This window comes from Mesoplodon mirus (assembly GCF_964341445.2).
Source record: "Mesoplodon mirus genome assembly, chromosome: 4".
In the NCBI taxonomy this organism is placed as follows: Eukaryota; Metazoa; Chordata; class Mammalia; order Artiodactyla; family Ziphiidae; genus Mesoplodon; species Mesoplodon mirus.
Window position 1 is genome coordinate 154,254,309 of NC_138979.1, and position 1,153,433 is coordinate 155,407,741.

The 1,153,433-nt window shown below is 43.0% G+C and overlaps 10 protein-coding genes, 1 long non-coding RNA gene and 1 pseudogene across 21 annotated transcripts; 5 read left to right on the forward strand and 7 right to left on the reverse strand.

Moving 5' to 3' along the window:
* The first annotated feature begins 15,353 nt into the window (after positions 1–15,353).
* Positions 15,354–69,491, forward strand: PLEKHH1 (pleckstrin homology, MyTH4 and FERM domain containing H1). Of its 2 annotated transcripts, none has more exons than XM_082618940.1 (29): positions 15,354–15,572; positions 24,338–24,496; positions 36,820–36,882; positions 37,801–37,950; positions 41,924–42,007; positions 45,117–45,198; positions 45,326–46,047; positions 48,130–48,208; positions 48,867–48,958; positions 51,352–51,502; positions 51,660–51,802; positions 52,769–52,879; positions 53,923–54,009; positions 54,363–54,524; positions 55,724–55,804; positions 56,159–56,341; positions 56,736–56,844; positions 57,654–57,766; positions 58,384–58,560; positions 58,924–59,021; positions 59,506–59,683; positions 60,224–60,379; positions 61,668–61,768; positions 62,532–62,673; positions 63,816–63,958; positions 64,074–64,203; positions 65,773–65,859; positions 66,156–66,302; positions 67,255–69,491. In XM_082618940.1, the coding sequence occupies exons 1-29, from the start codon at positions 15,423–15,425 to the stop codon at positions 67,414–67,416; spliced, it is 4,242 nt and encodes a 1,413-aa protein (XP_082475066.1). In that variant the 5' UTR covers positions 15,354–15,422; the 3' UTR covers positions 67,417–69,491. The 2 variants fall into 2 exon arrangements, with proteins under 2 accessions (XP_082475066.1, XP_082475067.1); XM_082618941.1 differs by having other exon boundaries at positions 15,486–15,643.
* Positions 69,492–69,832: 341 nt separating this feature from the next.
* Positions 69,833–78,096, reverse strand: PIGH (phosphatidylinositol glycan anchor biosynthesis class H). Its single transcript, XM_082618942.1, has 4 exons — positions 77,863–78,096; positions 73,421–73,630; positions 72,877–72,960; positions 69,833–70,155 (listed from the first exon to the last, which is right to left on the reverse strand). The coding sequence occupies exons 1-4, from the start codon at positions 78,040–78,042 to the stop codon at positions 70,063–70,065; spliced, it is 567 nt and encodes a 188-aa protein (XP_082475068.1). The 5' UTR covers positions 78,043–78,096; the 3' UTR covers positions 69,833–70,062.
* Positions 78,097–93,620: 15,524 nt separating this feature from the next.
* ARG2 (arginase 2) lies at positions 93,621–122,074 on the forward strand. Its single transcript, XM_082618943.1, has 8 exons — positions 93,621–93,834; positions 94,736–94,808; positions 113,791–113,968; positions 116,639–116,798; positions 117,660–117,754; positions 117,933–118,037; positions 119,236–119,372; positions 121,733–122,074. The coding sequence occupies exons 1-8, from the start codon at positions 93,724–93,726 to the stop codon at positions 121,936–121,938; spliced, it is 1,065 nt and encodes a 354-aa protein (XP_082475069.1). The 5' UTR covers positions 93,621–93,723; the 3' UTR covers positions 121,939–122,074.
* Positions 122,075–122,195: 121 nt separating this feature from the next.
* Positions 122,196–144,108, reverse strand: VTI1B (vesicle transport through interaction with t-SNAREs 1B). The gene is made up of 6 exons (XM_082618944.1): positions 143,839–144,108; positions 130,934–130,992; positions 128,335–128,526; positions 125,961–126,134; positions 124,322–124,383; positions 122,196–122,495 (listed from the first exon to the last, which is right to left on the reverse strand). The coding sequence occupies exons 1-6, from the start codon at positions 143,951–143,953 to the stop codon at positions 122,399–122,401; spliced, it is 699 nt and encodes a 232-aa protein (XP_082475070.1). The 5' UTR covers positions 143,954–144,108; the 3' UTR covers positions 122,196–122,398.
* Positions 144,109–146,346: 2,238 nt separating this feature from the next.
* On the reverse strand, positions 146,347–170,625 carry RDH11 (retinol dehydrogenase 11). 2 transcript variants are annotated; one of them, XM_082616769.1, is made up of 8 exons: positions 170,455–170,517; positions 168,190–168,289; positions 167,472–167,590; positions 166,037–166,192; positions 164,760–164,864; positions 163,970–164,179; positions 160,455–160,644; positions 146,347–147,804 (listed from the first exon to the last, which is right to left on the reverse strand). In XM_082616769.1, the coding sequence occupies exons 3-8, from the start codon at positions 167,584–167,586 to the stop codon at positions 147,702–147,704; spliced, it is 879 nt and encodes a 292-aa protein (XP_082472895.1). In that variant the 5' UTR covers positions 167,587–167,590; positions 168,190–168,289; positions 170,455–170,517; the 3' UTR covers positions 146,347–147,701. The 2 variants fall into 2 exon arrangements, with proteins under 2 accessions (XP_082472895.1, XP_082472894.1); XM_082616768.1 differs by lacking the exon at positions 168,190–168,289 and having other exon boundaries at positions 170,455–170,625.
* Positions 170,626–174,434: 3,809 nt separating this feature from the next.
* On the forward strand, positions 174,435–176,251 carry LOC309803181 (protein FAM136A-like). Its single transcript, XM_082619080.1, has one exon. It carries the CDS (start codon positions 174,438–174,440, stop codon positions 174,852–174,854), a length of 417 nt encoding a protein of 138 aa, XP_082475206.1. The 5' UTR covers positions 174,435–174,437; the 3' UTR covers positions 174,855–176,251.
* Positions 176,252–186,736: 10,485 nt separating this feature from the next.
* RDH12 (retinol dehydrogenase 12) lies at positions 186,737–196,203 on the forward strand. The gene is made up of 7 exons (XM_082618824.1): positions 186,737–186,928; positions 188,368–188,486; positions 188,964–189,119; positions 190,389–190,493; positions 191,332–191,541; positions 193,175–193,364; positions 196,018–196,203. Exons 1-7 carry the CDS (start codon positions 186,861–186,863, stop codon positions 196,118–196,120), a joined length of 951 nt encoding a protein of 316 aa, XP_082474950.1. The 5' UTR covers positions 186,737–186,860; the 3' UTR covers positions 196,121–196,203.
* A 12,628-nt stretch (positions 196,204–208,831) lies between these two features.
* On the reverse strand, positions 208,832–273,070 carry ZFYVE26 (zinc finger FYVE-type containing 26). Of its 2 annotated transcripts, none has more exons than XM_082616771.1 (42): positions 273,000–273,070; positions 272,227–272,503; positions 270,391–270,469; positions 266,426–266,515; positions 264,551–265,073; positions 264,043–264,173; positions 262,879–263,043; positions 262,643–262,731; positions 261,514–261,677; positions 258,604–258,807; positions 256,977–257,594; positions 256,428–256,514; positions 254,038–254,106; positions 253,264–253,415; positions 250,739–250,940; positions 249,526–249,789; positions 246,897–247,016; positions 246,638–246,802; positions 245,863–246,081; positions 245,144–245,246; positions 243,602–244,344; positions 242,514–242,710; positions 240,203–240,307; positions 238,535–238,657; positions 237,965–238,141; positions 236,371–236,617; positions 235,191–235,289; positions 232,948–233,111; positions 231,752–231,888; positions 229,550–229,581; positions 228,614–228,750; positions 227,457–227,677; positions 224,494–224,641; positions 224,060–224,269; positions 223,362–223,580; positions 218,754–218,951; positions 217,886–218,085; positions 216,964–217,105; positions 216,598–216,657; positions 215,091–215,273; positions 213,932–213,976; positions 208,832–211,244 (listed from the first exon to the last, which is right to left on the reverse strand). In XM_082616771.1, the coding sequence occupies exons 2-42, from the start codon at positions 272,418–272,420 to the stop codon at positions 211,041–211,043; spliced, it is 7,629 nt and encodes a 2,542-aa protein (XP_082472897.1). In that variant the 5' UTR covers positions 272,421–272,503; positions 273,000–273,070; the 3' UTR covers positions 208,832–211,040. The 2 variants fall into 2 exon arrangements, with proteins under 2 accessions (XP_082472897.1, XP_082472896.1); XM_082616770.1 differs by having other exon boundaries at positions 243,599–244,344.
* A 950-nt stretch (positions 273,071–274,020) lies between these two features.
* On the forward strand, positions 274,021–940,056 carry RAD51B (RAD51 paralog B). 6 transcript variants are annotated; one of them, XM_082617995.1, is made up of 11 exons: positions 274,021–274,076; positions 277,272–277,397; positions 283,086–283,199; positions 287,514–287,630; positions 315,154–315,290; positions 326,996–327,115; positions 329,251–329,434; positions 726,549–726,645; positions 832,087–832,190; positions 882,513–882,591; positions 940,031–940,056. In XM_082617995.1, exons 2-11 carry the CDS (start codon positions 277,314–277,316, stop codon positions 940,039–940,041), a joined length of 1,047 nt encoding a protein of 348 aa, XP_082474121.1. In that variant the 5' UTR covers positions 274,021–274,076; positions 277,272–277,313; the 3' UTR covers positions 940,042–940,056. The 6 variants fall into 6 exon arrangements, with proteins under 6 accessions (XP_082474121.1, XP_082474117.1, XP_082474120.1 ...); XM_082617991.1 differs by lacking the exon at positions 940,031–940,056 and adding an exon at positions 902,532–902,603; XM_082617994.1 differs by lacking the exon at positions 940,031–940,056 and adding an exon at positions 897,250–897,323.
* LOC309802272 (large ribosomal subunit protein uL6-like) lies at positions 561,865–562,380 on the reverse strand (annotated as a pseudogene). The gene has a single exon. The product of its transcript is annotated as a large ribosomal subunit protein uL6-like (transcript).
* On the reverse strand, positions 647,838–652,659 carry LOC309802273 (ataxin-2-like protein; the record flags this gene model as incomplete). The annotated part of the gene is given in 4 exon segments (XM_082617700.1): positions 647,838–648,589; positions 648,592–650,869; positions 650,873–651,165; positions 652,623–652,659. Coding segments are annotated over 4 exon segments (2,697 nt in total). The 3' UTR covers positions 647,838–648,500.
* On the reverse strand, positions 890,543–898,004 carry LOC309802436. Of its 2 annotated transcripts, none has more exons than XR_014293795.1 (3): positions 897,947–898,004; positions 897,439–897,514; positions 890,543–891,390 (listed from the first exon to the last, which is right to left on the reverse strand). It is a non-coding gene; the product is annotated as an uncharacterized lncRNA (long non-coding RNA). The 2 variants fall into 2 exon arrangements; XR_014293796.1 differs by having other exon boundaries at positions 897,696–897,983.
* Positions 940,057–1,153,433: the final 213,377 nt, after the last annotated feature.

Below are 1,153,433 nucleotides of genomic sequence, written 5' to 3' on the forward strand. Positions count from 1 at the left end.
GGCTTTTCACCCAAAGAATGCTGAGACAAGCATGCGGTGTTCTGGGAATGGGTTGGGGCGGGGTAGCCCTGGGTGAAGGTAGGCACCAGTGATTCAAGTATAGATTCAAGGTGGAGGGCCATGGGGCACACCAAGCCCCACTGCACTAACACACACCAAAGGATGCCAGCCCTTTGACTTCTTGTCTTCTCAGAGCAACTTGGATCTGAGTTCAGACTCCACATCCTAGCCAGATGTCTTAAGGCAGTTTATTTAAGCTTTCTGAGCTTATTTCCTCATCTGCAAAATGGAAATGGCAATAAAACTCAACCCCATGGCTGTTGCAAGCATAAATGAGATGATGTGTGTTAGGACCATAGCATAGTGCCAGGAACACATACGTAGGTTGAATTCCCTGCCACCACAGGCAATTAATGGTCTTTCTCTTCACATTTCTCTTCTACCACTAGGCAGGGAAAAAGACAGTCTTTCAAGTGTCTTTGTGTTTCTAAAGTGCCTTGAATATGTTAGGTTCTTAACCATATTTTCTGAAAGACTAGAACTTTTCTGCCCTTCTACAAAGCAAACCATCCATGAAAGCGGTAGCTCTTGTCCACCATAAGTAGTTTTCTCAATGACTTTCAAGGGGAACCAGAAAAACACTTCTCTATGCTAGTTAGAGAGGACTGGTTCTTTGGGGGTTGCCTTCTGACTACAAGTCAGGAGAGATGTTGCTCCAGAGGGTGATTTCAGTGGAGGGACTGGGCCAGCAGCCAGAGCAGGAAGGACCAGGAAGGAGGGAGCTGGAGCATGGAAGTTGGAGGCTGAGAGAGAACTATGCATAGTCTGTCCCAGATACTGTGATTGATAAGAAAGAGAGGAGTGAGGTAGGGGCCGAGGAAGCATTGAGGTCAAAGGCAATCTTGAGCTTGGAATTATTTGGACCAGTTTAACAGGAAAATAAGTTGGGTGAGAAAGAACTGGGGGAACCCCCAGGGAACCAGTCCTCCATAACAGGCATACAGAAATCTTTCTGTTCCCTTTAAAACAGAAGGGAAAGAAACTTTCCCATGAAAGTCATCATGAAAATTATTTATGGTGGACAAGAGCTTCTGCTTTTTAGATGGTGTGCTTAGTGGAAGGGCAGAAAAGTTCTTGTCTTTCAGAAGATATGGGCGTGGTCTTGGCAGTAAGAGAGGAGGTCAAGGTAATCTGCTGGAGTTTGAAAATGGGTGGTGGGAGGGAAGGAATCTCTTTGTAAAAGCCTTTTCTTGAAATAGGAAGGAAAGAGGTATAAAGAGGCTAAGGAGTATGAACCTGCACCATTTAGGATTCTTTGGTTGCAAGCAACAGAAACTGACTTTAGCTATCTTAAGTCTAAAAGGAATTTATTGGCAGGCTATGATCAGGTGGCTCACAGATTTGGAGGGAATGCGGGCAGAACAGACTTGAAAAGGCTAGGACCAGGACAGCTTTGGGAGTCCAGGGAATGGGAAGTAACTGAGAGTGTCCTCAGGGCTTTGCTGCCGGAACAAAGGGGCTTCAATCGTTTTATCACTTCTGCTCAAGTGTAAGAATCAAATTTGCCTAAGTTCAGTCATGCATCCACATCTTGGCCAGGGAAGGGCCAGCAGGATACCCGGATGTAAGCTCTATCAGCACCCCACATCACAACTGAGAGGTAAGACAGAGAAATCAAAGTGTTGTTACCGTTACCAAAAGGAAAGGAGAGGTTGCTGGGCATCCCCGAAAAAGGGAATGTCCATGGTATGGGGGAAGCAAGTAGCACAGGAAATGTACACCTGACTCGGGGCCCCCTAAAGTTCTCAGCTATGAGAAAAGGTGAAGGGGGGCTTCCCTGGTGGCGCAGTGGTTGGGAGTCCTCCTGCCGATGCAGGGGACACGGGTTCGTGCCCCGGTCCGGGAGGATCCCACATGCCGCGGAGCAGCTGGGCCCGTGAGCCATGGCCGCTGAGCCTGCACGTCTGGAGCCTGTGCTCCGCAACGGGAGAGGCCACAACAGTGAGAGGCCCGCGTACCAAAAAAAAAACAAAAAAAAAAAAGGTGAAGGGGGAAGCACAGAAGCCTTCAGAAAGTAGCAGGAAGCTCTGAAAAGTACTGGGACAGGAAGGCCTAGACTGTTGATGAAGATCACTGCTCGTGCTGGGGTGAGTATAGAGCTAGAGACAGGCCAACGTTTTAGGGACTTCGCACAGCTGCGAGCTGTGCTCAGGAATGGATGAACAGTGATAGGGAAGCAGGTGCAATAGGTTCTTAAGGATGTCCTTGAATGTTTATTAAATGCCTCTGAGGAGTGGAAAGTGGTACCAGTGGAGGGGGAAGAGGCATCAGGCCCCAGGGAAATGGTCAAGTTGACTGCAGGTTTATCAGAAGGTTTGCTACCCACATGTCCATGTGGGAAAGGGGTGCGTACTTTCACAGAGCTCTCAAAATAATGTATGTTCCTACTTTAGGGATATTTAAAAGTCATGTCCTCTCTTTTGTTTTTCAGTCATCAAAAAGAAAATGCAGTGGATAAGAACTATGCAGTACTCATGAACACCTCGAGCCTGAAAATGAGGAACTCACCATTCTGTGATAATATGAATTCATCCATAAAGCATTACGACATTAACGTGTGTGCAGTAAGGTAGCCTGGAAAATGAGTGCAGGTTCATGAGACTGGCAGTAAATTAAGGGGGACGGGGAGGCCAATGCTAAAAGAAATCCAAGTGAAAACATGAACATACATTGGAACTACACTACTTCACAGTTGTAAGTGTGAGTTTAACTGTGAAGGTTGTACATGTGGGGAGGGCTAGAGTTGATTATGAAACTTGGGAATCATGGGGAGAGCCATCCCCATCCCCAGCTGCTCTCATTTCCGACTCAGCAGTCAGCCCAGGTGCTGGGCAAATTTGAAAGAATTTCTGCCCTGGAGATTAGAAACCAAACTCCAAGCTAGTCACCTCCCCTCCGTGCCTCCCTTTGCCAGGATACAAGGAGCTTAGTCGTCTGAGGCGGGACAAAGGAGTATTGTTAAGGCGAGCCTGGTTATGAGAAGGCTTTGCAACTAAAAGCTTTTATGCTGCTATCTAAGCCCTTCTGCCTGGGGGACACTGTGTGCCTGTCCCAACTTCACTATATCAGTTCAAAGAGAAATTTCAGCCTGATGCAGTGATTGCAGAAGGATATCTTAGGACTCAGCAACATTAATAGGTTAAGAAATTCTATCACAACATCTCATCCAAGACCCAATTCCTGGCCCCACTAGGTCCTGAGATGGGTTAGAGTGGGAGAATCTTGCTTTTTGTAGATCTGAGTCAAAAGAGTTGTCCCATAGGAGCTGGCTGAGAAGCAGCCCAGCTTGGGAGGGCGGAATGGGGGTAGGTGGGGCAGTGGTATTGGGATTGTATCACTGAGGGTAGGATAAAAATCTGTTTCAATTCTTTTTACCCCCTTTGTCCTAGCCCTTCTAGGAGAACTCTGCCACCTTCAGGAAAGGTTGTGTAAGCCTGAGGGGTTGATGATCTCAGGGACTCCATCTTGCCTGGGGAATTAGTTCAGGTGAGGTGTCCTATTAGTCTTAGATGCTAACTGATTAAGAAGTTATATATTTAATGTCTTCTCTTCTCTAGTACTGCGCTGTTGTGAGGACTGGAATCCTGACTTCAAGGAAATTGTTATTCAATTTAACAACCTTAATGTACCATGCACTGTGCTAAGGATTAGGGGTCATAGTGGTGAAAAGATTGAGACCTAAGCATATGGATATGGGAACAATACACAACAGTCTCTAACTCAGTATTAACCGATGCTCCTAGTGACTTAAATTTTGCACCTCCTGTGGAAGGGCATGTGATTATTTGTGTTCTCAGATGGAGCTGGTTGCATGCCAAGCTTTATCTCTACCACACTTGATTTATAAAGTAAACTCTCAGGCACTGGCTCAAAATCGACTAGTATTTACAAATTTATACACTTCTTTCTGTCAAGAGACTCTTTACCCTTCTTTCTTGTCCACGGCTTAGGTCAAGGGTTTGCTTTCTCTTGTGCCCTTCAGCAAGTAGAGACTTGGGAAGGGGTATGGCCATCTTTAGTGGATTTTTCCATATCTGTGAGCAGTAATGTCAGGTATAGAGCTGTGATCTCCCCGGGGAATACAGCAGAGGGGTACAGGGACAGAGGAGGAACAATAGTGGGGTTCCCAATGGAAAAAGGAAGACCACAGAGGGGATAAGTGCTTTGTTCTGGACATGCATGTCTGTTCAGAGTGCACAGGCTAAGAAGGGAACTGGTTGCTCGAGGCCTCATCTTGACCTGGCAAGTGCCCTTGTGGGCAGTTGTATAATGGGAGATTAACACTACACCATATCCTGGAGCTTTTACTATTTAAGTCCAAATTCATGTTGTAGGAAGACATTGGACCCGGTGGGTCCCACCCCCGTCCTAACTGAATGGAGCTGGATGATGGCCTGAAACTCTAAGAATGTCAAAGGAAGGTTCATGAGGGTCTCTGGTACTGCAGTCCAGGAGTATGGATAAACATGGGTGAGTGTGGAGGAGTGAGAAGGGGTACAGGGAAGGAACAGGGGCTCCAGACTTTCTCCCTGAAATCATCCGCCATGCTGCTCCCACCCAGAACTTCACAAAGTCAAGCCTCTGGATTACACCCAACTAGCTTCACATTCCTTCTTTCCTCAAGTGGAGACCATGGCTGAATACGACATTTCCCTTGCAAGATGTAAAATGGGCTTGGATTAGAACTAGGCCTAACTTAACTCTGTCCCCAGACTTGTGTCTGTTCCTTCAACACCTGGACAACTTCCAGATCACAGGAACATAGTGTATAATAGGAATCCAGTTGCTGTCGTGGTCATAGCTTAATTGCTCTGAAGAGGTAACAGGATCCAGGCAGTATCAAAAGCATGTGAGTCCCCTCGGATCTCAGCATTGGTCCTTAGCTCGCCCCCTTGCCAAATCCCTGCCCAGGATCTTCACCAGTTGGAGACAGTGAGTTGGCATTAAACTTGAAAGATGGTAAGTTATGAGGGCAAATTCTGGTTCTCTGACTGGCAGATTGTGGCTTTATTGAGTTAGTTGTCAACTTCTCTGAATCTCAGTTTTCTACTCTACTGATGAGATCAATATTTTAAAAACATTTTAATAGCTTTATTAGGAAAATGATTCATACTCCTTATAAAACATTCACATAATATAAAAAGAACAAAGCAAAAACTAAAAACATTACACCAAATTTCTACACCCAAAGATAATCATTGTTAATATTTGGCGGAAAAAGTCTTCTACCCATATTTACATAATACAGTTGTATACATATAGTTTTACATAAAGTCAATTATATTATACTTTTCTAGAAATTGTTTCACTTGACATTAAGTAATGAATATTTTTCCATGTCAATAAAAATAATTCTTCAATGTAAATTTTAATGGCTGCATAGTATTTAATTTTCTAGATGAATTTTAATAACTTATTTACTAGGTTCCAACTGATGGACATTTAGGTTATATCTTTTTTTCTTTACTTTGTTATTATTGCTGCTATAAATATTTGGGGCAACACGGTCTTTTCAAGCATCCTTCTCCTAACAAGAAAAATATTGAATGATGTAGCTCAAGGAAGGACACAAGAATCATAAAACTCTGTCAGTGAGAACAGGAATTTGGAGTGGAGGAAAAGGTCCTAGAAAATTTTTAGTGATCTTTACCTCCATAAATGGTTTCCAATCTTATGTACATTACTACATATGTACATTACTCTTCCACTGGCTTGAGTGGCAAGTATATTTAGGGAAATTTCTCATTCCGAATATTCCAATGGATTTATTTCTTTTTCTAAAATTTAATTAATTAATTTGGTTGCACCGGGTCTTAGTTGCGGCAGACGGGCTCCTTAGTTGAGGCATGCAAACTCTTAGTTGCGGCATGCACGTGGGATCTAGTTCCCTGACCAGGGATCGAACCCAGGCCCCCTGCATTGGGAGTGCAGAGTCTCAACACCTGCACCACCAGGGAAGTCCCCACCAATGAATTTATTTCAACACTAAGATGTTGCTTCCCGAAAGAATCATGTTCTTCCCAAGAGTGTCTTTGTTCCAGAGATCCTGGGTCCACGTAGGCACAACCCCCTGTGCCCTGCAGGGAAATTCCTGCTTGCAGGTTCAGGCAATTCCAGATGCCATCTGAATGTTTATCCAGTGGCCAGTGGGACAATGCATAGTGCTTGGAAGGAGCAGTGGTCACGTCTCACTCCCAGAGCAATGCCTGTTGGTTTCCCATCCTAGGAATCGGTGTGTTCTGCTCCATTGCTTACCTCCCTTCTTATGTACAAGACCTGTCTGTAGGCTCTACCTGATTCCTTTGGGTGGACCCAACTCTGTAAGAAGAAAAGGACTAGTGTTCCCTCTTCTGGACCTGAACCAGGAAATTGAGAACCTAGAAATGTGGATATTCCTTTTTGGAAATGTGCACTGTCCACAGGACCTCTCTGAAAACTCCAAAGCTCACTTTTTTTTTTTTAAAAAGAAGATGTTGGGGGTAGGAGTTTATTTATTTATTTATTTATTTATTTATTTATTTATTTATTTTTGCTGTGTTGGGTCTTCGTTTCTGTGCGAGGGCTTTCTCTAGTTGTGGCAAGCGGGGGGGGGGGGCACTCTTCATCACGGTGCGCGGGCCTCTCACTATCGCGGCCTCTCTTGTTGCGGAGCACAGGCTCCAGACGCGCAGGCTCAGTAGCTGTGGCTCACGGGCCCAGTTGTTCCGCGGCATGTGGGATCTTCCCAGACCAGGGCTCGAACCCGTGTCTCCTGCATTAGCAGGCAGATTCTCAACCACTGCACCATCAGGGAAGCCCCAAAGCTCACTTTTACATGAGGAAAGCTCCCAATAGGTGGATTCCCTCAGTGCTCTGAGTCAAGCAGTCTGGTGCCAGCTCTGTGTCCCATCACTTTATCTGTGGAGGAGTAAAGATGATTCTTAATGCTCAGCTTGGACTTTGTGCAGAAGAGACTCTTCCTGTGCCCTCCTCTTATGGCACAGTTGGGTGAGAGAGACCTGGAAAAAGTGCCAAGCTGATGGTCTGTGCATGCTGGAGCCCGGCAGCTGGGAAAAAGGAGAATGTTCTTTCCACCTATCTCTACTTCACCTTAGTCTTTTAATACCGCTAAATTCTGTTATCCCCCTCCCTGAAACTATGTAAAATTGAACAAGGACAAAGGATACAGAGTTTAAAGTCTCCACTTTAGGCAGAGCTTAAAGCTTCGTTAATCACCACTTTTCAAAGTGACCAAAGCCTGCAGCGGTCCGAGGAGAAGGGAGCAGATCTAGCCCTAGGTATGGCTGGGAGCAAGAATGCTGGGGCTCAGGGTCCTTCAGGAAAATAAGCCATGCTGACCACTAGATGGCGCTGAGCAATAGCCTCCGACGTCCTAGCGGGTCCTGGGTCACACCCAGGACTCTGAGACGGAAGACAGGTTTGTCATCTGGACTAAAAACCCCCTTCACAAAAAGGAATTGGCAATAAGAGCTTCCAGTAGGATATGAGCCCTGACGCTTCTGGTAAAAACCCCGAGCCTGAGCACAACGATCAGAAGCACGAGGAAGCAAAGGTCTGATTGATCAAAGGAGACCTACTGTTTTCATCCTAAACCACCCAGGTGTGGGGCAAGGGCTGCAACGGCTTTGTCTTCTCATTCATTCAGGTATTTCACATCTTCCCTTCTCTGTGAATGCTGGGGTGCTTGCTGGCCCAGTATTACAGCCACCCTGGAAGGCGCCCTAGAGGGGAGCGCGGTATCCCTGAAGCAGAGGGAAGTCCAAGCCCTGCCCCACCCCGGTTCATAGGCCTCTTCCAGTCAGGAGAAGCAGCTGCTTAGAGGGGAAGCCAAGGGGCTCCCCAGGCTGCTATAGCACCTGCCACCTACTTGGAGCTGGTCTCTGCCCAGCCCGTCCTGCCCCCTGATGTGAGCTGCCATTGTTTTCATCTGTGATGAAAGCTAATGGAGAAATAAGACAGCTGGTTTCAAACCATGATGTTTCAAGTTCTAAAATGATCTAGAATCCCAGTTAGATGACTGGATTTACCAGGTTCTCATTCCCTGAGCTCCATCAGCTCCCAACTCAGCTTCCCTTTCTCCCTCCCTGCGATCTCCTTTTCGCACTCTCCGCCCCTATCCTACCCAGCCCCCGTCCGCCTGGCTCTCTCTTGCTTGGGGGAGCCCACAGCTGCACTGGACAGATCATTTTGCATTGATATATGTTGTCATTACATCAGCTCTACCCCGTGTTCCCCTCTGGGGCTGTTGCTGCTCTCTGAAAAGATCACTGGAGTGTTGGAATATGATGTATGACAACCCAGTCAATACCAGGCACCCTACGGGTCCGAAGGAGCCTGGAAATACAGAGCCCTGAGCCTGAATGCATGGTTTTTTTTTTGTTGTTGTTGTTTTTTGCGGTACGCGTGCCTCTCACTTTTGTGGCCTCTCCCGTTGCGGAGCACAGGCTCCGGACGCGCAGGCTCAGCGGCCATGGCTCACGGGCCCAGCCGCTCCTCGGCACGTGGGATTTTCCCAGACCAGGGCACGAACCCGTGTCCCCTGCATCAGCAGGCGGATTCTCAACCACTGCGCCACCCGAGAAGCCCTGAATGCATGTTTTTAATAAGTGTCCCCAGGATTTCGTGATGGGGAATCGCTGCCTACCTTCTCACTGGAATCCTTCTCCTTCAGGCCCTCCTTCCACCTAATCCTCTTAGTAGTTAGTTTCCAGGTCCCTAGTCTTTGCACATCTTCCTAGTCTTTTACCCCTTTATACCTTCACGTTCCCTCCTCATTTAACAACACTTACTAGGTGCCTATCATAGGCCATGCACAGGGGCAGACCTTTATCTCCACCCCTCAGGGCAGATAAGAATCCTGTTCTCTGTTTTCCAAACGCAGAACCCCTCCACTCCCCATCCTCCACCCGGCTCTCTTTGGCTCCAGAGCCCACAGCTGCTCTGGATGGATCATTTGTGGGGATACAGGTGGTAATTGCATCGGTTCTTCCCTGTGTTCCCCACTGGGAAGAGCCTGGATTCAAGGGCAGGTATGTCTGCTTCTGAAGCCTGTGCCCTGTGTTCATCCGTCACACGTGCCACAGTCTGTTTCCTAGCACAGTGCCTGGAAAATAGGAAGTGCTCCATAAATACTTGTTAGTGAGTAGCTGAATGAATAAATGAAAGAAGGATCCACACTCAACGTTAGGATACACCCACCCAATACACACCCACCCACCCCCACACACACACAGAATTCTGCCTCTGGGCCTTCTCGTTTCCTTCCTACCCTGCACCTCTCTGCAAGTCCCATCACTGCCCTCCCAGCCTCACTTGGATGATAACTGAGCCTCTGTGACCCAGCCCATGGTTGCTCTGGCTGCTCCCAGAGATTCGGCAGTAGGAATAGCCTCCCGAAAGCTACCAAGCTCTGCCCCTGCTCCTGAGTCAGAAGGCTGGACCAGGACTGGCCCCAGGGCTCCTGAGAATCTGAGGCCCCTCCCCCCTCTCCTCTTTGCTCTCCTTCTTTCCCTTTGCTCTCCTTCCAACAGCAACTGAGAACCAGGCCCTGAAGGCAGAAGAAGGGTTGCTTTGATTTGGGAGGGTTTCCATGAGGCAAGATGGATCTCTGGAGCCCAGAGTCCTGCTCAGAGAAAACAAGTGGGGTTAGGAAGTGAGGTCTCTAGAAGGCCCAGGACATGGGGAGGATGAACCCTCAAACATTTCACCAGCTCTCCTAGAGTTGTTGCTGTCTCTCAAGCTATCTTGCTTAACTATTGCAATCCTGCAACAAAGAGAATTCTCTGGGAGCAGATACCACCTCTGGACCTAGTAGAGGAGATACCGAGAGAGGGACATAGGAGAGTATCTGGTAAACATTAGACCTCCAGCAAATATCTGTTCAAAGAATGCATAACAAAAGCTACCATTTATACAGCACTTGCTAAGTGTCAGACACGTACTATCTCATTGAACCCTCTCAACAAGCCTAAGATGCGAGAATTATTATCACCATTTTACAAACGAAAAATTAACTCAGAAAGCTTAAGCAACCATCCCAAGGTTACATCAGCACATATGTGGGAAAGCTGGGACTTGAACTGCGGCCTGGCTGGTTCCAAGGTCCCCATTCCTTCCCACAGTGCTGTCCGGGGAACCAGGCACAGACTAGGATGTTGTTATATTGACTCTGGAGGAATTTCTTTTTTAACTCTTTCAGTCTAAACGGTATGGTGTATGGATATAAATGGACTCTCCTCTCACTCCTAGAGTGGTTAGCTAGCACCTGAAGTACTCTAATCAGGAATCTGCACTCTAGAGGGTGGTTACATAAACACTTCAAGCGCCATCAAAATGTATGCTAGCGGGCTGGATGTGCTTGAAGGATGCTAGAAATAATCTTTCACTGGTGAAATGAGTGGCTTTCAAACTATGGAAGTAGCCAGAAAGATGACGATGAATGATGTATGAGAACCAGACCAGGCCAGCTCCCCAACTCCCTGGAAGCAGATTGTGGGACTTTTGGTGCCTGCTTGCTGATAAATGTTTGTACATTTGGCAGACTTTGGCCTTGGCCATGTTTAATGCCCCACCTGTAGGAGGTAATGGAAAGGGGACAAGAGGCCTCCACTCACCTCTCATCTCCAGTGGCTGGAAATATAAGAACTGACAATTGCCAAAGGGCCAAATGAGTTCAGATCTGTTCACAACAGGTGCCTATCCAGGCCTGATGCTCTTCTCGGAAGAGTAAGAGGAGGCCCTCAGCTTCCGTGGCCCAACTGAGCCTTCGACTCCAGGCACATGATGACTTTCTCCCCTTCTCGGTGCTGTCAGGCCACTTGTGATAATAAGCTAACATCAAACAGAAACGAGCTTTAGGTGTGGTGGGTACCATCTCTCCGTGAATCCTTAGAGGGCTCTGGAGGCTCAGAGCCTTTCTCTCAGCTCCCACCCAGCCCTGCCTGCTCCCCTCCCTCTCCCGCTACAGCACCCATCCAACATGGCTTTTTTTTTCTTTACCTCCGTTTTGCAAAGTTCCCCCTCTGCTATGGTGACTCCCTCATAATCCTACCTTTTCCTCCAACTCTCAGATATTATGACCTGAAGGGTAGCTGTGCCGAGGAAATAATTTCCCCACTTTACAACAGGACAAACTGAGGCAGGAAGCAAGGAGATGGTTTATCCAAGCTTATAGTTGGGCAGCTAATAAAATCCCTGGAACAACTTGAAAATCAGCTACCATGAATGTACGAATGAATGAATGAAACGGTGGGAGGGAGGAAAGAAGAGAGGGACATTGGCGTCAGCAGATACTATCATCTGATTCGGCAGAGGCCATGGTTTGACTCTGTCTCAGTCCACGGAGGGCTGCATAGAAAGTGCTTTAAGGACCTTCCTGGTGGCGCAGTGGTTATGAATCTGCCTGCCAATGCAGAGGACACAGGTTCGAGCCCTGGTACAGGAAGATCCCACATGCCGTGGAGTAACTAAGCCCGTGCACCACAACAATTGAGCCTGCGCTCTAGAGCCTGCGAGCCACAACTACTGAGCCCACGTGCCACAGCTACTGAAGCCCATGTGCCTAGAGCCCGTGCTCCACAACAAGAGAAGCCACCGCACCGCAACGGAGAGTAGCCCCCACTCGCCACAACTAGAGAAAGCCCGCGCGCAGCAATGAAGACCCAGCGCAGCCAAAAATAAAAATAAATAAATAAATAAAATTTATAAAAGAAAGAAAGTGCTTTAAGACAAAAAGATTGTGGGGAAAAGACAGTGTCTCAGACATTCCAACCCTTGATCCCAGAGTTAAGTTAGGGGTAGGTCACCCTGAAGGCCCAAAAGAATTCATCCTTGGGGAGGCGTGGCATGGGAGCTGTGGTTGAGGGTATCGCTGGGGAGCCAGGCCTCACTGGAGCCTGAACAGCTGCCTCTGATGATTGGGGACCAATGAGAGGGCAGGTGGAGGAGACATCAGAAACCCAACCAGAGCTCGGGGGAGGCAGGCAGGACCTTTCTGCGCTGCTAGCATGGGGTGGCTGGGGTCAGGCAGAGGAGGCAACTGTAGCAAAGAAGGCTGGTGGGACAATCCCTAGCATTAGATGGGAAACTGCTCTGCCTGTGTGCATCCTTGCCAGCCTGCTTATTGATTACCTGCAGCCCCCAAAGAATGCCAGGGTCTAGGGCTGTGGGAGTCACTTTCTCCCTGGAGTGGAGGAGGGGGCAGGCCCATCCTCCTCCAGGCATCCATTCTCCCTGGGGAGTACTAGGTAGGGACTTATAATAGTAAATAGGAGAGCTATAAAACTGAGCCCTAAAGGACATTATTGGGACAACCGGGGAAAATTAACTATCGCCTGTACAGTCAGTGATAGTATGTGTTGATGATAAATTTTGTAAGTGTGATGATATTAGGAAAACATGCTTGTTCTTAGGAGGAACATGCTGAAGTATCCATGGGCAAAAGGTCATGATGTGTACAACTAAGTCGCAAATGGAAAAAATATATATATATATATATATTCACACACACACATATATATACATGGAGAGAAAAAAAGAGGGAGAGAAAGTAAATGTAGCAATGTGTTAACAATTGGTAAATCTAGGTGAAGAGTATATGGGTGTTTAATGCACAGTTTTTTGCCACTTCTATAGGTTTGAAATTTTCAAAAAGTTGGGGGGAGATTTGAGGGAAGAAGAATAGCTATCACTTATTGAACAATGATCAGGTCCCAATATTTATGTAACTCTAGTATCTGATTTAATCCTCAAACCAGCTCCAGAGGGAGACATTGTGATTCTCACATTAAAGATATGGAAACCGAGTCCCAGAGATGCTGACGAACTCGCCCAAGTTTACAGAGCAGGGATTGAAACAGAGCCCAAAGCAAGGGGAGGGTCATGCAGAGGAGTGTCGGCTAACACTTTATTGAGACTTTCTGTGTGCCGGCATCGTCAGTGTGTTTAACTCATTTCATCCTCCCTCTCTAAAAGCTTAGTGCTTTGTGATAAATCACTTGATCGTCGCCGCTGGGAGGGAACAAAGGGGCACTCAAACACACTGACAGAAGTGTAGGTTGGTGCAGTCTCCTTTGAGGGCAGTTGGGCAGCATCTACTGAAATTTAAAATTCACATTGTGTTTACACCCAACAATTCCACTTCTAAGTGTTAAACCATAAAGACAGTCATATATGTGGACCAAGAAGTATGTAAAGAGATACTCATTGCAGCAAGGTATACAATAGCCAAGGACTGGAACATCCTAAATATCCATCATTAGGAATGCTACACATAACTAGACTTATTATAGCGATCATTTTGAAATATATAGAAATATCAAATCACTATGTTGTATAACAGGAACTAACACAGTGTCGTAGGTCAATTATACCTCAAACACAAAGTAATTCACAAACAAACTCCTAGAAAAAGAGGTCAGATTTGTGGTTATCAGAGGCAGGGTGGGGCGGGGGGGGATTGGATGAAGGTGGTCGAAAGGTACAAACTCCCAGTTATAAGATAAGTAAGTACTAGGGGTGTAATGGACAACATGATAAATACAGTGAACGCTGCTGTGTGTTATTCATGAAAGTTGTTAAGAGAGCAACCCCTAAGAGTTCTCATCACAAGGAAAAAAATTTTATTTCTATTTCTTTAATTTTGTATCTGTATGAGATGAGGGATGTTCACTAAACTATTTGAGATGAAGTATGTTCACTAAACTTATTTCATGATGTACGTAAGTCAAGTAATGCTGCACACCTTAAACTTATACAGTGCTATATATCAATTGTATCTCAATAAAACTGGGGGAAAAAAGTAAGGCATCTCTAAGTGTGCTGACGTGTCACACTTAGAGTCCATGAATGGTAAAGACAAGAGAAAAAAGCCTTCCTCAGTGTTGAAAGGGATATTAAAAATATATATATATATATATATATGAATACACATGCATTTATGAATACATAAATACTTATGTATGTTTTATATCTTGAAGGAATACACACAAAAATTTACAACAGGAGCTGCTTTTGAGGGGGAGTGATCTAGGGGACAAGAGACAGGGCAGGAGGAAGGCTTACTATCATTGTTAGCCCTTCCGTATTATTTGAAATTTATACTATGTGCATGATTACCTGTTCAAAATGAGTGAGTGCATGCATGCATGCATGCATGAATGAACAAACGAGTCTCCCTTACAAACTCCACAGGACTTGCTTTTGGGCTTCCTTAGGCAACCACTTCCAGTGTTGAAGGGGACAGCAGAGGCTAGTGTCCCACAGTCTGGGGCTGTTCTATTCCAATCCTCAGGAGCTATGAATCCATTTGCAAGCTCAGCCCCTGAAGTCCCACTGGCCCAGTTGAATTTTCACCCTTGGCCTCCTGAACTACTGGGGTCAGCTTTCCATAGAGTCTGGGCACTCAAAATTGTGCATGAGAATTACCCGGAGAGTTTATTAGCTGGGCAAATGCCCAGCCTCATCTCCAGAGACTCAGATTCAAACCTGGGGTGCAGCCAGGGACTCCTGTACCACTGCCAGGAGTGAGACTTCTAAAGCCCCTTTGCAGAAACGGACCCTGGTGATGTCTGCCCCTGTTCAGGCTTATAATGAGAGCCCGCAGGATTGGGGAAGAAAGCTCTGTTTTGAAATGCGGATTCTTCCCTGCAATATTCTCCATATTCATCTTCTTTACCCCATAACCACCTAACCAAAAATTGAGTGCTACACTCTGCTCTGGGTGTAGGATTATACTGGTGAGCTGAGGGACTGCAAGGGTGCACTGCGAGCTGCCCGCAGGCGGTGGCCTGTTGGCCTTTCTGGCTCCTAGGCCGGCTCCTTTAAAATAAACGAGTGCATGCATACATACAGTCGTACAGACGCAAGCAAATTACCCTTTAGGCTGTGGCGAGTTTTGTTTTGTTTCAAATTACAAATCAGAACTTTGGTCTGCCAGTGGGACAGACTTCTGCTCCAAATATCCGGGCGTGACGGTTCCTGCAAATCGCCCGACAAATGCTGGAACCTCCTTTTGGGGGGAGGGTCTGGTCTTGTGCCGCGTCCCACGAGGGTCCCAGTTTGGTTGGGAGCTGAGCAGATGCCGGGGCTCTCCGGCCGCCCCGGGCGGCAGCCGATTTGGCCTCCACAGAGAGCTCGGGGCCGCAGTCCGGGAGACACCCCCCTCCTCCCCGCGGCCCACGGGACCCCGCCGCCGTCCCCGCCGCCCCAGGGACGAGCCCAGCGGTGCGGAGAGGTGGGAGGCTAGAGCCTGCTGAGGTCATTTCCTGTGCCTCTCCGCGAGCCGCCCCGGGAGCCGAGCCCGGCGCTCTGCCTTTAAGGAGCGGGCGGGGAGCGGACGAAGAGGGGGCGCGGCGGAGCGTTGAATGGGGCGCTGCGAGGTCGGCTCGGCTTTGTGCGGCCAGCCGGCGGGCACCCCTCCCGGCTCAGCCCGGCCCGCCCCGCCCACCGCGACCCCTGCTGCCGGGGAGCGGAGACCCGGCGGCCGCTGCGGACTCGGACGAGATCGACGCAAGGTCAGAGGCGGACGCGCGGGGGAGGACCGGGTTCCCGGTGCGCGGCAGGGACGCCCGCGAGCTGGCTGGAGGTGAGCGGCCCCGCGGGCAGAGGAGGGGTTGGTGCGGGGGTGGGGTGGAGGGTTGGTTCGCGGGCCCGGGAGGGTGTTTGGTTGGGCGGAGAGGATCGGCTCCCTCTGGCTGGAGGGCGATTCCGGAGCAGGTGCCTCCCTACCTGGAAACGAGCTCCCAGCAGCCAGGAGCGCTGGGAGCCCGCACTGCGAGGCGAGGAGTAGCCTTCCTGGAGAGGATCCGGAGTTTGGGACCGGCTCGATCCAGTTGCTCCGGGAAGGGCCCTCGGAGCGAACTTGAAGGCTTTCCACCGCGTTGCCTGAGCTCTCCCTAGCTCTCACTCCTCCGCTTTCCTTAAAGTCTCATCTCGGGTTGTCTCTTCTGTGATTTCTGCGTGGTTCTCTTAGGGGTCCTAGGCTAGACTCCTAGAGGCAGGCCAGCCAAACAGAAAAGAAAACCCGCTGGGTGCCGAATGACACCAAGAGCTCTGCGTCCTAGGAGCTTTAGAGAGGAATCGATTACCGGGGCGCAGGGGGACCTTAATCGAGGTAGCAGAGGTCATGAAGACCCTCATCTGGGAGTAGATCCGCTCTCTGTTGGATCTGGCCCTGCCAGGGGACGTCTCCTCCATAAGCTTTTACTATGAGTACACCTCATAAAACTCTTCCGGACAGAGCCTTAGTTCCAGCTAAAACTTCTGCTTGAAAGATCATTTTAATAGCAATTTCAATGGAAAAGACATTAGTTCCTTCATTAAACTTTTTGGACTGTCTTCTATGCCGCAGACACTGTGTATGGTAACATTACTTAACACTTTATAGAACATAACTTCTAGTCTTTCTGCTTGTTATCCCCATTTGATAAAGGAGGCAACTAGGACTCAGAAAAATTGTGATTTGCCCAAGGTCATATAGCAGAAAAGTGGAAGAGGCAAGACTCAAACGGACGCCTCCTAAAGTCCAAATGTGGGGTTTGCTTCACTGTCCACCCCCCTCCATCTCCCATAGGCCTCTTAGGGGGTCTGCCCAGAGCTGGGTTATGGTGGGGTACACCCGGTGGTCCCAAAGTCATTGAAACTAACTAGTGAGCTGAGAAAATGTGACTCCGCTTCACCAGCTACAGGGAAGGGGTGTTGTTCTTCCCACTGTGCTCCTGGAGGAGTGCTCCTTATTGTTCCCTCCTTCTCTCTGGGAGGCTGTGTAACTGTGTGGATCTCTGTGCTCCCTGTCGGTTGAAGAGTGTTTTCTACATGCTGACGCTGAGGTGTCAGGATTCCCTCACTCCCGGTTCATGGCAGACTGGCTGCTGAGCCACCATCCTTGCATTCTCTGGCCAGCCCACCTGAACCGTCTCTCCCTTCTGTCAAAAACGAATTCAAAACTGATCACCTCTGTGGGGAAACTGGCACTTGTTGCTGGCTGGAGTATGAATTAGAATAACCTCAGGGGAGGGCAATTTGGACTATTTGGCCATTTAAAAATGTACATTACTTCGTCCTACAATTCCATTTCTGGAACTTTATCCTTCAGATAAACTCTGATGTGTATGAAATGATGTCTATTCGTTGAACATTCATTGCAGCATTGTTTATTTTAGTAAAAGGTTTAAAACAACCCAAATGCCTGTCAGTTAGGGACTCAAATGAGATCATGTAATAGCCGTACAGTAGGATACAATAAAGCTGTTAAAAAGCATGAAGGGAGGCTTCCCTGGTGGCACAGTGGTTAAGAATCCACCTGCCAGTGCAGGGGACATGGGTTCGAGCCCTGGTCGGGGAAGATCCCACATGCCGCGGAGCAACTAAGCCTGTGCGCCACAACTACTGAGCCTGCATTCTAGAGCCCGTGAGCCACAACTACTGAGCCCGCGTGCCACAACTGCTGAAGCCCGTGCACCTAGATCCCGTGCTCCTCAACAAGAGAAGCCACAGCAATGAGAAGCCCACGCACTGCAACTAGAGAAAGTCCACGCGCAGCAATGAAGACCCAACGCAGCCAAAAATAAAATAAATAATTTTTTTAAAAAAAGCATGAAGGGAGAATGGGATAGATAGATATCTAGGTAGATGTAGGAAACTCTCTGAGTTAAGTACAGTGTGTATAGTGTGCCACCGTTTGTGTGTGTGTATGTGTGTGCATCGTATATGAGAACACTCGTATATGCACTGAACAGCTTGTATTTGCACTGAAAGACACAAATCCCCATAACAGTAATTGCCTCTGGGGAGAACTATGGCTGGAGTACAGGGGTGGGAAGAAGGCTTACTTTGCACCATATACTCTTTTGCTTAATATTCAAAAATAAAGAGATAAAATAATTTTTAAAAATCCCCTGACCTCCTCCCTGATCTGGTGGTGAGCACATCTGTGGGCTGCATCTCCTACTATGCCCAGGGCACTGTGGGTTTGCCTTTTGTTTGTCGATAGTAACTGTCATTTACTGAGTGCTTCCTGCGTGCCAGACTTTTGTAATACCTCCTTTAATTCTCAACAAAATCCGACATAGTGTGGTCTATGAAATTGCCATTTTCGAAGGTCAAAAAATGGTTAAATGTTGACAGTTTCATATGGTTCCACCTAATATTACAGCTCTCCTTCTCAAATATTATTGCCCTCAATTTCAAACAGGCTCAGAGAAGTTAGGCAAATGGTTGAAGGTCACGAAGGTCACAGGATTAATTCGTGCTTCAGTATTCAAACCCAGGTCTCTTTGGTGCCAGAACTCAGGATCTTACGTACTACACTCTGCCGTTTCTCTTTATTGGTTTTGTCTTCGTGGTTCTCTTAGCCCCTTTTGGTATTTAGATCCCAGAAGGCTTGAACGTGTTCACCTTTTCCTGTCTCTCCCAACATTGTGAAATGTGATGCTTACTCAGTACCCAAAAGAGGTTAAATGCGTGTTGTTGGCTTGATCACATGACAGTGAGAGATGGAGGGAGTTGTGCCCCTGTGTCCACTCACCCTCCTCCCGGCTCCAACCCCAGAAAGGGGGCGCAGAGCTCTTACTTGCCCACCATTGGGCACATGGTTAGCCTCATCTGTGGAGCACTTTCTCTTTTTTTTTTTTTTTTTTGCGGTACGCGGGCCTCTCACTGTTGTGGCCTCTCCCATTGCGGAGCACAGGCTCCGGACGTGCAGGCTCAGTGGCCATGGCTCACAGGCCCAGCCACTCCGCGGCATGTGGGATCTTCCCGGACCAGGGCACGAACCCGTGTCCCCTGCATCAGCAGGTGGACTCTCAACCACTGCGCCACCAGGGAAGCCCTGCGGATCACTTTCGAAGTGGGAATGACAAAAGGTGCTCGCGGTCAGAGAGTGAGCCACAGTGAGGTGACAGAGGAGAGCCTAGTGGAAACTGTACCCAGAACAGAGTCCCTGTTACCTTCCGATGCCTCCTGCAGCGACCTCTGACCTCTTTCTTTTAGGCACTTGTGCTGATTGGCCCTCTTTGCAGGAAAGTCCCAGGATATTCAGACTGTAGACCTGAGCCTCACAAGCCACAGGATCTTTGCTCATCTTTATGTGCCCAACCTCACACATAGGAATCACTTAACAAAAGTCGGTTAAATTAAATTTAATTTTAGCATTTTGTCGATTTCTGGTCAAATCCCTAAACTTGCCAGAGCTATCCCAGTTCAAGTTTGCATTTTCTCTGAGACAGGCTAGAGCCTGAAGTTACATAACAACGTCCTGTGCCCTCTCTTCACCACAGTCCTACACGCAGCCCCTGCCTCTTGAGGCATATCTCTGCTGACTTCTGTGGCGTGTCAGTCCAGGGTGCTGGAGGGCTTAGGGAGTTCCAAAGTAGGTGCCAAGGCCATGGCAACCGTTTGACTCTTGCCTGCCAAGCAGTTTAGCATGCTGGGCACTAGTGGGGATCAAGAGAACTGGCTTTCACAAGAGTGGCTATGAGTTGGTGATCATTAGCTGGCTGGAGGGCACAGGGGGATTTATTGTACTGTTCTCCCTATGTATGTATGTTTGAAGCTAGAACGTGAAACAAACCATTGGGCTGGGGTTTGTCCCCAGTTCACATCCCATATATCATTTCCTCATCTAACACAACACATTAGTGCTATATGCGCATTAGGCTAGCCTGGTAGCATAAGACTCTACCACCACTACGGAAGCATCTTCATGGGAAGAGGACAGTTTTAGATGTTGGGAGATCAGGATTCTTGGCCCAGCTCTGATACTACTTGGCTGTGTGTCTGTAAGCAAGCCACAGATGTGATGAGTTTTCTCATCTGTTTACTGTGAATTATATCACTTGTCCTCCATCTCAGAGATATCCAGAGGGTAACGAGAGAAATAACACCTGATAAAGCAATGCTTTGAAGAGTCAAGGACCATTCTGCAAGTTCTTTCTGCTTATCCTTGCGCATCTTTATGGGAGGTACAAGTACAAGGTGACTTAGCAGTTGAGATTCATCTTACTGGTACCTTCCCTTAACATCCTGTGTTATATAGCTGCAGCTCTGGCCACCTGCTTCTGTCGGAAGAGCCTCTGGGCCTTGGCTTGGCAGCAGGCACCTCGCTCCAGATCCATTTAGAAACCTTTTAGCTCTCTTCCCATGCCGAGACAAGCCTAACAAGAGTGCCATCTCCCTTGCCAGCATCCCCAAGGCAGGGAGAGGATTTAGCAGAGCACTTGATGGGTTCAAATCCTTGATGTCATGAGGATGCTGGATTGGGGAAAGTGCTGCCTACAGACTAGGTATGATCTCAGGTGTCACAGCGAGGCAGAGACCAAGGACATATCTTATTTCCAGAGTCCCTGGAGATTTTGAGAATTTGGGTTTCCACTCTCCCTGTGGAATCTGAGCTGCAGTTTTGACAATCAATAAGAGGGAATTAACATTCACCAAACTTTTTTTTAACAGCACAAAAGGATTGAGTTTCCCCTGCCCTTTGGTTTTACTTGGGTGCTTTTACTGCTAATTCTTAGCACAGGGCTAGGTTGCAAGAGTCCAAGGTCCTACCTTCGGATCTGCCACTTTTTTTTTTTTTTTTTTTTAATTATACAGGGAAAGTAAAATCCCCTTAAAGGACAAAGAAAACCAAACATGAAGCCTCGGGCCTTCTGTGGAGGCCCCACAAGGTTCTGTTGTGTCTTTTCAGCTGTGATCTTAGCTCAGAGAAGGTCATGTTTTGTTTTCATCTTTTGTCTTCCTGCCCGTTCCAGTTGGTCCCAGTCTTTTGAGGTGGGGATTGCTGGGAGGTCACAATGTCGGATTGTTTGGGATGACAGTTCTGGGAGAGCAAGGCTGACTGAGGTCATGTGTCCAGTGTTCTGAGCATCCCAGGACCGAAAGACTCCATCACCTGACCCATCAGTGGTTTAATTGTTGGGCCATTCTCTACGGGTCTACTGACCCTGTTTTTTAAACAAAAAGTCAGGACACATGATAAATGTCTGTGCTTATGGAGGTTAAAGCGTCAGAATATTTGAGACCAGGGCACCCTGGGAAATCTGGAGTATAGGTTGGCCTTACTGCCAAGGATCCTGAGAGGCCCTATAAAATATTTCATTCTTAACAGTCCACCCGACTCATTGTGAAATCGACATTGTTTGCAGTTTTGGGATGGGTAAGGAGCACAGTAGCTAAAAACAGGCATTTTGGAATGAGAATCCCAGCCCTACTACTTACCAGCTACAGAACTCTCTGTTCCTCTGTGTCTTCACCTGAGAGTGTGGACTAGTGCCCACTCCTTGTCTCGTGGGTTCTCATGAAAATTAAAGAGGCCACATGTGCCTGGCATATAGTAAGGACTCAATAAATAATAGCTGTTTGTTGCGTATAATGGGAGAATGATATGTAACAGTCAGATGTGGGGTGGGAAGCAATATTGGTAGTTAACCTATCATACAGGAGGTGGCTGGGTTTTCTGAAGCCATGTGGCTCCTGAAGAAGGGAAAGGAGATTTTTTTTTAAATGACAATTTTTTTAACCTTTCTTTTTTTAAATTCAAGTATAGTTGATTTACAATGTTGTGCTGATTTCTTCTGTACAGCAAAGTGACTCAGTTATACATACATATACATTCTTTTTTTTACATTCTTTTCCATTATGGTTTATCCCAGGATATTGGATATAGTTCCATGTGCTATACAGTAGGACCTTGTTGTATATCCATTCTAAATGTAATAGTTTGCCTCTACTAACCCCAAACTCCCAGTCAATCCCTCCGTCCCTCCCTCCCCCCGGCAACCACAAGTCTGTTCTCTAATGACAAATTTTTTTTTTTTTTTTTTTTTTTTTTTGCGGTATGCGGGCCTCTCACTGTTGTGGCCTCCCCCGTTGCGGAGCACAGGCTCCGGACGCGCAGGCCCAGCGGCCATGGCTCACGGGCCCAGCCGCTCCGCGGCATATGGGATCCTCCCAGACCGGGGCACGAACCCGTATCCCCTGCATCGGCAGGCGGACTCTCAACCACTGCGCCACCAGGGAGGCCCGACAAATTTTTATTATGGGAAATTCTAGGCATATACTCAAGTAGAGAGACCAGTATACACATCACCCAGCTTCAGAAATTATCAACATTTTGACAAATCTTATAGCATGTATCTTCCTCCACTCCAACTCCTCATCTCCTATGGTGAAGTGTTTTAAAGCAAACCCGACGCATTATAACATTTCACCTGTAAGACATATGTATCTCTAACAGATGACATTTAAAAATACTATCAAGACTCTCTGCTTCCACTGCACGGGGCACGGGTTTGATCCCTGGTCGGGAAGCTAAGATCCCACATGCTGCACGGAGCAGCCAAAAAAATAAAAATTGAAAAAATTAAAAATAATAGGGCTTCCCTGGTGGCACAGTGCTTGAGAATCTGCCTGCCAATGCAGGGGACACGGGTTCGAGCCCTGGTCTGGGAAGATCCCACATGCTGCGGAGCAACTAAGCCCGTGAGCCACAGCTACTGAGCCTGCGCATCTGGAGCCCGCAACAAGAGAGGCCATGATAGGGAGAGGCCCGCACACCACGATGAAGAGTGGACCCCGCTTGCTGCAACTAGAGAAAGCCCTCACACAGAAACGAAGACCCAACACAGCCGAAAATAAACAAATAAATAATTTAAAAAATAAATAAATACATAAATAAATAATAGGGATTTCCCTGGCGGTCCAGTGGTTAAGACTCCATGCTCCCAATGCAGGGGGCATGGGTTCGATCCCTGGTCGGGGAACTAAGATTCTGTGTGCCCTATGGCGTGGCCAAAAAAATTTTTTTTAATAAATAAATTTTTAAAAAATTATAAATAAATAATATAATATAATATAATATATTATCAATCTAGAAAATTAACAATTATTCTTTAAAATCACCTGATAGTAGGGAGACCATATGTCATGGTTTGGGACAGACCAAATTTATGCTTGTTGCCAAACATAATTATTAATAGCACCCTGGAAGGGGGATTTAAAAAGTCCTGGTGGTGGATGTGTCTTCCAGCCCTTCTCTGCTTTGTGCCCCCTCTGCGCCTGTGTCTCCCTTCTCATACACACTCATACATCCTTCTTCATTTTCTCATCCCTGACCCAGGTTTTCTTTCTCTAAAATATGTTCAGGAGACATCTGGGTAAATTCCCCTGCCTGGAAATATTATAGGTGTCTCCTTGGCTTGTTCTGAATTTGTCTAAAGTGTTTTCTAAAGACTTGTGGTTTTCTCCAGAGGCTACAGCAAAATATCTACCAATTTTCTGGTTTGCATTTTATAACATAAAGGAAAGAATGAAAATCCGTTCCAAAACAGGATGATTTGATGACAATATATGAAATCCCAACTAAATAGAAAGTTGTCAAGGAAATTTGAAGCATTACATTTTCGTTCCATTTTTTCCCATCTAAAATCTATATAGTTGTAAAGAATCAGTACTCAGCTGGGAACCAGGGTTCCGCCTCCAGTTAGCCACGTGATCATGGATGAATCTGTTACCCACTTTAAGCCTTCCCTAAACACCCTCCCCCCAGCATAGTCCACTCCATTTCTCTGCTTCCATTTCTCTGCATATTGATTTGCAATTGCGACTACATTGTAATTTTGCAATTAGACTTTACTAAGAGTTCTTCAAAAAGACAAGGGGACCTCTCTCATTTCCCTTTGCATCTCCAGTGCCTAGAACAGTGTCTGGCACATAGATGTTTGTTGAATGAATAAAGTTTTGTTAAATGGATAGTTGAATGAAAAACAAATGAGCCCTACTTTTTTTTGTTCGTTTGTTTTGCGGTACGCGGGCCTCTCACTGTTGTGGCCTCTCCCGTTGCAGAGCACAGGTTCCGGACGCGCATGCTCGTTGACCGTGGCTCATGGGCCCAGCCACTCCGCGGCCTGTGGGGGATCTTCCCGGACCCGGGCACGAACCCGTGTACTCTGTATCGGCAGGCGGATTCTCAACCGCTGCGCCACTAGGGAAGCCCATAAATAAGCCCTACTTTTCACTTTTGTAACGATGAGACTAGGTCCTCCTTGCGGTTTCTTGGGTTTTGTGATTTCCTGAGGTTGCGCAGCTACCTTCTAATGGAACGGGACGTGCTGAGCTCAGAGAGCTGGCCATGGGACAGAGGGAGAGCCAGGCTCACTTACCTTCCCCATCCCCCCCCCCGCCCTGTTTCCTCTGTCTTCCTTTGGTCTCCTCCTCCTTTCCGCAGAGAACTCTTGCTCACACACTTACGTATCTTTTCCCCTCTCTGTGTGCTGGCCCTCAGGGCTCCCTGGAATCTCCAGAAGTTGCTTCCATCATGGCAGAGCTCAAGGTGGAGACCCGGACCAGTGTGGACTGGCAGAAGCGCTGCCTGGCCCTGGAAAGCCAGCTTTTCCGGTTCCGCCTGCAGGCCAGCAAGATAAGGGAGCTGTTGGCCGACAAGGTGAGTCCTGGAGAGCAGGCGGCCTCTAATGTCCCTGCAGAGGTCACTGTCAGAGAGGGAGAGTTGGGGAAAGCCAACTTTCTTTTTCTTTTTTTTTCTGAGCGGTTTGATTGATTGATTGATAGATTGAAATATATTTGACATAGAACATTGTGTAATTCAAGGCATACATGTTAATTCGACCCATTTATATATTTTAATATGATTGCCATTGTAGCAGTAATTAGCACATCTATCATATTTCATAATTACCCTTTCTTTTTAGTGGTTGGAATAATTAAGTTCCAGTCTCTTAGCAAGTTTGATGATTATAGTACAATATTGTTGTCTGTATTCACTATACTGTGCATTAGATCTCCAGGGCTTATTTATTCTCTGTTGCAGGAAGGTGAACTTTTAATAAGGTGCTTTCGATTCTTATAAAATGAAACCCAAGGTAGTTTGTTTTTTCAAAGACAAATTCTAAGCAGTTGACTAATCTGTCATCTTGCATCCTTTCCTACTCTGCTTCTCCATATGAGACACCAAAGAAATGATACAGATCTTCATGGTCGTGCATCATCTCTTGAGTCACGTGTATCTACAGTGGAGGTTCTATTATTCCCCTAATGTTTCTTCCTCAATGTGGGGAAGGAAGATATTTTAGGAGAGAAGAATGGATATCCCCACCCTGCTGCTCACCCTCTATTAAGATTATGAGCTGTGGAAGGCAGGCTGGTTTCTGGTGACAATGATACAGACTTTGGAGCCAGACCTGCCTGGCTCTGCCACTTCCTAGCTACGTGACAGTGGGCAAGTCCCTTCACTTCTCAGCCAGGGACACAAATGTCTACCTTTCGGAATTATTTTGAGAATTGTATCAGATGACATATATAACGGTTCTGGCATAGAGTCGGTTTTAAATGGAAACAGTTATTATCTTTACAGGTTTTTTTGTTTTTTTGTTTGTTTGTTTGTTTTTTTGCGGTACGCGGGCCTCTCACTGTTGTGGCCTCTCCCGTTGCGGAGCACAGGCTCCGGACGCGCAGGCTCAGTGGCCATGGCTCACGGGCTCAGCCACTCCGCGGCATGTGGGATCTTCCCGGACTGGGGCACGAACCCGTATCCCCTGCATCGGCAGGCGGACTCTCAACCACTGCGCCACCGGGAAGCCCTATCTTTACAGGTTTGGGTGGGCTGGACTGGGAAACTGACCATTATTCATAATGTTTCCATGGGAAGATACATTCTAAACGGCTATTTTCAGAGGCATTTTGGAGCATAACCCATCTAGAACGTGGCAACCTACACTAAAATATATATATCTTAATTGAATCAACCATTCTGTCTATAGTTTTGTTTACAGTAGCCATCTGCTAGTAAACCCTTCTTTCCTAGTACAAAAGTAAAATTCAGTCCACCTCTAAGTAATGTCAAAGTCTTGATGAATAAAGCCTGCATAAATGACCTGTTTTTTTGACAACCCCACAACCTGGAGTCCAGGAAGACCAGTCATGGACATCACCTCTGCCCTTCCACTGCTGAGGGAAGTGGCCCTAGACTAGCTTGGACTAGAATTCATGAGCCTTGGGTGTGTTGGCATTGCTATCTCCTAGTTCAGGCTTTGCAGAATGGAGACCGGCAGGGTTCCTTTGGGTGTGGTTCAGGTACTGCTAGTAGAATTCAGCCACCTCGGGGAAAGGGAAAGAAACCTTAGACAGTGGTGTGGTCCTGGGTCCCCCATGCCAGAAAGCTAGAGTACTGGTTAACCATGTACATTCCTGGGCCCCACCCCAGTCCTCCTGATCCAAGTCTCGTGCTGCTAATTACCTGTATGTTTCAGAAGCACCCAGAAGTTGGTTTTGTACACTATCAAATTTGAGAACTTTGTCTCGTGTATGGAACTGGAGGTGTGTGAGGGAAGGAAGGGATAAGAAGGGATTGATTCAGCCAGCTGGTCTACAGCACATCTCAGAGCCAGGAGACTTCTGTTTCTAGTAATAACCTAAAAATGACCACCATGAGACACCTACTCATACTAGATTAAATATTTAAAATATCCTTCTAAGTGCAGAGCTGTGTACTAAAAAAATAAGAGGAGGGCTTCCCTGGTGGCGCAGTGGTTGGGAGTCCGCCTGCCAATGCAGGGGACACAGGTTCGTGCCCCACTCTGGGAGGATCCCACATGCCGCGGAGCGGCTGGGCCCATGAGCCATGGCCGCTGAGCCTGCGCGTCCGGAGCCTGTTCTCCGCAACGGGAGAGGCCACAACAGTGAGAGGCCCGCGTACCACAAAAAATAATAATAATAAGAGGAATCCTCAGGGGGCAAAATGAAGAGGAAAAACCAGAGTGGAACTCAACACTGAGTTGGGCAGCTGAGTTGGGACGGGTGAGTGTGACCTCCCTTTAGTAATGAAACTTTCAAGGTTGAGTTTTAACATCTGTGGAGACAGAGATGAGGTCTGGCCAGTTGGAGGCTGGAGCTGAAACGGAAACTTCCAGGTAAAGTCAGGACTATCAAAGGAGTTTACACGAAATAAAAAGGTGGACAAGGAGAAGAAAATCATCCACCAGCACAGGGAGACAACAGAACAGCTTCTCATACTTAGCCAAGGCTCTGGGCAGAAAAAAGAAAAATAAAGAAAATAAAAATTGTTCCCCGAGAGCCTGATGATGTTAGTGGTTTAACATGAGAATTTATACTATCTGTGTGGTTTAGGAACCTGAAGTTCTGGGCCAGTGATACCCCCAGAGACCTTGTAGAAGCAGACACAGAACCTCTCCTGGAGGAACAAGACCTCAGCCCTGATTACACAGGATCCCCACAGGGAAAAAAAAAGTCCTTAGTGAAGATGAATATATGATCCACGATGACTAAATCCTTGGGAGAATAACCCACAGTGAGTGAGAGTCCACGCATGCAACAAACAACTGGACTCGGTCACCACAAGAACTTCTAATAATAGAACTGTTGGTAACACACTAAATCAATGTGTTCAGAACTATTGAAAGGAATTCCCTGGCGAATTAGGACTCTGTGCTTTCACTGCCGAGGGCCTGGGTTCAATTCCTGTCGGGGAACTAAGATCCTGCAAGCTGCGTGGTATGCCCCACCCCACCAAAAAAAACTATTGAAGACATAATAAAGTAATTGAAAATATAAGACAAGAACAAGACACCATCCAAAAAGATGAGAAAAAGAACCAAATAGAACTGCCAGAAATGAAAAATGTTTGCAATGAAATTAAATGTTCAGTGGATAGATTAATGTCAGATTAGGCACCACGTGAGACAGACTTCACGAACAGAAAGACAGACCTGAGGGCAGCATAGAGAGATGAAGACACAGGCTGAGATGTGGTTGCCAGAATGACAGGATCCTTATGGAGATTCCAGAAGTGGAGAAGAAAGTGAAAGAGAGGCATGATTCAAAGAGATAATGGCTTTAAAGTTTCCAAACTCGGTGAAAGACTTAAAGCCTCAGATTTAGGAAGCAGGATAAGACCAAGCAGTATATATGTTTAAAAAGTCCATTCCTTTTCCTGTAACATTCCAGATATAAGCGATCTAGCTCTGGGGGGAGGTCTGCTACATGTTTGAAGGTGGTTCACCCTCATGTCCACATTCCAACTCCTTCCCTTTGATAGCACGGGCCAAAGGTTGCCTTCATTCCTTCTACTCACATCCCATTGGCCACTTACTCATGTGGTTATACCAGGCTGCAGGAAAGATTGCAAAGTGTAGTCTTTATTCTGGATAACGATATGCTCTGTTAAAAGTCAGAGGTCGTATGAAAGAGAAGTGGAGAACAGAACGTGGGGAACAAATAGCAGTCTTTAAGTCTAGAACAATAGAAATAACAAACAGAAATTGAGCATATAAGTTTCAAATCAGGAGAGCAGCTACTGGAAATGGAATAAAGTCTATTAAATCCAGGTGAGGAAGAGAGAAAGGAGTATAGAAAAAAAGTAGAAAATACAAAGCACAAAATGCAATGGTAGCAATAAATCCAAACACAACATTTTAAACCAACTATACTTCAGTTAAAAAAAAAAGAAAGAATCCAAATATATTGGTCATAAATAGACCTATACAAGAATGTCCTTTGCAGCAATGATGCATGAAAAATTGGAAATACTCTAAATGTCTATCAGCGGGGGATGGATAACCATGTTGAGTGTATCTGTACGATGGAATGCTACATTGCAGTTAAAAATGAGTCAAGTAAAGCTACATGTATAAGGTCAATAAATCTCAACAACCAACATTGAACAAAAAAGATAAGAAGGATATATATATAGAACAATACAGTTTATATAAAGTTTTAAAACCTGCCCAAAACAGTACTCTCTGTTGTTTAGGGGTGTATACAAATGAGGCAAAAATGTAAACACAGCCAAGCATAGGGTAAGTACACTTAGAAGGAGAGGGGTAACATTGGAGAGAGGTACACTGGAGGCTTCAACTGTCTGTTGTGGTCCATTTCTTAGAAACAGCAGAAGCAGAGATGACGAAAATTAAGATTTGACCAAGATGAATGGTGGACACATGTTTTAAAAAAATTATTCTCTGCATGTTTCTGTTGGCCTGAAATATTTCATGATAGAAAAATGTTTTTAAATGCCTTCCTCTTCTATTCCCCAGGGGCCTCAAACACATTATAAACAAACACCTTCTTCTTCCACAGCCCCTTGGGTCTGGGTAGGTTGAACTTCTATAATATCGGCCCCTTCTTCTCTTCCAGACTGTGTTTGCTCACCATCAAAGTAACCAGAATGCCCTCCCATAACAATGTTGGGGGCTCAGAGTGTGACTTGGGTAAAGAAAGGAGAAGTGTATAGACACAGGGCAGAAGAGCCTGGTGGTGTGGGAGGGGAGAGAAAGAAATCTGGACTAGGAATCATGGGCTGGGAGACTTAAGTAGGGAAGAGGGCTGGGACATTAGCCCGACACTGGACCTCTTGGCAGGAAACCTTAAGGCCGTAAACACCATGTTGCTCAATGTCAGGGCTATGCCTGTCACCTGCTGTCATCCCCAAACCAATAGGCCAGGTTCAACAATTCATTAGAGGTTTTCCCCAATACATCAAGGTAACTTTCAGGTCACAGGAAGAGATGACCCAGGTTTCTCGGCCCCTGTCTCTGTTGCTGCTCCCAGAACTTACTTGTTAATCATCATCAGTACCCACCTGCACCCAGGTGAGCCAGGTCAGCTGGGTCCCTCTGGCCAGCCCCCTCCCTTTCCTGTTCCCTCCACCTCTGCTATTCCGCACAGCCCGCCCGGCCACCCGTGGAGATTGCATTGCCTGGATGATGGATGGCCACTCACTCGCTGCAGGCGGTCGTATAGGGCAGGCCAAGCCTGTGAGTTTCCCAGGGGCCCGGCCCTGCCTGGGATCAGATACCGCGCACTGGCCACTAAGGCTTGGAAGCAAGCCCTCCTCCTTCCCCACCGCACAGTCTGCTCGTACCTGACTCCCTCTTGCAGAATTGCCATTCGAGACAGGATAATCCCTCACCTAAGGGTGAGAGAAGGCAGGAAGGTCGAGGAGAGGAGGCAGCCCTAGACCTTGCTTCCGCTGGGACACCTGTCACGGTCTGACGTGCCCTTGCCCAGGCCACCCATTCCGAAGCCAGGTGAGCTGTGGGTCACTTTCCATCCAGCACAGAAGTTGAGGGAATGGCGCATGTCTTAGAGTTCACATCTTGTCTGCTCTTGGGAACCGTTTCCCCAGTGCTCTTCTTGGTTGAAGAAGTCACAGAGGTAGTCAGATCAATCTAAAAACTGATGCTGTTCTAAGAGCTGGATATTAAAAGTCCCTTGGACTTTGTTCATTCTTGCTAAACTTGTGCCTCAGTTTTCCCATCAGAAAAGTGGGAGTATACTGTCTATCCTCAAAAGAGCTTTGTATCATGATGAACACATGGCATCAATATTAGGACTAAAACAAGTTAAAATTTTTTTATTTATTTACTCCCTCTTTGCTTCCAAAAGGGATTTGAGTGGATCTATTAAAGAGAAGACATTACGTAATAAAACATCCGTCATTTTTGAGCTTGAGTATTTTTCACTGAGGCACCTCTTCCCGAGGCCTGTTCCGGTGGGACGGTGTGCACTTCCTCTTTTTCTAGAATCCCTTACTAGTTTCTCCAACCAATGTTTTGAAATACAGTAACTCAGTTTTATATTTATATACCAAAAATTTGTACTTCAGGACTTTTTTTTTTTTTGAGTGTATAAATGGTTCAGTTCAGTCCCTTAAACAAAGGAACAATGACTATTTCTCCTCCCCACTCTGACCACGGATTATACAGAGGCGGTGATTCAGTTTAGACACCAGCTTCACAACGTGCTGATAGAACACAAGGCCCAGAAAACATATCCGTAAATAACCTCAGAATTTGTGAAAAGGCCAGGTACCTTAAAAGGAGAATACTAGGGCTGTCACGACTAGTTGGAAATAAAATCTGCATAAAGTCAGCACAGAATCAGCCTTAGCAGATCTCCTTGCTGACGGATCTGATTTGCTTTGGGAGTAGATGCCTTCTAGAACTTTTATTCACTGTGTATGAGTGCGTACGTGCGTGCGTGTGTACATGTGTGTGCGCGTAGAGAAATTTTTTTATTCTCCTAACCCCCATTTTTAATAAGGCCCACTATAGTATTTCTCAGGAACCATAGTCTTGCTAGAGCTTTGTACTCCTATAAAGCCATTCGAGAAGAATCCTGTGCCAATAGGGGCTCTGCCCTGGGATGCTTGCTTTGTGTTCGGTGGCCAATCTAGTGTTTTTCAGAGTGTGGTCTGTAGACCACGTGCATCAGGATCACCTGGGATATTCTTTTCAAGCACATTCCTGGGTCCATGCCTCAGACCTGCTAAATAAAAACCTCTATAGTCAAGGCCCAGGAATCTGTAACAAGCTCCATGTGAATCCTTATGCCCCTGAGGGCGTGAAATCTACTGCCACAAACTCTTGCCCTGGCCATGTCCCTGGGCCCACTCACCTGTCCTTCTAGTGGACGCCTTGAGCCCTTTGAGCCTCAGAGGGGGTTCTGGGTGGGGGGGTGGGGAGCAGTGGACCCACAGACAAGACTTGGAGTCCTTTCTTTCCTGCCTCTTCTGAACTCAGACAGCAGGGCGGCCCCCCAGTTTTATCTTGGGAGTGAGCATATGATTTCAATTGAACAAAAGATTTGATACTAAAAAAACAAAAAGTTGAGAAACATTGTCTTTGATTACAACAGAGTTAGAACCATTTAACAACTAAAACTGAGGGTTGCAGTCTCAAAGGCTTGCAGGTAACTAAACTTACATGAGTAAGGATTCGGGGCAGTGTGCTACAGCTTGAGGAGGAAGCCGTGTATTGCCGTGAGAAAAGGTAATCCTAGCGTGTCCAGATCTCCTGAGTTTTCAGGAGAAGCTGGAAGTCGGGGATTGCATGTGGAATCTGGGTTTTTACGGGATGTGAGGGGCACGGTGGCTAAGAGGATAATAGACTCCGGAGCCAGTCCTCCTGAGTTTGAATCCCGGCTCCGCCTCCTAGCTGTGTGAGGTTAGTCAAGTTACCTAACCCCTCTGCGTCAGTTTCCTTATCTATACAACAGGGATAATGATAGGACCTGCCTTCTAAGATTGGGATGAAGATTAAATGAGTTGATACGTGTAAAGTGCTTTAGCCAGTGCTGGACACATAGCAAGTGGCCTTGTTTAGTTATATCTGTGTCGGCTAAATGCCCGCAGCACTGTAGGTCTTACGTGATGCTCTGTGGGCTAATAGTTGGAAACCTCTGACTTAAAGCCATTCTTTCTGTAGATGGATCATAAGTAGGCCGGGTAATTTATCATCTAAACTGGGACACTTTGGAGAGAGAAAAGAAGGCTCTATTACTAATTATTCTGGATGACAGGTGACCACTGGACTGTCCCAGGCAAGCTGACCCTGGTCCTAAGTGCCATCTTTGTATATGAAAATCCAACAAGTGGCTTATAGCTGTGAACTGCTCAATAAGTGCCAAGTTGTGCACGTGAGCTTGACATGAGGCATCTCCTGTGATCTTCACAGCAGTCCTAGGAGGTGGTGAGGAAACTGAGGCAAAGAGAGGTTAAGAATGTATCTAAAGCCACACTGTGGTGGAGCCAGTCAGGCTCCAGAGCCTTAGGCTTACCTGTACCATTCTCTCCAGCCGGTGCAAAGCAGTGGTAAGAATGTTGAACCCTTTTCAGAGGGATAGCTGAGACCCAGCCTGGTGTGGCTCTGGGCTCAGACCACCACTCAGCACGCAGGTCTGTGCTGGGAGCGCGAGAGGGTGCCTGCTGCCTTTGGGGCCAGTATTTCACAGCGTCACCGAGTGTAACAAGGAGCTGTGGACATGGGGATTAAATACCAGGTTGGTGCCCAGTGCATTTCATCAGGTCGCTGCAGCCTGTTCTAGGGTGGCTTATGAGTCTCGGGTTAAGTCGCAGCTGGTGAAAGTAGATCCTGCCTAAAAGTCAGCTGCCCAAACCTGACACCGCCTTGGCTGGTGTGTCAGCCAGACCCACAAACTAAAAGGATAGCTGAGGACACGGTCCTAGGGAACCCTCTGAAAGGAGAAACAGAACCCAAATAAGGGGGGCCTGCAAGTAACTCGGCTTTTCAGAGGTCCAGGTGTGGCCCTCTAAGTGAGCATAAGGAATGATCTGCCATCATGAGAAGTGTTGATGCTGGGGTTAAAAGAAGAGTTTGAAAACCCCAAACATGATATTCCGGCATAGACACCCCTGGGAGTGTTCCAGTGGCAATGAAGAAAATGTGTTTTCATAAAAACAGAGGGAAACATGATGTTAAAGATATTCTCTTCAAACAAGGATGGCAGGATGTTGGTAACTGTTGGAGCACAGTGATGGATACATAGACAGTCATTGTACTCTCCTCTTTTAAAAAACTTCCAGATGTTCCAAATAGTTTTAATGTTCAGAAATTCACTTTAGAGAAAAGAGAATACTCCAGCGTAAAGGTGAATACAGAGCGCTTTGAGTCTCGAGTGTCCTTGCCCGGAAGATAAGAATGGCTGGAGGGTTGGCAGCAGGGAGGACCACGTGTCTGTTGGGCCAAGACTGGGAGGAGACCCTAGGCTCCGAGGGGTGCCTTCCTTTCCATCTGCTTCGCTGATAGCATACCTTAAAATATGTCTAATATTAAGATCTTGGGGGGGTAAAATACTCACCATGTTGTCAATGACAGAGTGATTTCTGCTTCTGACCAGTGTTATTGACCACTCTTGACCCAAATGGAAATGCCCAAGTGGGAGGTAGGACTCAAATACATTCTAGTCATCCCTCTAGCTTGGTTTCTCCATCTGTAAAGTCACGAATATGAATGATCGTTTCCTATGGAAATCGTATGTGTTCTGAGCTACAGAGCAGATGTCAGATCTAAATGAAGGTTAATCTCTAACAAGGACCTACTGTAGAGCACAGGGAACTCTGCACAATGTTATGTGGTAGCCTGGATGGGAGGGGAGTTTGGGGGAGAATGGATACCTGTGTATGTACGGCTGAGTTGCTTTGCTGTGCACCTGAAACTATCACAACCTTGTTGATCGGCTTTTCCCCAATATAAAATAAAAAGTTAAAAATAAGTAAATTAATGAAGGTTAATCTAGGAAACTTGTCAAGAATCCAAAGCCTTCCCATTCAGTATTTCATTGTATTCTTAAAAATTAAATGTTCCTGGGCTTCCCTGGTGGTGCAGTGGTTGAGAATCTGCCTGCTAATGCAGGGGACACGGGTTCAAGCCCTGGTCTGGGAGGATCCCACATGCCGCGGAGCAACTAGGCCCGTGAGCCACAACTACTGAGCCTGCGCGTCTGGAGCCCGTGCTCCACAATGAGAGAGGCCGTGATAGCGAGCGGCCCGCGAACCACGATGAAGAGTGGCCCCCGCTTGCCACAACTGGAGAAAGCTCTCACACAGAAACGAAGACCCAACACAGTAAAAATAAATAAATTAATTAATAAACTCCTACCCCCAACGTCTAAAAAAAAAAAAAAAACAATTAAATGCTCCCAGTAATTGTATTAGTTAGGGGTGTGTTTCTGATGAGGGCAGAAACGCCAGCTCTGGCCAGCTTAAGCAAACAGGGAATTTATTAGGAGGAGCCTGGGACATCTCAGAGAACTAAAGAACCTACCTAGTAATCAGGACTTGGTAAAGTTTGTGCACGTTCTCTGGTGCAGCCCCCTGGCTCTCATCTCTGGCCTCTTAATCCCACATTTCAGATTCGTGGGGAGAGAGAACCTGATTCGCTCCTGGGGGGAGAGAGTCGGCTCTGGTGCCCAAGGGGGAAGGGTTATATAGTACTAACCTGGTCATGGTTATGTGTCAACCACTCTCCCCAACCCCGCCACCAAGTAGAAGTTTTTTGTGTGCTAGGCAGCCACCCCTATAACCATAATATTGGTTTATTCTATGCTGTTACCTCCCCCATGGCTACAAAGGGCCAAGGACTGTGTGATCTTGGAAAGGCCGTCTGGCTGTAATTGATGCCTGAGTCTGGCCAGAACCAACCCACTCTCTCAGGCTTGAGTCAAGAGGTTCCATCATGTTTATTAAACACAGGAGAGGAAGGAAAGTAGAGATGCAAACATCCTCGGCCTGAGCACAGGAATGCCTGTCAAAGATGGTCCTGTCTGGGCTTCCCTGGTGGTGCAGTGGTTGAGAGTCCACCTGCCGATGCAGGGGACACAGGTTCGTGCCCCGGTCCGGGAGGATCCCACATGCCGCGGAGCCGCTGGGCCCGTGAGCCATGGCCGCTGAGCCTGCACATCCAGAGCCTGTGCTCTGCGACAGGAGAGGCCACAACAGTGAGAGGCCCGTGTACCGCAAAAAAAGAAGATGGTCCTGTCTATTGGGAGTCCAGGGGGCATTTTTGTCACATGGGTTGTAAATCTTGAGTTTTACTTGGGATCCTCAGTCCTTTCAGAGGGACTGTGTACTGAAAACATCTGTCTCTCCCCAACCCCAAGGAGGATAAAACGGATGAGGGAAGGCGGCCCTGAGAACAGAGTTTCCCCAGGTTCTCAAACATGAACTGCCCCCGGGTAACCCTCCTTTTACTGCCCAGCACCAGGCTGGAGGGCTCCTTCTCTTCCATCTTTTAATCAAGGAGGGAAAGCAGCATTTCAGCTGAGCAGATGAGAGGTTGGGAAAGAGAAAAAATTAATTGCTCAGTTCACTGGTAAATATCAAGCCAGGGTCCAGGCCAAAGGGAGAGGTTGAGTAGCCAGAGAAAAGTCCAAATCTGCAGAGATAAGGTGGGCGAGGGCTGGACTGGAGCTTGGGAGGCAAGGCCTGTACAGCCTCACAGAGGACAGGGCTGGGAGGTTATGCCTCTAGTGTATTTTTCCTGCACACCTGTTGCCCTGGGGCAAGGCAGGGCGGGGAAGGAAGCAGTTGCCTGACTAGGCCATGGCCCATGGCGCTTGGTAGGAGAGTGGAATGTATGGCTCCGCAGGACTTCTGTGTGATGGTGTAAGGTTTTGGCAGTGCACTCTGAGCCCTGGCCAGGGGGAGGGTGGGAGCTGAAATCCTGCTCACACTTCACTCAACGGGCTGTGAGCTCACGAAGCTGCAGAGATGCCATGTGGGCCGTGGGCTGGTGAGCTGCTCCTTAGGCTTCACCTTAGATCCGGTCCCTGATGAGGCTCTGTGTATGAGAACATTGGTCCCTTTTCTTGGGCCAGCTGGCATACGATTCCAGACTGGTAGCTAGATAGAATTTTTTTTTTAATGTGCTTAAGATTAAAGAAATCAAATAAGGTCATACCTGTGAATGCCATTTGCAGTCAGAGGCATCCTTGAAAGAAGGGGAGGAGGTATTTGTCCCCAGCCAGGGAGCCATTCTGGGGTAGGAAGGAATATCCGACGTGATGGGGGCTCACATGGGAGCACGTTCCATGCCAGGCACATGGCAGGGCACTGCCTGCAGCCCAGTGCTGAGAGGAGAGAGAGGTCTGGGAGAGGAGCCTGAAAACAAGAGTGAGGGTGAGGATGCCTCAGGGAGAACGACGGTGGTACTGCTCCCCCTCCCCGGGCGCCCTCCACAGGGAGAAAGACCCAGGCTTTTCCTCACTCAGCAGAGAGGACAGCAGCTCTAGGCTCTTCACCTGCCCAAGAAATTCAGGATAAGGGAGCCGAGGGCTGCCACGGCAATCTTTACCCTGACATCCTTGAGCCCCTTGAGATGGGCAGTTTGAGCCCGGCCTGTGTGTAGCATCTGCACAATTCACATGCACTGCCTTGATGCCATGTTCACTGTAGGGACACTGCACCTAGATCTCCCTTCCTCTCTGGTTGAGCAGATGCAGGAGCTGGAGCAGAGGCTGCTGGAGGCAGAGCAGAGAGCAGAGGACGCGGAGACCCAGGTAACCAGGGAGGGGATGGCAGGAGTGTGCAGCGGAAATGACCATTGGCCTTTCCTGACCCTTTCCGTGGACACACATGGACATGTCACACCGATAAGCCTCTTACAGGGGCGAGGAAAACCAGCAGCCATGTGTTAGACCTTCTGAACAAATGAAGGTGCCTGGGGCTTTCTGTGGGCATGAAGGAATCTTTGGGCAAGGGTCAGTGAAGTGAGCAGGTGAATGGCTTAGTCCAAATAGGCTAGGTTATGCTGAGTAACCAATGAAGTCTGATGTATCTGCAGTTTATCACATTTAGTTCTCACTCATGGTACCTCTCCATTGAGGGTTAGCCAGGGATTCTACTTCGCACGGTGATTCAGGGACCCAAGGTAATGGAGCTCCTCATCTTCCAGCGGAACCAGCTAGAACATGCAGCCTCCTTGGTTGCCATGGCAGGGAAAGAGAGCTGGGTCCTTGTGCGCCAGCTTTTAAATACTTCAGCCCAGAAATGACTGAGTCATTCCACTCAGGCCCATTGGCTGCAGTGAATTCCATGGCCATCTAACTCCAAGAGGGCTGGAAAGTATCGGGAAGTTCATGGACATTCAGTGAGCAGCATATGTCTCTGCCACAGTGAAGCTAGAGCATTTCCTCTCCAGGGCTGTTTGACCTGCCCAGCTTGTCCCTACTGGGGCCCCCAGAGTTAGATGGCCCTACACCCTGCTATTCCTTCTTTGTCAATTCCTTCTTTTGCCCAGATGAGGCTTAATGAGTGGTCCTTGAATTAATTGGCCCCAACTGCCCTGGGTATGGGCTCTGCCTGAGAGTCACAGGTTGGGGCATCAGGCAGCATCCCATCCCATCCCATCCCATCCCATGTGGGAGGCCATTTCACACACCGTACCCCAACCCTATGAGACGATTGGTACTTTTCAGGTGGGTGTGATGGAAGAGAAGGTGAAATTGTCCAATCTGAAGAATGTGGACTCAGCAGGCAGCCTGCACCGGAAGTACCAAGAATTGCTGAATGCCATGCAGGGCAAAGACGAACTCATCGGCCGGCTGGAGGCACAGTTGGAGAAGCAGGTAAGTGCCAGTGCCCCCCTGCAGCACCTGCACCCGCTGCCCACGGCTCCTTGAGCAGAGCCCCTCTGCTTGGGCCACTGGTGGTGGGGACTCTCTCCCTCACAAGACTGTTCTTTCTCGCGGAGATGTATTGGAAGGTGCGTGAAGAGCCAGGCAGGTGATATGGTGGGAAAGGGACCTTGGAGGCTGACTCACCTGGGTTGAATACCTTCTTTAGCACCAGTGAGCAAACTACTTAAGTCGCTGATTCTCGTTTTACGCATCTGTAAAATAGGGGTTGTGGTATGTCTTAGGGCTGTCGGTAGAATGAACTCAGGGAATCTGGGTACAGTATCAGACCTGAGGTCGGTGTTTGGTAAGGAGAGCTTTTCCTTTTCCACCCTGGTCTTGTGCCCTGCCAACCTGTGGGACACGTAGTAGCAGAGCAGCACAGAGCTGGACCGTCAGCCTTGGTCAACTGCTCGGCCAAAGTTTCTCAATGAACCTGAGTAGACAGAGACCAAAGTTGCCACCTCCTCTGAAAAGCGCATAGGAGCCCAGGAGAGGCCACTGCCCAGTATTCCAGCCACAGTCAGCATCTTTGTTCTGGAGGGGACGTCTGGAACACCCCCCTGCCAGTCCCCTGGGCCCAGCTTCCCCTTCACGATCCCATTAGCTTCATCCTAATTCTCTCCCTTCCCTCTGTCATTGGTCTTACCTACCCAGCTTTTCCCTGGTGGCAGAGCTCCATTGTTTCCAACAGAAAACCTCACAGCATGGCCAGACAACTTGCAGTTTTCCACATGTGTACTCTCCATGGAGGTCCCAGCTAATCCTGCTGGTGCCTTCCCACTATCATGGGCACATTCGTAATCATTCATCAACAGTCACTGAACATTTCCTTTGTGGGATGTGCCTCCCACAATGTGTGGGGCGCCATGTGTTCCTGAAAAATCATGGGAAAATATCAATAGAATGTTGACACATGGACTCTCTCATCAATTTCCTATTGATTTTATTTTATTTTTAATTTATTTATTTTACTTATTTTTATTTTTGGCTGCATTGGGTCTTCAATGTTGCATGTGGGCTTCCTCTAGTTGAAGTGAGCGGGGGCTACCCTTTGTTGTGGTGCGCGGGCTTCTCATTGCGGTGGCTTCTCTTGTTGCAGAGCACGGGCTCTAGGTGTGCGGGCTCAGTAGTTGTGGCTTGCGGGCTCTAGAGTGCAGGCTCAGCAGTTGTGGCACACGGGCTTAGTTGCTCCGTGGCACGTGGGATCTTCCCGGACCAGGGCTCGAACCCATGTCCCCTGCATTGGCGGGCGGATTCTTAACCACTGCGCCACCAGGGAAGCCCTCCCATTGATTTTAGATACCTGGCTTCTCTGTTGAGTGGTTCATAGTTAGAAGTGGTAGCACCTGGGAATTGGTGGACAAAATGATTCCTGCTAAAGCTTACTTAGGTCAGGAAAAGAAATCCTTTTACAATAATAAGAGGTCCAGATCAGAAGAGAGAGAATGCTGTTTTGCAAGTCAGTAGACCTGGTTTTAAGCCCCAGCCGTGGCACAAACTGACAGAGGCAAGTCATTTCACCCTCTGGGCCTCAGTTTCCACAGCCACATAAATATCAGGGTATCAAACTAGGTCAGGGGTCGGCAGACTTCTTTTGCGAAGGGCCAGGTAGTAAATATTTTTGGCTTTGCAGGCCATGTGGTCTCTGTTGCAGCTAGCCAACTCTGCTGCTGTAGCCTGGAAGTGGCCCTAGACAATACAGAAATGAATGGGCAGGGCTGTTCAGGGAGGGACCAGGTGGAAGGCTGGATTTGGCCTGTGGCCCGTCTGCAAACCCCTAGATAACCTTACCGGTTCGCCAGCTCTCAAATACTGAGTCAGACATTTCCATATGCCCATCTCATTTCCACAGACTCCCTTGTTTGGAGCTTATGTCCATCATCTTACAACTTCGAGGCAGTTTTTCCCTAGAAGTGCAATCAAAGTTGTTACTGCTGGTCTCTAAACAACTGAGAGTATACCAGTTGTCTCCATGCTTTTTATTTATTTTTTTTTAAATAAATTTATTTATTTATTTATTTATTTATTTATTTATTTATGGCTGCCTTGAATCTTCGTTGCTGTGGGCGGGCTTTCTCTAGTTGTGGTGAGCAGGGGCTACTCTTTGTTGAGGTGCACAGGCTTCTCATTGTGGTGGCCTCTCCTGTTGCAGAGCACTGGCTATAGGCGCACGGGCTTCAGTAGTTGTGGCATGTGGGCTCAATAGTTGTGGCTTGCAGGCTCTAGAGCGCAGGCTCAGTAGTCGCGGTGCATGGGCTTAGTTGCTCCACGGCATGTGGGATCTTCCTGGACCAGGGCTGGAACCCATGTCCCCTGCATTGGCAGGCGGATTCTTAACCACTGTGCCACCAGGGAAGTCCCTCCATGCTTTTTAGAGCAGGGAACTAGTACTCGTTCTAGAACTTGTTGATTACCTGTGCCTCAGGCACTGTGCGGTGCACTTTCTGTCCCTTCATCCTCAAGATGGTCCAGAAGGGAGATGTATCTTCGCCCATTTTAGAGATGACATCACCAGAGGCTGATGTGGCCTTCCCAGTGCCCCACAGCAAATAAGCCTCAGAGGCAGAGCCAAATCCCCAAAGCCTGTATTTTGTTCTCTCCTAGGCTGCTATTCTTTAGATACAAACCTCGCTTTTGAGTCATTTTACAGTGGTCACTTGGTATCCACAGGGCATTGGTTCCAGGACACCCCGCAGATACCAAGATCTGTGGATGCTCAGATCCATTATATGAAAGGGCATAGTACAGTCAGCCCTCCATATCCACAGAATTAGGTCCGTGGTTGGTGGAATCTGCAGATGCCGAACCCACCAATACGGAGGGCTGACTGTGCTTCACCCTATTACATCAATATAATGAACTTGAGCATCCGCAGGTCTTGGTATCTGCTGGGTGTCCTGAAACCAGTACCCCTGTAGATACCGAGGGATCACTGTATACTGTTGATTATTTTGAGGGAATTGTCCTCATGTGCTAATTTACCTTTATTTTTTATTTTTTAACTGTAAAGGTAATACATGCTTATAGTAAAAAATACAAAAAGACCAAAAGGGTATAAAATGACATTTTTCCTCCGTCCCCATCCTTCATTTTCATTCCTCACCACTAACCACTGTTTATTGTGACCATTTCCTGTGTATCAGAGCAGTGTTCCATTTTCACTTTGTTTATTTAGCCAAGCCCTTATTTGTGGACTCTTAGGTTATTTCCAGTTTTGAATTTTTTGTTTTTGTTGCTTTATCAAATAGTAATGCAATTAATGATTCCTAAGCAGTGGGTTTGTTAGATCAGTGGTATGGACATTTTAAATGTTGACAAATATTATCAAGTTTTTCCCCAAAAAGGCTTTGCCCATTTGTATGAGGTGGGCTGTTTTCCAACAACCTTGACAATTTAGGGTTATATCAAACTTAAATTGTGTTAGTCTGGTAGAGGAAAATGATGTGTCACTTTTATTTGCATTTTAAAAATAATAATGAAGATTGCACAGCTTTTCATGGGTTTCTTTCCCTTTATTTGCTGTTGATTTCCTATTTATATCTTTTGCATGTATTTATTGGTTTGTTAATTTCAAATTATCCCTTTTGTATGTAAGTCATTTGTGTTGCAAATCATCTCCCAATTGGGCTTTTCATTTTGTTTAGGGGCATCTGTTTTTTTTTTTTTTTGTCATATAGTAATTTATAGAGATGATATAGATTTATTAGTCTTTTCTTTCATGGCTATTTGGGATTTGTATTATGCTTAGGAAGGCCTTTCTCACTTTAAGAATATTTTCTAAGAATTCATAAATGAATGTATTTTTTCCTATCGGCCGACCTCCATCCAGTCCCTTAATATTTCTTCTCAGGGCCTCCCATCTCCAATTATTCACTAAAACGGTGACCACCGTGATGAACTAAAGGCCCTCTCTATCTTGCAGAAGAAGATGAGAGCTGAGGAAGCAAAAATCGTTCAAGAAAAAGCTGCAAAGATCAAGGAATGGGTGACACTGAAGTTAGCAGAGGTGAGTGAGAGCTTATCTTGGGAAGCCTGCAAGGGACCTGCGTGGGGCTGCTCCTGTCCCTCTGCGTTTTTCTACCTCTATCTGTTTGTGGGGCCTTGCCTGCTTTTCATTTTGTTAACCGTTTGTCTCTCATTCAGCTTAAACACTGAGACACTTCACTTCATTTTTCCCTTCCTGCTGTCAGAGTTGGGTTTCCCTAGAGCTCCTGGTTTGCTTTGTGTCTGGGGAGAAAGAATGAGTCTCACTTCTGAGGGGTCCCATCAGCTTCCTTCTGAGAAGCACACACAGTCCTTACCATCCACCCTCTGTCCTCTCCATTCTTTTTAACTTTTTTTTTCTTTGGTGCTCAAATATACATAAAATATACCACTTGAGCTGTTTTTGAAGTGTACAATGCAGTGGCATTAAGTACATTCGCAGTGTTGTGTACCCATCACCACTACCTCCTAAACGTTTCCCACCCCAAGCAAACTCCATACCCATTAAACACTAACTCCCCCTTGTCTCTCCCCCCAGTCCCTGGTAACCTCTATTCTACTTTCCACCTCTGTCCATCCGTTTTCATAGCTCACCACTTGCTACAGCTTTATTTAGGAAATCAGGACTAGAAGCTACAGCGCTGCTAGCAAAAAACCAAAAAACAACCTCTTTCTAAACAGAAGGAAGGGGAATTGAAGTTTGGGGAAGGGTGAACACTCACTCCTGACACAAGTGGCTCACACCTGCAGGGGGTAGCGGCTCATTTTGCCTCCTGTCCTTTCTGTGGACACACATCTCAGGTCACCTGCTAGACTACAAGTCCTTGGGGACAGAGCTGATGCCTATAACCTGCATCTTCCACAGCCCTGATCTCTTGCTAAAAGCTCAATGAAAGTGTGTTGGCTTTCCAATTAGAATGGGTACTGGACAGCCTATTAACAGGACCTGGCATATTGGCTGGAGACAATGGAAGAACAGTTATTTTTTGCTCCTAGGTGAATAAGAGGTCAAAGTTACTTTTATCAAAGGTTGAAACAAGAAAAAAAGTATGTTTTGTCAGGGAAGATAATGAGGAATTAAGGGCCTGTGGATCATGACATGGTGAAATGATATGGTGAGAATAAAACATCAAACAATGAAAAATCTGGGTCCTAGAGCTCAGGATAAAAATCATTAGAATAATTGGAAAAGAAGAATGTAATTAACCAATAATTGTTAAACGCTTGCAATGCATCAAGTTCTAAGGCAGGCATTTTAAACATAGATACTGATTTACTCTCAATGACAACTTTGTGGAAGTTGCCATCTTCAATTTATCAATTAGTAAACTGAGGCAAAAAAAAATACAAGCAAGTTGCTACTGTGATAAAAGTAATTTTTATAGGTTGTATATTGTTCCCGACTCCTTTCCAGTAGAAGGATAATATATCCCTGCCCCTTGCCATAAGATTTGCTATGCCTCCCTGAGGAAGGAATATGCTTCTGCAGATCATGGACATTATGCTTGTTTATATGACTTGCTCTAGACATATATGTAAGCTATATTCAATTAGAAACTTCAAGAACAATCACATGGGGACTTCCCTGGTGGCACCGTAGTTAAGAATCCACCTGCCAACATAGGGACTTCCCCCGTGGTGCCATGGTTAAGAATCCACCTGCCAATGCAGGGGACATGGGTTTGAGCCCTAGTCCGGGAAGTTCCCACATGCCACGGAGCAACTAAGCCCGTGTGCCACAACTACTGAGCCTGTGCGCCTAAAGCCTGTGCTCCACAACGAGAGAAGCCACCACAATGAGAAGCCTACGCACCGCAACGAAGAGTAGCTCTCGCTCACTGAAACTAGAGAAAGCCTGTGCACAGCAACGAAGACCCAATGCAGCCAAAAAAGGAAAAAGAAGTTAAAAAAAAAAGAAAAGAACAATCACATGAATTTATTATTGTCCTTTTCCTTTTTCCAGGAGATAGGGTTTTCTCCTTCATCCTGGATCCAGTATAAATAAAGCATGTGAAACTGAGTAGAATACATATGATATAAAATATAAGCAAGGAAATAAAACTTTTTGTGTTATAAACAACAACAATAAAAAAGTGTGTTGGCTTTCATTTCAAAGAAAATGCAGCCACCCTGAGGCTGGATCTCATGGATAGTATGTTGAGCAGAAGAAGCCAGATACAGAAGTACATCTTGAATAATTGCATTTATATAAAGTTCTAATGGGCACAACTACACTAATGTGTGTAGGGTGCATACTTAGATGGTAAAACACAGAAAGCAAGGAAATGAATCTCATAGACTCAGAAGAGTTGTCGCCTTAGTGGGGAGGGCGGATCTTGTGATTGGGGAAGGACAAGTCCGGGATGTCTGGAGTGTTGGCAGATTCCTCTTTCTTAATCTGGGTGGCAGTCACATGAGTATTCATTTCAGAATCATTTGTTAAGCTGTTCATTGGTGTAGAATGCAGGGTTTTTTTTGTGTGTGTGTTATATTTCACCATTTTTTTAGAAGGTTAAAGATACCTAGAAAAGAAGGACTTCCCTGGTGGCACAGTGGTTAAGAACCCGCCTTCCAAATGCAGGGGACATGGGTTCGAGCCCTGATCCGGGAAGATCGCACGTGCCGCGGAGCAACTAAGCCCGTGCACCACAACTACTGAGCCTGCACTCTAGAGCCCGCGAGCCACAACTACTGAGCCCAAATGCCACAACTACTGAAGGCTGCACGTCTAGAGCCCGTGCTCCACAACAAGAGAAGCCACTGCAATGAGAAGCCCATGCACTGCAACAAAGAGTAGCCCCTGCTCGCCACAACTAGAGAAAGCCCGTGCGCAGCAACGAAGACCCAATGTAGCCAAAAATAAATAAATAAAATTTATTAAAATAAAACCCCAAAAGCCTAGAAAAGAAAGCACAGGGGCTGCCAAATGGAATTCTTTCCCATCTACAACCAGGTAGCGCAGAGAGGAGGAGGTCAGGGCTCCCGGGAGAGTCAGCAGTGGATTGGGGGGCACCACGGGTTCTTTTGTGTAGATTTGATCTTTAAGAAGAATTTTAATCTTATTTTGAATTATATGTCTGAATGTGTAGGCTGAGTATTTATTCTCAATCTTCATTTTTCTTTTTGTCTAGCTTGAGATGGAGAATCAGCACCTGAAAAGCTGCAATCAGCACCTGGTAGAGCAGGTGGGAGCCCTTCAACGTGCACTAGAAGGTGAGCGGGCCAGCATGTGCGGGAGTCGGGGGAGTGGGGGGTGTGTGTGTGTGTGTGTGTGTGCGTGCGCGTGCGTGGGGCTGAATTGAGGAAGCTGTTAACATGCCTATTTTTGTCCCAACCACAGCTCTTCAGATGGCACCTTCGGGGAAGCTGCTGGTGGCCCCCCAGGGAACCACAGAGCAGGATTCTGTCCCTGCAGGACCAGGAGCCCAGCCAGTGGGGCAGGACGGTGGGCCTCAGGCCCAGGGTGCCCTGAAGGCAGTTATGCCCGTACCTTCTCCAGGTGCTCTGCCGAGCAAGGACTCTGTTCCTAAAGCAGGAAGCCCCTTGGAGGATTCTAGTTCCAGTATGGTCCACCCTGGAGAAATATCAGAAGCCAAGACCCTTCCACTTCATCTGGGAGGACAGGGCTCTCCTGGCCAGCTGTGCCTGAAGCCTTGCACCCCCAGGCATGGTTTGGCTTCCTGGGGTGAAGGCCTGGTCACTGCTCAGGGAGGGACGCTTCCCAGGACAAAGACCTCTGCCAGGGAAGGTGGCCCCGGCTGCAGCCTGACTCTGCCGAAGGTGCGGGCTCCCAGCACCCACCGGGACAGCATCCAGCTGGCCAAGCGGCACCACAGCCAGCCCCAGGCAGGCCCTGTGCACTTTGACCACGTGGTGAGCATTGAGATTGGGACACTCTCAGCCCTCCACTCCTCCAGCCTTCCCAAGGCAGAGGCTGGACCTGAGCTCCGGGAGGAACCGGAGAAGATGGAGATGGAGGAGCAACCCCCAGCGGGGAAGATGGAGGAAGTGGATTTGGGGAACAAACCACCTACACCCCCCCTGCACCGGTTTCCATCCTGGGTAAGAGGCCCCCTGGGGACAGGACAGAGGGGCTGGGCTGATGGTGCGAATGCTGTCGGGCACAGCCATCTGCTGAGCGTGGGACGAGGCTGTCACTCTCACCCCCTCTGGGCGGTGGGTACCCCTGGGCCTGTCCAGATTACTCCGCCCACAAGGGGTGGAGCCAGGATTTCCAATTGGACGGCGGCCGGCTGTTTCCTGAGCAGGCGCTCACCGCGGGCCACAGCCAAGCTGGGTGCTTGGTGCCCATTTTCTCGTGTAGTCTTCCCGACTCTCCGTGGAGGTACAGTGTGGTGGCTAAGAGCACGGGTCCCAGGATCAAACCAGGAGGTCCCAAGATCAAACTGTGTGAGCCGGGGCAAGCTGCTAAACCTCTGCGCCTCAATTTCCCTCTCTGTAAAATGGGGATAATAGTACCTGCTTTATAGGGTTGCCCTGAGGATTAAGTGTGTTAATATGTATTTGGTGAGTAGTTGCAGCAGTGGTTCACAATACGTGGAGAGGCTGTTGGCAAGGGCCAGGCCAGGGTGGAACACTATCAGAATCACCCCTCCTCTTGTTCCTTGTTGTCTTGTAAATCCAGATGCTCTGAAACCCTAAAGCAGAGGCAGGCAGTGAGGGAGCATTCGGCAAGGGATGTGGCAGGATGGCTCAGGTCCTTCCGGTCCCCGAGACAGGATCACTCTTGTTACCTTAAGGAACCACAGTGGCCCGAGAACCCAACCTCTCTTCTTAGGTGGGACCAGCTGGGCAGTAGCCACGTGGGGAAGATCAAGACTGAGAATTAAGAGAAGGACATTTCTCAATCTGAGGGAGTCAGATGGACTTACTTGCTGAGTTAGAGTTCCTTTGTCTGTTGATCCACAAAACAACCGTGTGAGTTAGGCATTAGATAACCTTTTGTAAAACACTCTACATTTGTTGAACCTAAACCCCTCAAGCTTCACACTTTCATTCTCTCTGTGAAGTTAGCGGCCTGTCCGTGGTTGAATTCCACTACCACTGCTGAAAGAAATAATCGTCTTTATGGCTAATTTTACCACATGGACCCAATTTATCTGCCCTACATAATAAGCACGGAATTCCCTGCCCCAGCCCGGTGCCTGCCCCTCCCCCAAAATTCCTCCCTGCGGCCTCCCATCTCTTCCCTTCCCTTGCCTCCAGTCACCTCCGGCTCTCATCCCAGCCCTCGCCAGCCCCTCCCTCTCTCCCCCAGGTGCCCCAGCACTGCTGCTCCCCTCTGGGGTGACCCGGATAGCATCCACCTTCCTTCCTGCCCCAGCCTAGCCCAGCTACCTCCTCGAGCTGGGCAGGCCTTTCCCGGTCCTTGTGACTCACCTCTCACCTGAAGGGGCCTTTGTTTTCCCTTTACCTTGAGTGAAAAAGATATATGGAGGAGGATAGGTGGGGCCTCTGGGTGGTTTGGGAGTGATCGAAACCTAAGAAAAGCTGCCCAGGCCTGTGGGCCTGCTTCAGACCCAGGGGACCCCGAGGGGCGAGGGAAGAGTCGAGGGTGGGAGTTCCCATCGATGTGTCTTCTACGGCGGGGTTCAGGGGTCTGGGTGAGCCAGGACTTGGAGCCTGAAGCCTAACCATGATGTGACATTGTTACTGTAGGAAAAAAATGTGTCCCAGTTTCCAAACAACTGGCTTCCAAACAAAGGGGCACGCACGTGCTTGCCGTGGGGCTCGGACATCCTCATCACCAACCCCCCAACTTCAAGGGCTGTAAGAGGGGGAGATTCGGAGAAAACAGGTCCCAGTTCCCTCTCCTCCTGAACTTCCTTGCCCCACGGGAAGGATGGCAGCAAGAGAGGGAATAAACGTCGCCTGCAGGGCACTGACTATGCTCTCCGTGTTAGACATTTACATTAATAATTTCATTTGATTGTCACAACAGCCTGAAAGTTGAGCATTATGACCCCCATCTTAGGTCCAGAAATGATGTTAACTTGTCCCAGATCCCCCTGCCGGCCACTGGCTAAGCGTGGATGTGGACCCAGGCCTGCCCCCCTCCAAAGCCAGAGGCCGGCGTGGACACGGGGGTGGTGGGCCCTGACCCCTTGTGACCTCCCGTTCCAGGAGAGCCGGATCTACGCTGTGGCCACATCAGGCATGCGGCTATCCGAAGTGTCTGCTAGAAGTAATGCCACCTGCTGCGGTGAGTCCCAAATGAGCTGCCCGTGGTGGGCAGGGTGGGCGTGCGGGGAGGAGAAGACTCGGAGAAACACCCAGGGCCAGGTCACCTGCAGCCCGTTCCCTCCCACAGCAGGTGAGGTTCAGGTGAAAGCACGCGGCCCCGGCTCCCTTGGAGAGAGAAGGAAGCTGCACAGGTTCAGCTCATCACCTGCCTGCGGGTGGGAGTGGGCGGGAACAGAGCTGTAGCCAATTACAGAGCTGGAAGGGACTTTGGAGGCAGGGCGCTCCAGCCTGGCTGCCCACCTGCACCAGCTTCCCTTCTGCAGTGCAAGGGCTGTGGCCAAAGGAGCCCCCAGTGCCTTGATTTAGATAACCCCCTGAAGGAGCTGCATCCCCACCTGAGTGCGGCTCCTGAGTCGCCGGCCGCCCAGTCCCCACAGGGACGCAAGTGCCCCATAGTCAAACGGCTTGTAGCTCACCTTGGCAAGAGTGGGGCTGCAGAAGACCTTGGCCCTCGTCCTGAGATCTGTCCCCCGGTCTGTCTCTTGAGTGCTGTTTCAGGGAATGCTGTCTGCATGGATCTCTCTCCTCCTCGCTCTGCTCAGGTCTCTGCCTCCCCCGCCCCCCTTCCTGGGTTTTGCCACCTGAGTGAGTCTCATCCCTCCTTCCCGCCCCTCCAGCCTCAAGCCCTCCAGCCCTTGCATCCCCTGGACCTTTCTCTGGCCTGGTCTGCAAGAACGTCACCGTGCCGGTCTACACAGCCTTGAAGGGGGTAAGAAGCTGCTGTTCGAGGAGGGGGTGCCCCGCCCAGCACCCACTGCCCCACCACCACGTCGGCAGGCAGTGGCTGTCGTGGGTCTCCAGGGGCAGGCGTCTGCGCACACGTAACTCTGGACAGGGAGCTCAGCCCCCCATATATCTATTTATTTTGTTCATCTTTATTAGGTTTTTTAAAAAACTCTTTATTTTTAATTTTTTTCTTCCCATTTTATTGAGATATAATTCATATACAGCACTGCATAAGTTTAAGGTGTGCAGTATAATGATTTGACTTATATACCTCATGAAACAATTACCACAATAAGTTTAGTGAACATGCAGCATCTCATATAGATACAAAATTCAATAGAAAAAAACCTTTTTCTTGTGATGAGAACTCTTAGGATTTACTCTTAACAACTTTCATATATTAACATACAGCAGTGTTAGTTATATTTATCATATTCTGCATCACATACCTAGTACTTACTGATCTTATAACTAGAAGCTTGTACCTTTTGACCACCTTTATCCAATTCCCCCTCCTCCCCCACCTCAGTAACCACAAATCTGATCTCTTTTTCTTTGAGTCTGTTTCTTTGTTTTTGAAGTATAATTGACCTACAACACTATGTTAGTTCCTGGTGCACAACACAGTGATTCAATATCTTTATTAGGTTTTTATTAGAAAAATTCTACATTTACAAAAATGTGAATCAGTATGATTATGGGCAAAGTAAAAAGTTAAAGGTCAAACCAATGCCTGCTCTGTGTCTCCTCATCTTTTCACATGTCTATCCTGGAGGCCAGTGGGGCTCCTTCCAGAACTTTTTATGTATTATGTCATATATTCCCATATGTATTCCCATAACATCTCTCTACATATTTTTTAACAAAAATCAGATATAGCTGCAACTTGATGTTTTTGTATACTTTTTGTCTGCTTTTTTTTTTCTCCTACTGAAACCTTTTATTCTGAATTTGTTGGTGCTTAAGGAAAACAGCTTTACCCATAATTCACTGTGCCCTGGACTTATGACACCAACTTGTATTTGGCCAATTAGAAACAAGACCAAACTGCATTCTTCTTAGGTCTGTTCAGTTGATAAATGGCACTTAACTAATTTCTTTCATATAATCTTTAACAAGAACTCATAAGTCGTATTAATTATGCCTCAAGAGATGAGGGACCGATGGTAATTCAGATGGGCACCTCTGAAAAGATTTGTCAGTTTCCTGTCCCGTTCTAGCCAGATTTTTTGGAAAACTTTAGGGAAAGACTGAAATTCCCCACCAATCTGAGACTGCCTGTGAGTTTTTACAACATTAACTGGAAAAAACACGATTCCCAACATGTTTTTTGAGATCACAACAGTAATATTTTGTAAAACTTTTTGTAGAAGGATAAAAAGCCAAAAGTGAAATTTCTTCTTACATTGCTTTTCCCTAATTCCTAACCCCAGAGGCAACTCTCACTAATGGTTTGGTGTTTGTTCTGTAATGCCCTCTGATGCGTTTACAAATGCATTTACAAATTTACTCTCTCTTACACACATGCACGCACACGCAAAGAGGATGATGCCATACATGTCAGTCTACCCCTTGCTTGTCCACCCAGCCATGGGTCAGGTCTTCCTGTCCCACCTCCACACACAGCACAGCTCTGCCTCCCCTTTCAGGACTTCCCAGTACCCCTTGGTGTAGATGCCCCATAACTACCTTAACTTGTCCTCCCCTGATTCGCAATGTAGGTCATGTCTCTACTTTTCTGTACAATCAGTGTTGCAGTGAACATCACCATGCAAATACATCTCTGTGTACTTATATATGCAGATTTCTGTAGGACAGAGTTCTAGAGGTGGAATTTAGGGGCAGATAATATGCATGTTTTAAATTTTGACAGGTAGTGCCAAATTACCTTCTAAAAAGATTTTATATAAATCTTTTATATAAAATAGAGTACGCTTTTCCGCACAGTTTCCCCAATATTGAAGTAATTGGTCTTTTTAAATTTTTGCCATGATCTCTCGATTTGTCATCCCCACCCACTTTTAAAGCTCCTGTCTCACCCTGGGCCCCGTGGCATAGTTTTCTGGCCCCCTAGTGGCAGGGAGCAAGGGTCTCAGCAGCCAGGTGTTCAGCCCTGGTGGGGCAGCTTCACTGTGGACCACAGAGGATGATGGTGTGTGAGGGAGAGAGAAGCATGGAGGTGAGGACACAGGGGTAAGGTCGTCAAGTCAGGAAGGGACTGTTGTCTTTTGGGTGTCCCAGCTGGGTGATGGCTTCCCATGCTCTAGACAGGCTGTGTTGGCCACGCCCCAGGCACTTGGAGCGGGAGTGAAAGTGCAGATGGGATGGGGCTTGTCTTGCAGCCTTAGCTGCAGTGGGGAGGGGCCTGTCTTGCAGAAAGCCACGCAGATCAGCACGGTGCCCTTTGTGGATGAGTCCTCTGGGTCCGATGATGACTGCAGCTCCCAGGCGAGCTTCCGAACTTCAGTGCCCTGCTCTGAGTCCAGGAAGACCAGTGGACTGGGCAGCCCCCGGGCCATCAAGAGAGGTATGGAGAAGGGTGATGGGAGGGTTGCGGAACAATGGGGGCCCTTCATCTCCTCCCATGGGCAGTCCCACGTGGGTGTGGAAGGCCCTGAAGCTCCCAGGCTGTGTGAGCCAGGAGGCTGTGGACCTGGGCCTTGATTCCTCCTCCCTTTGGACAGGCGTCTCCATGTCCTCGCTGAGCTCCGAGGGCGACTACGCCATCCCCCCGGACGCCTGCTCCCTGGACAGCGACTACTCAGAGCCTGAGCACAAACTACAGCGCACCTCAGCCTACTCCACCGACGGGCTGGGCCCAGGCGGGGTGAGCTGGGAGCTTGGCCTCCGCCCCGATGGGGCCGAGGCAGGGCCGGGTGGGAGCGGACCTCCAGCATGAGACCCAGGCAGCAGCTGCATGAGGCGAGGGGTCCCTGGGATTGGCGAAGGGAGGGCGGGAGTCTGGGGGCTGCCACTGATGATGTGAGGCCATGGGGAGTGGGCTGGGGGTGTGCAGTTGGGGGCCAGGCACACACAGACCCCATCACTATGGTCCACGGGGCCCAGGAGGAGTTTACACATGTTACCTCGTTTTAGCTCCACACTGACCCTGGGATGCCGAGAGCTAACAATACATTTATTGAGTTTTTAGTGTGCCGGGCACCGTGCTCATGGCTTTGTACGCACTGTCTCATTGGTCCTCACAAATGAGGCTTATTACCCCATCTCGTGGATGAGAAGCCTGAGGCTCAGAGGCATGCTCTTATGCGCCAGAGCCAGTGCTACATCCAGATGGCTCATTCCCCAGCCCTCGCTCCATAGCGCTGTGCTGCCCCGTCTTCATCTCCCCCTCCACGAACCCTCCACCCCAGTTTGGCTGATGTTCCCCAAACCTCTCTTGCCCTCTCCTGCTGCCTGGAATGGCCTTCTCTGTCCTCTGGGTTCGTCTTCAAGGGAAAGGCTGATTTCCTTCCAAGGTCAGTTCAGGTCTGGCTCTTGCCAGAAGCCTTCCCTGGCCAGCCTCTCACTTGTGCAGCCCCTGGTCTACCACCTCCTCAGGGTCAGGTGTTCTCTCCCCCTGCCAGCAGGACCACCCATGCTTTATAAGGCCTCTCTGCACCCTTAGCAGGGCAGTGCCCTGAAAACACACATAGTAGATACTCAGTAATTTTTTTTAATTGATGACAAAGCAGTGACTCAGCTGGGCCATTTTGGCCTGTGTGATGTCCAGGAACCCCAGTGATTTCCCTCTTCTGTCCATCCCTCATCCCCCTACACCCTTCCACTCTTGCAGGAGTCACTGGAGAAGTCAGGCTACCTGCTGAAAATGGGGAGCCGGGTGAAGACGTGGAAGAGGCGCTGGTTTGTCCTGAGACAGGGACAGATCATGTACTACAAGTCTCCGGTGAGACCCTCCTTCCCCAGGACAGTAGGCAAAAGGACCCCACCCCAGCCCCAGAACCGCATGAGAGGGGCTGGAAGCAGGGCAGAGGGTGAGGGTCTGGCAGGCAGGGAGAGGCCACCTGGGCAGGCCTCTGAGGCTTTGAGCCCCACACGGGACCATGAGACTGGTCACCGGTTCTCACTGAGGCACTGAGCAGTCAAGGGCACTTCTAGATGAATTGGCTTGGTGATTCCTTCTTCCTTCAGAAGCCGAGCCCTGTAAATGAACCATTCTAGGCTGCCCTCACATCATCAGGACCGTTCTAATAGGCAAGCTTGTCACCTCCTCCATCTCCTTCCTACACTGTTTGGAATTAGGGAGCCTTGGGATGTTGGGACCTAGTTTGACAGGCCCTCCCTAGAGAACCAATGTTAATGTTTTAAAGAAGCCAAAAAGGCCTGACTCTTGTGCAACTCCAGTTGATTGTTAGTTGGCTACCTTGAGCATCATGTGAAGGATTCAGGTCCCGTATCACTCAATGAGTAGGCATGCTCTGATTGATTAGTTATGTCTGCAGTGGCACTGGAGGAGGTGATGGTGATATATATAGGCCACCTGTTTGCAACACTATAAAATATGTAGTAGAAAGAATTTAAGGGCTTTATAGCTCAGGAATAACCTGGTGGTGTCTCACCCAGTTTTTTTTTTTTTTTTACATCTTTATTGGAGTATAATTGCTTTACAATGGTGTGTTAGTTTCTGCTTTATAACAAAGTGAATCAGTTATACATATACATATGTTCCCATATCCCTTCCCTCTTGCGTCTCACCCAGTTTTTAAAGGCTCAATCTATACTTTCTGAGGCCTGGATCAGGAGGATCCATGTCTCTAATCATTGCTCCATTTAGTTAGAACCAGGATCCAGAACAAGTTATCCATCATACAACAGCCCAGGAAAGCTTAGGAATCACTTTCCCCATTGTGACCTAGAGTAAGATCTGAGGGGAAATGATGTGCTCTGGGAAGGCTCCAACCTCTTTCCTCTCCATTCCTTTCTTTACAGAGTGACGTCATCCGGAAACCTCAAGGTCAAGTGGAACTGAACTCCCGTTGCCAAATTGTTCGAGGGGAGGGTGCACAGACATTCCAGGTGAGCATGCTCCTAGCGGCTAGTGCTTTAGATAGAAGAGGTGCTGGGTTTGGATGTGGCTCAGATGGAAACAAAGATGGGGCAGGATGAGCACGTGTGAAAGCCACTACCTCGATGTTTGCATTGATCCTCATTTGTGGGTTTGAGGAAGGAAGAGGAGGCAGAATGTGAGAGATGGAGTGAAGGTAGGAGAGACACGGAGGCAAAGATGAGGAGGAGGAGAAGGGAGGGGGCGAGTACCAGGGCAGGAGGAAGGAAGACCCGGCGGGTCAGAGATCTGTGCCACCGCAGAGCCAGGCCCCTGTTCTTCCATCGTCCTGTCTCCCCATCCCCAACCCCTCACTTCTCCACAGCTCATCTCTGAGAAGAAGACCTATTACCTGACAGCGGACTCGCCCAGCCTGCTGGAGGAGTGGATCCGTGTCCTACAGAGCCTGCTGAAGGTCCAGGCCATTGGGCCTTCGGCCCTGCCTCAGGGCGGGGCCAAGCCCGCTGTGAAGGGCTGGCTGACTAAGGTATGGGTGGGGTTGGTGGGGGAGGAGCGTGGTGGGCTCCTCCTGAGAGTCAGGGGAGCCAGGAGTGAGTGCTGGGCTGGTGGGTCTCCTCCTGACACGCAGCTCCTTTCTCCAGGAGGCCCCTCACACTGACTACCTGTGGGCTGAAACACACAAGGTGACTGTGAATGAGTGTCTGGAAAAATAGGGGTCAGTGTTGTTACAACAGCAGCTATTCTCAAGACAGAGGAGGAGAAGGAATGTATCGGACCCATTTTTTTTTTTTTTTTGCGGTACGCAGGCCCCTCACTGTTGTGGCCTCTCCCGTTGCGGAGCACAGGCTCCGGACGCGCAGGCTCAGCGGCCATGGCTCACGGGCCTAGCCGCTCCGCGGCATGTGGGATCTTCCCGGACCGGGGCACGAACCCGTGTCCCCTGCATTGGCAGGCGGACTCTCAACCACTGCGCCACCAGGGAAGCCCAATCAGACCCATTCTGAGGTCATTAGGAGTTGCCCTCACCCCTGCCTCGTACCCACCACAGCTCAGTGTGAATAGTGGGAAGCTGTGACCTCAGCGAGACAGGTGTGGCCAAAGACTTATAATATCTCAGGCTGCCCTAAAGACGTTTTAATTAGGGCTCTTCTGGTTGCAGGGAGCTGAGAAGCACTTGTTAATCCCAAGAAAGGGGAAGTTAACAGGAAGCGCGTTAACTAGGCCAGGATGCCGTCAGGAAAGATTGTGTGAGCAAGTTCAGGGCCTGGGGCTCTGCCTCTGCCTCTGCTTCCCCGTTCAGTCTGTGTTCACAGCCATCTCCTCTGCCCATGTGCAGTGTTTTTTACACTTCACGATTACACTTGCCCAAGGGCTTCAGCCCACCGTGGCCCTTCCCTTCCGACTCTAGCCTCTGCTGACTAGCAAGTTCTTCTCGTGATCATATTCCTGGGACAGGATATCTGGTTGGCCTGGTCGATCTTTTAATGGCAGGTCATACAAGGACAGATGGGGTGTCACGTGGTCCCATGGACCCTCGCTGTGAAAGGGCTGGTTCCGTTAGTAGAGAATCTGGGTGGCATCTGAGTCTGACCTGGGATTGACCAAAGGATCTGAGTTGGACCAGGGGTTTTGAGATCTGTCTCCCTGTGGCTTCTCTTTGCCAGTCCCTGATCTTCTTCTGGGGTCGTCTGGTTCTAATAATGCTGGTTCATTTCTGGCCTACAGGTCAAGCATGGCCATTCCAAACTGGTCTGGTGTGCTCTTGTTGGGAGAACCTTCTACTACTATCGAAGCCATGAGGACAAGGTACTTCCTGGCCTCCCAACAGCTTCCCCCAAACCACATTCCTGTGGCTCCGTGTCCTTATGGAAGGCCCCAGCTTTACCCTCTACCCCACCCAGCCCCACAACAAGTACAGAGCTGGCTGGCCAGATCCCTCTAGAGTGTGTGACCAGTGTGCATGGTCCGCAGATCCTGCCTGTGTGGTCTGTCTATGCTTCTCCAAGCCCGCCTCAGCCAGGGAGCTATAGTCTCCCCCTCCCCATCTTGTCATCCACCCATGTCCTTGATTTCCAGCCCTACAAGGCCTGAGGGTTCAGAGAGAGGAGACTCCTCCGTTCCCCGCCGGCCCTCCCATTCACGGAAGGCTCGTGTCCACAGAGACCCCTGGGCCGTCTGCCTGTGCGGGACGCACGCATAGAGGAAGTAGATCGATCCTGTGACTCAGACGAGGACTATGAGGCTGGAGGAACCCGGCGGTTGCTTTCCTCCCACTGCACCCTTGTGATCCACCCCCCAGAGCACAGCCCCACCTACCTCCTCATTGGCACCAAGCATGAAAAGGTAAGGGAGGGGGCTGGGCCTCCATGGCAAAGCTTGGACCTTTGATTCTCGCCTGCCTTCTCTCTTCTGAGCTTCCCCAGATTCGAATCTATTTCCCTCCTGGACATTTTGGCAACTAGTATTTCCTGAATATTCCTTGTATTGAATCCATTCCCAGGGACCAACATCTCTTCACTGGGGCCATGAGATGGAGGGAACCACAAGCTTAGGAACTTGGGTTCACATTCAGCCGATCCCAAGTCTTTCCTCTTAGGGACCGGTGGCCTTGACTTGTGCCAGCCAGACAGGCTGACCCTCACCCTGGGCTTGGCCCCTTCAGGGAGGCTCCCTTGGAGCTCCTGCCTCCATTCTTCCCCAGCCCAGCCCCACCAGGTGGCTCTCCATCCTCTTCCAGGATACGTGGCTTTACCACCTCACAGTGGCTGCAGGTGGCAGCAGTGCCAAGGTGGGCACTGCCTATGAGCAGCTCATCGGAAAGCTGGTGGATGGTGAGGGAGACCCAGGTAAGGCGAGGGTGGCCATCACTGCTGGGTTGGAGGCTGGTGGCTGGGTAACTGTTGGTCAGGAACCCAAAGGAAGCACTACTGTGCCCTGACGCTGTTTGGAAACCTTCTAAGCCACAGAAGGGCATTCCCGTCCCGAGCTCCAGGACCCCCGTTTCTGGTGAGGATACTGAGGAGACCACTCAGTATCTGGGGGAGTTGTCTGGGGAGCAGACTTTCCGGTCACTTGGTCAACGTTTTACTTTGTTCACTGCAACTTTGCTGGCTGGGCAGAGGGTTGAGGAAAGAAGGCGGCTGGTTAATCTATAGTTAGAGTTTGTTAATAAATGAAGCCTAAGTTAGGATCAGGCTAACTAAGCTTGGGGCATTTTGGGGTCTTTATTTTGCTACTGATTCTCAGGACCCTGAAGATCCAAGGGCACCCAGAACACACACTGCTTTACTGCTGCTCCGAGGCTTGTTTGTTCCAGGCTGATATACGCTCCTCTATCCAGACCTAGCGCTGCAGGGAGAGGCCCTCCCCTGCACGCGCACGCTTGCACTCCGATGTCCACGCCTTGCATTGGACGTTCACCCCTATTGCAGCCCCACGAGCAAAGCAGTAGCCGCCTTCCTGTAAGCCATGCTTGTGAGTGTGCTGAATAAATGCAGTGCACAGCCCACACTCTGTGGATATAAAGCCAGCACAGCCCATGTGTCCCGACTGTGAAAGCACTGTCTTCCCCAGAGATCAGGGTCGGGGTGCGGGGAAGGCGAGTTCCCTCCTCAGCGCTAACGGCTGCTGCTCTCTGGTGCTGTGCTCCGGGCAGATTCCCCCCTCTGGAGGCACCCCATGCTGTGCTACAGCAAAGACGGGCTGTACACCTCCCTCACCACCCTGCCCTCCGAGGCCCTGCAGACGGAGGCTGTCAAGCTCTTCAAGGTAAAGTGGGAGCTGAGCCCAGGCCCACGGACTGGTGGCGGCGCCCTTGCCCTGTGCCCAGGCTCTGCCCAGAGCAGTTCTTCCCGCCACGGTGATGCCGGGGTGGAGAAGACCTGTGCAGTTTAGGAGGGAGCTCCCGGAGGGGTCTGAAGAGGAAGGGCAAGAAAGTCCCTCAGGGCTCCCATCGTGTCCTTTATGGCAGGGAGGCTGGAAGCTCTGGGACTTCATGGGCCCTTGGGGAGCACGAAGAGCTGCCCCCCTCCTGTAGTGGACAGCGGGAGAGGGCAGGTCTATGTTGCTTCTGGACCTGAGAGATTCTGGCCTATTTTAGAATATTCTTTGTTCCCCTCTGAATATTCTCTCTTTTAAAAAAAATGAATATGTCTTGCTTATGTAATGGAAACATGTAAAGGAAAGATCCTATCCCAAAGTAGCCTCCTCGGTAAGCGTAGACATGCTCGAGCAGTAACGATGCTCCCTCCTAGAAAGGGCTGTCTGCAGTGACCCAGAGCCTTCCTCGAGCCCTGGGCGGGGGGCGGCCCAGTCTGTCCCCTGTCACAGAGGACGGTAACCAGGGGGCTGTCAGTCTACCCGTGCCCACTGTCATTTCCCTGCAGTCGTGCCAACTCTTCATCAACGTGCCCGTGGAAGCGGCCTCGGTGGACTACCACGTGTCCCTGGCCCAGACCGCGCTGCAGGTCTGCCTCGTTCACCCCGAGCTGCAGAGCGAGCTGTACTGCCAGCTCATGAAGCAGACCAGCTGCCGTCCGCCGCAGAAGTGCTCCCTCATGCAGGTGGGCATCCCTGGGGCGGAACGGCCGACGGGAGCCGTCGGCCAGGGCTGCGCAGGACGTGGGAAAGGTGGAAGGACGTGACCGGGCAGGTATCCTCCGAGCCTGGCAGCCAGCAGGCGGCTTCCGTACTCAAGGCTGCCCGGGTCCCGCTGCCCTCTCTGTGCCCCTTCTGGATGTCTGCGCACAGTCAGGTTGTGTGATTGCGGCTCTGCACAACGCCCGACCAGGCTGGCCATCCTGGTGCCCGCAGAAGGCTGGGGGCTGCAGTTCGGAGGGGGTGGTGAAGGCTCTGTAGCTCAGGACTGCGGTGGTGGTGGCACGGCGGACCCAGCGCTCAGCCCCCAGTTCTTGTCCCCCCGGCAGTGCTGGCAGCTCCTGGCTCTGTGCGCCCCCCTTTTCCTGCCTCAGCACCACTTCCTCTGGTACGTCAAACAGCAGCTCCAGCGCCACGCAGATCCCCGGTGAGTGCACGCCGTTTCCTCTGGCACTACCGACTGGCATGATCCGGAGGGATGCAGGGGAGACTAGGATGGATCAGATCGCCCCGCCCTCTGGGGTTTGCACAGTGGTCATGTAGACTTTGCCCATCACCGTGTACGCAGATGGGCACGTGGAGCTCTGGGCACGCTCTGCACACCAATCCACGTGTGTGTGGGTATTTAGTGGGAGCCCTCATGTGGAGCTACCGCGCCCCCAGATCATCCCCAGATGTGCATTCTCTGTTGCCACGTTTTCTGGCTTCTGCAGAAAATATCCGTGTCAGCAACCTGCAGCAGATAGGCCCCGAATGACAAATGAATACCCCAGACCAGTCTTTGGGGCTCATGTCACAGCCTTCCAGCTGCAGGTTCAGTCCTATAGGTTACATGTAGGTAGGGAACCAGGGTGCCAAGGTGGTAGGGATGAGTGGATTCCCGGTTTTCCTTTCTTCCTTCGCCTTTTTAGAAATGAGACGGGCCAGTACGCCACGTACTGCCAGCGGGCAGTGGAGCGCACGCTGCAGACTGGGGAGCGGGAGGCCAGGCCGTCACGCATGGAGGTGGTGTCCATCCTGCTGCGGAACCCCTTCCACCACTCCTTGCCCTTCAGCATCCCCGTGCACTTCGCCAACGGGACTTACCAGGTGACGAGCGACCTGCCAGGTGACGAGGCTGCCGCGCTCCCTGCGCTGAATCTTCCCATATTGCCAACCCAGAGGAGAACACCTTTGGGCCAGTGGCTAAGCCTCCTTAGGCCCAGCAGATCTTAACAGGCAGACCAGCCAAAGGATGGGCCTGGGGTGCAGGGGGCGAGTGGGGCCATTCGTGCCAGTGTGGAGGGAGTACAGAGCTTGAATCACAAAAGTGCTTCACTCTTTGGGGCCTGGGAAGAAGATCTTTTGAACCCACTACGTGAACAGGGAAGCTGACACACTGACCAAGAAAGTGGCAGGGCAAGGGCCTCCCGAAGAGTGACAGCAAAGGAGGAACGGGGCTTACGTGGGGCTTCAGTTTATGGTGGGCGGGCTCCTCCCTTAAGCGCTCGCCCTCTGCACGTGGAAACCAGCTTTCTTTGGCCTCTGACGTCGCTCTCGCTCCTTTCAGCCATGCCTTTCCACCTCCCGGGCTCGGACCCCTCCACTAGCCCCCGTGGGCCTCTCTCAGGAGGTCCCCTCTCCCGGCAGGTGGTGGGTTTTGACGGCTCCTCCACAGTTGACGAGTTCCTCCAGCGGCTGAACCAGGAGACGGGCATGAGGAAGTCCTCCCATTCTGGCTTTGCCCTCTTCACGGACGACCCTTCGGGCAGGGACCTGGAACACTGCCTGCAGGGGAGCGTCAAGGTGATGGTCCCCCGTAAGCCAACTGAGCTTCCTCCTGAGCCACCTTGGTCTTCAGGATTTTGTGTTCCCAGCCTGTTTGGGGCTGAGCCCGAGGCCAGCATTTCTGTGCCATCTTAAAATGTGCCCATATAGGGCTTCCCCGGTGGCGCAGTGGTTGAGAGTCCGCCTGCCGATGCAGGGGACACAGGTTCGCGCCCCGGTCCGGGAAGATCCCACATGCCGCGGAGCGGCTGGGCCTGTGAGCCATGGCCGCTGAGCCTGCGCGTCCGGAGCCTGTGCTCCACAGCGGGAGAGGCCACACAGTAAGAGGCCTGCGTAGCACAAAAAAAAAAAAAAAAAAAAAAGTGCCCATATAGGCAGAGAAAAGTCATTTGTGCCCTTGTCTCTGGAGAGAAGATCTCCACATCCCTCCCTCCCTCCCTCCCTCCCTCCCTCCCTTGAGAGGCTGTTCAGCTTCCAGAAGAAAAGCCGCTTCCCAGCTCAGGGTAGGAAGGACAGGGAGGCACTTCTCAGCAGCAGCCCCACCCGGGCAGAGCCTGCTGCCAGTTTCGTACACACATGCGTAGACGGACAACTGTACGCCTGGACCCAGGAGATGTCGTGTTGTACGCTGGCAGCTCACTCTTACCCTGTCTACCAGGGCCCGTGCTGTGCTTACAGGTTCCACCAACTTTAAAGAGGTAGATCCTTGTGGTACTTCTGTGCGTAAAGGCCCTTGAGTGGGATTCGAACCCTATGTTGCATTAGGGTCTGGGGTTAGAGCCACGGGTCATGCTGGGTGTTTGTGGGATGTGCTGGAGCACTTGATGAGGATGATGGTTTGGGCTGCAGTTTCTGCTTTCTTTATGGTGACAGGACAAAGGCTCCTATAGTCTTTTACCATTGCCTGGAAAAACTATGCCTGGGCATCCGTAAGGCTTTGTTACACAGTAGGCCTCCGGTTATATTTGTTGAAGAGAATGGCGGTTGGTGGGAGGGAAGTGGAGCTGGTGATAGGGGCCATGGTTTTGAACTGGGGCCTGCCTAGCCTCTGGGAGGCCCCCTCAGATGTCCAGGCAATGGCGTCAGCATTCCATGGTTTGCTGCCCACGCCATGTTCAGAGCTACACCTCTGTCTGTGAGAAAGCCGCAGGCACCCTGGGTCCTGGGAGCATGAGGCCCCGCAGGTCAGCCTCCTGATGGAGGACAGTCGTTCAACCCTGCCCCGCTGCTCTGCCTGAGTCCAGCCCTGACGACCTTGTTCCCTTCATCAGGGGCTTTTCTGACTTTCCTCTTTTGCCTCATGCAGATCTGCGATGCCATCTCCAAGTGGGAACAAGCCCTGAAGGAGCTGCACTCCGGAAAGTCTGAGGGTGGCACACGTGTCGTGAAGCTGATGTACAAGAACAGGTCCTGGGCACCGCCAAGGGGGACCAAGCATGAGGGCTTGCCGCCGGGGTGCAGCTCATCACTCCCCCAGCTGGAGGCCTGTCCTGCAAAGGCAGGGCGCCCAGAGATATAACACTGCCTGCTGGTCAGTAGCTGGAGGCCCAGGCTGGCTCTGCTGGCCTCTGTGAGACCCTGGACAGCTCAGGCTCTCCGTCCCTGTACTGTGTCTGCACACTCACACATGCATACACACACCCCTGCCCCCCAAACAGACCAACTTCCTCAGGTGGCTGCATGTGTTACATTAGGAGAGGAAGATTTTGTCCGAGCACTAGATATTTAAGACTAAAGAATAAATTGCTCCTATACCAGTTCCAGGAAATACAGAAGGAGAAATCCTGACTTAATACCAATTTGACTAAGAAAATTCCATCCCGGTATGTCTCCAGGCAGATGATTTCCATTAGTCTCTTGGAATCTTAACTCATTCAGTTTCCTAATAAGCTATGATTCCAGGTACCAGATTCCCCTCACCAAATCCAGTAAGTCTTAACGGTGAATTCAGAACCGACCACATGCTGTTGCTGTGGGACCTGATGGCCCTCTGTCTGCTCTGTGTCATGCTTGGTTAAGTTTTTCTGGAGGCAGTGGAAACTAGGCTCACAAATGGTATAAACAGAGTAGTTTCTTTCTTTCTTTGGAAATCAAGATAAACAGATGCAGAGACAGCTTCATCCGTTTGGGATCCCAGCTGAGCCCTGGCTTCTCACTCTCTCCCCTGTAGGCTGTACTTTCGGAGTCAAGTCAAAGGGGAGACAGAGCGAGAGCGCCTGCTGCTTGCCTCCCAAACTAGCGGAGAGATAGTGGCAGGGAGGTTTCCCGTCAACAAGGAGCTGGCTCTGGAGATGGCGGCACTGATGGCCCAGGTAAGGTTCTGTCCAGGAGTCAGGAGGGTCAGGAGACGTCTTGGACTCACAGGTGGAGTGCACCACACAGGGGGAAACAGGAGATTCTGCGGGTCCTGAGGTGCCAGAGAGGGCGGCCTTGCTGACTCCTTACCCAGCAGAGTGCCTCACTGCAGATCCAGGCTACGTGCAGAACTCTGGGCATGGAAACCAGGGGTCTGGCTTTGAATCCTAGCCACCTTCCCGCTATGAGATCTTGGCCAAGTCACTTCACTTGTCTGTGCTGTAGTTCCCTTTTTCGTATCCCGAAAACAAAAATACCTCCCTGCCTGCCCCTAGAGGGTTGTACTAAGTGTAATTCCTAGATAATGTATGTCATATAATGTATGTGGTTAAGTGTGTACTTACAGCTGTCAAACATTGTAATGAGAACTAGGAAAAGGAACACACATTCAGACTTTGACTCTTCTCCCTATTACCTTTAGGAGGCTGTCTTGCCAAAGGAACCTGGGATACCTTCATGGTTCCCGTAAGAAAGAGTCTGGATCTACATGCTGGAGAGGATGGGGAAATAATAACAGTTGACCTTTAATACAATAAACATGTATTGAGCATGCTGTAGAGGGCCCTGTGTGAAACATTTTATATGTAGTACCCTATTTAGTTCTCACCCCCACTTTATAGATGAGTAAACTGAAGCTCACAGAGTTTAACTTGATCATGGTTTCAGAGCTGGTAAATGGCAGAGCTGGGATTTGAGCCAAGTATCTGACTCTAATGGCCACATTTGGAACAGTCAGCTCTACTGAAGGATCTGTAGCATCTTCAATCCTGTATCCCATATTTTTGGATTAGAAGCCAGAATTTCTATAGTGTTTTCCCTTGTCTGCCACTAATTAACTGTGTCTTTGGATAAGGCACTTAACAGCTGCAAAAGGAAAGTTGATCTAGACAATCTCTAATATTCTAGGACCCTAAGGTTGTTTCTCTAGTGTCTGTGAAACTTGAGATAAAGGGTCTGTTCACAAGAAGTGTTTTTTCACATCCATTCACACCTCACCAATAAAGGAATGAAATAATGGTTTATTTCACCTCTCTCAGCAGGCCCCCACCCCATTCACGTCCAAATTCCTAATTTGTCCCTCCGTGTGCTTCTACCACAGGTAGAGTATGGGGACTTGGAGAAGCCCATCCTGCCAGGACCTGGGGGCACACCCCCTGCCAAGGCTCTGCATCACCTCCAGCAGGTCCTAGACAGGTTCTACCCAAGGCGCTACAGACACGGGGCCCCCCTGGAACAGCTGAGGTAGGCTGCAAGGTCTTGCAGGGAGTCACCGTAGGGAAGCATGGGCTGCAGTTGGGGAAAACCTCAGAGCTGCAACAGAAACATGGCACCATCTCTCTCCACCCATCTAAACCAGGCACCTGGCAGATCAGCTGACCACAAAGTGGGCCGCACTGCAAGGCTGCTCCTCTCCTGAGTGCATCCGCATCTACCTGACAGTGGCCCGGAAATGGCCCCTCTTTGGTGCTAAGCTCTTTGCTGCTCAGGTAAGTGTGGGCGGTTTCCAGCAGGAGTGGTTACCACACCCTCAGGAACTCCCTAAGTTTCTCCTGGATTCGGTCAAGTTTGAGCCAGTTCAGTCTGCAGCGCCCACCCTCAACCACTAGGGGTCACTATCTTTCCACCCATTTCTTGCCTACTCCAGCTTCCCCTGGTCCAGAGCAGTTGTGACTCATTGCTTTCGGGCCAGGGTTATTTCTGGGTGATCCTTAACTTTCCTTTATTGACTTCTTTCCCAATCCTACCCTTGAAAAAAAAAAAGACAGGGTCAACTAATCCACAACAGAGTTCACACTTGATATGATGTTCCGCTTGAGAATGTTTTTACCTTAAAAAAAGTTTGAAAGAACAACGTGTAACCTAAACGAATACATCTCTGCTGACCTGGTGCAGCCACAGAGGGATCTGACTACTCAGGCACCAGTTAATTTCTCCTGCTGGAAGGCCAGGTGGCTAAAAGTAATTTCAGCTGGAACTTTTCTTCACCGGGTATCTGGTGTGCATGAACCTTTGTACGTAATCACAGTGTCCTATCCTCGAAGCTGGATCATGATCCTGTTCACTGAGGATACAGATTAGACAACAGACATTCACTCATTCATTCAACAAAGAATTGTTGAGCTCCTACTATTATTTCTCAGGCATTGTGCTAGTTGTCTGAGGTGACAAGAGGTGAGCAAATCAGACACGTCCTCATCTTCATGGAGCTTCCCATCTAGTGGGGGAGGTACACACTAATCAACTATTCACACATACACTCTCTCTTTCTATATATATATATATATATATATATATATATATATATATATATATATATATATATATAAATATAATTTTTTTAGAAGCTGTCACAAGTGCCATGAAGGAAGAGTACAGGGGTGTTATAAAGGCATATAACATGGGGACCCACTTAGTCTGGAAGGCTGGGAGAAGCTCCTGAAAAAAGGGACATGTCCCATCTCTCTCCCCAGGGTAGGAGAGACAGGAAATCTAGATTGCCCTACTGCAGCCCTGGCAGTGAAAATTAGTCATTCTAGGACTTATCCACCAAATAGTCATTTTTCTCCCTGGTAGGGCCTAAAGCCCTTGCATTATTGTTTTCCTAATTATTTTATAGTCCCTAGGAAATTGGTTGAAGCAAGATGCAGCTTGCACTTAGGAGGGCCTGTGGGTGGAATGCTGTCAGTTTCTGAGAGCCAGGAAAAAACAGCCTGTTCTCCATGCCTGTGACAGAACAGCCAGGGTTGGCCTCTGTTCTGGAACAGGAACAAAGTGTACTGTGTTCTGTACCATGGCAGGACGGGCTACAGGTACTACAAGAAAGTGATACTCGGGGGTGTTAGTAGGTGGCCAGAGCCCCAAGCCAGGTGCCTCCTGCCATGAGCAGCCTGTTTACTCCAGCATGCTGTACAAATACCACCTTCTATGTTTTCCAAAAGAAAAAAGTTGGAAATCACTGCCTAGCAGATCCCTGGATGTGCCTTCTTCCTCAGAAAGCTCTAGTGGTTCAGAATCCCTAGCTGTGGATGTCTGATGGGATTTTCCTGTTCCCCCAGCCTGCACAGCTGTCTTCCAAGGAGAACACTCTGGTGTGGATTGCCGTGAATGAGGATGGTGTCAGCATCCTGGACCACAACACTATGGTACGGGAGGATGAGGGCTGGCTTCTTGACCCCTCCTTCTCCTGACAGTATCTTTTCTTCTCTCTGGCCTCAAAGGGCTGAGCTAAGTGACCACGGTTTTCCTTCCCCCACCCCCTGCCCAAGTACTGCTGTCCTCTAGTCTAGACACAACTTGTAGACATTCAAAATGTAGATCTCCAAAGTGTGACCACTTCAGACTTCTCCCTTCCTGGTCTGGAAGAGACCGAGCATGCTGGCTCCTAGCTCAGGAGGCAGGTGGAAAGTTTTTCCAGAACTAACTGGATCTTTCCCCACAGCAAGTGCACGTCACTTATCCCTACTCTTCAGTGATGACCTTTGGTGGCTGCCGGGATGACTTCATGCTTGTGATTAGATCCACTTCAGACCAGAGCTCTGGAAAAGGCCACATTGAGAAGTTGATCTTCCGGATGGCTGCTCCCAAGGTGGGTCTGAAAGCTGCTGAAACATTTTACCCTGCTGTGGTCTGATGAGATGGGCTTGGAGCTTAGAAAGGAAACTGGGGTTAGGACAGTACTCTAGAAGGGCTCTGCCCCAAATGAAACTTTTGGCCCTATCATCAGTACCCCAGAGGGTTCAGGTGGCGTCTCTGCGGTCACTGCTGAGCTGGCAGGTGGAGGGGCCGGCGGGAGAGGGAACTCACTCTGGTCCAGCTACTCTGCGCTCCTCACGTTACCTTCCTCTGTCTGTCAGCCACAGCACCGGACGGGCTTGAATGGGGGCCCTCTTGCTGCTCTCGTCCTTGCAGCAGGCCCAAGTGTTCTCACCTTGCCTTGGGCTCTGCTGTCCCGGCACTAGTCACAAGTGGGACAGTCTGAACATGCTCCCCCTTCCCTGGGGTCTTGAAGAAGGTCCTAGGAACTGTTCACTTTAAGGGCCTTGTTCCTACTCAGTACAGGAAATGTTGATGCAAAAAATAACAATTGCAGAGACTCTGAAACCAAAGTTCTGATTTATAGTTCCTGGCTCCCTTCTGAGCAACTGGAAACCCTGTTGTTTTAACCCTAAAGCTGGAGTTCGCTAAACCACCTCCTCCTTTCAATACTGTCCCTGCCAAAGGAGAGGATATACAGAGCCTTTCCTCCAGGGAGGCTGCCTTGCCTCGCCTTGCCTTGGAGACAGCCAGGGTGGAATGTTGGTCCTCCTGTCCTCAGGAGGTACTGGGCACCTCAGGACCTCCAGATGCCTATTTCACTAGGCCTCTGAGCCTCACAGGAACAATCCCCTTTGGACATTTCGTCCCGGGTGGGTATTTTAATTTAAGGGACAAACTGAAGCCCAGGAAGCTTATATAACCAGTGTAACATCTAGTGAGTGAGAGCCAGGATTCAAGCCAAAGCCAGTGTTCAATTCCTTTGTTTCTCTTTCTCTCCTTAGATTGCAGAGGTGACCTTCATCATGGCCAGCTACATGAACCACTGCTCCACAACCGTGGACCCACCCCCCAACCCGCCTGCTGCCTGCCAGCCATGGGAACTGGATGGACGACAGTTCTTTGCTTCTGTTCCATGTGCTGCCAAGGGGCCAACGTTGCTGTGAATATTTCTCCTACCCCTTTCCCCACCACCACCTGGTGCCTCTGGGATTAGAGGGATGTATCCTCGGGTGCGATACTACTGTGATGGGTCTAACAGCCCCCTGCAGCCTGCCCCAGTTGTTCTGTGAAATGTGTATTGCAGTGTCCATGAAGCCTTTACTCTCTAGGTGCCTTATAATGTTTCAGGGCCAACCTTTAAAAATCCAGACCCAGTACAAAAACCACTTTTTTTTCACAAGAATACTGAGCTCTGGATGCTGCCCCATTCTAGACACAGATAGGGATGGCCCACTGTTACTGGTTACTGAGGGCATCAGTGCTGTAAGTCAGAATTTCCTGCACTGCTACTCCCAGGGAGACTAATATGTTTATGTTGTGTATGGTCCTCGTGCAGGGATTTATACTTGAAGTTTTCCCGACATCCCTGCACAGGAGAGGACTAGGATTTCCAATTCACCTGAACTCCAACAAAAGCTTAGAACTCACTAAGACTGGACTTCCTTTCCCATATGGGAAAGGTGTTGGCAGGGCTGGAGGAAAAGGAGGAGACTCACCTTTCCCCTTCCCCTGGTGCGAACAAGGAGGCATTGGCGGTGCCCTTCTGGGGCAGCGGCACCTGTCTCTGCAGGACAAGGCGCTATTCCCCTGAGACTGAAGCTGTTCTCTCTCACACTGGACCATCAGCCCAACTGGGTACAGGCAAGGGCAGGGGCTAGGTCCAACCTCACCTCTCCCTGTCTCATTTTAACAACTGGACAGGGCTCAGTGAAGGCTGTGCTTACTACTGTAGGAGAAGGTGGTCGTCGCTTGTCCCCCTGCTCTTTGAAAAACCCAGCAAATGCATTCTGCTTTTTGCTGCTCTGTGAGGCCACCAAAGATGAGTCAGAAACAGAAGACCCCCTGCAGGCTCGTGGGCCTGGATTTGCTCCTTAAGACTTCTGGCGAACTTGCGCTGGGAATTAGTTTGAGGGCAGATGCACATATGTGTTATCTGTCCTAGCCTGAGAGCATCAGGTGAAAGAAATTGAAAGTATCATCTTTCACCTTTTGCCTTCCTGACGATGCCAATATCCCGCCATCCCCGAGTGAGACCTTCTCTTGGATGCAGAGATGATCTTGTCTCCGCCCTCCCTTAACAGGAAAAAAAAAAAAACAAAAAGACGAAAGAGTTCATTTATACTCTGATTTTCCAACACTGAAGAAACTGAGTTTTATTTCATAGCTCTAAGGCAGTCTTATCATTTTTTGATAAAGTGCCGAACAAACTATATGGGTTTAGCAATAGCATCCAAGAACCAAGCCTTTAACCCCAGTAAAGTGTGTGTGTTGCACACTGAAAACTGCAAGGCTGGAACTAGTTTATCTGAACACCTCAGCTGCTGTAAGCTTCCCCTCTCTCACCCATTAAACTGACAAGCATGATGAAAAAAGCAGCACATCAGAGTGTCTGCCTTTTTTAAATGAACTTGACTTTGCCAGGCTGGCAATTTTATAGCTGCCTCCCATTTCTGTTCCTGCCTTTCCCCCAGCATTTGGGATTTAGCTGAGACATTTCTACCTCGAACAAGTCACATGTCACATGTCCCACAGGCTCCTGAATAACCCCTCCAGGGCTGGTGTAAAAGGCAGAAGTTCCAGCTCTGGTTTTGTAATATCTTGAGTGCCTCTAAGGCAAATAAGGAATTATCATCTAGCCAGGACTTATAAAAAAAAAAAAAAATCCCAAAGAAAAAGTAAGCAAGAATGGAGCTGTGTTCATATTGAATTTGGGGGTCAAGCTATTTCCCCCACCCTGTCTTCTTCCCAACCCTTCAGGAATCCTCCCTTAGTTTATTAATTTTATACAGAAGAAACTGCCTTATAAACAAAGGCTTCTATAGTATGTATGTTTATCCTTCTTTAACATGTCTGGAAACCAAAGTCAAATTTCTGTCTGGCCTTTTATCTCACCCCTCTTGGCAAAAGAAGTTTTTGAAACCACAGACAATGCTGAGTAACAAGAGTATTAATGTGCTTGATACCCGTGACTGAAATGCCATGATCGTGTTTGTCAATAAAAAGCAGCTGTCTGAACGAAGCAATTGTGTATGTTTTGGAAGGAGATCTATTTATTAAGAGAATCATCATAAATTAACCCTGTACAGAACACAGGAGCTAGGTGGACAGAGACTAGTCTTTTGTAGGACATTTCTTCCTACTCACCAGCCCCTGAAGGGCTTGCTTTTTTTCCTAACTTTTATACAGGGGTACTGTGCAGTTGAAAATTATCTTTCTCAAGAGATCTGATGTCAGTTTCCCACTGTCTTGCTCTACACATTTCAACAAAAAGTAAACTTGAATGTGCTTCGGAATTTCACAAAGTGCTCTTCATCAACATTACTCCTGACACACTGTTTCGAGGTCTTCCCTCAGGTGGTAAACAAAATCTTACAAGGGGAACACTAAAATACACATAAATACTTTGCTCAACATCACACAATAAGTTAGGCTTCCAGGCACCTGCTCTATGGCTCTGAGATCCACCGCATCCATACTGGTTCCTAGGACTGTGCCCACTTGATTGTTTAAGATACAGAAAATAAACCAGCCACTGTGGCTTAGGAGTCATCTCCTCTGGAAAACAATACTGGCCTTCTAAATGCTGGGACTCACGGGCTCGTTGATGTGGCTTTCTGGTGTGCCAGGATGTCCTGGCAGCTTCTGTACACTTCAATCAAGCAGTCCAGCCGGGGCTTGGCACTCTGAATTCCAAAGGGGAGAAATGCAGAGACAAGATGAACGTCAAGTGCTTAGTGGTATTGTGTCCGTGTGCAACCTCAATCTCTCACCCACGACCAGGGGGTCCAAATGGTACAGGTGTGGGCTTCAGAGAGGCAGAAGTTCAGGCCTCACAGCATTTTGCTGGGAGGAATCCCTAACCAGGCCCACATCCCAGCCTGTGAACTGTGGAAGCAGGAGCTCGAAAGACAGTTTTGTTTTTTTTTTGTGGTACACGGGCCTCTCACTGTTGTGGCCTCTCCCGTTGCGGAGCACAGGCTCCGGACGCGCAGGCTCAGCGGCCATGGCTCACGGGCCCAGCCCCTCCGCGGCATGTGGGATCTTCCTGGACTGGGGCACGAACTCGCATCCCCTGCATCGGCAGGCGGACTCTCAACCACTGCGCCACCAGGGAAGCCCGAAAGGCAGTTTTTAATCTGTCTAAATTTCATGACCTCCACCTAAGAGCAAGCAAGAAGAGTAACAAGGACAGACCCTCTTGGGAAGTATCACAAGCTGCAAAGCAGTTCTCAGAGACAACAAGGGCGGTTTAATATGTAAATATTGAAAATTATTTTGTATAATGAAACATAATACAACCAAATGAGAAGAAAAGCCACAGAATGGGGAAAATATATGGGGAAAGCATATTTAATAACAGTTTGCTACCCAAAATATGTAAATCGTTACAATGCATAATCACTATCTAGTATCTACTTCACTAACAGAGGAGATGGAGAGTTTAAAACAGAAAATACTGATAGGTAGTACTCACAAGGAAATATGAAAAGTCTCTGTCATTTAAAGAGACACAAATTTAATAACTGTAAATTCCTTTACCTACATACTAAACTAAAAAATAGCTAAACCCACTGTTAGCCAAGACTACAGGAAAACAAGTACAAATTCGCAAAAGTATGGTAAAGTTGTCCAATCTCTGGAGCCAAATCTCAAACATGAAAATCTATGAAACCATTCATGAGCTTTAATAAAATAATTTTGAACTATAATGCAGAAGAATTTTAGCTTAGCTTCCTTAAATCCTTTGTGAAAAAGGAAGGGCAGTGAGGCAGAGTTACCTGCATACGTACTTTATATACCTATAAAATAACTGATTATAATCATGTTTGTATAAGTTGTGTTTTTTTTAATTTTTTAACATCTTTATTGGAGTATAATTGCTTTACAATGGTGTGTTAGTTTCTGCTTTATAACAAAGTGAATCAGTTATACATATACATGTGTTCCCATATCTCTTCCCTCTTGTGTCTCCCTCCCTCCTACCCTCCCTATCCCACCCCTCCAGGCGGTCACAAAGCACCGAGCTGATCTCCCTGTGCTATGCGGCTGCTTCCCACTAGCTATCTATTTCACATTTGGTAGTGTATATATGTCCATGCCACTCTCTCACTTTGTCCCAGCTTACCCTTCCCCCTCCCCGTATCCTCAAGTCCATTCTCTAAAAGGTCTGCGTCTTTGTATAAGTGTTTTTTTGTAAGAGCAAAACAAAAAATAATCTGAACGTGATTTCAAAAGCTAGCAAATGAGGTAGCTAAATAAACTGATACTTGACATGATATAATTATTTAAAATAATAAGTATAATGGCCTTTGTAAATGCATGAAAATATGTATATTAAAAAAGCAAGGGGGCTTCCCTGGTTGCGTAGTGGTTGAGAATCTGCCTGCCGATGCAGGGGACATGGGTTCGAGCCCTGGTCTGGGAAGATCCCACATGCCGCGGAGCAACTAGGCCCGTGAGCCACAACTACTGAGCCTGCACGTCTGGAGCCTGTGCTCTGCAACAAGAGAGGCCGCCGCGATAGTGAGAGGCCCGCGCACCGCGATGAAGAGTGGCCCCCGCTTGCCGCAACTAGAGAAAGCCCTCGCACAGAAACGAAGAGCCAACACAGCCAAAAATAAATAAATAAATAAATAAATAAATAAATGTTTTTTTTTAAAAAAAAGAACAAGAGCTTCCCTGGTGGCGCAGTGGTTAATCTGCCTGCCAATGCAAGGGACACGGGTTTGAGCCCTGGCCCGGGAAGATCCCACATGCCGCGGAGCAACTAAGCCCCTGTGCCACAGCTACTGAGCCTGAGCTGTAAAGCCTGCAAGCCACAACTACTGAGCCCGTGTGCCACAACTACTGAAGCCTGCACGCCTAGAGCCCGTGCTCCGCAACAAGAGAAGCCACGACAATGAGAAGCCCACGCACCGCAATGAAGAGTAGCCCCCGTTCACCGGAACCAGAGAAAGCCCGCGCGCAGCAACGAAGACCCAACACAGCCATAAATAAATAAATAGATAGATAGATAAATTTATATATGTAAAAAAACAAGACACAAAATAGTGTATAACAGTCTGTATAGATCAATAACATCTATGTAAAATCGCATATTGGCAGGCTGACGGAGTCAAAGCAGATGAATGATGACCTACAGGCAGAAGTTGCTATATATTTGTTTTTAGCTCTAAAATTTGTATAAATTCATAATATTTCGGAAAGCCTTATTTGCCTCAGAAAGGAATTTCTGAAATAACCAAAATCCTAATTCTCAGTAAAAATACCCCTCAGGTATCCTCAAATACTCTTGACAACAGAAGTTCACATTCCTACTGAACATAAGAAGCCATGGATATACAGAGAGGAGGGGAAAGGTAGAGGATTTCTTTGCAGAAGAAACTTAAGTATTCTGTGCTCACCTGGAAGAGAGGTACTACTTGGGATATCCCATGTGGTTCCACTGGATCCTTCAATAAAATGCAGAGGTAGTAAATCACCTTCTGCTGTAAGAAAATAAACCAAATAGCAGAGATCTAAGTAAAATTCAGTCTTCTTTCTCAAGGGAAGGCTTAAGACTTTTTCATACACTTGAAAAAGAATGCATTTGAAGTGAGGGAGAAGTATATTCTCATTCTTTAGATGAAAAATACAAAACAACAACAACCAGAGATGACTTTGAAGCAGGGCTAGAAAATAAAGATGAAATGCTGACTCCCTATCCATAAAAACCTATAGTATCTCTTTAAAAATAAAGGACACATGTTTTCAATACAAGTTTCACTTTTATGGCTTAAAGACATGTCAGCCAAAAAGAAAACACTACAGGTACTGGAACAGAGAGCCCTCAAGTTTAATTCTGTGACATCAGTTGCTTTACGTATTAAGGCTCAGTTTAGATCCAGGCATACCCCATGGGCTGCCTCATCCAGAGAGGCCTGTAATATTTACTACTTAAATACTTACCATGTAAATAGCCTCATTAATGACAACATCCTTCACCTCGCCCATCTCAATGAAGGTGGTGCTTTCTTTGCCTGAGGCATAGGATGAGGTCATCTGGATGCCAAGGGAATCAATGATTAACAGAGTCTCCTGATCAATCTTCACAAAATGGAGGTAACCAAGCAGGCCTAAGAGAGTGATGAAGATGGCAGCAGAGAGGATCATGCTGTTCTGGAGAGAGAGCCAGACACAGGCGGTAAGGTTACCAAGTGGTCCTCCACATACAGCTCTGCTATTTAATAAGTCAACTCTAGGCAATGTGGAAAAAAGCCTTTGTTCTGTTGTGAGGTGAACAGATGGGAAGAACACGCACGGAGGAAGATGAAACTACTTTTACTTGGGCTCTGTAGTGCTACGAAAGCATATGATAAAATACAGCCAGAAAACAAATGGATAAGTCTCGGGAGGAGAACCTCCATCAGCAAAATACCCATCACACCGCTTTCAGAGACTTTTCTTCCAAAATTTCAACTTAAGGACTCAGATCTTCTCTTCTCACGCTCCAGAGAGACTCGAGAGTAATAAAGTGCTTAGCACAGTGTAGCAGATAATACTCAACAGCCGCTCCTCCTTCCTAACAGAAGTTGCAGTGAATGATGATTGGTTCCCACTCCTGCCAATGACTGGTTCAGAAATGGACCTATGACACAACTCTAGCCAATGAGATGTGAGGGGAAGTCGGCTGGAGGGGGTTCTGGAAAACTAAGTCCATCTCAAAAAAGAGATCTAAGGAAGAGAAGGCCTCTTCATCCTGAGGTTTTGATGCCTGAAACCAACTACGTGGCCTCTGCCAAACCACGTGGAAAGCTAGGCTGAGGACAGGTAGAGTACATCAAGGGCGGAAGAGCAGTAAGATGAAAAAAGTAAAATCAACAGAGCCTCTTAAGCCCTCTAGAGCCCTCCTTCGTCCTGACTTCTTGTTTTGTTAACTAATAAAGATCTTACTATTTAGGGCTCTTTTAGTTGTTTTGGGCTGTGACTGACTAACGTGTTAAGGCTGACTGACTAGATGAAATGACTGATGTGTTAAGGGCCCCCAAAATGGTATTCACTTCTTTGATTCTAAGACGCATCTACAACCTTTTAACATTTCTGAAGTTGAAATGTGTTTTTCTATCAAGGTATGTTTCTTTCATGTGGCACTGTTTTCCCTTTTTTTCCCAAAAAGCTATTTAGAAGGATGACACAGGAAAAAAATCATCGATGATCTAGAATCAAGAGATTCACTAATTTACGACTGTCATTCCTTGAGCGTAGGAAGTGTTTTATTAATTTTTTGTTACTGACAAGATACCCTCTTGGACCTAACTCTAGTCAAGCTCTTCTAAGTGCTGGACCTTGGTGTCCATTCTTGTTGGGCCTGCATTGTCCAACAAGCTGTAGCAAGAATCTTGCTAAGTGAGTTTAAAGAAGACCCTCACCCTTGGTATCTAATCACCGTGGCCTGCCTTCAGCCAGAAGTCTGTCAAATCAATTTACTCAGAATCCCCCTTTACCCCTGATATTTCCTTTTAGTAATTTTCCATCCACTGACCCCTGACCCTGCTCCTTAGCTATAAATTTCCACTGGTCCCTGCTATATTTAGAATTGAGCCTAATTCAATACTTAAGTCTCTTTTCTCCCATTGCAATAGTTTCTGAATAAAATCCGTGTTTACTGCTTTAACTACTGACCAGCTCTGGTTTTCCTTGAAGGTACCTTGCGACTTCTTTCTACATAACACATAGTTAACTGTTAGATCAGGAGTCTGAAAACTATTTGGGCCTGTGATATGTTTGTCTGGTCCACCTTGAGCTAAGAATGTTTTTTACATTTTTTAAAGGGTTGATAAAAAGAAAGAGAGAAAAAGAAACAGAAGAATCTGAGACAGAGACCTGAAAGCCTAAAATATTTACTATTCGACCTTTTAAAGAAAAAGTTTGCTGACCTCTGTGCTAGGAAATTATTTGTTGATTAACAAATGAAGGATGGAGAAATCTATGTGCTGGGTCTCTGATGACTCTACTTTGAGCTAATTAAATGTCTAGTATCTAGTACAGTGTCTTGTACATAGTGTGAACTGAATAAGCAGTATGGAAGAATAGAGAGAGATAAAATTCAGTTCTGGCCCTTACAGATTTATTAGAGGCAAGATTAACATATATAAAATACTTTTGGAGAATACTATGATTCTGACTAGAAGTGACTAAGACAGGATTAAAAGAGAGAGAAAGCCAGAAAGAGAGACATTAAAGCACACAGGAATATCCTATGAAGACTTCCAAGGAAGCAAGATTTAACTGGTGCAGGGGAGGTGGTGGTTACTGACAAATATACTTAGCTGAGAAAAGGAAGGGGGAAGGACATTCCAGGTTGGAATAAGTAAGGTAAAAACCTAGAATTCTAATAGAACTGTGAATTCAAAAACTGGGAGGAAAGAAGGGATGAAGAAGAGTATATACTTAGGGGATTTGATCCATATCAGCTTTTCTATAAAGTAATCCCTGCCCCAAACTTCATTATCCCTGAATTTTTTATACTTCATTTTTCCTTCTGAAATTCTATTTAACAGTTCAATATTCGTTTTGGGTTGAAGTTCAGCCACATGTTTTTTTTTTTTCTTTTTGCGGTATGCGGGCCTCTCACTGTTGTGGCCTCTCCCGTTGCGGAGCACAGGCTCCGGACGCGCAGGCCCAGTGGCCATGGCTCACGGGCCCAGCCGCTCCGCGGCATATGGGATCCTCCCAGACCGGGGCACGAACCCGTATCCCCTGCATCGGCAGGTGGACTCTCAACCACTGCGCCACCAGGGAGGCCCAGCCACATGTTTTAATGAATTCCTTCATCAGATTTCTTCTCATCCTAGCTGAGATTCAGTAATTAGTAGTTTTGAATAGGAGGAAAAATAAGAAATTTTGGTACACAGAGCCCTTAAGTAGTGTTGTAGTGGAGTTTAAAGGAAGATAAGGTTACCGAGCCCTGGACATTTGCTGAGGGTAAGTGGGATATACCAGGATGAGAGAGGTGAGTACAAAAGGGAGCTGGCGTAAACACAAACTTCTATTTAAAAATTTTGCCTAAGCAAGCCCCCCGCAATGAGGAGACATCATAATATAGTGGGAAAAAAATGGTTTCAGAGTCAGACAGCCCTGGGTTTGAAGCCCCGTATGCCATTTACTAGCTTTATCACTTCGGATAAGTTATTACTCTTTCTGAGTCTTGGTTTTCTTCTAAGGTTGAAATGAGGCATTCAGTAAAGCAGTTGGCACTCAGTGGGCATTTAATAAGTACTTGTTCCCTCCTCCTCACATGACTACCTGACCAGAGCTCAGGCTAGTATTGATATTCAACTATTTTATATATTAAATCTTTCTTGGGGGAGGAGGAAGGACTGTCTTGGCAACTTAACCATTTTGATTGACTTATGGACAAATTTTTAGATACAATTTGGTACAAATTAGGGCATATATTTTGCATATATCTATACTACTAAATTACCATGCTCTGAAATATGCTCTGATGGCAAAAAAAAGCAAATGGATGCAGTATTGAAAACAATACCCAAATGATAGAAATAAATAGCCTTGCTGTATTTCAGCTCTGGTCAGACCACTCCTGAAATAATACAGTCCACACAGGACACTAAATATGAAACTAAATTCATCCTGAAAAGGCAATTAGGATGATTCCTTTTATTTTAGGTCTGTCACAATGCTACTACATGTGACCCTCACAATGCTGTGAAGTTGGTCTGGCAGATATTAATTCCATTTTAGAGATGTGAAAACTGAGGCTCAGAAAATAGGAATGAGTCTGGCAATTGAGCACAGAAACCACTCCTCTCCGTAATTTCACAATTCTTTAGAAAATACTTGAAGTTGGGGAAGGGATTTGGTGGGGGGGTTTAGATTGCCTTGAAAAAGAGAGATTAGGAAGAACTATCAAACAATTAACTTGCACACAATTCTTGTGATTTATGGAGGCAAAGACAGTTTCTAGAAGACTGTAAAAGGTATTGTTAGCAGTGATTCCTCGGAGGGGTGAAAGTTACGGATGAGGACGATATACTTAGTTCTCTGAACTTTTGGAACTGAATTACTATGCGCATGTACTACAGAGAGCACATGGAAGTTAAAGTTTTAGGCTGTCCTGCAAGGACTAGATGTGTGCTGGGTGGAACCACGGAGCAGAGCAGCGACCCAGGAGGGGGATAAAGTACAGGAGCACAAACTTCACTAAACTTAAGGAAGAGAGCTGGTCCAGCAGCGGAATGGCGTCCCCGGAACCACCGAGTTTCCGCCCTCCAGGCCCTACGACTGCAGGAGGGTCCGGCGAGAGGTCTGGGCTCGACCCTAAGGCCCCAATGACCCTTCCAAACCCGAGCCCCCGACTCCGATCGCGGGAAGCGGCCGGCCGGCCTTACCTCGCAGAGGGTGAAGAGTCCGTAGGCCGCTAGCCACACGCTGCAGGTGACAGCGGTGAGCGAGCGCAAGGTGATCCGAGGGCAGCTGAGGCAGAACTCCAGGCAGGAAGGGGAGTAGAAGCGGCGCTGCAGGGCCAGGCGGCCGCCACAAATATCTGAGAAGCTCTGCTCGTCCTCCATGGCCGGCTCGCCCACACCAGGCCATGCCGCGCCGCTCTAGCGCGCCCTCCAGTGTCCTCTCGCCGGCTCTGGACTCACTTCCCCACATCCGGGTTGGCCCGCCCCGCCCCAGGCTGCGCGCAGCCGCAGTTTCGCGCCGACAGCAGCCAAGGCTCTCGGGGTTTTCCACGCCCGGACCCGCAAAGATTCGTGGCGGGCCAACGTCTGAGCGGACAGATTAAAACCGCTATTAACGTGCTTTCGCTCGACAAACTGAGTTTTATTTCCAAGCCAGAGTACGCCCCAAGGAGGCAGTCCGCAGGTATTCGTTCATTTCACTCATTCATTCATTCATTCTTTCATTCCGGTGCCAGGTAGTTTTAAGTGCTGAAGGTACAGAGGTGAACAGTATTGACAAGGTCCCTGCCTTCAGGCAGCTTCCTTCCTATTAAGAGAAGCAATATGGAAATAATTTCAGAGAGTGCTGTTGGCAATAATATGGCCTGCAGGGGCTGCTTGGGGACTTTCAATGGGCAAGTAAGGAAAGTCTCTGGGGAAAGACATCAGAGCTCCAAGGATAAGGAGCCAAGACTGGTCTCGGGATGCTCTGGAGGAGGAAATTGCCAGGAAGGAGGACCAGGAAAGACAAAGCCCCCGAGGCTGGAACAAGGTTGGCTTATTGGAGGAATCAAAAGGTCAGAGAGGCTGACGCATGGGGAATGCAGTTGGAAGTTGGGGAGGTAGGTAGGGGCCAGATCCAGGAGGGTCTTGTAGGGCCCATAGGGAGTTTGGATTTCACTGTCTAGTTTTCTCTCCCAGACCACTGTGCGGAGCACTGAGAAGGCAGACAAGTCCTGGCTGTGAGGGTTAGCAAGAGGGGAAGATGCAGAAGGTATGGATAGTAAATTTACTAAACACATGACTAATAGTGACCTGTGGGTTCCCCTTTTTCTTCTTACTTGGGATGTGGCCCAAGAGTGCCTGTGTGGCCCGTTAAAAGACTTATGGTGCTTCAGCCCTGAGGCAGCATCGTGTATTAAAGAATTTGTGTATAAAGATAAATGGCATGGGCTTCTCTGTTGGCTCAGTGGTTGGGAGTCCGCCTGCCGATGCAGGGGACACGGGTTCGTGTCCCGGTCCGGGAAGATCCCACATGCCGCGGAGCGGCTAGGCCTTTGAGCCATGGCTGCTGAGCCTGTGTGTCCAGAGCCTGTGCTCCGCAACGGGAGAGGCCACAACGGTGAGAGGCCCGTGTACCGCAAAAAAAAAAAAAAAAAAAAAAAAATTATTATATTAAATACCACATTCTAGGGATAAGTAGTGTGGTAATATAATTCTGAAGTCTTTATAATGACTTTGCTCTGTCAGATCACAGTGTCATTGTAACTCGATTATGCAGTTTGGCATCCCAGTAGAAATTGAAATCTATGTATTTGCTATTTACTTAGATGCCGCCTGGGATATGAAGCAACAAGTTCTCATGCCCATGACCCTGTAAACACAGCAAGGAGTGATTCTTTCATCTCTCAGTGTTGGACTTCAAAGTATTCACAAGTCTCAAAAATTTAGTAGAATATAACAGCAAGGAAGGGCAGGCTGATGAAAAGAACTTAGACTTAGCAATTGGCAAGTTCCTCCGAGGAGGTTTAATATCTTTTTGCAGGGTCATTAAAGGAGTCTCACAGCTAATTCCCTCATGAATTCAGTTGTGGAGAAGCAGGGAAAGGAAGCATGAGAAACATGTTCTCTGTATTTGTCAAGGCACGCTAACTGCTACTAAAAACATGTCAGTGGCATAACACAATAAATGTTTGTGTATTGTCCGTCTACAGTTCCACTTAGGTGCTGTGGTCAGATGACCCATCATTTCTGCCAAGTGGTGATTCAGAGACCCAGGCTCCTTCCATTTAGTGGCTTCACAATCCCTTGGGGCCTCCTCAGGGTCCCCTCCATTGGATCCTCTACATCTGGCTAACAGATGAGGGGCAAGCATGGAGGATCACGCATGGGAGGGTTTTAAGGCCAAGTCTTCAACCCACATTCCATTGGCCAGAACTCATAAACATGGCTGTACCTAACTTCAAAGGAGGCCAGGAAACATGATCTATCAGTATGCCCAGTGGGGAAAGAAAAATGATTTGGTGAACAACTGGGCATACACTTTCCAAAGAGTTGTGACTACAGAACTAGGAAATATATTTGAATGCATTGAGCATTGTGGTGGCAATATACAGGATTAATCTGACCTACTTTTGATAAAATGGGTACTTATTTCAACTGTTGAAATTTTTCTAGGAAGCTGAGTGTCTATGAATAATAAGAAAAAAATCCAGCCAAAGAATTCAGTTAACTTTTTATTTTTATGGCCCATGCTGGATTCTCTTTTTGTTTGTTTGTTTGTTTGTTTTTGTGGTATGCGGGCCTCTCACCACTGTGGTCTCTCCCGTTAAGGAGCACAGGCTCCGGACGTGCAGGCTCAGCGGCCATGGCTCACGGGCCCAGCTGCTCCACGGCATGTGGGATCTTCCCAGACTGGGGCACGAACCCCTGTCCCCTGCATCAGCAGGCAGACTCTCAACCACTGCGCCACCAGGGAAGCCCGATGCTGGATTCTTAAAACCCTTCTATAGAGCTTTCTTTTAGTACTTACTTACACTTATAGACTGAGTAGTTTTTCTAAAAATACTGTCTTATACTGTAGTTTTTATTCTATTTACTTTTTTTATGATATAGCATTAGTGATTATTGCTACTGTGTTAACTGAGAGTACGTCTTCTTAATTTAGGACCACTTACTTGTAAAAGTAAAGGCCCATCTAAGTGAAAAGAAATTCCAAATAAATAGGGTTTTAAAAAGATTTAAAAAGATTGCCAATTATACTTCAGTTTTTAAAAAGCCAACAAACAGAACTTAAAAAGCTTGTTGCAAGTTTGTGAAACTGATCAAGAAATAATTTACTTTGCATAAAAAAGGTAAATATTACACATTTCATCTTGTTTAGAGTTCCATTTTGGCTTATCTATGTAGTGTAGATATACCTCCTTATGTAGCTTTTTTAGTGGTTGCTCTAGGTATTACATTATATATATGAAACTGTTTTAAAAAAACCTCAGTCTTCTCCTGTGTTTCTCCTTTATTCTCACCCTGCTACCGCACTTATAACACGTCTGACACCAAATGTTGGCGGGGGCGGAGTGGGGGGGTGCGGGTCGCACACCAAGGACCATTATTCTCTGTGACACCAGCTCGGTATCCTACAATTTAACTCAATTCTGACACGGTCTACCTGGAGACCGTGTCAGATCCCACAAGTTAAGGGCTCAGTTCCATGAGACTGCTCCCCTCTTGGCTACAAATCAGAGGTTCCCATGACCTCCTCTCCCTTGGATTCAATTATTTGCTAGAACAGCTCACAAAACCCAGGGAAGCATGTTTACCAGTTTATTATCTAATAAAGGATATGATAAATGATACAGATGAATAGCCAGATGAAGAGATATAGAGGACAAGGTCTGGGAGGGTCCTGAGTGCAGGAGTTTCTGTCCCCGTAGAGTAGGCATGCATCAACCTCCCGGTATGTGGAGGATTCACCAATCTGGACACTCTCCAAACCCCGTACTTTTGGAATTTTTATAGAGGCTTCATCTTGTAGGCATGATCAATCATTATGTCCATTTCCAGCCACTCTTCCCTCTGGAGAATGGGATGGGTGATAGGAGGTGAAAATCCCAAGCTTCTAATCATGTCTTGGTCTTTCTGGTGATCAGCCGCCATCCAGGATCCCATCAAGAGTCACCTCATTAGAACAGAAGACACTGCTGTCAACCAGGAAATCCCAAAGTGTTTAGGAACTTTGTGTCAGGAACCAAGTCAAAGACCAAATATTAGAACAAAAGATGCTCTTCGTGCTCTTATCACGTAGGAAATTACAAGGATTTTAAGAGCTCTGTGTCAGGAACCAGGGGCAGAGACCAATATATAAATATAAATATATATATATATTTTTTTCTATTACCTCACAACCACTAACACAGTCTACTGATAGCAACATTTTACCAGTTCAAGTGAAGTGTATTAAGCATTCCTCCCTCTACTCTTCTATATTTATAATTGTCTTAATATTTCCTTTACATTCATTGAGACCCACATCAGACAGTAGCATAATTTTCACTTCAACCATCAAATGTAACTTAGAAAACTTAAGAGGAGTCTATTGTGTTTACTCATACTTTTGCTCCTTCCATTGTTCTTCCTTCTTGATGTTCTAAGATTCCTTCTTTTAGCATTTTCTTTTTGCTCAGAGAACTTCCTTTACCCATTCTTTTAAGGTAGGTCAGCTGGTGACAGATTCTCTTAGTTTTCCTTCATCTGAAAATTTGATTTCCCCTTCATTCCTGGAGAATGTTTTCACTGGATATACAATTCTGGGTTGACAGTTTTCTTTCAGCACTTGGAAAATTGTGCCACTTCCTTCCAGCCTCCATGGTTTCTGATGGGAAATCTCTGTCACGTGAGTTATTTTTCCCCTTTAAGTAAGCTATTGTTTCTCCACCACTGCTTTCAAGACTTTTTGTCTTTAGTTTTCAGAAGTTTGACTAGGATATATCTTGGCACGAATTTCTTTGGGTTAATCGTATTTTGCATTTACTCACCTTCTTGCATATGTAAGTTTATGTCTTGCCAAATTTGGGAAACTTTCAGCCATTATTTCTTCACTTTTTTTTTTTCCATCCTCACCTTCTTTCTCCTCTCTTTCTGATCAAATGACACGATTATTAGATTTTTTTTGTTAGAGTCCCAAGGTCCCTAAAGCTCTGTTCATTTTTTTTTCCAGTCTGTTTTCTCTCTGTTGGTCATATTGGGTGACTTGTATCTTCAAGTTCACTGATTCTTTCCTGTGTCTTTCCATTTTGTTGTTGAGCCCATACATTGAGTTTTTAATCTTAGTTATTATATTTTTCAGTTCTAAAATTTCCATGTGGTGATTCTTGATATCTTCTATTCTTTATTGAGACCCAATTTTTTCAACTGTTTTAAATGTGTTTGTAATTGCTTGTTGAAGCATTTTTATTATGGCTACTTAAAATCCTGGTCAGATAATTCTAACAACTATGTCATCTTGGTATTGGCATCTGTTGATTGTCTATTGTCTTTCAAGTGGAGATTTTTCTGATGAATGACTTTAGATAGAAACCTGAGCACTTTTAATATTAAGAGATTTTGTATCTTATTTAAATCTTCTGTTATAGCAGGTCTCCACTTGAGATGGTCTGGGATCTGGGACCTGGGACCCTTTACTGGAGTGCTCGAACCTGGACAAATGTCCCCTCAAGCAACAGAATACAAAGCAACTATAAGGGACTAAAAATAACTGCATGCATGGGCAGTTGGGACAATTATGAACAATAAGATACAGAAAAAACTCAAACCAATTGCCACTTCTAAGGTTCCAGGAGCTAAAGCTGGGTACTGTTTATGATCCCTTCACACAGCACCACCAAGAGTGTAGGCAGACCACCTAATCTACACCTCCTACCCAACCCATGTACCTGCCCGTTCTTACCCCTTTTAAGGACCCAAGCAGCTCCTCTTGTGGAGCGAGCATGGGCACCTGACTCTTGTTTTCACTCCCTCCTGATGCAGCATGAGCCCCAATAAAGCCTTGCCTGGAATTCTTGTCTGGTCTCTTCTCAATATCTATTGATTAAAGAGTCCAACGGCCCAGGTTGGTAACACACTGATGCTGCTCCAGCAGAGGAAGAGGGGCACCACCACATTACTAGGTAGGGGCAGAGTCCAAGTTCCCCACTTGGCCTCCATTGACACCTGGTGGGGAGGCGTTCCTTGTAACTTCTGGGTGGCTGTGGAAGTCCAGGCTTCCCATACGTTCTCCACTGACACCACAGGGTGGCACTAGGGGAAGCTATTACCACTCAGCCTTCTCTGATGTCGCCCCAGCAGCAGGGTGGGGCTCCTCTTCACAGCCTGGCGAAGGTGAAAGTCTAGATTACCCCCCCCTTGGCCTTTGTGGCAGGATGATGATGGGGCTGCAGTTTTTTCTGTAGTGTTTTGCAGGAGTAAAGTAGTTATTGTCTAAAAGTTTTCTGTGTTGCTAGGCTGCTCTTTATTTTGTCTTTTGGTTAAAGAGAGCAGGTTTCTGTAGAGCATTTCTTCAATTCCCTACAGAGGTTTCTGTAGGCCATCTTCTCCAGCATGCAGTCTGGGACATACGAGGGAAAAAGTAAACCCAGGGGACTCACCACTGTGTCCTTCTAGGGTCCCTAGCCCAGTCAGCCTCCTTCTCCCCACCTTTCAGAGTCTTCTTTTGTTTGTTTCATATAAAATGTCCAAGGATTTTAGCTATTCTTAGTGGGAAGGATAGGGAAAGGTATGTCTACCCTGTGGACAAAGAATGTCACCTGCCATTTCAGTAAACAAAGGATGTTGAGGCCATCAAGACATCAGTCACTGGGCTTCCCTGGTGGCGCAGTGGTTAAGAATCCACCTGCCAACACCGGGGACGCAGGTTTGAGCCCTGTCCAGGAAGATCTCACATGCCATGGAGCAACTAAGCCCGTGAGCCACAACTACTGAGCCTGCATGCCACAACTACTGAAGCCCTCACACCTAGAGCCCATGCTCTGCAACAAGACAAGCCACCGCACTGAGAAGCCCACGCACCACAACGAAGAGTAGCCCCCGCTCGCCACAACTAGAGGAAGCCCATACGCAGCAACAAAGACTTAATGCAGCCAAAAATAAATTAACTAAATTAATTTTTTAAAAAAAGACATCAGTCACTGCAGCTGTGGTGCACAGAGGGGAATTCAGGATGGAGAAAAACTAGAGCACTGGCCCTAGGTAGTTAAGGGGCATATCAAAGGAATAATTTCATTAAGCCCAGACTCTTGCATCTTCCCATACATAGAAAAGTGCTAAATTCATTAACTTGAGATGCCTGGTTTTTCCTTAATTAGCAGCAATCTTTTTGTGTTCTGACTACTGGGGTTTTTTTGTTTTTGTTTGTTTGTTGCAAAAACTCCTATATATCCTGGCTCCTCCCTTACCTCTTTGGAGCAGTCCCTCAGAGCTTCTGAGAGGCTGTCTCCCAGGCTGAAGCCTTTAGTAAGCCAGCAAATAAAACATAATTCTCAACTTTTGGGTTGTACTTTTTTTTTCAGTAGACAACCCCATCTTTCAGAAGCAGAGTTTTCCTTATCTGTCCATATAAAACAATTTTTTATTGAGGTGTTATCATCCATGCAGTAAAATATAGTCTATGCCTACTTTTTCATATTCTTAAATGGTGTCTTTTGATGAACAGAGGTTTTAATTGTAATGAAGTCTAAGTTAGCAATATTTTCCTTTATGGTTAGTGCTGTTTTATGTTTTGTTTAAGAAACCTTGCCTGCCTCAAGTTCATGAAAATATTCTATTCCTTTTTTTTTCCTAGAAGCTTTATTGTTTTACCTTTCATATTTATGCCTATGATCCATTTTTAGTTACTTTCTGTTTAATATGAGATAAGGGTCAAGGCTCTTTTTTTTTCCCCTGCAACATTTGTCAAAAAGAACATCTTTTCTCCACTGATGGCAGTGTTGTCTTTATCGTAAATTAGGTGACTACATCTGCATCAGTCTGTTTCCAGACTCTGTTATGTTCTGTTGTTCTCTTTTGTCTTTCCTTGTGCCAACATCAACCTGTCTTTACAGTAGGTTTTGATTTCTCATAGTGTTAAGTCTTCCAGCTTTGATATTTTACTTCAAGACTGTGTTGGCTGTTCTAGGTTCTTTGTATTTTCACCAGAAATCCTGCTTGGGTTGCACTGAGTCTGTCAATCACTTTAGGGAAAATTGACTTTTTTTTTAAACTGAGGTATAGTTGATTTACAATATGTAAGTTTCAGGTGTACAACTTAGTGATTCACAGTGTTTCAAGATTATACTCCATTTATAGTTATTATAAAGTATTGCCTATATTCCCTGTGCTGTATAACATATCCTTGTAGCTTATTTATTTTTAACATCTTATTTATGTTGTCTTCTAGCCCATGACCTAGTATATGTCTCCATTTATTTAGGTCTTCTCTAGTTTCTCTCAGCAATCTTCTTGTAAATCTTTCATTACACTTATTTCTAGGTATTTGGTGTTTTTTTGATACTCTTATAAATAATATATATTTTTAAAATTTTATTACCTGTCCACTTTTAATAAGATATGTTTATTATTTTCCCAACAACATCAAACTGAAATTTTATGAAAGAAAATACACCCATAATCGTGTCACCTAAACAAATCTTCATTTCCCAAGCATTTGAGTCCTTTTGTTTTAATGTTTTTAATTTTGAAAAGATGATGCAATACAGAAAATTTGTGGGGACTTCCGTGGTGGTCCAGTGATTAAGAATCTGCTTTCCAATGCAGGGGACGCAGGTTCGATCCCTTGTCGGGGAACTAAGATCCCACATGCCGTGGGGCAACCAAGCCCGTGTGCCACAACTACTAAGCCTGTATGCTCTGGAGCCCACACACCACAACTAGAGAGCCTGTGCACTGCAACTACTGAGCCTGCGTGCTCTGGAGCCCATGCGTCAAAACTAGAGAAACCTGCGTGCCACAAAAAAGAGCCCACGTGCCGCAACAAAAGATTCGCCATGCTGCACAGAAGATCCCACGTGCCGCAACTAAGACCCAATGCAGCCAAATAAATAAATAAATATTTTTTAAAAAAGAAAAAATGTGAATGAGAGAAAAAAATTACACAAATCCTAAAGACCGTTCAGTTTTACATATTACTTTTCCATCATTCTCTTAGTTTCTGCACTTTTAAAAATTATTGTAGTGATAGTATATACACCATTTTGTAATGTTAAAATATAAACTGAGGCATTTAAAAAATGTTAAGAGTTTATTTGAGAAAAAAATCAATTCAAATTGGGCAGCACCAAACCAGAAGTGGGTAAGAGCTCTCATTCCACTGACAGAAGCTAGGGGAAAGACTTTTATAGAGAAAAGGTGGAAGCAAAGTAAGGAAATCATCTGATTAGCTTTAGCATAAGGTTGTAGTATTTGGAATGCCTGATTGGCCATTTGTGATTGGTTGCCGTTAAGTTTAGATTTCTTAACTTTGAGACATTTATAGGTTTTGGTTTGCTTATGTAGGCAGCAAAGGTATTAGAATCACCTCAGAGTAATTAACAATAATTAAAAATTAATGTTTTGGCAGACATTTTCCATATTTCTATAGATTTTATAAATACATTTGAAATAGCTACAGTGTATATGTATAGCTGATTCACTTTGTTATACAGCAGAAACTAACACACCATTGTAAAGCAATTATACTCCAATAAAGATGTTAAAAAAAGAAAGAAAAATAAAATAAAATAGATACATAGTGTTCCAGCCTGTTAATCTACCATAATTTACTTCATATCACCCTCTTGTTTTCCTATCCAGTGAAAATGGCTAGTAACTATTTCATATAAGGAAGAATGACAGTGGAAAAAATAGACAACTAGAGAAGAAAGGAAAAATAGACACATAGAAATAGAAGGAAACCTACAGAAACAGATACAGCACAGAAAGCAGAGAGTTTTTTTCTTGGAGTCATATCCCCATCTTGTGCCATTTTAGGATAGTAAAGCTTAATGTTTTCAATTTAAATCAACGAACCACCTGGCTTTTTTGTGGGAGGTTTCTCTGCCCTTGAAATATCAAGAGACTTTATATCCTTGTACACTAAAGTTTTTCTTAATGGAATAAACCAAACGTGGGAAAGTTTAGTTAAAATGATGGATCTAGTTTGACGGACATAGGCTTGAGAAACAGTTTCAGTTGGGTCATTATATTCTCAGCTCAGTTTCAAGTGATGGGTAGCAACGACTTCTTTAAGTGATTTTGATGAAGCCACAACTGTGTAGCCTAGGAAATAAGTTACCTTCATGTGAATATGATTCTGAAGATTTAAAATGAAAAGTGAAAGAAGGCTGGTTAAAGAAAGACTTACCATTCAAAGTGTGGTAGGTAGACCAGCAGCATGGGCATCACCTAGGAGCTTGTGAGAAATGCAGATTCTTGGGTCTCACAGCAGACCTACTGAGCTTAACAAGAGTCTCAGGTGATTTGCTTGCACATTAAGGTCTGAGAAGCTCTGAAAGATCTAACTCTTCATACTGCATTCTCTACCCTGACTGCATATTAGAGCCACCTGGGGAGGTTTTAAAACTGTTGCCTGGGTCCATCCCTGATAAATAATGGGTGGTAGGGGAGGGAGGATATGGACTTGAGCGTTTCTTAAAAAGGTCCCTAGGTTCTTTTTAACAGCTGCCAGGTTTGAAAAATGTTGGAAGGAAACCTTTTCCTCTGTCATTTTAGGTTCAAGTGAGTGGGGGCTTGCGAATTAACTGACAATAGATTAACAGGAGAAAAGGAAGTTGCTCAGTGATGAGTAACTCGCTGAATAGCCAGAGTAAAGCTATATACACCAGCTTAACAAAAGGAGAGGGGGTTAGGGCTTCAAACTTCAAACCATGGAAAGTTCTGTTGGGCTTTTTGACGCTAATAGGCAGCTGGTTCCCTTTTTGGTGTTAAAAGTCACTCATTTCCCAATTAGGAAAATCCCTCAGTGGGGTGGGCTGGTGGGAGTCAATGGCAGCTGTATTTTCAGGAGGCTCTGCTTAAGTTTCTTTTTTTTTTTTTAATTTTTTTTATGGCTGATAATCAGATATTATTAGTTTAAAGTAATTTTCATACTACCTTGGTGGGCTATTCATCCTTTCAGAACTATTACTCTAGTACCACCATTCTATTACTCTATATTATATGTATCAATATTACTCTAGTACCACCATGCTCCTCCTCACCCAGGCTTAAAATCTCTCCTCTGTTTCCCTCCCTAATCTGTAGCTAAGTACCATCTATTCCAGTTGCGCAGTACTTTTTTTTTTGCAGTATGCGGGTCTCTTCACTGTTGTGGCCTCTCCCGTTGCGGAACACAGGCTCTGGACACCCAGGCTCAGCGGCCATGGCTCACGGGCCCAGCCGCTCCATGGCATGTGGGATCTTCCCGGACCGGGGCACGAACCCGTGTCCCCTGCATCGGCAGGCGGACTCTCAACCACAGCACCACCAGGGAAGCCCGCGCAGTACTTTTAACATCTGTCCCTCATCTCCCTGACTGCACTAGTTAAACGAAGTTCTCCCCCATGCATACCCTCTACCACATTACCTTATTTTTCACACATATTTCATTTATCATGCATATCAGTACCTACAATTCTCTGTCTCAAGGAGAGCTTGGATTCTAATACTGTACCCCCAGATCCTAAAACACTATCTGACAAATAGCGGGCGCCCAAATATTTATTGACTCTCTCCCTCCACTTCCATCACTCAAGTTCATGCCTCTTAGCTGAAATCACTATTCTCACCATTCCCCAGACACCCTACAGATTCCTCCTGGAAAATCCTTAAGGCTCGTCTTGAATGCCAATTCCATGAAATCTTCCCTGTCCCATATAAGAGTGGTAATTCCATCCTCAGAACTTTCAGAGCATAAAGAGACATGACTTCTTTTAAAAGACACTTACGATAAACAAGGTCCTCCTGGATAGCATAGGGAACTGTATTCAATATCTTGTAATAACTTATAATGGAAAAGAATATGAAAAAGAATACATATATATAACTGAATCACTTTGCTGTACACCAGAAACTAACACAATATTGTAAATTAATTATACTTCAATTTTAAAAGACACATGTCATTTAATATCTATTTATTCAATACAAATTTATTGAACACCCCTCATGTAGCACTGTGTTAAATGATAGTAAGACACCATTCAGGCTCTCAAACAAGCTGCTCTCCAGGAGATAATCCTCTAAATAGGCAATTATAAGCCAGAGGATTAAGTGAACCATGGGAGGGGTAATTAATACCCTTGATCTGACTTGGTTTTGGATTCTGCTTTTGACCACTTACTCTGTGACCTTGAGCAAATGACTTAGGTTTACCAGGTCTTGGTTACCATATCGTAAATGGAGATAATACCAGTGCCTACCTCACTGCCTTGTGATGAGAATTTAATTAACACTTGCAAAGTGTTGAGCTGGTATCTAGTATATAGTAATCATTCAGTAATGTTAGCCAGTACTATTACGACTAACTCAGCTTTGGAGGGTCTGGAGAGGCTTCTCTGAAGAAGTGATTTCAAAACAAAAACCTGAAGAATGAGAAGAAATTAAGTAAGGGAAGGGAGGGAGGGAGAAGGACGTAAGGTCCCCAACAGAAAGAACAGTAAAGTGCAAAGGGCTCGAAGCTCGTTTTCAGTTTGGAACCTGAACAAAGGACAAAGTGTTCTGGTGTCTTCGGCAGCCCCAGCCTCTGCTGGCACTAAAAGAGATTTCACACCTAAATTTCATTTGGCACTTGACGGCAGCCATTGGTCTGCTTTCACTTCTCCATCACTGATCAGGGCCCCAGATAAAAACCCCTCTGTGCTGTGGTGGTGGTGGTAGGGGTAGGGGAAGTGATGAGTATGTGAGGGGCTCAGGCTCCTGCCTCCACACAGGGCTGCTGGTTGGGCAGGCAATGAAACCAGTCATTTACTCTTATGCCCCCTCCTCTAGTCCCTTCACTCCCGCCTTTCTACTGAACCCAGGAATCTCCATTGCATGGTGAACAGACTCTTAAGTTTTACCCTCCATAGAACTCATCCTTTGCTTCCTTACTTTAACCGTATTCTAGGGTTGTTGTGTTAATTCTCTCAGCTCTAGGATGGAAACATGAGAAAGAAGGGACCACATTTTCCCAACTCCCTAATGCAGATTCAGGACTATTAACCTTCTGCCTTTGTGTAAAAAAGTCTTCTTCTGAAGTTTATGCTCTTCAACGCTACCCCTGAGACCTGACCCCCCACCTACCAGTCTGACCCACGTCACGGTGCTTCCTCTGCTCTGCATGTTTGGGCCACATGGGCATTCTTGTTCTTCCTCTGACCCACAAGCAGGTTTCAACTTCGAGGGTTTTGATCTTGCTGTTCCCGTAAGCCTGGAAGGCTCTTTTCCTAGAACTTGTTATGGCAGCTTCTTCTCGTCATTCAGGTCTTTGGCTCAAATGTCAGTTTGGAGAGGCCTTTCTTGACACCCCTCTCTAAAACATCATGTCCTGTCCCATTACCCTGCATAATTTTCTCCATAGCATTTACTGCCATCTGAAATTATGTATCTACTTGACTGTTTTCCCCACTAGGATGTAAGTACTGGGAGTGATGAGATATTATCTGTCTTCATCTTTATCAGCAGCACATAGAACAATGTTTTGCACGTTAAATATTGACAATGAATGAATGAATGAATATCTTAAATTAAGAGGCTCTAAATTTTAGTCGAAAGGTGTGGTCAATGAGCTCAGCCCTTTAGTATGTAAAAGCAGAAGTCCCTAAAGAAATCTTTGGGAATTTCCATTTACCATATCAGAGCCATAGACCAAGGACCATGAGTAAGGGCTTCATAAGAATCTGGAAGGTTTGTTTATTATTTACCAAGCTCCTGCTACGTGCCAGGCACTGTACTCAGGAAAGGACCAAACGATTAACAGAAAAAGTCACGGTTCCTGCCTTTGAGAATTTGCAACTTAGTCCTTTCTGAGTTCCCTTGGATTTGCAGTAAACAGTGGTGTGCTGGAGCCTGCTTTTAGCCACCTGCAAAACCCTACTGTTAAATTTTCAGGAATTTTGCAAGCCAGTTGTTAAACACTGCCATCATTAAAAGTCAAATTATATAAACTTACAAGTAAATTATGTTAAAAACAAAGATAATATACACTCAAAACTTTATGCCTAATTATTTTACTGTGTCTTACTATTTTTTATGCTCTTGAGGTTATTTATGTTGAGCGTATATGTATGGTGGAAACATTATATAGTGAGCAACTTTTCCCAGCTCCATGTTCAGTGACATCACTATGGTAGCTTGAAATGGTAGCTGTGGGGGAGTATTTACCCCAGGGAACTCGCCCAACACCATAATCAGGTCTTATCTACTCACCACCCTCACCCCCAACACACACTCCCAGCAACCTATCAAGGGATAGAGTATGTGTTGGCAGCCACTGAATTAAAGAGGCAGAATCTCTAGGTCATCCTATAAAGGAAGAAGAAAAACAGAATCAGCTGGTTTGGAACTGAGGAAGGGTCCTAGAACTATGCTATAATAAGAGTACTACAAGTTTTAAAGTAAATTTCTAAAACTTAATTCATTCTTTTATGCAATTTCAGAATATTATCTTTAATAACTTAAAAAAATAAATTTATTTATTTTAGTTTTGGCTGCGTTGGGTCTTCGTTGCTGCGGGCGGGCTTTCTCTAGTTGTGGTGAGCGGGGGCTACTCTTCTTTGCGGTGCGCGGGCTTCTCATTGCGGTGGCTTCTCTTGTTGCAGAGCAGAGGCTTCAGTAGTTGTGGCACGTGGACTCAGTAGCTGTGGCTCGCGGGTTCCAGAGCACAGGCTCAGTAGTTGTGGCTCACGGGCTTAGTTGCTCCGCGACACGTGGGATCTTTCCGGACCAGGGCTCGAACCCGTGTCTCCTGCATTGGCAGGCAGATTTATTTATTTTTGGTAGGACTAACGTCCAGATTCCTGCAAGCCATTCCTGCAAGACACTAGTCATGGATAAGAACTTGGAACCTAGAGTCACATAGCTCTACCAACTTACAAGCTACCTGACTTTGGAAAAGTAAATTATCTTCTCTGATCCTGTAATCTCGTCTTTAAAATAGTCCCTACTTTATGGAATTGTTAGAGGGCTAAGAGTTCTTAGAACTTCAGTTGGTTATTGTTATTAAAATATTATTATTATTAAAACTTTAAGCAGTTACTTTCAGCTCTTTAGCCTCGCTGAAATTTAGAAGTAGTCCAGATATGTTGCTGTTTGGTTTTTAATAACCAGTGCTCCAGTTATTCAGGTAAAGAATTTAAAACTCCTAGAAGGTACTTTGTAAATCCTAACCTTCCCATCTAAAATAGGTGGGTTACTATTAACATGCCCGGCCAGGAGATCTCTAATCTGTTTGATCTCCTAGCCTTCGACGCCCAAAGGTGGGATAAGCACATTTCCTGGACCTTGAGCTGATACGAAACGGAGCCGAGGGACGCCAGCTTGGTCTCCGCAAGGCACTCACGTGGGGTTGGGCCAAGACCAGCCCAGCCAGCCGTTCCGTAAAATAGGCATCTGCCCGGCGTGCCTCTGTGTGTGAAGACAGCCACCGTCCGCAAGCCTACGAGTGCGTTCGCTTGTTCCGCTGAGTTCGCGAATTTTGCAGGAGCCAACCGCTTCCCGCCAAGGGACACACCTGTCCGTGACCGCACTCTTATTGGCCGGGCCCGATCTTGGCCCTGTGGCGTCAGCGGCAGGGGCTTGTCCTTGGCCGGAGAGCCTGGGCCAGAGCCGAGTGACATCAGCGAGGGCGTTCGGGGCACTGAGCAGCAGTGGGCGGGGCTTTCCGGAAGGTGTGCCGGGGGCTGGTTGGGGGCGAGGCGGCGGCGCCTGGGCGGGGCGAGGCGGCGGTGACGTCATGGGGCGGTGCGGCGGGGCGCGGCTCGCGCGCCGGTAGGTAACAACTGCAGGCTGCGGTGCTCACCCCCGGCGGCGAGCCGCACGTAGCAGCCTCTCGCTCGTCTATGTCCTGCGCTGCCCATCATGTCCCTGAGGAGCAGCCTCTCGCTTCTTCTCCGTACGCAAGCGCGCTCAGTCCCGAAGAAGTCCGTCCACTCCGTGGCTGTCATTGGAGCCCCATTTTCACGGGGACAGGTGAGAACTGGGACCTGGCACCTTGGTGCAGGATTCCCGCCCCCTCACCCCCCAACCCCCTCACCCAAGCCTGGGGAAATCGGCACCAGTGGGAAGAACGGGGAGGCGAGGAGAGGATGGGGAGAAACGAAGAGAGGACGAGGAGGTGGATTCCCGCGATTGGGCACCGGGAGAGCACGTGGGATTTTCCTCGGTAGAAGGAGGGAGGGGATGAGGGCACCCGGTTTGCCACGTGGGCAGGGGGCAGCAGGCTGGTGGGTTTCTTCGGCCTTACCCCCGACGAGCGAGAAAGTGGTGGTTTCCGCTTGGGGTGATGGAGGAGAGGAAAGGAGGGAGAGGATTTCATGGAGGGGCTGGAAGAGGAGAAACCGACCAGAATCCCCGGTGGAAAATTGAGGGAGGAGAGGTTAAAGAGAGGGACCGAGGATTTAAGGCTCCAGGGTCCATTCTCAGAAAGAGAATTAACTGAAAAGGAAATTGGTGCTTGCCTCTCTAGCGGCAGGAAGACGGAAGGGGCTGTTTTGTTCTCTCTTCAATGAAAGAAACCTGCAGTCGTGGAGAGGTCACTGCTGGAGAAGCCGGGGCTCGGCCCTGGCCTGCGACACGAACACCCAACAGCCAGATTCTGACTTGGCTCAGCCCCTTCCTCTGTCTTGCCTCCACTTGCCCTTCCCACAACGAGGGGCTTGGAAGGTTGATCTGAATCCAGTGATTATTGTTTCTCCTCCTTCCCTGCAAGTGTTTGAAATGACCAGACCTCAGGTGAAAAGAATAAAAGGTTTTCAGAGGGATCTGTTGGGAACTAAGTATAGCATTGCAGACTTCTGTATTTTTGTGAGCTAAAGTGGTCTTATTTTCTAGTCATCTTCCCTCATATCTAACTGTGTAATTTATCTTACAGAAAAGAAAAGGAGTGGAATATGGCCCCACTGCTGTAAGAGAAGCTGGCTTGATGAAAAGGCTCTCCGATTTGGGTAAGTGGCTGGATTTTAGAAGTCTGAGGGCTGGTAACACGCCAGTTCAGAGTCTTATTCCCTTATATCCAGAAACTGCACAGCGTCAGCTGTGTATCTGGAAAGCGCTTCCCATCCTCCCTTGGATTCCACATGCAGCTTAAGATCTATGGAGGAGTCTTCAGGCAAAGTCTTCTTGCAATAAAGAGCCTGTGTGGAAGGCAAGGAGGCGGAGTGGAAGGCAGGGCCTGGAACAAGCTGCTAGTGACTGCAAAGTGGTGCTGAGCATGCTGGCTCTCACTCCCACTGTGCGGTCAACCTTTCCCCAAAATTCTAGCTTTCCTAACTCAGTCAGAGGTGCTTATGATTCATCTGTCTAACCAGTTTCCTCTCTTCAAGTCATTCGTTTCCTCCTTAGTTTTAAGAACTTTCTATTACTGTAAGCAGAGCCTTAGGTCCGTTTTCTCCAAACTTCCCTGATTATGAAAATCACTTGGTTTACTTGTGAGAAAGAGAGATTCCTAGGCTTCTCAGTGGATGAGTCTGGTTTATTGGCTCTGAGGTAGGACCCAGACACGCGCATTTTCACAAGCACCCCAGGTAATCAAAAGTAACATTGCAGTCTTGTAATCTGGATAGTACTCTAAACGTACAGAACCAGAGGTAAATCCAACCCAAAGATAAATGCCATTTATATAGTAAAGGAAAACCTTTTTAGTAACAGGGTACCAAATTCCAACACCCTTATGGTAGGAAGGTTCTTATATCTAACCCAAATGTTTCTAGCTGCTGTTCAAGGCCATTTCCTCTATTTTATTAGGGCCATTCACATATCTCTTCTGGAGCTATAAAGTGCAAAAGGCATGGCAGTAGGGAACTATAGGTCCTGGAGATACTAATACAGAATCTAGGTGAACTACAAATCCCCTACCCATGCTTGCTTTGAAACCTCCTCTGCTGATCATTGAGCCCATTCCAGGGGTGGGTTATCTCCCTCTAAAACAGGAATAATGAAGTCACCGTGTGTCTTCCATACACCTCTGGTTACATATGGATGTGGTGTCTTGATTTGAATACTCAAACCTTTTCTGTTAAATAATAAGGAGACCCTACTGAAGAAGGAACTATAATTAATCACTTTAATAATTCTCCAAGCTTACCACCAAAGATGAGAGATAAGACTTACACTTAATGTGTCACAGGTTACCTAATGGGAGGAAGTTGTCCCCGCCCCCACCGCTTATAAATGAAGATACTGTCCCTTTAAATCAGCTGTACACATTCTTTTTAAAAGCATAATTTTACACTGAGGGAAAGCAATTTCTGCTAATCACTATTTTTTAATACCTGGTAATCCTGCAGCTCATCTGATAAACTGAGCCTGGCTTTGCTCAAATTGCCTGCTCATTGTTCTTTTCTGTCTGAAGAGACTTCTGACTAGATTCAATTGTAGCCTCTTACACAGGGGACATTAATAGTATCCAGCTGAGGCTGCTGAATGAGGGGGAAGGGAACATTTATAAGCAGCTTCTCTTACTCATGCTTTGTACACCTCCTTTCCTGCCACAGCTCCTGGTATTTTTCCACTCCAACCTGGGGAAGCCATTCTCCCTAAAATTCCACTCCCTCAAATACTTCCTGTGTAAACCTCCAACCTAAAGTGATGATGAAGCTTCAGTTTGTTTGGTCTCCCCTTTAATTTTTTTCAAATAGTTTTCGTTTTACAATTTATATCCTTACCCTGTAGCCGATTGGCAGCCCAGTATCACCAGCAGTCTGAAACAGAATCTCACTGCATACTAATAAGATTGTGGCACTCAGCAGGTTTCCAGCATGTGGTTTTGGCTAATCTCCAGAAATACGTTGGAGAAAAATACCAGGAGAAGTTTCAGTCGCTCTATTCTGAAACAGCACCAAATAAGCGGCATGGGTCAAATTTCAAGGGAGCGAAGACCCATGGAAAGGTAGCTCATAAATCCCTTTGTTCCTGCCTTCTGCTCTGATGTCACAGGCTGCCGGTGTTGCTATGGCATCAGTTATACTTCCTGTTCTCTTGAATGAATATATTTGCCTTTGTCTAGGTTTTTTTTTTTTTTTCCTTTCCCTGGGCTTAGTAAGGACACTCAATGGTTCCTCTCTCAGGTAACAACTTATTTTAATATACAAAGAGAGCCTGAGAAAAATGAAGAAGTAATTGCTCTGGCAGGGCTTAGGTGCAGTGCCTCTGCTCACGATTCTGGTTAGCTCTTATAGCCACGGTAATTTGCCCTTTTTTTTTTTTTTTTTTTTTTTTTTTGCGGTACGCGGGCCTCTCACTGTTATGGCCTCTCCCGTTGCGGAGCACAGGCTCCGGATGCGCAGGCTCAGCGGCCATGGCTCACTGGCCCAGCCGCTCCGCGGCACGTGGGATCTTCCCGGACCGGGGCACAGACCCATGTCCCCTGCATCGGCAGGCGGACTCCCAACCACTGCGCCACCAGGGAAGCCCAATTTGCCCTTTTTTCTTCAGAAGTAGGATGAGTGTTCTGTGGGTAAGATAGTTATAAACAGTTTGTCGTGTCTGTCATTGTAATTATGGTAGTTTGACCCAGCTGTGTTACTGAAGCGGTGACAGCCTAAATGAACTGTATTCCCGTGACCAGCCAAGGGTCCTGGAGTTCAGGAAGCCATATGGGAGCTATTCTGGGTCCCCTCAACTAGGCTAGGGACATTTATTCTTCTGCTCCATTTGGTGCTCCATGAGAGAGCAGGCAGGCAACTCTGGTTGAGACCCAAGAATCTGGTCTGCTTCAGCAGGAACCAATAGAGAGCCTGAGATAGTTTAAACATAGAGGTATGAGAGCTGTTCGTTTGGAGCAGATTGATATGTGAGTGCAGGGGTCTGTATGTGCTTTCAGTGTTTGGTAGAGAACAGCAGCCATCACAAATTGAGTTTTATGATAGTGATGCTTCAGCCTGGCTCCCGTCCTACCATCACACTGAAACTACTCTGAGCAAGCTCACTGATTTGTCAGCCTCTATTTTGCTGGACCTCTCTACTGTACAACTGACCACTTTATTCCTGAAATATTCTGTTAGTCAGGACACTACTCTCTCCTGAGCCTCCTCTCCATTGCCTGGTCCTTCCTGGACTCCTTTTTGGGATCCTCCTCTTCTTCCCAGACCTCAAATGCTCATGTCCCTGGTGTTCCACCAGCTTTGTTCTAAGTAGCCTCAACTCACTGTCACAGATGTCTCAAACTCTACAGGTTTGAAACAAAATTCATTATCTTCTCCCTCAAATCTGCTTGTCTTGCTATCTTCCCATTGTCTGTTTCACACTATCACTCATTATCTAGTTACTCAAGTCAAACTCCAAGCCCATCAGAATTCTGTTGTCGTCCCTTTTGTTCCTTACTTCTGATCACAAAGTCTTGTTGACTTCTTTTCCTCCTTCTAAATGATTAGAGTCCTTTCCCGTAATGGCCCTGCTCTAGTTCTGTTCTTCTCACACACAGATCTAATTTTCCAATAAAGACTCTTGTCCCATTTTGCCTACCTCAGTTCATTCTTTACTGCCACCAGACTGATCTTTTTAAGACTATTTTTCTCCTTTGCTTAGTCTTTCCATGGCTTTTTACATGCATCCATGCTTCTCAGTCTTGTCATTCATATACCATCTTTGCTGACTTGCCCTATTATTTATTTTGGTGTTTTTCTTTAAATTGGCTTTAAAGCTTTATACTTTTAAAATGTAGCCTGCCCCTACAGTAAACAATGAAATCTCAGGCTTGTGCTAGATGCATTTTTCTAATACATTTTCATTTTAATAGTTTTACATTTTGGTATTTGACCTTCAACCACTGGTGGTATGTGTTCCATGCTTAACAGCCAGTAAGACAGATCCTCTACAATTTGGCCCTCTTCTACCTCTTTAGACTTCTCTCCATCCACATCCCACCTCATTTGTGTTGTAACTGGGGTTGTGGGCTCTTGACCTAGGCTCCACCAACAGAAACCCCCACCCTAAACCTTGTCTTGACATTCTGGAAGAAGGGGCAATAAAGAATTCATTCTGTGATGGGCAGTTGTGGCGGCAGTTCCAGCAGTAGCCTCTGTCCAGTGTCAGTGGGGTCAGCCACGCAAGCTGCAGCGCTTCCTTTTCCTAGTGGTGGAGCGGTGACAGCAGCAGTGGTGTCTTCACTGGACCAAGCTGCAGTGTGACTTGGGGGCCATAATCCCTGGCAACGTGACCTTTAAACCACATTGTGGTCCTCTTAAGATGATTCTGGGAGGTACCCAAATTGAAAAAACTGCTTTTCTTTAAATTAGCTAGAAAGGTTTCTGTTGCTTGCAGCTTAAAGATCCTGACTGATAAATCAGTTTACAAATTCCAGTGAGAAATTACCATGTGGATTGGAATATGCAAAGGCCTCTCTCCCCAGGCCCTTGATAATAAAGTCTTATTCTTTTGTTTGCTTTTTTCCCCCTAGTACTTGACACAATCTTCTTGTATGTTACCACAAATCATTAGGTTATGCTTTCTTTGGTCTTTAGTTAATCTAGGAGTATGTTTTAGTCCCTTTGGATTTTAGCAACTCCTTGTTCTCTTGGTGTTCTGATTTTTGAACTATCATGTTCCTTAATACAGCTTCTGAAAGAGCAGCCTAAAACTTTTTTTTTTTTTTTTTGGCCGCACCACACGGCATGTGGGATCTTTGTTCACTGACCAGGAATCAAACCTGCACCCCCTACATTGGAAGCGCGGAGTCTTAACCACTGGATCGCCAGGGCAGTCCCAAGCCTAAAGCTTTAACTTAAAACATCTTCAAGTTCTAGGCATGCCTGACTATAGTAAACAGACCTACCTTAATGTGTTACTGTGACTTAATTTCACTTTCAATGTTCTCTATCTTAAGCATGGTGGAGGTTACAGGAATACATATACCTGCCAAAACTCATTGCACTTAAAGTGTCAATACAAAGTATGCATTAAAGGTGTTTAAACATTTTCAGGTTTATTTTTTCTTAGCAGCTTTCAGTCACTAAAAACTATAACAAGTTCGTTGTTTGTATATATTCAAAAAATTTGAGCACTACTAAGCTTTAGGTACTAGGAATACAATAGTGAACAAAACAAATACCTGTTATCATGGAACTCTCATTCTAATGAGGGGTGGTTGGAAGCAGATATAAGTAAAACATACAGTATGTCAGATGTAATGAGCGCTATAGAATAAATGAAAGCAAGGGATGGGGGGATAGGGTAAGCATTGCAGATGTAGGTAGGAGGCCTCACTGAGAAGGGGTCACGTGAGCAGACCTTTGGGAGGTAAGGAAAGGAACCATGTGCATATCTGGGAGAAGAGCATTTCAGGAAGAGGGTAAGTGCAGTAAGTAAAGTGCAAAGACCCTGAGATAGAAAAGTGCCTGGAATGTTCAGGGAACAAAAAGGTGTTCCTGAGGTCTTGCCAGTGGTTGTCATGTGGGAAGGGGAGGGCCTTTCTACACTCTTATCTCCCGTTTTTCAAGAAAAGCCAGAAATCTGGGTTTTTATGGGAGATTTAAGAAAAATGTGATATTCATAAAATGGAGTATTGAGCCATAAAAAGGAATAAATTGCTAGTTCATGCTACAAAATGGATAAACTTTGAAAGCATTATACTGAGTTAAAGAACACAGAAGACCACATATTGTATGAATCCATTTATATGAAATGTCCAGAATAGGCAAATCCATATAGAAGGTGATCAGTGGTTCCCAGGGGCTGCGGGGAGAGGGAATGGGGGGTGACCGCTAATGGGTACTGGTTTCTTTCTGGAGTGTGATAAAGCTTTTCTGGAATTAGTAATTTGCTAATGCCTTGGCAAAAGCATACATCACTGATGAACCTGAATATAGGCAAATCTATTATAGATGTTATTAGGATTTGGCAAATTTCAATATAACTGTATCTTTCCTGCTTAGAAGAAGGCAGCAAAGAATTTAACTTACATCTTATATTTCAAAGTTGTTTGATATCTAACATTTACTATGTTCTAGGCACTGTGCTAGGTTCTTGCTATTATGTGATTTTTTTTTTAAACAAAGTTTGGGATTATCCATGCATTTTATTATTATTTTTTAAATATTTGCTTATTTATTTGGTTGTGCCGGGTCTTAGTTGCAGCAGGTGGGCTCCTAAGTTGCGGCTCAAGCGTTCCTTAGTTGGGGCTCACCGGCTCCTTAGTTGTGGCATGCGAACTCTTAGTCGTGGCATGCATGTGGGACCTAGTTCCCTGACCAGGGATCGAACCCTGGCCCCCTGCATTGGGAACGTGGAGTCTTATCCACTGCACCACCAGGGAAGTCCCTATTATGTGATTCTTAATCTTAAGAGCAAATTATGACACCCATTAGGATGGCTAGCATCAATAAAACCCCAAAATAACAAGTGTTGGTGAGAATATGGAGATATTGGAACCCTTGTGCACTGTTGGTGGGAACAGAAAATCATACAGGTACTGTGGAAAACAGTGTGGAGTTTTCTCAAAGTTAAAAATAGTTACTAGATGATCTACAAATTCTACTCTGGGCATATATCCAAAAGAATTGAAATGTAGGGTTTCGAAGAGATATCTGTACACCCATATTCACAGCAACATTATTCACAATAGCCAAAAGGTGGAAGCAACCCAAGCGTCCACTGATGGATGAATGGATAAGTAAAATGTGGTACAAACATACAATAGAATATCAGCCTTAAAAAGGAAAATGACATATGCTGTAACATGGTGACCCTTGAGAACATTATGTTAAGGGATATAAGCCAGTTGCAAAAAGACATACTGTATGATTCCACTTATGAGGTACCTAGATTAGTCAAATTCATAGGGACAAAGTAGAATGGTGGTTCAGGGACTGGGGGAAGAGGAATGGAGAGAGATGGTTTAATGGGTAAAGAATTTCAGTTTTGCAGGAAAGTGTTCTGGAGATGGATGGTGGTGATGGTTATGCAACAATGTGAATGTACTTAACACCACCTCATGGCTAAGATGGTTATTTTTATGTGTATTTTACCACAATTTAAAATTAAAAAGGAAACACTTAAAAATAAGTTAGAATAGAATATTCTAAGAACAAGGAAGGTCACTTGAGGTTGTAACTTCTTAGGGACATAATGCTGTAGGCTTGAAAATTTTTTTCAACTTGTTATTTAGCACATTGTTCTGTAAATAAAAGCTGAGAATGGAAAAACGTAAAGTATGGCCTGAAGGTCATACAGTCAGCAGTAGTGGTAGTTGAGAACCTCATTTCTTACCACATACAGTCTAGCCCCTCAACTGGTGCAGTCAGCTGCCTTCTCAGCTCTTACCATGGTTGAAGAAACTGAGTGGCACCATCATAAAGGTAGGGTCTCCAACTTCTTCCAAAAATCCTGTTTCTCATGATGGCTATTTCAAATCTGTACCCTTAATCGTCCTGTTTTTCCAACTCAGGTATGAACTCCCTAACTTCTAGCTCTTCTCCCCATCATCCCCCAATGAGTTGTATCGACAAAGATGCTATTACACTGTCCTCAGAGAATGAGGTGTCCAGTCCTTCCTGTATTAGGTAGGTACAATTGCACGTGATAAGAGCCCCAAATAAGCGGTTTAAGAAAAATAGTTCACTCTCTAGGAAATGGTCTAGAGAGAAGTCCAGAACTGGTTAGGAGGCTCAGTTCCTTGAAGTTCAGTTCCTAGATTCTTATCTTGCTGCACTACCATCAAGGCCTCTATCTAATGGTCCCAGATGGCTGTGGCCTCATTTCTGGCAGCAGGATGGGAAAATAAACCAACGAGCGGGCAAAGGGAGAACTTGTGCTTTCCCTTAAGGAAAGTTCTCAGGACACTGCTGCAGGATACCTCTGCTTATCCTTTTGGCTTCAGTGGGTCACATGGCCACAGCTAATGGAAGGGAAGACGGTGAATTTAGTCTCTTCTAAGGGGTCGTGCCCCAGCTAAAATCCCCTGTGGAGGAAGGGAAGAGCAGATATTGGACAAGTGGCTGTCAGCCACACCATCTCCCTGTGCTCTAGATCCCATCCCTTCCTGGCTCCCGAGGGTTCTTGTTCCAGCACTTAGCCCTTCTCTCTCCTTGTTTCTCAGCGTCTCTCTACTAACCTGTCCCTTCAGTAAGTAAGTGCAAACCTTGCCCACCTCCCATCCCCCTCTGCCGTATGTAGCCTTCTGGCTCTTGTCCAGTTATTTTGTTTCTCTTCAGAAACAAAATAACTGGCTTCCCCACTGCCTTTTCACAGGTCAACTTGCAATAATCAGGGGTCCTGGGCCATCATTGCAATGAAACTGGTTTTGCTGAGGTCTCTGACCTACTTTTTAATATGGTGGACCCTGCAACATTCACATTCGACACTATTAACCATCTTATCTTATTGAAACTGCCACTACTCTCTTCTGATTTTATCTCTTCGGGTTCCTTTGCTAGATCCTCTGCTGCCTACCCCTTACATTTTAGTATTCCTCAAGGTTCTGTCCTTGACCCTCTGCTTTATGCTCTCAGTTGGCAATTTGTCCATTTCCACAGCCTTCCTATTACCTGTATGCTGATGCCTCCAGAGCTTTATCTCCAGCACTTATTCCCCCTCCCTCCCAGCTCCAAACCTGTATACCAGCTGGCTTCCATGTATCTTAACTTTTTATTACAGGAGTGTTCAAACATAAGAAAAGTAGAGACGGTAACATAATGAATTTGATAGCTATCACCTAGCATCAATTATCTATACCTGGCAAGGTTTCTCACCCCACCTCCATACCTTTTTTTTTTTTTTTTTTTTTGGTGGGGGCGCACGCGGGCCTCTCACTGTTGTGGCCTCTCCCTTTGCGGAGCACAGGCTCCGGACGCGCAGGCTCAGCGGCCATGGCTCACAGGCCCAGCCGCTCCGTGGCATGTGGGATCTTCCCGGACCGGGGCACAAACCCGTGTCCCCTGCATTGGCAGGAGTACTCTCAACCACTGCGCCACCAGGGAAGCCCCACCTCCATACCTTTTGAAGCAAATCACAGACATCATTTTGTTTCATCTGCAGATATTTCATTATATGTCTTCAAAATACAAGAATGCTTTAAAACTTAACTACAATACCATTATCACACCTAAAATAAATTAATATCAAATACCAGTACTGGGGAAATATAATTTAAAAAAATCTCCCATCCGAGAACCTATCCACAAAGGTGGTAGAGAAGGAAAACAGTTTATTATTGAATAAGCATTAAATCGGGCGATCTGATAAAAGACTGCAAAGACAAATCTTACTCTTTTCTATAGCCAAGCAGGTGCAACACAATCCATGTTTTCGAGATTAATAACTAGTCCTCCAGTTAGAGGACTTTGATAGTTGACCTTTTGTTACATGTAGCTCATCCTAACTTTATCATGGAAATTGGAGTGATTACCGGTTAGCTGACTGGCTTTATCTGGAGGGGAAACAAACTTCTCATATCTTAAAGCGAGGAGGTAATTTTTTGGCAAATTGAAGCAAGGGGCCCACCACTCATACCCATAGAACTGGGAGGTTGGGGCCCTAGATGTTTGTATTTCAAAAAATGGTTCCCAAGTCCTTGAGGAAACATTCCTGGGTTGTGAGGCCTATTTAGTCATTATAAAGATTATGTACCCGTGAAAAGGACAGAGAAAGAAATTCTGAAACACAAGAGAGGAGAGAAGTTTTTACCCTTATTTTCAACAGAGATAATTAAGTCTATTTTCAACTTGTATCTGCCCTTACACCAGTTAATGTTCACATTGCCTGACTGATTTACACTTTTTGTGTTTATTTTATTACAGTTTGAGCTTGGATCCAAATAAGGTCTGTATTGTTATCTCATAAGTCCTTTATAGGTCCCTCCTATTTTCTTCCTTCTTCCTTGCAGTTGATCCGTAGCGGAAACTAGGTCATTTGTCTGTAGAATCTCTCAGCTTGTATTTTGCAGATTACATCCCTGTGGCACCCTATGACATGTTCTTTGTCCTTTGTATTTCCTTTCTACTGGTTATTGGATCTAGATCCTTGGTCAGATTCAGGTCCAGTTTTTTTTTTCTGGCAGTTCTGCTTCGTAGGTGGTGGTATACACTTCCATCAGAAGTGACGTCATCAGCCATTGAACACTGCCTAGATTTGAGCCATTAACTTGTTTCCACGTATTATCAACAGGATAGTCTCTAACACCCCAATGTCAGAGTATCCAAAACTGAACTTACCATCATCTCCACTCCCTTCCCCTGTGGTTTCTCATCTCTGATGTTAGCAGAGCCAGAAAGCTGGAGGGCAAACCTTTTCTCTCTCCTCCACACCCCTCTAAGTATTGCTGGAATCTTGTCAGTTCTGTCTGTCTTGTCTTTACAGCCCCTCTGGGAGCTGCTCTTCTGCAGGCCAGGCCATTTTCCAGAGGGCACCAGATCACTAGATTAACAGTGCAGATTTTTTTTTTTTTGGCTGTGTTGGGTCTTCATTGCTTCGCACGGGCTTTTCTCTACTTGCGGCGAGTGGGGGCTACTCTTTGTTGCGGTGCGCAGGCTACTTATTGCAGTGGCTTCTTGTTTCGGAGCACAGGTTCTAGGTGCGCGGGCTTCAGTAGTTGCAGCACGCCGGCTCAGTAGTTGCGGCACACGGGACAGTGCAGATTTGATTTGTCACGTCCTGACTTGAACCTTAGTAGCTCCCTGCTGCATTTAGGACCTGGGCCCTGCCCCCTCCTCCTTCCTCATCTCTCTGCAGTCCTCCTGGATGGACCCTGGGCATTGTTCTGTAGGGCTGAAGGTATTATGTGCTTCTCCTTGGCAAGCCTTTCCCCTTTCATTCCTGGCTAAAACCTCAGGATTCAGGTACTGATGCTTCTGAGAAGTCCCCTTGGCTCATCCTGGGCCTGAGTCAGCACCTTCCCCTGTTCCCATCACACCCTGTGCACAGCTGCATCTTTGCAGTTTGCACCGGCCTGTGCTTTCCCTGCCTGTCTTCTGACCAGGCTGTGAGCTCCCTGAAGGCTGCAACCAGGTGCACAGTCAGCACACAGTTAGCTTTTGTTGAAGGACGAAATGGGGCAAAGCATCAGGCTTTCTCCTGGAACTTCATTCACATGGTGATCCGTGGGATTTTCCCGGATCACTATTTCCTTACTCTCAAAATGGTTTGTTCCTCAGAAGCCCCCTGGTTTCCCAGATTTTAAAAATGTTTAAATTGAATAACTGTCATATATCAAATTTTAAACTCTTACAAGTGTTGGGCTACCAGTTGATGAATTTAGTCAAGCTAAATGTTGGTAAATGGCGATGGCTAGTTTTTGCCTCCTTTTTAGAAGCATACTTATTCCAGGACCTAAGTAGCTAATGACTGCTTCAAGTAAGGCTGACCTCTAGTTGCTTTAGAAAGGAGTGGCGTTACTCCTTTAATATCCAAAATAGCACATTCAGAGGCCTAGAACCTAAGGGGATTACTGTGGTTGCTTTAAATAATTTAATCCTTGAATAAATTTACTTGTCCTTATTAATGACCATGCTCTTTTTTTTAAAAATAAGTTTATTTATTTATTTATTTATTTATTTGGCTGCATTGGGTCTTCATTGCTGTGCATGGGCTTTCTCTAGCTGAAGTGAGCGGGGGCTACTCTTCGTTGAGGTGCGGGGGCTTCTCTTGTTGCGGAGCACGGGCTCTAGGCTTGCGGGCTTCAGTAGTTGTGGCACATGGACTCAGTAGTTGTGGCTTGCAGACTCTAGAGCACAGGCTCAGTAGCTGTGGTGCATGGGCTTACTTGCGCTGAGGCATGTGGGATCTTCCCGGACCAGGGCTCGAACCCGTGTCCCCTGCATTGGCAGGCAGATTCTTAACCACTGCGCCACCATGGAAGTCCCCCAAGCTCTCTTAATAATGAGGGTGTGGGGCTTCCCTGGTGGCGCAGTGGTTGAGAGTCTGCCTGCCGATGCAGGGGACGTGGGTTCGTGCCCCGGTCCGGGAAGATCCCACATGCCGTAGAGCGGCTGGGCCCGTGAGCCATGGCCGCTGAGCCTGCGCGTCCGGAGCCTGTGCTCCGCAATGGGAGAGGCCACAGCAGTGAGAGGCCCACGTACCGCAAAATAATAATAATAATAATAATAATAATAATGAGGGTGTATTCCTATAATAGGTGTGGTAATGCTAGTATCTGAAGAGAAGAAAGCATCTTTTTGGCTCCCTCCTCCACCCCAATAAGCCAGAACCACAGAATAGGAAAAGAAGTAGAAAATGCCTTCCTGTGTGACCTGAGAACTGAGTCACAGCAGGGTGTGGCATTGTGGTTAGGGCTTTCAGAGAATTGGTGTTCCGAGTGAAATTGGCCATGCCTTTATATTCTTTTACAGGGAAGGGAGAAAATTTGAACTGTGTGTGACAGCTGGGCTCCTTAGGAGCTATTTCGATGAGAAATCAATGGGCCTGTGTATGTTTGCTACTTCTCACCAAAAACTCTTGTTCTCAACCACTTGCGCCACCAGGGAAGCCCAAAACTCTTGTTCTTATCCAAATGACATAGTCGTATTGCAAACAAGTTTTGGGAAGTCTTAGATTACACCATCTATTGCAAAGAAAAGAGTAGGGCGGGGAGAAAAACCACAAAGATGCCTCATCTAGTTGAACTAATAATGTAACCCCTAGCACTGTAGGCTTTTCCTTGTTATCTCATTTCAATCCTTGTAGCGACTGTGTGAGGTGGGACAAACTTAGAGACTGAACTTGGTTGGAGATCTTGACTCTTCTGGGAAGTTAGGGGCCAAAGGACAGGGATTCTTTCCTTCGCAGTCTGTTGTGGCCACTTGACCCACTGTGGCCACCTCATCTCCCGTGCGCTCTGCTTTCAGCCTGGAGTAGCGTGGAATGTGGTCTGTCTGGTTTGTTGAGGCTCCTTGTGAAACTCACCAGGATGCTAGCCCACGTATGGGGCAGGGAGCTACACATCTGGACTGGTTAACTGGCAGAGCTGTAGTCACTAGCCCTTTAAATCCTTTCTGGAACAAGTTGGAGCATCAAGAATTTAAAGAAGAAGAAAGATCACATATTCTGAAAAGCAGTATTTTAGCCCCAGGGATTGTCGCTGTCTCTTCCCGTGGTTAGATATTGGAGTAGCTTGAAGTTTTGTCAGCACGTTAACAACAGATCTTTTTCTCAGAGAAGCTTAACAGTCTTGTTCTGAACGAGGGAAAGTGGTTCTGTCGCAGTGACCCGTGAAGCCAGAGGAACCCTCCTCCTACCTCTGCCTGTGCTGGAACCAGGCTGTCAGGGTGCCGTCAGCTCACAGTCTGCCCAAGAAAGCCTGAGTTGGCTCACCATAGTCTGAGGTGCTTGGAGGGTTGACATGAGTTGGGTTCAGAGGGGCATACATTACTAAGCCCATCCTCAGCAAGTGGTGCACTGTTCTTCTTCGACAAGTTAAGATGTGGCTGGAGAACCAATTAGCAGGAAACATAAATGGTGTTGCAGGTCATCTCAGTTACATGTCTTGAGCCAAACTTTTGGGCTTTTTTTGTATTGGGATTTTTTACTCAAGGATCACATTCATGCAAAGGCATCTATTAACATCACATCTGTATCAGCTGATCTTGAGGTAAACTCCGACAGATGTTAGATGGCCATGTCTGAAGTGACTGGCCTGGATGCCCGGGGTCACCTTCCATCCTCGAGCCCCTAGTGCCACTGGCCTCAGTCTTCCTCATCCATGGTCTTCACCACCTCTGAGAACACCTCCTGTTGAACAGGAGAACAGAGTGGGGAGGAAGCGGGTGTCGAGAGGGTTGGTTGGAGCAGTCTTATATGGGGCTCTGAAGAAGTGAACTAGAACAAATAGGTATACTTGTGTGATATGATTTCTTTCCCTAAAGCACCAAACTTATTTTGGAGGCTGGGTCTAAGGAAGCAAACAGCTGATTCTTAGATACCCCAGGACACATGGTTCTTGAGGTGGTACAGCTTCTGGGAGTTAAATGCACTAAACAGAATTCAGACCCCTGCATTTTATTGGTGGTAGCCAAATGAGTTTACCTTATATAACAGTCTGTTCAAAAGTTATTACCCAAATCACATTTTAGGGATAAGAGAAATTCTGCTTACTTCAAATGACCTGAATTAACTGGCATTCCTTTCCTAGTTTAGACTTAGAGTAACACTGCAACTGTTTTCAATAGGCTGGTCTTCCACGTACAACTTTGAGGTTCTAAGAATTAGCAGATGCCATCCTTTAAAATACTGGGAACTCCCTTTCTGTGGGATGAAATCTGCTGTGTACAATATTTGAGTCTATAAATTTAAGAGCCACCAGTGTTCTCGCAGCACCAAATGAGAACTCGGTGTCTTTGTTTTTCTGCATGTTTCACTGACTTGTTATTCCTGACAAATCATAAACAATCGTCCTATTCAAGGACAGTTCGAAAAACTGTACACTAATAGACTCTTAGCTTTTCTCCAAGTCTAATATTCTGCCAGTGGGCTACCTGTGGCTTGGCAGACGCGCCCGTGTGTCAGCCCACCTCAAAACACATCTCTCTTGACTTGCTGGGAGGCTTGGGAGCAGCTGGAGCTACCTGTTAGTGGAAGTCAGAGCAGCAGAGAGAATGGGCTACCCTTATGCTATCAAAATGCCTGCTCACTCATTCTTTCGTGAATCTCTAACCAAAGGAGGATTCAGGCTTGCTCTAAACAGTTGGAGCTATTTAACTTTGCTGAGTTTCTTCCTCCAAAGTATGTGGATAATCATACCAGCAGAGGAAGTAAGGATTAGTAGCTATTGTAAAGCATCTAGCTAGCACTGTGTGGTGTGTGGAGAAAGACAGTTTTGTTCCTTTTCCTTCTTTCCTGCCACTGGCTTCTTTCAAGGATTCACTGGTAATGAGGGCCCTGAAATAGAAGTGCTGTCCACAGACACTGCTAACGTCAGACAGGGCTGTTTGGATTTCTTCCGGTTGCATCATCCTGTGGATGCACTTGTGTTCTTGTTCCACTCCAGTGGAACCTGAGAGGTTTATCAAGGCCAAAAGTAACAACGGGGCCTAAAAGATCAGAGTAGTAGTCAGTGTATTTTTATTACCAGCACTGGGGAGAGAAGCAGTGAGGTGGTGCCAGTGTATACAGAGCTTGACTTTTTCCCACTGCAAATGAAAAGTGAGAGCCCTTTCCAGTTGGTTCCAAATCTGTTTGATGTGAGAGCTTCCTTGGAAGTTTCAGGTTTATTTCATCCTACAATGCCTTCTAAAAGAGGAAGGAGCAGCAATGAAATATTATGTCTCATCTGATTTAGACTTGCAGATGAGTTGACCTGAAGCACAAGAAGTTTGAGAAAGGGACAGCTCTCTCCAGTATGACAGATTTCCATGTTATAATATTTGCTTTTTTCACTATTATTCCAAGATTCTTTAAAATTAGTGAGACCATTTATCTTTTGAACTAGAAGAACTTGCCATTGCACTCTGCTAAGGTAATTGCTTTATCATTACTCAGTTCATCCTGCTCTTAACAAAAAATTAACCTCCCATCAGCCTCTCTACTCCTCAAAAACTGGCCTATGGGTCATAATTCATGTTCCCTATAACCTCCTTTCACTCCTTTAGCACTCATTGTCCCTAGTCCTTACCGGGAATTTAATGTGGAAATCAAACAGCAGAGTTGAGGGTCAGGGCCTCTCAAGGTATTGATCCCTTCAGGGGGTCTGGCCCTCAGCTCTGTGGGTCCAGGAACAGAAGTCTTGAAGTGTGCAGAGTTTATCAGGCTTTCAGACCCAGAGACTCGTGCTAACCATGATGTATAAGCCCAAATGCCCGTGCGTAGTTTCAGTGAGCAAGAGTCCTTCTGGCATCCACTGTCAGGAAGCCCTCTTGCTGGTATGAGGGCAACTGAGAAACTAAGTGAATAAGCAGAAGGCTGTTTGGTGAGCAAGGAATTGGAACCCACCATCCAGGCTGTGAATTAAGCTGGTGATTCACTCCACAGAGTTATATGTTCAATGACCAAAATACTTTTATGAAATTCAGTCTCTCTTCCATGGCGAGTGTTGCTGTAAGACTATCAAATTCTCTTAAGTTCCCTTTTTAAGCTTTCTGCAGCTTTATTCTGATAAGTAAATAATAGCCCAGTTTGTACTGTTTTCTGTCATACTTATCTATCTATCTATTTATTTATTTATTTATTTTTTGCAGTACGCGGGCCTCTCACTGTTGTGGCCTCTCCCGTTGCGGAGCACAGGCTCCGGATGCGCAGGCTCAGTGGCCATGGCTCATGGGCCCAGACGCTCCGCAGCATGTGGGATCTTCCTGGACGGGGGCACGAACCCGTGTCCCCCGCATTGGCAGGCGGACTCTCAACCTCTGCGCCACCAGGGAAGCCCTGTCATACTGATCTAAGTCTACATCCTAGATTCCATGACTGGACTTAGTGCTCCCCAAGTTCCATCACTTAACCACCAGGTTGATCACTTTAATTCCCATGTATTTCTTATTGGTCATGGAAGGATTAAATGAGTTAATCTTCAAAAATTAATATTAACATTATTATTCAATTAGATTATAAACCTTTTCTAATTATACACCTAATATAAAACACCGGTCAAGCCATGGCATCTTGCACCTAGAGATGCTGAGATAAACACGGATATGGAAGTTAAAACATCAAGTATGGGCACTGCCATTCAAATCTGTCCAGCTCAAGACTGTGTTGCAACAGTGGCAAGACCTGATATTGACTTGAAAGTTAAAGCTTCATTTCTCTTAAATCTCAAGTGTCCTTCCATATTTCGAGATTTAGTAAAGTACATAGTGATGTTATTCGTGGCTTTTTTCTTTTTAAAAGATTTTAAGATTTTTATAGATGTTTTATTTTTTCTCTTGGTTCTCAATGTCTTTGGCCTGTTTTCATATTCTTCTACCTTCAGCACCTTTCCTTCTTATTTAGTCATCCAGATCTTGGTGGTGATCCCTCGGTTGGGTTTATGTTCCAGGCCATTTCTTCTCAAATCTCTACATTCTCTCAGAAGTTTGGCTTTGGATTGAGTTTGGGTTCAAGAGGTAAAGCTTAAACTGTACAATTTATATTCAAGATTGGTCTGTGCTAGTCTTAATACAAACCTTTAATACAAGTCTCTGCAAACATTCAGATGTCTATACTGTGACCACTTGCCCCTCCCCTCAACATACCTGGATTCTAGTTTGAGAAACAGGCCCATAAAAATACAATCTATGCTAACGTTCTGTTTGCTCAAATCCTTTGGTAGTGTTGGATAATTTAGTCCTCACCCTAAATCCAACCAATTTATTGATATAAGTGGTTAAGATTGAAAGACTGGTACTTACACTAAAGATTAACATGTAGTGACTAATGTCGTAATTTGCTGGAATATGTGAACCCCGGGTGGGAAAATATTACAGCTTACTGTCAGAATATACCACTAGTTCATTCTGTTTGTCTGTTTTAAAGAGAAGTCTGTGCCTTTACTGGCCGAACAAGCTACTCAAGGTGGATGAAGCAGGAGGAGTGGGTGGCTCTGTGCTTCATAGGCTTGTAGGTGATAGAGAACTCGCCCAGGTAGTGGCCAATAATCTTGGGCTTGGTTTCCACCTGGGTGAAGGTCTTGCACGCCCACCATCTGGGCAGAATATCTTCAGCACCTACGGCTTCTCTGTGGGCCGTGCCCCCAGGCTGGCCCTGCCCAGGTGCTTCTGCCACAGCCGCAGGGCACTGTGCAGCTGTGTCAGTGTGTCAGCATGTCCAGTGCCTGGTCTAGGTGCTCACCAAAGTGGATGGACTTGCAGAAGGTCCACTGCTGCTTCTGCTCCACTTCTGCCATCTTGTTGGCTCCTTGGAGAGGACTTTTTAAAAAATTTTATTTATTTAGGCCGCGCCAGGTCTTAGTTGCAGCACGTGGGATTATCGCTGTGGCATGTGGACTCCTTAGTTGCGGCATGCATGCAGAATCTAGTTCCCCCACCAGGGATCGAACCTGGGCCCTCTGCATCGGGAGTGGGGAGTCTTACCCACTGGACCACCAGGGAAGTACCCTGGAGAGGACTCTTTAGTTCTTAAAGTGTCAGAATCAAGAGGGAATCGTTGAGATACAAACCGCAGAGTCGAGAATACACACTTTGCAGCAGATGGCCTGAATTTGGATCCTGATTCTGGCACCTAGCAACTGTGTGACCTTGGGACCTTCCTTCAGTTCCCTCAGTTACAGAATGGCATACTATAGTTGCCTAATAGGATTGTTGTGAGTCTTAAGAATTTCTGTTGAGCAGTTGCAACAGTGTTTGGGATCTTGTAAGTAATAACTGTTAAAGCATCCTAAAATTAAGAAATATTTAGGTCCTCATATTGGCCTTTTATTTTATTTTTTATTTTTTATTTTTTTTGTGGTATGTGGGCCTCTCACTGCCGTGGCCTCTCCCGTTGCGGAGCACAGGCTCCGGACTCGCAGGCTCAGCGGCCACGGCTCACGGGCCCAGCCGCTTCGCGGCATGTGGGATCCTCCCGGACTGGGGCACGAACCCATGTCCCCTGCATCGGCAGGCGGACTCTCAACCACTGCGCCACCAGGGAAGCCCTGGCCTTTTATTTTTAAAAAAAAGTTTGTAATGTGAAAATTCCTAAGTATGTTTCTTTGTCCGAAATTAACAATACTCAATTCTCTTAAAATCCTGCCAGTTCCTCTTGGTACTTTATTTTCACTCTGTAACTCAGGGATATCTGAGGTCTTACAAATTGCTACCAGTTTTGTGATTGTTAGGTTAAGTTAGTGAACATTTCTGGGCTTTACTTTCTAAAACCCAGCTTCTTTATCTGCAAAATGGTGTTCCTAACAGGATCTGCCCCACAGGATTGCTGGGAGGACTGAGAGAATCCTGCCACTGTCATGTGACGTTTTGAGTTACCATGACAATAAGTATGATGTGTACTTTGTCACAGTTATTATTTGTGGCCCAGGCCAGTAAGAGTTGTAATAACATATATTATAATTAATCTTGTCATCCCTGTTTCTAGGCTGCCACCTTAAAGACTTCGGAGACTTGAGTTTTACCCCAGTTCCCAAAGATGATCTCTATAATAACTTGATAGTGAATCCTCGCTCAGTGGGCCTTGCCAACCAGGAACTAGCAGAGGTGGTTAGTAGAGCAGTGTCAGGTGGCTACAGCTGTGTCACCGTGGGAGGAGACCACAGGTAAGCTGGGAGCCAGGGGTGGTGGAGGGGCTGGATTGCATCAGCCCATCAATTAGCTTCTTTGTCTCTGTTTCCTCATTTAGAGTAAAATACCCTTTCGAATTTTTAGGGTATAATAATAATTTTTAGGGTATTTTCATGTCTAAGATCATGAACCACTGGAGAAAATATCACGTAGTATAAGGACAAGTTCAGAGTTAAACTAAGCAAAGTTTTTAGACAGTATGTTTCAGTATATTTCATGCTTATTTCTTGGAAAGCTTTCTTAAAACTGTCTCATGACTTTCATTTTGGTTATTTAGGAGAATTGGAGGAATCTATCAATAGGCTGAATTTGGGCTTTTTCTTTTTTTAAGCACTTCTGCTAATAGGTTTGTTAGAAATGCCCCACTTGGCATGTGAATACATTCTCTACCCTGCACAGTATTGTATTAGCCTCCCTAGGTGGCTAATACATTAGATCCTTCCTCTCAGTGAATCAGCATGCACTATATCGAGCACTGTTCTGATGAGTTCTCAAGCAGTGCTAAGGATTATGGGAAACTTGTGATATATTAGGATTAAATGAAATAAATACACATGGAATGAAAAAAATATTGAATCCTACATCTCAGAAGGAAGAGATCAGTCTGGGCTAGAGTAGTCAGATTTCACAGGGAAGTGTAATTTGAGCTAAGTAATGAAGATTTTTTTGGTAGAAAGAAAAATGGCACTGAAGCACTAGGAATATCAAGGACTTCATACATATTCTCAGTTAATCCTCAAAATAATGCCATGAGGCAGATACAATTTTATCTAATTCACTGCTGGGTACACTGAGGGACAGAGGTTAGATAACTTACGCAAGGTCTTAGGGCCAGGAAGTAGCAGAGCTGGGATTCAAGTCCATTGTGACCTCTATGGGCAATTAAATTTTCTTTTGAGATCCAATCTAGCAACTTCCCCTGAGGTACTCAGAGAGCTTCTCAGATCACTTAACAGAACTGCAAATGCAGGTAGATTCCTCATCAGGAATAAAATTTTAAGTAGAATAAGGAAGTCAGTCACAGGTTCTCTACCGAAATTGATTAAATAACCCAAGGGTGGATCTCTTGTCTCAGCTCCATGCTCAAAGTTCATTTATTGTCTCTCTTCTGGTCAGCGGACTACTTGGGGACTGCTTATTATTGTAATTATCATAATCCTTGCTTTTCCTTTTGTTTGTGTCTAGATTGCAGCTCTATCACTGCTCCCTGTTTCCTGTTCAGTGCTAAAACCTAGGCTGTCCGGAAGATTCTAGAAAGGAAGGGATGTGTGTATAACCTGAACAGCTGTTGAATATTTTAAAGGAAGAGGCATTTTTCGGTCACTCAGCTCCCTTTAATAGTACAACATACACTACTGCTTTTTTTTTTTTTTTTTTGCGGTATGCGGGCCTCTCACTGTTGTGGCCTCTCCCGTTGCGGAGCACAGGCTCCGGATGCGCAGGCCCAGCGGCCATGGCTCACGGGCCCAGCCGCTCCGCGGCATATGGGATCCTCCCAGACCGGGGCACGAACCCGTATCCCCTGCATCGGCAGGCGGACTCTCAACCACTGCGCCACCAGGGAGGCCCTACACTACTGCTTTAATCGTCAAACCAACTCTGACTTAAACAGGCTAAGATTATTATCCCTATCTTATAGAACGGGAAACTGCAGTCTAGAGAGGTTAGATGACTTGCCCTATTTCACACATTTCTTCCTAGAAAGACCCCCAATATTCGGACTTAATCCAGTGCTTTTAGCGCCAGACCATGCTATCTCTCGTAAAGGTCCTATGTGGGACATGGAGCTTAAAATGCTACCTCAGGCTGTACTGATCAAGAAAGATGACTGTAGTTAGTTCCTAAGATGCTTAAGCTGCATTTCTCATCTATGTCAAATTCTTTGGTTCCTAGGAAGCTTAGGCAGCTTTCCAAGCACAATTTCATCAGCTATATTCCTACAGGTCAGACAGGACAGTTGGCTAATGCAAGCGGAGACCAAGGACACGGAAAGCAGAAACCAGAAACACTTAATGATATCTGCATGCCATGCTAATGTATATAAGATAACATGGAAATAAACTTCTACTTTATTCAGTGATCTAATGAGGTCTTTAATTGGGTTGCCCTGTTAACTTTGATGTCTTCAAAAACTTTGACTTGTTTTAGGAAATATCACATAATCTTTCTAAACAGCTGTAATACTAATTTTTATCCTTAACAAGTTAATATAACTGATTCTTTAAAAGTAATTAGATCTCCCTGGTCTCTCAAGAGGTATTAAGTAGTATTAGTGAGTTGTTACCTACAGCCCATATCATTTAACAGGATTTCATCTGTTGAACAAATATTTTGGGTCGTTTTCTGGGCCAAGGCTAATGGATCCAATTAAAGGGATTTGGGGGCAGCAATGACACCTGTCACACTACAAGGATAACCAGTTGTCAGCTTTGAATCTTTAGAGCCTTCCATTTCTCCCTGTCTCTCTCTCAAGTCTCGTCTTTGGGAACACAGTCCCAGGGACTCTGTCTCATCCAAATCCAGCCTCAATCTAGGGCCTTGACTTTGCCCTGAGGACAAAGTGTGAGCTGTGTTGGCTGAAGATATTTGTTAGTGATGCTTGCCAAGGGGAAGGCCTTTAATATTACTGTGTTTGTTCTTTGCAGCCTGGCAATTGGTACCATTAGTGGGCACGCCCGGCACTGCCCAGACCTTTGTGTGATCTGGGTTGATGCCCATGCTGACATCAATACACCCCTCACCACTTCATCTGGAAATCTCCACGGACAGCCAGTTTCATTTCTCCTCAAAGAACTACAGGACAAGGTTAGTGGGCTGAAACGAAGAGAACGTTGAACAGCTTGCAAGGGTTATCCTGGGGCTTTGAGAGTCTAGTTCAGTAACATTTCTGTGAAGGATGGCTGTAGTAATGCTTACCATTCCTTCATTTGTTCATCAAACATTATTTTGGACCAGACAGTCTAGATGCTGGGGGCATAAAGATGACTAGGACATGGTCCTGCTCTTAGCGGGGATCATAATCTCATAATAAAGGAATGTGGTGAGTGGGTAGTAACTCTAGTGATCTGATACACTTACAGCCGGAAGACTTCTTGGTAAGAACCTCCTAGGCCTCACTCTCAGACCCACTGGTCTAGAAGACAAGTAAAACCATGATTACATCTAGGTAATCTTTTCCCAGGCTGTTCAGAAGACATGGGAGACCATGCTAGGCATAGACCAGAATTTGTGTATCCTTCCCCTCAGTGAGGGACCAAGTTAAACCAGGACAGTACAAAGGTTATTCACTAGGCAGAATTCACGTTTTGGCTGTTGGGGACTTGAAATGTAACCCAGTTGCCATCTCAAGAACCAATCTGTAAACAATTCAGTAGTGTGCAAAGAGATGGAAAGGCCTAATCAGCGGTATTCCTGCTATTTAGGTAAGTTAATGAGAAACCAAGGCCGCCTTAAGAGAAGGTGTTTTATTCTTCTTCTTCAGCTGTGTTCTTCAGCTGCCCTTCTGAATCACTTCTACTTCTATCCAGTTCCTTCCCAGATCAAGTGTGTCTGCTGCTTTACCCATACACTGTGGGTAAGAGGAGAAAGCACACTGGGAAGCACACGGGGACTATCTTGATGAGACCAAGAATCCTTGATGAATCCTGTTCATTCCTCTCTTCATAGGTCCCACAACTCCCAGGATTTTCCTGGATCAAACCCTGTATCTCTTCCCCAAGTATTGTATACATTGGACTAAGAGATGTGGACCCTCCTGAACAGTAAGTTGATACATTACAGTTGAGCTTTGGGCCTGTCCTGGCCACTAATGTTCCACTTGATGGGTTGTTTCTTGCGTTAACCTGCTGTAGGTCACTATGAAGACAACCCCCCGCCCCCCCCCACATTTGATTAAAAATGCTCTTTAAACTAAGGCTTCCTTCCTTTATATGTTACCAGTTTTATTTTAAAGAACTATGATATCCAGTACTTTTCCATGAGAGACATAGATCGACTTGGTATCCAGAAGGTCATGGAACAGACATTCGATCTGCTGATTGGCAAGTAAGTAACTACAATGGATATCTACTCTAGGTCCCAGAGGGAACAGGGCAGATTCTCAGTGGGCAGTACACTTTAGCCTGTCTCTTGAGGATCATGACCTTTCTTTTAAAATAAAAGCAAAACATGTACATATAAAAAAATTTAGATAATTCAGAAAGGGAGAATATGAAATATAGGTCATATTTTTCTTCTGGGGTTAGGAGGGAAAACAGCTCTCATGAATTTCTCTTTCCTTTTTTTTTTTTTTTTTTTTTGCGGTACGCGGGCCTCTCACTGTCGTGGCCTCTCCCGTTGCGGAGCACAGGCTCCGGACGCGCAGGCTCAGCGCCCATGGCTCACGGGCCCAGCCGCTCCGCGGCATGTGGGATCTTCCCGGACCGGGGCACAAACCCGTGTCCCCTGCATTGGCAGGAGTACTCTCAACCACTGCGCCACCAGGGAAGCCCTCTTTCCATTTTTAATGCTTACCTTTCGAGAGGAGAAGCATTCAACTGACCTCTTCTTCCCAGCCTCACTACTGCTTCATCTGAAAGTTTTATATTAAGCAAATCTTGGTAGTGTAGAAAGATGGGAGATGAATACTAATCAAATGCTAGTTAAGAACATTTTCCCAGTGATGAGTCTTCATTTCTGGGTGATTAATTGCCACCTTGGTAGTATGCCATTTCTTAAGCTGTTAAGAAGTGCAAATAATTTACTGTATAGGTGTTTGCTGTATGTTAGCTTCAGCCATTGGACACCTGGGCTAAACAAGTTAGAAGTAGGAGATGGTAAGATTGCAAACATAAACTCAGAGTTAAGTTCAGAGCTGCTGTTATTCTCTCAGAGTATAACAGCAACTGCAACTGTAACCTAGATCAATCCAACTTAAACTAGAATCTGTCAGAACCCATGTCCTATGGAAGTGAGGAGTTCCCTCTATTGATAGTTCTTAATGTAAGAGGCTCTGATGCCCAGGGTAAATCGGAAATACAAATTGGAGTTAGTCTGTCTGAGGCACACAGAACAAAGGGCAAAATTATGAAGTGGTGTGTAGGCATCTAACCTACTCAGTAACTTCCAGAATAGGAAATCTGGAAATGTGCTATATTAACACAGTACTAGGATTAACAACAACAAAATCAAGGAGTTGCAACTGTAGGAAGGATGAATGTCCAAGTACAGCCCAAATGACTATTCTTATTCTATTCCTTTCAAGAAGACAAAGGCCAATCCATCTGAGTTTCGACATTGATGCATTTGACCCTACGCTGGCTCCAGCCACAGGAACCCCTGTTGTAGGGGGACTGACCTATCGAGAAGGCATGTATATTACTGAGGAAGTACACAATACAGGTAAGCAGTGATCAACCTGCTAACTACATAATATGCTGAAGCCTCTTGCCTGCCAGGGGATCTTTTCTACTATTATGTCACTGCCAACCCTGCTTTTGCTTAAACGTCTATAGCTATAAGTCATGTGGTCAGGCTAATAAGGGACAGTCATTTAGAGGCATGTTTGGACCTGGCTTTATAACAAAATATGCCAAGGTAACACTGAATAAAAAATTGTCTACTTAAACATGTAATAAATACAAGAATAAACTGCCAAACTGATGCAGTTCTTTGCATCTGAATTGTATAAAGGCAGATTAAGATTGAAAGCCAAGGCCGAACAGCTATAATTTTAAGCCTGACACTAAGAGGTTGGTTTACTGGGAGTTAAGAATGTCAAGTCAAAGCTTCTCTTGAAGATGTTTCAAAGCTGGACAATACCTTGGGTCCTTTCATGTAAGTCTTATACTAAGGCTTGTTTGATAGGACCTATAATAGGGGGATACTGGAAGATGAATGGCTGACAAGATGAACGGCTGAAAGGAAGATGAGTAAACTGAATGCTAGATCATCGAGAGTAGCTACAAGAGGTTACTATCCCACAACTCATACTCATTTGCAAACAGTTTCCATTTCTGTCAGAAAGCTTTTGGTTTTAAGGCTACTTTAAATGACCTCTCATTGCAAAACTTAAGCAACTACCACATGGTACTTCAATACCACCTTGTGAAATTGGGGTCAAAATAGCATAGAGACCTCACACTGAAAGGTCCAGGACCATAGAAAACCCTTGACTAGTTGGGATAGATATGGAAATTGAGAAATGGTCTCCCTGGCTCTGGAGCCTACCAGAGCCTTAGGCACTAAAGAAAGGGGAAGAATGCTTGTCTATCAGATCTGACAGGGGTAAGATAGCCTTATTCTCAGACCCACAACTGTAGACGTTGTCAATTGTCCTTGGCCAGTGAACGTGGAAGTTCAATTCTCCATCCTGGTTCCCAGTAACACCACTTAGAGCACAGGTTGGTAACCTCTAGCACTTAGATGGGGCAGTGGTCATACCGTGTCCCTCCGTCCCCTGCTGCAATGTTATTCTAAAAGGCTGTCTGTCCTGACACTGTCAACTGGATAGATAAAGCAGTTTGCTTACATTAATTTACAAGGTGGCAACAGTCTAGAAACATGGGTAATATATATTTTTAATAGCCTGTACCCTCTTGATTTACTTCTCGGCTATGAAAAGGTCCACGTTTAGTCAGTGGAAATCACACACACAAGCCATCAGACACAGATGCACGTGCAGGCAGGGATTGGTGGAAACGCTGTAGCGTCATACCTGCTCACTGTAGTTTTGCACAGCGCACTGCACTCTGCATTGCTGATAAGGGACGGCACACTGAGCAGCTGTGATAGCACTGAACACATGTATCGGTCCTATAATGTAACATCGGTAAAACAGTGGGTATACTCACCCCTGCTTCCAGGCTTGACGGCCGCCCTAAAGATTCAGAGACTTGTATGCTCCAGTGCTAGTTTCTTCAGATGACTCTTGAAGGAGGTAGATTAACTTCATCCAGAATAACCGACTATATATACCCAGAAGTATGTGTATATATATATGTATGTATGTATGTATTGGGGCGGTGGTAGAGGGCAGGTCTGGATAGATTCTTTTCTGGTCTCATCTTCCCATCTCAAACCCTTTGGCACAAGTTCCCAAACTGTCACAGAAGGTAACTGGACTTCAAGTTAAAATATGACCAAGTCTTCCCTTGACCAAGTGCAAGATGCTGGGTTAGTCTGATGGGAGGCCTAAAAACTGTGTCCGAAGTGGAACCTGCCCTCAGAGCTCAGGGGTGAGAGTGAGATATGCAGTAATAACTATACTTTAGGGCACATGGTGCCTTAAGAGATACAGATGCAGCAAAAGAGTTCAGAAGTGGGAACCGAGCTCTGGCTAGTGAGATGTGAGATCTCCTCTTCACGCAACTACAGGCAGGCACCTGGGAGGGCCCAGAAACACTGGAAATGATACATTTTCCTGACTAGGTTGGAAACTCTTGCTACCAGCCCCCTACCCCCCACCCCGACCCAGCTCTTACCCGAACCGGAAAGCCTGTCAGCTATGCCTGTTACGTTCACTGAACAGGGATAATTGATTTTATTACCTTAAAGGTTTCTTTCAATCCTACTCTGGTATATGAGTGTTTTTAACTTAAATTCATGCCCAAGAGAATGAGGAATAAGGGGCTTCCTGACGGTGGATAATTTTATAGTAGAAAATGACTTGTTTTTTACCTTAGCTTGTTCTACCCAGGTGGGACAACTCTCACTGAAAGTAGAAGCTAGGAAGTTTTTTTGGTCATACTTTGTTCTTTCAGGGTTGCTCTCAGCACTGGATCTTGTGGAAGTCAATCCTCGGTTGGCTGCGTCAGAGGAAGAGGCTAAGGCTACAGCCAGCCTGGCAGTGGATGTGATTGCTTCAAGTTTTGGGCAGACAAGGGAGGGAGGGCACATTGTCTATGACCAACTTCCTACTCCCAGTTCACCAGATGAATCGGAAAGTGAAGAACGTGTAAGAATTTAGGAAATACTGTGCGCGACACGTGTTTGTCACAATGGGCATTCCAGAGTTGGGAGGCATTTGTGGTGACAGATACTAAATGATCGTCTGGGTCAATACTGCCTTAATGAGAACATTTGTGCATTCTCACAATTGTAAAGTTTCCTTCCCCTTCATTTTGGTGACCGATAATACTACTGTAAATGTATTTGGTTTTTTGAAGCTCACAGGGTATTAATATGTTAGAGCACTATGTAAACTTAAAGAAGTCATAAACAGCATTTACTATCTTGGTATATCATACTGGTCTTATTGCTGTTCCTTCACATTTAAGTGGTTTTCCATCTTCCTCCCTCCTCCCACAGTCTGGCTACACAGTGCCTTCTTGAACCGTTAGCTCACAGCAACAGTAAGATTCTTCCATGTCTCTAACACCATTCACAGAGTCACAGTCCTGGTCCACAAACCATTCCCTGTAGGAGGTTCAATGCTTGCGAAAGAATCTGTAATAAACCAGGCCTCCCAGGATGGCTAGCTCCAGTAAGATGACAATGGAAAGTAGCAGCTTGTTGGTTGTCACTCTACAAGGAGAAGCAAAGTGGGATGTAGTCAGAAGTCTGGATAACCTTATTTCTTTCCATTCTTAATACTTAGGGGTTTGACCTGGGGCCAAGGCCAGATACTGTGAGGCAGAATGAATTTTTGATCACATAGCCACTTAGTATTACCAGCTAAAGAAATCTTATAAATAATTACTACTATGTACCTCACAGAAATACTGAAAACTGGGGCAATAGATACCAAAGCATAACAATGTTTTTTCTAAAATGTCTTCAAATGGTAGTTAGTACTTCACTTTAAAAATAGTTTTTCTATGAGTGGCTAGTTCAAAAAATATTAAATATACATATGAAGAAGTACATCATTTCTGAAATCAGGTTGACTCATATTTCAAAACAGCAGAAATACAAACTCACTACCTAACCATCTAGAGCTGCACTGACTACATGCTACAGCTGTGAGCACGCATTAGGAGAAGGGTTGGCGGCAGACACTCCAGTGCTAAGTCCAGCTCGGGTGGGGAGAGGGGTTCCTGCTTTAGGATAAGTAACTAACTAGAAGCTGAGTAGTGCCTTTCAATCTCTTGTGAACTTCTTGCCCTCTTTACTTTCTTCCTCTATGGGTATCTCTATAAAGGCAGTAAATTTTTTGAAGCTCCTATACTCTTAACACAAAAAATCTCATCACTCTAAACTGAATGTATTCCCCTATTCCACAAGGAATTTGCCACTGTTTAGGAAAATCTCACGCTCCTGCTCGTTTCATGACTCGGTTGTAGTTTGTTTCATGCATATCTACACCCACTTACCCCAAATTCAGCCTCAGTGGTAATACTTCCTCTGCCCCTGGTTTTGTTGCTGTCAGCACTTACCTCAATGTTTTTTTTTTGTTTTTTAAGTCAACTTCTACTAACAAGACAGAACTCCCAGATAAGGGGTTGACTCCCATGAAGGGCAAGCAGAGCCAAAAGCAAGTACGAAGCAGTAGCAGTGAAAAGTTTTCTAATTAAGTTTTAACAGATTTATTTCCAGGAATATGAAGCTCTATTCCCATGTGCTGTCTTCTCTAAGGAAAGTAAGCTGGGATTAAAAGTCCTTCCAGGGACTTCCCTGGTGGTGCAGTGGTTAAGAATCTGCCTTCAATGCAAGGCATGCGGGTTCGATCTCTGGTCGGGGAACTAAGATCCCACATGCTGCGGGGCAACTAAGCCTGCACGCTGAAACTACTGAGCCTGTGCACCACAACTAGAGAGAAGCCCACGCACTGCAACTACTGAGCGCGTGCACGGTAACAAAAAAAAGATCCCACATGCTGCAACAAAGATCCTGCGTGCTGCAACTAAGACCTGACGCAGCTAAATAGATAGATAGATAGATAGATAAATAAATAAATAAATAATCCTTCCAGTGGACAAACTTTCCACTGCTCTAAATCAGAGCAGTATATATACTTTTATTTTTTATTTTTTTTTTTTATTTTTGCGGTATGCGGGCCTCTCACTGTTGTGGCCTCTCCCGTTGCGGAGCACAGGCTCCGGACGCGCAGGCCCAGCGGCCGTGGCTCACGGGCCCAGCCGCTCCGCGGCATATGGGATCCTCCCAGACCGGGGCACGAACCCGTATCCCCTGCATCGGCAGGCGGACTCTCAACCACTGCGCCACCAGGGAGGCCCAGTATATATACTTTTAACAAAGGACTTTGTCCTGGGATATTTAACTATACGATATTTTTTATGTCTTCTGCTTTATTAGCACCTTTGCCAGTCACTGTTTAAAGCTTTGACATTCTTGGTTGAAAGATACTAGAATTAAGAGAAATTAATCTTGTGACTATTTTTAAAACTTACTTTCTGGACATTGAACGGAGAATCTTCCGACTTTTGCTCAAGTTTTCACCTGTGTTTACCAGCTGAGAAGAGAAAATAGCAATTATTTTCCCCTTCTTTTGAAAGTACACACTGTGGAATTGAACATTCCTAAACTGACAGTGGGCATTAAGGGGTATATGTTGAAAAATTCCCAGAAATCAAATCAATTTAAATGATGGCCTCTGCATATAAGTAGAAGAAACTGGAAAGGCCAATATACTTTAGTCTCATCAAGTAGGCCTAGGAATTATTATATCCCAAGGTTGCTGTGGGGAGACTTCTGGGACTCGGCTAATCCTTCACCCTGACTACTCAAAACAAAGTCTTCAAGTGTACCTGCCAGTAACTGAAGTAACTGAGCAACTTAAGATTTGAATTTCATCAGCCAAACTCCAGAAGAGCCCCTTCAGTTAATGTTTGTTTTTGCAGGCTGGTGGACTACCATTTTTGGGATATGGTTCTTTCTCCTTTTTTCTTTATCCCTTTAAGAGACACACTGAATTGTGAAAGGAATTAAATATTTTTTTAAAGCCTTTTTTATTCCCTTTTGGTTGCCTGTTACTAATCTATATAGCTGGAGGATAGTTCAACAGATGCCACCTGCCATCTGTTCCTGTTCCCCAGTGGCCTTGTTAAGTTGATCTCTCAGCTCATTTCTCAGCTTTTAAGTTCAACTAATCCACCTGGTAAGTTCAAAAGTGAAAAAAACATACAATCTGTAAACAAATTGCCTTCTCTACAGCATATCTTGAATTCGGTACTTTATTGTGAATTTTCACTAAGGAGGGAAGGGGGCATCATTTTGACTTAATTTTAAGAATGGAGAATTACAGCTACTGAGCTGGAAAAATAACTCAGTGTGGGGACTTGAGATGATTTTCTCATATATCTAACTCTTGCCCACAGTATCTGTTTTTCAGTTTGGATCTGCCTCATGCTCTTAAGAATACAGCATTCCATTGGCAAGTTGTACTATTTTTAAACTCCTTTGCAGATGGTACAGAAAGGAAGGAATGAATTGTTTTCCAGAGCCTCTTAGAGTGTAGTGGATTAGACACCACAGTATAGTCATCATTTGGCCTGAGTATTTGTTTTCTTCTCACAGTGATCTCCCTTACCTTAGGTAACAGTAAAGAGTTAGAGCCCAGAATTGAACCTCTGTAAATTGTCAGTAGTACTATTTTATGACATGTGGAAAATAGCCTTGGCTCTAAATGACATGAAAGCATCATCTACTTAAAGAGATCTTAGTTTTCCTAAGAATAGCAGATGTTCTACTAGACATATGAGAAATGAAAATCTGATTCATAATACAGGACCTAGTAAAAGGATGGAGTGGCTACAATCTTATTTGACAATCTTAAATAAATGCAGAAACTGGATTTCTGCAGTCCACCCCCCTCGTCCCTCCCATGACTTCTAAATTTTAGAAGTAAAATTACTTCCAAGGGATATCTTTCAGCCAAGCAAACTACAGACAGAGAAAAGAGTAAGGACCTAAAAGGTCATACCCTGAATTTGGAACTGTGGTAGCTTCTGGCACGAGCAAGGCATCGGGGTGTAACGGGCCCACCTACTTTCCCCACTCTTGCCCCTCTCCCCAGCCAGTCAGACTTACTCTACTCTTGGTACGTTCCAACTGTTCACGTTGCTCCCCCAGCTCTTCTATGATTTCTGAGCCAATCTGGTCAGTCTCTGCAGCAATCCGATGAGAACGCTCAATACTCTGGGTGGCTCGGTTCAGGCTGTCAGTGCCTTGCAGAAGCAATGCCCTTTCAGACTGTAGCCGATTCTGACAGCAGTATGGAAGGGAAATGTTATACTTCTTCCAGTAGAAATGAAGTTATAAGAAGGAACATCGTGTGCAATAATTTTCATTACTTTTAAGACAACCAAAGATGCTAACAAATCAAACTAAAAGAGAACCTGGGATTCAACCTAGGATCATAATACCTCCCAATTCACTGCTTCTTACCCTTAAGTGAGGCAAGAAAAGGATTAAACACATCAGAGCATTTTCCCTGTGCTCCTGATGAATCTGAACTGGTTCATGTGCTTTCTGGACTAGCAACTTCTGAGGGGCAATGGCCCTGATGTGGGGTGCAGTAGCTTCCCCAAAATGCATACAGCCTGTAATTTTGAGAGTGCAAACCAACTAAACTCTACAGCCCTAGAAATAGTTTAATTCACTGAAAATGCCCACTGATTGGTATTGAGGATTGAGGGGCCATGAATAAGCTATTTGTTTTCAGCACATATAGAACTCATTTAAAAGTGTGAGACACTACCGCATTCTGGGAAAACAGTGGCTACACTCCTGGTAAGCCTCCAAAAGAATTTCACCTTAGGCCAAACACAGAAAACAAAACCTGAAGTTGTTGCACTGGTGATTTGCTCTCAGGGAAGGTAGTATCTGGAGCCAAGAAAGCTGCCCTAATTTCCCAAGCACCTATTTCTAAATCTCCACCAAAGTTTTATTCCACCTATAATCCTAAGCACAGAAGGCATAAGGACAGAAGTAGCCTTTGTCAGGCCAGAAATAACCACTGACAGAAATGGATGCAGCTCTAAGTTCTCAGCTATTCAAAGCACGCATGCACACACACTCAAAAAGGGGCTGGCTCACAAGGTCTATTACTGAGCAGGTGACTATTAGCACTAGACCCCACCACCAAGAAGGCAAAAGATGCATCCCCAGATCAGAAGCAACAAGAAGGCTTTTCAGTTCATATATGGCATATGAGCAAGTGGATGAGGAAACCACGGAATGAGGCTGAAATAAACCCCAGTTACATTGGCTTAAAAGCAGCAGGAAAAAGGGTTTTTAAAAATAAAAGATGGGGATTTTCATCTGATTAGGCTTAAGAAAGAGCAGGAAGAGACAGTAAGGTCACACAAATCAACCCCAGATTCGGAACAATAATTCTACTGAAGGTGGTTTGTATATCTAAATAGTTTCTGAAACTAATAATTTTAAAGCAAAATTACTATTTGGAATTATCTCCCCCCTTTTTGTTTTCAGGGCTTTTTGGGTCACAAATGACCAAAGTCACTATACACCTTTCATCTCACTTTAACAAGCTCTACTTGCCAGCCTTTTCTCACCCTCCTTTCACAAGTGAATTTTGAAAAGTTAACATTCTCAAATACTCTAGTTTTGACATCAGGAATGTCAGGCTAGTATCATTTGAATATCTCTTAAACTATATTCAGGATGTATCATGAAATAGGATTTGTTTCAAATTGTGCCATTAGCCTTTCTACATCCGTGCAGTCTGCACTTGTGGGCCCCCGTTCACTTCTCTCCCACATTACTGGTCAGGCCATTTCTACTTTGTGCTGTGGAATATAATCCCAAATGTAACACATAAAATTTAATCTTTGTGAAGTTTTATTCCTTTAACTATGTTCCCTAGACAGTTTGAGAATACAGGTTTTCAGCTTAGTCAGTCTAATTTTATAAATGAGAATACTGGAGGCTAGAGACTCAGTCTGGCTCACTTTCTATCACAACAAAGTAAGGTGTTAGCCTGCTTTTTGAGAAGCAGCCTGCTTTCTCTACTGTATCTGGGCTGTTGGGCCATCTTGATATAAATGTAAGGGAAAGCATGGGTTAATTTTGTAACAATACTCTGATAAATTAAAAGCCTAACTGAACTTCGGGGGCATATGTGAGAAAGAAACTGGATCAATGAGTCAGACTACAGAGTCCAGATGTAATATGAATAGGTAACACTTGTATATCACCACTACACACCAAGCACTGTTTTATACAAAAAGGATACAAAGAAATCTAAACAAGCAAATTGTTTGGAATGATCTGCATTAAATTCAGTAGAGGCGGGCACCCAAGGAGAGAAGGGGAATTGGATGCAAGAAAGAGGATAAGGTGGAAAAAAAGTCAAGTATGCACTGATAACATGAACTGTACTCCACAATATGGTTAATCATTGTACCACAGACCAGTAAGGGAAAAGACAGCTGAAGCTTACCATGTGCTCATTCTCTACAGCGTATGTGCCATATTTCATGTCTCCTCGACCCCCAAGAGTGGCTGTCAAAGGTGTGCTTCTCACTTCCCGATGGAGTTTGGCAAGGTCCTTCCGGTAGGTTCGAAGCTTAGACATCATAGGGTTACGAAAAGATAGGGGGGCATAACGTAGTTCCTCTTCCATCTCTGCCAGCTAGGAAGGCAGAAAGTAGTGAGTAGATGGCCTGCTTCTGTTCTCTCTCATACGGGTAATAATTGTCTAGTTTGGACTAATCAAACCACAGACCACCGTAAATAAATACTCAACCATGTGGTCCAGGAGGGCAGGAACCACATGTGACACGTTCACTTCATTACTCTTAGTGCCTGGCACAGTGCCTAGCAGGCATAGAACAGGCCTTCAAAAAGTATGTGATGAATGAGTGAGAAAACTAACAAGTACCTTATAGCTTATTAAACATTTTTTACATGCATTCTCTCATTTAATCCTCACAACAGATCAATAAGGTAGGAAATCCTACTTCTACTTCATATATAAGACTTGATGAAACCTGCTCAAGATTACATAACAAGAGAAGTCAGGATTCAAAAATCTTCAAATTCTCTTTTCAGTATACCAGGTTCTTAGCCTGTTATGGTTCAAGTGCTATCACGAAGCACTCTGAGATCTACTGTACTAAAAATGCTAGGGGTATGGCATCAAGGTGCTGTCCTTCCTCCTCCTCCTGAAAATCAACTGTTTGTCTCCATGTCAGAATAACCAGGGGTCCAAATCATTTCCATTTTTCTGGGATAAGTAAACTGTAACACCTAGACCCAATTTACATGAAGCCATAAGTTATTTTCATCTGCCTGGGATGGCCAGAGTAGGACTGGTTAATTTTTTTAAGTTCAGGGAAAGAAAGTATCTAAGCACCAAACAAATAAATTGGTATTAATTAAAAGGTTTTTGAAATGCTACCAAGATGTTAAGTAAAAAAGAAGACTGGCTCTGTAACAGGTATCATGGATATGCCCAGCTGTACACAGGTATTAGAAAAGTTTCTGGTACTCCTATTATGAAGGAGATAGCTTCCACAGTCTGGTAGGCTGATCCTTCTTAAAATAGATGCAGAATAGAGAAAAGGATGCAGATAAGCTTAACTTCTCAGAACTGCATTGAGATAAGGAAGTTGTTGTTCAAGAAGCAATAAAGAAATTCTCTGGCTTAAAAAGAATTTTTCAGTCTACTCTGGGGTAGCAAATACTAGGGGCAACTATTTCTTCGGAGTACTACCAGGGACCTGGATTTTAGCTCCAGCCTCCTAAAAGGTTTTGCTGAAGCCAGAGCACAATGATACGGAGAACAGAGGACTCTTACTTCTAAACGATGAGAGCAAAACTTGCTTTTTTTGTTTGTTTGTTTGTTTTTTGTTGTTGTTAAAGAAAAGGCACAGATTAAGAGAGAAGCAGTTCTTAAACTGCTCAGCAACCTGGACCAACATCTGACAAGCTCTGGGTCCTGACTGGGAACTCATCCTGTCCATGCATGCCTTGCCCAAGGTACCAAATCCTTCTGTCTTTTAAAACAGAAGGGAATAGGGACTTCCCTGGTGGTCCACTGTGGTAAAGAACCCGTCTTCCAATGCAGGGGATGCAGGTTCGATCCCTGGTCAGGGAACTAAGATCCCACATGCTGTGGGGCAACTAAGCCCACGAGCTACAACTACTGAGCTCGCACGCCTCAACTAGAGAGCCCACGTGCCGCAAACTACAGAGCCCACGCGCCACAACTACAGAGCCCACTACTAGAGAGAGAAAAAACCCGCACGCCACAACAAGAGAGAAGCCTGCCCACCGCAACGAAAGATCCCGTGTGCTGAAACTAAGACCTGGTGCAGCCCCAAAAATAAATAAATAAATTTAATTAAATAAATAAATAATAAAATAAAAACTATACTGGCATATATGCAAAATTCAACACCCTCCAAAAAAAAAAACAAAAAAACCCCCCAAAAACCAGAAGGGAACATGGCTAGAACCACTTCTGAGCTCCATTTTGTGTGACAGTTAAGTTTAACAAAGGAGAATAACTGATCTTAATCGCCAGCTTTTTTTTTTTTTTTTCTTTTTGCGGTATGCGGGCCTCTCACTGTTGTGGCCTCTCCCGTTGCGGAGCACAGGCTCCGGATGCGCAGGCCCAGCGGCCATGGCTCACGGGCCCAGCCGCTCCGCGGCATATGGGATCCTCCCAGACCGGGGCACGAACCCGTATCCCCTGCATCGGCAGGCGGACTCTCAACCACTGCGCCACCAGGGAGGCCCTAATCGCCAGCTTTTAAAATGAGATTTTAAAAGACCACCCAGGTAGAAGTATGAGAATGTCCTTATTACAGCAGCAATGTATTATCAAAGACTCATTTCAAGAGCGTCTCTAAGCTTTACCCATTTGTGTTTGCCCCTCAACACCCAGCCCCATCAACTGGCCTCATTTGGTAAGAAACAATCAAAAGCAAGATCAATGGACAGGAACAGTTAATCTGTGATCAGGTCACAAGCGTTACTTCTGGAAAAGACCAACAAACAGGAAGAAGATATAAGGACTTGTTCCTTGTTCTTACCGTTTCATTTGCTTCCTGTTGCTTTTCATCAAAATCTCTGATCAACTTCTTCTTCTCTTCTGGAAAAGACAGACAAGTTTTCAATGCTCAGTCCTGCTTCCAAACATTCCTAGAGGCTATACCCTCTGCTTAGAATAAACTCCACATTCCTCTCCTGAGGGTACTACTACAGTACTTAATCACCCCTAAAAGACATTTAGAAACATAGGGGAACTAGTTATCACAGTAACTGAGGGGAAGGGAGAGGGACGGTATTACCAATGGCATTAAGTGTCCAGGGAACAAGAATATCTATGCTACGGACAGTCCTGCATAACAATGATCTGGCCCCAAAGACCAAGAGCATCCCTACTAGGAAAGACAACAGGTCTAAATCAATCATTGTCAGTCTTTTTTCACCCATCCTAACAGAGGAACCAGGCACACTTTCATCAATAAGAATGTTTAACAATACTAGTTCTCTGAAATCTTTGTCCCCATTTTCACTCCCACTGTAAGTCACATCTCTATATTAACCCTTATCCACTGCTGTTCTGCAAAACAAATTCAAAACCCACCTACTCTGGGCTCCCCTGGTGGCTCAGTGGTTGAGAGTCCACCTCCCAATGCAGGGGACACGGGTTCGTGCCCCTGTCTGAGAAGATCCCACATGCCGTGAAGCGGCTGGGCCCGTGAGCCATGGCCACTGAGCCTGCGCGTCCGGAGCCTGTGCTCCGCAACGGGAGAGGCCACAACAGTGAGAGGCCCGCGTACCGCAAAAAAAAAAAAAAAAAAAAAGCTCAATGTGATTTCTAAATACAAGCCAGCACTTCCATCAACTGAAGAAAGAGCAATCTTTTCCAATGCCAAGAAAACAGCTGAGTTGTGCTTACAAAGGGATGGCACGTGGGTACTCAACATGCTGTCCTAAGATTTTCTTGGATAATTCTGTTTACCCTGATTTTCATCTCACACCTTGACTTTAAAGCCAAATACCATATAAGATGTAACACAACTGTAATGCTTTATATGGATTTACATTTTGTTAATCACAACAGCATCTAGCATGTCAGCTGTCCACTGCTTTTCAACTGATCATAAATCATTTTGCTTGTGTATATTCTATATTCTCAACTTGAGATCAAGCTCCTTCTGAGTAGAGAAATTTACTTTTTCTTTTATACATCCCACAGCTTCTAGAACTCTAAACCTGGGAGGGTACTCCTTAGACACTGCTATTGCCTACAAGAGCAAACGACAATGCACCCTTCACTAAGCTGCCTTCATTGTCATGTGACATTCCCTAAATAGGTACTCCAGGTAAACTATTTCTCCCTACACACCACTCACAAAACCCAGGGTTTTTTGTTTTAAAAAAAAAAAATAGGAGAAAGTTCAGCCCTGGCAAATGGCCTACATCTTGACTAACCATGATGTAACTGAAATAAGTGCCAAAGCAGCTGTTATTATCCTTGAGTAGTCTGTGTTTTCAGCTATCATCAGCGAAATAATATCTGCAATCAAGAATGGCTACTTCCATGGAGAGCTATCATATTACTTTGTAACAAGCATTCACTAAAGTGTTGAGTGTCGTCACTCCTCTGAATAGGCACATCTCCAAACTCAAGCACACTCACTTCTGATCCAAGATGACAGTATTCTCTAAGTGCATTCCCGTCCTAGATTTTTCTACATCTCTATTAGTCATAACTTCTCCTCTTTTATTCTTTCTTTGTTAAAAGACATGAAAATCTGCATTCCTAAGAGGCAAATTCTAGAATGACTCAAAGAAAGTAGCTACATAAATAAGAGTCGGCGGGGGGCGGGGGGGAGGCAGCACACAGATCCTTTCACTAACTTCCCTGCGTGATTCTGTTGCTCCCAGTCTTTTGGAATACTCTGCTCTCATCTGATTTCGTAAGGCGTGCATTCTACTAGGAGCGCTCTACAACTTATAGACTTGTAAAGGTTCAAGAGATTAAAGCCCTACCCAACTGAGAGGTATCCATAGCTGTTCCTTTATGCTTTAGACTCAGAATCGTGAAATCAATGCACATTAGAGCTGAGATGGACCTCAGAGATCGTCTAGTCTAACCTCATTGAGCAGTTGAGGAAATTAGAGCCTGCAGAAACTGTCTTCCCCAAGGCCACAGGAGGAGTAGATGCGTAGCAACACTAGTTCCAGAGTGCAAGTCTCCTGACTCCCAACCCAGTGCTTCTGTACACTACAGTGTTGAGGGGCATTTTCGTGCTCCCAGGGTATACAGGTATAATATGTTCAAACCTCTTAACCTCTTAATTTTTTATGGCGTTAGAATTAACACTACAATCAACTACAAAACAACAGGACTGATACTGGGTAGAACGGACACCAGAAACAAGAGTGAGCTACTCCAAATAACACTATCCCCTACCCCACATGCCTTCCCAAACCCTTCACCTGTGACTGACTCACTCTGAAGCTGAATGTTTGGTAAACTGGGTGGATGGCCGCACAATGCCCCGGACATGGAATAAAATGGAAACACCCAGCTCTGAAAGTGCTACAGGAAGCCTACCTCATGTTCGACCAAGGTGGCAGCCTCTCTTTCTTACAGGCTATTTGAATTGCCAGCCCAAGAATGACTAACCTTGGTCCATCAGAACTGTGGAAATAACTTCAGTTTCACCAGGATCTTTAAAATCTGTGATTAATGTTTTTGGCGCCCCATTGTGGCATTTCTAGGACCTACATCCTCTTTGTAGACCACATGGTTACCTGATCTTCTCTAAGCCTGTTTCCTCAACTATAAATAAGAAATGTAACGGTACTGACCTCGTACAGTTGTCTGAAAGAGTTAAAAGAAACAATACACGTAACAAACACATAACAAATGCCAGGCATATTAAGGGTTCAATAAATAGTAGCTACCACTGTTTTTTAAAGTAAATCCCTAGGTAGGAAAAACTGAGCAAAAACAAAATTCACCAAAGAATATGAAGAGTGTTGGAAAAATTAAAATTCTGCAGTTAGTGAGTAATTGTGTTTACCAACCTGCTACATATGGTCCTTCATAGTTATTATTTTTTCTGGTTTCTAAAATAATGGAGTCTCATGTATAGATACTGAGATTTAAGTGAATCAAAAGGAAAAACTTTCAATAATTTTATAATGTTCATTAAGACATGTGCCTTCAGGTGCTACAAAACTAAAACTAAAAATCATGACTATAGGTACTTACTCTATCTATTGGATAAGAATTTATAGCAGTCTGAGGTATTTGGAGAGACATCTTCATATGCTGCAAAGCTAAGGCTAGAAATTATGGTTGTAGGTGCTTAATGTAATATTAAATGGATTAATAATTATCACATATGCTAATGGATTGTCACTGTCATACAAACTTCCTAAAGTAGGACACATTGTATCTGTTATCCTATCCTTTTTTTAAATAGGTATATATATATATATAGGTTTTAAAAGTGGTGAAACTGTGGAAAACATGGCAGAATAGAAATAAAATCACATTGAGTTTTAATACCCAATCATATATTATTACTATTTTCTTCCCAACAATTCACAGTATTTATACAATCATTCAACAAATATTTATAGAGCACCTAGTATGTACTAGGCACTGTTCTAGGTGCTTAGGATACATAATTAACAAAACAAACAAAATATAGAGCTTATGATAGAAGAGGGGACACTTCCAAAGTTTTTTAAGAGGCCAGCACTACTCTGATACCAAAACCAGCGAAGAACACCACAAGAAAATTATAGGCCAATATCCCTGGTGAACACAGATGCAAAAATCCTCAACAAAATAATAGCAAAATGAATGGCATTTTCTATAGAAATAGAAAAAACAATCCAAAAATTTGTAGGTAACCACAAAAGACCCCAATTAGCCAAAGCAATCTTGAAAAAGAAGAACAAAGCTGGAGGCATCATGCTTTCTGATTTCATACAGCTGACCCTTGAACAACAAGGGTTTGAATTGGGCGGGTCCACTTATACACAGATTTTTTTCAATAGTAAATACTACAGTACCACATAACCTGTGGTTGGCTGAATCTGCAGATAATGAGGAAACCTGGATAGGAGGGCGAACAAGTTACACTCAGATTTTCAGCTGCGCAGAGGGTTGGCACCCAGGGTCAACTGTATATTATAAGGCTATAGTAATGAAAACAGTATGGTACTGGCATAAAAACAGATTCAAAGCTCAATGGAATGGAAAAGAGAGCCCAGAAGTAAGTCCACACATATATGGTCAATTCACTTACAACAAAGGAGCCCAGAATATACAATGGGGAAATGTATTAGGAAAAACCCAGTCTTTCTCCCTCCTATCTTTCTCTCCTGTATAGGAAAAAACTTAGTCCTTCCTCCTGTTGCTTGTTTCCTGTGTGTCTCCTTTACTACTCACACAGAACACTTTCACTTTTGGTCACCGAACGTATGGGTTTTTTTCCCCACAGCAGCAATTCTCTGAGACACAAGCTGGGCGTCCTGCAATTCGACTCAATTCTGACGCTATCTACCCAGAGACAGTATCAGATTCCAGAGGTTCAGGGCTCAGTCTCACAAGACTGGGCCCCCCACCACCTCAGATGCCAATTGCAAGTAGTAGGTCCTCAGGTTACCCACAACTTCTGTCCAATTTGGTTACAAACTGGAGGTTCCCATGACCCCCTCCTAGGATTCAATTAATATGGTAGAGAGGCTCACAAAACTCAGAGAAACACTTACTTAGGTTTACCAGTTTATTAAAGGATATGATAAAGGATACAGATGAAAAGCCAGATGAAAAGAGACACAGGGCAAGGTCTTGGAGGGTCTCTTTCCCCTCCTGTTCTGTCCCGCAGGACAGGACCTTCTGTCCCCGCAGAGTTGAGGTGCACCACCCTCCCAGTGTGGATACGTTCAGCCACCTGGAAGCTCTCTGAGCCCTACACTACTGAAATTTTATGGAGGCTTCCTCACATAGACATGGTTAATTATTAATTCCATTTGAAGCCCCTTTCCCGTCTCCAGAGAAGTGTGGAGCACAGGACTGAAAATCCAAGCTTCTAATCATGGGTTGGTCTTTCTGGTGACCAGCTCCCATCCAGAAGCCACCCAGGAGCCCACCCAGAGCAGCCTCACTGAATAAAAGATGCTCCCAGAAATTACAAGGGTTTTAGAAGCTCTGTGCCAGGAGAGAGAGAAATATTTGTTTCCTGTTCCCTCACAGAAAGGGACAGTCTCTTCAATAAATGGTGTTGGGAAACATTTGACAGTCACATGCAAAAGAATGAAACTGGGCCACTATCTTTACACTATATACAAAAATTAACTCAAAAAGGATTAAAGACTTGAATGTTGACAATGATATTTTGGATTTGGCACCAAAAGTAAAAGCAACAAAAGCAAAAATAAACGAGCAGGGCTACATCAAACTAAAAGCTTCTGAGAGATCCTAGGCAAAACGTGCTCTGGCATAAATTATACCAATGTTTTCTTAGGTCAGTCTCCCAAGGCAATAGAAATAAAAACAAAAATAAACAAATGGAACCTAATCAAACTTACAAGCTTTTGCACAACAAAGGGAACCATAAACAAAACGAAAAGACAACCTACGGAATGGGAGAAAATACTTGCAAAGGATGCAACCAACAAAGGCTTAATTTCCAAAATATGCAAACAGCTCATACAATTCAACGACAAAAAAACAAACAACCCAATAAAAAATGGGCAGAAGACCTAAATAAACATTTCTCCAAAGAAGACATACAGTAGGCACATAAAAAGATGCTCAACATCACTAATAATTAGAGAAACGCAAATCAAAGCTACAATAAGGTAACACCTCACACCAGTCAGAATGGCCATCATTAAACAGTCTACAAATAACAAATGCTAGAGAGGGTTTGGAGAAAAGGGAACCCTCTTACACTGTTGGTGGGAATGTAAATTGGTGCAGCCACTATGGAAAACTGTATGGAAAAGAGTTGCCACATGATCCAGCAATCCTACTCCTGGGTATGTACCCACACAAAACTATAATTAAAAAAGATACATGCACCCCTATGTTCATAGCAGCACTATTCACAACAGCCAAGACATGGAAACAACCTAAATGTCCATGAACACATGAATGGATAAAGAAGATGTGTGTGTGTGTGTGTGTGTGTGTGTGTGTGTGTATAAATATATATATATATATAATATGGAATATTATCAGCCATTAAAAAGAATGAAATGTGGGACTTCCCTTGTGGCGCAGTGGTTAAGAATCCGCCTGCCAGTGCAGGGGACACGGGTTCAAGCCCTGGTCCGGGAAGATTCCCATATGCTGTGGAGCAACTAAGCCCGTGAGCCACAACTGCTGAAGCCCGGGTGCCTAGAGCCCATGCTCCGCAACAAGAGAAGCCACTGCAATGAGAAGGCCACGCACCGCAACGAAGAGTGGCCCCCACTCACAGCAACTAGAGAAAGCCTGCACGCAGCAACGAAGACCCAACGCAGCCAAAAATAAATAAATTTATATTAAAAAAAAAAGAATGAAATGCCATTTGCAGCAACATGGATGGACCTAGAGATTATCATACTAAATGAAGTCAGTCAGAAAGAGAAAGAGAAATACCATGTGATATCACTTATATGTGGAATCTAAAATACGATACAAATCAACATATCTACAAAACAAAAACAGGGGGACTTCCCTGGGGGCGCAGTGGTTAAGAATCCTCCTGCTAATGTAGGGGACACTGGTTCGAGCCCTGGTCCAGGAAGATCCCACATGCCACAGAGCAACTAAGCTCGTGCGCCACAACTACTGAGCCTGTGCTCTAGAGCCTGCGAGCCACAGCTACTGAAGCCCATGCGCCTAGAGCCCATGCTCCACAACAAGAGAAGCCGCTGCAATGAGAAGCCCGCGCACCGCAACGAAGAGTAGCCCTAGCTTGCTGCAACTAGAGAAAGCCCGTGCACAGCAATGAAGACCCAATGCAGCCAAAAATAAATTAACTAAAAAACAAACAAAACAAAACAGGGACTTCCCTGGGGGTCCAATGGTTAAGATTCTGTGCTTCCACTGCAGGAGCAAGGATTAAGATCCCATATGCCGCGTGGTGCAGCCAAAAAAACCCCAAAACAAAACAAAAACCAAAAACAAAACCAAACAAAAACAGACTCACAGATATAGAGAACAGACTTGTGGTTGCCAAAGGAGAGAGGGGGTAGGGGAGAGAACAAATGGAAGTTTGGGATTAGCAGAGGCAAACTGTTATATATAGGATGGATAAACAACAAGGTCCTACTGTATAGCACAGGGAACTATATTCAATATCCTGTGACAAACCATAATGGAAAAGAATAGGAAAAAGAATATATATATGTATAGCCAAGTCACTTTGCTGTACAGAAGAAATTAACACATTGTAAATCAACTACATTTAAAAAAAAAAAGGCAAAAAACACATACCAGAAAATACATTGCTTGAAAAAAAAAAGCTTCTGGATAGCAAAAGGAAACTATCAACAAAATGAAAAAAATTTATTTACTGGGAGAATATATTTGTAAATTATATATCCGATAAGGGGCTAGTATCCACAATATATAAAGAACTCATACAACTGAATAGAAAAAACCCAAACAATCCAATTATAAAATGAGCAGAGGATCTGAATAAACATTTTTCCAAAGAAGACATACAATGGACAACGGGTACATGAAAAGATACTCGACTAATCATCAGGGAGATGCAAATCAAAGACACAATGAGGTATCACCTCACACCTGTTAGGATGGCTATTATCAAAAAGACAAGAAATAACATGTGCTATAGAAATTCAAAGAAAGAGATATCAGTATGGCTGATAGCAGTTTTAAATGCCTTCATGAAAAGGATCAAATTAAGCAGTTTAAATATTTAAAACTTCTTCCTGTTACTTAAGTAACAAGAAATAAACAAGAGGGGCTTCCCTGGTGGTGCAGTGGTTGAGAGCCCGCCTGCTGATGCAGGGGACATGGGTTCGTGCCCCGGTCCGGGAAGATCCCACATGCCGCGGAGTGGCTGGGCCCGTGAGCCATGGCCATTGAGCCTGCGCGTCCAGAGCCTGTGCTCCGCAATGGGAGAGGCCACAACAGCGCAAGGCCCACATACCGCAAAAAAAAAAAAAAAAAAAAGAGAAATAAACAAGAATGCCAATACATGTTGGCTGTGTGATCCTTTTAATATCATATGAGAAGGCATCTATAAGAGTGAACTGATTATCCATTTAACTAACTTCTTCAGGGGTCATTTTTAGAATTAGATTTGCTTATGCTTCCCATTAACAAAAGAAGAATGATTCTCATCTAAATGTTAAAATTTTAAGCAGTGTTTTATGGACTGAGGCCAACATTTTCTTCTGGAGAAAGTAGTCTCTACAATTGGAATGTAACTAATAGAAAACCATGACTTGATTTTCAAATCATTAGTTTTGTACATAAGCATTCATTCAATGAGTACCTGCTGAACATATCTACAGAAGATTAAATTGGCAGGTCAGATTTCACCTGAAGATTTGCTCTGTTTGGTCTGTAAAGCATTTGAAAAATATCTGAGTTGGTAGCCCACAAATAAAAATCAAGAGGCTTCATGTATTAAAAAAAAAAGAAAAGAAAGAAAGAAATAACATGTGTTGATGAGCTTATGTCCTAGTTCAGTGGCCTTCAAACTTGACAGGCATCAGAAATCCCCCAGAGGGCTGTTAAAACAGGCTGTTAAAACAGTTAATGATTCAATAAGTCTCGGGTGGGAACCAAGAACGTGCATTTCTAACAAGTTTCCAGATGATGCTGATGCTGTTGGTTCAGGGATCATACTTTGAAAACCACTGTCCTAGTGAAAGGAAGACAAATAATATACTATAAACATCATAAATATGTAAAGTGTCTGGGCTTCCCTGGTGGCGCAGTGGTTCAGAATCCACCTGCCAATGCAGGGGGCACGGGTTCCAGCCCTGGTCCGGGAAGATCCCACATGCTGCGGAGCAACTAAGCCTGTGCGCCACAACTACTGAGCCTGTGTGCCACAACTACTGAAGCCCACGCGCCTAGAGCCCATGCTCTGCAACAAGAGAAGCCCGCGCACCGCAACAGAGTAGACCCCACACACTGCAACTAGAGAAAAGCCCGCGCGCAGCAACGAAGACCCAACGCAGGCAAAAATAAATAAATTAATTTCAAAAAATATGTAGTGTCTAGTATGTTAGAAGATACGTGCTCTGTAAAAAAAAGGGAAAGTAGTGCAAGGTAAGGGTAGTTGTATACAGAGCTGGTATTCTTATTTATTTATTTATTCATTCATTCATTTATTTATTTATTTATTTATTTATTAAATAAATTTATTTATTTATTTTTGTCTGTGTTGGATCTTCGTTTCTGTGCAAGGGCTTTCCCTAGTTGCAGCGAGCGGGGGCCACTCTTCATCGCAGTGCACGGGCCTCTCTTGTTGTGGAGCACAGGCTCCAGACGCGCAGGCTCAGTAGTTGTGGCTCACGGGCCCAGTCGCTCCGCGGCATATGGGATCTTCCCAGACCAGGGCTCGAACCCATGTCCCCTGCACTGGCAGGCAGATTCTCAACCACTGCACCACCAGGGAAGCCCTCTTATGTTTTATTTAAATAAAATATCCAATTTCCCATGTGGCTAATCGCTGTTACTACTGTTAGGCAGCATTTTAAGGGCTTTACATATATTTAGCTCGCTTCATCCTCAAAAAATCCCTATGAAGTAAATATAATGACTGATTACCATTTTGCAAGGGAAACTAATTATGTTAAAGTAAGTTGTTCAAGGTCACCAAGCTATTAAGAGGTGGATCTAGGATATGAACTCAGGCAGTCTGGCTCTAGAATCCTTGCTGTTAAATATTACAATACACTGCCTTTCAACTCATGTATCTTCTTCATCAATGTTATTTTTAATGGTAGGAGAAGAAATATCTGTGAGGCTAGAATGGACATACGTTCTCTATTCTATATAATCACTCTTGATGTTCTCATCCACAACCCAAACAAGCTTCTACTCTTACATTTCTTAAAGTTATCATTCACTCAACTGACCAAGTGAGAAAATGCAGACATTCTTGAATCTGTCTCCCTCACTCCTCATGTCCAATCAGTATGGTTAATTTCTGTCCAGAATCACCTCTTGGATGTGGGACTCTCTAGATTCCCATGTTACCTAGATGACTGCCACAAAGGCTCCTAACATGGTCCCTGGTATACAGATTCTTGTGCCTCTCTTTCATCCTCTACTCAGCCACCAGCATTCTCCTTCTAAAATTAAATCTAACCATATCAGTCAGCTATTTGAAATCCTTTACTGATTCTCCATGTCAAGTCTAGATGTCTTAATGTGACACTTAGGTCCCTTAACTGTCTGGCTGTGTCTTACTTTCCTCATCTATTACTATTCTCCCACACATACCTTTTTTTTTTTTTTTAATGAAAGTGGCAGCCATTCTTTACTAAGAATCTTTTTTTTTTACATCTTTATTGGAGTATAATTGCTTTAAAATGTTGTGTTAGTTTCTGCTGTATAACAAAGTGAATCAGCTATATGTATACATATATCCCCATATCCCCTCCCTCTTGCATCTCCCTCCCACCCTCCCTATCCCACCCCTCTAGGTCCCACACATATCTTAAGCTCCAGTAATAGCTGTGAATATTTGATTTTTTTCTTCCTTTGTTGCCTCTTCCCATTTCCCCTCTCAGGCAGACTCCTGTTCAACCCGTGACACTCAGTTAGAAGTTCTCCTTTCTGTGAAGCTTCCCTCTTGCTCCCCCATGCCCATGTTAGGTTTTTTTGTCATGGTCTCAAAACTATCTTAGGACTCATCACACACTTTGTTGTAAATTTGCTCCCATTTAAGGCAAAAGCTCTTGGAACTTCTCAGGGCTCAGGACACTAACTGATACGTAATTCTCAATAAATGTTTATTGAAAAAACTGAATTCAACTACAGAGCATAAGCTAAATGCAAGTGATGTGTTATGTACATTATTCAGTGCTTCATAATTCATGGTGGAAAATAAAGCTTCATAGGTGGAAAGTCTATGAAGTAGTCTCAGGACTAGAAAAAAGAGGAATCAGAGATGAGGCCTGGTGTGTTTGCTTAATTAAATTCAACTTATTCGACAAATATTTATTGAGAAGTATGAATAAAGTAGTGAATAAGAAGACTAAAAGTTGCTGAAATTCTTATAACCTGCGAATATGTGTATATATTCTATTTACTTACTCATTGAACAACTAAGCGTTACCAGCAATTCATGTTAGAGTATTTTGCACTTGGGTAGAAATTCACACCTTTTTGAGTGTCCTCTTTGAAGGAATTAGAAGTTTAGGTAGATGACAAAAGTGAATATAACTAACTCAGTTTTCTATTTTTCAAAACAGAATGTCCTTTTGCATTATTTAGCCTTACAGAAACAGACATTGCAAAATTTAACTCAACACGAGGCTGAAAAAATGGTCTATTTTTCAACCATGTAAATCAGATCCCATCACTCTCCTGTTCTATATCCTTTAACTGCAAGCCACTACATTTAGAAAAAGATGCAAATCTTTCACCCTGGTCTACAAGGCCCCATGCAATCTGGCCCTGCCTACCTCTTTAAAGCCTCATCTACTACCACTAACTATCTCCCCTGCTCATTCCACCACAAACACACTGGCTTTCTTGTTCTTCCTAGAACTTACCAAGCTCATTTCTGCTTAAGGACATTTGCAGCACTATTCTGTCCTCCTGACACTCACTTCTCCCAGATTTTTGCGTGGCTTACTACCTTACTTCAAGTCTCTGCTCAAATGCCACCTCCTCAAAGAGGCCTATCACAGCCACCCAATTTAAAATTAGAGCTCCCCCGCCCCCATTCCTTGGCCCTGCTTTATTTTCCTGTATTGCCCCTAACACCACCTCTTAATATTTATATATTATCATCGACCCATTAGAACAGAGATTTGTAAGTCTTTTCACTGTAATGTGCAATATTACCAGCATCTAGGACAGTGCCTGGCACACAGCAGCCTCTCCCAGTAAATGTTAAACAAAGGTATGAATTTCATTCTCACCAGAGTCATTCAATTCATATGACCTTGGGTAACTCACAGAGCAAACACTCAAGCTTTGACACTTAAGTAAAAGCAATAAAAGTCTCATCTGCCTCGCCATCAAGATCTATTTGTCTTAAGGCAAAGAACTATAGCAGACCTTCCTATACAGATTCAACTGGAAAACTCTTAGCTCCTCCAAGCAAAGCTTGCAGTACTCTGAATTTTGAAATCAAGAGGCAAGAGACAGTCTAAGCAGAGAGTTCATAAGAGGACCACACCTGAAGACCACAATCCTGATTTTAAAGACCAATCCCCCTCAAGACTGGTTATTTACCAACCCCAAAAGTTATGATTCCCTTGGGTTCTTAACCCTTTTTGTGCTACAAATCCTTCGCCAGTCTGGTGAAAACTACGGACCCCTTTTGAGAATAACACTGTTAAATGTATAAAACAAAATACACAGCAGAAACTAACACAACAATGTAAAGCAATTATACTCCAATAAAGATGTTAAAAAAAAACCTCAGAGAGCTACAAAAGAAAACCCAATTCTACTCAAATACCGGATCGCAGACTTAGGTCTCCTATGCTCTTCTTGCCACAGCGAAAATGAAACGAGAAAAATCTGAAGGCTACAGGAGGATCAAGAGGGAGATGACACTCCGAGGTGCATCCCTGAGCACGCTAAGTGGCGGCAGGGAGATCCTGGGCGCCGGGACCCAGCCAGCCCTAAGGGGCGTGTCTGAGGATGAGAAGCGGAGAGGAGGGAGGGTCTGGGAAGGGGGTGGGAGCTCTTCTTCCCAGAGCTGGCAGAGCTGGGTGCCCCCCCATCAGCCTGCCCCCGCCTCACCTGTCCCAGCCGTCCCCAGGAGCCGCTCCGGCACCCCTCGTAGGTCTTCATGGAGGCCGCGGAAGATCTCATGCAGTTTCTCGAAATGCTCTGAGGAGGCGGCTGAGTTGGCCATGGCGCAGGCCGTTCTCGAGCACAGCGGCAGCCGAGATTCCGGGCACGGGGCCCGTTCCTACTCCGCTGTCAGCCGCCCAGCCGCGCAGGCATCCCGGCGACCGCCGCCACCGCCGCTCAGGACGAGGCGCTTCCGGGGCCGCGGCGGGGTCCTCCCGAGCTGGAACGCCCACCCCCTGCATGACGTCACTGGCGGCGCGCCGGGCGCCAAGGCCTGACGGAAAGTCGGGCGGGCTGCGCTGCCCGGGCTACTCCTGAGGGAGCGGTGGCGCTCGGGCGCGAGTGGCAGTCTTGGAACCCCGGAATTAGCCAGTCCGGGGCTGGGAAGAGCGCCACGGAGGAAGGGACTGTGGGAACCCGCGGGCCCGGCGGCGCGGCCGCCTATTCCCCGGGCCCCGCCTTCCGGCGAGGGGCGGACGCTGCAGTGCATGCCGGAGGCTGTAGTTCGGCACGGAAGACGCTCAGACTCGGAAGTCAAGCATTGGTGGGGGCGGTAGTTCTGACGTCGCCGCGGCCGTCAGCGTGACGCTGACGCGCAATGGTTTGGTATCAGTAGGCGCCTGGTTGTTATCTTTTCAGTCATTGCACTGTTTGGCCACCCTGACTTCCTCAGTTCACATTCGGACTGTTAGCTTTCAGTTCTTGGAAGATAGCTGGGCCAGGTTCCTTCCTGCGCTCGAGCTTAAAGCACTTTTACTGGGGAGTCAAGTGACCAGAGTCACATTCTTTCAGAAGTGGTCCCCGGGCAGTGTGACCCCTAAAATATACGCTCAGCCTCTAGCGGCTGGGCACGCCGTGCAGTCGTATACGCTCAGCCTCTAGCGGCTGGGCACGCCGTGCAGTCGTTCATTCAGCAGGTGTTTCAATTTAAGCGTGGCCTTTGTGCCTGGATCTGGGCATGTGTTGAATAAAAGATTCACTCTGACCTTGGGTAATTTATGTATTATTTATATATGTAATATATGTGTGTATACATATGTATATATGTAATTTATATGTGTATTATTTATATGTAGTGAGCAAGGTGGACCTGGCTTCATCAGGTCTCTTTCTCACTAAGTGTAATGTGTTAACAATTACGAAGTCTTTTCCTGCACTCCGTGGGTTTTCATGGTTTAGTGAACGAAAATTCCTATTTTCACTGATGGTGTGCCTATGGAGCCCGTTCTGAAATGTGTGCTTGGCAGCCCAATACTTAAGACTGCCCACACGTATTAAAAGACATATGACTGTTCAGAGGGAAATGATTTGGTGATTTATATCTCCTGGACCCTTATTAGACTGAGTTCAAAGACCATTGGTTCAACAAACTTTTGTTGAGCTGCTAATATTCATTGAGCATAGAGAGAGAGAGAAAAGTCAGGTTGTTAGTGGCAGTGTACTGTAGGTCCCATAGCATTGTGTTACAGAAGGGACAAGTACAAAAAGGAGAGGTAACAAATAGCCTGGGATGGAAAACGTGATCTTTGAATAGCATCATAAAAGATTAGTAGAAAATGGGTGAATGAATAATCAAATTATCACACAACCCAAGTTAATGGCGTTTGAATTGAGACTGTACTGTGGCTGACTCTGGGACAAATTATCCTCATGAACAAGAAATGATTGCATAACCATAGTAATGAAAAGTGTTTTCTTCTTTTGACTCTAATTAAGCTTTCATTTAATTGTTTTCTTCTGTTGACTCAAATTAAATGTTTAATTCTTACAGTTTTTATTCTGGTAAATAAAAACATGATAAATAATCAAATATTTTATTTGTCATTGACAGTTAATATAAATTAAGTAAAATATTAACTCAGTTCTGCACTATTATCAAAAGTTTTCCAATTTTTCCATAAAATGACCATGTCTAAATATATAGCCTAATGGTCAAAACAAGTTCAACAAAAGATTTACAAATATGAGAAGACTGTGGTCCTATAACTCTTTTCTCCACCAAAGTGAACATGTAAATTGTTAGTCCAAGAAAATCACAAACTCTATTAGAAGAATGTACTCCAAACAAGTGATGGAACAGTACCAATTTCTCAGCCTTCCTTTGGCAGCATTACTTTTGATAAACATTCTCCAAATAAATTGTAGAATTCTAGCAAATACAGTAGACATTTTAATCTTGTCAAGATAATGTAAAGAAATGCCCTGAAAGATATTTAAATTGACTATAGTTACCAATATCAGTCCTTAAGATAATTTTGCTGAATAAATAATTGGGGTTTTTTTGTTTGTTGTTTTGTTTTTGTTTGTCTGGGTTTTTTTTTCTACCACATAGGTTGATTGGTGCTTAACATAGTGCCTTTCCCGTCTTACTTGAACTCAGGTGGTCACCCTCAATTCTTCTATTGCTGGATATTACTAACATATTTAGCTGTTGTGTGAGTGTGTGTGTGTGTGTTTTTAAAACCCTTTTCTAGTCCCTTCAGTGCCTTTGCATGCATTATCTTCCAGGATTCTTCTCTTTTTTGGACTTCTTCCCTGCCACCCAAGTGCTTCTTGGTGGGTAGTTATCAGCATATACAGAGTTCATTTTCCATTGTATCAAAGACTGAATGGGGCTTCCCTGGTGGCGCAGTGGTTGAGAGTCCGCCTGCTGGTGCAGGGGATACGGGTTCGTGCCCCGGTCTGGGAGGATCCCACATGCCGCGGAGAGGCTGGGCCCGTGAGCCATGGCCGCTGGGTCTGTGCTCCGCAATGGGGGAGGCCACAGCAGTGAGAGGCCCGCGTACAGCAAAAAAAAAAAAAAAAAAAGACTGAATGACACAGGTCTGCTCCGTCTCTGATTATTTACCTGCACGGGGGTCCAGTTTAATACTGTTCCTTTGTGACTATTTTGAATATTCCCAGCTGCATAAATACACAAGAACACACACAAAGATATACTCAGCGACAATCACTAAATAGCCTTTCCCTTCTGGTTTTCTAAGAGAAACCAAGGCACAAAAAGGAGGCCTCCATGGATCTAGGGTCAGTAACTGAAGTCAGGTGGCCTACCTTCTCAAGCTGCTTCTTTCACTACCCTCTTGCTGATTTGAGAAACAGCAGGAAAATGAATGACAGTTTAAATTTGATTTTTATTTTTGCCTTTCCCCAAATTTCTGCCATCCTGTAAACTCCACCCACTTCTTAGAAAAGGAAGCTCTTTTGTGGTCTAGGCATGTGAAAGTGTTTTAGCAGCAGTGGCTTTAGGTTGTCAGAGATAAAGCCATGCCACAATCCAGATTCAGTGAAGTTTCCTGAAAGAATCCAGATGTTGGTGCCATGATGGTTTTCTTAAGAGGTGAGGGACAAACCCTGCTCTTGAGCCAAGCCACTGTGACTCCTGGAGTTTAGCTAAAGCTAAAGGATGGCCCCCTTGAAGGTTGTTTGGTTGGGAGGAACTACATTGTGGACAAAGAGAATAGAAACGAATCCAAAGTGCCAGAAACTAACCCCTGCCATAGCTTAGGTTCTCCTAGGTAGTAGGCTTCAGAAGGAAAATATGAGCTTGGAGGTCATATGAAGGTCTACTTATCCTATATTATCTCTAGTAACTCTGGCAGTAACAGGAGCAAAATTAATCTGGACAAATGCAAGGAGTTAGATGGGTCTGGCAGTGTACACTGGGCTTTTATCAGACATCAAGCAGGCAAGGCTGGAAGGTTTGCTTTCTTTGTGCTCAAGGTTTTGGCCATCCTGAAGGAGAATCATTTTGGCAGGGAGTACTTAGTAGTCTACTGCAGGCTTCTCTTGGTTCCAGCTGCCGTCACCTGTCAATCCACAGGGATGCCCAGCAGGTCACAGCTGACATCCCACAGCCGCCTTGCTACTGTCTCATTACGAGCCTGCGCAGAGACCCATGCCACATGGCAGTCACTGGAAAGGAAACAGAGAGGCTTAGAACACAGGGTCAAGAATGCAGTCTGCTCTCTGCCTGGGATAAGGAACACAACAGAAAAACGACATGTGCTCTGGGTGCTTCACAGGACCAGTGTTTGCCCTATCTCTGCATCCTCCAATGTTTCCTCAGAGAAAATGTAATTACCATTTTGGAGCTCACTAGACCACACCGGATCAGAGTGCTTTGTTTGATATATAATGTGTATCAATTAGTCTTTATATTCCCCCTTGTGTGTGTGTATGTATATATATATATATATATATATATATATATATATATATTTAACTGTAATATCAGTGCCTCTCTGACTCCTGTGTATGTCCATCTTATTCAAACATGTCTCTAAGGTCCACTCTATAGGACCTTGTACACTGTCATGTAGCTGAGATACTGCTATTTACATTGGTCATAGATGCTTGGAGTGGTTAAAAAAACCTTCTTCTTTCTGATCTACCTGCAGTTATAACTGTTTTTAAACTCAAAGAACAAGTAAAGTCAGCTTCATAACCAACAAAAGAAGTAAAAGATGATAGCAGAAAAGAAATGGTAATAACAAGGTCCCAGGTGTTTCATATACCTTCTCTTCATTGTTGTAACTACAATTGTCTTAAGTCCCCATTAAATGCAGAAGGGGTGTCCCAACTTTTCACCACCCAGAAAAGTTTCTCAAGGATAATTCTTTTACTCATTTTTGTATTCTCTGCATCTAGTACACAGCAGGGATTCAATGAAGGGTTATTTTCTTTTTTAATGATTGAGTAAAAGGCTCACGATCTTTGACGTCATGTGAGAAACAATTTTTAAAACTATACGGTTTCAAGAAAACTGCTTCCTGGACCATCTAAGCAAACTCTGAAGGTAAAAAGGAGAGTTGATAAGTCTGAAACAACCATGTGAAGCAAACTCCTAACACTATGTCCATTAAAACCGTGTTACTCAAACTCTGGGCTGTGGACAAACAGCAGGAGCACTCTCTGAGAACTTGCTAGAAATGCCAACTCTCAGGCCCCACCCCAGACCTGCTGAATCAGAATCTCTAGGATTGAGGCCTAGGAATCTGTTTTCAACCAGTTCTCCAGATGGTTCTTAAATACATGAAAGGTTGAAAAAAAAATACTTAAAGATGACTTTGCATTTAAAAAACAAGCCTTATAAGTGTAGTACTTCTGTTTAAGGGAACTCACCAGCAAAACCTGCCATTTCTGAGTGAAAAGACTATCACTGATGACCAAGAGGGTCTGATTGACTCTCTGGAAATGACTTGGCCTCTGTAGGCCTCTACAGCCTCCAATGCACTAAGCCTTAAATTCTTTATAAGTTTATGGTGAACAGCAAATGATACAAAGGACATGAAAATGCCCTGTAAGCTAAGACATGCTGTAAAAATTATTCAAATACAAAATTCAACTATTACATACAATAAGAAGTACTGAAGTATGGTTATGACATCAGCATGGTCATGATGCTGATATTTCCAGTGGGACTTTGGTAAGTATTAATCAGTATAGGTAAAAGATTGACCAATTTCAAAACTTACTATAAAGCTGCTGTAATCAAGATAGTGTTATACTGGCATAGGGATACACATGTAAATGAATAGAATAGAATTAAAAGTGCAGAAGTAAACCCTCACATTTACAGTCAATTGATTTTTGGTAATACTACTGTTATAGACTGATGCATGTCCCCCCAAATCCATAGGTTGAAGCTCTAACCCCCATGTGACTATAATGAAGATAGGGTCTTTAAGGAGGTAATTAAGGTTAAATGAGGTCATAAGGGTGAGGCCTTAATCCAATAGAACTAGTGTCCTTATTAAGAAGAGAAGGAGACACCAAGAATATATGCACACAGAGGAAAGGCCACTGTGAGGACATAGCAAGAAGGTAACCATCTGCAATGCAGAAGAGGGGCCTCACCAGAGACTAGCCCTGCCAGCATCTTGATCTTGAACTTCCAGCCTCCAGAACTGTGATAAAATAAATTAATGTCATTTAAGCCATCTAGTTTGTGGTATTCTGTTATGGTAGCCCAAGATGGACTAATACAGCTATCATGACAATTCAGCAAAGAGAAAATAATCTTTTCAACAAATGGTTCTGGGACAATTGGATATCCAAATGCAAAAGAATGAAGTTGGAACCCTACCTCATACCATATACAAAAATTAACAAAAATGGATCATAGGGAATTCCCTGGCAGTCCAGTGGTTAGGATTCTGCTCTCACAGCCAGGGGCCCAGGTTTGATCCCTGGTCGGGGAACTAAGATCCCACATGCTGTGTGGCATGGCCAAAAAAAAAAAAAAAAAAAAAAGGAGAGAGGGCAGACAGCAGAAGGAAGAAGAACTATAATTCTGCAGCCTGTGGAAGAAAAACCACATTCACAGAAAGATAGGCAGAGGGCTATGTACCAGATGAAGGAACAAGATAAAACCCCAGAAAAACAACTAAATGAAGTGGAGACAGGCAACTTTCCAGAAAAAGAATTCAGAATAAGGATAGTGAAGATGACCCAGGACCTCAGAAAAAGAATGGAGGCAGGGCTTCCCTGGTGGCACGGTGGTTAAGAATCCGCCTGCCAATCCAGGGGACACGGGTTCGAGCCCTGGTCTGGGAAGATCCCACATGCCACGGAGCAACTAAGTCCAGGCAGCACAACTACAGAGGCTGCACTCTAGAGCCCAGAAGCCGCAACTACTGTAGCCTGCATGCCTAGAGCCCATGCTCCACAACAAGAGAAGCCACCACAATGAGAAGCCTGTGCACCTCAATGAAGAGTAGCCCCGCTCACCACAACTAGAGAAAGTCCACACGAAGCAACCAAGACCCAACAGAGACAAAAATAAAAAAATAAAATAAATTTAAAAAAAGAGAAGGGAGGCAAAGATCAAGAAGATGCAAGAAATGTTTAACAAAGACCTAGAAGAATTAAAGAACAAACACCTAGAAGAATTAAAGAACAAACAAACAGAGATGAACAATATAATAACTGAAATGAAAAATACACTAGAAAGAATCAATAACAGAATAACTGAGGCAGAAGAACAGATAAGTGACCTGGAAGACAGAATGGTGGAATTCACTGCTGCAGAACAGAATAAAGAAAAAAGAATGAAAAGAAATGAAGGCAGCCTAAGAGGCTTCTGGGACAACATTAAACACAACAACATTTGCATTATAGGGGTCCCAGAAGGAGAAAAGAGAGAGAAAAGAACCAAAAAAATATTTGAAGAGAGTATAGTCAAAAATTTCCCTAACATGGGAAAGGAAATAGCCACCCAAGTCCAGGAAGCGCAGAGAGCCCCAGGCAGGATAAACCCAAGGAGAAACACGCTGAGACATACAGTAATCAAATTGACAAAAATTAAAGACAAAGAAAAATTATTGAAAGCAACAAGGGAACAACAACAAATAACATACAAAGGAACTCCCATAAGGTTAACAGCTGATTTCTCAGCAGAAACTCTACAAGCCAGAAGGGAGTGGCACGATATATTTAAAGTGATGAAAGGGAAGAAACTGCGACCAAGATTACTCTACTCAGCAAGGATCTCATTCAGATTCAATGGAGAAATCAAAAGCTTTACAGACAAGCAAAAGCTAAGAGAATTCAGCACCACCAAACCAGCTCTACAATAAATGCTAAAGGGACTACTCTAAGTGGGAAACACAAGAAGAAAAGGACCTACAAAAACAAACCCAAAACAATTAAGAAAATGGTAGTAGGGGGCTTCCCTGGTGGTGCAGTGGTTGAGAGTCCGCCTGCTGATGCAGGGGACACGGGTTCGCGCCCCGGTCCGGGAAGATCCCACATGCCGCGGAGCGGCTGGGCCCGTGAGCCATGGCCGTTGAGCCTGTGCGTCCGGAGCCTGTGCTCCACAACGGGAGAGGCCACAACAGTGAGAGGCCCACATACCGCAAAAACAAAAAATAAAAAAAAAGAAAAAAAAGGAAAAAAAAAAGAAAATGTTAATAGGAACATACATATTGATAATTACCTTAAACGTGAATGGAGTAAATGCTTCAACCGAAAGACACAGGCTTGCGGAATGGATACAAAAACAAGACCCATATATATGCTGTCTAGAAGAGACCCACTTCAAACCTAGGGCCACATACAGACTGAAAGTGAGGGGATGGAAAAAGATATTCCATGCAAATGGAAATCAAAGGAAAGATGGAGTAGCAATACTCATATCAGATAAAACAGACTTTAAAATAAAGAATGTTACAAGAGACAAGGAAGGACACTAGATAATGATCAAGGGATCAATCCAAGAAGAAGATATAACAATTATAAATATATATGCACCCAACATAGAAGCACCTCAATACATAAGGCAACTACTAACAGCTATAAAAGAGGAAATCGACAGTAACACAATAATAGTGGGGGACTTTAACACTTCACTTACACCAATGGACAGATCATCCACGCAGAAAATTAACAAAGAAACACAAGCTTTTTTTTTTTTTTTTTCCGGCCTCTCACTGTTGTGGCCTCTCCCGTTGCGGAGCACAGGCTCCAGACACACAGGCTCAGCGGCCATGGCTCATGGGCCTAGCCGCTCCACGGCATGTGGGATCTTCCCGGACCGGGGCATGAACCCGTGTCCCCTGCTTCGGCAGGCGGACTCTCAACCACTGCGCCACCAGGGAAGCCCAAGAAACACAAGCTTTAAATGGCACAGTAGACCAGATAGATTTCATTGATATTTACAGGACATTCCATCCGAAAACAGCAGATCACACTTTCTTCTCAAGCGCACACAGAACATTCTCCAGGATAGATCACATCTTGGGTCACAAATCAAACCTCGGTAACTTTAAGAAAACTGAAATCATATCAAGCATCTTTTCTGACCACAACGCTATGAGATTAGAAATCAATTACAGGGAAAAAAAAGTAAAAAACACAAACACATGGAGGCTAAACAATACGTTACTAAATAATCAAGAGATCACTGAAGAAATCAGAGGAAACCAATAAATACCTAGAGACAAATGACAATGAAAACACAATGATCCAAAACCTATGGGATGCAGCAAAAGCAGTTCTAAGAGGGCAGTTTATAAGTAATACAACTCTACCTCAAGAAACAAGAAAAATCTCAAGTAAATATTCTAACCTTACACCTAAAGGAACTAGAGAAAGAAGAACAAACAAAACCCGAAGTTAGTAGAAGGAAAGAAATCATAAAGATCAGAGCAGAGATAAATGAAATAGAAACAAAGAAAACAATAGCAAAGATCAATAAAACTAAAAGCTGGTTCTTTGAGAAGATAAACAAAATTGATAAACCTTTAGCCAGACTCATCAAGAAAAAGAGGGAGAGGACTCAAATCAATAAAATTAGAAATGAAAAAGGAGAAGTTACAACAGACACCACAGAAATACAAAGCATCCTAAGAGACTACTACAAGCAACTCTATGCCAATAAAATGGACAACCTGTAAGAAATGGACAAATTTTTAGAAAGGTATAACCTTCCAAGACTGAACCAGAAAGAAACAGAAAATATGAACAGACCAATCTCAAGTAATGAATTTGAAACTGTGATTAAAAATCTTCCAACAAACAAAAGTCCAGGACCAGATGGCTTCACAGGTGAATTCTACCAGACATTTAGAGAAGAGCTAACACCCATCCTTCTCAAGCTCTTCCAAAAAACTTGCAGAGGAAGGAATACTCCCAAACTCATTCTATGTGGCCACCATCACCCTGATACCAAAACCAGACAAAGATACTACAAAAAAAGAAAATTACAGACCAATATCACTAATGAATATAGATGCAAAACTTCTCAACAAAATACTAGCAAACAGAATCCAACAACACATTAAAAGGATCATACACCATGATCAAGAGGGATTTATCTCAGGGATGCAAGGATTCTTCAATATACGCAAATAAATCAATGTGATACACCATATTAACAAATTGAAGACTAAAAACCATATGATCATCTCAGTAGATGCAGAAAAATTTCTTGACAAAATTCAGCACCCATTTATGATAAAAACTCTCCAGAAAGTGGCCATAGAGGGAACCTACCTCAACAGAGTAAAGGTCATATATGGCAAACCCACAGCAAACATCATTCTCCATGATGAAAAACTGAAAGCATTTCCTCTAAGATCAGGAACAAGACAAGGATGTCCACTGTCGCCACTCTTATTCAACATAGTTATGGAAGTCCTAGCCACAGCAATCAGAGAAGAAAAAGAAATAAAAGGAATACAAATTGGAAAAGAAGAAGTAAAAATGTCACTCTTTGCAGATGACATGATACTATACTTAGACAATCCTAAAGATGCCAGCAGAAAACTACTAGAGCTAATCAATGAATTTGGTAAAGTTGCAGGATACAAAAGTAATGCACAGAAATCTCTTGCAGTCCTATACACTAACAACGAAAGATCAGAAAGAGAAATTAAGGAAACAATCCCATTCACCACTGCAACAAAAAGAATAAAATACCTAGGAATAAACCTACCTAAGGAAGTAAAAGACCTGTACTCAGAAAACTATAAGACACTGATGAAAGAAATCAAAGATGACACAAACAGATTGAAAGATATACCCTGTTCTTGGATTGGAAGAACCAATATTGTGAAAATGACTATACTACCCAAAGCAATCTACAGATTCAATGCAATCCTTATCAAATTACCAGTGGCATTTTTTACAAGACAAGAACCAAAAAATCTTAAAATTTGTATGGAGATACAAAAGACCCCTAATAGCCAAAGCAGTCTTGAGGGAAAAAAATGGAGCTGGAGGAATCAGACTCCCTGACTTCAGACTATACTACAAAGTTACAGTAATGAAGACAGTATGGTACTGGCACAAAAACAGAAATATAGATCAATGGTATAGTATAGAAAGCCCAGAGATAAACCCACACACCTATGGTCAACTAATCTATGACAAAAGAGGCAAGGGTATACAGTGGAGAAAAGACAGTCTCTTCAATAAGTGGTGCTGGGAAAACTGGACAGCTACATGTAAAAGAATGGAATTAGAACACTCCCTAACGCCATACACAAAAATAAACTCAGAATGGGTTAGAGACCTAAATGTAAGACTGGACACTATAAAACTCTTAGAGGAAAACATAGGAAGAACACTCTTTGACATAAATCACAGCAAGATCTTTTTTGATCCACCTACTAGAGTAATGGATATAAAAACAAAAATAAATAAATGGGACCTAATGAAACTTAAAAGCTTTTGCAAAGCAAAGGAAACTACAAACAAGACGAAAAGACAACCCTCAGAATGGGAGAAAATATTTGCAAACGAATCAACGGACAAAGGATTAATCTCCAAAATACATAAACAGCTCATGCAGCTTTTTCTTTTTTTTTTTTTTTGCGGTACGCGGGCCTCTCACTTGTGGCCTCTCCCGTTGCGGAGCACAGGCTCCAGACGCGCAGGCCCAGCGGCCATGGCTCACGGGCCCAGCCGCTCCGCGGCATGTGGGATCCTCCCGGACCGGGGCACGAACCCGCGTCCCCTGCATCGGCAGGCGGACTCTCAACCACTGTGCCACCAGGGAAGCCCTCATGCAGCTTAATATTAAAAAAACAAACCACCCAATCAAAAAATGGGCAGAAGACCTAAATAGACATTTCTCCAAAGAAGACATACAGATGCCCAGAAGCACATGAAAAGCTGCTCGACAGAGACTTCCCTGGTGGTGCAGAGGTTAAGAATCTGCCTGCCAATGCAGGGGACACGCGTTCGAGCCCTGGTCTGGGAAGATCCCACATGCTGTGGAGCAACAAAGCCCATGCGCCACAACTACTGAGCCTGCTCACCTAGAGCCTGTGCTCTGCAACAAGAGAAGCCACTGCAATGAAAAGCCCACAAACTGCAACGAAGAGTAGCCCCCACTCGTCGCAACTAAAGAAAGCCCGCGTGCAGCAACGAAGTCCCAACACAGCCAAAAATAAACAATAAATAAATTTTTTTTAAAAATAGCTGCTCAACATCACTAATTATTAGAGAAATACAAATCAAAACTACAATGAGGTATCACCCACCTCACACCAGTTAGAATGGGCATGATCAGAAAATCTACAAACAACAAATGCTGGAGGGGGTGTGGAGAAAAGGGAACCCTCTTGCACTGTTGGTGGAAATGTAAATTGATACAGCCACTATGGAGAACAGTACGGAGGTTCCTTAAAAAACTAAAAATAGAATTACCATATGACCCAGCAATCCCACTACTGGGCATATACCCTGAGAAAACCATAATTCAAAAAGACACATGCACCCCAATGTTCATTGCAGCACTATTTACAATAGCCAGGTCATGGAAGCAACCTAAATGCCCATCGACAGATGAATGGGTAAAGAAGATGTGGTACCATACAATGGAATATTAGTCAGCCATAAAAAGGAACAAAATTGAGTCATTTGTTGAGATGTGGATGGATCTAGAGATTGTCATACAGAGTGAAGTAAGTCAGAAAGAGAAAAACAAGTATCATGTACTATCGCATGTATGTGGAACCTAGAAAAATGGTACAGATGAACTGGTTTGCAGGGCAGAAAAAGAGACACAGATGTAGAGAACAAACATATGGACATCAAGGGGGGAAGTGGCGGGGGTGGGGGTGGGGGTGTGATGAATTGGGAGATTGGGATTGACATGTATACTCTGATGTGTATAAAATGGATAACTAATAAGAACTTGCTGTATAACAGGGAGATCAGCTCGGTGCTTTGTGACCACCTAGAGGGGTGGGATAGGGAGAGTGGGAGGGAGGGAGACGCAAGAGGGAGGGGATATGGGGATATATGTGTACGTATAGCTGATTCACTTTGTTATAAAGCAGAAACTAACACACCACTGTAAAGCAATTATACGCCAATAAAGATGTTAAAAAAAAGAACCTGCTGTATAAAAAATAAATAAAATAAAATTCAAAAAGAAAAACAAAAGGATCATAGACCTGAACTTAATGTTAAAACTATAAAACTGTTGGAAGAAAACAGTAATAAATCTTTTTGACCTGGGGCTAGGCAATAGTTTCTTAGATAAGACACCAAAAGCACAAGTGATAAAAGAAAAACTAGCTAAATGAGACTTCATCAAAATTAAAAACTTCTGTTCTTCAAAGGACATCATGAAGAAACTGAAAAGACAAACCAACAGAATGGGAGAAAATATTTGCAAATCATATACCTGATAAAGGACTCATATCTAGATTATATAAAGAACTGTTACAACTAAACAACAAAAAGACAATCCAATTTAAAAATGGGCAAAGGATTTGAATAGACATTTCTCCAACAAAGATATAGAAACGGGCAATAGCACATGAAAAGATGTTCAACATCAGTAGCAGGAAAATGCAAATGAGAACCACAATGAGATATTACTCCGTATATACTCAGATAGCTAATATCAAAGGACAGACAGACAGGGCTTTCCTGGTGGTGCAGTGGTTGAGAGTTCGCCTGCCAATGCAGGGGATATGGGTTCGTGCCCCGGTCCAGGAAGATCCCACATGCCGCAGAGCGGCTGGGCCCGTGAGCCATGGCTGCTGAGCCTGCATGTCCGGAGCCTGTGCTCCGCAACGGGAGAGGCCACAACAGTGAGACGCCCGCATATGCAAAAAAAAAAAAAAAAAAAGGACAGACAGACAATAACAAGTGTTAACAAGGATGTGGAGAAATTGGAACCCTCATATACTGCTTGTGGCAATGTAAAATGGTGCACCCACTTTGGAAAACAGTCTGGTGGTTTCTCAACAGCTAAAGTAGAGTTAAAATATGACCCATATTCCAGTGAGATTCCATTTCTGGGTTTATATCCAAGAGAAATATCCATACAAAATGTGTACATGGATGTTCATAGCAGCATTATCTTAACAACCCAAAAATGGGAAAAAATCCAAATGCCCATCAACTGATGAATGGATAAATGAAGATGGTGTATCCATAAAATAAGATATTTGGCAATAAAAAGGAATGAAGTATTGATACACCCTCTAGCATGGATGAACCTTTAACATGTAATGCTAAGTGAAAGAAGCCAGTCACAAAAGGCCATATATTATATAATTCCAACTGTATAGGCAAATCTATAAAGACAAAAAGTTGATTAATAGTTTCAGGCAGAAAAGAACAACCAGTGCAAAGGTCCTAAAGCTTCAATCAAGACAGACTTCTATGTTCATGTCTTGCTAGTGGTCTACATGGCTGTGGTTGGATCTTCAAAATGCTTAAAATTAAGAATCCATTGTACTGGAAAGGCTCTTCAAAAGTCAATTCAATAACTGAGGATTTGAAGCTGACTCTAAGCCATTCAGTCAAAACCAAGATAAAGGGTTATTTCATTTAAAAAAATCTCCAGGGAAGAAGAATCCAGTCACTCTTGGAAAATCATTCCAGTGTACAAAACTAAATAATCTATCTTCTTGCACTTCAGACCTGCATTTCCAACTATCCGCTACACAGTTCTACTCACATATCTTATGGATAACACACTCAACATGTACAGAGCCAGGTTTATTACGTAGTGGGCAATTGTTCCTCTTTGGTTGAACACCCATCCCACATTCTTCTGGCAATAGAAACCTGACTTCTTTCTATGGAATTACCTCTTCCTCTTGGATATAGTTTGAAGAGCCCATTAATCAAATGCCTGCCTGTCCTCCTGCAGCCAAGCGAGTGGGGGTGAGAGGATGGAGGCGATGATCGGGGCAGGAAGGAGACCCAATGCTTCCTCCCTGGAGAGTGGATGGTGAGCAACACAACAGACTGAAGACAGCTGGCGTTCACTCACTCCAGCAGCAGGGTCCTGGCCAGCTAACTGGCCATTCTGACTGTTTGAAGCCTGACTCTTCAGTCTTCCCTTCGAACCTAGGAGTATCCCCATATTTTAATAAATTCTCTTCTTGCTTATGTTAGCCAGAGTCCATTTCCACTGGTTTGGAATCAAAGAACCCTAAGTTATACACATTATTTACCTACAACTTCTGTCTCAGTTAATGTCACAATTAATCTCCTAATAAGTCAGGCTTGAACCCAGGTCACCAAATCCTCACTTGTTGGTCATCAAGTGGTAAAAGTGGTTAAAATGCTGCCTCTTCAGGGTCTCTCACTTAAACCATTCTCCTCATTCCGGCTGTCATTACCCTACATCAGAAACTCATTCTCTCTCATTTGGGGTACTTCATTCATTCATCAAACGGAGTTACTAAGGATATTTTTCTAAACCACAGACCAGATTGTGGCTCTCTCTACTGAAACAACTTCTGTGGCTCCTCTCTAAGCCTGGCATTATAGACCTTTCATGATCTGACTGTCTACCTTTCATTCCAATCTGAATTTATTTACAGCCCTTTCTCTAAAATTTCAGATTATTTCCACAAATCTTGAAGGTGGAGGTGAAACCGTGTTAAAATTTTGATCTTATGTGATATCTGGAACTTGCTTCAAAATAATATGGAATGAGAAAAATATGGGAAGGGGTAGTGGATGGGGATGGGGCAGGATTGGCCATGGGTTAAATGGTTGTTGAGGCTGATTATGGGTATATGGGGATTCAACATGCTATTTTGTCTACTCCTGTGTACACTCAAAATTCCCTACAATACAAAGTTTTAAAAGTCTTCACTTATTCAAGAAGGGAGTCCATTGATACTATTTTAGTCCCGAAGGCAAGGGAGAAATATAGATTCAAATTCTTTTTAATGTGAAAAAATAGAACTAGGAGTCCAAAAAGGAACAAAGAAAACTAGATTGACATTAAAAAATGTAGGAAGAAAAGAAACAACCAGAAAGCATAATCATCCATATAAAAGACGGCATGAATAAAATCAAACCTAGCAGTTACCACAAAAAAAATGTGAATGGGTCAAATTCCCCTATTAAAAGATAAAACATCAGCATCATTAGCAGCATCATTAACTACCCTCATCCCTAGAGTCAAGAGACAAAAGCCATATTGGACAATGTACCTTTTAAAAAAGGTAAGGTATACATACAGACAATGGAATATTACTCAGCCATAAAAAAGAATGAAATAATGCCATCTGCAGCAACATGGATGGACCTAGATATTATCATACTAGGTGCTAGGTGAAGTAAGTCAGACAGAGAAAGACAAATATCATATGTTATCACTCATAAGTGGAACCTAATTTTTAAAAATAACACAAATGAACTTATTTACAAAATAGAAACAGACTTACAGATATCGAAAACAAACTTATGGTTACCAAAGGGGAAACATGGTAGAGAGGGATAAATCAGGAGCCTGGGATTAATATACACACACTACTATATCTAAGATAGATAACCAACAAGGACCTACTGTATAGCACAGGGAACCCTACTCAATATTCTATGATAACCTATATGAGAAAAGAATATGAAAAAGAATGAATATATGTATATGTATAACTGAATCACTTTGCTGTACACCTGAAACTAACGCGACATTGTAAATCAACTATAGTCCAATATAAAATGAAAATTTAAATAAATAAACACATGCTCCCCCCAAAAGAATAAATTAAAAGGGTATGGTATACCAGACAAATCCAAATTATTTCCTGTGGGCAATGAAATTCCATCTTCAAAAACAGACACATTCATACCTGAAATGGTTGCCACTTAGAGCTTCAAGACCTTCTGTTAAGGCACAGTACAGGCTGGTCTGGGCTCCCTGCTGAGGGGTCTTGATGAAGAAGGAGAAAAGCCACCAAATCCATCTCATGAGGGATGAGTACCGAACCAATTCAGAGTTGACTGTGCCAGGGTGTACAGAGTACGTTGTAACGCCAGAGCCTGATGCGGGGATGCCATATAGAGAGGGGAAGACAGGTCTTGATGTTTCCAAGTGGCCAAAGACAGCAGAAGACATGAATAAACATTTGCCCCGTGTGGACTCCCTTCCCATGATGCTATCACAAGCACTCCTCACAGTAATTTATACCTTCATTTCACAGATTACAATTAAGGCTCAGAGAGGTTATTAACTGCTAGGAAGCAGCAGAGCAAGGACCTCTCAGAAGCACTTGACATTGTTAACCACTCTCATCCTAAAGCTGCCTTTTCACTGGCTTCCATGATCTCACACCTCTTCTGGGTTTTTTTAACCTTTCTGAATGCATCCTCTTGTTTCCTGGACCGGGTCATCATCTTCTACCCAAACTTTAAATGTTAAGAGTTCTCATGTCTCACTAAATTCCCTCTCTGTAACTTTATAGCACTCATTTTTATCTATGGTCCAAGTGGCTCCTTTTAACTCTTGGCTGACAATAAAAGGCAGTATAATGTGGTGGTTAAGGGTATGGACTTTGTAGTCAGACTGCCCGGTTTCAAATCCAAGCTTTACCACTCACTAGCTGTGTGACCTTCCTGATGTTGTGACTTAGTTTCCTCATCTGTAAAATAGGGATAATTATAATACCTACACCTCACGGAGCTGTTTTCAGAATTAAATGAGTTCATGTGTTAAAGAGGTTAGAATTCTTTCTGGTGCATGATAAGTGCTAAATGACACTTATGCATGTGCTATTTAAGGTCCCCAATTCTTTTCTAGAAACCCTGAGGTCAGAAATGTTTCCAATTTTTAAAATTTTATTTTATATATATAAAATGTCTATTACCTACTCTCCCTACTACAGGTGAGGTTTTGCTGCCAAATGAGTTTTGGTATCAAGCTTAGGAAAAAACTGAGTTTTCAGGCCTTTGTGGATTTCACAATTACAGAAAAAGGACTGTGGACCTGTATTATTTTCCACTTGACATCTACTCTAGATAACCCATAGTAATGCAGACTCAGAGGTCCAAAACTGACTTCATATATTTAAGGCTAAACCTGGTTCTTGCAGTGTTTCCTACACTTTCAACCAGGCAGGCACACAGGACCAGTCCTTAAGGATCCACCACCTCACCATACATCTCCAATCAACAAGCCCTGTGATTTTCACATCCTAAATATCTCTCGGGAGTGTCTATTACCCTCCATCTCCACCACCCTAGTCCAAGCTACCCTCACTTCTTACCTCAACCACAGAAATCACCTGCTGCATCCACTCTTGCCCTTGTTTTAAAAAAGGATTTCATTTTAACGGTTTTCCATTGCTCTTAGAATAAACACTAAAATCCTTACTGTGGCCTCTCTGGATTTCACCTTCACCTACTTTACCAGACTCAGCTCAGATCTCTTGCTTTCTACATTCTAACTATGACTGCCTTTTCTCAGTTTCTCAAGCAGAGACCAGAGCTTTATGCATTCTCTTCCTTCTGCCTGGAATGTTCCTCAGCCCCCTCAGCTGCCTCACCCCACCCACACTGTAACCCATTTAATTTCTTTTTTTTTTTTTTTGCGGTACGCGGGCCTCTCACTGTTGTGGCCTCTCCCATTGCGGAGCACAGGCTCCGGACGTGCAGGCTCAGCGGCCATGGCTCATGGGCCTAGCCGCTCCGTGGCATGTGAGATCTTCCCGGACCGGGGCACGAACCCGTGTCCCCTGCATCGGCAGGCGGACTCTCAACCACTGCACCACCAGGGAAGCCCTACCCATTTAATTTCTAATCATCCTGCGAGGGCTCAGCTTGCAACTCACTCCCTCAGAAAAGTCCTTCCTGATCCTTCAGACTGAATAAGGTTCTCCCCACCCCCCCCCGCCAATCCATTATAGGTCCTCGTAATTCCCCTTTATAGCATTTATCACAATTATAATTAAATAACAACAACAAAAAGAAAACTGTCTAGACGTTGTTTAGGAAATGTAAACTAAAGCACATCTATACCATGAAACACAATGAGGCCAACAAAAGTAATGGGGTAAATCTCTATGTACTACATGGAAAGATCTCTAAGATACTGTGTTGGAATTTCACTTCCTTACATATGATATATACATATGTAAATGCATAAGAAAATAATTGGAATGGTGCACATCAAGTTGTTGACAGTGGTATCTTGAGGGGAGAAAAGCAGAAAGGGAAGAGAGAAGAATAACTCTATACACTTCCCTCTTATTTGAACTTTTTACAATGAGAATTATTCATGCATTACTAGACTGATTTTACATGTGATTTTACATGTGACAGTTGTATAAATACTTGCTAACTATTTCTCTCTCCCATTGGATGTGAACCACTCCACCACTCCACTAATCCAGTGTGTAAAATAGCATGGACACTGAATACGTGGCTGTTGAATGGCTGAATGAATGACTCTTCCGTCATGCCCAGGTTCCTTTCATTGCATCATAGCTATTTCCCACCTAATCCTCATACCTATTAGGTTTTCTCACTCGTGTAGCCTCTGCTTTTATCTGATCCTCACGGCTGGGTCCACCTCTCCACTTCCTGGCCACTCTAGCTCCCTGACCAACCTTTGGATAGTTTCCACCATCCAGTTACCCTGATCCATCCCAAGCTGATAAAGGATGTTATGCCCTGGGCATAGACATAACTCTCCATCTCACAGCTGTCCATGTGGTTTGACGATCCTGTTCCAGCGATGCGGATAATGTGTCTGATACCTTCAGCCTGAATTCTGCCTGCCTTAATCCTAAGCAACTCTAATTTTCCACCCTGGATTTCCTGTTCTATTTATTGGAAATCCATAGTAGACCATTCTAAGGACCTCTGTTTATTTGTGACAGGAGACTCCCCTCCTCAAGCATACAATTCCCTCTTATTTGACCCTTTGTTTTTAGGGAGACCCCCTCCATAGTCCCAGCACCTGTTTTATCCCAATGGTTGTAGCCAGTGCCAGTTCTGGTCCCTCCCTTCTATCTAGTTTCATTACGAGTCAAAAAACTTGATTTGCTCATGAGGCCTGAATTAATCATGACAATAACCCGTGAAGCAGTCCCATTTTACATATGAGGAAATAAGCCTTGAAAAGTTAAGCAACTTGCTGCAGATCATGCAGCTAGTAACTGTCAAAGCCCAGCCTTCAGAATTTTCCCGTTACCTCCCAGTCACCTCCAACATTCACTTGTGGGCTGTTTACTAAAACTATACCCAGGTAGAGCCATGGAAGCAGGTCCTGTCCAGAGGATGGGCTCCAGAAAACAGTTCCTATTCCTGTGGCTTTTAGCTACTTCCCATTGACTCATGTCTCCACACTCATTTCTTCTAAGCTTACCTTTTAGCCTCCGGGCCAGTTCCTGGGTAAAGAGAATGTTGGCTAACTTGCTGTGACAGTAGGCCAGACCTGCATGGTAGAACTTCTCACCCTGCAGGTTATGGAAGTGGATCCTTCCCAGGTGATGTGCTAAGGAAGACACATTCACTACCCTTGATGGGGCTGATTCCTTCAACTTCTCTAGCAACAGGTGGGTCAGGAGGAAGTGACCTTTGAGAAAAAGTAGAATTAACAGAGTTCAGGGCCAATGTGAGGGTGAAGGGAGTAGTGGTGAGCCGGGCTCAGCTATGGAAGGCAGAGCATTCCAGAATAAGGCTTTTTGCCTCATTAATTCATTATCAACTACAGAATAAGTTCAGTGACGGTTTAGGGAAATAGGAACAGCCAAAGACATGAGACATCTTTCTATGAGGTAGGTCTGGATTATGTGAATATGAATACGAAGTCATGTCTTATTCCAACTTTGAATAACATCACTGTTTAAGGGCAGGCGGCCTCTACTTGATGCTGGCCACAAGGGTCTCTACAAAGAAAGCAACACAGCCCCCAATCCAATTAGGTTGTTCAAAAATATTCTAAGGTAAATTGAATCTGAAGCACAGATTAAAAAGTGGGAGGAACCTCAAGCGAGCCTGAGCTTTCAGGCAGGACAACACTATTCATTATACACTTATAGTCTATTATGGCCCAAAGGTCCAATCACACCACAAAGAAGGCTCCATATGACCCTAAGTTTTCCAAGGAGAACTTCAGCTTCCCTCTAGCTTTGTGATGAGACACAATTTCTTACCTAAGTGGTTGACTCCCATGTGCATCTCAAAGCCGTCGGCTGTCTTGGAGTAGGGACACATCATCACTCCTGCGTTGTTGATCAAAATGTGGAGATGCTTTTCCTCTGCAGGGAAGAGGGGATGGAGTGTGGAAGTGGCCAGCCACAGCTGTTACATCTTTGAAATCTGCCCCATACCCATGCTTTGAAAATGAGGATGCATGGCTTCAATCTTTCCTCTATTTTCCCCTCATACTTATTTTGTATTGTTTTTTCATTTTAAGACTTTAATTGAATCATACCTACTCTTAATACAGGGCAAAATTCCACCTGACATTACCAAATGGCCTTTCCAATCTTTCCAATTCAGGAGCTACTTACTCAGTGCTTTTGGGAAGTGTTCTGTCTATCTCTCCCAACAGAAAGACTTCCCAAGCTGAATGGGAAATTCCAAAACAAGAGAAAAAGGATACTCTCTATGCCTCCCTGCCGCTCAGATTCAGGTCCACAAAGAAACACTGGTTTCACCCCTTTGTTTCATCTGCCAACTTTCTCTTATGATTTATTTCCTCATATGAGTTGTAATTTCTGACTAAAAGTATATATCAGTGGAAGTTGCTTCCCTTGGGAGGCCTAGATCCCTGGGTTATGAGGGAATAAGCCTACAGAGTGCTCTTGGACTCAATTTTGATGTGATACTACGGGGTTTTACGTTAATTTCTCCGCTCAAGTTTCTTGCACCATTTGGTGGTGTGAATGGATTCCCCCCCACCCCATAAATGATGTCAGCTTGAAGTTCTAATTTCTTGCAGATGACCGTTTATCCATCCATGTTCTAAGAGATGTTAAGCTTCTTTGTCAGGCCCCTGAGCTGGTGACCTGGGTTTTTTTTTAAGCTCCCTGTACCAAGGACCAGATGGCTTTTTGCGAATCCCAACCTTATGTGGAGCCTCAGATACAGACAGCAACCCAGCCCTCAACATCCTGAGGTCTCATCTCCTATCCCTGTACGGATATTTGGACTCCAGACCTTAAAGCCCATTTTGAGTTCTGGTACACGTATGAGATTTCTGGCTTTAGTTCTTATGCACTGTTATGAACCTTTGAATTCACTTTTTGTTTCTGCCTCTTGAGTATTTCCCTTTGTTACTAATGAGTTCAGCTATGAATCATAAGTTTTTGGCTATATTTTGTCTAGCATTTCTATGTGTCAGAGAGGGAGAGGAATCTTTTCCTTTTAGCTAAGTCTGCCATGTTGATTGCAAGACCCACAGCATAGTCTCCAGTTCCACACTTACCTGCTAAGAAGCCCTTAGCAAAGGCTCGAATAGATTTAGTATCAGCCAAGTCCAGTTTCCGCACCAACACCTGTTGGTTCCCTGTCATGACCTGGATCTCTCTGGCCACCAACTCCCCCTTTTGCACATCCCGGCAAGCTAAATATACACGGGCTCCTGTCAACCAACATATAAAAGAGACAAACTGTCGGCTCTGTTTTTGAGTGCGCAACAAAGACCTAATACTAATGTTAAATGTTATTTTCTACTGTTTTTTTAAAAAAGGAATTACCCCTACTTCACACAGAGGTATCTGATGAACAAATCAGGAAAGAAAAATAAATCAATAATATTCATTGTGTCCATTATATGTAGAACGTTGTACTAGTGTCAGACCAGCAAATCAGCGGGGCACTTGGAATGTTCTTGAATTCCAAGACTGGGAGGAAATAATGAGAACGGTCATCATTGCAAGGGATAAAATAGCAGTAGCAAGAAGAAGACCTAAATAGACATTTCTCCAAAGAAGATCTACAGATGGCCAATAGGCACATGAAAAGATGTTTAACATCACTAATTATTAGAGAAATGCAAATCAAAACTACAGTGAGATATCATCTAACACCAGTCAGAATGGCCATCATTAAAAGTCTACAAATAACAAATGCTAGAGAGGGTATGGAGAAAAAGGAACGCTCCTACACTGTTGGTGGGAATATAAGTTGGTGCAACCACTATAGAAAACAGTATGGAGGTTCCTCAGAAAACTAAAAATAGAATTACCATATAATCCAGCAATCCACTCCTGGGCATATATCTGGACAAAACTAAAATTCAAAAAGATACATGCACCCTTATGTTCATAGCAGCACTATTCACAATAGTCAAGATCTGAAAACAGCCTAAATGTCCATTGACAGATGAATGGATAAAGATGTGGTACATATATAAAATGGAATACTACTCAGCCATAAAAAAGAATGAAATAATGCCATTTGCAGCAACATGGATGCAACCAGAGATTATCACACTAAGTGAAGTAAGTCAGAAAGAGAAAGACAAATAGCATATGATATCATTTATACATGGAATCTAAAATATGACACAGATGAACCTATCTACAAAACAGAAACAGACTCACAGACATAGAGAACAAACTTGTGGTTGCCAAGATGGGGGTGGTGGGGGATGGATGGACTGGGAGTTAGGGATTGGCAGATGCAAGCTATTACATATAGAATGGATGGACAACAAGGTCCTACTGTATAGCACAGGGAGCTATATTCAATATCCTATGATAAACCACAATGGAAAAGAATATATTAATAAAAGAATGTATATATATGTATAACTGAATCACTTTGCTGTACAGCAGAAATTAACATTGTGAATCAACTATACTTCAATTAAAAAAAAACAACAGTGGCAGGAGGGAATTAGAAGCAGATGAATTTGCCTCTTTGAGCTAGCTCTTTGGCTGTCTCCTTCCCGATGCCTGTGTTGGCTCCAGTGACCACAGCGACCTTCCCAGGAAGCTGGATGGTTGATGTACACACCCCGCTGGACAGCATTTTCCTGCAGACAGAGGAGAGCTCATCAGTTCTTCATTTTCTTTGTCTCAGCCAGAGATTCCTGCAATATCCCCGTGTCTACAGGTCCCAAGGCTGAGGGCTGTTTTGGTTCCTTCTACTGCTGTCTTTTTATAGATTAAAGGAAGGTTGGAGGAAAGAAAACAAAATTTTCTGCTCTTAAGATTTTCTTGCTCTGGCTTCCCTGGTGGCACAGTGGTTAAGAATCTGCCTGCCAATGCAGGGGACACGGGTTTGAGCCCTGGTCCAGAAAGATCCCACATGCCACGGAGCAACTAAGCCCGTGCACCACAACTGCTGAGCCTGTGCTCTAGAGCCTGTGAGCCACAACTACTGAGCCCGCGTGCCACAACTACTGAAGCCCGCGCGGCTAGAGCCCATGCTCCACAACAAGAGAAGTCACCACAATGAGAAGCCCGCACACCGCAACTAGAGAAAGCCCGTGTGCAGCAACGAAGACCCAACGCAGCCAAAAATATAAATAAGTAAATAAGTAAATAAATTTATTTTTTAAAAAAAGATTTTCTTGTTCAAATGTTTCTGCTCTTGCTTGAGGACAGAAGTGATTCTATTATAAGGGCAAACCTTAGCACTGTTCCCTGCAGTTACAAGAACTGATGAATATCTGTTTAGCCAGGATCCTGGTGGAGCTCTTTCTTAGGCTTAGGAAATCACAAGACTCAGCCTAGAAAAAGAAAGAACTGGTTCACTGATGTTAATCTGTCCATAACAGTCACTTTATGGCCTTAATAAAACAGCTTACCCAACACAGAGTTAAAATTATGAAAACTTGTCAACTTGGACAAAACGAACAGAAACACACACACACACTTAAAAATAAGACAAAGAGGGGGCTTCCCTGGTGGCACAGTGGTTGAGAGTCCGCCTGCCGATGCAGGGGACACGGGTTCGTGCCCCGGTCCGAGAGGGTCCCGCATGCCGTGGAGCGGCTGGGCCCGTGAGCGATGGCCGCTGAGCCTGCACGTCCGGAGCCTGTGCTCCGCAACGGGAGAGGCCACAACAGTGAGAGGCTCGCGTACCACAAAAAAAAAAATAAATAAAAAAATAAGACAAAGAGGGACTTCCCTGGTGGCACAGTGGTTAAGAATCCATCTGCCAATGCAGGGGACACGGGTTCGAGCCCTGGTCTGGGAAGATCCCTAACGCCGCGGAGCAACTAAGCCCGTGCGCCACAACTACTGAGCCCATGTGCCACAACTACTGAAGCCTGCGTGCCTAGAGCCCGTGCTCCACAACAAGAGAAGCCACCGCAGTGAGAAGCCTGCACTCAGCAACGAAGAGTAGCCCCTGCTTGCCGCAACTAGAGGAAGCTTGCACACAGCAACGAAGACTCAACGCAGCCAAAAATAAATAAATACATTTAGAAAAAATAAATAAATAAGACAAAGAATAATGTAAGTAAGTACAAAGGGGAGCTGAGATTCAAGTCCTGGTTTCACTAATTTGAGTCCTTCGTCCTTCATCCTGCTTCTCCAAAAGAATGAATGCACAAACAGGTATTAGTAGGCCTCGAATTGTTCTTTTCTCTGCAAATCTTGGGGGCTCAATTTAAAACAATTTGTTGACTGGGAGATGCATTTTTAAGAGCATTTCAACCTTTTTCATTGAACTTAGAATTGCAAAGTACACACTTCTAGCCACTCAAGTTCCTGCTTAGAACAAACAGGCCATGAAGGAAGCAAACTAACTCAAGGTGACCACCAACGGATATCTTCCTGCTCAGAACAAGCCTCCCTGCTCAGTTTCCCACATTCCTTCAGCTTTAGCTCCAGGAGCCACAACATATCAGGGCCTCTACCCAGTTCTTCCTTCTGCTTAACCAGCAGGAAGAGAAGAGACAATCAACTATGAAAGTCCAGCTCTGGTCGAGCCCCCATGACCTAGCTAGGTGGTCTGGAACATCACCCTTGGAGTGTAACCTTCCTTAGAAAAATCTTGCTGAGGTATGAGCACTATTTTCAGTTCAGGTTCAACTCTTCAGTGAGATTCTATGTGGATAAGAGGATGTCGTGGCGGAAAGAGATAAGAAGGAGCGTTTCGGCCCAGTACCAACACCCATGTGTGCCTAGAGGTGGAAAGACTGCGTGTGCAGAGGGGAGGAAAAATACAACTGGAGGAGGGGCTCGAGGGAGGTGGGGAGAAAGGGAAGAAGGGGTGAATGTGGTAAGAAACGGCAGAGGGTGATCTAGCGCGCCTTCCAGTTCCACTCAGACAGTGACCGCGTCCCCTTTCCCCCGCCCATCCAATCCCCACCGAGGGAAGGAATGTGTGTCTTCAGTCACTGGTCCACCGTCACTACTGGTGATTTACTCAGCACCAATCAGCAGTGTGCAACTCGCTGCTGATTCTCCGGGGCACTCAGCCAGCCATTGGCTGATGTGTCACCTGGTCAAGAGACCACGACCCTCAACCTCTCCTCCCCACCCCCAAACCCCAGAGCAGGGCTCGGACCACCTCCCACCCCCAACTCCTGCTGCGAAGGCAGGAGAATGTGATGAAACCCTTTCAATTCTCTCCTTTACTACATCTGTCCAGAGAAAAAGCAAATCTAACAGCAACAAGAGAGCAAGCAATGGAGCTGCAGATGTCACGAGTCGCACTGAGGAAACAAAGCAGGGTGCTCCGGACTGCAGCCCCTTCCCACGGCCTGGGGTCTCCTGGTATCGCCCTCCTCACCCAGGGCAGCTGGACCTCCTCCGACCAACCGAACTCCCCTACTTGGAGCCCCGCGGGGAGTCTCCCTTGCCTTCTTTTGAAGAACAGAGCTTCGATGGGGATGAATGTTTCCCCCGAAGACTTCTCAAGAGAAGGCAATACATTTGCACAGACCTGATTTGGGGTGCAGCGATGTACAGGAGAAAGGGGAGGAGGAGGAGCAGGAGCAGGAGCAGGACGCCAATCATCTCGCGGGGAGGCAGGTGCGGCTGCCGGAGGTGAGCGAGATGCCCCAGCGGTGCTCGCCGGCTGTGGCCTCTCTTCCAAGACACGCCCTAGTAAAGTGCGACAGCCCGGAGAGTAAAGCCGTCTGGGAAATGTAGTCCAAAGCTTGGCATGTGAGCACGCTGTTCCCAGACGCTGAGAGAAGCTGAATCTTGCCCGAGATACGCAACGGGTCCCCAACCAGCTAGTATCTAGGGCCTTTGGGATCATCGAACCAGCTCTCCCATGGCCCTTCTGGCCACCATGAAATCTCCCCAGTCCTCTCTGTGCCGGTGCCTAAGTCCAGACCCTGGTTCAATTTTCCCCAATTATGGTTAGGCGGTTACCGCATGTTTCTCCGGGAGGTCAAATATTGGCGTCTGGGAAATGTTCTAAGGCTGATTGCACAAAAGAGGAGCGGTTGGAGTCTGACAGTTGTGGGGGGAGGGGGGAATCTCCTCCTTAGGGATTCCTTCACGCAAAGAAGCAGAAGCAATCGGTCCCTGAAGACACTACCAGGAGAATCATTTTATTGTGTCTTTTTGGAATTATAATGAAATATAAAGTATAATCATAATTTTCCTGGTGTTTGAGTGTGAATTGATGATAGAATATAGTTTTCTTGATGACTTGGGTTAGTTATATTAACTTCCAGGGTAGCAATGGATTTCTCAGGTTAGCACAGTTGGTTTTGCCTACTCATGAAAGTATTTAATCCTGTCTTGAATTAAAGCCATGGAAATTCTCTGGGAACAAGCAGCTTCCCTGGTCAGTCACTCCTTTCAGTCTGCCATCTGAGGACTATGTCTCGTTTCCTTGGGGGTGAAGGTGGGGAATGTTTTAAGTCATTATCTGTCTGTGGTCCCTGACTGCACACAGTAATGTATTCTGGTTCTTCTGGATAATTCATTTCCATTTGATTGAAAGACACATATTCCAAGCTCAATTTGAACCAATATATTTTATAGCAATTGGAGAGGAGAGGGTTTCCTTCACACAATACAAATTTCTACTGATTTAACATTATATTATCTAAGTCATCAGATTTTGTCACACGCTCATTATTGGGTTACCTAATATTTGAATAGAGTTTTACACCTGTATTAAAAGCCTTTCTCATGTTTTGTTCCTTATTCATTCACTCATTTACTTGACAAATGTTTATGGTATTCCTACAATGTACTAGGCACCGTGCTGAGGTCCAGCAAGGAGCCTAGTACAAGGGAGAAATTACCTCTGCAACAAGTGATCACTGTGAATAAGTTGTGATGAGGGTTATGAGGGAAAATAGAGAAAGCTTTGGGAAGTCATAGCAGGAGACCTCTCTTGGTCTGGAAATCAGGAAGGCTTCTCTAAGGAAATGACTTTTGAGCTGAGGCCTGAGGAAGGTCAGGAGTTAGTGGGCAAGCAACACATAGGCAAGAGTGCTCTGAGCAGAGGACTTGAGTGAGTGCACTTGATGGTGCAGAGTTAAAACAGGGGCCATTAGAACAATGGAAAACACTGGTCTAGTTGAGGCACAGGGGCTGGGGCAGTGCCAGAAATGGCAATAACAGCCAGTGCTTATATAGTGCTTATTATGTGCCAGGCCCTGCCCAAGTGCTTTATATCTATTAACTACCTTGACTCTCATAACAACTCTATGAGGTAGGTACTATGATTTTCCCTGTTTCACAGACAAGGAAACTGAAACAACAACAAGGTTAAATACGTTAGCCCAGGACATAGTGGCAGAGCTGGGATTCAAACTTAAGCAGGTTATATCCATGGTGTGTGCCCTTAACGACTGAGCCGTGTTGCCAAAAGATGAGGCTGGAGAATTTCTTCTTATACATATGCACATTTGGGCATCTATGCAAAATTTGCATGCAATTTCATCCATAGAACCCAGATTAAAAACAATTGGTTAAACCTGTCAATTTTAATAATGTAATAGGGAGTTATTTACAAGCAAAAGCGAGTTTATTCAGAAATAGCCATAGGAACCCGCAATTCAAGATATGCAAACTATGGTGGCCCATGGGCAAATCCAGAGAACAAGGAAGGGGAGCTTGCTTTTATAGCAAAAGGGTGGGGTGGGGTGGGAGGGGCTGTGATAATTGAAGAGTCCATTGGGGAAAGCTGGGAATCCAAAGTATGGAGGCTTCTCATTGGTTGGGCTGCTGAAGTCTGATTGGCTGGACTGTATGCAGTGGAGAGTTTTCTTCTTCCTGCTGGATAGTGATGTAGGCAACACTTTGCTGTGGGAGATGTCGGCGAACATCTCTTCCTGTTTGGAGTAATTGATGATGCATGGCTGGGCATGAGAGCTGTCCCACTCCAATTGTAGCTGAGGTTTCTTTAGTTAATTCCACAAAATTGATGACTGAAGATGGGTAAGCAGAAGAGTCACTTGGAGAGGAAGTTAGAGGAAGTGCAGAGGAGGACCTTGAGGAGCACTCAAAATATGGGATAAGTAGAGGAAGGTAAGACTGAAAATGGACTGTGAAAAGGGGACAGAGAGGTTGGAGATGAATTAGCCTGGGTCTGAGCAGGTTAGAGAAACCACACAGTAAATTTGAACAGGGAAATTTTAATATGAAGAATTATTAACCATAACAGGGGATTGGAATAATGAGGAACTGGCTTGTACAGGAGTGATTAAACTTTTCTTATAAAGAAAAGTAAATATTTTAGGCTTTGGGGGCCATCTCTGTTGCAGCTACCAACTCTGCTACTGTAACATGAAAACAGCCATAGACAGTATGTAAATGAATGAGCATGGCTGTGTTCCAATAAATCTTTATTTACACAAACAGGCAGTGGACTGCATTTGGCCTGTGGGTCACAGTTTGCCAACCAGTGGGCTAGTAAGAAGTAAAGAGAACTCTAGGGAATTCTCTGGCAGTCCAGTGGTTAGGACTCCCCACTTTCACTGCCAAGGGCCCGGGTTCAATCCCTGGTTGGGGAACTAAGATCCCACAAGCTGTGTGGCGTGACCAAAAAAAAAAAAAAAAAGAACTCTAAAGGCTAAAAGAACAGATAAAATAAAAAATAGATATAATTTAAATTTTTAATAGCAGATATACTATAAATAATACAACATAATATATAATAACCCCTACCTGGGGCTGAGATGGAGCTCCCTAGGAAAAGACCCATTCTACTCCCAGACTGAAGCCCAGGGCTTGCTGGAGAGTATAGCACACTGAATGGCAGAGAAGTCACTGTCTGCTGCACCACTGAAATTTGCTGGAAATCCACTGTGCTAGGGAAAGCTGTCCACAGGGAAGTGTCTCACTGGAGGCACTCTGCTACAAAACCACCTGAGGGGAGGGTTGCTGGGGGACGCTGCCGGCCACTGAATGCTGATGGAGTCAGGCACTTGATGGTGCAGGAGCTGCGTGGACTACAGGAGCCTGGCACTGCGGGAGCCAAGCCTGCTGCAGAAGCCTGCAGAGCTAGCGCAACAGAACCAGAAAGCAAGCCCCTTTCCTTCCGCAGTGTCTCTCCAGTGCCATCTATTGACAAAGCTTAATATCGTGCCAGATGCCAAAGAAGAGAAGACAGAAAATAGAAGGGTCATTTTCCACTCATAAAGCAGGCAAAAAGGATGAATTGGAGCTGAAAGGCAATAAATTGATAACTGACACCAGAGGGAACCCAGAGGATGTGGTGTAATAGATACATTATAAAGGCATTTAAGGAAGTGGGTACAACACCAAAAGCATGATCCATAGAAGAACAAATTAAGTTAGACTTCATCCAAATTAATAACTTCTGTTCTTTGAAAAATAAAGACTGGGAGAAAATATTTGCAAATCACATATTTGATAAAGGACTTGTAGTCAGAATATATATTTTAAAAACTCCCCAAACTCAAGATTAAGAAAACAATCCAGCGCCGTGTCGCCATGGCGGAGCTGCAGCAGCTCCGGGTGCAGGAGGCGGTGGATTCTATGGTGAAGAGTCTGGAGAGAGAGAACATCCGGAAGATGCAGGGCCTCATGTTCCGGTGCAGCGCCGGCTGTTGTGAGGACAGCCAGGCGTCCATGCAGCAAGTGCACCAGTGCATTGAGCGCTGCCATGCACCTCTGGCTCAAGCCCAGGCCCTGGTGACCAGCGAGTTGGAGAAGTTCCAGGACCGCCTGGCCTGGTGCACTATGCATTGCAACGACAAAGCCAAAGATTCAATTGATGCAGGGAGTAAAGAGCTTCAGGTGAAGCGGCAGCTGGAGCATTGCGTGACCACGTGTGTGGATGACCACATGAACCTCATCCCAACCACGATCAAGAAGATGAAGGAGTCTCTGTCATCCATTGGGAAATAGATGTCTGCTATTGGCCATCAGGGCTGAAGGCAGGAGTCTATTTAAAAAGAGAAATGGGGATTTGGGTTTTCTAAGGAAAGTTTATGAATGAGGAAATTAAGGATGGCAGCAAGTTTAAGGCCTACATCACTTGCCTCTGGACACTGGTTCCTTTGTGTTTGAAACCTAGAAAGTGAAAAAACCTGGTGCTAAAATTGGGGTCAGAGATAGCACAGGAGAGTTTTTGTGAGCCTGAATTTCACGTGGCAAGTGCTTATCCTGGCAACAGGGAGTCTCCCTTGTACCAAACCAGAGCCCTCCAAGGTACCAGATTCTCTTAGTACACAGATACCAACAGGCTGGCAGGTTCATCTGACCTGCTTATGAGCTGGTGGAGTGTGAGGAGAGGTGCTTCTGTTTGTTGCCAACCTCCTGTTTACCAGAAGGATCACTACAACATTTCCCACAAACTGGAAATAAAACAAAATCCATGAGGTCACTAATTTAGAAGGGGAAAGGGGGCTTCTGGGGATTTGTTTTGCGTGGTTTTGTTTTATATACAAGGGCATGAAGCTACTTTAAGATGTAGAGTTGGGAGAGGTAGTTTCGATAAAAACTTTGAAAGGGTCCTTGCAGATATTCATTTCTGGCTGTCAGGATGTGGATGCGCATTTCTTTAAATTCTCACACATGACATCTTTCAGCCTGGAGACCCTGCAAAAATATAAGAAGCGCTATCACACTGGTAGGGGAAGCAAACCTTCCCTCTGACTGACAGCCATGATGAGCCCTGAGGCTGTCAGCAGCAGAGTCAGCCGAGTGACAAGACAATCTTGCAGTGACACTCACCCTTGAAGGGAAAGGGGATTTTGATTGTGCTATATGCTAGTATTCAAGAATGAACAGTGAAAGAGGAATTGTTAGCTGCTTAATTAAGAGAGTTATGAAGTACTGGCTTTGGAAAAATCTGGTTTTCATAAAACAAAATAGAATGAAAGCCTAAACCCAGTATTGCTTACTTTGCCCCCTGTGATAACAGAGCTCAGTTGAAACAATCCCTTGGCAACACGAAGGTCAAAGAAGAAAAAGTAAGCAACTCAGGGCCAAGCTGTGACTCCTTTAGAGCAAAAAACGGGACAGCCCTCCGGTACCAAATACTACTTCTGTGACATGCGTTGTTCTTGCCCCAGTTCTGGCACCTTATCATTTTATTAAGGACCTTGTGTTTTTACCAACTTATTACTTGAAATGATAATATAGCCTGTCTGTTTGCTGTTTCAAGACTGTGATATATTTTCCTAGTGGTTTGGTTTTAAAAATACATGACTTAATTTTTCTTCCACTATTGTGTTTCTTTCCTTATATCTGGCCAGTGAATATATAACTTTCTCAGGATGCTTCTCTTTGTAATGTGTGAAATAAATTTAAGAGGTCCAAAAAAAAGAAAAGAAAACAAACCATTTATTTATTTATTTATTTATTATTATTATTTTTCTCTCTTTTTCTCCTTGCTGTACGCGGGCCTCTCACTGTTGTGGCCTCTCCCATTGCGGAGCACAGGCTCTGGACGCGAAGGCTCAGCGGCCATGGCTCACGGGCCTAGCCGCTCCGTGGCATGTGGGATCTTCCCGGACCGGGGCACGAACCCGTTCCCGCTGCATCGTCAGGCAGACTCTCAACCACTGCGCCACCAGGGAAGCCCAAATGGGTACATTTTTAAAGTGCTCAATATCACTAGTCCTTAGGGAAATACAAATTAAAACCACAATAAAATGCCACTACATACCTACTATAATGGCTAAAATAAAAAAGACTGACCATATCAAGTATTGATGAGAATGTGGAGCAACTGGAACTCTCATACACTCCTTCTGAGAATGCAAAATAATACAACTACCTTGTAAAACAGTTTGGCAATTTCTCAAATAGTTAAATGGGAGTTAAACATACATCTATCGTATGACTCTTAGGTAATTTCCCAAGAGAAATGGAAGTTTATTCATTCAAAGACTTGTATGTGAATGATCATAGACTCTGTGTTATAATAAAAAAAGTAGGAAACAACCCAAGTATCCATCAACAGGTGAATGGATAAACAAATTGTAATACACCACACAATGAATACTACTCAGCAATAAGAAGGAATAGACTTTCAATGCACTCAACAACCTGAAGGAATCTCAAAGTAACTATGTTGAGTAAAAGAAGCCAGACCAAAATGATTCCATTTATATAAAATCCTAGAAAACGCCAACTGTAGGTTATAGACTGTGGTGATAGAAAGCAGACCAGTGGCTTCCCGGGGATGGGGGGAAGTGGAGAGAAATGGGAGGGTTTTACCAAGGGGAATGAGGAAGGCTTTTGGGGTGATGGACATGTTCATTGTCTTGACGGTGGTGATAGACTGTGTGATGAGTGTATGGTAATGTGAAAACTCATCAAATTGTATACTTTTAACGTGCATATAAATCATACCTCAATAAAAGTGTGAAAAATAGAAGTAGGTATTGATCAAGTGTGCCATGCTACTGAGAAGTCAGGCAACAAAGAACTGAGACGTGTCCACTAGATTCAGCACTGTATCAGTCATTGGTGACTTTGGGGAGAACAGCTTCAGAGAAGTGGTGGGGTGGGAGCCTGATTGGAGGAGGCCGTTGGGTGAGCAGCTGGGGAGGAGAAAACAGTTTAGTATCAAGAAGAGGAGGTGGGAAGGTAGGAGCATTTTTATTTATTTTATTTTATTTTATTTTTTTGGCCACACCGCGCGGCTTGTGGGATTAGTTCCCTGACCAGGGATTGAACCCGGGCCCTCGGTAGTAAGAGTGTGGAGTCCTAACCACTGAACCACCAAGGAATTCCCTGGTAGGAGCATTTTTAAAGAGCACAGAGGAAAAAGTTAAAGATAAAGGGGAGATAGGAGATAAATGATAGAGTAAGGTCTCTGAGAAAGCAGGAGATGATGGGCTAGAGACAAATTCACTTCAGGAGGAAAGGAAAATGTGATGAGCATGAATTCAAATAGATTTCTAAACTTGGTAGCAGAATATTCCTTCTGGTGGTCCCTATTTGTGTGTGTGTGCGTGTGTGTGTGTGTGTGTGTGTGTGTGTGTGTTAAGAGGTCAGGATACATGTTGAAATTGAGGCAAGGAGTTTAAGAGGGATAGTGAAGGTTTGAAATAACCTTTGTGGAGATTAGGTTGGTGGCAATTAGGGAAATAAAAAAAGATGGACAGTTTCATTGGAATCCCTGGGTGACGTTGGTGGCTATGTACTTATAATGGCATCAACATGCAAGGTGATGTGATTTGTCTCTAGCAGCTCTCATCAGCCAGCTGCACAAAGAGGACCAACGCATGGGTTCATCCAGAGTTGGGGTTTTCAGGCTCTCAGGGCAGAAAGACAAGGGGGTCAGGGGGCTGAGGATATTGGCAACGGAATGATTGAAGTGATGAGTATGAAATCTCAGTTGGATAAAAAAGGAAGTGATGACAGCAGGGCCTTAGGGTGGTCTGGAGGTCCTCCTGGGGTTAAATAACTGCTACATTGGGCTTCGTGCCACAGGAGAGCTAGATGAATAGGAGGTGCTGTGGTGGGGTTGTCTGGATGCAGGATTTTAGAGGTGGATGGTTCCAGGTGTTGACAGGCTGAGGGGTGGAATGAGGTAGAGGAGGTTTCTGACGAGGAGGAGGTCAAGGGCCTGAAGGTCCAGGGAGTTGCTGGAACATCTATGAAGATAATTAAGTCACCTGGACGATGGCAGTGTTAGGATGAGAAGGCTGAGAACCAGGCACCAAAATCATCTGTGAAAAAAGAGACATGGGAGGGAAGTACATCCAGGACAGGGTCAGAGAGGAGGAGCCTCATGACTTGAGGCTCAAAGGAGCAGGTGTTTCATGTCAGGATGGAGGAAGGGTCTGGAAGTGGGGGTGGGCTGTGGAGAGGACAGTGATACCCTGCCCCCGGGAAGCTGAGGCATGTGGGATACGGGAGAATAAACAGCCTCCACTTCCGAAACTGCAGGCAAAGAGGTGTCCACAGGACACAGCCAGTTCTCAGTTGAGGCCGGGAATTGGGGGTACATTAGAGATACAAAGGCTGAAGATGTGAGGGTGTTTATTATTCATGAAAATGGAATTCCGGTGAGAAGTGTGGAGGGGAGAGGATTGTGGGCTTGGGTCAGGGAGAAGACCAATGGGTTTATGTTTGGGAATGTTCATTTAGCAACTCTGTGTGCAGTGTGGTATGTTTGTTCTTTCAACAACCAAGAAAACTGTCAGTGTGCATGCACTGTGGTAAGGGCTGTTGTACAAATAGCACAGGGCGTTTGCAAGCAGTGAAGTGGAGCACTCCTGGGGAAGGCAAACAAAACTCCAGCTGATGAAGGAAAGGGATAGTCCAGAGGCCAGGAGGAGGGGCAGTTGAGCCAAGTGAGCCAGTAGATGGGGTGGAGGGGTGATCAAAGCATACCAGGTATGGGTTTGAAAGCACATGGTGTGATGGAGCTCACAGTGTTCTAAGAACGTGAATGAGTCTAGATCAAAGGGTGGGGATGGGTGAGGGATGGTAGATCAGGTCAGAGACAGGCAACAGTCAGACCATGAAGGGCCTGTGTGCCAAGCTAGAGTTCGAACTTTATCCTGAAATCAAGCCTGTGAAAGGTTTTAGGCAGAATGAGATCATTGGATTTATGCCCAGCTGCTGTCCTCCCAAACAAATTGTAATGCTCAATAAACCAATTTCTCCCACCCACACTTCTCTGAGCTCCAGACCTATATTTCCAGCTACCTGCCAGACCTCTGCCTTTGGCTTTCCTGGCCTCTTCCTGTGTGTGCCTTGAATCTAGTGAATGACACCACCCTTATTTTATTTTATTTTTTTCGGTACGCGGGCCTCTCACTGTTGTGGCCTCTCCCGTTGCGGAACACAGGCTCTGGACACCCAGACTCAGCGGCCATGGCTCACGGGCCCAGCTGCTCCATGGCATGTGGGATCTTCCCGGACCGGGGCACGAACCCGTGTCCCCTGCATCGGCAGGCGGACTCTCAACCACTGCGCCACCAGGGAAGCCTGACACCACCCTTCTTTATGCCTACATCCAATCTCACAGGTGCTGTTAGAGAAAACCATGCTCCTGGGGAGGTTGGTGCCAGGACAAATCAATGGTTAACAGCAAAGTTGTCTAACATGCATATTCATTAATTTGCTCCATTATCATGCTCAATCAATGTTTGGAGATGACCCAGTCCACATACTGGGTTCAGGATAGAACTGATCTATGGCATATCATTTTCTTTGTCTCTTCCAAGCTTTCATTTAAAAGATAAATCCATACAGAGTAAGATTTCATTAGTAAGGATATCTATTACTTTCTATTGCTTAAGGAAATTATTTTGCAAATACAGGCTTAGCAAGAATTCTCCAGGATTGTTCTCTTAAGTTGTTTTTTCAGTTATCTATAGTTTTGTAACACACTATATATGTAACAATCCACCCACACATAAGGATTAAATCGAATTTATTTTATAATGTTCACGATCTGTGGGTCAGAAACTCAAGCAAGGTTCATCTAGGTGTTTCTTCCCCTGCATGTGGCGTTGACTGGAATTACTCCATGGGGTAATCCAGATGATGTCTGGGTTGGTCCAAGAAGGCTTCCCCTCACATGTCTTGAATCTCGGGAGGATAGCTAGAAGCTGAACTCAGATGGACCACTCTCCCTCTCCATATAGACTCAGGGCATCTCCGTGGTCTTTCCAGCAGGCTTGTTCAACTTCTTCCAAAATGACAGAACTCGAGGAATGATATTTAAGAGATAGAAAATTTCTTAACTTCTGGGCTTGGAAACTGGCACAACATCACTTCCGTGTAGTCTATTGGTCAGAGAAGTCATGCTACAGTCACACAGAGCCCACCAAGATTCAGAGAGAGGAGGGGTACATAAACCTACCTCTCCAATTGTCAAGAGACCAAGAGAATGTATGCCATCTTTATTTTTCTTTCTTTTCCATTATGGTTTATTACAGGATATTGAATATAGTTCCCTATGCTATACATAGGACCTTGTTGTTTATCCATTCCATATATAATAGTTTGCATCTGCTAGTTCCACAATTCCCAATCCGACCCTCCCCACACACCGCCCCCCCTTCCCAGGAACCACAATGTATGCCATCTTTAAACTGTGCTCTTGCTCGGGATCTAGAAGGATATTTTACAAGTGAAATTATTCTTTTGGTATTTCTGTAAAATTACTGAAATCGTTATCATTCAAAATATGTGTGAGGGCATCGTTTAAAAAATTTTAATATCAATCCATTAATTTTTATTGAGCTGTAATTAACATATGACAATATTCATCCTTTTAAAGTATACAATGCAGTGGTTTTTATTATATTCACAAGGCTGTACAATCATTACCACTGTCTAATTTCATAACACTTTCATCATCCCCAAAAGAAACTTTATACCCTTTGCCAATCACTCCCTATTCCTTCCTCTCCTCAGCTACTGCCAGCAACTAATCTAGTTTCTCTCTCTATGGGTCTGCCTTTAGAGATTTCATAAAAATGGAATCATACAATATGTGGCTGTTTGTGTCTGGCTTCTTCACATAGCATAATGTTTTGAAGATTCTTCCACATTGTAGTACATATTAGTGCTTTATTCCTTTTTATGGCTGAGAATAATTCATTGTACAGACATACCATATTTTCTTAATCCGTTCATCAGTTGATGCACAGTTTAGGTTATTTCCACTTTGGGGCCACTATGAATAATGCTACTATAAACATTTGTGAACAAGTCTCTGTGTAGATATATTTTTTTATTTATTTTGTAGACGTACCTAGGAATGAAATTGCTAGATCGTATATTAACACTATGTTTAATTGTTTGAGGAGCTACCAGACTGTTTGCCAAAGAAGCTATTTTACATTCATATCAGCAGTGTATATTGCCAGTTTCTCTACATCCTTGCCAATACTTGTTATCATCTGTGTATTGATTTTAGTCATCCAAGTGGGTATGAAGTAGTATCTCTTTGTGGTTTTTTGTTTGTTTGTTTGTTTGTTTTTTTGCGGTACGTGGGCCTCTCACCATTGTGGCCTCTCCCGTTGCGGAGCACAGGCTCCGGACGCGCAGGCTCAGCGGCCATGGCTCACGAGCCCAGCCGCTCCGCGGCATGTAGGATCTTCCCGGACCGGGGCACGAACCTGTGTCCCCTGCATCGGCAGGCGGACTCTCAACCACTGCGCCACCAGGGAAGCCCCTCTTTGTGGGGCTTTTGATTTGCACTCCTCTGATGACTAATGATGCCGAACATCTTTCCATGTACTTATTGGCCATGTTATTTTTAGGTACGTATCCTTGGAGAAATGTCCACTCTGATCCTTTGCCCATTTTCAGTTGGGTTATTTATCTTTTTATTATTGAGGAAAGTCAGGATTTTGACCCAGGAAATCTGGCCCCGCAACCTGTGGGTCTAACTCTCATGCTCTCCTCCCTCTTGCTATGCATCATGGTTACAAAGTGGTACAAATTTTGTTTTATTACTATTTACTCTAGGTAAGAAGTAGGATGAAAAGACATTTAAAAACTGGAAAATATAGCTTCTCTTGGAGGTGATAACTCTCTTGGTTTGGGAAAAGAAACATTTATAACACCTTTAGGAAGGCAACAGGTACCCAATGGAGACAGTTTAATAAAGAAATAGCTAAACTGCCTTGCATGAGAAGATAAAGGAATTTGGGGGTTTGGGTGAATAGTCAAAAAGGAACAAAGATAAGACTCCCTAAAGAAGAGAGTTAACTAATCGTCACATTGCATACTTTAAATATCTTACAATTTTCACACTACTATATATAAAATAGATAACCAAAAAGGACCTACTGTATACACAGGGAATTATACTCAATATTTTGTAATAACCTGTAAGGGAAAAGAATCTGAAAAAGAATATATATATACATATATATATACACAACACACATACGTGTGTGGGTTTGTATAACAATATCTGTGCTGTATACTTGAAACTAACACTTTAAATCAACTATACTTCAATAAAATAAAATTTAAAAAATCTTACAATTTTATTTGTCAGTTGTGCCTCAAGAAAACAAGAAGGAGGAGGAGGGGGAGGAGGAGGAGGAAGGGGAGGGGGGAGGAGAGGGAGGAAAAGAAGAAGAGGGGGAGGGGAGGAAGAAAAGAAGAGTAGTATTAGTAAGAAACATGTCAGGAACTAGAGTTTATAGATAAAAGTAACCAGTGAAAATTTTTCAGTGTCAGGGTAACCAAAGGACTTTAAGAAAGGGCTGTTTAAAGTTTAGTATTAAGTCAATTATGTTGCTGAATTATAAACCCCCTCCATTTTCCCAAATCTTGGAAAAATCACACAATGTGTGAATTCACAGAAATCTTTGGGAGATTGATTGTTGGTCTTCCCAATAGATATAGGAAAGGGATCTAAGCCAACTTTATGTAAAATCAAAAGATGGGATGATTTCACTAACATTCGATTACATCTTATCATTAAAATGTAACACAGTGATCAAGGATTATTAAAATAAATGTGGCAGAGTGAATTGATGAGACCTTAAACTTATGTTTTGCTTTTCACTGCTCTGAAAAGAAATCTCCATGTTGATTGTTAGGGGTGGGTGTAAGGGAGCCAGATGTCATATCATAGTATGAATGTGGTCCGATGGTGCCCAGCACTGTAAGTATGTGGATAGGACACCAGTAATAAGATTTGAAATGTATGGAGCTAGAAGCTAATCAGTGGAAAATTCTTCCAGTCATCAGAAGTGTAAAAGGTAAGTGGAATGTGGACTGTTTTGTTCTCATCAATCCCTGGTCAAAATGGAAATTATTCAATAATGCAGCATATACAATTACAAATGTACCATTTTTTCTTTTTTTTTTTGGTGTGAATACATGAAAAATAATTGATCAGAATTTCCATTTCTAGGGCAGCAATACTACAAACCACAAGTGTATGTGACTGTGTATGAAAGCACATAATTTATGCAACTATCAATAATTCAAAACAAATTTGAATAAAACCTCAATCTAAGCATGAGAAAACATCAGAAAACCCAAATTTAGAGGCATTCTACAAAATAACTGGCCAATACTCTTCAAACGTGCCATTGTACCTAACAACTAAATGCAGTGTAGGGTCCTGAATTAGCTCCTGTTCAAGAAATAGAACATTAGTGGGAAAACTGGTGAAAATAGAATAAGTCCTTCAGTTTACTTAATATTACTATACAAATGTTAATTTCCTAGTTTTAATCATTGTACTAAAATTATTTAAGATGTTAACATTAGGGGAAGCTGTATGAAGGGTACATGGGATCTTTCAGTACTATTTTTGCAACTTTTCTGTAACCCTTAAAAATAAAGTTTTTTGAACAAATTTGATCATCCATGATAGAGGTAAGGCTGAATTATCTTTTAATTCTGTCTATGGAAAATGATATTTACAAAATCATTGTCACAGCAAGAGGACATCAGAACTATGCAGCCAAAAAAATGAGAAAAAATATCATTAAGCATGTCAGGCAGTTAGTTAATAAAAATATAATTTTCTGGACTTTGTGATCTTTGTGGCAATTAGATTTTTTTAATTTAATTTTTTATTTTATTCAAGTACAGTTGATGTACAATATTATATGTTACAGGTGTACAATATAGTGATTCACAATTTTTAAAAGTTATACTCCATTTATAGTTATAAAATATTGGCTATATTCACTGTGTTGTACAATATATCTTTTTTTAAAATATCTATTTTATTTATTTATTTGGTTGCGCTCGGTGAAATACAGTGAAATGCACAAATCTTAAGTGTGTATCCACTGAGTTTAAGAATGTCTGCCCAGCAGACATCCGCTAGGAGGAAGGCATTGGGGAGCATCAGCAGAAAGTTCCCCTCAGGGGCTTCTGGGACTTTGCAGTATTTGCAGCTGACATTGCTGCAGTGAACTGGACCCAGAGCAGGAGAAGCGGAAAGAGATGCGAGAGGCAACCTGGGAGTCAAGAGGGATTCCCCTTGGGAATGATCTGACTACTCCTTTTTCTGTTCATCAGGTTCTTGGGATTTGCAAGGGGCAGGAATGGAACCAGGAAATGCTCAGTAAGTGTATGTTAAATGGATGGATGAATCAATGAATGAAGGAGTGAGCACCTGCCTGCCACAGAAGTCTTCTTTCGTCACTTGTGTCTTCTTGGAGCCTCCTCTAGCTTTGCAGGAAGGAGCAGATCTGGGGCATGACTCTTGGAGTCCTGTCCAGGAGAGGAATCCTGAGTGAGCAAAGGCTGTGAACCCTGCATATCCTCCTCCCATCCCCTCACACACCTCCAGAGGGCGCTGAGTGTTTCTGCTTGGTTTGTTTCTGTCTTTCCCCTCATCTTTAATAGCATTCAACTGAAACATCACCTGCATTCTTATGTCTCCCTTTTCTACACTAAACCCTTGAATAAAGCAAGTAGGACAGAAATCAATACAGCTAATCATAACAGCCAACTCTCTCTCTATATATATATATATTTTTGGCCTTGCTGCACAGCATGCGGGATCTTAGTTCCCTGACCAGGGATCTTAGTTCCCTGACCAGGGATCTTAATTCCCTGACCAGGGAAACTGTGCCCCCTGCAGTGGAGGTGCAGAGTCTTAACCACTGGACCACCAGGGAAGCTCTAACAGCCAACTCTTTTTCTTTTCTTTTTTTTTTTTTTAAATTTATTTATGTTTTGGCTTCTTTGGGTCTTCGTTGCTGCGTGCGGGCTTTAGTTGCCAGCGAGTGGGGGCTACTCTTCGTTGTGGTGCGCGGGCTTCTCATTGCAGGGGCTTCTCTTGTTGCGGAGCATGGGCTCTAGGCGTCTGGGCCTCAGTAGTTGTGGCGTGTGGGCTTCAGTAGTTGTGGGTTGCGGGCTCTAGAGTGCAGGCTCAGTAGTTGTGGCACACAGGCTTAGCTGCTTCACAGCATGTGGGATCTTCCCAGACCAGGGCTTGAACAGGTGTCCCCTGCATTGGCAGGCGGACTCTTAAGCACTGTGCCACCAGAGAAGTCCCTGAACATCCAGCTCTTATACAGTGTCTACTATGTGCTAGTCTCCGTCTCAAATTTCCTACCTATTTAATTAATACTTAAAAAGGTAGGTGTATATTTTATCATGCCATTATGCAAGTGAGTTAACAGAGAGGTTTAGTAACTTGCCCAGGGCCACCCATCTGGTAAGCAGTTCAGCTGAGATTTGAACCAGGAAGTCCACGCTAAGAGCCCATGCACTGAAACACTATACCTTTTCTTTGGCATGTACAATACATGTGTGTGTTAACTTCATTGAAACAGAACATAAAACACAGTCAAGTGCACAAATCAAGTGTGTGACTCAGTGAATTTTCACAAAGTGAGCACACCTGTGTAATAGCAACCCCCCCCCAAAGAACAGAACACTACCCGCCCCCCAGGAGATCCCAACATACCCCACTCCAGTCTCTACCCCTTCCCCACCAAGGGAAACACTCTCCTGAATTCTCTCACCTCTCTTCTGGGGGTTTCTTCCTTGTCTGTCTATTTTAATCACACTGTATTTCAAGTATCATGGGGTCTGCTGCTAAAGTTAAAAGTATTCTATTTTGCAGGAGTGGAGGTCACGGTGGTGGAGGGAACACATTCCCTAGATAAGAGAAATGACTGAGGGTGGGAAAGTTAGGGGCAGTTCTCCATCTCCCCTCATTCTCTTTGCCAGTAAGTGTGAGGCTCTGCTGTTTTCTCCATCCTTCTCTCCCAGGACTACATCTCCCAGCAGGCTGTGCTCTGACAGCTCTCGGATTTAAATAGGATTCTGGGCTACGCTTAGAGCCAGGCTGTTGCTGAACACCCAGGAGCGAGAGGAGCTGGAGGAAAGAGAAGCAGCAAGAAGCAGCCAAGAGTTGGAGCCAGACCAGGAGAAGCCCGAGCCAGAGTTGGAGTCAAAGTTGCTCTTGGTAAAGCAGCAGCAACTAAAGAAGTTGAAAAGATGCTGGTTTTCTTGGGACTGCTCACCTCCTTCCTTTCTTTCCTGTATGTGACAGCTCCATCCATCAGGTTTGTCTTAATTCAGTAACTCATTCAATAGTTTACAAAGCCCTGAATTGGGAGCCACGGAGCTTGTAAGAAGATGAGTTCATAGCTGCTGAAGGAAGAGAAAGGGATGGAGGCCAAGGGAGAGAAAGTCAAGGCAGGAAAAGCAGGAAGGAAGGAGGTAGTTATGAATACTGTGGTGGAAAACGAGAAGGAAGCACCTGGGGCTGGGAGAGGAGGGGCGGGTTTGAATTCTGATGCTAGTGGAAGGCTGAGTGGATGACTCTGGTAAGTAGCTTGACAGACATCTTATGGGGGAGTCCTTGCTCTTTCACTCCATTCCCTTGGGTTCCTCTGAAGGTCTCCCTTTCTTCACTGTCCCTAGTCAAGGTGGCCCTGCTGTGTTACGGTGGGTGGTCATTGCCGAGGGACTCAGTTGTTAAGTACCAGGCATCTGGGGAAGGGAACAAATTCTCTTCCCTTTGAGACTACCCTTAACTAACGTTTTGGGTTGGCTCTTTTGCTGTGGGATTTCTGGAGATGTCAAAGAAATGTGTGTTATGAGTAGAGAACTTTTAAATTATTGATGATAAAGAAGGTTAAATGGACATATCAGAGACAGAGTGTTGCTCTAGGTCCCGCCATAGAAACCTGGGTTTGGGTTCCAATTTTGCCACCATGAGCAAGTGACTTGAACTTCTCTGAGCCTCAGCTTTCTCCACTGTAATGTGGGGATAATAACAGAGTGGTTGAGAGAATTAAATTCCCTTGGAAAGCGCCTAGCCTAGTGCTTGGCAGTTGGATGATGCTCAGGTAATGTTAGTTTTACTTCCTCCCGTCCTATTTTTGGGAACTTATCAAATCAACTCTATGTAAAAGGAGGCTCTCTGCACAGAGGTCTGAACAAGGGAGGTTTTCTCTCTGTGCATTGATGGCGAGTATGAAATCTCTAGTGGGATGGCAGAATATTCTTGCTCTCTAAAACTGGAGAGGCAGCCCAAGAGCCGTATTTCTATATGGGACCCTGGAGGTGCTGTTCATCAGTTACTCACCAATGATGCTTATTGAAGGTGAGGGCTCAGGACCACTGATTCCACTAATGCCCATCCCCCTCGTGTTTTTAGGGCAGGATAGAGAAGGAAGATGACCTCTAGGAACCTCTAGAGATAGGAGCGAGGTATCTTTGTTGTTTAACAAGGAACCATTGGCCCTGGCTCAAGAGAACTTATTCTATTTGCCCAGATGATCATTTGTAGCTTCCGGGCACGTGACCTCCCAACCTGAGCTGATAAGCAGGAGACTGCCTTGCCCACTGGGGAGACGCTGTCCCTTGAAGATTAGCTTCTTTAAGTCTCCTGACAACAATGAAAAGAAATCCCTCTTTGAGGCTGGGTGGATTTTATGTATCTCAGTATGGGGGTGGAAAGGATGGTGCATAAATGTTTTGTTTCTCTTGCCTGTAGGAAGTTCTTTGCTGGTGGGGTCTGTGGAACAAATGTGCAGCTTCCCGGGAAGGTGGTGGTGATCACCGGTGCCAACACAGGCATCGGCAAGGAGACAGCCAGAGAGCTTGCTCGCAGAGGCAAGTCCTTCCTTTCCATTTCCACAGGGCAGCACCTCCTGTCTTTCTCACTAGGAACTCTACTCACGTTCCCTTTTCTTTCCTCCTGGGCTTAGAAATTCTGGTCAGGAACTCAAGGAACCTGGGATTCAAGTCCAGCTGTGACACCAACTTACTCTGTGACTTAAACTTTCCTTCCTTCCTGCTCCTTCTCTGTTATATAAAGTAAGGAAAACAATGATGTCCGTGTATAATATTGGTCAGGTCAGTTATTCTAAAAGGAGATCCTAAGCCATGTTAAATATCAGGGTGTAAAAACCAGGGTTCCCAGCCTGGGGTTAAGCTGATAGCAAGGAGAATCTGGAAGCGGCAATTTAGCCACTCACTGCTTTAGGGATGGTGCGGGGAATGCTCTGTCCACCAGTCCCAAACTCACTTACTAGACTCTTCTTCAGCCCAGGGTCTGACCACATTGCTGTCTGTTTGTTTTGGCCCCAGGAGCCCGAGTATACATTGCCTGCCGAGATGTACTGAAGGGGGAGTGTGCTGCCAGTGAAATCCGAGCTGATACAAAGAACTCCCAGGTGCTGGTACGGAAACTGGACCTATCTGATACCAAATCCATCCGAGCCTTTGCTGAGGGCTTCCGGACAGGTGAGGCCCTGGGGATTGGCTAGAAAGGCAGGAAGCTGGGTGTGGGAGTGGCTGCTCCACTCTGGACCAACTCTGACCCTTACATCGGACCCATCATGGATTCCACTGCACAGGTTCTGCCACACGAACCAGCAGGGCAGGGAATTGGCACGGGGATGGTGGGTGGACAGGCTGGGCAGGATCCTTATCATCTTGCCTCAGCAGTGGGAATGTTGGAGGTGACAGCTCCCTGCCTGGGCTTGTACCTTGGCATCGAGGTGTGGCCCTGATGCCACTCTCTTCTTTCATCCTGAGAATCAAATTTCTGTGGCCATAAGCACAAGAGGAAGTTGTGCTGCTGCAAATATTCTTCTGTATCTTGGAAAATGACCATCTTCTATCAAGGACTATGAAATCCATGAGGGACAGGAACCATGTCTGTCTTATTTTACCACTGTATGCCCAGTGCCCAGCCCAGCTCAGAGTCAGTACTAAGTACACATTTGATGAATGAATGGATGAATGAATGAATGGTGTCCAGGAAGATAACAGCAACTAAAATTAGAAACCCAGGACTTTCCTGGTGGCACAGTGGTTAAGAATCCGCCTGCCAATGCGGGGGACACGGGTTCGAGCCCTGGTCCAGGAAGATCCCACATGCCGCGGAGCAACTAAGCCTGTGAGCCACAACTACTGAGCCTGTGCTCTAGAGCCCGCGAGACACAGCTACTGAGCCCGTGTGCCACAACTACTGAAGCCTATGCACCTAAAGGCCGTGCTCCGCAACAAGAGAAGCCACCACAATGAGAAGCCCACAGACCGCAATGAAGAGTAGCCCCCGGGCCTCCCTGGTGGCGCGGTGGTTGAGAGTCCGCCTGCCGATGCGGGGGATGCGGGTTCGTGCCCCGGTCTGGGAGGATCCCACATGCCGCGGAGCGGCTGGGCCCGTGAGCCATGGCCGCTGGGCCTGCGCGTCCGGAGCCTGTGCTCCGCAACGGGAGAGGCCACAACAGTGAGAGGCCCGCATACCACAAAAAAAAAAAAAAAAAAGAGTAGCCCCCGCTTGCCACAACTAGAGAAAGCCCGTGTGCAGCAACAAAGACCCAACCTAGCCATAAATAAATAAATAAATAAATAAATACATTTATATATATTAAAAAAATTAGAAACCCAATGACAGTGGCTACTGAATATCACTGAGATAGGTCCAAAGGCAAGGAACAAACACTCAGGACTGGCAGCTAGCTGACTCCTTGCTAACCACATGGTCTCCTTGGTTGTGCTCTTTAGAGGAAAAGCAGCTTCATATTCTGATCAACAATGCAGGAGTGATGATGTGCCCATATTCCAAGACAGCTGATGGCTTTGAAACCCACCTGGGAGTCAACCACCTGGGTGAGTATCTTAGAGTGAGTGAAAAGCGAGGCATATGCCAGCATGTTCTCTGTAGGGATATCACCCTGTACCAGTGCTGAGAATCTCCACTGGTCCTCATAGAGACCAAGATTCTGCTAGACTGGAGATATTGGTTTTTCTTTCACTACCCCTCTCCTAACCAGTACAAAAAAGAGAGCTCATCCTACTCATACTGTTAAGAAACCCCAAACTTAGGAGATACCAGGAAGAAGAATGTCCTTCTTGAATGGGACTGTGGTAATGCAAGACTTGCCAAGCAGGGTCAGGAGTGGGGGTGCAGAAGTCCGTGTTTGGCTGGAGGGGGGGTCATATCTATAACTGAGGACTGAGCAAGCAAGGGTTGGTCCATCGTGGAGGCAGACCTTGAGGACCTGAGGTATGAGAGAGGCTAGTGTTCAGAGCTCGAGGCAATGGCTCTAGTGAGGGGATCACAGAACAGGTTCTCTGATCCTCGGCAAAAGTTATTTCCCCTGACTATTCCATCCGTCCTTCTGTACCTGCCCACAGTTGTGTGATCATAACCAGACGGGGGATGTCAGAAGCCAGCAGTTGCTGCTGACCGGGTCAAGGACAGAGGAACAAATAACAACAGATTACGTATATATTGCCTTACCTGGAGTCCAGCTCTGGCCCTTGCCTTGAGGACTCCACTAACTCAGACTGACTGACCATTAGCACTAAGGTACTCATGGTGTCAACATGTTCACACCCAGAAGATAGTGAGCTAATGATGAAGCCCTGTCATACATCAGCTCCCACACCCCGAGCCCAGGCTGCCGTTCCACTCTTGAATCTCCCCTGCTGGCTCTCCTCACAGGCCACTTCCTTCTCACCCACTTGCTCCTGGGGCAGCTGAAGGAGTCCGCTCCTGCACGGGTGGTGAACCTGTCATCAGTGGTCCACCACGCTGGCAAGATTCGCTTCCATGACCTCCAGGGTGAGAAGTCCTACAACCGGGGTTTTGCTTATTGCCACAGCAAGCTGGCCAATGTGCTCTTTACTCGTGAGCTGGCCAAGAGGCTCCAAGGTAAGTCTAGAGAAAGGGCCAGGGTTAAGACAGAAAAGCAGGGGCTTCAGTCCAGATTAGAGGTTCACAGAAACTTCTGAAGTCAGGATGTCAAACGTGCACATTTCAGTGGCAGCTCTGTGCACTTAGGAGAATGAGGTTATAAAACTGAGTAAAAACAGAGTCCTTGCCCTTGGGAAGCTTAAAATTGAACAGAGGTCAGGAACCTATAAACCTTATGTGCTTTGTCACATCTTATTTCATATTTATCATCTCATCTGATTTTTCACAACAACCTCTTGCAACAGGCAGAGTAGGTATTGTTTTCACTATTTTATGGGTCCACACTGAGGTCCAAAGAAGCTGCTGGCCCAAGATTATATGGCAAGTGAAGGAGTGAGCACTGTGCCATTTGCTGAGGTTTACAGGGTGAGCTGAGCTACAGAGCCGCCACTCACTGCCTGGAGTCAGGGTTTCAGATACTTGGGTGTGAGTTCTTGCTCTACCATATAGTAGCCACGTGTGTATACAAACATGTCCCTTTAACCTTCCTTGACTTCATCCCCTCAACTGTAAAATGAGGTGAGGCCACTCTTGATCCTATGATTCTGCGCTCCCCTGGAGTTTTTGCTGAGCTTCTGACACTGACATCTGCGAATCTGGAGGACCATTTGCTACAGTGAATAAGCCAGAGTTTGGGGAAAATGATATTTACTATCAGAATGCAGAAAGTAGAAGAATAGGGTAATCATTTAAATGAATACTAATAATGACAACAATAATTGAGAGTTTGTGTGTGCCATATACTATCTGTGTCTCAACTCATTTAGTACACTATTCCTATGAGGTAGGTGCTATCATTTTTCCCCTCTCTACAAAAGAAGAGGTAGGTACAGATATCTTGAGAAACTTGCCTGAGCAAGATATATTAATTCCGAGGCGAGCCAGGATTCAAATCCAGGCAATCTAGCTCAGAAGTCTATGCTCTTTACTCTTCATCGAGGTTCAGACCTTGGCCCTGCAACCAGCTAGGTGTGACCTTGGGCAATTTACTTAACCTGTCTGTGATGAGAACTCAGTTTCCTCAGCTGTAAATGGGCTTCTTAATATTATCTACCTCATGAACCTCTTTGAGAGTCAAATGAGATAACACATAAAACATGTAGCACAGCCCTTGTACGTAATAAGTACTAAGAATAGTGGAGACAGCAGGGGTGTCTTGGGGGCATGTTAACTCTCATCATTTCCATCAACACCTCTCAATCTACACCTCATTAAATGTGCTTGCCTGGCAAATGCAATTCACAACAAGGTCCTAGCTTCCTACCTTCTAACAGGACTGCCGCCCCGAAGACCCTCCAATAGAAATTCCAAAGATACCATTTAAGCCAAAGATTAAGATGACACTAAAATAGAAGGATGTTCAACCAAGCATTCCTTTTGGCGCATAGAAGGCTGAGGAGGCTATAGATCTTTCTGGATAAGATCAATTAATTACTCATGAGATTCTACCTGGCTAGAGGTGGTGTCTTCTGAACACTGGGGTTCAGTTTCCCAAGTCCCTTCTTCTCACTCGTGCATGTTGCTGCAGGAGATGAGCTGTTTCCCGGCCTCGGAGTGTGTCTCTGGTCTAACTGTGCCCTTTTTGCCCTAGGCACGGGGGTCACCACCTACGCAGTGCACCCAGGCATCGTCCGCTCCGAACTGGTCCGACACTCCTTCCTGCTGTGCCTGCTCTGGCAGCTCTTCTCCCCCTTCCTCAAGACGACGAGGGAGGGGGCCCAGACCAGCCTGCACTGCGCCCTGGCTGAGGGCTTGGAGCCTCTGAGCGGCAAGTACTTCAGGTGCGCAGAGGCCGCATGCGTTCTCCCCATCACCTGTGTGCCTGGGGAGGCATAGGACTCCCTGGGCTTTGCGCCCCCAGTGGCCAAGTTTGTGCCTGAAGGGGGAATCCAGGTTCACGTTGGGCCAGTAGACCAAATGCTGTTACTTTTCTAAGGAAACTTACATTTGAAACGTGGCAAAAGTTGGTTTTATGGCTCTGTTTCAAACCTGTGTGCCACATTTCCAGGTAAGCCTTTGTAGAGCCTTTTTCTCTTCCTTGAAGCTTTTGACTGACTTCCTTCATGAATTTTTAAATGACACATAGCACGAAACTCCAGGGCAAAGTCACCTGTTCCTAGTGTGAACTCTGTCTCCCAAAGCTGCGAAGACTGGCACTATCTGTTGGAACATAAAAATAGACATTTTGGTGTTGAGGTTTATCACAAACTCAATGGGCAATCAGAGTCTGGGAATATAGGGAAGCCCAGGATTACATCTCTTCCCATTCCATGACTTGATCCAGCCCAGTCTGCTTTTCTGTCCCACTTTGTTCAAGATGGTTCACTGGTACACCATTTATTAGGTGAAGCATTGGAAATAGCCTCAGTGTCCAACAATAGGGGAATGGATAAATGATCATAGCTAATGTTGCTTGAGCTCTTACAACATGTTTGGCACTCTTCTAAGTTTTACATGTATTAATTCATATAATCATCACAACTCTGAAAGGTAGATCGTATTATTGTCCCCATTTTACAGATGAAGAAACTGAGGCACAGAAAAAATTAGCTTGCTCAGGGTCATATAGTTTATAAGTGGTAGGCCTGGGGTTTAAACCCAGGCAGTCTGGCTCTAGAGCCGTGCTGTTCAGTGTGGTTGTCACTAGCCATATATGGCTACTGAGCACTTGAGATATGGCTAGTCCAATCTGGGACATACTGTACGTGTAAAATGTACACCAGATTTTGAAGACATAGTGAAGCTCATGATCCCAGTTTTATATAAAAGAAAGAGAAAGACTTTATATCTATATATACACAAACAGAGCAAAAAAGAGAGTAAGGAAAGCAATTAAATAATAGGTTTTTTTGGGCTTCCCTGGTGGCGCAGTGGTTAAGAATCCACCTGCCAATGCAAGGGACACGGGTTTGAGCCCTGGTCCAGGAAAATCCCACATGTCACGGAGCAACTAAGCCCGTGTGCCACAACTACTGAGCCTGCACTCAAGAGCCCACGAGCCACAACTACTGAGCCCACATGTCACAACTACTGAAGCCTCCGTGCCTAGAGGCCGTGCTCCACAACAAGAGAAGCCACGACAATGAGAAGCCCGCTCACTGCAGTGGAGAGTAGCCCCCACTCACTGCAACTAGAGAAAAGCCCATGTGCAGCAACGAAGACCCAACACAGCCAAAAATAAAAACAAACAAATTAATTAATTAATTTTTAAAAAAGAAACTCTTCTTTAAAAGACAAAATAAAATAATAGGTTTTTCTTCTTTATCAGTACTACATTTTCCAAGTGCTCTACAGGACTTTTCTAATTAGAGAAAAACTTCTATTTATTTATTTATTTAGGCTGTGTTGGATGTGCATTGCTGTGCACGGGCTTTCCCTAGTCGTGGTGAGCGGGGGCTACTCTTCATTGCGGTGCGCCGGCTTCTCATTGCAGTGGCTTCCCCTGTTGCAGAGCATAGGCTCTAGGCGCGTGGGCTTCAGCAGTTGTGGCATGTGGGCTCAGTAGTTGTGGCACATGGGCTTAGTTGCTCCGCGGCATGTGGGATCTTCCCGGACCAGGGCTGGAACCCGTGTCCCCTGCATTGGCAGGAGGATTCTTAACCACTGCGCCATCACGGAAGCCCAAAACTTCTATTTAAAGAAAAACACCATGAACACTCTGCTCTGCCCCAGCCCCCCTCACCTGCTCACCCCAAAACAAAACAGGGGTGCTTAGTCGGGTTCATGGGGCACAAGGGGTCTGTGGATAGAATTTCAGGGGTCTTCGAACCTGGATGGAAAGATAATTTCATCTTTAGTTTCACTAACCTCCGTCTGACATTTTCCATTTCCTTTGATTATGAATGTAGGAAGTGAACTGCAGTAGTAGTGATACCGGTGACTTTGTCCCCAAGAAAACTATAAGTAATTTCATGTCACATGGCAATTGTTGCAGATACCTCAGGATGTCGCTTCTGCTCACCAATACCTTGAAATCTGGTGGTGATTAGACCCAGTGCTAGCCCTTCTAATAGAACACATTACTATACCACACATTGTTTTTAAAATATTTTATACTGTGTATAAGATAGATAACCCTCAAGGACTTACTGTATAGCATGGGGAACTCTACTCAGTATTCTGTGATAACCTATATGAGCAAAGAATCTAAAAAAGAATGAATATATGTATATGTGTAACTGAATCACTTTGAGGTACACCTGAAACTAACACAACATGGAAAATCAACTACACTCCAATAAAACTAAAATTTTTAAAAAGTCAATACAGAAAAGAAAAGGAAATATTTTAAAACTGCATTTCAATACAGTTAGTTTCTTTTTATCTAATGTACTTTATTACACATTAAAAATATATTCTGGAGAAGAGGACATAAACTTTTCCAGACTGTCCATTTTCACTCCTGGATGTTCACTCCCTTTCTATGCCCTCCAGTGACTGCAAGAAGACTTGGGTGTCTCCAAGGGCCCGGAATAACAAAACGGCTGAGCGCTTGTGGAACGTCAGCTGCGAGCTGCTGGGAATCCAGTGGGGGTAGAGCTGGTGGAATAGGCACAGCTGTATCAGGCCCAGTCCACGCCATAAGGAAAGGGGACCGAGGAGAAGGCCCACCCTGCAGGACTGTCCTGGCTGGCTGCTGTTGCGAATCCTGCCCTGCTCTGATACTCCTGACCCTTCTAGAAATCTTCGCACACCCAACCCTCTCGTGAGGCTGGCTCATGGCACAAGACAGTCACACCTACAGAGTATTCTTCTCCAAGACTTGCAGAGTCGGCCACCCTCTCGGGCCAGGAGGACTGGGCAGATGCCAGGCTGGGCACAGGGATGGCAGAAGAACCTGGGAAATTGGGTCAATTTCCTTACCGAGACCAGCTAGCACGCTCAGCTGAGGTGACAGGAGCATCAACGTCACTTCTTTCCAGGGGCCATGGACTCAAAAGCTCTTGACGGATCTCTTTCCTCTTTGAAACATTAATCTGGAGTCTGGACCAACTCAGGAAAATCTTGGCTCAACCTTGGTCGATTTTAGTTCCTTCCTCTGAGCATCCTGGAGCAACGATGTAAAGCTGGACCTTCCTGTTTTCTTTTTCCAGTACTTTTTTAAAAATTAAAAACAGATATTTTCAGCTTTACTGAGATATAATTAACATATTGTGTAAGTTTGGACCGTCCCATTTTCAATGTAGATGGTTTCTTTTTCTAAAGAGTTCCCTTTTACCTCAATTTTTAGAGAAAATAAAGACTGCACATTCACCTTATTGCCTTATTTATTCTCTCAGGGTAGCAAGGGAGAAATGAAACCAAGTTGTTGTTTTTGTTTTGTTTTATTATTTATTTATTTATTTGGCTGCACCGGGTCTTTGTTGCTGCGTGTGGGATCTTTGTGTGGCGTGCAGGATCTTTAGTTGCAGCATGTGGGATCTAGTTCCTTCACTGGAGACCAAACCCGGGCCCCCTGCATTGGGGGCACAGAGTCTCAACTGCTGGACCACCAGGGAAGTCCCAAAACCAAGTTTAATGAGTACTATCTCACCCTACCCACCCACCCATAACCTTCTTGTAATATCTCCTCTGGGTGCAGAATAAGATGGTTCAGTTGAGTATTTTCTCCAGTTTCTTCCAGCTCTCACATTTGATTATCTAAGAAGTGATAGGAGTGACTTAAATTATACAGGTGCTGAGCTTCACTATAGATTAAGCCCAGAGGTTGTAAAGGACTTCATTTAATTTGATACACAGATGCAGAAAAACCAAGCTCTGATAAACCCTCTGCCTAAAATCATAGCTCTTTTCTCTTTTGGCCTCCCTGCTCTCCTCTGCTGTGGCCTTGGGTGACCTATTTCTTGCCTTAAGTGCTGAAGTTCTCCAAGAGGAGCAGAGAGACATGCCAAATCTTTTAGCCAATTGACCCAAGAAGTTATGTTATTGCTTCCAGTTTGAAAGCATCCAAAGGGCATGTGGTGACAAAAATTCCTTTCCTTCCATAGCAATTAGACTTAAAAAACAAACAAAAACCCATTTTACTATGGAAATTTTCAAATAGATGAAAGTAAAGCAAATAGTATCATGAAAACCCCTACGTACCTACCTGTCACCCAGCTTCAACGTTGTTAACATTTTGTCAATCTTGTTTCATCTATTTCCCCCATAACATTTTTTGGGGGGTTGGGTATTTTATTTTTAAAATTTATTTATTTTATTTTTGGCTGCGTTGGGTCTTCGTTGCTGCCCACGGGCTTTCTCTAGTTGCGGCGAGCTGGGGCTACTCTTCGCTGTGGTGCGCGGACTTCTTATTGCACGGCTTCTCTTGTTGCCGAGCACGGGCTCTAGGCGCGCGGGCTTCAGTAGTTGTGGCTCATGGGCTTAGTTGCTTCACGGCATGTGGGATCTTCCCGGACCAGGGCTGGAACTTGTGTCCCCTGCATTGGCTAGGCGATTCTTAACCACTGCGCCACCAGGGAAGCCCAAATACAGTAATTTTAAACAAACGTTGCCAAAGGGGAAAGGGAAGGGGGAGGGACAAATTAGAAGTGTGGAATTAACATATACAAACCACTATATATAAAATAGATAACAACAAGGATTTACTGAACAGCACAGGGAACTATATTCAATATCTTGTAATAACCTATACTGGAAAAGAACCTGAAGCTGTACACCTGAACCTAACACAACGTTTTATTTATTTATTTTTAAATTTTTAAATAAATTTATTTATTTTATTTATTTATTTTTGGCTGCTTTGGTTCTTCGTTGCTGTGCATGGGCTTCTCACTGCGGTGGCTTCTCTTGTTGCGGAGCATGGGCTCTAGGTGCGCGGGCTTCAGTAGTCGTGACACACGGGCTCAGTAGTTGTGGCTCATGGGCTCTAGAGCGCAGGCTCAGTAGTTGTGGCGCATGGGCTTAGTTGCTCTGCGGCATGTGGGATCTTCCCGGGCCAGGGCTCGAACCCATGTCCCCTGCATTGGCAGGTGGATTCTTAACCACTGCTCCACAGGGAAGCCCTAACACAACACTTTAAATCAACTGCAGTTTAATAAATAAAATTATAAAACAAAAACAAATATAGTCATTTTTATCAAATTGGAATTGTCTCTCTCTGGAACATCTTTTTCAGAGAACAGAATGCTAACAACATTCAAAAGATTGTCCTTTAAAATATATGGAATCCTTAGAGTGTGTGTGTTTGGAATTCTTTGGACTATTACATTTTATACTTTTTTGTTTGCCAGATTACTTGCTAGTATGATTGGCTTAATGAATTTCATCCAATTCTTGACTTGTATCAAATATCTGAAGTCTGAAATTTGAAAAACCTCTTTGTATTTTTTCTAAGAGACTCAGAGAGTTTGGGGCCAATTGCTGGGGGCAGGAGGCTGATAGCCTCAGTCTGGAGTACAGGGGCTGGGGAATGGCAACTGAGCAGGGCCTAGGACTCAGGACCAAGACAGAAGCTTGAATATAGAATCCTCAGAGTCTGTGAATGCTAGAAGGGGCCCATCTAACTTGGGGAGGCAGATGAAAGCAATCTGAGTGGGAATCTGACTCCCAAGGGGGAAGGACAGCCTAATGGCCTTAGGAACTTTGTAAGATGATGGCTGACCTTAAGGTCATGGTGTTTGGTGGAGAAATACTTCCTCTTGAGTTTTAGGGTGGGGGTTGGGGAAGATGGTGTTCCTTGTGTTATCACCTAACCCTGGTCTCTGGAAAACACAGAAATTGCCCCAATTCTGCTTCCCTAGTCATAACTTCCATACTGCAGATCCCCTCACTTCCTGAAGAATGACTCTACTTGAAACATGCCTCCTTTCCTGCCGTCCTAGGCAAGTGGCATAGCTTAACCAGTTCAAGGAGGTACAGGCTGGAGGTGGTTACTCCTGACCACAATGCTATGCTGCTTCTCATTGAAAGAAGTCTGTGAAATATTATTTGGCCAGGGAAAATATTTTAAATTGGAAGTTCTCTCTCCTATCAAATTTTCGGATGTGTTTATACCTAACAGCAGTGATGCCAACTATGGGAGAGCTGAGAAGCAAAGAATGCAAAAAAACACAAAACAAAACAAAACAAACAAAAAAACCCAAAGAGGTGTGGGTATTGATTTCACATTTTGTTGGTATTTTCGGGCTATCAAGCAATCATTGTTTCCCTTTCTCCCTTGTTCAGATTCCAGACTCTGTCGCTGCTCGTGGCCTTCGGGTGCTCCCATGAGACAGCCTCCCTCAGCACTACTCCTCTTTTGGAATCCTCTCATGCTCAGGCTTCATCTTGCTTCTGTGTAGCTCCCTGCCCAGCACCAAAAATGTTGTCTCATATGTTCAGCCTGGGCAAGGAATACGTACCAGCCTTGGCCTCTTGCTATGTTTCCTGAAGGGACTTGCCCCAAGGTCACCACCAGAGGGAAAGGTCTTGGCTCAGCACAGACAAGGCTGGGAATCCAGTGGCTGAGTCACCCTTCCACCTTCCCATCTCTGCTCCTTAGATTCTCCCATGACCACAGAGCCATTTTCCTTCCAGTCTGTCTGTGCTATGGATATGGCTTCCAGGCTTCCTGGCTTCCTGGAAGAGTGCTCCTTACAATACAGGAGACAAAATCATGGATGAAGGCACAGGAATGACAGTCACCATGGATTTCTCTGCTCCTAGGTGTCTCTCCAGCTGCCCCAGGTCACTGCCTTCACTATTCCTGGTTTCTGTTATGCTTTGAGACTCTCAGCTAGCCTAGCGCAGGTGAGGAAAATCTTTCCCTTTGGCTCCACTGAGATTGGCTTACATTTCTTAAAAAGAAAAATTGTCTGGGAAACTAAAGGGAAAGGAAATCAAAGAGACATATGAAAACTGAGAAGCAAACAGTTCCAGACCACAGATTACCCAAGCGATGACTAGCTGCCACAGATTACCTTAGCTGGCACTTGGTCCTTGTCCAATTCAAGTCTGTGCTATGTGTCACCATGCCTTCAAGCCCTGGAGGATCTACCTTTTGTGTTTGGCCTCTTTTACAAGACAGACACCCACTTTGAGCAATCTTAGGCCAAAAAAACCATGGAATATTTTGCTCATAAATGCAAAGAAGGGTTGAAACTGAGAAGTGGGAAAGGGCAGGGATAGATCTCAGAAATAACTAGAACTCAAGAATCAAGAATCACCACACTCCTATATATGTGCCTTTCTCTGGATGTGGGCTTCATTTCAGAGTAAATGGCAAAACACTTGGCTGTTGAAAACTCTCAAGCTTTACACCTTGTGGTTTTTACCATTGAAGAGGCACTGCAGCTATTTTCTATTTTTAGTATTTAAAGAATCTCAGGTTTAGGGCTTCCCTGGTGGCACAGTGGTTGAGAGTCCGCCTGCCGATGCAGGGGACACGGGTTCGTGCCCCGGTCCGGGAAGATCCCACATGCCATGGAGCGGCTGGGCCGGTGAGCCATGGCCGCTGAGCCTGTGCGTCCGGAGCCTGTGCTCCGCAACGGGAGAGGCCACAACAGTGAGAGGCCCGCGTACCACAAAAAAAAAAAAAAAAAAAAAAAAAGAATCTCAGGTTTGGCTTGGGTCCGATGCTCACTAGGAAGCATTCAGCTATGTAAACTAATTTTTTTAGTTTTAAAAAATTTAATTATTTCTATGAATTTTTATAAAAATAAAACTATTCATGATTCTAGTGTTCAATGTCCCTTTAACCGCCAATGTAAACAATGGATATCATACTTCATGCATGTTTTCTCTACACCTACATGTCTATCAATTTAAAAGTAATATAAATTAATTATTTTGTAGCCTCCATTATACATGTTGCAAATGCATACATATTGAAATATGGAGAGACAAGAAAATAGACACTCAGCACTACTACGTGAAAATGATGCTCATTTTAATGCAAGTCTCCATTACGATCATGCTGAGAAAGAATTTGACACGTTAATTAATTGTCTTTTCCCCAACTGCTTCCTTTCTTCAAATTCTCCCTGCACTCAAAAGCAACAGCACAATCTACACACCTTGAGAGCATTTGGATGCAGTCAAGGTGTGTTCCCCTGGGGCTTAAACAGTGTTAGTCATGGGAGCCGATGTCCAGGGTATCAGGTTGTATTATGTCAGAACTGAGCACCAGAGCCTAAGTAAAAGAGACGTCCACATATATATATATATATATTTTTTGCTGTACACGGGCCTCTCACTGTTGTGGCCTCTCCCGTTGCGGAGCACAGGCTCCAGACGCGCAGGCTCAGCGGTCATGGCTCACGGGCCCAGCCGCTCCGCAGCATGCGGGGTCCTCCCGGACCGGGGCACGAACCCGTGTCCCCTGCATCGGCAGGCGGACTCTCAACCACTGCGCCACCAGGGAAGCCCACGTCCACATATTCTTAAATATATTTACTATTTTCGAACACTAGTATTTGAAAGTGTCCTGCACGTCCACTCAGACTCAGTTCCCTGATCTCCTCAGCACTGACCTTTTCCTCCACCCCTCTTCGTCTCCCATTCCCATGACAAGGACCACACCTGGGCACTTTGTCATCACATGAACTTGCTGCTTCTCAGATATCTTAACTTCCAACATCCCACTCCAACCACAACCTTCTGCTCCCCCAGCTTTCTCTCTTGTCAACTCCCTGTGCCATTATCATCCCGTCTAGCAAAGGCTAGAAGAATCCAACTCTCTGATTTCTACACGCCAAGAGTGCTGCTGGAGAAAAATCACTCAACCTGGCAGACTGGAGCCACTATCAATCACTGGTCCTCAGTGTCAACTGGGCTTTCAGTGCTGCCTGATCACCTGTTCTTCCACAGTCAAGGATGGATCCAAGGAAGCTTACACAATTCATGGGATCATCTTTAAAAGAATAATATACAATTACAGTTACAAAATTAGGTACAAAATTGGACATTGACTTAGAATGAAGAAACCCACCACCCCCAACCAAAAGTAACTAGATCCGTGGGGATTTAAGGTCTTCTGAGATCTCTTTAGGTAGTTTGACAGCAATGCTTGCATAAAAACGCCTTCAGAAAGCAACCTAGCTTCCCTGCCCCCCACCAAGAATACAACTTCCAGCAACTCCCTTAACTCACAGAGGCCCAAGTAAGCTTCAAAAACTTCATAGTGAAAATGCCTCTTAGGTTACAATATGGAGAGGTTCACGTCCTCTCCATATTCTCAAGCCACTCCACCCAGCAGCTCCCTTGAACTATTAACAGCTGATTTCTCCTCTGATTTCATGGAGAACTGGGAAGCCATCAGTCTTAACTCCCTCATCTTTCTGCTACCAAACCAGCAAACTTGTCTATATCCCACTCATATTGTCTTCTTTGCCTCTTTCCACAGTAGAAGAGGTGTCACTCCATCCATTGTTTAATCTTCATGTTGAGAATTTCTCTTAACATTTGTCTCCTTCTTTCATCAAAGATGAAGTTCATGTTTCTATTTGTTGCCCTCCTTGGCTCTTTGGGGGTGGTTTACAAGTAGAGCCATATGGAACCTAGAGATCCACACTTGCTCCCTTGGCTTCTGTGACCTGCATTCTTCTGGTTCTCCTCCTCCTTCTGAGACTGCTTTGCAGGTTCTTCTTCCCCTACTTGCCCCTTAAATTGTAGATACCCTCACACCACCATTAGATCATTCATTTATTTAAAAAAACCACTACACTTTGTGCCAGGATTGTTGCAAGCATGGGCGGTAGGAAGTGAGCCAGAGAAATCCTGTTTCGGCCCTCACTACAAGGACACGTGGCAGAAATGCCCATGCTAGTCTGGGGTGGAGGGAAGAGATCTGAGAAGACGTCCTAAACCAAGTAGCATATGCTTAACAAGACTTCTTCACTAGGTGAAGAGAAGGTAAAAAGTGGTCCAGGCAGGAGGCTCAGAGGGGGCAAAGCATATATCACATCTGAGAAGCTGAAAGAAGGAGTTGGGGGTGGAAGGTGAGAAATGAGAGGTAGGTAGGGATCCAGTAAGGAGGGGCCTTATGAGCCCTGGTGAGAATTTGGACTTTATTATTATTATTATTATTATATATATATATATATATATTTTTTTTTTTTTTTTTTTTTTTTTTTTGCGGTACGCGGGCCTCTCACTGTTGTGGCCTCTCCCGTTGCGGAGCACAGGCTCCGGACGCGCAGGCTCAGCGGCCATGGCTCACGGGCCCAGCCGCTCCGCGGCATGTGGGATCTTCCCGGACCGGGGCACGAACCCGTTTTCCCCTGCATCGGCAGGCGGACTCTCAACCACTGCGCCACTAGGGAAGCCCGCTATTATTATTATTATATATTTTTGGCTGCACCACACGGCATGCAGGATCTTCCCCGACCAGGGATGGAACCCACACCCCCTGTGTTGGGAGCTTGGAGTCTTAACCACTGGACTGCCAAGGAAGTCCTAATTTGGACTTTATTCTGAGGGCTACAGGAAGCCTCAACTACTACCCAAACTTGGTAACATCTCTGCTTCTACTTTTCCCCCTGACTAACCTGTGTTCCATTCTGCAGCCAAAGTGACTTAAAAATTTGTCACGTCACGTCACTCTCTTGCTTAGAACATTTTGGTGTCCTTCTATTATCCAATGGGTTAAATCCCAAACTCCTTAACAAGCTTATGAGACCCCACATAACCTGGTCACAGCACGCTGACCAGGCTCCAGCCTGATGCGATTTCTCTCAGTTAGATACTCTGTTGTCTCTGGACCCCTTTCTCCCGCTACTTGTATCCTGAGCATCATGTCTGCTGGGAAGACTTCATTGGTCTCCCTCCAGTCTGTATTCAGTACTCCTCCCATGAGCTCTCATTTACACCCTGGACATCCTCTCAATATTTAATATATGAGACAATAGCAAGTGACCGGGCATCTGCTATGACTCTGTAAACTCCAGCATACAGCTCACAATATAATCTTAATATATGTTGAATAAATAAGTGAACAAAAAATAAAATAGGAGATGTAGTCAATGTCTTCTACGATCACTTCTAGCTCTAAAAAATACATAGTTCTTTGTAGGTGCTGTCTGATGCAGGTGACTTAGGAACAGTTCAATAATTTACTTTAAAAAAGATAGTGGGAGGGCCTCCCTGGTGGCGCAGTGGTTGAGAGTCCGCCTGCCGATGCAGGGGATACGGGTTCGTGCCCCGGTCTGGGAGGATCCCATATGCCGCGGAGCGGCTGGGCCCGTGAGCCATGGCCGCTGGGCCTGCGCATCCGGAGCCTGTGCTCCGCAACGGGGGAGGCCCCAACAGTGAGAGGCCCGCATACCGCAAAAAAAATAAAAAAATAAAAAAAAAAATAAAAAGATAGTGGGAGTCAAATTTCTATTCATTGAGTTCCTATTTCCATTAAATTGGAGTAACTAGTATATTGGATTTTTTCCCTCAGCTCAAAGGTTCTTAAAATATCAATATAGAAATGAAAAGGATCTTCTCAGCTTTTCTTTAAATGAGTTCAATCTTGCCCATTTTTCCTACAAGCAAAGAATGTTTTTCTCTCTAAGGAAATGACTTCTATACTGGTAGTTTCCTTAAATGAACTATTTCCATTAGTTCAATCCAATTAAAAAATTCAGCTAAAGTTTACTGACAGCCCATCATGTGCCAGGCTCAGTCCTGGGGATATAAGTAAGGCATTTGAACTTATAGTCATTTGACCAGCTTACAGTCTGGAAAAAGACTCTGGAGCAGATAACTTAAAAATGTTTCATTTTGTCAACTATTTCTGGTTCAGGACATGCTATATTCTTTACAGTTTAATTCAAAAATCTTTATTTACTGGTAAATAATGTGCAAGTAATTTGTGGGTGAACTCAAAGGTGAGCAAGAGATGATCCTTGCCTTCGAGGAGCTTATGGTTTATGAAGTAACAAAAGGACAAGTAAAAAAATGACTGTCAGGAAGGCAGAATAGGGGAGTTTTAAGAGACACAGAAGGGTTAAAGGAGTAAGAGTCCACATCCACAGGGCGGGAGCAGAGAAGGAAGCGGGGAACCAGAAAACAAAAATGTTCTCAGCAGAAGTGCCATTTGAAAAGGGCCCTGAAGTACTGATAGAATTGATGTAGGTGCCTTATGTAAATGGAATCATATATTATTTATTATTTGTCCTTTTGTATCTGGCTTATTTCACTTAGCATAATGAAAAGACAATTTTTATGTAATCAAATGTATTGCTCATGAGTTTTTAAAATACACTGTAACACGGCTTCCCTGGTGGCACAGTGGTTAAGAATCCGCCTGCCAACGAAGGGGACATGGGTTCCAGCCCTGGTCTGGGAAGATCCCACATGCCGCGGAGCAACTATGCCCATGCGCCACAACTACCGAGCCTGAGCTCTAGAGCCTTCAGGCCACAACTACTGAAGCCCGTGTGCCTAGAGCCCGTGCTCCACAAGAAAAGTCACTGCAGTGAGAAGCCCGCGCACTGCAACGAAGAGTAGCCCCTGCTCGCTGCAACTAGAGAAAGCCCGCGCGCAGCAACGAAGACCCAATGCAGCCCAAACAATTAATTAATTAATTAAAATAAATAAATAAATAAATAAATAAAATACACTGCAACAAAAATAAAAGGACCATCAAAACCTAGAAAAACATGTTTGCAACATATATGACAAACAAAGGTCAAATGCATTACGGTGGTTACCAGGGGCTGGGGACAGTGGGGGGACGGAGAGAGAGTTAGTGCTTAATGGGTACAGAATTTCAGTTTGGGAGGATGAAAAAGTTCTGGAGAGGGACAGTGGTGATGGCTGCACAACAGTGTGAATGTATTTAATGCCACTGAACTGTACACTTAAAAATGGTTAAAATGGTAAATTCTTTGTTGTTGTTGTTATGGGCACTTTAACCACAATAATGACGATTAAATGTTTCAAGGATCCTTGGGTTTGTATCTGCTTAGAAAGACTTCCCATGCCTGAAGATGATAGAGTTGTTTATTCTTCTAGAAGTATTGTTTGTTAATATGGAGTTGGTAGGAGAACCAACTTTTGCATAGGTGTTTGAGGTGAAGAAAAGAGGCTTCTGCAACAGTCAGGGGAGAAAGTGACAAGGACCTGAAGTAAGGTGATGCAGTGGAAGGGCCAGTGTCTTCCGACTGGGAAAGTAGGATGAAAGGATTTGGCTTTCAATGGGATATATGCATGGTAGGTACCAGAATGTTTGTTGATTGAGAAGGGAACAGAAAGTCAATACAGAGAACCCCTGAGGTTTCTAACCCAGGCAGCATGCACAACAGTAATAATAACATTAATGGATTGATACTAATATTCACTGACACAGGAAGATTAGGTTTGTGGGTGGAATAGGATGTGTTCCATTTTGGACATGCTACTATTTTTAGAGGCAGGCAGGTCAGCCATCTGTGTGAGTTCCAGAAAGCAATCAAAAGGTGGATCTGCTGTGGAAAAACGTTAAGGGGGAAAAATTTGACTTGGAACTCAGCCAATCAAGATGATTGCTGAAGCTATGGGATTGTATGGGAGAGTATAAGAGTGTCAAGAGAGAATGGATAAGACCTTGAAGAATTTTAGCCCTTCAGTGGGACGAAGAGGAAGTATAGCCAGAGCAGCAAATAATTTGTAGAAAAGGTACTTGAAAGGGGCTTGACGAAAGGGCTTTAACAACAGAAGACTGGAGGGTTGGGGTAGTGGAGGTGGTTAAAGAGTTCCAAGCAGAAATAAGAATGTGAAGAAATAGCAAGCAGAAAAGCACTCCACCAAAGAAGCCCTTCGGTAAACCAGACGTTGAATAAATTTGTTGTAGAATTGGAGGTTTCAAGGATGGGTTAATCAACATCATTACCGTGGAAGAGAGGATGATGACCAAGAACAGGCCATTTCCCTCAGGGTCACTGTGACTATTGATATTTGGTTGCTTGAGCATGAAAAGTCTGACAGCATTTGATCTACTTCACTTAAGCTCCAGCCAAAGATATCTGGTAAATTTGGAATGTCTCAGGTTTCTAAACATAGTCAGTGTCCTCTATCCTAGGTTTCGGTTGGGTGTTCCAATTTCCTTTGTTGTGATGCATCTTTGTGCCAGATCCCCAACAGGTGGTTTTCAGGTCTACTTTCATCATTACTTTTTTTTTTTCTTTTGCGGTACGCGGGCCTCTCACTGTTGTGGCCTCTCCCATTGAGGAGCACAGGCTCCGGACGCACAGGCTCAGCAGCCATGACTCACAGGCCCAGCCGCTCCGCGGCATGTGGGATCTTCCTGGACCGGGGCACGAACCCGTGTCCCCTGCATCGGCAGGCGGACTCTCAACCACTGCGCCACCAGGGAAGCCCTCATCATTACTTTTTGTTTGTTGTGTTTGTTTTTGAAGTTTTATTTTTTTAAATGAGAAATTGGATGAGATCCTGTTTCTGGGGAAAGGTGATAATGGCAGCAATGTTACTGTCCATGGTTCAAGTATCATACTGCACATGCGTGCCGTCAGAGGGTGGCAAAAAAACTATCTAAGCCCAACTTGAGTTCTACTTTCCCCAAAGACCCTACACCTGGTTTCAGAGTCACAGTTTGGTTGCTATTAAAAAGATACGTAGAATTAACAGCTTGAAAAAAAACTACAGAGTTCCATTTTTCATTCTCAGCCTGGCAAAGATATACAAAGTTTGATAACTGTGGGAAAGCAGGCACTGTCCTACAGTGCTGGTGGAAGAGTGAATTGCCATGACCTCTTTGGAAGGCAACTGACAATATTTACCAAGTGCACATACCTCTGACCCAGGGTATTCGAGATGATTCCCTGCAGCATAATCTGTTGTGGCAAAGATGGCAACAACCTAAAATGTCCATCAACAGAGACTGGTTAAATAATTATGGTGTATCTTCACCACGAAATACTTTAGGCGTTACTGCTTCTTTATGCATAAAATAGCTCTGGAACTATACGTTAGAAACTGGTCACCCTGGTGGCCTCTGGGAGGGGACTGGGCTAAGGGGACAGGGATGGGAGGGACTTTTCATTTGCCTTCTATACCTGATGAATGTATACCCTACCTCCACCCACCACTCTGAATGAAGCAAAACAGTTTCCTGGTGGCAGAGAGTACACTAATAGTTTTTAACATATTAGGAATCTTGAGATAAATCCTAACCAGAGTCCTGAGTTATGATGGGAATCATTTAGAGAAGTTCAGGAGTTGAAGGCCATCTCATGTTTCCCACTCACCTTTTCTCTCCACACAGAATACAAGGCATGAAGGAAGGGAAGGATAAGAGCAAGACAGCACAAAGAAGCCATGAAGCCAAGAACTTGTAGGACAGACACTTTATTAAGACTTGCTTGCAGTAAAACATTCAACCCTTTGACGTGTCCATTAGTTTGTTATTTTCTTTTTTGCTGGAGACCACAGCCTGATGCCCAAAAGCCTTTAGCCTCATCTTACGTCAGTCTAGTCAATGGCTGCCTGTTTTATAGTTCAGCTAATTGAGAGTCAGGAAAATCTGGTCTTAACATCCCAAATTAAGGGCTGTAAGATTTGCAACCCATTTATATAAAGTGCTTATGTTCAGAGCAAAAAGGGCAGACTCAGAAGGGCAAGCAGATGCCAGGAAATGATGTTTTTTCTGGGAGACAGATGCATTCTATGACTCAAAGCCACTTGTCACACTTCTCCATAAAGGGGTCTAGTATTTTCTTTTCAGTCTCTCTCCTCTCTAAGAGGACCAAAACTTCGAATCTGACAGATGCTCTTACAGTTGTTTATTTTACTATTAAAAAAACCTGGTTCAGAGGGAAATCCACAGGGTTTCTAAGCACCAGAGATAGTGACTTTGGCTTCTAGCTCCCATTTCTCTCAGCAGCAAACGTGAGATCAACAGGCTGAGCTCTGGTTGGTGGGAGGCTCGCAGCTGCGGAGCTTTCCTCACACCCCTCATTTGCAAATCCAAGTCATGGACTATGGCAGACCTTTCCCAAAACGCTGTCACATCTCTGGTGGGAAGACAGGCCAATGCTTATTAAAAGAGCACTTCACCTCGCTGCCCAACTGGACATGACCTATTTCACCATTCCCTTATTTAATTCTTTTTTTTTAAAAATAAATTTATTTATTTATGGTTGAGTTGGGTCTTTGTTGCTGTGCACGGGTTTTCTCTAGCTGAGGCGAGCGGGGGCTACTCTTTGTCGCGGTGCACGGCTTCTCATTGCAGTGGCTTCTCTTGTTGCAGAGCATGGGCTCTAGGCGTGCAGGCTTCAGTAGTTGTGGCTCGCGGGCTCTAGAGTGCAGGCTCAGTAGCTGTGGCACACGGGGCTTAGCTGCTCCGCGGCATGTGGGATCTTCCTAGACCAGGGCTCGAACCTGTGTTCCCTGCATTGGCAGGAGGATTCTTAACCACTGAGCCACCAGGGAAGCCCCCCTTGTTTAATTCTTGTCCGCTGGCCCAACTTCAAAGTGAACCCGTGACTCCCTTTGTTAAGACAAAGAAGTGCACTGCCTTCTCAATGACCTTGGGTCTCTGCATGTCCGTCCTTCTGTTCCGAAGAGACTGAAGAGAAGCAGTAGGGAAGAGGAAGTGATTTCCTAACCAATTTAAGGGGCACATATAGGAAGGACTGTAACTCAAACAGGCAAAGTCTAGCCATTCAGTTCCAGGGTCTTGGCTACTGTTTCTCTCCCCAGACTCTCAAAGAGGAAGCTACTTTCTCTCACTTTGCATCAGGCATATTGACAAAAGCCAGTTCTTTGCTTGTAAACAACCCTCCTGCAATCCTGTTTGGAGAGGTTCCCTTTTCTCTCCCTGTGGATAAACGTCATGGCACCCCTCCTGCCCATGTGTAGGGCTCCAGACCCCATCACGTGTACAGGTAGCCACAGTTTTCAGATGCCAGCACCTGAGGACTTTTCTGTTCAGACCACCTTCCAAAGATTCATGGTAACTCTTGCGCTTGTGAGAGGAGAGACACTCAGAATGGTTTTATACCACAGGAAGCAACTGCCCTAAAGCCATCTCTGAATTTGGGGAAGGGAAGGAGGGAAAAAGAGGAAATCCTTTTGATGCTGCTCTATAATTCTCTGTTAAAACCCTTCTAGTCACGAGGAGCTACTGGAACGTCTCCACACAGAGGGAACTGTGTACAAACAGGATGAACCCGGGTTAAGAATCAAAAACGCGGGGAAGGTTTTCAGACAGGCAGAAGTCTAAAGTAAAGTGCCTCTTTGCAGTGGGGGGAGAGTTTCAGTTGTTCAGAAATGCTTGGGCGTAAACATGAGCGCAAAGAGCGTGCACACCCACACACTCACTCTGAGGTAGAAAGAACTGGCCATCTCCAGACGAACACAGACTCCACAGTTTTACAGAAACATGGCACTTGTGTGAAAGGTCCTGTGTTTGCCCAGGATGGCAAGTCGGGTCCAATTCCAGCTCTTTCCCACCTGGGGTGGAGCCAGGGAAGTCCCGTCCCACAGGAGGAAAGAGCTGGAAGCCTGCCCATCACTCCCCTCCCACAGCTGTCAGGCCCCACAGCCCAGGGTCACTTCCTGGAGCCCGAGCCGTGGGCACCCCGGCTGTGGCTTGTCAGAAGCCACTGGGAGCAGATGTCTTGCACTACTGCGTCCCCACTGCTCTTGGCGGCCTGCTGCACCTGCTGGACGAGGACTGCGGCCCGTGAGTGTTCTTGCTTCACGGCGATCAAGTAGGCAGAACGCAGCTTGCAACACGTCAGGTAGGCCTGAACCTGCCAGTTGGGTGTAAGAAACAGTGGGAAGGAAACCGTCACTGACAAGTCACCAACAGGCACACAGAGAGGGCTCATGCAGATGAGATACCACTTCTCACCTACCAATCAATAATTGGGTTCTTGGGCTTCCCTGGCGGCACAGTGGTTGAGAATCTGCCTGCCAATGCCGGGGACACGGGTTCAAGCCCTGGTCTGGGAAGATCCCACATGCCACGGAGCAACTGGGTCTGTGAGCCACAACTACTGAGCCTGCGCAACTGGAGGCTGTGCTCCGCAACAAGAGAGGCCACGACGGTGAGGGGCCCGCGTGCCGCAATGAAGAGTGGCCCCCGCTCACCGCAACTAGAGAAAGCCCTCGCACAGAAACGAAGACCCAACACAGCCAAAAATAAATAAATAAATAAATAAATAAGTTAATTAAAAAGAAAAAGATACTCTGTCAAAACAGATTAGAGGTTATTAGGGAAAAAAATAATTGGGTTCTTGCCTTTTATTACACTACGGCCACTCTTTAAATATTACACTGTGTTATTTTATAGTGTAAAAAGTTAATACAAATAAGCTAAGAATTTCAAAAAGAAGAAGGTAGGCAGGCAGAGTCTGTCCTCTAACCACTCCCTCCAAGGCCCTCCTCACTCTCCTGGGCTCTCCAGCTTCCTCCTGGCCTCACTGCCGACAAACTGTGGTTTTGTAGTTATTTGGCCGATGATTTGATTGATGACTGCCTCCTTGGCTAGGATGGCAGGAATAGTGTCTGATTTTTCTAACCATTCCTGGTGCCTAGCACAGTGTCTGGCATACAGGTGTTCAATGAATATGCATGAAGTGAATGAGTGAATGAATGAGCCATCATACCTCCCCCCTACAATGGGCACACAGAGCCCCTTTCTCTGTTTTCTGTTTCTGACCTGCTGAAGTACAAATCTTTTAACAGGAAATGTTGGTAAGAAAACGCACACAATTAGAAAATCTCTAAATAAGGCGTGACCCCAGGTTGATCTGACTTGCAGTTTGGCACAGAGGCAGCTCAGTTTCCTACATTCAGGACACCTTCCAGCTCAGGAATGCCCAGCTGGGTGGAGACGAGAGCCCCTGCCTTCCCTGGTCACGACCTCACCAGCACCTCCCTGGTTAGCCAGGGTTCCAGGCCAGCGAACAGCAAGGCCCAGGTGAGTTGCCTCAGAGCTCCCGCCAGCAGCTGCCTTTCTGCCGTGACAGTCCTTCTGGTGGTTGGAGGGGACTCTTCTCTCTTGATGTTTCAATGCTCCACCTTCTTTTTTTACCTTGGTCACTAAAGTCTTCCTTTCCTAAGCTCATTTATAGATAATCGCCTACAGCTAGAAGACATGTTCTGACATGTCTGAGCTCACTGAAGTGATCAAGTCCTGCAGTATGGTTATCTACCTGCTGCCCTAGGACATTCGCTTCACCCAGGCCCTCAGGTCCACTTGGTACCAGTGTACGTTAAACAGAATATCACAAGTTGGCAGGCAAAATTCCTACCTAGAGGAGGAGGGCATTTTTCCAGAAAGTCTGGCATAGAAACTGAACGAAGCTGTTTTTTGGCAAGATCCTGTGACCTGAGATCACGTTAAGTGTGTTAGAACAGCTGCTGTCAGAAAAAAACTGAAAAAGTAATAACGACGGTATAGCTTTCAGTGTCCATCTTTCCCAGGCACAAAGTCTCTGTCCTACAGAGCAGGAGGATCACTGAAGGCTTGGAAAAGAACCATAGTCGGAGAATCAAGAAACCTGGGTGTCTGGCCTGGCTGTTGGGTTTTAATTTTGATTCTAGAAAAGTAATTTTCCACATTTCAGGATGTCAGAATTCCATCCTTTCCACAGGATCTCATCAGGATGTTGCAGAATTAAGTGAAGAAATGTTAAGAACAGCTTCTCCCTAACCTCAAATGAAAAATGCCCTGCAAATTCAGTCCAGGGATTAGCAATACCACCATGGGGTGGGGGGGCAGCAATGTGGTTGCGTAAGAAGCTGTTTGCCTAACATTAGTTTTCTTCACAAGGGACTCAGCTGCCAGATCATTCTGCTGCTAGTGGCCAGGGCAGGCTGGCTTGGCTTTCTCCTGCCTCTCTTGGCCTGTGGGCCTTCCTCCAGATGGCAGGTGGATTGAACCTGTGGTGAGCTACAAACAGGAGCAGCTGGCATGCTTCACAAAGGTTCACCGATTTCCTACTCAACAGGAAGAGCTTGCAGGCCCCAGGGGCAAGGCCTGTTCTGGAGACTGAGGCACCAATAGACATTGTTGGTCAAAGGGTTGGGTGGGTTTTTTCTTTACTGTAGAGGGTACACTTGTTCCTCCAGGATAAAGAGATGCCTGCTCACTCTGAGAACCTCATGCAGTGAGTCCATCTGAAGATGAAAGTGAGGATTTCCTAGGGCTCTGAGAGAAAACCTCCATAGAAAATGGAGAGTTGAGAGCAGCCTAGGACATGTGTGTCTTGGGGGATAAAGAAATGGGAGGGCAAAGGCTCATGTGGTCAGGTTTCTCATGTTCCCCACCTATTCCCTCCCATCTACGCCCCTATCTGGGTCTCAGCCCCACCTCTGATAACAAAGAGGCTGAGATACAGGTTGAATGGTAGCGAGCAAAAGATAAAGGTGAAAAGGCAAGTCCAAAGTGCTGTCCCCGAGCACTACTAGGTGTAGGGACAGTTCTGCTCACCTTGCTGTCATCACTGTGCATCGCCTGGATCAGGCCCTCCAGCTCCTGCGCAGAACAGAGACACAGTAGTCACGAGATGAAGGGGTCCCCAGCGTGGGAGCTGGGGCCCTACCCAGCCTCAGCCCAGCCGTTCTGACTCAGGGTGGGGATGCCTGCCTGACCCTTCTCTACAAACTCATCTCCTGGGAATTCCCAGGCGGTCCAAAGGTTAGGACCCCATGCTTTCACTGCCGAGGGCCCGGGTTCAATAGCTGGTTGGGGAACTAAGATCCCACAAAGCCGCGTGGCACGGCCAAAAACCCCACAAAAACCAAACTCAACTCCTGCTATAAGAGCAACAGAGGAAAGCTAATGATATCGCTAAGCTTGGGAATCTGAGAAGCAACAGCAAACAAGAGGCCTGTCCTTGGCCTTCAATAGAGGATGTGGGGCTTCCTTGGTGGCACAGTGGTTAAGAATCTGCCTACGAATGCAGGGAACACGGGTTCGAGCCCTGGTCTGGGAGGATCCCACATGCTGCGGAGCAACTAAGCCCGTGCGCCACAACTACTGAGCCTGCACTCTACAGCCTGCGAGCCATAACTACTGAAGCCCGCAGGCCTAGAGCCCGTGCTCTGCAACAAGAGAAGCCACCGCAGTGAGAAGCCCGTGCACCGCAAAGAAGGGTAGCCCCAGCTCGCCACAACCAGAGAAAAACCCACGTGCAGCAACAAAGACCCAACGCAGCCAAAAATAAAATAAATAAAATAAATTTATTAAAAAAAAAGAGAAAGGATGTGGCTTTGTTCACCCCACTAGAAAGCCATCGGGGGACAGTTTTGTAGGCGACATGCTTCAAAGGCCACCTGCAGGCCCACGGTGACCTCCTCTACAATCACAGGGAGAAACTCAACTCTGTCGGTCCGCAGACACTTCCGGGTGCCAACAGCATCAGACAATGGGAAGCTGGGGGACGGCCTCTGGATTTGGTGGTTATCACCATGAATTTTCTTTCCAGGGAAGGGTTGATTAGTGAGGCCATCATTACAGAGGCGTCAGAAAGACAAAGGGATCTTGTAGGGTTTCAGGTACAGTAAGTATGGGGAAAATAAAAATAAAGAGGGGGATGTGAAGACACTGAAATAGATAGAGGAGCTGAGAGGTCTGGGGGTGGGCGCACCTGGGGTGGAATTCTCTTGAATGCTTCCAAGCAGTTGAGGAGAATGGTGTCCCTGTCACTTTTGGCTGCCATGCCTGACTCGCTGACACATTTGAGCAGCTGTCGTATCTCACTGTACTTCTCCTTCTCCACCAACTGCCGGGCGGCTTTGCAGTAGGTTGCGGCAGCGTCCAGCTGGAAGTCCTAGAACAGAACATGGGGTGATGGGTGTAGGGAGGCTGGGATGCCAATGGCGGGAAGGAAGGTGACATTTATAGAGCTCCCATTGGGCTTGGGGTAGACAAGGCTGTAGTCCCAATAGAGAACATACATAAACAAACAATCAGCAAAAAGTTCTTCTTTTGGAGTTCGGCATTTAGGAAGCATCCATAAAAATCGTAACCTTGATATCTACACTGGTACATCTCACTTGCTGCCATGTCACTTTCTGAAAATATTCTAATCAAATGCCCAAGACCAGTTCATTCTCTAACGAGTCACCTTTCTCTTGGAAAATGGATGTCGGGGGCTGATATTGGCTGCCCTGGACACTTGGTGCTCTGTTAAGAGATGCCTTGGTGTTAGACCAATTCACCAAAAGACTGATTTGCTAGAAACTACCAAATAAACATTTTGTTGCCTTGGGGTCTTTGTTCAACATGGAAAATGGTGGGAAGAAAGAAATCTGTCAGATTGTTTGTTGTCTTTTTTTTTTTTTTTCCTTTTCTTTTTTTTGCGGTACGCAGGCCTCTCACTGTTGTGGCCTCTCCCTTTGCGGAGCATAGGCTCCGGACACACAGGCTCAGCGGCCATGGCTCACGGGCTCAGCCGCTCCGTGGCATGTGGGATCCTCCCGGACCAGGGCACGAACCCGCGTCCCCTGCATCGGCAGGTGGACTCTCAACCACGGCGCCACCAGGGAAGCCCCTGTTTGTTGTCTTTGATCATTTAGACGCACACTGCGTGAAGACCGTGTCTGCCTGGAGGGTGATGGGCCCCAGAGTGCCTGCGTGTCACTGTGTGGTGGGGAGTGGTCTGGCTTTTTATGGTTTTGGCGCCCTGCTCCATCCTCTGCTCCAGTGCCACAGCTGTACCCGTGTCCTTGTATCACAAGCAACAGAAAATGTAGGCCTCGAGCCGGCTCCTGGGCAGTAGGATGGAGGGGCAGCTCTTGCTGCCAGTGGCCCCTCCCCCTGACTAGGACCCCCGCACCTCAGCCCCTCTGCCACCTCCTCCAGCCACGCTCCCCCGCAATGAGGACAGCTGTGTGGAACTCTCCTAGACCTCGTTTCGGGTAGTTATTTGATAGCTTTCGATGAACTCGTCATTGGTTGCTTGGCTTTTGGCAAAGTGGCCTACGGTCTTGAATTTGACCCAGTTCTGTAACAGCCCTCTTGTTGATTTCATCCTTGATGTACGTGTAAATCTGCTTTCCTTGGGATAAAAATTTTCTGAAGAATGATCTCTCACAGAACTGTGGTCATGTGCTGATCGCCCTCGGTATAATCCTGAGTAATCTGAGTCATACCTGCAGAACACGGAATGCAATTCCAAAACCATCTTCTACATTTTTCCCTCCTAGCATGACCTGAAAATGAGAGGGAAACATGCTTAAAGAAGCAAGAATTACTGGAGCAGCCCCTCAATCAAGAACGAGGCCCTCATTCATTCATTTATTCAACAAATATTTGTGGAGACTCTACTGAGTGCAGGCACTAGCGATACAAGGGTAATAATCAAACCGGACTCGATCTCCAGCCTTCCCGGGGCTCTCATTCCATCGGGGAGGCAGCCATCAAAAGAATGACTGAAATGATGATAACTAGACGATGACACGTGTGATAGGCGCTCTGAGAGAGAACAGCCTGCCGGAGGTCTGACACATCGTGCATACCTTGCAGGCAACATCCATTTTCATGTGGTTGTTTCCAAACAGGGTTGGCAGAGGCAAGGGGGTGATCTGAGAGGTCCCAGCACTTTCGCAGCGATGTAAGAACCTGGTCACTTCCATCTGCAGCTGAAGTGTGTTCATGTGCCTACGGTGACAGGAGATGCACAGTCTAGCCTCAGGAGGGGCCTCAGGAGTAACTAGGGCCAGGTGACTGAGAAATCATAATAGGATGGCAACGGAAAAGGCAGAAGAAAGGATGTGGGGGGAAAAGAGATCCAAAATACCCTCTGAGCAGTTACGACAAGGCGAAAGCAGCTGATGAGTGTTTATGGAGCACGGTGTGCTACTAACAATGAAAGTGGTTGAGAGAGACATGAACCCGGCCCTCCAGAGTGCAGAGGCTAGAGGAGAGGTGGATAACGAACAGACACGTCAAGTATCTAGCGATTGGGACTGTGAAGGAATAAACGGTAGCGGTGGAGCATTTACTCCAGATGTTGTGTTCTCGGCAAAAAGGCTGAGAGGAGGGAAGGACTTGGGGTGCTGAGGAACCCCCTGGAGGCCAGGGTACCTGACGCGCCACAAGAAAGGAGAGAGTAGCATGAGGTAAGGTGGAGATGCAGGCAGGGGCCACATCACCCAGGACCTCTTTTGCCTCTTGTAAGGGGGAAGGGCTTAGTCTGACTGTCACATGTGATCCCAGTCCCCGCCCCTCCCCTACTTCCCTCTTCTCCTACAGGCTCCCCTGGCGGCTTTCCAGGCTTGTACCGGACAGTGTCATCCAGCAATGATTCCTGTTAGGTGTGGGCGTGTATGTGTTTGTTTCCCAAGAGTTCAGAGATGGGCAAGAGCAGCTGCATCACCGACAGACCCTCGGTTCCAGCCTTTCTGCCCGGCCCCAACTGTTCCCTGAACCCCAAGTTACCTTGACACATCAGCTGCCGTCATCTTCTTTCGGAAGAAGGTGGTTTTCTTCCTTCCAGTACGGCGGGAGGTTTCTTGGAGGTAGATCTTCAGGTGGTCCTTGGCCTTAAGCAGCCAAGAGAGCTTCTCTCCCAGCTCCGTATATGTCTTTGCTTTGTGACTGAAGAACCGAATACAGGTCATGGCGGCCCGGATGTGGTCCTGGAAGAGGAAAATGAATGTTCAGATCAAAGGAGGTTTGGAGGGTGGGGGTGTGAGGAGAACTCTGATCTGACTTCCCCCCATGAAGCCTGGCTGCCAGCACCCTTTCCCTCAGAGGCCTAAGAGATCCAAAAGTGAACTGACGGGCTGGGACCTTAGGTAGGATGTTATTCCACCACAAAAGAGATCTTTAAAAAGGAGACTTCTGATTCTCCATTTGACTTGCCTTCACTTTCACTCTGGCGTTGAATAAGCCAATTTCTCTGTGATTTAGTGTTGGCCACCCTCAGACAGATCGGAAGAAACATGATCCCTCTCCTTTCATGCATCTTCTCTAAAAACACTTACTTCTCCTTCATTCCTTATGAATTCTGCATTCATGCCCCATGTTTATCTTGAAACTACCATATCCCTCTTGTTTATCTTTACATTCCCTGAATTCTGAAGAGTGCTATTACTGACAAGATTAAAGTCTGCCTCTTTAGGATGAGAATGGAAATCCTGATATCATGTAAGAATGCTAGAGAGTAACATGGATTTGCTGTAGGCTTAGTCAAGGAGCAAGGCCAGGAACAAAAACGACAGGCTTGTTCCCTCATCCTGCACAGTCTCCCCACGTGACAGGCCAACAGGGACAGAGGTAGAAGGCAGGATGGGGCTGCTGTTACCTTCATAAACTGCTGAAGCTCATACAGAATGTGGTAATAGTTCTTCTTCTGTAAATGGTGGCAGGCGGCAATCAAGTACTTGCCCCAGCTTTCCAAGGTCGGATCAATGGATTCTAGCAAGTTTTCTAAAACGTGTAGCTTCCCACTTTTATAGCTTGGCTGGAAAATGCCTTCTATGAAGATTTCTGGGGGACTCTCCTGGAGCAGGGCAAAGCAAAAAGTCAGAAGTCTTGAGCCTGGTCCTGGCACTGTCTGGGCCCCATTCGGAGCTTCCTTCCACTCACAGCCCTTCAGCATCCTCCCACAGCGGTGCGGCTTATCTTGTTGCACATCACAGATAGAACCCTTTGAGAATCCTGCTCGGGTGACTGCTCCCCTTCTCTCCTTCTCCGTACAGAAAAGCCCCTTGACAGAGTTATCTGCACCCCCTGTCTCCAGTTCCTCTCCGGTGACTGTCTCCTGAACTCACTCACATCTAGCTTTTGCACCTATAACTCCATTGCAACTGCCCCTGAGGTCACCAATGACCTCTAGGTTGTTAAATCTAAAATTCTTAGTCCTTGTTTTCCACCTGCTCTGTCAACAGCTTTTGATACAGCTGATGGCTTCTTCCTTGAAAATTTTTCTTTATTTGGCCCCCAGGATACCACCCCCACCAGGTTTTCTTTCTACTTCTCTGGCTACGCCTTCTCAGTCTCCTTTGCTGATTCCTCCTAATCTCTCCAGGGCTTAGGAGGGAGCTGTTCTCTTTTCTTTCTTTTTTGGCTGCGTTGGGTTTTTTGGCTGCGCGTGGGCTTTCTCTCTAGTTGCGGCGAGCGCGGTCTACTCTTTGACGGGTGCGCGGGCTTCTCATTGTGGTGGCTGCTCTTGTTGTGGAGCGTGGGCTCTAGGCGTGCGGGCTTCAGTAGTTGCAGCACCTGGGCTCAGTACTGGTGCCTCGCATGGGCTTAGTTGCTCCGCGGCATGTGGGATCTTCCCGGACCAGGGATTGAACCCATGTCCCCTGCATGGGCAGGTGGATTCTTAACCGCTGCACCACCAGAGAAGTCCCTGTCCTCTTTTCTTTACTCACTCTTTTGATTCCATAAGTCTTAGGGCTTTAAATTTATCTATCTGCTGATTGTGTCTAAATCTCTATTCCCAGCCTGTTTATTCTTTCTGAACTCCAGAATTGTATACCTAACTTATACCCAACTGCCGACACAAAAAGTCCTCTTTGGTATCTAGAGAACAATACATATTGATATGAAACTGCACTCCTGATTGTTTCTTCCCAATCTGCTCTTTCTGCAGTCTTCCCCTTCTCAGATGGCAATTTTGTTCTTCTATTTGTTCAGGCCAAAAACCTTAGCCATCTTTTTCTTACACCACAACATAAAAGTCATTAGCAAATTCTATTGGCTCCACCTCAAAATACATACAGAATCTGTATGTAGCTGACCACTTCTCACCACCTCCATGTACCATCCTGGTTCAAGTCATCATCACCACTTGCCCGGAGGATTGCAATGGCCTCCTCCCTGGTCTACCATCTTCCACTCCTGCCTCTTTTTTGACTAATGCCAACCAATCAACCTGAGTGATGCGGTTAAAACGTAAGTCAGATCATGTTACTTCTCTGCTCAGAATCTTCCAATGGTTTTCCTTCTCAGTCAGCACAAAGCCCAAGTCCTCATAATTTCTACAAGGCTCTATGTGATCTAGGCCCTGTTAGCTTTCTGACCTTATCTGCTACCACCCTTTCCCCAGCTTACTCTGCTCAAGCTGCCCTGGCCTTTGCCCTTGCTACTCCCTCCACCTGGACCGTGCTTCCTCCACAATCTGCACAGTTCATTCCCCACCTACTTTAGGCCTTTACTCAGATGTCATCTGTCCTGGGCACCCTGTCTAAAATTACACAATCCGTCCCTTCCCTCTCCCCCACTTTACTCTTCTTATTAATCATCACCTACACTATATATCTTATTTACCTTGTTTATTGTCTCTCTCCCTACTATAATGTAAGTTTTATAGAGCAACTATTTTTGTCTGCCTTTTTTTTTCTTCACTGTTGTGAGGAATAGTCCTTGGCTATTTAATAACTATTTCTTCGATGAATTAATAAATGATAAATATCATAGACCAACTCATCAGGGAAGTGCAAACACATACTAATCTGCTCACTTCTGAAGTTCATCTGTGGTTCAGAGACCGTGAGTCATAAACCCCCATTCCACAGTCATAGAAAAGAAAACCATTTGGCCATTCAACCCCTTAAGAACTTCCATTTTGGGACCTCCCTGGTGGCACAGTGGTTAAGAATCCGGCCGCCAATGCAGGGGACACGGGTTCAATTCCTGGTCCAGGAAGATCCCACATGCCGCGGAGTAACTAAGCCTGTACGCCACAACTACTGAGCCTGCGCTCTAGAGCCCGCGAGCCACAACTACTGAAGACCTCATGCCTAGAGCCCGTGCTCCGCAACAAGAGAAGCCATCACAATGAGAAGCCCGCTCGCTGCAACGAAGAGTAGCCCCCATTCTCCGCAACTAGAGAAAGCCTGCGTGCAGCAACGAAAGGAAGACCCAACACAGCCAAAAAAAAAAAGAACTTCCATTTCATCCATTCATCTATCCACTCATTCATTCATAACTGGCACCAGGCCAGATGCTTGAAGACACCAGGTAAGGTAAATATGGGCCTTCTCGCTCCAGATGCGAAGACACAATTGTAAACAAATAGTTGCAATCCAGTGGGATAAATGCAATAACAGAGTTACGTTCTAGGTATAGTGATGGTTTATAGGAAGAGGTGAATGCTCAATACAGAGGGTCTGGAAGGATAAACAGGAGTTTCCAAGAAAACAAGGAGGGGCAGGGCATTACAGGTACGGGGAAACAGCAATGCAGGCTCATGGAAGTAAGAAAGGACATGGTACAATCAGGAAAATTTAAGTAATTTGGCAAGTCTGGAATATAGAGCATAGATAGGATTTGCAGTGAAAATAAACTGGAGAAATAAGGGGGCCTGATACTACTGCTGGGTCCTGCATTCATGCTAAGGAATTTGGACTTCATCTTGTGGCCACGAGGATCCACCGAAGGCCTTTTAGAGAGAGGAATAACATGAATTAAGAATAACATAAATAACATGTACTATGTTTTAGAAAGCTCACTCTGGGGCAGTGTGGTGGGTAAGGGGTGAAAAGGCAGGGAATGAGGCTAGAAACACCACATCTTCCATGCTCTAGGCATTTGGTCCTAGTTTTCACAATGTTTTTTTCTGTCGTTCTCCACCTGCTTGAGAAGGTAAGATACTTCAGTTCAAGGGTAGTTGTGATTACAGGAGATAAAAAGTAGCCTTCTTTCCTAGCTCTGACTAATGTAAAGCAGGAGCAATGCTGTCGTCAGCTTATACCAAAATAAGTAAGTAAGCAGCTTAACCCTCTGGAGTGGTCATCAGTTAGAAGAAACAGAACTGGGTGAGGTGAAGTAGCTTTACCTCAAAACTCTTTTGGAAACTGAGGAAAAGGAAACAGGTTAGCAATTAAATGCCAAATAATATAACTTTTACAATATTCTTGACACCCGGTTAAGACACAGTAGCTAAGGCAGTAGTGAAAACATTTCCCTTTCGCTGTCCTGTAGGGGTATCGTTACCACGACCCTGTACTGTTGACCCACTTGGAGAAATCCTAGAAGATACGCCTATTTGTAAACTTTCAATGGCTGTCATTTTGGATGAAGGCAGCAGATTGGAATTAAAGCATACCTCAAGCTCCCTTAATTTGGTAGTAATCAGTCAATTCCTCAGAAAAATTTCATGGGACTTTCAGATAAAAAAGAGAAGGCCAAAGAGTCAAGGTGAAACAGAGTCCTGACTTGGCTTAACAATGGCTCCAAAGAAATAATGCACTTCAGGGGTGCCTTTGCCCCCGGTGGGAGGAGGGCAGAGGATGTCAGAGGAAAAAAAGGAGGGCACACTCTCCTTCTATGAGATACTTGTGGCCCAAATTTAGGATCTGGCTCAGGGGTGCTTCCTGGCCTTTGTGGTGACAACCCTGAGTGGACGAGCAGTGGGGTCAGCAGCAGGATGCAGCCCAGAGCAGGTGGGAAGTGTGTGGAAACAGAGAGGTTAGGCAATTTGCTCAAGGTCACACTACTTATACCAAGCATCTCATTCCAGAGACCATGCTCTCAGCTATTACTTGGTTCTGCTAAATGTTCTGGGAGAAGGGATGAAATTTGTCACTGCCAGTCAGAAGGGCAATCTGGGATCCAGGTTAAGACTTTCGCACACTCATCAAATCATGATTTGTGCAGATAGAATTTGCCATTTGTGTTTTGTTTTGTTTTTTGGCTGCACCATGAGGCTTACAGGTTCCTAGTTCCCCGACCAGGGATTGAACCCGGGCCCTCGGCAGTGAAAGTGTGGAGTCCTAACCACTGGACCACCAGGGAATTCCCTAGAATTTGCCATTTGGACCTGACTTTGCCAGAGATGATCTCATAGCTCAACCCTGGGGTAAGGTTAAGGGGGGTTATTGCCTCCATGAAAGCTGGATGGGCCAAGCCAAGCAGGCAAAGCAGGCACTGCCGTGTGAGAGCCAGCCGTGTCTGCAAGTCCCACCTTGTGGAGGAGGTGCAGCAGGGCTTCCCGCAGGCAGCTGTGCCTCATGTAGAAGCTGATGATGGCCAGGTTGGTGCTGTAGTTATGCAGGTAGAAGAGGCATTCTTGGTAGTAGGTGTTGTTCATGATCTTCCCTTCAGGAATCACCTCCAGAGAGAGGCTCTGGGTCCGAAGGGTAGCTTCCAGCTCTTTCAAGGTGGCCAAGTAATCATCATCTTGCTGCCAAGAGAGGACAGAGTGTGAGGGAACAATGGAACTCAGGGAGTTCTCAGCAGCTGCTGGAAATACTATTTTCAAAGAATATTTAACAACGTGGAAAAGTGCTCACTATTATATAGTTCTAAGGGTAGAAAACAGGCAGGATATAAAATTCTTTATATTATAAACTGTATAACACCAATTAAATCAAAAACATAACAAAGAAAATTCACTGAAATCTAAACATTGCTTAAGTCTGGGTATGGGATTATATGTGATTTTCATTGTTTTAAAACTCGTTTTCTTTTTTTTTTTTTGAAATTTGACTCTTTATGACTTATCTAACCATATATAATGGAAAGAACGATATCCAAACCTGACAGCTCTGAGCCAGGGCTGCCACTGTCCGCTGAATGGAAGCTGACACTTTCCCCAGGCCATTACTGACCCTGGGCCTCCCCCTGGCCCTGGAGCCCACCCTCTGCCTGCTGTGCTCTTACCACGGATAGAAGTGGCCTTGCTGTGGACTCCAGGTACTCAACCACATCCTGTACCAGTCTTGAGCCATGACTCAGCTGATTGAGGTCGAGAGGGGGCTTCAGACAGCGACTAAACTTCTCCCGTGCGGCGGTGAGGTTCCCAGCTTTGAGGCAGGCCATGCCCCAAGCGTGCCATGCCCCGGTGGTATCAAGGCCAGTCTTTGTAGAGACCTGGAGGAAAAACTGCTCCTTTTAGGGGGAGGCACCCACAGCCATGCCTGAGGTTCCCAAAGACCAATTCTATCCCCTTGGTGTCAATCATTTCCCTCCCCACCACCCCACCTGCCATTACTCCCACACTGGCAAACTGGTCATGCCTTAGACACTCCCCATGGCCAAGGACAACTAGAGGAGGTAATTCGTTGGGGCAGATGTCAGCTTTGTCTGTGCCTCACCTCAACGCCCAGTTGGTAGTACTCAGCTTCCAAAAGCTGGTTCCTTAGCCTGGTTACTGCGGCTGGTTGCAAGATCTGGTCCAGAGATGGCACGTGGCGATAGGCAGCACCAACTAAAATATTCAGCACATCTACCTTGCTGATGTAGCTACAGGGAGGAAAAGGGCAAGGCAGTGAGGCTCCACAGGGTCATCCCAGGAACAGGTGCTGCTTAAAGGTTTTCTATTTCATTTCCAATGTGAAATGTGATAATGAGAATTGTGAGGTACATGGGAGAAAAGACTCTGGAGTCAGACTCTCAGAAACTCAACTCTATCACTTAGTGGCTCTATGACTTTGGGCAAGTTAGTTAACCTTTCTCAGCCTCAATTTACTCATCTGTAAAATGGATAGAATAACGGGGAGTTTTAAGGATAAAATGAAATAACCGGAGGAAAAGAGCTTAGGATGGTGTCTAGAGCTTTGTAGGCACTCATCAAACTTTAGCTATCAATACGTGGAGTACGGACGCTCCGGGACACTCAGGTCTCCTATTTTGAGGCAAGGCCTTTATACCGAATGCTGGAAGCTCGCAAGCTACCCGTTTTTGTTTTTTTTTTTGCGGTACACGGGCCTCTCACTGTTGTGGCCTCTCCCGTTGCGGAGAACAGGCTCCAGCCGCGCAGGCTCAGCGGCCATGGCTCACGGGCCCAGCAGCTCTGTGGCATGTGGGATCTTCCTGGACCGGGGCACGAACCCACGTCCCCTGCATTGGCAGGCGGACTCTCAACCACTGCGCCACCAGGGAAGCCCTACCCGTTTCTTTTTGATTCTCTGGAACCCTGCTTGCTTGGGAGAGTGTATATGGACTGTATCAGCAGCCTGCACTTCCGGTCAGTACAGAGGTCACATCATTACCATCCTCTGGAGGTGCTGCTGGGCAGGGGCCTCAGATTCAAGTGCCCTGGACTTGACATCCTTATTCTGGGTTAAGGATGGACTCTTGTTACTAGGACTGCTGCCTTTGATCTTATTCCTGACACCTGGTGATTGCAAAAACCTCATAACAACAGAGCCCAGAGAGCTGTCTGGGATCATTCTGTTTAGTCCTGCCTGAGACAGGTCTACACTCAAGGTTCTTGAATCTTGTATCATAATTCTGTCAAAACCCCCTACGGATCCTGACTTGTCCACTGATTTCCCTGGAAAGGGATTCAGTACATCAGTGATTCTCAACCTAGTGGGGATGGGCAGGGGAGAGTATAGTGTGTAAAAGCAAATTCGGTATCATAATGTATTGGACGTGTGTAATAGGCAGTGTGAGTTTTGTTTTTAAACATTTATTTGTCTACAGAAGAAGGTATGAGTTAAAAACAGCGGAAAAATACTCTGCAAACCAGGAGTTCTAAACACACATGAGAGATGAATCTACTATCATTAGCAACTGGGCACAAGTGCAGCGATTCCCTAAAGTGAGTGTACCGATTCCAGGGTTGGGGAGAAAGAATGTGTAATTTGAAACCACTGCTATTAAGTGTCAGAGAAGCCCGTGGCACCTGGGGGTGGGGGAGAATCCCACTGAAGCAAGGACTTCCTTAATTTCTGCTCCCTTAGCCCAAAGTGGATATTTCCTCCATCTATGTTAGATTTTGAAGGAAGTATAGGACTTGCTGTTAGATTTGTTCTCCAGCCCCCATCTAAGTATCCTTTTCTGTTAATAAGATTTTATCTCATTTACATTTCTGATAGTTGAGAAATATTTAGATATATCTTTATTTTTGCCTTAAATTCTACCTCTTGCTGTATAAAATGGTTTCTGTTCTTTCCTTGTCCTCCATTTCTGATAAATTGGTAGAGTTTTGGTTCTTTTCATGGTTATTTCAAAAATTGTATTTAACATATTATACAGCTCATTTTTCATTTGTCAACTTGAAAAATGATGTAGCATCTTTTGCCTCTTGATATGAGTGAAATTAACTCCTTTATATTTCCTTCCACTTTCTGTCCCACCTCCTTCTGCCTTTCTCAACCTTCTGTTTTTTTGTTACTAAGAATAATAAAACTAACATTTTTGGAGTACACAGGCTCAGTTCTTAGCCCTTTATATGGATACAGTACTCTCACTTTACAGCCATATGAAATAAGTATTATTATCATCCCCATTTTCCAGAGGAGGAAACCGAGGCCCAGAGTGGTTAACAGACTCATCTAAGGTTACAGAGCTAGGAAGCGGTGAAGCTGAGAGTCACTGCACTCTCTGTTACCTGGTGAGTTTGCAGGCCAGTACTCTGGGCAGGTGCCTGAAGACCTGACACGTCAAAGAAAATTATGCTCTTCGCTCTCAAATCTGGCTAGGACTGAGAGCTGGGAACGCACAACGTGAGTCACACATCTGGGCGGATAAGCCGGGAGTTGGGAGTTTTCATTGTCAGGTTAATGAATGGAGGCAGAGCAGGTTGTGTAGGGAGCTGGGCCTAAGCCTCACTTTTCCATAGAAACTTCTCCTTTATGACTCACACGCCTCCCTGGGACATAGGGATAGACCAGTCCGCAGTGCGCTTTATAGATCTGTTACCCAGAACTCCCTGAGGCCACAGTCTGAATTCGGTCAAGACTAGGGTAGAGGACACATCTCCTTTAAAAGCCAGAAAGTTCCACAGAGACTAAAGGTGCTCTCCAAAATTGACGTTCATTACAAATTAACCAAAGTCTTTGTTTCCAACTGGAAAAGAAAGACTCTATAGCTAGAGAACCTGCCTTGAGGATCCACTCAGGGAAGGAGAAGAACACAGGCTGTCAACGCAGGGTGAGGAAGACTGCTTGTGATCTGGTAACAGCGTTTCATCAACGTCAAATGGAGATGCAAAACAGTTCAGCATGTTTTGTCAAGAGGATTGGGAGGTGAAAACCCACAGTAGGGTCAGAAAAAGAAGCTGGACAGACATGACCACCATTCAAAAGAGGAGAGACTCATTTCCACTTACCTGTCACAAAGAGCCAGGTCCTGGCTCTGGCCCGCCTTGACGAACATCATCTTGGCGCTGAAGAGCAGCTGCTTCATGATGTCTGTGAGCAGCCCCGCATCTACCTCCGGGTTCGTGAGCCCCTGGGACAGCCTGCAGCAGTGCTCAATCAGCTGGTGGCCGCAGGCAACGCTGTCCTGGTGCAGATTCAGGATGGCGATACACAAGGAGGCGCTGGGGGCCTGGCCCAGGTGGAAGAAGAGAGAAGCACACTGTGAGTTCCCAGACCAAAGCAGTCTTCAAATGTAGCTGGGAGGGAGGAATTATTCTTCCCGTTTCACAAAGCTTGAAAAACCCTGGGGGAAGGAGCCAAAAATCCCACGGCAAAGCAGAAGTAGAGCTAAACATACTTCAGAAGTTCTAAGGAGCACTGGCAAAGCTCTGGCTGCTAGGTTTTTGTCTCCTTACTGGGAGGAAGGCAGCTGCGTCCATGTGTTACCTACTTCCTGGGAATGTCTGTAGGTACCCTTCTTTTTTAGTCTACTCTCCCACCAGCACAGGTGTTCCTTAATGCTGGCTTGGACGATAGTCATCTTGCTTGTCTGGCTACCTGGAGAAGTCTTTGTTTCAAGCCACTGGAAACAGTGCTGCTAAATTAATATTCCTAAAGCACACTCTTAAACCTTCCATGGCCCTGATGCCTACCAAGTACATATATCTTACTGCAGAGTACAAGGCCCTACACATAAATAGCCTGTTTCAACCCTACCTTTCCTCTCTATTAACGCCCTATGTTCTCTCCAAATTAAACCACTTCTAATTCCCCAATCATTTTTGATACTGTGCCTTCGCTTGGATGTTTGAGTTTGGAACTCTTTGCCCTTCTCCTATCCTCACTCCACTCAGGACCCCCAAACTTCTGCTTGTCAAACCCCTACTGCACTTCCAAGGCTCCTCTTAAATGCCACCTCTTCCACGAAGCCTTTCCTGATTTCCTCTTGTGTATTTCTCAAGCTGTTCCTCATTTTCTGCTTTAACTGGTTTACTTGTCTTAGCTCCCATGATATTACACTGCGAGCAAGTGAAGGCCTGCTTGTGTTTGCCCAACTCTGCATTTCCTGCCATGCTACTACACATCATAGGAAACTCAAATGACCGTCACATTTTATTGCTATTACCTGCTCATAGTAAAATTCACTCCGCACCAGCTCATTTTCCTCCTCATTCAGATCCAAAATCCATTCCACCTCAGCTGCTTTGGGGACTCTCACCACAGCTGAGTATGGAGGGCTTTCGCTCTTGGGGCTGTCTGGTGCTGAGAAGACAAATGCCATTCATGTGTCATTCACTGGCCGGCAGTCCAGTCTAGCCCAGCCCAGGGACCACGAGCTGCAGGCAGATCCCTGCCTGATATCTTAGGGCCCTTTCTCTCCTTTTGGTCCCTCTTATTTCTTTTAGGAGACCACCTTGGGTACCTCGAACTTTCTTCCCCAGGCACAGACCTGGAATGAGTGTTACAATGTTTGTCACACAAACTTGTTGCTTCACACAAGAAACTCTGAACGCTGCATGCTTCCCAAATGGAGGGATGAGCCATTGGCTACTCTAAAAACTAACCTGCCCAAACTATTAATAGTGATTACTGAGGGGAAGGAGGGAGCATTAGAAGGCAGGATGGTGGTGAAGGGAAACCTAGTGGGGGAAGAAAGAGAAATAAGCTACTAGAAGTTAAGGACCAAATTCTTTGGCTGCTGGTCTTCTTGATGCTGGAAGCTAATGGGCCAGTATGATAGGTTAATATGATGACAAACCTTAAGGGAAATAGCCTGACAGAAATGCCGAGAATTTTCTTTGGTCAACCTGTTGGACTGAGTTGCCATTGAGGGTGTCAGTTGCAACAGATTTGCTGAAGGAAGAGCCAACTTGAGCATAGAGACAAAACGTCACAGGGAGGGAAGTCCCTGGTGGTCCGGTGGTTAGGACTCCACGCTTTCACTGCCGAGGGCGTGGGTTCAATCCCTGGTCGGGGAACCAAGATCCCACAAGCTGGGTGGTGGCAAAAAAAAAAAAAAAAAAAAAAAAAAAAAGTCACAGGGAATGGGATTCAGCCTTACCTCCTGGTTGTCCTGGATTCTCCTCTGGTGCACTGGAAACAGAGAAAGAGAAAGTGCAATGCTTGAATACCACCTCCTGCTCTTTGTTTTGAGCTTAGTGTATAGCACTGACATTTACTGTTACTCGAGTGAGATTATCAGGGAATCATCCAAAACTCTTTTCTCTCCCTCACCTGTCACAGCCAACCACTTACCATTTCTTGCCCGTTCCATTTAAAATACCTGTTTAAATGTCCCCATCACTCTCCTCATCCCTGCCTCAGAGAGGGCCCTCATCGTTTAATGCTAGAGCCTTTGCAATAGCTTCCCAATTGGTCTCCTTGATTCTACCAAGCTATTCTCTACTTTGTAGCTACAGCAAGCTTTCAAAAATGCAAATCTGGTCATATTATGCTTCTGCTTAAAATTCTTTGATAGCTCCTCAGGGTAAAATATTCCACATTTGCAGTTTAGCAGACAAAGCTCCTTATGGCTTGGCTGCCTCTTGAGACCATCTCCTACCACCCATGACCTCTGCTCAAACCATAAGAGTCCTCCCCACACTGCTATGGGCTCTGATCAAGTTCAGCTGGTGCCACCAACCACTAAATCCCAATGTCACAAGCCAGAGCCCAAGTCTATCACCTGCACGAGGAGCTTTCTGGTCAACCCCAGCCCATGCTGTCAGAGACCAAGCTCCAAGCCTTTGTGCCATTCCCTAGGTCCTCCCACCTCAGCTGCCAGCCTCTGAGTCAAGAACCTTAGCCCATCACCTACCTATTTACACTTCCTCAAAGGACCCACATTTTCTCCTGCCCCTACCTTTGCAGTTGTTACTCCCACTTTTGGGCATGCTCTGTTTCGGCTTCTTTTCCTACCAACTTCTCATCCTCTAAGTCTCCGACCAAGTGCCACGCCTCTAGAAAACCCTCCTGATCACTGGGCTAAGCTGGGTGTGTCTCCACACGGCACTTACCCTGTGGTCTGTGTTTTGGCTGTCTCCCCACTAAAATGGGGGCTCCTCGAGGGCAAAGTGATTATTGCTCAGTGATTGCTGAATGAAAGAAGCCTCACGGATACCAACTGCTCATTTCAAATCTCAGCAGTATGATAAATGGGTAATTTCCCTGTCCCCCACCCCGAGGGAGGCAGTGGTATGCCAGGGTCACAGAAACTGTGGTATGAACACGGCACGTCTTCCTTCCTGTCAGGTCAGTAATCACCATGGTAAATAATGTTAAAAAATGTTCATAGTAAAAGAAACATAGGGCTTCCCTGGTGGCGGAGTGGTTGAGAGTCCGCCTGCCGATGCAGGGGACACAGGTTCGTGCCCCGGTCTGGGAGGATCCCACATGCCATGGAGTGGCTGGGCCCGTGAGCCATGGCCACTGAGCCTGCGCGTCTGGAGCCTGTGCTCCGCAACGGGAGAGGCCACAGCAGAGAGAGGCCCACGCACCGCAAAAAAAAAAAAAAAAAAAAAAAAAAAGAAACATAAAAATGCTGTTGAGCTACTGGGCAGAATGTAAAGTCCCTTTAAGTCTGTTAGTAAAACATGAAGAACTCAAAGTAATTTTGCTCTTGGATAGCTGCTTTGGCTCATATTCCCACATGCTCTAGGAGTCTTAGTTTCACCCTCTGCTGCTAGAAGTAGTAGAAAAAATTGAGCAATACTGGGCTGGCAAACACAGTCTTGACCTGTCTCGCCAGAGGCATGTTCTGAGGCTTGTTCCCAGCTGAACTGTGCACAGGAAAGTGTGTGGGCTCTTCTAGTTGTGGATAACAAGCCAGAATGATGAGCTCAGTGAGAGCTGATGCAAGTGAGGCCCCAGCATTCAGTAGGTGAACGTGTCTTATGGAGTCCAGCTGAGACCAACTGAAGCGAGAGTGGCTGGAAAAGAGGTGAGGTTGTTGGCAAACTAAGATCCATGGCCTCAGTTAGGGGACAGGCCGAAGAACTAAGTGTCCTGATCCCAGAGAGAACATCATGTAAGAGCTCTGATCTCTGCTTCTACTCATCCCTACTTCCTCTCTTAGAAGTCTCTCTGACCAGGGTCAAACATTACACTGTAGAGTTAATGGCATTTCAGTGTGAATGTGAAATGAAAACTTTTTGTAACTGCTCAGATTTGAGACGCTTTCCATAATGAGACCCCTAGGAGTGTCAGGACCCGGGGGAGGGTGCAGTGGTCAATAGCAGCAGCGGCCCCGCTGCAGGACACTCACTCTTTGTTGAAGTAACTATGGCACTGGTCACACACGCGAGTAGGGTTCTCTCTGCAGCCTTCCACCACCGTTTTCTTAGTGGAGCAGGAGCTGCACACTAGCCGACCACAGCGGCGACAGTGATGACGCCTGTTAAACTGAGGAGTGTCATCAGGAAGAGAAGGAGGAGGGAGGAAGAGAAGGTGAGATGGCAGGACCTGTGAGCACCCGTCAATCCATTCATCCTTGGAATTGGCCACCTGTGACTTACTAAGAATACCGTGTGCTTGGGCCTCTATTGAGAAAGAACACACTAGTCCTTGCCTTCAAGAAGCTGACATTTAAAGATCTCTCTCATCTGATGGGCAAAGATGTCCAAGTCATGGACGGTTTTTCAACAGCTCCTGACAAGTCTTGTCTGTCTGTGGAGGAAACATGTGAAGACACCACAAAAAGCAGTGGGGAAGAAGTGACTTTCTCAGCCAGTGAGGATCACATGTCTACATGGTATTGATGATGATGAAAAAGTGTCCTTTTTTCAAGATGCTTTTACAAATACTGCCTTATTTCATCATAAGAGGTTGATAGATATATTACACCGCTTTTATACACGAGGAGGAAACAGACACAGAGAAGTTACATCATCATCCTTTTCATCAGCTGAGCTGTTGTGCCAGTCAGGTACTGTGTTCAGTGTGGTAACACTGGTTACTGTAGTTAGTGTTTATAGCTCCATGAACCAAATAACCTATCATCCCTTGTTTACAAGTGAGCATCTGAGACCGAGAAAGTTAACAGTCACATTGCTAGTAAGAGGCAGTGCTCGTATTAGGACTGAGGTCACCTGGCGCCAGCACATAAAACCATTACCAGGTCACCCGTCTTTTTGCGAAAGACACAGGAGCTAGAAACGAGATGCCCCGACAGTTGGTGACTCCTCCCATGCAATACCACTCTGGCTCTTTTTATTTATTTCATGAGAATGGCGGAGATTTTAGAATTTAAGGCTCCTTGAGGGTGTCTACCATCTGTCTAAATTCAGAAAATATATTCAGCTCAGGTCAAAGATAAACCCAGAGCCTTAGATCTGGTAGTCAGTTCTTCTGAACATACCCATATCCCCTTGGGGACAGGAGGTGACTATAAACTCAGGCTCAGGAAGTAGAGCTTTCCTTTAATTTCTCCTGCAGGTAAAGCCGGAGACGGATGCTGCTTACCATGGTGAAGCGCTCCCTGCAGCAGACCATGCAGGTGCTCTCACTCTCATCCGGTACCCACTGGTGCCTGGCAGGGGGCGTTGCTGGGGGCACAAACTCCAGGGGCGGCTGACTCTGTGGGAAGCTCCTCTCCCTCGGAATGGGGGAATGCACAGTGGAGACACCTGGGAGTCAAAGCCACAAGTCAGAGTAAAAGGTGATCAGTAATCCAGCTAATAAACAAAGAAGGGATGAGAGTTAGAACTGTACCACTTTACAAACCTCTACTGATATCAGAGATCCAGTTATTGATCATTGATGGCTGACTGCAAAAAGAGCATTGTGCGTCTCCTGATGGAAGGCGCATGACCGCCTATCAAATATACTAACCAAAAAATATTAAGCCTGAATCAAATCAAGCTTCTAGATCTATCTACCAGCGTACTGGAAAACACAGGGGATGGAGACCCAGATTGCCATGGGGTGACCATCGGCAAAATGCAGTGTGTGGGAAGCTCTAAAGGACAAATGACCTAGTTTCCTCCACAGATAAAAAGAGGTTGGGGAACCTACTGATTAAAACAGATTTAAGAGAGAGTTTAGCCGAATGCCACATGTGGACATTATTTACATCTTGATTCTAGAAAGACCAATTCTAAAAAAAATCTTCATGAGACAACTGGGGAAATCTGAATAGTGACTGGAGAGTTGATAATAATAAGGAATCATTCATTTGGTTTTAGGTATGAGAATGATGTCATGGTTTTGTTTTATAAATGTCCTTACCTTTTAGAGATATACCCTGTTTTATTTATAAACAAAATGGTATGATATCTAGGATTTGTTTCAGAATAATCCAGTAGAGGGACAGGGGTAAAGATGAAACAAGAATGGTCATACTGACATGATAAATATTGCAGCTGGGTACTAGGTATGTGACACTTCATTACACTGGTCTCTCTACTTTTGTGTACTGGAAATTTTCTGTAATAAAAAGTTAAAAAAATTAAGTAAACCAAAGCTGCTCAGGCTGCCTTATGCAGATTTGTGAAGCTGCTCATATCCCTGTACGTCTGAGCCCTCCTGTCAGGTCTGCTGATTATTGTGAAGCATGGCTAATTCTCAAAGCATGGCCACGAAATGCCATGGTCTTTGTTTTATGATATCTAAGGAGATTTCTTGTCAACTAGCAGAACGATGTTGGCAGGCCACAGAAAAAGAGAACTGGAAAACACAGTGACTCTTAGCCGCACCCAGAAGAAGAGGGGCTGTCGACCTCTCCCCAGAAGCCTGCTCTCCTAACTGTGGGCAAAACAAACACTTGCTGAGCTGCTTCTGAGTGTAGGCCATTGGGCAAAAGTCAGGAGACTGTGGGAGAAGAGGGGTGGTGAAAAGGGGTGACAAAGACATGGCAGAGGCCTTCAAGGACCTTGCACCCTGTGTGGGTGACAGATATAAATAACTACCTGCAGGACAGGGTCAGAATGAACATAAGGACTAAATAAGTCGATTCTCCTTATTAGTAGATTCCATATTTGTGAAGTTGCCTACTCGCTAAAATTTGTTTGTAACCTCAAAGTCAGTATTTGCATTGCTTTTGCAGACATGCACAGAGTGGTGAATAATTTGAGTTGCCTGGTATACAGCTTCTCATCTGGGGTTGAACAAGGTAATGTTTTGCTTTCTTATCTCAGCTCTCATACAGAGATGACCAGAGGATGCAGATGGTAGGGGACAGTGCAGCAGGGTAGTGTAAGAAGCTCCACTCTGGGGCTAGTTGGACAGGGTTTGAATCCCAAAGGCTCATTAGGCACTCATTAATGGCATGGCTTCAGGCAGGTCACTTTAACACCCTGAACCGCCTTTTCTCTTTTGTAAAATAAAGAAAATAGAATCTACTGGGATGAATTGATTCCAATTTGAGATTATAATGTATGTGAAATGTGTGTGTGTGTGTGTGTGTGTGTGTGTGTATGCATGTCCACACATGTATACACACACACATGTGCACGTATTTTCCTTAGGAGCAATGGTTTAGTATTTGCTAATTCAGTGTTTGTGGAGCCTTCATAGATATACTACTGCAAATAATAAGAATCGATTGTATGTTGAATTTTCTGGGATACAAAAAGCTGGAATGAATCAAGAAAAACAATTAATAAGAATGTTGTGACTGGAAATGAAAAAAGAGGCAAAAGAATCAGAAAATCAGAGTAAGGCAAGATTGAACTGAAAAATGGGTAACTCTCAGAACCTGTCCTTACCAGGAGCAGCAACAGAAGAGAACTCCGCTGATGGTGACCTAGACAAGGTCTCGAGGTCTGAAGCTGGGCTGACAATTTCCTGGAGGTAAATCACAGGATCTGTAGGGAGGGAAAATGTTGACAGATTGGTCTATCATAAACATCCTTACTTGCTGTGCTAGGCATTTAGTTCAAAGCCCTGTTGGTTTCGCTGACTGTCATCCCATGACTCTACTAGGTATGCAGACAATGGCAGAGGTACTTCTAAGACGACAGCAAGCATGCTTCTTAAATGCCTCAATAAACAAACTATGTTAGGCACGTGAGATAAATGAAGTAGACACTAGGATTTTACAAAGTAAATCTAAAGATGCCCAGGGGGAAGTAGAAGACATTTAAATGGTGGTCCTGGAGGGTAGGAAATAAGAAAAAAAAAGCTGGCTGGGAACATCAGCCCCCACTTATTTCATTTTCTTCATTCTAGAAGAGGCTGAGTCAGTTCACACACTAGTGACATCTGATGTGATCCTGGGAATAGCGCATACGCTCAGTACAAAATGATGGCACTTAAGAGCCCAGTGCACCAAGGCCAGACAGAGACCACCCCCAGCATGCTTTTCTGTTTTTGTTTTTATTTATTTTTGGCTGCGTTGGGTCTTCATTGCTGCATGCGGGCTTTCTCTAGTTGCGGCGAGTGGGGGTTACTCTTCGTTGCGGTGCGCAGGCTTCTCATTGCGGTGGCTTCTCTTGTTGTGGTGTGGAGCACGGGCTCTAGGCTTGTGGGCTTCAGCAGTGGTGGCTCGCGGGCTCTAGAGCGCAGGCTTAATAGTTGTGGCGCATAGCTTAGTTGCCCCGCGGCATGTGGGATCTTCCCAGACCAGGGCTCGAACCCGTGTCCCCCGCATTGGCACGCGGATTCTTAACCACTGCGTCACCAGGGAAGTACCCCTCAGCATGTTTTGTTCCCCGAACCTTTATATTATTATGCACGTGATGGTTACCTACCATCCTTTCATTCTGGTTAGCGTGCCACTTCCTCCAAGACTGAGATCTCTCCTATATAAAAGAGCTATCTCTCCTGAAGTGTATCCTTTCACTCTCAATCAACTCAAAATTATAAAAGAGGAAAAATGAAAACTAAGAATGTAGCATGGTATCTCCTTCTCCATGTAGAACCCCCATCGAGGATGCTGGCAGTTACCTGAGCGTTTCTCCCGCAGAGGGTACAGAAAGTCCAGGGCTTTTCCTGCGTATCTGGAAAGCAGCGAGTCCACCTCGTCCATGGTGAAGCCAATCTCCTGGCCGGCCAGCAGCTGGTGCAGAGTCTGCACAGCCATGGTGGCCCAATCCACTTTCATGTTCATGAGCAGCTGCTCCAGCATGAGCAGGGGGTTAGAGGACAAGTGGGAGTAGCTGGCCCGGTGCTGCTCGGGCAGGGTTAGCAGGACCTGGGTGTGGGGCAGAGCCACAGAGTGAAGGAAACAGGACACGAATTTCAGAAGAAAGCCAAGATTCTTACTGGGAAGGGGGAAGGGTATCTGGGACCAAAGGGCACTTGGCCAACCACTGAAACTGGCTAGGAGTCTCTTAGGAAGCAAGGCTGGACTCCTCTCTAAATCCTCCAGGTGGCAATCAAGAAGAGGGGCTGGCAAACTTTTCCTGTAAAGGTTTAGATAGTAAATATTTTAGGCTTCATAGGCCATAAGGTCTTTGTGGCAACTACTCAACTGGTAAATGAATGTACATGGCTTGTGTTCCAATAAAACCTGATTTATAAAAGCAGGCAGAGAACTGGATTTGGCCCACAGGTGGTGGTCTCCTGACCCCTGGCCTAGACCAACCAGGCATAGTTGACCCCTGCCTGATCCTTAAAGCCACCATTCTGTCCATTTGAGGCTTTACTAGAATAAGCAATATAAGGTGGACTAAACCTGGCACCTCCAGTGTTCTGCAGGTGAATGATGACTAAATTCCTCCTAGAGGCTGTTATCACTGGGCTTGAAATACATTCACTGGCTCTGCTCATTGTCAATTTTCAAAGATTCCATTTAGGTACAGTACATCCAAAAAAAAAAAAGTGTATCCTCTAGAATCATTTTACATAGTTGAACTCTTAGCAAGTAGGCTAGTGGTCATATCCATGGCTCTCCCAGCACTCATTCTATTCATGGGGCGAGTTCTACACTCAGGGGGCAGTATATATGACTTCCAATCAGAATCATTATTAGAGGGTTAGAAGGCCTTATCTCTCCCCAAACTCTCCTTCACTGGATTACTTTTGCTAGCTTATAATTTCTTCTATTAGTGTCTCCAAGGTTACACATCAAAGGTAAAGACTTATCTCATTGCCTAGACAATTAACCCTTTTCTTTAGCACAAAGTAGTTTTAAGAATTTAAAGCAGTACTTTTAAATCCTCGCATCAGAATCCTTTTGGAAGATAGGCAGGCCCTGTCCCAAGGGGTTCAGTTTTAATTACTCTAGTATGGAGATTAACTACTGCTATTTTGAGAAAGTCCAGGTGATTCTAATTCATGGTCAGAATTGAGAGGCCTTGGTACAGCAGATGCCAAGGAAAGCATAAAGAGAATTTAAGAGGACAGTAAAATTCACTTTGGAGGCGGAGCAGTAAGAGAACGGTAAGTCCTAAGGGATGTGGTGGGCTGTTAGGGTCAAGATTTTATATACCACAGGTCAAGGATGGCAGGTGCCTGGAAGGGCAAGTTCTGAAGTGGGAGATGGGCCAGCAGTCCCTCCCTCAGGCATGCTTTCCCAACACCCCCTTCTCCTCCTGACCTTGGATCCCATGTACAGTGCTTGGATTTCACGGTGTCGGTCAGCGGTCAGTTCTCCATAGAAGTGGGTGGTGAGGTAGTTGGCCAAGAAGTGAGAAGTGGCTAAGCTAGAGTGCTGGTCGAGGGACTGCTCTGTGACCTCGAGGCACATGGTGAGGTCAGGAATTCTTCGCAGGAGCTGTTGCAGGAGGAAGGTAGAGGAGAAAGGTGAGACCTGTAGAAGAACTCTTAGTCCAGCCTTGTTTTGTTTGAGAACAGAACCTTTAGGTTTAGTCACTGTGGATTAACCCCTTCTCTGCACTCATTTTTTCACCGCCCCCAAAGCTTCACAAATGATGGCTTTGACAGGACCAGAGATCAGCAGAGTCTTGGACCCAACTGCCCATCTGGCACCTAATGCAGGGCTAGGCACCTATAGGGCAGATGACTATAACCAGCTCCTGAAGGACACAGAGGGGCAGATCTGAGACTGCGAATGCTTTGCATGGGATCCAGCAGGAACAGAGCCACCTGATTTGACTAACCTTCTCGTCCCCTGCCAAAAGAAAGCTGGGAAGAGTTGGAGGCTTACTTGCAGAGCCTTTTCATGATCGCCTCTTTCTAGAAGGTGGAGAAGATGCTTTTGATGTAGGTTGATTAAATGTTCTCTTGGAATGGGGTACAGGCAGCCCCACTCCTCACACAGCTCATACTCCTGGAAGGAAACACACATGCCTTCAATCCCTTTAAATTCCTGGCCTTGTCACTCATCCAGCTCTTGCCTGATTTTTCTCAGCAGTCTTGAGTCTGCTAAAGCCCCAGGAAAGTTTGGGAAGTGCTGATGGGAACTTCACTGTGGGATTGATTAAAGTGGGATCATAAAGGACTAGAGTGGCAAGGTAAGTTATGAAAATGATCCAAGTAGGCTGACTGTTCAGGATATCCCTTTCCTTTTAGCTCTACTATAAAAAAGAAACAGATGACATACAGCTACTGACACTTGGTGTCAGCCCTGGGAAGATACTAAGGAAGTGGGGAAGACCGAGAAGATGGTCCAAAGGAGACAGTGCCTACTCAGCTCTGACTGTTGCCATATGAATGTGCAGGCCCAGTGGTGCCAGACTTCTAAAAATGCCAAAAAAAATTTTTAAATTAAACAATTCCCTATTTTACAGTGTTGGCAATGAAATCAATAGGAAAAACTAAAAATTCTGCAGAGCAATACTACATGAGCCTAACAAACATGTTGGGGTTGGATTCCATTGATATCACCCCTTGTTACTCCCCCTTCCAACACCAAATTTGTGAACTCTGGATTAAATAGCTTCCCAGAGCTTTGTCCATGTATTCTAACATGATGGCATCTGGAAGGCCCTCCCCACAACTCTGCCTGGGGCCACCTTCTTCAGGATGCTTCCTTGTTTCTTGGGCTGTCTTAGGCACCTGGCTGTGCTCCCGCCATAGTCTGGGCTTACTTCGGTCACTTGGTATATCGCAATCACCCAGGGATGTGTCTCGCATCGCCCCGCCCTGCTCCCTCCTTTCCCAAAATGTGAGCTGCACAAGGGCAAGGACTAAGCTTAATTATCTTTGTTTCAACACCATCTAGGCACAGTGGTAAATAACAGACAGTCAATAAAGGTTTCCCGGATGAATGAACATCTGAATAAATACATCTACATTTTGAACTATGGTATATCAGCTCCTTAAAGGGTAAAAAAAAGTCTCCTTAGCACACAAATGTCCAATAAACACATGAAAAGATAATCAAGGTCATTAGTAATCATGGAAATGTAAATAAACACAATGACATACCATCTTATTGGCAAAAAAGTGAAAAGCTGGACAATGCCAAAGTTGCTAAGAAGATGGAACCACAGGAACTGTGAGTGGGAGAATAACAGGGACAGGACGACGGATCTGAAGAGCAATGTTGTAACATCTTAGAAAAGGTGAGGATGCTCATGCCTCATGATCCAGCAATTCCAATGCTAGGTATACATTCTGTACCTAGTGTAAACAGTGTAGGAAATCTTGTGTATGAAAACAAGGGTGATAGTACAGAAGTGTCAACTGTATTATTCTCTATTCTTCTACGTATGTTGGTAAGTTTCACACACACAAAAGAGAAAAAAAAAGTGTTATGTAGTTATAGAAAAAAATGTGAACCTTGATACGCGGAAAGAGGTCTACATAACCAGCTAAGGAATAGCAACTCTGGAAAGAGGAGGAAGGGGAATAGTACCCAGGAAAATGGTACCTTGGCTTCTAGAATCACATTCATGACAGTTGATGGGTCCTCAACACAACAGTTCCTCAGGGTCTGCCAGTCACACCACATGGGGGTAGCCTGCAAACCTAGAATCTAAGGAAAGACAGAAAAAGCTATCAAACCACACTGCAATTTCTCTGCTCAGGAACAAGTCATTGGAGTTTCCAGGGATGGGCCATCCTCAGGTCTCTGTCCCAAAGTCAGGCTGTCAGAACTTGCCAGGACAGAGGAGGGATTAGAATGAATGGGACAAAGAGTGTTTGGAGAGGTGAGAGAACCTATCCAGCAAGTATAATCAGGGAGCAAAGGCTGAGTGGGGAGGCCAGGATTGGGGCCTTTCACTTGGAGGACAATTCTCAGAGGCTTCCGTGCTTTGCAGCTCATTCAGTCTTCTGGAGTCACTTGTCCCCTGCCCCTCCAGCTCAAAACTCTAGACAGGTTATTCTTCTGTCCTGAATGCTCTGTGGGATCACCTTTCATGAAGCATTTTAGCTCTGCATGAAAACTGCTATGGAAGAGTGGAAAGAAAATCTTTTTCACCTGCCACTTTCACTTTCCCTGGTTGGGCTCTGGGCTCTGTTCGGTTCCAAGCACACATGGAAAAATTAGCATCTATGTATACTTGTTATGTAGCTGTACCATCGAAATCTGTCTTCCTGAGCCTCTTGGTCTTGAATATGACACATATATCCAAGAATTTTTCACTGTGAAACTGTCACTCTCATGCATCCCTTTCAAAATGGCTCTTGAAATTTAGCTGAAGTTTAAAACAATCTTTAAAAAAGACATGAGATTAAATTCTATAAAAACTATTGAACAACAAGACACAATATACACAAAACATACAGAGAGCTCAAATATACAGGGATACCTTGGGGATACTGGGGGTTCAGTTCCAGACCACCACAATAAAGTGAATATTATAATAAAGTGAGTCACATGAATTTTTTGGTTTCCCAGTACAAATAAAGTTATGTTTACATTATACTATAATGTAATGTAGTCTATAAATTGTGCAATAGCATTGCCTACAAAAAATGTACATGCCTTAATATTTTATTGCTAAAAAATTAGTTTTAGCAATTAATTTGAGCATTCATCTAGTTATAATGTCTTTGCAATAGCAACATCAGAGTTCACTGATCACAGGGACTTCCCCGGTGGTCCAGTGGTAAAGAATCCACCTTCCAATGCAGGAGACGTGGGTTCGATCTCTGGTCAGGGAACTAAGATCCCACGTGCTGCGGGGCAACTAAGCCTGCATGCCACAACTACTGAGCTCGTGCACCTCAACTAGAGCTCACGAGCCACAAACTACAGAGCCCATTCCCTCTGGAGCCTGCATGCCACAACTAGAGAAGAAAAAAACCCGCATGCCACCGCTAGAGAGAAGCCCATGCACCACAATGAAGAGCCTGCGCGCTGCAACAAAAGATCCTGCGTGCCGCAACTAAGACCTAACGCAGCCGAAAATAAATAAAATAAATAAATAATAAATAAATCTTTAAAAATAGTTAAAAAAGAGTTCACTGATCACAGATCACCATAACAAATATAATAATAATGAAAAAGTTTGAAATACTGTGAAAATTATCAAAATGTGACACATAGACATGAAGTGAGTTAAGTGCTGTTGGAAAAATGGTGCCAAGAGACTTACTTAATGCAGCATTGCCACAAACCTTCAATTTGTAAAAAACACAGTATCTGCAAAGTGCAATAAAGCAAAATGCAGTAAAAAAAAAAAAAAAAAAAAAGAGGTGTGCCTGTACATGTGAAAAAGGCATTGTGGACTGTAAAGCATCATTCCAGTGTTAATTTTATTATGAATTTTCAATCCTTGTCTGACCTGTACATATTTAAAATTATAGGAGTAAATAAAATAGGAACCAGATAGAGGCTCCCTCGCTCTTCAACTAAGAATGGAAGCCAGATACAGAGCAGAAGCAAGATACAGAGCAAAAGCCAGCCCCAGATTTTCTTTCTTAAAATCCACCATCAGGCTTCCCCGGTGGCGCAGTGGTTGAGAGTCCGCCTGCCGATGCAGGGGACACGGGTTCGTGCCCCGGTCCGGGAGGATCCCACATGCCGCGGAGCGGCTGGGCCCGTGAGCCATGGCCGCTGAGCCTGCGCGTCCGGAGCCTGTGCTCCGCAACGGGAGAGGCCACAACAGTGAGAGGCCCGCGTACCGCAAAAAAAAAAAAAAAAAAAAAAAAAATCCACCATCACATGAGAATAGGCTGGAGGTGGTAATGAAGTGAGACGGCTCTTTCCTTTCTCTTGATGCCGAATCCTGTACCTTCTGGTACACCAGCAGCTCTGCTAGCTTTCTCTGTAGCTCACAGTCCAGCCCATCTTGGAGAGCTGTGTCTGAAATGCAGTAGGCCAGGATCTCCAGGCATGACTCCAGGGGCCACCGGTCCACGAACTGCAGTGTTAGCCGACTTCTCAGAGATGCATCCTTCACAGCAAACAGGTACTGCCAACCTTCTTTGACTACAAGACAAAAAGATGCTCAGCAAGGCTGGCGCCGGAGCTCAAGAGTCCAGGTTACTTCTTAAGGGAAGGGCTCTGTTCAATTTCACAAAACAGGAGCTTGGAGGATCCTGAAGATCCTTCTGACCTGAATTAATTTTTACACTTGGAACACTATAGGAGAAATACTATACCCTGTTTCTCTTTATGCAAATGTAATCATAGTCACGGGACTTTCTGAAGAGAGGGAGAAAAGGCGAAAGGAGAGGAAGAAAAAGGAAAGATTTTCTCCACTCCCCACAGCCCGACCAGCTCTTGCTCCCCCTAGTGGACGGCTGTCGGTCATTGCTCTCAACTCGGTACATATCAAAGTCTCCTGGGGAGCTAGCTGTCAAACAGGCCCAGAGTCTGTTTTTATAAATAAAGTTTTATTAGAATACAGCCACGCTCACTCGTTTATGTATTGTCTATGGCTGTTTTCATGCTTTGATGGCAGAGCCAAGTAGCTGCAACCGAGCCTGTATAGCCTACAAAGCCCTTTACAGAAAAACTTTCCTGACCCCTACTTTAAAGCAAACACTTGCCTGAACCCTATCATGGGCTTCTGGAAATGGGGCTCTGATATTTGTAGTTTATAGAATTTCACAACGATTCTGCCATGCAGGGTTGAGAATACTGGTTATGAGTGCCCGTCCTAAAGTTCGATGGAGTTGGGCTCTAAGCTCTGCTCTCCCACTGACTATCCTGGGCAGTGTCCTACCCTCTGAGCCTCATTCACCTCTCAGTATCACGAGATTATGGTGGCACCTTTCTCTAGAGTTACTGTGAGCATCAGATGCGGTGAACCACTCAGTGAATGCCCAATACTATTACCACTGGTGAAGGAGGGAGGCACGGCTTTCTGCTCACCACCTGCCGCAGCACAGCTCAGGACCGCATCCTGTATGCCACTCAAGTCGTCCACATCTCGCCCGTACACTTCAGTGAGCTGAAGGGCCCGGTGCCAATCACTGGCCACCAGGGCTTCCTCGAAGGCCTTGGTGAGCACATCCAGGGCTATGGGAGAATGCAGGCCCAGGAGGACGGTAGAGAGACTGGCCCGGCCGCAGAGACTCGCTGCCAGACTCTGCCCCTGCTTGGAGGACCCTCGTAGGGGCTCCCAGGCAGCTAGGAGGGAGGCCTCAAGCATAGGGAACTGTTCCAGGAGGCGCTCACACTCCCGAGCTACCTGCTCTGCAGTTAGAGGCACCTCCCTGCGGCCACGAAGCTCCTTCCAAGACAAGCTGGGCTTGGTGATCTTTGACCCCTGGGAAGCCCCCAGACAGGCCACGGTAGCCAGCAGCTTCGAGCGGGACTTAAGGAAGGCCAAGGCAGAGGAGGTGAGGGCTGGGCCTGACGAATCCCTCGGGGAGGAGGGGGGCTTCCTCTCCAGCGTGGGATTCTCAGTTGGCTTTGAGGAGCTCAGTGTAGAAAGTGGGAGGTCCTCCAGGCAGTGGGAGGTATGCAGCTGGGTCAGGATGCCCAGTTGGGTCAGAAGGGATGATGTCTGCTGGCTCTGACGGGAAGAGCAAAGGGCAAGGGGCTCACAGCAGCAGTTGACAATGACCTGTGGCACACTCAGGCCGAGACCCTCTCGGGCCAGAAGGGCTGCCAGCCTGGAGGGAGAGGAGCAAAGGGCATGTAAGGCCTCAGTGCCTGGGCACCATCACCCAGTCTCAGAATTTCTTTATGTGTAAACAAGCAAATGTAAATGTAGACTCTCTAATTGTTCCCCCTACCCCCTCTCTTTTTAACTCAAAAGGCAGCCTATTAGACCCAATTCTCTGCCCCTTGCTTTTTTACTTAATAAAAAATCTGGGAGATCTGTCCATAGCCTTCTACAGAGAAACCACTCATTCTTCTTTTACAGCTACATAGCGTTCCATTATGCGGAAGAAACTGAATTTAACTAGTCTCCTATTAGCGGACAACGGCTATGCCATACAAAGCTATAATAAAATGACTTGGTACATACAGCATTTTTCATACTTATAACAATGGATAAATTCCCCAAGGTGGACTGCTAGGTCAAAAATGTGGTTTGTCATTTTAGTGGATATGGACAAACTGCCTTCCCACAGGGGCTATACTAATTTATATCCTGCTGGCAATCTGTGAGAACGCTTGTTTTCCTACAGCCTCGCCAACTAATGTGCTATCAAAGTTTTGGATTTTTGCCTACTCATAAGTGAAGAGTCACCCCTTAATTTTATACTTGCAATATAAACATTAGAGGTGGAGAGAGAGAAAGAAATGAGGCACACTGAATTTTAATGTAGCTTGTATAAGAGTAAATGCAAATTAAGGGAAAAGTCTGGAAGAAATCTCAACTTCCTGTATTGAACTCAAACACAGCCCCACTGAGCCCTTGGTTTCCTTGATGAACAATTAGGAAGGCCCAGGCCTGGCTCCTACCTCTCTGGGGGAACTTGTCGCTCAAGCAGGAGGTGTGACACCAGTTGGGAAGAGCTCTGTTGCAGGAGAACAAAGGGGTTTCCCACCTTGACCTCCACGTGATCTGCAAAGGTAAAGAAAGTGATCTTTGCACCACTGATTGAAACATTCAGAGCGCTGTTTTCCAGAATCAATAAAAAAGTAGTGTCAAAACTACATGGAAGGCCCTTCTGTTGATATCTTTCTAGGTAAAAGGTATTCTTGACATGATGCTGACCACAGGTTTATCTACGCCTTACCACTGTTCTAAAGACTTCCAACTACAGACAGACTTCAGTGAGCAGGCCTAGCCACAGACAGCTCGTATTGCTCCCTTCGATATGACTGAAGTGTAGGTAGTACTCGCCCTGCGGACTTGAGTAAGAATCTGGCACTCGACTCAGAGGCTTAATTCCCCTGGTCGGTCCTCATGTCCACAACAGATCGAAGATCTGGGAGAGGTATTTTTGAGTCATTAATGCCACCAAAATGTATCGAATACTCTCATGTGCTGTACCATTGTACGAGGCATCAAGGAGACAAAGGTGAATCAAACACAGAGGTGAATAAGAGAGGACTTCATATGTAGTGTCCTCGGCTACTGCTGTATCCAGAACCTCTTCAGTGTGCGCCTTCCTCTTCCTTGCCCCTAAACACCTGTGGGCCAGTCCTGACTCTATTTTCTCTTTCTTGCTACTTACCAGGCTCAGAGCTCAAACTCCGCAGGAGAACGGCAGCCAGGGTGCTGCAGTACCTGAAGAAGGTGCCCATGTAGTCAGTCTGCCTGCCGCCTGCTGGCATCTGTTTGCCCAGGTTCTTCTGGAGAAGCTGAGTCTGGATATACACAGGGTGGGCCTCTGCCTCCAGAGCTTTCTCGGCTACCTGCTCCAACAGGGAGGTGAGTGGAGTACTTCTGGGCTCTGGGAGGAGTTATGAAAGGAAGAAGCATGTAGTGTTGAGTCTGTGCATCTGGCTTTGGGTCAGTTTCCAAACAATATGGGGACTGGGCCTCTGTACACTGTGTGGGACATCCTATAGCCTGGCTGCTACGCTGACAAGGCAGTTATAAAATCCTAAGTTGGCTGCTTATACAAGTGATTCTCAGCCAGGAAGAGCTTTGGGTCTGGAGAAATCAGGGCGGAGAGTTCCATTTTCACCCATGTCTCGGGTGGAACAGCTCTGTGAAGCTCACAGCACTCTTTTGCGGAAGGGTTAATCAATGTTTATGGAGTCCCTTCTGGGTATATCTCTCATAAGGAATGAGAAAAATGTGCCAGCTAATGGAGTGCTAAGCAGCCCTTCACTTACGAGGTGGGGAAACAGGTGGAATTAGTTGCGAGACAGGCCCTGGTTAACTAGAGGGCTGGGAGGGCCCACGTCTGGGTCCTCAGCCTCTGCTCCAAAGCACTCTTTCCCGTTCCACTGTGTCCTCTCCCCATTTCAACCTCATCTGCTCCCACGCAGTCGGGCCTGTACCTGGCAGCTCCAGTGCTTCTCTCAGTGACTGAAGGATCTGCTCCAGCTGCTGGGAGAGGGTAGCGTGGCTAGCGACCCAGTCCTCGGTGAGGCTGGGCCAACACATCTGAAGCAGCTCAGCAATGCTGCACCGTGGGGGACCTCCCCCCTTTTCCTCTGCACTCTCTACGGAGAGCAAGTGAGAAAGAAAAAGTGAGGTCTGATGCTGACCTCATGTTCCGAGGCTGGGAGGTTAAAAAGGCGTAGTAAAGCAGCTCACCTGATTTGATTTGTCCGGCTGACAGAAGTGGGTAATTGAGAATCTTACTGATCTGCTGAAGAACGCCTGGAAAACCTCGAATGCCATCAGCACTGAGGAATCCGTGGTCTAGCCGGCGACCTGGAAACAGGATGAATCGAGAAGGAATGCAGAAAAAAATAAGGTACTTTCAGAGATTGACACTCAGTCCTGTAGTTACTTGTGAAGTTCTATCTTCTCCAATATTGAGGAAGAAACATACGCTGTGCCATTTTTCATGACAACCAGCATACCTGGCTTATTCCATGCCTGCTGTTCCAGGGCTACCTCTGGCAAGATGCCTCAGCTGTCCACAGCAGCAGACCCAGAAGCTCTGGCATTCCTAGGGAATCGCTGTCCCAAGCTGATCAGGCACTTCTTGTGCATTTGCCCTGCTACTTCCTTCAGCCGAGAATTTGAGCTGGGATCTTATCTGTATCTTGACACCCTGACTAGACTATAAATAACCTTATGGACAGAGATTATTCCTTATACCTCTCCTGTACTCCCATATACTTGGGATAATCTGGAAATGCAGTAGGTACTAAGTTAATTCCTGATTGATTGGCATGAAACCGATCAGCTTGAATATTATTAATAGCTTGGATAATATCTCCATTCATTTTAGAATATAAGTACTAGATGAGGGAGAGGGAAATTTTTCGATAAAAACAGCATTGTGGGGCTTCCCTGGTGGCGCAGTGGTTGAGAGTCCGCCTGCCGATGCAGGGGACACAGGTTCGTGCCCCGGTCCGGGAAGATCCCACATGCCGCGGAGCGGCTGGGCCCGTGAGCCATGGCCGCTGAGCCTGCGTGTCCAGAGCCTGTGCTCCGCAACAGGAGAGGCCACAACAGTGAGAGGCCTGCGTACCGCAAAAAAAAAAAAAAAAAAACCCAAAACCCCAAAAAAACCAAAACAGCATTGTGTATGCCACGGCATACTTTCCTAGAAGGACTGTGTCAGCGTTAAAGGACTTTTAAATCAACAGCTCAGAAGTGATTTGGAAGGGTGTGCAGAATAGAGTCAACACAGCAGGCCTGAGACTGCTATCCTTAGAAAGGGCTGCTTGCAAGGTTGGTCCCTGCTTGGTGTCTGTGAACTTGACTGGTAAACGGTTTCCTACACTGATATAAAACTTTTCCTAAATGATGAGAGCGACTGATTGTGCCTAAACTGTTTGTACAATGTGGTTTATGCTGAACACCTGCCTTCCTCCTGAGAGCCTGGAATTTTGGTACATGCTGGGCAGAGGGTCCCTCTGTCACCAGCTCCCAATAAAAACCTTGGGCACTGGCTCACTAATGAGCTTCCGGTAGACAACACTTCACACTTGTTTGTTGTCACAACTCATTGCTGGAGGAGTTAAGCACATCCCGTGTGACTCCAGTGGGAGAGGACTCTTGGAAGCTTGTGTCTGATTTCCTCCAGACTTTACCCCATGAACTTTCCCCCTTTGCTAATTTTGCTTTGTGTCCTTTTGATGAAATAATTCGTAGCCATGAGTATGACTATATGCTGAGTCCTGTGAGTTCACCCATCGAATCACTGAACCTAAGGGAGGCTATTCATGTCATATCTATTCACCATTCCTCCCTCCATATGACTCAGAGAGAACATGTTTCTTTCTCTCTCCCTGGTCAGTCCTTCCAATGCTGGGTGTGTGTATCAAGGATGGGTGGGGAGTGGAACTTTGCCTAATTCTTTCTTCACATTCCTCTACCTTCATTCCTCCAAGAATTCCATATACACATTCTGGGATATTATTAACCTCAAGGTACAATCCTCCCTCCAACTGTGATCCACTAAATTTTCCCTTATACCTGGTTTACAAGCTTGAGACTCAGTTTTTAGGTTAAGTGGGATTCACTCTGGAGGAGGTATGCAGTTTAAGGGCACAAATTCCATTGGTACCATTTTTTTTTTTTTGCGGTACACGGGCCTCTCACTGTTGTGGTGTCTCCCGTTGCGGAGCACAGGCTCCGGACGCGCAGGCTCAGCGGCCATGGCTCATGGGCCTAGCCGCTCCGTGGCATGTGGGATCTTCCCAGACCGGGGCATGAACCCGTGTCCACTGCATTGGCAGGTGGACTCTCAACCACTGTGCCACCAGAGAAGCCCCATTGGTACCATTTTTTTTTTTTGCGGTATGCGGGCCTCTCACTGTTGTGGCCTCTCCCGTCGCAGAGCACAGGCTCCGGACGCGCAGGCTCAGTGGCCATGGCTCACGGGCCCAACCGCTCCGCGGCATGTGGGATCTTCCCAGACCGGGGCACGAACCCGCGTCCCCTGCATCAGCAGGCGGACTCTCAACCACTGCGCCACCAGGGAAGCCCTGGTACCATTTTTGAATGTATATTTCTTCCTTGAATTTATCTATAAACCAGAAGAGAATTTCCCCAAATGACTGGAATATGCTATATCTGTTAAGAAGGCGAGACCCTCGGTAAACTATATTTAAGTTGCCAGACCGGACATGAGGAAATGAACTAATAATCCTTTCTCCCCGCCCCTCCTTCCCCGATAACTTTCTTCTTGCACGATTATTAAGCATCTCAGAACCCCATCTCCTCATTTGAGAATTAAGGGATCAAGCAAAAGCAGCACACTCACCCCGACTCTCAAGGCTGCTGTTCAGGCGCCGTTCAGCGGTTTCCAAGAGCTGCTTGCCGGTTTTCCAGAGCTGGCACTGAGAGCAAGCCAGGTCAAATGCAGCCATGGCGGGGGGGCTGAGGTCTTCCAGAACCTCTCTCAGGGGGGCAGTGGGCTCCACCGAGCTACTGCTTATCCAGAAGTCCTCCTGGAGTGTGGGGATGGGGTCTCCCGAGGTGCTGAGCAGCTTGTCAGTCACATCAGAGATGGAGTAGAATACCATCCCTGGACACCCAGCAGTGGGATACAAGGCAAGAGGTTAAAATGACTCTCACTAGCACTTTTATTTTGAAAAGTAGTGATTTAAAAAATGTCTGAGGTCCTTCTGCACAGTATACCATCTATGCATATCAAGACCATCATTATAGCCCACTCTTACGGCATCAAAACAATGGCACGGAAAGAAAGACCAAGAGAAACTCAAAAAGGTGGAGTTTAGATCCAAATGGGGTCTAAAAGTAGGATGAAATGAGGTAGATCTGTGTGTGCTCATCAGAAAAGGTCTCTAAAATACATCACTAAAAAAGCAAGGTAGAAAATAGTACTTGTTGGAAGAGCTCATTTATATTAAAAACAAAAAGGATATGCATATATTCTTTTGAATTTGTAAAGAAAATCTCTGGGAGCTTACAGAAGGAGCAACAAGCGATGGTAACTTGATATACAGAGCCTAGACCAGCAAGAGATGTAAAAATATGGGACAAGATTCCACTTTCAAGAAATAATGAAAGGATGAGCCCTTTCTGCAGTGCAGCCAAGGGTGGGAATTGACATCTGTGAATCCCAGGCCACAGGTGTTAGATAGAACTTCTTCACCTCCTAGAAAAGTAGAATAATATGCTTTATCCCTGAATGATTACATGGGAAGAAAATAATCAGTTCTCCAAATCCCAAGATTAATGGCCATCAAAACACATGGTGGAAACTGCATTCACACGCTTCAGTGTAAGTCACGTGGGACAAGCTTAATGGGGCAGGTAAGTGACCACCATGGTCGGCGAGGCTGGGCACAGCTAGAAAATGACTCTGGAGGTGTCAGGACTGCTGTTCTTCAAGGCAAGCATCCTTCTCTAGGTTTCTGCTCACCTTCATGATGAGCCTCTGATTTGGGTGGTTTTTCCCCCATACCCTCCTCCCACAGCTCCCTCACCACCTGGCAACAGGGAAGCCGGACCTGCGGCTGCAGCGCTGCCAATGGCCTGCAGAGTTGAGCGGCCGCTGCCTGTTCTTCGGATGGTGCCACTACCCCTGTCCGAGTTCCGGTTTTCGATCTTGTGCTCTACTCGGGCCAGCTCCTGGATGACCTCCTGGTAGCGCTCCATGAACAGCAGCTCCCCGGAGCTGGGCGAGGACTTCAGGTTGAATGTGAACACCACCTGCCACGGGAGAGGAAGGAGTGTGGCTTGCAGCAGGCCCACTGAGGTGGAGAGTGTCTGCAGATCTGAGATCTTGCTAGTCATCAGACTCTGGCCCTAAGACAACTGCTTTGTGGGGCTGGAAGAACACTGGACATTCAAAGAGTAGGTCAAATGTAGAAATAACTCATAAAAGTCAGCAAGAGGGCCACTGAAGCCCCAGCAGAAAATAGGCAAAAGATGAGGACAATTTCAAAGAGAAAATACACAGGACTAATACACAGGTAAAAAATGTTTTCCCTTCCCAGTAATTCAGGGAATTTAACATTAATACTACCTTGCATCTACCATAATGACAAAGTGTGAAAATAAACCCTCAGGGGGTGGTGGCGGAATGAACTGTCACAACCTTTTTGAAAAGCAATTTGGCAGTCTACAGAGCTTTAAAAATGTTTATATTCTTTGACTCAGTCGTTTTTATGAAAAACTTTCTTTAGGAAATAATTCAAAAGTCAATGTATAAAGGTGATAATCTTGACACTCTTTACTACAACTATTACCAGGTTGAAAATAAATGTGAGTTAACAGGGAATGGTCAAATGCAGCTACTAGATCAGACTATCATAAGGTCACTAAAATCAGTTACTAGGCAAATGCTTATATTATAATGTAAAAAAGGCACTAAGTTTTAGATTCAAAATGATCTTGGCTCTATATAAAAGTCACATACATCTTGGAAAAACATTGGCAAAAATATGCTTTTATCTTTAGTATTGGTTGTTCTGGACGATAGGTTAAAAGTAATTTTATTTTCTGGTTAATACTTTTTGGTATTTTCTTATAAATAGGCACAACTTGCTCTGTAACCAGGTTTAAAAATAAAACCTTTTATTAAAAAAGAAAATGAGGGGCCTCCCTGGTGGCGCAGTGGTTGAGAGTCTGCCTGCCGATGCAGGGGACAGGGGTTCGTGCCCCGGTCCGGGAAGATCCCACATGCCGTGGAGCGGCTGGGCCCGTGAGCCATGGCCGCTGAGCCTGCGCGTCCGGAGCCTGTGCTCCGCAACGGGAGAGGCCACGACAGTGAGAGGCCCGCGTACTGCAAAAAAAAAAAAAGAAAAACGAGAAAAAGAAAAGGTCAAAGCCCCAGGAAAGGAAGAGGAAGTGAGGACATTTAGCGGTAAAGCATCAGGGGACTCACAACTGACTTCCTCTTGGTTTGGGGGTCAGAAAGGCTGGTGAGGGTCCTATCCTTCCCAGAGGGATAGAATTATCATTATCATTAAAGTACAGGATTTAAAATGTGTCAGAGGAAGTTAAGTAAAAATTATCCAGTCACCTAGATGTTTCCATGATTTATTCCTCAACAAGTAAACTCACATGAAAGAAAAATTCTGACCTATGTGTTAAGGGACCAGTGCAAGCGTCATAAATATATCAAGAGAGTTTTAAAAACTAGAAGAGTGGGCTTCTATGCTTTTAAACTTAAACAATAGCAGAGGATTCTTGTATTTCTCACAGCTTGCACATAATCCGCTTAACATTCCAAGAGGTAGCACAAACAGGTATTATATTTAACTCCAAGTTTCAGATGAGGACACCAAAGCTCAGCGGGAGTACAGTCTTTCTGGTTTCTACTCCCTGCACTTTTCCCTACACAACATTCTAATTTGCTAGCTCCCTACACTTCCTGTATGTTAAACTGGTATTCTATTTATTATTAAAAATTGTTTGCATAGTGATTTCTAACTATATAAAACCACATGTGTTCAGAGAAGGACTACAAGGAAAGAAACAAAAATATTTCAACGTCTTGACTGTGGCCGAATGTTTTATCTTGTTAAAAAACTGTTTTATGGGCTTTCCTGGTGGCGCAGTGGTTGAGAGTCTGCCTGCCGATGCAGGGGACTTGTGCCCCGGTCTGGGAAGATCCCACATGCCGTGGAGCGGCTGGGCCCGTGAGCCATGGCCGCTGAGCCTGCGCGTCTGGATCCTGTGCTCCGCAACGAGAGAGGCCACAACAGTGAGAGGCCCGCATAACGAAAAAAAAAACCCCAAAAAAACCTGTTTTATGTTCTGAATACAAACATGATTCAACAGCTTAAATCTCCTCCTTCTGGATCTTGAAATCCACAGTGCTCAAGATCAGGCTCCATACATGGAAACTCCCTCCTGCTTCTGCTAGACGTGGCTCCTCAGGTGCGCCCGACTGGCTCTTCTTGCACAAGCATCTGGCTTTACCTGATGCCCCGAGGGTCCCAGACAGCAAAGGGCTACCTTAGCATTCTTTACTGTGACAAAGTAGAGCCTAGGCTCCTAACACCTGCTGCACAAGTACCTGCCTCACCTGATGGGCTTCTGCGAAGTTCCCCCGGAGGACGCAGGATGCCAGCAGTGACTCAGGTGGGGAGAACATCATGCGGATGAGTGAACTTTGAGGTTGAGGTTGCGACCGGCCATCTAGCTCATTCTTCCCAGATGCAGTACTCAGACTTCCCTCTGTCAGGACACAAGAACGTTGAGGGCCAAGCAAGGGATAGAAATTGAGGAAAAACTATTCTGTCACCTGCTGCCAAACTCCTATCTTCTCAAAGTCCTTCTCTAAAAGGTCTGTCAATGGATCTTGAATTTTCCTCCAATGAAGCACATACCTATGCTATCATCTTTTTCTTTCTTTCTTTTATTTTAAATTGAAGTATAGTTGACTTACAATATTGTGTTAGTTTCAGGTGTACAGCAAAGTGATTCAGTTATACATATGTATTTATTTATATATATACTTTAAAAAAATTCTTTTCCATTATTGGTTATTATAAGAAACTGAATATAGTTCCCTGTGCTATACAGTAAATCCTTATTGTTTGTCTATTTTATATATGGTAGTGTGTTTCTGTTAATATGTTATCATCTTTGACTATAAGACTTATGTACCAACAACCTTCCTTGGGTATTCACCTCTGTTTCTCTCTACTGATGGGTAACTCAGCTGATAGTGAAATAGCCCTTTCCCCACTGAACACAAGCATGAACTGCTCAGTCCAGGTTTTCACACCGTGGTGTACGGCAACTCTTTATGGGGGCAAAGCTGCTGGAAGTTGGCAACTGGTTGGGACCCCCATACCTGAAGTGCTTGTGCTCAGCTCACTACTTGTACTTTCCAGGGATGGGTTGGAACCTCTGTCCCGGCCACCTAGAGGTATTAGGAGGAAAGAGAGAAAATGAACCATCAGTGCCTTACAGTGTAGAAGGTGAGACGTTGGCTTGAAAGCTGAGATCTGGGTAGACTGAGAAGATAATGGGTAGCTACTATACCAGTGGCTCCTTCTACAGTAAACTGCAAATTCCTACAGACCAAAGGTACAGGGGTGGGCTTAACATTGTCCCAGTGCTCATCTGGATAGTAGCTTATACCAGTGGTTTCCAGTCTCTGGGTCTCAGAGCCCCAGGAGCTTTCAAGTTACTTCTAGGGGTCAGCGACCCCCATTGCTCACTAAGCACTGTGAATAGTCTGAAAAAAAAATTAAAGCACACCTATTATGACATGGAACCAGTATGGTGCCAAAGAGGGTCACAAAATTTTCTGACGTAGAAAAAGTTGTCCTCATAGTTGAAAAAGTAGGGAACCAAAGTATAAGGCCAGGCTGATCAAAGACCATGATATTGGGACTTCCCTGGTGGTGCAGTGGTTAAGAATCCACCTGCCAATGCAGGGGACATGGGTTCGATCCCTGGTCTGGGAAGATCCCACATGCCGTGGAGTGACTAAGCCCATGCGCCACAACTACTGAGCCTGTGCTCTAGAGCCCGCGAGCCACAACTACTGAGCCACAACTAGAGAAGCCCGCGCACTGCAACGAAGAGTAGCTCCTGCTCGCTGAAACAAGAGAAAGTCCACGTGCAGCAACAAAGACACAACACAGCCAAATAAATAAATAAATTTATATATTAAAAAAAGACCATGATATTGAAAGTCCTGGAGAAAAAGCATCTTCTCAACACCTGCCTTCCTATAGCTGTAGGAAAAGAGAAGATGGATTGTGCATTCTGGGCAGGATGGGTCAGGTGGATGCAAACTGACTCAAACCAATTAACTGAGCAACTTAAGGGGCTCAGCCTTTAAGTTTTCCATGTTTCTCTCATGGTAGTCTCCACCCCAGCCAGCATGTTCATGTCTCTTGTTGCCACTTAGGTAAAGCCTACTCATTCTTCTGAGCTTGATTCAAAAGTCAACTCTTTCAGAAAGCCTGTTTCTCTGCCTTTGTACGCTACGCTGACCTCCCCATCCGTGAGATTTCTTCTGTTTTCAGGCCGTGACTCCGGGCAGTTTAAGTTTTTCATGTATACTGTCTATGCAGGTAAATTATGAATTCCTTGAAGGCAAAGTCCTGGTTTATGCCTCATTCACCTCCCTCAAGATACCTAGTATTTTTTTTAGCACACAGGAAACTCTTTATGAACTCCCTGTTAATTATTTAAAAACTACCAAAAACCATAATGGAAATTTGATTATCTAAAAATTTAATACTTCTGTATAATGCTTCTGTGTTAAACTCCTTTAGAAAAACTCATTATCAAAGTCAAAAGACAAAATGGAGCAAAACTTGTAGCACAAAATGACAGAATATTTTCCTTAAGGTATAAAGAGCTTCTTATAATTCAACAAAGACAAACCCAACAGAAAATATGTACCTTAGACTGAAAAATATAAATGGCCAATAAATATATGAAAAGACATTCAATCTCAAACTAAAAATTAGTATTAAAACAATGACACACCATTACTATATTAATCATATTGGCAAAGACTAAAAAGAAACCTGATACTACTCATTTTTGATGAATGTATATGCAAATAGGCACTTACATACAGGTGATGGGAATGTAAATTGGTCCACCTTTTTTGGGGGCAATTTGTTATATCTGTATTTATACCCAAATATACTTCGACCTTCTATATTATACTGCTAGGGACTTATCCTATAGATATACTCACACAAGTATGCACAGACATACGTACAAGGTCGTCTACTGTAGCATTGTTTATAATAGTAAAAAACTGGAAACAATTTAAATGCCCACAAAAGGGTACATATGACAGTGAACTACTAAGCAGCCTTTAAAATAAGTGAAGAGAAGTGAGTTCTCAATATAGAGTATGATACGTTTACGTATGTAAGAGGATATAAATGAAAAAAGAAAGTTGCAGTTCTCTATATGTAGTATGATGCATCTGTATATCTAAAATGATATACATGCTTGTATTTCATGGAGAATTTTTGGAAGAAAACTATTAGCAAGGGTTACTTTGGGGGAGTGGGATTAGGATAATCTTAGATCACTTTTGTTTGTACCTTATCTTAAAGAATTGCTTTAAGATACTTTAAGATCTTATCTTTATCGTTAGTGTTAAGGTACTTTAAGAACTGCTTTATCTTGAAGAATATTAGACAAGTGGCACTATACCATTTGCCGCTTGTGGGAAGGAGGCATGGAGAGAGTTCTTCAGATTACCTGCCCGGCTCCTTCTTGTCCGACGACCCCGGCGGAGACTGGGGTGCCATGTGGCGATGGGCCGGTATCTTCGGGAGGGTTGCTCCTCTGAAACAGCAAACCCAGTGGGTCATACGGGAGGGTGATCAATTTTTTTTTAATTGAAGTATTGTTGCTGTACAATATTATATGTTACAGGTGTACAATATCGCGATTCACATTCTTAAAGGCTATACTCCATTTATAGTTATAAAATACTGGCTATACTCCCTGTGTTGTACAATATATCCTTGTAGCTTATTTTATATCTAATAGTTTGTACCTCTTACTCCCCTACTCCTATGTTGCCCCTCCCCCTTCTGAAGGTGATCAGTTTTGATTTGACCCACCTCCTGGGGTAACAGGTAGGGGAAGACCTGGACCAGCCTGTGCGACACTGAGCGGTACCCCGGAGTTCTGACACAAGTGGCCACGGCGATATGCCCTGAACTAGTGTGACTCCATGCACTCCTAGCTGTCCCACATTCCCGAGACTTTTCTCCCTCCTCCCTTTCTGTTATCTCCTCTCACCTGAGCCCTGGTTGCTGGTCACCACCTTGTACCTCCACTGGGCCTCAGAGAGAACCTTGGAGAACTGGTGCAGGCGGCTCTGCAGTCCGTCTCTGCTGCTGCTGCCCAAGCCACTCTGGCCTTCAAGCAGCTTTGGCTTCTCAGGGGGGCTGCGGCTGCTTAGCTCATCCATCTGCTCCTGGAGCAGCCTGAGGAAGGCCCCTATTACGTATTCATCAGCCAGGAACCCACTGATACCGCTAGTAAAGTGCTTTAGGTCCAAAAAGCTGTGCCTGTGAGGCTCTGGGGAACTGTCTTTTGGCTCTGCCTTCAGAGAGCTTGGAACTGTGTCGGCCAGGCTCCTGGAGGCCCCCAGGGAACCCTGTTCTGACCTCCTCTCAGGCTGTGCTATGTGCTGAGGGCTCTCTGACGGGGACCTCAAACCCAACGGGCCCTTCCCCTCAACGTCATCATCCTCAGCGTAGTCCTCGGGCAGGTGAGGCTCTGGGTGAAGATCAGCAGAGGTGATGAGGAGCAATGAGAAGATGTTTTCTAGAAGTTCCAGGCACAGAGCGTCAGGAATACTGCACAGATACTGTTGACACCTGGCCAGGTATGTTGAAAAGAGATCTGAAGCACCTGAAGAAGCATGTATAAAACAAGAGGCCAGAGAAAGAGAAGGAAAGAGAGAAAACGCAAACATTAGAAACAGTACTTGCCAGACTCAAACATTCTCCCAAGTTTAACTCATTTCTTTCTTTGTAGTGACTCAGAGAACTGTGGTTACAGTCAGAAGACTAAGAGGCTATTGAGCCGTGTCTTTTCATGATTTGTAGAAAGATTTTGCTCCCTGAACTAAAAGTACAGTTCAGTGAACATTATTTTGTTTCTGCTTTTTAAAATTACATTACTCCTCATCTCTGAGAAGTACTCCGTATTTCAGTTCCTAGAATGAAGGCAGCCTTATTCCTCAATTCCTGTTTGCACTCACTGTTATACTACAGGTGATCACAGCCTACCCAGATCTCTTAAAATGACCATGCTCAGAGGTGAAGGTCTATTCCAAAGCTGCAGGGGAGAGATACTTGACCACCAGTCACAGAAAGCAAGGTAAGGAGTTATAAGTTTTTAAGAAAAATGAGAGCTAATAGGACAGAAGGTTCTTTCAAACTGTAGGCTGTGACCTATGACACCGACTTAGACGGCTGCATTTGAAAAAATGAAATAAAGCAGAAAAATAATCAGGAGTGTGCTCTGTTTGGAAGGGTAAGTAATGTTTCTTAAAACTTATTTCAGTTGACACATCACATACACACATATACACATACACATGAAAGCACAAATTATATACCTAGGTGCAAACTGGAGTGATGTGAAATGCTATCTACTGTGGACTGGAGTAAAAAAAAGAAGCATTTGGAAAACACTGTACTAGGTGTTCAGGCTCTGTTAGAACTTATGCAGATCACTTGCTTTCCCCATGTCCCTTTGATTCACAGAGGCTGATAAATGGATGAAATTATTCGTGGGCATAATAAAACCAAGGCTACCTCCCAGCCCTGGTGGCAAAGGGTTCCCACGCAAAGAACCGGCTGGGACAGGTTGTTCCCAGCTCCCGCCAGGGAAGGGGTGGGGGGCGGCGCTGCACCTGGGGAGGAGAGAGAATCGTTCACTGGCTCTGCAGCCACGGCCAGGTCCTCAGAGGGACCGTCTTTGCATTCCTGGCACTGGGAGTGCCGGTGTGAGTTCACACAGAGGGCATAGATGGCATACTTCATGGCACAGAAGCTCCGGTAGAGTGTCAGGTTCTGACACCGGCTCAGGTGCGCAGGGACCGTGGCGTCAGTTGAATCTGAATTATAGAGAGAAACAGGCAGAACTTCAGAGATGCTTTTTTTTTTTTTAATTTATTTTATTTTTGGCTGCATTGGGTCTTCATTGCTGCGCGCAGGCTTTCTCTAGTTGCTGTGAGTGGGGGCCACTCCTTGTCGCAGTGCACGGGCTTCTCATTGCGGTGGCTTCTCTTGTTGTGGAGTGCAGGCTCTAGGCGTGAAGGCTCAGTAGTTGTGGCTCGCGGGCTCTAGAGCACAGGCTCAGTAGTTGTGGCGCACGGGCTTAGTTGCTCCGCGGCATGTGGGATCTTCCCGGACCAGGGCTCGAACCCGTGTCCCCTGCATTGGCAGGCAGATTCTTAACCACTGTGCCACCAGGGAAGTCCCAGAGATGCTTCTTTCAGGCAGGGGCTGCATGTATGGCTGAAGCAAAGAGATGCCACATTGCTAGTCCCCTAGGTGTTCTCACCCTCTCTCCTTTCTGGCAGTGTGATCTGCGTCCCTTCCAGGCCTTTTTTTCTATTCAACAACTTTCAGTCTCTCGGTTTCCTTTTCCCCACCAACCTCCCCTCTACATGTCTGTTCAACCTAGGCCTCATGGCTATTTAACAAAGCTTTCCCTTACATTTCTTAAAATACTTGTTTTTCCTTTTTAAAAAAAATAAAACTTGAAGTACATGTTTGGTCTACCTTTCGAATGCCACATTACCCAAGAGGCAGGCTTAAAATGTGTTTAGATTGAGAAATAAGGGAGCAAAGGTAACACAGTGTTTAAAAAAAAAAAACTTGATATTTTTAGGAAAGCCCTGAAGCAGACATCATGAGAAAAAACATAAACTCTGTTGCGATTCTGTACACTTGTTTAATAATTTATAATTTTTCATTAAAAATTTGTTTTGAACTTAGGAGGAAGGAAAGTTACCATCTTTACAGAATCTCTAAACATCTTAATCTACCCCTAATTCTTATCATAGCAAAAGTATAACCTGTTGAAAGAAAAAACATTAAATGTAATAAAGCAAAAAGAAGAAAAAAAATACCACCCATAAGCCTACCAGCTAAACACAACCACTGCTACATTCTGGTTTAACCCCTTTAATAGTTTTGTGTACATGTGTATGTGTTTTGAGTGTAACATTTTATATACTATTTAATTTTCCTACTTCTTAAAAATCCTTTAGAGTATAAGCATTTGATTATGTTTCTTTACAAACTAAATATCTGCTGGCTGCATATAGTTCTACTGAATGAATCCCTTGTCTAGGCATATTCCTCAAGGGCAGGACATCGGAATAGTTAGGGATGTTTTGCTACTACAATGCTGCAACAAGCCCCTTTAGGTATAGGTTTTCTAGTGATTACTTCTTAGAAGCTTGGCCTTGCCAAGGTCAGGGTAATAAGCAGAACAAAGTCAATATTGTTCTATGGCCTTGACCTCTTCATGGCATTATGGCCCAGAACCAGGACTTGCAAGCACGCTGAGAGGGAGTGGCTCCTTACATTTTTGCCCGAGATGCCTCTCTTGCCTCACCCTAGTCCAAGCCCTATTATCACTCCTCTTTTGCCTTTTCCAAGTTCAAGTTCTAATTGTGTTCTGGTGGGTCACCAGGGATAGATTTCAAACACTTCTTCGGAAGACTTTTGTACTTGTATGTAGAAAACAGAGAGTTCCAGTTCCTTCAGGAAATCTGCTAAACAAGTTGTCTACCTTTCCAAAAAAATATAGAATGTAGTAACACTAGTTTTACAGTTAGTGGTAGGTCCTTTAAAAAAGTAAATCAAAGCAATATCTAGGCTGACAGACATCTACTGCCATATGAGAATGTTTGTTTCTCTCAAAAGTAAGGTCCCTGGCCTGTGTAGTAGGTTGTGACCACATCATCATATGATTTTTGAGAGCAAAAAGAGTGAGCTTTTTAATGGGGACTTGAATTTTAAGCAAAGATCTAAGGTTAAAACAAGGCTTTGTTACTGTTTCAGGCAAGTCTTTCTTCTAAAAGAAAAACTCTAAAAAAAAAACCTCAAAAAAAGAATCTTCTAGAAGAAAGACTCTTTACCTGTTCAATAGACTATGAAGAAGATATGGGAGGGGGGCTTCCCTGGTGGTGCAGTGGTTGAGAGTCTGCCTGCCGATGCAGGGGACACGGGTTCGTGCCCCGGTCCGGGAAGATCCCACATGCTGTGGAGCGGCTGGGCCCGTGAGCCATGGCCGCTGAGCCTGCGCACCTGGAGCCTGTGCTCCGCAATGAGAGAGGCCACAACAGTGAGAGGCCCGCGTACCGCTAAAAAAAAAAAAAAAAAAAAAAGATATGGGAGGGAAGGAAGGCACAAAATGTGCTATAAGAAAGCTTATGAAGCATGGAGAGACTCACCAAGAATTTGCATAAATACTACCAATGACAATGCTGTGAATTCAGAAGGCAGTTCCTAATTCTGTTTCAGTGAAATGAGGGTATGCTCATGGTTCCTGAGCTGGATCCATGAGGACAAAGGTTCCTATGGAATTGTTCTCATAGGATACCCTAGGCCTCACCAAGAAAGGGGAAGGTGTCCCTACATCTTGTAATCTGATTGTGGCAAACAGCGCTAATTTAGAGGGTACCTGCTGGACCACCCATCTTGATAGATCCCAGCAATCACATCTAGATAAATCTTGTGCTGTAAGAAACATCTGCAAGATTGTCCTAAGAGGGAACCTTGCTCAGGTCACTCCATCGCCAACTCACCATGCTCTTGCTGGGGGTCCTTGGCTGGCACCTTCTGTAGGAGCTTGAGGACATCTTCCTCCCTGAGGGCTGGAAGGTTTGTAAGGTGATGGAGAGAGTACAGCACTGAGTGGCTTTCTCCACCATGTAAGTGACACAGGAGATCTCTCTTTGGTATGGGGTTGCTGAAAGGGAAAGTTGGGAGGATGGAAGGGGAGGCAGTTTATATAATTGCTTTGAGAAAGACCAGTCTCCGTTCCCTCTTATTCTTTCTCTCTGGCCTGTAACACCACAGGTTTCACTTCCCCAAACACTAAATTTCAGTTGGTCTATGATAGAGGATAGCCTTTATTTACCCCCAGGGAAGGACATTCATCAAGCTGGCTTTACTTGTCTAGTAAGGACCTAGGAAGGGCCTCTGTGCTCAGCAGGGTCTAGAAAGGGCCCACAGATTAAGCTTCCTAATTTCTGTAATTTTCCTAGCTGAGAGCTGACACGAGCTTCTCTGCTTTTCTTTGAGTCAGGGCCCCTTGCTACTTCCCCCAGCGGCCTACTCGACTTCAGAAGTGCTGGTGAGGTGGGTGAAGAACAAAATAAGAACCCAGATCCAGGGAAGACCCAAGGCTAAGTTATCAGGAAAACACAGGGCCACGCACACATTTCAAGAGGCTGTTGTTGAATAAAAATGTGATCCAAGATAACACGTGGCTAAGAATGTGGACCACACTCACTAGCTGTGTGACTTTGGGCATGTTATTTAACACCTCTGGGCTTCAGGTGCCCCACTTTTAAAATGAGGATAATATTGGTGTTTATCTCACAGGATTATTGTCAAGCTTAAGTGAAATCATCATGTAAAGGGCTTAGAGCAATGCCTGGTGTATAGTAAATGCTCAGGAGATGTGAGGTTTTGTTCTCGTGATCATTGTCATCCTTAAATTATCCTCTAGTTATGACCTTATGGCTATGGTGAAGATAATCACTACTTATGTTTCTTTCCTGGTTTAATAGTTGGAACAATTATTTGTGGCTGGTCAACACTGTCAACTGAAACCATTTACAGGGAAGATGTCTTGAAATGGCCACACGTGCAGAGCATGGGTCAAGTGTGCCCAGTGGTGGGAAGAGGGCTAGCTGTGCAGGGCCATACCTGCTCTGCTGCACACACCACTCCAGGACCTCCAGGTGAGCCCACAGCCCATCACAGGCATCCCTGAGGAGCTTATCACAGCCGTGGTCCTGTGTTGATACGGGAGAAGAAAGAGATGCTGACTCAGGCACCTGGGGTCAGAGATGTGACCAACTTCAGGACCCTGCATTCTGCCTCAGCCCAAAGTGCCAGCACACTCATTTCTGGAGCAGCTTGGGCTGCAGAGTGAGAGTTACCTGGGTCCTGTGGAGTGTCTGGAGCAGCCTCTGGGCTGACGTTAGGCTCTGGCAGTGCGTCCAGCCCAGGAGCACGAGCAGTCGACTGAGAGGGCTGAATTCTCTATCTAGCAGGCAGCCAAGACTTGGGAAGTCTTCTTCCTTCAACAGGGTGAGTGCTGTCACCTGGAAGCCAAAGGAGGCTGCTGAAGGTAGCTCTGGGGACTTGCTGCTAATCAGGGTAAGAAGCTTTTTAGTATAGAAGGGAGGTTTCTGACAATGACAGAAGTGGCCAGTTGAATACAAAGTGTTTAGGAAAACACTAGACTGTAAGCTCCTAGAAGGCAGGGATTGACTTCTGTTGTATCCCCAGATCCTAGCATAGTACATAGTACATAGAATGAGGTTAATAAATAGCTGTTGAAGAACTTTCCTGGTGGTCCAGTGGTAAAGAATCCCCCTTCCAACGCGGGAGACGTGGATTCCATCCCTGGTTGGGGAACTAAGATCCCACATGCTGTGGTGCAACTAAGCCCGCGCGCCACAACTATGAGCTCGTGTGCCTCAACTAGAGAGCCTGAGTGCCACAAACTACAGAGCCCACCCACTCTGGAGCCCACGTGCCACAACTACAGAGCCCACGTGCCCTGGAGCCCACGCACCACAACTAGAGAGAGAAAACCTGCACGCCACAACTAGATAGAAGCCTGTGCGCCGCGACAAAGAACCCGTGTCGCAACGAAAGATCCTACATGCCACAACTAAGACCTGACACAGCCAAAAAAAAAATAAATACAATAAATAAATATAAAAAAAATAGCTGCTGAATTAAACTAAAGCTCAGTTGCAATCTGGAAGGAGAAGGTTAGAGTAATTAGTCCCCTGTCAGCTAGGCAACATATCGCTGCCACTGTCTTTTCTTCCTCGCACCCTCCCGAAAACTTACATGTATCCAGCATTTCAGTGCCTGCCCAAGGACTGACACAAAATGCTGGCAGTTCTAATTATGAATGATACTGGTTCTCAGAGCCTTCTGGAACTGTGGGATGGACACAAACTAGATGACTCACTGCTAATTAAACTGTTTTGCGTTGGATAAATGAGTGCGAGAGAAAGGAGGAGTGAAGAAGCCTGGAGAGAGTCCCTGGGTAGTTGAGTGGTGGAGAAGCACTGAGTTTGACTTACCAGGATCTGCTCGAGGAAGTGCTTGCTGTTGCTCAGGCAGTAGAAATAGGCCAATTTCCAAGCCTGAGCTGGGTCAGGATTGGAGAACAAGGCTAGCATTGTCCGCTCAGGATCTAGATGAGCCGGTGAGACTGAAAATCAAACCAGATGGGGTTACTGGGGAACTGGACTCTTCTTTCCTAAGGATAAAGCCCATTTGAAAAACCAATTGATATGAGAGTTCACTCTTTTAAAAAGTTAAACCAGGTTTTCTACACTTTTCTCTTAAAGACTCTTTACTTCTCTCAGTAGTGTCTGCAAAGTTCTTTTCTGCTATGACTATTACTTCATTTTTTTCTCCATCACTCCTTCTTAAGCTATGAAAGCTGTGCTTTCACAGAAGAACATCTTGCCCATTTTTGCTTAGCTTCTCCCATTAGGTTTCCTGAACAACATGGAAGGGAGCAGGCTAGAGGGAGTCAGAGGGGTTGGGCAGAGTGGAATTAGAGAAGCAGTGCAGGGAACACACCTTTTCCCGAGGGTGTGGTCGTCAGTGGCTTTTCTGCGGCCTTCTCTGCATAGGTGTGGCCATACAGGGACACCAGGCCCCGCCCGGCCTTGTGCAGCAGGCAGCCGAGCAGCCGCTCCTCCCGCAGGGGGCTCCCCTCCGACCTGCTGGCCTCCAGCAGTTCCTCACACAGGAGACGCAGCTCAGCCCCGAGCGGCTCTGCAGGGCAGCGCAGAGTCCGCAGGGCTCCATAGATGGCATCGACTGCCCCTGGGTGCCCGATGGCAGAACCCCGCAAAGCTCGCAGTGCCTTTCGAATGAGGTCCACCAGCGCCTTCTGCAGGGGCCAGCCTTGGAGGCCCGCGCCATCTTCCTCCCCAAGCAGGAGCTCCAGCAGGGCCTGTGCAGGCTGAGGGGCCTCCCGCAGGAGATCCCAGAGCAGAGAGACAGCTTCTGAGCTGAGCCAAGGGGGCCAGCTCTCTTGCCTCTGATTTCCATCAAGCACAGGGTCTGCTGCATCTTGTGCTAAGACCGTGTACAGCTCCTAAATAGGGGATGAAGAGAGGGATGGGCGCTATGTCCAGAATGTTATCACTTACACACCTTCATGTTTTCCTCTGTTCAGTGTATATATATGCATGTGTGTATATACAATAGTAGCAATAGCAAATACTTCTGTAGTAGTTACTATGTGCCAGGTCCTTTACACAGAAAAATTAAATTAATTCTTACAACCACCTTAGGAAGAAGACACTACTATTATCCTCGTTTTGAAGGTGTCCTCAAATCAGGGGGTTGAGGCAAAGAGGGATTTGCCCAAGGCCTCCATGCTCAAGCTAGTCACCCCCACCCCCATTGCCTCCGAAACGTGCACTGTCAATCTAAATCAGGCACTGCAAACTCATAGACCAGGTAACAGATGGGAATAAGACACTATGCCCAGCTCAAGGCATTTAAATTCAACTTTTAAAAGAACACTACAGACCAGTTTTTAACCCCTGATCTAAATCCCAACCAAGATTTTGGATACAGCCCATTCTTCATCCTTCCCTAAAACCTTCCCCAGTACCTCCAACTCACACAACTCTCCCTCTTTATTGGGCTTTCAATGTTCTTAAAATTAGTATCATATGGCTTAGTACCTAATTGTGCCATGTGTGTATTCCCTTCCTCCCCAACTAGATTGCAAGCCTTTAAAAGGCGAGATATCTGTAGCCTATAATTTGTTTGGTAGGTTATTTCCCACACTTCAGCACCATTCCTGTGGGTGGTACTCAGGGATACCTGTTCATTAACTGCCTCCAAGATGGTCACAGGACCATGAGTCCTTGACCTAATACAAGTGAAAGTCCCTACCTTAAATCCTATTGTGAATATATCTTCAGTTAGCTGGTGGCTGGGTCATGAAGAAAATAAGTATTGAGCCTCAGAGCATCCCTCAGGCACTTAAGTATAGATCTAGTTAAGATTTTGAATCTGCTCCCAGAAGGTGGTTGTAAGGATTAGCTATAACACATTCAGTGCACCTGTTACAGAAAAGGTATTCAGCAAATACATACTAGTTCCTTTCTCCCTTTATATTCCCTGCCACATTCTGGTGAAAAATTTAAACACCTAGTTTAAAACCAAGTTAGGTATTCCTTTTACATGAAATGAAAAAAAAAATTAATCCTCAGCTATAATTAGTACTTCTGGCCAAGCTACCTCTAAGAATTCTACAATCAGATAAGTTTCCCCTATCTCTAAATTCCCCTCAAGGGACCTCCACCTAGCCTGGTCTTGCCTGAGAACAGAGAACTGCCAACATCTTGGGGATCTGTTTCTGCTGGATCCCTGAAAGCTGAATTTGTTGAGTGACTGCAAACCTGGGCAGACAGATCCAGGGCCCTCTCTTACCTTGAGGATGTCCTCTGGGATGTCACCTGGGAGGTCTTCTGACAATAAAAGAAACTCAAGTTTTCTCCGGAAGCCAGCTGGAAGTAACTTCTAGAAGAATCATAAGAAGGAAGCATAGATATTAAGCATATGCTTTAGCTGACAATTATAAGTAAATACTTCTTTCCGGTTCATCTTATTTCTGCTGTTTTCTCTAAGATAAAGTACTTCTGACCATTAAATTCCTGGGTATGTCTTCAGACACTTTTCTTTATAAACGGAAACAGCTAAACTGAACACATACTCCTTTTAAATACTAACACTTAAATCCCGCACTGTTTAGCCTCAAATGCCAAGGCTTGCTTATTTCATGTGATTTTTTGCCTCTAATTTGAAGTCCTTCTCCAAGACTCTCCCTTGCAGTGTCCAAAACACCCAGTTATGGGTAAGCTGGGATGGAATGGCCCACATGACCCTCTTTTGGCCTAAACCCATTTTTGGTATTCATTTTTAGTTGGAAAATAAAAGTAAAGGGGGAGAGATCTAATGTTTATGAAACACTTATTATGTGCCAGGTACTATGTGCCATATTTTCATGTGTTTTTAAAAATCTCACTATATCGCTAAATCAAACAAAACTACGGCATCAGGATGTTTTTAAAAATAATCTTCAGTAATAATGAAATGGTTAGGAAGTATTTTCTAATCATCTCAAGCATGAAAAGGAAAAAGTGACCCCATTGTTTGTTAATGAGACAGGACATCAGAGACTAATGTATAAAGGAAGAGAAAGCCTCTGACTCTTCCTGCACCTGCTTGTTTCACAATAACTTCCCCTCACCTGGTCCTTAAAACTAAAATGATAGTCCCCCCTTTCTCCAGACACAAATACAAATGAGATGAAAGTCTGGGACTAATTCTGACAAGCACTCTTTTAAATTAGAGACACCTGGGCTTCCCTGGTGGCCCAGTGGTTGAGAGTCTGCCTGCCGATGCAGGGGACGTGGGTTCATGCCCTGGGCCGGGAAGATCCCACATGCCGCTGAGCGGCTGGGCCCGTGAGCCATGGCCGCTGGGCCTGCGCATCCGGAGCCTGTGCTCCACAACAGGAGAGGCCACAACAGTGAGAGGCCCGCGTACCGCAAAAAAAATAAAATAAAATAAATAAATAAATAAATAAAGTAGACACAGCTGTAAATCATGCCATCTGAATGCTTATATAATGCTAATGATTGGAAGGTGTAGAGAAAATTCATTCTGGCAAGCTGAAAGTTAGTGATTCTATCAAGGACTAAGAGGAAGGAATAGATAAGCCCAGACAGCAGCCCCTTAATAAAAGAACTGGTTAAGATTTTAGAACTTTCATTAAAATCCTAAAGACTGACTAGCTTGTATCTTTTTTTTACTGGTGAAATTACTTTATGCATATGCAGGGTCATAGACAACTAAGATTCCTAGACCAGGCAAGAATTTGCCCAATGTTTCTAAGCACAGATTTTCTTACTATAAAAGCAAGGCATGTTCAATGCAGAAAAAGCAGAGAATACAAACAGGCAAATGAAAACACACATACACAACACCCCCCCGCCAAATCTTTCCACTGAAGGAGAACTATAGTTACAACTGTGTTCTAAGGGTATTCAGACCATTTTCTACATATGCATATATGCATGCATAACAAACATACTGTTTTCTAAAAGTTTTTTTCTTCACATAGCAGAATATAAACATCCTCCCATGTCACTGAAAATTCATTTACCACATAATTTTAATAGTGCCATGGTATTTTACAAGTAGATTAATCAGTCTTGGATTGTGGACATGGGAGTTGTTTCTATTTTTCCTTTATTAGAAGCAGCATGCTGTGAACATCATGCTGTTCACGTGATAAAAGATAAAAGGGCATAACGCAAAAATGGATGAAGGAAAGGGAAAATGGAATCAGTTTCAACGAATAATTCAAAAGGAGCTTTTGGCAGCAGGTGGGAGACTGTAGCAGGAGCAGCCAGCAAGTCCCTAGAAGATGAAGGCCAGTCCAGGAAGGCCAAGTACCTAGAAGACGAAGTCCAGTTCTGGCTTTGTAGAACTACCTCAGGAACACATTTGAAGTCTTGGTCCTTGTATTAAGTTTTAAAACTCTCTGAGGTTCTTGTATAAAGTTTAAAACATTCCCACGACTGTTTAAATAACTGAGGTACTGGAGCTTTAAGGACCAAATGATCTTCAATTCTGGGAAAAACAACTCTTAAGTCTGTGAAAAGGAGCCAAGGAAGTGAAATCCACCTCCTGATCTGGTTGACCAACTGTCCAGAAATTTAACAACAACCAATCAGCCATAAAGTAAATAAATACCCTCTGCTGAGGCAAAAGTTCATTTGGCTTGACAAATTCCATGTTTGTACTGAAAAGCTCCTTAGTCAGTAACAATAACATTTGTTATTTTTTTTTCTTTTCTCTTTGAAGATACTACTGAATATTTTAGCTGAAGATATCTCTTTTAGATCTGACACTACAGCCAACTCTTAAACAACCTGGGGTTGATTATTTTTCAGTTTTGCTTCTTTTCCTTCCCTCTCCTGCTGAGCTTTTTGTCATTTTTTTTTTGCTAGACCATTACCAAAAGCCTGGATAATAAATACATTTAGATTAGTAACTTCTGGTACTTTTTGATAGCTATGTGAAGAAGGGTAAGTGTCAGGCCAAAGCAGAGCTAAAGACAAAATTCATTCTGATGACTGAGAGAAGTTAAGAAGGAAATTAGGCTAAATTATAGACATTTACAAAATAGAATTTATGGTTTCTTGTGGCTTACCTGGTGGCGCAGTGGTTAAGAATCTGCCTGCCAACGCAGGGGGCACGGATTCGAGCCCTGGTCTGGGAAGATCCCATATGCAACAAAGCAACTAAGCCCGTGTGCCACAACTATTGAGCCTGCGCTCTAGAGCCCGCGAGCCACAACTATTGAGCCCATGTGCCACAACTACTGAAGCTTGCATGCCTAGAGCCCATGTTCTGCAACAAGAGAAGCCACCGCAATGAGAAGCCTGCTCGCCACAACTAGAGAAAGCCTGTGCGCAGCAACAAAGACCCAACGCAGCCAAAAATAAATAAATAAATAAATAAAAATTTTAAAAAAAGAATTTATGGTTTCTTAATTTTAAGTCCATGTAGGCTAAAAATATTGTTGAGGTGGAAAAAGCAGAGGACTGATGACTCGAAGGCAGAAGACATTGGTTCCAGCTCCAATTTTGCCAGCTAACTTTAGGGTGTGACCCTGGGCCAGTCATTTCTTTTCTGAGTCAGAGGTTCCTCACTTAAATCTTAAAGTCTCAGGTTTAATACAAAATTGCCTGAGAATTTTTTTAATGGATATCAATTTCTGATAGTTAACACATATTTCTAAAAGTGCTTTGAATGGTAATTTTTCTTAACAAACAAAAAACAAAAAACCCTTCCTTACAAGTTTTCTTTCACTATTAATTTACTCACTTTGTTTTCATATTTGGTAACTTTTATTTCAATTCATGTGAGTTGTTAAATAATTAATGACGTTTAAATCTATAAGATTTCATTGTACTGGACTAGTTAAAATAAGATTTTTGGATGAACAACTAAGTTTCAGCTCAGCGCATTCTCCCTTACTTGAGTATTATGAGGATTAGACTTTATTCACTATCTTGTCACTTTCACTGATTTCTGCAAAGGTCTGTTTGGGCACAAGACCCACAATAGTATTTAACACAATAGTATCACCTCAGATGGTAGGTTAGTGAATTAATGCCAATGTAAGTTAGTGAATTAATAAATGAATTTAGGTAAAGAGACAACAATAAATACTTAAGCCATTCTCACTGTCAATACTGAGAAAGGAATATGACAAACCTCAAAATAAAGCAAGCAACAGACAAAAAGGAAATTTCATAACTCCTTCCAAGTTCTTTTCAGTCTTGGCCTCGGGCGAAAATTTTAAATGTAAACCTACTTACCTTTTCCAGGGCCAACCATTTTTCCAGTACAAGAAGCCAGACCCAGGCTAATCTTTGAGGGTTGATATCCTGTCCACATCTGAGAAATGTAAAAAGAAAAAATTTCTAAACGAAGAGTTTCTACTGACCTTTTCTCTTTTGTGATCCAAGATTCAGATTTCACTACTCAAGTCTGTTTTAAACCTGAACCGGCAAGACATTGTCCTGAGAAATTTTTGAATGTATATGACAGATCAATAAAACGAGAACCAGGGCTTCCCTGGTGGCGCAGTGGTTGAGAGTCCACCTGCCGATGCAGGGGACACAGGTTCGTGCCCCGGTCCGGGAAGATCCCACGTTCTGCGGAGCAGCTGGGCCTGTGAGCCATGGCTGCTGAGCCTGCGCGTCCGGAGCCTGTGCTCCGCAACGGGAGAGGCCACAGCAGTGAGAGGCCCGCGTACCGCCAAAAAAAAAAAAAAAAACCCCCAAAACAAAACAAACAAACAAAAAAACGAGAACCAGAACAGAACTAGCGGCTTTCATTAAAAAAAAAAAAAAGTCGCAATTCTACCTCCACCTCCCTATCTAGTCTTTAAAAACAAACTAATATTACACAGAAAACCATAAAAGCAAAGCTATCTGAAACAGAAAACTTGAAATCTTGAAAACAGAATCAAATAGTCAAAGAAAAAAGGAACTTCATAAAAATTTATTTTTAACTCTATGCCAGAAACAGGATTATAGGAATTCATAAGCCTTTCTTTGAAGTTAGTAATTTAAATTAGATAGCAATTGGCTAGAATCCAAATTTAAGGGAAAAAACGAAGAAAAGAATCATGTAAATCTCCATTCTATATGTGTTAATACAGTACTTTCTCATAAGTAACTGCCAGAGTAAGGAAAAGTGAGGGAGAGACTGTACGTTTAACTCCTATACCACTAATTGTTAATAGCACTGCCAGGAAGAACTTCATTCAAAATTCAGATAGAGAACATTGGTTGCCAGAGGACAAGAGGGGATCAATGTACAAAGAGGTATTCCCAGGGAGCAAGGGAATTTTTTGTGGTGATGAAATAGTTCTGTACCTTGATTATACTGGTAGTTATATGAGTCTAGGAATGGATAAAGATACACAGAACTACACACATAAAGGTGAATGCAGATTGGGACTTCCCTGGCAGGCCAGTGCTTGGGACTCTGCACTTCCAATGCAGCGGGGTGCGTGGGTTCGGCCCCTAATAGGACCCCGCATGCCCTGAGGTGTGGCCAAAAAAAAAAATGAATGCAGATTTTAAAAATGGCGAAAACTGAATAAGGGCTGTAGTCTAGTTAACAGCACCAGTGTCAATTTCTTGGTTTTGATATTTACTATAGTTATATAAGATGTCACAATTGGAGGAAGTTGGGGAAAGTGTACTCTTTGTATTGTTTTTGCACTTCTTGTGAGTCTATGCTTAATTATTTCAAAATAAAAAGCTTTAAGTGAATTCACTTCTGGTCCTTTGTTAAAGCTACAACAATATCTTCAATTTCACAAGCAAGAAGGGAGCAGGTTTGCTCTTTTGGGGGTAAAGAAAATGCTTTTCAACGTAGTTGCACTATCTACTTTAATGATAATAAACAAAAAATGGTGGTTCCAGGCTTAAATACCGCTCCAGATGATAATTCAAAGCCAAACTGATAAAGTAATAAATAGGCATGTATTATAGAGGTAAATTTTCAGAACATGTGAAATACACTCTACCTTTGTTAATTCTTCAGAGGTGAATGAGTGAGGCACATGGACCAGAGCTCAAGTATAGAATCTTGTGTCTCCCGCCCTGTGACTGCCTGGCAGGAAGACAGAGTTCCCTTACCTCAGCTGACTGGGACACATGACCAGCGCCTGAAGTATATCTTCCACCTTCTTTGGGATATCCCCTTGGGCCTCGTGTAGCTGAGGTACACATGCCTGTGCCAACTCCCATTCTCCTCTCCGAAGGCATTCACAGAAAAATCCAAAAAGCTGCTTCTGAGAAGCAGTTTCCTCTTCTCCAAATGGATGATGCATTTTCCCAGCACAGAGTGCAGGGAGATAGAAAGAGATGAATTACGCAAAACACACTGTCAATTTTCTCATTCGTGGAGTACCTCCTACAAACAACACACACCCGAGTCAGAAGAAAAGGAAGGAACTATATTTAGACAAACTAGCCAGTACTAGCAGCACTAGGAAAGGCGGGGCTTACTTTTCTAATTAACGTTGTAAATTTGATTTGACAGGTTACTGTCTCTTTTGGGAACTTCTACCTTTCCCCAAGGGGTGAATCCCATCTCTCTAGGCGCATCCAATATTTAACGAATATTAATCGTCATATTAGCCCGCGGCGCAGACCCGAAACTCCACTTCCGTATTTCCTCCTGAACTTTATGCTTAATCCGGCTCCAAATCCCCAGGTGGTCGCCTCTTTACGGATGAGAAATTCAGCAGGAACCTCCCTAGTTTGAGCCCTCTTTTAAGGCAGAGGATTGAAGATCAGGAGAGGAATCTGTGTCAGAACTGGAGGGCAGTTGGGATTGGGGCTCAGGGACGCTCTCTACCGGGGTCGTGGAGAGCGCTCCCGCCTTCTCTGGGGCGCCTTACACTCACCTGCTCCCGCCGCCCAAATCAGCAGAGCTTCCAGCGCAGCCATGTTTGAGCTGAGTCAGGTGACAAATCCCGTTCAGAAGGTTGAGGCAGGGAGAGGATGACGACTGACAGCAGCTATTCTAATTGGTCAATCGAGGAAAGATGCAAATAAAGCGCCATATTTGTTTGGGTCACGTGACTGCACCTCCGCATTAGAGGAAGCTAGGAAAGAGATATCAGCTACCTGGTTTAGGACTACCGCTCACGGTTTTGACAGATCCTCCACCCGTTAATTGAACTGTGTGCTAGGGCCTACTTTAGAAGCTGAATAAGATACGGTCCTTATCCTCAAGGAGATCACAGTCTAGTGAGGGGGTGCAGGTCAATAATTAGGACGCAGTGGGCTAAATTATAAGATAGAGGTATGCACGGGGAGATAGGAGCAAAGAATGAGCAAAAGCCTTTCTCAAATATAATAATCTGAAACCGAGTCTTAAAGTAACGGTTTACTAGTTTGCTAATCACAGCTGCTTTTATACTGAACCTTCTGTTTGGTTTCCTTGGTGTTCTTCAACTACAGACTCTCACGTTTCCCCATTACATGTTTTCGGTTTGAGCAATTTCATTCAGCATTTTCCAAACTATTTCACCACCAAAATGTGGTGAAAAAAAGCAAACCAAAACAAACCAAAAGCTCTCTTCCAAAACCTCTTCGATGATTGGTGGATTCTCATCTATTCCCAGAAAACTAACATGTCTCTCTGGTCCATTAATCAGGTTTTAAATGAAGTGACGAAAGAAAGAAGAGAGAAAATTACAAGCAAGTTTTTTCCTGGCTCATATTCTCCTTGCTGATGTTCCTCCACCGGATTTTGATAATCACTATATTGAGAAGTTGGGACTCGTAGACTTATTACAGAATGTGAACTACAATTCCCAGCAAGCAGCGGAGCCGACTTGGGCCTGTGCCTATCTTTTATTGGATATTTCGCCAGGGTGACGACCCAACCAGTGCTTTGTTTGTTGCTTTGCGTCCCTTTCGGCGGGGAACTGTGTGAGGGGTAGGGGAAACTTTGAAAGTTGGATGCTGCAGACCCGGTACTGGAAAGTTTCATGTGGGGGGCGGTTTGGGGAATTGGGGTGCGCTCATTATTTCCTGCTCCCTTTCTGGGCCAGTGTTGTTGATATCGGGGGAGTGGAGAGTCACTCTTGGGTGCAGGGCACGCCCCCTTAGGTCCATAAAGATCTTAACTTGAGCCCCGCCGCAGATCTGAGGCGTCTGGCTTTCCTTTGTGGGGGACGCTTGGAAGCTGCACCTTGTTGGGAAGAGTTACTGTTAGGGGTTTCTGGGGTGATGTTTTCGCCTCTTGATGTCCACCCGTCTTCCCACTTGTGGGCAGTTTGAGGTCTAGGCAGGGGAGCCCGTCATTAAGGGAAGTTTAGTGTCTGACCCACTTCAGATGGTGTTGAAGAAGAGGTATTTTAATAGCGTGGAATATGGAGTCAGATCCCTGGGTTCGAATGCTTACTCCACCATGTGCTAGTTGTTAGACTTCGCTCAAGATTTTCAACTCAATGCCTCAATATTAGTCTGTAAAATGGGGTAAAACATCTGAAGCTCTTGGAACAGTGGCACCTAATAAGGGCTCAAGAAATATTAGCTATTATTTGTTAATTCACAGTTTTCATTGACCATCTAACGTGGATTTTTTTTTTCTTGATGAGGAGAGGATTCAGTTTCCAGGATTGAACATCTTCCCTCACACCCTCAGTTACATGCTCGTGCACACACACGCAGAGCAGGGATTTACGGTTTCTGGTGGAAAAAACAAACATGCAAGCCATAACAATACGTTAAGAAGATTATCGAACAAATGTGTACACAGTGTAATGAGAACATCGGAGAGGAAGAGCCTAAGTAGCGGGAAGTCTTTGTGGAGGAAAGTCAGGGAGGCAGGGAGGCGTTTGTGTAACCTTCCAACGTTACCGCCAGAAGGCAGTTCACGTGAGGCAACTAATGCTGTTTTCCTGAATGAACTGATCATAATCCCTAGCCTTGAGCACTACGGAGCCAGGCACCATCCACATCCTTTAACCTTCACTGCATTCCTATGAAGTGGATATTTAAATGATGCTTGTTTTTCAGATGAAGCTAAGATACTGGGAGGCAAGTGATTTTGCCAGAAAGGCCAGAATGTGGGCCTTGCAATCTGATATATGAATGAGAGGGAAGTGAGGAACCAGTTTATGAAGAGGCTATAGGCCATCATAAGAAGTGTGGAATTTATCCTGTGGTCTCATGGTCCCATGGGTGGTTTTAAAGGATGAGAGTGACAGGATTGGAGCAAATTTTTAGGAGGCTACCTCTGACAGGATTGTGACTTGCAGGTCAGTTTGGTGCTTATTCCTCTCTGCTTCCACAGCACATTTATATTCCAATGACAATACTTGCTGCATGACTAATTATTTGTGTATAGATCTCTTTTCGTCTTTTACTGTGAGTTCCCAAAGGGGAGGAAATATACTTAGATGATTCTTGTGCCGCAGAAGCGCAGCAGAGTGTGTGCTTAAGAAGCAACTGTGGAAAGAACAAATGAATGTTTTTGTTTGTTTGTTTGTTTTGCGAGGCAGGAAGTGACCAGAGGCTGTATGCAATAGTCTAGGCAAGTGATAGGAGTGGTCCTACTAAGGCAGAGATAGCAGAGTTGGTCATTGTTAAAGTATTCCAGGTAGTTTGGTGTTTACAGTTTTCCTTTTTTTTTTTTTTGCGGTACGCGGGTCTCTCACTGCTGTGGCCTCTCCCATTGCAGAGCACAGGCTCCGGACGCGCAGGCCCAGCGGCCATGGCTCACGGGCCCAGCCGCTTCGCGGCATGTGGGATTTTCCTGGACCGGGGCACGAACCCGTGTCCCCTGCATCGGCAGGCGGACTCTCAACCACTGCGCCACCAGGGAAGACCCAGTTCTCCTTTTTGATTGAATTTATCAGTCTAAATTGTGTCCTTGCCCAGAGCTACCTGATCTGTGAAGACCCTAGGGCAATGATACAGCAGATGTCACTTGGTAAACTTTCTTTTTGAGAGACAGAAACCAATACTGACAAATTCCCTTTGAGTGAAATGAGAGGGATGTATTTTGTGTTTGTGGGAAGGATGTGTGTGTGTGAGAGAGAGAAAGAAGGAGAGAGAGCGAGAGAGAGGAAGAGAGTGTTAATCTGATCCGAGAATATTGATGTTAAGTAGAAATTTGGACCATGGTATTGGAAATAAATATCTACATTCTCAGTATATATATTTTTTCCAAAATGTGACTCTTTTTCTGATAATTATGTTGTTTTATCCCCTGGAACAATGAAGAGTTCCTATTTCTACTCTATTCAGAGGATATTTTGCCATCTGAGTGAGATACACAGCTTCTCCTTTGCATGAGTTATTAAGGGAATCAGAGTGATTCTATTCTAACTCTCTGAAGACAGATATATCATGAGGCTCATTTAGCCTCACAGGGTTCAGCCAGAAGAGTGAAATTTAATTGCATGTGGGGATGTGAGCAGTTAGTATAACAAAAAAACAATTTCAGTTTGTAAATAACACCTGAAATAATAAAATCTCATTTGATTCAGAAGGTTTGTTCTGAGTCATAGAGAAAGGAGAGTTTAATATGATTACAGACTTGTGGTACAGTCTACTGGTTAAGAGGTTAGGCCTAAGAGTCAGACTTCCTGGGTTCGAATTCTGGATCTACCATTTACTTTTCCTGGTAACGGTGGAATGGCTAACCTTTCCAGGGTTTAGTTTCTCATATGTAAAAATGAGATCAGTGATCAATCCTCCTTATAGGGCTGTTGAGAAGCTTGCTTTGGAACAGTGCCTGGTATACAGTAGGTGGTCAATAAATTTATTATTGTTACAGTGCAATGAAAGTAAAGACTTTCTGGGAGTGCTGTTTGGAAATATGTGTATTAATTACACATCCAAATAAAGTTTATAAATGCACTGAAAATCTTAAGATGCTCTATAAATGTGAAACGGTGTTATTATATTTGTGTAATAAGTTTTAAAGAATTGTGTGAATTGCACATTCTTATATTGTCTTGTTTCTGTGTGTGCATATTTGACAAACGGTTGTCTCCCCTGTTTAAAATATTTGGAAAGATTTTATTGCCTTCCTTTATTTTATCAGTAATATTTTAAATACCATACGTTTCATTTTGTATATGGAGACGCTTGAAGGATTTTTTATTTTGTAGAGTGTTTTGGATAGCCCATCTACTGTTGCTTATGCTATTTTCCAGCTTTTTTTCAAGGTTCTTCTTTATCTTGCTGCATCTGAAGGCATGGGTAGCAAGAAACTAAGACGAGTGGGTTTATCACAAGAGCTGTGTGACCGTCTGAACAGACATCAGATTGTTACCTGTCAGGTAAAATTTATTTAATATTTTTCAGTGAGAAATTTTAAGTACAAATTAATCTTTTTTTTTCTTTTTTTTAAGATTTTTTCTTTTGATGTGGACCATTTCCAAAGTCTTTATTGAATTTGTTACAACATTGCTTCTGCTTTATGTCTTGGCCTCTTGGCCATGAGGCATGTGGGATCCTAGCTCCCTGACCAGGGATCGAACCCACACCCCCTGCATTGGAAGGCGAAGTCCTAACTACTGGACCGCCAGGGACGTCCCACAGATTAATCTTGTGTACCTAAATAACTCTTAATTACACCTGAAATATGAACATTTAGGTTTATAAGAAAAGATAAATATGGTGCTTGCTAATTTTAAATAACAAACCACTTAGCCTGTATTTCCAAATGTGATTTCATTTATCCAAATGCAAGATTTTTGCATTTTGGGTGGGGTTGGGTGGGGAGAATGCTCATAGCAGAAGGTGAAGTACACCTGTGCCATTTATTTGGGACTCTAGAGAAGTTTTGTCATCAAAAGAAATTTTGCAGTTACATGAGAAATATGACTCAAATGAGGAGACAGTATTCAAAATGGGTAATTTCTCTTGAAAGCAAGAAAAATTAGTAGTTAGGATTATTTTCCTGTTGAGGAGTGAGAGAAATATATAAAGCAGATGTTGTATATTTAAGCAAAAGAGTAAAGCAAATCCCTCTTAGGAGGCTAAATAAGATTTAAGATTTTCTGTTAGGATTTAATCCTTAATAAGACAGACTTTCAGAGCGTGCTGCAATTTTTAAAAAATTGCTTTGTGTGTTAATGATGTCTGTGCTTCCTCTGTTATGCATTTTATAATCCTCATGTTCATACTTTGAAATACTCTTAAAAGTATGAAATATAACATTTCATTCCGTAGTTTTATTTATTTGTTTGGCTGCATTAGGTCTTCGTTGCTGTGCATGGGTTTTCTCTAGTTGCGGCGAGCAGGGGCTACTCTTCATTGTGGTGTGCAGGCTTCTCATTGTGGTGGCTTCTCTTGTGGAGCATGGGCTCTAGGCACCCAGGCTTCAGTAGTTGCAGCATGCAGGCTCAGTAGTTGCGGCATGCGGGCCCTAGAGCACGCGGGCTTCAGTAGTTGCGGCGCGTGGGCTCTAGGTCGCGCGGGCTTCAGTAGTTGTGGCACACAGGCTTAGTTGCTCCGCGGCATGTGGGATCTTCCCCCACACCAGGGATCGAACCCATGTCCCCTGCATTGGCAGGCAGATTCTTAACCACTGAGACTCTAGGGAAGTCCTTCCATAGTGGCTTTTATTCTCTTTCAATTATTAAATACTCCCTCTGAAAGATTTCATAGCTTAGGAAGAAACTCATTTTTTTTAAGTAGTACAACCTTGTATTTATTTATTTTAACATTTTTATTGGAGTATAATTGCTTTACAATGGTGTGCTAGTTTCTGCCTTACAACAGAATGAATTAGCTATACATACACACACATCCCCATATCTAACCCCTCCTTGCGTCTCCCTCCAACCCTCCCCATTCCACCCCTTCAGGCAGTCACAAAGCACCGAACTGATCTCCCTGTGCCATGCAGCCGCCTCCCAATAGCTGTCTATTTTACATTTGATAGTATATATAAGTCCATGTCACTCTCTCACTTCGTCCCAGCTTACCCTTCCCCCTTCCCGTGTCCTCAAGTCCAATCTCTATGTCTGCGTCTTTATTCCTGTCCTGCCCCTAGGTTCTTCAGAACCTTTTTTTAGATTCCATATATATGTGTTAGCTTATGATATTTTTCTCTCTGACTTACTTCACTCTGTATGACAGACTCTAGGTCCATCCACTTCACACAAATAACCCAGTTTCGTTCCTTTTTATGGCTGAGTAATATTCCATTGTATATATGTGCCACATCTTCTTTATCCATTCATCTGTTGATGGACACTTAGGTTGTTTCCATGTCCTGGCTATTGTAAATAGAGCTGCAGTGAACATTGTGGTACATGATTCTTTTTGAATTATGGTTTTCTTAGGGTATAGGCCCAGTAGTGGGATTGCTGGGTCATATGGTAATTCTATTTTTAGTTTTTTGAGGAACCTCCATACTGTTCTCCATAGTGGCTGTATCAATTTACATTCCCACCAACAGTGCAAGAGGGTTCCCTTTTTTCCACACCCTCTCCAGCATTTGTTGTTTGTAGATTTTCTGATGATGCCCATTCTAACTGGTGTGAGGTGATACCTCATTGTAGTTTTGATTTGCATTTCTCTAATGATTAGTGATGTTGAGCATTCTTTCATGTGTTTGTTGGCATTCTGTATATCTTCTTTGGAGAAATGTCTATTTAGGTCTTCTGCCCATTTTTGGATTGGGTTGTTTTTTTTTTTTTTTTTTTTTTTTTTTTTTTTCTTTTTGCGGTATGCGGGCCTCTCACTGCCGTGGACCCTCCCGTTGCGGAGCACAGGCCCCGGATGCGCAGGCCCAGCGGCCATGGCTCACGGGCCCAGCCGCTCCGCGGCATATGGGATCCTCCCAGACCGGGGCACGAACCCGTATCCCCTGCATCGGCAGGCGGACTCTCAACCACTGCGCCACCAGGGAGGCCCGGATTGGGTTGTTTTTTTTTTGATATTGAGCTGCTTGTAAATTTTGGAGATTAATCCTTTGTCAGTTGCTTCATTTGCAAATATTTTCTCCCATTCTGGGTTGTCTTTTCGTCTTGTTTATGGTTTCCTTTGCTATGCAAAAGCTTTTAAGTTTCATTAGGTCCCATTTGTTTACTTTTGTTTTTATTTCCATTACTCTAGGAGGTGGGTCAAAAAGGATCTTGCTGTGATTTATGTCATAGAGTGTTCTGCCTATGTTTGCTCTAAGAATTTTATAGTGTCTGGTCTTACATTTAGGTCTTTAATCGATTTTGAGTTTATTTTTGTGTATGGTGTTAGGGAGTATTCTAATTTCATTCTTTTACATGTAGCTGTCCAGTTTTCCCAGCACCACTTATTGAAAAGGCTGTCTTTTCTCCATTGTATATTCTTGCCTCCTTTACCAAAAATAAGGTGACCATATTTGCATGTGTTTATCTCTGGGCTTTCTATCCTGTTCCATTGATCTATATTTCTGTTTTTGTGCCAGTACCATTCTGTCGTGATTACTGTAGCTTTGTAGTGTAGTCTGAAGTCCAGCAGCCTGATTCCTTCAGCTCTGTTTTTCTTTCTCAAGATTGCTTTGGCTATTCGGGGTCTTTTGTGTTTCCATACAAATTGTGAAATTTTTTGTTCTAGTTCTGTGAAAAATGCCATTGGTAGTTTGATAGGGATTGCATTGAGTGTGTAGATTGCTTTAGGTAATATAGTCATTTTCACAATGTTGATTTTTCCAGTCCAAGAACATAGTATATTTCTCCATCTGTTTGTATCATCTTTAATTTCTTTCATCAGTGTCTTATAGTTTTCTGCATACAGGTCTTTTGTCTTCTTAGGTAGGTTTATTCCTAGGTATTTTATTCTTTTTGTTGCAGTGGTAAATGGGAGTGTTTCCTTAATTTCTCTTTCAGATTTTTCATCATTAATGTATAGGGATGCAAGAGATTTCTGTGCATTAACTTTGTATCCTGCTACTTTACAGAATTCATTGATTAACTCTTGTAGTTTTCTGGTGGCATCTTTAGGATTCTCTATGTATAGTGTCATGTTGTCTGCAAACAGTGACAGCTTTACTTCTTTTCCAATTTGGATTCCTTTTTTTTTTTTTTTTTTTTTTTTTTTGCGGTATGCGGGCCTCTCACTGTTGTGGCCTCTCCCGTTGTGGAGCACAGGCTCTGGACGTGCAGGCTCAGTGGCCATGGCTCACAGGCCTAGCCGCTCCACAGCATGTGGGATCTTCCCGGACCGGGGCACGAACCCGTGTTCCCTGCATCGGCAGGCGGACTCTCAACCACTGCGCCACCAGGGAAGCCCTGGATTCCTTTGATTTCTTTTTCTTCTCTGATTGCTGTGGCTAAAACTTCCAAAACTATGTTGAATAATAGTGGTGAGAGTGGACAACCTTGTCTTGTTCCTGATCTTAGTGGAAACGGTTTCAGTTTTTCACCATTGAGAACAATGTTGGCTATGGGTTTGTCATATATGGCCTTTATTATGTTGAGGTAAGTTCCCTCTATGCCTACTTTCTGGAGAGTTTTTATCATAAATGGGTGTTGAATTTTGTCGAAAGCTTTTTCTGCATCTATTGAGATGATCATATGGTTTTTCTCCTTCAGTTTGTTAATATGGTGTATCACATTGATTGATTTGCGTATATTGAAGAATCCTGGCACCCCTGGGATAAACCCCACTTGATCATGGTGTATGATCCTTTTAATGTGCTGTTGGATTCTGTTTGCTAGTATTTTGTTGAGGATTTTTGCATCTATGTTCATCAGTGATATTGGCCTGTAGTTTTCTCTCTTTGTGACATCTTTGTCTGGTTTTGGTATCAGGGTGATGGTGGCCTCATAGAATGAGTTTGGGAGTGTTCTTCCCTCTGCTATATTTTGGAAGAGTTTGAGAAGGATGGGTGTTAGCTCTTCTCTAAATGTTTGATAGAATTCGCCTGTGAAGCTGTCTGGTCCTGAGGTTTTATTTGTTGGAAGATTTTTAATCACAGTCTCAATTTCAGTGCTTGTGATTGGTATGTTTATATTTTCTGTTTCTTCCTGGTTCAGTCTCAGAAGGTTGTGCTTTTCTAAGAATTTTTCCATTTCTTCCTGGTTGTCCATTTTTGGGGCATATAGTTGCTTGTAGTAATCTCTCATGATCCTTTGTATTTCTACAGTGTCAGTTGTTACTTCTCCTTTTTCATTTCTAATTTCTATTGATTTGAGTCTTCTCCCTTTTTTTTCTTGATGAGTCTGGCTAATGGTTTATCAATTTTGTTTATCTTCTCAAAGAACCAGCTTTTAGTTTATTGATCTTTGCTATTGTTTCCTTTATTTCTTTTTCATTTATTTCTGATCTGATCTTTATGACTTCTTTCCTTCTGCTAACTTTGGGGTTTTTTTCTTCTTTCTCTAATGCTTTAGGTGTAAGGTTAGGTTGTTTATTTGAGATTTTTCTTGTTTCTTCAGGTAGGACTGTATTGCTATAAACTTCCCTCTTAGAACTTCTTTTGCTGCATCCCATAGGTTTTGGGTCATCGTGTTTTCATTGTCATTTGAAGAAACTCATCTCAGCCTGACTCTTTCTGGCCATCTGTTTGTGCCCAAACTCTTTCAGGCACAAGGGCAGCGCCAACATACACCTGAGTTGGATTCTGCTGCTGTGTGTTGTTACTTGGTGTGTCCTCTGGTGTATGCCAAGGTGGATAATTAGAGGATAAGATTATATCATCATATCTTTAAGTTAAGGGCTATTTAGGGGGAAAATACTATAAGAAACATATAAATCTTTGATCTACAATAAATTTTTTTTTAAATACTTATGGATTTATTTGGCTGCGCTGGGTCTTAGTTGTGGCATGTGGGATCTAGTTCCCTGACCAGGGATTGAACCCATGCCCCCTGCATTGGGAGCGTGGAGTCTTAACCACTGGACCACCAGCGAAGTCCCTGATCTACAATAAATTCTGCTTTTATTTACACATGGATAGTGTCAATTGAAAGTTTTCTTTTAATTCCAGTATCTTTGTTGCACATATATATTTAAAATATTTTCTTTATGTTTTTTAGGACTTTCTATGTCTTTCCCCACTGGAGCTTATGAAGATGACTGGCCTTAGTTATCAAGGTGTCCGCGAACTTTTGTGTGTGGTCAGCAGGGCCTGTGCCCCACGGATGCAAACGGTATGTATATATTTTAGAATTATGATTTTATTTTTATTTTGAAACGATTCTGTATCTCATTTAAAATCTTTGGGGCGATGAGGCAAAAGCAAAAATAGAGATGAACACCTCAAAAATACCAACCCTCACAGCATAGAGTTAGCCCTCTAATGAGAATATGTATAAGAAATTTATGGGAGGGCTTCCCTGGTGGCGCAGTGGTTGGGAGTCCGCCTGCCGATGCAGGGGACATGGGTTTGTGCCCCGGTCCGGGAAGATCCCACATGCCGCGGAGCCGCTGGGCCCGTGAGCCATGGCTGCTGAGCCTGCGCGTCCGGAGTCTGTGCTCCGCAACGGGAGAGGCCACAACAGTGAGAGGCCTGCGTACCGAAAAAAAAAAAAAAAAAAAAAAAGAAATTTATGGGAGACAGTTCCTAATTATGGGAATGAGAGGGTAATAGGATTTTTTTTTTTTCTCTGTAGCTGGTACTGATATTTCAAAAGGTCATCTTTCTCTTTTGTTTGTTTGGGTAGGATTTGTGAACCTCATGGTTAAAGTATAATATACTGTTAATTTTAGAATGCTCCTGTCTCTGTAATACTAACTTTTATCATCATTACTTACTGTGCGTCATAAAGCACACCTGTTGGACTTATACTCTCCTACTGATTGAATGAATAATACTTGAAAACTTATCCTCACTCCTGAGAAGAGTTAAAGTGTTTTGTAATAAGCCCTCATCAAGTTGTACTATTATTTCATACTTTCTGTCTCATGACTTTAGCTTTTCAAAATGTAGGTTTAGTGCATGGTAGAAAATATCTTGTTTTCCCAGAATAAGAGTTGCCTAAAAGCCTGTCCGGTGTTTTGCAAATGTATTTGTTTATGTGGGTTGTATATTACTTACCTTACTACCTTATACTGAATGAAATTTGGTAACCACCAAACAATAAAGTAGGGTCTAACTCTGTGGAGGAGGAAGGAAGGAATATTTGTGTCATTTGAAACTTTGAAAACAATGAACAAATTGAGTATTTTCTTTGGTTCAGATTTAGCTCATTATCTAAGGAAAATACATTAAAGGCAAAATAGTCAGAAGGAGAATTAGAATTGGAGTTAGAGATGGGAAGTAGTCTTAGCTTTGTCATTGATCTGGTATCTTTGAACAGCTCACTTTGTTTTATGGAAGAAGTTAGAGAGTTAAAATAGTATCTTATGATTCTGTGATGAGGTTCAAGTTAACTTGTCAGTCTTTTGAAGGTTGTAAATCACCAAGAGAACATTTTGGTTTGACATCTGTCATTCTATTTGGTCAATATCTATGGCATATTCCTAGTTAGATAATTAAGTAGGAGATTGTGGGTAGGAAATTCACCTTTAGTCTCCACTTCCATCACCACTTTCAACTGCAATGTCACTACCATTCCAAATGCCAGTTCAAAGAGCCATCTTTCCCCCTCGTGGTACATTACTCTTGTAAAATTCTTTAGATTTGAATCCTGTCTTAAATATTGGCTTAGCCTTAGTTCATTCCCTCACAAAGCTTTTTTTGTTAATTTATTTATTCAATAATTTATTCCTTCAACCAATATTTTTCGAGTGCCAGCCATGGATCTGCCAGGCACTGGGGATATTATAGTGAAGATGACTGATAAAGTTCCTGCCCTCATGTAGCTTACAGTCTAGTGGGAACAGTCAGACAGTAAACAAATAATTATACAAATGATTAGTTAATTGTAGTAATGATGAGTCCTATCAAAGAAAAGTACAAAGAGCTTAGAAACTGAATAACAGGGACGTTACTTAGTTTAGGGGTCTTTAGGAAGGGCTCCCTCAAGGAAGCGATACTTCAGCTCAAACCTGAAGGATGAATAGGAGAGAGATGGACAACAGTGTTGGGAAGGGAGGGAGCAGGGAAGAGTTTGCAGGCACTGTGACTGGGAAATGCAAAGCCCCTGAGAAGAGCAGGAGAATGGTGCTTGTATGGTAAGAAAGTCAGGCCAGTGTGAATGAACGTAGTGGCAAGGAAGAGAGTGGCAAGAGATGAAGTTGGAGAAGCAAGCAGGGGTCAGGTCACTGGGGCCTGCAGACCATGTTAAGGATTTTGGACTTTATTCTGAAAGCAATGACACATCATCAAAGGGAGTAATCTAATACGTATTTTTTTTAACTCAGTCTTTAAACATAGACAAGTGATTGAAAAGGAACAAGAAAATATTTGTGAAGACTAGTTAGGTATCTATGACTGTATTACAGACAGATTGTGACATGGACTATTAGTGTGGTACTGATGCCGATGGTATAATGTCAGTTATCGTGAGAGATACTTAGGAGGTAGAATGAATAGGATTCGGTGATGATTTGGCTGTGGGTGGTGGTGAGGTACAGGAAAGTGTCAGAGATGGTTCCTTGATTTTGCTTTGAAAGATTGGGTGGTACCATTTCCTGAGATGAGGAATATTGGAAGAGGATCAGGTTTGAGGGAGGCAGGTCATGAATTCGATAGTTCCTGTCGAATTTTTGGTGCTTGTGAAACATTGAGTAGAGATGCGAAGTAGGCAGTTAAATATGTGGACTTTGAGCTTGAAGGAGAGGTCTGCACTAGAAGCGTGCATTGGGGAGTCATCGGTGTGAACATGGTAGTCAAAGCCGTGCAAATGGGTGAGAGATTGCCTAGAAGGTATGTACAGTAAGAATGTAAGTGTGCTCAAGACCAAGTCCCGAATCCAGCCAACATTTCAAGATCAGATTAGACAACGATGAGTCTAAGAAGCAGCCTCCAAGGTAGAAGAAAACTGGTGGTGTGTCATATCGCAGTGTCCCTCTTTGTCTCACTTATGTACACACTATTATTTCTGAAGTCTTGTTCTGTTAGTTCATTTTAGTAGTTTTTTGAGTCCCGAGATCTATTATTCTAGTAGTTACATTTATAGTTGCAAAGGAAGTACTTTAATGTTGACAGATTGGGCTGCCTTTACATGTCTGTAAAGTGTCCCCATGCCCACCTATGTTGCCTGATAGATTGTAGGCAATATTTAGGTATTTCTAAATCAGATGAAAGGCACACGCCTTTTACTGTAGCTTTTCTAGTTATTTTATGTGCCTGAATGTAGCCTTTAAAAAACTCTGTGGCAATCCATGGTTTAACTGATCTAAGAACTCAATCGGTGAGATTAGACAAGAGTGGGCACATTTATGGCTCATACGTATTAATATACTGGTCTTCCTACGTCCTCACAGGAGCAGAAGAGCCTTGGATTTGAGACCTAGACTTATTAAATTGTAAACTTTAGGTGGGTAGAAACTAGGTCTGTTTGGGTTACCACTCTATTCCCAGAGCTTATCATAGTATATGGCATGCAGCTGGCAATTAATTCATATTTTTTGAATGAAGGAAGGAATGAAAGATTTCAGTTCTGTGGCTTGACTTCAGTTTTGGGCAACTTAATATAATAGTAGTAATTTTTAATGTTAGAGATTGCAGAGAGGCAAGTGTTCTTACACATTGCTGGTGGATATGTAATCATGTTCACCACATCTGCAAAGACCCTTTTTCCAAATAAGGTAATATTCACAGGTTCCAAGGATTTGATGTGGCTGTCTTTTGGGAGGCCATTTCTTAGTCTACCCCATCCACCTTCAAGCTGTACTTCGCAAAGCCACCTCGGTTTGAAATGGTAGCTTGGCCGTGTCACTCCCTGTTGCTCTCCGCCTACACCCCACGCTTCAGCAACGCTCTTCCTGATTAGGCCCCTGCTTATTTCTCCAGCCTCATTGCTTGCCACACCACGACCTCGCGCCTTCTTTCAGACGTTCTAAATGAACTCTTTTTGTTTTTTGTAGTTTTTGTGAGTTTCCATTTCCTTTCTTTCTTGCTTCTTGACCTTTCTTCGTACATTCTTGTCTCTTTGGCAGGAACATGCATATTCCCGTTGCCTGTCTAACAGTCATTTCAGGTTTTAGCTCAGACATCCAGATGTCCCTTGAAGCCTTCCTATATCACAAAATCCAGATCAGGTATTCTCTCTCCAGGTCTCCACTTGCCCTATCACAGTATCTCTTATTTAAGTGTATGGTAATTGCTTAGTTTCTAGTCCTAATTGCATAGTCCCTAGTTGGCTATAAGTATTGTGGGGCAGGGGCTCTGTCTTTTATATCACAGCCCCCAAATCTAGCACAGTCCCCAGCACAGAGTAAATAGTTGTTGAATAAATAAATAGTAGAAGAAAAAAAGGGGGATTGGGGTTCCAACTGCTAGAATTTGAGTTTGGAGTTGACTTATGTTTTTGAATAAATATGGAGGTTGAAAATAACTTGATCTCTTCTTTGTTCAGGCTTATGAGATAAAGACACAGAGGTCTGCTGCTCCATCACCATCATTTTTATCTACAACCCTCTCTGCTTTAGATGAAGCCCTGCGTGGTGGTGTAGCTTGTGGATCCCTCACAGAGGTAAAAAAGAAACTTTCCAAACCTTCTTCCGTTGACTTAGAACCTTCAGAGCCAGGGGAAAAAGGTTAATTAAAAACATAAATTATTTTGGGAATATTCATCTAAGTTAAATTATAAGTACCTCAAGGGCATGGTTCTCCACTCAGTCCCTAGTACAGTACTAGTACAGTACATCAAAAGGAAGATGGTCCAAAACAATCCCTGCTGACTGACTGAAATCTGATGGGGTTGCTGTTTCTTTGAATTCGAAAGTGATGAATATTATGAAATAATATGAAACAATTTGGGGGAATTAGAAAAGGATCACTACTTAGTGTATTAGGAAGGAAAATTTGAAATTTTATTAACATGTGGGCAAATTATAGTATTAAACTGAAGTGAGCTATTTTCACTGCCTGTTAAAGATAAAATTTGGTTCTAGGAAGTAATAGGTTGTTGTATTAGTTATATATTGTTGCATAACAAATTACCCCCAAACTAAGTGGCTTAAACAACAATAAACATTGATTTCCGTTTCTTTGGGAGTGGCTTAGCTCAGTGATATTGGCGAAGGATGCGAGGGGGCAGGTTGGTGCTGGTTGTTGGTGGGAGGTCATGATTCCTCCCCAGAGGGCTCTCCACAGGTTGCTTGAGTCTCCTCATGACACGATGTCTGACTCCCTCAGGCAAGATGGAAATGGCTATTCCTTTGATGATTTAGCTTTGGAAGTTATACACCATCACTTCTGCCACTTTCTCTTCTTTAGAAGCGGGTAATTAAGTCCAGCCCACATTCAAGGAAAGGGAAATTAGACCCTACCTTTTGAAAGAAGTGTCAAGAATTTGAGGATATTTTAAAACCACAACAGTTCTTTTCCTTGAAAACTGCATTCATGTGCTTACTGGTCCTCATGTGGTGACTCCATAGACTATGTTTACCAGTACACTCCTGAGGGACTTCTTGCCTGAGAGTTCTAGGGGAATAGATGCTTGAAACAAACTTTTAACAAGAGTAGACGCTTATATTCTGATAGGCATAAATTTAACTGTAGATATTTTCCCTTGAAAATAGGGGACCTGTTTTAGATAGTATACATTATTTTATTTCCGGTCTTCCAAGAAAGGTTTTTTTTTATAAATTAAAAAATTTTTTTTATTTATTTTATTTTTGGCTGTATTGGGTCTTCGTTGCTGCGTGCGGGCTCTTCTCTGGTTGTGGCAAGTGGGAGCTACTTTTCATTGCAGTGCACAGGCTTCTCATTGCGGTGGCTTCTCTTGTTGTGGAGCACGGGCTCTAGGCATGCGGGCTTCAGTAGTTGTGGCACACGGGCTCAGTAGTTGTGGGTCGCGGACTGAGCAGTTGTGGCTCGTGGGCCCTAGAGTGCAGGTGCAGTAGTTGTGGCACATGGGCTTAGTTGCTGTGGGATATGGGATCTTCCTGGACCAGGGCTGGAACCTGTGTCCCCAGAATTGGCAGGCAGATTCTTAACCACTGCGCCACCAGGGAAGCCCACCAAGAAGGATTTTAAAATGTGTGTGTGCTATGCCTAGTAGATGCCTATTGGATAGTAGGTAAATGAACGAAAGAGTGAATTAACCTTTAATAGAAATTAGAACGTGCTGTTGCAGGGCACTGCCACCAGATGGTGCCAGAATCCTATCTTACATAATATTTTTGTGATCTAGTTGGACCTTTGTTGAAATAGGTTTATTTACAAAAAAAAAAGAAAGAGGCTTTATAGTAATTGTGATCCACAGTTATAAACTTACTTATTTAAATAGAAAAACTTCGGGAAGATTAACCAACAAATACTTTTTTATTTTTTAAGTTTTGGAATAGTTTTCAATACTTTTTCCTGTAGCTTTTATCAATTCTTTCTGAATCCAAGAGATAGTTACAAGCCATTAGGTGTTTTTTCATCATCTGATTGGCTGACATGGAATATAAATACCCTGATTGCTTATAAGAGGCAAGTTCTCTGCTTTTTGTTTCAGCTACAGGTAGCCTCTGCAGTCTTTTTGGCATTTTTCAGCTGAGTACAGGGAGTATTTGTTGACCTTGGATTAAAAGCAAAAATTTAATATCTATCTTATGTATACAAGATTAATTACATCCTGCATGTGTAAGTTATGAACATTTATGAGCCTGTGACCCAATATAAAACAGAGAACAATACCAAAATCATTGAAACCAACTGTGGGCTTCTCCCTGATCCCATCTTTGGCCTTCTGTTGGGAGGTAACTTCCATCCTGAATTTCCACCATTGCTATACATTTTTTAAAAAATTGAAGTATAGTTGATTTACAGTATTATATAGTGTCAGGTGTACAGCATAGTGATTCTACCATTGCTATACTTTTTTTCCCAATGGTTACCAATACCTATAGTTTTCCTTTATCACCCATATACATAGGAAATGTAGCATTTTATTTAGTTTTGCTTATTTTTGAGCTCTATTACACTATATATTGGTGATTAAATCATATATCTCTTCTATGAATTGATTTTTCCACTTAATATTATTTTATAAGATTTATCCATGTTGCAAGTAGCAAGAGTATAATTCACTTTCACTGCTGTGTCATACTCCATTTTGAAAATATGGCCACAGTTTATTTATCTGTTCTCCTGTGAGTGAACATTTGGGTTGTTTCCAAATATTAGCAGTTTGCTGCTAACGTAAACAAGTCCCGTGAAAACTGTTGTACATGTCTCCTGGATCACATGTACAGGTATTTCTCTAGGGCAGAGATTGGCAAACTACTGCCCAGTGATCAAATCTGGACAGCTGCCTGTTTTTTATAAATAAAGTTTTATTGTAACACAACTATGTTCATTTGTTTACATTTTGTCTGTGGCTGTTTTTGAGATACAAGGCAGAGTTGCATTAGTTGTGACAGAGACCTCATGGTTTGCAAAGCCTAAAATATTTACTAGCCTGCTCCTGTCTAGGGGATCTACCTTGGAGTGATTTGCTGGTTATTATAGAGTTTGCACATAGGTAGCATTGCAGAATCAGGACAAATTGTTTTCCAGAGTGGTTGTGTCTGTTTACATTCCTAAGAGCAATGTGCACGAATACCTCTTGCTCCATGTCTTCTTGCCTTGGTATTATCTGACTTCTCAGTTTCTGCCCTTCTTTGTGATCTTAGTTTTCATTTTCCTGATTACTAATGAGCTGGAATATCTTTTTATAAATCATTTGGCTATTTAAAAAAATAATTTTATTTTATTTTTTTATACAGCAGGTTCTTATTAGTCATCCATTTTATACACATCAGTGTATACATGTCAATCCCAGTCTCCCAATTCATCACACCACGATCCCCACCCCCTGCCACTTTCCCCCCTTGGTGTCCATACGTTTGTTCTCTACATCTGTGTCTCTATTTCTGCCCCACAAACCAGTTTATCTGTACCATTTTTCTAGGTTCCTTATATATGTGTTAATATATGATATTTGTTTTTCTCTTTTTGACTTACTTCACTCTGTATGACAGTCTCTAGATCCATCCACGTCTCTACAAATGACCCAATTTCGTTCCTTTTTATGGCTGAGTAATATTCCATTGTATATATGTACCACATCTTCTTTATCCATTCGTCTGTTGATGGGCATTTAGGTTGCTTCCATGACCTGGCTATTGTAAATAGTGCTGCAATGAACATTGGGGGTGCATGTGTCTTTTTGAATTATGGGTTTCTCTGGGTATATGCCCAGTAGTGGGATTGCTGGGTCATATGGTAATTCTATATTTAGTTTTTTAGAGAACCTCCATACTGTTCTCCATAGTGGCTGGATCAATTTACATTCCCACCAGCAGTGCAAGAGGGTTCCCTTTTCTCCACACCCTCTCCAGCATTTGTTGTTTGTAGATTTTCTGATGATGCACATTTTAACTGGTGTGAGGTGATAAATCATTGCAGTTTTGATTTGCATTTCTCTAATGATTAGTGATGTTGAGCAGCTTTTCATGTGCTTCTTGGCCATCTATATGTCTTCTTTGGATAACTGTCTGTTTAGGTCTTCTGCCCATTTTTGGATTGGGTTGTTTGTTTCTTAATATTGAGCTGCATGAGCTGTTTATATATTTTGGAGATTAATCCTTTGTCCATTGATTAGTTTGCAAATATTTTCTCCCTTTCTGAGGGTTGTCTTTTTGTCTTCTTTGTAGTTTCCTTTGCTTTGCAAAAGCTTTTAAGTTTCATTAGGTCCCATTTGTTTATTTTTGTTTTTATTTCCATTACTCTAGGCCATGGATCAAAAAAAATCTTGCTGTGATTTATGTCAAAGAGTGTTCTTCCTATGTTTTCCTCTAAGAGTTTTATAGTGCCCAGCCTTACATTTAGGTCTTTAATCCATTTTGAGTTTTATTTTTGTGTATGGTGTTAGGGACTGTTCTAATTTCATTCTTTTACATGTAGCTGTCCAGTTTTCCCAGCACCACTTATTGAAAAGACTGTCTTTTCTCCATTGTATATCCTTGCCTCCTTTGTCATAGATTAGTTGACCATAGGTGCGTGGGTTTATCTCTGGGCTTTCTATCCTGTTTCATTGATCTGTATTTCTGTTTTTGCACCAGTACCATGTTGTCTTGATTCCTGTAGCTTTATAGTATGTCTGAAGTCAGGAAGTCTCATTCCTCCAGCTCCGTTTTTTTCCCTCAAGACTGCTTTGGCTATTTGGGGTCTTTTGTGTCTCCATACAAATTTTTAGATTTTTTGTTCTAGTTCTGTAAAAAATGCCACTGGTAATTTGATAGGGATTGCATTGAAACTGTAGATTACTTTGGGTAGTACATCATTTTCACAAGTTTGATTCTTCCAATCCAAGAGCATGGTATGTCTCTCCATCTGTTTATGTCATCTTTGATTTCTTTCATCAGTGTCTTATATTTTTCTGAGTACAGGTCTTTTACCTCCTTAGGTAGCTTTATTCCTAGGTATTTTATTCTTTTTGTTGCAGTGGTAAATGGGAGTGTATCCTTAATTTCTCTATCTGATCTTTTGTTGTTAGTGTATAGGAATGCAAGAGATTTCTGTGCATTAATTTTGCATCCTGCAACTTTACCAGATGCATTGATTAGCCCTAGTAGTTTCCTGGTGGCATCTTTAGGATTCTCTATGTATGGTATCATGTCATCTGCAAACAGTGGCAGTTTTACTTCTTCTTTTCCAATTTGTATTCCTTTTATTTCTTTTTCTTCTCTGATTGCTGTGGCTAGGACTTCCAAAACTATGTTGAATAATAGCGGTGAGAGTGGACATCCTTGTCTTGTTCCTGACCTTAGAGGAAATGCTTTCAGTTTTTCACCACTGAGAATGATGTTTGCTGTGTGTTTGTCATATATGGTCTTTATTATTTTGAGGTAGGTTCCCTCTATATCCACTTCCTGGAGAGTTTTTATCATAAATGGGTGTTGAATTTTGTGGAAAGCTTTTTCTGCATCTATTGAGATGACCATATGGTTATTATTCTTCAATTTCCTGATATGGTGTATCACATTTATTGATTTGCGTATATTGAAGAATCCTTGCATCCCTGGGATAAATCCCACTTCATCATGGTGTATGATCCTATTAATGTGTTGTTGGATTCTGTTTGCTAGTATTTTGTTGAGGATTATTGCATCTATATTCATCAGTGATATTGGTCTGTAATTTTCTTTTTTTGTAGTATCTTTGTCTGTTTTTGGTATCAGGGTGGTGGTGGTCTCATAAAATGAGTTTGGGAGTGTTCCTTCCTCTGCAGTTTTTTGGAAGAGTTTGAGAAGGATGTGTGTTAGCTCTCTCTGAATGTTTAATAGAATTCACCTGTGAAGCCATCTGGTCCTGGACTTTGTTTGTTGGAAGATTTTTTAATCAGTTTCAATTTCATTACTTGTGATTGGTCTGTTCATGTTTTCTATTTCTTCCTGGTTCAGTCTTGGAAGGTTATACCTTTCTAAGAATTTGTCCATTTCTTCCAGGTTGTCCATTTTATTACAATAGAGTTGTTTGTAGTAGTTTCTTAGGATGCTTTGTATTTCTGCTGTGTCTTTTGTAACTTCTCCTTTTTCATTTCTAATTTTATTGATTTGAGTCCTCTCCCTCTCCCTCTTTTCCTTTTTCTTTTTTTTTTTTTTCTTATGCGGTACGCAGGCGTCTCACTGTTGTGGCCTCTCCTGTTGTGGAGCACAGGCTCCGGACACACAGGTTCAGGGGCCACGGCTCACGGGCCCAGCCACTCCACGGCATGTGGGATCTTCCTGGACCGGGGCACAAACCCGTGTCCCCTGCATCGGCAGGTGGACTCTCAATCACTGCGCCACCAGGGAAGCCCTCCCTCTTTTTCTTGATGAGTCTGGCTAGTGGTTATCAATTTTGTTTATCTTCTCAAAGAACCAGCTTTTAGTTTTATTGATGTTTGCTATTGTTTTCTTTGTTTCTATTTCAGTTATTTCTGCTCTGATCTTTATGATTTCTTTCCTTCCGCTAACTTTGGGTTTTGTTTGTTCTTCTTTCTCTAATTCCTTTAGGTGTAAGTTTAGATTGCTTGTTTGAGATTTTTCTTACTTCTTGAGGTAGGCTTGTATTGCTAAAAACTTACCTCTTAGAACTGCTTTTGCTGCATCCCATAGGTTTTGGATCATCGTGTTTTTGTTGTCATTCGTCTCTAGGTATTTTTTGATTTCCTCTTTGATTTCTTGGTTATTTAGTAATGTTTTTTTTATCCTCCATGTGTTTGTGTTTTTTTATGTTTTTTTCCCTGTAATTGCTTTCTGATCTCATAGTTTTGTGGTCAGAAAAGATGCTTGATATGATTTCAATTTTCTTAAATATACTGAGGCTTGATTTGTGACCCAAGATGTGATCAATCCTAGAGAATGTTCCGTGTGCACTTGAAAAGAAAGTGTAATCTGCTGTTTCTGGATGGAATGTCCTATAAATATCAATTAACTCGAAGGCCTGAACCAAGATAGCAGAGTAGAAGGACGTGCTCTCACTCCCTCTTGTGAGAACACCAGAATCACAGCTAGCTTCTGGACAATCATCGACAGGAAGACACTGGAACTCACCAAAAAAGATACCCGACATCCAAAGACAAAGGAGAAGCCACAGTGAGATGGTAGGAGGGGCATAATCACAACAAAATGAAATCCCATAATTGCTGGGTGGGCGACTCACAGACTGGAGAATACTTATACCACGGAAGTACACCCACTGGAGTGAAGGTTTTGAGCCACACGCTAGGCTTCCCAACCTGGGGGTCTGGCAACAGGAGGAGGAATTCCTAGAGAATCAGACTTTGAAGTCTAATGGAATTTGATTGCAGGACTTTGACAGGACTGGGGGAAACAGAGACTCCACTGTTGGAGGGCACAAACAAAGTAGTGTGCCCATTGGGACCCAGGGGAGGGAGCAGTGAACCCAGGGGAGACTGAACCAGACCCACCTGCTAGTGTTGGAGGGTTTCCTGCAGAGGCAGGGGGTGGCTGTGGCTCACCGCAGGGACAAGGACACCGGCAGCAGAAATTCTGGGAAGTACTCCTTGGCGTGAGCCCTCGCAGAGTCCTCCATTAGCCCCACCAAAGAGCCCAGGTAGGCTCCAGTTTTGGGTTGCCTCAGGCCAAACAACCAACAGGTGGGAAACCCAGCCCACTCATCAGCCATCAAGAGGATTAAAGTTTTACTGAGCTCTGCCCACCAGAGCAGCATCCAGCTCTACCCACCACCAGTCCCTCCCATCAGAAAACCTGCATAAGCTTCTTAAATAGCCTCATCCACAAGAGGGGAGACAGCAGAAGCAAGAAGAACTACAATCCTGCAGCCTGTGGAACAAAAACCACATTCACAGAAAGATAGACAAGATGAAAAGGCAGAGGGCTATGTACCAGGTGAAGGAACAAGATAAGACCCCAGAAAAACAACTAAATGAAGTGGAGATAGGCAATCTTCCAGAAAAGGAATTAAGAATAATGATAGGGAAGATGATCCAGGACTTCGGAAAAACAATGGAGGCAAAGATCGAGAAGATGAAAGAAATGTTTAACAAAGACCTAGAAGAATTAAAGAACAAACAGAGAGATGAACAATACAATGGCTGAAATGAAAACTACACTAGAAGGAATCAATAGCAGAATAACTGAGGCAGAAGAACGGATAAGTGACCTGGAAGACAGAATGGTGGAATTCACTGCTGCAGAATAGAATAAAGAAAAAAGAATGAAAAGAAATGAAGACAGCCTAAGAGACCTCTGGGACAACATTAAACTCAACAACATTCGCATTATACGGGTGCCAGAAGGAGAAGAGAGAGAGAAAGGACCTGAGAAACTATTTGAAAATATTATAGTCGAAAATTTCCCTAACATGGGAAAGGAAATAGCCACCCAAGTCCAGTAAGTGCAGCGAGTCCCATACAGGATAAACCCAAGGAGAAACATGCCGAGACACATAGTAATCAAATTAGCAAAAACTAAAGACAAAGAAAAATTATTGAAAGCAGCAAGGGGAAAATGACAAATAATATACAAGGTAACTCCCATAAGGTTAACAGCTGATTTCTCAGCAGAAACTCTACAAGCCAGAAAGGAGTGTCATGATATAGTTAAAGTGATGAAAGGGAAGAACATACAACCAAGATTACTCTACCTGGCAAGGATCTCATTCAGAATTGATGGAGAAATCAAGAGCTTTAGAGACAAGCAAAAGCTAAGAGAATTCAGCACCACCAAACCAGCTCTACAACAAATGCTAAAGGAACTTCTCTAAGTGGGAAACACAAGAGAAGAAAAGGACCTACAATAACAAACCCAAAATAATTAAGAAAATGGTAATACAAACATACATATCAATAATTACCTTAAACGTGAATGGATTAAATGCTGCAACCAAAAGACACAGGCTTGCTGAATGGATACAAAAAGAACACCCATCTATATGCTGTCTAGAAGAGACCCACTTCAGACCTAGGGACACATACAGACTGAAAGTGAGTGGATGGAAAAAGATATTCCATGCAAAAGGAAATCAAAAGAAAGGTGGAGTAGCAGTACTCATATCAGATAAAATAGACTTTAAAATAAAGAATGTTATAAGAGACAAGGAAGGACACAACATAATGAGCAAGGGATCAATCCAAGAAGAAGATATAACAATTATAAATATGTGTGCACCCAACACAGGAGCACCTCAATACATAAGGCAACTGCTAACAGCTGTAAAAGATGAATTCGACAGTAACACAATAATAGTGGGGGACATCAACACCTCACACCCAATGGACAGGTCATCTAAAATGAAAATAAATAAGGAAACAGAAGCTTTAAATGACACAATAGACCAGATAGATTTAATTGATTTTTATAGGACATTCCATCCAAAAACAGCAGATTACACTTTTTTATCAAGTGCACACAGAACATTCTCCAGGATAGATCACATCTTGGGTCACAATTCAAGCCTCAGTAAATTTAAGAAAATTGAAATCATATCAAGCATCTTTTCTGACCACAATGCTATGAGATTAGAAATGAATTACAGGGGAAAAAACTTAAAAAACACAAACACATAGAGGCTAAACAGTACATTACTAAATAACCAAGAGATCACTGAAGAAATCAAAGAGGAAATCAAAAAATACCTAGAGACAAATGACAATGAAAACACGACGATCCAAAACCTATAGGATGCAGCAAAAGCAGTTCTAAGAGGGAAGTTTATAGCTATACAAACCTACCTCAAGAAACAAGAAAAATCTCAAGTAAATATTCTAACCTGACAACTAAAGGAACTAGAGAAAGAAGAACAAACAAAACCCAAATTTAGCGAAAGGAAAGAAATCATAAAGATCAGAGCAGAAATAACTGAAATAGAAACAAAGAAAACAATAGCAAAGATCAATAAAACTAAAAGCTGGTTATTTTAGTTCAGTAAAACTAAAAGCTGCTTCTTTGAGAAGATAAGCAAAATTGATAAACCATTAGCCAGACTCATCAAGAAAAAGACGGAGAGAACTCAAATCAATAGAATTAGAAATGAAAAAGGAGAAGTTACAACAGACACCGCAGAAATACAAAGCATCCTAAGAGACTACTACAAGTAACTCTATGCCAATAAAATGGACAACCTGGAAGAAATGGACAAATTCTTGGAAAGGTATAACCTCCAAGACTGAACCAGGAAGAAATAGAAAACATGAACAGACCAATCACAAGTAATGAAATTGAAACTGTGATTAAAAATCTTCCAACAAACAAAAGTCCAGGACCAGATGGCTTCATAGGCGAATTCTGTCAAACATTTAGAGAAGAGCTAACACCCATCCTTCTCAAACGCTTCCAAAAAATTGCAGAGGAAGGAATACTCCCAAACTCATTCTATGAGGGCACCATTACCCTGATACCAAAACCAGACAAAGATACTACAAAAAAAGAAAATTACAGACCAATATCACTGATGAATATAGATGCAAAAATCCTCAACAAAATACTTTCAAACAGAATCCAACAACACATTAAAAGGATCATACACCATGATCAAGTGGGATTTATCCCAGGGATACAAGGATCCTTCAGTATATGCAAATCAATCAAGGTGATACACCATATCAGCAAATTGAAGAATAAAAACCATATGATGATCTCAATAGATGCAGAAAAAGCTTTCCACAAAATTCAACACCCATTTATGATAACAACTCTCCAGAAAGTGGGCATAGAGGGAAACTACCTCAACATAATAAAGGCCATATATGACAAAAGCACAGCAAACATCATTCTTAATGGTGAATAATTGAAAGCATTTCCTCTAAGATCAGGAACAAGACAAGGATGTCCACTCTTGCCACTATTATCCAACATAGTTTTGGAAGTCCTAGCCACGGCAATCAGAGAAGAAAAAGAAATACAAATTGGAAAGAAGAAGTAAAACTGTCACTGTTTGCAGATGACATGATACTATACATAGAGAGTCCTAAAGATGCCACCAGAAAACTACTAGAGCTCATCAATGAATTTGTTAAAGTTTCAGGATACAAAATTAATGCACAGAAATCTCTTGCATTCCTATACACTACTGATGAAAAATCTGAAAGAGAAATTAAGGAAACACTCCCATTTACCATTGCAACAAAAAGAATAAAATACCTAGGAATAAACGTACCTAAGGAGGTAAAAGACCTGTATGCAGAAAACTATAAGACACTGATGAAAGAAATGAAAGGTGATACCAACAGATGGAGAGAGATATCATGTTCTTGGATTGGAAAAAACAATATTGTGAAAATGACTAGATTACCGAAAGCAATCTACAGATTCAATTCAATCCCTATCAAATTACCACTGGCCTTTTTTATGGAAGTAGAACAAAAAATCTTAAAATTTGTATGGAGACACAAAAGACTCCGAATAGCCAAAGTAGTCTTGAGGGGAAAAAAATAGAGCTGGAGGAATCAGACTCCCTGACTTCAGACTATACTACATAGCTACAGTAATCAAGACAATATGGTACTGGCACAAAAACAGAAACATAGGTCAATGGAACAGGATAGAAAGCCCAGACTTAAACCCATGCACCTATGGTCAACGTATCTATGACAAAGGCGGCAAGGATATACAATGGAGAAAAGGCAGTCTGTTCAATAAGTGGTGCTGGGAAAACTGGACAGCTACATGTAAAAGAATGAAATTAGAGCACTCCCTAACACCATACACAAAAATAAGCTCAAAATGGATTAGAGACCTAAATGTAAGACAAGACACTATAAAACTCTTAGAGGAAAACATAGGAAGAACACTCTTTGACATAAATCACAGCAAGATTTTTTTTGATCCATCTCCTAGAGTAATGGAAATAAAAACAAAAATAAACAAATGGGACCTAATGAAACTTAAAAGCTTTTGCACAGCAAAGGAAACCATGAACAAGACAAAAAGACAACACTCAGAATGGGATAAAATATTTGCAAACGAACCAACAGACAAAGGATTAATCTCCAAAATATATAAACAGCTCATGCAGCTCGATAGTAAAAAAACAAACCAATCCAAAAATGGGCGGAAGACGTAAATAGACATTTCTCCAAAGAAGACATACAGATGGCCAAGAAGCACATGAAAAGCTGCTCAACATCACTAATCGTTAGAGAAATGCAAATCAAAACTACAATGAGGCATCACCTCACACCGTTTAGAATGGGCATCATCAGAAAATGTACAAACAACAAATCCTAGAGAGGGTGTGGAGAAAAGGGAACCCTCTTGCACTGTTGGTGGGAATGTAAACTGATACAGCCACTATGGAGAACAGTATGGAGGTTCCTTAAAAAAGTAAAAATAGAATTACCATATGATCCAGCAATCCCACTACTGGACATATACCCAGAGAAAACCACAATTCAAAAAGACACATGCTCCCCAATGTTCATTGCAGCACTATTTGCCAGGTCATGGAAGCAACCTAAATGCCCATCAACAGACGAATGGATAAAGAAGATGTGGTACATATATACAATGGAATATTACTCAGCCATAAAGAGGAACGAAATTGGGTCATTTGGAGAGACATGGATAGATCTAGAGACTGTCATACAGAGTGAAGTAAGTCAGAAAGCGAAAAACAAATATCGTATATTAACACATATATGTGGAACCTAGAAAAATGGTACAGAACTGGCTTGCAGGGCAGAAATTGAGACACAGATGTTCGGAACAAACGTATTGACACCAAGGGGGGAAAGAGGCGGGGGGTGGGGGTGGGGGTGTGATGAATTGGGCGATTGGGATTGACATGTATACACTGATGTGTATAAAATTGATGACTAATAAGAACCTGCTGTATAAAAAAATGTGATCAAATGTATTCTATTAGAAAGAAGCAAAAATAGACCATATTTACTGTCTAAATTATACAATAATTTAATGATATTTAGCATCTATTGTAGATGTTTTTATTATTACAGATTGTATTTTCTTTATCAATGTCTTTAATTTGGGAATCAAAAAAAAGAAAATAAAATCTGAAAAAAATATACTTCATATTCATCAAGATAATGGTTATTAGAGGAGAGAGTGGTCGTGAATAGAAGAAATCAGTGACATTGTCTTGATCTGAGTTGACTGGGTTCAGTTTGTGAAAATTTATTTAACTCTAATATGATTTTTGCACTTTCTGTATGTTGTATGTTATACTTTAACAAATGTTTAATAAATGAAAATGCTCCTGAAAAAAAAAAAGAAAATCAATTAAATCTATCTGGTCTATTGTGTCATTTAAAGATTGTGTTTCCTTATTAATTTTCTGTCTGGATGATCTGTCCATTGGTGTAAGTGAGGTGTTAATGTCCTGCACTATTATTGTGTTACTGTCAATTTCCTCTTTTATAGCTGTTAGCAGTTGCCTTATGTATTGAGGTCCTCCTATGTTGGGTGCGTACATATTTATAATTGTTATATCCTCTTCTCAGATTGATCCCTTAATCATTATGTCGTGTCCTTCCTTGTCTCTTGTAACATTCTGTATTTTAAAGTCTATTTTATCTGATATGAGTATTGCTATTCCTGCTTTCTTTTGATTTCCATTTGCATGGAATATCTTTTTCCATCCACTCACTTTCAGTCTGTATGAGTCCCTAGGTCTGAAGTGGGTCTCTTGTAGACAGCATATATATGGGTCTTGTTTTTGTATCCATTTAACGAGCCTGTGTCTTTTGGTTGGAGCATTTAGTCCGTTCACGTTTAAGGTAATTATCGATATATATGTTCCTATGACCATTTTCTGAATTGTTTTGGTTTTGTTTTTGTAGGTCCTTTTTTTGTCTTGTGTTTCCCACATAGAGAAGTTCCTTTAGCATTTGTTGTAGAGCTGGTTTGGTGGTGCTGAATTCTCTTAGCTTTTGCTTATCTGTAAAGCTTTTGATTTCTCCATCGAATCTGAATGAGATCCTTGCCAGGTAGAGTAATCTTGATTGCAGTTTCTTCCCTTTCATCACTTTAAATATATCGTGCTACTCCCTTCTGGCTTGTAGAGTTTCTGCTGAGAAATCAGCTGTTAACCTTATGGGAGTTACCTTGTATATTGTTTGTCATTTTTCCCTTGCTGCTTTCAATAATTTTTCTTTGTCTTTAATTTTTGTCAGTTTGATTACTATGTGTCTTGGCGTGTTTCTCCTTGGATTTATCCTGCCTGGGGCTCTCTGTGCTTCCTGGACTTGGGTGGCTATTTCCTTTCCCATGTTAGGGAAATTTTCGACTATAATATTTTCAAATAGTTTCTCAGGTCCTTTCTCTCTCTCTTCTCCTTCTGGGACCCCTATAATGTGAATGTTGTTGCATTTAATGTCCCAGAGGTCTCTCAGGCTGTCTTCATTTCTTTTCATTCTTTTTTCTTTATTCTGTTCTGCAGCAGTGAATTCCACCATTCTGTCTTCCAGGTCGCTTATCCGTTCTTCTCCCTCAGTTATTCTGCTATTGATTCCTTCTAGTGTATTTTTCATTTCAGTTATTGTATTGTTCATCTCTGTTTGTTTGTTCTTTAATTCTTCTAGGTATTTGTTAAACATTTCTTGCATCTTCTCAATCTTTGCCTCCATTTTTTTAAAAATTTATTTTATTTATTTTATTTATTTTTGTCTCTGTTGGGTCTTTGTTGCTGTGTGTGGCGTTTCTCTAGTTCCTGTGAGCAGGGGCTACTCTTCGTTGAGGTGTGCAGGCTTCTCATTGCAGTGGCTTCTCTTGTTGCAGAGCACATGCTCTAGGCATGCGGGCCTCAGTAGCTGTGGCTCGTGGGTTCCAGAGTGCAGGCTCAGTAGTTGTGGCGCACAGGCTTAGTTGCTCCGTGGCACGTGGGATCTTCCTGGACCAGGGCTCGAACCTGTGTCCCCTGCATTGGCAGGCAGATTCTTAACCACTGTGCCAGCAGGGAAGCCCTGCCTCTGTTCTTTCTCCGAGATCTTGGATCATCTTCACTATCATTATTCTGAATTCTTTTTCTGGAAGGTCACCTATCTCCAGTTCACTTAGTTGTTTTTCTGGCATTTTATCTTGTTCCTTCATCTGGTACAAAGTCCTCTGCTTTTTCATTTTGTCTGTCTTTCTGTGAATGTGATTTTCCTTCTACAGGCTGCAGAATTGTAGTTCTTCTTGCTTCTGCTCTAAAATAATTTTATTAAGGTACAATTTAAATACTCTAAAATTCAACCTCTGTAACTGTGTAATTCGATTATATTAGTGAATTCATAGTAAATCATCATCACAATCCAGGTTTACAACATGTCCCATCATCCTAAAACATTCCCTCATGCCCGATTATAGTTAATCCTCGCTCCAATCCTCAGTCCTAGGCATCCACTGATCTACCTTTTGTCTACATATTTGCCTTTTCTAAACATTTCATGTAAATGGAATCAAATAATATGTCACTTTTGTGTTTGGTGTTTTTCACCCAGAATGATCTTTTTGAGGTTCATTCATTTTGTAACATGTATTAGCAGTTTGTTCTTTTTAATTGTTGAGTAGTATTAATAGTATTCCATGGTATGGCTGTAACACATTTTGTTTATCCAACTGTCAGTTGATGGGTACTTCGATTGTTTACAGTTTTTATCTGTCAGGGATAATGCTATTATGAAAATTCATAAACATGTCTTTGTGTGGGCATAGGTTTTTACTTCTCTTGCGTAGATTCCTAGGAGTGGAATGGCTAGATCATATGCTAGGTGCATGTTTAGCTTTTTAAGAAACTGCCAGGCTGCTTTCCAAAGTGGTTGTGACATTTTACATCCTCACCAGCAATTCATGATGGTTTGTTTTTCCACATCCTCAGCAACACTTAGTATTGTTTATCTTTTTGATTTTAGCTGTTATAGTGAGTGTTAGTGGTATTCATTGTGGTTTTAATTTGTGTTTTCCTAATGACTAATGATATGAACACCTACTCATGTACTTATTAACCATTTCTATGTTTTTTTAAATGAAATATCTGTTCAAATCTTTTGCCTATTTTTTAATTGTTTGTTTTCTTGTTATTGAGTTGTGAGTTCTTTGTATATTATGGATACAAGTCCTTTATCAGATATATAATTTGAAGTTATTTTCTTCCTATCTGTGGCTTCTCTCTTCATTTTCTTTTTTTTTTTTTTTTTTTTGCTGTACGCGGGCCTCTCACTGCTGTGGCCTCTCCCGTTGCGGAGCACAGGCTCCGGACACACAGGCTCCGCGGCCATGGCTCGCGGGCCCAGCCGCTCCGCGGCATGTGGGATCTTCCGGGATCGGGGCACAAACCCGTGTCCCCTGCATCGGCAGGCGGACTCTCAACCACTGCGCCACCAGGGAAGCCCTCTCTTCATTTTCTTAATGGTAACTTGTGAAGTTTTTAATTTTGTAGTCTAATCTATCAGTTTTTTCTTTTAAAGATTGTACTTTGGTGTCACCTCTATGAATGTTTTGTCTAGCCAAGGACACAAGTTTTTGCTATGTTTTCTTCTAGAGTTCTATATTTAGGCTTTACATTTAGTCTGTGATCTATTTTGAGTTAATTTTTGTGTGATCTATTTTGAATTAATTGGTAAAGTGAATTGTGGAATATCTCTTCTTTTTTTATATTCTGTAATTGTTTGCATAAGATTTGTTTCTTGAAAATTTGGTAGAACTTGCCTGAAAAATTGTCTGATCTTGGTACTTTCCTTGTGGGAAAATTGAAACAATTAAATAAATTTTTTAATGATTAAAGGGCTAGTCAGGTTTTTTATTTCTTTCTAAGTAGTTTTGGTGCATGATATTTTTAGGAATTTACCCATTTTCTTTAAGTTTAAAAATTTATTGTCATAAAAGTTTTCACTGTATTCTCCTTGTCTTTAAATCTGGTTTTATATGTGGTTCTACCCACCCTTTTCATTCCTAATATTATTAACTTTGTCCTTTCTTTCCCTTCCTTTTAAAAAGATCTGGTCAAAGGTTTGAGTATTTTACAGTCTTTTCAAAGAACTGTGCTTTTTGTTTTGGTTCTTTGTTGGTTTTCTTTGTCTTCTACCTCAATGATTTTTGTTATTTTCTTATTATCTCCCTCTATCTAATTGTGTTTTTTCTGGGATTCTTATCACCACGCCCAAACTTTTTAAATTACACATTTAATTAATTAATTTTCAGTTTTTCTTCGTTTTACTCTGAGCTTCTAAGGCTACGAATTTTTCTTCCTGCATTCTTTTTTGTGATAAAGTATTTTCATTTTTATTTAGTTCTAATAGTATTTAAAAATTTCCATTATGATTACTTCTTTAACTTATGTTTTTTTGGAATGTTTGAATATCTAAATTATTTAATTAAAAATTTACCTTTCACATTTTAATTAGATTGTTAACCTAATTGCATTTTAGTCAGAGAATTTTGCGTGATATTGAGTCTCAGAAATTTTCTGAGACTTCTTGTTGTTGCTTTTAAATATTTATTTATTTATATTTGGTAGCGCCAGGTCTTAGTTGCAGCAGGCAGGCTCCTTAGTTGCAGCAGACAGGCTCCTTAGTTGTGGCAGGCGGGCTCCTTAGTTGTGGTTCAAGGGCTCCTTAGTTGCGGCTCACCGGTTCCTTAGTTGTGGCATGCGAACTCTTAGTTGTGGCATGCATGTGGGATCTAGTTCCCCGACCAGGGATCAAACCTAGGCCCCCTGCATTGGGAGCATGGAGTCTTAATCACTGTGCCACCAGGGAAATCCCTGAAACTTGTTTTAAGGATTAATATGTGATCAGCTTTTGTAAGTGTCCCGTGTGTGCACAAGAAGAATGATTATTCTCTAATGATTGTGTGTTCTGCCTATGGCCATTAAATTAAGCTTGTAATTTGGGTTGTTCAACTCTTCTTTATCTTTGCTGAGTATTTTTTTTCTCAACCTGACCTGATATTAATTCAGAGAAGGTTATTAAAATACTCCATTATATTGTTAACAAATTTACTTGTAGTTCTATTATTTTGTATATTTTGAGCCCATTTTATTATGTTTAAATTAACAGATTTAGAATTGTGTATTCCTGAGAACTGAACCATGTACTATGGTTCTTCTATGTAGCACTTGTCACCGTTACAGGTTTACTGTTTGTACGATTAGTTAATGTATGTCTTTCTCATTGGAGAATAAATTCCAAATGGGCAGGGATTGTCTTATTCTTCTTATTATTACATCCACAGTATTAGCACAGTAGAAGGTACATAATCAGTATTAATTGAATGAATGAATTAGTTTTCATTTATTTATTTTTTAGCACTTCTTTAGTACTTGTTTGCTATAATGTTTTGGTTCTTGCTGTCTCTCCTACACTCTCCTCTTTGGTCTTTGAATAAGCCAAACTTTAGGAACTTTTAATGTTATTGCTCTTTCATGGTACAGTATTTATTTTCATTTGTATGCCATTTGTTTTTTCAAATTATCAATATAGTACATTTAAGGAATATGATTTTTCTACTTAATTGATTTTTTATTAATAAACATCAGTGATTCTTTTATTTTAGGAGTGTTTTTCTTACAAGTTTTAAAGTTGAATATCTCTGATTCTATATATCTATATCTACATATTTATTTATATAATTGTGGTTACATACTGCTGTTTAACAAATCATTCCAAAACTTCGTGGCTAGAAACATCAATAAATGCTTATTATCTCACACAGTTTCTGTGAGTCAGGAATTCAGAGGCAGCTTAGCTGGCTGTTTTTGGTTCTGGTCTCTCATGAGATTACGGTTAAGATATTGGCTGAGGCTGCCATTATCTGAAAACTTGACTGGAGCTGGAGGAGATGCCTCCAAAGTGGCTCACTGACCTACAGAACTGTGAGATAATAAACGAGTGTTGTTTTAAAGCTGCTAGGTTTGTGGTCATTTGTTACATAGCAATAACTCATACAGGTCTCAGTGGAGATGTCTAACTAAACTGCATTGCACGATCTTTGTTTCTGGTGAAAAGTTCAAACCTGGAGTCCTGGATATCAGATAGAAGTTAGATCTGGTGAAGGTAAGAGGTAAGGCATCTAGCTGAGTAAACTTAGACTAGGCCTGGAGATGCCTTGAGGGAGTAAGAATAAATCTGGAAACATTCTGCTGTCACGTTTATAGCTGCTCTTTCCTGACTCTGACTTCAAACACCTTAATTTATTTATCATCAGTTTTGATTTATGTGAACTGCACTGAATCTGTGTATGTTCAGTTACAGCACCAAGATTAAAAGTGGAATTAGAGAAGTGCTACTCATGCCAAAGGCAAAGCAGCAGAGGAGAAATCAAAGAGAAACCAACTCTGCTGAATCACTAATGGAAGTGAGCTACAGGGCTTTGTCTCATTCCCAGAGAACATCAAATTCCTCACTTATGGAATATATAAGCAGATAATTCTGCATCTATTATAACAGTATTGGTATTAAAGATATTTTGAAGTTTAAACTTTAAATGTTTGCGTTATGTGGAGATCAGACCATGTAATGGTAGCCTTCTCACATGAGGTAATACAGATCAGGTCAGTGTTTCTCAATCTTTTTTTCATTATCACCCCCTAAGGAGCTTTTTAGACATTTTTTCCCCTAATAAACCCCTGCCCCCCACGAGATTTTAATACCATAGATATACTGTATATCTGTTTATGTACTGTATATAGATCTGTGCTTTATATGGGAAAAGAATAAAATACCTCCTCCCCAATTAAAACCAAGTTTTGCCTTTGGGGTCACTATCATCCCTGCTGAGAGTGCATGACAAAGATGCTGATGTGATTAGGTAAAATTAAAGGTTGTATTTAAAGGGATCATTAAAAAAGGTATTTTCGGGCTTCCCTGGTGGCACAGTGGTTGAGAGTCCGCCTGCCAATGCAGGGGACACGGGTTCGTGCCCCAGTCCGGGAAGATCCCACATGCCGCGGAGTGGCGGGGCCCGTGAGCCATGGCTGCTGAGCCTGCGCGTCTGGAGCCTGTGCTCAGCAATGGGAGAGGCCACAACAGTGAGAGGCCTGCATACCGCAAAAAAAAAAAAAAAAAAAAAAAGGTATTTTCATACTGTAATCCAGAGATTACAGGACTAGAGTACTGATCCAAACTCATGTCAGCAAAAAGAGATGTAGCATCTGCATGTCTTGTTTGGAGAGTACCTCTGGAAGGGTAAACCTGTGAAGCACTGACAAATCTTTACAACATTTAAGAGTAATGATTATACCCAGATCCTTGCTGTAAATAATGAGAAACAATGTAGCACGTGTCTACATTATTTGTGTTTCCTGAGTCATTTCTATGCTTTGTTCATAATTTAAGGAGACCAGGTGTCCTCCTTGAGTAGGGCAGTTTGCTTTGGAAGTGACCATCCTACTGTCCCAAAAAGGTAGAGGCAGGATGCCAGAGTCCTGTTTTGGCTTCCAAACTTTTCCTTAGAACAGGTAAATATTTCAGTTCTGCTTCTTTTTAGTTGGCAGGGTGGGCTGTGGTCTAAAGATCACAGGAGACAATAAGTCAGGGCTTGTAAATTCAAGTGTCCACAAGGGCCTTGGCTTATATAGAAATGTATCAACAGTGAAGTATAAAACATAAATGCTTTATCAGTCAATTTTGGCTGCTTAAGTCTGCTTACAACATCAGCAAACAGTAATTTTTCTTGCTCGTGGGTCTGCAGGTTGGCCAGGGTGGGTCTCACCTCCTTCAAGCTGCAGTCAGATTCTGGTCTGCTCCACGTGCAGCAACAGCAGTAGGAAAACTAGGGAGAGATTTCTAATCAGCGTTCCTTGATCTGCTGATGGGATTTGTTTATCCTGCCCAGTGTTTTGAAAGGCAGGACAACCAGGCCTTTGTCCTAGTACAGGAGTTTAGCATATGTGGTTGATTGAATCATTGTTTCTAATTCTTCACTCATTTCCTGATTTAGAAATGAACATCTTTCTCCATAAAGGTTTCATAAAGTCTTTTATATGGCACATATTGTATGATTGTTAACTTATTATATCTCTTGACAGTTTGATTTTTTTTTTTTTTTTTTTTTTTTACTGTGAAGCTTGTGGTACTTGTCATTTCCATGTCCTCTTGCTTTTTTTCTGTTCTGTTCCCCTCCCTTCTTTTTCTCCTTCCCTTCCCATTTACGTAAAAAACAGCAGTTGTCAGTATTGAGTAAGAGGGAGTGGTGGAGAGAATTTAAGATATGAAATCTTCCACTTGTTGATATAAAGTAACTTAAGATCAAGATTTCTTTCACAAGGCAAAGAGCTACCCAACCTTTCTGAGATTGTTTGCTTTTTGTTTCTTTGTTTGTTTGTTTTAGGATTCAGAGAGTGACTCTTAAAAAGAATTCTGTAGTTCTGATGACCTAATCGTATTTATACATAATAGTAGAGCACATGGAGATGGGTAGTTAGATGCTGGGGGAAGGGGGTCATTAAAAAGATGCTATGGGCTTCCCTGGTGGCACAGTGGTTGAGAGTCCACCTGCTGATGCAGGGGACACGGGTTCGTGCCCCGGTCCGTGAGGATCCCACATGCCGCGGAGCGGCTGGGCCCGTGAGCCATGGCCACTGAGCCTGTGCGTCTGGAGCCTGTGCTCCGCAACGGGAGAGGCCACAACAGTGAGAGGCCTGCGTACCGCAAAAAAAAAAAAAAAAAGATGCTATGACGTTTCCACATGCTCTTTTCTCAGATCAGAACCAGGCAGTCCTTAAATTTTCTCTGCAAAGTATTTGCTTGGTGGATTGCCCCATCCTCATGCCCCTATTTTGAATGTGCGGAAGGAAGAGTTACTAGGTAAGATTTTAGGCCCCAATAGGTCCAGGTTTCACATTCATCTCTACCAGTGGATCTTTTTAAAGACTAAAATGACTAGGCTTCATTTTCACTTTAATATAATTAGACTTTCTTTTCTTGGTAATAATTCTCTTCCCTCTTTAAAGCAATTGCTAATATTTGCTTCCTTGTTGATATTCTAGTGATCTTCACTACCGGTTGTTTTCTTTCTGTTCTTTTACATTTCTCATGCAGGATTGTTGAAACTCAGGCTCTAACTATATGAAGCTGATTGTATTTTACTGGTGTCTTCCGTGTGTAAATGCTGTATTCACTCTGAGTTTCCAAGAAGCAAATCACTTAGACTATTCTGGTTTGGCATGTTCTCTCTTTCTAACCACCATTGGAGCTGAACCTGGGAACTGAACACAATTTGAAATTTTGTGGTTTGGCTGCTAGAAGTCAGAGCTAAACTATCTGAAGCTAAAAATTATTAATGTTGAAATGTTTTAACCCACTAAGTAAACCTGAAAAAATAATGAAATTTAACTCCAGCCAGCCCATAAAAATTGCATATAGCATATTTTTTTGAGGTTAGAAAGAGAGGAAAAATATATGAAAAGGATCTGAGATTGCTAAAGAATTAGAAATTAGTTATTATAGTTTAAAGAAAACGTTAATATCCAAATTCGAATGCAAAGTAAAGCAAGCATACAAAAAGCCAAATGAACCCAGAAATCTTATGTTATTCATGTGATATTCTACTTTTCTCAAGACTGTACTGAATCAGTACATAAAAATAATGATGCAGGTAAAATACCAGTTGCACTTGTTTAACTTCAGATTTTTTTTACATGTTTTCTTTGAAGATGGAATAATAAGATAACGCCTTACAGTATCATGGTATTTGATACTTTACTGAATATATTCATATATAACATCTTAAAAAATGTTTTTAAATTGGGGGCTTGTTTCACCTTTCCACTAAAAATCACAAAGCATTTCATGGGTTTAAGTTCATTAAATCTTAGAACATATCTAAAACCGGGCATGTAGATACTATGTATAGAAAGGAAGTCCTTTGTTCCTCCCTTAGTTAGCACTCTGAAGAGTCATCATTTCTCATTTTCAAGATCCCCTTTCAACTATTATTCATAGAAGTTTCCTTTGCTCTGATGTCTGGTGATTAATTTGATCCATGTTGTCCTTGATGATGATAAAAGGTCCATGAAAAGTGTTTTGGGCTCTTCAAAACTACCAGTCTCCAAAGGACAGTATGTAAGATGGTCCATTGGGTTGTGGGAAAAAGATATTAGAACTTTTATTGGTATTTCAGTTTAAAACATGAAATAAACCTTTATTGATATTTATTAAGTGGATTGACACTGGCATCCTCACTTGGTCTGTATGTTCGACTGTCATGTGTCAGGTATAGTCCATGAGGAAAGGATACAGAAGGTTGACAAGGGCACCTTGATTGTATCTTTATTTTCAACATATTGGGATGAATTATAGTTCTGCATGTACCTAGTTAGGTGGATTTATTGATTTAACTAAATCATACCTCACAAAGCAGACAAATGGCATAAAAAGATTCCTGCAAAGAAACTATATATTGAAGGCAATACTAATAATGTGAGCAGAAGTGAACCACATGTACATAAAAGTCAGAGCTGATGACTCTCCTACAATTAATGAAGTAAAAATCAATGACAGGGGCTTCCCTGGTGGCCCAGTGGTTGAGAGTCCACCTGCCAATGCAGGGGACACGGGTTTGTGCCCCGGTCCGGGAAGATCCCACATGCCGCGGAGCGGCTGGGCCCGTGAGCCACGGCCGCTGAGCCTGCGCGTCCGGAGCCTGTGCTCCGCAACGGAAGAGGCCACAACAGTGAGAGGCCCGTGTACTGCAAAAAAAAAAAAAAAAAAAAAAAAAGACTTCTTGAATATAAAGCAATGTTTATGAGGGAATTTCCTGGTAGTAATGTTAATGTTCCGACTTTGACAGGGGTTTAGATTGCATATGTATATACATTTGCTGGAACTCATCAAATGATACACTCAAGATTTGGGCATTTCATTGTGTGTAAAATTTACCTTAAAAGAAAAAAAATCATACACATTAAACTCAGGTTAATTATATACACACTGAACTGTTAGGGGAAAGTATATTTATGTCTTTGACTTACTTTGAAATGCATTTAAAAACATCTAAGATGGGGCTTCCCTGGTGGCGCAGTGGTTGAGAGTCCGCCTGCCGATGCAGGGGACACAGGTTCGTGCCCCGGTCCGGGAAGATCCCACATGCCGCGGAGCGGCTAGGCCCGTGAGCCATGGCGGCTGAGCCTGCGCGTCCGGAGCCTGTGCTCCGCAAGGGGAGAGACCACAACAGTGAGAGGCACGCGTACCACACACACACAAAAAAAATCTAAGATGGATTGATGAATGGATAGAAGGATGGATTGATGGATAACGTAGTGTAGTAGTATACTGTACTATAGCATAGTAACAATAAAATGGCAGTTGCAGAGTCTAGGTGGTGGGTATACAAATGTTCTCTGTAAAACTCTGAATTTTTCGGTTACATCATCCTTAGGCAGTCTATAGCAACACAGAAGCTGATGTCAGACGTGTGAAGAGTGCTTCAGGATGGTACAATTTTTATAAAAACCTGACTGGTAAAGTATTGACTCTTTGTAGTATAGTCTGTAATGAGATGAGGAGTGACCATGAAAGTCATTTGAATCACAAGAGCTTCTTTGGTTATCTCACAGCAAAGATTGTAAATGACTGTTGAATTTAAAGATGGGTGAAACTTTTTTTTTTGAGTGAAACTTTTTTAAAATGAAAGGACAAGATATGTCAAATTTGCTGACACTTTTTGTATAACAAGTGGCTATGTAATATGCCACCTAGCAGATTGAAAATCAAGCAAGCAAGCAACCAATGGAACACTCTTACTCCATTCCTTCAAAGTAAAGGATATATATATATATATATTTTTTTTTTAATTTTTAATTTTTTTTTTGCGGTACGTGGGCCTCTCACTGTTGTGGCCTCTCCCATTGCGGGGCACAGGCTCCAGACGCGCAGGCTCAGCGGCCATGGCTCATGGGCCTAGCTGCTCTGTGGCACGTGGGATCTTCCCAGACCGGGGCACGAACCTGTGTCCCCTGCATCAGCAGGCGGACTCTCAACCACTGCGCCACCAGGGAAGCCCTAAAGTAAAGGATATTTTTACAATGAGTGCGAAAGTAACTGCTTCTTAAAAGACAGAGATCAAAATACAGGGTGTTTTTCAAATCATTGCTTGGAAATGTTTCTTTTATCATGTGTATCATGTGATTTTTGTCATCAAAGATGTGTATCTTGTGAAAACTTTACTATCTGCACACTTTAAAAAACTTTAACAATATTTTCTATACTGTTAAGAAATCTTCCAAATAGTTTCCTTTGATTGTGAAACCAATTATTAAAAATGTTAAAAGTCAATATATTTTTATTAGTTTACAAGAATAATTAGTTGAGGGGCTTCCCTGGTGATGCAGTGGTTGAGAATCTGCCTGCTAATGCAGGGGACACGGGTTCGAGCCCTGGTCTGGGAAGATCCCACATGCCGCGGAGCAACTAGGCCCGTGAGCCACAACTACTGAGCCTGCACGTCTGGAGCCTGTGCTCCACAACAAGAGAGGCCGTGATAGTGAGAGGCCCGCACACCGCAATGAAGAGTGGCCCCCGCTTGCCACAACTAGAGAAAGCCCTCGCACAGAAACGAAGACCCAACACAGCCCAAAATAAATAAATAAATTTATAAAGAAATAAATACTCCTGTTCTCTGTTTTAAAAAAAAAAGAATAATTAGTTGATATGAAGGAAGATGGAAATTTATTAGCCAGAGTTCAACAAAAACTTTTGATAATTGAAAAAGGTATTAAAAAATAATGATTTCCTAAGTACAACAAATCATGTATTTCTTTAATTTCAATCCTTGTTGTTTTGCAATTATCACCTTCTCAACTGTAGAGCCATTGCAGTTAAGTACTGAAATAAGCAAAACTTAGGAACTGACATTTCAGTTACTGAATTACAAAATATTTAAATCAATATTTAAAAAACAGCATACATAGTTTCATTTATTTTCATTGTTATCTTTGCTCCACTAAAAGTGCTAATAAGTTTTTATGAGAGTGAAAAGATCTGTACAACTAATATATGTTATGAAACTATTGATTTGTGTTGTATTTTAGAATTAAAACAAGATATGAAACTATTTTTAAATGCTTGTAATCTTTATTTTTTAATCCCTATTTTATGTGGTTTTATACTGCATAGAATGTATTAGTAAAATAGTATATATATAATACATATGCATATATTGGAGGTTCATACTAAAATTTTTATTTTTATTTTTTGGTTTGTTTGTTGGAGTATGTAATCAAAGAACTTTGGAGTTTTCACTGATCACTCATGATCTGGCACACTGTTATTGCTAGCAGCAATTATTTAACCCAGAAGTCTAAATCATTGTTTTAGAGATTATAAATCAGCACATGGTTTCTAGCTTGTGAGCCTTTGTTTTTTTTAATGTTAAGCTTTGATAAATGAAGTTTACCCTTACTCTAAATTCCAAAAACAGTGGTTCTCAAATGTAGAGCAGCATCAGTGTCAACTTACTAGAAATGTAAATTTTCAGCCCCTATTTCAGACCTATTGTTAACCAGAAATGCTGGTTAATGAGCTTTCCAGGTGATTCTAATGTTCTCTCATGTTTGAGAACCATGGGCCTCCATGATTTAGACTCCTGGATCATCCCTTCTTATTTCTTCCTGCTTCATAGTATATCTGAGACAGTTTCTTCAGATCTAGCGTGTCTCAGTCTTAGCTTGGACTTTTGTTCATCTCTACCTGAGATTTTCTTCTCTCCTTTCCTCCTCTTCTTTTCCCTTCTTCCTATTGTGAAAAATTGTTCATTAGTGTTATCCTCACAAAAGGGATAGTGTTTTGGTTCTTAAAATTTGGATGCCACAGCCAGTATGACAAATAACATGTTAAAGGGGATATTTTTAATATTTTCAAATTAATTTTTGTTAACTACTTCCTGTTGGATTCAAATATGCCTGTGATTAACGTCCTATTCTTTTCCATCTATACCCTCTTGTTTTCGAATTTTATAATCTCAAAATAGCTTTCCACCAACTAAAATTTTAAAATATACACTTCAAAGTATGAGTCACCTAGATTCAGTAATTATTGAATTTTGTTTTACTTGCTTTATCTCTCTTCTACACAGACACACACACACACACACGCAGACACATACACTTCTTTTCTGATTCATTTGAAATTAAATTGTATATATCAATACCTTTTACTCCTAAATACTTTTAAGAATAAAGATCAAAGTACCTTTTAATGGGACTAGTACAAAATTGTTTTGAAAGGCCAATTTATAACAAATGCTAAACCAATTATTAAAGCGTCTTAAATATTTTCAAGATCTTTCTATAAAGTCTTAATGAGGAAAAGGTATAGAACTCCAAGTTGTGAATTTATAAATGAATCCTCAAGGCTTTCTCAACCAGTTTTTCATCTGAACTACAGAACGCAGAGGATGGTCTGGGTGACTATTTTCTCATTTCTCCCAAGGATGGTACATAACTAGTACCAATTCAGATGCATAGGGGAGAAGTTAATTTATTACATACAAGGGGTGTATTAGAATGTTCTCTCTGGGAACCCAGGTTAGTTGGACTGTATATGTGGCAAGTTCTTAAAAGGATTTTGCTTTGATTAGATTGTAATGTTTATACAAATAACAATATTTTTTTAATTTTAGATTACAGGTCCACCAGGTTGTGGAAAAACTCAGTTTTGTATAATGATGAGCATTTTGGCTACATTACCTACCAACATGGGAGGATTAGAAGGAGCTGTTGTGTACATTGACACAGAGTCAGCATTTAGTGCTGAAAGGTGGGAGATTTTATTATTTTTCATTATAATGCTTTATTTTTGTAACTTATATACGGCATGTAACATTTACAAACATGTTAACATTTTTTATTTTTGAGAATACAGGAATTTTCCTTTTAAAATTAACCCAGGCAGCAATTTCTTTTTGCCTTTTTTATCCCTTTCTTATTGGTTTGAGTGGGGTTCCTGAATAAGCTGTGTTTTGCAGAAAGTCAGAAAGAAACAAGTTTAAGAAACAGAGAGAGGTATGTAAGTAGAAAATGGAGAAGAGGGAAAGTTAATAAGACAGACAAAAGGTAAGCTGCTTTGTAAGTAGTTACTAGTTGGAAGTAAAATATTAGTGAGTGAAAAAATTGCAATTTTCAAAACATTTTTTGCTTGAGAAATATTTTACTTTAATCTTTGAAATAGTGTGGTATTAAATGCAAGAAACACACTGATGATAAGTATATGCATGCTTAGAAAGAAAAGATTTCCTTAGTTTGGCAAGGACCTTTATTTTAACGTTCTATGAGAAAGGCATTCAGTCATTTGTGTAACTCTGTATACCTGAAGATAAGTCTGATCTCCTCTTCCCCTGCTCTGATTGACATTCATAAGTAGCAGTGCTTTATATATCTAGAGAATGACTCAATTCTACTTTCTTAGCCAAGGTATAGTATAGGTATAGTTCTTTGGGTCCTTCTCTAGTTATGTCACAGTGAATCTTACTTATTTCTCTCTAAGAGTACTACAAAGATCAAAGTGTATTACCTGACCAGATAAATTTCAAATGGATTATTTTGCCTAGAGCTTATTTGCTTTGTTCTACATCTCTTGATTATCTATTCTTTCTAAGTATATGCCACTGGTTTGTCAGCCCTTTGAGTTTGTGTTATATCTTTGTATCTTGAAAGTCAAATCCTATGACTGACACATACTAACTGCTCAGAAAATGTTTGCTAAATGAAGGAATTGACAGGTATTGCTCTCAGATCATGGAATCCAGATCCCATTTCCTACTAAAAGGAACAAGGGCTCCATGGGGGAATGGCTGATTCTAGCTATGGAGCAGAAAGTTTTGTTTGTTTGTTTGTTTTAGTAAAAAGCAAAAGATTTATTCAATCTGAAGAGAAACCAGAGTATTAGGAAGTTTTTAAGTTGAGTCTGAAACATCTTATCTGATAGCAAGAAAACTATCAACGACTAGCTAAGGGAGTGTCAGAAGGACTCTGGAGTCAACCTGAAGAGCTCCCACTGGCCAAAGGTGAAACAAATTGAGCACCAGTAGAACAATAATAGAAGTTGATTGAAACACATGGAATATGTTTAAATTCATGAGTCTATAATATTAAGAAATGAAAAGCAGGACTTCCCTGGTGGCACAGTGGTTGAGAATCTGCCTGTCAATGCAGGGGACATGGGTTCGAGCCCTGATCTGGGAAGATCCCACATACCATGGAGCAACTAAGCCCGTGCACCACACCTACTGAGCCTGCGCTCTAGAGCCCGTGAACCACAACTACTGAGCCCGCATGCCACAACTACAGACGCCTGCATGCCTAGAGCCTGTGCTCCACAACAAGAGAAGGCACCGCAGTGGGAAGCCTGTGCACCACAATGAAGAGTAGCCCCCGCTCTCCGCAACTAGAGAAAGCCCATGCGCAGCGTCGAAGACCCAACACAGCCAAAAACAAATAAATTAAAAAAAATGAAAAGCAACAAATTGATCACCATTGGAGAATTCTGGAGAAGCAACTTATTATTTTGAAAATGAGTTAAAAAAAAAAAGGAAATCAAGCATTTATTCTCTTTTCAATACGAACTGTATTACTAAGTAACAAATATGTCTTTTTTATAGAAGTATTCCAATAATAAATGATGAAGGAATGATACAATATAACCAAATTATAAACCCTAATAATCTAGTGATCTAGGAACTGAATATTGTGATATAATAAATACATATTTTGTTGTCATCCTGGTTACTGACAAACGAACTTCTAAAACCTTTGGAATTTCCTGAGTGATAGAGCTGAAAGGAGCATAATTTGTTATTCGTAATTAGCCCCTTTCCAACCATACCTGAGTTTATGCTAACGAGATGACTCTTGGTGGGCCCCTAGATTGCATCTGAAGGGGGCTGGTTGCCAGAGGAACTGGTCATGTGATTATAGGGTTGATCTTTCAGCCCTACCTCCCCAACCTCTGAGGAGGGAAGAGGGACTAGAAATGGATCAATCAGCATTCCCATTTAATGAATCATGCCCATGTAGTGGAATCTCCACAAAATCCTCTAACTGATAGGGTTTGGAGAGCTTCTGGGTTGGTGAACACACTGAGGTGCTGGGGGGGGATGGTACTCCCAATTTATAGCTGGTTGGTCTGAAGTACCAGAGGCCTGGGACTTGTGATTGAAGACTGAATTGGGGGCAGCCTTGTGAATATGAGCCTTTAACCTGCGGTGTCTGAGTTAACTCCTAGTAGTTAGTGTTAGAATTGAATTGACTTGTAGGACACCGAGTTGGTGTCCATAGGGAATTGGAAAATTGCTTAGTATAGAAAACCCACACATTTGGTGTCAGAAGTGTTGTGAATAAAAACGGTTCATAAACAGAAAAGTGTGCTAGTATCACAAAAAGGCAACCAGTCATTGTGGTACTTGCTGATGGAAGAATAATCAAACCAGAAAGTGATCAAGCTTTCAGATCCAACGACCAGTTTACAACATATACAGAGAAGAGAGCAACATGTGAAACTACACCCGAGGGATGTAATCAGAAAATCCAAACTGTGGAAAACAACAAACAACAATTTGTAGGATTAAAAAAAAAGAGTTGGAGGATAAACCTTTGGATTAAAAGAGACTTAAAAGATGTATCGAGGACATTTAGGTTGCTTCCATATCCTGGCTATTGTAAATAATGCTGCAAAGAACATTGGGGTGCATGTATCTTTTTGAATTGTAGTTTTCTCAGGATATATGCCCAGTAGTGGGAGTGCTGGGTCATATGGTAGTTCTATTTTTAGTGTTTTAAGGAACCTCCATACTGTTCTCTATAGTGGCTGTATCAATTTACATTCCCACCAATAGTATTACTCAGCCATAAAGAGGAATGAAATTGGGTCATTTGTAGAGATGTGGATGGACCTAGAGCCTGTCATACAGAGTGAAGTAAGTCAGAAAGAGAAAAACAAATATCATATATTAACGCATATATGTGGAATTTAGAAAAATGGTACAGATGAACCTACTTGCAGGGCGGGAATAGAGACGCAGACATAGAGAACGAACATGTGGACACAGGGGAGAAGGGGAGGGTGGGATGAATTGGGAGATTAGGATAGACATATACACTACCATGTGTAAACTAGGTAGCTAGTAGGAACCTGCTGTATAGCACAGGGAACTCAGCTTGGTGCTCTGTGATGACCTAGATGGGTGGGATGGGTGGGAGGGAGGTCTGACAGAGGGGATATATGTATACATATAGCTGATTCACTTCAATATACAGCAGAAACTAACACAACACTGTAAAGCAATTACACTTCAATAAAAAAAGTAGAGCTTAAAAAAAAAGATGTATTGCTCACATCACATTGTACACCTTAAACTTACACAATGTTATATGTCAATTATATCTCAATAAAGCTGGGAAAAAGCCATAGTGATCAATTGTAATGTGATAAACTTATTTGGATCTTTAACAAATAAATGGTAAAAAAAAACCCAGAAGCATAAACATGTGACACCACTGGAAATCTGAACGTTGAAACATATTTGATATTAAAGCTGATACAGACAAATATATTTGATGGTAAATCTGGTAAAGACACTGGCTCACTCAGGTTGTCCAGGTGAAAGGTACTCTTTAAAATGCCAATGACTAGCTTTCAACTCATAAGCCAAGAAGGTATTAAATAGCCAATTAGGTAATAAATAGCTAATGTATAAATAGCTCTTACAAAGGTCCTGGGGCATTTGCTTAAAGAATTGAAGGATTAAGCTTATTCTGATAACAGCAGTTTAGTTCACTGTAATTGGATTCTTGCTTTTTTTGCACCACTTTTTTTTTTTTTTTTTTTTTTTGCTGTACGCGGGCCTCTCACTGCTGTGGCCTCTCCCGTTGCGGAGCACAGGCTCCGGACACACAGGCTCCGCGGCCATGGCTCGCGGGCCCAGCCGCTCCGCGGCATGTGGGATCTTCCGGGATCAGGGCACGAACCCGTGTCCCCTGCATCGGCAGGCGGACTCTCAACCACTGCGCCACCAGGGAAGCCCTGCACCACTTTTAAAGCTGAGTTTACAATGTCTTCTTAAACTGTTGGATTATTTCATTGTTATCAGTATTACAGTTCAGAGTAGGTTAAAAACCTATCAGTGAATTAGGTGAAATCCAGTAGCAGGTGACTAGTCTACATTCTCCGTATTAATTTGTGGAGATTTTTGTTTGTTTTTCTTTGTCTTTGCATTTAGTCTAATTGGCTACTTTTTGCATTCTCTGTATTAATTATTTTCCTTCATTATCTTTTCCTGCCTATGTACATATTACTTAGTACTTGCATTAGAGGCAGGCTGGAAAATGGAGTGGTAAAATTTTTGTCCCTTTTGTTGGAATTATGTTGCATAATTCACAAGGAACTCTTATGAAGGTCATTTGAAGACAAGGGTTGAGATTTATATTGTTTTTATTTTTCTAGTCTATTCTCCACAACCCTTGAAAAGTGTGATGATCTGGTGCTGGGGTCAGGTGGAATCAAAGGTCCCTATGCTCTTTTGTATAGATGCCAGCCTTGGTGTTCTTTTAGTGCCTTCTGAAGTTTGTCATGGCAGGTCAGAGGATGGAGCTGGCTCTGTGATGCTTGGTCACATTTCATTTGTGCTGTTACAATATTGGTTGATCCCTATTTGGAGTTACTGGGGAAGGTTGGTCAATCAGTTAGGGAAGCTTTCTCCTGCAAGCAACTGGATATACAAAGAACAGCGGCCTAAACAACAAGAGGTTTATATTTTTCCCCATAATGGGAAGACCTGAGTAGGTCGTTGCTGGCCCTGGTTCTGTCTCTCAGTGATGATAGAGACCTAGGGCTGGTACATTTTAGGCATAATATCCATTCTGTGCTTGAGTCAGTGAGAAGAGAAAGAGCCAATTATACCTTTCATCAGGAAAATATACTTTTCAGAGTAGCCGCCTCCTCCCCTCTGCTGATTTTCTTTTCACGCTCTGGAATCCTTCTGCAGACTTCTCACTTGGTCACCCCTACGTGCAAGGGAGGATGGAAAAGTGAGGGCAAAACATATTTGTAACAAGTGTGATGGGGCTGGTTAACATAACTGCTTGAGTAAAATTGGGGTTCCCTTAACAAGGAAGAAGTGGGAATGGATATTGGTAGGTAATTAATAGTGTCTCCCACAACTGGGATAGTTTTTGGACTTAGATAAAAGTTAAAGCAGGAAAATATAAGACCCAAAAAGGAATATGCTTTAGCTTTCTGTATGTCTCTGTATGGATAATTGTCTCCATTTTGTCCTTCAAACAAGCTCTCCAAAAAGCACAAATGAGGGCTTCCCCGGTGGCACAGTGGTTAAGAATCCTCATGCCAATGCAGGGGACACGGGTTTGAGCCTTGGTCTGGGAAGATCCCACGGGCTGTGGAGCAACAAAGCCCGCGTGCCGCAACTACTGAACCTACATGCTGCAACCACCGAAGCCCACATTCCGAGAGCCCATGCTTCACAACAAGAGAAGCCACCACAGTGAGAAGCCAGCGCACTGCAACAAAGACCCAACGCAGCCAAAAATAAATAAATAAAATAAATGAATTTAAAAAATCAGTTAAAAAAGAAAAACACAAATGTGAAAGTGAATTGAAGGATTAACATGAAGGAAGATTAAAGGATTAACATATAGAGAATTTAGGGTAAGTGAAAAAAGTGGAAAATAATTTCTGTCAATAAGTTGCTAGATATCTTTTTATCAAGAAGGAGGAAGAAAACAGAGGAAGAATAAATAAAAATAAGTGAAGTTTAAAATGTATTAAAAAAAAGAGAAAAGACTTCCTTGCTGGTGCAGTGGTTAAGAGTCTGCCTGCCAATGCAGGAGACACGGGTCCTGGTCTGGGAGGATTCCACGTGCCGCGGAGCAACTAAGCCTGTGTGCCACAACTACTGAGACTGAACTCTAGAGCCCACTATCCACAACTACTGAGCCCACGTGCCACAACTACTGAAGCCTGCACGCCTAGAGCCCATGCTCCACAACAAGAGAAGCCACCGCAATGAGAAGCCCGTGCACCACAACGAAGAGTAGCCCCTGCTTGCTGCAACTAGAGAAAGCCTGCATGCAGCAACGAAGACCCAAAGCAGCCCAAAAATAAAGAAAGAAAGAAAGAAAAAAAAAAAGAAAACCTTGAGGTGATATACTTAAAAGCACTTTGGAATGCTTAGTTATATATTTTTTTAAAGCAATACACTAGCTAGCTCATTTTTACATATTTTTGAGAAGTACGTTAATCATGCTTGTTCATCACAGGCTGCAATTGTATTTCTGTACTGCTTAATAATTAGATAATAGTATAATCTGGTGCTAAACCCTCAGGTACTCAGGGACTGCCTTGGGGAGAGGGGAATGCTAAACAGGCAGAGTTCTGGATCTCCTTCTTCTGATTGATTCAGGAAAAGTCTGTTTTTATTTGTTTTACCTATTGGACTTATGCTTAGGGTCTCATATAGTCTTAGATGCTATATCCTGTACATACCTTGAGAATATAAATAGGTTAGTGACCTGTCTATGGAAATTTTGGCAGCCATGAAAATTCCAGTATACATGAATTGAATGAATACTGTATTATCCCTATTGGGGATAATTAGAAAAAGATGGAACTGGAGGTTAAGAATAAAAAAGGGGGCTTCCCTGGTGGCGCAGTGGTTGAGAGTCCGCCTGCCGATGCAGGGGACGCAGGTTCGTGCCCCCGTCCACGAAGATCCCACATGCCGTGGAGCGGCTGGGCCCGTGGGCCATGGCCACTGAGCCTGCGCGTTGGGAGCCTGTGCTCCGCAACGGGAGAGGCCACAACAGTGAGAGGCCCGCGTACTGCAAAAAAAAAAAAAAAAAAAAAAAAAACTCTGGGAGAAATAAAATGGATAAAGGAAAATAAAGCAGTCTTAGAACTGCAAGTGGAATGTGTGTGAGGAAGACGGAGGGATCTGGGGAAGCAGGAGATGGGACCCAGGACCCTGGAAGGTGGAGACTTGGGGAGGTGGGACATAGAATTGGAATTGTAAGAGGCAGAAGTAGACATTCCTGAGATGTCATGAAATCAGAAGAGCTTTGAAAACTAGGAAGAAAGATGTAGTCCAACAGGGGAGGAAGAAAATCAAATAATCACAAAATTGTAAAATTATAACTATTATATATAACTAAGTATACAGAGGCGAGGTATATGTTGTGTTGGTACCATGTGGAAGCAATGGCCAAGCTTAGATCTGAAGGAAGTTTTGTACTTGGTATTTATGTCATTTCTGAGGGTGCCAAGTACCCTACAGCCAGTGCCCTTTAATTCCTACCAAACTGCCTAGAGTATCACTCTCTCTGAACCAGTGTATCAGGGTGTAGTGTATCAGCATGTAGTGGTAGTGCCCAGAATGACTTTGGCTGATTCTGAAGGCAATACCAGTGTGGTCTTAGGACCATTTACCTACTTGCTAGTTGGTACAAATCCAGATCTTTAACCCAGGGGGCAAAAAACAGGGGAGATAAATTGCCTTTTACCATTTTTTGAGATGGTTTCATGAGTCTGAGTAGGTTTTTCTTAGTTTAGTTCTAGCTGTCCTATCATTTGTGAATCGAAATGAATTAGTGGTGAGGGAGATCCTGAAGAGTTTTTATGATAGAAAATGAAAATTAGTCATAAGTACTTATTATCACTAAAACAAAACTTTGGAATATTCTGGAATCTGTAAGGAACTAATAGATTCACGTTATTATACTTTGTAATACCACAGTACTGAGCAAGTACATATTGAATTAATGAACAGGAAAGTATTACATGAAGCTTTGAGAAAACATAAACTTATATTTCAGCACATTTATGATGCTAGATTTCAACTAGAATTTTGGAAAACTTTTTTTTTTTTACATTAAGCATGTGTTTGGTTTCAAGTTGGCACGTGGTCACTAATGTAAAGCTTTTCTTTTATAAAAGAGCTGTGAAGTAACAGGAGGAGCTTATAACAAAAACCTTGATCTGAATCCAGTCTTCTCCACTTTAGTGAATGGTAATTCCATTTCTCCAGCTGCTCATCCGATTAGTCAAGAAATCCCTTCCATCCTCTATGGAACTGTATCTGGAGTGCAGTTACTTCTAGTCACCTGATCTGTTCTCTAGGTCAAGTCATCATCTCTATCTGGACGACAGCACTAGCTGATCTTGCTGTTACCCTTGCCCCTCCATAGCCTCTTCTACATTTGGTAGCTAGAGTGATTCTTTAAGGAAAGAAAAGAAGTTGGATCATGTCAGTCCTGATCCTAGGTTTCGCTTTTTACTAAATGAAATCTAAAAAATACCCCGAAAAAACCCAGAAACATAAAAATCTTATGTGATATTGGCCCCTGGCTAGCTCTCTAACCTTATTTCCTTTTATTCCGCCTCTTGGTTCCTGTGTTCCAGCTACTACAAGCCTCCTTGTTATTCCTCCAACACCCCAGGCATCTTCCCACATCTGGACTTTTGCACTTGCTGTAATTCTCTCTTCCTGTGTGCTGTTTCACTGGATACCCACATGGTTCACTTTCTCATCTCCCTTAAACCTTTGCTCAAATGTCACCGTATTAAAGAGGCTTTCCCAGACTACCCTCCATGAAATAGCTGTTACTTCTGTCTGTAACAATCTGTTCCCTTAACCTGATTCACTTTTCTTTAAAGCACATATTATCTGACATGTTAATATATATTTATTTGTTTGTCTTTCTCAGTAGCATGTAAGTTCCATGAGGGAAGGATTTTTTTGTTTTATTTTGTTGTTGTTGTTCATAGCTGTATCCTTAGCTCCTAGAATGGTGCCTCGCATATAGTAGGTCCTCAAATGTTGAATGAATGAATCTTAAATGCATCTTTTTTTTTTTTTTTTTTTTTTTTTGCGGTACGCGGGCCTCTCACTGTTGTGGCCTCTCCCGTTGCGGAGCAACAGGCTCCAGACACGCAGGCTCAGCAGCCATGGCTCACGGGCCCAGCCGCTCCGCGGCACGTGGGATCTTCCCGGACCGGGGCACGAGCCCGTGTCCCCTGCATCGGCAGGCGGACTCTCAACCACTGCGCCACCAGGGAAGCCCTTAAATGCATCTTTTGAAAAGAGTACTTTTAATAAAAAAGATGTCCACTAGATGGCACTGCTTTTAAATTTTATGTAATTAATATCTGGGAGGAAAACAAGATCTTTTCTTTCGCTTGCTGTAACCAAAAAAGATCTTTGTGGTGAAGATTGTTATAAGAAATTCTACGATTAATGTGAGGCATATAGAATACTACATTTGTATTTGGTTTTTGACTTATATATTTTTAGATACTTTTTCTAAAATAAAAAACATTTAGAGAAACTTACAGAAAATGACAGCATATTCGTGTGTAAATATCCATTTGATACAGATATTCAGCATGATAACTGTGGATAAGGTTAGTTCAGGTCCACACATTGACCACCCTCCTTCTGAGGTGCCTTTAATGGAATGAGAGAGCAGAAATAGTTTCCAGAGCCTTTGACCATCAAGCTGCTGGTTGAAATCCAGCCTAGTGTTAGATTCAGAAAATTATTATTGTCTGTCAGCTGTTCAGTTGTTGTTGCCAATGACTTAGGTACTCTCAGTCTGGTTTCTAATCGACTGGGTATCCAAATTTTGAAAAAGTTCCATGTTTCTGGCAGGTGTCACCATCCCTCTCGTATTAAAAATCAGCAGGTTCTAAGTGTCAGAGCTTTCTATCTGACTTCTCTGACTAGCACTAAACTCAGCAAATAGCTGCCCTAATCAAGAAATTTACACATTTTCCCCAGACTCTCAAAATTTGCCCGTTCTGCTTTGCCAGTGTCGTCTCATTTCTTCTTGCTTTCATCACTTACCTCATTTCCTCCTTTTTTTCCAGTCCCTATGCCTCCCTCTCTCAAGTACTTTTCCTGAATGGTCATTTGATCCATTCTGTACTCAACTTTTTACACAACTTTTGGTACTATTCCTTACTCCTAAAGTAATTTTTTCTCTTCCTGTTCATACCAGTGAGGCCTTTTCTTTTCACATTGTTCAAAATATACTTTTTAAGGAATGTTATTAACTAGTTTTATTTTTTTTCTTTCCTGTTTTAGAGTTTCTCTTTCATTTCTGAGTATGGCATATGTGAGGAACTTATTTTATCTCTTTAACATTCTCAGCTTCTTCTTGGAGCTCATTAACTATTTAGAAATGAAAACACTATTCTTTTATACTTTTGTGTTGTTAAATGGAACATAAAATATAGGATGGTTTTAGTATTTATAGTCCTTCCTCCCAGTCACCCTTGGATGGTTAAGTATGGGACTGATAAGGTATCATTTTAAATAGGAGACAGTTACACTCAAAGATTTACATTTTTGTATTTTTAGCCAGAAATATTTGAAATTTCTAGTACCACTCCATGTCCTGTATTAGTAACGGTTATAGTTGCATCTGTTTCAACTTGTCACTCTCTAATGCTCGGCCTACCCCATGCATTAGATCTAGCTTTGAGGTCAGAATTCAGTGTTTAGAAAATAATTTTTTGTTTACTAAGGAAATATTGGATACATCCATTTGTTTAGAAAATAGTTTCCTGTTTACCAAGGAACTATTGGATAGCACTTATTTTGTATGTATTTAAGTTTTAATTGAGAAAACATTTTTCTGGTCTGAGACATGGAGATTTACTGATATCTGATTATTAGAATGATAATATTCTATATTCAAATATATTTCATTTCTGAAAATGAAAGCATTTTTCTTATTTACTAAACATACGGTGCTAGTCAAATTTTCATTTATAAAAAAACATATATTTTAATGTTAAACCTCAGAGATATTGCTTGCTCAGCATTAGATGAGATTAAAAGCCCTTGCTAGGCTTGTGCTCTAACTGGTAATCTCTTCTAGTTCTTACAAACGAGGGCTTACATTCCATAATTGTATATGAAGCCATTTTGCTTATACCTGCTCTTTTTTGTTTTTAATACCTGCTCTATTGATAAGGCTTTTTTTCCGGTGTTACTTATGGCTTATGAGTTTCCTAAGTAAAATTTGTGTGGCTTTAAATATTGACTATTTTTATTTATGTATTTATTTTAATTTTTTGGTACAATTTTTAAAGGTTACTTTCCATTTAGTTATTACAAAATATTGGCTACATTCCCCATGTTGTACAATATACCCTCGAGCCTATCTTAAACCCAGTAGTTTGAACCTCCCACACCCCCAACCCTATATTGCCCCTCCCCTCCCCTCCCCACTGGTAACCACTAGTTTGTTCTCTGTATCTATGAGTCTGCCTCTTTTTTGTTATATTCACTAGTTTATTGTATTCTTTTAGATTCCACATATACGTGATATCATACAGTATTCATCTTTCTCTGTCTGACTCATTTCACTTCATAATATCCTCCATTCATGTTGCTGCAAATGGCAAAAAAATATTGACTGTTTTTGCTTGTGCTATTTTTTCCTCCACAGACTGATTGAGATAGCAGAATCTCGTTTTCCCAGATATTTTAACACTGAAGAAAAATTACTTTTGACAAGCAGTAAAGTTCATCTTTATCGGGAACTCAGCTGTGATGAAGTTCTACAAAGGTATGCTGTCTTAGATTTTGGTATTTTAGTAATACTTTGAAGATTTATTTTTTGTTTTTCATGTTTTCAGCTTCTGAGTTAAAAAAAGTCCCTACAAATTAGGATTATGAGAAATAATTATTTCAGTGTTCTTTATTTACTACTATTGGTTGAAGTATTTCTTTAAAAATGAAAAATATTTTAAATGAATAAAATGTTTTAGATTTAACTAATTAAGTGGTATATTATCTACTGTTCCATTAACAAATTACCCCAAAGTTTAGCAGCTTAAAACAGTAAACATCTGTTATCTCACATAGTTTTTGAGGGTTAGGTATCTGGGAATGGCTTAGCTGAGTATTTCTGGCTCAGGGTTGCTCAAGAGCTTGCAGTCAAGCTGTTGGCCAGGGTTGTAGTCATCTCAAGGGTCACTTGAGGCTGGAGAATCTTGGAGAATTCCAGGGTCATTCATGTAGTTGCTGGAAGGCCTCCCTTCCTTCCTGGAGAGGCCTCTAGTTCTCACTATGTGGGTCTCTCCATAGGGCTGCTTACAACATGTTGTTGACTGAAAAAAAAAAAAAAAAGCACACAACCTAAAAGTTGAGAATTATGTTTTATTCAGCAGACACACTGAGGACTTAAGCCTAGGAGGCATCCTCTCAGATAGCTCTGAGGGACTGCTCCAAAGAGGTAAGGGAGAAGCCAGGATATAGGAGTTTTTGCAACAAAAACAAGGTAGTTGAAACATCAAAAAATTACTGTTAATTAAAGAAAAAACAAACATCTTGAGTTAATGAATTCATCACTTTTGTATGTATGGGAAAGGCAAGAGCCTGGGCTCATTGAAATCATTCCTTTGATATGCACCTTAACTGTCTAGGGACAGTATCTTGCTTTTCTCTATCCTGAATTCCCTCAGGGTACACAGTCAGGGCAGCTGCAGTGGCTGATGGCTTGATGGCCTCAACATCCTTTGTTTACTGATGTGGCAGGCGACATTTTTGGTCCACAATGGTACCTTGCCTCCGCCGGAGCCAGTGCTCTGAGAGAGAGTGGGCAAGTAAGAAAGAGCCCAAGATGGATGCTGTAGTCTTTCACAACCTACTCTCAGAAACGGTGTACTGTCATTTTGTCATATGCTATTGGTCCACAGGACAACCCTGGTACAATGTGGGAGGGGACTCCACAAGGATGTGAATAGCAGGAGGTGGGAGTAAATGGGGACCATTTTGGAGCCTGGCTACGGCAAGCAGTTTTGCTCTAAACTGGAGCTTTAGCAGTATCATAAGAAAACCAAGGGGACTTCCCTGGTGGTGCAGTGGTTGAGAATCTGCCTGCCAGTACAGGGGACACGGGTTCAAGCCCTGGTCTGGGAAGATCCCACATGCCGCAGAGCAACTGGGCCCGTGAGCCACAACTACTGAGCCTGCGTGTCTGGAGCCTGTGCTCCGCAACAAGAGAGGCCGTGACAGTGAGAGGCCCGCACACCTCGATGAAGAGTGGCCCCCGCTCGCCGCAACTAGAGAAAGCCCTCGCACAGAAACGAAGACCCAACACAGCCAAAATTAATTAATTAATTAATTTTTAAAAAAGTGGATAAGCAGTAATATCTACATTTGAGCTGATACAAATTGTCAGAAGAGAAATAAATATCGACACATTTCACATTTGAGGTTGATTAGATAAATGTTTGATTAAAAAGAAAAGGAAACCAAGGAGTGAAGCTAAATGAAAATATTTTGTCCTATTTCCAAAAGAGTGCAATATATATAGAAGAGCTGAAAATGATGTATGTTTATTGAATATCTGCAATAATTACTGCAACTTAGGGAAGAATAATTTGTTGTTTTAAAGGTAGTTAACTTTTCCATGCCCTATTTTTAAAAATTAAACCTTAAATTTATCCACTATTTTTTTTTTTTTTTTTTTTTTGCGGTACGCGGGCCCCTCACTGTCGTGGCCTCTCCCGTTGCGGAGCACAAGCTCCGGACGCGCAGGCTCAGCGGCCATGGCTCACGGGCCCAGCCGCTCCGCGGCATGTGGGATGTTCCCGGACTGGGGCACGATCCCGTGTCCCCTGCATCGGCAGGCGGACTCTCAACCACTGCGCCACCAGGGAAGCCCTATCCACTATTTTATAAATTCTGCTTTTACAGGATTGAATCCTTGGAAGAAGAAATTATTTCAAAAGGAGTTAAACTTGTGATTATCGACTCTGTTGCTTCTGTGGTAAGAAAGGAGTTTGATACACAACTTCAGGGCAACATGAGAGAAAGGAACAAGTTCTTGGCAAGAGAAGCAGCCTCTTTGAAGTATTTGGCTGAGGAATTTTCAATCCCAGTAAGTTTTTCTTTTTCTCTTTTTTTCCTCTTTCTTTCTTTTGTTCCTTTCTTTTATATTTTCACTAACTTATAACATCAAATAATATAATTAAAAGGAAATTAAAACATGACTTTTTAATGGTAGCACAGTCTAATTGCTATAGCAAATACCACCATCTTCTAAAATTTGTTCATCTCTTGAGATTATTTCGTCCTTTTCACAATTTGAGCCTAAGAAGATTTAAATATTGTTTTCCAAAGTTCCTATAGTCAGTACTTTTCTTCTCTCTCATTGTTTAGGCTTTGTGCATGTTTTTATATTACTTTTATCACACTGAGATAAGTAATGAGTATTAAAACTCTATGAAATTGCCTGTGTCTGTTTCTATACAGCTTTTTATTTTATGGCATAAGTTGTCAGTTTTATAAGTATTTAAGGTTTAGATATTGTTATTGTGTTTAGTGCTGTTTTGTACACCATAGGATTTGGTTTGCTTCAAAAGCCAGAGGTTGATTTTTTAGGGTGTTTGGAGTGATAGTAATGAAAGCCTAAGTAAGGAAAGCTTGAAAAATTACTCTTGGCATGACTTTCAGTAGTGGGAATTGTGATCAGGAAATCTGAAGATGAGGTGTATTGCAAGGGTTTGTGGTGGGTAAGCTATGAGTAGTAAGTTATATTCCCGTTAGCAGTGTGTGGGAGAGTGCAACTTGCTCTGAAGTCTCACCAACATTTAGCATTGTCAGGCTTTTCAATTTTAGCCATGCATCATCTCAACAGAAGATAGGAAAATTCCTTAAACTGAGATAAAATTTAGTGATGATTTTATAATTTTTAGATTTGTTTGGAAAATTAAAAGCTTGGATCTTTGTAACATAGAGAATATGTACTGTTAGTGGAAACTACCACGTAGCCTTTGAGATTTATAAACCTAAGCAAGAAGTCGAGGGAGAAAATGTGGCATTCAAAAAATTCTACATGTTTTAATGGCTTTTAAATTCATATTTTGGATTATATGGTATAATTCCCAGTGAATCGAGTGCTGTAAAGCTTATCTTGGATGATGCTTATTTTTTAAATTTTATTATAGTTGCTTAAAAGGACAAATTCAAATCCATATTTTCCCTGGTCAAGGAGAATAAGGGAATTTAAAAATATTTTATAGAGTTACTTGATTGAGTGGAAAAGTTAAGTATATATGTTTATTTTATTCATATTGTTGTCTGACTTAATCTTGTGTAAAATATGAAGATTCACTTTTTAAAAGTTATATTTGTTTTTATTTATTTAAAATATTTATTTATTTATTTGGTTGCGCCGGGTCTTAGTTGTGGCAGGCAGGCTCCTTAGTTGTGACATGCGAACTCTTAGTTGTGGCACGCATGTGGGATCTAGTTCCCTGACATGGGCCTCCTGCATTGGGAGCGTGGAGTCTTATGCACTGGGCCACCAGGGAAGTCCCTGTTTGCTTTTAAATTGTAATTGTAGGCTAATGTGTTTCAGTTTTTTCTGAGGTGATTATTTATTTTCCTGAGTGAGAAAGGGGCTCTGCTTTTCTTTGTTTTTAATAGAGCCCTCTGAAAGAATAGGTACTTATTATCCTCATATCCTTCTGTCTTTGCCTTTGTTTTTCTGTTCAGAGGTAAATGCAGAATATAACATGTACTTAGGTAACACAGTATGGTATTGGTTTTTCTGACAAATCAGTATTGGTTTTAGAAGGCTTTTGAAAAATAATTCCTTTAAGAAATCACAGAATTTTCCTAGCCTAATTACCTCACTTAAATGGAAAATCATAAACTTTTAAGCTTTTATGCTATACTTTGAATAGGTGGTTTCATATGGAAGTAAATGCCTTAAAAGGTGTGTTGTTTTCTGGTTCATTATACCTTTCAAATTAGCAAACCTTATGCTTCCTGGTACTTAAACGTGCCAACAAACATTCCTGCCCCAAGAAGTGTTTGCTGTTCTTCCTCAGCCTGGAATATCCCTCCGCTATATCCATTATCCATATTGTCTCCTGTTATTAGTGAGGGCTTCCCTGACCATATAAGTATTAACCACACTCCCTGCCTCTCCATGTCTCTTATTATGCTTTATGTTCCTCCATCATAGTTTTCACCCTCTAGCATTATATATTTATGTTTATTGTTTGTGTGTCCCCACCACCCCATAGTACGGTTAAAGGGATTCTGTCTACTTTGTTCATGGCTTTATTCTCAGTGCCAGGAATAGTGCCTGACACATAGTAGGCACTCAGTAAGTGTTTTTGAATGTATGAATTTAGATACTGCTTTTCTTCTTAGACTTGATTTAATCTTATGTATGTTTATACTGAACTTAAATTTTATTGTTTGCTTTTATCTCTACTTTGATCCTATCTTTAATATTGTCTACTATTTATAATAGTAATAAAATATAACTTTAGATGGCAGAATCTTATCATATGGGAGCTGGACTCAGTTCACACTGGTGTCTTATAGGAAGAAAAAGAATTCTTAACATTCTTAAACTTGGAAAAGGCTTTAGAGATCTAGATAGTATCACAGAACCAGGAATTAGAAGAGATTTATCTCAGTTTAGTAAAACTGTGGTAAGTGAATGTCTGATGGCCTCTGAAGATTGGGTAGAAAGCCAAGCATTCCAGCCTGTCCTTTGGCTGTGGATCTGAGATGGTGGATAGGGCCAAGATGCCTGACATTTTGATACACTCTAGATATCTTCATTCAAATGAGAGTAAAGAGTAAAACCAACTTGGCTGTGGGTTGAGTACTTCATTGAATTTAAATATTTCTCTACAGTGAACTTTCAGTGCTTTTAAAATGTGGGAAAAAAAGCTTAAAATATAATTTGTATTTAATTTCGATTGTCACATTGTGTATATATTTGTGTATGGTATGTATAGTTGTCCCTCAGTATCTGCAGAGGCTTGTTTCCATGACCCCTGCAGATACCAAAATCTGCAGATGTTCAAGTCCCTTATATAAAATGGTTGTCCTCCTTATCTGTGGGTTTTGTGTCCAGGGTTTTGCATCAAAAATTCTCCAAGTAAACACAGCATTGTAAAGCAACTATACTCCAATAAAAATTAATAAAAAATAAAAAAATAAAATGTATCATAGATTAGAAAAAAAAATTCTCCAAGTGAGAATTTTTGATCCATGGTTGGTTGAATCCACAGATATGGAACCCATGGATATGGAAGATGATTATATGTGTGTTTGTATGCAAGCATGCCTGCATGTGTGGAGATTTCAACATCCTTTCTCAGTAATTGATAGAATTAATGGGCAGAAAGTCAGAAGACTTGGATAACATAATCAGTCAACTTGATCTAATCGGTATTTACAAAACATTCCATTCAAATGCCTGCAGAATATGTATTCCTTTCTGGTACACATGAAATATTCACCAATATAGACCATATTTGGGGACATACAATAAATCTCAATATATTTAAAAGACTGAAATCATACAAAGTGTGTTTTTTGACCCCAAGAGAATTAAACTAGAAATTGATAACAGAAACATGTCTGGAAAATCCACAGATATTTGGAAATTAAACAGAAACACTTCTAAATAACCCATGAGTCAGAGAATAAATCACAAGAGAACTTAAAAAATATTTTGAAGTAAATAAAAATGAAAATACAACATATCAAAATTTGTGGATTGCAGCTAAATCAGTGCTTAGAGGGAAGTTTATTTAATTAAATGCTTATACTGGAAAAGAAGAAAGTTTTCAAATCAGTGATCTAAGCTTGTAAAAAATACAAGAAGAAGAACAAATTAAACCCAAAATAAGCAGAAGGAAGGAAATAATCAAGATAAAAGCATGAATCCATGAAATTAAAAATAGGAAACAATAGAGAAAAGAATCAATGAAATAGAAAGCTAGTTCTTTGAAAAGATTAATAAAATTGATAAAACTGTCACCAGACTGACCAAGAGAAAAACAAATTAAGAGTATCAAGAATGAAAGAGGGGATATCACTGAAGGTCCTATAAATATTAAATGAATAATAAGGGAATGTTATGAGTAACTTCATTTCAGTAAGTTTGATAACTTAGATGAAATGGACAGATTCTTTGAACTACACGAACTATCAAAGCTTACTGAGGAAGAAAGAGATAACCCGTATAGTCCTATATCTGTTAAAGGAGTTGAATTTATAATTAAAAATCTCACAAAGAAAATGCTAGGTCCAAAGTCTTTACTGGTAAAATCTATCAAACATTTAAGGGAGAAATAATATCAATTCTATACAAATCTTCCAGAAAATTTATAAGAAAACTACAGAGTGATGTTCCTCATAAACATAAATACACAAATCCTTAAAATATATTAACAAATTAAATTCAGCAATAAATAAAAAGGATAACTACATCATGACCAAGTACAACTTATTTCAGGAATGCTTCATTGATTTTGAATGCAACATTAAAATATAAAATTTACTACAGCAGCACCTTAAAAAAAAGGATCATCTCAGTAGATGTAGGAAGGAAAAACAGTTGACAAAATTCATTAGCTATTCATGATGAAAACTCTGAGCAAACCAGGAGTAGAAGGGAACTTTCTCAACCTGATAAAGGGCATCTACTAAAAACCTACAGCTAACATCATACTTAATGGTGAATATTGAATTCTTTCTTCCTAAGATTGGGAATAAGGCAAAGATGGCCCATTTTTGCCATTTCTAATCAACAGTGTATTGTAGACTCTAGCCAGTGTGATATGGCAAGAAAAAGAATTTAAGTATACCTGTATTTAGATTAGAAAAGAAGAAATAAGACTATCTTTGTTCATAGACAATATGATATGTTTGGTAGAAAATCCCAAAGATTTTACCCAAAAAACTACTAGATTTAACAAATGATTTTAGCAAGATTACAGGATACGAGAATTGATATATAGAAATTAATTGTTTCTCTATATGCTAGTGGTGAACAATTAGAAACTGAAATTGAAAACTTGTACCATTAATAAGAATACCAAAACCATGAAATCTTGGTGATAAATGAAACAAAATATATGTCAGATTTTTATACTCAAAACTATAAAGCATTGATGAGAGAACTCAAAGTAGACCTAAATAAATGAAAACATACCATGCTCACGGACTGAAGACTCACCAGTGTCAAGATGTTAATCCTCTCCAAATTGCTCTATGTATTCAATACACAATCCCAATCGAAATCCCAGTAGGCTTTTGGGTAGAAATCAACAATCTGACTGTGAAATTTATGTAGAAAAGCAAAAGATAGAGAACAGTTAGAATAATTTATAAAAAGGAAAGTATAGTTAGAAGACTCACACTCCCTGATTTTAAGACCTACTAGAAAGCCACAGTAATTAAGACAGTGTTGTATTAGTGATAGGATTGACACCAGATCAATGGAACAGAATAGAGAGTGCAGAAATAAATCCATAGATTTACAGTCAGTTAATTTTGAACAAAGATGCTAAGGTAATTCACTGGAAAAGGGATAGTTTGTCAACAGATTGTGCTAGAACCATTGGATATCCATATGTAAAAAATAAACAAATCTTGACTTGTACTATTATAGAAACCCAACTCAAAATGGTTTACACACTGTAACATAAAACCTAAAACTATAAAACTTCTGGGAAAAAAACATGGGAGAAAATATTTGTGGCCTTGGGCCAGGCAAAGATTTCTTAAATGACATTAAAAATATGCACCAGAGGGCTTCCCTGGTGGCGCAGTGGTTGAGAGTCCACCTGCCATTGTAGGGGACATGGGTTCATGCCCCAGTCCGGGAAGATCCCACATGGCGTGGAGCGGCTGGGCCCATGAGCCATGGCCGCTGAGCCTGCGCGTCCGGAGCCTGTGCTCTGCAACGGGAGAGGGCACAACAGTGAGAGGCCCATGTACGGAAAAAAAAAAAAAAAGAAAGTGCACCAGGGACATCCCTGGTGGCACAGTGGTTAAGAATCCGCCTGCCGATGCAGGGGACACGGGTTCGAGCCCTGGTCCGGGAAGATCCTATATGCCGTGGAGCAACTAAGCCCGTGCACCACAACTACTGAGCCTGCGCTCCAGAGCCTGTGAACCACAACTACTGAGCCCACGTGCCACAACTACTGAATCCCACACGCCTAGAGCCCGCCGTGCTCTGTAACAAGAGAAGCCACCACAATGAGAAGTCCGCGCCACAATGAAGAGTAGCCCCTGCTCGCCACAACTAGAGAAAGCCCACACACAGCAATGAAGGCCCAATGTGGCCAAAAATAAATTTATTTAAAAAAAACATAAAAAATTAACATTTCTGTTCTTTGAAGATACTTAAGAAGATGAAAAAACAAGCCACAGACTGGGAGATAATATTTGTGCAACTCATATGTTAAAGGACTGGTAACTAGAAATATAAAGGGCTATGAAAACTCAGTAACAATCTAATTTTTAAAATGGGCAAAAGATTTGGATAAACACTTCAGCAAATAAGATATACAGGTGGCAAATAATTGCTCAAAATTATTAGTCTTTCGGGAAATGCAAAGTAAAATGACAATGAAATACTACTATACCCCTATTAGAAGGGTTCAAAAAACAAAAGCAAAACCCTGACAATACCAAATGCTGACAAGGATACATGGATACGGAGCAGCTCGAATTCTCCTACATGCTGACAGAAATGCGAAACGGTATTGCCACCTTGGAAAACATTTTGACAGTTTCTTGTAAAGTTAAACATCTACTTTAACTATATGACCGAGCAGTCTTTCTCCTAGGTATTTTTTTTTACCCTAATAAATGATATATATATAATGCAAAAATCTGAAAATGTTTTTAGTAGTGTAATTCATAATCACCAAACACCAGAAACAACCCAAACAGATGTGGGTTAGAATTCAGACTCCTCCATTTACTACCTGTATAGCTATAACTTAATTACTTTTCTGTTTTTCAGTTTCCTAATGTGTAAAGTGAGAGTAATAATGCCCAACTTTATTTTTATTTTTAAAATAAATTTATTTATCTATTTTATTTTTGGCTGTGTTGGGTCTATGTTGCTGCACATGGGCTTTCTCTAGTTGCGACAAATGGGGGCTACTCTTTGTTGCAGTGCGTGGGCTTCTCATTGTGGTGGCTTCTCTTGTTGCGGAGCACAGGCTCTAAGCACGTGGGCTTCAGTAGTTGTGGCGCTCGAGCTCAGTAGTTGTGGCACACAGGCTTAGTTGCTCCGCGGCATGTGGGACCTTCCCGGACCAGGGATCAAACCTGTGTCCCCTGCATTGGCAGGTGGATTCTTAACCACTGTGCTACCAGGGAAGTGCAGTAAAGCCCAACTTTAAAACAGTGGGATAGTGCCCATTTTTCAGTAGATCCTTGGAAAAGAGGATAGTGCTTAAAAAAAAAAAGTATTTCCCTTATATTAGTAATTGGTTGTTCTTTTATACAGCTTAACAAATAAAAAAAGCTGTAAGGAATCCTTATATCTAATATTAACACCTTCCTTTTATAAATCAGAGAATCTTTTTGTCTTATTTCCTTCTAGAAACAGTAATACTTTGTTTCCCACTTGTTTGCCCCAGGACTTTCAGATGCCAGTGAGCCCATACTCATTTTGCTCTTCTGTGAAGAGCCAGATAGTAATATTTTAGACTTTGTGGGCCCTAATGTCTCTGTGGTAACTACTCAACTCAGCCATGGTAGCATAAAAGTAGCCATAAACAATGTGTAAACGAATGGGTATGGTTATAGTTCAATAAAATCTTGTTTACAAAACCAGATGGAGGGCCATGGGCCACAATTTGCCATCCCCTGATCTGGACCCTTCTCTTTTCTCCCTAGCCTTGGACCCAGGGCTGGCGCTACCATTATATTAAGGAATTTGGAAGAAGGGTATGAGAGCAGTCTGCTCATAAAGCAGTGTTTTCTCAAACTGGTTTAAGGCATTGGCCCCTTTTAAATGCAAATGATATACTCTTAACCTCCATTTCTGACTTCAGATTTATTATAATATCACAGAAATATATAGAATTATAAAACTAGCTAATAACTCTTCAAATTAAATCATACTTATGAAACCATAAAAGCGGATTGTATTGAATAAACAATACTATTCAAAGTAATTATTCTAATGTTATAGATGATCATTTGCTAAATTAAATTATTACTTGCAATATAAATAACTTATAGCATAGCTTCTTTTGAATTATATGTGTACGTGTGTGTGTGTGTGTGTGTGTGTGTGTGTGTGTGTATTTACTGTAGTTCATGTGATGACTCAACTTTGAACTACTACAAAACCTTCTGGTTGGGAAGGGTAACGTCATTTGGCCCTTACCTGGGCATGAATGCATTTACGTTTGAATTCTGCCATTACTTTTGTCTCTGACAATTAAAGTTGTACCACTTGGCATCACTTGATTGAAAATACACATTAATATCTGTTGGCAGTTTTTAAATTATAAAATGCCTATACTAATATTTTGAGGCTATCATTGAAATGGAAATATAAAATTTAAAAATTCTCAGAGACAATTTACAAAACTTTGAATATGTTCACCGACTACAGTTTGAGAAACACAGTTGTACTAGTCTTGTAGAAGTTTTTTCCTCTACTTTGTGGGGGAAGTTTAAGGGACACTCTGCTATTGGGATGTAGGATGAAAAACCTTTGTCTTTTTTTTTTAATTGAAGTATAGTTAATTGACAATGTTTTGTTTGTTTCAAGTGTACAGCAAAGTGATTCAGTTATACATATACATATATGTATATATTCTTTTTCAGATTCTTTTCCATTATAGAAGACCCTTGTCTTTTTTTTTTTTTTTTTTTTTTTTTTTGCGGTATGCGGGCCTCTCACTGTTGTGGCCTCTCCCGTTGCGGAGCACAGGCTCCGGATGCGCAGGCCCAGCGGCCATGGCTCACGGGCCCAGCTGCTCCGCGGCATATGGGATCCTCCCAGACCGGGGCACGAACCCGTATCCCCTGCATCGGCAGGCGGACTCTCAACGACTGCGCCACCAGGGAGGCCCCGACCCTTGTCTTTTTAAAGTGTGTCCATGCTAGTATTAGAAAAAACAGTAGGCTCTAAAACTATAATTAATGAAAATAACATAGGAGAAGAATTTAAATATTACCTGTATAAAATGAATTGTGGTTATGGTAATATATGTTGCTTGTTATCATTGATTTCTAAATATCATACAAAAGTTATTATACATATTGTTAATTATGTATTAGGTTAAAATAATGAGATTTTTTTTGCCAGAAAAGACCTTAAAGATCATTTAGATTAGCCCCTTCATTTTATAGATGAGAATGAGGCCAAGAGGTGACCTTACTTGTTCTCCTATTTTTAGCATAGGAGAGGGCAGATGAATGGGTAGAATGTAAGATCTCTTGGGTGCCAGTTCTGAGATTTTTTCCTACAGTAGGATTCTCTTTCTTTCTGAGACCTACAGAATGATGGTGATGATTCTTTGAAAATGCTTCCAATGTATCTTGAACAGGCCCATACAAATACCAAAAAAATGCACAAAATGCCAAGATCTAAATTTTTACTCTTTCAGAGAATTTTCAACAAGTAACTTCAGTTGTTGGTATATGAGTAACACTGAAGTTTCCTGACTCTTTCCCCTCTATCTTCTTTTACCTTCATTTCTTGATATTGTGCAGATGTTTTCTGCTGTAAGGGAACTAGTACCAGTTACCAATATTTAGAAAACTGCTATATCAAGAAAAATTTGAATGTACTATTTAAACATTCTAGGATGGAAAAGTCTTATTTTCAATGAACGTTGTTAAAATCCAAATTATTTTACTGAGGTGTGGTTTTGACAGGTTTTTCTCTTGTTGCCATCTGTGTTCTTGATTTTCTCTTGTTTCTATCTGTGTTCTTGATTGTATGTTCTTTGAGAAAATGCATTGCTCTAATTTATTGCATAATGTGATTTCTTTTGAAATATTAATGCTCATAAAATATTTAAAGCTGTTTAGAAAAATTAATTAAAATGTATATTCCCTATTATCATATTTTAAGGACATAAGGGTTTAAAATCTTTGGCAAGTGGAAACTTTGTTTTTGTTTTGAGTGAGGCAAATATTACAAGGTTAAACTTTTTATTATTATTTGCCAAAGCATAAAAATATTTTTTTCTCAGTTTAATGGTAAATTTCATATGGGCCAGAATTTCTTTTCTTTTACTTTTAGCTCTCCCATCATGCAAAGTGGGTTTAACTTATAGGATTATGACTTATCTTAGATACTAATAAATATTGAAAATTAAAAAAAATAGGAAGCTAGGCCAATGCGTTTAAAATAATTAAAGTTTTTTAAATTACAAAATTGGAATAGAATGTTTATGACTTGTGAGATCGAAGAAAAAGTTATGTATGAACCCAATTTTGACATTTATTCTCTTGATAAATGTAAAAATTCAGGATTTGCATTTCTGTGAAAGCCTAATGAAGTTTCTCTAATTGTGAAATAGAAATCCTACACTCTAGATATATGTAATTAAGCCATCAAAACTCTAGAGTTACATTTTATTGTTGTGTAATGTTACTGTATGATTTTTCAGAAATCATAATTTTTGGTTTACTTTGATTACTTTCATATTAATTACTGAAAGCAAACACTGTGGGAATTCTGTGAGGTAAGAAACGTCTTTTACATTTTTTTTTGTTTTTCGTAAGTGCCTTGTGTTTGCTGACTCACATTTGAAGTCAGATTATCCTTAAAGATACCTTATATTCATTCAGGTGGCTGAAACTCATAGACTAGACTAAACCTTTATTTTATTTCATTAGTTAGTGAGAATAATTCTAGAAAAATTATATCTTTCCTTTGTGTAGCTCTTTATAAAACTTTGTTTTTATTGGTTTTTTAAAAAAATAAATGTATTTATTTTTGATTGTGTTGGGTCTTCGTTGCTGTGCGCAGGCTTTCTCTAGTTGTGACGAGTGGGGGCTACTCTTCCTTGCGGTGCGCAGGCTTCTCATTGCGGTGGCTTCTCTTGTTGGGGAGCACAGGCTCTAGGCGCACGGGCTTCAGTAGTTGTGGTATGTGGGCTCAGTAGTTGTGGCTTGTGGGCTCTAGAGCACAGGCTTCAGTAGTTGTGGCTCACGGGCTTAGTTGCTCCGCGGCATGTGGGAGCTTCCCGGCCCAGGGCTTGAACCCATGTCCCCTGCATTGGCAGGCAGATTCTTAACCACTGCACCACCAGGAAAGCCCTCTTATTTGTTTTGATTCTCTTAATGTTGATTCAGTCTCTGCTGGGAAGTGTCTTATTAAAAGTAAAACATTAAATTGAATGATAGCTCTTTAATCCCTAATACTATTTTGATTATTATAGGAGAGAAAAATAAACATATGTGGGTAGAAGGAGAACAACTGTTCTCGTTCTTACCATTAACAATTTGAAAACCTAAACTTCTTTTAAAAGTTGATCATAAATGTTTGGGTTTTGAAGTCCCTTTTAAGATCAAGGACCTTATTTAGTATCTCAGAGTTTGTATTGTTTTACTGGCAGAAGTACGTAGTTGTTGAAATTGGTCTAGTTTATTTAAATCATCTTGAAATACTTGAAAGCCTGTAAATTATAAATAGCTGCACCTTATCGAGTACTTACTTTGTTCCAGGTATTGTAGTGAGTACATTTCAAACATTTTTCATTTAATATGTTAAATAACTTTATGAGGTAGGTTATATTATTCCTGTTTTATAGTTGAAGAAATTGAGGTTTGTAAGGGTTAAATAACTGTCCCAGAACCACACGGCTAGGTAAGTGGAAAGGGTAGGATTTGAACTCAGATATGTCTGATTCCAATGCACATGTTTTTATTTCCAGTGGAACTTTGCTTCCTAATGCAGTTATCAAAATTATTTTGCTCCCTTACTTCTTATTGTAATACTAAAAGCTGTTCAGTACTCAGAATTCTTTCTTCCAAGCCTTTTTCAATGGGAAGTCTCACACTTTGCTTAATGCTTTGACTGTTGTTTGGAAGTGTAATGATAGAAGTGCTTCTCTGTTAGTCGTATTGGTATTTCAAGTAAAAGAAATATTTGAATACTTGCAGCTTTGATTGCTTTTCCACTGCATATAAATTGTACATGTATGTTGAGTATGATTAATGCCTTTTATCTGCTAGTGAATGTGCTAAAGACTTGTTGGGTTTCTATATTTTCCAGCTGGAATTGGCCAGTCATAGCTTAAATCCTGTGGTAAGTATGTTCTCTTAGGAAAATAATTCCTAAACACTTGTACTTTGGACCTCTCTTAGGGAACATCTGAAGTACAGACAGCCTCCTAAGATTTTGCTTTGAGGTTTAATGAAGACTTAATATGTGCTGTGACCAGACAGGAGATGTTTCAGTTTCATGGCATTTCCAGATGTGTCCCGTAAAATTGGGTGTTCATGAATTTAATTAAAAGTTCCTAGGAACTTACAACTTAAGGTAGTTTTTATAAGCATCATGACTCAAAGGATCTTTAGTGTATATATTTGAGGGAGGGACAGTTTTGACTTGAACTGGAATAAAGTGATGCTTATAGTTATGATAACAAAAGTGCAGTATTTTAAAGCAATACTGAAAATGTTATAATGTGAAAAGTTTTTTTTTTTTAATGCTCCTAGTTTAAAGTTACTGCAGTTGGTTTCATTTCTTATTGTAATGAATCTCTCTTTTGTTTTTCTTTGTGATCTTTAGCTTAGTTTACTGGGTTGTCCAATGACATGAGATTGGCCTGCTCTACAGCCTTAGAAATGACAGTTCTCTGTTCAACAGTAGACCTCTCCTTTCACTTTTCTCTTCCCATCTTTGGGAATCATGCTTTGAAGAAGTAAACATTTTATAGAAATAGGAAGATGCAGTAGAAAGTACCCCAGAATTTCAAGTCAGAAGATATGAGTTTAAGTACCAAATGTATTTCAACTGTGTGATTATGGACCAGTCAATTCTCCTTCCTCAGCCTCAGTATCCTTATCTGTAGAAAGGGCATAAAAGTTCTTGCCTCATAAGCCTTAATTTTATTATTACTAGTAATAGTAATATTATTACTAATACTGTAGTAGATGAATAATAGTAAACACATATTGCTGAATTACTAACTTATAGAGATTTTTACAGTTAACAAAGCACTCATATATAATAATTTTATAGGAAGATCTATCTATCTATCTATGAAAGGACTGTAAATTCTGAAGCACTATGTGAGTATTAGTTGATATTTTCATAACCAACTGAAATGGCTATTTTCAGCTTTAGTTATTAGAATGATAAATCAGAGTTGTTTAAATTTAGGTGACATTTCTGTTTAGTTAAAATAAAAGTTTTGGAATGTTTTCTGACTAGTGTTAAGATTTATTTTTAAATTAAATTGCAATAACATCTGATTTCTATATTACTCTTCTCATTGTTTAAAGAAATAGAGACTCGCTGAAAATCATGAGCGGTCAGGAGTACTTGGGGGCTAGTGTCATCTCTAGGAACTACAGTAGTGTTACTGTTCCACTAAGAGTAAGTTTATCATTTATTGCTAAATCAGTGCGATTATTTAAAAATAAATATCTAGCACTTTATGTTTACAAAGTACCCTGCAGTTGTTAATTAGCCTGCATCAATGTTTATCTCTATAAAAGTCTGAGCTAGTGCCTGTATTGGTCAGCTTTGTACAGGATTTCCAAACACCATTGTGATGACTCAGTCTAACTCTGGGGTCAGTTGATATTTGTCTGTATACTGCAGGGCATTGTCAAAGCTTATTCCATTGTTCAGTCACACCATCATTTTCCCAGAGAAATTATTCTGAAAAAAAAAACTGCAGAAAAAAATTATAAAACCTTTTCTGTGCGTTTGTTTCAGAACCTCACGGTTTCTAGGACCTAGAAGTTCTTTCTAAAGTATAACCTAAATATTTCCCTTCAGAAGTTAGATAGCTAATAGTTTTAAGGTAACTCCCAATTAAGGCATTTTGTAATGAAATAGTCTTTGCCTTCAAGACTCTTATATTCTACTAAGTGGATGTAAGACACATATTTAAGGAAATGTCAGTGTGGTATGAGGTAGTAGATAATGAGTACTAACCAAGTGGTTGTGGCATGTACTGTTAGTTGCCTACCCAGTACTCATTTTCATCCTCGCATTGTTAATGGACCCTGAGTATGTTTTGGTGGCCGTGTGTCCACCTTAGCTAAGTTCATGGCAATCATGTTCCCTGAATTCCCAGGTTCTTTGCAGCTAAAGATGGTCATGTGACCCAGTTCTGGCCAATCATATCTGTTTTAGTTCTCTATTGCTGCTTAATAAATTATTCCAAAATGTAGTGACTTAAAACAACAAATATCATTTATTATTTCTCCTGTGGGTCAAGAATTCATATAAAACCAGTGGTGACCACTTGTCTCTCTTCCACGATTTCTAAGGCTGCAGCTAGAAGACTCAAAGACTGGGGGCTGGGATTGTATTGATGTGAAAAGACTCCTTCCTGTTGTTTGGAAGTTAATGCTTGTGTTTGCTGCAAGCCCAGCTGGAACATTCACACGTGGTCTCATCATGGTTTCTGGGTTCTAAGAGTTTCCTGAGAGAGAGAGCCCCCCAGATGGAAGCTGTATTCTTTTTATGATGGTGCCTCAAAAGTCACATATTATCACTTCTGCTGTACTCTGTTGGTCAAAACTATCACAAGTCCCCCTTTCAGATTCAAAGGGAGAGAATATGACCTCTCAGTTGGAGAAGTACCTATCACATTGTAAAAAGAACACATGGGCTGGGATAAATATGATGGTGTGGCCACCTTTGGAAAATACAGTTTGCCACCACATTTAAGTGAAGACTTATTAGTAGGGAAGGGGAAGCTTCTAAGGAAGGTTTTACTTTCCAGATAAAAGGGAAGTGATATTTCTGGCATGGTCCTTTGTTGCTTGTCCCTTCTTCCTGTCTTGAAGGAGCAGCAATCATCTGTGCTCATGATGTGATAAACCAATACACTAGGGATGTTGACATCATTGGATGTCTGCTTTCAGACATTTTCTTATATGAGACAAATAAATACCTATTCACTTAAAGTGCTGTAGGGAGGTTTTCAGTTTTTTAATAGCCAGTCATAATCCCGAGATCTTAGTGGTTGTCAGTACTGAGTGTGCATAGAAATCACCTGGAGGGCTTGTTAGGGCTGACTTAAAGGGAGAGATGGAACTTGGGCTAGACAGGTAAAATTTGGACAGTTAGGATTAGGGAAGCAATTCAAGTATTACAAATGGAATGAGCAAATACATAAAAGCAAAAAAAGTGTAAATTTTCTTTTAAACTTCCGTTAAGTTAATCAGCTTACTTGGAGCAGCAGTTTTTACTGAGGGTGGGAAATTAGGTTAAAGGGGAAGTAATAACTAGATTAAGGAGGCCCTTGGAGGCCAGAGAGACATTTCTTTTTCATTTTGTAGGTAGTTAGATGCCCAGAACTTATTAGTCAAAGGCTTGTACTCTTTGACCAACATTTGCTCATACCCCCACCCAAGCCCCTCTTAATCACCATTCTACTCTCTGTTTCTCTGAGTTTGACTTTTTTTTTTTTAAAGATTCCACATGTAAGTGAGGTCATACAGTATTTATCTTTCTGTATCTGCCTTTTTCACTTAGCATAATGTCCTCCAGATTAATCCATGTTATTGCATATGACAGAATTTCCCTCTTTCTTATGACTGAATAATATTCATTCATTGGTTGACACTTAGGTTGTTTCTATACCTTGGCTGTTGTGAAAAATAATACCCTTAAAATTTTTATCTTTCAATAGATTTGTGTAGTGCCAGAATTATGTAGTGACTTGAATTAGGTACCAATTAGAATTCAAGTTGAATAGCATTGACCCACATCTGAAGATAGCTTTGTATAATAATTTATATTGTACATCATAGTCTGATTTTGAATTAATAGTTCTCCCTTTATAACGTTAGTGCCGAATACAAGATAGAATCCTTTATAAAATAGTGAGCCCAACCTGTAAAATGATCACATTCCTTTAGTATTAGTAGTTTTAAAAAGAAGTCTCATCTGTTAGTATATTATGACTGAGATGTTTGCCAAGTTTTTCTTAGGAGCAACTGTTGTGCAAGCTTTGAGCCCATATAGTTGACTCCAGCCTTTGCTTTCTGTTTACTAGCAAAGAGTGTTTCTTCTAGAGAATATTACATTTCCTGAGTCTAGAAGTTCTGCGAGGTAGAGCAGCATTGAGGGTCAGATCACACAGCCCACATTTTTGGTATTGCTTTCAGAGACCTCTGACGCAGTTTTTGTGACCCTGATTTTTGTTTAACTAAATAGTAGTTGTTTGGCATTTGTGACAAATCTTGTGGCTAAGTCTTTTTTAGACAGTTTTCTCCACAAATTGTTGCTCTGTGTTATTAAAGGGAAGTGTTTTTTTTTTAAACAGTTTTATTGAGTTATAATTTACATACCATATAATTCACCCTAGGAGGAAGCCTTGCTTCCATGGAAAGATTGATAGATTTGAGACCAAAGCTCACATTCATCTATCCATTCATTTATTCATTTATATATCCTACATTATGAATTTATTTCCTACATTACTGCTAGGCTACTATATATCCTATTGCCATTATTATTCTTATTATGCTATAATCTTATGCATTCTGTAGTAATAAACTTCTTTGTCATTTTAGATTGATAAGTATTTTGAAATTATTTTTATAGTTATACTGTAATATGAATTCTAATAGATGAAAGAGCTTTGAAAGCCATCCTACAAAAGGCAGTAAAGATTTTGAAGATGTCCCAGTCTAATGAGATTTCTAACAGCTGGAAAAGTTGATGCACTGGATTCAGAACCAAAAGATAACATTGATGGGATGAGAGAGGAAAATATTTATTTATATTGGATGTTGTTTATAGCCTACTAGGCATCTGTTCCTCTTTCTTCCTTCCTAACGGACCCATGATTTTTTCAGGATTCCTCTACTTTCATGTAACCAATAAGCATCAGGAAAGCTGATTTCACCTCAGTTCAGGGGTGGGCCTGGTTGGTTCAAAGGTTACTTTGCCACTTGGTGGTTCAGGGATGAGCACATGACCTAATCCTTGCAAATAGGCTGCAAGGAAAGTTTTTTAAGCTTTGGGGCTGTTCTTCCTTGCTCTTATGAGAGATCCATGGGAGCCACTCTGTATCTTCTGTGGAACATGACCAAGGAAACATGTAGCCCTGATTAATGTTATCATCCATACTGTACCCAAGAAGGTTGAGCCAACCTTAAGATGAAGCTGACATTTTGGATGGTATCTCAGAGAGATAGATAAGCTATGGGTTCTTTTTTTTTTAATATTTATTTGGTTGTGTTGGGTCTTAGTTGTAGCAGGTGGGCTCCTTAGTTGCAGCTCGTGTGGCATGTGAACTCTCAGTTGTGGCATGCATGTGGGATCTAGTTCCCTGACCAGGGATTGAACCCGGGCCCCCTGCATTGGGAGTGCAGAGTCTTAACCACTGTGCCACCCAGGAAGTCCCAAGCTATGGGTTCTTGATGACATTATTGAACAGTCTTATCTCTGGGTTTCCAGATATATTAATCTATGTATTTCTTTATGGTTTAAATCCCTGGTATGGAAACTGTGGTCCATGGACTGGCATCATCAGCATCACCTGTGAGTTTGTTGGAAATGAAGAATTTCAGGCCCTACCCTAGTCCTACTGAATCAGAATCTCCATTTTAATAGGCTCTCCAGATGATTCATATACACACAAAAGCTGGAGAAGTGTTATTTTAAGGCACTTTGAATTGAGTTTTTATTTACTTACCAATGAAAGCATCCTACTATGACATTGTAGAGTTTTTTCTCGAAGGAGCTACAGCCTCCTCCAAGCATGCCATGTAGAAATCATGGGGTTGTGGGGCGGCACCGTTTCTGATTGTAATAGAAACAGCATTTATTGGATCATGATACAGAGTTTAAAAAATTCTCATCACACTTTGACTGATGTATGGTTTTTTGGGGTTGTTTTTATAGTTATTTTTAGATGAAACCTAAAACTGAAGTCCTTACTACTTGTGGTCACAAAGACCCTAATGTTATTTTTGGCAAGTCAGGAGATGTGCGCCTAGCTGTGCTGGCTGAAAGCCAGCTTGGAGAGTTGCATCTTACCTCCCCTAGGATTACCCCTTCCCATTCTCTCCACAGTCCCATTCCTATTTCAACTAGTTAGAGTTTTGTACTGCATTTCTATTCCAGAACCATTAACCCATTAACCTCTGGGGAGTTCTTCTTGCAAACTGCTGCTTTTTAGACCAGATGTATGTTTCAGTTACATGAATAGAGAAAATAATTTTGTCCTCCTGCTGTAAATTGTAAATTATTGGTATATATGAGGGTTAAAGATAGCATGAGTAAATTAAATCCACTAGCAACCTAGGAATTATATTTTAGAATTTTTTTCTTCCACTTTTTGTGCAGAAGAGATGCAGCATTACAAAAAAGCAAAACAGATTATAAAATTATACTTCTTCTTTGTCCATTTTTCTAGAGGCCTTAATGAGCCTGTGGCAGGATAAATTGGATAATTCAATTCACAAATTAGTTGATCATTTCTGTAATTAATTGAGGATGAGTGGTATCTGGTATGCTTTACACTGAGAACTGGCAAAGGTCTGTATTTAATCAGAAAGTTGTTAGCTCTAAAAGGAGTACTTTTAATGGTAATACCACTATGCCAATTGATTTTATTATTGTTCTTGGCTGAGTTTTTACTGTGTTAGGAATTATGTTAGTTACTATGAAAATTTCTCTCTGATCCTTACAGTTACTCTAAAAGGTAGATCATTTTATCCCCATTTTAAACATGATAAAATTGAGGCTAGAGGGAGTAAGTAACACTCCCAAGATCATATAGTTAGAGCCCAGGACTGGTGCACTCAAGCTCATTCGGGTCCTCAAGGAGTTTGATTTCTACTGAGTGGGAGACTGACATGTAAACAGTACACTGTAATACAATGAGAGATAAAGTAACATTTTTAAATGAAGTAAAATTTAAAGATAGAGATACAAATGTAGAGGAAGAGGGGATTAATTCTAATCCGGAAGAGCATGAAAAAGGTAATTCATCTTCCTTCCTATTTCTTTAGTTCCTTGATAAGCTTCTCCTGACTTCTCTCATTCTCTTAATGGTATCACCATTTTTTTTCAGTAATCAAGACTCAAAACCTTTGATATGTTGATTTTCTTCATATTCTCACATTTTATCAATCTGTAAAGTCTTTTAGTTCTTTTTTATTGTTGTTCATCTTTGTTTTGTTTTGTTTTTTAATATTACCAGCTAAAGACTTCTATTTTATAAGTATTTTTTAAAGAAATGATTTATTGGTTCTGTTGGAAGCACTCCTTTTTACAATTTTTTTTAACATCTTTATTGGAGTATAATTGCTTTACAATGGTATGTTAGTTTCTGCTTTATAACAAAGTGAATCAGTTATACATATACACATGTGCCCATTTCTCTTCCCTCCTGTGTCTCCCTCCCTCCCACCCTCCCTATCCCACCCCTCTAGGCGGTCCTGTTCATTCCCACTTCTATAAAGCCTACTTTTATCTATCACTGTGTCATCTAGGCCAGTAGTTATCAACCTTTGGTGCACCTAAGATTCATCTAATGGTGCTTTGTCAATGTACAAATAGATTTGATTCATTAATTTGAGGTCACAGGTGATTCTGACACACCTCAAAGTTGAGAACCACTTACCTAGGGCAAAAATTCGATCTGGGGCTCCCCAGGGTAGGGTGGGTGTCCCTGGGAATCTCTCAGGAGTATGTAAAGTCATAACTATCAATATTTTCATAGTTGTACTAAGATCTTATTTGCCTTTTTCATTGTCCTGGCTTTGCACTGATGGTGAAAAAACAATGAAGGGTAAATTTGTAGTGCTTTACTCAAATTAAGACAGTACTGCCAAACTATATTAGTAATCATTGCATTCTTCACTGCTACACACTTGTGAAAGAAATCTAGTTTTGCTTAAGAATGTCCTTAATGAATCAGTGAAAATTATTAATTTCATTAAATCTTACCGCTTGAGTACATGTTTTATTATTACTCTATTTGACAATGCATGTGTGCATTCTGAAGTACAATGGTTGTCTCAAGGAGGAGCACTTTTGCAGTTGTTTGAGAGCTAAACTATTTTTTTTCATGGAACACCATTAAAAAAAAGACTGATAGACAAACTGTCGTTATTCAAGACTTTGATATCTGGCAGAAGTTTTCCCAAAAATGAACAAACAGAATTTTATTATCGCTAGTTGTAAAATTTAAGCTTCCAAGCAAAAATGAAAATGTGGAAAAAACTTCCCAATACTTGAAGACTTTTCTGATGAGATTGATGGTGTTTGAAATGTGTTGACATTGGAAAGATAACTAATATATTCCACATGACCAATGCAACAGAGCCCCAAAAGTTCACTGACAGTAGTTCAAGGAGCAACTAACCTTTTCTCTACATCCTCACCAACATTTGCTATTTTTTTAACATCTTTATAACATTTGTTATTTGTGTTCTTTTTGATGATAGCCATTCTTACAGGTGTGAAGTGATATCTCATTGTGGTTTTGATTTGCCTTTAAAAAATGACCACTTGTTGAGCTTTGGTGTACTATCAAGGAAGAATATCTATAGTTATCTGTAAAAGCTCTTGAAACACTTCTTTTTCCAACTACATATCTGAGGCCAGATTATCTTCAGGTACGTTAACCAAAACTATGCATTGTAACAGATTGCAGAAGTAGATGTGAGAATCTAGCCATCTTTGATTGTGATTTACAGACATATAAAACAGTGCCACTCTTCACAAATTTTTTTGGAAAATACATTTATTGTTCATAAAAATGTGTTAAGTTAAAATGCAATGAGTTTATTATTATTGTCTTAAAATAAATGAGCAGATAGGCACTTAAGCACTTAGTTTTAATTTCTAATATGGTAGATATCAATATCTAACATGGTAAATATCAACATATAAAAAAGCTCCTTGGGAACCGCATTAATTTTTAAGCATGCAACAGGGTCTGTAGTGGGTTGAGTGGTCCCCAAAAAGATATGTTCAAGTTGTAATCCCTGGTCCTTTATTTGGAGACAGTATCTCAGCAGTTGTATTCAAGTTAAAATAAGGATATGGTGGATTAGGGTGGGCCCTAAATCCAATTACTGGTGTCTTTATAAGAGAAGGAAGAAGGAGATTTGAATACAGAGACACAGAGGAGATCTATGCGGAAGAAAGCCGCTTGAAGACAGAGGCAGAGATTGTAGTGATGCAGCTACAAGCCAAGGAACACCTAGGATTGCCAGGAGCCACCAAAGCTAGAAAGAGGCAAGCATTCTTCTTCAGAACCTTCAAAGGAGTGTGACCCTGCCGATACCTTGATTTCAGACTTCTAGCCTCCAGAATTGTGAGAATATCTTTCTGTTGTGTTAAGCCACCCCATTCGCAGTACTTTGTTTTGATAGCCTAGAAAAGTACAGGATCTTGAAATCAAAAAGTTTGAGAATCTCTAACCTAGGCTACCCACCTCTCTTTTTTTCCAGATTTTGTCCTGTCAATACTGCCTGCTCATTACTGCCAGGTTACTTACCCTGAAACAATTATTATGCTTCTCTTATTAAGAAAATGTCAGTGATTTTTTAAAATTACCTTTCAAATAAAGTTCAAACTCTTTAGTTTGTGTTCAAAGCCATCTATAATCTGGCTCTAACATACTTTTCCAACTTTGTGTCCCACATTTTCCTAAGATAGTATACCATTTGGAATATTCATTTGAGTGTGCATTCAATCATGCATTCATTTGTTCATTCATTTGTTTATTCAACAGAAAAAAAGTACCCATTCTGAGTTTTTATTCTAATAGTGTGTTGTCTAGGATGGTAAGCACTAGCCACAGGTGGCTATTCATTTTAGGTTAAATAAACTTAAATAAAACTAAAAATTCAGTTCTTTAGTCTCAGCGGCTGCATGTGACTGGTGACTACTGTCCTGGACAGCACAGATATAGAACATGTCCACTTTGTAGAAAGTTCTTTTAGATAGTGCTATTCTTATAAATAGTCTGCTCCCTTCACCTTGCCCTCAAATCGCCTTGCATTTTCCTTCCTCTTCATCACTCCTAATATTCCCTTCCCTGCACTGGCTGTCCCCACCACACACCCCATGCCTTTCCTCCAATTCCCTGGCGTATCAAAATCTACTTTTGGTTCTAACTTAAATAATTCTTTTACGATGACTCGAGCTGGATATAATCCCTTATTTCTATTTCTGTAACACTAATTTTATTCTGCGATATGTTTGTCCTGACCTGTATTTGTCACCTGGCATGTAAGATAAACAGTTATGGTATCTTTCCTACTAAGCTCATTGAGGGTAGGAACCTTGTCTAATAGACTGGGACACATTAATCATCATATTGTAAATAAAAGAAAAGAAAAAAAACCCAGACAGATGAAGTAAATGTTTAGTGAATATATTAATTTTAAAATCTTAATTTGTACTAAAAAATCCTCTCAGCCACCTCTGTATGGTGGTTAGGATGCCTTAGGAATAAGAATTATACTTCTATAGTATTTTTCTTTTTTTTTTTTTTTGTCTCCTGTTTCAGAACCAATGGATATCTCATAAGCTCTTCAAATCCTTTGTGTCTAAAACTCAACTTCAAATGCATGAGTGGCTCCTATTGGCCAAAGATGAGAAAATTTGAGTCTCAAAAACAAAACAAAACACCCTACACAATTGATTGAAACACATTTAATACATAAAATAATATATATCATAATGATAAAAGGAGAAATACCCAACATCTCACTGGGAACCACTGGAGAAACTAGGGCACTAATTCCTTAGTCTGAAAATTGGCAATTTAAAGGAAAGAATTCAGCATTTACCCTATCTTCTGTATTAGCTATGCTTCAGGGAAATCAAGTAGCCCTTTACAGAAGAATTCCAGCTAATAAATATGGAAGAAGTGATAGAAATAGAAGATCATCATTTTGTGACCCCCCCAGAAAAAAATGATTGATTTAAGCGATAATCATCGATAGATAAGTTTTTAATGAGAGTTTAAGTATGATTGCTTGTGTGTTTTGTTCCTTTACCTGTATGTGCCCGATGCCTCTTTACCTAAAAGTATGCATGTCTCTTTACTAAATATGCACCTAAATAGTAGAATGTCCTTTAGTCTGAGTTTTCACACGAAGAGATGTAAGAAATAGTCTTTTTGACAAGAATACCACAAAAGTGATGCGTATTCTTTTCAGTGTATCATAACAGAATGTGCATGATATTGATTTGTCCTATTACTGTTGGTGTTAACTTTAATCACTTTGTTTAGGAAGTATCTGCCAGGTTTTCTACTGTAAATTTACGATTTTCCCCTTTGGAATTAAAGTGTCTTATGAGGAGATAACTTTGAGGTTATAAATATTCTGTTACTCCTCAAGCTTTCATTATTTTAGCATCCATTGATGCTTCTTGCCTGAATCAGTTATTACTATGATGGTTGTCAAATAGTGATTTTCTAATACTATCATTTTATCTACATTTATCAATGGGCTTTCCACTGTAAGGAAGAGGTTTCCTTTTTTTCTGTTTATTTATTTATTTATTTTTATAAGCATGAACTCATGAATTTTTTTTTATTCAGTGATCCGTAAACCATTACTGTTATTTATTCCAATTCTGAAATTGTCCCAGATTTGGCCAGTGGAAAACTCATCTAGCTCGCTTGTATGTCCTTCTGACAAATCCTCATTATTCTTTGAGTACTTTCCTTCTAACATAAAATGATGTTCCAATGCTCATCTTGTATTGGGTTGGCCAAAAAGTTTGTTTGGTTTCTTCTGGAACATCTTATGGAAAAACCTGAATGAACTTTTTGGCCAACCCATACTTTGCCAGGCTTAGAATCAATTCTTGCTCTTTTTAATAGAAAATAGTATTTAGAGGGACTTCCCTGGTGGTCCAGTGGTAATGAATCCATCCACCTTAAAATTCAGGGGACGCAGGTTCGATCCCTGGTTGGGGAACTAAGATCCCACATGCTGCGGGGCGACTAAGCCTGTGCGCCACAGCTATTGAGCTCGTGCGCCTCAATGAGAGAGCCCACGTGCCACAAACTACAGAGCCCACGCGCTCTGGAGCCCATGCACCACAACTAGAGAGAGAAAACCCTCATGCCACAACTTGAGAGAAGCCTGCGCACCTCAACGAAAGATCCCGCATGCCGCAACTAAGACCTGACGTGGCCAAAAAAAAAAAAAGTAGTATTTAGAAACCAAAATCTGGGTAATTGGTGTGCTCATTGATTCTAGGTCCTTTTAGCAGACATAACTAGGGGAAAAAAGCGTGTGTGTGTGTGTGTGTGTGTGTGTGTGTGCGCATGCGCACCAGCAAGTGTGTACATGCACATATGCATCTGTTTCTACATTTATGTTTACATCTTTATCTACTTCTATCTGTGTAAAATCCTGACTTCATACTGATACTGCCAGTTCTACTCCAGCATCACAGGTTCATGATATTCTTCTACCTTTCTGCATTTAAAAGTAAATCCCTTCTCCAATGGTGGGAAACCTGACTCCCATTTTCCATAGTATATTTACTTATTTACTCAATCACAGAATACACAAAGTGTTTCAGAAATGCTAACCTAAACCCCTGGGGGAAAACTCCCTACTATTTAGAATTTACAATTTGTTTGTACTTAAAAGAATCTTTAAGCAGGGACTGTAACTCTAATATTGTGTTTAAAAGCTACTTTGGTTCATTCTTTACCCACCCCCACTCCCACCCCAGTGTGATTATGTTACACATTTGAAAAATAGTTCTGTTAATATACCATTTTAGGGTTTTCCCCCCACCCTGCTTGATTTTATTTCTGCATTTATGTTTTAAAAATTAAAAAAATTTTTTCTGGTTGCACCAGGCGGCTTGCAGGATCTTAGTTCCCTGACCAGGGATCGAAGCCGGGTCCATGGCCATGAAAGTGCTGAGTCCTAACCACTGGACCGCTACGGAATTCCCGCTGCATTTATTTTTAACATAGTTCTAAAAGTTAGAAGTATACAGAAGTTAGAAGTATACAAAAGGAAAAGTCACGCCCCATTTCTTCTATCCCATTTCCACTTGTTCATCATTCCATCCCGTTCCACCTACCTCCAGTAGATAAAAAATCTTGTTAAGTTTCCGGTTTATCCCTCCTGTGTTTCTCTTTGCATAAAAGCATATGCATGCAGATGTTATTCCCCCTATTTCTTCTACATAAGGCAGCATACTATAGATACTCTTTAAAAATTTTTTATTGAGATGTCATTCACATATGATAATTTTTACCCTTTTGCAACCATCACCACTAAGTCTAGAACATTTTTATTACCCCCAAAAGAAACACCATACCCATTAGTAGTCATTTTCCACTCTCCTGTCCTCCCAGCCCTTAGCAACTACTAATTTGTTATCTGTCTCTATGAATTTGCCTATTCTGAATATGTTATATAAATGGATTTGTACAATATATAGTTATTCTTTTATACTTTGCTTTTTCTGCTTAGTATTATAACCTGCAAATAACTCTGTATCAGTTCACAGACATCTTTCTCATTCTTTTTTACAGTTACATTGAAGTCCATTGTGTGGATATGCACTGTGATATGCCATAGTTTGTTTATTCAGCCACTCTTCTCTATGTGGATATTTATGTTATTTTCTAGTACTTGACAATGATAAACAATGCTGCAGTGAATAACCTTGTGCTTATGGATGTTAGTACTGTTGGAAGTATATCTTTATGGTCAATTCCTAGAAGTGGAATTGTTCAGTCAAAAGGTAAACTCATATGTAATTTTGTTAGTAATTGCCTAATTTTCCATAAGAGTTGTACTAATTTGCATTTCCACCAGCAGTGTATATAAGAATAGCAGCATAGTATGTTATACTTGTTAATTTTGCTTATCTGATAGCTAAGAATTGGTATCTCAGTGCATTTTTCTTATTATGAGATAAGGTGAACATCTTTTCTTAGGTTTAAAGGTCACTTTTATATCTTTTTGTGTAAATTATTGATTTTTTGCACATATTTCTTTGGGGTGTTTGGACCTCTTTCTCTTAAGTCTTAAGGGTTTAAAAATTTATTAGGGCTTATTAGCCTTCTATCTGTGATGTATTTTACAAATACTTTCTCTGTTTGTTTTCTTTTGACTTTTGTACATTTTTTTTTTGCCATGCGTAAGTTTTTTGTTCTTATGTAGTCATATATAAACATATTTTCTTTTAAGTATATCTAGAATTTGAGTCATAGTTACAAAGCCTTTCCCTATACTGAGGTTAAAGAGGAAGCCACTTGTGTTTTCTTGAAATATGTACATACAGGTGATCTTCGTTGTTTGTGGATTCTGTATCTGTAAAATTGCCTTTTCACTAAAATTTATTTGTAACCCCAAATTAATACTCTTGGTGCTCTTGCAGTCATTTGCAGATATATGCAGAGTGGCAAAAAATTTGAGTCACCCAGTGATCATGGTCCCAGCTGAGGTCAGTCAAGGTGATGCTCTACCTTCTTTCAGCTCTCGTATTGTAAATGGTGTCCTTTTCATATTTTTGTGCTTTTTGTTGGTGATTTTACTGTTTAAAATGGCCCCAAAGCATAGTGCTGAAGTGGTGTGTCCTCAGCACTTCAGTTAAGCACAAGAAGACTGTGATGTACCTTAGGGAGAAAATATGTGTATTAGATAAGCTTCATTTAGGCATGAGTTATAGTGCTGTGGCAGTGTGTTCATTGTCTATGAATCAACAACATGTATTAAATAAGGTGTCTTTGAACAAAAAACATATAAAACAAGTTATGCATTGATCAGTTGTTGAAAAGATTATGTGTGACCAGAGGCTTGTAGGAACCTAATGCTGTGTTTCACCTAGGAGCAATGATTCAGTATTTGCGAATTCAGTGTTTGCAGAGACTTTGTAGAACATAATTGCCATGAATACCAAGAATTGACTATAGTTTCATTTTGTACATTTTGATCTCTGATCCTTTGGGATTTGTGTGAATGATTTGTTGTATGGATCTAGTTTTATCTTTTTCCAAATGGCTAAACAGTTGTTCCACCACCATTTATTTATTTATTTATAAAATCCATCTTTGTTCTAGTGATTTGAGATACCACCTTTATCATTACTAAGTTTCTATATGTACGTGGGTCTGATTTTGGACTCTATTTCGTGTTCTGTCTATTCGTGTGTTGCTACTGCTTTTTTTTTTTTTTAACTTAAAAAAATGTAAAGACTCAGGTCAGGAGAACTAGAACCCCACGAGAGAAACCTCGGCAGGATCACAGTTCAAAGCAATCTGCATGTTTTAATTATAGAGGTTTTATGTTCTAGTGTTTGGTAGGGCTAGTTCCCTCTCATAAGTATAGCCTATTTCACTGGCTAATATCTTCAGTCAATGTTGAATAGTAGTGGAGATAGTGGGTATCCTTGCCTTGCATTTGATTGTAGTGGGTACATCCCTAGTGTTTCTTTATTAAGTAAGATGCTGGCTTTAGGACTAAGGTATGTATTATTTTATCAAGTTAATGAATGATGCTTTAATTTTGATATAGTAAGACTGCTAGAATTTTAAACTTAGTGCTGGGAAGGTCTAAGTAGAGAGAGGAAATGAAGTTGAAGTGGATGGAAGTAAGAAGCAAGTGAGAAAAGAAAAGGCTTTGGAATGATCAATAAAACTGCTCAGTGGCAAAGAGGATGCTGTTTTTAATGATAACACATTTCACTCTTCACTTGGTTAATTAATCTAAGGCTGAATGCACAATAAGATAGTAGAAATAATTCTAGAAATATTGAATCCACTTTGCCTCTACTATATTCCTGGACTTTGCTGGCAGCTTGCATGAATAAAATAGTTACTTACATGGTTGTAACCCTGAAAATTGATCTTTGCCTCATTTCTGAACTTCCAGTTTTTCCAGAAATCAAGTATGATTTTCAGCACTCCTTATAGCAATCGTAAATGTTTGTTGAGTGCCTTATATTATTGGTAAATGCCTTATATTAGAATATATATATATGTGCATACTTACACGCATACACACACACACACACACATACATTGTCTAGCTTCAAGTGAGATTTAATCCAGAGGGCTCAAATGATTTCATCAGGGAGTCAGTCTTCTTTCTCTTGATCTTTGTGTTCTACTTTCTTCAGTGTTACCCTCATTCTCAGGGTCTACTTTTGGCAAAACAGCTTTAGATTTATGTCTTCACTTCCTCGTAGCTCCTGTACAAGTCCTTGGGGTTCATTCTGACCGGACTAGCCCCATTATGTGCCCACGGTGGCGGGAGGGTTTGTTGCTCCTGCTGGACCTGGATGGCACACTCCACTCCTACTGGTGGGGATGCAGGCTCCTCCCAAAACATCTGGTCTGAGAATCTGGAGGGGTAGTTTTTCAAAAGAAATGGAGTATATTTACCAGAAGAAAGGAGGATTAAATGACAGTCAGGCAAAAAACAGCAACTGTTTGCTGCACTAACTGAGTAAAGTTTACTGGATGGACTTGAGTTTAATAGTGAATGAAAAAATTGTGGTATTTTGGAAAAAGGAAAGTGCCTGAATGAATTCTTTGGAAATAGACACCTTACTGCTTACTTTCTTCCCTGCTTTGGCAATAGCTTACTGTTTTTTTCCAGAACTGATTCCTGTAGCTTTATTGGATTGTATTATACTTGCTGGGAGGGAAATGACATCAGGTAAGTAGTGAATGTGAAAATAAGCATAACAGTTCTGTTTTCCTGCAACTTCAGTCCTCTCTCCCAGACCTACTGCCAGAGATGAATAAAAGGCCTCCTTCCCAGCTTTCCTCTTAACTTGAGGGGGTGAAGTGTGTCTTTCTTACATAACACAGAGAATATTTATCAATGACATACTTGTACCACGGTATTGATTCTCTTTGTTAGTATCGTCTATAAAGTTACGACATGTATAAGTCTCTATCCTTCCTTTCTAAGCCTGCCAATACAAAAAAGTAAAAATTTCCTCTTGGAGCCTGAGGCTTGTTCCCTCCCTAGCTCTTATTTAAGGAGAATATGCAATTTAGATGTTTGAATAGGAATAGAGGAAGCAGCCAAAAACTTTTCAATAGTCCAGTTAAAATACATAATAGCATGTGTTTAAAGTAAATCTTTGGAAGAAAGTTTGGAAAATCCTGGATAAAGTCATATAGTATGTACATCAAAGGCATGCCTTGCTAAGTAAAAGTGGGAGGAAGCAGTACATGTCCTACGAGGGGGTCAGAGATTCCTACTTAGATGTTCCTCTGGCAACATTGTTCCCATCTAGGTAGTTGAAGGGCTGAAAGAAACTTCCAGTCTTGTTAATCTGCTGGCTTTTATTGAGTTAAATGCCATCACTTCTACAGCTTCACACATTTGCAAAAGCACTCTCCCTCAGAATTTATACAAAGGGTTATATTTTTTCCTTTGTTGGAAATATAAGAAAAAGCTGTGCAAAGCTTGGAAGTCTATAGAGGATTCACCTCATTTTAATCATAGATATGGACATGGGGGCAGTCTAACTTAAACATGTAGACTTTGGCACCAGGCCAACATGAATTCTAACCAGGTTTTTCATGTTTTGGCTGTGTGTCCTTAGACAAGTTAATCTTTGTGGGCCTTATTTCTCTTACATATAAAAGTCATTCATTCATTCAACACATTTATTATTAATTACTCTTCTATGTGTTGGGGATGCATCAGTAAACAAAACAATGAAGGTCTCTTCCTTTCTGCAGCCTATATTCTAGTGGGGGGAGAAGCAAGAGAGAGAAATTGTGTGTTAAAAATAGTAATTGCTGTAAGAAAAGAAAAAGCAGAGCAGGGTCTTAGAGAAATGGATTAGGGAAGAGAGCAGGTGCAGAATTAGGGTAGTCAGGGTTGACATCATTGAGAAGGTGACATTTGAGTGAAGTTTTAAATGAGGTTTTAAAATGCTCACTCTGGTTGCTGCCTTGAGAGCAGACTATAGGGGGTTAAGGAAAAAAGCAGAGAGAATTGTTAGGAAGCTTTCATAGTAACCTAGGTGAGAGATGATGGTGACTTAGTTGTAGAAATGAAGATGGTGAAGAATGGTTGAATTCTGTATACATTTTGGAGGTTCAGCCAACAGGATTTTCTGATGGCTTAGATATGTTGTGTGAAACAAAAAGAGTAGCCTAGGCCTTTGGCCTGAAGAACTGGATGGATGGAATTGTTATTAACTGACAAGAGGAAGACTTTGGGTAGAGCAAATTTTAGGGGGAAGCTCAGGAGTTCAGTTCTGTATGTTGAGTTGGAGATGTCTGTTAGGCACCCACATAGGGAAGAAGACATACACCCATAGGTTGCTTGTGATGATTCAATATGGTGATAAATCACTTAGTACGGTACCTGACATAATTTTCTGTGTGAGATCAGAGAATATATTGCTACATGAAACAAGAATTAGAAGTTGCAAAGGGGATATTCAGGGGCAAAGAGCTCATAGAATATAATAGCAGAACTTCTAAAAAAATAGATTGGAAGGGCTTCCCTGGTGGCGCAGTGGTTGGGAGTCTGCCTGCCGTTGCAGGGGACCCGGGTTTGTGCCCCAGTCCAGGAGGGTCCTGCGTGCTGCGGAGCGGCTGGGCCCGTGAGCTGTGGCCGCTGAGCCTGCGCGTCTGGAGCCTGTGCTCCGCGACGGGAGAGGCCACAACAGTGAGAGGCCAGCGTATTGCAAAAAAAAAAAGATTGGAAGACTGAGGAAATACCCCAGAAAATAAAAGTCAGAGAGATGCAAAAATATTAGAGAAATATTAAAAATCATAGAGAATCCATTTAGGAGGTCTAACTCCTTTCTAATGGGACTTTCAGAGACACAGACCAAAGAAAATGAAAGGAGGAAATTATCAGTGAAACAAGACAAGAAAAATTTCCAGAACTGAAGGACAAGAGTTTCTAAACGGAAAGTGCTCAGCACTATGAATGGCTGGAGGTGAGGGGGGCAGGGAAGGGACATATTACCGAGACATTTTAGAGCACCAAAGAGGAAAAACAAGTCACAAAGAAAGGAACAGGGCTTCCCTGGTGGCGCAGTGGTTGAGAGTCCGCCTGCCGATGCAGGGGACACGGGTTCGTGCCCCGGTCTGGGAAGATCCCGCATGCAGCGGAGAGGCTGGGCCCGTGAGCCATGGCCGCTGAGCCTGCGCATCTGGAGCCTGTGCTCCGCAACGGGAGAGGCCACAACAGTGAGAGGCCCGCGTACCAAAAAAAAAAAAAAAAGAAAGAAAGGAACAGAAGTTAGCAGAATGTCAGAGTTTTCAAAAGTAACACAAGAAGCAAGTAGACAATGGAGCACTGCCTTTAAGGTTCTGAGGGAAAATGATTACAAACATAGATTTCTATGTCCAGCCAAATAGTCAGTCAGTTATGAGGATAAAATAACAATATTTTCCAACATGCAGGGTCTCAAAAAATTTATCTCCTATACATCCTTTCTCAGAAAGCTATTGAAGGATCAAAAAGAGGGGTAAGACATGAAAGAGACATGAAAGAAAAAAGACGACATGAAACCCAGGAAAATGGGATATAACACTAGAGAGACATAAAGGAAATTCCTAGAATGATGATGAAATAAAGCAGGATGACAGCTGAGTAGCAGGTCTAGCGATAACCAGTAAGTACAGTTGGGGTAGGAGGATGTAAGATCCAGGGAAGATGTCTCTAAGAAGAAGGCTGAACTGACACATGATGTGTTTGACTATTCTGAAGGAGTTTCATAACTCTTTCAGAGAGTTAGGGAATAAACTGTTCCCAACTTAAAGGAGCTTACACTGTAGTATGGTGTACATACAAGTAAGTGGGTAATTACTGTATTCTGTGAAGGTTTGGAAAGCTTAGTACTCTGCTCCTAGACCACCCATAGTTGGAATGTAGGTTTAGAAATCTAGTATTTAGCTTCTTCAGCATCTGTAATTGAACTGTCAAACCAACAGCTTGGGGCTGACTGTTGGGTTAGCTGAAAAATCGTTCCACACTCTAGAAAAGAAAGTTTTTTTCTTTTTTCTTTTTCAGGGGGTGGGCAGGGGGAAACAATTGTTGTAAGTTTAAAGAGTTTAAAATACATGTATATATATTTATAAGTATGTATCTGTTTTTATTTTTGTATGTATGGCACTGTATATTTATAAAAACGTCTTGTTTTTATTTTTTATTATTATTATTTTTTTAGGCTGCACCATGCAGCATGTGGGATCTTAATTCCCCGACCAGGGATTGAACCCGCACCCCTTGCACTGGAAGCGAGGAGCCCTAACCACTGGACTGTCAGGAAAGTCCAAGAACGTCTTGTTTTTAAAATAAGCGTGGAATAGTGCAAGGGAAAAAACTTTCAGTTGTTAATTTAGGTATAGAAAGCAACTAAAATTTCTGTATTATAATTAAATTATAATAAATTATAATTAATAAATTATAATTTATTTTATCCCCCCAAGGTGGCTTATACCCCATTGACTCATGTCAATAAGGTAATGTTTTCCCAATATAATAATGAACTTTTTTGTGTGTGGAATTCTTCACTCTGAAGTTATTTTGTAGTTGGAGATTGATTACAAGCAAATTCAAATTGCACTGTTCAAAGAATACTTCTTAATTAATTATAAACCTATTTGGCCTAGACTTTGCATTTTTCTTGGTACACTTTGGCCATAATATAAAATGTAGCAATTTTGTGTCACATCAGTATTTCTCACACATAAATATGGAATGATATTTATGTCTTATCTAATTTCTCACTTGGTCAGTTAATATATATACTGTACTGATAAATGGAGCGAGTACATAAAGAAAAACTGCAAGGGGAGAAAAAGATAATCTAAATGAAGATTATCACTTTAAAGTTTTAATATCATGTAAGATTTTGTGGTAGTTAAGTTCCTATAATAAATGGTCATCCTATAATATATGGTTTGGGAACATAAGTTAATTCACTGAACAAACACTGATAGAGCACCTGCCATATGTCAGGCTCTGTGTGAGGTCCTGAAAATACTGGACAGGTTAGGACATTATTCCTGCCCTCTGATACTTCTTGGTCCCAAAGAAAGAAATTTAACTTATAAACAAGTAAATGTAATAAAATAGAGGGTTAGAAGTGCTGTAAATGATATTTACCAAATGTATAAAGAGGGAAGGTCATCCCAAGAAAAGTGTGGATTAAGAAGACAGACATGGAGATGTAGTACTATTTGTGGAAATGGCAAACATTTTTATTTGTTTGTGGCCTAGAGTAAGAGGAAGGGCTTGGGAAACACATGAGCGCCATCACGTAGAGCAGGGGTGCCAGACTCAGAAATTTAATCACTTCCTCCTAGGACAGTGTTTCTCAAATATGTGTGATCATAAGAATCACGTAGAAAGTTAAAGCAAAACAAAACAAAAAACCCCCTAAAGTTTACCCCAGACCTGGAAAATCAGAATCCTCAGAGGAGGACTGGGAATCTGTTTTTAGCCAGTGCCCTGCTAGTTCTTACTGTAACCAATTTATTGAGCAAGTCCAATTTATTAGGATATAAGTAAGTATTGTTTCCCAAAATTTCTAGTCTAGGTGACTTCAAGCAAGAGAACACACCACAACTTTCCTGTGTGTGTGTGTGTGTGTGTGTGTAGGAGTATGCATGTATATATGTATGTATAACTTTGGGAAATATATTCTCCTGGTGCAGGCTAGAGCTGTGACTCAGACTCCTTGTGGTCTAAGTCAGGGATACTGTGTTTTCAAGATCCAGGTCCTCTTTGGCAGCAGAATAAGTGAATAAGGGAATTAGAGGTTTTCAGAGTGGTTAGTGGAGGGCAGTGTTCTAAATCTTCTAGTTCTGCCAGATACTGGTGGTCTCTACCAGGGTTGTGATCTTAGTATAGATGATTATAGATGTCCAACTTCATTCATTCTGTCAGTGAGGACCCCCACAGAGGTTAACCGTGGCTTCCTGCACTGGTCCGTGTTAGAGGTGTATTCTTCACAGGGTAGGTGTACTCCTGGGCATCCCCTTTCCCCATCCTTCTTTTACTTCATGCTTCTGAACTTGGGGGCATTGGAACCGATAAAGCTCTCTTATGTGCCCCCCAAGGGCCCCAGTCCTTTCCTTACCAGGCAAGCTGTATTCCCTACAGTCCTTTTTGGGGTTTGGGCTTTGGGCATGGACTACTGTAGCTAGTGCTCTTCTTTCAAGAATCTCCAGACAGGGACTTCCCTGGTGGCACAGTGGCTAAGAATCCGCCTGTCGGGCTTCCCTGGTGGTGCAGTGGTTGAGAGTCCGCCTGCCGATGCAGGGGACACGGGTTCGTGCCCTGGTCCGGGAGGATCCCACATGCCGCGGAGTGGCTGGGCCCGTGAGCCATGGCCGCTGAGCCTGTGCGTCCGGAGCCTGTGCTCCGCAACGGGAGAGGCCACAACAGTGAGAGGCCCGCGTACCGCAAAAAAAAAAAAAAAAAGAATCCGCCTGTCAATGCAGGGGACCACGGGTTCGAGCCCTGGTCCCACATGCCGTGGAGCAACTAAGCCCATGCGCCACAACTACTGAGCCTGCGCTCTAGAGCCCACGTGCCACGACTACTGAAGCCTGATCGTCTAGAGCCCGTGCTTCGCAACGAGAGAAGCCACCGCAATGAGAAGCCCGCGCACCGCAACTAGAGAGAAAGCCCGCGCTGCAGCAGCAAAGACCCAACGCAGCCAAAAAGAAAAAAAGAAAAAAAAAAAGAATCTCCAGACAGTTAGCTACATATCTCTCTAGTTCAAGTGCTTACAGGTTCTGCAGCTCAGCAAGCAGCCCACTTGGAATCAAGCTGCCAGTCTCTCCTTGCAGACGTCTTCGCCTCCCAGTCTCTATGACCAGTTCTCTTGAGGTGCCCGCGCAGTTGATGATGCCACTCGCAAGAGGCCAGACTTCCAGGCTCTCCCTTGCCTTGCCTTAGTTCTGTCTATGGGAGGGTTGGTTGAATGCACCAGCTGGTTTTGCTACTCCTTAGCAAACCTTGGGGGAGAGATCTGGACATAATTTTCGGTGCTTTCCCTGATTCGGGCATTTACTGCCTCTTGCTGTCAGCTGTGGGCCCTTGTCACTGATTCAGGGACAGTAGGACAAATGCCACTTAATATCTTGTTAGATTATAATCAGGTAAGTTTAGGAAACGTTTTTGCAGAGGAATATGTAATCAGATTTGATTTTATAGTGTTTAAAGTGTAATTTAAATAAAAGATCTCAAAGGAATCATATCTTTGCTGATTCTACCAGAATTGAAGTAACAATTTGTCTGCTTTAGAGTAAGAAACAAAATAAATATACTCATGACTATGAAAGTTTGTTTAGTATCAACATCAGTAACTTCTGACAACTTAATTGTAGATATAAAGACATGGGTTCAGTGTATCTGGTGCTGCCAGAAGACCAAACTGGCACAACAGAAGAACTGGAATTCATTGATATTTCTTAGTTAACTTTCAGGTTTTTCAGTTTTATTTTGTGGTACTTTCTGGATAAAGGGAGCTTAGACCACTAGGTGGTGCTTTATAACTAGAAAATACAAGTACTCCCTTACTACTACGAGGGTCAGTCTAGCAAAGCAATGGCCAGTGAGAACAGCTGGTGCCAGTCCTAAGACACAGGTTTAAAATAAAAGAGGAAGGAAGAAAGGAAGAGATAATGATAAAAAGAGAGAAAAGAAGTAGGAGGGCAAGAAGAGAGAAACGGAGAAAGTAAACAGGTATATTGTGAAGGAGGTTGTCAAATACCATCAGTAATTACCTCAGGAAAGTGTCTCCTATGCCATTTGTTGCTGATTTATCAATATTTCCTTGTTTATTCATTTATTTGATATGTATTTAATGAGAGTCAGCTGAGGATGCCATGGTAAACAAGACGTTCTCCCTCCCCTCTGAGATTTTACAGGTAAAGGGAGCTTAAAATATCTGAACTTAAAATCTTGACCCTTTCTTTGTAGAGTATGTTAAATAATATGGAAAAGAATACTTTTAAATTTTAGTTTTGTTTGTTTCATATCCTCTATTTCAATCCCCTACCAGAGAAAACCTTTTCTAGAATTCGAAAAAGTACTCTTATTGAAATATTTGAAAATTAGCTCCTCGAGAGCTAGTTATTCAGGAATCCAGAGCATGCAGTTCATTACTTGGCTCTTATTAACGGGTATGCGGGGTCTGGGTCTAAATGTGTTGAGTGAATGATAGGTTCAGATAGGGACCTCAGCAAGCCATCTCCTGATTACAGTCTCCAGCCTTCCTGGCTCTTTGTAGAATTCAGGCTTCTGATTTTGAACACTTTCCTGACAACATCATACTTCCTCATCAGCTATAGCACGCTGCTGCCATTGCCTGTTTACAAGGCATTCTGTGTTTCTCCGTAACAGTGCATTCTTTTATGGTAGAGTCTGTGTCTAATTTAATTCATTCATGTAATCCCCGTGTTTGGCAGGTGTGAGTGCTCAATAAATTTTGGTTGAAAGAATGAATAAATCTTATAACTTATAGTGTACTTGGTAAAAGATAGCTTCCTAATAGGACACCTTTCTGAAAGAGTTAATTTTTGGATATACCAGAAAGACCTGCCTTTAACACTTTTCACATACAGGAGAGAGTGTGTAGACAATTGCTTTGACGTATAAGATGTAGTACACTTTCAAAGATAACCAGATGATACACCCGTCATTAAGATAGAGATGGATCTGTAATGCCAATTCTGTAAATACAACTCTTAAACTTTAATGTTGGATTCTGTTGCTTGACCTTGGATAAATAGCCCAGCTGTAGTTTTCTAATTTTTTATTTCTAACATAATAGAGACTGATGGCACCTATTATTAACTACTTCAGGCTCTAGGACCTGCTGTGGACTTCATGTTACAAAGATGTACATTGGAACTAAGTCGGGGTTGAGTATAGGAGTAAAAGACAGGAAGACAGGTTCCACTGCGGGTGAATTCTACTGCCCCCAGAAGTCAGTGTCAGTAGATCAACATCTATTTATTGAATGTCAGAGCTTTAACTCAAGAATACATATCACAAAATAGGTGTATCATTATAGACCTCAAAATGCTTGCTTTTTTTTTTATTTTTTATTTTTGCGGTACACGGGCCTCTCACTGTTGTGGCCTCTCCCGTTGTGGAGCACAGGCTCCGGACGCACAGCCTCAGCAGCCATGGCCCACGGGCCCAGCCGCTCCGCGGCATGTGGGATCCTCCCAGACCGGGGCACGATCCCGTGTTCCCTGCATCGGCAGGCAGACTCTCAACCACTGCACCACCAGGGAAGCCCTGCTTGCTATTTTATAAAGAACATGTTACAGAAAGCCTTCAGATAACAAATGCTTTTTAAACAGCTTTATTGAGATATAATTCACATGTCATACAGTTCACCCTTTTAAGGTAGATAATTCAGTATGTTTTTTTCTAAGCATATTCACAGATTTGTGCAGCTGTCATCACTAACTCCAAAACATTTTCATCACCCCCCAAAGAAACCCCATACTGAGTAACAGTCACTCTCCATTTCCCCCTCCCCCAGCCTGTGACAATTACGTACCGTTTTCTGTCTCTATGGATTTGCTTATGCTGGAAATTGCATAAAGATGGAGTCATATAAGATATAGTCTTTGTGACTGGCTTCTTTCACTTATCATGATATTTTCAAAGTTTATCTGTGTTGTAGCATGTTAATCAGCACTTCATTCCTTTTCATTGTCAAATAATATGCCACGGTATGAATAGACCTCATTTTGTTTATCCATTCATCAGTTGCTGGACATTTGATTTGTTTCCACTTTTTGGATATTATGAATAATGCAGTTAGGAGCATTCACGTACAAGTTTTTGTGTAGACATGTGTTTTCCTTTCTCTTGGTTATGCACCTAGGAGTAGAATTGCTGGGTCATATGGTAACTGTACGTTTATCATTTTGAAGAGCTGCCAAACTATTTTTTCAAAGTGGCTTTACCATTTTGCAATCTCATCAGCAGTGAATGAGGTTTCCAATTTCTCTATGTCTTTGCCAACCCTTGTCTTTTTTTTTTTTTAATTTTAATTACCACCATCCTAGTAGTGGGTGCAAAGTGGTAGCTCACTGTTTTGTTTTTCTTAATTAATTAATTTTGGTTGCATTGGGTCTTCGCTGCTGTGTGCAGGCTTTTCTCTAGTTGCGGTGAGCAGGGGTTACTCTTTGTTGTGGTGTGCGAGCTTCTCATTGCGGTGGCTTCTCGTGTTGTGGAGCATGGACTCTAGGCACACGAGCTTAGTAGTTGTGGCTTGCGGGCTCTAGAGCGCAGGCTCAGTAGTTGTGGCGCATGGGCTTAGTTGCTCCGTGGCATGTGGGATCTTCCCGGACCAGGGCTCGAACCCGTGTCTCCTGCATTGGCAGGAGGATTCTTAACCACTGTGCCACCAGGGAAGCCCTCTCACTGTGGTTTTGATTTGCATTTCCCTAACTGCTAAAGATACTGAGAATCTTTTCATGTGCTCATTAACCGTTTGTGTATCTTCTTTGGAGAAATGTCTATTGAAATCCTTTGCATGTTTTAAATTGGACTGTTTGTCTTTTTGTTATTGAATTGTAAAAGCTCATTATATATTCTGGATATAAATCCCATATCAGACTTGATTTTCAAATATTTTCTCCCATTATGTCTCTTCACTTTCTTGCTTCTTTGAAGCAAGGTGATTTAGATTTACCACCTTAGAAGGTGGTTTAGATTTATTGCAGTGTGTTTACTTGTTATATCAGGTAGATTGCCATGAAGGGGATGAACAAGGTGTTGACAATTGTCTTATATTGATACCCAAGGCTGTTCTCTAAATCAGTATGGAACGCAATTATAGGAAGCCAAAAGAGAGCTAAACTACTAAGAGTGAAACATAATGTCTTCTAGCACATAACATACCCTCTTCCTGCTGTCTTTGTCTTTTTTTTTTTTACATAATTCCTCCGTCATTTTGTTTATTTATTTATTTTTGGCTGTGTTGGGTCTTCGTTTCTGTGCGAGGGCTTTCTCTAGTTGCGGCAATCGGGGGCCACTCTTCATCGTGGTGCGCGGGCCTCTCACTATCACGGCCTCTCTTGTTGCGGAACACAGGTTCCAGACGCGCAGGCTCAGTAATTGTGGCTCATGGGCCTAGTTGCTCCGCGGCATATGGGATCCTCCCAGACCAGGGCTCGAACCCGTGTCCCCTGCATTGGCTGGCAGATTCTCAACCACTGCACTACCAGGGAAGCCCCCTGCTGTCTTTGTCTTATCCTAGTTACAAACTAGTAGAGAAATGCTAGGGGATGGGATAGTGAGAAGAGAATAGTTGTTTCCTTCTTTTGTGGTTCAGCCAATGTATGTTTTTAGAGATATAGCTAAAAACAAAACAAAAAACAATAAAGGGCCAACTGGTTCCAGCAGGGATGGCAGTAGTTCTACTTTAGTCAAATCACTATCAGAGAAATGTCCTCACAATTGATCAACATCATAGCGCTACAAGCTGTTGTCTTTCTTTGACTTTAGATAGAGTGAGAGTTGCCCTTTGGCTACAAAACTTCTAATTTAGATGGTGGAGAAAATGGAGGGTCTCTGTTGTGTTTTTCTGTTAGTAATTGGGCAAGTGGACTGCTCTGATGAACGTGGAGTGACACACTGAGATGGTTGTGATCACTTGCCCATCTTTTTGGCCAGTCTTTCCCAGTGCTCCATTCGAGAACATTCTTGGTCCCCTTACCACACCTTCAGCTTGATATCAAAGTGCAGTGGTAATAGTGAAGATATATATATTTTTTAAATAAATTTATTTATTATTGGCTTCTTTAGTTCTTCGTTGCTGTGCACGACCTTCTCTAGTTGTGGCGAGTGGGGACTACTCTTTGTTGCGGTGCGTGGGCTTCTCATTGCGGTGGCTTCTCTTGTTGTGGAGCACGGGCCCTAGGCATGTGGGCTTCAGTATTTGTGGCACGTGGGCTCAGTAGTTGTGGCTTGTGGGCTCTAGAGCGCAGGCTCAGTAGTTGTGGTGCAAGGGCGTAGTTGCTCTGCAGCATGTGGGATCTTCCCAGGCCAGGGCTTGAACCCTTGTCCCCTGAATTGGCAGGTGGATTCTTAACCACTGTGCCACCAGGGAAGCCCAGTAAAGATATTTTTAAAGTTGACTGAGATAAATTAAAAAATGGTCATATGTCACAAATGATGGGCACAGATGACTGATTTTTCTTTTTCTTTTTTGCACTGAGTGTTTGAAATAGAATACTAAAAGCCTCTGAGAATGTTGTTCAATGTCCCGAATTTTTTTTCCTGGAATGGCGTATTAAAACCATTATGGATTCTTTTTTTTTGAATTTATTTATTTTTTATACAGCAGGTTATTATGGATTTTTGACGAAGACTTCTCAGCTGTATTATGTGAAAAGGTTTGGGTTTTGTAAAGTAGCTTGGCATGTGCTGCAGTGCTTTTAAATTTTTTTAAATTTTAATATTTTACAATATGAGCATGAATTTCAGACTATAGGTGACACTTGTTTGTGTGAACAGTTCCCCAAACTTTGCTTTCTAAGGTGTAACTGTTAAATCTTTTGGAATAACAGTACAGTTGTCTCTTTACAAAGATCCTTTACATTGATGTCTTATGACTGGCTTCAGTTCTTCTGGCACATTCTCTCCTGATTTCTCTCTACCCCCAGAAAGATATTTTGTATCTTCTTAATCTGTGCCTTGTTCAGAAAGAAGAGATGAGTCAGAGAAGTTTTCTAACACTAACACTTTTGGGGGAGGTCGCACGATATGGTTTTGAATCCAGAATGGCCTTAACTGTCACTTTTGCTCTTCTGGGCTGGTGGACAAATTTGTAATCAAACATACTGCATAATGGTGACACAATTGAAGGTGTAGGTTTATCCTTAAGGACACAGCCCCCAAAACACTTGTGTTCAGTATGTAATGTTTAAGGTGGTTGTGAAACTCTTTGCTCTCAAATAGCGGGAATTCTCCATCAATTTGTGTGTGGTTTGCTTTGTAGATGACTGTCTTTGAGTAGAAAACAGTTGACACTTCCATGTCCCATTGGCATTTCTGGTTAAGTGTAGCTCAAATACTATTATGTTAAACTTTCGTGCCTGATAATGTGCTCTCCCAGACCAAGGAGTCAGCACTCTGTGACTCTAGAGGAATAGTCTCATTTGACAATTTCAGTACCACCTAAGATTTTATCTAGTATGTGATGAGGTGATATAGTGACTGTTATATTGATTTGGAGTCTAGGGAGATAATTGATAAACTTGGTCCTGGGTTCCAGGGGATAGGATATCTGTCATAGAAGAGAGGCAATGATTAAAGGAGCTATATTTATTGTTGTTGATCAGCTCTGACTGTGAAACATTTAAGGCGTTTGGGCTCTAATTTGAAAGATTAGTTGAAAAATAATTATTTAACACTTATTCTGTGCCTATCACTTTGTTAGGTACTGGGAAGTTAGAGACATAATTCCTGATCCTGAGGTACTTACATTTGGGGGAAGATAGGCAAACAGGTAGATACTTAAAAAAAAAAAAAATACATTGAGGTAATGACTTTACTCTTTTTTTTTTCTCCCCAATGTGGAAGCGTACACAAAGGGGGATTAGCAAATACATCAGCTGTGGAAAAAATTATTTTTTAAAGGCAAGAATAAAATAAATGCACAATTCAGAATATTGATGATCATTGGGAGGGAGGCAGAAAGATGGGATCCAGGAGGAGCCCATGTATAACTTCACTGGGATTGGGAATATTCTAATTCATAAATTGGGTGATGGGGTCATAGGTATCTGTTTTATCATTACACTTCATAACCTACATAGCATACATATTCTTCTGTATCTATTAAATGCTATATAATTTTAAAAAATCAAGATATTTCAGTAAACATTTCCCAGTCTTAATTTATTAGAAGCATTTACTTAGGATAAATTGGAGAAAAACTGAACTCAGCCAGACTTTCTCTGTCTGTTTAGTATCTATTCACCCATCCATCTGTTTTTTTACTTTACTTAATTTTTTGAAATATAATAAAAATAATGTAGAAGTTTTTTAACATGACCTGAATGCCCTGTTTCTGTGCTCCCTAAGGTTCCATGTACTCCCTGTAGAAACCAGTTTATAGGTCAAAAGGATTCTGTCTGGACTGGCCAGCCAGACATTTAAGTATTCATTACCTCTGTGTGTGTGTGTGTGTGTGTGTGTGTGTGTGTGTGTATTTAATGATGTTTGTGCATGGCTTAGCTAGGGATTTTGAAATATTTGCTGGGTTGTTTTAGAATTGAGAGCCATCAGCAGAAAAAAAACAAGGAAGAATACTATTTCTTCTTTCATCTATGTCCCATATTATACAAGTGTTCACTGAAAGTAGCACCAGTTTTCTGGGAAAGGTCATGACTGAGACTTTTCTCACCCTTTACCCCTACTCTCCAATTCATGTTTCCTTTTTACAATGTGATCATGTGCTTGCCCAAGTCTGGCTTATGAACCGTGTAGAATATTTGTGCAGTTTTGTTTTTTAAGCCCTACACTGCGCACATGATGCATTATTTAATTTGGAATGGGCTGAGTTTAGTCACACGTGCTTCTTGTGGTGTTTATCTTGGAATCCACAAGTGGGAGGGAAGTATTTTTGCATTTTATACATCTGGACATTGTTCATGATCCTCTTGTGACTTGGAAATTCTCTGTGGGGCAAAATCCAAAGAACAGTATTAAAAATAACATGGAGTTATGATGACATCTGAGTAAAAACCCTCGAGAATACCCTTCTGATCCAGCAGAGTTTGATATTGATGGTGAACTTTTTCAGTTGCGTGCTTCACTGTTGGCCTGAGTAGTTTGCTGGGATTATGGTTACCTGACACCCTTGCATGCAGGCTAATGCGCTGCCAGACTTTCTGAAAGTCTACAGCAGATTTAGCCTTTTGGGAGGGGAAGATTTTGCCTTGATTTTGCATGGGGTAAGACAGGTGAAGTGAATTCTGTTTATTGCTTCTGTGCCTTTGCCACTCTCTTGCTCCACAGGCATCTTAAGATGAGGATGACCTGTGAGGGTCTTTCCAGTCATTCCCTGATCCTGCTTCATTCCATCTAGTTTAGAGCTAAAGGTTGATCCTGAGAACACCTCAGGAGCCGTGTCAGGACTGGGAGCCGGGCGGGGCAGGGGCGCTAGTAACCTTATCTTTCCCCTGATTACGCATGAGAAGTTGTTTTCAACAGGATTGGACAGGTATAGTACAGTACCTCCTCTTTTTGGCTAGGGTTCTGCTAGAATGGAAAAAGTGAGAAGGGATGTACCGAAGCCTTGCAGCTCTTTGAGTGAGTTTGCATATGGACAGTATTGCTTTTTGGCTCCAATCTAGTTTTCTTTCATTCCCATGTCTCATCTTTTATGCAGCTGCAGAGAGCAGGCTGGGAAAGCAGAATGAAAGCTTCAAACAGATTTGCACTTGAATAAAAGAAAGAGTGATTTCTCTTGGTCAGAGTACAGGCCTGACTGAGGAGGAAGTTGTTTGCTTTTTCACTTTCTGAGTAAGGACTGTTTGCTTTTTTCCCTTCAAATATAATATAGAGGGGAAAAAGCTAATAAGTTGGACCTGCTAGTTAAAATTCATATAGAATTTTCAAATGTGCTTAATAAGGTTTATCATATGATTATAAAAGAAGTAAATAGTTGGAGGGCAAAGGTCAGACTTTGGTTGAGGTTTTAGAATGAGTTGAATATGAAGTGGTTTGAGTGCTTGGGTAAGACTACTCAAGTAGGAGCTGTTTCTCTTTGCTGGTTTCTTTGGCCTTTACTTTGGGAACTTTTTCCCCTTTACTTTCGTAATGCATTTTGCAACTTTCAGTTAAAAAAAAAGTCCAAAAGAGTTTAAGCTTTTAGCATATAAACACATCCTGGTCCTATGATGGGAATCACAACATAGCCGAGAATGGCTTGACTTCAGCTGGAGAGAGGTTAATAGTAGTAGCTCCAAGTTGATACCAAGATCATGCTTGTTTAATGTTTTAATGACTCCAAAAGGAAATGGTGAAATCTGCTGATGACACCAAATTGTTTTTGCTGATCCAAACGGGGAGTTCTGGGAAGCTTCTTCACAGTATTTGGAAGAGTGGAAGATTGGGCAATGTGGTAGCAGACACACCAAACTTGAAGTGAAGGTTTATGTAGCAGGAGTAATGTCAATACATTGAAGTTATGAAGCCTGCCAAGTCCTCCAAGAGGAAGACTGTGGGGTCCCTATAAAGGAGTTGGCTTTGATTCCTCTCATGAAAGAAGATTTAGGACAAAGAACATTTTGATATATAGAAAATGAAAACTACTATGGTTAATAGTTGTAATTATAAAGTGTAGTGATTTAAAGATACGGTATCTGAGTTTCTTTCTTTGCTAATGCCAGCAGTAGTATATCCAAATAAGTGCTGTTTCCCTCAAAATGGTCACGGAAGATTGTATACTCATTTTATGCATGCTCCTCTTTTGGGGAATAGCTCCTAGTACATCCGTTTGAGTATTTTCTGTGGTGGAAGGTCTTCATTTTTTAGGTTATTTTCGATTTAAAAAAATTAATTTATTTTTGGCTGCACTGGGTCTTTGTTGCTGCACGTGGGCTTCTCATTGTGGTGGCTTCTCTTGTTGCGGAGCACAGGCTTTAGGTGCGTGGGCCTCAGTAGTTGTAGCACGCGGGCCTCAGTAGTTGTAGCACGCGGGCTCAGTAGTGTGGCTCGCAGGTTCTAGAGCACAGGCTCAATAGTTGTGGCGCACGGGCTTAGTTGCTCCAAGGCATGTGGGATCTTCCCGGACCAGGGCTTGAAGCCATGTCCCCTGCATTGGCAGGCAGATTCTTAACCACTACGCCACCAGGGAAGCCCCTATTTCTGATTTTTGATATAGCTAATGGTCATTTAGAAGCAAGTGAATAAGATGAATGATCAAACTAGATAAATTTAAAATATAAATTATAGTAGTGAAACTAATTTTTTTTTAATTGCTTCAAAATTTTCTGGAGGACTTCCCTGGTGGTGCAGTGGTTAAGAATCTGCCTGCCAATGCAGGGGACACGGGTTCGAGCTCTGGTCTGGGAAGATCCCACATGCCGTGGAGCAGCTAAGCCTGTGCGCCACAACTACTGAGCCTGCACTCTAGAGCCTGCAAGCCACAACTACTGAAGCCTGCACGCCTAGAGCCCCTGCTCCGCAACAAGAGAAGCCACTGCAATGAGAAGCCCGTGCACCACAACGAAGAGTAGCCCCCACTCACTGCAACTAGAGAAAGCCCGCGCACAGCAACAAAGACCCAACATAGCCAAAAATGAATAAATTAATAAAAAAAATTTTTGGAGAAAATTACCAATGAGAAATTGCAAAAATATTTGTGTAATAGTAGTATTACAATGTTTTCTTTTTCATCTTTAGATGACCTGCTTGTCCCCGCCCCCAGCTTTATTGAGTACAATTGAACAAATAAAATTGTAGATATTTAAGGTGTACAATGTGATGATTTGATATATATATACATTGTGAAATAATTACCACAATCAAGTTAATTAACACACTCATCATCTCACATAGTTATTATATTTTTTTGTGTGTTGAGAACACCTAAGATTTACTTTCCTAGCAAATTTCAAGTATACAATACCATATCATTAACTCTAGTCATCATGCTGTACATTAGATCCCCAGAACTCATTCATCTTATAACTGAAGGTTGTACCCTTTGATGAGCATCTCTCCATTTTCCCCACCTAGCCCTGACTAACCACTATTCTACCCTCTGTGAGTCTGACTTTTTTATATTCCACATATGAGTGAGATCACACAGTATTTATCTTTCTCTATCTGGCTTATTTCACTTAGCCTAATGCCCTCCAGTTCATCCATGTTGTTGCAAATGGCAGGCTTTCCTTTAGAATAAGTTCTTGGTTGATTTATTTCACAAATTTTACTCATTTAGATAGGTAAGTGGTGGTGTCTTGTTAAAATACTTGTTTCACTATATTATAGATACGCCGTGTTTATAAGTGACCTTTTCTTTTTAAAATTGGTAGAGCTCTATGTCCCCCAAGTGTACTCTTAGGGAGGAATCAGGAGGTTGTATAGTAACTGGAGATTCATTTAATGCATTGATATTTTCTCACTAAAACCTCCATCTGTGTAATGAAAAAGACCCTGTGGGTTAATAAATAAGATAGTCACTGTTACAGTACAGGAGCTGTGGGCTGGCCATCTATATCCATCCATCCATCCATCCATCCATCCATCCATCCATTTACTTCAGAAGAATAAAGACACAGCCCCTTACCTCAAGATTTCTTTTTCTGCCATGCCAGTATATCCATGTGAAACAAACAGCAGTCAGTTGCACTCGTGTCAGTGGAGTAAGTCAGTGGTTTTCAGACTTTATCTATGGAAACTGTATTTGGATTAAACGAGGGCAGGATGGGAATGCTGTTGACTTTTTGTCTTTTCTTTTCCCCCTTGATGAGAATCCGTGGAGTAACTTTTGAAAAGCACTGGTACAGAGAATAAGTTATTTGGAAGGTCAGAAAAGAGTTTGTGTACTAAAAGCAGCTAGGGAGGCTTACTTCATTTCTTCCTTACTCTTCTAAGATTATTATTGTTTTTTAAAAATGTATTTATTTTATTTATTTATTATTTTTGGCTGCGTTGGGTCTTCGTTGCTGTGCGCGGGCTTTCTATAGTTGAAGTGAGTGGGGGCTACTCTTCGTTGCGGTGCGCGGGCTTCTCATTGCGGTGGCTTCTCTTGTTGCAGAGCACGGGCTCTAGGCGCGCGGGCTCAGTAGTTGTGGCGCACGGGCTTAGTTGCTCCACGGCATGTGGGATCTTCCTGGACCAGGGCTCAAACCCATGTCCCCTGCATTGGCAGACAGATTCTTAACCACTGCGCCACCAGGGAAGCTCTCTTCTAAGATTATTAAAATTAAGGATTTCCACTTATCAGTCTTATGCTTCCCTATCTTGAGTCAGTAAAACACAAAATCCGCCCACATATTTAAACTTATGACAGAGTTTTGCCTTCATAGTTCTTTGTGTTTAAACTCATAAAATAAAAGTCAGGAGAACTTCTAATCTAAAAGCAGATGGATAGCCCAAGAAGAAAATATGTCTTAAAGCTCCACAGTCCTAAGTGCTGGGCCCCAGACTGGCTGTGTCAAATTTGACAAAGCTTTCAAATTTCAGCTCAGACATATTGAATCAGAATCTCTGGAATAGAGCCCAGGTATTTTAACAAGTTCTTCTTTGCATAAAAATAACACCTCCTAAAAAATAGATGTATACAAAAAAAGCTTAAAGATAGAATGATGTTAGAATGTATTGAAATAAAGCATGATATAGAGTTTGTCCTATAGAGTTCTGATGACTGAAATCTGATTAATCATTATTTGAACCTACCGAGTAATAGAAAGCTTGATATCATGGTTAAGAGATGGGTTCTGGACCTAGAATGTCTGGATTCAAATCATAGTTTGGTCACTTACTAGTTGTGTTACCTTGGGCAAAGTTTTAATAACTTCTCTGTGCCTCAATTTCCTTATCTGTAAAATGGAGATAAAACTAATGACACCTCGAAGGATTATTGTGAAGATTAATGAGATATTGAGTGAAAAGCATTTAAAACACTATTTGGCACACAGTAAGCCCTCAGTCAAACTTTGCTACTCTTATTACTTGTTCTTCTAATTACAGAAGTAAGCATTTGGTCCCTACTGTGATTTCTTCTTATAATGAGTTCAGGCCTACTAAAGAAGAAAGTGAAAAGAAAGCAGGAAAAATGATTGCTCAGATATGAGTGTGTGTGTATGTGTGTGTGTGTAGGTAGGTAGGCATTTACACTAAGTATATTGTATAAAAATATATAATGGGGAAAGAAAGCACACCCTCTTTAATTTCTTTGGAATAGGATTTTAAAGTAACAGATTCTACATTTACTACATTTTGCATTTCTGCTGCACTCTGATAAAATGAGCAAAAGTGATGTGATCCTAACAGACACAGTAGATGGCGCTTTAGACTTAGTTTTTAAAGAAACTGGCACTAGAAGGAAAAAGAAAAGCACATTTTAATGGGCTTAAAAATTTTTTTCACCCCCAAGGCAAATTTCATCTTAGAGTATGTGCCTTTAAGAAGAAAGGATTTTTTTTTTTGACAAAACTGGATAATAATTTTAGCAAAAATAAATCTCCCAGTTACTATGTTTGTGCCAGGTTTGTCACTTGGAAAACGTTAGTTGTGTTTTAAGCCACAAACATATAAGGAAGTTATTTTCTTTCAAAACATTGCCTTATTTTTGAGATTGTCCTCCCCCCACCCCATCTCTGTATTTAATATTTCTTTTCCTAGTTTTTTTGGGACCCTTTATTATTATTTATTTACTTATTTAATAAAAAAGTGGTCATAAAATTACTTTGAATCACATCCATTTATAATGTAGTCATATTTAAAAATTCAGCTATATTCATTCTAATAGGCCTCAAAGTGTAGGTCTCCATTAAAGGATAATTATAGCACTTTTGTCACTACCATACTATGCTTTATGTACTTGATCTTACTTAATCCTAGCAATAACTCTACGAGGATTGTTATTCTCTCTTTTTTTTTAGATAAATAAACTGTCTCAGAGATGTTTAGTAACTTGCCAAGCTCACGTACTTAGTGGTAGAAGTCGTAGCTGCTTCAAGAGTTTCATCAGTGCATTATAGGTGTATTTTTTGAGCAACTACTATGTGTCAGGCTTGCTAAGTACTGGGCATAGTATAGTGACCAAAACTGACTGGGGCCTTTCCCTTATGGACCTTGCAGATTGTTAGATATTTGATAGCATCTCTTTGAAGTCTACAAGATTGGGCATAGTTCATGGAGATGCAAAAATGTACATCAGAGTCACTGTGATTTTTCGGTAGATCAGGGAGCCCTTTTACCAAAGAAAAAGACTCATACCTAGCTTGAATGTATTGCTATATTAAAATACTTATTTAGGTATACTCATTCTAGCCAAGGGAAGAGCAAGCCTCTCTTTTCTCTCCAGCTCTTTACAGTTAAATCATAAAATCGACAATAAAAAACAACATAAGCTAAACTGTCTTCCAGATAAGGATCAGGAACAGTAAGGAAAATGCGAGTGTACTAGAAGGTCAAAATTTTCCATTGGTTAAATGGTATTAAAATATATAAAGCAAGAAAATGTCAGTGAGAGTCTGAGAGAATAATGTAGTTTGTGCACAGTAAGACCACGGTAACTTCACTTATACCATTTCGTGAAACCTTTGGATGTACAACCAGGCTAGTGATACCCCAAATTGCTAAGTACCCCTTCCACCTGGGACATTCAACATTTTCCTTTTAATTGATTTTTTTCCCCAAAAGTTTCACTCTATTATTTTCACATATGATCCCAAGCTCCTATGCTAGTATGTAGTTGATGAGGAAACATAGACCAAGAGTTTTAAATTGAGGCCCATACCTGGGCTTCAGTAAGTCTTCAGAACTCCTGAAATTGTATAACATTTTTTGTGTAAGTACTTAGGAACATGACTCTGGGAAGAAACTCCATAGCCTTCAAAAGATACTTAAAGAGTTCTATGACCCTTAAAAAGTTAAGGATTATAATAATTAGGACTCTACCCAAAGGAGTCTGCTAGATTCACTCCAGTTCAGGGTCATGAAAAGAGAAGTATCTTCCCAAATAGCATCTTGGAGAAGGAGGGGCTGTTTTGTTCCTTTAGGGATAGCAGTTTTGAGAGTCTGAGTGAATTTGGGATTTGAAGGTATGTGTTTAACTGTGGAGTTTTGGAAATCTCAACTCTCAGTAGGGTATCTTGATTTCAGTTGAGGGATACCTTTCAGGGAATTTGAAAATGCTTCTTTCCAATATAGTCTTTTAGTCAAATGAATGGTTATTTTAGAAAATGAAATAGAAGGAATAGGAGTGGGAAAAGAGTTGTTAGATCTTCTCAGTGGAATAAATAACTGAAGAAATTAATTCCTAAATCTTAAATTTTATCACAGGTGAAAGAAGTTCCTTTAGATCAGATAAAAGTCTCTGGTATAAGTTGTTTGATAATACAATTTGATTCTTTTTTTTGATACAGGTTTAAGGGGGTAGGAGATGTGTATATTTCTTCTCTCTCCTTTTTTAAAATGGATTAATTTTATTTATTTTTGGCTGCATTGGGTCTTCGTTGCTAGGCCCGGGCTTTCTCTAGTTGCGGTGAGCGGGGGCTACTCTTCGTTGTGGTGCACGGGCTTCTCATTGCGGTGGCTTCTCTTGTTGCGGAGCAGGGGCTCTAGGCGTGCAGGCTTCAGTAGTTGTGGCCCACCGGCTCTAGAGTGCAGGCTCAGTAGTTGTGGTACACGGGCTTAGTTGCTCCGCGGCATGTGGGATCTTCCCAGACCAGGGATCGAACCTGTGTCCCCTGCATTGGCAGGCACATTCTTATCCACTGCGCCACCAGGGAAGCCCCCTATTTCTTCTCTCTTCCCTATCACCTCTCTTGTCCTAACCTTTGTGTATACTTTGCTGAAGAGCAGGTAGTTGTAACTTACAGTTATATATTTCTTATTAAACTCTTACCTGTGGTTCCAGATAGATGAATCAAGAAGTAAAATTAGATTTCTTAATTTGATATATTCAAGTCTTTTATTTTGACCTAATAATTTTTTGATCAGTGATCTTTTAATTCTAGTACAACCATGCATAATAATAGTACCTATCAAATAGGGTATGGTGAAGATTAGACTAAATTATAAATGTAGTGCTTAGTGTAGTATCTGGGATTTAACAAATGCTTAACAAGTATTAGCTATTGCTGTCTTCACCATCATCATCATCATCATCAGTAGTAGTAACATATGTATTATATATCCCCATGACTGAATATACAGCATAAAATCACCCAAAGACAAAAAGCCTCTTGTTTAAGGGAACACATTATCTCAGGAGTTAAGAGAAAGTTTCCTGTAAGGCATGTTTATCTTTCATTCGTGGATTGATGGTAATATGGATGACTCTTTTGATGTGAGAAAAATAGTGTCGTTAAATCGATTGTAAGCTTCATGAGGGCAAGGACTGTATTTTATTTGCCTGTATCCTTAACTCTCATTTTATTGTCTGGCCCATGGTTGGTGTTCCATTAATTATTTGTCTTTATCTATGTTTTCTTCTTTGTTTTTCCTTTAGTTTCCAAAAATACTTGCTGTTTCCATATTCAGAATTCCTTATGAAAGAATCACATTAGTATTGTGACTTTTAGAATTATTGATTAATATACAGATCTCTTTTGGAATGAGGATGTTTTGTTTGAAGCAAATTACTTGGGAAACAAGACTTAATTCAACTTAAGAACATTCAGGCTTAAGAGTTTTTGTAGAAAGGCAAATATTTGGTCTTAAACAAAAAACTTTATCTTCATTTGTATATGTATCAGGCAGTCACTGATGTTTAACACTTAAGTTACCTAGTGTACTGGTGTATATATAAAAATGGAAAAACCTACTGCCTGGAGAACAATGTCTTCAATAAGATATTTAAGAAACACTCTTTACTCTCCTATTTTAGAGAACTTTACATAGCGCAGCAAACATTTACAACTACAGGAAACATGATATGTTTCAGAAATGAATACTGGGACTTCCCTGGTGGTCCAGTGGTTAAGACTCTGCGCTTCCAATGCAGGGGGTGTGGATTTGATCCCTGCTCAGGGAACTAAGATCCCACATGCCGCAGGGCGGCCAAAAACTTAAAAAAAAAAAAAAAAAAAATGGAATGAATACTGATCATAAATAAGTATGACCACTGTGACAAAATTAGGTAAATAGTTCTTTCTGTTAAGGAAAAGCTCTGTCTTTTGGAGATGTATTTAGATTAAGTGCTAAATTGGACATACGGGTTAGTATTCCCACTGCATACTAGAGCCCAGCTGTACATAGGCTCAGAGTAATTTGTTGTAGTTTACAGAAACATTGTAGCTATGGCCCTTTTGAAAAACAGACTCTCATGAGGCTTGGTTGGTTCTAGAATCACGCAAGGTTGAATTCAGGTTAGGGGACATTTTACTTCTTTGGTCATAGCAGTGTTGTCTCCCTATTGCCTACGAATAGGCAGTGAACTCTGGATGCCTTCTGGGATGGAGTAGAAAAAGTACGTATCTCTTGTAACAGGAATTGGGGTCTGGAGATAAGTGATATTTAACATTCAGTGTTATAATATTTTTGTTCTGGTAGCAAATTTGCCTACAGTATATGTAGTTGGTAGCCTGTGGTTTGGTATCCATTGAAATATACTATTACTCATTTGGTCTGGAGTTGGGTGAGGTTTGTAATAACAATATCAGTGTGTTATCAGAGGGCTTTTGTTCTTTTTCTTTCTTCTATGGTAGTGTGCTATTATTGTTAAATGAAATTTTAATGAATATCTTTAGAAGAATAGAAATTGAAAAATTACTTATTAACTAACTTTAGCCTTTAATGTAGCATCCTTTTTTTTCCCCCCTAAAGCTTATTGTTGTCTTGGTTTAAAAGGTTTAGACAGAGAGGAGTAAGAATGGTCAAAAGTTTTGAAATTGGAAAGTTGGAAGCTGTTTCCTCTTGATCATATGATCGCAGGAGTCACAAAAGAGCAGCCCTCTTTATCAATAGGTGAGAGTTCAAGCCTATCTGAATTTAGAATATTAAATTATATTTTAACCATAGTAGCATTTTTTTTTTTTTTTTGCGGTACGCGGGCCTTTCACCGTTGTGGCCTCTCCCGTTGCGGAGAACAGGCTCCGGACGCGCAGACTCAGTGGCCATGGCTCACGGGCCCGCAGGCTCAGTGGCCATGGCTCATGGGCCCAGCCTCTCCGCGGCATGTGGGATCTTCCCAGACAGGGGTACGAACCCGTGTCCCCTGCATCGGCAGGTGGACTCTCAACCGCTGCGCCACCAGGGAAGCCCATTAGTAGCATTGTTTTTAACTTATGTAAATCATAATTGACTTTATACCACTCTGTTGTTTTATGAGGTGATCTCATGTAGCTGCAAAGTTGTTTATAGTTAACCCTGAAGGTACCTCATTCTCATAAGGGCACCTTCTGTAGCTTAGTGTTTATTTGCAAAATAAACCACATTTTTCCCTTGTCTTATTAAAATGATGGAACCATTTTGTAGCGTATGGAAACATTTCTGCACCTCATGTTCTTTTGAGCAAATAACCCCATGTGATTTACAAATGTTGGTAAAAGCAATAGGTATTTCCAAATGCTATTAGAATGGTAAAACTAATATATAGGTATTAAAAGAAAGTTCTTCATTAGGATATATGAAGGCCAGAATGAATAAAATATTAGTCACTCTTTCCAGTGTTTTAATTCCAGAATGACTTTAATTTTTGTTGCTACTTTAATTTTTGTTGATACTATAATACCAGTAGCATTACAAAAGATTCAACAGTCCTCTCGATAGGTAACCAAATATTGCCCAAACCAAAGGTAGAAAGTTCTCCCTGGCTTCATTTATAGAGAAAATGATAACTGGAAGTTTAAAAAAAGTTGTCCAAACTCTTGAAAGTATCATTGTCAAAACAAAATGCATACCAGGTTGAGATTTTAAGCATATGAAGTCTATGCATGGAAGAATGAATGAAGTATTCCTGTAATATTAACGAATGATCAGATATATTGGGAGAAATAATATTAAACCTTGCCCTATATTCTGACAGTATATGAACAGAGCCAGAGCACTTGTAAAAAATAGGAACATATCACTGCAATAAGGTATGGTCTAAACTTGTTCCTAAATGACATCTTGAAGTTTGGCCTGGTCCAAAAACATTTTTTGAGGAAGGGCCGATGGTATAGCTGCTGTCTTCAAGGAAAAAGAAAAAGCGACATCAACATCACAGCCTTATATTAAACTTCATGAGGTGAAGTAAAGGTGTCCTCTGAAAAACTGATAAGAAGGAGGAGCAGGGGGTAGAAGAAGGAAAGGAGCTTTTCAAGAAATAGAAATAGTTTAAGATATTAGGGTATCTAATATTGTCAGGAACACTGCATGTAATGAGATTTTTGGCAGAGTGTGACTTCAGAGTTCTCTGAGGATTCTAAAAGCAAAAATTGTTTTTTCAACACAAAACCGTATATATATATAAATTTTTTTTTTTTTTTTTTTTTTTTTTGCGGTACGCGGGCCTCTCACTGTTGTGGCCTCTCCCGTTGCGGAGCACAGGCTCCGGACGCACAGGCTCAGCGGCCATGGCTCACAGGCCCAGCCGCTCCGCGGCATGTGGGATCTTCCCGGACCGGGGCACGAACTCGTGGCCCCTGCATCGGCAGGCGGACTCTCAAGCACTGCACCACCAGGGAAGCCCCCAAAACTGTTTCTGAATCGGATGTTCTTTGGCATCTTAAACTGAGTGCAACTACATCAGCTGTTTGTGAGACTTCATTAATTCAGTGCATATTCTAGACACGTCTACTATAGGATACGCTGCTGAGCATTTCAGAAAGAACAAGAGGATTATGATATTGTTTCTGTCTCAGACAACTTATTATCTAGTGAGGGAGAGAGCATACATATGCAAACATCTACAGAACAAAGCAGAATGAACCATCCAAGAGGACTCTATAGACAAGACAGATTACATCCTTTTGTCAAGGTGAATGCTTCAGAAGGAGGACATGTGAACCAGATGTTGTTGTATGTATAGAATTTGGACAATTTAAGATGGGATTGGGGTAGGAGTTAGGCTTTTAGAAGCGTGATCAAAGATGGAGCAGAGGTGAAGATGTGGGACGCATTTAGGAACAGGGAGTAGCTGAGGGAGGGTGAAGTATAGGTTTCATGGAAGAGAGTGGTAGGAGATAAAATGGGAAATAAAGCTTGGAGCCAGCGCACGGAAGGTTTTAAAAGTGAACTGAAGGGGCTTCCCTGGCGGCGCAGTGGTTGAGAGTCCGCCTGCCGATGCATGGGACACGGGTTCGTGCCCTGGTCCAGGAAGATCCCACATGCCGCGGAGCGACTGGGCCCGTGAACCATGGCCGCTGAGCCTGCGCGTCCGGAGCCTGTGCTCCGCAACGGGAGAGGCCACAACAGTGAGAGGCCCGCGTACCACACACAAAAAAAAAAAGTGAACTGAAGAATTTTGGACTTTATTCTCTAGGCAGTGAGGAGTCCATGAAAACTTTTTAGCAGTGATGGGACAGGAGCTAATGGCTGTGCTTTAGGATAATTAACTGGAAGGATACAGTGGAGTAGGGAGAAACTAGAACTGAGAATTGAAATTAAGAGGTCATTGCAGAGGCCTACGTGAAAAATAGTCAGGGCCTGGCATAAGGCGTGGCAGTGGAAAAGGAAAAGAAAGGAGAAACATTTGTTAGGTAGAATCAGCAGAATGGAGCTGTGATTGTGTGTGGGAAGTAAAGGAAAAGAGAGAATTCAAGGACGATTTGCATCTGGGTAACTAGGGCATTGGCGTCGCCATTAACAGAAAGAGGAATGTTAGGCGGAGGAGCTGGTTTGGGGAATTAAGATTCGTTAAGACAGTGGTTGAGAAAAAAAAGATTAGTTAAATGCTTGAAATGAATGGGTAGGGGCACATAAGAATGGTAAGAGAGAGAAAGAAACAGGAAGAGAAGAGAAGATGAAAGATGAAGCCTTAAGAAATACTTACCTTTGGGGGTTTGAATAGAAGAAAAGAAGTTAGTAAGAGTGGTCAAAGAGGGGAGGAAGAGATCAGGACACTGTGCTATTAAAAGGTCCTCTTAGGCTGTGTGACCCTGTTTTACTGCAGTCACTGCAGCTTGACTGTCCCTGTGGTCCCTACCGTACTCCCCCAAAGACTTTTCACTGTGCAGTGAATGGTCTTTCTGCCAAAGAAGAACCCCCAGAATTTCTGAGAAATCAGTTACAGTATCCCTCTAACGCAACTTAATTCCATAGTTCTTTTTATTTAAACATCACAGGAGGAGCTGTTATGACTGATAATCAACAGAAGGGTATAAGAATCAGAGGCTTACATTCTGAGTACCAAGACTATATACCATGCCTGAGCTCACCTGATAGGTGAGATTCTATGTGCTTAATTCCCCACTCGGGACAGACTCAGTGTGAGTCTCTTGCTTCTTTTCCTGTATCTTATGAGTGAGGGAAGGCTGATAGGCATTTTGTAGGTGTAGAGGCTGGCTCTCATGTTTGTTCTCTAGATCAGTGTGTGACTTGGAAACCAAGAGGTGAAAGAATTTTAGAATTTAGTCAGTAGTATCACGTGCTCCACGGAGGAGGAAGTAGATGAGGATTAAGACAAGACCACTCGGTTTAGTGGTTTTGAGGTCACAGATGGCTTTGAGAAGATAGTTTTAGTACAATGATATGGGTGGAAGAATCCAGGAAGTTAAAGAATAAGTACATTATAAAGAATGGAGTTAACTGTTGTAAAGTACTCTTTCAGGACATGAATGAGAGTGGAGAGATAGGAGCACTAGGATGAAAAGAAGACTTTTTTTTTTTAATGGGAAAATGAACATATTTGTAGGCAGAGGTAAGGGAGCCTTTGGAGAAGGAGAGAGAAGGTACTGGGGAGGAGAGGGTTCATTACAGATGGACAGATCTTGGAGGAGTCTGGAAAGAAGGAGATCAAGAGTATGCATTGAGGTATTGGCCTTGGGAGGGAATATTTAGAAATCAGAGGAGAAAGGACAAAAGATGGATGAAGGTAGGGGAGCTCCCTGGTAGAGAGGACAGATGCTGAGGGAAGATATACCATGTGACCTCAGACATCTCATTAAAGAAGGAAAATCCATTTGCCAGGAATGGGGAGAAAGGAGAGAGGAGAAAAGATGTGGAGTAGTTGCAGTGAGAAATAGTTAAGATGAGATAAGTCGCTGAGTTTCACTGAGGACACAACTGAGGATAATCTTATCTCTTGCCTTTCTTTAGTAAGATTTATGTGGGTTTTTTGTTTTCGTTTTTTACTTAAAAGGACAGAAGAAAGTTCCATGAACGTTTACCCTCAGAAATGTGAAGAATTTTATTGTCAGCTAATTCACGCTGATGCACATAGCTTGGATCCAGAAATATCGGTGATGATGGTACTGTTACTGCTTATGGGTGGATCACAAAAAAAGTAATATACACTTAGGATTTAATGGCTTTTTCAAGTGTTATAAGGAAACAGAATTTTTTCAGGGACTTATTCTAGGATTGTAGCTTGGGATTTCGCCAAGCATATCTTTCCTGTCACTCAGTGGCATGGTTTTGCATGACACAGTGTCTGAGTCCTCTTGTTTATGATTTCTTCTGTTTCATATGAAAGATATTTCTCTAGGTTTGGAAATACACCAAATCAAGAAATAGCTTGATGTATAAAAGATGTTTGACTCATCCAAGAAGACTTTTAATTTTCTGAATTTGTCATGATAAAAATTGAAATATTACATATAGATATTGGTGGTAGTTCAGAAAAGTGAGACATTAAATTCTATGTGGCCAACATTCACTGTGTTTAATGAACTTGGCAAACATCTATAGAACAAAGCAGAATTGAACCACCTAAGAGGACTCCCAGATCCCATCCTTTTTTGTCAAGGTGAATGCTTCATGAAGGAGGGGCACATGAACTAGACAATATAGTACATATAGAATTTGGACAGATGAAGATGGGATTGGGATAAGCCGCTTTTGGCAAAGAAAATAACATGAGCAAAGATGGAACAGAGGTGGAGATATGGGACATATTAAGGGACCTTCTTTCCTTAGTTCCTTTTCTGAAAGTAAAGACTTTAGGTAGCTGCTTGTGGAGGACACTCAGTCCGGATAACATAACATCTTTCTTTTTCTTGTTGTACTTTAGTGGTGGTTGTCTGATTTTTAGAATTACTTGCTATTCTTAAACTGGAAAGAAAATAAAAGAAACATCAAAGTCTTTAAGTTTTAGCAGTTGTTATCTCCACCCATTTCAACTAAACAGTGTTTTTAAATACCTACTATATATAAGATGATGATGAACAAGATAAAATTCGTGCCTGCAAAACACGCGCACTCTTTTAAGAGAAATTTCACCTTGGAAATTTTAATTGTTTGAGCGAACTATGCTTTAATGTTCAATATATTAAAGAGTATAAGCAAACCAAATCGTGAATAATATTTTATATTCCCATTGTGATCCTAGAGCTACACTGTCCAATATATTAATCACTAGCCACATGTGGCTATTAAAATGAATGAAAATTAAATAAAATTTAAAATTCAGTCAGACTAGTAACATTCCAAGTGCTTAGCAGCCACATATGATTTGTGGCTATTATTCTGGACAGCACAGATAGTGAGCATTTCCACTGTTGAAGAGAGCTCTATTGGGCAGTGCTGCTCTAGAGGTCTAGAACATATTTTAATTGTTTTGGTCAGGTGATTGGCTTAGTCATTCAGCTCTTCAATAAACCTTCATTAAATGCCTGCCGTGTGACAGATGTTGGGCTAGAGCTAGATGATAAAGAAAAGTCCTAGTTCCTGCCCACATGGACTTTTCAACCTTGTGGAGGATAGAGATAAATTAACAGGTGGATAAAATAGGATGTGATAAGTGCTCCCATGGGAGGAGAAATCCAAGAGTCTGTGAACGTATATAAGGAAAAGTATGGAAGCAAAACTCAAGGTTTACCTCTGGGGAAAGGTCAGTAGGTATTGGCTTAGCTAAGCTGCGGGGAGTGAGTGAAAGGATGACCCCAGCAGTGTAAAAAACCTGGATGTAAAAGAACATGGCACACTGGAGGGACAGAAAGATGTTCACTGTGACTGGGGCCCACATAATCTCTAAGATCTCTTAATTCAGAGTCTTTCTTTTTATGATATATTTAAACTATTTTTAAAAACAGGCTCCTTCCTTTTCTGAAAAGAGAAACAGGTCCCTGGTCCCTCTCACTGTTTGGGGAGCTTCTTATATCTATCTTATATTTGTAGATCCTACAGTTAGAGGAAGACAGAAGAGGGAAAAAGAAATTGGAGAAAAGAAGGAACAAAGAGAGAAAGATGACCAGAACAAGTTTAAGAGAAATAGGACAGCTAATATTTGATGGGGAATAACAGTACCATTTATAACACTCAGATTCCCTGTCTCTAATCAAATGGTTGATCTCAACCATTTCAAAAGCTCATGTCCCCAAATGGTTAACTTGGTATCATGAAATGTATTTATGTGAGAATATTTTTGATAAGGTATCTAAAAATTGAATTTCTATCCTGATTCACTTCATTAGAAATCATAATAGAATTTTCTATATTCTATTTTCATGAGTCTGTGCACTTACAGTGTATGCAACCAGGAAGAAATTTAAATGCTATTATTTTATTTTTATAGGGCAATAAGTAGTCACTGTAAGATCAAAACCTAAGGTTCCACAAGGAGCCAGAGATGGAGTAGGATCAGGACACAAAAGAATTGTATCTTTACTCAGCCTTCAACAATTCCAGAGATTATTCTATGTATTATACAAAATACATTGCACATAATAAATCTCTCACTTTTGGTAAATATTTAGCTGTTGTTGATTTATTTCTGCCCTACTGGCAGCCATCACGTCTCTGTTCTACATTGTGTAAGTCTGTTTATCTGACTGTGTCGACATCATCTGCTCTAACATGGAGGCTTCTGGAAGGCAGGGATCATGTCTATTTATTTTGCATAATGCTTAGCATAGAACTCTGTACATGAAGCTTTATTTTTATTTGATTATGATAGTTTTATATATTTATTTTCTTTCCTGTCTTCAGATTGGTCAAATCTTCTGAAAACAATTAATCCAGTAGAACACAGAGGTGAAATTAACTGTTAAATGCCTAGTCAGGCTGGGTAGCAGAATGTCTCACACAGCTACATAAGGTCTTATGCCACCACCAAGAGGTACCCTCTTGTAAAAAAATGAAAAATACAGAGAAGCCACCCACGTTGGTTTTCATGAAGGAAAATTTGGTGTCTAGTTTTACCACCAGTGCTTGTCAAATAAACTTGGTATGGAATCAAGGCTGAATACAGTAAACAGAAAATTCAGATAAAAGCTAAGTAAAAAAAAAAATCCTGTTTATTTTCATCCCTATTCTTATTTGGGACAGGCTTCTGGAATAGTGTTGGAAGGTTGAATGTAAGTTTGATGAAATGGAGCCGGAGCCAAGTGAACAAGGTCTCGGTACTTTTTAAAGATCCTCCAACTCTCGTTTGAGTAAAAACAGATTTTACTAGTGTATCCTCCTTCAAATTGTCCATCTTTTTTAAAACTTGCATCACTAAATTATAAAACTAGGCATCCAAAAGCGTTATGTGGACACAGCTATTAAGTTTAGTTTTGTTAGAATATTCCAGACACTAAAAAGAAACTTCCTAGACTCTTAAGGTACCTTTAAAAATTTCCTTAAAAATTTTCTTTTCCCCCTTACCTTGCCTTTTCTGCTCTTTCTCTAGATTTATCATGAATTTTTCTATTATATATTTCAGGGAACCTTTAAGGATTACTTGCTACATCTTTTATTGTAGTCAGTTTTTTACATAACTTTATTAACCTATTATAAGTGACATTTCTTCTATTTGATTTCTAGATTCTTTATTTTTATTTTTTATTCTATATTTTATTGAGGTTTATATGTGTAAAATAAATCTTATCAGAGGAATCAATGTTATTAATCCTGAAATTTAGATTATGATTTTTAGACTTTCAGAAGGTTTCTGTTTGATTCTCTTGGGTTCCTTTGATCAATACTTACTTTTGAAATTTATGTTATCATTGAAAAATAAAGATAGCCCAGGAATAAGTATGCTTATGTATCTGTAAGTGTTATTAGATGATTAATGATTCATTTATAAAACAGTCAAAAGTTATCATGCTATATCTTCTTTCTCATATATATATATTTTTTGACATCTGAAACTTTTCTTTATCAATTATAATTTGCCTATTCCTTCCAAGAATAAGACTTCCTTTGTAAAATCACTTTATAAACTTTTTTGAAATATACAAATATAAAATTAATATTCTATATGAAGTATTTAAATATACTATTCATCTCAGCAGATGAAGAATCAAGTTCAGAGAAGTTAAGTGGTTTATTCAAAGTCACACAGCTTCAGGACTTCCCTGATGGTCCAGTAGTTACGACTCCATGCTTCCAATGCAAGGGGCATGGGTTTGATCCCTGTTCGGGGAGCTAAGATCCCACATGCAACACGGCACGGCCAAGAATATATTAAAAAACAAACAAACAAACAAAAAGTCACATAGCTTCATAGGAGCTGAGACTCAAATTCAGGAATGGTTTGATTCCATTTCACTTGATCTTTTCATGACATCATTTCATTTCTTCCTAAAAAACATTCAAGTCTTTTATGATTAATTTGAATAAATCACATTTGTTTTCTTAGTTACCAGTGAAAGTTCTTGTTTCCTTCAGCTCAACGTTTCATAAGAGCCTTTAGTTAGGCTTTTGTTCCAGGACCCTGAGCCCAGATTTTAGGAATCTGAAAGCATCAGAGTATAGGTATATCAGTATATCCACAATATATCTAAGAGGAAATACATTTAAGAGAAATATATTTTCAAGAACACTGGATGGAGCCTGAACATATTAATCAACAATTTATCAGACTCTGAAAGGAATTTCCTTGTCTAGATACAGTTTTGATGGAGAAATCATCTGAGGTCTATACGTGCTTAACCTCTGAAACAGAAGAACAAGATCAGTCAGGAAAAAAGGAGAGGTTTTCACTCACATGTGCTGTGTATCTCTGTCTGAGACAGATCGTGTGCTGGTGATCAGAATACTGGCACAGCTTAGTTTACTATTTTTCAAAGACTACCACTACTCAGCTTGAGGAAGAGCATTATTCTTGGAAAGTTATACATTTTGAATCATTGGCATAAAGATTGTTAGTCCTTAGCTGGGTACTTCTGTTCTCTTAAAACTTATAGCTCAATATCAAAAAAACAAACAACCCAATCCAAAAATGGGCAGAAGACCTAAATAGATATTTCTCCAAAGAAGATATACAGATCGCCAACATGCACATGAAAGGATGCTCAACATCACTAATCATTAGAGAAATTCAAATCAAAACTACAATGAGGTATCACCTCACACCAGTCAGAATGGCCATCATCAAAAAATCTACAAACAGTAAATGCTGGAGAGGGTGTGGAGAAAAGGGAACCCTCTTGCACTGTGGGAATATACATAGATACAGCCACTATGGAGAATAGTATGGAGGTTCCTTAAAAAACTAAAAATAAAACTACCATATGACCCAGCAATCCCACAACCGGGCGTATACCCTGAGAAAACCATAATTCACGATGTTCATTGCAGCTCTATTTACAATAACCAGGACATGGAAGCAACCTAAGTGTCCATTGACAGATGAATGGATAAAGAAGATGTGGCACATATATACAATGGAATATTACTCAGCCATAAGAAGAAACGAAATTGAGTTATTTGTAGTGAGATGGATGGACCTAGAGTCTGTCATACAGAGTGAAGTAAATCAGGAAGAGGAAAACAAAGAGAAAAACCTTATGCTAACACATGTATATGGAATCTAAAAAAAAAAAATGGTTATGAAGAACCTAGGGGTAGGACAGAAATAAAGACGCAGACATAGAGAATGGACTTGAGGACATGGGGAGGTGGGAAGGGTAAGCTGGGACGAAGTGAGAGAGTGGCATGGACATATATACACTACCAAATGTAAAATAGATAGCTAGTGGGAAGCAGCTGCATAGCACAGGGAGATCAGCTGGGTGCTTTGTGACCACCTAGAGGGGTGGGATAGGGAGGGTGGGAGGGAGGGAGATGCAAGAGGGAGGAGATATGGAGATATATGTATATGTATAGCTGATTCACTTTGTTATAAAGCAGAAACTAACACACCATTGTAAAGCAATTATACTCCAATAAAGATGTTATAAATAAATAAATAAATAAATAAATAAATAAATAAATAAATAATGAGGGAAAATACTTATAGCTATCTAAGTTATAGCTATATAAGCTGTATATGTATATGTGTCTCTCAATATCAGTGTATGAGTAACAGATATGTTCACTGTGAAAAAATTTAGGAAATTAAGGTAGGCAAAAATGAAATAAAAATCACTGACTACAACAGAAAGCTATTAAAATTTTGTCTATAGCCTTTTGGGCTTTATCTTACATGTATACACACACATAAATCAAACACAATATACATAATAAAAATAATAAATACACTTTAAAAATGCACTCATATTGATGAAAAGTGAGATTATAGAACTACGGAAACAAATTAAGGAGTAGAACAGCACCATTAAAAAACTAATAAGTGAGAACCAGTAAGGAATAGAATAGAGATGGCTGAAAATTTAATGGTTTGGAACAAAAGGTTGAAACAATCACAGTAAAAAACGGGTGAAAGATTAAAGCAAATTGGTTAACAATGAAAGATATGACACAAAGGTGAGTCAAGGAAAAGATTACTGGTGTCTGTGAGTAAGAGGACTCAACAAATGGAACTAAACAAGTATTTAGAGAATTGATACAGCAAAACTTCACTGAAATGAACAACTGAATCTGCAGATCAAAAATACGCATTGGATACTGAAATTGGTAAAGAAGAATCAGTATCAACTCATATCCTGGTTGTTCCTGAAGAAAGACTTCCTCAGTCATTCACACAAAAGCAAAAGTCACCAGCAAGGGAGACAATTAGACTGGTCTCAAACCTCTCCACAACAAAGTACAATACTAGAGAAGCTGTGTCAACCAAGTTCAGATACAAGGAAGTATGACTAAGAACATCATATCTAGCCAAGTTGTTGAAGAATAAAGGCAACAGGCATATATATAATCCTCAAATGTGAAAGAACCCTGAGAATACAGCATCTGTGGGATCTTTCTGGAAAACCTACTTGTTAAAATTTAGCCAACCAAGAGATGAGTCAAAATAAAAACTGGTTTTGAATATTAAATTCATTTATGTATAAATCTCAGATTTAGAAACTGTAAAGACTGTGGTAGGGCTTCCCTGGTGGCGCAGTGGTTGAGAATCTGCCTGCCAATGCAGGGGACACGGGTTCGAGCCCTGGTCTGGGAAGATCCCACATGCCGTGGAGCAACTGGGCCCATGAGCCACAATTACTGAGCCTGCGCGTCTGGAGCCTGTTCTCCACAACAAGAGAGGGCACGATAGTGAGAGGCCTGTGCACCGCAATGAAGAGTGACCCCTGCTTGCCACAACTAGAGAAAGCCCTCGCACAGAAATGAAGACCCAACATAGCCATAATAAATAAATAAATAAATTTAAAAAAAAACTGTGGTAACAGAACAGAATATGTACGTGAACATTATACATTGTGGCAAAGTAAAACAAAAATTGGGGGACTTCCCTGGTGGTCCAGTGGTTAAGAATCCACCTTCCAATGCAGGAGACACTGGTCAAACCCTGGTGGGGGAACTAAGATCCCACATGGTGTGGGGCAACTAAGCCCGTGAGCCGCAACTACTGAGCCTGCGTGCTCTGGAGCCTGTGCACCACAACTAGAGAGCCTGTGCCATAACTACTGAGCCCACGTGCTCTAGAGCCCATGCGCCACTGCTAGGGAGAAGCCCGTGCGCTGCAATGAAGAGCCCTCGCTCTACAACGAAAGATCCTGCCTGCTGCAACTAAGACCTGACACAGCCAAAATTAATTAATTAATTAATTAAAAAACAATTGGGAGGTAGGTGGAAGGGAAATGGAAATTATTAATCTCCTTATCTTTCGTAGCAACAATTCAGTCAATATAGTCTCAAATTTAATATAGTTTTAAAGTAATATTAATCTCCTCTATGGTTTTTTATCATTTTTCTTAAACATGAATTTTTTACAATTAATGTTTTTTGAGTGAAGAAGCAATTATCTAAGGTTTAAAATTTCTTCCGTTTTGTTTTAGCTTCTGTTACTTTCAAGTAAAATTAGATATATTTTTATTGAAAAATTGATATATTTTTATTTTTAAAAGTGAGTATACTTTTATCCTAGAAATAATAAATTTATTTTTGTTAATCCATCTATCCATCTGTATATGTGAGTAGTTGTCTGGAGTGATATTCACTAAATCTTAATACTGAATATATCTCAATGGTGAGATTTTGGATCATTTGTTGCATTTTTCATTGTATATTTTGTATTATTTGAATATGATAGTGAGAATGTTTTAGTGAAAATGATACAATGAATTTATGATCCTGAAAAATGGATTTATACTTATATACAGTTTTTCAAATATAGAATTTAATATCCTCATTTAAAAAAATTTATCATGACCCTTTTCCTCTTATGATGTTTAACAGCTCACAGTATTTTTATGGATGTGTTATATCTCTTCTTCCGATCTTGATCGCAGTTTCTTCATTTGTAATTATAGAGTTGGATTAGATTAGTAGTTTCCAATCTTTTTCTTTAAACAATAGAACCTTTTCAATAAAAAAAATTATAACTCTTGGAATATAGTTTCAAAGCTGTACGGATTAGGTAATTTCTGAGGTTTATTCCATTTTACCACAAAAATTAGTTTGTTTCTTAGGAATTTTTTTTTCTTGAGTGACTGCTTTTCATGTATTAAAAAAAGAAAAATCAAGTAATAGCCATGATCTTAAGAATCAGAATTTTAAGGTGAAAGGGAGGGGCCTTTAAAAACCATTTCATCTATTTCCCTAATTTTAGATACAAAGAAACCAAATTTAAGTTGCTTTACTAACATTACACAGCCCGCTGAAATGTATGAGACTTCAGCCCAGATCTGCTGACTTTCTATGCTGTTCTTTCCCCTACAGTACATGTGAATATATATATATGTTTTAAAAGATGGGCAGGAAAGATACAATTTTATCTTAACCTATTTCACATGTAGACTAACTTGTAAATGTCAGGAAATACACTTAATTTATAGTGTATTTATTTTCTTCCTCATGAAAAAAGATCAGCAGTGCAGGCATTTATTGAACTCTTAAGTTCCAGAAGTTAGAAAGGAAAGTGAGTGGGATTTTGGTGAGGAAGAAAGCATTTACTTGTCAAAGATTTGTAATTTACTGTGGTTACTGAGATTAAAATAAAACTAAAACTTGACTTGGCAGAGGATTAAAAACAAAACAGCTCCAAAGTGTGTGCACATTATGGAGAAGATGCCATTTTTCCTTCAGGCGTCCAAGGGGGAAGGGAATATTGTTTCTTTGTGTTGCCGGAATTGATTTATTTAGTTATGATTTCAACATGCCCACCAGGCAAACCCCAGAAAACATTGCGCAACATTAACCAGAACAAATGGTGTTTTTTTCCTATATCCCCCCCTTAAGGTTTTCCAAATAAAACTTCAGTTATTTTGTTTTTTGTGTTTTTTCAAATTGTTTAAATGGCTCTGATTATGTTTGACTATTGGGTGTGGCAGGTTTTAGAATCCTAAGTGGTACTACAGGTTCCTGAACAAGAAAGAGAATTAAAGGTGAGGTGACTTGATTATTGGAATGTGTGGAATGTAAAGTCTGAGCGGTATTATGGTCTGCCTCAGGCTGCTCTTAGTAATAGACTTCTTGTTAAAAGCCCTATTATTATTGGAAATTTATTTTGGAAATGACTAAAGAAGAAATTTGACAGGAAAGTAAAACAAACCACCTTGTCTCATATTTCCTTTCCACACAGGCACTTTGAAGAGTTACCTTAAATATTGTCAAGTCTCAATTATCCTGGGATAGGTTAGCATTAGCACCATCCTCACAAACTTGAATTAAAATCACACGGTGTTGCACTAAGTACAGCTCAGAGACAATTAGCAAAAGAGCCTTATCCTTTTGGAGCTTGCTAAGAGTTGATAGCCTAGCACGTAGTTCAACAAATCCCAATCTTATTTTTCCACACACTTTCTAAATACCCCCTCCCTTCCTGTATTCTCTCTCTTCTTTAGTGGCTCCCCATCCTCTCAGCTGGAAACATCACATCCATCTTGAGTCCTTATGTTCTGTTAGGCTCCCCACCAATCTGTCCACAAGTCCTGTCTCTTCTATCTCCAAAATCGCTTTTGAATATGTTTGTTTCCTCTTCTTCATTCTCATAGCCATTGCCCTTGTTTAGGCCCTTTTCATCTTTCATTTCAGTTCTTAGGAGAGCTGCTTATCTACTTTCAGGCTTTCCATTTTCCAGTCCATCCTCCACATTGCTGTCAAATCTCTTTCTTTAAAGACAGATCTAATCATATCATTCTCTGGCGTAAAAACCTTTGATCGGCCTCCATTACCTTCAAGGGATAAAGTCTAAACTCCTTAGCTTGTCATGTAAGGGCTTCATAGTCTGGCCCCAATCTACTTATTCTTGCCTCATTTTCTGCCACATTTCCTCTTCCCCTCACCTCTGTGGCCAAACACACATACATTTACTCTTGTCCCACCAGCTTCCTCATAGTTTCCTGAGCTCGCCATCTCCTTGTACTTTTGATCATACTGTTCCTTGCTCCATACACACAGAATACTCTTTCTTGACTGCCCCAATCCCCAATCCAGGTCACCTCCCCACCAACACCAGAAAATGATGACTATTTTCAGTTTGGTATCTATCCTTCAAAGCAAACCTTTTTTTAAAAAATATTTATTTATGTATTTGGCTGCATCAGGTCTTAGTTGCGGCATGTGGGATCTTTCATTGCAGCACGCGGACTCTTTGTTGTGGTGTGCGTCCTTCTCTCTAGTTGTGATGCATGGGCTCCAGAGTGTGGGCTCAGTAGTTGCAGTGTGTGGGCTGTCTAGTTGTGGCACACAGGCTCCGTAGTTGTGGTGCTCAGGCTCTCTAGTTGCAGTGCGCGGGCTCCAGTGCACAGGCTCTCTAGTGGCGCATGGGCTGTAGGGTGCACGGGCTTAGTTGCCCCGTGGCATGTGGGATCTTAGTTCCCCGACCAGGGATCGAACCTGCGTCCCCTGCATTGGAAGGCAGATTCTTAACCACTGGACCACTAGGGAAGTCCCAAAGCAAACCTTTTTATGTGCATTGACTTAGAGACAGATGTATGGGGAGATAAATAGGCTTATGAAAGACATATAGTGCTTTGTGTTTGGGTGTTTGGGTGTGCTTTTCCCACAAAAATAGTATCATACATATTGCCTCTCATTGGTCAAACTTCCTTTCTAGATTCTACAATTTATCTTGGAGATCTTTTTATATTAGCACATACAGATGATGATTTACCACACTTTTTCAGCTTCTACCACATGGTATCATGTTTAGGACTAGCTTGAATTTTCCTCTTCTCTTGTAATCTCATATGGACAATTAGAAGGTAAAAGAGAAAAAAATTATAGCAAGCAAGTATAATTTCTGATGCCCATTAAATAAGGAAGAAGCTTGCAATTGCTGGCTGGGGGAAGGAATGTTTTACTTAAAACTTAGACTGTCTTAGAAACACTGTTGGACCCAGTTCAAAGGATATCACTGACATTAACACCCTCTCCCCTCCCTTTCCCCTACCCCACCTCCCCAACTATTGCTGAAAATTAAATGTACCCAGGGCTTTTTGTGGTATGTGTACATCTGGTTTTCCCTTTTCCATATGCTTAAGTCCTCCCTCCTCAATTGCTTCTGTTTAGCACTTAATTTAAATTCCCAAATTAATCCAAGAAGCAAATTTGAAATCTGTAAATTCAGGGGGTTTGATGATTTTTTTTAGGCCTTTTAGAATTCTAGGATTCTTTTAAGTAATAGTTTTATTTCAGAGAATATATTCTGATAAAATGAAACTTTGATTAAGGTTGTAAATATAAGTAATTTAAATATAAATATAATATAAAGTAATATAAGTAAATATAAGTAATTTAATAATATTTAAATAGATGAAACTTGTGCTGTTTGTCACTCTTCCTTGAAGAATATTTATAATGATCATTTAATCTTCAAAGTAAACCACTCAAAGGACTTGATAACTGTCCTTTATTATTACCACCAAGCTCTAGGCTTAATTAGATTGGACTATTAGTATCTGATTTTTTTTTTTCCTGTATAAAGCTAAGAAATGTAGGACTAAGTCAAGTCAAAGTGAATGGGAGATTCTGAGAAAGTATTTGTCAGATGTTTGCACTTATTATATGCTTTTGAGTGTTTAAAGATTTAGAGGTACCACCGTATATCAGGAACAAAGAGTTAGGAGTCAGGAGTGGGGGAATCAGTCCCAGCCCATCACTGACTCACTTTGTGATTGCAGGTCACTCCTTGCTCTTAAAATTTCCCATGTGTAACATTTAGTAGATTATTTCTCACTCTTAACTTACCCGGGGATGTTTTGTGAAATAATAAAGATAACCACTGCCAGTTATTTTGTGCTCCTTGGTAAAGATTCTGCATAAATTAACGGCAGCACTAGGGTGGGTTATTCCATTATTTGAGAGAGTTCTTAAAAGTGAGAGAAGTACCCAAAATAGGTCACCTAAAGTTTTTATCATTTCTCCTAGGCCAAGGAAAAGTTTTCTGTGTTAGATAGAACAATGTTGAAAATTAATATGTAACATTGTAGGAGCTGATTTTTTTTTTTTTTTTTTTTTTTTTTTTTTGCTGCGTTGGGTCTTCGTTGCTGCGTGCAGGCTTTCTCTAGCTGCGATGAGCAAGGGCCTCTTTGTTGCAGTGTGCAGGCTTCTAATTGTGGTGGCTTCTCTTATTGCGGAGCATGGGCTCTAGGCACGTGGGCTTCAGTAGTTGCAGCACACAGGCTCAGTAGTTGTGGCGCATGGGCTTAGTTGCTCTGCGGCATGTGGGATCTTCCAGGACCAGGGCTCGAACCTGCGTCCCCTGCATTGGCAGGTGGATTCTTAACCACTGCGCCACCAGGGAGGTCCCATAGGAGCTGATCTTGATGTATAAAGTTCTTTCCAACGCTAATGTTCTGAGTCATTTTGCTGCCTTTTACAAAAGTTAGTGACCCACCTTGTAGTTAAGTTTTATTTTTTTGGTTATATTTGTACTTTTATATTTTTTGAAATATTCTCCATGAGTTCTCTCATTTACATAACCTTGGAATAGAAAGTCATGTAAAATTTGCCACTTTCCTTGAATTCTAATCCTTTCTGTGGAGTTATTGTATTAGGTTCTCTATCTAAATCCACTTTTCACTTTCTTGTGATTGGTTGTTTTTTGTTATAAAAACCTCTAAAAAACTTTTAACCTCCTTGAAAAGTACCTGTTGTTCTTTTGGTTGATGCAGACACCAGTAAACTTCCTCTTTAAAGAAAAAACAGTTGTAGACAAAAGGAGATATTTATTTGAGGACAGAGTTTAAAGAAATGCATTTTTTTTCTCATTGTACTTCTTTCCAAAGTGATGTCACCCCAGGGGGTGTGAGAAGTCTTTCAAAGCTTAATGTCCGACTGGTGAACAAAACTGACACTTGATTGCATGAAGTCCAGCAGTGTTTTGCTGTGTCGTTTCTGCATCTGGAGACTATTCTGTTGTGATGTAAAAAATTAAGATTACAATTTTTAAAGTATATATTTCACAATCAAAGTATTTATAAACACATATGAAACTTGTTCTACATGTAACCTATGCTGAAATGGAACGGTCATGTTTATAACTCAGTAGGTAAACTACTCTGGAATGTTTCAGACCTATCTCAGTTGAGGCAAGACATTTTGAACTAATAATGGAAGGAAGGGTCTGTTTCCTTATTCAGTAGTTTCATATGAATTTTAAAAGATGGCTGATGCCTGGTTAGTTCCAAATTTAAGTTTGCTATACTTATGTCAGTAGAACATGTTTTCTTTCTGTTTGTAGACTTAGTAGTGTTGGTATTGGAATATGGATTTGCAGGAAAAAAAAGTTACTGTTTTTGATTCCTCTTGAACTTTAGAATTCAAATCAGTCAAGTAACTGAGAAGGACACTTAGGATACCATTGACATGCTTTGTATTTCTGTTTTTTCTCTCTTTGCCTGCAAACTTAAATTGAATTGTAGTTTTGTACTTGAAAATAAATTACTATTAAAATAAAATCAATGTAATAGCATTATAGAAAAACTTGGATAATGGAGAGAGGAAAATGAACTGTAATAGATAGGATTTGAGGTGAGTCTTGAAGAATGCACAGTACTTGATGTATCCCAGGCTATCTCTTGGACATTTTTTGATCTGTGTGACTGTTGTGTGCTATATGTTGTATAGCTGTGGTCATTCTGCCTTGGTGGAAAAAGTTGGATATTTATTCTCTAACTTCAATATAATCTTTTTTAAAATTTTCTAATTTTTTAAATTTTTTATTGAAGTATAATTGATTTACAATGTTATGTTAGTTTCTGGTGTATAGTAAAGTGATTATTATACATATATATATTCCTTTTCATGTTCTTTTCCATTATGGTTTACTACAGGATATTGAGTATAGTTCCTGGTGCTATACAGTAGGACCTTGTTGTTTATCTATTTTGTATACAGTAGTTTGTATCTGCTAATCTCAAACTCCTAATTTATCCCTCCTCCACCCCCTAAAATATAATCTTAACATTTCTCCATCTGTAAAATGATAATGGCTATATAATTTGAGATTTATTTAATTCAGTGCAGGCAAACCTTTTAAATTTGTGGAAATGACTTTCACTGTGAGTGGATTTAAGATAAAAGATAGCATTGCACATTAGCGCATTCTTCCACGTTTTAGACTGGAACCACTTTTTTTTTTTTTTTTTTTGGCATAAAAGTAAAGATTAGGCTCCCAAGATAGTTTGAGTGCCTTCTGCATGTTCTAGCTGGCAATAGTCTTAACCATTTTATATCCAGCATCTGGTTTATACATGAAACCCCTATAATTAGCCAGTAGTACTTCTTTGCCTTGTCTTTCGGGAAGATTTATAGTATGCCTCAGGTGGTGTCAGACAACAGGCAGAAGACTGAATAGCTAACTCTCTTAATTTAGAAAAAGTGTGTATTCCTGATACCAACTTTGTTAAAATAAAATACGATTTAAAAACATCGTTTTCCCTCTTCATTTGACATGATTGATAACTCTACTGGCTGAACAACCTAAGAAGCTTAAGCTTGTTGGGTGTGGTTTTAGAGTCTCAGGAAAGCTGGGAAGAACCTAAGCTTTAGAGGGGTTAGGCTTGTGGTGTTCTGGAGTGTTATGCAAGGAGGAATTACTGGGCCAGGTGCCTTTCATGTCTGTATCTGCCAGAGTAAAAAGCAAGAGTTTGTCCCAGGAAAATTTTCATATGTTTTCTTCTCAGGGCAAAATGGCTTTTTAATACATGCAAGAGTCCAAATACTTCATAGGTAATCAATCTCAAAAAAAGGGAAGTTTGCTTTCTGGTTGGTTATCAAGTTGATACACACTTCTATTGCTGTGTTCTGCTTAAACCATGATTACCAGAGAAATCTTGTTACATAGGATTTTCTGAAATGAAGCCTGTTAATTACATCAGACCCTTTGGTTTTACGTGAAACTATTATCATGGCATGAATTGAGAGCTGATTGTGCAACCTACTCATTTGGAAAATTCTTCACCTCAAATTTTACTTCAAATCCATGACATCCAAGGGCATGGTGAGAGGCAACACTAGATTTCTAAGCCTAACTCTTTTCCTTAAAAATCCCTCAGTGATCAAACTGCCTTGAATGAGTAGATCCCAAACCAGGGTTTGGGATTAATTAGTTTCAAAACATTTTATCAAACATTCTTCTAGGGACAGGTCTATGCTGGCTAGAGCCACAGAAATCAAAATTATCAACATAGTGATGACAATGTAATTAGCCACATCTATCAGCAGTGTATAATCAACCATATCTGAGGCTGCTGAAATGTCCACTGTGGTAAAAATCCTGACTCTACCCTTGACTCTTATTAATAACCCTAAGGATTTTGACTGAACTCTGTAAGTGGCCTTAAATCTAACCTGGGATTTACTGTGTAGTTCTAGGTAAATAGTGTGCAAAGTTAGGAAACTAGATCCAAACAAAACTCACTTCATATCTAGGATGAATTATGATAGAGTGAGAAATTGGCAGTAAGAAGTTTTAGTGACTAGGACCCTCTAAGAAAGCCGAAGTGCTTGTTGCATTCAGACTTTTACAAAAAACTTTGTCTCAACTGTTAAAGTAGATTTTATGTAAATTGTTCATGCTAAATATTTGCATTATATGTTCCTATTCCTTTGTACTTCCCATTTGATGAAGTTTTCAAATTGTGGTTTGCTGGAGGGGGAAAAAAAAACCCAAACCCAAACCACAAAGGACAAATTGAATTACAAACCTGGTGTGGTCCTTTAACTCAATTACATCTAATTTGTGTTATTTTAGTCATCCTGGGTGGCAGCTGTTCTGCATGATTGCCCACAAACAATTTCAATGTAAGAATTTGTCCTGATTAAGACTCCTTAAGATTGGTAGTAGCCTATTTCTATTTTAAGGGGCAAAGTTATAGATTAATTTTGTGTTATCAGGACCATTTTAAAAATTAAAAATTTAGTTGGTTTGATCTTTAAATTGACTTAGATAGTAAGCATCTAACGTTTATTTTAAATGTTAATTTTTTAATAAGTTCACCTCATTTTCTTATTTCTTCTGCTTCAATTTAAGTTTCTCCTAAAAATAGCCTCTTTAATTACTTCATTCAGACAATTATCAATTTGAAAGCAAGGGAATATGGAATTTTAGATTTTGATATACCTAAATAAATATTTTGACATTCTACACCAACATTTGGAATGACCTGGGAAGAAAGGACAGGAAAGAATGTGGATTTAGGATTGTTCAGTATAATTGAGATGGAGGTTTCAGTTAGAGTTGAGTTAGGATTGAGTCTGAAATGCAATTGAATTTACAGAAATGAAGAATTTGTAAATTCTTCAGAATTTATAGAAACTGAAACTCAAGGGACTCATGCAAAAACTGACACAGGAACCACTTATATGAACGGTGTCTAACAATTGATACTAACTTGTTCTTCATTCATCTTTTTTTTTAATAAATGTGTTTTCATTGCTATTATTATTACTATATTTTTAAATTTTTGGCTGCACGCGGGCTTTCTCTAGCTGTGAGTGGGGGCTACTCTGCATTGCGGTGCGCAGACTTCTCATTGTGGTGGCTTCTCTTGTTGTGGAGCACGGGCTCTAGGCGCATGGGCTTCAGTAGTTGTGGCACGCAGGCTCAGTAGTTGTGGCACATGGGCTTAGTTGCTCCGCAGCATGTGGGATCTTCCCAGACCAGGGATTGAACCCGTGTCCTCTGCATTGGCAGGCAGATTCTTAACCACTGCACCACCAGGGAAGTCCCCACTCATTTTATGTTTTTAATGATTATTTTATTTTATGGGATGCGTTTTCTAAGCAAAATACTCAGTTTAGGTCATGGCATATTACTAACTTGGATGGTAAGAGGACACTTAAATGTCTTTTTAATATTAGAGATGAAATCTGAAAAATATATAGATGCAGAACAGAACATACATGATAGAAAGACCTCAACTAGTTTTCTAAGGTGGGAGAATGGGACAGTGCTAGGTAGGCAATTATAGTGAAGAGATACTGTCCAACAGAGACACAAATAGAAGAAAAATCTTAATTCCTTAGAAATGATATATGAATATGTTTGTAAAGACATTGTCTTTCTATTACGTCCAGTAATTTTCAATTAGCAACTGAACATCTGCTATGGATTAGGTATTGTTCTAGGTACTGGGGCTTCACTGATCAATAAGCTACAAGTCCCTACTTGGGAGGGATTTACATGTAGAAGGGATGGCAAACATGTAAATAATAATTTATAGGGAATTCCCTGGTGGTCCAGTGGTTAGGACTCCAGGCTTTTACTGCCAAGGGCTTGGGTTCAGTCCCTGGTCGGGGAGCTAAGAGCGCAAGTTGTGTGGCGTGGCCAAAAAAATAAATGAATAATACTTTATAGCACCAAATGGTAGGTGATGTGATGGAGGTTTGAGTAAATTCAAAGCTTCGTATGTTGTTAGGGGAAAGTATAGGACTAAAGTTAGGATGTTAGATCAAAATGGAAGTGTATTTCAAAAAATACTACTGTATATGAGGCATACCTTTCAATTACTAGTTGACCCATAGACTTAGGAATATAAACTAAGTTTGTGGTGTCTATCAGCTGCCTGCACTACTTCCCTATCATTCTCTTCATAAGGAAGAAAGTAACAATTTTAAAGTTTATTTTATTTATTTATTTTTGGCTGTGTTGGGTCTTCATTGCTGTATGTGGGCTTTCTCTAATTGTGGCGAGCAGGGGATACTCTTCGTTGCAGTGTGCGGGCTTCTCATTGCGGTGGCTTCTCTTGTTGCAGAGCATGGGCTCTAGGCACGCAGGCTTCAGTAGTTACGGCATGCGGGCTCAGTAGTTACTGCACGTGGGCTCAGTAGTTGTGGCTCACAGGCTCTAGAGCTCAGACTCAGTAGTTGTGCACACGGGCTTAGCTGCTCCACAGCATTTGGGATCTTCCCGGACCAGGGCTTGAACCCGTGTTCCCTGCATTGGCAGGCGGATTCTCAACCACTGCGCCACCAGGGAAGCCCAGAAAGTAACAATTTGATCACCTTTTATTTTAAGCATTTTCTTGTATATTTTCTCATTTTAATTAGTTGTGAACTATACCAAGTTTAGTAACATTTTTTTTAACCTTTCATCATCCTGTATTCTTCTTTTACTTCTGACCCTATCTACCTATCTGCTACTTGAAACTCCCCTCACCCCTTGGTTTTCAATGGCAGTCTATTTTCTGATTTCCCTCCTGCCTTTCTAACCTTACTTGGTGTCCCTTTTGCTGGCTTCACTTCTAGAGTAGTTATCTATTGTTATAACAAATTACCTTAAAATTTAGTGGCTTAAAGCAATGAACATCCATTATCTGTTTCTGTGAGCCAGTAATACCATATCTGTGTTATTCACATGCACATGATAAACATTCAGACATTCAACAAATACTGTTGATGTTTCATAAATGGATGCTATTATTCTAGTTGAGGTTCTTATCACTTCACACTTAAATGACTCCACCTACTTCTTTTTTGGCTTCCAGTCTTTATCTCCATGGTGCTGTTAAACCAGCCTTTCTAAAGAAATTCATGCTGTTGCTTCTCTGATCAGTAACCAATTGTGACTCTCACTGGACTAACTTTAAGTTTGTATTGGTCTTCTTGGTATTCAAAGCATTCCATGTATGAGCCTCACCCTATTTATTTAACCATGTTTCTTAACAAACACCTACTTTAGTTAAACTGGTTATTTATACCTTACATCAACCCCCAACCCCACCCCTAATACTATGTTCACTTTTACTTTTTTGTTGCCTTTATTACTGGTTTTCTCCCAAATTTTATTGATTCTGTCTCAAATCTAAATATGTTCTTTCCATCTTTTCCATAAAGTCACTTTGGACTTTTCTGGCCCACTCTAGTTTTTAATCTTTGAATTTCTATTAATTAATGCTCAATACCAAACAGTGTAGTTCTTTATCTTTAGTTTGAGTTAATTTCCCTTCGCAACTAGAATCCCAATTATCAGAGAGCAAAATTCTTTCATCTCTTGAGTCTGTAAGTACATTTTTGGTTGATTGAGAATTAGAAAACTTGACTTACCTGTAAAAAATCCTCTTTGCAATGTCGCTGAATGAATTTTAACTCCCAGAGCAATAAATGAGGATGAACTGGGACTTCAGGACAGTTTGGAACTACATTTCATCATTTTCCTGAAAAGAAGCATTGCTGTATGAAGTGATTAATTTAAAAAACGTTCCCTCTGGCCAATAATGAAAACTGGCTTTTAGTCTTGAAGTATCAAAGCAAAAGTTTCAGTTGCCTGGAGAGAACAGGTATTAAGTAGCAAGCAGTTCAAGGTCTCTGATCCCTAGTCTGCTTCAGCTATGGGCCTAGCCAACCCCTTTGGCATAGATAAGTAGAACAAGGAATTTACTTTTATCTTCTCTGTCTTGAAAGTTTCACGGATTTGATTCACAAAGAAAGGGTAATAATTGAAATTTTATGTCAGCATCTTCTCATTCACCTAGAGAAGTTAAAGTTAGATAATAATATTAATCAAAATATAAGCACACATATGGCCTGAAAATATAGTCAGGGCTAATTGTGTTCCCTAATACTCAGTATAATTTTGCACCAGCCCTGGAGAATGAGGCCTGAGAGCCAGTGGGAAGTAAAGCTCCAGTTCTTTTGGTAGCTTTTAGTTCTGTGCTTTTGCTAAGATAGAATTCTATTCACATTATTAGTTTCTATCAATATTCCCTTGTATACTCTCACCTTTTTATTTCCCTCTTTCTCTACCTTTCTGTTCCTCTTTGTTACTTCCCCCCAAAGCCATAGGTAGGGTATTTGGTCATGGTTAGAATATAAGAAGAATGTTAAAATTTTCATTACAACCATCTCAAATTCTTTTTAGGTTTGTATTTTAGGATTATTTATAATATCAAGTCTGTGATTTAGGTTATTATCTGCACATTTTTGGTTTCCCTGTGGCTAAATTACTGATGTTTATACAAAAACTTTTTTTCCCTTGTTATTTGCTCGTGTAGGTGTTTCAGCCAAGATTCTTGTCTTTAGCACTGGAATATTTGAATTAGAGAAAGTAAGGAAGTTGAAAATGTTAAAGCTCTTGATTCTAGCCTTTTATCTGTATAGCTAATGACTTTTGGCTATGTTTCCTGGAGAAGATAAAGAATATCAGTTGTGAATTTACCTGGTTACTGCCCATATCACCTTGATTCATACATCCTGCCTCTGCATTCCTTCCTCTAGTTTCCCTGCACCTCTCAGGGCCTCCTCATAAATGCCAATCCAGTGATATTAGCTCTGACTATTACATCTTTTAGTTTTCTTCTTTTCTCATCCCATACTTCTTCATGTATACCCCTTCCCTACCTAAAGCACTACCTCCAGCTACGATTAAAGGTAAAAGATAAAGAAGTGGGAGGAGGGAGAGAGTGAGGAAGGGCAGAGACACAAGAAAAGTGCAGGAAGAGATAGGATTGGAGTCTTCAATCCACTCACTGCCCTTTCCAACCACTTCCCTACTCTGCCTTGTTCCTGTTGTCACCACTTTAATATTTCTAAAAGGAATTTAAAATAAAAATTAAACAAATCTGTTTGAATTTCAGTTCTCAACACCCAAATAAAAGTGCTTTTCTGAAAATCACCAATGATGTCCTTAAATTTCATGGTTTTTGCTTAGTCTGTATCTTCCTTGATCACTCTGCTGCACTTTATACAAATTTGAACATTCCCTTCTTGCTAAAAGGAGAAGGCTTGAATACAACTTTTGCCACATGAAACCTTGCCTAATCAGCCTCATTTGAGAGTACACATTTCATTTGATGGCATTTGCAAATTATCCAACCCCCCTGCCCCGGAACTTGCTATATGAAAATGCTTCCATATGCTAAAAGCTAGTCTACTTATTTTGCTGAAGCAGAAAAAAAGAAAAATGTACTTTACTGACTTGCTGTTTTATAAACACGAAGCTACAATGTGGGCAGATTTGGCAATGGCAGCCCCTCAGAGTTCACTGTAAACAACTTTGCAGCCCTGAGGCCTCTCTACTGTCCAAGATGAGTGTGGAGAATTATTTTGCTCCACAAAAGTAAATTGTTAAAAATGCATTTTTGACTTGTATATGGTTCTAAAATATTTAAATACAGTTAAAATATAGTATTAGACTTCGATTTCTAACAGATTTGGACATTTAAAATAACTAAGTGCTTTAAGTTTCAGATTCTTTGTTTATCTCAAGGCCTTTATTTCAGTAGTCACCACTCTGGTCTGGGTCCCCAGCACCACATGCCTGGATTATAGCAATAGTCTTCCCACTGAGCTCCCTAACATTCGTCATTCTCCCTTTTAACCTATCCTACCTGGTGCTGTAGGATAATCTTAAATAACTTTATGCCTTTTCCTATCAACTGATCTCATTTATACTAATCTCTCCAATATTTCTCTCAAGACCTGACTTATAATTTCCTTTATGGAGCCTTCCTGACAATCCCATCTGGCCCTGTTTTTTCCACAGTACTTTTCAACCAAGCTGCTGCTCTGTTATATATAATTGAGTTATTGAAGATTTTCTTGTTGTTGTTGTATGTTGTGTTCTTTCCTTTTCAAGTGGATATCAGTGTGATAGAAATATGGCCTGCTATTTCTTTTGACTGGATTCTAATACACTTATGAGCAAATAATGGATATAAAATATATATATTCTGTTACTACAGGTTATCAGTTAAAAATTGTGGCTATTTGCTTAAATTGCATAAATTATCAAATAGAAGAGCTGAATGATGGTACCTGAACAGTGCTTAATATATACTAAAGACTATAAAATAAATCCTACTGAAGGCTGTAGGAGACTGTACTTTGTCTTCTTTATAAAGATTTATTGCTTGGTTTTTAGAATTGCTGGTTTTACCTTTTAAGTAAAGAAATTGGTCTGGGGTTCATGTGGTTATAAATAGAAATTCTATTATTTCATTTTTATCACTGCAGCATCTTGGACCAAAAAAATATTTTAAAGAACAACTTTGAAAAAGGAGATAAAGTTCGAGGACTAACACTGCTTGACTTCATTTTAAAAAATAATTAATTAATTAATTAATTAATTATTATTTTATTTATTTATTTATTTGCGATACGCGGGCCTCTCACTGTTGTGGCCTCTCCCGTTGGCGGAGCACAGGCTCCAGATGCGCAGGCTCAGCATCCATGGCTCACGGGCCCAGCCGCTCCGCGGCATGTGGGATCCTCCCAGACCGGATCATGAACCCGTGTCCCCTGCATCGGCAGGCGGACTCTCAACCACTGCGCCACCAGGGAAGCCCAATTTTATTTATTTTTTTATACAGCGGGTTCTTATTAGTTATCTCTTTTATACATATTAGTGTATACATGTCAATACCAATCTCCCAATTCATCCCACCGCCACCACCCCCGCCACTTTCCCCCCTTGGTGTCCATACGTTTGTTCTCTACATCTGTGTCTCTATTTCTGCCCTGCAAACCGGTTCGTCTGTACCATTTTTCTAGGTTCCACATATATGCGTTAATATACGCTATTTGTTTTTCTCTTTCTGACTTACTTCACTCTGTATGACAGTCTCTAGATCCATCCATGTCTCTACAAATGACCCAATTTTGTTCCTTTTTATGGCTGAGTAATATTCCATTGTATATATGTACCACATCTTCTTTATCCACTTGTCTGTCGATGGGCATTTAGGTTGTTTCCATGACCTGGCTATTGTAAATAGTGCTGCAATGAACATTGAGGTGCATGTGTATTTTTGAATTATGGTTTTCTCTGGGTATATGCCCAGTAGTGGGATTGCTGGATCATATGGTAATTCTATTTTTAGTTTTTTAAGGACCCTCCATACTGGTCTCCATAGTGGCTGTATCAATTTACATTCCCACCAGCAGTGCAAGAGGGTTCCCTTTTCTCCACTCCCTCTCCAGCATTTGTTGTTTGTAGATTTTCTGATGATGCCCATTCTAACTGGTGTGAGGTGATACCTCATTGTCATTTTGATTTGCATTTCTCTAATAATTAGTGATGTTGAGCAGCTTTTCATGTTTCTCTTGGCCATCTGTATGTCTTCTTTGGAGAGATGTCTGTTTAGGTCTTCTGCCTATTTTCTGGGTTGTTTGTTTTTTTCAATATTGAGCTGCATGAGCTGTTTATATATTTTGGAGATTAATCCTTTGTCCATTGATTTGTTTGTAAATATTCTCTCCCGTTCTGAGGATTGTCTTTTCGTCTTGCTTGTAGTTTCCTTTGCTTTGCAAATGGTTTTAAGTTTCATTAGGTCCCATTTGTTTGTTTTTGTTTTTATTTCCATTACTGTAGGAGGTGGATCAAAAAAGATCTTGCTGTGATTTATGTCAAAGAGTGTTCTTCCTGTGTTTTCCTCTAAGAGTTTTATAGTGTCCGGTCTTACATTTAGGTCTATAATCCATTTTGAGTTTATTTTTGTGTGTGGTGTTAGGGAGTAACACTGCTTGCCTTCAAGACTTATAAACCTAGGGCTTCCCTGGTGGCGCAGTGGTTAAGAATCTGCCTGCCAATGCAGCGGACACGGGTTCGAGCCCTGGTCTGAGAAGATCCTGCATGCTGTGGAGCAAATAAGCCCACGCGCTACGACTACTGAAGCCTGCGTGCCTAGAGCCCGTGCTCTGCAGCAAGAGAAGCCACCTCAATGAGAAGCCCGTGCACCGCAACAAAGAGCAGCCCCACTCACCGCAACTAAAGAAAGCCTGTGAGCAGCAATGAAGACCCAACACAGCCAAAAATAAATAAATAAATAAATTTATAGATTAAAAAAAAGACTTATAAACCTAGAACAAATAAGACAATGTGATATTGGCATAGAGATAGAGAAACAAATCAATAGAACTGATCCACACATAATTGAACAAGTGCGTTTTGACAAAAGTTTAATTAATTGGAGAAAGGCCAATCTTTTAAAAAGATGATGGTAAAACAGTTGAATATCCATATTAAAAAATGATTCATATCATACCATATAAAATATTAACACAAAAGGGATCATAGACTTACATGTAAAACCTAAAACTGTAAAGGAAAACAGAGAAAAATCTTTATCTTGAGTTAGGTAAAGGTTTCTTATACACAATTCCAAATGCACGATCCATAAAAGAACAAATTGATAAATTGGACTTCATCAAAATAAAAAAAATTTGGTCTTCAAAAGAGAGTGAAAAGACAAGCCACAGACTAGGAGGTAATATTTGCAGGACCTATGTATGATAAAGGACTTATACTCATAGAATACAAAGAACTCTGAAAACTCAGTAATAAGAAAACAAACAATGCAACAAAAAAATGAGACAAAAGATTTAAACAGAAATTTTACCAAGGAAGATATATGGATGACAAATAAGAACATGAAAAGAAGCTAAACATCATCAATTATTAGGGAAATGCAAATTAAAACAACAATGAGATACCATACCTATTGGTATGGCTAAAATTTTAAAGATTGACCATACCAAGTGTTGGTGAGGATGTGGAAGAACTGGAACTCTCATGCCTTGCTGGTGGGAACATAAAATTATGCAATCACTTTGAAAAACAGTTTAGCAGTTTCTTTTTTCCAGCTTTATTGACATATAATTGATATTTAACACTGTGTAAATGTAAGGTGTATATGTTGATTTGATACATTTACATACCACAGAATGATTACCACCATAGCATCAGCTAACATTTCTATTCTGTCACATAATTACCCATTCTTTTTTGTGGTGAGAACATTTAATATCTACTTTCTTAGCAACTTTCAAGTATATAATATAGTATAATTAGCTATAATCACCATGCAGTACATTAGATCTTGTTAACCTTTTAACTGGAATTTTGTACCTTTGACCAGTATCTCCCCATTTCCCCCATCCCTCAGCCCCTGGTAACTGCCACTCTATTCTCTAGCAGTTTCTTAAATGTTAAACATACACCTATCATTCGATCCACCCATTCTACTTAGCTTTCTACCCAGGAGAATTAAAAGCATATTTCCATACAAAGACGACTTGTACATGAATATCATAGCAGCCTTATTTGTAATGCCCAAAACTGGAAATCACCCACATGTCCATCAACAAGTGAATGGATAAAAAAACTGTAGTATATCTATGCAAGGGATTACTACTCAGCAATAAAAAGAAATTAATTACTGGCATATTGCAACAACATGCATAGCTCTCAAAATAATTATGCTGAGTGAAAGAAGGCAGACCTTCACTTCCCCTGCAAAAAAGTATATACTGTATTATTTCACTTGTTTAAAATTCTAGAAAATGAAAACTATTCTGTATTGACAGCAGATCACTGGTTACCTAGGGATGAGGGGCAGGGGAAGAGGTAGAATTACAAAGAGGCACAAGGAAACTTTTGAGGGTTATTAATATGTTTGCTATCTTAATTGCAGTAATGGATTTGCATACATGATTCAAAGTCTATCAAATTGTACTCTTTGAAAATGTGTAGCTATTTTACAGGTCAATAAAATTATATCTCAATTAAAAAAAAGAAAAAATATTGTAAAGAGGTGTTAAAGGTGCAATTTAGCAGCAAAAGCAAAATCATTTAACATATACATTAGCATATTATAAATAATATAAATAAATATATATATTTATAAACATAAATATAACAACATATACATTATTGAAGAGACCCACATGTCACCTACCATGTTTAGTTTTACAGAGTTGCTAGAAGGTTATCAAATGTTATCTTATAAAGGGAATTATTATACCCTGACCATCCAGCACTCATCTTTCATTCTGCATAGAGGATCTGTACAGTTACAATGATAACAATAAAAAAAGGAACAGCAAGCTTTAGTTTTAAATCTGGTGGACCATCTCATCTTTATCTAAATATCAATATTTTTCTTCTTTCACTTTCTTGATGAAGTCTTATATTTTGATTCTTCTTTTCAGTTATCTTTAACTTATTACTAAGATAGGGGGTGGATCCAGAGAAACCATGTAGAACTATTACATGGTATTGCTTAAGCAACTAATTTACAAAATAATTTTTTTTAAAGAATTTATTTATTTTTGGCTGCGTTGGGTCTTCATTGCTGCACGCGGGCTTTCTCTAGTTGGGGTGAGTGGGGGCTACTCTTTGTTGTGGTGCACGGGCTTCTCATTGCGGTGGCTTCTCTTGTTGTGGAGCACGGGTTCTAGGCGCTCGGGCTTCAGTAGTTGTGGCTCACGGGCTCTAGAGCACAGGCTCAGTAGTTGTGGTGCACGGGCTTAGTTGCTCCGCGGCATGTGGGATCTTCCTGGATCAGGGCTCGAACCTGTGTCCCCTGCATTGGCAGGTGGATTCTTAACCACTGCGCCACCAGGGAAGTCCCAACAAAATAATTTGGGGAGGGAATTTATTGCATTTTATCACAAGTGAGGAATGAGAACCAAGAAATATAGTGGTTAAAAGAGAGTCTAAATCCAGCAGAGTGTTAGGATTCTGTTTTTATTTCATATATTTGTGCTTAATTTTTCCATTATGAAAGTGAGGTCATATCTCATTGGTCTCTTTATTTAAAAAAAAGGGGGGGAATTTTATGTCGGCCAACTTATGTCAACATTGGTCTGAGTGAAAGAAGATGAGTTTTTGGTAAGGTTCAGTGACAACGCTTGGACAGCTCAGCACTAACATGTAACAGTGCACAAAATATATACAAATTTATTAGTGTTTTCTCACTGCAAGCTATCACCGAATTACCAAGGAGCAGACACTAGGGATGCATGATTTTTACTTTCTATATATAATGATGTTTAAGAGATACTTAAACTTGATTTTAAAACTCTGCAATGATTTGTCTAAGATAAGCCTACAGAGCTACTCATCTTTAGGTTTTTTTTTTTTAAGTTTTCATTTATAGTAATAAGCATATCATATCAACTATTTGATTTTTTAATATTTTGGAGCTGACAGTTTGGCTGAAATAACATTGAAATAACAATGGCAAAATAACTGTCCTGTGCTGACAATTGTTAGGTATATCTTGATGGAAAATCACCTTGATGGACGGAGAAGAACTTAGTTCTATAGTTATATAATTTAGGCAATTAAAAAATTTAGGCGGAGCTAGGATTTTTATTAAAGATTTAGTTTGGTTCTCAAAAGTTATAGCTAAGTCCTGATGAGTAATTTACTAATGACTTACGTATCTTCCTGAATCTTATGTATCTTCCTATCTTTTATCCCTTTGTGTCACTGTGCCTCTGTATGAATTGACAAAGTTTTTATGATTTCTGTTCTCCTTTGCCTTTTGTCTATCTTTGTTCAGCTGGACCCTCTGCTTTTCTCTCCTCTTTAGTATTTACCCCTCTAAGCCCTACAGTGCTTCAGATGCCACATAAGTCAAACCTTTCTTGACATTCTATTCATACATGTTATATATGCCTCTTTTGTGCTTAGGGTGGTCTGTGCCATTTATCACCAAGATAGGGGCAGGGGGGGAGGATGCCCTGGATGTTCCACTGTGCTACAGGAAGAAAATATTAGAACTTTACAATTATTTTAAATCTCATCCTGGTTAAGTTTTATTTTTTGTATGTATATGTTTTATAATGTACATGATAAATTATTATCCAAACAGAAGACATAAAATAATTAAAATACATATAGTGGAGGTGGGAGTACATGCCCCAAATGTGTTACTGATGGAGCATACACCAAAAAGTTTGGGGACCACCGCTGGTAATCTCTAATTGTTGGGTCTGTTTCTTCATTTGTAAAGTTAGGTCTAGGATTGGGTTAGATAATTTCTAGGGTCTTTTGTAGCTTAAATGTTCATTGAGTTAAAAATGTTATTAAAAAATATTTCAGGCATACAGAAAAGTTACAAGTATAGTATAATGAATTCCCATATGCCATTCACATAGTTTTATCCACTGTTAACATTGTGCCACGTTTCCTCTTTCTCTCTTAAAAACATATATACATACATATCATTATACTTTTGTTTAGGACCATTTGGTAGTAAATTGCAGAGGTTGTGACCATTCAACATAAATACTTTAGCATGTGTCTGTTAAGAACAAAGACACTCTCTTACATAGCCACAAATTCAATACTGGATTATTATCTAGTATATGGTGCATATTCAGATTTTGCATATTGTCCCAGTTTGACCTTTATAAGCTGTTTTTCCCCCAATCCGAGGATTGGAGGATAGGATTTGTGTGTGTGTGTGTGTGTGTGTGTGTGTCTTTAGTTTTCTTCACTAGAGCAGTCTTTTAAATTTTCTTTGTCTTTCATGACACTGACATTTTTTAAAGAGTATAGGCCCTCAGTTTTGTGGAATGTTTCTTTTGGGTTTGTGTAACCGTTTCCACTATACCTTGTTTTTTTTCTTTTTTGTAGTTTAATTCTCTGTGTAAGTGAGCACACGTACTGTGTGCTCATGTGTGAGTCTTCTTTTCTAAGCTAGATTGTAAGTTCCTCCGAGACAGTGATGATTCATCCTGTTCATATTTGTTCTTCATACTTCCAATCACATATAATACTTTGCCTATAATAACTGTTGCAAATATTCACAAACCAAAAGTTCGTTCATATTCTATAGGTTAAAAGGATGCTTTAAAACATACAGAGAAGGATATAACAGATTAATTAACTCTCAGTAATTAAGGATGTCAAAGAATGCCATGGTGACAATAGAGGCATTATGTTTTATTGAGTCTTGAAGGAAATTGGCTACTACAAAATGTAATATAATATGGGGCATGCTCAGAACACTGTGAATCCTGTACTAATTGATGTATTTCTTTTCATCATTCCTCCGAGGAAACCCTTTGCAATAATGTTTGACCTCTTCCATATACACAGTTCCAAAATAGCATTTGAATCTGTTCTGGTTTTTTTTTTTTTTGGCTGCATAGGGTCTTTGTTGCTGCATGCTGGCTTTCTCTCTTTGCGGCAAGCGGGGGCTGCTCTTTGTTGTGGTGCGCGGGCTTCTCACTGCGGTGGCTTCTCTTGTTGCGGAGCACGGACTCTAGGCGTGCGGGCTTCAGTGGTTGTGGCTTGCGGGCTCTAGAGTGCAGGCTCAGTAGTTGTGGCGCATGGGCTTAGTTGCTCCGCGGCATGTGGGATCTTCCTGGACCAGGGCTTGAATCCGTGCCCCCTGCATTGGCAGGTGGATTGCAGCACCAGGGAAGTCCCTGTTCTGGTATTTCAGTGGGCAGTGAAATTAGAATGAAAACTCTTAGGCATAAAAATATGTTTCTCAAGATTGGAAGTATCCAAGGTTATCAAGAAAAGGTATTTATTATCCTTAATTACCCTTTCATTATCAACTAAGCAAAGTTATAAGAAAGTGACTCATCCAAAGTGTCAAGGCAGGCACAAGTTAAAAGTTTTCCATTTTAAAATCAGCATCTGAGAAGATGCATTGTAGCCTTTTAGAGGCTGATTTCCCCCAAACCCATCAATTATTTGTAAATGTCCATAGTAAGCTTGAATTTATTATTTAGGATTTTTAAATTGGTAGGCTTTCAGGAAGTCTTAGAACATGGTTTTCTCTTCTTTTGATAATTAACATTTAATATACTGGTTTTCTTAGTATTGACTTTCATAACTATCATCTGGGGCAATTATTGTCTCAGTTGATTATTTATCTCTGAAGGCCTCTTCTAACTCTACATTTATCTGAACTTACTGAATAACTCCTCATTACTCAGCACATACTTTAGTGAAGATATTCTTAGGAGTAACGGCTGACCTTCTCCATATTGTGGTTCATCTGTGTGTATGTGCCTGTGCATAACTTGGCAGCCACTTCCTCAGAGAAATAACAGTCAGTGTGGTTCAGCCAAAGTTTAGAGGAGTGAAATGACTGAAGTGGGAGCTTTTTGTCTAATGCCAAGTGATATTATCCTTGGTTCTTTCTTATTGAATTGCTCAGGTAGCAGGTAGTGTTTCATTGCCTTGGAAGGTATTAAAAGCACAACAATACAAAGCTAACAAACAAACCAAGAAAACCCAACAACAACCAACAAACAGGAAATACCAGGCAGGTAATTCATATGCTCTACTTTCTTGCCACGGCGTGAAGCCAAAAACTCTTCCTGTAACTGAAAAATGTATGCTCAGATCAAAATCTGATTTAGAGAATGAAAAACATCTTATCTATTTTTTCCGGGATCAGATTTAATAGAAAACTGGTGATGCACTAATCTTTTCATAGACATGACTTGGGAATATTTCATATATTTGTCAATTTTTTTAAAAACAGAGTTTTTTGAGGCTGATTTCTACTGCAGCAGGAAGAGAGGTCCTGTTGTTCACTGAATTGTATGAATTAAAGGCATGATCAAGGAACAGGCCATTGAAAATGATGGCCCCTGCAGGATTAAAAGTGCTTTGATCTTCTGTTTTGACACAATGAGTTTATCTTTAATTATATGTGATGATAGTTGATTACTGTACACTTAGACAATTATAATGTGGTTTGTAAAATGTAGTTTGCACTATGTAATAACTTGAGCACCCATTTTTCAGTAGTTATGGGTTTGAAGAGATATGTTTTAGTTTTGTTTAAGTGAAAACTATTAGATTTCTGAATTAGCAGGCACTTAAAATGTAAAATATTTGGCTGCCAGGCAAAGTGTCTTTCCTGTAAAATAAGGATTATCAGTGTACTCTATTGGACTCAGTGTCTTATTTTATAAAGGTAACAGAATTATATATGGTTATTAATTCCTGATCTATCCACTAACTGGCTGCTTGACTTTAGGCAAATCACTTAAGTTCCCTGGGCCTTTGAAAAATGAAAGCCTTTGACTGGGTGAAATGGTTACTGAATACAAGTTTGTGTACGTGATGCACAGTGAAGCCAAGTAAACCGAAATGTCAAGAGTTTGGAGCAGAGAAAGTTTTACTGCAGGCCAAGTAAGGAGAATGGGTGACTCGTGCTCCAAAAAGCCCCCAATAACAATATCCCAGGTTTCAACTCTGAAGTTCTGTAATTATACTGTTCTATGATGTCTGTGATAGACATAATGCAGAATAAAATAGAAATTCCCGACACGTTTTCTAAAAGAAAGATTTTTGTAAAATATTGCATGATTTAACGGTTTCTGACCTTGCATTTTGATATGGAAATGAGATACTTAAAAAAAAAAACCTACAGTGACTTTTTCATTTTGCTGGGTGGGGGCAATGGATTGGTGGGAAACCCCACTCTAAGGCCACAATTGTCAAGAGAACTTACTTCCATTTGAAATTTCCTGTGTTATGCCATCACCTTAGCCTTGAGGGTATGATGTCTTTCTTTGAAATTGTCTGTTTTGCTTGCTTGCATTTACATGCTGAGCCCTGGATTTTTCCCAATTTAGGCAGTTATATGCCCTGCTTATGAAATGTCCTTAAGAGTTTGAACTGGATTTTAATTCTCCAGAGGAGATTACAAAATGATTCTTTCTTGGGCTTCCCTGGTGACGCAGTGGTTGAGAGTCCGCCTGGCGGTGCAGGGGACACGGGTTCGTGCCCCAGTCTGGGAGGATCCCACACGCCGCGGAGCAGCTGGGCCCGTGAGCCATGGCTGCTGGGCCTGTGCGTCCGGAGCCTGGGCTCCACAACGGGGGAGGCCACAACAGTGAGAGGCCCGCGTAACGCAAAAAAAAAAAAAAAAAAAATTCTTTCTTTTCAAATGGTAGCCAGTTACAGTGATTTGATTCTTAACACTGTTTCATCAGTTCTGCCAATGTTCCTAATGGGACAATCAGGCAAAAAAACAAAAGCAAAAATGAATAAACAAACAAAATCCTTCAAGTCCAGGGGCTATTTGGATAATATAATTAGGGAGCATAATATTCTATGTGTTTTCATCCTGAATTTTGCTTATCTTTGTCATATGACAATATTTTACTTGCTTAAAAGACATCTTCTGTTTTAAGAAACTTTTCCCTAACTATGGTTAGGACCCTCTAGAAACATGCATGATGATAGGTCCATAATAGAATTTTATAAATATAAATTTTTAATATTCATTTATTTTTTATATTTTTATAAATATAAATTCACTCAATAGATATTTAAGTGAATTGCAATTTCAGAAATATTTTCCAAACATAAACATGAAAGATTTAAAAGACAGGATTAATGGTTGAAGTTATGAAGCTTCTTAACAAATGCTAGAGTTATCTTTGTAGGACAAATGAATTGTATTTTTTTCTTCATTTTTTAATTGACTGTAAGATTCATTACTTTAAATTCTGATCTGTCACACATGGCAATTTGGTATGATTATTTATGCCTAGGAACGAAGCATTGGTACTTTGATTTGAGTTTGGTTTTCTTTGTAGTTTTTTTTTCTTTTTTACTAAAGGATCATAGTATGTTTTATTTGTAAGTACTTTGGGATTTTTTTTAAAGCTAAAGCCTATAAATACACATAATTTGTACTAAGTAGGTGGCAGAGTGAAAAGCAAAACCGGAAAGGTATAATTGTATAGCTGCATCTCATGCCTCTCTTCTTTGCTTACAGTCTATTGCTATGTTAAGATTTTAGAATTTGTTTCTTTTTAGAGAGGGTGGAAAGGTGAAGTCTTAATATAAACCATTTCCAGGTAGGTAACTGTATACCATATACTAATGGAGAAGAAAAGTAGTACAGATAAATCAAAGCAGTAGATAACAATTGCTCCTCTTTATTGGTAAAAAGAGCATGGGAAAGGCAGTTGGGAACTGGAGCTGGGTGGGCACTTAAATCTGGAAAACCCGTTGTTGGTGTCTTTTTTCCCTCTGCTTCTGTCTGCAACTTGGTCAGGATCCCTTAAGATGGAGCTTCAGACAGAAGGATGAGGGGGGAAAAGAGAGAGGACAGATCATGAGGCTAAGGCAACAGTATCTGTGGGTTCTCTGTCTTTCTTGTTCTGTGCAGGTGGTGAGTCTGACATGCATCCTCAATAAAATTACAGGTTAGATGATTTAGCAGATCAGGACTCAGAAGGAAAAATGTTGATCTCTAAGGAGCCAACCTGAGTTTATAAAAAAATGTTATGGTAGATTAACCTATATTCATTGTCCTTTAGCAGGTTATTAGACTATTAATCACACAATGTAAGTGTCTGAATTTTATGCAGCTTTTTGGTATGGTCCATCATGATATTGTAGGCAAGATGGGCGAGAGCAATAGGATAATACAGTTATGTTGATAAGTAACTGGTTGAACAATTATCTGAAAGGGTGTTAACAGGAAAGGAAGACTCTGGGATACTACAGGAATCTTGTCTTCAGCTTCATGTTATATATAAACAAAGAGTTAAAAGAAAGTATAGCTGGCTCACTGATCAAATTTGTGGATAATACACAATTGGAGAAGAATGGCTAAAATTACTAGATGATAGCGACAGGAATCAAAAAGGGATGATGGGCTTGACCAAGAAGATAAAATTTACTGAAAACAAATTTATAATGTAATATATAATACTCTGTATTACAGAATGGGGGAGAAATGGCTTAGATGTAGGTGTAGAAAACAAAGGCTTGACATCCTTAAGTTAACAGAAAACTCAATGTGAACAACTTTATTATGTTCCTTTACAAAAAACACAGTATGATCTTAGGCTACATTAATAATGTCTAGAATAGGGTTGGTGATAGTCCTGCTTTATTCTAGGTGCATCAGATTATTCTTTTTTAAAAGATTATTAACACTTCAAGAGCGACAGATTCAAGCACACCCAGGAGAAAATGGCTAAAATAATAAAGATATTTTTCATATAAGCAAGCTAAAGAAGGGATGTTAGCCCATCAGGGGTCATAATAGCCATCTAATCTTTGATGGGCAGTCCTATAGAAGAGAGGTTAGAATGAGACTGTGAGGCTCCACAACATAAAATGATAACCAGCGGTTGTATGTTATATGGAGATCGATTCTGGCTCCGCATAAAGAAGAGTTTTCTGATCCTTAGGGGTGTCCAAAACAATGGAATGGGCTGTACTGGGAATTAAGTAGTGAGTTTTCCAGGGTGCTGCCAAATTATTTTCTAGGCCTGTGGTAACAGAAGAAATTTATTCATCCGGTAAGCAATAAAACTAGTTGATTTCTGAGATGCAGCCTGACTTTTCTTTGGTGGTGTGTTCCCTATTTGTTCACAACCAGTCTTGCTTCCTGTCATTTGGCTAAGAAGCAGAGAATGTCTTTGACCATAAATGGTGAAGCAGGAATCATCTGTATAGGTTATTATCAAAACATGCCTGTTGCTTTTGCAAGGAGCTTTTTCTTGTCTGTTCACTCATAAAATATCTTTCTGAAATTAAAAGGACTTAACATAAGAATTTAGAAGGGAAAATAATGTTTCTAGGAAACATTATTTATATATTTGATACATTTTTATTAGCACCAAAACCCAGATGATCATATGGCGGCTATTAGAAGATAGTACTATGAAATGAATACATGCAGACGCATCAGAATAACCAAGTTCACTGGTTTGTTCTCTCATTTGTTCTTTTACTCATTCATTCATTTATAATATTTTTTGACCACCTGGTAAGTGCTGGGCACTTTGCTAGGTGATAGGAAGCTGATATATACTACAATTTCTTTCATCAGACAACTGTTAATAGGCTCTGTTTCTTATAACTTGCCAAGAAATACTTTCATTTAAAGTAATAAACAAGTATCACTCTTTATTTTTTATTTTTTGATGATAATAAACTACAAAGAAAAGTATAGGGAATTCCCTGGTGGACCAGTGGTTAGGACTTCACAGTCTCACTGCCAAGGGCCTGGGTTCAATCCCTGGTTGGGGAACTAAGATCCCACATCCCATATCCACGCCATGTGGCATGGAGGAAAAAAAAAAAGTATAAAAGAAACTCTGGAAAATCCTGAAGTTAACTCTGGATTATATGTATTCATACAAAAATCACAATTTTGTGTACATCATCAGTATGAACATTGCTTTGAAACTGGATTCTCAGGTGGAACTTGGTTTTTCAGGGTTCTCTTCATTTAGCATCAGTATTTTGGATATTTTCTTCTCTGGACTGTTCATATCCATGTTGCTCTTTGAAAGGAAAAAAAAATACCATATAAGGGGCTTAAAAATACTAAATACTATTCTTTAAGAAAAAAGTCTTTCTTGGCTAAATGTTTTTAGCTAGTTTTAATTCAGCGTGCATTATTGCTAGGTAGACAAGAATGATCTTGAAGAAAGAAAGCTTTTGAAATATTAAGCCAACAAAGGCGTTGCCTGCAGGATAAGTTAATAGTTGAACATATTCACTGGTTATGCTGCCAAGTGTTATCCTTAATTTATTTTAATATAAGATGGTTACTCTGTCTTTCATCATAAAAGTACACCTACCAATGTTAGCTTATAAATCGTTATCACACCCAGGTAAGGTAGATTAGTGGTATCTAGTTTTATAATTAGAAATATAAAATGAGAAGCAAGTCCTCCTCTGTGTGACTATATAGCCAAGCAGTGTTTAAGTCAGAGAGGGGTCCCCACTGGTTGATCTTCAAGTCATCTATACATGTCTAAGACTACTGTTACTGCCATGTTGTCTTTCTCTGAAGTTTTCCAGGATTCTTTGGTGAAATGTTAGCTCCCCCAATCAGTCTTCCCATCCCCAACTTATGGTCTTCTCTAACATTTCCCATAATCATTTCAAGGTTGCAGAGAAATGGAAAAGATATTTATATACTCATGTTCATAACAGCATTGTCTACAATAGCCGGAAGATGGAATCTATCCAGATGTCCATCAACAGATGAATGGGTAAACAAAATGTGGTGTATACATACAGTGGAACATTATTCAGCCTTAAAAAGGAAGGAAATTCTGACACACGTTACAATATGGATGAACCTTGAGGACATAACGCTGAGTGTAATAAGACAGTAGTAAAGACAAATAGTATATGATTCCACTTATATGAGGTACCTAGAGTAGCCAAACTCATAGAGACAGAAAGTAGAATGGTGGTTGCTAAGGGGCGGGGGAGGTGGTAGTGGGAAGTTGTTTAATGGGGACAGAGTTTCAGTTTTCCAAGATGAGAAAGTTCTAGAGATTGGTTGTACAACATTGTGAATATACCTAACACTGCTGAACTGTATACTTATAAATGGTTAAGATGGTACATTTTTTGTAATATGTACCTTACCACAATTAAAAAGAAAACTTTCAAAGGTATTTCAAAAGGTTAGCTAAATAAAAGTGTTCCCTTTACATTAAAAAAAAAAAAAAAGTTGCAAAGAAGTGAAAAACAAAACCAAAAAAATGGCCTCCACAAAAACAGACTGTTGACCAGATTAAGGATTTCTGGCTTTGACCTTCAGGATTTGGACTGTGAGACAAACTTAGTAGAGGATATAACTAAGTCATTTACTCCATATGTCCAAAACTGAACTTAGCATCTTTTTTTTTTTTTTTTTTTTTTAAATTTATGGCTGCTTTGGGTCTTCGTTGCTGCCTGCAGGCTTTCTCTAGTTGTGGCAAGCAGGGGCTACTCTTCGTTGTGGTGCGTGGACTTCTCATTGCAGTGGCTTCTGTTGTTGCAGAGCATGGGCTCTAGGCACGCGGGCTTCAGTAGTTGTGGCTTGCGGGCTCTAGAGCAGAGGCTCAGTAGTTGTGGCGCATGGGCTTAGTTGCTCTGCGGTATGTGGAATCCTCCCGGACCAGGACTCGAACCTGTGTCCCCTGCATTGGCAGGCGGATTCTTAACCACTGCACCACCAGGGAAGTCCCTGAACTTGGCATCTTTTCCTCACAAATTTGTTCTTGCTTCCTCTGTCCCATTTTAGACATATGAATGTCAACTCACACTTCTTTTTGTCATTTACCCTCCAAATACTACTGATGGCCAAATCCTGCTAATTATATATTCTTCACCTTTCTCTTATCTGCCTTCTCTACATCACTGATACAATTTATTCATTTAAGGAATACTTTGTTAGCAATATATGTGCTAGACTCTGTTCTAGTTGATTGAGATGTATCAATAAATAATAAAAAAAAAAGATCCCTGCCTTCATGAAACTTGTGGTGAAGACAGATAATACAGACTAGATCTAAGAGTTAAGTGAATTGGGGCTTCCCTGGTGGCGCAGTGGTTGAGAGTCCGCCTGCCGATGCAGGGGACACGGGTTCGTGCCCTGGTCTGGGAAGATCCCACATGCCACGGAGCAACTAGGCCTGTGAGCCGTGGCCGCTGAGCCTGCGCGTCCGGAGCCTGTGCCCCACAATGGGAGAGGCCACAACAGTGAGAGGCTCCCGTACCGCAAAAAAAAAAAAAAAAAAAAAAAGAGTTAAGTGAATTGTATAGTATTTTAGAAGGTGTTAATGCCATGAAAAAAGAAAAAGTAAGATAGGATGGGGGTTTGGGACTGTGCAGGTGTGGAAAGAGTTGTGATTTTAAAATGGTGGTCTGTGTAGACCTCACTGAGAAGATGAAATCTGAGCAGAAACCTGAAGGAGGTAAAGGAATGAGCCACGAGAATATCTGGGGAAAAGCTTTCCAGATAGAGGGAAGAAGCCAGTGCAAAGGCTGTAAGATGAGAACATGCTTGGTGAGTTCAGGGACCACCAAGGAAGCCAGTACAAGAGAGCAAGGGGAAGAGCCATGGGAAATGAGATTATAGAGCTAACAGTGGTCAGTTCGTGTAGGGCCTTTGTTGGGCATTGGGTGGAGGGATGCGTTGAGCAGAGGAGAGACACCTGATTTATATTTTAAAAGAGTCACTTTGATTGCTGGGCTGAGAGTGGATTGTGTGAGCAAGGGTTGAAGCAGAGAGACCAGTTAGGTGGTCGTTGGAATATTTTAATCAAGAAAAGAAGGTAGCTTGGATGGAGTGGTTAGTGGTAAGTGGAGGTGGTGAGATGAGGTTGGATTCTGGATGTTTAGAAGACAGAGACAACAGGAGTTTCTAATAGATTAGATATTGGGCATAACAGAAAGAGTCAAGATAAATCTAAGGGTTTTTTTTTTTTGGTTGTTGTTGTGGTTCTGAGTAACTGTATTTCCCATCAACTGAGATGGAAATGCTGTGGGTGGAAGAGGTTTAGAAGGGAACAATAGACCCTGAATTGTTGGACTTGTTAACTTTGAGATGTCTATTTGAAATCCAAGTGAAGGTATTGAGTTGATAGATAGATATGTGAGTTCAGAATTCAGTGGAAATAAATTTGAGAGTCGGATGCAAATATATGGTATTTAAAACCAAAGACTATATGAAAGGCCCGAAAGAATGAGTAGATAGGGAAAAGGGACAAGAACTGAGCACAGTGCTCTTCAATACTAAGAAGTCTAGGTTTGGGTGAGATGGGGTAAGAAAGGGAATTGACAAAGGAGACTGAGAAGAAGCAACCAGTGAAGTAATGGGGAAGTCAGGTGTGGTGTCCTGGAAGACAAGTGAAGGAAGTGTATCAAGGAGAAGAGAGTGATTCATCATCCCCTTAGTTAAGGTTTCCTTAGTCATTTCCTAAGTTATACAATATCCTCTGTGTATATATGTTGTTCAGTATCCATATTTCCAACCCTGTCCCCAGCCCTTTCCATATACCTTATCCTTTTCCTACTATCTCTGTTATCAAAGTGTTCTTTAAAACAAATGAACAAAAATACGAAGACACAAAAACACAAAGAAAATGTTAGTCTGCAATTAAAAATTTATCAGGTACTCCCAGTTGTCTCTGAAATCCATACTCCTTTTCATGATACGGATTTTTATGATCTATCATCTCTTTCTCTAGTCTCACTTCTGTTCCCTTTCTATCTTCTGCTTCAGCCTTACTGAATTATTTACTGACTCACACTATCTCATGCCTCTTCTCTTTCTGGAATACACTGTGTTTTCCTGCCTTCATCCCCAAATTCAGTTATCGAAAATCTGTATATCTTTCAAATCTTAACTCTGGCATCACCTTTGGTGAAGGCTTTTCTGTAGAACTTACCTCCAAGCAGAACTGACCCTTTCTTTCCTTGCCCCCACTATAGCAACTACATACTTTTCTCAAATATCTTTAGATTATTGGATATATAAAAACATATTTGGTTATCTTTCTTCCTCATAAGCTTTTTTTTTTCCAAAGATTTTTTTTTTGATGTGGACCATTTTTAAAGTCTTTATTGAATTTGTTGCAATATTGCTACAGTTTTCTGTTTTGGTTTTTTGGTCATGAGCCATGTGGGATCTTAGTTCCCTGACCAGGGATCGAATCCGCACCTCCTGCAATGCAAGGCGAAGTCTTAACCACCGGACCACCAGGGAAGTCCCCTTATAAGCTTCTTGAGGGCAAATATTATTTCTGATTCGCCTGTATATCCCTAGATTCTTTCATAATGTGTGATACATAGTGGTACCAAACAATTGCTTGTTAAAAGGTAACTTTTTTGCTTTAAACAATCTTTGAAGGAATTAAATAAATGAAGAAAAAGGTCTTTTATGTTTACTTTAACATTAAACACTAATATTTAAATTAAATTCATTTTATAAATTTATAAAAATATTTAATATAATAAAATAATTTATAAATCATTCAATATTTATTAGTAAATATTAAGTATTGAAACTAAATATTAATAATAAATGCTACGTATTTACCTTTTCTGGTGTTCTTTGTTCTCTTATGTAGATCCAGGTTTTCATCTGGCCTCATTTAACCTTATCCTGATGAATATTCTTTAACATTTCTTTTTTTTTTTGAATTTTTGAATTTTATTTTATTTATTTTTTTATACAGCAGGTTCTTATTTTTTTACATTTTTTTCAATTTTGTTTTATTATTTTTTTTATAGAGCAGGTTCTTATTAGTTATCTATTTTGTACATATTAGTGTATACATGTCAATCCCAATCTCCCAATTCATCCCACCACCGCCACTCCCAACTTTCCCCCCTTGGTGTCCATACATTTGTTCTCTACATCTCTGTCTCTATTTCTGCCTTGAAAATGGGTTCATCTGTACCATTTTCCTAGATTCCCCATATATGTGTTAATACATGATATTTGTTTTTCTCTTTCTGACTTACTTCACTCTGTATGATGGTCTCTAGGTCCATCCATATCTCTACAAATGACCCAATTTTGTTCCTTTTTGTGGCTGAGTAATACTCCATTGTATATATGTACCACATCTTCTTTATCCATTCATCTGTTGATGGGCATTTAGGTTGCTTCCATGAACTGGCTATTGTAAATAGTGCTGCAGTGAACATTGGGGTGCATGTGTCTTTTGAATTATGGTTTTCTCAGGGTATATACTCAGTAGTGGATTTGCTGGATCATATGGTAATTCTATTTTTAGATTTTTGTTTGTTTGTTTGGTTTGTTTTGATTCTGCAGTACGTGGGCCTCTCACTGTTGTGGCCTCTCCTGTTGCGGAGCACAGGCTCTGGATGCACAGACTCCGGACATGCAGGCTCAGTGGCCATGGCTCACGGGCCCAGCCGCTCCGTGGCATGTGGGATCTTCCCAGACTGGGGCACGAACCCATGTCCCCTGCATCGGCAGGCAGACTCTCAACCACTGCGCCACCAGGGAAGCCCTATTTTTAGTTTTTTAAGCACCCTCCATACTGTTCTCCATAGTGGCTGTATCAATTTACCTTCCCACCAACAGTGCAAGAAGGTTCCCCTTTCTCCACACCCTCTCCAGCATTTGTTGTTTGTAGATTTTCTGATGATGCCCATTCTAACCGGTATGAGGTGATACCTCATTGTCATTTTCATTTTCATTTTCATTTCTCTAATGATTAGTGATGTTGAGCAGTTTTCATGTGTCTCTTGGCCATCTGTATGTCTTCTTTGGAGAGATGTCTATTTAGGTCTTCTGCCCATTTTCTGATTGGGTTGTTTGTTTTCTTAATATTGAGCTGTATGAGCTGTTTATATATTTTGTAGATTAATCCTTTGTTCCTTGGTTCATTTGCAAATATTGTCTCCCATTCTGAGGGTTGCCTTTTCATCTTGTTTACAGTTTCCTTTGCTGTGCAAAAGCTTTTAAGTTTCATTAGGTCCCATTTGTTTATTTTTGTTTTTATTTCCATTACTCTAATAGGTGGATCAAAAAAGATCTTGCTGTGATTTATGTCAGAGTGTTCTTCCTATGTTTTCCTCTAAGAGTTTTATAGTGTCCGGTCTTACATTTTTAATCCATTTTGAGGGTTTTTTTGTGTATGGTGTTAAGGAGTGTTCTAATTTCATTCTTTTACATGTAGCTGTCCAGTTTTCCCAGCACCACTTATTGAAGAGACTGTCTTTTCTCCATTGTATATCCTTGCCTCCTTTGTCATAGATTAGTTGACCATAGGTGCATGGGTCTATCTCTGGGCTTTCTATCCTGTTCCATTGATCTATATTTCTGTTTTTGTGCCAGTACCATATTGTCTTGATTACTGTAGCTTTGTAGTACAGTCTGAAGTCAGGGAGTCTGATTCCTCCAGCTCCATTTTTTTCCCTCAAGATTGCTTTGGCTATTTGGGGTCTTTTGTGTCTCCATACAAATTTGAAGATTTTTTGTTCTAGTTCTGTAAAAAATGCCATTGGTAATTTGATAGGGATTGCATTGAATATGTAGATTGCTTTGGGAAGTACAGCCATTTTCACAATATTGATTCTTCCAATCCAGGAACATGGTATATCTCTCCATCTGTTTGTGTGATCTTTGATTTCTTTCATCAGTGTCTTTTTTTTTTTTTTTTTTTTTTTTTTGCGGTACGCGGGCCTCTTACGGTTGTGGCCTCTCCCGTTGTGGAGCACAGGCTCCGGACGCACAGCCTCAGCGGCCATGGCTCACGGGCCTAGCCACTCCGCGGCATGTGGGATCTTCCCGGACCGGGGCACGAACCCATGTCCCCTGCATTGGCAGGCAGACTCTCAACCACTGCGCCACCAGGGAAGCCCCTCTTTCATCAGTGTCTTATAGTTTTCTGAGTAAAGGTCTTTTACCTCCTTAGGTAGGTTTATTCCTAGGTATTTTATTCTTTTTGTTGTAATGGTGAATGGGATTGTTTCCTTAATTTTTCTTTCTGGTCTTTGGTTGTTAGTGTGTAGGAATGCAAGAGATTTCTGTGCATTAATTTTGTATCCTGCCAAATTTATCCTGAACTTTACCAAATTCATTGATTAGCTCTAGTAGTTTTCTGGTGGTATCTTTAAGATTCTCTAGGTATAGTATCAGGTCATCTGCAAGCAGTGACAATTTTACTTCTTCTTTTCCAATTTGTATTCCTTTTATTTCTTTTTCTTCTCTGATTGTCTTGGCTGGGACTTACAAAACTATGTTGCATAGTAGTGGCAAGAGTGGACATCCTTGTCTTGTTCCTGATCTTAGAGGAAATGCTTTCAGTTTTTCACTATTGAGAATGATGTTTGCTGTGGGTTTGTCATATATGGCCTTTATTATGTTGAGGTAGGTTCCCTCTATGCCCACTTTCTGGAGAGTTTTTATCATAAATGGGTGTTGAATTTTGTCAGAAGCTTTTTCTGAATCTATTGAGATGATCCTATGGTTTTTATTCTTCAGTTTGTTAATATGGTGTATCACATTGATTGATTTGGATATATTGAAGAATCCTTGCATCCCTGGGATAAATCCCACTTCATCATGGTGTATGATCCCTTTAATGTGTTGTTGGATTCTGTTTGCTAGTATTTTGTTGAGGATTTTTGCATCTATATTCATCAGTGATATTGGTCTGTAATTTTCTATTTTTGTAGTATCTCTGCCTGGTTTTGGTATCAGGGTGATGGTGGCCTCATAGAACGAGTTTGGGAATGTTCCTTCCTCTGCAATTCTTTGGCAGAGTTTGAGAAGGACGGGTGTTAGCTCTTCTCTAAATGTTTGGCAGGGGCTTCCCTGGTGGCACAGTGGGTAAGAATCTGCCTGCCAGTGCAGGGGATACAGGTTTGAGCCCTGGCCCAGGGAGGTCCCACATGCTGTGGAGCAACTAAGTCATGTGCCACAGCTACAGAGCCTGCGCTCTAGAGCCCACAAGCCACAATTAGTGTACCCGCAAGCCACAACTGCCGAAGGCCGCGCACGTAGGGTCCATGTTCCCTAACAATAGAAGCTACCGCAATGAGAAGCACGCACACCACAATGAAGAGTAGCCCCCGCTTGTTGCAACTAGAGAAAGCCCACACGCAGCAATGAAGACCCAAAGCAGCCAAAAATAAAGTAAATAAAATAAATAAATTTATAAAATAAATAAATAAATAAATGTTTGATAGAATTCACCTGTGAAGCCATCTGGTCCTGGACTTTGTTGGAAGATTTTTAATTACAGTTTCAATTTTGTTACTTGTGATTGGTCTGTTCATATTTTCTATTTCTTCCTGGTTCAGTCTTGGGAGGTTATACCTTTCTAAGAATTTGTCCATTTCTTCCAAGTTGTCCATTTTATTGGCATAGAGTTGCTTGTAGTAGTCTCTTAGGATGCTTTGTTTTTCTGTGGTGTCTGTTGTAACTTCTCCTTTCTCATTTCTAATTTTATTGATTTGAGTCCTTTCCCTCTTTTTCTTGATGAGTCTGGCTAATGGTTTATCAATTTTGTTTATCTTCTCAAAGAACCAGCTTTTAGTTTTATTGATCTTTTCTATTGTTTTTTTTTTTGTTTCTCTTTCAATTATTTCTGCTCTGATCTTTATGATTTCTTTCCTTCTAGTAACTATGGGTTTTGTTTGTTCTTTCTCTAGTTCCCTTAAGTGTAAGGTTAAATTGTTTATTTGAGATTTTTCTTGTTTCTTGAGGTACCACCGTATTCCTATAAAACTCTCTCTTAGACCTGCTTTTGCTGCATCTCATAGGTTTTGGATCATCGTGTTTTCATTGTCATTTGTCTCTAGGTATTTTTTGATTTCCTCTTTGATTTTTTCAGTGAACTCTTGGTTATTTAGTAACATATTGTTTATCCTCCATGTGTTTGTGTTTTTTACTTTTTTTTTTCCTAGTTATTGATTTCTAATCTCATAGTTCTGTGGTCGGAAAAGATGCTTCATAGGATTTCAATTTTCTTAAATTTACCGAGGCTTGATTTGTGGCCCAAGATGTGATCTATCCTGGAGAATGTTCCGTGTGCACTTGAGAAGAAAGTATAATCTGCTGTTTTTGGATTGAATGTCCTATAAATATCAATTAAATCTATCTGGCCTATTGTGTCATTTAAAGCATGTGTTTCCTTATTAATTTTCTGTCTGGATGATCTGTCCATTGGTGTAAATGAGGTGTTAAAGTCCCCCACTATTATTGTGTCAGAGTCGATTTCCTCTTTTATAGCTGTTAGCATTTGACTTATGTACTGAGGTGCTCCTATGTTGGGTGTATATATATTTATAATTGTTTTATCTTCTTCTTGGATTGATCCCTTGATCATTATCTAGTGTCCTTCCTTGTCTCTTGTAGCATTCTTTATTCTAAAGTCTATTTTATCTGATATGAGTATTGCTACTCCAGCTTTCTTTTGATTTCCATTTGCATGGAATATCTTTTTCCATTCCCTCACTTTCAGTCTGTAGGTGTTCCTAGGTCTGAAGTGGGTCTCTTGTAGACAGCATATATATGGGTCTTGTTTTTGTATCCATTCAGCCAGTCTATGTCTTTTGGTTGCAGCGTTCAATCCATTCACATTTAAGGTACTTATCGATATGTATGTTCCTATTACCATTTTCTTAATTGTTATGTGTTCGTTTTTGTAGGCCCTTTTCTTCTCTTGTGTTTCCCACTTAGAGAAGATCCTTTAGCATTTGTTGTAAAGCTGGTTTGGTGGTGCTGAATTCTCTTAGCTTTTGCTAGTTTGTAAAACTTTTGATTTCTCCGTTAAATTTGAATGAAATCCTTGCCAGGTAGAACAATCTTGGTTGTAGGCTCTTCCCTTTCATCCCTTGTTGCTTTTAATAATTTTTCTTTGTTTTTATTTTTTGTCAGTTTGATTACTATGTGTCTTGGTGTGTTTCTCCTTGAGTTTATCCTGCCTGGGACTCTCTGCGCTTCCTGGGCTTGGGTGGCTATTTCCTTTCCCATGGTAGGGAAGTTTTCCAGTATAATCTCTTCAAATGTTTTCTCTGGTCCTCTCTCTCTTCTCTTTCTGGGACCCTTATAATTTGAATGTTGTTGCCTTTAATGTTGTCCCAGGGGTCTCTTAGGCTGTCTTCATTTCTTCACATTCTTTTTGCTGTATTGTCTTCCACAGCAGTGAATTCCACCATTTTGTCTTCCAGGTTACTTATCCGTTCTTCTGCCTTAGGTATTCTGCTATTGATTCCTTCTAGTGTATTTTTCATTTCCGTTATTGTATTGTTTATGCCTGTTTTTTTGTTCTTTAATTCTTGTAGTTCTTTGTTAAACATTTCTTGCATCCTCTTGAATTTTGCCTCCATTCTTTTTCCGAGGTCATGGATCATCTTCACTATCATTATTCTGAATTATTTTTCTGGAAGGTTGTGTGTCTCCACTTCATTTAGTTGTTTTTCTGGGATTTTTATCTTGTTCCTTTATCTGGTACATAGTCCTCTGCCTTTTCATTTTGTTTGTCTTTCTGTGAATGTGGTTTTTGTTCCTAAGGCTTCAGAATTGTAGATTTTCCTTGCTTCTGCTGTTTGCCCTCTGGTGGATGAGGCTATCTAAGAGGCTTGTCTCTCTCATTATTTTATGTTTCCCTTTATATCCACGCAATAAATAATTTTAGTTTTTTTGCAGTATTTATCTATTTCTGTATCTTTGTCATTCACATAGCTGTTTTATTTACTAATTTTTCTCATTTATGGGTCTCATTCTCTTGCTTCCTTGTATGTCTGATAGTTTTTATTAGATGCTGGACACTGTGAATGTTATTTTGTCAAATGCAGAATTTTATTGTCTTTCTATTAAGAGTGTGTTAGACCTAGTTATAGCCAGTTGTTTGAGTTAATTTTGGATCAGTTCTTTTGACCTGCGTTGGAGTGTGTCTAGAGTTGTCTTTCCTCTAGGGCAGTGGTTCTCAAAATATGGTATCTGAACCAACAGCATCAGTATCATGTGGGAAATTGTTAGAAATGTGGATTCTAGAACTTTGCTCCAGAATCACTAAATCAAAAACTGTGGGGGTGATGCTTTGCAGTCTGTGTTTTAACTAACCCTCCTAGTTTTTTGATGCATTCTAACTTTTTTTTTTTTTTTGCGGTACGCGGGCCTCTCACTGTTGTGGCCTCTCCCGTTGCGGAGCACAGGCTCGGACGCGCAGGCTCAGCGGCCATGGCTCACGGGCCCAGCTGCTCCGCAGCATGTGGGATCCTCCCAGAGCGGGGCACGAACCCGTGTCCCCTGCATCGGCAGGCAGACTCTCAACCACTGCGCCACCAGGGAAGCCCCTCTAACTTTTAAGAAGTACTACTCTAGAGCTACTAGGGACCCTTCTGGAGTCTCTGTGCAATGCTCTAGGTATTCATCAAGACCTGTACTTTAGCTGGTCAAAATATTTCACAGCCTTGTATGAATTCTGGATGTTATTTAGATTACCACTCATTGAACTTTGCTTGTCTTTGTGGCATTTATTCTGTGCATGTGCAGCTTAGTTTTCACCCAGAGTCTCAATAAGACCCCTATACAGATTTCTCAAGCTTTTCTCTGCATAGCTGCCTCCTCTTTAGTACTCTGTCCTGCAGATTCCATCTCCTTCCTCCTCTTTAAATTCTGAACTCTGTTCACCCCAACTCAGCAAGACGTCTATACTCTGTTTGGGTTACCACTCACTGTGCTGCATTCCAGAAAATGCTTCCAGACAGACGTCCTGGGTCATTTGGGAGCTTACCTTGGTCATTTCCCTTAGCTTAGGGATCCAGTCCTATACTGACTTTTGTCCAAGGTGTAACAATAATTCTTTTGTATATTTTATCCAGGTTTCTCATTGCTTATAATAGGAGGACAGCTCTGGTCCCAGTTACCGCTATGGCTGGAAGCCAGGTACTTATTTTTTATGGTCATGATGTCATACGAGAGCTAATTATATGAGAAAAATGAACATTGTATTAATTTCTTCATATTATTTCTAGCACTACTAGAGTGCTGTATGTACTACATAATAGACACTGTGCCAGGACAGGAATATTCAAACCTAAATAGGATAGGGCCTTTGCCTTCAAAGATCTCATAACTTACGAGGGTGGACTGACATACAAACAACTCATCATAACTCAGTCTATGGTGAAGGCTATAATAGAGGCAGCATGAAATTATATAAAGACCATGGACTTTGGAATCAGACAGGCTTCATTTGAATCTCATATCCATGACATTATTCTGCTGTGTAACATCTCATAGCCTTAGTTTCCCATTCTGCAGAATGGAGAGAATAGTACTTTGTAGGACTGTTAAGAAGATTAAAATGAAATTCTTTTATAGAGAGTGTAGTAGAGGCTCATGAAGTGGTAGTTTCTTTCTTCTTAGAATAAACGTAGGATGCAGGAACAGAAATTATTACGTTAGAATTCTTGAGGGAGGAAATGATGTTTAAATTGTGCCTTGAAGGTCAAGTAAGATTTTGATATATGTTAGATGTGTTCTAAGGACATTCTACTTTTATGGAACCAAATGAGCAAGGGCTTAAAGGAGTAAAAGGCAGGGAAGCTTGCAAATATACTTATGAAAGTTAGGGTAGTCCAGAGCCTTAAGAAAAGCAGTTTGGATCTTAAAAAGAAGGAAAAAAAATTCCTAGTAGTAGGGAAGTAAAAATGAATCAAAAAGGACAAACAGAAAATCTAACCTGTAGTACAAGTATACTTCCTTAGTCCATTCCTATTTACTGCCATGACTAATAAATTTGGGCCAGCTTGTGGAAAATTCCTGTGGGCTGATATTTTCCTAACCACTTTTCAAAACTACTTTAAGTTGATATTCTAAGCTGATCATTTCATTAATATTAAACTCCAGAGCATGTCCCCAAGTTTCCAAGTTTGCTAAATTGTTTTTCTCTATTATCTGTTTTCTTGGGTTACTTCCATCTTTCTTCTTTCTCATCCTGCAGACATTGATTGTCTAGGTTTTCTAAGTGATTGGTAATATGAAGGTACGAAAAAGATCTTTCTAAGACTCTGGTATGTCTTTCTGTGTTCATGTTTGGTAAGAATACTAAAGGGCTTAGAAAACTATATAAATAATTTACATTTCTCTTGGTGAGGGATTATAAACATAAACAAGTTTAAAGAGGATTTTAAACTTTATTTCACTGAGGTTAAGATTTGTCCTAATGAGATTTTTGTTTGTTTGTTGTAAATTATTGTTTTTTATACTGTCTATTAAGAATCAGATGGCTTCCTGGATTGAGTTTGCTTCACTTCTCCAGTGGGTAACTTTTATCTGACCTTTAGGTATTTATTCTAATATAGTTTGGTTTGGTTTTTGAAGCTCTGGAATGTTTTAGAAAAAATAAGGCTTGGGACTTCCTGGCTGTCAAGTGGTTAAGACTCCTCACTTCCACTGCAGGGGGCATGGGTTTGATCCCTGGTTGGGGAACTAAGATCCCACATGCTGTGCAGAGCAGCCAAAAAAACCCCAAAAAACCAAAAAGGCTCATGGAGAAGAGCTGTCATCCCTGAAAATGAAAAGATCAGAAATAGGAAAAACAAAAATCAGATATCACCCTTGAAATCTTGATTTCTGCAAGTCCTTTGCCTCCGTCTCTGATACCAGTCATTTGGAAGTCTTTCCCTCTCCTTCTCTGTGATGTTTTCACCAAAAATCCTCTTGTGTTTTTACTAGGATTATATTGAGTTCCTAACTTAAGTGGGGAGAATTTACATATTTATAACAGTGAATTTTCTCACTCATGAAAATGTTTTTTTCTCCGTTTATTTAGGCCTTCTTCAGTAATATTATAGAGTTTTATCCCCAAAGAGCTTACACATCTTTTATTAGATTTATTCTAATAAAAGTTGTTAAGAGTGTTTTAAAAATGGGAGTTATGGACAGTCAAATTGGTAATTGCCTCAGAAAATTGATTTTAAATATAGATTTTGAGTCTAGCAAACTTGCTTTGCTTGCTTATTAAAATGACTTGTAGATTTTCTTGGATTTTCCAGGGAGAGAATCGTATTCTATGCAATGGCAATTCTTTCATTTTCAAATCTCATACTTCTTTATTCTTGAATGGAAATGGTGATAGTGGGACCTTGTTTTGTTCCAGATTTAAAGAGACTTCTAATGTATCATTTTTCATGTTAGAAAGTTTAAGTTTCTCTAAGTTTCTTTTTGTTGCTGAATTGGTGGATAATTTTTAAAGTAGTGAATCAGTATAGAATTTTACAAGTGTTTTTTCTGTGTCTACTGAGATAAATCATATGGATTTTCTCTTTTATTTTATTAATGTAGTAAAATGTTAGTGGATTTTCTAGTGTTAAACCATTCTTATATCCCCAAAGTTTATTTGGTTATATAAAAATAATATATTCCTAGGTTTCTTTCTTTAATATTTTGTTAAGGACTACCATGGGATTTTTCTTTCTAGTATTATACCTACCTTCTAGATCATAGGGTAAGCTTGGTAGCTTTTCCTCATTTTCTATTATCTGTAAAAATTTATATAACACAGGATTTATTTCCTCCCTGAAGATGTGGTAAACTTATTTTATACCCTCTGTATCTAGTGTGGAGTTTTTAGGTGGGAGATTTTTTTGTTTTGTCTTAAATTTTTTTTTAAATGGAGTATAACACACATATGGAAAAGTGTACAAATCATAAACGTGTAGCTCAATGAATTTTCACAAACTGAACAAATCCATGTAACCAGAATCCAGATTAAGAAATTAAAAATTACCAGCACTCCAGAAGTCTTCACTGTGTTCCCTTTCAACCACTGCTCCTCCCTAGTGGTAACCATTACTCCAATTTATTAAAAAAGAAGTCCCATTATTTAGAAGAATTATTTTAAAGATGTAGTTTATGCAAAGAAACTTTGATCAATATAACATAATTTTTTTCTACTTATTTTTTATTTATTTATTTTTTATATTGGAGTATAGCCGATTAACAATGTTGTGATAGTTTCAGGTGCACAGCAAAGTGACTCAGCCATACATATACATGTATCTATTCTTCCCCAGATTCCCCTCCCATCCAGGCTGCCACATAACATTGAGCAGAGTTCCCTGTGCTATACAGTAGGTCCTTGTTGGTTATCCTTTTTAAATACAGCAAGGTGTACATGTCAATCCCAAAGTCCCTAACTATCCCTTCCCTCCGCCCTTACCGCCCTCCCCCGTAACCATAAGTTCATTCTCTAAGTCTGTGAGTCCATCTCTGTTTTGTAAATATGTTCATTTGTTAGATAGTGTCTTTTGAAGCAAACTTTTAAAACTTTTTTTTTTTTTTTTTTGTGGTACACGGGCCTCTCACTGTTGTGGCCTCTCCCTTTGCGGAGCACAGGCTCTGGACGCGCAGGCTCAGCGGCCATGGCTTACAGGCCCAGCTGCTCCGCGGCATGTGAGATCTTCCCGGAACAGGGCACGAACCCGTGTCCCCTGCATTGGCAGGCAGACTCTCAACCACTGCGCCACCAGGGAAGCCCCTAAAACTTTTAATGAATTCTAGTTTATCTATTTTTTTTCTTTCGTCATTTGTGTTTTGGGTATCATATTTAAGAATCCATTACCAAATCTGAGTTGCAAAGATTTACTCTGTTTATAGTTGTAGTTTTTACACTTAGGTCTTTCATCCATTTTGAGACAGTCTTTGTACGTGGTGTCGTGTAAGGGTCCAATTTCACTCTTTTGCATGTGGATATCCAATCTCAGAACTATTTGTTAAAAACACTATTTTTTCCTCATTGAATGGTCTTGGCACTCTTGTTGACCATAGATCTATGGGTTTATTTCTAGATTCTTAAGTTTTTTCCTTTGTTCTATATGGCTCTCCTTATATCATCATCACACAGTCTTGATTACTATAACTTTTTAGTATATGTTGAAATCAGGAATCAAGTCCTCTTCCTTTGTTCTTTCTCAAGATTATTTTGGCTATTCTGATTCATTTGCATTTTTGTATGATTTTTAGGATTAGCTTGTCCATTTCTGTTTTTTTAAAAAAAACAACTGGAATTTTGATAAAGATTGTATCGAATCTTAGGGGAGTATTGGTATCTTAACAATATCAAGTATTCAAGTCCATGAACATCTTTCCTTTTTTTTTTAATATCTTTAAATTCTTTCCGTAATGGCTCTTGTCACTTCATTTGACATTGTGCTGGAGCTTCTAGCCAGGGCAATTAGGCAAGAAAAAGAAAAGACAACCAGATGGGAAAGGAAGAACTAGAACTATCTCTATTTGCAGATAGTGTGATCTTATATATATAACCCCCCATAAAGAATTCCCCCAAATGAAAAATAAAACCTATTTGAGATAACAGATGAATTCTCCAAGGTTGCATGATACAAGATCAATGTACCCAAATCAGTTGTGTTTCTATATACTAGCCATGAAATGTGAAAATGAAATTAATAAAAGAATTCTATTTATAATAGAAAGAAAAAGAATAAAATACTTAGGAATAAACTTCACCATGGAAGTGTAATACAGTCAGCCCTTCCTATCCGTGGATTTTGCATCTGTGGATTCAACCAACTATGAATCAAAATTTCTGTCCACAGATTTTTGGTATTGGGGCAGGGCGGCGCTCCCTCCTGGAGCCAGTCTCCCACCAATACTGAGGGACAGGGACAGCTGTATTGTTGTCCTCTGATTTTCTTGTTGTACATCTTGCATTTGGGGGATTTCCCTGTATTCATTTGAAACTCATCTCTGTTTTTAAACCAAAAACCTTTGTGTATCTTATTTAATATTTCTATATATTTTGATTGAAGAGAGAGTAACTGTATATCTTTGTGAGTGGTTGGAGAGTTCTAGGTTGGATTATTCCCTCATATTGCTGGAATTTCATCAGTAGGTTTTCTGCATGTAAATAGTTTTCAGTAGCTCCAACCCAATTTTAAGAGAAAGATAGTAAGGACTTTTCCAGCATAAATTAAATGGAGCAGATTAATAACAAAGGGCTGATAAATATGACGACATGAAAAACGTAAACATCTCTACATTAGAAAAACCTTAAAGGCCGACAACAAAGAGGTAGAAATATTTGTAACATGTATGTTGATGAAGGGCAAATCTCTCTCTATGTAAAGTGTTCTTAAAAATCAATGATAGGAAAAAGTGCTAACCCCAAAAGAAAATGGCCAAATAATATTTTTTAAAAAAGAATTCACAGAAGAAATACAACTGGTAATAGAAAAAAAAATTTAGCTTCATTGATAAAATAAATGCAAATTAGAATAGTAACATGTTATTTTTTGCCTTGAATATTTTCAAAAAATATGATACCTTTTGTGGGCAAGTATGGAATGGAAAGCCTCATAACTCAGTAGCAGAAATGTAAGTTGGCGTTGCCTTGTCAAAGACATTTGACAATGCTTATAAAATTTGATATAATATATCTGTATAATTTAAACCAGTGGTTTTACTGCTTGGAATTTATTCTAAGAAAATAATCATTATTTTTAATACAGATTAAGTGCAGTGATGTTCATCCCAACATCAACTTTAATGGCATAAATTTGGAATCAACAACAGAGAGATGGTTAATGACATACAGTAGAATATTTTACAGTTACTAAAATTAATATTTTTAAATGTAGGCAAATTGCTCTTCAAGTAATGTTAATGTTAACTGAAAAATAGCACTATACAGAGCTATGTAAAAAAGTATAACAGTTCCATAAAAAACAACAATCACCCCCACAGCAACCATTAAACATGTACACACATATCCATATATAAAAATAAACACCTCTTTATATTGGAAATAAATACCCCATCTCATTGATAGCAGTTATCTTTGGGTAATATTTTCTCCTTTAGATAGTTCTGAATTTTCCAGATTTTCAAGAATAGATATATATTGCTTTTTAATTAGGAAAAAAGTACAGTGATTACGAATAAGATGTTTTCACACAGATTAAACAGGTTATGATGGCATGGTGAGAATTTGTTCATATGGCCCTGGGATTTTCTTCCTTCGGTTTATGAGTTAAAGTGCTGATAGTTGTGAACTAGTTTGCTAAGTGATAAGAAGCAGCTTTGAGACTTGAAGTATTCTAAATCTTAAGGGTTTACAATGAAGAAAATACTTGGGCAAATAGTGTCAATAAGCCTGATATATATTGCTAACTTGTCACCAGTTCGGTTAACATCTGTGTGATGATAACTTTGTTATTCCTCCCCCATTTATTACAGTCTCCCATCCCACCCTTTGCCAAGCCCATACAAGTAGTTCTGTGTTGCAGTAATAAGCACTAGGCCCATTTGACTATTTCTCTCTCACTCTAACCTCCTTCCAGAACTTAAATGTTATATTTTATTTATTGTTGTGAATATGTTAATGGGATTTCCCTGAATAAGGAGAGGCATCTTCCTGGTTTTAGAGTCATGGTCTCTTTAATTATAATGGAGTTTTCATATTACACCTAGAGTGGAAATCTTAGTTAATTCAACCTTATTTTGCATCTCCTGTGTATCATTGTGCTGGTATTGGAGGTATAGCAAAGAATGGACCATGATTTTTGCCATCCCAGTGGAGACTTTATAGTATAGGCAGGAGAGAATGATATAGTAATTGAAAGAATGAGCTACTTTATGGGTTTAAATGCCTGCTTTGTAATTTGTCAGCTTGTTATTTAACCTCTCAGCATCCTCATCTCTAAAGTAGAAGTAACAGTGCTTCCTTCCATCACTCTCTATTTGCTTATATCTTTCCCTTTTCTTTATTGAACTTGTCACTTCTAAGGCATTATGGTTTTGTTCATTTATTTACAATAATGTAAAATCCTGGTTCACTCATGTATTTCCAGTGTCTAGCATAGGATCTACTACGTAATAGCTCTCAGTAAATTGTTGTTGCTTCTCCTGGGAGCATTATTTCTACATGTTTGCACATAGCTCATCCTCATGCTTTAGTTAGTCCCCTGCCCAAGTATCACCTCTGTGGAGGGGCCTTGCTAGACAACCTCATCTGTAAAATAGCATCCTCCATTATTCTCTATTTATCTTGCCTTATTTTTCTCCATTAACACTTAACACTACTGATGTTACATATCTGTCTGTTTTCTTGCTTATTGTCTATATTTTCCACTAGAATATAAGATCTCTGAGTGCTAGGACTTTTTTTGTTTACTCCTTGATCCTCAGTTTCTCGTCAGGCACATTAGGCTCTCAAATGTTTTGTTGAATGAATAAGTGAATAAAAGTGCTGAATATATGGATGAATAGGTAAAGGGATATTGCTTACTTTATAGGGTTGCTATCAGTGAAATGAAAAAATTCACGTGTTGTACTTCCATAATGACTGATACAAGTAGATGTTTAATAAATGCTAGCCATAATGTAATGCTGCTCAGAATTTCTAATTCTTACAACAAATTTTCAAAAGTAGTTTTTTTTTTTACTATTTTATAGAGAAGAAAATTGAGGCTCAAGATTTGTTCAAGGTATAGTAATTGCTGGCTAGTAAGGGCCAAACTTTAATCTGGGATTCAAACTTCAATCTGCCTTTTTCTTCAGCTATGCCTCTTTTCACTGCTGTGTTACTCTCAAAAAAATTTAAAGGAGGCTCTTGGGGAAGGTAACATTTGAACTGGCTTTGAAAGATGAATGGGAATTTGCTTGGCGTAACAGTGAGGGGAGGGGTGTTCTAAGCAGAGGGAACACCATGAACAGTGACAGAAACCATGGTTATGCAGGTACACGTATGGGAACTAGCTCTGTACTCTGAAGAGCAGCAGCAGAATTTTTATAATTGGGGTGGCATGGACACTGTGGCTCAGCCTTGTCAGTAGATTTTACAAGTTTAATGGGTATGTCTCTGGCACACATGCAATAGGCCTGAGCTGTCCAAAATGGTAGCCAGTGGACACCTGTGGCCATTTAAATATAAATTAATTAAGATTAAAGTAAAAAATTAGTTCTCCAGATGCACTAGCTGCATTACAGGTGCTCAATAGCCACAGGTGGCCAGTGACTACTATATTGGATAGTGCAGATATGGAACATATCTATTGCAGAAAGTTCTGTTGCACAGCATTGTTTTACACAGTTAACACGTGATTGGATAGAGGACTTGAGCAGAACCTTTACATAGAAGAAGAAAGTAGTGAATTAAAAAGAGCCTAAAGTTTCCCAAACTACAAATGTTTTTAAAACCAGAGTGGGGAGCAGTTATGGGAAATTCTACACTAATCAAGCTTAAAAAGGTCAGTTAGACTTTTGTTTTTCTCTGTAGATGAAAACTTCAATTTATTTGGCTTGGATAGAGATACAAAGCCAAAAGCTTCAGGAGTATTGGGACATCACTACATGGACATAGATGAAAAATTATCTAATGTGCCTCTCTACCCTGCCCCATTAGCCTGGCATGCCAAAACAAATGGAGTCAGAAACTTGGAATAGCCAATCCCTGATCTAGGCTCTGAACCATTACTCATTAGGTAAAGAATTGACTTTACTTAATATGGATCTATAATCATCTTCATATTTACAGAAGTTTATATCCTGTCTCTTCTCACTTTATGAAAACTTCACATAAATCCTCAAAATATCCCTGTGAGGTTGGCTCTGTTTCTTCAGGTACAGAAATACGAGTGCAGACGGCCTTGTCCAATGTCATATAACCAGGAGGTGGTAGAGCCAGTATGCAGTCTCACATTTTCTGACTCATAAGTCATGTGCTCCTCAAACCACCTTTACAATGAGGATACATCGCTTTAACCTGGATAAAAAGGAACGTAAAACTCTTATGGCCACAATGAGAAGAGCTCAGATAAAAAGTAGGATGAGAGACTTTAAAGAAGTGACTGTTTGGGCAGCAACAGGTTGATCCTCAAAATCACTGAAAGTCACCAAAGTCCTCTCCTTTAGAGTAGTAAGAGAGTAGCAGGAGGAAAGCAGTCTGCTAAAACTTGGTAACTAACTTGATTTGCTATACAGAGGAGCAGCTGGTGTTTGATGCTGGGAGTCTAATGAAGTATTACAGGTAAAAGAAGACCTGTGCTTGGACTTTGTAGAAAGAGATTTAAGGGAGGTGGATTAAAGTACATTTTGAAGAATGAATAGACAACATTTGGCATAAGTATCATTATTCTAACAGTCAGGCTTAAAATGTTGGTCTTCCCAAAATTCTACTCAGGATTGATTGTGTCATCCTCTGGACTATGATAATATGTTGTTTATACCTATATTATAGTATTGATTATGATCAAACTTCATTTTCATCACTTTTGAATGCCTTGTACAAAGTAGGTTCTCCGTAAATGTTTGCTGGACTGTAACTAATCATCTTTGACCATGCTTTCTATCTTATTCTCAGACTTAAGAAATTACCAGTTTGTGACAATTTTTAGGCTCCCTCTATCTATTTGTCTGTTTCTATGCCCACTTCTACTTTCCTTCCCACCACTCTAGCTCAGGCACCAGCCACCAGCCACCTATTTTGTGGACAATTGAATAGTTTCTTAATTTTATTTTGTTTTTCCTTCAGTCTTTCAACCTTCTAATCCAACCTGTACAAGACATCTAGATTACTCTTCTTCAGATATTGCTGTTACCATTTCACTTTTATTCAGTAGCTTCCCATGATCTATGAATTAAGTGCAGATCCTTAACTTGATATTCAAACATTTTTGTATTTAATTGGAACATACCTTTCCACAGCACTAGGGAAAGTTTTAAAGGAAGTAAGTTCTTAAGAATTGCTTATTGATGTGTTTAGATGGCTTTGAGGTTCAAAAGATTTTAAAGACTAAAGCAACATAAGAAAAGTCTTGAAAACAATAGAAATCGGTATATAATCAATTGCTTGGCCATGTGATTATTCCATAGATGCGTAGAAGTTCAGAGAAAAAGATCATTGAAACCTTGGATCATCAGACCTACAGCTTCATTGGAGAAGCTGAGAGTTGTTTGGGATCCTAAATCATTTATTCATTTTATTTATGCAGACCAAATTTCTCCCTGCTTTTCTAACAAATATGTAAGGTTTTAGAGTAATGGGCTCGGTTTTGTCAGTATAAAAATATTTCCTTTGGGCTTCCCTGGTGGCGCAGTGGTTGAGAGTCCGCCTGCCGATGCAGGGGACACGGGTTCGTGCCCCGGTCCGGGAAGATCCCACATGCTGTGGAGAGGCTGGGCCCGTGAGCCATGGCCGCTGAGCCTGCACGTCCGGAGCCTGTGCTCCGCAGCGGGAGAGGCCACAACAGTGAGAGGCCCGCGTACAGCAAAAAAATAAAAAAATAAAAAATAAAAATTTCCTTTGTCAGAAGAATTCAGATGCTTATAAATAGATACTTGTGCCTAAATGTATTTTTTTTTTTTTTTTTTGCGGTACGCGGGCCTCTCACTGTTGTGGCCTCTCCCGCTGCGGAGCACAGGCTCCGGACGCGCAGGCTCAGCGGCCATGGCCCATGGGCCCAGCCGCTCCGCGGCATGTGGGCTCCTCCCGGACTGGGGCACGAACCCGTATCCCCTGCATCGGCAGGCGGACTCTCAACCACTGCGCCACCAGGGAGGCCCTAAATGTCATTATTTTAAATGTTATAGGATCCCTTCCCAGAACTTGGAAAATGTATATACCTGAGCTATTTCTTCTCATCAGCTTCTACTGTGGACACTTAGTTTGAAGTCATATTGGAATAATTTGAGGAAAAGTAGAATTTGGCAGATATAGCATTTGAGTATCTATCATAAAATTGAGGTTTCAAACAGGATATAGCATTGTTTAAGCTCAACTTATAATAAATAGAATTTGTCAGTTGTGTAGTAATATAGGCTCAAAAGTGCTATTTTTATGGGTGATATTTTTTTCTGTATGGTTAGCTGCTCTGTTTTGTTTGTACTCAGTACAAAGAAATTTATATTTCTTTGTCTTTTGGATGATCTTTCGGTGAAAGAAATGTAGAGTGTCAAACACAATAATAAAAATATCAGATGCCGTGAAATAACACTTCTAATTTTCCAGGGATTTTCAAAAATGGAAGGAGGTAACTTGGCTGTACCTTTTTGGTGATTGGTTTGGTTACTTTGCTTGATGACTGTTTTAGCTAATTAATTCAGCAAGATAAATTGTTTCTATTATCATGACATGGCCAACACCTTAGTTACTAGTGTTCAGCTATCTATTCTTATTCTGTAAAAAGGGCTGTCTATGAACCTATACTTACTGCTTTTTATTTACTTCAACTTTATTTACTTTTGCATTCCTAAGCAAAATGAATAAAACTTTTTATACATGTGATTTCATTTCCTCACTCCAATACTCATTCCAGTTTCTATGGGCCTTTTGATTTATAGGCACTTAAAAATCTTTCCCTTTCCAATTCGAATTTAAGTAATTAGCTTCTTCCTAATTTGGAACTTGAACTTGAAAATTAGTGTGTTTGATTTGGCATTAGATTGGGCATTTTAGATGAGATCATATAACTTTGGTTTTAGGTGATCACAGAATTGTTTGTCAAGCAGTATCTTTGTAGCTTTGAGAAAACTGGAAAACAACTTTTCTACTAAGATTATGATTCTCCTTGACAGTCACTTTAACTGCAGTTGGGTCCTGGCTGTACCAATTCCAGTTTAAACAACTGGACCTTGAACCTGTTTTCATTCTGATTAAGAAGTTTATTTATATGTTTGGGAATACAGAGGCACAACCTGTTAACAGCTGTAAATTTGGTTGATTAAGCTCTGTGTAGACAAATTTACTAGGGAGAACTGTTCCCTAAAAATTCCAGTTCACTTACATGTGAAGGTAGTCTGGCTATTTCTCACCAGTCTCCATCATTTCCTGCCAAGAATAATAAACATTTTCTTGTAAAGGATTGACACTAGAAGTTAGAAGTGTTCAGTGTTTTATCAGTCACACTGGGCTATCTCAATAAACAAACAAAGAGATATCCATGTATATGCCTGGAAAAACGGTTAGACCCTAGAGAGATCATTTCTTTCAGACAGTCTTCCAGACCTTTTCAGTGTTGGTGAATGTCAATTATGAATAGACATTTATTATAATGGAAATTATGGATGTTTGGAGCTACATTGTCACTTACCAACAGTTCATGGAAGCTTGTGGTTTCAGTGGATAATAGTAGGCTGGAGCCAGAAACGATGTTTTTTTAATTTAGTATAACTGTAGATGCCATTATAAGTATTATAATAAAAATGAGTTTATTAATTTAAACTTCTAGTATTCAACATTTCCCTATCGTGGTCTGTCGGGCAAACTATGGCCCAAGGGCCAGCCCACAGAATGTTTTTGTGGTGAGCACAGTCTAAGAATGGTTTTACATTTTTAAAGGGCTATAACAAACAAACAAAGAAGAATATGCAGCAAAGACTACATACAACCTTCAGAGACTAAAGTGTTCATCTGGCCCTTTAAGAAAAAGTTTGCCAACTCCTACTAGTATAGATTAGCAATAGTCATGGTGATGATCCATTACAAGGATCCAAAAAGTGCCATCTGAATCAACAAAGCAAGATGAAAGTATGGAAAATATGTTTTGCATAGTTTTATTAGTTCTAGGGTATTTTATTTCTGATTTGCACGTGATATGTAAAATAGAGATAATACCAGTAGCCTTCTAGGGCTATTAGGAGCATTGACTCATGGCTCCTTGCAGTGCCTCACACATGGAAGAAAACTGTTTACTATCAATGTTGTTATAATACTGTGCTGAATGCCTGACAGTTGTTTCTGCTTTGTTTTATGAGTCTCTGTTCTGTTTTATCTGGGCCCTGTTTGCATTATATTTAATTTTATAAGCCACTTTAAAATCTTTTTGATTTTAGTTGAAATGCAAATCTTAAGTGTAGCAGTTTTATTGTTCCTGGTCCTATGGCTGTGTAACAAATTACCCCAAAATTTAGGGGTGTGAAAAAATAGGTTATTATGCTCACAGATTCTGTGGATCAGGAGTTTGGACAGGGCACAGCAGGATGGCTTCTCTCTTTGTTCCACAACGTCTGAAGCTGGAAAACTTCAAAGGCTGGGAACTGGAATCATCTGAAGACTCATTCATTCTGGCATTTGTTGCTGGCTGTTGGCTAGGAAGGCTCCAATTCCTCTCCATATGGGTCTCTCCTTGTGAACTCTCCAAATGGATCAGTTTGGCCTTCTTTAAGTGCGCTATCTGGGTTCCCCAGAGCATGCATTCCAAAAAGAGAGAGCCAGGCAGAAGCTGTATCCTTTCTATGACAGAGCCTTGGGAATCACAGAACATCATTTCTTTCCTTCTTTGATATTCAGAACAGTCACAAGTCCACCAAGTTCAAGGGGAGAAAAAAGACTCTACCTTTTGATAGGGAGTGGCAGGGTTCTGGAAGAGCATGTGGGACCAGAAAAAAGGCTGAGGACATTTTTGGAAATACAGTTTACTATAATTATATCATTTTATTTATTTAACAATCACTTATATAGGATTTAATCAATATGCCAGGCACTAAGTACTTTACAAATATTAATTCATATAATTCATAATAGTCTTATTTTATAGATGAAGAAACTGAATCAGAATATTGGATTAAATGGAATACAACTTTCTCTGACCTTGATGGATAATAAAGAAGTTACTGTGGTTTTTTAAAAACTTGCATAGTATTATTTATTTAAAGATTTAAAAATATTTCAAATGCACCCTTCTATTTCTTGCATTAGAATGCATTTAAGAGAAGCATAGGTTCTAGTAGGTAATTTCTTAAATGAGTGCAGTGGTCAAGTCTCCAAGATTCCATCCTTACGTATTCTTAGAGCTGGGCTATGGTAAATAAGTTGGGATTTCTTCATGAAGCAGGTTTCAAATGAATCAATAAGTATGAATAATACTCTGTTTGACAACAATCTTGTACTAACTTACCAAACTTGAACGATAGATTGATTCTGTGTCCTTTTATGAAAATCAATACAATATCTTGGTCTAGGTGTGATAATCTTACCTAATTGCTATCTTTTCCTTCATTGCTGTTGAAATCACACCCTTTTGTTGGTAAGGTCAGTGACCTTTCAGTCTCCATTGTCATGAAGGCGTTTTATCAGGGAGACAGAGTCCTCCTCCCCTTTTTCTTTTTTCCATTAACTCTATGAATGTTTGTTGGACATATTTCAAGTCCTTGGGTTTTTTTGTTTTGTGTGTTGTTTTTTTTTTTTTAACATCTGTTGATTGATTTTTGCCTTGGAGATTTAACAGTCTCTGACCAAGTTGTTTATAGCTTCTCAGTCTTCTTTGTCCCTCAAAGTTCAGTAGTGATGTTTTAAAGGTGGGCCAAAGTGACTTTCACCCTGGTTCATTTGTGACACAGTTAACACTAATCTCTAGTCTCTACACACACACACACACACACACACACACACACACACAAACACACATACACATACACACACACACATATGTATATCAAGTATAAAGTATGCAGATAAGAAAAGGTTAGCTTTGTTAAATTATTAAAACTCAAATGAAGTGTCTAACATTTTGGGGGGAATATTTAAATAATTTTCTTTCTAATTGGAAAATTGGGGGTGTTCTTTTAAAACAGATATTTGATTAGGAGTACATGTAGAAATTTGCATCTCAAAACTTGCCAAATATAAGACTCACTTATTTTATTTTTTTAAATTTAGAGAGCTGAGAGAGAGACCAGTACTACTCTGAATGTGAATGAACTGATGACATTGAGTGGAATATGTACTATAGAAACATGCATTATTTATTTATTTATTTAGACTTTGAAATAGTAAGAATGAATGCAAAAAGGAGCTGTCCTGCTGCTCATTCATTAATCTGAGATGTGGTTTGGTGTAGTGGCAAAAAACAGGGGCTCTAGACTTTGACTGCATTTATATTCTAGCTCTTCTGCCATCTGTGTGATCTTCGTGATTCAGTTTCATTGTATGTGTAATGGCTGAGTTCTCTCATTGGTCAAGACAGCACCTACCTCATAGTGTTGTAGTGAAGATTAAATGATTTAATATATGTAAAGTGCTTAGGACAGTGCTTAGCACATTGTAAACTCATAAATGTCAGTTCTTATTCATTAATCCATTCTTTCACTCACTCACTCATTAAAGAAACATTTATTGAACATCTACTATGATGGGGATACAAAGATAAAGGAAACTCTGCTCTGAAGGTATGAGTAGTATAGTGGAGCAGAGGTATATAATAGTCATTATAACATAGGATGAAGGGAGTGATATGTTATAAAGCAGTTATATAAAAGTGCTCTGAAAAGGAAGAGGGTGGAGTTTTTGATAGCCTTAATCATTTTACTTTTCTATGACGCTATTTATTCATCTGAAAATGTTCTCTTTTGTGGACCTTGTAAAATTCATCAGGACATAATCTCTCCTTTCTTTGTATCCCTGTATCATTTTTATCTCATGGTATTTATCATTTTTTACTTGAAGACTTCAACATTTCTGTATCACTGACAGCCACTCAACACAGTACTCTTCAAAAATACTTTATAAACATTTACCAAGTGGCTCAAGTAGTAAAACTGATTAAAATGCTTAGATGTCAGTCTCTGCTTCCATCTTTCTGAGGGCTTTTAAAAGGTGTAGATAGGTTGAAAAATACACAGTTTGAGGGTGAAATAAATAAGATACATGTATGGCTCACCATCTGAATAATCAGGCTAATTCTCTGGATTCTCTAGGAGGGTAAAAAGCCCCATTTGTACCATTTTCCAATTTCCATGGTATGAATACTCCCACTATGGCCAAATTCATGCTACAACATGACATCACTGAATGTTGATGGAAGAGATGTGCAGTAAAATACCATTATATAGTAGTGTCCCCACAATATAGATGCAGTAGATGTAAACAACTCTGAGCCAGGATAGTAGTAAAATGTAGTAACACAATGAAAAATGATGAATTTTGAGTATTTGTTTTATTTAAAATTTATTTAATTATACATTTACAAAATTTAATTTTTAATGATGTCTGTATTTAACAACTGGCTTAGGAAATTCCTGAAAGTTTAGCAATAAGCACTTGTGAACTCTACCACATCTCTTTACCCAGGCCCTGCTATTTACTGATTGTATGACTTTGGCTAGTAATTTCACTGCTAGAATTTAGGCTAAGGAAATTATCTGTGAATTGGAAAAAACACAAAGATATTTATCTTGGCATTATTAGCATAACAAAAAGCAACCTAATTGTTTAAAGTGAATTGTGGTTAAGAAAATTTATTGGAATGTTTCCTAGAATTAAAAGCGACTTATGTTGTTGGTTTAATAACAACATAGAAAAATGCCGTATGTTGAAGTGAAAAAGAAAAAAAATGCTGAATATCTAATCTATACAGAATTATCAAAAAATTTAAAAAATATAAAAATATGTTAATTAGAAGGAACTGTTAGTGGTGAGGACATGGCTGTGTTCTTTATCCTTTTCTTCATTTCACAAATTTCCAGTAATGAGCATATTTTATATTTATAATGAAAACATAATATCATCTTTGTCACAAAACCAAATTCTAAATAATACCTCTAATTTTTTGTTGAATTAAAAGCATTATCAAGATACATCTTTCCTGATTTAGACATTAAATATTTTTTTCTAACAACCAATAGAACATACAAATTGAATTAGGTTTTTATAGATCAATACTGGATTTGTTTTTCCCCCTGGATTTCATGTACAGGTTATCATAGATTTCTATGGAAGATTTTGAATTTTTGTAAAAGTATCCTACATTAAAAATGTTAACTTCGGAATTACTGATTTAGAAAGGCTGCTTAGTAGTTAAGTAGGTAACTATCACTTTAAGAAAATTGAAGACATATTGTTCCAAAATGATGTTGGGTTCTTTGTTCCCCACATTCCTGTCTAATCTATGCATTGTTAAAAATTTATTTGACCATTTATAGCTCTTCTTTTGTGAAAGAATTTCTCAGACTTTTTCAAATTATCTTTAAACATAAGCAGATAATCTAATTTCACACACTTCCAGAAAATAGTTTTAACTATTTTCCCTGTCCCTTTTTAGTCAATGACTGGTTAACTATAGTAGACAATTTAGAAAAGCTAAGCTTCTGTGTAATTTTTTTCTCCTAAAGATTAAGAGGTGATGAAGCAAATCACCTGTGGCATACCTTGTAGCAGGAAAATGCTTTTTTGGTGACTTTTAAAGGTACTAATTTAAATGTCAAAGCAAGTTCTATTAAGATTTTACCTTTGTTCCAAGGTTGTAATGTCTCTTGCCACTTTATTTACTTGGTTTGGATGGGTTTCAACAAGGATTTGGTTTAATGTAATTCTCTATATTTTTATGGGGGAGAAATTGAAGCGTTTCAATGATCTCTTGAACTCTCCCTCCTAGGAACTCCTAGTACTTCTTATTATTTCTGTGTTTTTGTCATGTGCTATTATTAACCTTTTGAATTACTCAGCTTTTTATTTGTCTGGATTGTCTTTCTAAAATACCATAAACTGCTTGATGCAGAGATGTGTGGGCCGTGAAGTATGATAGGTAATGAAGTTTATAGTAAGTAAATCTTGACTTTTCACTTACCAGCTATGGGACCTTGGGTAATTATTCTTTGGGCCTCAGGCTTCTTATCACCAAAGTGAATATAATGATCTCTAGTTTGTGGGGTTACTGAGAGGGTTAGCGGTAAAGTATGTAATGTTCCTGGCATATAGTAGGTATTCAATAAATTAGTTATCAGGTATTCAGTAACAACTGAGTGAATGACTGTATATTAGTCTGCTTGGGCTGCTATAACAAAACACCATAGATCAGGTGCTTAAACATGAGAAATTAATTTTCTCACAGTTCTGGAGGCTCAAAAGTTGAAGATTAAGGTGCAGGCCAATTCAGTTCCTTTTCCTGGATTGCATGTGGCCTCACATGGTTAGGACTGATAGAAAGAGAGGGCGGGGAGGAAGTAAGCTCTTTGAGTGCACCCCTTCCCTTCAAGGGCACTTCTGGGAAGTTGCACATAGCACTTCCTCTTTGGCTAAAATTTAGTCACATGGCCATAACTCCAGGAGCAACAACCAGGAAATATTGTCTTTTGGTTGGACATCAGTGTAGCCAGCTAAGAATTGGGGTTCTTACTAGGAAGAAGGGGGAAAATGGGCAGTGGGGGATAATTAGCTTTTTATACTGCAGTCATCATTTTTATTTTCAAGTATTGTTATGTTTATTAGGCAACTGATAATGCATTGACTTCTTAAAAAATGTGTAGTCCTAAATTATAAAAATATGTATTTCTAAAAGATACATAGAAAATTTGAGTTGCTTGAGATCACTCATGGAATATACTTTAATTACTAGTCCGGATCTAAAGAAGGTAATGAGCATCACCTCTAATCCTGTTTTTCTTTTTTTCTTTTTTCCTCCTTTGTGGTACGCGGGCCTCTCACCGTTGTGGCCTCTACCGTTGCGGAGCACAGGCTCCGAACGCGCAGGCCCAGCGGCCATGGCCCACGGGCCCAGCCGCTCCACGGCATGTGGGATCCTCCCAGACCGGGGCACGAACCCGTGTCCCCTGCATCTGCAGGCGGACTCTCAACCACTGCGCCACCAGGGAAGCCCCTTTCTTTTCTTTTTAATGTTTGACTTTAATGTCTTTTAAAGAATCATTAAAAATTACTTTTAAAAAGTACAGTAGAGAAGCAGTTCCTTTTAGAAAAAAATCAGAAAATATAGAGGACTAAAACATAGAAAAGAAAACCACCTATAAGTGCACTATCTGCCATTAACATTTTTAGAGTATATCTATTCAGACTTTTTCTGTGTTCATATGTAAAAATTCATTGTTTTCACCTGATGGGTACAGAATTTAAGTTTGGGAAGATGAAAAAGTTCGGGAGATGGATGGTAACGATGGTTGCACAACAATGTGAGTGTATTTAATGTCACTGAACTGTACACTTGAAAATGGTTAAATGGTGAGTTTTATGTGAGCATATTTTACCGCAATAAAAAAAACATTTATTGTTTGCATAAATGAGCTCGTACTCAATATCTTATTTTATAACCTACTTTTTATTTTCAACAATGAAAAGAGAACACCTTTCCATATAAGTAAATATATTTTTGCACTGTGAATTTTGTGGCTGAATATTTATTTTATCCTTTGGATGTACCACCTTTTATTGAGGGCAGTGTTAAGGAAATAAAAAGGAGTGTTAGCCCTTTCCTTTTTAAGTGGATTCACAGAGAGCTTTGTGATGCATGGCAGAGGACTTGGGGAAATAACCAGATGGTAGAAACTGAAAACCTCCCCTGGGTCCTTAAACTGTGTCTGCCTTGTTCAAATGACTCTCTAAATAAACTGCTTTACTGTTCTGATGTCAACATGGCAGCTTTGCTTTCTTTTTTTTCCAAGTATAATTTTTTTTTATTTGTCTAAAAGGATATTTATTCCAGACTAGTGGTTTTCTTGGATTTCTGCCCTACTATGTTAATGTCATATTAGAGGAATCAGAGCAAAAGAGAAACATAGATGGAGACTATTTCACCCTGAGAATTGGTTCCTTCGCACAAGGATCAGATGCCAGTGATGGCAGGCATGTCTGAAATTTCAGCATTGGTAAGCCACTCTTAGGAAGGTTCCTCCTGACTTGAGGTCTGGGTCTCTCCTGAGATGCTATTTTTTCTACACCTCTTTTGAGAGGATACCCATCATTTTCCCACACTTTCACACTCACAGGGTCATTGTCTTCCTAAGCTCCCCCTACCTCTTTTAGACCACCATTTCCTCATCTACTCTGCTTCTTTGAGGATGCTTTTGCTACTCAGCTAAACCAACTCTTATTCCTTTTCTGGGCTATCATTGTCCTCCAGTCCCTCTACTTTACTCTCCATCTTCTTGTAATTGTACCTCCATTTCTCCCATTATTCTTCTTCCAATTCCCTTGTCTCTTCATCTTTTTTTAAAATCACATCTTTGATACCTTTTTCTTTCTCTCTTCTGAAATTCAGATGTTTTCCTCTCTGGCCATAAGTTCCTTATCTTTCCAGCTTATCCACCACATCTTCAGCCTTATATGGACTTGCAATTATATGGGATGCATTCTTTCTCCTTTCTCTTCACTTCAGAGTCCATGGACCATAACTCTAACTTATCTCTTGTCAGCTTACTGAACTCCTGTGCCCCATTATCAGTCATGTCTGCTTGGTATATTCCCAACTGTGAGTGACTCTGAGCTTTTTCTGCAGTTGCTCCTGAGCTGCTGAGTTCAGTTGGAGAAAAATATAGAGTGAGGCAGATTAATGTCTCCATAAATACAGGGCCCTCACCTCATCTGTCCTCTCAGCATTACCCAGCAAACTTGTGTCATTCCCTAAATAACTCTCTCCTCCATTCTGCATGACAGTATACTTCACCCGGGGCTTCTCTTGCCAGTCCCAGCTTGTGTCCCCCTGAGCCCCTCATATAAAACAGTTCTCCCTAAGCTCTCTCAGCCCCATTACCCTGCTTAATTTCCTCCATTAGCATATCACAATGTGAAATTATCTTGTTTGCTTGTTTATTTTATGTGTTCCCCTGCTTAAATTTAAGGATCGTATGAACTGGTAACTTCATCTCTTTTTTTACTACTATGACCCCGGTGCCTAGAATAGTACCCAATGCATTTTGTTCAATGAATGAAAGACCATTTCAGTTATTTCCTACTCTTCTCAAACATCTTACTCATTAATTCTGTCTTGATCCTCAGCAAATGACTACTTCCAAGTCAATAGGAAAGATAGAAATCTTCCAATGGAAAACTCGTTACTCATCTGCCATTAGAAGTGAACCTTTCACCCAGACGTAGAGAATGGACTTGAGGACATGGGGAGGGGGGAGGGTAAGCTGGGACAAAGTGAGAGAGAGGCATGGACATATGTACACTACCAAATGTAAAACAGATCACTAGTGGGAAGCAGCCACATAGCACAGGGAGATCAGCTCAGTGCTTTGTGACCACCTAGAGGGGTGGGTTGGGGGGGTGGGAGGGAGATGCAAGAGGGAGGAGATATGGGGATATATGTATATGTATAGCTTGATTCACTTTGTTATACAGCAGAAACTAACACACCATTGTAAAGAAATTATACTCTAATAAAGATGTTAAAAAATAATAATAATAAAAATTAAAATTAAAAAAAAGTAAACCTTTCCACATGTTTTTTTTTCCTTTGTGCCTTCTGTTATGAAAAAAGGTTTCCCTCATTTACTAAAGTCCGGGGCCTATCCTTTTCCACCTTAGAGGGACCTTGATTTTTCTTAATCCTGTCTCTCTTAAATCCTGTGTGTAGCATGGTGATTATGAGCATGGGCTTTGTAATCAGACATACTTGGATTCAAACTTGAGGTCTGTTGCTGTGAAAGTTTGGGCAAATTATATAATATCTCTCAGCCTCAGTTTTTTTGTGTGTTAGTTGGGGATAATAATACCTATGTCATAGGGTTGTTGTGAAGATTGAAAGATTGAATATTTTTATTTTTTAAGTGCTAATTAGCTTTGTGGTTGGAACAAATTAAGCACTCAAAAGAAAGGTCTTTGTATTATTATTATTACCTCCCTTTCTGCTGGCTCCTAAACTTATTAAGCTCATCTTTAAAAATTGTCCTGTTTCAACTACATATTTAGCACTCTATTTTTCTCTTCCCCATCACACCTCTTCTCCGGTTTTTACCTCCTGCTCATTTTGGAACCCACTGCAGTCTGGTTTCCCAAACATTTCATATTTTATCCCCAATCCTGATATCTCATTACTTTCCCGCACTTCCCTCTCCAAGCCTGTTCTGCCTCCAGTGACTACATCTCCCAGCGGTTCAAGTCAGAAACCTGGGAGGTAGCCTTGTCCCCTTCTTCTTCTTCCTTCCCTACCTTCCATCACCAAGCAGAATTCTGATAATTTTACCTCCTAAATAGTTCTTCAATTTTTCTACATCTCTTTCTCCTTAGATGCCATCATTCCAGTCCAAAGAGCTATCATCTCCCCCCAAATTGTGATAACAGCTTTCTGTCATTCACTCCTGTACCACACTATTCCATACTCTACACTGTAGATAGAGTGATCTTCTAAAAAATGCAAAGCTGATAATATTATTCCCTTTTCTAAACATTCCAGCGACTTCTTATAATCCTTATTTCTTCAGCTTTATCTTGCACCATGGTTCCCATTGTCCATGCCCTAGCCCTATTGAATGTAATTTCTTTCCACTTTGTTCAGCTCTTTCACGTACTGTTCCACTGCCTCTTTCATCATTCCTCTTTCCTGCTTAAGCCTCTGTTCTCAACCTACATTTTACTTCCTCAGATGGGCCTTCCCGCAGGGTTGGCATCCCTGTGGTCTGTTCCATATCATCATATCATCATAGTGTTTGTTACATATGAAAGTTCCTTGTCTCCTCTCACGATCCCTGAAGGCAGGAACCATGAGCTGTTTGCTCATCAGTGTATTTCCTAGTAGAATGCCTGGCCTATAGTAGACACTCAGCAAAATTTTGTTAAATGTTGCTGGTAAATAATTAATTCAGTGAGGAGAAAAAGCATCCTATGTCACAACACTTGTTAGGGTTTAGAGCTACATATGGTATTCCTGTATTTAGCTTTGAATATATCTTTAAACATAAATAAATGTGGAAAATAATAAGACTGCTTTTCAACACGTGCTCTTATTTTTCTATCTTCACACATTCCCTTATTTTAAAATCTTTTAATGTTTTTATTCTGTACTACAAACCCAAGTTTTTCCCCCCATTTGGATGCTTTTGAGTGTAAAATGCCACTTAACATCAGCACGTCTGCCAACTTTCATTCAGTCTTACAGCTGTATTTGGATGACATTTCCATGGACAATTTTGTGAAGTTTTTCGACAAGATGTTGAGTCTAAATCATGTAGTCTTCTAATGGTGCATTTGAAAAGATAGTGAAGCCCACTGAACTGTCTTGTTCTCCAACAAGCTAAATAGAAAGCACTAGGAGGACACAGGGCTGTGGCTTAGACTTTTGGGCTCTTCATAGCCCCTCCACAGGCTGTTTGCATGCGTGGAGATGGCAAAGGGGGAACCTGTTGATGGATTAATGTTCCTGTCCTTCCCAGCCAACCTTGGGTCTAAGTAGGCGATGGAGCTGAATCATCCCTGACAGGGAAAAATGAATGCTCTAGAAAGACATGGGTGACTAGAACCTGCTAGCTAAGACGCATTGTCTTCAAGGTTATTTATGAAAGCTTCATTATGGAAGGTAGTTGATACTGATGGTGTTTTTATTGTTCCTAAGGAAGAAGTCCTTTTTTTTTAAATCGGAGAAAACAAACAGATCACTATATATTAGTTTTCCTTGCCTTACTACCTTACTAATATGACCACCAACTCTTTGACTGTTTGTTTGATAATGTAGTTTGGAGAAGCTTTTGTTCATTTTTTAGTGCATCTTGGATCAAAAGCATAATTAGGAAAATTTTACAGGGAAATATTCCTAATCTTGTAATTACTGGCCCTTTCATACTGTTGGAATTAGGATTTGTCAGAACTCTTTTCCCAGAACAGATTAGACCTTTGTTTTTAGATCAGTCGGGATTATTTGCCTTCTTAAGTCTATAACAGGAATGTTAGGAAGATAGTTTATTTGTATAACCCCATTTGATACAAAATTATCATTAACTAGAGGTAATTTAATGGATGTCCCTTGTGCACAGTTTCAGGCAGACCTAGATATCACTTTTAGCAAAAAAGGTAAATCTGTTGTTTTAAAATCCCTCAGAGGAAGATTAGTCTAGTTAGTTACGAAAAAGTCCTTTAGGGAGAAAGAGTAAGCTGTTCCATATTTTTCAGATTCTGCTCTGGCAGTTGTCTATACCCAGAGATCCTGGAGGGCTCCTCTGAAGAGTTTGGGATTCCTAATGTTGCAGATTAAGCAAATTCACTCCATGCGCCTTGGATTTCAAGCAGAAGCAAGAAGAGGATATGAAAAAGGAATTAACTTTGCGTCTCCAGTGTTAAATATATTCTAAATCCATTTTGGGTTTAGGTCTGCTGCTTAGTTGCAATATGATCTCTGGTTCTTTTGGATTCTGATAATTTAATTTACTCAGTTCTTTTACTTATATAAGTTAAACTGTCAAGAGTTTATATTCATGGATTTCATCATTTTATCTCTTATTTCCAGAGTCTTTTTTTTTCTTTTTTCCTTATCTTTTAAAAAAATAACTTAAGGTGTTTGTCTTAGGAAGGTTAGCAGGATGTCAGTTTTAAAGTGTTCAGAAAATGAGTTGTTTTTGTTTTATGTACATGCTCAGATACTCTGTGTAAACATCAACTAATTCAAGGAAAATTAATTCAAGTCGTTAAAAAGTGAAGAATTACTTTCTCACAAATTAACGCATTCTGAGTTATATTCTTGGGTAGGACACAAAAATAAGAAAATATAACATTAATTCCTCTTGTTGAGTACTAATATGCAAGGAAAGCTTACCTCATTGCTACTCCAGCACTCCGGAAGGTGGATTCTAGCTGCCATTTATTAAGTTAACTCTGTGGGGAAAATATATCCAGAGTTAGATAGGGAACAGCAATCAGGAGTTTCCCCCTCTCACTATTTCCTTCTGCTTGATTGTGGTTGGAAGGTTTGGGGCAGCAGGGGCTGCCGCTGATATTCTGGATGCTGAGAGGACCATGCCTTCCTCTGGCAGTATAGAGAATACTGTCCCCTGGTAAGAGGCCCCAGGGCATAATGGAAAGAACACAGACATTTGAAGCAAGATGGACTTGGGCTCAAATCCCTGTTCTGTGATTTACTTGCTGTTTAGTCTTAAGCAAACTGCATTTTCTGATGCTTAGAGAGATTAAATGAGTTTGAAACTGAGTGAGAAAAAATATGACATTTTATGTTTATGATCTGATTCACCCAGTAGAGCTGTGCCTCCTGTTTCAGAGCATAAAAAAGTAGGTACGGGGCTTCCCTGGTGGCGCAGTGGTTGAGAATCTGCCTGCCAATGCAGAGGACACGGGTTCGAGCCCTGGTCTGGGAAGAGCCCACATGCCGCGGAGCAATTAGCCCCGTGAGCCACAATTACTGAGCCTGCGCGTCTGGAGCCTGTGCTCCGCAACAAGAGAGGCCACGATAGTGAGAGGCCTGCGCACCGCGATGAAGAGTGGCCCCCACTTGCCACAACTAGGGAAAGCCCTCGCGCAGAAACGAAGACCCAACACAGCCATAAATTAAAAAAAAAAAAAAAAAAAAAATAGGTACAACCTTCAAAGGTCTATTACTATTATTGCCCGATTGTTACTGACCATGATACCAATTTATTAATGGCATAAACTAAGATTTATAACAAAACCTAACACCACATTTAGGTATCCTTGGAATACAAAGAAAATAACAGAACTAGTTAATGGTAAAAGAAGTTAAAAGTGATCTACTGCTCTTTCCTAGAAGATTATAATGATTAAAGATTGGTTATATGGTAGATTTCAAACCCTAAGGATTAGAATTGTGGTCAATGGAACAAACACCTTATGTTAAGATGTAGAATTTTTGCTAAGAATGTTTATGCACTCAGTTATTCTCTCCTTTTTTACTCTGTATGATTTAACTTCACATTGTAAATCTTCAAATGCTGCTGTCTTGTTATATGGCCTGTTAGCAAGTACCTGGCAGTTGAAGTGTGCGGCTATTGTGAATGAAACTTCTGAGGAAGAAAAAGTAAACTGTTGCCATCGCTATATGCTCAGTAGTTAAAAAAATAGAAATGATATGCCTTAAACACATGAGAGAGTTTATAGAGGAGATTCAATTGAAACCTTTGTGCCCCATTACCTTAATAATTTAAATGCAAATACTGGCATATATCCAGAAAGTAAGGTTCAATTAAGTACAGTTGTTTCATCTTAAAAAATCATCTTTCTACCAAGAAATCTTGGCAGCCATATTGATGACTTCTCATGAGAGGGGCAGATGGGACTAAAAAGAGGCATGAAATCTTTTTTTTTTTCCACTAACTTTCTAATTCTTCATGTTTTTAATGTCAGGAGGAGCCAGGCCTAGAAATCAAGCACTGTGATTTCTCCTCTTTTCCAGTCATAAGTTTAGTTACTATAGCTGTCTCTTATCTGTTCAGATGTTATAATTTGTAGTGATGGCATAAGTGGATGTAATGGAAGTGGAAATTGGATATGATCTAGATGGCAGTTTATGGGCTTAGTTTCAAAGACCATTTTTACCTGGAAAATAAATAAAAAGGGTTAACAGGCATTTTCTAGTGATCTGTGGTTTATCTGTTCCTTGTGTTCCACCTTGACTTAGCACTAGTTTCTCAGGAACCTCTAAAACCTCTCCTGCCTATGTCAGAAATCATTTTTTTCCTGAAGAGATCAAAGCTTTTATGGACATTATTTATTGTAGTCTCACAATATTCTAGGGAGCTAAGTAGAGTTTACGTGGCTCCATCTTTATTTTTAAAGTCAAGTGAGGAACAGATAAATCTCTTCACTAAGGTTATAAAATGAGGCCATAGTAGAGGCAGAAATAGACTCCTTAGTCAGAAACATCTCCTAGTTCTGGCCCTTGCGTCTAAGATGCAGTAGATTGTTTGGCCTTTCTCTAAACAGGCCTTTGACACTTAGAGTGTGTGGAAAGTATGTGCTTCCGTCAACGAGTTTTGCTGTTTAGTTATTCTTTGCCTGTTAAAGTAATGACTAGGGGACTAAAGAAAATAGAAAGTACATCCAAACCTTAGTTCAGCCTCTGCCTTTAGTTCATGTGAACTTTGAACAGAGAGTGGTTTTATTTCCCTGGGAGTACGTTTCTGTCTTTATACTCAGAAAGTTTTCTTTAGGGCACTGCTGATATTGAGAAATTTTAGGGAAATTATTATTATTTTTTTTAATTAAAGCTTTATGTGTGAAAATTAGACCTTTGAAATAATGTATATTCCAATACTAGACCACATTGAAAGAGAGGATTTGGGGAGATAACTGCAAATTTTTACATTTTAAAATGTAGGTTTAGTGCCTTTCCCCCCTTTTTTCTTTTTTCCCTGAAAGTCATTGCAAAAATGGATTACACTTTAAAATTACCCTAATTCAGCAACTTATATTACTATGCATTAAAGTTTTTAAAAATGAAATCGTATGCTTATAATAAATATTTTGTTAAAATAATTTTTCAACTATGTTTTCATTTGAATATTTTACCACTCAAGGCTTATTAAATTTATGATTTTAATTGTTTTACACACCCCACCCTTTTTTTTTTTAGTATCGATAATGCTTATTTGGAATTTTTATCACAAGACAGGAATTGTTTTTCTTCTTTCCTTTTCTTTAAGGGCTGCTTCTCAAATTAACCCGCATGCCTAAACCTGCGTTGTAATTCAGAAGGAACAGTGGAATCTATTGCATATGATCTTTTTGTAAAGCCGGGTTAGCACCGCTGTCCTCCTGATCTCTTAAACATTGCAATTTTTGTAAACTTTTCCATGTGCCTCCAGCACCTCCAATTTGTGAACGAGTCTCACTATATTTATCCCTATTGTGTACTTCCACGTTTGTTTTGCAGTGTAATAACACTTGACAGTTATAAATTCTTCCATATGCTCCATCTTGTAGAGATAAACAATATGTGTGCTGTACATTTCCCTCAGCTTTGAAGACTTACTTTTTGAAATAAACAATTCCATAGGATATTATGCTCAGTTTTGGAAAGTAATTTACACATACTTTCCATGAAAGGGAAGGCAGTGAATTTTCACCCTTTTAATGTGAAAATTTACCCTTTTAGTGTGAAACTGGTTAATTGAACTTTTCTAAAGGATTGAGAGCTACTTAACTGCTTTTAGTTTTTCAAAGATTTACCAGGCAATGCAGAGCTATTTTTGAAAGTCTTTAAAAGTGCTAGTTAACATCATAAATGACCATTTCGTGGAATAAGTTCTCTCATTCTCTCACTGGTTTACTTTGGCTACAGGGATTAGTGGAATGGCTTTGGATTTCCTTAACATTTTCCCTTTTATCTTTACAAATTGAAAAGTTAGTATTGCCATGTAACGATGGCATCTAAAGCATTTATACTGTGGTTGCTTTTTTGTCTATGGAAAGAATCCTTATGATTCACTTATAAGGAGCTATTTCTTTTACTTTCTGTTCCCTTAGGAAATCAAGTCTTTCTGACCAGTTTTATATGTGGAAATTGATGCAAACATCTTTATTCTCATCTCCATGTCCTTTTTTACCCAAACAAATACCTTCTGCTTACATTTCTTTCCCCCAAGATGCAAAGGTGCTTTTATTACTTGATTTCCTAAAGGCTCTGGGTGTATAAATGTTTCATGTTTTCTGTTGTTAACTACAAACTTGACTACATAAAAGATACAAATTGCAGTATTGAGATTTTTATTTATTTATTTTTGTTGTTGTTGTTGTCTCTTTAACACACGAAATTCATCATCTTTCTCCAAGAGATTTTTAACTTGGAAAACTGAAAAGTTGTTTGTAAACCTGGTGGGATAGCAGCAATGTGTGGGATGTGATTCGAGACCAGTGGTGAGCAGGATCCAGCCCCTACCAGCTCTCCTGACAACAAACTATTAAATTTTCAGAAATTTTCTGAGCTGGTTATCAGTAAAAATTAAATGATATAAACTTATCATTAAAATAAATTATATTAAAAACAAAAAATAAGTACTCAAAACTCATCACTTCATAACTATTTTTACTACATTTTACTGTTATCAATGCTCTTGAAGTCATTTGTGCCTATTTTATCTGCATTGGAAATACTGTATAATGGTGTATACTACTGAACACTTTTTCCAGCTGTGTTCACTGACGTCATGTTGGCAACTTGAAATCAGCCACAAAAGAGGTACTAACCCCATGGAAATTGGCAAACACAACAAATCAGGACTTGATTTATTGTTTTGTTAATTGTCTAGACTTAAGAAAGCGATAAAGCGTTAATAATGTAGATTAAAAGTGAAAATGTGTCATGTCTATAGCCACTATATTTTGAATAGCACAAAAAACTTGAGAAAATATTTTTCCAGTATTTGAAGCTATTATCTGATTCAGCAAAGAAGTGGTTCACTCCATGGAGAAGTGAATGAGTGAAGTTCTGATATATGTCTGTTTTCATGTTCCTTTTTCTCATTAACTTGAACAAAACCATCAACCAACTAAGCAGAATTGTAAGAATGATATATTGCTCCAAGTATACCAGACATCAGATGCTAAATACATCAGGAAGCCTTTTATAGTTCTCTTCTGAAAACCATGCTACTCACAAACATGCTGTGTCTTTTCCAACTCATCTATGACTTTTCCTCTCTTTGCTCTTAAGGTTACTGTTAAAGGCTATGACAAATTCATTTGTTCAGTCATCCACACCCATCCCTGTGACCACAAATTACCTTCGAATGGTGTTACAAAAAGTCTGTGGGAAAAGAGAAACATCTTAGTACTGGATTTATGAAATCATAGCTTTCCTTCCTTGGAGACATAATTCTATTATTTAACCCACTGTTGGGAGGTTGTTTAGATTTACATATCAGGGGGAAATGGCTTTACTCAACAGAATTTGTTTTCCTAAGCTTACGGATAGTCTGATGATCCATGATAGCATATGCAATTCACACAAGTAAATGTGGGTAAGAATATCATATGGTTAAAGTTCAGTTTCTAAGCCTTGAGTGACCAGAAGGTTTTAAAATACATTCAGAACTCTATTACACACCTGCTCCTTATGATGGGGTAATCTGGTCAAGCCCCTGCCTTCAGAAACTTAGTAACCCTATTTTAATTGATGTTTCAACTTTAGTCAGTTGAGTGTCACCCTCATCATTTTTGTCATATCCATGTATCTCTTGTACCTTTATTTACTTAGTAATTTTTAATATTGACTTTTTCCTTTTAACATAGCTTTATCCTAGGTGACATTACCCATGAAATCTTGAGTTTAAGGTAATTATCTTGAGTTTTAAGTTATTTTTTTCTAATACTTACTAAAACATTGCCTAACAATTACAATTTTTAAAAGTTTGTCCTTGTACCACCAATGGTATTTGTACCACACTTTGGGAAATGTTATGCTTCTGGTGGTAATAACTAGGCATTAGGCCAAATAGTTTTGTTTATTCCTCTTGTCAACTTTATGAGGTAGGCATTGCTATCTCTATTTAATAAGTGTGGAAACTGAGAAATTAGAGATGTTAACTAACTTGTCCAGAATCATGAGTTGAGCCAAAATTTACTTGACCAAAATCCATACTAACCCTTGCTACTCACAGTATGATTTGTAGACCAGCAGTATCAGCATCACCTGGGAGCTTGTTGGAAACGCAAAAGCTCTGGCCCAGCTCCAGACCTAATTAATCAGAATCTGAAGTTTAACGAGATTCCCAGGTGATTCTCATGGACATTAAGATGGGAGAAGCCTTGATTCCAGACTCCTGTGCGGTCTGCCTACTGTAAGAGACGATGGATGCTTCGGCCGTTGATTGGGCTGGTCTCCTCTCTCTCTGCAGTATTATTTCCTTCATGCCCTGCTGCTCTGAGATACAACTGGTTTTTGAGAAACTTGGTTATCGATGGGAAGGTAAGAAATAGTATTCTTAATCATTTTGGTTATTTTTCTCTCCTAAAGTCATCTTTTGTTTGCTTTCCTTTTTTCCTTAATTGAGGTATCAAGGCTAGGCTGAGAGGTCAACATTTTCACTCTTTTCTCTCCTGGTTTACCTTCCCCAGAATCCCCAGATCAAGTTCTTGCCCTTTGAAATGGCCTGGTCGTTTTTTTCCTGCCTACCCCAAACCTGCATAGGCCCTGAGAACCGTCTGCACAGCTACAACTCATTTTCAGTTATCCTTGGATGGTTGTAATAGTATGTATACCATCCTGACTCTTGGCTTCTTTACTTCTGCCTGCTGCTCTCTGCCACTTAGCTATTTTATTGCTTGCTTTTCTTTGCAGTACGCTGTGCTTACCTCTGCACTTGTGAGGCCTCTGTCTCCATTCTGCCATGCATCTCACTCTTGCCGTTGCTCTCACAATTGGAAGTTTTAATACAAGCAACAGCCTCAGGAGACCCTATTAAGACAACCTTCTGGAAGTGGTCAAAGTGTTGGGAATTTGATGGTTGGTTCTGGGAATATCAGGAATGGCTGTGACTGATGAGCATAACTGGCTATAAATTTTGAAGTATTCCAGTGTGTCATCAGTATTTCATCAGCTTATTTTCTTTGTGTTTTTTTCATAGAATTTCCCTGTGAATCCTATGGCTGGAGGAGTCTGCAGGGTTTCTAGACACCGCACCCAGTTTGTACAGTTACAGGCCTTCTGTCTTGGTATTTATGTAGTTGCTTATTCAGTCTCCAAGATGACTAGTTAATTGAGATGAGTAGAAGTTGGATCTATCATGAGATCAGACCTTGCCTTCTTGTTCACTGGTGGCCAGATACACATCACAATAGTATTTCACTTTCTTAACTTTGATACTGTTAAAAGGGAGTTGACTCATTTGAATTATAAGAGGCACTGAAAGAAAACTGTACTATTCGTTACATATTGTAAAGTGAGAAACAAAGAGGGATAGTTGTTTCTTACCGTAGTAATTTCAGACTCTGAAAGATTTGTTTATCAGCCAACTGTAGACACACCTATCCCAACCCAGATTTTTTTTAATGCTCTTCAGCTTTGTAGTCATTTGGACTTGAGGGTTTTTTTGGGTTTTTTTTTTTCCTCCTTTCTGGCACATTTTTTGGGTATACACCCTTCTTCCTTCCCCTTTGTCATTTTCTTATTTCCTTGAGAAAAGGAGAGTCCGTCTTAGAGTGTAGAGTAAACATTTCTTTGTGAAGTGTGACTTATTTACGCTTCAGGGGTTGTCAGTGTATACACAATAGAGAAGGTAATGGAAGCTCCCAGGCATGCCAAGTCAGCACTTTGTGTGTGTGAAGGCCAAAGAGCACGTTAAGCAGGCTGAAAAAATTTTAACAAGTCAGAACATTTTACAATTTCCATATTTATCAAACATGTCAGGGGATGGGATCACAAAGCCTTCCAGGGATTAACTGCCTCTAGGACTTGAACTGTTTTATTAAGATGGAGGAAGCCAAGTTCTCAACACCCCATGATTTGCTCTAATAACCACAAGAGTTAGAATGTAGGTGATCCTTGCTGAATGAAAGGTAATCCTGAGGCTAAAATGCTCCTTGAATGGGGAAAAAAAATATCTTCTCTCAACAGATGAACTGTGTGTAAATCTATCTGACAGACCTTTGGAGTTTGAAGTTTATTTACGTAGAGCTTCAGTTTTATTAATTCTCTGGTTGGTGGTTCTTGACCTTTGACACTTAAGGGCTTAGAATATGAAGCCTAAGTAGATGTTCGGAAACATGCAGACATTTTCAAAGAGGGGTGGCCATTGGGTTTTTGGGGCTTGGCAAAGCATCCTAGAGTTACTATTTGTTTTCAAGTGTTTGGGGTTTGGCAGATCCTAAGATGCATTTTGCCAAGCATTTTCCTTTGAATTTTAGTACAGGAATATCCTGGGTGGAATTTAATTGCTTTATTGGTGATTCATTTGCATTATACCGATCAGAATGCTGTTTTGGAAAAGATACTTGATGACTGACAAATATTGGGAGCTTTACAGACAGCTTTTTTAGTACCAACGTTTTCTTAGATGAGGATAGAAATGGAATTCAAGCTCCAAATATTTTCAGTAAGATTTGGAGCTTGGAATCTTTAAGTAGTGGTTTCTAAATTTGTTTATCACTTTTTCCACAAAAGCAAACCAGACTGCTTCCCAGGCTTGATCTGCAAATCTTTAGAAAAGTTGCAGACCTGATCTGCAACCTTGTACCAACTCTTAATTTGAACAACTCTTAATTTGAAAATTAATGTTAAAGAAAAAAAATGTTTTCAACAAATAAGTAGAGAGAGCAACCCTCTTCTGGAGAAATAAACTGGAATTAAAACAACAACCCAAGGAGACTAAGCATAGGGTAGATTTGGGGTTCTAAAGCCAAATTACCAGGAATGACAAAACCCCTGGGGAGGACTAAAGTTATATAAGGTGCCATGAGCTAGCTTTTCCATTACAGTTTGTAGAAAAGCTTGTAAAACAAGGAAGCAAGCTGAGACTTTACAAATGAGGACTAAGCCATAAACTTTTTAAAGAACAGAGAAAGGACATGGCTAAATGGCACTGAACTTCTTACTGCCCATTGGGTTGCAGCAAAGCATGATGATAAAAACAAGCTTCTTGGGCCTCCCTGGTGGCGCAGTGGTTGAGAGTCCGCCTGCCGATGCAGGGGATACGGGTTCGTGCCCCGGTCTGGGAGGATCCCATATGCCGCGGAGCGGCTGGGCCCGTGAGCCACGGCCGCTGGGCCTGCGCATCCGGAGCCTGCGCATCCGGAGCCTGTGCTCCGCAACGGGAGAGGCCACAACAGTGAGAGGCCCGCATACCGCAAAAAGAATAGAAAAAAAAAAACAAAAAAACAAGCTTCTTCTTGTCTACCGCCAGCTTCCTATCTTTTATAATTGGCCCAGAAACAGCAGGGCCAGCAACTTGAATGACTACTCACTGTCTCCTTGAGAAAACAGCAGTGCAAATAATCATCTAACAGGAGAAGGAAAAAGCATTTCAAACAAATTGATGTGGATCTCTTCACGTTCAAATTGTTTTAAAACTACCTGGTAGGAAATGTTGGGAAATTTTAGTTATGAATTCTGCTAACTGGTGTTAGGAGAAGACAGAATCATATAGACTCTTTTATTTGCTTCAGATAGTGGGGTGCAGGAGGCTATGGCCATGTGGTTGAGCTAGTGTTGATGGGTTTCTTCTCTCCCTTAATCCATACGTTCTTCAAGCTGCTTAAAATGCCAAAGAAGCAGGAAGATCTGTTTTGAATCCTTGACTTTATCCTGGTACTGGTTTAACTGGTGAGATTATTAGGTGGTCTATAGAGAACCACACTGATGTAGGTCTAAAATTTTTTATTTGGGCCAACTTTAAGTAATTGTAAGTGTTCCTTTCAGTGTAAGTAAAAAGTCATGGTTTTCTTCTTAAACTTTGGTCCTGATGACCTTAAAATAGACAATTTGCTGAAGACAACCTTTTCCTTTTTCTTTTTTTCTCTTCTCTTTCTCTACCTTTCTTTTCTTGTTCCTCCTTCCTACTCTTTCTTACTGGTTATAATCTAATTAGTGGGTGCTTATTAATGACCAGCGGGAACATTGTGACATTTTACTTTTTACCCACGTGCAGTCTGTTCTAGCAGGGAGGATTTGTGTGAAATTGAGAGGAAAAGATGGATCCCACCCATTTGATGCCATTACTTTTTAGAAAATCGAAATGATTTGTTGCATTGTTGAGAGCATACCTTATATTTGGACAATAGAGAATATAAGTAAACATTTTAAGGGCAGCTCCTGCTTTATACTTCTTATCTCCCACAGTGCCTTTTACATAGTAGAGGCTGAATACAAAATTGTTACTGATTTTAATTCTGTTAATTTTTGAGTATGAGGGAAGATAAATTAATTCTCTATCTTAATATGTTATGCAGGAGTGGTAAACAATATTTTCTGCCAAAAATCCATTAACCATAGGAAACAAAAACCAATGAGGATCATATAAGTAAGAAGTAATTTAGTTTTTACAAGTTTAACTTTTTTAGAAGAATAAAATGTTCTGCAGTCTGCATTTGAAATTAAAATCAAGAAGCAAAGCATTCTCATGAATAAGTATGTGAAACAATCATGTGAAAATACCTTACCTCTGTATTTACTACTGTTCTACAGCAGGTATTATTTAATGACTGGAGGACAAGCCAGGGTGTAATATGGGATAGGAGAAAAGAGAGCATCTCATTTAGCCTAGGCTGCTATAACAAAATGCCACAGACCAGGTGGTTTAAACAACAGATACTTATTTCTCATATTTCTGGAGGCTGGGAAGTCCAAGGTCAAGGTACCTGCAGATTCAGTTCTTGGAGCGCTCTCTTCCTAGCTTGTAGACAGCTGCCTTCCTGCTCTGTATTCATCTGGCCTTTCCTCGGTGCTTGTGTGTGGAGAGAGAGTAGGACCTCTGTGCCCCTCTTCTTATAAGGGCACTAATCCCATCACGAAGATCCCACCTTCGTGACTTAATCTAACCTAATTACCTCCCAAAGACCCCACCTCCAAGTACCATCACATGGGGGGAGTAGGGCTTCAACATATGAATTTTGGGGGGAATACATTCAACCTGTAATAGAGAGCGAGATATGCAAGCTGTCATGAATGACGATTTACCTGCTTAAAAAAGAAAAGCTTTGGGCCTCCCTGGTGGCGCAGTGGTTGAGAGTCCGCCTGCCGATGCAGGGGATGCGGGTTCGTGCCCCGGTCTGGGAGGATCCCATGTGCCGCGGAGCGGCTGGGCCCGTGAGCCATGGCCGCTGGGCCTGCGCGTCCGGAGCCTGTGCTCCGCGGCGGGAGAGGCCACGGCAGTGAGAGGCCCGCATACCGCAAAAAAAAAAAAAAAAAAAAAAAAAAAAAAAAGAAAAGCCTTATAGATTTGTTCAGGGTTTAAAATGATTAGATTTTTAAAATTTAAATATGTATACTATTTTCTCAATTCTTCTCAGTTTTTTCTTCTTAGATTTAGTAGCAGCACTACTGGAAACCCTGGCTTCCTCCTCTGGAAATTGCAGAATACTGTATTTCATTGTAGAAAAAAAGGTTCTGTGGAAGAGTTTGTACATCTTGTAGCCATTTGGAATATTGCTTCTAAAAAAACGTTTAAAGCCATCTACAAAATTCGTGGTTTTCAGTATAAAATGGGATTAATTATTGATACTTCTCTACAAACCATATAGAATTATGCTGTGGTCCAATTTAAGCTCATTAGATGAAAAATCTTCCATTTTAGTATAGTGTTTATAATATTTAAGATATAGGATAATAGGATTCTAGGGATTTTTAACTTCTAACATCTCCTGTGTTTCTACCATATTAAGAGGCCATTTCATATCATGTACTCACTATAGGAGGCTTTTACTATGTAATATGTCATGTATCTGCATAAATAAGATTTCTATTTAGAAGTAAGCTTCTTCAGAAGCTTTTTAAATAAATTATTTATATTTAAATAAAATTTAAATAAATTTTTATTTATTTATTTATTTTTCGGTGTTTATCATTCCAGTGCTTTTTATTTTTTAATTAAAAAAATTTTTTTTAACTTTATTATTTTTAACTTTATTTATTTTTGGCTGTGTTGGGTCTTCGTTGCTGTGCATGGGCTTTCTTCTAGTTGTGGCGAGCGAGGGCTGCTCTTCATTGCGGTGCACAGGCTTCTCATTGCATTGACTTCTCTTGTTTTGGAGCACGGGCTCCAGGCGCAAGGGCTTCAGTAGTTGTGGCTCATGGGCTCTAGAGCACAAGTTCGGTAGTTGTGGCACACGGGCTTAGTTGCTCTGCGGCATGTAGGATCTTCCCAGACCAGGGCTCGAACCCAGGTCTCCTGCATTGGCAGACGGATTCTTAACCACTGCACCACCAGGGAGGCCCCTATTTATCTTTTATGCATATAATTTTTTTTAACTGAAGTATATAGTTCGTTTACGAATGTTGTGTTAGTTTAAAGTGTACAGCAAAGTGACTCAGATATATATATCTATATATATCTATATATATAGATATATATATTCTCTTTCAGATTCTTTTCCATTATAGGCAATTAAAGATATTGAATATAGTTCCCTATGCTATACAGTAGGTCCTTGTTCATCTTTTTTATACATAGTACATATAAAATTTTGATTCCTTAAGATCAGAAAGCAAACGAAAGAATAGCAGGTAGACAACTTTTAAAGAAGCAGAGGGAATAAGAAGAAGGAAAATAAAGTTTATGAGAAAAGTTTGGTTTTGTTAAGGGAGCCAAAGTATTCAACAGAGGAAGATGACAAAATTCTCAGTCTCTGCTTGCCAGAGGGAGTAAAACCCTCTCCCACTTCTATGCAAAATCCTGTTAATACTAGATATTTTCACATTATGGTTATAAAAGAAATATGTGCCTGTTGTGAGAAATTTGAAAAGAATGAGAAAAATAAAGGAGGGTAACTGTGTAACACCAACCACCTGGAGATAATGACAACTTTTTTTCATGGTTGCATGACTTTATTAGTGCAATTTAGTTTTTCCACCTTTATTGAAATATAATTGACTTAATATAACATTGTGTTAAGTTTAAAGTATACAGTGTAATGGTTTGATATATGTATATAGTATTGTGAAGTGATTACCATGATAAGGTTAGTTAATACATCCATCACCTCACATAGTTAGTTTTTGTTTGTTTGGTTTTGTTTTGGGTTTTTTGTGTGTGTGTGTGGTGAGAACTTTTAAGATCTATTCTCCTAGCAACTTTCAAATATACAATACAGAATTGTTAACTGTAGTCACCAGGCTGTACATTACATCTTCAGAACTTATTAATCTTAAAACTGGAAGTTGGTACCCTTTAACCGTATGCACACCCTCCACCCACCCAGACCCTGGCAGCCAGCAATCTGCTCTGTTTCTCTGAGTTCATTTTTTTTAGATTCCACATGTAAGTGTTATCATACAGAATTTGTCTTTCTCTATCTGACTTAATTCACCTAGTGTAATGCCCTCAAGGTCCATCCATGTTTCCATGTTGCTGTAAATGGCAGGATTTCCTTTTTTGTTTTAAATGGCTGAATAATATTCCATTGTGTGTGTGTGTATGTTTGTGTGTGTATCACATATTCTTTATCCATTCATTTGTTGATGGACACAGATTATTTCCATATCTTGGCTATTGTAAATAATGCTGCAATGAACATTGTGGTGCAGCTATCTCTTTGAGAGAGTGATTTCATTTCCTTTGGATATATACCCTGAAGTAAAATTTCTGAATCATATGGCAGTTCTATTTTAATTTTTCAGGAACCTCCATACTGTTTTCCATAGTGGCTGCACTAATTTACATTCCTACCAGCAGTGTAGTAAAGTTCCCTTTTCTTGAACCCTCTTACACTCTTGGTGGGAATGTAAATTGGTGCAGCCACTGTGGAAAGCAGTATGGAGGTTCCTCAATAAACTAAAAATAGAGTTGCCATATGATCCAGCAGTCTCACTCCTGGGCATATACCCAGACAAAACTATATTTTGGAAAGATACACGCACCCCTATGTTCACAGCAGCACTATTTACAATAGCCAAGACATGGAAGCAACCTAAATGTCCATCGACAGATGAATGGATAATGAAGATGTTGTACATATATACAATGGAATATTACTCAGCCATTAAAAAGAAAAAATAATGCCATTTGCAGCAACATGGATGGACCTAGGGACTATTGTATTAAGTGAATTAAGTCAGAAAGAGAAAGACAAATACCATATGATGTCACTTACATGTGGAATCTAAAATACAATACTAATGAACATATCTATGAAACAAAAACAGAGTCACAGATATAGAGAACAGACTGGTGGTTGCCAAGCAGGGGGTGGGGGAGGGAAGGATTGGGAGTTTGGGATTAGCAGATGCAAACTAGTATATATAGGATGGATAAACAACAAGGTCCTACTGTATAGCACAGGGAACTATATTCAATATCCTGTGATAAACCTTAATGGAAAAGAATAGGAAAAAGAATATATATGTATAACTGAGTCACTTTGTTGTAAAGCAGACATTAAATACAACATTGTAAATCAACTATACTTCAATAAAATTTTTTTAAAGTTCCCTTTTCTTCCATCCTCTTCGGCACTTGTTATCTCTTGTCTTTGCAGGCTCAGCAGCCATGGCTCACGGGCCTAGGCGCTCTGCGGCATGTGGGATCTTCCCGAACCGGGGCATGAACCTGTGTCCCCTGCGTCGGCAGGCATACTCTCAACCACTGCGCCACCAGGGAAGCCCTCTCTTGTCCTTTTAATAGTAGCCATTCTAACAGGTGTGAGGTGATACCTCATTGTGGTTTTGATTTGCCTTTCCCTGATGATTAGTGATGTCAAGCATCTTTTCATATACTTTTTGGCCATTTGAATATCTTCTATGGAAAATGTCTATTCAGGTCCTTTGCCCATGTTGAATAAACACTGTCTTGGCCTGCTGTTGGTTTTGTTGACCACTGTTTTTTGTTCTCATTACAATGTCCCAGGCACTGTGTTAAGCATTTTACAAATATTATCTCCTTTCATCAACACTATGAGTATAGGTATTATTATGCCTTGAGGTTGTGTTTCAGGGAACGTCTATAAATGAGTCTGCTTCTTTAAGTGGACTTCACTGTATGGAGAGAATGCAGAACATAGGAAAGAAAGCTAGACATCATTTATCTGTTCTTTTCATTTTCTCCTCCTTTTTCTTTCTCTTTCTCTGTGTCTCTTTCTTCTTGAGGTTTTATTTTGGAGGGAAGGAAAAGGAATTTTTTTCTTTTAAAGGGTAAAATGTTTTTTAACTGAAGTCTTATCTGCCGTGTTTAGTGTGTGAACAAGTTCTAAATTGTGAAAAAGTCTTATCAGAAGAAAGGCTGCTTTGAAAATGATATGGCCATATTTGTTGGGTGTTCACTCCTCTAAAGCCTAGATGAAGTATACAAGGGAGTAACTGAATTTTATAATGTTTAGATAGCTACCTAGTGAGTAAGCATTCTTTATGCATTTAATAGGAAGTTAAGATCAGCCTCCATAGAGCTTATATGATAGAACTGAGTTAAGCAATCAGTAACTTGGACATTCTGTTGACGAGCTGACTGAGTTGCTACTCAGACCCTGGGCCAGGCCCCACTTACCTCTAAGGTGCCAGGACACATCAGAGTTCCTAGAGGTTGCACTGATGCTTGTTCCAGAATACCTCTCTGATTAAGTGCCCCTGTTCCTCTGCCAACACCCAAGGCCTATTCATCTTTCCTTCTCAGAGGCACTCTTTGCCCTCTCCTTCTCCTTTTGGATTCCAGACACCTCCAGATTTCCTGGGTCCAAGTGGTCTGTAGTTCCTAGAGCCCAAGATCTCCTTGGAATTGCTATTAAGACTTTGAGATTTTACAGCAAGAGTTTGCAAACAGTCCTTCCGAGTATCTCTTGGGTTTGCCCCTCTGTATCTATCACCATAGCCAAGAGAGTAATCCAGGCCTTCATTACTTCAGCAGCTTCCTAAACAGCCCTTTTGCTTCTTCCCTCATTACTCACCCTCTTACATACCAACTCCAGATTTATCTTTCTAAAACATTTCTCCTGTCATTCCTCTGCTCAAGAATGCTTTGAGCATCGGGCCTAAATTTCTCAGCTTGTCTGCCAAAGCCCTCTCTAATCTGACCACCCCCTACTGGGCAATTTGATTTCCCATTCCCACATGAAACTTAGTTTGTGGTCCACAGGTGTGCATTTTGATTGCCTTTTTTCCCACGGGTCTAGAAAATCCTTAGTTCTCTTTAAAATTTGCCCAAATCTTATCCTCAAATTCTATTTCTTCTATTAAGTGTTTCCTAATTCAATTTTCCTACGTGTTTCCTTTTTCTGTACTTCCCCTATAGGCAGTATCATATAGATGAAATCATGTTATTATGGAAGTTATAAACTTCTCATCAACCATAATAAAAATTGAATGAGGGCTTCCCTGGTGATGCAGTGGATAAGAATCTGCCTGCCAATGCAGGGGACACAGGTTCGATCCCTGGTCCAGGAAGATCCCACATGCCACAGAGCAACTAAGCCCATGCGCCGCAACTACTGAGCCTGCACTCTAGAGCCCACGAGCCACAACTACTGAAGCCTGCTTGCCTAGAGCCCATGCTCCACAACGAGTGAAGCCAATGCAATGAGAAGCCTGCCCACCGCAACGAAGAGTAGCCCCTCCTCGCCACAACTAGAGAAAGCCCCTGCACAGCAACGAAGACCCAACACAGACAAAAATAAATTAAAAAAAAAAAAAAAAGGAAAGAATGAATGTGTTTCCTTTTCTTCATCATCATGGTAAAGCAGGAACCCTTTAAAAGCTTATTCTGTTTTTTTTTTCTTCTCCAGCTTTGTTCCTATCACCCCTCCTTGATCATTCAAATCACTGGACTATTATCTCCTCTCCCTTCCATTAAATTTCTCTTTTTTCTTTTGAAGGACTCATCAATATACCAGCATGCTCTAGCATGTATCATATTTTAGTCTATAGTGAAAAGAGCTTGTTTTTTCGTACACAATATTGTGTAATTATTTTCATGTAAAACATTTTTGAATCCTACATAAAAAGAACCTGAAATCCCATCACTGTAAGAAGCCTATCAGGAACATTTTGGTGACTATCTGTTCAGGCATTTCTATTTATACACACATTGACACAAGTGCCATGCTGCTTTTCATGAATATCTTTACAAAAATGTATATTTTTTTTGGAGAAGGAAGTTAATCTTTTTCCCCCTTTTCTTACTATCTCTTTGGACATCCATGTTAACAAGCTGTAAGTCTAAGCATTCACCAAGCTCATTTAATCATATACAAATACAGGGACTTCCCTGGTGGTCCAGTGGTTAAGACTCCGTGCTTCCACTGCAGGGGGCACGGCTTCAATCCCTTGTCGGGGAACTAAGATCCCTCATGCCATGCGGTGCGTCCAAAAAAAAAATCATATACAAATATAATATAATATAATAAAATATATATGTATCATTATACATATTATACATTATACATATGTATATATATTATACATTATACATATACATATACATTATATACATTATATACATTATATATATTATATATACATTATATACATATACATATACATTATATACATACATTATATATATTATAATATACATTATATATATTATATACATTATATACATATACATATACATTATACATTATACATATGTGTATATATATACATATATATATATATGGGGGAATATAGTGTGATATATGTGGAGGAGAGTGTATTTTGCCAAAGTGGGATCATATTATATAGTTATTAGGATTTTGCCTTTCCCTTAACTATATATTAAGAAAATCCTTCCAAAAGAATTGCTTTATGTCTAACTCCAGAAGAAATATTAACAAGGAATTTGTATTAATAAGGGAAAAATCTGATTAGATGACTAGATACTAAATATATATGTATCTTAATAGCTTTTCTCTATACCATTAAATAACTAGCTAAAAAAAATAATTATTGTTGTATTCATAGCAATGTTAAAAATCTCAAAAATCCTTAAGGGTAAACTGAAAGGGAAGAAGTTACCAGATTTCTGGAATTCTGGTTTTCTTAAAAAATGGAGAAAATAATGTTAAAGTTTATATGGAAAAAGTAATGTGTGAAAAGAACCAAATAAGTTTGTGAAAAAGATAAGCTACTTACAATTTTTTTTTTTTAAGAAGATGTTGGGGGTAGGAGTTTATTAATTAATTAATTTATTTTGCTGTGTTGGGTCTTTGTTTCTGTGGGAGGGCTTTCTCTAGTTGTGGCAAGTGTGGGCCACTCTTCATCGCGGTGCGTGGGCCTCTCACTATCGTGGCCTCTCTTTTTGTGGAGCACAGGCTCCAGATGCGCAGGCTCAGTAGTTGTGGCTCACGGGCCTAGTTGCTCCGCGGCATGTGGGATCCTCCCAGACCAGGGCTCGAACCCGTGTCCCCTACATTAGCAGGCAGATTCTCAACCACTGCGCCACCAGGGAAGCCCAGCTACTTACAATTTTTAAAATATAAATATTTATTGAACATTTTTTTCTGTGCTGCTAAATTCTTCTACAACATGGCTTTTAACGGCTGCATAGTAGTCAACATATCAATTACTATCTTTTTTATTTTTATTTTTTGGCCGCATCATTCGGCATGCGGGATCTTAGTTCCCCGACCAGGGATCAAACCTGTGCCCCCTGCAGTGGAAGTGTGGAGTCTTAACCACTGGACCACCAGGGAAGTCCCCTACTATCATTTAAATCTTTTATTTTAAGTTTAGGTTATTTCTTTGTTTTTGAATATTTTTTGCTATTATAAATATGTTGTGGGGAGCATCCTGTGGATAAATTCTTGTGAACAACCCTGGTTGTTTCTATGAAATAAAAACCTAGAAGTAAAATTGCTAGATGGATTTTCACAATTTTAAGGCCTTTACCACAAGGGTGCTCATTATTGTGCTACTAACAATAGACTTTACTGATCTAATTCCCAATGGACTCTTTGTTTACTAAAGAGACTGAACATTTTTTCACATTTGTCATTTATATTTGACAAGTATATTTTTCTTTTCTGACAACTGTTTTTAGGGAAACTACAAAGGGATCAACTCATTAGCTTTAAAAACTAAGAAAACTTACTTGAGGTTTAAGGCATTTTGAGATGTAAGTGGTACACAAACTGGTAGGCAAATTACAATCAAGCTACAGACTCCAACTTTTTTGAACATGACAGAAAGATCTGGTTTTTCTGCATTTCTCTCTGCTTCAGTCTGTATGGCAATTAGGACATTAACTATAACAGCTTGAGGAAATAAGCACACTGTGACATCTGGGGAATTCTATACCAGAAATCTCTTAAATTTTCTTCTTAGGTCCAACTTCGGTAACACCATCAAGGTATATTTCTTCAGCTCCTGCTATTAATTAATTAGCAATAAGAGTAATAATTAACATTTCATATATCCAACATAAACTGTGTGCCAGGCACTGTGCAGTGTACCTGAGATGGAATTTAAATATTTTGTTTCTTTTGACTGATGGGAAAATTTACCCTTAAGAGGGATTAAGTAACTTGCCATCCAGTGAGAGGACAGAACTCTGCAGTTGGCCTCATTACCACTAACTAGAATCACTCCCCCCATTCAGTCTTTTCTGTCGTTACTCCTAACTCCTGCTTCATCTCCTCTAGTCATTTCTAGATTTCTTTACTCTTTTTCTCTCTTGGTGTCTTCCTTTTCTCTGTCTCACTTCCCTGCCTCCCTGTCATATGGACATATGCCTTCTGCTTCTTTTTTTTTTCTGTGTCTTATCACCCATTAGTTTTATACGTAGCCACATTTAATTTAACCTACCTATAAGCTTGATCTCCTTCTGTAGCAAAAGGGAGTGGTTCTACAGCCCATTCAGTTGGAAAGAATGTTTATTTGCCTTGTTACTTAATTGAGCTGTGGGTGCTGCCATGTAAGTGCTGATAGGTTTTCTAATAAACGGTCCTAGTAGAAATAGGGAGCTGGAGTTTTGCTTTTTATTTTAGATCTTTAGAATGTAGTTTTTTTGGGAAAAAAAAAAAGGTTACTTTCCCCTGAATGGCTCTGAAAGGTTGAGTTATATGTATGAAAGAATGGGCTCTTGAGGGGCTTCCCTGGTGGCGCAGTGGTTGGGAGTCTGCCTGCCGATTCAGGGAACACGGGTTCGTGCCCCGGTCCGGGAAGATCTCACATGCCGCGGAGTGGCTGGGCCCGTGAGCCATGGCCGCTGAGCCTGCGCGTCCGGAGCCTGTGCTCTGCAACGGGAGAGGCCACAACAGTGAGAGGCCCGCGTACCGCAAAAAAAAAAAAAATAAAGAATGGCTCTTGAAATGTATTTTGGAACATTAGGAGTATGATCAACTTATTAGGAATGCCTAGGCAAATTTTTGACTTGAATAACTTGTCCACCTGTCTCTGCTTTGTTCTTTGGAATGAAAGAATGTATGAATCAAGCAGAATCTGTCTTTTTGAAATATCTTTATACCCTATCTCTGACTTCTATGTTTTTGGGTAACCAGAATGGTAGCATAGGACCCGGCATGAAGTAAGTGCTCAATAAATGTAAATTGCCTGGGTAAGTAATGGAATGAATGAGTTAATTATAGAGACCAAGAATGAGAAGATAGAATGGTTGTTCTAGAAGTGATTACTCCCCTCCAGGTAAAGCTTATTTAACTCTGGGCTGTACCATCAGAAGTCCTTGTATACCGAAGTTGAACCTTTCTGGTCAAGAAGAAAGAACGTGTTGGATTCTTAAAACGTACCTTTCATTCCTAATTTCCTTAAATACCTGAATCTATTATCTTGAGTAACTCTAATTAGGGTCCCTAGATCCCTCAGATTGTCTTAAATCCTTAGTTTTCTCCAAGAGTTCACTGTATCTGAGAAATACTGTAATGTAATCTGTCTGTAAGTGTTGATCTTACTTTACTCTGAGATCAGATTGATGTGTGTGTGCTGTGTGTGATATCAGTATTTAGGCTGGTAGATTGTTCGCATACACATATATCAAAAGCAGGACAAATGTTTTTTATAGAGTAGAAACTGTAGTTCTTCCTTTCAGTGATCCATTCTTCTGTGTGTCTGATGTATTTGTAATCATGGGGGAAGGGTGTAGAAATTTGATTCCTAATGAGGTTCCAAGCTCTGTTCCTTCTTTCTAACTTGAATTTACAGGGTTTTTTTTTTTTTTTTTTTTTTTTTTTTGTGGTACGCGTGCCTCTCACTGTTGTGGCCTCTCCCGTTGTGGAGCACAGGCTCCAGACGCGCAGGCTCAGCGGCCATGGCCCACGGGCCCAGCCGCTCCGCGGCATGTGGGATCTTCCTGGACTGGGGCATGAACCCGCGTCCCCTGCATCGGCAGGCGGACTCTCAACCACTGTGCCACCAGGGAAGCCCGAATTTAGAGTTTTATAACTTAAGAGTGAGGTTCATCTGTTGAGCAAATATTAATTGGATACCAGCTCTGTACCAGGTTCTAGGCATTAAGGTTAAAACAGTGAATAGGACTAACTTCTTAACTTTTTATTTCGACATATTTCAGTAAAATTGGAAAAATATTACAAAGAATTCTAGAATAATACCCTTCACTTAAATTTTCCAAATGTTAACGTTTACCACAGTTGCTTTACACACACACACACACATACACACACATCTTTATATTTCTGAACCATTTTGGAACTGAAGACATGATGTCCCTTTATCCTTAAATGCTTCCATATTCCTAAAAAGAAGGACAGTCTCTTAGATAGCCATGGTACAGTTATTAAAAGCAGGAAATAAACATTGATATATTACTATTATCTAGTCTATAGACATTCAGATTCTTCCAGTTGTTTCAATAATAGCCTTTATAGCAAATTAAAATCCCTGATCATGTGTTGCATTCAGTTGCCATGTCTCTTAACCTCCTTTACTCTCGGCCACTGTATTAGTCATCCTTGTCTTCCACTACGTTAACATATTTGATAAGTACAAGCCTGTTATTTTATTAAAAGTGTATCATTTTGAGATTGTCTAATGATTCCTTATGATTAGATTCAGATCATGCATTTGGGCAGTGGTACCACAGAAATGACATTTGTCCTTATCTACTCCTGTGAAAAACTATGAGTTCATACAGATAACTTCAATCCCAATTCAGTATCACAGAGTTCATTTTATTCTTCCTTTCTGTATTTTTAGCTCCCTTCTTTGACAGTGAGAAATTGGATCCATTATCTTCAATATATTTACTTATTTACTCAATCCTAGAATACAAAGAAAGCAGTTTCAGAACTACTAGCCCATATGTCCACAAAAAAGAACCCTACTAACTATATACAGTATTTTAGAGTGCTTTGCTTTTAGCCTAATAAATATTGCTGTATTTATTATCATGCAAATAGCTGTTCAAAAGTTGCTTGGATTAGTTTTCCCTTCTGTCCCCCTGCATTCCTCCATCAAGTGTGGTTGTATTATTCATTTGAAATACAAGTTCGGTTCACTTGTTCTGTTTATATGTCATTTTTGAGTCTTCTGTCATTCTTATTGTTTATGTATGCATGTGTAAAACATCAACATGTTTCCAAAACTCAGAACTGTACGAAAAGGTATACTCAGAGAAACATCACCTCCAATTCCTTCTATGTCATTTCCATTCTGCATCTTTTCTACCCACCCACATGTAAGTATCTAATCTCTTTCATTTCTTGTTCATTCTTCTGGTGTTTCTTTTTGCAGATATGTGTATATTTCTTATTTGAACAGATACTTCTGTTCAAATGTAGCACACCATAGATACTCTTATGTATTTTTTCTTAATAATATATCCTTATATCATTCCATATCAGTTCAAAGAGATTTTCCTCATTCTTTTTTTCCAACTGCATAATGCTGCATTGTGTCAATATACCACAAGATGACATTTTTGAACCAACCTTTAATTGTACTGAGGGAACTTTTTCCTCTTTAAGTTTTAATCAATTTGGAGAGCTAGTTAGGTCATGGTGATAGTAATATATTGTAATAATTTCCCCAAACTCAACAGTTTAGGAATAAACTAACATTCCTAACAAGTGAAAAGAACTTATCTAAATATGTAATAATTTTGGGCCTACAAAAGTTTCTACATCTATAAATATGAAGGCGTTGGTCTAGATGATCACTAATGTCCTTTCCATCTTGAATATATTGATTTTGTATCCTGCAACTTTTTTTTTAACATCTTTATTGGAGTATAATTGCTTTACAATGGTGTGTTAGTTTCTGCTTTATAACAAAGTGAATCAGCTATACATATACATATACATATATCCCCATATCTCCTCCCTCTTGCATCTCCCTCCCACCTCTCTAGGTGGTCACAAAGCACTGAGCTGATCTCCCTGTGCTATCAGCTGCTTTCCACTTGCTCTCTATTTTACATTTGACAGTATATATAAGTCCACACCACTCTCTTACTTTGTGCCAGCTTACCATTCCCCCTCCCCGTGTCCTCACGTCCATTCTCTACGTCTGCATCTTTATTCCTGTCCTGCCCCCAGGTCTTCAGAACCATAAACATATATTTTAGATTCCATATATATATGTTAGCATATGGTATTTGTTTTTCTCTTTCTGACTTATTTCACTCTGTATGACAGACTCTAGGTCCATCCACCTCACTACAAATAACTCAATTTCATTTCTTTTTATGGCTAAGTAATATTCCATTGTATATATGTGCCACATCTTCTTTACCCATTCATCTGTCCATGGACACTTAGGTTGCTTCCATGTCCTGGCTATTGTAAATAGAGCTGCAATGAACATTGTGGCACATGACTCTCTTTTTTTAAAAATTTTATTAATTAATTAATTAATTTTGGGGGGGGCTGCATTGGGTCTTTGTTGCTGCGCGTGGCTTTCTTTAGTTGCGGTGAGCGGGGGCTACTCTTCGTTGCAGTGCGTGGGCTTCTCATTGTGGTGGCTTCTCTTGTTGTGGAGCATGGGCTCTAGTCACACAGGTTTCAGTAGTTGTGGCATGTGGTTTTCAGTAGTTGTAGCACGTGGGCTCAGTAGTTGTGGCTTGCAGGCTCTAGAGCACAGGCTTGGTAGTTGTGGCACACAGGCTTAGTTGCTCCACGGCATGTGGGATCTTCCTGGACCAGGGTTTGAATCCATGTCCTCTGCATTGGCAGGTGGATTCTTAACCACTGTGCCACCAGGGAAGCCCCGGCACATGACTCTTTTTTTTTTTTTTTTTGCGGTACGCGGGCCTCTCACTGTTGTGGCCTCTCCCATTGTGGAGTACAGGCTCCGGATGTGCAGGCTCAGCGGCCATGGCTCACGGGCCCAGCCGCTCCGCAGCATGTGGGATCTTCCCGGACCGGGGCAAGAACCCATGTCCCCTGCATCAGCAGGCAGACTCTCAACCACTGCGCCACCAGGGAAGCCCGTACTCTTTTTGAATTATGGTTTTTTCAAGGTATATGCCAGTAGTGGGATTGCTGGGTCATATGGTAGTTCTATTTTTAGTGTTTTGAGGAACCTCCGTACTGTTCTCCATAGTGACTGTATCAATTTACATTCCCACCGATGGTGCAAGAGGGTTCCCTTTTCTCCACACCTTCTCCAGCATTTATTGTTTGTAGATTTTTTGATGATGGCCATTCTGACTGGTGTGAGGTGTGTATCCTGCAACTTTACTGAGTTTGTTGATTCAGTTCTAACAGTTTTTTGGTGGAGTGTTTAGGGTTTTCTATATATAGTATCGTGTCATCTAAAAATAGAGACAGTTTTATTCCTTTCCAGTTTGGATGCCTTTTATTTCTCTTGTCTAATTGCTCTGACTAGGACTTCCAGTACTATGTTTAATAAGAGTGGCAAGAGTGGGCATCCTTGTCTTGTTCCTGATCTTAGAGGAAAAGCTTTCAGCTTTTTACCATTAGGTATGGTGTTAGCTGTGGGCTTGTTATACATAGCCTTTATATGTTGAGGTACCTTCCCTCTCTACCCACTTTCTGGAGAGTTTTTGCCATGAATGGATGTTAAATTTTGGGAAAAGCTTTTTCTGCATCTATTGAGATGCTCCTATGATTTTTATCCTTTATTTTGTTAATGTGGTCTATCACATAGATTGATTTGCAGATGTTGAACCAACCATCCTTGCATCCCTGAAGTAAATTCCACTTGATCATGGTGTGTCATCCTTTTAATGTATTGTTGATTCAGTTTGCTAATATTTTGTTGAAGATTTTTTGCATATGGTTCATTAGGGATATTGGACTGTAATTTTCTTGTAGTGTCCTTGTCTGGTTTTGGTATCAGGGTAATTATGGCCTTGTAAAATCACTTTGGAAGTGTTTTCTCCTTAATAAATCCCTTGGAGGATGAGTGATTATTGATTTATTTATGTACTTATGTATGATTAGAGTATTTAAGAATTCTGATGTACTTGCTGATGTGCAGATAACAGTATTAGTGTATATCCTTTACTACCTACATTAAGAGAGAAATCATTTATCATCAAAGGCAAAAATTCTCTTCTACAAATGATTCACAAAAGAGGTTAAAATAACAAATTGGACAACCTAGAAGAAATAGACAAATTCTTAGAAATGCACAACCTGCCAAGACTGAATCATGAAGAAATAGAAAATCTGAACAGACCAGTTACTAGTAAGGAGATTGAATCTGTAATCAAAACCTCCCAACAAACAAAAGTCCAGGACCAGATGGCTTCACTACCTCATGGAATCTTACCATGTGAGATGGAGAGGAGTCATGTGATAACAGCAGCCACAGATCAATAAGCAATGCTAGATATAGAAATCTTGGATATTTTAAAATATAAGATTATTTATATCTTTGTAAAAATATAAGATAAAATATCACACAGACACACTTTCTGGATATTTATAATGTCTACTAGAATTTGGTTACAATATTATCATTTGCCAGTAGATGCCACTATCTGATATGATATCCTCTTAACGAGGATATTATATTCCTTACATTCCAGCCCTCAAATACTCTTAAAAAAGTAGTTTCCTCTAATGTCTATTTTATAGATGGAAAGTCTATATTACAAGTTTATTGAAAATGAAGGTCATTTCAATTGTCTTGAAACTTTTAATATTACAAAAGCTTTCCTTTTCTCCTCTTTCTGTTCTCCTTTCCTTTATTTTTCTCTTCAGAGTTTACATTTTCCTTTTTTGAATGAAATTTCCTTTTGTTTATAGTGTTATTAACAAGTAAAGTGACAGGTCTTTGTTTTGTCTTGATATTGCTGTAGCAGAGCATGTGAGATTCCTTCAAGCTTCATTCCAAGGTTGGCTCTGATTTTGTCAGTTTTCAGCACATATATATATTTTTTGAAATAAGTATTGTATCTCAATTGAATATTTCCTATGAAACAGGTATAGCACTAAAAAAAAGCTAGAAGAAAATATCAATAAGTGTTGATGTGAACCTCAGTAGAGAATTTCCTAAGCGTAAGAGCAATGGAAGAAATAAAAGATTAATAGATTTGTGTTAAAATATTAATATTTTATTAATACAAAAAATTTAAATAGAAAAATAATAAAGTCATATATTTTGAAGACATACTTAAAATTTAGTTATTTAGTTTTGTTTAAAGATAATGCCTAATGCTGTTTGTGATACGGGCACACTCATAGACCTCTGATTGGGGGTTTAAAATGGTAGAGCTTCTCTGGACTGTAACTTGGTGTCATAATATCAGGTGTTTTGAAATTGTCCATAAACTTCTTTTTTTTTTTAACATCAGGATTAATAGAAAATCTACCTTAAAGAAACAATCAGATATATATAAATATTTATATATAAAGATATTTACTGCCTTATTATTTAAAATTAAAAATAGAAAACAATCCAAATATTTCACAGGGATTAAATATGTTGTATATTTATATAATATTATATAGTATTATGAAGTCATTAAAATGTTTATAAAAATTTTAATAATGTTTTCACATGCTTATGTTATAGTGATAAATAAGACAGGAAAATAAACTACAGACAACGTGATTTCATATATTTGAGAGAGAAGACTTGAAAGACATATACCAATGGGTTATGAGTGATTTTTATTTTATATTTTCTGTATTAAAAAAATTTTTTTGGAGATCATGTGCAATTTTTATAATAATATAATAGATGTTATTTTCTAAAGACAGTTTCTTCCTTTGACCTGGTGAGATCAATCTATGGACTTGCAGTATACTCCAAAAGAATAATCAGAAATATAGAAAAGCATTCATTGTCATATTCATAATGGTGAAATTTTGAAAGCACCCTAATGTTTATGAGAGTTAAGGAGGATGATGGTTCAATTAGAGGAGAGGATATCATGTTTGCAGAGAATTTTTAATAGTACGAGGAAACATAATTTAGGGGACATTTTACAAAATTGTATATACAGTTGAGATCTCAAACCATGTTGATAATGCCTGAAATAATGTATGGAAGGAATACAGAAAAGTGTTAGTCTTTCTGCTGGATGGATAGCACGATAAATACTTTAAAAATTCTTTTCGCTTTTCCTGCTTTTCTATTTTTCTAGAAAGAAATATATAGTGTTTTCACTTTTGTTTGTTTGTTTTGCTTTGTTTTGGCCTAAAACAACAGAAATTTATTTTCTCACAGTTGGAGCCCAGAATTTCAAATTCAGTGTTGGCAGGGTTGATTCCTTCTGGAAGCTCTGAGAGAAAATCAGCTCCATGGTTTGCTCCTAGCTTCTTGTGACAGCTGGTAGTCCTTGGCATTCCTTGGCTTGTAGCTTCATAACTCCAATCACAGCTGAACTCTGTCTTCACATGGCTTTCTCCCTGTCTTTCTGTGTCTCATAATTTCCCTCTCCTTTCTTTTATATGGACACTGGTTGTTGGCTGTAGAGCCCACCCCAAATCCAAAATGATCTCATCTTAGATTCTTTTTTTTTTTTTTGGAAGTATAGTTGATTTACAATATTGTGTTAGTATCAGGTGTCCAACAAAGTGATTCGGTTATATATATAGTTTTTCAGATTATTTTTCATTGTAGGTTATTATAAGATATTGAATATAGTTCCAGTGCTATACAGTAAATCCTTGTTGCTTATCTATTTTATGTATTGTAGTTTGTATCTGTTAATCTCATACTCCTAATTTATTCCCCCTTCCCCTTTGGTAACCATAAGTTTGTTTTCTATGTGTATGCGTTATTTCTGTTTTGTATGTAGATTCATTTGTATTATTTATAAGATTCCACATATAACTGATAGCATATAATATTTGTCTTTCTCTGTCTGACTTCATTAAGTATAGTATTCTCTAGGTCCATTCATGTTGATGAAAATGGCAATATTTCATTCTTTTTTATGGCTGAGAAATAGTCCATTGTTTATGTATACCACATCCTTGTAAGCCAGTTGTCTGTTGATGGGCACTCGGGTTGTTTCTATGTCTTGGCTTTTGTAAATGGTGCTGCTGTGAACACTGGGGTACATGTATCTTTTTGAATTAGAGTTTTCATGTTTTCTGGGTATATGCCCTGGAGTGGGATTGATGGATCATATGGTAACTCTATTTTTAGTTTTTAAAGGAACCCCCATACTGTTTTCCATAGTGGCTGCACCAATCTACATTCCCATCAACAGTGTAGGAGGGTACAGAGTTTTAATTAAGGGAAAAGCATTTAAAACAAGACTGATTATAATAGAGAATTCTGAGATCGCATTTGATGTGAAACATGACATTAAGATTTTCAGATAATTAATTCTTCAAGCAGTGTATTTCATGTTCCTAAATAGAAACAAGACAGGAAAAAAAAGTGGAAAAAGCATTAGACTGTTGCACATAGGTGATTTAATATATTTTATTCACATGGCAGAGCATATTCATTCACCAAACATTGTAAGAAAACCTTCTAGGTGCAGACCAAAGTACTGTGCACTCGGAGTATCTGAAAAGGCATGATCCCTGCCCTCAGGGATCTTAATATCTGATAGGGAAGATATAAGAGATGTTCATAAAGAACTGATAAAGTTAACACATTTAAGGTGACATAAAAGAATGATTAAGTATTCCTGAAGTTCAAAGGAAAAGGAAACAAATCACTCTGAGAGGATCAGAAAAGATTGTGGAAAGGGTGGCATTTAGGTGGGCCCTTAAAGAATGGGTCTGATTTCAATAGTTGGAAATGAAAGGGAATGCATTCCAGGCAGAGGGAAGACATGATCAAAGAAACGGAGGTGAGAAAATGCAGGAGCAATTTTTAGATCAGTGAAAACTCTTTTTAAAATAACAACTTTTTATAACACTTAGTATTTACAATTTTGTGGTTTGCAGAGTTGCACAACCAACACCTATATCTACTTTTAGAATATTTTCTTCACCCCATGAAGAAACCCTGTACCCATTAGTAGTCATTCCCTACCTCCTGCCACCACCCATTTCTCCCACTTTCCAGCCCCTGGCAACCACTAATCTATTTTCTGTCTGTATGGATTTGCTCATTCTGGATATTTCATATAAATGGAGTCATACAATATGTGACCTTTTGTGACTAGTCTCTTTCACTTAGCATAATGGTCATCCACGTTTTAATGTGTATCAGTGCGTTATTTCTTTTCATTGCCAAATAATATTACACTGTGTGGGTATATCACATTTTATTTATTCATTCATCACTTGATAGACATTTGGGCTCTTTCCACTTTTTGGCTGTTATGAATAATGCTGCTATGAATATTTGTTCACAAGTTTTGTATGGACGTGTTTTCAGTTCCTGTGGGGTTTTAGCTAGGTGTGGAAGAGCTGGGTCATATGGTAACTCCTCAATTGTTGCAAGCCTTTTGGTTGATTTCCAGAGTTCTGGAGGAGCTGATTTTGACAATTTTGCTACCACTGGATGCACCTGGTGATATGGAAGGAAATATTGAGGGAAATATTGGTTGTTTGAAATTGGGCTTCTGTGTGTCAGTTTCCTTATCTCTAACTGGGATGATATTACTTCCCTATACAAGAAATGTTCTCTGGGCTTCCCTGGTGGCGCAGTGGTTGAGAGTCCGCCTGCCGATGCAGGGGACATGGGTTCGTGCCCCGGTCGGGGAAGATCCCACATGCTGCGGAGCGGCTGGGCCCGTGAGCCATGGCCGCTGAGCCTGCGCGTCCGGAGCCTGTGCTCCGCAACGGGAGAGGCCACAACAGTGAGAGGCCCGCGTACCGCAAAAAAAAAAAAAAAAAGAAATGTTCTCTGGGCATAGAGGCACTTTTTCCATGCCTTTTCTTCACAGATGGGGGAGCTGAAAGTAGAGTTTTTTTAGTAGTCGCATCTCAGTAGCCATAGACAGAAATCAAGTATCTTATCCTGGTAAGTATTTTATCAAGTGTCTTACCAACTACAGGTAAGAATGAATGACTAATATAATATTATATGTCAACTGTACTTCAGTTTTAAAAAATGAGTGAGCCGGAGAAGTTTAACCTGAAGGAGAGTGAATATAAAGAAGTAATAGGGCGTCTTTCTTCAAAAAGCTAAAAAATTGGCACATGGAAAGCAGAATAAATCCAATTTCTGTAGAAGGCAGAGTAGGACCAGTGGATCAAAGTTATAGGAATGCAGATTTTTAGTTACTTCTAAAAAGAGACCTGACGATTAGAGCTGACTTTTTCTGTTCAAAAGTAGTTAGCATGAGCTACTTCTTAGGGGGCTGGCAGAATAATTCCTGATTGGGAGAAAGTTTGAACTAACACATCTAAGGACCTTTCTTACTTGAAGAATGCATCTAATATTTTTCATGTGTTGCAGCAGATTCTTGCTTAAACAAACTTTAGTTCATTTCTATTACTTATTACATGAAAGTAAAAATTTCCTTTAGGAATGTAAGGGACCTCTCAGAGTTCAAGGGATATTTGTATAGCTAGACTTCAGAAAAAAAGAGCTAAGATAGCTCTGAGAAACTCAGCTGAACCCTTGTTTTAATACTCTGCCATTGACATGTTTAGCTTCCAAATACCAGTTTATGTGCCTCTAATTTCATATTCTCAAATGAGACACTCTGACTGCCTTGGTTTGTGTTATGAGTCTACCCTTGATGCTATCAGCTATAGCCAAGGAGTAAGGGTCATGTAATAGAAGGTTAAAATGGTGGTAGTCCTGGGCTTTCTCCTCTGGATGGTAGTTAATAGCTCTAAGAGGAAAGATGGAATAAGTTGTGGGCTAGACACTCCAAAAGCTATTTATTACATTTCCCAAAATGTCAGTGGTAGAAATAGGGCTAGGATTTGGACTGTTTAAGTCTATTTCGGACAGGTATTTATTATATAAATATTATATGCAAGGCACCATGCTAGGTGATGGACAGAATGTAGAAATACAAGATATGGTCCCTGCCATCAGTATTTATAATCACTCTGTGCAGTAGACTGTTTGTTATTTAATAGCTCATCTTGCTTAGGTTTCACTTTGGAAGGATTAACCTACTGATTATGTTGAAAAGCTCCGTATAAACTGAAAAACGGTTTCAAGTTGAATATTAAAACATTTGCTTTTTTCGAGATATCCACACATGTAACATTTGTGTAGGCCAATTCTAAAAAACTTCAAAAACACAAACAAAACACCCAATTCCTTCACATCAAACAACCAAAAATATGAGTTGTATATCTTACATTGCTAGGAATATATCATAGTAAAATGTGTGCATACTCTTCTTTGTACATGAGGAGGAAGCTTACAAACGTCTTAAGTGTCTGTGAGCTACCCAGTACCTCGATATGCCACATATATAACATAACATACACATGATGTGCAGATATTATATGAAGGATTATGCGTATTAATTATTTCTACTTTTTTTTTTTTTTTGCCGTACGCGGGCCTCTCACTGTTGTGGCCTTTCCCGTTGCGGAGCACAGGCTCTGGACGCGCAGGCTCAACAGCCATGGCTGATGGGCCCAGCCGCTCCGCGGCACGTGGGATCTTCCTGGACCGGGGCACGAACCCGTGTCCCCTTCATCGGCAGGCGGACTCTCAACCACTGCGCCACCAGGGAAGCCCCGTATTAATTATTTCTAATCCTTATGTGCATTATTTTAAGGGTATGTACTTATTTCAACTGAATGACTAAGAATATTGTATTATTTCCTGTCTGTGTTTAAGCTGAATTTAGGTTTGCAGTGTGTGAAAGGTTATCATTTCTGTTTTACATTCAGCTCTTATTCTTTCTACCAGTGGAATAGTTTATTGACAGAAGATGATAACGTAAAAATAATGCAACATATGTGTTAGATTCTCAGCGTTAGCCTTTTTTTTTTCTTCCTAAAGATTCTGAAGGTTTTCTAGGTGGAAAGTCACATTAAAACCTTATAAAGATAATTAGTAGCAGACCTAGCAAATTGTTTGGATGTTTCCTCAAAGATGAACTTTAGCTATAATGTAAAAGGTATTTGATTTCCACTTGAATAGGCCATTGGTTTTATCGAGACCCTATATTTAACTATATCTTGGTCTATTTAAAATCCTGGATTTATTTTAAATGGCTATCCAAATTTTCATGGTAAAAAGGAGTTAACATACTATACCTTCTTCTGGGAACCTGTGTCGTCTTAGAACCTAACCAACTTTGCCATGGATGTTTCTCAGAGACTGTTTTTTCTAAATAATCATTTTATCTTTTAGAGCCTAGTGTGCATTTTAAAAAGTTGTTTCCCATTGTTCATATATTGTTAACTCTCCACTCTGCCAGTATGATTTCAGGAAAGGAACACTTAAGAGCATATGTTCAGTTAAAGCTTCTGCAGATAAATTATTACTCGCTCTACTTTTTAAGTTTCATGTGGTCTTGGCAAATTATGCCTAAATTGTAGTCAAAATATGCTTAGAATCTTATGGTTCCATTGATTTTTATAATATTTGTGACTGTTTAAAAAAAATGTACATCAATCCTACAGAGACCTTAAGTTTTACGTGATAGCAATATTTAGCATTTACTTCTGCCTAAACTCCAATATGTTCAAGAAAGCGGAGGGTACCATAGCAGTATTTTCATTACTAGTTGTAGCATAGAATATTACTAGCAATGTAAGTACATATTTTAGAATTAGAATGAGCCTGCCTCTCTCAATGAAATCTAAATCTTTTAGTTGATTTTTATTTTGTCACTGCTGCACCCAGTGCTCTCTGAATATTTAGTCAAAGTGCATTTACAATATAAAAGACAAAAAGACAAAAGTTTTTTTAACGTGTATATTTTTTTCTCATGGTCCATTACATTAGACTACATCTATGCCATCTATTTTAAAATGAATTTTATGCATCCCTTTGTGTTTCCAAAAAGATTTCGGGTGTGTTTCTCACTCTCCCTCTCTCTCCATCTCCCCCGCCTCTCTTTCACAGACACACACACACACACACACACACACACACACACCCCTCCTAGAAATCAAGGACCATGTCTTTTCTGTCTTTCTCCCCCTTCTTTTACACCTGGCTAAAATTATATTCTGTATGCATGAAATTGATCCTTGTATATATTACCTTGTGGTTATTAGGTAGTTCACAAGTTTCCTGAAGGACAGGTAGGAAAAACAAACGGGGTCCTTCTTTCATAAGGAAAGATTAGAACATGGCATCAGGCGACTTAGCCTTAGTGTTCTTACTCAATCATTACTTCTGTAAACCTGTAACTTTTTTTCTCCACATTGTTACTTTTCTGCTTCATGCCTGATTTTCCTATTTGCAAAACGAGACAATAAAAACAGTTGCTTCCCATTTACTTCACAGAGAATTTAAGGAATGGGCTAGTGTTCCTTCCCCAGATGTATCAACTTAATCTTATTTGTATATTTTCTGTCTGTACTTCTAATTCATAATGTCCAGTTGTATATATATTTTCCATTCTTTTATTTACATTCTTTTCTTTCTCTGGGATTTTTCAAAATCAAAGCATGTTAATCACATTTCATAATGCACTGAGTACTCAAGATACTTTTCAGACATGGGCAAATGTTTGAATAGCTGCATTTTGTTTTGGAGTGTCTATCAAAACCCAGGACCCAGACCACTGAAGGTTATAGTAAGAGGGGATGTCCCCAACCTGAAGTGCTGATCAGTTCCAAGGTGAGTGTTTCAGCCTTTTCTGAAAGCCTCTCTGGTCTACTCAGATACCTTCTTTTCTTTTAACCTAGATGATCATTTATGAAACAGTGGTATGGCCGAGGGTTGAGTTTGATGGTCTCTTCAAGAGTATTAACTGAAAAGTTTGATTTATCATCTGAAGAACAGATGTTTTACTGCAATCCTCAACACATATGTGCCTGGTCTGCTTGATACTGATTGAGAAAAAGAAAAATAGTTTAGTAGTCAATATCTGGTGTCACTATCAATTACAGATAAACTATTAACAGTTAAATTTCAGCATAATTATAATTTTTGAAAAAGAGAGCATTGAAACTTAGACACAAACTATTAATTGATGGAATTTCACTGAAGGTTAGAGCCAGAGTAATGGCTGCCATTTATAAGGCTGTGCAAAAATCCTGGCCCTGATGTGATTTATGAAGTCCAGTGGGAGCAAATACTTAGTCCAAGACCCAAAATTTTTAGCACTAACATGACCTGGAAAAAATGATCGCGTCCTGACAGATTTTGAAGTCAGGAGTTAACAATTATAAATCTGTATCACTTTACTAGGGCTCTTACAGATTTTTAAAAATTTTGCACTATAATAAGACGCCTAAAAGATGTCATTGTTTACTACTATTTAAGAGTGTCTTCCAGAGATCACAGGTTTTGGGTTGGCATAACTGATAGTGAATTTGTTTTTCTTTGTTAGAAGGTGGCCAAAGATTCAAATGCTTCTTGAGCCTGTTCCTAGAATGTGTGGGCAGGGCTGTGGCCCAGCTCCATAGAGCATCCTCAACTTTCTGTTAGCTGTGGCCCCAGGACATGTGTCTAGACTGCACAGTCACATCATGAAATAATATAGGTATTTTTTAGAAAGAGAGGAGCTAGGGCAGAATCCTATTTTTTGGCACTTAAATTTAAAACCACTTGTGTCGAAACTTATTTCTGTATTTGTAGGTATTTCCTAATGATAGATAAGTAAGTTAGGCAAAAACATCTCATTTTTTTCCTTTTTCACAATTAAGGAAAATAAGCTTTATCAGTAGTCACTAATTAAAACTTAATGCTGCCTCTTTTTCATTGCAAGTACTATATTGATTTGAAGAGCAGGTTATTGAGGAAAAAGCTGCCATAGAGGGTTTTTTTTTTTAAACTTAATTACTGTTTTATTAGGAGCTCTTACCAGTGCCATGTTAATGGAATGTTGAGGTACACATTGACCTACATATTAACAGAATGTACTCATTTAGAGAGTGATAAGTAATTTTTTTCCCCCTGACGGACAATTATGTATTGTTTTAGCAAATAAGCTTAAAAAAATTTTTTTTACAGTAGGTCCTTGTTGGTTATCTAGTTTATTTTATTTACTTTTTAAATTAATTTTTATTGGTGTATAGTTGATTTACAATGGCAAATAAGATTTTTTTTAAATTTCAGTTTTATTTATTTTGGAATAGGAAATACATTCACCTGGTTCAAAATTCCAGAGGTACACAGCAGTATATAGAAGTCTTTTGCTCATTCTTTTCCCCAAACCACTGTATTAAATAGTTATTTATTTAATTTATTTATTTTATTATTTTCTTAATGTTTTTGGCTGCATCCGGTCTTAGTTGCGGCATGCAGGATCTTCGTTGAGGAATGTGGGATCTTTCATTTTGGTGCGGGATTCTCTCTAGTTGTGGCGTGTGGGTTTTTCTCTCTCTAGTTGTGGTGCATGGGCTCCAGAGCGTGTGGACTCTGTGCTTTGCGGCACGAAGGCTCTCTAGTTGAGGCACACGAGCTCAGTAGTTGTGGTGTACGGGCTTAGTTGCCCCACAGCATGTGGGATCTTAGTTCCCCAACCAGGGATCGAACCCGGATCCCCTGCCTTGGAAGGCAGATTCCTTACCACTGGACCACCAGGGAAGTCCCCAAACCACCATATTAGTCTCTCTGAAGCACAGCTTATGTTACTAGTTTCCTTCATTTCTTTCCATAAATATTTTATACATATAAAATATACACATGTATATGTATATATATATTACATATTTATCTTTATATGTAACAAAAGAATTTTCCTTTTCACAGAAATGCTTACTACTATTCCACATCTTGCTTATTTTCACTTAACAGTGTATCTTGAAAATCATTTCATGTTGGTCTGGAAAAAGCTTTCTTGTTCTGTGGTCTCATGGTGTTTATTGTATGAGTGCACTGTAGTCTTATTTAACCTAGGCTCCTACTAATGGACATTTAGGTTGCTGCCAATCTTTTATTTTCACTAACAATGATTAATACTGCTTTCTGCTTATTTTTCACTTCCGAGTTCATTTCCTGCTTTTGTCAGGGCCTAGATATTTGTACCAGGAACTGAGAGCTATTTATTCTGACACATTTGGTGTTTGTATATAGACATCCAGGTAAATGTACACACTGCTAAACTATCTAGTTCTAGTCTCTTTCCCTAGGGTACTCACCTATGATAAAACCTATTTATTGGAATCCTTAGGCTATACAAGTGCTGGGTAACAGCTCCTATTGGCAAACTAGAAAGTTCCAATTACTAATATATGATTTCAATTACTATGACATATTCTGTGTTTCAGTTAGAGGGAACAGCCCTTATTTGGTAAGACTCAAATAGTGTTAATGAAAAATGTACCCTTGATAAGGCAGGCTAAGAAAATGGGAACCATCTAAGCTCTTAGGGTGAGATGAGTATAGAAAATCAGATCAGTTTTACTGTTTGATTTTAAGGTCTCCATACATTATTTCAGTCTACATCTGTTAGGGCCACAGCTGGGACATCTGATGATCAAATCTCTTACGGTAGTAATCAGATATAGTATTTAGACAACAAATCAGTGAGCAGGTTTGTTGACCTATGTACATTATTCTAAATCTTGACGGTATCATATGAAGCACAAAAAATAAATATTGTCACAGCCAGCAATGGAGGTTTCAATATTTAATCACTAGATTGAACCACTTTTCCCCTAAATTTTTCACTCATTGAATCATAACTGCTGGTCTCTTAGCTTATTCTGATTTTGTGCAGAAAACATCATATCTTAAAAATGTGGTATCTGGGAAAGACAATAGAAATAAAGCCATTTGAATTGTTATATATTGGCATTGGTTTGATGGTTATTCAATTAAGATAGAAATGGAAAATATTTCTTATTTCTTGATTGTAAAAAGAAAAAACAGTTTCCAGTCATGCAAGTGAAGCATCTTGAGTTAGGTTTTTTGTTTTTGTCTTTGTTTCCTGAGAGAAATATAAAGAATTCCACTTATTTATTTTTATCTTAGGAATAGGAAGCACATCATCAAGTACAAGAGATAATAAAACATACTTCCCAAGTATGTTATGATTGGTTAAGTAAAGCAGAGGAGGTAGAGAGGGGATGTGAAGGAGAAACAGTCTTTTTGTTTCCAAAAGTCATGATGAAAATCAATGATAAAACATTGTATGTGTGCATTTGCACACTGGAGTATTTTGTTATTGTGTTTGTTTTTGTTGTGAATAGAGAAAGAAAGGAGCTTTCAATAAAGAAAAGAATAAATTTTATTAGAACTTGTTATAAATATTTTTTATTCTCAGATCTGAAATACTAAGCCATTATTTATATTTTATCCCCCTTTTTTTGATTGGAGAAATCCATTAACTTTTACTTTAGAAAGTGGACTGTGTCATATCTTATTCTACAGAGGAATAAATGTGTTTATTATCTTGTGAAATCCTAATCTTGTGGCATTTGGAAATAGTGTTACTCTGGTAGTACCTTGTTTTTGACATTGACATTTTGGACTGGATAATTCCTAGTTGTGGGGGCCTCTTCTGGACATTGTAGAATATTTAGCAGCATCTCTGGCTTCAACCCACCAGATGCCAGTAGGAAACCCTCTGGTCCCCTGCCCTGGGGGACAAAACTGTCCCCAACTGAAAGCCACTACTGTAGACATACATGTTGATTCTACACAGCAGGTTTAAAAGTGGATCCCACACAGTATTCAACTGTCTGATGCACTTCCCCAGTATTTGTGATCTGGAGCAGCAAAGCAACACAAAGACACACATTTGGGGGCAATATATATATTTTTCCTAAGACCACCACTCAATTTGGCGGCAATTTTTGAGAAACATTAAAGCTAGCTCTTGGGTTCTGAATTGGTTGATTAATTGGTTGGTCAATTGATCGATTCGTTCACTCAGCAAAACTATATTGAGCCCCTGCTACATGCCACTTTCAGTGTTGGTGACATGTATGCTGCTGTGTGGTTCTTGTGGCTATGTGTAGTGAGTTGGTGGGTAGTAAGCCTGAAGGTAGACCAGTTAAGAAGCTGTTGGGTGAAATATAGGTGAGAAATGATGGTTGCCTGGATTTGGGTAGTGAGCTGGGATGATGAGAAGAGATTTTATACAGAGATATTTAGGAGGTAAAAACATTAGGATTTGGTGATTGATTGGAGAAAGGAAGGAGTCAAGGATAATTCCCAGGTTTCTGGCATAATTAAAAGGGTGAAGAGTGTTGGCATTCACTAAGAAGAGGAATAGAGTGGGAAGAATGGGCTTTTTGGGAGAGTGGGTGCAGATATTGATTTCACCTTGTGACACTTTCAGTTGAAGGTGCCTTTGAGACATCCAAGAGGATGAGCTAGACAATGAACTTGAGGACTATTTTGTTCCGTGTTCTATCCCCCATTCTTTGGATGGTGTTTACATTTCTAGGAATGGAGGCAAGTTTAGCCTAGATATATAGATTTTGTGATCTTCAGGGTGTAGCTGGTGTGATTGAAATCAGGGAAACAGATGAAATTCCCCAAGGAGAGGGCCTATAGGGAGAAGCAACATTCTGGGAGATAAGTTTGCTCAAGGAACTGAAGAGGAGGGGCTGGAGAAGTATGAGGAAAATCAGGAGTGTATGGTTTATGGAAGAGAAGAGAACATTTCCAAGATAAGGGAGTGTTTAATGGTTTTGAGTTCAACTAAGAGGTCAAATAAGATGAAGACTGAGAAGACCATTGAATTTTACAGCTGAAAAGCATGGATGACTTCTTGAGAACCTTTTTGGTAGACTGGTGGTTGCAAGAGTTCAGGAGATTTGGTTAAAGAGTAAGTGAGAGTAAATGGATGGAATCAGCATGTGTAGGTCATGCTTTGATGTATTTTGACTATAAAGAAGAGACTGGAAATAGTATGTGAAGGGTGGTATGGGCTGGGAGAGGGCATGTGGGCTTGAGCACGTTTAAATGCTGATAGGAAGGGGACAGTGGAGACATAGAAGCTGATGCAGGAGAGGAGAAAATGGGGATGGGATCAACTTGAGATGGGGTAGGTTCAGAGCACAGGGAGAGGGACTAATCTTAGATAGGGTAACCCTACAAACTGGAGAGATGTCGTTAGTGATTGAGAGTGTTCATATTCTGCTGGGATTAGTTTCCAGTCTACGGGGCCTTTTTAGGGAATGATTCTTCTGGGGCTTCCTGAAGGCTTAGAGTGACAGAAGCATTAAGAGACTCCTGGCAAAGTCCATACCATTTCTAAATTCCCTAGGGAACATTGATCCCCAGAGGTTCATTTAACGACTCTTTATTTTGGGTAGCAGGCATGTTCTAGAATTGGACTCCAAACCCATGGGTTAGGTTAGGCCTTGGTGTCCAATTATTGTCTAAATAAGCAGAGTAGCAGGGTGCTTTTTGAACATCTCTGAAGACTTACCCAGGTGTTGAAGTACAACCTTGAGATCACCTACAGCTAGTCTACTTTAATTAACAAATATGTCATTCGTATTATGATTCTTTATTTATTTATTTATTTTTTATTATTTTTTTTTGCGGTATGCGGGCCTCTCACTGCTGTGGCCTCTCCCATTGCGGAGCACAGGCTCCGGACGCGCAGGCTCCGGACGCGCAGGCTCAGCGGCCGTGGCTCACAGGCCTAGCCGCTCCGCGGCATGTGGGATCTTCCCGGACCGGGGCACGAACCCGTGTCCCCTGCACCGGCAGGCAGACTCTCAACCACTGCGCCACCAGGGAAGCCCTATGATTCTTTATTATTACTAATCTACATGATAGATTGTTGATTGTAGAAAACTCTGGGTTATTATAGTACTAAGTTTAAAAAACAATACCATTCAAGTGTTGAAGGGTTTATTATAGCTCATTTTCTCCTGTGGTTTAATAGAAAGAAGGTAGGCTTTGGAGCCAGAAAAAAAAAAAAAATGGATACAAATCCTGCCTCCATCATTGACTAAGCTTATGCGGCCTTGAGCAAGTCATTTACTTTGTAGTATCCTTGTGATAATAATTCCTGGTGATGTGTAACTTGCATCACGGTTAATTAGAGGTCATGCATATATATCAGCACTTTGTTGATCTTAAATAGAAGCTGATCTTGTTTTTAACTATTTAAAAATAATTTATTATTTACTATTATAGGACCCTTAGCGAGCACACTCTGAATTTTTTAGAATTCCAAATCAAAAATCAAGGATCTTATTTTTCCATGGATCTAAGAGGATTGATGGTGATGTCCTTGGTGTAAGTTTTGGTAGGGACAGAAGATTACGTAAGTAATCCTGGGCCAACTGAAAATATCTTTTATTGGCCTTCAGGTTTATTTACATAGTAAATAAGGAGAAAAGAGGTAACATTCTAGATTTTAAAAGTCTATGGAAGTAAATCAAATTTTTAGTGGATCCCGATTATTTTCTATTAATGCATCTCAGTTAGATATTATTTTTTTAATAGACTTAGCCTCTTCAACCCCTCTTTTCTTTTGTTTAGTAATTCCCTTTCCCCTCTCTTTTTCCTCTTCTTCAAATTGTTGGGAACTTTCTCGTGTTGCAGCATTTGCTGCTATAAGTCATGCCGGGAAAACTTCTTGTGCACCAGAAAAGCTATCAGATGTTTTCGTGCCAGAGAGGGGAGAGAGAGAGAGAGACACACGGAGGGAGGGAGGGAGGGAGAGAGGGAGAGAGAGAGAGACGGAGGGAGGGAGGGAGGGAGAGAGAGAGAGAGGGAGAGAGAGGGAGAGAGGTGGAGGGGGGCTGGGAGGGAGGAGAGAGCTAGAGGAAGGAAGGGAGGGAAATGGTGTCTCGGGTCCCTGTGCTGGTGTTTTTCCTCCTTCAGAGAGGCTTCAGATACTGTTTGGCTCTGGCTCAGTTGCTCTATTGGTGTCACTGAAGAAGGGGGTCAGGGAGGGGGAGAAGGCAGTTAAAACCTTGAACACTGTAAAGGCCCTTCTAATTAAGTGCTGAGGATGGAAAAATAAAATTCCTTCTTAGGCTTTATTTCTGTTCTCCCTTTAAAAGTCTGCTGAGGGATTGGAGCTCATGTCCCTTAGAAAAGTTAAAGTTCAAAATAACAGCTCTGGAAAGAAAACGTTTTTATGAACTTTTCGGATAAAGCCATCCTTATTTGATTCCCTTGGACCCCCTCACCTCTAGCCTCCTCCCCACCCCCAGCGTCACTCCAGACTGAAGCACCCAGGACACAGTTCAGGTATCTAACTGCTCTGTTTCCTTTGTGCAGCTTGCTTTTGGTCCTTGCTGGGAAATGCTCTGAAAACTGAACCGGCCTCAGAACACAAAGGCCGACCCGTGTTGTCCCTCCTGGTAGCGCTCTGTGTGATTTGTTCCCACTCCTGTTCAGGACTCATTAGTCGCTCAGTACAGAAAAGGTTGCTCCCCTGGAATAAAAGGAATGGGCCCAGCTCGGAGTTCTTTTTCTCCCTTCTGCTGTGTTTTATTTGGGTGCACTCACAACCCCACACCTTCATTAGCGACCTGGTGCTGGTGGGGACAGGCACAGTGCTGAGACTAGCTTTTGCTGGTTCCCTGGGGTGTATCGGAGATCTCAGAACTCAATAGCCTACTATGAAAATAAAATACTGTGCTTCAGACGACCTCTGGGTGGAAAAAAGCCATACGTCCCAATCTGCCAGGGCCTCTCAAATTGCCATCCTTGCCAAGAGCCCCTCCCACCCCCCAGCTTCCTCCCCTTCCTCTGAATGTGGTTCTTTTGGTAGCCTCTGTGTCAGGTAAATGTTTAGCTGTGTGTGAAAATGCAGGCTTTGGGCGAAAATCTTTTGTATTTAAAGCACAGTTGGGGACAGTAGTTTCTTGTGAGAACTGTAGGCAAGAAGATATCTGTGGGCTTTTATGCCCCAAGTGATATCATTTCAGATTTATATAGGACGTTTGGGAAAGGGTGTGAAAACTTAGAGATGCTATAGAAAACTGAGTTACATATTTATAATTCAAGTTGTTTTTCCTAACCTTCCAGAGTGACCCAGTTCTTGTCTTATTAAAAACCCAGTCACCTGGAGAACTCTCCCTGATACCAGAGCCACATGTGTCCGTGAACTTTGTAATAAAATGTGACACTAACATGAACGGTGTCCATCAAACCTTTCTTTGAAGCACTTGGGGTACTCAAAGCATTGTGCCTTGTTCAACTTCCCGTGTTAATATGCTATAATTCTTGGGAACTGGTTACTGTCCTTATTTTAAGGCAGTGTGGGAAAATAAAAATAAGGGACCTTTTGTTATTAAATGACCATTACAGCCTTGAGTAGAGCTCAACTTTCTTATCCTTTGATTGTTGTCACATCATCACTGCAATAACAGGGTAAGATGTGCAGTTCTAATAAATTGTTCTAAATTCTTTTTGTTTGTTTGTTTTGTTTGTTTGTTTGTTTTAGTTGCAGCGAGCAGGGGCTACTCTTCATTGCTGTGCGCAGGCCTCTCATTGCGGTGGCTCCTCGTTACGGAGCACGGGCTCTAGGTGCACGGGCTTCAGTAGTTGTGACTCACGGGCTCTAGAGCACAGGCTCAGTAGTTGTGGCACACAGGCTTAATTGCTCCGCGGCATGTGGGATCTTCCTGGACCAGGGCTCGAAACTGCGTCCCCTGTATTGGCAGGCGGATTCTTAACCACTGCGCCACCAGGGAAGTCCAAATTGTTCTAAATTCTTTCAATCTCAAAGTTCATGGTTATTACATTTAAATGATAATATTCAGACTGTATGAGATATTTAGAGCCTTCATTTATAGAGTATTCAGTAATTTAAGAAAAATCCCCTTGGAGTCTACAGGAAAATAATATACATTTGCAAATGTGAGATGCTGTTTTTGTTTTGTCCTTCGGGTTTGCAGACGTGCTCTAATTTTCTACAGAAAGTTTTGGATAGGCTCTTTGTTTAAAAAATTTATAGAGATAAGAGAGAAATATTTTCATAGTCTGGGTCTATACAATTTTATATTGCATAAAAAAGAAGTGGATTGTCCCTTCCTGCTACCACAGACAGCAGTATAGGAACATCTTTGGACTCTCCAGGGTACGTACTCAGGGGTAGGATTGCAGGGTCATCAAGGATACACATTCTGAACATCCCTAAGTACTCCCAGATTGCTTCCCGGAAAGGCTGCACCCGTCTGTATCCCACCAGCAGTAGATGAATGCTCCTGCTTCCCACATCCTTGCCAAGATTTGCTATGTTTAGACTTTCTCATTTTTCCAAACTGATGGGTGTGAAGTGATATTTCATTTTAATTTACATTTCTCTGATTACTAATGAAGTTGAGCATTTCTTTATATACTAGTTAGTTATTTGGTTTTTTTACTGTCACGACTTGATTTAAGGTTTCATGTTGATATAGACCTTAATTTTGAGTTTGGCAAATATATGCAAAAAATTACGTATATTTTAATTTTACAGTCTATGCTTTGAGGATCCAAGGCCACAGGGTTGCTCTCTGACACTTTTTTCTGTTAGCCACCTTACTTTTAAGCTTTAATTCATCTAAAGGTCACTTTTGAATATAGTGGCATTGTTTGAGATAGCAGATTCATACTTTGGAACATGATGCAGCAGTTTGGTATGAACTAAAGGGCCATACTGTATGTATCCTGGATGCAGTTTGAAGAGAGGATTCAGTGAAAAACAAAAGAAAGCTATGGATGCATAGTACATTACCACTTATGAAAAAATTCAAACATGTATATACACAGGACAAAACTGTACGTTTTTCAAGTAAACAACCCATATCCAAAGATAGAACCAGACAATTAAGTGTTTGCTTATGGAGGAGTAGGAGAGAATGGGGATTAGAGATAAAGGGGAAAAAAACAATAAATTAAAATAAACTCAAGAGAGGGGCCTTGCATAGATAGTAATAGTGTATTCTGGGCTGAGAAGTGTTATTAACCCAGTGGTTTGGGCATAGAGTGAATATAGTTTAGAGGGGTAACCAGAAAGTAGGTTAGGTGAGTAGCCAAAAAAGGTTAATTGAAGGAAAATAAAAATAAAATATTTTAAGTGTTGTGATTCATAAGTAAGATGCCCGTAAGGAAGAAAAATCCTCTTAAATAACTACATCTGGTTGTGGGTTTTTTGTTTTTGTTTTTGTTTTCTGTACTAGTTCTGTTGGTACTCTATCCCATGGCCCCTCATTTATTTTATGTCTGCGTACTCACTATACTAGCACTCTATATTTTTTATCTCATTTGTTCCTCATTACAACCTGCATACTATAGATAAAGGAAACAGACTCAGAAAGTGGAAGTGATTTTTCTAGGGTCATACAGCCATAAGTAACAGAACCAGGATTTGAAGCCAAGCATAACTCTAAAGCTTGTCTTTTTTCTACCTGACTGCATTATATTTTTCATAGGCTATCTTCAAAATCCATATTTGTGTAGAGTGTGGTGTCTGCATTAGGCTCCTTAATTTTGAAAGAGGACATTAACCCTACCCTCTGCTCCCACTGTCGCTAAAAGAAGTGGACATCTTTAAGTTGCATCACAGAAAGTCTGTATTCAGATTCCTTTTAGAGATTAGAACTTTGAACTCTCTGTTGTCCAGTTGCTCAAAAATCTGCTTGTAGAAGATTGGTATTAAATCATGGGCCTTCAATGATGGCTGTTGTATCAAACAGTGGGATGAAATTGACTATTCTGTCAGTGATGGAGTTTTTGAGGAGGCCTCAGTACACTACACCCCATCATCTTTAAGAGGACCTAGAGATAAAATTCCTCCCAGACCTCAGGATCAGGAAACACTGATTCATTTTCTAAAAAAAAGAATCTTGTGGCCACTATGAATCTTATATTTGATTATATTTTCTTCTTTAAGTGGGTTAGAACCAAATTTGCAGATCATTTCTAATAGCTGTGGGGGAATAAACAATACGCGTTTGTGTGCTAATCTTACTCCTAGCATTATTTTCCTGTGTTCCTCTTTGATTTCAGGTTTCTTATTTGTTTGTATTGAGCATATTTTCATAAACTGTCACAAATCATTTCATTGGTGCCGAAAATATATAATATCATGTGTAAGTTTTCCGAACTTGATAGTTCTATCACATTCCTGCTAGGAAATGTCATGTGTACACGTTCATCTTTCTCATTTGTTTCCTCCATTCTTTCATCTCCTTCTAATTTTCCATTGTTTATTACAGATTTCTCCCTTGATTAACAGACTAGTTAGAATTTCAGTGGTGCTTTTCATTGTTGACTGTCAACATAAAGAGTTTTTTTTTAGACAAATTAATCTTGTAATTTGTATTTCTCTAAGTCCATGCTTTTAGTAAAAGTATAAATTTTTATGAAAACAAATAAATTTAACTAATTTGATTTTTTTCATCTGAGGATAAGAGAAGGGAAGTTTGGAATCTCAGAGGAGTGATATTATAGAAGGTTTTGAGAGTTTATATAGAGAACAGAATGATTTTTTTCAGCTTGTTCTCATGAGGGCAATGAATTCCCTGTCTATTGCCTAATGGACATCTCTAATTGGATGTTCAACTGCTACTTCAGATTGCCTGAAACTTCACATATAATTCCCCTCCCCAATAAAGTTACCTTCACCATTTCCCCCTCCCCATTCCCCATTCCATTTCCTAATTTGGTGCCTGGTATTACTCTGTACCTCGTCACCCAAATCATATACATGTGGCAGTCATATTAGATTCCTCTAATCAGTCACTCAGTTCTTTATGTTTACCTGCTACACAGATTTTAAGCTGGCCCTTTTCCAGGCCCATTGCTTTTTACCGATTCCAGTGCCTTGCACATAGCCTTTCCTAAGCAGGCGTTCCAAATTTTTGGTTGAAGAAATGGATGAATGAATTTGGGAATGAATTGTCTTCATTTCATTGCTTCTGTCTGGACTACTGCAAGATCCTACCTTCTTGCCTGTATCCTGGCCCCCTCCTAATGTCATCAGAGTGATATTCCTAAAATGAAAATCAAATCCTGTCACTCTTCTGTTTAAAACCTTCAGTGACTCCTTCCAGCTTCCAGGATTAGGTTTGCTTTAGTATCAAGGCCCTTCATGCTAAGTCCCCTGCATCTTTTTTTTTTTCATTTTTTCATTTTATTTTATTTTATTTTATACAACAGTTTCTTATTAGTCATCAATTTTATACACATCAGTGTATACATGTCAATCCCAATCTCCCAATTCATCACACCACCACCACCGCCCCCCCGCCGCTTTCCCCCCTCGGTGTCCATACGTTTGTTCTCTACATCTGTGTCTCAATTTCTGCCCTGCAAACCGGTGCATCTATACCATTTTTCTAGGTTCCACATATATGCGTTAATATACGATACTTGTTTTTCTCTTTCTGACTTACTTCACTCTGTATGACAGTCTCTAGATCTATCCAAGTCCAACAAATGACCCAATTTTGTTCCCTTTTATGGCTGAGTAATATACCATTGTATATATGTACCACATCTTCTTTATCCATTCATCTGTCGCTGGGCATTTAGGTTGCCCATGACCTGGCTATTGTAAATAGTGCTGCAATGAACGTTGGGGTGCATGTGTCTTTTTGAATTATGGTTTTCTCTGGGCATATGCCCAGTAGTGGGATATGGTAATTCTATTTTTAGTTTTTTAAGGACCCTCCATACTGTTCTCCATATTGGCTGTATCAATTTACATTCCCACCAACAGTGCAAGAGGGCTCCCTTTTCTCCACACCCTCTCCAGCATTTGTTGTTTGTAGATTTTCTGATGATGTCCATTCTAACTGGTGTGAGGTGATACCTCATTGTAGTTTTGATTTGCATTTCTCTAATAATTAGTGATGTTGAGCAGCTTTTCATGTGCTTCTTGGCCATCTGTATGTCTTCTTTGGAGAAATGTCTGTTTAGGTCTTCTGCCCATTTTTGGATTGGGTTGTTTGTTTTTTTTTGACATTCAGCTGCATGAGCTGCTTGTAAATTTTGGAGATTAATCCTTTGTCAGTAGCTTCATTTGCATATATTTCTCCCATTCTGAGGGTTGTCTTTTCATCTTGTTTATGGCTTCCTTTGCTGTGCAAAAGCTTTGAAGTTTCCTTAGGTCCCATTTGTTGATTTTTGTGTTTATTTCCATTACTCTAAGAGGTGGATCAAAAAAGATCTTGCTGTGATTTATGTCAAAGAGTGTTCTTCCTGTGTTTTCCTCTAAGAGCTTTATGGTGTCTGGTCTTACATTTAGGTCTCGAATCCATTTTGAGTTTATTTTTGTGTATGGTGTTAGGGAGTGTTCTAATTTCATTCTTTTACATGTAGCTGTCCAGTTTTCCCAGCACCACTTATTGAAGAGACTGTCTTTTCTCCATTGTATATCCTTGCCTCCTTTGTCATAGATTAGTTGACCATAGGTGTGTGGGTTTATCTCTGGGCTTTCTATCCTGTTCCATTGATCTATGTTTCTGTTTTTGTGCTAGTGCCGTATTGTCTTGGTTACTGTAGCTTTGTAGTATAGTCTGAAGTCAGGAAGTCTGATTCCTCCAGCTCCGTTTTTTTCCCTCAAGACTGCTTTGGCCATTCGGGGTCTTTTGTGTCTCCAAACAAATTTTAAGATTTTTTTGTTCTAGTTCTGTAAAAAATGCCATTGGTAATTTGATAGGGATTGCATTGAATCTGTAGACTGCTTTGGGTAGTATAGTCATTTTCACAATATAGATTCTTCCAAGCCAAGAACATGGTATATCTCTCCATCTGTTGGTATCGTCTTTAATTTCTTTTGTCAGTGTCTTATAGTTTTCTGCATACAGGTCTTTTGTCTCCCTAGGTAGGTTTATTTCTAGGTATTTTATTCTTTTTGTTGCAGTGGTAAATGGGAGTGTTTCCTTAATTTCTCTTTCAGATTTTTCATCATTAGTGTATAGGAATGCAAGAGATTTCTGTGCATTAATTTTGTATCCTGCAACTTTACCAAATTCATTGATTAGCTCTAGTAGTTTTCTGGTGGCATTTTTAGGATTCTCTATGTATCATGTCATCTGCAAACAGTGACAGTTTTATTTCTTCTTTTCTGATTTGTATTCTTTTTATTTCTTTTTCTTCTCTGATTGCTGTGGCTAGGACTTCCAAAGCTATGTTGAATAATAGTGGTGAGAGTGGACATCCTTGTCTTGTTCCTGATCTTAGAGGAAATGCTTTCAGTTTTTCACCATTGAGAATGATGTTTGCTGTGGGCTGTCATATGTGGCCTTTATGGTGTTGAGGTGGGTTCCCTCTATGCCCACTTTCTGGAGAGTTTTTATCAAAAATGGGTATTGAATTTTGTCAAAAGCTTTTTCTGCATCTATTGAGATGATCATATGGTTTTTGTTCTTCAATTGGTTAGTATGGTGTATCACATTGATTGATTTGCGTATATTGAAGAATCCTTGCATCCCTGGGATAAATCCCACTTGATCATGGTGATCATCCCATATGATCCTTTTAATGTGTTGTTACCTCCTACATTTCTCTCTACTGACCTTGTAGTTTCATCATGTCACTGCTTGTTCCATCTCCTCCCACATGCTGTTCATTCTGCAGAACCTAACTATAGGTTCCCTGGAGAACTTGACTGACTCTGCCAGTCTGAATTAGATGTTTTTTCTCATTGCCCTCATATTCCTTTATGCACAGCACATGGCACATCCCACATTAAACTGTTATCATGACTTCCTTTTCTAGGGGCCTTTTCTTAACATGGACTGTTTACTCCTAGACAGTGTCCAACATTTAGTGAATAACCAGTAATTGCCTGACTGACTGACTAAATATGCAATAGAATAAGTCTGTAGGTTATCATCCAATCTAACCATTTATTCAGTAACTATTTATTGAGCACTTACTACATATCAGATATTGAGGGGCTGGGGATACTGCAGTGAACAGTTCCTACATAGTCAATTATAAAATTAGCAAATAGATAGATGTACAGTGTTGGGTAGTGTTAAACGTTATAAGGAAAATGAAGAGGGTTATGGAGATTCTAGAGCATACCATCAAGCAAGGCATGTCTAGAGAGGAAACCTTTGAGCAGAGACCTGAATGAAGAGAGAGGAACCATGTGGCTCTGGTGGTGGTGTGGGGAAGGGTGGTTCTAGGCAGAGAGAATAACATTTCTGAGTACCAGGCCCTGTTTTACGGGCCCTGGGGACAACAGTGAACAATACTGTTAAACGTCAGCACTGTTTATTGTTTAACTGTCTAGTCTGTTCTTTTTCACTATTACATATCATACCTTTCTTTAATTGCTTGATTTTCTGAAATTGAAAAATCCCACCATGGGAAAGTCCCTTTGTTCTCCCTAACTGCTTGTCACTTCCTACTCTTTTCTCCAGAAGGAGAACCCCTAGATTTTTATTATGTTGGAGCTCCTAACACAGTAGGATACTGATTCAGGGGACAGATCCTCAACCTAGCTATATTTAATCATGGTGTTCAGGGTTCAGGGTTGTGTGAAAGTGTCTTAGATTTTTCTGTCTTTGAGTTGACACGAATTGTGGATGTACATAAAATTCCCTTACTGTAACCTACAGTATCTACATATAGATACTACCATTTCCTTTGTCCAGACCCCCAGTGTAGCCCACAATCCTGGATAAAACATTTTTAGATCCTTTTGCCTCACTAAGACAAGCAATCACAATTTTAAAAAAATTGAAGTATGGATGGTTTACAGTGTTATGTTAGTTTCAGGTGTACAACACAGTGATTCAATATTTTTAAAAATTGTACTCCATTTAGAGTTATTACAAAATAATGAGTCTATTTCCCTGTGCTGTACAATATATCTTTGTTGCTTATTTATTTTATACATAGTAGTTTGTCTCGTAATCCCATACTGCTATCTCGCCCCTCCCCACTTCCCTCTCCTCACTGGTAACCCCAAGTTTGTTCTCCGTATCTCAGACATCACAATTTTGGATGTTATTCCTTACTTTGTGACCTGCTTCCTGTGTAAGTTAAGTCTGCTCTGTGGCAGTTTCGCATTTGTAAGCAGGGCACCCTTCCAGTTAAGTTGTAAAAAAACTCTCTTTAAATAAGTCTCCATGCCCTTGAAGAATAGGAGCTCCAGAAACGTAGAGTCCAAAGAGAAAAAAAGAAAGAACATTCCAAAGAAAACTGTGTAAATTTGCAAATTTGTTGTCCCCTGGTGGCAGCTGACAGGTGGAATGACAACCCAACCAAATAACACTAGGGCCATTGTGATAGGAGGGAACTTAATATTGTTATTGTTCCGCTTGGATGCAGTTTGTGTGAGGCTGTGCCAGCTCTTGTATTGAGAACGCCCAATCGAGCGGAAGAGTTTTTGGTTTCTGCGTTTAGAGCTGCCCAACAACTGAGGAAAACCGATTAAATCTGGAAGGTGGCAGCTTACTCGACAGGCTTCTCTGGGCACCCTTGAGGAGAGTCAAAGATAAATAAATACCACGTTTTACGAGAGGAGTGTGGGGTGAGAGGGAGTGCCTGGACAGGAGCTAAAATTTCACAGGGTGGGAGACGTTCTTACTGACTTTCTTCCTGATCACACTCTTGTCTCATGACCTTGTTCATGCTTGGATTAGAGCCGGCCCTTGTAAACATGTGTGAGTTTGATAGGGAAAGAAGGAGATAGAAGTGTATTCCCAACTACCTCAACTGTAGAGGCAAAGTGATCAAATACAAATTTCTTTAAAAAATGCCTTTCAAAGCTACTTTATAAATCATATTGGATGATCGTTTGCCTGTGGGATGTGTAAAAACTCTGGCCTGTCCCCCAAAGGTTTATTTTTGAAAGTCTGTAATTTTTTTCAGGAAAAGTTCATGGGCTTTCAATATGGCCTGTGTTCCAAGTTCAGTATATTACGTCAAGGCCAGGTGGTACTCAGCTTCTCTGTTTCCTGGGTTTGGACCCTGGTCCCTCATCCCTCCATTATGCCTTTTTTTTTTTTTTTTTAATCTTTATGAATAATTTTTACTTGAGTTTGGCCTACCTCAGAGGGGCTATGGATATTTAATTGGCTAAAAATAATCCATAGACTTGTAAGCTTTAGAGATCATTTGGCCCACTCCTGCCATTTTGTAAAGAGGAAATGGAAGCCCAGAAAAGTCAAGTGGCTTGCTTAGGGACCGTCCGATGGCAAGTAAATACGCAAGGACTCCACCCAGATCCTGACCGCACCCCCCTTTTTTTTTTCCTATGTCGATGCATGTCTTTTGAGCTGCTTAGAGTTCAGTATTACATACAGTGGAGAGGACTATAGCAGTTTACTTTATTGATTTATATAGAATAATTAATGAAATAATTGAATGAATTTTCGTATAATTCAAAACCTCATATTCAATCTCTTTTTTCCATCAAACCTTTTCTGGGAGCAAATAGAAAATAGATGACCATGTTTAGTTTCAATTTGTTGTGTTTCTCTTCCTGCTATGGCAAACATGGTAATTAAAAAAATAAAATGAAGTAGCACAAAGTTAGGCAACCAGAAGGTGAAGAACAAAACCAAAGGTAATAATTACATTATTAAGTGCCAATAACTGAGATTCTAAACTATGACTCCCATGAATATAGTTTGGGTTGCTGTGACTATTATTACAACATTTTATGTCTCCACAACCTACAGCACTTTCTCATTCTCTTTTCCCAGTGTGTAAAGTTGATTTAAAATGCTAGTACAAATTGAGGAAGGAAAGCTTTTTGAGATTTTCTTAGAGGATAGGCCGAAGAGGAAGGGTCCTTGCTCTGACTAGAATAAAGGAGGAGAAAATATATTATTGACTACTTCTAGCAGACCACTTCTGGCAGAGAACAAACAAATTTTTAAAAATTTAATTTAGGGCTTCCCTGGTGGCGCAGTGGTTGAGAGTCCGCCTGCCGATGCAGGGGACACGGGTTTGTGCCCCGATCCCGGAAGATCCCACATGCCGCGGAGCGGCTGGGCCCGCGAGCCATGGCCGCGGAGCCTGTGTGTCCGGAGCCTGTGCTCCGCAACGGGAGAGGCCACAGCAGTGAGAGGCCCGCGTACAGCAAAAAAAAAAAAAAAAAAAAAAATTTAATTTAAAAAGGCATTAGTACCAAATAATTCCTCAAAAAAGAAAAGTGCTTTATGGATGAAAAATATAGTTAATTACTCCTGTAGAAATGTAGGGAATTTTGCAGGTTCAATATTTTGTTCCCTATTAGAAGAGATAGCTGGCATTTGTCAGTATTAGTCGCCAGTACCACTAGTTGTCAGCGTTAGTTGTGGCTAGCCTGGCCCATCCTCCTTCTGTCTTTGTTTTAGGGAATAGAACTCACCCAGTCACAATTTTCAGAAGGGCAGAGGTAACCTCCTTCAGTGCGACCATAGTACTGTTTATGTTGGAGACAAATCCCAGAAACTCAAGGTAACAACGTACGCAGAGTGAGAGAGTATATCCAGGAGATTTTTATTTGGCATTTTTACTGCTAACAGTCTGCAGAAGTTTTAGTATTTAGTGCCAGGTCAGGCTTAAGGGGCAGTTTCTATTTCTGTGTGATTTTGAAAGGTACAAAGAATCAGCAAAAAGATTATATAATAGATAATAGACAATGGAGATTCTGGCTTCTATAGAAACTTACAGAGATACACACGGGAAGGCAAACAGCTGCTTCTATTTTGTTGTTGTTGTTTTAATTAAAGGAACTCAAGAAACACAGAGTATTTTTTGGTTCTTTGAGCAAGGCCTTTGTTTGCAAAACTCTTGGAAACCCACCCCCCTCCCCAAACCTATAAATACTTTTGTGACAGATTAAAAAAGCAGGTAAACTGAGAAACAAAGCACTTAGAAGATAGGCCTAGGGTCACACACACAGTGTGACCAAAACCGAATTCTGTGTCTTAAAACTCAGTTATCTAATCTCCCCACTCCACTGCGTATTCTGCTAGCAGTCATTCAGTAAAGTACTTTTCAACACTGTGGAGTCTTGCTATAAACACAGTGGCTTTGGAACAGGGTTATCTCTAGACTGTTGACATCATGTCTCTGCTCACATACCAATTGGGTGAATATTGGCCCACATGATTCTTGTAAGTGGATTACAAGGAATCCATGATAGATTTCATTCACTTCTGGTGAAACCAAGAACTTTGCCTCGCAGAGCGCCTTGATGAGATATCGTTATTTGTTTATTACTCAGGGTGCAGGTAGGGGCTTTCGGAAGTCTAGGGCTTTCAACTGAGAAAATCAAATCCATCATTTTACTGAGCTTACACAATAAAGGAGTTAGCTAAATTCGTAAGGTTTACACTTTATTTTTACATGTTTACTTAAGACTACAGATAGAATAGGGCTGTTGAGTCTGCCCAGGAGGCAGAACCGTTGTTTTGGATGAAACTAAATGAAATCCTCCTGATGCAGTAAAAGGTTGAAACAGTGGGAAAGACTTTAAGTTTGTGCCTTCTTCACCTTTAATTCACCAGGAATTTTTCCCCCCATTTGAGAAAGATGTACTAAGGTCTAGTAGGAATAGCAATATCTTTAAAATTGCAAGGAACAAAATACCACAGCTTCCAAGTACTAAAAATTAGGAATAGCTCTGGCAGTTAACTAACTTTGCACAAGTTACCTAATTAAGTGAGTTTGTTTCCTGAACTCTAAAACAAGGATAAATGCTCTTCAGGTAAATGCTCTTCATAGTTGCTTCAAGCTCCTGGGTTCTCTAATTACTGTGTTATAGTCATGCACTGATAATAAAAAAAATTTAGATATGTACATAATTTTATTTTGCAGTAAAGAAGATGGTTTATGTTTGTCAATAGTAGACTTGAAATTTCTTTTGTGTATGTATGATTGGTTATACATGGCCAACGAATGGAAAATTTCAGGTTGTTAATAAGAAATGGTTAACAATGGTTTCTTCTGGGGAGCAGGGCTATGGGTTTGCGGGTAAGAGAGGAAGAATTTTACATTTATTTTATACTTTTGTTTGCTAACTTTTTTTTTCACTAAATCCATGCATGGTTTAAGTTTTTTTTAATTGGCCTTATTATTTTTCAAAGGACAAAAGGAAGACTTTCAAATCAGCAGAGAATGTTTACCAGAATAATAATATCTGGAATTTAATTTCAGACTCCAAATATTTTATTTAACCTTAAAGTATTATTTGAAATTATAAGTAAACTTTTTGCTTTTATTAAAGGTCTTTTAAATCCTATCTATCAATGAGAGCAGCTACTTTTGTGTGATGAAACAAGCAGCCTTTTAAAAGCATAGAGGCAAGGTTTAGCAGTGTTAATGACAGGATTATAAAGCTTCTATTTATTTGGTCCTTTGAAGATCTTATTCTTTATCCTATCTGTAACAATTTCTAGAATTATCTTCGTTTGATTTGCAGCTATGGGAATGAAATAGAGGTGGGAAAAAAATTGGTTTTCAAACCAATAAGTAATGATGAGTGCCAAGTTTAGAGTGTCTCACAGTCATATTGCCATGTCTTAAATGCAAAACAGTAGCTCTCTCTTAATCCTCTTACAAGATAAAACTAAAGGAAATGAAAAAGTCTGTTGAAACATTAGAAGGCATTTTTAGGAGCTGCATATGGCAACTGGACTTGAATTTTGGTTTGAACATTGGTTTTCGTCTTCTTTTCCTATTTTTACAGATGCTTCTATGAACTTTTGAGAAACCATAAGAACCCAGAAACCAGATGTTTCTAGCCTGGCATACTTGTGGGGTTCCTTTTCTTTTTACCTTTTCTACTTTTTTTTCTTTTTGAAAAAAAATGAACTTTACAGAAAATGAGAACCTAAAGGAACATTCCATTCTATTTTTGAAAAATTGGAGTACCTTCTTAGCACTGTTAATATATTTATATTATTATAATCAGTATAATATAGACGTGGTAGGTTTTTTATTTTCAGTTGTTCTGTCAAACCTTGAACATTTCCCCCTATCTGGATCAATGTTTTCTAGCCTTACCCAGATTCAACAGTAGCAAGTACAGTGGTATCCCTTTGTATCCTAGGGAGATTGGTTCCAGGACCCCCATGGATACCAAAATCCAAGGATGGTCAGGTCCCTTGTATAAAATGGCATATACTTTGTATATAACCTATGCACATCCTCCCGTATACTTTAAATTATCTCTAGATTACTTATGATACCTAATACAATGTAAATGCTAATATATAGTTGCAAATACAATGTAAACACTATGTGAATAGCTGCCAGTTCTTGGCAAATTCAAGTTTTGCTTTATGGAACTTTCTGGATTCTTTTCAAATATTTTTAGTGCCCTGTTAGTTGAATCCAAGGACACAGAACTTCTGATATCAAACCTGCTGATGTGGAGGACCGACTGCAAGCAAAAGTTAAAGATGAACTGCCACATTGGAGTTGTTAAAGTTTACTTTTGTTCTTATCAGATTTGCATTGCCTCTGGCTAAATTTATTTGTATTTCCACTTCTTTTAGGTTTTGGTACCATTATGATTTGGTTTACTTATTACTTCATTGGTGCATTAAGTTATTTTTGCTCATGTCGGTAATCTCGTGGTAATGATGATAATAACTATTGTTGCTGTTTATTAAGCCCTTATTTTTGCTAGATACTACTTTAGACATTTTGTTCATTTATTTCGCAAATATTTGAGTACTATTTATGCCCCAGGCATTAATCTAGGGGCTAATGATATAATAGTGATTAAGACAAAAAAAGCCCTTAAGAAGGTAATGTATCATATATTGTTTCTAATCTACATAAAATTGTACAAGGTAGATATTGTCTTAATTTTATAAATGAGAAAGACAAAGCTAGAGAAGGAAAACAAAATTCCCAGCATTCTGTAACCTGTAAGTGACCAAGTCTTAGTTTGAACCTGTCTTATTTGATTCCAGCCTGCATTCTGCTCCATGCTACCGCCTCATGATAATCAGTACTATTTCCTTCTTCATTAAAGATGTTTATAAACATCCAGCATTGGTTTGAACATGCTTGATTATAGACATAATTATTCCTTTTTAACCTTGGTGCTTCAAGAAAGCTAGAAGAGACACTCAAACCCAATACTTTAAGAATCAAAAAGGGTACAATACTTAGGAATAAATTTAACCAAAAAAAATTATAAGAGTTTTACACTGAAAGCTACAAAACATTGCAGAAAGAAATGAAAGAAGCCTAAACAATGGAAAGATATCTCATGTTTATGGATGAGAAGACTCAATGGTTAAGATGGAAATATTCCACAAATTGTTCTACAAATTTAATACAATCTCTATGAAAACCTCAACTGATCCTAAAATTCATTTTGACTCAGAATAGCCAAAATAATCTTAAAAAGAAAAACGAAGTTGGAAGACTCAACTTTCCAACTTCAGAACTTAATCGCAAAGCTATAGTAATCCAGATAACTGTGGTGCTGGCATAAGATAGAAGTATAGATCAGTGGATTAGACTTAAGAAAATAGATTAGTGGTTGCTAGGGTCTAGATAGAAAGAAAAATGGGGAGTGACTACTAATGAGTTTTTTTGGGAGGTAATGAAAATGTTTTGGACTTAGGTATTGATGATGGTGGCACAACTCTGTGAGTATACTAAAAAACGCTGAATTGTAAAAGAGTAAATTTTATGGTATGTGAGTTATTTCTCGATAAAACTGTTACATGTATTTTTTTTAAAAAAACCCTGTTGGGCTCCCCTGGTGGCGCAGTGGTTGAGAGTCTGCCTGCCGATGCAGGGAACACGGGTTTGTGTCCCGGTCCGGGAGGATCCCACATGCCGCGGAGCGGCTGGGCCCGTGAGCCATGGCCGCTGAGCCTGTGCGTCCGGAGCCTGTGCTCTGCAACGGGAGAAGCCACAACAGTGAGAGGCCCGCGTACTGCAAAAAAAAAACCAAAACAAAACCCTGTTACTTTGGTTGGGAGTTTGGATTCAATTTGGATTATCTGTTTTTGTTTGGTTATTTCAATTTGAATATAGTGTAATCTAGACTTATTATCCATGAGGACCTTCAATCTACTTTGTCTGTTGCCTTACTTTACACCAGCTAGCCTTATTATGTATAGGCAAAAACGGATACAGAACAATATGATGCCATTTTTGTTTATACTTCCTTCTTGATCCCTTTTTAAAAAACCTTAATGTTATATTATTTTTCAAACCAAGAGTGGCATATTGTTACAATTACATCGCTCGGAAACGTTTATTTTATTTAGAAACTGCTTTTACTCCTTTCTCTGTTATTCATGGTACTTGATGGCCACACACTTGAAATGCTCCCTGGCCAGAACACAAGTTTCTTGGGGGGTCAGTGTAGAAATGATTCATGGTTTGATAAAATGCAGGCAGGTGGAATATGACTTTTATAATGTGGCTGTGAGCCCAGCTTATGGTATGAATTTGTACACGTCTCTTTCTTTTGTAAACATGGAATTGAAGTAGGTTTGATTTCTTGAATGTTCTGGCATGGTGCTGGTGAGAAGTGTGAGTGTCCTACCCAGAGCATTCTGTAACAGGAAGCAAAGTTTTCTGAGAGAAATAAGGAGCCTGGTAGAAAGAGAAGATAAAAATTTTTGCTGGGGGACAGTTCTTTTCCATTGATATTCCCAGTGCATTTCCGCAGGGTGTGTCTGGGGATCCTCTGCTGTAGTTGCTAGATAATATTTCCTCTTTTGCAGGGTGATTGGATAAAGAAACCAGTGATTTGGGGCCGTGAGTGTAGACAGCAAGGAGCCATGGTTCTGAATGTGGTGTCTGGCCCAGGCATACTTGTTGGTGATGGTAATGTAAGCTGGACTGGAAAGAGTGGGCGGCAGTACTTGATAACAGGAGGCACTGGCATCACCAATTTCATTTCTGGTCTTCCCTTTTAAAATAGATTGTGTTTTAGCCTCCTGTCAAATTGAGTGCTGAGTATCCCTGTGGCCATAGCCTGCCTGCCAAGTCATTGGCATACATGGAAAGAATTCTGTAAAGCTTCAGTTGCCAGCTGCATTTGAATTGGTAATTTTAATCAACTCTTTCATACATTGGTCCTACCCATCAGCAACTTTCCCTCTTTGCCATTTAGTCTTTCTGCCCAATTCAAGTGATAGCAGCCTCCAAATTTAGCTCCCTTAATTCCTGACTAAGCTTATAGTTGTTGCTTTCAGTGGTACCATGGGCAGTTGGCATATTTAAAAAAAATTTTTTTTATTTTCTATTTTTCAAAGCAGTTTTGAACCTTGATTAATAGTGATCCATTTTGCTTAAACTAGAATAGGTCATTCAACTTTTTTTTTTTTTTTTTTTTTTTTTTCTGTACGCGGGCCTCTCACTGTTGTGGCCTCTCCCGCTGCGGAGCACAGGCTCCGGACGCGCAGGCTCAGCGTCCATGGCTCACGGGCCCAGCCGCTCCACGGCATGTGGGATCCTCCCAGACCGGGGCACGAACCCATGTCCCCTGCATCGGCAGGCGGACTCTCAACCACTGCGCCACCAGGGAAGCCCCATTCAACTTTTAAAGGTGGCAGGAGTGGGTTCCTTAAATAATGACTATTTGTTCACCTAAATTTCTAAACAAATATACGGTTTCATGCTAAAAATGCATTTTAGTTATTACATCATCTTGGTGTTAAATGGAATCTTGAGATATCATCCACCCTCTTCTTCTTAACGGAATGCTTCAGCTAAAAGCACCCTAAGAAATTAACAATCTTAATTTTAAAAACCTCTTAAAAGAGATAACTCATTCCAAAGTTTATGGGTTTTCACAGTCAGGGGAATTGTGCTTTAAAATTTTTTAAATTGCTTTCCTTAAGCAAGGTTAATTCAGTTTTCTCACTTATTTTTTCCTATTATCATGTCAGGTAGATTTTGAATATGTTCACCCTCAATCTGAAGCAAGTCATTCTTCTCTACTTTACACTAAATATTTCTCTCCCAAATAGGGAAAAAAATCTCTTAGACAAGAGGCTTCATAGTCACCCTTGAGTTATATCTCCCTTGAGTTCAAGTTGTGCTTGAATTGAACATAGATGTCTGATTTTACGACCCAGAGAGATGCTGACACTTAAGTATTATTTATAGGTTGGAGTCTCCGAAGTCCAAATTCTGCTGAAGTTCATAACTAGACATCTGCCATTCCCAAGAACCATTACATTCAGGAGCTACTGAGAAGTTGGAAAAGTAAGTTTAGTGTGTCTTCTGTGGAAGGTGGGAGTTTAAGGTGGGGCAGAGCTGTGCACAAGGGGCAGCAGGCCTCTTCTTTGAGGCTCCCTTTTGTGTTCAAAATCCTGGGCTTCCCTGGTGGCGCAGTGGTTGAGAGTCCGCCTGCCGATGCAGGGGACACGGGTTCGTGCCCCAGTCTGGGAGGATCCCACATGCCACGGAGCGGCTGGGCCCGTGAGCCGTGGCCGCTGAGCCTGCGCGTCTGGAGCCTGTGCTCCGCAACGGGAGAGGCCACAACAGTGAGAGGCCCACGTACCGCAAAAAAAAAAAAAAAAAAAAAAAATCTCAAAATCCTGGTGGGTTAGAAACTCAGAGAATGATGCAGTGAGCACGAGGGGGCTGAAAAGAAGTGGAGGATGAGGAAGTTCTTAACTGCTAAAAGGAATTGGAAGGTGTTCACACTATCCCATAATCCCCTCTTCTTACCATTATTACTTTGGCAAATGGACAAAACTGAATTTCCTTTCTCACATCTGCCTCAAGGTTGTTTCCTACATTGGATGGAAGGGAATTAAGGAGGGAGCAAAGCGGCATCACTTACTTTAATTTCTTTTTTTAGGACTTTGGATGCCGAAGTCTTATTGATGGTCAGTTTAGTTTTCATGAGCAAAAGTAGGAATAATAATTATTACCACTTATTGAGTACAAAAATTGTGCTAAGCACTTTTAAGTACATTGTTTTATTTAATCTATACAGCTCTGTAGTATAAGCATTTCTCTATAAGTTAATGAATGTAAAGCACTTAGCATAGTGCCTGAAATATAGCAAGAACTCAATAAATGTTATTGTTAATACCCATTTTGAAGAAAAGAGAATTTTCTTAGAATAGCATTGGTAGAATTTGAATCCATGGCTATTAAACTCTGAATTACATGCTTTAAACTATTATGCAATGTCGTGTCCCTTTCCTTCAAGAACTAAGCTTCCTTTACAAAAGTCTTTCCTGATCTTCTCCATTATATGCATTCTAGGATCATACTTGTTTTTTAATTCTGTATTCTGACTTGTTCCAGTTTGTGAGTCCTAAATCCTCCCGCCTCCACACTTATCCCTAGGAAAGTTCATTCTTCAAATTATCAAGGTCTGGACCAAATTTATTTAGTGAGAATGTAGAATTCTTCTTACAAGACTTTAAAAGGACAAGTAAGATAATTACATGAAAGGATCTGTTTAGGCTCTTTTGCGTGGTAGGGGGTGGACCAAATAACCTTTGGATCACTTCCACTTGTATAATTCACCATTTCGGCAGTCCAGCAACATTTCAGGCCAAAGTTCAACTTTTTTTTTTTTTTATTAAATTCTTTTATCGTCGCCAGGAAACTAGAGAAAATGAATTCTTCACAGTATGCTTGTGCATGCAACTTGAAACGGTTTGCACACTAAATGAAATTAAATGAAAGACAGCTGTTTGGGAAAGAGCTGTCAGAAACTGATTGGGTTCTATTAGGGAAGAATAGAGGCTAGGAATAAGTTTTCAGAAACAGGATATCAGTGGTTTAAAAAGCAAGCAAATTTACATACACAAAAGCTCTCTTGTGGTTGTGCTGTTGCGTGTCTTTTCAGTTCATTCATCTTAAATTATTATTTGCTCTTGGTGAGTAGGTGTCTGCTTTCCATACATCAAGTGTGCGGCAGTTCTTTCTTTCCTGCGAAGTAAATACAGCACAAACCCACTACAATGCCATTCTAAGTACTTTCGTTTTGGTTAAATTGCAGATCCAGGAATGTTCACCAAACCACTTCCTTTACCCAGAACTTCTCTTTCTGCCAAAATGCAAAAGGGGAAGGACCACCTTGGGCAGGTTGCCAGAGGTGCTGCCGGGGTCTCCTAAAATGGCTGCTAGCAAGAAAGGAGCAATTACATCCCATAACAGACTCAAAGCAGATGGTCACCTGTGGTGATAAGAACTGTGATGTTATTAAGCCTTTGATTTGTGATTTTACTTTGTACTTTCAAAGTGGTCAAGTTATGTTACCTGTGTGATGCTCCTCCCTGCCCTCCAAGACCTCATTGCTACTCGTTTGGGTATGTGTTCCTGGGTCTTACCCTAAAACCCTGCTACTGCCGAAAAGCTTCACTCTACTGTCTTCCAATCCTCGTGCTAGATGGTAGCTCATAGTAGGATCTCTGCTGGGCCCTCCAGCGGCAGATACAGTGCTACACATGGAACTGTCTTTAAAGGAATTTTTTAAAAACCTTTGGGGTCGTACTGTTGAAGTATAACCCATCCACAGCATAAGCTCATTCAGGAAATTCACTTAGCCTTCGACGTTAGGAGTCTTAGGATAATGTTGCACTCATACAGCTTTAGTCTCTGGAGCCTCTCCTAACATTGAATTTTTATGTTTTCAACTCCGTTTAACAATGGTCTTCCATAATTCGTTGAGGTCCTACCTCAACTGCCTTCTTTTGAGATCATGCTTGCTGTCCCCTCAGCACCTTCTTTATTTTTTTATATTTTTTTATTATTATTATTTTTTGCGGTATGCGGGCCTCTCACTGTTGTGGCCTCTCCAGTTGCGGAGCACAGGCTCCGGACGCGCAGGCTCAGCAGCCACGGCTCACGGGCCCAGCCGCTCCGCAGCATGTGGGATCTTCCCGGACCGGGGCACGAACCCGTGTCCCCTGCATCGGCAGGCAGACTCTCAACCACTGCACCACCAGGAAATCCCCCTTCTTTATTTTTTATGATTCAGAACACAAGTGCACGGTCACCCCCTTGGCTGAGGTTAAGGAATCCCTTGATTCGTAGTGTGCACGTCTACAGCTCTCCCTCCATATCTACCAGCCTTGTCACAGTGTAGATCCAATTATTGTTCCTAGAGTATCTGAACCCAGGTCTCCAGGAGACTAGGAAATGGTACCATATCTGGTCTCGCCAACTAAGCACGTGGGCATGTTTTCAAACCGAGTCACAAGAACATCCTGGGAATCCCATAGTTCCCCATTTATAAAGCTACATTTGGAAATAAGAACAAAAGATTAAAATGCCAGGAGTCACTACTTTATATTTATTTACTTAATTGAAATATTGTTGATGTACAGTATTATATAAGTTACGGCTGTACAATATAGTGATTCACAATTTTTAAAGGTTATGCTCTATTTATAGTTATAAAATATTGGCTATATTCTCTGTGTTGTACAATGTACCTGTGTAGCTTATTTTATACATAATTGTCGGTGCCCTCTTAATCCCTTACCTCTATATTGCCTCTCCCTCCTTCCCTCTCCCCACTGGTAATCACTAATTTGTTCTCTATATCTGTGAGTCTGTTTCTCTTTTGTTATATTCACTAGTTTGTTGTGTTTTTTTAGAGTCTACATATAAATGATATCATACAGTAGTTGTCTTTCTTTGTCTGACTTACTTCACTTAGCGTAATACCCTCCAAGGCCATCCATGTTGTTGCAAATGGCAAGATTTCATTCTTTTTTTTATGGCTGAGTAGTATTTTCGTGTGTGTGTGTGTGTGTGTGTGTGTATGTGTGTATACACACCAGATCTTCTTAATCCATTCATCATCTGTTGACAGACACTTAGGGTTGCTTCCATATCTTGGCAATTGTAAATAGTGCTGCTATGAACATTGGGGTGTATGTTTCTTTAGTTTCTTTGAGAAACCTGCTCACTGTTTTCCATAGTGGCTGCACCAACTTATCTTCCCACCAACAGTGTAGGAGGGTTCCCTTTTCTCCACACCCTCGCCAACATTTGTTGTTTGTGTTGTTTTGGGGTGATAGCCATTCTGGCTGGCAGTAGTCACTACTTTAGGTTCAGCATTTTCTCTGACCAGGAGAAGAGTGCTAGCAAAATAAGTACATCTTGATTATTTTCTCTACTTCTCTGATATAATTTACATATAATCTACGTGAGTGAGTAAATGGCCTCCCAGTGATCACATTACAGCTCCTACACTCAGTATTACTTCTACCAAGTAAGTGGGGTAGGCACCAGTTCAGAGGCACCAGCAAAGACCCCCATCTTTCCAAAGACATTTCCTGAAGCAGATGTCATTATTGAAAGTAAGCTGTGAGCTTACCAGTGATTTTGTTGGTGAGAATATTTGCTTCTTAGTTCTGGAACTGCTTCTGTTAACTCCTCTGAATGCTTTCTTCCTTTTTCTCCTGGTTAAGCTCCAGAGTAGGTACCAAAAACATTCCTCTTTTTGATCAGGACGATTTTGGGCACTCATTCTGTGAATGCTCAAATGGACAGTCTATGGAAGTTAGAAATATTCTACCTCTTACTTTCTCTGTATCACAGAAAGAATTAAATCATCAGACTTGTCTCATTGTTACCTAGTTAAGGGAGATTTAACTGTTTGTATAAATTACCTTATATATTCTGTGCCAGTTTCCCTTCTTATTCATTCAGAAAATGTTTATTGAGTACCTTCTATGTGCCAGGTACTGTGCTAGGACTGATGTTAGAAAAATTGGTGAACTATGTCCCCTGCTCTTGAAAGCTTATGGTCTGGTGAGCTGTGAGGAAAGTGTTTTTCTGAATGTTGATATGATAATTACTTGCTGTTAATGGCATTTATGTCAATAATAGTTTTAATAATGTATTTCTCTCCTTCTTCATCTGGCCAATGTGATATTTTTTTCCCTCCACAAAATATGATCAGTACTTTTGTCTACCTGACCTCAGATGAGATGACAAAATGTGCATAGGGATACATGACACAGCCACAAACATAATTCTTTATGCAGATAGTCTTTCCGAATTCTGGGCACATTTTAATTTTTAATGTTGTCTTAGCTGTAGTAATATAGATTGAATTATCATGTGATCAAGCTGGAGTGATTGTTTTTAGTGTAGCCATAAGAAATCAAAGCTGACAGCTGGGATGCAGCTGTGTCCCAGCTGGTTCTGTTGAGCTCTATTCAGAGGGAAAAGTGGTGGCAGCTCCCCAGCTCCAGGAGATGGTCTTCTTCAGTCACCCAGGGCAAGCCCTGCCAGATGCTTTTGAGGCCAGTGCAATTAACACTCAGAAGTGAGACTTCAGTAAAAATGTATTAAGAATATAGTGCATGTTTAGTGGGCATGTCATCATCATTTTCTTCCTTACAAATTTAATAAACCCCTAACATAAAGACTACTTACCTTATATGATCAGGCAATATTTTCCCTGAATTACAAAGACCTGCTTTTAAGGTTGACTGTCTTAAAGTTCTCTAAACTGTCATAAGATTTTGACCTATGCTGTCTAATTTTTGCCTGAAAATACTTACAGATTCTACTGGGTAGAATAGCATATTTATGTTTAAAATATATTCAGCTGGTTTACTGATTTTATTAATTCTCACCAGAATTTGCATTAGCTACTTTTAGCTTTCTTGGAGGCAAACCACTGTTTGTAACTTAATCAACATTGTCCCTATTGTAAATGATACTATAACAAAAGCTGGAATAAAATTTTTGCCGTGCATAACAAATGAGTGACTAGTATCCATAATATATTCAGAATTGTACAAATCAATTAAAGAGAACTCATAAGAAAAATAGTTTTGAAAAAGGCTTCATAGATGAAGAACTACAATTTGCTAATAACTTCAATAATACTTAAAGAAATGGAAATTTTAGTGCATTCTGTGGGAAAGCTCTTCCTAATACTGTGAGCAGAAAAGTGTGATAGTGAGACAGGTGCCCATTAGGAAAGGTTCCTTCAGCCAGGCGTCATTCGAGGTTCTCTTGGGAATGAGTTCTCACTCAAACAGTGCGAGCAGCTTTTTGTTCAAGGCTTTCTCACATGTAACATATTCATAAGGCTCTTTGCAGCCTAGAGCCTCAATTTTATTATTAGATCTGACTGCTGTGAGAAGGCTTGATCACTTTCCAAAAAAAGTGATTTTTTTTTTCTCCTGTATGGCTGCTCTGATGCATATTAGAACTCATATCTGGTCATCAGGGTAGCTGGATGGAGCCCAGTCGCTGTATTGACAGGCTTTATTTTAAGGATGAGCATTTTGAGGTTGAGCTTCCCGCAATCAGTTCATACATAGTTATTACATCTGTTTTCACCTGTATGAATTAAATGATGCAATTGAAGATGTGATTTCCCAGCAAAAGATTTCCCACAGATAGTATATCCATGAGGTTTATCTGCAGTATGAACCTTCTGATGAATAAGTCAGTTCTGACTTCTCTCTGTAGACACGCCAACATTCAGTACATAGAGTTTCTCTCCAGTAAGAATTTTCTGGTATGAAAGAACTCTCGATCTTTTGGTGAGAGTTTTTCCACATTCGGTATATATATAGTTTTTCTTCTCTGTGGACTCACTGATGTCCTCGGAATTGCAGCATCCACGCTTGTTTTACTATTTTGTCCTAAATACTTGTGATCCTTGTTAGTTCTGAGTTATGGCAAACCCTTCAGACTCATTGAATGACATGCTCTTTATGTATTTTTTGTTTTATATTTGAATTTATTAGAGTTGGACTGTTTCTCTGTTACATAATAGAAATTGTTCCAAGTTACAATATTGGAAGACCATTTGTTTTATGCTGATCCAGTTATGTAGATTGCATACTGACTTGCCATAATAATCCTTCAGCTATGCAATCTGAGTGTCACACAGTTGAATGACAGTACTTTTCTTATCTACTGGCTTAGTATGATAGTCACTCTTTCAATTAAGCTTGTGAGGGATATACATAGCCTTTTGTCATTAAATTTGTGCAGTTATATATGATGGTTTCTGTGTTCTATTTCATAATATATCAACATGTTAAAATTGTTACTTCAAGAGTATTTGTTTTCTTAATCTTGTTACTCTCATTGTGATGAGTTACTTATCAAAATATGGGCTAAATATTTATTAACTTGTGTTTCATTGTCATGTGTTTAATGTACAGTACAAGTAGAAATATTGGTATTTCCCTAAGTTGTCCATAAAATCAATTTTATTGGACATCAATTGATTTGTCAGAATTAATTATTATTAATTACAAATCATTTTTGTAAGTACTGTTTTTTGAGTGCATACTATAGAACAGATACTGTACTTATATCTCATGTACTATCTCATTTAATCATCTTAGTAATTTTTAGTATGGTACTGTGTTTTCAAGTGAGTAATTGTTTCGGACTGGCTAAGTAGAGCATGAGTAGCAGTAATTTGAAGGGATTCGTTGAGAACATATGTAAAACTAGAGCAACAGAGGCTAAATGATTCAAATCTTGTTCAGATATAAAATTTTCTTTTAGCCTTCATAGGATTCTGACCTTTGAATAGTGAGAGAATATGGTCTTCTGTTTAAGCAGAGAATTTGAGAGTCATGAGATTATATTGTGAACTTTTAATTTTTACTATCTAACTCCCTAAATCATTATATTTCTCTTACAATCCCCAACTGGAAATGTTGAGTGAATGTGCTTAGCTATTACTGAGGTGCATTTTGTACATTCACAGGCTTAGACCATCTGTGAATACTGCTTGGCTTTTCGTTAGTTGTGTTTGTTCCTGGTTCTGCATCCTAAGGAATTGGACTTTGCTTATATAAAGAGATGTCTATAAAGCCACAGGCAAGTAAAGTTGGAATTTCTTCCTTGGGGAAATTTGGAGTGTAGAGTTATAAGCAAATATTAAGGTTCAAAGCAGGCAATATAATGAGCACATTCAAGGAATTAGTAAGTATTTATGTAACACTTCATGTTTGCAAAATGTTTTACAGCCATATTCATTAATTTACATAAATTCCCTGGAAGGTAACAATGTTATTACATCTGTTTTATAAGCAAGACAGCCAAAATACAGGCAAATTAAGTGGCAAAGAGGAAGAGAAATTAGGACATTGATTCTAAGGCTTGGGCCTATGTCCTATACCATCTTACTCCTTTAGGGAAATAAAGAAATAAAATGCTTTTGTTTTGTTGTAGACTTGGGCATAGTGCCTATTTGGGTAATTGTTTAGATATTTATATAATTTTACATATTATTTCATATTTTGGTCATGTGGCTGAAAGGCCTTCCAACAGAAATTCTAATGAATGAAATTTTGAGCTTATTAACTCATGGTTAAGGTCCCTAGTTATATTGGGTTGGCCAGAAAGTTCTTTTGGCTTTTTCCGTAAATGCTTACAGAAAAACCCTAACAAACTTTTTGGCCAACCCAGTAAATTCTCCATAAAATGTTGCATATGTCATGACCAACATATTCACCACATTGGTGAATTGGACATATTGGTGAATATGTCCAGGGGATGCTCAGTGTTGACCTTGATAGAATACACTGTGAGACCAACTGAGGGATGACCCAGGAGAGCTGACCTTGCTGACCACACGCTTCCTGTATGCCACTCTCTCGCTCACTCTGTTTCTCTTTGTACTTTCCTTTTCCCCCCAAAGAATAGCAAATTTCTACTAAAGAGTAATAAATTTTCTCATAACCTCAAAAAGGTAAAACGAGAAGAACTTCCATAACAGAAGAGATTAGAAAATCACTCAGCCTCTTGTGTTAGAAAGCGGGAGACATGATAAATCACTGCATTCAATTAACTTTTCTTTCACTTACTAAGTGCACAGAAACTGATTCAGCACCTTGAGGTGTGACCATAAGGTAACGAAGAGTGACTTTTTGGAATAAATATACCTTAAGGTACACTGTTTAAATGAATGCCATTCTTCATCGTAGCCACTCTTTACACTAATTCAACAATGCTGTCATTGCAAAAAATATTTTTAGACCTCGTCCTTTTGAATTGCCTTTAGAAGCCATTTATGAACTATAAAAGAAAACAGTCTCATATTTACTTAAAGTCACACCATGTTTTTTTAATCAACCCCTCGCCTACCAAGAAATTTATTACCCAGATAGATTACTGACCTTTTCACCAGCCTTTGTTCTGCACTAATTTTTCTTGTCTTTTTTGTTTTCAAAATCAGTTCTATACTTCAAAAAAATAAAGATTTGCCATTAACAAGGGTATTTATTAATTTTTTAACTTAAAAAAAATGACTTAGACTTATGAAGTTACAAAACACTATGGAGTTCTCATTATCCTTCACCCAGCTTCCCCTAATGTTAGCGTCTAACTTAAGTATAGTACAGTTATCAAAATCAGGAAATTGACATTGATAAAATACTATTTGCTAATCTACAGACATTATTGAAATTTCTCCAGTTTTCCCTACTAATATACTTTTATTGCTTCAGGGTACAATCCAGGATCCTACACTGCATTTAGTTGTCACATCTCCTTAGTCTCTTATAATCTGTGACAGTTCCCAATGAGAACATTTAAAAGAAAGTACTCCCCCTGAAAAGAAGAGCAATAGACTCTGAATGTAATTCCCTAAATATCTGTCTCTGTCACTGTCTTGTCAATATTTGATTTGTTGTGACCTACCATGTGCAAAATTTGTGCTGATTGCTAAAATAAAAAGAAAAGTAAGACATGCTTGGACATAAAGAAGCTCACAGTGCTTGAAGGCAAGAGACCTGTCCGTTACCATGGTGCCAGGTGTTTCTCGAGCTCTGGATTTTTTCATGATCCTCAGAGCCTCTTGTTTCTCTGCCTTCCTTTCCATTTCCTCTGCTGTCACCTTAGTTCAGCCTCTCACAACCTCATGCCTTATCTATCACAATAGTTTTCTAACTGGTCTCTCTAACTATAATTGCCTTCCCCCTTCCAATTCACCTAAAATACCTCTTATATGTATCATCTCTCTATTCAGTAACTCTTTGTAGCTCTCCCCAAGTTTAATTTCTTAATAATTTCCCAGTTTCTTGACTTGGCACTCTAATGTTTCTGTTAATCACTGGACCTACTCTAATAGCTTTCTAATTGGTTGCCCTATATCTGCTCCTGCACCTTCATATTATACAGAGTGATCTTTTCAAAATGCAACTCTGACCACACCATACTTCTGTTTAACCCTTTCAGTGATTTCCCATTGTTTATAGGATACCATCCAAAATCTTTAGCAAGACCTATTAGTCCTTGTATGATCTGACTATAATATTATTGCCTCATGGGGTTTTGGGAAGGATTTGATGAGTGAGAACTCATAAAGTGCTTAGAAAAGTGCTTGGAATGTAGTAAGCAGTCAATAAAAATACAAAATCTTATTTAATTAAGAATGGTGAATTTTATAAAATACCTCTCATGTAAAAACATGGTTATGTAATTTTTCTGTTGATATTCTAATATGGTAAATTATATTAATAGATTTCTTAATATTGAACTATCCTTACATTCCTAGTATGAACTCCATTTGGTCATAATGATTATTCTTTCAAGGTACTGCTGGATTCTTTTTGCTAATGTCTTATGTAGAACTTTGTACCCATAATGACTAAAATTTATTTGTACTATTAATTTTTTTATGTTAGTTCCTCAATCTCTAGTCTTTCTATTAGATATCTTATTTTCCTTTTGTAGTACTTTTTGCTACTATAATTAAGTAATTATTTGTCCAATTATTCACTTGATGTCTTTGAAGGCAAGAACCAAGTTTGTTTTGTTCACCAATATACCCTTTACACCCAGTACAATTCTGAGAGCACAGTAGGTGCTCAACAAATATGTATTTATGGAATAAAGGAATGAATTAATTAGTAATAATACAAGGGAATAAATACATTTTTTTGCAGTGATACAAGTGGCTTTAGCTTCTTCTAGTACAATAAGGTGCTATGTCAATACTCTACAAGTGCTTTAAAGTTAAGCAGTTCCAAGCAGGGAGATTTTAAACAAATAGTGGCTCTTTTTCCTGTTTCCTCTGGTCTCATAAATATTTGCAATTTAATAAAGAAGTAGAATAATCTTATAGGAGAAGTTATTGTATAGTTCCTTACCTATAGCACTTCCAGTTAGGCTGTAATTCTTATTTAAATAAGAAACACTGTATTTACAAAGATAAATGGGGCAGAGGGCTGAAAAATGTAGCCCTTTGTCACTTGTTCTCAAGAATCTGACCATTTAGAACTTCTTGACTTTTTGTTTTTCCTAACACTTACTTTTAAAGGGAAAGTTTGAGCATTAGGGGTAACCTACTACTGGCAAAGTTCATATAGAACGGGGAGAATCTAATTGGACTCAATCCATTTTTAGATTGGTAAGAGGGCACTGACCAACCTATGGATTGTGGATCCTAGGTCAAGTTAGTACCTTTCATCCACTTGGCTGGGACATGTGGGTAGAGTCATATGGCATAAACTTTGACTGTTACCCCTCAACAGGGTGAAATAATGTCTCTTAGAAGCATGTGGGTAGGCAGGTGCCATAATACGTATCTACTACAACTTCTTACTACCTTGAATCATTGGAAAATTTTCATAAATGCTCTGACTTTTAGTTTCTTTACTTTTAAAATAAGACTAATAAGGCATAGTTGCAAAGTTAGTGTAATGATTAGAGATAATATATGTGAAATGCCTGGTGCATAGTAGTACTCAGTAAGTTATAGCTAGTGTTATTCATCTATGAGATAATAATAAAAAGTATTCTAATTTGGAACACACAAAAGAAAGCTATAACTTCCATGGGGTAAAAGATAATGTCATGAACTCAGGGACATTAACTTTCTTATAACCCATTTTTCCACATCAATTCTTATATTATACCACTTTAAATAAGTGGTTATAGAGAATTCTACTTCTAGCAATATAATAGAAGATGAATACTTTACACCTAAAAATTCTGGTTAAAATATAAAATCTAGGGGCTTCCCTGGTGGCGCAGTGGTTGAGAGCCCACCTGCCGATGCAGGGGACACGGGTTCGTGCCCCGGTCTGGGAAGATCCCACATGCCGCGGAGCAGCTGGCCCCATGAGGCATGGCCGCTGGGCCTGTGCGCCCGGAGCCTGTGCTCTGCAACGGGAGAGGCCACAACAGTGAGAGGCCCGCGTACAGCAAAAAAAAAAAAAAAATATATATATATATATATATATATATATATATATATATAAAATCTATCTTCTTAAAACACCGTTCAGCTGGAGATAAAGAGAAAGAGCTGTAGGCCAGAAACGACTGAAAAAAGAAAACTTTTCCGAAGGAAAAAAGTTGCAAGGATTTTCTCCTGAGAGCAGCTACCACTCCTTAGTGAACTAGAGCCTGGGTTCTAGTGGACACATGACTCACTCAGAGTTGGGGAGACAGAACACAAAGCTAGGGCTCAAACAGGTTAAGAGGTTAAATGGTTCTTATAGCTCAGACTCCTTAAGGGTGATACTGTCAATGGGTAAACTAGAAAAAAAACTCATCCTAAAGCAGGAGACCTGTCCTTCTCAGCCATGGCTCTGGATGGATCAAGAAAAAACAAAAGGTACTGGGGGTGGGGGTGGGGGTGGGGGCATCTCCAGTCATTCATTCGTTCTTCATTCAACAAATATTTGAGTGCCTATTCTGTGCCAGGCACAGAATTTTAGACACTGGGCAACAAAGATCTCTGCCCTTGTGAGAATTTCTAACCAAAACCTGGCTAATGTAGGTTTAGGGCTAGAAATTTAAACCATTTATATGGCCTGGAAACCTGCAGATTAAAACTTGATATAAGAAGTTTCTGTTTTGGTAATGTCCCTGGATTGGTAGTCCTCACAAGCATCTGTAATATGAATGCTTACTACATTCTAGGTTCTTTTCCAAGCACTTTATGAGTTCTGACAAGTAATTCTTCCAAAATCCCTATGAAGCAACAATATTATCTTCAAAGGCACAAAGAAGTTAAGTAACTTATTTACTCAGGACCACATAGTTTATACGTAGAAGAATTTAGTTGCAGAGTTTGTGCTTTTAACTACTATACTATATTGTCTTTCATGTAAAGACACTTTTTTCATATATGTATGTATGTATCTCATTTGAGAGGCCAACATCTTGCTTAATAGGGAAACACCAAAAGCATTTCCATAACGTTATTAAGACAATGAATACCTCTATTTCCATTATTCCTTAATATTGTTATAGAGATACTGGCCAAAGTACTCTTACAAGAAAACAATTAGAGGTTAAAAAAAAAATTGGAAAGGAGGAGTGTTAACCATACTTTCTAGCTGATATAATTGTATATCTGGAAAACCCAAGTGACTCAACTGAAAAGCATATAAAGATAAGAATGCATAATGACAAATGCTGAGGAAGAAGAGTATTGAGATGGAGCTAGCCCATCTTTTTAATAAAAATACTGAACTATAATTTAAAGACTATGATGTTGGACTTCCCTGGTGGTGCAGTGGTTAAGAATCCACTTGCCAGCGCAGAGGACACGGGTTCGATCCCTGGTCCGGGAAGATCCCACACCACGGAGATAAAGAAGAAGGTAAAGAAGTTTGATCAAAACTGGATTGTCAAGGGTTTGAGAAAGCAGTTGGTCTCATACTTCTGGTGGAATGATAAACAACTTCTGTAATGGACAATCTATAAAAAAACTTAAATGCATGTATCCTTTGACTAAGTAATTCCACTCTTAGGAATTTTCTTGCATTTGTACTTTCATTTGAACAAAATGACTGACATAAGTGTAGTTATTGCATCATCATTTGTAATACCAGAGGTTTGGAAACAACTTAAATGTCCATCAGTTGGGGACTGATTAAATATAATATGGTATACCATAGAATATGCTATGCAACTTTTTAAAAGAATGAGGAAGTTCTACAGTGGTAATGGAACAAAATCCAAGATATATTGTTAAGTAAATAAAGCAAAGTGAGAACAGTAAGTCTAATGTGCTACCATATGTATAAATTACACACAAGTGCATAGCTTATCTTTATAAGATTGTTTTTAGGGAGGGAATTGATGCTTGGGACACAGGAAAAGAAAGAGACTCTCTTTTCACTGCAAGTCCCTTTATATTTTATATCACATTCTGGCTTTACCTATTCCAAAAAAATAAAATTAACCATGTAAATGTTGTGAATTTATTAGTCATTTTAAACGTGAGATGATATCAATTCATGGTTGCATTTCAGACTGTTACTGAAAAGACCTACATGCACAGGAAACTGTGTGGAATTTCATCTGTTTCCCTTAGAAGGATAAAAGCCTGGTTGGCCCTGCTCTGATTTGACTATGTTTCTGTAGGAGCTAATATTCCAACATGATGCATTAGCTCCCTAGGCTCTTGTGATTAGTGGTCTGTAGGTCAGAGACCTATGATGTGCTGTTTAAATCATTTGGCAAATAGATGTTTGGGGGGTAGAACTCTTTCCCCATTTTTTAAAAAGAAATTTAATTTTATAGTGGTAGCACATTGTGTGATAAGCACATATAAAGATTGGAGCCATCATTTTGGAAATGTCCTTAAATGGAAGGAGGGAATGTAAACTCATAATCCCATCCAACAGTGTAGGTCCAGCCTTATTTTTCCATTCCTACCATGGAGCTGCTGGGTAACACTGAGTAAGCAGTTTCATACGCTTTGACCTCAAGCCTGTGTATTCCTAACGGAGGAGCAATTATGTTGGTACCTTTCTTATTCAGAGGGTGGTAGATTAATGAGACTTCGGGTAGTTTCAAGCTTCTAGCTAGACAAAAAAGACTTTTATATACAAGATGGTGTGATTTCGCACTTAGGTATTTCATTATGACATCTCTGTTCTTCGAGGCCATATATGAGTTTTTCCTAAAGTAAAACAGTGAACTACCTCCTTGATGTCACTGAATTTGCAGATTGTTTTGGTTCATTTTGAATAATGAATAGGTCTCCTCAGTTGTTAATAAAAAGAAGACAGATTTTCTTATTCTCATAATGACATAGAGATACAGTTGAAAGATTATATAACTTTCTCAAGCTCTCATGAGAAACCAGGTGACAAAAGCTAAGTTTTCCCACATAATGTCATATTGGATGAGAAATGTATCCTTATTTAAAATATTATATCAGCGAGTCACAAGCTTTATGGTGCAGTCATGCCAGCAGTAACATTACTGAGCCCTATACCAGGCACATAACAAAGTGGTCTGAAAATTGGATAGGGCTCTAGAATCCATTTATGCAGCATTCAAAACAAAATTAATTTAGAGTCAGGCAAGTGGAACTGCAGAATTTAAGGGGGTGAAAAATGAATTTTCTGTGTTCACTTCTTTTTTTTAATCCTGTCGTTTTCTTTAGCTGATGTTCTTCTCAGATGCCAGAGAGACCAGTCATGGTTGCCAGATGACTGGGCTCTGCTGGCTCATCAAGGGGCTGTGGCAGAGCTTGTTTCCATGAGAGCTGGAAGAAAAGATGCAATGGAAAAAGCACATGTAGCCGTTTGTCAGTAGCTGGCTGTGTAATTCTCAGTGCCCTATGCTCCTCAAAATGTGAACTTACTCTGATAACCCTTACAACTGAGGCGTCATGAATACAATTCCAGTGCCTGTAAGCTGAGCTTATATGTGAGCAGTGCAGAGCCCTTTTGTTACGGAGAAATTTGCAGGGTTAACTTTGCAGGGTTAAATCCAGGTTTGCAGGGTTGATCGGTGCAGTTTGACTTTGGTCAATTCGATTGCCAAGAGGATTGGATATGAGTGGGAAAGACAGAGTGCCTCATTTCTGGAGATATTGTAATCATTTAGATATTTCAGAGATGTATTTTTTAAAGGTACATCCCTTTTTGGGTGATCAGACAGTTGATCTTCTTTTTTTTTTTTAACATCTTTATTGGAGTATAATTGCTTTACAATGGTGTGTTAGTTTCTGCTTTATAACAAAGTGAATCAGTTATACATATACATATGTTCCCATATCTCTTCCCTCTTGCGTCTCCTTCCCTCCCACCCCTCTAGGTGGTCACAAAGCACGGAGCTGATCTCCCTGTGCTATGCGGCTGCTTCCCACCAGCTATCTATTCCACGCTTGGTAGTGTATATATGTCCATGCCACTCTCTCACTTTGTCACAGCTTACCCTTCCCCCTCCCCATATCCTCAAGTCCATTCTCTAGTAGGTCTGTGTCTTTATTCCTCAGACAGTTGATCTTTAACTATCATGTAATCTGCTATGAAATTTGACGGTAGGCTCTTTTCCGAGAACTGGAGTTGCATCAAAGCCCATTCTCGTGGTGTTATTTAGAAGTATATTAAATATAACAAGGTACCAAGGTCCCACAGGGATCACATAAAAACAGAGTTTATTAAGGAGTTACTGAAATGATACCTGTGAAGTCAAAAAGCAAGACATCTCCATACCTGATCTTCATAATGACTATCAGTATTTATGTTGAAGGGAGCTCTTACTCAACCTGGTGTTTTCTCATGGTGCTTGATCTGACATGAATTACTCAGCTGCAATAATTGTAATGAAATGGAGATTGAATTATATACATCTGTGTTATAGCCATGCAGTTTCTTTGGGCTAATGATGTTTTTTTCCCATAGTAACAAAAAAGAATCATCATTCTTGTTATCAGTTTTTTTTGTTGTTGTTTTTTTTGCGGTACACGGGCCTCTCACTGTCATGGCCTCTCCCGTTGCGGAGCACAGGCTCCGGACGCGCAGGCTCAGCGGCCATGGCTCACGGGCCCAGCCGCTCTGTGGCATGTGGGATCTTCCCGGACCAGGACTCAAACCCGTGTCCCCTGCATCGGCAGGCGGACTCTCAACCACTGCGCCACCAGGGAAGCCCTTGTTGTCAGTTTTTAAATATTCATACTTAGCTCTTAGTTTGTATGGACTAATTTTCTGATCACTTTCACTACCTTGGTTCTGCTGTGCATACAGTTTTTCTGGGGGAGCCATTTAATTCTTGTGTATGCCAAAAAACATCTCACATTCAAGATGCAGAATTACTTTTCTTCTTTATGGATTATTCTGTTGTCAAGTCTTCTAGTCCTAAATCACGGTCAGCAAAGATTAGAAGCATCAGTCAAAAGTACCCTACTCCTTTGAACAACTGTACAAAACTGTATCTACCTCCCAACCCCCCAAATGGGTTTTACATTGTGATACCTCTGATCAGTGTGAGATCTCTGCTGGACTGGAGCAGAGGCTGTGCAAGGACCCTCTTGACAGCAGAGGAGCTTTTTTGCTTCCTTTATGCCTAAACTGCACCATTTTTCTATACCCAGAAGTGAACAGCTTGTTTTCCAATCACAATGGGTTCTTCTTCAGTTTGACCTTTTTTGGAAATTAAGTACGCTTTCCAACGTATATGTTTTGAGGCCCTTGGGTATTTGAACCATTTCCTAGCCTACTTTCCCAGACATAAAAGATACCATGTGTGAAATATGTGGAATGAGAATGTCAAGGTGTTTGGGTGGATTCTTTATGCAGAAAATATATTTGCTTATTGCAGTTTCTCTGTAAAGACTTGAAAGTAAGTAAGGGAAAATCTAAAAGCACCTCTTCAGAACTGAAGCAATTTATGTCTCCCAGTATAAATAGAACCTTCTAGAGTATAAGCCAGTGAACCGCCACAAATACCACCTCCTTTATGTAGTCTTCTTCATTGCCCTTGTTGAAAAGAAAGCAGTCATCCCTGCTCTGCTTTTCCAAAGCACTTTCCACTTACAAAAAAGTGCTTATCTCCTATCTCAATCTGCCTCTAATTAGGTTTTTTTCATTTCTCTCCCCATCCACCATTGAAATCAGGGTAGGGATTTTGTCTTACTCATTTTGTATTCCTCCAACTGTTAAATCCAGACTGTTGATTGTAGACATAGATCAGGCACCCGCCCCAACCCACCTGATTGATTTCTTCCTCTAAGAAGGTCTGTTAACTCCCTCATCTCTGCTAGGATTATGTGCTCTTAAAAGCACTGCTCACACACTATTCCAGTGACTTGCTTGTATAGCTGTTTCTTCTATTAGATTGCATACTCCATGGGGACACGACTACACCCTCCATCTGTATTTCCCCAGGGCCTAGCATAGTGTTGGGACACAGAGAGTACTCATTAAATTTCTACTGAATGAATGTTGGACTTAGTGAACAGTGGCCTTGAGTTATATGAAATGGGAAAGATAGGGGCCCAGTTACCAAAGTCAGCTGTACTGCATAGTAATAATAAGGCATAAATAAAAGTTTCACATTACAATACATGCACACGCTTTAGTGCTTTTTGTCCCTGGAGAACCGTACGTACTCAAGAAGTATTCTGCTTTATGTTCATATCATCAAGACAAGAAGGATATGTTGCTTTTAATTCTTACTTTAAAACCCAGAGATGATAATCTATTATCTCTTAGAAGGTTAAATAGAATTGATTTCTGTCTTTTTGTCTGATCCGTAACCAGATTTAGACTTGAATTTTTGAGTTTTCATTGTATCTACTGATAGAATTGCCTGTTAATTAGTCTGTCTCTCCCAGGACTGTGCACTCCCTGGGTGTGATGACCGTGCCTCTTATCCCCATGTTCCTAGCATAGAGCCGGAAAAGTATGGTAGATGATCAATAAATATCTATTAAATTGAATGTAAAAATGAATATGACCCAATTAGAAAAACCTATATAAATTCTTTATCTTAATTTTCAAGTGAAAGTTCTCTTGATTGTTTGGGAAGACTCACTGGGCCAAATGGCTTTTAAGATAAATGTTGAAACTTTGCAAAGATAGGTGGCATTTACAAGCTAGAATATGGGTCTGGTGTTGGTTGTTCCCAGATTCCTTTTTTAGAAAATTAAGCTTCATTCCTTTAGAAGCTTAATCCTATTTGTTTCCCTATTTCTGTCTTAGATTCTCACCCAGACAAACAGACTTTCAGAAAAGGTAATGTGAGGAGCAGTCAGTTAGATCATAAGAGTAAAGTTTCTCAGCAGTCAAATTTTCTGTAATTTTCAGATTGAATCTGACAGAAGTGCAGGTTTCGTTAATAAAGGGCTTATAGATCCTGCTCTGCCTATTCTCACATGAAGTGAATTGGTATTAAATACACAACTCTTAGTAAGTTATCACTTTACTTTTAAAGTGGCATTAAATAATTTTAATTTAGACTCTCAACCTAATTTTGATAATCCTCTAATTTTAAAAGTTAATGTATCACTGAAATTAATTTTTCTTTATTTCCAAAGATAGCTTCCTAGAGATGGAAAGACATCTAATCTTTTCTACTTCCTGTGACATATTATGTAAACTAAGCCACTTGCAATATCATTTACTACATTATCTTTCTTTTATCATCATGGGCATTGGTCTTGCTTCTGGAGGAATGATCTGTGAATGAGAAAGCCACACAGTGATTTAGCTGCAGGAGACCTTAGAGACCACCCCTTTTGAGCTCTTCATTTTACAGATGAGGAAATAAAGGCTCTGGATGTTAACTGACTTCTTAAGATTACACCATAGTAGATCCTAAACTGGAACCTGAGTCTTTTGACAGCTTGTCCAAGACTCTTTCTACTGTGCCTTAGGTTTTCTTTATCTAGTGAGGCAAGATGCTCACTTCCAGGCCCTTATTGCTGAAATTGACCATCAGAGTTGTATGAGTTGAGAGTTTTTGGTGGCTAAAATGTAAAACACACAACCAAGGTGTAAAGATTTAAATACACTACATTATTCTTTCACTAGAGAGCTAGACAGTAGGTACAATGTAGATACCATAGGGGAACGACAGTAAGGTACCTCTCAGTTAATTAGGGAAGTGAGGTTTTTCCTTAGAGGTTAAACTAGAAATCAAGAAGTACTGGCTCCCAGTGGATGTTTATACAAAAGTCTTAAAGAGTATTGTTCCAAAGCGAAAAAAAGATGACTGCAAATCTAAATAGCATGCGTTAACATCCCAGAGAAAGAGTGTATCAGTCAGAAAATGTGTTGGCCAGCTCTGGAAGCCTAGACAAGGTCTATCACAAGGTAAAGGTTACCTGTGCCTTAAGCATCATGTACTTCAGTGGTTCCCAAACTGTAGTGCACTTCAGAATCAGCTGGAGGGCTTGTTAAAATACAGATTGCTGGGCCCTACCCCCCACATTCCTATGGCCCAAGAATTTGCATTTCTAACAAGTGCCTAGATGATAGTGATGCTGGTTGGGGAACTACATTTTGAGAATCACGGGTCTCTACGTGTATTAGTTTTCTATATTTGTGTAACAAACTACTAAACTGTTAACAAACTTAGTAGCCTAAAACAACACTTGTCTATTAGCTCACAGTCCTGTACGTCAGAAATAGGAGGCAGCATGGCTGAGTTCTCTGTTCAGAAATCAAGGTGTTGACTGACAACGTTCTCGTCTGGAGCTCAGGGTCCTTTTCCAAGCTCGTTCCTTTTATTGAAAGAAATCATTCCCTTGAAGTAATGGTACTGAAGTCCTGTTTTTTGCTGTCAGCTCTAGCCAGAGCTGGGGACTGCTCTCAGCCCCTGGTGATCACTGTCATGTTCATAGAGGTTGCCTTCAAGGGAGAAACTAGGCCAGACTGGCGGACTCAAATGTTCCTGGTCTATGTAGTGATTGATTTCTCTCAGGAGATTAATAAATCAGTATCCTGATTACATCTGTCAGCTCCTATGAACTTATTTAATGTGAATCTCCTCTTAGTATAAGGTCCCATTCTTACTGTGTTTAATAGATTGGGTTTTGAGACTGATTAGCAGAGATTCAGATCCTGGATGAAAATAAACTCACCAAAATGGAAACCAGTGTTAGGGAGCAGACTGGGCAGCCAGCCTACTTTCCTAGGCATCATCCCTCCCTATTGCTTTACAACTGTACTTGTTCTTCAAACTAGCATATCTTAGACCAAAGCCATGATTAAAATTAAAATGGAAAAGTTCTCAGAAATTCAGACAAAATGTCCACTGGTTTTTCTTTAGCCGGTCTCGCCAACATCTCTTTGAGATTGCTGAGCGATATGAAGTTTCTGAACCGAAGTGGGATACTGAAAATCAAATGATAAAAGGTAAAACAGTGGCAGCTTCACTTCATTTCCCTTGGAAATTCCTGCCAACATCAGGGAGGAGGGGTGCATGGCAGTTACAAATGGTTAAGAATTAGCAACTAAAGCTTTGTGATCTACTGGTTTTTAATGCCTGGTCTATATGCCTGATTGTGTATATGTGTTTTATTTCTATTTTCCTAACTTTGTTTCTTTATCCCTTAGGGGAAGGGATATCAATGGCCCAGAGGTCCTTTAATACACATTTAATTAGCTGATTTTTTTAATATAACTCAAATATCCAAATATAGAATTATTAAATTCCTTTAGTAAAGATTGATAATAGGACTATTCTTAGTTCATTCCTTTGTCAACTCAGGATAGGCTCACATTGCCAGAGAATAAAACTCAGTCTCTATTTCAGTTCTTTGCTGCAGTCAGTGACAGCCATGTCAGAACATTGGTGATAGTAAACCTTTGTAGACTAAACTAGAATGAGCTACATAAACCCAACAAGCTGAAATGTTACTCAGATTTTTAAAAGTCAACTATATAATTTAGGGCATGAAATGTTTAATTTTATAGAATTTAGTATGAAAAAGACCTAAAATTTTAGTTCCCTATAAACTCAAAGTCTGCCATCAGTGTCATACACTTGTGACATGGACTTTTGCATAGGCAGCATTTACATAAGCACATGTCCAGACCATAGATGGACATATCATCCCTGTCTCCGCTAAGATCAGGCCACCTTTTGTTTGACTGTTTGGAAATATTTTGATAAATGAGTTTACTTAGGAGGGAATCATTCAAGTTAGAGATTGGAAGTCAAGTCACATGAAATAGTACAGTTTAACAAACTGGAGTTACGTAGTCTAAAAAGAATTTTGGGGGTATGTTTCAGTTAGGATTCTTTGATTGCATAAACTAGTTAAACAATAACATACCTCATTGGAAGAGTATCAAGGAGTTTACAGACTCAAAGAGAAGGTGGAAGAATCAGGCTTAGAAAAAATGGGCGCCACAGCAGAGGTCTCAGTAAACCTGGTGGTCATATTCTGCAGGGCTTCACCGCAGAGTGATCGTGCCTCAGCAACCTTCAGCATTTCTGTCAAGATTCAAAACTAGGGTGTCTAGCTTGGGCCATGTGCTCACTCTTTGGCTAGAGGAAGGCAGGGTACCTTGACTCACAGTCCCACCAGGCTATATTCTGTAAGGGAGAGGTAATTTCCCACAAAGAATTGGGGTGCTATTATTGAAATAACAGGGAAACGTTATGCTATATGTCAAAAAGTAACAAATGTCAAAAAGTAACATTTGTCAGAAAGTAAGAAATGTCCACAACAGGTTATGTGATCATGATCTTTGAATATTTGGAAAAGAGGTGAGACTTGGTACAGAAGTAGGGCAATGGTTAGAATGTCAAGGGGGTCTTACTGTATTTCAACTCGGGGAAAAACCTTCTAACAATTAGAGGTATTAACAGGCTGCATTGTGAGGTTATGGACCTCTCATTTTTATTAGGATTCTTTTGGTTGCATGCAGCAGAAATTTGACTTGCACTAGCTTGGTAAAAAGAGAAAATTATTAGAAAAATACTAGGACTATCTCATGTGAACAAGGGAAGGATTGACCAGCCAAACTGTGGGAAGGGCAGACATCCCACTGGGTCTCAGAAACAACTAGAACAAGGGACTCAAATGCATCTGGCCCTACTTCTGTTTCTCCCATCACTGCTTCTCTCTGAGTTTTGGCTTCATTTTTTTTTTTCTTTGCAGACTCTCTCTCATGTACGTTGTGTGAAACATGGTTGCTAAGAGTGCCTGAGTTTCACATCTCACAACGCTGCAGAGAAACTCTCTTTCTCTATCACATTTGAGAAAAATTTTGGGAATAGGCTCTGGTCCAGCTTCGGCCAGGTGTCCAACTCTGGGCAAATCAACTAAGGCTAAGGGACCAGATACTCAGTTTGGTTCAGGTACCTTCTCTGGACTGAACTCTGGAGTACAGGAGAAATTTGGCTGTTGGTAGAACCACAACTGAGAAGAGCAGTTCACCACAGAAAAAAAAGGGATGCTTTTGTCAGAAAGGAATGTGGTGGGCAGGTAAAACAGTAAGTATCCATTGCTCTGTCACTGTACGTGTTCAAATAAAGGTTGGATCAGTCAGAGGTATTACAGAAAGGATTCTTGGTGGAAATTTGAACTGGAATTCTTAGAACCCTAAGCTCTGAGAACTTAGAACCCTAAGTTCTTTCCAACTTGGAGATGCAAAGATTCCAGCTGCTTTCTAAATAAGGCAGGCATATATTAGTTTGGGGTTGTATATGAAAGTTTCTTTTTCTGTGTATTACCACTCAACAGTTATTCTAGTTGGAAACCAGGGAACATTTATCCAGCTTTTTTTTTTTTTTAGTTTGAGAGCAGAAGAAAATATTTTATTATTTAAAAATGAATGTCCAGTGGAGGGGTCATGTATACTTAAAAAAAATGGAACTTAGGGACTTAAAATCACATAAATTATCTTCAAAGGGATAGTACACTATTAAATTTGAATTATTTGTATTTTTTTATTTTTAAATTTTATTTTATTTTTTTATACAGCAGGTTCTTATTAGTCATCAATTTTATACACATCTGTATATACATGTCAATCCCAATTGCCCAATTCAGCACACCACCATCCCCACCCACCCCCGTGGCTTTCCCTCCTTGGTGTCCATACATTTGTTCTCTACATCTGTGTCTCTATTTCTACCCTGCAAACTGGTTCATCTGTACCATTTTTCTAGGTTCCACATACATACGTTAATATACGATATTTCTTTTTCTCTTTCTGACTTACTTCACTCTGTATGACACTCTCTAGATGCATCCACATCTCAACAAATGACTCAGTTTCGTTCCTTTTTATGGCTGGGTAATATTCCATTGTATATATGTACCACATCTTCTTTATCCATTCGTCTGTCACTGGGCATTTAGGTTGTTTCCATGACCTGGCTATTGGAAATAGTGCTGCAGTGAACATTAGGGTGCATGTGTCTTTTTGAATTATGGTTTTCTCTGGGTATGTGCCCAATAGTGGGATTGCTGGGTCATATGGTAATTCTATTTTTAGTTTTTTAAGGACCCTCCATACTGTTCTCCATAGTGGCTATATCAATTTACATTCCCACCAACAGTGCAAGAGGGTTCCCTTCTCTCCACACCCTCTCCAGCATTTGTTGCTTGTAGATTTTCTGATGATGTCCATTCTAACTGGTGTGAGGTGATACCTCATTGTAGTTTTGATTTGCATTTCTCTAATAATTAGTGATGTTGAGCAGCTTTTCATGTGCTTCTTGGCCATCTGTATGTCTTCTTTGGAGAAATGTCTATTTACCAATAGACAAGATATTAACAAAATATTTTCTCCCATTCTGAGGGTTGTCTTTTCGTCTTGAAAAATATTTTCAAATGATACCAAGACCATGAAACTTGCATTGGTAAAATCCATTGGACTTAGTTTTCACCAGTTGTTGTATATGCACTCATTTGTCTGTGTGCGTATGTATGTAATTCTGCAGTTTAATCACATGTGTAGCTTTGTTTAACTGCCATCAAAATATCTAACTGTACCATTACCACAAGGATCTCCATAGCCACACCCATACTATCCCCCAGTCCCTAACCTCTGGCAACCACTAACCTGTTCTTCACATCTATAATTATGTTATTTCACATATGTTATATAAATGGAATCATGCTATATGTGTCCTTTTGAGATGGACTTTTTTCACTCAGCATAATTTCCTTAAGTTCATCCACGTTGTTGTGTGGATATATAATTCATACCTTATTATTGCTGAGTATTATTCTATGGTATGGATGTACCATAGTTTGTTTAACTATTCACCCTTTTAAGGATATTTGGATAGTTTACATTTGGAGGCTATTATGAATAAAGCTGCTAGGAACATTCAGGTAGAAGTTTCCAAATGAAATTGTTTTTATTTCTCTAAGATATGTGGCTAAGAGTGCATATCTGGGTTGTTTGTTAAATCTGTTTTTAGTTTTAAAAGGAGCAGTCAGGGCTTCCCTGGTGGCGCAGTGGTTGAGAGTCTGCCTGCTGATGCAGGGGACATGGGTCCATGCCCCGGTCCGGGAAGATCCCACATGCCGTGGAGCGGCTGTGTCCGTGAGCCATGGCCGCTGAGCCTGCGCGTCTGGAGCCTGTGCTCTGCAACAGGAGAGGCCACAACAGTGAGAGGCCTGCGTACCGCAAAAAAAAAAAAAAGAAAAAAGAAAAAAGGGGCAGTCAACCTATTGCTAGAGTGGCTATTCCGTTTTACATTCCCCCCAGCAATGTTTGAGTCTTCTAGTTTCTTCATGTCCTCTTCAGCAATTGGTGTTATCACAAATTTTTATTTTAGCCATTTTGATAGGTGTGTAGTTAATTTCATTGTGGTTTAAATTTATATTTTTCTAGTGACTAATGATATTGAACATCTTTTCATGTGCTTACTTGCCATTTGTGTATCTTCTTTGCTGGAATGTCTGTGCATATCTTTTTTCTTTCTTTTCTAATTGAATTGCGTGTTTTTATAATGTTGAGTTTTGAGAATTCTCTTCATAGTCTGGATACAAGTCCTTTGTTGTATATGTTGTTTACATATATTTTCTACCAGGTTGTAAATTGTTCTTTCATCCTCTTAACATGGTCTTTTGCAGAGAAAAAGTTTTAAATTTTGCTCAAGATGATTCTATTTTAAATAATTATGGAATAGATTTTTCATGTTTGTGATTGATCTAAAGAATTTTAAATTACCAAATTACCCAGTCCACCTTCTCCTTTTTCTGCTGAGACATGGTTAAATTTAAAACAAGTAAAATTATTTAGCATATGGTGTTCAAATATAGTGGAATGCCTGTGTGTTTGACTCTATTCTAAAACCTATTTTTTTCTCTTTAGTGGTATTTTAATTAATGAAAAAAAAGAAAATTCAGCTTCTTTATGGAGGTAGTTTCATTTTGAATTTCAGCAAGATATTACAGACTGGAAAGAGGACACGTGATTCTACTTGTACCACTGACTTTGCAAATAAAGACACCTCACATTACTAGTATTTTCCTCTCTACACAATCCCTAACACACCAGGAAGTGCAGCCGCATTCCATATTGCTTTGCTTATACATGTTTGTCCTTTGGGTTTTCCTTTGGGCAGTCCATTTGTTCAGTCGAAAATACTGCAGCACCTACCAATACATCAGGGTTATAATGGGGAACAGGATAGACATAGGTGCTGCCCTCATGGAGTTTACAGTTTCGTTCTTACTGTAGACTTGTGTTGCTCGTCAGTGTTTCACTGATTCAATTAAACATCCTTATTTCCCATTTCTTATTACAGAATCTTTCTTACTCATCCAGAATAGTGTGTCCAAATTTCAGTGAATGATTTTAATGCTTTGGGAGTGGTTGCATTCCATTAAAATGAAAACCAAGCCAAACAAGTAATACAAGCTTACACATGGAAATATGTTATGAGGAGGATAATCCTCATATTTAGTTACTTTCTGGCCAATTAAGGAAATTTTTGGCAGAGCCTTAAGTTATCTTAAAAGTGATTGAGGATTCTAAATATGATACCTCAAAGGCTCCCATTCACCTTATTCTATAAAATGAAGCCCAGCCATTTGAGTGAACTGGTTAATCAAATACCTTTTGCATAGGGCATGTTTTTAAAAATCTTGATCTTGTATAATTTATAATAACTGTGATTCCATGTTAGTTTTATGGTATAAATGAGACACTTTTCCTATCTGTAAACTGGCTGACTTATTTGTAGTCTGGCTTAAATGTAACTTGCTCAAACATAGAGAAAATTCTAAAATAGCATCTAAAATGTGTTAGTTAAAAAATTAAGATTGGTTAAGAAACATTCTGAGTTGAGATTTTAATTTTGAGTTAAATTCTTTGTTATTCGATAGGATAGGAAAGTAATAGGATAAATAGAATTAAGAACAGAGGGAGAAAGAAACTAATATGCTCACATCTGTGAGAGATGATATTCTTTAGCATTGTTATAGCTGAACTTTGGAACCTACATCAAAGTGGAGAGTCCTTGTAGATTTTTGATAGTCATTGACTGATTAAAACTTTTTTTATTAGAAAGTAATACAAAAATATAAATAAAACTCTATTATTAGGTTGTATTTGTCTATAAGTTACATAACTTCAACTCCAAGTGATTTAACAAAAGGAAATTTACCATCTTGTCATTTCACATGATGAGAATACAGACTTGGTAACAGTTCAGTGACTCATTGATTTCATTAAGAACTCATATTCCATCCATTACTCTACTCTGCCATTTAGTGGGGAGACTTTGGTCTTAGACTGGCTCTCCTCATGTTCATAAGGTGGCTGTAGCATTTCAATCACATTCTAAAGCAACAATATCCAAAGACAGCAGAGACCCTCTCTTGTGCAACTTTTTTTAGGAATAAGGAAACCTTTCCGAAAAGCCACTTGACAGACTTCCCCATATGTTTCACTGACCAGAATTCTGTTACGTTTCCTGTTGTTTTTTTTTTTTTTGCGGTATGCGGGCTTCTCACTGTTGTGGCCTCTCCCGTTGCGGAGCACAGGCTCCGGACACGCAGGCTCAGCGGCCATGGCTCACGGACACAGCCGCTCCACGGCATGTGGGTTCTTCCCGTACCGGGGCACAAACCCATGTCCCCTGCATCGGCAGGCAGACTCTCAACCACTTTGCCACCACGGAAGCCCCCCATTTTTTTTTAACATCTTTATTGGAGTATAATTACTTTACAATGGTGTGTTAGTTTCTGCTATATAACAAAGTGAATCAGCTATACATATACATACATCCCCATATCTCCTCCCTCTTGTGTCTCCCTCCCACCCTCCCTATCCCACCACTCTAGGTGGATGCAAGCACAGAGCTGATCTCCCTGTGCTATGCGGCTGCTTCCCACTAGCTATCTGTTTTACATTTGGTAGTGTATATATGTCCATGCCACTCTTGAACTTCGTCCCAGCTTACCCTTCCCCCTCCCTGTGTCCTCAAGTCCATTCTGTATGTCTGCATCTTTATTGCTGTCTTGCCCCTAGGTTCTTCACAACCATTTTTTTCCCTTAGATTCCATATATATATGTTAGCATGTGGTATTTATTTTTCCCTTTTGACTTACTTCACTCTGCATGACAGTCTCTAAGTCCATCCATCTCACTACAAATAACTCAGTTTCATTTCTTTTTATGGCTGAGTAATATTCCATTGTATATATGTGCCACATCTTCTTTATCCATTCATCTGTCGATGGACACTTAGGTTGCTTCTATGTCCTGGCTATTGTAAATAGAGCTGCAATGAAAATTATGGTACATGACTTTTTGAATTATGATTTTCTCATGGTATATGCCCCATAGTGGGATTGCTGAGTCATATGGTAGTTCTATTTTTAGTTTTTTGAGAAACCTCCATACTGTTCTCCATAGCGGCTCTATCAATTTACATTCCCACCAACAGTGCAAGAGGGTTCCCTTTTCTCCACACCCTCTCCAGCATTTATTGCTTGTAGATTTTTTGATGATGGCCATTCTGACCACTGTGAGGTGATACCTCATTATACTTTTGATTTGCATTTCTCTAATGATTAGTAATGTTGAGCATCCTATCATGTGTTTGTTGTCAATCTGTATATCTTCTTTGCAGAAATGTCTATTTAGGTCTTCTGCCCATTTTTGGATTGGGTTGTTTGTTTTTTTGATATTGAGCTGCATGAGCTGCTTGTAAATTTTGGAGATTAAGCCTTTGTCAGTAACTTCATTTGCAAATATTTTGTCCCATTCTGAGGGTTGTCTTTTCATCTTGTTTATGGTTTCCTTTGCTGTGCAAAAGCTTTGAAGTTTCATTAGGTCCCATTCATTTATTTTTGTTTTTATTTCCATTTCTCTAGTAGGTGGGTCAAAAAGTATCTTGCTGTGATTTATGTCATGGAGTGTTCTGCCTATGTTTTGCTCTAAGGGTTTTATAGTGTCTGGCCTTACATTTAGGTCTTTAATCCATTTTGAGTTTATTTTCATGTATGGTATTAGGGAGTGTTCTAATTTCATTCTTTTACATGCAGCTGTCCAGTTTTCCCAGCATCACTTATTGAACAGGCTGTCTTTTCTCCATTGTATAGTCTTGCCTCCTTTATCAAAGATAAGGTGACCATATGTGTGTGGGTTTATCTCTGGGCTTTCTATCCTGTTCCATTGATCTATATTTCTGTTTTTGTGCCAGTACCATACTGTTGATTACTGTAGCTTTGTAGTATAGTCTGAAGTCAGAGATCCTGACTCCTCCAGCTCCATTTTTCTTCCTCAAGATTGCTTTGGCTATTCGGGGTCTTTTGTGTTTCCATACAAATTGTGAAATTTTTTGTTCTACTTCTGTGAAAAATGCCACTGGTAGTTTAATAGGGATTACATTGAGTCTGTAGATTGCTTTGGGTAGTATAGTCATTTCACAATGTTGATTCTTCCAATCCAAGAACATGGTATATCTCTCCATGTGTTTGTATCATCTTTAATTTCTTTCATCAGTGTCTTATAGTTTTCTGCATGCAGGTCTTTTGTCTCCTTAGGTAGGTTTATTTCTAGGTATTTTATACTTTTTGTTGCAATGGTAAATGGGAGCGTTTCCTTAATTTCTCTTTCAGATTTTTCATCATTAGTGTATAGGCATGCAAGAGATTTCTGTGCATTAATTTTGTATCCTGCAACTTTACCAAATTCATTGATTAGCTCTAGTAGTTTTCTGGTGGCATCTTTAGGATTCTTTATGTATAATGTCATGTCATCTGCAAACAGTGACAGTTTTACTTCTTCTTTTCTGATTTGGATTCCTTTTATTTCCCTTTCTTCTCTGATTGCTGTGGCTAAACCTTGTCTTGTTCTTGATCTTAGTGGAAATGGTTTCAGTTTTTCACCATTGAGAATGATATTGGCTGTGGGTTTGTCCTATATGGCCTTTATTGTGTTGAGGTACGTTTCCTCTATGCCTACTTTCTGGAGGGTTTTTGTCATAAATCAGTGTTGAATTTTGTCGAAAGCTCTTTCTGCATCTATTGAGATGATCATGTGGTTTTTCTCCTTCAGTTTGTTAATATGGTGTATCACCTTGATTGATTTGCGTATATTGAATCCTTGCATTCCTGGGATAAACCCCACTTGATCATGGTGTATGATCCTTTTAATGTGCTGTTGGATTCTGTTTGCTAGTGTTTAGTTGAGGATTTTTGCATCTATGTTCATCAATGATATTGTCCTGTAGTTTTCCTTTTTTGTGGCATGTTTGTCTGGTTTTGGTATCAGGGTGATGGTCACCTCATAGAATGAGTTTGGGAGCATTCCTCCCTCTGCTATATTTTGGAAGAGTTTGAGAAGGATAGGTGTTAGCTCTTCTCTAAATGCTTGATAGAATTCGCCTGTGAGGCCATCTGGTCCTGGACTTTTGTGTGTTGGAAGATTTTTAATCACAGTTTCAATTTCAGTGCTTGTGATTGGTTTGTTCATATTTTCTATTTTTTCCTGGTTCAGTCTCGGAAGGTTGTGCTTTTCTAAGACTTTGTCCATTTCTTCCTGGTTGTCCATTTTGTTGTCATAGAGTTGCTTGTAGTAATCTCTCATGATCCTTTGTATTTCTGCAGTTTCAGTTGTCACCTCTCATTTTTCATTTCGAATTCTGTTGTTTTGGGTCTTCTCCCTTTTTTTCTTGATGAGTCTGGCTAATGGTTTATCAATTTTGTTTATCTTCTCAAAGAACTAGCTTTTAGTTTTATTGATCTTTGCTATTGTTTCCTTCATTTCTTTTTCATTTATTTCTGATCTGATCTTTTTGCTTTCTTTCCTTCTGTTGCCTTTGGGGATTTTTTGTTCTTCTTTCTGTAATTGCTTTAGGTGTAAGGTTAGGTTGTTTATTTGAGATGTTTCTTGCTTCTTGATGTAGGATTGTATTGCTATAGACTTCCCTCTTAGAACTGCTTTTGCTGCATCCCATAGGTGTTAGGTCGCTATGTTTTCATTGTCATTTGTTTCTAGGTATTTTTTGATTTCCTCTTTGATTACTTCAGTGATCTCTTGGTTATTTAGTAGTGTATTGTTTAGCCTCCATGTGTTTGTGTTTCTTACAGATTTTTTCCTGTAATTGATATGTGGTCTCATAGCGTTGTGGTCAGAAAAGATACTTGATATGACTTCAATTTTCTTAAATTTACCAAGGCTTGATTTGTGACCCAAGATATGATCTATCCTGGAGAATGTTCCATGAGCACTTGAGAAGAAAGTGCAATCTGCTGTTTTTGGATGGAATGTCCTATAAATATCAATTAAGTCCATCTTGTTTAATGTATCATTTAAAGCTTGTGTTTCCTTATTTATTTTCATTTTGGATGATGTCTCCATTGGTGAAAGTGGGGTGTTAAAGTCCCCTACTATGGTTGTGTTACTGTTGATTTCCCCTTTTATGGCTGTTAGCATTTGCCTTATGTATTGAGGTGCTCCAATGTTGAGTGCATAAATATTTACAAATGTTATATCTTCTTCTTGGATTGATCCCTTGATCATTATGTAGTGTCCTTCTTTGTCTCTTGTAATAATCTTTATTTTAGAGTCTATTTTGTCTGATATGAGAATTTCTACTCCAGCTATCTTTTGATTTCCATTTGCATGGAATATCTTTTTCCATCCCCTCAGTTTCAGTCTGTATGTGTCCCTAGGTCTGAAGTGGGTCTCTTGTAGACAGCATATGTATGTGTCTTGTTTTTGTATCCATTCAGCCTGTCTATGTGTTTTGGTTGGAGCATTTAATCCATTTGGATTTAAGGTAGTTATCAATATGTATGTTGCTATTACCATTTTCTTAACTGGTTCGGTTTTGTTCTTGTAAGCCTTTTCCTTCTCTTGTGTTTCCTGCCTAGAGAAATTCCTTTAGCATTTGTTGTAGAGCTGGTTTGGTGTTGCTGAATTCTCTTAGCTTTTGCTTATCTGTAAAGATTTTAATTTCTCCATCAAATATGAATGAGATCTTTGCTGGGTAGAGTAATATTGATTGTAGGTTTTTCCCTTTCATCACTTTAAATATGTCCTGCCACTCCCTTCTGGCTTGCAGAGTTTCTGCTGAAAGATCAGCTGTTAACCTTATGAGGATCCCTTTGTATGTTAATTTTTGCCTTTCCCTTGCTGCTTGTAATTTTTTTTCTTGTATTTACTTTTTGATAGTTTGATTAATATGTGTCTTGGTGTGTTTCTCCTTGGATTTATCTTGTATGGGAGTGTTTGTGCTTCCTGGACTTGATTGATTATTTCCTTACCCATATGAGGGAAGTTTTTGACTATAATCTCTTCAAATATTTTCTCAGTCCCTTTCTTTTTCTTTTCTTCTTCTGGTACCCCTATAATTTGAATGTTGGTGTGTTTAATATTGTCCCAGATGTCTCTGAGACTGTCCTCAATTCTTTTCATTCTTTTTCCTTTATTCTGCTCTGCAGTAGTTATTTCCACTGTTTTATCTCCCAGGTCACTTATCCGTTCTTCTGCCTCAGTTTTTCTGCTATTGATTACTTGTAGAGAATTTTAAATTTGATTTATTATGTTGTTCATCATTGTTTGTTTGCCCTTAATTCTCCTAGGTCCTTGTGAAACATTTCTTGTATTTTCTCCAATCTATTTCCAAGATTTTGGATCATCTTTCCTATCATTATTCTGAATTCTTTTTCAGGTAGACTGCCTATTTCCTCTTCATTTGTTTGGTCTGGTGGGTTTTTACCTTTCTCCTTCATCTGCTGTGTATTTCTCTGTCTTCTCATTTTGTTTAACTTACTGTGTTTGGGGTCTCCGTTTCGCAGGCTGCATGTTCATAGTTCTCGTTTTTGGTGTCTGCCCCCAGTGGGTAAGGTTGGTTCCGTGGGTTGTGTAGGCTTCCTGGTGGAAGGGACTGGTGCCTGTGTTCTGGAGGATGAGGCTGGATCTTGTCTTTCTGGTGGGCAGGACCTCATCCAGTGGTGTGTTTTGGGGGTATTTTTGACCTTACTATGATTTTAGACAGCCTCTCTGCTAATGGTGGGTTTGTGTTATTGTCTTGCTAGTTGTTTGGCACAGGGTGCCCAGCACTGTAGCTTGTTGGTCGTTGAGTGGAGCTGGGTCTTAGTGTTCAGATGGAGATCTCTGGGAGAGCTTTTGCCATTTGATATTACGTGGGGCCAGGAGGTATCCTGTGGAGTAGTGTCCTGAACTTGGTCTCCCACTTCAGAGGCTCAGGCTGGACACCCAGCCAGAGCACCAAGATCCTGTCAGCCACACAGCTCAGAAGAAAAGGGAGAAAAAGAAAGAAAGAGAGAGAGAGAGAGAGAGAGAGAGAGAGAGAGAGAGAGAAAGATAAATAAAATAAAGTTATTAAAATAGAAAAAAAATTGTTAAAAATAAAAAAATAAAATATAATTTAAAAATAGAAAGAAGAGAGCAACCAAACCAAAAATCAAATACTCCAATTATAACAAGCGCTAAAAACTATACTAAAGAAAAACCAAAAACCAAAAACCAAAAAATGGACAGTCAGAACCCTAGGACAGATGGCAAAAGCAGAGCTATACAGACAAAATCATAGAAAGAAGCATACACATACACACTTACAAAAAGAGAAAAAGGAAGAAAAAATATATATATAAAAAATTTTAAAATGAAGAGCGCAACCAAATCAATAAATCTTCCAATGATAATAAGCTCTAAATACTAAACTAAGATAAACAAAACCAGAAACAAATTAGATGCAGAAAGCAAATCCCCAAATCTACAGTTGCTCCCAAAGTCCACCACCTCAATTTTGGGGTGATTCGTTGTCTCTTCAGGTATTCCACAGTTGCAGGGTACATCAAATTGATTGTGGAGATTTAATCCACTTCTCCTGAGGCTGCTGGGAGAGATTTCCCTTTCTCTTCTTTGTTCACACAGCTCCCGGGGTTCACCTTTGGATTTGGCCCTGCCTCTGTGTGTAGGTCACCTGAGGACATCTGTTCCCCGCCCAGACAGGAGGGAGTTAAAGGAGTAGCTGATTCAGGGGCTCTGGCTCACTCAGGCCGGGGGGGAGGGAGGAATACGGAATGCGAGGCGAGCCTGTGGCGGCAGAGTCTGGTGTGATGTTGTAACAGCCTGAGGTGCCATGTATTCTGCAGGGGAAGTTGTCCCTGCATCACAGGACCCTGGCAGTTGCAGGTTGCACAGGCTCCTGGGAGGGGAGTTGTGGATAGTGACCTATGCTTGCACACAGGCTTCTTGGTGGCTGCAGCAGTAGACTTAGCATTTCATGCCTGTCTCTTGGGTCCGCCCTGGTAGCCGTGGCTTGTGCCCATCTCTGGAGCTCGTTTAGGCGGTGTTCTGAATCCCCTGTCCTCATGCATCCCTCAACAATGGTCTCCTGCCTCTTAGGCAGGTCCAGACTTTTTCCCAGACTCCCTCCCGGCTAGCTGTGGCGCACTAGCCCCCTTCAGCCTGTGTTCACGCAGCCAACCCCAGTCCTCTCCCTGGGATCTGACCTCTGAAGCCCGAGCCTCAGCTCCCAGCCCCGCCTGCCCCGGTGGGTGAGCAGACAAGCCTCTCGGGCTGGTGAGTCGGCACCTATCCTCTGTGTGGGAATCTCTCCGCTTTGCCCTCTGCACCCCTGTTGCCGTGCTCTCCTCTGTGGCTCCGAAGCTTCCCCCCCCGCTACCCACCCCGTCTCCGCCAGTGAAGGGGCTTCGTAGTGTGTGGAAACTTTTCCTCCTTCACAGCTCCCTCCCTGAGGTGCAGATCCCGTCCCTATTCTTTAGTGTCTGTTTTTCCTTTATTCTTTTGTCTCTGTTTTTTCTTTTGCCCCACCCAGGTACGTGGGGAGTTTCCTGCCTTTTGTGAAGTCTGAGGTCTTCTGCCAGCGTTCAGTAGGTGTTCTGTAGGAGCTGTTCCACATGTAGGTGTAGTTTTGATGTATTTGTGGGGAGGAGGGTGATCTCTATATCTTACTCCTCTGCCATCTTGAAGGCGCCCCCTTACGTGCTCATTTTAAAATCAGTTTCAGACAAGGAGAATGGCATTACCATGTTTGACTAGACTCAACGCTGTCCAACAGAACTTTCTGTAGTCATGGAAATATTCTATATTTGTGCTGTCCAGTATAGTAGCCACTAACCACATATGGCAGTTTTTGAGCAATGAAAATGTGGCTAGTGCCAATGAGGAACTGAATATTTAAATTTAATTTAAATTCAACCATATATGGCTAGTGGATGCCATACTGGGCCACATAGGGCTAGATCAGTCATTTGAGACAGAATGGATGTTGGGTCATCAACTATGACATTCAGTACATCTTTCAATAAAACAGTCAACAGGTGGTGCATTTGTTTTTTAGAACTTCTGTCTAATTAGTGACCCACCAAGGAGGCTCTTTTGAAGACAAACCAACCAAATAAATAAAACAAGTGCACACACTTGCATGGGCTAACAGTAGCAGCATCTCCTAGGTGAAAGGGTAAGGTGGGAGATCGTGGTATGACAGCATGTGGCATGGTCCCACTGATAGTGGGGGTTGGATTGGGATATAATTGGCTACAAACTCTGCAGGTGAGGGACAGGCTGCTCTTCTCCATTAGGAAGCTGTTTTTTGGTTTTGGGTGTTTTTGTTTGTTTGTTTTTTGCAGTGTTGTAAATAGGGAATGACAACTCTTATTAATATATAATGCCAAAGCCTGCCTGCCTACCTTTGTAGGTTGTACAGCCAGGGAAATACATAGATGGCATCTGGGAGGATTTATACATCCAGTAAATCTTTATCAGTTACTTGCTATGCTCCACATAGTATTCTAGGTACTGAAAAGATAATAAACAAGACTAAGACTAGTAAGCAAGTTCCTGTTTTAATGGAACTTAGTTGTTACAGACAAATAACTAATATATTTCACATTGTGGTAAGTGTTAAGAAGAAAAAAAGCAAGATAATAGGTAGAGTGAAGAAAATAGCCTTAACAAATGCCTAGATCTGTGACTGTCTCGTCAAAAGCTCAGAGGTTTTAAGTTTTCCTTGTGAGAAAAGGACATTTGGTTTTATAGGCTTATTTAATTTAACAGCAAAGAAAAAAAAAGCCTCTGGATTACCTCTTTGCCACAAGAAATGAAAATTAAATTAGTTCCCGAGAATAGTTTCCTGATTGAAAATTAAATTTTGCCTGAGATGTTATAGTGATCCTGGCATGGCCTGATAATAGGATGAAGTTTATTTCTATTTTGATCATGTTCTTCTGTATCCTTTGCCTTATCTGGAGAACTTTGGCTACCTTAAGTCAACTTCTGGGCTCCAGCTCTCTCAACCATAAAATGGCATTTTAATAATAATAATTAATTATATGGATTCTGGAAAGATTAGCTATTATCAGAATAATTATGAAATGCTTTATAAAGTTGTAGGCCAAAGGAAACATTAAGCATTCTTCATTAAATTTGAGCAAGTCATTTAACCTCTCTGGGTCTTAGTTTTTTCTTAGTTTTTTCATTTAACCCCTCTGGGTCTTAGTGGTGAAACGAAGTAGTTGTATTGTCAAGAATCTTAGGAAACAGATCCTCTCTTTCAGTGCTGTTGGAAATAGGGATTAGTATAACTTTTCTGGAGAGCCAATTTGCAGAATAATTTCAAGTTCTTTAAAACGTGCAAACCTTTTTGCCCCAAGGAACAGAATTCGAAGAAGTGTTCACAGGTGCATGTTTAAAGATGTTTATCATACTGTTGTTTATAATGGCAAGAAGACAGTAAACGGATGTTGAACAATTGGCATTTGGTTCAGTTATGGTGCATTCCCTGTGAAATTCTATGCAGCTACTAAAGATGATGATAGCATTAATAGATATTAATGGAATTGGAAAGAAGTTCACCGTGTACTAGCATTTGTGGTAATCGGCCTCTTCACTTTGGCCTGCTGCAGTCAAGAGTAGTAATTATGGTTGCTTAGAAAAAATCTAGCAATAGTGGCAGGTAATTATTGGGCGCTCCAATATCCTAGGCACTAGGCTAAGCTTTATTTCATATATTATCTCATTGAAGTTTCATATTAACCCTACTGAGTAGGAACAGTTTGGAACCCAATTTTGCAGATGAAGGAACCAAGGCTCATAGGAATAATATACCTCGTCCAAGGCTTTAAATGCAGAAGTAGCAAAGTCAGAATTCGTAACCTAGTCATTTGACTGCAGAGCCTACGTTCTGAAACCACGGGCTAGATTGCCTCTCTGTAAACTGTCTTTAGGTTCTAGATAGGGTAGCTATCACAGGTATATTGTGGAAACTCCTTCACATCCTTTCCTGTAACTGCACCCTTATTTGAGAGTACTTTGGTCCGAGTATGTGGCAGAGGAAGGAGTGGTCCACTCTTTTTTTTTTTTTTTTTTTTTTGCGGTACGCGGGCCTCTCACTGTTGTGGCATCTCCCATTGCAGAGCACAGGCTCCAGACGTGCAGGCTCAGCGGCCATGGCTCACGGGCCCAGCTGCTCCACGGCATGCGGGATCTTCCCGGACCGGGGCACAAACCCGTGTCCCCTACATTGGCAGGCGGACTCTCAACCACTGCACCACAGGGAAGCCCGGTCCACTCTTTAATACAGAAATCAGCAGACCACGGCCAGTGAGCCAAATCAGCCTGCTGCCTGTTTTTGTAAATCACGTGTTATTGCAACACAGCCATGTTTATTCATTTATGTATTGTCTATGGCTGTTTTTGCACTGCAAGGGCAGAAATGAGTGTTTCAACAGAGACCATATGGCCATTTGTATCATCTTGTCCTTTACAGAGAAGGTTTGCTGATAGAAATCTGGAAGGATGTGTGCCCTATTACAGTGACCATTTTTCTTTCCCTAAAGAGAGTAACTTAAAAGATAAAACAACCCTAGGGACTTCCCTGGTGGTGCAGTGGTTAAGAATCTGCCTGCCAGTGCAGGGGACATGGGTTCAAGCTCTGGTCCGGGAAGATACCACATGCCACAGAGCAACTAAGCCCGTGCACCACAACTACTGAGCCTGCTCTCTAGAGCCCGTGAGCCACAGCTACTGAAGCCCATGCGCCTAGAGCCCGTGTTCCTCAACAAGAGAAGCCACTGCAATGAGAAGCCCACGCACCTCAACAAAGAGTAGCCCCCGCTCGCCACAACTAGAGAAAGCCTGCATGCAGCAGTGAAGACCCAACACAGCCAAAAAAAAAGAAAAAAGACAAAACAACCCAGTTTTAGGGCTACTCTCCTACACAGGCCACAGGGATACAGGTAGTCGTAGGGTTTTCCGAGGCGGTGAACAAGAGCAGTCTATTTCAGGACAACTGAAGGCCCTCTGTGCGCAGCTGACTGGCATTCTCTAACTGGGTCTTCGTTGCCTTGAAACTCTGCCTGCTGCTGCTCCTCTGAGATGGAATGTGTATTCACAAATGAGGCGCTCCATTAGTCATGGTGCATTTCCTGGGCCCTGGAGACATGGGCATGACATCACCAAGGGCCAATTAAAAAAGGCTTCTCTGTCACACAAGCCCCTGAACCTCTTTAGAGGTCTGTATGGAGTGTGTGTTCTGTTCCTAGCCCTCAGGGTGTGAATTGAGACTGCCTTCCTCATCCAGCCATATTCTGGGCACGGAAGTCTAGCTTCCAGACTCGAGAGGCCAGGGCAAGTTTGAAAATTTGCAGAGCTGGAGGCAGATTCCCATTTAATATTTTTTTCCAGGGCTCAGGTTTTTATTCCCCGTTTTCTACTCTTAATGACGTTGTTACTTTATGTGGGGAAGGGAGGGTGGTGAAAGATGCAGTCTGTGTTAGGTAAAAGACACTTGGCAGTTAGAATTTCTGGATAAGAATAGGTTGGTAACATATCAAAATCCGAAGCATATTTTGCCATTTTGTTACATGGCTTTTGTGTGTAGCTTAACATCATAAAACAACATCTTTTAACAGTAAAGGCTCCTAGCAAAATTAGTGTGTCTTAGAATAGGGCAATTACCAAAGGAACTTTACTAAGGGGGATTAGTCACTCATTAAATCTTTTATCTTCAGGAAGAAAAGAAACTTCTTTTTTTTCACTTCTTTTTTCTTAGAATTTAAGCATTTTAGGTGTACCCCATGCCACACCCCCTCTTCCTAATTTATATATGTACTTATTTATGAAAATGACTTGTGGAATTTAGTTTCAGAGATAACTGTTCATTCTGTGTACCAGAAAGTTTATTGAAAGACTTGTTTTCTAATTGGTAATAGCTCAGTCTCTTGCTAACAAGCCATAATTGTAAAATTCCCCCTTTAAAAATTATTCAAGGAAACAGGCTCAGGACTCAACGTGAGATTACACTGGACAGACTTTTATAGTTTAATCCAGGGATTGAACCCAAAACTTGTGTTTTCCAGTCTTCACAGGCAATCTATGGTTGAATGAGAATGATTCCTTTAGTATTTTTTCATGTTTGAATTCTTTTTAATGAAGTCTAAGAGAAATTACGAGACACAGACATTTTTGTGAGTATTATGTTATCTGTGGCTACCCTAAACCACAGAGCATGCCACCCCTACAGCTTAAAAAAAAATCCTTGTTGTTTCTGCAAAGATAAAGATGATTATTATTTTTTTAAATTGTAGAGGCTTTTATTTTAAGAATCACTTAAAAGTGTATGAATTTATTCCTATTTCCTAAGAACAAATATACCAGTAATTAAAGGAATTTCCTCTAGAACTGTGCAATATACTATAAAAGAGGGCACCTTTTAGCATTTCAGAGATTCTCCCCCTTAAAGATCTCTATGCAGTTTAAAACATTAATTATTAAAATTTCTAAACATCTCTGGTATTTTTAATGGTATATGTGTGTGTGTGTATATGTGTGTGTGTGTATATATATATATGTGTGTACATATATATATATATTTAGATTTTATAGGTGAGGAAACAGGTACAGAAAGATTGAATCTTCTACCTTGTGTCATTCATAGAAGCAGATATTGAATGCATAAATCATTCTTACCAAAACCCTTATGAGGATATTCCTCTGTGTCTTTACATAAAATTGTTCTTGTTTTCCTTTGCTAGCTTCCAAGCTTTGCCTCGTTAACAACAAATTTTGTATTCCACAACCCTTTTGACGGGAGACAAAAGAGCAGGTTAGCCTGGGCAGACTGGAGCAAGCCTGGAGCGGGGCCAGTTACCACAGGCATAAAGGTGTGGGGCTGGGGCTCTGGGAGATCTCCTCCTGCCTTACTCTTGGCGGAGGGCTTAATTCTCCTCAACCCCATCCCCCAATTTCTCACACCTGAACTAATATTTTGCCACCTCTCAGAGGGTTGTCATGAACACTGATGAGTTTAACGCCGAAAAAGTGCTTCAAGCCTTTTGGAAAAAAGGTCTGTGTTATATAAGTACACAATTAGTATTGGCCACAACACCGGTCACAAGCCTCTTGAGTGGGCAGTAGGCACCCTTGGATGAAGTTAACCAGATGCTTGTTTTGGTGAGGACAGACTCTGGAATGAGGTCTGCTGCTGCCTTGAGAGGACACGCCTGGTTTGAAACGTTGAAAGCCAGGTGATCCTTTTAGCAGCTACGCAGTGATGTCTCTTCACTGCTTCTGTTTCCTGCTAATTTGGGGAGCAGCAGATGCCTCCCTCAGAAGTGTTGGCATGCCGTGCTGATCTTCTCACTAAGCCCTAAACTTTTCCCACAGAAGAAAAGTCTCGAAAGGCTAGTCCAGAATATGATAGCGAGAAGTTGTGAGAGATAGTCTGATTGGTTTATGAAAAGGTAAGGATGAGTCATGTCACTCCTAAAGGCACTGGCATCCATTTATTACACCAAAGCAAACACTGAAAGAAGGAAGCCTTTAGTCTCATTAAGGAACCCAGACAAAAATCCCACTTAATCTATCTTGCTTTTCCTTTTCCTCTAACTCAGCTGGTGTGCAGGTGTAGAGCAGCTTGGCAGAAGCTTTGAACATTTGGAAAACGGAGTCATTACTGAAAGTCACTGACACACACTACCCTTGGAATGCTGCTGATGTCATGGAAAACTGGGACCTTAGCAGTAACCCCTAACAACCAGAGCTACAGTAAACAGTAAACGTTACCTCCACCAAGGCACTGGTTTTTAAAGAGTTTTAACAGGCTAGGGCTTGCCAGCCACAACTCATAAAAATGTTCTTATAATTTTACCCTGCTCTCTAAAAGCACTGGATAACTGCTGAGGTTTCTCTGCCACTCCGGTATGCAAAGCCAAATTCACGTCAGTTTCAAGGTTCACTATTCAGAATTTATGGCACTTCTTTTCCATTCCTCTTCATACCCCCTGCCATGCTCACAGGATTAGGCCTGGGAGATTTAATACTTTTTCAAAGAAGTCTCTTGTCTTACTGAGTTGCCTCCATTTCTGGTGATGGGGTGAATCTGTGTGCTAGGTTTTGCCTAGTGTTTTATTAGCCTAGCGGTTAACCCAGTCTGGTTAATTTGTAACCCTTGATCAATAGGTTATATTCCAACCAATTTGAAATAGTTGGGCAAAATGACACCCTGTAATTCAAACACTGAACTAGGTGCATAGCAAGAGAACAAGCAGCACGTGCTGTCATGTGGAGTTGTTGAGAATGGTTGCTGTCAACAATTTAAGAAAGGAAAAGAAGACATAGAAACCAAGAGATCGGGAGGAATTTTCTCCCACGATTGGCTTTTTTTTTTTTTTCTCAGGAGAGAGGTTAGAGGAATATTACTATGTAAACCAAACCCAGCATGGCTTCTTTTAGACTTGTCCACAAGGTGGGAAGAAGCAGAATGCTTGTGCAAGGCATTGTCAAGGTGACCATATAACTTACCGTCCAAACTGGATACTTTGGAGAGTGAAGGGGCTCTACTAATAATTACTCTGGCACAATGGGAATAAAGCTGGACTGTCCCAAGCAAAGCAGGAATATGGTCATCTCCATCACTGTGTTAAGACCCACCCAGCCCAGGCCCTCTGAGGAGGCAGTCTTCACAGTGCCAGAGAGAGTGGACCCATTCATGCAACCTGGGTTGTCTCAGTTCCAAGAAAACAAGTCCACTCTTAGAATTAGTGACCTAGATAGGGAACTCTTACTGCAAGATTTCCCCTTAGTTAAAACCTCAAGTAGAGTAAACTTGAACTCATAGTCTTTATTTACCCAGTTTTGAATATGACTTTTATTGCCATAGACCAGTGGTTCTTAAAATGTGAGGAGACACCTGAGGGTCCCCAGAGATCCTTTCAAGGGATCTGTGAGGGTGAACTTTTTTCATCATAATATTAAGGCATTATTTGCCTTTTTCATTCTCATTTTCTCACAGGTGTACAGTGGAGTTTTCTAGAGGACATGTGAAGTATGATATTTTAATGAAGAGCCAGATTAATGAAGAACCAGATATTGGAATGTATTAAGGCAGACATTAAAGAGATTGGCAAGACTGTAAAACAGTGGCACTTGTCTCACTAAATTTTTTCATTTTAGAAAATGCAACTATTTTTCATAAAAATACATTATTTATGTTGAGGTTATAGGTTTATTAGTGTTACTTTTAAACAAATCAACAAATACTTAAAAATTATTCAGTTTTGATTTCTTTTTTTTTAGTTTTTAAAAATTTTATTGAAGCATAATTGATTTACAGTGTTGTTTTAATTTCTTCTGTACAGCAAAGTGAGTCATTATACATACACACATATATATATATTCTTTTTCATATTCTTTTCCATTATGGTTTGTCACAGAATATTGAATATAGTTCTCTGTGCTATACAGTAGGACCTTGTTGTTTATCCATACTATATATACTAGCTTGCATCTGCTAATCCCAAACTAGAGATTATCATACTAAGTGAAGTAAATCAGAAAGAGAAAGACAAATACCATATGATATCAGTTATATGTGGAATCCAAAATACGATGCAAATCAACATATCTAGGAAACAAAAACAGACTCACAGATATAGATAACAGACTTGTGGTTGCCAAGGAGGGATGGGGTAGGGAAAGGAAGGAATGGGAGTTTGGGATCATCAGTTTTAACTTCTGATATGGTCAACATATCCCTCATAAATAAAAGCTCTATGAGTCCATAATAGTTTTTAAGAGTATAAATTGGTCCCAGGTGGGAAAGGTTTGAGAACTGCTGCTCTAGACCTTTCTCTCTCCTGAAGGAACATGCTGGTAAATTGAGGTGATAAATTCCCTGTGAGAGAGACCATCTTTATTCATTATCTCATCTACTACAGCACCAGCAGAATGCCTTGCCCACAGTTAGTGCTCTTTATAAATATGCATAGATGAGCTCCTGTGACAGCTCTGAAAAGTTACCACATTCTCTCATGTTTGGGTGTTACATTAACATTACTGTTTTTTTTTTAATCAAGGTATAGTTGATGTACACTGTTGCATGTTTGGGGTTTTTTGTGTGTGTCTTTGTCTTTTGATATTTAATGTGTTCCAGTACTTTTTGTTAAATAGTATTATTGATATTTTGACATAACAATAATGATATCATTTTTTTCCTTCCAAAGTCTTATGTAATAGATCAAATTCTCATATGAAACAAGAATGTTAGATTAAAAAAAAAAACATGAAGAATAATACAAGAACTCATTACTTTTATTTTTTTAACCTACCAATTCTTCTTTATCCTCATCTCAGGTGTCACCTTCTTCAATTAGCCTTCCTGGAACTTCCCACGCTGGCCTGGTACCCCTCCCATGTGCTTTCTAAGTAACCTTTAATACTGGAAGTGCTACTCTGGTCATGCCATTGACATTTTGGTTTCCCCCAGTTAACTTTGCATGCCTGTATGACAGAAGTACTGTCTTTTTTTTTTTTTTTTTTGCGGTACGCGGGCCTCTCACTGTTGTGGCCTCTCCCGTTGCGGAGCACAGGCTCTGGACGCGCAGGCTCAGTCCATGGCTCACGGGCCCAGCCGCTCCGCGGCGTGTGGGATCTTCCCGGACCGGGGCACGAACCTGCGTCCCCTGCATCGGCAGGTGGACTCTCAACCACTGCGCCACCAGGGAAGCCCCAGAAGTACTGTCTTTAATTTCCTTATTCCCAGAATTGAATAGTACTTGGTAAAGGGTAAGCACTAGAGAATCTCTTAAATGAAAATGTATAGAAGGAAGGAAAAGTTAGCTAATTTAACTAGTTAGTGAAGTGTCCAGTGCCCCACCCCCCTTCCCAAAATAGAGGGTATTTATTGCATCTTTAAAATATCACAAACAGGTCTTAGGGATTATCCAACATCTTGTTTCCATAGCTGGACAACTTTTAGATGTTATTCATCAGTCTGCTGAACTATTCCTTTTTAAAAGACATAGATATCATTCCCCCAATTTTTCTGATATTTTTAACTATTGTGACTTGCTAAATCAAAGCAGCTGAATTTGACACAAGTTCAATATGGTTTCCTTCAAGAATTAACTCATCTTTCTGGGCTTGAGGTACCCTGTGGATGTTTTTTCCACCCAGGACATTTTAGAGTTCAACGAGAGACCTATTCTGAATGAGGATATTGATGGGGAGGTGAGCACACATAGACTTTACCTTGTAATGACCCCCAGTGTAACGCCCTTGCTCATGTTCTTTACACAACTACAGATAGTGCCCATCGTGGCCAGTCCTTTGTTTCCCCACTGTATGTCAACCCAGAGCCTCTCTTTTTCCTTCCAAGGAGACTGAGATCTACATTGATGTGATTGAAGTCCCTCCGCCAGGTTTCTCTGGGGCCCTTCACAGTAACTATGCATCCCTTCAGGGTGATGTTGACATTTCCAGAATGTCGACAGTCTGATTGTTGAGAACTGTCTTCATTCTTGCAGTAGATGCAGCAAAGGGAGGTGAGGTATTTTTGTTTTTACTTTTTAATGTCATATTTTAACATGATTTCCATAGTACTGAAAAGAAAATTTTTAGTGGAAGAAACCACAATTTGAGATTGCTTTGTTATGACCTTACGTATAAACCAATATACAGTGGGCCCTGCGTATCCGTGGATGTGGAACCTGTGGATACGGAGAGCCGACTGTACTGGGGCATTTTATGTAGGGGACTTGAGCATCCGAGGATTTTGCTGTCTATGCGGGGTGTCCTGGAGCCAATGCCCTGTGGATGCCAAGGGGCCATATTTCCACCTATCTCTCCACACTCATAAACTCCTTTTCAGAGTAGGAATCTTTTAAGCCCTTAAAGGTTGGTTACCTTTTTCTGAGAATGTGATATTTCTCAATATCAGAAATTATTTCTTTTGGCAAAAAGGGAAAAATTCCATTATATATATATATGTATATATATATGTATATATATATGTATATATATATATATACACACACACACATACATACATACCACATCTTCTTTATCCACTCATCTGTTTGATGGACACTTAGGTTGCTTCCATATCTTGGCAATTGTAAATAATGCTACTATGAACATTGAGGTGCATGTATTTTTTCGAATTAGTGGGATTTTTGTTTGTTTGTTTGTTTGTTTTGTTTTCAGATATATACCCAGGAGTGGAATTGCTGGGTCATATGGTTGTTCTATTTTTAGTTTTTTGAGAAACTTCCATTCTGTTTTCCACAGTGGCTACACCAATTTACATTCCCACCAACAGTGTAGGAGGGGTCCCTTTTCTCTGCATCCTCACCAACGTTTGTTCCTTGTGTTCTTTTTGATGATGGCCATTCTTACAGTTGTGAGGGATAACTCATTGTGGTTTTGATTTGCATTTCCCTGATGATTAACAGTGTTGACCATCTTTTCATGTGCCTCTTGGCCACCTGCATTTCCTCTTCAGAAAAATGTCTATTCAGGTCTTCTGCCCATTTTTAAATTGGGTTGTATGGGTTGTTTTTTTTTTATGTTGAGTTGTGTGAGCTGTTTATATATGTTGGATATTAATCCCTTATCAGTCATATGATTTTCAAATAGTTTCTCCCATTCAGTAGGTTCTCTTTTTGTTTTGTTGATGGTTTCCTTTGCTGTGCAAAAGCTTTTAAGTTTAATTAGGTCCCATTTGTTTCTTTTTTTGGATCTGTCTCCTAAAACAAAGGAAATAAAAGCATTCTGCTTGGTTTAGGTTGAGTCTTTTCTGTGAGTGCTGTTAGTTATATGAGTCCCCAAGTCTCTTTCTTTTCCTTAAGACCTAACACTTTGGATAATTATTTACCAAACTTATGTGTGAATGTTTGATCAGGAAACGAGAGAGAATACGTGGCAATTCTTATCAAGTCCTCATTTAAAAAGGGTTCAGTGGGGGAATAGTAGTATTTTGTCTGAGATAGAGTCCTAAAGGAACACTGATTTTTTTGGACAGGGCACTGGCTGGATGGGAATGGGAGAGCTGGATATTTGTCCTGACTTTGCTACTCTCTAAATATTAGTATGATTTCAGCAGATCACCTTACTTCCCTTTGCTACTCTTAAGTTTCCCCATCTGTAAAATCAGGCTGGATTAGAAGGTCTGAAAGGCCCCTTGCAGATCATCTAATTCTATAGTTTGTTTTGTACTGTCAGGATTTCATGTTCTTGACATTCTTAGTTGACAAGTAAGGTGTGGGAGGAAATGACAGTCTTGAGTAACCAAAATGGATTTTGTCTGCCCGTATGCGCTAATCCCCAAAAGAAGAAGAAAATGCAAATGAGCCAGGGGCCGAACACGAAAATGGTGACAGTGAGGAGAACATTGAAGCAGACAGCTGAAGGCTTCATTTCCTGGCCCATCTGCCATTGAGAAAGGCTGAGACTGCCAAAGCCTCCAGGCAATCAAGGCCAAAACTTTGGCTCACTCTTATTTTGAACTACCCCCATACCACACACACAAACCACACAGGAAAATTGTCGCTCTCCCTTCATATTTGTGCATTTTGGCTGCACTCCTATTTATGCCAAGTCCTCGCCTGATCCTCTTCCTTCCAGCTGTCACTATATTCTGCCTGTTGCTTTCCGGGCTTTGGAAAGCAGCTGCAATTTTCAGTGGAGGCCCAGGGGTGGTGGCCTTGGCGGTGGGGCGTTGTTAGGGTGTGTGGACTCTGTCTGAACCAACAGTCACTTTTACCTGGTTTATAGGCAGTTTGAGGAGTGTTCTCACCTCTCCTTCCTTGGCAAATGTCAGAACTGATGGCTTTAATTTTTTTCCCTCTCCTCCCTCTTTGGGGAGTTTTTCCCCGCTCTACATTCCTCAGCCTTTTAGTCTGAGAGCGTCCTGTGGAAGATTTGGTTTGTCTTAGGTTCTTTTGCCAGGCTGCTCATCTTCTTTTTTTTCTTTCTTCCACATAAAACGTATTTATCTATTGGGAGAGCTTAAGATAGATAACCAGAGCTTACAAGCCTAGAAACTTGACTCCTTCTCATCTCTGACAGTATATCCCAAGCCATTAGGTCTCCCAAGGCCCAGAGAGCTCTTGGTCATTCGCTGTCCATCCGGCCTCTAGTTGGAGAGCTAGCTGTGGTGTCCTTTCACCTCTGGCTTGTGAGGTTTTCCCATGGGGCTTGTCTGCATACATCTCGTATTGGCTCTTAGCGATGGTAACCGAACAAAGAGACACTTGGTTCTCATCATATTAGAAAGCTGAGCAAGAATCAGGAAATCTGCTTGAAGAATCTTGGCTGAATATAAGGAGAAGCCATGTTATTATGAAGGTTTTAAATCATTCCAGTGTGCACAGACTGACCTTGCTGGCCTGAATATTGAAAGCAAAACAAAACTCCCACCCAGCCATTGTTTTTGGCTGATGAAGAGAGCCTTTTTAGGTACAGTGGGTTGTTCTCTGCCCTTCTTTCTGGAAACTGCATCAACTATCTTGCCTTATACCTAGCAGTGCCAGCCCACACTCCTGTTTTCCTTTGGTTTTTTAAATAAATTTATTTATTTATCTATGTTTGTTTTTGGCTGCGTTGGGTCTTCGTTGCTGCACGCGGGCTTTCTCTAGTTGCAGCAAGTGGGAGCTACTCTTTGTTGCAGTGCGCAGGCTTCTCATTGCGGTGGCTTCTCTTGTTGCAGAGCATGGGCTCTAGGCGCGTGGGCTTCAGTAGTTGTGGCACGACACACTCCTGTTTATGTAAGAGGAACCTCACATAGTTCTCAGGGCCTGGTGAAAAAAACCTCAAAGTGTGTCTGTGTTTGGGTTTGTCTGATGGTTTCTCCTGTCTGTATGAATTTTGTATTTTATTTCAAAGAATTTAAATTTTAATTGATGTTAAATTCAAATAGGCGAGTCTATTTGATAAAATTCTTTGGTGATAGGATCCTGTTTAACTTTATAGGTACTATATAAAGTCTTTTTATTCATGTTGGGAATATAATACTACAAAGCCATTTTTTCTTTCAGTTCTGCCTGTTTTATCTCAATCCTGGACTTACTTGGCTATATTGTTTCTAATGCCCAGTTAACCCTTCTGTCACTCATCCTTTCTCCCAGTCCACATTTTTTGCATTGTCTATAATTCATAGAATCATAGTTTGATAAAGCATTAGTACTGGAAGGGTCCTTAGATGTTAACTACCCAAGCTTCATTTTATAGATGAAAAAAGAGCCTACAAAAGTAACAGGATTAGGCCAAGGTCACATACCTGCCAGAGCTTAGGCTCACAAGTGTTTTTCCACTATACTACTCCAGACTCCATGTGTCAGGAATTTTCCAAAGCACTAGACTAATAATAGCTACTTCAACAGGCAGGAAGTGCATCTTACTGGAAAGGGCAGAGGTTTTGGAGCCAGAGAGATTTGGGTTTGAATATCTTGTTCTGCCACCTACTGGCAGGGTAAATTGGGCAAGTAACTAAAGCTTTTAGGGACTCTGTTTCTTCCTCTGTAATATGGGAATAATAATAATAATACTTTAGGGTTATTATGAGTATTGCACTATATGATCTGTATAATGTGCCTGTTATACATATTGTGTTCAACAAATTATTATCAATATTATAAAAAATCTACTGATCATAGGAAACATTATCTCACATATATAAATAATAATTTAAAATACATAGGTATTTTCGGGCTTCCCTGGTGGCGCAGTGGTTGAGAGTCCACCTGCCAATGCAGGGGACACGGGTTCGTGCCCCAGTCTGGGAAGATCCCACAGGCCACGGAGCGGCTGGGCCCGTGAGCTGTGGCCGCTGAGCCTGCGCGTCCGGAGCCTGTGCTCCACAACAGGAGAGGCCACAACAGTGAGAGGCCCGCGTACCGCAAAAAAGAAAAGATTAAAAAAAAGGTATTTTATAATTAGCTATTCTGAGCAGTTCTTGTTCAATAGTATTCTCCTAAATTTAGCATTAAAATATGAATGGAGTGAGTTGTCCGGAAATGAATTCCTGAAAGTTATTTATACCATGACAGTGATTCATGCATTTCCCTTTTCTTTATAGCTTTCATCTGTACTTAGCTACAGTGTATCTTGTCCAAAAATTTTTGTACATGTTGAACTCACCCTAGGAAGACATCTGGAGTATACTTAGGTTTGGCCCCTGGTTTTCATTTAGCTAAACACTAGGATATAAATCTAGAATATAATCTACATAGAATGTTAAATTCATATTTTTGAGAAGCTTGAGATATTTAGTGTTATTCTGTTATTCTGTGATGAACAGCTTCGATGTGAAATTATATGTACCTGTTTGGAGTATAGGTTGAAGTTATCTTGTGTTCATCATAAAAGGGCCCAAGATTGTTCTGTTAAAAGGAAGTAGAACTATGTTGTTGAACCCAATAGCATGGGGAGGAGGAATGAGTTAGGAAACAAAAGCTAAGATTGAATTAGCGAAGGCCAGAAGCAACAAAAGAAAGTTTGGAAGCTTCAGAAGGAGTGATTCAGGGGAATTTCAGTTGTGGGCCTCTCAGATTGCATAGATGTTGGCTGACTGGAATGCACTTAAGCTTAAAGTGGATGGAAGGACCTTGAGAAACTAGACAGAATGAATTTCGCTTCTCTAATAAAGAGAGGGCTTGGGAGAAAGAGCTTTGGCTTAGATTTTAGACAGAAGTTAAGTGCAACTAGAAAGAGGCACTATGTGCTTTCCTCCATATGGAACCCTTAATTGCTAAGGCACTTTCAAGTTCATGTAATTTGGTCCATAACTATGGTTAGATACATAGACTTTTCTTTCCTTGGTCGCTTTTTCAGTAAGGTGAAAGATAAAGAGTGCAGCAGTGGTGGAGAGTGGAATGGATATTCCTTGTGCCTGTTCCTACCCACTGTTATATATTAGGTTAAGAGCCTTAGGCCAGCAGTTTCTTAAAGATAAAAGTAGGCGTGAGTTTGGAGGAATATTGGATAATTGAATATGACCAGGAAGTAGAAGGTGCTATTTTGCTGTATTTTGGGTTCATCCAGATGGGATCAAACCAGAGGAATTTGGCAAGCGTTGGGACTCACCACTTAGAACCACACTGAAATAGTTGTGGTAGCAAAAGAATTTCTCCAGGAGACTTATTCCACTTGAGGCATAACAGCCAGAGATTCCTGGCCCTTGAGGGAAGAGTGCCAAAGCTGATAAATTTTAGAACAATCAACTGAAGTCTATAAACTCAGGAGAAGTGGTTCAATTAGATGGTACTGGGACTAAATTGTTTCCATAATTTTCACACAGAAGACATACTATGAGTAAATGTGTCCTATAATCCACTGTTTAGAATTAGCTCCTCCCTAATTTTATGTGCTTTCCTTGAGATTTAATATATTGCAGTTTAATAAATGAGAAGATTATAAAAGAATTTAACTTTAAGAACTTGTGTTTGACTTCTGTATTCGTGAAATTCTGACATATTAACCTTACTATTTTTTTAAGACTTTCTGGAAGAGTTCTTCGTGACCTAAAATTTACCTTCCTGTTTAATCATTCTCTGAGGCTTTTTATACTCTGGTAAAATTAACTACACTTCATCATCATCAGTATTGCTTATCCCTTGTCACCTGACATCTATCCCTGTATTGTCCAATTGTATCCCCTTCAATTGCCCAGCCCACTGACTTACATACATTAGGTTTTCATTAAATATTTTTTATTGAATGGTGAATGAGGAAGTTCTTTATATTTTAAACAACTGACTATTGTGGAGAAAGACAACACAACAGGAAGGAATTACTGTGACTAAAGAGTCAAACAGGATACCAAAAATGGGAGCTTTAAAAATTTTTAACAGCTTTATTGAGTCATAATTGACATCCAATAAAGAGCACATATTTAATACAATTTGATAAGTTTTAACATATGTATACACCCATGAAGTCATCACCACAATCAAGATAATGAACATGTCCATCATCCCCAAAAGTTTCCATGTAGCTGTTTTAATCCATCTCTCCCATCCTTCCCCACCTTACCCTCCTCAAGCAAACCACTCATCTGTTTTTGTCACTATAGATTAGTTTGCATCTTTTAGAGTCTTATATAAATAGAATCATACAGGGTAAACTCTCTTTGGTCTAGCTTTTTCACTCAGCTCAATTATTTTGAGATTCATCCATGGTGTTGCATCTATCATTATTTTATTTGTTTTTATTGTTAAGTAGTATTCCATTGTATGCATATAACATAATTTACTTATCCAGTCACCTATTGATGGATATTTTTGGTTCTTTCCAGTTTATGAATATTATAAATAAAGCCACTATGAACATTTGACTACAAGTCATTGAATAGAGGTATGCTTTCTTTTTTCATGGATAAATACCTGAGAGTAGAATGGCTAGATTATGGGATGGTGCATGTTTAGCTTTCTAAGAAACAAACTGTCTTCCAAAGTGGCTGTACCCTTTTGCATTTCCCCAGCAATGAAGTAGAGTTCCTGTTGTTCCACATGCTTGCCGGCATTTAATAATGTTGGTACTTTGAATCTTAGCCATTCTAATAGATGTTTAGTGGTATCTCATTATTATTTTAATTTTCAAGTCCCTAATGACATATGAGGTTGAGCATCTTTTAAAATACTTATTTGTCATGTGTATGTCTTATTTGGTGAGATGTCTATTAAGATCTTTTACCCATTTTTAAATCAGATTGTGTAAGAGTTTTTAGAGTCCCTTGAGTCCCTTGTATATTTTGGATACAAGTCCTGTATCCAGTACATGTTTTGCAGATTTTCTTTCAGTCTGTGGCTTGCCTTTTCATTCTCTTAACAGTGTCTTTTGCTGAGAAGTTTTTAATTTTAATGAAGTCCAGCTTGACAATTTTTTCTTTCATGGAGAGTGCTTTTGCTGTTATATCCAGAAACTCATGGCCACGCCCCAAGTCACCTAGCTTTTCTCCTATGTTATTGTCTGGAGTTTTATAGTTTTGTGTTTTATATTTAGTTCTATCATCCATTTTGAGTTAATTTTTGTGAAGGGTGTAAGGTAAGTGTCTAAATTATTTTTTGTTTTTTTAATGTGGATGTCCAGTTGTTCCAGCACCATTTGTTAAAAAGACGATCCTTCTACATTGAATTGCCTTTGGCTCCTTTGTCAAAACTCAGTTAACTATATGTGAGTTATGAACTCTCTACTCTTTTCTGTTGATCTAGTTATCCGTTCTTTCACTGAAAGCACACTCCCTAGATTACTGTAGCTTTATAGTAAGTCTTGAAGCCGAGTAGTTTCAGTCCTCCATCTTTGTTTTTCTTCAATATTGTGTGGGCTACTGTGGGTCTTTTGCCTTTCCATATAAGCTTTAGAATCAGTTTGTCCATATCCATTAAGTAATTTATTGGGATTTTGATTGGGATTGCATTGAATCTATAGATCAAGTTGGGAAGAATCAACATTTTGAGAATATTGGGTCTTCCTATTCACAGAATATCTCTCCATTTATTTAGATCTTCTTTGAGTTCTTTCATCAGAGTTTTATAGTTTCCTCCTACAGATTTGTATATACTTTGTTAGGTTTACACCTAAGTATTTCTCTCTCTCTCTCTCTCTCTCTGTGCCAAGATAAATGGTGTTGTGTTTCTAATTTCAAATTCTAATTGTTCATTGCTGGTATGTAAGGAAGCAATTGACTTTCATACATTAACCTTGTATCCTGTCTTCCTTTGGATTAAGTATTTTTATGATTCCATTTTACATCCTTGATTGTCTTGTTAGCTATAACTTTATTTAGTTGTTTTGGAATTTATAGTGTACATCTTTAACTTATCACAGCCTATCTTTAACTGCTATTATGCCACTTCACATATAGTATAAGAATGTTACAGTAGCTGTATAGTAGTTGTCATATATTTTACTTATACATGTTATACATGTTATGAATCACACAATAAAGTTTTGTTTAAGCAGCCAGTTGTCTTTAAAATATATTTAAATAATAAAATATCTTATATATTTACCTACTAGGTACCATTTCCATTGTTCTTTATTCCTTTGTATAGATCCAGATTTCCATCTGATGTTATTTTCCTTCTGCCTAAAGGACTTACTGTATTATTTCTTGTAGTGTAGGTAAGCTGGTGATGAATTTTTTCAGCTTTTGTATGTCTAAAGAGCTCCTTATTTTACCTTTGTTTTTTTGGAAGATAGTTTTGCTGGGAATAGAATTCTCGGTTGACAGTTTTTTCTTTCAGTGTTTTGAAGTTGCGCAACTGTATTTCTATTTTCATTGTTTCCAACTAGAAACTGCACTTATCTTTGTTTCTCTGTATATAATGCGTCTTTTCCTCTTGTTCCTTTAAGTTTTTTTCCTTTCACTGGTTTTGAGAAACTTAATTATGATGTACCTTCATGTAATTTTCTCATGTTTTTTATGCTTGGGATTTGTTGAGCTTTTTCATATGAAGAGTTATAGTTTTCATCAAATTTGGGAAAATCCTGACCATTATTTTTTCAAAAGTTTTTTCTTCTCTTTTTCTTCTATCCTCCTCCTTGGAGACTCCTATTACACATATAGTAAATCACCTGAAGTTGTCCCCACCCCATAGCTCACTAATGCTGTTTTCATTTGGCTGATTGTTTTCTGTTTCATTTTAGATAGTTTCTATTGCTGTAGCTTCAAGTTAATTGTTTTTGTCTATTTCTATGTTTACTAGTTTCTATTGTTGTGTCTTCACAACTTGTGTCTTCAAGTTCTCCAATGTGTAATCTACCATTAATTCCATCCAGTGTATTTGTCATCTCATATATTGTAGTGTTTATCTCTAAAAGTCTGATTTGGGGTCTTTTTGCTATCTCTAACTTTTCAAACATATGGAATATAGTTATAATAACTATTTTAATATCATTGTCTATTCATTCTAGCATCTGTGTCAGTTCTGAGTCCATTTCAGTGATAGAGTTTTCTCCTTATTATGGGTCTCACTTTGCTGCTTCTATCTATGTCTGGTTATATTTGATTGGATGCCAGACATTGTGAATTTTACCTTCTTGGGTACATTGTGAATTTTCCCTTCTTGGGTGCTGTATATTTTTGTACTCCTATAAATATTAAGAATTGTTTTGGGATGTAGTTGAATTATTTGGAAACAGTTTGATCCTTTTGGATATTGCTTTTAAGTTTTTTGGTTTTTTTTTTTGGCAGGACCAGAACCGTTTGGTTTAAAGATAATTATTCTCCACTATCAAGGCAAGATCCTTCTGTATACTGTACTCAGTGCTCCATGATTTATGACATTTCCATTCTGGTTGATGAGGATAGGCATTACTCCTGGCTTTGTGTGAGTGCCAGGCACTCTTCTCTTTACTTCTATCAAATCTTTCTTTCTCCAGCCTCAAGTAATTTCCTCACATTCATGTACTAATCAGTACTCTGCTGAGTATTTGAGGGAGACTCCACAGATCTCTCATGTGAACTCTAGCTGCCTTGTTCTTCCCAGGTCCTAGGTTCCATCTCCTCAACTTGAGTGGACTCCATCTGGGTTTCCTCTCCCTGCATCACAGCCTAGAAATTATTAGTAAGCTGGGGCAGTCATAGAGCACTCCTCATTTTTTTCATCTCTAAGGGATCACTGTCTTTCATTGCCTGATGTCCAGTATCTTGGGGAAAAAAAAGTTGTTTCATATGTTTTGTCTTAAAAATATTTTTTTGGTTGTTTTAGGTGGTAGGGTAAATTTGATCCTGTTACTCCATCTTGGTCAGAAGAGAAAAAGCTTCTTTTAAGTTTTCAATGGTGGTTATAGAAATGACCAATAGCAAGACAAGGAGTCTCTAACTGAAATACCCATGATGTTTCCTCATAAATTGCGAAGTTGGAAAGAGAATTAATCTCAGAATTATCATTATTTTTTCATCCACTTACATCCATCACAGACATTTACATAACAAAGTTCCTTGTACAAATGGTCGATCACATCAATGGGTAGATTATTGAATTTGAGGGGGAAAGACATACACAAGCCACTAGAATTATATGTTTCATAGAACATATTATGTAAGAAGGAAATGATACCAAGTGAATTGAGTTGGTATCATAGTACAGTATTATTTTAATTTCTTTATATCAGTAAATAGCTGTGAGATTTTTTGTTTTGTTTATTTGCTTTGTTTGTGCTTTACTGGGAAGCCAATTGATTTTTGGCAAGAAAAGAAGCAGAAAAAAATACCAAAATGCTAGAGAAACGTAGGTTATCTCCTGTCCTTACAGCCCCTATAATGTCAGCCAAGTCAATAAATGTTTGCAAAAATCCAACTAGAATGTGATAAGGTACTTGCTATAATTGCTTTCTCCTTTTATAGACAGTTTGAAAAGTAGGAAAGTTCATGGATAAACAGCAGTAATTAGAATGCAATTGTGAATCTTGGGTGCAATTTGCATGTGTGAGCTTCAGATTGACTTGGCCCTCAGGGCAGAGAGACCCTTCTAAGACTAGTACCACAAAGATTTGGAGTTCATCTGACAGTTTATGTGGCTAATTAGCACTTAGGGTTTCTTCAATAGGGGCTAGTGAAGTAAGAACTAGATAATATCTTGTAAGGTCTTTTTTTTTTTTTTTCCCCCTATCTTGTACTTAGAAAAGGGGCTTGGACTGTTGAATTGGAATGGAACAATTAAACAGACTTTAAAATAAAGCCCTGACATGCTGGCTGCTTGCCTGCTCTACTGGGGCAGCTCTGGTTCCAGGGAGAGAGAATGCTTTTTTTGTTTGTTTGTTTGTTTCCAGACAATTTCCTGCGTCATCACATTTTTTGTGTGAGCCAAGTGTTTGAGGTTGGTGATGTTGACAGAGCCCTTGGAGAATGGAAGGAGTTCATCTCCACAGAGAAAGGCTTGTGTATTTCAAGTCTGAAAATTCCAGAATATTTTTCTATAACATTGTTATTGCTAGCTTTTTATTGCTAGTCTCCCCTTATCTAGTTAGCAGCTTTTTAGGTGGATTAATGTTTTAAGTCAAGAAAGCATTTTAGAAAAACTGTTTCTCTTGGCATTTATGAAACTTGCAGCCACATATCTTGCTCTGCTTGGGTCTAAGTTTGGCAAATTGTGCATGTAGTATTCCCAGAAGGCTTAGGGTTTTTTTTTTTAACTATAAATTCTATGTTTATTAATATTTAATTTCCCTATAATAGAATCATTGCATGCTGAGTGACATTTTCTCATGAATTGTTTGGGAAAATATAAAATATGTTTGAACTATAATTATTATGATGATTTCCATTTATTTACAAATTTCCTTTTATTAATAATGTACCCAAGGCTATTCTTGATAATTTGAAAACAGAAATTCTGTTATATATATATATTTTTTTTTTTTTTTTTTTTTTTCTGGTACGATTTGGAACTCTTAATAAAGGTATAAACTCTTATTCAGAATTGAGTCCTCAGTCTGGTTCCATAGCACCTCTGATTCAAAGAGCGTGTTGCAGTTTATAAAAGACTTACTTTTGGTAGTGGAGGTGGTAGTTTTGGGAAAATGGGGATAGAGGGGGAGGCGTTAGGTACACGCATATTTCTCTAACATCTGTTAATGTGCCAGGTGCTGACCCAGACATCTATGTTATCCTTTTATAAACTGCCATTTCTGAATCTCAGAAAATGGCCTGATTAGGTGGGATCTGGAGAACTAGAAAATCTTACTATTATTATTTTTTAAACCTATACCTATAAAAGAGAGTTATTAAGAATTCATTTAGTATGATGCTTCTTTTTCTCTGTTTCAGATTTAAACTGTTTTTCTATAAGCTAATCAATAGAGGGATGATAAACATTTTAAAGCATGTTATAGCAAAGGTGTGACATTATGAAAAATGGGACATTACATGGAAGTAATAGAATAAAATATATGGAATTAGGTAGTCTGAGAATTTTAGAACTAAATTTAGAAATCACTTGGACCATGTATTTCATCTGACAGATGAGAAAACTGCTATCCTCAACATATCAGCCTTGCCCAACAGAGCTAGTTAGTGCAGATATAAGATGGAAACCTAGGTTGCTTAACTGCCAGTTCACTGTCCTTTCTATTATATCCTCATTCTGTTTTCTGCCTTCCACATGAGCTCTACATCCTAAATTAAAACAATAATAACAGCAATCACAAGTGATTGTGTTAAAAATACAATTTAAACCTGTTTGTTGGTTGGTTGCTTTATAGCTGGCTTGTCAAAAAGTCTTAGGGAGTCAGGTATTGGGTAGGTCACGGCCTCTAATCTTATTTTCAGAGTTGGAGAGAAATCATTGGAGACGAATTATATAAACTTTTAAACTATTCATTTGAATGTTTAAGTAGTTGTGATCTCTGCTGTAATGGTCCTAGAAGACATTACTCAGGCCGCAGCTGGCTATTCTTGAGACCACAGAAAGAGAAAGAGCCTCTGCCCTGATGTATTCCATGAGGTGAATAATAGGCAACATTTAAGGAACACCTAGCTCATGGCAGACTATTCTCATCACACCCTTCCCACCGACTTTTTTCATTCCCCACATCCCATACCAATCTTCCTTGACCAAATGCAATGAACAGGAGCTGTTGTATGAATTGGAAGGAAAATGTCTGAAATATATGACGTTATAATGACTTGGTAAGTGCTATAAAAATACTCTATAACTGAGTTGGAAGTTGCATCATCCATGCCTGTGGCACTGTGGACTGGGCCCAAATGGTGTAATTCTCTACTGTAACACTGAAGTAATGTTTACATCTGCCAAGAAAATATTTTAGATTTCAAACCTGTGAAATGGCCATCTATAATTGTCCAATTCCAGTGAACCACAGGTATATTTAGTTTCCTTCCTTTACTTCTTACTGTCTTCTTTAAGTAGGCTGAGCCAACTAATTAAGGATTGTGCTCTTGTATGACTCTGCAAGGTGAGCTTTAAAGTCACTCAATATATTTGAATGCCTACATATTATATAGCACTGCTCTCTTAAATGTACAAACTCTTTAATAGAGTGTAAGTCCATTTCATTTAGAGAAAACAATTATTTTCATCTACATATGTCAGAGTAATGGTAGAAGTGGCATATTGTAATGACAGAACATGAGGAGTCAGAAAATTTAGATTTATTTTTCCCCCTACTGTTGATTCTTCATTTGACCTGACTTGAATCATTTCCTTTTTCTTTAGTTTCTATATCTGCTGAAGGTGAATAATAATACTTTCATTTGCCACACAGAGGTGCTGGGAGAATGAAAGATAAACTTTTCCAAAGCACTGTGAGCTGCTTAAAAGAAAGACTTGTTTAAACAGAAGTTGATTCCATTTTCTGTCTTGTTATTTCTTATGTTCAGATACCATAGAAAGTGTTAGAAGAGACTCAAAAGTTTTGGTTGTTTCTTATAACTTCATTTATAGTAGGTAAGGAGGTGAGTATAATTGCTTGCATTTTACAAACAAGGAAACTGAAGCCCCAAAAGATCTGTTTATTTGGGGGCTTAAAAGGAATACCCCTTTATGAGAATTGGGGGAAATTAGTGAGAGTATAGCCAATAACATTGACCATGAGTTGATAATTATTGAAGCTGTTAATGGGTATATGGGGGATCATTATACTATCCTGTATACCTTGCCTGTGTTTGAAATTTTGCATAATAAAAAGTTTAAGACTGATTTTAAAAAAAGCATAGCCCCTGTTTTTATTTACAAAGTCCTTTTCAAAAGCTTCTGAGTCCATTTATCTCATAGGCATGGAGAATTCTTTATTTCTTAGGGTTCAGCAAAAAATTGGAAAAAAAAAAACTTACATGCATGGACCAGAGCACAGGCATTTTAGTTTTTCATATTTGGTGTTTATATTCTATTTCCAGTGCTTTCTGAGTCACTTGCTACTTTTATCACTTTTAATGTAATATACTATTTTTTAAGAATTAATAGATTACTTTTTTTTTCTTACTCCTGTTCCAGATACTCGTCACCTTCTCTTTGTTGTTGTTGATTTTAAATTTTCATTTTCCTATTTCTGGAAATTGTTGGGAATTATAAGCAGTCACTTATTAACCCGATTACTTTACGCTTCAGTAGACTTGTCAGTGGGCGGCCATGTGAATTATTTCGGCTTTTAGAGACACAGATCAACCTTGCTACCCCATACCCGCAGTGGAAAGCTGCTGACCTCCCCATTGTAGGATCTTATAATCAAATGGCATTTGAAACATGTGAGAGCACTCATTAAACAAACAAACAAAAATCACCCTCAACCTGGGTTATTTTCACTGGTAGACTTGAATGGTTAGAGCTTGTCATTTCATAAGCTCCTAGATAACACAAATGCTGGACTGAAAATGCAACATACTAGGTATTCACTTGTTTTTAGACATCAAAGGAAATTAAATTAGAATGTAATCATAGAACTTTAGAGTTAAGAAAAATCTTGATAATCACTTGGTATGGCCCTTTCAGTTTATGTGTGAAAAACTAAATATTAGAATAGCCAAGTAATTTGCTCAGTTACGTAACTTAGTACTGGCAGAGCTGGAACTTGAACTCAAGTTTCTTAGCTTTCAATTTAGAGTTCTTAACTAGGTTGCCTCTCAAGTGCATTTAAGTCCTTGATGTTGCTTGTGAACACTAGATATGCCTCTGCTTTTTTAGCTTAGAGATTTTACTGTTCTGGAATGCCATGCTGAGCCATTTTGGAGCCTGGGGCAAAAGGAGAAATCGGTGATATTGACCCTGCCTTTATTTAAAATTGTGATGTTTTCTTCATCGTGGATTTTTGGCATTAATTTTGATTTTTAAAATCGTGCGTTAAAATATTATTTAGCTTACTTCTACCTTGAATACTGAGTTTTAATCTGAGGTAGGTGTCTCACTAGATTCAACCTAGTCCCATCCTTGTTATTTTGATTTAATCTACTAGTTAATCCTTCTTTCAGTCTCTTGGCAGTTAAAAAAAAAAAATCAAGCTATGGAACCTTTATACTCAAAGCAAACCCTTACTGTTGGCCACCTAAAAATGATGGCAACAAAGAAAACATACCAGAATTTGCATGTGCTATTCATTGACATCATAGTAGGTAACTTAAAGCATAGTAATTTTTGGTTCCATGAATTTAAGCTCTTTTAGAATGTCTACCAGTTTACTGAAAAGAGCTCAAAGCCAAGTCATGGGTTCTGTTGTCTGATCCTTGACTGCATTGTGTTTTGAGGTCTTACGTAATTGTGTTTGAATTGATTTCTATAAATTGAGAGCCAGAAAAAGGAAGCTCTTTATAGCCTTATTGTGTTCATCATTTTACTTGGTCTTTTCAACAAGCGTTTGAGATAGGTAACTTACAGGTTAGGGCTCTTTCAGTTCCAAGTGATAAAACCCAACTCAACACTGGCTTAAGTTAAAAGGGAATTCATTAGCTAACATAACTGAAGAACATAAGGGGTAGATCTGACTTCAGGTATGACAAATGGTTTCATCAGGGCTTGGTCTCTCTACATCTCTTGAATCTGTTTTCCACTGGGTTGGTTTTTCCCAAACAGAAGCTCCAGGCTTATGGTCCTACTAGCTTAACAACTTCAGGAGAAAGGGAATGAATCTTTCCTCTTTCTCCAGCAAAAAGCCTCAGAACTGAGTATAATTGGCCCAGCATGGGTCACATGCCCATCCTTGAACTATTAATTAATGCCCCGGGCATGTAGTTATTTCACTGGCTAAGCCAGCTTCATATGCTCAACCTTGGAGCAGGAGATAGACTGAGGGTGGAAAAGCTGTTTCCCCTAAAGGAAGAGAGGACTTCTTAACCCCTGTTCCCCAAAACGTATGCTGGAGGGCAAAGACAAATGTCTACTAGGATGTCGTTATACCCATTTCATTAATGAGGAGGTTGAGGCTTAATTAAGTTGATTTTCATAAGGCTACACTCTAATGAGTGATAGAGTCTTAATTTGATTTCAATCTGCCTAACTCTAAAGCCCATCCTCTTTACGTCACACCTTGTTGTATCCCCGGAATACTACACTCCTTCTCCTAAATGAAACTATGGTGGTTGCCATTTCTTTCTAGCAGTTGTTTTCAGCTGAGGTGATTTTGCCTCCAGAGGAAACTTGGCAATGTCTGGGGACATTTTTTCGTTGTCAGAACTGTGCAGAGAGGTTGAAGGGGTACTACTGGGTGGAACCCAAGGATGCTGTTAAACATCCTACAGTGCACAGGACAACCCCTCACGTGAAGAATTACCCAGCCTAAAATGCCAATAGTGCTAAGGTTTAGAAACCCTGCTTTATGATAAGGTTCCATTTCCAGCCTATTACTATTAACAAAAATTTGAAAGAAAGATGTAATACAGAGCAAGATTGAAAGAATTCCAACATCTAGGTATAATTAAGTAACCTTTCAATTCAGGGAGACTTTGATTTATTTTCATAACAACCACTATTAGAATACTGAGTTCTCTTGTTTAATGGATAAATTGAAATAGCACATTTAATACATTCCTTTTTAAAAAAATTGTTTTATATAGGCTTTAGCTAAATTCTCAGGCATAATTTTTTTTATTCCAAAGCCATATACAATTTCCTTAAAATATAAATCTAGGGATATTTTAAATCAAATGCTGAATGCTTTTATTAAAAAATTTTTTTCACAATATATATCTCCATTTATTTTATCTTATTTGATTTCTTTCATCAGTTTTGAGTAATTTTCAGCATACGAGCACTGTCATGTTTTGTTCAATTTATACCTAAGTATTTCATTTATTTTAGTGGTTATAAATAGTATTTTTCCTAGTTTTATTGAGGTATATTGATAAGTAAAATTGTATGTGTTTAAAGTATACAACATGATGATTTGGTATATGTATACATTGTGAAATGATTACCACAATTAAGTTAATTAACACATCCATCACGTCACATAGTTACCTTTTTTGTGTGTGTGGTGAGAAGGCTTAAAATCTATTCTCAGAAAATTTTAAGTATACAGTACAGTATTATTAACTATAGTCACCATGCTGTACATTAGATTCCCAGAACTTAATTCATCTCATAACTGAAAGTTTGTAGCCTTTGACCAACATCTCCCCACTTCTTCCCCCCACCCCAACCCCTGGCAACCACGATTCTACTCTCTGCTTCTCTGAGTTTGACTTTCCTTTTTTTAAATTCCACATATTGGTGAGATAATACAGTATTTTTCTTTCTCTGTCGGGCTTATTTCACTTAGCATAATGTCTTCCACATTCATCCATGTTGTCACAAATGGCAGGATTTTCTTCCTTTTTTATGGCTTCTGTATCAAATTTTCTTTATTTATTCTCAACATTTAGGTTGTTTCTATATCTTGGCTGTTGTGAATAATGCTGCCATGAATGAGAATGCAGATATCTCGCCCTGATACTAATTTCATTTCCTTCAGATATATACACAGAAGTGGGATTGCTGGATCATATAGCAAGTCTCTTTTTAATTTAATTTCAGTGTCCCTGTGTCCATGCTAGTATATAGAAATGATTTTTGATTGTTTATTTTATATCCTGTGACCTTGCTAGAACTCACTTATTAGTTCTAAGAGGGTTTGTTGGGTATATTTATTAGTTTCCTTTTTTTTTAATTCCAATACAGTTGATATACAATATTATTGTAGTTTCAGGTGTACAGCATAGTGATTTAACATTTAAATACATTATGAAATGATCACCACGATAAGTCTAGTAACCATCTGTCCCTATACAAAGTTCTTACAGTATTATTGATGATATTCCTTATACTGTATATTAAAAATCCCTGTGACTTATTTATTTTATAACTGGAAGTTGGTACCTCTTAAATCCCTTCACTTATTTTGCCCATCTCCCCTGCGCCCTCCCCTCTGGCAACCACCTGTTTCTTCTCTGTATCTATGAGTCTGTTTTCATTTTGTTTTTTAGATTCCACATGTAAATGAGGTCGTATTTCCACATATAAGACATCTGACTTATTTCATTTAGTAGGTACCCTCTAGATCCATCCATGTTGTCACAAATGGCAAGATTTCATTCTTTTTATGGCTGAGTAATAGTCCATTGTGTGTGTGTGTGTGTGTGTGTGTATACCACATCATCTTTCCATTCATCTATGGAGGGACACTTAGGTTACTTCCATGAATACTGAATGCTTTTGAAACAAATATGTAAGTTTATCTCGGAAGCCTTTTAAACATTTCAAATAGAAGATTCTATACCAGAGGAAACACTTATTTTTAAACCTCTCAACCAAAACATTTTTTAAAATGCTGATGCTAATAGGAGGTTTAATGTACTAGAAAATGTACAGCATTTTTTTTCCTATAAGCCTGTCCTTTGTGAAAGATTAATGAAGGCAGAGAGTGCATTTAATATATTATAGCTGCTAGTTATGGGGTTTGACACTTCAGAGATATCAACCTGCTTGTATAATGACAGGAAAATAGTTTGAACAGTCCACCTCCTTAAGACTGTGAGTGGTTTCTTGACTGCAAACCTGAATAATCCTAGGAAAGCTGTGCTAGTCACACCACACATAGTATTCCAGTAGAATAATTGAATGATTAGAGGGATACTACAGAAGGCATTGACATGAGAAATCTTTCACAATCTAGCAAATCAAATTTATTATTGGAATTGGAAGATTTTGGACTTCACGTTTTCTTTTTTTTTTTAATTTTATTTATTTATTTATTTTTAATTTTTTTTATTTTTGGCTGTGTTGGGTCTTCGTTTCTGTGCGAGGGCTTTCTCTAGTTGCGGCGAGCGGGGGCCACTCTTTATCGCGGTGCGTGGGCCTCTCACTATCACAGCCTCTCTTGTTGCGGAGCACAGGCTCCAGATGCGCAGGCTCAGTAGCCGTGGCTCACAGGCCTAGTTGCTCCGCGGCAATGTGGGATCTTCCCAGACCAGGGCTCGAACCCGTGTCCCCTGCATTAGCAGGCAGATTCTCAACCATTGCGCCACCAGGGAAGCCCAACATTTTCTAATTTTGCCAGTTTTACCCAAGTAATTTTTCAATGTTATATTCCAGGTGCCTCCCAATTCTGTGTGTGCACAGAATTACAAATCCATTTCTCTTTCTGTTTTCAGCTTCACTGGACCCAAACCAACAACAACGTTTTCTCTGATTTCAACCAGATAATTCCTGCTTGCCTTGATGTGTCACATGGGAGACCCTCCTGTCTCTCTTAATCACTTGAGATCCCTTCAGCTTATGCCTGTCATCCCCACTGGCTTGGCTTCATTCTTTACCTGACCACACTACCTAGTCCTACTGATTGCTTTCGTTTCTTCTGTTTTCTACTGGCCTTACTCCCCTCCCCTTTTATTATATTTCCTCAATGCATATTAATCCTACCTCCTTCTGTGTTCCAAGCCTTATTTAGTAGCTCCATATCCCTAGACCTCCCCATTTCTTAGTTTGTGTCCTCACCTACTAAAGTGTCTGATGTCTACCCACCTAGCATATTTTAGTAAGGTATGTGTGTACAGAAAGGCCATCCATTCATTGTTAATAAAATCCAATTTGCAATTTCCTTGGAAATAAGGCAACTGCTGATCTTCAAACCACCCAAGGTCTTAGACTCTAGAATGCAGGTTCCCTTGGCACAGTAGAAGGGGTAATAATTACCTGTCTACAAAACATTTTGGGAAATTACCTTGATGAATGGTGCTGGGTAAAATGTTATAATTTATTAGTATAGTCCTGCTGTTTTCCTTGAGAAGAAATGTTCCTGGAGATGTGGAATTTCTTATCTCTCCACTGACATGTGTTTTCCTGGTGCTGTCAGAAGTGTACTCCTCCTCACAGCTTTGTGGTGTAGGTTGGTATTCCCAGTTTTACAGAGGAGAGAGAAGAGAGATCACTTGACTAAACAAGTCATCTGCTTGTTTAGAATTTCACAGCAAGCTAATTGCAGAGACCTTGAGTTTCATGCCTCTAGTTTCTGTGACATAAATGTAAAATGATTTATTTTGCATTGCTTATTTATATGAATGCCTTAGAGCATTTCCTTTCCTTTAATAAAATTGTGAAAACTCTTACCTGGTAAAGAGATTGTTAGTATAGAAAAGAAATGAACTGGGGACAATATACCTGAATTTGATTACTGCCTTTTCAACTGGCTAGCTGTAAGGGATGTTGGTTCCTAGGCTCTCCTTTTGAATTGTGAAAGCTATACTCTACATTGGTGATGTTCCTTGAAGTCCTTTGAGAAAAACAAGACAAAACAGAAAGCTTAAAGTACAAAGTGCTATTATTGGTTAACTTAAAATGACCCTTGTTTGTTTGCAAAGCTCCAGTTTTGCTGCGGCAGGTGAGATCCCATTGGTGAGCATTGTGGAGTGTGGTGGGAAGCAGCCAGGTCTCAGTAATGTCTTGTGGGTTTCGAGAACTGGTTTTCTGTTGAGTGGAAGTGAGGAAACAGCTGGTGGGACTGCTTTTGGTGCTGCCAGGAACGTGTCTGGGAAGAAAAGGGTGCATTCCGATGGTGTGTTAGGGGGATGTTAGCTGTTCAGGAAAAATAACCCTTACCAAAGTTAATGGCTCCCACTAGCATTTTCAGTAACATGTACCAGATGTGGGTAGTTAATTATTCTCAGATCTGATAAGTACCTGCCAGCCAAGGCTAATTTTATTTTCAGTAAACAGTGGCCAAAGGTCCTAGCTGTTCATTTGATAGGATAGGGCCTGTTTGCACTTATCTATTAATAAAAGCACAACACTCCTTTAGTTTTCCTTTCCCAGGGCCAGATAAAACATTTCAGACACTCAACGTATTTGTCTCAGTAAATCAGACAAAGTAAACAAATCTGGTGGATTAACTTGGTAAACAGAGAGTGGTTAAGTGTTACCTTTCGAGTTTAGCTCAGTGCCATATAAATAGCATTAATCGCATGGTATTTTCAATAACCTTTATAGGGCAAGACAGAGTTGTGTTTTTTTTTTTTCTTTTTCCTTTCTTTCTTTCAACCACTAGGGATATAGTGTGTTTCTTAAGTACTTTCAGATGTCCTTCAGTAGGAAGATTTGAAAATAACTTTAAAATGAAATTTATTCTTTTGTCCCATTAGTAACGCATTGGGAACCTTGCACCCGTTAATGTCGTGTGTAAACCTGGAACTCTCTGTGGTTCATCTTAGAAAGAAAGTAGGACTGCACAGTGGCATGCAGGCTTTGCCAGATAAGAGATAACAGACATCTAGAGGTTATTGATTTGGATGGAACAGCGGGAAGGGGGTCAGCTTTTAGGGTGGAGAGAGGGGTAGGTAGGCAGAAATTCAGACTTTATTCATCCAGAATTTTTCTCTTGGACAGAGTCCTATTAGGGTCAGAAGTGCTATTTATTTTGTGATGTAGATGCTTGTCTTGTGAGAACTGGCATGATACAGACGAGTTATTTCACACTAGCCAACAAAGCACTATTATTTCAAAGTAACTTCCAGTCACACCAGGCCTGGACTGGATTTGTACTGGTGACCTGGTGGTGTAGGGCTCCAGTCTCATGCCAGCTCTCTGTATCAGCTTGTGTCCCTCATTAAACTTTCTTTTTTTAGTAATGATCAAAACCGACTCTCTTTAACCAAGATATATTGTCTTTTGCATTGGCTTTATACTTGAGATTGTAAGTACCTTATAAATTTTTTTTAGTTTTGCATGCTATAGAATAATCCACTTAATTTGGTGAACATGGTACATAAAAGAAATAGCTGAAAGGCCTTAGAGAAAATTCCCTACTCACACCTCCATCCCCATTCCTCTGTCGCTGGATGACTGCAGTTGTCTTCTTGCCACCAGACTTACCCAACTGCAGTCTATTCTCATACCATTTCCAGATTAACCTTCCCAAAATGCAAGTCATAAAAGTATTAATTTCTCACTTAAAGACATTTGGCAGTGGCTTCTTGTGTTCCTACAAGAGAAGATTTAAACTCCTTATATTGATTATCATTGTCTTAATGATCTTTGCCTTGTTTCTGGCTTTGAATCCTCTCATTGGCCTATGCTTCAGCCACATTGAAAGTTTGTGGGTTCCTGAACATACATGTTGTTGAACACTCTACAGTTTCTCCATCCACTTCTTTGATGAAAACTTATTGATTTTTTAAAACCCCAGTTTCAGCACAATGTCTCTCGTGACTCAAGTGGAATTGATTACTCTTGTCTCATCATACCCTGTGCATACTTTTTATATCGTTCCTATGAAACCTATGGCACTTGTTGTGTATATTTCCTTTTCTTCCTACTTGATTACTGGAGGGATTGTATCTTGTCCAATTTTGGATTTCCATGTCCAGCTGAGTGGCTGGCACAGAGGTAGGACCTGGTTGATGGGTGGATGGATAGATGGTTGAAAGTATGCATGGATGGATGAAGTAAAGTCCTATGACCATATCTCTGTGCTCAAATTCCACTCCCTTTTCAGTGTTGCATGGAAATGGCCCTTAAAAGTACCCAGATTAAGATTTGATAGGTAGACTTGCTCTTTACTTGTATGATTGAAGGACCAACCTGAATGCTCCCATAACCCTTATACCTACCCAGAGACTTCATAGTCTGAAATTTCACCTTGAAGACTCATTTATCAGTCTTCTGATATTCCACCTACACTCCCTGCCCTCTTTAGAACTTTTCCATAGTTGCCAAGTCCTTCCATAAGCATTGTCTTACTTAGTTTTGAAAACAACCTTATTGGATAGATTTTTATCATATATATTTTAGAGGTAAAGAAATGTAACTTCAAAGCAACTCAGTCATCTGCCTAAGGTCATTCCATTGTCATGTACAAGCTAGGGCTGAGCCCAGGTCCGCTTACCCTAACATCCTCTTTTCCTTAGCCCCTTGCCTTAGAAGGAGACACAAATCTATTAGGCATTAAATACCTCAGGATATATTAATCAAGCAGATCACTTTCCCCATGCCAGCTTATCAGAATTCTGAGGAAATAAGAGTTCTGATTTCTAAATTGGGAAGGAGAAGTAGTATGGAGAGAGTAGATGGAGGATAATTTGGAGACTTGGTCAAGCACAGGGAGTTTGGTTAGATGTGACATTGGGCCTAGGATGGACACTATCTGAACATAAATGTACCAAATTTATATTTCTTAATTCACTACTTCTTTAGTAAACTACATTTTAACTTTAATAAAAGGTACATAGAAGTTTCTGTCATTGTTATATTGATAATCATCCAGATCTTATCAAAGTATAAGATGCTAAATATTGAAAATCGTATCCTTAATATCCCCAGAAGTGTCCTTTAAACATCTTTAATATAGTTGTTTCATTGGGAAACACAAACTGTTTTTCTGACTCAGGTAACACTGGTGGGACTATGATTTGCTCTTTGTCTTTCATGTCAGAGGCTTTCTTTCAAAAATCTGATGTTCTTTGGCAGTCCGTTCATGTTGAAGAGTAAGAGGTGCATGCACATGTGTGGGCATGCTCATGTGTGTATCACACACACAGGTGCTCTAGGTATATGGCCAGTTTTATTGATTGGTGTCTTCATTAGAAGGTTTTTGGCACAGACCCCACTGTTTTGTGGGTGGACCTTCAAATGTCTGCAACTGTATATCTTTTCTCTACAGCTCATCTTTTTGTCCAGGGAGGACTTTAGCATTTTTCTTTTTGAGTTTAAACAGCTGGTTGTCAGAGTTTAGGGAGCTGAAGGAGGGAAAGAGGCTAGAGGTGGGGATGTTGTCTCTCCCAGGATGTAGACTCTTACTTATATCTTCCATTTCAGTTCAATTCAATTACCTCCTCCAGCCCCACCCTCTACCTTTGAGTCCAGAACCCCTTTACATCCATTTCACAGGGAATAAACCTCTGAAGTATGTGTAGGATGTCACAGCTAAACTCATAAAGTGTGGGTAGGATTTGAACACAAGGAGATCAGAAAACCTTTCTGCAAAAGGAATAATGCAAACGAAGATATGAATTCGGAGGAGAAAACAGAGTAAGCGGGAAACAGCCAATAATTCACTTCTCTTAGAGTGAAGCACAGAAGAAGATCTGTATTTGAGGAGAAATGAATGTAGGAACAGAGGCTGAAGCTTCAAAGACTAAGAAGCCTGGACTTTCTTCTGGAGGTGTTAAAGAGACGGCTTCTGCACACTCATTCATTAATTTATTAAGATGGTTTCTGAGTGCCTGGTAGATCACTAGTGGGGGGTTAAAAATGAGTTAGACTGGACTGCTGCTCTCTGACTTTGACACAATTCACTGTTTTTCAGTTGAGGTCTCAACATGGGAAGACTTCATATTTCTTATGTATAATGTTGGAGCTCACAGATTCTAAGAAGCTTATCACACTTGGGAGACTTGATGTTGTTTTTTTGTGATCTGCACTTCTCCGACAATGAGACCGTTTTGTTAGAATGTGAGAGCTTGGAAATGTCTTTCATCATCTTGGCAGTCAATGTGATTAGCTACAGCACAAGTATCACTTCTTGGGGTGGGCCACATGATCGTGGAACCAGAGACACTTGGATGGGAAGAGGCTCGAAAGAACATTATCACTTTGTAAATGGAATTAAATTTAATGTTTAATAGGAATGGACTTCTAGGATTTTATGCCATCTGACCAGGACCAAAATGCAAGGCAAAACTGTTGTGTATTGCCTAGCATGGTGCTCAGTTCTGCAAAGTCCCTTTATGCTTCTGATGATGACAGTGGTGAAAATTTAGAAGTAGTTTTTGCCCACATATGTATACCAGGGTAAAGCAGTTTTCTTCCTTAGCAATCTAGGAAGAACATTATATTATAGATCTCAGCTACAAATTCTCTCCTTCAGACTGTTTGCCTGAGCCTTAAAAATATGGCATGATTACACAAGCACTCTGGAATTTAGATTAAACAGCATTCAATTTGAAAATCTAATCATATCATCTAAATATCATTAAGTTATAATAGGCTGATTGATAGGGACCAACAGTGTTTTTGCCTGGTGCTGCATGCCTTTCACTCAGCCAGCCTTTTCCAGCTAAGATGTTGATAAAGGCAACTATAAATCTTAATAGTTGGAGACAGTTTAAAAGCATAGTTCACTGGGTAAGGTCACACCCACTTAAGTGACCTATTTTGTATACTTTTCAAAAATAGGTTAATTAACTTAATAGAAATAATAGGACTCTCGTATTGATGTGCAATTACTACTAAAACAAGTTTTTTTTCTTTCCAAGTGAACATGATGGTCATGAAATTGAGGGCCTAATAGCCATGACAAGAACCAGGCTTAGCAAGGCAGGTCATGTTCGGCAAGTATATTTCAGACTTGCCCTTTAAAACCTGCCTTTATTCCAGTCCTAGGACATGGGCGTACCTCCACCAAAGCCTTTCATTCCTGGCACGTTGCTGTTTCAGTTTTCAGGAGGGATTATCCTCGCTGCTTTGTTTTCCTAATCACTATCACAGCGGTTTATACAGCCCCTGTTCCCTGAAGACTCCAGCATGCGCAGGACGCTCCATGAATTTTGGTCTCTGTTCTTTTTCATCCGAGACTGTTTTCTTCATTCTTCTAATAGATGATTCATCTGGTACCCTGGGAGAAGCATGGTTTCCGAGGAGGCTGCAGTGAAGGAGGGCAAGGGAGTGCCCAGGCCAGAGTCATATTTGGGACAAGTTATATTATCTTAAAATGACCTGGTTTCATTTTATTGTTTAGGGCCTGATTCCAATTTTCTGTACTCAAAGAGTTTTACCCTAGTCTTAGACCTCTTGTTGATGGGTATGACCTTCTTATTCTATTATTGGTCACTAACTTTGCATAATTTGATTTTTCCATTTATCTATTCCTTAAAATATACCTCAGTGTTTTATATCTTAAGTTGATTATATGGGTGTTTATTATTTTTCAGAACTTTTAAATATATTTAAAATATCATATTACATTTTAAGAAGTTAATCCCCTCCCTCAATGTGATATCTTGTATCACAAACAACTCTTTCTATGGATATTGCTGAGTCCTCACTGCTTGAACTCTCTTGCGGCCCAGGTGGTCTGAGAGGTAGTTAGTGATACACATATACACGAGGGCAGGACACATTTTGAACTGATGGGCACATTTTGAACTGTTGGTCCTAGGTGGACCGTTCATCTTACGGCAGTGCTGTTTCTCCACTTGCTTACACAGCCCTGCCAACACAGTGTTTACTAAACGGAAACAAATCTTGTTTGTATGTATGTGTGCATGCACATAAAAAAAAGCAGGTAATACTTAGCTGTGATGAAAAGAGCCTTTTAACTATCTCACTGCTTAGGTTCTTCATTAGGAAAATGCCTTTCGTACAGAGGGTTACAATGATTGTGAAGTTCAGTTTTCAGGCTTCTTTGTTAAAACAGAGGTAGATGAGAGAACTGTTTAGTTTTCTGTTGAGCAAGGGAATGGTTCACTCTCCAGTGCAGGATGGAACCCACCCCACTTGAATATGCCATATTCCTCTATTTCCTAGGTTAATGTTAGTGATTTTCCCTCCCAAGCATTCTCTCTAGAGTTTAGCATCATTCCTTTCTTGAAAGCAAAGACCTCATTTCCTATTTCTTTCACATCCTCTAATTTGCCTAGTACAGGGTCCAATTGAGAGCAAGCATTCATTAAAAACATTTTAGATAATTAACTACAAAACGTCTGGCTTGGGTTTTAGAGAGAATGAAAGATCGGGCAGGCGAAGTCCTGGCCCATGGGAGAATTGAAATCAAGAGGATGGATATCTTTTTGTTACTGCTCTTCTTTAATAATAAAAGAATTATAAACACCTTGTAATATAAAATTTGGGGGCACAAAAATGTTTTTAAAATAGACCCATCTGCTCCTAGGTGTATGCTTAAGATAAATGAAAATAATTGTACATAAATGTTCATAGCATCATTATTTGTAATACCCCAAAAGTGGAAATACCTTAAATATACATCAATGGATGAAGGAATAAACAAAACGTGGCATGTCCATACAATGGAATATTATTTGATGATAAAGAGAAGGGAAGTACTGATACATGTTACAACGTCGATGAACCTTGAAAGAATTATGCTAAGTGAAAGAAGCTATTGACCAAAGACCACACATTATATGATTCCATTTGTGTGAAATGTCCAGAACAGTGAAATCTATAGAGGTAGAAATTAGATTAGTGGCTGCTTAGGAATGGGAGTGTGTGGACTTGTGGATAATAGCTAAAGGGTACAGGATTTCTTTTTGAAGTGATAAAAATGTTCTAAAACTGATTGCGGTAATGATTGTACAACTCAGTGAATATTTTAAAAACCATTGAAATTTTTTCAGCAGGTAAATTGTATGGTATGTGAATTATATCTCAATAAAGCTGAGATAATTTTATGATTAATAAAATATTAATTACCTAAAACCCCACCCTTAAATGTCTACTGTTAATAACATTTTGTTATATTTGCTTCATCTTATTTTACATATTTAAATTTTTACATAGTTTACATAGTTTTATATAGTATTTCCACTTACCATTTTGTCATGAACATTTTCTCATCCTATTAAAAATTTTTTTGTAAACAGACTTCTAATGGCCACATATAAATTCTTTCATTGTAACATAATTTACATAACTGTTCTTCTAGATGTTTACATTTAGGTTGTGTCTGTTTTTCACAATTGTAAATAGAAAGTTGCATTTTGGAAAGACTATGAAAACCTTTATTTTCATTTCTGAGCATAAAGGGTTTAAGTGAAAGAAAAAAAAAAGTGTAGAGAATAATGCCTTCATTGAGTTTTAGACCAAGGTTTCCCAAAATAAAAGCTTTGTGTCTTGGTTTTAGCCTTTGGGTAGAACAAAGTGAATTTTCATCAGGAGTCATTAAAAGAGCAAGCCCCACCTGCCCAGAGAGAGTTTTAGGTCAACATACAAATTAACTCCTCTTCCACACCGCAGCAAGTAGCACAAGTCTTTTGGTTTTCTGTGTGAAGAGGTAGACAGGTTCTCAGCCTGACTGAGTTCATGTCTTTATATAATAGGTTCTCTTTTTCCTAAGAGGTTCTACCTTATTTGATCCTTCATCATTTTCTGTTACTTGTAACTCTGGAGCCTGACAGTATGAAAGGGAAATAAGGCATTTCTAGAGTAGAGCAGGAGAAAAGGATTAAAGTTTTATTCACTAGAAATTTTTGTTTTTTAATTTTCTAAAGAAAAAAATAAATGCAGTGTTTTAGGTAGTGATTACCTTTCATCTTATTCATCATATCTCATATTCTTATCTTAGGCTGATGAAAATATTTAAAACTTTAACATCTCTGTATTATAACCCCATTTAAATTTGTATACCCACCAGCCAATTTTAATATACTTCTTTCTATTACATTCTCTTTGGTCTCCAGTTTCAATTTGTACCTTCCCTTCTCCCTTAAATTGTCCAGTTCTCATTCAGAAGGGGTAAGGAAATGCTTGGTCAGTTGTTGAGAGGAGGATGTGGGTCTTGTATGTTTTGCTATCATTACATTCTTAACTTATTACATGTGTATTTGTCCTGTCCTCACTGACTTGACCTCTGATCACATTGCAAAGTACAAACATATTATAAGGAAAGTAGAGCCAAGGGGCTAATGGGCTTGTGCCTTCGTTAGCCAGGGCTCACTTCATAATTTCTTTTTTCTAAACTGGGGGACTAAGAAACTTAGCTAGATTAAGAGGCATGTCTAAGTCACATAGCAAGAAGCTGAGATCAGGCTTGAGAACTGTTGCCAAACTCTTCCACTAGAATCTATAAACTTATGGGAGCTCAATCATACAATATATGAATTTGTATAAATAAGAAAAATAATTGAATCTCTGTGTATCCAGGTTGAATTGAACTCTCACAAATTTCAAGTGAAGAGAGACCCTTAAAGGAAGAATTTAACAGAATTCAAATGATGTGACCTGAACCATGGTTCCTTTCTCATTCAATTATTTCCTTTTAACCACTGATGGCTTTTTTGTGCTTGGCTGGGTATGTTTCCAGCTAGTCAAGCTTATGTTATGAAAGAGAAATAAGACACTTAATCCTGTTAATGATTAACCTGCATTGGCCTCCCTCCCTAGTAGCTTGCCCTTCCTGTATTGTGGTCTGTTTACTCATTTCTGAGCCAAATCTCCAAGGTCTCTTATTATTGAGTGTAGGGCCTTCTGGATCAGGAGTGGGGCCTTTGTTTTATTCTGAAGATGAGGTGACTGATTACACAGCTGTAGGCATTTGCATTTTTCAAAGGCATTTTTAAGTTTATTGCTTGTGAAAACCCAGTTATAGTAAAATACCATTTTTAAAGTTTACAGATGAGGAAGTTGAAGTCAGGGAAGTTTTGACTTGCCAAAAAAAGTTCCCCAACAAGTCAGTGGCAGAATTCAAATGGGTGTACACTCTTATATACTTAGCTCAGTGTCTAATTCATTGAGGCATGTATTTGTTTCTTATTTATAAAGCCAAGTAGGGCTGGCTTGAATCATTTGTAGTTAATAAGTTTTTTTGTTTGATCTGTTGCTACTGAAGCCCAGGTCAGACTTAAAGATAGAGTTATATTCTCTGCATTCTTTGCAAAGAGCTGATTGCTATTTTGTCATACTGTCTGTGGGAGAAACTCGACCTTAGAACCAAAACTTTATTCTCCATGACAGCAGTCAGTAGGTGCAATGAGACCTGGGGGATAACCTTTGGGCTGTAAATTTTCCTTCTGTGAACAGGAAGACCTAATCAGGAGCCCAGAGGTGACAAGAACAGAGTGATTACTCACTGATTTAGATTCTGGGGTTTGGGCACCTTTTGTGGGATAAGAATCACATGGAATATGAGTAATTTTTTTAACATCTTTATTGGAGTATAATTGCTTTACAATGTTATGTTAGTTTCTGCTGTATAACAAAGTGAATCAGCTATAGGTATACATATATACCCATATCCCCTCCCTCTTGCATCTCCCTCCACCGTCCCTATCCCACCCCTCTAGGTGGTCACAAAGCACTGAGCTGATCTCCCTGTGCTATGCAGCTGCTTCCCACTAGCTATCTATTTTACATTTGGTAGTGTATATATGTCCATGCCACTCGCTCACTTCGTCCCAGCTTACCCTTCCCCCTCCCCCTCCCCTCAAGTCCATTCTCTATGTCTGCGTCTTTATTCCTGTCCTGCCTCTAGGTTCTTCAGAACCATTTTTGTTTGTTTGTTTTGGATTCCATATATATGTGTTAGCATACAGTATTTGTTTTTCTCTTTCTGACTTACTTCACTCTGTATGACAGATTCTAGGTCCATCCACCTCACTACAAATAACTCAATTTCGTTTCTTTTTATGGCTCAGTAATATTCCATTGTATATGTGCCACATCTTCTTTATCCATTCATCTGTTGATGGACACTTAGGTTGCTTCAATGTCCTGGCTGTTGTAAATAGAGCTGCAATGAACATTTTGGTACATGACTCTCTTTGAATTATGGTTTTCTCAGGGTATAGGCCCAGTAGTGGGATTGCTGGGTTGTATGGTAGTTCTATTTGTAGTTTTTTAAGGAACCTCCATACTGTTCTCCATAGTGGCTATATCAATTTACATTCCCACCAACAGTGCAAGAGGGTTCCCTTTTCTCCACACCCTCTCCAGCATTTGTTGTTTGTAGATTTTCTGATGATGCCCATTCTGACTGGTGTGAGGTGATATCTCATTGTAGTTTTGATTTGCATTTCTCTAATGATTAGTGATGTTGAGCATTCTTTCATGTGCTTACTGGCAATCTGTATATCTTCTGTGGAGAGATGTCTATTTAGGTCTTCTGCCCATTTTTGGATTGGTTGGTTGTTTTTTTGATATTGAGCTGCATGACCTGCTTGTAAATTTTGGAGATTAATCCTTTGTCAGTTGCTTCATTTGCAAATGTTTTCTCCCATTCTGAGAGTTGTCTTTTTGTCTTGTTTATGGTTTCCTTTGCTGTGCAAAAGCTTTGAAGTTTCATTAGGTCCCATTTGTTTATTTTTGTTTTTATTTCCATTTCTCTAGAGGGTGGTTCTAAAAGGATCTTGCTGTTATTTATTTCGTAGAGTGTTCTGCCTATGTTTTCCTCTAAGAGTTTTATACTGTCTGGCCTTACATTTAGGTCTTTAATCCATTTTGAGTTTATTTTTGTGTATGGTGTTAGGGAGTGTTCTAATTTCATTCTTTTACATGTAGCTGTCCAGTTTTCCCAGCACCACTTACTGAAGAGGCTGTCTTTTCTCCATTGTATATTCGTGCCTCCTTTATCAAAGATAAGGTGACCATATGTGTGTGGGTTTATCTCTGGGCTTTCTATCCTGTTCCATTGATCTATATTTCTGTTTTTGTGCCAGTACCATTCTGTCTTGATTACTGTAGCTTTGTAGTATAGTCTGAAGTCAAGGAGTCTGATTCCTCCAGCTCTGTTTTTCTTTCTCAAGATTGCTTTGGCTATTTGGGGTCTTTTGTGTTTCCATACAAATTGTGAACTTTTTTGTTCTAGTTCTGTGAAAAATGCCAGTGGTAGTTTGATAGGGATTTCATTGAATCTGTAGATTGCTTTGGATAGTATAGTCATTTTCAGCATGTTGATTCTTCCAATCCAGGAACATGGTATATCTCTCCATCTGTTAGTATCATCTTTAATTTCTTTCATCCATGTCTTATAGTTTTCTGCATATGAGTCTTTTGTCTCTTTAGGTAGATTTATTCCTAGGTGTTTTATTGTTTTTGTTGCAATGGAGTGTTTCCTTAATTTGTCTTTCAGATTTTTTGTCATTCGTGTATAGGAATGCAAGAGATTTCTGTGTATTTTCTTTCTTGCTACTTTACTAAATTCATTGATTAGCTCTAGTAGTTTTCTGGTAGCATTTTTGGGATTCTCTATGTATAGTATCATGTCATCTGCAAACCGTGACAGCTGTACTTCTTCTTTTCCTATTTGTATTCTTTTTGTTTCTTTTTCTTCTCTGATTGCTGTGGCTAAAACTTCCAAAACTATGTTGAATAATAGTGGTGAGAGTAGACAACCTTGTCTTGTTCCTGATCTTAGTGGAAATGGTTTCAGTTTTTCACCATTGAGGATGATGCTGGCTGTGGGTTTGTCATATATGGCCTTTATTATGTTGATGTAAGTTCCCTCTATGCCTACTTTCTGCAGGATTTTTATCATAAATGGGTGTTGAATTTTGTCAAAAGCTTTTTCTGCATCTATGAGATAATCATATGGTTTTTCTCCTTCAGTTTGTTAATATGGCATATCACATTGATTGATTTGTGTATATTGAAGAATCCTTGCATTCCTGGGATAAACCCCACTTGATCATGGTGTATGATCATTTTAATGTGCTGTTGGATTCTGTTTGCTAGTATTTTGTTGAGGATTTTTGCATCTATGTTCATCAGTGATATTGGCCTGTGGTTTTCTTTCTTTCTGACATCTTTGTCAGGTTTTGGTATCAGAGTGATGGTGGCCTTGTAGAATGAGTTTGGGAGTGTTCCTCCCTCTGCTATATTTTGGAAGAGTTTGAGAAGGATAGGTGTTAGCTCTTCTCTAAATGTTTGATAGAATTTGCCTGTGATGCCATCTGGTCCTAAGCTTTTGTTTCTTGGAAGATTTTAAATCACAGTCTCAATTTCAGTGCTTGTGATTCGTCTGTTCATATTTTCTGTTTCTTCCTGGTTCAGTCTCAGAAGGTTGTGCTTTATTTGTCCATTTCTTCCAGGTTGTCCATTTTATTGATTGTAGTAATCTCTCATAATCCTTTGTATTTCTGCAGTGTCAGTTGTTACTTCTCCTTTTTCATTTCTAATTCTATTGATTTGAGTCTTCTCCCTGTTTTTCTTGATGAGTCTGGTTAATGGTTTAGCAATTTTGTTTATCTTCTCAATGAACCAGCCTTTAGTTTTATTTGATCTTTGCTATTGTTTCCTTCATTTCTTTTTCATTTATTTCTCATCTGATCTTTTTGATTTCTTTCCTTCTGCTAACTTTGGGGTTTTTTTGTTCTTCTTTCTGTAATTGCTTTAGGTGTAAGGTTAGGTTGTTTATTTGAGATGTTTCTTGTTTCTTGAGGTAGGATTGTATTGCTATAAACTTCCCTCTTAGAAGAGCTTTTGCTGCATCCCATAGGTGTCAGGTCGTCGTTGTTTTCATTGTCATTTGTTTTTAGGTATTTTTTTATTTCCTCTTTGATTTCTTCAGTGATCTCTTGGTTATTTAGTAGTGTATTGTTTAGCCTCCATGTGTTTGTATTTTTTACAGATTTTTTCCTGTAATTGATATGTAGTCTCATAGTGTTGTGGTTGGAAAAGATACCTGATACAATTTCAATTTTCTTAAATTTACCAAGGCTTGATTTGTGACCTATCCTGGAGAATGTTCATGAGCACTTGAGAAGAAAGTGCAATCTGCTGTTTTAGGATGGAATGTCCTATAAATATCAATTAAGTCCATCTTGTTCAATGTATCATTTAAAGCTTGTGTTTCCTTATTTATTTTCATTTTGGATGATCTGTCCATTGGTGAAAGTAGGGTGTTAAAGTCCCCTACTATGATTGTGTTACTGTTGATTTCCCCTTTTATGGCTGTTAGCATTTGCCTTGTGTATTGAGGTGCTCCAATGTTGAGTGCCTAAATATTTAGAATTGTTATATCTTCTTCTTGGATTGATCCCTTGATCATTATGTAGTGTCCTTCTTTGTCTCTTTATTTTAAAGTCTATTTTGTCTGATATGAGTATTGCTACTCCAGTTTTATTTTGATTTGCATTTGCATAGAATATATTTTTCCATCCCCTCACTTTCAGTCTGTATCTGTCCCTAGGTCTGAAGTGGGTCTCTTGTAGACAGCATATATACGGGTCTTGTTTTTGTATCCACTCAGCCTGTCTTTGTCTCTTGGTTGGAGCATTTAATCCATTTACACTTAAGGTAATTATCGATATGTATGTTCCTATTACCATTTTCTTGTTTTGGGTTTGTTAATGTATGTCTTTTCCTTCTCTTGTGTTTCCTGCCTAGAGAAGTTCCTTTAGTATTTGTTGTAGAGCTGGTTTGGTGGTGCTGAATTCTATTAGCTTTTGCTTGTCTGTAAAGGTTTTTATTTTCCGTAGAATCTGAATGAGATCCTTGCTGGGTAGAGTAATCTTGGTTGTAGGTTTTTCCCTTTCATCACTTTAAATATGCCCTGCCACTCCCTTCTGGCTTGCAGAGTTTCTGCCTAAAGATCACCTGTCAACCTTATGGGGATTACCTTGTACGTTACTTGTTGCTTTTCCCTTGCTGCTTTTAATATTTTTTCTTTGTATTTAATTTTTGATAGTTTGATTAATATGTGTCTTGGCATGTTTCTCCTTGGATTTATCCTGTATGGGACCCTCTACATTTCCTGGACTTGACTGACTATTTCCTTTCCCATATTAGGGAAGTTTTCAACTATAATCTCTTCAGATATTTTCTCAGTCCCTTTCTTTTTCTCTTCTTCTGGGACCCCTGTAATTCAAATATTGGTGCGTTTTATGTTGTCCCAGAGGTCTCTGAGACTGTCCTCAATTCTTTTCATTCTTTTTTCTTTATTCTGCTCTGTGGTAGTTATTTCCACTCCGTTATATTCCAGGTCACTTATCCATGCTTCTGCCTCAGTTATTCTGCTATGGATTCCTTCTAGAGAATTTTAAATTTCATTTATTGTGTTGTCTTCATTATTTGTTTGCTCTTTAGTTCTTCTAGGTCCTTGTTAAACGTTTCTTTTATTTTCTCCGTTCTATTTCCAAGATTTTGGATCATCTTTACTATCATTCCTCTGAATTCTTTTTCAGGTAGACTGCCTATTTCCTCTTCATCTGTTTGGTCTGGTGGGTTTTTACCTTGGTCCTTCATCTGCTGTGTGTTTTTCTGTCTTCTCATTTTGCTTAACTTACTGTGTTTGGGGTCTCCTTTTCACAGGCTGCAGGTTCGTAGTTCCCATTGTTTTTGGTGCCTGCCCCCAGTGGCTAAGGTTGTTTCAGTGGCTTGTGTAGGCTTACTGGTGGAGGGGACTGGTGCCTGTGTTCTGGTGGATGAGGCTGGATCTTGTCTTTCTGGTCGCAGGACCGCATCCGGTGGTGTGTTTTGGGGTGTCTGTGACCTTATTATGATTTTAGGCAGCCTGTCTGCTAATGGGTGGGTTTGTGTTCGTGTCTTGCTTTGCATAGGGTGTCCAGCACTGTAGCTTGCTGGTCGTTGAGTGGAGCTGGTCTTAGCGTTGGGATAGAGATCTCTGGGAGAGCTTTTGCCGTTTGACATTACATGGAGCTGGGCGGTCTCTGGTGGACCAGTGTCCTGTACTTGGCTCTCCCACCTCAGAGGCCGAGGCCTGACACCCGGCCGGAGCACCAAGACCCTGTCAGCCACATACCATGTGTTCTTTTAAGAGCACTCTTAAGTAACATCCTGATTGTGTGCAGTACAACGGCGAGGGTAAACAGCTGTGGCAGGGCAAGCAGTGGAATATGAGTAATTTTGTGTAAAGGTCTCTAGAACTTGGTCGAGGGGCATAGACTGTCTCAGTTCCTTAGTAGAGGGACCTAAGAGGAGAAATGACTCTCACGTTGTCCTGTTGAAGAGCAGTAGCAGAATATGGGGTGATATCCCTGTTTCCTGGCTTCTTTCCTTGGGCTGTAACCACTAGACAACGTAGATAAATATTTACTCAAGGAAGAACGCATAGCGTTGAAAGGGTGAAGTCTTAAGCTGGGTAAAATATACAAAATACTCTTACATACATTATTATATTGACATCTGTGGCCACATTTTGGTCTGTGATGGGGAAAGTTCTAGCCAGCTTAACCTCAACCACTAGAAACTTACTCTGCAGGGCGTCTTTGTAATTATGGCACTGACTAACCCAAGTCTTAGATTATTTCATCATGATGTTTCCAGTTTAGCATTGACTACATAGGTGATTAGCAGCTCCTATTAATTCCTACTCCTTTACATATTTTGTTATTTGTTTTTGCTCTGCCCATATTAGTTACTACTCTGCACATTTAGACTCTGGTGGAGGTGCTGGTGACTTCTACTTTCTGGTATATTTTAGGGTCCAGGATAGTTAAGAAATAAAGAACAACAATGAGAAAGAAAAAATACATCAGTTTGACTAAGACAAGGATATATAATCTTGATGGGCCTCAGTGACCCGGGCTAAGATCAGAGCAACTTAGATTTAGTGTTATGAACCCTTTAATAGAAGCTATTTAAAAATAAAGCATACGAGCCTAAGACAAGCTATGCTGAAAGTATGGAAAAATGCTGGAGTACAGCCAAGAGCATGTGGTGAGATTCGGTCCAGTGGGGTCAAGGTTAAGGGCTTTGGGTTGGATCAAGGTTAGTGATTAAAATGCTGTTCTTCCTGATATACACATAAGTAACTCCCTCACCCCCTTCCAGTCTTTACTTAAATGTCACCTTCTAAATGAGACCTACACATCTGTTCTGACCCATCTATTTGAACTTGCAGTGAATAGAATGAGTTAATTAAACCTCATGTTGATTAATCCTGCATTACACAAGAAAATTTAATGCTATAGATGGTGAGCTCAGTGGTATTATAATCTACATCTCAGTTTTTAGTTTAATAATCCTTGCAAATACTGGTTCTCTCCCTTTCTCCAGCCATATTTTGAATCCTGGTGATCAGGATTTTCCTGAAAGATTCAACTAAAAGTGAAACAAAGCAACAGATTGATTTAGTTAAAAATACATGATCTTTGTGTATACGAATTTACTGTATTTTGTCATTTCATTTCTTTCTTCCCCCACGTTTTTTTTTCCCCCCTCCTCAATGGAAGCTCACAACCTCAAACTCCTTTTTCATCCTTTTGCTGTCAGTGATGAGGGAGACTTCAAGATGCTTTTGCTGAACTTAAATGTAGTTGGTATGTTTATAATAGAAATAAAGCATACCAAGAGGCACAGTATTTGAGTTTCATTGGTCATGCAGGGTAATTGAAGTATTAAATTCATCAGACTGATTATTTCCACTTTCTTCATGGTAGGCATAGCTTATAAAGACTTGGTATGTGCACTTGTTCATGGCCCTCCTGCCTGTGTTTGGGATGAGCTCATCATACCTTATAAACATAGCTGACAGCAGTAATCTTTACATGGAAAGTAACTAAGAAACACCTATTTGGGGTTGTATCGGATGAGCTATTACTGACTCACTCTGTGATGCTTTTTTGTCTAAATCAGTACTGGGGCATGATACTAAGGGTGCCAGTGCCTCACCAGTAGGACCAGAGTTCTTTTATGGTTCCCAAGTCAAATTCAAGTTCTGGAGTGTATGGTGTCTTTAAATTCCAGGTGGCTGAGATAAGTTCTCAGTTAACATTTACACATTGGGTCATCATCTTCTAGTAAATTCACAGTATTGGTCGAAAATGTATGGATCAGTCTGACCTGGGTTCAAATGTTTCTGCTACTACTTATTGTATGAATCCTCTTGGGTGAACCTCTTTGTGCCCCTACTTCGTCATCTGAAAATCTGACAGTTCAAAGACAATAGCTTCATGATTTCTCGACTACATATTCACTTTTTAGAATAGTTACAAAGAATTTGCAATATCTGTCATTGAGGTGTTGCCTTTTTCCTTCCTTTGCTCTTCTATTGCAGTAACTGATATAGCAGCCTGCTTACTGCAGGCATCAGGAAATCGTCAGGCATGTGCTCTAATCTGCTGGCTCCTCCTCCTGATCTGGGACTCCATTTGGGTGCTGTGTTCTATTAGCTGGGTTCTGGGTGTGTGTCGACTTGCCAATCTATCTAATTCTAAACACTAGAAGATAAGGAGGAGGCAGATTTTGTCTCTTAGGTGTACGTGTCTTGGGAAACACATCAACTCACACTTATCTACTTTTCTGGGGCTTTGCATGAAGGGTGGAAATTGAGATATGAGAGGTTACGTCACTTATCCAAGATCCACAACAGTAAGTAGTGGAAAAGGAATTCAAACACAGGTCCAGCTAGTTCCAAAACCTGCACTCTTAGCTCTCAAATACTTTGTCATGTCTAAAAATAAGGTAATACAATCTAGTGCTGTAATAGTGAATTAGGAAATTCAGATTTCACTTCTCAGCTTCACCACTGCCTTTACCTCAGGCAACTCAGTTATCCTTGGATGATTTGTCTATGAGGATAGTGAGGATCATAATGTCTGTCATTCAGGGGTAGGATAAGCATTAAAAACGAAAACAAAATAGCATCAATAAAGACCTTTGGTCTCCAGAGAGGATGAACACTGCATGAATTTACACTTGCTAATGTTTCATATTGAAGACTTCTGAACACACCCATTTTAAATACAAAAAGGCAAACTTTGGACCATGAATATACAGATTCTGGGAATCAAATGGTAACCAACCTTGGAATAGTTATAACAGTGCCAAAACAGGGTAGGATAACAGAACGATAACACCCAGGTAACTACCAGAGAAGGCTGCTGGATTGTTTCAATTAGCAGCAAGAGTATGTATTTCATGGGCCCGGAGCATATTAATCAACTGCACTGTGCCAAGACTTGAGTTCTGTTTTTTACTAGAGATCTGTTCTGAATCACTTTGTTCCTAATATTGTCATCAAGTTTGCCATCCACAGTTGAGGCACATCACGAAATGAGCAAAGGAGATTTTCCCAAGGTGTAACTACCAGAACGAGCCAAGAAAGATAATATTGAGCATTCAGGCTTGTTTCTGTGAAAGGTTTTTCTTCCAGACTCTAGAATGCCACTGAGTGTACATTGCCACATCTACTTTCAAGGGCAAACAGCACAGAATGCTGTACACAGACATACTCACTGATGTTTCTCCTGGAAACTTTTAAAAGTACCATCTTTTCCTGGATGCCAGGAAGACAGCAGCTGCTTCTGTTTTATGGGTGTGTGCACATAAAGGCACCTAGGTTCTTGCTTTTAGAGGATGATCTTGTTTTCTCAGAATGATCCTTGTTGCTGGCCAGTACCAGAGTAATCTAATTACATATGCCTTACTGATTCCCATCTACCAAAATCCATTTCTCAAGTTTAATTAGGTTTCTTCAATGGACTTTTCCTGAAAAATATGCAGTTAATCCCAAGCAGTTATCTTTTCTCGCACTAGGATTGCACTGAAGTCCATTCATAAGGAGAAAATATATAAAACCGTTTTGATTTGGGCAATATCACTGAAGTTTCTCCAAGCAATTCTAAATTGATTTGAGAGAGAGAGAGAGAGAAAAGGAAAGAGAGAAAGGAGGAGGCGGAGGGAGAGGGGGAGGAGGGAAGCAAAAGGGGAGAGAGGGGGGAAGAAATGGAAATAAAAAGCAATGAAGCTTTAAAAAAAAAAAAATGAGCTGAAACTCCTGGCAACACATATAAATAAGATTGCATTAAGAAAGCCTCCCAAGGGTTAAAAGAATTGAATTCTCCAGCCAAGAGGTTCAGATCTTCTGACCTTTGACTAACCTTTCACCTTGTCCTGTCTATTGTTTGTTGAGTCACTGTTGAGATAACCAGATATCCAGGTGCTGAATATACTTTAAAGGAAATTACCTTGCTGGAGAACGTTTTCCTACTCAGGTATCTTTAACAGCTCAGTGCACATGACTTTGGCATTGCCTGAAAGAGGCGGCTCATCCAAGTGGGTAGAACACCAGATCATCTCGGCACTGCTTGCATTCATAATGCCCTTTTCTAACGTTGAGCTGGTGACTGTGCTGCCTTCTTCATTTTGCAGTAATCAGGGTCTTCTCTTTCTTTTCTCACCCTCCTTTCCTGCCCTGAGGCTGTTTTGACAACAGCAAGTATAAACCGGAAACCCGTATCTCTTTACAAAGCAAAGACCTAGAATTAATTAATTGATAAGTAGCTTCTTTTAGTATTTAACCTTGGACTCATTTATCAAAATTCTAAATAAAATTCTTTCCTGCTGACCCAATTAATTGAAATATGCTTTCTGAAGCTGTAGGAGAGACTGTTGTTATTTTACCTGCTTTAGTGTTAGTTGAGTTGTATACCACTTTCCATGTTGCAGTGTGCTGTACATCCTGTCTTTTTTCTGTCATCGTCTCCCTGCCTCTACTCTGTCTCATGAATGAAGAAATGGGGTTAGTGCTTGACCATAATCACACGAGGAGCTGGCATTGGAGACTGGATTAAGATTTCCATCATCCAAGTAAACAGCCTATTGAATCACATTCCTTCCCAAATCCTTCTTTGCTAAAAGTTTGAAGGTCAGGCTTTTTGATGTTCTCTTATTCCTATAAGTCAACCAAGGAACTTCTAGGCTGCATGTGGAAGGTTGTGACTTCTTCCCAGTCCTGGCCCGTAACTAGCATATTGGAAATTGGCAGGATGTAGGGTCAAGAGAGAAGGGAGTTCTCAGTAAAGCACCATGAAAGCCCTCCTCTCCACACTAACACATCCATTTCATTGCCCCTGTTTCGTGTGGCTAGCAATTGATATTGTTTGGGTTGTAAAAAAATCATCTTGCCCCACTTTTTCTAGGCAGACTCAAGACAGGATTCTTTGAGGTCAGAACTCAAGCAACATATTTGGTTTTGTTGAAGAAGCTGAAATAGAAACACTTGAATGAAATGCGTAGATAAAAATGTTGCTCTGTTCTGAATCACAGAGAATGCCAAGTGTTCAGCTGTCAAAGTATTGTGGGAGTGTGTTTCTATATTGGCATTTTGACATAGAAGCAGAGATCAGTGCCACCTTCCTGCAGAGTACACTAAAACCCCTTCTTTCATTAATATTTTTCCTTTGAATATAAAGGAGCTGCTTCCAGTATGTGTGAGCATTCCTTTTACTGTTAAATTACTGTTTATTGGTATGTGATTTCCTTGTTATACTAGAAGGTGGTAGATGCTTTTCATATATAATCCCTGGATTACAGGCTTTGTTTTTTTGATGTTTTTTTTTTGTGTGGTACGCGGGGCTCTCACTGTTGTAGCCTCTCCTGTTGCGGAGCACAGGCTCCGGACGCGTAGGCTCAGTGGCCATGGCTCACGGGCCCAGCCGCGCCGCGGCATGTGGGATCTTCCCGGACCAGGGCATGAACCCGTGTCCCCTGCATCGGCAGGCGGACTCTCAACCACTGCACCACCAGGGAAGCCTCAGGCTTTGTTTTTACGATGAGGCTCTGTTATCTTTTTTCTTTCTTGGCAAGAATCTGTTTGGGGATAAGACACATTTCATTAAGCAAATTAAAAATAAATATTTAAATTCAATTTTTTTTTCCTTACCTAAAAAGCTCAGAGCACTTATAGCTAATATTACCCTCAGGTCAATCCAAAGGGCTAGATATATTTATTTTTTCTCTGACCTACAGATAGGAAATCGAAGTGCAGAATAGTAAAGGCCTAGTATCACATGACTTGTACTTACTAGGTTCTCAATAAATGTTTGGAGCTTATTGAATGGTAGGTTTCTTTCTGATATTAGTCTAGAGCAATGCTTCACAACCTTTCTATGCCATGGCACACACAGAAATTGATACTATTTACTCTACGGTACCTGGAATATTTTTTTCAAAGGACATCTCTATTGATAACAATTTAGAGAGGTGGGCAACTTTAAAAATATTATGCTACTTTTTTTTTTTTTTTTTTTGCGGTACGCGGTCCTCTCACTGTTGTGGCCTCTCCCGTTGCAGAGCACAGGCTCCGGACGCGCAGGCTCAGTGGCCATGGTTCACGGGCCCAGCCGCTCCGCAGCATGTGGGATCTTCCCGGACGGGGGCACGAACCCGTGTCTCCTGCATTGGCAGGCGGACTCTCAACCACTGTGCCACCAGGGAAGCCCTATGCTACCTTATTATTGTATGTGTTGGGAGTAATACTGCCAAAGGGCTCATGTGTTAGAGTGCTAGTCTGTGACATGGGTAAACAGACAACACATCCTGCACACCATAGGAGTGTTATGCCAACATCATGTTGGAGACACAGATGGCTTACAAGGAGCCACAAAAAGCTAGGACTGCAGCCAGTTCAGGTCTTACTTCAAGACAGTTGGTTCCTGTGCAAATGGTAGAAAGTGTCTATGTGTGTATTGCTCCCTGGCATTCTGTGACTAGAGCTGGGCCTTTGGTACCAACAGTTTCTCAGTCCTGAAGAACATGTATAGGCCAGAGCATTGCCTGGCTCTAATAGTCATCCTAACGGTCAAGGAAAGGAGTTTCAGCACCTGTCACCTTAAAATATCCCAACTTTGGGTAGATTCTGAACCATCACCTACATTTTTAGAGCATTTAGTTTGATGGAATACAGAGTGTTTTGAGAGCTCCACCTCAATCATCTTTATTTTGCCCTTGAGTAATATTTTGCCCAAACTTTTTTATCCTATAGCATGCTTGCAAGTGCCTCCATTTGCCCTTGCTCGATGTGCTCTGGGAGTAGCAGCTCATCCTGCCCACTGATAGTGAGGCTGTACTGTTAGAGAGGACCAGTCAGAGGAATACTCTTTTTAAGGAAAGTACTCAGTATTGGTAATGGAAGTATCATCATGATCATCATCATGCTTTCCAGCATTTCAGGCACTGTTCTAAGATCATATATTTGATCTTTTTAAAAAAAAATTATATTGAAGTATCGTTGATTTACAATGTTGTGTTAATTTCTGCTGTACAGCAAAGTGATTCAGTTATACATATATATATATATATATAAAAAAATATATATATATTCTTTTTCATATTCTTTTCCATTATGGTTTGTCACAGGATATTGAATGTAGTTCCCTGTGCTATACAGTAGGACCTTGTTGTTTATCCATCCTATATATACTAGCTTGTATCTGCTAATCCCAAACTCCCAATCCATCCCTCCCCCGTCCCTCCTCCCTCTTGGCAACCACAAATATGTCCTCTATGTCTATGAGTCTGTTTCTGTTTCATAGATATGTTCATTTGTGTTGTATTTTAGATGCCACATATGAGCGATATCATATGGTATTTATCTTTCTCTTTCTGACTTACTTTGCTTAGTACAATAATCTCTAGGTCCATCCATGTTGCTGCAAATAGCATTATTTTATTCTTTTTTATGGCTGAGTAATAGTCTGTTGTGTGTGTGTGTTTATCCATTCATCTGTTGATGGACATTTAGGTTGTTTCCATGTCTTGGCTATTGTAAATAGCGCTGCTGTGACCATAGGGGTGCATGCATCTTTTCAAATTAGAGTCTTGTCTGGATATATGCCCAGGAGTGGGATTGCTGGATCATATGGCAACTCTCCACACTGTTTTCCATAGTGACTGCACCAATTTACATTCCCACCAACAGTGTAAGAGGGTTCCCTTTTCTTCACAGCCTCTCCAACATTTATTATTTGTAGACTTTTTAGTGATGGCCATTCTGACCAGTGTGAGGTGTTACCTCATTGTAATTTTGATTTGCATTTCTCTAATAATTAATGATGTTGAGCATCTTTTCATGTGCCTATTGGCCATCTGTATGTCTTCTTTGGAGAAATGTCTATTTAGGTCTTCTGCCCATTTTTCGATTAGGTTGTTTTTTTTGCTGTTGTTGAGTGCATATGAACTGTTTGTATCATATATTTGATCTTTACAACTCTTTGAGGTAGCTGCCATCATTGTCATCATTTTACAAATAAGGAAACTGAAGCAAAGAGAGGCTAAGTAACTTTTCCAAGGGCATACAGGCCATGAATTGCAGAGCCAGAATGCAAAACTAGAATGTCTAGCTCCAGAGCCCTGGCCTTATACTCTATTTGTTCTATAAGTAGGTGGGAGTGGGGAGAGTTACCTTAGGGAGCAGATGCATAGAATAATAGAGTAATCATAGTGGCTAGGTGAGCCCTTATGCTGAATTATATACTTCAAGAGGTAAGGAAGAGATGGGGAAATATGGAAAGACAAAAGGGTTTTTCTGGGCAAGAGCAGCCATATGACCACCATGGGGAGGTTGGATCCTTCCTAGGGGCTACAGTGAGACTTCTTGTCCATATAGGTTTGGAGCACTAAGATGTGGAACGGGCAAGACAAGCCATCATCACCTCCATGCGGCTGGTGAGGAAAGGGAGGCAAACAGTACAGGCATGGGGTGTTTTATATTTAGGTGAGCACACAGCCTAAGGTGAAAACTCACTCATTAGTTACATCAACATTTGGATGCTCTTTGAAAGGCTTCTGGGAGAGGTATGAGAATGATTTGAGGGTGGGTTTTGGTCTTGACCCTGTGCCACAGCAAACAAAATGAAACTCTCCTTGAGCTAAAGGTAATCAAGATGAAAGTGTGTTTACATAGATGAGCAGTGGGATTTATCCAGAGACTCTGGAAGGTAATCCCAGGGTTCAGCACTCCATGAATACCATGCCCTGTTCCTAAGCTGGTAAATTATTGGGAGCTTTTATGAGAATGGATTGTGGGAAACGTCTAGATGAAATTCAGCCTGTTTCACCTCAAGTCCAGGGCCCACTAATGCACTCCAGGTGTGCAGGCTGCCTAAGCTTTCTGCCTTGGAAGCCTCAAAGAAGAACTTTCATCCCACAAGGGAAGCTTTGAAGAATACCAAGGGCCTTTCTATCTCTCCTTGTTTTTTTGTATTTTGTCTGCCCACATTTGGTAATCGGAGATATTTGTGGTGTTAAAGCCAGACTTGTTCCTTCTCAGCCTGCCCTTCCAACAGTGAAATTTTAAGCCTGTGGCTTCAATTGTGCACAGCAGTGATTTCTCTGCAGTGTCCCTCAGATGTAAAAGGAGAATGGCTGAAACACTAGAAAGGGGGATATAGGAAATCACCAAACAACAATTTTCCACATCTATAGATCCTTTCATCTGAGGGCAAAAGAAGCTGGAAAGGGTGCCTCCAAAAGGATTGGCAGGGGGGGCCCACAATTTAAAACTCTCTGGTTAAGGGCTAAGGAACTAAAGATCAAAGGACTGTGTCCTCAGAATTACACAGTGAGTCACTGGAAAAACTCTGAGTAAAAATCAGGCATCCAGTTCTCCAATCTTATATGGCTAATAAGTACAATTGACTTTAAACAGTACATTTATTTTTTTCATTTCGATCCAATACCTTCCTAAAGAATATAATTATATGTGCATTATAGATTAAGAATTTCAAGCCCTAGAGCAGTCTGAGGTATTTTGTCGTGATGATATAGCGGTTGAAGTGAAAAGGGACTTGAGAAACCGCGTGTCTATTGTGTGGTCCCTGTGCTCTCATGGGATGTTGGCCCCCCTTCCAAACTGCTGCCATTATTCAGGCCATCTTGTGGCTTCCATGTAGAAGTTCTCCTTTAGGAGAGAATTTTTTCCAAAGCTAAATTAACAGCTATGAAGGGTACCGAGTAAGTCTGTGATTTCCTTTTTCCAGTTTTGACTGCTGTAAGCATTTCAGTCTGTTGCCCACTAGTTCAGATCAGCATGTTGGTTTTAACTTTATCTCCAAATGTAATGCTTTCACATATTATAACAAATGTGTTTGTATATTTGAGGGCAGCAGGGTTTTCTTAAACAGGGAATATGTAAGTTCTGTAAATATTTTAATATCCCCATTTAATTTGGATTCTTTTTCATATGCCCTCTTGGTGTATGCCAGTTTCTGATGATGGGTGATCCGGCTTGAAGGTCAGGTGACTTGAAGTGCAGGTGGCTAACATGAGTGCATGTGCCCACATGAGCGTTCATGTGGTAAAATTGAGCCAGAGATGTTAATCTTCTCACTACCTGCCAGAAGCTGGAAGAAACATCCACTGTAGAGAAGAGTTTTAAGTATCTTCTCCAAGCATGTTCTAAGTGGCCACCTCCCAGGGAAAATGTTGAGGCCTTTGCCCCTTTGTTTCTTGGAGATTTAAAGAGTGCTGACTCTCTGACTGCACCTAGACTGGTGAGACATGGGGCTGTCACCTTTGGGGCCATTCAAGAAGTGTATTAGGGTCAGGGAAGCTTTTGCAAATCCCTTGAGCTGCATGCAAATATCAAGGTAGCAAGAATACAATGAAAAGAACATGAGCTTTGCAGTGAGGCAGATTAGAGCTTCATGCGGGCCCTATCACTTCCTGGATGTATAATTTTCGGTTGATTACTTAATTGCCATGATCCTCAGCTTCTTCTTTTGTAAAAATGAGAATAACAGTAAGTACCACACAGATTTGTTGTGAGGATTAACTAAGAATATATACGTGAAAGCTTCTAGGATATAGTAGACTTTCTATAAATATTAGTTTTACTTTCCCTCTATCTTAACCACCTTCTTGCTCTATCCTCACATGGCCAGTAGGAAGAGAAGAAGGCTCTCTTGTGTCTCTTCTGGTAAGGACACTAATCCCATCATGAGGGCTCTACCCTCATGACCTAATGACCTCCCAAAGGCCCCATCTTCAAATACCATCGCATTGGGAATTAGGGTTTCAATATGTGAATTTTGGGGGGACACAAACATGTAATTCATAACACCTTCCCTTTCGCCCTTTTGCATATCTGATTGGAAAAATCTATATGCTATAATTTGTTTTAATTATGTTTTTCCCACCATAAAATACTATCAAAGTCTTCTCAAAACTTGAGTAGACATTTGGATTTTGTTGCATCTTTTCATGATTTGCTGATAACACATGTATGATTCCATCTGTCATTTGACTTTCTCAACCTGTGTGAAATTCAGAATAAGAGTTCACTGACAAGAAGTAATTCAGCGTGCTGTTGGCATTTGCCTATCAAAGCCTGGTCAGCAGTTAATGGCCCTAGATTGAGGAAGACAGGCTGATCCATGACTATGTCAGGGTCTGGCCTTGCCCACAGGGACTGGCTGATTTGTCACCTAACACTAATTGTCGTCATCCATAAACCCCCAAATCTCAATGACTGAATGAATACAAATTTATTTCTTGCTCTCATCAAATTTAATTAGATGTTTTTAATTGGTGGGAGGCTCTTCTCCAAGCAGAAATTCCTTCCACTTTGTAGGTTAACCATTTTCAACAAACGACTTCCAAGGTCACTTTGGAAGAAAAAAGCATATGAAGAATTGCAAATGGGAGGTTTTTAGGGGCCAAGCCTGGAAGTGTCTCAGATTAGTCCCATCCATATTCCATTGGCTTGGACTTAACATGGCCGTACTGAACATAAGGACAACTAGAAAATGTGATGTACTATTGTCCAGGAAGAAGAGGAAACAGGCTCTGTGATCAACCAGCCATCTCTGACAGGTGTATTTGTTGGTTCAGCCTCATCCTTCTGGGCTTGTATTTCTTTCCTCGATTGACCCTTGTTCCAACTTATGACATTGGTGATTTTGATTCTAGTTTGGTTAACACCTTACTTAAGGGATTTTGACTTACTTAACTTGCCCTCATCTTATATCCTTCTGACTCATTCTTGACCCTGCCCTCTGGCCACTTTTCATTCAGAGAAGATTAGAATTGTTTCAGAGTTAAAGAGAATTTTAGAGATCATTGAGTTCGACAGTTTTTATACTAGAGGTATTTATTTCCAAAGACCATTGGTAAGTTTACTGAGTACATAGAAACAAAATATGAACATATCAGAATCTGTGTTTCTGAAGCTTTCTTCTTTATAATGCGTGGGCATTTTGAAAGAGGGAAAGGTTGGTAGGAAGGAAGGAGCTTCCTGGTGTGATGGAAAGTGTTCATGGGTTTCAGCCCTAGCTTCGACTCTCATTAGCCATGTGAAAATTTCCTCATTTTAAAATGGGCTTAATAGAATACAGAGAAGAAATATTGGAAACCTGTACAACCAAGGAGTAACAATGTTATGTCTGGTGGTAAGACTATGAATGAGCTTTTGTTTGGTTTGGTTCTGTTTTGGTTTTTTACTGTTTTTTATTCTCCAAATTTTATGCACTGGGAATGCATTCCTTTTCTATTTACTGCCCCCTTCCAAGCTCAATATCTCTTCAAATGTAAAAATCATGAACAAAAAAATGGAGATAATTTCCAGCTCCAACTACCTCACAGAGTTATGAGAATCCCATGAAACAAGGTGTAAGAGCACACTTTGAAAAATGAAGACTAACTATATAATAAGGTATTTCTGGCAGGTTATTGCTCGCACATTAGACTTAGCTTTAAAAATTCAGAGTTTCTGTGCAGGGTAAATGGAACACATGCAGACATCTTGAATCTCTTCAATTCACCATTTCGGTTTATTGCTCCTCCAAGAGGAAGAAATTCTGTAGGCCCAACATGAATATACGTTTCTCACAAAGACAAAAACTAAAAATTATTTGCTGCTTGTACAGACTGACAGTAAATTAATCAGTATTAAAATCATCATTTTAATGTCCACAGGGAAAAAATTATCTTAGCAAGAAATTACACCATGTTCTTGAATAAAACGTGGACATAGATGAGGATTGCCTGCTAATCTGGAAACCCTGCGTTTGATATGTTATGCTGACCACATAGAAATGTGGCGAACCTCTTTGTTAAAGGTGACTGTCACTTGGAAGTGCTTTAGTTCAGTTATCTGGCTTCCCACAACCTTTGTGATTATAGGCCACCAGCTAAAGACTTTATTTAAATCACATTGATCCTTCAATGGTTTTTCTGTTTGTAAAAGTCAAACATACTCATAAAATTCGGACCTTTAGGAATTATATTATGGAGAAAAAGAAAAAGTCCCCCATTATCTTAGACTTAACTGCTGATAGCAGGTTTGTATATAGTCCTTCACATTTCTTCAGTGCATGTATGAATGTATTTACTATGTATTTTCTGAACAAAAATGTGTTTCTCTCTTGCATACTGTTTTGCACTTTTTTTTCCTTGTATTACATCATTACATCTTGGACATATTTCATAGGAGGATTTTTGATACCAGTTTCCTTACTTTTCTCATATTCTTTCAGAGCCCTTTAGACCCTGATTTGGATGGTAAATACCTTACAAAGTGAAAAACAAGAGAGCTGGAGGGTGATTTAAAAAAAAAAAACAAAGAAAAGCAACCTTTTTTAAAGCAAGAGCTTTTCAGTTTGGCCATGGCCCTACAGTCATATTGGCCAAACTATTACTTGTCATTGTTGTATTGATAGTGTGAGTCTTGAATTAATGACTTCAGAAAAGTAACTCCCCCCCCCCCATCCTGGCATTCTTTCCAGCACGGGGCTTGTGAAAACGAATCAAATTTAAGGGTGATGTTGATCTGCCCTGGAAAGACAGAATGAGTTATCCACTGGGAAATACATCTGATCCAGCCACTCTCCTACTTAAAAACATCTCTAGACTTCTCCTCTACAGGATAGAATCCAGATTCATTAGCTTGATATGTCAAATTTTCTTGGCCTGTCTCTCCAGTCTCAACTCCCAGCATCCCATTCCATGTACGTATGCTTCACACACTGCATTTCTTGCTGTCTCTCACCTTTGTGTCTTTGCATTGACTTACCCTCTGCTAGGATGCATTTTGCTAGCTTTTTTGCTTGGTGCTCATCAGTTCTTTGCTGAGGCTTTGCTAGACTTCCTAGGCAGAGTAAGGAACTCCTCTCTCTTCCCCACTTCTATTATGGTGGTTCTGATGCTAGAGAATAACTTACCTTATCTGTCTGAATTCATACCTGGACTGTGAGCCTTCAGAATTTAGGAACCATATTTTATTCATTCTTTATCTCCAGAGATACTCAGTAAGTGCTTGAGTGAATTAGTGACAACTATAATTTCCTCAGTCCATCTAGTGCTGATTTCTTTATGGGAAGGGTGGTTGTTTTATTTTAAGACTGTGAAACCAAGTATATTTGTTTACTACCTTGCCACTAGCCTCAAAAGTTAAGAGATATAACCTAAAATAGCGTTGGTTTCCTCAGTGGCAATTATGGATCCATGAACAAAAACAAATTTCATCCATTTATCTACCCATTTGATAAAGTTTTACTAGAAACTATAAATCTTAAGACTTGAGGTATTAGCAAAGAGACGTGGTTAGGTTCAAACTGCCTTTTCTTTATTATTTATTCCGTGTAGTAAAAAGCAGCTGACCCTTCCCTTAAATTCCTAAATCTAGGTTTAGATTGCTTAAGTAATAGAAATGGATGTTTTATTTCAAAATTACTTTTTCCACTAAGAGTTGCTGACATATTAAAGGAGATGGTATTTATGTATTTTTTAAGCTAAATATCAGAAAACTTGCTCAGAGTAATTTGATTTAACAAAAGGGTTTAGTAGTCTTCCTTGAAAAATGATCCTGAAATCAATTCCTTTAATTTACATTAGGCTCTCCAAGGAAATAAACACACTTCCCTGTTTAAAATGAGGCTGGCCCAGGTACCTTTTCTGTGCTAGAAAAATCCAGGCTGAAATAATACTTTGTATTGGTTCAGATTATAAACTCTTCTTCGAAAAGTATATATAGAAATAGGTAAATAATCGCACCAAACGGGCATGTTTTTTCTACTGTCCTTATGGACCAAGGTGACTTTCTCCCATCTCAGCCTGTCTTAGTTTTATTATACGACTGCCCTTCTTCCATTAATTAATTAAGCAACCAGTTAGCTCATTCATTCACATTGTCATTGTTGATGCCTATTTTATGTTCAAGGTACTCTGTACTCTGGGGACACAAAGATGACAAGTTAAGATTAAAATTTTATCTCAACTCTCTATTCTTAAAAAATTAATTTTTACTCCCTGTGGCTAATTGGCTCAATTTAGCCAGTGTCCATTTAGGATCTATTCTATGCTCAGTATTGTTCAAGATCATAATCCATAATCTTTCTAGAAGCTAGCAATTTATCCCATTAATTTAAATGATGACTAATGAATTTTAAGTTCTTTGTGTTAATGTCATATATTTCTTTAAAAATTTTTTTTATTGAAGTATAGTTGATTTACAGTGTTGTGTTAGTTTAAGGTATACAGCAAAGTGATTCACTGAATATACTGAATAAAGTGTGTGTATATGTGTGTGTGTGTGTATATATATATATATACACATACATACATACATATATGTATATTCTTTTTCACATTCTTTTCCCATATAGGTTATTACAGAATTTTGAGAAGAGTTCCCTGTGCTATACAGTCGGTCCTTGTTGTTTATCTATTTTATATACAGTAGTGTGTATATGTTACTCCCTAATTTATCTCCCACCCCCACCTTTCCCCTTTGGTAACCATAAGTTTGTTTTCTATGTCTAGGAGTCTGTTTCCATTTTGTAAATAACTTTGTATCATATATTTTATTAGTAATAATGATTGGAAGATTCATACAAACTCTTCTATCCTGGGAAATATGTATCTCCTTAGTTCTCAATATTAATTGTCCAGATAATTTTAGTTAATGCTATATTACTGCAGGTTTTTTGAAATATACAAGAAGAATGTATCTGTGTTAGATAAATGTTATTGTTCATCTTTAGAGGGATTGAGTGATTTGTTGGCAGAGTTGGGAACAGAAATGCCATTGCTTAAATCTTAAATTGTGTTAAGATGTGAACTGGTTATGATAAACAGACAAAAATTAATCATATGTGCCTTGATTATGGTTTTATAGAGGCCATAGATCTGCTTTATGGAAACTTGAGTTTCTGTGTAACAGAGTTTGAAGTTATTACGTGATCAGGCCACTTAATAGGACAACCCAATAAAAGGTAATTTGATCCTATGATAAGAAACTAAGAACTAAGTGGCATGACTACTTACCAGCTGAAATGAGAAAAGTCAGGCTCTCCTTTAGTTTTCATCTGTTATGGGCAGGGGGAAAATAGTTCTTAGAATCCGATCTTGACCTATCTAAGACTGAGGGGACACCAGCAGCTTCTCAGAGTATACTTTCTGGGGAATGAGATAATGGAAGATCCTTTCTTCCTTGTCTTATGTCGTCTCTCTTTTGAGAGCCCAGGTCTCACTCAAGCATAGATTCTCATACTCAGAGAAAACTCAGATTGCTTTGGTCTTAACCTATAAATCAAAAGGTAAAGCCTTTTCCAGCTCTCCTTAAGAGTTCTGCCCTCAGTAAAGGGCGGAGAAAGAGTTTATGTCATTAATCACTCAGGAATTGTTTACCACGTTAATCTAGAGGGCACTTGCCCATGGCGGGCAGTAAAGTTACCTTGGTTGTTTAAGAATAACACGAGTGGTTTACTCAGACTGTTCGCAAATGTTTGGACATTATTCAAGGGCTGTCCTAGACCAATTACCTTTATTTTTCACTGCTCTTCTCAGATTCACCTTTACACCGTCCAATCACATTGGGAGGAGCAGGGGTTCCTGAAATTGCAACATTACTGACTTTCCAGCCATGTGACATAGCTTTTCAGACACCGAGTTAAATTTCAACCCAGACATCTCTCTTCAATTCAGGTCACCTACAGGCCAGACAAAAACCAAGGTCATGTGTTGAACCAATATAAGGAGTTTTGTTGGTTGCAATAACTATAATGTTGTTCACTGTTTGAAATACTATACCGTGGTTAATCATAAGTTGCAGCTGTTGTGTCCTTTTATTTATGAGCCCTGAACCAAGAGGACACAGCAAGGGCCACTGTTTGAAAGGAGCCTTTCATGAGTTCTTCCTTTTGGACGCTCTGTCATCTTTCATTGTGAAAAGAAGAGGACTTTGTGTTGACTTGCAAAAGTTATTGAATATTGTATATTTTTCCTCTTGGAAAAAAGACTTTGCTGTTCTGAATTTAAATGATCATATTATAAACTTTATGTTTCAGTTAATGACCAATAGAACACTAAGCCAGTGCTCTCCAGACTATTCCTTTCATTTGGTCCCAAACTTGATTAGTTCTTAAATGTCAGCCACCAAAATTATATATTGGTTCTCTGAAAGCAGATTTTGCTATCCAGAATTCAGGTTGTCTTGTTTTTAACCATATATTTCAGCTGATGTTAATGTAAACAGACCAGATCTCTCCAGGCAGCTCTTCTTAACTGCCATCCCAACCTAATGGTTGAGAACTTAGATGTCAGTCTCTCCCTCTCTCTCGCTCTCTCTTTTAAACTTTTATATCCTACCTTATTTTATGAGAATTCATCTTGTGAGTTTCCCTTGTTAAAAGAGGCGGTCAGGGTTTCCCTGGTGGCGCAGTGGTTGAGAGTCCGCCTGCCGATGCAGAGGACACGGGTTCCTGCCTCGGTCCAGGAGGATCCCACATGCCGCGGAGCGGCTGGGCCCGTGGGCCATGGCCGCTGAGCCTGCGCGTCCGGAGCCTGTGCTCCGCAACGGGAGAGGCCACAACGGTGAGAGGCCCGCGTACCGCAAAAAAAAAAAAGGGGCGGTCATATCCAGGAATTTGGATAGGGTCATTTTATGAATGAATTTTGGAATCGATCATTTATGTGAATGGATTTTTTAAATCTAAGAATTGAATAATAGGTTTGAATTGAAAAATAGGTTATGTTTTCAGATTTGTTGATTTGTCAGCTTCATCTTAAATTGGATTTGTAATACTAAGGCTGGAGTAGCTGCTTTTTCTTCGAGGTACTCAAAATGTTTCTAAACTTTGAAGTCACATTTATTTTTTACTGGTAGCTTCTTGTGGATTTCATTCATGTGAGCTTTTTTTTTTTTTTTTTTTTTTTTGCTGTACACGGGCCTCTCACTGTTGCGGCCTCTCCCGTTGCGGAGCACAGGCTCCGGACGCGCAGGCCCAGCGGCCATGGCTCACGGGCCCAGCCACTCCGCGGCACGCGGGATCTTCCCGGACCGGGGCACGAACCCACCCCCCCTGCATCGGCAGGCGGACTCCCAACCACTGCGCCACCAGGGAAGCCCTCATGTGAGCTTTTACTCTTCAGTTGATGCTCCCTTGTGAGCCCTCTGCTCCGGCCATATTGGTTTCATGTGGTTCCCTGAGTATACCGTACACTTACACACCTGTGTGGCTTGGATTATGCTGTTACTGTTCATGTCCAGGGTTCTTGGCCTCCTTAATCGATAGAAATTGATAAGAGGCCAGACAAGAAATTCAGGCAAAGCCTTATTGGGGCTCCTGCTGCAGCAGGAGGGAGTGAGAACAAGTAACAGGTTCCCTTGCTCACTCGTTCCCTGATGGGGGACGAGCTGGTTCCTTATATGGGGTGAGGGTAGGGGCGGGTCCAGGCGTCGGGCCGGAGGCGTGGCTTAGGTGGTCTGCCCCTCCCTCTGGTGGTGGTGTGTGCAGGGGGCATGCGCAGTACCCTGCTTTTGCTCCCAGCTCTTCAGAAGTGGCAGTTGGGTTTTTGGTCTTTTTGTATCTTGTTGTCCGTAATTTGCCCCAACTGCCCATGTATGCAGTTAATTTTAGTCCCTTATAGTTTCTTTGTATTTTGTTGCTTGAGGAGACATTTGTCCAGGTGCAAGTACTGCAGCAAAGGGTCCCAGGTCCAGGTCCCAGTCTGTCTCATTACTGCCGACTGGTGTTCTCTTATCTTCTACAATACTTGACATCCTTCAAGAAGGCTCAAATACTCCTTCCATCATTAAATTCTGCCCTCTGCTTTCCACTTGGACTTAAATGCTGCTCGTTGTACCATTTTATTTGACCTGTAATTGAAGCACTTATTTCACTCTACCTTGTGTTTTAATCAATTTTGTACACATTTTCCTCCTCTAGGAGAGGCAAACTTCTTGAGGACCAGGACTCTATCTTCAGGCAGCATCCAAATGATTGGCTTGGCACAAAGTTGTGTGCATCTCTTGTTTTCTCATCAACATATGGAAACAATGATACTTCGATTTCTCAGAACTGCTCTGAGGAAGGGCTAAGAGACAGAGAGTAAAACTCTCGATCAAATTCAAAATTCTCTTTATAATAGTATTGTTCTTAAAAGGAATACCTCAAGTTTTCAGTGACAGAGTATGACATAACAGATATACATTTTCCTCAGATACCTAAAAATCAAGATGGATAGTTGGACAGAACAGGAGGTGGTATCTGCCTCCAGTCTGTTTTAAGCAAATCAGGTTGAGGCGAGGGTGCTGAGGACTGAGCTTTTCTAACTGAACATGTTTGTTTAGGCCTCCTTCAAGCCTCTTAACTCTGGGCTTCCTCTCTGCTTGTACCTACCTTTTCAATGGTCTTTTTGTGTGGGATAGCATGGTAGCTATAAGAGATAATAGGAATTGTATTCATTGCACCAACCACAATCTGTCTTAGTGTGATCACTCGCACTGGACAAATTTCTACAGGAACTTGGGGGAAAGAGTGTGGGACATTAAAACAAACAAACACGCCAAGAGGGCTGTCTGGGACCTAAGGAACAGAGTTACTGGATTTGTTTAAAGAATTAAGCTTATGAGCTACACTTTCCCCCTTTGTAGAACAGATAAAAATCTTTACTTGAGGGACATTTCAACATCACAGCTGCCTGTGTAACTTACAAAGGAAGACGTTTTTCACTTTGGAAAGAGCAATTGCTATTTTGTAATGGAAGACTGGGAGATAAAACTTGCATGCAAGACCAGCACAGCTTCATGAAGGGAGCAGGGTCTAGTGTAACAACCTCTAAGTCAGGAGATCTCCATTTTAATCTTACTGGTAGTCCAGTCAAGAAACGTTCAGTGTCTACTATGTTCAGGACTGCTAAGCATCATGGACAGTATACTAAAAATAGAAGACACCATGTCTGCCCCTGACGGAGAGGAAATTTAATAAGCAGCCCACATGTACCAAGATCAACAAAGTACGGTGTTAGTTAGGCAGGGTGTCATCAAAGTGCCACATGGCTAACTACAAACCAGAAGGCAAGGGATGGATTGCTGTAGATTCTGCTGCTAGTTGGCGTTAGATTTCTTGGATATTCTCCATGACTCATTTACCTCCTTTTAAACTGAGGATTACACCTGCTCTCTACCAAGTATATGGGAGTAATCAAGGTAATGTTGAGGCTGTGAATTTAGAACTTCGAGTCTCTTGCACACTGGCAAGTAGAGTGAGAAGGAGGTATGACAGTGAGGTATGACAGTGTGGTAGAAGAGGACTCCTGAAGATTGTTTAGTGTTCTGTGGTTAAAGGAGTAAGAGTGCTTTTAGTATGATGACAGTTAAAGAGATTTTTCTTTTAGTTTTGTAAAATGTGACTTTTCATTAATAAGTGGCAACTGATTAGAAAGATCTATCAAGTTGATTTGCTCTTCCTTGACTTTAAGACACACAGGACATTTCATTTTCCTATAAGACTATTTTTTCATTTTTATTTTACTCCATTCATTAACTCATTCAGCACATAATTACTGAGCATGTACTACTTGTCAGGAATATAAAGCTGAAGAAGAAATGGGCCTTGTCACTAAAAAGCTCATCAGAGACTGAAGAAACCGAGGGTGGGCAGGGGAGTTTTTACTGTTTTGAGTAGTTAGGATAGACTTTTTTCTATAGGTAAGTATGAAGAAAACAATGAATTCTAGCTAGGTTTACTGTGCCATCATCACTTACTCATTTTTCCCTTCACTCATTTGTTCATTTTTTCAAGTTAATAGATACTAGAAACCTGAGTCATTCTTGACATCTACCTTTCATTTGCCCTTGAAATACAAATGATCCCCAAGTCCTTTTGATGTCTATCTCCAGGATATGTGTTAAATCTGTCCACTTCTCAACTTATTTACCCCCTTGACTGCTCCTTTCACCTCCTAACTGGTCTCCCAGTTTTTGCCCTTAATTTCCTCTCATTAGAGGCTTTCAACACTTTTTGACTGTGAGTCACAAGAAAAAATACATTCATGATGCCCCCAGTACACATATGTCTGTGTGCTGTGTTCTTATAAGCAACTCTGAAACAAAAGAGTCATAAAATAATACTTCATCTATACTCTGTATGACACAGTTTTATATATTTTTAAAATTCTGTTTTTTTCTTTTTTTCATGCTGGGCATGATCAACCAGATTCACTTCATGATCCACTAATGGGTTGAAATACACTGTTCTGATCCTTTTCAACACAGTAGGCAGCGTGATGGTTTTATACCATTTCCCTGCTTAAAATCTTTCATTGGCTTCCTGTTGCATTTAGGATGAAACATGGAAATAAAAGTGTGGTCCACGAGGTCCTGCATGATCCCACCTCCGCTTCCCCTCAGTCTTTCCCATCTCTCAGCACCTTTACATGTGTTCTTTCCTCTCCCTAGAGTAGTCTTCCTTCCCCTGGTCTTTACCCGGCCACTCCTCCCATTCTCCTCCAGGACTCTGTGTAAAGATCACTCCCTTAAGAAAATTAGATTTCCTCTTGTAATCCCTCATCTTCTTCTTTATTTTTTATTCATTATATTTGTTATAGTTTTATGATTATGTGTTCCTTTGTATGGCTTTTTGTTTAATATTGATGGCTCCTCCTAGATTGTAAATTCCATGAAAGCTAAGGCCAGGCCTGTTTTGTTTATTGCTCCATCCACAGCACCTCGGACAGTCCCAGCATGGTTAGCAAATATTTTTGAGCACCTACTTTGTGTCAAGCTCTGTGCTTGGCCTTAGGAGTGCAAAGGTGAATAAGTCATAGACCCTGCTCTCAAGGATTTGGCTTTTTTTGGCATGTGGTGTGTCTGAAGACAAGCTATCTAGAAGGCAAAAGAGGTTAAAAAAAATTAGGAAGGGTATTAGAATGCTTGAATTCCTACAAATAATGGTTTCTTTAGTTTAAGAGTAACTGGAGCAAGGTTTTCCATATTTACTCGTAATACAAACTCAATAAACTATAGTGGTATTGTGGAATGACAAGCAAATGATATGTGCCTTTTCTTTGGAATGTTATTTATGTCTCATTATGTAGTTCTTAGGCTCAGAATCTCTCTTTTTTTTTTTAATATTTATTTTATTTATTTTGGCTGCACCAGGTCTTAGTTGTGGCACGCGGGATCTTTGTTGGGGCATGCGGGCTCTTAGTTGCGGCATGCGGACTTCTTTTGAGGCATGCATGAGGGATCTGGTTCCCGAGCAGGGATTGAACTCAGGCCCCCTGCATTGGGAGCACGGAGTCTTACACACTGGACCACCAGGGAAGTCCCTAGGCTCAGAATCTTAAAGTCTGAAAGATTCTAACAAGGCATTGAGACCAGTCTCCCATTGAATGCTGGAACGCTCAGTTATAACATCCCTGACAGGTGCTCGTTAGACCTTGAACCCTTTCAATGGTGGAGAAGTAACTCTTACACAAAACAGCCTATTCCATTTTGGAACAGTTTGAATTGTTAGAAAATGTTTTATTATCGTGAGTTATTTTTCTGCCCATTTGTCTGCCCTTTGGAGTCATGGAGATAAGTTTGCTCTTTCTTTACAAAACAACTCTCCAGCTATTTGCAGATAGCTCACCGGCCTATGATGTTCTTTTTTCCCAGTTGAAACAGTTTTGGTTTCTCCAATTATTCCTCATGTGACAGGATTCCCATACCCTTTCTCGTCCTGTGACACTCCTCATATGTTCTAGGTTTTTCCATGTATGCTTTAAAACACAGCACCCAGAATGGAGACGGCAGTCCAGCTGTGTCTGGACCAGTGCAGGGAGACTATTTTTTTTCTTACTCTGAACACTATACTTCTGCTAATCTGGCCTTAAATTGCATTGGATTTTTCAGCAGCCAAGTCACACTGTTGGCTCACATAATGTTCACAGTCAACCAAAACCCCCTAGATCTTTTGCACATGAACTCTCGTTCAGCCTGGTCACTCTCCCATCCTGACCTTAAGCATGTAATAGTTTTCTTTCTTGTATCCATGTAATAGGTTTTTACGTTCATTCCCATTCAGTCTCATCTTACTAACTTCAGACCAACATTCCCTTCAGTCGCTTGTGGAGTCTACAGGCTTGGCAAAAGAAAAGAAAACTCCAGCTCCAGTGGATACCACAAACAGTTATTTGCTTTAGGTTCAGGAAATGAAAAGTTGTGCTGGTTTTAAGTTTCTCCATTGGCCTTCCTTGTCCCTCCCCCATTCCATCCCCTCGCTCTTCAGTGTTTTGGTCTGAGGCCCAGTGCAGGATGTCTGCCACTTAGACTCTCTTTAGGGAGGGCCCAGCTCTCATCCTCCACACACCGCCGTGCAGGGGTAGCCGGGGTCTGTCTTGGCTCCGCCGAGGGAACATCCCTTAGCCTTGCTGAGAGAACCTTTGCTGCCTAGGGATGTGAAACATGCCGCCCACTTGCTCTGTGCCATCGTGTGGCAGATTGGCTCATTGTCTCTCCCAGAGGGACACAGAGCAACTCCCCCTCCCCCACCATCCCCTTTGTCCCCCACAGTCCCGCTCTGGAAAATATCTGAAGGCCACAGAAGTGGGAGTACCCTTTGATGTTTCTATTGGCTGGCTCCTTTTCCTTTTTCTTTTTTTTTTTTTTTCAATAATCATAGTAGTAGAAAACGTGGAGAATTAACCGCATAACATCAGCAGAAGAATTCATTAGAAAAGCTGAGATGAATTCTGCTCAGATTTCAGGCTCTCAGACAGGAGTCACAAAGGAGTAATCGTCTTCTAGTTGTTTTTAATCATTTCTTTTGTGGCACCTTCCTTGTCCATGAAACCAATCTCAGTGTCCAGCATGAGGGAGCCTGAGAACACAGGCCGTCAGAATGGAGGCTTTGATTTGGGGATTACTACAGCGATATTAACTACTTCCTTCTAAACTCCCTTTGATGGAACTTGTCCGTCTTGGAGAGGGCAATGGACAGTGCTATGTCATTGTTTTTATTTCAAGTGTTACCCATTAACTTTTTGTTTTAAAACTGTAAATAATGTACATAAAGCTTTACTACAGAAAATTCTTAACTTGACAAAAAAAAGGCTGAGGAACCAAATTTTGCAAGTGTGTTTTCTAACTTAATCCTCAGAGGCCCTTCCTTTTATCAGCCTCAAAGGCAGCTCTGGTGATGGTTTTGCCCATGACTTAGTTAATATACGCTTAAAATTTTACTTGAAGGAACTTGGTAAAATAAAACATTGATTTTCTCTATAAATGCATAAAGGCGGTAGCTGAATTTCCAGAAGCTATGGTAGGATTAAAATTTTACTCCAAAGTAGTCCTGACTGCTTTGCTTAAATATTGGATCTTCATTGCTATTCTATTTACTTACGAATCTGTTTTTAAAATGCAATCATAAAAAAATGCAATCATATTAGGAAGTTTCATATTGAAACTATTTAAGAGAAAAATCTTTTCTCAAGCACTTTCATATACTTCAGAAGTTCCTATTAATATATAATGTATTGATCTTATAAATATAAATCATTTGCATCTATTTATTAAAGCAGTTTCTATAAAGTCCCCTCTCAGACCTTTTAGTGCAGTTCTAGAAAAACAGATCTACCTGAAAGCAATGAAAAGGACAGTTCTTGAATCTTAGTGATAGTTTTGGAAAGAGAATTCATTAACCTGAAGTACTCATGCAGGTAATTAATTTAAAAGCCATTTGGTTTTAACTTTAAGCTAACCCAGTCAGCATGTGCTTTCATCAGACATTTAGGGCCTAACAGGGGCGGATTTAGTATCACAGAAAATTTCCCAGGGAACACTCTTCTCGGGGCTCATCTTAGGGCACAGAGTCAGACTCAGAGACTCAGAACAGACTGTTGGCAATTAAATTACCTTTTCATGTCATGTTTCTCCTACCTGCCAAGTGGAGATACAGGTACTTGTTATCTGCTTGTCAATGAGAGAAAATGTACCCCATCTTTTTTGTGTCAGTGGTTAGCAGGAAGGAGTGATAACTGTGGCCTGCAGTATTTATAGGGAAGGCCCGATGGAAGATGGGAGACTTGAGCGAGGATTGGGAGAATAAATAGGACGTTAGTTATTCCAAAACCATTTTTTGAGGACTTCTGATACATGGACATTTAAGATTTATTGCCTATTTCTGGTTTGGATTGGCACAGAGGAGTCATGAAGGCAACAAGAGAAAGGGAGTAAAAGCATAGGAGCCAAAATGCTCATAGTGTGTTTTGTATTCATTAAGTAGTGGACGATATGATTCAATTTAAGTTTTAAAAAAACAGCCATTCATCCTAAGGAGATCATTAAGAAATGAGTACAAATATGTTTATACAAATATTTTTATTTGTGCTATTTATAAGAATGAAAAATTGGGGGAAAAAGCCTCAGAGAACTGATTAAAGAAGATTATAAGTATAGAATGGAATGCTCTACAGATATTAAAATCATATTGTATAAAAATATTTATTCAGGGATTTCCCCAGTGGCGCAGTGGATAAGAATCCACCTGATAATGCAGGGACATGGGTTTGATCCCTGGTCTGGGAAGATTCCACACGCCATGGAGCAAGTAACTCCATGCACCACAACTACTGAGCCTGCTCTCTACAGCTCACATGCCAGAACTACTGAGCCTGCGTGCCACAACTACTGAAGCTCATGTGCCTAGACCCTGTGCTCCAAAACAAGAGGAGCCACCGCAAGGAGAAGCCCACGCAGCACAACGAAAGGTAGCCCCCACTTGCCGTAACTAGAGAAAGCCTGCACACAGCAACAAAAACCCAACACAGCCAAAAATAAAATTAAATCTTTAAAAAAATATATTTATTCAAACGGGGAAATACTCATGGTATAGGGAGGAATGGAAAATGTAGGTTATAAAGTAGAATGTACATTATGATCCGGATTTTGTAAGGTGTTTATATTTATTACATGGGAAAAAATCAGAGAAGATACACAACAAACTGTTAGCAGTAGTTGTGTGTATGTTCTGAGACTGTGAGTTACTTTGACTTTCTTCTTTGTGCTCTTTGATGTTTTCAACTCTCTTCTACCAACAAAATGCAGTTAATTTTTTTTTTAAGTTAGGCTAAGAAGTTAGGCACTTATTTTTGATTGATTTATTCATTTATATGAGGCAATGTCCACTGTGAAAATCTGAGTCGATGAGTGACAGCATGAAAGTAATATTGTTGGTAGACAAATATGATAAACAAGTGTTGGGATGCCCAAAAAGTTCATTTGTGTTTTTTCATAAGATGTTACAGAAAAACTCAAATGAACTTTTTGGCCAACCCAGTATAAGATGTTTCAGGGTAGAGAGCCTAGGGTTGGAGTGACGAATCTGTAGATTATAGCAATACATTATTGTAAAATGATAGATGTTTGAAATAAGGTAGTTGTAAGAATTCAAAAGAAGAGGTGGGAGGAGCTTCAAGATGGCGGAAGAGTAAGACATGGAGATCACGTCTTATTCCTCCCCACAAATACATCAGAAATACATCTACACGTGGAACAACTCCTACAGAACAACTACTGAACGCTGGCAGAAGACCTCAGACCTCCCAAAAGGCAAGAAACTCCCCACGTACCTGGAAAGGGCAAAAGAAAAAAGAAAAAACAGAGACAAAAGAATAGGGACTGGACCTGCACCAGTGGGAGGGAGCTATGAAGGAGGAAAGGTTTCCACACACTAGGAAGCCCCTTCGTGGGTGGAGACTGGGGGTGGCGGAGGGGGGAAGCCTCGGAGCCACAGAGGAGAGCGCAGCAACAGGAGTGCGTAGAGCAAAGTGGAGAGATTCCCGCACAGAGGATTGGTGCCGACTAGCACTCACCAGCCCGAGAGACTTGTCTGCTCACCCGCCAGGGCAGGCGGGGGCTGGGAGCTGAGGCTCAGGCTTCGGTCGGCTCCCAGGGAGAGGACTGGGGTTGGCTGCATGAACACAGCCTGAAGGGGGCTAGTGTGCCACAGCTAGCCAGGAGGGAGTCCAGGAAAAAGTCTGGAGCTGTCTAAGAGGCAAGAGACTTTTTCTTGCCTCTTTGCTTCCTGGTGCACGAGGAGAGGGGATTCAGAGCGCCGCTTAAAGGAGCTCCAGAGACGGGTGCGAGTCGCGGCTATCAGCACGGACCCCAGAGACGGGCATGAGATGCTAAGGCTGCTGCTGCAGCCACCAAGAAGCCTGTGAGCAAGCACAGGTCACTATCCACACCTCCCCTCCCAGGAGCCAGTGCAGCCCGCCACTGCCAGGGTCCCGTGATACAGGGACAACTTCCCTGGGAGAACGCACTGCGCACCTCAGGCTGGTGCAACGTCATGCTGGCCTCTGCCGCCGCAGGCTCGGCCCGCATTCCATACCCCTCCCACCCCCGGCCTGAGTGAGCCAGAGCCCCTCAATCAGCTGCTTCTTTAACCCCGACCTGTCTGAGTGAAGAACAGACGCCCTCAGGCGACCTACACACAGAGGCGGGGCCAAATCCAAAGATGAACCCCAGGAGCTGTGCAAACAAAGAAGAGAAAGGGAAATCTTTCCCAGCAGCCTCAGCAGCAGAGGATTAAATCTCCACAATCAAGTTGATGTACCGTGCATCTGTGGAATACCTGAATAGACAATGAATCATCCCAAATTGAGGAGGTGGACTTTGGGAGCAACAATATATTTTTTTTCCCCTTTTTCTCTTTTTGTGAGTGTGTATGTGTATGCTTCTGTGTGTGATTTTGTCTGTATACTTTGCTTTTACCACCTGTCCTAGGGTTCTGTCTGTCCGTTTTTGTTTTATTACTTAAAAAATTTTTTTCTAAATAATTATTTTAAAATTTAATTATTTTACTTTACTTTACTTTATTTTATTTTATCTTCCTCTTTCTTTCTTTTTTTTCTCCCTTTTATTCTGAGCCATGGGGAGGACAGGCTGTTGGTGCTCCAGCCAGACGTCAGGGCTGTGCCACTGAGGTGGGAGAGCCAAGTGCAGGACACTGGTCCACAAGACCTCTCAGCTCCACATAATATCCAACAGCGAAAATCTCCCAGAGGTCTCCATCTCAATGCCAAGACCCGGCTCCACTCAACGAGCAGCAAGCTACAGGGAAGGACACCCTATGCCAAACAACTTGCAAGACAGGAACACAACCCCATCCATTAGCACAGAGGTTGCCTAAAATCATGATAAGCCCACAGACACCCCAAAACACACCACCAGACGTGGAACTGCCCACCAGAAAGACAAGATCCAGCCTCATCCACCAGAACACAGGCACTAGTCCCCTCCACCAGGAAGCCTACACAAGCCACTGAACCAAACTTAGCCACTGGGGACAGAAACCAAAAACAACGGAAACTATGAACCTGCAGCCTGCAAAAAGGAGACCCCAAACACAGTAAGTTAAGCAAAATGAGAAGACAGAGAAACACACAGCAGATGAAGGAGCAAGGCAAAAACCCACCAGACCTAACAAATGAAGAGAAAGTAGGCAGTCTACCTGAAAAAAGAATTCAGAATAATGATAATAAAGAGGATCCAAAATCTTGGAAACAGAATGAAGAAAATACAAGAAACATTTAACAAGGACCTAGAAGAACTAAAGAGCAAACAAACAGTGATGAACAACACAATAAATGAAATTAAAAATGCTCTAGAAGGGATCAATAGCAGAATAACTCAGGCAGAAGAACAGATAAGTGACCTTGAATATACAATAGTGGAAATAACTACTGCAGAGCAGAATAAAGAAAAAAGAATGAAAAGAATTGAGGACAGTCTCAGAGACCTCTGGGACAACATTAAACACACCAACCTTCGAATTATAGGGGTCCCAGAAGAAGAAGAGAAAAAGAAAGGGACTGAGAAAATATTTGAAGAGATTATAGTTGAAAACTTCCCTAATATGGGAAAGGAAATAGTTAATCAAGTCCAGGAAGCACAGAGAGTCCCATACAGGATAAATCCCAGGAGAAACACACCAAGACACATATTAATCAAGCTATCAAAAATTAAATACAAAGAAAAAATATAAAAAGCAGCAAGGGACAAATAACACATAAAAAAATCCTCATAAGGTTAACAGCTGATCTTTCAACAGAAACTCTGCAAGCCAGAAGGGAGTGGCAGGACATATTTAAAGTGATGAAGGAGAAAAATGTACAACCAAGATTACTCTACCCAGCAAGGATCTCATTAAGATTTGATGGAGAAATTAAAAGCTTTACAGACAAGCAAAAGCTAAGAGAATTCAGCACCACCAAACCAGCTTTACAACAAATGCTAAAGGAGCTTCTCTAGGCAGGAAACACAAGAGAAGGAAAAGACCTACAATAATAAACCCAAAACAATTAAGAAAATGGTCATAGGAACATACATACCGATAATTACCTTAAATATAAATGGAATAAATGCTCCAACCAAAAGACATAGACTGGCTGAATGGATACAGAAACAAGACCCATATATATGCTGTCTACAAGAGACCCACTTCACACCTAGGAACACCTACAGACTGAAAGTGAGGGGATGGAAAAAGATATTCCATGCAAATGGAAATCAAAAGCTGGAGTAATAATTCTCATATCAGACAAAATAGACTTTAAAATAAAGACTATTATAGAGGCCAAGAAGGACACTACATAATGATCAAGGGATCAATCCAAGAAGATATAACAATTGTAAATATTTATGCACCCAACATAGGAGCACCTCAATACATAAGGCAAATACTAACAGCCATAAAAGGGGAAATTGACAGTAACACAATCATAGTAGGGGACTTTAACACCCCACTTTCACCAATGGACAGATCATCCAAAATGAAAATAAACAAGGAAACACAAACTTTAAATGATATATTAAACAAGATGGACTTAATTGATATTTATAGGACATTCCATCCAAAAACAACAGAATACACATTCTTCTCAATTGCTCATGGAACATTCTCCAGGATAGATCATATCTTGGGTCACAAATCAAGCCTTGGTAAATTTAAGAAAATTGAAATCATATCAAGTATCTTTTCTGACCACAGCGCTATGAGACCACATATCAATTACAGGAAAAAATCTGTAAGAAACACAAACACATGGAGGCTAAACAACACACTACTTAATAACCAAGAGATCACTGAAGAAATCAAAGAGGAAATCAAAAGATACCTAGAAACAAATGACAATGAAAACACAATGACCCAAATGCAGCAAACACAATGCACCCTACGGGATGCAGCAAAAGCAGTTGTAAGAGGGAAGTTTATAGCAATACAATCCTACATCAAGAAGCAAGAAACATCTCAAATAAACAACCTAACCTTACACCTAAAGCAATTAGAGAAAGAAGAACAAAAAAACCCCAAAGTTAGCAGAAGGAAAGAAATCATAAAGATCAGATCAGAAATAAAAAAAAAGAAATGAAGGAAACTGTAGCAAAGATCAATAAAACTAAAAGCTGGTTAATTGAGAAGATAAACAAAATTGATAAACCATTAGCCAGACTCATCAAGAAAAAAAAGGGAGAAGACTCAAATCAATAGAATTAGAAATGACAAAGGAGAAGTGACAACTGAAACTGCAGAAATACAAAGGATCATGAGAGATTACTACAAGCAACTATATGCCAATAAAATGGACAACCTGGAAGAAATGGACAAATTCTTAGAAATGCACAACCTTCTGAGACTGAACCAGGAAAAAATAGAAAATATGAACAGACCAATCACAAGCACTGAAATTGAAACTGTGATTAAAAATCTTCCAACAAACAAGAGCCCAGGACCAGATGGCTTCACAGGCGAAGTCTATCAAACATTTAGAGAAGTGTTAACACCTCTCCTTCTCAACCTTTTCCAAAATATAGCAGAGGGAGGAACACTCCCAAACTCATTCTACGAGGCCACCATCACTCTGATACCAAAATCAGACAAAGATGTCACAAAGAAAGAAAACTACAGGCCAATATCACTGATGAACATAGATGCAAAAATCCTCAACAAAATACTAGCAAACAGAATCCAACAGCACATTAAGAGGATCATACACTATGATCCAGTGGGGTTTATCCCAGCAATGCAAGGATTCTTCAATATACGCAAATCAATGAACGTGATACACCATATTAACAAATTGAAGGAGAAAAACCATACGATCTTCTCAATAGATGCAGAGAAAGCTTTCGACAAAATTCAACACCCATTTATGATAAAAACCCTCCAGAAAGTAGGCATAGAGGGAACTTTCCTCAACATAATAAAGGCCATATATGACAAACCCACAGCCAACATTGTCCTCAATGGTGAAAAACTGAAACCATTTCCACTAAGATCAGGAACAAGACAAGGTTGCCCACTCTCACCACTGTTATTCAACATAGTTTTGGAAGTTTTAGCCACAGCAATCATAGAAGAAAAAGAAATAAAAGGAATGCAAAATGGAAAAGAAGAAGTAAAGCTGTCATGATTTGCAGATGACATGATACTATACATAGAGAATCCTAAAGATGCTACCAGAAAATTACTAGAGCTAATCAGTGAATTTGGTAAAGTAGCAGGATACAAAATTAATGCACAGAAATCTCTTGCGTTCCTATACACTAATGATGAAAAATCTGAAAGGGACATTAAGAAAACACTCCCATTTACCACTGCAACAAAAAGAATAAAGTAGGGGAAAAAAAAAGAATAAAATATCTAGGAATGAACCTACCTCAGGAGACAAAAGACCTGTATGCAGAAAATTATAAGGCCATGATGAAAGAAATTAAAGATGATACAAATAGATGGAGAGATATACCATGTTCTTGGATTGGAAGAATCAACATTGTGAAAATGACTCTACTACCCAAGGAATCTACAGATTCCATGCAATCCCTGTCAAACTACCACTGGCATTTTTCACAGAACTAGAACAAAAAATTTCACAATTTGTATGCAAACACAAAAGACCCCGAATAGCCAAAGCAATCCTGAGGAAGAAAAATGGAGCTGGAGGAATCAGGCTGCTGGACTTCAGACTATACTACAGAGCTACAGTAGTCACGACAGAATGGTACTGGCACAAAAACAGAAATATAGATCAATGTAACAGGATAGAAAGCCCAGAAATAACCCCACGCACATATGGTCAACTTATCTTTGATAAAGGAGTCAAGAATATACAGTTGAGAAAAGACAGCCTCTTCAGTAAGTGGTGCTGGGAAAATTGGACAGCTACATGTAAAAGAATGAAATTAGAACACTCCCTAACACCATACACAAAAGTAAACTCAAAATGGATTAAAGACCTAAATATAAGGCCAGACACCATCAAACTCTTAGAGGAAAACATAGGCAGAACACTCTATGACATAAATCACAGCAAGATCCTTTTTGACCCACCTCCTAGAGTAATGGAAATAAAAACAAAAATAAACAAATGGGACCTAATGAAACTTAAAAGCTTTTGCACAGCAAAGGAAACCATAAACAAGACCAAAAGGCAACCCTCAGAATGGGAGAAAATATTTGCAAATGAAGCAACTGACAAAGGATTAATCCCCAAAACATACAAGCAGGTCATGCAGCTCAATATCAAAAAAACAAACAACCCAATCCAAAACTGGGCAGAAGACCTAAATAGACATTTCTCCAAAGAAGATATACAGATTGACAACAAACACATGAAAGAATGCTCAACATCATTAATCATTAGAGAAATCAATGAGATATCATCTCACACCAGTCAGAATGGCCATCATCAAAAAATCTACAAACAATAAATGCTGGAGAGGGTGTGGAGAAAAGGGAACCCTCTTGCACTGTTGGTGGGATTGTAAATTGATAGAGCCGCTATGGAGAACAGTATGGAGGTTCCTCAAAAAACTAAAAATAGAACTACCATACGACCCAGCAATAGGACCCACTACTGGTCCTATTCCCTGAGAAAACCATAATTCAAAGAGAGTCATGTACCAAAATGTTCATTGCAGCTCTATTTACAATAGCCAGGACATTGAAGCAACCTAAGTGTCCACTGACAGATGAGTGGATAAAGAAGATGTGGCACATATATACAAACGAATATTCTTCAGCCATAAAAAGGAACGAAACTGAGTTATTTGTATTGAGGTGGATGGACCTAGAGTCTGTCATACAGAGTGAAATAAGTCAGAAAGAGAAAAACAAATACCGTATGCTAACACATATATATGGAATCTAAAGAAAAAAAAGTCAGAAGAACCTAAGGGCAAGACGGGAATAAAGATGCAGACCTACTAGAGAATGGACTTGAGGGTACGGGGAGCGGGAAGTGTAAGCTGGGACAAAGTAAGAGAGTGGCATTGACACATATACACTACCAAACGTAAAATAGATAGCTATTGGGAAGCAGCCGCATAGCACAGGGAGATCAGCTCTGTGCTTTGTGACCACCTAGAGGGGTGGGATAGGGAGGGTGGGAGGGAGGGAGATGCAAGAGGGAAGAGATATGGGGACATATGTATATGTATAACTGATTCACTTTGTTATAAAGCAGAAACTAACACACCATTATAAAGCAATTATACTCCAATATAGATGTTAAAGAGAAAAAAAGGGATGGATATGAAACATTATGAAGGGTGAATAAGCAGTATGTGGTGAAATGGCTCTGAGAGGTGGGAGGAGAGAAGAGTGTTGAGGAAAAATGCAATATTTTAAGCTTGCTTGGGGGAATAAAGTCAACAGAAGACAGAGATCACTGTCTTCAAAGTAGAGATAAATGGTTTTCAATCCAGGTTTGTTGGTTGGTTGCTTTTTGTGTTTTTTTTTAATTGATTAATTAATCTATTTTTGTCTGTGTTGGGTCTTTGTTGCTGCGTGCGGGCTTTCTCTAGTTGAGGCAAGTGGGGGCCCCTCTTTGATGTGGTGCTCTGGCTTCTCATTGCAGTGGCCTCTCCCATTGAGGAGCACAGGCTCCAGGTGGGTGGGATTCAGTAGTTGTGGCACACAGGCTCAGCAGTTGTGGCCCATGGGCTCCAGAATGCAGGCTCAGCAGTTGTGGCTCACAGGCCCAGCTGCTCCGCATCATGTGGGATCTTCCCAGACCAGGGCTCGAACCCATGTCCCCTGCACTGGCAGGTGGACCCTTAACCACTGTGCCACCAGGGAATTCCTGTGTTTTGGTTTTTTACTTTTTATTTGGAATTGCAGAAAAGTTGCAAAATAAAAATAGTATACTCAAATACGTTTACCCAGATCCATCTATTGCTAATATTTGATCACATTTGCTTTATAATTTATTCTGTTTATCTATCGATTGTCTGTGTACATATATGTAATATTTTTCTGATGCATTCATCTTGATCCTTTACCCCCAAATACTTGAGTGTATATTTCAAAGAAAGTGGATGTTCTCTTACATAACCATTGTAGAGAGTTATCTACTTTAGTAAATTTGATTATATACTTTTATCTACACTATCATTCATATTTCACTTTTGGCACTTAACCCAGTAATGTAATAGTGTCCTTTATAGCATTTTTTTTTTCCCTTTAGCACAGGAAAAAAGTCTAGGTTTAGGTATTGCAGTTAGTTGTCATTTCTCTTTAGTCTCCTTTAAGCTGGAACTGGAACATATTCACAGCCTTTCTTTTTCTTTTATGACTGACATTTTGAAGAATATGGTCTGTCTGTCCACCGCTACACTCCCCCCCTCCCCCCACTTTTTTTTTGGCGGTACGCGGGCCTCTCACTGTTGTGGCCTCTCCCATTGCGGAGCACAGGCTCTGGACGCGCAGGCTCAGCGGCCATGGCTCACGGGCCCAGCCACTCCGCGGCATGTGAGATCTTCCCGGACCGGGGCACGAACCCATGTCCCCTGCATCGGCAGGTGGACTCTCAACCACTGCACCACCAGGGAAGCCCCCCCGCCGCTTTTTTTAAAAAATTTGTCTGATGTTTCCTCATGCTTAGATTCGGGTTATGCCTTGTCAGCCGGGTGGTATTTTTTCCTTCTCAGGTTATCATGTCTGGAGACACATAATGTCCATCTGCCCCTCACTGGTGATGTAAATTTTGATCACCAGGTCTAGGTAGTATTAAATTTTTCTCTATATAGGTACTCTTTCTCCCTTATAAGCACTAAGCAGTCAGTAGGAAGCAAATATCTTGCTCCTCATTGTTCACCCAGATTTAGTGTCCATTAATGATTCTTGCATAATTCAAGCTTTTTTTTTTTTTTTTTTTTTTGGACTGCGTTGGGTCTTCATTGCTGCGTGAGGGCTTTGTCTAGTTGTGGCGAGCGGTGGCTACTCTTAGCTGCAGTGTGCGGGCTTCTCACTGCAGTGGCTTCTCTTGCTGTGGAGCATTGGCTCTAGGCGCACAGGCTTCAGTAGTTGCAGCACGCGGGCTCAGTAGTTGTGGCGTGTGGGCCCTAGAGCGCATGGGCTTCAGTAGTTGTGACACATGGGCTCAGTAGTTACGGCTCGCAGGCTCAGTAGTTGTGGTGCATGGGCTTAGTTGCTCCACAGCATCTGAGATCTTCTTGGACCAGGGCTCGAACCTGTGTCCCCTGCATTGGCAAACAGATTCTTAACCACTGCACCACCAGGGAAGTCCCTCAAGCTTTTTAAGGTAGTTGCAAAATCACGATTTTCCAACTCTCATATTCCCTCCACATTTACGAGCCATCACTAGACATTTTCCAGTGAGCAAGAGAGCTCTATCTTTTCCTCATCTATTTATCCATCCATCTGTTCCTCCATCCACCCCTTACCAGTTTGGGTTGATGGATTTCTGGTTTATTTCAGTGGTTAATACTGTACTGAATTACTTTGGTGCTCAAATTGTCCCACATTTAGCCAATGTACTCTTGTGTCATATCCCCATCATTCTTTTTCTTTTTTTCCTTTCTTGTTTTTAATACTTCCTTACTTTTTGGCGTAATAACTTATCTTGGGCTCCTCTTGTACCTATCCCTTCCTAGTCCTCAAATTGCACATTTCTCCAAGAATCCCCAGTTCTTTTTTTAGTGGAAATGGTATTAGAGACTAAATTCCGGGAACAGGTATGCTCATTGCTACTGTGATATCTTTGATTCTTGGCCCTTCAGTGGACAGAGCTGAGAAATATATACATACACACACACACATACATACATATACATATTTTAGAAATTGTCAATTCATTCTGACACTTTTGATTTTAGTTCATTCCCACAGGGTTCTTTCTTGCTTGATTCCGTTTTCTGTGACTTCCAGTTTGAAATAATGATAAGGTGTAAAAAGTTAAAGCAGTCCAACATGCAGTGGGGAAGACAGAAAATGGAAACTCATAAGAAAGGGTCAAGCTTAGTGATTAAGATTAGGGTGTCATCCACACAGAGTAAGACATAAGTAGAGTTTGCCAAATCCAAAGGTGAGACTGTGAGAGAAAGATACAGAAAGAGGGAGCAGAAGATGGCCACTGAATTTTAAGTTACATGAAGAAGTTATAGTAGGAGGAGGAGCCAAATAAGAATAGCTCAGGAGAGGAGATAGAGAAAATGAAGTCACAAAAGAAGGAGAAGCCAGTACTAAGTAGAGTCATAATGGTCAAGACTGGAAAGATTTTTAGTAGTCAGTTACTTAAAAATGGTCAGAGAAAATTGAAGACTGAACCTAGGCCTTTGCATTTGATATCTGATTACCAAAGATTTTTAAAACTGGAGCTCATTTGAGATTTTTTGAGAGTACAACTTTAAAGTAGCCATGTAGCTCAGGCTAATTAGTATTTGATTAATGTTTGGGGAACATTTACATTTAGTTTTTCTTAACCTTTTAGATATGTTCACCAAATATTATTTTGTTTCTAATTACATGCGAAGCAAGTATGTTCTGTGTATAAAGTGACCAAATCTAAGAGGCATTGTAGACAGGCTATTTTTAGGGAGCTCATGTTTTTCTTTAAAAGCTCAGTTAGCATTTGGAATCGTTATACAGTATAATATTTAAAAGAAAAACAACATATTTCCTCATCCCCCAAGAGGTTTCTTAAAATAGCATGTCATTTTACCTACAGTGGGAAAAGTCTCAAAATTTATAAATTGGGTTAAATCTAACTCAGATTACCTGACCAGGAGAGCCCCCAAGAAAAACAAGGTGTGGTAAAGGTTATAGTCATGGTAATTAAGAAATTTGTGTTCTGCATGCTGGGCCTCCCTCACCAAAGGCAGTGACCTAGCCTGTGGCTACTGGCACCATTTCTACTGCTGAGACATGCTGTCTTTTTAGACAGAAGTCCAAACCAAATCTTTGCCCATTCTGAAAGCCAAAATATTCTTCTCATTCCTTTCAGCCACAGAAAGGGTTGAGCTTTTTGCTAATGGGACCCATGTCTCTGTAACCTGTTGATGCATCAACCTGTTTTCTTCCATGGCATGTAAGCAATAAAGGGTTTAATTTTAGTTGTGTTTCTTTACAGAGTCATCGAGTGTTAGAAGTGCTAGAAGCCAGAAAGGATCTTTGAGGTCAACTGCTTTAAGCCTCTCACTTTCCAGATGGAAACACCAAGGCTCAGAGAGGTGAAAGAATGTGTCCATGGCCCTACAGCTGGAAGGTAGTAGAGCTTGAATTCAGGCCAGTTGACCCTCCTCCCAGGTCTGCAGCTATACCATACATCATAGCATCTCTATTCAACAGCAGAACCTCTTTGGGGTTGTGCGTTATACTCTAGATGTTGTGTACCAAATCTGTGTGGTGACAATAGAGTCATACTGTGCTTAGCAACAGTTTGGTGGCCAGCACCCACAAGCAAACCCTGTGGGCAATCTGAAAGTACTGTCTTTTCTGAGTTGAATGGAATCTGTGGAGATCTTTGATAGGCTTGTCGTGAGGTGAAGTTCTGTTTTGTTGAGTGGTTGAAGATATTTTCTAGGTTTTAGCGCTTCGTGGAAGCCCTTTCTTCCTTCGTGATGGATGATCCACTTTGGGGACTCTGATGGACCAGGAGGATTTTCTCATCCTTCACATTACAAGACTCAAAGACATTAGATTCAAAATAGTATTTCTTTCTCCTTTCTTCCAATTGCGAACAATTCTACGTTAGTATGCTAACGTCTAAAACTTTGGGACACATGGGAGCCTGTTTCCATTTTATCTGATTTTAGTCAACAAATATTTACAGAACGCTGTGTGAGCCAGGCACCATGCTGGGCACTGTGAGGTGAACAAGGGCATTTGAGAACTGCTCGTTGTCCCTCCTGAGTTGAGGGTAGTGACCAAGTGTGCAGTAGCCACTACTGACTGTCTCTGAGTGGCCTTTGATGGGTGACCTCTTTGGTTCCCAGGGCCTTGTATTTTCACAGCTTCACTGATACTCCCTCAGGGGAAGCTGTCCCTCCCACTAAGATTCCTTTCAAAAAGATGAGGTTTTCCAAGAGAATTTAAAAATTTTCTTTGTTGTCTTGTTCATTTCATTTTTCTTCAACACTTGAAAGAACTGAAGTCAGGAGAAAGAAGAATATTTAGGTCTGAAAAATGTGAAAATCCCCTTTAAATCTACTGTTGAGAAAATGGTTGAAAAATATTCAATACCCTCAGGGATCTACTGCCCCTTGGATACTCATGCCTTAACTACCATCATGTTAGAAGATGCTGTGTTTAGACTTCAAAGAAGGGAATTATCCTGAGAACTTTTAGTAATGACTCTTTTATTGTAACCTTGGTTTTCTTCCTCCTGCTAATCTTTTTAAATGGGTATTGCAGGAAGCTGCTTGCCAGGGTGTAATATACCTCCAGGGAATGTAGCACATGATCTTTCTCCTTATTTGGCACTGAAATTTTATCAGGCTATATTAATCTGAGTGAAACACACTCTAGGAATATCTTTAGAATAGGTTTCTAGTTAGAAAAGTTGAGACCAGGTAACAGTGGAACCACAGGTTTTAGATGCATGCCTGAAGCAAATAAAAGTGACCAGTATGTGTGTTGCAGTATCAAATACACCAGGGCCAAATAGATAGGACTATCTTATATCTTGTCTATGTGTGTTTTATTTTAAAGGTGTTAGGGATGATAACTCAGCATAGTGTACATAGACACGAATCATTGCAGAAACCGGGCTTGCTTATTTGGTTGCCTAGGCCTCGGACTAATTAAGGGTAGTGGAGTGATCATCATTTGTGTCTTGCTTGCCTTTGGTGATGTCTGGGTGGATTGTGGTAGCAGCCCCGGCTGCTGTAGTATCACAGAAAAAACCCTGAATTTAAAGCAGTTTCCTTACCTGTAACAGACAATAATCTCTACCTCACAGAGTTTGTGTGAGGGTTAAAGGAGAAAATGGGAAAGTGCTTTGTCATCTCCATAGCACTCTGCAGAAGCAAAGAAATGTGCTTGGGATCATTATCACAATGACGTGGAGTGAGTTATTCCCCAGATATTTATGATAAGGTTGTCAGAATAGAGTAGGTAGGTCACTCTACCAGACAGGATTCTGTATGTGTTACAGAAATTCCCAGTTTGAGTCACAGAGTAAAATGAAAGACAATGAGAAGTATGCTCCATTTAAAATGTTATTTCATTTTCACATTCCATTCTTTACCAGCAAACTCTTTCACTTCATTTCCAGTCACTTTCACTTTCAAGTTCTCAAGCTTCAGTTCAGTGTCAGTGATGTTCCCACACTTAAAAATTTGCATTGTCCTCCTTGATCTTCTCTCTGAGAAGTCTGTTTATCTGACTAATGCACTGTGGTCAGAATGAGAGCTTGTTTATGGTGCATTTCCTAGGTAGGAATGTCTAAAATCAACAAGTGGCCTAACCCAGAACATTTTCTATGACCTTTCCTCCTCCCCTCCTCCCCCAGTGCCTACTGACTCTGATTTGTTTGTATGTAGGGCTACTTCCATTTTTAGTTCAAGGGCCTGACTGCCTGTGCACAGGACCCTTTCCATGTACTGTGGTTTGGAGCCCTTGTTAGTGGCTGGCTACCTGCTTTCTTCTCCAAATGAGACCGTTATAACAAGGCAGTAAACCCATCCATGACAGACTCTTGAGGATCCAGGGGGTATTCTGGCTCAATCTCAGGAATCATAGTCTAGAAAAAATGCATAGCATATGTCTTTCTGTCATCTTTCAGCATCTTTCTCATAAACCCTAGAAAATATTTAGCCCAGAAGAAAAGCCAAGCAAGTAGGATTATGCTTTGCTTAGTATCTAAGCTGGCGTGAGTCCTCTAAGTGTCTAAGGGGAAGCAGGATGAGATGTGTCCTTTGGGGCCCAAGAGATAGAGCCAAGGCCATGGGCAGAAGCTACACAGAGACAGGTTTTGAACTTAATAATATGAAGGTTGTTCTAACGGAGCTGTCCATAGATGGGATGAACTGCCTCAAGAGTCTGTGAGTTTCCATTACTGGAGGTGTTTAAGAGTAAACTAGACAACCAGTGAAGGTATACTGTAGAGAAGACTTATATCAATATTATTGGACTACATAACTTTTATTTTTTTTAAAGCATTGGAATTTTTAACCATGAAAGTAATGCATGCATTTTATAACAAATAAAATGACACAGAGCTATATAAAGAATAAGTTAGTAATCCTTTTTCTTCCTCTTCTCTCTGATCACATTGCCCTTTCTCTGTACCCTTTCCCCAGTGAAACCACTGTTTGGAGAAGATAGGAAAAAGAACATCTCAAATCCTATTTCTGTACTAAAAATGAAAATAAAAAAGATATTAGGAGAGAGCCTAGTTTTCTTAACTGAGTCAGAGGCTTTAGGCCAGAGCTAATTATATTATAGAGCATAGACTAGATATGGGGGTTACTCAAGGACTTGGTTGGGAAGTAAATTTATATATATATATATATATATCCATCCATCAGAGAATGAGCGGAGTAGTAGAAAGTCACCTAAAGGGAGTGATAGTCTCTAGGCCAAAGACTGTCATAAACATGAGTAAAACACAGATGTGATGTGTCAGAAAGGAAGCTAGTCAACATCAGAAGCACCCAAAGTGAATACTAGTTGTGCCCTGTGCCCCCCGTATTGTCTATAGGAATGGGAGTCTTCAAAGTTTCAGTTCCCCTGGCAAGAGTCCTCCTCTGTAGGAAATTCAATTCAGTATTCAAGTCCTATAGCAAACTCCTCTTTCTGATGCCTCATGATTACAATTTGCCTCTGTAGGTAGAACTGTCTGAAGGGGAAAATGCTCTGGTCAGAATGTTATGAGTATCTAGTCTGTGTGATAGATACATCACTACTATAAATCAGTAAATTGGCATTCTGGTTTGCTGCGCCAGTTTATTATGAACTTGGTTAGGGCGAGGTGTGAGATTTAAGCCTTGTCAACTCTGGGATACTGACAATGTCAAGTTTCTGGGCCTGCAAGGCTGGAACTGGACCCTAGCTGTGTAGTTTATGTAGCCTTAGGGTGCCATTTAGTACAAAAGAGAGATAATATGCCCTTGGATAGAAGTTTGGTCTCTAGAGTCTGATTTGGGTTTGAATGCTTGATCAGCCATTTATAAAATGTATGAACTAAGTCTGTTTCCTTCTTTGTAAAAAGGGAGAGAGAGAATCATAATCCCAACCTCAAAGGGTTGTCTTGAGGATGAAATTAGATAGTCTATGTAAAATGTTTGTCTCAGAGCCTTACATATAGCTACTCTCATCACTACCACCAAGGCAAATGACACCTTGTGATGATTATTAAAAGACAATATGAGCTTATTAAAGCAAAGCATTCCTATTTCCTTCTTTCACAGTTCATCTGATTAGTTATGGGAATATCATAGAATAGACTTTTATTTCTGGGAGGAGTTTGGCAGAAATTTTTATTATATTCTTGTTGTCTAGTTGGGTTAATTAAGTAGACTCATAGCTGGTTGAACAAATGTAACCAAGTGGTTTTTGAGCTGATTGATGATGGACTGATGTCCATCTGGAAGGAGATCATCACAGTAAGGAATGTTTGCCGATACTATTCTGTCCAATTTTCTCACTTAGAACTTTGATGGAAACAGAAAAGATGTGATTCTGTAATATATGGTTGCCTGAAAGTTGAAAGAGAAGGCTAACACATCCAAGAAGAGAGACCGGATTTAAAAAGATCTGTGTAGGTCGATGGGATGGGTTTGCTAATAACAACCACAAATACATTTATTGAGCATTTACTATGTGCCAGGCCAAATGCTAAATGTGTTATGTGGATTCACTCATTTAATCTTCACAATGACCCTCTGAGGTCTATACTATTAATATTCCATTTGATAAGATGGTATAGAAGCACAGAGATATTAAGTTATTTACTCAAGTCCCCCAGCCAAAGTGGCACAGCTGGAACAGGGACCAGTTGTCTGACACCAAAGCCTATGCTCTTAACCACTGTAATAAGCTATCAGAGCCAGTGAGTCTAAATTTTAAATACAGAGGTCAATGTAAAGTTCCACACTTAGGTTAGCAAAATATTATAAGTCCTAAAAGGAAGGTGGGAGCTTGGTTTGATAGCAAGTAATGAGGACAAGTTTTAGGGATGTTTATTGATGGTTAACTCAGTGAAAGTCAATACTGTCATGTACTTGCTTAAAAAGAAAAGAACAAGGTCTTCCATACTCTGAATGAGAGAGAAGGGAGCCTATTTCACGTCTGCCCAAAAATCCTTCTCGGAATCCTTTGACAGGGCTGCAAAAAAGACCAGAATGTTACTCTAACAGAAGCCCCTCAGGGAAGCCTCAGGGCAAGGGAATTGTGTTAGCCCCAGTACTGGTCAACTGTGACTCCAGGGCCAACCAAGTTAGTGGGGCACTCTTGTCCCTGAACTGTCCAGCCTCTTTATGGAATTGTGTGAAGATGACTCTGCCAGCAAGGGGAGGTGTGAGAGCTAAATGACTTCTAAGGCCCCCTCCCTAAGATTCTCTGAGATCAGTTATAACACACATAGAACCATAGAACAACAACTCTGAGTTAAGCAAGTCAGTTGTTTAAGAGCTGAGTTTGAGCAATGAGAGATGGCCGATGTTCTGAGTGTTATGGCTGGTCATGTTTTGCATGTGGCTTTGCTCCAGCTGTTTGTTCACCAGAGTTTTGAATTAAAGGGAATGACCATCTAGAAATTTATACACATGACACTTCACAGAATAGAAGAGGCCAGCTTCTGGCCTCTGATATCCACATGCAGCAACTATAACTTGTATCCTTCCCCCAGGACTCAATTTGTTGCATTGTGCTGTAATAACAATTTCCCAGTTTTGTGTGCTGTGAAACCACCTTTCCCTTTATTTCAACTTTGTTGTTGTTGTTTTGCATTTATACAATGAATTAAATGATCCTTTAGGGGTTCCAAATATATTATGGAAGAAAGACCTTGGAGTTCTGAGAACCTGAAGAACATTTTATTTTTCTCAGCTAGATATTTAGGACCTTTAGGACTTAGTTATCATTTTCAAAAAATTTCAAGATTAATCATCCCTGTCACCTCAAATGTCAGAGATAGTATATTCAATTCTCTCTTGAGTTATCCTCATAATAACCCCACATTCTTACATGGTCTTTTACATTTTCCCAAATGCTATTTCACCCATGATAATCATCACAAATAATACTGTCTGGAAGGTCGAACAGAGGAGACAAGACAGGTATTATTGCCCCATTCCAGAAACAGAGAACGTGAAACCAAGAGATTAGTGGTGGTAACAATTAGAAATTTTCTGAAAACCAACTCTGTGCTAACTACCTGCAATAGTTTATTTAATTCTTGCAGTAATAGTTCTGTAAATTCGGTATTATCATCTCCATTTTGAGATGGGGAAGCTGTGGCTCAGAGAGTGACTTGCTCAAGGTCACACAGTAGTAAGCAGAAGAACCAGAATCAAATCTAGGGTTTTTGCTTCTGAAATCCAGGCTCTTAATCGATAGATTATTACCACCAGAGAGGTTATGAACCTGCCCAAGGCCATCTGGCTGCCCAGTGGCCTCGGGCAGGCCAGAATCTATGTCTTTAGACTGCTCAGCTTATTTTCTACTATGTATATACTGCAGCTGCTTCACTGGTTTTCATTAACATCGGTTCTTTTCAGTATATAAAGAGGAAACGAATGAAAGCTGAGCCAAATTTTGCCCTTATAACATAGAGGAACTCACTCAGAACCAAGGAGAATCTCAGGCTCTTAGGGGATTTTTAAGTGCCTAATGGTCTCTTCATTGTCTATTACTTTTCACCATCATTTAATGCAGGTGGTTCTTGTCTGATAGCTATTCTCGTGTGGTCCTGCGCTAGGTACACCTGTTTTACTAGGTTATAGAAGCAGTATGTTTTTCAACCAATTTGGGGGAAATAAGTTCTGATATTAACTGTAGTAGAAAAACAAATAGGAGAGACAATAAGTTTAGCAGAAGGAGCTCAGACCGACCTTTGGCATCAGTGTAAACAGAGTTAAAAACCCCAGCTCAGCCTCTTCCTAAAAGAGACACCTTAAATACATTACTGAATCTCACTACAAATCAATTTCTGCATTTTAAAATGGAGATAACACTTGACTCATGGGTTTGTTGTAAAGAACAAATGAAAAAGGTAATTAAGTATTTATTGTGCGTGTACTCTGTGGAAGGTGCTGTGCTTGCATTATTTATTTATTTATTTATTACATCATTTAATCCTCATGACAGCCCTAAGAGATAGGTGTTAGTTTTTTTCCCCACTTCTAACCACTTGACAGATAAGGGAACTGAATCTCAAGGAGATTTTATAACTTTCCCGAGGTGAATTGTACTGTGGTGTCTTAGAAAAGGTTAAGAGGGCATCATATCAAACATACCTATATCAATTTTCCAAAAGCCATGAAGAATCCTTGACTCCCCAAAATAGTTCCCAAATGAGGCTGTCAAAATCTTCTTAAAGAATGCCACCTAGGGCTTCCCTGGTGGCCCAGTGGTTGAGAGTCCACCTGCCGATGCAGGGGACACAGGTTTGTGCCCCGGTCCGGGAAGATCCCACGTGCCGTGGAGCGGCTGGGCCCGTGAGCCATGGCCACTGAGCCTGTGCGTCCGGAGCCTGTGCTCCTTAACGGAAGAGGCCACAACAGTGAGAGGCCCGCGTACCGCAAAAAAAAAAAAAAAAAAAAAAAAAAAAAAAAAAAAAAGAATGCCACCTAACATCCATTATCCTAGCTGTTTCTTCACCTTTTAATTTGTTACCATAGAATTAATTAGATTTAAAATTACATAGAAAAACTTTTAAATGTATAGCATATTCCTCTGTCATATGGATTTATGTATCACCTCCTACATCATCAGGAATCAAGACGAGTATATGTACTTGGATAAGATCTTCCTTCACTGGACCTCACTGGACACTCCATTATCAGGGGTCAAGGGGAACCCAGGTAATCACCCCTCTCTGACCCCATTCTCAGCCTAGTCATCAGTCTCTGACTCCAGTAATGCAGATCTGATCTCACTGTACTTTGATCACTGTTTAGATGTCACAGGAAGCCCAACTTGTAGGAAACCCTTTACCTCCCAAACTCTGATTTCTCTCTTCCACACCTCTCTCCCCACCAAGTCCTGTGTCTCTAGAATTCAGAATCTGACATCAGCAAAATATCCTATATCCTCAGCCTCTTCTTGGAACATTCCTTTCACCTTCTAACTCTAGGAGAACTTTGCCTCTCATGTGTCTAAGCATGCTGCCCTCTTAAGTGGTGGTGGTTATTTTCCACAGTCTCCTACCATGAGCCCTGGATGTGGGGTAGGTATCATCTGTTTCCTTATTGCTGCTTTCCGATCATTCTTCATTCCTCCTTCCTAAAAACCCCCAGCCTTGAATCTCAGTGGAGATTTCAGAGAGCTTAATCCCACACAGTGTAGAGGCATATCATTTGTGGTTGATTAATATAGAGAGAGTGGCTCCTTTACGGAGAAGGATACTTTGTAAAAGGTCTCTTGATCAAGAACATAACTGCTACTTTAGTCAGTCAGTGTTCTATGATAGGGCTGTGCAAGACAGGGGAAATGGTTTCAGCTTCCATCAGACTGATTGGGGGTTGGCACCATAACCCACGAAGAGCACAAGAACGGCTGTATTAACAGGTGGACACACTGTCTGAAGCATTACTGCGATCTGTTCTGAACTCTGGAAATATACAATCCCCGCCCTAGAGCAATATTCACTAGACTTTTTACCTGGTGGGACTGTGTGGCTCTGGGCTAAATTAAATTTGACACAAACCTTGTTTTCATAGTCTCTGTGGAGGAATGGGACCTACAAAATGTGGTGCAGAGAGTTGGGCACCTATGCAGAAGAATGTTCCTCTAAAACAGAGGAAGTCATGGAAGACTCAGGGTCTGGACTGTAAAGTGTTTGTCTACCTAATTTTTAAAGGACAGCTATGTAGAAATTAGCAAAGCCTTCTTGTTGAAGGTTAGTCTCAAAACGTAAGAGGGCCTTGTTGGATTTCTCCATAATTCTCAGTAGTTCCCAGAGGTCAGAACTGCTCCTTATCTGTAAGTGGCAGGTCTTTAGATTGTAGACCTAGTGGGGATATAACTTTAATGTTACACAGTTAAACCAACTTCACACTGTTTACAAGACATGTCATACAACACTGAAAACAAGAAATTAGAGTATGTGGAAACTATGCTACTAAAATTAAGCAGCATAAGGAAAATTAATATAACCCTGTAAGTCACAGCTTGACTTCTGTCTCAGGAGCCGACCCAGAGGTAATGGAGCCAAAAACAACTTTAAGACTTGTTCTGTTCTGACTTGTAAAGATTATTTGATGTTATCCCACTACCCTCATCTCAATTCCAAGTTAGTACTAGGGGTTAAGGAAAAGACCGTAATATTTCCTGATTCATTTCTGGTCTAACTTTGATTCTGGCTACAGTAAGGTGAGATGTCTACTTTTTGTTATCACTAGCAGTTGGCAGTACATTTTGTAATAGTGGCTGCCAGTAATATTTGTGATACTCTGAGGATGGACACTAAGGAAATATGTGCTTATTGGAAGGTATGCCAGTTTGTAAGTGATGACTTAATTTTGCTATTTCCTGAGCATGAGTGCTATTGATGTGGAGTGATCTTATAATCAAGAGCAGAAATTTCAAGTGTATAATTATGACATCAGTATATCGGTCTCTCTTTAGAGATAAAAATCATACAGTTAAGATCTGTGAAAAGTTGCCCTAATTATTTCAGAAAATTAATAGTTCTGTATTGAAAAAGTAGGTAACTAATATAATCCAAAAGCTTGATTTCGTGGAATTTTTAATATGAAAATATGATGTATTAGATGACGGGGTGTATATATATTATGAAGGCAGAACTTGGAATATCAATATTCTAACCTGGCACTTCTAGACATGGTAGATTACACAGTTGTCATGGAGGGGAGCAGAAGGGGTTCAGTGAAGCACAAAGTCTGGCGACAGGGCAAAGGGAAAATTCCAGCAGTCTGACAGACTGGTTAGGTGGATAAAAGGCTGATAGCAGAGATACTTTCAGAATTAGGGAAAAACTACCAAGTTCTGGAAAGATGGGAAAAACTACAAAATTCTGGAAAGATTAATAAAGAGAAAGGGAACTTCTAGGTAGCTAAAACTCCCAGTATGGGTGTGTTGTTGACGGAACACCTGAATCTTGTGTATCAGAGCTTCTGAGTTCATTTGGAGCAGGAGAATTTGATAATCTTTTTTTCTCCCATAAGGATGACTTATAAAGGAAAACAATAGGAAATTGGAATTATCCTAAATAAATTTACTTTAACATAAACCCGCTGGACTTCATCTAGTACATAACATGTCTTTCCATTTTTCCCTCTCAGTTACCTTAAATCAGAAAGGGTGTCCTCTAGAGTAGCATGATGACAGATTCACAGATGTGGCTTTGCAAACATTCTCAAAGTCCTGAAGCCTCTGCCCTTATTTTGGAGATCTCCAGAGGTGGTAGAGAGCCCACAGCCTCTTTTAGTAACCTTGCCCTTTGTCAGACTCTCACTCTAAGGAGGCTCTGTCTTGTGTCTGTCCTGAGTCCTTTTATTACCTTTTGAGCCCTCTTTCTTCTGCTCTATCTTCAGAGGAGATGGAAAGCCGTGGGTTACTATTCTCTGCTTAAGAATCCTTATGTACGTGAAGAAACTGTTATTAAATCACCCCCTTTGACTTTGGATTTTTAGGTAGAATCACTCCCATATCTTTGGTATTCCATATAAGTCTTATTTTTCAAGCCTAATCAACTTTGTGGCTGTCCTGTAAACCATCTGGATCCCAGAACTTGATGCTATAGTCCATAGGGTCTGGCCAATCCTTTAATAAAAAGAACATTGTTTTGTGATTCCTAAGTACTTCTTCTTATGAGTCTCATTGCTTGCTTGATTTTGTTTTGGTTGTACTGCGCAGCATACAGGATCTTAGTTCCCTAACCAGGGATCAAACCCCTGCCCCTTGCAGTGGAAGTGTGGATTCTGAACCACTGGACTGCCAAGGAAGTCTGTTTGCTTGATTTTTTAACTTGAAATTTTTAATTAAACTATAATTCACATACCATAAAATTTTCCCTGGTGGCGCAGTGGTTGAGAATCTGCCTGCTAATGCAGGGGACATGGGTTCGAGCCCTGGCCTGGGAGGATCCCACATGCTGCGGAGCAACTAGGCCCGTGAGCCACAACTACTGAGCCTGCGCGTCTGGCGCCTGTGCTCCACAACAAGAGAGGCCACGATAGTGAGAGGCCCATGCACCGCGATGAAGAGTGGCCCCCACTTGCCACAACTAGAGAAAGCCCTTGCACAGAAACGAAGACCCAACTCAGCAAAAATAAATTAATTAATTAATAAACAACTTTGAGGAACTAATTCATATTAAAAATAAAATAAAATAAAATAAATTCGCCTGTTTAAAGTATACAATTCAGTGGCTTTTTAGTATGCTCACTGGATTGAACAACCGTCACTACTATCTAATTCTAGAACATTTTCATCCCTCCAAAAATGAAACCCAGTCAGTGCCCATTAGCAGTCACACTCCATTCCCCCTCCCCCCAGCTGCTGGCAATCACTAACCTATTTTCCGTGTCTGTGAATTTGCAAATTCTAGACATTTCATATAAAAATGTATGTTGCCTTTTGTGTCTGGCTTTTTTCTTTTAGCATAATGTTTTCAAGGCTCATGCATGCTGTAGTATGAGTCAGGACCTCATTCCTTTTATGGCTGAATAATATTCCATTGCATGGATATACCATATTTTGCTTGTTCTCACTTGGTTGTTAAACTCAGTTATATTAATGTCAAATATTCTAATCCTCCCTTAGAATACTCTGTCAAATTTGAGTTTTCGAATCTTATTTAGCTTTTCAATTCTTTATTCTTCAATTTTATAAGATTCTTTTGAATTCCTAATTTTACTGCCCAACACAGTATTATTTACAAACTGAAGAAAAGACCCAAGGCCAGCCTGCAGAACCTGCATCAAACACTACTTGTTTCTTTTTTTTTTATTTTTTATTTATTTTTTTTTTAAGTTAGTTTAAAATTTTATTTTTTTTAATTTTTTAAAAATATTTTTATGTAATAAAAAGTAAAAGTCCTTGTCCAACCATCCTTGTGGGGCATCTGTGTCTCTCACGCAGGTCATTCAAGTTAATGGGGAAGAAAGAACAGGGGGCCCAAGTCTGAGGTTATAAATAATAGAAAATAAAAGATCTTCGTCTCCAGTGGGGGGGATAGATGAGAGGATGGAAGGGCAAGATGGGGTGGGGATGGTCAGGGGCACAGCAGGAACCCCCCACCTCCGCTGGACCCCGGCCCTACCCACTTTGAGGCCCTTCCCATTCAAGGTGCTTGGCAGGAATTCCCCCAGCTCCCCCCACCCCCGGGGGGAAAGGGGGATTGGGGGGCTGGGACTGGTCCGAGCTGCTGGGGGAAGAGACATAGGTCACTCTTCCCTCCACTCATGGAGGTCTCAGGTCGCGGCCAGGACAATCTTCAGTTCCCCGGGGGGTGGAAGGGGAGCTGCTGGGAGGGATGAGATTGAACTGGTTGGAGGGGAAAGAGAAGAGAGCAGGAGCATTAGAACCCAAGCAGCTGTCCCTGCATCCAGTGCCGTCCAGTGCGGGGTGTGGGGCAGTGCTGGTAGGAGCGCCTCCTCAAGGTGTCTCATGGGGCTTGGGGGTGTCCGATGTAGGGATAGGGTGAGGGTGTGGAAGCTGAGAGTGCAGGCACCCCACTCTGGGGCACCGCGCCTTGGGGGGGCCCCCATGGCTCTGGGGTGGGTGCAGCAGCATCACCTGGGGCGGGTGGGGAGCCCCAGGGTGAGGGGGCGGGGCTGCTGTGATTCCAGTTTGGACATGGGCCTGGGTAACATGGGCCATGTTGGTGAAGCCGTGGGGCAGCTGCTGGTGGGCATGAATAGCATACACAGTGGCTGGCTGGGGGAAGCTGCTCTGAGGGGACTGCGCAGAAGGTCCCGGCGGCAGAGAAGGCGGCGTGCCTGTCAGGGCCCCTGGGTGGTACAGGTTCTGCTGTGGCTGTCCACTGGCCAGGTGTGGGGCCTGCCCCGCCTGGTGCTGGACGGGACTGGGGGCTGCATGCTGGGACTGCGGCTGGCTCCCAGTAGGCGTGGTGGCCGGCTGCGGCTGGTGGGCATGGAGCTGCGTGGCATGGTGTGGATAGGACTGGTGAACAGTGGCATAAAGGGCTTGAGGGGTGGGCTGCTCTGCAGAAGGGTACTGAGGGGTGGAGGATGACACAATGGCCTGGGGATGGCTCCCCGACGTCAGCATGCGTGGGTTGCTTTGAAGCATGGGGGCAAACACCGGCTGCGAGGGGTAGTGGGCCATGGGCTGCATCATGGCGGGCTGGCCTGGGAACTGCTGTGGATTGTAGGGGATGTAGGAAGAATAAGGTGTGGCAGCCACCAGAGGGGGGCCAGCAGCGGCGGCAGCCTGCATCATCGGAGGGGCTGAGGCTGGCTGGTGTTGGTCCGAGCGCTGGGGGGGCAGGGAGCCTTTTGCTCCCCGGTACTTGCCCTGCTGTCCAGGCACTGAGTTGGACACAGGATATGGATACATCTGAGGTGCCTGAACAGCTGGTCCCATGTGGATCTGAGGTATGTAGGAAATGTACTGCGGGCTATATAGCCCACTCTGGCCTGCTGTCAGCACCGGGATGGAGGGAGTTGAATGAGTCCGGGGCCCAGGAGAAGTTGGAGTACTGGTGGATTTATTCACAGACAGCAGGGGCTTAGTGGGATTGAACTCCTTGGCATTAGGGTTCAATGTTGACTTCTTCACTTGTTCAGCAACAGGGCCCTCATCCTTGTCATCTCCCTTGATGAGGCCCACTGGGGGGCTACTGGTTTGGCTTGGGCAAGGCGGTGGGGGCTGATCCGGCCCTTCGGCGCCTCCTGCTGGTGGCAGGGGTGATTTGTCCTCCTTATCCGATATGGATTCTGTCTTAAACTGGGCCCCAAATTTTCTCAGTTCTTCCAGTTGAAAGCGTTTCTGCTCGTTCTGAAGGCCAGGGACTTTCCCTGCTATTCGGGACAGCTCCTGGGACTCCAGCGTTCTCCCAGGTTCCTTGGCTGGGAGTTCTTTTACATCTGTGGGTGCCAGTGAGATCTTTGGAGAAGCTGGGGAAATGGAGCCTACTCCAGGATCCCCAACTGATGATGTCACGGGGATGGAAGCTGAAGAGGTCGGTACTGCTGAGCCGATGGGAGGCTCAGGACAGGAAGCTGAGATTGGGGCAGGGGCAGCTGACTTGGGAGAGCGTGGTGGGTACATCCGGCCTACTGCAGGAGGAGGTGGAACAGAAGCTTCTCCAGAAGGCCTGCTGCTGGGGGAAGACAGAGTCTTGGCACCTCTCAGAGGCCGCTGTGCCTTAGGGGACATGCGGGAAGGGCCTCCATTGATACCGCGTGTCTCAGAACCTGGGCCAGGGCTGCTATTGTCAAGATGGTGAGGGCCACGAGGTGGCAAAGAGCTAAGGCCAGGCCGGCCACCCCGAGAACTACTGCATCGAACTCCTCCCCGGGGACCTTCCCGAACTCGTTGGGGTAGAGGGATATACTTTCCCTCCCTAGATGCCAAGCTGGGGCTCTCTCGCCCTGAACCCTGTCGCTGAACCGCACTGTGCTTCTCCTCCTCGGTGCGCCCGTCGTCGTTCTCCATGGCAATCCGCAGGCGGTACTGGGGGCTCGATTCAATCTCTCGAGCCAACTGGGCTGCACGCAGCTCCCGCTGACGAAATTCTTCTGAGTTGTCCTTCTCTAAGGGCACCGTGTAAGAAGAGAGACTGCTGTCGTAGGTGGTCTTTACGCCGTAGTTCTCCTCATTGAACTTGAACATTTCATTGGGGTCCCATCCATTGGACATGTCAGACTCCAGGTCGTAGTCATCGCTGTTGCTGTCGCCCCCCTCCCAGCGCTGAAGCACCTTCTCTTTGTGCTCCCCATTCACCTTCGAGTTCATGGCAATGGCTGAATCAGTGAACTTGTCTTTAGTAGCATAATTGAAGTCAACATTTCAGAAGTGGACAAGCATGACATCACTTGGCTTAAATACCATGGTGTCCACAATGTCTTCCCGACGAGGGCCACCTGCTGGCTCCAATGCTTTCCGATGCACAGCGTCTACTGCCAGTTCAAACTTTGAGCTCAGTGTCTTGAAGATACCTTCATAGGTGGTACCATTCTTTACCTTTACATCACAAGTGGAGCCCACAACAGCTGTAAGGAAATGCAGCATTCTGGAATTGTTGTAGACACCCTCAAACACCGGTGACTGTGGGGGTCCCTTTCCTGTGCTTTGTCCCCTCCACTCTCAATTCCATACACCCACACACAGAAGAAACCGAGTGGGGTGTCCACCACTCATCCAAGAACACCAGGCGATCCCGTCCACGCACACTCCCAGCAGCTGCCCTATATGTTCTCTTTTTTTTTTAAATAGACATGTTCATTATGTGATGGATACAACAACCCCTTCTCATTTGTCGGGTTTTCATTCCTTAAAAGTTTGGACATTTACTAAATAGTCTTAGTGCTTCTCAAAGCACGCTAACTCACTAGTCCTTGGAGTAGGTAGGCGTGGATGAGGGTGTTTGATGGCAGATCCTCAGTTATTACAAAACCTACCTCCTTTCACTGATGGTATCATTTGTTCCCTCTTATTGGGACTGGACATATAGAGACAGCATGAGGACTTCTATTTTTTTTTTATACATTTATTTATTTTTGGCTGTGTTGGGTCTTCGTTGCTGCGCACAGGCTTTCTCCAGTTACGGTGAGCAGGGGCTACTCTTCATTGCATTGCGTGGACTTCTCATTGCGGTGGCTGCTCTTGTTGCAGAGCACAGGCTCTAGGTGCGTGAGCTTCCGTAGTTGTGGCTCGCAGGCTCAGTAGTTGTGGCTCGCAGGCTCTAGAGCACAAGCTCAGTAGTTGTGGCTCATGGGCTTAGTTGCTCCGTGACATGTGGGATCTTCCCGGACCAGGGCTCGAACCTGTGTACCCTGCATTGGCAGGTGGATTTTTTGTTTGTTTGTTTGTTTTTGTGGTACGCGGGCCTCTCACTGTTGTGGCCTCTCCCGTTGTGGAGCACAGGCTCCGGACGCGCAGGCTCAGCGGCCATGGCTCATGGGCCCAGCCACTCCGCGGCATGTGGGATCTTCCCGGACCGGGGCATGAACCCTTGTCCCCTGCACTGGCAGGCGGACTCCCAACCACTGCGCCACCAGGGAAGCCCTGGCAGGTGGATTCTTAACCACGGCGCCACGAGAGAGGTCCCAGCATGAGGACTTTTAAAAGAGCATGGATTTACTCCTGTGAACATGAGATACATTTGGCTTTGTGTCTTGGTTATGCTGTTTGCCAGCAGTTGTATCCTAATTGTTGCATCTATGAACTGGAGTAGTAATACCAACCTTGTACAGTTGTTGTGATGTTTAAATGAAATAACGTCTGTAAAGCCCTTCCAAATAATGCCTGGATGTTCTCAGTAAGTGATAGTTATTATTCTCATGTAGAGTCTTGAGAACTTAAAAAAGAAATACATGGTATAGTGGCCTCTGACTTCAAGGAGCTTAGTGTTCTAACGGCAGAGAGAAAACTGACAATTGACAATCCTAAATTTAAGAACAAAATGAAAAACTAGGAAAATGTACTGGGAAGGCATAGAAAGTATCAAACAATATTTTCTGTGTCACTTTGGTAAATTTGGGGGGTGAATGTAGAGGAGGTACCACTGATGTCAAGAAAGAAATTTGTCTTACTCAAATACCTGTAAAAGTCATCTCCTCGAGGGCCGGAACTCCCATCTTTGCCTCTATGCCTGGAAGTACCTCATAAAATGACTACACAGAGTGGTCACCCAAGGGGGGTTTATTGAATCACAGCTATCCTTGGTTCTCTTCTCACTGTGCATTCTCACTGGGAGATCTCTCATTTATGCTTGTGAAATCCACCCACACCCCAACCAGATCAGATCACTACCTCTAGACCAGACTTCCCTCCTAAGCTCCAGGCTCACGTGTCCACGTGTTTGCTGAAAATCTACTAGATGTTGTGTAGCTACCTGTAGCTCAGAATGCCCAGGTCTGGATTGTTAGTCTTTCTTTCCAAAATGACCATCTCTCACGTTTTTCCTATTTTTGTTAGTGGAAAATCATTGTCCACATAGTTGCCTAAGTCACAATGTGGGGGCATAGGACCTCCCCCTCTCCCCCCATCCAACTGAATATGTTTACTTTCCTCTTTCTCCTTCTGGTTCAGGATCCCCTCCAAGACAGGGTCCTTTTCTCACTACTATTAGCCCTCCTAGCCCAAGGTCTGATCCAGGATATACATGTTTTTAATAAATGTCTAATGAATTGGGTTTTTTTTTCTACAGCTTTTCATTTTTATTGAAAGGACACACACAAACACGTGTGCCTACGATCACATACATGTAGTATCCATACACGTCCTCCAAGTTCACCAACTCCCGTCCAGTGCTCTAACTCCCTCAACTTATTGATGAGATTAGCACAAACCCACAGGCATGTGTAATTGTAAAGCGGATATGGATTGAGAATTCTGCCTTGATACACTCAAAATTCCTTCCTTCTGGCTAGTTAAGCCACACACTCCATCCTGCCAAACCATTCTCAGACATTTCTCAACCATTTTCCTTCTCCTTTGTTAACAAATTTTCAAAAATGAAAGAAAAAAAAAGGAAGGAAAGAAAGAAAAGAAAAGCCTACCCTAAGAAATTATCTTGGCCTCGATGAGAATATAGTTTGGATTCCCAGTTGACCATTTTCCATTCTATCACCGAGATGTATTTGGAGAACAACAATAAATAACCCATGAGCCCTGCCATTGTTTCTTTATGGTTTATATTTCATGCTCTGGGGCTTAGCCGGCAGGGAGGGAGGCTTAACTGACAAACCCAATTTCTGGAGCTGTGCTGATATCATCCATGATTCAAAGCCACAGTGAAAAATTACAGATCAACCTCAGCCACATTTTTTTGTTGTTCTTCTTCTTGCTGAGAAGCACACATGCACAGACAAAGAAGTCCCATGCTTGCCAAGTGGGACCAAACTGATCCCAGTGTGGAATGAAGAAAGATTGTGAAACTTGTAGCGGGTGAAATTATTTAAACCATAAAAAGCAAATGGCTTTGTTTCCCTGGATTGCCTGGCCTTTTAAACTGCCTCCTTTTACACAGCCTCCATCCTGCACGAAGCCTGTTGTGTCAATTAGTTATTTACTAACTAACTGAGATCACGCTGAAGTGGCATGACTGTGTGAACGTCACTTGGATGACTTTTTGTTGGAAAAATTATTGTAAAAATAGCATCTCTCCAGAATCCAATTCTGTTCTTTCCCAGTGACTTCCTTGGCCAGTGTCTCATTAGCTGTATCAGTGATGCCATTCTGCCTTCCTTTGCTTGGCGGACGTTCCTTAAGCTTGAGTGTCGTGTCAAAATCCTGCTCATTCCTCAGTGTTCAACTTAAATGTCATCTCCTCTGGAAAACCTTCCAGGTTTATATTATGCTTTGTTCATATTCTGTTCCACTCTCTAAGTACCTAGTGTACGCATAGTAGGTATCTGAAAAGTATTCACTAAGTTGGTATTAATATATGGCTCAGGAGATTGCTAACTTTATACTACCATGATCTTAATTCTTAATGTAAACAACAAAAGACATCTTAAAAAGTTATTTTTTTTTGAGCCTCAATGGCACATATAGAAAACACAAAGGAGATAAGTATGTTTGTTAAAGAAAAAACATTTAGACGTGCCATTGTGCAATTTAGAAAAAAAAATTTGTTCTAAAATACTGTGAATTTAGAAAAATTGTACAAAGAAACAGAAAACACTGTAGGAACAATACGTGATAAGTAAATTGTGCTTTGCCGACTCATTACTTCTTAGATGCCTCTGAACTATCTGTATTAATGTAGAAACAGTGATGCACAAAACCCAAATCTACTTATATTGACATTCGATACACATTTTAGGATTCCTGTTCAGCTAATTTACTTCCTTACTTATGTTTTACCTGGATTCTTCTTAAAGTAGTTCTCCCTAACTGCCTTGGAGGAGAGTAGTTAGGAATATGTTAAGAGTTGGGAGATTCAAGTTTAAGTTTGCTATGAAGAAGCTGCAAATAATCTACTTTCAGCCTAAATTAGGGTGCTATAGTTTTTAAAACCAAAGCATGATCTTGGAATGCGAATTTAGAGAACCTTCTGGTAGGAACTATGACACAATCAGCTTACCAGTTAATATTCAGAACCATAGTAGGAAATTGTGCCCAGTTCTGTGATTTGTAATTAACGGGGAGGGGTTGAGTCTCAAGGTGGCTGAGAATTCAGCCACAAAGGTGATTAAAGCATTGGGAAAAAAGAAGTATGAGAGAATTTAAAGAAACTGGGATTAGTCAGCTTGGAAAGAAGGGAGGATAAAGGGCAATTTAATGGCAATCTTTGCATGCATAAACATGCTTAGCAGAACATATTGACCTGTGTTCTCCATCTCACCTGAGGATAACACAAGAAGCTTAAACTGCAGCAGGAAGGATTGGGGATAGACAAAAGGAAGTTTTTGCTAACAAGCAAAATTGGAATAGACTACTAAGAAATGTACTAGAATTTCCATCTCTGAGGGTTAAAAAATATATGTATGTATATATGTACTGTTCTCTTTAGGCATTTTAAAATGAGTCTTGCTCAAAGACAATGGCATGGATTTGATGGCTTCCTTGAATACCATCAGTCATGTAGCATTATTTTCAACAGCTTCATGGATAGCAGGAGAGAAACAAGTATACCAATCAAGTCAGGAAGCAGTGTGCAGTGTGAGTAGAAGAAAGGGTACCAGGCTGAGACTCGAGGGAACTTGATTGTTGTCTTGGGTGTATTTAAGTTAATTGGGTAACCTTGTACTGCCAATTGACTTCTCCGTGCTTTTGTTTCCTCATATGTAAGATGAGGGAGCCAAGTTAAATGACAGGATGGAGTTTAAAAGATGGAAAGCATCATATCAGTAAACCTAAGTTAAAAGCCTCTTCTGGGCCAGCCATTGAACAAGACTCCTTTACATATTATCTCCTACATAGATCATCTTATCCAACCCATTTTATAGATGAGCCAACTGAGGGCCAGAGAGAGTAAGTGACTCATCAGTTTCATACATGTGGTTTTAAAGCTGGGTAGGACCCAAGTCTCCTGACTCCCAGGCCAGTGTTCTTTTACTGAGCTAGGCCTCTGATAACCGTGCTCTGATAAAGTGTTTGAGAATCCTTTCTAGTTTTTCTTAACCTTCACTTCCCCTTTTCCTTTCAGAAATGTTTATTGTGCCCCATTAACATGGTAGGCACTGTACTAGGTGCTGGCCATACAGAATGGAACTTTGACAGAGTCTTCAAGGATTTTTCATTCAAAGAAAAAGTGTTGCAGGCAGCTTTGGGATTTTTCCAGGCACGAAGAAGGTACCTTTCACGGTTCAGTAATGCCTCCTTATCCCAAGTCGGTCGGAGGCCGAGTATCAGGAGGTAGAGATACACGTCCTCCAAGGCTTCTGGCTTTGACTGAGAAGGCAGTAGGACTCCCCTGCCTCTTTTCAGACAGTCCCTTCCCTTTTTTTCCTCTCCTCTCAGACCCTCTGATATGGACCTCAGCATGGCTGAGACATAGGTGGAGCTTTCCCAACTCCCAGGACCACGTTCTAAAACGCCAGGAGTGTACCTCCCCTCCCCTTGGAGCCAGTCCTTCAGCCTGAAGGTTCCCTGGGTTTAAATCCTTACTCTGCCCCTCACCAACTGGTGACCTTTGATAAGTTGCATAAGCCTTCTGTGACAAAGGGATAATACTGACACCTCCACCTCGGAGGGTTGTTGTAACGATTAAATGAAACAATACAAGTGAAGCTATGATTATTACCGAGAAAGCTGTAAGTGTTCGCGCTCAATACGTTTTAACAGTTCTGATTTCCAAGGCAGCAACACTACCCTCACCTCTTCCGCAATGGTCCCTTCAACTTAGTTCTGAGGAGACCAAACCCCTCCCAGGTCTTCTCAGTGAAATTGTGCTTTCTTCCTGAGGGTTAGTCTACTAGAGGGTATTTCTGTTTGGAGACAGTGTACAGAGTGGTCACATGTTCAGCTTCTATAGTCTGACCAACCTAAGTTCAATCCGTGCTCTAATGTTTAATTGGAGAAAACTTTCCTTTAAATATGGTGGGCATGCCTATGTAAAGGTTGCAAAACATGTCTGCTGGCCATTCACATATTTAGTTTCATTTCTATAGAATTGTTCTACAGATCATATTATTATACCATTAATTATTTTTATTAGTGATGACAATCATAGTATTTTGTGGTAAAAGCCTACTCTGTGCCAACACTGAGCTAAATGATTTGCATACAACAATTTTTACGGTAACCATCTAGAGTAAGTGGTTTTATCTCCATTTTAGAGATGAAAAAATTGAGACTAAGGGAGGGTAACTTATCCAAGGTCACAAACTATTAATTGGCAGAGCCAGAATTTTGAAACCTAGGCCCCTCTAGTTCCAAAGCCCAAAGTCCATGATATTTTTCACCATAGCTTCCTTTTTGCCATCCTAGGCAGGACTGGAGGGGTCACCTTGGGCCAGGAGTAGAGGTCATAATGGTTTCAAGGCCTTACTTATTAGCTTAGTGAAAAAGGTACCTATTGCTGGCAAAATAATTCACACACTGATTAATTGATGTTGAATCATTATTGTTGTTAGGACTGTACAACCTTCTTTCATCTTTTGTCTCAATTCTCTTGCTTTTACCACAGTGTGAAAATGTACTAGAACACCGAGGGGCACTTTTAGAAAGTGACTTTTTGGATTTTTTTTTTTAAAGGAACTTAATTCTATTTATCATTTTGTGCCTACATATAACAGCTCCTGGCATATCAGATGTGTTTCATAAATTGGTGTTGAATAGGATGAATGAATGAATGAGAATCTAGTAGCTTTGTTTTAAAGCACTTGATATAGTGAAACAAGCTCTGGACTTAAGTCCGATAATCTGTGCTCGCAGTTTAGCCCAGCCACTGACCAGCCGTGTGACTTATGTCAAGTAACTACTTGTTGACTGGCCCACACATGCAGTTTGACCTTTGCAAAATGATGGAATTTAATCTAAATGATTGCTAAAGTCCCTTCCGAGTCTCAGCTTTTGTAGCTTTCTGTAGGCTGTGAACGTGGGAATAAAGTACGATTTTTTTTTCAGCGACTCATCTGGAATCCCAGAAACTAGGAGATTTGGAAAGAAAACCTAACGTTCTCTGAAAATACTACAGAAATTCTTAACTTACAAACAGATAAGTTCCAAAAGTCTACTTGTTCTGAGGCCCCAAAAGATACTATTCGTGCAACAGCTAGCAACATCTTTTGCTGATGAGCTAAGTTGACTGAGACATAGCTTTATATTTTGGAAAGTTTATAAGTGGAAAGATCTTTTGCAAGTAAATGCTTATAGACTTCTGAGAAGTAATTATTTTCCCTTACATTAAGTTGAATTATATTTAAATCTTTTATATCAACTTATAGTTGCCATGCTGGTCAAGTTAACATGTTTTAATGTCTAGGAGCTGCAGACCTAGTCACTATTGGCCTAATTGTATTGTTGGCCCACCTATGGAACTACTGGCATTTAGAGTTTCTTTTTTAATTAATTAATTATTTAATTATTTTGACTGTGTTTGGTCTTCATTGCTGCACGGGCTTTCTCTAGTTGCGGCGAGTGGGAGCTACTCTTCATTGCAGTGCGCGGGCTTCTCATTGCGGTGGCTTCTCTGGTTGCGGAGCATGGGCTCTAGGCGCGTGGGCTTCAGTAGTTGTGGCACGTGGGCTCTAGAGCGCAGGCTCAGTAGTTGTGGCGCACGGGCTTAGTTGCTCCGTGGCATGTGGGATCTTCCCGGACCAGGGTTCGAACCCGTGGTCCCCTGCATTGGCAGGCGGATTCTTAACCACTGTGCCACCAGGGAAGCCCCCTGAATTTGGGGTTACTTATAAAACTCTTCCCTGGAGGGGCCTTTGTGGATAAGATGAGCAATGCATTGCATTTTAGAACAGTATGCGATAAGAACCAAGATGATGAAATAATGCTTGAGACTTCTGGACAATTCTCATTGTAGGTAAGAGCATGACATTATATGTAAGATGCCTCTGGCTTCCTCATCTCCACTTCTGGCAGGAATTACCATTTTCAAGGTCTTATGTGTTGCAGGCTCAGAAAGAAATGACCCCGTGGAGTAGACAGCTGCCATAAAATCTGGGTTAATCTGCTCACAGTTAGCTTCAGAGTAGAGCACTCTCCAGGGTATTGTCAGTAACTAGGCCCCAGTCTGTAGTCCTAGGCTCACTTACATTCTTGCAAGGTCCTTGGCATATGCTGGGCAATGCTCCCTTTTCAGCTGGTCAGTCACCCTGTCTCCAAAGAGGCTGGCCTTGAAAGCTGTAACCCACAGGGCAAGTATCCCAGCTCCAATGTGGGGCTTGCCATGCCTTCTTGGTTAGACAAGCCTTCAATCTGGAGCCAGGATCAGAGCTGTGTTGTAGATCTGTATCTTTGTAACAACACCCCCCTGTGTCCACCCCGCTGCAGCTCTCTAGATTGCCTCATCTCTAAATGAATGGCTAAGGGTTTGACAGAATTGTCGTGACCAGTTTCTGGTTCTGGTGCCATCATAAGCCAGGCTACAGCTTCATCTCATATTAACATTTCAACTTCTGACTAGGCTGAAGGGACTCATTTCTAGCATATCACTGCATTCTGCCCCTGCTCCTCAGAACAAGTTAAACTCTTTCAGCTGGGTTTCCAGGACTGAGAAGGCACAGAGAACAGGCCTGTAGCCGGTTGAGAGGTTACAAAAGGCATCAAACTGTAGGACAGTCTTACACAGATGACTTTTTTGTTTGTTTGTTTTGACTGTGCTGGGTCTTCATTGCTGCGTGCGGGCTTTCTCTAGTTGTAGCGAGCGGGGGCTACTTTTTGTTGCGGTGCGCCGGGTTCTCATTGCGGTGGTTCCTTTTGTCGCGGAGCATGGGCTCTAGGCGTGTGGGCTCAGTAGTTGTGGCTTGCAGGCTCCAGAGCACAGGCTCAGTAGTTGTGGTGCACGGGCTTAGTTGCTCCGTGGCATGTGGGATCTTCCCAGATCAGGCCTCGAACCCGTGTCCCCTGCATTGGCAGGCGGATTCTTAACCACTGCACCACCAGGGAAGCCCCCAGATAACTTTTTGATTCAATGTAATGTGGATTGTATTTTTTGAGAGTTTTTGATTATAAGCAACAGAAGCTAACTCTGGCTAATTTAAAGGAAAAAAAAAACACCAAATTTTGAATGGATATGGAGTAGGTCATAGAACTGAAGGAAAAGTAGAGCAGGACAGCTCTAGTAATATAGGAAACAGGAACCAGTAGACACATCATAGTACCACTTCTGGGATGAATCCATTCCAGATATTTTCTGATCTTTATGGTTCGGCTAAGTATCCAGATTCCCAGGAGAGAGTCTGATTGGCTGGCTTGGGTTATAAGCCCACCCCTTGGCTAGCGTAATCACCTGCACCTGGAATGACTGTCCCACCAGCACCGCCTACAGTGAAGGTCAGGATAGTTCCCCAAACCACGGTGTTCCCGCCAAAAGAAAGGGAGGTTCAAAGAAACAGATGTCTTCTACAGATTTGTACAGAGTAGGAATAGATTCAGCCTTAGGGCCAAAGAAATGGGCTGCTACGCAGGTATTGCTTTTTCTTAGGAGTTGCGCTACAGATACCTACCCAGTTTAGGAGTGCTTGGCCGTAATTTTCATGCCCTTTTGTCTCCAATATACTTTTAGGATTTAAATCAGTAATTAGCAAGAGGCGTCTTTGGTCATTGTAGTTGCCTGGAGCAAAATGAATTTTAAAAATTCTTTGTGATAAAAATCACCATCATCGTCATTATCACATATGGAAGGCCAAAATTAAGGCCAGTTATTAGAAGTAAACTGTCAGAAGAACATCCCAGTTAGTTATGTTCTCATTTTTGAGTTGTGTCGATTGACAGGATTTGAGTCTTTGCGGGATTTGATGAGAGTAACTGACTTCGAAAGAATCAGCAGGAGGGCTTCCCTGGTGGCGCAGTGGTTGAGAGTCCACCTGCCGATGCAGGGGACACGGGTTCGTGCCCCGGTCCGGGAGGATCCCACATGCCGCAGAGCGGCTGGGCCCGTGAGCCATGGCCGCTGAGCCTGCGCATCCGGAGCCTGTGCAAAAAAAAAAAAAAAAAAAGAATCAGCAGGACAGATATTTCTGTTTCTATAGGCTGAGGGATTTCTAACCTGAAGCTGTATTGTGGATAGTAGATTATAATAACAAAGGGGATTTTAAAATGAGGATGACACATTGACTTGGAATGTTTTCTCATCTGTATTTACTTATTCCTAAATATCTTCCTTCATGCTTTCTTTTTCAAGTAAATGGCCAGCTGCATGCCACCTTTTTCTTCTCTCATTGCCTCTGTTCCTTATTTCTTTCTTTTCCTTAGCCACTCCACTTTCCTTCCTCTAATCTTGTGTTTTCTATCTGAATCTTCCTTTCTCTAACCCTATTTCATCTCTCCCTTTCTTTTCCTTATTTGGTCTGACAGTTCATAACTTCTATTCCTTTTCCTGAAATTCCCTTCTGTTCTCCTCCACAATCAATGTTCTAGGGCCCTACTTCCGAATTTCTTATCTCTTCAGTGTTAATCCCGAATGTGTTTACTGATCTGTGGGCCAAAAGGCAAAATCTCCACGGCCCTCTCTCCAGTGCAACGCAGTGAAAAGAAACAGCTAGCATTGCTCAACAAGTGCCTTGTGAACCATGAATCAATGGATGAGAACCCTGTCAGTGAAAGTTTGCATATATATGTTTGTATGTATATATGAGATGTATGACAATGCTCAAGCAGTTAGTTTGTTGAATGGAGAGGTACTTGGATATTTTTCTGGCAGGGAAGAGAATTAAGCAGAAAGCTTTGCCAAAATTTCTTTCTTTATTAAGTTAATGGACATGGTTCTAAGAAGTTATGTAAGGAAAATAGATGATGGTAAAGAGAGAAACATAAGAGACTGGTAAACAATCAGGCATTAGTAGATCCTGCTGACACATTTTTGATAGCAGATACAAAGAATGTGTTATGAATGCAGTGATAGAACAGAAAGCAGAACCAAGAAAGAGATGGCAGTAAATGGTAATAAAATCCAAGTGATCATATGTTTAAATGAAAGAAAGAAGAAAGAGGGCAGTGTACATAATGTGAAAGGGCAAGAAAATGGAAGTAGAGACATACTAGGGGAGACAAAGAGATCAGAAATTCAAGAAGCTCTTCCTGTATCAGTAAAACCTTACATGTTAAACAACAAACAGGGAACATGCAATTATACTACTCAGATGCAATGTCTCTAGTGCTTTAGGGAAATAAAAGCTGGATAATATTAGAGTAGCATCTTAAAAAAAATGTAACTTCAGAAAGCAAGTCCCCTATAAAAGGATTGGAAGAATTCGAATAGATGAAATGAGGAACACTGCACTGGCAAGTGATACAAATCTAAAGCAGGAAAAGTGATTTTAAATGGTATTGCCAGGTTTTCAAAAAAGAAAAGCACTGCGGTCCTATCTACCCTGAGTGTTGGGAGACCAACGTGGCCTAAAAAAGAGTAGACCCACCTAATGTTTGCCAAGTATTGAGCTAGATGCTTTACCTACACTTTTCATTTAAGCCTCACTATACATAAAAGTGAAGCCAAGGACTAAAAATGATATCCATTGGGAGGAAAAAGCAGAGGGAATTTTCTGAGCCAGTTCCAAAGTCATAAGCCTCTGGGGGAATAACTTTGGTTTTGTCAAGTCAGAGTGAACAGCCAAAGGCAGCAGACATAGGATCTTGTCAGAGGTAAATCACCCAGCTAAGTCTGTTCTGTCTTTGCTGCAAGGTCAGAGGACCATAGCAAGGTGGCCAAATGTTTTCAACCATGGAAATCCCCTAACTTTCCAATGGCTGCAGCCCCATAGCTCCGAGGTTTTACTCACAGGATGGCTCTCTTCCAGCTTTCCAATCTCTCTAAGTTGATTAATCATTTTCTTCTCCTGACTCATTCAAGCCTCTAGAAAATAGCTGTAGGTACTGGAGGGGCTGTGTATATCAGCTGGCATGATGTTGGTCTATAGAAAAACCTAGGAGATAGTGCCCAAAACACTTAAGTATCTGTCCTCAGATGCTAGTATGTGGGTTATGGCCAGAGGCCATTGGCTCATACATGTGTTTGAAGCAGGGTATTTTCATTTGCATTGGGAAACTTGGGTATGTGCGGGGATTTTAGTTTCTTAATGTAAGGTTAAGTATTGTAGGCCACTTACTTAGACAGTAGAATTCCATTATGCTAGCTTATTTTTATATTTATTTAGATGGACTCTGGGTCAGAACATAACCCCCTAATAACAACAGCAAACACACATATAGTGCATATTATTTGTCGGGCACTATACTAATTGTTTTCCCTAAGAGACCATATTCACAGGACTGAAATGTCAGTTCTGGTTGTCTAAGCTAAGGCCACATACATTGATTACATTATTTTGTCTGGTTAATATTACTCATCATGAAGTTTATTTTAGAAGAGATGTTCATTTTTAGATTCGTGATGGTACTTAGTTATACTGGAAGGTCCACTTCTCTTGCTTTTGGAATGCTTTAATCTCCTGGTTTAGTCACCCAGTTCATGGACATTTTTATTAAGTACCTGAGTGTACTGGTCATTGTAGATAAAGTTGTGAATAAGACATCACCTCAGACCTGAAGTTCAACATTGCGTTAGTGCTTTGTGATTGGTATGAGCAAAATACTTGGGAAAGCACAGAAGCAGCAGCAAATATTTCTGCAAAGGAAACGTTAGAGTTGAAACTTCAAGAATGTATAGAAAATTTTCAGACTGACAAAGGTGGGAGGAGCGTCATCAATAGAGGGAACAGCATGGGTGAAAGAGCATAGCATGTTTGGGGTAGAAGAAGACATTTTAAACATGGGATTGTGGCAAAAATAACCTAAATAGGTTAAGCTGGGAGAAGATCCCAATGGACCTTGTGTAACATCCTCAGGCATTCTCCCCTAAGCACTGGAGGGGCCTATGGAGGTTTTCAAGAAAGAGTAACTTTATTTGATTATGTTTCAGTAACAAAATTCTGATGATAGTGTGGGGTGGGGAAAACAGGGTAATAAATAGGGACCAATTAGAAAGCTGTTGCATGGTGTAGAAATGGTAGCAGTAGTGTAACAGGAAAGAGCCAACTCTGACCCCACATTGGATCTGTTTCTTTTACTTTAACCTTTGCTTCCTGTTGCTTTTGTTCACTAAAAGGATACTGTCTATACATAATGGCCTGCCTCAGGGAACCCTGCCCTTCTGCCTGAATGTTAAACCAAAGTGCCTTTGTTCAGGGAAATATCCTGACCCTGTCCACCTGTGAATGGCTGCAAGAAAGAAGAAATTAACACATCCCCTCCCTGGGGCTGGCTATTCCAGGAGATATTTGCAAAACTTATGGCCTTTTTACTCTACTTCCCCACCTCTTCCCCCTCTCTGTTCTATAAAAGAAACTGGCATCCAAACCCTGACAGGATGGTTTTTTGGAGACATTAGTCCACCATCTTCTCTGCGGGTTTCCAAATAGTAAGTCAGAGTCTTTGCCTCAACACCTTGTCTCCTGATTTATTGGCCTGTCACGCGGCGGGCAGAGGGAGCTTGAACTCGGTAGCAGTAGGGGCAAAGGCGAGGGGATAGATTTGAGATGCATCTTGGGAGTCAAACGGGTAGACTGTAGTGCCAGGTTGGATACAGAGGTTGATGTTTGGATGATGCCCCAGATTAGGGACTCAGGTCTCTGGGTGGATCATGATGCTTTTAATGAAAAATTAGGAGGAAAACCAGCCTTGGGGAGTGATGAGGTTCCTTTGTGCCACTCTGAGTTGAAATTAAGGTGCTAGTGAGAGGTGAAGTACTTGAAGCTGATTAGATCAATGAAGCCGAAGAGGAAGGGAGCTGAGAACAGTAGAGCATGCAATCTGTTTAGATTATGGATCAGGAATCTATTCATGCTGTATAGGGAGAGTTTTTGGAATCACTAGCTGGGTGTTTTAACCATGTTGGTTGTTTCTATGGCAGAACACACTTTGGATTCTATTATTTTCTTACGCATGACTAATAAATTTTTTTAATGAGGTTGGAAGCTCAGTGAAAGGCTAGCAGGACACTGACCCCATATAGGCCATTATCTGCATGTGCCGCTTTGGGAAGGAGTTGGGGAGTCGTTCTTGGAGACACAGAAACACATGTTCCCACTCAGCTTTCCCTGGCTGACCTGGATTCCAAATGACTGCTGGCCCTATAGAGATTTGCAGGCATTCACACAAAAGGAGTGTCGTTTGTATGCAGACCCTGAACTAATTGTAACAATCTGTTCCTTAAGTCTCTGAGAAAGCACACAAATTGATTCTCCAGGACTTGCCCATTTTCAAGGACACCTGTATGACCCTTCATCACATCAGCTGACCCCTCCCCCTTTTATTCACCTGCTCTTTCAATTATGTGAGCAGGGATGTATCTGCCTCAAAGCTCCCTGTCCTGGGAAATTTCTTCAAAAGAAGATGATTGGAAAAAATGTTTCTGCTTTTGAGCCCACTCAGGGATTTAAATCTCCAGCCTACAGAGCACCTGGATTCAAGTGTCTATTCCCTTCTGACTCTGGAAGAATGAGCTGCATCTTGAATGGAAGCTCATAAGCACATTGAGAAACTCTTGAGTCTGTTTCCTCCTGTTCACTGAAGCAATGAAAAAATAAACGAATTCAGTTTTAAGGCTCACATGACGGGGCCCAGCAGCATACCGGAACTCAGGAGCCTAGTTTTAGTGCCATGGGCGTAACTGTCTCGTGCAGGCTTCTGGAGCCACCTCCCTCACAAATGCCACACTTTCCGTTTGTGATGACAGTTGACTGACCAGGATGTATACTCTTGTTTCACACTGCCCCTAACTTCCAGTGTCTTACACCCAAGAGATCTATGATAAATATTTGTCAACTCGTTGAATTGTCCCAAGTTGTGGAGGTTACTTAATATATAAAGGCTTCTGAGCTCCTTGAATGCAGTCAGCTTTGCTAACAACAAAGGAAGGTGCATGTGTTGATCGAAGGTCACAAGCTGGCCATCATGGAATCTTCTCTGGCCCAGATACACGTTACTTAACTCAGTGATGCCTTTAAGAAAATAATGAACTCTGTTTCAGTATTAACAAGTTGAGAGATATCATCATATAGAAATCCAGGTTTCTGACTTCTCTTGAAAACTGGAAGATCTGGCAACATTGGGCTACATTCTTTTTTTTTTTTTTTTAATTTATTTTATTTTTGGCTGCATTGGGTCTTCATTGCTGTGTGCAGGCTTTCTCTAGTTGTGGTGAGGGGGGGCTACTCTTTGTTGCAGTGCGCGGGCTTCTCATTACGGTGGCTTCTCTTGTTGTGGAGCACGGGCTCTAGGCGCATGAGCTTCTGTAGTTGTGGCATGCGGGCTCAGTAGTTGTGGCTCACGGGCTCAGTTGCTCTGCAGCATGTGGGAACTTCCCGGACCAGGGATCGAAGCTGTTTCCCCTGCATTGGCAGGCAGATTCCCAACCACTGAGCCACCAGGGAAGCCCCTGGGCTACATTCTTGCTGATTGCTGATTGGTTAGACTTCCAGAGCTGCCGCCGGCTTTAGAGCAGGTATGTCTCTCCCATTTGCCAAGGCCCCCCCCACTCTCTTTTTTTGTTACAGTCGATGCACCTCAATCGTATGTTTCACGCCTCACTTCTGTAGGTTTTTCTTTGTAGGCTCTACCAGCAACATTACTTAGAAAACTTACAAATTAGCATTATGTTTCAAAAATATTTTACTGAGATATAATTCACTTACCATAAGATTCACCCATTTAAAGTACACAATTCAGTATTTTTTTGGTTTGTAATTGTGCAACTATTGCCATTATCGAGTTTTAGAACTTTTTCATCCCTAAAAGAGATTCTGTACCCATTAGCAGTCACTCCCTATTCCTTCCCCTACACCTAGGCAACCACTAATCTACGTTGTCTCTATGGCTTTGGGTTGGTTCTACTTTTTAGCTATTATAAGTAATGGTGTTAATGAACATTAGTATACAAGTTTTTGCAATGACATGTGTTTTCATTTCTCTTGGGAATATACCTAGGCGTGGGTCTTATCTTAACGCTATGTTTTAACTTTTTGAGGAACTGCCACATTGTTTTATAAAGTAACTGAACCCCACCATCAATGTATAAGGGCTCAAGTTTCTCCACGTGAACTTTTATTGTCCATCTTGTAGCCATCCTAGTTGGTGTGAAGTATTATTTCATTATGGTTTTGATTTTAAGAAATCTAGAGACTCATACAGAGTGAAGTAAGTCAGAAAGAGAAAAACAAATATCGTATATTAACGCATATATGTGGAGCCTAGACAAACGGTACAGATGAACTGGTTTTCGGCAGAAATAGAGACACAGATGTAGAGAACAAATGTATGGACACCAAGCGGGGAAAGTGGCGGGGGGTGGGGGGTGGGATGAACTGGGAGATTGGGATTGACATGTATACACTGACGTGTATAAAATGAATAACTAATGAGAACCTGCTGCATAAAAAAATACATAAAATAAAATTATTTATTTATTTATTTTTAGAAGATGTTGGGGGTAGGAGTTTATTAATTAATTAATTTATTTTTGCTGTGTTGGGTCTTTGTTTCTGTGTGAGGGCTATCTCTAGTTGTGGCAAGTGGGGGCCACTCTTCATCGCGGTGCGCGGGCCTCTCACTGTCGCGGCCTCTCTTGTTGCGGAGCACAGGCTCCAGATGCGTAGGCTCAGTAGTTGTGGCTCACGGGCCTAGTTGCTCCACGGCATGTGGGATCCTCCCAGACCAGGGCTCGAACCCGTGTCCCCTGCATTAGCAGGCAGATTCTCAACCACTGTGCCACCAGGGAAGCCCAAAATAAAATTTTTTAAAATCTTTTTTGTTTTACAAAATAGAATTTATTAACTTTTAAAAGGAAATGTTGCTGATAGATCATGCTAACCCTTCCTCATCACTGCAACTCTCAGCTTGGTCTCAATTCTCATGGTCAGACCACATCATGTATTGCAGTGTTTTCCCTGGTTATGATCTGTGGCGCCCTCATGAATGGGATTAGTGCCCGTATTAAGGAGACCCCAGAGAGCTCTCTTGCTCCTTCCACCACCTGAGGATGCGATGAGAAAGCAGCAGTCTGAATTCCAGAAGAGGTTCCTCACCAGAACCTGACCATGATAGCACCCTGATCTTGGACTTCCTAGCCTCCAGAACTGTGAAAAATAAATTTCTGTTATAAGCCACCCAGTTAATGGACTTGATTACAGCAGCCCTAACAGACTTAAACACTGACCTTCCAAGGGAAGAAGCAGTGGTCCTGCTCTAGACTCAGGTTCTCCTTTTCCTCAAGAAGCTATATTTTGGAGTCCTTTTTTTTTTCTTTTTTTTTCTTTCTCTTTTTTTTCCCACTGAGTCCCAGGTACCTGTCTTTGATATGTTTTCATCAACTCACCACTCTCTTCTTTTGTTCACTGCCCTCTCTCTTCTTTCGCTCTTTCCCACTTCCACCCACCCATCCCAACAGCCCAGCCCAGTGGTACTGATCCAGTTCTGAGACTCTAAAGCCTCCTTTGTATCACCACCAGCCAAAAGAACCACATGAGGCCCCTTTGTCCAGTGGAATCTGATATAATTATCAGATGTTCCAACAATCTCATTTCAAATATTCTGTTCCACTGTTGCCTTAAATATACTTTACTGACAAGGTTTTTAAGTTGAGAAAATTTGGCCACCCTAATTGTAATGCAATATCTGAGTAAAAAAATGAAAGATCTTAGATTGGATGTGAGAAAGCTCCATTGGCCACGTTGTTCTGGTGCACAACCATTCCGTATTTTTCCTTAGCCTACCTGGAAGGCCACCGTCTGACCACGAGAACATCCATGTAGGCATCTGGAGCAAAGAGACCTTTTCACTAAGTGTGACACTGAAATTGTCCAGGAGCCCCCAGCCCCTCTTTATCAGCAACAGTGGTTTTTACAGGGCGCCCTTATTACCCGGGGTGTTATATCTGCAATAATAAAGACTGCCTTGGATCTTTTCCTTCCTTCAAGTCTGAACAGACCTCGTTGTATATATTTAGAGCCACAGCCGAGGCCTATTACATCTGTAATGAGTGGGATGACTTAAAACAGCACCTTTCACCCCAGGATCTGGAAGCCTTTAACAGCTTCAACTCCACACTTCCACACACAAGCACTTTAGGGAAGGACAGACAATAGACAGGAACTTCTGGTGATTGTCCGTCAGGGAGAAGGGAGAGAAAAAGAAGATAGTGTGCACTGGCAGCGTAAGCCTTTCTCCTCCAGCCACTGTGATTTAAAGCTCGAGTGTCCAGTGTACTCTTTCTACAGCATAGGTATAATCCATACTTTTCACTTACCTAATCTTTCATTAGAAGTGCTTTACTCATCGATTACTAGGAGGAAATATGGTGATAAAAGATGATTATTTTTCTGACTAAAGCACAGGAACTTGCTCTTTCTGATGAGTCACTAGTAGAGTAAGATAAAGTGTCCAGGGTACAAACGGCCTCTTGTTTCCGTGTGGCCCGATATTTGTTCATATCCCTACTTCATTTACTTCTCAAGGAAATAGGCTGTATTCCCATACTCATCCCAACTCACTCATAGGTAATGCCAGAACTCCAGGACTTTAACCCATAGGAACTTGCCTTGATGTTTTTCTTTCTGAAGATTTAGGGAATTATTTTATATTTCTCCAACTTAAGCTTTCAGAGAAAGAGAGCTTATCTTATCTTTTTGTTGGCTAGGGTGGGAAGCTCAGAAGGAAAAGGAAAGGAACTAGCATTTGCATGGCCTCAGGCACTGCACTGGTCACTTTGTATATATTATCTCATGAAACTAAAAGAAAACCCAATTCATATGTGACATGTCTGCTGAGACAAGCAATTCTGGTGAGCTTGCTATCTTAAAATGTTTATCACTGGGTCTTCCCTGGTGGCGCAGTGGTTAAGAATCCGCCTGCCAATGCAGGGGACACAGGTTCGAGCCCTGGTCCGGGAAGATCCCACATGCCACGGAGCAACTAAGCCCATGCGCCACTACTGAGCCTGTGCTGTAGAGCCCACGAGCTACAACTACTGAAGCCCGCGCACCTAGAACCTGTGCTCTGCAACAAGAGAAGCCACCGCAATGAGAAGCCCGCACACCACCACGAAGAGTAGCCCCGGCTCGCAGCAACTGGAGAAAGCCCGCATGCAGCAATGAAGACTCAATACAGCCAAAAATAAATAAATAAATTTAAAAAGTTACCTTAAAAAAAAAAGAGAATGTTTATCATTTGTTCTGCTGGCCAGTAGCTGTTTGTATACTATCATGGCTTTATCCCTGATACCCACCAGGACCTATTCTATGACATCTTGTCTTTCCTTTTAAACTGTGGCTCTGCTACATTAACAAACCCAAATTGCACATTCTTCCCTCTTGTAAGCTGCTATTCAGGGTCGAGCTTAGCATTAAACAACCTTCTTTCTCTCTCTTTTTTAAAGTTTCTTTTCTTTCTTCCTTTGTTATGAGAAGAACTTACTTATGCTCTTTTAAAATTGTCAATCATGATATCATAATAAAATATTTGGTTTAATCATTTTGGTTCAATCTAATAACTATAATTTCTATTTAAATTTAAATTATTTTGGTTCTCAGATTTTATTTTTTAAAAACTTGTAGTCTCTGCCTGCCCCCCCCCCCGCCCCGCCCCACGCCACCCTGCCCCAGGCACTCCAGCCCTTGTTTTTTTTCCCTGCCATTCAAAAGACCATTACATGATTCTCCTGCTCAATTCTGTCTCTCTCTTCACAAGTTCTGGAGTCAGACTGACTGAATTTGTACCTCACTCCCAAAACTTCTGAGCTGTGCGACCTTGTGCACACACTCCCTCACTTTCCCTATCTGACAACACTTATTGGGTTATTATCGGGATTAAATGACCTGGTGGTGTCTGCCCTGTCCCCAGGATCCCCCCTGCTTGGGTTGACTGTGTACACAGATGACAGACCAGTTTGTCTCAGCCTGGCCATACCTTACCTCTGAAGTTTCTCTGGTTCCCTCACCCTGTGTCTTGGCATTTGAGGGCCTTTCAGCTATAAATATCCTTATATTATGCAAACCTTTAGGCAAACAGCAACTTTCTGCATATTATTTTATATTTTTAATAGTTTATCTTTTCGGCTAGGTCATCTAGCGTGTAAGAAGTATTGAGCAACATCACTATTAAATTGTCATAGTAGGTGTTATTTTTTATTTTCTGAGGTCTACAGCTTGCTGATTGCTTTTGATCATGGCTTTTTCTTCCTTGGGGAAATTTAGTTTCCCTTTGTTCGCTTATTCATAGCTCTGCAGTGGGCATGGTTTGGAGCCTTGGTTTTTATCGCTTCAATTGCTCTACAGTAATTGACACACGATACACATTCCAGGTCCCATGTTCCATTTACATATGGACACACACTACTCGATGACTCAAACAGACTATAATGAATCCCCTTTATTCTGGGATATCTTTGAGATTCTGGCTTACTGTGTGGGTCTGTTCTCCTTAAACACGGGACTGACAGCATTGAGTATTGGAAACAACTGACCTTTTATTTCCTTTGGCATGTCATCACCATGGGTGCATCCCAATCTAATTATATGTTGATTTGTAATCAACAGAGGCTTCCTCTCATTTAATTTTCTGCTGACTTTATTTTCTCCCTGTTTGGAAACCTCCAGGATTATTATATCAATTTCAATTTCTTAAACAGGTTTCCTTTCACGATGGCCTGCTTCCAATCTCTTATTTTGCTATTCAGTTACTCTGTCAACCCATGTTATCTGTTTAAAAAAACAAAAAACAAAACCAAACAAAATGCTGATCTGTTGGTGGGCTCTGTGCTGCCATCTAAAATGTTATGGAAAGAACTATTTATGTTGTTATAATGTTGTTATGAATTAGCTCAGTGGCCCACATCTCTCTGTACATGAGATGCACTTGACCTTAGAAGAAAAAAAAAAATCTGAACCAGAATCCTCATTGAAGTCTGATTTGGCTACAATAAGAATTCATAAAAAACACAGAAGCTGCATTTCCTAGGAAATGGAGGCTTTTTCCTGTATTTGAGAGTGGTAAAGGATACGCCCAAGAACTTGGAACAGATACAGCACTGGCAGACAAACAAAAGATCTGCAGGGCAGAACTTCCTTTTTATTCCCTGAACTCTCTCTCCCATTGTCTCAGAGAAGATGGGGCAAATACCCAGAGAGAAGCTGCTTCAGTATTGTCTTTTATTGATATGCGGCTTGTGTTCAGTGATTCCTCTGGCCCATAGTGTCTGCTGGACAGTTGGAGCCTTTTTGAAACCACTGTATTGTTAGAGAATAATTAGGGTGAATGAAGCAGGGGGTAGAGGTTAACAACAATTCTTTGTTGCAAGCAATTGCTTGTCTTGGCATCAGTATTGGTAACAAGGCCAATCTACTGGAAGGGATGGAAACAAAAGATGGAAAGGTTGCGGTTGGTTTGTCTAATCCATCCAGCAAATCCACCCATGCATGGCCATTGTGCCCTGTGAGCTCTCTGGAAATGCCTTTGGTCACACTGCATTCCAAGCCACTGGGTGGGTGATCTCCAGGCAGTCTTGTACATGGATTTCCTAAAATGCTTCCCATAGCAAAAAAAAGGGGACGCACAGGTGTTGCCTTGGCAATTAATCAGCATACTTCACAAAGAAAATAATCTTCTAACATTTGGGTAGATGAATGTCCTAACACAAAAGAGCTGAGATGTGTCGAATGACACCAAGGTGAAAACACCTGGGCAAAGCCATGACCTCCGTCCTCACTTTCTCCTCCACCCTCTCTAGGCCAGTCAGGCCCGGTCCTGGTCATAGGGGTGTTAATCCCACTTGTATTGTGATCTCAAGGGGCCCCAGCCAGGGTAGGGTCCAGCAAACTGGGGTGGCTATAAATTTAATGCTTCTAAGAAAGTAGTTCTTACTGAAAGGCTTTACAAACTGGTTGCCTATCTCCCTTTGCCTGTTTGGGGAACTGGAGCTGCTGCTATGTTCTGAGTCAAGTCGCCGTCCAGCTGTGGTTGATCAGACACCTGATGTATTTAATAATACATGGCAGGGTGCCTTGCATGCGGGACCTAGGTTCCTACTTGAAGCCCATTGTTCAGATTTTATAGCATTCATGTGATTTACTAGTGTGTGATGCTTCTTACATCCTTCTCCCAAATCAGCTTTCTGCCAAGGGTTCCCAATCACAGAGGGGTGTGCCTCAAATACTTGACTCAAATTGTGCAACAAAAGTTACCCCATGTATCTTCCTGTTGCTTATCAAGAACAGAGACATAGAGGCAGTTTGGAAGTGTATGGAGGCATCTCTCCAAGGAGATTTTTGGCGTTAGACACATCTCCCCAAAAGGTGAATTCTTGCTCTCACATATTAAATAGGGGTTTAATTCCACAGTCTGATTTAGACCAATGATGATTTACATTTGAAATCCCAAACCGGGAACATTCGAGATCGATGCTAAACTCTGAGCAATGGGGCGGAGATGGTGTTTACCTATGTGTTATTTTAAGCGTGTATCTACTCTCCTGGGTCTGTGTGTGTGAGGGGCGGTGGATGTCAGGGCGCGGGTGGGGGAGGGGAGGTGGTATGGGGCGTTACGGAGAGGGGAGAGCAGTGTGCTTATTTTCAGTATGTCAGCTGTTCTGGGAAACTGCCAAAATGAATGAGCTACCACAAGCCTTCAGGCTTGTTAAAAGCCAAGGATAGGTTAGGCCCCTCCTTTTAAAAGGCTCTGTGGAATTTAAGACTTAAAATTTCATGTGTATTTGGTTTGGGGCAAATGTGAAATCCCTGAACTTTCCCCAGGAAAATGTTAGCTCCCAGAAACACACAGTGGGTCCTAACTCTCTGGACAGAAGTGTGTCTTGAGGGAGAAAAAAGAATCCAGCACGTTTCCGTTTAGCCTCCTGGCTCTGTTTGGCCAGCAGAGAAAGATTGATGAGAACCCTGATTAGATCTGTCTCCATGGCCTCCAGCGGAGTATTGGAAAGGCCTGAAAAAATCCTTTTGATACAGGGGGTAGAAGTTCCAGTAGATGGGGGAAGGGAAAGGACTAATCTTCCTGGCCCAAACGTGCCAGGGTGTACACAGACAGAGCAGCTGGGGAGACTGGGGAGCATGAGCAAAAGCTGAGCATTTTTACAAGACTAGGCAGTGACATCCTCCTGAGGGAGAGGGAATCTGGAATATTTAAAATAAGGTGCTTCCATACGGGAAGAAGAGCCTGTAAACCTAGTGTGGTTGTGATTTCTGAAACAGAAATCAACGGCTGGGTTTTTCTAGGCATGAGTTGTAGCCTCTATTGGCAATCATGTTCCAAACCGGGCCTCTCTGCCGTGTGACTTCGGTCTGATGTTCACATCGTGAAAACTCCAGGCTGTTTTTGCCGTCCTCGCAGCTAATGTTGACTTTGGTAGGGAGAGAGGAAATCTGGATAAATAGAACTCTTTTCTTGGCGTCGTTAAATATATTACTAAAAAGAGCAAAGGGTGTTTTCAGAGCTAAATGGAAGCAAAGTCTTTCTTTGGAACTTTGAAAGCCCAGGTAGGTGGCTGGGTAAGCATTTCTTGCAGCCTGTTTGTTTTAGCCCACGGTGGTTTCTGAGCAGCTTTAAGAGATCCTGGTAGAGGGCACAAACACACCCATTCCACAGCGGCCCTCTCTCGCCTAAGGCTGTCTTTTGTATCCTGTGACTGAAAACTTACACAGCTTTTAGGACTTTTCTGAAGATCACATTGTAGCTAGTCTACCATGAGCTTTGAATTTTCTTGGAATTTCACTGTCAAAAGCAGAACAGCTTTTTCAACGTTGAACTGGGAGGAGTGGTTTAGTTGGCCCCTGACTGTTTGCACGTTCAGAAACTGAAATTGAGAACCTTAAGCAACTTGCCTGAAGTTACACAGTTAAGTGAGTACGGGAACAGAAATGAAAAGCTCTTAAGTTTCCTGATGTCTGGTTTATTATCACAAGGAAAGCTCTGCCCACAAGAAGGAAATTTCAGTTCAGATTCTCTATAACTTTAAGAACATAGACGAATATATCAATTTCAGTAGAAACAGCTGATCAAGATAGGCTTATCATTCTCAAGGGAATGTAATTTTAAGGAGATACATTTGGAGTAACCGGATTTTAAACTATATTGCTAATTCTTCACTAGTGCAGTGCAGGGGGCTATTTTCCTATGCTGCATGAACTATTTGAACATTTCCTTATTTAATACTTCTTTTAACCGTAAAGCACTTAGTCGAGAATAAACACAAGTTGGTTATACAAGCCCTTCACACGGGGGGCTCCATACATATGGGTGATGCCATAAACCAAAGAAGGGTAACACAGAGTGGGGAAATGGTCTCCACAGTGCTTTATCGTTGACAAAATGCCTTCACATACATTATCAGACTGATCCTTGGGACAGTTTTGTGAGAAAGTAGGGAGAATAGACATAAGTATAGCTGTTTTCCAGAAAACAAAACCAAAGCTCAGCGATACAGAGTGACTCACCCAGCACAGGTAGGTGCTGAGTTGGGACTCAAACTCAGGTTTTCACTCTAAGCCCCGCAACTCGTTTCATTACCTCCTGGCGCATTAGTTACACAGGTGATAACGCCTTGTGGAGCAATCCCTGTTTTCTCTAGGACAGAAACTGCAGTGGCTACACTTTCCCTGCCCAGGTGCAGGTGGTTTCACTTCCTGGTTTGCATTATTCTATTCGTAGTATTTACCTTCCATGGAGGGAGTAGGGCTTTTAAAAATCATTAAAATGGGTTTTTGAGGTTATATTTATTTCTCCTTCACATCCTAAACTTTAGACGTGATGCTCTCTGGCTTCCCATTCAGATGAGAAAAGGACTATTGTGATTGTTGGTGATCCCTCCCCAGGGTGCCAGCATAAATGATGGATGTTCTTTTTAAGAAAGAAAAAAATGCAATTTAGCAAGGTTCTTGTCTCTCTTTTAACACAGTCTCTATCTTTAAAGATGTTATTTGTTTTCACGTGTAACACTAGGTGGCAGAATAACTACACCACAAAGCACGATATCCTTTGTTTCTTGCTACTCTCGGAGCAGGGACCCGAATAGTGAGGCATAAACCATCTGTCGCTGCATGAGATCGGACCAACCAACCTGGCCAATATTTTCTTGACAGGGAGCTGGCTGCAGTGATTCTAAAACATATGCTTCCAACATACTGTCTGTAAGGTTTCCCTCTTTCTTTTTTTTTCCAGCTCCCCAGCATTTTACTTTTTCTGCCCCATTGCATCCATGTAGACAAGGCCTGCAGGCAGCTGCTTTGAAATGGCAGATCTGGATGGATGCACCCAGTGGCGCTGGCACTCTTGCCCCTGTGTGCCAGTGGGTCATGGAGGTCTGGGGAAAAGGCACCTGAGCCCTTGTCCTGAGTGGTGTCAGCGGCTGTGGCCAAGGGCCAGCAGTGGCCAAGCTGGGCCAGCTTGAAAATGCTGCCCTCACTAATTCCAGGTATACAGAAGGGTTTTTGTTTTGAAAGAGCAGCCTGATCGTGCTTCAGCTCTTTAGCTGGTTTAGAAATACTGCTGCATGGTCCGTGGGACATTGCCTCCAGTTTTTTTCCTTAATGGTTTGCCAGTGTCTCAACACTCCCTAAGTGTCTGTTGCTCTGGATGCCTCACATGCCACAGGGCACACTAAGCTAAATGAAGCTGCAACACCGGTTTTGTCCTTTCATGTTGTAAAGAGGATGAGCTTGGGCTACAGAAATATCTCTTTGGGTTTTTGCTGAAAAAGAAAAGAATATCATTAAAACAAAACAATACATATCTAAGTCTACTGATCATACTCTGTGAATACTCTACCTTAAGGCACTCCAATAAAGCCAAGTCTGAATGTATAAAATTGATGAAGCAGAAAGATTTTATTTTAATTATAAAAGCATTCTTTACTTTACAACTGGAACCACAGTCGGATTTTATTAAATAGCAAGTTCCTGATGTGAATTGTAAATGATTCCATTTACAAAAGTGAAGGAAAAAAGCATTCAAACCTTGACTTTTTAGGAACCCACTTGTTGCATGAAACAAAGACCAACTGGACTATAGTCTACCCATGTACTTTCACCGTACCCTACTCTACTTTGCAGCTGGGAATCTCGGGGTATTTTTTTTTTTAGTTGATAGCTGAGGGTGCTGGTAATATCCTAATTTTTCAGAGAAGGCACTGGTGACATGAAGACTCCTTGTTAAAGTGACCCAGGTGAGTCACAGTAATCAGGGTAAGCCTGTAGCTTAGGGATACGGAGGTTTCGTGTATTTGTTTGCCTGCCAGAGCTGCCATTCTTTCATAAAGAATAAACTGTATGACTTTTGAGAATACCTGAAACAACATATAAATCAGACCAAGGATATCAATCACAGGCCACCACCATAGGGATGCTTTGAAGCTAGAAGAGGGTTGTGAGACCTTCTTGTTTGTTAAGAATGAAATGTCATAAAAATTCCAAAGCAGGACTCAGATTTCCAGGGGGAGGGGACCTCTTTATTGTTTCCTCTAATAGCTGCTTTGGTGCTTTAGTGAATAAATGTGTTGCTCAAAATAACCCTAGATGCAGTCTCAGAACTATAGCCTGGCTTTGCTCCCACTTTTGTACGGAGCATCCATTCTGAATTATTTATTTATGATAGTTTTGCTGTTTTTGTCACTCCTCACTACCCCCTCTTCCCCATCGTTTGTCTTGTCTTTATTCTCACACCCACTAATTAATTGATATCTTCTGCTCTTAGGACTACAGCAAATGTGTCTCTGTGTGTTTATGTGGATCCTCACTAAGCAGGCCATGCTTTTAAGTTTCTGGAATAGAACAGTGATAAAAATAAGTCACAGCTTGTTTCCATATTTGCTTCTGAGTCAAGATACTTAATTTTCTCATCATAATGCTCAAGGTATAGAGCTATAGAGTTTACTTTTAAGAGAAACAACCAAAATTCAGTCAAATGCTTTAATTAGATGTTTTCAAGTCTTACAGAATTCTCTGGATTTGTATTTACAAAGTGTAAAAACACAGTGGTCATGGTTTTATTATTTCTGTCCATAGGGAGAAAAACCTTACCCAAAATAGGCCACATCTTCTTCCAGATTCTCTGACAACAGGTGTTTTGGGTGTTGCCCAAAATTGCTCCTAACCTTAGGATGAGTGGCATTCACCGAGGGCCTTAGACCTACATTTAAATGACATCTCAAAACCAGAGACCTGAGGGGCTGGGATCTAACAGTAAGAAAGCAGGGGACTAGAGCTGAGGAGTAGGGGGCATTCACAGGAAGGGAGAGAATATTGGTAAAACGAGATGGGAGAGGTGAGCTGGGGGCCCAGCCCCAGTGTAGTGGCAGGGCTGTAGCAAAGTGTGACCAGAGGTTCTGGCACCTCCCCCGTCATGGACACAAGCCAGAGATATCAGTTTCCCTTGGTTTTCAGCTTAAAAAAGCCAGCTAATGTTCTTGAGTGTCAGTTTATTGAGCTCTCCAGTGCAGCCTCATAACTTACATTAATTGGGAGGGAAATGCTTCCAGAGAAAAGAGAGATGCGGGACAAAACAAGTTTGTCTTTGACTAGTTGTCACAGCCCTGCTGTTTGGAGTCACTGACAGGTCCTTGGTTCTTGTATGACAGACCCCGAATAAAAGAAGTGATTCATCTTCTCTCTGTTGCACCTTTCAAGGAGGACATTTTTTTCTTTCTTAAAGGCAGATTTTGTTTATGGACTTAACATCACTGGCAGTGGCCAGTGGGCTCAGAATCTTTGCAAGGTGTAATTTACTATTGTGTTCCTCCCTCCTAAGTTTGTGCACCTCGAGAAGCTCCATCCCATTAAAATTCCTTCTTAAAAGCATAAGGTGAAAGAGCCAAGCGTGTGTTGTTTTTTTAAAGGGGAGTGTAGCTACAGAAGGGGAGAGGGCCCCGGCTTTTTCTCTTTTTAAATGCTAGTAAATAGCTTAAAACCTGTTGAAGCTTTTGGAGGAATGTGGAATCGTTGTCATTTGGCTCCAATGTTTAGGAAAACAAAATAAAGGAAATCGTTTTAAGAAGAGACTTTCCTGTGATGGGCTCTATTCTCTGAAGTGTCCTGTAAGTGTCACACCTGTTCCTCCACGTACACAAGCTAACCTAAGTTGCCTCCTCGTCTGCCGCGCCCAACCACTTTGCTCGTTGCCCTACTGAATTCTTTTCAGACTTTACTTCTGTCCTTTGGCAGCTCAGCCCTTATAAAAGTGTGAGATACTGTTTTGTTTTGTTTTTAAATGTATTTTCTTCATTTATTTTTGGCTGCATTGGGTCTTCGTTGCTGTGTGCGGGATTTCTCTAGTTGCGGCGAGTAGGGGCTACTCTTCGTTGTGGTGCATGGGCTTCGTGGGCTTCTCATTGCGGTGGCTTCTCTTGTTGCGGAGCACGGGTTCTAGGCGCGCGGGCTTCAGTAGTTGTGGCTCGCAGGCTCTAGAGCACAGGCTCAGTAGTTGTGGCGCACCGGCTTAGTTGCTCTGCAGCATGTGGGATCTTCCCGGACCAGGGCTCGAACTCGTGTCCCCTGCACTGGCAGGCAGATTCTTAACCACTGTGCCACCAGGGAAGCCCTGAAATACAGTTTTTGACAGTGAAAAAGAATCGTGTTGTTTAAAGATGAAATGCTAATACATTTATGTACAAATTCTCCGTTTTCTAATGTTATAGCAAAATCACCAGTGTCTGTTGTGACCCAATGCAGTTCTCACTCAGCCATGTTATCTTGAATTCATGCACATAAAGATGGACCTGTCTGCCATTTGGGGAAGGCTTCATAACCTGGAAGGTTCAGGAAGGAACTGGTTTTTACTGAGAATTTAAAAGGAGTGTCTTTCATAGCCAATAACCTTCCTTTTTGAGACTCATTTCTAAGGGGTCTTTTGCAGCCTCTACAAAAGAGAAAGAGCTCAAATCCTTCTTTCTACAGCCTGAAGGAATTGAGTATACCTATAGCCAAGCAGCTAAAACTTGAAAACAGCAAAATACAGTGTAAAACAAAGCATTGCTTATTGTATTTTAGCTGTGGACGTTTTGAGCTTCAGAGAATGATTAGGTCCTGGTCTGTGTATGGACTCAAATGTAGGGCTTGAGAATTATATGATGGAGAAATAGGAGCCATATAAAATGATGTGAATCTAGCTTGGATATGTATTTTTGAATTTACATTTAAATATGGTCCTATCTTAGCTTCTGGAAATTCAGTACACCCCTTCAGACACAAATCTTTTCTCCTGCTTCTCCTTCACCACTCCTCCTTTCATCTCTCTCTGTCACACACGTACAGACACACACACACACACACACACACACATCTTTTGGCAAATAATGGAGAAATATACACAGTATTTTTAATGGGGTTATACTTAACTGTTTTGCAACTTGTTTCCTTTTATGTAAAAACTGCAGGAAAATGTACTTCATTCTTTTATAACAGCTGCTTATGAAGTCATTTGATATATGCATACATATTATGTATGTTTTTAACCCATTTGCTATTGATGGACATTTAGATGGCTCCTAATTTTTCACTATTCCAATGAATGCTGCAGTGTTCTTTTTCTATTAAAAAAGAATGTTTCTCATTGTAAATGTGGTCAAACTCTTCATTCACAAAGGCAGAAAAATAAAAAGAAAATAAAAATCACTTTCTCATAATCCTCTATCTAGAGATGGTTTTAATGTTCTGTTTTATTTATTTCATGCTCTTTTCAATGCATTTGTGTGAGTATTTATAAAGTTAATAGGATGCTATGTGTAGTTTTGGTCCAATTTTTTTCTACTTAACAGTTTACCTTTGGTATTTTCTCTTATTAAATCCTCTTTTGAACAAATTCTCTACATGATGTATTTTGTCTTTTTGAGTTGTCTGTTTAGGTCTTTTATTCATTTTTCTATTGGGATGTTGATGTGTGTTTTTATATTGATTTGTAAGGACTCTTTTTGTAGTAAGGTCATTAATCTTTTGTCTCTCATGTTTATTTCAGTTATTTTCCTTAGTTTTTCATTTACCTTTAAATTTTGTTTATGGAACCATTGATATATAAAAGTCTTACATTTCTGTGTAATCAAATATATCAGTATTTTCCTTTATAGTTTCTTTTAGGCTTAAAAGAACCTTAAAAGAAACTGTAATGATAATAATAAACATGTTTTTCAGCACTTAGCTATCATGTCAACAGTTTCATATGTATAAATTTATGTATATTTACTCTTTATAACAAACCAGTGAGGTAGGTAATGCTATCTCTGTTTCACTGATGAGGAAATTAAGGCCCAGAAAGTCATATAGATGGAAGTGGCGTAAACCCAGCCCATCTGGCCTGGGAGCCCACACTCTTCCCAACTTCACTGTATCACCATGTTTCAAAGGGTATATTTATTTAGCCTCAAATACTCTGCTAAATCTTGCTGTGTCTCAACAATCACTAAAAACAAAGAAGAAAAACACCCATATTTTCTCCTAGTGTTTTGAATACTTTTAATTATATTTAATTCTAGTTTGTCTGGATCTTACCTTGATGTGTAGTGTGAGCTGGGGCTCATATTTAATTTTTTCAATTAGTCAGTGTCCCCAGTGTGTTAGCACTTCTTTAAGAATTTGGAAAGGACTTGCCTTTTCCAAGAAGCCTTTATAATTAGTGCTACTTCATGCTGTTTCTTCAGTTATATTTCTTCAGAGTTGTTGGTTTCCTCAGCAGCTTTGGTCTATATAATTTTGTGGAATCTTATGTTGCTGCTAGATTAAAAGTATCATAAAATAAAAGAGACTAACTCTTCCAGTTGTTTTTACTCTGTATATAAGAATAGGATAAGAGATTCTTATCGTAGTGTCAGTGGACCCCTCTTCTCTCTGAGTTCTGGATATCTATGAACTTGGGTAAGAAAAAAAATTACATCTCCATTTTCACCAACCTTTTAATGAAATTGAGCGTTTCTTCAATTTTGAATGTAGACAATAAACCATAGTAGTATTAGCAGAACCTGTGATTTTAAACTATAGATACTTAATATTACATTTCAGTTGCTCCAAATATCTTGAAATATTCTTTACACTTATCACTACTTTGACGTTATAGTAATTATATTAGATCCACCACTAGATTTTGCTGTTTAATGGATTAAGAAGCACATTTATTAATATTTTATATATTCAAAAACTATTTTGAGGGGCTTCCCTGGTGGCGCAGTGGTTGAGAGTCTGCCTGCCAATGCAGGGGACGCGGGTTTGTGCCCCGGTCCTGGAAGATCCCACATGCCACGGAGCGGCTGGGCCCGTGATCCATGGCCGCTGAGCTTGCGTGTCCGGAGCCTGTGCTCCACAATGGGAGAGGCCACAACAGTGAGAGGCCCGCGTACCGCAAAAAAAAAAAAAAAAAAAAAATTATTTTGAAAACTGGATTTCCATAAAATTGGTTTCCTTTGTGATCCTATGTATTTTATTTTATGCACTTGGAAACATTTTTCTGAGAAGGGGTCCATAGGTTTCATCAAACCACCAAAGGGATCATGGCATAAACATTGTGAAGAGCCCTCGTCTGTTTAAATGCAAGGCATACCATTGAGCTTTATAAATACTCCTTAGGTACTGAGTGATAAAGAGGTGGTTTGGGAGGAGATGGAAAACAGTCCAGCATATCCCTCTCTATTGTCTTGATTCTTCCACTTCTGGAAGTATTCTCTTTATCATCCTAAATAGAACTATTTCTTCTCTTCCCTCTCCTTCCCCCTTCCCCCTCCCTCCTTTTCACTCAGTACCTCTCATTTCTTCCCTATTCTCTTTCTTTTTCATTTCTCTTTCTCTTCCTCCTTCATTTGGCTCCTCCACCCTTGCTTTTTCTTCCTTTTCCTCTCTCTCCTCTCTAAAAATATTAATATCTTAAGGAGTTTGTGTTTCAGCTTGTTTCAAAAAATGTTTCTTCTTTTAGGTCTAAGAATGAATTCAAAGACAGTGGGGAAAAGGAGTTGATAGAAAGAGTTAATAACAACAGCAAGAAGCTGAAAGCAAGACTTGCCAAAAATAAGTGTGAGGTAATTACCTGGAGATAATTAAGAATCAACCTTAAAGGGCACCTACCTGGTTTGTTTGACCCCTGGAAAGAGCTTCTCTTGGTTCTGGCCCCATAAATCCAAGTCCTGCTTTCATATTTGACTTATCCAACTCCTTTGATAAATTGTTTGCCCCATAAGACAATCATTCACTTTTAATTTTCAAAGTACCTGAAGGGAGGGACCTGTTTTGAAACAATTAGACTGTATTATTGATTTGCAGTCATTTCTTTGGGATCAGTTCAAAAGTGTACATATTTAAGGAGCAAAAGTTATCACACAGTTTTCCACTTAAAGTGGAACTTCTGATGCCTGGAATAAGTTAGTATTTAGTTTCTGAGATGCTCATGCCATGGTCTCACCTATCTCCTGAAATGTGATAGTGATTCATCTTAGTCATTGGTCATGGGTACCTACTGATACAATCTGTATGGCTATAGAATTTTTCCTCTTTTTCTTAAAGTAAGTTCTGTTTGGGATAATGCCATTTTTCTACACTAAAAACATTAGCTCGTCTTACAGCTAACATAAGCTGAAAATTTGAGGTGCCTGGGGGAGGGAAATAAGGCAGATGGATTGTTTACATGAGTGCTATAGTTTCACTTTTTATGCACCAGGTCACATTGGAAGAATTAATGCCCTGTAAGTTTGCCAATCAGATTGCTCCAGTCATCTCTAAACATTCCATTTGGTTTATTAGAATAATAAATACTGTGCAAAGAAAGTTCATTTGGATCCAGGATATTATACTGTGGCCAACCAAAGAAATATGTGCTACACCTTACCTCTGACTAGATTTGGTCAGGTGACACACTGAATTTGACGAATGGGTACAGATTTACCCTATTTGGGCATTGAATTTGAGGACTGGTCCCTGGAGTTATAGTTCATGTAACTGGAGTTATAGCATCATTGTTACCTGTCCTGGCCGGTGTTGGCTGCCATTTCGCTGGCCATTTCTGTCATGTCCCTCACCATCTGATGTCTGCTAAGCATTCTCTGTGGAAAGGAGTAAGAAGCTTCTCTTCATCCTGCCAGGTCGATTTGGGTATCTGAAGTCACCCCCAGAAAAGACTTACTGAAAAGTCCATTTAAATGTTTCATCTGATTTGATGACTAGGACCCTGAATTAATTTCATTTTGGGAAGTCTCAGTTTTTACGTCTGGCTTTCAGATCCTTCTCCTCTTATTCAGTCTTGTTACAGCTGTTCGCCAGAGATACCTCTGTTGTTCTCAGGGAAATAGCTCTGTGAGTCACACTGCTTCATCATTATACTTTGGTATTTTCTCTCAAGCTGCTTTCCTTATCTGTAGAGTCCCTCTTCTCTGAGGTTAGTTCCCAATCCTACTATGTTTCTAAGGCCTGGGTCAAGGCCCATCTCCTTCACAAGCCTTTCCTACAGTCTTAATCCATCACCAGTCTCTCTTGCTGCTGAACTTCTACAGATCTGACAGTTGGTGCAAAAAGTTAAACTTTGGGCACAGGAAGCGATCAAATTGAGTCAGAGAAATACTAAGGTCATCGATTTGAATCTGGTTTTATTCATATAAAGAATACTAAAGAGATCGTAAGTAATCAGTATTTCTAAGAACAAAGTTCTTATTTTAACATTTTATTGCTGGGGATACAGGTTCTAGGGAAAAGTATTAAAATCTGAAATTGAAAAAAAAATTACAAAATGACTGGTGTACTAATCAAATTAATTGCAGCATTACTTATGAAGGGAAAAACACCCTCAGTGTCTAACAGTGGAAGAACGACTAGTTCCCTTAATACACTGTGCTTATATTAATTGATAACAATTTAAAATTAAATGATGATTTTGAAGACTTTGCATTGGTAAGAACTTTTGTATAATGGTAAGCAATAAAAGCAGAATATAAAATTATCAACATGTGTATATATGTATCAAGATGGAGTGTGGATAAATGAAAACAGTTGATTTGTTAAGGTAGTGGGATTGGTAATCTTTTTAACATTGTAACAGTATTATAAAATCCTAAAGTTTATTATATGAATATATTAGAGTTTTTATGTTTGTTTGCTTTTAAAATTTATTTATTTACTTTTGGCTGCTTTGGTTCTTTGTTGCTGTGCATGGCTTTCTCTAGTTGCGGCGAGCAGGGTCTACTCTTCGTTGCAGTGCGCGGGCTTCTCATTGTGGTGGCTTCTCTTGTTATGGAGCATGGGCTCTAGGTGCACAGGCTTCAGTAGTGTGGCACGCGGGCTTAGTTGCTCCATGGCAAGTGGGATCTTCCTGGACCAGGGCTCGAACCCGTGTCCCCTGCATTGGCAGGCAGTTCTTAACCAGTGCGCCAACAGGGAAGTCCCTGTGTATTTTTTTTTCAGATTTATTTATTTATTGGCGTACAGTTGATTTACAATGTTGTGTTAGTTTCAGGTATACAACAAAGTGATTCAGATATATATATATGTTATATATCAATATATACATGTATTTTTTTTAAAAAACATGTCTTCTCTATCACCTGGAAAAGCAGAAAATCAAAAAGTAATAAAATAAATTATCTCCTGATTTATGCATTGAGCACTTAATATGCAGCAAGAGTCCTTACTTAGAATCTGGAGGTGTATAATGTCTGAAAAAAATAAAAATAAAATGGTGCTTTAAAAATAAAAACAATAGATAGTTCATGCTTTTGATTAATGGGTAGATTTATTATTATGACGAAGGTGAGAATATTCAAACTAAACGATGGAAACTGATATTTTTTAATACTTTCTATGTACCAGACATGGTGCTAAATGTTTAGTATAGTTTATTTCATTTAAATATCTGTAAAACCCTGGGAGAAAGTTATTACTACTCCCCTTTTAATGGTGAGGTACCTGAGATTCAGAAACATGAATTGTGTGAGATGACATGGGTAGTAGGATTTGAAACCAGTTGTTGGTTTTGATTCTTTGTTTTTTTCTCATCCCAGAAACATATCTCTTTAGTCAGTAATAAAATTACTGTGACCCTGGGAAGTTCCCATGGGCTTTGTGTCTTATCGTAATAAAACTTAAAAGCCCTAGGTTCACTGACTAATTAAACAGCATATGTGTGTATGTGTATGTATTACTAATAATGATTTCTATGGTTCCTTCAAAATATAACTTATTTTAGAAAACTACGTCATCTCGGGGCGTCCCTGGCGGTGCAGTGGTTGGGAGCCCGCCTGCCGATGCAGGGGACACGGCTTCGTGCCCCGGTCCGGGAGGATCCCACATGCCACGGAGCGGCTGGGCCTGTGAGCCATGGCCGCTGAGCCTGCGCGTCCGGAGCCTGTGCTCCGCAACGAGAGAGGCCACAACAGTGAGAGGCCCGCGTACTGCAAAAAAAAAAAAAAAAGAAAACTACGTCATCTCAAGGATAGAGTTTACAATGTAGACCGTGATGTCAGATTGTCTGTGTGGCTGTGTGTGTGTATATGTGTGTGTGTGTGGTGTCAAACAATGAAGGCACCTTTCTCACCATATTCTCACTCAAGGCCATCCCACAAGTTGCCTGCTTTTTTAGGGCAGTTCATGACCATCCCCATGAGATGGTTTACTAGAAAGCATCATTCTCCCTCCTTCTCATACTGGTACTGTTGGAGTTAGACTTGTATAGTTGTGAGGAATAAAGATCCACTGAAGCTAGCCCAAATGAAAAGAAGATTTACTGCAAAGAAAGAAGAATCCCCTGGAAATTCAAGAACAGGAGCCATGACAGTGTGGAGCTTCATGGAGTCTGGTACTGGAAGGTAGACTTCAGCAGAGAAGCTCATGGAGCCTCATCTACTGATGCGTCTCAGCTGCAGTCCGAGAAGCTTCCCGACCCACTGCCCACTGTCAAATTCTCCCCTCATATTTTGCCCTCGACTCAGTTGCTTAATTCTGCTCTAGTCAACTTTGACTGGGAATGAGTAAACCTGGTCTAAAAAATGACCACCTCCGCAGTGGAAACTAGAATTTTACATAGGAGGCCACGGGAGCAGCAACATGGTTGGAAGAAGGTGAGGAAAGATGCCATTTAGAGGCTACATTTGCACAAAAATTTACAGAGAATTTCATTTGTTTATATCAAGAGAATGTGAGGGAGGGGGGAGGGGATGTACCTTGTACCAACACTGCAGAAAGGACTGTTGATAGGTGGTCTCCCTTAGAAGGAGACCTGCTTGTGGTAGGCCAAGATCAAAGTGTCTAGTGTAGGGATACGAAACAGATTACTGTTACTTATTCAGGCACTATGGATTTTTTTTTAATTACTGATACCTAGACCCATATCGAGACACTGGGTTTCACTCGGAAGCAAGAGTTAGGCTCTAATTAGAGAGGGAAAAAAATACAGAACCTAAGCTGGAGGAAATCAGACCTATGAAATACCATTTCTAAGCTATAGTCATTGATCAACTTCCTGATCTCTGCTAGGCTCCTAACTCCATTCCCCTATAATCATTCTTTTTTTAATTATTATTTTTATTTTAAAATTTATTTATTTATTTATTTTAAATTTATTTTCTGGCTGCGTTGGGTCTTCGTTGCTGTGAGCGGGCTTTCTCTAGTTGCGGCGAGCGGGGGCTACTCTTCATTGTGGTGCATGGGCTTCTCATTGTTGTGGCTTCTCTTGTCGCAGAGCACGGGCTCTAGGCATGTGGGCTTCAGTAGTTGTGGCATGTGGGCTCAGTAGTTGTGGCTCGCAGGCTCTAGAACACAGGCTCAGTAGTTGTGGCACACGGGCTTAGTTGCTCCACGGCATGTGGGATCTTCCCGGGCCAGGGCTTGAACCTGTGTCCCCTGCATTGGCAGGCAGATGCTTAACCACTAAGCTACCAGGGAAGTCCCTATAATCATTCTTGATGACCTCATTACCCATGTAGATAATCTGTCCAATATTCTACCTTCCCAGGGTGAGTCCCTACCCGCAAGGATGTAGTCTTCCATCCTACTTCAGCAACCCATTCTGATGGGCTTACCTTACACCTGATATTACCGGTTACACCATCCCCTCTTCCACAGTCATGACTTCAAGTATCCTTTTCTGTGACCACCACCTCCTGTATTTATAGCTCATTTATTCTATCGTCCCCACTCCAAAAACACTTTGATCACATGAAGATCCCCAAACTGAGTCCATGGTCCATTGTGATAGTCACAACTTTGTATATACCCTCAACTTCTTTTCCTTTCTTGCCTTTCATCATACTCATACCCTTAGGAAGACCTCTATACTAATTAAAGCTAACTCTTTCTCCACTGTGTGCTTTCACTGAAGAAAAACACATACTGTCTAAATTTATATTCATAATCTTTACTTGAATTCCTTCAGTCCTGCTCAGCAGTTCTATTATCCCCTCTCTGAAATAACCATTTCACAACTTCTCCTTTCTCTAACTTCTGATACTTCCTCTCTACTCTGCCCAGATGAACTTTTCTCTAATTTCACTGAGAAAATGGAAGCAATCAGAAGAGGTTGTTTCTCATCTTTCCACTAACAACCCTGTCAACTCTATCTACACCCATATTCTCCTTCCTCCTGTCTAAGGCCAGCCCTCAACTCGTGCCCTGGATCCCACTCATTCTCACCTCCTTGAACACCTCACACCTTTCTTTCCACCTTAATTTCTCTCTCTCCACTTCCTATCAGCATTAAAGCTGGAATAACTCTCATCTTGAAAATCTACGGTAGATTTCACATTTCCCCTCTGGCTACCCTTTGTTTCCTCCAACTCAAAGGATGCATCTAAATCCTCACTCACTGTCTTCACTTCACCATCAATTCTCTTCTCATCCCACTCTCATTAGGCTCTTGTTCCCACCCTCCCACTGAAACCAATCTTGCCAAGGTTACTAACGACCTTTGCTTTGTTGATTCCAATAGCCAGTTCTCAGTTTTCACTTTTCACGCATTCTTAGTAGCATCTGACACAGTTGATCCTTGATTCGTTTTCTTTACTTGGCTTGGTGTCTGGGACATCACGCTGCTGCTGCTGCTTCTGCTTCTCCTCCTCCTCCTCCTCCTCCAACTTCCCCTCCCTCTCCCCTCCTCCTCCTTCTTCCTCTTCTCCTTCTTCTTCTTTCTTCTTTCTTCTGCTCCTTCTCCTCCTTCCCAATTGCTGCTCTTCTCTGTCTCCTTTGCTGGTTCCTCCTTCTCTTTCAAGCTCACGTCTTGGGTCTTAATTCTTCACTTTTCCTTTTTTGTTTCTTTTTTGCAGATATGTGTGTATATATATTTCTTATTTGAACAGATACTTTTATATGTCTTGTTTCCTCTTCTTTCTTACACAAAAATGCAGCATTCTATAGATACTCTTCTGTACTTTTTCTTAGTTAATGTGTCCTTCAGTCATTCCATATCAGTTCACAGAGATTTTCCTCCTTTTTTCTACTGCATAGTACTCCATTGTGTCAGTATACCATAAGATGACATTTTGGAACCAATCTTTGATTATACTGAGCATACTTTTTCCTTTTTAAGTTATAATTAGTTTGGAGAGCTAGTTGGGTCTTGGTGGTAATGGTATGCTGTAGTAATCTCCCCAAACTCAACAGTTTAGGAAGAAACTAACATTTCTAACAAGTGAAAAGAACTTGTCTATATGTGTAATGATTTTAGGCCTTAGTTTCCACATCTATAAAAATGAAGGCATTGGTCTAGATGATCTCTAATGTCCTTTCCATCTTAAATATTCAAAAAAAAAAACCACACCAAAGCTGTGATTTGTCCAGTACAGCTAATTTGAAACCATGAGCATATTTTTAACCTCTTTGTTTTAAATTGAGATATTATTGATATATAACATTGTGTTAGTTTTGAGTGTACTGTATAATGATTTGATATATGTATACATTTCAAAATGATTACCACAGTAAAGTTTAGTTAACATTTATCACCACACATACTTACAGTTTTTTTCTTCTGATGAGAACTTTTTAAAAAATTGAGGTATAATTAACATATAACATTAGTTTCAGGTCTATAGTGTAATGATTTAATATTTGTATATACTGCAAAATGATCACCACAGTAAGTCTAGTTAACATTGGTCACCATACGTAGTTACAAATTTCTTTTTTCTTGTGATAAGAACTTTTAAGATCTACTCTCTTAGCAACTTTCAAATATATAATACAGTATTTTTAACTATAATCCCCATGCTGTGCATTACAGCCCCATGGCTTATTAATTTTATAACTGGAAGTTTGTACCTTTTGACACCCTTTACCTATTTCACCCCCCCACCACTTGGCTCTGGCAACCACCAATCTGTTCTCTGATGAGCTGGGGAGGGGAGGTCCTTCTGTTTTTGTTTTGTTGTTGTTGTTTCAGATTCCACCTATAAGTGAGGTCATACAGTGTTTGTCTTTCTCTGTCTGACTTATTTCACTTGAGGTGCATCCAAGTTGTTGCAAATGACAATTTCATTTTTTATGGCTGAATAATATTCCATTGTATATACATTATACAACCACATTTTCTTTATCTGTTCGTTGATGGACACTTAGGTTAACCTGTTTCCATATCTTGGCTCTTGTAAATAATGCTGCAGTGAACTTGGGGGTGCATGTGTCCTTTTGAGTTGGTGTTTTCATTTTCTTCAGATAAATACCTAGAAGTGGAATCGCTGGATCACGTGCTAGTTCTGTTTTAATTTTTTGAGGAACCTCCATACTGTTCCCATAGTGGCTGCACCAATTTACATTCCCACCAACAGTGCACAAGAGTTCCCTTTTCTCTACATCCTCACCAATACTTGTTATCTTGTCTTTTTTTTTTTTTTTTTTTTTATCTTGTCTTTTTGATGATGGCTATTCTAGCAGGTGTGAGGTGATACCTCATTGTGGTTTTGATTTTCATTTCCCTGATGATTAATGACGTTGAGCACCTATTCGTGTACCTGCTGGCCATCTGTATATCTTCTTTGGAAAAATGTCTATTCAGATCCTCTGCTCATTTTTTAATCAGATTGTCTGTTTATTTGTTTGTTTCAGCTATTGAGTGGTATGAGTTTTTTATATATTTTAAATATTAACCCCTTATCAGATATATGACTTGCAAATATTTTCTCCCATTCAGTAGGCTGCCTCTTCATTTTGTTGACAGTTTCCTTTGCTCTGCAGAAGCTTTTTAGTTTGCTGTAGTTCCACTTGTTTATTTTTGCTTTCATTGCCTTTGTTTCCGGTGTCAAATCCAAAAATCATTGTCAAGACTGGTGTCAGGGAGCTTATGCATATATTTTGCGGTTTCAGGTATTACATTCAAGTCTTTAATCCATTTTCAGTTAATTTTTTTGTGTTCGGTGTAAGATAGGGGTCCAGTTTCATTCTTTTACAGGTGGCTGTCCAGTTTTCCAAACACCATTTATTGAAGAGACTGCCCTTACCCCGTCCTATATTCTTGGCTCCTTTGTCATAAATTAATTAACCATATATGCATGGGTTTATTTCTGGTCTGTCTATTCTGTTCCATGTGTTTTTTATGCCAATACTATACTGTTTTGATTACTATAGCTTTGTAACATAGTTTGAAATCAGGGAGTATGATGCCTCCAGCTTTGTTCTTCTTTCTCAAGGTTGCTTTGGCTATTTAGGTCTTTTGTGGTTCCACACAGATTTTAGGATTATTTGTCCTGTTTCTGTGAAAAATGCCATTGGAATTTTGATAGGGATTTTGTTGAGTTTGTAGATTGCTGTAAGTAGTATAGACATCTTAACAATGTTAATTCTTCCAATCTATGAGCAACTTCTTTACATTTCTATCTTTGCTTGTACCTGTCCCATGGCTTTAAATATCAGCTATACATACACTGATGATGATTCCAACTCTGAATGCCTTGGTTCTACACTCATATACCCAAATGCCTCTTGACATTGCCACTTGTATGTCTAGCAGGCATTCAAACTTAATATATTTAAAACAGAGCTCTTGATTTCTCCCCAAAGCTGCTTCTTTGATAATCTTTATGGTCTCAGTTAATGGCACACCATTTACCCAGTCGCCCAGGCCAAGAACCTTGGAGTCATTCTTGATTGCATTTTCCTCACTCACATTGAATCTATCAGCAAGTTTGTCAACTCTGCTTTCAAAATAAGCCCTGAACCTATCCTCTTCTCACCTCCTCCACCTCTACCATGCTGTCAAGTCACCATCATTAGTGATCTAAGCAACTTGTAATAGCCTAGATTCCAAGTTTCTACTTTTGCCCTCTTAAATCTATTCCCTGTGCAGCAGCCAGGGTGTTCTTTCTAAGCATAAGTCATGTCCTATTACTCTGCTGCTCAAAACCCTCCAGTGGCTTTTCATCCGTCTCAGTATAATCCAAAATCCTCACCATGGCCCTCAAGGTTTTACATGGTCTGCCATTGTTTTGATTGGATTTCCGTGTTGACTACAGCTGCACTTGCCTACTTGTCATTTCTTCAACCTACACACCAACACCATGTACCCTACAACAGTGTAAGCTCCACGAGGCAGGGACTTTGTTTTAGCGATTGCTATAATCTCAACCCCTAAAACAGAGCCTGTCACATAGAAGGTGCTCTATAAATATTTGCTGAATGAAGTGAATTGAATTACAAAAGAGTCTCTTTTCAAAAAAAGGGGTAGAAAGTGCTAAATGAACATCTTCTAGAGCTGTCATCAGTGAAATTATTCAAAGTATGGGATTTTTCCATCACTTCTCTTTCACATCTACCACTCCTAGAAATTATATGATTACAATGTCTTACTAAAATTCTTGATTTTCTCAAGGAAATCACAGTGTTGCTTTTAGATGCATGTGAATGAATTTTTAAATGTTGGAAATCACATGTAGAAGAAGCATCAGGATTTCAGGAAGTTGTGGAGATGCAGTGCATCAGCATGCTGGTCGCTTCCACTCAAGCTTTATCCCATTGGGCCTATCTGTTCTCTTGCTATTTTGAAAAAACTGAACAAAATGCAAAGAAAAGGAGGATGACTAAAAAACTCTCAGAGCAACGATAAAGTGCTTTAAACACCTTTGTTGGGGTCACCCCATGTGATTTAACATAAGGGGGTTGCCTTTTTTCAGTGATTGAGGAAGAATTGGCAAGGTTAAACACGCAATGCCAGTTGTAATCTGACAATGTGGTTATAAATGGCCACAGTTTCATATGATTCCAAAGCAAAATGGATAGCAGACCACAGATGAGCACAGGTCTATGGTGGATACATACACAGAGCACCACGAATATATATTTTTTTACATTAGGTCAGGTCTATTCAAAGAAGCTGGCAACACATTTTTTTTTTTTTGGCAACACATTTTATAAAGTAAATTCTCTTAGTCATCCTAGAAAATTTTGATAAGCAACCAGTGTTTATATTTATTTTAGTCTTTTTTATTTCAGGTTAGATATTTTCCAGTGGATATTTGTACCAAACATTTCTGAAAAATAAGTGATATAGCTCAAAACTGGTGTCATTATTTCTATGCCATCTGGAGAAGAAATTGCCTTCTGGGGTCTATAGCTTTCCTGAATTACATCCTTTGTTTGTTTGTTTTTAATTTGGAGGTTTATGTCATTTTCACCAAAAACACTGGCTTTGGAAAACTCATTTGATGTGTGGTTTTCTGTCTCACAAAGATGGGTTCTGTGAGATCTTGATCAAGGTAATGATTGTGGGGAAGTAAAAAGAAGACTGGCTGCTAAGTCTCAAGATTTGGGTTCCAATTTTGACATGTCCCCTTCATGGTTTTTTTCTTTCTTTTTTTTTTTTTTTTGTGGTACGCGGGCCTCTCACTGTTGTGGCCTCTCCCATTGCGGAGCACAGGCTCCGGACACGCAGGCTCAGCGGCCATGGCTCACGGGCCCAGCCGCTCCGCGGCATGTGGGATCTTCCCGGACCGGGGCACGAACCCGTGTCCCCTGCATCAGCAGGCGGACTCTCAACCACTGCGCCACCAGGGAAGCCCCATGTTTTTTTTAATCACATCTCTCTGAGCTCCAATTTTTTCATGTGTAAAAGGAAGGATAAAATTGAATTTCTACCCTACCTGGTTATTATAAGAATTAAACACCCATGTAGACATAACTGGGCTAACTAGGATGATGCCTGACACCTTAGAAGATACTGGGGCAAGTACTTGTTTGTTCCCCCATTCACCATGACTTGTTACGGCTGTGCGGTTGTATCCTTGATTCTCCAGTTAGCTGTTCAGTGTCTTTCGTAGCTCTGATTATAAGAGACACATACATTCATTATTATTGGTTCCCTCAGCTTTCTGCATATTGTCTTCTGAGTGGATTATTTGTTACAGCAGTAAGTGATTCTCAAAGTGAGTACCCTCTGGGCCTCTTCTGGTACTTCCAGTCAGCCTTGTATGTTTCTATGTTTGTCTTATGTCTCCCACAGTAAAGTTGGTACTGAGCTTGCTGACTCTTTCTCCTGTCAGTATCCTCAGTAGCAATGTACTTTGTGCAGTGTCGGGTCTACAGTGTGCTCGGTAGAGTTCTGTGGACTTGAATTTCAGCAAGTACTGTGAAAGGAAGTGGGTGTATACTTTTGGTCAAGGAAGAAAGCATCATGAGTCTAATGGTTATGCCATGGCCATACTTGCTTCCCCAACAGAACTGTAAATTGGAACCCTGTGTTCTTGTTGTCTGGCCAGGCCACGTAGAAGGAGTCTGGGTTTTATTTAGTTCATGGTAGAGGGATTTGGTCCCGTTGGAGATATCAGACAGGGATATACCTGATATTCCTGGTAGGTGATGGTTCTGTATCTCTGATACCTCTCCCCTCTTTTCAGTAGGCAGAGAGGGAAGATGGTATATAGAGAAGCCTCAAAGCAATCAATCCTATGATAATTCTTGGCTATCTATAACTTTAGGCTTGCAAGCTGATCTCTTAAAGCTCTATCTTCCCTCTTGGCCTCTTCCTAGTAGTTAAGGTAGCAGGTACCAGTTAGGCATGGTGCCCTGGCCATGATGCTGTGGTCCAAGCAGTAGGGCTAAGGCTGTATGGCCATAGCTTTATGACTGTTTTGCCTGAGATTCATTTATTCTCTCATCAAATATTTATTGGGCACCTACACTGATCCAGGCAGGAACTAGGTATTGAGGAGAGAGTGGTGAACAAGACAGAGTTTCTGTCTTCAAGGAGCTTACATTCCAGTGGAGGGGTTCAGGCAATAAGCAAAATAACAATTATATGAGATATTTTCCGATAGGATAAATGTGACAAGGTAAATAAAACCAGGGTAAGTGATAACGGGGTGGTGAGTGTATGTAGAGAGACTGGTTGCCGTAGTGGTTAGAGAAGCCCTCTCTGAGGAGACAACTTGAGCTGAGACAGAAATGATGGGGAGGATCCAGTCATGGGGAGAACTGAGGGGAACATATTCAAGACAGACAGAAATAGCTGGTGCAAAGGCCCTGGGGTAGGAGCAAGCTGGAGTGACTGAGACATTGTGTGTATGAATGTGGGCAGGGGAAATAAGTGGGGAGGAGAGGAGGATAGTGGGGATAATGATATAGGATAAGCTTATTTTCTCACATTTATAAGAGCATTCAACAGCGGACATAAACAATTACTGACACTGTTTAAAGATATATGTGGAGAATGAGTTCTTTACAAACCATAAGCACTTATGCAAAAATTATTCATCTTCCATTCATCCTCAGGTGTCTCAGGTAGCATTTGTTTTACCTCACATTTCAGCTCGAATGCCCTTTGCAATTCATTCTGCCTGGTTCCTTAGAATTGATTTTCTCTTAAGGCTGGTGCATCCTTCAGAGACCTTAGACCAATTGGTCACGAAGACCCTCACATTCCCTCAAGGCTGCGTGCTGTGGATGTTGCAGCCCCAGGAAGCATTCTGAAACTAGGCATCTTTCACAGTCTGGTGTAGAAGTTACTGCCTGCAGTTCTTACTGGCTTTCTCTTTCAGAAATCTTCTTTTGTTCCTGCCACAAGGCAAAAACAGGAAAAGAGATCTGTGTGAAAGAATGCTCTCCCTTTTTCTTTTGTGGTGATTGTGTATCTTAAGAGAAGGCCTCAAAGGTTCCCGGAGCTGTCTGTCTTTTCATGTAAATGGAGCCCTTAAGCCTATTTAGAAGTGTGCGAAAAGCCTGTGGGAGTTGGGGTGAAAGATACAGAGGTAGCATCAGCGTCCTAGTTAATTTATTCAAGTTCAACTTGGCGCTCTCTTTTGTATATATCATTAAAAGTACTGCAGAATTGTATTTTGCACGTGTAATTTTAATTATGTGCTACGCATATTACTGTATACACATATTACTGTGCAGTGTCGTAACTGCAAAACCCTATATTCTTTACTGGGAGGTTTAAGGGATTTTCCAGGGAAATTTGGCTATGTAAATTTTGCCTTACATGCCAACTTTAGAGGACAATCCCTGGGTAACATATGACCTTCTGTGTTGGATATTTCAAAATCCTCCTTATCCCAAAGCAAAGGAGACTTTGGGATAAGGGACTTATATTCACCCCTTACCCCCAAACAGGTATAGGACTGATATTGGGCTTTGTGAGTAGCAAAGGGATGAGGCAGAAGGAACTTAGGAGATTCAAACGGAAGAGAGAGCAGAGCAAGGGACTCTGAGGCAGGAGGCGGTGGACCAGGGATTCCAGGGTCAGGCAGGGAAGGGGGCGCTGACTGGTGGTTCCTGGGTGAGACTGTTCCTTCTAGTGAGTGCAGGGCTCAGAGCTATCCTAGCTGTGCGGAGTAACCCCTGCTGGGTGGCATCACCCCTTTTCCCTAGAAGCCCTTCACCTTAAGATAACACTTAGAGTGCATTGTTCCATGTGAGAGTCGCTGTGTGTGTGTGTGTGTCTGTCTGTCTGTCTGTCTGTCTGTCTGTCTGTATGCACATGTGTATTTGTGCCTTGGCAGACAGAGTGGGAGGAAAAAGCAGCAGTGTTGGAAAGAAGAGACAGGAAGCAGGAGGATTTGGGGTCCGAGATTTTAGGAGCAAGTTCTGCCTTTCATTGTTCCATGGCTGAGGCAGTGTTAGATGGGGGGGACCTGAGATCCTGCGGGTGGAGCGGAGTGAAGGTCAAACTTGTATGACCTTTGCAGCCCGTATCCCAGGCTGCCCCCCACCACCACCAGCACCTCTCCCCATTCCCTTCCCGACCCTTCCCAAACCCCAAGGCCACATCTCTTTATTCAGATGCACAAAACTTTCAGTTTTGGCAGCAGGAAAGATAAACAACCTATCCCAGTGCACCACCTAAGCTTTTTACTAAAGTGCAGTTGAAACTTACATTCAGGTCCCCTGCTGTGGAATTTTCACTCGCCCCCCTCATCCATGCCTTGAGGAGGTCGATGGAATTCTGAGTCTTATCATCGGCCTGGGTTGGAATCCTCCCCGGGACTCTTAGCCTTTCATTTTTTTCCTTTTTATAAAATTTTTTCTTGGAGTATAGTTGCTTCACAATGTTCTGTCAGTTTCTGCTGTACAGCAAAGTGAATCAGCCACACGTATACGTATATCCACCCTTTTTTAGATTTCCCTCCCACCTAGGTCACCACAGGTCATCAAGTAGAGAGCCATTCATATTTGAGCAAGTATCTGAGCCTCAGTTGTGAGGGTTGAAGGTAACAGTGTCTGCAAGCACTTTCCCACAGTTTTTGCAGATTGCCTCTGAAGCAAACTGCTCTACCAGGGGAGTCTGTACATTAAAAATTCTAATGCATAATACAACATTTTAGTCAGGACTCTTTGTTGCAAGTGATAAAAACCCAAATCTAACCAGCTTACATGCAGAAAGGTGGTATTTCTGGTTTCACAGAAGCCAGGGAAGACCCAAGAACTGAAAAGAGGGCAAGGAAGCAAATGGTCCCTGACAAGGGATGGAACGGAATGAGGGCTCACAGGGTGGACAGGCCCAGTGACGTTAACAACATATTTTCAACCAAAATTAAGTAAGGTTTTTGAACTTCAATCTTATGTTATGAATACTTAATCCTAATTTTACATTTTAGATTTATTGCATTAATATTGTTTACATATACAGCAAAGATTAATATATATCGCAATGTTGGTTTTTTCCTGACAATTAGTTCTTATTTGAAGACACAAAACTACATTTTACCGTAAGCAAAAAAGAATATGTCACGCTTTCAATTCGGAAAGCGGAGTCAAATCTGCAGTCTCCTAGAGGAGGGAAGTTGTAAGGCCTACGTTCTTTCATAATGGGTCTAGTCCTTACCCCTCATCTGACATTTCCTAGTGGAAAACATCTGGTTCAAATGAGCACTAATGGCAGCCTTGATCATCAGAAACCAGAAAGCAAAAATCATAAACAATGTATAGTATGTAAAAGGGATGTCAAAAAGCATTATGCAAAGAGACGTCAGCAGCAAATTTATTTTCTATGTAAATTTCACCTTTTGGGTGTTTGTCTTCTCACTGACTTATACTTCTCTTCTGGGGAACAGCCAAGGCCCCCAAAACACAGGGGTAGGTCTTTGTCCCACTTTGCCAAACCTTTGAGATGGCTCTGCAGACGCACCCTCTAATTCATGACCTTCCTTGCCACTTCATCCAAATTCACTGAAAACAATGGATAGAGCTCTAGGGACCAGGGCATGTTGCTTAGAATACAGGTGAGGATTGTGTTTACCCATGACTATAGCTCCTAAATTAGTAGGACTGTTATGACTTAGCCATGTTCTCCTGGTAACCTGTGGTAGGGTTGTCATATTGGTCAACATGCCTAGTCCCTTTGGGACCACCCAAAAGGAAATCTGAATGCCAAAAAGGTTCCTAATCCTCTAGGAGTTCCAAGACTAGGGTTGACTTGCAGGGATGGAACCAGACTTCTGACATATATCAGAGGTTTACAGTCGTAGAGATAGAATTTACCAGAGTAGAAAAGAAGAGAAAGTTTCTGAGTAGGGAGTAGGTAGTATTTTGGATGACCAGGGGTTTGTGAGAAGATTTTGGATGAGCCAATAATTAATACTATGGAATACCAGGGACCTTACCAATTTGTGAGGAATGCTAGAGGTACAGGAGGCATCTCAATAGGGTATTTGCCTTTTCAGAGACTAGGAAAGAGAGGAAAGGGGAAGTGGATATAAGTTGGTTATTGGAACTTTAATGGAGCCTTGAGACAGTTGTCAGGGGCAGCAGACTGAGGCCAGGAACTAGTTCAGACAGAGAAGAGGTTAGTTGCGTCTAGTTTGGGGGGATTGCAAGTACTGAATAAGATGTCAGAAGCTTTCAGGATTCAAGGAAAGTGGATGGCAGGAAAAGAGAGAGAACAGTTTGCTTTGCATTTTAACCTCCTTTACCACTTCTCATGTGCCTGGTCTGGATGTTACTTATCTCAAATTGAAGGTATGTGTTTGGAGGCTGAATACTGGGAAGAACATGGAATATATAGTCTGAAGACTTTTATCTCTCTGAACTTTACCTTTATGATAGCATATACTTACCACGGCGTTTGGTGTGAAATAAATGAGAAAATCTAGGTCAAGTGGGTTGGGTAGAACCCTGGCCAAGTGACCAGATGTCCTGGAATGAGTGGGATAGTCTTGGATTTCAGCTTCCTATCCTGTATCCAGTTCATTTTACTGATAGGGCTTCCTATTACCCTGATGTCTGGAGTGAATAGACCCTTATGAACTAGACACCTGTGATAACTTTTATCAGTGGTAAAATGGAATTCTTAAATTGGATTTGGAGGTAGGATTATAATGGTAGAGTTACTGTGTCTCTGGGACAGTGATTTGGCCTTAGTAAAGTTTGGTCTGTTAAGATTCGTCACTCATTTATGGCTAAGAATATCACAAATAATTATTAGGACCCATAACGAGTCTTCAGCAATCATTTCATCAGGATCTGCCATGTATCAGGTGCTGTGCCAATGGCACAGAGGTGATTGAGCCATGGTCCTTGTTCTTAAGGTACTCCAAGACCAGTAGGACAGACTGGGAAGGAAATAATTAACTACGCAGAATAAGATAGTAAGTGCTATTCTATTGGGATGAATCAGGTAGAGAAAGAAAATAATTCCCTCTGGAAGATCAGGGAAATACTCGCAGAGGAGGGGGTGGATGGCTAGTGTTTTGAGGGATGAATATGATTATGCTCAGCAAAATATGGATTATAAGTATAGTGACATGGGAAATGCACAGTGAATGCGATGTAATGCCACCAAACGGGATAAAGTGTATGCACTGAGTTTGTAGATGGCGGATGGATGATCCCATCATGTTTATTCTTTATCTCTTTCCCTACTCATGAGGAAGTCCTTGTCTAGCAAAAGTGATCAATGTTTGCACTCTCAGAAACAGGTGTTAGATACTTCCTTCTCTGGGAGGGGGATGGCTTTTTGATCTAAGTGAAGTTATCGGAGGCAATGTGGTATAAACGAACAGAGGACAGGCTATGAAACACAATTCTAACTCCACCACTTAAGAGCTGAGTGTCTTTTGACAAATTGCATATATTCCCAGTGACTTTGATATCTCTGTGAAATAGGATTAATAATAGCACCGACTTCACAAGTTGTTGCCTCAAGTGCACTAATAAGTACGAAAGCACTTTGTGAGGTGCTGTGAAAATATGTAAATCAGCAACCATCTGATCAAAAGCATCAGCAAACCAGTTATTTATGTAGTTCGATAGATTGTGCAGAGCTGCAGAGATAGAGGACCCATCTTCTAGGAAGACAGAATCAGAGTTCTGAATCAGCTCCAAAGCAGGCGACCAAAGCCTTGAGTTCTCACTAGGTTCCCCTACCCTGAAGAGTAGACTTGTGAGTCTGCCTCTGTGTTGCCTCCAGCGACCCTGTACACTCTTCGGCTAGGTAAAGGGCAATTTGGAAAGGGGAAGTATATTGTGCTCTCAGGAAAGCCATTACTTTTTTTGCTCTTTGGAAATGTTTGTTCTTTCGGTTTTGAACTCCAAATGCGAACAATCCAGCTGATTCAGATCCCCAGATTAGCCCTAATCATAGAAACACTGTGACAACCACAAATATTAAAAACATCCTCAACTTAGGCAACCAAGGTAAGGCAAATACAAATGGTATTATATGAGAAAAGAAAAACATTCCCCTGTGCAAACCTAGCATGTCATTTCATTGAACATCAAGGTAATGATGACAGAACATGTTTACCACTGGGAAATTCAAAGGAGATAATTACTCTTCTAGACAAAGGCAGTAGAAAGAGAATAATAAAGACCAATAATTGGTCTTGTTTATGGAAAGTAAAATTGGGAGATTATATTAACATCAGATTAAAATATTATTTATTTATTTATTTAGTTAGTTAGTTTTGCGGTACTCGGCCCTTTCACCGCCACGGTCCCTCCCGCCGCGGAGCACAGGCTCCGGACGCGCAGGCCCAGTGGCCATGGCCCACAGGCCCAGCCGCTCCGCGGCACGCGGGATCCTCCCGGGCCGGGACACGAACCCACGTCCCCTGCACCAGCAGGCGGACCCCCAACCACTGCGCCACCAGGGAAGCCCTAAAATATTTTTAATTTATATACGATGAAGTATATAGTTTGATGAGTTTTGGCAAGTATGTACACCTAATAACCACACTTCCATCACCCCCCAAAGTTCCCTCATGTTCCCTTGCAGTCAGTCAGCCCCCGGCCTCAGGCAAACACTTATTTGCCTTCTGATACTATAGTTTTGCTAAAGTTCATTTTAATTTATATTTTGCTGGGTAATGGTGTTTTGCAGAAATGATGATAGTTGGACATTGTCAAAGTCTAGGATTAGAATCCTACCTCCTTTAGAAAGTACAATTCCAGTAATTTCTCTGAGCCTCAGTTTTATCATATTAATAAGGATAATAACAACTTTTCTATATACCTCAGAAGGTTGCTATAAAAATCCAGAGCGATAATAGATGAGAATTAAGTCAGGATTTTTTTTTCTTTTTTTGCGGGACGCGGGCCTCTCACTGCTGCGGCCTCTCCCATTGCGGAGCACAGGCTCCGGACGCGCAGGCTCAGCGGCCATGGCTCACGGGCCCAGCCGCTCCGCGGCGTGTGGGATCTTCCCGGACCGGGGCACGAGCCCATGTCCCCTGCATCGGCAGGCGGACTCTCAACCACTGCGCCACCAGGGAAGCCCTAAGTAAGGATTTGATGGATTATTTTGCCAATATTAATGTGAATCAAAAGGATGACATATCTAGATATGAGCCATTTTATAGAGGAGTTTCCATGCCAGAGCTCCTGTCGTGCCTGTACACACCCATGAAGGTGAGTCCTCCCTACGGTTGTTGAGGAAATTGCCTTTGAAATAGTTGGCTCATGGGCCTAGAATTCAGTCTCATGTCTCTCTAGTTGACAATAGAGGATTATAACTCAGCTGAAATATCTGAGTTAACATCAGATTAATCATATATATCACATTGGGTATGAATATCAGATAAAAATATTCATATTTTTGCTGTGTTCACAATGCTTTCTCATAATAAATTAAGCAATTTATTTCATGCTCACACTCCCACTGGCCTGACCCTGGCGTGTCAGTTTTACAGTTCCCATCTCACACAGCTAAAACTGAACTCTTCAGATGTCAAGTCATGTGCCAGAGGCTTCATTGTAGACTATCAACTACTGTTATAAATCGCTGTTGTTTTAAAGATGTGACCTAAATGCCATTTTCATTGGAAACTGTTTGAGTGGAGAGTAGAGACTAACATATAAAATAAAGCCTCTGATTGAGTTCTAACGTTTCTCCATGGGCAGCAACAAGAGAATTGCATTCCCTGTTGGCCAGAGAAAGCAGGCCAATTTTATCTTCCCTCTCTGGGAGAGATCACTTTAGACACCCTGTAGACATATTTAGGTCTTGCTTATTTTTCTTGGATGATCTGTTAGAATGTATATGTGTGTGCACAAACCCTCACTCGCCACCACACACACCATGCTGCCATTTGCCTCTGCGTATGCTTATATATCACGAGTGGATTGTGCATTTTCACAAAAGACAAATGATCACCAGCTGGTCACTCTCACTTCCTCCCGTGTACATTTTGTAGCTTCCCCATAGGGAAGCGAAACCGATGGTGGGTTGGAAGAGATTGCATTTGCTGAAGTGGATTCAACCAAGTGGCTGTTTATGGATGACCTTTGTCTTCTTGGGGCAGTAGCAGGAAGAGTTACAGATTCCTCAAGAATGTCTGATCCCATCTCATTACAATTAGAATTATAAACCATGGGCCTTGTGAGTTCAGTCATCTGAGACAGTGATGGACCAGGAATCCAAAGACTGGGTTTGAGCTTTGCCTTTAAATATCTACATATATGGGAAGGTAGCTCTGTACCACTGTAGATCTTTTCCCTCTTCTCTCCTAGCTTCCCTATGAGATTTTCTAATCCTCAAAGGCACTGCGTCTGTAATTTACACAGTGTTCACTTTTTCATCTTTTTCTGTTCCTACCCTGCATTTGGTAGAGATGTAGTAAGGACTTTCTGACTGATAGAATGGGATACATTCTGCCTTGGATGAGCTGGAATTCTTTGAAAGTCTTTCCGGCTAGAAATATTCTGCTTCAGGGCCATCACTATTGTTAAGATTCTGTTGGAGCAGTATGGTCAGACACCTTCTCCTCTCAGGTCTCACCCTCTGGCCCCCCTGAGAAGATGGGGCTGTGAGAGCACTACCCTGGCTCCAGTCTAGACCCTTAATGGGTCTTTCTCCTACTGGGCTGTGTTTCTGAGACCTTGTGTTTCAGTCCCTACACCTCTCTCAACTCTTAGCAGCCTGAAGAAGAGGAGCCTTAGTGGATATTTTTCCTTCCTTTCCCCTTCCTTCCTCCCTTCCTTCCTTCCTCGCTCTCTCCCTCTCTCCCTCCCTTTCTTTCAGACAAGAGGGATTGAACCCTCATGAATATTTAAAGTGGGTTTCATAGAACACAAGATCTGTACCAAAACCTGCAGGGGGGATTCAATGTTGAAGGTTTAATTCCTCAGAATCAGCACACTTTAAAACATAAACCAGATCATGTCAATCCCCTAGTTTAAACCCGCCAGTGGCCTTCCACCACCCTTAAATCCAAAGCCAAAGCCTTTGTGCTGGCCTCCAAGATGCTGCCAGAGTCGGCCTTGCCCACCCCTCTGACCTGTCTCTTTACTCACTAACCTCCAGCCACACAGGTCTTCTTTGGGTTCTTAGAGCACTCCAAGTTGGTTTCTGCCTCAGGACCTTAGCTCTCATCTCTTCTGCCCAGGACTCTCTGCCCTGAACTCTGTGCCACCTGAGTCACCACTCAGATCGCAGCCCAAGCGCCCTCTCTCAGACAGGCCTACCCTGACCCTCCCATCCATAGCCCCCCACGCAGTATTTTTTTCCCTTATGTCGCTCATCATATCTGAAATTGTCTGGCTCATCTCCTGGTTTCCTTGTGTATTGCCGGACCCTGACTAGCATGGGCACTCCCTCCACAGGGCAGATGGAGGCTTTATTAGTCCTGGGGCTCCGCGAACATATAACATGTGACTCAGTGAGGGATGGAATCTGAAGTTATTTACGTCTCTCGGCTTTTCCTTCTCTCTCTCTCTCCCTCTCTCATTTCTTTTGCAGAACCTGCATCGTGGAAAGTGGTTTGATCTCAGGCTGTAGTACAGGTCCTTGATCAGGGCCCTGGGTTTAGCTGCTTACTTGATTTGAAGCTTCTGGTCATGCACAGCTGCCAATTGGAACAGCTGTTCTAGAATGACTCTCTTTTTCCATTGGTCAACAAGGAAATAAAAACTAGAAATAAATTTCAAATAGTCTGGAAGACTTTACTAACATTAAGTCTGGTAATAACTTTTCTATCTTAACTTCCATTACAGAGCTACTTCACTTCCCCTACTTTGTGAGATGCCCTGTGATCTAGCCCAATACAGGAGATAATATAAGGTGTATACTGCTGTATCCTCAGATATGGCCAAAGAAAAGTGCTTGTGAACTGAAGGGGAAGACAGTTCAACCAGGGACCATTCATAGGGGAGGCCAAGTACCAAAATTGAGTGCCTAGCTTTAGCTCTTTCTTATTAGAAATTCTGGAATAGAAGGATAGCGTTTTAGGATTTTCCTAATAGAGGAATTCTTTTTTTATTTGTATTAAGAGCTTATCTCTGTAACTTCCCACAGACGTAGGCTGAACTCCTGGGTGACCCTAGCTCTGTAATAAACTCTTACAGCAGGATGGCCTAGGCCTTGTGTACTCATGGAAAGTGTGATGTAGCTTGTCTTGTTGGTTTTGCTAGAGATATCACATTTAGGTCACAGGGGTTCAGCTAGTCTTTGGCTGCTATGCAGAGCAGTTTTATGGGAATAGTTGTATAATGCTAACATCTGTAGGCTGAGAGCTTGACAAAGACATCACCCAGATTGCCTGGGGGAAGGCCGCTTACTTTGGGAGCTAATTCTTGATCGGTAAAACATTTAGCACCCCTTCTTTCCCCCTTGCCTATGCACAGTCACCAGCCTTACTATTTCCATCTGTAGTAGTGGATGAGCTGGGTGCGTATTTGCTTGTCACCTTGCAGTATGCATTTTCGGCAAGTTAGGGGGCAAAGCAAAGGCCCTTGGCTTTTGAACGTTTCTGCTTTCTTGACATTTCCACATGAGATAAGATGGTAAAGGGCTAGAGGATTTCTCTTTAAAGATTTCTGCTGAGGAGATAGAGAACTGACCGATGTCCACATGCCTGCTGCCCTCAGCACCTTCAAGTCCATATTTCTGCTTTCCCATGAAGGCCTCTCTTGCCCACTCTGTTTAAAATCACAACTGTTGCACGCTTTATACTAGGTCCCCTTTACTCTGGTTTGTGTCCCCCAGAAATGACCACTTTTGGACACGCTATACTCTCTACCCCTTACTGTGTTCATTGTCTGCCTCCCATTGCCAGAATATAGACTCCCCAAGGGCAAGGATTTCCTGCTGTTTTATTCACAGTGTATCCTAAGAGCCTAGAACAGTGCCTAGTGTGTAGTTAAGTCCTTGATACATAGTCCTTGTATAAATGAGCTGACATCCCAGTGAAAGGAGAGATGATACAATGTCGTGATGAAGAGCTTGGGCTTTGGAGTCAAATGATCCTGGATTTGAACCCCAGCTTTGCCACTTACCAGTGTTGGTCTTCAGAAAGTGATTTAACCTCTCTGAGCCTCAGTTTTCTCATCTGTAAAGTCAGGATTTTGGCACTAACCTTGGAGGTGTGTTGTAAAGATCAGAAGAGATAAAGAGGCAACATGACATGATGGTTAAGAGGCAAGGCTTTGCATTCCAGTAGATCTGGGGTCTGGGCTTTACCTTCAGGTTTTGGCTCTCCCAGTACCTCGTGCAATTTTTGTAAACTCTCTACGCTCGCTTTCTTCACATGTCAAATGGATATACTACTCTGGCCTACCTCGTAGGATAGTGGTCGGGAGGTAATCCATGTGAAACTCAGTAAGGGCTCCATTAACTTGAGCTCTTTGGAGCATGCGGATAATAATGATTGTCAAGTTAGCCTCATTGCTTGCACAAAGTAACTGCTCAATAAATGGTAGGTTTGAGAAAAGAGCGCTATTGTCAGAAGCTTGGGACTCTCCTAAATCGATGTCGCCGTTTTCTTCGCATTCCCTTTCTCCAGGGGGAGCAAAGCAAATGCCTGTCATCTTTGTGATGCGCTTGTTTCAACTTAAAAATGGAACAGTGAACAGTTTTTATGTGCCATACTCCCTTCTTTGTCCTGTAATCAATTCGGCTTTGACCTCAGGGGTTATTTTTGAATCCTTGGACTGAGTTGCCGCAGGGTCTCTGCTCCACCCACTGATCACTGGGGGGACTTTATGTAACTTGGGTGTTGAGTCAGCTCATTCACAGCTAATGGAATTGGCTCCAGTAGCCGTGGTTTTGGGAGATGGTGATGTCTCCGGGGTTCTCTCGGCTTCTACTTGCTTCTGTGAGAGATGCCTTTTCCCAGTTCTGCTCCTCATTTATGGTGTGAGTCTCAGCAAGACACTTCACCTCCACCAGACCCTCCAGCTGTACGACCCAGATGGGAATCCGTGCTTCATCTGGCCAGGTGACCCTGGCCAAATTATTCAAGTGGAGAATAAGACTCACTGTGTCTTATTCTCCACTGTTGTAAATTAATGAGTCCAGGGAAATAAAAATAGAATGTTTTCACACCACAGGGTTTTGCGAGGATTGAATGAGCTATTACATATAAGGGCGCTTTAAAAGTACTCAGTCATGTTTATTATTATGTTTCTTTATAGAAAATGTTGAAATATTCTACTACTATTTTAAGTTCATGAGCATTCCTTTATATAGAAAGCTCTGGGACTTCAGCTCCTGCCCCTAGTGCCCTGTGGGGTCCCGAAAGATGAAGAAGATATTTGCTTGAACAGAGCCACAGGTGTCCACTACATCTTCCTGGAAGTGGCCAGACGCGGGTGCCTCTCCATTGTTTAGTTTAATATAGGGAAATAATAGGGGTTAACTGGGTTGTTATGAAACAGCTCAAGGTAATGTGAGGACCCTGAAGCTGGGGCAGCTCCTGAGGGGGAGGCTGCTAGCCAGAGTCAGGCAGTCTGGCAAGGTGGGCTTCGCCTGGTTGTCTGGCCTCGGCCCAAGTTTTGACCCAGAACGTATCACACTCAGGAGGACGTGGCCCTGTTCTCGGTCCCAGAGCTCACAGGGACTGAGTTATAAAAACAGAATGCCAACTTATTCATTTTAAAATGAAAAAGAAAGCTGTGCTGTGCATTGGACAGGCACGCCTATCTACCTAGCATGTTTCTCCTTCAAGGCAGGTTAAATGAGAAAACGAATTATTGGAAGGTTACTTGATAAGTACGGAATTGATCATAAAGGGGTTAAGTGATTCAGTTGGTTATGGTATCAGGAACTGTTAGCTTGCTGCATCCGTCTCCATAGTCCAGCTCTGCCTGTCAGGTGATCTGTATGCTCCCGGGAGTAGCACGCACTGGGGGCCCTGGCAGCCCTAGCTGGGTTTGGAATCAGTGCTGACGCCACTTGTTTCTCTGACTATTCTTTTGTTTTAAATTGAAGTATAGTTAATTTACAATGTTGTGTTATGTTCAAGTGTACAGCAAAGTGATTCAGTTATACACACACACACATAACACACACACATATTCTTTTTCAGATTATTTTCCATTATAGGTTATTACAAGATACTGAGTATAGTTCCCTGTGCTATTCAGTAGGTCCTTGTTTACTTATGTTTTGTATAGTAGTTTGTATCTGCTAATCTCAAACTCCTAATTTCTCTCTCTCCCTCTACCTCCCACGATCCCCTCTGGTAACCATAAGTTTGTTTGTGATTTCTGTGCGTAGATTTCTGTTTTGTAAATAAGTTCATTTGTATCATTTTTTTTAGATTCCACACATAAGTGATATCATATGATATTTGCCTTTCTCTGTCTGACTTAACTTCACTTAATATGATCATCTCTACGCCCATCCATGTTGCTGCAAATGGCATTATTTCATTCTTTTCATGGCCGAGTAGTATTTCATTGTATATATGCACCACATCTTCTTTATCCATTCCTCTGTCCATGGACATTTAGGTTGCTTCCATGTCTTGGCTATTGTAAATACTGCTGCTATGAACATTGGGGTGCATGTATCTTTTCGAATTAGAGTTTTCTCAGGGTATATGCCCAGGAGTGGGATTGCTGGATCATATGGTAGTTCTATTTTTAGTTTTTAGAGGAACCTCCATACTGTTCTCCATAGTGGCTGCACCAATTTACATTCCCACCAACAGTGCAAGAGGGTTCCCTTTTCTCCACACCCTCTCCAGCATTTATTGTTTGTAGACTTTTTGATGATGGCCATTCTGACAGGTGTGAGGTGATATCTCACTGTAGTTTTGATGTGTATTTCTCTCATAATTAGTGATGTTGAGCATCTTTTCATGTGCCTGTTGGTCATCTGTATGTCTTCTTTGGTGAAATGACTATTTAGGTCTTCTGCCTCTCACTATCCTTTATATTAATTTTTGGCTGGTTAACTTCCTCCCCATATCATTCTGACAGATGTTTTAATTTATATTTTGTCTTTCATCAAGGTACAACATGCCTATAGTTTTATAAATCTAATAATCATATAATCCTTATACTGAAAAACAGCATGTCCCTGCCCCACATCCGCTTCTCCCCTTTGATTCTTACTTTCTGGAAGCAGCCACTTTCAAATCATTGTACCATGATTGTGTTTCCTTCCTTCCTTGTTGATTCTGCTAGTTACCTCCATATTTCTAAACGATATACTTGAATTTCTATTTTTGATTTTCCCATGATGATGTCTATGGAAATGACCACTGAGCACTTATTCCCTCTTTCCAGTATGGTTATATCTTAATATTTAGTAAAAACCATATTTAACATTTACATTATTGTGCCAATGTAAGTATTCATGGCGAGCTACTAAAATGTACCTTTTTTTTTTTTTTTTTGCGGTACGCGGGCCTCTCACTGCTGTGGCCTCTCCCGTTGCAGAGCACAGTCTCCGGACACGCAGGCTCAGCGGCCATGGCTCACGGGCCTAGCCGCTCCGTGGCATGTGGGATCTTCCAGGACCGGGGCACGAACCTGTGTCCCCTGCATCGGCAGGCAGACCCTCAACCACTGTGCCACCTAAAATGTACCATTATTATGTTTCCTTCCTCCCTTCCTTTTTTCCTTCCTCGCTCCTTCTCTCCCTGGTATGTATTTTTAATTTTGTCTGTGGAACATATTTCTCCAGCCACTCTCCCTCTTTACATTGGTAAGGGCATTGGAAACCATAACTGCTATGCCTTCAGCACACCTAGCAAAATGAACAATTCATTAATATCCTCTACTACCCAGCCCATATTCAAACGTCCCTGATTGTCTCAAAGATGTCCTTTTATAGTTGTTTAGTTTGAGTAAAGATCTAAATAAGGTCCACAAATTCTATTTGGTTGTTATATTTCCTCACTTATAATCTACAGCACCGCACCCCCCCCACCCCCCGCTTTATTTGTGACATTGATTTGTTGGAGAAATTGGATGTAGAATGCCACACGTTCTAGTGATTGGCTGATGGCTTCGTCATGGTGCTGTTTAACTTGTTCTTCCATATCTCATAAACTAGTGGTTATTAGATTAGGATTTAGATTTTTTTTAGGCAAAAATATTCTATAGGTAGTGCTGTATACTTCCTATTTTATCATCATAAAGCAATAATGTCTGGTGATTAAATAGATTAAAATGGTGATTAAATAGATCAGTGTACTCAGATGATGGTAGTCTGATCATTCCATTGGCAAGTTCCCTACCAACTTTTGACCTAACGGTTCACCTAATGAACATCCATTGATGATTATTGCCTAGATCCATTATTTTATTGAGCACATAACCTGTCCTTTTGTTGTGTGATTCTGCTTTGAGCCAAGAAGTGCTGATTACGTAGTTTAACCCCAGAGGGTCATCTTATTTGCCTTATTTCCAAGTCTAGGTTGGGGTCAGGGGGACTTCTCTGTGACCCTCATGTACTACCAAATAAGTGGCTAAATTTACATGAAAGCAATATGCTTATATGTTGTGTTGGTTACTGTTTTTATTTGAACCTTAGTTGAGCTTTGCTGTTGGCTTAGAAAACATAAACAGAAAAGTGGAAAATTTTGTCAGTCATATTGAAAAGTAACTGGCAGGAAAAAGATAGTTTTGTTTTTTTTTTTAAAGAAGTGGAACAAATCAGAGGACTCTGCTTTGGCTCATAATGCCTTTTTTCTCCAGGGTAGGAAAACTCTGAAATCTAATGGGGTCTCTCCTGCCTGTGAGGGAATTGGAGGCAGGACAGACTCTGATGACACACAGTCATTTGAGGACTTTTTGGTTATTGTTTTGTTTTAGTTTTTACTCCACTAGTTTGCTAAGAAGTCTTTCATAAAGATTTTTCCTAAACCCCGTTGCATATGAATTAGGGCTTTTCCTTTCCTCTGTAATGGGGCCTGATACCCTTTGATGTGTTTTAGCAGAATTTAGCTTCTAAATACAGTTTGAAACTTAGCTCTACAGTTTGACACACACACACACACACACACACACACACACGTACACACACATACACACATGCCCTTGACTCTCTCGACTGACAAACGGTATTATTTCTTTACTGCAAGAACCTGTCCTGTAGGAACCAAGTTCAGTGGCAGGATGATACTGTGGAGACACCTTGCATCTCCTTCCTGAAAGGTCAGGATGTGCAGACCTCAGAAGCTTCATGATGAGGGGAAGTTTTCTCCAGTGTCTCTTGGCTGAGGGGCCTGTTTCCATTTTTTCAAAGATCTCCTTTTAAAGACAGATGAATTCCTGGTGTAAATGTCTGGTCTGTTATTGTAGAAAGATGCAGATTGGTTACCTTTTGAGTGACTCCTGTATTCCAGAGTTTAAGGCCCTCCTCTGAAATATTCTGCAGATCCAAATTTTTACAATATTGGGGCCTCTTCTGTCATTGGAATGACCTTTTACATAACTTTCAATGACTAAATGATGCCCATCTTTCAAGGCCCAGATCAAAAGACACTTTCCCTGAGTCCCCCAGTGAGAAGTCATCTCTCCGCATCTTCTAGACTCCTGTAGCTCTCTCTTTTCATCCTTCTCATGACAAAGATTATTTATCTGCTCCCTTTCATTCTAGTTTGTTCACCTACTCATGTTACTTCTCCTTTTTAACAGGAAAATATCAGTCTTATCTTTTTGTTTGGACCATAGTTGGTATTTAAGAAATATTTTATTAACATTTTAAATTTTAATAATTAAATAAATTACTTGAGTAGTCTTATTTTGTCAGATATCCAGCTTATATTTCAACTATGCTTCAGAGATCTGTAGGGGAATCTGTCAGTCTGATGTAGAGCCAGATTTTTTATTTCAGAAGAGGGAAGGAAAGAACGTGTAGAGGAATTAACATGGAGCTTGGAGATTCAAGACCCACCTGTACCACTTCAGAGCCATTGCTTTAGAGCCATTGGTAGGTATGTCACTAGGGGCCCTACCTGGTAACTTGAAGGTCTGTAGCCAAAGTCACCTAAGACTTATTTAAGATTTAGTTCTTTAGAAAGAGGGAAGAAAGGGCTGTATAGAGTTACGAGCAGTGGTAGATGGTACAGGGGTGGGATCTTGGGCTCTCAAAGCCCTGCAAGGTAGTGCAGGCCAGGGCAAGGAGGTCTGGGAGGGGTTCCACTCTAGCTGTGCTGGGAAGGATGAGTGCACAAAGTCCATGGGGTACCTAGATCAGAGAGAAGATTGTGAGGCCTGCAGTGGGAAGCCCTAATTATATACTTTATTCTTTAACCTCCTTGCAGTCTTGCCCTGAACCTACCTAGTCCCAGATATGGCTTTCTCTTGCTTCCTCTGTCCTCTTGGGAACTCCTTGGCTGAATTAATGAATGGGACCACTTCTGATAAACCATAACCAGCACTTATAATGAGCCTCACATTAGTAATGGAGGACTACCCTCAGAGAGACCATAGAGGCTCTAACACTATATAGATAGTCATCTCTGTAGAGAAAAGAAGTGAAGCCAAGATCCCATTGGACTGGGCATCACAACTTCACGAGCAGCTCATACTTGTTTCAGAAAGACGCTGAGACCCAGCTTTCTCATGGTTGTCATTCCTTTACCATCAGTCTGCCTCTCTTTGCGAGGTGTGTTCCCTATCAGGGTCAAGGAATGTAAAGAGCATGGGATTTGGAGTCAGCAGACCTGGGTTTGGGTCCATTTATATGCTGGAAACTATAGGCCACTCACTTTTCCTCTCTGATGTGGAAAGAGATGTAATACCTACCTTATCACTAGATGGTAAGGAGATTCAGATGAGATTTTATAAAGAATTCTTCCCCATTAACAAGTTATTTCAAAAGCTACATTTTGCCACGGGTGAGAATCAAAGCCATGTTATGGTCTAATGGCTCTTCTTTTTATTAGTGTAAGCAATTCCCTACACCTCTTGGCACCTTGCTTTCCTCTCCTGTGAAATGGGCAAGAATATCGATACTAGTTGTCTAGAGAAGGAACTTACCTGGAGTAGAAAATGTGCAAGGTAGACAGGACTGGTAAGTTACCGTTATGCTGTTTCCAATACTACCGATTTCATCTCTTCCAGCAGGATTTAGAATGCCATAATAGTTTTCTTGGTGTCATGCTTGAATTTGATGTATCTGGTTGAAAGAGTGGTTTGGGGGTCACACAGGCATAGCTGCTTGCTGTAAGCTAGGCACGTTATTAAATACATTTATCCTTAAAGTGGAAGAATAATGTCACCTACCTCATAGGATTGCAATGAGGACTGAGGAGGTTATGTAAATAGGGCATTGAGTGAGGAATTTGGCACCCACTGGGGACTCAGCCCTGGACTATATTATTGCTCTTCAGTTTTTACCTTCATCAAAGAGCATTTATTAAAAATTCCAAATAAGTCATGGTACTAGGTGCTTTTACTTTAAATAATAGGGTGCTAAGGGAAGGTCAGGTTAGGGTGAAAGGGCTGAGGGAGACGGTTTGTATTTGTTTGTTTGTTTTATAATAAACAGTAGTTAATATCTCCTCGCCTTCCCCGGTCCTGAGCCTGCTGAGTCACTGTTCCAGCCTCTCGTCCCCATGATCTCTGGCTGTGTCTATGGAATACAGCAAAACCCACAAGAAACCAGCACTAATAAATGGCAGATCATTTTGAGGGATTTTTGTTTGCGTTCCTGTGCTTGCTCTCCTGGCGAGATAGGAAACCTTTAATAAGACTTTTCCTAAATTATGCTGCATGTGAAATGTGGATTTTTTTCCCCCTCTGTTCTCCTAACAAATGACCATTTCATGAGGTTTCTTTTCATTTTTTTTCTGTCTTCTTTCCTGCTTCTCAGTACATTCCACAAAGAGCTTATTCCTCTGCTGGTTACTGATTGATGGTTCTACTCTGTGTGCCCTTTAATTTTGCAATAAACCAACAAGGAGTTGAGACCACAAACTTAAAGAGGATTGACTTATTTATTTGAGTGGAGTCACTGGAGCGGCGGCAGGTTTAGTCATTTCAGTGTGGTCCTGGGGAGGGCAGGAGGAGTCCATGAGAAGGAACACTGTGTTGTCAATAACCAGACAGAAGAAAGCTTGCTTGGCCTCCCATTCCTGGGCCCCCATTCTCAGCAGTGATCCCTCCCAGGCCTTGATGGGAGCAGGAAGTCTTCCACGAGACTCGCCCACAGCTCCAGGATCCTGAATTCAGCGGGACTCCAGATATATGGAAATGACAGCCACCACCCACAGGTCCTGTGTCCTTCTTTGCAAAAGGATCATGATGCACCTTAAAGGGCTGCAGGAATAGCCACAAACCTGCCGAGGTCACCAGTCCTTTCAGGCCTAGCGTCCTGGCTGGATGACTTCAAAGACCCAGAACAAACCTCTGCCCCTACTACCTCTATCCCAGCTGTGTCCTCACCATAAAACTGGGGCCTCCAGGATGCAGAGGCACTAATACACTTCATGAATTGATTACCAAACATATTAAGAATCAATTCGTTGTTTCTCACTTAGTACCACCCTGGCTTGGAGTAACCAGTCTGAAAATAGGTGCAAACATCATTTCAAGTAGGAAAATAACAAACTTCTTTCTTTTTTCTTTTTAAATTATTTATTTTTGGCTGCATTGGGTCTTCGTTGCTGTGTGCGGGCTTTCTCTAGTTGCAGCGAGCGGAGGCTACTCTTTGTTGTGGTGCACGGGCTTCTTATTGCAGTGGCTTCTCTTGTTGCAGAGCACGGGCTCTAGGCACGCGGGCTTCAGTAGTTGTGGCACATGGGCTCAGTAGTTGTGGCTCTTGGGCTCTAGAGCACAGGCTCAGTAGTTGTAGTGCACAGGTTTAGTTGCTCCGCAGCATGTGGGATCTTCCCGGACCAGGGCTCGAACCTGTGTCCCCTGCATTGACAGGCGGATCCCCAACCACCGTGACACCAGGGAAGCCCTAACAAACTTCTTGAATGACTCACATGGATCCTCAGTAAACTAAAGATAGCCCTTGTAGGGTTTTAAAAACATAAAGTATAATGGAAAAGAATCCAGAAAAGAATATGTATATAACTGAATCACTTTGCTGTACACCAGAAACTAATACAACATTGTCAGCCAACTATACTTCAATTTAAAAAAAAAATGAAGAAAGTAAAAAAAAAAAAAACATAGATACTATTATCATTTAGATTTAAGGATTGCTCCATACCCAGTGCTGCTCTCTAAGAGTTGAAGTGAAGCTGGAAAGACAAATGCCTAAATGGAATTTGTCCCAGCTGTGAACTCCTATTCTCGATCCCGATGTTGTTTGTGGCTCTACCACTTTTAACCAGCTAACTGCCTGTTCTTATTCTGCTCTTATGTGGCAACCTTTCTTCTGAAACTCTTGTCATCGCATTTTAGCAGAAGTGAAAATATTAGCAAAGTGGTTAGTGGCCAAGACAGAAATAGACTCCAGGAATCCGTGTCCTTTCTCTTGCCATACCTGCTAGAGCATGGTTCCTCCCTGGCCTGAAGATTCAATGTTTCCAACTCTACCAGACAGCAGTCTAACAGTCAACTGGTTTCTTCTTGCTACCGAAAGTTTGTCTTATTCTTAAATGTTTTGAACAGTTTTCCTTTACATGTGATTTTGCATTAAACAGCACAGAACTTGGTCAATCTGATGTCAGCAAATGCCTTGCTCTGAAGAAATTAATCAACAAAGATCCACAAGGCTGTGAGTTTTCACGTTGAGAGCCTTTTATGTGGTAGAACCAGTGTAGGCTACAGGGCCAGACAGATCTGGTTTGAATCTGGCTCTTCTACGTGCTATTTGGTCTGAGAAAATTGCTCAACTTCTCTAAACCTCAGTTTCCTCATCTTCAAAACGAAGATAATAATGTTTACTCCACTGAGGTGTGAGGATGAAATGAGCTAATGTATGTAAAGTACTTGGTACAGGGTCTGATACATAGGAAGAGCTCAGTAGAAACACAAAATCTCATAACATTTACACTGTAGGTAGAAAGATAAGAATAACACAGATGACATAACTAGAGAAAAATACTGGTACTGAATTACTTGGTACTGATTCTAGAGTGGGAGTATCCAGAACAGAGAAGTCAGTGGCAGCCAGCATAGTTAGGAAAGATTTCATGGAAGAGGTAAGATTTGAACTGGCCCCGGAAAGGTGGAAACTTAAAGAAGAGTAAAGGAGGATATTTCAGACTGGGGCACTTAGCCCGAGTGAGCGAACCACGAGAAATACAGAGATAGAATATAGAGGTCTCAAGCCTCAATTTTTTTACTGGGAAAACGGAAGTGGATAGAATAAAGAGCTCATATTTGTTAGGCACCTGTTAGGTATTAGGCACTGTCTTATGTGCTTTATATGCCAACTCATTTATCCCCACAATAGGTATGATCGTTGTCCCAATTACAGAGTTGAAGAAAGGCAGAGAGAGATTAAGTATCCTACCTGAAACTCTCCAGCCAGTAGGTGGTAGAACTGAGATAGAAACCCAGGAGGTTTGACCGCAGAGCCCACCCTTCTAACACACAACAGCGGCCTCAGCTATTTTTCAGCTCCCCTCACTAGGTAGTTAGGGTCAGCTAAGACCATTCTGTGAACAAACTCTGAAAAATATAAAGTATCATACTCGTGGACAATGGCATGATCGTTCTTGTTAATGACGTCATGTGAGAGGTGAACATGATCATAGGTGAACAACTGAAAGTGAGGAAGGAAGGAATTCAGGATGGCACTCACGTGATATTGGTCAAGTTTAGCAGCACACGTGCCTCACCATCCTCTGTAGCAACTCAGGTCTGACACCACCTCACATTTCCTCTTGGGTCGGTGCTCTAGGTGGCCAGTCCCAAGCCACCAGAGTGGGTATTGGAGATGGCAAACCTATTTGGCATCTGGCACTGAGTGTGATCTGCCCTTGGCCGGGGTATCTGTTTTATGGGCCTATAGCCTGTGATCGGTAGTTGGCTTGTTAGTGACCATGATGGGAGACCTCCACTCCAAGGGCATTGCCATGGAAGGAAGTCTGTTCCTACTCACCATGTAAATATTTAGCCATTTTAATGTATTTGTTCTGGGCCTATTCTTCTTGTGTCTCTCCTATGTTGACTCTGTTTAATCGAAGTTGATCATTGTTTGCCTTTATTGATATCATGTATTTAAGTATAGACATAGACAACATTGCTTCAGCTCCCAACCTCCCCCCACCTTTTGTTTTTAAATAACACCTTACACAATATCCCTTCCTTGAGGACGTCAAATACATAGTTTTGTTCAAGAGCATATCTGATGAGGCTGCTGCCTTGGAAATTTGTTCCTAGGCAGACCTTTTGACCTCCTTTTGAACAGATAGGGAGTGACCTTTGCTCCCATTTTATGCCACAGATTCACTCTGGAGATAGAGTTGAATGCACACATCCAGTTACTGAGTTTGGAGAGCCCTTGGTTAAGCTGCCATTTGCCTCCGTGAAATAGAGAAACAAGGAGTCAGACCACTGTTGGCACGTCCTCCTTTGGAGGTTTCTCAGAGGCCCCTCTGGGCTTCAGCTCCTCCCTCCTATAAGCCACTAACAGTGTGGTGGGGCTGGAGAATAGCCAGGTCCGTGTTTATCAGGCTGGACTCCCCCAAGAACCGAATTTTCAGATTCCCAGGGAGCAAGTGACTCAACAGAAGTGTTTTCTTGGTCTCAGATGAGTCTAAGGAGGGGAAATCAGTTAATAGCTGCCGTCTGTGATGGACAGATCACAAAGCTGTGTCTTTCTAATCCTCTTTGCAAATCAAAGGGAGGGGAATCCCCAGAGGCCAGGAGTACACGTGAATAGAAAGCACCACCAAGTAACAAAAACACCTAAAAAGGTCAGCAGAAACTCAGGGGGTTGTTGGAAATTCACCTCCCCTGCCTTTTTGTGGGGCTCAGTGGGCAGTAAGCGTGCGGGCGAAGACAACCAAACAAACTCCACACAAAAGCCACTCGGCCACGTGAAAGGTACAGTGCAATGAAGGCTGGTAGGAAGGTTTCTTCCATGTCCGTGATCCTCAGAGTCATCTGACAAGTGGCCTTGCTCTTTTCCAAGCCCTGGCTGACCAGAGACTTTTTTGTTCCCGTGCTAACTGCAGAATTGCCCACAGTTGGAGTATGCACCATTTGAAGCCACTCTGAGTGCACTGTCGCAGTTCGCCAGTGGTGCGTGTTGTTTCCTGCAGTGGGCCTCACATCACTGACAGGATGCTGCCGAGGTTGGGTTGAAGGTGGAAACAGCACACCAGCCTGCTGTTTGTGGCCTCATTACAACTGTCGCCCCATCTGAGGCCCGGAACCAACACGTGTTAACCTCAGCCCCATTGGGGCCAGTGGAACAGCGAGCCGACAGTGGAACCTGAGCGCTTCACGCCTACATCTACAGCACAATAGCTGCCGGCCCAGGGTTTCCACTACATCCTCTTGCATGCGTACCCCAGGAGAAGTAGGCCAAGGAGAAAGCCACCCTGTACCCCAGGAGAAATAGGCCAAGGAGAAAGCCACCCTGTGGTGCCGCACTGTTTGCTTGTGTGTTTCTTTTGGCCAAAATGGCAGACACAGTTCTCCCTCAGTGCATTGTCTCTAAACAATGGTCGAGGCAATGGCTACAATGAGGTGAAAGCAGTATTATCATCCATCCCTCTGTGATTGAGTGAGTGTGTATTTGTGTAAAGCCGAGGAGATTCCTTTCTCTTCCTCCATCTATGTTGCCTCATACTGGGCCAATATCTTCTTTAAGGACTCTCCTACTAGCTTTACCTGTGAATTTCACAATGAAATCTACAACAGAGGTTTTTTTCTTCAGGTCTGTTATAAGAGGTGTGGATTTTATCAAGATTGAAAGTATCCTCACCATAAACACAAAATTATTTAAAGTTATCTCCCTTATTCTTTTTTTCCCCTCCTATCTTCCTCAGGTACTGCCAATTGGTTCTATGTAAGATGGATTTCCTAAGGTTGGACATGATGAGAATCAATGATAGTGGTGGAATTTTAAGTACAACACTCATACTAATGTGGTTTGAAACATTTTTCATAGTGGGCTGCTACCTTTATGGTCATAATACACTCATTTTCTTCATGTCTTTTATGGACTCACTTTTAGGTACGGAGAGGTTAGGAGCCTTTCCCAAAATTGCACAGCAGGTTAGTGACAGAGCCAGAAATAAAAGGCAGGCTTCCTAACTTCCACAATAATCTTTTCTTCAAGCCAAATAGAAGTTCGGTCCTTTTACCACAAATATTTCAAAAGGAAAATCCCCCATAGCCTTTCAGATTTTCCCAGAAAACAGTTGTCACGCAGACCTTCAAGATGGAAATAGCAGGCTGGAATACTAAACCCCTATCAGTTCCTTATTCTAGAGCTGACAGTTGATATTCTCTGGGCTGAAGCTAAAGAAAAATGATTTTTTTTTCCATAATGGAATGATTTATAATTTTCCAGAGCTTGGCAAAACTAAGCCGGTGAAGAGTAAAACCAGATTTGTGATACTCACACTCCAAGATATTTGGTCTGACTTTTCCTCAAATATTGGATATTTCCTTTCAAAGCTGGAAGTGACCGGAAGGGAGGAGGTGGGGAATAGGGGAGAGGTGTGAGTCTGCGAGTATGGCTGTCTATACCTGCTTTTGGGGGGAGTTACCCTGTTCCCACACTGCACCCAGAGCACCCCTCTCGCTCTTCTTGGCCTTCTACCTCTCGCCCTCGCCTGTTTTCTTCTCCCCATCCCCCATTTCCCTCCGACTCCCGGCTCCTATTCAGCAGATGGGCTGGGGCAGACACCGTCATGGTTGGGAAGCATGAGGAGAGGATGGTGAAAACCACTCCAGGGCCTTTCTCTCAAGCCTTGGTGATGAAAGGACTCAATGAACCTTACCAATTTCTCACAGGAAAATTCTGGCCTCTGTCTCCTTAAGAGCAAGGCATTCAGTAACCCTTAACCGAGCCAGGATTAAAACTCAGAATTTCTGACTTATTCAAGGCCTGTGTTTAGATAGAAAGGCTCCATCACTGTCATACCTGGCAATTAGGATCATTTTAGATACCAAAAGTAACATTTTAAAAAAGTACACCTCAAGCAGATAGGTCTTTTTTATATACTGAAATAATATTGGTATAAAAATAAGATCTTGGGCTTCCCTGGTGGCGCAGTGGTTGAGAGTCCGCCTGCTGATGCAGGAGACACAGGTTCGTGCCCCGGTCCGGGAAGATCCCACATGCCGCGGAGCGGCTGGGCCCGTGAGCCATGGCCGCTGAGCCTGCGTGTCCGGAGCCTGTGCTCCACAATGGGAGAGGCCACAACAGTGAGAGGCCCGCGTACCACAAAAAAAAATAAAATAAAATAAGATCATACGGAAAAATCCGAACAAACTTTTTGGCCAACCCAATAATAATAACTATGCCTTCAAAACCTATGAAAAGCAGAGCCCTGTCATATATATATATATATATATATATATATATATATATATATATATATTGTATTTGGAGGAAGGTTTGGTTACAGTCACTTTATTTTTTTTCATTGAAGTGTAGTTGATTTACAATATTGTGTTAGTTTCAGGTGTACAGCAAAGCGATTTGGTTATACTTCTATATATGTGTATACATGTATATTCTTTTACAAAAAGTTCTGTTCCATTACAGTTCAGAGCCCTGTCAATCTGAGAGTGCTAGGTTTGACAGCAGGTAGGCATTTTGGGGGCAGAGGCAGCCCTGAGGTCTCTCTCTGTCACTCAACTGATGCCCTTTCTCTGGCTGGCCAGGTTATCCAGTGGGCTGCCTGTTTCCTTGGGAGCTGTGAGTATCAGGACAATCACTGCACCTAGCCCTTCAGGCCTAGTTAAAGTGGTCTTGAGACTTCTCTGATTCTCTGTGTTAGGCTGTAGCAGGTTTCTAGCAGGGAATGGGCGGGAGGGAGGAGAAAGCAGATGTCCTTCTGGGCATAAAAATGCCCCCGAGATGCCTGAGGTTGCCTCATCATTCCTCTAGCCCAGGAATCCTTAAACTCTGTTGCACCAAGGACATGAAGAGCTTTAGTTTTCAAGCCTCCTAAGGGTTTCGGGAGTGACAAGCCACATGCATCTGAAGCCACCGAAAGCCACTAAAAAGACTGGTAGAATTGGGCTAGGATTGCCTCAAATGCTTGACACTTCCGTAGAAGCTGAAGCTCCTTGGTTTGTGGTTATTTATTAACATCAGAGTATGAAAGGACTCTTGTCACAAGATTGGGCTTGTTACAATGTAGTATTTTCATAATCTTTTAATGTATTTCTAGGCGTTAGATCCCTTTGTTCATTACTTATATTAGGTTGAATTCTGGAGACCAGGGCATCAAGGCCTGGACCTGCCAGTGGCTCTGGGCTGAGAGTTCCTCTCTCTCCTCTCCTCTGCCCGGTGCTGTCTTAGGAGGGAGAGTGGGCAGGGAGGCCTGAAGACCCCCTTTCTTATCTAGACTATTAATCTCAGGCAGATGACTCTAGTTCACTCTCTGGAAGGCGGGGATTATAAAATTTGCCTCTCACCTGCCCCCACAGAAAGCTGAATGAGGGCATGTGCCATATTCTTAGGTCCTTAAAAGAATCTGACTTATAAATATTGAGTTATTGTTTTGTTGACCATGAATTTCTCTTCTGCTGACCGAACAGGGCCAGATATCCCATTCCAACTTATTCTATTCCTGATTGACCACAAACTCCCTCTTTGTCACCTCCCAAGGGTCAAATAAAAGGAGGCTCTTTATCAAAAGCTGGACCTTTAGGCCTGACAGTTCCCTACTTTGATTTCTCCAGGGCTGTTCCACTTTCTCTTCTCTCCACCATTTTCCACTGGGCTGGAATATACTAAGTGGCTGCTCATGGAGGTCCCAACAGAGACTCTTCTTTAATACTTCAATTTAGGGTAGATCAGACTAGACACATACAGAGGCCCCTTAAGGCAGGATTTATTTTGGACCAGGGGCAGGAGGCATGCATGGGGTGTGGGTATAGCCTAAATTAGTCTGGTCCTAGCGTAGCTGAAGAAAGATGTGCCAACTGAAGGCAGGTAGTCCACAATGGACACAGAGATTAGTGGAGAGTCAGGCTCAATCGGTCAGTGGACTCCAGCTCACCAGTCCCCTGACCCTGGAGGCTGATGGTTCTTCTGACCAGTGTATTCTGCTCCTTCCCCCTTACCCTCTAGCTATTTGCTTTCGGAAGCTACCTTTTTGATACTTAGTGGAAAAGAGTCTTATGTTTTTGTTTGTTTGTGCGTTGGCTAGATTTTCATCCCCAGGACCTTCTGTCTTCTGACCAAAATGACATTCATTCCCAACCATCTGCCTTACTAGTTCTTCTGGTCTTTAACTGCTTCCTGTTTTTCCATCTCCTCTCTAGCTTACAAGAGAAGCCCTGCTCTCTCTGAAGGCGGGGCCTATTAGGTTATTTATGAATCTGTACTCTGAAGTTTCTTCTTCTTTGAGAGCTTCATTGTTCCCTTGAACTGAGCTTAGGTGTTGAACTACAGTACACAGAAGGGTCAAGTAGGATGCATTTAGGGAAGTTGAATGATGCAAGGGAAACGTAGAACCCAGGGGCAAACTTAGGATCCCCCCCCATTTTGCCTTGGGAGGGGAGCACTAAAAATGAGACTCAAGGTATATGTGACATGATATGAGGAGTCATTTCCTATTCATGTGTACCTGAAGCATCCGACAACCTGCTGGCTTTGCAAGGAAGCCCTGGGAGTAAGTGGTCTCTCCATATACAAAGTTGCGTGGAGTTAACATTTGCTTTATACAATGTAGAGGGCTGCCTGTTTCCCCTCAGTAGGTAGATGGTCTTCTGTTGCCTGAAGAGTAAACTAAGCTGAATTCCATTTTCTCCTGGCTTCAGATGTAAAGATGTAATCACTACCATCAAAAAAACAAAAGCAAAATTTCCCCTTAGTCCAAGAATCTCACTCTAGCCTTTGGATTTGAAATTGATGGTAGTAGCAGGAAGGGGGGGGTGGGGTGTGTTGTATGTTTTTAATAAGTCATACTTCTAGAGAAATGGCAAAAATAGCATGCACTTTCAATTAAATTTTTATGCTTTTTGAGCATATCACCGGCAAGTATTTGTTCTTTGTCATCCGTGTACAATATGTTGTACAAAAGGGAATCAGGCATGGGTTTTCTTTCTAAACAAGCAAGGTGTAAAATCAGCAAAGACAGTGATGGAGGTTAACATTTAAGCATTTCCCATCGGCCAGGCCCTTTACTCACGACTTTATATGCATTATCCAGTTTAATCCTCAAAACCCTGTGAGTTAAGAATTATACCCAGAGAGTTGTGAAACTTGCTCAACATCACATAGTTAATAAGTTGTGGAGCCGAGGATCTGAACTCACGTTTGTTTGACTCCAAAGCCCTCAGCCTAATCACTGTGCACATTGTTCTTGCACAAATTTAGTACCAAGTGTCAGAAGCCTTCATCTTTCCAGTGGAGCAAAGCAGCCCGAAAGACCCTCTGAAGTGTCAGTCAGAGCTCATTTTCGGAAAGCAGATAGTGTTAAGACTCTGTTTATAATGTGTAATAGTATTTGATACGTTATTTTAGGAGTGTAGTTTTCACGTCTCCAGATTGCCTCAGAGGACAACACATCTATAGGCTTCTGCGCAAGTCATGATTATTTGTAATCCATGCTGTTTGGAAATATTTCCATTTTATCATTTCGCTGATCACAGATTTAGAAAATCACAACAATTCAGCAAGAGCAACCCCCTGAGTTTGGTTGCTATGTATCCCTTCAGCGATTTGGCTTTCAGACTCATGATAAAAAGGGAGTGGATTATTAGCAAAACCACTTAGGAGCTTGTTCTTTTGCCATTGGAGAGTGCAAATGGTTCCTTCTCCATCTTCTCTTGCATTGGAAGTGGCACTGGGGGGTGGGTATCTTTGGAGGCACATCTGTAGTTTGGTTTTAGGCTCAGCAGGGTATCATCTTGTTAGCTATGTACAATCAAGCCATCATCTCAGTATAAGTTTCCATTGTAGGACCAGGGAAATAATAATAAAATGGAGAAAAAGTGGTCTGAATATCTTAGTAAATGTCTTATCTTTTAACTTGCAAGTTTCTAGAGAAGTCACACAGCCTTCACCTCTTTATTTTCCCCTGTGTACATGGTGACATGCTTTGCATGGTTGGTATTCAATAATTATTTTTCTCATTACTGTTACTATATCACTAGTGTTCTAGTCATTTTCACCAAACCACCTTTTAGAAGAATTCCCCCCAAAATAGAGCTTACATGTCTAGATCTCCTGAAGCTTCACTTTTTTTTTTTTTTTAACTATGACAGATACATTATTTTCTTCACTGGTAGGAAAATCACATGGTATTCTCAAAACAATGCCGGTTTCTCACTGGTCTTGCTTTAAATAATTACTATCGTTTTCTTACTGAGATTTTTACACAAATTCTTTGCAGCTAAGTTAAGCTTAGGAAGGACTAAGACTGGTAGAAATGATCAGGTACTGAAGTATATATCCTGATGTAGAAAATTGTGATTTCATGTTCTGTTGTTAGATCAAATTATCTGAAGCATGTGGCATATACTTTATTAGTAATTTATTAACCTATATAACATTCTTCTGAAGGAAATTATAGCAACAACAATGGCTTACATTTACTGGATATTTATCACGTGCCAGACACTATATTAAATACCTTACATTGATTATCTCATTCAATTCTCGTAACGGTTCTATAAGATAGGTGTTATTTTACCTATGAATAGATGAAGCTCAAAGATTCAAGTAACTTTCCCAAGGTTCAGAGTGTCACAGTCAGAATTTGAACCCAGTTTTATTGAACACCAAAGCCCGTACCCTATATAATAAAGAGGAAAATGAACATAATTCCTTATTCTTGCTCCTGAATATGAGTATTTATTTCTTAAAAGAGCAGGCTATTATTTGGCCATTTCCAGCCATTTTAATTGGCAGACTTATCATATGCGATTCTTACCAGTCGAGATGAAAATGAGCAATACAAAAGAATAGGAAGGATAAGATTAGCAAATACTCAGTGGAATACTGCAATATCCGGTCATCACTGCAGAGTAGCTGGGGATTCACACGAGCCTAGTTGACACACAAAGACCTTGGACAGGCTGTCTTTGTTAATAGGGTACTTCATTTCTTTACCTGACCCTGCCATGGTGCTCCCCTCTCAGCCCCCAATTAAGCTGCCATTGGCATAGGATTTATAACGTGTCATTGGTCCATTCAAGAGACAGCGACAGAGGTGTGGCTGAAAAGCTGGACAATAAAGAATGGAGACAATTTCCATTTCTGCTCCAATCAGGGTGGCAGCAAAACCATAGCTGACCCTTGGGACAAACCACGACGATTTGGCTAGTTGCGTATTCCAGGTACCAAATGCCTAGTTTTTCAGAAGTTACGTTTCCTCTGAGGGACCAAGATGGTTCACCAAGATGCCCACGATGGGAGCACCTCACATCTTGGGAATTGATTGTGACGTTAGTCTTGCTGCAGTTTTCCAGGAGAGAATCTGTGTTTTGTTCTTCCTTTAGGTTTCTAAACAATAGAGTAAATTTTATAAATGAGGATTTTTTTAAGGAAAAGAATAATTTCTTGATGGAACCACATGTAAAAATATTGTGTGGAAATAAATCATGTAGATTAGGTCATTTTAGAGTCCTTTCTAGGAATTTTAAATGTTATGAACTTTACTTTGTATAGGTCGGATTCTATTAATTTGTGTTTTAAATACATAGTGAGACTTTGGAATTCTTTTGTTAGAATTCAACTTACTGAAAAGAAGAGTGCTATTCCTTTAGAGATGAATTTTATTCTAATTTCACAAATTTGGAAATAAAATTCTGACTTTCCAGTTAACAAGGGAAGAAGCCCCAGGCATCCAGATGTTAAATTATTGCTTTTCTTCAGCGCTAGTCGTATTGTATGTTGTGAATATAATTTTAAAATGATAAAATGTGCACGTATTCATCTTAATTCTCTGGTTGGCCTTCTATTATTCAGGTAATATGGCGACACTTCTCTGTCCCAATTTACTCAGCAGTTAGAAAGAATTGATTAGTGGTTTAAGCTCTGAAAAATGTCAGTCTGTTTCCTCGGTCTTCTGTGATTTGAATGACCTAGAGGCTTTGCCAGCTAGTTCTGGCCTAAAGATAAAACTGATGCAAGTCAGAGCTGGGGTTTTCCTACCTGCGTACTTACCAGTCTTCCCCTAAACCACAGCCTTTTGATAGCTCTAATAATTAATTTGGTCTTCTCTCTTCTCCCTTCCCTCCGCCTTCTCCTTGTCTGTTCACAGGTTATCTTGACGAATCAAATTACAACCCATCTGAGTGGAGCCCTAGCTTCTCAGGCAGACCTGGTGTCTCCAGCTGATGATTTGTCCCTGTCTGAAGGTAAGGGATCTGTCTTAGAGGGGCTGAAACTTGACACTGACATACGGCTCCGCCACCGCCTCTCTGCCTTCTGCTGAGAACTGAGAGACACAGCTAACAGGCCCTGGCCAGTGAACCCAGCCTGAGCCTGGCGATATAGGCTTGGCCACCTTTCCTGGCATCTGATCCCTTATATTTGGAGAGTGTGTTGCTCTGTCTCTATAAGTGAGCTTCCTTTTTCACCTGAGTGAATCATCTTCACAGGCATCTATCACCTCCACCTAAGGCTCGTCACTCCTCTGTAGGTTCTTTTGGGACCTCAGTATGAGGGCTGGTGAACTGCTAAATGACTTTGTTTTTGAGACAGATGCTCAAATGTTGGCTTTACCCATGGTCCCACAGCAATTTAACCTTTTGTTTGTGCTGGGTACTTTTGGACTGGCTAAAAGTGTACACCAGTATCATGTACTGGAGATGTGGCGTTCCCAATCAGCTTTACAGAAGGATTAAGAAAAACTAGCCACGTTGGTAAATCTGCAAAATTTTCTCCACCCTCCCATGCTCGCAAAGGTCAGACTGGCTCTGGTTTATGTAGCTAGGGGAATTACACCACTGAGCCAGTGGGTGGTTTCTCGTTTTACTGAAAGTTCTTACTTGACATTTCTGAGTTCTGCTAGTTGTAGTCTGATTTCTTTCAGGGAAGAATGCTGTGGGCCTGGGTGGATGAGCGTAGCTGTTCCAGGCCCCTCTGCACTTTCCATTTTCTGAGAATTATTCATGATGGAATATATGGGACCTCTAGGGCTAGCAAGGTTCCTAACTGCCCAGGTGGTTTTCCATGGATTGGCCTTGGATTATGGTCTCCAAAATTGCAAGGACCACATCCCTGCTTCTCAGCAGTGTTTTTCAGAGTGAAAACGAATTACTTATTTATAACAACTGTAGAGTGCTCTGTGTACCGTATTTCCACACTCAGTGATGCATTGTCATTCCCGCTGAAAAGCTGAGTCATCAATTTTCGTTCCCTCCATACACTTCTTTCATCATCAAGTCTACTTGGTTGTCCTTTCCAAATATATCTGTCTCCTCTTTTGTGTGAGTTGTATTGTGATCAGCTGACTCATTAAAAACTCACACTTGGATTATGTTAATAAATTCCAAAATGGCCTTCCCAACTCCAGCCTCTACCACGTACATCTTAACACTACCAAATTAAACTTCCCCATTTCTGGCTTCCTTGTACTGTGTCAGTCTCCTACTCAGGAATCTTGAAATTGCTTTAGCCCATTTCCTGAGAATGGGCAAAAATCAACAAGCTGATTTTAAAATATTCAGTAATCTGTGGCTTGTTAGCTTGCAGTCAACCAGGGTGGAAGTATTTACACCATGGAAATCAGCAAATGCTGAAAATCAGGTTTTTTTCTTTTCTCTTGTGTGGATCAGTTTCCCCCAAAATACGCTAGATTGCCTGGATGCTTCTTAACTCCTTGTAGTCTGTCCTTTCCTTCCTCTTCACCCTCTGTGAAGCTCCTCCAGCAAGTATGCTGACCTTCTGCCTGCTCTCCTGAGCCCTGGCTCCGTGCCTCTGCAGAGACAGCTCACCCTTCTAGAACAGCATTTCCCTTTTTCACTCCTACCTCTTCTTTTCTTCCCAAATCCTCCCACTCCTTCGAGGTTTATTTAAAGACCACCTCTTCACATATGGACACCAAGGGGGAAAAATGCTGGTGGTGGGGGGTGGTGGTGGGATGAACTGGGAGATTGGGGTTGACATATATACACTAATATGTATAAAATGGATAACTAGTAGGAACCTGCTGTATAAAAAATAAATAAAATAGGGGCTTCCCTGGTGGCGCAGTGGTTGAGGGTCCGCCTGCCGATGCAGGGGACACAGGTTCGTGCCCCGGTCCGGGAAGATCCCACATGCCACGGAGCGGCTAGGCCCGTGAGCCATGGCCACTGAGCCTGCGCGTCCGGAGCCTGTGCTCCGCAACAGGAGAGGCCACGACAGTGAGAGGCCCGCGTACCGCAAAAAATAAAAATAAATAAATAAATTAAATTAAATTAAATTAAAAACAAAAAAGACCACCTCTTCCACAGAAACTCCTTGCCTGTTCCAGTCTGCCTTGGTCTCACTCTCTCTTCTTCCTCTGTGGCCCTTCTACCAGATCAGCAATAGACAGAAAAGATTAAAAAAAAAGAAATTAACTTTTCATGGTTTCCCCACCAGATTAAGGTCACAGGCTCTCTTGTATTCTTTTTGTTGTGCCTGAATGACCAGCAAAGTTCTAGGCACATAGTAGGCAGTAAATAAATGCTGCACCAATACCATAGTAAATGCTTTGTAACAACAGTGAACCATAAGAATCACATAAAGACCTATGAACGTGATTAAAAATTATTATTATAAGTATTACACACATACACATTTATTCAGTTCCAAGGAGGAGACCAGAAGAGAATATCTTGTTTCCTTATCTGAAAACCAATAAGTAAGAGTACTTTGCTTTGTCCTGGCTTCCTGGTTTATCTCAAGCAAAGAAGAGGAGCAAAACAGATATAAAGGAAATTGCTTTGTGGCTGCAGTGTAACCGCTTCCAAAAAATGGTAAAGTCCTGTTCGTGGCCAAGGGAGAGTTACCAGCTCATCCTTAGACAACTTTTTCTTATTATGAAACCCAAGGGAGAATGGAAGCAATTGAGTTTTCTAGATCTTTTCCTTCCATAGCCAAGCAGATAAAGAGTCTATAGAATTTTTTTTCTGAAGCCTATAATGAAGTTCCTTACCAGTGAATGAAAAACAATAATAAATTTCTTAGAACACTTATACCTATTCAGATATATTGCAGTGGTTGTTAACGTTGCTCTGATTAAAATGTATAAATCTCTCTGTTGTTGTAAGCATGCGTTGTATCATCAGCTTTGCCCTTGGGTTATTAGCTCTGTGATCGTGCGTGGGCAGCTCTTTTAATCACTTTGGGCCTCAGTTTTTTCTTTTAAATGACAGATAGTTTGAATTTAAGATGGCTGAAGTCTTTTCTAGCTCTGACTCTGTAAGATTGTGATATGGGTCTGAAGGTCAGGAGCGTTCACTCGGTGATGGGGTTTTAAAATTCTGATTTACAGGGTGGGAAGAGTGACCTTGTCGTCCTAGATTAAACATAATGGAAAGGATCCTCGGAAGTCTTAGCACTGATACATCAGCATACCTCTAACAGCCCCCTCTCCCCATACGGCTGTCTCTCTGTCTCTGTAAACACTTCTGGGCTTGTCTGTCTGTCCCTTGCTCTACCTCTCTCCCACACAAACATGTCCACTAGAAGTGTGTGCAAGCTGGTGAGAGTGAGAAACACACTGTGATGGGCTGAGCCCAAGGTTCACCCTGTCCTGTAATAGATTTCAGCTGCAAGAGCAGAGGGCACGGCTTCAGCAGCGCTCCCTTGAAAACAGTTGCGGGGTGAGAACAAGCGACGGAGAGCAGCCAGTGAGAAAATGATCTGAGTTGACCCGAGAGAAGTACCCAGCAGGGGCTGATGCGGGGAAATGAAGTTCCTTCTGCTCTGGCTCAGAGCAGGGGATACGAGTGACCTGGCCCAACTGAGAGATCTCTTCCACACCAGCGGATCCTGTACTATTAATATCTGCCAGCTGCAGGCCCAGAGCATCCCCCTGCTGAGATCAAAAGAGTTCCTATCTTAGCTGGAACAAGGTCATCTGCACAGGGCTGTAAAAGCGAGCCCTGGCTGGCTGCGGGGACCTCGACGGGGGAGGAGAAGGCAGGAGATGGGGAGGTGTTCTCTCACGCTCCTTTAATCTCGGCTGACCAGCTGTTGCCCTCCCAGTGTTTGTAAAGTTGAGAGTTCTTTGTTTTTGTGTTGCTGGGGCTTTTTTTCCTTATTAAATTTGTGCCTGGGTTGTTGCTTGGATTATGTAGACCCACGTTCACTGCTAGGGTCCACGGTCTGATTCCCTTTGAGGATTCATTCCCCCAGTGAATTATTCAGCTCCCAGTTGGGAGAGCCAAAGAAGGGAGACGTGGACACCAAAGGACTCTCCCGACATTGCTCCTACCCATAAGCTTTGTGTCCTGAGAAGGCATTAGAGGGCAAATTGATTTTTTCCTATTTAGTTAAAATAACTCCTCCTATGTGCAAGTGTGCTTGTCAAGTTTCAGCGTGCCTTGCACAAACATTATTTTCTTCATGTGGGGGAATGGACCGGCTGAGACTTATGCAAGTTGACCAAAGTTATATTGTGAACCCAAGGGCAGAAATCAGGATTTTTGACTTTATGATCTACATTGTTCTTGACCAGGCACTGTGAGTCAAACTATTTTCTTCTTCGGTGTTTTGCTCTGTTGACAGAAACTCAGGCGTGTAGGTTATTATGAAGTTCAGTGTCTGGTTACTTACTAGGTTATTGTGACTGTTCTGTGACCAAGGACATGTTTCTTAGATGCCCTTGACATTTCTTCCTGGTGGTCATCGAAGATGCTAAGGATGATTGGATCTCAGTCATAGTGATCAGTAGAGAAAGGATCTAACAGTCCAGCTGGCCTAGGACACCATGTCCTATTCTGGAGTCACCTGGGATTTGAGCAGAAAGGACTGGCTGAGCCCCTGTCCACCCAGGCACAGTTAGTAGGTGAGATTGGCGTGCGGTGACAGTGGGCCCTGTGCAAGATTGAAGCTTTGTTCAACCTAGATCATTGGCTATCCTTCCTCAGATAATTTACTGGGATAGCAATCACTTCAGTGTGGTGACGCGCCCATTTCAGGAGCCTAGGGTGGCACTTAATATCCTTTTATCTGTAGTAAAAGTTTTTTGTAGATAATAGCCTTAAAAAATTAAAAGTGCCTGGACGGGTCAAGGAAAGAACACAAGAGGAAAAAGTAGTATTTACTAGAACCAAGAGTGGTTTCTAGTTTTAGTGTCGGAAGCCTTTCTATTCCAATTGAACTGATGGCTGATTTCATGCGCAGGAGAAGGTATTTTGGGATTCATATTCCCTAACAAACCATCCCTGCAAAAAGCTGGAGTCCATTTGATAGATTATATGCAAGTGCGTGGCTTGTGTCTCTTTTAAAATAAATTCAACAAGCAAGAACAGCTCAGAATGGTTGGGACGAATCGGGGACTCATGGTTGTGAAAGAGGCAGACTTCAAAGCGTGGTATGAATTTTCAAGTTTTATTTCCACTCTTGCTTTCCAGCTGGATCTGCTCTGGATTTACTGCAGGATGTTTGAAAATGTGGCTCCCTGCTAATCTCAGACAGTCGCTATGATCAATGGTTTCTTTCATTTCCGATAAAAAACACTGGTGTTTCTGCTTAAATTGTGTGTACTTTCAGCTTTATTATTATAGTTGTAATTTATTGTCCGGCATTACCCAAATTTGTAACCCATTAACCACAAACTTTGGGGTAGATTGGTCAAGTTCGCAGGACTCTGTCCACACTTGGGCTCCAAAGCCCTGCATAGCCCAACCTCAAACTAAATGTTCATTGGTTTGGGTAGGACCCTGTGCAAGTGAGTGTGGGCGGAGCAGCTTTAAAAATCCACCTCTTGGGGGCATGGTGCAGGTTGGTTATAATTAGTGCTTTGAAAACATGACATGTCACCATGTGACTTCAAGGTTAACATTAACAATGATGATCAACGTTGTGAACATTAGCATTTCCGTAGTATTTTAAAATGTCTTGATGTGATGAATCATTTAATCCACCTCAAGCAAGTGAAGCACAAGGCGAGAAGGGAGTTGCCCAAAGGCCACACAGCGAGTGAGAGGTGGTGGTGCCGGGAACAGAAGCCAGAGCCCCTCCCGTGAGAGCCTAGATTTGCACACTGCTGCCTCTTAGGAGGGAGTCTGGGATCAAAATACTTGCGTCCTAGTGACCTTTCCGTGTTTGATTCCAAAGCCACAGACACGTATCAACACACACAACTTCACATGCTTCTATTCACAAGGGGATACACACCTACCCGTGCCCCACTCCCCCTAGTATTTAAGAATCCATGGCCCTTAGCTGGGTATATACCACTTCCCGCAATGGTTCAGCTGCCATGAAAGGCCTAATTTATAGAAAAAGCTTAGAAGATTGAAATACCACCCAAACCCTGTAGCATTTAGCTAAAGAAAGCCTAAATGTTATGTGAGGTGCGGGCCACTAGAGTTGAGGGGGGCATGGGCACAGCCCACAAACATCTGAAAAGCTGTGGATCTCACAAGGGAGAGGAACTTGTTGAGCATTTTCAGCCGAGAGGCCAGCGGGCGATGGAACCACAGCCAAGGGATCAAAGGGAGAAAGGAACAGTGAAGTCAAGCACCAGGAAGCATTTCTTGGTCAGGAGTTCTGTTTTGCTAGTGAGGGTTTGCCAGAGAGACACATTTGAAGCAGGAGGTGCATTAAGATCAAATGAGATGAGAGCCAGAAGTTTTCTTCGGGAAGCAGTCTTGGAGGCGGATTTCCTGGCTCATTTCCCAGATCTACATATGTTCCTGTTCACATCTCAGTGTCATGAAGGCAGAAGGGACGAGAACACCAAAGCCCGTTTTGCCAGTTGCTTCAACTACAGAGGTGGCAGGGCTGGAAGCCCAGAGAATGGGATGCCAAGAGGGGGTGTGATCCCAGAGGTCTTCAGATCCAAAGGATTCTCTGAGAAGAGATCCTTGTTTACATCATCGAAGAGAATTCTATACCAAAGATGAGAGGCGTCCAGGTCAGCAATCATAAAGTAAAGAATGGCTGGTTTCTAGGAGTGGTGCCAGGGGATAACTTAGTTTGTGTTGTCATGTGGCAGGAAAGGCTTTCCGAGTGCATTGGTGATGTTTACGAGGATTTGGGGAGGATTGTAACAAGGTCTGGCCAGGTGGTCTGGCCCAATGACAGTCCAGCTGAGCTCCGACCTAGGTTTGGATCTCTCTGAGGGCTTTGCTTTTCTTCCTTCTTCTGATAAGCCACTCGATAAATACCAGTTGGATTAAACTGTATTTTATTCAGTCAGACTGACTTTTCCTGTGCATTAGCTGCATTCCTGCATATAGTAGCATAGTTTTAGAGCTATGGTCCCTCCCCCAAAAAAAGCTTTTTGGCTAGGTGAGGAGACCTTTAAGTGCCTTCCAGCCTGATGATTTCATGAGTTGTGGAGCCTCTACTATATGCACTATGTTAATGTTACAGGAAATCCAGAAATGAGCAAGATATGGTCCCTGCCCTCAAGATATTTACAGTGCAGTTTGAGAATCATTCTAAAGAAGAACAGTATTAGGTAGAATGTGTGCAGTGCTTTAGACAAATATGGTATGGACCAAAGACTCTGGGATTCAGGAAGAAGGGAACATCTCTTTCAGCAAAGGGAGATATGAAGTGTCCAGGGAGGAAGATGTAAGAGATAGGCCTTGAGGGATAGATAGGATTTCAATAGGCAGAGGAAAGATCAGGAAATGCTGAGAACTAAGACATTAAGTTCAAAATAGGCCTTGTCTGCCCTTATCTCCTCTCATTATCCTCCTCTTCAAACCTGTTCCAGCTGTACAGCCCACTCCCTTGTTCCTCAGGCTCTGGGCTTTCTGCCTCTGGTCTTTCGCCCTTGCTCTTCCCACTGACTGGAGCACTTGTCCAGAACTTCCCTTGGCCTGTTGCCTCACTCCCTTCAGTCTCACTCAACTGTCATCTTCTCAGAGAGGTCTTCCATCACCTCTCTATCTAAGATGAAACCACTACCCCCTTCCCAGCCTTCTCTATCCCCTAAGCCTACTTGATTTTCTTCATTGCCCTTATCACTACCTGATCTTATATGTTTATTTGTTTATGAGTTTATGGGCTGCCTCCTTTGCTTTCATATCATCTTCTCAAGGTCAGGGACTTTGTCTTGATCACCCCTGTATCCCCTAGTTCCTAGAGGGTACTCAGTAAATAACAGGATCTGTGTTGTAGGGAAATGTAGCATATGTTGGGAAGGCAGCAAAGGAGCCCCATTTGCCTGGGGTTTTAGGGTAAATATAGGAGGTCATGTGCAATAAATTTGGAAGTAGATCGGGGCCAGACATTGAATGCCAGACTGAATTAAGGTTTTGTGATAAAATGATCATAATATGTACTCTGATGACTGTCCAGATGAGATGTGTAAGATGGCTTAGGGATGGGGATATGGGAGTTAAGGAGACAATGAACTCATCCAATATTTAGGGAAATGGGATACCCATGAGGCACCAGGAACTACACTTAGTGCTAAGGATACAGAGATGGAAGAAATGATGTTCTAGGTAGAGGATACATCATTACTAAAGATATGGTGGCAAGGGCATGGTCATTTGAAGAACTACCAGTCATTCCTTATGACTGGAGTGTAGGGGGCACGTACGGGAATGCAGGGGGTAGGACTTGAGAAGTCAGCAGTGTGGATCATGGACATCTGGCGTGCCATGTTAGGGAGTCGATTTTTCCTGAAGCCTCTATGAGAAGAATGTGAGGATGATCCATTGGTAACATGTCATTTCCTTGATCAACATGATTGATGAGACTTATTCGACTGGCTGGGAGTGTTTCTCCTTCCTCCCTTATAGTTATGTGTGCGTCTCTTCCTAAGCCACATGCTCAAAGGTGAATGATCTCCCTAGATAGAGTAGGGCTGTTCTTCAGTCAAGGATATGGGGTGGTAGTGTTTCCCCAACAGAACCCTCATCCCAGTGGTTCTCAAACTTTAGCATGCATCAAAATCACCTGGAGGGGCTATCAATACACACCTTGCTGGGCTCCCGCTCCCAGAGTTTCAGTCAGTCTTGGGAGGGGCCAGAGGATTTGCAATTCTAACAAATTCTCAGGAGTTGTTAATACTGCTGTTCTGGGGACCACACTTTGAGAACCACTCTTTATTCATTGAGTCTCTTGTCCATGTTAGGCATAGGAATACCAAGGTGAATGTGTCTCCATCCGAGCTCTCAAGGAGGTAGTACCCTACGAGAGGGGATAGGCATGTAGAAGGGACACCATCAGACTCACGGCAGCCACCTGCCTCCATTGGGTCGTCAGTGGTATTTTCTGCAGGCTCCGTCTCATGTCTGGGAGAGAGTATTTACTAGACTGTTTCAGGGCTCTCTTGGTAGCAAGAAACAGAAAGCCACTCAAGTTTGCTTAAAAAAAAGTCAGGCCTACTTATAACTGTAGCTAACATTTATGGACCGTATGTCATGTGCCTGACATTGTACATCTACTATCACGTTTAATACTCACAACAACCCTCTGAGGCAGATGGTAATCATTATCCCATTTTCTAGATGAAGGAACTGAGTCCTAGAAAGCAACACAATTACGGGCAGAGCCAGGATTCCAACCCAGAGAATCTGGCTCCAGAACTTACATTTTCATCCACTGAGTTCTTTTGTAAGGATAAGTTGGCATTCTCATGGCTTTGTGCAAATAGGAAGTAAAGTACAGCCAGATTACATGGAAATTGGAAAGGTTTACACTTAGGTCATTCTCTTCATTTTTCTCATATCTGCCTTAGCTTTCCATGGCACTGAATGTTGACCTTACAAGCTGATCGGCCCAATTTACCTTTTCACACCTGCTAATTCTGTGGCTGGGTTATCTTTTGGTCTAATCAGCCAATGTCAAGAAGTCGTATGGTAAAAAACCTGGCCAGTACACCTATCCTTTCAGTAGGGTCCATGGATAAGGGGCATTTTCCCCTTATAAGATTCCTTTAGAAGGGTGTACCTATGGAGTGATTGCCCCACTATAACATCTAGTTAAACAACTGTGTCTAACTGAGCAAGTATTTTTAATTAGTTTGCTAGTAAACACAGAGGTCTGTGTACCTTTGTCAGTCCCTCCAGTCACATCCATTCTCAAAATCATCTTCTTCTAGATCAAATTTTTGGTATTACCTCCCTATTGCTAGTCCATGCCTTCAAGCCAACATATTGTTTTTCTTTTTAAACATTTGAAAACATTTTATTTCTAGTTCCAGTTCTGGCTCCTCTTTGATCTAATTTTTGTTATGCCCACAGTCAGCCCTAGAGTTTCTCTTCAGGGTGGAGAGAGGTCTCTTCTGTTTATTCAGAATTCACTTCCTACTCTAAACAATTATTATCGGATGAGATATGAGGCCTAAGCTTACCTGTGTATAAGTCGCCTCCCCTTGAGGGTCATATGGCAGGCCCGTTAGCACAGACTATATGTCTGTCCTGTGGTCAGCCATCATTTACCTCTGCTTAAGATAAGATAAGGCAGAGAAGCCAAGATGGCAGCTGGTAACTGAAGTGTGTGCAGGAAGAACTCTGTATCTATCAGTTACATCCTCTCCATAATTTACATATGCTGGAGCAAAATTACTCCCTACCATCAGGAGAGGGTCTGAGTTTTATGGATGAAATGCAAGTGTGTGTGTGTGTGTGTGTGTGTGTGTGTGTGTGTGTGTGTTGGAGAGGGCTTCTTATGTTTTAATAGTAGACATTGAGGCCTTTTTAGGTTCTGATGTTGATTTTTCTCAGCCATCCTTCTATCTAATAGGCCCATAAAAGCAGCTAAGAGAATCTAAGTTTCCCAGGAGTATTACTTCCAGCTATAGAGGATGGATAACACCCCAGTAGGCCAGGCATTAAGGAGACAAACTTTGTTTTGCTTTTAAATATACTATGCGGGGAGGGATAAATTAGGCATTTGTAGTGTAATAGTACACACGACTACGGTGTGTACTACTACACGCTGTATAGTAGTAGTGTAGTATATATAAAATATATAACTGGCGGGGACCTACTGTATAGCACAGGGAACTATACTGAATATTTTGTAATAACCTATAAGGGAAAAGAATCTGAAACAAATAGATAAATATGTATATATAACGGAATCACTTTGCTGTACACCCAGAACTAACACAACATTGTAAATCAACTATACTTCAGTAAAAATAAGTGAATAAATAAATATAATGTATAGATAAATGAGGCTGGAAAAACACCAAAACAAATTGTTTCTGAGTTGAGTGATAAGGAGAACATTCCCCCAAGAGACCACTAGACCAGAGATAGAATAGATCATTGAAATCTTTAAAGGTAGAGCTCAGGAAACCACCATTAGTGAATACGTGGCTGCCAGAGCCCCAGGTGGGAGCCAAAGCCCAGCCAGGCAGAACCGCCTTGCTCCTTCAGAGACCCAACTGGAACCAAGGGAAATAGCTTGCACTTTGACATGATAGTCCAAAATTAAGGTAAATCTTGTCTTAGGGTTGTTACAACGTAAGCTCCCTGAGGAGAGGCATCTTTGTCTCTTTTGTTCACTGCTGGATCTCTAGAGCCAGGAATAGTGCCTGATAATAGTAGTTACAACTTAAATATTTGATGAATGAATGAGGCACCTACAGCTACAAGAGACACAATCAAAGAATGACTTAAAGCTTTAGACCTGTACTCACCTAAAAGAAGCATGAAACTGCCATTGCGATCTCTCTCACCGATATATCACGTATGCTTTAAAATTCCTACCAAGTGCAGTCAGCCTTAACTATGTGCCTGCGCTGACTGTATTGACGAATAACAGTAGGCAGTGCAGGGAAAGTGTCAGAGAGGAAAGAACAGGGGCTCAACGGCTCTGCTTTGGAAAGAGGAATCTCCCACATTCACACAAGAGTGGCGAGTGAAGTACTTCAGTGTGATTTACCATAAGGGTGTTTATTAGGACTCTCTACTGGGTCCTGTGCTAGACAGATGGCTAGGGATACAGAGGCAGAAGCGAAGGCTCTGCTGTTTGGAAAGCTCACAGTCAGGTGGTTGGGGAATCATGGTGTATGAGTATACAGAGTGTGCTGTGATGGCTCTAGGGTCAGGATTTTGCTGGGGAAGCACATAGGAGCCCTGGTTTGGGGCTGGGAGTGTTCTCAGAAGGCTTTTCAGTGAGGAGACACCTGAGTTGGATCTTGAAGGATCAGTAGCAGTTCCCAAGAGGAGGAAAAGGAGGGGAAGGTGCTCCAGGCCAAGGGAAAAGCCCATGTAATGAACAAGAGGCAGGGTGCCATGGGAGACCTGTGGGAGGTCCATTATGGCTGGCATGGAAGGGGGTGGCGAGAGGTTGTACGCCCCCTGAAATCTTCTTACAAATGGACATTAGAGAAGCAGTGTGTTTTAACAGTAGATAAAGCACTACATTTGGATTGATGAGGCCTGTGTTCAAGGGCCAGCCCTGCCGCAAACCCTGTGTGTTATGTTGAGCAAGTCACTTAACTTCTCAAACTTGAGAATTGGTCTAGTCTTTCAATCGTGCATTCATTCAAAATGGAACATGTATAATATGAAATGCTTGCTGGGGGGTCCGGGGTAACAAGAACAGTATCAGGCTTGGCCTCTGCCCTCTGGAACATAAAAGCTAATTCTCATTTTGGGCAGCCTTATCTGGTTGGAACCCTAGAATTCCTACATACTGTAATGAGCTAAACCTTACGTCTAAACTGGCTGTATGTGCTGTACTACAGTGGATAGAACAGGAAAAGATAAGAAAAATGAGGCCCACACGCATGAAACAGCTAAAGTCACACTACAGCCCAGCACCTAGAGAATTGCCAGGTTGAGGGAGACAGATTTTTTTATGTCAGAGGCAATCAAGGAAAGGCAATATCATTGTGATCTTGTGGGGGCTTGGGCCACCATCTTAAGATATCAGGGCATAAAGACGGTGGACTCCCTGATCAATCTGTCCCGAATCACAGTGTGTGTAGGGCCCTCTATATCAGCCAGCAGCCAACCTCCATCATGGGGTTAGACCCACTTGCGAAGTGGCGGGCTGTAAATCAGCCCCACACTTACTGAGAACTTGCCAGGCTGGCCAGGGTAGCTTCATGTAGCTTAGCACCTGTGGTGGGTGGCTGTTTTTCTGGGGCAGCTGTTTAATGAGCACCAAATCAGATAAACTGCCCTTGGTTCCTATGTGCTCTCCAGACGCGAGCAATTGAGCACATCCTGCTGGAATGGTCCTGTTAGGGAACCTGGCTTTCCTGTGCTGATCATCTGGTTTTCCCACCCCTTGGGGCGAGATTTTGGAGAAGCTGTTGAAGCAACTTTGAGCAAGCTGTTAACCCTTTAAAGTTTAGCTCTCTATCACCAAATCTATTCAGAAATGGTTTGCAGCCAAGGCCTTACTATCTATGGCAGTTTTAAATAATTATCCAAATCACTACTTAATTCATCTTGCCCTGTACTCAGGGTTGACTTAGAGAAGTAGGAGGTGACAATTCACGGATCCTTTTCTGGTTTTGTAACCAAGCTACACTCTCACGTTGAGGTAATCACCTGGCCCTTCTTAGTCTATTCATTTGTGACCTGGGGTAAAGCTGCCCATGCCTCATCTGGTTGCATTTCAAATTTTGTGAGAAATCTCTGCTTCATGAGAAGGTACAGATCAGCTGAGACTAGCATGATTGATTCCAGACACGAATTAGAACAAGCCCAAGTTGAACAGCTCTCCCAGGAGAAGTCATTGGTTTGCATGACCCACTATGGCCTTTGACCAACTGGCATCAGGAGCCACGCTGGGCATGGAGGAGCTCTAATCTTGATCTTTTGCCTGCCCTACAGATAAACATTCTTCATTAAATGTACCTGGAATTTGTGGAAAGTGTGTATTCTGGAAATCTTTAAAAACACGTATAAGTCAGTAATGCTATCTCTTTGGGAGGATGTACTTGCATGTCCTTAATGACCCAAATAAGATGCCAGTGGGAAGAGCCTGGCGGAGAAAGAGCAGGAGAGTATGCACTGATTTCTGGAGGACAGATTATGGTGTGCCGGGCTATGGATTTTGCCATCAGGAAAGGAATCTAGAAATGCAAGGAGACTCATGAGAAAGGAGGTGACTTCTGTTGACAGGTCACCATTGTTCAGACTCAGTGGTGATGGGAAAGGAAATCCAGAAACTTACATGACAGCTTCTCTCGGACAGGACGAAAATATTGAATTTTTTTTTTTTCTAGCTGGAATTTGCCAGGGTCAGTTCACGTCTGGGTTTTCAGCACTTAATACAGGGCCCTTTTGTCTTAGGAGGCAGCTGGACTGGTTTTTCCTGCAGGCAGGTGCACAGAGAGCATTTATTGTAGCCTGAAACGCAAACACCGAGCCCCCAGGCCCTGATCCCCACACTCTCCAGCGTGGCTCAAGGAAGTAAAGTGAGCAATGTCTCTTGCAACAGGCAAGCACTGTAAATGCCACTCCTGAATGAAATATTTCTTAAAACGTTGTATCTGTAACTCGATCGTCTCTTAAAACTTAATTATATGTTAGGGAAAAGGAAGCCATTGGCTCCTCCAGCCGTCCAGGTTGCACATGAGCGCACAATGGAGCATATCCGATTCACGGCCTGGCGTAGGTAATCAGATGAATATCTCCCGAATTGAATTTACCCTTTTGATACGGAGTCTTTCAGCTGCCTTGTTTCACATCTCCAATTCTGACAAAGCTGTGCGGCCTTTGAGTAATTTCCCTGAAATCTATATGCGGGAAGCCTGTGCTCTTTCGAACACTTTTTGGGACTTGTACCAATTAAATCTGTTTCTGGCACACTTTTAATGGCATACTTTCTCCTGAGTCAACAACCTCTCCAAAATCTGAGGTCATTTGTTTAATTTAAAAGCAAAGGTTATGAAACATCCATTTCAGGCTTCACCAGCCAAGCCCCTGTGGCTTTGAAAGGGGTGAGGAGACAGGGGAAAGTCTAATAAACTGGATTTCTTACACACAAAATAAGTTCATTACCGTGTTTCTGTGAAATCGGTATCAAGCCGGGTTTTTCCACACCCTCCCCGCCCACCTTGCCGTCCTTTTCTCTTGAAACACTTCCTCTTCTTCTGGGGCTCTCAGGCTGGAGATTGAAGTTCACCCTCATGCTGATGTTCTTGCAGTACAAACATCTGGAGTGGATTTTTGTCAGCTGGAGTTGAGAGAGAACTGTAAATGATGCAGTGATTTTTTTTCATGCTTATTAAATTTATTTATAGCCAGTCTGAAGCCAGGAAACATGTTTTTAAATGGTTAGAGCCCTGGATAGGAGGTGCTCGAGGAACAGACAGTGGATGGTATTTTTTCCCCTACCATTTTCTAAATAACTCAAGGGTAGAATTACATAATTCGCCATTTGGGTGGTTTTTTTGTTTGTTTGTTTTCTCCTGAAGGACCCTTCATTAGGACATTTCGTGCATCAGAATCCTTCCATTGTATTAGCCTATCCAATGTGCCATTCCTTCTGTCAGTGAGAGAAAAGAGAATGTAACTGGCAGGGTGCTTCTGAATAATTACAATCATGGAGAGTGAGTTTCTGGTTATTTGAGACGTGAACCAGGGGCACAGGTATTTTCTTTTGCCAAAAGAACACAACTTGGATACTATTCCTACCTTTTCCACTCACCACCGTCTAAAACTTTAAAAGCTGCCAAATCCTAAAGAATCTCATTCATTTTCTCATTATTTAAGATAACAAAAGGCTCCATGAGGGGCTTACGAAAATAATTTATGAAATACTTTGCTGTGCCCTTAGACCTTATTAAATCACAATGCCTCGGGGTTTATATAATTATTTAAGAAACAAAACCTTCTAGGAAGGAGATGCCGAGTCAGATGATGATTTTTTGAGGTCCCTTCCAGTTCTGTGATTAGAGATTATTCTTTGATTTCTTTGATTTTCTTTCACTGTCATACAGGAAAAAAAATAAATAAATAAAGGCTGTTTGGGAATAAGGTTTGCTACCCACAGGCATTTTCTTCTCCAGAGAAAAGACTGTTCTGCTTCCTGCCACCCAAGTAAGCCATCCTCAGCCTGAACAATGGAGCTTAATGTTCTCCATCTTGCTAAGGGTTAGTCGCTGTTGTTAGGAAAGTGAATTGAAACCAAATGCACTTTCTATTGGAAAAGCTGCCATTGATCTCAGCTCACAGACAGTATTAAGAGGGGAGGTGCTTATAAGACAGGGAAAAAAATCCTCTCCGTTATATCCTGACACCACTTATTTCACTGTGAGGCCTATGAACATATCTTTGAGGCAGCGTCAGTCTATTTTATGATGTTAGTGTGCCCCTTGAAGATTGGTGTTCCGCATTCAGCTCTTAGAAACATTAGCAGGTTATTTAGTGAACTGTCTTGCTGATGGACTGGGAAAGCTATTCTTACAGCAAGACCCTTCATTAACTAAGAGGGCATAAGATAGCTCATGTTCTCCACCAAGAAAGGCAGCTCTATTTCATCTGCCTAATGAGGAAGCTTGCAAGGCAGAGCAGCCTCATCAAATGTGGTGTCTGCTGTCCACGTTCCAGTTATTAAAGTAGAAGCCAAGTCATTGGCACGGGTACTGGCAGTGAAATGAGCCACAGAGAGGTCACCACTCCTCACCAGCATCATGATTCAGGGCTCTGGAGCAGAAAATGGCAGGCCCGAGGGCAAAGAACATTTATTTTCCAGGAGGGAGAAAGGAGAATCACAGAGAAGTAGAGAGAGGCAAAGGGCAGAAGATGAATACAGCTGGACATTAAGCAACAGTGTATCTTCCAAGATCATAAAGCCAAATAGTTCCTGCTGGATTTAACTTTTATTATGTTTGGAGATGAAAATCAGAGGGTGGATAAAGGTGCCTGGAGATTTGCTGCTCTAGGCCACTCCATGCTAGGGGCATGGAGCTCTTAGTTTGCTCTTGGAACATTACACAGTATTTTCCTAGCAACAACAACAATATTAATAAAGACAGTAATCATTTTTATTAAATCCTGCTAAAGAAGCATCTTTCAATGCAGTATTGTTTGCTATAAAACATTCCAACTAATGGTAGGTTCAGGATCTCTGCTGGAGATGTGGTGAGAGACTGGACACACAGCTGCTGGTATTGGACACTAACAGAGTTAGTTCCTCCAACCCAAAGAATGGATAATCATGGGAAATGGTTATCCTACCTATGATGCTTAGAGGATTTCAATAGAATGTCATAGTGTTGTATAAGGAATATTTTTAGACTTACCGGGATGATGTATGTCAATCACAGGGAAACATAATTTGATGAATATGTAAGATGTTTTGTAAGGTGATATTTGACTTTGCTATATTTTATGTTAGTTTGGAGCCGTTGTCACGCATGGACGTTCTTTCGTTTATATTCCTGGTTTCTATAATTCAAGACCATAAAAGTAAATTAGTTTTGAATCAGTAAAGTCTTATGAGGATGCCCACATGTCTCCTGCATAAAATTCTTCCTCCTCTGGCATCTTCCTTTGGGTAGAAGTAAGATCAGATACCCTGTTCACTTCAGGATGGAAAAGATCACATCCAAACTTTGTGGGCTATTTCCCCCTCAGACACCCAAAGCTGATTTCCTTTTATCACCTGATGAATTTTTAAATATTCTACTTTTTTGTCCCCTGTGCCTGTGCTTTTTATGAAGCCACAAAGCCAGACAACTACATGACAGATGTGATTACAGCATTCCTGGGGGAGAACGCCATACTGATGTCAGGCCTGTTGTAGGCCTGAGTGCTTGAGGTAGGACCAGTCGGCTGCGTGTGAGAGGGAAGAGGGCACGCTTTCGAAAAAGCAGGTCACCTTTCTCTCTAAGGAAAGCGAATGTGTCTAAAAACAAAACTAAACCCTACAGAGTGGTGAGCAGCCTTGCTTATTTGAATCAGGTTCCACCCTGTTCTCTGATGTTTTCTCCCTTAACCCCATTGCGAGCCATTTCACTTCCTCTCTCGGAGGCTTTCCCAGGACACTGCAGGCAAGAGACGTTTTCGGCCACGTTGTCCTCCCAGCAGGGAGCCCCGTCTCTCTTCAGACAGTATATTGGAGATGAACCTCTTTAGCGAGTGGCCTTTCTTCCCTTGCGTCTTACCTCCTCATCTCCCACTTTTCCAACCCATACACCTCATCTTTGCATGGATGGAACTCAGTGTCCAGAAAGTTTCTGTGAGTGTGGAGGGGGGCAGAGTAGCGTTGGCGCCATGTCAACTCTGTTCATTGCAGCCTAACATGTAATCCAGTGAAAAAGAAAAAAAATGGACTTTGATCCATATCAGGAAGGACGGCGCCGTTACAATGGAGAAGCATATGAGGGTGATGAACGTCATCCTCGGGGTGGTGTTCAGTGTCAGAGGTCTTAATGGGGCCAGCGATTGACCCTCACTGCCGGCATTTTACTTGCAGCAGTGATTGAGTGAAGGACTGTAATCATAATATGGTCACTACTTGCTACTGTTTTGTTTTAATATTCACCTATAGGAGTGTGTTAAAAGTTAAATGAACCCTGTGTGGCAGGGTTGCAATTTACTAGGGTAGTCAGAGAAGGCCTCACGGAGAAGGTAACATTAGAGCAGAGACCTGGAGGTGAAAGAAGGAGCCATGGGGACATCTGGGGGAACAGCAACCCAGGCGGAGGGCACAGCATGTGCAAAGGCCCTGGGGTAGCGCCATGCCTGGCGTGTTGGAGGAACAGCAAGGAGGCCTGTTCAAGAAAGAAGTCTGACAAAATCAATTTTAACGGACTGCCCGTAGGCAGCTTTTTCTGAAGAGGAAATAATTGCAAAATTAAAAAATGAGACTTAATAAGTAGGCCGTTTGGGAAGCAGGTAATGACTATTTTAAAGGCTGGAGGTTCTAACATACGTGTATGCCTTTTTCCCCCTCATCTCTTGCAAACAGATAATGGTTTACGTCAAGAGAAAATTCAGGAAAAAAGCCTTTTTTTACTTCCAGGAAATCTGGTCACTATGTCCTGCAGCCAGTGATAAATGACAATGCAACCAGCAGTGACCTAGGACATCCTGAATTCTTGCTCTTAGGAAGAGCTTGCATTCTCTTTTCAAAGGGTATCCTGTTCCTATTGCAATCCTTATGCTATCTCAGCTCAAGATCATCTTGTCCCCCCGCCGTTACCATACTTAAAATAGCGCCAGTGCTGTTTAGAAGACTCTACACATGGATGTTGACGTCATCTGGATGGAGGGCAGGATGAAAAAAGAGGGTAACTGGATATTGGCCCCAAACATATTATAATGCAGCAAATCAACCCACCGAAACTCAGTTCTATTGTTTCAACTCCTGTTGTAGAAATCAAACAAATATTATTTTGTCCATTAGTGGGTGTTACTAAGTGCTGTCCGTCCACAAAAGCCCAGCTTCCTATAGAAGAGCAGCATCGTGGAGGAGAAATGTGGTGTTTAAAACAAAATGTGCTGGTGAAAGGTGTTGTACCCAAGGCTGTTATAAACAGCAGCTGTTCCTGATTATGAAGATTGATTCATTCCGGCTGCCTGGATGCTACCTAAATAAGTGGGAGGAGCAAAATACAGTTCCCTGGAGCCTGTCAGTTGCTTTGTATCCCTGCAAGTTTAAAGCAGAAGATAGAACCAATCCGTCGTTCTGCTTCCCTGCTGTCTTCAGTTTAAAACATGCTGCAGACGAAGGTCCAGCGGGAGAAGATTCTCTTGCTCCATCTCTGCCCCATCCAGCTGTCAAGGCAAGGTTGGTAGGAAGGATGGGTCTCCACAGATTATGAGGTCCTTCAGTCTTCAACCTGTTGTCTGGTGGCTGAGGCAACAGTTACGCCGCTCTTTTCCCTGAACCAAGGCAACTGGACTTTTCAGGAGAAAAAAAAAGCCCAACTCTAGAGAAATGGTTCTCAAAGCCCCGTTAAACTAAAATGCCTTATTAGCAGTTCCTTTCCACCGTTTATGGATCTTGCCAGCATCATTATCAAGCTTTTACTGTTTCTCTTTTCCACTGTCTTGTTTTGTTTGAGTCACATGATAATGTCATAGCCTTTCTATCTGAAGAATCCGCAGAAGATAAAATATTGCTAAAAGCAATGGGGATGGTACTGAAAGTATTAGGGAAGAAATGGACGGAGCAGCCATTGTTAACAAAATAGCCTGGTTATAAGTAGTAAGCTTGAAAGAGAAGAATTAAGGCCATTTGGGCTATATATACAAAACACCTTTGTTTTACCAACCACAGAAAAAGCCCTTGCTTGGGGTGTCTTGAGGAGTCAGAACCTGGGGCGGTTCCAAGATTTCCAGCACTGTGCGTCAACCACCAGATGGCTATAACTTTCAAAGTCTAGAGGAAAGGGAATGATATGAGTTTTGTGGTCTTTGCTGATTTCTTATTCCAAACACTATTTCAGTTCTGATCAGCCGATTACAACTGTGATTGCTTATACCTGGTGACTTCTAATACTCTGTGTGGAAACTGCATTGCATGTGTATGGGGGCCTTCCCATCTGCTTCCTTTGTGAATCTCTTCTCCTTTCAGTGCCTCCAAATTTGGGCCCCAGAGAGGAGGACAGCAGCTGAATGTCATGCTCTTGGGCCTTGGCCCAGACATGCATCTTTCTGGAAGGATGACTGAATCCCGTTCTTAAGTCTAAAGTTCCTCTTGATTAGCAGCTCCTTTTGTTTGTTGTTTTTAAGGCATCTCTGTCTTTCATGGGTAGCTTACAGGGATGTGTTTGAGAGCCCCTTCCAGCTGGGAAGCTGCCCAACTCCCACCAGCTGAGTCGGGGGATGGCTTCCCTTTAGTTCCGCTGCTGCCTGTGGCCTCCACGGACTCCACTTCAGCCCGGGCCACAGTGGCCCTTGTCTGCTGTGCAAACTTGGCTCTGTTCTCCGGGTTTTCATTCTCCAGCCATCTGGGCATTTTGAGCACCCCTCTTATCTTAGTACCTTGGCACTCAGGACCACATGCCATCCTATCATAGAGACGAAAACAAAGGTATCCTTCATTTTTGGCCTGCAATTTCCCTAGAACCACCCTAGGCTGAGTGACGGTCAACGAGATTGGGGCCAGGGATAGGTCTGGAGTGCTGTAAATGGTTTTGCTGATAGGAAGCATACGGAATGGTGAGACAATAGGTAGGATTGTTGGTACTGGGATTCCTAGTGACTGGTCTTCTCCTTTTCCCCTTGGCTACTCTGAAATCAAGGAGCAAGAAGCCAGGAGCATGAAGACCCCTGTGGCCTCTGATTGCTCTAGCCCCTCCAGGCCTGGCAGCCAGAGATTAGGGTCTAGCAAGTGCCATATGCCGGCAGAGTGAATCTAGCTTCCGACTGAGAATTCTGTGTAGACTTACTTGAGAATGGACTTGAGGATATGGGGAGGGGGAAGGGTAAGCTGTGACAAAGCGAGCGAGAGAGAGGCATGGACATATATACACTACCAAACGTAAAATAGATAGCTAGTGGGAAGCAGCCGCGTAGCACAGGGAGATCAGCTCTGTGCTTTGTGACCGACTGGAGGGGTGGGATGGGGAGGGTGGGAGGGAGGGAGACGCAAGAGGGAAGGGCTATGGGAACAGATGTATATGTATAACTGATTCACTTTGTTATAAAGCAGAAACTAAAAAAAAAAAAAAAAAAAAAAAGAATCCTGTGTACATCACCAGCTTTTGAAATTCCTCCTTCCACCTCCTCAACTGCTGGTTTGGGGAGGGTTTGATCAGAGTCCTGCACTCTTCAGAGAAGTGTCTGGAGAAATTAGTCCAAAAGCACTGACAGCAAATTCCCTGTAATCATTCTGCCTAGGGAAAAACAAGCATTTGATCAAAGGACAGTTCCACCGCCCAGTTTACTTCTATTCCACTGTGTCCTCTCTGTCGCTGCTCCCCAGCCCTCTGACCCCTGTGCACTCATTCAGATCCCTCACCCTGGGCACACCTCTTTCGGAGGTGGTCAGTGAGGCATTGGGCAGCCAAAGAAATTCAGCCAAACAGTGTTCAGTCACTTCCGTGTAGACCCAGGTAGTCGGGTGTGGCTGCAGCTTCTTGAAAGGCAGACCTGACATGCTTGCTTCTTTTCAGAGACTCTCATTTCATATTTGGCTGCTGGTCATTTGGTTACTGGCATTCATTCATATGTTGGAGGCAGCAGAGACACAGGGAGGGTCAGAAATTCATTCAAGATCATCCAGCGAGTCCAAGTTTTGACCCTCTGGTCCCTATGGCAGGCCACAGTGGCGACTTTCCTGTAGAGCATGTGACCAGTGTCACTGGAATCATGGGTTCTAAATATGACTCCCTCTCCCCACCTACTAAAACCGTCATCCAGTTGCCAGAACCCAGTTGGTTTTCTATAGAACACCAGCTAATGACACTTTGTGTGAGTTCCACCAGAAGAATTTTCAGTCTTTGTCTCATTTTAGGTGTTACATCTCAACCAAGAAGATAACTCTCCACATGTAAAATGAACTTCCTCTAGTTTTCACAGTTTCTTTCCAAGAATCACCCACTGTCAGTCCCTAGTTCTCTGTCTGGCAGATTTAGAAGAAGTGATGCAGTATAGACTGATCGTTGCTTTCAACGCACGTGAATGATGCACTGACCTTTTATGTATCTGTAAATGAGTGGAGAAGGAATGCATATTCTCTGACACAAGCTGGCTCTACCACATAGTTTGAAGTAAATGCCATTTTATTTCACATTAGGAAGGGAGACTTGGAGCAGCTTGGCAGCAGATCTGTGGCTGCGTAATTAAGCTAAGAACTATGGCTTTCTTCCACATAGGAGATTAAATACCAGTCTCTGGTCAGATCAAAGCAGGCCTCTTGGACGATCTGATCTTTGCAGAAGACCCCATGTTGGGCCAGCACAACAGTCTTTGCGTGTAATGCTCCCTATGTTTAAAAAAAGACCATTTTAGTGTGTTTAAATAATTAGGTCTGCCAGCATTTGTAGCTCTTTGGACCCAAAGTGAAACTTCAGTTTTATTCATGCTAAGTAAATATGGATTTTCTTCTACTAAAACAAGTAACTCTCTCTCAGAGTTTGAAGAAAAGCGAACGTTCATTTTCTGAATGAGAACAGAGGCATTTCTCTTTGGGGAGCATTACAATAAATAACATCTTAGACTCATCTGGCATTTTCTTTAGGGCATTAACAACTAGAGTTTATGTAATCGCTTATTCATTTTCTTGATATCTCATTGAGACAGTTTGGATACTGGTCCTATAGTCTGCATCTGTAAAATGGAAAGAACCAAAGTATTAAGTTCAATTTAGATGGCTGACAAGAAAGAATGCAGACATCTGTGTGATCTGTGTTGCCAAGGTGCCGCCCAGAACTTTTAAATTTTGTTACGAGCTGCATTGCACCTACCCACGGGGGTTCGAGCAGTGTATAATCTGGGCCAGGGTGCAACAGGCTTATGGCCAGGTGGAACTGGACAAATCAATGGAGCTGGTTCCGGTTTACCAACCTGGCACTAATTATGTGCTGGTCAAGGAAGTGTTTTTCAAATCACGGGGAGCCACTAGTGAAAATCCATTGGTGCTTTGATGGTGGCCTTTGGAGATACTTCTATAATTTGAAACCATTCCCATGGCAGGCCCAGGGAGAGGTCTGACTTCAACCAACATGCAGCATTAGGCAGAAGAAATGGGGCCTTTCTCACTGAGTTGACCTGTGGGTGGGCCTTCTTCCACATGTTTCTAATTAGGGATGCAAGAGAGAGTAGATATTCCATGGTGACTCTCCTTTCCTTCTCGGCTGTGAGATAGAACAACAGCACCTTTGTGGTGACCTCTGCAGAGCTGTTGACATTTGGTGACCTGCCTGATCTCCCCTGCTAGCGTGGATGCACCTCCTGGCTAACAAGGAACAGCCACACTATCTGGTACTATGGTAGACCCTGGAGGTCAAAATGAAGAAGAAGATGTTTTCCTTGTGGAGTAGTCTAAGTTAATTTTTTTTTTTACAGATTTATCAAGGTATAATTTACATACCATAAACTCACCCATCGTAAGTATACAATTCAATGATTTTTAGTAAATTTAGGGAGTTATATTACCATCACCACAATCTAGTTTTAGAACTTTAGTTGGACTTATTTTGAAAATGCCAAATAATGATCATAATTGGAATGCAGGTCATGCTGGTGCAAAAGTAAGTTTTTGAGGCTATCTTGAGCTAAGGAAGAGGGCCACCCAGGAAGACATTTGAGACAACTAAGTCTCAAGTTTCCCCAAGTACATGAAGGCTTGAGATTAGCATTTATATTTAGAAAGATTTTCCATATTTTTGCTCATCAAATGGTATGACCTACTTGAAAGAACTGAGCAGCTGTTTGCTACAGAACCTACTTCGCATGTCGACATCAATGAATGTTTGTTGATTATAAAGCGAAGGCGCAGTTGAGAATGTATGTACCCTTCCCACAAAGAGCTTATAGTCCACTTTGAACATCTCATCAAGTATTTATTTACTTGCCCTCCCATCTTCAGGTACTGTGTTAGGCACTGCAGACATACAGATGAGTGAAGCAAGGTTTCTACCTTAACAGCTTGTCGACCAGTGACTTATATGTAAACAGATAATTTCAATATGACGTCATAAGTTCTGTGGTAGAGTTAAGTGCTGTGCAGTATCAGAATGGTCATCGGCAAAGATTTCCTAGAGAAGATATTACTAAGAAATCAAAGACATAGTTAATAATTACATCAATCCTGCTAACGTAGATTGAGTACCTGCCCTCTGCTCCATTTGGACAAGGGTCTGTGAGATCTGGTCCCTGTTTTCAGGGAGCATTATAACTGGTGGGGAAACAAGTCCATCACTACTTCCAATAAGATGGTAATGACTGCATATAAGTGAAAAGAACAGAACATGCTAGGAATTTAGAGGCAAAGAGAGGCCATTTCAGGGAATCCTTCGTAGAAAGAGTAGCCCAAAGGCTACTTAAGAGGCTCAAAAAGCTCAACATCTGAATTTTGACCCATTGGTAGGATTTCAGCAGGCATGGTGAGAGTTGGGAAGCAGTTCAGAAGAAAAATGCAAACAAAGGCTCAGGGGTAGAGAAGCTTGGGATGTATTCTGAGAACAGTGAGCAATCCAAGATGGATTGATACTCATGTCCTACAGTATGAACTATTTCTATATATCTATGTCAGAAACAGGGAAATCAAGTGAATCAGAAGCTCTGCCTTCCCTTGACTGTATCAAGGAAGGCTTCCTAGAGACGTGGTTCATTTCATTCTGGCCCTTATGTAGGCTCTCTGCCAAGGGTTTATGATGATTAGTGTTCTCCTTCAGTTTCTTCTTTCATGATTCATCATGTGGCCACCATCAAAGCACCAATGACTTCTCACTAGTGGTTCCCATGATTTAAAAAGCACTTCTTTGACCAGTACATTCTGGTGCCAGGTTGGTGAGCCAGACCAAGTTTCATGTATTTGTCCAGTCCCACCTGGCCACGCACCCTGGCCCAGAAGTTTCATGCAACACTTACAAGAAAACTAAAAAAACAATTCCTGGAAACATTGGGTCCTAACTTTTGAAGGAGTCATTGCTGTACCTGAGTAGACTTAGGAAGTAGACTGGAAGTCTAAGAAGAAAAAAAATGAGGAAGAATGGTACCACTTGCTTCAAATTCCCAGGGCTCCACAGAGTAAACCTCTTTCTAAATTTGAGTTGCTAAGGACCTTGAACCTGGGGTTGTTTGGGGATATTTTGCAAAGTAAGAAATCTTGTTGGCTTTCAATCAGGAAGGAAAGAACTCAGTTGGCTTTGATATAACCAAGGAAGGGGGAGTTTTGTATTTGTTTGTTTGCATGGATGGTCCACCTACTGTGTGGCCTTGTTCACGACATGGCCGACCTCTCTCTGGGGTCAGTGTGAATAGCCAGGCTGCAGCTGTAGCTAGAGACAATGGCCAGCACTGTTGGGCAGTGCCGTTTAGGCCCCAAAGATTAATGTCATAGTATTTTGTGGCATACTAAAGAAAATGCTGCTTCATTTGGGGAAATATAATTTCTGTATGTGTATTTTTTTTTCATGAAGAATAAAGAAGAGAGATTTTTGGAAGGACATAACTCATCCTGTTGGCCTTGCTAGAAAAAGCTAAAAAAGCAAGAGGTCAGTACTCTTACAAGTGTCATGTCTTAAACATCAGTCAGCCAATAATTATTCGCATGCCATCACAAGGGAAGTCCCCTCCCATTATTTGTTTGTTTGTTTGTTTTTTTCTCTAGACTGAGATGCTTTAAAAACAAAAAATCTCTGGTTGGGGAAATGATATTTTTTTAAAAGTCTGTAAATTTAGTACTATATTTGCTGAGAAGTAACAGCCCTAGAAACTGTGGGGTTTTGGGGTTTTGGTGGTGGGTTTTTTTTTTTTTTTTCCTGTATTTTCCAATCCAGTACCAATTATGGATGAGAGGTAACTTTGCTTTGCCAGTCTGCAGGTTAGAAAGGGCAATTTCTTGGCTACTGTTTAGGGTTGCCAGATAAACTACAGGATGTCCAGTTAAATTCACATTTTAGCTAAACAACATAATTTTTTGGTGTGAGTACATCCCAAATACTGCACTGGGACACACTTACACCAAAAAAAAAATCCACTGTTTATCCGAAATGTAAATGTAACTGGGCATCCCATAGTTTAATTTGCTAGATCTGGCAACCCTATGTTACTTCCACAATAAAAATGTCACCCAAGGAGACTGGGCGCTTTCACGATGACTGAAAGTAGCTCTCAGTTTTGAACCCAAACAGAACAATATATGAGATAAAACTGAAAACAGAATGAGGTCAGTCATACAAAGGTAAAGGGAGTCCTTCTTCATTTCTTTGTCTTTGTGTTGCTCTGTGGACCCATTTCTGTTGGGAGTGGCCCTCCTAGGTCTACTGTAGGTCAAAGTCATACTTGGTAGGCCACCTGGATGGCTTCTTTGTTCCAGCTTTAACTCAGATGATCACATCAGAACTGGAGCTCCCTTTTAAATCCAAAGTGCTTGACCTCCTTAGGGTAGCTCTGGACCCTCTTGAATTTTTGCTTCTACAAAATTCCTACCAGGCCTAGTGAAGTGGGGTCTGACTAGACATGTGAGAATAAAGATGGCTGTTACTTACTGAGCGCCTAATATGTGCCACTGCTTTACCTACATTACCAACATCTACCTACGTGAGTTCCTGTTGCCTCCTGACAACCAGCCCTATGAGATGGGTACTGTTGTCTCCATTTTACACATGAGGGAATGAAGGCCCAAAGAGATGAAGTAACTTGCTGCAGGTCACAGAGCCGCTGAAAGGCAGAGCTGGCGTTAGCATTGAGGTCAGTCTGACTCTAAAATCCCACTGCTTAACCACTGTGCTACCACACGTGGTACGCTTAGATCCCCATTCTTCCCTCCCCAGTCCCCAGTTTGACTTGATATTGGAATATAATCCCTTTCTCTCCTTGTTCCTTACTAGCTGGAATTGGCCCTAAATCATCTTTGTCCATATGTGTCGTGCACCAGTGGAATAGACACAGAAAGCTGGGCACTGGAAGATGTTAACTTTGGATGCTTCCTATTTTACATGAGAATGATTAAACCAATTGGGGGGGAAAAAAAGCCCAACATTTTTAAATGTGTCATCATTTTAATATCTTTAAAGAGCCTAAAGAGACTTTCAAGCGTGAGACTGTAAATAGCTAACAGCTCCAAGATGAGCTTACATAGGAATCACTGATTGTTCCAAAATGGCCATTTGTCTAACTCTGAAGAGCTGCTCTAGTGCTCAGCCAACTCTCCTGCCAAAGGCAGGGCCCTCTGTTCCCTGCCCACTCCCTCCTCCCAGCTCTCCTCTTGGTAAAGAAGTAGCAAAAATACCCGGCCAGGTACCATTTTCTTCTTGAACCAACACGTGCTCCTCCTGGTTCTCTCCTTATATGAAATGGTTGTCAGCATTTTGAGCTCATCAAGTAAACAGTTTTACTTGTTCCAGCTGGGAAAATCCATGAAGTTGGCCATTCTGTTCCTATCATCTGCTCTGGCCTGGTTGTTAAGTGTAAAATATCTCTGTGGGTGTGGTCTACCCAGTGGCATTTCTCAAACTGTGGGTTATGGACTCAAGGGTCTGGAATAATTTCTTTCACAGGGTCACGCTCCAACACTGACTCTTTCTGGTGAAAAGCCACCTCGGTCTTCCTCCTCTGACTCTCAACCTATCTCCCATCCTTCTGTTCCCCTGGAGTAGTGTAGTGGGCCTTCACTTTTCTCTTCCTCTGTACTCTCGTCATCTGTCTCCTTTCCCCATTGTGCTACATTTCTCAGTGTTCCTGTTTCCTTTAACCACTAGGTCCTCATAGTTTTCAAAACCAAGGCCATCTAACTCTCAGAGGAAATTTTTTTTATTTTTTTATTTTTTTTGCGATACGCGGGCCTCTCACTGTTGTGGCCTCTCCCGTTGTGGAGCACAGGCTCCGGACGCTCAGGCTCAGCAGCCATGGCTTACGGGCCCAGCCGCTCCGTGGCATGTGGAATCTTCCCGGACCGGGGCACGAACCCGTGTCCCCTGCATCAGCAGGCGGACTCTCAACCACTGCACCACCAGGGAAGCCCTCAAAGGAAATTTAAAACAAAACATGGGACACCAGGAAAGACAGCAGAGGTGAGGGGCACAATGTTACAATCTTCTTCCTTAGCCCTTCACATCTGAGAAGAAGGACCTTGTTCTATTCTCCATGGAGACTAAGGGCAGCCCCAGGCACTCCCTCCTCTCTTCTGCCTCCTGACATTCCTCTGTTCTTTTGTAACCCCTCTCCCCACTTCAGGGATAACTTAGTCAATTTCTACACTTGGTAAACTTGCAAACATTCTGTTTCCCTCCTTTTGGGTGATGGAATGCTGGTGCATGGGGGCTTTCAGGAACAATTCAGTAAGTGATAGCCTTAGAATATTTCAAAAAAAGTTCTGGGAAGATGTTATTGATTAGTCTCTGTCCATGGTATCTCATTTGCCTCTTTGAGGGGCTCAGCAGAAGCATTTGGTCCATAATCTGCTCTTCCTTGGGTGGAGGTGAGGTGGCACAGGTATAGGCCTTGAGCAGATCTCCTGAATTCTGTATTTTTGTTTCCCCAACTGTAAAAAGGGCAAAAAAATTATTCTGACTTCACAGCATTGCTGTGAGTATTCAATGAATTAATATTTATAAATCCCTTAGAATAGGGCTTAGCACATAGTAAATGCTATATTAAATAAGGAAGTATAACAAGGCAAAAAGTAATAAGAATGTCCTCCTTTTGATTCATGCCTGAATAAGTATATTCAGCTTCTTTTTGACACCTTAGCGTTCTAAAATAAACCCAAGGACTGCAGCCTAACACACTCCATAATTTCACTCAAGGACTTTGACAATCTGGTCTTAATGTACCTCTTCTCACCTGCATTTTGGCCAGACTGATTGACTATTTCCCATTCCAACTTCCCATTCAATTCCCTTCCCCATCCCTTCCACATGTATCCAGTTGCCCTTGCTGCCTTTACCTCATGTTGGCTGTCGGCATGTATGGCCCAGTAGTTTTGGGTATCTATTTAAGTGCAAAGCCTTTCTTCTCTTCTGGATCACGAGCTGCTTCTGAGGGGTGAGGACTACATTTCTGATGGTTGTGTACCATTCTTCATGCCTTTCACATAAATGGTACTCTATAAATGTTTTGATCGGCTGATTTGAGCTTTTGCAGACTAGGAAACGGTTGGCCTAGAGCCAAGTGGCCCCTAGATGAATCTTGCCTCTAGGCCTCATGGATATGTTCTGTTGAAAGGCCAGTGCCTCCCTGCTTTGTGTTAAGACGATGGGAGCCTCCAGTGTGGGCCAGGGCAGACAAAGCCACTGTGAGGTTGGGATGCTGGGGGCAGTGTGCTGGGATTCAAATGTGGGATGGACAAAAGGAGAAGTGCCTGCAAGCAGAAGGCTAAAGGCAGTGGCTTTGCACAATTACCAGGAACGCTTTTAATTAGCACCTTGTAAAAGTTTGGGCAAAAAGGGACAGTTAAAATGTACTGTTTATAATGCAATGGGCTGCCTCTGAACATGTTCCAACTTTGCAGGCCTAGTGGGAAAAGGACTAAACACAGAGTTGGGAAGAATCACAGCACCAGTGCTAAGAGGTGTATGGGTTGGAGCGAAACCGAGAAGTTGGCATAACCATTAGCGGCCGTCTCTAAAACAATAACTCAGCAGGGTGCTATTACTCATATCCTGTGTGATTTTTGGTGGATGGCTAAATAAAATTATACGAGGAAAACTGTTTTCTAAAAGTAAATTCTGCCACTCCAGCACAGTGGTCTGTATGTCCACCCCTTTATAAATATATGTACACTAACTCACGTGGCCACATAGCTCTCACATGGTAGAAAGACAGTTGGCAAAGACAGTTGGAAGAATGAAAAAGTGCTATGTGTTTTTTCCCCATCTGTGGGCAGCGTTTGATGTTTGTAGATGTATGGTTTTAATAACCTTGACTAGTAGATACGGCAACTGTGAGAATTTCAAAAAGGAAAGCAGGAGTCCAGAGAGGAAAACATCTGCTGTTTCTAGGGGGCAGTCTTCCCAGCAGCCCTCAGACCAGAAGCTGTTTTTCCTCCAAGGAGAGCCCAAGGACAAGATAAATAGGCTTCCTGACCCAAAGACAGGAACACCCAGGGAGACCAGGGGATCTGGGAGTGGGAGCAGATGGGAGGGGTGGAATGTCCAGGGTGAGGCTGGGACTAGCTAAGGGGCTGGACGGTCCGTCCATCTGTGGCAGCTGAGCATTGTTGCCTGTGCAGCCGAGGGCAGGGTCCCTTAGAGGCCCAGAGGTGTGAGCCTGCCTTCGTTTGTGTCTTCATTCTTCAGCAAACCTTTACTGAGTTATTATGCGCCAGATACTGGGCTGAGCCCCAACTTGTGACTTCACTGGGCATTGAGTCCGAGGCCTTGGCAGCTAAGGGTGACGTTCCTTAGAGAACTGGGAGGCCTGCCAGGGAAGAGGCACAGGACAAACAAGAAAGCACTGGAGAAACCATCAGAGGAAGTGATGCACAAAAGCTCTACACCGGAGATCAGAGCAGGAGCAGACACGTTCTTCTGAGAGTTCAAGCTTGACTTCCAGCCGCAGTATTCAGATACTAAGAGAACTTGCAGAAGGAGTCCAGAGACCCTGCTGACCAGGGTCTCACTGTGAGTCTTCCGAAGCTACAAAGCCAGCCAGGAGTAGCAGGGGAAGCAGCTGAGAAAAGGAGCAAGTACAGACACCTCCAGTCACCAATGGCTGGAAGAGTTTACTAACCTCTTTCAGGACCATAAATAAAACCACACCCACAGTTGCACATACTGTACTTCATGTGATAAGTGCAAAATAGTAAACTGTGTGTAGTTTACTTACAGTGCTGTTTTGATGGTTCTCAAATAATCTCTTGTTTTATGTTCTGAAGTCCACTCAGATAGTGCTAGAATGGACCATCTGAGCCCAGGTAGCCTGAATAAAACAGCTGTTCCCAGTCTGCATGTCTGAGCAGGGATGACTCTTGTGAACCTTCCAGGCCTCAGCGTATAGACTCTTTGTTCGTCCCCCTGTTATCATGTGCATCATGAGGTTTTTATAGTAAATCACAAAGCAGTTTGTTTTTCCCAACAAATAGTCTGCCCCTTGAGGGTAGGTCCCCTATCCTGTTCATCGAGACCCAGAACCAGGACTGGTCCATTTTGGATGCACTGATCTCAGACATTCCCAAGCTGACACTGGGGATCAGTGTGCACATGCCTCCTTCCGAACTTTCCTGCTTTCAAGTGGTATCTTCTAATGAGATTAAAAACCTCTTTATACTGTTTTCCTTTTATATCATGCAAATAATACATTTAAGATGTAATCTTCTGTGCTTCATGTTACAGATTAATGTTAAACAGACTTTCTCCTTCTAGAGTGTGAATGTCTTTATTACCAGTTGCTTTACATTTTCATTCCTACCCATAATTTTTTCAGACTCTCTGAATTCCTGTTCAAGTTTCCTTTCCCCTGGAAGTTTATAGCACCTCTCAGGCTGCTTTTGACCCACCCACTCAATGCTTTACCTCCCTGGCTCTCAGGCTCTGCCCCAGTTATTCCTTGCCTATGCCATATGGCCTTATTAATGTCAATGAGACATTACCTATCCCGTTTCCTGGCACTTATGCCTCCAGAGAAAACTCTGTCGTATGCATCTCTGAGCCTCCCATAGCAGCGAACACAATGCCTCTCGCTCCAGTAGATGCTCAACAGATGGGTGCTAATAAAGTTCCATTAGTGAGACAAGGTAGTTAAGAGCAGGTATTCGCTTGTTAGTGAGGGAGCAGTAGCAGACTGGTTAAGAGTACGAGAATTTGATTGGGACTGCCTGGGTTCTAATCTTGGCCTCGTCGCTAACTACTTTTATGACTTTGAGCGGTCTGCCAAACCTCCCTGGGTCTCAACATCTTCATCTTTAAAATGAGGACAGTAGTAGGACATCACCTATGTGATGAGGACATCACCTACGTGATGAAGATGCAGTGAGGGCTAACTTAAGAGTTAAGGAAAGCACAGCACTTAGCACAGTGCCCGGCCCATGCTGAGAGCTATCATCATCATCAACCACCAGCACCACAGGTATTCATTATCAGACGCTGGGGTTTGAATAAAGAAAGTGAATCCCTCGAGGTTATATTCCTGTGAAGTCTGGACTAGAATGCACCTTCTTTTTTTAAAAAAATTTATTTATTTATTTATTTATGTTTTTGGCTGTGTTGGGTCTTCGTTTCTGTGCGAGGGCTTTCTCTAGTTGTGGCGAGCGGGGGCCACTCTTCATCGCAGTGCACGGGCCTCTCACTATCGTGGCCTCTCGTTGCGGAGCACAGGCTCCAGACGCGCAGGCTCAGTAGTTGTGGCTCACGGGCCCAGTTGCTCCGCGGCATGTGGGATCTTCCCAGACCAGGGCTCGAACCTGTGTCCCCTGCATTGGCAGGCGGACTCTCAACCACTGCGCCACCAGGGAAGCCCTGAATGCACCTTCTTAGATCCCTCGGGGAGTACCCTGTGCCCTGCCCTTTTTCCTACACAGGCAACATGTCTGCTTCAGGATCGTATGGACCATCTTGACTAAGAGTATTTCTTTTTTTCTACCTGTAGTCTTTGACCTATATTTATCTGTTGGTGTTAGAGCAGGTATATTGCTTTCATCAGATTCTCCAAGGGGGGAAGTCCATGACCCCAAATAGATTAGATACCGCTGCGGAAGACGCTGATGATGTCCTGATAAGGCGAGTGAGAGGGAACTTGAGCACACGGTGCAAATGTACACTCCAGACACACAAGTGTGGCTTCCCATGGCACTTGCCATCCTCCTGTCCCTGAGAACGGAACACTCTAGTTCGTCTGGTGAGTGTTTTAATGGGCTCCTACTGAGTGTCAGGTACTGTGCAAGGTCTGGGGCCCAGACACATGACTGGGACGTGGTTCCTGCTGTTGAGGTGCTTGAGGTTCTAGCGATTTCCTTTCATCTTTTACTAAACACTAATTTAATAATTTTATGACTCATGAATAAATAAGGCTCGTCTCCCCCAGTGAACTCACTGTGTGCTTAGTACTGTCCTGAATGCCATTACAGTCAGTGCTGTTCGCCCCACTGCTACCCAATGGAAAGAAACGGTGACAGGTCGAAGGATGAGGTAGGGATTTTGAGGGCAGCGGGGCGGAGGCAGCAGGATCATGTCAGCGTGCTGAAAGCTGAGCAGTCCTCGCTCCACACTCTGTTCTGTGCTCGGTCGCCGGTAGAGGACTGAAGGCTTTTTTGGTCATAAACCTCCCCATGCCTTGGCTTGGCCTGCGTTCAACTCTCATAAAAATACTAGTAAATGTTAGGACTAGAAATAAAACAAGGCACAGGTTGCCATTAGAACTTTGTCTACAACCGAATTACTTTTTCTTCAACTGAATACATTACAGGTTGTATCAGCCAGGATCCCATCAAGAGATGACTTTCATTAGAATCATTCAGGAGACTTGAATAAGAAAAGGAGTACTTTTAGTGGAGCGGTCATGGGCTTGTGCAAGTCTGCCAGGGCGAATAATAGTGGGGCTCCATTAGTACCCCTAGACCTGAGAGGACGAGGGGACGGGCTAGATTCTGGAAACAGGAGACAGAGAAGGCTGCCCCGGGGTAGGGGGGATCTGAAACCTTCAGGAGGTGAGGGCAACCCACAGCCCAGGGTCGCTGTGCCCCCTCCAGTCTCCTGCTGGTGCTCTCCAGTGGCCAAACCCAGGAAGGGGTCCCATGGATGTGGTCCACACAGGTCAGGTGCCAAAGCAGAGAGCAAGGTGAAGGATGGAGAGAAAGTCTGGAGGGACACACAGGAAGACACCCGGCAAACAGGTTCGCAAGTTTGAGTTTAGAGGTAAGCGTGTGTATTTCAATTTTATCTGTTTTGGCCAGCTAGATTTTTAATAAGGTTATAAAATATTTCTGCCATATTTATTACACCATCAGTTTGATGTTCTCAGTTAGTTTTCTCATTGTCTTACTAGTTTAGCCTTTTTTTTTTTATTTAAAGGGGAAGTTGTGTATAAGCCTGTTTTCCTTCAGAGCACACAGAGAATAAAAATGCTATTTTTCAGAGATTTTCCTCTTTGCAAAGAGAGTTGTTCCATTTCCTCTCTCTTTTTCTCTCTACTGCTTTCTCCTTCTGTGCTTAGGCCAAGAGTGTAGGACATTTGGAGACATCTAGCATGGTGCTTCTCAAACCTTTCTCAGACAAAGACTCCTTTGGGAATCCAACTAAATTTCCTGGTTTTCTTTTGCTTTCAATACCAATGCCCATATTACCCAACGAGGTTATTTTTATTACTTACAAATATTTTTATAATTAACTTAAGACTCAATAAGGCACCAAAGGTAAACAGACTGTAATTATTTCAAGTTCTAACTACTGTGAGTGGATAGTAATTTTCTAAGAAGGCATTATTAAAACACAGTATAAAATAGTCACAAATATCAAGGCATAATTGCGAAGGCATATCTATGACTATAAGCTGGAATGGCGAAATAAACTGGAATTTAAAAGTTAATCACTGTGGGGCTTCCCTGGTGGTGCAGTGGTTGAGAGTCTGCCTGCCGATGCAGGGGACACGGGTTCGTGCCCTGGTCCAGGAAGATCCCACATGCCGCGGAGCGGCTGGGCCCGTGAGCCATGGCTGCTGAGCCTGTGCGTCGTCCGGAGCCTGTGCTCCACAACGGGAGAGGCCACAACAGTGAGACGCCCACATACCGCAAAAAAAAAAAAAAAAAAAAAAAAAGTCAATCACTGTGCCATAGTAAATATGATTGTGGCACATTTCAGCACAGTACTAGAATAGGATCTTATCTTCTGATTATTCACTGATAGGCATTCATTTTACTATGATATTCAGCAAGAAACCTCTTACATCACTTTCGAAAGGTAGGCAGTTTCCTAGAACAGCTATCCTGTCTCTACCAAGAGCCCCATAGGCACTCACTTCCCTATGGAGCCCCTTGTTTCTTCCTCCCTTCCATATACCTCATACATCTTTATCCAGCCTTGTTTCTGTGGCCACCCTGAGTATTTTACTCAGCTGGACTAAAGTCACTGCTGAATTTTGATCGCAACTTCACTGAACCAGGGATCAAAGAAATGCTAAAGGAATTCTCATTATAGGCTTTAAGTATATGCTGCTTCTTAGATGCATGGGAGCAATTTCTCTAATTCTGGGGTTACCCTCCCTGAAATTACACAGAAAGGACTGTATCTTCTCAACCCTAACCCTTCACCACCACCCCCAGCCATTCCAACCCAGCAAGCATTTTCTCTGGTGCATTGCTAAGCGATGCTCCTGTTGTCCTTAAGTGTTTGAGGTCTTGGACCAGTGGTCACGAAGGGACCAGAGTGCCAGCCAGTGGACTCATTCTTCAAGTCTTTATCGATTCCATTCTGTGTGTCACAGACCATGCCATTTGTGGCCTCCCTGAAAGCCATGGGGAGACACTGAAGGGCTATGAATAGAAGAGCGTTGTGTTCTCCCCTGCCATGCTTCCCTTCCCCCTTCTTTTGGAAACAGCACCTCAGTTTTCCTCTGGGGAACTACCCCATCCTCATCTCCATCTATGTGGTTTGCATGAAGCTGATGCCACCCTCCAGCGCTAGAGGTTGGCTCTGAACTTGGATCAGACCAAGCAGAGTTTCGGTGATTGGTTTAGGAATAAATATGTGACCCAAGACATGAGAATCTACCACAAGAGTTTGGCTGGAACTACCAAAAAAGAGGAGTCCCCTCTGTCTGCTAGGGTCCCTCAACTGGTATTATGTAAGCCTGTAGCCACCACTTAGGAGGAGCCTGCCTAAGAATGCCAACGCACTGCAACACAGAGCTGGAAGATGGAGAAAGATAGCTTCCAATCATCATTTAAGCACTTGGGTCCAGCTCCTTTGGTAATGTGACCCACTAATAGGCCCTACCTGTTGTTTTGCCCATGAGGACAATTTGAGTTGGCACTCTGTCATTTACAACCTGGGCTCCTGAGTAAAACATCCACACATCTGAGAATTCAGCACTTTCTGGGACCCCAGCCCCAGGGAGGCCATAAGCTACTAAAAAGAGATTATGGTCAGCTTGAGCTTCAGGGCCCAGAGAACTACACATAGTGTTGTTACTTTTCCAGAGAACATGATGATACACATATGAAATTCAGGAATTCCAGGAGTGGACTTGGGACTGGTAATAAGGTGTATTACCAGCTATGTGTGTCATCTGTGATTAAATATGTTTAAATCCTGTGAGGGCTGGGTTTTACCTTAGGACAAACACGTTCTAAGTGATTTCAGGACTTTTCACTTTTAAACAAGTTAATGTTAAAAGTATTTTTTTAAATAACAGAGTTAAAGAGGTCAAAGTAAAGAATCAATCACATATATATACACAAGTACATACATACATGTGTATATATATATATATATATATATATATATATATATTGTTTTTTGTTTTTAAAGATACTTTAAAATCTAACGTGTTGCTGGGCTGTATTAACAGGACCATGGCATGAAAACTGAGTCACCATACTCAGTATTAATGAGACACTTAGTGGCAAAGCTGTCATTCAGTTACATGCCCAGCTTGGGCTTCTGCATTTTGAAAGGATGTGGAAAGCAATTGAACTGACTAAAAGCATGGAAAATCAGATCTCTGAAGACCGATGAAAGTGGGCTACTTAACCTAAAGAAAGGAAGATTGAAGGGAGAAAATAAATGGTATTTAAGTCTAGAAAGAGTTCTTATAATGAAAAAGGTGGCCGATGTTTTCCTCCTCCACTGAATATATGAAGAGAAAATTGCCTTAGACATTTCATTTGTATAAAAGAAGGATTTTTCAAGCATATAGGATTCCTGTACTGGGTAAGAAGTTGGACTAGATGAACTTTATATTCCTCTTCACTAAGATTCTGTGATTGCTAGGTTGAGAATTTGCTTATCAAAAGAGTTGCAAAACTGCTTGGTGCATATCTTAAAAGGTAACATGAACAAGCATTGGCTGGTTTAGTTTAAATATAGGTCTGCCCAGCCGTTACTTCTAATGCTCATAACATGCCTGTGAAGAAGCAAATGTTGGGGCTTCCCTGGTGGCGCAGTGGTTGAGAGTCCACCTGCCGATGCAGGGGACACGGGTTCGTGCCCCGGTCAGGGAAGATCCCACATGCCGCGGAGCGGCTGGGCCCGTGAGCCATGGCCGCTGAGCCTGCACGTCCGGAGCCTGTGCTCCGCAACGGGAGAGGCCACAACAGTGAGAGGCCCGCGTACCGCAAAAAAAAAAAAAAAAAAAAAAAGAAGCAAATGTTGTGTATGGACAAACAGCACAACAGGAAAAAGAAACCTAGTGGTCAAGTAATGATAAAGCCTAGGATTTCTGTTTTCTATTCCTTCACTTTCTCTGTTAGAAAGCAAATGATAATTTGTTTCTGCAGTAACTATAGAAATGAGACAAATCATGGGATAGCTTAGCACTGGTGCCAATATTTTTGACGGGGTAGAGTTAAGTATATGGGTCCATATTGAGTCAGGAGCATGTAATGTTGGCTCTGGTATGTCTCTGGCTTATTTCCTACTGTAACTTTACTAGTCTAATTTGAGCTTCAGAGACTTCAAACCAAGACTCAGGAAAATGGATTTTACTTAGGGAAGCAATTCTAGTTTTACATATGGAAAAGCTATTCTAAAGAACAATAGCTTTGGCATTACTACTGCTTTGCAGGATCTAGACTTATTTTAAAAGTTAAGGTTAAAAAAAAAAGTAAAGGCCATATGTCACTCCACTTTCTTCTGTACTTTTTTGGGCCACTACATTACATTCTACTATGTGGCAACTTGGGGTGCTTTGTACAAGTTCAACTCCCTCTGACTATACTTTTCACGCATCTACATATCTACTAATTAGGTCCATTGTCGGGTTCTGCAGTTCCCTTGGCCACATTGCTTAGAGGTTACAGTCTCTGCATATTACACGGCAGCAGTCATTTCCTCTTCACAGAGCCCACATGGTCGCTTACAAGTCATTTATACAGGAGGCCAAGTGAATCTCTTTAAGTGAATCTCTTAACAAGCAGAGATTGACTGACTTCACAGTCAGTAATTCTAAATAAATTCAAATGATAATGTCTAGATCTGTAGTTTTCAGGTTACAGGGAATGACTGGGAAGAGAGAAGAATAGCCAGTCTGCAAACCTGTTGTTGAAAGGATTGGGGGAAGAGTTTGCTGAAGCTGGTGATTTTGATAGAACAGGACCTCACAATCCCCCACCTCTACTCATTTCCCGATTGAATTTTGTGGGAAGAATCAACTGAGAAACAAAACCAAACAAGCAAACAAACCAAACACCTCCTAACAACAATAGCAACGAAACCTAGCTTCCAAAAGTTCACATTTTAGGTTGACTTTTTGAAAAACTGATCTAGAAACAAGAAGCTAGTTTCTAAGTTTATTTCCACACTTGCCCTCTGACCTCTGTCTTGTTGAAAGATTCAGGGTATCAGATTCTCTCCCATCATCTCCTTTCAACAGAACTTACTGTATTACCCCCCCCACCCCCTCAAATATAAATGGCTAAAACAGCTGGCTCTTTCACTCTGGGTATACACACACAAACAAAGGAGACACACACACAGACACGTAGAATATACCTCTCTGCATATATAAACACACACTTTGGTCATTTATTTTTTTAACAGAATAAAGGTCATTAATCAAAATACAATTCATTTTAACAGTCAAGGCTTGACACGAGATCATTATTTCAGGAAAATCCAAAGAGACTAAGCTCCTTTTCATAACATTGTTTTCTTTCTAAACCTCTGTAGGTGCATGGCTCTTCTCCACTGAGGAAGCTGGGGACAGCACTGCAGAGCAGCCTGGTGCCCACATGTTCAAAGATCTAAGTTGTCTTGGGGAAGGAGCTTATGCCACATATTCACTCACCTCACAGAGGAGGAGACTTTACATCTGTTGTATTTCTAACACTAGGCTGTCTCTAGTTAACTCCAGGGCAAAGAAAACAAAAATATTTCCTCCTGTTTCTCAGAAGGTGCAGAGAAATAAAGCTAAATGCCTTTTAAAAAATTCCATTTCAGTTTAGTTTAATCTGCTCTTTCCTTAAACGTTGTGTAAGCTGAGAAGAAACATTTTCAGATTGTCTCATCTAGGTGAAACCTGTCTTTAGAAAGCATAAGAGAGTCCAGGCCTTTTTCTCTTTCAGTCTATGAGAGATCATGAAAAGGCTGGTATAGATTTCTCCTTCTTACTGCCTAGGAAATAGAGGTGTAGAGTAGCAGAATGAACAGACCAATGGCCAAGCAAATGAAAAAGATCCCAAAAGCCCTGTCTACAACCTACCCACTCAGATGAGTAACTAGTTAGCTGGTTCCGGAATGGCATGATCTCACTCTTTTCTGCTGTTGGATACAGGCTCTGCTACAAAGCCTGCCCCCAGATTGGGTGGCCCCTTTGCCCAATCAGGGCCAACCAGTGGCTCCCAAACTAGTCTGTAACTTATGACCCTCTAGCCTTAAGAAGTTAGTCATTTCATATTCTCTAAATAAATAAGAAAACGACAACCCAATAGAAAAATGGGCAAAGGCTACACACTGGCAGTTTGTAGAAGAAACCTGAGTGTCCAACTTTCCAAGTCATTAAGGAAACAAAATTAATACACAAATGAGATACCACTCTTACCCATCAGTTTGGCAACAAACAAGCAAACAAAAAACTCCACCAAAACCAAGAACCAAAAATCAAAAATAAAACAGAAAACTCCTAAATGTTGGTGAGCGTGTGTGGAAACAAGAACTCCCATTGCTAATGGGAGAGTAAATTGGAACAGTCACTTTGAAGAACAATCTGGCAGCATCAAGTCAGATGTAAAAGGCACAAACACTGCAACCCAATGAATACAATTCTAAATTTCTGCCTTAGAGATACTCTATGCTTCACTGATAAGATTATGTATCCAGGGCTTCCCTGGTGGTGCAGTGGTTGAGAGTCCGCCTGCCGATGCAGGGGACGCCGGTTCGTGCCCCGGTCCGGGAGGATCCCATATGCCGCGGCGCGGCTGGGCCCGTGAGCCATGGCCGCTGAGCCTATGCGTCCGGAGCCTGTGCTCCGCAACGGGAGAGGCCACAACAGTGAGAGGCCTGCGTACCGCAAAAAAAAAAAAAAAAGATTATGTACCCCAAAAGACTATATTTATTTTAAAAAGACTAGAAGGATGAATACCAAATTCTTGACAATGGTTGTCACCTGGAGAAGGAAAAGCGATCGTGGTACTTCAATGTGATATATTTTTTTAGTTAATTAACTTATTTATTTATTTATGCAGCGCCGGGTCTTACTTGCAGCACGCAGGATCTTTTTTAGTTCCAGCATGCGGGCTTCTTACTTGCGGCATGCAGACTCTTAGTTGGCGGCATTCGAACTCTTAGTTGCGGCATGCAAGTGGGATCTAGTTCCCCGACCAGGGATCGAACCTGGGCCCCCTGCCTTGGGAGCACAGAGTCTTACCCACTGGACCACCCGGGAAGTCCCCAGCATGATATATTTTTAAATGTACAAGACAACAAAGAAAAAACAAACTGAAGAAAATATAGAAAGTGTCTGTTGTATTTTTCTCTGTGTAATTTTCTGTAGTTAAAATTTTTTCGAAGTTAAAAAAAAAGAAGAGAGCCATCCATGCATTTGACTAGTACAATCAGCATATTTTAGTCCTTCAGTAGTTTTCTGATGTGCGTCTTTCCTGTCCTGAAGCACATCAGCTTTCCTTTATGATACCAACAGGTTTCACCACGACTGATTTTCCTGCCTAGAGATGCTTATAAGGCCTGCCAACACGGGGAGTTGTAGAAGAGGCCTAGAATCTTTTTCTTTTCATCATAACATTTTGTAGAGCTGGAAAATAGCCTCAGGGATCATTTAATATAATTCTTTTATTTAAATGAGGAAATTGAGGTCTTGAGAGTCTTGTTCAAAATCACCAGCTAATTAAAGGTAGAGTAAGGACTAGAATCTGTGACTACTGGTTTTCCAGTAACAAAACTTTGACATATGGGAATTAATGGAAGCTCTGCAGATCCTTTCTTCAGAGCCTTCACTGTACACAAGCAGGTACCTACTACGGGTTTGGTGTTATGGAAATGGCCATCAGGCCAGCAATACTTGAAGAGACTGGAAGGAGAAAAGTGAAAACTCTGTGTGGTCACTACAGTATATGAAGCAGTAAAGCTTAGAGGTGAAGGGGTTTATCACAAGTGGCAGTTGCCTGGGTCTCGCCTGGCTGTGTCACTTCCAGATATTTTACCTTGGCTGTAATTTAACCCTTCTGTGCCACTGTAAATGTGAGCGTATTAATAGAACCGAATTCAGGGGCCAAAATGAGGGTTAAAAGAGTTAAAAATGTAATCTGTGAGAATGGTGTCTGATATATGTGTTCAACAAATGTTAGCTATTATTATTACATCATTTGTAGAACAAACTATTGAGGAAACTGGATATTTGATTATGGTTCTGCCAGCTTTTGCCTTAAACCACACACCTAACTCTCAAAGCTGTCATTAGTATCTTCCTTTGTATTTGACTTGGATAAGTCTCAGTTTGGAGTTAAGAAAGCATAATTCAAAAAGGTAAGATCATTTATTTGCCCAGAATAGTGTCATAAAGGAGTGGTAGTGATTATATTTTCTTCTCACTGCATTTCACTCAACACTTATCCCTCCCTTTTGGTACACATGGGGCTATAGCTGGGGGATACTAAGCAATGAAGTGACCATAGTAGAGGACTCATTCCTTGAGGGGTCTTACTGTCCAATGCCCAAGTTATCATGGTGCTCTCGAATCAATTACCAGCAGGTTCTTGAGGTTTTTCATGAAGGACGTAACACACACACACACACACACACACACCTGCAATTCCTACAGTCATTTTGACAGAAGTGCCTTGAACTTTAATGGAGGATGATGCCGGAGTTCTACTCGCTGCCAAGTTTGTACCTATTATACGGAGGAGGTTTCTAAGTCCTAAATCAGATTCTCTTTCTCTGTATCAGTTTATTGAAACTCCTGTTGTTGTGTATGAATCCTTGTGTGCCTTTCAGACATGAATGCATTCCCTGGTGGAGAATTCCTTCCCAGGGTTTGCAGGAGAGCTAACCATAGTTTTATTTGTTACCAGTGCCTCTTAACCAAAGAATGTAGTTCTTAAAAGATGGATTTTTATAGAGAAGAATATTATAAACTTTTTTATAGTTGTTGAAAAAAACATTTGACAAATATTACAGTAATCTTTGTCATCTATCTCAGACAAGATCTAGTCTCTAAACCTGAGGTAAATTCCTTTGTCAAAGTTATAAGAGGGTGATTTCATTTGTAGTTATACTTACTAATTTATTCCATAATTTGGGTGTTAATCTTGCTGTCAGATGAACACAGTCAACTTTCGGACTCAGTTTCTCCCTGTGCAGGGGAAAATTTCTATACCAAATTCCCACTGACTTGCCTCTTTTGCACACCCACATCTTATTTTCATTTGTGCCTTGCCTAGCTCATCACAACCTATAATTGTCTACCTAAATAATGTTTTCTTAAGATTTGATGCTTCCAGATACCAAAATGATTTAGATTTAAAGCTGCAGGGGGTAGTTTATTGTTATTTGAAGCAAACCTAAAGTACTTTGAATCCTTGGACCCTCAAACCCCTTTCATGACTGATGACTGAAGTTGCCCAGAGTTTGTTCAGTGTGGAAATACACGCTAAGATGAGTCATTTACAGCATGCAGCTTTGTGGAAGTGATGTGCACTCTTGCATCCTATGGTTATTCCTTCCCCTTTTGCCATTGTTATCTTGGTCTGGAATGTCCATTTTCTTTTGATGCCCAGCTTTCTGCTATGTACTGGTTGCCATTCCATGAACCATAGTTCTTAGGTTGAGGTTTTAAAACATTTCCTGTGCCTGGGTTCTATCCCAGACCTGCTGAATCAGACCTGTTGGGAACAGAGCAGGGCTATTTGGGTTTTCAAAAACCTCTTTAGGGCATTCTGATGCTCAACCAGAGCTGTGAACCACTGCCTTTTGTTTATGAATAGTGGAAACCCACTCAAACAAACAAAAAAGAGAGAAATCTACCACAGGAAAGCAGGAGAGTGTTGCAGAACCCAAGGGCATGAGATCTATCTGGGCTTCTTAAGAGACCTGAGCCTGGAACTGGAGCACTGACAAGGATCCAGGTAAACTAGTCCCTGCTCCCCAGGTGCATCCCTCTGTTTGCCCATCTCCCTTCAGAACCTTGTGGACTCAGAGCTCTGCTTATCTCTGTATATCTGCTTCCTCCTTTTTCTCTTTCTCAGCTGGCCTCTTTCACTGCTAAGTAAGCACATGTCCCAACATGGTAGCCTCCTCAGTACCCAGTTACGTGTCCTCAGTTCAGCTGACCAGTCTAGGCTGACTGGCACCTCTCAATCTAAATTCCTACGAGAACATCGGATCGGCCTAGCCCTTACCAATCAGATAACATGGTTCAAACATGGCTGTCAAGGGTCCACCCCTGTGTGAGTTCACACTGAAGGCTGTTCAGATATCTCAAAATATTTATCTACTTGCCATATTCTTATTCTCCATCATACCAAATAACTTTATTTTTGATTTCAGCTTTATTGCCAATATTTTCACATTTAAGGAAGTTGAGATGCAACAATTTCCACATATCGGGGTGATTTAACTTTGCAGATGTCACTGAGGCAAACCTTGAATGCGTTGTCCTCTGTTCCTAGTTCTCCCTTTTATAAATACGCATCAGTTTAAATGTTGAGAAAATTAGAGCCTTGGGAAATCTGCTTCTCCCAAGTAGTTAAAGTTGAAAAGTGGTAGAGTAAGACAGCAATTGAATGGCACAGTCATTTTCTATAATATATGTAATTTTCACCATCAAAATAAAGAATGCTTAAAGGCACTGAGGTAGTTTATTGCAGACAATGCTGAGGTGTGACCTTATAATTTTTACAGAAAAGGCTACTGCTTTTTCTTTGTCTACACAAGGGTTAAAAAAGAGGAAATGCTTTTAGAAGGAATAAAACATAGTGCCTGGCAAAGGATTAGTATTCAATAGTATTTTACCAGTAGTATTTACTTAGAAATATTTATTAGAAATAACTTCCTGGTAGTACTGAAACACTGGAATAAGTTACCAAGGAAAGTAGGTAAGGTTTTATTCTGTCTTCTTTTAATCATCTTACCACCATCTTACATATATGGGATAGCCACAGAGGCCCATGATACTTGGCTCTCTATGAGAACAGAATTTAGTAGGGGAAGTAAAATACAAAAGCAGTGGATAACACTCCTACCTTTGGTATTCAAGAGATCTCCACATGCTTTCACTTGTCCCATTTCATTTTTACAGGGTAAGAACAAGGAAATAGGACTCACTGTCTCTGTTTTACTGCTGAGTTAACAGAGGGTCAGCCATTTAATTAGAATTAAAAATTCTAATTTTGCTGATGTTTTCACCTTCAGGGAAGGTGTGAAACAATGATTTCCACATATCATGGTGACTTAATATTGCGGACATCACTAAGATGAACTAAGCAGATAGAATGTTAAGATGGAGCCCAAGGTTAATGACTAAATTAGAACTGAAAATGAATTTGGTCTCTTTAAAGGGCAACAAGAACCAAGGTGACTGTATTTCAGTAAATGGTAATGCAAAAAAAATTCACCATGGCTCAAATAAATCATCAAAACTTGTATTAGTGAAGGTTGAGTTATAAGTATGATATAATAGGAAAACTAAAAACTGAAAGTGATAGTTGATCAATGTTACTGTATCAGAGTAGCTTCATCATTAGATGACACTATGTCATTTGTAGAATAACTGGCAATTCCTGGAGCATATCTTACAGCATTAAAGCAGTAGCATCTTCATAAAGCTTTGCGGAAGTCTCAACTTTAACATCTTTGGTCAAGGGTACAATAAAAACAATCTATAAGTAATGTTTCCACGTCATTTGTAAGCTTTTGATAAAAACTGTGTTATCCGGGGGTCTTGGCTATAAGTAACAGATCCAATGGAATCTATTGGGTAATTAATTGGGAAATCTAAGGGGTGGAGCTAACTGGGTTTCCAACGATGTTGTCATTGTTTCTACTGATATTTCCACCTCTCTGCTCTGCCTTTCTCCTGATGGTTTTATTCTCAGCAGGTTTTGCCACATGATGACAAAGCAGCTTCCCCGGTCCTTATCACTTAGGATCTCAAAAAGCATGAGGTCCTTTTTCTTTCTGCCTTTAGGTCAGCATCCCTCAAAAGAATCCAGTTGGCCCGCTAGATCACTCGCCTACACCCTAGGCAGGAAAGCAAGGGCCCTAAAGGTGGGGCTGGGCAGTTCTCTAAAGGAAAGAGAGGCTTCTGTTACCAGAAATGGGAGAAGGGGTGTTGAGTAGGCAGAAAGAACAGATGTCGACCCATACATTACACAATTGCCTGTCAGGCACTTTCACATCCTTGGCGCAAAAAAAAAAAAAAAAAAAAAAAAAGAAAGAAAAAAGCCTTCACTAATGAAAAATAAATGATAGCTTGAAATATTATAAGTAGTGAAAGAAAAAAATTTGAGGTGCTTTTTAATATTCTCTCCAGTGACCCAAGGTTACAACTAATTATTACTTCCTCTTTGCTTGTAAATATTTTTCTTAGCCCTCTGCTCTGTTACTTGGTTATCTTTCTTCTACAGATCTATCTTCCTGAAATAGAGTGTGAACATTTGAAGAAAGAACTTTGTCTTTTATCTATTTATCTCCAGTGCCTAATTCAATGCCTGGGACACAGAAGCCACCTGATGTTTTTTAACTGGAATTGGATTCTATCATATGTACTGCTTACATTAGGAAAATAATAATAATAAAAAAGTTTGCTAGACTAGGGCATTGGGGGAAAGTTGTTACTCTCCATGCAGGAGGGTTTTCCCTGAGCCACTCTTGGCCTCTCTCTTTTTCCTCATCACTCCTCCCCACGGAAAGTGGAATGGCTCAGCTGATTGGTGAGTCTGGGATAAGGAAGGAACGTCTCACATTCAGGTATGGTCCTCCACCAGCCACAGAGTCATGGGAGCCACTGCCTAATCCACTTGTGGGGGAGCCCACAGTTGCTATTCACCCAAGCCATGTCTTTCGCCTCCTCTGTTTCTTTTGATGGGTTCAGAATTCAGGTGTGGCAAGAGTGTATAATTTAATGGTCCCCTCAAACCTCACAAAAGAGTTTAGAAAGATCCTATGTTTGTCTTTAGATATGTGCAGAGAATGGATTAAAAAATAAATATCTTGGTATTTTATATATTAATTATTTATATCCCATCTTTTTCCAAAACAAATGTAAGGTGGCTTCATCTTTGGCATGCTAGTCTAATCCATGACATTCAAAAGCCACAAGGACAGAAAAAGGATTTTCCGAGACACCCTGAAGTGCAACTTCATTTATGCGGTTTCCTAGCCTAGATTATAATCAGGAAGGCCCTGATTCCTTTTGGTGTCGTTGTTTTTAAGCAAAAGAGATCCTATTTCTCATCCTCTCTTCCTCCTTATGGTGAAAAGCTCTACCAGCTACCCCATCACCAAACCAAAAACCTGGAATCAACTCAGAGTTCTTTTCTTCTCTGCTGCCCCTCCCCCCGGCTCTCCACTCCATCATCAAGATTTTCTCCTTGATACCTTTCATATCTAGCCCTATATCTCGTGTCTAAGTTCACACCTTGAATATTCTCTCTCCTGGACCCGCCGCTCAGCATTTCCCTTTATAGTCCTTCATTCCCTTTTCCGACTGTGGCCAAAGTGTTCCTTCTAATGCAACAGTGTGATTGTATTACTCTTATATTTGAAATCCCTCAGCATCTCTTTACTGCCTCTAGGATTTAGTTCAAACTCCTTAGCATACATACAGGGACCTCAAGGATCTGGCAGCTGCCGGGTTCTCCAGCCGTGGCTCTGAATGGTTTCTCTCTCGGCCTCATTTCTCCATTACCCCTCCTCCTCCAAAACACAGACACTAGAGCCATTGTGAAGTACTCAGAGTACCTCTTCCAGGCTAGGCTCATTCACATTTGGGGTTGCTTTTGCTGCTCTTCTGCCTATAATTTACCCCTTCCAGTCTCCTCCTGCCCCCAAGACAGCTCAGCTTTCAAGACTCAACCCAAGTGCCACTTCCTCTCTGAAGTCTTTTTGACATCTCACCCTCAGGAAAAATCAAGCACTCTCTTCCATGTGTCTCCTTCTGCGTCTTATAGTCCTTAACTTTTTTTTTTTTTTTCTTCAAAAATTGTCTGCAACAGTCTGCCTCCAGTAGACTGAAAAGATCCTGGGGACTAAGTCCAAGTTGTGATCCTTTTGTTGTCTGACACTTTAGCAATGTCCCATAAATGTTTGTTGACTAAATACATGTTTATATGCATGAAAGAAGAGCAGTTCAGGAATTTTTATTAGCAGTATTCCTTTACTTCCTGTAGCTTTGAGAATATGGAATTAGCTGCTCCCCCAAAATGGTTGGGGAGGGGGCCTGTATTGTAAAGATTTGGCTTTAAGAAGCAGCCCTGTGAAAGGCAGCAGGCTCTGCCTACAGTAATTTCAGCTACTGATGTTAGCAGCCTTTGTTCCTTGTAGGGTTCAAAGGGCTGTTGGCCACTTTTGGTCTTTATCTTACAAACACCCACACACAGAAAGATTGCATGGAGATCCAAGCAGAAAATATCTATGTGGATTGAGAGAGGACTTTAAAGCTTTCAAGAGCCTCATCTTTCTGGAGTAGTTTAAATATGCATCTCCCCAGCATAGGGATAGAATAAAGGAATTGGCTCAAAATTCCATCCAGGCTCTGAAAACCAACAGGACAAGAGAGAAGCTGAGAAGCAAAGACTGTTGGTAAAGTCAGCAAGGATTTACTACGTGACCATTGCATGGCTCATGCTGCGGGAGGGAACAGACGAAAGTTAAGTAAAAAGAACATTCCTCAAAGAGTTTATAGTCCAAACTTATTAATGTCACTAAAACGAATATACCTTCTGTGATAGGTTCTGATGAGAAATTTTGACTACTTTTATTTTTTAATTGTATAAAAATATAAAATACTTTGCAAAGCACAGACTGTTTTCTTATAGCTTATAATGGCTGAAAAGTGAAGAGTCCAAGGTATGGTCATGTTCTAAATGAGAGGTTTGAAGCTGGTGCCCACTGGACCAGAGTCATAAAATATTCTCAAATTCAAGAATTTTTTAATAAAAATTAAGATTTCTTACTTGTGGTTTCTTGGAGGGAAACTGTACAAAGGCTTTCAACTTTGGATAAGTGGATTCTTGCACAAAGAATATTTAGCTCACTTGTGAGTTCCTAGGCATAATGCATAGGTTGGTTAAAAAACAATCCCCCCCACACACAAAAAAAAGGAATTGAAGATGAATATTGTCTCTGTTTCATGGCTTAGATCTGGGATGAACAAACCTTTTCTGTAAAGGGCCAGATAAAAGTTTTAGGCTTTTCATTGCACATCATGTGGTCTCTGTTACTGCCACTCGACTCTGCCACTTCAGTGTAGAAGCAGCCATAGATAATATACAAAGAAATGGGCATGGCTGTGTTCCAATAAAACTTTATTCATGGGGCTTCCCTGGTGGCGCAGTGGTTAAGAATCCGCCTGCCAATGCAGGGGACACGGGTTCGAGCCCTGGTCCGGGAAGATCTCACATGCCGTGGAGCAACTAAGCCCGTGCGCCACACCTACTGAGCCTGCACTCTAGAGCCCATGAGCCACAACTACTGAGCCCACGTGCCACAACTACTGAAGCACACGCCTAGAGCCTGTGCTCTGCAGTAAGACAAGCCACCAAAATGAGAAGCCCGTGCACCGCAATGAAGAGTAGCCCCTGCTCGCTGCAACTAGAGAAAGCCCATACGCAGCAACAAAGACCCAACACAGCCAAAAATAAATAAAATAAATTTAAAAAAAACAAAAAAGAAAAAACTTTATTCATGAACACTGACATTTGAATTTCATATAATTTCCATGTCGCAAAATATTGTTTTTCCTTTGTCTTTTTTCCCAACAATTTAAAAATGTAAAAATTATCCTTAGCTCATGAGCCATACAAAAAAAAGGAGGCAGACCTCATTTGGCCCATAGGCCAAATGGACATTGAATGATTATCATTAAAAAATTTTGGTCTTAGGCTTTTTAGTCCTGACTAGTCCAAGAGGAGCAAGCTAGTATGTTCTATTCTCTGTAGGATGCCAGGGAATTCTCCTTTCCTTACTTTTTCGTATTCAGAAGGAGCTGGGTTGATGTCCCACTTGAACGTGGAAGAGCCAAGTTTCTCACCTCGCATTTCCCAGAGCCTCAGAGGCTAGTCTGCATTTCAGACAGCCTAGGTGATGAGTGAGCCTTGTGTTTTCCATGGGGAACTCTATCCCTTAAGCATCTGTATCCCAGTCATACTTATGCATGGAAAAGTCTCAGTAAAATCTATTAATATCCTAGCTAGAAAGAAAACTATAAAATTACACATATATGCAAGCTTGTGTGTATTCTGCAGTTCAAAGTGTAGTCAGCAAAAAACGCATGCATGCTCTTGCACTGGGAGGAAATCGGTGTCTTTGAAATCAAATACCCTGCCATTGGCATATCCAGGCTTGAAACCCGGCTGCAGCTTTTAGCTTCCACCACATGTTTACATTGGAAATCTCTCTGTGCGCATATAGAGTTTGTTCTCTTATGAAATCATGTCTCTAGGGAAGGATAATTTAAAGCCATTTCCGTTTGTTATGTCTGAGCTGAACTAGACTATTAGGGCTTGTTAACGCTGGATAAACTTGAGCCCTATAACTGCCTTCATCTGCAGATTATAGAATCTGTCCAACAAATTGCATTCTGATGTTTTCAGATGAAGGCTAAGCAAGCAGGGGCCTTTTAATTTATATTCTATCACCATGGTTGTCTGAGGAATCACGGTTTTGACTTTCTTGCCTACTTGGTATAGTATAGATGATATAAGCCTTGAATGGGCCAAATCCAAAAGTAATTGAGACACTAAACTACATCTGCATGCTGCTACAGCCGAGCAAGCAAGTCTGGCAGTCAGAAAACTGCTGGCTAAGCATCTTTCTTCAGAGTATCTCCCTCCCCCCCAGTCTTAGCATAAATCAATGTTAGGTCCACTGAAATATCGTGTGTGGTCTGCACTTAGAAATTTCATTTGAAAATTATATTGTGGCAACCATGAGACACACGGATAAAGTAAAACAAGTTTTCTTTAGGCTCGTGTTAAGAAAATAGAATTAAGTGAAGATAGACGGTTTCCCTGATTTAGTGAAGGGGAGGTGATGGTTGCCCCAGGGATCTCACTCCCTCCATCTCCATTCATCAAGTTCACAGAACACACTTACTGTCATGCTTCCATTTAAGCATTTGGCATATTATCATTCTCTGTTTTAGACAGCGGGACATTAGAAGGTAGCATTGCATCAGTTTGACTTTTTTTTTTTTTTTTTTTTTTTTTTTTTTTGCGGTACGCGGGCCTCTCACTGCTGTGGCCTCTCCAGTTGCGGAGCACAGGCTCCGGACGCGCAGGCTCAGCGGCCACGGCTCACGGGCCCAGCCGCTCCGCGGCATGTGGGATCCTCCCGGACCGGGGCACGAACCCGTGTCCCCTGCATCGGCAGGCGGACTCTCAACCACCACGCCACCAGGGAAGCCCTGTTTGACTTTTTTTAAAAGAAAGTTTAGCAGAACTGCCAGTACAGCTTCAATAAAGTCTTAAGTAGGATGGCACTGGGCAGCAGTGGGACCATGCAACACGGTGTCTCTGACTCTAGAAGAGGAATCCTTCCTTCATGGCTCCAACCTTATTAATAGTGTCTCTGCTGAATCCAGTGCTTTTCAGTAAACTTGTGGAAGGCGCTGTCCTAAGCCCAGAGGTCGGTGACAGGGGTGGTGATGGGATATAGAGACCAGTAAGACATGGACCCTCTCAAAAGGTGACTGTGTATATGAATCACCCTAATCAGGACCAGATTCCAAGAATGCCAGAAATGAAGGGTGGATACCGGATAGTGACATTTAAACCGGGGCTTTGAGTGAGAAATCAGGTTTTAACCAGCAGGAGGGAGAATCTGCTAGACTAAGGGAACAGCACGAACAAAATTCCGAAAGTAGAAAAGTTCAGAACGTGTTCAAGGAGTGTGGGGCTGAGCCCTGCCCAGGCTTCCTTCCTTCTCTCTTTCCTTTATTCAGTAATTATTTAGTGAAGACCTGTGGTAAACCAAACAGATGTGGCACCTGTGCGCACAAAGCTTACAGTCTGGAGGAGGGGACAGCCATGGATAAAGGGGCCCAAAGTAAATGACAGGTTACAGCTGTGACCCTTACCTCCAAGGAGAGGGCTGTGTTGGCTAGGAGAGCATTGCAGGAGAATTGAACACACTTCTCAGGGTATCAAGTAGGCATCGATGGGAGGAGGGCATTGAATGAAGTTGGAGTGTACACAGCACGTGCAAGACACTGTGAGAGTGAGGACATGTGTGGCATTAGATATGGCCCCCGGAAAGTCAGGGAGCAGAGTGGGGCTCTTGCCTTTGTTCTAAGAGCAAAGGGAAGCTATTGATTTTCTTCGAGCAACAAGCAGGATGACAAGATGTGTTTTTTGGAAAGATCACTCTGGCTGCAGTGCAGAGACTAAATTACGGGTTTAGAGAGGGGCCGGCGAGTTTTGCTGGGAGGCAGATGCAATTTTCCAGGGAGGATATGCTGGTTGTCTGCACTGGGGTAATGGTGGTGAGATGAAGAGAAGGGAATGATTTTGAGGGCTGAAGATGAGCTTGGCCTTACAGACGTTGAGTTTGAGGTGCCTGTAAGACACTGAGAAGACACACCAGGAAGATACAGGAGTCTGGATCTCAGCAAAAAGGTCTGGGCTGGAGAGACACATTTGAGAGTCATCTTTTAGATGATAATTGAACCATGAGTGTGGATAAATAAATGTAATTAAATGAGTGAATGGTAGAATGAATTAATTAATGAGATTGGGAGAGGAGAGAGCACAGAGTAAGAAGAGGGCCTGCACAACTGTGTGGTGCCATATTTCTGTGACTGTGAATTGTCACTTGTGAGGATGCCAAGGTGAGTTTTTGGTCCCATGGCTAGCTCTTGTGCCTCATGTGGACACATTTGGAGACCTGACAGGAACCTGGGAAGTGACCAGGCGTCCCCTTTCCCACGAGGAGAGGCCCCTCCTAACACTTCTAACTTACAAATGGGTGGACTCTAAGAGTTCTGTGAAGAGAAGAAGCCCCAGTGAAGCCCCTAGGTTCCTAGGCTGATGCCTTCAGTGACCCTAATTGACCAGGGTCCTTTCTATGAGACATTATGTTCATGAGGACCTTGGGGTACCAGGCCAGAGTTCCCTCACTGCTGCCCTGGGTACGCATCTGGGGACTCTTCCCTACTCTCCTTCCATCCCACTTGCCAGGCACCGAGAGACAGGACTGCCCACCTTGTTTTTATCAGGAGGGGTTTGGGGCTTCAGAGAAGGAGCCCCAGGGGATTCTAGGACTCCTACAAGGGCAAGCTCCCTGAGGCTCTTCTAGGTCTGCACCTGAATCCATTCACCCCTTTGTCGTCTTTTCCAAGGACCCCCAGTGTTGGCTTGCCTGTGTCCCTTGCTTTTACCACCAGCAGATAGGAAATCTGGTGGGGTCAGCGGGAGGGATATAATGGGGAAGGTGGGATGGCAGGGTTTTTCCCCATGTTTAGCCTGCAGAGTATAGTCGTAAAACGTTTCCTTATCCTTCTAGTTCCTGAAGCAAGCACATAGCTCTTTGGAAGTTTCTGAGGGTTTTTACGACTAGCAATGTCACAAAGCAGGTTAAGAGCAAAACAGCCCCCTCTGGGCCTCTTCCCTCGCCTCTCCTTATTTTGTGTTGTTTTCCTCAGACGCCTATCCCAGTTTCTGAGGTCAGTGGTGGTTTACACCTGGTGGCTTGCCATAATTGCCACTAGCACCTCCTTTCCCTTTAAAAAGTTTAGAAGGTAAATTATGGCCACCCTATTTAACCCCAAAGAGAAAGAGAGAGTGATGCCTTGATGCTAATGATGGATTCACAAAGGATTGATATCACCTTTATCTGCATTTTAGTGAGCCAGCAGGACAGCTTTCGTGGTATTTTGTCCCAGCCGCTGGACTGGGCCTCTAAGGATGCCGGCGTAGGGGATGGGGTAGTGGAGGGGAAGACGCGTGTGATATGCTGGAACTGGGTTAGGGTGCTGCCGCAGAGACGTGTCTACCTCCTCTCCTGTCCCTTCCTCCCTCCACTACCAGGTCCACCCATGGGAGAGTCAGACTGGCACTTGAGCAAGACGAGAGCAAAGACCAGGGTTGAGAAAAGTGGGTTTCCAAGCAGCTACGGGGGTCAACAGCAGAGAGGATAAAAATTTGGAGGCAGAGGTGAAACCAGGTTACAACAGAACATAGAGTGGGGTGCTCAGGGGGGCCGGCCTGGACCACTGTTGTCTGGTTGTTGCAGCAGGAGGAGGGAAGCACAGAATTGTCAACACTTCACTTAAAAATTTTCTGGGGCTTCCCTGGTGGCACAGTGGTTGAGAGTCTGCCTGCCGATGCAGGGGACACGGCTTCGTGCCCCAGTCCGGGAAGATCCCACATGCCGCGGAGCGGCTGGGCCCATGAGCCATGGCCGCTGAGCCTGCGCATCCAGAGCCTGTGCTCCGCAACGGGAGAGGCCTGCGTACCGCCAAAAAAAAAAAAAAAAAAAAAATTTCTGAAAAGTTGCCACTTTGGGGAAATGGTTCAGGAAGACCTTCCCTGTGTCCACATAGCTGTGCTTCTATTATGAGGCTTCTGGGCAGCTCAGGCCACCCAGCTGGAGTAACCACATGGGGTAACCCAAGCCTGTGGATTTCTAAGGGATGCACTTAAATCACCTGTACTCAATATAAGAACCACCCGTGATGTTAAACAAACAAACATGTGATCCTTTCTCATCACCACTTCCATGAAAGAAATATTTAGAATTGTTGACTATAGTTAGTGGTAATGTTTTCTTGACAAAGAGACTCCTTGTAAAGTAATAAGATTAGAAAAAGAGCCATAGTCACTACTATTTTCGGTGCTACATAGGTGACCTGCTTATTATAAGAACTTCTGCATCTTCCAGTAATGTTTTAAAATAGAAAAATGAAGTTTGTTGTTCCTGGGCACTCAGAAAGCCTGAAAACCTTACGCTGTCTGGAAGGGAAGACGAATCAGGTTAGTCTTCGGGAAGCTGTCGGCCAGCCTCTGGAATCAAGGAAGCAAAGGAAAACTCAGTGGTGGATTCAGGACTAAATTTTGAATCCGGAACCTCATATCAAGCTTTAAGGTCTAAAATGCCTTTGTGTAAGCCACGTGGTCTCAGTGTGACTCAGTTTCCTTTTCTGTAAGAGGAGAAGATGTCCCAGTGTTAGAGTAGTATCTCAGTACCTTTCAGCATTTAGGAAAAATTCCAGTGAAGGGAGTGAGCTCTCTGACTGTGGAGGGGACCGTGGTGTACAGTGAAGGGGACTGTGTCTTGTCACTGGAGGGGTGACCTTGCTCAGGAATAGTAGAGATGGTGCTCCTGCTTTGGTGAGACTAGTGCAAATACGTTTTTACATACCAATTCTTATTTTGTCTATTTTTGGAGACACAACTTTTTTTTTTTCTTTTTTTGATTTAACTCTTCGGATTGCATAAAGAGAACATTAAGATCAATCTTACTGAGTGGTAGGTTAGCTCCATTATCCTCCAAGTCAGTTGAACGTTTATAAATAAAGAACAACACTATTAATTAAAGTGGCTACATATAATATTCCATTACATAGCTGTGCCATAACCCATTTATGTGTTTCCCAATTGTTGGTCATCTAGGTTTTTTCTATATTTTTTACTATCATAAAAAAGCATTGTAATGAACATCCTTTTTCACACAGATTTCCAAACTTGTCTAATCATCTCCTTAAGATATATTCCTGAAGTGATATTGATGGATCATATGCATATTTCTATTTTTATATGAACTGCCAGACTACCTGTAAGGAAGGTATTGATTTGCATGCCTGTACTGGGGGCGGTTGTAATTTTTTTCAGTCTTTGTGAATCTCACATGAAAATATCTCGCTGTTGATTGTATTTGCTTTACCTCGATTGCTAGAGAGATTGAGCATCTTCTGTGTGTTTATTGCCTGTTTGTATCTTTCCTATGGTGACAGGCTTGTTTAGTCCAGTCTGCAAACTCTGGGAGGGTTATGCTCTGGTTGGTCCATGGAATGCAGGATGTGGGCTATAAATTATTCTTCAGTTAGATGGCACGATATGAAAGCCTATAGTAAAGAAATTTTTAAAAACCATTAGAAAGCTGTTTTCAGAGTATTCTATTTTATGATGAACTACGCCATGGAGTAAGGTGGGACAGGGCTGTGCCCCTCTGCTGCGGGTCGGCAAGTAGTGACAGAATTCTTGGAAACCTCTCCAAATTCGTACCACCCTGCAGAGGAGCCGCTGAAACAGCCGACTGTACCTCACCTGCTCGCCGATGCCATAGGCCTGCCTCTCCAAATTTTATGATGCATCTGAAATGAAGTTGTACCGCACCCTCCCCCCAACTCACGAAAAACCACTGTGGGGGGAGAGAAAAACAGAACCCACCAAGAGGAACAGGCAGACCTGTCCAAGGGTGGGGAATTAGCTACTCCACTGGGGCAGTGGGAGAGTAAACGACAAAAGGCATAAAGCACACCTCGCTTTAATCCCTTCCATCCGCCCAGAGGCCCCAGAAAGCTCGTAAAGTCTCCCTTTCTGGGTGATTGGATTCCTTTAGCTCATGGGCAGGCAGGGTGTTTTTGTTGTTGGGAGAGAGAGCAGAGCGAGGGTGGGGGATTCGTTGGGGAAGAGCGGAATGGCCATCACTGGGGGAGAATGAAGAAACCAAGTCCCCTCTCATCTTGCTTCAAGGCGGTGAGTGGTAAACACAAACAGCTGCTGCCTGAAAACACGTGGGGCGCCGGGCAGCCAGGCCAGTCTGCTGCCGCAGTCAGGACCCGGCAACTCCTCGCGGCAATGACCTCCCTCAGGAGCCATGCATATCTTCGAGTTTTTTCTTCACCTTTTGAAGACTCCTCTTGGCTAACTCAAAGAAATCATTTTGAATGCTGCTGGCAAAACTGTTGCCGAAAGTTGTGTGTGGTGGGTGGTGTGTTTTCTCTCTCTCTCTAAAAAGAGTAGTTATTCTTCTCTGCCAGTATTTAGAAGCTGGAACTGTCTGTTCTTTTTGTTTGAAGTAGAGACTTGGAGACCAGTCCTTTCTGAGACTAGAAGACGGAGAAAGGAAAAAAAAATCTTCTGGTTTGCCTTTGGCCTGGGGACTTTTTTGCTTGTTTACTTTTGACCTTTCTCCGTGTTTGTCGGCTACAGGGGAACCCTGGTCAGCTGAGCCGGTCTCCTGGGTCTCGAACAACAAACCCTCAAAGAGTCCAAAAGAAAAATCCTTTGGCACTTGAAAGAAGCTCCTAAAACTTCTTTAGGCTTGCTCGGTTTTGTTTTTTTTTTGTTTTTGCGGTACGCGGGCCTCTCACTGTTGTGGTCTCTCCCGTTGCGGAGCACAGGCTCCGGACGCGCAAGCTCAGCGGCCATGGCTCACGGGCCCAGCCGCTCCGCGGCACGTGGGATCTTCCCGGACCGGGGCACGAACGCGTGTCTCCTGCATCGGCAGGCGGACTCTCAACCGCTGCGCCACCAGGGAAGCCCCGGCTTACTCGTTTTTGAAAGAGAAAACACACTTACTCATTTTCCAGCCTCCCTTCTAGGCCTTCTCTTATTCCTCCTCACTCCTTCTCCCCCAAAACACACTCCTCGACTGAGCTGCCTTTTGGGCTTCTCCACCTCTGCAGGTGCCACTCCGTCCCCTGGAAGCTTTCTCCCCAACCTTGGCTGCTGAAGTCCTCCCGGACATCCACAGCTGCCCTAAATGCACGGAGCCTTCCTTCCATTGGCTGACGGCCTTGAAAGCAGGACCCACCCTCAGGTGTCTAGTGCAGTGCCTCTGGTACTAAGGGCAGCAGTGTGTGAGTATTAGCAGCAGGAGTGGCGACAGTAATACTTGCTCTTTATTGGGCATGTGCCTTGTGCTAGGTACTTCTCACATGCATTGCCTCTAATCCTCCCAATAACCCTGCATCATAGGTGGCATCATCTTCATTTTACAGATGAGGAAATTGAGGCTTAGAAGTTAAGAAACTCAGACAGGGTCACTTAGCTAACAAATAACTGAAACCAAGTTGGAATCCAGGTCTTAACTCATTTCCACTCTGTTTCCGGGTCTCTTAATAGATGCTCAATAAATATCTATTGATTGAACACATGGCCCTGAAATGGCTTCCCGAGCCTGGCGAGATCTTTCCAGGAATTTCAGGAGCCACAGCTTTTATACTTGGCCCCTTACACTTGGTTCCCTTGACCTTTAGTCTCTCTTCTTCTACACCTAATATCATCTTGTCTCCTGTTTTGCCCCTAAGAATCATACCCTCTCTTCACATTTTAGCTCTGGAGGGGTGGGGATGGAGTGAAGGGGTAGCCTCCTGGTCCTTGTCTCGTGTATCTTTCCTTGAACTGGTCTTTGTTGCCCTGAAGTCTTCATTGTCACCTGAAGGAAATTAGGCTAAGTTAAATGAAGCTCAAAGACAGTTGAAGATTGGTCATATTGTATGGTTCGAACTAATACAGTGCCTCTATCAGAAGCCTTAAGGAGATGCCTACGAACTTCCCTCATGGAAGTGTAAGAATTACATACATATAAGACCACTAGTGCCTGGTGCATGGTGAATTCTCAAAAAATGTAAAGGTTAGCTCGTGTCATTATTTTTATTATTCCTTGACTGGGGTACTAAAATTCCTAAAAGAGAGTGAGAAAAGGGAAATACATTAATTAATATTAATAATTATTATAGCGATTAATATTTGTTACTATGTGTCAAGCACTTTTTAAAGGATTTTTCATATATTAACTCATTTAATTCTCATAATCTGATGATGTAGGTGCTATCGCCAGCTCTTCTTACAGGCGAGGAGATGGAGACAAGAAAGAGATTAAGTTGGGGAGCTCAGGCTCAAGTTTCTGGTTCTAGAGTCTACACTCTTTCATAATCATCACTACTCTGATTATGAAAAAGTAAGCACCAGACGTAAAAGAAACATAATAGAAATGTGATCTGTTTAATTCCTTCTCATTCCTTTCTCGAATGTGTATTTTCAGGGGAGTGAGTGTATTTGTGAGAGGCACTGCCTCTGGTGTTTTTGCACAGTCTCAGGCACTACCAGGAGGGGGGTGGGTAACCCAGCGTTGTATGTGTTCCTGGTAAACAGCTCAAAATGGGCAGAACCCCGTGCATCAAACCCAGCCTCTGCAAACCGGTATTTCCCAGTTGCCAGTTTGGCGCGAAACCCCTCATTACCACAGTTGAGTCTGTTTTGTGAGGGAAGATTTTTTGGTACAAAATTATTTTTCATAGTCACTCTTGTTACTCTTGAGCCTGCAAAAAAACATGTCTTCCTATTGCTAAAGGCCAAAGCAAATTCTATAGATAAGGACAATTTTTGCAGCTCTTTTTCAGAACCTGGTCCTGTGCAGAGGGTAGAATTAACCTAGGTGATTAAACAGTAAAAAGCAATGTATACACCCAGACACTACATATTTCCATAGGAAATCACACATATATAAAAGGAATCTTATACATAAACCATACATTTATGTGCATACGTACACGTGTGTGTGTGTGTGTGTGCGTTGATATATATTTTTTTCATTTTTTCTGCTTATCTGTGTTTTCTGAATTTTCCTCGGTGTAGAGACAGACCATGTTCAAGGGTGCAGGCTGGGGCTCGGGAGGCTCCCTGGCTGCAGTGTGCTGGACTCTCCTCACCTGTGCCCGTTTCCGTCCTCCTGTCTCATTCTGCTCGTCACCCTGTGAGGACCATCGCTCTGTGGTTCAAGTGGTGGGGTCAGGGGCAGAGGGCTGGGGCTGGTGTCATCTCCAAGTGTTTAAGAAGATGCTCTACCGTGGTGTTTCCACCAGCCTTGTAACCCACCAGGCAGAGCTGGAAACTCGTGGTGGTGGTGGTGGTGGGGTGTGTGTGTGTGTGTGTGTGTGTGTGTGTGTGTGTGTGTATTGAAGGTAGAGGCACCAACTTGGTAAGACTCAAAGCCTGCCCTTCACTGTGTGCTTCTGTGTGCCCACGTATAAGATGGAAATCAGGGCTTCCCTGGTGGCGCGGAGGTTGAGAGTCCGCCTGCCGATGCAGGGAACACGGGTTCGTGCCCCGGTCCGGGAAGATCCCACATGCCGCGGAGCGGCTGAGCCTGCGCGTCCGGAGCCTGTGCTCCACAGCAGGAGAGGCCACAACAGTGAGAGGCCCGTGTACCGCAAAAAAAAAAAAAGGTGCCCAAAGAAAAGGTAAAATCGATGATGTGTTATAGCATCTGCGAGAGAGCGCTGTGCTGTGGAGAGGCCCGCTTTCGCTTCTGGCCAGGCTGCTTGCCTGTTCTCAGGCACATGCTCGGAGTGGGGACAGCGCTGCCGTGGGCTTCCTTCTCGGGAACCGGCAGCGTGTGGCGGCGTGAATGTCTGTTCAGCATGTGCTTCGGCTCTGCCTCACCATCAGGCTCGTCCTGACCCTTTCTCCACCCCTGTTGTCTCCTGCCCTCTCAGGATTGCCCTTGTTGGTGCAATTCCCGGCTCCCAGCCCCCCCACTCATCCTTGCTCCCTTCGCCCCTCCCCTCCCTCTGCTACATCTCGCTGCCCACAGACCCCAGAAGAGCCCTCTCTTGACTCAAGACACCCATTAAACAAGAGCGAGACACTAACGATCATCGGGCACTTTGTGGGGAAGGCCAATTAGAGGCCGGCTTGACCAGGGCGAGCAGCGGGACATCCAGAAAGACGCTTTGCTTCTGGGGAATGGGAGCCTAATCCCGTTACTGGCTGGATGGAGACTCCTGGGGCCCACAAGCCTCATTCCTGCTGGGCCTGCAGGGCTGTCATTGGAGGATGGCCGGGCCTGGAGGGCTCCGCTCGCAGGCAGCCACCCTCCCTCCGCCAGCCCCCTCGCTTCTCTTTTCTTTCGCAGTGACACACACTGCAGTGCCTCTGAGGTCATTTGTTTCCCACAGCCTTACAGGGCGCTGTGGCAACCAGGGGGACAATGATCTCTCACAGGAATGATGGGAGGCCTTGTTTTGCCTTAAATAAGCCCCTTCAAGAGAGCAGTAAAGTCTGTTGTGTGTGCGGTTTTTTTTTTTTTTTTTTTTCAGAAAATCCTCTTGCTCGTAGTTCCAGTGTGAAGGACGCAGGCAACTTCAATTGAAGACATAAAGAATCTTTGTGTGTGTGTGTGTTAGGGTTTCATTTTATTTTTATTGCTGTTTTGAGACCAGGATCGTACTTTCCCTTCTGCCAGTTACCCTTTTCCCACTCCCGCTCCCCGGACCCCAGCGTTCTTTGGATAGTTTTAGGCAGGAATTGGCAGGTGTTGGGACAGAGATGCCCAGGGCTCCATGCTGGCATCTGACTGCCGTCGACTGTGGCGAGGCTGCTCTGCGGTGAACACCTCAGAGACTTAGTGCTCCGTACATTTCTGATCCTATTCCAGGCCCGCAGAAAGTGCCTGGGACTGGATAGCTAAGGCTCAGTTCACAGCAGAGTGAAGGTAGGGTGGGAGGAAACAGTGCCTCGTGGCCCACCTCAGAACAGACCATCAGCTTTAATGCCAGAGCTACAGGGGAGTATGTGGAAAGAAAAGGGCCTGTATGTGAAATCTGGTATAAAGAGAAGTCAGGTTCTGTGCCTGAGTTAGCTGTTTAATGAGGAAAGATGTGAGGTTATTTCTCCCCACACCCTGATTTCACCCCACACCACTGGAAAACAAGGCTCTGTCCTATCTGTCTTAAGCTCTCCAGTGTTTTAGGTCTTCAGACTGTTGAGGGTCGCTTACCCTTAGAGCTTATGTGTGCATGCGCTATTATTTGTAAAGGTTTCTATCTGGTGAATTATGTTGCATCATATAATCTAGATATTTCATCTGGAGAAACTGAGGTTAGGCAGATTAAAGTCTTTCCCCAAACCACATGATGAATTAATTTCAAAGCTTAAGATTAAAACCCAGATCTTTTTGTTTCCAGATCATTAATCAGTGTGATCTGCAAATTGTTTCTCCTTGTTCCCCCCGCCCCGCCCCCAAAAAAAGGCCATTGGGACATTCTCTCGTCTGAGCTGAATGTATTATCAGAAACCATATGGCTGTTTAAATTATTATATTTTAAAACTATCTTTTCTTCCTTTACTTTGTATGTCATATTTCCAACTGTTTACAAAATTTTATCACCTCTTGGCCACATCAGACCCAAAAACTGTTGGCTTTATGACTGGGCCACTAGAAGATTATAATATTTTTTCCCTTACCTTTTCATTTCCTGACTTTTTTCCAGTGATAATTTTAATACATTTGTGAAATACTCAAGCAGGAGGGAGAGTTTTCCAGATGTTTCTGCTGATTGCTCTATTGCAAACACAGAACAATTCAAAGACTGGTATCACTTTTTGGTAAATTGAAGAAACATATTTTTTCAATAACTATTTATCCTTGAGGTTAATAAACATTCCTAAGATTAACTCTTAACAACCCTAGTGTCATTTTAATTGTTCACAAATTCTAAAGTGGGAGTCCTGGAAGTTCTGATAAATGGATTGACATATTGCCTTATTTTGCTGGACCATCTGTTAAATGCTTATTCTTAACTGTTCATTAACTTCAAATAACAAACACACCACAGACAATTCCCAAAAGAGGGCCAAAGTCTCTCTCTTAACGGTAATAGGACATTGGCCGGACCATCTTTTCTCTGGCCATGATGGAAGTGTTCCAGTCTTAGCTAAAGCTAGACCAACCCATGCTTTAGTACTCATTACAAAGGAAACAATAAAAATAAATAAATTAAAGTCACTAATATAAGAGCTGTAGCAGGCGATGAATGGCAAAAGAACACCCGATCTTGGGTCCTTAACAAGCTACCTTTGGAAATGTTTGACTCTAAGGACATGCAGATTGTTCCTGGTCTGCCTGGACTCATGCAGCCTTGCCTCCAGGCTCATCTCAACATCTCCCCAGAGGTTCCTTGCCTCCTGGCAAATCCCACTGCATCTTCTAGATGCACAGAAGATGAGTTTGATTAAGCCCAAAATGGTAACCCAAAATGTTGAGTAGCTAGAATCTGGCCCTGGTGGCTTCGGGAGCTGGTAAGTAAATAACAGGCTTGTTGTCCCACACCCCAGTTTAATGCTCTCAAGAGGTTCTTATGTTGCTCGCATTAGTGGGCATGTAAATGAAACCCCTGTTGGCCTTGGCAGATATTGGCCTCTTCTGTGACCTTGTATGACTGAAACAAAAAGTCATTGGTGGAACAAAATTTCAGAGCTCTGAACTTGATTGAAAGAAAAGGGCAATTCTCTGAATTGGGTAATTGGATCACCCTCCCAAGTGCCCTAGGGCTTGTATCAAACATATAAGAAGAGGGTTAATAACTTCAGTGTATAAATGAACCTCAGGCGGCTTCCAACTGTAACATTTCACTCTCAGGAGCTTTAGGACATAAAAACCGATTTTTTCCAGAGCATTTCAAAGTGCTGTTTATAAAAGGCAGGAAGGGACTGCAGACTGCTGTGGAATCTATGTTATTGTGTATGGTCCAGTCTCATGGGAAGGCAACCTGAAAGCCTCTACAAAATAGCCGCTTAATAAAACTATTCATGAGATGTATTATTGGAACTAAGAGATGATGACAATAATATTATTTCAAATTGTGCTTGATACTCACTTCCTTGGTCATCATTTAATTATCTAGACTAAAGTACATATATCCGTAGAATGGAAAGCTCACCATCTTCCTGTTTCTTCCAGCTGAGTCAGTGAATTCCAAGACTTACCACAGACCTATATGTTTTTGTGTGAGTTGTAAGGAGCCATTTGAGAAGCTGAAAACTTAAAAAAAAAATTAATTTGTTAATTTATTCATTAATTTGCTTACTCGATATTTATTTAATGCCTACTATATACCAGGCTTGAGAATATAAAAAAGCATAAAGTACAGCAAGACCCATGAACAGATACTTGAAATACAGGTTCATAAGGATTGAAGGAACCCACGAGCAGGGAGCAATTACTTCTTAGGAATGGGGAGGTCCAGAGAGGGCTAAAGGTGACAAGGGGAGAGTCCAAGAGGTAGAAAAATGGAAAAGAGTATTCTAGGCAGAGGGTTCAACACTGGAAAAGGTTATGCATCAAGGCCAAGTTGATGAGTGATCTGGCCCAGATGAGAGATGTAGGCCCAAATCGTCACTCTTCTCTTGGAGAAGGATCAAGAGGGGTCTTGTTCCGCCTGGAGGGGTGGGATAGGGAGGGTGGGAGGGAGGGAGACGCAAGCGGGAAGGGATGGGGGAACAGATGTATATGTATGACTGATTCACTTTGTTATAAAGCAGAAACTAATAAAAAAAAAAAAGGAGGGGTCTTGTTGGGTCCTGAGGAAGTCAGATTATTAGTGATAGAGGCAAACTGTTGGAGCCACAACTTAGGTAGAAAGGGGGGGAAAGAAGTGAAAACTTCTGAAAAATATATTGTTTTGAAATATATCTTTAAGGGTATAGATATTCTGATACCTCTGGCACCTACATAGAAGAACTCATGGGGGAACAGTCTAGGATTGATTCTTATATTAATGGCTATAGATCTGTCTGGATGCCAGAAGAGTTTGCAGAATCCTGCTATTTATTTATTGCTAATTCAATTTAAAGGTGGTTATTATTTTTTTTTTACCAAAGAAATACTACCAAATCAGGGTAGTGTTGCTTCTAAGAAATAAAGTTGCAGAAAGCTAATCAGAAAAGGAACTAACTTTAACCATAACCCAAGTATTTATTTTCATTTTTCTCCTATAATTTGAATAGAAACCTATGAGGCAAGTGTTTTATCTGTATAATCACAAATGAGTGAACACCTTCAGAGAAGATAAAGAAATCCTCAGAATCCCACAGCCAGCACTTGGCAAAGCCTATGTCCGCCTCTTATCGATACTCCCGCCCCTCTTAGCTAAATCTTTGGGCTTATGTCCACCTACAGGAATAAAAGCAAAATACTTGAATTCTTTCATATTTGTTTTGGTTTTGTCACAGACTGTTTTTCTTCCTATAAAGTAGATTCATTTCATTCTTCTTCTTTTTTCCCTACAATACCTGGGTGCTCCTAGCCAGAGGTGGCAAATAGGTTCTATCCTCCATTCAAAAGATCAGTAGTGGCTGATTGGACGGCTGCATTGTAACTGCTTAGTAGCAGCTCCCATGGGCTCTATAGTGGGGAGTGGTACATGGGCTGCATATATGTTATCAAGGCTGCTACATTAGCATCTATACATTATCCCTAAAGTGGTGCATGAGATAAATCCTCTAAAGTCCTAATATAAGAAAGTCGTGCCTCCCTCCCAAAGTAGGGAACATTCGGCTTCTGCATAAAGAAATGAAAAAGAACAGTGAATTTATAAGAAAGGTTTGCAGGCTAAGAATTGGAAGGGAAAGTCTATAGAAAGCTAGATGAAATAGATGACAAACATCTGAAGTGTGGTGGCAAAATCAAGGTGGGATTTTCATCTTCAGAGTAGCTGCTGCTAGAATCTGTTAGTTGTTTTCTTTTCTTTTTTTAGGGTTATTGTATTTTTTTCCCTCTGTGCACAGTGAGATGGCAACCACAGAAAGCAACAGCCTCCTGAGTCCCTTGGCTGTACAGTGAAGCCAGTACCCAGCTCTCCTCCCTGCAGCCAGCACTGGCTTGTACTAAAGAGGCTGGTGATTCATCCCTCTTGGGAGATGAGACATGGTTCCATATTGATATCACTCATTGGGCTCATTGCTTGAATCCCCAGATTGTTCATGTGTTTGTTGACTTTTCATCTAAAAGTAAAAGTCACTTAAGGCAAATAGCCTAGGGCCAATAGGTTTGGCTATTTGTAAAGTTTAGAAACCCATTTAGGAAACCACCATCAGGATTTTCTTGGCGTTGTATCAGATTTGGCATGTTGCACTTCAGCACACCAGCTCTAGCATAGATAGAGTCCATTGAATTGAGTTATGGAAAACCTTCCTAAGAAAATTAGAACACTCAGGAAGTAGTACTGGTGATCCACAAAGCACTGCCATGTCCACTAAGGTTCTCACCTGGTCATGCCATTGTTCCTTCTTGGGTAAAACGTGAAATTGGAGTTCTGCCCTTCTCAGGGGAAGAAGTGCTAGCTGCTTGACTTTAGAATTTTAGTGCAACTCAGTCAATGATTTTCCTATTCCATAAACTCCTCCTGTTCTTTAAATGGGTGCCACATCCTTCATTTTCCCTCTCGAGTCATTATACATTATTTCTGGCTGCTCGATTCCATTCCAGAGCCTATTGAATTTAAGTAATGGATGGAATATTCGTAATGACTAGCTCAGTACAAGCTGCAGAATCAGAGACTGCAGCCTAGTCGTCCCTCTGGGTCACACAGAAGTCACTTAGGACAAAAAGTGCTGTGTACAACGTATATTTTTTTTAAATGATCTTTCTTCTACTTTGTGCTGCAAAAACAAACTTTGAGGGGATGGTTCTCCCACAGGATATGGAAATGGCCTTGGACCATGTCCAGGGTTAGTGACACAGCTGCTGTTTCCTGCAAGGGACAACCCACATCCAGAAAGGGAAAAAGACAAAGTTAAATATATAGCAGGAGGGTAATGACTGAACCTATTAACAAGAATGAAAGGATCTGCCTGTTACACAATCTGTTTGTAATAATATACAGCCATTGGCAGGACTTACAGTTTATGTTTAGAAGACATATTTAAAACTCTTTACCAGAGGTCAATCGATCCAATAATAACCATAGCATCAACAACATTGTCTACTTATGGCACCCAATAATTTTAAAGTTCCTTCAGGTATCTAGTTTTATATTCGCAACAACCTGGTAAAGCTGGTAAGCTGGATAGAGAGGTGAGCATGGGCTAGGGTATGTAAAGCAAGGTAAGGAGTTTGGATTTTATTCTAAGTATGATGTACAGTTACATTTTAGAAAGATCATTTGGCCTGCTCTATGGAATATAGACTATAAGGGAGCCAGAGCAGAAGGTGGGGGACCAGTCAGGAAACATGTCACTAATTCAGGTGAATAATTATATGGCTTGGACTGGGTGGTGGTGGTGAAGTGGTGGTTAGATTCAGGATAAATTTTGAAGAAACTGCTTATAAGACCTGCAAATAGATTGGAGGTAAAGTGTGAATAAAAAAAAAAATCAAGAATTGCATCTAGGTTTGGAGGCCTAGATAACTCAGAATGCTGTTATTTTTTTTCCTGTGGAGTTCCATGATATTATTTAGGCCAAAAAATCTAGGAATGCTGGAGGAAAGAGCAGATTGGTGTAGACAGGAGTAGGGTAGGGATTTCTGTCCTGGAAAAGTTGAGTTTGAACTGTCTATTAAATATGCACGTGGAGATGTCAAGTAGGCAGCTGAATATATGAGTCTGGAGCTCAGGGGGATGGGCTGAACTGGACATGGGAAGAGGCCTAAGGACTGATCTCAGAGGTACAGCAACACTGGAAGTGAAGACAAGGAGAAATCCATAAACAAGACTGGGAGAGCAGGGATGGTAAGGTGGGGAGAATCCATGAGAGTGTGATTTTTCTGGAAGCCAAGTGAAGCAAGTATTTCCAGAAGGAAGGGGCTGGACCCAGTGCTGCTGAGAGATCAAGTAAGACAATGACTGAGAATTGACCTTTGGATTTGTCAGGATACAGTCAATGGTGAGCTTGATAAGAGTAGTGTCAGTGGAGTGTTGGGGATTTAAGCCTGACTGGAGTAGGTTAAAGAGAGAATCAGAGGTAAGGAAGTAAAAGCAGCACGGACAACATTTTAAAGGTGTTTTGCTATGAAAAAAACAAGGAAATGGAGTGGTAGCTGGAGAAGTCAAAAGTGTTTTTATTTTGTATTTTTGTATTGATGTACATGATTAGTAGAAAGGGAAAACGGGATAATGCTGGATAGAAAAAAGGATCACCACTAGTAAGTGCAAAGACCTGGAGGATGTAAGAAGGTATGGGATATAAGTCCACATGGATGGGCTGGCCTTAGGTTGAAGCAGGACTATTTATCCACCAGAACGGAGAAGAAGGACGACTACATGAGTATAAGTGCAAGCACGTAAGTAGATTTGGTGAGGATGAGGATGAGGTAGTTCTCTTCTTATGGCTTCACTTTTCTCTGTGAAATAAAACATGAGATGGTCAACAGAAAGTGGAGAGAGGGAAGGGAATGTTGGAGACTGGAGAACACATGAAATAGTCAGATAATCTTTATACTTTGCCACTACTGCCTTTGATTCCTTCATGATTTCATGAGAAAATGAATACCAGGTCTAGACTTGGTAATTTACTCAATAGGGAGAGAGTTCAGAAAAACGATATGACTCCCTAAGTGGCTTCCTGCTCTGTGAGCTAGGGGAAGTGGGACTTATAAAGAAGGGATAAAATGCTAGTGGTCAAGTGAACCGCCTCTGAGGACTCCCCTTCCCCTGTTTATATCCCTCCAATAGGGTGTGTGGAGCTGGGAGGCTATCAGAGCCTTTGCCTCCTTCCTAGTAGCCCCACTTGGCTGAAGTCGTGGGGCTCAAGGCATGTTACCCTGCTCTCCCAGGGGTGAGGCTGACCCAGTTCATTCTGTCCCTTACTGGGTTGCTTAGAGACACTTACCAAATGAACTAAGTGTATCATCATTCCACATTCACATTATGCTTCTTTCATATTTGTGAAAGAGCTCTTGACTCATATCTGCATGTACTACAGACCCAACAGTGGAGCTTAGGAAAGGAGAGTAATGACTAGAGGACTTCCCAGATGGTATATATCTGGAATATTCCCTGACAGATAATTGAATTCTGCTCAAATGCTGTCAGTATGCTGGGGTTAAGTAAAATTATTATATTCTAAGATCCTTGCTTGGTATTCTGATAACTAGAAAATAAAAAAGCTGGGCTTGTGGATGATGAAGAAGTTCTGGAGCTGCTGAAAGAATGGCAACATGAGAGCCAAACAGAACTTTCTTCCCACTTTAAGTTGGTGATAATTACCTTTTTATGGCACTTTTCATTGCTTCTCCCAGGAATCCTGCTGTGATGTACTACATTCTTATGGTTAATGATATATTCTTTTAATCTGTATTTTTGTTGCTCCATGAATAAATGAAATAAATGAAAAAAAGTACATACAAATAGTACCATAGTAATTAAATCAAACCAGTTCCTTTGAGACAGGCCGTGTGTGTGTGTGTGTGTGTGTCTTCATCACTTGCTAATCACCCAGTTATTTGCCACAGCTTATTGATTAACGTAGGCATGTTGCATTTATCATCTTCTTTAACCCTCAAAACTGCTGTATCATTGCCACTTTACAGATAAGGACATGGAGTCCCAGAGAGGTTTAAATAGTCTGCTCAAGACCACATATCCAGTAAGTGGAAGAGTCAGTAATTAACTCTGCTGTCTCTGTTTCCAAAGCCAGAAATCTTTCCACTACACCTCATTGCTTATTAAATGGTCAATGATAATAATGGCTTGGTTATTTGCAGTTGTGAAACATCTTTTATTGAAACTCTAAACATTATTGTCTTCTTTGTGATTTGGAGAAAGGAAGGAAAGAACCAACATTTATTGGACACCTTATATGTATCAGATGTAATTTTAGGCATGTTCACATACCAGATAGGTTATATTATCTTCATTTCAGATGAGGAAGTGATACAACAAATCAACTACGTTACCCAGTGCCACAGTTCACAAAGGAGTTAAGAGTCAATCCTGGCACTTTCCTTCAGCAAACGCTAAACTCTATTGGAGCAGGGAGCAAGTCTGTTTTTAGTCCCTGTTATATCGCTAGTGTCTAGTACAGGCTCTGACTCTAGCACATAGTAGATGCTCAAGAAAAGTTTATTGAATGAATAGTGATTGAACCTGCTGTAAGCTGCAGTTAGAATGAATCAAGCCTTGTCTTATGCTTCTTGGGTTCTTCATGATATAATGAGAAGGTTCTGAAAATGAATCAGTGAATGCAGGTATGTTTCTGATTGCAGAGCCCTTGTTCTCCTCACAGTTGTGTGAGCTCAGTGACAAAATTGCTTTTCTATCGTTGGGAAAACTGAGGCACAGAAGTCACCCTGGCAAAGATTTTGCAAGTCAGTGGACAATTTGTGGCACAACTAAAATCTTGAGATTCTCACCTTTTCAGCCCCAACCTCTTAATGACCCTGTGGTCCTGGTGGGGTTATAGCTTTTCATGAATCTGGTACTTAATCATTTAAAGAGATGGCAATTTATCTTAAATATACCCCTTATTATGGATGTGACACACTTAGCACAGATGGTCTCAGAAGTTTTCCTGGCTTCCCCTACCCTCACAGTATCTAGTATGTTAATGTCAATATTAGCTTCACTGTTTTAGGTGACTTTGGTATGCTTCTCATTAGCTGGAACTGTGAAGAGCTCAGTTTTACCTACGCTGAGGGATCGCTAAATTCCTACTGGCATCTGAGTGCGCTGTCCCATGTCAAAAGTGAGGTCATGTTTCTCCTGGAGTGTGCCTGTATCTGATGAGCCTGGGCTGGCGTGAATCCGAGACAATGAAATAATCACACCCATTAGCTCACCAGGGCCCTGTTAAGATGTGGCCTGGCTTTCCATCCATTTCTCCTGCTCGGAAAAACTGACACAGTCATGGTGTGTGAAGGTTAGTAGAGATGTAACTGCTTCAACAACTGAGACCTGAGACCTGCCTCCCGCTTGATCTTGGGAAATGGCACTTCAGGAGCTGGGGTACAAGGATCCTCTTAAATCTTCTTGTGTGCGGTGGTAAAGTTGAATTTTCCTAACACTCTTTCCCCCGTCTCAGCTTCTGTGGCTAGCAGGTCAGTCTGGAGCTGTGATTCCTAAACTCTTCACTATTTATTATATTTCTCTTTATAGACCCAGCATTTCGAAGGTTTGGGTCTAGTAAACAAACTATTACGGGTTAAATAATGGTTCTGTTTTCTTGTTGATACCTAGTGTCATTAGGCTGCATCTTCCTCTGGCTCAGGTCTTCATGGTGCTTTCTTAGGGCCACCTTCCCAGACCCTGTGACCACTCAAGTTATACCTCACAGAGGGCCCTTGACCTCACCCACAGAGCTCTTTTCACAATTATAACTAACTAATTACTTGTGTAACTATTTGTTTGTCTAGACTCTAGGCTCCACAAGGACAGGGCCCACACCTGTCTTGTGCACAGCTGTTTTCCCAGTGCCTAAGTCTTTACTTGACACATAGTGGACATTCGAGAAACATTTGCTGGGGGAATTAATAAATTATCTGATTTAATTCCAGTGAAAATAAATTTGTCCCTTATATTGGCTTGGGAAGACTTATCCTGTGTATAAAGTTGATAGGAGTTTTGATGTGTTGATGATAGCTTGACTGAAAATCGCCAAGCTTAGAATAAAGGTTAACTCTGGGTGGGAGAAAAGATGGTGCTGTTGGAGAGGATTACACAAGAGGCTTTCAGAATATTGATAAGGTTCTATTTCTTAAGCTAGAGGACTCCTAGGGATTCAAGGGCCGCAGACTCACTCCTGAACTAGGGGGACATGCCAAATAAGCCACCTGCTGTTTATTCCATGCATACCCAAGGCAGAGTTGTCAGGACCACCTAAGGATTTTGTAAAAAGTGAGTGTTTTTAAGTAGCCTTAATGCTCTACAGCTCTTATAATTATTCACCTAACTGCCTTGAAAACTACCTGTTTTTCCTTGCTCCCATCTCTGGAGACAGGCAGAGACACTGCAAACAAGCCATCCTGTCTCTCCTTTTATATCTACTACCTCTTGAACCTGTCTCACTTTCCTAAACCACCCACTGAAACAAAACCAAATTAAAAACTAAAAACAACCTGATCAGCCAGCAATAGTCAATTGAGCACCTACTGTGTCCTTTGTATTATAAGCTGTAATTAGAATGCCTCGCGTCTTGTCCTGAGCTTCCTGGGGTCTTGTGGTGGATATCATCATGTAAGAATGAGAGTTATTGGAGAATGGTCTGATGTCAGGGCAAATTTTTTTAGTCTTTCCTGATAATCTGATGCCCTCTCGTGTGGGTCACAGTCTTTGGAACGATCAGAGATATCTTGGAAAAGTCACAGCACCTGCCAACACAGCTGGGCAGGGACCCAAATGGGATGACTTGTGCATCATTGCTCCCTGGATATTCAGAGACCACCTGATACCAGAAGCTTGTTAGGCCCAGCTCCAGGGGAGGGTCGAGGCAGCGGGCCCAATCCTCAGTCCTCTCATCAGATTGCAATGATCAAAAGTTACTTGATAAATCAGCAAGGCTGAAAATATTCTTGGCAGTTTAAACAGGCAGAGGTAAGAACATGCTTTCTGTAGTTACAATGAGTTCATTATGCAAAGGCCAGAAGTGACCAAAATCATTGATTGGCTAATTATACATAACTCAAGGGCCATAATGATTCAGTCATTATGTGGGAATATTCATAAAGCACTTGAGTTCAATTCCAATAAGGAGGAGGAATGCATCCAGGGAAATTGCAGGGTAAAGTCTGGGAATGCAGATGGTATAGGATGTTACTGGTCTGAAATGGAAAGGTTTAATGTATTATTGAGTTTTGCAAACAGATTGTTGGAAAACAGATTCTCTGAGTCTTTCCCAGCTTTCAGATGGGATGTAAAACTAGAAGCCTTAACCGTTACTTGTGGTTGTCTAAAAATCTACCCCATTTTTCTTAGGAAGGGAAGCAGTTGCCTTAACACCTTGGCCAGATTCCCAACATGTACAGGGTGGCCCATTTAAAACAGGCCCATGGATGCTTCAGAGTGAGGAAAGGGGTTTGTTGTAAAGCGCCATGTGTATGTGGGTGTTTAATGAATATGAGCTGATTAAATTGGCCACCCTGAATTATAACCTCATACCTTCCGCAGTTCCTCTCCGGTTTTTAGCTTGAGACCGTATTGTTCCTACATTTCTGCCCAAACTTGTTCGGCAGAAATGCTACTGCTGTTAAAACTGTTTGTGTTTTCTACCCAAAGTTTCTTTGTTTCAATGGGGAGCAAAAGAATCTCTCCTTGGAAATACCTCTCTTACAAATTGCTGGCCCAGCTGCAATGACGTTCTGCATCAGTCACACCCACATCACCTCCCTTTCAAACCTTCTCTCCTCCATCTGCTTCCCTGACTCTGGTCTAAGACAATACCAGTATCTGTCTGGAGCATATAGTGAGCTCTGCCACAAACAGAGGAGGGCTTATATAAAGAAGGAAAAGGCTTTGCTCTAGAAATCAGGTGACCTGGGCTTCTGGCTTGCTTTTGCTCATAGCCATCTGTGTGGCTTAGGGGAGTCACTGTGTCCTCACAGGCTCGAGTTCCTTCATCCATAAAAAGAAGGGGTGAGACAAAAATCAAGATTTCTCAAATTGGGGGCTGTGCAAAATTGGGGTCTTCATGTTCTGTAGGGTTTTTAATTTTTTGTTTTTATTTTAAAGATTTTTTTTATTATTATAATGACAATGCTTTGCAATTAAAAGACCTTTTCAAAAAGTAACTCTTAAGTTTCTTAAGTTGGTGATTCTGAAACTCAGACTAAGGTCTCCTAGAGGCTTTTAAATGTGTTTTGGGTGTCTCAAATAATTTTTCTCTTTTCAAAGGAGGCCATATCTCATTCCACTTTGAGAAACACTGGACTATTTCCATATACTCATAAACTGGATATAGAGGTGGGACAAAATATTAGCTTTAACTTTCTGATCCTCATCCCACTCGACCTAATTAGTTTTGGACCACCCCAATGTGTTTGAGTCTTTTAGCATATGGGCTTCTTTGGTTTTCATAACTGAAATATTCCCTGTTTTCGATCACTATAAATTCATAAAGAGCATGTTTCTCCCAATAGCTGTTTCCCTCTCCCTTTAAGACTCAGATGAGTCAATATATTGGTAACTGACCTGGTTGAGACCACTTTCCTCTAGAAAGTCTTCTGTGTTGGTTGAAGTGAAGAGATGAGCCACTCATCCATGACCTCAAGACTGAGCAACCACAGCTGTAATTTATATATGCCTTCCACTTTCACAGTATACAAAATGCCTTCTTTTGTGTAGGTTATCTCTTTTGATTCTCAGTGCAATCTTGTTTTGTAAATGAACAAGTAGCGGGAGCCCCATTTTACAGATGAAGACACTGAGGCCCAGAGAGGCTGCATATCTTTTGACTCAGTTTACTTGTTCTTCCCAAGAACAAGTACTTGTGATGCTTCTTCATCCAATAATAGCAACAGTTATATACTGGGTAGCTGTTATTTGCCATATTGTGCTCTTCCACTGTGGTTTGTTCCAGGAAATCCTAAGTGGAGCTTCTCATTCAAGGATAGACTAATATTGCCAGGTTTGTTCAGCCTGACATAATTCACATGATGTTATTTACTAAAAGACCTAGCTGGTCTTACCCAGCCCAGTTCCTGGTACTTAGAAATTACTCAATAAATATTTATTGCATGATGAGTGAATAGATGAACAAATCTAAAAAAAATCATCCTTCTGATAAAAATTCATACATTGGAGATAACTTTTTCTGCACAGATTTTTTCCAACATTTTTTTAAAAGTTCTCAGTCAATCAGATTTGCTCCAAGACTGCCAAGTGCTCTAAAGGGAGAAGAACAGGGAACTACTGAGAAAGAGGTGCACCGGTAGGCCGGCAGAGGAAATCCCCTTTCTGGCTTTATCTACCTTCCTGCCTGTGATCGGTTTCCTAGGCCTCAGAGTGGATATGGGAAATGGTGTCATTTTGCCTGGAGTTGACTGAAATAATCAACTCCCACCATATGGAGAGGAGAGAAATGATGGGGACGTGTGAAGAGTACGTGGAAGGGCAGATCAATGTAACCAAGTTGGAAGGTGAGGATGGAGAGCAGAAGACAGTTTCTGTGGTCAGGAAATGTCTGAATGGAAAGGGGAGAGATGTTTTGTCTGCTCCTTCCATGGTGTGGTTTGGCTGCTTTCCCATTACTTCCCAAGAGAACTGTTAGTGACCAGGGACATCACGTTTCAATCAAGGCAGCTCTCGCTGGGCTGGTAAGCTAGGCTCCCGCGGGTGTGGTGAAGTTATAGCAGGCTGAAGAGGGAGGCTCCCGGTCACAAAGGGATCTACTCACCCTCTTCGGCTGTTGGCGGCTGCTGTGGTATCTATAAACAGATAGTGCACTCACATACTCATAAATGCTAGTTATTGTCATATGATCGCATTGTCTGTGAAAGTGGATTGCCTGGAAAAAGTGATTCCACTTCATTTTTATATACTCATTGTTCCTGGAACCACTTCCTGAAATTCCAGTCTTTTATTTTGCTGTCATTTTCTTAAATTGCCTCTTTCTCAGAGCCCCAGGGTTCTGGAGATGTTCTTGTGCTAAAGCGTGCTTCTAAGTAGCTTCTGGGAACTGTGTGGGGTTGTCTGGCTCTGGCTGGCCAATAAGGAGGCTACTTTCCTTCCCAATTATTCCTCTCTGACAGGGGTTGTGGGTCATATTGAAAAGCTAAGGATGTGAGGGCACCAGAGTGAAATTGCAGAGCATAGTCACCCAACCAAACTGAAACACACATGATTTACTGACCACACACGTGGTCTCGGAATGACATCTCACTTAAGGAATAAAAGCCAAGGATTGTGGTTCGTGCCCCAGCCGGCCCCAGCTGGTTAGAGTTAATAGACACCTATGCTTTCTGCCAGGTAGTTTTCATCAGTCTCCTAAGGATGTCAGTGTGTGTGCGTGTGTATAATTAAGAGTATTTAATCACATTATAATTCCCCACAAAGAGATGGAGTGGGGTATGGAGTAGGGATCACTGGCTTTTACAGTCACGGCGAGAGTCATCAGTTAAAAAAGAAACCGAGAAAAGCCAAGTCTCTGGGCTATGTCTTTGCCATAACTCATCAGAAGCTGGGTTGGTACCACCCCTCCAGTGTCATTTCAGTGAAAACATAATCCCATATCTTTTGCTGCAATCTCAGGGTTCTCGGTGTTAGGTTAGAATACTTGGTTGCAGAAGGAAAGCTGTGTTCTAATTCTCCCTCCGTTGAGGCCGTGTTTGTGGAAACCCATATGAGGTAAACTTCAGTCTTGTAAAAATAAATGAGGTGGGCACTTCAATTATTTTAAGTTAGGTCTGATCAACAGAGTGAGTTTAGCCAACATCTACTGATAGGCTTCTAAGTTAAAAGAACAGAACCTAAGCCATGAAATCATTTTTATGTTTATGTTAAAATCCTTCACTTTTTCTAATTTTCCTAAATATTCTCTTTTCTTCATCCTGTCAATTGCCACATTTAGCTGCTGGAAGTGATTTCTTATTTTGGATGAGGAAACCAAGTTCCATTGACAGTAAGTGACTTTTAGGATCACACAGCTACTTAGCTAGTCTTTCCACTTTACCAGATAGTCATCCCTGGGAAACATATTTTTACCTATTCCTTAGAAGAATTTTGCTAATGTGAGCTTCACTTAAAGCAATACTGTTTTATTTTCTAATTTCCTTAAGTTGATCATGGTGAATTTTCTGTTTAAATGCCATAGAATAGTGTTTCTCTATAATTAGGTTCTAAAACCATTTCTTCATTCATTCACTAATGAATGAATAGCTACTGCATATGACACTTCATCAGGCTCTCTGCTATGTCTAGTCTCACAAGGACTCAGAACTTAATACTCTTTGAATGCTGCTCAGTATAGTTGATTTGCTCACCCATGTGAATGAAATTAAGATTTTAAGGTTGTATTCCCTTATCTGGCTTTAACTTGGACTAGCCATCTCACTGATTGGACCAGCATAAATGTATCCTGGTTACGCTAAAAACCACTTTAAAGACATATCCTACTGATGGTATTTTGATAGCTTCCTAGGATATGAAGGTGACATGGTTAAAACTTGAAAGGACTCTTGGGGACAAGTGGAAAAAATACACCTCTTGTTAAATTACCAGCAGTGTCACGTGGCTTTTTCTGGCTCAACTGGGCCTAGCCCTTTTGGTCTTTAGACTCAGACCACTGTACTTTCTGACACCAGATGGCCTTGTTTATATTCCTTAGATTCCTTTAGTTTACTCTGATTCTTCTTTCTAGATAAGAAACCAACTGGGAAAAAAAGCAGATAGTTTTTTTTTAAACATCTTTATTGGAGTATAATTGCTTTACAATGGTGTGTTAGTTTCTGCTTTATAACAAAGTGAATCAGTTATACATATGTCCCCATATCTCTTCCCTCTTGCGTCTCCCTCCCTCCTACCCTCCCTATCCCACCCCTCTAGGTGGTCACAAAGCACCGAGCTGATCTCCCTGTGCTATGCGGCTGCTTCCCCTAGCTATCTATTTTACATTTGGTAGTGTATATATGTCCATGCCACTCTCTCACTTTGTCCCAGCTTACCCTTCCCCCTCCCCGTTTCCTCAAGTCCATTCTCTAGTAGGTCTGTGTCTTTATTCCTGTCTTGCCCCTAGGTTCTTCATGACCTTTTTTTTTTTTTAGATTCCATATATATATGTGTTAGCATACGGTATTTGTTTTTCTCTTTCTGACTTACTTCACTCTGTATGACAGACTCTAGGTCCATCCACCTCACTACAAATAACTCAATTTTGTTTCTTTTTATGGCTGAGTAATATTCCATTGTATATATGTGCCACATCTTCTTTATCCATTCATCCGTTGATGGACACTTAGGTTGCTTCCATGTCCTGGCTATTGTAAATAGAGCTGCAATGAACATTGTGGTACATGACTCTCTTTGAATTATGGTTTTCTCAGGGTATAGGCCCAGTAGTGGGATTGCTGGGTCATATGGTAGTTCTACTTTTAGTTTTCTAAGGAACCTCCATACTGTTCTCCATAGTGGCTGTATCAATTTACATTCCCACCAACAGTGCAAGAGGGTTTCCTTTTCTCCACACCCTCTCCAGCATTTATTGTTTGTAGATTTTTTGATGATGGCCATTCTGACTGGTGTGAGATATCTCATTGTAGTTTTGACTTGCATTTCTCTAATGATTAATGATGTTGAGCATTCTTTCATGTGTTTCTTGGCAATCTGTGTATCTTCTTTGGAGAAATGTCTATTTAGGTCTTCTGCCCATTTTTGGATTGGGTTGTTTGTTTTTTTGATATTGAGCTGCATGAGCTGCTTGTAAATTTTGGAGATCAATCCTTTGTCAGTTGCTTCATTTGCAAATATTTTCTCCCATTCTGAGGGTTGTCTTTTGGTCTTGTTTATGGTTTCCTTTGCTGTGCAAAAGCTTTGAAGTTTCATTAAGTCCCATTTGTTTATTTTTGTTTTTATTTCCATTTCTCTAGGAGATGGGTCAGAAAGGATCTTGCTGTGGTTTATGTCATAGAGTGTTCTGCCTATGTTTTCCTCTAAGAGTTTTATAGTGTTTGGCCTTACATTTAGGTCTTTAATCCATTTTGAGCTTATTTTTGTGTATGGTGTTAGGGAGTGTTCTAATTTCATTCTTTTACATGTAGCTGTCCAGTTTTCCCAGCACCACTTATTGAAGAGGCTGTCTTTTCTCCATTGTATATTCTTGCCTCCTTTATCAAAGATAAGGTGACCATATGTGCATGGGTTTATCTCTGGGCTTTCTATCCTGTTCCATTGATCTATATTTCTGTTTTTGTGCCAGCACCATACTGTCTTGATTACTATAGCTTTGTAGTATAGTCTGAAGTCAGGGAGCCTGATTCCTCCAGCTCTGTTTTTCTTTCTCAAGATTGTTTTGGCTATTTGGGGTCCTTTGTGTTTCCAAACGAATTGTGAAATTTTTTGTTCTAGTTCTGTGAAAAATGCCAGTGGTAGTTTGATAGGGGTTACATTGCATCTGTAGATTGCTTTGCATAGTAGAGTCATTTTCACAATGTTGATTCTTCCAATCCAAGTACATGGTATATCTCTCCATCTATTTGTATCATCTTTAATTTATTTCATCAGTGTCTTATAATTTTCTGCATACAGGTCTTTCGTCTCCTTAGGTAGGTTTATTCCTAGATATTTTATTCTTTTTGTTGCAATGGTAAATGGGAGTGTTTTCTTAATTTCACTTTCAGATTTTTCATCATTAGTGTACAGGAATGCAAGAGATTTCTGTGCATTGATTTTGTATCCTGCTACTTTACTAAATTCATTGATTAGCTCTAGTAGTTTTCTGGTAGCATTTTTGGGATGCTCTATGTATAGTATCATGTCATCTGCAAACAGTGACAGCTTTACTTCTTTTCTGATTTGGATTCCTTTTATTTCAAAAAGCAGTTAATTCTTAATTTGCCCTTAAATGTCTACCCATTGGAAGCACTCAGTGCCTCTTGTCATTTGGTGCTGGTTCTCCTTCAGTATTTCATTCTCTTTGGCTGCTTAAGAGTTGAATTCTTATTAAGCAAGATAAAAATATATATTACAAGCTAATTATTTAACTTTTCGAAGCATCAACCATAAGTTTATACTGTCTCCCATTCAAGCTTTTTCAGAATTTTTAGCTCTACCATGTATACTAGTATACCAGTTATTCTCAACCAGGGATAATGTTGCCACCCCAGGGGATGGTTTGCAATGTCTGAAGTCATTTTGTTTATAACAACTGGAGGGGCATGCTTCTGGAGGATGCTATTAAATATCCTACAATGTACAAGACAGCCCCCACAAACAAGACTTATCCAGCCCAAAATGCCAGCAGTGCTGAGGCTGAGAAACCCTATAGTGTACAATGCAGGAAATGTAACTGAACTAGATGCTGATCACTTACCAGTTTCACTTCTTCAGGATATCCTCCTCTTTTTACAAGGAGGTTGTATCTAGTTACTTCCCATGAAAGACAGCTGACCCTTAGGGTTGGAAAGTGCGTTCCACAATGAAATCCCACTTCCAAAAAGGTTGTTTTTGGTTCCCTCAGAGTATTACTTTCTGTACCCAGTGTTCAAGGTCTCCACCAGCATATTTTGCTGCCTCCAATTATCAGGCATATGATCAAGGGTTGAATATAAGTATTTACCCAGAATTCCATTGGTCTAAAGTTGACCCTGCTGGCTGACAAGCTGCAGAGCCTTACAGCTGATCACTTTTACTGTGTCAGTCTCAAGGCCCTGTTCTAAGAAGACAGAGGTGAGCAGGTAGCCCCCAGAGGGTCACTGGGTGGGAAAGTTTGGGGATATGGACAGGAGTGAGAAGCCTGCTTACAGGCCTCTTTCTCAATATCCCTATTGAGGTGCATGGTCTATTGAATAATTCAGTGACCACTGAAGTTTCTTCTCATGAGTCAGCTTTTTCACCTTGCAAAAGTGAAACCCATTTGCATCAGTGAAGTTGAGCTTAATTTTTTTTTAAGTTTCTTATTACCTTATTAAATGAAATAAATAGGCAGAATGGGGGGGGGGACATTTACCAAAACACGTAAGTCAGGGATTTTTTTTTAAACTTCTTTTTCTTTCTGAAGATCTTCTGTTGTTTGCATACTGGAATTTTATTATTAAAGAGATTATTATAAAATGAACCAATTTTCAAAGTAGGAGGCAGGATTTTCCAGTACGGCTCAGTCCGGGCTAGCCTCGGTGCCAGGTGAGTCTCTGAGCAGCTGACACAGTAATACCACCTGGAAACAATGACCATTGAAAAAGAAGCAGAAAAAACCAAATCCCTAAAAGAGGTACAGAGTAGTAAATAACTTGTAAAGCAGCTGTTTGCCTCCCAAACTGGCAAGGTCTGGTCTAAGCCTGCACGAACATCGTCGATCACATGTGATAAATGCCTGTGAAGGAAACTGTTCCGCAGACTGTAGTTCTGACTAAAGGAAACTTATTTTGGGTTCAGAATAAAAGTTCCCTTTTCTTGTTTTCATCCCCAAGTTATAAATTATGCCCCTTTTTAAGCATTCTCATATGCAACTGTGTGCCTTTTAAGCAGTTGTTATGAGGAATTATATGTCAAGTATAAAATAACAAGAATTCAATAAAATTAACTTTGCTTTTCCTCTAGAACCAAAGGTCAGTATCTCGCCAAAGTTGTCTGAAAGACCTCGTCCTCGCCACGACACCCCACCTGTGGGTGATGGTTATATTTAGAAGGCAGTGTTACAGCTTTTTTTCATGCAGGATGGTTTCTCTGTGACCGTGGTCTGCCGAGATGGACCGAGAGGGCCGGGCAGAGTTAGATAGCCTGAGGACAGAGGAGAAGCTAGTGGGAGTGCATCGCAAGCAGAGAGGGGAGAGTTCAGTTACCGCAACTGCCGTCTGTCTCTGTTTTGCTCACTCATTAGCTCGGACACCACATTGTGTTAATCCTCACTTCCCCTGGCGATGAGCTTGCTCCAGGTCTCCAGGGAGTAGTGGGAGTGCTCGGCCTGACTCTCCCATCAGCTGGGCCACCGCCTCCCACAGTGGGCAGCTTGCCAGGCCTGTACCCTTCACTGCTGCATCACCTCGAGGTGAAGCCTCCCCTCAGCCCGCAGGACAGGAATGGAAGCCTCTGGACTTGACTCATTCTTCCAAAAGACTCTTAGAGCCAGTGTGATGGATTTCGGCCTCTCGTCCACTAGCATCCTCTTCCTTCCTAGCACCCCCTCAAGGCAACTGCAGTTTCAGGCTGACCACTACGTACCATCGCCAAATGCTCTTCCATCCTTTCTGAAAATGCTGATGGGCACAAGAGCCCATCCAGCAGCTAAGAACGAGTAAGGCCTAATTTGTCCCCGAGGACAGTGTCCAGGAGGACATGTCTTACTTCTGGTCCTAGTCTAGCATTAAGAACATCCAATGATGGGGCTTCCCTGGTGGCGCAGTGGTTGAGAGTCCACCTGCCGATGCAGGGGACACGGGTTCGTGCCCCGGTCTGGGAAGATCCCACATGCCACGGAGCGGCTGGGCCCATGAGCCATGGCCGCTGGGCCTGGGCGTCCGGGGCCTGCGCTCCGCAATGGGAGAGGCCACAACAGTGAGAGGCCCGCGTACCGCAAACAAACAAACAAAAAAAGAACATCCAATGATGACTTGGCATTTTCTGCGAATAGTTGTTCAGGAGTGTCATTGTCTCTGACAAGCTGGTTGGGATATGCAAATCGTTTCTATTCACTTATTTTGACCTCTCTGGCCCTTGGTTTTCTCATCTGTGAAAAGGTGTTTTCTGAGAAGGACTAAATATTTTGTGAAGTCTTTTCCAGCTCTAAAAATGAAAGTATGCTGTACTTTTAGTAATGCAATTTACTAATACTGCCAGACACTGGTCTAGGCATTTAACGTATATGAACTCATTTAATGGTACCTATGAGGTAGGTACTATTACTATCTCTGATTTACAGATGAGGAAACTGAGACACTGAGAGATTAAGTAGTTTGTCCAAGGGCAAACAGCTAATAAGTAGCAGAGCCAGAATTGAAACCCAGAGCTCGGCTCCAGAGTCTGTGCTTTTAGCCACTTACTGTGGTCGCTTAAGGTGGTCCCTTAATCTGCTCTATTTCCTCAGCATTCTTCCCAGAATTTGCAGGTTCTTCAGATGTGCTCTTATCAACATTTAGGGCAGTATAATTTGGAAGTTTTAGTTGCCCCTTTCTTTGCAAATAAAAACTTTGAGATAAAAGCAGGGACTTACATAAGGCCACGCATAAGCTCTTGGCAGAAACCAGGAGCACTGCTTTCCTGCTGGGGGCTCCATCTGCTAAGTGTCTCTCCCACTCATCATGAGCAGAAAATTCGAGTATTAGAGGTTAAGTATTCTTTGACCTGCTTAACCCTTTCAACCAGGGCAAATCAGGAACAGCTCCATAGACAGTTGGGTTAAGTTCCCAACTCAAATGATGAATGATCTATGCAGGATATAAAGCATTTACAAGCCTATGACTCACATGAATGTAGCAATAACATACCATTCCCCATTCCTCTCCTTGGCACTAAATAGCTCACACCTCTCGGGATGGCGGGAGTAACAGCTAATTCTGCAGGATTCCTCCCACATTCAGTCCCTGTGGGGCTCATCCAGGAATTTTAACAGCAGCAGATGATGGAGAGCTTGCTCTTTTTGGTCCTTTCTGAATCTCTGCCCTGATACTGCCAAGTACCCCTTCGGCCTTTACCATCTCCTCCAGTCTCCCTGAATTGCATGTGCCTTTAGCATTAGACGTTTTGAAAGCCAGTCCAGAACTCCTCTTTTGGGGATTCTCTCTCTTCTCATCCCAGGAGGGCTTCGCCTCAAGCAATGGGAAGGTGATTGTTTTAGCCTCTCATTTAGTCCTGCCTTTCCACCTTGCTGGCACTAATTGCCTGCAGTGATATCGCAGGAACATGGACCACATATTCTCTTAGGATGCCCAAAGGGTGGTTGTGACATGGGAAAGCTGGAATCGAGCTGAAACTGTACACTGATATCATCTCCCCCGTTCAGGTCTGGACCTATAACAGAATGAAAAACAGTACTGAGATACCAAAATTATTTATGGCATTTAAATCACAAAGCAATTTAGGCGATGGTAATCAGGGATGGTGGCTGCTTTTTCCTCAGTGAAGTTAAACTATTGACCCGTTCCCCTCAAACTCCAGTTCCATGTTTAGCCAAAGACACACAGAAATAAATGTGTGTTGGCAGGAAGACAAACCCTGAGATGAAGCAGGAGGGATGTTGGCTGATAGAAAGGCTGTTCTTTTCATTTCTTTTACATTGCAGCAGTCTCAGATGGATAGTATCCAGGTAACTTGTAGCGCCTGCACCTTATTAAACTCCTGTTTGATTCAGAATTTACAGTTAAAATGCACCTGGAGTACTTCAAACTAGAACAAGACTTTGGTTCATTTGTTCTCAAAAGTGATGTACAAATTGATGGTGCAACCTACAGCAAGTAACAGAAAAAACTTTCGGAATAGAATTTTTGTTAATGCCTTTATTTCTTGATTTATAAATTCAACAATGCTGATTTAGTGTCAACTGTTTGGCAGATGTTTTGCCTCTAAAGCAGGATGCACCCATGGGCATGTTTTCTCTATATTTATGAGTTAAGCCTCTTTTTATAGCATGTGACAGAAACCATACTTGAAGTAGTGTAAGCAGAAAGTGGAAATTCTCATGAGGATACTGGCATATCTATAGAAGCTAAGGACTGGGACATAGCTGACTTCAGGAACAGATGGGACCAGTGTTAACAAGTCAAGTCAGTCTCTCTCTCTCTCTCTCTCAAGCACTCTTACACACACACACACACACACACGCACGCATGCACCCTGTTCATCTTTTCTAAAAGAACTTCCACCAGATGGATATCCCCCTAGACCTGCACTGTTGATACAATAGTCATTAGATACATGTGGCTATTAAGCACCTGAAATGTACTATAAGTGTGAAATACACACTGGATTTCAAAGACTTAGTATCAGGGAAAATAATGTAAAATATCTTACTTTTCATATTGACTACATGTTGACATGATAATGTTTTGGATATGTTGTACTAAATAAAATACATTATTCACATTTATTTCACCTTTTTCTTTTTTTATGTGGCTATTAGAAAATTTTAAATTACATTTGTGGGCTACGTCACATTTTTATTGGACAGTGCTTTTCTAAATGGTTTTACCAAAAATCTACAGCAACACAAAATCTCCCCATTCCTGACTTGGCTTTACTTGAGGAACACTGAAGGGCGAGCAGAGACACAAATCATTAAATATATATCATCCTACTGCATCTTTTTCCTTTCCGTTTACCATTCATGGTAACTTCTACTTGAGCTGTAACAGTTTCTTCTTTTTGAAAGTGGATTTATACACTCACTCACTTCAAAAATATTTATTGAGTGTCTATTCTGTGCCAGGACTTGCATTAGGCACTGGGGATACAAAGTCCCGGCCTTCACAGAGCCTCTCTTCTAGCAAAGGTAGCCACTTTTGCTTGTTTTTATGAATGCTCCCTCAGTGCAGGACGTGCACCTCCCGATGTGGCCGCATCTGGTCCAGGCTGATTCATCAAGCCTTACAGTGAGGCTGAGTCAAATGAAAACCTGGATTTCCAGAGTCACCATCAACACAGTGTTGTCAAGAGAGATGTGAAGGACACTGATATGCACAAATCAGGACCCTTCCATGAACATAATTTTGTGTCTCTCTTCCTACTTTCACGGAGCCTGGTTCCAGAGCCCTTTTCTCAGAGATGGAGCTATGCAGATAATGTAGTATCCTCCTTGTGGTCGCCACCACCAAAAGGAGGCTGTTGTACAGCTGAAAGCACAGTTTGACATATCTCTCCCCACCCAAAAGTAATAGTCGTTTCTCTAGACTTTTTGACAGTATGTGTGAGGAAGCCGCTAGATGCAGGTTTGGTTTGGTTTGGTTTGGTTTTCATTTAAGTAACTTTAAAAATGCAGCATAACGCAAATAAAAAAGTGTACACATTGTAAGTGTACAACTCCGTGAACTTTTCCATCAAACACACGTGTAACCAGCACCAGATTAAAAAACAGAACATTAGTATACCCTAGCAGCTCCCCATTTCCATCACTACCCTGAACCCCCCACCAAAGGTAACCACCATCCAGATTTCTACAAACATAGATTAGTTTGTCCTGGATTTAAAATTCATATAAACAGAATCATAGAGTAGGTTTTCTTTGGTAATGCTGTCTTTTGCTCAACATTATATTTATAAAATGTTTCCATGTTGCTGTATGAACCAATAGAAAATATAGATAACCAAAAAAGAAAATAAAACGTATAATGCCCTTCCAGTAAGATAATGTAAAATATCAGTGTTTATAATTCTATCCACATTTCTATACACATAAGTACTTATGTAAATTGTTTTTCAAAAATTAGACCATAGTACACATACTACTTTGCAATTTGCTTTTTTGTTTAATATATCAGCTCTACCAAAGTATCCTAACTGTCGGTCTATCTTAAGGAGGCTGCATTCTGAATTGACGTGAAAGGTAATATAGAAAAGTGGAAACTTACTTTTTAAAAAAGTCAGGAACACACATTGTTATCTGTGTTAGTCATTTTGATAGATCTGGATTTGATCCATCCTGGTCAGGCTTCCAGAAGACTTCTGAATAAAGGTAGTAAGCAAATGGACAGTGAGTCACCAGGGAAATCCGATACTCAAGATGGAGTTGGACCTCTTGTTTCTCAATGAATCTTCTAAATTTCTCTCTACCATTTTAAATTCAGGTTTTCTAATAACATGTAACCCATTAGGAATCCAGATAATTCTGTGAGTGGCTTATTAGAGTCTCTGTTCAACTCCTAGCTTACTCTCTTACCTGAGACAAGTCTATAAAATGTTCCTTATTGCTCAAATGGAGAACCTCATTGACATACCTGTTTGGGATAATAAGAAATAATACTTACATATTATTGAATGTCCTTGAATGAAAAATTCCTTGGAGTTGCTGACTATTCTTAAAATTTCCTCAACTAACATTGTGGAAACCCATCATTGTGGAGATAGTTGGTGAGCTGGGTCATAAACTAGACTGCACATCTTGGGTAGTGGAAACATCTGAGCCTTGAAGTTCTAGTCAGTTATTTTAAAAGCTACCCATTGATTTCCTAGATGTTCACACTGAGAGCTACCCTGTTGTAGTTTTGGTTTACACGATAACTCTCCCCACTTGGGTCTTCATCCTTTCCCATTTTGGATTGTATCTGTTGGCATATGCCAGTGGGTTTTCCTGAGTGAGGTCACCTGGAACACTAGTATTCTGACTTTAACTTCTTCTGTAGGAGTGAAGAGAAGTAAATATTCCTGTTGGCCAGTAAAGCCTGAATTCATGACCCGAGACTCCTCAGACACTGTAAGGGACCTATAGGGACCAGCACTAGATAAAACTTAAAAGGTAGAAAATACAGTGGGCTGGGGAAAATGCTGGAGCCAATCTATGCAGAGATACAATAGTAATAGGGCATATTCGAGATGGAGGGGACGTTAGAGACCCTCTAATCCTACTCCATTTTTCAAATGGGGAAACTGAGGCCTAAGGAAGCCACAGAATGAGTTAGTCACAGAATCGAGTTGGAAGCCGTTCTATTAACTACCCAGATGTCTCTACTGTTTAGGAGATACAGGGAAAGACAGTGTCAGAGGAGTGATTAGGGTGACCTCTAGGCTACATTAAACTAGTACAATCCTTGGTAGGATCTAAAGCCTTACTCTTCTCTGGGCCATTTGACGATAAACTAAGAATATTGATTCATTCTTCCCCTTTCCTCACCTTGGGATTATAATGGTGAGAGAAATTTGGCATTTTATCTGATCAGCATTGGAAACTTGACCTTATCCTGGAGAATTCAAAAGTTCAGTTCAGGAGATGTTCAGAAAACACCTTCTTCCAGAATCAGGTGGTGGAGATAATTATTATTAAATTTATAAAGCTTTCTTTCTCTCTCTCTCTTCCCCCCCCCCTTCCTTTTCCTTCCTTGCTTCCTTCCTTCCTCTCTTCCTTCCTTCCCTCCTTCCAGTATTCTTTTGTAAACTTGTTTCTGATGACCTCTTAATTCTTGCTTTTCAAGTTCAATTACTTATCTGTTGTCACAGATACACCAGTTGTTGAGTCTTTAGTATGCAGACATGTTGAACTTGCCCTTCTGAAATTCTTCCGGGGTTAATTTATGCTTTATGGTCTAGGAAATTAGAATATTTCCAACTCATCAGGGACCATCTTGGCCTTGAGCAGAAGTGGGGTCTGAATCCATTACCTAAGAGGACTTTGTAGGTTGTCACAGTTGGCGGCCTCAGGACTTCAGCTAATCCTTGAAATTCTTTAACGTCCCAGAAAGAAGGTTCCACAAGGTCAGGCTGAGGTCCTCAGAGAGAGCAGATGGAATAAAGCTTGCAACTAGTCGCTTTAGCAGCTGGACTTGAAGATAAATAAAATTATACCCATTTTTTTTTTTTTTTTTTGGATCGTCAAGCCTCTGACTTTCATTTGTTCTTTACTCTTTTTTCCCTGTATGTGGAGGGGAAAAAAAAATGCACTGTAATCAGTGAAATAAAAGCAAGCAAACTTGTTGACTCAGTTCCCATGATGAATGCAAGGAAGGCCAGGCCAATAGAAACAACTGAGATATTACAGAAATGTGTTTCTTTCTGGCGGCTACACAGTCAGTCCTTTATATCCAGTCATTGTAATCAGCCCATCACCCAAGACTCTTTCCAAGGTCATTATTCTGGTTGTGAGGGCTGTTTCTCCTGCAAACAAATGTTGATTTTACTAAATGTCCTCTCTCTCCAACTCTCTTTGTGGCAAACAGAGAGTATCAAAGCATCATTCAGGAAAAGAAAGTGTAAAAGATCAGAGAGATCAAATGCTTCTGATTTCCTAAGGGCTTAGGCATATCTGGCTCAAACAACACAAATTATAAGCTATGAAGCCACCTGTAAAATCCTGTTTTAATTAACTTGAAGGCACACCAATGTTATTTCATTAGAATGAATTTCTGTTTAAATGGAAAACCACCACTACAGGGTACATTGGAGCATTGTTCACATGGCTTTTAGGGTTGGCAAGTGAACCCTGTATTTAGAAAGACCAAAGCAAATGCTCTTTCTTTGGAGCCTTCTTAAATTTTGAAGGACTTGTCATAGGTTCCTTGGAATGTAGGGAGTGTCCCTAGGTAAGGCCCCGGGCAGAGGTCAAAATGTTGTTTGCCGATTCTTCTTTTTATGACTTTTCCAGTCTTCTTTCTATTCCCTGCCTCCCTCCATCTCTTTAGTCCTTGACCTTGATGTCCCAGGACTACCTCTCTCACTTCCCATATCACACAGACTGATTTGATTCCCACTGTCGTTTGGGTGGACATTGGATGACACAGGGACTCGGCGAAGAGACAAGGATACTATTTCAGGCTGATAAGCAAACTGAAACTCAGATTGTCACAGGGGCTGGTGAAAAATAGAAGCCCTCTTTTGAAACTCTCACTTCACGCATTATCTAAAGAGCTGGAAGGGACCTTAAGATCCTCTAATGGAAACCCCTCCTTTTCCTGAGGGGGACACTGAGACTCAGAGGTGAAGTGACTTGTCCGAGCCAGTTAAGGCTTGGGGCTTCTCCAGTTCGACTCCTGTCCTTTCCCCTCCAGTCAGTGCCCCAGTTCTGTGGACCTGTCGATTACAACACAGTCCACAGCTAGAAAATCCTGCCCTGTCAGCAGAACAACTTTCCAGGCTGACACAGGACATGTACACAGGTAGAGTCAGGAGGATGGCCGAGTTTTAGTTCCAGTTCTGCCTCTGCTTTGTTGGCTCAAACGAGTTGCTTCTTCCTTTGTCTGTTTACCCTATTGGTAAGGAGAAGATAATGAACCTTTCCACCTATCAGGCTCACTTGAGTGTCATAAAGAATAATGAGGTGATATTTGTAAAGTGCTTTGAGCAGCTGGGAAAGAGGAGGGGTGAGCTCAGTAGAAAGCGTTATTAGCTGCAAGCACTTATCAATTGAGCTGTTTAACAATAGTGGAGAGTAAGAATACCCAGAAATGAATTCCAGTGACTAACCCTGCTTTGAATTTAGGAGGAGGATTAGTGAGGACCTAATAGGTATTCCACTTCTCCCATTTCTTTAGTGTACCGTCAAACTAGGAAAGGTAATTACATTCTTCTATGTCGGATTCAGCCTGGAGTTTCAATTGGGATGTCAAAGTGTACTTGTCTTCTTTTCTCATACTGAGGCTGTGTTCTGTCGCAGTTGTTAAAGCCTTGGGCATCTTCTATCCCCGGGGGTAATTTCACTTAGGAGCTATACAAAGTAATTTCTATGCAGTGGCTGGGCTGCTGTTTATAAGGTTGATTAGTGGAGCTTCTAAATCTAAAAGCGCCTGGGGAGCAATTTGGATGAAGCAGGGAAATAAAGAGGCAAGGTCTTCATCATGGTTGATCTTTTTTTTACTACGCTGCTCCATGGGAATTTTCTCAGTAACTCGGATGTACGCACAGTGCAAAATGTGGGCCGTTGCCGCCTCCCCTTTCCTGGGGAATCGGAGACCTAACCCAGGTAAAGATGAACGCGCCAGGTCACTAAATGTATTTAGAGCCACCTTTTAGCTTCTCTTGCTTCCACTGAGGGTTAGATGAGAGATGTTTACGGGAGCCTGAGACCTGTAGCAATGTTTCCAAATGATGATTCTGGTCTGTTTCTCCAAACTCATGCCTCACTGTCTCAAGACCCTCAGGCCTGAATTCAGTTCTCTCTCATTTTCTGGGTCAGGGAAGAAGAGAGAGGCAAATCCAAACCAGAGAAATGTTTTGAGCTCGTGCAGCTCTCTGCGGGGCCAACTGGACAGAGAGCCAAGAAGAACGTGGCTCCCTCCTCACTGGACGGGAGCAGGGCTGAATTTGATCATCATCCTTTCGAGAATGTACGGAGAGTTCAAGAGGTCATCTGAAACAGTAATTTCCCCGATCAAAGTTACATTAAGGAAAGGACACCGACGCATCTTTGTCCCCTGAAGTTTATGGGCCTCTTTGCAATTGCTGCTTCCACAAACCCTTACCCCTCTTAACCAGTTCTCCAGGCCTCCGTCTGCAGGGGCTGACTGCCGGGCTCTCCCCTCCCAGGAGGCCAGGGGTGCCTGTACCAGTGTCGCTCTGTGGTGACTTGTGAGTCTCTAGTTACATCCTCCATCATCAAGGTGCCTGTCTCACACACACACGTGAACACACATGAACACACCCTGGGCGCCAGAGGCCCCTCTGCCCCTCCTGTCATTCCCCTTGTGTCCAGCAAAGCCCCACTTTGAATTTGGCACCTCTTTAGAGGCAGACTCAGACCTCTGGACTCCTTCCTGAGTCTGCCACCGACTCCTGCTGTGTTTCCTCGGCAGATCACTTCTCTGCCCTGAGACTCCATGAAATAATATGGGATTTACTTGGCAGGATTCTCTACCTCTTTCATAGACCCAAATTTCTTGTTTATTGTAGTTTGAATGTTTCAATCCTCCATAAAGCGTTTGGAATATTTTCTTCATTTCCCTCTCCCAAGGGATCTATTTGGTCCCAGACATGCCTTTGGGGGGAGGATGCTGTGACACTGGGCCCCAGCCGCTGGCCTTTCCTTCACCTCTGCCAGGGCAAAGACCAGCACTGGGCTGACCTTTCCCGGCCGGGCCAAAAGAGCAGGCTATGGAAACCCACACGCCCCCACTGTCCTCCCCTCTGTGGCCACAGCTGCTTGCCCTCCCCGCCCCCCTGCCTGGTCTTTTTCTCAGTGATCCTCAGCGCCAGTGCCCCAGCGAGCCGCTGGGAACAGAGGTCTGTCCCCCTCACTGGCCTCGGCTCCCCACGCTAGAACATTCAGGCATCAATGGGAAACAGCGAGATCTGTCAGCATCGCCTCTTTCTTCGGGGCTTTGAGGGCCACATTCTCCACGGCCATCTGTTCCCTTTCACCTCTCTGGACAATGTTGCTTTTTAAAGCCAGCGATTCCTCCTCCTTTATCTCCTCCTCTCCCGCCTCCCCTTCCTCTGCGTTCCCACCCTTGCCCCCCTGATCTCTCTCTTTGCCCAACCCTATGAAATGAGCCTCTCGTAAGAGAAAACTTGCCCTTCCTCCACACAAAGCTGTTTTACAACCACTGTGGGTTTTGGAGTTTTTATTTAAAAACTTTTTTTGAAGTGCGAGTTAGCTGCTTTTAAACTTTGTGATTGTCTTGGGTGGGGGGGTATTCTTTTGATAGGGATGGGAGTGGGAGGATAGAAAAACTTTTCAGTCATGCAGAAAGAAAATACAGAATAATAATGAGTTTTAGGTTCCTGCTGGCAGGCACTTGCCTCTTTCAAGAAGGAACTTGATGATCAGTTGAAGGAAATTTTTATACCCTAGAGGTCTTTCCGCCATTTATTTTATTATTATTTTGTTGTTGCTGTTGTGCTGTTTTTAATTTAGAGGTAGGGCTGCTGCGAAGCAGGTACAGTGATCCCTACAGCCCTGCACAGAGCTGTGTCCACTTACAGAGATGCTTGATCAGGCAGGAGGCCGTGATGAGGTTTAAGAGAAGCAGTAGGTCCTGAGGTTCCAGGACCTGTGAAGGGGTGTTTGTACCATTCTTGACCTGTGACTAAGCATGTGACCTTAGGCATGTCACTTTCCTTAAGAACAATGATGATAAAATCTTTTACTTAAAAAAAATGCTTAATACATGACTCTTCTATTTGTACCATGATGCTGTTTCATAAACAAGATGAGTCTATGGTAATGTCATGAAAATTTTATGGGCATCCTTGGCTATGGATGTTAGAAAAATCCACTGCTGGGGTCAGACTCAACTGCTGACATGGGAAATCAGCTAGAACAAGGTCTCCTAGCCCAGGCAGCCTGTCAGAATCATGGGCAAGGCTGGAACACAGGCGCTAGGGCCACTGTCAGGGTTTGAATCCTGTCTCCACCACTCACTAGCACATACAAATACGGGCACAGTATCATCATCTGTAAAATGAGGGCAATAATAGTATCCAACTTCATACTGTTGAGATGGTCAAGAGATTTTTATCATATAAAGCACCTGGAATCATGTCTGGCACATAGTATGTACATGAAAATGATAATTGTGGTCGCTATCTCGCTTCACATCCCACAACTATATTACAGATGAGAAAAATGGGCTAACTGGCTTCCTGTAGGGCTGTACTGACCATCTGACATTTACCTTCTGCTGCTATATTTTTCACTGTGGAGTTAACATTGATAAAAGAACTAATGCAATTATCAGTGGGATTGTAATGACGATTAACATAGCACTTCCACTTAGAAATGTCATAAAATACAGAAACATCCTAAGATATAAAAAAGACATATAATCATGTTCTTCTGACAAAGAAGGTGAGCCAGATGTGAAGATTATAGTCACAGAAGGAAAGCCAGTCATGATTTTGGCAACTAAGGTTATTTTACATATTTTCAGTTGAAAAGCTACAGAATCTAGAGATTTATTTTTCTTTGGAATCAATTTCTAGAAACCTGTCGTATGACTAAGAATTTCCCAACAATAGGGAGAGAACACTAATCACATATGCTTTTCTAGACAGGTACAGATGACTCTGAATAAGACGTTGAATATTATAGTTTAATGAGGAAAAGAAAATGAGTGGAATATCTAGAAAACAGGGTGAGGGGGCTTTATGAGTGTTCCCTCCCAGAGAGAGAAATGACTGGTCATTCTTGTAGTAGTTTCTAAATGGCTGAAGTGACTAGTCAGACCGCTGGGTTCAAATCCTTGCTCTGCCACTTGCTGAGTAACCTTTCTCTGTAGCTCAACTTTCTTCCCTAGAAAATTGGTGTGATAATGGCGTCTCCCTGATAGAGATCATGTATGTAAGGTATCGATCGTACTGCCCAGAAATTACTAATTATCCCCAAAATGTTACCTCGTAGTTCTTTACTGTAATGTCTTCCATCAGGTGACATCTGAGATGGGGGACAGATTATACCAAGTCAGTAGTCTTGGTCGCTTTGCTGAATCTGGTCATTTTCAGTGAACCCGTAGCTCTGTCCTGTAGATAAATAGTGGCCTTCCAGGAAGAAGGAAGTTGCTTTGCTTAAGAACTCTTGTTTTGAAGATGTGGACTGACTGCCTGCTGCCACCAAAACCAGTTCCTCCGATTAAAATAACCCTGTTAGCATCAGCACATTTGGTTCATCAGTTCCCTCTCCCACCATGAGGCTGCTGCCTGAAAGACTTAGCCACCAGGGATTGGGACACTCTCTTGAAGGAACACTTGAGGAAGTTAAAGCAAGGCCAACCCCCATTGCCCAAGATCCCCCATACCCTGGCCATCTGCACATTGTTCGGACCTTACAACTTGTGATCTGGGACCACTATGAATTACTGTCACAAATGGGATTTTCCCTTCTTCTGTGGCCCCAATTTATTTTGAGCCTTATGTTGGCATGATGGTCATGGGGATAGCCCTCATGCACGCACGCGTGTGTGCCTGTGCGTGTGTGCACACACACCCCAAAAAAGGAGAAATGCAGCTGCTTCTGTCCTAGCCTTGACTCAGGAAGCCCAGCTCCAGATGTCAGGGAAACACAGGCTGAACTGAAGGAACTCGGCAGCCAGGCTGAATTCACCAGTGTGGGAAATAAACCCAAAGAACCTTTGGGTTCTTGTCGAAAACTCAGGGTGCTGAGGATGCTGGGATTGGCTCACTACCTATTCAACAGTCTACGTCCCCCCGCCCCCTTCTCAGAGCCTTCAGGGGCAACAAACATGTGTGACGCCAGCATTCCATTCCCTTCCACACATGAAAATACCCTGATTCCTATCGTGATCACTCTACTTCCCAAAGGGGTGCTTAAGATGGGGCCGGAGGAAAGCATACCAGTAAATCTTCGCACTCTGGGCAAGGTGATAATTAAAAGCATTCTCCACGATGATGTGCTCTGGATGCCAAAAGGGAGACAGCTGGGACAGCAGGAAGTCTTAGAATGCCTGGGCTCGGGTCCCAGCTCTGCCCTGACTAGGTGGGTTTCAATAGTCAAGTAACTTCTTTGTCTATGATATAGGAATAGTGATTACACCAATGTTGCAAGTTTGAGGGAAGCAGTATTTATTAATGCACTTTAACTTGGATTCATCGGATGCTCTTATATACTCTGGAGTTTTCAAAGCACCTCAGGGAGTCTGTCTCCTGTCCCACTTCATTCTCTTTACTTTCCGTTCCTGTTCTCACTGAAGAAACAAAGGGAAGCTTGAACTGTGAAAGCTGAGCTATGCTTGGTGTCTAGAAGAAATGCTGGTCAAGGAGCCTGACTGAGGACCTTACTGAGGGTCTCTGCCCGCCTGGGCCCCATCACTAGCCCTGTCCTGTTTCATGCCCCAGGCTGTCAGCTGCCCCTCCTCCACCTTCTGAATTAGGGTTTTGGGTGACCCCTTTGACAACCACTCTAACCAGATGAATTACAGCGTTTCTAAAGATCATTTACATCTCTTCTCTACCCCCTTGGGAAATAGGCCAAAGGGCATTCACCAGAATGATGTCTTCCATGATGAAAAGGATGCAGATCTACATCACAAGATGCTAGGTGGAGATTTTCTAATACAGATGCATCCATGACGTCCATTACCTGCAAAGAAGCCTACAGTTACAAGCAAAACAACAAATGCCTAATATGTGATTTTTTTTTCAAACTTTAATATATATACACAGATGATCTGGGAGAGAGCATTTTGAAAATGCAGACTTCTGGGCATCGCCCCTCAGAGATCCTGACTCATTAGGTTTGGTATGGGGACAAGGATTCTGCATTTTTAAAACAGGTTTACCTGGTTTAGGTGATTCTGATGCATAAACACACGTGTGAAACAATGCCCTAGTTCTTTCTCCAGCCAGTCCTGTGTCCCGATTCTATATCACTGGCCCAAGTCATCTCTTAGGGTTGGCCAACCTGTATTTTCACACTAATTTTTTTTTCTTTCTTTCTTTTTTTTTTTTTTTGTAGAAAAAGAGTTCAAACCTACAGAAAAGTTCCAAGGAAAGTACAGTGAATTCCTACATACCCTTCCCCTAGATTGTTAACATTTTGCCACATTTGTTTGGTCTCTCTCATATTATTGTTGTCAATTTATTTTTTATAATATTAATTTATTATTGTTATCTTTGGTGAACCAGTTGAGAGTAAGTTTAAACATCATGACCCTTCATTTCCAAATACTTCAGCACTTATCTCCTAAGAACAAGAACTTCTCTGACATAACCACAATATAATGATCTCACCCAGGAAATTAATGTTGATATAATACCATTATCTAATATACCAGCCATATTCAAACTTTGCCAGGTGTCCTAATAATGTCCTTCATGGCAATTTTTTTTTTTTCCTGATCCAGATCCAGTCCAGGATTAGACATTGTATTTAGTTGAAATGTCTTTCTGCATTAATGCTTTTTTTTAAGCCACTGCTGTTTTCACAGAAATGTTTTTCAAGCACATATTTCCCGATAAACAACAGCATTTCTTTTCCCCCTCTGTCCTTATTACTTGTAAAGAGTCAGTGATCCAGTGTCAGCCTGAAGCAAAAGCAGACTTACCTGGTCCGGATTCTGCATCAGTCGAGGCCTTGGGAAAGGCGCCTGTCTCCTGGTCCTGGGTTTGCCTTGGAAGCTGATTTTCCAATGGCAAACCCTGTGACTGTTAGTGTGTCCCTCTTGTCTTTAGTCAAATGGGCTGTCACCTGGCTTATTCATTGTCCAGACTAATTCCTTGGCTATGTAAAGCTACCAAATATTACTTCACTGTAGTTTAAATTTCCCGAGGAAGAGTGACCGATAAAAGATATGCCACTTTAAAAGCAAACAAAATAAATAAGGTAATAACAAATAAAAACAGTTTAAAGAATATATAAATGCCAATGCCAAAAAAAAAGAAAAAAAAGCCACTTTTTACCCTTCCTAGCTTTCTCCAAGGCAATGCACACATCTGAGGGTGATTTTTTTCCCCAGCAGCCAGGACTATAAACAATCTGAAATCAGGATAAGTTGGCGGTATTCCTTCTGCTTCAGCCAGGAAAAAAAAGTCACCTGAAAAAAAAAAAAATCAAATGGTCAAAAAATGAGATGATGACCAGATATAATACACAAGACTTACTAGAATCCAGCTCTGGTATTCTCAGATTCTACAATGAGAGTAGAAAAGCAAAGCTCATACCAAGATGGCTGATTGGCATGATTTTAGGAATTCACTTATTTAATCATCAAGCAGGTAAGACATATTGTTGTGGAAGAAAACCCATTTCACATAAGCATCTTCCTGGCTTACACTGAATGAAGCCTAAATTAAAAAGAAAATGCCTCAGCTTTTCTTAAATGTTTGGGTTTTTATTTTCTTTGTTTTATTTTGCCAGCATTTACTTAAGGATAGTATGTGTTTTCTCTAGTGAGTGAATTTATTTTTAATTAAAGAGTTCTTTTCAAAGGGTCAGGAGACCTAGCTACAGGCCACTGTTCAGGATTTTTTTTTTTTTTTTCCTTAAATGGAGGATAGCAGGAAGAAAGCTGTGTTATTGGAGAAAGGGTTCAGGGGCTTGGCCTCCTGGACAATGTTGGAAGCTGAGCTGGGTGGGGGGAGATTGCTCCTTTCTATTCAGACACCCCAGTTCTGTTGTACTCAAACCTATGTTTTCCTAGCTGTCTTTAAGGACCTTCACGATTGTCACTGCTAACATAGCCAAGAAGTCCTATGCAGTAGCCCCTAGAGAACTTTTGGTTGGTAAATGAGATGGGTTCCGGAATGATCAGTTTCTTGTAAGGTGAGCATCCTCATCCCGATTTCTGGACATTTCCTGCAAGATATCTCTGTAGGGTGACCATACATCTTGGCTTGCCCAGAACAGTCCCAATTTATCTTTGTTATCCCAATATACTTATTAAAATGTCCCTGCTTCATTTTCAAAAGCGTCCTGGTTGGATGATAACCTACATGTCCACTCTGAGACTATGGGAAACTTAAAGTATTTTCTCCCCACACAAAAACCAGTGGAGTTGTTTGAGTTGTTTATGCTGATGCATAACCAGTCTTTATCCTAGTGATGAGCTTAACTCTATTTCTACCTTCTGCTGTGGAGGATTACTCCATCTCTAACTCTTGCATTCCAAAGATTCTGATCACCCCACCTTTTCTTGCCTTCTTCACATTTCTCACCTTCCTCAGTAATGAGTTTTATTGAAACTTGGACCAAGCCTGCATGTGCTGTGCAAGGAAAGACTGGACTGCAATCACCTCTTTCACCTGTAGCCAAGAGACATTGGGAATGAAATCTTGCGCTTTCCCACAGTGAAGCAGCCTTGTTCTTTACTCAGGCCGAAGGCCTTCCTCAGTGGACAGATACTGTTGAGGCAGTTATTGTGTGGTTTTATGCCTCAGATCATTTATTTGTAATTCTAAAAGAAGACTAATAGCTTTAAAGTATTTTGAGAATCTCAAGGCTCAGAAGATTATAAATAACAAGAGAAATATTTTTCTCATCTAAAATGGCAGCACAGATATTGTGGTTACTTACTTAATAGATAGCGTGTGGTTGCTGGGCCATTTGCAGCTGATGAGTTTTTTCCAGTGCTCTATTTATAGAGCTAGGTCAGAAATATCACTTCCGCAGGAACTTGACCTACAGACCATTGTCAATTTTAAAGACCCAAGGAAGTGGGGTACATGCTCAATACAGCTGTTTCACAGGTTCAGTTAGTGAAGCACAGGCCCCCAAGGAAATTAATTTTGCTGGTGGATAGATGTCTGAGCCTGTCTCAATCACTTTTATATGATACCTTTGCTCTGTGGCCTCATGGAGCTTGTAGGTCCTCTTGAATCCTTATTCTCGAATACCCTCTCCCTGGCAGTCTTCCTCCCTTTTGATTGTCAGCCTGTTCAATGTGGGTCGCTGAAATTCTGGCTTTCCACATCAAATAGAAAGAGAGCTGATGATCCACCACCAGAAGTAACTTAGGCTACCTTGAGAAACTTGGGAAAAAGCAGACATAAGTATTTCCCTACTTCATCTTTCTATTGGGGCTAAACAATATTCTCAGTCACTTCCTCAGTTCAAATGAATGACCCAACAACCACCAAAAAAACGGTATGCTGAAGCTCAGCAACTTCCATGGGCCTGGTTTTAAACAGGAGAAACTGAATTTAATGAATGATAATCCCTTTCTAATCCCTACTCTTTCCCTCAGACTCCCATCTTTAAGCTTTGTTCTTATGAAGTTGTGTTTGCTGGGACTTGGCCACTGGCCAACACATGTTTACCCATCAAAAGGTTTTAGGGGGTAGGATTGGCTAAGAAAATCCCTAGTTTAGAGAGAAATCTGCTCTTAGGAAAAGGACCCCACGTCTGCACTCTCTTCAGGCTTAAATGGGTGCTGGGTAAGGGCACAGACATTCAAAGACAGCACGTGGAATAGAGCATTCTCAAACTTCCTGGAAAAAGTGAGGTCCAGAATGAGGAACTAATTTCTTATCGTTAAAATACCATAGATTCAAAGTTTTTAGAAAAGGCAGGAACTTTTGAGATAATTTTGAACAACCCCTTCTGGTCATGGATGAGGAAACTGAGGCTCAGAGAACCGAAGTAGCTGGTCGTTACCAAGGCCTGCTCTGATGTTCTTTGTTACATCACTCTCTTCTCCCACCTGGTCTCATTAAAAGCCCACAGCGAAGTCAGAGATAGAGCTCCAGGGTCCTGTCTTCCATCCAGCAGCCGGCCATATGCTATCATGCATTGTATAGAACACGCTTCAGGGTGTGAGGATGAGAGGTCAGAAGGAGAATGTCAACTCCAGTGGTAACATACCATCCCTTTCCCCGAACTTATTTCAGTACTGAAATCATTTGTAAGTATTTTAATTCATTTTTTAAAATTTCCTCTTTCTAGTCTCAGTAAGTTGTCTTTCATCTAAAGGGGCAGGAGGGACTGAATGTCCAGAATATCTAGCCCGCTTAAGCCATGAACTTCTCCTTCCCCTCTGTTCCTATTCTGGAATCACTGCTTTGTTTACACTTTTTTTTTTTTTTTTAACATGGAAAAGTCTAGTCTTTTAAAGTGGACCCTTTTGCTGCAGGGCACACTTTTATGTTATGTACTGGAGATTCAATTTGACCTCCCAGAAATGCTTATTAGCACAGGAGTCATACATTGAAATGATTTCAGAGAAGGAGCTTCCTCACTGAAAGCTCCCCAACAGCCCCCTTCTGAATACTGACACTGGTTGGTACCAGAGGCCCATTACCTTTTTGGAAATCAAGGTTACATAGCAACCTGATTATCCTCCTCCAGTCTGATTGCACAAGAACTACGCCCTGTGTACAGAGCAGAGAGAGAGCTTCTTGCCTTGTAAGAAATTTGTCTTCATAACCAACTCCCACTCCAAAGGAGTAGGGAATTGGATCTAAAGATAGTAGTCATGAAACATATTCCAGAATCCAAATCTTGTTGTTTTAACCACTTCATTCCTGAGCTTTACTAGCCTGCCTCATTACTAGAGCATAAAAAAATGTAGAAGGTGATGATTAAACTTTTTTTCTCCCTAGAATTTCATCTTCAGTGTTTGATCATCATTGTTCCTGTCATTCATACATATCAAGTATCTTCATCTAAGGGTCACCAAACCTTTGGTTGCCTGGAGGCAAGAATTATTATTCATATTTTACAGATGGGTAAGCAATTACAGAAAGACAACATGCTTTGACTTACCTAAAAGGGTCTCTGAGAGAGCAGAGTATGAATATTCCCCCTGTCTTTTTCAGAGAGACCTGACTTCAGTGTAAATAAATTAGATTTTCTCTCTGTGGCTTAAGCAGGTATTTCTACAAGTTCAATCCTGTGACAATGAAAAATCCCCAATACTGAAAATATTTTCAAAACCCAGTTCACTTACTTGATTTTTTAAATTTGTATTGGAATCAACCAAATTCCAGTACAATGAATTCATACTGCCTTGGCAGATCTAAATATCACAGTCATCAAAAAGGAGAGAGGGAGAGAATGCCCCAATTTTTATTCCTTCTGCTTAAAATGAGCATAGAAAAGATTCACTTATCTATTTCTTGACCAGTTAGGTCATTGGGCAGGAAATCATCTTTCCTGAAAAGCCAGTAAGCAGATTCCTTCTACCTTAAATTTCCCATAAACAACGTTAATGATCATTTATGCCAGCCTCACATAGGAATGCTTAAAAGCCAAAAGGCATGAGGGACCACTGAGTTTTCTAGTTGAAAATAAAGTTACAAATTTATAGTAACTGACAGCTTCTCCACTTCCCTTTCTCAAGCCATCCCACCACCTATAACCACCCTTCAATTGTTTTTCCATATTCAAAGCCCTATTAAGTGACAATATTTTTCAATCCTGCCCAGATTTTTTTAAGCCTCCAACCAGAGAGGGTCAGTTTCAGGCCATCTGATTTGCATGAATCCAGTGGCTGGGCCAGTTGAGCGAGGTTAAATAGCTTGCCAAGCCAGAGCATGCATCGTCTTTCTGGAAACCCCTGGCCCTGGGTTATCACTGTATATCAGAACAAAGGAAGCCGAGTGTAGAGCCTGAGTGACACACAGAGTTCAGATGAGTTGATAAGATGCTCACAACATACTTCCATCAGTGTCTTCCCAGAGATGGGCCTCTGGGCTCTTCAGGCCCTTCCCAGCCGCCCACCCCTCCCCACTCCCACCCCTGGTTGGCAGAGTAGCCAGCTATTTGACATAATGAGCCTGGAGAAGGCTAATTGGAGTAGTGGTTAAAACCCAGTCATATACATGCTACTATGTATAAAATAGATCACCAACAAGGACCTGTATAGCATAGGGAACACTACTCAATATTTTGTAATAACCTATAAGGGAAAAGAATCTGAAAAAGAATACACACACACACACACACACACATATATAACTGAATCACTTGCTGTACACCTGAAACTAACACAACATTGTAAACCAACTATACTTCAAAAAAAAAAAAAGACTCAGCCTTGTTTCGAATCCTCGCTCTATCATTAACCAACCATGTGACCTTGGGAGAATTACTTAATCTCTTATAGCCTTGGTCTGTCAATAGGGATGATGATACCCCCTACCTCATAGGGTGGTTGTGAGGATCAGAAAAGATGTACCTAAGATATGAAGCTCAAATAAGATGTAAGCCCTCCTTATTTAAAGGGCTTACCTAGTGCCTAGCTTATAGCACTTTAAAAATAGTGTTTTTCCTTATCATTTAACTTTCAAGGCCCTGCTGTTATTGCTCTGGCGGTGGCTTAACGTTTGTAAGCACTCCTGAAGATATATCTCCTCAAGCTTGCCCACTTAAGGTTTCCATTGAAAACTTTTCCCTGGTTATTTTCACTCATGGCCCTTGGTTAAGAACCCCAGCTTACCTGTCTGACAAGCAGCCAAGCATGTGGGTACTTTTTTTAAATACTGTTTTCATTGGTTTAGGCACATGGAATTCTTTAAATAGCCACTATTGGTCAATTGTGGCTCTGACCCCTATAAACATCTTCTAGGCCTGGGAAGTGCACCTACAGTCGTATCACCACAAATTTTTTTTGAGTGCTTAACTAATTAGCAACTCCTAATTATTCACATGTAGCTCTTTCTTGGCAAACTTTCAAACTCAGGCTCACTTCATGCTATCACTTAGTGGGCATCGAAGCAACAAGTTTCTAGAGTTTGCTTGAAAAATGTAAATCTATTAATTTGGGCTTAAGCAAGGTAGAATTAAGAATGTAAATCTGCTGCTAAAACAAATATATACCATGGTTCCAAGTTTAGTAAGAATAACTTATTGACTATTTAACCACTATTTATGAAGCATCCTCTGGGTCTCAGACTTCGTGATTCAGGCATACAACCATAAATCAGACATGGATTTGGCCCTCTTAAAATATACATTGGGGGTGGTCAGAAAAGCACGCAAGTAATATACCACAGGATTTAAAAAATGGCAGTAATGTGAGAGAGTGAACTGAGTATTATGGGCGTTTGGAGGAGGAAGCCATTATTTCTGTGATGATCAGGGAGGTGGCGTGTCAGAAGTGGTATTGAAGACTGCATGGGCATAGAGGCATTCAGGTGTGGAGGCGGCACGAGGAAGGAGTGATTAACTTGGAGCAGAGCCTTTATGAAGTGGGAGGGAGGGAAGAGGTGTGGAGAGGCAGGTCGGGCACAGCTGCAAGAATGCCAATCGTAGGAATTTAGAACTCTTTAAAGGCACTTGGGAGCCGCCAAAAGTTTTTGAGCGTGCTGATCATAAGTGACAGGGCAGCACGCTTAGATGTGTGCTTGGGGAGATCAGTCGGGCAGTAGAAGAGAGGATGCTTTCGTAGGGAGAAACTGACAGGAGCATGGAGAGCAGCGAGAAAGTGACAGCAGCCATCCCCAGGGGAAAGCTAACGTGGGTCTGATCTAGGTTGGGGTGGGATGAATGGACGTAAGTGAGACTTTACAGTGAAATCAATCCGTCTTCACAGTTTCTTGGAATTGAGAAGCACAGGAGAGGGAGAAACTTTTAAATGGAACTGAGGTTTCAAGCCAGATTAACTGGAAGGCCAAAGAAGGAGGAGTAAGTTTATACAGGAAGGGATGAGCTCAATTTGAAGATACTGAGTTTATGGTGCCCAAATGCATTATGTCAGGCAGGAAGATCTCGTGGTTGAAAATGGGGGACAGGTGCTGAGGTTAAGTGGGAGGTTGAGACAAAGGCTTAGAAATCATCCACCTGGGGGTGTCATCCTTGTCAACAGTGAGGACGTGCCATATGGAGCAGACATTGCAAGCTTGGTGAGAATGAGTCATACATGGCTCATCAGCATGTTTATTTATGTGTTTTTAAAAGTTTTTTAAATAAGTCAACATTTTCCAATCAGAAGATTGTACTTAAAGTGTTGATTTTAAAATAAAAGATCAAAAGATGTGGCTAACCGTGAACTCATATTGCCATGTGACGACGACAGCTGGAGCTGAACAGGGGCTGTCCCCTTGAGATCGTGGGTGAATTGTCTAATTCACCACAGTCTCCACTACTCCCCGTCATCTCCTAACACTTAATATTTGGACAAGAAGTGGATTAATGATTGCCTAGGGCTGCAGGGCAGGAAAGAGGGGGCTGGAGGCTTATGGCTAAGGGATATGGAGTTTCTTGGGGGGTGATGAAATGTTCCAGAGTTGATTGTAGTGATGGTTGATCAACTCTGAATATAGTAAAAACCATTGAACTGTACACTTTAAATGGCTGGATTGTACAACATGTGAATTATCTCGACAAAGCTGTTTGGTAAAAATGCAAGAAAAAGGAACATCAGTGGTCACTGCCCTGGCAGTGTTGGTTTTCTTAAAGCAGAAAATACTTTTCTGTTAGGTGTCTCTATCAAAAAGGGGGAAATGAAAGACAGACTGAGAGGGTCATGTATTTCAAGAAAAATGGAAGAGAGTACATCTGTTTGTGGTAGGGAAGACTTTCTACGTGTTAAAATGCAGACACCTGGCCTCTTTATTAATGTACGTTACCTTCCCAGCCACTGAAGGCAGGTGCGTGTTAGGGGAAAAATTGGCTATGGCCAGCTCCCTGAGGTCCACCCACAACTAAGGGGAGAGGGAGAAGAAAAGCGGAGAAGGAAAAGGAATCCTCAACATAGTTGATACAAGGAGAAGCAGAAGAAGCCAGTACATTGGATGCCGGAAGAGGGGGAAGCTTTATCAGGTCAAGGAGGATGGGGACAGAGAAGTCAGGAGGTTACGGGACCATCCATTGCGAGAAATGGGGCCAATGAGAGATGCAGATTCAGATGACAAAGCATTCAGAACACCTAGTTCAGAAGTTAGTATTTTATCCTCAGGCACAAGGACTGTGGAAGGATTTTAGGGGAGCAGTGTGATCAGATCAGCACAGTCTAGATTATATGTTTTCAAATTAATTCTTGTGTGTTTTGAATTGTGTGCATGATGAGCCAAGGTCACCCTACATTTTATTCTTTCCTTTGCTAAATTCTCCCTCACTCTGAAATCCCCGGGTTTGTTGAGCCCCTGGATGTTGATGCCATCCAGTTCGTTCCCATACCTGCTTGAACCAGAGAAAACATATGGTTGTTTTTTGCTATCCCATGGGTTCTCACCATTGGCAGTATGTTGTCTGGGGCTGAATAATTCTTTGTTGTGTGGACTGGCCTGTGCCTCGTAGGATGTTTAGCAGCATCCCTGGCCTCTACCCTCTAGACGCCATAGCACTCCCACCTGGACATGACCCACAGAATCACCTCCAGCCTAGAACCACTGAATTCCATTCATCTGCTGCTCTATTTGATCCCAGGAGCTTAAGACCATGCAGAGCTGGGAGGCCACCCTGAAAGATGCTGACCCAGAAAAGAGGAATTCCTATTCCACACAGAGGGTTGAATATCAGATGATGCCCTGAGCAGGCAACAAATGAGAAACTCAAGCCCTCATTTTGTTTTAGCTGATTCAGTGGACTTCAGCCTTTTGGTACTTGGTCTCCTCATTGGAAAGAGATGGTGTCTTGAGGATACAAGGCAAACTACAAATCCCACTATGCCCCCTTAGGCTAAGACTCATCTCATGGCCCAGGGCCAAAGTGAGCACAGGAGTTTGGAGGAGACCTCAGGATGTGCTACATAGGATAGTGGAGGCTGGCTTCTAAGTGGTGGGTCTTGCGAGGCTGCCTCTAACGCAGAAGAACAGGAGGAGTGCAGGAATGGGTTCCTCCTGGTGATGTCAAGAGAGATCAGTGAAGCTCTGGAGATGTCAGAGAGTAGCTGAAGAACAACTTGGTATAGACTAGAAACTCGGATAAAGTTTACTTCAGATCCTCCCCCTTATAGGAAAGTCTTAGAAAGTAAAAGAATGTTTCTCTTGGGATAAGAATGTCTAATACAGATTAGATATGAAATGGTGAGATCTTCCAGATTCCTCTTCTGGGTGCGTGTACGTTCCACGGTTGGAAAGGCATAGGAATTTTATATACATATGCCACCATTTCCATATTGATAAGGAAAATTGAATTAAGACTCTTATCAAGCTGAGAAAGTCTTAACAACTCTATTAAACTAAGACTATTTCATAACTGGCTCTTATTCTATGTAGTAGGGTTATGCTTTTCTGCCATGGATGTTGAGTGGCTTGATTTATTATTAGCAATGGCTCCAAGCTTCCTTGCAGTGCACCTCTTATTGATATATAACTCGGTTATCTCTGAGCCCAGTGGTGGTTACTTTCATTGAGGCTGAAGGAAACCCATGCTGGCTTTTCTTTTTAGTCTCATATTCCTTAACCGCCCCCCCACTTTCTTCCTTCTCTCCTTCATCAACTTTTGTGGTAACGACCTGGGCTCCCGAGTACTCTGAGCAATGAGCAGTGACTGGACTTTTGTTTATGTGAAACACCATGACAAGATAGGGTGTCCATAATCATGGTTTTGCCCTGTTTCAGGCATTTCTGGATCCAGCTGTGTGACAGCTGCACTAGGAAACACCTGGAGTCACAGTGTGAACACCCGGCTGATTCTCCAGTACCTTGGTTCAGAGAGAAGACAGGTGAGTGCTTTGACAATGTTCTCTGACTGTCAAGGTCAGGGAACAAGATATACTGGCAATCTGAGTGTTCATCTTCTGAAAGCATTGGCCATGCTGTCTGTCCTGGGCCAACACTGTCAGAGGATGGGTAAGGAAACCAGCCACCCTGCCTACCTCAATAGCAGTTCTAATAAAGTGGGGAGACAAGTCACCCACAGGGAAAAAAAATACAAAAACAGAGAGTTAGCTTGCCCCCGATGTTTGCCAATAGCTTGTAAGTGACCAAGGTCCACACCCCTAGGGATCTCAAACTCTCTACCTCTAAAGGGTGAATGAACGATAATTTCTCTTAGCTGATATTCGTTGAGGGCTAGATAATTAGGGTACAAATTAAATAATGATGGTGCCTTCTCTTGAGGTTAGTATGTTTTGAAATAATTAGGCCACACAGACCCTGCTAAGTGGATAAACTCTTCCCAGATCCTGGGTACTTTTGCATTAACTTATAAACCAGTAGATTAAAGTACTGAATGATGCCAGAGATTATCAAAAGGATAATGAGACTCAGAGCTGTCTCTTTATGTTGTCTATCCTAGACTCAAGTGAGAATTCCCCCCTTCCATCTGTAAAGGTTACATTCTACATCTTTCTTGATCTCCCCTCCCACTCCAAAGAAAGGAACACCACAGTGTGACCCCTTTGGTAAAATGTTTCATAATTAGGAAGTTTGTTTTTCCTGATGTCTAACCTCAACTTTATCCTGCTGTGTGGACCAGGTTCCATCACAACCTCTCCTGCAAGTGGGAGGAAGAAGAAGACAGGGTGATTATTCTGATTTGTTAGATGGGGCAGAATTCAGAAGCCAGACTTGCCCATCTTGCTAAATATATAACAAATCCAAGTTATTAATTAAAGAGACATGAAATATCATGCTGGTGGTCCTTTCTGGGGAAGGTGGTAGGAAGGGAGTTGTTAACATTTACCTGCATTAAGTAAACTGGCTCTTTTTCAAGGAATCAGGAATCATCAAAAACTTTGCTTGTTGCAGACGTAACTTTCTGAGTGCCCTTGGTTACAGACCAGAGGATTCTTCTTAGTTTGCTTGGGACTGTGTAAATAACATTCCAGCTTGATGATTGAGTCAGCCATGTTCTGAGAAGATAGAGCTGCTTGTTTTCACTTTGGCGGAACATTCTTGAGTTTTCAGGCCCTGGCGTGCTCATTACCTCAGTGATACCTTTTCCCTGATGATTTAAGTGTCCTGGGTTCTAAATCCATCACTTCTCTTTCAGTGGAACACACTCAGAAATGTTCCTGTAGAACCTAATGACCTTTAGCTTGTACCTTAGGTTATAAATCGTGTTAAATAAATCCTGTTTGCAGCTATCAGGGGTATCATTAAGGACTGTCAAGCACTACTACCTAAACTCTAATTTGAGGAAGCAAAATTCCTTGTGAATTCATTCATTTTCATGGATCCTTAACCCTACGCCTTGAAAACTTGTAGTTTATCTCTGTTTTTGATTTTAGACAGTACACACTGATTTGATGATTCAGTTTATTATCTATGGTACCACGGATTCCAGGTTCCCAGATCCTAGTTTTACTAACTCTAGTTAGCATTTATTAGTAAATAAAAATAGCCACATTTTTCTTTTCCTTTTGCTTTAGTAAATTAACCAGTCATTTCCATTTTGTCAGTGTCAACAAGAAGTAGCTGGTAGGACACATGCTATTATTTTGTGTACCTTTGGTGACTGGAGGATTTTGGTGGCTCTTGGTTCTTGGCTCATAAGGTCAAATACAGACCACTAGACACAAGAAGAACAGGGAGCAAAGCATGGATAGATCAGTGACAGTCTATCAACTCATATCCTATTAGGTGGGTCAGCAGTGTTATCTTAATCTACAAAGGACAACTTGTTACTATCATTACTAATCAATCAAGAGCAGAGTTAAATGTCTTTGAATCATGTTTTCAAACAATAATTAGAAATTAAAGTAAAATATGACCAGTGTTAAAATGGCCACCCCAGGCAAAAGAACAAACATTTCATTAATCTATAGAAATGTACATGCCTTTTGGGCCCAGTTGTTAAATTTGTGGCTCAACAACTAGGATAAATGTTGATATATAACAGCGGTCCCCGAACTTTTTGGCACCAGGGACCAGTTTCTTGGAACACAATCTTTCCACGGACTGGGGGTGAGGTGGAGGATGCATCGGGTAGTAATGCAAGCGATGGGGAGCAATGGGGAGCGGCAGATGAAGCTTTGCTCGCTTGCCTGCCACTCACCTCCTGCTGTGCGGCCCTGTTCCTAACAGGCTGCGGACGAGTACCAGTCTGTGGCCCAGGGGTTTGGGACCCCTGATATAGAAAACACACCTCTATCTGATGACCTTATCTCGACTTAGCAGAGGGTGTACCTAATGATTCAGTGAGCCCTTCCTGTGGTCTTACTTCATGATCAAGTAGAAAAGCCATATGGAGATAAATCTTTTCTGGGATATGTGCACAGAACAAGACTTTAAAGGTACCCTTTAAGGTAATTGCACCAAATATTTCCTTTTAACACAGTTTAGTAGGAGAGTTTGCCTAGATCATTCTAGGGTGGGCAGACCCATGGAACACCAGCCACTTGGGGAAGATACCAGGATAGCTTTTTTTTTCTCATGCACAGGCGGAGGCCACTACACCAAAAGATCAAGGTTATGGAATAAGGATTATGTTTTATCCCCTTTCTATGACACTGAGCTCTACAACAGGGTTTTTGCATGTGAGGCTTAGTCTGAGACCACAGGGCTGGAAGGGGGTCAGGTCAAGCTGAGCAGATCTTCGAGCCGATTAACCCGAGAGCTGAATTGTATAGTCCAAGGTAAGGAGTCCTCCCTGGGTGATTATTTTCTTTACACCCTGGAAACTTTGTAAAATTATATAACCAAGAAAGAAATCTCCTTATCAGGGCACTAGCCAAGTTAATTCTCTTGTTTATTCTGCTTCGGGATTGCAAAAAAACCCTCTTAAGAGCTGGGAAACATTTTCTTTTGGACTAATTTAGCTTTTTTTTCCATTTGACTTTTATTTACTCTTTCCTTCCTCTGCTTCAATCCTGCCCCACCCTTTTTGCAGCATTTTTATTCTTACCAAAGACATATCCTTAGAGTAGAATTGAAATGGCCTCTACTAGGTATTCTGGGTTGTTTGGTTTTGTTTTGTTTTCAGTTTTTTTGGTTTTGTTTTTGGTTTTAATGATCAAAAGTATGTTTTGGTCCACCACGTGCATGGCGTGGGGATGCAAAGAAGTAGAAGGCACAGTTCCTGCCTTCAGGGTTCTTCTGGTCTGGTACGGGAGGTGAACCAAAATGCAGTGTGTGAGTCAAAGAGCAAACTCATACTGAGATACCGTCACAGGCAGTGTTTGATTTGTGATCTAATAAGTGTTTAAAACAGTAACTGCGTTGAAGCCAGAGGAAGGTAAACTCATCAGAGGCACATTCATCTTTTCAGGAGAAAGTGGGACTTGAGTATCACTTATTTATTTATTTATTTAAAATAAATTTATTTGTGGCTGCATTGAGTCTTCGTTGCTGTGCACGGGTTTTCTCTAGTTGCGACAAGCGGCGGCCACTCTTTGTTGCACTGTGAGGGCTTCTCATTGCGGTGGCTTCTCTTGTTGCGGAGTATGGGCTCTAGGCACACGGGCTTCAGTAGTTGTTGCATGCAGACTCAGTAGTTGTGGCTCGCGGGCTCTAGAGCGCAGGCTCAGTAGTTGTGGCGCACGGGCTTAGTTGTTCTGCGGCATGTGGGATCTTTCCGGACCAGGGCTCGAACCCGTGTCCCCTGCATTGGCAGGCGGGTTCTTAACCACTGAGCCACCAGGGAAGCCCCAAGTATCACTTTAACTCATAGTTTCTCAAGCCTGGCTGCACTTCCCACTCACCACGGGGGCATTTACAAAATACCAACACCAGGGCCGCACCCCAACCAAGTAAATCCAAATCTCTGCTGGTGGGGCCAGGCGTCAGTGTTCATTTCATTTATAAAGCTCCCCCGAGTGATTCTACTGTGCAGCCAAGGTTGAAAACCTCTTGCCTTAAATAGATCCAAACTAGGTGAGTGAGAAAGGACAGGGAAGATGTGGGGGTGAGGATGAACGGCAGAAGAAGAGAAACAGGAGGGCAAGTCGCATGTTCAGAAGACACAGGCTGGGGTTTGCCTCCTAACAAGAGAAGAGGGTTTGTGTATGCATTCATCTGACAAACGTTTATTTAATCAGCTCTTCTCTGCCATTTACTATGTAAGATGCTAGAGATTCAAAGTACAAGTTGACGTCCTGTAGTTGTTCACTGTGTACCTGGGGAAATAGATAAACATGTGAAGAGTACATGCTGTACCAGCGTCAAGCATCCAGTGAGCGTAGAGGAGGGGACGGGTGCTACAGCAAAGGAAGGTTCTGTGGGGATGCATGCGGCAGCAGCGTGCAGGGTGGACTGGCTGAGGACCCCCTTGGGCAGCTCTCACAGTAACCAGGTGCCTTGTAACGAGGGACTGGAAAAGTGAGAATGGGGGTGGTTATACTTGAAAGGATGGTGAAAAAAACTTGATGAAATATTCATACTATTTCTCATCAGATCCTCATGAAGTCTGTTTGTACAAACCACATATGGGATTATATAAATTTTTAAGTGCCCTGGAAGGAGTAAAGAAGTAAATTAATCCCAGCTAAACTTCACACCCCCTTGATGAAATAAATATTATGACTCTCTTATTTCAACAAATTGGAAAGAGGTGACTTTTTCGTATAGGAGGTTTATTTAAATGGACTTTATAATAATATTTTCATCTTCTACGTAGAAGGTACCCTGAAATTACAGAACACTGGAGGGAAGAGTCTGAAGTACCCAGTATATTGTTGACAAGACCAATGCTGTTACTCAAACTCTTGATTCTTACTTGAATTCTCAGACTTTTCTCGAAGTCCCAGGTTGTTTTGCATCTTGGAAGTATATAGCGTTGCGTTTCTGGTGATGTAATTCTTTGCTCAGTGTCCATTTTGTGTATTAAAAGACTCAAATACCATCACCGTGACTATTGTGATGGTGTTTGGGTCTGTAATACTGCAGCCCTAATCAGCCCCTCTTCCTTCAGTCTTGCCCACGGTTAAATCTAGTACCTGTCTCTAGTCTTGCATTTGTGAAACCTGAATAGTGAGCCCCTTGAAGGCTGTGACTGAATCTTAGCTGTGTACCCTCAGAGGCAAGGCAAATGCTTGACACTTACACATTCAATGCGTGTCTTTTGAAAATGAAAAAGAAAGCAGAAACAAACTCCTTGCATCCATACGTGAACCCAGTCTTGAGGAAGGACATACTGCTTATTTAGAATCACCCTTCCCCGTAGGATTTGAGTTTTGCAGTGTCAGAGTTCCTTTAAAGTATTAGTAATTGTCATTTTAAAAGGTTAGCATCAAACCTTGTAATTCAAGCAGATACTTCTATAGAAATACTTTAAGAATATTGAATATAGGAATATCTTTTGGTAGAACCAGCCTGCTGGGAGCTGTAAGAGAGTAGGAACCAGGCTTCCCTTGAAATCCTAGTTGGAATTCCTTTGTGTAAGCAAGCCAGAGGCCTAAACACAGACCGAGGGAGGGGTTCTGCAGCTGCTTTCAGGGAACACAGACTGGGGACTTTGGCCAAGGGGAAGGATACGAAATCTTTGCTGCTATCTTCCACAGGTCTTAAGTTCTCCTCTTTGTGGTTGGAAAGGCTTAATGAAGGACTGAATAACTAAAGAAAAGATGATAAATCTTTTCTCCCAAATAAGCTGAAGGGTAGGTTTGGGACAGGAATGTCAAACATATACCCATATTCACCGAAACAAAGACAGACCTTGGAGATGATGTTTTTACCTGATGTAAGTCATAGTTTGATGTACCCCTCTACCTTTGTAAAATGGTTCCAGGGCATTCATCGTGTTTGTTCCCTTGTTTTCTGCCCCAGCTCATCTGCTTGTCTTAGGCAAAGAGACTTTTTTTTTCATGGTGACTTGATCCAGCCAGAGGAGAAGTTTGGCTGTGCCGCCAGGGTGGGAGAAATTTCTTTTTAAGCATAAATATCTGCAGAAATAGCAAAGGGAACAGAGAATCCCAGCCAAATACATTGCCTTGGGTATAAATGTTCGCTCCCTTTTCGGAGCTGCTCAAGTGTGAAATCTAACCTGCAGCCTACACTCTTCTATCAGAAGTGCTCTAACAGGTATTGAGAGACTGGGAGAATGTATAAAAGGGGAACCCAAAAGGCGGACTTCTAAAGGGATTCTTTTTTCAGGTCACCAGGTAAGTGTATTAAAATGTAAGGAAATTCCACCTGAAAGTATGCAGTAACAGCAAATGAATACAGTGAACTAAGACTTACAGAGCAGAAAGACAGGCTCTGACGGAGAAAGGGTAACTCATGTACCTAAGTGCACACTTCCTGTTTCTATCTCCACGTTCAAAATAAAAATATCAATATCTTTCCCACCACTTACCAAAAAAAATCAAAAAACCCAAACTCCATGTGGCTCCCTTTGAAAAAAGTCAGTGTGCTCCAAAAATCACTACTTCTGAATGGGGTCAAGTAGAGAAAACTTTCCCTTGAAGAGGTTCCATTGGAAATTGACAGTTAAAAATGCAGGGGTACAACTGCCCCCATGCTTCTGATGGGGGTGCCCCTTTCAGATGTTTTGGCTGTGATAGACCACGTACCTCTACTGAGAGAGAGAGCCCATGTTCCTAGGAGATTTTTGAGCCACGTGAGGTCAATAAAAAATAAAAATCAAACCAAAGCAAGGGTTGGGGAACCACCATAGAGTTTTAAATGTCTTTTTTTTTTCATCAATTAGAGTTGCAAAATTAATTGTTACCACCATTTCAAAAAGGAAAAGGTAATTTAACACCAAAAAGTAGAAAGGATGTGTCTGTGAATAAAGAATACTGCTGTAAATTGAATACATTTGTTTTTATGGAAGACTTAGTACATGGCCTCATTTCTCTCTTTGAAGGATCACAGTCTCTGACTGCCAGGGGCTGGATGGGCGGTCCAGTCACTGAGTGTTTAGGTGACTTCCCCTGTGATGAGCCACTCATTTCACAGGTATTTTGTCACCTCCCTCATTCTCCTCCAGCTCTGAATAGTTTTATTTTTACACACTGTCTGGTACCAAATCTTCTTATTCAGTGACTCTCTCAGTTCTAACTTGCTAAGTAAACCAGGGCAAATAGATGAACGAGAGATTTCTAGAGAAATCTCAGCCGTTGTAGTAAGTAGAAGAGACGCAGGGCTTTGGAGCCAAACTGAAGACCTCATTGTCAGGCTAGGGACAAAGGAAACATAGGAACAACATAGGAAACAGCTACAAGATCTCTTGGACAAGGCAGTGACCTGGAAATCAAGGATGCTGACATTTATTTGGCTCATTTGAAAATGAAGTTTGGACAGGATGTTGTATTTTAGCCTTGGTTGGTTAGCTATGAGTGAGAAGGAAACGAGGCAACATCTTTGGTTAGGAAAAGCAAAGGCAAGAGAAAGATTCAATATCTACATAAGCTACAAACTGATTTACAAATGAACCAGCGCTTTCACTAGAACGAAAGCATTTAGAATATGACAGTGTCCCACCTGAGATGCCCTCTAGGGATCATCTTAGCCAGTGATTGTCAACTACAGTGAATTTAAGAATCCCAGGTGTTTGTTAACAATGAAGATTCCCAGGCCCCGCCCCCAGTGACCACTCAGGGAGGGTAAGCACTTCCAGTGGTTCTCACAGGGGTGGTCCTCAGACCCACATTCTTTTCTAGTCCCTTCACAGGGGGGTGAGCAATTAAGGGTGACTTATTCAGGGTCACACAACTACTACGCAGTAGAAATGGAACTGGAATTAAATTCTCCCAACTTCTAATCTGTTGCTATTTTCACTTTGCTGACTTTTAGTAGGAAAACTCTGGGCAAAAAACTCCCCAACCCAGTCAAATTACTAGGTTTGCAGGCAATGTGATATTTATATTCCCTCTGACTTTCAGTGGTTCATAAAAAGGTTCTATAGAACTCTGCAGAAAAATATTTTTGAAAGGCACCATCCCATCCCACATTGCAAAGAATTACCAGATAAAAGTCAGCATTTTAAATTCTTGGGCCCAGACATGTGAATAAGTGACTTTTTCCAAGTTGAACTTCACCATGAGCATGGACCTCCCAGTGGAATGACTTACAGACAATCCTGCAAACAAGTCTGGCTTCTCTCATTGCCCCGCTCCTGCAACTGTCATCTGTGCTCAGGGAGGGTCACCCTTAAAATCTTGAGCTTCCTGTTGCCTATCTTTGTAGGCTAAAGGTGTGCAATGGTTTGAGAGAACTGGAGTTCTCTGGTCTTTCGTGTGTCTGGTCTTCTTAGCATGGGAGAAGCTTTGTAGTTATATTTGTTAGTCTTTGCATCTTTAGTTTGAAAAGTCAGAGTGGGACAGAGAGAGGAAAGGAGGCAGGAGGTAGCCCCTGGGGGGACCCATTTTCTACCATCTTGGAGCCCCACTATTTGGTATGGAAGAACATCCTTTCTCCATTCTAGTGCTCTAGGCAACACTAATTTAAAGCCTCTTTAATTTCCAAGAACGAAAGGGGGTTATTAGCCTTTACTGAGTACCTACCTTTGTGGGTATCATATTTGATAACTCCATGTGCATTTTTCCATTAACCCCCGTGACAGCCCTTTAGCATAGATCTCATCATGTACCTTTTTATCAGCAGAAAAACCGGGCTAAGAGGATAAATAATGTGTATCTGGTAGCAGTATTGAGATTTGAAACCAAGTTTGTGTAACTCCGGAGCTTAAGTGTTTTTGTTTTTGTTTTTGGCCATACCGTGTTCTCTGAGATGTAGGGATTTATTTTTAATTTAGGAATAAAGTGAGATGCTAGAAAACGAAGCCTTGACTTAGTGATGATTCTTTTGGCTTACAACGAATAGTCTTTATTATCTTTCTCTCTGCTTTTTCCGTGAGGATGACTGGATCTCGAATGTCATTTAGCTTACCTCCAAAGCTTACTGCATTACATATTAGAACAGCACTTCTCACTCCGGGGCAGGGACATTAAGAAGGAGATGATGGGCTGCTTCTTGCTGTTTACTCATGCTCTTGCTGTTATCTGGCTTGTGATTCCTGGCCTGTGACTGATTCAGAATGCTGCCTGCCCTGTCTGTGTATATAATTTGAAAAGCACAGCTTGTCACGTATGTGGCCTAAGCAGGTCCAACTTGGAGAATTTGTTGTCTGGTTGCTATGGATGGGGGAGTATGCTTGCCTGGGGTGGCGCGCAGCCTGGGCCTGTGGCCTCTGCTTCTCTCCCAGGGGTCAGCTGTGGCTGTGAGGGTCGCAGCATGGTACAGTACTGGTTTGCATTTCAGCCTAATTGGAACAGTGCACGGGGTGGGGTTCAGGCCCTTGCAAAATCTTAATGGCTTATGCAATTAGGTGTAGGGGCATGGAAAGCAAAGGATTACATGATGGAGGTGTGAGGGAAAGTGAATCAAATATGTCTGTAGCATTTGGTTTGAATATATGTAAGTCCAATTGTGTTACCATAACATTTTATGATATGCCAAACATTATCTGATGCATGATCGGTTGTCAGCTGCAATATAACTCATTGAGCTTTCCTGATGTCTGCTGATCTAGGTGATTTGGGATTTTCAGTTACCATACAGTTGACATGCCGATTCCTTCCTTCCCTCGACCTTCCTCTTAGCCTGTGGCTCCTCTCTCCACACCCACCCTCCAATCACTTTCCCTGGATTTTTAAATCAGTCAGTGGCTCCTGGCAACTGCCTTAGAGTTCAAACGCCTGAGGCAGAGATTTTTCCACAGAGGGTCTCTTTCTGAAAATTTCACTTCTTGGCTTGGCAGTGCTTAAGAGTTCTGGCACCAAGGACAAAGAACATGTGTGCTTGAGTCTTGGACCCTTGTTTTATTGTTACCAAAGGGACTATGATGTTGAGAACACCTTTGTAGAGCCAAGCTCCAGTGGCCCTGCCCACTGCCTACTTGCTGAATCCTTGACTCAGACTTGGCAGTGAGAGGCTGAGCGGGGATTATGATCCATGACTCGAAGTAACAGAATTCTCTGAGTGTCAGGCTTCCAGAAAGAGGCACATCAATAAAAACCTCTAAAAGTTAGAATTGAGGCATCTGGTGTATCTGGAAGGGATTGAGCAGAAATCACCCAAAGTCTCCACAGCCCTGGCTTTCTGGTTGCTTTGCTCCGTCTACTCGACCATTTATTGAGCGTTTCCTTTGTGCCAGTTACTGTCCTAAATGCTTGGTGGGCATTTTTCTTGTTCAAGCCTCACAACTACCCTGTGAGAGATGTGTTACTAGGTACACTTTAAAGGTGAGCATATTGAGGTTTACAGAGCTTTTTTTTTTTTTTTTTTTGCGGTACGCGGGCCTCTCACTGTTGTGGCCTCTCCCGCCGCGGGGCACAGGCTCCGGACGCACAGGCTCAGCGACCATGGCTCACGGGCCGGGGCACGAACCCGCGTCCCCTGCATCGGCAGGCGGACTCTCAACCACTGTGCCACAAGGGAAGCCCCCTACAGAGCTTTTAAAAACTGCTCTGAATCACATAGCTTCTAAGGGGGTCCCCCCATACCTATACACTTTTTTCCCTACATGCCTCTGTTCTTAACCATTATCCTGTCCTGAGCCCCATGTTAATGTAGGATTATTCACACACACTGCTTGGAATTCATTGCTGACCATTTCTCCATTCAGCCCCTGGGGTGTGGCCACCTTCGATGGTTGTATCAGGTAGAATGCTCCCTTCAAAGAGTGAAAGGAGTCATTGTCTTAAGAGAGCTTTGTCTATCTCTGTTAAATAATCATTAGTTATTTCCTATGACAATGTGGCTCTGGGTGGCAACAGAACACCCTTGAGGAAGAATGAGCTCCATGGGACGTGGTCCTCTGAATCTCGCCATCCATTCAGGGGGCATCCTGGCCCTTGCTCTCTCAACTTCTGAGTTCTGGCCTTTCCAGCCAGGGTCTTTTGCACGTTCCGATTTGGCTTCAGTGTTCTGCCGTGTATCGTCAAAGCAGAAAGAGATAGTCTCTGTGGATTCTTGCCCGCAGTGGGGACAGATCTGTGCCTACCTGTTCATGGTCTCCTCCAGTCAGAACCTGTAGGCTAGGAGGTACGGTGGTGGGGAGACATCCCTTCCCTCATGGATGATGCAGAATGACATATAAGCCATACCTGCCTCTCTATGCTTTCCTTGCAAAGTCACTTTCCCCACAGAGTAGTCAGTGCCATGGTTTACCTTTTAAATCCTTCCTGAGTTGTCAGTTCTTCTCCGGAAGTTTTATCCCAGCACCCTGAGGAAGATTCAGTCACTGTCTAGTGAAATGGGAATGCTCTGGCAGTTCTGCGTTCTCTTACAGGTGCCTCCTTAAAATGCAAGTTCAATAGATCCAATGTGGCCTCACCCCTTTGACAGCTGTGCTCATACCACGCTGTTCTCTCTTGTTTGTAGCTATTTAGACAGTATTCTCTGCAGACACAGAGTCCTGTACTGGCCATGCATTGGAATGTTAGGCTCTTCTTTTTTTTTTTTTTTTAACATCTTTATTGGAGTATAATTACCCCCACAATGCTGTGCCAGTCTCCGCTGCACAACAAAGTAAATCAGCCACATGTACATATATCCCCATATCTCCTCCCTCTTGCGTTTCCCTCCCTCCCACCCTCCCTATCCCACCCCTCTAGGTGGTCACAAAGCACCCAGCTGATCTCCCTGTGCTATGTGGCTGCTTCCCACTAGCTATTTTACATTTGGTAGTGTATATATGTCCATGCCACTCTCTCACTTCGTCCCAGCTTACCCTTCCCCCTCCCCGTGTCCTCAAGTCCATTCTCTACGTCTGCATCTTTATTCTTGTCCTGCCCCTAGGTTCATCAGAACCTTTTTTTTTTTTTTTTTTTTTTTAATGGAATGGTAGGCTCTTCTTAGTGACTGACCTCCATTTTCTGCTTGGGGCTCCATTCTGGAACTAACCTTACCTTTTTTTTACCCCTCTTTCCCCCTTTTCCCATTAGACCTTGCTCCGAGATCCCTGTGACTGCCTCTGCTAAAAGCGTGTCAGCATTTGATCCCATTGCCTGCAAAAGTCTAGTCCTGCCCAAGAGCCAGCCTCTAACCTATTAAACAGCAGACATCTCTACCAAAGGCTTCATTTGTCTCTAGGACCCCTGTGCATAGGGGGTCTCATTACATGTTGCGCTTGTCCAAAGGCCAGGTATTTTCAAAGAAAACCCACTGAGACAAGTTGGCTGAGCGCCGGCCATAGCATCTGTGAAGTCTTGGTCACTTTTTTCCTCTCCTAAAAATCTAATATTCTCCTCAGTTAAGAAATGGTATACATTACAGCTTAAAATCTTTAGCAATAAATCTTCTAGAGCCTGTAATTGTAATAATAGTCCTTTGTGTGTGCTCTAACCATAGACGTGGATCCTCTTGTAACTCTTCTATTTTTATCTAGACTAGACTATTTAGTATTTGACACTCCCTTTTCCTTCCATCCTTCTCTCCCTCCTCCTTCCTTTACTACCTTCAGATCTTTCCTGGGTAGATATGTGTGCCAAATGCTGGGAATATGAAGTCAAATAAAGCCCGATTTCCTGCCCTGAAGAACCATGCAGCAGAGGGAAAACACCTAGTAGAGGGTGACAGACATAAATACATACGAGAAGGAACCGAGGGAACTTCGACGGAAGACAGTGTGGGCATCAGTATTGGGATGGTCAGAATCCTCATCAGGGAAGATGTAGTCAGAGAATGATTCAGAGGAAGGTGTAATGTTTAAGATATCAATAAGACTTGAAAGGCCTATCAGTACTTGCCAGGTGGATGGGGAAGGAGGCTGAGGAAGCTGTAGGAACAAAGGCCCCGAGGTGAGAACTGCAAATGGTCCTTCTTTATTGCTACTGGGGAGGGTATGTGGGTGTCTCTGCAATGGGTGGGGGTGGGGAAATGGGGCCTGTGTATAAAGATAAAGCAAGGAAAGGTAGGGCAAATCAGACTTGATCCCAAAGGCTCTCCGAAGCCCCACTGAGAGACTTCCAGCAGGGCCGTGACATCGGATTTGTACTTTACAAGGCCCTCTTGGGCAGGAGTTTGCCATACAGGTCTGGAGGGACTTGAAATAAGATGCAAAGAAATGAGGGCCTGGGCTTCCCTGGTGGCGCAGTGGTTGAGGATCTGCCTGCCGATGCGGGGGACACGGGTTCATGCCCCGGTCCGGGAGGATCCCACATGCCGTGGAGCGGCTGGGCCCGTGGGCCATGGCCGCTGGGCCTGCGCGTCGGGAGCCTGTGCTCCGCAATGGGAGAGGCCACAACAGTGAGAGGCCTGCGTACCACAAAAAAAAAAAAAAAGAAATGAGGGCCTGAATGGAAACAGTGCCCATTGAGATGGAGAAGAAGGAAAAGAGACGAGCTGGTAAGGAGGCAGGATCAACAGCATTTAAGCACAGAGGTTGGATCTGGAAGGAGGGGTTGTTTCTGATGTAAGTAAGTGAGTAGATGAGGTTATCGCTCATGGACTGGGCTAGTCCAGGAGGATGAGCAGGCCTGGGGGCGGGGAGACAAGAGCTGGCCTTGATCGGCACACACACTATTCCCTGCTTATGTGACAGTGTGGCAACTTCCACTCTTCCACCAGACCTCAATGACTGCTATCAGGAATTAGCTTGGAGATCAGAAGGGACTTCCTGTGCAGAATCTTGAGTCCAAAGGTTCTCTCCCCCGCACTGACCCCCCACCATTGCTTCCAGCCCACCATTCCCTTCTTCCCCACCCTCAAGTGCTGTTTCCTTCTTTTAGAACCCTGGCTTCTGTAAAGAGATGGTGGCCATCAGATTGTACGGGAAATGAAGTTTGCAAACACGTGCTGGGGAACGTGAGGGGAAACGATTTGCAGTCAAGCCCCTGAGCTCAGGGAGGAGAGGGCCTGTGGATGGCTGTAGCTCCCCCTCCGGTGAGTTCTGGCAAACTTCAAGTCCAAGGGTGTGGAATCAGTAACGAATTTGGAGATTTACCAGTTTAGGCTTCAAGGTTTTGTTTTTTAAAGATTCCCATCTGCAAATTGGGAATCAGGAATCGCTGCCTTAGTGGGTCATGCCAGCCAGTTGCTTCTTTGCTCTCGGTCCACTCCCTGCCTTTTCCCTGCTCTACTTGGTACCACAGGGAACTGACAGTGTGATCTGCCTTCCCCAGGTTCCCTTTTCCATTGATTCTGCTTAGTCTGGGGCCCTGGAGGGAGGATGTAGGGGAGAGGTATGGGAGAAGCCATGTCTTTCTGCCTCCCTTTCTTTGCTTCCAGTGCTGTCTCAGGCAATGACACCAATTCCTTCTCCGTGATCCCTTTGTGGACCCAGCTCCACAAAGAGCTGGAGTTGGGCAGCTCCATCCTCTGGGCCCTAGTAACAGCACCTCTTCCTTGTTCCTCCAGCCCTAGGGATGGTGGTGGCTTCTTACTGTTGCTAGTCTCTAGGTTGCCTCACTGTCCCCTATTTTCTTTTCAGCTCTTCCAACACATTTGTAACTAGTTCCCAACATTAAATTCTCTCTCTTAAACCACCTGGGGTGAGTCCCATTTTTCTGAGGGACCTTGATTGACATGGTCTACATGAGCTCTCTGGTTGGCACATGGGTAGTAAAAAACCCCAAACATTCTCCATTGGTTCTGTTCCCCAAAGGACTCCTTTGTCTACCATGGTTCTCCAGCCCTGAGAGTTGGGTTCCTGGACTGGGCTGTCTTGGAGGGCAAACATTTTGTGCAGCGCTTCCTGAATGACAAGAGAAAAGGAGCTCTCTTGGCCCAGTCTCCTTCCTGTGGGATTTTCCAAAACTTTCCAGATGTGTCTAAGCTCAGGAAGCATTTTAGTGGCTGGAAATAATGCCTCGTGGGGGTTGGTGGTTTGAACCAACAGAAGCCCCTCTAAGAGAGGTGTGTTGAAATGTTTCAGGGCCTGTATACATGTATCGAGACCCTGCCCCTCCCTTGTTGAAAGCATGGCAGGCTCCTTCCTTTAATGGGTTCACGTCGTGGAAGAGGAGTTGGCATTCTCTGAATGCACTGATGTTGCAGAGCAGAGGAGGAGCTCTGAAGGTCGGAATTCTCTCCAGGAGGGACAGGATGGTTAAGTGGTTAGCTATGTATTTGGATTCTAATTCAGATTCCACCTCTGCTTCTATAAGGAGAATTCTATAATCCCCTTCTAAGGCCAATAATAATGGCTATGAGATTGATCTAAATCATAATAAATCTCTTCTAAGGCCACTGTTACCAACTTAATGAATTGGAGCACTCTGAGATTCTCATGAGGATGGGCATCATCCATCTGCAGGATCTATTACTGATTTTCTGCAAACAGGCCATGGCTTTCACTGTGCTGTGTTGCCTACATTTCTTAGCAACTTTCAGAAGGGACTCTGTTGGGGGATTATTGTTGTCTTAAAGCATTCATCAAAGAGAAGTAGAAGTGGAAGATCTATACCTGTGTACCTTCTCAGATCCTTCAATATTGGACCAAGAAGTAGAGAGTAATCATTTCTAGTCTGTGGCGGTGAGCCCCCAGAAATAGCTAAGAGGCTCTTACGTGCTCTGTCGCTACAGGGAATAGCTAAAACGCCATCCTTTTGAATGACTCTGAATCCAGCCCCATATTGATTCATCTGAGCTGTGTCCAGGAAGTTCCCAAATTCTTTAACACAGTAACCAATAACTAGGATACTTGTGTGGTTAATTTGATGATGCACAGAACTTTATAGACCTTGGGGTCAGGTATATGTTTTATATTAGAAGAGCAGGATTTTAATGAAGAGGAAGCAGGTGGTGTGCACTAATGTGAATAGAGCTTCTGGTGTCTCTGAAATGTCCAGCATTGTATGGTATTGCTACTTCTTCCTTCTAACCAAGTTTCTTCTTTTGGCCTACAAGGGAGCTGATGGAACGAATAATAGCCCCAGAAATAATATGGGAGAACTTTTCCATTTGAACGCATCAAAAAGCTAGGATGATTTTTTGTTCTCTCAGTGATTGAAATTAATTCATGGATCCTAGCCTATAACACACATACATAAGCCCACTGTCTTCACCTCTAGGTACCTAGAAAAAAGACTCTCCATTATGTAAAAATATAATGGTATTTTATTTTATTTTATTTATTTATTTTTGGCTGCATCTGGTCTTTGTTGCTGCACGCGGGCTTTCTCTAGTTGCGGCGAGCGGGGGCTACTCTTTGTTGCGGTGCGCGGGCTTCTTATGGCGGTGGCTTCTCTTGTTGTGGAGCCCGGGCTCTAGGCATGCGGGCTTCAGTAGCTGTGGCACGCAGGCTCAGTAGTTGTGCCTCACGGGCTCTAGAGTGTAGGCTCAGTAATTGTGGCGCACGGGCTTAGTTGCTCCACAGCATGTGGGATCTTCCTGGACCAGGGCTCGAACCCGTGTCCCCTGCATTGGCAGGCAGATTCTTAACCACTGTGCCACCGGGGAAGTCCGATAATGGAATTTTAGAATGAAGTTCTCTCTTTGTCTCTAATTAGATATGTGATCTTGGGCAAATGACTCTGAGTCATAGGTTCCTCTTCTGTAAAATAGATCTAGAAGATGAAGCAATGCCACGCTATACCTCGTTTACTATTTTGTACAATGAGAATATTCTTCATTATTTATGGTAGGGCTTGCCACATTGTTTGTTTGTGCTAAACCATGGGATACAACCCTAGCACTCTGCTCAGTTATTTATTTGGCTGACGACTTCCTCTTGTAATGTTTCTTGACCAGTGGTCAGAGGAATACCTCTTGGAATCCACCAGCAGAACTTGTTAAAATTCAGATTCCTGGGCCCCCCCAGACTAAATCAGCAGCACTGGGGGGGGGGGCGCCTAGATATCTGCATTTTTATACATTGCTCAGGTGATTCTTAGGTACACTAGGATCCATGATCCACTGCCAACTGACAGCACATGGTGTCCATATGACTGACTTTAACTCTCTTTATCCTTTGCATCCAGTCTGCAGGGTCTTAGCTTGGGGCCTACCCCTGACTGGATGATTTGGTCACACCTTTTCATCTCTCTAGGACCGTTTTCTTATTTATAAAATGTCGGGGCTGGAGTATTAATCTCTAAGGAATCCTTGGGTTCTAACAGTCCATGGCAGTAGTTCTTTTTTTTTTTTAATTAATTAATTTATTTTTGGCTGTGTTGGGTCTTCGTTGCTGTGTGCGGGCTTTCTCTAGTTACAGCGAGCGGGGGCTACTCTTCGTTGCGTTGCGCAGGCTTCTCATTGCGGTGGCTTCTCTTGTTGCAGAGCACGGGCTCTAGGTGTGGGGGCTTCAGTAGTTGTGGCTTGCCAGCTCTAGAGCGCAGGCTCAGTAGCTGTAGCGTGCACAGGCTTAGTTGCTCTGCGGCATGTGGGATCTTCCCCACCCAGGGTTAGAACCTGTGTCCCCTGAGTTGGCAGGCAGATTCCCAACCACTGCACCACCAGGGAAGCCCCATGGCAGTAGTTCTTTAGTGACTTGTGAGAGTTCCTGAACCAACCTTAACAAATCCTATTTCTTGAGTCCCTACTATGAGCTGGGCATTGTGCAACTTTTACATATGCTTCATTTTTTTTTCTTTACAGTAACCTATGATATTGGTACTATCAATATTCACACTTGACACTTAAGGAACAGAGGCTTGGAAAAGTGAAGTAGCTTGTCCAAGTCTACTTAGCTAAGAAGTGGAGCCACAGTGGAGTGGGATTAAACTGGGGTCATAAACACGTGAATAATTGCCGGGGTTGCTGTGCCCCCATGGCTTCAAAAGGCCTGGGGCTTGTCCAGTGTGCTGCTCATTCACCCTGTGTTCCACTCTCCCAGCAAAGGAGCCTGGTTTTGGTTTCCTTAGATGTTTACTTGGCCTCTTGCTTAAGCATTCGCCTCTCCTACTCAGTAACAGTGAAAGGACCTAAAAAAAAAAAAAAAAAATCCCAGGGCTGGAAACATTTTGTTTCCTACAAAAAGAATATTTTGCAGCCAGCTCTGTGGTCGAAAGTATTTTTCCTGTGGTCTAGGGATGGGTTGGATCCCATCTCTTTTTGGCCAGTGTCTGAGAACTTAGCCTGTGGCTTCCCATCAAGTCAGCACACAGTACACTGTGTTTTTTAAATGAGTGTCTAGTGATGTTGAGTGTGTGCACAAGTGGATGGATTGGTCTGTCTGGGTGTATAAGAATGTGTCCATGTACCTCTGGCCTTTCCAGTGCAGAGAGAACCTAGGAGTGGTTTTCCACATGCTGCACACATCAACATAGCTTTTAAGGGTTTCATCACTCACACGACAACCAAACAAATTCAGATGCTGACAAAATGAGAAGAGAGTGATATGTGAGCCTTATGTGGATTTGCAAGTAATCAGAAAGCCAAGGGAATCTGAGATTTTGACCTGTCACATTTCTTTCCATTTTCAAATGTTCAAAACCAAGACATGGAGTTGGTTTTATTAGGTGGCAGTGTGGTCTGATGGTGATGGCAGAAAATGGGAATTCTGAGATCCGCCTGCAGCCTGGCCACTTGCAGAGTTCAAGACACTGACCTTTGCCCAGCCTTGCATAAGTCACTTCTTCTCAAGAACTGCATTTTTCTGTCTAAAAACATAAATTAAAAAAAACAAAGAAAACACACAACAAAACAGCTGTATGCTTCAAATAATAAAAGCTCTTCTAGGGGAGATGAATTTTGAGCATTCCAACAGAATTTGAAGATAAGAAGTATTACTAGTGCCAGGTACATTTTCTTTACTCATAATTTAGATGCTTTCAGTAAGGCTTTGCAGTGTGTGGTAGTGCCTAGAACTTTCTAGCCTTACTTCCTTTGTTCATGCTGGAAGGCCCTTCACTTGAAGAAATCCTACTTGTCCTTTATGGCATGGCCTGGATGATGCCATTTCTTTACATTCTTCTCACCCACCATGATAAAGTGGCTCTTTGTGTTCCCACTGCACATGGGTTCTAGGTGGCGTTTCCCTGCCACATTAGGTGTTCAGCTAAATTAGAAGGCAGGGCTGGCTCACTCCTAAAGGTCCCAGCACAGTGCAGAGAAGATGCCCAACGTGCATTTGTAGACTTAAATGAAATACACTTCTCCAAGGATGACAAGCTACTATTCATAACTTCAGCATTCTCTTGTGTAAGTCCTCTATGTAGCTTTCCATTTGGGGACTTTTTAAATTTCATTTTCTTGGCTGTGCCACGCAGCATGTGGGATCCTAGTTCCCCGACCAGGGATTGAACCCGCGCCCCTTGCATTGGAAGCGGAGAGTCTTAACCACTGGACCGCCAGGGAAGTCCCTGGGGACATTTTTAGAACTCATCACATCATGGCCTCCAGGGAGAAAAGTTGTAGCCACTGGATATGGGGGCACCATTCAAGGAAATGAGCAAATCCCAGTGATGGAAGGAGTTATGAATCCTTTTGTTTTTACATTTTAGGGGGGAAAGATGTTAGGGAAGATTTGAAGGGCTATTGGAATAGAAACTGAGCCATCATGAGTGCTTCATTTTAGAGGGGCAGGGATGGAGACAGAAGCAGACCCCATGCCAAGATTCAAAATTGGTGGCATTGGCTTCAGGGCTGCCCCTACCCTGGGATGCAGAAACGGGCCCATCCAAGTCAGCCCGTGGGAAAGGATGGCCACAAAGAGATCAGGGTTCACCAGTGGGGAAAAGCTGGCGTTTGCTCCATTTCCTCACACAGGGCAGTGGAGCTATTCTCACGGTAGGGTTTGGGGTGGGGTTGGGGTATTGGTAGTGATTTTAGTAAACCAGTTTTCCGATGACAAGGATGTTTCTGTTTTTACCCCTTAACAATGAGACAACAACCCAAATAACAGATCCCTCAGCATGTTGAAATGCCAAGGCTACATGAACTGGTGGAACTTTGTGGCTTTGGCTCTTGGCTTACAGGCGTATCCGTGCATTAGGGCCATGGCTTGGCAGTAGACAAAGCGGCTATGTGGGTCCGCAGGGAGCTCTCTGGCTCTGTGGCTTTCTTTGATATGCAACTGAACTTTGGCAAATTTTTCCTCTCAAGTCTCTGTTTATGAGGTTCGGGGGTAGACAGAGACCCTCATTACGGAACCCAAAGCCAACAGCAAACTAGAACTACAGGATGTCTTCCCACATTCACACTCTGCTTTCAGGGCTAAAGAGCTGGCCCACAAGGCTTACAACCAAGGGACGAATTAGGGGAAGAGACCACTGAATTCTCTTCCCAGCTTCACACAGCTCTAAACCTGTAAGCTTGGCCATATCTCTTAAACTTTCTTTCTTCCAAAATGAGATCTCTTAGCTGTCAAAGGACCAGTAAGATCACCAGTTTATTGGTTTCCAGTGTAGTTGTGCTTAACAACAACAGCTAACATTTATTAAGTGCTTAACCACTTACCATGGTACATGTAATTATCCATTCGGTCATCACATCTTTGTAAGGTATGTGCTATTATCCCCATCCTACAGATGAAGGAATTAAGGCACAAAGAAGTTAAGTCATTGCTAGTTGTTGCTGTTCTTAATCATTATTCACTAAGTTAAGGTACAACTCTGCAGCTATATCTTAAAATTGAACAGCTTTCCTGAATCCCTATCTGCTCAGTTTTTATCACTGGGCCAGAGATAATAAAATTATTGGAATTAGTATAGTTAACATTCTTAATTGCTGACTTACCTTAAATTGCAAGTAGGCATTGGCCATTTCCAAGTTATATCATTCTTATATTGAGAAACTTAGAATTAGGACGTTTCCAAAGTCCTGAGCAGGTATATAGAAAGTGATTAATTTGGTGAACAAGTGGGATTACCCATTCTACCGAACTTGAACAGTAAAGGGAAAACAAATGTGGTGTTGGGCTGAGAAGAGTTTAAAAAATTGGAGGTGGGGTTTCTGTTCAAGTGCCAAGATCAAGCCAACGGACTCCAGAGGGTCTGAAAAGTGAGGCTCTACGCCACGGTTTGCATCTAGGTTATTGCTGTGCACCTTCTTTCCTACTCATTTCTATAGGAAAGAGCCTTTGTGGGGTAGCCTTTATGCTTTCTATAGCTACCCCAGGGAATGCCGAGGATAACATTAACAGCTGCCATTTTTGTAACAGGCACATGATAAGAGCTATACAAACATTATCTTTATAATATACTGTGAGGTGGGTTTTTACAGTAACCCTATGAAATGGGCATTATTACCCTGATTTTACAGTTGGAGAAATAGGCTCAGAGAGGTTTAAAAACCTCTCTGAAGTGAAAACAACTAGTAAGTGGTAGAAAAGGGAGTCAAACTCAGATCTAACTCTAAAGTGACTGAGCCTTGATTTTCTTATAAGGAATTTTCAGCCTGTGTTGTACCTACTGGCTAGAGGTCTGACCAATGGAGGATCATGTACCCTTTCTGTAGAGGTGGTTTGCAGCAGTCAGCTTAGAGTCAACCCAGGACTTTGCTGGAACAATCAGAGTTGCTAAACTGGTAGAATGTAAGCCTGGCACTCTTGGTGGCCATCTTTGCCACTGTCCAGAGGGATCCCACTTGAGAATGACAATGAAGTCAACCCAGAGGGAAACAAACCAAGAGATTTCATGGGGGGAGAAGGGGAAGTTCTGAGGTCATCGTTTGAGGCCCTGGATCCAACTGTCCCTGAGGTCACTTACCCTGAACATTCCAGTTATGTGAGCCAATAGGTTTCCTTTTTTGTTTAGTCTCAGTTGCATTTGTGTGACTTGCAACAGAAAGGGTACTGAATATTACATGCATTAGATGCTCATAGTTACGTACCAATATGAGGCCAGAAAATTCTAATAATGAGAATCATTATTATTAAATTGGTGTTTATATCCTCCCATTAGGTAGAGAGGAGTTCTGATTATTCAGGCCCCCCTTCCTCATTTCTTGATGATTCCATTCCTGTGTGCCTCCTCTTCCTTTTACATTTGCTCTTCCTCTCCTTGGTTTCCTTTTGGCCTTTTCCTTATTCACATCCACTACTGTAGAGAGAAAAAAAGCATGAAACGTACATTCAGCTTTTCTGATTTATAAGCCTCTTTGAAATAGTTCAGATAAAGAGTAAGAAATAAAATAAATTTAAAAATTAAAATTAAAAAATCATTTGGAGGTTTTAATCAGCCATGGCTTCATTGCCACGTATTAAGCTTTATGGAAGTACTTGATGTCATTTCTTCCATGACAAAAATACAGCATTTTCTGGTTTAGTCCCACTTAATCATTAATGATGGGCTGTAAAATATTCTTTCTAGTTCAAAAGTGGCATCAAATAAGTAACTGAGATGAAATTAGAAATAATTTTGGAAATGTGGTCATTTAGCAAGCGGGCCTTTACTGAACATCTACTGTGTATTGTACTAGGTTCTGGAAAAAGCAAAGACGAATAAAACATAATGTTCAAAATCTAGCTGGATCGGCAAGCCTAGGAACCACTGACCATAATGTAGTGTGATGGGCGGGAGGATAGTGAAAACATTGTACGACTGGTCCTGAATAGGAAGGAACCAGGCAGGATGGATGCCAGACCATGGGGGAAGGGGCTTCTGGAGCACCCCCTCCACTGTGTCAGGCAGTAACTCCTTAGTACTGGATCAGGTAGGTGGGTCCCAGGGCTGGTGAAATACTGGAGCCCTTGGGGCCTTAGGAACAGCAGCTATTTGCCACGTGGCATGGCAGTATTTCAGTATTTTAACAACTGGAATGGCCTGAGTAAAAGCCTGGGAGTCATTCTGTAATCAAGGCCTCTTAAAGTAGAGGGGAGGGAGGAACAACGATCCTCCTGAGGCGGAGAGAGGGGGTGAGGGTAGCGTTATGGAGGACTTTTGAGCTGGGCTCTAACGAAATTCATTCTAATTTCATTCTAATGAAATTCATTCAGGGAGAGAGAACAGCCCAAGGTAAGGCATGCCTGACATCTTTAATCAGCAGAGCCAAATTTGGGAGTGATCAGATGAAGAGGAGGTAAGAGGTGAGACTGGGGCCATGAGTTGGCCCAGGTTGAGAAGGACCTGCCAAAGAGTTTGAAAAGTAGATACTAGAGAGCCAAGAATTGTTTTTAAGAAATTAAAAACATGATAGTTCAATGGTGAGGACTTTTGGTTCATGTGCAAGGGGTCTTGCTTTTCTGATGGAAGGAGAAAACTCACTTTAAAATCAAATAGATATACGATCCGTATGCTCTACAAGGACCCCTCTTTTATAGATTGATCTGATTAATCTGGGGAAGCTAGAAGTACAGGGATTTATGCCACAAAAGCCTTGGACTGATGTTCACCCTGAGACAAGGAGCTAGGAAGTGAGTGTTTTTCTGCATGTGTCATCTTCTGGATTCCCGAGGCTTTCTGGGTTACTTCAAAGCTGCCCATTTAGCTTCTTATGGGCAGAGACCTCATCATATTCATCTTTGTTTTCCCTAATGTCTAGCTCAGTACCTAGGACATAGGAGGTACTCAGTAAGTATTTGTTGAATTAGTGTAACATTAAATAAGTCATTCGGTTCTAAGCAACCATTGCTTACACGTATTTTAAATATGGTTTTATATAATTGCAAAGTGTCTGCCCTTTTTAGGTCCTGTATTTTCATTCTGGCATGATCTACTTGCAGTGGCATTCAGCTAGAGTCTATGCCTGCTCAACAGGAAATTTCTGGCAGCAACAAATTGTATATCCTGGCTAGATTGCTAAGTATGGCAGAACACTCGCTCTCTCTTTAACTTGACTTTCCCTACCTGTATGAGGGAGAGTATGTTTTTGCTTATTTATTCTGAAAGGGAAAACATAAAAGTAATGCATGCTTGTTGTGAAAAAAAAAAAGCAAGAAATATAGAATAATACAGAGTAGGAGGGAAAATCTTTCAGAGGTATATAATCTTCTAGGCTTTTTCTATTATATATTAAAATATGTTGTGCTCACAATATCATCCATACATCATGGATAATTTTCCATGTAAATATAGGTACTAATCTTTTTTCATAGCAGCATAGTGTTCCATGATAGGGATATACAGAAATGTAGGCAAGAGGATGATGACATTAACATGAATGACATGTTGCATTCCTTAAACTCAAAACAAATTTAAGCATTTTTGGTTTCAATTATTTAAAACAAACAACTTTGATCTAAGCTAGAGAAGTAGCAATCAATAGTTTCACTTCAGAAACAGCTGGCAGTCTGTTAGTATTTGTAGCCCTGTTCTGCTTCATCATTAACCTTGTCTAACCCCTTCTCTCTAGAAACCCCAAAGAGCATAGTAAACGTTACACAAATACTCCATAAAAGTTGTTCTTTGCTGATCTGGACTGAACTGGATCTTTAAATATAGTTGTTGTTTTTTAACGTCTTTTAATAAGGCTTGCCTTAATTGGTCCTGTCTCTTGATCCTGATTTTAAAAGGGGAAGATGGCTCAGAGAACTGCTCCAGGTCACCAAATAAATCCAAGCTCAGAACAATAGGATTCCTTTAGATCCATCCCCCATGCTGTCCCCCAAATCACACTCCCCCGTCACATGACTTCTGCGAGATGGAGATTCTGCAGCTGTGCGGAAGAGGACTGAGGTCTCTCTGCTCTTGTGTTTCTGGACCTGGCTTTTGTTTTTGTGTTTTGCTTGCATTCTCTTTTTTCTTGCCTTTCTTCTTCTTTGGTGTCTCAGTTTTTATAGAGTCCTGGCTGGCTCCCTTAGGGATGAATCTGCCAGCCTGTGCATACATGAATCCGCCGTGTCATTAGGATGGTTACCTCTAATCATTCTTCCTCGTTGCTATTAGAAGAACTCTGTCTGAGCGCTAAGAAAACTTCAATATGTGGGCTCTTGTCTTTCCCATAAAAGCTTTTGTCCCATAGTAATGAGGCGGAGCTCTCATTTACTTCTAAAACATGATTAACTCCTTGGGAAGGAGATGAAAAAAATAGAGTGCTGTTATTTAAGATGGGTACCCTGGGGGAACAAAGGAGAGGCTTTTCACATTGTTGTACCTCCTAATTGGGCCAAGCCAAGGTTGCTGGGTGCCATTCCAGAAGGCAGCTCCCTGCCTGGTGGGGGACAGGAGCAGAGGGGTGACAGATTGAAGCTGACATTGGAAAGGTGTGGGACCAGAAAGAGCTTAGGACTTTTTAAGGCCAGATCTTCTGGACTTGCCTCCTATACCACCTCCAAAGGGCCCCGGGTGAGAGAAGGGAGCTTAGACCCCACGCCCTGCTCTGTAGTCCCTGACATCAAGAGTTCCCTCACTCAGAATCTCTGGGAAGGGGCTGGTTTGCTTTATTCCTCGCAACTCTATATTGCTTGAATTGTTTATAGTGGACATGTGTTATTTATATAATCAGAGAAACATAAAGCTATATTCAGAGTGTGGGCAGGGGAAAAGAGAGTTTTTTGGTGGAACTCACAAATAATTCCATAGTGCAGTCAACATTAAAGATAAAAAGTGTTTGTGGGATTAGGATACTTTAAAAGGCACCTAAAAATCCTGAGCAGAATTGATCCTTAGCATGATGACAAACAACGAAGGCTAAAGCCCACACCTCCTTCCTTTAGAGGCTCAGTGCCAGGCCTTGCTGGATCCTACAAAGGGCCCTGTCCACATTTCCCAGCCCAGAGAAATCTGTATTGGACAGTTTTCTACCCCTTTGATGGTCAAGATTCATCTGTATTCTCAGCTTCAGTGTCCTGCATTTTAGGCAAGGTTATCTACTGACTTATTCTGGAGAAGTTTCTCTGCCTGATGGAACATGTATGTGTTAAACAGGGAGACCACATGAAGACACAGATTTTGTCCGAATATATGATTCTAATGAGAATTTCAGACTAAACTGACAGCTCCCGGTTATGCCCTAACAACACCAGAGAGAGTTACTATATGAAGTTCCAGCTTCCTTCCATCTTAAATTAATGAGCTTGTTGCAAAGACTAGTTCAAACTAGATTGAGTTGAAGCCCTAAGGGGAAGAAAGGATAGGGAAGGTACTCTGTTGTCTCTCTGTTACACCCTTAAAGTCATCTGAAATCCTGTCTTGTGTTTCCTTCTTGTCCTTTGCCCTTTTTTTCACCAGAGGAAGCCTTTAGGGAAATAGTAAGTATGCTGTGGTAACAGAGGGAATTAATTTGACCATGCTCTGAAGAAAGAGTGTGTTGATTCCCACTAGCAATAGTTTCTCCACCCATCAGAGCAGGGCCAGGGATGTGGACCATTACACAAACCAGTCCCACTTGACCAGCTGTTTATGGAGATGTCAAGCCCAGAGTTCAGGCTCTTTACATAGAAACATGTTGCCTTCTTCGAATCCATTCCTGTGAGACTAAAGAAAATCCCGTGTGGCCCAAGCATGATGTAACAGGGATGTGCTTCAGAATTCAAGACACACCCTCTGAGTTCCTGGCGTCTTTTTCACCATAATAGTTGCACAGCCGCAGCCTTCCTTCTGTGACCCTTGCGAACCCCGGTTGCCTTGGCTGTATTTCCTAGCGGTCCTGGACAAGAAGGTCCAGCTCTGCCTCCTATGGGTCTGTGGACACTGCTGGGAAGTCAGGCCTCTCTCACTGGATGCTCAGAGAACTTAGTGTTTACATCTGGACAGAGTTCCTGTGCATCATGCTGTTGTGGTCTACCTGATTTATGGTAGAGAAAGGGAATAGGTTTTTGTCCGTGGAAATTGCCTGTAACAGTATTTAGTTGCTTTAGTTGGAGCCAGATGGAAATTTCCAAATTTCTAAATTCAGACAATGCAACCAGCACATACTTGTTCAAAGTTACTTAAAAGTTAAAATCAGTAATACGTACACTAACTTTTGATTTTTAAAAAAACATGAAAAATAAATGTGGTATTTGATGGCCATGAACTTACTAGTAATTCAACCATTTCTTCTTTCTTTAGCAGCACCCCATGGTCATACTAACAAATGGTAACACTAACAATTTCAGTAATGGCTAGAAATCTCATTTTAAACCTAAATTTACAGTGCTGTGGACTGTGTATAAAACTATACATTAGCCTTACACACACAGACACTCTCACATGGGCAGCAAGCAAAAGCAAATAGATCATGGGACTAACTCTCTAGCCTTCAAGACAGAGAAAATCACTAACTTTCCTGTATTTTTTACCTGCTCCCTTACCACAGTGGAAAGAAATTTACGTTTCTTAGGTTCTTATTATGTGCCATATTTTTCATTAACTTCATTCATCTCATTAATTTTCACAGTAAGCCTATGAAGCTGGTATTATCGTGCTCATTTAAGAGATGAGGAAAGTGAGGCGTAGAGAGATTAGAGTGCCCAAAATCATACAGCCAAGATTTGAAGCCATGACTGACTAAATTCAAAGCATCTTACATTTTGTAATAATGATGATCATACTTGGCCCCAAGCCACCGTTATTCAGTCCGCTGGAAGAATGATTTGAGGTTAGTTAAAAATTATACTGAGCACCATCAAGAGGAGCTTTTTGGTGTATAGTACTTTTATGTATGGTATGTGCGTGCGTGTGTGTGTGTGTGTGTGTGTGTGTGTGTGTAACTGACCCTCAAAGCTGGTATTATGATAATACCACCAAATCACTACCTGATTGGAGATAGAAGAACTAAAGCTCACAAAGAGGGCCTCCTCTTTAATGTGGAGGTTTGACCACTCATATTTATCTCCACCCTTTCTCATGATCTATCTGAAATTATTTCAGTTTAATAATAATAAAAAATGGTAACCCAAAAGGGCAAAGAGATTAGATCTCTTTGAGACCTGAACAGATTTCAACAAGATATTAGAAGGCAGGAAGAGATAGAAGATTGACAAGATATAACAGAGGAAACTGCAAACCAACGCATTTTCAGTGTAGCGTAACAGTAGAACACTTACAAGATTTCCTAAGACTCGGAAGCACCAGATATCAACGAAGGCAGAGAAGATGAAAACAGGAGATTGGTTGAAAATTTTACATGAAATATAGGAAATAGTTGGACCACCTTTCTCACTCTGGACAGCCAAGTGACCAATCTCCAACCCAGGTTGAAGGCCAAAATTTATCTTCGGAGAAAATAAATTAGAGAAGTTTCAGACTTGGGACTTCAAACAAAGCAGAGGACAAGGGGAGGCATTGGCTAAAACAAGGGATTACACCTGCCAAATGGTGAATCTGAAGCCCCTTTCTCTGCCCTGCTTCTAGAGTATAGGAACTGGACAAGAGATTGAACAACTCTTTTCTGTAAATAGCAGTCCACCTCTGAGAAGGTATCTCCATGTATTGAAATTCATCAGTGTCCAGTGAATCCCACCAATTTACAAATGTCCATGTACACAGTATTTCTAATTATATTTTTAGAATAAATTATATTTTCTATTATATAATTTAAACATGACTGAACAACAAAGGATCACCAGGCTTTAGAACGTGCCTCCCACATCAAAGAGAAAACAAAACAAACAAGAACCATGAGGAGTTAGAGATAATGCAAGATTTAAGGGAAAACAGCCCTTAAACTATAATTAGTATCCTCAGAGAGTTAAAAATGATATGAAAACAAGAATAGGTTGTGTTGAATTAGAAATAGTCATAAGACAAGAAAGAGCTCCTGAAAATCAAAAATATGGTAGCTGACATAAGTTCAGTTAAAGGGGTGGATGATAATACCAAGTGATATTATTTGAATTATGTGTAAGTGTTAAGTTGATTTAAAACAAAACAAAATAATCAATTTTCTAGAACTGTGAAAATATTTAAAACAGAAAAAGAATTGCAGGGTTGAATAGGGAGATAATAAAGATGGGTACTGAATCAGAATGTTTAAAAATTTGTCTTGGGAGACTGAACATATAGAATGGCGGAGTAAGACACTCAAACAACCTGCAGCTCCTCAAAATCAACAAGAACATTGACTAAAACTGTCAAAATCAACTTTTTCAGAACTCTGGAAATTAATTAAAGGCTTGGAAAGTCTGGTGAATTTTTTTTTTTTTTTTTTTTTTTGCTGTACGCGGGCCTCTCACTGTTGTGGCCTCTCTCGCTGCGGAGCACAGGCTCCGGACGCAGAGGCCCAGCGTCCATGACTCATGGGCCCAGCTGCTCCGCGGCATGTGGGATCCTCCCAGACCGGGGCACGAACCCATGTCCCCTGCATCGGCAGGAGGACTCAAAACCACTGCGCCACCAGGGAAGCCCAGTCTGGTGAATTTTAATTCAAGAAAACCAGATGAATCTCAGTAAGAACAGCAAGATTTGTGGCATTAAACTTTCACTAATTCCATCGTCCTTTCCCCAGATCTGCAGTAAGCTTGAAAGCCAACCATCTCGCAACTACATTAGCTTTGTACCGAAACTTGGAAAAGTTTGGAGCTCCCCAAAAGCCCTGTCCAAGAGAACTGTCACTATTTGACCTGACTCAGAACTTGGTTTGTGTGAATATCCCTACCTACAGTGTGTTCATTGAAAATAATCAGTAGCAATTGTTTACCGTCATGGCTGCCTAAGGTCCTATTACTAGGTAGAGCTAACAAGAGGCTGACCAAAAAAATTTTAAAGGAAAAATTGAGGGATAAGATGTCCACAAGGAGCTTTGTAAAGGTCCTACATATACCAGGGACTCTAGAAGGCTACACACATGCCCAGAGCTTTGCTCATGCCCAAGAAAGACCTGGGAAGACCTTAAGCTGTCACTTCTGGCTGACCTTGAGGCTCTGTAAACAGGAAGTGAACATTAAGACAAAGTTTTAAATTGCCTGAATGCATGGCCCAACACACACACACAGACCATTGGCAAAAGCTGGGAGACTTACTGATTCAAGGCATTTAGGGAAATCTGTTTATTCAAATACAGTTCAATCATTAATCACTAAGTGACTTCATGTGTAAGGCATCTTCAATAAAATTATAAGCTGAGTCCTGATCAGAAACTGTGGAGGCCAGAAGGCAATGGAAAGATGTAATCAAATTGCTGAAGGAAGACTGTCAACCAAGAATTGTATATCCAGCAAAACTATCCTTCAAAAATGAAGAAGAGGGGCTTCCCTCGTGGCACAGTGGTTGAGAGTCCGCCTGCCAATGCAGGGGACGTGGATTCATGCCTCGGTCAGGGAAGATCCCACATGCCGCGGAGCGGCTAGGCCCGTGAGCCATGGCCGCTGAGCCTGCGCGTACAGAGCCTGTGCTCCACAACAGGAGAGACCACAACAGTGAGAGGCCCATGTACCGCAAAAAAAAAAAAAAAAAGAAGAAGAAGAAATTAAGACACTCTCAGAAATACAAAATCTGAGAATTTGTCACTAGTACACCTACCCTACAAGAAATACTAAAAGGAGTCCTTCAAGCTGAAATGAAAAGACTCTGAGGGTAACTTGAATCCACCTGAAAAAGTAAAGAGCACTGGTAAAGGTAAATATATAGGTAAATATAGAAGCATGAATGTGGGATTTTTTTTGTAATTCTTTTTTTCTCTAATATGATTTGAAAGACAACTGCATAAAGCAATAAATATAAAACTATGTTGGTGGACTTCTAATGTATAAAGATGTAATTTGCATAACAATGGTAGTACAAAGGAAGAGAAGAGAATGGACCTACACTGGAGCAAAGGGTTTTTTTTGTAAACAATTTAAATTAAGGTAGTATCAGACTGAACTAGATTATTTTAAGTTAAAATGTTAATAGCAATCCCCAGGGCAACCTATATGAAAATGGATAGTAAAAGAAACAAAAGAATTAAAATGGTAAACTAGAAAAATATCTAACACAGAGAAGTCAGTAATAGAAAAATAGAGGAACATAAACCACAAGATAACACAGAAAAACACATAGCAAAATGGCAGACATATATCCTATCTTATCAATAATCACATTAAAAGTAAATGGACTCAGGACTTCCCTGGTGGTACAGTGGTTAAGAATCCACCTGCTAACGTAGGGGACGCAGGTTTGATCCCTGGTCTGGGAAGATCCCACATGCCTCAGAGCAGCTAAGCCCGCGCGCCACAGCTACTGAAGCCTGCGAGCCTTAGGGCCCACGTGCCACAACTCCTGAGCCCGCGTGCTGCAAATACTGAAGCCTGGGTGCCTAGAGCCTGTGCTCTGAAACAAGAGAAGCCACCGCGATGAGAAGCCCACGCACCGCAACGAAGAGTAGCCCCCGCTCGCCGCAACTAGAGAAAGCCCACACGCAGCAATGAAGACCCAATGCAGCCAAAAGTTTAAAAAATTGAAAAAAAAAAAAGTAAATGGACTCAACACTTCAATCAGACCCCACCCCCATGATCCAACTGTATAAAGTCAAAGACATAAGTCAATTGAAATTAAAAGAATTATATTATTATATACCATGCAAACTGTGATATTGAGATTTATAAGAAGTATATATATTTGGCCATTCAGATGACCAAAATATATTTCTCATATATATTTAGTCTTCATCCATAGTTCCTGACTCACATGTTCCAAAACCCTTGGAATTTTCTGAGCAATAAGAGAACGGGAGCATCTTTTGTTACAATATTTAGTCTCTTGTCCTTAGTTTCTGAAAATGCTTCAGAGCCATAATAGTGAAATGGTTGTCTTGTTATTTATAATAAGCCCTTTCCACCACAACTGGGTTTATGTTAATGAAGATGACTTTTGTGAAGCACCTAAGGATAGGCGCTGGTTTCCAGGAGAACCAACCATGAAAAGAGGGTTGGAACTTTCAGTCCCACCCTCTGATTTCTGGGGAGGGCAGAGGGGCTAGAAGTTGAATCAATCAGCAATGGACAATGAGTTAATCAATTATGCCTATGTAATTAAGCCTTCATAAAAACCCAAAAAGAGAGGGGTTCAGAGAGCTTCCACGTTGGGGAACAAGAACACTTCCACATGCCACCATGCTGGGCTCCAAGCTCCACTAGGACAGAAGCTATTTTGTTTGGGACCTCACCCTATTTGTCTCTTCATCTGGTTGTTGATTTGTATCCTGTAATATCCTTTATAATAAATTGGTAGTCTAGTGAGAAAGTGGACTTTCCTGACTTTTGTGAGCCATTCTAGAAAATTAATTGAACACAAGGAGAGGGTCATGGGAACCTCCAGTTAGTATGCAGTCAGCCAGAAGCACAGGTATAAACCTGGGCTTGCAACTGGCATCTGAAGTGGAGGGCCATCTGAAGTCTTGTGGGACTGAGCCCTTTACCTGTGAAATATGATTCTATCTCTGGGTAGATAATGTCAGAAGCAGGGTTCAATTCTCAGACACCCTGAGAATTGCTTGTTGGTGTGGGAAGGTCTCCACAAACATACACCTTGGAATTGGGTCTAGGAACCATTTTTACAAATAGTAACCAAAAAAGGGCTAGAGTGGCTATACTAATATCAGACAAAATAGACTTTAAGACAAAAATGATTACTGGAAACAAAAAAGGACATTTTATAATGATAAAAGGGCGAATCCATTGGGAAGACATAACAATGTTAACCATATATGCACCTAACTGAGCCCCAGAATATATGAAGCAAAAACTGACAGAATTGAAGGGAGAAATCGACAATTCAACAACAATAGTTGGAGACTTCAATATCCACTTTCAATACTGGATAGAACTATGCAGAAGATCAACAAGGAAATAGAAGACCTGACCAATACTATAAACCAACTAGACCTAACAGGCATCTATAGAACACTCTACCAAGCAATAGCAGACATACATTCTTCTCAAGTGTTTGTGGAACATTCTCATGGATAAACCATATACTAGGCCGCCAAACAAGCCTCAGTTAATTTAAAAGGACAAAACCATGCACACTAATCACACTGAAATAGAATTAATAGTCAATAACAAAGGGAAATTTGGGGAATTCTCAAATGTGTACAAATTAAACATATACTCACAGTCACTCCTAAATAAGCAACAAGTCAAAGAATAAATAACAAGGGAAATTAGAAAATACTTTGAGAAAATGAAAACAAAAATACAACATACCAAAACTTATTAGATGCAACTAAAGCGGCGCTTGGAGGGAAATATATAACTTAAATACCTATCTTAAGAATTTTATTGTATGTAAATTCACCTCAATAAAGCTGATATTTAATATAGAAAGAACTAATGAGCCATATTCTTTGACTATATAAATTTGCATACTACCATATAGATGTAGTCACTAAATTCTCTCTGATTTTAGTATAATTGGGGAAACATCGCTAACTCTTTCAAACTACATATAAAGTTTCCTGGAAAAAAAAAAAAACAAACCTAACATGGTTTTTAAAATATGTGAACAAGGGACTTCCGGGTAAGATGGCGGAAGAGTAAGACGCGGAGATCACCTTCCTCCCCACGGATACACCAGAAATACAGCTACACGTGGAACAACTCCTACAGAACACCTACTGAACGCTGGCAGAAGACCCCAGACCTCCCAAAAGGCAAGAAACTCCCCACATACCTGGGTAGGGCAAAGCGGAGAGATCCGCACACAGAGGATCGGTGCCGAGCGGCACTCACCAGCCCGAGAGGCTTGTCTGCTCGCCCGCCGGGGCGCGCAGCGCTGGAAGCTGAGGCTCGGGCTTCGGTCAGAGCGCAGGGAGAGGACTGGGGCTGGCGGCGAGAACTCAGCCTGAAGGGGGCTAATGTGCCACAGCTAGCCGGGAGGGAGTCCGTGAAAACTCTGGAGCTGCCGAAGAGGCAAGAGACTTTTTCTTCCCTCTTGGTTTCCTGGTGCGCGAGGAGAGGGGATTAAGAGCGCTGCTTAAAGGGGCTCCACAGACGGGCGCGAGTCGCGACTGAAAGCGCGGAGCCCAGTGACGGGCGTGGGACGCTGGGGCTGCTGCTGCCGCCGCCAAGAAGCCTGTGTGCGAGCGCAGGTCACTGCCCACACCGCCCTTCCGGGAGCCTGTGCAGCCCGCCACTGCCGGGGTCCCGGGATCCAGGGGCGGCTTCCCTGGGAGAACGCACGGCGCGCCTCGGGCTGGTGCAACGTCACGCCGACCTCTGCGGCTGCAGGCTCGCCCCGCACTCAGTGCCCCTCCCTCCCTCCCGGCCTGAGTGAGCCAGAGTCCCCGAAGAGGCTGCTCCTTTAACCCTGTCCTATCTGAGCGAAGAGCAGACGCCCTCCGGCTACCTACACGCAGAGGCGGGGCCAAATCCAAAGCTGAGACCCAGGAGCTGTGAGAACAAAGAAGAGAAAGGGAAACCTCTCCCAGCAGCCTCAGAAGCAGCGGATTAAAGCTCCACAATCAACTTGATGTATCCTGCATCTGTGGAATACACGAATAGACAACACATCATCCCAAATTGAGGAGCCCGGAGTCAGTGCTGTGCCTCTGAGATGGGAGAGCCAACTTCAGGACACTGGTCCACAAGAGACCTCCCAGCTCCACATAATATCAAACGGCGAAAATCTTCCAGAGATCTCCATCTCAACACCAGCACCCAGCTTCACTCAACGACCAGCAGGCTACAGTGCTGGACACCCTAAGCCAAACAACTAGCAAGACAGGAACACAACGCCCCCCATTAGCAGAGAGGTGGCCTAAAATCATAAAAAGTCCACAGACACCCCAAAACACACCACCAGACGTGGACCTGCCCACCAGAAAGACAAGATCCAGCCTCATCCACCAGAACACAGGCACTAGTCCCCTCCACCAGGAAGCCTACACAACCCACTAAACCAACCTTAGCCACTGGGGACAGACACCAAAAACAACAGGAACTACGAACCTGCAGCCTGCAAAAAGGAGACCCCAAACACAGTAACATAAGCAAAATGAGAAGACAGAAAAACACACAGCAGGAGAAGGAGCAAGATAAAAACCCACCAGACCTAACAAATGAAGAGGTAATAGGCACTCTACCTGAAAAAGAATTCAGAATAATGATGGTAAAGATGATCCAAGATTCTATTTCCCAGATCCAAAATCTTGGAAATAGAATAGACAAAATGCAAGAAACAGTTAACAAGGACCTAGAAGAACTAAAGATGAATCAATCATCGATTAAAAACACAATAAATGAAATAAAAAATACTCTAGATGGGATCAATAGCAGAATAACTGAGGCAGAGGAACGGATAAGTGAGGTGGAAGATAAAATAGTGGAAATAACTGCTGCAGAGCAAAATAAAGAAAAAAGAATGAAAAGAACAGAGGACAGTCTCAGAGACCTCTGGGACAACATTAAACGCACCAACATTCGAATTATAGGGGTTCCAGAAGAAGAAGAGAAAAAGAAAGGGACTGAGAAAATATTTGAAGAGATTATAGTTGAAAACTTCCCTAATATGGGAAAGGAAATAGTTAATCAAGTCCAGGAGGCACAGAGAGTCCCATACAGAATAAATCCAAGGAGAAATACGCCAAGACACATATTAATCAAACTGTCAAAAATTAAACACAAAGAAATCATATTAAAAGCAGCAAGGCAAAAACAACAAATAACACACAAGGGAATCCCCATCAGGATAACAGCTGATCTCTCAGCAGAAACTCTACAAGCCAGAAGGGAGTGGCAGGACATACTTAAAGTGATGAAGGAGAAAAACCTGCAACCAAGATTACTCTACCCAGCAAGGATCTCATTCAGATTTGATGGAGAAATTAAAACGTTTACAGACAAGCAAAAGCTGAGAGAGTTCAGCACCACCAAACCAGCTTTACAACAAATGCTAAAGGAACTTCTCTAGGCAAGAAACACAACAGAAGGAAAAGACCTACAATAATGAACCCAAAACAATTAAGAAAATGGGAATAGGAACATACATATCGATAATTACCTTAAATGTAAATGGACTAAATGCTCCCACCAAAAGACACAGAGTGGCTGAATGGATACAAAAACAAGACCCATCTATATGCTGTCTACAAGAGACCCACTTCAGACCTAGAGACACATACAGACTGAAAGTAAGGGGATGGAAAAAGATATTCCATGCAAATGGAAACCAAAAGAAAGCTGGAGTAGCAATTCTCATATCAGACAAAATAGACTTTAAAATAAGGACTACTAGAAGAGACAAAGAAGGACACTACATAATGATCAAGGGATCGATCCAAGAAGAAGATATAACAATTGTAAATATTTATGCACCCAACATAGGAGCACCTCAATACATAAGGCAAATACTAACAGCCATAAAAGGAGAAATCGACAGTAACACACTCATAGTAGGGGACTTTAACACCCCACTTTCACCAATGGACAGATCATCCAAAATGAAAATAAATAAGGAAACACAAGCTTTAAATGATACATTAAACAAGATGGACTTAATTGATATTTATAGGACATTCCATCCCAAAACAACAGAATACACATTTTTCTCAAGTGCTCATGGAACATTCTCCAGGATAGATCATATCTTGGGTCACAAATCAAGCCTTGGTAAATTTAAGAAAATTGAAATTGTATCAAGTATCTTTTCCGACCACAATGCTATGAGACTAGATATCAATTACAGGAAAAGAGCTGTAAAAAATACAAACACATGGAGGCTAAACAATACACTACTTAATAACGAAGTGATCACTGAAGAAATCAAAGAGGAAATTAAAAAATACCTAGAAACAAATGACAATGGAGACACGACGACCCAAAACCTATGGGATGCAGCAAAAGCAGTTCTAAGAGGGAAGTTTATAGCAATACAATCCCACCTTAAGAAACAGGAAACATCTCGAATAAACAACCTAACCTTGCACCTAAAGCAATTAGAGAAAGAAGAACAAAAACATCCCAAAGTTAGCAGAAGGAAAGAAATCATAAAAATCAGATCAGAAATAAATGAAAAAGAAATGAAGGAAACGATAGCAAAGATCAATCAAACTAAAAGCTGGTTCTTTGAGAAGATAAACAAAATTGATAAACCATTAGCCAGACTCATCAAGAAAAAAAGGGAGAAGACTCAAATCAATAGAATTAGAAATGAAAAAGGAGAAGTAACAACTGACACTACAGAAATACAAAAGATCATGAGAGATTACTATAAGCAACTCTACGCCAATAAAATGGACAACCTGGAAGAAATGGACAAATTCTTAGAAATGCACAACCTGCCAAGACTGAATCAGGAAGAAATAGAAAATATGAACAGACCAATCACAAGCACTGAAATTGAAACTGTGATAAAAAATCTTCCAACAAACAAAAGCCCAGGACCAGATGGCTTCACAGGCGAATTCTATCAAGCATTTAGAGAAGAGCTAACACCTATCCTTCTGAAACTCTTCCAAAATATAGCAGAGGGAGGAACACTCCCAAACTCATTCTACGAGGCCACCATCACCTTGATACCAAAACCAGGCAAGGATGTCACAAAGAAAGAAAACTACAGGCCAATATCACTGATGAACATAGATGCAAAAATCCTCAACAAAATACTAGCAAACAGAATCCAACAGCACATTAAAAGGATCATACACCATGATCAAGTGGGGTTTATTCCAGGAATGCAAGGATTCTTCAATATACGCAAATCAATCAACATGATACACCATATTAACAAACTGAAGGAGAAAAACCATATGATCATCTCAATAGATGCAGAGAAAGCTTTCGACAAAATTCAACACCCATTTATGATAAAAACCCTGCAGAAAGTAGGCATAGAGGGAACTTTCCTCAACATAATAAAGGCCATATATGACAAACCCACAGCCAGCATCGTCCTCAATGGTGAAAAACTGAAACCATTTCCACTAAGATCAGGAACTAGACAAGGTTGCCCACTTTCACCACTCTTATTCAACCTAGTTTTGGAAGTTTTAGCCACAGCAATCAGAGAAGAAAAGGAAATAAAAGGAATCCAAATTGGAAAAGAAGAAGTAAAGCTGTCACTGTTTGCAGATGACATGATACTATACATAGAGAATCTTAAAGATGCTACCAGAAAACTACTAGAGTTAATCAATGAATTTGGTAAAGTTGCAGGATACAAAATTAATGCACAGAAATCTCTGGCATTCCTATATACTGATGATGAAAAATCTGAAAGTGAAATCAAGGAAACACTCCCATTTACCATTGCAACAAAAAGAATAAAATATCTAGGAATAAACCTACCTAAGGAGACAAAAGACCTGTATGCAGAAAATTATAAGACACTGATGAAAGAAATTAAAGATGATACAAATAGATGGAGAGATGTACCATGTTCTTGGATTGGAAGAATCAACATTGTGAAAATGACTCTACTACCCAAAGCAATCTACAGGTTCAATGCAATCCCTATCAAACTACCACTGGCATTTTTCACAGAACTAGAACAAAAACTTTCACAATTTGTATGGAAACACAAAAGACCCCGAATAGCCAAAGCAATCTTGAGAACGAAAAATGGAGCTGGAGGAATCAGGCTCCCTGACTTCAGACTATACTACAAAGCTACAGTAATCAAGACAGTATGGTACTGGCACAAAAACAGAAAGATAGATCAATGGAACAGGATAGAAAGCCCAGAGTTAAACCCACGGACATATGGTCACCTTATCTTTGATAAAGGAGGCAGGAATGTACAGTGGAGAAAGGACAGTCTCTTCAATAAGTGGTGCTGGGAAAACTGGATAGGGACATGTAAAAGTATGAGATTAGATCACTCCCTAACACCATACACAAAAATAAGCTCAAAATGGATTAAAGACCTAAATGTAAGGCCAGACACTATCAAACTCTTAGAGGAACACATAGGCAGAACACTCTATGACATAAATCACAGCAAGATCCTTTTGGACCCACCTCCTAGAGAAATGGAAATAAAGACAAAAATCAACACATGGGACCTAATGAAACTTAAAAGCTTTTGCACAGCAAAGGAAACCATAAACAAGACCAAAAGACAACCCTCAGAATGGGAGAAAATATTTGCAAATGAAGCAACTGACAAAGGATTAATCTCCAAAATTTATAAGCAGCTCATGCAGCTCAATAACAAAAAAACAAACAACCCAATCCAAAAATGGGCAGAAGACCTAAATAGACATTTCTCCACAGAAGATATACAGACTGCCAACAAACACATGAAAGGATGCTCAACATCTTTACTCATTAGAGAAATGCAAATCAAAACTACAATGAGATATCATCTCACACCAGTCAGAATGGCCATCATCAAAAAATCTAGAAACAATAAATGCTGGAGAGGGTGTGGAAAAAAGGGAACACTCTTGCACTGCTGGTGGGAATGTGAATTGGTACAGCCGCTATGGAGAACGGTATGGAGGTTCCTTAAAAAACTACAAATAGAACTACCATATGACCCAGCAATCCCACTACTGGGCATATACCCTGAGAAAACCATAATTCAAAAAGAGACATGTACCAAAATGTTCATAGCAGCCCTATTTACAATAGCCCGGAGATGGAAACAACCTAAGTGTCCATCATCGGATGAATGGATAAAGAAGATGTGGCACATATATACAATGGAATATTACTCAGCCATAAAAAGAAATGAAATTGAGCTATTTGTAATGAGGTGGATAGACCTAGAGTCTGTCATACAGAGTGAAGTAAGTCAGAAAGAGAAAGACAAATACTGTATGCTAACACATATATATGGAATTTAAGAAAAAAAAATGTCATGAAGAACATAGGGGTAAGACAGGAATAAAGACACAGACCTACTAGAGAATGGACTTGAGGATATGGGGAGGGGGAAGGGTAAGCTGTGACAAAGTGAAAGAGCGGCATGGACATATATACACTACCAAACGTGAGGTAGATAGCTAGTGGGAAGCAGCCGCATAGCACAGGGAGGTCAGCTCGGTACTTTGTGACCGCCTGGAGGGGTGGGATAGGGAGGGTGGGAGGGAGACGCAAAAGGGAGGGGTTATGGAAACATATGTATATGTATAACTGATTAAATTTGTTATAAAAAAAAAAAATATGTGAACAAATATTAAGCTTATAGTTAATTATATGAATGCTAAAGTATCTAGGGGAAAGTGTACTGATGTTTGCAATTTACTTTAAAATGCAACAACAAACCAATAAGATGGGTTGGTGGATGAATAGATAAGTGATAAAAAACAAGTCTAATAAAATGTTAGTGGTAGAATCTACTTGATAGGTTTACGGGTATTCACTATAAAATTCTTTTAAGTTTGCTGCATGTTTGAAATTTTTCATAATAAATGATGGGAAAACTAGAAACTCAAAATACCACTCTGACCCTGAACGATTGCCATCCCATAATTTATAAGTTAATAGCCTATTGATCTGAAGAAATGAATGTTTTCTTTAAGGAACAAGCTCTTTTAGTTTATAAACTTTGGGAACCTCATGTATTATATAAACATTTTTAAACAATCACTTCACCCAGAGAGATGTTATGAAAGAACATAATGATACTCTGGGGGCGAATAAGATCTTGTAGCCTCAGGGCCAAACTTTCTAGGAGAATCTTCCCAGGGTCTAGAATTATATTTCATAAGGGATTCAAATCAACTTCAGATTTCTGCCCCCAGTCTCTGTAGGAAAAGTTATGAAATAGGCCACATGTAGGTAAACCAATAAGTCCATGCCTGCTCAAACACAGTTCATTTTTCCACCCTGTCATTTTCCAGCACTGTATTACTTCTACAGATCTTGCTCCCCTATTTTGAGAAAGCAGTTTAGACACCGTTAAACTCATTCTCTTCTCTCCCCTCATAATCTTGCCAAGCTGTTGGTACTGAGGCTTCAGTGTTCCATGGAGAGTGATTTTCCAAGTGATGGAGCCGATTCTAATCAGTATACAATCCAGATACGGACTGGGACCTGGACCTCTGCCACCTTTCCCTCCAGCTCTCTTAACACAATGACTAGGGAATTCCTTTGAGGATCACTGAGTACACTTCAAGCCCCCCTGATCCTGTGGCCTCCTTCCAGCCACAGAGATCTTCCTGTCTGGAGCATTTCCGGCCTTTCTGTCCCTTGGCTTGGAGAGTTCAGCTCAACCTGGAGGAGAGACAGAAGACTTGAGGTTATCAAAAGCCTGTTGAATTATCTGATGCAAGACTGGTTGGCTTGTCTGCCTCCCTGGCTCTCTTCCTGGGCTTCAAAGCAGCTGAGAAAACAACCTTTTTCTAAGTCTTGGACAAGGAGGAAAATCCCTGGCATGAAGGATTTCTGTCGCAGACATTTGGCACAGCTAGAGGAAAGGTTTGGTTAGCTTAGCAATGGGTTTTATTAGCCCAGGCCTCCAGTTGAAATGAGATAATAGGGTCCCTGTTGAAGGACATTTTAGAGTCAGTGGCTTTGCTCCCTTTGCTTCTCAGCAGGACCCTTGCATACAGATGAAAGTATTAGACGTGTTCAACAAGGGCATCGCTGGTGAGGTCATCAACTGCCACATAATCTTGCTGACCATGGGGGAGACTGAGATAGGGTTAAAAAATGAGCAAGCTAGGCAACTGTGGATGGATGCAAAGTCCTATTTCTGAGCTATCCAACTCAACTGCTTCTCACTCCGGTTTTCTTGACTGAACACATTACATTGTCTTGGGGCCCTGCGTTTGGTAAATAGAAAGCAAGGGACAGAAAGAACACCAGGCCTACCACCTGCCCCTACAGGAAGAAACTCTGCTTACACTTTCCTCTGCCAGCTCATTTTACTCTGCCCTTTGCCCCCAACCAATATGAGACTTGGGGTAATGGGTGGGAAGGGGAAGGAAATAAAAGAGAGGAAGGATTCATTAGCTGTGTTAAAGGAAGCCTGCCTGGCACAGGATATGGAGAAGAGAAAGTGGAAGAACCAGTGCCAGCTTACCCTCAGCCCACGGCTGCCTATTCATGTCTGCTTCCCTGGGCCACAAAGGCAAAATTCACTTTTTCCTCAAGTCAGGGCTCTTTTGCAGAAACTCATATATCCTGCCAGGACCAGAACTCTATAAAAACAGCCTCCAGGATAGCCTGTAGCCAAGGTTCCTGACAGCTTTGTGCTGTCTTCTCCACACTGGCCTTCCTGGCCACCCGTGGAGGTGAAGGGCTAGGCTGGGTTGCTCCAGAGGAGGGTCGCACCTATACTTTAAAAGGACACAGGCACTATCCCTAGAAGGTGTCCCCATCCTGGAGGAGGCCTGAGGTTCCTACGCCCGGCACTTTCTGTTCTATGGCTCCCTTTCCACTTTCTGAGACTCTTGGAAGTGGGATCACGCCAGGAAAAACATGTGATGCTATAGCAAGCTGAAACCAAAGACTTGACTTTGGTCCTGCCCAAGCTGAGAATCTTGGCAGTGATGGACTGGGCAGCCTGCTCTTTTCTATGGCATCTTCTAAGTCCCCCAACTTTGGGAATGGGGTGCCAGTTAAATCCTCAAAATGGGTATGAGTCAGAGCTTCTGAGGGTCACCATTTTTTTTTTTTTTGTATTTCATAACTGAGCTTCTGTTATGCATACAGCACCACACTGGAGGCTGGTAGCACCAGGAGGGGCAGCAATGATGATGATGGTCTCTGCCTTCAAATACATGGTAGTAAATTCAAGTAACATTAACTATAAAATGGTGGAGAGGGCTTCCCTGGTGGCACAGTGGTTGAGAGTCCACCTGCCGATGCAGGGGACACGGGTTTGTGCCCCGGTCCAGGAAGATCCCACATGCCACGGAGCGGCTGGGCCTGTGAGCCATGGCCACTGAGCTGCGCGTCCGGAGCCTGTGCTCTGCAACGGGAGAGGCCACAGCAGTGAGAGGCCTGCTTAGCGCAAAAAAAAAAAAAAAAAAAAAAATGGTGGAGTGAACAGTAAGCGCTATTAGGGAGGTACAGATAGTATGGTGGGTTCAAGAGCTGTTACCCCAGGCTGGAGAAATTGGCATACGCTTTCTGGAAGAGGTAGCATTTTTATGGGGTTCAAAGAGTAGGTAGGATTTGGACATTCAGACATGAAGGGCAGAGGAAGCTTGTGAACAGCTGAATCAACTTGCATGGATGCCCTGTCCGGTTCCCTTCTTTGTCTTGAATCGTGCCATATCCATGCTGCAGAAGAAATGCCCTTATTTGGTGTTATATATTCTGCCTCTTTGATGTCTTATCCCATGGAAGTGGATTGATCTGTGCTTGACAAATTGGGGGCTACCATTGTGCTGGTTAAAAGTACAGACTATAGGGGGCTTCCCTGGTGGCGCAGTGGTTGAGAGTCCTCCTGCCGATGCAGGGGACATGGGTTCGTGCCCCTGTCTGAGAGGATCCCACGTGCCGCGGAGTGGCTGGGCCCGTGAGCCATGGCTGCTGAGCCTGCATGTCCAGAGCCGGTGCTCCGCAGCGGGAGAGGCCACAACAGTAAGAGGCCCGCGTACCGCCAAAAAAAAAAAAAAAAAGTGCAGACTATAGAACTAGTTGGCTTGGGCTGGAATCCTGTCTTCGGCACTTATGAGCTGCCTACCTCAAAGGGTTGTTCTGAGGAATAATGTCTGTTGGTTGTCATTTCCATCATCATCATTACTGTGGGAACCTTGGAAGGCCCCCCACCCCAATCCTGTAGGACTTTCCACCATTTTAGATCAATTCCTCTTTTCTGAGAGTCTCATATTAAAATGCAAACACCAGAAAAGGTAACACTGGAAGGTTTAAACCAGCTATGCTTTAGAGCTGAAGAGAATCAGCTGACAACTTATTTGCTCAGAGCAAAATAGGTACCTGAGTGGAGGGATGTAAAAGAAGGGGAGGGCTTCCCTGGTGGCGCAGTGGTTGAGAGTCCGCCTGCCGATGCAGGGGACATGGGTTCGTGTCCTGATCCAGGAGGATCCCGCGTGCCGCGGAGCGGCTGGGCCCGTGAGCCATGGCCGCTGAGCCTGTGCGTCCGGAGCCTGTGCTCCGCAACGGGAGAGGCCACAGCAGTGAGAGGCCTGCATACTGAAAAAAAAAAAAAAAAAAAAAAAGGGGGGTGAAGAAGGTCTGTAAGGGGAGGCCAGTAAGCTCCAAGAGCCAACTTCTCCCCCCCTTGTTTTATTTAGAGTACCTAGGCCTCTGGATTTTTGCGAGTACACTGGGAGAAACCTTCACACATACAGCGTGGGGATAAAGTGAGGAACAGTGAAGAAAATGCCCATCCGTCATTTTAGGGGCCCACACATGCAAAAAAGCACTGGACTGGGCCCTATGGAACGGAAGGGTATGGAATCAGAGGAAATGTCCCTGATCTGTGCAATCCCATCAAGAATTCAGAGCATACATCTAGGAAATAAATTGAGGTAGAAACAGATGACAGTCTTTTTTGTTGTTGTTGTTCGTCTTAAGGGTGGAAGTTTAATTAATGGTCTATGCTATGATTGTGTGTCTGTTTTATTTTTCTTTTTTTAAATTTTTGTGTATTTTTTGTACAACTTTTAAAGTTTACTATCCATTTACAGTTATTATAAAATATTGGCTATATTTCCCACCATATATTGGCTATATTTTCCTATTGTACAGTACATCCTTGAGCCTATCTTACACCCAATAGCTTATACCTCCCCTCCCCCCACCCCTCTGAGCCCCCCGCCCCATGGTAACCACTAGTTTGTTCTCTATATCTGTGTGTCTCAGATGGCAGTCTTTTAAAAAGTGCAAATTGACACAGCGCAAATTGAATCCTCCTGACCCATAGTAGGTACTCGGTAAATGTTTGCTGATGGATGGATGGACTGAATGAGTGAAGAGTGCCCAAGAATGAAGGGCTCACAGTAGAAGGTCAAAGGTGAAAAAGGTGAAAAAAAGCCCAAAGGCCTAAAGGCTTCCTTGTATTATCTTCTGCCACCAGAATGTCAGCTCCATGAGAGCAAGGACCTCATCTGTCTTGCCCCCTGCTATGTCCCCTGCACCTAGAATGGTGCCTAGCACAAGGGAAATTGCCCAGTAAATGTTTATGGGTTGAACAAGTACATGCGTAGATGGGTGGATGGTACAAATAATGGAAATTACTTCCAGACAGTAGTGGGATTTGGGACCCAACACCTAGTACATATTAGGTATACCTTAAATGTTCCTCAAATAATTTAAAAATATTGATGAACACGCTCCTTGCAAGGATAGGTGAAGAGAGGAGAAAGTGTATCCATTAGGATGTAGCTACAGTGGAGCTTGTCTGATATGAAGGAAACATTCAAGAAGAAACAATCTGGCTATTTGCAGGAAGTGGGATTATGGCTCACAATACCACACACCTGTCTTGTGGAGTTCCAGGGTTTTCGGAGCCGCATGGGTCTGTACTCATTCTTACCAACTACATATTTCCGTGAACCCTCAGAGGGTTCCAAAGCCAGCTACACACACTGCACACGTGGCTGAGTATGATAAAAATTTTTTCACTACGGCCCCGGGATTTTATTAAGCAGCCAGGCCCTCCCTGCAGGGCTTACGTATTGAAGAAGACAGAAGAACACCTGACAACAGCACAAGTCAGGCAGTGATTAGAACACCCCAGCTTTATAGGTTGACAGCATCTAAAACAGAACAGCCTAAGGTATCTGCTAGGGAGGGTTGTTTGCTTTATAAGAGGGTAATTTATTGTTTGAAAGGCACAAGGGCATGGGGCACTCATTCAAGTCTAAAAAAGGGAAGGGGCTTCCCTGGTGGCGCAGTGGTTGAGAGTCCGCCTGCCGATGCAGGGCACACGGGTTCGTGCCCCGGTCCGGGAAGATCCCACATGCCGCAGAGCGGCTGGGCCCGTGAGCCGTGGCCGCTGAGCCTGCACATCCGGAGCTTGTGCTCCACAACGGGAGAGGCCACAACAGCGAGAGGCCCGTGCACCGCAAAAAAAATAAATAAATAAATAAAATAAAAAATAAATAAATAAAAAAGGGAAGAGTCAGTATGTATTCCCAAAGATAGGTGGCAAGCATCACTTTTTTTCCTGAAATCTCTTGGGCTAAAAAGCTAATTTACACTTCCCCTCTATACTATGTTACACTATAGAATCTCCAGGTCAGAAAACTCATATTAAAAGCAATATGCACCTTCACCCCAGGCCTCTTAACAGCATGTTTGCATTGAAGTGTTTGTGGTCATGGGTTGCTTTGGGCGTCTAACCACCTTGATGGTTCTCCCCCAGTTGTTCTCTTGTTTGTCATTTCCCTGTGGGAATTTGGGCTCCAATCCAAACACATTGCACCCAGCATGGTTTGCTGAATGAGAAGAGCAGGACCTTGTTCTAGATACTTCCCTTGTTCTAGATGCTACATCTCCATTGATATAACCTGAGATCACACTAGATTTTTGCAAACCACATCTCACAGCCAACTGGTATTGAACTGTAGTAAACCAACACCTAATTCATTTCCTTTCTTTTTCTTTCTTTTTTTTTTTTTTTTTGATACGTGGGCCTCTCACTGTTGTGGCCTCTCCCGTTGCGGAGCACAGGCTCTGGATGCGCAGGCTCAGCAGCCGTGGCTCACAGGCCTAGCCGCTCCACGGCATGTGGGATCTTCCCAGACTGGGGCACGAACCCGTGTCCCCTGCATTGGCAGGCGAACTCTCAACCACTGCGCCACCAAGGAAGCCCTCATCTTCCCCATTCTGTAACCAATAGTTGGTCCTCTATTCTTAAGGCCAAGGCCTTACATATATTTCAATAAAATGTGTCCTAAAAGATTTGTAGGATTTGTCCCAACACTGTAACCAAATTGAGATTTGTTTTCATATAATGAGTGTCTAATCTAATATAGTAACTCTTCTCCTAAATTTTTTTGTCTTCTGTTACCATATTCAGCATCCCATCAACTGGTTTAGTCACATGATCCACAAGTCCAAATGTCACGTTTTCAATGAGGTCTTCTCTTACTACCCTATTTTAAATTGACCCCCTCTTTTGATCCAGTACACTTCCTATACTCTATCTCTGCTATTTTTCCTCCATAGCACAAATAATCATCTAATATGCCATATATTTCACTACTTATTCATTTTGTATATTATCTTTTATCTCCTTTAGAATGTAAGCTCTATTAAGGTAGCAATTTTTGCCAGTTCTATTCCCTGCTGGATCCCAAATGTGTTGTATAGATTGAATATAACAGTTGAATACATCAGTGTCCTCATTCAAGTCAGTAAAAATATTTAATATGATAGGGCTGAGGATAGAATCAAGTACATTCTACTAGAGGTTGTTACCCCTCACCAGATTGCTATTGATCTTTTGGTCACTTTCAAATCCACTTAATGGTGTTAGCATCCAGCCCAACTTGTTTTTACTTTATCTAGGAGGCTACTGAGAATTTGTTACATTTTTTGCTGAAAATCAGGTAGTTCATGCTGGTGGTAGCCCTCCGATCTATCAATCTGGAAGCTCTTTGCCAGAAAAGGAAGTGGGATTCATCTGACGTAACTGATCACTTCCTCTTTCTAACTGCATGCAATCATCCTTTTGATAACCTATTTTAAACCCTGCTTGGGAGGGACAGGGCATTAATCAATGACCTGTCGAAACCCCTTGATTTCCTGGAAGGGAGGTACTTCCAGGTGTGAGGTCCCTTCGTGTGAGGTCCTTCTGGCTGGGGCTCTGGGCATGTTCACAGAGTGGGCATGAGCTCCCTGGGGGAGGAAGCTGTCAGATGATGGAGGTAGCACCACTGAGCTGAAAGACTTAGGCTCAGATGTCATTTAGTGGTTGCATTGGAATATCACATCCTTTTGTCTGAGTCTCAGATTCTGTGGTCTATAAAATAAATTTTCAAAAATATAGTATGACACTTTATTGAATACTGTTTATTTATACCCTTTTGGTTTCATGTCTAATTTTTTCATGCAGGCAGTAAAGATCTGAGGTCTGGGATATGTTTATTTCTATTGCTCTTTGAGCTAAAGGATTTATATTTCTCTTCTCCATTTCCTTTTTTCCCATTCTTCCTGACACACCTGTGGTTTAGGCTCTTGTCATCTCATGCCTGAATTATTACCGTACCTTCCTAACTAACTCCAGGATCCACGTCTCTTTCTTCTCCATCTTTGACTCTTCAATCAGGCTTATTTCCTGAACCTGGCTATTCAAAATGTGGTCTATGGACCACAGCATCAGCATCTCCTAGGATCTTGCTAGAAAGACAGACTCTCAAGCCACACTCAAAACCTACTGAATCAGAATCTGCATGTCAACAGGACCTGTAGGTGATTCAAACCAACATTAAAGCTTGAGAAGCACTGTCCTCTCTTCCACCATGCCATTCCCCTACCAAGGGGCATCCATAAACTCACACTGAACCATCCCTAAACTATCTCTGTGACAAAAGTTCCACCTTAATTTTCAGGTGAGATGTTTTTGATGTGAAGATATAAATGCCCACCTATACCATCTACTGATTGGTTCTGAGAATGATGAGCAAGTTTACCTAGGTAACTTTAGAGCAGTTATAAAAGTTGAGATTCACCTTGAGTTGAATCCTTCTAGTAAAAGCAAAGTATATTGGGTTTTGGTGAGTAAAAGTTAAGTGGTACTTGGGAAACATGTGGTGAGTTGGTTGGAAACGTTCAAACTAAGGTTCTTAGTTTGACACAAGCATTTTATATACTTAATTTAATCCTCAAAATAATCTCATTTAGGTTGGTGTTGTTATCCCCATTTTACCTATAAGGAAACTGAGACTCAAAAAGATGAGGTTGTCCAGAGCCTCAGTACTGGGTAGAATCCAGGCTACACCATAGTAACAGACATCCGAAATATATGGTGGTTCAGACAAGTGGCTCTGTACTGAGCTGGACAGGTGACCCCAGGTGGTAGGCTTTGCTGATTCATCAGGTCACCCAGCTTCCTTCTCCCATATTGCTTCATCATCCCCCAGGATGTGGCTGAAGCTGGTTCCTGCCCTTGGGAAGAGGGTAAGGGAAAGTGAAGAGCCCATAATTTTCTTATAATCCAGAAGTTCTACTTGTACTCACACTCTGTTAGTCAAAACTTAGCCACATAGCCACACCTAGTTGCAAAAGAGGCAGAAAAATGTTGAAACCTGGAGAGTTGTTAACTAACTGGAAAAGGGTGGCGACTGGGGGAGATCACAGGCGCTGCCATAGGCACTGAGTTGATTAGTGGAAGAACATAGATTTAAACTCCATGACTTCAACCTGTGGTCTTTCTACCATTCTTTTCAACCATTTCTCATAGTTGACAGTCAGTAAATGTTTGTTGAATTGAGATAGATTGAGATAGTACATGTAAGCCTTTTAGTTATTTGAAATTATTTCTTCCTTCTCCCCTGCCTCCCTGATTACCTAATGGCTCTGTGCCAACTTATCACTATTTTTTGATGATGTTAATTTGTAAAACAGAAAGTGGATATTCATCTTCCTTCATGAGAAATGTTATAATACAATAATCTGCCAGTTCTTAGAGGTTCTGTGGAATCATATGAAGTGTGATAATGGGTGTTAATGATAGTAATTTTTTTAACGACCAAATGACTCTCCCTTTAAAGTGGGTGTTCTTAGGAGAATGCCATTGCTCAAAATATTTTTGATATTTTATGTTGGCTGATATAGCAGTAAACTCTTACTGCAATAATACTTCGTGACAACATCATCAGAATCACAGAGTCATGCATACAGTCATAAGCATTTAACCAATGTGTATGTGGGTCTCCTGGGGGTTGGCTATTTATACTGGGCCTGGCTGGCCAGCTCTGGGTCAGATGTCTCTCATTCTCCTTATGAGATAACAGATTATCTTGAACATATTTCTCTCTGGCAGTAGCAGAAGCATAAAAGAACAAGTGGAGTTATGTGAGGCCTCTTGAGGCCTAGGCTAAGAATTGGCAAAATCTGTAATTCAAAGCAAGTCATGTGGCCAAACCCACAGTGCAGGGCCATGGGAAATACTCTACACCTCATGTAAGAGGGAATGTAGTCACATGGCTAAGGGTGTGAATACAGACTTGGTGAAAATTTGGGGCCAACAAAGCAACCTATCATGGCTCTGCCTTTACCAAGTTATTTTAAATATTTGCAGCGATGTTAAATCTTTATCTTTAGGGGTAGATTTTATTTTTTTAGTAAAATAGCTAAACTTATGAATGAAATTAGACAATCAGGCTAAATTTATCTTTGGGCAGAAAGGTGGCTATTTAGGCATGCGATATCATAATGAAACTTATGTCTAGAACTGGTTCAAGAATATGGCATTCAGTGGTAGAATAGTTGGAATTGATGTACAGCCTTCCACAGTGACCAGTTGACTGAAGGAATAATACTCATTTGTTTCTGAAATAATTTCACAATAAATAAACCTCACAGTTTATAGTCACATGTTCCCACTTTGTTTCAAAGTGGGAATAGGAATGAATAGAGGCTCATCTCTATTTCCTTTGACTAATCCTGAGCAAATATGCTTTCTGTGCAGATTCTCATTGCCAAGTCCCCTCTGGCAACGTTCACCACATTTGTCTACACCATCGAGAAGGAAGGCCTGGTTCTTCAAGGTAAGATTCTCGGATTAAGCCATTTCTTTAGGCTGATTATGCTCAGTGCTGCCCATTGCGGGTGATAATTACTGCTGTGCTCCTGATAGAAGCTCCTTTGGGAGGGAATCAAAGGCCAAGATGAATTGACTAGTGATGTTTATCCTGATAAGATAAGAGAGACTGGCAATTGTGGCAAGAATTTGACAGAGGTTACGGAGAACTATAGAATCTCCTAACAGACAACCTAAGAATGAGGGACAAATCAAGTAAGCTAGGAACTGCAACGACCCCAGTCCTCTTCGCAGACTCCATGGGGTGAGGGACCAGGAGGCAGGTCTCTGACACCAGCGTTGGAGGGCCCAGCCCTGCCTCAGAGCCTTCTCACTTAGCGGGTGGAAGAACGTCATGGCTTCACGAGCGCTACTTCCTCGGCCCCCTTCTGGTTACTCCATTTCCTCCCACTGTGCTCAAGTCCCGACTGGGGACCAGGCCTTGCAGACCTGCACTTTGTGACACGGGCCTGAGTTCTGGCTCGTGGTAGAGCCCCCCAAGGCCACAACCGAGAACTAATTCAACAAACTGGGGGAAAAGTGGATTGAGGGGCATCATTCTCAGATGCTGGGTCCTCGGGTGGTTAGGAAAAGCATCCAATGGCAGGTCTGCAGAAAACAGTGAACAGGAGGGGGTAAATTCAAACCCCATTGAACTTAGCCCACAGGGTCAGATGTCCCAGACAGCTTTGTAGATTAAGAAGGGTCCCCACAGAAGTGCTCAGGATACACGTCTGTCCCCTGCTGTCAGGCAGGAGGCCCTACCCCAGGAGACGGGTAGGTGCCCATCTAGCCGGAACCACAGAGGAGCGTATTGTCATTTTTGTCCATGGGAGGAATATCTGCCCTTTAGGTTTTGTAAGCTGAGTATTTTTCCCAAGTTTGTGAAACAGGGTAAGTCCTTACAATATCCCCACGGAGACACATTGCATTGCAAAGACCTAGCAGGTCTTTTGTGGGGCAGGCTAGACAGTTCATGCTTCTGACTGAGGAACAGGGTGCAGCCTTCCTTTTCCTCTCCTTCTAAAACGTCCACTTCTTAATGGACCCAGAAAGCAGCGTGTTTGTTTGGTGCAGCTGAGTTCCACAGCAGGGACTCGGGTTCAGGGAAATTTGGAGTAAGAACTACTGACCTTTGACTCTTAGCCTTTGACTTATGCTATCTAAGTTCCTTGGTAAATATTTTTTTTACAATTGCAAATATTGTTTTCTGACAAAGAAGCAGAGATTTTAAGACCAGATTAAGCAAAGCAAACAGCAGGCCCCTTTGTTACAGACTCTCTAAGGGTGTATAAGTAATAAGCAATCAGAAAGCTGGACTTGTGTTTACCCAGTGCACAGTGTGCCCTTTGGCTCTTCATTTTTAGAGCGTTTCTTAAAAGATTAGAAGTCTAGTAAATAGCAATTTTAGATGAAGATTTCAAGAAGTTCTATGGAAGATTACAAGATAATTTCAGGAGGAAAAGGGCCAGTTCTGCCCAGATGGCTTGTAGGAGAGCCTTGATATGGTGCCTGTATCTTGACCACTCGGCATTTTGGTAAATAACATTTGAAAGCATGGTCTTATTTGGATAATTTTTGGATAATATTTGTGGGAACAAGATACATAGAATTGCCTCTCTGACTCTCATTGCTGAGATCATGATTTTGACAGGAAAGAGGAAATTGTTTAGGGAAAGTATTTAGAAACTGGAACTACAATGAATTGGTAGGGGTTAAGAAACTGCAAAGAAAGACTATTAGAAATAGTTGGAAAATGGGAGAAAGTGGATTACTAAAGGAGGCTGACCTGGAGCTGGGTGTCCAGGAAAGAGAAACATTCAGGAAAGTGTCTGATGATGCAAGAATCCCAACCAGTAAATAAAAATGTCTGGGAGATTTCAGAGCCTCACCTGTTTGCTTTTGAAACTACACCTTCCTCTCTGAGGTTTTTTGGAGGTGGCAGAACTCTCTGCCCCTGTCAGCAATGCCACTTAATGCAAACCTCTGGGCATTCCCTCCCCTCTGGCTATGTGCTCCCAAGGCTTTGGGGAAACAAAAAGGAGCTCTGATCCTCAGAAAAATGGGGATCCCTCCTGTATTAGAGAGACCACCTTGGATTTCCATTCCAGCTCTGGTAGGTTCTTGAGAAAATCTCTAGCATCCTGGTTGTGTCAGCTTGAAAAAGAAAATGTTGGCCTTGATTCAGTGCTTTGCAAACTGTTTTGCAACCCATTGGTGGGTCATGAAATAAAATTAAGGAATCATAACCAGCATTAAAAGAAGAAAAAAGAAACAGAGAATGGAAAATAACATATCACACATATTGTACTGTTTCATGAGATATTTCTTGTGTGATTGTGTGTGTGTACATGCTTTATGAGTTTATGTACAGAGGTTGCAGTGCAAAATGTTCTTCTTACTTGGATTGCAGTCATCGGCCTGGGTGATCTCTAAAGGCCTTGCCACTTCCCCTTTATCTGATTCTCCAAGGAGATGGTATACTTATCATTCACTTAGCTCAGTAGAGTTCTACCCTTGAGATCTCCACAAACCAGAACATAAAAGCTTATTTTTGCCCCCAGTCTTACCAGATGACTGAGCTAAAAAAACACCTGCACCATTCCCCAGGTTTAAAGCAAAGAAACCTTTGATCCCTGGGGGATAACCTTGGAAAGGTACCAGATATCAAGGCCAAGAAGCTTTTCTTGTGTGAGGGGTTGCTCTGGCACAATAGTCCTAAGGTGGCATGGAGGTTGGTACCTACAGCTCCGGGAAGGGGTATGCAAGCCATGTCTGAGGGGCATAAAGACAGAGAGGGGAAGGGCTGGAAGAGGGAGGGTAGCTCCTGTGGTACCAACTAAACAGGAAACTGCCAGCCCAGCCACTGTGGCTCAACATTCCGTCTTTGTAATGGAGCTAGCCTGAAGTGGCAGTAAAGAATAATCCAAACGGGCTACGCTGGTTTTTTGGGTGGGGAGCAGGGCTGTTCGTGAGTGTGGGAATGATCGCTGGGTGCCTTTCATTCCCTTAGCAAGCCCCAAGCTTCCTACCAGCCTGCGAACCGGGAGTTGTTTGTTTTTTTTTTTAAACATCTTTATTGGAGTATAATTGCTTTACAAGGGAGACGCAAGAGGGAAGAGATATGGGAACCAGGAGGTTTTATACTACCTGAAGAGCTCCTGAGTGCGGGAGCAGAGGGAGGGAATAAAAGGTGAGGGCAACATTCGATTTACCGGCTCCACAGGCCATTCCCCTCCCCGGTTCTCAAGGATTAGGACGCTGAGAACAGCCGACAACTGGGGGCCTTACAGCCTTCCCGCCCCTTTGTTCACTGGGATGGGAGGGACAATAAAACGGCAGGCTGGAGAGACTGAGGGGCTTGGTATAGAGATTTCTCAGGCTGCTTTTTAAACACTTGAAGGAGCCGGTCCATGCCATTGTTGTAGCAAAATAGAAAGCGGAACTATTCTCCTTTCGCAAGGAAAAAAAAAAGAAAAGGAAAAGAAAGAAAACCCACCCTCCAGCATCTTCAGGAGGCCGCCTGGCTCAGGCTATTACCATGGTAATACCGTGCTGTTTGCATCTTCTTTGTCAGTCCTCATGCTGGTCCGGGATCCTGGCCTCTTCTTGTTGGGCCCAAGACTCTGGAAATACTTGAGCCCCAGACCCTGGAAACATTTGGGCCCCAAAGGAGAGGGATCTCACAGCCCCCAACTTCCTGATGGTTCAGACTCTGAGAGGGGCCAGGTCCCAGCAGAGGGAAAGTTCAGCTATTTTGTGCAACTGAAGTGGGAAAGGTGGAGGGGGTCGGGGAAGATCCCTTTAATCCATTTTTCCTTTTGTTCCCAGAGTTCACCATGAAATCCCGCTGTTCACTGAGTGGGAAAGCTTAGAGGCTTGACCAGCCCAGAGAGAGGCTAAGGGGTGTGGGGACCTAGTGGAGAGGAAAAAGCGGGGACTTGGCTTCGGGAATCGGCTTGCATGGAGTGGGTCCACAGAACCGCATGGCTGCAGAAGGGAAAGGGGCGTTTACAGTGAACTCCAACTTGACCCACATCTGTTCTGGTCGTGTCCTTTGCTTCCCCAGCAAGCCCCAAATGTCGTGCCACCCAGAACACAGCTGGGGTCCCTGGACCTCTTTGTCAAGGCCAGGAATAAAGATTCTGTACTTGAAAGCAGCCAGGCTGTTGCTGATGCTACAGGAAGCAAAGGGAAAACCCAGGACCTGGGTCTCCCGGAGCCATCCTGGCTTTCATGGGGCTCCAGGCAATAAAGGCCTGCCGACTTGGCAAAGAAGGAGATGCTCTAGGAGGGGTTGGCCAGGGAAAAGGCAGAGATGAGCTCAGGGGGGCTTCTTCTTGTGCACTTTTCCCTTGCCCTACACTCTCCTTTTCCTTAGGAATCTAGGAGGCGTTTGAAAAACGAAAACCAAGTTGTTTTGAACAGGATAGAGGACAACGACTTAGTTTCTCAACAGGACAGAATTATGTGCTTTTATATTGTTTAAAAAAAAATAAAGATCAGGTAAGACAGGTTGAATCTGGATTCTGGTGCTATTCTTATTAGTTTAGGTTTGAATGAGCAGCATAAACCTTGGGATGGGGCTGGGGAAACTCAGGGGAGCCCAGAGCACCCTGAGATAGGTCCAGAGAAGTCTAGAAACAAAGCTAGTTTTCTGTGTTTCCAACCAGTCCCTATACTATAACCCAGTATAGGGACTCAGAATAAACCAGAAAACAAAGAAACAATGATTTTTTTAAGAGCTGGAAAGCTATGTGCCTCATCTTTCTTGTAAAATCAAGAGTGGTTATTTGACCACCTTTCGAAGCATGTTGGAAAGGCATTAATCTCCTCTGTTTGTTCCTTTGTCACAAAGTTGAGTTACATTCTTCCACCCCATTTTCTTAGTCACTGAGCCAACTGGATGATTCATTGAAAAATTCTTTTTCCCCAAATACCACAATCTGATTTCATCAGATTTCAGTTAGAATCAGTAACCCATCTAAATGTTTCTGCCCAGTGGACTCAAAGTGACCCAGAAGAATCTCAGTCTGTTTCCATCCAGGTATGGAGGTGTCTGCTTGGTAAATATCACCCACACACCTGGCACAGCCTGGCATGCTTTGGGGAGCCTGGCAGAGAGCCCTGGGATTCTGTGGAGCAGAGTGAACTCGCTCGCACAGGTCACAGAGGAGAGGGCAGAGCAGGCCTGTCGTATTGTCCTGAGCTGCTTCTGCCTGCCCTCCACGAGGTGCTTCCCAGAGCAGAGAGGCAGGACTCCCATCTGCAGAGGCTCTCCTTCTCTTTCAACATTCACTTCACATCCCCTCCCTCCATGACATCATCCCGCACTGACTCTTTCTTTGGTCCTTTCTTTTCCTCTCACTGTTAGCCTCAAAGAGAGATTTTGTTTTCAATGTGGAAAACATATTTTAAATACTGAACATTACAGAAAATAATAAAGCAAACCCATGACTCTAACATCCAGAATTAACAAATGTTAATATTTTATCTTTTTCTTTTCAGATTTTTGTTTAATCAAAGTATAGTTGAGTTACAGTGTTAGTTTCAGGTGTACAGCAAAGTGATTCAGTTATACATATATATTCTTTTTCAGATTCTTTTCCATCATAGGTTATTATAAGATATTGAGTATAGTTCCCTATACTATACAGTAGGTCCTTGTTGTTTATCTGTTTTATATATAGCAGTGTGTATATGTTAATCCCAAACTCCTAATTTCAGATTTTTTTTTTAATTACAGGGATAAAACCTTACAAAATTCAAAACTCCTTTGTTCCTATCCCAAGTCCATTCCTTCTCTCCCCTACACTCCTCCACAGAAGTAAAAGCTCTCCAGGGTTTGATGTATATCCTTCTCCCCATTCTGAAAAACTTTTCTACATATATGTGAATCCAAACATCAGATTTGTTTTGAGTGCATCCTAAATTTTCATAAACGGTTTATTACACAGATCATTCCACAGCTTGCTTTTTTCACTTAGCATTATGTTTTTGCAACATATCCGTGTTGATACACATAGATCATGTTCTTTCATTTTAACTGAGGTATCCATATCCATTGTATGAATGTACCACGTTACCCATTCCCCCACTGACAACAATTTTGATTACTTGTTAACTTAATGAATCCTGTTGCCCATGTTTCTTGGTATGCAGGTGTGACGGTTTCTCTAGGTATATATCAAAAAGTAGAATGGCTAGTCAGGGGATGCACATTTTAATCTTTACTACATATTTTCAAATTGTTCTCCCAAGAGGTTTACCAATTTACACTTCTTCTGGAGATAGGGGACCAATTCCTATAATTATAAATTCACCATCATGTTTCCATGGGCAATCTTCTTGTGTTTATTTATGGCTGCCTCTTTTATCTCTGCCGTTGGGATGTACGTTTCCATAGCTTCTAGAGGGGTCTTCTGCACAGTGCATATGCTTTATGCATATACTTACATGATTAACTGACAGAAATTATTCTACTCCTCCTAAACTTAACTATATACACCTCCCAGAAAGGGATCTTTTCGTTCCATTCATCACCTTCATTTTCAGGTGAGGGAACTGAGTTCCAGAAAGCTGAAGTGATGTTCACTGCCTCAAAATTGGGTTTGTAGCCATTCCCAAGTACTCAGCTGGGGCTCCTAAGATTTTTATAAAATCAGAAATGAATTTGGGCCCCCTTGTCTTCCATCATGGCAGCCCCTGTGACAACTTATCTCTCAGGCTTCATGAGCCTCTGTTGGGATACTCTAGGCCCATCCTGAATCTTGAATCCCGAAATCCTAAGCTAAGATGGAACAGTCACATTGACACAGTGATCCGTCAAGAAATTTCCTAAGTATAGTTGGGTTATAAATTTGGCTGTGTGGAACCACAACCTAGATTAACAGCGGTGTACAAGGTAGAGGTTGACTGCTTTCTCACATAGTACTGTGGAGGAATGCAGTCTAGAGCTGGTATGGCAGCTTGGCCCCACATGTTAGTGCAGGGGCCCCGGCTCTTAGCTTGTTGCTCCATCATACCTAGGATGTTGCTCTTGTTGTCATGGTCCAAAATAGCTCAGTATCATGTCCTGCATCCAGGTAGCAGGAGTTGTGTGGGGTAGAGATTTGGTGGGAGGAAAGGGCAACCCCCTTCCTTTAAGGATATTAACCAGAAGTTACACATATTATTTCTGCCAATCTACCGATCTATGGAAAGAAAGATTGGAAAATGTAGTTGTTAATCTCGGTGGCCATGTGCCCACCTAAATTTGGGGAGTTCTATTATCATGAGAGAGAAGAGGAGATGAATATTTAGTGACACATTTCTTTCAGAAGAGCCCGGTTGCAGAGATTAGGCCCCAGGGTACAACAGTACAGACCCTAGGGCGGGACTTGTTGCATAGTGTTGAAATGCAACATAAATATTGCAGTTTCTCAGAGCTATCTGGAAAGCGGGGTTCCAGCCTAGTACTCAATTTGGCTCAAATAAAACTCTTTTCTGTTCTTAAAAAAAGAAAAAATGTTATATATTTAAAATGCTATCAGGACCCTCTCTGGTAGAGTCTAGAGCAGAGGAGTGTCACAGTCAGTAATGCCCCCAAAGATCAGCACCCAGGGCTTCCCTGGTGGCGCAGTGGTTGAGAGTCTGCCTGCCGATGCAGGGGACACGGGTTCGTGCCCCGGTCCGGGAAGATCCCACATGCCGCGGAGTGGCTGGGCCCGTGAGCCATGGCCGCTGGGCCTGCGCGTCCGGAGCCTGTGCTCTGCAACGGGAGAGGCCACAGCAGTGAGAGGCCCGTGTAAAGCAAAAAATAAATAAATAAATAAATAAAAACAAAGATCAGCACCCAGAAATCTTGTTCCCCCTCCCAAGACAGAATCTCTGTCAAGCAGAAACTTAGTACCTGTTTTGCTATTGTGCACTATTCAAGAAAGATACTTGGGGGCTTCCCTGGTGGCGCAGTGGTTGAGAGTCTGCCTGCCGATGCAGGGGACACGGGTTCGTGCCCCGGTCTGGGAAGATCCCACATGCCGCGGAGCAACTGGGCCCGTGAGCCAAAATTACTGAGCCTGTGCGTCTGGAGCCTGTGCTCCGCAACAAGAGAGGCCGCGATAGTGAGAGGCCCGCGCACCGCGATGAAGAGTGGCCCCCGCTCTCCACAACTAGAGAAAGCCCTCGCACAGAAACGAAGACCCAACACAGCCAAAAATAAATAAATAAATAAAGCAAACTGTCAACAAGTAAAAATAAAACACTATGAAAAAAAAAAAAAAGAAAGATACTTGAACAAGAGTTACTCGTGCTTATAGCACAAGGCAGGGTATAAATTTGGTTCCAAAGTCATAGACTAAACACATTTTTTTTCCAAAATGTTTTCTCCTGTCTTCACTTTAAAAAAACAAACAAACAAAAGCAAACAAACAAACAAACAAAAAGCCATGGAACAAAATGTCAGTTGGAATAAGGTTATAGAGAAAAACTTTATTCCAAGGCCTGGCCTGTAGTTAGACTAGATCCACGCTCCTCTTTTAGAACCGGGGAGCCATTTGGCTATCTTTAACAATTAACAGTTAACAATTTGCATGTGTGAAAATGCCCAGGTAATAACATCAAAAGATGTTAAATCAATTCAGGTTGTTGATTTTCTTTGAAAACCTCTTCCAAAAGGACTTGGAGTTCTTTCTGGAATATGACTTAAGCTCCATTTCAGTGAGTTCAGTTAAGCAGGTATTTCTCAAGCATCTATCGTTTGTAAACCATGGTGCTCTGATGAGGTAGGCTGAAAAAAAAAAGGCCCCTTTTTTTTTAGTAGCTCACAATCTAGTTAGCTCAAAAACAAAATACGCAATCAAAAGCAAACTGCCACACCTATTATCAAGGTTCAAACAATGGGATTTGAAAGGATAGAGGAAATAGACTCATTCCATCTAGGATGACTGAGGAAGGTTCCTGAGAGGACATGGTACTTGAACTGGATGTCAGCTCCTGAATACTGACGAAAATGGCATTCCATTGTCTCTTGACAGAAGCCAGTTTCTTTTGCTGTTTGAGGATAGATTTGGGCATGCTGTGGAATGCTGATTAGAGCCATGTGACTAATGTTGAATCATGCTGACTAATGTGTTCTAAATGGATTGATTCAACAATAAAGGGAACATTGAGAGTCAAGAGTTCAGATCCTGAAGTTTATCATGTGATGAAGTGTAAATCACTTAGCCTTGGTACTTCATTTTTTTGTCAATTAAAATGTGCTCATGATGAGAAGCCAACAAATCACCTTGACTAAAAAGTGCTTTACAAATCTCAAGGATAACAGAAAAGCTTAACAACAATTCCCAGGACAGGCTTATGCAACCTTGGGTTATTCACAGTCCATACAGAATCAGAAGATCCATCACATGCTGCTCCCTAGCCATGTGAAACTTCAGTTTCCTCACACATGCCATGAGAACTGACACATAGTGCACTGCACTCACAAAAACTGACAAATAGAGGAGCTTTTGAAAAATCTTCCTATCTACCTACTGGGGCGTCTGTGTTTTTCGACAACAAATGTTGCCACAGAACTAAAAGCTTGCATTGCACACACAGCTTTTTCTCTCTTTTGACATCTCCCCAGCTAGACTGCTTGAGAACCTGGCCTTCCGTGTCCAGATGTTTACTGAATTCTGAAGGCCCCCCAAAGGGCCCAAGTTCTTTTGTTGCTCTCCAAATCACTTCCCACAGAGACTGACCAATGTCCTGAAGGAGCCCTTCAATAGGGAGGATAAATGGAGGCAGATGAAGACATGACCCCCTGAGGCTCACCCACGTCCACGCTAACAAAGGGTCTGGGGCACAACCTTGTAAGGAGCATTTTGGTCAGCAGCACCCCCTCGAGAGGCCAAGTCTCCCCCACAGGGCTGCTTTCAATGGCTCCCATCGTAGTGGAACCCCCGAGCATTTGTTAAGGGCTGGGGTATGCTAGGTGTAGCACAAAACATCTAAATCATGGCCCCCCGGTCTTTGTGAGGGCTTCCTGGCTACAGATGGCAGCTGGCTTTCTCAGGGGAAACCTAGGGGGGGTAGTAGAGGAAGCTGAAGAGGGGCTCCCGCTTCTCTGGATGACCTCTTCCCACCCAGCCCAGAAAGGCTCCCCTTTTGTCTGTAGCTATCGGCAGTCAAGCCAGGGCTGTGGGGCCTTGACCCACACCTGTGCTGAGTTTCTGGGTGTCTCAGGTTTGCAAAGCCATTGGCTCCCTGGGTAATAGACAGGTTATGTGTGTAAGAGGACTGCCGTGGGAAGGAGAGGTTTATTGAGACTGCTAGTGAGAAGTTAGTGCATTTCATGACAGCAACGGTTTTTCAAACATTCTTTCTCTCCCTCTCTCTCTTTTTTTCCCTTTAGACCAACAGAGGCCATAGGGACACTATGACCTTTGTCTAGAGCTGATGGGGGCGTGATTTGTGAAATGAAACAGGACCGGGCTGCTTGGAAGAAGGAAACGGAAGCCAACATAATGGGGATTAATTAGTTGATTGCTGTTGAGATGGTAACAGATTTGCACCCCCCCTCCTTACCATTGAGCCAGCCATCTCAGACCTAGCAGGGAAGGTGAAGATGAAGAGGCCTTTGTTCGGGTCTCTAGATGCTTGGGGCTGTAGGCTTTGCCGCCATGGGATGGCAACAGCCATAATAATAATAATTTGCACTTATATAGCACCTTTCAACCAGCCACCTCAAAGCGGTTTAACCACATTAATTAATTAAAGCCCACAATCCCCCTGCGGAGAGGAGGAGGATGACTAACAGGATTTGTAATTACAGGAGGGAACGTTTCCGAATAAAGTATTGTCCACTAAATAAAAAGAGTAGGTGTAAAGGAATTGGGGTCTCCAAAGAGTAACTGATTCAGAAATGAAATCATGGAAAGATGGGGGAAGCTGGGGGCGGGCATGGGCATGAGGGTCTGCTCTTTTGTCAGAGGGAGGTCGATGGGCTCAGAATTCACTGACAGGTTCGGATCCAACTGAGAAGCAGGACATGTATGGTATTAGTGGCATTTGGAAGGTCATTAGTGGTACACCTATTGTGGTGTAAATTCAAGTTTCACTGGTACATTGTGTAGAGCCCTGCAGAACAAAGAGTGAGATTCCTGCAGTATTTAATAAAGGATGAAATGATTTCTTTAGATCTAAAGCCCAAGGCTGGGCCAGTCAATTAGCAAATAAATCAATTGGTGACCCACAGGATAATTTAGTCGTTTCTAGCAGAACACCCAGCCCACCCCCTCCTTCTCCCATGAGGTTTCCAACCAAAGCTTCAAGGCTGTGGGCTTTAGCCCCTTCAAAGCCAGGCATCAGATCTTCCCAGCCTTTGGCACGGGGACCCCTTTTACCCAGATTGTCGGTGACACTCAAGCTGCCTTCTGTAGAATCACTTTGTATCTGCTCCCCTTCCGAGGTTTTTAAATGCCTTGGATGCTAGAATCAAGTCTTGTCCTATCTCATGTCTGCTGTCAATGCCCAGCAGAGTGCTGTGTACAAAGCACCCAATCGGTGAAGAATGGTTGGATGACAAAATCCTTTAACAACTCAGTATTTGTTGATTACATACCAAATGCTAAGGCAAAGCTCAAAAAATAGACTATGTGTATTACAAGGAATGGAAAAGACTCTTGTACTCCTAACTATAATATAAAGCAGAATAAAATAAAGTTAACATTATAGATGTACGCCCAAGCCACAGGCTGCAAGGGCCAAAGGAGGAACATTTTATCCAGCTGGAGTGAATCAAGGAAGGTATTCCTGGAGAGCAAACAATGCGCTGGGCATTGGAGGGCGAGAAAGATTTTGATGGACCTGGAAGCGGTGGAGGATACAGAGTTTCCAGACTGTGGTCATTTGTCTCGCTCTGAGTGAGGTGCCTTTGGAGAGCCTGTGGTCTTCAACAGAACATTTGTGAAAACCAAGCTGAATTTTTGCAGCTGATTCAATGTACATTTCCCGTGAATTCTTGAATATGAATTGGCTATTTTCAAACAGCCAGGGACTATTACGAAAGTTGAGAAAGATATTTTGTTCTCTGTAACTATTAGTTCAGTCTCTCTGCAATTTCACTGTCCACCAAGAAAGAAAAGCTAAGCGGTTCACACATGAACCTGGGCACTCAGGAGTGTCTGAGAAAGGTATGAGGAAAACATATCTCGATCCCAGATGTCAAAGATTAAATGGCTTCCTACTTGAGGCCTTTTTTTTTTTTTTTTTTTGACCCCAGGAAACAGTAAGACAGTACTCTACCCCCAGTGACTGACAGACACATCAGTCCCTGTGCTCCTCCTACTCCAAGGCGTTTCACCACGAACCGTGCTGCCAGGACAGGACCTAAGCACTGTCTTTGCATTGTGCCAATACTCAGTGCTGCTGTGTGTCTCACACACACTGTATGTGCATCTGCTTATCTGATCTTCCCCACAGTTTCACAAGGTAGGACTTCACATTCCTTCTTTGCAGATGAGGAAGGAGGCAAGAAAAGTTCAGGCTCTTGCTAGAAAGTGTTGGAATGTGGATTGGAACCCAGGTAATCTTGCTTCTTCCTCTCCCCACTCACCCCTGTATTATTTCTGTTTGTATCTATTACAACCTTTCTTAGTCATCCTCACTAAAGTACTCAGCACAATACTGTACACATAATAGAAATTCAGTGAATATTTTCCAAATAAAAGAATCATCAGAGCAATACCGGTGGATGGATCTTCCAATGGGAGAAGTGACTGAAGAGAATATGGTAGAGGTTCCATCCCTGTCTCCTTCTCTTTTCACCATTATTTTTAATAATGAGGAGACATGCATAGGAAAGGTGCCCCCAGGGAATATTCACATGGAAGAAGACACAGGTGGCATTCATGAGCTGAAAATCTGCCAAACTGGTACCACCCATGGAACGCTAGAGAGGCATCTTGAGTTGTTAATTACTTTTATTGAACTTGGATGCGATGAAGTCACTTCTTGGTGTGTGTACATATACATATATAACGCAAAGTCCAACTTTTGTCTCCCTAATTGTACTAGCCTCCTAGTTACTCTGTTGATGTGCTGCGGTCCTCGTGAAGATTCAGAAGTGTGTGGTCCCTATCAGCCCACGGAGTGAACACTTCTGGGTTAACCCAGAATTGCCTAACTCTATGCCTAGTGACTTTTAGTTGTATGTTGTGAGCAAAGTTACTGCTCAGAGACGGGATTGTAGAAGTTTGTCCTGCAAAACCAGGATTGCCAAATGAGTATTTTGGAGTTGGGTGATGAGGATTAGGTAATGGAGGAGAGGGGAATGAAGGCAAGAGGAAGTGCAAAATATCAGATTCTGTCCTAAAAATCATGGTCTTAGAACCACTTGGGAGGGTCATTTTTTTCCCAAGCTTTGGTTTTAATATCATCACCATCACTTTTGTCCTACAGCTATGAAAGGACCTTCTTTATTCCACTACAGAATTCACCAGAGGCTACTTTTACTCCAATGAAGGGAGCAGTCCATCACACTTCTCAGATGAATATCCTAAGTGCGAGAGAAAGCACATTGCCTACTTCTCTGAATTTCAGTGAGGGTGGGGTTCAGATACAGCACAGGTGCTCCAGAACTTCAAACAGAACTGGGAGGAGAGATGACCAATAAATAGCGGGCATAAGTCAGGACAGACTTGGTTTTGCTGCTTAAACAAACAAGCCCATGAAATCTCAGTGACTTAAAACCAGGCCTGTGCATGTCTGAGAGACCATCCCGGGAGGCTGTCCTCCATGTGATGATTCAGTAGTTCGTTTCAGTATCAACATGCACTTCACCCTCGCCATTAGGAGGGGAAGAATGAGAAGGGGGTTGAGCACTGGCAATTAAGGGCCTCCTCTAAGAAACAACACACATCACCTCTCTCATGACCAAGCAGTCATGTCGTCCTTGGAGTTGGGAACCTCGTCTGTATTTGGAATGGAAGGAGAACCGGAGCTTGGCAAACACTTGTAATGTCTGCTGCATACTGTAGACCCAGGGAGCTGGCAAATGTCTCCTTCTTTCACATCCACCCCTTGTGCCTTTCCCTTGGATTACTCGGCATCTGTCAAAGACTTACAGGGTAGTGTTGAGAGTTGAAGACCAAATAGTTTTGCAGCCCATTTTAGTCCACAGGTGACCTGTTTGAAAAAGAGGAGTAGCCAGGGAAAACCAATTAACTCTGGGTACTTTCCCCTTGAAGCTATCAGATACTAATCACTCTGGGAAAAGATAATGGGTTAAAGGGAACCATGGCCCGATGTCAGTAATACGTCTAAGATAGAACAGCTCACTTTGAGTTGCCCAGGACCATCATGCTTTGTGTGAAAAGGCTTCTGGAAACATGCCCTTCTGCTTCCATTCCCTCCCTTGTTACCGGACATGATTCAAATTCCCTCTAATCCCTGCGACTTTTCCAGAAAGCAGATTTCCCAGCAGCAGAAAGAGAAGAAAAAGAAAAACTTTCCCTTATTATTCTTCCAATAATGAATTCCTGCTCTGAGTGGGCTGCTTCCATGTGTTTTCAGTCAAGTGCTGATGGCAGCCTTGCTGGGGGACATTTCCAAGAGGCTGTGGACATAATGGATGAGGTCTCGTATTGACAAGAGCTGCTCTCAGTTTTCCTTCCAGTTTAGCCCTCCTGAGCCCTGAAATCCGAGATGAGAAATGATTCACGAGATCTCGCTGGTGAACCAACATGGCTGCCACACCTCTCTGCTGCTTTTAACTTGGTAAAAACTCATGGTTTTAAAGCTTCCCTCAGAGAGATTTGTAGACCTGAATCTTAGTAACTTAGAAAGGACTTACCTTTCTTAGACCAAACCAGTTCTTTGTAGACGCCAAGATCTTCTTTCTTTAGGACTGAAACATAGTCTTGACCTGCCTTGACATCAGAATAACAAAGGGAAAAATTAGGTCACACCATTTCCTGCCTAAAACCTAATCTCAAGTACACAAGATGCTTCCAAATAAACAGTGGTGGTACGTCATGTTTGCTAAGGGAACCAGCCTACTCATTTTCCCCAAAGAAAATGTCTTCAGATAATAATTCAATTTTAACTTACCTACACAGAACTTGTGCAAACTGTTAGTTATAGTTGGGTCTTTCCATTGAGAAAAATCTCAGTTACCTTAGGTAAAAGGGGACAGGTGTTGTTAAGGATACGGGTGGTCTGGAATTGGAGAGCCTTGAGGAGCAAAGGCAACCCTAGGGATTCATTTCCTTAGAGACTCTGCTTCTCTCTGCCTATCTGTCCAAGGCAACTCTCTCTCCCAGCAGACCTGCCCTACATACTATAGTTCTGCTTATTCAAACCTTGAGCTGTCATGTGGCTCGTCCTGGTCTCTTGAGCTCCTCTCTCTCCACCTCAGCCTTTCAACTCCAAGCCCATTGGCTTTTTTCCTTGGTATTTCCTAGTTAGAATTCCTAAGAGAGAATATGATTGGCAGAGGCTCATCTTATTGTTTTGTCTCAGTTAACATCATTGGTCACTAGCCAGCCAGTCCGCTGTGGGCTGAAGGAGGAGCTGAAAGCATGGCTGCCTAAGCAGCAGCAGATGTGGGCAAGGCAGCTTCCATTAGAGGCGCCCGTGAGAGGGTGAGATGGATGATGAAGTGGAGTGTGCTCTTTGTACCCTTAACTGGATTGCTACACAGATACGCATTCACTCTCTTGATACTACCTCCCCTTCTCATCACTATAGACCTGATCTCCCCTGTTGCAGCCTGGTCCCCCATTATTGCTCATCCCTCAACCCCGGACTCCAGTATCCGACTTCTCATTCTGTTAAAGTATGCCATCACAGGGACTTCCCTGGTGCTGCAGTTGGCTTGGCCTCCATGCTTCCAATGCGGGGGGCTGGGGTTCGATCTCTGGTTGGGGAGCTAGATCCCACACACGTGCCCCGGCTGGGAGTTTGCGTGCCACAACTAAAGAGCTGGTGAGCCACAACTAAGGCCTGCAAGCTGCAACTAAGGAGCCTGCTGGCTGCAGCTGAGGAGCACACATGCTGCAGCTGGGGAGCCCGCAAGCCACAGCTAAGGAGCACGCCTGCTGCAACTGAGACGCGGCACAACCAAATTAATTAAAAAAAGAAAAATACCCAGTCATGGAGGTGTATGACTAGTGAGTGGGAAGGAAGAGGTCTAACATGTATTTGAGAATAGAAGGAAGACTGGGGAAGGTGTGATATGGAAGCAGGAATGGAAATAAAACCCTTTCTTAGCTAAAGAAAACCTCATTCCCACCAGGACCAAGTCCCTTTGCTCTTTCTCCCAATCTTTGCAGCAATTTCCCTCTCCCCAAAACCGGACATCAACAGAAGCAAGGGAAAGTTCCGCTGAGGAACACTGACCTAGCAGAAAGGGAACGTATTCTGGCTCCGCTAATCCCCCAGACCTTTTTCTGACCCCTGTGGGGATCCCTAGTCCCCATCTCAGACCCTTGCCTTTCCCCGGCCCCCATCCTTAGGCCTCAGGGAGCCCTGGTCCCAGACCCTTGAATAATACGTGCCAAACAATTTACTTTCAGACTAAGGTTTAGAACACAAGTGAAGGACTCTGTTTAGATAAGGTCTTTGCCAGTAGTGTCCTCCCAAGATGCACAAAGCTCTTCATTGGCAGTTTTCACAAATCTTCGTGATGTTTTTGGAGGACTGGTCACGTGTGGTGTCGCCCTATTTCAACTGAGTCAGAGAAATTGTGCTTTGTCTGAATTCACACATCAACCAGAGAACTAGGAGGAGAATTGAATTGTGATACTGAGCTTTGCCTTTTATTCATCAAAGACCATCGCCTGTATACCTCATCAGATGGTGGTAAAAACCCAACCCCATCCATCTACATTCAAATTTCAGTATTTCCATATTCCTCTCAGTGGACATGAGGCTAGAAATTCATTAAAGGGAAATCTAAACAACCCTGTATTTTCCTGCTCTTTCCTGAGCTCTGAATGTGTCACTGTTGATTAAATCATCGGTCAAACCTTGTCCTATGACTGACACTTTTATCTACTGACTAAAATTACAGTTTCCCTGGGAACCTAAGATGGCAGGGAAGGTGGTTCCAATGGTGCTTCTAAATCTGCTGCTGTGGGATTCTAGAGCCAGTTCCTCTGGATCACTTCCAGATCTCTGCTCATTTCATTTACAGTCTGGGGTTGAAGTCTATTGCCATTGGCTGTCCCCTGGGATCTGAGAACTAATCTGGGGTTTGTCCAACCTCTCTCTCCAACACAACCATCCCCCTTCCACAGTCATTACAACTCTAACAGCTTGAAAGTTGATGCAAAGATGCAGCAGAAGCCAGTTTGGCTTTCTCCCAGTTCTCTAGGTCCCTCTGGGGTTAATCAGCAACCACCTATCTTTGTGTTAATAACATAAGCCTCTCTAACTAGAACACCTGGAGGAAACCCATAGGAAGGCTTAAGATGAAGCCAATTCTGCAGTAATTATTCTGACAATCAGTCTGTTTAACCTGAACTCAGACTCTCCAGACAAAAACAGCTTGCTAAATCCAAGCACCTAACTGGATGGACCAGTAACTCTTAATGTTCCTTAAGCCAACTTGAGTTTTGCTAGTACTTTTCATTCCCACATCTCAGCTCCAAAGGCTCCTTATGCTGTGAATGTCAGGCAACATCTCCCCCATTTCAGGTTTAGCAAAATGTCCGGAGTGCATCCCACTGGTAGAATTCTTTAATGGCATCTTCCCAGCCCTTTCCCTACCCTCCCAGCCCATCTGTTGGTGGGGTTCACACCCCTGAAGAAATAATAGGCCTTCTTAACTGGGACTGCTGGCCACTTCTCTTAGTAACTAATCCAGATGCCCTTAGGTGTTAGGTGATTACCTGTGCCAAGGAAACGGGCCAGGGGCTGGGGAGGTGGAAAGGGTGGGCAGGGGACACATGGAAAACAATCCCCTGCTGTATGCATCTGCTAAAGCTGCCATAACAGAATACCATAGAAGAGCTTAAACAACAGAAATTTATTTTCTCCCAGTTCTGGAAGATAGAAGTCCAGGATCAAGGTGCCGGCAGCTTTGGTTTCTCCTGGGATCTCTGTCCTTGGTTTGCAGATGGATTCCTTCTCGTTGTGTCCTCACATGGCCTTTCCTTTGTGTGCACTCCTAGTGTCTCTTCCTCTTCTTGTAAGGACACCAGTCTTATTGGATTAGGGTCCTGCTCGTCTGATCTCATTTAACCTTAATTACTTCCTTTTAAAGGCCCTATCTCCATATATCGTCATAGTGGGGATAAGGGCTTCAACATATGAATTTGGGGGTGGGGATACAATTCAGTCCATAGCACCTGCCATGATGCTGTTTCCCTCAACAGATCATCTTCCCTCCTCTGATGCTACCCTTCTAATAGTGAGCGAAAAGTAGATATTGGTCAAGAAATGGCAGGTGTGACTCTGTGCTGTCAGTTTGAGAATGGCCAAGCTAGGTTGGGACACCTGAGACAGAGTAAAAAGACAGATGGATGGATAGATCCATGAAGGGATGGTTGGATGGATAGACAGATGGATGAATAAATGACTTAGGTAGTGTGTTGATAGCACCAGGGCACATATTACCTTATACTTCTTTGGAGTTGTAGTTTTTACAGGGAGGGGTTGCAAACTCAAATGCTCATGCTCAACAGGTAACAGAGTTGCAAAAAGAGGCCAGGTGCAATAATTGGGAGTAGCTGGGACTGTGACAACGTGGAAAGAGTATGCCCTGTCCAAAGGGGCAGCACATACCCAGCTCCAGCCAATTGTTACTATGTGCGATGCCAGCCTAATGTTGCCAGAACTTCTGATTTTTCAAGGGAAGCCAGAAATCTGGATTTTCAGATGAAATTTTTCTTTAAATAAATCTTTAAATTATGGAAACTAATTCAAAAATTATAAAATACTGTGTAGGCCAAACAAGCACATTTACAGTCTGAATGAACCCTGGAGGCTGCCAGATTTCCACTCTTGGAATACTAGAAAGACATCTGTAATGTCATCACATGAGGATGTAGGTGTTTAAGAACTCGGGGTCATGAGTACATTGCCAGGTTCATATTCCAGCCCACTACTTACTAGCTTTGTAATCTTGGGAAAGTTATACATGTTATACAGTTATACATGTTATACAAGTTATACAGAGTTGTTATAAGGACGAAATTAGTTAATACATGTCGATGCCTAGAAGAATGCCTGCTGCCTAGTAAGAAAGTAATAAGTGAGCCAGGATTACTAGGCAGTATCACTAAACCTCTTGGTTGCCTCATCTGTAAAATGGGGACAACATTTGCCTTACCTATACCCCAAAGGAAAGGAATATGCATGGAAGGGCTTACAAAAGTGTGCACGTTGCTAAGAAATACACCATGCATTGCTTTTGTTACTATACCTATACATGAGGCTCAGCCTTGCCCAAGGCAGGCATGGGACTCCCTAGAAGGAGGAAGACAGTGGCGACTAGAACTGGCCCTCTTTTCTGCCAAGGGTCACTTGGCCGTATTGCTGTTCTTAGAATTTGGTGAGTTTCTCTTATTTTCTTATGAAATTTTTAAACATTCAGAAGAGTTGAGGAAACAGTATCATGAACACCCAAGTAGCCTTATCTAGGTTTAATAATTGTTAACATTCATCTTGGTGAATATTCTTGGCAGAGACGTGGGAATGGAATGTGGCAGAGAGGCAGTAAGGAAATAGGGCAAGTAAGACCCGGTCAGATGTAGGTGGTTCCCTTTTAGACAGGGCCCCAAAGAAGGGGGTTTCGTGCGGGATAGCTTGTTAGAGATGGTACACTAGTACCAACTTAAGGAAAGTGGCATTATAAGCTGAAACACAGGAATTATTTTCTTATGTATAAGGTTTTCATGTACTGTTATTTTAAGGTTTTGTTATTTTTTTGTTATTTTTAAGGTTTTATACATGAACATATTCATGTATTGCTCGTGTAATTGAAAATTAAGAACGTCTAAAGAGACTTTCAACGTGGAAATGTCTCTGTCATAAAGAATTCAGGAAATGAAACTGTGGCTCTGTGAGAAGCCCAGTAAAATCACGGTAATACAAAGAAATGTTGGTCGCTAAAAATGAAAGGTTTGAGGAGCAGACACACTCAGAGTCAAAGAACGTCTATGCCAATTATAAAGGGCTCTTTTCTGTTGAAGCATTTAAAAGGGTGTCTACGACATATTGCCCCATTTCTCAGCGTTAGCTCTTACTGCATGTAAATGCAGAGGCTTCTACCCTGGAAAGGATGCCTTACAACGTGAAAGCAACTAAACTTTGCTTTAAAATTCTATTATTCAGACCCTTCATTAATTTAAGCTGACATTCCTCCTCAGTTGAGGCACATCATCAAAGCTTTACTGTATTGAGAACCTTGAATTCAGCAACAAAGAGCGTGGGGTTTGGAGGGAAACGTGGAGGGGGGAGGTGCTGAGAGCTCTGAGGCCCAAAGAACGGAGGGGAGGGGAGGAAGAGGGAGGGGAGGACTGGAGTCCTGAGAGGCAGAGGGGCTAGGAGAAGAGGTAAAGGAGCCCAGATGGACTATGGAGGCGGTTGGTAGACTGAAAGGGAGAGGGACTGGCGGGCCCTTGGCTGCAAAGCTGCCCCGTGAGCCTCTGTTACTCGACATGGTAGAAACAAAATCGGCCTGCCCCTCTGCCCTCACAAACATTTCTCCGGAGTCGGGATAAGAAGGGAGATAGGGAATAGGGGAAGGGAAAACATTTCCCTGTTCTCCCTTCATTCAGTTGCCTCTTGAATCTCCTGCCTGTGGTGCCCTGCTCAGCAGCACAGGGCCCGGCAGAAAGTCGGCCCTCTGGGCCTGGACCCCCTAGCACCCTCCGACCCCACCCCCCATCATCGCTCCCATCTGGTCCAGTGACACCTTCACCCCAGGCTGCCAGCAGGGCTCTCTCTTCCTTTCTGGTGTGATTTACTGTAGGATGTACGAAGTGGGATGTACTAGGTGGCATATGTTGGGTGCATTGTTGAGGCATCAGGCAAGAAAGGATCTTTGAAGGGTGAGGACATCACCCACAGGCTTTTATTGAGCATCTACGATTTCTAAGAGAATAAAGTAAGATTTGTAAGGTAAACTTTAAAGCCTAAGGGAAAACTGGGTTTTTTCAATGTGTAACTTAAGTAAAATACTAATTTTGAAAAACAAGATACAGTAGTCCCCCCTTATCCGTGGTTTCACGTTCTATGGTTTCAGCTACCCACCCACGGTCAACCATGGGCAGAAAATATTAAAAGGAAAATTCCAGAAATAAACAGTTCATAAGTTTTAAGTTGCATGCCGTTCTGACTAGTGTGATGAAAACTTGCACTGTCCAGCTCCATCCGGACTTGGACGTAAATCATCCCTTTGTCCAGCGTATCTATGCTGTATACGCTACCTGCCCATTAGTCTCTTAGTAACCTTCTGGGTTATCAGATTGACTGTATCACCATGCTTGTGTTCATGTGACCCTTACTTTACTTAATAATGGCCCCAAAGTGGAAGAGTAGTGATGCTGGCAATTCGGATGTGCCAAAGAGGAGCCGTAAATTGCTTCCTTCGGGCGAAAAGATGAAAGCTCTCAACTTAATAAGGAAAGAAAAAGTATGTTATATCCATGGTTCAGGCACTGGGAGTCTTGAAACACATCCCCCGCAGATTAGGGAGGACCACGGGAGTCCCAGATGGTCTTTTCCCTGCGTCAAAAGAGTCGTCAAGGATACAAGAGAGCCACGTGGACACCATGGAGCAGACAGATCCTGGTACCCAGCAATCCACCGAGACCAACTCAGAGGAGGCTATAGGACTTCAATTTCCAGACTGCCACCTTCCAGCTCTGTGACCTCAGCAAACCCCTGTGACCTCCCTGAGTCACAATATCCCAGTGTGTAAAATGGGAACAGAAATAATCTGTCCAATCTTCAGCCCAAGGGACCCATGGGGGTGACCATGTTGGTGAACGGATGGTTTTCCAACCTTCACTGCAGTCTGAACCTGGGTTACTACATTGACCTGTTCTCCAGCTTTAAGACAAATCAGATCGTGCTATTCCTCTGCTCAAAACTCTGAAGTGACTCCCTTTTCACTCAGACTGAAAGCAAAGTCCCTCCCCTGTCCTTAAAGCCCCATGTGCTGTCCCATCTCATGGTGTGCCCCGCCCCCCATGCCTTGATCACCTGCTGCAGCCACCTGGGTCTCCGTGCTCTTCCTCCCCTCAGGGCCTTTGCACCTCAGAACGCTTTGTTGGAATGCTTCTTCCCCAGACAGTCCCGTAGCTGAAGCCCACACCTCCTTCCCCAGATACTGGCATGACTCCCTCACTGCTGAGTTTTTGCTAAAATGTCATCTTCTCCATGAGACCTACCCAGTTTAAATTGCAGCCCACTCTCCTTACCCCCATCCTGCTCTACTTTGACTTTCCCAAAGCACTCATCACCAAGCAACATAATAAATAACTCATTATGTTTACCATTCATTGTGTGTGTCTTCCTTGCTACAATATAAGCCCTGGAGGGCAGACATCTTTGATTTTTCACTGATGTGTCCTAAGCACCTTGAGCAGCATCAGGCACATTAAGGACCCTCAATAAATAGGTGGATCTTTCTTAGAGGTCCAGAATATAAAACAGACCAAGAAGGGCTGCTCCAGTTGAAGAGAATATGACCTCAAAATCTCCTCCACCATCCCTGCAGGCTCTCCATGGAATAACTCTTGCTCTGATGAGGAGGTCTGAAAACTACTGACATTCCCTCCTATGTAAAACCAGCGTTGAAGATACAAAGCGCCATGTAATGTCAAGTCCAAAGGCCTGGCACAGTGGTTGGTATGAGCAGGTGCCGGGTTGGTAGGGGTTATAAGGGGATTGGGGGGCAGCGGGGAGACAAGGATCCCAGGACTGGATCTTTGCTGTCATTCGGGTCTAAGCTTAACCTTCACCACTCAGCCAAGCCTTACCTGTCTATCCTTCCTTTGTTTCACACGGCATAACTGTGTGACTGGAAAACAAATTTTTAAGGACGTTTGTTGAGTATCTACCGTGTGCTGGGCAGTGTCTGCGCTCAGCTCACTGCATAAGTGATCTCACAAAACTGTCAGCCCTCTCACCACTGTCACTATGGTACCTCATACCAGGCCTGGCACATATAAGGTGCTCAATAAATGCTCACTGATTTCCCTAACAACCCTCTGGGGCAGGTACTCTTAACCCCATTTTCCAAGTGAGGGACCGAGGTTCAGGTTTAGGTAGCTTGCTTCAGCTCCTACAACTAGTGAGTGGCAGAGAAGGATGTCAGTTCTCCTTAGACAAGCTCCAGTCACACTGGTTCTGAGAGAGAATCCGGGTTAGACCATCCCTGCAGGCTCCCCTCAAGCAGATCTGTCTCGTGGCCACACCAGGAGATGAGGGGAGAGGTATTTCTTTCCTTCTTGGCTTTCTCTTCTCCATCTGGGTTCATGTCCTCCCTTTGTACAGTTGGCTCACCTGGAGGGGTCTCCTGCCACCTGTTGATTAACGGGCCTGCCTTTCCCACCTTCCCTGGCTGGGTAACCCCAGAGCTAGCAGTGGTTCATCTTGAATCATAAGTCAAGTTCTGAAAGACATTGCAAGCTTGTGCTCAGAATCTCCCTAGAATTCAAATTCTTTTTGAGGGTCCTTTGCTTATGAGTAGAATGATGGATTTCATGTCTCTCCCTTTAAGAAAACTCTGGATGGTATCTGCTGGCTTCCCCCTGCCCCCTTCAAAAACACAGCCCTAGTTAGTCCATCTGATGCAGCTAGAATTCCCCCAAGGACCCCACACTCAGTTTCCACTCTGGCAACACTAAGGTAAAGCTCCAATCATGTCATCTCTTTACATAAACAGAAATTGTATGTAACTAGCATGTTCACTGCGCTTTCCACATACCCATTCTTAGCTGGGTTTTTCTTTCTTAGCCATGCCAGCTCTTAGAAAAAGGCTAGAGTAGCTCTTCAGTTGTGTGGGACTGTCCTGTGTACTGGAGGACATTTGTCCTTCCTGCCTCATCCACAAAATGCCAGGTGCACCCCCCAGTAACTGTAAGAACCAGGAGTGCCTGCAGGCAATATTCTAAGCACCCCTCATTGAAACCACCAGTGACGGTATTTCTGAAAGATGGTGCACTGGAGGCAGATACTAGGTTCTGCCATTGGTGAGGGGGTCGGTCTACCCCCAGGGGCACCTCCTTTCTCCCAGTGTAAGTTGCTTCCTACCCTTGGACTTGATGCACATTTATTTTAGTCTCTGATTTCTCCCATATAAAAATGTAGACAGTGGGAAGGGGAGGAGAAAGTACTGAAATTTTCCCTGGGCCCATATCCTGTTCTTTGAAATGATTTTGGACTCTTTTTCAAGTTAATGATTGAGAGAGTTTACTAGATGTAAGTTACCAAGCCCAGCAATCAGAGTCTGGGATAAAAGAGAGAAACAGGGACAGAAACAAATGGATTCACCAGGACCCAAACACTGGGCTGCACCCAGTGGGGCTTCCCCGCTTGCAGCCCACATCAGTCCTGACTTGCTGTGGATCCCTGAGTTCCACTCCTCTCCTGCTCAACAGGGCATGGCGAGTTCTCTGTAATTTCTAAAATATCAACATTCTCTGTAAAGTGAATGGCCAGAGTCAGGATCTTCCAGCAGTGCAGGGATTCTATATAACTCCCTAGACCCTGAAAGAGAGTAACTATCAAGAACCATCCAGAGAGGCTGTCAGATGAATCAGTGTGTTGGTTCCTCTTGTCCTGCTTCTTGTTTCTCCTGGGCACGATTTACCACACACGCCAGTGCCCCAGCTCACAGGCCATCTCTTCCAGCCCTGCATCCCACCCGCCCATCTTGCTGGGGCAGTGCTCTGTGCAGCTCTCAGCACATCCTGTTTGTTCAGTCTCCTTTGTCTCCCACTGGAGCAATAGGGAGAGAGGATTCCTCTGAGTCCGTTTGCTTTGGGCTTTGAAATCAGATCCTGGCACACCTGATTACACTCAATAGCTGGAAATGGTAAGGATGTCCGATGGGCAGAGTGCTCTTGTTTTAAGCTGTGCACACCAGGAAGGCAGGGGCTGGGTCTCCTCCTTGGGTCTGCTTTGGAAGGGGCAGGATGCTCTGGCAGGAAAAGCAAACAGTGTAACTGAAGGGAAATTCACTTGAAAAAGAAGGCAGAGCACGACCATCCAGCAGCATATAAACTGTCCCTGAGGACACAAAATGGAGCTTGGACTCATTCCTCTCACCTCCTGCATCCCTAGTTGGGAAACATTCAGTTCCAGTAACCATCTGCCCAACAGCCAGGAGGGTCAAACCTCCCTGTCCTTCTTTTTTCTGTACAAGTGTTGCCACTGAGACCTTGGCAAAGGGAATAAAAACACAGCAACTTACATGCCACACAGTGGGAAGCTCAGCAGGCATTGGAACAAAGGGCCGCTCTAGCGCTTCCAAGAGCTCCTCAGCCTCCGTGCACTGCAAGCTTTCCAACGGAGTTGCTACCCCAATGCACTGGTCCAGTGGCTTGAAAAGTCATGAGGAAAATTTCACATACAAAAAAGGTATAAGAATCAACCTTGACCCACACCCAGCTTAAGAAATGAAAGGTTACGGATGCAGTTAGAGCCTCCAAAGCCCTCGCTGAACCCATCCTCTTCCCCACCTCTCCAGAGGTAACCACTCAGCCATGCTGGGCATATCCTTATACTTTATACATCCCGGTGATGTGTGCGGCCCTCTTTGGGGTGATCGCTTAAACTTTTTGAGCCTCACTGTCTTCATCTGTATAAAGGGGCTATTGAGAAGATTAAAGGCAATAATTTATGATAAATATTTGGCTGTTGTTCTTACAACAAGGAAAAAGCAGAAAGAATTGGGTCAAACGCAAGGCTCCTCCTAGCCTGGCCCTGACCTGCCTGGACAGCCTCCCCTCCTCTCTGCAGCCCTCCCCAGCCTTCCAAATGCCATGCTTCCCAGACAAGGCACCAGTTTTCATGGCTTTGGGCCAATGCAGCTGCTGTGCTTACCTGCCTGAAATGCTCGTCCCCTGTTTCAGTCTTCTTCAACTCTGGGCTTAGATGTCACCAACTCTGGGAGGCCTTTCCCATCACCTCAGGCAGTGATTCCCGGTGCTCCCATGGCCCTCTGTCTTTGAGCACTTGTAATGTGTACATGACGTTCCCAATATGCCCACCCCACTTCCTCACTGAGCTGCAAATGCAGCAAGGCCCAAGGCCAGGGACCGGGTCTCCTCTGGCCGCTCCAGCCAGTGGCCAACCCATTGCCTGCTGGCGCAGGGCAGGCCCATGCTGAGTGAGTGAGTGAGGGGGGGCATGAATGAGTGACAGTTCAGTCATCAGACTTACAACTTTCTGCCCCAGTTAATATGGAGAAGTCCCCAGTTCTCCTTATAGGCATTTTTCTCCTCTAAGTCCCAAATCGCCTCTGTCCTGGAAGCACAAAACTAAAAGGTCTCTTTGTATTTCTCAAAGTTGGAGCAAATATAATAGGAGCATGAACTTTCTACCTTCATAACTTCAACAAACAACAGCTTTAAAGAGAGCCCTGGACGAGCTTTATGCAGGCCTTAAACGTGTTTTTCTCGGTGTCTTGCCACTTTTGTTCTTTTTCTTCTTTGCAGCCTGTAGAAATTCTTTTTTTTTTTTTTTTTTTTTTGGATTTTAGAAAAAAATACTTTTTCTCTTTTATTTTATTTTTAGTATTTTTTTTTACATCTTTATTGGAGTATAATTGCTTTACAATGGTGTGTTAGTTTCTGCTTTATAACAAAGTAAATCAGTTATACATATACATATATCCCCATATCTCTTCCCTCTTGCATCTCCCTCCCTCCCACCCCTCTAGGTGGTCACAAAGCACGGAGCTGATCTCCCTGTGCTATGCGGCTACTTCCCACTAGCTATCTATTTTACGTTTGGTAGTGTATATATGTCCATGCCACTCTCAAGACAGAGAAGTACACAAGCCCATTCGTCTTGCTTAGAAAATCCATTTTACAAAACCCAAATATTGGGAAACAAGAGCCTGGCTATTAAAGTGTTCTCACCTGCACCCATTGTTCTCTGCTAAAACGTTTGGTTGCTACTGTGTAGATTCAGCTTTAGTCATGGAATTTTAGAGGATGTCTGAGAAGTGGGGTCAAGAGCAAGCCTGATGGTAAATCTGCACCATAAGCCGATTGGGTGCCCTGGCACTGAAAATGGGCACACAGGTCTGCCCAGGAAGGAAACGTGAAGTGAGCATGAGAGCAGTGGTTGGGGTATGTGCCTGGAACACAAAGGTCAGCCTTGAGTTTTTTTTACTCTCTTTTTTCCCCCATTTTAAATTTTTATCTAGGTGAAATTCACATAATATAACCTTTTTTTTTTTTTTTTTTTTTGCGGTACGCGGGCCTCTCACTGTTGTGGCCTCTCCCGTTGCGGAGCACAGGCTCCGGACACAAAGGCTCAGCGGCCATGGCTCACAGGCCCAGCCGCTCCGCGGCATGTGGGATCTTCCCGGACCGGAGCACGAACCCGTGTCCCATGCATCGGCAGGCGGACTCTCAACCACTGCGCCACCAGGGAAGCCCTAATATAATCATTTTAAAGTGAACAATTAAGTGGCGATTAGAACATTCACAATGTTGTGTGCAAGCACCACCTCTTTCTAGTTCCAAAACCATTTCATCACCCTGAAAGGAAACCCCATACCCATTAGGCAGTGCTCCCCAATCACCCTTCCTCTCAGCTCCTAGAAGACCCCAGTCTGTGTTCTGTCTCTCTGGATATACCTCTTCCAGATATTTTATGTAAATAGGATCATATGGTACGTGACCTTTTGTGGCTGGCTTCTTTCACTAGCATGTTTTTTAGGTTCATCCACATTGTAGCATGTATCAGTACTTCATTCCTTTTTGTGGCTGTGTAATATTCCATTGTATGGATATACCACCTTTTGTTTATCCATTCGTCCACTGATGGACATTTGGGCTGTTTCTACCTGTTGGCTATTGTGAATAGTGCTGGTATGAATTTGTGTATACACGTATTTATGTGAATGCCTGTTTTCAATTCTTTGGGGTATATACCTAGAAGTAGAATTACTGGATCATATAGTAATTCTACGTTTAACTTTTTGAGGAACTGCCACACTGTTTTCCACAGTGGCTGGACCATTTTACACTCCCACCAGCAATGGAAGAGCACAGGTCAGATTTCATTCTTCTGGGAGTCACATTCTAAAGTGGTACAAGGCCCTTCCAGGTCTAAAGGGCCATTTTCGGTGTACACAGAACTCACAGTCTATATGTGAAGATATAAATGCTGTACAAACCTATGGACAGGGAAAGTGGAGAAATTGGAGCCCTCGGTAGACAAGTTGAAGGATGGTTCAGAAAGTAATGGACTTTACCTGGCTCCTTGCCGCACTATCCTTAGCTAAACAAGGAACACACTGAAGAATTTCATTGTCTACCATGGCTTCTTTTCACTTCTTTCCAGTTTGTCTTCACTCCTACGTTATTCTCAAGACTGTAGGGTCGCAGTGACTTTTCCACCCTTGACCAGATGCCAGTAAACATATGGGACTCTGTTAGCTTGTGATCCAGCGTTTTAGAGCTCCTACATTTGTGAACGCTGAACGCTACACATGCCACTCGTCAACATCTGCAAGCCAGAAATAGGAGGAATACCTTGAAAGGGAGAGCTGCAAAAGCAGAGTTATTAATAGTAGCTGTTGAGAAGAAAGGAAGGCCATCAACAGAGCCCTGCTGAATTAGACTCTTCAGAGAGAAGGCACAGAACTGGTTTCTTTCTGGAAACCACCTAGAAGGAACCAAGGCCTGTGTTAAATCTACATATCAGTATTATTTGATTGGAAGAATAAAAAGTACTCTAGAGTTATAATCTTCTCTCACAGTCTGGCAGCTGAGGTCTCAGCCATCTGGGGGGGAAGGCCTTCCTGAGAGGGCTGGGGAACACCTGGGATGGCACCCTTTCTATTAGACACAGATCTTCATGGCTGAAGAAGGGTCTGAAAGAGGAAATGGAGAAGAGGGGTTGGGGAGTAGGGCCAGAGGAGGCCTCCGAGAAAAGAGACGAACGGAGTCTCCTAGGTGTTCTCTGTGAGTGCGGGGCCTTGGCAGGATGGCAAGGAGAAGAGACGTGGAAGGGCCTGAGCACTGGGAGAATTAATGCTTCCTGAGACTTGGCAGGAAGGAGACTCATCACACCATTCAGAAGTAGGTCTTCGCAGTTCACTCATGAGCCTCAGAGGCACAGTGGGCTTGGACCAGGAGGCCCCAGGACGCAGGTCTGAATTGAGCTCTGCCACTGGACGCCGTGAGGGAGTCGGTCTCAGTTTTTCACAGGGCAGGTGGAACTTGTCCTCACTACCTGCCAGTAAATAAAGAATGAACAGCCAGATTATCTTTCAAAGATGGACCACACTCCCTTTTTGGGGTCAAATGGAGAACTGGTGATGTCAGCCTGGAGAGGAGTGACCTCCTCCCCAGCCACAGGTGAGATCTCTTAACTTTTTAGTCATAATCCAACAGGACATTTTGCAGGGTTGGTGGGTGTGGTGGGCTAAATGGTGCCCCCTGCCCCGAAAGATATGTCCACATCCTAATCCCTGGAACCCGTGAATGTGACCTTTGGGCAAAGGGTCTTTGCAGATGTCACTAAGTTAAAGATCTTGAGATGAGATCATTCCAGATTCCCTAGGTGGGCTCTAAATCCGATGAGAAGTGTCTTTATAAGAGACACACAGAGAGACATGAAGAAGAGAAAGCCATGTGAACATGGAGGCAGAGGCTGGAGCGATGCTGCCATAAGCCAAGGAACACCTGGAGCCACCAGAAGCTGGCAGAGGCAAGGACATATCCTCCCCTGAGGGGGAGCACAGCCCTGCCGACCCCTTGATTTTGGATTTCTGGCCTCCAGAACTGTGAAAGAATGAATTTCTGTTGTTTTTTTTAAGAAATTTTTTCCAATTTATTTATTTATTTTTGGCTGTGTTGGGTCTTTGTTGCTGCGCGCAGGCTTTCTCTAGTTCCGGTGAGCAGGGGCTACTATTTGTTGCGGTGCACGGGCTTCCCATCGCGGTGGCTTCTCTTGTTGTGGAGCACAGGCTCTAGGCACACGGGCTTCAGTAGTTGTGGCACTCAGGCTCAGTAGTTGTGGCGCACGGGCTTAGTTGCTCCGCAATGTGGGATCTTCCCGGACCAGGGCTCAAACCCATGTCCCCTGCATTGGCAGGCGGGTTCCCAACCACTGCACCACCAGGGAAGTCCTAAATTTCTGTTGTTTAAGCCACCAGGCTTGTGATCATTTGGTGCGGCAGCCCTGGGAAACTAATACAGTGGAGATGCCCAGAGAGAGGTAGGGACTGGAGAGCAGGAGAGTCTAGAGGTCTGGAAAACCAAGTTCAGTCCTGGATTTGCTGTTGGCGTCTGCGGTGGACCGCGTTAACTGTGTGCTGCGGGTCTGTTTCCTCTTGTTTTCCCCACATACTTGCTCCTTATGGCTGAGCGTGGGGCTCGTGGCTCACTCAAGGAGGCTGCTCAGGATTCAAGATCAGATCAGACACTCCCACCTGTTTGAAATGGCGGTAGTAGTAATGACCACACTCCTTCTAGAGTGTCTAACATGTACTAGATATGTTTACATACATTATCTTGTTTGATCCTCAAAATAATTCTACAAGGTTAGTGTCCACATCCCCATCTTACAGATGAGGAAACTGAGGTTCTGAGAGGTCATATAGCCTGTTCAAGGTCATTCAGCAAATGAGCTCAGGTCTACCTATGCTCAATCCACAGCATTACAATAAGGCTCAAGCCCCACAAAGACACTGGGTCCAGAGTCCCACAGCAGCCCACAGTGCCCAGCTGGATGATGAAAGGGGATTTGTTTATTTTCTGAATATTAGCAGCACTGGCACTACAGTTGGGTGATGGGTGAGATTAAGGTTGCTGAGAGCACCTGGTTAGACCCTGTTAACAGCAGAGGGATGGCAAAATATCCACATTCGGGGGAAATATGGTCACAACTGAGACCGATCTTGGTCCTCTGGGCCCCAAGGCCCCAAGCTTCTCCTCTCTCACCTTGTCAGAAGAAGACATGAAACCCCTAACTGAGTGGCCTCTGCCGAGTGAGAAACTGGACAGTCCACACACAGAGGGCACATCTGCTTAGCTCCTTCCCCAGCCAGGACCAAGAAGTGAGGAAACCAGCTGAGAGATGGGCTCTAGAAAGGCCTGTCCCGAGCAGCCCAGCACGTCGGGGGCCCCCTCTGGCCTGGCTGGACTCGGGCAGGCTCCATGTATCAGGAGTGTCTGTGCCTTTTACAGAGTCCCCATCAGAGTTTTAGGAGATCTAGGCTGATGCCCCTCCGGCTGTGGCTTAGGCCAAGCCGTGGCTAACACGTCAGCTGCTTCCCTGTCCTTCCAGCGCTCTTTGTTGGAGGGAGAGCTGGAGCACGGAGACAACCCAAGGACCTGCCAGACTTCCTCCCGTGCAGACCTCTGTGCGAGATAAAGTCAGGCAAGGCTGAGCCACAGGGCAGCAGCATAATAAATTCCTTCTGGCCTCCTCCCGGCCTCATTGTTCTATTGCAGGAGTTGTTTTGAGTCCGATCAAAAGGAAGGAAGAGCCCTGTGCTATCAGGCTGGGGAAGAAGGATGCTCTCCTGACCGCTCCTGTTGCCCTTGGCCACCCTCACGTTAAATGTGAGGAAACCGAAGGGCAGTGTGCAGCCTAACCCCGTCCGCGTGGGGAGACACGTGGCCCTCTGTGAGACGGCACCTGCGTCGGAACCCACCGACGGCCGCTGTGGTCGTGCAGCCCTGGTCCTTTCACCCCGGTCAGAGCGCTGGGAGGCCCGAGTCCAGGGTCAGCGGTGGCGTGGGGTGGAAGCCGGAAGAGGGCCCTGGAGTGGCCGCATTCGCTGTTGTTTACCCCTTGGGCTGAGAACTGAGGCTGTAAGGCCACAACCCTTGGAAATAATAGGCCAGAAAAGGAACTTCCCGAGTTTGGCTGGCCTGGTGCCTGTGGCTCAAGAGAGTGAATAGCTCAAGCTCTCGGGAAACATAGTCAGCTTCAGGATTTGTGGCCTTTCCTCTGCTCTGCCCAGGTTCACGGGGCAGTGCACGCCGTCAGGCCCCATGGCTGGATTCCTGTGGGGAACCGGAGCAGAAAGCATCGCCTTCCTTCAGCCCCGGACTACAGAGGCAGGGAGGGCGGAGCTGAGGGTTCGTCCTCACAGACTCGCAGGCTCAGGGAGTCCTTTGCCCCTCAGACACCTGCCCTGCCCTGATGCCCAGAGTCTGATTCACCAGGTGCCTGGCTGCAGCGGCCCGGTCACCTTTGTCTGGGCTGGAGGCCACGTCTGAGCCATCAGAAGAGCCTCAATGGGAGAGGGTGTCAATGTGCTTCCTCAACCAGAAAGGTGGTTTGAGTTCGGCCAGAGCAGCCCAAGCAAACAAGCAGAAGCCTGTCAATGGAAGGATGGGGGCTGCTGGGAGATCACACGACAGCAAAATGAGAACCATTATCAGTCTCGTCCCAGCCCGAAGGAGGGAGAGCCTTTGAAGCCACAGACAGGCTGGACAGAACTTTCCACCTGAGAGACGCTGGAGATGGGAGGTCAGGCTGCATGCAGCCCCACAAAGCCTGATCAAAGCCTGCTGCAGAAGGGAGCGGGGGCACAGCTGCAGCCCCGCTCCCTCCACGGGGCCGCCCAGGGCTTTCTGAAGACAACCCGGCTGCCTTTGCAGGGGCCTGTGGGAAAACCCAGCACGGATGCACTGTGCAGCCAAACCCCCTGAGCACTGCTGGGAGAGGGGAAAGTAAACCCCTCAGTGGTCCTGAAAAGAAGAGGAAGAGAATCAAAGCACACAGAAAATGCAAAGACCACCCACCTGATGAGCTCCTACCTTTCGGAAACAAATAACTGCTGGCTTCCCAGGCATACTTCTAAAAGAACAAACAGACTGAACAGCCACCTCAAAGCTCTGTGCATCGGGGGATTTGTGGGAAGCCTGGCCCCTTGTAAGCATCAGAAGCTTAATTTAAAGTGTATTGACCTCTGCGGTGGCTATTCGAGGGCTTCCTTGCATCTGCTCTCCTCCCTGGCAACGGAGAAACAGCAAAAAGCCTCCTTCAGGGAGGCACAGGGCCCTATGTGGACACCTTTACCGCGCTTCTCTCAGGCTGGACGGCGGTGTCTGCCAGGGAACATACTTGGGGCATCTTCTAGGCTGCATCCGGGCTGAGGGCACCTGTGTTGGTCCTGCCTCGACTGGTCCCTCTGGGACAGCCTAGCTCACCCTGCCTGGCCTCACATCGCCTCCCTCCTGACTGGAGCTCGCCTTTGGAGGACTAGCGGGTCAAGGAGACCACGGTTTGGTCTTTTCTGAAGGGTGCGCAACAGAGCAAAGTCACCTCCACTGTGTTCTCTTTCTCAAAAGACTGGGAAGGTTCTTTTCTCCTCCCTCGTGGGGATGGGTTTGGAGAGAGGGTGGAGGGGGATAGTAGTGTGGAGGCCTTGGAGTATTTGGGGGAAGGAGGGAACGTATGGAGGAAGTAGGTTGCCCAGGAGTGCTGGGGGAAACTGAGGTGAGAAAGTTCCAGAACCTCTGGTTTAACCAGCTGACGTTTTTTTCTAAAATGGATGAACAAGGACTTGACAGAGGGCCTCAGGGAGGAGAAACAGGATGGAGGACAGCGGCCTCTCCTCTCCCCACTTCTCCAGGGGCCGGATCCTGAAGCGGGGAATTACTGATCACCCACCCATTACTCACTAGGAGATCTATACCTTTTTATGACTTTGCCTGTGAGATGGATGGGATTTTCTCCATTTTACAAGTAGCAAAACAGAGATTCCAAGAGGTGACCGAGGCTGTCCTAGGACGTACGTGGAACTGTGGAGTGAGAACTCACCCCAGGTGGCCTGGCTCCAGAGTTCATAACCTTCCCTACTGTTTCTGGTCCTGCCCTGCCTATCAAGGCTAGGTATGTGTTCGTGAATGCTCCATAAATATTTGTTAAACTGAGCTGAACTGACTAGCTGAACACACACAGGCCTCTTTCACCCTGACCAAGAGGAATCCTTAGAGGGTCCAGGTTATGGGAAAAAAAATTCTCCGAGGCACCAAATGAAACCCTGCTCTGAGGTGCAAGAAGGCCTTTTTGGAAATTAATACCTAATAAACTTGACACTGACCCCCCCAAAAGGAAAAACATAAGGGAGAAGGATCAGTGAAAAGCAGAGTAGGTAGATAATAAAACCTCACCGTGCCATCTTTCTTCCAGGAAGCACAGAGCCCTCACAGGCACTCATGACACCTTCATCCTCACGGCCCTGTCTTGAGGTGGTGGACGCCTGTAGACAGTAGCCCTCATGTTAGGCAGGGACAGACTTGAGTACCGAAAGCCTTAGCAGTTCTCCCCAAGGCAAACGGAGCACAGAGACGAACTGGGAGCACAGATACTTTCCCCAAACCCGTGTGGGATACTACCTCCAGCTATGTTTCCTGACTCAGCAAGTAAAGCCAGGTTCTTCTTTGAGAGGTTTGGGGGGCAGGGGTCAGATGGGCTAGGAATGAGGGGGGCACAGCTGAGGAATTAGGCCTCACTTCGGCCCGCACACAGTATAAATCCCCCTTTGTTTGTGCATAGGCACGTTCTTTAATTTAGGCTGTGCTCATTTGTGTACATCGCTGGTGCTCACGCTCATGGGGCACAGAAGCCTGGGCCGGGCCACTCACTTTGGGTAGGGCCACACCAGACAGTAAAAACCTCTGATGATGAAGGCAGGAAAATGGCATCTGGGTTGACGCTCATCCAGGAAGGCCTGGTGGACATGGGATGTTGAGGCTCAGACATCTGGAGAGGGGAAAAGGGACTTAATTGCAAAAGAGTCATTCTTTTTTGCTGGTTCATGTCCAATCGTGTCATTTCTTGGCTTTAATAACTTCATCATCATAATAATTGCACATGGCTTTTTAATGGCTCTGCATGGCCAACTAGCATAGGCACAAATTCCTTCTCTGGGCCCCAGAGCCCTGTCACAGTGTGACTCCATCTGGGACCCCAGGCTTATTTCTTGCTCCTCTCCTAATTTCTGTACAGTGATTCCCAATTTGTGAGCTGCAGACCTGTGGGGGCCATGGAGTTTCAGCAAGGGGTCCCTTACTCTGTATGCTGCACCAAGTACGGGCTGCAGCCTGAATCAACCGTATGCAAAATTCAGGCTCATTTGAAAAGGCTGTCAAATTTCTAGCAGTTCTTTGTCATCGTGTGTTTTCTTGGGTACCAAAGTTCAACAACTAGTATGAGAAGGAGCCCGCATTGTGATGGTGGTTTTCAAACTGGGATCCGAAGAACCCCTCAAAGAGTCCCTGAAGTATCGCTGGGGGAAGGATCAGGATGGAGCCAGGTCAGATGGGACCACACACACACACACACACACACACACAACTAACTCATCCCCTTCCCTAGCAACCAGAGCAACTCTACTTTTTTCACTTCTGCACAATCAATGCAAAGACAGCATCCCCGGTGCATACGTAGTGTAACATTTACCGCCGTCAGGGCCGGGGGTGGGGAAATTCCAGCTCTTGTGCCCCAAAGTTCCCAGAGGGGTAGTGGTCACTTAGGGCTCATTTTCATCTCCTTTAGTTTCTACCCAAATTAGTCTTTGCTCATTTGGCTGGTGCCTTCTACCCAGGCCCTCCAGAGGACACCGTTCGCCCTCAGGCAGCCTGGGCCTAGAATAATGGGAGATGGCAAAGCAGGACCCTGAGATGATGTTAGGTAGTGAGTCAGACATGAGCATGTCCTGCCCCATCCTGGACGGGGTCATCTTTCCCTCCGCTACCTGGATACTGGTGATCAGAACACACCCAGAGATCCTCCCTCTTGTGGTCAAGGACCACCGCTGGGTTTCCAGCCATATCAGGACCAAGCAAGATAAAACCACCAGCACAGATCGGCACAGGCGTACCAAGACCTAAAGGGTGAGTCAGAGTAACCCGGGGTCCATTATGCCATATAGGTAATAAATCATCATGGCGGTTTTTGCCCCCCCACCCCCAACAATGGGACTTGTGGAAATTCCTCAGCTGAGCCTCTGTCATCCCAGCCTGGTTTCAGACAGGGCAGCAAATAAAGAAATTCTCTAAACAATCCAGAACACTGCTTATTAGCATGTGAGACTCAGGCAGGAAATCGAAAGGGATGCCTTTGTCCCTGCTTTTTGCTCTACCGTCACGTGTACTTTAAAAAAGCCACCTTCCCAGCCCTCAGGCTCAGTAAATGCTACAAAACGGATGGCAAACCTCTCTGTTACAAGAAGGTCCCATTAGAGGCAAAATGAGAAGCAATGCAAGCAGACCCAGGCCTGTCAAGGCTATGACTGAGCCAGTTGGAATGTGGCTGTGTGTGTGTGTGTGTGTACATAGGAATATAAACATCCTTGGCTCTGAGTTCCTGGGGGTATGTGCTGGGGGTATGCTGACTGGGCAAAAAGTTTCATGTGTGTCTGAGTGGGTGACAGGGAGCTCCCACACACCTAGCTGCTCAAGTTTCTAGTTGTGGGAGAACCAAGGGGAAGTTTTGAGAATGCGAGGGCATCTGCGTGTGAGCACGTGTCTCTGTTCATGCGTGCTGGGGGAAACTGAGGGGAAATTTTGCGTTTGGGTGTGTGCGCACGCATGGCGGGTGTGCATGCATTCAAGTGTGCCGAGGGGAAGCTGAGAGAAAGTTTTGAGAGTCTGTGAAAATTCTCAGTTAGAAGAAAACCTGGCAACTCCCCATACCACAGGTTGGTACACATTCAATGCTTGTGAAACAAATTTCCTGTACTAGTTACCAGCCCTTGTTTATACAGGACACAAAATATGATTTAGAGCAAAAGCTCCAGGTGTCAGAGGTGAGTCAAGGGCCAGTGTATTTCGAGAGAACGGGGAAGGAGGGTGGTGGACGTGGGCTAAGTCACTGCCCTGCGCCTTCTGAAGGAGCAGTGAAATCAATTTTCAATTTTAATCCACAGTTCCCACCCTTATATGCTTGAAGGGGAGAGAAGATTGAACTCATCTTAAAATTAATTCTGTCCCCTTTCATTGCTCTGAAGCCATTTTAGCACCCAGTCTGCTCAGCCAATAGCAGCCGGGCGTTCTTCTGTGTTATGTGTTTTGAAGCTCAGCTGGCTTGCTTCACTCTGAGATTTCGTTTGGGAGCCCAGCCCCAGAAAGTATTTATGAGCTTTTTCATCCTGCTGTATTCTGACTCACCTTTGTTTGGTGGCACAGAGGGTAGAGCTTGACTTAAGCGCTCTGTTCTTCGCAGGGGGCCCCAGATCACGGAGGGTCCTCGGGCTGGCATCGCAGCCAGGCTGAGGAGTGTGGACCATCACCCTGTGGTGTGCTATGGGCAGGCATTTCCAAATGCCTCAATGTGGGGAGACACTGCACTCCACAAACTCCTTGGCATGTGACCTTCTCAGAGTCTCTCTTGCCAGGGTGTTTGTTCATCCATGTGACACCCAGCTCATAACAAACTCTCAGTGGCTGCTAATTAACCATGGTGCGTTCCTTTCTGGTCAAGGGCCATGAAGCCATTACCAGAGACAACAGAGCCAATATCGCTCATCAGCCCAGCTCAGGACCTGGCTAGATCAGGTGTCCTGAACACCTGCATGAGTTCCTGATGTGCCCATGTGTCAGTCATGAGCCTCTGCTCTTCCTGTAGTCTAGACTCAGGGAAGCAGGAGCAAAAATCTCCTGGCCATTGGGTTCCATGGAGCAGAGAGCCCAAGCCTATCAGGAGACCAGGTCTAGGCAAAACAGAGCTTTGAGAGTTATATCCACAACCCTTGGTGCTGGTGGAAGTGAAGAGTACCAACCAGGAATGTGCTAGGAGGCTCACTGCGGGGTAGAAACCGGAGGAGCCATGCCTTATCCTCTTCCAGGCCAGGGTCTGAGCCCTGCTTAAGGCTATTTCTGAGCACAGAGTTCCTATGATGGTGGGACCCAAAGATGCTGATGGGGGCATTTCCCAGCTTTTGCCCTGGACGGGTCCAGCACAGGACTGCAGTTGTTTGTGATAGTAGGAGTTTGCTTTATACTTCATCCCTGCTCAGCGGGCGTCCCTTTGTCATCCTCAGGCAGTTCACAATCTCTAGTGAACTGGGAGACCTCTGAACAATAGCAGGACCCTGAGGATTGGGACCCATGACTCCTCAGTGAATTCTACACTCCTTTGAGGCACTACCTAAAGTTCAGGGAGAATCTTGCCAAGGAAGAGGGACCTGGAGACAGCAGTGGAGATGGAGACATGAGGTGCAGACCGTTATCCTTTGCAGGAACTCTCAGCTCCTGTTTGCTGGCAGGGGGGGGTCTTTACATAGAGTTGACATTCTGTGCAAGCTAGTGTGGCACTCTGTTGAGCTGTGATTCTGTTCAAGGCCCAACATAACCACCTCCCAGAAGAGGAGGAGAAGGGGGAGGGGGAGGGGGGTGTCCCAGGCCACTGCCGCTGCAGCCTGGGGAGACATCCTTCCTTGGCTGAAAGTGTGTTCATTTGCGAAATGGGAGTATAGGGTTGTCAGGGCAAGTACTCGAACCCATAACTGAGTGGCAAGAGAGTTGGCCAAGTTCTCTGTTACCATTGGTTAATTGAGCATGAAGACACTTCCCTAAAGAGTGATGTTTGGAATGAGCCTGGAGCTTGGTATGATGTGGGCGTTGAGTGGATCCTAAATCTGTCCTCTTTTGTCATATGAGTGGAATGGCTGCCCAGTGGTTCTCCAGGTCAGGGGTCAGCCAACGTTTACCATGAGGGACACATAGTAAATATTTTAGGCTTTGGAGGCCCTAGCATCTCTGCTACAATTACTAAAGAAGCCATAGAAAATATGTCAACAAGTGGGCCTGGCTGTCTTCCAATAAAACTTTATTTACACAATCAGACTGTGGACCCAATCTGGCCCGTGGGCTGTAGTTTGCTGACCCCTGCTTTAGCTCATGATAGGTGCCCAGCAAAAACTTGGGAAATTCATTTGTTGAAGATAGGTGAGTAGGGACCTCTCTGTCCATCCCGATCTTTGATTTTAACTGTTTTCACAGGCCCAGGTTCTGTGTTCCTGCCATGGGGTCACAGTGGCAAGACCCTCACCTCCTCTTCACTCCCCTCCCCCAGCTTTGACAGATCACAGGCTCCTTCAAACCCACCCGCTTAATGGAGAGCAGAGTTTGTGCGCCTTCCAGGATCTGTTCCCCTCCCCCTCCCCACCCAGGGCCTTTCCTTTCCATCCCGTCTGTGGGACACACAATTTGTAATCTCCTTAAAGCCCAAGAAGCGAGGTCTCTGATTCATGTAGATTAAAATCAGCTGCAACCTATTAATGGCCCAGAGCCCAAGACAGATTTTAGGAAACAAAAACACTGGACCAAATTAGACTGAACTGGCCTCTGTCTCCAGGGGAAGGAGGTGGGGTAGGAGGCTAGGGGTGAGGGGAGTGGCCATGTGGTTTTAATTAATTTGGATTCTCTTCCTGAAGCTAATTCACCCAACACAAAGCATGTGTAGCACCATGGAAGCCAGCAGCCTTGGAGCTGGGCTCTCCCTGGTGCAGCCTCGGGTCCTGTTGGGGGACCGGGTCTGGTTGTGTGTCTGTAATTAACAGGTTTCAAAGTGGTTATATTGGAAAAGAGAATTTCAGTGGCGCGTTAAAATTCTTTCATCAGCCATCAGCCAGCGTCCCGAGGCCTTCAGCAAGGCCCTGGCCACTTATGGCTTCAGAGAGCTTTGAATTCCCAGGGTCTTGTTTGAGAATGTGGAGGCTTTTGCCTCGGGTTTTATTAGGCTGATGGTTACCATGATTTTCATTATGTTTATTGGTTACTGGGATCATAAAACTGTTTCTCTCTTCCTAGAGTAAAAAAGAAAAGAAAAAGAAGAGCCCCTGCCTTTCTAGAAGTTGCATAACGTACAAGCTGTGCCTCCCTCATGGGAAAGAGCTGGCGCTGCCTCTGGGCCGGTGTGGGGTGGTGGAGGGGATCACGAGGCTGGAAGACGCAGGGCCCCCAGCCAGCACCCCATCCTGACCTCGCATGTGAGGAAACTGAGGCCTAGAGAGATGCCTCCTGCTGGACTCCTGCTCTCAGACTCTCGGTCCAGTGTTCTTTTTCCTCTTGGTACATCAAAGCTGTGAATAGAGCTGCAAAAGTAGAGAAGGAGTCTGAATTCTTTTGGGCTGGTGCTTTGGGATAGTTCTAAGAGTAGAAGGAAATGGTGAAATTCATGCGTGGCTTAAAATAAAGCACTGCAGTGGACAGGGGACTGATTCGGACCAGTGCGGTGCGTTCCCAGTGTGCCCCTCCAGGAGGGGGCTCTTGGGCGCTGGACCGCCGCACTGAGGCCCTGAGAGGAGGAGAGGAGAGTCACCGGAGCCTTCACTTGGTACCCACAGCCCTGAGCTGCGGAAAGGAGGGAAATAGGTACCAAATCCCACAAGCCACAGAGATGATTTCTTACTTCTCTGAGTCGAAAACCTCTGAAACCTGGTCAAGCTCCCAGAATCATCATATCGGGCAACAGGAACTTGGGTTAAGCCTGCGTTATCTGATAAATGGAACCCCAGCCTGGCTTTACTTCCTATTTTGATGATGGCTACCTTCCAGAACGTTCTTTCATGGAGAACATGAAAAATATTCTGGGAGAAATGCTATTAAATAACCTCTGGTACTTAAAAACAATGGGTGGTCTCCAGAGCAGTAGGCCTGGCTTTCAGTAGGACACAAGTAGTAAGACCTAGTCCACAAGTAAGCTATGAAGACGTGTTCAGAGAACTAAAGAGTGTCAGAGCTGGGAGGGAAATTCAAGTCCAGCCAGCCCAGAACGTCGTTTTACAGATAGGGAAACTGAGGCCTGAAGCCAGAGTAGGGGATCCAGCCCATGGTTTCTGTCTGTCAGGGTTTGCTCAACTCTACCATTCCTTACCAGGCCACAGTTCCCCTTTGCCTAGACATTTTTGTTCATTCATTCAATGTTTATTGATTACCTCCTATGTGTCAGACACTTCTAGGTGCTGGTAATTTTGTTTCTTTGAATTTTCTGAGATGGAATAAAAGAGGTCCATTTCTGTGGAATACATTAAAGAAGGAAAGGAAAATCCCCCCGCCCCCAAGTTCAGGTTTTAGGAGAACTTTGTGAGACTGGGCATCCTTGGGAAGCACCTGCCGTTCTGGGTGTGCCTCTTGGGTGGCCTGATGACGTCACGTTCACGTAAGGACGAACTTAACCAGGATGCCTTCACTTGCAGTCACCACTTGGGTGACCGGCCCGAAGGATTCTGGGAGTGACAATTGTCAGGGATTCTCTGGATCCAAGTTTGAGCCAGTGCTGTTGGGAACCCAGGCCAGTTGAAGGAGTACAGATTGTAGGGGTCCCTCAGTCTGTTCCCCATCATTCTCCTACAGTTCGCTTGTCAGTCCTTTGCTCTTGTTTACCTCTGTGTGAACAATTCCTCGACTATAAATCAGAGAACTTCGCACTGAGTTCTGGATTATCTGTGATCTTTAACTTTCCCAAGGCAAAAGAAATTAAACCAACAAATCTCTTTGTTTCTCATGGTGTAGCATCCAAATCAGGGACACGCTGATCTGTGTAGAGCAAACCAAGCCTGAGCCTACCCATCCCTCCCCACCCCCTCACACTCGCCTTGAGCAGTCATGCATGCATTCATTCATTGACTCATTGGTTCATTCGACAAGTATTCAGTGAGCAACTATGTGCCAGACTCCATTCTAGACACTGGAGATATAGAGTGAAAAAAGACAATGTCCCTCCTTACTCTGTTTACATTTTAGTGGGAGCAACAGAAAATAAGCAAACCAACTCTTTCTATACACACACACACACACACATACATCAACTAGTGATAAGTGCCTTGAAAAAAGTAAAGCACGATAAAGAGATATAGGTGAGGGGGACACTTTTACACACAATGGAGTCAGGAAGACCTCTCTGAAGAAGTGACATTTGGGCAAGGGTTGAATGAAGAGCATTCCAGGCAGAAGGAACAATACATGCAAAGGCCTGGGACAGGGCCCAGTCTGATGTATTGGGGAACAGCAAGGAAGTCAAGATTGGAGCAGAGTGAGCAATGGGGACGACAAGGGTACATAAGGTGGGAGAAGTAAGCAGAGTCCAGGTCAGGGAAGGAAGACTTCGCTTGCGTTCTGAGCATCCTGGAACGTCTTTGCAGCAGGAGAGTGATGTGGCAGAGATGCACGTTGGAGAGCCGTAGAGAAGCTGACAAAGCAATGATGGCTCAGCTCAGGTTAAACGTTTGCACTGAGACCCCTGGCAGGTGGTAGCTGTACCTCATGGGCGGTACCTGAGTGGAAACCTTTGAGGGCTACATGTTTTGACAGGGGGAGGTTGGGCCTGGGAGCTCACTACCTCTCTACCAAATAGTCTTAAGCCCAAAGAAGGAAATGCTGCTGTTTAAATAGTAGGGTTGGGACCCGTGAGTCATAGATCCCTCAGTCAACCAGGTTACCACTGGTAGGCTCTGGGAAATTGCTGATACTGGGTCTCAAGAGCCCCCAGCTGGGGAGTTGGGCTGCCTGTTGAGACCTCTGGATGCCTTCAGAGGAAGCAGGCTCAAATACAGACCTGGCCTTTAGGGGATCTGGCTTTATTTCTGGCTCACTGTATACTGTCTGGTCGGTTTCATTCCCAAGCCCTTCACTTTGCAAAATGTGGGCCACTTTACTGGGAGCAGAGGGAAGAAGGAAAAGGCATGGACTTTGGGTTCAGTCAGCCCTGGGATGCAACCCTTGCCTCCCTGCTTAACAAGCTTTTGGAAATGCTACTGAAACTCCTACAACGGCACTGTCCAATAGAGTAGCCACCAGCCACATATGGCTATTTAAATTTAAATCAATTAAAATGAAATAAAATTTAAAATTCAGTTCCTTAGTCCCACTCTGCACACTTCAAGTGCTCAGTAGCCACATGGAACGTGTGACTATCATGGTAGTGGACCGTGCAGACATAGAACATTTCCGTCATGGCAGGAAGTTCTACTGGACAGTTTCACTTCTTTGAAAAGGAAGTAACCCATGAGAAATGAACATGTTAACACGCACAAAGCACAGGGTACTTCTCCTGTCTTATAGGTACCCAGCAAATGACAGTCACCATGATTTATTGTGTGGATCCCTATCCTGGCTCGGCTACTGACCAGCTGTGGGGCCACTCAGCCTCTCTGAGCCTCAGTTTTCTGATCTTTAAAATGGGAATAATAAGTAATGCTGGGTGAATTTCTCACAGCCTAACATAATCCTTATTTTTCTTAGTTCTCCCTGGACCTCTGAGAACATCCTCGCCAACCCTCAGCTGACTTATCTAGACCCGAGTTTGGAATCTCCAGTCCTGCCATGCTTAGCGGGAAGATGATTTAGATCATGGCTCAGTAATGGATGCTGGAGAGTTTAGCCATTTTGAAGGGTTTGAGCTCGGTTAGTGGTATGAAGTTCTAATGAAACAAGGGGGCAAGTCTGCTCAAGAAATGTAATCATTGTGACTCAAGTCAGATATTCCCGGGCTCTGGTGTTCTGAAAGCAGTCATGTCTTGGGTCCCCCAGCCCTGGGCCCCTGCTTCCTTTGCCTGAATGTTCCTTCTCTGGGTGCAGCCCTCAGGGAGAGGCTCTCAAGCGGCCCTTCTGGTATCTTGGCCTCCAATCAGTCTTCCTCTTTCTACTTTGGGGCTTTGTTGCTGTTTAAGTTTATTAACTGCAGGCATTTGGTGGGTGGAAGTGGATTTGCCTGGGGCGGGAAGGAAGTTATTTGCCAGGCCAGGAGAAGGTGCAGTTTAAGAGCTGAAGCTGGAATCCCCTTCACCTGCTTAATACATTTCAGGGGAGATTTGTTTTCAACTCCCAAATTACCTGCTAGGATTTGGAGACCTGAGATCCTATCTCACCTGGCTGTTTTCTTTCATTTCCGATAAGAAAGACAAAGAAAAAAAAAGAGTGAGAGGCTCAAGAACAACATTCTCCCACTCTTTTAAATTAAATTGCACACAGTGAGTGATTTTCTTCACTGTCTTCTGTAAAGCAGGCAGGAGACGGGCCTGTAAAGGCAGTCAGAAACCTCTGCTCTTAGGGACCCGGGGGATCAGGCGCAGCTGGGCTTTTACAGAAAACTGAGGGAAGAGTGTGGACTTAATGTGTCCAGTGGAACTTTCTAAATCTCCTCCCTGCAAGCTGTTCCACGTGCAACTTTCTCTTCTCAAGTGATAGCAACTCCAACCCTCAGGCTATTTAAGTCCCCAAACCTAAATGGAGTCATACTTGATCCCCGACTTTCTCTCACACCTCACTTCCAAGGTGCTGGGGCATCCTATTGTCTCTACTTGCAAAACCTATCCAGAATCCACCCAATTCTCACCATCTCCTCTGCCGGCATCCTGGTCCAAGCCACCACCATCTCTTCCCTGGTCGACTGTGATGACCTCCTACCAGGCTCCCTCTTTCCACTTCCCACTAAGTAGTCCCCCTACTTCTACTGGCCCTACCAGCATACTCTCAACATACTCTGCCTCGAACCCCCAAATGGCTCACAATGACTCCCATCTCACCCAGAGCAAAAAGCCAAAGTCCTTCCAGTGGCCATTGGGGCCCTGAAGGATCTCGCCCCTGTTGATGCTGACCTTTCCGCCCTCCCCTCTCCCGCTCCCTGATTCATCTCCAATCACCCTGGCCTCCTTGCTCCCTTCAAACACACCAGCTATGTGTCCACATTGGGGCCTTTGCTGCAGCTGTTCCCTCACCTCTTCAAGTCTTCACTAAAATGTCACCTTCTCATTGAGGCTCCCCCCAATCACCTAGCTCATCTCAAGCTCTCCCCATTGCCCCTGGCACTCCTGCTCCCCTTGACCTGACTCTGCCTTTTCCCCCTTAACACTTAGCACTTTCTAACCTACAACAGTCGCCCCTCCAGGAGCCCTCACGGATACCGAAATCCACATATTTGCAGGTTTCTCTTCCGCAGAGGGCCGACCGTACATCATTTGGGTGTTGGTTGTATGCATTGTTTTGCTCTCTCCTCACTTCTAGAATTGTCATCTCCACGAGGGCAGGGACCCTGGCCTGCGCAGCTCCCCGCTGTCTCTCCAGTGCCTCTAGGCGCTTGGCCCAGAGCTGCTCTTCTTCTTCCGCCTGGCCCCCTCTTGGAGACACGAGCCGTTCAGGGAGGCTGATCAGAGAAGGACTAAAGCTGACGTGAGCCTCAAGCGTTGCCAGGCGAAAATCCAACAGGCCAAGGCTACAGGGAGGGTTAAACGCATAAGGGGGCCCCCGATAAGTTCAGGTTCAGAAGAAACAGAGCTAGAAGGAACTGTGTCCCCAAGCTCATGGAGGGTAAGTGAGCAAGACGTTGCCTAAATGATGGTAGGACTATGAGTAAGGAGACAAAGAAGAAGGAGAAGGAGAAGGAGAGGGAGAGGGAAGGGAAGGAGATGGAGAAGGAGAAGAAGACTCAGTAAAGACTCTTCACCCTTTTAAGATGTGGATCAATTCCTTGAGGCTATCAGCTCTCACGTTTTGGTCTTTGGGACTCGATCCTACTCTTAAAACTTGTTGAGGACCCCCAAAAGCCTTTGTTTATGTGGCTGTATCTGTTGATAAATCCCAGGGTAGTCAGCCTCCAGGATAGCCCCCCGTGATCCTTGTCTCCCAGCATTCATGCCCCTGTGTGTTGAATCAGGGCTGGTCTGTGTGCAGACAGAAAATGGCAGAAGTGAGGATGTGTGATTTCAGAGGTTAGGCCTTAAAAGGGGCTACAGGTTTCTACTTGGTCTCTTCTACTGTCCACTCTAGAGAAAGCCGGTCACCATCTTTTGAGTACACTGGGAGAGACCTATGTGAAGAGGAACTGAGGCCCTTCTCAAGAGCCAGCCACAACTGGCTTAAGGCTACAACCTCTTGAGAGACCCTGAGCCAGAACAGCCCAGCCAAGCCACTCCTGTGTTCCTCATCCACAGCAACTCTGAGGGGTAACAAGTTATGATTGTGTGTGTTTTTTAAATTTATTTTATTGAAGTATAGTTGATTTACAATGTTGTATTTAATTTCTGCTGTACAGCAAAGTGATTCAGTTATACACATATACACATTCTTTTTCCATTACGGTTTATTACAGGATGTTGAATATAGTTCCCTGTGCTATACAATAGGACCTTGCTGTTTATCCATTCTATATATATATATGCTATATATAACATTGCATCTGCTAACCCCAAACTCCCAATCCATCCCTCTCCCACCCCTCCTTCCTCTTGGGAACCATCTTCCTCTGTTCTCTATGTCTGTGGGTCTGTTTCTGTTTTGTAGATAAGTTCATTTGTATCATATTTTAGATTCCACATATGTGATATCATGTGACATTTGTCTTTCTCTGTCTGACTTACTTCACTTAGTATGATAATCTCTAGGTCCATCCATGTTGTTGCAAATGGCATTATTTCCTTCTTTTTTATGGCTGAGTAGTATTCCAGCATATATATGTACCACATCTTCTTTATCCGTTTAGTGACTACTGTTTTAAGCCACTAGGTTTGGGAGTATTTTGCTATGCAGTGATAGATATTTAAATCATTTACCATATTAAAAATTAAAACAGAAAACTATTTAATAATTATTTGTTAATCCATTTAATATATGTTTATATGAATAAATTCACATTTATTAATTCATAAAAATTGATAACTTTGTTAATTTGTTTAAAAGTTTAAAATAACACAGTCTTACTGTAAAAACCACTGTGTTTTCCAAAACAAAAGAGAACTGACTTTAATGAGAAGAATGATAGTGTTTTACATTTTTGCAAATCTCTTTAATGTCTGGCTTAATAGAAGACAGCTGGATTCTCATATCTACTTCTGCATTCAATCAGCTGTGATAACATTGTTTTGGTTGAAGTTTATGAAGGAAACCCAGCGTCATATAGATACATAGCTGGAAAAGGGAGGAATATTTTTTAATAGCCTTTTTAGATAATTGTGGATATTCTTCTTTACACTATACCAGAACTCGATAAATGGTCGTTTATTAAAGGTTAGTTGCAATGTGGAATCTGAAACTGTCTCAATGAACTCTTTGTACTTAGTTAGATTAAAATCTGTTTGGTCTGTGCTGCGCTGAATGGATCTTTTGCCCATGCATGATTTTGTAATACCATGCATGGTCATTTGGAAAATATTGCTTCACTAAGTTATGCGGATCTGAATTTGATCTATTTCATGATGAAAACTAAAAATTCACATTTGTTAATATCACCACTGATCTCATCAGAAACGTCTCTAAGTATTGAGAAGGTGTTAAGCTCAATGTGACAGATACAAGTTTTCAGAAATTCTAATTTTTGCTTGAAAGCTTTTATTTTGACAACAAGCACTGTCAGTTGTCTCTCTTGAAGTGACAAGTTCAGCTTGTTCATTTTGGAGAAAATGTCTCCAATAACCAAGTCTGAATAACCATGGTAATTTGGTCCTTTCGAGTAAACATAGTGTTTCATGAAAGTGGCTAGTTCAGCTCACAACTTAGACACTCTCACAAATGCTTTTTCTCCAAACAACCATTGTACCTCAGGATGCACCAGAAGTGTGTTACACTTGCTTTCCGATTTGCCACACCCAATAGTCAAAAGACGTGGACTTTGGGCAAGATTTCATAAAATTAATAATTTTTACTGCTTCATCTTGGACATGCTTAAGTGAAACTGGTTTCCTCTTTTTTTTTTTTTCTGTCCTGCGACTTTGCGGCAGTGAAGAATATGACAATATTACCCAAATGTCAACACAGTGAAGCAGGCAAATAACATCTTGGAATTATGGAAATAGTTTTGACCTTGCAGATACCTTCTTAGGGTCTCAGGGACCCCAGGGGTCCATAGAACTCACTTTGAGACTCATTGCTTTAGGGAAATGGGTGCCATTCCATCACTTCCAGCGTTTGTAGGTGAATGAGCTACATGTTAATACATGTATGTACCAGGTCTTTGTGTCAGGTTGTAATGGCCACCATTTGTTGCATAAGCTAGAAACATTGGCTTGTTAGATACCGGCTTATTCTTGTGGATGGACTAGATGAGACAGTTTCTTTATACAGGGAGGTTAGGGTATTTTTATGCTTCTGTTTGCCCCACTTATGAAAGGTATGTGGATGGGGGAGGAAGCTAGGTTCTGAGAAATTCCTCGGATGATCAGGGTGGTATAATTAAGGTAAAAAGGAAGCTAACACCTGCATCCCTTCCTTTATAACACTTTTCTTCTCTCCCTTTCATCCAATGAGCAGTGAAAGCTCAGTGGACTGCAGAAGGCATCCTTTTCAGAGTAGTGGGGTCCTTCAAGCTCCAAGCCTGAAGTGGGTAGAGGGCTCACTCAGCTCTGTCAGTACTGCGATAAGGATGAGAGAAGCAGCAGGCCCGAGAGGCTGCATTTGTTCAAAAGGTCACGGCATCCATGAGGATTTTTTTTTTTTTTTTTTTTTTGCGGTACGCGGGCCTCTCCCTGTTGTGGCCTCTCCCACTGAGGAGCACAGGCTCCGGACGTGCAGGCTCAGTGGCCATGGCTCACGGGCCCAGCTGCTCCGCGGCATGTGGGATCTTCCCGGACCAGGGCACGAACCTGTGTCCCCTACATCACAGGCGGACTCTCAACCACTGCACCACCAGGGAAGTCCTGTGAGGATTTTTATCACTGTGGAAGAGCTGTTGGCCTTGCCTCTCCTGAAATCCTCAGCATTCCTACAAAGTAGACTTAGAGCAAGACAGGGAGGGATGGGGTTATTTTTCAGTCTATTTCAGTTCAGCTTTTTGCTGCATACGTGCAGAGTAGGTTTGAACCCGCACCTGACTGGGCTCAGCTCTTTGGTGAGTGATTGTGTAGCTGTTCTGCCTGTGATCGCAGGCCCTGTCTGCGGGTGAGAAACAACGAGCAGTTGTGTCCGGAGCCCTGGGAATTGGAGACCTTTCCACATCTGTTCGCCTAGTCGGGGGCGGGAGGAAATCACCAAAAGCTTCCAACAGGGGGCCAGAGCCAGGGCGACAAAGGGGAAGCCTTAAGCCTCTGGCGACCCTGGGTCATATGACCAGCCCATGGTCCTCCCCCAGCCCCTTTCATCCCCTCAGGTCCCCAACACTCAGCCTTTTCATCATCCCCCAGGTCAGCAGATCAGGTTTATGTGAGTCGACCAGAAAGCTTATCAAACGAAGGCAGAAGCAGGTGTTTGAAAACCTCCTCCCCCGCTGAAATCTGGGTTGAACAAGGTTGTCAGTGTGGCTGAGGCCAGCATCCCACATTAATTGCGATTTCTTTCCTGGAGCTCTTTCCCGCTCCCTTTCCTCTCTTTCTGCTTTGGAACCCCTAGAGGTCTCTGGGAACCAGCCACTAAAACAAACCATTCAAAGAGCTAGGGATTTAGGGAAATACAAAACTAAGCTAAGAGATGTGACATCGTGAGCTGAACAGTGGCCTTTCTATGCCAGAGCCCAGGAACCACCATTCAGAGGCATCCAGAGGCTTCCATCCAGTGGCCTGCTGGAAGCAGTTCCTATGAGCTTGTAAGGATTGATTGCACATACCTTTTCCCATCTTCAAAATCAGGACGTCGTGTTGGTAGCTTGAATTGACCATGATGGGGATATTTACATCACAGAAATCAACAGGCTACAATCCAGACTTTCTCTCCTCCAAGACTAGTTGTTAAACATTTACCAGCACATTTACCAGCCTTCACTGTAGAGATTGTTGTTCAAGGTATGATTCTCAGAGCAATTATATCTGAATTTCCTAGGGAGAAAAGAAGGTAGGGGTGGGGGTATTGTTATTTAAAATGTAGATTTCCTGTCCAACCTGAACTAACTGAATCAGATTCTCTGGAGGGGGAGCCTGGGGAAATGCATTTTTAGCGAGGTTATTAATAAATTCGATAAAGTTTGAGACTTCAGGCTTAGGGAGTGGGAAAGAAGAGTGGGTGTACATCTGGCTTTTGGCATCTGGAAGGAACAGCTGGCTTCAGTCCCAGTTGGCCTGTGCATGGACAGCTGTTTTCCCTCGACATATAAACTTCATGACAGGAAAAGGAGGTGGGAACTCTGGGGTCCCATCTACCCACTGACAACATGACTGGTTCTGCCTTGGATCTCAGGATGTCTCCACATTCTAACCTTGAGACTTGGACCCAAGACAACATGAGCAAATGCCCAGACATATGCATTAAATGAAGAAAGTCACACCATTCATACCATCGATAGGATCAGTGGATGCCCTACCTATGCAGGGGAGCCCAGGCAGGGCCCACAGTCAGTTTCCATATTAGATTGCCTAGGACAGTGTTTTTCTTCCAGATTTGTACAGGTGTTAGCAGGAGCTTTCCAGATATGACTTATAAAGCAAGGACCTTGTTTACTTTAGCCCACTGGGCCTGGAAGAGAAGGTCCTTTAAAGAAGAAAGAAGAAGAGAAGAAAAGAGAAATCTTTCTTTCCTCAGATGTGAAACAGAAACTTTGTAGAAGGCCCAATTCTGCTTTTGACCTGTTTTGCATCTACCTGAGGGAATAGTTCAGATTAATTTTCTCTGAGAACTTGACTGCATTTCCTAACAGTTCTTGGAGGTAGGTATTGGTGAGAAAGCAGAGACCAGACCAGGTCACATGAAAACAGAGATGGTAAATGGAAGGGCTGAAGTTTGGACCCCAATTCTGATGACCAAAAAACCAACGCATTTTCCTCCCAAGCCCAGTGCAGTATTTTTTCTGCATGTGGTTGGAGCCGAGAGGAGCCCTTAATAGGCAACTGGGACGGTGACATTGGACATCTGAGCTCAAATTATTGTGAATTTCTAAACCGTCAGAGCTCCTTATATCCTGATGCAAATTCAGAAACATAATCCAAAACCACATGTAAGACTTTCAAAGTTATAAACTATTAAATTACAGACTATTAGATTATTGGCTATTAGATTATCCACTGGAATGGAAAATTGAGAGTCGACCATGTTGATGAGTATAATTTAGGCACTCCCCATATCAGGCATTTAGGTTCGAAGCAGTTTATCAAGTTCATGATCAGGGCCTATATGTTTGTTCTAACTGTTCAGGGCTTTTATTAAATATGAAACTTCATCAAGTGGGAGGGGGAAGTGGCCAAATAGCCTACTTCAGGAAAACAAGATGTGATGTCAAGTATTTTTTGCTGGATTTTATGGTCTTCTTGTGCCTAAAAACTCTCTGCCTGACCCAAGCCCTCATCTCTACTTTGAAATCACTCATCCCTTCAGCAAATATTTAGTGAGGACTTACTGTGTGTCAGGCACTGGGCTGGGTGTAGGGAAGAACAGGAGGCAGATAGAACACATCTCATGCTCATGAAGTTTACAGTCTATTGAGAGACAGATACTATACAAAAAAGTATGAAAATAAATATATGATTATACCTTGTCCAGTAGGCAACTGAATACCCAAATCAGGAGAGCACTTGGCTGGGGAGTTGGCAACACAGAAGCAGAGTGGAGCCCTCATCAGAGGGCCCAGATGAGATAATTTAGGAATGGTGTGTAAAAGGAGAGGCGAGGTCTGAGGCCTGTACCCTGGGCTGCCCGTATGGAGCTCTCTTAGGCAGAGGAGAAGGCAGGAGTCCTGGAAGCCATTTGAAAAGAGTGGTCAGTTGCATTTAGGAGTGGTTGGCACACAAATACAGAAGTCAGAAAAGCAATTCAGGGCCCCCTGGACACGTGACTCCCACCTCCTCTTTTCCCATGAGCCAGGCAGGCTGTCTGTGGGCCAGTGAGTGGATGAAACTGGAACTCCCAGAATCTGAACAACTAGCCGTGTCCTGGGCAGTGCTTCATGACTCTATCATTTTCTCTTTCTTCCTCAGTCCCAAGCTCCTTGGCCCCTTGGAGACGCTAAGTGTGTAGATGTTAGGATGAAAGCAAGTAAGCCAGTTCACACTGATGTGTGAATGCTGTTTAACCAGCTCGTCCTCAGTGAGATATATCGTTGAACAAAGGCACAACTAAATCTCAAATCTGTGCACTTTCGGGAAACCTAGTATGTTTAAGGCAATATGCTTGGGCAGGAAGACATTTGGGGAGGGGGGATCACTCTGCTCCCCCTCCAGCTTCCTTCCATTGTTCCTGCAGCAGTTTCGCTTCTTCCTCCATTCCTGAATCCCTAGAGTCTTGAAAAGCTCCATCATTTGCAGAGTGGATCCTTTGGCACCATGGCCATGCCCCTGACGATGACGTTAGCTAATAACGGCTAGCATTAACTGGGCACTCACTATGTGTACGTACTACCTCCAGTACTTTACACGAGGTGGACCTTGTTTAGATGTCACAGCAGCCCTCTGAGGTTGGGCCACTGTCCTCATTCTATAGGGGAAGCATGGAGGATTTGCCATGTGAGTCAGCTGCCTGTGGACACACAGACAGCAGGCTGAGATTTGAAATAGGGTCTTGCTTCCCAGACCACACTCAGGGACGTGAATCTGAGACCCCGTGTTTGGGCTTGCTGTCCTAAGTGTACAAAAGTGAACCGCAGTCGGGTTCTCTGAGGCGGCTCTTACTATGCCTGGCTCAGTTTGGCCCTGTCCTGAGGTTTTACAGGAGGACAGCCCAGGCCAAGCCCATGATTTCTGATTACAAACAAAACGGGAATTCTGTGAGGTGTCAGCTTCTGTCTCTTAAGAGAGAGGACCAAAAAACGTCTCCTGAATTTTCTAGAATGAGGTCGAGGACACAGTCTTTTCAGGCCAAACCTCCTGGGTAGAGCTGGCAGTGACTGCAGAAGAATATGGAAACTCCCTTCAGCATTTCTGAGGTGTTTAGATTCTTCTCTCTCTGGAACAAAGCCTTTGGAAGGTTCCATCATTCTCCCTCTCCTGGCTCAGAGGCCAAGCTACACTTTATAAAACAACCCAGGAGCATCTGATCTGAAGCATGTACCGGCTCGTGTGGGCAAGACAGTAATTACCTCCAATTCCAGTTAGGAAAGCTGAAACCTGCCTTTTTCATGCCTCAAACAATTATGGAAGCGCCTTTTGAAGCTCTGGATAGAATAGAAAAGCAAAACAAACCAGAGCCAATTAGAGCCTGGGATTTGAGGATGGCTTAGTTTTGTGCAGCAGGACTCAGGAGGAACTGTGGGAGAGGGTCAGGGGTCACCCCAAACCTCCAGCTGCCAACCGACTTTGCCTGTGCCAAAAGGACCATTATTTTGTATTTAAAATCAAGGCTCTTCTCCCTGGCTCGGAAACAATTTGCAGGAACGGCCTCTTCATCAGCTGTGAAGACTCCCTGATTAGATAAGGCCTGGAATGCATTTGATGTTGAGCAAAACAGTTCTCTGACAGCTTTCCTTATGTGCCATTAAAATGTTTTTCCCTCAGCTCAAACTTAGTGAGAGGAACTGAATCCCCGGGGACTCTTTTGTTTTGGGGTGCATATTTGAGGAATTTATGTGGCCGTTGTGCCATTTGAGTCTTCAATTCTCCAGCCCTGAAGCTCTTCTGGACTTGGTGGTGGAATCTGGCCATCTGGAGGTAGGCTGGGTAACTACCGCAAAGCAGACTACCAGGCGTGAGGTCTGAGGTCAGAGGTCAGCAAGCGGTCCTGGGGTGGTGTGGGAAGCCTGAGGACTCATGCTTCTTTGTAGAACCCAAGGACCATTCTGTGGTGTTCAGTGCTGTGCCACAAAGTGCAGAGATGGAAGTGGAGATGGGGCATAGAGGTTTGAAGCTGGATTAGAATGGTCTTGGCCAAGATCTGTTCCTGAGAAAGATTGTCCAGGTGGCCTTTTGAATTAGTAGGATTGGGCTGACCATGAGGGCCACATGACACTGTCCTAGGAGGCTCCCCTTTTGAGTTTGGATTAGGGTAAACTGTGGGCACCAGAGAGCCCCAAGAGAACCTCCTCTGCTGTATTTGTGCCCCTATCCCAAGCTGAGAAGAGCAGCTTTCTCTTGGCCTTGGCATAGCTACTCAGCTCTCCATCTGCCTGTCATCCACCCACTTGAAATGGGCCTTGAGGCCTCCCTTTGACTATAAGAAACAGCCCTTATGGGAACAGTATTCCTGTAGAGCAATACAAAAAGGAATTTTGCTTAGGAATGTGTCTGCTGCACTCAAGATTGTGTGAATATCAGTGTTCTGGAGATATCAAAACTGCTGGCTCTCTGACTATAAGAGAAGAGGTTCATGTCTTATTAGGTCTTTTGGTAATCATAGCAGCCAAGATGTATCACAGCTTTACCAAGTACCATGCACTGTTCTAAGGGCTTTGTGTAGTCACTCATTTACTCCTTACTCCAGCCCTGTGAGGTAGGTGCTATTATTATCCTGATGGTGCAGATGAGGAAACTGAGACAAGGAGAGGTCAAGTAACCTGCCCCAAATCACACATGGAATTAGCACTGTTCATAATGGACCAACACAGAAAGCTACGGCCATGATCCTGGAATGGCCTCGAAGCACTGAAAAATTAAATAATAATAATATTAATATTAAGATGCTTAAAATTTAAAAATCCAACCTTTTCAGCCTGGGCAGACTAAAAGTGTATGGCTGGGGAAAACCCTGAGCAGGTAACCCAGTAGATGTTGGAATTAGAGGCCTCACTCCTGTGCAGTCCTGAAGGAGCTGTGTCAAGACCAAGAAATGTAAGCACGTTGCAAGTACTACACTCACTACCCTAGAAGGGAGACTGGCGAAACATGCCCACAGGCTCAAGCTGCTTTTGAAAAAAGTGCGCCTAACATCCAAAGCACATGATTAAGAAATGTTCTGGATACATCTAAGTTCTGACTGGAAGTAGAACTATTGATGCTCTAGACTTTGAGTTCTTTGAGTCTTCTCAAGAAGATGGGTGCTTCTGTAGCTCTTTAAGCATCATTTATGTGATTTCCCAACCTCTTCTCTGAAGTAGACCCCCAGTGAGTCTTCTCCAGCTTGCAGCAGAGACTGCCAGCTGCTTAGCAGGCTCTCAGTTGGGCTGTGAATGCCCATGATCAGGGTTCTCAGCTTTTCCATTTGGGGCCTATGGTAGGCAGAATAATGGCCTCACAAAGATGTCTAGGTCCTAATCCCTGGAACCTGTGAATATGTTATATTATATGGCAAGGGAGAATTAAGGAAGCAGTTGAAATTAAGTTTGCTAGTCAGTTGACTTTAAAATAGCAGCCTCCTGGGTTATACAAGTGGGCCCAATGTAATCACAGTGTCCTTAAATGGGGAAGAGGGAAGCGGAAGAATCAGAGTAAGAGTGATATGATATGAGAAAGATTTTGATGGGTCGTTGCTGGCTTTGAAGGTGGAAGGGAGCCACAAGCCAAGGAATGTGGGCAGCCTTTTGAAGCTGGAAAAGGAAGAAAATGAATTTGCCCCTAGAAGCTCTAGAAAGGAGCACGGACCTTCCAACATCTTGATTTTAACACCACGAGACCTGTGTCAGACTTTTGACCTCCTGAGCTGTAAGATAATAAATTTGTATTGCTTTAAGCCACTACATTCGTGGTAATTTGTTACAGCAGCCACAGACAACTAATCCAGGGCCTGGTAGACAGCTACAACGTGAAAGACAACAAACTCCTCCAGGGTCCATGAACTGGCGGTGGAAAACGCTGATGGCCACCTAAGCATTTTCCCGATGACTGGAAACCGCGCCCCTGGCCAATTACAGTCTACATGTGCGCACTCCGGCCATCAGAGTTTTCCCTGGATGGGGCCTCTTCTCAACTAGGGATGTTCCATTTCTGGGCAGTGTTGCCAGGGCTTTTCCCCAGTGTGGTCCATAAACCCTGTGGTGCTACAGTGAGCTGCTCTTCACATGCATCCAAAATTCCAAACACTTCTGACCAGCTCAAGGTTTGGGGGATTTTTTTCTCCCTTTCCAAATAGACAGCCACAACTTCTCTGAGAGGTAGAATATGGAATTAACATGACAGAACCTTGATATGCTAAGTGTGGGTGGACAACCTGAGCCACCCTTGGATTTGAGAAGCTACTTGTTGCAAAATTTGTGATTTTCTCCAATCTTCCACTATTCCTCTCACATGAACATCCAACTCAAACTTGTGAGCTGGGTTAAGAAACTAGAATTCCTTGGATTCTGGCTCAGCCTCTTACTAGCTCTGTGACATTAGGCGAGTTATTTAAATTCATTGTGCTTCATCTCTTATCTGTAAAATGAAGGAAATACATGAGTTAATATAGGTAAAGTGCTTAGGTTAGTGCCTGTCATGTGTTCAGTGCTATTTAAGAGTTATTTGCTGTTATTATTACTGTTTGTGCTCTGGTTGTTATTGTTATTAAATGGGTCCCAAACATCAGGGGCAAGTCATTCGGCACATCGGGAAAACCAGCTTCTTCACGGTTTGCCATGTATTACGCTTCTGGCAATTGAGATGAATTACCACCACACAGAGTGTGGAAGCTCAGGTGTGTAACATCCTCTTTGAAAACTTTTCTTCTCAAAAACATCTCCTTCAGGAAGCAGGCTCTGGTATGCCAGGGTCAGATGAGTAATTGTTAGGAAAGACAAAGCCCTGTGCTTAGAGTTATGCAAATGTAGTGGAGAGGGGGCATCTCAGTTGCTGACTCACACCCGCTGGCAACCCAGCCTGATTCAACCAGGTTGCTCAGAGCTCACCACTCAGAGGCTCTCAGCTCACCGTGTGGGCAACCAGGAGCCCCGACATTTAGGCCTCTTGGTTCTTCAACATTTAGCTCATCAGTCCCCAAAAGTGGTGATGGAGAAGGGAGAAGATTGGCCAGTTTTCAGCCAGGAAGCACCCCCTGTCCGCAGGACACTGCTTGCATTGGCCAGAGACCACTCACAATTAACTGCCCCTTCTGGAGGTGACAACCAGCCTGTCCTGGTGACCATGTGGCCTGGATCTGTTTAGAGGTAGCAGGCTCTTAGTGGCTACTTAGGGGCTGCTGTAGGATGCTTCAGCCTGTGACTCACCCAGGAGAGAAGTTCCTGGGCAGATAAGGGCTCAAGAGAGAAGAAAAGTTACATCTGCACAAAGCTTCAATTATAAAGCACAGTAATAACAATGAGAGGCAAAAATGCTCCATGCTCTTTGGTATCATGCAGACTGAAAACAGAACCAGGATTCCTGACTTTCTCTTACCTTGATCCCCATAAAAGATGTTTGAATTACAATATTTTAGCAGTGCTAAACCCATCAGAACAGCTGCCTGAGCTAACCTGGGAACCTAGACAAGTTAGATTCTTGACCTCCAGCATACAGGAGCAGGGGAGAAAAGAAGAAAGAGAGGAGGGAAAGAACAACCTCCTTCTGCTTTCTTTTCTGGCCATTTGGAGCCCAGGAGCCAGCTGAGCTGATGTCAGACCCAGGCACCCCAACTCCCAGGAGTCCCAGGAGAGCACCAGGAGCCAGGGAGATGCCTGTGTCTCAGAGAAGCAGCACCTGGTAAGAGAAAAACACTACGCTGCTCAGTCAGACACACCCAAACGTGTGTTCTTGCTCCTCCTCTTACTGGGTGTTGTTTAGACAAGTTACATAACCTCTCTGCAAACACGAGAAACTGCCTTGTACCTGTTGGTATTAGAAGGACTGTAAATACCAAGAGCACATTGGGCGTTCAGTAGGCGAGCAGCAGATAATTTTATTATTAAATATAACAACCACTTGGGCCAAAGACCACCTAATTTATAGTCATCTAACTGGAAGAAAACTACAAGTCATCAGCTAATATACGCTCGCGTAGAAAAACGTCTAGAAGGAAACTCATGAAAGTTTTAATAAAGATTGTTTCTAGGCAATGGGATTATGAAGAGATATTTTTGTTTTCTTTATACTCTTTTGTATTTTCCAAATTTTGATGACAAATATCTGAACTTCTCAAAACATTACTGTTTAAAAAGTCATCAATCCCAGCTTCCTGGATCCAGTCGTACAATATTTGCACTAAGCCATCCAAATCCAGAGTTGTTCAACCTATTGCTAAAGCCATGGGAATAGACTCGTGTAGAGAATTCCTTCTTCTGCACCATGCACCCTGAATGGAGCTCAACCCCCAAAAGGTTTTTAGCCCATCATAACCTTGCTAAACTATTTAAGAGAAAAACTTTAGGTATTGAGAACTATGTCACCCATCACATTTCCTCTCTTTTGCCTTCAGCTGCCAAGAAGCCTTGAACAAATTTAATGCTCAATTATAGTAATGATTAACTCAGGTTTTATAATTATGTTCCCTTCCTCCTCTATGGTTCAAACTTCTCTTTTTCTTATTCATCTAACTTATTGTACACATGTCTGTTATTGTAAACTATCTCAAGAATACTTTGAAAGTTGGATATAAATAATAAAGTACAAACAAAATTAATGAAATTTTACCAGATCTGTTGTAAGAACCTATGATCAGCCTGCTAAAATTCATATTACTAAGCATCTTGATCAGTAAGTACCAGGAGGTGGGCATGAAGAGTACTAAGGAGAAAGTCTCTAAGTCCAGGTACCATATTTAGTGGGAAAAGAATTCTGACTACAAATATGGATTTGTTTGAAACTAAATATTTACCTTTTAAAATGATTGTTTGATAATCATACTAATATGTACTGTGAGCATCTACTGGGTGCCAAACACTGTTTCAAACTTTATCCCATCAATCTTATGAGGTAGGTATTATCATTTCTAATTGATTAATGAGAAAACTAAGGCTCAAGGAAGTTAGAAAACTTTCCCCCAATCTCCCAGCTATTAAGTGGTGGGTCTGTGGTTAACACCCTGGTCTGTCCAACTCTAAATAATTCAGCAAATGCTTCAGCAAATGAAGCTAATTTTCTTTTTCTAGGTGAATTAATGTTGAAATGGTAAACAAGGCTGAAGCTGTATTTGGCTGAACTTCAAATCCAGAAGCAGTACAAGAAGCTCCTGTGGAGTAAAAGGGACTAAATTGCTCCAAGCATGGTAGATGACTGGATTTAGGCTCATGGCTTAAAATTAAGCACTGAAGTAGAAAGTTAGGGAAAGGAGGTTGAAAAAAAGATGCATGTGACACTACCTAGGACTGCTTCCATGAAACCGTAAGCCTTTGGATGAAGGAGGAAGTAGTCACAGGTCAGCAGCCAGAAACCAGGATGCTTCCACTACTCAGGGAGAGATCACTTGGCTAGGCAGATCTCAAGCCATCACTTGGTTCTGAACCAGAGACCTCTATAAAGCCTCTAGGGTTGAAAAGATCAGGAGAAAGAAAGTAAAAGGACAGCCCACTCAAATTGGCATCCAAGCAAAGATATTCAACACCAGGAAAAACAGTCAACAAAATTAACATTTGTTAGATGAATTTTGTCCAAAAGAAATTAATAGAACAATCTGGCAAAGACTTTAAATTAAGTGTGTTTAAATATTCAAAGAGGAATAACATCTATTTTTAAAAGAAAATTGTGAAACAAAGTAGGCACAAATGAAACAAGAACTGGTAAATATAAAAAGAAGCAAGTGGAAAGGTAAAATCTTTAGATAGAATAAACTCTAGACCAGACATGGATGAAGAGGGGATTAGCAAATGGGAAGGTAGTATTTAAGAAATCACCCGAAATGCAGCCCAGAGTCAGAGTTAAGGCCGTGGAAGATAGATTGAGCAGCTCCAATTTATGTCTAGTAAGAGTTCTGGAAGAAACTTGAGGGGATGGTGAAGAACCAACATTTGAAAAGATATTAACTGAAAAAATACACTTTGAATACTGAGCAGGATAAATAAAAATAAATCAACATCTATATATTTTGTAGCAAAACTATAGAATCTCAAGGGTTAAAAAAAGACAATATTGAAAGTTACCAGAAGAGAGGTTACTTGTTAAGGAATAACAATTTCATTGATAATAGACACCTCAGTAGCAACAATAGATTGCAGAAGACAGTGGGATGATATCTTCAAAGATCTAAGAGAAAAAATATTGTTAATCTAGAGTTTTATACCTAGCTAAACTGGCACTTTAAAGTGAGTTAAAAATAAAGGAATTTTTAGAAGTAAAATAAAATAAATGAAGTTTGTCAGTCTTGGATCTTCACTAAAAGTACCATTAAAGGATGTATTATAACATGAAAAAAACTGAATCCTGAGTAGGGTATACAAATCAAGAATTTATAGTGGGCACAGAAGTAAATTGATTAAAATACACTTCAACAGATTAAAAAGATAACTAAACCTGGAGTTTAAAATAAAGTTTAAAACAAAATATTAATCAAGATAATATGATGGGAGAGGGAGTGTTCATAAGATAGTTAAGTGTGCTAAGACTTTTGCCTGTTCACAGGAGGATAAGATACGGAAAATCTTTATACTTTCAAACATTTGCAATTAAATGTAGATGGTAAAACTTTAGGGTGAAACTGAATAGAACTTCAATCTCTAGCTTCCAAACCAACAAAGAGGAAAATATGGAATACAGAACAGCTTATTAATATAAGAGAAGGCAAGAAAGGAGAAAAAAATGAAGAAATAAAGAAGGAAGATAAATAGAATAAATAAAATGGAAGAAATAAATCAAATATAATAATAACCACAATAAGTGTAAGTGGATTAAATGTACCCACTAAAAATTAGAGATTATCAGATAAACATTTTTAAAGTATCCAGCTATGGGCTGTTTTCAAAAGACACACCTAGGCCAAACCACACAGAAACTTAGAAATAAATAGATGGCAAATGATACACCAGGAAATACTAACCAAAAGAAAGGTCGAGTCAGAGTATCAATAACAGACAAATAGAATATAGGGCAATATATATTAAAGGAGATAAAGAGAAAGTCATAATGATAAAAGGAACTCTACATCAAGAAGACATAATAATCATGAACCTGCATGCCTCTAAAAACATAACCTCAAAACCTTGAAATATATAAAATAAAAACTGAGAGAATTACAAGTATACAATCATTGTAGGAGATTTAAATTCATTTTTACAAAGACTCTTATTAAGAACTTAAAAGATATAACTACAAACTGACCCTTTACTCAAAAGTCAACAATAAAGGATACATATTCTTTTTTAAGAAAACATTGAACATTTACATAAACTGACATAATAGGCCACAAAAGGGGTCTCAACAAAATTTTAAGAATTGCTAAGAATTAAATAAGAAAAAGTCAATAAAATAATAGTTTAAAATATGTTTGGAGGGGCTTCGCTGGTGGCACAGTGGTTGAGAGTCTGCCTGCTGATGCAGGGGACATGGGTTCGTGCCCTGGTCCAGGAAGATCCCACATGCCGCAGAGCGGCTAGGCCCATGAGCCATGGCCTCTGAGCCTGCGCGTCCGGAGCCTGTGCTCCGCAATGCGGGAGGCCACAACAGTGAGAGGCCCGCGTACCACAAAAAAAAAAAAAAAAAAAAAAAAAAGAGATGTAAGAATTGGAAAGGGAAGAGACAAAGCTATTTTCCTTAAAGATAATAAGATTGTTTACACAGAAAATCCATAGTATAGGAAAGTTATTTTAAATAATTAGAGAGTTCACCAGGTTTGCTGAATACAACATCAATATAGAAATTGCCAGAGGCCAGTGGAGAGAGAGGGATGAATCGGCAGAGCACAGAGGATTTTTAGGGCAGTAAAACTGTTCCATATGATACTATAATGATGGATACATGTCATTTGTCTAAATTCAAACCATTATGCGTTTATACAACACCAAAGGAAACCCTAGTGCAAACAATGGGCTTTGAGGGATAAATGATGTATCGATGTGGGTTTATCAGTTGTAACAAATGTACCACTCTGGCGGGAGATGTTGATGATGCCAGAGACTATGCATGTATGGAGGCAGGGGAATATCTGTGTACCTTCTGATCAAATGTGCTGTGAATTTAAAACTTCTCCAAAAATAAAGTCTAAAAAGTCAGCAGCATTTCATATACGCTAGGTAAAACTAATTAGAATGGAGACAGAGAATAGGATGGTAGCTAGAGTAGAATGTTGTATCGGAAGGGAAGATTTTTAAAGACAAGAGATACCTGGGCACTTTGTTGCTGATGCTGATAGAATGACTCAGTAGAGTGGAAGAAACTGATAATGCAGTTAAGGGAGGGGGATGACCTCAGGAGCAAAGTCCTTGAGACATCAAGAGAAGATGGCCTCCAAAACCCAAGTAGAGGGTTTTGGCTTTAATAGGAAGAGGGACACTTCTGTTGTAATGAGAGGGAAGACAAATACTAAACCATACTTTTGCAGATGTCACTATGGGGAGATGAGAGAGTTTCTGATTATTTCTATTTCTCAATGAGACAAGAGTTGAGACCTTCAGCTGAAAGTAGGTGATCACTGGAGATTTGAGAGGGAGAAGAGATACGAAGAGTGATCTTGGAAAAATTAGAATGAACTTACTAGGGAAGCAATGTAGGATTTCTGGGCAATATTGAGTACTCATCTGAGAACTGCAGTAGTCATGGATTTAAAGTGTGATCAGTCAACTCAGTATATTATTCTCTCCAGTAGCTGGGTTTAATCAGCTTGGGGTTGTGCTAGACAAGTTTGGCTTGAGGAGAGAGGGGCAAAGGAGTAGAGGATATTTGTAGTATTTGTAGGCAATGTTTACAATAATGGGACATAAAATTGATGATAGGTAAAGAGACAAACAAGGAGGACATGAGAGAAGGTGATAAATAGAACAAAACAGAGCAAAACAAAACAGAACAATAAATGAGCAGGTGAGCTTAATTGACTGGAGGAGAAATACTAGAAAAAGTTAACAGGAAAGATTAAACTGGTGGTTAGATCACATGACAAATGAAATCTACACTTGAAAGGTTGTGATGACAAGTCTAGGCTATGACCATTTTAAAGTAACTGAGGAAGGTGGAAGAACAGATCAGTGGACGTGAGGGGGCCAAGGAACTCAGGATGTTAAAGTCATGAAGAATGGTGGCAGAAATAAGGGTGAAAGGGAGGAGAATGCATTTGGTGTTCCAGTGTCCAGTAAATGAGTGACAGGGAGGTTGTTGATGACAACAAAATGTGAGAAGAGTTACAGAGTCTGAGGAATAACTGTGGTTTGTATAGGATGAGGAGGAGAAAGGGTACGAAAGTCGCAGTGGGAATCAAGGAAATCAGCTTCTTTATCTTCAGGCTCTGGGATATGTGGACAATGAGAGAAAAAGCATAACCCTCTTTTGAGTGCAATGGGAAAAATCACATCCTCAGGGCCAAACGGGTTTCAGTTAAGGCACCAAATGAACAGAATGTTTAAAGCAGAGGATAAGGATTTAAAGGAGTTCTGGAAGATTTGGTGGAATAGGTGGATATTGGGTCAGATAATAATAATTGGGTCAGATATTAATAATAGCACCAACATCATTCATTCTCTCTGACCTCACTCCCACTCACACTAGCATGTAAACTTCATGAGGGTAGGGATCTTTGTCTATTTTGTTTACTGATGTATCCCAAGGACCAGAACAGCACCTGGAACATCATAGATGCTCAATAAATATTTGTTGAATGAATAATGGTAGCTAATATTTGCTGAGTGCTAACACGTCAGAGTATGCTGAGCATTTACATGTCTTGTTATTATTACCCTGTTTTACAGATCAGGGCATTGAGGCACAGAGAGGTTAAATAACTTGCCTAGCTAAGGTCATAGGGCTAGCAAGTGGTAAAGCTGAAGTTCAAACACACTCTAGCTGTAGTTTGGCCCTAGAGCCCCTGTCTTCTTAACCTCTAAATTACTCCACTTCCTGTGGTTGGTGGACATACAGAAAAATATCAAGATAAGGGCCCCTGATGTCATATACTCTTGTCCATCTCTCACAGTGACCCAAGCACTTTCTGCTATCAGTTCCTGGTCCTTTTCATTTCCTTTCTCCATACCTTCACCTACCCACCCCCACCCCCCCACTTATCTCCCATCTTCATTATTCTTCCTTCCACCTGGCAAACCTTCGGCCTTTCCCACTAACTTTGTTCAAGGGCAGTCAGGTGCATTGGAACCTGGTTTCTAAGCCTGTGATATTGACACATCAATCTTTCAGCAGGCCTTAGGCTCACCAGGCTGACTCACTGTCATACTGATTCCAACTACATACTCATTCTGGGAGTGCCCTTTGAAGTGCTGAGAATCTGGTGGCCATTTTATGAACAACTCATACTATGAAGTGAAAAACTAAATGAACATTCCAGCATTTCAGGAAAACCAAGAAAGAAACTGAATATGTGTAACGGGGTAAAAGAAAGCTGGGATAGTGCCACTGTTTTTGTGTTAAGCCTCTATACTGTTTTTGTGTGAATGTCAAGGTATATGGAAAGTCTCAATAAACACCGGATAAATTGGACTGAAAGTCAGTACCCATGGTGCATTGGGTATGATAATAAATGGACACGATAACTTGTGTCCATTAAGGTTCTTTGGCTGCATGCAACAGAAACACCTCTGGCTAACATAAGCCAAAGGGAGTTTAAGAGAAGGATGTAGGGGGTCACGGGCTTGAGGGAAGACTGGAGATCCAGTCCCAAAAATGGACAAGAAGCAATCAAGCTCTGGGATCTAGGAAGTAAGAACCACAACAAGGGTCACAAAAGTCTTGTTAGGATACTCCACTCAGACGGGATGACATTCCTAATGTTCCCATTCTCTTTGTCCCTCTGCTCAAAACTCATATTCCAGTGAGGAAGAATCTGATTGGCCTAACTTGGATCACAAATCACATGATAATCAGCTCTATCCACAGACTGTATCCTACGGGGAAGAGATTATCCCCCCAAAAGAAAACGGTGCTGTTAGGCAGGGGAAATGGGTGCTAGGCATTCTAACACAACCAACTCCCACAATTCCCAGCTCCTCCATGGGTATTTAAGATACAAAACCTTATCTCCTCTCTAGCTATGCTTTCAGAGTCAGTCCTGGCTTGGTCTAAATAGAAAGATATCTTTGAGTATCAGGCCAAGTGTGCTTTGGCATGATTATCAATATCAAACAATATTTCTTTGGAAGGAACTCTTAAATTTACTGTCACATCAATGCTTCCTCGTATACCAAGTTACCCTTTGTACAATTTTGTCTCCCTCTGTGGTTTGAAGTTATTTTTCCTTAAGTCTTTAAAAATAAAATTCCTGACTTGTTATTGATTTAGATGTTTATGGAAATTTTTAATATTTCCTTCCTCTTTTAAATAGTATTTTCCCTTTGCCACTTTTCCCACTGGTTTTCTTTCATTAAAAATTAGGACCCACCATTACTAGAATAACTATCACAGGAAGAGCACATGTGCCCCTAAAAAGAGATCCTGCTTTAATGTTGATTAAAAGTGGTTGCTATGTTTTGGGTAAAGAGCCATGAATCACTGAAATCCACAGAGTTTTTGGTTTAGTCTTATTTATTTCTGCAATAGCCTTTAAGATCAGTGTGATAAGAGACTCATCCCAAAAAATTGTTGGAAAAGAGGGAGAACCCTCAATGAAAAGTACTGTCATTTCAATTCTTATTGACTTAGCCCACATCTTGGGGTAATATAGATTTTTAAATGACATGTTGAGTGAGATCTTCATATATCTGTTCCCTTTGATAAAAGTTGTGTCTGTGGCAGTTATTATTTTCTTATCCTTTTTATTGCTCTATTTAGTTACTATTTTGAAAGTATTTTCACTGCATAATCTCATTTTATTTCTCAAATGAGTTGGTTAGAAAAGGTATTTTGTCCCCATCTGATTCACGTAGAAACTGATTCATCAAAAGATTGTGACCTACCCACAGTCACATAGCTAGTTAGTCATAAAACCAGGCCAAGAATCAAGATATCTTCACTTCTGGGCCTTTGATTATTTAAGTCAGGGATCTCAAATTGATGCCGGTACTGCATTTAGATCTGACAAGGGAGGCTCCTGCCTTGAACCCCACGTTTTAAAGGGCCTCATTCTGGCTCTTGTCTAACCCCATGGACCAAAGAGATGTGACCACCCCCGACCCATGCTCCTCCTTCTAGACCACACTCTGGGTCTCCAAGCCTATTTGGGTCTGTCCTCCCAAGGGCAGACTGCACCCTTGATGTGGGTACCACTAAGCTAGAGGGACAGTCAAGGAGTGGCCATTTGAGATATAGGGGTAGAGCCAGAACTTGGACTTGTGGGCTAGAGTGTCCATGCGGGTGTATGAGGCCCCTGGCAATGCAGGACAGAGCCAGGGGTAGGAAGATAAGGGCTGGGGACTGGGAGGCTGCTCTCACCCTGTGGCCCCATTTCTGTAAGGAGCGCCAAGGTATCCCAAAACTCTGAAGTCACACCTGGCTTCCAGGTCATTAGGAAGGCATGTTTTTTCATTGTAAGCAGACAGAACATATTTTAACAGTTAGTGAGCTTGATTTATACCTTTTCAATATTTAGACATGTGATACGTGGACCTCCATTTGTACTTTTGGCCGAGGCCCTGCGAATGTGAGGGGTGGGCTTACAGTATGCTAACATATTTTGTTTGGCTAGCACGCTGGGTTTTTTTTTTTTTTTAACATATTGAATTGGTTTCCAACATTAGCAATTGGGAGATTTCATATAAGAATAGAGATTTCTGGTTTTTCTTTTTAACAAAACACAGAAAATCATGTCATTCAGGGCCTGCCTACCCGTATGGCAGAAAGGGGCTGAGTCTGCATGTCAACTGCCTGCTCTGGATGGGTCGGGTGTTTTCTCATTGGCCATAGTTCCCACCAGTCTCCCTTCACTCATTTTGGTGACCTCTCTGGCCCCTGGGGGCATTTGAATTTGTCACCCCTGATTCAAATCCTTTATTAGATATGTCCTTTCTAGATAAAGCCGCCATACTAACACATTTTATACATTTGGGGCCTCTTCTCTCCAACTTCCCTCAAGGAAAATTGTTCTTTGTTTTTCATTAGCTAACTGTAATTCCCTAAATTTCAATATGGATAAATCCTATAATTTTAGCATCCTATTCCCTAACTTCTGAATCTTGGGGAATCATTAAAACAACAGCTAGGAATTCCAAGAGAGAAGTCTCTCGGCAGGGATCCCGCACTTTCACCCGGCTCTTCGAACTGGAAACCAAACAAAATGGTTTTTCTCACTTTGACCCCAGTGAGGGAGATTTTTGGTAACTGAAAAAGAGCTTTTGTTCAGGTGTGTGTCCGGATAAATCAACTCACCCCGCTGCATGGCCCCTTACTTCTACCAGACTCATCTTCCCTTTCTGCCCCCGGGGAGCCCCCTGCCCTTCCTCCCCCCGTGCATGGGGGCCACAGCCCTCAGTGCCTTTGGGTCTCCAGCGCCCGCCTCTCAGTCTGGAAAACAGCTTTGCAAGTTAACCTCTGGGGGCACTCACTGGCTTTCCAGCGGGGTCCTCAGCCCCACAGGCTGCCAGCATAGGCTCTTTACACTCCATAATGGGAGAGAAAAATCTGCTTGTTCGGTTGCAACCGTCAAGCAAAGGACGTGCTGAGCTCAGATAGAAATAGCAGCAGGGTCAGGGCAGGGCAAGGCCCCAGCATTTCATTAGCTCAGCCCGCTAAGGGTGATTAAATGCACACAGTGGCCCATGAATGGGGCCATGGAGGGCAGCCACACAGCACAGCACAGAAAAATCATTCTTTGGCCGCTGTCAGCTGGCTGAATGGGACTTAATTATCGGGATAATGAGAACTGATTTTCATTGTTTTAATTTGGGGGAAGGGGTGAGAAAGGAGGAACTTTCTTCCCTCATCTGGGTGAAAGCATGCTAACTATGTCCTCCAACCAGGCCCCACATCATCTAGGCTACTGTTAGCTAAGCCTCCCGCATTTGCTGTTTTTTATGGATGCGATAAGAAAGGAGGTTAGGCTTGTCTTCTATGTTGGTATTTCCTTTAGGCCCAGTAAGCTTGGCAGGATGTGTCCTCGTAAGACCATGTCTGTGCTGGCATCTGACCCCAGCAGCTGTACTGAAGTAACATGGACAGAATCCACTGGACAGATCTGTCTGTTCTCTGCCCCTTCTGAGTGCTCCCAGGTCATGAGTGAATCCCATCTTGTTCCTTTTTTGTTGTTTTGTTTTTAATACAAGATCTAGAGAATTCAAACTATCTGCTGAGGTCAAACATAGGAGAAGAATTCTGAGTTCCTTGTGTTCATTTTGAGGCTCTAGTTTCAAGCAGTCCACTGCATACCAGTGTGGGTCATCAGAACTCTTTAAAAGTCAGAAATCCTTGACAATTGAGATAAGCTCTGACCCCATGAACCATGAAGGTCATTAATCCATCTCCCTCTTATTCAGTTTAATTCACCTGCCACTCTCCCAAGATCTTGCTCTTCACAGAGAAATGAGAGGGTCATTTATTCTCCAGCTTGATCACTCTTTTCTCTAAATGACACGCACTATTAGCTGGATGGTCAGATAATAACTATTTGTAAACTTGGGTTTAGCGTGGTTCTAGGTGCTATTGAAACGCATGATACATTCCCCCAACGAAAGTCAGCTGGGGAGACCCAAAACGATTACAGAAGCACACAAGGAGGCCCTAACTGGATGTGAAACTCTGGCTAACCAGGAGGACGAGGAGGCCGTGGGTTTAGGAGCAGTGAGGGAAGCTTTATGAAGCTGATGGAGGCTTGTGAGGGCTCCAAGTTAAGTAGAATTTCAACCAAGAGCAAAGGGTGGAATTGGATGGGGTGTTTGAGAGAAGGAAACAGACATTGTTGGAATGAAGAATCCACATGAGGCATAAGATTTAAGATCTTGTAGAGTAGGGCCAGATGATGTAGTTGTGAAAACCAGAGCATGCTTTTTTTCCTTCCTAACTCCATCTTTGGCCATAAAAAGTGGTTGTTGTTGCTTTTGTTTTGTTTTTATTTTCATTTTCCCCTCCAAGTGCTTTGAAGAGAAAGGCAGAAAGGAAGGGGGCGTGCTCTCCTTCATGGAGCCCAGAGAAGGAAACTCTCTTTGATGTTTCAGGGTTTTTAGGTTTAGACCTCAAGACCGGTGCTGGTTCCTGCTCAGGGACTGCCTGACCTGTATTTTCCCTGGAATTCCTTATCCTGCCGAATTTAATTTAGCCACTTCTTTTCTTAAAGACTTGACAGGCTATAGGTTAAGTTCTTCAAATCTGGCAACTTAGTCCTTTGTGGCAAGGAACAGGTGGTTAAGGGGAACTGGCTGTAACAGGTAAATGGCCCATCTGGCCCGTCTCCAAGGAGGAACACCCTAGCCCTTCCCAGAAGCCACATCCTACCCACGACATCCAGAGTCTTGATAGGATGTGCCTGCCTCTCAGAATCAATTAATCATGCCTGTTAGCAGTGGGAATAGCCTCTCTGACTGAAACAGTGGCCATGTCCCTCATGATTAAAGAATCTTTGCCTTGGAAACCCATATAGGTCAGAGAGGAAAGTTGAGTCTGGATGACATGCAGTATTCTTAGGGTATGTTTTCTCATCCCTGAAACCTGCTCTGTGCTTCCATGTCATCCAAATAACGTTGTTCACTGCGAAGTTATATTGTCAGTGTGATCCTTTGTGGCCTTGCTTGGGCTTAACACTGTTCATTTCTGAAAGAACAGAGAGCTGACAGAGTGGATTCTGTAATAACAGCTCTGAATATTTACACCTTTTGTTTCAAGATCTCCAAGCACTTAAAAATGGCCAGAAGTGGCCACTCTGCAATGCCTTTCCCTCTCTAGTCTTGTCTTCCACATGGCAGCCTATGCCATCTTTCTCCAAAACAAACCTAATCCTGTCTCCTCCTTTACTGGGACCTCGATTGTTTCTCTATTCTCTATAAAAAGTCTCCAAACGTTTTTGATTGAACCCTCTAAGAGTAAACAATTTGTGAGTATGTACTCCCAAGACATGTAGTTTTATTGTTACCTTATATACATGTATTGTTTTACTAATACATCGTGTACATTATAAAACATACACAAAGTTAAATTTTTTTAAAGGCTGAAATAAAGATGAAATGAGCAATAGCTTAAAATATCCTGCTAATTGTGATGGTTTCTTCGTACTATCATTAGCTAATATCACAAAACACAGTAAATACGTCAGGCAAAGTTCATCATAAATGATGGTGGATGTAAATCCATGTGTCTGATAGTTCTCTTGGAATTTTCTAATTGTTCTGTCTTGACTTCTTGTTGCATCTGAAAGTTTGGTCATTGTTTTTAGCTAGAATATGGCTGAAGAGAACTTGTTCTAAGAAAAGTATCCATCTACTATTCTTGCTTTTTTACGTATATTTATACTACTAATATTATCTTTGATCTGTTGTTTCTATGCAAGAATATTTTTAGTCCCCTTGTCCATTTTGTTAGGTTGAACTAGATAATATCCATAATCCAATGACCCAAGAACATGTAAACTGCAGTGGCTCATATTTTGTTAAAAGCCAGCAGAAGAGGAAGGACTGAGGTCACCACCACTGACCCCTCTGCACTGTGCAATTCCTAACCTTGCCAAAGAATGCTTCATCTCATGAACCACCCATGACATGTGGCCATATGCCGCGGATGGAGTGACCACCCCAGTCAGTGTGTATATTAAATATTATAAAGCCAATTACTTATTTCTTAGATGAAAATAAAGTTTAAATCGTAATAATTTCTTCCCGAATCCTAACGAATCATCTTGTGTAAACTCGGGGGTGTACATTCCATTTGGAGACCAAAAGTCTACAGGATTAATTTTAAACATATTAGCACTGACTTAAAGGGTCCTTCTCTGTCCAACTTCAGCCCGTCTCTCAAACTCATCTCTCATTGTTCCCTTTCATGTACCACTGAGACTTCCCATTGCTTCTTAAACATGAAATATCCTTTAATAACTCCACTCCTTTGTACTTACTGTTCCAACCAACCAGAATGCCCTTCTCCTGTTCTCTACTTGGCTAATTCCTATTCAACTTTGAGGACCCAAGTTAAATCTTTGAAAGACCTGATTCTCTTAGACCAGAGGTCAGCAAACTTTTTCTGTAAAAGGCCAGAAAAGTTTTGCAGGCCCTACTGTTTCTGTCACAACTACTCAATTCTGCCATTGTAGTGCAAAAGTAGCCACAGACAATACAGACAAACCAATGAGCATGGCTGTGTTCCAGCAAAACTTTCTTTACAAAAATAGGTGGTGGACTGAATTTGGCCATAGGGCCGTAGTTTGCTAACCCCTTCCCTAGAGAGATTCTACTGTTCCCCTTCTAGCTTTTTCTCCATGATTGTCTCTTTAAAAGCTCATCTTCCCCAACATACAGAATTCCTCGAAGTAAAAATCTTTTATTCCTCTTCTCTAGAAGCTAGAAGTCTGGGCCCTAGAAGCTATTCAGTAAAGACATATCATTCATCTTTAATTTTTATTGAAAAGTAGTTGATTTACAATGTTGTGTTAGTTTCAAATGTATAGCAAAGTGATTCAGTTATAGATATATATATATATATATATATATAGATAGATAGATAGATAGATACATCCTTTTTTAAAATTCTCTTCCATTATAGGTTATTACAAGATATTGAGTATAGTTCCCTGTGCTATACAGTAGGCCTTGTTGGTTATCTATTTTATTTTATTTTTTTTTATTGGAGTATAATTGCTTTACAATGTTGTATTAGTTCCTGCTGTACAATGAAGTGAGTCAGCTATATGTATACATATATCGCCTCCCTCTTGGACCTCCTTCCCACCCACCCCCACCATCCCACCCACCTAGGTCATCACAGAGCACCGAGCCAAGCTCCCTGTGTTATACAGCAGGTTCCCACTACTATCTATTTTACACACGATAGTGTATTTATGTCAAACCTAATCTCCCAATTTGTCCCACCCTCCCCTTCTCCCCTGTGTCCACATGTCTGTTTTCTACGTCTGCATCTCTATTGCCCTGCAGATAGGTTCATCTGTACCATTTTTCTGGATTCCACATATATGAGTTAATATATGATATTTGTTCTTCTCTTTCTGACTTACTTCACTCTTTATGACAGACTCTATGTCCATCCACGTCTCTACAAGTGACCCAGTTTTGTTCCTTTTTATGGCTGTATATATATGCCACATCTTCTTTATCCATTCATCTGTCATTGGACATTTAGGTTGTTTCCACGTCCTGGCTATTGTAAATAGTGCTGCAATGAATATTGGGGTACGTGTGTCCCTTTGAATTATGGTTTCCTCAGGGTATAGGCCCAGTAGTTGGATTGCTGGGTCATATAGTAGTTCTATTTTTAGTTTTTTAAGGAACCTCCATACTGTTCTCCTTAGTGGCTATATCTATTTACATTCCCACCAACAGTGCAAAAGAGTTCGCTTTTCTCCACACCCCCTCCAGCATTTATTGTTTGTGGATTTTTTGATGATGGCCATTCTGACCGGTGTGAGGTGATACCTCATTGTAGTTTTGATTTGCATTTCTCTAATAATTAGTGATGTTGAGCATCTTTTCATGTGCCTCTTGGCAATCTGTATGTCTTCTTTGGTGAAATGTCTATTTAGGTCTTTGGCCCATTTTTTAATTGGGTTGTTTGTTCTTTTGGTATTGAGCTCCATGTGCTGTTTGTATATTTTGGAGATTAATCCTTTGTCTGTTGCTTCGTTTGCAAATATTTTCTCCCTTTCTGAGGGTTGCCTTTTCATCTTGTTTATGGTTTCCTTTGCTGTGCAAAAGCTTTTAAGTTTAATTAGGTTCCATTTGTTTATTTTTGTTTTTATTTTCATTACTCTAAGAGGTGGGTCAAAAAAGATCTTGCGGGCTTCCCTGGTGGTGCAGTGGTTGAGAGTCCGCCTGCCGATGCAGGGGACATGGGTTCGTGCCCCGGTCTGGGAAGATCCCACATGCCGCGGAGAGGCTAGGCCCGTGAGCGTCCGGAGGCTGTGCTCCGCAACGGGAGAGGCCACAGCAGTGAGAGGCCCGTGTACCACAAAAAAAAAAAAAAAAAAGAAAGAAAGATCTTGCTGGGGTTTATGTGAAAGAGTGTTCTTCCTATGTTTTCCTGTAAGAGTTTTATAGTGTCCGGTCTTACATTTAGGTCTTTAATCCCTTTTGAGTTTATTTTTGTGTACGGTGTTAGGTAGTGTTCTAATTTCATTCTTTTACGTGTAGCTGTCCAGTTTTCCCAGCACCACTTCTTGAAAAGGCTGTCTTTTCTCCATTGTGTGTTCTTGCCTCCTTTGTCATAAATTAGGTGACCATATGTGCATGGGTTTATCTCTGGGCTTTCTATCCTGTACCATTGATCTATGTTTCTGATTTTGTGCCAGTACCATATTGTCTTGATTACTGTAGCTTTGTAGTATAGTCTGAAGTCAGGGAGTCTGATTCCTCCAGCTCCATTTTTCTTTCTCAAGATTGCTTTGGCTATTCGGGGTCTATTGTGTTTCCATACAAACTGTAAAATTTTTTGTTCTAATTCTGTGAAGAATGCCACTGGTAGTTTGCTAGGGATTGCATTGAACCTGTAGATAGCTTTGAGTACTATAGTCATTTTCACAATATTGATTCTTCCAATCCAGGAACATGGTATATTTCTCCATCAGTTTATGTCATCTTTGATTTCTTTCACCAGTATTCTATAGTTCTCTGAGTACAAGTCTTTTGCCTCCTTAAGTAGGTTTATTCCTAGGTATTTTATTCTTTTTGTTGCAATGGTAAATGGGATTGTTTCCTTAATTTCTCTTTCTGATCTTTCATTGTTGGTGTATAGGAATGCAAGAGATTTCTGTGCATTAATTTTGTATTCTGCAACCTTACCAAATTCACTGATTAATTCTAGTAGTTTTCTGGTGGCATCTTTAGTATTTTCTATGTATAGTATCATGTCATCTGCAAACAGTGACAGTTTTACTTCTTCTTTTCCAATTTGTATTCCTTTTATTTCCTTTTATTTCTTTTTCTTCTCTGATTGCCATGACTAGGACTTCCAAAACTAGGTTGAAGAGTTGTGAGAGTGGACATCCTTGTCTTGTTCCTGATCTTAATGGAAATATTTTCAGTTTTTCACCATTGAGAATGATGTTTGCTGTGGGTTTGTCATATATGACCTTTATAATGTTGAGGTGGGTTCCCTCTATGCCCATTTTCTGGAGAGTTTTTATCATAAATGGGTGTTGAATTTTGTCAAAAGCTTTTTCTGCATCTATTGAGATGATCATATGATTTTTGTTCCTTAATTTGTTAATATGGTGTATCACATTGATTCATTTGCATATATTGAAGAATCCTTGCATTCCTGGGATAAATCCCACTTGATCATGTTGTATGATACTTTTAATGTGTTGTTGGATTCTGTTTGCTAGTATTATGTTGAAGATTTTTGCATTGGTATTCATCAGTGTTATTGGTCTGTAATTTTCTTTTTTGTGTGATATCTTTATCTGGTTTTGGTATCAGGGTGATGGTGGCCTCATAGAATGAATTTGGGTGTGTTACTCCCTCTGCAACTTTTTGGAAGCGTTTGAGAAGGATAGGTGTTAGCTCTTCTCTAAATGTTTGATAGAATTTGCCTGTGAAGCCATCAGTTATCTATTTTATATATGATAGTATGTATATTTTAATCCCAAACTCCTAATTGATCTCCCCCTTTTCCCCCTTGGGTAACCATAAGTTTGTTTTCTATGTCTGTGAATCTATTTCTGTTTTGTAAATAAGTTCATTTGTATCATTTTTTTTTAGATTTCACATATAAGCAATCTCATATAACAATTTGTCTTTCTCTGTGTGGCTTACTTCACTTAGTATGATAATCTCTAGGTCCATCCATGTTGCTGCAAATGGCATTATTTCATTCTTTTTTATGGCTGAGTAATATTCCATTATATATTTTATATATATATATATATATATACCACATCTTCTTTGTCCATTCATCTGTCGATGGACATTTAGGCTGCTTCCATGTCTTGGCTATCGTAAAAAGTGCTGCTATGAACATTGGGGTGCATATATCTTTTTGAATTATGGTTTTCTCCAGATATATACCCAGGAGTGGGACTGCAGAATAATATGGTAGCTCTATTTGTAGTTTTTTAAGAAACATCTATAATGTTCTCCATAGTGGCTATATCAATAGTAAAAGAATATTATTGATTATCAAGCACTACCATGATGTTATTGATAGAAAAATGGAGAAAAATTCTTCCACTGGGCACAAGATTGAATGGCTTGCTTCTAAGACTTACCCAAATAAGAGATATATAAAAATCCTAATTAATGAGATTAAAGGATTTGGCTTCAGTAGGAACTAGGCTTTCTAACAGGTCAGTGTCCTGCTCATCTGAGCACCCACATTCATATCCCTATCACATTGTTTTCACTCACAACTTCAGTAGAACCTGGAGAAGCACTTCATTTCCAATCACACAGGCACTGCTAAGGCCAAAACCTCCCTATATTTATATGTTGCTTTGTGGTTTGCAAAACATGTAGCACAATTCCCGTTTTGTAGATGAGGCAACTGAGACATGTTAAGGGAGTTGTCCAGTGAATGATATAGCTTGGACTTTGACCCTGGTCTTCTGATTCCCAACCTAGGCCCTTTCATTATACTAGACAGCCTCCCAGGTAATTAGAACAAAATGACACAATGCAAAACTAATTCAAAGAATAAGTTAATCCCAGTTGAAATTCCAAAGAGACTTGGGACAATGTACGTGAGAACTTCAATGGTATTTTGTGGAGTTGGCCCAGTGGAAGTATAGACACCCTGCCAACGTTGCACAAGATACATAAATCTCAAAATCAATTTAACTAATCTTCATTTATATTGGAAACACAAAAATTTAAACTAGAACTTGGCTTGAATGAAGAGATTCACACCAAGCCTGCATCCCTGCTACTCTTGTAAAATGCTTCATGAACCCCGGTGTTGAAGACCTCACTGTCTTGTTTGACTGTGAAGGCTGTCTACACATACTTGCTGCCAGTGGAAGGTTAATACTGACTCAGAAGCAAGAGGTCCACTGACTGAATCACCACGACTTACTCCAGTCCTTTGCTCTGTGTTCCTTGGAAACCTCTTGCCTCAGTTTGGGTTTGACCCAACCCACTTAGAAGGAGAGAGAGCAATTTTACAGCCCCGCATGGAGTGACTCCAAGCCAATCGTATCTATTTCCAAATGATCTGACGCAGCAAGTGGATCATCTTTCCTTTGGAGGCTTGGCTGAAGAGAGTTGAGTTGGCCACATTGAACCAGAGTGAATAAAATAAGGCTGTCAAGAAAAAATCTGAAATGGTCCCTAAGGACGTCAGACTAACGAAATACTCAGGTCAGGGATGGGGTGCTTTCTGGGGAGATTGAAAAAGAAAGGAGGATGAGGTGACCATGTGTGAAATTCAAATGAATGGACAGTGATTTGAGAAAGCCAGGAAGATTGGCACATGCCCAATACCTTTCTGAGAGCAGGCACCAAGCCTAAAAAAAGTCAGAAAATCTACTTCTTATTTTTTTTCTTACTTTTAATCAGATTTTTAAATTGTAATTTTTATAGTTGGTTCCCTGTCCACTTTCCCCCCATCCTGCCAAAGGAGCCAGGGACTCTGAGGTATTTGCCGAAGACCAACAGACCCCTGTGTTCAATTATTCGGGTCTTAGGGACTAACAATTAGGGAGTTCCAAGAATGGGATGTGGGAACAGCAGAGAAGATAGGTTTCACTTAAGGTCCTTGGAAAGAAACAAGTACCCTAGTTGCTAGGATGGAAATGGAGCTGATTCTTCACACATCCTGTGAAGGAATGAACTGAGCCCTAGAGCCAACTCACAACCCAGGGGAGTTTCTGTTCACACGAATACAGGCAACTCTTTGAGCACCAGTCTCCATGGGCATATATCTGCTTCATTGCTCTCCGCTTTGGTTGTGCAAAAATATTTTCAAAGGCAAAGACATAGTGACAAAGTGAGGCTCTTTGAAGCTGTTCCTTGAGCAGGAGGAGGTGTGTGCCTCTGGCCATCCACTTGGCAATGGATGTCTTCACACTGCTTCTTTCCACCCAAATATTTTGGCCACTAGAGTTGTTTCAGCAGGTAACGGTCTACAAAGGACAACAATCACTTCCCTTTGCTTCATGCTCTTCACAGTCAATTCAGCTGGCATGTTGCAGGCACCCACTGTGTGCCAGGCATTTTTTCAGAATGGAACAAGACCTCCCTCAATGCCTTAGCAGTCTAGCAGGAGAGGCAGTCAGATATTACAAGCACCTGGGGCAGCAACAGTGGAAACACCATGGAGACTCAGGGGAAGGAGCCACTGCAAAGCAGCTTCACCAAAGAGCAGACGTGAGAAAGGGGAGAGGGCGTGACTGGAAAGGGAACCCTATCCATCATTCATTCATCCACACATTGATTCCCCAAGCATTTATTACCCACTTGCTATTTGCCAGGAACAGGGAGCTTGGGATTCAAAGATGAATGGGATATGGAGCATAGGGTGGAATGGTTTGGGGAGGGAGGAGGTGGTGCGAGAGGAGCTGAAAAAAGATTGGGCCGCATTGGCAAGGGCCTCGGATGCCAAGCTGAGGAGTTGAACTTTGTTCTGTAGGTATTGAGGAGCCTTTGGAGGCCTTCGTGTGGGTGGTGGCACACATACCCACCCACCACCCTTTTTTCCTACCTCAGCCCCTGATTTATCCCTCTCGGAGCACTTACTACAACTTAAAAGTATTCTATTCCTTCATGTGTTTTGTGCTTTTTCCCAGCTGGCTCCCCAACTGGGATGTGAGCCCCATGAGGACAGGGACCCTACTGGTCATATTTACAGTTGTGTACCCAGTTCTGGGCACAAAGTGCGCCCTCAGCAAATATTTACTGAATCTGATCTATGTTTAGAGAATTATCTCCTGTTTGTAAAGTGGGGGGAGATCCAAGGCTGGGAGATCCCGTAGGAGGGATTGTAGTAGCAGAGAGATGCTAAGAGCCTAACAGTGGCACAAATGGAAGGGAGAGAGATTTAAAGGACTCATCAGGGGCTTCCCTGGTGGCGCAGTGGTCGAGAGTCTGCCTGCCGATGCAGGGGACATGGGTTCGTGCCCTGGTCTGGGAAGATCCCACGTGCCGTGGAGCGGCTGGGCCCGTGAGCCACAACTACTGAGCCTGCGCGTCCAGAGCCTGTGCTCTGCGACGGGAGAGGCCACAACAGTGAGAGGCCCGCGTACCACCAAAAAAAAAAAAGGACTCATCAGAGTTAACACTGACAGACCTTGATGTGGGAGAGGGAGGGGTCAGAGGTGACTCTAAGGTTTCCATTGGGATGTCTGAGTGGCTGGTGATATCATTGACTGAAAGAGAAAGGATAGGGGAGGGACTCATGTCAGGGCTTGTGGTGGGAAGCAGGAGAGCGTAGATAATGAAATCAGTTTTGGACATGTGTGATTTTAGACAACTGTAGAATGTCCTACTGGAGATGTCTGGCAGACAGTTGGAAATATATGCGGGCAATTCAGGAGGTGGCTGGGGCTGAGGTCACAGGTTTTCAGTGATAAATGAAGCCAGCAGAGAGTAAGGGCACTCAAAGAGAGCGGAGTTCAAAAAGAAGGCAGAAGCCCAAACCTGGAAGAAACATAATTAAAGGAGGCTGTGAAGGAGGAGTCCGTGGAGGAGACAGAAGGCAAGGTCTAAGAGTTAGGAGGAGAAGGGAGGAGGGGCTCCTGGCCACTTGAGAAATATGGGTCCACCTAGGACAGAGCCAAGGGAATGGGAGCTGCCATCTTGGGTGACTAACTCTGCCCATTTCTTCCCATGTTAATGGTGAAGTGGGAGTTCTTAGCAATTCTGGGCCACTGAGAAGACTAGAAACACATCCATGTAGTTTATCAGTATTTTCTCATTCTGACAGACCCTGAGGGCAGGGCCAGATTTAGACATGCACTGCATCGTGTGCTTATTTGAGGATGTCCTCCGCTTGGAAATATTTTTGAGTGGGCAGCTACAACTCCAACACCAGCACATCCTGCCTCTTATCACCTCCTCCCAAGAATGGCTCATGGGGACTAGACCGTTGCTTAACGAATGGCCCTACTTTGGGGTCTGGTTCAGGGTCCAGCAGGGTGATTGCAGACAGCAGCTGGTTCCACTTCTCTTGGGGAGACGTTTTCCTCTGGGAGCTGGTTCACACGTTGGTGCTGATCTCAACTTCCCCTCGGTGTTGACCTTTTCTCAGCATCCTCTGCCACATCCCACCCTCTTTCTATAGACCCTCATTCTGCTTGCCTGCCTTCCAGCCACCATGTACTGGCTTCCACTTCCTCCCTGCCAGTACAGGCCAGTGATTTCCACACTTATTCTAGTCACTGAAAATGTTGTGGAAAAGGAATGAAAACCTAAAGAGAAGCCCAGGACACAAAGCGGACCAAAGTGGGGATGCTCCGGCTCCAGGGAGGAGTGTAGGGGTCCAGGAGTCCCGCTCACTCAGAGTCCTAGAGCACCAGGGAAACTTCTGTGAGCCTCGGGATGGGAGAATCAGCACTGGTCTCCAAGTCTGTGGACCTCGATTCCTTAGCTCATCTCTTCCCCCTGGTCCTCCTGGCTCTGAAGTTCTCTGAGGAAGCATCTGCAGGTCATGAGTCTCCACTCTCTACCTGGGCATTTTCCCTCCCAGGGAAAGAGCAGGCCAGGCTGGGGCAGAGTCTTGGAACACCCTGACTTAAAACACACTCATACCATTCCCTTCTTGGTCTCTCCCAGAGCTCCATCGCCAAGACTTTCAGGGACGTTTTATGAATAGAGTCATTTAGTCTGTGTGGTTGACCAGAGCTTCCCTGGAAAAGGGTGCTTGGGGGAAGGGGGTTCACAGACATGGGTGTCCCACTGTAAGAGTCCAAAACAAGAGTCCAGTGGAGGACACCCCCCCACCCCCACCCCAGTTTCCTCTTAGGGAGGGAAGCAGAAGGATGAGAGGGAGAAGCTTTGTAAAGTTAGCATCCTATTCTATCTATCTATTAAGTATCTGCCTATCTATCTATCTACCTATCTATCCATCTGTATCTATATCTAGCTATCTCTAACTCTCTCTCTCCCTCTCTCTGTCTCTCTCTTTGTTAATTGCTCCATCTCTCTCTTTTTCTAGCAGAATGACATTGCTGGGGCTTCCTTGTCCCTCCACCACCTCCCTTTAGAGCTGGGTGAATCCTGTCCGTCACCCTGCCTGGGTCCTCCCCGCTCGCCCCCTATGGCCCACTCACCCTGGTGCCCAGCCCAGCCCAGCCCTGCTGCATACTTCCACTCAGCTCGTGCGTCACGGCTATTCATCTTCTTTAGTGCTCAGCTTGGCTGCAGATGCTGTAAAGTGGTAATTTTAGACTGGCTGATGGGAAAGGGTTGTGGGCTGGCATGGGGAGGGGCAGGGAGGAGAGTTTGGTTTACTCTATTGGAGCTGGTTCCTATCTGGCCCCGCCGCTCTCTGTGCGCCCTTCTTCTGCAAGCTATGGCGCCATCGGACCCCCCTCTCCTTGTGTTCAGTACTGACTTCTCTGAGCCTGGGAAGGAATGAGAGGAAGCGAGGGGATGAGTCTGGGTTCTGAGCCTAGCCTGTAGAATTGCAGGTTAGCGCGGGCGGGCCAAAAGTGCAGCCAGGGAACAGTGATGCATGGGCGGGGCCAGGACAATGCCAAGGGTGAGCGGCCCCAGGATTAGCCCCCCACCCAGGGCCGTGTTCAGGGGCACACTGGAGATGAAGTGGGGGCCGCCGGAGGCCTCTGACCCCTCCTGGGCTCCCTCCCTTTTCTGCTCTTTCCCTCCTGACCTCCCCCTGTGGGGGGCTGTCACTCCCAAGGGCCTTAGGCTAGGCTCCCAGGGTTGTCAGCGAATCCCTCCTCCCACCCCTTTCGTGCTTAAAGGCGTAATTTGCATTTGATTACAGGACCCCTGAACAGTCCCTTGGAGGATTCAAATCCCCAGGGAGTGACTGGGAGGGTGACACTTCACGGTGGGAACTGAGAGAGCTTTGAGCCCAGGGCCGGGTCGGGTCCTTCAAAAGCCATCAGATATGCTTCCAGCCATCTGTCCCACCTCTTCAAGCAGGACAATGCTAATTCCCAGGCTCTGAGTCTGACTTGGAACAGTGCCAGTTTTTGAGCCGCTGTGTCTAGAAGTCACAGAATGTTCGGCCCAGGAACCAACTCAGATTTCTTTGAGCCTAACTCCTCATTTGACTGAGAAGAAGTGACCTGAACCAAATCACGGGGCCCGGTAGCCACGTGCTTGTTAGCCTATGTCTGCTGCTTCATCTGTGCCCCGGATACATTTTTACAGAAGGTTCTAGAAGAAGGAAAGAAGGGTCTGATAGGTATTCTTCGTTACTGAGGGAACCACAATCCTTACCGCAGTCCCTGCTGATAGGTGCTGAGCTGTTCCTTGGTCATCCCTGGGGAGAGGAAACCTGTCGTCTACGAGAAGGCAGCCTGTGAGAATGTTGGCCAGCTCTGACTGCTGCCTAGTAACACTCTGCCACTGCAAGCTGTCCTGCATCTGTTTCACAGGGTGGGGTGGGACCTAGGAGAAGAATTAGGCGGGGGTCTCTGAAGGGGGACATAGGCTGTCCTGCTTCGGCAAAAGAACTAGTGGGACCCAGATGTCTTCTGAGGGAGCACCAGGAAGAGACCCTCTCAGCTCTGTTCAGTGGGCCCTGCTCCCTTCCTGTGTATACACTACAGACGGACACTCCCTTCTAGCCTGCAGGGGGTCCGACTACCACATACTTGCATTTGTTTACTTTGCCTCCTGGGAATATGGACACAACGGCATTTCACTCACTTCAGAGCAAGGGGTCCTCTCCTGGAAGACAGTTAAGGGGCGTGATCCCCACCGACAGTTGTACCGCAGTTATGGGGCCAGGGTGGTAAGTTATTATTCATGGAATCTTTCATGCTAAAGATGCACTGCCATGAAACGACGCTGGTTTGGACTAATTCGGGTTACGGTCTAGAGAGCCTCAGGCATCACACATCCCCAGCCAAATAGTCTTATTGCTCTCCATCCTGTCGAATAAATCAGAATCACAGCTAACAAAAATCTTCTCTAGGAGAGGTGTGGCCTGCTCTACTTTGAAAAGTAGATGGGCCTCGTGTATAAACAGCATTTTGCCTGTTGGACTGTAAATGGTGTTGGAGTGCTTGGAAACAGTTTGTTCTTTTAGTGGATTACCAGTTTCCCCCTGAAAAAATTGTTTCACAGAATTTGCTAAGCGCACTCTTCCTTTGTATGCAGTATGGGATTTTACATCAGCCAGCCCTGATGGGTCAAAAGTCTGGAAGCTTTGCTACACCCCAGCCATCAGCCCTAGCAGTGATCTGTGTTCTAGAGAGGTGGCGACAAAGGGGGGCTAAGTACAGGCTTTCTGGAGAGATTTGAAAATAACAGTACATTAGCGAAACAAAGAGTTCCTTCCAGATTTTCGAAAATAGTTAAGGAGAAGGCATTTGCAACCACAAGGTCTGGTCAGTAGAGAACACAGACATGCTAGTGGAGGGTATTGGAAGGAGAGCCGGGGAAGCATGGAGGTGGGAGGAGACAAGAGTTTAAAATTGTTTTCCTTCTATAAAATTCCCATCATCCCCCAGGCAGTCAGTTTTGACAGCATCCCTCACCACCTCCCAAATTTCCTCTGTCCAGAGTCCTGGTAAAGAAAGCACCCTTCACAGGGCTCCCACCCATTACCCACTCCCGGGCCCCACACGGGGCCTCCCCTTAAGTCTGCTGCCTTATCTCCACTTCTGCTCCATCCCTTGCTCACCGACCCCTGACGGCTGCTCCTATATGTCGCTTCCTTGCTTCCACTATCCCGCCAACAAGTGAGATACTCCACCATGCTCTGGCCCGGCAGTCAGCACCCCCATGCCCTGGCTCCAGGGGACCCTTCCCGTCACGTGCCTTGTCCCTCATGGGTATGAGGCCAAAGAAACATATTTACCACCCGTGGAGTACTCAGAGCGGGTCTAGCATGTGGTAAGCACTGAGTTGTTAACTGTGATTTTATAAGGTCTCCTTTGCCTGGGCTGCACCTCCCCTTCTCCCTCCATCTGGATGGACTCTCCCCCCAACCCCCTTCATGAGAAATGCCCTCCTCTGGTCTCCTGTAACTGTCTGATGTGGGTCTTATATCTGACTGGCTCACAATATTTACGTCCAGGGTTTCTCTCTCTTTCCAGAATGAAAACAACTCTGGGTCAAGGACTTTCTCTCACGCCTATTTATAAGTCCTCAGCACTCAGCACAGTGTGCTGTACACAGTAGGTGCTTATGTTAGACTGTGACATCCTTAATAATCATGATCCCTCTACTTTATTAAGCATTCCCCGTGTGCAAGGTGCTGGTGACTTCTGCTGGGATTCATCTTCATAGCAGACCAATGAGTGTTCCCATGAGTTCTGTTTTATGGAGTAGGAAAGTGAGGTTCCGACGATGTTTACTTGCCTGAAGTCGTAGGTAGTGAATGATAGGGCTGCAATTTGAACCCAGGTTTGTCCACTCTTGAACTTGAACTTGAACTCATAAGGGCTCTGTTATGCTCTTATGAAGACAGAGACTGTGTCTTTCCCTAAGACAGGATTGCAAATTGGCAACCCGAGGGCCAAATCTGGCCCACAGATGTGTTTTGTTTGGCCCATGCAGTGTTTTTTAAAAATCAGGAAATTTTACATCACCATCTACATCTCTGGCTTTGTCGGAAAATCTGGGCGATCCAATGACCCTGAATCTCAGCATGGTGATGCTGGGCTGCCGCCAAGAAGCAACTGTCCCTTCCTTTCTCTCCATCCCTCCCAGATATGGTCTGCATCAACTGTCCAGTTCCGTTCTTCTCCCCCAGAGTGTTGGAACTGGGAGTAGGTCAGTTCTTGGTAACACAGGACTGTCTACGTACTGTAGACTATTCAGCAACCCTGGTCCTCACCCAGTAAGTCAGTAGCGCCCTTGGCATTTTGGCACTCAAAAAAACATTCAATTGTTTTGGCACTCAAAATCATTTTGGCACTCAAAAAAACACCCCCCAGACGATTCCAAAGCCTCTGGTAAGGGTGCCACTCCATCCCATGTTGAGAACCCCTGGCAGACAACCCCTTGCACCACCAAGGCTGGCACACAGTAGGGCCTCACATAAATAGATTAAGGAGACTTAGAATGAAATAGCCATAGCCGAATGTTTCCACATGTTAAAAGTTCCCATGAAAACAGAGGCGAAAAATGAAGCAATCAAAGTATTTAAAAAAATAAATTATCTGGAGCAAATTCAGTGCATTCCCCTAAACACCTGTCCCACAGTGGGAAAAAAAAAAATTAGTAATAACACGTTCCCGTTGAGGCCTTTCCATTCTGCACGCCTCGGTTCCCGCTGTAATGTTAATTGGTTATGGTTTTCTTTGCTTCTAGTCCTTACATGTAACAAGAGTTACTGTGCAGCTGTCAACCAGACACCACCCAGGAAAGGCTGCATTTAAAGGGCAAGAAGCAGAACTGAATCACAGGCAGCTTTTCTTCAGAGAAACGTTGTTAATAATATTTTTGCCTTTTGTTCTAATTATAAAAATACTGTTGTTTACAGTAGAAATTTCAGAATAAAGTACTAAAAGCAAAAAAAAAAAATCACTCATAATCTCATCACCTGAAGATAATCAGTTTATATTTTTGTGTATTTCCTTCCAGTCTTTTTTTCTCCTATGCACATATTTGTGTTTGTTGTTACTGAAAAAAAAAAAAAGAAAAAAAATTTTTTTTTTGCTCTTTGAAAAATTGGGATCTTACTGCTTATAAAGTTTTTCTTACCATCTCATGGCTGTACCCATAATCAGTTTAAACAATTCCCTATTGCTATTACAATTATCCCTATTACAGAGAGCTGCTTCCCAGTTTTTGCTGTTACAAGCAGCACAACAATCAACTTCCTCATTCATAAATCCTTTTGGTTCACTCTGATTGCTTTTATAGAAAGTGTGATGTGCTCACCAGCACAGGAAGACATTATCCCCTCCACTGGGAGATGGTGTTGGCCCTGGATCTAGAAAAGAAGGGTAAAGAGTAGACTGAGGTGTGGAAAGGAATGTTCAGGCAGGGAGAAGCCCACATTGTTGAACTTGCACCTCTTAGTGTGGCCAAAGCCAGGCCATCTGCCGGCAACGAAGGGAATAGATGTGGGGTTGGGGACTTGGGTTTGGAGCTGCCACTGCAGGAAGCAAACAAGGGCTTAACGAAAGGATGAAAACTGTTTGGCAGCGTTGAGAGCCCAGTTGAGGTCACACCATGGGATTTAGTAATACAGGCCATTGGCACAGACACGCAACTCCAGTGAGGCTGGGAGACAGAAGCTAAGGTGGGGTGTGGGTAAAGGTGGGGATCGTAGGATTATCTCAGGTCTGGGAAATGGACTGACAGATCAGCCAGAGAGCCTTATGAAGTCTTTTCCCACCCCAAATAATAAGTAAAAATAGGCTTTACAATTTAGCAAACAGAACTAAGAAATTATATTTGCCTGTTAAAATGGCTTTACAGACCCAACGTGAGCTGAACAGAGCCCCTGAGTTGCTTTATGGTATAATAATAACAACAGTGAAGAATTTTTACAGAACACCTCAGTTTACAAAGTGCTTTATACACTATAGTAGCACAGTCTCTTGGGGTGAACATTATTAAGTATACGCCCATTTTACAGAGGCTCAGAGAGTGTGATTTGTGTAAATAGACAGGTAGCAGCAGTGGAGTTGGGCTCCAGACCAGCATGAAGGACAGAGTTGTGATAAATCATCCATTCTTCTGCCCTTGCAAGATGACTTTTGCTGGAAAACAAATGTATCCTAAGCCTATGACTTTGACCTCCTTAGCAAGATGAGTTAACCAGGTGAGCTGCCAGGAAAAGCTAGTTGTCTCCATGTTTAGAGAGTGCACTTAGTATTCTACTTGCCAAACTGGCCTCCTCCCTGTGCCTTGAACAGACCAGGCATGTTCCTGCCACAGGATCGTACCTTCTCTTCTGCAGGTAGATCCTACACCTGTAATCTTCTCCCCCAGATGTCGCCGAGGCTCACTCCCTGGCCGTTTCAAGTCTTGCTTACATATCACCTTCTCAGTGGTGCCTTCCCTGACCAACTTGTTTTAATTGTGCCTCTCCCATCACCAGCTCCCAGCGCTGGCACTTCTTGTCTCCTCCCCAGCTTTATTTTTCTCCATAGCATCGGTCACCTTCTAGTATCTTATACATGCTATTCATCTTCTTGTTTATTGTTTGTTTTCTCTACTAGAGTGTAAATGTGATGAGGACCGGATTTTTGTCTGTTTCTTTCCCTGATGTTTCCTCAAGTCTAGACCGTGCCTGGAACATAGTAGGTGCTCAAAAAGGAATGGTTGAATGAGTAGCAGTAAAGGTATTAGAATAAATAGAGACTTAAGAGCACTAGCATGGTGTCTAGTTCATAAGAGGGAATCAGCATGTGTTAGGTCCCTTTCTCTCCTTCCCTTCTCCTCCATTAAATGCTACGTGCTCAGCACAGTCATCTCTTAAAATTAAAATATTTCTGGAAGGGATAACACATTAAACCTTGACATCCAGTCCACGAAGTGGACATTGCCGGGGGAAAGATCCCACAGTGGCCCTCAAGAGAAGTGGATGAGTCATACCCTAAACCAGTCAGCGTCTCCTGGTCCATCTAATGGTGGCTGAGAAGTGTGGTCACAGAGGATGTTTTCAGTGTGGGGGAAACGGGAGACAGGCATGGGGGACCCAGATGGAGTGAGGTCCCCTCTCCTCTGCATGCTGGAATCCCTGGGACGTCTGCTCATCGACCTGTGTAAGGGAGGAAAAAGTTTTCCTGGACCCTCTCAGGGTCCCTGGCTGGGTCTGAAAATTAAACTGCCAAAGACAGATTAGCAGGAGAGAAGCATACGCACTTATTTAATGTCAGTTTTGTGTGACACGAGGGCCTTCATAAGGAAAGGAAGATCCAAGGAAACAGATTTGATATTTTTATGCTGGGTCTGATGAAGAGTGGGCAGTCGTGGAGGAATACGATAGCTTAAGGAACACGAGGTCAGAGGTGCAAACTGGGGAAACTCAGCAAGGCCTGTTTGGTAGGATTCTTCTGGCTGTTCCTTTGTCTTCGGAGACAAGATATACCTCTGGGGATGGGAGGTCACCACTCACATGAGGGTTTTATGGGCTGTTTCAGGGGAGAAGGGTCAGGGGAACTGTCAGAGTGACCTTCCTGCTTCCACCGTTTTCTCAGACTCTTTCAGCTTAAAATATTTCATACGCTAAGTTGCCATATTTGGGGGTAGAGTGTCCAGAATCCCATCACCTGCCGTGGGGTTGCAGAGGGTCCCTTCTCTTCCACGGGGGCTCTGCTGAGTTACTCATTTACCCACTCACCCCTTCACCCCGACTTCATTTATTCAGTACATAAGTACCGAATATCCACACGTGTCTGGAGCCTTCCGGGGCCTGGAGAAGCGGTGCTGAAGGGTGCAGACAAAGGCTCGTGGCTCCCGCGCAGGTACCGGGGACAGACCTCAAAAGGGAAAGACCCACCTTTGGGCCTGACTTTCCTATCCTCCTTTTGACGTCTTCTCCCTCCCAGGGCCTTACTCAGGCCGCACCAGGAGCCAGTGGCCTCCCAGCCCCCCTCCTGTCCTCACCCTCCCAGCAGAGCAGGCTGCTCCCTCCCGCGCTGTTCCTAAAAGTCAGGGCCAGATGGAAGGCGGTGGCCCCAGGAGAGCCGGAGAACTGCTCTTGGGGAGAAAAGCAGGCCCAGCCGAAGAAGATGCCTCTAATTCCCGAAGGGGAGGCCCACCTGCCCCGAATGGCGGGGGCCAGGTGAGGGGGACGCCCAGGGTGTGGGCGGGGCATCTGAGAGGGGAGGTGGCCAGAAAGAGCAAGTGGGACAGGGAGCGGTGAGGGCTGATTCCAGTGTGGGAAACTGGAGGAGAAAACGCCCCAGGAGGCTTGAGGGAAGGTTTGCTCTGAAGTGCATGTCAGAATCCCCCTCATGGCCATTGGGAAGCCCACGGTGGAGCCCACATCAGGCCTGACAGGCCTTTCTCTGAGTTCGAGTCCGAGGGGAGACAACCTTCTTGGGAGGGGCAGCCCGTTTACGCAGGTTTCGGGCCCAGTTTCAGTCTGTCCCCCTCCACAGCCCACCATCCTCAGTCGGGCTCTCAAGACACCCCCCCACCCCCAACCCCTGCCAGAAAGCTTCTGCTCACGTCTCCAGCCCTGGTTCCTGTCCCTGCCTGGTGTTCTCCATGCACCCCGGCCTTCTCACCGTCCCCTGAGGAGCCATGTGCCTCCCAGCCTCCCTCACCCCCCGTTCCAGGCTGTCCTCAGGAGCTCCGGCATCTTCTTCTCCTTCTTCCCATGTTCCCAGACCCTACCTAGTCTTCATGCCTCCACCAGAGCCTGCTTCAGCTCTTCCAAGAAGCCTTTGCTGGCCACCGGCAAGCATCTTCTGTTCCTCCCCACACACACCCAACCTCTCCTTGGACGTTTCCATAAACCCCCTTGTATGGGCTCGTTATCTGGAAGTTCATGACTGAGCTGTCACGCCGTCTAGATTGTAAACTCCTTAAAGACAAGGACTAGGGATGAAAATTCCTTGTGTCCTGCACAGACTTACTACCGTGCCATGGACCTGGAACCCCTTAGATCGTTGTTGATTGAATCCACTTCCCAGGGCCAGCCCAGGGAGAGGCTGACCGTGGAAGGGGCTGGTGGCAGAGGCAGTCAACATCCCAAATGTGCCTGCTGCCTTTGGGTCTGGTCCCTGGAAACAGTCCAGTGGCCTTGAAGAATTCATGTTGCTGTCAGAGGGGCTGCGCTTCAAAGGGTCCTGATAGCTCTTGTTATACGCAAAGTGGAAAAGGTAAGGGGACTGTTCTCGGCATTTCCTGCCTCTCAATTGAGTGAGGACAGACAGATGATTTACGGGGCATTTCCTAGCCTTTCCTTCACCATAGGAAACCAGTCTGAAAAAAAAAGGTGCAAATTTTAAAAAGATGCGTGCCTGTTTTGAAGGGGTGGGGAGAATTCCTGTGTACCATTAAAGTGAAAAGAGCAAACTCTAACAGCCCGAACTCTGATCTAGAGGCACATAAATTTCTACCACCCTTTGAGAGCTCAAAGCTCTCAAAAAAGCTGTCCAGGTGCCGGGAGGGTGTGGGACAGGGAGAGAAAGGCTGTGAAGTGTCGTCCTCTCTCATCTCCCCACTTCCAGGTGACCAAAGCTTGGGCTTAGGGTGGTGACCAGGTGCCCTTAGCTATCAGCCATCACCACGGAGGAGTTGGGGGCGTGAGGCCTTTATAACCTGTCAGATGTTGGTTTCAGTTGGAAACAGTTAAGTATCTCCACCCTACCCCTTCCCCTGAGAGAGAGCGTGCCAGAGGAAGGGGCCAAGAATGGTGGGGCTCAGCAGATGTAAAAGCCTGATGAACACAGAGGCTTTGCTTCCTTTCCACTCTGCAGCGGGAGTCGTGTTAGGTTCCTAGGTCGGGCCTAGCAATGTCCCACACACTGGTACTTAACTGGGTGGCTTAAAACAACAGAAATGTATTCTCTCACAGTTCTGGAGGCCAGAAGTCTGAAATTAAGGGGCCTGCAAGGCCATGCTCCCCTGAAGTCTCTCGGGAAGGATCCTTCCCTGCTGCTTCCTAGTTTCAGGTGGTTGCTGGCAATCCTTGTAGTTCCATCACTGCAGTGTCCATCTCCATCTCCATGTGGCCATCTTCCCTGTGTGTCTGTGTCTTCCTCCTGTGTATGTCTGTCTCTGTGTCTCTACTCTCCTTATAAGGACAGCAGTCATGTTGGAATAAGGGTCCACCCTATTCTAGTTTGAGCTCATCGTAACTTACATCTTAGTTATACCTGCAAAGACCCTATTTACAAAGAAAGTCATGTTCACAGGTTAAGTAAGACTTCAGTATATCTTTTGGGGGACACAAGTCAACCCTCAATAAGAGTCAAATGTTTTTTGTCTGTGGTTTCATTGGGAAACCTTAGGTAACTTAAACAGTGACTCTGTGTGTGTGTGTGTGTGTGTCTGTATATGTGATTCGTCTTTGTATATAGTGTTTTATATACACACACAAATACCTATACATATATGTGTGTGTGTGTATATGTGTGTGTGTGTGTATATATATATATATATATACACATACAAATACCCATATATATAGGTATTTACCTATATATACCTATAATGTAATAAGTATTTGTAATATGTATATGAACACCCTTGACTTGTATTTACACTGTCATATATATGACACTATATAAATATATATGACACTCTATGTAAGACATTATGTAAATACAAATGCCAGGTATTTGTGATTTGTATATGTGCTGTATGACACAATGTAAATAAATAAATATATAACACTATATAAATACAAATCCTAGGAGCAGTTCTGACTGATGCCCTAATTTTATTAACCTAAAGAAGACCGCAGAGCTGCTCTTACTCTGTGTCCTGTGGTTTGCCCACTGAAGAAATGGTGGGAAAGATCTGTGTTTGCCCAGGCTGGACTGTGAAGAGGACTCAAGCATGCAGGGTTGACAGAAGTGCCGTCTGTCTGCCCGGGTGGCCCCCGTGCTACAAGGCAGCCACTCCGCTGGCCGTGCTGCGTTCTCCCCGCTAATCTGCGTGCCCCCCAGACCCAGAGATATGAAGTGGCTCATCCAAGTCCACAGAGGCACAAACAGTTCCAGAAGTAGAAGTCGGCCTCCATGCACCCAAAGGCTCCCCATATTCATGTCACCTCCTTCTCTATCTCCTCCTTGTCCCACTTTTCCAACTGACGGTCAAATTCTCACTTGAGCTTCTTCTGAGCATGCCCAGATATTATGGGTGGTCACCAAAATAGCACTATTTTCCCTTCAAATGAGCTGAGAAATTATTTTCATGGAGGTCCAACCGCATGCCAAGTTTAAAGTACTTTGTGTTCAGTTGTTTTGGAGTTGTTGGTGAGTTGAGGTAAACCTTTTCCAATTTTATAAAGGATTTTTTTTTTCTTCATTTTCTCAAACTCCAAACTGACTGACCAAAAGCTTAATCTCATTTTCTGGACACAGTGGCCTGCCCGGGATTATCTTTCATTTATAAGTTGGGGACTCAGGGTCTCTCCGGGGCTGCCTCTCTCCTAAGCCTTTGAAAGCGACCTTCAGCAGCCCTGGAAGGCCCTCCCCCTCACACCCTCTCCTCTGCCCCAGGTGGCCTACCTGCTCTCCACCCTGTTCTCTCTACTTCACAGGCTGCCTGACTTCCCTTCTGAAAGCCCTAGGACCTGATTTGCTCTTCCTCCTGCTTGCTGGGATCATCCAGCAGGAAATGGCCAGATTCAGGAATGCCTTTTAAAATGGGGTTCTGGAGCCATTCTGCTTGGAGCTTTTGCTGGGGAATTTTTTGCCAGGGTCTTCGCCGCTCCAGGACTTTCAGCTGGACGGGCAGAGCTACCGTGTCGCCTCCTACACCTTCCTCGGCCGCCCCTCACTTCCTCTCACCCTATCCCCCCCATTCAAGGACACCCGTGCCTCTACCCAGACAAACTCCGAGCTCTTTGCACGGTGCCCGCTCCACAGCCTCTGAAGGACCAGAGGCAGAGCTCAGCGTGGCACTGCCTGGTTTCACGTCTGGCTGGTGTTCCACACATACTAATTCATAAAAAGCCTAAATTGTGGGCCTCAAACTTTAGGGCGCATCAGAATCCCTTGGGGAGCTTGTTAAAAATGCAGATTTCCAGCCCCACTGCTGAGACTCTTACTGAGGTTTCTGGCAGAGCCTGAGACTCTGCATTCTTCAGACGCCCTAGCGGATTCGGGTGCCGGTCGTCCAAGGGCCACCCTTGGAGAAATGTGGCTTAACCCTTGGTCAGACTGGCTGACTTGGGACCTCTACTGTGCCAAGCACCGCCCAGGGCACTTAGAGGAGGTGACAGGGTGGAAGAGCGGAAGTGTGAGGGCACACACTGAGGCACACATACAAACCAGGTGGGCATGGGCTGGGGCCTGGGGAGCTGCGTGGAGGGAGGGTAGCTCCAAGCGTGACTGCTCAGGGACCAGCACAGCAGGGCCCTGCGTGGAAACACTACGGGGACAGTGACTCGAGAGACCTTGCATTTCTGCTGCCAGTGCGGGTGCTAGTGTGGGACAGGCCATCACGCCAGATGAAGGAACTGCTCCTAAATGCCAAATTGTGAGAAGGGAGCTCCTGCAACTTCACCCCAGAGTCAGCCCAGCATGGAGAATAGAAACACTGGCTCTGGACTCACCCTGTGTGGGTGATTGCCACTTGTCCGCTCTCTGGATGAACTTGAGCAGGCTACATACTGTCTCTGTGCCTTGGTTTCCTCCTCTGGAAAAAGAGGACAGTAGTACTCACTTCCGAGGGTTATTGAGAGGATTAAATGAGATACTATGTACCACGTACTGAGCAGTGCTGGGAGCAGCGAGGGCTCCATGAACACGGACTATGGCCTTTGTTCTTACAGCTGCCCCCCCTGCCTCACAGCACATCTCCGAAGCTGCCTTTTGCAGGATAAGACCACGTGAATGATTTGGATAAGCCACGAATGTCTTTGTCCCCCTGTTCCCAGAGAGACTTCGGTTTTCCCTTTCTCTCCCTCTGAAAGCCCTTGACGCCCTGCAAGTGCCAGTTTGGAATAAGCAGCGCTTACTAAGGCATCCCCCTTCCTCTCCGGGTGACCCCACCTCGCGGGACATGTGCGCCCTCCCAGGGATACTGAAGGAAGCATTCAACAGATGGGGGCCAGAACTTTGCGACCGAAAACTCCAGGTTTGAATTCCCAACCTCTGCCTGACGGAGGCTGTGCGATCTACAAGGTGAGACAGGGAGTTCAAGGGTAGAATCAAAGGCTCCCGAGCAGAGGCAGAAAGGAAATGCACAAACACAGAGACCCAGACAGCACCCAGTTAATCCCTCTGTGCCTAATTCCGGTGCTGGTCTCAGCCTCAGAGGACGCTTTGCCTCAGTTTCCCCCTGCACACGTGTTGCACCGCATGGTAAACTAACTCCTTTTGCAGTATTGGGAGTGCTGTTAGAATTGGCTCTTGGTCCTAATGGTCAGCTGTGAGCATCTAAGAGTTGCTATAGCTTTATAAATAAATCTCAATTTGTCAGGATAACCAGGTAACCACAAACCAGCCATACCCCCGCCCTGTACCCTCATCAGTAGCACGTGTCTAAAAGGCATCCTGCCTGGGACAGCAATGCTGTTTTCTGCTCATCTGGCATGTGGCACAGATATCCCAAGGTGAGTGTCCCTGGGCCAGAAAAGTGAAAAAGGACAAAGCAGCATGTCTGCTAGAGAGACTCAAAATCCTCTGAGCATTTTCAAGATGGAGACCGTTGCCACCACATCCAGATACCAGCTGTGTGTCGCTGCCAAGGAAGACCCTCCTCTGTGCTCCGTGCTAGGCCCTGGGTCCTGCAGGGTTCACAGCCGGGCCCTGTGGGCCAACCCCCCTCACCCCGTTGGCTCCCTGGCTGGTGGGAAGGTGAGGCTGGGAGAAGAGCCAGAGTGTGCTTGGTTGACCGTGTTGAGCTCAGAGAGGGCTTCCCATTTGACTTGGCGAAGGAGAAAAGTTCTTTATTTCCCCCAGCCTCGGGGCCTGCCAGCCCCATGGCTGAGGGAGCAGGCTTCCCTCCCTTCCCTGACTTCCACACTGTGACTTGCAGAGTTCAGTGAAAAGCCCCGTCCAGGATGGGCTGGGCTGGGTCTGCGTCGCGCCTGTGTGATCCCCAGAGCACGCTCGTTCTCCCCTCCAGCTCAGCCAGGCGGGCCTTTCCGGAGAACCTCCCGACCCGACTTTTTTTTCTTTCTTTCTTTTTTCCCCCTAAGACCAGAGCCCAGTTATTTACCCAAAGAAAACAGGGAAGTGACAAGGTAACAGAGTACACATGTTGTGAAAATATGCAGGCTGAGGCTGAAGAAAAGAAAACATTCTTCCATAAGTAGCTGCCTTGTTAATTCATTTTTTTCCCCCAGATTAGAACCAGCCATTTCTTGTGCTCCTTCAGGCACCTTCTGTGGTTTCCTGACAGCTGCCTGCAAGGGGTGAGATTTGGCTTGAAAAATGGGCCATCCGTCATGCTTCAGGGGCAGGGCAGAAACCAAAATTCCCAGATTGCTCAAATTCACTGCTCCCTTTCTAGGGGGGAATGAAAGAGGGAGAGGTGGTGGGGAGAGGATTGTATAAACTCTGAGGCGTCACCTGATTTTCCATAAGACACGACAGCTCGGTAATGAACAGTCCTTGGGACCGGCTTTCTTACCTCCTCTGTAGCTTGTTTCCGTTCCCTGGCAAGCCTCTGCTCTGCAGCCTTGAGGAACAGCCACAGGCTGATTCTCGGCAATTAAAAATAATATTGGCCCTGATAGAGGACTCTTGGGTGCCCCCCCAACACACACACACACATACACACCCTTTTCATTCTGTGCCAAAGATCACTTTCCCAAACCTGTTCGGAACAGCTGGCCGTGTCCAAGGAGCGAGCTCCAGCCCTGCACACCCTGAGTGGACCAGGGAGTGGCCAGGGTTATTAATAGCATTTGCTCTGCCTGGTGTTTGGGGCAGAAAAGAGGGAGCCTTTGGGGCCATAATCAGTTTGGAGCTTGATTTTTCCTCTCTGGATCCTTCAAACCTCAGGGCCAACAGAGAATGGCTGAGACAGTCTGCAGACGGGCTCACCCGGCCAGTATCCCTCAGTACAAATCTTCATGCTTCTCATTTCCACCCCCCGCCAATGTTCTCGGTCTCCTTTTCTGCCTGTGGGTGTTGGCCCACGGCTTAGCCTGGCTCCTTTCAGGAGAGGTCACACCGCAGAGGCCTGGACGGCCCCTGTTAGCATTACTGTGGCACTTTCTGTTAACGGGAGGCCTCTGGAGCGGGACGATCCATCCCAGCATGGGGCAGGCCTACGTGAGAGACTATGACCTGTTGCCCTTTCCCAGAGAGGAGGCTGGTGCAGGCCTGAGGTTGAGCTGGGGCCGGAGGAGCATCCTCACCTCTTACTTACGGCCATCGAGTTCGTCTGCTCCCCCCCACCAGCACCCAAGACAGGTGGACATCCTACTGTCTCCCCACATGGCTTGCCGTGACCACAAGGCACCTTCCCAAGAGCCCAGGAGAGGGCTGGACTTCAGGCCTGGAATGGCCTTGCTTCTCAGGCTGCGTTCAAGCCAAAGTGGTAAACCTTGAGATGGAGGTGGATTATGGGTCTGGGGATAAGGTTTGGCCTTCAGGTGAACCTGTCCCATTGAGAATGCTGGTGGGTAGAAGGTAGTTCCCATCAGAGCCCATGGCCTAGTTGGTGGAGGGAGTCTCAGAGCACCAGTATTTGGGGTCGAGGCTGGGAAAGGCCAGCCGTGCCCTCTAGTGAGCCACCTTAACATGGGTCGCCAGGTTCCCACTGGGGCAACATAGCCTCTCCCCACACTGGGCCAGGCTCCAGGCTCTAGCCTTAGGTGAAAGACTGTTTCCGACGATTGTTTTCAGATATTCTACAACCAGTGCGTGAAAACACAATAGTGACAGGAAAAATCCAGCACACACACGCACACACACACACACACACACAAAACACAAAGGTGGTCCCATCCCTCACTATGAGAAGGTCAGAGGACCCTTTTCTCATTTCAGTCCTTGATGTGGCTCCAAGGGAAGCAGTGCCTTTGAACTCGGCAGAATCCACCGCAGGCCCAGCTGCGAGGGTGTGGACGGGGAGCCAGACAGGACGAGCTGCCTTATCAGGGGCCAATCTCAGGCCCTCCTTTGAGGACCAGGCTTCCTCTAGCACTAGGTGATTTAGAGCCATTTGTTCAATCATCCGAGGAGTCCAAGGAGGGCCCACGGACAGTGGGGATCTGCCTCTAAGCCAGAGCCAGGCCCTTCTGTTCTGAGTTTCTACACAGCCCCTTGAGAGCAAACCTCACTGTGTTCTAATCCTGGGCAAGTCTCTCCCTTGACTTTCTCACTTCTCCATTTTGGGCACCTTTAAAATGCCTCCCAGCAGTAGGAATGACTGCTGAGCCCTTGGGGGTGAAGAACTGGCAGGAAATGAACTCTGTCAACATTCAGTTTTAAGAAGCAGGTTTGGGCTCCTACGACTGTTGCTGAAGGTTTTTCTCTGGGTTCTAGTGAGGCTGATCCTCAGACCCCTCCTCCTACCTTGCAGATCTCTGCTTTCCTTTACCAGAATCTGAGATTGTGAGTGTGGGAGGGCTCTGACTGGCCATGGTGTCCAACATGCCTGTTCTAACAGATGACCATCCTGGGATTTGAATTCTCCCAGGATGGGATGTACACTACTTTGATGTCTGAGCCACTGTTTGAAAGTTTTTATCCTCGGGAAGTTTTTTTCTCATATTGGGGTGGAATCTGCCACTCTGTGACTTGGATCCATTGACCCAGTTTTATAATAATTCTGGAGAGCTGGGTGGCAGTATAGCCAGGTCTCCATCCCAGGCAGAGCAGGTACACAAAGAAGACTGACCCCCACCCCCTCCACCCCTGCTTCTCTCTACATCTCATGCCTGATCATTAATATTTTGATTACATATTAGGCAGACTGACTCTTGCTTTTCCCCTAATGTATTTTCATGATGGGCTTATCATCTTCATGTCAATATTATTTTTTAAGATCTTGCTGAAAAGATGCTATTTTCAGAGAATGCTCAGAGGAAGCAACTGCTTCCGTGTGTGTATCACTCCATCCCGTTATCCTGATGGAGCTGGGAAAGTATCTGGACCTCTTCTCTCCAGGGGTGTTTCACCTCTCCCATCCTTTTCTGGTACCACTGTGGCCACAAGCCGCTCTTGCTGAGGGAGGTGTATCTGTTTGCATCCCTTGGGCATGTCGGGGTGGAAAACGTGAGGACTACTTTTCCAGAACAAGGTAAGCTTGCTCCCTTCTCATGGTGCCAACCCCTCACATTTCCCTGGTTTTTGTCACCTGTCTCTCCTGGCTTCTCCTGCTTAAGCTGTTCTAGGACCCACCCTTCTCTATAGCTGACGAGAAGCTAACTTTACATAGCTTCTTCCTAGAATGTTAGCTCTGGGAGGGCAGGAAGTTTGTCTGTTTTCTTTGCTGCTTTGTCCTCAGAGTCTATAACTATTTGTAGAATGACTGACTGGTTTCCAAGGTGCAACTTGTAAAGAAAACCACATCTTCATCTCTCAAGCTCTGTACTAAAAATCCAGAGAATAAACAAGAAGGTGAATTTGGCCTATTGTTCACAGAACTGTCTTATTTATCATCCTTGTTAGACATTAGGAAAGCAACATCAAGGCCGTATTTCAAACAGCAAGAAAGCAGCACAGCCAGACCAGCCCTTCAAGCTTGAGCACTCCCCATCTCACATGTTATGTGAGACACTTCACTCATAATGTGCTCTTGATCCATTTCTAGAAAATTCCTCCTCAAGGAGCACTGTAGGATCTTCCCCACTGCCTTCAGATCAACCGCCCGATCTTCCATAGCTCCGCTCACAGATAGTCATGAGATCACAGCATACACCTACTGAGCTGGGAGAAACTCCTGCTAACTTGATGACTGGGAGAATGTTCTAGTCTCTCTTAATACTCATCAAACTCTGCTTCTACTGCTATAATTTTCATTACATCACTTCTCAGCTCTAAAACCTATAAGGCCCTCTTGCGTTCTCCAAAATCAAGTCCCAACTTCTCTGCTTGGCTTTCAAGATTCTTCATCATCTGTCTACCCACCTAGTTTACCCAACCTAAGTTCTCATTACTCTCTAATGCGCACTCCCTTCCACCACCTATGGTCAAGCCATGTTGTTTGTTGTCTTCCCCATGTGTTTTGCTGGCTCTTTTTTCAATATGCTTGAAAATGGGCTCATACTTAAAAAAATTTTTTTTTAATGACATTATTTTTTTAATGACAGTTTTAGATTCACAGCAAAATTGAGCAGAAAGTACAGAGATTTCCTATTTACCCCTGTCCCCATACGTGCACAGTCTCCTCCACTATCAGCATCCTCCACCAGAGTGGGTGCATTTGGTATAATCGATGAACCTACATTGACACATCATTATCACCCGAAGTCCATGGTTTACATTAGGGTTCACTCTTCGTGTGGTAACATTTTATGGGTTTTGACAAATGTATAATGATATGTATATAGTTATACATAGTTTAACTATAACCATTATAGTTCCATACAGAACAGTTTCGCTACCCTAAAACTCCTCTGTGCTCTGCACACCTTCTTCTTATAATCCTATTTTCTTTGTCATGAATGATGCAAGTTCTACTTTCTTCACAAAGCCCCTTCCCATGGCTGTAGTTCACACAGACCTCTCCCTTCCCAGGACTCCTGCCACACCCACAGGTAGGGCCACCATCGACTGTGCCCTTATTGCATCCTTCCATGTTAGCTCTGTCTCTCTAACTAGACTGTAAGCTCCTAATACTTGGATTCCCCCATTGTGCCTGGCCTATGGTAGGAGTTCCATAAGCAGGGCCACCATATTGTATAGCTCTGGGGGCCCCATTCACATTACATTCCATGTGAACAGGGTCCCTAGAGTTATGTAGTTCCATAGCCCTGTTCACAAGTCCTTGGTGATTGAATAAAACCCAATCTAGGACCTGAAAAAGAAACAATTATCCCAGTCATGACCCAATTCTTCAGGTAATTATTAAATAGCTAACCACCAACAATAATGATTGATGGAGGTGATCCTACCCTTAAAGGAATTATAGTCTTGTGACAGAAAACAAGTAAACAGATCACCATAATACAGTGTGAATAGTGCTAAGATAGGACTGTGTATAAAGAATATAGCACTAAATATGTAGCTTGAAGAATCAGCAGGAATTTATCAGGTAGGTGAGTGGGTGGAGGGCACTCCAACAGGAAGATAGAAAAATGAAAGCAGATGGCATATTTAGAGACTTGCAAATGGTACAGTTTATTTCCCAATGACAAAATCGGAAGCACAATGTTTAAATGATTGCCTGTGCTCCCCAAGTAAACTTATACCAGGTCATTGGCACAAGGGGACAGTGTACTGACTCAGTAACTGCTTCTGGAATCAGAAATGAAGACTAGAGCCCTATCCTGCTTAGCCATCTCTTGCTCTTCTGAGGACGGGGTGGGATAAGCCCCAGAGCCCCAGTGTATTTTTTTTCATTTACACTGTCCCGTGTTGCTTTGTGCAAAATAGGGTGTACCATCCAAGCAGTGGAGTTGGGTCTTCTAGAGCCCTCACTGGATAGCCTCAGGAATGGGCTGCAGTTCTCTACAGGCTTTCTTTGAAAGCTTGCACTGTTTTGGCCTACTTCATGAATTTCTTCTTTCTCTTCCTCCTTTTCTTCTTCCTCTGCCCTCTCTTCCTCCTCTTTCTCATCCTCTGATTTTTTGGGGATATTAAATGTCTGGTAAACACCAATGTGGGCAAACATAGAGCAGTTTCTGCCCCTTACGTGGCTTCCTTTCCCCAGCCCTGTGCTAGGAGGCCAGTCATTGGCTGCCATGTTGGAGCTTGGACATGACTGGGCTTCCACAGTGCATGGCCCAGTCCCAGAGTATGAAAAGGGTGTTGGCGCCTGGCTGGATGAAAGGACTGAGGCCCAGTGTTGTGATTATGGGCACCTCTAATTTCCCCTTTCTCTGTTTCCGCTGTTTCGTCATCAACAGGAGTCTGTTTGAGGCTTCTAGAGCTTGTCTTTGTTTCACCTGGGAAAGTCCCCACAGGGAGAGCTAAGATCTCCCCGGAGGAATGGCTGGAGGCCTGACCTCTGTCACCCGAATTGTTTGGACGAAGAAGGCCCCAGAGGGGTTAGGAGGGTGATCAATTGGGAACTTAAGGAGTAAAGACCTCTCTCTCCCTCTCCCCCCTCTGCTTATTGTGCTCAGAAGGGCAGCGGGGTCAGCGGCAGCAAACTGAAGGGCCAACTAGCCTCGCCTTGAAAGGGGCTCGTTTTGTGTTTCAGTAATGAGCGCTCTCTTTCTCCCCTTGGATGCACTCAGATTTCACGAGTTACAAGGAACCTGTCAACTGCTGTTTTCATTGTATGGGACTCACAGGGAACTTGGATATAGGGCAAGCTCGTTTCAAAGAAAGCAGGGGGAAGAAAGTCCTGAATAGATGCAATGTGCTGTCATATGCAGATCACAGCCCCAGTTGCTAGGGGACACCTCTGCCCGCCCAGAGGGCAAGATGCTGAAGTCCTGTATTGACGTGGCTGCCTCCTTGGAGATGGGAACGCCACTGCTGAAAGGGCCCAGCCAGCAGCCCGCACTGCCATGGGCTCCCGGGTTTGCCACGGAGCCCAGCTAAACAGCAGCTTGGATTCCAGCAGCCTCTGCCCCCCGCTGGCTGTGCAGTCAGAGTCTGTCACCAGTAGGCCAAGTAACACTGGAAGAGTGAAGAGAGGCAAGTAGAAAGGGGCTCTCTTTAAAGGGCCACCAGGCCTCTGCTCACCGAAGGGCCACAGGGCCCAGGGGGCATACCTGGGGCCTGATGTTAAAGACTGGTTTTCACCTTCTTTGTTTGCCAACACTGGCACTAACATTCCTTTCCTGATGGGTTTGTTTTGTAGCTGACAGGCATTGTTTTCTTTCCCCTGTTTACCTAGAGTGACCCAGAGTAACAGGACTGGCCGAGCCCACAAGAGGGAAGAGCAAGCCTGCCCTGGTGGCCCCGGGCTCCCCATACCCAGGTGCCTCTGCCCTGCAGCGCCTTGTCCTGCACCCACCTGTGGGAACAGAGAGTAGCCTAGGAGCTGTCCTGCCTGGAACAGAACCCAGGGCAGAACCTACAGGGGAGCCCAACATTAGGGGAGGGCCCAGAATAAAGACTCTCTCCAAGGGGTCCTTCAACTGGAGATCCTTCGAGTGAAGGCATCTGGCAGAGTTCATGGTAGGACCTGAAAGAAACCAGGGGAGGATACTGAGAGAAGTGTTTCTAACAACTGTTTACCGAACACCCTACTCCATTTAAAAGGGCAAAAGCATGGCCCTGTCATCAGGGAGCCTGAGTCTGGGGCCTGTGGCTAAGCCAGGAGGTGGAGCCAGTGCCCTTGGCAACGCGTTGTGACCTCCTTCTGACCCTCTTGTTTTCACTCCTGTGCCCACTTTTACCACAGCTAAGCTTCTCCCTATGAGGGTTGCCAAGATAAATACTTAAGTCCAGAACCCTGCCCTCAAAGAGGCTTTATATCTAGTGAGAGGGTAACTTTTGCAGACACGGAGCTGTCATACAAGGTGCTTTGTAAGGCTGAAAGCTCTGTGCAAATGTAAGACAAAATGACCCTTCCAGGAGGAAGCTCGGACATTGGTAGAGGTGAAAGGCAGGGACGGTTCGACAGCAGTAAGCTTCCCTGACTGGCTGGAGCACAGGACAGGGGACCTCGTGAACTAAGGCTAGAGCAACAGGCTGAGGGCCACACACGCTGCAGCGCTGGGCTTGGCCGTGTGGAATAGAGAGAGAGTTTGTATGGTTAGTGTGTTCGTTTTCCATTGCTGCTATAACACATTGCCACAAATTTAGTGGCTTCAACCATACAAATTCATTATCTTACAATGCTGGAGCTCAGATGTCTGACATGGGTCTCACTGGGCCAAGATCAGGGTATTGTCAGGGTGGTGTTCCTCTCTGGAGGCCCCCGGGAGAGCTCCGTTTCCTTGCCTTTTCCAGCTTCTAGAGGCTGCTCACATTCCTTGGCTCCTGGCTGCTTCCTCCATCTGCAAATCCAGCAATGGAAGGTTGAGTCTTTCTCACATCTCATCTCTCTGACCTCCTCTTCTGCCTCCCTCTTCCATTTTTAAGGACACTCATTACATTGGGCCCTCCTGGATAATCCAGGACAATAATCCTATTTTTAAGGCCAACCAATTAATTACCTTAAGTCCCCTTTGCCTTGGAAGGTAACATATTCATAGGTTCCAAGGATTAGGACACGGACATCCCTGGGGGGGCCTTTATTCTACGACTGGTTAGTCGGTTGGTTGTTCATTGGTCAGTTACCGGTTGTTTGGTTGGTTGGTTGTTAGCTGGCTGTTTTTTGAGACTCTCCTTCCAACCTCCCACCCTCCACCCTCACCCAAGAGCTGGATAATCCCATTTATTAGAGGAAGGGAAAAACAAGAGTGAGCAGTCTCTGAGGGGAAGAAGGGGGGCAGACATGGGAAGCAAACATCAATTTCATCTCATGACTCTGGAAAGCACAATCCCAAGAACGAGACAACGTACCATTCTGGAGGAGTTTGTTAGCCCACACTGCCCCCTCAGACCCCGCTGCATAGCTGGGTCATGTTCCATACAAAAATTTGGCCTCAAGTCCTTGGTTTCTGTCCTGTGTCCTCTGGCTTAGAAGCAGAGATGTTTGTAACCCATTAAAAAATATCTGGTCAACCTTTTGAGATAGTATTTCTAATCCAAATACGCTAGTGGGTTTCGCTAAGTGTCTAGTGGTCCCCTGGAGCCTCTCAATCCTGCAGTGGTTTTCAGTCTGTCTCCCGTGCATCAGCCCTAGCCCTGCCTCCTGGACCCTGCCCGGCTGCCTCCAGGACTTCCCAGCTTGCAAGCTGGACTGTGTCAGCAGCTGCTCTGCTTCCTACCTTGTTGGAAGCTGAAGCTTACTCTTGAGCTGTCCTTGCAGCTGGGTAGTTCCTCAGCTGGACGTCTTGAAGAGCCCCTTCATTATGATCTACCAGGAACCCAACTCCTTATTTCCCAGTTTCCTTGCCTGGAGCTCATGATCCCAGTTAGGCACCCAGATAACTCCTGGGATTCCCTCCACTGCCCACTGTTACGTCTGTTACGTGGCCCCTGGAGCTGGGCTGTCCACTCATCCTTGACTCACTGTTTGTCCTGACCTCCCAGGGAGTCCTGGCTTCGATGACTGACCTTCCAGTTGGTGCCTTCAACCTTGATACCCCTTTGCCCCTGAAGACCTTGACTTCCCATCTCCAAACTGCCTGTGTTCCACTAACAGCAGCAGAGCAGCGTAATAATGGCTGATGTTGGAGCGCTTACTGCGTGCCAGGCGCTGTGCACGTATTACCTCATTTAATCTTCACAGCAACCCTAGAAAGAGCCCTGTGAAGAATGGGCACTAGCCCATTTCACAGGTGAGTAGACAGAAGCACAGAGAGATGAAATATCCATAGCTTACCCAAAGTGATAGAGGTCACATGAGATGGAGTCAGGATTCAAACCCAGGGCGTGGAGCGCCGCCGTCATCCCTCACCTGGATTACTGCTATAGTCGCCCTCTTTCCGCTTTACTCTGCTTACCGTCCACTCCCAACAACCAGGGTGATCCACGTACATGAGGTCCTGTCCCCCCCTCGTCTCAGAACCTTCCAGTGGCTCCCATCTTACTCAGGAAAAGCCAGAGGCTCAGAGAGGCCTACAGGCCCACATGATCTAGCCCTCCTCCTTCTCTGCCCACACCTCCTGCCCTCTCCCCATCCCTCTCTCTTCCTCTCCAGCCACACTGGACTCCTTGCTATTCCTCAAGGAAGCCAGGCTCCTGCCTGCCTCAGGGCTCTTCTTGCTAGTCCTTCTCCCTGGTTGCTCTCCCCGGTCCCCGTATCTTGGCTCATTCCATTCTCAAGGGAACAGCCTACATAAGGAATAGAAACACCCTATCTTTGCTGGCACCCCTCTCCAAAGACTCCCTATCCCCCCTTACCTGGCTTATTTTTCTCCATAAAATTGTCACCAAATAACACATGAGATATGTATCTGTTGTTTATTATCTGTCTCTCCCACTGGGAGCAAAGCTCCAGGGTGTACTTGTGGAACGAACGGGTGAAGCCCCAGGACTCCCCTGAAGACCCTGATGTTCAAGGGGGCTCCAGCCACTATCCAGATTCCAGGTCCCAACCTCTGCCCATTCCTGGGCCACCAGGTAGAAGGCCTTCCATTCAGCTCACAGATGAAGATTTAGCCTCATTCCGGGGCTCTGTTCCCACCACAAAACCTGGCAAACAAGAACATGCGGCATGTATTTTGGGGCTAGGATCAATTTTCCATTCTCAGTGACTGCTGGGGTTTTCTGTTGGGGGTGTGGGGGTGGGTAGGCGGGGCAGGGTACTCACTCACATGTTGAAGGGAATCCAGAGCTCTTTCCCCTACTGTCACCCTGACTCCAATAAGCCAGGGATGACCAGCAGCTACATCTTCACCGATACCACCTCTGGCCACGTGTGTCTAGCTCTCAGCCCTCAGAACTTTGTCCCACCTACTGAACATTATTTAAAATAATAAAATTGAAAAATCATTGCTGATCTCTTCCCAAAGACAGCTCCTCCCACCTGGTACTTGAGCAGCCTGTGTAGGTGGCACCAAGAGGGCTGCCTGAGTGAGTCCAGGGCACTGGGGCCTCTGGGTTGAATCTACCAGGCCCACCCTAATGAGAGCCTGGTCAGTGAATACCAGGCCGGGAAACAGGAATGTGTTACTGAAACGGCCCTGTGGTTTGAGGGTCCCGCAGGAACAGGTTCTGAGCCTGTGTCCCCCATCACTGTTCTCCAGCTGAGAGTAGTTTCTTTTTATTTAGTTTTTTTATGGCTGGTAGCATAGCAGCAGCTGTGATAACCTCATTAGTCCTCTCCAGAGCTCCTTGGAGGGCGGTGAAAGCCTGCCAATTGAGCCGGGGGTTTTTCGTCTCAGGCTGCAGGGTGTGGGGGGATTGGGGAAACAGGCCAACGGGTGAAAGAGGCAGGGGCGGGTGAGTGACGCCTTCTCGTCCAAATCCACTGTGAGGTTGGAGGGAGGAAAAATGTGTCTTTGTTTTTCTGATTGCCTTAATAAGTCTTTAACTAAAAAGACCTTCACTTCCAAAAAGTTTCTCAAGAATGACTAGTTCTCTAATGCGAAGCCGTGGGGATGGGCCTAGACAACAAGTGATGCCATTTACTGGGCGTCTGCTTGGAGACAGGCATTGAGGCAAGGTGTCCTGATGCCTCTCCTTACTGGGAGCTGCTCGGCCAAGGGTATGCGGTCAAAACTACTGAGTCAGCAACCCTCTGAGAATGTGGTTTTTATCTCCAATTGGAAAATGAAGGAATTGAGTCTGAGGAGTTGCATGACTTGCCCAAGTTCATGTAGCTTCTGAATAGTGGGGCCAGAATCCAAACTTAGGTCTGTCTGACTCCAAAGCTTATATAACAAGCCTCCGCTCCTGGCTCCCTGGAGTGCACCAGATTCCAGGCTGAGAATCTATAAAAGTTTGGGGTCCAGCTGATTCGGAGTGAAATGAGCTCAGTGGGTGCTTCTTTGGGTCTTGGGCCCCATTTGCTAAGTTGAAATTGACGGTCGAATCCCCACCCTCAGCCTGGTGGATTCCAAAACACAGATTCTGTCCCTCTCACTATAACCTCCCTCCCCACTTCCCCACACACGCCCTTGGTGAGCTGGGACTGTCCCAAAGAGGAAGGCTCAGCAACTGCCAGAGCCTTCCACCCGGCTCATTCTAGAAACTTCTAGAAACCAGCAGCCACCCCTGCGCCTAGGCTGTTTGCCCAACAGGCAGCCAGTTTCATCCTCTGTGGATCTCCAGGCTTTGGAGAAAGAGATGTTAAGACGTTTGCAGGAAGGTTGAGGATGCATAAACGTAACATCCTCGTCTTAAGGCAAGTCTCTTGGCATCCTTCCCATGGCACCTGGTGATGAGGAATGAGTCTTAGTTTAGGGATAGAGACACTAAAGCAACGGGCATGACTAGCCCTGAGGGACACAGGGAAACCCTCTCAGGGAACAAACCAGGCCTTGGTACTGGGGCTTAGAGCTTCGAGGTTAGGAGCCATACTTCTCTCTTAACAGGTAGATCAGTAGTACTCCTCTGAACTCTATTGTTGGACTGGCTGCGTTGGAGGCAAGATCTGGTTTGGACTTGATTTGGCACAAGGGCACAATGTAAGGTCAGCAAGGGGTCAGCGATGGGTCTGAGCTGGATGATCTCCGCCTCTTGATTCAGAATCCGTGCTCTTTTCTGAGCTCACCACTGCTTCAGTACAGCAGATCCCAGCATGCAGACATTTCAAGAGCAAGAGAAAATGTTTAATTTTCTCTTATTTAGAAACAAGCCTGGATGAAAGAGGAATAAACAGGGCCATTCTGATTGTGATTTGCTGAGATTCCCTGGAAAGCAAGCTTAAGAGGCCAGAGCCTATGTCAGAGCAGGGGAGACCAATGCCCTCTCCAAGATGTGTACAAACAGAAGGGGCTTAAAAGCTGGCAGGGAGTTATGGGGAGGGAAGCAGAATTTCCAGTTTGGTTCCAAGTCTTTTCAGGCCTTGACCTTTAACCTAAAAGCCAGAGAACCAAACTGATCTCCATGATGCCTGTAACTCCAGAGGAGACCCACGGGACCAGCAGAGAGGGGGGTAATGCTAGCTTAGCACGCCCAGGGTCACGGGAACCCAAGGAACTGGCCTCCCCTCCGCAGGATAACTAAAGCAAATCCCCTGGTCCCTCCTCAACCCAAGATCTTATCATGACCTTGTCCATGATTTTAATCATTTTGAAGATGAAGGCCTGGCCTCAGAAAGGAATAACCAAGGATGAATCCTCTCGCCTTTAGTCTAAATGTTTCCACAGTGAAATGTAAAGTTATTATTCTTGTGATATTATTCATTGTTCCTCTGATTTTTACTTAAAAAGAATAAAAAATTTGAATCCCAGGCTGGTCATTGCCATTAGGTTTTAAATCCCAGGTCATGAGCCAGGGTTCCTACCTCTCACTCTTCACACCTTCCTGACACCTCAGCCCAGATCCCACTCTGCAGCTTCTGCCTACCTGGACCTAGTCTTAGCCCCTCTGCCCATCAGCAATTCCTTCCCTGCTCGAGGCTTAGGTTTCTTCTCCAAATGAAACGGGGGAGGTTGGTCCCGGGGTGTGCCTCTAAAAAGACTGTTAGGCAGCCCCTCTCTGGTCCCCTGCGGCTGAGGTCAGCCTCTTTGCTAACGCAGGGACCAGGTCAGCCCATGTGCCTGCCTTTCCGGCTCTGTGCTTTGGACAGTCTCCTTGCCTTCCTCCCTTTCTTATCTCACTTGAAGACAAAAATGTGTCCTTGCCAAGAGCCAGGTTCTCCCAAGGTGCATTTCTCTCAGTAAGGGAGCTGCTCCCCACTTCATAAAAATAAATCTCCTCCTTGTTTTACCTTCAGTATAGCCATTTCTACAAACCGGACTCGTGTCTTAGAGGGACTGTGTGTTGTCCTTGCTTTTTCTGAAATCTATCCTCCAGTCATTATCTGCATAGGCCTGGATATAGACAGAGTATCCTAAGATCATGAATGATCATTACAATCCTAACAGTTACCCTTATTGATTGTCATTTGCAGGCTCAGTGCTAACTAAGCTCCTTGGTGATAGTACGGCGCAGTAACTTGCCCAAGGTGAGCCTGGGTGAGCCTGACTGCAGAGTCCGCTCCCTGAGCCACCACACTGAAAGGTTCCTCTCTGCCTCTTCTCATCTGCCTGGACCCCTCCCTACAGCACCCACCCACCCAAGCATAGCCAGCTTCTTGGGACCTACTTCATTGCTTGGCCTATACCTCCGGTTGACAAGGCCCCACAGCCTGTCACCAGCACACGACCATCTCCACCCAAAATCTCCTACCCGTGCAGCCTGGCTTTCATGCCCTCACAGGCTGTCCCACTGTGTACACCTCAGATCTCATTGGGACACCAAGACCTGCCCATCTCCCTGAGCACCTCTTCCAGGTCCAATAGAACAGGTGTGCAATCCACTTGGAGCCATCACTCACTCCCAAGCCTGTTCTTGATTTAGGAAATCTGTACCCAAAAAAGAACCAGCCTTGGCTGTGGGTGACCTGACTTGCCACCGAATTCTGAGCGTGGCTCTTCAGTACTGCAGAAAAGGACCTCAGGGCTTCACCCTCGGGCCTCTTTTCTTCTCTGTCTTCATTCACTCCCTAAAAGATCTCATGCTGTCTCCTAGCTTTGTATGACATCCATCTGCTGACAGCTCCCGAACTGAGTCTCTGGCCTGGACCTCTCCCCTAGATTCCAGAATTGCATAGCTAACTGCCTACTTGACGTCTCCACTGGGATATAGCTCCTGGGCATGTTCAGATTAAAATATCCAGAATCAAACTCCTGATTCTCATCATCCCCACAACATGCTCCTCCTTCAGTCTCCTCACATCTATAAAAGGTAACTCCATCCTTCCAATTTTTCAGGCCAAATGTTTTAGAGTTCTCCTTGCCTCCTCTGGGAATTTCACACCCCACATCTAAGGCATCAGCAAACCCTGTTGGCAATTCCTTCAAAATAAACCCAGGATTCAACCATCTCTTACCACCTCGATTGCTGCTTTATTGGTCAAAGCTACCATTATCTCTTGCCTAGATTATGGCAAAAGCTTCATGCTGGTCTCTGCTTCCAGCCTCCCATGGCTCCCTTCAAACTATTCTCATCACTGCAGCCAGAGTGATTGTTTTAAAACATAAACCGATCATGTCACATCTCTGCTCAAAGCGTTCCGGGGGCTCCCAGCCTCACTGAGAGTGAAGACCAGCGTGCCTACAGTGGCCTGCAAGGACACTTGATAGGGTCTTACTCCCCCCCGACCCCCCGGCTCCTCTAGCTTTTGCTCTCTGCCCTGGAATGCTAGCCTCTGCGCTTTTCCTCCAACACAATGGGCATGATCCCACCTCAGGACCCTTCTCCTTGCTGATCCCTCTGCCTGAAATGCTTTATCCCCTAAATCTTCGCTAGCTCCTCACTTCAGGTTTCCAAAATATCACCTTATCAGAAAAGGCTTCTGTCATCTCCCTGTAGAAAAGAGCAAACTCGTCACCCCCAAACACTCTCTGCCCCCCTCCCTGCTGTATTTTTCTCTATAGCACTATTGTCACCGGGTAGATGGTGTTTGTTTATTAATCGTCTCCCCCTCAACACACACACACACACACACACACACACACACAAGAATAAGGTCAGGGACTTTGTCTATTTTCTCCAAACCTACATCCCCAACACTTCAAATAGTGCCTTCCATGTAGTGGGTGCTCCATAAGTATTTAATAAATGAATGAATGACATGTCCTCGGGGGTAGTTTCAAAGCTGAGGGAATGTTGTGTGTGTCTTCTGCTTTGTGGGATTTCAAGCTGGCCCAGTGGGTCATTTCCATCAGGCAGACTCCTACAAAGCACACTGACATTCCTGATGCGGTGGTGTGTGTCTGCGTGTCGTTGACACGTTGTCAGACACATTGCTGCCCACGCAGCAAAATGTGGCCACAGCTGTTGGAACTCTTTGCTAATGGAAGCAAAAGCAAAAATGAATAATGTTCCCCCCCCATAGAGAGTGTGCCATGGTAGCCTTCATAAGGGTTTCAGAACCTACCAGTCCCCCTCTCACATGACCTACTACACAATTAGTTAAGAACAAACAGAGCATCACATCTGAGCCCCAGGTTTGAATGTCTTTTGATAACAGCTCTCCTTGAAAAATATATCAATTTGTAGGGAAAGGTCCTTGATAATGAACTTCCAAGGCGAAGATGGAAGGAGTAGGTCACAGGACCAAAATCCAGAAGGGAGTTCAGGGAAGGTGGCCTGGATTTAGACATTGTACCCAACACATGTACCTTCCAACACATGGCAGATCAAAGGGTGATGAAAGAAAGGAGGAGAGGAGAGTGCACTGGAGGAATGGCTAATAGATTTGGGTGTCACCCTACCCAAGACCTAGCTCTTGGGAAGTACTGGGATACTCAGTGATCTGGGTTGCAGGCTTAGCTTCTCTCCAGCGAGACCACCCCCAATTTCCCTTTGTACACCTGGCCTCGCTCGCCTCAAAAATTCAAGGATCTGAAGGCAAGTCACTTCAGAGCCTCTCGTACAAGGAAGCAGCCCCTAGTCTTCTGCTTCAAGATCTTTCTCCAGCTGCTTCCGAACTGCCAAGCTCCCCCTATGCCTCACTCTGGCTACCACCCATGGAGATATAGTCCCCCTGCCAGAGTGGGCTGGAGGAGGGACCTCTTAACTTGGCACTTGAGCTTCTCAGACAATGAACCAAGGCAGCTCAGAGATTTCTTTTATTCCGGGAGCACAAGGACATAAGAAGGTCCAGTAGATCAAAGACACGGCACTGGCCTGGGCTTCTCTTTGACTGAATCCTGGGAGCCAGGCTGAGGGTCTGTGTTTCAGGATAGCATTGCCAGATTTTGCAAATGAAAATAGGAAACACCCATTGAAATTTGAATTTCAGGTAAACAGTGAATGATTTTTTTAGTTTAAAAGTATGTTCCATAAAATATTGGGGATATACTTATGCTGAAAAATCATCCCTTGTTTTCTGGGATCCCAGTTGTATTTGGCATTCTTTATTTTATCTGGTAACCCTATCTGCTCTGTTCCTAAACACACCAGCCATGCCCCAATCAGCCTGGATAGGGCTGGGCCTGCTGCATAGGATGCAACCCCTGATCCCAATTCCTATTCCCCACAGGCATCCCTTTCAAGGGGGGCTGGCTGGCCTCTGTCAGAGCAGCCAGGAAAGAAAATGCATGTTGTACACATGAAACTTATATAATGTTATAAATCAATGTTATCTCAATTTATAAATGAATGAATGCATGAAAAAAATGAAAGAAGAAAATGCAAGGGAGAAAATGCTCATGGCATTGTGCCCCCCACAGTCAAGGGCACAGGGATCTGTAAAGGACCTTGTTAAGATAATCTCTCCAGTAGGAGGAGGCGGCCTGCGAGGGGGTGGCGACAGGGAGTGGAAGCGGGAGAGAGGGAAAGGACCCAGCAGGGCCAGCATGGAGCTTTGAAGGGGGCTTCTGAAAGGTACCACCCTGGGAGGCACTGATTTCCAGCAGAGCAGCTGCCTACCCTGCCCTCCCTGAGGCCACTGCTGGCTCCCACTATCCCAGGACAAACAGGGCCTGAGCTCCAGGACCCTCTCATTTCCCCCTTTTGACTCATCTCCTCTCCATTCTCAGCCCCCTCAGTGTTCTGGAAGGTGGTGGACATGGACACTGTGTGGACAGTTCTGAACATGGTGGAGGCCCCATCGCTCTGCCCGACATCCTCACGTCCCACTCAAAGACCAGCTGTGGTCTGCCTTGGATGTAGTGGTCAGCACGCGTTGGTCTCCCAGGCTCAAATCCCCATCCCTGCCTCGACCTAGCTGTGTGACCTTGGAATACTTAGCGCTCTGCCCGTCTGTTTCCATCTGCAAATGGGGACTCTTGTCAGGATAAAATGAGTTAATATGCAGGAAGCACAATGACCAGCACGGAGAAGACACTGTTACATCCGGGGTTTGCTTTCCATCCCTGCTGCTCCTGAAGGGCCCCCTCAACCATCCCTGCTGATTTTGTTCTTGGTTCTTGCCCTCTTGAGCCCCCTGCCACCATTGCCACACACCACCCGCTGTCTTCTCTTGTGGTATCCATGATGCTCACCCTGCCACGTTGCTTCTCCCCTGTTGACATCTCTGCATCCATCTTACAGTCCTTTGCCTCCCTCAGTCCCTTCTAACCCAAGGTTCTTTCTAGGTGTGGCTGTGTTCTCATCTCTTGATCCCCTTCCCTTGGAGATCTCTGGCAACAGATGGGAATGCTGAGAGGGTCTAGCCTTGGATGCACACAGACTAGTTCTACGAGGGCCACCACTGCTGTGTTTCCATGGTTATCTCTGGAGATGGGCATCTTAGCCTCAGAAAGGTGAGGGAGCTTTTGTGTTTCACTTTCTACCCTTCTGGAGGATAGTTAATCCTTTCCATGAGCGTTAATTATTTTTCTAATAGTAATTGCAATGCCAATGTGGTTTCTTTTAGAGAAGAAGAGATGGATGTCTTTTGACCTGGCTCCCAGGCCCTTCTTTATCGAGTAGCCTGTTTTTAAGATGGGGTGGGGGAAGGCCATTCAGAGTACAACAAACGATCTGAGCAAAGGCACAGAGTAGGAGACTCAGAAGGGACTGAGAGGCTTTGGCGCCTATAAACAGATTTCAGGCCCCACTAACGGAGGCGGAGCACATGGGGGAGCAGGCATTAGGGCAAGCCAAGGAGGTCATCCAGGCTCCCTCAGAATCACCCAGGGGCCCACTCTGCCTCCCTGTAGGGGAGGCCCTGCATGCCCACACAGGATCCCTAGCTAAATGGGTGGTCAAGGCCAGAGGGACACACCTGGGAGAGTGGGGGGCTCTTGGTGGGCTGAGACTCTGTGTCACTGTGCCTCCTGAGACTGACTGCAGGGAGGCGGGTGATTCACCAAGGCCTGGTGTCCACTGGGTTTCCCCATCAGGCTTGCCTAGGGCACCTGCACACCTGCCAGGAGGGGATGAGCTCTTCTGAGACCAGATGACCTTTAATAGCCTCGTAAGTTGGAGGATAGGCTATAAAATGGGTTAGGAGATGTATACCCACCCCCTAACATTTGGAGATCCAAGCAAGAGTACAAGAGGCCAGCTCCCACATCAAGCTAACAAATTATTAAATAGAATACATTCTCTTCTCTTTACCTTGACAAATACACTTTCATGACATCCTTAAGGCCAAGTTTTTTTTTGTTTTTTTTTTTTTGCGGTACGCGGACCTCTCACTGTTGTGGCCTCTCCCGTTGCGGAGCACAGGCTCTGGATGCGCAGGCTCAGTGGCCATGGCTCACGGGCCCAGCCATTCCACGGCATGTGGGATCTTCCCCAACCGGGGCACGAACCCGCATCCCCTGCATTGACAGGCGGACTCTCAACCACTGCGCCACCAGGGAAGCCCAAGGCCAAGTTTGAATTTAGAATTTGTGGACTCCTTGGAGTTCCCCACTGTAATGTGGTGGCCTAAGCAGAGGCAGCCCTGGACTGGCTTCATTCCCCGGCTCCATCTGGCACGAGGAAGGGCCCTGAGCACAAGTACATGGACATTCAGCCCACATGTCCAAGCTCCAGATCCACACACGCCCCCCCAAACCCACCCCGTGGTCACCCCTGAGGCCTACAGGTATGCACACCACAGCACGATCCACCCTTGTTGGCAGGACAGACTTAGGTTAGAGGTCCACACTGGCCTTGGGATTAAGCTCAGGGAATTGGGCAGGAAACTCCAGGGTCCATGTCCTGAGGCAAGGTGGGGGGGGGGGATGTGTCCCTTTAACACATGGACGCCTGGCTCATGGCTGGTGGACTGTGGCTGGAGGAGCACAAGCAGACCCCTAACTTGTGGGACATAGCAAGAGACACTCTTGTCCCTGGATGGGGGCCAGTGCCCACTAGGGGTGAGGGTAGCCACCCTCAGATGGCTAGAAGGAGCCTCAGATGTTTCCTAGAAGAGTACTCAGTGTGCCCAGGTGCCTCCCTGTCCTGAGCTGGGCATCTGCCCAAGACCTCGTGCCTTGGGGTCATTCGGGTGTCACCGACTCATGCCCCTGACACAGTGGGGAGCTTGTTTCCCTCCTCTTACACTCCCTAACTCTAATCCCCACCAGCCTGTGCCACTTGGCTGGCCTCCTTGGCAAAAAGGTGACCAAAGGATGTCTCTCTGAAAAGTCAGGTCCTGCAGAGAGAACCCAAAGACTCCTTGGGGCCGTATGAGCCAATGACTGAGGGTCCTGACCTCCAGTGATGGACCCTAGTGTCCTCTCGCCTCCCACTGCTGGGGTGTTGGTGGAGTCACTCAAAGCAGGTTCACTGATGAGAGAAGCAGGAGCTGTCACACCGCTTAGAGCAAGCCTCCTTCCTCCTCTCCTGCACTCATGCTGCTCCCCCGCTGCCTGGACCAGCCGTGTCCCTGAAGCCTTACCTTCTGGTGCTTCCCAGCATCGACCTTGACTCCAGCCAGCTCACCCTCCTCCCCTGGCTCCTCCCCTTCTCCCAACATCTGCTCATTTACCCCCACTCATCAGCTCTCTCCGGTCCAAATCCCTTTCATTCTTCAAGGTACACTTTACATTTCACCTCCATGAAAGGATCCCAGTACTTCCATTAATTCTTCTCCTGGTTTATCATCACCTGCATTGTTTACCACCTGGACCCCATATCTGGCCCATGAATTATATTCATGTAGTACTTCATACGGTGTGGCATTAGTATTCATTCCTTGTTCCATAGAAATCATAGGATTAGAAGAGATCTTAAAGACCATCTCATCCAATCCTCGTTTTTTGAAGATGAGGAAACCAAGAGAGAAAGGTTTCATAACTTACCCCGGCTGAAACGGCTAAAATTACACTAAAACTACACTCAACTCTCTGAACCCAACGCAGGACTTCCCCACAACCACCTGCTGCCTCTCTACGTGGAATTTTGTGTCGCCCACAGGATGGGGCTGTCGTGAGGGGCAATCATGTGATCCAGTCATCAGCTGGGCAAACGGTGCCGCCCCTTTACCGGCAGGACAGAACCCAGAACTGCAGCCCACCTCTGTAGACCCCATGTCTGTCAAGTTCCTTGCTATCCATTTTAATAACCGCCCAGCAAAAAAAAAAAAAAAAAAAGGGATTACCAGAGGTCACCCAGATTTTCTCAGACCCGCTCTGATTTCCTGCTGTATCCCCTTTAATTCAAAAAGAATAAGCCCGATTGCTACTCCACCCTGGCAGAGGGCCAGCCCCTCCTCCTGCCGCTCCCCATAATCCCTTACATTTTCCATTTGGAAGCTCAGAGAGCATCTTAGCAAGCCTCCCCTCTGACTTTCCCAGGCAGGAGGCTGGCGGGCCCCAGGGGGAAGGGGGCTGAGCATGCAGCTAACGAGGAGGCACCGGGTAGAGGGGCCCAGCTTTAACACAGGGATCAAGGGAAAAACAGACCGGAGGCAGAAGAGCAGAGAGTGCTAGGGACAGGGTGACCTGCCCAAAATAAGGCCCCTAAACTCCAAGTCAACTTCCCCATTCAAAAGCAGCCAGAATAGCGCAGAGCAAACATATTTCTCTTCTCCCTCCCGCTCTGGTTGCCCCGCGCACTACAAGGAAGAAAAATAGAACAATGAGCCACGTCGTTGGAGAGTGTCACCCGAGCAGCTCCGGAAGGACGTGGGCAGACGCCTGGCTGGGTGGCTGACTTTCTCTGTTTCTGGTAGAGATTTTATAAATATTCGAGGAGTTTGATCTGAGGCTGGTGGTGGGGAGGCGAGGGGAGCTGCAGAAGGGGGAGATAACTCAGCCCACGGGGGTTCTGGGACCTCTCCGAGGCCTGCTTTTCATTAGCGTCTCCAAGACAGCGGCTCATCTGCTGCAGATCCCCTCACTCCCTGCAAAGCATCCTCAGTGCATTACGCCTTCCCTTTAAGAGTGAATGTGCTGCAATCAGCCTTCCTCCAAACCCCCTCCCCTCAGCCTGCACCTCCAAGCCTGCAAAAGAGAAGGTAATTATTGGGGAGACTATAGTCCAACTCTCTCAGGCTGGTGTGGAGAGACAGAGACACGATCGTCCTGTTCCCAGGGCAGCGATTGGCCCCGGAGACAGTTGGAGGCTGGTGGTAACGAGTTTGGGGTAACCAGGCTGCGGCAGCACCCCAGTTCCTGTTCCTCCTCCGTTTTGCACACCCAGCCTTGACTGTTGTGTCCTCCCTGTCTGACTCGACCTTTCCCCTCCACACATACACATTTATTCTTGACCAAAGGCAAGCAGTTGCAGACTTCCCAAGGAACAACCTCGCCATTGTGCTGATGCGTTCCAGATGCCCATGGGAGCACAAGCCCACGTGTGTCTCTGGTTTTCACCAAGGTGTCCAGTGGGTTCTAAAAGGGTGGTGTCAGGGAGGCTGGCCAGGGAAGAAAGGGAGACCCGTGTTTGCAAGGCAGTGTGAGAGTGGGCGAGTCCACCCGAAGAGGTGACAGTTTCACCTTGGAGAGGAGAGAGCTGGGCTGGGTGATCGGCACAGCCGGGGAGGGAATGTGCACCCAGAGCCTGTAACCCCAGCATCACCGACACTTCTCAGAGTTTACTCCACGGAACTTGACTTATCTACTTAAAAATCATCTCCCTCTAGCTGTGGGTTCTGTAGGGCCACAGCCAGGGAACCCTGGTCTCTGCCACGCGCCAGTGTCAGCGTAACACCCATGTGCAGGAGGCCCCCGGTAATGTCTGTTGAAAGGAGAGCTGTCAGCGGATGGACTGCAGGGACTGGCTTTTCTGGGTTGTCTTTCTAGCCTGTCTTTGTGCTCCTGAGCAGACCTGAGCCCCAGCCTTTCCCAGCCCCTCCTTTCCGTGGAATGCAGGTCACCCCAGCCCTCCTGAAAGATCTGTACTGAGAGCCATCCCTGGAGGCTGCAACTAAAAAGCCAGAGAAGGCCCTCCCCGGCTACAAATGGAGCAGAACCAGGAACCCAAGGCATGTGGCTCAGACAAAAGCCGCTCCTGCCTTCTCGCTTGTGTTCTTTTTCCCACCGAGATTGGCCCTGGAGGAGCAAACCCCAAGTTCCTCTGCTGATCTGAGCAGGAAATTCCTGTCAGCTCGTGGGAGACCAACCGGGGGAGATTTCATCACATAGATTCCCCCTGAGATACAGAATCGTATCAAAGTCTTATCTCGGCCCCGGGGGGCCACTGATCTCCACCACCATCCACTCTGTGCCTCTCTGAAGCAGACCCTGTCAGTCTTTCTCACCCAAGGCTGACGTTAGGATTTTTAGCAGTCAGCCAAGGAGCAGGGAGGAGTGAAATGATTAACAATAATTAAGCATAGCTGACTGGGTTGCATAGGTGGTTTTCCAGTCCACTCTGGCGGCAAAGTTGTAATAAAGAGGCAGAGACGTGCCCACCCCAATGGCACAGTTAAGCGTGGGTTAAGGAAGGCAGTGGGATGGAGATCCTCGTTCCTCAAAGTGTGGTCTGGGGGCCTGCAGCCGGGCCATCACCCAGAGCTGGTTACAGAGGCAGAATCTTAGGCCTCTGCTGAATCAGGGAATATGTTTTAACAAGATGGCCAGGGGATCGGAGGCACATTTGAGTCTGAGACACACTGGCACATAGGAAAGAGCATAGGGGTGCTCTCACCTCTGACCTCGTGGATTCGAATTCCAGCTCTGTCACTCAGTAACTGTGTGACCTTAGGTAAGTGAAGCCCTCTCTCTGAGCTTCAGTTTCCTCCCTTTAAAGCAGAAGTGGTGTTGTCTATCATAAAGGGTTGACGTGGCCAGGGGCCTGGCACCAGTAGGCTCCAATCCTAGTAAATGTTAGCAGCATAAAATTGCTTGCTCAGAAAACAGTAATATCCTTGGCTTCCCCAAGCCAGCTACCCAGGAGATGGGGCTTCAGCCAGCCGTCTTGCTATTATTTCACTTTTGCATTTTCTGGGGGAGGCGGGAGAGGGACTTACGGAACTCTGATCATGAACCCTGAAGCCAAGGGTTGTAGTGTTTCATCTCCAGTTTCCCCATAAGTGAAATTAGGTTGGTGAGTGCCCTTGTGGTAGGGTGGATGCCGTGGGTGAAGGAGCTGGGGGATGTGGACAGGCAGGGCCAGGCTGAGAGGCGGGGCTTCTAGGAAGAGGAGACACAGCCTCTGACTTTGGTAATGGAGCCTTATAAACGGCGCTTTGACCATTTCCCACAAGCAGGTAATATAGTGTCTGGATTTCATTTCTTTTACCATCTCTGCGTTTCCTTGCGAGACGATAGGATTCTGTTGTGGTTGAGGGGGGTAGAGGGTACTAACCTACTCCCCTGTGTCCTGTGTTGGTGATTCTGTAGCTATAGTTCCCTCCACTTTCCTGGGCTAATATAATGGGGCCTGCTGGGACCTCGAGGTCTCCCTGAATGCCGGGCTCATTTCGCAGAGCTGCTTCCCCAACGGTGCTGAAGTTGCTTTTCAAATTAGTTCTGGGGAGAAAAGAGAAAGACAGCCCCTGGGTGTTCCCTGGAATGTGCCGGCTGATGACCTAGGTGAGTCATTTAACCTTGCTAAGCCTCAGTTTCCTCCTGGGATGATAATATTAAGCCTGAAGAAACTCCCTGAAGATGCCAGACACGTCTCTACCCATTCCGGGCACGATGGGATTGCTGGGGGATTAAATGAGGTGCTACTGATAAGGAACATGGTCCAGAGAGGGATATGGTTAATACGTGTTAGCCGCTCTTCTTGTGGTTGTTGGAAGAGGTGGGTCTTGGACAGTTGGCCTCAGTCAAAAATCACAAATAGGAGAGTGGCCTCCATTTGCAAACAGCGAGCCCATCCTCCCGGCTCCCACGCAGGTCAGCAACTGACCCTCCCCTCCCCCACCTTCAGATCTCTTTCTTTCACCATAGAAGTTGAGACCTGTGGCTCACCAGACGACCCCAGTGAGTTTAAAGCTTGAAATGAATACATGCTCAAGACTGCTGGCACAGCCCTGCCCCCATGAGTGCCGCAGACCCCTCCCAACCTGGGCCTGTCCGGCCTCTCTAGGGCCGGAGCTGAGCCCTTGAGAAGGTATCTCGTCTGTGCGCGTGCTGGTCCCAGGGGCCCTGCACGGGGCGGACGAGGCTCGCCCTGATCCAGCACAGACTCTCCTCTTCCTGGGTTTGTTAGAAGCCTGACCAGGCCCCGAGTCTTATGACTTCCACAGATGTTTCTGCTTAAGCAGCCCTGGCATCCTTATGGCCTGTTTTTTCCATCCTTGCTTCTCTTCCTCTGTCCCAGCAGCCCTGAACGCAATTTGGACTTCATTTACTTTCTCACGGTTACAGGGATAGAAAAGACTATTTTTTTTTTCATTTTTTCCCTTTTTCCTTGGTCCTTCAAGTGACACACACACACACACGCCCACGCATGCGCTCCATATGCAGGCGGAGCCGCGCTCATGGTGCGTCTTTGTCCACGTCGCACTGGCATTTATTTTCGCTTCAGACTGAGCCCCACTTCAGAGCCTCCCTCCCTGCCTCCAGCCACACCTCACATTCTCGCCCTGCTTTGTCCCCGCACGGTCGCCCCGCGGCAGCAGATTAGTGTGTCCTCCCCGAGGTTGCTTCTGAAGGTTCGTGCTAGCCTCGGGCTCTGGCCTGTCCTTCCAGCGAGACATGGACGGCCTCGTGTCTGCCAGGCTCCATGAGTCTGGGAAGGTCTTGCTGCCTGATGGCGGGAGGGCTGAGACGACAGTGACCCCGTATCTCGTCACACCGCCCAGGCAGCCGGTCTGCCCAGGGGCCAAGGTGACAGCTGTTAAAGGTTGGAGCCATTTTCCGCGGGTAGGTGACAAGCTTGCAACCGGTCTGGCCACTCCTCACATCAATACTTGTAATTCCACCCGGCTTGCTGCCATGGCGGGGTGTTCCTGCTCACCTGCCCTGCAGGGCTTGGGGTCACCTGTCGCAGAATCTGGTTCCCAGAGCAAAGAAAGACTTCCAAGTCTTCCACTGAAGACCAGTCCATGTTGAAGGCCCCTGGAGCTCAGAGCCCTTAATTGCCTCCCAAGACTGAGGAGTGGAGCTGGATTCCTCCTCCGGGCTCCCACCGCGGGTATAGAGAGATCTACCTGGAGTGCCGTATGTTGACACCACCTGCTGCCTTACCTGGGTTGCCCATTGTCTAAGAGGTCCATCCCACCTTAATTCCTCCATGTCCCTGCAGCCTTTCTACCTGAGTATCTGATGATACAGACTCACCTCTCAGGGGATGTTTAGAGCTGAGCTAACCGTCAACAGCTGCAGACTCTGGTGAACCATCTTCTGCTGAGCGTGGTGGAGGGGGAGTCGTCAGGATGTCCCACCTTCAACGCCCTCACCATGAGGGGCCTTGCCGGAGGGATGGTGGTGGGTGGCTGAGCTCAGCCCCATGAAGTCCTCACTCAGTGACTGTCCCACCTGAGAAGGGCCAGGCAGCCACCGTCCCCTCGTCTCCCCACTGTGATTGCGTTACCATGTACATCGCACCCGTCATCCTTCTCTTCTCTCCGTCCTATTGAAGCAAGTTAAAACCCTGGTTCTTGTTTGTTTGTGTTTTGGAGGCTTAGTCATGACACCCTTTCCACAGTGGATTAAGGGAGGCTGCTCCAAGAAGTCAGACACAGTGGGATGAGCTTGGGCTCCAATAACAGGGTGACACACACGAGAACTGGGGGAAATGGAGGCTGGAGGAAGCCTGGGAAGCAGGAGCAAGGGATGGACGGTCCCCCAGACCGGCTCTGCTGAGCTGGGCGTGCTGAATGGCCGTCATAAGCTACTAGCAGACTCTGGAGGATGCCCCCTTCCGTTTGCTTCAGTTGTCACACATTCAGCAATAAAGAGGAAGAGGGGAGCTGTTTCCTTGGCTTTTCCATTCATAAGTCCCTGCAGAATTCCCCTCCAATGTGGACACTTCTCCAGAAACAACTATATGGTCATATCATAACCAGAGATCTTGCTGGTGGTTCAAATCAATTCAACATCAACAGCCCTGTTGGTCTGGCTGTCCTTCCCTGAGCGTTTGCCCCTCGGTGTGTATGTGAGGGGTGGGGAGGTGAGTGGGGGAGATGGGAGCTGCTTGTTTCATTTCTGCTGCTCCCCAGGGTCCCCACAACAAGTATCTGCAGTAGCATCTCTACCCTCGTTGCTAAGGAGCGCTGGGTTCCTGCTCCCACGTGAGGCTCTGGCTCTGCCCAGGGAGATCTTTAGGGATCCCGAACAGCCACTGGGCTTGTAATCCTGAGCCCCGGGGAAGTGGAACTGATGGGCCAGCCAGATGCCCAACACAGCCCTCCTGTCACTTCCCTTTTCTCCCGTCACTAGTGGACCCCACTGGAGGAATGGAACCTGGGAAACTAGAGCTGTGTAGAGCCAGGCACAGATGCAGACGACAGGTGACTTTCAGATGGTCAAAGGGAAGGCCACCCTCCCTGTTCTCTGAAGGTCCCCTTCCCTGAGGGACCTGATCAAGCCCTTCTTTCTAGATGGCTGTGATGTGTCCCCTCCGTACCAGGAGTGAAGAAATGGATGCTTTCCAGGGCTTCAAGAACTAAACCCCTTCCCTGCCTCCAGAAGCTCTGCTTTCATGGGCTGATAGGGGAACAGCAAAACCCCCAGGCCTTAATTTCACCATAAATGTGAGGGCAGAGGTGCAGTGGGGGGGTGGGCAGGGGGAGGCATTCAAGGGAAGGGAGAGAGGAGCAAGCAGGTCTTTCTGGAATATCAAAGGGACGTCTCTGTCACAACGAGAGGACTGAGTGGCCCCAAATCCTTTAAACATATGCATCCCAGTTGTCAAATAATCACCATAGTAATACTAATAATTTTTTGGCTATCATTCAGGGAGATCTTTCTCTAAATGTATGCTAAGCGTCAGGCACTTGGCCTATATTTATGTCATTTAATACTGTGAGGTACCTATGGGGTACAAGTATTATTATGTAATTTTTCAAATGGGAAAACAAGCATTGAAAAGTTAGGTCAATTGTCAACGGTCAGGGATCTGAGAAGTGGCAGAAGCCGGATGAGAATCCTGGCTTCTGACCCAGAGCCCAAAGCCTTCACTAGGATGCTCGTCCACCTGTATACAGCAGTGACAATATCTACACGGATAATAACAATTGCCTACATTTACAGTGTACTTGCCATGTGCCAGGTACTGTTCCAAGTGCTTTATATAGATTCACTTAATTCATTGCCACAAAACTCTGTTTGCTATTATCTCACTGTACAGATGGGGAAACTGAGGCACAGAGCATTTTGACATTGATTTGCTTCTGCAAATGTAAATTGAACACCTCTTGTGTGTTAGGCACTGCACCAGAGTTGAATAAGACATTGATCTTATCCTCTGGGTATCAGCAAGGTCCATGGCCGTGACCAGCAGATTGGGCTCGGGGTGGAATTCCAGAACTTGAAATGGGGAATGGTAAAAATAGGGCATCCTAAGTTATCCTAGAGAGCTGAGCATACCAGGAGGTCTCCAAAGCAGGGACCCAAGCACAGGAGCAAGACAGAATCCCGCTGTGAGTCTGAGGTCCAAGGTCAGATCTGGACCAGCAGCAGGACAGATAGAACCGGAGCCATTTTATTCTGCCTGCGGTGGGGCCTTAAAGAGCAGGACTCCAGAGCCAAGCTGCCACGTTCAAATCCTCACTCTTCTATTCTTCAGCTGTGTGACCTTGGACACCTCTCTGGGCCTCACTATTCTCATCTGGAAAATGGGGGTAATAACAGTGCCCACCTCATAAGAGTTGTTGGGAGAACTCAATGAGCTAATACATGAGAGGCCTTAGAACAGGGCCTGGCCTGTGGTTGGCTCTCAAGCTCTCATCAGCCTGTGATCACTTTGGATCCTTGAGGCTGAGGCAGCCTGAGGCTCCAGATAGGGGCCAAGTTGTCCCAGCGGCAGAGAGAAAAAAACTGTAGAAGGAACCAATTAGAAACTGTTCCTGTAGGCTTCAAAGAGAGGGAGAGATGAAATCTGATGGGACAGAGAGGGAATTCACATCCTTAGTGTAACAGGTTGGCAAACAGGCATTGGGCTCTTCCTTCTCAATCACCAGAGGCCAAGATGCAGGCGCCTACCACCTGGGCTGGATGGAAATGGGGCGTTTCTCTGGGCTGGCATTTATAGTGTCACCACTGTTGTTCAATTATGGGCACGAAGAGAGATTCCCGCTGCTTTGCACGGTTTCTCAATCACCCAGGAGAGGACTATTGATATATTCCCAGCATCCTCTCTATAAACTTCCCCAACCTCAGTCTCTGCCTTGGAAGAAAGATGGGGGTAACCGGGGAAGGCGGTGGAAGGCAGCCATGTCCTGTTGCAGTGAATCTTTCCTAGAAGCCCTGCCTGCTTTCCTAGAAGAGGAGACAGCTGAGCTCATCAGCCAGGGCTGGAACGGCCCAGAAAGAATCCTTTCCAACCCCCAGAAGACCCCTCAGCCTCTTGGGAAAAGAAAGCCTCACTGGGGTGCTTTATTTATGGACGTGGGACTGTCACACTGGGCAGGGGCGTCTGGCGACACAGTAGAGCAGCTGAGAAGGAAGGAAAGACAGCCTTTTGGAGGTGGGACAAACATGTTGCCTAAGGGGAATCTTGTGATTGGCCCAGCTCCCCAGCCCCACTCTCTTTAGAGAGCTGGCTCCAGGACTTTTCATGTGCATCAGAGACTACAATCTCCTCTCCCAGAAACCCCATGAAACTGAGAGTGAGTTAGTGTTCTTCCCCACCTACTTTTAATTTCTCTTACTTCTTTGTACGGTTTAACCATCATATGCATTCCCATGACATTCCCCTTGAACTCATTCTCTTCCATGAAGTCTTCCTCTACTGGCCTCTTCCAGAAGCCTCGGGGCCTCAGCGGATAGCAAGAGGGTCTTAGACTTTGCCTTGAAATGAGAATTTCTTCCTTCTTGACCTCATCCTCCAAAGGCCGCTGAAGATGTACGTGGGGCCACTAGGATGAGAAGGGGGCGATGGCATGGGAGATGACCACTGATCTGCCCCAGCTAGGCCCAGCTTCCCAGTCCTGAGGCACCTGCCCTCCCACCTCAGAGCACATTTCCCTTCTGGTTTCCTCTGGGCTAAAGTGCCAGCGATATGGAAACTGGAGGTGTCTAAGGCACACACCCACACACACACCCACGTGGCAGCTTGGGTTTCTTGAAGTTGAGCTGAACTGGGAACCAATGACCTAGATTTTGCCCCAGATTCTCTACTGGGAGTTTGCTCAGTGCTCTCCTCTGGCCAGGCCAAGCACAGTGTAAACTACTTGGCATAAGGGGAGCCCTGGGCCTTTGTGCTATTCCCCTCACAATTATCTACTCTAATGGAGCAGAACAGCGACACTGAAAATACGAAACATGGAAGATGATTCCAAATGATGGATGATTCAGACCAGAATGCATGATCCCAGTTGCCTTTACTGCTTTACCCTTGCTAATTACAAGTTTCCACAGCTATTAGAGCAATCTTGCCTCTCCTGTCGAAAAGATGACCAAGTCAAAGGGGAACCAGTTAAGGGACCCCGTTTTGTCTGAGAGAACGCATCTGTGAGGAAATAAATTGAGCACAGCTATCTTTTTACATTGGTAGGTGTTTCTGTGGGATTGAGAGAACTTTCAGGGCTGCTCAGGCTTGAGTAGATTGTTTGTCTTTGTGTTCTGAGCAAGGGTTGGAAAGTCAACTGTGATAGAGTTTATCTGGCCCACAAATGACCGATAGCTCCTGAGGAAGGACTCGGTGACTTATGACCAGGACAATGAAGCAGGCTGAGTTAGTCTCCCCAGTATGTATAAATTGTTATCTACAATAGCAAAAAAAAAAAAAAAAAAAAAAAAAGCCACAACCTAAATGTTCACCCACAGGGTATTAGTTGAATGAACATCTGTATGATGGAAGACTAGGCAGTCATTAGAACTACGGGCTAGAAGAAGGCTTAATCTCACGGGAAAATGTTCACAACATATCGTTAAAGGGAAAAGCAGATTATAAGGCAGTATGCATAGAATGTAGCAGTTTCGCAAGAAAAAATATATTGTGTACATTTTTTAACTGGAAGAATACGTATAAAAACATTAATAGTGCTGTTTCTGGGTATTAAGATTTGGCCTGACTTTTATTTTCTTTCTTGGATTTGTCTCTATCCTTCAGATTTTCCCCCATGAATACATATTATTCCAAAATCAGGAAAAAATTTATATTTAAAAAAATGATTATCTGAGGAATCAACAGATGTGCTTCCTGTTTCTTATCCCATGTCTATTCTCCATTTTATTTTGGAGATTCAAATTCCTCAGCCCTTCCCACAACAGACACTGATGGAGCAGGAGGCTGAGAGTAGCTAATGTCCTAAACAGCAGCACCAAGGTGAGCTAGTCACAGACAGTAACAGCTTTGGGAAGATTTCATTTCCACCTGACACTGGGAATTAATTGTATCCAAATCTTTTTTTTTTTTTTTTTTCTAATCAGGGCCGAGCTTCTGCAAGGGGTCTTTAATATGTATAAAGGGGCTCACAGAGGACAATTATAAACCTCGACAGCTGCTCCGTGGGTTTTCAAACATAAGCATGATTCATCCCTTCCCCAGGGCCTTTTTACAGCATCCTGTCCCTTGGAGTTTTGAAAACCTGCTGTCCCAGTGAGAAGGGAAGGAGCAGGGAGAGCCACGGCCCTGCTTCCTTTATGGAAGGATGAGGAGGGGAATTGGAGAGAACAAAACTGAGGGACTAAGACAATCCTGTTTGGTGTGTCTAGTTCCTAGGACAGGGTCTCTCGTGGAGGAGGGAGGGCCCAGAGAGCGGACTCAGGGGGTAAGAAACGAGTCCATAGGAGAGAACAGTGGGACCGAGGGAAAGTCCGCTGTCGAACAGAGGCAGACCTCTGTGCACACCGTTTCTGCCACAGGTTTCAGAGAGCCCATCTAGCTTTTAGCTGTTCCTCATCACCACCTCCGTCCTAAGTAAAATGGCCTAGACTATCTCTCTCCTCACCACAGGCACCGGCACTACAAGTATTCCTGCTGTCCTGAAGGCACCGTTCCTGTCCACGGCAGATCTTACAGTGACGGGGGCACTGCTGCTCTCCCCGGCCACTATTCCCACCACCACTCCGCCACCCCGGGGGGGTGCCACATTACCCGACTGGGGCAGAGTAAGATGGTGGCTTTTCTCAGTCAGCCTGTCCTTGGAAATTTCATTCCCCTATTGTACTGGAAAATTCCCCTTGTGCCTGTCATTGCACACATCAGGAGACCAAGGTTTCCATTTTCTCAGAAGTATTTAACCAGCTACTGTCATTGAGACGGAGGTTGTTCCTGGACATTTTTATTCATTCTTTGAAAACTATAATCCAACCCCAAGAGACGAAGTCTGAGGCAGGGGCCTGAGTTCTCCCAAAGCAGAGAAATAAGCTGAGGCTAGGCCCGGCTGTGTCCACACTCACTCAGCCCCACCACTGAAATCATTTCATGTCATCTGCCCTTGATTGCCTGGGGACACCTAGAGATGGCAGAATAGAGACCGCTGAAGGAAGGGCCAGCTGAGGAGCACTTTCCCTGTAGAATAGGGCTTCCACCACCTTGGCCCTTGATAAGAATCCTCAAATGTATATATAAATAAAAGGAGATAGACCTAGATCGACCCTGATGGAAGGAAGTCTATCCTATCCTTGCCAGATCACAAAATAGGGAGGTGTTCACTTTTCAGATGACTGACACAGAAATATGAAGTAGCGTTTTAGGGGCACAAACCCAACAGATTCAACAGAGGATCCTCACTGTTTCAGTTCCCGGGATTTGTTAAAGCAAGGAAGTCAGCTGGAAAAAATAGACGAGGATCCCCTTTGCCCTAGAGTGCCATAGCGGGCTCCTTCTGAATTTAAATCTAAACTCTCCAGTGCAAGTAGCTTCTGGGAAGAGACATCTACTTGTGCACAAAACAGGGCTATTGGTAGGAAATCCGGAGACCCTACTATCTTATTATCAAAGCTGATGAAGGTGAAGCTTTCAGCTGAGCTCACTGTCGGACCATGCAAAACAGACCGACTCAAACCTCTTCATTCATTCCTGTGTCTGTTTAACAAACGTCTGTTGAACACCCTGTATGTAAGTGAACCAAATATTATACACTACTTACCGTCCCCTCTAGGAGCTCACAGCCTGGGAGGAGGGCATTCAGGGAAACTGAGAAACTACAATAGATTATGGTTAGAGACTAAAACAACGTAAGAAGAACAAGCCCCAGAGCACAAGGGCTGCTCATTCTACCCCCGGCTTCTGGGGCTCTTCCGAGTAAAAGAGACTTGTAAGTTGGGGTTGACAATGAGCAGAGTTTTCCAGGCAGTTGAAGTGATGTTTTCATTGCAGACATGTGTGTGTTTCACTGTGCATCTGAGCTCCAGGGAGTCAGGGTGCAGTGGCTGTGACAGAGGATGACAGCCTTCTGGAGAACATATACACCTCCACCCATTAGGAGCCATGGCCACTCTTCAGCAGTGAACCCGCCCAGGGGGCTGGTGACCCAAAGCAAGCCTTCATGTTTAATGCAGCCAGAAGACAGCTCAGACCAGAGTCCTGAAGCCAGCGGCATATTCATCCAGGGACGGTTCCTTCTCAGGAAAATGAGGGTCCAGCTCTACCTAAGCAAATATGCCTGGGCAAAGACTAGAAAGGGCTTGCCCAAGGGTGGGTCCAAACTTGCCATGGGTCTCAGTCCTTTGGTCATGCTCCTCCCTCCCTCTGCGTGTCCCCTTCTCACCCAAGCATCTGATGAACGTGCACTCAGGGCTCAAGACTCTGTTCAAATGCCACCTCCTCTAAGAAGATTTTCTCAATATTCCCAGATCGAATGGTCATCTCCTTTATTACCATACCCCACCCTTGGCACCTGAGCCTTTTTACCTGTATCAGAAGTCACTGCATTCTTCTATTTACACATCTGTCTCCCTGAGGGCACCATCTCTGTAACCCCATTGCCTACCTGAGTGCCTAGTGAACTTTTATTGAGTGAATGTAGGCTGCACTTGTGTCCTGAGCATGCCCTGGAGTCTTTTAATAGAGCAGAAGATATTCTATTGCAAAGTCCTTCCTGATAAAAATCATTGAGTGTCTAACACATATAAAAATATCACATACAATGGAACTAAAGTGTGACAGGAAGTAAGTACAGAATTTAGCTTGTGGTGGCTCTCAGAGTGTAAATCCTAGCCAGGATCGCGCTGAGACCAGAGTTCCTCGGAGCCCCTGGGCCACCCCAAATCAGACAAAATTCTAAACAAGCCAGAGCCCCACTGAACAGTTCCACAGTGCTGGGCTCCAGAGTGTTCTGAAAGGTTCTCCTGGGCTGTGCCTCCAGAAGGTCAGGGCGGGGAGAAGCCCCACAGGCCCAGGGAAGTGTCAGGTTCCCCCTCTGCTGTCAGCAGGCATGGAAGAGCCTTGAGGAAAATGGAGTATTATTATTTGTTTGTTTTTACAGTGACTCATCTGTCGTAACTGGGTTAAAGTCCACTTAGAGAAAAGGAGAACAAAAGACCGCCTGTTAGTGCTGGAAGTTTGCCTCTTAAGATATCACTGAGAGGAACTTGGAAGAAAAAAACCCCCCAGCAGGGCAGAGGAAGCTGCAGGCCTTGAGGAACACAGCGGCACTTTGGAAAGGCAAACACGGCGGCTTTCATCTCCAGCGTGCTATCTGAGCTGGCCGCTCCCTCCCTCTGCCGCTCTGTGACCCGCTGAAGCGCTGACCCTCGGATGCCGGCCAGTGACTTATTCCCACACTCTGTGAACACAGGGAGGCTGCCAGGAGCTGTGGCAGTGTGGGCAAATCTCCATATCCAACCAAAACGCCAGGCTGAGAATGATGATGATGATGGGACTGATACCTAGAACTTACTAGGTGCCAGACTGTTCTAACATTATATACCATAATTCATTTCATCATTTCCCCAGCTGCAGCGAAAGGAGATGCCACGAGGCAGAAATGTGGCTCTGCCCCCATTGGGAAGCCCACTGGCCTCAGTGTTGCTAGAAGAACCATGGGGCTTGTAGGCTCCCAAAGGCAGTGGGACCAGCTTTCCAAAGGGCATCTTCTTCCAGGGAGCAGACTCAGGCCATCTGACTCCAAGACCCAAGGACTCACCCTTTACTCTCTTCAAATGAAAAACAAAAAGTCGGAGAAAGACACGACTTCACAGTTCTCTTCCCACAACCTGCCTCAGCCCACCCTTGCCCCCGCTGTTCAACCTGCACCCATGACCTTTATCAGTCAGCTCCATGGAAATGTTATTCTCACCCTTGGCCACCCAGACCATGGGGTGAGTCTGCACCATGACTGCCCACTCTGCTGTCGGCCCACTTCACCCTTATTGTAAAAAGCTGGAATTTCTCTGTTCCGTGGCTGTGAAGCCCTTCACATCACCTTCTTCCTTCCCAGGGGTCTGCTGGTCCTCCAGAGATGAGGCCTTGGCTGTGGGTCCCAGGCCTTGTAGGCTGGCTGGGCCTTCTGGGTCTCCCAATTCAAATAGTCAACACTAATCATTCCATTTCCTGAACAAGACATGTTTTTGCTAATTTCTGATCAAACACCAAGGATTCTTCAACGGAAACCTCAAAATGAAAATGTTATTATGCTAATCTATCCTCTCTTTCCTCATGAATATTCATGTTCCATGGCATGCAGCAGAAACCACCTACATGCTGTAGTAGGCACCCTAGTTAAGCGGATCCTGTGCAGAGCTGGTCCTCCAGTTTTCTGTGACTTTGAGGGAATTATTCCCACTAAGGAGCAAGGCCTCCACAAACAATGGGTTGAGGTGAAGGCTCAAAAGAAGCCGATCGAATGCTCTTTGAGATACTTCTCACTTTGGCTAGTCTCCTGGGGATCAGGCCCCTAGTGGAATCACTGGAGATTGAGGCCTTAATAAAACCCTGGCTTTGGGCCAACAAGCCGGTGGCCCCTTGAATTTCTCAGGTTGACCCAAGTGGCATAAATACTGGACTGGGAATGTGAACCACTTAACTGGTCCCACAAGAACCAGTCCTCATTAGGTAAGAGCCTGAGTATCGCTAGCTCCCAGCGCTTGTCGGGCATAGGCAGGCCCAATCCCAGAAGCACAGCATGACTTTAAGGTAATGGTCCCCATGTCTGCGCTCTCTGGGGCTGCAGCTGGGGGGCTTTGCAGACCACTTCCACCACTGTGATCTTTAGGATTCTCTTCCTTTCTTGGCCCAATAAAACCGAAACTTACCACCGGAAGTGACCAAATCACCTTCTCAGTGGGCTGTCCTTGATTATTCTTTTCATTTAGAGATCGTTTTGCTTTTGAGCAAATGGTTGGATCTTGCACAGCCCAAAGCATAAGGATTGGGGGTATTGCCCTACTTCAGGGCACTAGAGAATTTCTTGTGTGAGGGAACCCACAAAAAACAAGTGGAACAACTGCATGCTTTCTTGAGTTTGGCAATTTTGTTTTTTCCTAGATTCAGCATTTGCTCGGGACCCTTAAGGACTCAGCAGAGAAAGCTGCCTAGATGCCCATGTGGTCCAGGACTGAGCAAACAAAAGATCCATTCCTGAGCCCCACAGCCGGCTGGCCCTTAGAATCCCTCTGGGATTATCCTGCAGTCACCCCCTGAGGCATCGGACTCTGTAGTTGGTCTCATAGCCAAGTTTCACCAGCAACTTGGGGGGCCTGGAAAGATGTGGGTGATTTAAGAATGGCCTAACAGCAGAAGGGGTGGAGCCAGATACAGCACCTCCCACCCCGACCAGCTCTGTGACCCTGGTTGGCAGCATTATTCTCACCTTGGCCACAGTGTCTGTGGCCCATAAATATAATGATGATAACTACCACCAATTTTTCCCTAAAGGAGGTTGCGAGAGTGAATTAATTAATGTTTATTGAGCACTTGGAGTTCTTTGGAGAAAGGCCTTTATAAATATAAGGAATGATTAAAGGATATCAGTTTGCCAACTCTCAGAGGAAGTACTTAACGGGATCAGGGGTGAATATCTTGATGACTGAGTTTCATTCTTTATTCAAATATGCACCAGGCTCCCATCACTTAACTCTGTTGTCCACTCTTGTTATTATCCTGGTGTTTTTCATTTCCATATCATAGTAGGGTCCAACAGATGTTATCCACTGACCCTGCCTACCCACTGCCTCCTTCCCGTACACCAGCCTCTGTCCCCTCCGCTGAGGTTACCGAGGCTACCAAATTGTCAAGCCCAATGGCTTTTTCTCATTATTTTCCTTGCCCTTTCTGGAACATGATACTAGTCACTACCCCCTCCTCACCCTTGAAAATCTTATTCTGCGGTATCCTCAAACCCAACCAGTCTAAACTGAAGTCATCATCGTCCCCAAGCCAATTCCTACCTTAATTGCCCTATTTCTCTTCACCATTCCCGTGGAGCCCAGCCTCCAGATCTCCCTCTCCATTACCACCCCTCAGTGCAGGCCCTCGTTGTCCCAACCTGCTTGGTCCTTGCAAAAACCTGTCCCTGGCCGGTGGAACCTCCAGACTCTAGGCAGGTGTGACGTGTATGTCTCTGAACTGCCCCCAGATATCTCTACACCACCTTGGCCTCTGGCTATCCTGTTCCCAAACCCACCTAAGTCTCCTGCCCCCTTCCTGTTTTCTGCTCCATGCACCACAGGACATGCTTGTCCACCTTCCTGCCTGGTTCCCAGACCCAGCTTGCACTCTTGCTCCCAAAAAGCTGTCTGAACCAACTGAAAGTCTAGCAACAGAGGTCCTTTTCTAGGATACCATGGCAGACATCCCCCCAACAGACACAGACACATATATACTTGCATAGATAGCCACACACAGAGGCACACAAACATACAAAGAGATGCAGGTACACACACAGGCCCGCACAGACCTTCAGACAAAGTACACAGACACACACACACTTGTACAGACATACACAAACACACAGAGACTCAGTTATAGACACAGACATACACATATGGATGTGCACAGAGGCACACACACAGACACACACACCCAGTAGGCATGCACATAATGACACACACAAAGGTACAAATGTGTATACACACATATCCATTTTTGCTGCATTCCCAGCATCCTGACAGACTGAACTGGTTCCCCTGTTGCTGACTTTCTCCATTCCCATCTGTATTAGTCAGGCTCTCCAGAGAAACAGAACAAATAGGATATATAATATCCTATTATATGGTTTTACATACGTTTTTCTCTCTCTTTCTCTCTCTCTATATACATGGAATTGGGACATGCAAGTAAGAGGGCTGGCAAGTCTGAAATCTGCAGGGCAGTCCAGCAGGCAGGAGACACAGGGAAGAGCTGATGCTGCAGCATGAGTCAGAAGGCAGTCTGGAGGCAGAATTCCCTCTTCCTCGGGGAACCTCAGTCTTTTCTCTTAGCGCCTTCAACTGATTGGATGAGGCCCACCCACATCATGGGTGGTCATCTGCTCTGCTCAAAGTCTACTGATTGAAATGTTAATCTCGTCTAAAAATTACCTTCACAGAAACATGTAAACTGCTGTTTCACCAAATATCTGGGTACCATGGCCTAGCCAAGTTGACACACACAATTAACCATCACACCACCCACCTGGTAAGCCAGTGCGCATATAGATCGCCTAAACGTCACTCTCATCACAACGGTCCCCTGCTCTAAAACTTAAACACCTTCACCCCTGACTCATAGCAGATACAAGGTAAATACTTGTTGAGTAAATGAATAACGAATAGCCTTGGTGATGGGCACCCCTCAGCTCAATGCAGCAAACCATTCTGAGAGCCTACAGTGCACTTTGCCAGGAGCTGAGGATCCAAATATCAAAAGCCACTCTACGTGTCACTTGTCTTCTCCTCCACCTTCTCAAGGCCAGGCCCGTGCAGCAGATGTCTCTAACCCCCACAGTACTTTAGACAAAGCAGGCCCTCAATTACTTGTGGATTAATTAATTTGATTCCTTTTTACTGATCTCTATATCAAATTTACCTGCGATTTTAGGGCCTCATTATGAAATTACGAATTGCCGTACCAGTCTGTTTCCACTTTTATTTTTAAGGTGCAGATGATAAGAGGTATTTTCATACTCAGGAAGGGGATATATACCCCAGAACACTGACCGTAGTCTCTAGGGGTGGAATTGTGAGTGGCTTCTATTTGATTTTTTATTCTTTTCTGTGTCTTCCAACGTGTCCTCCGTGACCATGTGTTACTTTTATAACCGTAAGAAACAGGACCTGTTTTTTCTTTCATCTTTTCCTTTATGAGTATGAGGAGATCGGGGTCCTGCTCTGGGTACTTTCTGGGGGCCCTCAGCATATCTACTTAGCCTTTGAAAAGAAAGCGTTCTGGGACGTCCTTGTAAAAATCCATGAGGTCATAAAAGGTAAAGTGAACTGCAAACGGTTGTTCTGTTTTGATTATGTTCAAGTGTCAGTTAACATGGAACTTTTAATAAAAGCCTTCGGGGAGTTAAAGATTACGACTGCTGTGAAACTGTTGCCGGGACAGAACAGGGAACCCAGGTACCCACGTCTCGCCTCGGGCCTCTCCTCCAGGCCTGCCGGTCTCCTGTCAGCGTGTTGTCAGGCCCAGTCTTGCCCGGGGAGCACCACCCAACCGTGGGGGAAGCGACTGTTCCTTGAACTTTGCTTCAGGCCCCGCCTGCTGGGGTCTCGGGAGGGAAGCGTTCACCTCTAGCCCAAATGAACTGGAGCGTCAAAAAAAATCCACAGCCTCAGGCCCTGAACTTTGTATTTCTTAGACTGCCAGAATCCCTGGCTGCGAGGGACTCCCAAAGACGGGAAGGGGAAACCAGAGAGCCTGAGGAATGCAGACTCCTTGTAGCTGGAGAGTCTGAGATCGGCCTTGGACATGGGACCAGCTGTACGGGGAGCAGCTGGGCTAGTGTGCGAAGGTGGGTGACCCAGACTGGGAGGCCAGGGCCGCTCCGAGGCTGCCATTCCAAGAAACTCCCCCTGCACCAGGCCAAGTGTGTGAAATCCCCCTCATTCTGGACAGGAGCCTGCACAAATTGCTGGAGTTTCCAGTGTGATATTTGATAAGTGCAAATGGGCTGAAAATGTTCTCGAGATTTTTCAGTTTTGTGCAATTAGTGGTGGCCGCCGAGGCCTGTCTCACTGCCTACAGCATCCTGCCAGCGAAGGCAGTTTGTCCTGGACCACTTCGACCCTGCAGTGAGGCCTGCAGAGGAAAGCAGAGCCCGGCTCCACATCCTAACAGGCGTACACCCCCTGCAGCCCTTCCTGGGCCCTGTCCAGGCAGAGAGACAGCAGTGGCCCCCAAAATGCCCCAAGGGCAGCACGATGGCCCCCAGACAGGCTGCCCTCTTTGCTCCCTTTTAGTCACCAAATGTCAGAGCTGGAGGGAATCTTAGGGCCCATCGACCCAACCTCCTCACTCGGGTTCAAGCTCCCTGACGCAGGGCAGGGCTGGCCCTGGGCTCTGTACCTTTGGGTTCCCAGAGCCCAGCACACAGTAGGACTCCATTAATAAGTAGTCAGTGGGGCTTCCCTGTGGGGCTTCCCTGGTGGCGCAGTGGTTGAGAGTCCGCCTGCCGATTCAGGGGACACAGGTTCGTGCCCCGGTCCGGGAAGATCCCACATGCCACGGAGCGGCTGGGCCCGTGAGCCATGGCCGCTGAGCCTGCGCGTCCGGAGCCTGTGCTCCGCAACGGGAGAGGCCACAACAGTGAGAGGCCCGCGTACCGCAAAAAAAAAAAAAAAAGAAAAAGAAGTAGTGAGTGAGTGAGTGAGTGAATAACGGGATTGACTCCTTTGTTCTCATCTTACCTTCACAGAGTGACACTTGGGACAGGTCACATCTTACTCTGTCCCCTCAGCTTGTCAGTAGAATGCACCCACTGCCATGTGTCCCCTTCCCTCCTCACAGAACCCTTGGCATGGAGCCAGCCACACCCCGCAGCTCCCCAGGTGCCCCCAGGCTGGCTGGAGCAGAGGTCTCGGTCCCTGTCACAAGTGTCTCAGGAGCAGCGTCTATAGCAAGGATTTACTACCATCAGGCTCTGCCCTCGTTTCCTAGGGCTGCTGTAACGGTATCACCAACTTGGTAAAGCTTGGCTTAAAACAGCAGACATTTATTTTCGCACAGTTCTGGAAGCTAGAAGTCTGAAAACAAGGTATCGCAAGGTTGTCTCCTTCTGGAGGCTCTGAGCTCGGATCTGTTCCAGGCCCCTCCCCCAGCTTCTGACGGTTGCCCACAATCTTTAGCATTTCTTGGTCTATAGCTGCATCCTCACCCCAGTCTCTGCCTCCATCTTCACATGGCATTTTCCCTGTGTGTCCCTTTCCTCTTGTTACAAAGACAGCAGTCATGTTGTATCAGGGGCTCACCCTGCTCCAGTACGGCCTCATCTTAACTAATTACATCCGCAATGACTCTATTTCCAAATAAGTTCATGTTCTGAGATTCCAGGAAGGACATGAATTTTAGGGGGACACTATCCAACCCAGAACAGCCTTCCTACCCCCTCAGCAAGTTCTGTCTTGTTCTTCACCTCCCCCTGACCCCACAGCCTCACTGCCCTTTCCTTTAGCTGGGGGCGTGGGCTTCTGGAACTCAGTCTCACCTAGTCTAAGCAGCAGTTGGGAGGTAGAGGGGAGGAAGCTGTCTGGCACTGTTTCCCCTCCTTGGACATGGGCCCTCTGGGTCTCCTGTACTCCCAAGTCTGAACTGTAAGGCAGTGCACCCAGCTCACACCGCATATTAGAATCACCCAGGAAGCTCTTCAGACTCCTGGGGCACTAAACACACGCCCAGGATTCTGACTCACTGCCTCGAGGTGGGACCTGACCTCGGTATTTTTCAAAAGCTCACCAGGTGATTCTAATGTGAAGCCTGGGATGCGAACAGCTCTCTCCTTAGCAAAGGGAATGCAGCCCCCTCCCCGAATTCACCAGCAGTGTGGGTTTCTGCAGCTCACTGCCTGGCGGGGGCCCGAATACCTATTAGAAAACTTCTCCCACCCCGTTCCCAGGCAGCAGGAGAGTGCAAATATGTACATACTTTGCAGGGGAGGGGAACCAAAACAGACAGCAGGGACAAAATTTCCTTGACATTTCCTGTTTTAAAGTTTGAGTTTTGCATCCTTTTCTAGAGTATAGCCATCTTGTTTTACACTTTTTTTTGTAAATTGATTCTTTTCCCCTCCAGAAATATCCAAGTGTAGAAATGAGGCTCCAGAAAGATGTGCCATGTTTATACTCCTTGACACATTATTAGTTTCCCTTGAGCTTCCTGACTTTGAAAAGCCCGGCCACAGAGTTAGAGGGAACAGCAGCCGATCTGTTTAAACTTTGGAAGGAATTGCATCTTACAGAGGAAAGCCTGTGCCCCAGAGAGATTAAGGCACTCACCCAAGATCACACAGTTTGTTATTAACTGAATGGGAACTCTACCTCAGGACCCGCGTTTTCCGCTGCACTCACCTATGTCCACTGCTGACTTGCTCTGTCGTCTTGGATAGATCTCTTTTCCTCTCTGTGTCAGTTTTCCTGCCCATAAAATGCTGATGCTATCCGTTCTACCTCAGATGAGAGGGTGTGGGTGGAAGCACTTTAAAATTATATGTAAATGGACTTCCCTGGTGGCGCAGTGATTAAGAATCGCCTGCCAAGGGCTTCCCTGGTGGCGCAGTGGTTGGGAGTCCGCCTGCCGATGCAGGGGACACGGGTTCGTGCCCCAGTCCGGGAAAATCCCACATGCTGCGGAGCGGCTGGGCCCGTGAGCCATGGCCGCTGAGCCTGCGCGTCTGGAGCCTGTGCTCCGCAACAGGAGAGGCCACAACAGTGAGAGGCCCGCGTACCGCAAAAAAAAAAAAAAAAAAGAATCACCTGCCAACGCAGGGGACACGGGTTCAATCCCTGGTCCGGGAAGATCCCACATGCCACGGAGCAACTAAGCCCATGCGCCACAACTACTGAGCCTGTGTGCCACAACTACTGAAGCCTGCGCACCTAGAGCCCGTGCTCTGCGACAAGAGAAGCCACCGCAGTGAGAAGCCTGTGCACCACAACGAAGAGTAGCCCCCGCTCGCTGCAATCAGAGAAAGCCTGCATGCAGCAAGGAAGACCCAATGCAGCCAAAAATAAATTAATTAATTAAAAAAAAATTCGACGTAAAGGCAAGGTGCTGTAATTGTGGTAGCTATAGCCTAACACTTCTAGATGAGGCATGGAGGCTCCAGCAAGAGAGACCCCTCCAGGGTCATGCCGAGCAGGCCACTGCCCGAGGGAAGGCAGACCAGTGTGGTGCCACCTGGCCCTCTGAGCCAGCTGAGAGGTCCAGGCAAACTCCCCGATGTTCCCGTCCCAGGACAAGCTGAGGCCTGGGAGCTCACACCCATGCTTCACTTTGCTCTCAACCGGTCCAAACTTCTATCTGCCCAGCCCTGGGCCTCGGTAACAGGCTAAGAAAGCATTTCCCCTAAACGACCTTCCTGTGCAATCCTGAGAGTGTCTCTTCAAAATGGTAAGGCATGGAAAAACGACTAGCAAACAAGAGGAGTGCCTGCATCTTCTCTCTCCTTTAACGAGGCCGCAGAGACCTTTCCCCACAGCCCGTCCCTTCCAGAGGAAGTGGGCGAACCGCCACTCCAGACCCCTCCCTCGCTGTCCCAGGCCTGAGCAAGGCTCTGCAGCCCACGTCTGCCCTTTTCTGTTTATACTGAGAGATGAGCTTCTGCTGAGCTTAAGTGCAGTTCTGGCCCTTTTGTTTGTTTTTAAGTCAAGTTACAACTTTGCTCCTGGATTTATTGCAAATTCCATTTATCTTCTGCCCAGGGTCTCTGCAGAAATCCTTTTGAGCTTTCCTCCCCTCCTGTGGACACATAACCAGGGGGCGCAGGGAAGGAACAAGGAACACGAGGACAACGGACAGACGGACACAGGGGAGGACACGCCGGGAAGGGCCAGGGGCTGTCCCTTGTGGCTCTGGGGAGAAAGAGAGAGGCTGGCGACACAGGATTGGCCATAGGTCACCCAGGGAGGCTAGGCCAAAGGAAGGCCAGCGCCCAACCTCCCGCCCCCTTCCTGCAAAGACCTCCACAGGGAGGAAGAGCTGGGCTGAAAGGCAAAGAAATCCCAGGCCTTAGTGGAGGGAAGAAAGAAAAGTTTGTTCTGATTTGCAGGGAAGGAGCCCATGGTGGTTTCTGCCAGGGGTGGTATGAGCTCGGTGGTCCCAAGGCCCTGGAAAGCATCACATGGGGCTGTCTGACAAGGGCTGAGGGTCTGAGGGTTGGCCATGGGCATGTGCCCGCGGAGGTCACACAGGCCTGGGGAGGCCGACTGGGAGGTCCCAGGGCCCGGCTGGGCACCAGCACAGCATCTGGGGTTCCTTTCCCTCCTCTTTCCTCCCCAGACACCGCTGGCTCCCCGAACTGCTGATGAAGAGCAAACAACCACAAGCTGAAGCTCACCAGGGAGAGAAAGAGAATCCAACTGAGCAGAACAACCTGCAAGCCGGGCGTCCGGCCATGCTGCTGGCCGGTCCTCCCAAGGCAGGAAGTGCCGACAGCCTGTCCTAGCAGAGTTCCTTGGCTGGGGGTGTGCAGGGGACATTCACCAGCTGCACAATGGGCCTCACAGTGTGGGGTGGGTGGGTGCAGATCCCAGGGGCTGGGAAAGCGGGACCTGCTGGAACCTCAGTGCCTAAGGGCCTAACGTGAGAACGGGGTTTTAATCTGCCCTGGCCCAGGAGAGTGGCTGCAGGTGTCTGGGTGACCGCAGAGTGCCCTTGAGCAGGCTCCGGGTCTGTGGGTCAGCCGCTGAAGGAGTCCCCTCTCACGCCCTCCCCTCCATGTCACAGTGCAAACACGTGAAACTCAGGCCTCAGCGTCCCAGTCCAAGACCTCACTCGAGGAGCCTCAGGAATACGGGTTGAGTGAATGAGAACAGGGCAGGCTCCTCTGCCTCTAGGAACCATCCTGGCCTCCAAACAGGTGCTATTGCAAATGAGGAGAAGGACTTTCCCCAGCAATTTCACAGGCCAGGCCCTGGGCTCCACCCCGGCCGGTGCTGTTGGGCCCTGGCTCTTCCTCATCACTTGTCACTCTACCACGAGACCAGCCTCCCCCTCCTCTGTGCTGCGGCCGCTCCTCATCTCTCTGGACTCCATTCTGCTCCATCTCGGCCACATACCTGCCTGGTCCCCTTCTTTGCCCCAACCACCCACCTCTGAGACCTTCTGTGCTGATGGCTCTCAGACCACAGCCTCCCCCCTTCACATCTTCCTTTCTCCTGTTCTCCCCTCTAACCCTGTCTCTTGTGCCCCGCACCCCACCCCATGTCCCTTTAGGAGCTTGCCCTCCCACCAGGCTCTCATCTGCATCCTCAGGCCCACCAGCCCAGTCACTTCAGCTTCCAGGCCATGAGGGGGGCACAGCTGCCACCCTGGCTACACAGCTTACCTGAGTCCTGCTCTGCTCTCAGGCCAGCAAGTCAGCCAGACCGCTGTCCCTGAGCTTGCACTGTCCTCAGACCACCCCCCCACCAGGCCCCACGTCTACCTTCTGTCTATAGAATTTCTCACCGCCCACCTGACCAAGAAGGTTCCAGGCCTTTCCACGGGGAGTCCCTCAGCCTGAGTGCAGCTGACATCCCCGCTTCCTTTGCACAACTAACTTACTTTCCTGGTCCAAGATGGCACCATGGGCTCCCATCTTTTCCAGACCATGTCTCTTCTGCCCTCATTTCTGGGTCAGAAGCTGCATGTTCACAGGATTCCTTGTGATCCGAATGGACGTTCACGTGTGAGAAGCATGGCCACATCTTCCTTATCCTAAAATGACTTCCTTCGGCCTTGCTGCCTCTCAGCTTGCCATCTCTTGGTTCCCGTTCCCTTTATCACAAACGTCTTTATAGGGTCCTTTACACCTTCTGCTTCTACTTCCTCTCCTCAGGACTTGGCAACTGGCTGCTGCTCCAGGGCCATTTCACAGGCCTTCCTCACAAGAGTGGCCCAGGAGCCACCTTGCATCCTCCTCCTCACATGGCCTGGCCCTCCTCCTACCACTGGGATTTATTCCTCAGGCTCCTGGTTACTTCCTGCCAGGCTCCCGTTTTCCTCTCCGGTGCTCCTTACCTGCTGTCTATCTCATCCCCGCCCATATCTTCAACCATTGCTTCCATGAGCCCCAAATCTCTAGCTACCCAAATTTCCACATTTCTGCCTGCCGGCTGGCCATCACTACACAGACTCCCTGTAGGCATATCAGAGTCTTTCTGCACAAAACTAAATTGGTCATCTCCTCTCTAAACCCATCTCTCTTTTTGAGATTGCCTGTCTCTGTTTATGAATCTCCACTCTCCCCATTGCCCAAGCTCAAAATCCTCAAAATTGTCCTCATCTTTTTCTTCTCCCTCTCCTTGCACTTCTGATCAACCTCCTGAAGCCTGCAGCATCTTCTTTTGCATTATTTTTTATATCCCTCCCCACCCCAATGTGGCTATCTAAATTCAAGCCATTATCAAGTCTCCCCTGGACATTTGGGCTCCCCTCTCATGGTCCACCTGCCCTTGAACACAGAGCTGACCATAGTGGTCCATCTCTCTTTCAGAAACCCATGTGGACCCCACATTGCTCATGGCTCCCCGGGGGGTTGGGGGGGAGAGACCCGGCCTGCCTTCCAGCCCAGTCCTCACTGCTGCCACTATCACTTAGCGGATAGTGACCGAGGACCTACTGTGTGATGTGCACCTGTGCTCTAGTCATAGCTGCCTATTTTCTAGTCCCAGAACTTACCAACCTGCCCTCACCCAGTCTGCTGGTTCTTCTTTTTCTTAATGTCATTAAAAAAAAACATTTTATTGGAGTATAGTTGATTTACAAGGTTCTTCTTTTTGTTCACTTCTTTTTCTGCCAGAGATGCCTCCTCTCCTTTGCTCCCATATCCACCTGTCAGCACCTAATCCAGCCATACTCATGGCCTAGCTCACAGCCCACCTCATCCAAGAAGCCTATAAGATTCCAGAGGTAGACTCAATCTCTCCCCTTCCCCATTCTCCTTTACAGAAGTGTTCGTTTCCTACTACAACCGCATGCAAACACATGTGTGTGTCTCTCATCTCCCTGGTTGTGTGGTCCTACAGGCCAAAGAATAGTTCTTATTCAACTTTGGAGCCTACACATACTTAATAAGAGTTTGTTGCATTTGAATCGGGTCCTATTCCCTCATTTCACAGATGATAAAATTGTGGCCAGAGGGGCCCCAGGTTTTAGATGCTAGATGGCAGCAGAATCAAATCCCAGCTCTATTCTCCGGGTTCCTGGTGCAGTACTCAGGAAATTAGGAATCCCAGGCTCGGCTGCCCAATGTCTGATTAGACACGCCCTCTAAAGAGGCACCCAACTGTCCTCAGCTCTTCTCTTCCTCCTCTAAACTGGACAGACTAGGAGCAGAACAGAGAGACCTCAGATGTGTAGCCAAGGAGCAGCCAGGGGTCACCCAGCCTTATTTTTCCGACACCCACAGGTCTACACTGAATATCCAACAGTGTGTATAATCCTGTTTCCTTAACCTCCAGGGAAATTGCTTTCTCATCTTTTTCAACAAAGGACATCATCGTCTTACAATGTCTCCAGTGAAAAATCTCTCTTTCATCTCCTTTAAATCTTTCTCCTACCCCTCCAACCCTTGACACCCATGATCAATCTCCTTTCCTGTGGCCGGGTCTTCTGCAGAGGTGGGAAGAGCTTCTCCTGACCTCCTAACAGCAGCGTCTGCACTACAGGAGGACTTCTGAAGCTGTAGGCTCCTAGGAGGAAACGTACCATGCAAAAATAAACAAATTAGTGTGCTTTGTAAAAGTCAAGTAGGGTACCACCCATCTGTGTAGCTGTCCACCCTGGGTAGTCACACTGAAGTTCTCAAATGGGGCATTTGGGGAAAGCCAAGCTTTTTCACTTGGCGAAGGATTACATGGCTTTGTGCCTGGGCATCCCCACCCAGAACTCATTCAGCCTTCCACCACCAGATCTGGCCTGGACATCACCGTGTCTGTGAGATTCACCTTCATTTTCACGTCTTCTTGCTTTCAGTCTATCTGTGGCCTTACCTCAAATCCAGTGAAAGTTTCTCTCTCAGTAATAAGGAATTGGTTCATTCATCTTCACAAAAGCTGGTGGAAGGATCATTCATGAGACTCATATCTTTGCAGTGAATTTCAAAGACCTGGCTGAGTAAATACCATTGTCATGCCCACCTGCTGGGGCATAGATTGCATCAACCACTGCTAGTCACAGCAAAGGACATTTTGAAAGTCCTCCACATTACATTCTATGTAACTTGAAACAGAAAAATATTCATTTCTCTGAAGGAGCTTATGTTCTCTTTCAAGGTAAGTGGGGAGCAGGCTGACCCAGGAACGGGCACACACAGTTGAATGCTTTCACTTGCCTGGGAAGTGCAGCTGTCTTGATGGGGCCCAGGACACAGACCAATGAGAGGAGAATTCCTGTGTTTGGGACTGGGTTTGAAAAGGCTCCTGTTTGTAACAGCCGACTTACAGAAGAGCAGAAAGAATTTCCAGCTGTTGTCGTGGTGAGAGAGCCCTCCTGATTCTGACTGGGGCTGTTTTTGTGCTCTGGTCTCTCCTATCACATTTCCTGGGCTGGTTACCCCATTAAACCCCCAGTCCTGTGGGCCAGCTCTGGAACCAGATGCCACTTTGCCAGCAAGAAATATAAGTTGTAAAAGGACAGATATTGTATGAGTCTACTTATATAAGGTACCTAGAAGAGTCAAATTCATAGAGACAGAAAGTAGAATGGTGGTTTCCAGGGGCTGGTGGGGGAGGAATAGGGTGTTTGTGTTTGATGGGTATGGAGTTTCAGTTTGGAAGATGAAAAAGTGCTGGAGATGGATGGTGAGCAATGTAAGTATACTTAATGTCAGAGAATTGTTTACTTAAAACTGGTAAAACAGTACATTTTATGCTATGCATTTTTTACCACAGTAAAATAAGAACAAAAGAAATACAAGTGGGGACTCAGCTCTGGTCACAGCACTGCTGAGAGAAGGCAGGCAACTTCTCAATTCCCACCTCTAAAGAGGGGTGGTGTGTGTGTGTGTGCACATGTGCACTCACAGGTACATGCATTTTGGGAGGTGTGGCCCTGCAGGAGTGAAAATGGAAGTACAAACAGCGTAGTCAAGGAGGCGAGCATTCTGGACCAAGCCGTTTAACGTCTGGGCTTCCCATGACTAGTTTGGAGGTCATTCTTCATAATGCAGACCAATGGAAGATTCTCAGTGGAAGCTGTTGTTTAAATGCCAAAAAGCCTGCATAATATTCTTGGAGGGCTTGGATAACCTGTTCAAAAATGAATTTCAGTTGTTCTAAGAAAGGCTAGATTTTTGGGGTGAGAGAAATTGGGACTAGAGTTCAGGGCCTGCCCCTGTGTGGCCAGTCATAATGCTTTATTTAAATTTAAATGCCTAAGATCAAAAGAGCGGTAAATATGAAAATGCTTTTTGTAAACAGTAGAGTACCTCATCATTATCTTTTATCCTTTTAATCAAGCCTGGCTGTGGGAACAAATTAGCAATGGATTTTAAAGAACTTATACTGCAGGAAAGTTTGCATAGACCCTAAAATACAAGTTCACCTGCACTGTCTGTTGTAGGATTCTTCTGGCTTTGGAGGTAGCCCAGTAGTATCCACAGCTGAGAATAAAATCAAAGGTCCTAGAAGCTAGACTTTTTGAGAAAATAGATTCTGTAGCCTTTGAGGGGAGAGGTCAAGCTAAATCAGATATTCCTGAGAAGAACGGCACATAAAGTCTTTATCAGTATCAACACTGATATATTTCTCTCAGATTCCTTATTTTTTAATTCACATACCATAAAATCCACCAATTTAAAGTATATAATTCAGTAGTTTTTAGTATATTCACAAGGTTTTATAATGATCACTACTATTATTCAACATATTTTCATCAACCCAGAAAAAAATCCCATATCCATTAGCAGTCACTCTCCATTCCTCCCTCCTTCCAACCCCTGGCAACCACTAATCTACTGTCTGTCACTATGGATTTTCCTATTCTTTACATTTCAAATAAATGGAATTAGGACTTCCCTGGCGGTCCAGCGGTTAAGATTCTGTGCTCCCAGTGCAGGGGGTACATGTTCGATCCCTGGTTGGGGAAGATCTCACATGCCGTGTGACATGGTCAAGAAAATAAATAAATAAATAAATAAAATGGAATTATACAATATATGACCTTTGGTGTCTTGCTTCTTTCACTTAACATAATGTTTTCAAGGTTCATCCAAGTTGTAGCATGTATGAGAATTTCATTCCTTTTTATGGCTGAATAATGTTCCATTGTATGGATATACCACATTTTGTTTATCCATTCATCAGTTGATGCACATTTGAGCTGTTTCTACTTTTCGGCTAATATGAATAGTGCTGCTATGAACATTCATGTACGAGTGTGGGTGGAGATGTATTTTCAGGTCTCTTGGAACCACATCTAGCAGTGGAATTGCTGGGTCATATGGTAACTCTATGTTTAACTTTTAGTGGAACTGTCAAATTGTTTTCCAAAGCAGCTGTACCATTTTACATTCTCACCAGTAATATGTGAGGGTTCCAATCTCTTCACATTGTTATAACACTTGTTATTGTCTGTCTTTTTTATTATAGCCATATTAGGAGGTGCAAAATGGTATCTCACTGTGATTTTGATTTGCATTTTCCTGATGACTAAAAATATTGTATATCTTTTCACGTACTTATTGGCCATTTGTATATCTTCTCTGGAGAAATGTCTATTCAAATCCTTTAGCTATTTTTAAAATGTGGGATGTTTATCTTTCTATTGTTGCATTGTAAGAGTTCTTTGTATATTTTGCATACAAGTTCTTTATCATACATGTGCTTTGCAAATATTTTTCCCATTCTGTGAGTTGTCTTTTCACTTGATAGCATCCTTTGATGCACAAATGTTTTTAATTTTGAGGAAGTCCAATTTATTTTTTCCTTTTGTTGCTGTGTTTTTGGTGTCACAGCTAAGAAACCATTGCCTAATCCAAGGTCACAAAGATTTACACCTATATTTTTCTATGAGATTTATATTTTTTAGCTCTTATGCTTAGGTCTTTGATCCATTTTGAGTTAATTTTTGTATGTAGTGTGAAGTATGGGTCCAACTTCATTCTTTTGCATATGCATATGTATTTCTCTCAGTACTATTTGTTGAAAAGACTATTCTATCCTTATTGAATTTTCTTGGTATGTCAAAAATGGATCTGTCTTCTTTTCTAATATAAGCATTTAAAACATTAAAATTTCATCTGAATTCTAAATGAAAGAAGCCAGACACAGAAGGCCACATAGTGTAAGATTTCATTTATATGAAATGTCCAGAATAGGCAAATCCAGAGAAATAGAATGCAGGCTAATGATTTCCAAGGGATAAAAGGAGGAAAATTTGGGGATTGACTGCTAATAGGTATGGGGTTTCTTTTTGGGGTGATGGGAATGTTCTGGAATTAGATAGCGGTGATACAACATAATGAATATGGTAAAATATAGTAAAAAAAAATCACTGAATTAGACACTTTAAATGGTGAATTTTATGTTATCTGAATTAGATCTCTATTTTTAAAATGTTAAGCTGTTTGCATAGGTAAGGAAAAAAGTTGACAATTATAACTTGATTGCAGGTGCAATGTAACAGTAGTTTTTGAGGGACTGTAAGAAGATAATCTAGATTGTGGTGACAGTTGCATGATTCTGTAAATTTACTTAGAGTCATTGAATTGTACACTTAAAACAGGGAGCTTTTATAATTGTAAATTATACCTCAATAAATATGTTTTAAATAAGATTTTTTAAAATTCCATTGGAACTGCTTTAGTTGCAGTACATAAACCTTGATACATTATGCCTTCATTTTCATTCAATAAATAATAATTTTCAATTATTTTTGCATTGTCTCCTTTGACCCATGGGTTATTTAAAATATAATGTTTAACTTCCAAATATTTGAGTATTTTCCAAACATCTTTCTGTTTTTTATTTCTAATTTAATTGTTTTGTGAAGATTTCAAATTTTAACAATTTGTTTAGTCTTTTTTTTTTTATGGCCCCAGTTGTATTCTATCTTGATGAATGTCCCATGGGAACTTGAAATATGTATTCTGCTTTTGTTAAGTGGTGTGTTCTATAAATGTCAGTTAGGTCAAGTTAGTTGACAGTGTTGTTCAGTTCTTCTATTTTTTCTGCCTATTTGTTCTATCAGTTCCTGAGAGAGAAATGATGAAATACCAAACTATAATTGTGGATTTTTCTATTTCTTCCTTCAATTTGGTCAGTTTCTGTTTCACATATTAATGAAGCTCTATTAGTGGATGCACACATGTTTAGGACTGTTATGTCTTCTTTAAAAACTTTTCTTTTTATCATTGTGAAATTGTCCCTCTTGATAAAGAAGTAATGTTCCTTGTCCTCAAATCTTTTTTTGTTATTAATATAGTTATCCAGCTTTCTTATAATTGTTGTATGGTATATCTTTTTTCATTCTTTTTCTTTGAAACTATTTATGTTTTTACATTTAAAAAGGGTTTCATTTAACATGCTTTTTTTTTTTTAATCCAATTGGTGATCTCTGCCTTTTAATTGGGGTATTTGGACAATTTGCATTTAGTTACAAGTACATATAATGTACTTACATGTTTGGTTTAGGTATGCCATCTTACTATTTGTGTTCTATTTGTCCCATCTGTTCTTTGGTCTCTTTTTCACCTTCCCCTGCCTTCTTTTGGGTTGACAGTTCTTTTTTATGATTTAATTGTGTCTACAACATTGGCTTATTAGCTATATTCTCATGCTCTTTATGTTATTGTTTTATAAATTTTACTTCTATATATGTTATGAACTCCACAGTACTTTGCTATTATTTTTTATTTAATATTTTAAAGGAATTTTTAAATGAAGAAAAGTCTTTTATATTTAAATTTATCCATGTTTACCATTTTTGGCGTTCTTCATTCTTTTGTGCGGATCCAAGTATTTTCCTTTTGCCTAAAGAACTTCCTTTAACATTTCTTGCAGATCTGCTGGTGATGAATCCTCTAAGATTTTATTTGTCTTAAAGTCTTTATTTTGCCTTCATTTTAAAAAGGATATTATCACTGGATATAGAATTCTAGGTTGATTTTTTTTCCTTCAGCACATTAAAGATAGCATTCCATTGCCTTTTGGATTGCACAGTTTGATAAGAAGTCTGCAGTATTTCTTATATTTGTTCCTCTATAAAATATATCTTTATCTCAAGCTGCTTTTAGGATTTCCTCTTTGTTGTTATTTTTTAGCAATTTGATTAGGATGTGCTTTGGTATGGCATTGTTGCATCCTGCTTGGTCTTCATTGTGATTCTTGGATCTACAGTGTTTATAGTTTTTACTAAATTTGAAAATGTTTTAGCCATCATTTTATCAAAAATTTCTTCTTTCCCTTTTCTCCTTTCCAGTTACACATATGTTAGCCCACTTGATATTGCCCCATAGGTTACTGAGATTTCCTTCATTTTTTTCTGTTTATATCTATTTTTTGTCTTTTTCCTCTCTGTACTCCATTTTGGATAGTTTCTAGTGCTGTGTTTTCAATTTCACTTATTTTTCCTCTGTAGTGTCCAGTTGCTTTAAATTCCATCCACTGACTTTTAATTTCAGATATATTTTTTCATTGCTATAAGTTCCATTTGGTTTTATATATATATTATATTATATATTATATTATATATATATTATATTATACACACACACACACACACACGCACACAATCTTCCCTTCTTTCCTTATTCTATACATTTTGCATAGTTATAATAACTGTTTTAATATACCTGTCTGCTCATTCTATCAACTCTGTTATTTTCAAGTCTGTTTCTATTGTCTGATTTTTCTCTTGGTTATGTGTCAAATTTTCCTGCTTCCTGGGGAGTCTAGTGATTTTTTAATTGGATGTTCGCTACTTTGTTACCTTCATTTAAATAGTGTTGGACTTTTATCTGGCAGGCAGTTTGGCTATTTACTGATAAGACTGATTCTTAGGAGATTGTTTTAAGCTTTGTTAGAGTGAGTCTAAAATTTCCTTTTCTCTAGGGCTAGACAGTTTAGACATACTGGTTGGGCAGGGCCCTTATGGAGTCTCTACTAAATGCCCTAGGTGATCAAGCTGATTGATATTTGAACATTGCTCAGTCCCATGTGAAGTCTGTGAATTATTCAGCTCCTGATCATTCTTTGCCCTGCCTTATGGAGGTTCATTCTGTGTGTACCTCTTAGTATTAAGCAAATACTAAAGAGGACCTTTATGCAGGTTTCTGAAGCTTTTTCTACATAGTCCTCTCTTTTCTAGAACTCTGCCCCATAACTTCCATCCAAAGTCTCCTTGACCTTCCTTTTCTGTCTTTCAACTCAACAAAACTACCATGTTCTGCTTGGGATTCCTTCCCCTACTGTATAATCCAGAAATGTGCCTCCAATCATAGGGCTCACCTCATTTATTTCCTTTATCTCAAGGATCACAGTCCTGTACTCCCTGTTCAGAATCTGAAGCCTTCTGTACATTTATTTTGTCTAGTTTTCTAATTGTTGATGGTGAGAGAGTAAATCTGGATCCCGTTGCTTTATCATGGCTAGAAGCAGAAATTGTAAGAACTGATTTTGATAAAGAAATAATAGTGAGAGAGGGTAGGCCCCAAAACTAGACACTGACTTGGCTGGGGGTTCCAGGGTATAAAAAGGGACCAAGAAAACTCTAGCATCTGACAACCATGTAGGAACAGGTATGACAATAAAGAAGGAAGGAAAAAATGTGTAGGCTACTAAGAACAAACCTTACCTGTTTTCTTAGGTGACTGGATAGCTTCTATGTGCTCCTCCAGATCCAGCCTCCACCCTTCACCCTACCCTGTACCACAGATGATTAACCTGTCCATATAGCATCCCTGGGGCTCCTTGACCTCTGGTCTCTAGTCATGCTCAGGCAAAGGGAGGTAACAGCAGGAAGTTGGAAGGCAAGAAGATTATTTATTCCCCTAGTTCCTTCCCTGCCAATCACCGTGGATTAGTTTTGTGTCTTCACCAAATGTCACAAGTCCTGTCAGGCAGCCTTCTTCTTACAGGTACTCACTCTGGGTTCTATTAACTATTCCCTCTTCTTGACCCTTCAGACTTAGGGATGGTAATGCCTCCTCAAAGTTACTAAACCAAAGGTATCACACCATCCTTTGCCAGTTCCCTAAACCCTGCCCATACCTTGCTAAATAATCCCTTCATTAAATTCCCTGTCTTTTCCCCACCAGGACCCTGACTGATACTACAGAGTTGTTGATGCTGCCCCTAAATGTGAGCAACCTACTGTCCACTAATTGTATGACCTTAGGCGGATCACTTCACTGACTGCATCCATTTGCCCTAATTCAGGAGGCTGCACCACAGCAGGAGCCCTGGGGCAAATAGCGACCCCTCCATATCCCTTGCCTTCTTTTCTGTCCCCTATTCCCACACTGCAATTCCTGGCTTAGCTGCTCTGCTTCGTATGGTCATCCAAGTCCCTCCCTCCAGCTCTTAGCAACAGATACAACCTGGAGAGGGCTAAGACAGCAGGCCACATGAAGATCACTTACACGGACGTGACCATCAAGTGGGGATCATAGTCAAGGTCAAGTTCATACAAGCTACACAGCTTTTAGCCCAGACTAGTTGAGCTAAACAAATAGGAGGCTCTCTTCCCTCCTGACGCATACTTCCTGGAAAAGACTTATTTTTAGTTTTTAACTAGAAAGACAGATGAATAGCATGAATAAAGAAAAATGTTGAAAGTTCAAGGTTTTAAATAATAAAGAGGGAAAAGTCATGAGTTTTAAAGGTGAGTGTATTATAAAGGCAGTCAGTGCATAAAGCAATAAAGGTCAATAAAGCAAGTTAGACAGAGCTGGGCACTGCAGCCTCCTGCAGGCTGAAGCAGATTTAGAAATGGACACCAAAGGTATGGTGGAAGGAATCCACGAACAAGAGGAGCCAGAGTTGGTGGCAGTCTATTCTGAAAGACCTTCAGCTCCAGTGAAGACCCTATAAGTGAACCTCTTGGGCAGGCATGCCACCAGCTTCCTGTCCTGGGAGAGTGAAGATGAAGTGTCCTTCCCCTCTTCTGTGAAAACCCACTAAACCCACTTGCCTTCCTGGGGAGGTTATTTCTGCATAGTGCACCTTTTGTGTCTTCCCCTTGATCAAAGGAACACTTAAGCCCCCTTTGAGGCATCTAACATGACAAGCCTATTCACTCTTCAGGGCTGACATTTTTCCTAGGTTTCACTTGACCCTTGCCCCAAATATAATGCACCTTTTCTCTGCCCACGTTGGGACTCAGTGCCAAAGCCTCCGGGGCCACTACTCCTGGGTCAGTCCCTTCCTCTCTCTCTTCCCTCTAAGGCTCCTTCCAAGATTTCAGGTAAGGTTTACACTTCTTTGGGAATGAGACCTCCTCATCCTTACTCTTACATAGCCTTAAACATGACATGGCATCTTTTTTTAGAGAAAAGACCAATGTTTTCCTGTTATTTGTGGACATTAACGGCAACACAGACTTACCTGAGAATACACCCGGGCAGGTTGTTGGATTGGATCTACCCAGGAGCTCTGGGATTCCTGAGTGAGTCCGTAGGGCCCTGACGTAGCAGGACCCTTAGAATGGCACCCCTTCCATACAGCCTCTGCTTGACGCCCCTTCTCACCCGCCCCCATCACCTAGCTGTTCTAATCTGATTCACAGTGTCCCTCTGTAAGGAGAAGGACCTTCCATGAAAGAAGCCTCGCTCACCCCTGTACCAGCCGCCCACACTATTGGTTCACGGCTTGGAGGGTGTAACCCTTTGACCCCCCTAACCCTTGACCCTGATCCTAATGAACTATTCCCACCGAGCCTTCCCTGGGAATAAGCCTATACTTAACATTTTTTACTGACGGGAGAGAAGAGACAATCCACGCAATGATTTGCCATTGTTAGAGTAATTAATACTCCAAATCCCCGAGTAGGAGTGACTGAAAGGCTTAAGGCTCTTTAACGCTGCCTATTCTCAAACTAATCTGGAGTTTATTTTCCCCGCCTCCTCTAATCATGTTTCAGGCCCTCACCTGTCGGTCCACAGCCTCGTTCACTTGGTCTGGGGAGGGATCTGGGGGGGAAAGTAGACACAATGCCTTGCCACTGACTAGTGGCAGTTCTGGAATTTCTGTAAAGGAGGACCTAGATGTGGAATCTGGGTGATACAGAGTCTAGGGAGGTTTTCTTCAGGCTGTTTGTAGAGTAAACACTATTTTTCACTTAGACTTCTTGTTTGTTTAGGACAGAGACTGGATGGAGGGGAGAAGGTCTTCTCAAACCACCCCTTGGCACCAACATTGTAGCTGACAGTCCCTGCCGAAACTGGCTTCACCCACTGTTGGATTCTCTCACTGCTGACTCTATTTCTCCCCCTTTTAATTCACTCAATTCCTGGCAAATCCTATACCACTTGGTCTTTGTCCTATTCATCCATACAACCACCCACCCATCCATGATGGCAGCTCCCTCCCGATGGGAAGTGAAGCCCCCTTGCTAGAGAGAAACCCTGTTTTGTTCATCCAGGCCTGTGGGCCCACCCCACTTTGGCTTCACACCCCCAGGGGTGCCCAAGGCTGCTGTCGGTGTCACCATACTTCTCCACATCACCTTTCTCCTCTTCTCATTCCCTCCCTAGCCCTTCTATTCTACTCTCAAGTTCCTTTTCTGTTTTCTTTCCTTTTTTCCTCTCTTTTTTCCTCCACTCCCTGTGCTTTAGGCCTACCCAAGGCAGCCCCATAGATATTGTGTAGCCATTAAAGTTAAGGAGGAGTCACTGAGCCCCATCCTAGAAGAGCTGATAGCTCCCGCTCACAGGTCCCCCTCCCCCAGCCACCTCTGGTTTGCCAGGGGCAGAACTAAGCTGACCTCCGCACTGGCTACCAGGGTCTGGATTTTAAGGCTTCTCTGGGGCGCCCAGGGTATCCAGCCTCTGTGCGGGGGCCCCTGGGCTGGTTATAGCCCATCTACAGGAGAAAAAAACACACCCCCAACATGGAGAAAACTGCTTTTCTTCCTGTTGCTATTGACAACAGAACAACAGAGGGTTAGGATTTAGTGGCCCGACAAGAATAAAAGAGTGCTGTTCGAAACCAGGGCCCAGATAATCTCCTTCCAGTGGTGAGCTGGGCTCTGTGCACAGTGACAATGAGTGTAACCAGACCCGGAGCCCTGAGGTGCAGGAGGCAGGCCCAAGCCACGGCACCACCCCCTCTCCCCTCTCTCTTCCTGCCTCTGTGGGGTCAATGTGGGTTTGGTGTAGCTGATGTCAGCATCAGGCCCACTGATGAGGGCTCCTCTTCTGAGCTGAAATCTCAGTTCATAGCTTTGTTTCCTAAAGAGGGAGCAGGACCAGAGCCTAGGCACCCAGAATGGCTCTGCAAGCATGCCTCTTACCTGGCCTGCACCCCATGCTCCGATTACCCCTTTACTGTCCAGGCTTCCAGAGCCCCATCTGTCCTAGAATTGCTGGCTATGAGGACCTGAACCATCATCTGGTCCCAACCCTCTCAGAAGCAGAGCAATCCCTGCTTGGGATTCGACCCCCCACAGGAGATGAAGTTCCTAAACATAGGAGCATCACAGGAGAGGGAGCCGTTCTGACTTCCGGTCCACTCGGTGGAGAGCGAATGGATTCAATCAACACACGATACTTGGGACCACGCTTAGCCAGGATTGGTGCAGATGCATTTGATGGATGTAGACATGGTCCCTCCCCTCCTGAAGCTGTCTAGTAGGGAGAACAGAAATGTATTAAGCAACCTAAGTACAATGTTGTACATAGGGGTGGTTAGGAAAGGCCTTCCCAAGGAAATGGCATTTAAACAGAAGGCAGGAAAGTATTTTTCTCATTCGCCTCTTAACCCCGAGCCTAGCACAGAGCTGGCACATGGTAGATACTCAGTAAATGTTTATTGAATGAATGAACAAGGAAATGAACAAATGTCTCCACGTTTCTTGCGAGCCCTTGGCTCTGCGCAGGATTTGGGGCTGGGTCTACTAACGTATCCATTTACAGAACAATCTAAGTGAACTTGAAGTCATGAGTCCTCATGAGGTCTACTCATGTTATGGACGTGCTGCATGCTGTCCATTCCGCTTTAGAGGTGAGTGTGCTGGGTCACAGCTGGGGAAGATGATACTCCTGAGATTCCACGGGAAGTCTTCCGGACTCACCCCCTCCCCCGCAGATCACACCATGGAGAACTCGCAAATGGACTCATCAAAGCAGGGAAGGCCAGCCCCTTGACAGGTGATTGGATTTAGATCTGAAAGCAGAGATGGGTTAAAACTCCCTGTGTCCAGATGTCCTAACCACAGACCAAAGCTCAAGAGGAGGCGAGGGGTGACTAGCTCCACGGGCCTACCCTCTCTTTCTCAGAAGAGAGTGAAGGGTTCTTGGAAATTCCCGTAAGGCATCCAAATGAGCAAATCCAGGGCTGGTTGTTGTCAGGTTTCCCAGCAGGATTATGGGCAGACTGGCCAGCTGTTCCATCCCCCAGGTCTGTCTTAACTTCAAAGACTGGGTTGTCTGTCCCAGGAAAAGTGGGCCCTACTGTGAAATGCACTGAAACTCTCCCAGACCTCTAAACATGCCCACATTAAGGTGTTGCTCTTGGGCTTCTAGGAACCTGTCTAACATACAGCAGTAAGCATCCTCTTCCCCCTCCCTTTGCAGCAAACATCTCTCCAAGAAAAGAAACTGAAGCTAATGACATTGAGTGGAGGCAGGACCACCATGTCCAGTCGTACAGGCTGTTCACTGTACAAGAGGGTGGGGGGCGCTGAAATCCAGGCCTCACTCTTCTTGCCAAGCTGTGCCCCCTGGCCTGGTTACATCCACACAGAGGAAGGGGTGGCTTTTTCTAATTTGCACGTAAGTGCCATGCGGGCGAGCAGTGACCCTGGGTGGAGAGCACAAAGAATTACATCTGGGGAAGGAAATAAGCCGATCCTTCCCTTGCCACCACCTAGTCTAACCAGGTGTTCCTCAAGTGATTAGATATGCTAATAGGGCAGCCTTCTTAGAAGGTAATAGAATATGATGGATAAACCAGTAAGTCCAGTAAGCCTTTATGTTTTATTTCTCTGTCCTGAGTTCAGATGACAGTGAAAACGAACTATTGAGATGTGCTAAAGGAGGATCGAATGTCTTCTTTCTGTTAAACTACTTTAAGGAGAGTAAAGATTTACAGCAAGTGTAACCTTCTGTGTTGGAAACACCAGCGTCCTGGAATCTTTCCCAGACACTGGGCTCTAGCTTCACGTACCTTAAGCCTGTTGGTCAGGAAGTAGGCCCCTGTAAGACGAGGTAAAGTGGGCATTTTCTCAGGAAAATGACCCTCCCCATGGAGGGCCAGGCTTCTCACCAGAGAACGCACTCCATACTGAGAATGATTCGCTGACAGTGCTGTCTGAACAGTGGCCTAACACGATGTGCCACTTGGGAAAGGAACTGTGATTCCAGCAAATGCTTGATGGACGCTGAAGATAGGGCAGCGGTCCCCCTTGCTCGCTGCTTTACACTGCAGGGATGTATGGCAAAGAGAACTCATAAGCCTGGTCAGGGGCAGCTGCCCCCTCTCAGAAATGTCTTCCCTGCACGGTCTCCTTTGGGGTCTGCCCATCTGCCCAGTCTTCCTGGAGCTCAGAAAACGAGCTACGGGGCTTCCCTGGTGGCGCAGTGGTTGAGAGTCCGCCTGCCGATGCAGGGGACACGGGTTCGTGCCCCAGTCAGGGAAGATCCCACATGCCGCGTGGAGCGGCTGGGCCCGTGAGCCATGGCCGCTGAGCCTGCGCGTCCAGAGCCCGTGCTCTGCAACGGGAGAGGCCACAGCAGTGAGAGGCCCGCCTACCGCAAAAAAAAAAGAAAAAAAAAAGAGCTATTGGCTGGGGACGCTGAGAGCAAAGGCGAGGAAGGAGCAGGGCCTGCAAATCGCAGCTCTCCTAGCGCTTCTGACGTGTTCACAGGCCGGCGCTTGAAGTGGGGTCAAGGGATGGAACTAAAATGCTTCCTGAGGCTCTGGGGACCCCCAAGCCTCAGTTTCCTGCCCTCACAGCCCCAAGTACTCAATGGCTCCTGGGCCACACAATTCCCTGTGAATGACCCCTGGGGGAATTAGTGGGGATAAGCCTATCCCAGGTTTCAGGAAGAGGAGCCTAGGCTCCCAAGGCCGTGTGAAACTCACAGTATGCAGGAGTGGTCCTTGGTGGCGGGACACGTGAGAGCATCTTGGCCAGGAAAATCAGGCTAATACCGTATAGGTCCTGTGTGATCCTCTCAGGAAGCAGATGACTGGAACAGCCGGGACCCTGGGCAATTTCATTCCCAGGTGAGACTCCCTTCTCTAACCCCATCATCCCTTTTGATTCTTCTAAGCAAAAGCCACTCGTGCTACCTCAGTCAGGATGTTGCAGATTATTGCATATCCAGAGCCTTCCTGTGCCTTGTGGGAAGCGCATATGACAGGAGCCAACAAGTCATGAGCACCTACAGGTGCCAGGCATGGAGAAGAGTGCTTGCTTTGCCAGCAGGATCTCATCGAATCCCCAGACAACCCAGAGAGTTGTTGAGGAACTCGAAGTTCAGAAAGATTCAACAACTTGCCCAAGATCACACAGAGAATAAGTGGTGAAGTCAGGACTCGAACTCAGATGGTGTGGCTTTAGTGCCCATACACATTACCACCTCGAAGCACCATAACTTCCAGGTCTTTAATGAAGTTGGAAGGCTGAGCTATAACGAGGAGGGAAGACCACAGCTCCCCTGACTCTCTTTGCCAGCCAAGCACTGACCAAGTAGGTGACAAGCGTATCTGAGATACAATGCTCCCAGAAGCTGTTTAACCTGGGCACAGGGACTTTGCCTTACTCCCTATGGCATCCCCAGTGCCTGGAGCCAGGCGGGGCCGGGCCCACAGGACAATGTTTATTGAAGGGATGAAGGAACTCTTGGCTGCCCTTGCTCTGCCTTTCTCCTCCCTCTCTCCCAAGCTCTGAGCTTGCACTGGGCTCAGCAGGGCCCCTGAGCAGGCACCAAGTTCTAAACAAGCAGCCCTGCATCTCCACCACTGACCCTGGCATGGCTTAAATGCACAAGCCCATAGGTGGGCATGGGGAGCCCTGGGGGCTCACAGCCTTGTGGGGTTTTCTCCCATCCACACAGTTGTAACCTCCCTTTGGTTTCCAGAGCTGTCATGTGTGTCCTCTCCCTGGCTCCAAAGCCTCCAGAAGTACACATTTAAGCAGGAGATTTTCAGCTACACCCTTGACCTTGATCTCTTCCCCTTGAGTGACCACAGTGTTGGTGGGGTTCAGACTCCCCTGTGGTGTGGCTCGTTCCCAGGTGGGCCCAGGCAGCCATGATATAAGACATCAGCTGTCAAATGTCAGAGATCAGAAGCCAAGCCACTTAAGCACCTTGCGATGCTGTTATTCTCCAAGTTTATCCACTAGAACAGCATGACAAATCTGTCAGTGCTAGGGAGTGTAAGAATCAAATAAGAACCTACCCTCAGGATGTCCACCATGGCATTGAGGAGAAAAATGCACGTGTAACAATTAGCAGCAGTGCAAGGTTCGTGTGCTGTGTGCCAAGCGTAGCTCAGAAAGGAAGGGTGGCATTGGGGGCACACAGGGGGACAGAAGAGACTGAGATGAGAGCCCCTTGAAATGATTGAGTTATCATGAGTTCCTCTCCTCTTTCTTCCCTTCCCATCCAGCACTTCATTCCCATTCGGTTACCTATTGCTACGTAAGAGACCACCCTCAAACTCAGCAGCTTAAAACAATTTATTACTATGTCTTACACCTCTGCCGACTGGGCTCAGCTGGCTGGTTCTCACTCAGGATCTCTTGCAGTTAGAGTCAAATGGTGGCTCCTGCTAGAGTCATCTGAAGGCTCTACTGAGCTGGACAGCCAAGTGGCGGTCACTCATTCACAAAGCTGGCAGAGGTGGGAATGTTGGTGGAGAGCTCAGCTAGGGTTCTTGACAAGAGCCTTTCTGTGTGGCCTGGACTTCTTACGGGATAGTGGCTGGTAGAAGTTTCTAGAGCAAGTGTGCCAGGAGTGAAGTTTCTAAGAGAAGCAGACAGATATCGCAAGGCTTCTCATGACCAAGCCTTAACAGTTCCATAATGTCACTCCCACCATATTCTGTTGATCAAGCAAGTGTCTAGGGCCAGCCCAACTTCAAGAGGTGAGAAGCAGCACACAAAACACCAGGAGAGAAATGATCAAGGGCTGCCATTTTGGAAACTGTCTACCACAACGTCCTTTACATAAAGATAAAATTCCTTTATTGAGCTGGAAGAGGGAGAGGAAATGAGCTCCGGGCTACGGAAGCCAAGAGGAAAGAGACTTTCTCCCTGTGTCTAGAAGAAGGTACTTGGCCAAGTCCCTCCCCACACTGTTCTCTTACCTCACATCCCAAGGTACATTCTTAGACTATGTCCTAGGCCCAGAATGGAAAAAAAAACCACTTACATCATCCTAACTAACGAGCCTTCATCTGAGAATGAATTTGCTACGTGACTGTTGCCACAAAATTGTTTATCTGCCCTTGCTGCAGCATGGCCTTTACAGGACACAATCTGGTGCCAGTGACATCCCAGTAATGGTTCCCTGGAGAGCCAGAGGTCAAGGATGGTGAGGGAGCTTGTTGCCAAAATGATCTCACATAGAAATCTCTTGGCTTTCTTGTGACCACCTGGTAACTGAGATATGAAGGAAAGAGAAAGAGCCATTAATTCCTCAGATGTGTGTCCACAGGCAGAGCAGAGTGGGCTACGGCACAGAGTCCCAGCATACAAGGTATGAGACGTCCCATTGATTCCTTCCATTCCCCCTGACTTGCTTTGATGGGGCGTCCATCTAACCTCCCTTGTTTGGAAGGCTGAGGAATCACCTGGTGGTTTGAGACTGCCCTTCCCATCCATCTGGATAATTCAAGCATAATAACCCACAATTCTAAGCCTGCAGTTAGCTTCCCCCAGCCTCTGCCTGTCACTCCTCCATGAATGGGGTGACGGGGGGCTGGGTGAGGGGGCATCATTGCCAGTATAAAGCAGATGGGGTGCATTGCACATCCCACCCCCCACCAAGTCACTCCTAGTCTATTCTACTTGGGAGACCTCTTCAATAATCCTCCCCTCAAACAACAAAATGTTTAATAACTACTATCTTTCTTTCTCTCTCTTCTCTCTCTCTTAGAAACTCCAGTGCATAGATTGGATGAATTACATTTCTTGGTTCGTGACCCAGTCTTATCTTTGTACCACGCACACTCCACTTCTATTTAGTTATTTAAAAAAAATAAACATCGTCCAGCCCACAACCCCAAACAAAAGCCAGGGTCTTGACAATAACCAACATATCTTTCAAATCCCAAGTGACAGTAAACAGGAAAATGAGACAGCCAGTCACCCAGCATACACAAGACAGAAGAAACTAGGCCTTTAAAGAGGTTTCGCTAGCGCCCGAAGAAGGCGTCTTTTCGAAATGCCTCGATTTTTACATGGACCAAGCGTCCCATTAAATCCTGTTCATTTAAAATCTGGGTTCCCAATTGGTATATTTTACTTTAATGATCTGTGCTTCCTATAGAAACATGGGAAATGACTATTGCTTTTTTCAATTAAACGTGTAACGGTCAGCAGATGAAAGCCAGCTTCTCTCTCCGCCTGCTCCAGGGAGCGGCCCGGGAAGGGGTTAACTAAGGCCCCGCGGACCGGGGTGGAAAACTCTCGGTAACCCGAGCGCGGCCCGGCCCGCCGCGCGCATGCGCCGGGGCAGCACTCCGCGCGCCCGCCCGCGGCTCCCCGATCCCGGCCGCCTGGTGCACAAAGGCCTGCTTTGTTCCCTCGGCTCTGTTTTAAATATCTGACGGCTATTCGCCCCACCCCTGCGCCAGATCCCCGGCCTGGCTGCAGGCGCGGCACAAGGGCGCATTGTGGGGCTGAGCGAGGGGCGAAGGGGGCTGGGGGCAGCCGCCCCTTTGGGGACGCTCCTGTTTCTCCAAGTTGACTCAGCCATTTGGGTCACCCGGGCTGAGTCGTGGGGGTGGATGCAGAGGAAGGGGGTGGGGGTAGCTCATCGTCTTTTTTTTTTTTTTTTTTTTTCCTGTCCCAGACGTAAAGATTGGGACCTGGGGACCCTGTGAACGCGCAGAATCGTTTCCAAAGCAGGCCCGGGAGGAGGTGCTGAGGTTTCAGCCGAGCAGCAGGGGTGGGGGCCGGCCTAGCCCGAGCCCCAGGGCTGCCAGGAGGGCCGCGAACCGTCGAAGCCAGACGCTGGGTTTCTTATCTCTCCATCGCTGTACATATTTAGAAAGTGCCGATCACTCAGACGCTTTGAAAAGCGTGGCATTCCAGCGCAAACCCACCCGAACAGGGGGTGGGGCGGATCCCTTCTTCCTCCAAGTTCGCGGCCCAAGAGGAGCTCCCGGAAGGGCATCACCCTGGACTGTCTGCACCCACAGCTTTCAGGCCCTCGAGGTGCCCCGCTCCGTTTTAGGAATACTGTACCCCCCCCCCGGGGAAATCATACCCTCCCTGGTGTGGCCTCTCCCTCCCAAGGGTAGGTAATGAAGGTTGGGATGGGGTTCAAACAAAAGTAGGCTTTCAGCTCGTTGGAGAGCTGGCCCTGCCCTACCCCCGCCCCTGCCTTGTCTTGCTGGCATTCCCTGCAGACTCCCAGGTAGTTTTTCTTCCCAAATCAGGTGTTTGTTTACCTGCTGAGAAGGAGGAGGGGAGGTTTGCAAAATGACAATCACAAAACCCACCTCTCTTTCCCATTTTCTTCTTTAAAGGTAGGGAAAACACTGCCTTTCAGACCAGGTCTTGGAAACTTAAAGCAAAATGCAAAATGTGGGCCTTAGCAATTCTGAAAAGTGTGCTTGGTCTTAAGTTTAATCAGAAGGAGGTTTTTGTATCCCAGCTTGTGACCAGAGCCCCCCATACCCCTCAGAGTCTTGAAGGGAAATTGTGACCCTTCCATCCAGAGCAGGTGAAGTTGGAGGAACTGGCTTGGAGGATTTGATTCAGAAGCAAAGGGCTTTGTAATTTTGATGTGGCTGTTCTAGGCCTGACTAGGGGCCCCCAAATCCTCCTTCATGGTTTGTTATGAATCTCGGGGAGGGACTCACATTGCCTTGGTCACATTTCTCAGCTGAGAAGACCATAAATATTTCCTGAGATATATTTTTTAGAATCATGCTTTATACTTTTCACATTTCACATGTTGTCTCATTTCACCAGTACTCTTGAGGGTTAGAGCCAAGAGCTCATACAAACCAACCCTCTTATTTTGCAAATGAGGGAAATTGTTCAGAGCCGATCAGAAAGACAAGGCACAGGCAGGCCTCGAGGCCAAGTCTCCTATGCCCAGGATTGGATTATTTCCCCTCTAAGATGCTAGTTAGTCGCAGACTAAAAGACCAGGTTTTCACCTACTGCTGCCACACAAAATCCTTTCCCAGTAAAGTATTCTGATTCGAGAGTAAGAAGCTTTGAGGAAAGATTCTTGATATTCAGGTAGCTTTGAGGAGAGACTAGGAGTCGCTTCTCAGTATATCCCCTAGAACTGCTGAGTTTGTAAGGACTACACTAGCTACAAGCCTAGAGACTAAGTCATGCTCTGCTGCCAGGGTTGCTAAGTGGCAGAGAAACCCTGGGTGTCTGTTTCCAGGAACACTTCAGTCTGCTGAGGAATTTCTTCAAGCAACACTGAGTGTCCTTTCACCACCCTGTTGGCCGGTAAACCCCCTATCTCTGGAGGTGATAGCCTCCCCCCAGTCCCCCCCTCCCCCCACCGCCAGCAGACCAGCCTGCCGGTGAATTGTACCTAGAACTTGACTCCGCCCCATGATGAGTGCACAGAATCTCTCCAGCTACAAAATAGGATGGAGGTCCCTATAGCCCCCCTCCCCTCACGCACCTGCAGCCTCAGAGATGTTGGAAGTTTTACTGGAGGATGTCTGTGACGCCATAAGAACTGCTCGGAGAAAAGCCATCACCAGCCTCATTGCGTGGCAGTGCCTGCCCAGTTGGGCAGGAGGTGGCAGGACTTATACCCCACTGAGCTTCAGAGGGTGGGATCATGTTAGAGGACCCTGAGCTTGTACCTCTGACTTTGGTACAGCCTCTTTTTTATCCTGCATTGGCCTCTACCGTCCCCACCCCCCATCCCACCCCCTCCCCCTTGAGCCAAATGCTGGTTTCAAGCTTTCCCAGGTTGGTGGATGAACTAACGTTTCAAGCCATCACATGGAAACGCAGCTTGGCAGCCAACTATTCAATTTCAGCAGTGTCACCTTTTGACCATTCAGCAGTGTTTGTGCAAGTGTTTGAATATTTTATTGCATTTTGACCTTATTATTTTATAAGACTGAGTGGAAAATGGAAAAATGAAGTGCTGATGCTGGTGATAAGAAGGGCAGGTCTCATAAACCTAATATAATTGAGACAAAGATGGAAATCATTAGGCAGGCCGAACATGGGGAATATTTAGCCTCAATCAACTGCTCGCTGGATGTGAGCCAGTCAACTGTGTGTTCAATCAGGAAGGAAAAGAATAAAACTAGAGAGTATATATGAAATTCTGAACATACACTGTCAAAGAGTCTATCCAGAGGTCGGATGTGATCAGGGATTTACCATATTTCTTGAATTCTAAAGCTGCAGATTTTCAGAGCTGGGGTGAGGGAAATTCCGTGAGACTAGAAATCCAGAAAATATTAACTTAATATTATATTCATATTAATTAAACTGACAATATTTAACTTCCTGGGAACAGAACCTTCCCTTAGAACGTGCAAGTCGGCTGCTTGCCTCTTTCGTGTCAGGCCAGTGGATTTTCAGGAAAGCATTAGGTATGAAAGGAGAGGGTGACCTATAGACATGGTCACCATGGGGGTCACCCCAGTGCCAAAGTTGGGAACAAGGCCTTGAATTAATGTGCCAGAAGGGATGGAACTCAACGGAGGCCCTCATGCTAGGAGATTTTCGCAGCTCGCATGTGCCCGGCTGTCAGATCATGAGAGGCAAAAGCAAAGAATGTGAGGCTGGCCTCTTCTTCTTTGGGCACGGGCTCCTTTCACAGTCATTGTCCCAGCTGTCCCTGGGGTGAGGGCGGGGGCATGCTCCCCCTCTCAGCAGTTGCCCAGCCCGTGCCCTCTGCGTGGATTAGCTGTCCTTCCTCTTGGGCTGCCTGCTGACTCCCGGCTCTCCCTTGAAGGCTCAGCTCACGCTGCTGCCCTCCCACTGCACACTCTGTGTCCACCCTCTGCTGTTGCTCTTTCCACACTGTCACTGGCTTGCCTGGGAGAGCTCTGAGGGCAAGGAGACCCTCACAGCTTCAGCATCTAGGCTCAGCGGCCCTCAGGAAGTGTCTGCTAAGTGACGGAGGAACTGAAGGACCAGTAGACCCTCGGGAAGACCAGACTGTTCATGGGTGCTTGCAGGGGCAGCCTAGCACATCCATTTGAACATGGGCGCTCGCAGGGGCGACCTAGCACATCCGTTTGAACTCCTCACACTCTTAAAAAAAAAAAACAACCTTTCTTCCTCCTCCAGACGGCAAACCATTTGTCTCTAAATTCCTCTCCCTTTGCCCCAAGTTGCCCTCATCTGTGGGCCTTCTTGCCCACACTGGTGTCTTCAGTCTCAGCCCTGTAACGCTTCCCCTCACCACCACCCCTCCCTGGTTCTTTACGAATACTTTTATTAAGTAAATCCACTCACTTTTCCTCCAACCATAGGATTCTTGCTGAATTCTTACCACTTTCCTCAGGCAAAAACAACCCAGAAATGCTGTCTGATACAAAGCATTTCCCAGCGAGGGCGGCCAAGTGAGCGCAAGAACCTCTCAGCTGTCTGGGACTGTGATGTGATGTCTGAACAGCCTCTTTAGAAACACTCCAGCCTTTTCCAGTGATGCCATCCAGATGGGGACACACCATGTCAACCCCTCATGGTTGTCACGGGTCCTGGGGAGAGATGGGGGAGCACCCAATCAGGGAACTTAGCTGACTGGGCCTCCCTTGGCCTCACTGGGTCAGCCATGAATGAAAAGGGGGTCTGAGCTCTGGTTTGCACCTCTCCACCCACTGACTCTTTCTTGGCCTAACACACCTCGCCCGGCTGCCCTTGGCTGTGATGGTGGGAAGCAACTGTGTGAAAAGCCTGAGCAGCAGTGGGGGCAGCTCAGAGAAGCCCACCACTGGCCCACCTCCCACCCCACGCAGCATGGTGCCCAGTGGGCCGCCTTGGCCAGCTGGCTAAGCTGCTCTCAGCACTGGTCAGTCCCACTGACTCTTCAAGTCCTCTGGAGTGCAAGCTCTCTGGGGTGGCGCCCAGAGTCCACTTGATAGAAAGCTGATTCTTTTCCTGTGGGGCAAGCAGCTCTGATCAAGACAAGTCAGTCAGGGGGCGACTTGGCAGAGCTACAGTGCCAGGGCTCGGATGCATCCTTTCTGTGTGATTTCCCAAAGTCAGGCAGGAAAGCATGCCTCCCCCCGCCAGCGCCTGGCTCCCCGCACCAGCATTTGCATCCTCCCAACGCTATAGAAAAGGAGCCAGTCGCCGGCCCCCAATGAGGACAAGGCTGTGATTCAGCCAGGCTCCTGTGACATCCCAGCCTTGAGAGTGCAGCTGGGGCAGTTTATGAACAGCGCTGGGTCCCAGGGGGAAGTCGGCCCTGTCCTCTAGCCCACAAGCGTCTATTGTTCAATTTCTTGTTTTTCTCCAAATGTTGAGATGTGCTTAGAGCACAGAAAAGCCCCAAACCAAGGCCATCAGCCAGGGCCAGCTTGAGGCTGGAACTCCGACAGTTGTTCCCACCTCTCCCTAAGATGTGACCGTGCTGGGGCTGGGGCAGAGGAGGTGGCCTCTTCTCAGCCAGGGCTCTTTGGACCACAGTGGGCTTGGGCTGTTCCACCAAGTAAGGTGTGAGGCCACAGCGCAGGCTCACTTGGTTGGCAGCCAGGCACAACTGCCCGTGTTACCTCGGGCAGGCCACGACGTGGACGGGAGAGTCTCTTCCAATTGCTTGTCGCTGACCACAGACAATCGTGTGCTGGGTCCTGTCTGCGTCAACAACTTGGGCTCCAAAGGTCAGCCTCTTGGGTTTGACTCCTGGCAGCAGCTCTTACTAGCTGTGCAATCTTGGGCAAGTGACCTAGCCTCTCGGAGCCTGTTTCCTCCTTGGTAAAATGACACCTCCCTCACAGAGCTATTGTGGCTTTAACGTGACAATCAAGGGAGACATCGGCACAGCCCACCGTAAGTACCGGTTATGCTTTGCGTTATTCTTATTCTTGTCTGTGACCACTGTCACACCATGCTGAAGCCACCCCCTCTGCTTCAAGCACCCGCTTTTGTCCCTACCCTGAATGCCTTTGACAATCTCCAGTTGGGGGTCAGAGAACAGCTGTGCGAGACCGGAGTGCCAGAGGAATGAAGGATGAGGTGCCTCGTGACGTAGGGGAGGACAACGTGCTCAAAAGCCCGTCGCCTCTGCCTCCGCCTCCCCTCAGCCCCAGATCCCTTTCTCGGGGCTCATGTTACCTGCCCTCCCCACCACAGACGGTTCTCAGCCCTGCCGCGTGGCCTGGGTTCCAGCAGGCCCACCAAAAGCCCCACCCCTGCCAGAAAAGCCCGTCTCTCCTGTGTACCCACCTTGGCAGCCACCAACAGCCAGTTGGGGTGGGGTCGGGCGGGGGGCGGGTGTGCACAGGGGTGGAGTCGCTGGAAATTTTGCCAAATCAAGAGAGTGAGGGGATCCAGATCCCAAACTCCGGACTCCACAGGCCTGGGGTGCTAAGCGCAGTTTAGAGATTGGGGGTCCATTTACAGCAGCCCGAAGGGCTTTGTTGTGAAGGGGGGTGGACAAGAGTCGGGGGGGGGAGCCCAGGGAAGGCAAGAGAGGGTTCTGAGTGCGACTTCTCCCTGCCTGGGGTCAGTTAGTTCCCATCCCCACTGGGGGCTTTGGGGCTTCTGCCTCCTCAAAACAGAACCAAGATGATCCCCCCTTTGGATTCATTAATCCTTTCAAGAATAAGGCCCTGGGAGCCTCCTGACAGGGCCATATGGTTTCCTTATCTTCCTTATCTCCCAGCACTCACCTTCCATTCGGAATGTTTATCCCAAGATAAAGATCAGATTCCACTTAGGATGATTGAATGGGGGCCTCCTCCGGGTATTTCCCCCACAATTTCAAATGAATGGACGGTCCAATCCAATAATAAATGAGCCAGACCAGGCTTTGATAATGGATAGGGCTCTCCCCACACTCTCAGCCCCCCTCCATATAACCCCAGCCTCCTCTCCCCCCCTTCCACCTGGGCAGCTCCACTTTTACCTGCTTTGTATAGTCGAGTTCTGCATAAGGTTTTCATTGGACAAAGTGTAACTGCCTTAAATGATTCTTTAAAACCAGAGATCTGATACTTGACCGGGGCTTTTCAATAGAAATGCCATGCAAGCCACAAATACAAGCCCACGTGCCGTTTGATACTTTCTAATAGCCACATGAAAAAGGTAAAAAGGAACAGGTAAAATTAATTTTGAGTACGTTTCATTTATAATTATGATTAATCATATAATAGTTATTTACTATAGTTAATATAATAATACATTCTATTGAGCCCCCACATATCACTTCAACATGTAATCAATATAAAAATGATTTGTGAGGTATTTCACATTCATTTTTTTGTACTTAGTCTTCAAAATTTGGTGTGTGTTTTACGGTTACAGCATGTGTCGATTCAGACTAGCTACATTCAAAGTGTGTTCTGTAGGCCCTGTGGCTAGTGGTTATTGTGTTGGTCTGGGAGGATCTAGATAGATTACACTAAGAAAGCCAGGGCCAGGACACACTGTTTTGGGCAGCATGACCATCACCCTTGAGCTGGCTGCCAGTGAGAGGCTCTGGGGGAAGGTGGGCAATCCACAAGTTTGTTCCCAGTCAAAATCAAGACCCAGACTCCATCTTCCTACCCCACTAGCCTTTCCCCTCCCAGGAAGGAAAACACACACATTCAAAACAATTTTTTAAGTGGTAGCAATTTTTTTTTTTTTTTTTTGGGCTGCATTGGGTCTTCGTTGCTGCACATGGGCTTTCTCTAGTTGCGGCGAGCTGGGGGCTACTCCTCGTTGTGGTGCATGGGCTTCTCACTGCGGCGGCTTCCCTTGTTGCGGAGCACAGGCTTCAGGCACGCAGGCTTCAGTAGTTGTGGCTCGCGGGCTCTAGAGCGCAGGCTCAGCAGCTGTGGTGCATGAGCTCAGTTGTTCTGCAGTATATGGGATCCTCCTGGACCAGGGCTCAAACCCGTGTCCCCTGCGTTGGCAGGCAGATTCCCAATAACTATGCCACCAGGTAAGGCCCTAAGTGGTAGCAATTTTTATTGCTGCATATTTAATGTTAGTCATTTCAGTTGCTGATAAACCTGTTCATGGAAGCCTCCATCACTAAGATACTTTTCCTCTGGGCTGTTTTCAAGGTGAAGATGGTGTTGATTGGCACCAAACATCCATGCCAAGGGATGGATGAGCTCCACTGTACTTTGTCAGAAGAGGGGGGTGTCCTGGCTGGAGTAGACAGCCAGATTGGGGTCACCAATGCCAATAGATGCACCCTGATTCTAGGAAGGAGGAGACACAATTCAGACATTGACAGGACACTCGGGCAGAGCTGCTACTAGTCATTCAGACACCATATTTAAATGACCAGTTGTGTTCTGAACAGGGAACCAGAGAGGACCGGGTCTGTGTTTAGTGATTCCTGTGCACGTGCGTGGTTCCTTCTGCCCATGGTGAGTCTCTAATGAGTTAATAATGTGGCAGGTCTCCCGCGGCAGCTGAGTTATACCCAGTGCCTCCCCTGCTCTTAAAATCAAGATAAACATGATGCAAAGAGAAGGATGGGAGGGGAGGCCTCTGGCAAAGCAGGAAGATGTTAAAGCCGTGAGCCTCACATGGAGAAAAGGTGGGGAGAAGGTTCCAGGCCTCCTGGGGAGGCCTTCCTGACCACCCTGTGTAAGCGTTGCTCTCTGGCCCCCTGTCTCTGCTTCATTTTTCTTCATAGTCCTTCTAATTCTCAACATGCTATTACATGTTTCTTTGTTGACTGTCCTCATGTTGGTTCTTGCTGCACTCCAGTGCCCAGGAGAATGCCTGTCACTCTCAGTAAACATTTGTTGACTGAATGAATAGTGCTGGGAGGTGGTGCAGGCCCCCAAAGAGCTGTGGTCTCAGGCATAGCAAGAGGAGGAGAGCAAGCCCCTTGGAAAGGCAGAGAGGGGTGGGTGGGTGCAGGGAGGGGTGTGAAGATGCAGAGAGAGATGGTGGTCTGTGTGTGTGTGACTCCCCTAGTAATGGGAGACAGAGAAGAATTTGAGAAAGTGGAGGAATGTGATTGCAGCACAAAGGCAGTGAGATTATTTTGTCAGCAACATTTGGATCCCATTGGTGATGAGAGACATATGGGCCCGGCAAGGAGACAATTGTGGTAGTCAAGACAGGATGTGAATAAGACATAAAGAAGTGTTTCATCAGTGGGGATGGAAAAGAACCAGGGCTGCGGTAGCCAAGTCAAGGAGTAGGAAGGGTCGGCTGCAACGTTCCCATGGGCTGCGTCGCATCCACCCGCAGTGTGCTACACGCACGTACAGACGCAGACACACACGTGCACACCTGCACACATGCCCACACGCACACCAGCACCCACTAGGCTGCCCTGGAGGACCGTTCATTCAGAGGCCTCCATCACACATTCTAGCCCAACTGCAAACCCTGCTTTCTGCTTCAATCTTTTTTTTTTTTTTTTTTTTGTGGCACGCAGGCCTCTCACTGTTGTGGCCTCTCCCGTTGCGGAGCACAGGCTCTGGACGCACAGGCTCAGCGGCCATGGCTCATGGGCCCAGCCGCTCCGCGGCATGTGGGATCTTCCCAGACCAGGACACGAACCCGTGTCCCCTGCATCGGCAGGCGGACTCTCAACCACCGCGCCACCAGGGAAACCCTGCTTCAATCTTTGGTCTTTGTCTTCTGTTTGCTTTGTCCCATTCCCGTGAAGGCAGCTTTGTGGGGAAAGAGAACGGCAGGACCCATAAACTCTGGAGGAGGAAGTATCTTCTTCATTCACAAGGTTTGCTTCTGCCTAGTTTGGGAGGGAAGAGGCATGGAAGAAATTCGCAAAGTCCGCAAGATGGAAAGGAAAGCCCCAGCGAAGGAAAGCCTGGAAAAAGAGAGAAATCCTCCTCTGAATCGAGCCAGGGAGGGCAACTGTTTGCTGACATTCTAACACATGGTCACACATGTGAGGGCCACGTGAAAGGGGCTGTCATTGAGACTGGGGACCCAGGGGAGGCGAACGGGCTTGTTCGGGGTGGGTGGGGACATGCTTGGGGATCCAGCTGAAACAGGACTTTATTTTTAAAGAGCCTTAGATTGATGTCTCTGCTAGCCTAAATATAACCGAGCAGCCAACTTCTTCCCAGCTCGGCCAGGGCTCCAAGCAAGCTCCAAGGCCCTGTATTTAAAAAGAAAAAAAGGGGGAAGGGGGAGAGAGAGGAATCCACAGATGCAGAAGGTCACGCAGTTAGCCCTCTGAGTGTGCTGGGAGGAGGAAGATGGATGAGCTGCTGTGTATACTCTGCAATCCCCGGCCTCGCCCTCCGGCAGGAGAGATGGAGGGTTGTTGGGGGGAGGGGGAGGGAAGAAAGCACCCACCTTGTACCTGGGCTCTGCCTGGCCTGGTGGGCACCGTGGAGACCCAGGCTTGCGCTCAGGGAGCCCGCAGTCCGGTGGGAGGGAGGGCGGCAGGGCTGAGCAGGCACACAGCATTGCAGCACGAGTATGGTCCCCACTCGAGAGGCAAGCGGAGGGCTTTGAGCATCCTTCCACGTGGCTGGAGGACCCGAGAAGCCCATCTTGGAGAAGAAAGGATTTTAGGTAGGAGGATTTTGACAAAGATGGAGAGAGAGCAAGAAGAAGCAGAGACAAGAGTGGACAGTATACATTTGGGTGGCCCTGAGCATTTGGATTTGACAAGAGTACAAGAACGGGAGAGAGAGACAGAGAGAGAGAAAGAGAAAGAGACAGGAGAGAAAGAAAGTGGCAGGGAGGGGCTTGGAGCCTCCATGCCTCTCCCAGAGGCTTGTCCTTGAGTCTGTAGACAAAGGGGAGCCATCGAAGACTTGGGGGGAAGGCAGCAACACTACCCAGATAGACTGAAGGAAGGTCACTTTGACAATGAGGTGTAGGGTGGAGCAGAACGGGGGGAGCCTCTAGGATGGGGAGAGCCCAGGGACACAAACATCAGTGAGGGCTCTGAGTTCGTTGAGGCACGCCAGCTGCTGCAGCAGACTCCTGAGCCTCAGACACACCACAGAAGTTTATTTCTTGTTCACATAAAGCTAACTCGGCACGGGGCTGAGGGGTGACGCTCTGCTGCTACAGTGATTCAAGGATCCTAGCTGCGGAAGGCTCTGTCCCCTTCAGCATGTGGCGCTGGCGGTCACCCTGCAATTGACATCCACCTGGCACAGGGTTTATTGATATGAACTAGGAATTCCTCTGGCCAGACCTCAGGCACACGGCCCCAGCCACATGCAGGGGCCCCGATGGGTAGTCGCCGGCTGGCCATGCTTCTCGGAACATGATAGTCTGGAGGTCATCTCGGCCACAAGGACAAGGAAGGGGGACCCAGATCTGAAGGAGCATGTCCGCAACAGAAGTGAAAATGGGGGAAGAGGGCGGAGTGTCCACATTGAGGGGTTAGGAGGAGGAGAAGCCAGGGAAGGAAGCAAAGGGAGGCAGCTTGAGGGGAAAGAGAGAGAATGGGTCCGTTCCGCAGAGACTTCAAGGAAAGGGGACTGAGGAAGAAGCCCTTGGATTTGACTCCTGCAAGGCCTGGGGGAGGGGTCAGCCGAGCCAGATTTCAAGGCTCAGGGAAGCAGCTGGCCATGATTCCCTAGGACCAGCCACGAGCACATCCCTGAACTAGGTGTGCGTGACCCCTGGTAGGACATTCCCATCACTACTGACTTGCTGTGGAGCCGCAGCAGGAATATGGGCTTTGGAGTCAGAAGATCCGGGTTTGCAGGCAGGCATAGTCACCTTCACTTGAGCAAACCACGTAACCTCTCTAAGCCTCAGTTTCCTCACTATTACCCACTTTCCAAGCCTGTTGGAAGGGTTAGAAGTAATCTGCTGTGTGAAGCACTTCGCTTGGTGCCAGCGTTTGGCAATTTGTGCAGCAAACATTTCTTGTGCACCTACTGGGAGCCAGGCAACCTGATTAGGTGTTGGGTATTTAAAGGACCCAGACAAAATTCCTACCTCAAGAGGCCAATACTCTGGTAGGGCCGACGGCCACAGAAGCAGATCCTTAAAATACAGCATGAAAAATGCTACGTGGGAGGTATTTCTAGATGGGGAGACCCAGCCCTGCCTTGCTGGAGGAGATGACCGGCTGACCCTTAGTGGAGAAGTGGTCTCGGAGGGTGATCGTGCCCTGGGCACCGCTCCATCCTAATTCATGCAACCATCACTTACCTGTTCATCTCAGTTCACACAATGAGTGCCTACTGAACGCTCAGACAGGACGGTTGCCCCTAAGGTCTTGGGGACAGGGGAGGGTTCTGCAGGGCCGTGGGGTCTGCTCTTCTTCTGGTGCCAGGATGAGCCCTAGGACCCTTACCGTAGGGCCTGTTCCTTGTCACCCAGCTACAGGAACTACCTCTTTCCGCCTCTTCTCTGCCCCCTAGGGACTGCGGAATCCTTCCCTGGGACACCTTCTAGGGACTGTCTGCAGCAAATCTCTGTGAGTCCAGGACTCCTTCCTGCAGCCCCGAGTGGAAACAGGGCCCAGGTTTCTGCTGCTGCTTTTTGAAGCCCACAAACCACCCTGAGGATTGTCCTCCTTCACGAATCTTTGCCTCAAGAGCAGGGCTGTGTTAGAAGGGGCATCACCTCTCCATCCATTTCCCATCTCACCTCGGAAGGTCATTTGTTCAGACCCTCCTAGATATGTCATGTGTTACTCTCCTGTGCTTATTGTTCTATGTATTAATACTTGAGATCACAACTTTGGCCTCACTTGTTTTAAAATTTTTTATTGTGGTAAAATACACAGAGAAATTACCACCTGAGCCATTTTTAAGTGTACAGTTCAGTGGTATTAAAGACATTCACATTGTTGTGCACCCATCCTCACCTTCCATCTCCAGAACTCTTCATCTTGCAAAACTGAAGTTCTGTACCCATTAAACAGTAACTCCCCACTGCCCCTCCCCCCAGCCCCTGGCAACCACCACTGTACTTTCTGTCTCTATGACTTTTGACTACTCTAAATGTCTTATATAGGTGGTATCATATAGTATTTGTCTTTTAGTGACTGGCTTATTTCACTTAGCAAAATGTCCTCAAGTTTCATTCATGTGGCAGCATATGCCAGAATTTCTTTTCCTGTTTAAGGCCAAATAATATTCCATTGCAGGTACCACATTTTGCTTATCCATCTGTCAATAGACACTTTGTTTTATTCCACATTTTAGCTATTATGAATAATGCTGATCTAAACATGGGTGTACAAATAATCTCGTCAAGATCCTGCTTTCAATTCTTCAGGGTGTATACCCAGAAGTGGAATTGCTGGATCATATGTTAGTTCTATTTTTAATTTTTTGAGGAACTGCCGTACTGTTTTCCACATTGGCTGGACTGTTTTACATTCCCACTAACAGTGCACCAGACTTCCCATTTCTTCCCCACAGCCTCCCTAACACTTGCTATTTTCTGTTTTGTTTTTTGTGGTTTTTTTTGCGGTACGCGGGCCTCTCACTGTTGTGGCCTCTCCCGTTGCAGAGCACAGGCTCCGGACACGCAGGCTCAGCGGCCATGGCTCACGGGCCCAGCCGCTCCGTGGCATGTGGGATCTTCCCGGACCGGGGCACGAACCCGTGTACCCTGCATTGGCAGGCGGACTCTCAAACACTGCACCACCAGGGAAGCCCCTGTTTTATTTTTTGATGGTAGCCATCCTAATGGGTGTGAAATGCCTGCTTGTTTTTTAAGTTTACCTTCTACTGTAAGCATTGTCATTAAAAACTTCAGACAAAGACCCCTCTCCCATTCTCCTACTGTTGGAAATTTAGGATTCCTTTTCTTTCGATATTTTTGCTATCATAAATAAAATTGTAACAAAAATTTGTGCATAAATCTTTGCAGCATTTTGGATTATTTCCATAAACAAGGATTGACAGATGAAATACAGGATGCCTGGTTAAATTTGAATTTCAGATAAACAATGAATGATTTTTTAGTATAAGTTGCCCAAAATATTGCCAGGGACAAACTTATTCTTAAAACGTATTTGTTGCATACCTGAAATTCACATTTAACTGGGCATTCTATATTTTTATTTGCTAAATCTAGCCACTTTACCATAGGTAGTTTCCCAGGAGCAAAATTAATGTATCACAGTTGATGAACATTTTCAAGGTTCTGGATGCATATGGCCAAAGGTCTTTTCAGTAAAGTGATGCCAGTTCTTTCTCTCCAAACAGTGAGTAAGAATGCCTGTTTCCCCACAAAACTGGCATCTTTGAGTTATTTCATTTGAAAATAAGCAAAGCTTTGCTTCTTTGATAGGAATAAAATGATCATTCACAAAGCTTTGATTATCAGTGAAGCTGGCCCATCCTTTCCCAAGGCTGGTCTTTTGCACTTCCTTTTGTATAAACTATGTGTCCCTGCCTTTGCTCATTTATCTTTTTGTTTTTCTGGTCAAACTATATGAACTCTTAAAGGATAACAACCTTGTGTCTCTCACATTTCATTGTAAATACTTCTCCCAGCTTGTTGTTTGCCTTTTAATTATGCTTGCATAATTTTCAAAGTAAGGCATTTAAACATTTTATGTGGTCAAACCTCTAGTTTTTTCATGATTCTTCCTGTTGATTTGAGTCTAGAATCCCTTCTTGTTTAGAGATTAGGTATATCTATTCACTTATATTTTCCTCTAGAAGTTTGTGTAGGTTATTTTACCTGTTTTTTGTTTGTTTGTTTACATTTAACTCTTTAAACCATTTGGAGTTTATTTGGAAATGATGTGCAGTGAGTTTCTAAATTAATTTTTCTCTCAAATCTCTAATTTGTTTCAGCTCTATTCACTGAATAAAATCCTTCCCTTCTCAATGATTTGTGGTACCTCTTAATAATAAACATAAAGAAAAATCCATTTTTCTTAAAAGTGACCTTATTCATGTCATTTAATCATTCATGTATTCAAAAAATATTTATTGAGCACCTTCTGCAGGTCAGGTACATATTTAAGATTTCTTCCAGCATTAAAATTCTAAATATATAGGAACTTCTATCTATTTATTCTCAGATCACTGGAGGAAATGGACATAATTTGCTTCACTTGTTGGTTTTTATTTGTGTCTTACAATAATCTGTTTTACTGAAGCTTAATGTTATTCATCCCCTTTCCAGGACTTCTACCTCCCACTGCTGTATCATGTCTTATTGAATTGGAAGAAACTTCAAATGATAGTTATATAATAAAACTGTATAGTTTTATATAGCTCTTATTTTATCTCCACTTTTAATGATAATATTTCTAATGTTGTGCCATTAAGAATAGCCTTGGGGAGGGACTTCCCTGGTGGTCCAGTGGTTAAGACTCCTCGCTCCCCAATGCAGGGGGCCTGGGTTCAATCCCTGGTCAGGTAACTAGATCCTGCATGCCACAACGAAGATCCCACATGCCAGAACTAAGACCCAGCACAGCCAAATTAATTAATTAGTTAATTAATTAATAAAAATAAATTACATTTGAAGTACAAGTACTGCTGGTTTATGGAATTGCATGAGGCAGAATTAGGGTGAATACAAACAATCTCCACCACATTATATTATATGGTACTTTTGTGAGCAGCAACTCTGAACTTGAACTATGTGTTAAAGTCTTGATTGCACGTGCCTACTAATAAAAAAACTTGAGGACCCCCCAAATATATATATATATATATATATATATATATATATAACATATGTGGTGTTTTACAATGTATATATTATAGTAAATAAGCATATACTATATGCATATATGTGCATATTTACTATAATATATACACTGTAAAACACAACAAATTAAAATTTTAAACATAAACGTTCTAATCTTTTTCCCTTACCCCAATAAATCAGCTTGCACATACCCTACTTCCGAGAGCAGTCATATAAAAGATGAGTATTAGTGGGATATTTGGGGGCTTCATCCCACCATGGTGAATAGAGTTCTGTGGATCATCTGCACTCATCCCTATCAGTCACCAAGGATAACAAATAATGTATTTAAATTTGAATATGCGCAACTCAAAATGCCCCCTGAAGCTTGAAGAATTTTTTAAGCAAGTGGGATTAAGCTCAATAATTTCAAAAGCACATACACACACACACACACGTGCGCGCGCGCGCGTGGGAAAAGCAAGTTACTCAACTCTGCCTGACCTTGTGCAAGTTATGTAGCCTCTTTGGGACTCAGTTTCCTCATTACTAAAATGACAGGGTTAGGCTAGATAACTGCCAAGCCCCTTCTCGCACTGACATTTTGTAACAGTGATGACCCTGGGGGGGTATCGGGTTAGGGGAGAAGCAGGTCTGCATGTCAGTCAGCCGGACAGCTCTGTTATTAGGAAATCAAGCAGAGTGCAGTTCTAGGGGGGATGACCAGGGACGCAGTGTGCGCTAAAATCAGCCCTGGCCATCCCCAGGGGCAACCCTGGCGCAATCAAAGCGATGGGATATGAAGAATTTGGAAATCTTTAGGGGGGATCAGAGAAAGACATCCTAAGGATTAAAGCCTTGGAAAATGGGTCCTCTGAGGAAAAGTTAAACACATGGAATTCCTTGGGTTAAAGAAGGGCATATTAAGATGGATCTAGCCTCAAGCTCCTGGCGTTGGAGAGAACGTTTTAAAGAGACTGCAGCAGTCTTAGACAAAGCACTTTCTGCTGCAAAGACGAGACCTCCTCTAGCTAGATCATAGGAATCCACAGTCAGAAACCCAAGTGTCACCAGGACTCAGGGGAACAGAAAGCTGTGAGGAGCTCGGCCAGCCCTCCCTTAGTGACTTTATGTGCTGCACGTTCTCCAAACCTCTGCTCTCCACTTCTTACTCCCGCTTGCCACTGCACTGCAGAAAGGTCAGCTCACAGCCGAGCATCACGGCCCCCACTTCATAGCCACATTTTCAACATCAGTGTCCAATTGACCCAATCTGTCTCCTTCCAATCCTAGATTCCCCTGAAAGGGTTTATTTATCCTAGCTCATGTTTTTTGAGTCAGGCCATCCCAATCGCTGGTCATTGTTGGTGAGTCACCAATAAGTGGGTGCCCACCCCTGGTCAAAACATGTGAGATGGGGAGATGGGTCATGTGCTTTGGAGCAGGCTGTTTAGGGCACATTTCTTCAGATCAGCATGTGGGCAGACCAGCCATGAGCAACGTCTTCAGCAAAGGGACCAAATGTCTTAATCTGACACTGATGTGAGAATAAAATAAGTCTGACCCTGAGCTCCTATACAGGAGAAAGTTTTCATAGCACTTCTTAGGACCCTCTTTGAAATAATGTGAGACTCCTCCTGCCTTGAGGCAGCCTGACAGAGCTCTGCCTTGAGGCAGTGGCCTGGCCTGCAGGGCCTCTGAGAGTCCCCTCTGGCCTGTTGGCCTGGGAGAATAGAAAGTCACTTCCCCTGGTAGAGCCTAATTTCTCTGTCTGAACTTTGCTGATGGGAGGTCAGCTATTTGAGGACTTTACAAAGCACCAAATCTGATTAACCACAGAAAGAGTTTCACTGCTTAACCAGAAGATACCAGAAGCAACCCAGGGACTTTTAGGCCCTCCTAGGTTGGCCTGGCCTGTTTGCATCCATTTTGAATATCCAGTTTCTACCTAGAATCAGCATACGACCCAATTCCTTTGAGTCCCTGTCCTTCCATTTTTTGATGCTACATGTAGCTCTTCTGCTCAGCATCCTGCCTGGAAATCCCCATCATCTTCCAGCACATAGAAAATGAGACATTCATGAACAAGTGGGCAAGGTCATTGTTCGTGGTCTTTTTCCTGTGCTGGGTCTAATCACACTACCAGCCTCACATATAGGCCGGCAAAAAAGCCACTGGCCTCAAATGCAAGGGCCATGAGGACATAGGGTTCAAATGAGAGTAAGGCTACACAGCTACCCAGACACCTCACTATCTAAAATCAGACCAGAACCTGGGGATGAGCCAAGTGATGTCCAAGTGGCCAAAATTATCTGCATAGGCTCATACTGGTTTAGCATATAATTCAAAGCAACTGTCCTCAGAGAACTAGGTGAACTATTACCCTCTAAGAAAGACTGGATGAATCATATAGGAATAGAAAAGGCTAAATTCCTTGCTCATATTCTGTTTACACAGAATTTTAATAAGTTTGCATATCTGGTTTCTCAACCCAGAACAAGCTAAAAAAAGTTAGGTCATGAAGTAAAGTGGCATGCTCCCTGATAAAAAGTAGACCCAGGAACACCCAAAACACAGCAATCGGAAGCGACTTGGGATAGAGACAAATGGTCACATGTATCTGAAAGATTTGGGGCCCACTGGAATAACAGCACGGTGACTAAAGTTTATCAAAATTATTCTAAGCATAACAACAATGTTAAATTAAAATCAGCATATTCCATCTTAAAACCTGGGAGGCATGTGAGTGTTTTTTGTTTTTTAGAAAGATTTCCATCCAAAATGATTGCATTTTAAATGTAATGTTTCAAAGGGCAAACCTTTAGCTAGCTGGAAAGCTCCACTAACCAGAATAATACGTTGCTTTCTGGATAACTGAAGTTTTATTATAGCTCCATTTGAACCCTCTAGACGTTTTCTTAAAGGGCAGTGGGGCATTTAGTCAGCCGGGGAAATGCTGTTGCCTTGACTTATGTGCTATTGGGAATAAAGCAACAGGGACTTAAGGAGCTTTTACTGTATTTGGTTTGCAGGCTTCGTTTGGCACCATCTCTTTAAAAGGCTGCCTGCCTTTGAACTAATCCTCTATTTATAATCCAGCTGGAGAAAGGCCTCGGCAATATACACACATTCCTAGGATTTACAGAGTGCTGCTCACGTAGCTCTGAGCCCCCATGCAGAGCCCCTGCCTCGGCCCTCACTCTCCAGAAAGCCTCCTGCCTCCTGGCCAACACATCTCGGTGCTGTGGCCCATGGGCATGCCCAGGAATGCACCCGCCTTCTTGATGGAGAGCACAGGGCTTGTCCAGGGACAAGGGCATGAGCTGGATTAGGCTCGGTAAACACCATCGCTCACTCTTTGACGGCCTGCACTGTTCAGACACCCTTTCCTAAGGGCCTGGGGCTGAGGCTTCGTGCACTGCTCTCCCCTATCAAGCCGTTCTTTTCTTATAACTCATTCACTCCCCAAAACGGCACCAACTTCGCATTTTCCTTTTCCCCCCTCACACAAATTATTGCAAGTCATGGCAGTCTAAATATAGCCCCCAGTCTCTTTTCCAGATGCTGAGGTCTTGACATTTTCCTGATGCCTCTCCAGCTGCCTCTCTGCTCTTGCTTTCCTTTCTCCTTCTTTCTCGCCTTTTTTTCCTCCCTGATACTCCTACCCTCTGCCTCCCAGGCTCCTCTTGTCTTTCCTGCTTCCCCAATTCAAAGGAAAGTTCTAGAAGCAAGGCCTGGAACCTGGCCAGCCCTCTCCCCGGATCTCCAACAGCGCTAGCAGTGGAACGGGGATATAATCAAAGGAAGAGGTAGGAAACACAGAGTCCTCTAGGACCCTCAGCAATGAACTCCCAAGAGTCCTTGCCATCCCTTCACTTACTTGCTCCGTCCAGGGGCCATTTCACCTCCATCCCTCCCCACACCCTTCTGGGCTTCTTCTTGGGTCCTGGGCTCCAAAGAGTGGCTGGTCACTTCCTCCACTTAGGAACCTCCTGTGTTACTGAAGAATAGCCACTAGGACTCACTTCAGCCATCGCTTCCTTGAGGTTAAACAGTATAAATTCCTTTGCCTTTCATCACCAGGCCTGGGCATCCAGAGCTTTAATCATTTTCCTAGATTCTGTCTGTACCGACTCAAGTTAGCCGTATCCCGCCAGTAGGATATGAAGCTGGGCCTCAAGTCCTCTGCCCTAATACAGGTTGACCCCTGCTGTGCATGTGTATTGGAGGAATTCACCGGATACTTCTCAATCACAGGCCTCTGTCTGGTTAAAAAAGAGGTGCTACAGTGGGGATGTGTGTTCATGCCGAGCTTGACATCTACTCCAATGGTATAATGTAGGTTCTTTTCCACAGTGAAAGCAGATTTTAACACAAGTATGTATTTTATTCCATCCTTTTCAACATACTCACTCACTATTGGTCAGCTTTCTTAAATTCTAACTATCAGGCACAAAGTGACCCACATGCTATAGAGATGGGGATTATATAATACTATTAGTCAGTCTGTTCATTTATTTGTTAGATACCTCTTTAAGCCAAGCACTGCAGGTAAAAAGATAGAAATAGGAATTCACCTCAAGAGACACACATTCACCTCAGCACTATTAATATTCGGGGCCGGATAATTCTTTGTTGTGGGCCTGTCCTGTGCATTGTAGGATGTTTAGCAGCATCCCTGGCCTCTACCCTGTAGATGCCAGTGACCGTCCTCCCCAAAGCTGTGACAATAAAATACGTCTCCAGACATGGCCAAATGTCCCCTGAAGGCAAAATCACCCCTGGGGGATAGACAAATATGAAATTGATGGTTACAGTTCAAAGAAGCCTTACACTAGAGGCATACATAGAGGACTGTACGTGGAGTAAGGGGGCATTTTAGCTGCGTTCTAAAGGATGGATACAAGTTTTCTGGGTAGAGACAACATTAGGGGAAGGAGATTCTGGAGGGAATGGCACGTGCGAAGGCACAGGGGCATCAGAGGACAGTTCAGCGCGCCTGGTGTGGCAGGTGCCTGGGGAAGAACAGGTAATGAGGATGAATTGGGGCTGGCCCCAGTTTATAAAGGGCCTTGTGTGGGTAAGATGCTCGCACGTGATCCTAGGGATGAGGGGAAACAAGATTTTTAAGCTGGGGAGCGTCATGAACAGATGCATTTTTGGCATGATGGGATGGTGAGGGGGAGAAGCTGTGGTGGTAGTTCAGGAAGAGATGATGTGAGCTTGAATTAAGGCAGTGGTGCTTTGGAAGTGAAGGAAGAGGCAGGATTTGGGAGCTCCTTCTGAGACAGAACATGCAGGTCTCAGACACAGCAGATGGGGGACAGAGAGAGAGAATAGAGTTGGACGTGACCCTGGTGCTTCAGAGTGGATGGAATCCTTCTGTGTCAGTCTTAGAATCGAGGCCTCTTTTCTAACCTGGAAATACTCTGGAGTTTGCACAGTGCCCGCCTCCCAGGGGAAGATGAAGCCTTGGAAATACGTTTACATTGGGGAGTGTTTACATTAATACTTCTTCCTCGCCTGCCTTTAGACCAGGCTCGTGGGAGGTATCTGGTGGAAAGAACCCAACCTTTAGGAATTGGGTTTAAGGGACCGAGCTTCTTGTTTTGTCACCAGCAGCACCTGGCAGTCAGATGACTCTGAGCCTCAGTTTGTCCATTTGCCATGGAAGGAGGACCCGCCGCCCCTCCCCCCGCCGCCCCAGGATGTGGTGAGTGTGAATAGGGCAGTTTCTGTGGGTGGTTCGGACCCCCATAGGTACTTGGCACTTAATGCCTGCAGTTGGCCAGGATCGTGAGTGGCTGTAATCAGGCCTGATGGAAAGGCCCCTGACTCCACCGCGGCCTTGAGCAGCTGCCAGCTCCGTGACCAGCCTGCTTTGAGACTTGCCTGCAAAGGTGTCTGGTTCCTGCAAACAGTCTTCCCCAAACCTTCTCGGGCTCCAAGAAGCCCCTTTAGCTGTGCCTCCTACTGTCCTTCGTGGTCCCCCAGCTCAGTGAGAAGCTGAGACAATCCCACTCCATTTGGCTTCATGCAAACCCTCCCGTCCAACTCCCCTCACTGCCTTCCCAGTTAAATTAGAGGGAAATGAAAGAGCAGCCTGGGATAGAAGCATATTAGAAAGAGGTGAGCCCAGCTGGCCAGTCATGATGGGCTCAGGCCCGCTATGCAGCACCTCTCCTGGCAGCTACTCTGCAAGGTGGGTGGATGGTACTGGGAGGGAAATGGTGGGTGTGAGTATGTGGTATGTGTGTGCGTATGAGTGTGTGTGTGTGTGTGTGTGTGTGTGTGTGTGTGAGCTCACTGCCCCTCGCTCCCAGGAGCCCCAGCACTGATGGTGATCTCTCTCAATGCACGAACAAGGGGCTGCATTGTTAGCCTGCCTGTCTCTTGGTTTCTGATTCACCCCGGGCCACGGCAGCCTGAGCAGGTTCGCAGCTGCTCAGGGATATACTTTCCAGCACATTTAGGACTTGGAACAGCCCCAGGTTTCAGGAACACATGGTGAGGGGGGGAGGGAGGGGGCTCGAATGGACTCGGAAGGGGGGAAGTGAGCTACTTCTTTCTTTCTTCAAGACGAGGCTCCATTTTCATCATCTGATAGCAGGAACAGCATCTGAGGACGGCGGATGAATTGCAAACCTGTGCAGGTCGGGGGAGAGGGCAGGCGAGTGGGGGGAGGTGGGCAGATGGATTTCATCCTGGCTGAGGTCTTCTCGTGCAGCCCCGGCCCCTCTGACACGCAGTTCCTGCTCCAGTTACAGGCCCCGCCCAGCCCTGGCCTGCCTGCCGGGAGCCTGTGAGCCTCTCCCCGCACCGGAAGTCAGCCCCCGGGACCGAGCCTCTGACTTCCAACCAACCACCAAGGCCAAGGGACAGGAGAGGAGCCGGAGGCTGGCCCTCAGATCCGGGGTCCTGGGGGAGCACCAGTGTCAGTGGGCCTGGTTGTACAAATGAGTGGTGTCTCTTCTCTCCGTCCTGGTGTCTTGTTAAGGAGGGAATAGAGACGATGCTGAATAGTGGTGGTACTTTCCCAGCTCCAGCATCAGCTCTTTTTCTCCCAGGCAGTTAACTGTCTCACAGCAGACAGGATCCAGGTGACACTGCTGTCCCTGCATTCAGCCACATTCAACCCCAACCATTCATCCATCCGTCTAATGTCTGTTCAGGGTCTTCTTAGTGACAGGCACGGTCCAGGCACTGGCTCTTAGCAAGGAACAGAGAAAGGTCCTTGCCTTCGGGGAGTCCCGGTTAATGGAGAACCCAAAGGAAGAGGTCCACGCGTCTAGCACAGAGCAAAGGGGCTCGGTCAGGGCGAGTCCAGATCTGAGACCCTCAGTTCCTCTGAGAGACCTGGCGACCTGCTCACCAGGCTTCAGGCAGCCTCCTTCTCTGCCACCATCTAGCTGGGTGACCCGGGGCCAGTTTCTCCATGCCCATGAGTCATCTCAATCCACCAGAGGAGATGGTCATCGGGGGTCCCACCTGCCTCCCAGGATGGCGGCAAGACTCAGGTAAGACTGTGCACACGACTCAGGCAAAGCACACAGCTTTGTCTAATTCTCATATTCTTCGGCTCCCCCTTTTCCCAGTCGGGTAACTGAGGGTGACTGTCCATCCCACACGAACCAGTGTGAGAACAGGGAGGCCCACGTGTGACACTGGAGCTTGCCGCCCCCCCTGCCCCCACCACTGCCACCACCGCTGGCCCCGACCTCTCTGGGCAGAGCTGCACAGGGCTGGCCTCTGTGCGGGGCTCGGAGCAGATCCCGGGCTCCCAGACAGAGCCCCTTTCTCCACGCTGCTGCACAAAGCTCACTCACAGAGCCTGTTCAGAGGGCTGAGGGATGGAAAGGGCGACCTTTGGGCCTGCCTCGGTGGGCGAGGGAGTTAGGCCACACAGCCCTGCTACCCTGAGGGGTCGGCCGGGCCCTGACTCTGCACAGACACAGCAAGGAAGGTGCAGAGGGGCCCGAGGACAGGGCTGAGTGCCTGACCCCTGACCCCTGACCCCTCCGCTCTGCAGGGCTCCCATTCGTCCCCAGAGCCAGTGAATAATTACCACCCACCCATCGGGGACTGATGAGGCGGGCAGGGAGAGGGTATAGGGCATAGGTGTTTGGAGACTAGCTGAGTTTGTAGCTGAATAAAATGGTTTAGACGGCATGGCTAAAAAGGATAGCGAGTCAGCACAGCCCCGTCACAGCTCTGCCTAATAGAAATTTCTGTGAAGATGGAAGCTTCCATAGGTACCCTCTCCGCCTGACAGCTGCTAGCCGTACATGGCTACTGAGCACTGAAATGTAGCTGATGGGACGGAGGAACTGAGCTTTTTGTTTAATTGAATTAATCGAGTCGCCGGGCTAGCGACGTCTGCATTGGTCAGTGCTGGTCTAGTGGAAAGGGGTCACTGAGGCTCTGAAGCCACACAGACCAGGTTCACGTCCTGACTGTAACTCACTGCGGTGTGACTGAGGCGTGTTGCTGGACTTCTCTGACTCAGTTTCCCCATTATTAAATATATGGTTGAATAATGATACTAAGTGAGCCTGGTGGGGACCAGGCTTCTGAGTAGCCTGGCATCAACCCCAGGGGGCTGGTAGCTGCCTCGGCCAGGACACATCCTCCCCCAGCACGGGTCAGTCTGGGGGCTTCAGCATCTGAGTTTGGGAGGAGGAAACAGATGCAGCCTTCTCCCTCCTAGGTCTGTACTTCACGGAGTGAGGCCTGTGCACAGGAGAAGGTCACCTCTCCATGGGGCATGAAAGGTTTGACAGGGCAGGTCTGGGAGCCTCGGGACAGGTTGCCAGCCCAGGCCTTCTGCTCTGTGTCCACCTGCTTGGTCCTCCACGAACTAACGTCCCTGGACTCAGTTGGCGAGCCTGCTGTACCCGGGCTGGACCGTGGTCAGGCTAAGAGGAAGTTTCCCTCCCTGGTCCTCTGCTGCCAGCTGCTTTCCTCTTAAGCCATTCACCTGTGCCAACCTTTCTTTTTCCTATACTCGCGTCAAAACTTACCTGTCCCCACAGGCATCCTGGTAAGACTCTGCTCATTATTTTCCCAAGTGGCAGTTGCCTTACCCTAGTCCCAGATACTGATGTCTTCCTAAGATCTGACCCTGGACTTTCCAAGGAGCCCATGGCCACTGCAGGACTCCAGGAGGAGGAGGAGGAGTGTCAAGCAATGTGGAAAAGGAGGGAGGTTCTGGGCCAGGTGGGCAGGTGAGATGGGGTGGGAAGGGCTCCCCAAGCCACTCTCTGAGGGCAGCCTCATCCTCTGCCTTTTCCTGTGGGAGCCTCTGAGCCAGCATCCTGGAGACCTCAGGACACTCAGCCCCAGCCAGCACTGACAGACCTGTCCTCATGGTGCATGGCACAGGGGTTCATTTAGATGACAAGGACCCCTGACCTCCTTCCACTAGTGACGATGACCAGGCAGGAGAGCTGGCAAATGCCAGGGAGCCAAAAGACACAAAGAGAAATGGCCCTTATGGTGCTAAGAATGGTGAAGCTTGGTTTCCCCATCACCCCTTCATCTCAGGTGTGTCAAGAGTATCTGCTCACCCCTACTTCACAATCCCAATCCCTCTACAAAGAGGAGAGGGAAAGAACTCAACTCCATCTACAGAGGGGAAGACAGAGGTCCTGAAAGTCACCTAGAGACTCAGCATCAGCTTTCTCCTTCCCTCCCACCCACCTCCCACAGGGTCATCATCTCGACCACCACCACCACTCTCATCACCATTTACTAGGTATTTATGAAGTACCCAGTTTTGTGTGGAGCATGCTTTGTTTTATTGTTCCATCCTGTGTGAAGTAGGTATCATTATCCCCATTTCACAGATGGAGAAACTGAGGATCAGAGAAATTACTAACTTATCCAGAATCACACATCTCCTTTGAGGAGGGAGAGATGTGAAGCCCAGGCTGTCACTCCCTGCAAAACTGCACGAGCCGTCAAGAGAGAGAAGCATGAGGGAGGAAAGCTGGTGGGGTGGTCTCTCTTCCATAATGTGCCACGGAGCCCAGAACAAAGTCTGCTGCCAGTAGACGTGGCCCTGCTGCCTGGAGCGAGTGCGCGCAGAGAGAGCCGGAGAGCCGGCAGGAAAAACGCTGCAGAACCAGCTGCAGAAGCAGAAGCCTGCGGAGCTTCTCTCCAGGGCCTTTTCCTCCAGGCCAGCCTGTTCCACTGGAAAAACAACCTCCCCTGCCTGGGGACTTGGGGCCGGCTGGGCCACCTTCTGGTCTGTCTTCATTCAGATCCCATTTCTCCCCTCCCCGGGAGGTGGGGGAGGGAGTCACACTGGGGAGGGCGAGGGTGAGGCTGAAGTCTTCATCTGTCCCCCTTCAAGCCAAGCAAAGAAAAATAGCCCTTTGCCAAGATCTTTCATCTCAGTCATTTACTCTCGCAGATGTTTTCTGCAATATAAACAAGAAGCAAAGAATGTTGGGGAGGAGAGAAGGGCGGGAGGAGAAGGAAGAGTGAATCGACAGCTTTGAAATCTGGGCCTGCGGAGGGCAGGAAGCAGGGCCTCGGCAGGGTCCCTGCTGCCCTCAGAGAGTGGGCAACCTCGGGTCACTGCACCGGGCCAAGCGGAGGGTCACTTCCCAGGGTGTCTTTGAAAGGAGGCTCTAGAGAAGTGGTCCCTGGAGTGGGTGGTCTCCTCACACAGCCTCCCTGCTGCCTGGTACCTGACGCATGCAAAGCAGCTTCTGGGGCCTCTGGGCTCAACCTGGAGCCGGGCCCTGCTGGGACACACACCTGCCCACCTAGTGCTGCCCGCGCACTGGGCGAGGCCTGGGGGCAGGGATGCTCAGCCTGCTTCCAGCGGTCCTGTCAGCAAGAGCGACGGGAGGCAGGGGGACCCGCCAAGAGAATTGGGATTTGGTTGCACCAAGAGGAGAAAGAATCTTGGGCTGGATTGGGTTGGAGGAGCACATGGTACAGAGGATCAGGAAATAAATCCAGGAAGTCACATGTCTCTAAACTCAAAATGCCATAGGATTCCTATTGATGTCAGCAGCTCTTAAACGAAACTCAGATGCCTAAGGGGGCTGGCAGGAACCCAGAGGAGTGAAGCTGGGTGGACTGCCATGACCTGGAGAAGGTCCGTCTAAAAGAGGGCCAGCCACAGCTCAGTGACAGCTGAACATTTAAGAGAGCCCAGAAATTCAGAGTAAAATCTCCAGGGTTGTTTTTTTCCCTAATATTTGCAGTAGTTTAAAACAAAACAACAACGACAAAACTCACTGTCGGCCACATGAGACATGCCTATGGGCAATTTTAGTTTGTGAATCACGAGTCTGAGTCTTTTGCAGCATGTTGGTTGAATGAGTGAATGAATAAACACTTTTCTGTTTACTCCTCCTTCTCTTGAATTAAAGAGGTTTGTGAGAGGAAGGTTGAAAAAAAACCAAGCAGCGAGCTTTTATTGGGTGCTTACTGTCTCCCCAAGACGGAGCTAAACATTGTGATGGAGTCAGAAAATCAGATGACCTGGTCCCAGCCCTCGAGGGTTTGCTCTGGGGCTGGGGAGACACAGTGACGCAAGAAAGGAGACCAACCCCGACAGTACTTGCTTGTGTGGTACGGAATGTTCAGGGGATGGGGAGAAACCAGGCACCGCCTCCCAGACCTCAGCACATGGGTGACATACCCGCTCATTCAGGCTGATGGTGAATTCTAAAACTAGAAGGCTTCTCGCCCCACCCAGGACATTGAGAACCCTACAGAATCAGGACCCAGAAGCACAGAAACAGGAGGCCCTGCCTGCTAAGAAAAAGTGGCCGTCCTACTAGTGCCACCCACCTCTCCACCCCCTACTGCCACCAAATTATGGGTAGGGTCTTCAAGGAAAAGTTATGGGCGGGGGGGCTGGAGAGGGGATGAGCCGAGCACAGGCCATGGAGGAAAGGCTGCCACTTAGGAAGGAGAGATCGGCAGACCTGGTTCTCAGCAACCTTTGGGAAGGAAAGAGGACAGGTTTCACATAAGGGCCCCCGAGGTTTCTGGGCACCCATGCTTTTCTGCCAACGTCTGCAGCTTTGAGCTCCTTGCAAGGAAGAGAAGGAAAAGGGAACCAACTTTGGGTTGACCCCGGGCTCCACCCATATTAGCCCCTGTATGCCTCACAACATGCTGCAGGGCAGAAGACAGACAGGGCAGCAGGCTCCCTGAGGACAGGAACAGCGTCTGCTCACCTGCACGGGGCCCACACCCAAGAGCTGAGTGAATTATCTGAAGTCTCCAAGCCAAACATGGCCAAGAGGAGACTCCAACCCAGGTCGGCCTGACCCCAAAGCCCAGGCTCTTTCCATTCCACTGGGGAAACCTGCATTCCCCAAGGTTCTCAAACAGTTATTGGGCGTGCTCCGTCATCAGGGATCGCGGCTGATGGATTGTTGGTGGGAAGGAAGTACAGTTTGCAAACATGACTCATGCAGCCGGGCATTTGGATTCACCAGAGATCCTTTGAAACAATACAGGCCTCCTTCTCGGTGCCTTAGTGTCCTCTGCACCAACCCTTGGCTGGAACATCTCTAGGGAGACAGCCCCATGAGCTCACGCCCCACTCTGACCACCAGCAGGCTGAGCTCCGATTTGCCTCTCTTTAGGCTTCAGCCTCTGGGCATGGTGCTTGCTTTCTGCACAGCACAGACAAGGCACCTTGAAGACCTCTTTCTTGTTGGCTCTTTTATCTGCCGCTCCTTTTCTTTCACACGTTCCTCACTTGATACTCTCTCAGACACCCTCCCCCATCCCCAGGCCTCTCCCCAAATGCAGTACCATTTCTTTGTGCTTCTCCTTTAAAAGTGATGCTCCCTCTGGCCTTCCAGATGGGACAGACCAGTAAAGGGTCCAGTAAGAGAAATTCCTCCCTGTCCTCAATGCTCTTCTTCAATTAATGTCACCTTAAATCACACCAATTTTCTTGGTAAGCATGCAGGTTGACTCATCTCAAGTTTACCATCAACGTAAACCCACAAGTCTTTCACATCCTCCCATTGGAGATTTTGTAGTTCCATTTGTTTTGGCCCCAAGGCTCCAGATGTACCTTTAACCCTATTATTTTTCATCATATTATATTTAGCCAGAATTCATCCAATCTCCCTGTCAGGATTTGGGGAGATTTTAATTCTTTAATCCAAAGTATGAACTACTTCTGGCCACAAGTGGGTAAGCCTGATCTCTGATGGTTCTTCCTAGTCTCTGATGGAACTGTTGAAATGTAAGCGCTATGGGAGAGCTTTGGGACACTGGTGGGACCGTCTGTCCAGGCTGACATTCATCTATCTGTGTTTTAGGGCCAGTCACTCAGCACATCCCCAGCCGCTCTATTTATGCTGTCTTCCAGGCCTCCTTGTCCTCAAGAGTGCCATAGGTACCTGCTCTGCTGCCTACTGCAATGCCATAAACTCCCAGCTTAGGAATCCCACGCCTTCCCTAAAAGGGCAACTGGTAGACCATCTCTTTTCTTGGTGACTCCATGCTGATTCCTAATGGCCAGCATTTTCTTTCTCAAGTCTTTAGAAGACATTCCTTCACCTGTAGATGAAAGAGATTATCCCTGAATCCCAAAGAAGAAGCTGCCCTCAGACAGCCAGGCTTGTTAGCTCATTGTGCTGGGCACGTCCATCTCTCCTCCAGACCCCCCCTCCATCCTTCTCCCCTGGCTCTGTGCCCCAGGAGGCTGACTTTGAGGACAGCGGCATCATTGGGTGCCCTTGCCCTCTGGCTTCAGTTGGGTTCAGCAAATGAGAGGCATCAAGAGAGAGGAGGGTGGGGCAACGTCAAGAGTATGTATTCCCCTGGTTTCTCTCTACCAGCCCCTACTTGTCTGTGTCCCTCTACTGTCCCTCTACCCAAGACCAGAGCTCCCGTTGGGCAGCTCCCTCCTAAGGCACTTTCTCTCATGCCTCTCTCCCTCTGTCCACACAGGCCCTCTCTCCTGCCAGCCCTGGAAGGCTTCACCATGTCTTGTAGTTTCCCTTAACCTTTTACTCAACCTGTAAGTCCTCCCATTTCTAAATTCTCCTCAATTAACCCTTTGGAGTGTGCCATCTCTCTCCTGCCAGGATGCTGATGGATGCACTCCTATTCTGAATCATGTTGCCTAAAGACTTAGGACAACAGTGTTCAGGTATGTGGGGGGTTGTGTAGGTGTCGGTGAGAACAGCATAGTGGTTAAGTGCACAGAATTTCTTGTCTAACCAAATGGGGTTGAATTCTATCTCCACCATTTTCTCGTTTTGTGGCTATTTAACTTCGTGAGCCTCTGCTTGCTCTTCTGTAAAATGGGAGCAATAATCCCTCCTCACAATTTCATTGCAAGGACCTGATGAGATTATATTTGTAAAACACTGAGTTTAGCATCAAATTATAGTGCATCACTCTATTAATGAGAGCTATCCTAGATTATATTAAGAGAAAATTCATCAACGCCCATAGAGGGTGTTGCTTTGGCACTAGGATGGGCTAGCAGTTTGCCACGAGGTTTCACCAGCTATGGCTGCAGGGGAATTTGGACCTCAGGTAATCTGCCCACACACTACAGGAGAAAGAAAACATAAACATTTTTGTTGTTGTTATTTTAGTAGCTGGAGAAGCTGTCAGTTCTAGTACTTATTTTCAAGAGAAGTTTTAGCAAAGAATACTCTAGGAGGCTGTTTTTTACATTCTATCTGAACCCCTTTCCTATCCCTTATTTGGCATGGTCTTAAAGTCCCCCAACCACAAAGCACGATTCCTATGTGTTTAAGCCCCAGAAATGTGGTGTCCTTTCGCCTGCCCTTGCAGAGCTTCCTCCCACCCCATCCTCCCCTCAATGATATTCTTACCAAAATAAGGCTCAGAAGAGAATCTCTTAACTCTGTCCAAAAGCTAAGCCCAAGAGAGGTCAAAGGTTCTCTGGTCAGTCACATTTCACCCAACTATTTTTAGCTGGCGTAGGGTGAAACAAGTTTCCCCAAAGATCTGGGCCCTGTGAAAGTTGGAAATTCTGCCAAGATGGAGGAATACAGCTCTCCCTGTTGGAAGAGAGAGAACAATTCCTTCCTTCATCGCTCCAGGGTATCCATTTGCTACCAATGATTCTTCCACCTGCTCTGTGTTGCTTGCATTTGATCACATTGGGTTGGTCTGCTTATTTGCTGTTCCAACCCCAGCCTTTACTACTGGGCCTTTCCCATGGAGCTGTCAATGTGTCAACTCATCCTGTGGACCATCTCGTGCCATGTTATCCTCCAGCTCCTGTGTTGGAAGCTTGCCGGGTTTCTAGGGTCTCAACCTGGACACACTTCTTTTTCCAGCCAGTGCACCTCACTCCTTGTTTCTCTCTTCTGAGAGCCCCAAGCTCGGCCATGCCCCTCTGTCTTTTCAGCCCCTTACTCCCACATGGCTCCATCAAGGGCAAGCATCTTCCTGCCCAGAGATATCTGCCCTTCCACATACTCCTACGTGACCTTCCACTCTCTGACCTCTGTTGCTGGAATCCCTTGAGTTAGAACACCAGAGATGTTTCCATGACTTTTAAGGCTTATATTGGCAAGGCATAAGGAGAAGGGAGTGAGGGACCAAGCTCAGAGTTTCTGCCTGACCCCAGATTGCTGCTGAGGGCAGTGCCATGGGAAGGTGACCTCCCCACAGGCCCGGATGCTATCCCAATGGGATGACACCATTGGAGACTCAATGTCAGCTCTTCTGTTCCTCCACTCTTCAGGCAGGATACTGGGCAGATGGAAAATGAGTTTCAAGTTAATGATGTGGATAGAGCTCCATTCAGTGATTTATGGTCTAGGCCAGGGTTTTCAAAACTGTATAAAGAACTATTCCTGGTCAAGTTCCTTATTAGTCATATGTGTGAAATGGAAACATCACTTTGTCAGAAATATACTCCCCCCACCTCCTCCCCAGCTATGTCTATAATCAAGTTCTGGAAATAGAGCTGGGTGTTGGGAAAGGAACTTAAGGGAAGGACACTTTACTAATAGAACTTGCATCACCCTGGCAGCGGCAGTTGCACCAAGCACTAATGGAAAGACATCCTGGGACAGTCAAAAAAAGGATAAAGCAACTTCATGCTGGCCTTGCCCCCAGAGGTGCTTTTCCATAAATAAATAGATTATGAATGTTTAAGCTTTCTCATTTGTCATTTTTAACTATTCAGCATTCATCTACTCTTCTGGTACCCAAGCCCCCTTTTCTTCTTGGGGAACCCCACCCTGTCCTCTGTTCTCGGTCCATGAGATTCCAGGGCAGCTCAAGATGAAGCACATGACCCAGGCCTAAGCCAATCAGTGGAGTCCGTTTTCCTGGGCATAGTGATTAGTTTAGGAACTGCCATCTGATCAAACAGATTCAATAAGATACCTTGAGGTTTTCCCTAGGACTTCTGGGAAAGAGACACACTCTTTTTCCTTGAACCTCACATCTGAGAGGTGTAGGGCCTGGAACTGCAGTTACTTTTCTGTCGTGTGAAAACTGAGTCTGAAGCCAACATAGCAGAGAGCAGAGCTGCGAGATAGAAGGTAATCAAGTGCTGACAACATATTCTTTTAGCCCTGAATCCAGCTGTGTTTGATGCTAGCCCTCAGGATCTTTTGGTTGCAGGGACCATTAGATTTCCTTTTCCTAAAGCAGTTTGAGGCAGACTTTCTGGCCCTAGTTGACAGTCGTTGTTTAGAAGGACATACATGATTTAAATGGAACTAAAAGAAAGGAGGCAGGGCCAGCACTAGGCCTGTAATTTGCAAAAGCACAATCGGTGGCTCAGGTGCACAGACAGAGGGTTATCACACGCTTTAATGTGAGGAGAGCACACAAGGATGTACTCAGACCGGAAGAGGAAGAGCCCCAGACAGGAAGTTCCCCCAGCAAACACCACCTCTTTAGAATTGAAATGACTAAAACACCGTACCATTTCTATTGAGTTTAGTCTGTGTTGCACCCCACTTTGTGTATTTAACGCAATAGTAAATACTGCTACTTTAGTAAAACTCCCCCATTTATATCGTTACAACTTGTAATTCCCTATAATTTATTCTTTTTCCTTATGAATTAATAAAAATGTCTATTAATCCATGAAAAGACTTCTAATTTAATCTGACTTCTCCCTCATTGTACTTATCGGAGTTCTTTAGAGAAACAGAACCAATGGGAGGTAGAGATAGAGATAGAGATAGAAGACAAGAGAAAGATTGAGAGACAGGGTTTTTTCTTAACTGGCAGCAGGCAGCCTGGATTCAGGTAAGAGTTGATGTTACAGTCTTGAGTCCAAAGTTTAGACACTCAGGCAGAATTTCCATGTTGCAAGTTGGAGGCAGAATTCCTTCTTCTTCTTCAGGAAACCTCAGCCTTTTCTCTTAAGGCCTTCAACTGACTGGATGAAGCCCACCCACATTATGGAAGGTCATCTGCTTTACTTAAAAATCAATTGATTGTAAATGTTAATCACATCCAAAAAATACCTTCACAGAAATATCTAGACTAGTGTTTGACCAGGTAGCTGGGCACCACAGCCTAGCCAAGTTGACACATCAAATTAACCATCACACCCAGATTGAGCCAATATTTCCAGCTCATCCACATATTAGTGAGGGTTCAACTCTGGATTCTCAAGCCAATACCAAGGTGGACTCTACAAATAACTTCCTCTTGTCAAAGTTCTATTAGTTCCCAGCATAGAAAATCCATAATGATCACTCAGTTCAGTCTGGACTGAATGCTTTAGTGCTTCTGTTGCTGTTAAAGTATGTAAATTAGTTTTGTTTTGTTTTGTTTTTTGCGGTACGTGGGCCTCTCACTGCCGCAGTCTCTCCCACTGCGGAGCACAGGCTCCGGACGCGCAGGCTCAGCGGCCATGGCTCATGGACCCAGCCGCTCTGTGGCATGTGGGATTTTCCCAGACCGGGGCACAAACCCATGTCCCCTGCATCGGCAGGCGGACTCTCAACCACTGCGTCACCAGGGAAGCCCAGCTCTTATTTATTAAATCTCCCTTGGTTTACTTTTCACTGTTTGCAGAACTCCCTTCCTAACACCATCCCAGAAAAGCACTTGAGCCCTGCCCCATGGCCCCCCAGTGGCTGAGGATGTGACCACTGTGTCCTAGTTGAAGGCAACCTAGCCTTGGGGTGTTGGCATGAGGCACCTCCAACAGGAGAAAGCATTTGCCCCATGAGTTCTGCCTGTAGGAGAGCCTCAAGTGAAGCAGTCATGAAGAAGACATTTCACCTGGCCTGGGTCTGCTAGGGAAACTGACCCGTGGTCCCCATAAGCACAAGTTACTACAAATCCCTGTGCTTTCAACCAAAGGGCCTCACCCTGCCTTCTGAAGGTCTAGGATACATCTACTTACACTATAAGCCAAGTACTTATTTTTATTCTCTCCAGTTACCTGCTCTAGGTTCCATGTTGGCATCCAGCCCTGCATTATGCTCCAGGATGTCTCCTTGAAGCAGCTACATTCCTACGACAGGAGGGAATGGTGGTGGGCAATCAGCAGGCCCTGTCGGTCCACAGTATTGCTCTGCCTACAGCCTCATAAGAGGTTTTTCTGAGGATGTTCTTTAGGCTTTGGTGCTACGGCTGATGCTACCAGGTCAAAGCCTCCAATGATGTCTGCTCATCCCAAATCTTACATTTCCCAGACTCCCTTGCAGTTAGGTCGAAGCCATGTGACTGATTCTGGCCAAAGAGATGTGGACAGAAGTGATATCAGCCACTTAAAGACCCTTAAAAGCATCCCAGTAACCCTCCTGTTCTTTCTTCCCTGACTACAGCAACCTTGATGTCACAAGTTTCAGATGGCATAACAACTGAGATGTGAGGGTGTGTTTGTTACTGCAACACAGCCTTGCCCACGTTGACTAATGCAGAGCATAAGAAGGAGTGTGCCTCTGACCCATGGCCCTCCTCAGCTCAGGGAGCCATCTCACAGATGGGGGCTGTTCCCCAGCATCTCTCCCAACCTCTGATGGAACAACCTTGGACATCTGCTGTGCTGATGGTAGCAGGTCAGGAGCAGCATCCTTGTGTCTACAGCTGCCCAGGATCTACTCTGTGCCCAAATCCCTACAGAAAGTCTCAAACTGGTGAAGTAATTGAACCACAGTAGGCTCTCCTGAAAAGGCTTTCACAGCTTTGAGCTCGGTTAGAAGGAAAGAAAGAGAGGACTTCAGGCCCTAAACCGTGTGGAATCCTTTCCATTTTAGTTGAAGATATCCTTGCTGGCATTTAAAAGCAGTCTTATCTGTTGAGAATTCACGCAACTTAAAGTTCCTACATTACAGAAAGCCTACCAGGCCTGCCATGCCGTGTGACCCATGCATGTGGGTGGGGCTGCTTGGTATTTTCATACTGTTGGAAACAGTGGCCTTGTTGATCTCAGAGAGTCCCAGATTAAGCTGATTTCACTATTTTTAATCTCTCCAGAAATAAGCAAAGAAGAGAGGCCTCATTGCAAACAGACTGAACTTTACATAGGAAATACGCAGGTCCCCCGAGGCACCTAGAAAGTGTCTGAAACCCTGACGGCCTCCGCTCCTCCCCCACTCCACCACCCCCCTCTCCAGATCATGTAGGCCCTGCACCCAGGGAGGCCTGGGAGAGGCAGGAGGGCTTGGAATCAGGAGTTCAGCTCTGGCCTTGGACTGCCCAAACCAGCCCAGCCAGCCCTTTGGGGGTGGGGGTGGGGGGGCGTGGCTTGCATGAGAAACAGGAAGATATTTTGCCCACAACTTGAACCATGGCTTTGGGAAGGCTCTTTGTTCTCTCATCCCCATTATTTCAGGTTTTCTGGTCCTTCCCTACTCTGTGCTTGTCAAACTCCAGGCATGGGGAGGATTTCAAACAGCACCATCAAGCCTCACACACACACACACACACACACACACATACACACACACACACACACACACACACAGCAATCCCATTTGCCACACAGCCCTGGGATTTGTGGCCAAGTGTGGCCCAGTAAGAGCATCTAACAGGTCACATGGCCCCCAGCCTTCCCCACAAACTCCAGTGTTAAAGCCCCAGCCAGAACCCTGGGCCTTGCTGGCAGCTGTGCCGCTGCGTCACTGTGGGAGGCAGGATGAGGCCCTGTAGCCTGCTGTGCCTCAGTTTCCCTGCCTGTCAGTTTGGACAACCATGACCACAGCTAATTCTGAATTGTCTGCCTGCTGGTGGGACCAAGCACTGGAGGGGGCTCAGATTTATGGCACGGAAGTCCCAGAATGAGTCAAAGAACAGAGAGACCAAAATAGATCGGGAGCCGAGGGCCCAGAAAGGCAGCCAGGGAAGATTAGACACACTGCAGAGAGAACCATCCCTATGACTTTATTGAGGGCTCTTGCTCATAAACAGCCAGTGTGTTATTTTAACTTCCACAGACCAGGCCAATCCTTGCCCAGGATGGGAAGTTTGGAATTGGAGCCATCCGTGGGCCCTGCTGCTGCTGAGGTCACCCCAGGAGCTGGGGCTCTTCCAAAGGAAATCAGCATGGGGCTCCAGGGCTTGGCGAAATGGCTGGACAGATGGACATCTCTGAGTGAGAAAGTCATGGTTCTGAGGCAGGGAGGAGTGGCAAGTGACCCCCCCCCCTCCCCGCTGCACCTCTGCTGGTGGGAGCAAGTCTTTGTTTATGGGGAATTTCTGCTGAAAAGTCCTCCCCTTACTTTTGCTTCTTGATCTCACGAATCCATGTAGAGGGCAGTGAGCCAGGAGCACAGACATAGAAAAGGCCCGAGAACTGTTGCCATAGTTCCCATCCTTGGGATCCCCCAGTCCCCAGCCATCCCCAGCCGTGACTTTCCCTCTCACATCCTGGCCTCACATCCTCTGTCTCATTACAGCATCCACCTGGCCCTCCTGGCCATTTGCTCCTTTTCATCTTCCCTTTCACGTGGAGAGCAGCACTGGCAGGTGCCTTCCATCCTCATCTTCCCCTGGAGCTTCAGGCAACAATGAAACTTGATTCAAGTTTGCCAGCAACGTTGTCCAAAGCCAGTCTTGCCCTTTTGTAGATAGGGGCTCACACATATCTCATTTCAGCTCTGAAGACCCCTTTTTCCCCTCTCACTGTCTGCTCTCAACCAGCCATCCATTTCCCGCTCATCTCTGCTGAAATGCTCCCAGCCAAGTCGAGCCAAGCCAAGCAGCTGTCTGTGGGCTCACAGACCCTCCGAGGATGAGGGTCTCTTCTGTGGCTACCAGATTGCACCCTGATGCCAGCCAGCTCCTGGCATCTGCCACTGGCCCTCCCAAGATGGTAGCCCGGGGAGACACAGCCCAAACCCTTGATCCAGTCTCTTCCCAGTCCAGCTCTGTTGGCAAAATGAAATTCCCTGATGAAAAAAAGTCAGCCTGGACTGCCCATGATGCACCTGTGCTAACTGGGCAAACCACTTGTCCTGGGTTGGTCAGTGCTTGGGGGCTTACTAGTGAGCCAGTATAAGGAAGGAGGTAGGAGGAAGAAGTCCAGGGCAAGTGTCAGATCTGGGGACAAGCCATTCATTGCTGGCAATATGTCTTTATCTGGAAAACAGTACACAGGAACACAGTGAAAAAGCAGCTTTTAAAGCCCTCCGTGATGTAACCCCATCCCACCACAGCTCCAGTCTGCTCTGAAGGCCTTCCCCCACCTGAATTCCACCTTGGCCAGACATACAAATCCACCCTACATCCTGCTCATTCCTGCTCTCTGTCCTCGCTCCTTCCATTCCCTTTGCTCACCATATCTATCTAGATTTTGCCCATCTTCTAAGGCCCTGTTCCAAGCCTGCCTTCACCCCAAACCCCAACCCTTGGCCAAACCTCAGAGAAGCCTGGAGCCCACACCCATCTCCTTCTCCACTTGTGGCACTTTTTTCTTTTTTTTTTTTTTTTTGCGGTACGCGGGCCTCTCACTGTTGTGGCCTCTCCTGTTGCGGAGAACAGGCTCCGGATGCGCAGGCTCAGCGGCCATGGCTCACAGGCCCAGCCACTCCGCGGCATGTGGGATCTTCCCGGACCAGGGCACGAACCCGTGTTCCCTGCATCGGTAGGCAGACTCTCAACCACTGCGCTACCAGGGAAGCCCTACTTGTGGCACTTTTTGTCCACGCTACACAGTTTACTTCCTCGTGGATGACCATCCCATATGTTCTCTCTTTCAGATGTGTTGGCCTTTGTCTCCCTGTGTGTCCCCAATCTTGTCCCCAAATTCTTGCCCCAAGGACACCTCCCCAGTGCTCTGAACACTGTTGGGCCTTAGACAATACTTACGGATTGGATTGGTTATCCAAAAAGGAATTTAAGTGATCAGAAAGATACATAAGCTGGAAGAATGATAGAATATCCCGTGAAACTGAGTGTGGGTCCAGGTGGTCCTGCTTAGGGGAAGTGGTGTAATGGGTTTTCCCTTCTAGGCTGACCTCTGGTAGTCCTAGGATCCCACAGAGGCCCATGGAAGGTGGTGGTTGGGTGAACAGTGTGCAACCCAAGGGCACCATAAATGCAAAGGAGAGAGCTGAGCAATGTTAGCTTCACAGCTCCAGGTGATGAGAACGGTATTTATAGACTCAGTGACATGTTTGAAACAGTGAGTCCCAGAGGCTCATATTTTAAGCTGGACATCCTGAGACCCTGACGTTCTGTTTTTATTCTCCTCCCCATCCTTCCCTCCTGTAACCCCTGGAACTTTCCATGCAGTTTGAACAAGAGCATGAAACCTCTATTGTTTCTCAGTCCTTACTAGTGCTAGGGAAGGATTGAAAAACTGCTTTGTGGAAGGATGATTGGTGATGACTGGAAAACATTCTGAGGCCTCAAAATGACATTTGCCATTACACCGAAACTTCCAGCAGAGAATTTCAAAATTCTAGGCAGAGAGGAAGGCCTATCTGCCCTCAGAGAACTCCAAGGGCAACGGGGCTGGGAGTAGGAACAGTAAGTCCTTGTTTGCAGATGAACCCATCTGAGCCCAGAGGGTCCAGAATGTCTAGAGCCACCTAGTTAAGAATTTTCTTTCTCTCGAGACCACTTTTATATTGGATAAAATTTCCTGAGGAAAATCTATAAACAGAGGGTGGGAACCTAAAACTACTATTTATGTGGCCCAGAATACAAATGGAGAAATCAGTGTTTTCCCTCAGAGCAATCTAGAAAGTACTAGCCAAAGAACAAATTACAAACAGCTACACAAGCATTAGGGAAGTCCCATAGATCATAGGGGATGGAAAATAACCATGAGATCATCATGCTGGGCTCCCCAGGGGCCTGGACAGCCAGGATGCAGCTTCACCATCCCCCTTCGGAGAGTGTTTCACCTTTCTCTTGCTTTTGGACTGTGAAAAGAGTTCCAGATTCATCGTCCATACATTCTCCCACCCCCATCCCCAGACAGGCAGCACCTACAAAACAGAGCTCCTCATGCTTGGAAATTAAGTCCAGAACATTCTCGACTGTGTGGTTTTTTCGTTGTTTGTAAACAATGCTGGATGCTCAACCCCCATGTTGACCAGAACTATGGACCAGCCAGATCTGGCCAAATTGAAACATCAGATCCTGCTTAGACTTCAGAGTCTAAGCCCGACTTTTAGAAGTGAGCCAACAGGAAAAAAGTTGTACCTGTTTTCATGCCAAGAAAAGCTGATACCCGGCAACGTGGTAAATATATAACCCTGTTGTATGTTATATATGAAAGTCATTAAGAGAGTAAATCCTAAGAGTTCTCAACACAAGGAAAACAATTTTTTTCTATTTCTTTTTTTCATATCTATGTGAGATGCTGGATGTTCTCTAAACTTACTGTGATAATCATTTCATTGTGTCTGTAAGTCAAGTCATTATGCTGCACACCTTAAACTTACACAGTACTGTGTGTCAGTTATATCTCAATAAAACTGGAAGGGAAAAAATCTAGTTAATACTTATCCTCTAAATTTAGGTTAGTCAAAGTGTAAAAATGGATTTACTGATGATGGAGGGATATGAAGCATACGAGTTCTGCTTTCTTCTCTTTTAAATGAAAAAAAAAAAGTACAATTGTCAAGAACAAACAAAAACTGCACAAAGACAAAACAAACAAAAAACATTATATAAGTGGAGGAAAAAAGAAAAAGAAAAGCAAATATCCTATACCCGGAAAACAAACAAAAAATAATGATCTAAAAATAACTTGAAAACTTTTGTTTTCACCAAAGCAAAACACACATACACATACATGTGCACACACTTTTTTTCCCTCCTAATTACAAAAATAATAAATGCCCAATGCAGAAAACTTGGAAAATACAGAAAAAACACAACTGGGAAACAATTGATAGTATTTTGTTGTATTACTTTCCAATATTTCTTCATGAATAGTCACCTATATATGAATAGTATAATATATACCAATGCATAGTATATAGTATATTGTACATAATATATATTATATTATGTTATATTATATATTACATAATATATAATTATATAAATGAAGAGGGATATAGAATCCTTTACATATAAAATATTCATTCATTCATATATATTCTTACATGTTTACATAAAATTTCACATAAAATGTTAAGAAATTCTCAATTTTGTTTTTTTAATTTTTACTCTAAGGTAACACATGTTTATTATAGAAAATGGGAAACATGCTTGAGCCGAAAGAAAGAGGTGAAAATTATGTCTATTCCTCTCATTCAAGAAAGACCACTTTCGTTTGCTATGTGCCCTTCCCATTTATTTAAAATATATATTCGTAAGTATGAAATGATATGTCAAATTATACAGAAGTAGCATCATGATACTTGTTTTATTTCGTAGGTATGCTGGGGCAATACCAGTGAACATCTTAAACTGTTGTATTTTCCTTTCCCTGGGAGTCACCTTGTGCTATGGCTTCTTCTTGTGGAGGGGACACTGTCTGTGACGATGGGCCACTGCCCGGCCTCCAGGGTCCACGCTGACTCTTGAGGAATCCTAAATTTTCAAGTCTTCCTTTTCCATTACAAGAGCAGAGCCAGGAGGTCTGATAAGGGAACTTACTGTAAGCGACAGTGCAGAAAAGATGGTAGGCATCCTGACGGAAGTTCCCACAGGTGGGAGGGGACGGCAGAAAGCTCTTCCGGGTCAGGAGGAGAGGCAGAGGAGGGAAAGGCAGAGGAGCAGCAGTTAGACTAGCCAGGCCTTTCCTGCCCCCCTTCCTTGACATCGTATCTTGAGGATTGGGGTGTTTTCAACACCTAGAGGGAGTTTGGGGGATCTAAAAACATCTGAGTTAGGCCTTGCTTTTCTGAGATATCGTCTGAGGAGATTTCAAGTCTCTTGGGTTCACCAGGCACCGATCCTGCACAGGGCCATAGGATGGGTAGGAAGTGGCGTAGGTCTTGGCACATTGGCATGAGTCTCACAGCTCGCTTGAGTGTCTCAGGGATTCCGGATTCCCTTGCAGGCCCAGCACAGTAGCAGAAGCACTAAGAAAAGGCCTGGGGTTGGGACCAAGAGGCCCCAGTTATCTCAACCTTCCACCTTAAGTCAAGGGAGGAGCTGTGTGGTGAATACACTAACTTTCAAATACAGTTCAATTTAAGGGCCATTTATTGAGTTCCCACCTTACACAAGAAAGGCAAAGATGACACTTCCCCTCAACGAGCTCAGTATTTGGAGAGTTGAATTTTTTTCTATACCACTGTGGTACACACGTTACTAAAAGTCAGATTAAGGCAGGTGCGGGGGAGCCTACCTATGGGACCAATTCCACAGATGCTCTGCTACTGCATTGGGCCATCAGCCTCTGAGAGGCTAGCCCAGGCATTGTCCCCTCATCCTGTTTCTATGACTTTTGTCTTCTCCCCTACCCTCCCTGAGCCCAGCCTCAGCGCCTTCTCAGTCCTCCATCCCAACCTGTTTTAGGCAACTTCTCTTCCACCCCTGCTTCCGTGAGTCTCGGGGTGTTCATGGCAGTAGCAACCTAGGGTAGATAGGGCCAGGCCCTGAGGCTACGGTGAGAAAGTTGCGGAACTGGGACCAGAATAATAACTGGGGTAGAAAATGGATAATAATTATTATTATTATGATTCATCACTTATAATTAGTCTTACTATGTGCAAGGCACTGGCATTTGTGTTAACTCGTACATTAACTCATAAGTGAGTAACCATCTAAGTGACATACCATCTATGTGACAACCTATAAGGGAAGTGTGACTGTGAGTCCTCCTCTTAGGGATAAGAAAACATAGGCACAGACAGGTTAAAGTGACTTACCCAGGGTCACAGAGCTAGTAAGTGAAAGGTAGCACCCCATCCTGGCAGGCCGGCTCTAGATCATCCTCACAGCAGATGACAGTGGGGGACACCGAAGTCTCTGAGCTATAACAAGGGACATGGCTGCATGTAGTTTGGGAAGGCAGGCTGTCACAAAGAGGTCCCCCCAAATCTAAAACTATCCTTAAGCTTCTGGGAGATCTCCCAGTAAGAAGGGGGTTTAGGGTGCCTGCCTCTTTGGCAGCTCTGGAAACTGAGCCCCGGGGAGGTTAAGGCTGCATGGCCCACAGTTGCAGAGGCAGCTGCAAGAGAGTGGAGTTTGCACCTGTGATGCACACTGTCGGGGTAGAGGCAGCCTCCAGGGAGGCATACGTGTCCACACCTGCACAGGCACTTCTGGGGCAAGGCAGGAGTGGTGAGCCCCCTACTGAGGAATGAAGCCAGGGAAGGCGCCCTTTGTCTCACTCCAGAGTGCTTTGTGGGTTTTCTCCCAAGTGCTTGGCACCTGAGCTGCACTGATTGGCTGACTAGCCTCTCTGCCCAGCATCCAGGGACTCTGTCTCCACTTGCCGGCAGGCCAGCGGGAGGTCAGCATCCACCAGAGGAGCCCGGTTCTTCTTGCAGAGGCACATCAGCCCAGTTGGTTTGCTGCAGTGAGTGGTCCCCCGAGCACCCGGAGCCAGAGGCCCCAGGGGTTCATAACAGATGGGCCTGTGGGACCGGCCACGTCCTTTCAATGCTTTTTCTCATTCAGCTTTGGCAGTGAGCCAGTGGAGGAGCCAGGCATGCTCTGCCCAGTGTCACAGATGAGGAAACTGAGGCTCAAGATCAAAGCTAGAAAATGACGTTTCGGGAATCTCAAATGAAATCTCCTGGCCCCTGTAACAAACCATCTTCATATATATCTTCACATATACCATACTGTCCTGAGCACCCACAGCGTTTAAAACACCAAGCAGAACAGGGATCTTTGGGCCTAAATCGGCCTGGTGCTGGGACCCAGTTCGGGGGGCAGACTTAGGCCTCCTAAGTGGCAGGTCCTTTACACTTTATTATCTTATTTAAACCAACCCTTGCTGCAAACTTGTGACCTAGGCATTATCGTCCCCATTTGGTAAGTTAAAAACAAACAACAAGACTTCAAAAGGTAAAGTAACTTTACCAAAGTTGCCTAAATGATAAGGTTGGGTTTTTTTGTTTTTTGTTTTTTTTTTTTTGCGGTATGTGGGCCTCTCATTGTTGTGGCCTCTCCCGTTGCGAAGCACAGGCTCCAGACGCGCAGGCTCAGCAGCCATGGCTCACGGGCCCAGCCGCTCCGTGGCATGTGGGATCCTCCCGGACCGGGGCACGAACCCGTGTCCCCTGCATCGGCAGGCGGACTCTCAACCACTGCACCACCAGGGAAGCTCAAGGTTGGGTTTTTAACCCAGGTATGTCTGACCCCAAAGTCTGAGCTATTTCTCTTTCTCCATCAAGTATCGACACAAGCTTAGCCATTTATGTAGAAAGAGAAACTTTGGGCCAATAACTTAACCACCCGTAGCCTCGGCTTCCCATTTGTAAAATGGGTATGATGCTGATAACTCACTTACCTGTCTACCTCACAGTTCTGTTCCAGTGGTCACATGAGCCCATGAATAGGAAAGACCTTTAGAACTTTAAGGCACTGTGAATAAATGGTTTTAATCCTCACCTTGAACTTAGAAGTTATTACGGCTTTCTACTATCTAACCTTGTTGGTATCCAGTGGTACGCTTCGATTTAGCCTATCTAGTTTATTTTCCACATTCCTGTTCTGATGGGCCAGTCTCTGCTGCTGGCTCTAAATTGTATCGTCAGTGTTGTTCTCTACCCAGCAGTTAGTATCACCTCTTCCACACCGTCCCTCAGACATGCCCCTTACTACTGAGTTGTAGGTGTTCTACAATGATCTTCCTTCTGGGACCCCAAGGGAGCAATCCAGGTGCACTCTTTTCTAGTAGTGTGATGGTCAACATTTACAAACTGGCTTCCCACGTGTAGAACTGACATGAATGTTGGTTGATAATTGCATTTACAGTCATAAGTAAGTCAAAAGTGAAACAACAAAGATGGATTCCAGAACTTCACTCATTTGCCAATGTCAGGAGCGACTTCTTTGCTGAATTTGATCGTTATTTTTGAGTACTGGAAGAATATGACCTTGATTTGTTCTGTCATTCATAAAGTCATTGCTACAGAGGCAGCACACTTTTATGTTTAATCTGCCTTAGTAACATTTTCTCTATTACTTTCTTAAGTCTAGACAATCAACAGAACAATAAATCAAGCCCCAATTTGTAGAGTGTGCCAGTTTCTGTGGTGCAAACAGTCTCACCATGGCTAATTCCCAACTACCCAATGTGATGCTACTGAATGTGAAATTGGGAAGAGGAGCACGGGGACATAGCACTATGTAGTATTCCCACTGTGCTGATGTAATAGCAAATAACTCAAGAGCGTAGGTAATAGCAAAGGGTAGCGAAATAATTAGGATGTAATCTGTTTTTTACTATTGATTACCTTTGTTTTTAATATCATTTACTTAATTATAAGTTTATATAATTTAATTTGCCATAATGGCTGTGTTGAACAAGCAGCTTACAGAATTCCTGAAAATTTAACAATCAGCTCATGCAAGCCAGCTCCAGCACACCACTGTCCCTTCCCTCCTTCTTATTAGTTTCTATGGGCCTCATGCCATCTGATGGCCACACCCTTCATTAAAAAGCTCCAGCTAGACCAGGTCCACAGGAATCAAGAGAAAATGATCCAATGCTCAGCTTCCCCAAATAAGCAATGTCAACGGCTTCAGTTCAGTGGAGTGACTTAATGATCTGTTTCCTTCAATAAACTGTGATTTCTGAACTTAATTCAGATACCTGAGCATCACTGTAAGCTGAGAATGAGGCCTGAAGGCGTTCATGATGTAATATACTAGGTTTAAACTTGGCAAGCGGATGACATTGTGAGAAATGGATTTTCTTAGGCCGATTTTAGGAGTCTGGGGTGTTTTTTTAAGAGTTAAGCCAAGGCAAAAAATAACCCTTGCAACACATCACTTCACAGCTGGTCGGCCTGGGAGGAGCTATTCTGGGATATCCAAGCTAAGGTGCCTCTTTAAACTCCAGGCAAACTGGAATCAGGATGTGGGGTTTCTATTCTTGTCTGTGTCAAGGACTTGCTGTGAAATCCCTGTCCAGTTAGTGCCCTGGCTGGTGCCTCAGTTTACCCTCTGGTGAAATCAAGTCAACTGCCTTAGCTGAGGTCATTAGACTTGAGCTCTGGGGAGTGAAAACATCATTGCTAGGGTGGCCAGAGGGTTTGGAGCATCCACTCAAGGCTTTCTTAATCAGTGGAGACTCTAGGAGGAGCTAAGTTTTTGATGAAATCTTCTAAGAGACGACAAATGAGCAGGGTCTAACAGAGAGGAATAGGAAAAGCAGTAGAAGGTCAAGGAGGAGGTGGGCCTCCAAATGACATCCAGGGAAAATGTTGCGCCAGGAGCTAGAGGAACCTGGGCCCCACGTTCACTTCTCTAGGACAGAGTGCATGCAAAGGGTGAGTTAGTTACAGAAGAAAAAGCAGGCGAGATGGGTTTAGTGGTACCTTTTGTTTGGGTTTGATGAGATAGTTTCTTGGATAGAAAAGGAATGTGATCAAAGTTATGATTCTGAGATCTGCGTGGAAGATGACCAGGGAGTAGGTAAACTTGAAGGCAATACCATCCTGGAAAACACCCCTGGAACTGCGTCCTGGGCTGCCGTGTAAATAACCTCTCTCCTGTTCATCACCTGGCATCGTAGCTCTCAGAGAACAAGACTGTCTCCTCTGTTGAGAGCTTGAGCCGGCCCCTTGGATGAGGAAGCATTATGAGTGATCGCTGGGTACTTCTGTCCAGTGCTCCCCACGCCTTGGACTTCTACCATCTCACTCTTCTTGCCAGCAACCTAGAGGAGAAGGGACACTATCCTAACTTTAACATTGGAGCAACTGAGACTTACACTAAGTGACTTGCCCCAGATCACACTGAGGCTCAACTCATGGCTCAGTGGCCGCAAATCTTGCAACTCGTCCACACCAAGCTGTCTCTACCAAACCTAACTAGCTAGTCAGCTTTTCCCATCCACAGGCCAGACACATTTTGAAATAAAAAGCCAACTGATCTCTAGAAAAACTGATAGGCCAGTTCCAGTTGTCAAACACTACAAGCTAGAGAGTTTCTTCTAAAAGTTCTATGGGAAGCCTGAGGATTCTGAATCCCAAAGCCATCCAAATGTGGATTTCCTCTATAAAGAGATCGTCCCTCCCCGTGAAGAACATACCCTTCTCCATGAAGCTAGTTCCACGTTTCCTAATAACTTTTGCTTACACCACAAAATTGTCATAGATTATGGAAACACAAAGGCCTTGGAAAAAAAAAATGTCCCGAGGCCCCTGGAAGTCATTATTTTTTCCTTTAGCAATTGCTGAGTTAAGCAGTAAAAATATGGTTTCCATCTTGCACCCTTCCCACTCGCCCCACATACACACACACACACACACACACACACACACACACTCACACAGATGATCTGCTGGACATATGTTCAGAAGAAAGCAGGGACATGGGGGTGGGAGAAGATTCACATGCCGTGAGTCAAGAGCTTGAACATTTGAAAAGAAGTGGGAGAGGGCGGGGAGTTTGCAGCCCTGGAAATGGACTATCCAAAGGATTTATTGCTTTTGAGTATCTCACAAGGCTTTTTTTTTTAAATAAAAATCTGTAACTTATGGCTTTTTTTTTTTTTTTTTTTTTTTTGTATAGGGCAGTAAACAAGAGCTCTGAAAGGGGAAGGAAGCCAGGAGAAAGCCAGCTCCATTAGTCACGCAGCTGCATATCCTGTCACAAAGAACCCCAGTTGAGTAATCGCCCAAAATATGCCTGTTATTTTTTTTCTGTCAGAAAAAAATGGGGCCTGCCAAAATGTACTGTAAAAAAAAAGGGAAAAAAATCTGGTCTCTCAGCCCCAGAGGGGGAAAGGAAAAGAAAGAAGAAACAGGCGTAACTTCTCAGCACTCTTCTAACCCCCTTTCCAACTTATCTTTAAAAGAAAAAGCCTTCAGACTCTTCACAGCGATGGAGCCAGCTTGAAAAAAGCTGGCTCTGTGAGATGTTCCAGGTCTCAGAGTCCATGCAGTTACATGGTGCCGAGAGCTCAGTAAGAAGAGGGAAGGTAAGAGAGAGGAGGAGGACAGGCCCAGGGGGAGAGGAGAAATGAACAGGCAAAGGACAGGGAGATTGAACCAGGCCTTTGATAGACTAAGTGGGTGAGCTAAGTGTCCCACAGGGAAACTGTGGCACCCCATACCAGTTTCGTGAGCATGGCATGGGCCCAGCCAGTGGCCAAGCATGCTTCATAAGCTTTTCTGATGGCCTCAGTGAAACCACCGTTGTCTCTGGCCTCCACCATGCCCTAGGCTGTTTGGGCCACAGAATGAACAGTAAGAATTTGTGTAGCAGGACATCTGACTCTGGGGAAGTCTGAAGAACAGGAGCTGGGGAAGGACCAGAACTGCCTACAATCTCAGGAATTTTCCCAGATTGGCTTTTCAAAACCCCTGGATGCAAGGCTCCTGGTGGGGAAATGGAAGCACAGCAAACCAAGGTGTTCTAAAGCCTGGTTCGGTTGCTGCCTCTGTGCCACGCCCTTGGTCCCCTGGTTCTCAGGACCGGGACACGAAGGATGGTCAGTCCAGGCACAGAGTACTCTTGGAAAGTCACAATTTCCCTCCTGCTCACATTCTGATCCATCAAAGTCGTCCATGGGGAATGGGCTTTCTTAACCCAGTTGACCAAAAAAAAAAAAAAAAAAAAAAGCAGGACGCCTTCTCCTTAAGAAAAAGAACAGAGACCTACAGGGGAGGAACAGACAGATGTACTGCTTTTGCTCTGGGCTCTCTGGAGCCTGTCCCAGAGGAGAGAGCCCAGCCCTGCTTCAGCTCCACAGAGCCAAGCTAGGGGAAGATCCTTTCCAGGAGCACCTCTAGCCACCTGGGTCCTAATTTGGCTGCTTGGCAATTTGGGGCCAAGGGAACTGCAGCCCCAGGTACCGAGTCAATCCCCATGCCTGATTGCTTCTCCAGCAACTGACTGCAGGAAGGCCCTGATTTTACCAAAGTCAGCCCTTCCGGGCCTTTGAGCCCTGCCCATCCTGTCTAAGGCACAGTCTCAAAGCCAGTCTTGAGCTTCACTACCCAGCCCTGGCCGCTGCTTCCCCTGGGAGAGCTAATTAACACCTAAAGCCATCCAAAGGATGCTGGCAGCTTCCTGCAGAGAACTGGCCTGTGAGGTGGAAGAGCAGATTCTCCTCCCCGGCTTCACTGCTGATTTGCTACGGAATTTCAGACCACTCAAGTGAACGCTCTGTGACTATTTTTTCCTCCCTTAGAGATTTATCAACTATTAGTCAGAGTCTCTATATGCCTGCAATGTGCAAGGTACTGGGAATTCAACGGTGGAGAACACAGATCTGGTCCCTTTCTTCATGTGAAACCTGGGCAGCCTTTTCCGTACCTGCTGCAGCATATAGGCTGCCCAGGTTTCACATGAAGAAAGGGCCCGGAAAGGCTCATGATTTCTTGAGTTTCCTGAAACTAGCTCCTTGGGTGGCTGAGTCTGGGGGTTGAGGGTTGGGATAGGACAAATACAACAAAAAATAAATGCACTGCAATTTTTAGAAAAACAAAACGCAAATACTAATACTAGCATTTCCAAAATGCTTCTAGACAGAGGACTGCCCCTAAGCCACCTGATCATAATGAAAATTCTAGCAGGGCATTTGGAATTCCCTCTGTTAGACATTCCAGCTCGCTGGGACATGGAAAGGACCAAGACTGCTTAATGATGCACAGACTATGTTGATGTTGATGCCCATCATCTAGCTCACATCAAAGCCCAGTTGCTGGACTGACCCGTGGGGGCTCCTTCCTCGTCTCAGCTTTAGTTGCAGGAATTACTGGAGGGCTGTTGTCTCCCTCAAGGCTCAGTCCTTCTTGAGGCCAGGTCCTTCATATAAACCAAGACTTCAAATCAGAAACGTCAACACAAGCCCATTGGCTAATGCTCCAGGGCTGACGGGCCTGGCACATGAGCATGGGGGGAGGTCCTCATTCCCTGATTAGCAGGTGAATGAGGTCTCTGGAGGTGCCCACCCCCATGCGGATTTCCCTTTGTGGTGACAGTGACATCTGAGTCACTGAGCGTGGGGCTGCCATGTAGCTTCACGCCCTCCCCTCGGTGCCCCGGAAGGGGACTGGGGGCAGGTCCTCACAGCAGAGAAGCCTCCACTTCCTCCCAGCAACACTTCTCAGCCTCGTCAGGCCTTGCAAGCCTGCGGTTGACAGGCACCCAGGTGATGAAGTCTTTCTCAGCCCGTTCTTCTCTCATTAACCCTTTGATGTTTCTAAGCCGACAACTCAGCATCTTCCAGGCTGTGGGGAACATGTTTGCCAGGTACACCTTCCAAGCAGCTGATTAAGATGCCAGGCGGTCTCTGGTCGGAGGAAAGTCCAAGGGGGCTGCTGAAATGACTCACTACCTGAGCCCCTGTCCTTTGGGGAGCTCTATCCTGTCAGCAAAAGGCCTTCAACAGAGGATGCAGATGGAAAGCCAAAAGGGAAAAGCTCTAAGTGCCAAAAAAACCCCAAAACACAAAAACTCAACACATCCCAAGTGGGATGAGAGAAGGGGGTGGGAGGAACTCTTTCACCTGCCAGGGCTTAGGGGTCCTGTGCTCCAGACCCTGCTTAGGAATCAAGCCCAGCAATGTTGGTACATCATGCTGGTGACAAGAGAGCATGATGGTCAGACTCACAAGGCCCTCAAAGTCCACTCAACAGACTATTCCTTGGTGCCCTCACCCCTGATGCTGGTGGATAATGTAACAAGAGCCTTCAAGTATATGAAGAGTCAGTGCCTGACAAAGCACTTACTGACCAAGGAAAAATTAACTTCAGGTGCAGCAGGAAAGGTCTGGTACCAAGAATGTCTGGGGTTTTGAGACACTGGAAAAGATTGCTTAATACTGTAATTGGGCTCCCTTCCCTGGAAATATCTGAAAATAGGATAAGTACTCCCCAGTCTTGGATGGGTCAGCTTTGCTTTGAGGTGAGGAGATGGTTACATCGACCCATGGAGAGAGCTTGCCAGGAACTTTGAGTCTGAAATGGTATATTTTCATATGAAAAAAAAATTTTTATTGTGGTAACATATACATAATATTAAATTTACCATTTTAACAATTTTTAAGTTTACAGTTCAGTGACATTAAGTACATTCACGTTGTCGTGCAACCATTACCACCATCCACCTCCAGAAATTTTTCATCTTCCCAAACTGAACCTCTGTACCCACTGAACACTGACTCCCCGTCCGTCTCTCCCCAGCCCCATTCTGCTTTCTGTCACTATGAATTTGACTACTCTGGGTACCTCTCATATTAGTGGAACCAGACAGTATTTGTCATTTTTTATATGACTGCATTATGTCACTTGGCATAATATCTCCAAGGCTGATCCATGTTGTAGCATGTGTCAGAATTGCATTCCTTTTTAAGGATGAATACTATTCCACTGTATGCATGTGTCACTTTTTTTTTTTTTTTGCGGTACGTGGGCCTCTCACTGTTATGGCCTCTCCCGTTGCGGAGCACAGACTCCGGATGCGCAGGCTTATCGGCCATGGCTCACGGGCCCAGCCGCTCTGCGGCATGTGGGATCTTCCTGGACCAGGGCACGAACCCGTGTCCCCTGCATCGGCAGGCGGACTCTCAACCACTGCGCCACCAGGGAAGCCCCATATGTCACATTTTATCTATTCACCTGTGATGGGTGTTTGGGTTGTTTTCACGTTTTGACTATTGTGAATAATGTTACTATGAACATGGGTGTACAAACATCTGTTCAATTCCTTGGCTTTCAATTCTTTTGGTTATATACCCAGAAGTAGAATTGCATGAAGAAAAACTTCAAAAAGCATTGTGGCCTGGGAGAAAAGATGTCAGTATGCTCATATCACAATCCTGTATGGAGAATAGACACTTTAAAAAATGGAGCTACTAGGGGGAAGCAGCCACATAGCACAGGGAGATCAGCCCGGTGCTTTGTGTCCACCTAGAGGGGTGGGATAGGGAGGGTGGGAGGGAGATGCAAGAGGGAGGGGATATGGGGATATATGTATACGTATAGCTGATTAGCTTTGTTATAAAGCAGAAACTAACACACCATTGTAAAGCAATTATACTCCAATAAAGATGTTAAAAAAAAATGGAGCTACCATCAGGCTTAGGTAAGAGAGCTAAGGAAGCATGGAAGAGGGAATCAGTGGGTTGCTGGATCAATCTGGGAAGGCTTCACAGAGGAGATGAAATTTGAGCTGGATTCTGACAGATGACTAGGAGTTTGCCTGGCAGAAAAACTGAAAAAGGGCAGGAAAAGAAATAACCCGTTTTTTTAGAAAAAAGAGTAGACAGAATGTTAAAAGAACATGTCCTTTGACCCTGCACTGCACTGGTAAGAACTTCCCTGAAGATATACTCACACATATACACCCAAGGCATATGTTCAAAGATCCTCATCATAGCAATGTTTGTAAAACTATAAGCTGGAAGCAGCCTCCATGCCCATCGCTGGGAAACTGCTTAAATAAGCTATGGTACGGCCATATGATGAATTAACATGCAGCTATTAAAAAGAACGAAGGGGGTCTCCATGTGCTGATATGGCAAGAATTCTGGACTTATTTTTAATTAAAAAAAGATGTCAGCATATATCTAAATTCTTTCCCTGAAGACTACAGAAGAAACTGTTAGCAATCATTACCTTTGGGAAGAACAACTGTGGTTGAAGGGTAGAGAAACTTAAGTTTCCTGATATACCTTCCTATGCTTTTTTTTTTTTAAGCCATGTACATGTACTGCATTAAAAGAAATGTTAGCGGAACTCTCAGGTGATAGGATTATGGGGCATTTTTATATTATGTATGCTTTCCTTATTTAAAATATTTTAAAGACAAAAGCAGCTGTTTTTCTGGAATGGTTTAGTCCCACTGGCTCCTAAAGGATGGAATAGATGCTTAAAGGGCCAGCCTTCTGAGGAGTTTCTCTTAGAACTTTGCAAGGATTCCTTTCAAGGCAGAATGGTGTCCTCGACTTCAGAAGAGAGAAAACGAGGGGCAATGATAAGAGGAACAGGCCAAAGTGTAGGGAGAGGGAAGTGAGGAGTCAGGGGAGCTCCCAGAACGCCTGCCCAATCTGTCTAGGGATCCTGGGGACCTCCACATCTTCTGCACTTTCTGCACCCCTCATGGGTACCCATGTCTCCAGGACAGAGACCCAACCTCACAGGGTTAATCCACATGCTTCGCTTCACTGAGCGCAGTGGGAGGAGGATCAGTGTGGAGGGGGAGCAAAGGGGCCCAGCCCACCCCGTTCCAGGCAGCATTAATAAAATGCAGGTGTTTTTACAGTTTCATTACAGAGCAGGGAAGAAAGGGTTTCAACTGCAGCAAGCATATAGAAATATAGAAACAAGAGCCGAGCGCGGTGAGGAAAAATGTGTCTGCAAATAATGAGAAAGCATTTTGGAAAGAGGGCTGGCTTTGGGGTTAAGAGGAATGTAGCAGTTTCTGGCACAGGCCTACCCTATAGCTGTGTGTGTGTGTGCGTGTGTGTGTGTGTGTACAGGCTCCTGTTCTGCAGCACACACAAAGACACACACACACACACACACACACACACACACACACACCTCCTCCACCACCATCACAGATCTTTTCCCGGCAACACCTCAGACACCTTGAGTTTGGCCTTCACTCGCTTTGCCCCAGGATTGGTTCTGACACTCCTGGGCCAAGGTGGTCTGCCTTTTCTCTGCTGTCTTCCTCTCTCTGGACCCTGCACTCATGCACTTCCCCCTTTTCCGACCATCATCTTTTCTTTCTGGGGCCTTTGGTGGACTGTGTCTCCATTGGCCTGCCCGCATTTCTTCATCCCCCCTCGACTTCGCATCCAAGCAGGCATTTTGTGAGCCTGACTCCCCACCCCCTTTCCCAAGCCCCACCTTCCCTGAAATCAGGGAGAAAAGAAGAGAGAACAAAATGGTGCCTCTGCCCTGGGCTTCTAGAAGGCCATGGAGCTGGGCTGGTGTTACACCGCTCCTGCTGCTTTAGCTCTGGCAAGGTGCTCTCCATTTAATTTCATGAATCTGGAGGCTAAATGAGGTTAGAGAGGTGTGATACAGCAGGTACACGGCAGCCTCCCTCCTCCTGGCCACCCCCAAGGACAGGTTAGGGACTAGAGGTAGCAGCAGCTCTGTGGGGAGCTGGGCCTGCTGGGGGTCCTCTGTCCCGCTTCTCTCACCTCTCCCAAAGAATCACTGCCTTGCCCTTGCCTTCCGGGGGCTCTCAGCTTGCCCTGAGTTAAAAGAGCTGAAAGGGGCTTCCCTGATGGCGCAGTGGTTGAAAGTCTGCCTGCCGATGCAGGGGACACGGGTTCGTGCCCTGGTTCGGGAAGATCCCACATGCCGCGGAGCGGCTGGGCCCGTGAGCCATGGCCGCTGAGCCTGCGCGTCCGGAGCCTGTGCTCCGCAACGGGAGAGGCCACAACGGTGAGAGGCCCGCGTACCGCAAAAAACAAAACAAAACAAAACAAACAAACAAAAAGAGCTGAAGGGAGTTATTTCTGCGATTTGTTTAGTTGACTCCTTGTCTAGGACTACTGAGCCATGCAATCATAAGCATGTGGTCCTGACACAGGAAAAGGCTTTGGGAGGTGCAGGCAGACCCCTGAGGCCCTGCTCATCCAAAGGTGGGCTGGTGTCTGAGCGGGAGGCCCAGGTGGAGGTGAAGCTCCTCCAAACAGACGGGGTCCAGATTCCCAAGAGGAGGGGTGAGGAAGGAAGCAGGTGTGTAGCGGGCCCAGGAAAGTTTCCTATCGCTGGCAGCTAAGCTTACCCTGAGGGTCTGTGTATGTGAACCCTGACCCAGGACCTGTGCGGGCCAAAAGCCCAGTCCAGCTGCACCTAATGCGTTGCCCAGAACTCAGCACCCCAAGCAAGGTCAGAGCAGAGGTGGCAGGTGGCAAGAGCTTGTGAGCCGTCCTCCAGCCCTTGCCTGTCTGGTTGGCAGCACCAAGCTCTAGAGGCTCAAGTTTCTACCTTCTCAGCTCCCATCCTCCGCCCAACCTGCCTCTCCCTCAAAAGCAAAACAAAACAGAAAACAGACCCAGCAGAGCAGGGTGGACAGGCCGCAACCAAATTGTCACCCAGCTCATCCCCACCCATGGCCCACCGGCAGGCCACACGGCTGTCTGGAGTAGACAGGACTGGCCATCAGCTGTAGAGGCTACAAGGTTCAGAAGCTCCAGGGAATTCAGGACAGAGTACAGTTACTGGGGCTGCTTGTTCCAGGCCCGGGACTGGAGTATTCTGCCTGACAAAACTTGGACTTGTCATTTGTAGGGCTAACAGTGGGAACCATCCTGAAATCCAGGATGCAAGGTCACCCCACCAGCATCAAGTGGCCCTGGGGCCTCTTGTGTCTCCACACCCAGCCTGGCTTCCCTTTTGGGAATAGGATGGGGGAAGTCAAGCAGCTGAAAATCGCCCTCAGGCATTATTCCTCCGCGGCCCTGTGCCCCCGTGCGGAGGAGTTCCTCGAGGAGCAGATGTTTCCAATGAAGGGCCCAGACTAGGGTCCCCGGGGGAGAACAGGACAGCCGTGCCCCTTGGCTCCCAGGGAGGAGCCACAGCCCCCGAGCCCCTGAAAGCAGGAGCCGCCTAGTGAATGGGACACACACTCACTTGAATTCTCAGCTCCTTTCAGGAAATTGCCAAGTTGGCCCTTGGCTTTCTCCTTCCTGGAGCCCCTGCTCCGTCTCCATAGCAACCGCCTCCCCATCCTCGGGAGCCTCTCCCGGTCCTGCCCGCCCCTCCCCGCCAGCGCCCTCAGCTTCTCATCTGTCTGGGTGGGAACCGGGATTAGAGTTCGTCAGGGCCCAGGATGCTTTTCCCAGGGCCGCTGTGCCTTCGTGATCCTTTTGCGCCGCCCGGCCCCTGCCCCAGGCTTTTCAAGTGCCCAGACTTAATGACTGGCCCTGGGTTTCCTCCTCTTCCCTTTCTCTGCCTCCAATAAAGCGGGAGAATTAACCCAGGTTTTAAGTGCCCCCGTTTCCAAGCTGCATATCAAAGGGGGCTTCCCCAAGCTGCTTCTGCATTTCAAAGGGGCTGATTTATCGATTTCACTTAAACCGGCACATTTTGGGGGAAGAGTTTTACCCAGAGGTCAAACCCTGGAAAAACAAATGGATCCCCGTTCACCCCCTCCTGGGGTGCTGTGGGCTATTAGTATGTCAACTGCCAGGGGACAGAGGCAGGTGAGGAAACAGGCTGCTGGCACTCTTCAGCAGCTTGGGGCCAGATTGTGCAGAGACTAGCCTGGGCCCCAATTCTCTCATGTCCTCTGAAGGCCATGCTGTAAAGAAAAGGGGAGTGCACGGAACCATTCCCGACGTGCTCCAAGTCCTGATATCTGTTTCCTGCTTCCTCAGTCTTTTCTGGGTGTCCTAACCTGGGTCCTGAACAGCCTCTGGGCCTGAGTTAGCCATTCCAAGTGGAGAGGCTCACGGGCCCCACTGATTCTGCCCCTCCAATGTGACCCTGGCCCCCCGTGCTTCCCTGATTCATTTCCTTTCTCCAGCTCTCACTGGGGAAGCTTTGCAGGCACTTACTGTTCAGCTGCTCTACCAGCGGGGCCACTGAGTCACCACACTCCGGCTCCGTCCTACCCTCTCAGTGGAACCTCACCCACGCCTTTCCTTCCCACACCCAGCGGCACATGCAGTCACTCACTCTCCCCCCGCAGCCCCCTCCCACCCAACCTCAACTCAATAAACTGTCATTATTTCCTGCCCCCCAAAGGAATCATCCCCAAAGCCCGGAACCTTTCTTTCCTGTCTGTTCGTGCTGCGCCACCCCTCCAGCAGACTCTTGCAAATCTCCCTGGAGAGTGTAAGGTCCTTCCTCTGATTTAGTCCAGATCTGAGTCCCAGGCTTTCTCAGGTTTTAAGTCACCACCCAATGTGCAAGTCCTGCAATGCACTAACCAGAAAAGCCGCAGGCGAACGGCAATGAAGAAATCTTCAGGAGGCTGGGCATGTGGCACCCATCTCAAGGGACTCCTTACTTAGCACTGAGGACAGGAGGAGGAGAAGCAGCACCCAAAAGCCATCTCTGGAGAGGATATCCTGAATCAGGTTCTCGGAGGCAGGTTTCCCCTTAAAGGATACATCTCTGTTTCTTTTTCTCATTCGTTCATTCATTCACTCACGTGGCCTTTATGGAGTGCCTGTTCTGTGCCAGATGCAGCGGGAGCGCCTGACAGGGCCACTCTGGAGCAGGAGGATTAGACAGCAGGGCCAACCATTAATTACAGTGTGAGTAGATCAGCCCTCTCTTTCATAAAGAGGCTGGCCACTCGCGCTGAACTCACCTAACTCTCTCTGTGGGGGGGATCCAGGGAAGGCTGCAGAGGCGGGGATCTGATCTGAGTCTGAAAGACGGACGAGTGGGAGCTTATCAGAGAAACAAGCATATTCCAGACAGAGGGAACAGCAGGTGCAAAGGCACGGAGGCACCCCAAGCCACCACATGTGCTGGTGTTAAGCAGATCAGTGTGGCCAGCACGGAGAATGTGGAGGAGGGAATTGTGGAGGGATGAGCCCGGAAGGGCAGGGGCAAGGTTGTGATCACCATGCCAAGGGATCTGGATGTTGTGGCTGAGCTTCAGAGCACGTGAAACCCAAAGAGGAGACTGAAGGAGGTAGGGCTGCTGTATCTAGCCCACCGCCCCCTTCATCCTCACCGCTAGCTTCTCTGTAGGGCTACACGGGCTCAGACTCTGACTTTGTTTACCCTGCTCCACCAAGGAAGAGAGACAGGCTCTTCTCCTGGAGGCCTTGCTGCAGAAAGCACTCATCACTGCATCCTGAGCTGGGGAGCGTCAGTAGAACATGCGAGGGGAAACTTCTCTCTCCCTAGAAAGAGGGAGACAGGAAAGGTTTGGAGCAAACTACACAGGGACTGGTAGTATGTACAGACGAGGCAGGCAGGATGTGGAGCGAGAATGAAAAGACTGCCCATGGCCCAGGACCCCACAGAGCAGCCTTTGGAATTTTACAGAAGGAACTCCTGGGAATGGGTTGGACTAGGGTCTCTAAGCTCCTTCCAGTGCCACATTTTGTGATACCAGAGCTGGTGCCACAAAGCAGACAAGCCCATCCAGTCATCATTTTAGCTTCCTGGTGCAAAGGCGGTAAACTGCCCAGCCCAGGCCGAGCAAGCCATACGCACGCAGCAGGACTCCCATTTCTGCAGCCCATTTCTGCAGCCCAAGACATCCAAAAGTCTCTGCAGAGCACATTGTCCTAGGCATGGGACTTCTGAAGTCACAGGAGATGGGGAACAAAGCAAAGATCAGGGCATGGTTCTCAACCCCCATCTTTGTGAGGTTCCTCAAGATCCAGGAATTGAATAACCCGCCATTCGCACATTTCACATGCCAACAATAGACTTCGTACAATAAGTATGTTCCCCCAAAGCTGTCCGGGGTTAAAACGGTGCAATTCAAGTAATAATTTTAGGTGTCTCAGGAGGGGTCAGTCTTTGTACAGTGTGTTCATGTAATCTGGATAATTTGGATACCTGTCATGTATCTTGGGTTGGCTTAAAGCCAGGCGCCATCCCGAACCAAAACAGGAGCATTGACTGCATGTGGCCTGGCGCCTCCCACTTGGACCTGCACAGTTTGTCAAATGTCCCTCTTAAGTCTTTTTTTTTTTTTTTTTTTTTTTGCGGTACGTGGGCCTCTCACTGTTGTGGCCTCTCCCGTTGCGGAGCACAGGCTCCAGACGCGCAGGCTCAGTGGCCATGGCTCACGGGCTCAGCCGCTCTGCGGCATGTGGGATCTTCCCGGACCGGGGCATGAACCCATGTCCCCTGCATCGGCAGGCAGACTCTCAACCACTGCGCCACCAGGGAAGCCCCCTCTTAAGTCTTGAACTCCCCACTTGATCTCGCTGGCATCTCCGGCCCCTGGTGACTGCCCCAGGGTCACCCTCCCAAGCATCTCCCTCCATACCCTCTTTGGGGCTTTTTCTGTTCAGTGAGCATTTGCTTACTCTGTCCAAAGCTCAGGATATGCTGAGGGTGTGAGGAAGGAAAGAAGCGAGGGAGGGAGGGAAGACTCCACCCTCCCCTTGGGGAACTTCCCCATGAGGAGGGACCCCCCCACTGCTCTGCTCTTCTGGGGTATCAGCATGCCCCTGGGCCATGGGAGGCCCCACATAGGCTGCCCCAGGCTTCACCTGGTCAGGTCTTGCTTGGAGGCATTTTTCAGGCAGCTGCAATGCCGGCAGCAAGCCCTGACTTTTCCAAAGGCTGCCTTTATCCTGTCCCAGTTTTGCTTCTCCTCCATCCAACTCATGAGAGGAGGGGTAGAGAGGGAGAGAAAAAATCCAATCATGCTCAAGAATCGTATTTTCTGTCTTTGCCTCTGAACTTTCATGGCTTCAGCCAAACCACTGCACTCCTTCTCTCTGTGGGCTCAGAATCTATGCCCTGTCACCTGGACCAGGCCTCCTCCTCCCACGTAGACCCGCCAGCCCTTCGGGAAAGCTATGCTTCAGTAACATCATCTCATCTCCTCCTCTTTCTGTAACTGGTCTCTGGCCTGCAGTAAGGTCACGGCTCTCCACCGCCAACCAGAGCCCACATCCCTGATTCAGCAACTGAGGCAGGTGTTTAAGAGATTCTGGGTGAGGGCCAGTGGAAGCCAAAGGAAATAACATTGGTCTGATCTGAGGCCTTCAGGAGTGAGTCACCCCTCAGCCCATCAACCCTCATGTTACACAATATCACACCCGCATTATTCATGAGTGATCATCTTCGGTTTACTAGACAGCAGAGCCCAACCAGGACTTTGGGAGCCTGAGCATGACTTATTGGTCTGCTGTGAGTTCAACATCAAGGACACACCTTACCTCTATCCAAAAACTGAAGTGCAAGAGCACCGAGTCAAGGAGGCTCATCCTCGGAGTATCTTCCTGAGGACTCTTGGTCACCCACGAGCAGTCAGTCCTGTATTTCACACCTTAGAAAAATGTCCCCTGTGGATGCAATGAATGGGAAGGGTCATGGGGGGAAGGTGGGGGCAGGCTGGCCAGTGTGTGCAGCATCCTGGCCCAGCCCGCCTTTGCCCACAGTCTCTTTTTGGCTTTTTTTTTGGCGGTACGTGGCCCTCTCACTGTTGTGGCCTCTCCCGTTGCGGAGCACAGGCTCTGGATGTGCAGGCTCAGCGGCCATGGCTCATGGGCCCAGCCGCTCCGCGGCATGTGGGATCTTCCCAGACCGGGGCACGAACCCATGTCCCCTGCATTGGCAGATGGACTCTCAACCACTGCGCCAGCAGGGAAGCCCTGCCCACAGTCTTGGGCTGGCACTTCTGGCTGCAACCTGCATCTTACATCCTATGGGATAGACCAATGTTATCTTTGTTTTTCACTCCTTCTATGCAGATCAAATTGAGGACCCACCAAATTGGAGTTGGAATCAGATAGTGGCTTTCCTTCACATGGGGCAGAGGGGGACTTTTCTGGGCATAGTAGGATAATGCTCTGGCTGTAAATATGGCTTTGGTGACCCAGAGACCTGGGCTCAAGTTCCAACTCTGCCACATACCAGCTCAGCAAATGACTTCACTTCTCTGAGCCCCAGCTTCCTCTCTTATAAAATGGGAGTGAAAATAGCGACAACTTTGTAGAACTGTTGTTCTGCTGAGTTTTTAGCGACCTTGTGTTCATAAATGCCCAGCACATAATACGTGCTGCTTAAACGGTCTACTGAGTTTTTAGCGACCTTGTGTTCATGAATGCCCAGTACATAATACGTGCTGCTTAAACGGTCTACTGAGTTTTTAGCGACCTTGTGTTCATAAATGCCCAGCACATAATACGCGCTGCTTAAACGGTCTACTGAGTTTTTAGCGACCTTGTGTTCATAAATGCCCAGCACATAATACGCGCTGCTTAAACGGTCTACTGAGTTTTTAGCGACCTTGTGTTCATAAATGCCCAGCACATAATACGCGCTGCTTAAACGGTCTACTGAGTTTTTAGCGACCTTGTGTTCATGAATGCCCAGCACATAATACGCGCTGCTTAAACGGTCTACTGAGTTTTTAGCGACCTTGTGTTCATGAATGCCCAGCACATAATACGCGCTGCTTAAACGGTCTACTGAGTTTTTAGCGACCTTGTGTTCATGAATGCCCAGCACATAATACGCGCTGCTTAAACGGTCTACTGAGTTTTTAGCGACCTTGTGTTCATGAATGCCCAGCACATAATACGCGCTGCTTAAACGGTCTACTGAGTTTTTAGCGACCTTGTGTTCATGAATGCCCAGCACATAATACGCGCTGCTTAAACGGTCTACTGAGTTTTTAGCGACCTTGTGTTCATGAATGCCCAGCACATAATACGCGCTGCTTAAACGGTCTACTGAGTTTTTAGCGACCTTGTGTTCATGAATGCCCAGCACATAATACGCGCTGCTTAAACGGTCTACTGAGTTTTTAGCGACCTTGTGTTCATGAATGCCCAGCACATAATACGCGCTGCTTAAACGGTCTACTGAGTTTTTAGCGACCTTGTGTTCATGAATGCCCAGCACATAATACGCGCTGCTTAAACGGTCTACTGAGTTTTTAGCGACCTTGTGTTCATGAATGCCCAGCACATAATACGCGCTGCTTAAACGGTCTACTGAGTTTTTAGCGACCTTGTGTTCATAACTGCCCAGCACATAATACGCGCTGCTTAAACGGTCTACTGAGTTTTTAGCGACCTTGTGTTCATAAATGCCCAGCACATAATACGCGCTGCTTAAACGGTCTACTGAGTTTTTAGCGACCTTGTGTTCATAAATGCCCAGCACATAATACGCGCTGCTTAAACGGTCTACTGAGTTTTTAGCGACCTTGTGTTCATAAATGCCCAGCACATAATACGCGCTGCTTAAACGGTCTACTGAGTTTTTAGCGACCTTGTGTTCATAACTGCCCAGCACATAATACGCGCTGCTTAAACGGTCTACTGAGTTTTTAGCGACCTTGTGTTCATAACTGCCCAGCACATAATACGCGCTGCTTAAACGGTCTACTGAGTTTTTAGCGACCTTGTGTTCATAAATGCCCAGCACATAATACGCTCTGCTTAAACGGTCTACTGAGTTTTTAGCGACCTTGTGTTCATAACTGCCCAGCACATAATACGCGCTGCTTAAACGGTCTACTGAGTTTTTAGCGACCTTGTGTTCATAACTGCCCAGCACATAATACGCGCTGCTTAAACGGTCTACTGAGTTTTTAGCGACCTTGTGTTCATGAATGCCCAGCACATAATACGCGCTGCTTAAACGGTCTACTGAGTTTTTAGCGACCTTGTGTTCATGAATGCCCAGCACATAATACGCGCTGCTTAAACGGTCTACTGAGTTTTTAGCGACCTTGTGTTCATGAATGCCCAGCACATAATACGCGCTGCTTAAACGGTCTACTGAGTTTTTAGCGACCTTGTGTTCATGAATGCCCAGCACATAATACGCGCTGCTTAAACGGTCTACTGAGTTTTTAGCGACCTTGTGTTCATGAATGCCCAGCACATAATACGCGCTGCTTAAACGGTCTACTGAGTTTTTAGCGACCTTGTGTTCATATATGCCCAGCACATAATACGCGCTGCTTAAACGGTCTACTGAGTTTTTAGCGACCTTGTGTTCATAACTGCCCAGCACATAATACGCGCTGCTTAAACGGTCTACTGAGTTTTTAGCGACCTTGTGTTCATAACTGCCCAGCACATAATACGCGCTGCTTAAACGGTCTACTGAGTTTTTAGCGACCTTGTGTTCATAACTGCCCAGCACATAATACGCGCTGCTTAAACGGTCTTGCCCTTGTCCTGCTGTTGTTACTGTTATGACCACTATTACCACCCTTCTCCTTGGGCCAAAGTCGTCTATAACATAAGGAGCCTTATTTATTGTCTTATTTATTTTTGCATTCGCAGCACCAGGCACACGGTAAGACACAGTAAATGGTGGTTAAAATAAACTTCAGAAGGTGAGGAGCCTCAGAGAGAAAGTTTGTCATGTGCAAAGGTCCTGTGTTGGGAAGGTAAATGGCACATTTGAAGAAAATGCTGTAGAAAAAAAAAATACAAGTATCAGCTGTAGGGGATAAACAGATGCCCTAACCAACCTTCTTACCCCCTAATTTGCAACACAAGATCACTGAAGCCTGGGGCCTTGGTGCCTGCCTGGGGCCTTCCGCTTTCCTCCCTGGCTAGGAAACTTCCAACAGGACAGAAATGCCTAAGGACCCAGAGGAGTGGAAATATCCCGAGAGAAGATGCTGAGGCCTTTAGTGTTTAGTTGCCATAAAGAAAGAATCCCCCAAACCTGTCTGGGCAATTTGTACTTGGAACTGGATAACTAGGAAGCAGAGAAGGAAGTGGGGGAGGAAGCCCAGGAGGTGGGACTGCGGTTGTCAGGTGGGGAGAGAGGACTTTGTATACAAAGGCAAAGGCAATGATGGGGGGAGGCAGGGGCTCTGCCTTCCACGTGGCTCCTAAGGCCCCAACCAACATGCCCACAATGCACAGGTACAGCCCACTGCCACCAACGACACTGAAGGCTATCTCCCACCTCCACTCTTCTCTCCTCCCACCCTCCCATTCCCCCCCGTTCTGCTACAGCCTCCCTCATCTTAACCTATTCACCCTCCCAGGGGTACTTGCGTTTAATAAAAAGAAGGGTCTCAATGTGCCAAAGCAGGGGCTCCCTAACAGTTCCTTTTCTGGCCCTCAGAACACAAGGAGCAAGATTTCTGGCAGAGCCTGCTGGGGACCTCTGGGACGGGACGGGGTCTGAGGAGACTGAAAGGCAATAGAAACCAGACCCGAGGTGGGTCTCCCCAACTCTTCGTCCTAGAACCTAGTTGCACTCTGTCTTTTTTTTTTTTTTTTCCCCCCGCGGTACGTGGGCCTCCCACCGCCGCGGCCTTTCCCGCCGCGGAGCACAGGCCCCGGACGCGCAGGCCCAGTGGCCACGGCCCACGGGCCCAGCCGCCCCGTGGCACGCGAGATCCCCCCAGACCGGGGCACGAACCCGCGCCCCCCGCATCGGCAGACGGACCCCCAACCACCGCACCACCAGGGAAGCCCGCACTGTGTCTTTTAAAGTCAGGTTTATTTCAATATAATTTACAAACAGTACAATTCATCCATTTAGAAATATAGTTTTGGGCTTCCCTGGTGGCACAGTGGTTGAGAGTCTGCCTGCCGATGCAGGGGACACGGGTTTGTGCCCCGGCCTGGGAAGATCCCACATGCTGCGGAGCGGCTGGGCCCGTGAGCCATGGCCGCCGGAGCCTGTGCTCCGCAACGTGAGAGGCCACAACAGTGAGAGGCCACGTACCGCAAAAAAAAAAAAAAAAAAAAAAAAAAATATATATATATATATATATATATATATATATATACACACACACACTTTTTTTTTTTCTAGCCGAACTTATGGTTACGAGGGAGAAGGGTGGTGGGGAGGGATAGATTGGGAGTTTAGGACTGACATGTTGTACACACCACTATATTTAGAGGACTCTGCTCAATACTCTGTAGTAACCTAAATGGGAAAAGAACTTGAAAAAGAATAGATACATGTATGTGTATAACTGAATCACTTTGCTGTATACCTGAAACTAACACAGCATTGTTAATCAACTATACTCCCATATAAAATAAAAATTTTTTAAATATAGTTCTATGAGTTTCAACATGTAACCACCACCACAATGAAGATACAGAACCGTTCCATCACCCCCGCACCAAAATGCTCCAGTGTGCTTTGTCATCAACCCCTGCTCTCAGCCCCAGCCCCTGAAAACCACTCTTCAGTTTTTTCATCCCTGTGGTTTTGCCTTTTGTATAAATGGAATCATACAGTATGTAGCCCCCAGGGTCTGCCTTCTTTCACTTAGCCCAGTGTACTTGAGATTTGGCTGTGTTATTGCATGTACCAATAGTTCATTTCCATCGCTGAGTCACTAGTGTCCCCTCTATGGGGCATAACAGTGTGTCTAGCCATTCAGCAATCCAAGGATATTTGGGTTGTTCCCAGTTTTGAGCCATTATGAATAATGCTATTATAAACATTTGCATACAGGTTTTTGTAGGGACATAAGTTTTCATTTCTCATGATAAATGCCCAAGTGTGGGATTGCTGGGTCATAAGTGTATGGTTAACTTTACACCAAACTGCCAAACGTTGTCCAAAGTGAGCTGCACCATTTTGCATCCCCACCAGCAGTTAATGAGTTCCAGTTGCTTCACATCCTCCCCAGTCCTCAGCATTGTCAGTTTTTTGTTTTTAGTGTATTTTTATTTTAGCCATTCTAAAAGGTATGTAGTGGTTTCTCATTATGATTTTAATTTAATGATTAATGATGCTAAACGTCTTTTCATGTGTTTATTTGCCATCCATGTTTCTTCTGTAGTGAAGTGTGTGTTCAAGTATTTGCCCATTTAAAAAAGTGGATTGTTTTGGACTTCCCTGGTGGCGCAGTGGTTGAGAGTCCGCCTGCCAATGCAGGGGACACGGGTTCGTGTCCTGGTCCGGGAAGATCCCACATGCCGCAGAGCGGCTGGGCCCGTGAGCCATGGCCGCTGAGCCTGTGCGTCCGGAGCCTGTGCTCCGCAATGGGAGAGGCCACAACAGTGAGAGGCCCGCGTACCGCAAAAAAACAAAACAAACAAACAAAAAAACTGGATTGTTTTCTTGTTATCAAGTTTTGAGGGTTTTTTATATATTCTAGATACAAGTCCTCTGTTAGATACAGGTTTTACAAACATCTTATCCCAGTCTATGCCTTATCTTTTCGTTTTCTTAACAGTGTCTTTTGAAAAAAAGAACTTTTTAATTTCAAGAAGTTCAATTTGTCGGCTTTTCCTTCTATGGATTTATTGTGCTTTTGGTGTCATGTATAAGAAATCATTGCCTAACCTAAATCACAAAGATTTTCCCCATGTTTTCTTCTTTTACACTTTTAGGTTTTTTTCCTTTTATACTTTTGCTCCTGTTTCTATCTTTTACACTTTTATGTTTTACATTTAGGCCTATGATTTATTTTGTGTTATAGGCCAAGGTTCTTTTTTTTCTTCTTTTTGCATATGAATGTCCATTCTCCATTGAATTCCCTTTGCACTTCGTCAGAAATTAACTGACTATGCATGTGTGAGTATATTTCTGCACTCTCTATTGTGTTCCACTGTTATAAATGTCCATCCTTTCATCAATTCTCCTGTCTTGATTGCTCTAGTTTGATAGTGATTCTTAAAATCAGGGAATGTGAGTCCACCTAGTTGCACTGTGTTCCTGCAAGGCCCTCCTCTTTCCTGTGGTCTTTCAGGCCAGGAGGCAGAGGCTGGACAAAGCTCCAAGGCCCTGATGTGGCCTTGCCGGCCCTTGTGATGCAATCCCCACCGGCTCATCTGCTATCTCTCTGCCTGTAGAGATGACATGCTTATGTTCTCTGCTTTTACCCAGCAACGTCAGACCTCCAAGTCTTTGCCTGCACTGTAACCTCTGCCTGGAAGGCCCTGCCTCTGCCCCCACCCCACCCCTTTTTCTTCTCCTGGTTAACTTGGATCATCCTTCAAGGCTCAGCTAAGGCATGCTCACCTTCAGGACACCTTCCCTGACTTCCGGGGCTGGCTGAGTGCCCGACTCACTGTTTCCATGCTCCAGCCCCCAAGCCTCCCTCTATCCCATATTCAATCTGTAGACATGTAAGTGACTGTCTCTTCCTCTGCCACCAGCTCCCCGGAGCACATCATATGTCTACTTTAGCAGGCTCTTCCTGGTGCCCAGCCCAGCACCTGGAACGACGTTGGTGCCAACACATGGCTCTTGAATGAACAGAATCGGTGGCACGTTCCTCAGGGCCCCATGTCAGTGACAATGGGAAGACGCCAAGCTTACAGCCCAGCCTAGAGAGGTGATCAGCTGTCCACCACATTCTCCTCCTCCCCCCGGTGTTCTTGTCAGAGGCCTCGGAAGCCTCAGCTAGTAGGGAAAGATGTTCAGAAATTCTGGCTCCTGAGAGAAAAGGAATTTCCCCTAAAGATTCGGGATCTCATTAGGAATATCCAGGGGAACAAGTGTGACGTCCTCAAAAGGTTCCCATGTAAGCAATTCAGCTCAGTGGCTGGAGTGTGGACGGGAGTCAACTGCCCAGATCTGAATTCAGAGTACCCAAACCCACTGTTGCCTTACCTCTAGGGCAAGTTACTTCCTTTCTCTGTGCCTCAGTTTCCTCATCTGTAAAATGGGAACAATCAAAGTGCCTCTTCTTTGGGTTGCTGTAGGGATTAAATGAGTCAATATATGTATAAATAAATATAGGTGCATACTTAAATATACACTTACTATAATAAATAGAACAAATACCCCATAAAGTTGGGTTGTTATCATTATTTGGGAATTGAGATGCCCTTGATGTCCACTGCTGTCAACAAAACATGTGAGCACAGCTTCTTCTCCCACCGGTAACCACCCCCCTTGGGCAGAGGTCAAGGCCATCAGCTCCCCACTACAGCACTGCTGCTCCCGGAAGCCACATGCTGGGGAACAAGCCAGCACTGGGGACAGACTACCGCTGCCTCAGTGTCCCTGTGTACCACTCAGCACTGTGGAAATCCCTACCTAATGAGGCCCGGGTGGGAGTTCAGACCCGGATGCCTTGGAGTCCTTGGACAGAGATGTGTCAGCTTCAAGGCCATAGCAACTAGACCGTCTGCTATGCGAAAGAAAGCTCACTTGCAAGGGGACCCTGTGAAGCAGAGTGCTGTTTGCCCATAGGTTGGGTCCCCCTGAAGGAGGGGTCAAGAGAGCACCACTGACTTTATTCCAGGGCTGAGCACAGAAAACTGTCTGAAGATGAGAGACACTGAGGTGCAGAGGGAGGGAACCCCAGTGCATCCAGCCTTCCTCCCCGACCTCAGGCCACACACCTGGCTGTGTGCTCTACTCAGGGCGGGATGTAACATTCACGAGAGCCCCAGTCAATGCAAAGGACCCCGTTTTCAAAGAAGAACACAGCCTCTGGTTCTCGGAGAGCCTGCCCACCTCCTGCGCCTCTCACACCTGGGCCACTGGACATGGGCCTCCTCGGTGGCAGCCCCAGGAGGAAGCAGCTCCCTCCTCCTTGCCCCATTGGTCCTGGCTGGACCCCCTGGTCCCTCGGGCCCCTCTCTCCCCCAGCACCGCCTCCCCAGCCCCTGCAGATCTGAGGAGGGTGGTGGAGGTCTGGCAGACTGGGTGCCTTGAAGTGCTGGCCAGGGAGGAGTGGGTGGACAGCGCCTTTGCCAGAGCCCTGGGGAAGAGGGCAGGGCATTCTCTGGAGTCCATTCAGCCGCTCGGCTATTTCCTGCCCCGTTCCAGCGCCCGCATGTTCCTCCTGCTCTTACTCAACCATTTCCTGTTTACTGCCTGTCTCCTGCCGCCTCCAAGCTCCAAGGCAGCAGCCAGCAGCCCAGCCAGAGCTCCCCGGATGGAGGCCTGGACGCCTGGACAGATGAGGCCGGATGGCTGCTATCTGGGTGGTGGGTGACGCTCTGGTCTCTCCTTTCAGTCAGTTTAATCAACCCCAGGGCTAGATAGCATGAGCCGGCTTCCCCAGGGTTAGGACATGGGCCTGGGAGGAAAAAGAGGACCCTTCCCAGGAAGGTCATTAGTCATCCCCTCACAAGAAACAGCCATGCCCTCTAGTAGCCTCTTCTTTCCTAGGGGCCCCCTTCTCCTTGGTTACCTGCCCAAAGAGTCTCTCCCACCCGCCCCTACCCGTACACAACCACACAGTTCAGACAGACACGAGAGCCCCCGGGGTCCTTTTCACTTAAAAGGTTCCTCTGTGACACCGACACCCCATAGGAGAAATTTTCGGGGGTTTTCTAATTACAGATTTGGGGGCAAAGACTTGGTTCCAATCTCAGCACTGCCCCTTTCTACCTCTTTAACTTGGACAAATTAAGTAACCCATCTGGACTTCAGCTAGGTTTTTTTTTTTTTTTCAAAGAGTAATAATATTACCCATCTCATAGGGCTATTGTGACAATGATATCATACCATCATATGTGAAAGTTCCTGGTACAAAATAAGCGCTTGATTCATGGTATTGACTACTATTATTATATAGAGATAAAAGAAAAAAGGATTCCTTTATATATAGCATTTATTGAAAACCGGTAAGGAATCCCTTGCTTCCTTGCCCATCTGAAACCATGGGCGGACATGGAACAAAAGAAGGTAAGAGTTTTTCTCAGCATTTATACCCACTGGCTGTAGAAATTACCCCCCAGCCCCAATTATGGAGGCGTGGATGGGGGTGGACCCTGAGGAACAGGACCGGCCCTGCAGGGAGAACTGTGGCTCCACACGAGGACCCAAAGGGCAGAGAAGGCTACAGATGCGCCCTGAGAACAAGCAATCCCTGGACACGTGGAAGCCCACATGAGGCCCCCTCTCAAACACGAGGCTCCCCATGCCAGCTGCCCCAGCCTCTTCTCTCTTTTTTCTCCACGTTGGCACTGTTGACACTTTGGCCAAGATAATCCTTTGTTGTAGGGACTGTTCTGTGCATTGCAAGACGTTTAGCAGTATCTCCAACTTCTATACAGTAAATGCCAGTAGCATCCCCCTGCCAGTTGTGACAACCAAAAAGACCTCCAGACATTGCCAAATGCCCCGGGGCTGGGGGCTGGCGCAGTGAGAACCGCTCTCTGAAGAAAGGCTATGGGCAGTAGAGAGGGGCCCCTTGGTCCTCCATAGGTCCATCCCCCATCTCCCTGCATTCTCCTGGGCCTTCCTCCCCACTCCCCACCCCCACCCCAGGCCTGGCTCGCATGTCTCCCCCAACATCCACTGGAAGAAGCAGTGCCAACTGCCTGGTGAATGAGACACCCAAAGTCAGCCTCCAAGAGCAGGCAGCCCGCTGCATCTCGGGAAGGCAACCTGGCCCAGCTGGTGGCAATTAGCGGATGGGCTGACTCAGCAAGAAAGGCCAGCGCTGGGCCAGGGAGTGGTCAGCAGAGGAGCCTGGAGGCTAACAGAAGACTCCAATGCCTCCGAGCTGAGCCAGGGATGGCAGGCGTGAGGCAGAGGCAAGGCCACAGGTGGTGTGCCTGGGCACTGACCTGGGCACTTTCTGTTTGGTCAGCAGCCCAGCCCTGGGGAGGCCACTGAGAGCTGACAGAGAGCTCAGGTCCCCAGCTGCTAGGCTCTGCCTTCCAAGGGCCCTGAAAGTCCAGCCAGGCTGGACCCCAAACATCCAGTGAACCCAGGCTGGCCACCTTTGGAGCCTCACAGGGGCCCGGGGTCACAAAGCTTCCACTGCAACAGGTTTTATAAGTTCCAGCAAAGAGACAGAAGAGAACCCTAAGAAAAAGGTGTAGAGGAGGAAACCAGCAGGCTTCACGGAGGAGGTGACTTTGGAGCCAGTTTTGTCAGATGAGGAGGAATTCGCCAGGCAGAGAAGCCAATGGAGGAAGGGCATTCAGGGAAAGGGTGCACAGTCCATGCACAGGCCAGGGCCACCCAAAGAAGAGGGAAAGGCCGCAGCTCTTTGGGGCTGGTGTTGGACCCCTGGTGGACAGCGCCAGGTTTAGCCCTTGGGCCATGGGGTAGAGGGTGGGGTGAGTCTGTGAGTCTCCCCCACGGGAGAGTGGCTGGTGGCCATGTAGAGAACGGGCAGTCTGACTTTGCCTCCCTCCTGCCCCATCTCACCACTGAAGTTCAAATCACCTTGATTGCAAAGTCAAGCTATCCTGGTGTGAGCGAGCTGGCCATTGCTCCTGCAAGATACCAACCCCAAGTATACCCTGACCTTGGTCAGTTCCCTGGGGAAGAAACTGAGGCCCCCCCCACTTGCCCTGCCCAGCTAGAGGACAAGGTACCATCACCTGATCCATGACAGGGGCAGGAGGCAAGAAATGGAGTGTTTGAGACGGGGTCTGAACACCTTGCTGTCACTGAGTACTGATCACTCCCCGTGATCAGTGACGGGGGGGGGTTACTGTTCTCCCTCCTCATTTTGCACTGGCCCACCGGGGCCACCCCTTTCCTCCAGGCCATTTTGGAAAAAGTCACCCTTGCTGTAAGACCATCCCTCAATCACCCCAACTCAGGGAGAAGATCAGAGAGAGCCAGGGTACCCAGGGCCCAGCCCCTCCCTGCCCTGTCCCCGTGGGTCTGTCCTGTCCCACCCAGTCCCAGGAAAGGGCTGGAACAGGTTCCATTTCCAACATGTCTGGACCTCTCCTTTCTTGCCCAGGTAGCTCTTCTGGGAAAACCTAGAACAGCGGGGCGGGCTTTTGGGGATTGGCAATCTTACATGTTGCTGAAGTACTCTTCTTCAGAGGACCTCAAAACCTCTTACAAGAAACAGGGGTTGTGCCAGCTGTGGGAGGACCCAGAGAAGGAGGGTCACATGCCAAGTGGGTGGCACCTTTGACAGTGGAATGGATGGTCTAAAAGACTGGCTCCAAGGAAAGCAAAACAACAGAATCCAGAAGCTGAAATTTGCATCCCTAATACAAATTATTTGAGGTTAAAGCAGGATTTGCCTTTCTATGGAAATCTATACAGACCTAATAAGCACCGGGGGTGGGTTGCAGAGAGCAGGAAGAATAGAACAAGATGTGACACTCACTCTGCCTCTGTCTGTCTTTCTATGGTGACAGACTGCTGACGGTGCCTCTAACATGAAAATCTTCCTTCTGAAACTCTGCACCAAGGCTTCCTTCTCCTCCTCTTCACCCAGCAAGGCCCAGATCCCCCACTTGATAGGAGACAGCCACTTTAGGCCACCTATCCTCTTGATGGTCACCTGTATATCCTACCTAAAAGACGAGGCCATTGCTTTGGAATGTCCTCCTGGTCATCTTTCCTTTCCCACAGACCCTCACCGCCTCATGCTTAGCTCCCCACCGCCTGGACCATTCCCACCAATCTTACGTGCCATGACCACATTAACTGTCCTAAAATACTACTTTGATTGGTTACCCATCCTTGTCCAAAGCACATGGTACAAAATCCCTACCAAGGTACTCAAGACCCTCCACAGACTGATCTTCCACCTCTGGTCCTTTCCAGCATGAAGTCTCTTCTAGATATTTCACTGTCTGCTCACCACCACCCTGTGTGCCTCGAGCCCTCCTCCCTCTCTACCCTTCTAGATCCTTCCCATCTATCCTTAGGAACCAGCTCTACCAGGAAGCCTTCCCATCACAAGCCCCCTTCCACTGAGTCTGTTACCCAGGAGCCTGAGTCACCTCCTTGGGTTTAAATCCAGAACTCTCCCCTCTCCAAAGGCCTCACTATCTGTACTGCTCACTCTGTCCTTATTAACACACTGCCTGGATTGTGAGCTGTCTCCTCAAAGAAATTGGGTTGTCAGATTTAGCAAATAAAAATACAGGACTCCCAGTTAAATCTGAATTTTAAGTAAACAACAACAGATTTTTTTTAGTCTAGGTGTATTCCATGTAATATTGGGACATACTAAAAATTTATTTGCTATTTATCTGAAATTCAAATTTAACTGGGCGTCTTGTATTTTCTCTGGCAACCCAAAAAAGAAAGCCCAAGCCCTTGTCTGGTGCTTTCCCTCTCCCTTGGTGTTTGATACTCAGTAGCGTTCTTCAGGACCTGTATTATTGATTGATTCCTTCTATATTCAGTAGGGAATTGCCGGCTTTCATCTGCTGTTGGCCCCAAGACCCAGAGTCCATTTAAATGCCTTTGGTCCAGTCTGAACATCTGTAACAAGTGCAAAGCAGGCCACCTATGAGACTACCTCCTCTTCTCCTTCCTCATTTTCCTTTTAAACATTCGTCCTCAAACCCGCACTGGCAGCAGATGGGTTCCAGGTAATAAAACGGAGTGTTTCTTGCTAACCAAAGGAGACAGACGCTCTGGAGTCAACCTGCCTGATTTCAAAGCTCAGATCGTCTGCCTAATGGCTGTGAAGCCCCGAGCAACGATTTAGCAGCTGTGAATCAGGGATAATAATACTGCTTACTTTAGAGGGTTGCAGTGGGAATTAAATGAGATAGTGCATGGAAATTCGTGAGTACTCTTACTTACGTGGAAGGCACTCAATAAACGTGAGCTGACATTGTCAGTGGTTATCTGAGGCTGTGCATGGCTGTGGGCCTCAGCAATCTCCTTTCATTAGCTGCTAAGCTGTCAGAGTGAAACCCACAGCAAAGGTCATGGGTGAATGGGCACAAGCAACAGAGCTGTGGTAGTCACGGGCAGGGTGACCCAGGGAGAAAGGACTTCTCCCCTTAGGTGAGGGGGGGCAAGAGTTACAGTGGCTTCCTTCGTCTAAGAGTGCAGTCTGGCCCCACGTCTCCAATTGCATTGCAAACCGTTACCCTCCTTTTTGAAGCTCCCTGAAGAATGGGTCTCACATCTTTAAAAGTGTGGTGAGAGATACTGTCTTCTGTGATGAAATGGCTGCCAGGCTCCAAACCCTACCAGGTGTGGACAGAGGAAGAGCCACCACTGGCCTCCTTAGGACTCTAAGGGGGACCATCGGGGCCTTGGGGAGACAACTCCCACACCCACATCTTTCCATGGCCTGCCACCCAGCCCTCAGCCTCCTAGACCTCCGACTCTCCTGAACCTCAGCATGGCTGGGGTACCCTGGGCTTTGGAGGGGCTCTACATCAATTCAACAAATATGAAACCCCAAAGGATCAATTTGTTGAGTGACAACTCTTTGAATTCACTGAATTCACTAATTTCACAAAAACTTCTTGAATATTCTCAATATGTTTTTCTTAACAGCAATTTAAGAAATATTCAGTTTGTCCAAAGCTCGGAGACCTGGAATGATTTAGTGTTCTCAGAAATATGTTCTTCTTATGAATACATTTTTAAAAAATATGTTATTTAATGAAAATATTTCATTTTTCTTATGAAGAAATCTACGTGAGGAGAATCTATTGAATTGAACAGAATATATTCTTTTTTTTTTTTTTTTTTTTTTGCGGTACGCGGACCTCTCACTGTTGTGGCCTCTCCCGTTGCGGAGTACAGGCTCCGGACGCGCAGGCTCAGCAGCCATGGCTCACGGGCCCAGCCGCTCCGTGGCACGTGGGATCTTCCCGGACCGGGGCACGAACCCGTGTCCCCTGCATCGGCAGGCAGACTCTCAACCACTGTGCCACCAGGGAAGCCCTAGAATATATTCTTGATGCAGAGTTACTAACGCATTCACAGGCAGAACGAATCAGATGTGCGTGGAGAACATTTTCATTGAATATATTTCAGACAAGGATTGTTTAAAACAATTTTGGTAAACTGACAAATTTGGTAAATTCAAAGAATTGGCTAATTGATTCCTGAGTACCTTGGCTTTCAGAGAATCAGCCTGCTTCTCATGAGAGAAAGTCAACTTGTCCCTCTTGTCATTTATTTACAATTTGTTTCTGAGAACCTCTAGAACAGTGGTTCTCAAACATGAATGTGCACTAGAATCATTTTGCAGCTTGGCTGAACTGCTGATTCTTGGAATACAGCCCCAGGGGTTCTTGTTCTAAGTTGGGCAAGGATCAGGAATCAGCATGTATAATATGATTCCAAGGTCACTCAGATGCCAGTAGACCCCACGCCTCACTTTAAGAATCAATTTTAGGGTGATGGGGAAATGGCTAATCTTGAAGAGTTACTATGATATTCCAAGACAAGATTTTCTTTTTCTTTTTTTAGAGTGCTGTAAAATTGCATATAACATTAACACTAGATTTATAAAATAATAAAATCCCTAGTATCCCACCATTCTAACACAATTAACTTTTTTGCAAACAACCTTCAGTATGAATGCACACTTTACATATTACCAGAATGTACATACTTATGTACATTCTACCTTGTCCTTTTACTACCATATAAGAAACATTTCCTGTCATTCTGCAAAGGCATTATCACTATTATTTCTAATGGTTGTGTAATATACCACCTACAGATTTGCTATCACTTATTCAACTAGTCCTCCAATCTCTTATATCTCCGTCGTGCTAAGTTGTTTGCAATTTTTAGCAGCAGTGAACATCTTCAAATGTGCAGTTTTTGGTTTCTGTTGAGTAATTTCCTTACAATTCACTTCCAGGACTGGTACTAGTGGTGTGGTGGGAATCTACACTCATTCCCTGCAGTGAGAACAGAGTAGAAATAAGGTCCAAAGGCCATTCCTAGGATGACATGAAACGTGAATATTGTAATCTTCCATTAAGTCACTCTCATGGAGCCCTAGGAATAAGGATCACAGTTAGTTTTACAGATCAACTTAAGGTCAGGTCATTGAAGAAGTTGGACAAGTAGGGGTTCTGGGTTTCTTACAGCATCATGATCTTAGCGTAGCATGTATTGTGAAGTCCTGAGACACTGTAGGTCCTTAATGAGTCCAGTATTCGATGCATAATAAAGATACAGCTCTTAGCTCATTAGCAGCCTGGCATAATTGAATTGCACCATTGATACTCCTTGCCACACCACCCAAAGCATCTAAGTAACATCGTCCTGCTGAGTTCTAAGACCTTGGGGAGGGTGGAGGGAGCCAACGCCCTCAATTCCCACTCGGCCCTGCCCCCAGCTATTCCGCCAGTAGAAGTTGGAAATGGAGGTCTGTATGTACTGAAGACCATTAGCCAACTGTCACTTCCTATTTAGAGCTGATGTTGTAACAGGGTGCTGAGGAACCAGGGAAAACCAGGAGGAACAATCTGGTTGCTCTCCAGATGTGTAACATAAAGTGGTTATTCTGATTTTGCTTCCATGCACACAGGATCTTTGTCTTACTGACGCCTTAGGAAGTACTCAACAAAGAGTTTTTGACTGAGTAAATAAATAGATGGCCTTTGCCTAGCCTCCTGGACCCCTCAGGCTCCCTGTCCCCCAGGCTGCCTCTCCTTGATGTGCTCTGTAGGGGGCACTCTCACTACAGCCTTTGCTGCAGCCAACACCTGGGATGCGGGCAGCTGTGTCTCCATCCTGGGCAGTGCTGACCTTGGCTTTATTCATCTCTTTCATCTGACCTCTTGGAAACTGTCAACAGGGCTCACTCTCCGCAGGACAAAAGGCAGGCAGATGGGGGCATTGAAGCACAGACTACGTGCAGGATGTTTACTGCTGGTTGACCACTCTAGCAGCTATGAAGCCTCCTTTTGTAAGGCATCATGGGAACATCCTCTGCCTAGAAACTGGAGCCCGGGTTCTTCTTCCCCAGCTGTCTTCTCCATCTCTCACCAGCCTACTTGAGTTTTCCTCCCTGGCTGTCCAAGCAACATCTCTCGGCAGGTCTCCACCTCCTCTTCTGAGATCCAACTACCCCAGCTAAGAAGTCAGCTTGTAAACTCAGAACCAAGGAAGTCCTTCCTTTCTCTGTTCTCGGCCTCCTCCCAGGCCTAGCATCTCTATGAGCCTCACCTGGGCACCTAAAGCCCCCTATATCATTTTACAATAACCAGGAATAGATGTTAAAGGCGGAGTCTTGGTCCCACCAATCACAGACCATACATTCATGTGGGGACCACAGAGGGGAAGCCACCTGCATCCCCCCTCCACTTCCCATTCCTATAATTCTAAATCTCACGTAAAAAGTAGAGAGGAATGCTTCCTGTCCCAGCCCAGCTGTCAAGAGATGAGCTGGAGGGCTTCCCTGGTGGCGCAGTGGTTGAGAGTCCGCCTGGTGATACAGGGGACACGGGTTCATGCCCCGGTCCGGGAGGATCCCACATGCCGCGGAGCGGCTAGGCCCGTGAGCCATGGCCGCTGAGCCTGTGCGTCCGGAGCCTGTGCTCCGCAATGGGAGAGGCCACAACAGTGAGAGGCCCACATACTGCAAAAAAAAAAAAAAGAGATGAGCTAGAGAGGGCTGCCTCCATCCAGTTGGCCCAGGTTGAGGCCCAGACAATCAGACACCTCCCAGTTCCCACGCTCAGGCAGCAGGCCTGAAGCAGAACTGGTTTCATAATCTCACCTCTGCCAGTGCTTTTTGCATAATGATCTGCCTCTTGGTTCCCACATCACAATCATAGTATTTATCTATGCAAAACGGCACCTCTTAAAAAAAAAAAAAAAAAGGAACACACCACCATTGGCCCAACCCTTCATTAGAGTATAATGCACAAGCCCTGGGCACACCTAGGGTGGAACCAGCACCCAGACTGGTCTGGTTGTAGGCTTCTAGGCCTCCCTGGTGTTCCTCATACTAGCTCTGCCCCCAACCTCTCCTCATTCCCCGTGAGTGAGCTGGGCTGCTCCCCAAATCTGTGTAGTGGGAGATGACAGAGGAGCCCTTTGGGACCAAGAGATGGGTCCATGGGGGAATCCCTACCTCCAAGAAGCCTTTGCCCCCAAAATGTTATTTCTAAACCCCTTTCTATTGTTTTCAGCCTCATTTGTACAATATGTGCTGTCTACTGACTTTTTTTACTTTTGTTTCTCATTAGAATCAAAACTCCATGAGAACAGGAACCATGTTACACTTTTTAGGGCTTAAACCTAAAGCCCTAGAGTGCTTGGCACATAGTAGGCCCTCATTAAATATTTCTGGGATGGCTGATTCAATTTTTGACTTCATAATAATAAATTCCATGATTGTTTCTCTGCCAAACTATTCCCCGTACACCACCCCCTTTTGTTTCCTTAAACAATTCTTTCAATCCTTAATGCCCCAGGTCTTGGAAATAATAGTTAAAACGCCTTCCTTTGGAACAATAATGTTATGCTTTTTGTATTGTTAGAATGATTTCAATTCAGTGTGCAATATTTAAGATATACAGAAAGGAAATCAAGAAAACAGAACACCCCTGTTTTCACCAACAAACCCCCCCCCAAAGCATTACTATTACAGCTGAAGCCCCCAGGCTATCCTGATACCATCAGCCCCTTCACCTTCCTACCCTTCAGAGAAAAACCTATATCCCCAATTTGGTGACCATCTGAACTGTTTTACAGTCTATATATTAGGTCTGCCATCAGATAAAAGACTAACGCTGTTTTTCCTCAGAAGCTATTTTTTTTCTTGTTGTTTGGGCTTAGGGGACAATGTGGACAGGACAGGGCACAGTATGTACTGCAAGCCAGGGTCAGACATGTGTTCTCATCTCCACCCCTGTGCCACACCTGCTCTGCGTCCCAATTTATCTGTAAAATGGCCCTAATAATATGTGTCTCTTCCCCACTCCTCAGAGTGTGCAGATGAGTGAGGTAAATGGTAAGATGCGACAAAGTGAGAGAGTGGCATAGACATATATACAAACGTAAAATAGATAGCTAGTGGGAAGCAGCCGCATAACACAGGGAGATCAGCTCAGTTTGTGAGCACCTAGAGGGGTGAGATAGGGAGGGTGGGAGGGAGGGAGACGCAAGGGGGAAGAGATATGGGAACATATGTATATGTATAACTGATTCACTTTGTTATAAAGCAGAAACTAACACACCATTGTAAAGCAATTATACTGCAATAAAGTTGTTAAAAAATAAAACATTAAAAAATAATTGAAAAAGAAAACTGTAGTTTTATTAAACTGTTTTCTACTTACTGTTTGATTATTTGCTAGAATGAGATATTTTATTAATGAAAATAAAGTTCAATAAACGATTTTGAAATTAAAAAAAAAAAAGTAAAGTGCTTGGAGCATCAATCAAGGAAGGGAGCCCTAGATAACCCCCAAGATGGCAGGTAGCACACGAAGCCTCAGCAGGCACCCAAAGCAGACTTCTCACACCTGAGAAGGGCGGGCAGAGTGCATTTTCCCTCCGGTGCCCAGGCCCACAATGCAACCACCTTCTCACTACCCAGGCAGCTCAGCCTCCATGGGGAGGCCTCCCATCAATGCTGTGTCATGAGACAGTGTCACCTTCTGGCCATGGGAAACTCATTGCATCAGCAGAATTGGCAATGTCTTGCCCACACTGCATCTGGATCTTTCCCATCTCCCTTCTTGCCTTGTGTGAACCGCAGCTGTACCACCTTCACAGCAAGCTCCTAAGGGATGGAGGGGATCAGGCCAGCTATACTCCAGGAGGAACAGAGAGGAAGTCCCAGCAGAGCCACCCTAGCCGCGGCAGTATCTGTGAGATCTGTGTGATCACACCAAGGAAGTAGGCCAGGGGGCCGTAAAGTTGAAGACTCCCTGCTCCCGGGACCCCAAGAGAGAAACAAAGTTAAAAAACACAAAGTCAACATCAAAATACAAACGTAAAAAATAGCTCATTTCCAGGTACGGCCATCTACCCACATTCGCACCAGAGGGCTTCAAGTGTGGGAGTCACGTAGGGAGAAGCAAAGCAAGATTGTCCGGCTGGTCCACGAGTCTCCAGAAGGCACACGACATGAGACAGGATAGTCAGAGGACAGAGGCCATAGACTGAGGTTTGCCCATGGCACCAGCACTTGACTGACCACGGGAGGCCTCCGAGGTCATGTGATGATATGGTGGAAGACAGGGGCAAGGGGGCTAGGTAAAAGAGTTTACTAACACAGATGTTATCTATGATGCAGAAGAAGTCACTGTCATCGGAAAATATTCCCACATGTGCTAAGTGCTTTCGTCACTCCAGCGAGAGAGGTGATTCAGAGGGCTGACGTTGCAGACAAGAGCAAGTATGGGAGCAGCGGTGGCTCCCACCCTTGAATTTTCAGGATTCACTGCCAATTCCAGGTACCCATCCTGTGGCTAGTATTCCAGACAGCCCTCAGGACCGACAGTTCTCCTCGAAAAATCCCAAAGACGTGCACTGGTGGGAGAACCGGAGGCTTGGAACTCCAACATGGGGTGTCACACGTGGCTGCAGATGAAGACTGAGAGGGTTGGGACTGGAAAACAAATGCCACTATTGGGGACTTTCCTGGGGGAAGAAAGAATCCTGGGCTAGAGAGCTGAGTTCTAGACCTAGCTCAGCCACTTACTCTCTGTGTGACCTCGGGTGAGTCATTCTATCTCTCGGGGCCTCAGTTTCCTCATTTGCAACACAAGGGGATTGGGCTGAATTACCTCTAAAGTCCCATCATGTTTACATCCTAAGGACAGCATCAAAGGTCAGGGAAGAGACCAACATTGGAGTCTTCCTAGATGTAATGCTCAGAGCCACCTGAATAGAATGGAGGGTCGAATTAGAACTTGTATTTAGGAAGTATCAGAACAAACTGTACAGCCCTGCTTCCCACAGCCACACACAGCACCCTGACCTCATTGCCCTGATGGTCGGAGTATGAGCCAATGGACTCCAAGTTGGGCAACCCGATTCTGGGTCTAGTGCTTCTGCTGGCTGCGACTTCAGGCAAGATGGTTGTCTTTTGGCCGTGCCTGTTTCCTCATCTCTAATGATCTCTGCCTCCTCCTTGCCCTGGGAGGAAGCTGTGAGAATTCACTGAGTAACGTACATAAAGCACTTAGCTTGCAAAGAGAGAAGAGTCCCGCATAAACATAAGATGATGATGGTGGTTGTAACAGCTGCTTGATTACCTTAACTCTTCCCCAGCCCTTCATTTGCTGATGCCAGAAACTAACCTGATGCCGGAAACTAACCTGTCTGTGAGTCACCACCGTCTTATTCTCAAGGTCGGTTCAGAGAATTCCCCTTGAGCATCAAGTTCATGCCTAGCCTCATGGCCAAGTGACAAGACATCAAAGAACAAGGCTGAGAAAACATGATGCTAAACCTCCCTAATGCCTGATTTCTCTTTGCTTTTTACCCACTAGACTGTACATTTCATAAAGACAGGGACAACTGGGCCACCATGTTGCCTAAGTGCAGCACTCAGTTGGCACTCAATAAATGAATAAATGAATGAATGAAAGGCACAAACTGCCCAGACGAGATTTTGGTGAAAGGAAGGAAACTAATATTTTTTGTATGTTTGTTTTGTTTTGTTTTGTTTTGTTGTGGTACACGGGCCTCTCACTGTTGTGACCTCTCCTGTTGCGGAGCACAGGCTCTGGACGCGCAGGCTCAGTGGCCATGGCTCACGGGCCCAGCCGCTCCGCGGCATGTGGGATCTTCCCAGACCGGGGCACGAACCCGTATCTCCTGTATCGGCAGGCAGACTCTCAACCACTGCGCCACCAGGGAAGCCAGAAACTAATATTTTTTAATGCCCACCCTATGCCAAGAGCATTTTCTGTTTTTATTTTGTTTGCTCCTCTCCACAGCCCGATGGAATCAAAATTATTCTCCCACTTTATGGTTGGGCAAACTGAGCCTTGAGCATGAAGTAGTTCACCAATGTCTCATACTATGTCAGTTGTAGGCATAGCTTTTAAACCCCCAGGACTGTCTGGCTGGATTCCAGCACAGAGCCTTCCATGAGCATGGGAAGCAGGCAACCCCCTTGAATGAGGATAAGCTGAGACGCCTTCTTCAACAGGTGTTTGAACTGGACCAGCCAAGCAAACAAGTACATATGACTCAGCCAGGCCCAGACAGCCCTCAATACTACAGGACTTGGCTTGGTTTGTCATGGACCAGCAGGGTAACAGCATGGGAAGGGTGTTGCCTGTGGGCAGTAGGAGGGCCTTATCAATGCAGCCTCTTAGGCAACACATGCTGGTTGAGAAAGAACCCAGGTTTCAGGAGGTTCTCAAACCTTTCAGGGGAGCTGATGAAGCTTGGGCTGTCCCTCCTCCCTTCCTTTTTGCCTATTTTTACCCCCACCCTCCCATCACATACATACACCCCAAATCCCTGATACAAGGTCTCGCCCCCCAAATACACAGACACACAACATATTTCTCTTTTACCAGTGAAACTCCTTGGATCCCAGAAGCCTGGTAAGAACTGACAAGTAGGAACACAGGCAATACTAGTGACCTCAAGAACACTGAGTCTTCACTCACCACTGCCTGCTGGGCCATTTATGGCCATACGGTACAGGCATGGCTGCCCTGCCCCAAGTACTGACCCAGGCTCAGCCCCTTTGTTCCTGAGCTCTGTTGACCTTCACTCGTCCCTTGATACAGGAGCAATGATCTCTGGTCTGATAGCAGAAGGGGCTTGTGCTTTTAAACACCTGCAGTGGGCTTGCTGGAGTGAGCAGTCTTTTGAAAAGCCCATGAGGAGAAGTGTTTACTCAGGCCTTCAGCACTTGTGAAGGAACCACTGGAGGTTGAGAGGCGCTTTCAGCTGAATGTCTCTCCCAAGGTGTGGTGATTTCCTCACCTGCGGCCCCATAACTGCCAGGTGCCCTGTCAATCGGCCAACCTCTCAAGGCTTCCCTAACTGCTGCCCAGCATTGGGGGATGGGACTGGGTGAGCTCATAGGATTCCTCTTGCTCTCGCCAGAGACCCACCTGAGTCAGCTCTTCCAACCCCTCAGAGACGGGGGCATCTTGATTAGGAAAATTTGACCCGAGATTTGCTCACTAAGACCTACAGAATAACTTCACTAATCAGGAAGCCCAGAACAAAGACTTGTTCTTAAATGTGTGAGACTACGTCCCAGCTCTGCCGATTCCTGCTGCATTCACTCGCCAGGGCTGCCATAACAAAATCCCACAGAATTCAACATATTTCCACATTTACTCAGGCCTGTGGCACTCGTAAAGGAATTACTGAGAGCTGACCATAATCTGCGTGGCTTCAACAACAGAAATGTATTTTCTCATACTTCTGGAGGCTGGAAGTTCAAGATCGAGGTGTCGGCAGGTTGAGGCCTCTCTCCTTGGCTTGCAGATGGCTAACTTCTTGCTGTGTCCTCACATGGTCTCTGTGCGTGTCTCCCACCCCTAGCACCCCACACGGCCCCCTCCCCACCCCGTGTCTCTCTGAGTGTCCAAATTTCCTTTTCCTACATAGACTCCGTTCAGATTGGATTAGGGCCCACCCTAATGGCCTCATTTTAACTAAATCACCTCTTTAAAGGCCGTATCTCCAAATACAGTCATATTCTGAGGTAGTGAGGAGTTAGGACTATTTTGGACACAGTTCAGCCCGTAATACCTGCCTTGGCCAAACCATGTTCCCATTTTGTGCCTTTATTTTCCTCACTTGGAACCCATTTCCAGGCCAGTAGGTTTTCTGAGGAAGACAGTATGGTTGTAGGTCTCAAGGAAGAGCTGTGTAAGAAATGCCAAGGGCAGAGTGGGAAGCGGTAAAGAGCTCTCTGTGAGCTGTCCTTGAAAGGCTAGAGGCATCTGCAGAAAAACAAGCCCCAGCTAGAGACCCTCTTCTCTTTGGAATTCCCTCTCCTTTCTTCCAAAGGTATTGTTTGTCGATTTTGATTTAGACACTTCCAAGTGAACTCAGGCCTCTGTCAGTTAAAAAAGGAGACACATTTCTGTCTCTGTAAAATATCTGATGCTTCTATTTCTTTTATTACTAATTTTTTTTCTAGGCCTCAGCAGTAAAGAATTGTTATCATATTATTCTATTCATGGTGTCACCATGCTCCCTGCATTCCCCCTACCCCAATAGCCACTATACTAATGTGTTTCTAGATAGCCTTTGATATGCATACTTCCTTGTAAAATATCTGATAGTATTTTGTGGGGAGTTCTATTTTTAATTGACAAATGGCGTGCTCTAAGTAGCATTTGACTACCTGCTTTTTTTTTCCAGCTCTAAGATAATTGTATAGTATAATATGTGCATGTAGTTCCCTACTTCTAAGAGCTGTGAGTATTCCATAGTATGTGCCCACCACAGTTAACTTATCCATTCCCTTGGTGATGGACAACTAGGCTGCCACAAACAAGGCTGAAGTGAATATCCTAATGACCTGTGCAAGAATTGCTGTTAGTGAGAATCCCAGGAGGGGATGCTGTGACCCAGGCGGACACACCCTCATGGCACTGAGCCCTTCCAGACTGCTCTCTGGGATGGTTGGACCAAACGGATCTATTTAATAAGGAGCTCAGTATAGTGCTATTAACTTTATTAGCTATTAACAAAAGAATTCTATGCTGGGACATCAGGGTTTAACCCAGCTCTGCCACAGGCTGGCCATGGGGTCTTATGTAAGTTACATCACCTGTCTGCGCCTCAGGGGTCCTCTCCTGCCAAATGAGTGTTCCAGACAAAGTCAGCTCTGAGGCCAAGTCTAGCCCCTTGTGGGAATGCACCCGGGGGAGAGCAGTAAATTGGAGGAGGAACAACATTGGACCCTAAGTCCTGGCTTTGGAAACCTTAGCAAATTACTGAAGAAGACGGTTTCCTCACCTTTAATTTGGGAATACATATGTAACAGGGGTTCTCTGACAATTAAATGAAATGCTGTACATAGAGTACTTGGCACTTTGAGATGTTCAAGCAAATCAGTTCTCTTCTTAACCCACACCCCTTCCCCTGTTTTGTTTTGCTTTGGTTTTAGTTGAAGAATTCATCTCTGCTGTTCTCTCTCTCTCAGGTGTAAATACACACAGTAGAGTGCATTAATCTCTTTTTAATAACAGCTTTACTGAGATATAATTCACATACCATAAAACTCACCCTTTAAAGTGTGCAATGCAGTGGTTTCTACTACATTCACAGAGTTGTGCAACCATCACCACTATTTAATTTAAGAACATTTTCATTCCTCCAAAAATACTGTACCCATCAGTCGTCACTCCCCATTGCCGTCTCTCCCTACCCACTGGCAACCATTAATCTACTTTCTGTCTACCATTCTGGACATCTCACACAAATGGAATCATTCCATACGTGACCTTTTGTGACCAGCTTCTTTCACTTTGCATGTTTTCAAAGTTCATACATATTGCAGCATGTATCAATACTTTATTCCTTTTTATCCTAGAAAAATCCACTCTGTAGACAGACCACATTTTGTTTATCCATTTGTCAGCTTATGAACGTTTGGGTTGTTACCACTTTTTGGTCATCATGCATAGTGCTGCTATGAACAGTCATATACAGATCTTTATGTGGACATATGTTTTCAATTATCTTGGATATGTACCTATGAGTAGAATCACTGGCCATGTGGTAACTCCATGTTTATCTTTGTGAGGAACTGCCAAACTGTTTTCTAAAAAACCTCTTTGCAATCCCAGCAACCATGCATGAAGACTCCAGTTCTTCCCCATTCTCCCCAACACTTGTTACTGTCTTTTTTATTTTAGCCTTCCTCGAGGTGGTGAAAGAAGTGGTATCCCACTGTGGTTCTGAAGTGCACTAATCTTAAATGAACAGCTGGATGGATTTTTGCAAATGTATACACCTATAAAACCACCACACAAGGGACTTCCCTGGTGGTCCAGTGGTTAAGACTCTGAGCCTCCAGTGCTTCCACTGCACGGGACATGGGTTTGACCCCTGGTCGGGGAACTAAGATTCCTACATGCTGTGCGGCGCAGCCTAAAAATTAAAAAAAAAAAAAAAAATCACCACCCAGACCGAGATATAGAACTTTTCCCTCGTCCCGCCTCCCAGTCACTATCCCCCTACCCAAAGTAATCACAGCTCTGCATCTTTGTAGATTAGTTTTTCTGTTCTTGAGCTTTATATAAATGAAATCATAAAGAATATACTCTTTGGGGTATGGCTTCTTTCATTCAAAAAATGTTGTGGTATCAGTTGTTTCAGCTGTTTGTCCTTTTTTATTTCTGTGTAGTATTCCATTGTATGAATACGCTGCAATCTATTTATCCATTCTCCTATTAGTAGACATTTGTGTTGGTTCCAATTTGGGGTTATTATGAGTAAAACTTCAAAAACAGTCTTGTACATCTCTTTTGGAAGACACATGAACTCATTTCTCTTGGGTATATCCCAAGGAGTGGGATTGCTGAATCATGGGGTAGTTTTAGCTTTAGTAGATGTTGCCAGTTTTCCAAAGTGGTTGTACCAACTTATACTCCCACCAGCAGTGCATGAGAGCTCCAAGTTGTTCTCCATCCTCACCAGTATTTGAACATGTCAGGCTTTTTAAGTTTTAGCCATTCTGATGAATGTGTAACGGTATCTCCTGGTGGTTTTAATTTGCACTAATCACATTGAGCCCTTTGTTCATTGCCTTTAGTCTGAAATTTAGCTAAAGGAATCTGCTAGCTAATACTTAGCTCTCCTTGGTGATTGCTGGAAGAGCTGAAGAATTGGATCCCCCATCAAGGGTGAGGTCTTTATATCCCAGATCCTTGATCACACTCTACTAATTAAAGTGAACATTGATATAAAATGAGTTGGTGTGAGTTTATTCATTTTTTAAAATATTTATTTATTTATTTAATTTATCTTTTTGGCTGAGTCAGGTTTTAGTTGCAGCATGTGGGATCTTTCATTGCGGCGCTCGGGCCTCTCTCTAGCTGTGACATGCAGGTTTCTCTCTCTATTTGTGGCGTGCGGGCTCCAGAGCGTGTGGGCTCTGCAGTTTGAGGCACACAGGCTCTCTTGCTGAGGTGTGCGAGCTCAGTAGTGGCGTGTGGGCTTAGTTGCCCCGTGGCATGTGGGATCTTAGTTCCCCGACCAGGGATCGAACCCACGTCCCCTGCATTGGCAGGTGGATTCTTTACAACTGGACCACCAGGGAAGTCCCTATTCATTTTTGAATAATCAGTATTTTACTTCCAGCTCCTAGAAGTCTCTTGCAACATATCCTTAGCCCAAGAGAGATGGAGAAAGAGTATTCTTAAAGAAAAAAAAAAATCAACCAAACTTCAAGGCCAAGATTTAACCATGTTTAAACAAAAGAACTTTCCACTTAAAAGTTAAAGTCAGGGCTTCCCTGGTGGCGCAGTGGTTGAGAGTTCGCCTGCCGATGCAGGGGACACGGGTTCGTGCCCTGGTCCGGGAAGATCCCACATGCCGCGGAGCGGCTGGGCCTGTGAGCCATGGCCGCTGAACCTGCGCATCTGGAGCCTGTGCTCCGCAATGGGAGAGGCCACAACAGTGAGAGGCCCACGTACCGGGAAAAAAAAAAAAAAAAGTTAAAGTCAGATCTAGTATGTAATAGATGTTTAGGCTAGTGGAGTTTTTCAATAGAAGGCTTTTTAATTATTGATGATAGCTTAATGAAAGGAGCACTTGAAAGAGAGTTGGTTATTTTTCAAAGACAGTTTACTCTGTCTTCAAGTTGGGTAAGAATTTCAGGAGATTCCTTAGGATATTCATATCGTCCAGGCTTTGGGAAGGATATGGAATTGTGGGCGATTGGGAGGATGCTGAGAGAATTGCCAAGGCAGTTGGTGAAAGGAGCAGTCCAACTACAGACAGCTTCTGCAGCGTCCACCACCCAGGACTGTGGTAAGATGCCCAGGTCCTTTGGATGGAGGAATTTCAGAGACACAGAGGTATGAGGCAAGACATGGCACTCCCAACCCCTCCACACTAGGTCCCACCTAAACAGGACCTTCCTCTTCAGCAGTAAACTTCCACCTCCTCTTCCCGACAAATGGCACTGGTGTATTTATGTCTTGTTAAGCCGTGGGGCAAAGGAGTAAGCCCCACGTTAAACAGAGCAGAAATCATCCCACAACATTTATCAAATACTGAAACAATTTTGAACGTGGAAAGTTTCTTCTTAATAGGGAAATGGAAAACTACAGATATAGAATCATATAATCTTAGAGCTGGAGAGGACCGTGGAGGTCATCGGTTGAACCTCACGCCTACTTCTGGAATTCACATTACGACATCCCTGCTGTCCTCTGCTTGCACGGTCCTGAGACTGGGGCCTTTCTCAGCACCTCCGAGGAAGCTTTCCATTCATTGTTGGATGACTGTTAGATACCCGTCCTTACATTGAACCAAAACACTCCTTCTGGAAACTTCCACCCTTCAGTCATAGTTTGAATAAATCTATTTCCTCTTCTCCATGAGAGCCCTTTGGGTATTTTAAGGCTGTCAGCCTGATCCCTTCTGAGAGTATTTTTTCCCATTTCCTCCAAATAATCCATTATAAAACACAGCCATGGACAGGCCTCAATTCACTGGAGTGGAGTCTTCCTAATGCTTCTTTCCCTTGTCTTGAAAACCAGATCCATGTCAGGGATCGGGGCAGAGAACCCCCTCTCAGGGATTTGCCCAAAAGTCCAGGCAGCGTTTCTGAGAAATGTAAGGTACATACTGCGGTATTGGAGGATTTTATTTTCAAAAAAGTTTTTAGCAAGTTGGAGTATTTTTAGGAAATAAATGGGACGCTGTTGACCCCGATCTGCAACAAGCCCAAGTAGTTTTCCCAGGAGAGGGGTGGGTTCATGCTAATCCAATCACATACTCAAGCTCACTTTAGCTCTTTTCCAGGCACCTATGAGGACAGCAGAATAGCTCTGTCTGGAGACTGCTGGATCTAGAGCAGCAGTCCTTTGTTTTATCCACCTGGGCAAAGTGGCCTCGACCAGTGCAGGAGAGGAAGAGGATGTGGATACTTCAGAGCAAAAGTTGGGTGAAAACAGCCTGTGTTCATGCCTTACCTGATATGCAGTAAACTAACTGCTTCACCATCTCATCCCCCACACCCTGGGTCCCAGGGGGAGGTAGTATGCTTGTGAGCATGAGCACAAGTGTGTATAGACACACACACGCTCACAAGCCCACACACATGTCCTTAAGGCCTTTCCTATCAGCATCCCCACTTGTATTCAACTATCCATCAAGGCCAGGAAATAAACACCAGGTCTTTACAAGAAGAATCTTGGCCTCTCCTTGGCGGCTGAATGATTTTATGGTAGAGGCAATTTTGAGCAGCCAGCAAAACAAGACAAAGGTCTTATTTGGTTTATCAAGCCCAGGTTACGCCCATTGTTCAGCGGGCCAAGCATCGTTAATCAGTACCAAGACCTTTGAATAGAATCTTTACCAAATAAATCTGTGTAGATATTCTTGCTACATAACGATAAAAGTACTATTCTGGTGAGGAAGCAAAATCACTAAGGTTTTAAGCAATATTTCCTTCCCTATAAAATAGAAAGGAATGCCTGTCCCAGAGATATAAAGGAAGGGAAATCTATAACTTATTATAAAACCGATTGCCAAAATATACTAAATGGGGCTTTCTGGAAAGAAGGCATTGTGAGTAAAAGTCCTAGGAGAACCTCTCTCCCCAGTTCCTTTTTACATTCCCATGCAAACACATAAAGGGGAAAACTGCATGATTTTGAAACCCAGGTATCCTATTTTTAAAAAATCATATGTCAAAATTGGAGGATGCAAAAGAGTTCTAATTACAACACCAAGAGGAATGGTTATGAAATACCAATAATGGTTGATAAATGCTCACCCTATTTAATGAAATACATAAACAAACCTTTGACCAGAGGCATGGACGTTAGCAGGTCACCATCAGGGTGATAGAAGCCTCTGAACACATCTCTGACAAGGGTGAAGGTATTAGAGGGCCAGGTGTCTCCCTTTGATGAATGGTGCTCTCTGAGAAGCCCAGCTTGAGAGGGAGCTGGAAATAATCAACCGTTGTTTTGGAAAGGGCTCTCCTAGATGCTCTTAGGTTATCATGCAGCCCATTCTACAGGCCTCCCATCTTCCCTCCTGGTTGTCAAAACAAATCTGTGGGAAAGGCATTCTCAGGAATGTATGATGCTCTGTTTAATATGGAAAGTGGGACTTTGCTGGTGATGCAGTGGTTAAGAACCCGCCTGCCAATGCAGGGGACACGGGTTAGATCCCTACTCCGGGAAGATCCCACATGTCGTGGAGCAACTAAGCCCGTGCACCACAGCTACTGAGCCCGTGCTCTAGAGCCTGCAAGCCACAACTATTGAGCCTGCGAGCCACAACTACTGAAGCCCAAGTGCCTAGAACCCGTGCTCTGCAACAAGAGAAGCCACTGCAATGAGAAGCCTGCGCATCGCAAGGAGAGTAGCCCCCACTCACCGCAACTAGAGAAGGCCCGCGTGCAGCAGCAAAGACCCAACGCAGCCTAAATAAATAAATAGATAAAAATTTTAAAAAATACGGAAAGTGATCCCCCCAAGGCCTGGGAAGAAATGAAGAAGCCGATTTCCTCTGCAGCCTTCACAGAACAAACTCTAAGGGAAGAGGCCGTTTAACGGGGGTACATAAGAAAGATCTGAAATTTGTAGCTCCTTCAGAAAGTTGCCTCTCCGTTTCACTGTAGTCATCTAAAAGGTTAAGTCAACACTATGGACTGTGGTTCAATCCGAGCCTTCCCTCTTATTCTCTTCTTTTACTGGTCTTATGAACAGTGGGACCTGTTTACCCACTGCTTAGAGAAAGAGCATGGGAGGAAAGCACTGTCCTCAACAGGGGTTGTTGAGTTTTTAAAGGATTAGCATACAATGAAACATGTCCCACCTAACTAGGCTTTTAATTCTGAATCTCAGCCTCCAGACTTACTAGCTGTGTGATCTTCATATCTCTTGAATCTCCATTTCCTCATCTACAAAATGGGGCTAAAACCTAGGTTGCAAAGATTAAATTAGTTAAATGAATTCAAATTTCATCCTAATACTTGGCACATGGCATCCAGGAAACAGTAACTACTATTATGATCAACTTTTCACTGGTGATTCATTCATAGGCTCTAGAAATTTTGTGCCAAAGAGCTGATATTATGAAAATCAATCATTGTGCAGGGAAGCAATGTTAGATTCAAACTGTAGAGAAATAATTTAGTAACAAAGTCCTGAAATCCGTGTGATTCTTGCTCCTGAGATTGTGAACAGATACATTCCTACAAGATCCAACTGGTACATTTCTGCTGTAATGTTATGGAAGGAACTGGGTCTTAAAGTAGGCAAATGTTGAGTCCTGGTCTCAGCAACACTACCTTCTAGCTATGTAATCGTGGAACAGTTACTCAGAAAATAATTTGTGAAGTTTATAAAGCATTTACCTGTTTTGATAATTTTATAATGCCATGTTTTCTTTTTATAGTCATTTTAATAGCAAGACCTTGCATTTTTTAAAAAGGAAGCTTTAATCACTCTTCAATTTTTTGTTGTGCTTTTAAATTAGAGAACTATGTTATGTAACGTTTGGAAAACAGAAAAGAGGAAGAAAAATCATATGCTACCCTCCTAACACAGCCACCATCTCCATTGTTATTCTCTTACAGTGAAAGCACCCTCAAAACCACAATATAATCTTTCTTACCTGCCTTCCCTCCCACATTCTCTCAATTGCTCAATTGTTTTACTGGCTTGTTATCAAACTAAAACACACACACACACACATATCACACACAAAAATTATTAAAAAGGGCAAAATATATAGACTTCAAGGATTCTATCAAATGGGTCTGCACTAGTTATGATCCTTATCAATCTTGCATGTGCTCAAAAGACATTGGCTTTTGACTAATGTGGGCATTATCAGGAAGGGAACTGAGAAAACCACAGATAACACTCTCTCGCCAAAATTGAATCCCCTTGGGTCTTCACATCTGGATTAGTGGTACCATTGGATGTTATCCATTCAGAGGTCTCTAACAAGAAACCTGAGGAAAAGTGACCAGAAAGATGGAAGGGATATAGAAAAGCAGCTGTGGAAAAACTATCTGATGTGCCTGGCACTTTCCTGTTTGAAAAGCCAAATGTGAACATGGCATTAAAGAGAAAATAGCATTAAAGAGAAAATAACCTCAGCAGAGATATACTATTTTCTGAACTATCTGGGAGGGGGACACTTAGTGAGGAGGGGTGAAGACAATTCATAACACTGCTTCACACAAGGGACAGTAAACCTTGAAACTCTGCCCTGAGAGGGACTGTGTACTGACAGGAAATAAAAATACATTCAGAAAGGCTTGGGGGTGGAAGGCTGGGAGCCAGAGTTGCCAGATAAAATATAGGACACCCGGTCAAATTTTAATTTCAGATAAACAACACATTTTTTTTAGCATAAGTATCTCCCATGCATTCTTTGGGACATGTTTACACTGAAAAATTATTTGTTGCTTATCTGAAATTAGAATTTAATTGAGGGTCCTGTATTTTGATTTGCTAAGTCCAGCAGTTCTACTTGGAGAGGGGAAGTTAGGCAGAAGGAAAAAGAGGCAGAGACTGAGCAATAAAATGAAGTAGTGTTAGCAAAATGTTAAGACTTTTTAAAAAGGTTTGGAGTTTATAAATAATGGAGTCATCAGTGTTTATAAATAATGGAGTCATCAGTGTTTACTATACAGACTGTGAAAGCTTTCCTAATTGAGCCTCTAAAATTTAGAATGTTTCCTTTCACAGAGGTTAACTGTGCCTCCCTGTCAATGTCCCCTGGGTGCCTTTGGGCAACAAAACCTGAGCCATGCAGATTGGGATGGATGTAGCACTGGAGCACCTGTGTTCTTTACTCTCCCTGTCTACCCTCTAACCTCTCAGAGGTCAACCCCCAGAGCCTGTGCCACCTGCTCCCAGCCTCAATCCACAGGAACCTACTAAGCACCAGCCATCATATAAACAAGAGCCCAAGTACCGGGTCCTAGGGAAAGCGCCCAGGATATGTATTTGTTGAATGAATACTTGAATCAACTCATTCCCTTCAAAAGTCTGGCACCAGCATTCTCTTATGGTCTCCGTTTTCCTCATAAAAACTCCTTAGCTTCCCTCCACACTGAACTCTAATAAATACCTGCACCTTGACCCATATGAATGAATGAATGTCAGGCCATATGGACAGGGATGGAAATTTTGTTCATGGACCCGCCTGACCCTGCATGTCCCTCATGGGCAATACCAAGTCCCACTTGTCTTTAAATGCTTCTGGCTGCCCTACCCATATTATGGTGGCTTCTGTCACTTAGGGGGTAAGTTTTTCCCCATGGTAGTTCCGTGTGAAAAGTCATCTTTAATAAGTAATCCTGTACAGATGGGTGAGTAGGGAATATGACCAGCATACACCCTGACTTCGGCCGATAAAAGTTTAGGCATCTGAGAAGTGTTTGGTCCTGTCCAGGAAGTAGCTGGACCATGAAATCAGATATAGGGAGGAAGTCTATCCGTGGGAGGGGCCCCTCACAATGGAGCCTAAGGGGACCAGGGGACACAGGAATGCTAGCTAGGCTGAGGAGCTGTGTAAACATGGACCGCCCAAGGGAGCTTTGGCTGGAACTCATTTCCCTCTACCTCTGCTCAGGTGTCACCATGAGTCCATCCCAAGCTTGCTGAATTACTCTGTCCACGTTAAGGAGTGAGGTGCCCTGGGAGTGTCTGTGATCCCGTAGCTCTTAATGTTTTAGTTCTCCCTTTTGTGAATGTATCAGCTTATTGAATGAGACAAATCAGTTAGCACATCGATTTCAGAAAATCTCCACTGACAGCCACAACTGCAGACACAGGACAGTGAGATTATAAAAATTCTTTTACTCACAGGGACTTTTAAAAACTCTAATTTGTTTTCTATTCCCCTTGATGCCTTGTTCATGATAGGTACTTAGCAAATATTAATTGAATGACTGAATATATGAATGAATGAACGGCAGACGTTCAAATCTTCTTAGATCCATGAGAATGGAACGTGAGACCAGGCTTCACGCCATTGTGGGAAAAGCCCCAGAGCAGTCATAGCTTTACCACATATGAGTCTTGGACTGGGACAAGTCACTTAAACTCCACTATCTTCAGCTTCTGAGGCTGTAAATGAGAATAATCTCCTGCCTTAATAAGGAGTTTTGAGATTCAACTGAGATATCATATCTGAAAGTGGCTGTTATATAGAACTAAGATCATCAGATAGGATACAAAACCCAGTTCTTCTACCATATGACCCAGCAATTCTACTCCTGGGTATATATCTGAAAAAAAATTAAAAACACTAATTGGAAAAGATACATGCACCCCAATGTTCATAGCAGCACTATTTACAATAGCCAAGCCATGGAAGCAACCTAAGTGTCCATCAACAGATGAATGGATAACGAAGATGTGGTATAGATACACAATGGAACACTTCTCAGCCATAAGAAAACAATGAAATTTTGCCATGTGCAGCAACATGGATGGATTTGGAGGGCATTATGCAAAGTGAAATAAGTCAGAGAAAGACAAATACTGTATGATATCACTTACATGTGGGATCTAAAAAATACAACAAACTAGTGAATATAACAAAAAAGAAGCAGACTCACAAATATAGAGAACAAACTGGTGGTTACCAGTGGGAAGAGGGGGGAAGGGTAATATGGGGTGGGGAAGTGGGAGGTACAAACTATTGGGTGTAAGATGGGCTCAAGGATGTATCGTACAATGCAGGGAATATAGCGAATATTTTATAATAACTGCAAATGGAAAGTAACTTTTAAAAATTGTATTTAAATTTTTAAAATTTTTAGACAATCATTATTTTAAAATTTTAACTATACTTCAAAATAATAAAAGAAAATCAAGCTGAAAAAATTTAAATGAAAATAAAAAATAAAACAGGAGGAGATAAAAAACAAACAAACAAAAAGCCCAGTTCTCTCCATCTTCAGCTGTGAGATCCTGCTTCAGTTAGTTAACCTACCCAGGCCTCGGTTTTCTCATCTACAAATGGGAATAACACTCACAGCCCCGTCCTTGACTTGTCATAAAACTAAAATGAGATTATATATATACAAGAGTGCTCAAAAGGTAAGCTCATGTCAGTCTCTCTCCTCTGAGTTCCATTCTCTGTATATTTTCTAAATAGGTTGTCATCTAGCATTGCCCGGACTTATTCTCTGCCAGTCCACCAGTCTGTACGTAAATTAATTAGGTGATAAATGATTCCTTGACCTTTTTATTATTATTATCATTATCATTTTGATGATTATTATTAAAGCAGGTGGCCATCTGATTGGCCATAGGTCATGTATGCGAAGCAACTGCAGCGGTATCTCGGGATTATTTCCTGATCCAGAACCTATCACCCAGGTGTTTCCTCATCTGAGGGCTCACCCTTGAGGTTTCCTCAAATTATGTCTTTCAGAAGAGACCCACGCACTGGAGCTGAGCTTTGAAGGGACTGACCCCGTTGTGTCTGAGGAAGTACTTCACGGGGGATGGCCCCAGCCACTCTCTCGGGAAAGCACAGTGACCTCTCCCCTGCCCCTCCCCACCCCCAGATCCTCAGGCAAAAGCAGAAGAATCCAGCAAGCCTTCAGCCATGAACCCCGTTCTCATTGTCTCCAAGAACTGCCCGGCTACACCACATAGGCGTTTGGGGTTTGTTTTTGGTTTTCATTTTCAAAAATCATTTTTCAGAGTCCTGAACAGTGGGCTGCTTTATACTATTCATCTCTCTTCTTAAACCACCGTATCACGTTATTGACTCTGCTTGTTCCCTGTGATAGATGCCACTCTTTGGAGGGCACCATGAAAGGTGCTTTCTGTCAATGCCAGATTGCGAGGCCTCACGGTCTAACACCCCGGAGGGTTACACCAACATTCCCATGCACCTCTGTACTAGTGACAACATGCTGGGACCTCTCATCCCAAAGTCCTGGGTCAAGGTCTCCTGGCCCTTATCACTTGTTTTCACTGAGGCAAAACGCATCTGTTTGGTATGTGTATAGATTTTTTAACGCCTTTCACAAAGTCTAGTGCTTGAGACAAAGTCAGCCCAGGTTCTGCATTTTGTCCGTATTTCAGCAACTCTTTCGCTTGATATTAAAAATAGCTTTGCCTTGTCCATTGAGATCAGACCCAGGAGACAGGTACCTGTTATTCTATCTCTGCTTCACAAATAGCTCCCTATGAGCTCGAGCATCTATCAACACTTCAGGGGTCTCCAGTTACAAAACAGGGCCAGGTCTTGGTACCTATGAAGGTAGGCTCGGCTGAACTCTCCTGAGCCGTCCGTGAAGTTCATGTGAGGCCTACACAGTTCCATTTCCACCACGGGCCACCAACTATGGCTCGAACCTGGGAAGCAGTTAAGAACATCTCCCACACTTAGGGTATCCTGTATTTCCCAGGCCAGAACCTACAAAAGTGTCCCTCAGACAGTGCTGGTAAACAGACTGCCCATCCCCCCTCCCCCTCACTGCCCCCCCCAACACCCACCCCAAGCCCATCTCCTACTCTGTGAAAGACCATAGCCCCTGCGGTTGCCAAGGGAACCAAGCCTTTTATTCCATCCCAGTGGCTGGCTTGTTGGGGCTGAGGAGTGGGGTAACAACTGGAGCCCAGGCTTTTAGAAGCCCCCCACCAGACCCTCCATTTTCTCAAAGAGGGAGTGGTGAACTGCACCCCGGTTGCCTTTTCACCCAAGCCCAGCTGGGTGGCATGGAGCCCTTGGGCTCTCAGGAGCTCCCTGGGCTGCAGCTCAGGGAGATCAGGGCTCCCCAGGCCCTCCTCTGGCCCTGGCCCTTTCCAGAGGACAATAGCCTCCATGCAAGGGAAAATTCCATCGCCTAGGGTTCAAGTCTCCAAGGAGTTGCTGGGGCCTCTGATGAGCCTGGCGTGGGCTCTGAGGAGCCGCTGCAGCTGCCTGGCTTGTTTTCCCCCTCGCTGTGTTTTGTTTTTAACCCCTGAGCTGCCAAGGATTGTTTTTCCCCAGCAAATGCCTGGGAACTGAGAGGAAAGAAATAAGGCTTTGTTCCCTTTGGGGAATGAATTGGGAGGCACAGGCAGTGTGAGGCTCCCACCCCTGCACACACATCTGCCCCACAACCCATACCCAGGAGGCTGGGAGCAGGGTGCTCCGGGGCGGCGACTGAGCCCCAGGGGCTAGTGGAGAAGCAGAAGCCGCTTCAAGACGGCACAGCAGCCGAGAGCCATTTTCTGGGGCTCAGAAGATATTCAGGAAATAGGGATGCTGGGAACTGGAAATGTCTGCTGTTTCCCATTTCAAACCCCCAAACCGACTCATGCTTTTCTCCCCCTGCTGTTCCTTCCCAGATCTGCATAAGGAACTCTGGAAGGAAAGTGGAAGGAACTCAAAGTAAAAAAAAATAGGAAGATCAAGACACAATGCATTTAAATACTAGGTTAATAAATGGAAACACCTAGCGGTCCCACTTCTACGTTTACCAAAAAATCCGTTTTACTCAGGAATTTAATTTCATCGCAAATCAGCTAGAAATCAATGAAAAGTTTGCCCCACTGCCATTTTGTTTTAAGAACGAATGAATCGCAGGTAGGGATCCATAAAATAATTTAAGGATTATTTTGATCCCATTTAGAAACAGCAAATTTCTTTTTCTTTTCTTTTTTTTTTTTTTTTTGGTACGCGGGCCTCTCACTGTTGTGGCCTCTCCCGTTGCGGAGCACAGGCTCCGGACACGCAGGCTCAGCGGCCATGGCTCACGGGCCCAGCCGCTCCGCGGCATGTGGGATCCTCCCTTCATGCCCCCTGCCTCGGCAGGCGGACTCTCAACCACTGCGCCACCAGGGAAGCCCTCTTTTCTATTTTTTTAAGGTAGTAATTGTTTGTATTCATTGAATGCCTGTTAAGAATCATATGTGTTCTTTTTCCTTCAGTTTTATTGAGAAATACTTGACCTCAGAGCAAATTTCTAAGAAATCATCAACCCGCTCCACTTGCAGCAAGCCAACCAGTTGTAGTGAATGTCCACCCAGGTGTATTCAGGTACGGACTGTTGGTCTCTCCATCAAGAATGACTGAGAAAGAAAATGCTCTTGTCACCCTGCAGACAACAGAATGCAAATGAACACAAGCCAGGCCTAAGTGTTGACGGGATACAGTGGATGGTCTACAAAGAGCATCTCTGTACCTGGGCATACCTATTTCACTCCTTGAAAGAGGATCCCTGACCCTGGTGTGTAGGCAGTTGGGGAAGAGGATGATGTGCGCTGATAGAATCAAAGGTTCGTGCTCATGTTGGAAGAACGCAGATTGGTACATAACGTACGGACGTGTGCAGGAGAAATAAATTTTATTAAAACTTCAGCCCTGTTAACTTTTCACGCATTCAGCTGAGGCTCTGGCTCCCCATCTATTAAATCCTGCTGACACAGGGTCCCACGTTGCTTTTGGTCCATCCTTCCTCCAGTGTGGCAAGACTACATTTTCAGGAAGCTGTTGGACAGAGTGAAGCAACTCAAAGCTCTGAAGAAGTGTCTACGTGCCTTTTAGGATCGGGGTTTAACCTCCCCCCAGGAATTTCCCAGCATACAGACAGAGGCCTTGAGAGAGCAGATAGAAGGCTGAGTCAAGCCAGGGCTCAGCATCCTTGAGCCTGGCCGTGGCTCCCCTCATGTCATCCCATGCCCCCTCTCTTCGTCCGGTCCACATACGTGGAGCCCCAAGCTCCTGCACCTCAATCCATACTCCCCATCCCAGTATCAGGTACCAAGCCTGAATCGACACTGAGCCCAAGGTCTCTGAGAACTGGGCACTGCCAGCAGCCTTGAACCAGGCCATCTCAGAGGTGGGCTCAGTGCCACATAGCCGAGCCCCCACCAGTGTTGACCGTGCATTGGACCATCTATATTCTTTTTTGCAGCTTTTCTTAAGACAAAATGCTGGCCATTGGGAGACTGGCCAGGGTTAAGGTGGAGCTTCAATGTGGCCATTTTCACAGCCCCAGCAAAGCTCATGGTTGGTGCCAAATTCTCATTGAGTTGAATAGAATGGAGGAAAGCTGACCAAGCCATCAGAATAATAATAGCTAACAGTTACAGAGTGATCACACACCAAGAATGTTCTAAATGTTTTCTGTGCATTATTTTCACCTCATGCTAATCCTATAAGGTAAGAGCTACTATTTTTTAATTTTATAGATGAGGAAACCAGAGCAAGGCTGCAAAGCAGGAAATCCCAAGTACACAACTACCGCCTCCTCAAGGGAGCCCAGTCCAGAAGCCTAGATTTTTTGTCAGCATCAGGAGGCCCAGATTCCCATTCTGGCTCTGCCTTTTATCCATGCGAGTGTTGCAGACTGTCCCAGCTCCTAAGCTCCACTGCCCTCCTTGGTCAGGCACGAGGTCTCGCAGACCTCCCAGGTCCCTGGCCATCCTCAGATTCTATGAAGAACAGTGACAGGCAGCACGCGTTGGCACGAGGATGGGCTCCAGACAGGGCAAACCTGACAAATCACCACTCACTCCACACATGAGCTCTACTATGCACGTTTCAGTGTTTGGGGAACTATGTGTTCTTTTGAAATGTGTCTGTTTGGGTCATGAGTAAGTATTGGCAGAGAGAGGACGGGTGTCTTTTTCCAGTTAATGAAGTGAGGCTTCATGGAGAAAGATTTTCTTAGTCACATTTCCTGTTTCACACTGACCTTTTCAAAGGAAACCCACAAGTGAACCAGTGCCAAGGCCTGCTTATAAGATCTACCTACAGGTATAATAAAGATGATCTAAATAAAGACCACAGTGGGCCAAGCTTAACCTGAATCAGTGGAAAGAGTAAGACACTCAGAAGGTCTGATGGACTGAGATAAAGGGGATAGCGATACTCCGTGAACTGCAAAAAAACAATGACATGTAAGAGATTTGAACGCTTGTTCAACAGGGATCCAAGCAGAGAGGCGGAGAGAAACCCTGCAGCAATCTCCTCATTGGTCTCTATGTACTTAGGGCTTAGCGTCTTGTTAAAACAGAGGCTCTGAAATTAAGAGAGATGCTTGGCATGATTTCAAAAGAAGGAATGATGCCTGCGTTGTAGGATTAGTTATGGGAATCGAGATTATTTAGCCTGGTGAAGAAAAGACCAAGAAATACCTGAGGAAGCGGAAAGCTGGTGAGGGTTGGTTACTTGATGGACAAGATGGCTGCGGTGCGCCTCCACGGCTGTGACCACAGAATGGGAGGCCTGCACAGGAGTAGAGACGTGGAAAGTTCAAGGATGTGCTGAAGAGGACTGGAGAGTGGAGCAGGGTGCCGAGGCCAGGGCCGGCCTTACCTTCCCAGGAGAGCTGGACCATCAGGTTTCAGAGCCTAAGTCCCATGAGAGGAAGGGGACCAGCTGCCATCACTGTGCATGTCTACACAAGGAGAATGTCACAGAGGAGAGGTGAGGTCTGGAAAGCTTTGTTTGTTTTGTTTTAAACAAGGAGGCCTGGAATTGGACTGATGGTAAAAAAAAATCAGGCAAAGGAAGCAGTGATAACGGTAGCAAAAATGGAGCAGGAAATAGGGGCAGGAGGTAACAGGCAATGACCCAGAAAGCACTTAAGAGTTAGAGGGTCTTGGTTTTTTTGTTTTTGTCAAAGTAAAAAGGACTTTTTTAAAATAGGTAATACAATCCGTGGCCAGAAATAAAAACAGAGAAAGTGATAATGTCTCACTCCCACCTTGTCCCCTCGATCTGGGCAGTTCTCATGTCCATATGCCCATATGTATTTCAGTTCTTGCATAGCCTTCCAGAGTTTCTTTGTGTAATTATAAGCAAATGTAATTATAGATATTTGCCTTTTCAATTCTTCTTTTGCACAAGGTAGCATGATATCACATATATACAGTACTGTGCTCCAGGCTTTTTCACTCAAAGAAGCATTCCAGAATTCTTACCCTATCAGCAGGTAGGGAGCTTCCTGATGCCTTTTTGCACAGGGAATTGAGAGAGAGGACCCTGAAGTGTTCCTGACTGGAATACCTTCAAGTCTCTTCCCAGCTAGCTTCCACGTTTCTCTCCCATCCAGCTGCACACCTAAAACTCTCACCCAAACACAGAGTTATTCTCAAATCCCCTCAAGCCTTTCTGTCCACCCCAGAGATTTCTTATTCAGGCACCATATCCAACAAGGTCCCTGAGGGACTTACAACTGTCTGTTTGTCAGAGAAGAAGGTAACGTTGCAGAGAGAGAGCGTGGCCAGACGTCAGCATTGCAGAGGAAGAAACGCTCCTTCGTTCCCAGAGGGCACCTGGCCCTTTGTGAGCCAGGATGGAGCCCTCAGCTGCCGGGACCCGAGCTTCAGGCCGCCCCTTACCCCGGTGTTCCCTCAGGCACCCCACCCTTTCTCAGCTCAGTCGACCCAGCTGTCCTCCCCCGGTGACAGACCTCCCAGGACTGGGATCTTCCGTTTCCTCCCTCCTCCAGCCCTGACCAGCCTGGAGTCTGAGCGACTTGGGGACCTGGAGGCCCCTCTCTGCCAAGTCACAGTCGGGTGAGGCCCGAGGGCTGGTCAAATGGTGTCCACATGCTCCTCAGCAGGGCACAGGTGGGAGTGGGGAAGGCGGGGTGGGCACCTCTGCCAGGCCATCACTCCACATCTGACTCCTCCCCTGAGGTTGTGCCCTGATCCGTACTGCTCGGGACCACCCCAAACAGCCTCATGTTCCCAGGGGTTTCCACCTGCCGTTCTGTGACTCCCCTGAAATAACATTTTGAAAGGCGGTATGTGTGGTGGTTATGAGCAGTGGTTTAGGGTCAAGCAGTTGTGGGCTTGTGTCCTGGCTCTGCCCCTCACAAGCTGGCCTGAGTACACCACTTCACCTCTTAGGGTCTCAGTTTCCTTATCCACAAAATGGAAATAATACTCATTTGGGGGGATTACTATGAGGATTAAATTAAGATGATGCTCACATCATCTTGTGGTTGCCAAGGGGGAGGGAGGGTGGAGGAGGACTAGACTGGGAGTTTGGGATTAGCAGATGTAAACTAGTATATATAGGATGGATAAACAACAAGGTCCTACTGTATAGCACAAGGAACTATATTCAATATCCTGTGATAAACCATAATGGAAAAGAATATAAAAAAGAATGTATGTACCATAGAAATTAACAAAATGTCAATCAACTATACTTCAATAAAATTTTTTAAAAGAATATATGTATAACTGAATCACTTTGCTGTACAGCAGAAATTAACACAACTTTGTAAATCAACTATACTTCAGTAAAAATAAAAATAAAAATACATAGCACAGGGAGATCAGCTCGGTGCTTTGTGACCACCTAGAGGAGTGGGATAGGGAGGGTGGGAGGGAGACGTAAGAGGGAGGGGATATGGGGATATATGTATATGTGTAGCTGATTCACTTTGTTATAAAGCAGAAACAAACACACCATGTAAAGCAATTATACTCCAATAAAGATGTTAAAAATATAAATAAGGGCTTCCCTGGTGGCGCAGTGGTTGAGAGTCCGCCTGCCAATGCAGGGGACACGGGTTCGTGCCCCGGTCTGGGAAGATCCCACATGCCCCGGAACGGCTGGGCCCGTGAACCATGACCGCTGAGTCTGCGCGTCCGGGGCCTGTGCTCCGCAACGAGAGAGGCCACAACAGTGAGAGGCCCGCGTACCGCAAAAAAAAAAAAAAAAAAAAAAAAAAAAAAAAAAATATATATATATATATATATATATATAATAAAATAAAAATAAATAAATATTTTTAAAAAAATAATGTGATGCTATTAAAAGTCTCAGTCTGGTGTAATCAAATGCTCCAAGAGTGGTCACAGTTGTCTCTCCTCCACCTGCCCTGCAGAGCCTAGCACCTGAGCACAAGGAACAGGTGGCCCCCTGGCTGGGGGCCACCCATGCACAGGCTGGCTTTGAAGAGACTCACACAAGTGGCAGCCACAGGTGAGAGAGGGCATCAGTCAAACTAGCAGTCTCAGTGTGGGCCTCTGCCTCCTAAATTTCAGGGCACAGAAAAGGCCCTCCTGCTCCTTGCTCAGAGTCTCCAAAAGCATCCACAGCTCCTGACCCTGGAAAAACATACCCACACGTCACAGGAGATTGTTTAGAAAGGCCTCTCTTTCCATACATAGCCGCTGCCTGCTTAGCCGGCTAGTTTCTAGTTTTTTTTCTGCAGTCCTGGTATGCAGGCCTGGAGGAGGATTGAGTCTGGCTACAGCACAGCCACTTGATAAACTCTGAGAGGGAGCGAGAGGCCAGGCAGGGCCCACGCTGTGCTCCACTGGCACCTGTGATACCCCCTCTACTGAGCCACCCGGGGGCCACGTGCTGGCAGGGTCCTCGCCCTTTCCAGGCCCCGCACCCAGACCAGACCCTGCATGAAAAGAAGTGTCCACAGTGCCTGTATCCCACCAGGCTCTGACACGGTAGCCTCAGGAATTCACCCCCATCCGGGGTCCTCCCACTCCAGTCTTTTCAGGAACTTCTTAATAAACAAGGTGAGATGTGGACCCACAACAACATAATCCATGGGCACTGCCAGGGTAACTGTTCACCAAGGAAAGGAGTCAGGAGGACCCCCAGTCCAGCAGTCTCCCCATGGGGTCACTCCAGCATGCTGTGTGTCCAGTGCTAGAGGTGGACTGAACCTGAACAGAAAAAATTCCTGGGAAACCCAGCCGTTTTTGTCCTTGGGTCCCTGGGTTGTGTGTTTAGAAGCTGTCTTGGCTTAAGTAGCTCTGTTCAGTTTTAGGATCTGCAAGGAGGATTGCCAGCCCAAGATGCTAAACGGCCAGATCCATTAGACTCTTGAGCTCCCAAGGGCAAGGATGAGGGGTAAAATGACCCCAGGATCCCAGCACCTTTTAACAACTTCCTGCCATGGCTCCTGAGACCCGGTCTGACATGACCCTGCCCACTGGCCAGTTTCATCTTGAGTCACTCCCCGTTCTTCTGTGTTCCACCCACAGACCCTCCCTCCATTACTCCAAAGCATTTCCCATCTCACCCAGGTGTACCCTCTTGCCTGGGTTAGTCAACCCCTCCCCTTGCCTGGCTAACCCCTACTTCACCCTGTTCTTCTACATTTGAGTTTTAAAACCTAAGTGCAGGATTTAGCTTCATCTTAGCAGTTGAGATCTTTCAGGATGCGAACCCCAGCCCCCAGTGTCCTGCCTATTTATCTTAATGTGTGACATCTACTATTTCCAAATAATCCTTCCAATGTTTTTATAGTTGCTGTTGATGCGGCTCCCTATAAGTCTTCGTCATCAAGTTGTATAGGAATGGGTCCTGCAGCCTGCTGCTAGAGACTTCCTTCCTGGAAGCTGACATTTATCCACCCATCTCCATGCTAATGGCAAAAGGATACGGTGGTTTTCCTGGTATCAACTGCTATGAAACAAATCAGCTCAAACTTAGCATTGTAAAACACCAGCCACTTTATCATCTCTCAGATTCTGTGAGTCAGGAATTTGGACAGAGAACAGTAGGGATGGCGCTCCTCTGCTTTATCATGTCGAGGGCTTCAGCTGGGGAAAGTGATTGACGGGGGAAAGGGAGGGTCACCTGAGCAGTGGGGGTCGGAATTATCCAGAGACCTCTCCATTCACATGTCTGGAACCGGAGTTAGGATGACTCAAAAGTGAGCTCAGCTGAGACTGCCCCACTTAGACCGACATGTGGCTTCTCCGTGTGGCCTGGGTGTCTCATAGCCCAGCATTAGGGCTCCAAGTGAATATTCCAGAAGGCAGAAGCTATAGAGCCTTTTATGACCAAGCCTCAGAAGTCACAGAGCATCACTTTCTCCATACTTTAGTGATCAAAGCAGTCACAAGACTGTCAGCTTCAAGGGGAAGAACACAGATACCCCCTCTGGATGAAAGGAATAAGAATGTCAAAGGATTTTAGAACAGCACTGGAAGCCTATACTGGTGCAGAAGCACTTAGAGCTGGGGGTCCCTCACCAAGTCAGGGCATAAGTTCTTGCTGTCAGGTTACTCAGTGGCGATAAGTAATCAAGGAGAAGCAATATTCAGGGTCTCTGACATGCCTGCAGAGAAGAATATAGGCCAGGCTTCCACAATTTAGGATGCTTTAACAGAACTGAGATTCCAGGTGGATCTCCTGATATTCTCCAGAAGCCCAATATCACAACCGGGGCATGCACAGGGTCAGACCAGCAGCATGTGACATGATGCCATCACACAGGTGTAGCTGAACACCTGCAATCCTCCTCCTGAGAGCTCATGAGAGTTTATCAAATGCCCATGTTGAAATTTAAAACTGTCTATGGCAGGTTCCTGATCTGATAATTCAGACATTGTATCAAAAAAGGAAGCAGACCAAGGCTTGTTCCTGGTGAAACTATGCCAGCTTCTAGTGATCACCATGCCTTTCAAAAGCACATAGACCATCCTTAACCATCTTGGCTGAGATCAGTGTGGATCTCCACAGACTGGGAAAGGGAGTAGTGAGTACACACAGATCAAGAGGGAAATAGGAGAAAGCAAGGAGGAGGTTTTTAGAATTATTCCTAAATTCCTCTAGAGATGTGAGAAGAAAGGGATCCCAAGGCCCCGGGGTTTCAGGTGGTCCCAGCCTGCCAGCAACCTGGCTCTTCCTCAGTGTCCTGCTTCAAAGCATGCCCCATTTCTTTCAGAAAGAAAAGCATCTGCACTGAAAGGGGGTCACTTGAAGGCCACTTTTTTTTTTTTTTTTTTTTTTTTTTTTTTTTTTTTTGCAGTACGCGGGCCTCTCACTGTTGTGGCCTCTCCCGTTGCGGAGCACAGGCTCCGGACGCGCAGGCTCAGCGGTCATGGCTCACGGGCCCAGCCGCTCCGCGGCATGTGGGATCTTCCCGGACCGGGGCACAAACCCACGTCCCCTGCATTGGCAGGCAGACTCTCAACCACTGCACCACCAGGGAAACCCTGAAGGCCATTTTATTTCACAGGGTGGAGTATTTGGGACTTGGGAGGAGCAGCAGAGGGGAAATAGCTTAGAGATAGATCTGAGAAAAAGTGAGGAAAGTGAAATTGATTTTTAGGGGGTGGTATACGGTTCTTCCTGTGGAAGCTGTGTGTAGTAACCCAGAGCACTATCACTTGCTGTAAGTCATCAACCTCCAGGTCTCTGGTGGACACAATCCTAGAAACCCAGAGAGGGATGAGACCTGTTCTGAGACAATCTAGTCCAGCCCTCCCATTAGAGGGATGAGGAAACTGTGGTAGAGTCCATTGTACTCACAGAATATCCAGTGCGCCCCCTGCATTTCCCAGTCTTCCTTGAAGCTAGTTAGGGATCCTGTGATTCATTCTGGCCAATAGACTATAAGTGACATGTCAATTCCAGGCCCAAACTCTTAAGATGGTGTGCTTCCTCCATCTCTCTCTTCCCCTGCCGTGGTGACCTTACAGGCCACATGCTTCAATAGTATGGTTACAAGATGGAAGAGGTTCTATCCATCCTCATCAGAGCAAGAAATAAAGCTTGACCATGTTAAGCTACTGATGTTTTGGGTTTATTTGTCACTTCAGCATGGCCTGGCTTAGCCTGACTAATATGGAAATTGAGTCCTAGAGGAGGGAAGTATGAATATTGAGTAAACTTGAATGATGCCTATCAGATCCTCCTCCATCAGGAAAGCAGAATCAGCGTGGGTACAGTGGTAGGATTTTCTCTACGGGGGTGTTGATCAGGCTGCATTGATCTGCTCACTTTTGTGTGGTGCTTTATAATTTACAAAGCACCTTCATGGACCCTACCTTGCTTAATGCTCCAGCAACCATCTTGGCAGGACCATCTGCAGTTGTATTTTGTTAGAACTTTAAAAGACACGGCCAAAGTCATACAGTGAGGAAATGATGGCGCCAAGGCTAGAATCCAGGCTTTCCCCCCTAACACCACCTAACTGCATCTTTAAAAAAGATTGTAACTCTTTTTTGCCCTCCCCTCTCCAAAAAGACACTGGTTGGTATAGGCTTATTTTTTCCCGTAGGTCTATTTTTGCAGAAAGTTTATTTCAATATGTAAATAAATATTTAAATTTTGCCTTGAGAAGATTCTGGTAGCCTTGAAGATAACTGGAGGTACCCCAAGGAGTCACGGAACCAGGGCTGGGAAACTCCACCTTCAGGGGTCCCTGGCTGAGAGAGTCCCCTTGGCCGGTCCCTGAGGAGCCAGAGCTACTGTGGTCCCTATCAGACCAGCAAATGAAGAAGTTGGATTGGACCACATCAAAGCAAGATTTCTTCAAAAACTCCAAATCAGAGCCAGGTTCCTCTTCTTCACACCATAGAGAGTAAGTAAGAGGGACCTTCTGGGGCTGCTTCCTCTTTCAAACGAAAGGGGAATGGCTACAGGCCTGAGAGTGGCCATTTATGTCTGAGAGTAGGCGACAAGTTAAAGGCCAAGCTCAGGGACCCAGGCTCCCTGGGGCCCCGTGTTTTCCAAATTACAGCCTCAGCCATGGGGAGCCTGAGAGGCCCAACCCCTCTGCAGCCCCCAACCCTGGCTACCCACCTGGGCCCACCTGATCTGGATGTCACTTCAGACCTTCATAAGTCCTTCTCTCCTGGTCAACACCCAAATGGGTAACCCAGTCCTGGGGTCCCATTTCCCCTCCAGCTCCTTTCTCCAAGGACCTCCATAGTCTGACCTCCACCTTCACCTTGATTCTAAAACTCTTCCCACCAAGGCCATCACCAAGATGCTATTGTCCAAACAAGAAGACTGTAGCTTCAAGTCAGGCATCATTACTTACAAGTTTCTGACATTGGGTAAGCTACTTACCTTCTCTGGTCTCAGTTTCCTCATCTGAAAAATGGGGATAATAATAGGACTGGGTTATAGGGTTGCTGTGAGGATGAAATGAGTTAATGTAGGGAAAGCACTTGGAGAAATGCCTGGTTCCCATGGTGTATCATGTGATGAATACAAGTTATCAATCCTTCATCCAAAATACTTGTGGCCAAAGATCATAACTTTTCTCTTTTTTTAATTGAGATATAATTGACATATAATATTGTACTAGTTTTAGGTTCACAACTTAATGAGTTGATACGTGTATATATTGTGAAATGATCAACTGCAATAAGTTTAGTTAACGTCTCTCCCATAGTTACAACTTTTTTTCTTGTGATGAGAGCTTCTAAAATCTACTCTTAGTAACTTTCAAATATACAATACCATATTGTTAACTATAGTCACCATGCTGTACATTACATCCTCAGGATTTATTTATCTTATAACTGGAAGTTTTTACCTTTTGACCACCTTCACCCATTTCTGCCACCTCTACTCCCCACCTCTGGTAACCACCATCTGTTCTCTGTATCTATGAGTTTGGTGTTCTCTTCTTTCTTTCTTCTTTCTTTCTTTCTTTTCTTTCTTTCTTTTTCTTTCTTTCTTTCCTTTCTTTCTTTTTTTAGAGTTCACCTATAAGTAAAATCATACAGTATTTGTCTTTCTTTGTCTGACTTACTGCACCTAACTTTTCTTATTTTAGAAGGTAATATGGTATATAACCATCTCTTAACATACCTTCCTTGGTGGTTGCCAGGGCAGTGCCCCATGGTCAGGCACATTTGTGATCCTGCAGCAAATATGTCAATGTTCACTCAGAGAGGGTTAACTAAAACAGCAAAGAGCCTCTTCAGTTCAGGTCTGGTTTTGCTGCCAGATAAGATTTGGCAACACATTAACAACAACAACAAAACTGTTTTTATTGTTGAGATATTTGGATTTCAGCCTTTCAGGCAAGGGATTGTGGTTTATATTAATAGTATTAATAGTATTCATATTTATACATTGGGATTTTTCTGTCACCTAGAATGTAATGTGTGCTCGATGACTCCTCCCCAGGAGGCCCTGGCTCCAGAGGTCTCCCCTGCAATCTCACCCCCACCTTAATTCTCTCCCCTTGGATGCCATAGCCCACGGGGGTGGGTGCTGTACAATCTGAGATCCTTTTATGTTGTTAACTGCTGCATAGCCCCATGTACCTAAGTCAAATCTCTGAGGGCAGGAAGAGTGTTTTTCTAATTCTCTGGTCTTCTTAATAACAAGTACAAAGTTGAGTAGACAGTCGGTGCTTAAAAATGCCTCCTGCATGACTTCTGCTGCCCACTCTATGATTCTCCCTCTAACGTTGGCTTGCTTGGCACTAGAAGAGACCACGTGGTGTCAGGAAACCATGTGGCTTCTGTGTTCACTCAGGCCTGGGTTTGCAGCCCACCAGGCACCTCACTGGCCACCTGTGTTTCTCTTTATCTCTAAGGCTCAAGTTCGCATCTGTAAAATGAACACAGTAACCCCCCAAAATGTATTGAGTATGTTCAATATACTAAAACCTTTTGTAAGCCCCTATATGCTTTAATTCACTTAATTCTCACAACGACCCTGTTGAGACTACCATTTCTCCAGCGAACGCCAGGCACTGTGTGTAACATACAATTTACCATTTTTTCCATTTTAAGTGTACAATTCAGTGGCATTAAGGATATACACACTGTTATATAACCATCACCACTGTCTCTTTTCAGAACTTTTCATCTTGCACAGCTGAAATTCTCTATCCATTAAGCAACAACTCCCCATCCCCCCCCCCCGCCCAATCCCAGCCCCTGGTAACCTCTGATCTACTCTGTCTCAATGAATTTGACTATTCTAGACATTTCATATACATGGAATCATACAATCTTTATCTTTTTGTGCCTGGTTCATTTCACGTAGCATAATGTTTTCAAGGTTCATCTACATTGTAGCATGTGTCAGAATTTCCTTCCTATTTATGGATGAATAATATTCTATTGTGTATCTATACCACATTTTGTTTATCCATTCATCTGATGATGGACACCTGGGCTGTTTCCACTTTTTGGCTATTGTGAGTAATGCTGCTGTGAACATAGGTGTACACACATCTGTTCAAGTCCCTGTTTCAATGCTTTGGGATATACAAATACCAGGAAATGGAATTGCTGGATATTATGGTAATTCTATGTTTAATTTTTTGAGGAATCGCCAAATTATTTTCCACAGAGGCTTCAGTACATTTTAGTTATTATTTCTTCATCCATTCAGTCATCACACAAACAGTTAGTGACTGTCATCCACGTGCAGGCGCCTTGCTAGGTTCTGGGAACTCACGGGGAAGTTGTAACATGGCAGCACATAGAGGCACAGGCAACGGTACAAACAGTACAGATGCACGGCTTGGGCTTCTTCCCTGTTTGCCCCGGTTTATCTCCCCATCTACCTCCTCTTCTCAACAATTTGATGACTCTTTCTCGGCACCGTTCCCGTCTCACAATCGTCTCTCCCACCACAGTTCAAAAACCTCTCCACGCACCTGCAGGCTGAAAGAAGCCCCTTCCAGACTCTCCTTATTCCCACCTTTCTACCTTCCTTAAGACCACTTTGAATCACATCACCTTCCCTGAAGCTTGCAGAAGCTCTCGGCCATTATTAAGCTCTCACTTGCCAATTATGGATCTACAACCTCTCTCCCATCCCATTGGTCTTCATTACTGTCTGGTCCCCTAGGCAACCATCCCCCCCACCCGCCCCAAGCATCCTCACACACCCCTTGCTGTCCCTCTATTCCTCCATCCTGGTGTCTCCCCAGCTGCCCTGGGGTCCCTGCTGGGCCCAGCCTGCCTTCAAAGTGTAGCAAAAGTTGGATTTTCCATCCAGAAATACGGAACATTCTTAGTTACATCCTTAGTTACATTCTTTTGTGAAGGCTTTCTGTATGAATCCCGCCCTGAAGCTTCAGGCCACTCCTATTTTACCAAATCAATGTGGTTTTAACAAATTTCTGTACATGAACCCTCTCTCACCACCTATTTCCATTATAAAATTGGAAGATGGTTTGAAAGAAAATGAGCTCATGGAAGGTCTCCCAAATGTCTGCTGGGACAACTATGGGTTCTCATCCCACAGACATGGAGGGTCATGTTCCACACCATTCCACCGGGAACCACAGCTTGGGTCCTGTTCTACAACATTGCTTGGGGAACCTCGGCCTTTTACTTTCACCCTCTCTTGGCCCCCTTTCTGCTAGAGGTCTTCAGTAGGACTCAGGCTCAGCCTCTCAGCGGTGGAGAACTGCCTTGAGGTGAGCTTGTCCCTCCTTTTCTCCTACCCTGTGGTTGGCAAGATTTTCCCAATGGGCTGCTTGCTGCTTTCAGGCTTTTTGGAGCCAACTTACCTGTGGCGGTTAATGTATAGATCCCCTCCTGACATCCCCCAAAGTCTCTGTTGAATCACATGGTTTCCTAAATCCCAGTTTTCTCAAACGGGAACAATGGGGAACTTCAGTTTGCCCTTCTCTTCTCCACCTCCCACTCAGTTCTCACAGCTTCCTCTTAGGCCCCTCGACCCATAACTGGCTGGGAATTCATGCTCAGCCAACCTGAAACATTAGCATACCTAAAACCCACATTTACATTTTATTACTTTGCAGGAAGACGACTTACAACACAACCTACAATAAATGGAAGAAAAGAGAAATTGACACAAATTCTCCTGGGTGGAGGGTGGGCGATATATGCCTATATATTATTTTTAAGACTTTTTTTTTAATGAGAAGGTGATTAATGAAGTAGCCAGGCCTGTGGTATGCGGGGTATCTTATACCACTGGTGTTTCTGCTTCATTTACCCAATTCTTTTTTTAACCAGAGGAATTTTTCCCTAATGGGGAATCCCCTGATTTTGCATTCAGAGCTCTCCAAATTTAGTTCCTCCCCTCTTTTTGTTTTGTATTTATCTGTCAAACACAGCCAGACTGAGAAAGTACACTTTGAAGTGCTGGGGTGGAACATTTCTTAAGGTCTACTGTGGGCTGTGCATTTCTTAAGTTCAAGCCTTGAAAAAGTGTAAATCATTCCAGGGCACCACCTGGCCAATTTTGTACATTGGAAACTCTAAGATAAATTTAAGCAAACTTGCTGGAATTCAGTTTCACATCGATCTTGTTGGTCCAATGAGTTGATGCTATGTTACATGACAGCAAGGCTCCCAAGGCCCCTGAAAAGCGAGGGTCACACGAGCCTTTGAGAAAACTCTCCTTAGCTGATGCAGCTGACCCTCTCCTACTCGGTGAGCTCACAGCTCCCGGAACATATCTGCTGCTGACACCACCACCGCATCCTGCATCAGGACCCTCCTCTCAGCCTGCACCATAAGCAAAGGCTGGTGACACCTGGGGACAGAATATCCGGAGACGCCCTTCGGCTTTTGCAGTGTCCGGAGAAGAACACTGCCTCCCGCTCTCAGTGGCTCTGCTAAGATCACAATGAATACGAAGGGAAAATCAGACCATCCAGAGATGCTGCTCAGAGACCCATCATTGAAAAACTTTCGGGGGAGGATGCCCAGGGCAGCAGCCCTGTCTAAGGCCATCCCCCGGCACTCCACCTGGACTCCACGCCCTCGTGTTGCCCAGGGGTGTCACTCTGCACTGGGCGCACTCTCCCTGCCCAGTTTCTCCTCCTCTACTGAAGCATTCCCATCAGTGCACACACGTTTTACTACTTTCCACCTAGAAAGAAAGGAAGGAAGGAAGGAAGAAAGAGAGAGAGAGAGAGAGAGAGAGAGAGAGAGAGAGAGAAGGAGGGAGGAAGGAAGAAAGAAAGAAAAAGAAAGGAAGAAAGAAATCCCTTGGAACAAGGTCACTCTTCAGCTACCACCCTATTTATCTTCTCCCTTTTGGAATAAAATTCCTCAAAAGAATTGATTTTCACAGTCACTACCCTCTCTCCTCCCATCTTCTCTTGAACCCTTTACAACTGGGCTTTGCTCCCCACCACTCCCCTGAAACTGCTCTTGCCAAGGGTTACAACAGTACTCACTGGTCAATTCTCAGTCCTCATCTTCCCCACCTCTCAGCACCATTGGGCCAGTAGACCACTCCCTCCCTCTGGAAACTTCTTTCTCCCAACATGTGTCCCAACATGCCTGTCTCTGATTCTACCTCCCTCATCACTGTTTTCAGTCCACCTGGCTAGGTCATCCTTAACTCTAGGCTCCATCCTAGTGTCCCTCCTTATTTCTGGCTATGCTCACTCTGGGGGTGACCGCATCCCATCCCTGCTTTTTTTTTTTTTTTTTTTTTGTGGTACGCGGGCCTCTCACTGCTGTGGCCTCTCCCACTGCAGAGCACAGGCTGCGGACGGGCAGGCCCAGCGGCCATGGCTCACGGGCCCAGCCGCTCCACGGCATGTGGGATCTTCCCGGACCAGGGCACGAACCCATGTCCCCTGCATCGGCAGGCGCACTCTCAACCACTGCGCCACCAGGAAAGCCCCCATCCCTGCTTTGAGAAGCATCCATATGCTGACGAGTTTGTATCCCGGCTCTGACCTTTCCTAGCTAGGTGACCTTGGAGAAGTCATGTAACCTCTCCGTGCCTGGGTCTCCTCATCTCTAAAATGAGGTGAGTAATAGAATCCTGTTCATAGGGTGGTTATGACAAGGATTAAGTGAGTTGGTGCCTGCAGAGCACTAAGACATGCCTGGTAGGTTTATGAAGTAAATGCTCTTCCCACCCCTTCACCTGGCCACCCTCAGCTCACACTCTAAGTCTCAGTGTAAATGTTACTGCTAGATTTCTATGTGCCTTCTTCTCCTTGTCACACTTATAAAATTGTGATGGATACATTGCCTCTGTGGCTGTTGTATCTCTCTGCTACCTGGTTAGCCTCTGGAGAGCAAGGACAGCACCCTCCTTTGCTCTATCCCCAGCACCCAGAGTGATGGGGGCCTGAGGGGTGCCTCCATGAAGAGTCACTGGATGGATGAATGAACCACCAAACACATGAATAGATGGACTCTAAGTGGCTGCTGTGGCCATGGGGCTTAATTAAGGGGGTGGATCTCTCCTAAGAAAGGGGCTGAAGAAGGATCTTGATTAGGACCCACTGAAGAGCCTGGGCCATAGAAGAGGCTGTGACCTCGCATCACCATGACCACTATGGAGGCTCCTGTGTCCCTCTGTGCCCAGCTCCTGTGCCCTGGATGACAAAGCTTTATCCTGCAGCTGTGGTTGGTGCATCTGAGCCACCTGATGTTCTGTGGCTGAACAAGGTCCAAGCTAACCTACAAGGTACGGGAGGCAGGGATTCAGTTTATACCTGAAACTGAGATTCAGTAAAGAGCTGGTATTTCGGAAATGGACTTACTCTGGCCCGCCTGATGCCATAGAGGCAGCCAGTGAGATGAGAAGGTGGCTGCAGTCAGATGGACCTGGATTGAATCCTGGCTCTGCCCCAGGTCACTTGTGTGGCCCTGGGAAGAAACGGCTGAAAGGCTGGGCCTTCAGTTATAAACTAATAACACTCCTGGTGCTCTTGGGAAGATAAGATGAGGTGCTATGCTTAGCACATGGTGGAAATGGACAGTTTTACTTCCCTTTCTCCAACATGGAATAGAAGTTTTCCACAGGCAAGGAAAATGATAGAGATTAAGAAGCTC

Excerpts from the sequence above, each read along its gene's own strand:
- PLEKHH1 (XM_082618940.1), top strand. The coding sequence starts at position 15,423 with ATGGGGCGCTGCGAGGTCGGCTCGGCTTTGTGCGGCCAGCCGGCGGGC. Across the intron at positions 45,199-45,325 it reads CCTTCAACGTGCACTAGAAG|CTCTTCAGATGGCACCTTCG; the intron begins GTGAGCGGGCCA and ends TCCCAACCACAG. Across the intron at positions 51,803-52,768 it reads ACGGGCTGGGCCCAGGCGGG|GAGTCACTGGAGAAGTCAGG; the intron begins GTGAGCTGGGAG and ends CCACTCTTGCAG.
- RDH12 (XM_082618824.1), top strand. The coding sequence starts at position 186,861 with ATGCTGGTTTTCTTGGGACTGCTCACCTCCTTCCTTTCTTTCCTGTAT. Across the intron at positions 188,487-188,963 it reads CAGAGAGCTTGCTCGCAGAG|GAGCCCGAGTATACATTGCC; the intron begins GCAAGTCCTTCC and ends TTTTGGCCCCAG. Across the intron at positions 193,365-196,017 it reads CTGAGCGGCAAGTACTTCAG|TGACTGCAAGAAGACTTGGG; the intron begins GTGCGCAGAGGC and ends TATGCCCTCCAG.
- RAD51B (XM_082617991.1), top strand. The coding sequence starts at position 277,314 with ATGGGTAGCAAGAAACTAAGACGAGTGGGTTTATCACAAGAGCTGTGT. Across the intron at positions 327,116-329,250 it reads TGTGATGAAGTTCTACAAAG|GATTGAATCCTTGGAAGAAG; the intron begins GTATGCTGTCTT and ends CTGCTTTTACAG. Across the intron at positions 726,646-832,086 it reads TGATTTGTCCCTGTCTGAAG|GCATTTCTGGATCCAGCTGT; the intron begins GTAAGGGATCTG and ends GCCCTGTTTCAG.
- PIGH (XM_082618942.1), bottom strand. The coding sequence starts at position 78,042 with ATGGAGGACGAGCAGAGCTTCTCAGATATTTGTGGCGGCCGCCTGGCC. Across the intron at positions 72,961-73,420 it reads TTAATGAGGCTATTTACATG|CAGAAGGTGATTTACTACCT; the intron begins GTAAGTATTTAA and ends ATTTTCTTACAG. Across the intron at positions 70,156-72,876 it reads AAGTAGTACCTCTCTTCCAG|AGTGCCAAGCCCCGGCTGGA; the intron begins GTGAGCACAGAA and ends TTTGGAATTCAG.
- VTI1B (XM_082618944.1), bottom strand. The coding sequence starts at position 143,953 with ATGGCCAACTCAGCCGCCTCCTCAGAGCATTTCGAGAAACTGCATGAG. Across the intron at positions 130,993-143,838 it reads CCTGGGGACGGCTGGGACAG|AAGAGAAGAAGAAGTTGATC; the intron begins GTGAGGCGGGGG and ends TGTCTTTTCCAG. Across the intron at positions 128,527-130,933 it reads AACAGGAAGCAAATGAAACG|CTGGCAGAGATGGAAGAGGA; the intron begins GTAAGAACAAGG and ends CTGCCTTCCTAG.
- LOC309803181 (XM_082619080.1), top strand. The coding sequence starts at position 174,438 with ATGGCGGAGCTGCAGCAGCTCCGGGTGCAGGAGGCGGTGGATTCTATG.
- ZFYVE26 (XM_082616770.1), bottom strand. The coding sequence starts at position 272,420 with ATGCATCATCCATTTGGAGAAGAGGAAACTGCTTCTCAGAAGCAGCTT. Across the intron at positions 242,711-243,598 it reads GAGCTGTGCTGCGGCAGGTG|TCAAAGAAGGTTGGCAGTAC; the intron begins GTGAGCAGAAAG and ends TTTGTCTTGTAG. Across the intron at positions 227,678-228,613 it reads GTGAATTTTACTATGAGCAG|GCCCCCAGCGCCTCCTTGTG; the intron begins GTAATAGCAATA and ends CACCTGGGCCAG.
- ARG2 (XM_082618943.1), top strand. The coding sequence starts at position 93,724 with ATGTCCCTGAGGAGCAGCCTCTCGCTTCTTCTCCGTACGCAAGCGCGC. Across the intron at positions 117,755-117,932 it reads GATGTGGACCCTCCTGAACA|TTTTATTTTAAAGAACTATG; the intron begins GTAAGTTGATAC and ends ATATGTTACCAG. Across the intron at positions 118,038-119,235 it reads TTCGATCTGCTGATTGGCAA|AAGACAAAGGCCAATCCATC; the intron begins GTAAGTAACTAC and ends ATTCCTTTCAAG.
- RDH11 (XM_082616768.1), bottom strand. The coding sequence starts at position 170,528 with ATGATTGGCGTCCTGCTCCTGCTCCTGCTCCTCCTCCTCCCCTTTCTC. Across the intron at positions 164,180-164,759 it reads CATGGGAGTCAACCACTTAG|GTCACTTCCTCCTGACCCAC; the intron begins GTAAGAAATTGT and ends TTTTTCTCAAAG. Across the intron at positions 160,645-163,969 it reads ACTGGCCCGGAGGCTAAAAG|GCTCTGGCGTTACAACGTAC; the intron begins GTAAGCTTAGAA and ends TCCCCGCATCAG.